Below are 1,153,433 nucleotides of genomic sequence, written 5' to 3'. Positions count from 1 at the left end.
GTTCAGGAGTTCTGGATTAGTCCTATGCTGGTTTCCCAGTTATCACTCTGGGGCCCATGAGCTCCCCCTTTTTCAGGTCAATTATTTCTGTGGGTTTCACCAGCCTTGTCTTGACCCCTTTGCTCATCATTCCTCCCTCTCTATAATTGGATTCCAGTGTTCAGCTCAGTGTTCAGCTGTGGATATCTGCTTCTGCTTCCATCAGCTGCTGGATGAAGGCACTAGGATGGCATATAAGTCAGTCATCAATCTCATTGCCAGGGAAGGGCATTTAAGGTAGCCTCTCCACTATTGCTTAGATTGTTAGTTGGTGTCATCCTTGTAGATCTCTGGACATTTCCATAGTGTCATATTTTACATTAAACCTATAATGGCTCCCTCTAATATGGTATCCCTTAGTTTGCTCTTCTCTGTTCTTCCCCCAACTCAAACTTCCTGCTCCCTCATGATCTCCTCTCTCCCCATCTTCCCCTCTTCTCCCTCTCCTAGCTCCCTCTCCCCTCCCCGTATACTCCCAATTTGCTCAGGAGATCTTGTCCCTATCCCCTTCTCTGAGGGACAATGTATGTCTCTCTTAGGGTCTTCCTTGTTTCCTAGCTTCTCTGGTGGTGTGGATTATAGGCTGGTAATCATTTGTTCTGTGTCTAGAATCCACATATGAGGGAGTACATACCATGTTTTCTTTTTGTGACTGGGTTACCTCCCTCAGGATGGTTTCTTCCAGTGCCATCAATTTGCCTGTGAATTTCAAGATTCCATTGTTTTGCTTTGTTTTTCCACTGAGTAGCACTCCATTGTGTAAATGTTCCATATTTTCTCTCTTATTCAGTTGAGGGGCATCTAGGTTGCCTCCAGGTTCTGGATATTACAAATAATATTTAAATTTAATACTAGATGTTTGCAACATTTTATGATTACTTCATAAAGGGATTTTTTTTCATCGCATAGTCTTCAAGTATATACAACTAATATAAGTATCTTACAATCATTTTAAAAGTCTAGATTTGGCCAATTTCCATGAGTTAATGGGACAGGCTATCTCTGATTTTCAAATATTGGTCAAAATGTGTGTGAAGTCAAAGACACAATTAGTACAAATATTGTCTCAGTCCCACCTGAGTTCCTTTGTTCCCTTAGAAACTCTGATATGAATTTTGCTTGCTTAATTCTGTAGTCAAGGTTCTATTTAATGTCGTAGATTCCTCTATAGATTTTGTTTGCCACCTCATATTAGCCAAGGATCTCCCATTAGATCTTTGTAGGATGCTTCCACTATTACGGTTCTGTCAAAAGTTCCAAAAAAGCAGTTATATCTGTTAATATACTAACCTTACAACTGTTGTATGGATCTGGTGGTTTCAGAGATACATTTCCTCTGTTTTTATTAAAGATGACACCTAGTAAGTTTGAAACTCCAGTCTGTGATTGGTTGTTTCATCTGTGTTTCAGGTAAAGGCTATTTTAAGGTTATTTTAAGCCCTCAGAATTGTTCTCATTTGTCTTTAAAGGAACATAATACCATATACTTTCTGGTTTTATTTAGACCATTTTTTAGTTTGGGTACTTTGGGGGTTGTATATTCCACTTCTTAAGATCACTATTTGCTACATGTCCTATTTAAGAATGTCTGATTTTAGTGCTCTCACACAATTCTAAAAGAAAGAAAGAAAGAAAGAAAGAAAGAAAGAAAGGAAGGAAGGAAGAGAAAGAAAGAGAAAATTTCCTGCTTTTGGTCATGACAAGATTTCCTTTTCATGTTTCTGAGAGCATGCAAAGAAAATGGGCTATTCCAGCGTGATATTAAGCAGTCTTCTTGACTGAAGTTCTTTAATATTGATCCTTCGTATTTAATGATACACTCCTCTGAAACAAGATTGCTCAGATTAGAAAAGCAACAGTGTTTTCTACATCTGTGAAAGTAATGATTTCATTTGATATACTTCATTCTCAATATTATAGTAAAAATAACAAGAATTCTAAGAATATTTACAACAAATCAGTTTTATACATTTTACTTTGAAATTTATTTTTATATATTTCTAGAATTTCTAAATAACAATGTGTACTCTCTTGACCCACCATCCAATTTTACAAAAAAAATATAAACTCTGGTTACTTTCATATACTAACCATGATTTCTTAATAATTTAATAAAGAAATAAAAATATTTAATAGCTTCTCAAGACTCTTCTGGCTTAAATATGTAATTGTATTTTCATAGCACAATTCAAACTGCAGGTTGTTATGGTAATAATGGATTCATAACTACCAATAATGGATGCTTTTGAGGTTAAAAAATAAGAACTAAATTTCCAAGAATGGTTGCATTTTCCTTTGTCCTAGATAAAAAAATTATATATACTACTTTTTTCCTAAAATATCTACATATCATCTAAAAATACAAAAAAAATCTTAACATTTAGAAATTTTACTACCAAACTACATTGAATTTTCAGTTTCCTTTATTCTCAGAATTTTGAGCCTTAGATTGCTGTAGCTAATATATTCATGGAAAATTGAAATTACAAAATCATATACCATGTGATATGAATGCCTATGTTTCTATATGTATTCTCTTAGAAGAAACTTTGATATGTCTGTCAGGAAGAACATTTATTTGCTAAAGCAACTGTCCTTAACTTGTGTGAGTTTACTTGCCTTTCTCACTTTTCATTTTGGTTAAATGTATCCTTTATAGACCTATTATTTTTCCATGACATTATACCTTATTTAAACTTCAATATTTCTGTCCTCCAGTAGTAGAAAGCCAAGAATGCATTCAGCAACAAAGCACTGCTAATTTTTAAAGCAATGATAACATTTCAAAAGCCAAATCATAGCTTGGAAAGTTTAAACTTGGCAGGCATGCTTTATAGTTCTGATATCTCTCAGATTTTAATTGTTTTAATTGCCTAATTATCTGATCCAGCGCAATAATTATGCCCCTTAATTTTTCATTTTCTAACATGTGAAAGGTACTCCAGTTTGTGCTAGAGACCCTTCTAACCCTTTGTTGAGTGCGAAGCTGGAGATCTGTGGTGTAATCTTGCACTTCCGTAAGCCAGCTCCATCTGTCATCTCACTTTGATTCTTCCACCTCCCTCTTTACCCAAATGTCACTTATTTATTCAAGAAACACCCCATTTTTCTTTCCTTTAGTTGCTCTCATTGGAGGCTCTGCTTTTTATATCCACTTTTATTTTCTTCAATAAATTATTCCCTATTTCTATAGGTGTCTTTAATGCCAGCAAACAACTTCGTTTCCTAGTGTTACATGCCTCTGAAAAGTTGTGCTCAGCTTCTGATGCTGCCATCAGCAGTCCTGTTAATCTGCCAGGATATGCTGTGCTGAATGGTTAGGACACAATCAGTGCTTCTTTTCAGGCTCTGGCAGGAAGAACTGCCTTGGGCATACTCAGCAGAACAGGAATCCAGCAGGTCAACAACAGGAGACTTTAAAGAGAACTCTTGGACATTTTGAAATCCTCTGATCCCCTTTCAGTTTCCTTCATTGAACCGATGAATCCCAGAAAAATAATTTTTATTAAAAACATATTTACAATTTCAGGATTTATTCCTCACACCCAAAACACCTGAGATATTTTGGGGCTTCCTGTTCCGAAGCACTGAAGTGGATATTCGTAATAGTTCTATTTTTATATCCAAGATAAGAACTCTCAGTTTCTATATCCATCACTCATTTCCTCTCTCCAGCATCAAATTATTCAGCCATATTCTTTACTTAGACATCACCTGACTGGTGTGAAATTTTTGATGTGTCACCAATGATAATGCTTACTTTAGTTTCATTTCATGATACCCAAAGCGTGTCATCAAGACTTGGGGCTATAATGCTCTTCAGTTGCTATGCTCAAATTATAATCATCTTGAGAAAATATTCAGAATGTTTCCCCTGGGGAAAGGCAATATTCAACTAAGAAAATAGCTAAGAAAACAAACAAACAAAGTGATGTTATTAAACCTTAAGATAACTGTAAAACCCAAATAAAAGTCCCTGAATAATATAGCACCTTATAAGTAATTTTAATAATGCTTCTCAATAGGTGTGATTTATACCACTCTCCTCACTTAATCAGTGATAAAGAGATACAAATGAAAGCTCTTTATATGCCATGAGGCAAATTTGAACAAATGAGCAAGTCTTATTTCTTAAGTATGTAATTGGTCTCGAGATTTGGTTAGTTTTATGCATAGAAGGACTACAATACAGAGATTGCATGCTTTCAAAAATATAAAGGGAACCTTTAATAAGAATGAATATTAATATAAAAACAGTATCCTAAACCTGGAAAAACTGATTTTATACCATACCTGGATCATTACTTTGCTGACATGTAGAAAACAGATAAAAATATGGCTCGTTTAAGTTTTTGAAAATGATTGCTGGTAATTTGTGTGACAAGCCCAAGTTGAAAATTATAGACAATGCACAAAGAAGACCAATAATGTAGAATATTGTTTAGAACTAAATGTGGGCTTTGGATGAGTAATTGTCTTTGATATAATTTTTGGATGAGAAATTGTCTGTGATATAATTTTTGAGATCAGAGCTTGTGTTAGTAATATTGTTGAAACTAAAGATTTAACAGAACACCGACTACATGCTGCAGCATAAAGTATATCCTCATTGACAGCACATCTGTGCTGTATTTCCAAATCACTACTCTTTAAACACAAAGAAATCTGCTTTAAATATTCCTGTAACATCTTTATGTCTTTAACATTCACTTAATTTATATAGGCTATTTTAAATGAAACTGATTTGTCAGTGAAGATTAATTTTCAAGAACAAACAAAACCAAAAATATATAAATCTGTCACTGGTTCGCAAATTATGAATACATATTGTTTTAGAGTCTAACATATAAAGAAGGGAATAGAGTCAGTATCTTACAGCAGTTGACTGCATGTAACCTGGCCAAATCTTGCCAAATGGCTTTTGCAGGTGTGTTTTATTTTGGCTCTTTGTAGGTTGACTTGTGCTCTGGAAAATCTTACAACAGTTAACTTCACACCTAAACCACAGTATGAAATGCAGGGTGGAGTGGTCGCTAGGCAACCTTACCAGGAGAACATTAAGTACCAGATTTTCCTCATTTAAATCTGTTTGAAGCTTGAGAAGTGAGATGTTTTATGGGGAGAACTTTTCAAGTTGATTTGGCTAAACTAAGCAGACTGCAATTTGTATGCCTGAAATCCTGTCAGGTTGGCAAAGGCCAAAGCAACAGAAATAGCTTGAAGAAAATACTATTAGTGCTGTGAGGAGAATTTTTCTTTAAGGAAAAGTCTCAAAATAAAAGACAATTTTCAAATTTTGTAAAGGATATATTTGGTATATTTTTATTCAGTTCCTGGTAACCACTCTGTAAAAGCCTGTAAAGCCAATTTGTTATACTACAAACTAGAGCCGAAGAAATCTTAAACAGCCATGTAGGAAATATTTAGTATTTTACATATTTCTGGAGAAAAATATAATAATTTCTTCCAGGTTCTTGACATTAACAATTGTTAAGGAGAGAAGGATAGATATATTTTTATTTAAAGTATATAGAATACTAATTTTTTCCTAATATTTCTTTTAAAAACAAATTACTTTTTGTTTGAACACATAATTTTAACTCTGTTGGTTATAAGTAGTTATAATGCCTTAATTGATATTTAAACAAACATACTATAAATACATTTTAATGAAATAATAAGTTTGTGAAAAAATCAGAATTGTGTATTGATTATAATTTTAGTAGTGTTATTGCCATATATAAATTCATTACAAATAGCATACATGTAATAATTTGCTCCAAATTATTAAACAATTAGTGGATTATAATTGTCTATCCATTGCTAGAATAAATTTAGATTATTTCAAATTTGGGGAATTATAAGCAATTCTGATAAAATGTAAGAATAAGTTCTTCATCATGAACAATGAAACTATTCATAAGATGTGTCAGGAGGCTAATTAAATCTAAAGCCTTATCTTTTCTATAACGAAGAATTTATCATCCACAACACAAAAAACACAAAATGTTTTCTTTTGACCAGGTTGGCCTTGACCTTACAGAGATCTTCCTGCCTCTGCCTCATGAATGCTGGGATTAAAGGCGGGTGCCACAACTTCCTGGCTTTCTTCTATTTTTTTTTTAATCAAAATAGATTTTTTCATATAATATATTGTGATGATGGTTTTCCATCCAAGAGTGGTTTTCAAACTTCCTAAAGCTCTGACCCCTTAATACAGTTGCTTATGTTATATTGACCTGAGCCCAACCATAAAATTATTCTGTTGCCCCTTCATAACTGTATTTTGCTACTGTTATGAATTGTAATGTAAATATCTTGTATGCTGATGATCTTAGGAGAGCCCGCTGAAAGGATCACTTGACCCTCCACCCAAAAGGGTTCACAATCAACAAGTTGAGAACCACTGCTCTACATCCTGTTATTCTCCTACCTGCCCTCTCATTAGAATCCACTCCTTTATGTCTCTCCTAGAAAATAAAGAGGCATCTAAAGAATGATAAACTAAAATAAGATAAACAAATAAATGATAACAGGACCAAATGAACAAACAGAAAAAAAAGAAAAACAAAGTGCTGAAGATTTTGACCTGTTACAGATATGTGAAGTCAACACTAAGAAGAGACTGACCACCTGATGTTTAAACAAGTGAAGTGTCTCCAGATAGCTTGAGCTATCATTACTTATACAGTTTCAATTGTTTGCATGAACAGTTTTACAATCAGACTTTACTTCCCAAGTTTCTAAAAATGGCTACAATAATTACCTGTTTGTTCCTTTCCTCTCTCCCTCTCTATGTCCCAACTCTCCCATGGGTAGCCATTACCTTTTTTATCTATTTCAATAGAACTTTGCTAACTAGGCTCACCTACAGGTGGAGGAGACCCAGGTTACAGGATCATGAAAAGTGAAACAGCTTTGCCTCTTGTTGTTAATATTTACATCTGTAGGGTCGAAGTTAGATCAACCCCTTCTACATTTTGTACTACTTTATTATCTCTGGGGCGTACCGTGTTTCTTCATTTATCCTGTAAGCAAGATAACCTGGAAACTTACTCTGAGGTGGCATTGCTTGCCCCTTGTCCTTATGTCTATCTCTGTTAAATTCTTGAGGTATTGGCACAGTTTTAGAAATAAGGAAACAGTGGGTTTCTGTGATTCTGCTTCATTACCTGTTCTATAAATGTTTCTGTTAACTTCTGATATTATACTTCAAATAGCATTTCTTTAAAGCTCTTATGGTTAATGTCAGTGTTTTCAGAACAGTCATGCAAATATGCAATATTAAACTTCATGACCTTTTGTGACTGGTTCAGGCCAGCAGTATGGCTAGCATGGTGAAAGCAAGATGAGGTAGCTCACTTAATGTTAATTACAAAGATGCAATTACAAGTAAGCAAACTTCACACTGATTTCTCTACAGTAGTCACAATAAAAAAAAAACAGATTTCACCAAATTTGGAGAATATTTGGATAACTAAAAATTATATGTTGTTGCCTCTGCAGAACTTCTGCACACTGTCACATTTGCTGTGAGTTCATATGTGACATGTGTCAACCTTGCTATGTTGAGAAGCTCTTGTTTTCTTGGTGTTTTCCATTTTCCAGATTCGTTTTCAGTGCTGAGAGAAGTAGACACAAGCCCTATCAATAACCTAGAAGTTATTTCCAAAGATAACCACTTACAAATAAACAGTTTCCTCTACCAGAGTCTTACAGCAAATACAAGCCACTCTACAAGGCTGACCCCATATGCCCAGAAGTACATAGCCAACATAAAACGAACTCAATGATATGATAAATACAATATATTTTATCATATATGTATATATATTTGATATCTATGTATATGTCAGGCAGATCATTTTTGCATACATTATGGCTTCTGGTTTGAATTTTATGGGATACTTTTGTATGACTTCTTTGGTGAAAAATGCCTGAGAATAGCACGAGTGACACCCCTTGTGGAAAGACCTCTGGAAAGCCTGACCCACTTGGCAAGAACCTGTGGGGACTTCACTGCTTAATTCTCGGCATAACCCTGTTTGGTTTTGGTTTTTTTTGGTTTTTTGTTTGTTATTGGCGGGGGGTTGCTTATTTGCTCATTCCAAGTACTGTTATGCTTCTAATTATAAATTGTTCACAGTTTCTATTTTTAATTTATTTAGATTTTATTGTGTTTTGGGCTTTATTATGAATGTGCAAGCTAGCCTCAAGCTTGATAATATCTTATTTGTATAAAGGCATGCATTCCCACTACACTCAACTTTCATTCCAATTATCCACATCATATACTATTTCCAATAAGTGGAGGTAAAGAGGTTTTGTAACACCACATCAGAATATTTATAATTAAAGTATCTGTAATTTATTATAATACTTGTGTTATATCTATCACTTCATTTGGCTCAGGATTTACATACACAACTTGGTTCTTGTTGATAATTTAACATGCTCAAGTTCCTAATTTCTGCTGTTACATTTGTTATTTAATGATTATTGATGTTGTTGTACTGTTTGCATGGATATGCTGTGTTTTATCTTGCCACACTTGTTACTCTCTTACAGCAAAATAACCAAGTGTTAGCATAGACACAACATAAAATATCAAAATATACACAGCACCAAATCCGTCAATAATAATGATACAATGCATTCAAACTCTAGGCATGTTCAGAAATCACCTTTATTTAGATAGGAAATCAATTCATAAATGTTATCTCCAATGTCAAAGTTTTCCTTCAAAAGAGATTCTCTTAAGTAATCACTAAGATTTTAAACAAAAAAAAATTAGGAAAATTGAGCAAGATTGAAGACACAATTTGAAAGTATATGAGGTAGTAATACTTTATTTACTCTGTGAGCTTTAAAAAAAAACAACCACGTGGATTATTGTACTGAATATGTAAAGTTCAGTCGCTAGTATGGTAAACACTCAAAAATTACAGCTAGGTGTATAGAGATAGCTCAATGGTCAGCTTCACTTCTCAGAATCCCCAGGGCAGGAAGAACAGAATGTCCGTTACTCTACCTCCAGAGTTAGTACTCATACCTTTCTCCTAGTACTAGTCATTCATTTGATTCATAAACATACATACAGGCAAAACACTCACCCACGTAAAACAAAAATATTTGTTTAAAAAATACCTGGTACTGATACATATCTTTCAAATAGGTAAAGCAAGAAAAAGCTAGTGAATAAAAATAATCAGAGTGGTACAATTCCCTGATCGATCACATTTGTTGTCTTCTTAAAAAAAGTGTCTGAAACCGAGCATCAGTGGTTTGTGATTATAAAGTTGCAAAGAAGGCAGAGAGAAACATTTCAGTGTTTTCTGTAGCCTGCCTAGTCACATGCTGCTGACTTGTCCTTCTAGTGACAACACGCCACTGAAGACTACATCAAGTAGGGCCTCTGTAACCCTGTTGAAAATATTTTAATTCTTGGAGAACTATAATCACCTGCTACCACAGAGTGAGCTTCCATAAACTGTATTTTATAAGGTATGTGAAGAAAACCTTTCACATGGATTCCAAGAAAACTAGACATAACTTGGATTCTGGTCAAATGGAGCTGTAGATACTCAAATTCACTGTCTTAGAGAACAAAACACAGGTCATGAGTTTTTTTGAATAGCTATTACTTTGAGTTTATATCTAATAGTTTTTAAGGGAGCATAGGACGCTGGAGAAAAGAAAGGAAAAGCTATGCTGCTTAACGATGTCGATTCTTGAAAACAACATCAAGACAGAGTGTCTCGTTGACCTGACAAAAAGAAGCAGAATTGGAAAACACTTGACTGAATCTGGAAAGGGTATTGTATTGTGAGAAAGAATTTAGCTGTAGCAATGGAATTTTTTAGGCTGTGATATTTTCACGAACCTTGACTCATCTTTCAGAGTACGCGTGCTAAACAATATTCCTCAGCTTTCAAGATATAACATGAAAGATTTAACAGCATGAAGGATGCTGACACCAGTGTTTGGGAAAATAAAGCAGTTACAGAACAGTATGTAATTATAAAAGCCTAAACCCAGCTGGCGAAGGCTGTGCATAAGAAAGCGCCAGTTTTCACTGACTCTATGCACTTCAAAAAACTGACCTAAGAACAACGGAAAGACAAAGGCATAAATATGTTGTCCATATTCCTGTGAATGCAGGGAAAGTCAAATATCAAGAAGAGAACAGGGGCAAGAGAGAGGCTCACTGAGTAGGAACACTTGCTGTGCTAGAGTGAGGAGTTCTAAACCCCAGCACCTGTTTTGTAACACTATGTTACTAGAATAGCTATAAACTTTACAAGGTTACAATATTAAAGAATTGCCTTTTGGATATAGATCTGTTGGTTAAATTTAATAATCAAGTCATTGTAAAATGTGTTTTGTTTCCATAAAAATTAAATTATTAAAAAAAACCATCTATAGAACGTTTGAGATAACTATTAAAATGGTAGCTAGGGAAATTGGGACCATCTCTCCTTTAAGATCTATAAGAAGTTACTGGTTGCTGGAGAACTGAGATAAATTTCTTGAATAGTATAAGCACTGATAAGAAGATCATGCCAACGTAAACAATCTCCCACCCACACTCTATAAGCAAGCCAAAGAGTCTTATTGAGACACACACAAAAAGAAAGAGAGAAAGAAAGAAAGAAAAATAAAGAAGAAAGGGACTTTCTTGGAGGAGAAGTCAGTGGGAGGGGTGAATATAACCAAAATATATATTACATACATAACTTGAAATGTCATAATGAGAACATTATGAATACTTAATATATGTAAAACCAAAACAATGGTAGCTGAGAAGATTCACACAAGATTACGATGGAGAAGCACCTCAAGAAATTCTTTAGTTAAGTTTATTCAAAAGCAGAATTTATCTCAAGTGGCTGCTCATAGTATAGAAGTCTCTCAGTTAAATATAATTTGAATTTAGTAAATTGTATGAAGGACGATATAGAATTTATGTTGGGATAGTCAATGACATGGTCTGAAGAAAGATAAAGTTAAAAAATCTATCCTCTTTTATCACTTGGCTATGTCAAGAGAACTAGTCAAACTGGATAAATGAAAACAACCAACCTAAACCCCAAACTGTAAAATGATGTTCATTCTGATGGAGCAACAGACACAGTGTGGAACGGCCTCCTAGGCAGTGAAAATAGAAAAGCTTTTTAAAAAACAATTACAGTAATTTCACAGTCAAAAAGTGGATATTAGGAAAAGCAAAGCCTTCAACTCTGCATGCTAGCTACACGGGAAGGTTTGGGTTCGCCTGTCGGCCATGATCACAGGTTTTATGCTATTACTGCCTGATATATTCAAGCATACCAAATAGGAATAAAATGATAGCAGATGACCTCCTGTGGGACTCTGTGCACAGAAATTGGGGGGATGAATCAGGCTGAATTGAATTGTGTTTCTCTCTCCCACAGATAAATATTGCATGCTAAATCAGCTTGGGCATACTCTCACTGCCTTCCCTTTAGCTTAATATATGCAGTATCAAGTTATTTCAAACTGAGTACCATTTGACTCTGCACACAGTTTGTCTAAGGTAAAAATCTAGAAACAGTTTAAAGTATAATGAAATTCTCTTCCAGCTCCCACAATTTTTCAGGGACTAGTGAGAAAAATCGGTGAGCTGGAACACTGATGGAACTGGTGTTTCTAATACTGCTTAGTGGTGTAAAAATCCAGAGCTTTCATGTTTTAATAGAACTTACTATATTACTTCACACAGACACTTCTGCAATGTAAGACTTCCTTCTGTTATTATCTCAATCCACTGGGACAGGTTATGTTAAGCCATATTTCCCAACAAGGAGTCTTTAATATAAAATTGCAGGTCTCTAAGCATTGCTATCTACAAATTTCAAACAAGCAACATACAGTTTCTGAGGAACTGTTTTCCCTATCTCTGATTTGTGGTGTATGTACATGTAATGTATACATAGCATAGTTTATAAGCACGTAAAGGACATTGGAATCATGCCCTTAATTTAAAAGGGTATTATATTTTAATTTTATGTGTGTGAGGGATAATATGTGGGTGTCCTCTGTGGCTAGTAAAAGGTGTCAGATTCCCTAGGACTGGAATGACTGAAAAGCAGTTGTGATTTCCCTGACAGGGGCTGGGAGTTGAACTTGAACATACAATCCAAGCTGCTCATTTCTTTTTTCCTCCAGTGGGTATTTTGCTAATATTTAAATATAAGGCATAGGACATGTAAGAAAGTGCTGTAACTGAGAACTAAGAGAATTACATAGTAAATTTGGTCCACTTGCACTAGTTAGGATGTGGATGGCATTTTTAAGAAAGTTATAGAGTCACGGTGATTTAAAAGAAAAGGATTCCTTTATCTCTAATATGGATTCAGATCAATTTGAAAATTTGATGCAAATTGTCACTTGATGAAAGTATATTTACTTTTGTTTTCTATTCTCTTTCAAGGGATGTACAAACTCCAGATGTTAGATGGACCATGTCTGTACTGGAAGATGGTGGGTGTACAAAAAGGGAAGTGAAAGATAATATATAACTTGATATTGTTTTTCTTTGTGGACCAATATTAAATGTTTACATTATATGCAATAAATATAAAACTTAGTTCTGTTTTTCATCTTTATTCAAGAATGATTGGGGTCAATAAAGTATTCACTGCAGACAAAATTGCCATTGTCTAAAAAACAACTTTGGATATCATTTTACTGTATTGGAAATGAATTTTCCTGAAAATAGATTTTAGCTAATAGAGAAAATACTACTAATGTCACAGATCTTTGTTTTTCTTGTTCCTGTTGCTCAGCATCATACACCTGAAGAAACTGAATCCAGGGTATTGCTTGTTTTCTTATCCGTGAAATGGGAGTAAACTGAATTATTTTACCGATGATTGCTAGTAATCTGCATAAAAATTGAATAAATTTTGGCTAGAATGAAGGCTCAGTGGTGATGAACACATACTAATCTTTCATAGAAATTTGGTACTGGACCCAGTTCAGATGACTTACAACTACCTGCCAATCAAGTTCTGTGGATGCTCTCTTCTGAATATCATGATTGTCCAAATTAACACACACACACACACACACACACACACACACACACACACACCATACCCATACATATACCTACACACATACACAAACACACACCACACATACACAAACACACACAATACATACACAACCACACACCACATATCACACATATACATAACACATACACAGGCACCACATATAGCACACATACCACACACACACACACACCACATACACCATTCACACACGTACCACACATACATATAGCATACACACACAGACACCACACATGACACACACACACACACACACACACACACACACACACACACATACACACACCACACACACTACATGCACACACACACTACAAACACTACATATACCTCACATACAACACCCACAACACATATTACACAGACACACCACCACCACATACATACCACACATATCACATACATACACATACCACATAAACAACACAACACACATATAACACACCACATATGTACATATACCACACACACACACACCAAACACACATATACTCCACACACTACACACAAACACCATACACATAGCACACATAGCACACATATACATGTATCACACATCACACTATATATATATATACATATATATATATATGTATATATATATATATATCACAGACACACTACATACACACACAAACACACACAACATACAACACAAACACACACAATACACACAGAAACACACACATCCCCACACACTATATAATATTTTAAAATTTCATTAAATTTACTGTGTGGAATTACATGTCTGATCTTGTGTATAATGATATTTTCTTTCTCTTAAGATTTGTGATTCTTCCTTTTTCCTTTTATAATGTATTCTTTAATCTTATTTCATGGGAAATGACATGAAGGCCCTCTAAGATTGTAATTTTTTCCTTACCACATAGTCATTATTAACATCTTCTAACAAAATATTATTTTCTATTTTACTTGAATAAATAAGTTTTCATGAAATATCAGCATAGATTTATTTATTGGATTATTCATGTGCTATATGCCTCAAAGTAATGTTAAATTTATAAAACAGTTGTTATACTACTAACCACAAAAGCAGATGGCCTTAGACAATAACAATTTCATCTTTCATTCCAAGCATACAACTATAATAAAGATTTGTGAGTGTCATGCCCCACTGAAATAAGCTTGATGAGCATTTCTCAGAATGTCAAATGCACTCTGGTGAAAGACAGTTGAACAAAATTTATGAAATTATGCAGAGTATAAATTATAATCGCAATTAAACACATGAAAACTATGACAAGTAGCTGGTGCTCTGCATACACACAGTGTTAGGCAACAGAAATCAAGTGTGCAGTTAGTGTGTGAGAATGTGGCTAGAATCATTCCTATCAGGGGGAAAAAATCATCACTGCTTCTCATGAAGGATTAACTTAGGATGGATTTATGTCTCAAGACAGAAGAAACAGAACAAACTTAGGACAGCAAACAGGGAAATCAAAAGAAAAGGGTAAAATAGTACATGAGCTTAACCAAGTATTATATTAAAACTGTGCATCTAAATAGGAATGGTCTTGAAAGACATAGAAAATGGAAGGGTGGGGAAGAAGGTGTCAAAAAGAAGAAAAGGGGAGAGGAACGCCCAATACACACATGCATACAGAAAGAAAGAAAGAGAGAGAGAGAGAGAGAGAGAGAGAGAGAGAGAGAGAGAGAGAGAGAGAGGGAGGGAGGGAGGGAAGGAGGGAGGGAGAGGAGAGAGAGATCATTCACAAGCAGAATTGAACATAGATACCAAGTTGAAAAGGCAATGGTTTCTACTTCCATGATAATCATGAATGAGTCTTGAACTCTTCTGTTATCCTGAGAATTAGGACAATCTTGTGTAATCTCTCATTTTGAGGCCACAAATATTTCAGGAACCAGGCAGGATTTGTTGGCAGTCTTGCTGCTTGAAAAGTCAGTGAACCTAAAATCAAATGAATACAATACTCCTTCAATAGTCAGTTATTTCAAATCTAAAAGCAAAAGAAGTTACCACTCAAAGACACCTATGAACAACTATGGCAGGATCTAAACTAATAAGCATGTTAATTACCAACCATATTTGGCTATTGAGCCCTAGTCCAAATTGGAATATGCTATTAATCTTGATTTTGAAAACTGAGTCTAAAAATATGTAATGTTTTGTAACAGTATTTTATACTATGTGTTGACATAATCTTAATGTTGAGTTTACACATATCAAAATTAATCCTTCTTGCTTTTCCATGTACAAAAACATACATATGATTTATATTTTGTTCCTAGTAAACAGAAATCATCTAAAGCTATGCATCCATTAATGAAAAAATATTAGCCTTACTGTAGATGATAAATACATATTCCTACCAAAGTAGATGGTTATAAGCCTTATAATAATGTGGTGTGTAGCCCAGTATACAATTCATTCTGCTATCTGCAACAGCTATGCCTGCCATTTATTTTAGGGTTTTAGGATTCCCTGCAGATATTTCCCCAAAACATTTACTACTTTTTGATGGGTGATGTCCTTCTGTATATGTGTTTCTCTTAAAGGTTGATGAATAAATCACTGTCTGGCCAATGAGGCAGGAAGATAGGCGATGCTAGGACAAGGAGAATTCTTGGAAATGTAGGCAGAGGGAGGCAAGAAAGTCCTCATGATGCCAAAAGAGTAACAACATGCCAGTCCATTACTGGGTAAGCCACAGCCTTGTGGCAATACATAGATCAATAGAAATGGGTTAATAATTAACACAGAGCTAGCCAATAAGAAGCCCAAGTCATTGGCCAGCAATTTATAACTAATATATGTCTCTGTGTGCTTATTTGGGGCTGAGAAGGGTGGCAGGACCTGGTGGGACAAGAATCTCTACATACCACTTTTTATACTTCTGTCACCACTTGTGTATGTGCTCCTTTCCTCACAATAAGTTGGATAAAGGGTCCAAGGGAAATTATAATATGTAATATATGCATTCTGGGAGGCAGAGTAAAAATGAGTTAATAGTCATTGAAAAGCCATTGGAGCTGATTTTTGTGTTGACAGGAAGGGTCAGAATCAGTGCCTTATTTGAACACTAACTGTCTGAGAAGACACTGCTTGATGGTCATGTTCGTCAGCTGCAGGAAAGCTCTGCAGTAGGTCAAATAGGGAATTATATCCATAAAAGTTACATGTTTGCTTTTCACTCTTTAACACCTTTAGAAACATTTGTGACTGACAGTACACTGCAGTTCTATCTAGATAATAGCACTAAGTAATACAAATTCAGCATAGCTCATGCATGAATAAGAGCCTTACTACTTGTGGAATGATAGTGCTAGTGATATGTTAACATTTCATCAACAAACTCTGAGAAAAGAATACAAGTCTTGCTTATTCTGAGAATACATTGCTTAGACAGACCTGCATTCAATAAATGGAGCAACAGTTAGAAGCCCTGTAGAACTAACCATATCACAGGAGCAATACTGAGGAATATTCGAAGATATTAATGTTAATTGTTATGCTGATTCAGCAAACATATTTTGGAAAAGAAATAGGGGCATTAAAATCATTGATAGGCACACTAGTTCAGGTTTTGCATAAGAGAAAGCTAAAACAACTTAGGCCACTAATTTATAGGACCTTATGATAGTTAAGAATCATCTCTCTCTCATACTTCTCTCAAAATATAAAAACAAATTCTAAATTATAGTAATGAAATGAATTGTGCCTCAATTTTCATCATGTTTATTATAAAAATAATTACAGTTTTGTTTGTATCTTCCTAGAGTTAATAAACTAGGCAGTTCAAATTGTATGTAAAGGATAGTGATCAGTGGCAAAACGTTTAGCTTATTTCTAGTTCAATAGCATTAATGTTGACTGATAAACAGCATTACATTTGTCCATAAATATCAAGTACTCAACATCATACTACATCTTTTGAAAAGATTTTTTATTTGCTTTAATGTGCAAGTTTGTGTATGTGTGCATGTGTGTGTACCCATGAATGAGGCATGTGAATATGTGTGTATATGAAAGGGAGTGAAAGCCAGAAGAGGACATTGCATTTGATCTGTTACTGAACTTACAGATTTTGTGTTACACTCAACTTGTTACATGGGTACTGGGATCTGAATTCTGGTCCTCATGATTGCTCAATAAGCAATGAACCATATCTCCAGTCACTACTTCATACTTAGAGAATCCCTCATAGTTAATTCCTTTCTATTGACCATATAATTGATGTTTGTACTCAGTAGTTCTAACTTTTAATTTGGGCATTTATACATATATGATATATATATATATATATATATATATATATATATATGTAATATATATGCATATGTAAATTATTAATGAATTATTAATATTTATTGAAATGCATTGATTTTTCAATCTGTCTTCTACTTTAAATACAGTGTTCTTCTTAAATATTCTTCAAGTTAATAATATTTATGTTCTTAAATTACAATTAAGTCTAGTGGAATAAACTAAAGGCCCCACCTTTTATCTCAATTTAAATAATATGATTGATCTCAAACAGGAAAAGAAAAGAAAATATATAAATATTTTAAGACCTACTTAAAATTATATTATTTTTCACATAGAAAAATTGCTATTGTTGTGGCGAAACTTTTAAATTCTTTTTCATCCTACTTACAGGAAAATCAAACTCCTTCTAATATCAATTTCTATGAATTATAATAGAATACACTACAGCCAATGTTCTTAAAAGGCACCCATTAGTTCCTACTGCTCTTAACATTAATCACTGCATTGTTAATTATTTCATCACTGTGACCAATACCTGACAAGAAGCAATTTAAGGAAGAGTTCTCTTATTTTAGTTAGTTTGAGGCATTATAGCCTATAAGGATTAGAAAGGCATTCTCACAGTCAGCTCTTTGGCTGTGTGAATGATATGCAGGCCCTCCTTGCCTATTCTTTTTTATTAGAACACAAAGAAAAGAAAAGAAAGAAGTGATGGCAAGCTATGAACCTCTCAATACTCACTGTGCAGAGAGAAGGGCGTTTTACATACAAACCATGAAAAGTATTTATTTTTTTATTTAGGGTTTTGTTTCTTTTTTCTTTAATCTCACAATTTCCTGATTTCTACTATTTTGTGGAATTTTTTATGTAAAAACACATTTTTAAGTACTTTCTTCATCCCAGATGAATAGTGTATATTTTGAGGATCTTAATTTTTTTTCATGACCTGTTTATATGTTAGAAATTACCTGTTCGATGTGTCCTTGAATTTAATTTTGTAGTGTTGCAAGGTGTACAACTGGCTTTCTTAACACCCTTTATCAGAGCCAGGTTCCCTTGGCAGCCTCTAATCAAAAGCCCTGGGAGTGCTAAATTCAGTTTTGATACTCAATTCTCAACTTCCTGACAGCCATGTGCAGCTAAGGAACAGAGTTGTTTCTGATAAACATGAGTGAAATTTTGCTGGTGGAAGTAAGTATCAAAGAAAACTTCTGCTTTGTGAAGAAATATAAAGGACTCAGCTAATACATAGCCTGCTTCATCAGCCCTGGGATTTTCATGGAAAATCTTAGGAAAATCACAAAGGAAGAGCAAGATGCATCACATGAAGCTGAAGACAGAATTTGAAAAGGAGGAAAAAAATAGTCTAGAACCCCTTAAGTGTGACTGAGAGTGTAAACTTCCATAATCTTTAAGTGAGAAAGCAATCTGAGAGGAGCAGCTTGGTGGCTTACTCTGTACAGCTGCTAGGGCTTGCCACCCTCATACATTTATCAGAAATATTAAAAATGTGTTAAAATATGTTTGAACAGTTCCTTGCATCCATGGGTAACACAAACCACATCCATACTCCCAAAGGACAACACTGAACTATGGAGTACAGATTGCAGATGAAACTGATGTAGTGGCTTTTGCTAAGCAGAAAATGGAATGGAAATTCTGTGTCTCACCAGAAACAAGGAAATGGGTATTAATGAATGGAAAAGGTACTCAGAAGACTGTATGATTTCCATGCTGTATGGACTCCAAAGGTCCTATTGTAAGAAGGGATGCCTATGCCACCTCTATGGGGACAAGCAGAATTGCAAGATGTAATGATCATTCGGCTTCATAATAATGTCTGCTGTGTAACAGTAGTGGGGCATGGTGCCTTTCCCCAAAGCTTAGCATGGATTCCTTTTGTTTATAAGCAACTCTTCTTAGTTGACTCACAGGGGATAGAATATTACATTTGACAAAATTATCACTTAAAACATGGAAATTATTTTTCAATTGTCTTTCTGAATTTTGTAGGATGTGATATATCCAGTGCCATTCTAATTTTCAATTATCTTTCAGTCAAATATATTATTTTAAAGACAGATTTGCAGGTTTTTCTCTAGAGCACAGACTTTGAGTTCTGTTATATAATGTGGCTTTTCTCTTTTGAAATGGTTGATGCTTAATAGTCCCTTTCAATCAAAACATTATATCTTTCAAGCATTTCTAAAATAATATCTTCACTTAACTATCATTTTCTTAATCTTGTGTCTGGGAATTTTATTAAACTATTTTTTTTAGATCTTTGTAATGCAATTCAGAATGTCTAAAATTAAAACAGTAATTTCAAAATATGAATTTTTATCTATTTTGCGGTAAATGTTCTGTTTATTTTAGGGTTTCTCTTTCTTGTCAGCTTAATCAAATATTTATAATGGATAACTTGGTTTTTAAGTTAAGTGTGATGTTTATTGCAGCATAATCATTTGCAGAGTTTTAATTGTAGTTCCTCTTTGCATATGTGTAATCTGGTGGAGAGGAAACTGTTAACCCAGTGAATACGGGCAGTGTTATTGAAAACAAGGTTTCCACTGGGGGTGTGAATTGAAATAAGGAAATTTACCTTTGACCTACATTCTTTATTTGATGAAAAACTGATTTTTTTTTTTTTGCCAGATAAAGACTTTTAATAGTTTGATGTCAGGGGTCATAAAGATGGGTGCTCTTCACCTTGCCTCAAGGTCAGAGAGTTCAAAACTGTCCTTAATAAGACAAAAAACCCAAGGATCTAAGATTTGGCTACTGCAGGAGGTTTCAGGCTTGGTAACAGATGTCTTATCTACATAACAACAGACTTGGGCTCAGGTGTGTTTACTTGTGACCCTAAAAACCTGATTACCGGTGTGGCTACCAAATGCTTGGAGGATTAAGGGAAATAAGTCTGTTTGCTCCTTGTACATGATAATAGAAGTCTTCTGCCATATGCCTCCTTTTGGTTGGGGTACTTAAGAATGTTGAAGAACAAACTAGCAGCATTCAGTACTCAGTGGCTTGCCCTCTTGAATCTATCTGCCTTTTCTCAATCCACACTCCCCCTTTCAGGTATGAATTGAGCAAGTCGACTGGCTGTAATTGCAGCCCACAAACACAGGTTCTCACAGTTTGATAATTCAAAAAGATACCTGCTGGGCCTAGAGGACAGTATCTGAAATCAGGAGTACGAGTATATCATACATTTCTTGCAGAGGACCAGCATTCTGTAATTGCCTACAACTCCAGATCCAGGGGATCTGATGCCATCCTCCATACTCCCCATGTGCCTCCCTCATGATCACAGACATACACACACACACACACACACACACACACACACACACACACACACAGACAAATAATTAAAAACTAATCTTAATTATATGTGTGTATATCTATTATATTTTCACATTCTAGGGCATTTTAGGAAGATATCAGGCTTTAAGCAAAAACCCCACTTTCTGAAAAGTTCTAGGATATGTATCTTCCTGCATTCTTGGAAAACCTGTTTCGTACAGAAAAATTTATGAACAAAACAGAAAAATACATGGTTCAGTGTTATATATAGTTGCATCAGTATGAATTGAAGATTGTCTTAGTGTTCTGCTTTTTGTGAACTGACAGCATGACCTCAGCTACTCTTTCCTTTTCTTTTTTATTTAAATTAGGAACAAGCTTATTTTACATGTCAATCCCAGTTCCCTCTCCCTCCCCTCCTCCCCTGCCCACCACCGATCCCCTCTTTCTGCTCCCCAAGGAGCGTGAGGCCTTCCATGGGGGATCTTCAAAGTCTGTTATATCACTTGGAGGCAGGGCTTAGACCCTCCCCGTGTGTCTAGCTCAGCTACTATTATAAAGGAAAGCATTTAATAGGTGCTGGCTTACAGTTTTAATGGTTTAAATCCATCATTATCACAGAAGGGAACATGGCAGTATTCAGGCAGACGTGGTGCTGGAGAGTAACTAAAAGGTCTACATCAGGTTCCAGAGGCAGCAGGAAAAGAGAGAAAGCATTGGGCCTGGCATAGGCTTTTGAAATCTGAAAGTTCATACCCAGTGATGTACTGGCTCCAACAAGGCCACACCTCCAAATCCTTTCAAATCCTGCCACTCCCTGGTGAATAAGTATGAAAATCTATGTGCCTATGGGGCCCAGTCTCATCCAAACTTCCACAAAGAGGTGTTATGGATAGACAGCAAGAAATACTAAGCCTGATACTTTTAATATGGACCTATGTTATTCTTCCATTCCTTTAAACTATTATGTGCTCATTTACATGGGAATTGAGAGACTATGAGTTTGAAAATAATTTGCTAAGGAATTTTGCCTTTTTGTTTCTATTTATGTGTATATGTCTGTGTCTGTGTGAGAATACACCATCGGTATGAGGAACCTGCAGAGGCCAGAAGGACGTGTTGCTTCCCAGGGATCTACAGGTTGTTGTGGTGAACTGTAAGACACAGGTGCTGGGGAACAACTCTGGTCTCGTGTAAGAGCAATGCATGCTTATAAACACTCAGCCATCTCCCCAGCACTGAAAAGAGTTTGTAATAATAACTGCCTCCAGAAAAAAAGTAAAAACAAGCAAGACTTTACATTCTTGCCGTAAATTTTGCATCTATTATTATTTTGTCATCTGTGTATTCTAAATGTATTTTAAACTATACTCCAACTTTTGTAACAGCTTTGTGACTACATAAAACCATTTACAAATATATTTCACTGACAACCAGTTCAATAGAAAATTTTGAAATGCTATCTATGATCACACACAGAAAACAAAAGACAAAACTCTTGACCTTGGGGCCTGGAAAGATAGCTCAGAGGTTAAGAGCACTGACTACTCTTCCAGAGGTTCTGAGTTCAATTCCCAGCAACCACATGGTGGCTCAAAACCATCGGTTATGAGATCTGGTGCCCTCTTCTGGTGTGCAGATATACATGGAAGCAGAATGTTGTATACATAATAAATAAGTAAGTAAGTAAGTAAATAAATAAATAAATAAATAAATAAATAAGAGTGAACCTTGGAGGGGGGGAAACTCTTGATCTTATAGAAATGATGTACTATACAGCTGTCCTGTGAAAGTTCTTGTTGAAAGAAGCGTGTACCTGTACTTTGTTTGATAGATAGATAGATAGATAGATAGATAGATAGATAGATAGATAGATAGATATAGATATAGATATAGATAGATAGATAGTAGATAGTAGTTGGGGCTTTAATTTCTGAGATAAATATCAGGAATAACAACAACCTGAAGAGCAAATGATTTATTTCATCTTGCACACCCAGATAAGAGTCTGTCACTGAGGAATTCAGGAATTCAGGAATTTAAGACATGTGTGAACCTGGAGAAGGCAGGAACTAAAGCAGAGACCAGGAGGATCACCACTTCCTTCTTGCTCCTCAAGCATTCTTGATCTCACTCTCCTGCCTTCTGATACCACTCAGGAACACTTGCCTGTAAGCTGCACTGCCTCCTCTGGACTAGGTCCTTTGATGTCAAGAACTGCTTACAGTTAATTGGATAAAAACATCTTCTCAATTCAGGGTCCTCTACCAATTTGACTCTAGCATGTATCATGTTGACAAAAACTAACCAGGACAGTATGTATTCTTACCCTGTTTTAAAAATGAGGTAAATAAAAAATTGAATTATTTGGTAAAAGAATACCAAGTTTAGTGTATGCTGCATTGTTCTTTGTTGTGGCCTGTCACTCATGCATACCTAGTAGAGAGGCTGTGCTGAAACAAACAAGGAAATGTTTAATCCAATTGAGAAATTCAAGATTGATCCTCCATCTGCTGCCTGAGAGCCTTCATCCAGTAATTGTTCCAAGCAGAAACAGGCACCCACAGCTAAGCACTGAACCATAGTCCTGGAATCCAGTTGTGGAGAAGGGGAGGGATGAGCAAAGTTGCCAAGACAGTGCTGCAAAAACCCGCAGAAACAGTTGACCTGACCTAGTGAGAGCATGGAGACCCTAGTCATAAAACTGGGGAAACAGCATTGAACCAAACCAAGCCCTCTGAATGTGGGTGCCGGCTAGGAGGCCAAGACAGTCTATGGGACCTCTAACAGTGCAGCCAGACTTTAACACTAGAGCACAAATGGACATTGGGGGCCCATTCACTATGGAGGGATACTATTGCATCTCAGATACAGCAAGGAGGGCCTAGGCCCTCCCCCAAATGATATGATGGACTTTGATGGTCCCCTGTGGAGGGCCTCATTATCTCTAGGGAGGAGTTGGGGGATGAGTTAGGGGGCTTGGTAAGGAACATGGGAGGATGGGAGGAGAAGGGAATGGGAGGGGATAGATATGTAAATATGAGTAGCAATTAAAGAATATAAAAATTTAAAAAAAGAAAAAAAAGAAATTCAAGATCCTAAGATGCCTCATGGAAAAGCAACAATACAACAACAATTAAATCTTAATATTGCATGGGAGGTACTTACACTTAAAATCTTCTTATGTTTACTTCAACAAAAATCCATTGTTCTTCTGGAAACCAAATTAGGTTCTATGCAGTGTTTATTTGTTGGTGTGCTCAATCTGACAACCTCAAGGTTAAATAAATATATATGCATATACTCTTCACGTGAGAATCTGGAGAGGAAAAGAATAGCATTGGGTTCAGAAATGCACCTACAGTTATTGCCATTTTTAGAGCAAAAACCAGACAGAGGGGAAATTCTACATGGGGATATCTATTTCGGTGATGGGTCACTTCAAAATCCTTTTAACTGCCCGAGCTTTTGGAGAAGTTAAGTCAGTTAAAGGTTTTTGTTTTGACAAAGGACACTGAGAATCAAAGGAGTCACTAATGCTCTGAGTTTAGGTTTAATAATGGAAAGTGAGATTTCTCCCCAAATAGTTTTCTGTATTAGAAACAATTCTGAAAAATAAAATCCTATTCTTAGATCTCCTATTTTTTAAGGTACTTTCTATAAAGGGAGGTGAATTACTACTAACACAGTACATATTTCAAATAATAATAAGGAATGTTGGGACCTAAGAATTAGTGGCAATAAATACATGAATATAATACAGTGGTTTACAGAAAATGAAAGAAAAATACTAACTAGCAGGACATTTGTTATGAGTGTGGGAAGAACTTCTTCTTACTGAGATTACAGAAAATTGTATGTTTTTAATATAAAATGTACCAGCCTCATTACTCTGGGACCCAATAGTAAACAGACTGGGCTTTAGAAAGTATTTGAATCCTGAGGGCTCTGACCTAGGCATGAATTAACACCCCCCCCAAGATAATTCCCAGCATAATAGGAGTGCTATAGGAAGTAGGTTTATAGGCTTCTCTCTGGGCCTATGTCTCACACTGGTAACTTACCGCCATCATTTACTATGATTCCTGGCTGCACAAAGGTGAGCTGTTCTCTGAGCCATGCCATCCCTGCCATGTTGGAGGAAAACATCTGAATGAGTGAGTGATAATAAATCTTCCTTTTAAATTGTTTTGTTCAGATGTTCAGTTACAGTAATGAAGTCTGACTCACACAGATGAAGTCCTTTGCCATTCAATCCAAGCAGGTTTGCACTGCGATTGTTATTAAATGTGTGTGCACACATTACTATGTATATTCACACACACACACACACACACACACACACACACACACACACACACACACTTTGAATGTTTCAATTCTAATAAACATCCCTATATCTCACTCTGTGTAAACCCTGTATTCGCATCTTAAAAGAAACAATTTCCATACAGAACTAGATCACCTTAACCTGCAGAACTCCCTCCTAAACACCAATTTAAAGTGATATGTCAGAGACCTTCAGAGAAATGACCCTTTGTTTTGCAGTGGAAGAAAATTCTTCAGCTGCTGCAAAATATCACAGCCACTGTGAAATAAGAAAGTCAATATGTATTAGACAAAGAGAAGAGAGGAGTGTGGAGAGAGACAACATACAAGCCTTGATGAGGAAATCAGCAGGGGGCTGCTTGTTGAGCCAGTGACCTTTCTCTATTCTTAAGCACTGAAGATTGTGTAGATCACTGAAAAGAAAAGTTTCTTTAATGCTTTATTTTTCCACATTACAGGTAAGGATTTTTCTTCTGTCTGTTTCCCACTTAACTTTAGTAATATTCCCCATTGAGGTTATTATGCTTGAAATTCAACTCAGCATAAGCTAAATGGAATAAAATAACTCTCTTGAAGTTTTCCTAATCCTATTTATAAAACCCTCCAAGAACCACTAATATTCTTCCCTTGACAAGTAATACTATACACACCAAGGGGAATGAACCAGAGCTTAGAGTGAGGCTTGCAGCCTATTAAACATTTAATAAGTAATAAGGATCCATCAGAGAATGGGCTATTTCTTGCATATTACAGCTGCACACACTAATTTCCCATCTTGAACTACAGAAGCAAGAAGGAGGAAACCATCAGGACAAAAGTTCAAAAATGCAATGACTAAAAAAAGCTTGCAGATTGTGTTTTTCATTTATTAATATGAACTTCTAAGGACTGAGTCATAAAGCCTGCCACACTTCTTTTCTCTATCTGTATGGCTATCATAAAATTCAATCAATTAACATAACATTTGTGATAGATGGGCAGAATTGTGAACAGTTGCCCAGTATTGCTGAAATCATTTCAAATATGGGGCTCCCTTTGAACATAAAGAAAAAGATCACTGTTTTGGTTCCCTAATATAACAAGACAGAGATGGAAAGATTTTTGTCTGTGTTGATACCACCTAGTCACAAAACCTGAGCAAGGAAGCCTGGTATTTCCCTGATCTCAAGGGTCCTCCTGTTGGCTGTGCATCTCTAAACTGCCTTGTTGTAAGAGGGACATGGTGAGTACTGAAGATAGACTTCAAAGCTGAAAGTGACCCTTCACTCTTAACAGGTGAAAGTCCTGGACCTCAGGAACTAAACAAATTCCTATCTGGAAAAATAAGAACTGGATCTATTCTTGTTCAAGATGACCTTTGACAATGCAGGATGCTTGACATCTCAGTTTCAGAAAAGTTAAATTCTTTTTCTTTTTTTTGGTAGGTATACAGTTTTACCATTTATTAAAGATGAAGACAGATTTACATACTAATGATATAGAAGTGTTGATTAATTCTTACTTAAAGACTATCTTGCCTTCATTGATACCACAGGATGCAGAATATCTCAAGAATTTTTAGGATTATTTGATAATTCGAATTCATAATTTTCCATGCTGAGACTGCTACTTCACATAAATAGGTAGTACAAAATTGCAGAAGAATGCTTTTGGCAATTTCAGAAATTGTTGGAAATTCTGTCCTACTCTCAATTTAAAATTCTTTGAGGGATTCTTTTAAGAAAAGTATCAGAAACTCGAATAACAATTAAAATTTCTATGTATTATTGTGTTTATCTACACTCATGGTGTCTGAGTGTTTATGCCAGGGAGTACAAGTGGAGGTCAGAGAAGAATTTGCAGGAGTTTGTTCTCTCCTTCCACTGAACAGGTTCCATGAATCCAACTCAGGCCATTGTGTTTGGCAGCAAGTATTGTTACATACAGTTTTGAAATAAAATATTCTAAAAATATAATTGAATATAGGGCAGTGGTGATGCACACTTTTAATCCCAGCACTCTGGGTGGCAGGGGCAGGCAGATTTTTGTGAGTTCGGGGTCAGCCTGGTCTACAAAGCTACACAGAAAAACCGTGTCTCAAAAGTCCCACCCCCCTAAAAAACAAATAAAAAACAAAAAATATATAATTGAATATATATGTATTAGTCACGGTTCTCTAGAGCAGTGGTTCACAACCTGTAGGTTGGAAACCCCCCCCCCCACACACACACACCTTTGGCAAACCTCTGTCTCTAAAAATATTTACAATCCATTCATAACAGTAGCAAAATTACAGTAATGAAATTGAAACAGAAATATGGCCATTATGTTCAGTTGTTCGATTATTCATTACCTATAGCCAATGGATTAGCTAGATGGCTAGGACTTGGAAAGACCATGTTTGAAAACTTGGTGAGAAAGCCGTCTGGGGAAGAAGTATGCGGACAGATCTCTACAGGTGGGTGAAGGATGGGAAGCTACCTGTGCCTATGTGAATGCTCATCAAAGGTGACTTCAATAGCAGAGAAGTTCAGTAATCAAGTAGCTAGGATGGCATGTCCTATGGACAGTCAGTCTCTGTCCCCAGCCATCCCCGCCGTTGCCCAATAGACCCCTGAACAAAGCCATGGTGGCAAAGATGGAGATAATGCATGTGCTTGACAACACGGACTGTTGCTCACCAAGGCTGACCAGGGACAGCTGCGGCTGAATGCTAGACATACCAACAGCAGAGACCAACCTGGAGCCCCAGTTATGGTACGGTTCCTCAGGGTAATCAGCCAGGGACCTGGTGCCAGGTTGGCTCCATTGAACCACTTCCTCCATGAGAAGAACAATATTTTGTAGTTACTGTAGTAGATACTTTTTATTCTGTTCATGGATTTGCCTTTCCTATAAGTACTACTTCTGCCAAATCTACCAGCTGGGAACTTACGGAATGCCTTATTCACTGTCGTGGTATATACTACTCAGTATGTCTTCTAACTATGATTATGGAATCCACCGATCTTAACAAATTTTCCATCACCTTGAAGCAGCTGGCCTGATAGAAAGATGGAATGGGCCTTTGAAGACACAGTTACAGTGCCAATTCGGTGGCAAGAGAATGGAGGGCTGGTGCAGAGTTCTTTAGAAGATGGTATATGCTTGAAAACAGTGTTCAATATATGGTACAGTTTTCCCCCATAGCCAGACCCACAGGTTCAGGGATCAAGGGATGGAAAAAGGAAATGTTCCACTCACTATCACCCCTGGTGACCCACTTGGTAAATCGTGTCCTTCCTTTTCCTGCAAACTTAAGTTCTTGCGGACTAGCAATTTTGGTTCCAGACTGGGCAGTGCTCCTGCCAAAACACAGCAAATATTCCATTGAACTGTAAGCATGGGTTTCCCCTGGGCACTTTGAGCTTCTAAGTCCTTAAGCAAACAAGAAAGGAATAATAGTGTTAGGAGGGGTGATTGGTCCCGATCTCCATGATAACCATGGGAAACTGGATGGCTTCTCTACAATGGAGATGGGAATGGTTTTGTCTATAGCGTAGGGGATCCTTTAGGGCAGTGGTTCTCAACCTACCTAATGCTGTGACGTTTTAACACAGTGACCCCAGCCAGACAAGTTAAATTGTAAGCAGAGTACTCTGTGTGGTCATGTCCAGAATTTTACATAAACACTTAGGAACAAAATGATTTCTTTAAATTTCCCATTGTAAGAGTCTTGTTTCATTACAGTAACAAACTCATAACTAAATAACTTCTAGGCTAAGATATTTTCTTGAGGACTCTGAGACTTTTGGGATGCAGGATTGTAATGATAATGAATATAAGGTCTGTTAATGTTTAATGCACTGTGATTATTAAAAGTTGTATGAGTAACTGAACACAGAATTAACTTGTGATAAATACATCAAAGAGTCAGATCATCTGGGGAGGCATCCACTGTAAAACATAAGAGAGTTGTGGTTATATTATATATTTGAAGTGAAGGAATTTGTTATCAGAGAATTAAAAAAACTAATTATTTATGTATTTATTTTTGAGAATGTGAGTGTACAAACTACAGTGCTCCTATGGCCAGCAGAGGATAACTTGCAGAGTCAGGTTTTTTTTTTTTTTTCTTCTTCTATCACGTGTTCCCAGGTATTGAACTAAGGTCATGAAGTTTGGCTGCCTACACCTTTATAAAATGAGCCATCTTAGCAGTCTTCATGAGAGAATTTAAGAAAATTCACTTAAATCTCTACAATAACAAGTACCAAAATCTTCTACTTTAGCTGTTCTACGTATATTGAACTAAGGTTTGGAGAATGTAAGTGGATAAAATGGTTTGAAAATAACTATAACTCTAATTAACTCAGGTAATCAATTGGAAAAAAAGTGGGAAATACCAGTGGGATATATCATCTACTACCTTTGATTATTTTAGGTTATATACGAATAAAGTTTAAAATAATACTGCCAGACTCAAGGAGTTAGGGGAATTTGCATATATCTGTTTCTTCTGGATCAATTAAAAGAAAATAGAAACTCTAGAATTTAGAGTTCATAAAGATTTATATATGTTAGGTAGTGATTGTATATATACCTCATCTATACTAAAAGTAATAAGTTTTCTATCATACTGTGATTTTGACAGTGAGATTTTTGCAAATTTGAAGGAAATTGAGAGGACAAATGGAATGAGTCACAGGCTATAATCTCAGGACTTTAGAGGGCAGTGATCCAGACTACTTTGGACTCTATTATAGGGGCAAAGACTCATTAAAAGATCTAAACAACCAAAGAGACAAACAAACCAAAAACTGTTTAATTAATTCATAGTACTTATTTGGGTTATTTAAAAAACAGTGTTTGTCTTGCCTAAATATTTTTACATTACTATATTTAAAAATACAGATATTAAGGCTCAATCAAGAAAGATGAACAAAAGCAGAGTTCTAATTTAGTTTTCACCTTTAAAATTCAAAAGTATCCAAAGTCACTATGGAACAATCAGGAGAGAACTTTGTGATTTCTTAAAAGATTTTAACTTTTACATTGGAAGACAGGATGAATGCTTTTGTTCAATATTGGAAAGTCATTATAAATAGTCTTTTCCTAAATGTTCCAACTGAAATGTTTCTTTTTAAAAATAAAAGAAGAAACAATCAATTTTTTTCCCTAAAGATAAATATTTCAAAAACCTCCTCAAAAGTAATTCTTGTACTTTAAAAGGTTTCGGGTTTGACAATATATTTCCAGATTTACTTTTTAATTCCAAATTTGCAAATGCATTGTTGGCCCTAGTAATTACTTCTGAGATTTCAAAAGGGATTCAGTTCAGTCATTTACCCAGAATAACTTCAATATATCTTGAATAGGACTTCCTGACAGACACACTGAGAGATGAAACATCTTGCAACATGATTGACAGATTCTCATATACACACTAAAGCTTGAGAAGGTAGATGTCATTTTCTGTGTCTGCAAAGACATGAGTTTAAAATACCTAATACTAAATTTATCTAGTAATTTTCTTTAAAGTTATATAAAATGATAGGCTGATAAACTGATTCATAAATGATTACTGTTGCATTCTATTCACAGGAAAATAAAATTAAGGTAACACTATTTGCCTGCATTTATTTATTTACTTTGTGTCACTGTGTGGTGGGAGGACCTGTAGAAAAATATCTCATTTTTAAAAACCTTTGTATCTGCCTCTCTTTCAGTAGTTGTGTTTGAAATATAAAATATTTGAAAAGAATCAGAAAAATCAAATCCTCATTTGTTTGCTCTGGTGTTATGATTTATACTATCCTAAATAAAGCAGTGCTTATCTAGTACATGGAAGTAATAAAAATAACTCACCTACTATCAACAACTTTAAGCTCACACAAGGCTCTTTTACATGGTGTTCAAACTGAGAAGTCATATTTCTTTTGGTGATGGATGAACCTTCAAATACACATACACAAAACTGAGACTTCTACCTATGCTTAAAAATGAGATTTTTATCTCTCTAAATTTTATTTGAAGGAATACAAATGTAAAATCAATCTTATCAAGAAACAGAAAGACCTAAAACCAAATGCAAAACGGGAAGATTCAGTTTTCATGAAAAATTTCGAAGTGCACAGAAGATGCTGTATGCATTGATGCCTCCAGGAAACAAGCCTGCATGAATTCAACATGCCAGGGCAGAGGATATGTTGTCTGTACAGCATGACTGATGGCACAGAGCTTCAATATTGTCCTCATGTTGTTAGCATGTTACACATGCTAACAACATTAGCATGTGTAAGTGATTGTGGTTACTGAAACATTCACAGAGAAAGCAAAAGCAATAATTAAAATGCATTCTTAATATTTTCTCGGGTAGCTTTTAAAGTGAGATAAGCATGACACCAAAATGAAATTTTTGAACAAACCAAGTTCCTGAAACTACAAAAAATAGTTTAGATTTTTTTTTTCTTTAACACACATAAGCTTGTAACAAGGCAGCACATGGATACTGTGGAGAAAAGTGATGAGACCTTTACATAAAGCTAATGTGAATTAAATAAACACTGAGATGCATCCTACAGTAATTGCCAGATCAGTTTTACTTGTCAAATTGCTCCTTCTGAGGAAAGCTCTTCATTTCAGAGAGAAATTCAATTAGTGCTTAAAGTCCCCATTGCCTAAGCAATAGTGATGTATGCCAAAGTGAGGTCTCAATGCTGGATAACATCTACAAGTGAGTGACAGAGAAGCCCAGGACAAACACAGACTGGCTATGCTCTGGTCAGGAAGTGCAGGTGAAGCTTTCTTATCAGAACGACACAGGTGTTTTTTTTCTACATGAAGTAGAATACCAGACCAGGTAACAGCTTTTTCTTGTCTTTAACCATTTGTATTCCTAAATCCAAGCTGATCTTCCCATTTATCATGGAAATGCCTGCCCCCTTTTGGTCAAAAATCAAAACAATTTATCCTGAGAAAAATGCAGAAAATTGTGCTTCCTTTGCCCAATTCTGCCACCAATTTTCCAGGAATCAAGGTAACAAGAAAATGGGTTAATTTGGGGTAGAACTACATCTCCATGAGAACCATGTGTCCGAGGCAGAACTGCATTCCCATGAGAACTGTGTGTCCAATGTTCTTCAGAAGACATGCTTTAAAGCCAGTATGATTCAGTCTTGGTGCAAAGAAAAAGCAAAGGTTTCTTCTTCAAATTGTTCAACTATTAATTTATACATCATTCATGTTGCAATTACAATACTTTTTACAGTAACCAAAAAAATTATGATTGTAATGGCAAGGATCATAAAGTTAAAGATGCAAGTTAAACCTAAAAATGTGTCCTTAAAAAAAAACTCTTTAAGACATCACATTTTGCGGATGATTATAAAGGAAAACGCATCTTCTTTAGTGGTGTTAACTTATTACTAGATTCTGATGGTATAATCAAGGATACTATCTCATGTAATATATAGATTAAAACATGAAGAACAAGAGATGCCCCAAGGCAAAATAGCTTATTCAGTCATGAATGTAAATAATCAAGTGTCACAAGTCTTTCTCTCTACCACCAGTTCCCAAATAAAGACAAGCAGACCTCTTATTAATTATGAAAGCCTTAGCTTGGGATTGTTTCTAACTACCTCTTAAATTTAAATAACTTAAATTAACCCATTTATATTCATCTCCATTTTGCCTTGCTCTCTTCTAGCATGTACCTCCTGTTTCTTCTCCATGTCCTCTATGTATCTCCTCAACTCTAAAATCAGATCCAAGTAGCTGAAGCTGGAAAGATCTACTGTGTTCAGGGGCTTGTTCAGTTACATCTACACCAGCTTCCTGTCTTTCACTACCTAAGCATGGGTGTCCTGAAACTTGCTCTGAAGAAAAGGCTAGCCTTAATTTCAGAGACCCACCAGCCTCTACCTTTTGAGTGCTGGGATTAAAAAAAAAAAAGTATTCCATTGGGTAAGAGGTTATGCTTTTGTTTGCACAATAAACAAATGGTTGTAGTGAAGGGACCGGCTCCCCATTTCGGCAGCCATAACAGCTTGTCTGACCTTGTCTTAGTCACTAAGGTCAGATGCCTGGCCCTGTCGGCAGCCATAACAGCTGAACACGTGCTTGTTTGACCTTGTCCTAATCACTAGAAAGTCAGATCCCTGGCTCGTGGCAAGGAACCAATCAGAAGTTAGATGGTGGCGCTATGCTTTATGGTGTGCTCTACGGACAAGTGCACAGCAATGACACTCGGAGCATAGCAACCACCCTGGGAGTGCCTATGGGCCATAATAACCAGTTGGCCAATCAACACAGGGCAAGCCCTCCAGCCTGGAGGCACACCAATCCTGAGCCTGTGCATACCCTTAGACACTCCACTTATGCTGCCCTACAAGATCTCTATGCAGCCCCTAGGAGCTGTCTTTTTCTAGCCATTTCTAGCCTCTCAGAGTGCCTCAGTACAGCTTCAAGGCTGCTGGCTGAAATGGCCTAGTCTCAGAGAGTATTCTATCAAGGATGACAGATAAGCCTTGTGCTTTTCTATTACACAAAGACTAGACAACAAATATTATGGCTAGTTTTCCCAGGACTAGAAAATTATTTCAATTTTCTCAGAGTTCTCTAAAGATTGCATCACCCCCAGACAACAGGAAGCAGTCTAGAGAACATGAAACTCACATTGCCAAGAGTTGGGGTGAGTGGTTTTTGGTCATTCAATGGGTTATAGATATTTGTCATCATTTAGGGAGTTGGTCACAAGTTGTTACTGGTCATGGCTAGGAAGAAAGCTAAACAAAGGAGGTTAGATTCAGGGATCTGTTTCTGAGGGGAAAGGTGGGGATATAGCATAGACATGATGGGATAAAAGAGTAGATTGTTGGGTGTACTTTTTTTATTTTTTGTTTTTTTCGAGAAAGGGTTTCTCTGTATTGCTTTGGAGGTTGTCCTGGAACTTGTTCTGTAGATCAGGCTGGCCTTGAACTCACAGAGATCCACCTGTCTCTGCCTCCTGAGTGCTGGGATTAAATGCATGTGCCACCAAAGGCTGTTGGGAGCCAAGAACTATTCATTTAGAGAGTTTCTTGGGATCCAAAAAAACCTCCAGGTCCAGTAACCAGGAGCTCTGGTCTACATTGTATTGCAGATGATAGCTAATCTGCTATTAAATAGCATAGCCTCAGTGGAGAATGCCACGTAGTTTGCATCTCTATGGAACTAAGCATTTGAATAGGCCTGTACCAGGGCAGAGTGCAAAGTGACAATTGATAAGTGAGAACTGAGAGTGAGGAGGTATCTGGCAGAGATGTCATAGAGAAATCTGCTGATAAGGTCTAGGGAGATGGAAAAGAAATGGTCTCAGGGTCAGGAAAGAATGGTTAGATTACAGCCAGGAAGATGCTGAATAAAGAAGAGACTCCAGTTTTGAAGCATGGAACTGAGAGCTCTCTAAAGATGACAAGATGCCTGTGTCTGGTCTTTATCACCATTGGGTTGTTAGGAGTTTCCAAGTCCACGCTCCCCCACTCAGGCCAAACCTTGTGGCTTCCATGCTGTGGGGCTGAGACATGCTGGGCCACAACAAACACCTGGCCTATTGAGTGTACTTTTAAACATCCACTAGTCTTAAAGATTTTACATAAATATATATATATATATATATATATATATATATATATATATATATATTTAAGGTTATTTTTATTATACTGTGTATATGTCTCTACCCCTGTTTAAGATATTATACCTGTTAGACCCCCGGAAAACTCAGATATCCAGGGTCCCAGGCCACAACCGAGGTCACCCCAATCACCAGGCAGAGGACACTTGTGTGATTGTCTGAGCAGCTAGTTCTTTCTGTCATTTCTTAGTTTTGGACGTTGTTTGCTCTTCCCTTCCTGTTTACGCAAGTAATACGGTATTCTTCTCCCATCTTTGATCAGGTTAAAGACTATATAGTTATAGTTAGAGTTTCTCTTAATCATGTTAGAAAGTAAATTAAGCACAAAACTTTGACCTCATTAAGAAAGGATAGATAATGCAGTATTTTCTCTAAATTTGCCAAATAAAAATGGACTGGACTTTGTGAATGTAATTCTTACCTGATAATTGTTCTTACTGTTTATAGTTTTATTATGTTAGAGATAAAACCATTCCTGTTTATTTAGGCAAAAAGGGGGACATGTTGTAGAATATTTCTTTTCACTGTGTGAAGTTCTGTCACTGTGATTATTTTAATAAACAACTGCATGGTCAATACTAAGGCAGGAAGAGGTAAGGTGGAATTTCTGGGAACAGAAAGGTCTCAGAGAAGAAGTAAGGCAGACTAGCCAGAAAGACACAGAGGAAGCAAGACATGCAGGAAGACAGGGAAATCCATGGGTTATGTGGCAACACATAGATGAATAGAAATGAGTTAATTTAAGTAATGAACACTGGTTAGAAACAAGCCTAAGCTAAGGCTAAACTTTCATAACTAATAATTAGCCTCTTTGTCATGATTTGGGGCCTGACAGTCCAAGAAAAAATCCATCTACTATCAAGGGTTATCAATATAGCTGAAATTTTTTGCCAGGAAAGACAGTGATTTTAAATTAGAGACAAGTTGGCAAAATACTCACTTCTGATTCCATGATTAAGGACAAGAATTAGGTTACATTTGCTGTATAGGCAGGAAAAACTAATTTTCATTGGTTTGTACTAACAAAGATGATCCCTTAATCAAAAATGACACCAGAATTTACCTGTATTTCTGTGGTATATTATGTGTTCATAAGATTTGCTGGCTCAACATTTCTTTGTAGTGATGGAAAAGGAATAAAAATTCAGAAAAATCTTTAAAGATGGAGGTTTCTGTTCTGACTGGTCCCACAGCCGATTAGCCCCAACAAAACACATGAATACTATATTAATTATAAAACTGTTGTCCAATGGCTTGGGCTTCTTATTGGGTAGCTCTGCCTTAATTATTAACCCATTTCCATTTATCTATGCATTAATCATGAGTTTGTGACTTATGTGTAATCTGGCATGTTACTCTATTGTCAGCATGGAGTTTCTTTCTGGCCTGTCTCTACCTTCCTCTCCCCAGCCTTCTTCTGGTCTGGTTGCCCTGCTTATGATTTCTGCCTGGCTATTGACCAATCAGTGTTTTATTCATCAACCAATAAGAGAAACATATACAGAAGGACATACCCCATTAAATCCTGGAAGAAACCTGTAAGCCATTGCTGAAGCTTCATATTCTTTATTTTAGTAATTGATGTAATCAGTTATAATAAATGCAAAATTTTCATAAATATTTCTAAATCTCACAATCTCATCTTGGTGGCTCTTTGTATTGACTTTCTTATGGCCATACAGAATTCATTATTTTTATTATAAACAGCACTCTGCTTTCTCCAAAAATATGTTCCTTCAAACCATACACTATTACTCCTTCATGAACATCCGTGCTCAGAAATACTCTCAAAGGAGTGGATTCCTTGCTTATTCTAATTCCCAAGGAACTATACTGTCTAGGAGTTTCTGGAGAGAAGGTTGATCCTGTGACTAAACTTCCTAATTGCACTCTGATATTCAGCTTACAGCAGTTAACATTAGAAACATTGGCATTACCCATCATCTGCTTTGTATTTAATAAAACAAACAAACAAGAAGAAAACAGTCTTGGATGGATACACTTGTTAGGGAAAGACAACATTCCTTGGTGCCTAGAGAGTACAAGAGGTAACTCTAGTGAACAACTGATTCAAGCTATGAGTCCACTTTCTATGAACATTAGAGACAGTTTGTTGTTCCCTTAGCTAAGGCCAAATAGCAAATTTGGCGGTCTAAAATTGTTCAACTCCAGCTCCAAAAAATATGCCCCTAACTTTTATTTTATTGGTGCTTTCTGTCTTCTCTTCTAAACCAGTAACTCTAATGAAGCTTTACTTTCCCCATTTGTTTTGGTTATTGAATTGCTTGTTATGATAGAGATGTATTGGTGTTATAGATAACAATACAATAATTACTTTGAATTATTAGAAAAAATTTTCTCAGGAAACACACTTTTAATTCACACATAGATTTTTTCCTTGACCTTTACTTGTCTGAGCATGTTCTGTCATGTGTGTAATAATTCCAATATAGGCACAAGATGAATTTTTCAAGATTTTATGTTATGAACACATTCAACAGCATGGGAAAACCTAAAGACTGTCTAGAAATAAAACAGAACACACATTGAAATAAAAATAAAATGAATTAAAACACAAATGTCTAAATATGTTTGAAATTATGATAAATCACTGTATTTGCCCTAAAACAATGCTTCAATGAAACCAACATAATGACAACACCAGTTGATATTCCAATGGGGATCTAGAAATTCCATATGGTCACACCCCTAGATGAAGGTGGCCAATGACTGCTGATAGAGGCAGGAGTCCTCTCCTCTATAGAATGTAAAAGGTCATCATCAATACATGTGCATGTAATAAATGCTAACTGGACTCAGTATATTGTATACACATATGAATTTCTTTCTATAATATATTGCATATATTATACATAATATTTCATATATATATGAAATAATAATAATAATCAAAGATGATGATGTGGTAGCTTATATAACATATCTCCAATATTCCTGGGCATCTGAATACTTGATTTTCATCTGCTGACACTATTTTAGTAGCCTTTGGAGATATCCCACTTCTAACTGAGAGTGTTGACATGAGGTGTAAGTTCATGCTGCTGCTATGTCTTGGCTGATATTACAGGCTCTCATCACTCTGGAACCATAAGCCAAATAAACCAATTTTTGTAAGTTTCTGTAACACAAATAATACAAATCTGGAGACATATATTAGGGTTCAAGCTGAAGAATGAGAGAAACAAAGCAGCCATGCATGAGCTCTTACCTCAACCTCAGACCAAAATGGAAGATCCTGGCTCGACGAATCCCTCAGAGTGCAATCCAGACTGCACTGGTCTCCACTAAGCCTCAGACTGCCATCCTGTTCCTCCTGCCTAGTGCTGGGATTAAAGGGATGAATTACGTTACAGTTTTGGACTGATTTACTCTCATAGCCCAGGGTGGTCAACACTGCCTCTGTCTCCTGAGTCCTGGAATTGAAGGTGTATACCTCCACTTCCTAGTTCTATGGCTGTGGCTAGCTTTGCATTCTGAACCCTCAGACAAGCTTTATTAAATCATAAATAATACATCACCAAAAGTTGCTTTATCAATGTCTTTTATCACTGTCACAAAAAGAAGTTAAGATAGAAATTGGTACAAGCATTATGAGGTATTTCTGTGATAGATATGATCATGTGGGATTATTTTTTAGATAATATTGGAGGCTTGGAAACTTTAGACAATAAAAGCACTTGAACACTGTAAGGAAAACTTACTAAGCCACCATAACAGGAGCTTGGAAAATAGTAGTGATAAGAGCTCTGCAGACTATGACTTATGGGGTATCAGAGGGGTACAATACTACCAGAGACGATTCCTGTGATATTTAGCAAAAAGTGGTAGCTGACTCTTGCCTTTGTTTTAAGAACTTACCTCTGGTTAAGCTTAAAAAGTAGTAGATTGCATTCTTTGTGGAAGAGACTTTGAGACAGCCTAATGTTGAATAATGTCACTCTTATGATGTTCTACAATGAAAAATAGCAAATAAGGCAGAAACCAATAAAACATGTACAGTTTAGGGAAGAGACTGGAACAAAACAGAGTCTTGTGGGATATTTGATGAACATGTGTGTCTGTCATCCCTTGCCTGCCAAAGGACTTTCTGATTATTTTAATAAAGAGATGAGTGGCCATTAGTTAGGAAGGAGAGAATAGGTGGGTCATCTGGGCAGAGATAGGAACTCTTTCAAGAATCTGATGTGTTATATTCCACATCAAGAAACAGAGAAAACTGGGTGTAGTGTATGGAGGAGAGGTAACAAGCCACCACATGACAGAATTTAGATGAATAGAAATGGGCTAATTTAAGTTTTCAAATCTAGTTTTAGCTTCTTTGTCAAATATCAGATGTTCATAAGTATGTTGGTTAATATCAGAGTTTTCAATTCAATCCAGTGGTCTACTTGTCTATTTTTGTGCCAATACCAAGATGTTTTCAGGACTATAGCTCTATAATAGAGCTTGAAGTAACCGATGGTGATGCCTCTGGAAGTTCCTTTGTTGTACAGGATCATTTTGGTTTTCCTGGGTCTTTTGTTTCTCCATATAAAGTTGAGAATTTTTCTTTCAAGACCTGTGAAGAATTGTAGTGGGATCTTGATGGGGATTGCATTGAATCTTCAGATTGCTTTTGGTAAGATTGCCATTTTTACTATGCTAATCCTACCTATCCAAGAGCATGGGAGGTCTCTCCATTTTCTGGTACCTTCTTTAATTTCTTTCTTTAAAGTCTCAAAGTTTTTGCTATATAGGTCTTTCACTTGTTTGGTTAGCATTACTCCAAGGTATTTTATGTTGTTTGTGGCAATTGTAAAGGGTGATGTTTCTTTATTTTCTTTCTCAGCCCATTATCGTCTGTATATAGTAGGGCTGCAGATTTTTTTTTTTTTTTTGAGTTAATCTTGTATTCTGCCACTTTGCTGTAGGTTTTTATCAGCTGTAGGAGTTCCCTGGTAGAGATTTTTGGGTCACGTATGTAAAAGATCATATCAGCTGCAAATAGTGAAAGTTTGACTTCTTCTTTTCTAATTTGTATCCTCTTGATCTCCTTTTGTTGTCTAATTGCTCTAGCTAGAATTTCAACTACAATATTGAAGATTATGGAGAGAATGGACAACTGTGTTTTGTTCCTGATTATGGAAAAACCGTCGTGAGTTTCTGTCCATTTAGTTTTATGTTGTCTGTTGGTTTAGTGTATATTGCTTTTATTATGTTCAGGTATGCTCCTGTTATACTTGATCTCTCCAAGACGGTTATCATGAAGGGGTGTTGGATTTTGTCAAAGACTTTTTCAGCATCTAGTGAGATTATCATGTGATTTTTTTTTCTCTCTCAGTTTGTTTATATGTTGTATTACATTGATGGATTTTCATATGTTGAACCATCCCTGAAGCCTACTTGATCATGGTGGATGATTTTTCTGATGTGTTCTTGTATTCTATTTGCCAGTATTTTATTGATTATTTTTTCATTGATGTTCATGAGGGATATTGGTCTGTAGGGTTTTTTTTTTGTTTTTGTTTTTGTTTTTGTTTTTTTGTTTTTCGAGACAGGGTTTCTGTGTGTAGCTATCCTAGCACTCACTCTGGAGATCAGGCTAGCCTCAAACTCCCTGAGATCCACCTGCCTCTGCCTCCTGAGTGCTGGGATTAAAGGCGTGTACCACCAAGGCCCAGCCTTGTAGTTTTCTTTCTTAGCTGTGTCTTTGTGTGGCTTGTGTATCAAGGTTATTGAAGCTTCATAAAAGGAGTTTGGCAATGACCCTTCTGCTTCTATCATGTGGAACACTTTGAGGAAAATTAGTATTAGCTGTTCTTTGAATTTCTGGTTGAATTCTGCACTGAAGCTATCTGGCCCTGAACTTTTTTTGGTTGGAAGGCTTTTGATGACTGCTTCTGTTGCATGTTTATTTTTTAGCAAGGAATTAGAGTGAAGATGTTGCTGTAAGTCTCAGAAGATGCTTTGGACTTTAAGGAAGTGTGAGGATTTATAAAATATTATAAGGACTTTTAAACTTGTACTAAATGTATTTCCTATTATGACATGACCTCAAGATTATGGGGATTAGGGTAAACAATCTGGCGGTTTGAATATGTCTTAGATATACTAAGGGATCTGAGTACTTGACTTATAGAAAATGTAACTGTTTGCTTAGGTTTGGGAAGTATGGCCTTGCTAGCATTAGTTTGTTACTGGAGGACAGGATTTGAGGGTTTAAAGGGCATGAATCTTTTCCATTATTCTCTGTCTATTTCTGTTAGTGATTCTACAAGTGATTGTTCACCTATTTTACCAGTTACCTACTGTCTGCTACCTCAGCTCCACTATCATAGAGTATTATTCCTCTGTAATCATAAGCCATATAAACCCAAGTGCTGTAAATTGTCTTGGTCATGATTTTAATTGCAGAAATAAAAACGGAACTAAGACAGGGATCATGAGTAAGCGAGAGAGACATTGGACATGAGAGAAGTTTTGAGCAAGGAGAGAGGGTCAGGACTGATGCAAATGTAGTGCTCATATATGAAGTTCTAATAAAAGAGAGTAAGATACAGCTGCTGTTTTCTTATCAAGTGTGGCATTAACACAACACTACAACCTGTTTTAGTAGATTATCTGCTTGCCACACAGATGTAGATTTATTATGTGATTTGATTTAGAGATGAAATTTCCATCCAGCAATGAAAGTAACAATGAACTCATATAGAACACAAATTTTCCAGTAAAATCTTGAGTAGAAGGTTCATGTTCAACCCCTTAAGGAGAAGTGGGGAAAGGGTTCCACATATGAGTGCAGACAGGAGTATTGGAGTTAGTGCTGTCAGATAGAAGGTCAATATGCCCAAAACAAGAGAAAGGAATTGGTGCTTTTATCATGTCTCTCAAGTGGTCCACATTCTAATAGTTTTCTACTGGGATAACACTTTCAAGCTTCTTTAAGGAATTAAGGAATATTTTCCAAAGAAATAAAGATCAGTGGCCTGTTTATCTCTAAGCACAAGATAGGACCTCTGAATCTGGCAGGGTTTGTTCCTGCCATGAGGGTAAAAGGAAATATGAAAGAGATAGGAGAAGGGCATATTCCACCCATACTGTGTTGGCAAATATGGATTTTCCCTACATTTTTCAAGTAATGAGTTATTAATTATGGCCTGAAAACCTAGCTATCTATTGCTTTCACGAGAATCCCTTTCGAATTCTTATGAACAATGGGAAAAAAATCCTATTTTATTTGGTGATTTCTTAAAACATATTCTTTCCTACTCACTGTATGAAACTCCTGACATAAATACAAGGACAACAAGAGTATTTGTATTCTAAACCAGGTATGTTAAACAGACAAATCTAGCTTTCCATTAGGGAACTTGTGCAGTCTAATTCATATGGATCCCCTTAAAACTACAAGTCATTTTTACATATCTTCCTAAGATGGATATTCAAAGATCATAATTCCGGAATACCACCACATCTCTATTTTACTAACCTCTTACTACATGAGTATAGCATCCTTACTCATCTGACTGTATTAATTTCAGATTCATCAGGGATAAGCTTTTCATTTCCACAGGTATTTTTGTAGTGTGTGTTAGGCAAGATCTTCAGAAGAAAGAATGCTTTAGTAACGGTGGAGGCTCTAGAGGGATCACTTACAAAGTGTTCTTTAACCTTTTGAGTACTCAAACATTTATTAAAACTCTACCTATAATAATGTATGAAGCCAAGTTAATTTACTTATTAAGATGGTGGTACATAGTTCTTTTAAATGTTGTCTCTCTTGCAGTCTCCATATTACAGCTTGAAGGTGAAATGTCCCCCTACAGGCTCATGTGTCTGAACCCTTTGTCTCTGGTTGGTAGTCCTACATTGGAAAGTTTAAAACTTTAAGAGAAGGGACCTAGAAGGGGCAATTGGGTAGCTGGTAAAAGGTCAGTGAAGGTCATAACAGGGCCCCAAGTTCTGCTGCAGGATACTTGCTTGCTGGTTAAAACTATATAACAAGTAATTACAACAAACACTGGCAGGGAACAAGCTATTTTAGCTACCATGACATTCCCAACATGATAGACTGGAAACGCTAAACCCAAATTAACTTCTTCTCATATAAGTTATTTTTCATAGGTATTCTCTTATACCAATGTGTAAATCAAAATGATAGCAGAAGTCTAAATAATGTAGACATGGTAATTTTTAGTTGGTTATTCATGATAGACATTTGTCACAGTGTCACATTATACTCCATAAATATGTGTAACAATGTGTTTAATGTCAATTAAAAGTTTAAATAAAACAAATCAAATATAATTAATATCATCAATACCTAAAATTTTATTATATCTACAATCATTTAACTTACTAATTATAGTGTCCAATTTATGTTTTATCTTTATCCAAGAAAACATTACTCTCATTTGAAAGAAGATGACTAAAGAATTTTTTAAAGTATATGCATGCACTAATAATTAGTGAAAAAAGAGGCCTTATATTTGAAAGAGACCAGGAAGGGGTATATGAGAGGGTTTGGAAAAAGAAAGGGGAAGAAAGAAAGCTATTTAAACTATAATCTCAAAAAGAAATAAAGAAAATTCTGTAACACAAGAACCAAATTGGGGAGGGAAATATTTCTTCTTAAATAGAAGCTTAGTCTCTTTGAAGAGAAAGTGGTAATTATCATTACACTAATTATCTTTATGGCCTGTGTACTATAAATCCTTTCTAATTTTACTGTTGTGAATCTGAGTGTGTCTTTCTTTGCTGTATATATTTACTGAGTCTCAGATAATGCTTCTTGTGTTTTCCATTCAAAATTGTTAAGGTTTTTTTTATTTGAAATTCACTAAAAATATGTATGCAAACAGAAGTAATCGTTTTTTTTCTTTCTTTTTTTTTTTTTTTTTTTTTTTGGTTTTTCGAGACAGGGTTTCTCTGTGGCTATGGAGACTGTCCTGGAAGTAGCTCTTGTAGAACAGGCTGGTCTCGAACTCACAGAGATCCACCTACCTCTGCCTCCCGAGTGCTGGGATTAAAGGCGTGCACCACCAACGCCAGCAAACAGAAGTAATCTTAATTTATACTTGTTTGTTATATAAATCAATTAATTATACATTATTCATTGCATCACAGGAATTATTGCCTAAATATAGAACGTCCTGAAAATGTATGACCAAATTAGGTCATACAATATTGTCAATGACTGGATTCACCAGCAAATAGTTTGGCCAGTAGATTTGATAATTTTGCCATTTCTCCTTGTCAAGAGAAGCATTGACACCAGACGTCCTCAATTTTCCACTTAGCCTCACCTGAGTTTTTTCTTGGGTTATAATGTGGTAAGATGTCTCCTTTCATTATAGAGTTTGGCAGTCAGCATAAGGGCTTCCAGGAAGCTATCCTTGAGCCTGTCCTTTGTGTAACATGTCAGGAACTGTACTTGGGGAGTTAGTCAGTTAAATGAATAGCCTGAGATATTGATCTTCATTCTTGAAATTTGCACAAGTGGAAAACACCTTCTGATCAGAGGATTAGCATCAAACTTGCATTGCCCAGATCACACAGTGCAAAACGGCACCCTACAATAGGAAATGCTCATCTTTATAAGCCAACCCTGCATAACCTTACCACCAAAATAGACATTTTGACGAGCCATCTATTCCCTTTCTGTATTTCTAAATAAAAGGGGATGTCCATATGTCAAGTAGCTGGACTTGAATAAATATCACTTGGCTTGAAAACTCACTGGAGATAAGAAGAAGGGAAACGGGTAGCAACTAGTTACAAAGCCAGATTCTGAACCATGAATTCTTCATGGTAGCACAAAGGTCCCTCTTGCATATATTCATGTCAGAGCTCCTCAGATTCTTAGTTGCCCAAACTATGTGATCAGGATCTGAGGTGCAAAGTAGTTAGGAAAATATGTTTTTGTTGTGTGCAACAAATAGAAACTCAATAAGGGGGTGGGGGGGTCTTTATGAAGCAGTATGATCAAAGTTTGATGTTATTTTTTTTCAAATAGAAACATGCACTAGAATGAAGCACTAGTTGTATAATATTAGTTTCTAATATTTCTGGCAACATCAGTTAAAAAGACAAAGGTGTAAACAATAGACCAGAAAACATGCCGAGAAAAGCAAGGAAGAAGACGAACTTGTAAAGTCACAGTCTATTTACTGCAGTGAGTCAGAATGAACTCAGAATGCTACAGATGTAGCAACCAGCTCCTTTGAGAAGCAGCTCAACTATAATTGTATTGGCATTGGTTGTCCCTTGGTACCTCTGGACACTCACTCTGTTTAAACCTGCTATAACTATGGTAGTTTCAGGCCATTAAGAATATGCAAGTTACTTATACCTAAATGATAAATTTATGCATGGGTATTTTCATTTGTTTGTTTGTTTATTGTTTTTATTTAGAGCCAAAGTTTACTTCCCCTTAAGCTGTCAGAATCATTCATTACTTGAAGGAGAAGGCAAGTTTTGGATTAATGAGTTCATTAGTTACTTTAACCAATGCTGTGAACAGTTACCAGTTACAAAGAAGTTTAATGGAAGGTCTTATTCTAGATCAAAGTTTTAAAAGGTATACAGTCCACCATGGTAAGGAAGGCACATGAGTGTCAGGCAGTTGGTCAAAGTGTATCTGTAGTTAGAGAGTGCAGATGGAACACAGGGCTAAATAATATCCCAGATTAGCTGCAAGAAACCTATCTCATTCAGCAAGGCTCCATCTCCTAAAGAGTCCACAATCTGCCCAAAGAACAATAACCAGCTTGGAACCAAGTATTCAAACACAGAAACCCTTGGAGGACTTTTCATATTCAAACCCCAGCAATAGATAGAAGTGAAGTTACTACTAAAGCTTAAGAATTTTTCATCCCTATTGCCTTATTAGCTTCATGAAAGACATTGAGTATCTTTCATCTTACCAAGGTCTAGCACACTGCCTGGAACACAGCAGGGGATCATTAATGGACTAACAAATGCAAAAGGTCACTTTGTAACAGATTTTCCTTATCAGAACCACTTAAGAAAAGTGTAAAATATCTTTCTCAGATTTTTAAATATCACCAGGGAAATTACCTTTATGCTCTCACTTCACCTAATATAGACAAAATTCTGTAAATGTGTACTTTAAAATTTTGCAAGAATATAGCATACATTTTACTTAGAGCAGGAGTCTACCTCTAATATCCTTCTGGATTTTGTGGTAATGGTGTCAGTTCAATTCCTTGAGACCCCATTCCTTTATAAGTATACTGTGCAGAAAAATTTCCTGACCTTTGGCATATTAAAGAACACAGCAGATATAATTGGCATTATTTGCTATCATAGAAACAGGGAAAAATTGAAACTCAGGGCAGCTGAATTGCAGAGGATTTCCTTAAGGCGTTTTTGTTTATTCAAAAAAGACTTTACTAACAATACATTCCTCACTCCAGCTCTTCATGTGGTGCAATGGTTCAAATTCATGCACACCATTATGCTACAAGTTACTTGTCCAAGTTCAGGCACCTTTGTTCTAACTGCATCATACACCATCTATCAAGGCAAGTCTCTCTTATTTTACTTTAATCATAGCATCTTTCTTACAGCTAACAAGGAGAATTCTTCTTCCTTCCTGTGTTTTCAAGATCTGAATTCACCTTTGTACCTGACGACACATGAGTCTATCCAGACATTACAATTGCTGTTCAGACTTGTGGCAACCAATCCCACATTTAATGGGTTCATTTGCTTTGAGCCCATCTCTTTCACATACAAAACCTTTCCTTACCTTATGAAGCTTATATCGTAACCTTCAACATTACTTAGGAAGTACATTCTAACCTGTTAGACATGTCCACACACATTCCATGTTACAGACAATAAAAAAGGGCATCCAAGTAAAGTGTTACCAACCTTTTCTTGAAGCAGCAGATTGAAGGCCTTATGTGCCCATCTCATTTAGAGACATGTTTTACTACCTGTTATCCTTCTACATTACAGATGGTTCAGATGGTAGTTCATAGCTTGATATTTATACATTGGGGAATATGTTCAACAATGAATCTGCATCCAGTCATCTGATTCTTTTGTCCTGTAACATATATACCACAACATTTTTCTCTATATTATTCTGATTCCCTCTTCTTTCCTTATTTCCTATAGTTTATATAGTTTACCACCACTGTTTTCCCCTAAATCAGAAACAAAACTGCAATCTTCAAAATGTTGACAACATACTTTTCATGAGTAAAAAATATACTTCAAAAGCAAATGTCCCATTAGCTACTGAATTTGGAAAATATGCAATTCATTTTACACAAATTTATCTACACTTACTATTACTAATTTCAATTCTGCTCTATTTCTCATGGGTTACAAAATTCCTTTCAGATCAGCTCTTTCAATATGCCTGCCCAACCAACTATTCTCTCATGTTCCCATCCCCAACCACCCTTATTCACACAAGGCTCAGTTATAAACCCAGTACAGGACAAACTCTCAGGAATCTACAATGATGACTCTAGTTAATACTCCTAGCATAAGGGGATAAGTAGCCTGTGTTGTGAAATATTGGTTTAATATGTGTTACATTTGTTCATGCTGTGAAAAAATTGTTTAATGATATAAAGATGTGTTGTATTCTTTTATGTTGCATTTGTTTAACTCTGTGAAGCTGTGTTACCTTGCCTGTCTAAAAAAACAAATTGGTCTAATGAAGAGCTGAATGGCCAATAGTTAGGCAGAAGAAAAGATAGGTATGGCTGGCAGGCAGAGAGAATAAATAGGATAAACCCTGGAAAAGTGATTGGGGCAAAAAGGAGGAGAGGAAGATATCAGGGTCTTTCTACCCACCTACAAAAACACAGACTAAGAAGTAAAGAAAGGTATATAGAAAGGCAAAAAGCCCAGAGTTAAAAGATAAATGGGATAATTGAAGTCAAGAAAAGCTGGCTAAAAATAATGCAAACTAAGGCTGGACATTCACAGGGAAGAATAAGACTTGATATGTTTATTTGAGATCTGGGTATCCAGCCACCAAAAAGTAAGTAAAAACAAATAACCAAAAAACAAAATGAACAAACAACAATGAAAAACAACTACAAACCTAAACTGTCTACCTCGTGTTACCAGACAATACTACCAGTGGAGCAACTGGGATGCAACCCAGCCATATAACCTTTAACATACTGACTGGTTGGCCAATAAGATGTTCTGGGGGTAAGAATAAAACAGAAATGTGGAAGTGGCTAACCAATGACTAGGAACAGCCTGAGATCCACGACACAAGAGAGATTCCACCTAACACTGCCTAGAGTGCTAGCACCCAAATGTTGGATTACCCAGAGATTTATGATAGAATCAAACCAAATTAGCAAAAAAGTCAATGAAATGATTATAACAACATTCTGTTATACTCACAGATTGGAGCCTAGCCACATAGTCATCACAGAGGCTTCATCCAGCAACTGGTAGAAAGAGTTGCACTGACCTACAGTCAAACTGAATAAATAGTAATAATAAGAAAACAAACATAAAAAAACTTCATAACTAGAGTGGTACAGAGTTGGTTTAGTACAAATAAGGCTTTAGAACAATCACCAACACAGAAAATGTCAAAGAATATAACCAGTGTCCTTCTTAATCTGTGTCTCCTCTGAAATATTGTACACCAAGAAACCAAATAATGCTTTTGAAATGCAACATGAATATGTTTTATAGAATCCACATTCATACATCTCTCTCTCACACACATGCACAGGCTCACACACACACACACACACACACACACACACACACACACACAAACACACAAACACAAACTCAATCACTTCAAACTTCAATTATCACTCCAAGGATAAAGACTAGTACTAGGAGGCAGCTTGGCCTGCAAAGTCCTGTATGGTTTTGTTCTGCCCTTATTCTTTTACTCTCTGCATCTTTCTTGGCTTCTTGGTGAACTCCTATTACCACAGATCTAGTTGTACTGTGTGCTTGTATCTAGTTGATCAAACCAGTAATTACACATTTAACAAAACGCTACTCTAGCTCCTTATTCCCTAACGTCTCATTCTTGACAATTTCTTCTATGTCTACTGTGAAAAGTGACTTGGATTACATATAACATTTATCTCATCTTAGCCAATGGTCATTTATTTTTATTTGTATTCCTTAAAAACTGTCAAAATTGAAGATATTTTGTTGGGAATAGGTTCATACAACACCCTTAATCCAAACACACAAACATTAAGGCAGGAATAATGGTAGTCTCAGGCCAGCCAGGGCTATATTGTAAGCTGTAGGGTAGTTTGTACTCAGCCACCACCCATCTCCCTGACACACACAAATCTTTCAAAAACATCAACCTGATCTTATTTCTCTGCCTTGCTAAAAATCAGTCCCAAAGTTCTCTCTGAACATCAAAATGAATTGCAAATAACTTAATTTGTTTCATAAATGTTTTATACAGCCAGCCTTTTCATCTTGATTCATTTACAACTCTGCCAAGGACACCCTGGATTCTTGCTTTAGTGTACCTTTGCAGTCTCTCTACTCTTTGTAGTCTTTAATTCCTTCATCACACACGGATGATTTCACCCCACTTTCCAACTCCTTGCTTTCTTCGTCCTTCCGCCTCTATTCCCATCCTTTCCTTCCTCTCCCACTCCCTCTCTGGGTTGTGTAGATCTACCCTCAAATCCAAACTTCTGGCATCTTTAGGAGTTTGTCTTGGTCTGCTTGTAGAAGATCATGGCACATCTGCTTGTTGACAGTTGATTTTATGAAGGGATGTGGAAAAGAGGGTCATAGAAACTTTATCTAGTTACTCATTGCAACTGGCTGTATACAATTATGCTTTAACTGCATTTGTCTATGGTATGTTGGTAAGGGCTGGAGTATCAGTCAGAAAAGTACAAGAGAATTTGGTAGTATCTGGTTGGCCATAGTGCAATCATCATTCACATCCATGTAACTTTAAGTAACCCCATGCTATTACCTGTTGCAGTTACTTACTTATTTTTCTTGAAAACTGTCAATATTTTTTAGGGTCCTCCTTGTTTACTAGTTTCTCTGCCAGTGTGGATTGTAGTCTGGTAATCTTTACTCTATGTCTAAAATCCACATATGAGTGAGTACATACAGTGTTTTTCTTTTTGTGATTGGGTTACCTTGCTCACAATGGTTTCTTCTAGTTCCATCCATTTTCCTGCAAATTTCAAGATTCCATTGTTTTTTTTTTCCACTGAGTAGTACTCCATTGTGTAAATGTACCATATTTTCTCTATTCATTCATCGGTAGAGGGGCATCTAGGATGCTTCTAGTTTCTGGTTATTACAAATATTGCTGCTATGAACATCACGTTGAACAGATGTCTTTGTTGTATGCATGTGCTTCTTTTGGGTATATGCCTAGGAGTGGAATTGCTGGATCTTGTGGTAGACTGATTCCCATTTTCTAGAGGATTCACCATAATGATCTTCTATTTGGAATGGAGCATACAACAGCCATGATCCAGGCAGTCAAAGATCGAGGCAGAAATATTGTAAGTTTCAGGTCAGCCTGGGCTACAGTGTAAACCTAATTAACCGATTGGTTCTCTGTGCTAAACTGTGGGTGATTGACTGGGAGTTGGTTTAGAGTCCTTGCAGTAGACACTATTTAAGCTTACAACATACTTTCTCCATATTTAACTGCATGCATAATTAAGGTTACACACACACTGTGTGTGTGTTTGTTCATGTTGCATGTATATATACACATGCAGTTTTCTTCTTCCCATATTAAATAGAAGACTCAATGACTACATTGCTGGATACATACACCTTTGTTTTCCTAGGGCTTGCTGTCATCTATTCTATGTTATTTGTGTTTGATATTTATTAGAATATTAATAGAATACCTTATGAATAATATTAAATTGTGACAATGTCTATGCTGATTTAAACTTTTCTAGTATATTTTGATTTTCTGACAGGTTCAGATATTATCTGAATATTTAAAAACTGTTGATCAAACAAAAATTTTAACTCCATTATCTTATATGACCTTCAGTAAAATGTGTAAGGTAAACATTAGTATAATCCTCATCTTTACGATCACAAGGTAAGACTTGCTCAATTCCATGGTCTATTGAATATTTCTGTTTGAGATCTACTTTTTATTTTATGTAAATGAGTATTTGAGTAAATGTATGCCTGTGCATCATCTTCATGAAGTGTTCAAGGAGTCTACAAGAAAGAGACAGGGGAACTGGAACAGGAGTTACAGATAGTAATGACCCACCTTGTGGGTGCTGTGTATCAAGCCCAGGTCTTCGGAAAGAAGAGCTAATACTCTTAACTGCTGATCAGTCTCCCCAGCTTCCAATTAAAGTAAAAGCTGAAATCATATGCATGATACACATGTTACCAATTGCCTGTTCTTTATTTATGATTCATATATTTGGTAAATCCAGATGCATATAATTATAGTTTTCATGAAATTTTTAAAGTGAACTAATAGTGTGTATTAGTAAATCTTTGAAAAATATTATAATTACATTTTGGGGGAAATAATTCTCAGGTGCTAGCAATGCGACAGACAGTTTTTCAGTACTGCAGATTTAATTCCAGGTAAAATGCCATTTGCTTAATCTGTCTGTTTTTCTAAAGAGTCCAGGAAGAGGAATATCAAGTGTTAGGTGATACAATATGCAGAGTTTTGTTAGCGTGTAAGGTTTGTAATCTGTTTAAAAGGTAGGATTAGTTCTAACTTTCTTTAATATACAAAAATATCTTAAAATCAAGGCACACCATTTAAAGAATCTTTTCACTTTTCAAGTTACTTCCCATTTATAATTGTAATGAATTAAGGCTTTTATCTCCAGAATTACATGAGTCACATTGGCCATAACACATGTTGTTCATCTAATGGTTATTGCAAATTATGAGAATAAGAAAATTATAGGCTATTTATATTTGTTGTTTCATTGTTTCTATGGCAATGGAGAAAGATGATCATAATCTGTAGCCCAGGTAACCAGAAATGTCCATAGCATCATTAAGGGCTGCCCCATACAGAGCACCACTTCAGGTCCGAGTGAGACAAAAACAAGGACAACACAATCAACTTTAAAATATCTTAATAACAAGAAAGGCCTGCATCACTGTGGAAAGAAATCATTGTTATTAACACTTCTAAGAGTCTGCACAGCACTCACTATTGCTGAGACTTTTAAAACGAAAAATGGAAAAATCAACGCCTTTGTCATTACTAAATTATTTCCTTAGTAGACTCATTTTGCCACATGTAATACACAGTACTTTCTTGACTAGAAAAGGAAATGGAGAAAATGATTGGCTTTCAGACACAGATGGACCGAAGGAGAGGGAGAGGAAAAAGATTACAAAGAGAAGGAAGGAAGGAGGGTAAAGGAGAAAGGAGAGAGAAGCAAGGAAAAAGACCAAGAACATGCATTTGCCACATGTTTAAAAAGAAATGTTACAAACACTCAATTTAAAGGAACAAGAGTACCATTTTAATATTTATCCGTAGCTTACTTAGTCTTAAAGAAAAATGGTTCTGATTCTGAGGCATTTCTGTGCCTGGTCCATTAAACAAATGACATACTGTATTCTATTTTGAATCTACTTCCAAATAAGTGACCATTTTGTCTAACATTGTACAAATGTGTACAACTATTTTGAAAAGAAAGCATATATATATATATATATATATATATATATATATATATATATTCAGAAATTGTAATGAAATACCTAAACCTAATGTCAGAAATAACAAATAAGCTGTTTCACTTAGAGTTGTAGTAGAATTTTTCCTCGTGGAAAAAATAAACTATGGGAATTATCCATAAGCATGATTTTTAATTTGTTTCAACTCCAGAACAACACTATGAATGAAAGAATTAGTAATTCTTCAGTTTTTTTTAACCCTGCCCCACTACCATATCACCAATAAATGAAAGGAGTAAGAGAGAGAGATTGGCATCCAAACTTTAAGCTGAAGATCAGAAAAGCAAAGCAGTTGGTCACCAGCTCTAAATCAACCTCAGAATAAAAGGCAATGCTGGATCCACCAAACCTAAGATTTTACCCTCTCATTTGCTTGGCTGAGATTCCTGAGACTTCAATGTCTCCCCATCCTCAATGTGGTTGGAGAATGAATCCCTGTTAGTGACTACTAAAGACCCAGCTCCTATGTTGTATAACCCTCTGTTGCTGAGATTAAAGGCATGTGATCCCAGGTGTCGAGATCATCTTTGTGTAAGCTGTTTCTCTTTAGGACTTTGTGTAGTTCTGGGTAACCTTGGGCTCACAGAGGTTAGTCCATCTCTTAATTCTGTGTTTTAGGATTAAAGACGTGTACCAACTCCTTCTAGTGTATAGCTGTCTGGTTTAAAGGTTTGTGTCTGGCTTCTATGGCTTGTGGCCGGCTTTGCCTTCTGGATCCTAAGGCACGTTATAATAAATTATAAACAATATATCTCCACAGCATCCTGAAGTCTTTCCCTTGAATTCTCATCCTGCTTCACCTTACCTTTTGCACCCTCCCTTATTGTCCATCATAATCTCATCACTATAACTAATTTTGGAATTCTAAACTGCTGTTGGATTAAAACACAGGTCCTAATAAGTAAATCACCACAATATTTACTATTAAGCAATGATAAACCTTTATCCTTCATTATTTATTTTCTTTATTCTGTGGCTTATTTTAGACTTTCTTTGATAAGTGCTTCTCATACCTTTAGAAGACCTGTCCTAAATATATATCCCTCCCACTTGATTCAAGAGGTGACATCACGCTTTCATTATGCTGTATTGATAAAATCATTAGACATTGTTGTCACTATGCCCTTTCTGCTGACAAACACAATGTCTTCAGATGCATCTGTCTCTCTATTCTCTGGCTCTTCTCACTCTACATCATTTCCACTAGACTGAAAGAATTCCTTGCCACAGCCCTTTTTCCATTCAGCCAGAGCAGTTTTCCCTTTTTATCACTCCATATCCATTGACCAAAGTATTCTCTAATACAGTATGAAACACTAATAGTTCAACAAGGCCAGGGAAATCTACTTACTAATATTACTACAACCACTTTTTAAAATGTGCCTTCTAGAATTAGGATTATTATGTGTTGAATAAAAAAAATCTGATAGTTTAAGAAGAGTACTTAGCAAGCTACCTAGAAGGCCTGGCACCAAGATTGACTAAAGGAGAAAATAATTCTTTAAAGTCAAATCTTTATGCAAAAAACTGCCTAAAATATATATTTGAGTTAATGTAAGAAATAAAAATGTATGCTATAACATATTACACTTAAAAAGCACTAAATTGTGAAATAATGTATATCATTATCACTTGCATTTTAAAAAGAAAATAATGCAAGCTGATTGAATGAAAAATTCAGGTATCGTCTCTCTTAGGATCCTCCTTGTTTACTACCTTCTCTGGCAGTGTGGATAGCAGGATGGTATTCCTTTACTCTATGTCTAAAATCTAAATATGAGTTAGTACATACCATGTTTGTCTTTTTGTGATTGGGTTACTGCACTAAGAATGGTTACTTCTACTTCCATCCATTTGCCTGCAAATTTCAAGATTCCATTGTTTTTTTTCTGCTGAGTAGTACTCCATTGTATAATTGTACCACATTTTCTCTGTCCATTCTTCAGTTGAGGGGCATCTAGGTTGCCATTTTCCTGAGGAATCTCCATAATGATTTCCAAAGTGGCTGTACAAGTTGACACTCCCACCAGCAGTGGAGGAATGTTCCTCTTTCTCCACATCCTCTCTAGCATAAACTATCATTGGTGTTTTTGATTTTAGCCATTTAACAGGAGTAAAATTGTATCTCAGAGTTGTTTTGATTTGCATTTCCCTGATGACTAAAGATGTTGAACACTTTATAAGCCTTTCAGCCATTTTAGATTCCTCTATTGAGAATTGTCTATTAGTTCTTTTTCCCACTTTTTAATTGGATTGTTTGGTGTTTTGGAGACTTGCTTCTTGAGTTTTTTGTATATTTTTGGAAATCATCCCTCTGTCAAATGTGTGGTTGGTGAATATCTTTTTCCAGTCTGTGGGCTGCCGTTTTGTCTTACTGACTGTGTCCTTAACCTTACAGAAGCTTCTCAGTTTCAGCAGGTCCCATTTATCAATTGTTGATCTCAGTGACTGTGCTACTGGTATAATGTTTAGGAAGCAGTCTCCTGTACCAGTTTCCCTCTTTGTCTTCTAATAGGTTCAGTGTGGCTGGATATATGTTGAGGTCTGTGATCCAGAGGAAAGGGACAAGATCTCCTGAGCAAATTGGGAGCAAGGAAGGTGGGGGGGGAAGGGAGCTAGGAGATTGAGAAGGGGAGAAGAGGAGGGATGAGGAGGACATGAGGGAGCAGAAAGGTTGAATCGGGGGAGGAATAGAAGAAAACAATAAAGGTGATATCATAATTGAGGGAGACATTTTAGGTTTACAGAGAAAGGTCTGGAGATCTACAAAGATGACACCAACTACAATCTAAGCAAGAGAGAAGATGCTACCTTAAATGCCCTCCCCTGATAATGAAGTTGAAAACTGTCTTATATGCCATCTTATAGCCTTCATCCAGCAGCTGGTGGGAGTAGCAGCAGACACCCACAACTAATCACTGAACTGAACAGGAATCCAGTTGCAGAGAAGAATGAGTGATGGATAAAGGGGTCCAGACCAGGCTGGTGAAACCCACAGAAGCAGCTGACCTAAACAATGGGGAGCTCTTGGTCCCCAACTGATACCTGGGTTACCAGCATGGGACTGATCCAGACCCCAGGAACATGGGTTTCATTGGGGAGACCTGGAAATCTACCAGACCTCCTGTAGTAGTTCAGTACTTATCCCTAGCATAGGTATGGAATTTGGGAGCCCAATCCACATACATGGATACTCCCTGACCCACGACACACGTGGGTGGGCCTAGGCCCTAACCCAAAGGATATGATAGACTCTGATGACCCCCTATGGAAAGCCTCACCTTACCTGGGGAACAGAAAGGATATGTGATAGATAGGGTATTAGTTGGGGAGGTGGCAGGGGAGGAGGGGAGGGAGTGGGAACTGGGATTGACATGTAAAACAATCTTCTTTCTAATTCAAATAAAAGTAAATAAATAAAAAAGAAAAATTCAGGTATTATACACAATGTGACTGTCTGTGTAAATAGTCCAACTTTCTTTTTCTGATAACATTCTGATAGTGTTTCCTGCTCTCTAGTCATTAGCATAATATCTCAACATAATTTTAAAATAATTAGGAATTAATATAGCCAAATGTATGTAATTTTTTCACTAACAGATATTTGCTCTGCGGGCAGATCTTGTGTACTTTGACTATTTGGAAACCTTGTAAATCCATTAACTTTCATACAGTTCTGGCTGAAGATTTGAATCTTGTGGGTGAACGTGTGATGATTTTACTAATAGGTATCTGTTATGGTTTTCATTCAGCTTCATTCAAAAGTTTTCATTGTCTATTTTACTATGTGCCTATCACATTATCATGAGCACAGGGAAATTAAAAAACGAAATGTTTTCCCTTTGAGAAACATTTTTAACTATATTTTATAAACATGGGCTAAAATGAAGGCCATGACACTTGTTAAATGGTGGGCAAGATCAAACGTATATGTCTGGTTTTACAGGAGAGCATCACTGACATGGTAGTAGTGTTAATTTCTGGATATGATCAGATATTAGCATGTTGTAAAGGTAGACAGGACTTTGCTCAAATAACCCATTGTATTTGAATCATGAGACTAACCATGGTTTTCAAGCCTTTGGTTTTAAGTTCTTCATAAGATGTTCTTCAGATCCAATATTCCTTTTGTTCGATTGAATTCATTATGTCCTGCACCAACAAGCTTGGCTATGACTTCTTGGAGACTTTTCAGAAAAGACCCTATTGGCTACAAGGCAAATTTTTCTAATTGATACATCTCCAATTTTTGCCACTGGAATCTATTAAACGGTTGATTCCCGATACGATTTTATGTTTCTTCTTTTTTATTTTCCTCAATCTCAGGGTATTGTATGAATACCATTCAAAATTACATTGAATGGAGTTCAAAAACTCCATTCAAAATTACAACTAGTAACTTTTTCCAATAAAAATAAATACCACCAGGACTTTTGTTTCTAATCTTGGAATGAGATTATTGATTTCAGTCTAAGTCTATAAATTGGGAGTATCCTCAGGTATATTGTAATGTAAATATTAAATTATGATACCAATCCATAATTGTGAGTTGATTTACACCAAGAGCTGATGTGAGTTAACACATGAAGGTTCCTGCTTTCCTATATATTTAACACATTTCCTATTTTCTTACAGACAGCAGCATATTATGAGATACCTATACATTATACTGTTGCCTGTAAGTGTTTAATAATTTACTATTAGATGTAACAAGACACTTATTTTAAATAAATAATTCATTTGGGTATTATTAGTGGATCTGTAGTTCTTTATATAAAGATTATTTGCAACTAGAAATATGAAAGTTTTCTGAAAGCAGAAAAACTGAACAGAACAGTATAGGAATTCATTATTTAACAACAATCTTTATTTCATGGAATTATATGGATATTCCTTTGTTTTTTCACCTCTGAAAATATTAAAAGAATTTTTTTCTTTTACTTCACCATAGATGGGAGAAACAGTGTTATAAGAGGCAATAAGTAATTTGTTTCTGTGACAGAAAAGTGTAAATGCTGGGCATGTAAACAAATGTGTATATCTAAGTATTTACACTGTTTTTGAAGCAATGTCACCTATAATACCTTCTAGGTAATTGGCTACAGTACGTTAAGAGAAACATTCAAATATGGTTGCAATGCTCTGAATCCTTGTGTTAAAAAATGGTTAATCAATATCTTTATATAGTAAATTACATTTCATTCTCATTATTTTACCAATTTCACAGTTCTATTAATAACAATAAAATCAACAAAATAGTTCACTGGTAAATAAATTTGTTTTTATGCTGAGTTTTATGTTATTCCATTGTAGTAAAAAAATTAAATATCACTTAGTTCTTAAACATGAATATTGCCAACTTTTCAAGAGCAAAATTCTCTAAAGTGTGTCTAGCACTTGCAATAGTTTATATGACACCAATCATTGTGATGATATAAAAGATAAATAAAAAGTTTGAATCATTTTATTTCTTAATATAATATTAAGTTACATGTTCACATCCCTTTCAAAATTATGAACTTTTCTTTGTTTATAATAATTAAATTTATAAACTAAAACTAATCATTGGAAACCTTAACTTTATTGTTTCATACCCTGATTTCTCTTTTAAGAAAAAAAGATTGCCATTATTTATATACAGAAGTATTAGAGATAATTAATCATGATTATAAAGACCAAATGAGCTGGAAAGAGATGACTCAATAGTTAGGAGCATGTCTGCTCTTCCACAGGTACCCTCTTCTGGCCTTCAGGCATACATGCTGGCAGAAGACCTAATAAATGAATCTTAAAAAAAAAAAAGGATGTATTCAGTGGACTCCTAGGAGTCCTTTAATCACAGCACTCAGGAGGTAGAGCCCTGCAGATCTCTGTGAGTTCAAGGCCAGGCTGGTCTACAGAGTGAGTGCCAAGATAGGCTCCAAATATACACAGAGAAATCCTGTCTCGGGAAAACAAAAGACCAGAAGGTTGATAAAGAAGACATTGTCTTATTCACAACCTGTCATTCCTTTCATGCCTTCCAAGTAAACCTTTTAATATTTTATAATAGAGTATAACAGACAGGGGCAAAGAACTACAACAACAGTTTATTATTATATTATCATTTCCCTTCTCCCATTTTATAAAAGAAAAGCTTTCTATAAAATAAGCTCAACATATGTTCTGTGTTTTGACTCTGTGGAAAATTGGGTCATATAAACATTGAGGAATATCACTGGTGAAGCCATGAGCCATACAGTGACACTGGTGCAATTTCATAATAGTTATACAACTATGCCAAAAGAATTTGGTTTCTTTCATTTTGATATTATCTTAGCTAGGATTTTTGAAGCAAGTGGAAAAAAAAGGAGTGAAAGACACAAAGAGAGAGTAAAAATAAGTCCTTATAATCCAAGCACAGAAATAAAATTGTAAGTCAAATTAAATTTTGAACATGTGCCTGAATAGATGAATTTTTAACCTAACATTAAAGTGCCTTTTGACTCTCAATTTTCCATTGATGTCTACATAGCAGAATTATTAAAGAATCACACAGAAATCTACTATGTGGTACTAGGCATGCACCAGATGGTGTTCAATAAGTACTAATTATTGCTGCTGCTTCAGTACTGAAAGGCAGCCCTGGAACATTGTATAATCAATGGAAGAGAAATATAAATTACATTAGTAGATTTTTATTACCTCTGGATAAGAATAGCAAGGAGTACAGACAATGGTCATCAACCAACCCACTGTAGTTAAAGAAAATTTTCTAAGATAGCATAAATAAAGTGTCTGTCACCACTCTTCCTGAAACAGCTGAGCTTTGGGGAATCCTGTCATCTCACTATAATTCATGATATCATTTAATATTCCTTATAATTCACAGGCTAGTTAATTTTCAATTAATAGGAAATAGAAAAGGCAAGAAAGATAGACGGAAACAAGGACTCAAACAAGCAAGCAAGCAAGGAAGGAAGACTTTGAAATATCGAAGTCTTACGGCAAAGCCTCATTAATGGCTGAAGGTAAGGAGGAATGACTCTCTTACTATAGATATTGTTAATATTTTGCCTACATCAGTGGCAATCAGAAATGTCAGTGAACAGTCCAAAATACACACACTGTACCATGTTATGTTTTAGAGCTGTTGTTAAATTGACCCAGAATATAGGAACTACATAATCACTGAATTCCAAATTTAAACGAGCAGTGGGTTCATTCAAGACCTTCTGAAATCCCCAGTGCCTGGGACAGGACCCAGTTAAGTCATGTTCTATGTTCATCGGTGGACATCAAATGCTAATGATTTTTGCAGTTTCTCTTCTCAAAGCTGGTACTTGTCTTGCTTTAAATGATTGCTTTCACAGCCAGGTAGTGGTAGTGCATGGCTTTAATCCCAGCACTCAAGAGACAGAGGCAGGTGGAACTCGGTGAGTTCAAGGCTAGGTTAGTGTACAAAGCTACACAGAGAAACCCTGACTCAGGAAAAAAAAAAAAGAAGATTGCTTTCCTGCCGAAACTCTTTAAATTAATATCAATTAAACAAACAAAAATCTATGGTACTTACCATCGAAGATGCCTTTAAGTAGAATTGAAGAAAAAAAATCAAGAGATGTTGACCATTTAAAGATTGCCTTATTCATCAGAATTATGCTGTATTATATATATTATCTTTACCCTCTGTACTACTTGGAAGCACAGAAATCTCATTCCTGTATATTTAATGACAAAACTGAGATTGAGACAGATAACTCAATAAAAGGTTGCTGCTAGATAGCAGAGATGGCCTACCTCTTTTTTTTCCAGACCATGCTCTTAAGTCGAATGTCAAAGCATTTGCATAGAATGGCCTCCAGTAGAGACTGACCAAAGGGGACCTGAAAGCAGAGGAGTAGTTCGGCTGTGGCTGTGGTTGCACTCTTGTACACTGAGAGTGGTTTGACATTGTCAAAGTCCATTAGACAAAAAAATTTAAAGCATGAATCCTAAACATGCATTCAGCTTAAGAGCAGGCATAGGAAATGTTAGTATAAAGACAATAGCACATTTTAAATTAAATTCTTATAGAATTTTCTATTTACAGCTAGAGTTTATAATATAAACATCATAGATAAAAGTTAAATAAAAATAATGAATGTATTAATTGCCCCCACAGGAAAGATTTGATATCACGACTACTAGTCTAAACAGAAGACAAGATATTAACAAAAGTGTGGCCATAAAAAGGACTGGAGACAGGTGGGCCTGGATAGAATTAGGGAGTGAGCACAGGGGGACAGTGCAGAGAGAGATGACTAGAAAGAGGGGATCTATGTAGTTGAGTAGAAGCCTGAGGTATGAGAAGTTTCTACAAGTCTCCAAAGATGGCCCCAGCCAAGGCTCCTGACAACAGTGGATGCAAACCCTGAACTGGCCATCCTTGTGATTGGGTTGGGTACTATCTCGCTTGTTATCAGGAAATCTTCAACCAGTGACTAAAGGAAACAGATTCTGAGACCCAAGGCCAAACATTGGCCAGTGTGTGTTTGGGGAGTCCTGCTAAGGACAGGGACGAGAGGTTTTAGGAGCCATTCGGGTCAGGAACATCAGAATACCCGCAGAAACAGCTAGCCTAGCTAATGGGAATGCAGAGTCTGAACCACCAGTCAGGGAGCCTGCATAGAACCTACCTAGGTCCTCTGCATCTATGTGACAGTTATGTCTCTTAGTCTACTCCTCAGAGTCCTGGCAATGGTAACAGGAGCCCTCTGGTGGTTTGACTGGCTCTTAGGAACCTATTTCTCATTCTGGATTGCCTTGCCCAACCTTAATACAGGGGGAGTTGCTTGGTCTTAGGGCAGTTTGATAAGCCATGCTTTGCTGATGACGCGGGGGGGGGGGAGTAGGCTGCCCTTTTCTGAGTGAATACAGGGGTGGATTTAACGGGAGGAGCAGAGGGGAGTTTCAGTGGGGAGTGAAAGGGGAGGAGGTAGGGGAGGCTGCAGTCTGGATGTAAAATAAATTAATGAACTAAATAATTTTAAATATAAAACTAAGTCATTGAAGCTGTTAGCTTAAATGCTTTAAATGTAGAATTCCTTTAAATCATTTTTCTGGAAGCAGTGTGGAAAGCAGAGGAAATAATTCTAGCATTCTGCCTCATAAAAGAAAGTGAAAAATCCAAAGAAATCTTTCAAAAGTTCCACATATCTATGTCCATCTAATTTAATTCATGCACTTTGACAACAATACAATTTTAAATTATGGCTGATGATACTTTACAAAAGTATAGATCAGAAATATTATGTTTATACTCCAACCTCTCATTTTTGTTTGTTTTCTGAAAATTATGTAAAAGCATCCAAATATGAATTATGGATCCAAAGACACAAAGGAAGCATTATGGATTTGTAAGTTTGTTTGTTTTTAATCAGGTAACACATGATTTTACATGTATAGTTACCAACATATTTTGCTTAATTTAAAATATTTTCAACTATTTTAGCCACAAAAATCTAAAACCCTGAGAGACAGTAGTTGAAATAAATGGCCGACATGGCCAGCTCCTGGTTTGGTAATCAAATCTGTCATATCTTCTCTTGAAAAGGAATCATGGGACTGCATACTAAATACCTAACATTATTTTTCCTACTCCCAAAGAGAATATGCCTTTCCCCTGCACAACATTTAAATTATAGTTTGTATCCAGAGCTCTCAGACTCTGAAATTGTTTAAGACTTTAAAATTTAATCAAGGGATTTCTTAATGGAGGCTAGGAAGAGTAACATCAGAAATACATTTGACAAAGGGTAACAAATTTCTACTTAATTATTTACAATGGCTGTATATGGCTACATGGAGACAGAAAGCAGGCAGACCCTGGTGCGTCAGACTCAGCCGTCTGGAAGAACAAGGACATCAATTCGTCCTCACACCATGCAAACAGTTTTCAAGATTGCATCTTGTTGATCATGATGAAATTACAAGACTAGAATCTGAACCTTTGCACGGGTAATTTACAGCCACAGGTCACTCTGAATTGAACGTTTTCAGGGAGCAGACAGCCTGCTTGTCATTTACAGACAGCTCATTTTTGTCACCTAAACACATTTTCCATCATTGCTAAACGCCACTAATGGTTTTGTTCTCTTTCTAGATCCTTCTCTGTATATCCTTATAGAGTAAAGCATATACATCTCTATTGAACCAACTAGTATAACAAACATTAATATAAAAATAAATGATTAAAAATTTCAGCCACTCAATTTACATTAGGTTCTTTGTATCTCACTTCCTGCCTTTCTACCTCTACATCTCCTGAGTGTGTGTGTGTGTGTGTGTGTGTGTGTGTGTGTGTGTGTGTGTGTGTGTGTGTGATTTACAAGGTAGAATACTAGTGTTATCAAATATTTTAGTTGTTTTGTGTGGTAGGAAAATGATATTTTTGAATATCCTTTTGTTTAATCCTATCACAAATAATTTTATAACCTTGTTACCAAGAAAAAGACAAAGATCTTCAGACAAACATGCAATCTTTGAAAGTCGCTATATATTTCTTAGCTTTGACTAAGCTTTTGACTCTCAAGAGCACACTGAATTTTTAACCCTTTCTGGGAAAGTCTGGATGCTTCCTTCAAGAATGCTATTATGCACACATTTTCATAGTCCTGTGAAATTTTCTCTATTGCTTGGAGAAATTCTGTCAGCTTAATTTTATAGCTAAAAGAGAAAAAAGAGTGTCCTGTTTATATGTATATATTAGCTACAGGCATTATTTAGTAAGTTAAACTCACCAAGCATACAAAGCTTGGGGAATTTAAGTAAAACCAGATGTATATTATCATCTGAAATTCTTTAGTGCATCTGAATTTTTTTTTTATTTTCAGCATATAAGACCAATGAGGTAATAGAAAATCATATTAGAAACAAAATAAGTTGATATATGTGTCTTACTTACATACAATTTAAACAAATGTAGTTATTTTATGCTAGAAAAAATAATTAAAAATTGTAGTGTATTGTTTCCTCTTTTTTTTAACAATATCACTACTAGGGGTTAGCACAATAGCTCAGTGTATCAAGGCATATACTGCATAAACTTGACAAACCCAGTTCAATACTCACAGGGTAAGCAGAAATAGCTGGCACTTAAGTTGTCTCTGCCACATGTGTATCATGATTCACACAGGCACAGCACACACACACACACACACACACACACACACACACACACACACACACACACACACACACACGCAATACAGTTTTGGTTGTTTTACTCTTTTACTCTTAGGATTTTGGGAACCTCCCACCCAACTTCCAAAGCAATACATAAGAAGGCTTATTTGTTCTTATTAATGCCCAGCCATAGCTTGACTTTTTCTAGCCACCTTTTTTTTTTTTTTTTACTTCAACTATTCTGTCTATCTTTTGCCTCCAGGCTTTTAACTTTATCTTGTAAACCTTTCTTTACTTCTTACCCTGTGGAATGCTGTGTGGCTGTGTGGCTGGTCCCTGGGGTCCTCTTCTCCTTCGAATTTTCCTTGATCTTTCTCTCCCCAGGTTTCTCTTCCTATTTATTCTCTCTTCCTGCCCACCCCTACCTACATCTTTTCCTGTCTTGCTCATGGCTGTTCTGCTATTTATTAGATCAATTGAGTGTTAGACAGGCAAAGTAACACAACCTCATAGAATTAAACAAATGTAACATAAAAGAATGCTACACTCTCCAGAGATCAACAAGTCTAATCTCAACTAAGAATCTAAGTAGTAGTGGAGAGGCTACCTTAAATGCCCTTCCCCTATAATAAGATTGATGACTACCTTAAATGCCATCATAAAGACTATATTCAGTAGCTGATGGAAACAGAAGCAAAGATTCACAGCTAAGCACTGAGGTAAACTCCTGGAATCCAGTAGTAGAGAGGGAGGAGTGATTAGCAAAGAGATCAAGACCATGCTGACCTGACCAAGTGGGAGCACATGGACCCATCTGACAGCTGGTGAGCCAGAATAACACTGAACCCCCTAATGTGGGTGTCAGCTGCAGGGTCTGGGTAATCTTGGGGCCCTCTGGCAGTGGAACAATTATTTATTTCCAGTGCATGAGTGGACTTTGGGAGCTCATTCCCTATGAAGGGATACTCTCTCAGCCTAGATACATGGGGGAGGGCCTAGGTCCTGCCCCAAATAGTGTGACAGACTTTGATTACCCTCCCTGGGGAGTGGATAGGGGGTAAAATGGAGGGGTTGTTGTAGGAAATGGGAGAAAGGGAGGGAGAGGGAACTGGTATGTAAGAGGGATTGGTATGTAAGATAAGATTGTTTTAATATAAATATAATATAAATATAAAAGGGAAAAAGATGTAAAGGCTTTAAATTCAATAATTTTAAAGCAGGTTATATGTATTATGTTTTGCAATCAAATAAAACCTTTTTACTGGATCCTGAGGAAGCAAATATAGAGTCATTATTTGGTCTAACACTTGGTCTAACATTATATTGTCTTAGCCTCTCAATTACTGTAAACACTGGCTTTTTCTACTAAAGTCCCATTTCTGCTGTGTCTATTAAATAAACATGAAGAATATAGGCTTAGGTGCCTCCTTTTTCTTGATTAGTACAGCAATACAGAGGCATGAGACATTAACATTTCTCAAACACTGGCATTCATTTCATCACTGGGCTTGGTTCACTGTAATGATTTTAAAATTGAAACTGTAACCTCACACTTTTAACTTAAGTAAATTTGAAACAGAAAAAAGTGATAAGGTTGCTACTACCTTGGTCATATGAATTGTATTAGAAAATCTTACTTATTTTTTAAGATTTGAGAGAACTTCTTTAGGATGAATAAGGTATACTCATATCTACCCACAACATATTGTTACCCAGTTTTAGGAAATCACTAATCTTTCATTATCCAAAGAGTTGCAGACATTTCTGTAAGAATGAATAGTGGTGTTTAATATAAACAGGGGTACTTTCCAATAGATGTCAATGAAATGAGAGTGAAAAGGCATCATTTTATATTTTCAGAATTATGCAGAATTTAATTGCTTCATCTGTTTGTGAGGTAGCAGGTTCCTAGCTTGCAACAATCTAATGTCAGAAGAATGGAAAATTTGAACACATGCAAACTTTATTATTTTAGTAAACATGTAGACATTGTAAAGGCTCCCCTTGTTCAAAAGATCCCCAAAGTGGAAGCAGAAACTAGATGAATTTCACACAAAAAGATCATGTCACAGCTGGAAAGCATGTGCTCTGCAATCTCTTCTTAAGTGACTTCTAGACAATGCTTCCACATTTTTTTTTCTCAAATGGAGGCAGTATAATAGCTCATCTAACACAGTCATGAGACATGTTTGTCTTTTACTCTAGAGAGTGACATTGTTATTGTCTCCTATGTCTGCATGCTCTACAGATACCCTGGTAATTTAGTGAAGGACAAAAGCTTATCCAAGTGCATGAATAAAACACCGTAGAAAACTTCTCCAACACATGTCATTTCTCTATATTATCATTATAACATTGAAATAAGAGCACAAACATCTACAAGACATATCAGTTACCATGGTCAAAGGAAACAAAACACCTAAACTCTTTCAGGTAAGGAGAGCCTGGAAGCACCCAATGGAACTCATATAATTTTGTGGAATTTTCTACTATCCATTTTGTGCCCAATTCAACTAGGTATAATTGTGTTTGTCCATTTTTATAATTACTAATGTTTTATCTTTCTTGTGCTCTGATGGGATGTAATGATTTTCTTATCATTACAAAGCCATCAAAATGTTTGTCTCTTTCCACTGCATCTGAGATGTGAATGTCATAGTCCTGTACGACCTTTAAATAATGCTTCTTTATATGCTTTTCCCCATATTCTTTTGTACTCTACTGGTGGTTACAATGGGGACACCAATGTATTTATTATCACACAAGGACTATCAGGAATCTATAGAAATTCGGGATCTGGGAACACCAAAATCTTTCAGATATTTTTTAATATACAAATACTTTCATTTAAAGTTTATAGTTTATTTCACCAAAGTTTATTTTTAATCTTAATTGTTTTTTAATTTTTATTTTAGAAACAATCTTATTTTACATATCAACCGCTCCCATTCCCTCAATCTCTCATCCTCCCATCACTCCAACTGACCCTACCCACTCCCCAAGGATAGTGAGGCCTTCCACAGGGGATCATAAAGGTCTGTCACATTATTTGGGGGAGGGCCTAGGCCCTCTTTCGTGTATCTGGGTTGCAATAGTATCCCTGCATAGGGAATGGGTCCCACAGTCTATTTGTGCATTAGGGATAAACACTGGCTCCACTGTTAGAGGTCCCATAGACTGCCCAGGCCTCCTAGCTGGCACCCATATTCAGATGGCTTTGTTCTGTCCAATGCTTCTTCCCCAGCTTAACAGCTGAGATCCCTGTGCTCTCACTAGGTCAGATCAGCTGTTTCTGTGGGTTTCTCCAGCATGGTATTATCTCCATTGTTCATCACTCCTCCCTCTCTACAACTGGATTCTGGGAGGTCAACTCAATGTTTAGCTGTGGGTGCCTGTTTCTGCTTGATCAGCTACTGGATAAGGCTCTGTAGTCATCAGTCTCATTATAGAGAAGGACATCAAAGTCAGCCTTTCCACTACTGCCTAGATTTTTAGTTGGGGTCATCCTTGTGGATCTCTGAACATTTCCCTAGTGCCAGATTTCTCTTTAAACCTATATTGGCTCCCTTTATTAAGGTATCTCTTTTGTTGATCTTCTCTATTCCTCCACTGTGTCAGTCTTCCTGATCCCTCTTGTTCTCCTCCCCCTCTTCTTGCCCCCTTCTCTTTTTCCTATCTACTCCCCTCTTACCCAATGCTTCCAATTTGCTCAGGGGTTCTTGTCCCTTTTCACTTCTTCAGAGTACAATGTGTTTCTCTCTTAGGGTCTTCCTTGTATCCTAGTTTCTATGGAGGTGGTGACTGTAGGCTGGTAGTCCTTTGCTGTATGTCTAAAATTCATATATGAGTGAGTGCATGCCATGTTTGTATTTTTGTGACTGGGTTACCTCACTCAGGATGGTTTCTTCTAGTTCCATCCATTTGCCTTCAAATTTCAAGATTTCATTGTTTTCTTTTTTTCCACTCAGTAATACTCCGTTGTGTAAACGTACCACATGTTGTTATCCATTCTATGATTGAAGGGCACCTAGGTTGCTTCTGCTTTCTGGCTATTACAAACTATGCTGGTCTGAACATAGTTGAACATATGTCCTTGTTGTATGAATGTGCATTCTTTGGGTTTATTCTCAAGATTGGAATTGCTGGATTTTGAGGTAGACTAATTCCCATTTGACTGAGGAGTCTCCATACTGATTTTCAAAATGGCTGTAAGAGTTTGCACTCACACCAACAGTGGAGGAGTATTCCCCTTTCTCCACATCTTCTCCAGCATAGTCTGTATTGGTGTTTTTTTATTTTAGACATCTGTCAGGTGTAAGATGTTATCACATAGTTGTTTTGAGTTGCATTTCTCTGATGGCTAAGGATGTTGATTGCTTTCTTATGTGTCTTTCATCCAGCATCCAGTTATGCCACCACCATTTGTTGAAAATGCTTTCTTTTTTTCCATTGTATAATATTAGCTTCTTTGTCAAAAATCAGGTGATCATATGTGTGGGGGTTAATATCAGGGTTTTCTAACTGATTCCATTCGTCTACCTATCTATTTTTGTGCCAATACCAAGCTGTGTTCAGAACTAAGTTGTATAATAGAGCTTGAAGTCAGGGATGGTTAAAAACTACATGATCATCTCAATAGATGCTGAAAAAGCCTTTGACAAAATCCAACACCCCTTCACAATAAAGGTCTTGGATTTATCAAGGATAACAGGAACATACATAAACAAAAAAAGCAATAAACAGTAAACCAACAGCCAAACTAAATGGAGAGTAACTCAAGGCAGTTCCTCTATAATCAGGCACAAGACAAGGCTGTCCACTCTCTCCATACCTCGTCAATATTGTACTTAAAGTTCTTGCTAGAGCAATAAGAAAACCAAAGGAGATCAAGGGGATACAAATTGGAAAGGAAGAAGTCAAATTTTCACTCTTTGCAGATGACATGATAGTTTACATAAATGACCTGAAAAACTCTACCAGAGAACTCCCACAGTTAATAAACACCTTCAGCAAAGTGGCAGGATTAACTAAAAAATCAGTAGCCATACTATATATAAACAACCAGTTTATTTTAAGAATAAGTATGAATATATTAAAAAGTAAAAATTGGATAATGTAGAAGTTAATAAAATTATTTCAATCTGAATTACAATTAATTCATTAAAATAAAGTTTAAAAGTGCTAGATGTTAATAAGGAAACAATATACAAATAGGAATGTGTGTAAGTGAAGGAAACAGTATAAGAAATACTTTAAAGTATATACTTTTATTTTTTTCTAATTAAAGCACTGTCATTTATTTATTTATTAATAAAATATATTTTTATTTGAATTAGAAACAAGATTGTTTTACATGTAAATCCCAGTTCCCTCTCATTCCCTCCTCCCCTACCACCCCCCCAACCAAAACCCTACCTTTCACATATCCTTTCTGCTTCCCAGGGAAGGTGAGGCCTTCCATAGTGGGTCATCAGTGTCTAGCATATCCTTTGGGATGGGGCCTAGGCCCACCCCCATGTGTCTTGGCTCAGGGAATATCCCTCTATGTGGAATGGGCTCCCAAAGTCCACACCTATGCTAGGGATATGACTTTTAAATTAAAAAAAATAATACAGTGAAAACATTCCAAACCATTCATGTGGCAAAAACTGAATGCATAAGCACATGAAATTCTTAGCATGATGTTATGCAGTGCTGTTGAGTTTGTCGATGTTTTGATATAATTACATTGTGAAGTATTTTAGTGAAAAGTACATGGTTATATAATTTTTAAGGAAACATGGCAAAGTGCTAAATAACATTCTTGATTTTTTTTAACACTGTTGATTTAAGGCCTATTCAAGGAGACATCGTATGCACCAAATGAGCATTGAGTACACATTCATGAAGGAATATTGTGCAAAGATGTGTGATTCTGTCCACCAGTGAGCATCAAACTTGCACTAATAGAAAATACAACCTCAAAATCTCTTTAGAAGCCAGAATGAGTACTGACGTTCAACAAAATTGGGTTACAAAATGAATATCACAATGAAGAGAGGACTGAAAATCAAATTGTTACATTGCTTTTTCTGTCTCACTCTCTCCATCTCTTTCTAGTTCTCAGTCTCTGCTCATCCTCTACTAACTCTTCCTATCTTGTTTCCTTCTCTCCTGTCAGCAAAAGAAGATAGATGGAGTTGTACAAATTGTAGAAAATAAATAACAGCATTTGCTTTGTTTCTGTGTTTATATGAGGGCACAACACTTTCTCTATGCCAGGTATTTCACAAAGATAAGAACAAATTAAGCTTCAAAAAATGATAAAAATAACACATATTCAAATATGGTTTCCTTAGGAAAATATACAAGCATATCCTTTGTGGAAACCATATGCCTTTCATTGTTTTGGCTACATGGCTGGGTGAATTTCCCATCATTATTACATGCAATTCTATGGCAAATCAATTGTATTTGTTTAGACTGCAAGTGCATGGCTATTGTTTTTATTAATATTTACTAGTCACTTTTATGTCATAGATGAAAGTTTTGAAAACAATCATGAGTACTTGCTACACATATATAAACCTAAAAATGACTTGATTCATTCATTTTAATGCTCATAGCTGTGAAGAAGTTTTGTCTCAGAATGATAGAAACACTATTCAATCAATATCAATAGTTTTCTTTCCTTTTTTATTGAAGAATAAAACTTCACATATGTATTTCTAAACACAAATATGTTTCTAAACATAAATATGTTCAGTGTTCTTCAACCCTGGTTATATCTATCTCATTCAGCATTTCCAGGTGGACAATGATCAAAATTCTTTCCCATAGTGTTTAGAGATATGCAGCGTGTCACGTACAAATTTATCTGACTTACAATTTCACCTTTGGAAGACTTGGTATTTTTCTCATTATCACAGAACCATCACAAAAGCAACTATTGATCAGAAAGTTTACAGAATGACTTTGACAATTTTAGTGTATCAGATCACTTCTTTAAAACAGAAAGGTTGTTTTTAAAGATATCTCTGTGTCATATTAGTTTTTATATAGAAATATGAGAATGAATAGAATCTTTAGTTTTATAAGCCATTTGTTGAAGAACATTTCGTTAACATCTCCCCCTTCTATGTTTACAAAATATTTGGCTTTGATCACATGAAGCTTTCAAGTAAATTTTCTATACTGTTTATACTATTGTATAATACATCTGTTTTATAGACTAATAAATTATTAACCACTGAATTTTAAAATGAGACTCTTGCTATACCCAATTAATATTTCATGAAATTTTGCTGAAATCTGTGGTATCAAATACATGTATTCATTTCTGTGGGATCCACTAATGTGTTTTTTATGTAAACTTTTTCTAATGTTGTATGATATGTTAATATTATATGAGATAAATTTAGAAAATTTGGGGCACAATTCTCCACTTTATTGGCCCATTTTAAAACTTTGTAATTCAATAAACCATGGCCAAAACTTCTTGTATCTACAATGCATATAAAATATGCCCGCATATTGATATTTTGAGTATCATCATGAATAATATAAAACATGTAGAATCTTCATTATGATTTACACTCTTAATTCCAGATCTTGGAATGAAAAGCTGGGCTGGCTTCTAAAAGAACAAATCACATTTTATAACTATTCTACATTTTGAATGTGCATTTATACCCTAAATTTAAGTCAGAATCTATATTAGATGCCTTTATAGGGTAGAACTACAGCATTCTTGAAAATACTTTTTCAAAAATATTAATAAAAATATCATTATTATTTAATTTCAAGATTTATATAATTTGTAATTTAGGAATAAAATATGTATATGCTCTTCACTATTCATTATACAGTAAAGTTAAATTTACTGTGATGTCTTCCTTTCAACTTTATAAAAACAATGGATGCATTTGAACACAGTGATAAGTCATTGAAATTTTGCTCATCTTTATTTAGTATTTTCCCCAGTGCATTGGGCAATATTTTATGCAAAGTTTACACATATATAAATAATTTCACATTGTGAGAATACATGTAGTTTATGCATGCCTATGAGAAAAAATGTATGTGATTTGGTAGAAAGTTAAAAAGATACTTAGATATTCTGATAATATATAAGATACACTGATGATAAATAGACAATAGATTATATAAAACGTATTACTAACAGGACTAGATGTAAATGGTCCTGATATCCATTATTGCAACACATCATCAGGAAAATGCTCTTCAAACTGGTGCCTGGTACTTGGTTACTTCTCTGTACTAATGTTGGCCCACTCTTCCCTTATTTCAATTACAGATGATTAATGCTCATGTTTTACTTCTACTAAACATTTCTCATTCTCTCATACTCTCCTTTTATTTTTTCACAATCCTAAGTTTATAAGCTTTAATTGCCTTTCACCATGCTTTGTTTACTTTCAATTTGGCAACCTTTAAAATAAAAAAAATAAATTATGTGTCTATTTATTTACTAATTGTTTTAGAGTCTATGTCCCTGGAGGGCAAGGGTCTACCCATCTTTGTTTTATCAAATTTAGTCAAACTTATAATGTTGAATACCTTTCAACTGGTATTTATTGGAAAGCAGAATTGTATACAATAACTGCACAAGAAAATAAGCAATATGAGACTAATAAAAGTTACTGGTTGCATATATGAATTTAACCTTATTCATTTTGATGAATAGATAGATAGATAGTCATCTTTTCTTCATGATTAGATAAAAAGTAGAAACAATGGTTTTTTTTTCTGGATTTGCTGATAAAAAGAAAGGCAAATTCTTCAACCTGATGAACTTCAAAAAATAAACCAAAGTATTTTATTCTTGGGATGTTGTATTCTGTAGAAATTATTAACTAACTACAATATAACTCCTACATATAGTGGTATGAGAATTGGTCATTTTGAAATACTATAAGGAAAATAGGACTTTTGTTTTCTGTTTATTTTTGAACTGCTTTTGGAACAGACTGTGGGAATGATTGACACAAAAGCAAAACTTGTTTTGAATTTCAGTTTTAGCAGAGTTCAGTTAGTTCTTCATAGACCAGAGTTTCATAATATTTCCACCACAAGAAAAAAATGGTACTCGTGATATCTCTGCTAGCTGATATTATTGGAAGACTAGTAATGGTTGATACAATATAGCTGTACATGTATACCATGTGCATATTGTGCACATAAGTATAAATTCTGAATGATAGATATGAAGCTAAAAATCTCTCTAAAAGTTAATTTAGCAGTTTGAAAAGTAAACTATAACATTTTAGTATATATTTACTAAAATCTTTCAATCTGATCTATATTTATTTTTCTCCATTTTTTATTTATGTTAGAAACAAGATTGTTTTACATGTCGATCGCAGTTCCCTCTCCCTCTCCTCCTCTCCTGCCCCCACTAACACACTACCTATCCTATATCATTTCTGCTCCCCAGGGAGAGTGAGGTCTTCCATTGGGAGGTGTCTTCAGAGTCTGTAATATCTTTTATGATAGGGCCTAGGCCCTCCCCAAAGTGTCTAGGCTGAGGGAGTATACCTCTATGTGAAATGGGCTCCCAAAGTCCATTCCTATGCTAGGGATAAGTACTGATCCATTACAAGAGGTCCTATAGATTTCACAGGCCGCCACACTGACATCTACATTCATGGGGTCTGGATAAGTTCCATGCTGGTTTCCCAGTGATCAGTCTGCTGGCCAAGAGCTCCCCATTGTTAAGGTCAGCTGTTTCTGTGGGCTTCTTCAGCCTGGTCTTGACCCCTTTGCTCATCACTCCTCCTTCTGTACAACTGGATCCCAGTTCAGTTCAGTGTTTAGCTGTGGGTGTCTGATTCTACTTCCATCAGCTGCTGGATGAAGGCTCTAGGATGACATATAAGTTAGTCATCAATCTCATTATCAGGAGAGGGCATGTAAGGTAGCCTTTCCTCTGTTGCTTAGATTGTTAGTTGGTAACATCTTTGTAGATCTCTGGACATTTCCCTAGTGCCCGATTTCCCTTTAAACCGAAAATGGCTCCCTCTCTGATGGTATCACTTATTTTGCTCTCCTCTATTCTTCCCCCTACAGAACCTTCCTGCTCCCTCATGTCCTCATCACCCCTCCTCTTCTCTCCTTCTCATTCTCCTAGCTCCTTCTCCCCTCCCCACAATTTCTTAGTACCAACAGTGTCCTATTCCCTGTAATGGCATTTCAAATGACTGAATGATCATTTACTTAATAGTAGTCCCAAATGATAATATTGTGTAGTGATGTAGCCATCATAATTTTTTATAATCATAGAATAATATTGGCACAAACAGTTTTCTAATCATGAATTTCTTCAAATATGTCCCAGCTTTAAGCTATGAATGCCAATATTATACAATTAATGAGATAGAAATGGATGCTTTTCTTCATTTATTTAGTCCTTATTTCTCAGGGAACACTATTACTTTGCAGCTGGGCCTGCATCTATATTGAAGAACTCACAAAAGCACACACATATAAACTTAAATTCATACACAATTTCTTTGTTTGCAGCACCATATGGTCTCTTATTAAATCTTTTGTCATGCAGATTGTATAGGCAGTCACTATTGATTGGACTTATCTAACTCATTTTCAGAAGGGAAATGAGGTTTCTGATTAACTTGACTCATTCTTAAATGTATAGATTAAATGTGCCTTAATGTGCCTGCTCACATCTGGCATCCCAGATGTTTTCTGTAACAATCATAAAAATCAACAGCATTTCCAGACATGAAAAACACTTAGGAAAGAAGGAGGCAGAATTGTATTCTTTTCTGCATACTAGCCAGAGAGAAACTGGTATTCTGAACTACACTGCTCAAATCCAATTCAACAAAAACCTAAACACTCTAAATCCATCCCTAAGTAAATAGCACAAAATGTATTTCCCACTGGAGATTTCTCTGGAGTAGGGAAGTCTTAATGAATCATTGTCTAAAAGAACGTTAAATGATAATCTGTAAGTTTTGTACTAACCATCGATGTTTCCCTTTTTGCCACTTTAATTGTAACTGGGTTTGTTGTCTGAATCCAAATAATAATGGGTATATTGAAGTGGCATCTAAAGGAAGCAAGGAGCCCAAGTTATTAAAGAGAAAGGTGTTGTTCCAGGGTTGACTTGCAGCATATAGTAATATGTACACTGGAAGAATAGAGCATCAACATCTATTTTTCTGGGTAGGGACACATAGATGTTTTTTTATTTCTGTGTACCCAAAGTGTACTCAGAGTGCTATTTTGTATTAAAGGTAAGATGCTGAGGTACTGACTTCATGTTTCCATTTGTTAGTTTAATTTCTCACACTCCAAATATTAATGATTGCAAACATTGCTGAGTTCACCAATTATAACTTAGGTAAGTTCAATGAAAACTATTAAGCAATTTTATAACATTTTTGTTTAATAATAGTCTATGTTTGACAATTTCATTATAAGTATCACAATCTCTGAGTTATAGTATATAGAAATGATAAAAATAATATGGGAATAAAATAAGGTATCTATATGATTTAAGAGTAAATAAAATCCATGGTGAAAATAGACTGGAAAAGATACAAACTAGAAAAATATTCAACAATGATAATAGCACTGTGAGCTGGTAGACAGTAAATGTCTGTAAATCTGAAGTAATTAAAATATCCAGTATATTGTTGTTTGAGTCCAAGTGGAACAGCATCAGACTTTGTTCTATAGTTATGTATTAAATTCTGGAGATCTGTCAATAAATTATTTATTGAAGAAAATGACTAAATGAATTCAGTTGAATGTTGATAATTTGCCCAGCACTTTGTTGCTATTGTAGAGAATTTGAATAATTATTATAGGAAATGTAATTTGTTCATGTAATATCAGATTAAAAATGAGAAATCTTTATATGAAGTTAGCTACATTCTGAGTTAATAATTTTCTTATTGCTCTATATTTTCAAGCAGGAACTTTGATGACATATTTCTTCACACTTACAGGAACATGATACTACATCTTATATTTACTGACAAACGAGCAGCTCATAATTTTGTTTCTTCCCACATATTCCATTGAATATGACAAAATTGAACTCAAGATACCTGTCTCATTCATCTCAATATTTTTTTAACTTTTCATTGCTATATTTATCAGATTATTTTCCTTGGTTTATTAGTAGAAAATGCATTATGGCCACTCCATAATAGAAAAGTATGGTCTGGAAACCTTTCTCCATCTATTTAAATTGTAACCTAGAGAATACAATAAAAAACTTATATTTTCCAAAGAATGAGGAATAATGAATGCAAAGAGAATGATCATGAGAAATTGGAAAAGATATTTAAACCTAAAATTATTTTACTCCTTCTGAAACCATTAGTTATAAAAATCTTGATTTTCTTTATATCATATTTTAATTGTTTACACTTTTCACATTCTGCATGAGGAAGAGATTTATAAATAAGGATTTTAAAATAGGTGTCCAACTATTCATCAATTGGTTTTGATGAAATAAGCTAAAGAAAATATCATTAGTCAAATATGTACTTATATTAATTTTGATTACATGGGGCCTAATAGATACCTGACACAATTGTTGATATCTTATATTTTTTACAATTTATTTTATTTTCAATTATGTATATGTGTGAGTCTGTGTGAGGGTATGTCCCATGTGTGCAGGTGTCCAGTAAGGCCAGAAATGACATCAGATTACCTGTAACTGGACATGATGCCAGTTGTGGGTCTTTGATGAGAGTCTGCAGGCAGCATCTTCTCATAACCAGTTAACCATCTCTCCAGCTGCTTAAATGGTTTTCCTAGTATTTAACCTACATAGCTTAATAGCACTCTTGTTAATGTTAAGTAAAAAGTCCATTTTAACTTAATAAATATGCAACACTCTATAATCAAGCAACAATATCAGGATATGTAACACTTGTCAATGTTTGTAAAAATTGCTGAAATAAACAAGTTAATGTTTTCAAGTATCCATGGCTTTTAGTCATTGCTTATATACTAGAAACAATGAGGTTCTACATATAAACAAAATGATAAATTTTCTGAATGTTCAAGTCTAACTATTTAGGATTTATTAAAAATACATTTTTATAATGATTAATAATGATTAATTTTGAAAACAAACAATGACCTTGAGAAATTCATTTTCCTTTTTTAATAGAATTTATTCATTATAAAATAGATGATATATAAGCCAATGGGAATTAACAAAAAATTTGACCCAAAGAATTTGTTAGCTAATTCTTTATATTAAAAATATACATAATTTGGAAAGTAATTTATACCAAATGAATCAAAAGTTTCCATTGTTTGTATGATTATTTATAACTGAAAAGACATATATTAAATACACAAACTGGTTAGGTAATTTTTACTGGCAGTTGAATAAGATTGTCAGTTCCTAGAAAACTGATGAATTACAGCCTTAGATTTCTATGAGTTTATCCCAAGAGATAATTGCTATGTAGGTAAATGAAGATAATATGGAAAGGCACACCATGATTGTAGAGTGTTTGGCTAACAGGTTGGAGGCCTGGTTTGAACAGTATGATGATGAAAAGAGCTTCCAGATGTTTATGCTCTGTTCTTCTTAAGAGAAACATAACTTTCCTTCTATTAAAGAGCATGCATATCAGACTCAAGCCTTCTTTCTCTTTGACTATTAACTTAATTCAGGACTTTTCCAAAAGCTCCTGCATCTTTAGTTTCTGATGGGGCTGCCTCATTAGTGCTTCTTGTTTGTGAGTTTGGTATTTTGGACTGAGCCATTGCACTTTTCTCTGGATCTTTAGCCCATAGACTGTCATTGAGGGAATATCTACCTCTATTTCTGCAAGCAAGTTTAGTACATCTCTTCTTATGATTATGTATACTGTTCTCATAATTCTAGAGCATACTAACTGATAAGAACAATTAGCCAAGACTTGCTAAAATTAAACAAGAAATTTTGGGAAAATTGTGTGTATAGTTTGAATGAAGTTATGTCACATAGGGTGATAATATTTCCCCAAACAGCCATAGACTACATAACAAAACCCTATGAAAAGCATGGGAATCTAAACATCTGTTCATGATCTTAGTCAGCTGGTCTAAGAGAATTCACAAATATAAACTTGCAACTGACCAGGAAGATTCCTCTCATAAGATAGGCCTATGCAAATTATCACGGGATAAAACAATCAATAGTTCTGTCCAGATGTAAAGCTTAGAGCCACAAGGACCAGCATGGTAATATGTCCCCCAAAATGTAATGGTAGCACTATTATTTGGAATGTAATCAATACATGTCCGATTGATCTTCAGGTCCACAAAACAGGATGGATTTCATGACTGATACTGTAAACCTTACCTATGGATAGAGAAGCAAGTCTAGAGGAAAACTGAACGCTTTCATTTTCTAAAATATTACAATTTCTAACTATATTCTAAATTCATATTCCCACAGGTAAGTGTAGCTTCTCCTTTTCATTAAATAACCCTGTTTCTTTGTGAAGAAGCAGGAGGTTGTTACAGAGATACGGAATTGGTCAACATTCAGAGATAACTGACCATAGACTACCCTATCCCAAGTGGTATATTTATGGATACAAAGCTACCCATAAATCTAAGGCTTAGGAAACACCATGGAGGTGAGGAAGAACAAATGTAAGAGCCAGTGGTTCAGGAGGCCTGCTACTAAATAGCACCTTTTAGGCATGGCAGGAATCCTATATAAAAGAAATGAAATAATATGGTTAGCTAAAATAGACATAGGCACCAGTTGGCATGCTAATGCTAATAGGAGATATTTTACAAGTTCTTACTCCAGAAAAAAGAACTATATGATATAAATTGCTGTGGAGAGACAAAGAATCCATTCTCCTTGATGAACTCTAATGAGTTATCAAATCTAATTGGCAAGCTTTTGGACATAAAAACATTCCTATGAATAACAATAAATAAAGTCAATAAATTCTCTCTCTCTCTCTCTCTCTCTCAACAATAATCATAGAAGAAATCAAGAATTTGAGAGGGAGTGGTGAGCATATGAGCAATTGGATATGGAAGAATGAGGGGTGGGAATGTATAGAAATCTAAGAAAAATATTTTGAAGAATAACTGATTGAAAAATTTAGAAAAGATTGGAGAGTCTTGTTTGCTGTATGTATTTTGATAAGTTCGGCTAAGCCTGTTTGAATGAATGATATTCTTAAATCGGTATGTTTTTGAGGAATAAGCTCTCATTCTCAGGAGCCATTTGGAATTTAGGAATGAGGAAGGAATTTGTGATCAATGATGTTTGCAATACATTATGCACATGTGTAGGGGACAGTGTAAGCCATGCCTGCTAGAAGTTGGCTACAGGTGTGCCTGACCACGCCTGTCAGGGCTTGGTCAAGGTGAGGTCAGGATGACTCTGTGGTTGGCTGGTGTTTATTCAAATAAAGATATCTTAAACTTACAGGCTATGAATCATCTCAGGTGGTAGAGCATGGACTCTTAATCCCAGGGACTTGGGTTTGTGACCCACGTTGGGTGCCAGATGATATGAGATGATTCATAGCTTGTAAGGTTAAGATTTTTTTTATTTGGATAAACACCAGCCAAATGCAAGCCAGAGCGTGCCAGGGGCAGCAGATGCCAGAGAGAAAGGCCTCCTATGTGGCTTACAGCCCCTTAAAACCCTATTACGAGTCATCCTGACCTCACCTTGACCAAGACCTGACAGGCGTGGAAAGGCACACCTGTAGTCAGCTTCTAGCAGGTGCAGCTTACACTGTCTCCTACATACATGTGTGAATTTGTCAGTACAAAAATAAATTGTATTTTTGTAGATGCTCAATCTCCATCTTCAGGCTTTGTAATGACATCAGATGAATGAATAGAGGCGGACTGGTGTAGCTTTTGTGGCTCAGATTCCAGAGTAGGAAGACTCATTGCCTGGTGTGGGACAGAAGCAGGAATGGTTGGTAGCTAAGGACAACCAACTTTTATTCTGTCCCTGGTGTGTGACCTGGTTCTGCTTCCTGAAGTACACTTGGTTCTGTCTATGAACTGAGCTATACTCCCTAACATAACAAGAGTTTTTGAAAATTATCTCATCTCCTACCACAATGTCTATGTTTTCTGACAAGGAAATCCACCATTGGATTGTTGTTCTTTTAAATTGAAAAAGGATTTAATGGTAGAGCTAAAAGAAGGGCATTTTCTCTGAAACAGTAACAAAATGGAAGGATTTTTTTAAAGAGTTAAACATATACATCTTACTCTTTTCAAATTTCCTTTATTTCTCAGATGTTTTTCTTTATTGTTCTCTATAACTTTAGTATTTTAATGCACTGATTTTCTCTTGCTTACTCAAAATTGCCTTAGGTGTAAACACTCTATCATTCCTCTAATAGCTCAGACCTCTGCAAGGACTTAAATTATATTATGGTAGTCATTGTCATAGAAAAACTCATTTAGACATCACACATCAAAGTAAGAGGGCTGATATATTACTAATGTGTACTTTACTGTCTACAGTTATTGTATTTTTTATCAAATATGTTTCATACCCTTCATTTTATGTAATGAAATTGATGGTTCTTTCCCAGAACTGATTTATTTGACCTAGTTTATTTGAACTGATTCATTCTGGAACCTTTGACAAAAATAGTTGGTATCAAAATAATACTGTACACAGAACACATAAATGCATTATTGAATGAAGAATGAACTGAAAGATCATAAGTTCTCAAAGATGATGCTCACAGAAAAAGAATTAAGTTACATTGAAAAACACAGTGAAATAAAAGCTTGAGAGAAAAAATAGGTATGATGAACTTGAATTCTGTCATTGCCATGAGTATAGTTGTACATCCTGCTGTTATGTGAACAATTACCATGCCTTGAGGGTGCTGAATGAGAATAATATCTATTGGTAAGTGTAATAAAAGGAGGGGATCATCCTCTTATCCTGAAGCTCACTTGCCATATGGTACAAACTAATACATTAAATCCTCGGCATATTGAAGAGGATAATACATTTTGCCACCATTTGCTTACATTGCAAAATCTATCAGGCCACTATATAAATGGCCTACAATTCACTGAAAGCCTTTTTTTTGTAAATCTCAAAAATTTAGAAGAACACAAGTGATGTAGAAAATAACAGAATGTGACTGAATGGTAAATAGTGTAAGTTAGAACATGTAACTTTGGTTTAAATATTACATTCTACATCTACTCTTGAATTATGCAAATTATATGTGAGTGTATTTGCCTTTGATAATTATAAGTATATATTTGCAAACTGCATGGAAAATATAGAAGGATGATTTTGAAAAAAACTTATTTTCATTAAGTGTATTATTCCTATATACCTTTGACTCCACATAATATACAAAATGCCTTTATAGTGTGAAGATTAACCTTGTCAATGGGACAATATTTAGTGCCAGCTTTGCAATATAACCTGTCAGCTTATCTGTGGGAGATTATCAAGATTAAGTAATTTGAGGTAGGAAGAATAATTGTAAAGTGTTTGTCACCAAACAGTGGGCTGCAATCCTGAATTGTATTAAACAGAAAAGTGAACTGAGAACAAACATGTATTGCTCTGTTTCTTGAGTGTGGGTGTGATGTGAACAGCTAACTTGTCAAGCTCCTCCCACCATGATGTCTGTACCACAACATGCTGCACCCTCAAATTTCAGCCAAATGAAATTCTTCTTTAAAATGGCTGTTGTCAGACACTGTGTCCAAACAACAAGAAAAATAATACAGAAAATAAGTTTTGAGAACAAAGGTCTGTTTAAGATAAACCCAACTGTATTTTTTATAATTGGTTTGCAGTAGAAATGTAGAAACTTTTGGAATTTTGTTCCAGAAAAACCTTTGAATATTGTATCAGAACTTGCTTGACAATTTTATTAGGGCCTTGAAAAACAGAAATACCAGTAGAAACATAGACAGTTGAATCAGGAGGTTTCAGAGGAACAAGGAGTCAATAAGAAACATGGGTGGGTTCCAGTCATATGAGTTCTGGGAAAAAAACTGGCTGCATTGCCTGTTGTGAAAGTTCCAGAAGCAATTTAAAGATAACAGATTAATTTGTTTAATAGGAGAAACTTCCAACAAGGAACGCATTCAGATTCAGACTTCAACATGGCTACTCGCTCATGAATTCTGGAGCATAAAAATGTGAAATTTGCAGGTTTTTTGACAAAAGGAGATGAGAAACTTTTTATTTGTGGCTAAGATGGACACTCAAAATGAGACCATAATTGTTAAAGGAAAACATCCTGCTTTGCTCTGAATGCTAGGAAAGATTCCGTGAGAGAAAGACAAGCACAACAAAGGTTCAAAGTTGTACAAGTGAAGAGTCAATTGAAAGGGGAGAGCCACAAATCAGAATATAACTGAAGAAGAGATTGCCTGACGGAAAACAACCACCTAGAGAGTGTTCTCAGTAGTCAGTTTTGAAGGCACACAGAAATTGAAGAAACTGTTGTCCAAAGGAACCAGGTGCTATCTGCAACTGGTATCAGAGCTTGGGAATTTTAGACACATGGCAGGAGTATTTTAGGAAATTGAAAATACAGAAAAGAATTATGGACTTTTATTCCTATGGTTCCAATAAACTACTGAAATTAGCCTATATGAAAAAAAGTCTGAGTCACCACAAAGAAGCACTGAGATGCTATTGCATGCCACTGTGAAAGTGAAGCTTAAGATGCATTGAGAATTTGGGATATTGGAGAAGAAAGGGCCATCTTCTCAGTTATGCTCCAAAATCTTTGAGAAGATTGGCCCAAGAGAGATTTTCTTTGTGCTACTGGAAGCAGAGCAGGATTAGTGGACTAGTGGAGGCATGCAGGACACTTTAGAGCCTTGGTGATTCCAGTACAAGGTTCAAATACCAAACATGAAATTGTAGGATTGAATTTTGCCCTATGTGATTTTCATTACTTTGGTTTGATATTTCCATTATACACTATTTCTTTGTTTTGGAGTATGAATGGTTATTTAGGGCTCTTGCATATTTGTAAAAGCTCACAATTAATGGATTGCTATGAATCCCAGAGAAGAGTTACATGTTATTCATTTAAATAATTTTGGGACTTCTTTAAAGACCATGGAGACTTTTGAAGTTTGACAGAATGCCATTTGCATCATGAGAATGACCATGGCCCTCTGAGAACAACAGGTAGCAGAGTATAGCTTACAGGTTACCTGGTTGAGGGTCAGCTGGTCAAGAGATTGAGTTGTGGCTAATCTTGATTGTCAAGTTGAAAACATTTTGAATCCCCATAGAATCACTGCTCTCGGCAAATTTTTGATGGATTACATATAGATTAGGTTAATTGGGATGTTATGTACCCTAACAGACTTTGGGCTCAGGTTAATTAAAACTAGAAAGTTAACTAAGCCCTAGCATTTATCTATCACTACTTTCCTGGCTGTGCAAACTATGGCATAAATTTCCTCTAAGCTTTTTCAAAACACATGACATCCCCATTAAAATGAGCTGTAAGGAGTGGGCCTTCAAGGTGTGGGCCAAAATAAATTCTTTCATCCTTAAGTTTCATTCTGGACTGATAAAAATTAAAGTATACATACTTATTGCATTATAACTCTCCTCAGGAAGTCAGCCACTACAACTGTTGATTTGCTTTTCACCATGAACTATAGAATATTCAAATAAATATCAGATGTACTCATTATTCTCAAGAAGATAAATTAAAAGTAATTCCAACATGGAAATTTAAGATATGAAAACCTAAAACTTCAAGTGAAATTAAGTGCAATTTATGTAAAGCTAAAATACTGTAGGACTCTGTCAAAGATATGTGTGCCTGTAGAATATAGGAATTGACATGATTCATAAAGAATATGATTTTTACGTGATTCATGAGGAATGGGAAATACATGGATAAAATAAGGACATGGTGTGAGAAAATTCTATGGAAAGATAAGATAGAACAACAAAACGTCTTGTTGACAATGCACATGACTTATGTTGGGAACAAGGAGGTAACAGTCTGATGCCATATCAAGAATTAACTTGAAATACATTAGGCTAGCAGGAGTACATAGCTAATGGAAAGTCATGAAAAAGTGCAGACATTTTGATGAGATCTAGATAAGAAGGAAATACTGAAGGAAACACAATTTCTCTCAAAGCTAATACATATTAATGTAATTCTCAGCTAATGCATGGCCATTGTTCAGGATGTAGTCTTGCTATAATAAATTTCCCTTCCTGATAGGTCCAGAGGGAGAAAGATATCATCTGTCATCTTGGATTGCCAGATATTATTGATGTCATGTTTTGGTAAGTTATTCTAGGTGTTTTTATTTGTGATTTCTTTGTCAAGAACTAACTCCTCCACTGCTTGTGGGAGTGCCAACACATTCAGTAACTTTGGAAATCAGTATGCCAATTCCTCAGGAAAATGAAAATCAGTCTAAAATAAGATCCAGCAATTCCACTCTTAGTCACATACCTAAAAGAAGCACATTCCTACAACAAGGACATCTGTTCAGCGATGTTCATAACAGCATTATTTGTAATAGCCAGAACATGGAAGCATCCTAGATGCCCCTCAGCTAAAGGATGGATAGAGAAAATATGTTACATTTATACAATGGAGTGCTACTCAGTGGGAAAAAAATGGAATCTTGAAATTCGCAGGCAAATGGATAGAACTAGAAGAAACCATTCTGAGCGAGGTAACCCAGTCACAAAAAGACAAACCAGGTATGTACTCACTCATATATGGATTTTAGACACAGAGCAAAGGATTACCAGTCTACAATCCACACCACCAGAGAAGCTAGGAAACAAAGACTCTAAGAGAGACATACATGGTCCCCGGGAGAAGGGGAAAGGGATAAGATCTCCTGAGCAAATTGGGAACATGGAGGGAGGGGAGAGGGAGCTAGAAGAATGAGAAGAGGAGAAGAGGAGGGATGAAGAGGATATGAGGGAGCAGGAAGTTTGTATTGGGGGAAGAATAGAGGAGAGCAATATAAGAGATACCATAGTTCATGGAGTCATTATAGGTTTAAAAAGAAATCAGGTGCTAGGGAAATGTCTGTAGATCTACAAGATGACACCAACTGACAATATAAGCGACAGAGGAGAGGCTACCTTAAATGCCTCGCCTGATAATGAGATTGATGGCTGACCAATACGCCATCCTATAGCCTTTATCCAGCAGCTGTGGAAGTAGAAACAGACAACCACAGCTAAACACTGGACTGAACTGGAATCCAGCTGCAGAGAAGGAGGAGTGATGAGCAAAGGGGTCCATACCAGGCTGGTGAAACCCACAGAAGCAGCTGACCTGAACTGACAGCTGGAAAACCAGCTTGTGACTGATCCAGACCCCATGAATGTGGGTGTCAGTGAGGAGACCTGGAAAATCTATGGGGCCTTGTGTAAGTAGATCAGCATTTATCCTTAGCATAGGTATAGACTTTGGAAGACATTCCACATAGATGTTTACTCCCTGAGCCAAGACACACAAGGGTGGGTCTAGGCCCTATCCTAAAGGATATGACAGACTCTGAAGACCCTCTATGGAAGGCCTCATCCTCCCTGGAGAGCAGAAAGGGTATGTCAGAGGTATGGTTTTAGTTGGGGAGTGGCAGGGGAGGAGGAGAGGGAAAGGGAACTGGGATTGACATGTAAAAAATCTTGATTCTAATTCAAATAAAAAATGGAAAAAAAAGAAATAAATCCTGATGACTGACTTATATGCCACCCAACAGTCCACATGCAGCAGCTGGTGGAAGTAGAAATGGATGCCCACAAGTAATCACCGAAATGAACTGGAATCCGATGCAGAGTAGGACGAGTGAAGAGCAAAGGGGTCCAGACCAGGCTGGTGAAACCCACAGAAACAGCTGACCTGAACATCAGGGAACTCTTGCTTCCCAGACTGATAGCTGGGAAGCTATCAGCTTCCAGAGTGGGACTGATTACCAGCGTGGGACTGATCCAGACCCCAGGAACATGGCTTTCAGTGATGAAACCTCAGAAAACTACAGGACCTCCTGTAGTAGTTCAGTACTTATCCCTAGCATAGGTGTGCACTTTGGGAGCCCATTCTACATAGAGGAATACTTCCTGAGGCAAGATACACGAGGGTGGGCCTAGGTACTGACCCCATCGATCTCCAATCCTCCCTCTCTGCGACTAATTTCCAGTTCAGTGTGTATTCTGTGGATGTCTGCCTCTGCTTCCATCAGCCACTGCATGAGGGCTCTAGGATGGCATAAAAAGTAGTCATCAATCTCATTTTAGGGGAAGGGCATTTAGGTGATCCTCTCCACCATTGCCTGGATTGTCAGTTCATGTCATCCTTGTAGGTCTCTGGAAATCTCCCTAGTGCCAGATCTCTCCTCCAACCTATAATGGCTTGCTCTAATAAGGTATCTCTCATCTTGCTCTCCTCTATTCTTCCCCCAACTCAATATTTCTGCTGCTCCATTTCCTCCTTTCCTCTCCTCTTCTCCTCTCATTCTGGCAGCTCCCTTTCCCCTACCCTCAAGCTCCCAATTAGTTCAGGAGTTCCTGCCCTTTCCCAATCCTGGGGTCCATTCATTTATCTCTTAGATTCCTTCATGTTTTCTAGTTTCTTGGTGATGAGGATTATAGGCTGGTAATCCTTTGCTCTATGTCTAAAATTCATATATGAGTGAGTACATACCATGTTTGTCTTTTTGTGACTGGGTTACCTCACTCAGGATGGTTTCTTCTAGTTCCATCCATTTGCCTGCGAATTTCAAGATTCCATTGCTTTTTTCTGCTGAGTAGTACTCCATTGTATAAATGTACCACATTTTCTCAATCCATTCTTCAGTTGAGGGGCATCTAGGTTGCTTCCAGTTTCTGGCTATTATAAACAATGCTGCTATGAACATGGTTGTACATATGTCCTTGTTGTATGAATGTACATTATTTTGGTATATGCCCAAGAGAGGATTTACTGGATCTTGAGGTAGACTGATTCCCATTTTTCTGAGCAACCGCCATACTAATTGCCAAAGTGGTCTTACAAGTTCACACTCCCACCAGCAATGGAGGAGTGTTCCTTTTTCTCCACATCCTCTACAGCATAGTTTGTCATTGGCATTTTTGATTTTAGCCCTTCTGACAGGTGTGAGGTGGTATCTCAGAGTTGTTTTGAGTTGCAGTTCTCTGATGGCCAAGGATTTTGAGCACTTTCTTAAGTGTCTTTCAGCCATTTGAGATTCCTCTGTAGAGAATTCTCTATTTAGTTCTGCACCCCACTTTTTAATTTCATTGTTTGGTGTTTTGGTGGCTAGCTTCTTGAGTTCATTGTATATTTTTGAGATCAGCCCTCTGTCAGATGTGGGGTTGGTGAAGAGTTTTCCTATTCAGTGGGCTGTCATTTTGTCTTACTGACTGTGTCCTTTGCCTTACAGAAGCTTCTAAGTTTCAGGAAGTCCCACTTATTAATTGAAGATCTCAATGTCTGTGCTACTGGTGTATTGTTCAGGAAGCAGTCTCCTGTGCCAATTCGTTCAAGGATATCTCCCACTTACTCTTCTAGGAGATTCAGAGTGGCTGGATCTCCTTTTCTTGTCTTATTGCTTTAGCTAGGATTTGAAATACAATATTGAAGAGATATGGAGAGAGTGGACAGCCTCATTGTAATATCTTTGATATCATTTCCAGACAATGTTGTCTAGCAATGTGAGGGAGGCTATACTCAAGTCTCATAGGAAGAAGTAATGATTACTTATGTGGCGTCTCTTTTATATAACCATTAATCTAATTCATAATATATTATCAAGAAACCAACCATCCTCTAATAACTGTTACATATGCCATTTAAAATGAATTGAAAATGTGACATTGCAAATAATATAAATAAAATATACTGCCATGGCCTGTCATGTCTCAGCCCCATTCCATGGCAGCAATGAGATTCTGCCTGAGATGGGGAGCATGGACTTGGAAACTCCTAGCAACCCAACAGTGATAAACACCAAATACAGGTATCTTGTCATCTTTAGAGAGCTCTCATATCCATGTTGCAAAACTAGAGTCTCTTGTTTATTCAGCAGCTTCTTAGCTGCTTTCTAACCATGCTTCCATGGCCACAAGGTCATTTCTTTCCTCCTGACCCCTCTCTGCTCAATGGCTCCTCTCCCTGCTCTCTCTCTCTCTCTCTCTCTCTCTCTCTATATATATATATATATATATATATATATATATATATATCATATTAATAACTTCAAATCTCAGGAGCTTCCATGTCAGAGGTTTCAGGAGTCTATGTTTTATCCTTTTTTTTTTAGCTCATCTCAAATATTAGTGTTCATCACTATCACCCTCATATTAATTAATGGTTGTCTTCAAAAACTTTTATTTCTAATACATTAACCAAAAATGCAAATCTATGCAATTGTAGCAAAATGAAGATACTATTTGAATTCTATCTCTGTAATCTACTGAGAACTAAATGAGGCTGGCTGATTTACCATGTCACACTTAAAAATGGCATTAGATATGTGCAGCAACTGTTCAGTGTACAATAAAATTAGTACTATTACATGTGTGTCCCAAAATGTGTTGTAGAAAACAAAGTAATTTTCCTAAGTGGATGGACTAGATTTTTAAACCTTCATATGCTTCACCATATCTTTTTTCTAATTTCACACCTGCAGTCTGTTAAGGAGCACACTGAAAGTCAGTTGTGTAAGTAAATAGCATTCTGCACTGGCGAGTACATGGGTTAGGCAGTGTTAGTAAAGAAGACTGTATTCAGATTTTAGACCCTTTAAGAAAGTTTCTGAGAAGATAACAGGAAGAAATCCTCTCACTGGGAAGAGTTTTATATAGCACACTTGGGGATTTACTTTTGGCACTTTGTAATTGTCCTATAATGCAGACATGTACTGACTCACATAAGCATAATGATAAGTATGTACATATTTGCAAAGCTCAGAAGGTAGAATCAAACAAGAATAAATGAAGGAATGGAAATACGCCCCAGTGATGAAGAGTATGTACTCCATTGCAAATGAGCTGGATTTGGTCTCTAGCATCCATGTTTGTTAGCTAACCACCATCTGTTACTCCATATCCAGTGACCCAACAGGCCTAGCTTTGTAGGTACCTGGATTTGCACATACATATGCATACACAGACACATGTACATTATTAAAAGTAAAATAAATCCTACTAAGTAATCAGATGAATACACTGATGAGATGGTAGCCATATGTTTGTGTTTCATGGCAATGCTAAGCAGAATGATTTTAAAGACTCCTAGAAACAAAATGGATGTGGTGAGCATTTAACACATACATCTAAACCATCTATCTTCCCATCAAATCTCATGCTTTCATAGTGGTTATAAGAATAGCATATGGATGATGATGGCAATAAATAGTGATAGGCTAAGATTTAATGTTTTTGTTTTCTTTTTTCAAATCCCATAAACTTGTCAGCAAATAGAACTTCTCTGTACACTTTATCTTAGCGCCATTTGTCTAAAAAAACTCTTGGTATCAGCTTAAATATATTGGACCTTTTTTATTCTGGAAGCTTCCATAATTTGTTCTAACTTGAACTGGCATCTTCCTTAGGTGGTAGTTTGTCCCTCTTGACAGTTTCAGTGCCTCTGTAGGCATTACATTCTAGGGACTAAGATGACCTGTGATTGACATAGACTCATCATAAAATTGGCCAAGTGACCAATTTTATGCAAAGATGTATAAATATATAATTCCTACTGATGGAATCCAGTAAAGTCACATTACACTGCATTAAAGCTATAACTTTAGAATACAAAATCGTAAGGTCACCACTAAGAAAAAGGTTAATATAGCTAGTGAGTTTAAACTTCTGTTTTCCAGTGGATGCATTGAAGTATTAGCTCATAAGTGGTGATTAATCCACAGCAATTAGAATACTTATATCTAAGAGCCATGGTGTAGGCATGGGATTGGACATTTTAATTATTACTTAGACAGGTGTTCCTTTGGGAACAACAGGAAGAGAATACAAAAGTAGATTTAATATTAAAGATTTTATGAGAACTCACTCTATGTCATATAGAAAGTGGCAAAATAAAATATTTGCCTCTAGCTAAATGACATATTTGTATATTCTCCTTGTTATACTGAAACTAAGGTTTTTTCATAAACTGCATTTTGATTATAATTTTTCTTCCCTCTGCTCCTCCAAGTTTCTCCTCACATCCTCTCCCATCTGGATGTACCCCCTTCCATGCCTCCTAAGAAAACTAACAGGCATCTAAATGAAAATAATAAAATAAAATGAAACTAAAAAATATCAGAATAGTACAAAGCAAATGATCAAGAAAAAAAAGCAAAAGAAAAGGAATAAGAAATGAGAGATCCATTTGTTTGCATAGTCTGGGTCCCATATAAACACAAACTTGGATGCTTCAATATACATAGGAATGAGTGTAGGGTTGAAACAATGAGCATGCTAATGAAAATAACAATAAAATAGATATATAATCAATCATTAAATTTTAAAATAAAAAACTGCCCTGGTAGGGCCTCATGAGTCAAGAAACTTTCAAAGATGCCATTGAGTTTGTTTTTTCTTTGATTTCTGCTGATTTCACAGTGCATATCCTTATGGAGATTGCATCCCCATGGAGATTCCTTTGGAAAAAATTAAAATTGTATTTATAAGTGGTCATCAATTAGAGATAGCTTGTGTGTTAGGTTTGGTGATTGTGTCCCCTTCTCCTCTTAGTGGTGGGATCCTATCTGACTTAGATTCATGCAGGCCCTGGGCATGCTGTGTCAGTCTCTGTAAGTTGGTTTATACATCCCTCCAGCTCTGTTTAGAAGGCCATGTTTCCTTGGTGTTCTCTATGCCTTCTGGTTCTTATGTTCATGCTGCCTCCTCTACTTCAGGATTTGCTGAGTCCTAGGAGAATATGATAGTGACATCTCATTTTGGGCTGAGTGTTCCATTGTCTCCCACTTTCTACATAAGTCCTAGCTATGGGTCTCTGTACTTACTGTCTTCTACTGGGTCTTCTCTAATAATGGTTGTGCAAAGCCCTGTTATTTTTTCCTTCACTAGCATGCAGAGTATCTTAGTGCCAGAAACTCGAGCCCATATTGGTGGAGGTTCTAGTTAGGAGCCAGCTCAGCTTCTCCACATTCAATGAGTTGTCTTCAGCATCTGCATCTTGGGCAATCTAAAGTTTGCGGTTCCTATGGGACCCCTTTTGGCCAAAACTCCATTAGTTGTAAATGCACTTTTGATACTGATAGCTTCATTTGGTGACAGAAAATGGCTAGTTGCTGTTCTGCCTTCCCGTTTATTTGGCAATTTCATTTAGATTATATTCTCCTATGTCTGTATAGAAAATATCTACTGTTTTAGGTTTCAAACTGCCTTTCAAATAGCCTTAAATTTTAGTTGCATCTCCTCATATTCCCTCCCTTGTTGCTTTCTTCCCTCCCCCTACACATTTCATCCTCTGATTCTAATTCCCTTTCCTACCCATTCCTAAGTATCTAATCTATTTCTTATTTCTAGAGAGATCCTTCCTCCCAACTTACTGCGTAAATCTGTTTCTAGTTTATAGATATTATTAGTAAGTGATCAATTACGTTTGAAAGTGTCTCTATGGTAGGAGGAAACATCCGTTGGGTACATGCCCAAGAATGATATAGCTAGATCTAGAGGTAAATTAATTCCCATCTTTTTGAGGAATGGCAACACTGATATAAAAGTTTATACTCCCAGCAACAGTGAATGAATGTTTCCCTTACCTCTTATCCTCAGCAGCCTGACACATTGCTTGTTTTTTTATTTAATCTTGACTATTCTTCCTAGTATAAGATGAAATCTCAAAGTAGTTCTGATTTGCATTTCACTGATGACTAAGATTGCTGAATATTCTTTAAGTTTTTCTCATTGATTCGAGTTTCCACTTTTGAAACTTCTCTGTTTAGACGCTCTCCCATTTTTCAGTTAGAATATTTGTTTTCTTGATATCCAGAGTTGTTTAGATTTCTTTATAAATTTTGGTTATTAACCCTCTATCAGATGTGTGTTTCTTAAAAGTGTTCTCACAATCTGTAACCCAATGCTTTGTATAAATGATGGTGTCCTTTTTCCTACAGAATTTTTTTCATGACATCCCATTTATTAATTGCTGACCTTAGTGCCTGCGTTAGCAGTGTTTTGTGATTTGTTCTGAAAGTATTTTCTTCTGCCAGTGAATTCAGGACTATTATTTACTTTCTCTTCATTCAAAGTCAGTGTAACTTATTTTCTGTTGAGGTTTCAGATACATTTGGAGTTGTTTTGTCCACAATGGTAAGTATGGATTCATTTTGTATCTTCTGTATGCAACTCTCTAGTTTGGCAAGCACTGTTTGCTGAAGATGCTGCCTTTTCTCCAATGCATACTGCTAGCTTCTTTATGGAAAACAGAACCTGGCAGCTGTGGTACACATCCTTAACCACAGCATTTGGAAGCTGGAGGCATCATGATCTATGTGAGTTTATGGTCATCCTGGACTACAAAGTGGGTTCTAGGACAGCTAGGACTGTTACACAGAGAATCCATATCTCAAAAAAAAAAAAAAAAAAGAGAGAGAGAGAAAGAAAGAAAATAAAAAAGAAAGAAAGAAACAACAACATGTGGTGGTTTAAGTAAGAGGCCCTGAATAAACTCATGTATTTGAATGCTTAGTCACCAGGGAATCAGTCTTTGGTAGGATTAGAAGGATTAGGAGGTGCAGCCTTTTTGGAGGAAGTGTGACTCTGGCATGGGCTTTGGAGTTTCAAAATGCCCAGGCTCTTTCTCTTTCTCTTTCTCCTCTTTCTCTTTCTCTGTCTCTGTCTCTGTCTCTTTCTCTTCCTCTTTCTCTTCTCTTTCTTTCTCTTTCCCTTCCTCCTCTTCTTCCTCTTCCACTTTTTCCTCTCTCTTGCTCCATCTCCCCCTCTCTCCTTCCCTCTTCCTTCCTTCCTCCTTGTCTCCTTCTCCACTCTATCTCTGCCTCCTGCTTATAGATAAAGAAGTAGCTCTCAGCACTCTGGTGTTCATCATGCTCTGTTCCATGAAAATAATGATAAGATTCTGAAACTGGGCTGGGTGTTGGTGGCACACACCTTTAATCCTAACACTCAGGAGGCAGAGGCAGGCAGGTCTCTGTGAGCTCAAGCCAACCTGGTCTGCAGAGAGAGTTCCAAAACAGCCTCCAAAACAATACAGAGAAATTCTGTTTCAAAAAGCCAAAAAAAAAAAAAAAAATCTGAAACTTCAAGGAAGTCCTCAATAAAAATATTACTTTTATAAGATTTATCTTGGTTATCCTGTGTCTTCACAGCAATAGAACAGTGATTAACAAACTGTCAGTGCATGGACTGTGGATTTCTACAGGAGTTTACTAGTGGAAATTTAGGATCATTATATATTTATATCTTTATGTCATCTGAAAAGAAAGATATTTGGATTCCTTCTTTTCCCATTTATATCTCCTTCAGTATCTAATTATTCTTGCCAATCTTACAAGTACAATACTGAATCTATATGGGGAGAATGGACAACCTTCTCTTGTTTATGATTTTATTGAAAATGCTTTGAGTTTATTTTCATTTAAATTGATGCTGGCTATAGGCTTATTGTAAATTTCCTTTATTATGTTTAGGTATCACTAATTTATCCTTAACTTTTTATTATAACAGGGTTTTGGGTTTTCATCATCAGCTGCATCTCTTAGCTGAAGCCTACTTGATCAAGGTAGATGATGATTTTGATATGGTATTGGACTCTGTTTGCAAGTATTTCATTAAAATTGTTGTATGTATGTTCCTAAGGAAAATTGTTCTTTAATTCTTTTCATTTTGGAGTTGTTATGTGGTTCAGGTGTTGTTTTAATACAAGTTGTTCAATTTACCAATAAAGAGTTGGGAGTCAATTGTTGGGGTGAAAACCCGATAGATCAGAATAGCCAAGAAACAGCAGGCTGGCCTTCCTTTTTTTTGCTCAGTGACTCAGCAAGGGAGCATTTCTCCTACCATCCTAAACAAAAAGGACCATGAGTCCCTAAGTCACTCCCTTTTCCTTCTTGTACATCTCTCTATCTGTCTTCCTCTCACTCACTGTACTCTCTATGGTGAATTCTTGTAACTAATTACTGGCTTTGTCCACTGATTCAAGGTTGATATTATTGACACAGTCTTAAAATTTCAGAGTATGATCAAATATCATGCCATATTTCCATTCACCTAGAAGCTGATATTGGGAAATATTAATGCCTCTATCCCTATTTTGTTGTTCTATGACCCCAGCTTCCTCTGTCCACCATGTTTACTATTGTAACAGAGGACCAGCTTCTGATACGGTTGCAGCTAAATCTTCTCGGTTTTGGGGCATACTTCTATTCTGAGTTGTCAATGAAATTAACTACTGCTCCATATAGAATGAATGCCTGTATATGAAATTACTATTTTCTTAAATCTCCTCAAGTCTAACATTACTATAGGATCCAGGTAACTTCTACATAACTTTGGAGATGTCTGATGTCTGGTGAATGTTCTTCATTAGTAATTGGATGGACTAAGGTTGGTTTCATAGTAACTTTGTGCCACCCCTCTCTAGTTTCATCATGTACTGCCACTATAGGTTCTTATCTCTGTGTCTGACAATTTTTCTACTTTTCTTTTGTAGGTCTTTCTAAGGATTGCATTTTTCAAAAGTATATCTTTCTGTATCTTATCAAATTTTCATACTTGACAGTTATCAAACCACTTGTATAAAGATAAACTATGAATTACCAAGCTGGTATTTATTATAATCAGCATTACATCATTTCTAAGTAAGTCCTTTATCCCTTCATTTATTATTTTTTTCATTTTAAAGCTATGTATTATGGCATTATACAGAGTTTAACTCCCTGTATTGTGATATTTCATTTTCTTATCACACAAAAAATTTTCCTTTGGATTTCACATGTGGCTTACAAAAAGCTGCTGTGTTGATGGTGTGGGTGTGCGGCAATATGGTTGGGATGAAGCATAGGCAGGTGCAGCAGTGACAGCCCTGGGTGCAGAACCAGGGACCACGATGGAAGGAGAGTCCCGAGGAACAACTGTGATCTCATGCCATATGTTGTTTTAATCTAGGTTGTTCTACTTACCAATAAAGACTTTGGAGTCAGATATTGGGGTGAAAATGTGCTAAATTGGAGAAGTGGAGAAGAACCAGCTGACCTTCCTTTTTGATCAGAGACCTAGTAAAAGAGCATCTCCTCTACAGTCCCAAGCCAAAAAACAACAGCAGATCCCTAAATCTCCCCCTTTTCCTTCCAGTATTTATCCAACTTATTGCCAAAATAATCTTGGTATATATTTTAACTTCCCTCTAAGTAAGGCTATTAGAGTTATTTGCTTCTGTTATTGTAGGAAATATAGATTATTTATATTTTGCCAGTATGATATGCAGGAGTATAAATAACTATGAGATTAATTAATTTAAATAATCATATAATCTGAAATTATGTATTTATTAGACAAATTATAAAAACTAGATACTAAATACAGAGTGAAAACTCAATAGGAAAATTAAGAAGAGTGAAAAAATAACAGGAAATTAAATTTAACAGCAAACACTAAAAAAACAAAAGAGACGAACATGATATTTCATGTGATTATGCAGAAAACCAAATATTAAAAAAATGCTTTGGCTTAGCTTTGATGTCAACTTGACACACCTGGTAATAAGTAATCACAGTGTAGGAATTGGCACCATACTGGTCTGTGGGCATGTCTGAGAGGCATTTTCCTTATTGCTAATTGATATAGGAGTACACATTCACTGTAGGAGGTACCATCTTTAGGCAAGTGGCCGGAGCTGCACAAGAAAGGTGGCTGCACTTGAACCTCAGAGCAAGTCAGTAATCAGAACTCCTCTATAGTAGTAAATCACCAATACGGAGTCAGGTAGAAATATAAGGGTATTTAATAGGGAAAAGCCTTACTTACAGAGCGGACCAGCCAGCCGGTGGTAGTCTGTACAGCAAGACGCAAAGAGAAACCGAAACCGAAAACGCAGTCCCCCTACTCACTCTGACCACGCCCTCACAAGCCCTCAGGTACTCTTGTAGCCAGCCCCTAAGAAGGCGTGGCTACAGCTTCCCCTACACTCCTCCATCATATCTGCTTCAGTTCCTGCTTCCAGCTTTCTGTCCCCAGCTTCCATCCTAGGCTCCTTCCATGATGAAGTAGAACTTGTAACCTGAAATAAACACTTTCTATTAAAAATTGGATGTGGTTAGTGTTTTGTCAGTCTAGGACAGATATGTTCTTGAACAATTATTGCTGAACTGAGGACTCCAGCTATTAGATGAAAGAAGAAAAAAATGTGATTGGAAAAGCATATTTTAAGATAAGGAGGCAGCTTGAGCTACACAGTGAGTTCCAGGGTAGCCAGATCTACACACAGAAACTCTGCCCCCTCCCCCAAAGAAAAAACAAACAACAAAAAAAGAAAAGAAAAGAAAAAGAAAACTGCAAAAACGTGTTAACATATACATTTGTACTACACTGGCTTGGCCTCTGCAAAATCTTTCTTTAAAGTTTTAACATTAAAAATGTTTCATAAATTATTTTACAGTTAATTTATGAAGAGATCGCAATGGTGTAACTCTCCACACTGCCAATCTGTTCTTCAGTGATTTAGCAATCACTGGGTAAAATGCATACATTATTTATCTACATTTGTAAATAATTTTATGATAGTGATCAGGGGTGGTCCGGTTCATTTGTAGCATTTTCCTGGTTATAACAGAAAACTCAAGAATTTACACACACACAGACACATGCTCACATTCCATAGACAAGCACACCATACATACATACACACACACACACACACACACACACACACACACACACCCAACCACCCCCCACACACACACATGCACACCCACAGTAGCACTCTGGTAAAATGTTCTGGTAACCACAAGGTGAGACTGAACATTGCTCCTGTCATTGCAAGGGTGAGAAACTCCTGTTATCCATGTTATGTTTCCCAGGCTTTTATAGCCTGCCTTTCTACCACTGGCTTTGACTCAGGAAGTGATGTTTACTATGTTTACTGTTTTACAAGACAAGGTATCTGCCTGGTAAATTTGCATCCACATTCTTGTCATGCTTGCTGCATTTTTAATGTATAACTTTCTCTGTGTTTTCAATGTTTGACATTCACGCTGGAATCTGCATATTGTTTTACATTATAGAGAACAGTTTCATAGTTTAAGATGGTCCTACCTAGGGACTGAGAAAATAGGTCAATATGTAAAGTGCTTGTTGAACTAGCACAAGAGTGTGAGTTAGGTCCCCAGAACAAACATTAAAAGGCTGTATAAGGTAGTGTGTGCTTGTAATAATGTAGCTGTGTAAGTTGAGGGAAGTGAATTGGAGGGACTCACTATGCAGCCATTTCTGACGTAGATGGATTGGTGATCCCTACATACCAGTATGGACAGCTGTCTCAAAAATAAAAAAGGATGGATAGACACCATGCAAGATTGACCACAGTCCTCTCCACACATGTGCAAGTGCACTTACCTATAACTGTTACTCATTTCAGGAACAGAAGCATTCCTCAATAAATGCGCTTCATTGACAAAAGTGGTATTCATTTTATGTCTTTACTATGTGTACTTCTTTCAATTTTATTAGATATTACGGCATGAAAAGAGAAAAAAATATAACCGGAAGAAAATTTAAGTGACCCCATTAATGGACCCACAGCAAAGAGGGGAAGAGTCAGAGTGTGATGCAATTCCCTTCCCTTTCCACTCTGCTATTTCTGAACATTTTACTCTCCACAATTTTTATGACATTTCTTGGAATTTAAATTCAGAGATGTGTAGTTACAACAATGATATCAAAGCTCATTCAGAAAACTATCTTGTGTCCTATGACTTATCTGTTCATATTACAGATATCAAGATATTTGATTACAAAGGAAGCCAATCTTTGGCTACTTTACCAGTTTTATCTGTGCATATTTGTGCCTAGACCTAGAGCAATACATGAGTAATTATACCAAGAACTGGAAACCTTTAAATTGATGAATCCAAAAAGAGAAAAATAAAATAACAAAAACCCTAAATTGTCATTAGTTGCACATAATATATTTCTATTGCTAGTGTATGCAGAATAACCACTTAAAACCTAATAAAATACTAATGAGTGTTCATTGAAATAGCCAGATATGAAGAAATACACCAAATTAACAGCTTGCTAAGTTCCACCCATATTCAGGAATACGCACTATTTAAGAAAAGCCTATTAAATATTTAACAATTAACTTTGCAATTGGAGAAATATAGAACTTAAAACAATCACAATACAATATTATTTTAAATTATTCTAAACATGGTGCTGCTAGAGTTTGGGTATAGAGACAGAACTTGGGTCCATGTCTTGGTGCAAGTCTGCGTTGTGCTGGTGCTGGGAGGGGTTGTAGTCTTTAAACATGGACATAATGGCAGGTCATTGAGAGCATAAACTTGTCAAGGGGTTTGAGGGTATTCCTTTCACTGTTTTGCTTCTCAGTCAGGACAGGCACACCTCTTTTCCTCATAAGGAATTAACACTCTATGTGCTACTACTGGTGCAAAGCCTGGGATACAATGAGTAAAGCTATGAGACAAGAACCTATTCTGCGTGAAAGTTGACTCATCTCAGGTATTTGCAGCAGTCCTAACCATTGCTACCGTAGTAACAAAATAAGAATGATGCTGATGCTATTCTTAGACAAGAATTAATAATTAACATGTCAGTCATCCTAAAATAAGCAACCCATTGTAGTCCACAATTATAATATGAAGGAGATACAGCAATACAAAGTTGGAAAAACACTCTGTATGTATTAACGGCATCAAGAGAATGTTCACCAGCTTTGCCCTGGAAGAAAGGCGTGTAGGGAGACACCCTAGCCCCGCCCAATAGTCCTGGGACAGGTACCAGGTGGACCCGGGACTCGCCCATAAGGGTGTGGTGAAGGAAAGCTGGGGTCACGTAAGGTAGCTTCTTAAGGGGCTGCACATGGGGACCCTGACCCTTTTTGTTCTGGCCGCGCTTGCTGGGTTCTATAACCTAGCTCTGGCCTGTGTTTTGCCTTGGTGTCTTCTTGAATAAAGAGACTTTAATCCTACAAAGGCCTAATGTTAGATGTATTCCAAATTTAGTAAAAGTTTATGTCTCTATATACAGGAGGATTTTAAAGTGAAACAAAGGAAAAATTCAGAACTCCATCCAGCACATCAATGCCAAACTGATATTCATCACAAGGAGAATGAGAAACTGCTTCTAATTATGCCAACAACAATACTATTGACCTATTTCTGAACTGCATAATGGAAAGAAGAAAGATGAATATTCATATACATATAGGTATTTTATACTTTACATAATACTTGTATATTTTTAATTTGAGAGGATTATTATTTAATATCCACATTTTGTTTTCATGCTGTAGTATTAGTTTAAAAAATAAACTTTTTGAGATAAGAGTAGCAAGTACTTGTGAATCTGCTCCAAAGCCATTACTGTGTCACGCACACATTATACACTAATTGGATTCCTGATGCATCTTTAAAAACTAATTTCAAAACACTAAGTAATCAGAGGCTTTGTCTTCAATATAAGACACTGCATCAGCAAAAAGTGTTTATTACTCAGCCACCTGTGTTCTCCACAAAGCAATTTAAGCAGACACAGTCCCTGCCCTGAGGAAATGTCTAAAGCCAATGCCATTGTAACACTCAAAGGCTGTCAGACAGCTACCCTAGTGACAAACAGATGCTACTAACACTATTATAAAAATAATAGCTTCTACTTTATAATGCAATGTGAATCAAACAAAGAGCACATATTTTATCTTGGAAAAAAGTGACATGAGAATTTTCTAGATATTCATTCAGCATTGTGGCACTAAATAATGTATACACCAATTAGATTCACATCTTCAAATTGAAAAATTAAAGTGATAAGATGGTATATTGATCAGAGTGAATTACGCATAATACAGTCCACATGAAATGGATTCTAGTTTACCTCTGAAAACATTAGAATTTTATGTCTATCTACAAATTAGTTGATTGTAATCTACATGCAGTGGAGAAGTAAGAGAAATCACTATTTGCATACAAATTTTCACCACAGTGTCCAGTGTGAAAAATAGATACTAAATAATTGGTAAGATAACTAATAGTGGATCACATGCATTAGTACTGGGATAGAATCCCTTTCTAAGTAGGGAAGCTCATATTTATGACTTAAGCCTACTGGGCCTAAATATGTAGTATGTGTGGAGTTTAATGATTGTACTCACTTCCTTTAGTGTAGAGGAAATACTTACCCTGGCTTTTCGTGTAGCTCTTTCTGAGAATAAAATATTCCTGTGTGCTTTGTAGCCTCCATGATCTGAAATGTCTTTGGTTAAAGACAGGGAGATTAACTGGCTTTTGGTTTAAAGCAAGAGATTCCATTTGATAAAAGTGAGCCCTTTAGATATGACACTCAGGACACATGGTAGTACAAAAGGGGCCTCATTTATATAGATGTGCCAATGTAACTAAGGGGATGTCCTTCACTTTATGCATGTTGGGGATCTAAGAACTTGGCTGTATAGTATGAGCTTTTCTCTGTGCAGACTTTAATTTTCCCACAGACTGTATCTATCCAAACATCCACACAATTAAGTTTCCCTTTCTTGTACAAGTGTTCTCTCAAAATGCAACCTTATAGTCTTTCAGTGAAGAAACAACACATTAACACAAAAAGTACATTAGAATATTTGTGTCATAGGGTAAAGGAATTACAGGACTTCCATTAAGCAATGGAATAACTTTATTTAATAAAACTCTGAGACCAGAAGCTCATTAACTTAAATCCAATTGTTCAAATCTGTTTAAAAAATATTGATGAGAATTTTAAATCAGATCTTGGACATAAGATTTAAAAAACAAATAGCCTCAGTATTTTCAATCTTTAATGAGTTTGGTAGAAAAATGAAAAATAAGAGTATATTTAGTGAGATCAGATTTTTCACAATTAAGGCATTTCATCAGATTATCATTTTGTAATCATGTTATTTTTAATCATCTCAGGTGTACGAGAGGAAAAGAATAGGAAAACAAAGAAAGGAGTAAAGTGCAATCAAAATGAGGAGACCATGTACATCATGTGTCTGTGTGTTTCTTTGTCTGTGTGTATGTGTCATTAGTGTGCCTGCGTACAGATACACATGTACATGTGCAGGGTAGAGGTCAAGCCGTGGTATCATTCTTCCGGTTCCTTATACCTTGCTTCTTGTGACAATCTCTCGTTAGCTGGAGCTCATTGATTTGCTGAGATTGGCTGGCCTAATAACTTCTGGTACCCATCTCCTCCATCCCACTCTGCCCAATACCAAGGCGGCAAACTTACACCACCAATCATGGCTTTTTCTTGGATGCTGGGGATCAAACACATCTTAATCTTTGCAGAGTAAGTACTTTTATATCTGTGACTTGAGGCCATCATTTTACAGTTTCTTTAACAAATTGACACTGTTATCAGGTTGTAATCTGTTGAGGCTATAATTTCACTTTTTTTTTGGAAGAGGATTTTTAAAGTGTGGTTAGAGTCTTGAGGTAGGAGATTACCCTATATTATGAATGAGCAGTAAATCTGATTGTATGAGAGAGACAGAGAGAGAGAGAGAGAGAGAGCAATAAGGAAAGGAAAAGAGATGGAAATGTGAAAACAAAGAGGCATTTAACGATACTATGAAAGACAGAAAAATATAGCATAGGACAGAAGATGTAGCTTTGAAAACTCGATGAGTCAAGGAAAACTTTCTCCCTCTTGTATTCAAAAGAACAGGGTTCCACATGCATCCCAGTTTCAATCCAGTAAAACTTGTTTTGGATATTTGACCCCCCAGGAACTGTAAGTAGAAAGTAAGTGTGTGGGACATTTTGTTTGTAAAATGAACGCTGATAATTCCATACAGATCAACAGAGTATACACTTGCCTTAAGACTTAGAATTAGAGTCTTAAAATTTCTCTAGATTATTTTCCCCCTTCCTCAAATAGTCCCAAGCACAAACGCTTTCTTGTATGCTTAATAAATGAGTCACTGAATATTTAACCATATATATATATATATATATTATCTTCTCTAATTGTGATTTTAGAATTGCTAATTAACTTAAGCATTATAGGAGTTTATAATCCCATGTGATCTTATACAATGAACATGATTTTTTGATAATTCATTTTGACTTATTGTTTTTCTATTTCTCCCTGAATTCTCCGATAGTATAGTGTTATATAATATTTGGTGATACTAGAATTTAAAATCAAATTTCATTCATATACAAATTTTCACCAACTTGGTGACTACAACAAAACTCTTATTACCTCAGACTGTGAGAGTCCTAAAGCAAGATCCAGTCTTCATTGACATCAAATCAAGATGTTTGTGGGCCTATATTCTTCTACTTTCTCTAAGTTTTGGAGAATCTCCAGTGTTTGGGTTGGGGAGCTTGACTTTGGCTGCAAAGCTAGCAGTGGTAGAGTGATAGGTTCTTGCTCTCTCTGTCTCTCTCTCTCTGTCTCTGTTTGTGTCTCTGTGTCTCACTTTGTCTCTTTCTATCTCTGTCTATCTCTGTTTCTCTCTGTGTCTCTGTGTGTCTGTGTGTCTGTGTCTCTGTGTCTCTGTTTGTCTCTCTCTCTGTCTGTCTGTCTCTCTCTCTCTCCCCTCCTCTCTCTCCCAGTCTCCCAAAACCACCTGGAGAGTTTCTGTGCTTTTATAGAATCATTACAGTAGGCCCACCTCTATATTCCAGGACAATCCTTTGTCTCAACATCTACGCGCTAAACCAAAATAATAAAGATTCTTTAGCCATGAAAGACAGTATTTTCACATTATCTAAGAAACATCTTTATGTATTTTCAAGGACCATTACCTGCCTATCCCCAGAAAATATTATGTTATTCATATTTATTTTTTATAATATAAAAATTAAACACATTGACTAGTCAATACTTAAACCATCATGACATAGATTTCAACTCAAACTTCCCACATATTACTAACAGAAGATGACAATAAGAGGTTTATTAAGGTTCAACCAAGGTCACTGAAAATTTTGGCCCTCTTTCTCCTGCCCTGGCCCTGCTGCATTGTGAAATAATCCTCTTTAGACTAAGAGGTCTGGGCTCTAATGACTTTAACAGTTGTGGAGATGACTTCAGGTGGAACACAAAGGAGGCCTCCATTTCATGGCAAGTTGGTTCCTAAAGAAAGGTATCATGCCATTCCATCCCCTTTGTGCTCCCTAGGGAGGGTGAGACCTTCCATGGGGGATCTTTAAAATATATCATATCATTTGGAGCAGGGGTTGGTGGGGGACAGGGGAGGAAGAGGGGAAGAGGGAACTGGGATTACATGTTAAAAAAGCTTGTTTATAATTTAAATTAAGAAAAGAAAGAAAGACAGGTAACATGAACTTTGATGCTAACCAAAGCAGTTCTAGGGGATAGACTGGACTTTTCAGAGCTCTACCACCCCCATTGTTTCAATATAATGGGCTTGCTATCTCTCAATATTCCTAACAGTAACTGTTCATAAAATTTATTTTAACAGTGTCCCATACTATATGAATGACATTGCAAAGACAGTACCCTCTTCAACATATCAGGACATTATATGATTGCCAACAGGTATTCTTGAACTGACAGTGAAGCTATATTATTACTATAGTAATACAACTAAGCTCATTTCCTCATTACCTTCCATATCTGTTGATAATATCATTTTCCCACTCACATTAGTGTTTCTGACATGTGCATATGCTTTATATCAATGTTAAGGGAAATGTGTATGATGACTTTCAGATTCAGAAGTAGAAATGAATAAGTATTTTCCTAACAACCAATGCCAAACTTGCACACAAACCAGTTCACCTTCATTGTCAAGACATTGATTTGCCAGCACAATAAAAATGCCTGATGTTCAATGAAAGTCAAAATTCCGCAAACAATTCACATCAGGACAGGACACTAAGTGATAATACTAAAATTTTGCTATTGTGAAGCCAGCAAAATAGTGAAAGATGGTGGAAATTGACATTTCTGAGCATAGAACAAATAATTTCAAAACTAGAAGTGTAAACCCATACAGCATGGATCTGCAAATGGGGGGTATGATGACAGATGCTAATAGCTACCAAAAGTATTTGGCATATTTCAACCTTCAAAAATATGTAATTCAATTTTACTGAGAACAAAATTTAACCAAATTGGAAAAAGAGTAGAGTTAGGATTCATGTTTGTTATGGTTGTAAATTATGTAGTGGGTACTAAAAATGGTTTTTATATGGTGAGATTTAAAATATCAGCACGTTCAAAGTAGATATCCCTCTTGTAATAATTGTCCATTCCCAAGAGTAAATTTACAAAGTTTGGCACTCTAATATGGAATGGACTCAAATTCTAATTGCAACATTTAAGAGGGAGAATGTGTAGTGAATGGATAGCATTAATGCTTACTTGTTCAGTAATCAAAACTCAAATGGTTTTATTGTTGTTACTTATTGTATACCCTATGGCATCTTACACTGACAAAACTGTTTTCTTTTTGAAATTTGCAACTGTGCATTTATTAGGTAATATCACCTAACCTCTCATTACCCAAAATGAGTAGAGCAATGTAACCTAAACATTTATTTAGAATATTAGAATCTATAACTATCAAATTTCACTATATTACAATATAAAAACCCAAAGATCAACTTAAATAATATGTTTAAAAACTGCATATTTCTTACATGAAAACTGACTAAATGCCTTACAGTATGAGTTTTTAGTTCTGGCCCATGATGGATTTGCCAAATTCCCTGGGATTTTTCTCGTTCCATAGGCATATGAACAGTTCTTAAACTTACCAACAGAGTGTTTGGATATTTTGTTGATAAGAACATGTGTTTAATCCAACATGTTTAAATGACTGCTGCTTCTTTTTCAATCAATTATTCATTAATGATGACTTTTCCCTAATGGTTGTCCTCATCAGACTGCAATGTTTTTCATTTCTCCCGTATTATAGAGTCATGAAGTTTTCATTTCCCGGGAGATTGACAGAGATTATGTTTGATATTCTTGTCTTCAACAGCAATCACTTGGTTAACTATAACATATTCTAAGATTAACAATGTGTTTGAATTACAAAAACAGGAGCTTTTTCTAAATAACATAGAAGGCATTCTTGCATGTACACCATCTAAAAAGCATTTTCTTCCCTTAGTCTATAATGACTTAAAGTTGCTGGCTAAAAATGCATAATCCATAGGTCATTTATCCATTGAACTTCAGTTTATATAAATTATGTTCTATTAAATCCCTTTTGGAGATTTTCCCCATAAGTCTCCATTACTTGTAATCTTTTCTTTACTCTATGAAATACTTGCTATGACAATTTTCAAAGAATACAAAAGTACTCAATGAGAATAAAACAATTTTATGTGGGATATGTGAAAAAAATGAAATCACAATTGTATTAATTTATAATATGGCTGAAGAATTATTCACAAAACAGAAATTATTGTTGCTCAGAAAATTATACCACTGAAATTATGTGGAGAAATAAACATGCAATTGTTAAGAAAATAAGATATATTCTAAGTTTTTCTGTATGTATTAGAGAGTAATTTGGTTCAATGCAAGTTAGAGCAAAGGAGAATTAGAAAAGAAGCCACCAACATCGTGGTTATTTTGAACTAACATGATCATAGGTCATTTCATGATCTTGAGTTGGGGATGGAAAATGGATTAAGATGAAAATATGAACAGAAATATGTTTCTGCTTGAAATGTTTCATTGCTCAATATGAATTTTAATAAAACATGTAAAATATTAATGTCTTTTAATGTATATGCACTATATGATATTCACATAAAATTGACAAACTTGCTTCTTCACAAATTTTTGAAGCATTGTGAAGTTATTGAGTAAAGAGAAGTATGAAAAAAATATTCAGTAGTTAATCTGAATTCCAAGATCATACCCACATTTTACTTTTATAAGTGTGATCGTAGACACTTGTATCAGTCTAAGTATGAATATTAGAAATCATGATACATATATTTAGCATTAATTCAAATGTCTGTCTAAATTTGACCTTTTATCACAGAGGTAACTACAAAGAATAGTAATATCTAGGTGCAATAATAAAAGAGTGGCAATTATCTTTCAGAAAATAAAATATAGAATAATTCAAAAGTGGACAAAATCCATGTAATGCATTTGCATTTCTACTTGAAACAACTCACTATCCCTGGCTGTTTCCATATGTCCCTTTGATATTATTTGTTAGTTTTTATGCCATATTTTATTTCCTTATGTATGTTTATATATATTTGCTTGCCAAATATCTTCCTTAAGATTATAAATTTGAAATTAGGAAAATCTCACCTAGTAAAGTTTCTGTCTTCTTCTTTGTTAGCACTGAGTTTACAAACTAAAGATTGGGGGACCTTTTTTATTTTTCTAGTAGGACCTGTCTGTAGACATTATGCTGTACTAGGATTCCATGGAATGCACTTTGAAAATGATGGATTAGAGGCTTCCCTAAGGTACATTCAGGAGCTGATATTAAATGATTTCATCATTTCCTTGAAATATTGCCCCTTCCTGTGCTTTAGGTTGGATATTCTGTGGCAGCTTATTAAACAGCAGATGCTCAGGTGTCCTGCTGTCATCCCAGGAGCAGGTTTATTTTGTAGTAAGTGACAATTCCAGATGGTGAGCTGGATGCAGACTAGCAAGCTGTTGATGAAATGGCTAAGAAAGTAGTGTGAGGCATCTATGCACAGTCCACAACTCTCCCAGATTAGATATTAACATCATGTTTTGCACGCTGAAATATTGTAGAACTGAATTTGAGGGTTCAAACCTTTGTCGATCATGTGCATATATGTCACAATATATTATTCAACACTATGAAATTCCTAAATCAGACTATCAGTGAAGTAGCTATCTCTGTAAGGGTTTTTATTCACAAGTTAAAAATTACTGCTTGCTGTATACAAGTGGGCTTATGACCTTGAGTTTAGATTTCACAAAATGCCACATTGAAATGCTCTAGGTACAGTTAGGCAAGCCATACTTTTGTATTTCCTCTTTTTTCTTGCAAAGTCTTGGAAATTATTTATTAACTTCTTTCAGAGCTGATTTTTAATTTATCAATTTTAAGAATGATATAGGTCAATTATATTCACTAAAATTTTATTCTAATATGTAGAACTAGAATTATATTCAAGGAAAACAGCAAGTACAAAATTCTTTAATTTAAAGAAAACATTTAAGCAAAGGCATACAAAGAAGTTACCCCAAATATGTGCTATTGTGAAATAAATACTCCACCCTGGAATAATGGCTTACCTTCTTCCTACTTGCTTCACAAGAATGTGAAGTTATTTTCTGTCTTACAGAAATAAGTATTTTCTGTTGTCAGACAGAAAATACTTCTGTAAATGATTTGTTTTTGAAATACCCATGCTGTAACTAATCATTTGAGTTTTCATACATTCACTATTCATAGACATGCAAAATTAGCTTATGAACTAAAAGGACATTTAAAGTTTATCAGAATATCTGTTTTAATTATTCCTGTGATTTATATATCAAATGTCCAATAAATCCTTCTCTGTTGGAGAATTTCTCTTCTACTTGATGTATAAGGAGAGGTACTTAGATCATAAGGGTAAACTGATGATATCACAGTTGAATTCATTACTAGGAGGTAGGAGGGACCTGGATGGAGGTAGAGGGAGCTTGATGGAGGTAGTAGGTTACTGAAAGTTGTGCCTTTGAAGGAAGTATGTTGTCCATGGGATCTTCTCTTTCAGTTTCCACAATGCTAGAAGATAAATAGCTTTCCATTACCAGAAACTTCCAAGCATATTGGAACAGAATCAGATGAGCACTGATCATGGACTACAACCTCTGAAACTACAAAAAGAATGAAGAATAAAGGTTTTGAGCTGGGCATTGGTGACTCATGCCTTTAATCCCAGCACTTGAAAAGCAGAGGCAGGCAGATCTCTGTAAGTTCGAGACCAGTCTGGTCTACAGAGCAAGTTCCAGGACAACCTCCAAAGAAATACAGAGAAACCCTGTCTCAAAGAAAATAAAAATAAAGATTTCATTTGTTTACTTTTTTATTCTTCCTTTATTATTAATTTATTTTTCAATGTATTTCTTTCTTGTAATTTGTCAGTTACAGAAAGCTAACACCATTACTTAATATGAAAAAAGAGTATTTGAAATGTAATTTCATGAAACAAATATTTATCATGCCACATTTTCTTTGTCAGGATTCCCCATAATCTAATTATGTCTTCTCTCTTTCATACATAACTTAAATAGAAATTCTGTCAAGGCACTGACAGTGGTTGAAAATTCTTGTTTGATTTCTAACCATAGATCTGCCTGTAGGCACTGCAGTTGGCTTCTTTATCCAGGAAAGAGCAGGATACTTATCTTCATCTTGAAAGGGATGTGCCAACATCTTTGCCATATTCTATATTACATCAGATGCTTTCCAACCCTACTTACACTACAGAACTACAGAAAGGTCTGAGCAATGGGAGGCAATCATTAATAGATGAAGAATTACCAAATAATTTCTGTCCCCTAACATTTTTAAGTGCTTATAATTTTGACTGCTTATGAGAAGTTAAACATTTGTTTTCATTATAGGTTTATAATTGTGTTTTGCCTGAATGTGTATGTGTGCACAATGTGCATACCTGTTGACATGGGTACCAGAAAAGACATCAGATACCCTCCAACTAGAATTAGAGATGATTGAGCCTTCATGCAGGTATCAGGAACATAATTCAGGTCTCTGCAAGAACAAGGACTCTTAATACTTGAACCTTCTCTCCAATCTTGCATATCAGGTTTTCTTTTTGTTCCTTCCATTATTTTTTTTTAAATTAGAAACAAGATTGTTTTACATGTCAATCCCAGTTCCCTCTCCATCCCCTCATTACCTGGCCCCTACTAACACCCTACCTATACCATACCATTTCTGCTCCCTGGGCAGAGTGAGGACTTCCATGAGGGGGATCTACAGAGTCTGTCATTTCCTTTGGGATAGGACCTAGGGCCTCTCCTGTGTGTCTAGGCTGAGGGAGTATTCCTCTATGTGAAATGGGCTCCCAAAGTACATTCCTAGGCTAGGGATACCTACTGAACTACTATAAGAGGCCCCATAGATTTCCAAACCTCCTCACTGACACCCACATCCATGGGCCTGGATCAATTCCATTCTGGTTTCCCAGTTATCAGTCTGGGGACCAAGAGACCCCCTGGTTCAGGTCAGCTGTTTCTGTGGGCTTAACCAGCCTCATCTTGACCCCTTTGCTCATCAATCCTCCTTCTCTGCAACTGGAGTCTAGTTCAGTTTAGTGTTTAGCTGTGGGGATCTGTTTCTACTATCAGCTGCTGGATGAAGGCTATAGGATGGCATACAAGTTAGTCATCAATCTCATTATCAGGGGCAGGCATTTAAGGTAGCCTCTCCACTGCATTTTTGTTTCTTTTTCCTTTCTTCTTTTTGGCAGGGGAGGCCACAAGGCTAAGGGTAGATCCGGGAAGGCTGGGAAGTAAATATGATCAGGGTTCATTATGTGAAAATCCAGATAATCAATAAAAAGTTTTAGAATAAGAAAGTATGCATGGTATAACAGGCATTCTTGGCACAAAACTAAGCAAATAATAAAGAAGAAAGCACAAAAATATCATAGTCTTATTGAGGTAATTTTCAACATCACATGAATACATTACCTGTAATGTTAATAGATAACTTGATTCCTATAAAACTGTGTAGGGAGGTGTGAGCTAACCCTCTAATCAGGGACATGTTCTTAACTTCAAATAGAAACATTTATCATACAAAGATTATAGAGGAATATATCTTTGTGTTTAGTAAAACCTCTACTTGATGAAGTGTCTTTTCATATTTATAAGACTTGAAGTCAAACAAATCAAAACACTATAATCCTGTTAAATGTTAAAAAATTTTAAGATGTGCATGTTATGATAAATCTTTCCACCAAAAGCTGCCAGAGTTCTACCGCCACGTGGGCGGTCTTCGCCAGCCACCCGAGTTCTGCCTGCCGCATGGATGAACAAAATAATACACAGACTTATATTAGGTACAAATGCTGCTTGGATATTGACTAGGATTCTCATCTGTTACCTCAGACTTAATTACCATAAATCTATATATTTTATAAGACTTATCTTATCTGACACCTTCCATTGGTGTCCCTCCTTGCCAGTGGATCACATTGTGCTGCAGGAGGAAGAGCAGAGGGGAAAAAGGGACACTTCCTGTTTCTCCTTGCTTAAATATGAGTCTCCTTGCTATGTCACTTCCCGCCTGGATCACTACTTCTCTACTACATTTCCCAGAATCCTCTTTGACTCCTAGTCCTGTCTAACTTGCTGTCTCTTTGGCCAAACAGTACTTTATTCAACAATCAATAAAATGAACATACGCAGTACATTCCCCATCATGTACATTTTTCATATAATAGTAACATGAAAAGACAAAGAAATATTAGATTTATATTGATATGTATATGGAAACATTACTTATTTCATCCAGTATATAAGGAAACACTTCCCTTATATATGAGTAATGAACAATGAGATAATAGGTTATTTTATCCTACCTTAAATGCATAAAAAGTTAATATGAGTCCTCAATGAGAATTATGAATTTCAATATTCTCTTTTGTATATTTTTATTCTATTAAGGCTAAGAACTTTTCTTGAGCTCAAAATTCATTTATTTAAATGCTGTAAGATATGGCTGTAAAATTGCAGGTGAAGTTTTGATTTGTTAATTATTATATTTTCAGAAAGTGAAATCTATACTATCAAATACTATAAGAGATATTTATTATAAATAAAGAGAAAATATTTATTGCTTTAAAAAGCCAGTCTCCAAAATACATACAGCGTCGCACACCTCAGATTACCACTCACGCTAAATAATTGAATAGATATTATATATATGTATACATATATTTATATATACAGAAAATATTTGTTTGTTAATAAAGTCATTCTCTGAAATCAGTATAGCTTCCCACATCCCAGATTAATATTCACCCCTTTTCAGATGACCCTAATTACCATCTCATATCTAAGCACGGGAAGATTGGCCTCTTCTAGATCAATATTTCAGGAGACACCTTTAATGAAGGCTATCCATATCACACAGCTTTTGTTTGGTAAAACAGGCCCAGAAAATTAGCTCCTTTTTGTGCTGATAATTTGCACTTGCACATGAACCAGATGGCAGTAAGAATCAGATAAAAAATAATAAATTTAAGCCAGAGAAATTGAGATTGTTTGAAACAACATACTGTCTCAAAGATATAAAAACACTGTTGGCTAAATCCATTTTCCTTTGCTCCTTGCATGAGCTGTCTAATGCATTCATTTCCATCCACCTTTATTGGAGAAGCTGTCCATTAAATTAAGCCACGGAAATGCAGGGCAGATGAGTCTTCGTTCAGGGAACTAATAAGCCCACTAAGTCATGAACAGTGAACCAGAAGAGATGTAGTTTTTCACCTTTCTTACACACCTGGGAGGCATTAAACAATTTTTGCTCTGAAGGGGACTTTTTTCCTTGTCCACTGGAAATACTTTGCTTCCACAGACTCTAAATAATGAGCCACTTTAAGGTAACTGTGCGTAGAGGGACTTGTGCAACAGAAGTACATTTCAGGATATATGCCATTAGAAAGCCAAGCTTATTGCTTTGATGTGCCAAATGATGCCACAACTCAAAATTCCCAAAGCGCTGTCTGCCTGGCATGCAACGAGTGAAGTAAGCGACATATAAAGCTTTGCTGTTTCCACATCCAGTGCCAGGTGAAGCAGATATCTGCCTCCTTTAGAAAAATCCTTTGAGGCACATACATGGTCAAAAATTCATAGAGAGATAATAAATATGTCCTCAGTCAATTAGCTGCTGATTTTAGCAGTATATTAAATATGGTTATGAAAATGTTTCTGCCACTGGACAGAGAGAGCATACAATGTTGAACTGGTGGTTGTGGGATAATGAGAGATGAAAACCTAAGAGCGCATACATCTCATAGTAAACAACATTTAATTAAGAACATTTATTCCAATATGTGTGCATACAGTACAACCTGTATTTCAAAAGGTAATATGTTAAAAGAGGAGGAATATGTGTAAATCTATTACAAATTTAAAATTATTTTGAAATTTTTAAAATGGACACTTTTCTAACCTTGTCAACTATATCCAAATAAATTATAATTATAATTCTGAAAGCCAAAGAAAGTGTGCAAGTGTGTATATGAGATCAAAAACTACAATGTTTGAATACGAATTACAGTGATTTAGATTGCCAAAAGCCATTTGCTAATGAAAATTGATTTTTATATTATTTGAAGTGATAATATGGCCTAATTATGTTTTACATAATATTCTTTTAAAATGAAGAATCTAAAAAGAGACTTACCATTCACTTATGACTTCTGTTTGTTTCTTTGATAGTTTTTCTTTTAATGAAAAAGGGACTATTTTCTTACGGTATGTTCTGATTACAGTTTTTCTTCTCTTAATCCTTCGACTTCATCTTCCCTTCCTGGTCCATCTAGAGCCATGCCCTTTCTGTCTTTCCTTAGAAAAAGTAGACATCTCAGCAATAATAATAATAAAGTAAAACAAAAACAAAACAATCAAATCAGAATAGGAATCAACACAAAGGAAGAGCCAAGGAAAAAGCACTAGAAATATATATATTCAGAGACACCTAATTGTACACACAGGAATTCCATAGAGACACAGAACCAGAAGAAATATATAGTACCTATAAGGAAAAAAAAGGAAAAAGAGGCCCGAGTAGCCCTTTCATAATGACTTAACATTATGAGAGAAAGCCACCAAAAAATGCGTTTAAATTTTTGTTGTGGTAGTTTGGATGTAACTGGCCCACATAATATGGTGTAAAATCTGATGGCACTACTAGAAGCTGTTTCTTTGTTGGAGTGGATATGTCCTTAACAGAGGTAATGTGTCACTGTTGGGTGGGCTGAGATTTCTTAAGCTCAGGATATCGTCCAGTGTGTCAGTCAACTTCCCAGCATGTGCAAAATGGGCGTAGGACGCCTAGCCACCTCTCCAACACCATGTCTGCCTGAAAGCTGCATTCTTCCCCACCATGATACTAAAGGACTGGACCTCTGAAACTGTAAGTGAACCACCACAATTAAATGTTTCCATTTATGTGAGTTTCCATTGTCATGGTGTCACTTCATAGAAATAGAAAACCCTAAATAAGACAGTTTCCCTTGTGGAAGGAGCACAAAAAAAAAAAAAAAAACCTTTTACATTTGCAAATGGTTATCAGTTTGAGATAGCTTCTGGGTGAATGATAGGGTCATGAGTCCACTTTTCCTTTCAGCTCTGTAGTATGTAGGGATTCATCTGCTGCAGCCCCTGAAAGCCTGCTACATTCTGCCACAGTCTCCATGAGTTCATATGTACACTACCCCCTGTTGTGTCTTGAAGTTCATGATTCTTGGTTCTCTCCATCCTCTTTGGCTCTTAGACTCTTTATGCCTCATTTTCCACAGAGCCTCAGTATCCCTGAGCCCTGATGGGAAGGATCGATGGGGATATCCATTTTGATCTGTATGTTCCACAGATTCTCATTCCCTGAAAAATGTCTGTTTATTGGTCTCTGAATTTTTTCCCATCTGCTTCAGGAGAAAGCTTCTCTAATGATGGCTAAGCAAAGAATTGTTTTGTGAGTATAGCAGAATATCATCATAAGTGATTTTATTACCTCATTTTATTGTTGGTGGTGGCTGCCTATGTTTGATCTTTTCTTTTTTAGGCCTGTGTTGTTTTGTTTTACCCTAGGTCCCAGGGCTATCAGGTCGAAACCCAAGCAACATTGGATATGGGTTTCATCTCATGGACTAACCCTTAAATTAAATCAGATATTTGTTTGCTACTCTTACAAACTTTGAGGCATTATTGCACTACACTAGTTTATCTTGCAGGCAGGTCACAATTCAAAGGGTTTCTAGCTGGGTTGGTTTTCACCTTTCTCCTTTGGTAACTACAGAGTACCTTCCATGACTGAACTGTTTAGGTAGGCACCACCTTGACTTCTCTATGTTTGATGATTTAATCAAGAGTTGTCTTCAGGTATAGTGCCTTGTCATAAGTTTGCAGAGAGCATAACGGCCTATGCAATATCTTGGGTTGTTTGGCTGTTCCTACAAGACCACTTTGGCCAAGAACTCTATTAGATACAATCAATTCCCAGTACTCAAAGATGGTGAAAAATATATCCAGTTCGGGTTTTGTCTCCCCTATTATTTGTTGATTTCATTTACACTGCCTTCACATATGAACATATTTTTTAGAAGCTTCTAGTGTTCTAGGCTTCCACACAATCCATCAATTGTCTCTTACTTTTAGTTATCCCTCACTGGATTCCTTCTCTCATGTCCCCTTTCCCTTTCCCCTTCCCTGCTGTTTATCCTCCAATTCCAGGAGTGTAATCCCACACTCCCTCCATCCATAACTATCTGTTCTATTGCCCCTTCCTAAGGAGACATATCTCTCCTGTAAGTCCCTTATGCTCCACCTAACCTCCAATTGATAACATGCTTATCAATTAACTATTGACAGAAGAGGAGAATGAAGGCCAATAAGAAATCATACACATTCCACTGCATTTTAAATGTTATATTTTTAATTTCTTGATTAAATTTGTTTTAGTGACTTCTGAGTATTTATAAGACATCTGCTTATAAAAAATCTCATATATAAAGATTGATTAATATCATCCAAATTTTGGAGAAAAGGACAGAAACAAGTCACCGTATATTGGGAAGCTAGAAATCTGAATTTGTCAGAAAGTAAATAGTTCATTTAAAAAATAAGTGTCCAGCTGGGCGTTGGTGGTGCACGCCTGTAATCCCGGCACTCTGGAGGCAGAGGCAGGCGAATCTCTATGAGTTCGAGGCCAGCCTGGTCTCCAGAGCAAATGCCAGGATAGACTCCAAAGCTACACAGAGAAACCCTGTCTCGGAAAACAACAACAAAAAATAAGTATCCCATTCCCTCATGTTCCCATTCCCCATCCTTTCCCCTCTCTTCCCATACCCCATTTTACCCAAGAGATCTCATCTAGTTCCCCTTCTCAGGGAAATATATGTGTCCCTCTTAGGGACACATGTAGTTTGTAGGGTCCCTCTTCTTATTACCTTTTCTGGAACTGTGGATTGTAGTATATTTATCTTTTGTTTTGTATCTACTATGCATTTATGACTGGGTACCACATTTTCTTCATCCATTCATGGTTGACAGGCATCTAGGTTGTTTCCAGATAGTGTCTATTATGAATAATGCTACTACGAACATAGTTGAGCTCATATCATTGTGGAATGATTGAACATCATTTGGGTATATGCCCAAGAGTGGTAATGCTGGGTCTTGAGGTAGATTTATTCATAGTTTTCTGAGAAATCAACATATTGATTTCCAAAGTGGCTGAACAAGTTTGCAGTCCCTCCAGCAGTGGATGAGTGTTCCCTTACTCCACATCCTCTCCAGCAACAGAGGGGAAGAGCAATGAAAGAGGCATCTTGATAGAGGGAGCCCCTATGAGGTTAGGGAGAAACCCAGTGCTTGGGAAATTCTCAGGAATCCACAAGGATGACCTCAGCTAATACTCCTAGCAATAAAATAGAGCATGCCTGAACTGGCATTTCCCTGTATTCAGATTGGTGACTAACCTGTCACAGGACCTTCATCCAGTAACTGATAGAAGCAGATGCAGAGATTCACAACCAAGCATTAGGCCAAGTACTGGGAGTTCAGTGAAAGACCAGGAGGAAGTGTTATATGGACAAGGCAAGGGGGTCAAGATCATGGTGGGAAATCCACAGAGACAGCTGTCCTAAAGTCAAGGGAGCTCACAGAGTCTAGACTGATAGTTGAAGAGCCTGCATGAGCTGAACCCGGTTTTCTGCCTATGGACAAAAGTTGTGTAGCTTGGTTTGTAGGGACCCTAGCAGTGGGACCAGGATCTATCCCTGGTGCATGGGCTGTCTATTTGGAAACCATTCCCTATGGTGGGATGCCTTGCTCAGCTTCCATGCAGAGAGGAGGGGCTTGGTCCTGACTCAATTTAATATTCAAGGTCTTGTTGACTCCCCATGGGAGGCCTTACTCTTTCTGAGATGTGGATGGGGGAATGGGTTGGGGAGAATGTGCGGGAGGGAGGGAAGGAGGAAGAGAGGGAAGGGGAATGTTAGAAGATAGGTTAAGTCAATAAAAAAATTAAATGAAAAATAAGTGTCCACACATGTAAAAGAAAATAAATAAATCATAAATAAAAAATTAAATTCAATATTATAAAGTCTGAGAAATTAGAGCAATAAATAAAACTTTGGTAGTTACTCATTTTTATGTGTTTCAATGCACAGCTCAAATAATGGGAAATATGAAAGTGCCATTCTGTCTACTAGATAATACAGAAAATCGAGTAACATCTGAACTGCATTAATAATTATTCAATCTTGCATAGTAATTTATTGGCATTCTAAATTATTAGAAAGAACTAGAAAATATTAAGAAATAGCACAAATAGGCAAAGAAATCACATGTGAAATACCAAATTAGGAATGGGGGTCTACTGGAATGTTGTCTATCAACTATCAATATGTTGCTGGGTACAGAGAAATAGATTGTAATGTAGAACAGAATCACTGCTTGAGAACTTGTTAATAACCCATTTTCTTACTTATCCATTCCAGTTACCAGCAATATTTGGTCTATGCTTCAGTGTGTATGCCATGAATAATATCTTCCACACAACTGATAATCCTTGGATATATGAATTTAAACCCACTCATAGGGCAGTACATACTGACTCCTTTATCTGGGTGGAATTCTTCTATTTGTACAAGGATATTTTGTGTTCTTTGGGGTATACCGTTTCATCTAGGGAATTTTTTTTCTACTTTGAAAACCCAAAAATCTGGCTAGACATATACCTCTTGACTTATGTTTCTTGGCAATTAAAATTACCCCATATTAATACCTTTTATATTTTTAACATTTTTTTTGCTCAGACATCATCTTCATCATCATCAACATTAGCAGAACCATCAAATTCACTATGCTCAAAGTTTTTCTGGATATGTGTCCCGCGCACGCTCTGTATTTCTCGCCAGCAAGAAATCATACACGGGACACTCGGATCCTTCTGCAGACAAGCTTTAATGCATCTTGAGAGTGAAAGAGCATAAGCTTCCCAGAGCGGAGACACTAAACCAAGAAAACCATCCCTTATAAAGGCTGACCAGCTGCCTGGGACGTGTTACCCTATGAATGGCTTCAGCTCCTCAGGCCAAAATGAGCCACGGGATAGGCAGAGATCAAAGGAATGGAGATTACCCAGCGCCTGTGAAGTAATTTACATCTTGGTGTCTTCAGGCACCATTATAATGCAGGAAACGGCCCCTTACAGATATGTACACCTCCAACCTGCCTTATCTTCTGTTGTCCTCCCTGACTCATGGCAAAATTGGTTTGCTCTCCCATGGCATTAAATCACCTAAATTGAAAATATCCTGAAATAACACAGGTAGGTGGAAAGTCTTTGCTCTCAGTTGGAGTTACTGGCTCTTCAATTGTCTGTACAATACATTCTAATTTGGATGTCCTAAAGATAGACTGAAAGAGAAAAATCTAATCTTCTATTTAACTTGAAAAAATACATGATATTTTAATGCTTGGGGGCCCAGATTATGAGTTGTTCTGTCAATATAGTTGCAGTTTGTAAGCAGGGATTGCTTCTCTTTGCAGTGCTATATTTTGTCCCTCCTAAGACTGCAAACTTATCATTTCTTGTCTAATCTCAGCTCCCTTTTTGAAGTCATTTTGCTAAAACAGCAAAGAGCAGCCAAAACACAACATTACCCAAAAATTTTCTAACAAATTCTAGTAAAACTGCAGACTTTGTAAGTACATGGTCTACAGCTGAAGTCACCAAAAGTGACAACTAAACTAGTGTTTTTTCAAACCCTATCTTGACACTTTCTAGGCAAACAGCCCTTGTCTCCCTGTTTGCATTCTTACAGTCATTGCACTACATATAATTAGAGATTTCCAAGTCATCTCCTTTATCAATTTTAATAAGTGGCTACACAGTTTCTAAGTGAACCACAAAATTTTACAATTTCAATAACAGCCAGTCTACTAGATTGAAATGAAATTGGATCAAAGAGATATAGAGATTTGTGATTAGTCTTTTAATTACTTACATAAACATGTGCTGCGCAGATACATTCCAGGATTGTTGAAGACCTGTGAGGTGTGTGTGTGTGTGTGTGTGTGTGTGTGTGTGTGTGTGTGTGTGTGTGTGTGTGTGTCTGTGTGTTCCATTCTCCTACAAAGGCAGTTAAAGTGTGGTCTTATTCTTGTTACAAAGTCACCCACAGCCTCAGCCATACTTCAATTAAATGAAACCTCATTGTGGCCATATACCCTGAGTATTTCACAGTTAATCCTCAAAAAAAGAAAAGAAAAGGAAACAAACAAGAGTAAGTACCAAAAACAAATAAAAAGACTTTAATAATCTTATTATAAACTATCCTTGATCCTAGTGTCTACTTCTTGAGGAATATGAAGACATATGAAGATAGGCATTGTATCTAGTTAACATACACAAATGTATTTTCATATACTCTAGGTAGCCATAGAAAGGCATAAACAATAGTTTCTTCATCCATACTTGCCCCATGATTCAAAGTCATTTTATTGCTTGGAATTTCCAACTACAATAAATTGTCCTTGACAGTGTCAACTGTATAGTAAATATGAGAAAAAGTTGTGACTTGAACTCTTCAAGTAGATCTCTCCATGCTTCCTCAACATTGCATTTTCATATCTGTATCTAGAAGCCTGTAAGTCAATAGAAGTAAAAAGAATATTTGTATTCAAATTATTATAAAGTTTTGTTTATTTGAACATGATAGAAATATTGTCTGTGTATCTGCTTCTATTTGAAGAATGAACTTTCAGTTTATTTTGATAAATGCTGAAACTAGTGTCACTATTAACCAAATAAGGCGATCTTTGATGAGCATTTAAAGCAAGGCTTATGAAGAAATGTAGGTATAGGAAAGAACATGAGGTCTATGAGGGATTGCAGTGAACAGAAGGCATCAGCCTGCTCCTTTCCCTTCTTAAAGACAAATGAGGAATAGAGAACTACATGGAGGTTGACACAGGCCACAAGGATGACTATTCCTTTAAACAATACTTGCAATGTTCCCAACATAGGGAAACAAACAAATGTGATTAATTCCTGCTAGCTTGAAGATAAGGCTGAACTCTCAATAGGCTATGCCATTTTTATCTTGCCTTGTCACCTTTTCCTTGAGTAAAATGAAGTCCAGAATTTTAATACATTCTACATTACATGAATTACCATAGTGTGTTTTGCCATTTTGACCTTTTCAGCATTCCTTCTATAATTTGATTGGGCAGCTATTATACTGCTTTCTGTTTACAGCATTTAACCTGAAAGGAAGAGCGATATCGAGCCAAACAAGCAAAATACTAAAATAACACAGAGACTTAATTAGAAGTATAATGTGTTTCAAGTCAGGGGACCAAAATGCCAAAAAGCCTGGAACCGCCATGTGAATGTCTTGATTGACAGAGGCAGCAGGAGAACTGAAGGTAATAAGTAAAGTGAGGACAACTAAAACCAATTATTGACACAATTTAAAGGTCATTTACATTAAAATTCTATCCAATACATTAGATGCCATCCTAAAATTGTTTTTTTAAATGAATTAACAATAGCAAAATCTAAAATACACCAAACTTGCAATCATGTCAGCAAGACAAATGAGATTTAGCAAAAAGCATCCATCAGGTGGCATTCCTGACTAGAGAATGCACAGCTTGTTGTTTTAGAAAGTGAGTTTAAATAACCACAAACATGTTTCAGACAGCCTATAATCTTCAGGTAAGGTTACAGGCAATGGATATACACTGACACCAATCCATACAATGGAGTGATTTTATTGTAAGATCATTCAGAAACTTGAATGAAGAAGTAGAGGTGAATGGGCAGCAGGATTGATTGAGGGCTGAACTTTGCTAGTTCATGTAGCAGAAAGATGAAGGCATAATAAAACTGTTTTTTTTTTTTTTTGTAAAGTGGTGATTTCTATTAGTCTAGGAGTTTGATGGATGGGATACAGGCTGGAAACACAGGAAAGAAAGGCAGTGAATACCAAAGTGGCAAAAATTGTGAAGAAGAGATTAGCAGAGACAAAATTTTAATGTAAGCGAGAGGACACAAAATCAACGCCTATAATACTAGGCTTCAAGGAGAAAGGTTAGGATATGAAGCTTCACATTATTAATGATTCTAATTTTGTGAGTGGAGAAAAGAGGAGCAGAAAAATAAAAATGATATGTAAATCTCAATTTGAAAGAGTGATTTAAACCACATAATTTTTACAAATACCTTCACTCTACCAAAGTCATGATCATATTGTCTTAACAAATTTGATATCTGAAATTTTCAACATGGATTTGTTAGAACCCATTGGAAATATAATCACTATCATTGTGAAATAATGACACTAATCAGAAGAATATGAAACTATTGAATTGCATCTTAAATAATTTATTAATACCAATATGTTTAAATTGGTATTATGTTTCAAATTAGTTTTTCTGTGTAGTCAGTCTTATAGCAGCAGGCAGTTGAATGGCTTTGGATTTCTTTGATTTGTCATTTCTTAAACTGGTAATTTATGATTTTTTGACAAATCCATGTAGGCGCCTGATTTAAAAGGGAAATAAAAAATTTAAAATAAGCTATGATCTTAAAGAATTAAATTAATACATTCTAGTTTTGATTGATAAAACAGTTTAATTGGCAAAAACAGGAAAATAGTAAAAACACTGTCACATTTATTATAATGTCATGATTCTAGAACAGGTAGCTTTTTATCCTTAATCTACAAAGAGCAGCAACAAAAGCTACTTCTTTAAGCTTCCAATTATATATGCTTCTTGGTTTCAAGAACTATCTGAAATCTCTGTCAAAATTTCAAATTAAAAATATCCCACACCCCTCCTATTCTCCCCTTCTCATTCTCCTAGTTCCCTCCCTTCTCCCCCATGCTCCCAATTTGCTCAGGAGATCTAAGATAATCTTCTTTCTAATTAGAAAAAAAAGATGTCCCTGAGACTATAAGAACAACATGAACAAAAGTTTGTACATGTGTGTGTGATAATTATAAGATTATATCTCCTAGTGTCTCCTTGAAAGGTTCAAGATGCTACTTCCATGACATTTCAACAACATGGCTGCCTAAAGAAGAAAAGAACAAAGATGACACCAAGGAATTTGAAAATAGGGAGGAGAGAAGCTCAAACAAAATAAAGAACTACAAGCAAGGAAGATATTCTAAAAGGAGAAATAGTTTGCCCAATGAATGTGACTCCCCAATTGATTATCCAATACCAAATGGTCAAACCTGGAAACACATACATAAAATTAAATATATATATATATATATATATACATATATATGCATATATATGTGTGTGTGTATATGTGTGTGATACTTATATATAATAATAAATATAAAATATTATATATGTGATATTTATATACAATAATAAATATATAATATGTAACAAATAAATTACAAAATATATAAATATATATGTGTGTATGTGTTGGTGTGTGTGCATGTCATATGTGTATGTCTGTTTGTGTGTGTGTGTGTGTAACAACAATTAAATAAATAGAGGCCATGAATTTGTAAAGATCAATGAAGGGTACATGGGAGGGTTTGGAATGAATAAAAGGATGGGGAAACAGGTGAAGTTATATTATCAGAAATTTAAAATAAAAAAATTAAGAAAAGAAAAATAAATCAGCATTGAGACTGTATCTGAAGAGATGAAGTAACTGTTCCTCTTTCTAAGCGACAATGAAATTACATATCTCAGCCATTTTTACACAGTAAGTTTAAACAAACACACACAGCTAAGCACTGAGCTGAACTCCTGGAATCCAGTTGTAGAGAGGGAGGAGTGATGAGCAAAGAGGTCAAGGGCATGCAGTGGAAACCCACAGAAACAGCTGACATGAGCAACTGGGAGCTCCCAGACCCCAGTCTGACAGCTTAGGACCAAACCAGGTCCACTGAACATGGGTGCCAGCTAGGAGTACTGGACAGTCTATGGGGCCTCTGGCAATGCAACCAGGCTGCATCCCTAGTGCAAGAAAGACTTTGGGAGCCCATTCTCCAGGGAGAGATATTCTCTCAGCCTAGCTACAGGGAGAGGGCCTAGGCCCTGCCCCAAATGCCTTGACAGATTTTGGTGACCCCTCATGGAAGACCTCACCATCCCTAGGGAGTGGATGGGGGATGGGATGGGGCATAGGTGGGGGTCAGGGGAGGATGGGAGCATAAGAGAACTGGGATTGATATATAAAAGATGATTGTTTCTAATTTAAATAAAAATGTATTAAAAAGTAAAAGTCAAAGAAGGTGATACCTTGAGCTGTTCTTTTTTTGTATAGACAACTGTTTTACCTATCCTGGGTTTTTGTCTTCCAATATGAAGTTGAAAATTGTCCACTTAAGATTCATGAAGGCTGGGTGGTGGTGGAACACACCTTTAATCCCAGCACTCAGGAGGCAGAGGCAGGTGTGTTTCTGTGAGTTTGAGGCCAGCTTGGTCTACAAAGCTACACAGAGTAATCCTGTCTTGAAAAACAAACACACCCACCCACCACACACACACACACACACACATGCACGCACACACAAATCCATGAAGAATTGTGTTGGAAGGATGGAGATTACACTGGATATCTAAATTCCTTTTGGTAGGATCAGACTAGATATCAAGAAACAATCCAATTAAAAAGTGGCAAACAGGTTTAAACAGAATTCTCAAAAGAAGAAATTCAAATGGATGAGAAACACCCCCCCCAAAAAAAAATATTCAATATTCTTAGTCACCAGGGAAGTCTTTGATTCCTTTGGAGTTAATTTTTATGCAAAGGTGACAGAGGTATGTCTATTTTCATTCTTCTTCATGTGGGCATCTAGTTTTTCCAGCAACATTTTTCTTTTCTCCAGTGTATGTTTTGGCATTTTATTGACTATAAGACGGTGGCATTACATGTATTCGTGTTTTGGGCTTAGATTTTGTTCCATTGGTCTACATTTTCTTTGTGTTCTAGTACTTTACTGTTTTAAATTCTAAGGCTCTGTGATATAGCTTGAGGTCTGGAATGCACACACATTTTAAAAATAATTACAAAGATATTGTCTTGTTTTTTATTATGAGCTTCATAGTCTTTGTATATAATTAAATTTGAATTGTTAGGAATGTTACAAAGAAAAATCAGTATTAGTTTTAGCATATTAATAAAATTACACCAGAAAAAATTGTTAATGTTTATTCGTTTCCCCATTGAAGTGTCCTTGTAATTTTGTTGAAGCCAAAGTGATTTACTATCAATTATCATTCAGGCCCATCTATTCATTTTATCAAGAAACAGTAACAAATTATTTTAGAAAATTAATTATTCAAACAAATATTTAAATAAAGTAACATGAATATTTCAGTGTTCTTTTTCAAAGTGATTTTTAGTCTCTCTGCACAAAAGTATGATATGGTTTACTGAAAACAACTACATTGGATTTTGTTGGATGGTATTCTGATTTCAAAATTATTTGGTTATTAAATTTACATTTTGACAGTATTAAATTTTTTATACTGCATTTTATTCTAGTTACTCAAACTCTTCAATTTTTCTCCCAATTTATGCTTCATCATTTATTTATTTACCTTTGATTTCAGTAAATGCACATTTCTTGGCAATTGTCACAAAGTTAAAGTTCTGTGGTTTTATGACACATTTTTGATACAATTAGTTATTAATTGAAACAGTTCTAATTCAAGACTAATAATATTTATGTTTAAAGAAACGTTATATTCATTTATTGAATATTTGCTACATTTAGTTATTAATTTTTAAAATTAATATTTTAATATTTTAAAATGTTATTCATTTGTGATTAGTGTATGGGCCATGTATGTCAGCACTGTGAATCTGGAGGTCAGAGGACAACTAGCTGGTCCCACTTTTCTTTAATTGTGACAGTAGTGGGCTGGCACTGGAGTCATCTGTCATGTTAGCTAGCATCTTTATGCGTAGTGTTCTCTCTCTGCTCTCTAAATGTTTATTCAGACTTACTCTTTTGTCTACTTACTTTCAAGGATAAGAGTATGAAACCATGCTTTTTCTTCATCTTATTAAACTTTATTTTGTTATGTTTGGCTATTGTCTTTTCAAAGCCTGCACTTTTCTAATGAGAGACAGAAGGGATTAGATCCAGATGGGACAGGGGTGGGGAGGAACTGGGACAAGTAAAAACAGGAAAACTATAATCAAAATTATTGAATGAGAAAATAACCTATTTTCAATAAAATGAAAACACTACATTATTTACAAGTAACACTACTAAACAGACCAGGACAAATGCTTCTTGGAGACTATGCCTTTAGGAAAGCAAAAGTTAATAAACCATATCATCAGTCAAAATTACATTATCATAAGGAACTGATTTCCTGTTTATGCTGCTGTATATTCTTCCACAAATTCCTTAAAGTCTCTTTTCTCCCATCAGTGTTCTTCATCATTAACAAAGATGGTTAGCTAAATATTCCCTAATTCCATATATTTCCTAGGTTGCTCTGTTTTCACAGATTTCTGAATGATTCCTCAGCTCACAAATGACTATTTGAGAGCTCTGGAGAAAAATGATTTTGTATGTTTTATCTTGTGCATTGGAAGCACTGGATTTTGGAAATAAAATAGATAGTTCAGATTGTACTCCCTCCAGAAAAAAATAGGATTGAGTTCCAGAAACAAGGTTGTACCAAAATGATTTTCTCTGGAAATATAATCATTAATGATATAATTAATTTTGGCACATTGAACTAATAAGGGAAAAGGCAAACCCTCAGTCCAATAAGACATGTTTTTATCAGAATGCAGCAATGTGAAGATAGAGATCCAAAACAATCTCAAGCAACGTAAGAAGCAGACATCTAAAGGAATACCTGCCAGTGAATGAGTATATAAGGTAGTTGGCAAGCTATGCAAACATAACAGGAGGCAAGGAAAAATCCCACTACAGCATTCAAAGGGATGACACCGCCAACACACTATCCTTAGATCCTTTGTCCAAAACTGTGGGAGAATGAATGGCTTTACGACTCTAGTTTGTGCTGTGTTACCTGAATCCTAGGATGGTAACACATACAGAATATTGACTTTTGTTTGAGGTATGCTGTTTCTCCTTTCTGTGATCAAAGCAATTAAACATGAGCATCAGTAATTATAAGAGTTTTATTTTCCAATAATGGAAATTTTGGATAATTATTCAAACATTTTTGTTCTTTAAGTTGAATTACAATCTATGTGATTAAAGTATTCTCTCATCAGAGTTTATGCACTCAATAATTTCATGCTTTATAATTTAAATCATTAGTGACCAATTTTAACTGTCTGCCAAATTTCATCTTCTGTTGATTATCTTCTTTTCCAACATAAGTAGTCTGATAATTCTTTTATTTTTGCTTTCTACATCTCTGGCCTGAGGATCTGAATAATATTTCATGATATTTGTAATTTCTTTTCTCTATAATCCCTATTCTTTCACTTTTTGTAATTTCTCATTACTAGTTGTGGAGATATTAGCTGTGGAGAAAGGAGGCAAAAATTTCAAAGGATGGCTACTCAGGGAAATGATGAGGGACTCTGTCCTAATTTTCCCTATTGTTTCCAGGTACCAAATATCAGCTACTTGGCCTTCATAATACTGCTTATGAAAGGGCAATGACATTCATCATTAATTGCAGATATGGCAGAAATATGTAAGGCAAACCCATATCTAGCATGTACATTATTTTAGTAAAAACATTCTTTGTCTCTATTCCATGATAGAAAATGTATTATGTACCTGCTGTTTTATAGTAAGGAATATCTTTGAGGATCCAAGGTTATTCAAATGCATCTCAGTTACCAAAAAGTCCCTAAGAGAATGGTTTACAGCTGACAAAAGCTACAACTCTAGCCTCCATGCCTAACATCCAATATCCATACAGTTCAGCTGAATGGGAATTGAGGATTCTTCAACAGTAAGTACTTTCAAATTCTAGGACCTTATAGTAGCCTTGTGAATCATATCTGGGTTCTCTGAGTCGTATAGGTTTCATTAGTTTCCATAGTCATATTAACCAATCTTCTTTCACTGAGAGAGAATTCTTCCATTTATAGGTAATAGTTTTAGAACAACAGACATCACTTAGCTTTAAACAAATACTATGTCCCTGTCACCACAGCAATAATGTTCATGGCCCCATATCCCTGGCAATTGGATAGCTAAAGAAGGAGCATCCCTGGAATGAACAGTGATGGTTTGCTCATCCACTTGGTTAGAGATTACTGTTTAAGTTAATAGTATATATTAATGTCTGAGTGAATAAATCATTATGTAGTACAAATAGGAATACCTGAGTTCAAATGGCAGAACACACATTAAGGTGCTCATGTTATTACTCATCTGTAATTTCAGTGCTCATATGGCAACAAGGATGTAGTGAGATATCCATCCCTTCTGCAACTGTAGCATTGACCATGTGCATTTGATTCACTGGACGAGGCTCAAATGTAGGTTAAATATAATTTATTTCAGAGAGAAGTCACTTACTCAAGAAGCAGATGGCCACCACAGGTTCTCATTCTAAGGATCCCCACAGGCTTCTCCCTGTGACAAGAGAGAATGCCACCTGCCCAGACCCCAGACCTAACACTCCCTCCAGGTCACATCTGCACTTGTGACCATGGTGGTCAGCACTACAGATTACATAATACTTTACTAACATTAAACTTTCTTAATGCTAATGAGAAAGAAAAACAAGCCACAGAAAGACACTCTACAATAGACGAAACTTCTAAACTAAATCAGCCAGTATATCTAAAGAATGTATTGACCCCAGTATGGAAATCAGGATATGTGTTATGTTGAAGCAGGGGTTTCACTTTTGTTTCTACAGAAGAAGAAATTCTTTGTATACCACCAAAGTTGATCAAGATCTGGTTTGAAGAGAAGAAACCTCTTGATGCGGAGAAATGACAGGTCATCCACCAAGGTATATCCCACGAGTTACATGGAGATCTCACAAAGGTATGGGGTGGTGTTTTGTTATTGTCTTTACAGGAAGACAGAAAAAATCTCCAAAAAGCAAAAAGACAATAAACATGTAGATGCCTAAAAAATAGAGATTAGCTATCCAACAAGAACCATCATACAGGGAAGAATTGGATGTATGGTAAAATATTAACACTAAACTCTTATCTTCTTCTTCTAAGCCCAATGGTAGTCCCAATTCACATAAAAATCAAACCTGACTTTGGAGTTGGACTTGACCCTCCTTCTCCAAATTCAAACATGTTGTTTAAATAAAATTCAGAGTTTTGTCTCATATAAAATGCCATTGGTGTAAGAAAGAAGGAAACAAGATCTAGGACTACTACTAACTTAACTCTGTCTCCTCTAGCATCCTAATTTTCCTCACACTTAATTTCATCATTATTGTTACCTTCCACTGTATACTCACCCATTAAATTTAAACTTTCTGTGCTGATATTAATGTTTAAGTCCTCCACAAAGAACAAAAAAATTCCTAACTGCAATCTTTGAACTCCCCAGAAAGAAAATAGGGTCCCAATTCATTGATTCCACTTGATGCCTTGAACTAACAAACACCACCCTAAAACCAGTTTGAGACCATGATGCTCTAGACAACTCCCAGACTAGCTAGCAGAAACAGTGCATCTTCTTATTACACACTGGCCAGAGCTTCAGATAAGAACTTCAGTCAAGCATATCTGGCCACACAGAGACTAGCAACAAATGTTACTGCTAGTCCTTGTAAAACTTGTCATTGCTTTAATTTTTTTTCTACAGGATCCCATGGAGTCATTGTCATCATCCCATTCCAGTATGAAGTAATCAAAAGAAAACACGCCCCTTTTCCCTACTGTTGGCATTAAGAGATTTTGAGTTTTTTTCTTTCTTTTCTCTCATTGCTAAAAAAGGGATAATTCACCTGCTGAGGGTTGTTTTTAAGTTGTTTAGGTTGGGTATGGAAGGTGATGCTCAGACTCAGGTATCTCTTTTAGATAAGTTTAAGGGTATGGATGACAAAGGTATGTTTAGGATGGGACATGGGTGGATTAACATATTTTCTAGTAAACTAACTTTAGCAACTGTTAGCTAAAGATAATTTAAATTGTTAGATTCTTGTATGTTGACTGTTGTGGGTCTTCTTTCTGTTTACTATGTTTTGCACACAAACATAAAACTATCTTGATGTATATACACTTTGTGTAATGGAACAACTTAGGCTATCCTATCATTTTTCCCCTTATAGTTCTACCACTATCCAAGACATTTCAGTTTCATCTCTGTTATAGGGAATTATATATATATATATATATATATATATATATATATATATATATATATAAGTATATAGTTACGTATATATGTTTAAAGTTACAAATTTGAGGTCATTGTCCTTGCTACTTACAGTTTTTAAGATTGTTTAAATTATTTTGGAAAGCATTAGCCATTGTACAACTATGTTTCTGAGAATTATAGACTCTTACCACCCATGTTTCTGATCTATGAGATTAGTCAGACATAGATATTTGATCTTCAAACACTTCATAAACCCGAGGAATATGGCATTTAAAGGTTTAAATATTAGTATTCTGTTGACATGAGACACAATTGCTCTTGACAGCACCAAGCTTTCCAGAATAAATGTTGGGCACTGATGACACTCCTTCTGGAGTCCTTTCTCTCCTCATCAAATGGCTTCTTGGGTAAAGAATTGACATCACCTTGACCACTGACTTTGGACATTCTGTACTACTGTGTTTGCAGGAGATAAACTTAGAAGACTGCTGAAACTTGCCAACCCAGGGTAAGACATCCTTTCTAGCCCCCTGCTTCTGTGTTGATCAGTCAGATACTTTAGGCCTTAGCCAAACCACATTGCCCCTGCTTCTCCTGTGAGACTTTGGGTGACTGTCCAGATTGTCTGCTATTTCTGTCTTCACTGCATCTTTTGGAAGTCGGTCCCTCGCACTTCCTGCCTACCCTAGTATTGTTATCCTCCTTCTCAGATCTTCAATGAAGTTGAAGATTAGACTGTGACAATTATTTTTCTCTCTTCCTAGATAGAAATATTAGGTACAAGACTTAAACTTTCCATCTATAGTAATCTCTGTTATGCATTTACTCTAGGACTGGATATGTAGTTCTTGCCTTTTGCTCTATGTTGCTTCACTGACAATGGGTCTTAAGTGTGTTTGTTCTTACTTTTCTGTCTCCTAACGCATACTTGATATTTGCTATATTTGTATATTATATAGTTCTGGATCAAGCCTTTAACTTTAGAATAAAGCAAAATTGTAGTGAGATATCCACCCCGCCCATGTTTGGGCATGGTCACAGGAGGTGACAGAGAGTGAGTTTAGGTCTGGGGTCCAGGCAGGTGGCTCGCTCTTGTCTGGTCAGGTCACAGGGAGCAGCCTGTTTGGATCCTTAGAGAAGAACTTGTGGCGGCCATCTGCTTCTTGTGTAAGGGACTCCTCCCTGAAATAAATTCTATTTACACTATATTTGAACATTGTCCCTTGAATCATTATCCCTGCCTCCCTGTGTGGAGGCAGAGCCAGATTATTAGAAGATTGCAGACCAGGTAGTTTGGTATTACAAGAGGAAACTAGGTAGAAGTTGAGGATTGCCATGTAATGCTATCCTCTGGATGTCAAATACTGTGACTCTCTCTGTGACTGTCTCCTCTCTCTCTCTCTCTCTCTCTCTCTCTCTCTCTCTCTTTCTCTCTCTCTCCCTCAGTCTCTCTCTCTCTCTCTCTTTCTCTCTCTCACACACACATTTACATACAAAGAGATAGCACACAATATAAATAAAAGTTGTTTTATTTACCATAAGTTTGCCCATATATATGTTCTCTAGCCCTCCTTACCCCAGGGCTCAAATTTTTCTTCTCTGGTATTACCTATTAAAGAGTTTCAGGTTCACCCAGAGATCAAATGATTCCTCATTCTGTCACAAATGGATGGATGATTATGTTGATCACACTATTGCCCTTACACAAGATTGGATTTTCTTATGTCTTTCAAGGCAACCTAGATACAGGGTGTAGTGTAGTAGCAGCCCTTTTACTGATTATGCCAGCATATTGTGGCATCCCATCTGTGAGCCTCAGGTGTTTCCTTCTTCTATCAATTGGTCAAAAGTTAGCCTCCATAAGGACATAGTTGTGAGTTGAAAGATAAACATTGAATAAACAGAAGTAAGTGATGAGGGAGCCTGGGCCATCTGTTCATTTAATTTATTTCTGCTTTTGGATCTGCTTCAGCCTGCTCCTTAATGTGTCACTTGCATCAAGTACTCAATTGCTATACCACCTGCCTAACCTTATGACTAAATTCAAAATAACTTAGCTCATTGGAGACAGTTCTGGCTGTATATTTTCTTTGTGTTTTTTTGGTGTTCAGACAGACTCAGATGTTAACATAAAACCAATTTTTGGCAGGTGAGTCTAGGGGCATAGCTAAACAGTGCATATTTGAATAGCTTGTGAAGACTTTGGATTTAATCCCCATTAGTGCAATTAATTAATTATTACTTAATTAATCTATACATCTCATATAGAAGGTGATTATCTACCCTATTAGCCAGAGCTTTGATTCAGAACTCATTAGGAACATCATATATCCACAGATTCAGCACAACAAATACAAGATTCCTACAGCATAATGGACTCTCTATATAAAGTAAATATAATGTTATAAGAAAGCCTGCAAGGTAAACTGGAGCTCTGAACATCATTCAAAACTAATGGTGTTCATAATTTCCTGTTTGCTCATGGGGAGTTATTTTGTAACATGAACCACAGAAGCTAATCAAGCATGTTGGCTCTTTTTGAAAAGTTGTATGATGGTATTACCTCAATTTGACTTTGCAGGTTTCCTTTCATTACTTGTATACCTCTTTGATTCTGTACTTTGTCAATACATACTCTGCCACCTGATTTCTCAAAGTCCAACTGGTCCTTTCCACTCCAAACAGTCCCCTTTGTACTTTCTTACCATATATACATGCGAGGTGACCCACTTCTTCTAGTTCCACTAGCTTCCAAAACTACACCACAATGTGGGAACAACTGTTCAAACACATTAACCTATAGAGAATACTTCACATTCAAGACACAACCAATTTGTACAATGAAAGTATTAAACACTAAGGGAATTACTAAAAAAGGGGCATTAGAAACTGGAAAGACCCTTCATGCTCACCATGGATAAGCAGAATACCTATTCTTAAAATGGTTATGTTATTAAAGTTATTTACAGAAATGGAGGTAGGAAAAAGAGAAGGGGAGAAGAGGAGGGGGGAGGAGAACAAGAGGAATCAGGAAGACTGAGACAGGTGAGGAAAAGAGGAAAGCAAAAGAGATACATTAATAGAGGGTATAGTAGGTAATTACCAATACGGAGTCAGGTAGAAATATAAGGGTATTTAATAGGGAAAAGCCTTACTTACAGAGCGAACCAGCCAGCCGGTGGTAGTCTGTACAGCAAGAAGCAAAGAGAAACCGAAACCGAAAACGCAGTCCCCCTACTCACTCTGACCACGCCCTCACAAGCCCTCAGGTACTCTTGTAGCCAGCCCCTAAGAAGGCGTGGCTACAGCTTCCCCTACAATTCCCCTTTTAGTCTAAAAGAGGATTAAAACTTAACAGTATAAAGGTAAAATATAACTAAACCCTAAAGTCATCTGAAAGAGGTGTCCAAGCCTGAACACCTCCTTCCAAACCGAACCATAAACAATAGGAAGCTATTCCTAACAAGGTATATACACTATCCTAAGTGACAACAATGGGGAAACGGGGCATAGCATTTTCTAAGTTACTTCCTGTTGAAATGGGACGATGATAGTCATGTGGGGTCCTGTAGAAAGAAAATGTTAGTATCCAGTCCATGTTAGATGGGATTTACTTGATTGAAGATCTCGCTTGAAATCCTCAACTTGATTGAAGTCAGTACCCGAACCTCTGGCCGGAGTGTCAGTTGAAATGGAGCAAGTTGGATCCAGTGCAGTCGAGGAGGTGTGGCCCATTTTCTTTCCAGGGTGTCCAGGGATTGCTGTCAGGCAGGTCTTCATTGGCTGTGTGGGAGTTGCCATTTATAAACCATTCGTCTATGAGGGTGTTTCTTAGAAGCTGGCTTTTCTACCATGGTAGCTGGGTACACTAATGGTGTACGAGTAACAACCTTAGAAGAATAGTCACGATACCTGGGTGGAGTAGGTGCCTGGGATTGGAGTGATTCTGCTTTTGAGGCATCCCATTGATCTTTAAGCCTAGCAATGATATCCTTTTGAAAAGTTTTAATCTCTTTAATCATAAAAGATTTTAAGCACGTTAGTGAATCTGTAAATTGTTCTAATTGCTCATCTATACGTTTTTCTATGTCTTTTATATGATCATCCTTAGACAGCATCTGGATGGCATGGAAACTGGCTTTTAGGTATTGGAGTCTAGATTCCAGGTTATGATTTGTTGGTTTTGAGTCCTTAGTAATCGACCGTATGGACCTATGTAATTTGTTAGCCCTGTACTGTAAATTATCTTCCAAACATTTAAATCTAGACTCAAATTTTTGATCTGCTACCTTGGATGCTTTAATAACTGATTGAATGGTATTGTCCAATTCTTTAACCCTATGTTAGGTATTTTGTACCGTTGTATCTAGTTGATGAGTAACATTGCCTATCTGAGTTTCTAGCTGGCTACAGATATTCTTTAGCTGGTCATGGTCTTTTGACAGCCTAGCCTCTAAGGCCTCAGACATGGAGGATCTCTCTGTGTTTATCTTATCATAAATATGCTGTATCTCATCAGACAGCTCTGTCTTTAGTGTATTGGACACAGAGCCAAGCTTATCATCCAATTTCTGTTTTATTTGTTGCACAATTGTGGTCTGACCTAATCGTAAAGCTGTTATTTTCTGTAAGTAGGTGGTGAGGTTATCCTTATCTCTATTCCTGAGTCCTCTGGCTAGTAATACTATTTGTACCAGCAAGCTAACTTCCATGACAGCATATAGGCCAATAATTGGCAAATTAGCATCCTCCTCAAACAGTGAATTTATGTAATAAGCAAAAACATTACCAATTTTAGCAAATGATAAATATTCCGCCATGATTTTACCTGATTTCTATTCTAGATGCAGTAAATATATTTGACCAGCAGGTAGCATAGGCCTTTAGTTATTTCGAGGCGTTTGGCAGCAGTCGGTCAGCAGTGGAGAGAGGTCACAAAAGCGCCTGCGCTTATCTCTAGGCAGCTAGAAACTGGGTGGATGGCTCTGAGCAGCTTAGCTGCTGTGGGTCAGCTGTTAGCCGGGAATGCCTGTGCAGAGAGGGTGCTTTTTGGGCCTAGGCGGCGGGCCCGATGGAACCCACAGCCTGTCCCAAATGGGGTGTGGGTTTCCAATATCCCGCTTCTGACAACCAGATATAGTAGGAAATTACCAATACGGAGTCAGGTAGAAATATAAGGGTATTTAATAAGAAAAAGCCTTACTTACAGAGCAAACCAGCCAGCCGGTGGTAGTCTGTACAGCAAGAAGCAAAGAGAAACCAAAACCGAAACACAGTCCCCCTACTCACTTTGACCACGCCCTCATAAGCCCTCAGGTACTCCTGTAGCCAGCCCCTAAGAAGGCGTGGCTACAGCTTCCCCTACAAGAGGGAGCAATTATAGGTAGGTTTAAAGAGAAATCTGTCACTAGGGGAATGTCCAGCGATCCACAAGGATGACCCCAATTAAGAATCTAGGCAGTAGTGGAAAGGATTCCTTAAATGACCTTCCCCTATAATGAGATTGATGACTACCTTAATTGCCATCCTAGAGCCTTCATCCATCAGCTCATGGATGCAGAGCAGGCATCCACACCCAAGTAATGAGCCAGACTCCTGGAATCCAGTTGTAGATAGGGAGGGGCGATAAGCAAAAGCGTCAAGACCATGTTGGAGAAACAGCTGACCTAACCAAATGATAGTGCAGGGACCCCAGTGTAAAGTTGGGGAATCAGCATTAGACAAAACCAAGCCTTCTGAATGTGGGTGTCCATTAGGAGGCCTGGGCAGGCTATGGGACCTCTGACAGTGGAATCAGTATTTATGCCTAGTACACGAATGGAACTTGGGAACCCATTCCCTATGGAAGAATACTCTTTCAGCCCAGATACAGAGAGGAGTGCCTAAGCCTTCCTCCAAATGATGTGACAGACTTTGATGATCCCCTATGGAAGCCCTCACCTTCCTTGGTAGTGGGTGGGTGTGGGATGGGGTAGGGGTGCACAGGAGGATGGGAGGGAGAAGGAACTGGGATTGATATGTAAATTAAGATTATTTCTAAATTAAATAAATTAATTAAAAATAAAGTTATTTACAAATACCTCAGTGTCTACAAGGCTAATTATGAGATGCAGCATTGGCTGCTGCTGAATCAGAAAACAAAGCAGCAATGTGGGAATTAGTGAATCAGTGTGTTACATAAGTGGGGACTGACAACATAAAATCAAGGTGTAAATATAAACTCTCAATCTTGTACAAGTTGTATTTTCATTTCTAAGGCTTTGATTTTGTTATTATAGTCATAAATTTATAAAGTGTAGTAGTAAGTATCATTTTTGGTTGTAGACTGTACTGGGAAATTCCATGCATTTTCTTTTTCTATTGTAACATCACTATTTGGTAAGACAAAAATCACTGCTTTTTAATCATTTTACAGGGCTATAAGTCATGAAGATCTACTTTGTCCCTTTAAAATTTATAAAGTTTGTAAACTTATTCATGTGGAGTAATTTAATACTCTTATTTAACAGGTAAGAAATCTAACCTCTATTCACATTCCTGGATTGCAGGAGGATAATAAAATACCTCCAGTGCCCATCCTAAATCTTTAAGCTACCATAATAACTCCAGAAAATGGGGAAAACATTAAACTATGGATCACCTTCATATTATGTGGTATATTCTATTTATTTTCATTCTCTAATTCAGGCTTCTAACTTGATAAATTCTTCCTATTAAAATGTAGCAGCTGATTATGATGATAACCACAGGTAGGATATGATAAAGAGGCAGAGGCAATAGGACCAATTGAAGGCCAGGATATGCTATAACTTTTAGGGCATTTGAAAGTATCTCCAAATACTAGGCCTAAAGGATCTTCAAGAGGGTTGGACTTGGAGGATGGGGAAAAACTGAGTGTTTATGAAGATCACTTAACAAAAACTAAAAATGCATCTATACAGTAACTCACTATGTAATAAACAAAATTTTTAATTTGAAAAAAATGATAATGGGCTTGGAATGTAGTATCATTTATGAGTAAATGTTACTCTTAGGAATCTCAGAATTTCGTACAAGAACCCCATTAGTATATCTTGGATAACATTTCCTAGGAGATTTTGGGCAGAGCTCTCAGTGGCCCCCAAAGAGAAACAGGATATGTCCATTGCTCTTGACTGAGAGAACTGAGTTATTAGACCCTGGGGCTGACACCATACACTTGGGTTGCAGATATTGATAAATCATACTACATGTGAACTGGATTGTCCCTTCTTGCTCGTGTTCCTTTATAATGCTGGAAGGTTACTATGCCGGCAGTAGAGAGAGAAAACCCATCACCGATCTTACTCAGCTGTAAACTATGTCTGTTACAACACTGACTCATTAGGCAACTTGTGCCTAATGGTAGAATAGTGCTATAACTCTTTGGGGGATAACCAATTACACTGTGATTGGATTTGAGTCCCACAGACAGGAGGAAGCACACCCTTGATACTACAAACATGCTCAAAAGCTCATGGCTGAGAAGAGCTCGGGACCAAAGAAGGGAACACACTGCCATGTCTACCTAAAAGAACTTGTTAAAGTTTATGTTTACAACTGTTCACTAGTGTACCTCTTAACCTTGGTCAGAGACACTCCTTAACTACATTGGGTAGTTAAGATCTATATCTGGTCAGTTCCAAGAGTAAGTGACTGAAGAGCACTCAGCCTTAAAGAGGACATTGATGTCCTGCTCATACTCCCATTCCCCTAAGGAAAATTATGGAAGAAAGGGTTGAAAGAATTTAAGAACTAGGGGATGTACAAGATCATCATGAAACACTGCCATATAGGTATTACACAGCCATTATCATCATGAACATAGTAAGTTATAGATACCCACATGAGACTCGCATTTCCAACTTCCCACTATGGAGAGAAGTGGTGCCTATGAGGACCCAACCCTTCTTCAGAAGCTCGTGTCCATAGCCTTTAACTGTTGCGAACAAAATGGTTGACAATTTTCTAAAGATGTAGCCACTGGAAGACTAAGTTAAATGAAGATTGGATTAAAATAGACAAGAAAGGGGGTAATACTTAGGGGTGTAGGAGTGAATGTGCAATATTTATGGGTGAAACTGACAAAATAAAGAAAAAATTACATATAAAGAAGCATGTCATTGTGTAGAAAAGAGCAAGGTGCCTGAAAAAAAAAAAGAAAGAAAGAAAGAAAGGACTGTCTTCTACCAAGACATGCCACAACACAAACATTACTCAGAATTCATTCCTAATAAAAGGAAAACAAAACAAACCAGCAAATCATGTCTAAAAAGAAAGGTGTCTCAGAGTAGTTTGTCGTAGTTATAAAATTATTGGGGGGATGGGAGTTGCAGTGAGGAAACCCAAGTATGACTCTGTATACCCTTAGCTTGTAGACTTTGAATCTAAATTTTGTATCTACTTGATATTTATGAGACCTCAGGAAATGCCACCAGCTCTTCTGATCGCAATTTTCTAGTCTGAGAAACAGAGACAAGAAATCTGGTTCTAGATTTCTCTACACGTGGAAGCTCTGCAGTGAATTTTCACTGTTTTGTAATTCTGTGTTAGTCTTTATGATAGTTCCAGAAAGGAAGACATTCCATTCATTTTATAGTCAGTCCTCGAATGGTGTCCCAAATTTCGGCATTAATGAGGTTAACAGTCAGCTGCTAACTAAATTAATTTGAAATTGCTAAATATTCACATGAATAAAATCCTTGTTTTCATGATGAGTCACTCACTAAAAAGAAAGAGCTGTTTAAGGTTGTGTAAAACATTGACTAATTATCTTTCAAAACTAAGAGTCCAGAGATATTTAAACTCCTTGCATTTCAGCAGCAGAGGAATTAACTCAAATCACCAAGTCATTTTATGGTTACGGATGGGACAAACATAAAGAAAAGCTCTTAGCTATGAGAAGGAGGTAACAGGACACAGGAGAATGACCCTATTCCCCATTTTTGCAGCCATTTATGAAATGTGGTGCTGTGAAGTGAACAAACAAAATCACGTATGGGGAGAGGCAACAGCTGTCTCTATAAAGACTTCGGCCTCCTGCAGTCCTGCATCCCAGAGGCAGAAGGGTTGGTTGACGACTGCCCACCATGCCATAGTTTATTGCTTCATTGACTGTGTTGCAAATGCTGACAACAGTTTACCAGCCCACAAAAGAAATAATTTGATTTACTCAAGTTCGTTTGCTAACACATTGCAGAGTCTTACGTGTCCTTGGTTAAATGGTGCCCTTGTAAAATTGAGAGGCAAAAAAATAAACTGTTTTCCCCTAAACCAAATAGATATAGTGCTGTGATGTGAAATTACTGGGGAAAAAAGTGATTTGGGGAAATTACAGTTCCTTGTTTAGTATGTATTGTGCATGCCCTACAGCCTTCCCTAACCAGTAGCTCCCAATTTCATTTAAATTGTAATGATTTCCTTTAAGGACAATTAAGTTGCCTAAGAGCAGAGCATGCATACTAATGCATCAGAGGCAGGGCTGAGTTTTGAAGAGAGTAATAACTGTTTATTAATATGATAATTAAATGTTAATGCTTAGCAACCTAATGATATCTGTTAAATAACTTAAAATTTGGTACCAAACCCTGGCAGATGGAAATCTATCAAAAAATAACAAAATGCAGCAAATATCAAAACAAATGATGCTAATCTGCCATTAAATTGCAAATATTTTTCTGATTTGCATCTCATAACAGAGGGTGTTCTTTTTCCCTCTTTCCTGCCACTTTGTGAGGTCAGCATACTTATCCATGCACATTCAAGATTTCATACTTGTGTACATAGATGGAAATTCAAAAGGAAGAAGCAATAAAAAGTAGAGATGGAGATGAGTGCCATTTTAGAATATCCTTTTACAACTATTCTTTTAATTATATATATATATATATATATATATATATATATTAGATTAAAAAGAAAAAAAGAAAGAAAACAAATATTTCCACAATGTGATATTTGACAGGGTCACTATTTATCCTTTCTTAACTGAGCACTAGCCTCAACCAATGTTAAAGGCTAAAAGGTAAAACAGAAATCAGCAGTGTACCCTTAAACTGATCATATGATGATTTGTTCTACTGTGAGCATAATCATATTCATTTATCTCATATATTAGAATGCAACTTTTTTTAAAGTCCTCAATGCTATTCACTGAATTAAGTGACCATGCCAATAAAATAAGAAAATATCAGTTAAAACTGCATCCTTAAACTTCTGTTCAATTCTTACACCATTTTGTTTGTCTTTATTCTCTTTTTCCTGCTTTTTCTCATACATGTCCGTTCTTCACACTCTTCTGTGCCATTGATGGATCACCTGACTAACTAGCATCCTCTGGTGAAGATGAGATGTTTGGTGAAATTCTGTCTGTGGAGTAAAGAACCTATGTGTATATGAAAGGAAAGGAGGCAAGTGCGAAGCAGCTGAACTAAGAAACTGAAGACCAGAAATATTCAGAGAATTTAATGATAAAGAATGCTTAGTTTTCATTTTTTGAGATTATAATTACATCATTCTCCCCTTCCCTATCCTACCTCCAAACTCCCTTTTATGATCCCCACTTCTTTTATTTCAAATGTATTGCTTCTTTTATAGCCTCTATTTTATTAATTAACTAATTAGTTAATGAATTAATGTATTTAGGTTTAAATTGTACTTTATTTTATTAACTGTTTTTCATTGATTTTACATACTGACCACAATTTCCCCTGCCTCTTCTCCTCTTGTTCCCTCGCCATCTACTCCTCTTCCTTAGTCTGCATTCAGAAAGGAGCAGGCCTCTCATGGGCTTAAACATGGGCTCCTATGGTCTTGAACATGGCACATCACTTTGAGTCAATGTAGAGCTCCTCCCAGTATATCAAGGGTTGGTGAGATATTCCAGCATAGAGAACAGGTTCCCTAAATACAGCTAAGTGCCAGGGACAGGTCCTTATCTCACTGCTAGGAGCCTTACAAAGAGACAAGCTACACAACTGTAACATACATGCAGAGGACCTAGTTTGGTCCCATGAAGGCTCCCTAATTGTTGGTCCAGAGTCCATGGGCCCCACTAGATAAGGACAGCTGTCCCTGGGTTCCTCCATCATGATCTTGACCCCTCTGCCTCATACAATCCCTCCACCCTTCCTTTAGGAGGACTCCATGTGCTTGGCTAGTGCTTGGCTGTGGATCTCTGTGTCTGCTTCCATCAGTTTCTGGATAAAGGCTTCTGGTAACAAGAAGGGTAGTCACCAATATGATTACAGGTCAGGTACCCTCTGTACTATTGCTATTGTAGTCTTAGCTGGGGTCCACCTTTTGGAATCATGGGGATTTCCCTGGCACCTGGTGTCTCCCTAAACCCAAAATGTCCCCTACATCAAGATGCCTATTTAATCACTTACCCTCTCTATTTTACCTTGAAGGGGCCTCCTGCACCCAGCCTGCCTAATCAGCTCCCTAAAGTTCCCATCCTCCATAAGGCCCCATCCCTAGCTTACCCAGGAGATCTCTTTTGTTTCCCCTTCTCGGGGAAATCCATACCTCCCTCTTTGGTTCCTCCTTGTTATCTGGCCTCTCTGGGGCTATGGATTGTAGTTTGATTATGCTATACTTTATTCCCTAATATCCACTTATCACCAAGCACATGCCATGTTTGTCTCTCTGGGTCAGGTTACCTCACTCAGAATGATTAATTTCTGGAGTATCAGGCACTAAATGAGACTGCAATGACCAGAATTGTGAGGTGAGTTAAATTAACAGACAAAAGAAAAGGATCAACTATGTAAAAGAGGGGAAATATAAGGAGAATAAGGAAATGAGATCTATTTTGAAGACAGCACTATTTTGTTAATCTAAACTCGGGAAAAGTTACTAAGGAGGTAGGAAAGAACAGTAAGTGATGGAAGGTTGCACTGAAAAAATACTGTGCCTCTGTTGCTCTTAAAGGGCTATGAATTTGGTGTAATTTCCATGAAAATAACCAAATTAATCAATATCTACTTTGTGCTACTTGTCAAAATATTATGAAATTCATGTCAGTCTACAAAAGTCTTTGGACAGTGAAAAGAATTCTAAGAAGAAAAACATCCTGGAGGCATGAAAACATAATTAGAGCTCATGTAGCACATTTACATACAGACACCAGACTTCAGACAGTACGTAAGAACATATTGCATTGTACACACGGTATTCTTTAACAAACAATGTTGGTGAAATTAGGACTAAATATGCATAGCAAAGAATCAGAGTCTTTTTCTCTCACAGGACACAAATGTTTAACATAAAGTATACCAAAGACATAAATATTAAAACCAATACTATGAACAAGAGAAAACATGTCAACCTACTGCCATGTGCAAACAAGATATTTAGTTAGGACCCCCAAAAAGAGGGACAATAGAGGTAAAATAGACAAATAGGATTATACCACAAAAAATATTTTTCACCTCCAAGAAAGTAGTCAACAGAATCAAAAGATAACTCATGGAATGGGAGAAAAATTTCAAACTCTTCATATAGCAAAAGGTATATTACATGATGTGGAAAGAACTATAAAACTCATGTAAAACAATCTTGTTTCTAATTTAAATAAACAAATTTTAAAAAGAACTATAAAAACTTACTATGAAAACAGGCATATAAAAATGAATGAAAGGACAAAACCATCTTCTCAAAGCAAATATGCATATAGCCAATAAATACTTGAAATATGTTTGGTCTTTCCAGTTCTCAGAGCTATTCACTCAAAATTGTCATTTCACCCTGGTTAGTAAGGATATCCTGTATAGGAATAAGAGTAAAACCAGGCAAAGATTCAGGGGAAAGGGAACAGTTAGACAACATAGGTGGGCTGCAATGTGGAAGACTCATTATAAAAAGTGTAAAAGTTCCTCCTAAACAAGGCACTAAAAATAGAACTACCATATGATTGAGGAATTCCACAACTGGCTATAAATAAAAAGAAGACAAAATCATTTTATTATGTTTGTTAGACAATTTTTCATAATAGCTAAAATGTGAAAACAAACCAGATGTCCTTCAGTGAATAAATGGATTTAAAATGTGATACACTCGCACATTACAAAACAATTCAGAAATACAAAATAAAGAAATAAATCTTATTATTTGGAGCACCATGACTAAAACTGAAGCCCATTTTGTCAAGTTAAATAAGCCAGACACAGAAAGACAAATACCACATGTTCTCACTCATTTGTGAAAACAAATAAGTCAGTCATGTTGAAAAATAGAATAGAATAGTTGTCACCAAAGATTTCTAAAAGCAGGTTAGAAGGGAAAGAAAAAGGATTGAAAATGGCCACAGAAACATCCTTAAATAATAGAATAATCTGTTAAAAATAATCCATTTTACATTTGGAAATGGTATATGAAAAGAGTAGAAAATCCCCGACGCATACAACCATCTATGGCTAAAGATATATAAATGTTTACTTTTCTTATTTGATTGTTACATATTGTAAAAATGTTTTCTATAACATTGTAAATTAAAAAAACTCAAATGAGATACTTTCAAATAAGTAGAGATGCACTCAATATAAAGGCAGGATTGGCATTGAATACTTAAGGACCATCTCTTGTTTCTGAAGATGAAGGGAGTAGGAAGAGTTCACTGTGTCTAAAACTCTGAAAAGAGGATTCTCACTATGCAATTCTTCAAAATTTTCCATAAGAGTTTTTAAAAGCCTGTTATTTACACTTTAATTCAAGCAACTGAATGTTTAGTGCATTTCTTTTCAAAACACTAAACAGTGGAATTCCAAAATAGAGACTGAGAGCTCTAGTGTCAATATGTTCTGTTAGTCTGCAGACTTATCACCCTCAAAGGTTGTAGTACTCTAGTTAGTCTTTCCTATTGCCAAATTCAGCCCCAAGTTACTGTCTGGGCATTTCTGAACTTCTCTAGGGTAGTAAGGATTTGGCCCCAGGTTCATCTGTTTGGCTTCTGACCAAAATTGCACTGACATTTTCTCTACCTCCCTGTAAAGATGACTGATATCCATAATGTAACTGGAGAAATCATTTCTACTGGCAAACAATTCTATTCAGAAAGAGGAATAAGCATTATTTCATTTTAATAAAGCATTTCATGCATCATGCTTTGACTTTTTAGGTCATAAATTTTATAACAAGAAGTAAAAATAAATACACATAGATTAAAAAAAGGATCGCTTTTGCCAGAAATGCTTGCTTGTTATTCAGGAATTTGAAATTTGCACTAATACTTTACAAGCTTAAAAATGATGATTTAATGGATGCTTCCCAAAAAATAAATGAGGTTAAAAAAAGGACAGATCTCTAGAAATGGAAAATAATATTTAAATTAAGTTTGAAATTAATTAAATTTTGCTTCTTATTTTTGTTTTCATTTTTTGTACACACAAAGGATATGTGTAAAAGTTTAACCATGTAGATCTAGTATAGACAAAAGATTATAATAAAAATGTTTCCAAGGAGGCCTCACCCTCCCTGGGGAGTGGATAGGGTTGGGATGGAGGCTTGCTGTGGGACATGAGAGGACAGGAGGGAGAGGGAACTGTGATTGGTATGTAAAATAAGATTGTTTTTAATTTAAATAAAATTTATTTTAATTTCTTTGGTGAAGAGGATTGTAAGCTGGTAATCCTTTGCTCTATGTCTAAAATTCATATATGAGTGAGTACATACCATGTTTGTCTTTTTGTGACTGGGTTACCTCACTCAGGATGGTTTCTTCTAGTTCCATCCACTTGCCTGTGAATTTCAAGATTCCATTGCTTTTTTCTGCTGAGTAGTACTCCATTGCATAAATGTACCACATTTTCTCAATCCATTCTTCAGTTGAGGGGCATCTAGGTTGCTTTCAGGTTCTGGCTATTACAAACAATGCTGCTATGAACATGGTTGAACATATGTCCTTGTTGTATGAACATGCATTATTTGGGTATATACCCAAGAGAGGAATGGCTGGATCTTGAGGTAGATTGATTCCCATTTTTCTGAGCAACCGCCATACTGATTTCCAGAGTGGTCTTACAAGTTCACACTCCCACCAGCAATGGAGGAGTGTTCCTTTTTCTCCACATCCTCTCCAGCATAGATTGTCATTGGCATTTTTGATTTTAGCCATTGTGACAGGTGTGAGGTGGTATCTCAGAGTTGTTTTGAGTTGCATTTCTCTGATGGCCAAGGATTTTGAGTACTTTCTTAAGTGTCTTTCAGCCATTTCAGATTCCTTTGTTGAGAATTCTCTATTTAGTTCTGCACCTCACTTTTTAATTTCATTGTTTGGTGTTTTGGGGGGTAGCTTCTTGAGTTCATTGTATATTTTGGAAATAAGCCCTCTGTCAGATGTGGGGCTGAGCAAAGGATTACCAGCCTACAATCCTCTTCACCAAAGAAATTAGGAAACATGAAGTACTCTAGGGGATAAATGCATGGACCCCAGGAATGGGAAGGGGCATGAACTCCTGAGCTAATTGGGAGCATGAGGGTATGGTAGGGGGAGCTGCCAGAATGAGAGCAAGAGAAGAGGGGAGGAGAAGAGGAAATGGAGGAGCAGGAATATTGAGTTGGAGGAAGAATAGAGGAGAGCAGGATGAGAGATACAGTATTAGAGGTTGTCATTATAGATCTGAGGAGAGATCTGGCACTAGGGAGATTTCTAGAGATCTACAAGGATGACACAAACTGACAATCCAGGCAATGGTGGAGAGGATAACCTAAAAGCCCCTCCCCTAAAATGAGATTGATGACTACTTTTATGCCATCCTAGAGCCCTCATCCGGTGGCTGATGGAAGCAGAGGCAGACATCCACAGAATACACACTGAACTGGAAATTAGTCGCAGAGAGGGAGGAATGGAGATCGACGGGGTCAGTACCTAGGTCCACCCTCGTGTATCGAAGGGGTCTGTACCAGGTTGGAGAAACCCATGTAAACAGATGGCCTGAACAAGGGGGAACACATCGACCCCAGATGCTGTCTGAGAGGCCAGTACAGGACTGATCCAGACCCCTGAACGTGGGTCAATGAGGACGCCTCTGCACTCTAGGAGGCCACTGGTGTGAATTAGTATTTTTCCCTGGTGTAAGAAGAGACTTTGTGAGCCCATCCCACGTAAAGGGATGCACTCTTGCCCTGTACACATGGGGAAGGGCTTAGGCCCAGCCCAGGATGATGTGATGGACTTTGGGGAGCCCCTGTTGAGGGACCTACCCTGCCTGGGGAGTAGAGAGTGGATGGGTTGGGGGAGTATGTCGGGGTGGGGTAGGAGGGATGAGGGGAGGGAGAGGGAGAAGGGATTGACATGTGAAACAAGCTTGTTACTCTTTTGAACTAATAAAAAAATAAATAATTTAAAAAAATGTTTCCAAGGAAAATTATAAAGGTCTTTGTTTCTAAGTTTTTAGCTCAGGAAAAGCTAAAAGCAAAGGCTATGTAGGGACAATACAGATTACTCCAATTTTTCCTGATAAGTTTAATAGGAAAAACACATGTGCCAATGATGTCAAATGAGGTAGAGTTGATTAGAAAATTCTTCCAATATGTAAATTTATTAAGCGTCTAAGTGTGAGTAAGACATTTGTACCTCATTTCACCTTGTCCACTCTATATTATTGTTTTGTTGTTTAGCAATATTTTCTACAGTTTGGTTGTGAGCATATTCTTTAATGGCTGAGTAATCTTTCTAGCCTGAGACAGGTCCTCCAGGCTAGATGACCCAGAGAACCAAACATAACCAGAGAAAAAGAAAGTCAATGTAAGGATACCTAAGGATATTCTGCTGTACTCATAGCTTTGTACCTAGTGCAATCTCATTAGAGAGGCTACATCTGGCAACTGTTGGAAACAGATGCAGACCCAGAGGAATACTTTAAGCAGAGCTTGGGGAATCCTGAGAAGATGTGGGAGAGGATTGTAGGAGCCAGAGGGGTCAAAGACACCACAAGAAAACTCACAGAATCAACTAACCTGGGCCTCAAAGAGACTAAACTGAAAACCAGGGATCCTGTATGGGTCTAACCTAGGAAATTGCACATATGCTACAGTTGTGTAGCTTGGTCCTTTTGTGGGACTCTTAACATTGGGAACAGTGACTGTCTCTGACTATTTTGCTGGCTCTTGTGTCCCTACACCTCACACTGAGTCACCTTGCCCAGCTTTAATACATAGGGAGGTACTTAGTCTTACTGCAACTTGGTATGCCATATTTTGTTGGTATTCATAGGAGACTTGTCCTTCCCTGAACAGAAAGGAGGAGGAGTGGATTGGAGGCTGGGGACAGAGGGGGATGGGGGAAAGGAGGGAGAGGAAACTGCAGTCAGGAGGTACAAAGAAGTCCTAATAGAACTTTGTACCATAGACCTTATAAATTATTATATGTGTTGCCATGAGGTAGATAATATCTAAAAAAGTCAAAAGTTTCACCCTAGAAGTAGAAGCATTATGATTTATTTACTTATTATTATTTACTATTTCATTTTTTTACACAAGGTCTTACAGATCCAAAGACAGCCTTGAACCTGCTAAAATAGCAGGAGATTACAACCTGCTCTTGATTTTCCTGCCTCTATCTACCCAATGTTGGAAATTCTTGCTTGGTTCACTTAAATGACTCTTGATGGCAGTTATATTTTAGGGTAATCGAGAGTCATTCAATTGTACATAGGGCTGTTAAATAAGAAAAAACTCATGAATAGTCTGGTAAACACAGCCAAAAACAGCCAACTACCAGTGGCTTGTGAGGTCATTGTCATAGAAGAGTATCTACTTTGTTGCTTTCCTAAACCACTGCAGTGTCTATTAGCATTCTAAATATGTATCCTTATCCTGCATATAAAACTTATAGCCCTTTTAGAACAAGCTTCTTTCTGACGTAGTTGGAGACTTCTACAGAAATCTACAACTAGTCAAAATGCAGACAAAAACTGACTCTGGTGTGCCCCATACCATTACCACATCAAAAACCCAACCTCTATATCTGAGGCTCAGGAAATACCATGGAAGTGGAAGCATAAGCATTGTAATAGCCAGAAGACGAAGATGTTCTCTGTGAGATTGTCATTTCTATATGGCAGGGAAGCTATCCGCATAAAATCTCAAATTTTGATCACATAAGCAAGACCTTCAGAATAATGTCAGTTGGCAAGTAAATGTAGATGGCAGATATCGCAACAAAAACCTGACCCAAATGAATAGCTATAGAGAATTAATGGCCACTGAGAGAGGCAGAATATTGCTTCTTTAGGGCAAAATCCCCTGATAGATTATTCACTTCCATGTGGCCATCCCTAAACATACATACATACATACATACATACATACATACATACATACATACACAAGTACATATCAATGTATGAAAGATAGGAGTGTGAGAAAGCAGAAGGGGACAAGTGAGCGGCGAGGTGGTAGAAATGGCTCCAACACAGTACTCAGGCATGAAATTACCAGAAAAAAAAATTTAATCATTTAAAGAGATACAGACTTCACTAGCTCCAGGCCACCACTCAGCAGCAGCAGCAGCTCCCCACCTCCCAGGTTCTGTGACTGATAGGGACAGGCATTAACCAGGAGCACCAGGGACTCTAGCCCTACACCAGAATACAGTAACAACTCTGCTCCATGCCATGCAGCAGGCAGGGGCAGAAGTCAACTAGGAACCACCTGGTGACTATAGCCCAGGGCCATCACACAACAACAGCTGCTGACATGCCATGCAGCAGGCAGGGGCAGGGATCAGCCAGAAGCCTGCCAGGGACTCTAGCTCCAGGCTACCACACAGCAATATCAACAGCCACCCCCCCATCCCATGTCATATAGCTGGCAGAAACATGACTCAACTAGAAGCTTCCTGGGACTCTAGCCCCGGGCAGAGACAACAACTGCGTCACACCATGCCATGTGGCTGGCAGGAGCAGGACTCAACTAGCAGTGAGTGAGCACCAGATATGGGAAAGAGAGAGAAAGGTGAAATGAGACATGTGCATGGAAGAGAGGCAGACCTGAAGAGGCTAGGGAGGTGAGGAATTGGCTGAACCAGATCTCCTACTAGTTCCCAGGGCCAGAAGTCTGGGTCTGGGTTCTTCTAAGGGTCATGACCCGGTCCATGACCTGATGAAGTCAGATAGGATCGGGTTGTACAGAGTTGGCCCAGGAGCTCACTGGGTGAAGCACTCAGGAGAGAGGACCCTGCACGTCATCTGAGCAGTACAACAGCACTGACTCTGTTCACCGGGGCACAGGCAAGCTGGCCCTGAGCCCATGAGAATGAGAGAAAAGGTTGTGCCCCTTTCTTCTGCCATGTGGTAGTGTGGGTGAAAGAAAGATGCCCTCCTCCTCTCAACCTTCATCACCATCAACACTAGGAAAAACAGGTCCTCCTGCTCACCTGGACAGCAAAGTGGAGCTGATCCTGTAGACAGGGGCCCTGATAAGCCATCCCTGAGGTTTTGAGAAGGGCAAAGCATGGTAAGACCTCCTTTGCCTACTGCAAAACTTGGGAGAGTAGGCCCTGTACCTCACCTGGGCAGTACAATAGAGCCAACCCTGTTGGTGGATGTGTGGGTGAGCCAAGCCCAAAACTGTGAGCATGGGAGAGCTGCCCCCACTAGCCATTTGTCATGCAGCTGTGTGGGTGGGCTGAGAGATGCTCTGCTTCTCCCTCACCCCTCATGCCCTGTACCACTCTAGCAAGCTAACTCTTGCCCTGAACCCTGCATCTCACTTGGACAGCACAGAAGAGATGACCCTGTTCATGGAGTTGTGGGTGAGCCATCACCCAAGTTGTGAGTGTGGGAGAGCTGTCTCCCTTAGTGATCATAAGCCTCATAAGCAGAGGAGAGATCTTCAACCCTGCTGCCCATCAAAGCCTGTAGCAGGTAGAAAAGCAGGTCCTGAGTTCATAACAGCAGAATAATTGTCCCTCCCACTCAACAGCTGCAACACTTGGAAGAGTGTCCCCTAGACCTAGCCTGGGCAATACAGTAGAGATGGCCCTGAAAATGTTGCTGTGGGAAAACCAACCCTGAAGAAGTGAAAGCAGGAAAACTGGCCCTGCCTCTTACTCATTGCTACAAGGGGTGAACTCACCAGGGCAATGCTGGAGAGTTCATCCTAGTAGTGAAGACCAGGGAGAGCTGGCAGGCTGACCAACCCTGCAACTACCCAGGCACAGAACCAGGGTTGTGAGTTGGCCAACCACAGCGCCAACCTCATCTGTGATTTGCTAGAGAATGTGAAGGGAATGGTACAGCAAATCCAAAGTTGGAGGATCTCCACGACTCAGGGCAGCAACAAGATGTCTAGTGAGAGTCTCACTGAGGGCCCAGCATCGATGGTATAGCAGAGACCAGGGTCGTAGAACCAGACCAGTGATTCTTTGCAACGAAACCTGCATTTTAAGATGTATGGATAAAAAGGTACTGTGTGATACATTTTAGAGGAACAAAGAAGTCAGTGTTGTTAGTAGTAAAAGATTTGGACTAATACTTTGAGATAATGATTTTGGAGAATTGGAAGAAAACAAAAGCAAATTACTATCATACAGTATTGAAATGCTATATCAACAGAGACAAATAGAATAAGGGAACCTCTCCCTTACTCATACCATCACCAGTTCAGATTCACTAAGGTTTCATGTTAAAATTTGACTTCTCCTCTATGTGTCTGTGTGTCTGTGTGTCTCTCTCTCTATGTGTGTGTAACAGTCTCTTTGTGTGGTGAAAATTTTTTCAGGTGACTTGTTGAGTTGGCAATCCAGGTAGTGTATCTACCTAATTCAAAATGACAGTTAAATGTTGGGTTGTTGATTTCTCTAATAACTACAGAGGGAAAACCGGTAATAATCAAAAATCTATAATCAGAATAGTCTTGATAATGTCTCACAACTACCTTTAGAATGAAAGACATTCTTAATGCCTCACAGGCAGATGAAAGTATGTAGAGGCTGATGAGCAGTAGGCAAAGATTAGATCAAAGACTTAAGTAAGCCCCTTAGGAGACTTCCCTTAAAATAGTTGGATTCTGCATTTAGAAGTGAGTTTTGCCCTCAAGCATCTATCATCAGAGGTTATCATCACAACCACAGATGTATTTTGGAGTATTCTCCTAGAATATGGAGGGAATTCAATGGTGAACAATAAAGAAGTTCATGTGTTGTTCACACCCTCTTCCCTAATCAAAATCAAATATAAAACATTGATTTAGTGCTATACTCCAAGTTCACAGACATAGCATTACCTGAACACATTACACTAAATGTGGAAGTCAACAACAAAAGCCAAGCAACACAGAACAACTAAACCATTTAGAAATTTAATAATACTTCTTACTAAATAGATTAAATTGCAACTCAAAATTAAACTATAGAAATACACTATAACAAGGCAATAGCACAAATGAGAGCTAACCTGTATGTGAAAAGTCTTAGAGAGGCATAATTGGAAATCAGCAGCTGGTACCAAAGACCAGAAAGAAAAGAGTAATCCTGAAAACTAGAGGGCCATTCCAAGGTATAAAAATAAGGAACAATGTGGATGTTCTGTGCCCATCTCCTGCCAGCACTCACATTTGCAGACAATGTGTTTGGGAAAAATATTTTCCCTAAGCAAATGGAAATGTTAAAGGATTAGATTCTCCTAAACATAATAGATTATTGCCATTACCCATGCCCTCCCACAAGAACTAAAACAGAACCCACAAGTCTGCTAGGTGAGACACACTTATGTTGCAGGACACTGAGAAATCAAACTGCAGATGAGCTTGAGGTTTTCTCTGTTCCAGATAGCATTCATTGTGTAGGAAGGTGCTATGTAAGCCACTGAGAGACAAAGTTTACCATTTTCCTAAACAGTGTGGACTCTGTAAGCTACAATAGTGATTTGCTTGGCAAGATATGTCTCTGCTGGGACTGGTAGCATGGGTGTTATGTGGATAATAATCTCCATTTTTATTTGATGTGAGGCCCATTTGTCTATTAATAGTTATTTTATAAATATTTTGATCTCTCAATGATCATAATGCTTAAAGATTTTAAGATAGGAGGGATCTTATTCATGGTAAATTAAACCTGGTCAAATGGAGGTCATGAGACCTAGAGAAGAACTTCTCTTTTAGGAGTGGACATCATGTGTCAAACTGCCTTTTAAACATTTCTATTTTTAACCTCAAATTAGCATTTCTGTCAGCCATCATCAAAAATGTTTGCAGTAGGTGGTATTTAGTTTAGAGCCTTATATGTGAGCAAAATAAGGCAAAACTGTAACTTTAGGTCTTCTCTAAATAATGCATCTATATCATTTCTCCAAAGCTTGGCAGGAGCATATGGAAGATTGAATAAAAAAAAAGAATCAGAGATTGCATAATTTTGTTATAAAACTGTCTTTTAGACATGCTATGACCATTGCATTCTCTAACTCACTGGTCTTGTAGTTACACACACAAGACCTGAACAAGACTGTGTCTTCCACCATTTTATCATGCATTAGGGAGGGTTCACCGATGACTCTAGCTTGTGTTGAGAAAACAAAAACAAACAAAAATGAACAGGGAAACTGGTAAAGAGTTATAACTTTCATACAAAACTCAAGTAGTAGTTATTTAGAGCAGAGTCAAAATACAAATTAACAATATGAGCTTTGAAGGCTCAGCTGTTAATCCCATTGGCTGCTCTTTTAGGAGTCATGAGTTCAATATCCAGCACTCACATGGTGGCTTACAACTGCCTGTAATTGAACACCCTCTTCTGGAATTCAAACATGCAGGAAAAGTACTCATATACATAAAATATGTAACTAAATACATCTTAAGAAAAGCAATATGAGAACATGGATTCTGTGCATTTTACAATGAGACATTTGTTATTTTTCTTGTTATTTAGTTACAAAATATCAGTTGTATCTCATTATTCTATGCTTTCATATTTGAAAGCTATTTGACAGATGATCAGGCTAGACTTTCTTAAAATGCTTAAAGTATTATGATCATTGAGAGATTAAAATATATTTATAAAATACTTATTAATAAACAAATTATAAAAATCAAAGTATTGGATGAGCTCTCACTATGACACTTCTTGGATAGGACTTTTCTTGGGTATTCTCTGGTTGCTCTGTGTTGTGTCCTGCAGGCCCCTTCTCATGTTCCAGCAGCTACTTCAACAGTGTATTAGAAACCAATGACTTTGAACCACACCAATGACTCTGCAAAGAACACTTGCAAGTAAAGTTGCATGGACAGAGGGATTTACTGTATGACTCTCCGTGTCACACTACAGCTTCCACGATGAGATTCTTTTTGTTTTCATTTGTTCTCTTAAATTTTTTGAGTGGTGGGGTGCAGGATCTGGAGGGTAGATGTGAAGGAAAGGGCAAATGAATGGGATCAAGATACATGAGGTAAAAGAGGCACAGAATAATAAAAAGAAAGAGAAAACAAGATGAGAATTTGTGCATCAAAAAGAGTAGTTGGTGTGATCTGAAATAATGCTTTAAATACTAAAGAAATCTACCCAAGTAAAGAAGCTTGTGACTGACTGGGTGTTCAGTTTCTAATGATTTTGCATTGTGTCTTATGATGCTCAACTGGCCCGAATGATTATTTGTTGAATCAGAAACTGCATCATTAAAACAAACAACCAAAAACTCTAGGATCTGATCAGTATTAAAATGAAAGGAAGAAAAATTAAATGAGTGTACAGAAGATCACACCCCAAATATATATATGGAGGAATAAAAGGAAACAAGTTCCAGAAGAAAGGAACCCCCTGGCCCACCAGGCACTGGTTTCTCAGTATAATAAATATGTACACTTGTTTCTGCCCTCTTTCTGCTCTCTCAAGGTGTTACTTTCTTTGAATTTGAAATGAAAACTCTCCAAAAGAAAAGGTTTGATTGATGTGTTCCTAGATCATTTGCCTTGCCATTCTAACCACTGACCTTTCATTTGAAATTGAAACAGGACTGCCTTTCACACAATGCTACTGCAAGTGTTTGCCAGGATTGCAGTTTGAGTGATACCTTACATTGTGTGAATGTAATTGTGTGAATACAGGGAATGCACATAAAGCAGAAACAACAATAAAAACATTTGAATCCACAATACTAACTGACAAATCTTAAAGCCTTTTTAATGATTTATTTACAAATACTTTATTAATCATGTTGCCTTTTCTGTAATTATTTAAACATTCTATTATGAACTTGATTACTACAGCTTTTATTTCTTTGTTACACTTAGGACTCTTTTTTACTAGATTATAGACATGGAACCACTTTCTAGGACAATATGCTTAAGATAGTGCATAATATTAGTTAACTATTTCAAAAATATATATGAATAAGAGACAATTGGTAGCAGTGTTTGAACATTTAGTGTACACAAAGGCTACCAGGAAACTTTGTTAAAGAATACAGACCCCAAGCACAGTTTAGTCCATGGAGTATTTCCTTCATTCACTCAACTTTCCAGGTCTGTACTTGGATTCAGTCCTTACATATGAATTTGAGAAATTAAAGTATATCTGTCTCTGAGTCAGCTATTTCTGGCTAACCCATTTATTACATCTTAACCTATTAATAGAGTTTAATGTCTCCATTTTACTCTTATTTCAATTCAAAGGGAAGAGAGTTCTGCTGTAGGGGAGTCAATTAAATCTCTCATTACTATAAATATGATGAAGGTAGAACATTTTAAATTACCATAAATCCTGTAAGGTACTTGCAGGCAGATTTAACTGAGAGCTTAGGAGAAGAAATTGCATTCAACTACACAGATGTAAACTGTCATGCAGCAGGGGGCTTCATTTATGGAATTTTCTGAGTGACAGTTCTATACCCAATAATAGATCCCACTGACTTGAAGACGAAAGTTTGTAAAGTGATCAAGCCACATTATTTTCTTATCTGGATCCATGAAAGCAAAGTCATTTACTTCAACCTTCAATTGATTGTTTTAATATCCAAAACTCATTATTTACTGTATTTATTTAATAAGAAGCAGTTGAAGGTCTACCATGTGATAAAAATTAACTTGTTATTCTTTTTTTCTTTATTTTATTTTATTTTATTTGTTCAAATTAGGAACAAGCTTGCCTCAGATGTCAATCCCTTCTCCCTTTCCCTCCCCTCCCCCCAACATCCCACCTGCCCCTAGCCATCCCCTCTTTACTCCCCAGGCAGGGAAGGCCCTCAAAAGGGGCTCCCGAAAGTCTACCACATCATCCTGGGCCAAGGCTTTTATTGAAAGAATACACGTCAAATTTCTCACAAAGTAGAAAATAATATTTCTATTATAAGATGAAATTCAGTATTACCCTTTCCATCCAAAAACATCCCAAAGTTTTGTCTATATTTTGGCATCAGAGACAGCAGGTGAGTTGACCAGCATTTCAGTTTATATTTTTGGACATTATTCAGTTAAACATAGATTATCAATTCATATGAATTTGGAACCACTCAAATAATTACATTCTAGAATGGAATAATTATATTTTAGTCTACATGCTTATCAAAGGATCCACTTATCAAGGGGTCTGCCCTGCTTTAAAAGCCTTAATGTTGTTTTACTTCTCCATAGGACTTTATAGACATTCTAAGAAAAAGAATCTCTTCTAACATGCCCAACATAATTATTTAACCAAAGGGAAAAGAGTTCAGAATACTTTGACCTAGTAAAAATATATTTTCTTTCAAAATAAATATATCTGGAATTATTTAAATAATATACATCTTTGACAAAATTCAAAGAGAATTAAAAATTGGTGATGAATAAAATACATGTCTTGGTAAAATTGATCCAGTACTGTATTTGAAAAGATTTAGTATTCAGATATAAAAAGCATTCATAGTTCTTAAATCACAAAATGTATGGATATTTCTTTTAAAATTTCAATGATATGCTTCTCTGTCAGAATGAGTTTACCATTATTTCTCCAGGAAAATCTTGTTTGCTTTTTATCAATTTTACTTGAAATATCTTTTATAGATCTGTAACCCAGATAAATTTGCTTTACACAATTTTCTTTTCTTCCAATGGAAGCTAACACACACACACACACACACACACACACACACACACACACACACACACACACACCCATAGACATACAAACATATGCACAAAGACACACACACACACACACACAAACACACACACACACACACTTGTGCACCAAACAATTTTTGTACACACACACACACACACAAACACACACACCCTGACCAAAGATATTAGATGGAAAGGAATCCCATCATCCAGGGCAAACAAAAGGAGACTTTAAAATGACCTGAAAAGATTACAGTTAAGCACAAATAAAGGAAAGGAAATAAACAAAACCAGTGAGATATGTAGATAGCAATCTCTTAATGGAAAAATAAATAAGTTCATGAGAGATCTGTGGGAAATAATAGGATAGAGAGTGACAAAGACCTTATGGTGAGAAAGCCTTTTAATGAGAAGTTGATTTTGGTAATTAGGCGTTTTGATACTGAAAATGCAATCAGATATAAACAAGGGAATGCTGACAGTTTGAGGTTATGTTGCTTCTAAAAGGTCACTTTTGAATTACAAGACAGTCAAATACAACACAGTTTCACTCATTCAAGGATTAAGACCCAAAATGATACATAGAAAGAATTAAACTTTTGTAGGCATGAAAATAAATAAGAATATTCACATAAACATTTACCCCAAATCAACAGAGGGGATGACAAAGATACTTAACAAAAATATTGTGACCTGTCAGACATGTTAGTGAACTGTACGGTACATACTTCCTCTCTTCTGTCTCTTCCATTGATCCCCAAATACACTAGGTAAGCAGAGGACAGGATTCATTATATATGTAAAAAGCTCACATTTAGACTCATACTCAGGGACCACACTTGCCACACTCTTTGCTATTGCCTTCTTCCATTTCATCACAACATCTCCCCAGTGAGAGTTTCTACATGTCTTTTCTTCATCTCCTTCTCCTTCCTCATTTTCTTTTGCTTGTTTTGTTTTGTGGTCAGGACAATATATTGATATGATTATAATAATTATGTGAAGTTTCTTATGCCTTCCTTACCTCTGTGAGAATCTTCATGATTTCTTAATACATTGTTGTGGTAGTGTGGACAGCTCTTAAACCACAGTGGTAAGCCCAACAGCTTCTGAACTTTCGCCTATGAAGAAAATTCCCTTCCTTATGAATTCTGATGTAGTTATTTTCCCTTCTCTCCACTTAAACTTCTACTGGGTATTGAGATGGATGACAATTTACCCTTCTCCTGTGAGCTTCTAAATCAATTCAAAGATATAGCATTATGATGTTCAAAGCCATTATGCTGTCACTAACAAGCATTTTACAGAGAGAAGTCCAGGGTGAACATAAGCTTGGCTTGTTTATTTGTTTCTGAGACAGAGTTTCAGGGTATATCACTGATGTCCTGATGCTCACTATGTATACCAGGCTGGCTCTAACTCACAGGGATCCACCTTCCTCTACCCCATGAGTGCTGGGATTAAATGCATGTGCCACCACTAATGTCTAGCTTGGCTTTTGTATGGTGTTGCCCAGGCTAATTTGAGAATAAGTTTGAATCTACATAACAAAACCATTTCTTCTGGCCCTGGATAAGAGAAAAAGGAAATATCTGTTTGGCATCTATTTAGATCAAAGCACTTAGTTGAGTTAAAGGTGGGCATGGTAAGTTAAATAGAAGAGGGGAGTTTCATTAGTAGATATCCTGTTTCATTGAGATTATGACTCTCTAGACATAGTTCCTTTCCCAAAATAGTGAATTTAAATTGGGAAACGTGTAAATTGTTTATTACTAAATTGAGTATTAATACAGAGTTCTATTAGGATTTCAGGATCCTAAGTAATAATGATACTACTTAACTTGAGACTTTTTTATTTTTATCTTATTTTATATTCAAGCTGGATTTTATGCAAAAGCAAACACCAGCATAAGCAACTAGTTCTAACAGGCAGCAAAAATGAGAAAAAGGAACAAATGTGTATCTTTCCTTATGACCACCTAACTGTGATTGCACATATCAATTTATTCAATGGAACACTGACCCAAACTTCATTATTTTCTCACTGAATTAAGGGTTGAAAGTGTAGCCTTGTATTGTTGTAAAATGTATGAGAGAGACAGAGAGACACACAGCGCCACACACACACATGAGAGAGACAGAGAGAGAGAGAGAGAGAGAGAGAGAGAGAGAGAGAGAGAGAGAGAGAGAGAAGGGGTGACACTCACATATTTAATAGTGCTTCTTTTAGGAAAAACAGTTTTCAAACTAGATAAAAGTACTTTTTATATTTGTATGGTTTGACTGACACCAGTGCCACCTCGATTTCTCATTGTTTTTTTTTTTTGTTGTTGTTGTTGTTTGATTGCTATTTCTGTCTATGTGTGGGAGAAGGGTGCACTGATCCTGCTGTACTGTCTGGTCAGCTTCACCTGCTTCATCATGCTTATTGGAAGCACTTACAAAGTCTTTTGGCTGTGTGAGATCCCTTCTCACCATATCAATTTAAGGGAACTTGCATACATGTCATAAACTTATGTGTGTGTTTATTATACATGTATACATACATATATTCCATTATTTTAGTTCTATCTTTAAGGGCATCAATTAATATCTATCTCTATCTATAAGAAAATATAGATATATGTGTTATTGAGATGTGACTAACATACAAAAGGTATACATCCTTAAGGCATGTGCTTTGAAGAGTTTAGAATATGTACATACTTGTGTAACTATCATCATCATTTATGCCGAGGCTTACCAGTAACTCTGAAGCCTTCACTGCCTGTTTTGCTACTATTCTCTATGTCATAAGAACACTTATTATAGGATTCATCCCCTGGGAAACTTTTTAAAAGATAATGATTTTCACTTATTCCTAGAAAACTTTATACATTTATACGATGCATTTTGATATCTATCCACCATCACCTCTCACTAACTCTACCTCCTGCCACACACCCTGAATGCATCTCCTTCCAAAATCCATTCTCTCCTTTTATGTTGTTATTAATATTGCAATGCTTCTGATCATAAATTCATGTGTATGTGGCTGTCCACTGTGGTAGGGGCAAAGTGTTAATACTCATGCCTAAAAGGAGAGCAGCTATCAACTGTCAAAAATTTCTCCACCCTTTGCTGCCTGTGCTAGAATTATATTGCTTTCACATTGTGTAGGCCTTGGAAATTATCTACAAATGCAATGAATGTTGTTAATTAACTAGAGCTACTAGTTAGTACAGACAATCTCTATAACAGTCACCATGTACAGTTGAGCTTGTACCTGTTAACTAAAATTTCCCTTATTTTAATGCCTCACAAATGCTACTCTACCCTCTACTTATATGTCAGCTGCATTCAGGTTTGTCATAAATGTCCACATATAGTATTTCTTCTTCTCCATCTTGTTTATTTCACCAACTAATGTTTTATCTTTTGATCTCATTTATATTTGTACAAATGCCATAATTTCTTTCTTTATTGAAGTTGGTTAATAATAAACTTTGTATTTATAAGCAAATCTCTGTATTTGCCTTTCTGCTGACTTGTGCATTGTTTTGCAAACTGGTCAATTATGAGAAATGTAGAAATATTTTGAGAAATAGTGATTTTGCTCCTGCATCTTCATTTCAATTTGATTATCTACTCAAGACTTGGATTACTTGGATTGTCTTCTGCTGGTAATGTTTCCAATTTTGAAGAACTGTGTATCATTTACATAATAGCTACATGAATAATATTAACATTAAAATGGTGAAAGTCTTATCCTTCACAACTTCAAACACATGTTAGTTTTTAATTTATTTTGATTTTAACAAAAGTAAGAATATGCATCTCCGTAGTTTTGATTTCCACATCTGTGGTGATTAATGAGGTTATGAAATTTATTGTATAACTATTAGTCATATGTATGTCTTAAATATATGTTTCTGTGCTTTTGCCTTCTTTGCAAAAGAGTGTTTCCACTGTAGCCCAGACTGGCACAGAATTCACACTTTTTTTTTGGTAAAACCTGGTGACAGAAGTATTTGTATTGCTTTCTGGCTTTAGTTTTATTGCGGGTCTTCAATCTATTTTGAGATTTACTTGTTCAGGTATAAGTAAAAGTACTTATAATGTATAATTATTGAAGTATAATGAACAGGTTCAGTTTTATTATTTTGTATGTCAATATTTAGTTTTCAGACAGTATTTACTATTTTTTATTTTTGTTACTGGTTCTTTTGCTGATGATCAAATATACATATTATATAAGTTCATTTTTAGTTCACTGAAATTACATACTATTTTATTGGCTGGTATGAGTACTTTTTTTGACAACACCAACTCAGCTACTTTAGCTTTGTAATATTTCTTAAAATGTTATATAATTCCTGATTTTGATTCACAATTTCTTTGAAATTTTTACCTCTTTCCTGACATTGTCGTATATTTTTTTTCATTTGTGTAAAATAAAAGTGCTTTTTGGGACTTCAGTAGTAATAGTATTGAATCTGAATATCATTTTTTATATTATACACATTTCAATGTTTATATTGAATTTGTATTACAGATACAAAAATATTCAATTTCTTCAGTCTGTGTAAACAAACTGTTCTAGCATTTATGTATATCTAATTGTTGTCTTCAGTCATTTTTAGTTTCAGCATATACATCTTTTTTACCCTTAGTACGTTTATTTCTAAGAGTTTATTATTTTTGAAAATATTATAATGAGTCTCATTTTCTTAATTTTGGGGGAAATTTTGGTGTGAGTTTATAGAAGTGTGCTTTTGAGTGATGATTCATGTATTATTCTTAATTTAAATCTATACATCTTGTAACTATAAAGAATCAATATTTGTAAGTTAAACACAAGCTTGAGAAGACAGAAGGTTGAGGAAAAATAAAGGACAAAATACAAATAAGAAAATTTGAACCGATGAATTTTGTTTAACTTTATTAGAAACACGCCGATCACCACGATAATCAATGAACAAACTAATGCTCCATTTAAAGTATCTGGATATATCAACTGAATATTTTGCAGAAAATTCTAAACTTGTAAGGTGTTAGAACCGGCAAGAAAACAACACTTTCATTGAATTGTTTCTATTGCTGCCAGCAATTAGTTGATGTATAAATACTTCAGAATTGCCCATGTTATCCATTTTTATTTTAACATAAATAAAACTCAAATACTTGCTTTCATGGAATAAAAGAACCCTAATGCTTTGAAAAAATGATCTTGAATCTTAGTATCCAAAGAAACTTCTAAATGATATTCCTGGTACACCTTGCTTAACACAAGTATGATGCAAAAACTCTACATCCACATTCTGGTAAGGACACCAAATTAAACACACCACTGTAATGAATGCAAATACATATAAACAAGTAAGATTTCATTGATTCTATGTTATGATTCAATTGAGACTTTTTGGTACAAAGCTTAGGGAAGTATGAAATAAAACCTCTTTCTTGTGATACATATGTAAAGAGAATCTTTGATAAGTTCAGAAATTTAGACATATTACTTAATTGAATTATTCAGCAAGGTGAACGTTAATTCTGTGAAATGGTTCAGAGTATTGAATATTAGTTCTTTTACAAAGTAATGTTAGTCAAATTATTGATTTTCAAATTGTTTTTCTTGTTATTCTAAACTAAATTTTCATTTCCCCTTCAAATAAATCCATTTCAACATTGTATGCACAGAGTACATACATTGTAAACTATGACAGTTATCAGATGAGTGTCAGTGTGCATATTTAGTTTAAGTGGCATCCTTGATCTCTAGGGTCTTTGACTAAAGAGAAATGTATATTCTATGAAATAAGCTTTATAAAACTGCTAAAAATTTAAATGTTTATTTCAATTAAAATATAATTGCATCACTTTTTCTTTTCCTCCTTCCAAGGCGCCCTATGCACACCCTCACTCCCTTTCAATATACTTGCTCATAAATATATAAATGCTACTTCTTCATCCATTTGTGTTGCTTTAATGTGTTGATTTCAGTGCTGACTACTTGGATATCCAGTTGTAGATATCCTTCCTAGAACAAACTATTTCTCCATCTTAAGCAGTAATTAGATGCATATAGTTATTTTTCTATGGCTAACACCCCAATGAAATGTCCCCTTCAGCTATAGAATGTCCATTGATATCATTGTTGTGAAGATTAGCTATGCTGTGTAAAAATCTTGTGTGGAGTTTCCCGATCATTTCTAGGTGGTACGTTCTCATAGTATATGTCTTGCTCCTTTGGTGCTCTTGATCATTCTACCCATCTTGAGAAGGTTCCCTGAGCCTTGTATACAAACTTTCTGTTGTAAATATATCATTTGGGAAAGGGTTCCCCACTGTCTGATGATCACCATAGGATCAGTTGTGGTTTTCTGTAATGGACTCTGTGATGGCTGTAAGGAAAAGTTTCATTAATGTGTGGTGAAAGCTACTCTAACTTGTGACAATAAGGGTAACTTTTAGAATGCAGTAGGGGATTATGCTGGTCTAGTGAAGTGGCAGTAGTAGGTTTCCCTATATGAGCTATGCCCTCACTAGCCTTAGGTATTTGACTAAATTTCTTGTTCTAGGCATGGTTTTCCTTGTGTTGTACAGGTGTTAAGTCCAATTCTACAGCTACTGCTTACCACTTAGATATGAATGGCACTCTTGCACTTTTGGAGATATATTCTCATGCTGGGCATTATTGTAGTGCATAGTCACCACGTCTGGGTAGGATTAATGCCAGCTTCCCATCCTTGTCAGTTCATATATTTCCTTCTAGTGCTCTAGTACTATGAAAGCTATATAGCAGGGGCTGGATTTGCATGTTAGACCCAGAGTGAATCTCCTGAACACTACTTTCAAAGTACATACTATGTTTAGCTCTAGGGGATCTCATTCCACCCATGAGTGGCAATTACTGCCACAGCAATACATTGCATTGTTTTCTGGGTCAATTTGATTACCCTGGGCAACAAATTGGACAGATTTTTTTTCAAGCCTGAGACAGGGATCTTATTTGAGGCAGTGGAAGGAAGGTAAATACAAAAGGAATAGAACGGAGGAGGGAAAAATAATAAAAATGATGTGTCTAGGAGGCGTTATTTCATTGGTGTCTTTCATTTGTATGGATTAAACAGTCTTCTGCCTCCTTTTTAGTCAAGTTCCCTGAACCCCAAGGGGAGAGGTTTGATGGAAACAACCCTTTTAAGCCTAGGTGCTCCAAGCTCAATCACTCTTTAAATATTGTCCTGTTGTATGTCTCAGTACTTTTCCCATCTATTGAGGAGGAAGCTCTTCTGTTGATGGCTTAGCAAGAGACTGATCTATGGGTATGACAGAATGTCTTTAGGAGTCATTATATTACTACACTTATTTATAGTATAAGAACAGTATTATTGGGTTTTCCCCTTGATCCAGGAGCTTTCTATTTCTAGGTTCCTGACAATACAGGAAGTATCAGGCATTGGCTCTATCTCACAGAGTGGTCCTTAAATACAATCAGATAATTGTTGGATATTCCAACAACTTTTGCATCATGGTTATACCAGCATATCATGTAGGCAGGACACCACTGTAGAGTGGAGATTTTATAGCTGAGTTGGTATTTAAATTTCTTCTCTGGTGGAATGCCAGATGCCATGAACACTATTTAGTATGGGTGAGGTCTCTAGTTAGGCATCTGTGAAGTGAACTTTATAAGCGTTTGTCTTCAGCAATGGGGCTTTACCATCAGTTGTGGAGAGCAACAGAGGATCTTGGGAGTATCCTAAGTTTTTGATCTGGCAAGGGCTCGATGAAGCCTCACTGGCCAACCACTCAATTTGATGTAATACTTTCCTAGAGGTTTAATTTGGTGGGGGGGATGTCTACATAAGGATTTGTCTACCTGTTGTTTGATGATGATTACATTTGAATTTCTTTCATTTGTGTATATATTTAAAGACATTTCTCTGTAAGGTTTCCAAATGAACAATTAATTTTCCCTTGGTTTTTCTTGTCCCTCCCTATATTCTCTCCATTACCTACTATCTCCCCCTCTCAATTTAGTTCTACCATTCTAATAACAATATATTTTATTTTATCTTCCTCAGGAAATCCACACTCAGTCCCTTACTCTTGGAAACATACCTTAGAAATGTGATAGTTTATAAGAAATTTCTCCTATAGATGAATGTATTTGAACATTTAGCCACCAGTACTTGACACTGTTTGGGGGATGCTATGGGATATTTAGGATGTGTTGTTTGCCTGAGTAAATAAGACACTAAGGTTGGATTTGAGAATGTATAGGCTTGCTCCATTTCCATTTCACTTTTTCTGATCCATCTTTATGGATGAGGGGGGTTAACTCTCAGCTTCCATATCTGACTGTCGGCCACCATGCCTCCATTGCCCATATGGAATCTCTCCTTGTAAACATAAGTCAAACATATACTTAACACACACACACACACACACACACACACACACACACACACACACACACACTCACACACACACACTTTGCTGGGATATGCTAGATATACCAGCAAAACCCGCTCCAGGTAAGGCATTACCTATACAGAAAATCATAAATAGAAGAGCTAAAATTCTGAAAAGTGGGAAATTATAATGAATGTTCATCATGTACTTTGCAAGAAACCTTGGGGGATTGTAGCAAAGATATTGAAAAGAAGAGAAAGAATATTTTAAGCTTTACAAAATAACAAAGAACCACACGGAACAACTCTTTTGAAAAATTATTTCAAAGAAAAGTTAGAGAATGTGACTAATTTCAGTTAAAAATTAATAATTAAAATATTAGAGTTAACGAATGATACAAATTGTAATTATTAGAGAATGAAGGATATATCCTAATTATAAATTGCAAATTAGGACATACCTTATACAAAAGCAAACACTGATGTCCTATAACTTTAGGAGAGTCTCTAGCATTTAATTTGCTATTTCAAAGAAAATACTGAAATCTTGTCCATTTCCCCTTCTCCAGGGGACCACATTTCCTAGCCTCTTTCCTTGGTCCTTCTTGTGTCCTAGCTTCCCTGGCAGTGTGGAATGTAGGCTGGTAATCCATTGCTCTATGTCTAAAATGCATATATGAGTGAGTATATACCATGCTTGTCTTTTTGTGACTGGGTTGCCTCACTCAGGATGGTTTCTTCAAGTTCTATCCATTTGCCTATGAATTTCAAGATTTCATTGTGTTTTTTTTTTCAGCTCAGTTGTGTAAATGTACCACATTTTCTCCATCCATTCTTTTTTAAATTTTTAAAATAAGATGTTTTCTATTTTAATTAGAAAAAAGGTTATTTTACATGTCAATCCCAGTTCCCTCTCCCTCTCCTCTTCCCCTGCCCAACCCCCCAACTAACACTCTACCTATCCCATACCCTTTCTGCACTCAGGGAGAGTGAGGTCTTCTGTAGGGGGTCTTCAGAGTCTGTCATATCCTTTGGGTTAGAGCCTAGGCACACCCCTTTGTGTCTAGGTTCAGGGAGTATCCCCCATCCACTCTTCAGTTGAGGGGCATCTAGGTTGCTTCCAGGTTCTGGCAATTACAAATAATGCTGCTATGAACATCGTTGAACAGATGTCCTTGTTGTATGAATGTGCATCTTTTGGGTATATGACTAAGTTTGGAATTGCTGGATATTGTGGTAGAGTGATTCCCATTTTCCTGAGCAACTGCCATAACAGATTTCCAAAGTGGCTGCATGAGTTTGCTCTCCCACCATCAATGGAGGAGTGTTACCCTTTCTCCACATCCTCTCCAGCATAAACTGTCATTGGTGTTTTAATTTTAGACATTCTGACAGGAGTAAGATGGTATCTCATAGTTCTTTTGATTTGCATTTCCCTGATGGCTAAGGAGGTTGAACACTTTCTTTGGTGTCTTTCAGCCATTTTAGATTCCTCTATTGAGAATTGTCTATTTAGTTCTGTACTCCACTTTTTAGTTGGATTGTTTGGCGTTTTGGTGACTAGCATCTTGAGTTATTTGTATATTTTGGGAAGAAGACCACTGACAGATGTGGGGTTGGTGAATATCTTTTCCCATTCTTTGGACTGCCATTTTGTCTTGTTGACTGTATTCTTTGCCTTACACAAGATTCTCATTTTCAGGATGTCTAGTACATAGAGGGAGAGGAAAGGGAGTTAGGAGAAAGAGAAGAGGAAAATAGGAGGGGAGAGGAGGACATGAGAGAGTAGGAAGTTCCAGTCAGTGGAAGAGTAGAGGAGAGCAAAAAAACAGATACCAAGATAGATGCAGCTATTATAGGTTTAAAGAGAAATGTGGCATTAGGAAAATGTCTAGAGATCTATAATATTGACCTAACTAACAATCTAAGCAATAGTCAAGAGGCTACCTTAAATTCCCTTCCAGATAATGAGATTGATGACTACCATATATACCATCCTAGAGCCTTCAACCAGTAGCTGATGGAAGCAGACACCCACAGCTAAACACTGAGCTGAACTCCAGAATCCAGTTGCAGAGAGGGAGGAGTGATGAGCAAAGGGGTAAAGATCAGGTTGGAGAAACCCACAGAACCAGCTGACCTGTAAAAGGGGCATCTCATGGAGCCCAGACTGGTAGCTGAGAAACCAGCATAGGACTGATCCAGACCCCATGAACAAGAATGTCAGTTTGGAGGTCTGGATAATCTATGGGACCTCTGGTAGTGGATCAGTATTTATCCCTAGTTCACTAATGGATTTTGGGAGCCCACTCCACAAAGAGGCATACTGTCTCATCCTAGAGGCATGAGGGAGGGTCTAAGCCCTGCTCCAAATGATAGACAGACTTTGAAGATACCCATGGAAGGTAAGACCTTCCATGGGGAGAAGAAACGGATAGGATAGGGGTAGGCAGGGCTGGGTGGGACACAGGAGAGGAAGGGAGGAAGAGGGAACTGGGATTGACATGTAAAATAAGCTTGTTTCTAATTTAAGTTAAAAAAAGAAAAAGAAATACTGATAAAATTTTTGTATAGGCATATCAATAAATACAAAAATGGTAAGTTTATAAGTACTACTTGGCATAGAACTATAAAGAATTATAGGTTTTATTTTAATTTTCATTATAACTTAGACACCTAAATATCTTGTACCCTATTGAAGCTAATCTTCAATAGTTATCATTAAAATCCAACCCTGAAAAATCTTCTTTAGCTGTATTCAGGGTTTCTGAGCTGAAGAAATCTCAGCTTTATAGTCATTAGTGATCATTATCCTTAAATGAAAATGTACTGGAAATAACTTTTATATCATTCTTAGTGGGTAATTTAAAGAATAAAATGGAATATTAATGTTGAAAAAGTACAGTGTAATAGCCACAAAGCCTGAGGAAGAGGATATCAAGCTGCAAAGGACATGAGGGAAAGAGATTCCCTTGTTGAATAATTCCATGTGAGATTTCTACTCTAGCATTGCCCTTTTCAGAAAGGGAGGAGGTGTGACTCATGCCTGCCTTCCAACACCTATCAAAGGATGTCAAACAATCTACACTGGTAAGTGCTGCTCCTGGTTCTCAGTGGCTTGAACTCTCCACTTGATAGCAGGCAGGAAAATTTACAGTGCTTCAGTTTATTCTTGACCTCATAACATTTTTTCTAACAATTAGGGTTGCTTTCAGCTTAAGTCTTGATAAAGCACAGAGAAGCATGAAGTTACTTTAAAGTATTTCTGAATCCTATCTCAACAATTGATAGCATTATGGATTCAAATAATGATAGAAACAACAACTCGCTCCTCCTGAATGTAGGAAACAGGAAAAGGTATAAGCTGCTCTGTTCCACTTAACCTTAATTGGTAGGGTGTTGCTGACCTTATTCTCCCTGCCAATAAAACATAATACCAGAATATTCCACTGGCATCCCCTTTTTCTCTTACTGCACTGAAGATATTCACTCAGCCAGTCATGTCACCAGTAGTTGTTGTTTATTTTTTATTTTAGAAGCACTATATTTACATATCAACCCCCCATTAAGTTGATCTCATCCATGGCTCTTGTGAGCTAGCAACTCTCTCATCACTCCAAGCCATGCCCCCAGAAAAAGATCTGCATAGCTATTTGGATATATTACTCTACCAAGTCCTATTTTAAAAGCCTCCATTCAGTAATATTTACTGTCACTTTGTTTCCTTTATTCCTTTTCATTTTTAAAGCTTTGTTCATTATGCATACATTGCTCTGACAGCATGTATGCATACGTGCCAGAAGATGTCACCAGATCTCATTATAGATGGCTGGGAGCCACCTTGTGGTTGCTGGGAATTGAACTGGGGACCTCTAAAGAGCAGCCCATGCTCTTAACCTCTGAGCCATCTCTCTAGCACCTCTTCCTCTTGTTATTAATATCACTTCTTACACTTGTGAATACTCAAAGTCAGCCATTACTTAATTTCTCACATGAACTCTCTAACCTTTAAACCTCATTTTTTGAACTACCGTTACTTATATGACTGGATGACTTAAAAGCATTTTGCTTTGCCTTAAAATTAAAACAAAGAATGTGTCTAAGCCCTTAAGAATATAGGTGACAGAGTGAATTTCTTTAGGTTGGACAAAGAAGACATCATTGGGACTGGAATTGGCTTAATTGGAAAAATACCTACCACATATGAATGATCTGTTTGATTGCAAAACTCATGTATGAAGCCAGGTGATTATGATTACACTCATAATCCCAGTGTTTTAGAGGCAAAGATGAGAAGATCTCTGTGGCTCATATGTGAGACAGGTAACCTTCTAAGGGAGCCCCAAATTACAGTGAGACAGTCTGTCTCAATATGAAAAGTTGACAGACATACAAGTAACAGTATCCAGGTTATATTTAAGAATACATATGTAAATTCAAATACATGTATGCCCACAATAATGATTAGTAACAAAAGCCCACCAATTTGAAGGAAAGTGGGAGGTATGTATGGGAGAGTTTGGAGGGAAAGAAGGGAAGAGAGAAATGTTATAATTATATTAAAATACAAAAATAAACTCAAAAAAACAACTAACACTGAAAAAAATGGAGACAGCTTCTGAAGGAAAGAACCCAAGGTTTATCACTGATCTCTACATGCATGGTCACTCACATACATGCAAACCTACTAACACACATGCCTGGCATATGTGCACACGCACGCGCGCACACACACACACACACACACACACACACACACACACAGGCATGAAGAATTGATTTGTATTCTACTTAATAGAGAAGAACAAAACTTTACAGATCTAGTAACTGAGAAAATTGAATGAGAAGTACCACTACTGAGATTAATTACAGTAAACACAGAAAGTAAAATTTAAAAGCAAAATGAACAGGAAAGATATCAAAATTAATATTTAAATGTCATAGGATATGGAAAATAAAATCCTTAGATGAATGAATATGGTGCTTCTTATATAGTGTTAACCAATTTCTCTTTGGCTGAAGAAGTAAAGAGGAATTGAACTGACTATAATCATTATAAAAGTGAGCCAGTTGTAGAGAATATTTGCCTTAGACACACAAAACACACTGATCCCAGTGAGTTCCTTTCCTTTCATATAACATTATTGACTTTCAATGTTTTAAGCAAGATTTCTTGAAAGAAAAAAATTGAGACTGTGTATTTTCCCCAAATACAGTCTTATTTCAATGTAAATGCTTTGAGGAGATAAAATCCCTACTGCTCACAAAGGAGGAAGAAACAGGAAATTAGAAAGGTGAAAGGCATATGAGGGGACAGCCATCTCCCCGACTGCTCCAGCACCAACAGCTGCAAACACATTTTCTGCACACTCAGTGACTGAACACAGCATCACTTATATTGCTTCAGTATTTTCTCCCTGACAGAAATGTCAGGGAATCTCTAGGCATATTTTAAAGGCATTAGACGAAACAAAGAGCTGTGTTTTTAAAAGAAGTGATGAATAAAAAAGTGTAAGAAGGAGACTTAGACCTGTCCATGTAAAGACAGTGTCCCTGAACTAAGAACCCAAACAGTATTCTTGAGCCCTCCAAATGCATCTGCAAAAAAAGCAGGCCATCTAATCCTTCTCCCTCGATTCATAATTGCTGCTGGTATCCTAATAAGGCTTAGAATTTGAATCTGGGTGACCCGAGATTAAATGTAAAACTTTGAAATGTATACTGAAAATAGTCCATTCCAGTGACATTGATCAGTTTTTCCAAACTATGCAGAGGAAGTAACATTAAAATGTTTTAAAATTTGCATTGTCATAAGATTAAGATGGCACAAACGTGTGCCACGATGCTACGCCATGCCCTCACTTCTTCCTCTCTAACGCATGCCCACCTTTGTTTGAGTGGTGGTATTACAAGGTAAAGAGACATTCTGCGTGTCCCTCTGGGGAAAGTAATGGGCACATTACTATTTTGTCTATATATGTATCTTTAAATTCCATGTTGACTTCTTATGAAGGAGCTGACTTAGCATCACCCTTCCACTTCCTGTCTAGACTGCAGATGGCAACGCCTAAACTGTTGGAGTCATTTTTGGAGCATGAAGATTGGGATCATAATTATTTGCCTACTTTAAAAACTTTCATTGCCTCTAAAGTATATGGATTTACTGTCTTCGTTCCTCTTCTTCCTCCTTCCATTTTTATTTCCTTTCCTTATCTGGTACTATATAAGATGAAAGAAATAGGAGAGATTTAAACAGTGGTTTATCATTACTTTTTATATAAAGAGTTCAGGACTGGAGCAGTGGCCCAAGATATCCCAGTGGTTCAGCGACCATATCTACCTATGGGGCCTCTAGCCTTTGAAATGTCACTTTTATCCTCAGTTATAACATGGCTCCTGCATTGCTAAACATCAGAAAAGCATCACAGAAGATAAAGGGAAGGGGGTACAGTAAAGGGTACTGACAGCTAAATCTGTCCCTGTATTCTTTAGCTGAGAATGTGTTGCTCTCCTGGGGACATTGACTGATACTGTTCTGCGTTTTACTGGCCCGAAATGTGCCACCGGGGCCACCCTCAATGACAAACAGACTGAGAAACGAAATGTTTGGATGGGAACTTTCCTAAGGTGTCAGAATCGGGGTTCTGTTTTAAAAGTGGATAGAATGAATACTGAGTTGATGGATAGTTTTGTACAGTGTGCCTCTCTTTTCTCAACTATCTCATCTTTGTTCAGTTACCCATACTGGGACAAAGCCATAGGTATATTTAAAACTCAATTCAAATGGATATGATTTTCTGGATCGGAAAAAGGTCAAGGTATTTCAGCAATGGTTTTAATTTAATTTAAAGGGACCACAAGCGTCTATGACAGCATTCAGATCACGTTTATTAATAGTAAGATTTTTCCAATTTGTTATAAAAAAAGTAAACCATCTACAATAACTTTTCTGCCTTCCCAGTGAAAGCACTGGGTATTATTGTATTCTTAACCCAAATGTCCTGATTATATTTTCCTCTGGTGTCTAGTCATTTTTTACATCTTATAGCAGCAATAACTCTATTCCATAAAACAGAATTTTACAAGCAAGACAAACACTTCCATAAATTAATAGAAATACCTGTCTGTAGTGAAACAATGAATTTTCTTTCTTATTTATACTTTTGTGATGTATTTATCTTGAAATCACTCTCATTATCTCTTAAATTTATAGTTTTTATGGGTTGAGAATCTAAGGGAAATTTGGTTGACATCTATACTATGACAGAACAATGCATTTATAAGAAATCCACATTTCAGCTATGAATATTTTTCTAAACATGGATCTATCCTAAGATGTCTCTGAATATATTTGGTTTGAATAACATTTTCCCTAAAATGAGATGCTTCCATTCATTGTTTAATAGTGAAATCAAGTTATTTAACATATCCATAAAACCAAGTGCTTACTACTTCTTTTGGGGTTTGTTCAGAGTCTACACTTCTGGAATTTTTAAAATAATAAAATATTGTTAACTATATTACCCTACTATACTACAGAGCACAAAAAGTTATTTCTCTTAACTGTATCTTTTATATATTGATCAATTTCTCCTTGCCATTTTTCACTTTCTCTCATCAGTTTCTGGCAACAATCTCCCATCTTCTGTTTTTAAGAGTTCAGCTTATTTCAATACCACATGTGAATGAAACCATGAGATATTTGTCTTTCTCTGTGTAGGTTGTCTCACTTAATATATCATGTTTCTGAAACAATAGGACTTACTATTGATTAATTGCATTACATTATGTATATATATATATGTACCTATATTATTTTAATGATAGTGTATATACAAATGATAGTATAAATACAAATTTATACTCATGTGTAGGTTTCATAGTAAAAATGTCTTTGTAATAAATGTTTATTTCTCTTTAAGAAAAATCCTAATATTAATAAAAGTTTTGCATCATAATTATTGAAGAAAATGAATTCATAGAAACAATAGTATAGAAAAACTGCTTATATGTTATACTCTGATCTTTTGTATATCTTCACTTTTCCCTCATATGTTACAAATGAAGCAGCTATTAATAGATTATAAGGGCTAGATGACTTGTATCACATTATCTATTTATCAACTCAATTGCAAATAGAATCCAAAGTTTTCCATGAGACCCACTTCAGTAAGCCATGCAAATACAGAAAATAATATTTGTAGGCATGCAACTTTCTAGTTTTTTCTCCCTTATAAAAGTGTCTATTACATGTGTTAAAGCAGTGCATAAAAGTCCAAAACTTACATTCTTCTAGGTTGATGTGACTTAAGAATTTTAATTACAAGATTCTGAAATAATTCACTTGTAAAATTCTAAAAAAAAAAAAACTACTGAAAACAGCCAATACTAATTTACATTTTCATGAGTTTATTTAATGTGTTTGAGCTTGCAGTTTCTACTCAATTGCATCAGGTTCATTCATGCATATGGATTAGCAGTTGATACATGTAAAGACTCATGTTTATTGAAAATGATTTCAGTCTAAAGCCATTCATAAAATTCAGTTCTTCTGTACTCAAATACTTGGGTGTTGTAAGAACACTTGCAACCAAGCGACAAGAATTGAGTGTGGGATAATTGTTGTCTTCATTCAGTGATTCCTGTTAATACATAGGTTCATAAGCTAGCATCAGAAAGATAACATGGTGATATATGCATTCATCACCAGAGTCAACCTATATTCATTCATGATAAAAATAAATTCGGATGTCAAAAATGTGGTTACGGTGCCAGTCAAATGTGAGACTGAATACATTTCCTTTAGTTGTTTATTTTGGAAGGTAATGAAAAAGGGAGAGAATTGGAGGAGAGACCAAATACTTTCAATATTTAATCCCAGTGACAGATGCAAAAGGAGATACTCATTTTTTATTTTATTGCTGAAAGAAAGGATATAAAGTAATTAAAACTTTCCTGCTAATGTGCATTCTAGAGGCTGTGAAATAAAGTGCTGACATTGCTTCCTGAGTCTCCATGTGGTCTCTGCATAGAACTGTATGTATCACCAAATACCATCAAGAACTTTACCTGGGTGCTAGTAAATAGATTTCAGTGGTATCTCTTACTGTAAAGATCTTTAATTGACATTATTTTGAACAAAAGAATAATATATATATATATATATATATATATATATATATATATTTGTGAGGATCAGAGAGTTTGCTGTGAGATTGTGTCTCCTAGAGAATTCAGAAGCTGCACCTGTAAAGTCTCACAGCATGCCTGTCTAGAAATGATGTAAACTAGAACATTAGATGTGGAAATCATTAGAACTCTACTCTGTTTCTTTAAAATTTAGGGCAAACTAAAAGTATACATAGCCTTATGCTTTAAAAACATTCTGAGTATATACATAGTTAAGCAGTTTATTATTAACTCAGACTGATTATTAAGAATATTCTAAGATCAATAAAATACCTATACTTATTCATGTGGGATAACAGGATAGGATTAGCTTTTCTTGTTTAACAGTAACTGTATAATCCACTGTTTGGAAAACTTAAGCCGATAAAAGGCAGAGTTCACAGATTTGGAGAACTTCAAAGAAACTGGACTTTATTAAAATATTAATAAAACTCATATCTTAGGGCCATATCAACCTTGCATCCTAGTTTTTCTTCAATTTGTTTCAGATTTATAAGCTATGGAATTTTCTCTCCCATCTTTTCAGTTTATTTATAATCCTCAGCACGGATCATTTTCAGAGTTTTAAGTTCCAGAGTTTTACAACTCACTCTGTAAAATGAAAGTGTCTTTTATTAGTTCTAAAAAGTGTCTTTTGTGACTTTCTAGGGAGAGCCTCTTCAAATGTTCTCACATTGCTGAAAATACTCATCTCTATTCTCTCATAATATTTTTGAATTTATGGATTTTGTAACATCCCGTCTTGACTTTTATTTCTCCAGGTTGAAGAGTTGTAATTTTTTTAATCTATACTTATATGAAGCATTTGCCTCCATAATTCATGCAGCCTTGAGGTTTTGTGAGGAGAGGAGAGTCTGCTGTTTTTCAGAGCTTGAACTCCTTGGTTGGGTAAAAGTGATGGGGGAGACACTGAGCACACACCCACCAATTAGCTATGATTGTTCTGACTGTGTAAGTGGCTTCTCATTGTCCTTATTCTAACCTAGCAGTTATATCACATACTTTACAACTACTAGAAAATATCAGTTCTAACAAGTGTGCAAGGGCCTAAGTGTATTATTAGCTTATATCAAGTTCTTGTAAATTAATTTATTCAAGAAATACAGCGTGAAGGACTGTACCTCAGAGGTAGAGTGCTTGCTGAGCATATACATGTGCATGACCCTGGGTTTCTTACCTTTTACCACGCATGTACACACATGTACACACACACACACACACACACACACACACACACACACACACACACACACACGCACACACACACACACACACACACACACACACACACACAGTTCCTCAATCTGCTTTGGTATTGTGAGTTTCATGTTCCTATGAAGATGACAGAAAGGGAGGCAAAAATATTGATTATGAGGTGTTCTCTCTACTAGTTCATAATTCACAAGTGGCTACAAGTGAGCAATAAATTTGCAGTTTGTGTACTCTGATCATTATTATGATCATATTGTGATCATCATATGTGGAGACTTCAATGAATATTCCATTTAGGCCACACAAAACAATACTCTGAATGACTGAATTTATAGTTTAACATTCATTTGTTTTTACTTCGTTTTGCATCCCAACCTGTAATTCTACCTCCTACTCGTCCTCCACCCTCCCTTGCCTCCCCCTTCAGCCCACGTCCTAGCCACTCCTTCTACAGCATAATGGCTCCCATGGGGGGTCTACAAAACCTGGCACATTAAGTTGAGGCAGTACCAAGCCCCTCGACCCTGCATTAAGGCTGAGCATGACATCCCACCCTAGCAAATAGGCTCCAACAAGCTAATTCATACACTAGGGATAGATACTGTTCCTGCCGTCAGGGGCCCCTCAGATAGACCCAGCCACACAATTGTCTCCCACATGCAGAGGACCTAATTAGGTTCCATGGAGGCTCTACGGCTATTGGTCTAGAGTTTGTGAGTTTCCAGGCGTTTGGCTCAGCTGTCTCGGAAGATTTCCCTTTCCTGTTCTTAGCCTCCCTTGCCTCCCTCTCTTCACCTGGATTCCCTGGTGTTTAGTTGTGGATCTCTGCATCTGGTTCCACCGATTTCAGGACAAAGACTCTATTATGACAGCTGGGGTATTCACCACTCTGATTATAGGGGAGGACCAGCCCAGGTATCCTCTTCACTATTGCTAGGAATCTTGTCTGAGCTCATCCTTGTGGATTCCTGGGAGTTTGCCTAGCACAAGGTTTCTCCCTAACCCCATAGTGGCTTTCTCTATCAAACTATCTCTGTCATCCAAGCCCACGGAACCCATTTCCCTCCTGTTGTCCAAACACTCCCTGCCAGAGAAGCAGCCCCTAGAGACACAGCCAATCTGAGAAAGAAGTGAGTGATTGTTCTCCCAGATAAACTACCCAAATCCCTAGGTCCTGAGCTTCAGGGCACATTCTCTGCCCTTCCCCCTCCCATCTCACCTACACCAGCCAGTGAGAGTCCTGCTGGTAGGCTACTCCAACATTGTTCCCTCCCATTGGACACTGTAACCTACAACACCCTCTCCCCCTGTACAAACACCCTCCCACAGAGCAGCGCCCCTAGTGTCACAAGTACTGCTTGAAGCAATTGGAAGAAGAGCAGCCCCTAGAGAAACAAGTACCACCTGCACCAATAGACGAGATGGGCAGATGGCAGTTTAAGAACAAACTCAACAACTTCAAGAGCAATATAGTTTAACATTCTAAGTGTTTAAGAGGATGACAGTAAGTCTAATGCATAACTGAAGTTCAATGGCTATGGTTGTCTGGAAAATGACTTTTGGCTTTATAGGTTATCATCTCATTTGTGAGCCAATGGCCATTACTTCTTTAATAATTTTGTTGCATTGTTACAAACTTTACTCAGTGTAGAATTTCTCATCTTATGGGAAATTTCTAAGACGAAATTATCATTATAGAAGTAAAGAATGATGTTTTTCATTCTATTCTATGTTTAATTACCCTAGGCTTCTCACTGTTTAGAAATTTCTTGGTGAAATATTACAGGGAAGTACACAATGACACTGTAACTGATGTAAAGAGTAAAATAAATCATGAAATAATTTTCATATAGGCAGTACAAGTGTGTACATTTTATCAACTGTGTAATTCATATGGTTTAGTTGTTCCATTCACTTTTACTCTCCTAATAATCTTTAGAGTTTGATTCTCACTCTCCAGATAGTTTAGCCACATTACAAATATCAGAATTTTATCCAGTATTTCAGAAAGTTTAAATCTAATGTCATGATTAAAAATTTCAAATTAGATAAATAAAAGTAGTTCTAGTCTCAGAAGCAAATTTCAGAAATCATGTCATTCACATCTTCCTTTCATTTTACATTCAAATTTAATGCACATTGACTTTAGTTCAAATTAATAACAAATGATTTGCTTCCCTTAGTGCTTTGTATATTTTATTTAACATTGTGTTTTCCTTCAAAAAATAATATTTAATATAATTATTCTCCTTTTATGAAATAAATACATGAAAACTGAAATTAAATTTGAACAAGTTTAAAAAGCCAGAAACTTTGGGAATGTTCCCATAATATATTTTTAAAGGGATCAGTGGCTTAGCATGCTACCCTATAGCTCAAATGGAAGGAGGCAATAAGAAAAACTAAACGTTCCTTTCAAAGGAATAAAATCAATTATTTCTTAAAACTTCACTTGCTAATTGTAGGAATCACATATTTGTTTACACCATCATTTTTTTCTAAATTCTTATTATTTATCTAGTTAGTCACCTGAAATATTTCCTTAAGATACATTATTGGGAGCTTGAGATATAATTAAATGGTAGAATTATTTGTCTAACAGTCACAAGATCTGAAGTTCAAACTCCAGTACTGACAACAATAAGTAAATAAATAAATAAATAAATAAATATGACATTTTAGATCTTATTACTATATCCATAGGAAAATCCCATATGGTGACCAGAAGAAAGGCCAACCACTGATGATTACACAATGTATTTTCCAGGCCAACCTACAAATTTCCTGTCAGTGACCCTGGGTTGGATTGTAGTAGGTCCAGACTTTTCTATAGAAAATAAACATCCATGGCTTTATTTCTATTTTTGCTATACATCTAGGACCAACTTGAGTTGCTTTGAAAAAAACGAAAAAGTTTGGAATGACGTGATGGTTCATTGTTAAAACATTTCCTGCCTTTCCAGAGGATGTGGCTTTGGTTGTATACACCCACACAGTGGCTTATAACTATCTATAACTCCATATCGAGGAAGCCCATTGTCCTCTTCTGCCCTATATAAGCACCAGTATTGCATGTGGTGCATCTAAATACATGCAGGCAAAGCATTCATTTATATATATAAACTAAAAATAAATAATTTTAGATGAAGAAACTTTACTTCCCTTCTATTTCCAGTATTTTGAAACAATTTGTCTTCATTGCAAATTGAATATAAAATATTGTTATTTTATAATGGATCTGAAATATGCCTTATCTAAAAACTATATTAAAGGCTACATAATTGAATAGAGCTTGCCTGTGGCTTAGGCAATTGTGATCTCACTGGTGTACATACAATATCCTTTAATGTAATGGACAGCTTTAGAATTGGAATTCTAAAATGAGCAAACTTGGAGAAACTTTTTAAAGAAAAGTAGGATTTTGCCTGTCTCCACTTGCCAAAGACACTAAAAATCATTTATTTTTACAAATTTTATTCAAGGCAAGAATAGTTTAAAATTCTTTTCCTTTAAATATACAAAGTATCAGCTACATTTTTTTAGGGTGATGATGAATTCTTCTAAAAATAATGTGTTTTTGAATTGAAATGTTTTGCCTTGAAGAAAGCCTAAAGGCAAGAAAGTTTAGACACTTGAAATTCCTAAGTTTTTAAAGCTAACTTATATTATTAACTGAAGAATATGCTCTGATATTTGAAGGCTATTGTCAAAGATGTAGTCTTTCCACATTTAGGAATAAGTGGTTTAATTTGGCAGTCAATAGTTAGGACTCATAGACCTAGGTGACTTCCATAACATACAATATTAGTAAAATTAAGTAACTTAAAGGTATGAGAAATACAGAACTGAAATAGATTACCACTAGGAAAACATGAAATATTGGATTCTTTATGGTTTGGATAAAACAAAACAGACATTAAAAACTTTTAATCATCTTAAACATGATTTTAGTAAGGACACTATGTTAATAACATATTCTATAAAAATAAATTGAGAAGAAACAGAAATCATTAACATATACAAAAAACAGAACTATAAAAATTACTTGAATATTTGTAGTTAGCATTGCTTTTCCTATGGAGTGTTTTAGCTTGGGGTTTTTTTCAGTAAATTCAATCAAATAATTAATACACAAATTAGCTACCTTCTAGCAATTAAAAACCTTTTCAAAATACAGTATAACCCCTTAAAATTAAAACCGTAGTGGAAAACTAAAATGTAAGCTGAGTAAAATGAATTGAATTGATTGTCACAGATTTTAGAGGTTCTTTAAAAGAAATAGCCTGTTTTAAAGTGAAAATGAAATGTTTTTATATCTACAGTCATGCACCAACAAGTTTCGTGAATCCATCCATTAATCAATGGTCAAATGAAGATGCTAGAAGTTTCCAGAAACTTCCCTGAAAAATGTCAGTGCACTTATCAAGCTTTCTGGCTCAAAGCAATCCTTTAAAAAAGTGGTTGGTGCTCAGCTCATTGCTAATTTTTTTGTCAACATAGAGAGAGGAATGATAGCAGGAAAAGTTACAATGACAAGATAGTTTTGAAATTTGACCTGAGCGAATAGTATTTGCATGTGGTTTGCCATTAGGAGCAACGTTTGTTTGCTCAAAAGTTGTTTGTCCCAAACTTTTGAATTCTTCTAATAAAGGGCACAGTATAAAGAAAGCAACAGCCTATAATTAGGATTATTTAAAGAGTTAGCTTGAATCATAGAGATCAACGTAAGATGACTAAGAATAGCTTATTCAAAATACAGTGTGACATCAAATTAACTCTTTTCAACATATCTCAGGCCTGTCATCTTTCAATCTCAAACAAGTCATTCTTGTTTCAATAAATTTTGCAAGGAATCAAGATAATTTCAACTATTTTCATCAATTTTCTGACAAGGTCCCTTGATTCTTCCAATGAATTGCTAGGAGTTTACTTGTGAAGATAATGGGGAGGTTCAGTCAATTTCAAGATTTATTATAAAATTAGGTGACTATGGTCCTGCCCCTTTGAATATTTCCAGTATTCCAGATTCTTCTATTATTTGAATATTTTGTATTCTTGTAAAATTCACCAAATTTTCTTCAGAGTCATAGGAGAAAAAATTGAATTAATACCTTGGGTTATAAGAAGTTGTTGAAAACCATCAAGACTCAAGGAAGATGCCAATCCAAAGATAGTATTTATAAATTAGATCTTAATAATCCTCACTTTCTTTGTTTGTATCAATGTTCATGTGTGTCAATGAAAAGGTGGGGAGCTTTTCAATGTTTACAAAATAATAAAATTTCTAACAAATCAGTACAATCTAGGAGGGAAATGATCACGATTAATACTGGAACAGTACAGCATACATGAAGGAAAGAAGGTATTTCTTATGGCTTAAATCAGAAAGGTCATCCAAAGGCTTGATTAAAGCTTAGCTTCCAGATGATAGGCTTTGGTGAAATGATTGGTTCTTGAAAGCTGTGATTTCATTAGTGCTTACTCCTTTGGTTATTCACGAAATAATGACGATGATGTGTGTGGTGCAAAGTAGGAGAGAGGCATTTGTTGGAAGAAATAAGTGCCTGGGGACATTAACTAGGAAGACATACATTCCTGGTCATCTGCCCATTCTGACCCCTTTCAGCTTTCTGGATAGCACAGTGACAAATGTTTCTCTGGTACTCTCCTCATTATGATGTTTCAACTTCACAACAAGCCTGAAACCATGGATTTCATGGACCTTCAGCTGAAATCTGTGAAAGTGATCACCAGAATAAATCCAACCTCCCTTGTTCCCTTAGATTTTATCAGAAGACAGAAAGCCGGAGAATCCCCACAGTAAAGAAGAATACTCTTCTTGATTGTCTGAATTTGGTTTATTGGCTAAAATAAAAATCATATCATATATGGATAGTATGTGTTAAGGGCATTGAATAAGATAGAAAACAGAAGGTGGAGAAGACATGGAAAAAGACCCAGATGATGATTTGCAGTACAAAGGGAAAAAAAGGATGGCATGCAGAGAAGACCAAGACTTTCTGGGTTAAAATAAAGTTTTATATTAAGAGGTGTTTTTTTTTTTGCATGAAAGTGTCAAATAAATTAAGAGAAAGCAGCACACTGGTGAATACGTGGTCTCTTGAGGAAAGGGAACACAGTAATAAAGTCAAAATTTGAAGCAATTAAGCAAAAACCTAAATATGTGTTTCTAAAAAAGAAAAGACAGAGACAAATGTTTATAATTAGAAACTTCTGGACTTTTCTGCTCTATGTGCACCTTATTGTCATTAAGACCACACTGGTAAATATAGCAAATGTTAAAAGATGGATTTTGGAGGAAACAAAAAGGGGAAACATAATTCTTGCTTGACAGAGGGGATTCGGTAAATCTATGCTACACGCAGAGTGTGGCTGCTGGTCTAAACTTTCTACAAATGTTGTCTTCCAGAAGGATGATGATGAGGACACCCTGTTGTTGAAGAGAGATGAGTTTCTACAACAGCTAGTTTTGAATGGTTGAACAAAGCCTCATACTCAAAAGTCATCAATCTTATTAATAGCTAGGACAGAAGACTACTGTCAAAGAGAGGTCACATTGCATGACAGAAGTATGACTAATTAGTTCATTGTCTGTATATTTATACATGATATTTATCAACATGGTAGAAAAGGTTAATATATTGTGTTTGATGCAGCTGCAGTATGGTGAGTGCTGATTGGTGGTTGATCAAGGGAAGCTGATGAAGACAGTTATTCCACTTAATCTAGTATCAAAGGACCAACAGATACTTAAGGCTTATCTCTCAAAAGAAAACTTTGTAACTCATTTTTCTCTTCTCTCAAATCAATGCCCTTGAGATGAATATTGAATCATATTAATGTATTGATTTTCAGATTATCTGAAATTGTGATATTCTGGAGGCTAGAAAATAATGAGAATAATATACTCACAAAAACATTTGAACACACACATATGTTTAGATAGATGATGGACAAATATATTCTACAGAGACAGATCAAAGGAAAGAAATATATACATATATAAATATGTAGATGATAGATACACACACATTTATATGTGTGCGTGTGTGTAGAGAAATATACATGTGTAGCAAAGATACTACCTTTTAAAATGAGTTCCCAGACTGATAGCTGGGAAACCAGCATGGGACTGATTCAGACCCCATGAAACATAGGTATCAATGAGAAGACCTCAGAAATCTATGGGGTCTTTTGTAGTAGATTAGTATTTATCCATAGCATAGGAATGGACTTTGGGAACCCATTCCAAACAGAGGTATACTCCCTCAGCCTAGACACAAGGGGGTGGGCCTATGCCCTATCCCAAAGGATATGACAGACTCTGAAGACCCCCTTATGGAAGGCCTCACTACCCTCCCTGAGGAGCAGAAAGGGTATGGGATAAGTAGGGTGTTAGTTGTGTGGGGACAGGGGAGGAAGGGAGGCAGAGGGAACTGGGATTCACAACTAAAATAATATTGTTTCTAATTCAAATTTGGTCAAAATGGAGAGAAAACAAAAAATCTCCAAAAATTAAGAAAAAAATGAGCTGGCTCTCCATTTCCTACCTGCACCTAACAACTATAAGGCATATCCTATTATTGATATGTGGCATGTAATATAAATTTTAATAAGGCTCAATACCATTTTTCCAGATTTTAAACAGAATGAATATTCTTGTATTTCTGGTAAAAAGTGTAGTCAATTTATTCATTTGTTGTTACATCATTTTCCCTAAAGTATTGCCAAATTAATAATGAATGGGTCAATAACAAAGCAAGAATTTTTAATATGTAACAAAGTTCTTTATTGATTGTTTAGCAATTTCATATTATGCACACAATGCTGCTCACATTCCAGTCCCTCCATATCTTCCCCTCATCCCTGAAACATCCTCCCAAATTTAAACCACCCCAAAATCAATTCAAAACAAACAGAATCCAACTTGCTCCTCTGTCTTTCCTGTCTCTCCAACATCTCTTTATTGACCTTGTGGCATTGGAGCTGCAATGTGTCATGTAGTAAACCAATTTATTTTGTCCAATCAGCTACATCTGCAAATGTTTATTTTAATGAGTCATTGGTATGGTTCAATACTTCTGGTCTCTGACCAGAGGCATAATTTATCTTTCACTTGAACCCTGGTACAGGTACCTACTAGAAGACTTGTACAAGGAGCTTTGCTATATGATCCTCCAGCCACATATGAAGCCTGGTTATAGGAGCGTGCCTCTTAATGAAAATTAGAGAGTGTCCTCAGGATCCCCAATCCTATATATTTTGTGTACTCAGGAATAAAGCTGAGCTGATTCACCGAAGCCATTCTCCAGAGAGCTGTCTCTGTTTCACCCATGGCTTCTAAACCCTGTTCCCCAGTTCTGCTCCCTCCACCTTCATGAACCAATGCAGCCAATGATTCCAAGGAGGAAACAAGAGTCACAAGGAATCAGTAATCCTTATGTACTATGTGAAAAAAATCAAATACAAGTAAAAAAATGCCCGAAAACATTAAAAAAATAAACCGTTTTTTTTTATTTTGGGTGAGCTTTAGCTGAGTTAATAATATGGTAGAAATGTGATTAATATATACATTTATGTTATTATAGTCAACTAGGCTATATGACAAAGCAAACATAGCAACATATTAAGTAGAGTGGTCTGGCTTACCAACCTCTGTTACTGTAAGACACTGTCACATTTACCTTAGATTGGAAAACCTGAAACTTCAGAAAAATGTCACCAACAGACATTATAGTGGACTAATTATTTTAGTTGTGAGTCAGCTGTCTGCAATTCATTGTGACCTTTTAAATGTGCTTGCTTGCTTAAAATGCAAGCATTTTTCTTTATAAAGAAATGGATTTAAAGGAACAATAGTCTATTATAGTGAAAACATTGTAAGTGTATACATATATATGATATACTGATATATATGTATAAATGTGCATATACATATATATGCAATATCAAATATAACATATATATAACACACACATATATACAACATGTATCAGTGCAGAATTTTTTAAAACCATATGACAGTGGCCTCCTATAAATTCGAAAACCACTACAACCCCTAACATCCTCTTCAGAGGACAGTAGCAAAGGGACACAGACCAGTTAGGCCACACAAAATAAACACAAAGCAAACATTATTTCTCACAGTTATATACGGTGTTTTGCTTGGTGTCTGGTGAAAAACAGTTTGCTTGTTAGACTTTTGTTTTGTTCATCTGTAACCTCATTGCAGAAGAAGGGAGTTTTCTAAGGCCACGGATGACTTCACGAATCCCCATTCAAGGTCTCGGCATATGCATCAAACATTTATCTTTGAAATGTCCTGTCTCCTGAAAGGTTCTACCTCTTGCTTATTTGGATTTCTCCACCTAGGTGGAGTGAGGCACAGACCTCAATACATTGCAGTATCTGAAAGAGGTTTTCAATATTTATGGAGAAGGGAAAAGGGAAGAAAGATCAAAGAGTGACGGTTATACGCAGCAAGAAACTGGAGCTCAGACACTGAAAACAGAAGCTGAAGTTTTTCACTTTCCGAAGTTTAACCTGGTTGTGGTGATGCTGCACAGAAAGGGAATATTGCCCATAGAGAAGAAGGTGAATGTTCAAGGCTAATATCCCAAGACAAATGAATGACGTTCAAGTAAGAACATACACTCCTATGTGACAGTATATGATGGCTTGGTTTATATCATGATTTCTTATTCAGATTCAAGACAATGAGAATATTGTTGACTCTGTTGTCTCCAGAATTAAAGCTAACTCCAAACATAGATGGGTAGAAAAAAGAGTAAGACTTCGAATCATCAAATGAAGTGATACAAATGCCTGTCCCACTGACTGGAATCCCACAGGAATATGTAAAACTGGAAGGAAACCATGGAAAGAATGGGACTGGGAAGAAAGAACTGGAAACAGGACACTGGGGCTCCAAAGCTGTTGAGGCACCTGTCTGGGTTGTCAGGAAGAATGTCTAATTGCCTTTCAGCTTGTACTAGTAGGTGGGTTTACACCTATAAAATAAAGATGAAATTGTAATAATTATGAAGTCAGACATAGAAACAGTATCTCCCAGCTTCACATTTGAAGGACATGAAAGTAGGAAGGGAACTATTTTGAAACTGGAAGGGTACTTTCTTTGTGAGAGGGGCTGGCATATGTATGGAAAATAGTAATATAAATATGAAAATTCCTTAAGTACATAAATGATAATTTCATATTGAAACTTACTATTTTGCACAGTTAATATAAACTGCTATTTCTTTTTAAGAAAAAAATCATTGTTACTAATTTCGGTCATTTAGAACTGAAATAAGAACCCTTTATGGGAAACAATGCATGTTCATTAGCAGTTTACAGGCTGGAGAAGCTTTCTGCTTGTTTAGCTAGGGTTTGTTGTTGCTCTCTCCTTTTTGTACTCATCTCTGTATATAAGAACACACTAAAAACAGCATGCCAACTAAATTGGTAAGGCACAGTTTCTCACTGTTGTAAATATAGAAAAGCATCTAGAAATAAATTAACTAGCTCAGTTATAAGGACTTTTTTAGCATTTAATTTCTGTTGTGGAGTAAGGCAAAGAAACTGTCCTTACTTAGAGATCGTGACTAGGGACAATGTTTTATTTTTATTTAAAATTTTTATTATACAACATATTTTGATCATGTTTTCTCATTCTCCAGTGCCTCCTAGATCTTCCCCACAACTCCACCCACCAATTCATGTTCCTTCTCTTTTTTTCTCCTTCCAAAAACTAAACCTAAAACCAAACAGAAACACATGAAGACAAAAATAGAAAAAAATACAACAAAACTACATAAAATCCTCCCTACGCCCCTAAAACAACACATAAACAGACAAACATATTTTGTTTTGGCCAGCTAATCCTGGGCTTGGGGCTTGCCCTTGAGTGATGTTAGTACGCTCACCGAACTCCATTGAAGACAATTAATTTTGCCTTTCTCAGCAGGTATCAATTGCAAGTAACTTCTTAGTTAAGGGTGAAACTTTGTGTCCACTTCCCCTCTCAGAGTTGGAGTTCTTGTCTGGTTTGAAATTGTGAATGCTTTTCTGGGTGTTGTCATGTTCTTTGTGAGTTCATAAGTGTATGATTCCTATTCATTTTCTGGCCCCCCAAATGGATAACTCTCTTTGTCTTGGGGGAAAAGGATGCTTAGTAGTTGAAAAGAGTGAGCAATAAGCCATGACAATAAGCATTAAGCCTTGAGAGGTGAGGCTTAATGTGTTCTGTAGAAATATTCATTCCCAATGCACAAAAACAGAAAATAAAAGAAGAAAAAAGAAAAGGGTGTTTGCTAAGTTTATTCTCTTAAGGCAGAAATAATCAGATGACTGGAGGCTGTTCTAAGTGCAAACAGCACAAATAATACTGTATCCACCATAATGTTAGCTTAAAAACTTGATTTAGAGAAGTATTTCTAAATTTCATATATTCCATTTGTACATACAGCTTTCCCTTGGTCTCCAAGCGGGAATGGTTTTGGGGACTCCCCTGTGGATACTAAAATCTGCAAATGTTCAAGCCCTTTAAATAAAATGACAGAATTTGCATATAACCTATACACATACTTCTGTACACTTTGTCATTTTGAGATTATTTATAATACCCAATATAGCACAAATGCTATGTGAATTGTTGTTTGTGTTGTTTAGAAAATAATGACAAGGAAAAAATGTTCCTGAACAGTCAGAAGAGAAGTAATTCTTTTTCTTAATAGTTTCCATTAACTGCTTGAATCGGGCGAGTTAAAACATGTGTTTGCCGGGTTGACTACATGTATGTATGTATGTATGTATGTATGTATGTATGTATGTATGTATGTATCCATATAAGATTGCTTTTCCTCCATACAATAATTTCATGTTGGTTCCAACTCTCAAGAATCTCTTTAAATAACGGCAATAAAGAAAGGTCACAGCATTGTGTGGATGAAAAGAACAGCCTCGCTCTTAATAAGCAAATCAGTTGTGTTGCTTATGAAGAATCTGTGGTGGTGGGGGTTGTGATCTGCAGTTATCCAGGAAGGTTTAAAATAATTCTAGAAAAATTTAGAAACCACAAGTTTAGGTGTGAGAAAGACTCTATACAAATAGATTATGGTAGATGAATGGGAGAATCTTGAAATTTTGTTTTGGAGGTTTGTAAGTTCAGAGATTGGCTCTCTCCTTCAAGACAGGACTTGTTTTTTATCACAAGTAATTACTTTTCATACAATAAACTCTGATCACAATTTATTCTTCCTTATTTGGCCAAGATCATCTCTGCCTATTCAACCCTATGCCTTCTTTCTTTTCACTTTAGAAAATAAATAGGCAATAAAACAAATAGAAAAATAAATTAGATGAATTTAATATAACAAAGCAAAAGCATAAGCTCTCTTACACACACACACACACACACACACACACACACACACACACACTACAAAGCCAAAGACAATAATATTCAAGCAAAAGACCAATAAAATTGAAAAAATATCCCAACAAAGCTGTATGAGATAAAAGAACCATTGAATTAGTTTTATGCCAGCTATCTTTTGCTGGCACAGAGCTTGTTCTTAAGTTTATATATTCACTGAGACTCCATTGGAGTCTTCCCTTCCATTGACAGTTGAAGATAGTTTCTTGTTTAGAGACAGGAGCTTATGTCCACTTTCACTTCCCAGTGTTGGGATCTCATATGGCTTGTACCTGAATAAGACCTGGACATGTTTCCACATTCTCAGTGAATTCATCTATGCCTCAGTCCTGTTGTATCTGGAAGACAATGTGCAGCTTGTTTTACACCTGGAACCTTTCCTTTCATATCTGTATAGAGCAGATTCAAAGTCTGTTCAAACTATCTAGTTAATCCAAATAATTTGAAATAGTGTGTGTTAAAGTTAAATGCACAGGCTACCAAGAAAGAGGAACTCTTTCTAACCTTGAAGGAGAATTAAGATGTAAATTTAATTTTGTCTTCGGTTTTTGTTCTTTGTTAATTTTTTTGTTTGTTTGTATTTTTTTATAAGAGTAGTACAGAAGACTTGGGGGTAGGGTGGGATCTCCTTTCTACTAAAAAGTATCATCTAGTAAAAGCAATCATACTGTTTTATAATTCTTATTTTATGACAAATGTTGTGATTGTTGATTCATAGGTCCACTTGAAGGTCATTAATGGATGCCAGAATCTTACAGTGCCAATTTGTCAAGTAACATAATATTCATATAGCGGCATTGAATCATCTCACAGGTCACTGACTATTTGGAAGGAGAAATAACTTCTACACTGAGATGTGTTGCAGCAATTTCCTCAGTAAAATGAACGTGCTTGACATTATGCATGTTGAAACAACCTGACATTACAGATCTCCCGGGAAACTGAATGTCAGGAATACAACCTCACCTATGAACTATTATTACCCAGAGTGGTGTTTGACCAAGACTTAGTTCTGTGCTATACAATTAAAGTAGAATTATGACTACTTCAAATTAAGATGTACTATGAAAATGCATGACATATTTTAGAGAGCTAGAGTTTAATGTACTTTTATGTTGGTTACATGATGAAATGATGTATTTAGATATACTGGGAAGAGTTAAATGTTAAGTTATGACATTTTTTCTTAGTTTTGAAAAATAGCCATAAGGAGATTTTAAGTTATGCATAGGACACCAATTACAACTTTAATGAACATCAGTACTTTAATTCTGCCTTCCCATTTTACAAAACTGTAGGTGCTAGAGCATTAAATTAATGATCCTAAGAGAAAGTAATTAAGAGATTTCAAATTGTGGGATGATGCACCCTACAACTGTCCTTATCTCATCAGAAAGGCAACATTACAGAAGTATGCAGATGTTTAAACTCAGGGACTAAAAGACAGAACAGGAGAGGCAAGGCAACCACATTGGGGATGTGGAAGCTGCATTACAATGGTTGTGAACTGCATTATGCATAAATATTATATATATTACAATATCATGTAATATATAATATATAATACTAGATGATATTACAAAATGGTTGTTACTTTTAAAGAGATACTGTAGTTTCATATAAGGTCATAGTTTTCTAGTTATGTGTTATTTGGCAGTCATACAGTGTGGTGGTTTGAAAGAAAGTAGCCCTCAAAGCAAGTGGTATTAATGGGAGGTGTGGCCTTACTGGAATAGGTGTGGTCTTGGAGGAATTATTTCACTGTGGAGGCATGTTTTGATGTCTTGTATATGCTAGATAAGACAGTTCCATTCCTGTTGCCTGCAAGATATAGAGCTCTCAGCGCCTTCTCTTGCACCATGTGTCTTGGCATACCACCATGTCTCACCATGATGATAACAGAATGAACCTCTGAACTGTAAGCTGCCACCACAATTAAATAGTTTCCTTTACAAGAGCTGCCATGGTCATTGTGTCTCTTTGCAGCAATGGAGAGTAAGACAGAATTTGGTACCAGGGTACAGTATTGCTGTGATAAGCCTGACCTTATAATGGTTTGAAGGAATCTGGACACTGGGACTATGGATTAGAAAAGCAGTTGAACACTTTAAGTGGTGTTTAATGAGCCATCCTAGTAATAACAGGGAAGACAGTTTTGCCGAGTGTGATTTGAACTGTGGGGGACTGACTCAAGATGTTTCAAAGGGATTCTAATACATTGCCTAGGAATCATTCTTGTGATATTTTGGATAAGAATGTGACTGCTTTTTGCCCTTTTTTGAAAAGTTTGCCTGAGGCTACAGTGATGAGTTTTGGATTCATTGGCAGAGGAAGTCTCAAAATAGCCTAGAATAGACTCTGTTGTGTGGTCACTGGTGTTAACACTGATGAGATATGTAACATAAAGGAGCAAGATGAGTAAGGAGAAATATTTGAGCAGAAAATAAGCACAAGAAAGTAGGATGGAGTTAAGTCCTGTATTCAAGGAGATAAACAGGTTAAGAAGTGGAATAAAGGGAGTTATGACCTCTGGGCAAGATCCCACCCAGGTAAGTTTCCAATTTATTAATAAGAATTAAAGAAAACTTACAGTCAGTTGTGGTGCAGCATATATTTAATGTCAGCACTCAGAGGGCAGAGGCTGCCAGATCTCTGAGTTTGAGGCCAGCCTGATCTACAGATCCAGTAACTGAACTATGGGGCAATGTTCCATCTGCAACAATCAGCAGAATTTGGCCGCATAGCTCTGCCTTTACAGTCAAGATAGAAGAAAGGCATTATTATGAAACCTTCTTCCTACACTAAAGAAAGCCACTGAGGCGAGGCATGTGTCAGGGGTGTCCCTGGATGGATTTCGAGAGCAGCCATTGCATGATGCTGTGAAGGTGAAGCCTGGATTGCCTTGGAGATTCGAAGATGTTGGAGATGCCGGAGCTGTGGGATACCTGCCTAGGAAAGCGGTTATTAAGACGTGGACCCAGTCCAGAGAAAGACTGTGCTGCAGTCCACAAAGCTGAAAGGAGTTGAAGGTCTGGAGTGTGATTTGACAACAGACATTGAGGATCAAAGTCTGGATTTTGCCCAGCTGTTTTTCAATCTTGTTTGGGTCAAGTATTTCCTCACTATGCTCCCTGTCTACATTTTAGAGTGGTAATGTATATTCTATGACATTATTTGTTACAAGTATGTGATCTGTCTTTTTATTTTGATTTTACAGGAGACTACAGTTAAGAGACTGAAAGAATCTCAGAGGGAACTTTGAATTTTAGACTTAAATATGTTTGAGACTGTTACAGACTATGGTGACTTTTAAATTTGGACTGAATGCACTTTTGCATTATGATATGGCTAAATCTAAATTTTTGCTAAAAGTAAATTTTTACTAAAACTACATTTGAATAGAAATGAAAATTGACTAAAACTGCCTCCAATGTCTATAAATGTTCATTTCAATTAGAACATCAGATAATGAAGATTTTTGGGTTTTCCTGTTGGTTTTGCCTTTCCAAGGGCATCATGACAGCACTATGTCAACCTGGCAGAGTTATATATAACTGTTTTCTGTTTGACTATATTTAAGATGTGTGATTAACTTTCTAAACATATAAAGAAGCCTATACTCTTTAAGATTTTAAGTTCATGTCAGTCTTATAGGAAAACAAAGTAGAAAACATTATGAGGCCCAAAACTTCAGTGACAAATTGCAACATCGGTGACAATTATTGTGATTTGTTTGACATAAATCTCACGAGTAATCAATCTACAATGAGTAAAACATATAGGCACACTTCAAAATGAGTCTGTGTATTTATACTCATTTGAATTGAATATGGATATTGCCAGTGCCTCTAAAATTGCCATAAAAACCTGTTTATTGTTCACCAATATTTCTACCAATTCATATATCGTATAAAAAGTGCTACATAACCAGGCACCTCTCCTGGTTTGTACTTTATCATATGCTGGGGGCATGCAGGATCTCAGTCATTGATAATGAATATCTTTCTCTCCAAGAAACAGATAAGAGTTCAGCATGATGTAGAACTAATGAAACAAGACCAAACAAAGCACATTGGGAATAATACATTGAAACTAACATGTTGGGGAACACAGCGGAAGAAATCAAGAAAAATTCAGACAGATTTGTTGCCTTTCTGTAAAAGACATTCATTATAAAGTTTATATATAATATATTGGCATCATTATATTTTGATATTTTATCCGTTATTTTCACTTTATTTTTTACTTCTATGAAAAACTATCTCACAAATAATGCATATATTGCTAAAAGAAATCTGAACTATAGAAATTTTGTTAACTTCTGAGATTTATAAATTAAAAAATTACATCTTATACTTCTTTCCCTTTAGTTTTCATTTTTATATGAATTACAGAAAAAGTCCTCTAGGTGGCAGCATTTACCACAGTTAGAAATTGTTTTGGAACTAATTTAACTCTTGACACAATAATTGATAAGGTAGAAATTATCCTTTGCACACTATGTGTCTTCCATATTTCCACAGTGTCATGAATTAATCCCTGACCTTTATGAGTACATGTTTGTTCATTCATTTATCTGTTAATACAATTACATTTTTACACTTTTTCAACAGCAATTAAGCTGACCCAAAAACATTACAATAAAAATATATTACATATTAGTATTCTTAGGTGAAACTAACGTAAGATACATTGCTGTATATATAAATATGAAAGAGATATTAACTGCATGATTACTGTCTGTTTTTAAAAGCTTGCATACTATTACATTTGGATTGCATTAGAGACAAATTTTTTGAATTTATAGTTTTAGAATCAGGAGCAGTTTTTAATTTATATTCAAAAAATCATAGTTCTAATGTTCTCACTCTTGCCAACATTCCAAAAATTGCTGCCATATTCACAATGACTAGGAAGTAGAAACAGCCTAGAAAATCATAAATTAATTATAGAATTTTAGGCAGTCAATATTTTGTCAGAATACTTCTAAGTAAGTTCAATAATTTTAACTATTAAAGTGCAATATCAGTTTTTATTATTATAATGTGTATATTGCACACCATTATAAATAACAATAATTTACCATACTAACAGAAAAACTTTTTCATATTTGAAAATAAATATAGACAGAAATTTGACAGATAGGAACTTGTGGCTGTCTTGCATATTTTCTTGACCTTGTATAAATTTAGAACATTTGTCATTCATGATTGGTAAGGGATTTATTTCTTGCAATGGTAACTGACTGTGCAGAATTATCATTGATAATATTCCTAACAAATATCTGAAGAGAAATGCTGGTACAGTAACCTTTGGGATGACAATTTAGAAATCTGTATATGAATTCATTCAAAAGATATGGTAATAAAATACAAGTGAACTCATCTAAATCAGGCTTAAATGTGCCTAAAGGCCTACTTCAAGTAAGAAAATTCTTTGGTTTCAGTTTTGATGCCAGTGGGTAAGTTTGTGGATGTTGAGTAAAAAGGATTTTATTTTGGGACATATTTCACTTAAGATTTTCCTGCCACTTTGTTGACTCCTCTTCAGACTCTTTACCGCTGAGGAGGAGTGGACTGGAGGTGGGCTGGGAGAGAGGCAAGAGGGAATGAGATGAAGGTCAGAGGGAGAACTGTGGTTGGAATGAATCTTAAAGTATAAATAAATTATTAAAAAATCCCTGTCAATAATAACAAAACACTTCTTCCACCAAAACTTCTCCCATCACTCAAGTGTTCCCAAAGGTATGACACTAATTTTGGTTGAGAAGTATTAAAAGAAGCATTTCAATTTTTTATTCATTTTCCCATATAATTTCAAAAATAGCAATTAAGTAAACACAATTTATTTTCTTCAGTCTTTTGTCGATAAATCCGGATAGAGTCAGGTTAATTTTTCCAATCTCTGTGACTATGTCTTAAGGAGTTTAGGACTGTAAAAAGCAATAGTTAAAACCAAAAGCTAGAGCAAGCTTTTGAGAAGTTGTGGCAGAGCATCATTGTGCAGTGGTGAATGGGAGCTATGTATTTAACCATTGTGATTATGGTTGCTTCTTTGAATCAGCTTCCTTTTTCTTGTTTTTTCCTATCAACCACCTATTGACAACCTAATTTTACACAATGGAAACCTTCCTGCATATATAACACTTACTGCTCACAATGCAATTAGCTGGATCCTGGATTATTTCACACAGCCCCAGCTGCCTTGAAGAATATGATCAATGGCCCATCGTTTGTTCAGTAATTGTATAAATATAAATGCAAATGGACTCATGAGAGGACTTCATTGGTGTTATATGGTGGGCAGACCTTTGTTATTTGAAGATACCTGTTTTGTTTGCAAGCATACAGGTGGGCTTGGGATCAAGACATTTTCAAACATATAGGAACTCTCACAATCTTCAGAAATTGCCTAAAACTTGCTCCTTGGGTATTATGCTACCTGTAGTTGACACTTGCCATGTGCTCTGAAGACAAGACATAGCTTCCTTGATTTCTGTTCTAGGAATTCTGCCTTCTTCACAAGGGTACCCGACCCTGCATAGACCTGTACTCACTCTCAGCTCAAGGGAAAATTAGAAGTTAGTTCTAGAGGTCTAATCACAGTAAGGGAGATACATGTTGTACCAAATTAATATTTAAGCAATGCTTGCGCCCTTAGACTGGTTGAGCGGGAAGTGGAGCACAAATAGAGTAAATATGAGAAAGGGAGGGTCAGATGAGCACAAATTCTCTGATTCCTGATGCAAGATAAGTGCAAGTAGCTTCCTACTGTCAGTTAGGCCATGGCGGCACTGCTGTGCATCCCCTACTGTAAGAGGAACTAGCCCCTGCTTGTGATCCAAAGTTAACTTGTCCTCTCTTAAGTGGCATTTTGTCAGATACTTGGTTACAATGTCAACAAAAATGAGAAGATGCTTAAATAACACAAAATGTCCCTTACTGTAAAAAGAAACAAAATTTAATGTAATGGTATGAATGAAATACTAAACTCAATAAACAAATTTACTAATATTCAGTCTCAAAACACACTAGATGGCTAATAATATACATATAGATATATATAGTTATATATATATATATAGTTATATATATAGTTATATATATAGTTATGTGTCCACATGTGTCCACATATGCATGTGTGTAAAGAAATCGCTGGTGAACATTCATACAAGATAAAGATGGTGAGATGGTGTTTGAATACTTTTGAAACATAAACATTTACATTCTATCAAAAAAGTCCTCGGAGTACATGATTATTTTATATTTACAAAGATAGTGCCCAAGAAAACATTCCTAAATAGGCTTCCTTATGAAGTGTATTTCCTAAAGTATTTTAAATGAATATATTGTATGTTATACTTTGCTTTGAACCATCTTCATTTATTTTGGTGACTCAAGCTTACTGCCTGAGAATGTCACAGCCACTCCATCAGTGAGCCAGCTCTTCAATAACTTGCCTGCTTCAAAGATAACCCCTGTCCCAGACAGCCAAGAAATTCCACTGAGTCCTTCTAATCCTTCACAGTATTTCACCTATCAGTGTTCTGGACACAAGAAGTTCATACATTGGTGAATGACATAGCATTGTGCAGTTAAAAACCTCAGAGAGTCTATTAACAGTAGATTCTACAGAGCGAAATTTCCCTCTTTCTCTTTCCTTCCTCCCTCCCTGCCTTCTTTCTTTTCTTCCTTCCCTACTTCCTTCCCCCTCCCCCCTCCATCTCTTCCTTTTGTCCCTCTGCCTGTCGTCTTTCTGTCTGTCTTGACAAGATGTCATATTAACTGTAACCCTATCTGACCTGGAACTCATTATACACCCAGGATGTCCTTGAGCTTGAAGCAATCCTCTGGCCTCAGATTCCAGATTCTGGAATCATAGGCAGGATTTGCAATGTCTGAACAGAATAAGATTTTCATCTTAAAATATTTAAGGGCATAAAACTACATGAAGAAACATAGTTTTACATAAGCACAGTGATTCTGACTCAAATCCTAGACAAAATGTAACTGTCTGCTGAAGACAGGGCCAGATTCATCTCCATTACACTGTTGCACTGTGATGTGGAAACAAGCCAAGATGGCAACAGTCAACAAAATGCAAGCTTTCCCTGACTCACCTTGATGGAATTTGAAGAGGACCCTGTTTGAAATGAGGTTCTGAGAAACTCTGAGAGCAAAGCTAGGCTTATCTGCCTTGCTCTACATGAGTAAGTCTATTTATGTGTGCCTTATGTAACAAACTGGGCCTCTAAAGGGAAGTCATGTGAGTAGAGGTTTTAAAATAAACTCTGGAAACATTAAAAGAATAAGAAGGGAGGGAGATGGACAGTGAAGTTACCCAAGATTTTTGCCCCAGATAAAATGAAGTTTTATTTTCAGCAACATATGCTTAGTAATGAAATCATAAAGTTAAAAATCATAGTACCATTTAAAAAAAATCCTTAAGAGATCATTTTTCCTAATTTCATTATTGCAAATGTAGCTGTGCTTGCAATGTGTAATAACATCTCTGCTTCTTTGTATCAATAAAGTTTCTTGTAAGCAACATGAGTATTTATTCCCATCACTGTAAAACAATCATTTGACAACATGGGAATTGAATAGATAATACTCAATATTATAATGTAAGAAACTTTAATCTAACATTTCCATACAGAATCAGGAAAAAGTTTTCGATGTTTTGCTAATAGATACACAGCTTTAATGAAATTATTTAAATTAAATTATTGCATAACTACATTATCATTTTAAAAAAGCTATACCTTTCCTACATAATTGCTAGCTGCTTCAGCCACACTGATGAAAACATGTACTACAAAAGAATTGTCTATATATAGATAAAATCTTCTAAAAGCCATGGGAAAATTTGGGAGTTCAATATATTTCTAAATTTGTGTAGTGATCATGATAGAATAGAATTTCTGGAAAGAGTCGGTTTACTTGGAATAATTTTGAAGGCACTGATCTGATTCTTATAATCCATGTCAGTCATGAAAATACAGCAAACTGTTTTAAATTTAGATCAGTCATTCAAAAAGAATGAGAGATGTCACCAGGGCTCCATGACGATTTGATTACTTACATTAGGTTGCCTTTAAAAAAAGGAGAAAAGAATGAGAAAACAAAAGGAGGAGAAAGGCACTGGGAAGGAAGAGCTGATTATGATTAAAGGAGCAAAGGAATTATACAGGAGTGCATTGCACTTCCTCAGTTTGCACAGCCTCTGGTAGGTGATAATTTCTTCCCGTGGTGTTAAATTCCTGCATTGTCATTTGCTCAAGAGTGGTAATACACATAACCCTTAACATCTTTAACACATCCCTCCCCCAGAGGTACAGTGCAATAGCCCAGTCCTTTTGTGAAATGGGTACAGTGGCACTGCTGTGACAACGGAGCCCTGTGATTGAGTCACTGTCTGTTAGATACAGCGCCACATTTGGCACTGTATAGAGCCACACAAATATTTTATTTTACATTCAGCTTTGAGTGGAACAGAGAAGCCTTGCTCCTGAGGTCTTGAACTCCTTTAGGAGGGCGTTTGATAACTCTCCACATTACAGCCTGCGTCTCTTATATAAAATGTAACTTGCAGGAAAAGCCTTTATCATCTTTGTGTGAAATGTAATTTTAGAAATGCTGCATGATAACTAGAAAGTCGTACACGAGAATCCAATTAAACTGAACTGCTTAATAATTCAGGTTATTATGTGTCATTGCATGAAAATTATTGTTTAATATATAAGTAGAATGATGCTAAACTTGAGGGATGTAAAAGAATCACATAACCTCCACGTCGGTTTCCACGCAGACGCAGACGAAGGCACTTTAGTCTCTAGGGAACTGGCAAGAGGTGACTTCGATGTGCAAGTGTCCCATGACCTAGACAGCCAGGAGAGAACAGTGTGGCTCCTTACTGTTGCCCACATGGTATAATTTTTGAAGTACTAATCAAGTAGTCAGGGTAAGAGCATCATGTTTCCTGGCTGTGAAAATATGCATTGTTATGAGTGATAACTAGTTAAAGTGGTCTAGTTGGGAAAACATATACGTATATGCAACGGATTATTTACAAATGGCAAGTTAACTAAGTGGCTCTGTGATGTTTTTAAATCCACCAAAAATATACAATAAAATGCAGCATAAAACAACAGGTATTTTCACAGTAAAATGAACAATCGTCTCCCAGTTCATATTTCTAGAGTTATATTTTAAATAGTGTAGTGTGTTTGAAATTGTAAAACAAATTATGTTGTGCTTGAGGCAGAAACTTCAAGTTAAATCGAAAAGGACTATGTAATGTACAGTTTTTTGGAGGACTATTAACTAAATAATATTTCTCATCGTAGAGTTTATCAGCTGAAATGGAATAAAGGAAGCTTGCACACTCTAACATTAAGAGGTTAAGGAATTACATGCTTTAGGAATACCTACATTTAGATATCTCTATCTAGAATAAACAGAAGACAATTTCTGAAACAAGAGCTCCATTTCTGTCTCCTGGGTGTTCTTCTCTGAAGAGAGGGTGCACATGCCTCATTCTGGGGCTTGGACCCGAGGATTTTATTAATTGAAGTGTGGTGGCCATGCTTCTTGAGCTTCGATTTGTTTCCTCTTCCCTAGCCTTCATCCTGATTCCCATTGGGATCTCATTTTCAAGCATGGGGTATGTAATGGCCTTTGCCAGCTAGTAAAGCTATCTCTTCCCAGAGAGTCATATCCCTGGTTAACAATGAGGTTAAATAATTATTATTAAGCTATGGGCTCCATTACCTGACTTTGAAATGACTGTGGTATGATTAAAATATAATTGCATTGCTCAGGAAATCAACTGGAAAGGAGCTGTGCTGTTGTTTATTGTGACTGGACCCGAAGAGTTCAGCCCAGAAAATACGCAAGCATGAGAACGATGTAATAGCTTTAATTTTGTGAATGGCAGATTCCCGGAGGGACGATGAAAAGAATCAACCTTTAATTCATGAGCATTGTTGTATGAAGGTTGTTTTTTGTTGACATTTGAATACTTAGGGGTCCTTTCCTTAAATTTTCTCATTCTAATCACAAAAAGTCATAATTTAATGCTTTGTAACTGTATGCAAACACCATCAACCTATAAGAAAAATGTTTTACTCCACAAGGGGTTGAGCAGCTTCATGGCGAACTTTTATACACTGCACTATTACTCTGACTATGTACCTAAGTGAAAAGTTTTAATAAAAAAACGGGGATTAAATTTTCACATGAAGAAATCATGATGTCAAACAAGGCAGCTAAAATTCAGATTACTTACACACTATGCAGTTTGGAAGTCTTGATCAGTGATTTGTTTTACTTCTAATTTAGCTATGTAAAAAATAAATGCCCATGCTTAAAAAGAGTTTCAGCCACAAGCATAAGATACCTCCGAATTAAAAAGGCTTTAATACCTTTACGTTCTACTACAGTGTAAGAAACACAAGGTTTAAAATAAATGCCCTGTATTCTGCCTTTAAGTTAGCAAAGTCAACCATGCATTAAGATTTCCTCAGACAACCTTTATAGATCATTCAGAGGTAAAAAAAAAAAAAAAATGTTGTTGTTGAAAACTAATGGGGTTTTATTTCTAACTTTACTCAGACACCTGTCTGACATAGGTGCAGCCAATTACACAAACCTTCCTGACTTACTGGTTTTTAAAGATGATGGAGGCAAACCCTGCCAAGGCGTTAGGGGCACTGGTACAGGATTTAGGCTGACCCTTTCTGAAGTAGCCCATCCAGCCCTGGTAAGAAAATGAGAAACAAACTTGTGAAGCTGTGCTACAAAGCTGGAGTCAGAGACATGCCTGGCAGGGAAGTGAATCCAGCAGAAACTGCAGAGGGACAAGCAGCCTTTTGCAGCTTGGCTAACAGCTGCTGGGGATTCCTTCCAGCCCGTCTGAAGCAAAGTTCGCAGTTAGGTGAGCTGGGAGCGGGCTCGGTTGTAGCCTTCATTCTGGCGAGCTAGGCTCTCTGGGAGGCAAAAGCAGAAGGGCAGAGGCGGCCAGGATCGAGCGCAGCAGCTCCTGGGAAAGGAGACTTCCCATACGGCGCAGTGGCCATGGCTGTGCCCCGGGACCCCAGATGCAACGTTCATGTTCCCCAGACTGTATCAGTGACCCGGAGCGCAGTAAATGCCCAGATTAATTTTCTTTCCATTCTTCACCGAGACACAAATACCTACTGCCCTATCTTTAGCTTTCCGCCCTCTTCGCCCTTCCTTCAGAGATGTCCCTGCCAGCAATTGCCTCAATTTGCAGCACCGGGAACAGAGTCGTTTTAATGGTTTAATACGCTCCAGAATTTGCTGGCCAGAATTTCTCATTGAGGGGTGGCTTCGAGTCTCAGACATCTCTGCCTTTTGGCTCCTCCACTTTGCAGAGAGAAATGCATCAAGAAAAGAGCGACCTCGATGACCCTCATCACCCCGCGGCGAGAATCTAGGTTCCTGGGTTCCGCGCGGGTGCAACCGCATCCCAGGGCTCCGCGGCTGCAAGCTGGGTTTCAGCCTCAGAGCTCTAGAGCCTCCCCGGGTGCTCGCCCCTGCCGGGCATGCTCAGTGAGCGTCCTGGAAGCCAGCTCTCCCGGGGCCTGATTCGGTTTTCCAGGTTTTCGAGGCTGCCGAGGGACGCTGGGGAGGGGTGGCTGGAGACAGTCAGCGCCTTGTTCCGCGCCCCCTCCCTCAGTCTCTGCAGCCTCCCACACTGCAAGATGCTGGCCAATCAGGACCCCGGGGCGGGGCTTCGGCCGTCACGCCCTCCCTCTGGGCTTATTGAGAGTTATATCAAGAAATTCAGTTCAGAGAGAGGAGAGAGAGGAGAGGGAGAAGGAGAGGGGGGCAGAAGAGAAGGGAAAGAAGAGAGTACGCGAGGTAGGAAAGAGAGCCTCAGTCTCCGAAGCGCGAAAGAGCTCACGGATTGAGAATTTGTCGGGCAATTGGCACCCCGGGACAACAGCCAGAAAAATCACCATCACCCAACTCTGACATTTCCTGCCAGAAGTTAGAGACTTGAGCAGTATTGCCATCGAATGCAAATGGTAGGCTGGTTGCTGTGGGATATACTCCCGAGCTGAAGAGCCCAGACCCAGTGGGTAATCGCTGTAGCGAGGAAATGTGGCGAGAATGACTAACGACAAATCTGTGAATTTGTTCTCGGGAGTTGCTAATTTGCCAGCCCGAAGGCACACATTTTACAAGGAGGAAACGTTTTGCTGCTTCTGAATTCTCCCCAAACTGGTGCTACCAGATGCATGGCTTTCTATGCGTTGGAACAAATCCTTCTTAACTGCAGCCTACCGGGAAAGGGGAAAGGTTGAGACTACTAACGTAAGTGTAAAGTTTCGCATGCACAATTGGAAATGCCGTGTTTAGTTATGTCCTCGGTGTAGACGAGGGGTGTTTGTAATTGGGTAGCCGGCTGGGGCAGAGCTCACCTACTGGGTTGTATCTGCAACCCCACCTGCACCACTCTGCTGGAACTAATCGCGGGCATCAGCTACTGTGCAGCCCAATGCAGATAAGATTAGAGCCTGGGAACTGACCAGTCCTACTCCAGTGGGTAGCTGCCTGGAGCCTTGCACGCATTTCAACTGCACTTAGAGGGACATCTCAGCGGAAGTTCTTCTTCGTGTGTTACCGGGTTGCGGTATTTATGTGTAGCAAATGTTACTAATATTATAATGAGACACCGGATTAAGAAACTGCATTTTTTTTTCCCTCTGGTATGCTCAGTAGAAAAATATTGTGGTGTTACATAGGAATGTTGGCTGTGTCTCACTTCCATCCCGGCTCACTGGTTCACCTCTGTGACAAGCAATTGTCTATTATCATACGTTTTTTTAAAAGTTTTCGTGTGTTTATTTATCTCGATGGGGGCAATGTGGAAACATAGAGAAAGGAGAGCAGGCTCTGAGTAAGAAATGTCAAGGCTTGGTTTTGTGCTTTGAGGCAATAGGAATACGTAGTGGCCAGTGACTACCGCTTCTGCTGCTGCTGCAGCAGCATGTCCGGATGCTCATTTCCCAGTAAGGATGGACGAGAAGACAGTTGAGGAACTGGGAGGAAGGAAAGGCAGTCTTCTGAGAGGAAGAGATGACTCAGTGTGGCGGAGAAGAAAACACATCATCTCTAACATGTGACAAAGCAGTTAGCAGCAGTCATAGCTAAACACTTGGGGTTTTTCACTTCATCTCAAACAACTGGGGGAGGTGGGCTCGAGACCAGGCGATGGGCGAAGCAGGGGGAGGGGAAGAGCAGAGCAAGAATTCATGCTTTGAATTAAATAGTGTTCTGAGGGATAAAAAAAAAAGAAAAAAAAAAAACAGTGTGGGGAAAACCCAGGTAAAAATAGCTGCTGTCCTTAATTCAAAAGTAGATGAATTTCATTTTCTCTCGGAAAAAGCAACAAGCAAGGGATAGTCAGTATTTTTGGCCACAGAGTTAAGTTGTAAACTGTGGAAGAGCAAACTGCCATGTTTACTAATATGCAGTGAGAATGTGGTTCAGTGTTTTGTGACTGGCTTTTCACTCACTCACTGAAGAATAATATTGTCTGTACAATTGTGTTGACAGTGACTGTCTCCAGATAAGAGATGAGATGTAATGCCTCCTCCAGTCCATGCACATTTCCTCTTGCAATTTGTGCATCATTCCTCAGTGGGAACCTTTAAACTCTAAAATCCAAGAAAAGAAAAGAAATACATTATCATGGACCTGAGGGATTTTTACCTGTTGGCTGCTCTGATTGCCTGTTTAAGGCTGGATTCGGCAATAGCTCAAGAACTTATTTACACTATTAGAGAGGAATTGCCTGAAAATGTGCCCATAGGAAATATACCAAAGGACCTGAACATTTCTCACATCAATGCTGCCACGGGGACCAGTGCCAGCCTTGTCTACAGACTGGTTTCTAAAGCTGGGGATGCCCCTCTGGTGAAAGTATCCAGCAGCACTGGGGAGATTTTCACAACCTCCAACAGAATAGACAGAGAGAAACTCTGTGCCGGAGCTTCTTATGCTGAGGAGAATGAGTGTTTCTTTGAACTTGAGGTGGTGATCCTCCCCAATGACTTTTTCAGGCTGATCAAAATCAAGATCATTGTCAAGGATACCAATGATAATGCCCCCATGTTTCCGTCTCCTGTCATCAATATTTCCATTCCAGAAAACACTTTGATCAACAGCCGCTTCCCAATCCCATCAGCCACAGACCCTGACACAGGCTTCAATGGGGTGCAGCATTATGAATTGCTAAATGGGCAGAGTGTTTTTGGACTGGATATCGTGGAAACTCCGGAGGGAGAAAAGTGGCCGCAATTGATTGTTCAGCAGAACTTGGATAGAGAACAAAAAGATACCTATGTGATGAAAATCAAAGTAGAGGATGGAGGCACCCCACAGAAATCCAGCACAGCCATACTGCAGGTCACAGTAAGTGATGTGAATGACAACAGGCCAGTGTTTAAAGAGGGCCAAGTAGAGGTGCATATTCCAGAGAATGCTCCCGTGGGGACCTCTGTAATTCAGCTCCATGCTACTGATGCAGATATAGGCAGCAATGCTGAAATCCGGTACATTTTTGGTGCCCAGGTCGCCCCTGCAACCAAAAGACTCTTTGCTTTAAATAACACAACTGGGCTGATTACAGTTCAGAGGTCTTTAGACAGGGAAGAGACAGCCATTCACAAAGTGACAGTTCTGGCTAGTGATGGCAGCTCCACTCCTGCCCGAGCCACCGTTACCATCAATGTCACAGATGTAAATGATAACCCTCCGAACATAGACCTCAGGTACATTATAAGTCCCATCAACGGCACAGTGTATCTGTCTGAGAAAGATCCGGTCAATACAAAGATTGCCCTAATTACAGTTTCAGATAAGGACACAGATGTGAATGGCAAAGTGATCTGTTTTATTGAAAGAGAGGTCCCATTTCATCTGAAGGCAGTATATGACAACCAGTATCTGCTAGAGACCTCTTCCCTGCTGGACTATGAGGGCACCAAAGAATTCAGCTTTAAAATCGTTGCCTCTGATTCTGGGAAGCCCAGTTTGAATCAGACTGCCCTGGTAAGGGTTAAGCTTGAGGATGAAAATGACAACCCACCAATTTTCAACCAGCCTGTAATTGAGCTGTCAGTTTCTGAAAACAACCGACGTGGGTTATACTTAACAACTATTAGTGCTACAGATGAAGACAGTGGGAAAAATGCAGACATTGTTTATCAGCTTGGACCGAATGCCTCCTTCTTTGATCTGGACAGAAAGACAGGAGTTTTGACAGCTTCCAGAGTCTTTAACAGGGAGGAACAAGAGAGATTCATTTTTACAGTAACTGCCAGGGACAATGGGACCCCTCCCCTCCAGAGCCAAGCAGCAGTGATAGTTACTGTTCTGGATGAGAATGACAATAGTCCCAAGTTTACTCATAACCATTTTCAGTTTTTTGTGTCTGAGAATCTGCCAAAGTATAGTACTGTGGGAGTAATCACAGTGACAGATGAAGACGCTGGAGAGAATAAAGCAGTTACTCTTTCCATTCTAAATGACAATGAAAATTTTGTGTTGGATCCTTACTCAGGAGTCATTAAGTCAAATGTCTCCTTTGACCGAGAGCAACAGAGTTCCTACACCTTTGATGTCAAAGCCACTGATGGAGGACAACCACCCAGGTCCTCAACTGCAAAAGTAACTATCAATGTAATGGATGTCAATGATAATAGTCCAGTTGTCATTTCTCCACCGTCCAACACCTCATTTAAGTTGGTGCCACTCTCAGCCATTCCTGGCTCTGTGGTTGCAGAAGTTTTTGCTGTGGATATTGACACTGGGATGAATGCAGAACTTAAGTATACCATAGTGAGCGGGAACAACAAAGGGTTGTTTCGGATTGATCCAGTAACAGGCAACATCACTCTAGAAGAAAAGCCGGCACCTACTGACGTGGGCCTGCACCGTCTGGTGGTCAACATAAGTGACCTGGGTTACCCTAAGGCTTTGCACACTCTCGTGCTGGTATTTCTTTATGTAAATGATACTGCTGGAAATGCCTCGTATATCTATGACTTGATCCGCAGGACTATGGAGACCCCACTGGACAGGAACATAGGAGATAGCAGCCAACCCTATCAAAATGAGGACTATCTTACCATCATGATCGCCATCGTGGCGGGGGCCATGGTGGTCATAGTTGTGATCTTTGTCACTGTTCTGGTGCGCTGTCGCCATGCGTCAAGGTTCAAAGCAGCTCAGAGGAGCAAGCAAGGTGCTGAGTGGATGTCCCCAAACCAGGAGAATAAACAAAACAAGAAAAAGAAACGGAAGAAAAGAAAGTCACCCAAGAGTTCTCTTTTGAACTTTGTGACTATCGAAGAGTCCAAACCCGATGACGCAGTTCACGAACCTATCAATGGGACCATAAGCCTGCCTGCTGAGCTGGAGGAACAAAGTATAGGAAGATTTGACTGGGGCCCCGCACCTCCAACAACCTTCAAGCCGAACAGCCCTGACCTGGCCAAGCACTACAAATCTGCCTCTCCACAGCCTGCTTTCCATCTCAAACCAGACACTCCAGTTTCCGTGAAAAAGCATCATGTCATTCAGGAGCTCCCTTTGGACAACACCTTCGTCGGGGGCTGTGACACCCTTTCCAAACGCTCCTCCACTAGTTCAGATCACTTCAGTGCCTCAGAGTGCAGCTCCCAGGGAGGCTTCAAGACAAAGGGCCCCTTACACACCAGACAGGTAAACGAGCACTTTTACTGGTCTATAAGTACTGCATACAAGTGCCCCGTCAACCAGTATTAATGTGCCAGCGTGTCTATTGTTTTGGTCTAACTTTAGCTAAGTTATAAGGAGGAAAAAAAACTTGACCCCTTTTCTATTCCTCTGGGGCTCAGTCAAGAATTTTTAGAACAGCTTTGAAATTTCTGAGTTCTGAGCATTATTTAACCTCCCAGTTTCCTTCAAATGGCAAAAGATGAAAAGAGGAAATTATTCCAAAATGTCCCAAGATAATGTTTGCTCAAGAAGAAAACCCATCCTGATTTGCCCAGATCTGCTCCTGGGGTTTCCAAATTGCCTGCTTCAAGATTTTTGCATTACCTTTTGATCTAAAAAGTCACCTTCAGATATCAAGTTTAAGTGACGTTTGAAGGTCTGACACCAATTACGATGGAGCTGTGGTTGCTAAAGGGGTTAATGTTTTTTTAAACTCTTAATAAAACGGGAGTAGGATATTAAATGTACATCAGCTGCGAAGCACATGGTTGTTGATTGATTGCATCTAAGCCATATAGGTAGTATAATCCTTGACTTCAAGTTATTTTATTTGTAATATAGTAAAGTGCATCTTTCTTAGGAAGATTTTCAGTGTCCATAATGGCCAAATATGAAAATGAAAAAAGGAATGCTTTCTCTCTAATATTACTAATTTACAGAGAAAAGACGGAACCCATTGTAAATACTTCTTCATCTTAGTAATGCATAAGTGATCTGTCATAACTCATTTTAAACTGTAAAATATGCCATACGAAGAGGGATTAAGAGGCTGAGAAACACGTATTTCAACCAAATCCAGAATTAGTTTTTTTTAGGTCTAATAATTCCATGTTAATAAAGATTTAAATGCAGCTCTGTCTAATTTATTTCTTTGGTGCTTGTCTGTTGCCACTAAATTTGAATGTCGATAATAGCCTGTAGATGGCACTAGGGTATCATGTCCCTTGTGCTGGCCAGGTGCCAATCCTGCAGTAGCTAGGAGGAGGGGGGAGGGAAGGATCAAGCTGGTTGTACAGCCAAAGATACCTTTTATTTAATGACAGTTCCTCTGTAGCAACTAGCATTTAAGTTCATTTGCTTGCTCTTTAGTGACTTGCTCTCAGCACATCAACTTTCTAGGATTTTGGAAGCCAAGCTCTGTTGTTAGGAGTCCACCTCTGCTGGTGGTCCATTCACCACATTGCTATCCCTTAGGAACATAGATCTCAGAAAAACCAAGTGAAACAAAATTCACTTGCAGAATTGTCTTGACACTCATTGATGAGTCTTTGGAAAATCAAGAGGGTTTTTTGTTGTTGTTGCTGCTGCTGCTGTTGTTGTTATCTGAAGTTGTGGTAGAGTAGTATATCTTATGGAAACTGGTTCCCCTGTTAGATTCAGTAACTGCTCTGTAATGACTTAGAGGCTTCATGACACTATGGCATTATAAAAATGATTTTGTCAGTGAATCACACAGGTCCTCCTTGAATATTAAGTTTAGTGCCTATGATTATGAAGTAAAATCTCCATTTGAAATGATAAATACATAAAGCGCTGTGGACAAACATATGTTTAAAGCTGAAATGCACAGAAGACAATGACCTAAAATACCAAGATCAGTTTTGAAGTACTAGAAACTGTTAGGTTATTAGATGTAAGTGAAGTCAGAAGCACAGCTTCATTTCATATGAACCCTATCAACATTTGAGAAGAGAGTGGCTTTTTAAAATTTGGAGATCACCTGAACATAACAAAGTTTTTAAAAAGCTATTAAATTGTTTATTATGGTGAGAAAAATAATGGATGGAATTATAAATGCTCTTAATCAAAAAGTTGCTATTTCAATGAAAAGAGAAGAAAAGTTTTGGTTTTCACTTTATTAAAATTTGTAGTCTTTATTTGTGGTATGATATGATTTTTATCATTCCTTGAAAAAAAAAAGTAGTGTGAACTTAAACTTTTCATGTGAGATCAGAAATTGGTTTCCCAAAGAGAGTTACCTGCCGACTTCCCACTGTTGTCATTTCTTTCATGTCAGTGTCATGGACATTGCTAGAGAGGTACTGGCCAACATCTTCTGATTTTTCCCACAGTCATTGAACTTAAATATGATACAAGGGCATAAATGCTAGTCAGATGTGTTTTACCAGAGCTTTGAAAGGATCTTCTAATGAAGCCTCACTTGTTAAAAAGAAATTTGTGTATATGACATAATCTTGCAGTCAGGATGCTGAGTAGCTCACTTACTGAACTACAGTGTATTCCAGACCCGCCTTTGAGACACGATCCATCTTGTAGCTTTCTTGTGCACATTTTGATGTTGAAAAGTAGCTGTAAATTCACTCCCAGGATAAAAAAGTATTGAAGCGATAACGCCTATACATTTACAAAGCTTTCAAAATAAAAAATAATCATACTTGAGAAAATAAGTCTTGGAAGTAGGTAAAGATGCAATGGCAGCAAACTAAGGCATAGATACAATGTTAGGGGAAAGACTATTCCTGTGAACGAAAGACATCAATCATATAGAGCTTCTTCAAATGTGTACACTGAACTCTATGATAGCTGTCTAAGATGTTTCTGTTAAACTAGGACAAATAGGTGTTTTTGATTAACTCCCCTGTTTCAACTGGTAACCTTCATACAAACTAGCCTTCTGTAGTATATGAATTGGAAAATGTAATTTTTATTACTACATATTCTATCAAATAAATTTACAGACTAATACATATTATGTGAAGATTTTTTTTTGTAAAGTCGGCATGATTGCCTTTAACAGGAATCTTTTTTTTTTTTTTTTTAACTTCACGGTGCTAGTAGAAGTGTGGATAATTCAAGAATCTTGAATAAAAGGTTATCAAATTTAAGTACCATTACTTTGAATTTGTCTGTGTGAAAGTACAATGTCTGGTTCTACACCCTGAGCTGCTCTGTGGTGCAGTGATCCTATTTTGTCTGACAAATTCTTGCTTGCTTTTTTCCCATGTGTTTACAAATAGTGCATGAGATCATTGTAGTTTCCATCCCTCTATTGCCTTTATCTTACTAAGCCCTCTTTTTAAATTTCAGGAAAACAGCTTTACCATTTAATGATTTTTATAAGGGTCTTCTATGTTCCCAGATTGAGAATTTATAGTTTTAAGCAAAGGGTTGTGTCTTCATTACTTACCAGTTAAAGATCTAGACAACATTCTCTGCAGTCAATTGAAAAGGTGTCAACACACTAAGTTCCAATCGGTCATTTCACAATAAGGTTCCTCCTGTTTACTGTTTATTAAAGCCTAAGGAATGTTCCACTGGCACAATATAAATTTGAGTTTGATTATAAATTTTAGAATGGTTGTCCATCTCAGAATCAATACAGTCTCTCTTAAAACGAGGTTTGGGATAGACCTCAACCAATTCTGGTGGATTGCGGCTGGGTCAGGTCTGGAAAGGTAACCAGTTAACAGTTTCCTATGTGGCAATGAATTCAGCTCCTCTAAGTTCCAATCTTTGGGATTCAGACTTACCATATTCAAACAAAAATTGCTCTCCTTTCCTTTCATATTCTCATATCCATCAGTCCTGTTTTTGTACATCTCAACTCTGCCCATTTATTGACAGCTGTTTTATTATAGCTGGAGGCTTTAGCGTAAGCTGTTTATTGCTGTTTCCCAACTTGGTTGACAGCATTTGGGGAATTAATTTTCTTGGTCCCATGTGTTTTGTTTTCTCTAGCAGGAGAGTGGGAATAAATGAAAATGTTAACATAAAGAACAGTGATCTATTTACATTTGACAAGTTTTTCACGTAATCAAACAATCTGTAAGAGCTCCACCAGAGTTCCATTCTGGGTAAACAGCCATGTTTAATTTTCTAAATGAAATACTCATTTTCGAGCTTAAACATCCTGACTTTAACTTTTTATGCTTTAAAGTATTTGCTCAAATGCACATTTATGTATAGATCGAAGAATTTATACATTGAAAATGTGTAGACAGCCTGTACTCAAGCAAGTGTGTGCGCTTTTTACAGTTGCAAAGGGAATTGCTTCAATTCCCAATCACTTAGCGATACTATATTACATTTGTGATTACTTTTCATTTTTGAGTAATCCACCACAATCACTACTGCAATGTTATTATGACATGTGGAACACATAAGGCAGTTGCAGGGCTGATATTTAGAACCTTCAGACAGACAAAAATGCAGCTGAGAGTGAAAGGAGCAAATAGAATCTAATGTGAGGCCTGCAAAAAAATTTCAGAATCTTTCCAGCTACTGAATTTTAGAATACATAAGCAGTCGTGACTGTGTGGGAGGCACATTGTAAAGAATTGTCCCCACCAAAAAAGTCAAATCATTTTGAAAATTGAGATGTTTAGTGCTATACCTTCTCCCTTTATAGCTTCCTTTGGTTGTGATGACAGTTTCATATTTAGGAAGTAAAAGATAACCCGTTCGGAGAATGACTCAGACTTCTGAGGTAAAGATGAGTTGATCATTCACAACAACTACTTTACTCTTGGATTTCTAACAGGGATATTTAATGTTTTAGGGTTTGTTTGTTTGTTTGTTTCCAACTTGATAGTCCTATGAAAGTCAGTATACTTTGTTTCATTCATCTCTAATAACCTTAAGGAAAAAGGAAACAAAAGATATCATTGTATTAAACAGGCTTCTTGGGGTGTGATTACATACAGAGTATTTAATACCAAGCAGGAAGTTTCTATATTTAAAATTATCTACTCTCCAATTTTCCAAATTTAATGCAATTATAACTACCAAATCTGTGCTGTCTTTTTTTCCTCATAGTTCTTACTACTCATGCCCATGTTGTGACAGAACAGGTACCAGCTCATTAAAATTACTTTGCCTCTCTGTGGATACAGTTCAGTGAGAGAACATTGGCCTAAGTGTACAATGCTCAGATTCTAGCTTTGCAAAAAGAAAAAGAGAAAACCTTGAAAATTTTTTAATTGTGACAATATTCCTTTTGATTTTGATATATGAATACCCTCTCTATTTAATTGCAAACTATAATTTACTTAACAAGCATAGCATAAATTAAACGTCATAAAATAGAAAGCTGAATTGAATGAAAGAACTCAAATTTAGAATGAGTTTTGTCATAATCCATTGTGACTTATATCAAAGATGTAAATTACACCCTATATATTGCAAATGGCATTTTAATGCATTATTTCTCAGTTACATTATTTTAAATAGACTAAAGTATGAGAGTGATGCATTTAGATTATATTTCTGTAGTAGTGCAGTTTCTGGAATTGCATTAATTTTCCACATTCTTTATTTTCTAAGATCTTTGGTTAGAGGATGCCTGTATTCTATCAGGTGCCAAAAGCTTAACCTTGTATTATTCCATCTGTGGAAGGCTAAGTGTTTGCACAGCATTGGTCTGCATATCCCTATTTGATGGTTCTGGTTTGGATTAGCTAAAGATAAATGCTTAGTGTTTGTGTTTTTGTGAACAAAACAGCAAAGAAAGGCCAAACCTAGTGAACTGTTTACTGCTTCTACTTAAAATCATCAAGCTGTAAGCCTGTCTGCATGAAGTCTAGTATTTCCCTGTGGTGTAATAAAATTATAAAATGCCTTCTTATAATCATACTAGTCATTCAGGTAATCTCTCACACATTAGATTATTTGGAAAAAAAGAATTATAGAGTGTGGATTTTTATTTATTAAAACTCATTTTCTGTATAATATTCTTTCTGAATTTGAAAATATTGTAACCCTTAAATTCATCTCAGGTTTGATAGTGAGAATTTGGGACAGCAAATCAGGAAAGGAAGAATAAGTTTATGGAAGTACAGAAGTCATCGTGTCTAAGTAGCCCTGCTACGAAATAGAGTACTTTTAAGAGAGAGTAGCCCTGAAACATATATAACAGCGTAGAAGCAAATGTAGATATAGTGTAGAAATATGATCTCACACTCCAGTGTTTAAGATCTCATCAGTTGTTATCTCAGATAACTGCTAAGTCTGTCAAACATTTCATCTGGAAAGGAACTCTTGCCTTTTTGCCTTTGTTTGATACAAACCTATTGGGCTGTCAGTCATCAGAAACATAGAACTTGAAAGATATATTACCATGATTGACATTTTGCTTTAGATTTATATTCTTCTTTTTCCATAAGCCAAGATTCATTAAAATTTGAAATTCCTATATAAGTTAAACAACCATCTTTTTTTAATAGTAAAGTGCTGTGACTGAAATAAAGCGGATGAAAAATCCAATTTTTAATTTTTCACACTTATATTTTATCTTATAAGCAGTGTTTCCTCTATAGTTAAGAATGGTGGCAGACTTAGTGGCATTTTTTCGGCTATAATATGTAATTCTAAAGCAGCCAGAACTCATAAGCATTCATTAGAGATGTATTTTTACATGTATATCCAGTAAGACCTATGAAAATATTTTCTGATCATCTTCACCAGTAGTGGCTTAAAGTACACAAGCATGCATTGCATTGAAAACGATGTCCCTGGAGCAACTTATGGGACCATTAAAGATGTAAACTTGGGTAGGATCATGAAGCACACCTGACTGTTTCTTCTTAGTCATGTTATACAAATTATTCCAGCATATGGGATGAAATAACAGACATGTTCTTGACAGGACATCATTATTTACAATTTGACACGTGTAGGCTTTTAATTATATTAGCTAGGGCTACAGGAAAGAATGGTGATTTTGTCAAGTTTTTCTTGCTTGTATAATACCTTTCATTTAACATTCTTTCACAGTTTTTTTGCTATCAAACTATCTTTAGGTTTTGGTAATATGGAGCTTTGCTAATATCCAGTTCCAAGCCTTTTTTCAATCTCTCAGCAGCTGATTTAGAAACTCTCTAATCCCTTTCAGAATATTGAGGAAGTAATGGGTGGCAGGGCTTTAGATCTTTAAGCTTCCACCGCATGGTATGAAGAATTGTTAGGGAGCTGCTGTTTGCACATCTTTCTCCTCCTGTGTGTTGCTTTCCCTCATTTTTTTTTTTTTACTTTTTTTTTGCTTTCCCACATTTGCTTCTTTTCCTAATCTTCAGCTTCCATCCTGAGAATATTTACTTTGGTCGGAAATAAGCATGCCAGTGATAGAAGTTTGGGATTCACCTCCAGATGAATGCCATCACAGACAAGGAAGCTCCGGCACATTTTGCATAGATCTGTATGAACACAGTGAACCCTTCATAAGCTCTTAGGTTGCAGGAAATCAGTGCTGAAAATTAAGTGGGGTTTTAAAGATTTGCAAAGTAGAGAGCTTTGTATAATGCTGGAATTGCAGGTGCCTATTAAATATGAAGTAAAGGCTTTGTAATACAACCAGCTAACACGTTTCCTTCCACATTAGAGTGATTTATAGCCTAGGGAATTATATTTGCCTAATTTTTTATCCAAATGCAGACACATTGGATAGATTCAAAAGAATGAAAATATCAGATGCATGCTTTGGAATGGACTTTTTTTTGATCCAGTGTTTCTGATTCTGAAGAACAGATGAGGCAGGAGTACTGACGTTTTCTTGGAGGTCTCTGATGCCATTATTTAGGACTTCACCTCCCTGAGAAAGCACCTCTACTCCGAATGTAAAACAAATGAAAGGCCTAGGTATTCTGAATTATCTTTCTGCCTCATTTGTAAATAGTGTATATTTGTAGCATGGTTTTTTAGTCTAGGCATGTATGGTTTTCATTATATTTACCTTCATGATAGTGCTGAACAAGTGTCTGGCAGTTCTTTAATGCTTGATGGTGCAGACTAGCTTGGTTTCATGCAAATTGCTAGAAATATCCATGCATATTTATAAATGATTTCAAATATGCTTCTACATTTTTTTGCTTCCATAAAAGAGTGAATTTGCGTGGCCCACAATAGGAACAGTGACTGTCTCTGTCCATCATAGATGATTGGTTTGGAAAACAAAAGACTAACAATCACAAATCAGAGAATGAAATCTTTAGCTCCCCCATTTCCTCATTAAACAAACATCAATGAGGAAATAGAAACAGACGGCATTGTGAAATGAAGCTGTATCTTTCCAAAGAGGAAAATGTCTTCTGCTGACAGTTGTTCTGTAGTAGATCTTTTCTGAGGAAAAAAAGATACTGGTGCTTTTTTGGATTCCAAGGATACGACCAATCTGTGCCTCTGTGTGATAACAGCTGCATGCTGAGGACTTTCAAACACACAGCTACACAGGATTCTGCAGGAAACTTTGTAGATGGTGCAAGTGACAAATGGAGACAAAATGGAGTGATCTCTGAGATGTGAGTTGATGCCCTCCTGGGTCATATATTCATGTCATTGAACCAATTTTCACACTGGAAGTCCTGAGTCACAATGGCCTTTCCTCTGCATCAGCGGTGAAAGCGTCTGTGCCAGCAACTCTTCTTTGCTCTGAGTCTTGTTATTCACTAGACGGGAGATATTCCTATGTGTGACTTAGTGTGCATCCAGCTTCTCAGGCTCTCAGTAGATTTTAAATGGTGCACATTGTTTCCATAGATCTCATTACCGTAAACATGGTTAGTGCAAGTACACGTACACACACAAACACAGAGAAAGAGAGAGAGAGAGAAAGAGAGAGAGGTTAGAGTTGAATACCTTGACAATATCTAGGAAGTATCAAATGAAATTCATAATGTTGCCTTCCTTTTTCAGAAATACCAGACAAACCTTCTCTTCTGAGTTTATTTTTCATTCACCGCTATTAAAATTCACCTTTCCTCAATCATGCCTTTTCCAATGAAAAAGGAATACTTATTTTTATTCTGTGGTGCCTAGGTTAAAAATGTTTTGCCCTAACATATTCAGATTTCTTGAATAAAAGGTAATAGAGTTTATGTGAAAATTGTCCATATCTTGCCTCATAATTAAAATGATTATGAAAATTACTTTGCAATACAATAAAATCAATTACAATCCTCAGGATATTTTGGAATGATATGAACTCACCCATTTCATTCCAAGTCTTCACAGTAAAACCTATGAAAGCAGTGGCAGCAAAATATATTTATTTTGACACCTACAGTCTCTATTTTAGTCAATTAATTTCTGCTTTTTAGGTAAGGGTGTTTGACTTCTCGTTAGGACTAGCAGCAGTGACCCTCAAGACCATCTGTTACTGGCAGGGCTATGCATCCTTTCCAGCTGACAGAGGTCCACCCAGGTGAATAATCAGTAGGGCATAAAACATAGACCGGTTTCAGTCTCAAATGTCAATGCAAACAGTCCACATACTAAGGAATTTTTTTTATATAGTATAATAGTTAAGGGGAACTGTAGCCATTTCCTGAAAGTGAGGAGCTGTCTTAAATACATTTTCATTTCTCTGCATGAACTTTCAGTAGTGGTGAGAGGAATGAATTGAGCAGTCATTCAATAAATGATCATCTAAGAGATCTCTCTAATCTTATAATAAAACTTCATATTTGTGTTGTACTTTCCCCTTATTTTTTGTCCACAAAAATCATTCAAAGACTTCAACATTCTTATTCCCTGTGTACATTTTCCCTCATTTAAACATATTTGTGTCTCCCATTTTACTTCCACTAGAGCTGTGCATTCAGTCATGGATCTCATTCAGGATGGAAGATTGAAAATCATTAATCAGGCTCCGTATTCCTCTCTTCATGTCTCACCATCTGTAGTAGTTCCTTTTTTTCTCATCTTCTAATTGATGTAACACAACATGGTCAAATCAAATTAAGGCAGAAAGTAAAAGGTTATATTGGTTCAGTCTTTGAGGACACTGTCCACCATGATAGGGGAAGAGGAAAAGGAAGCAGGTAGTCAAATTGCAGCTTCAGTCAAGGTGCATAGAGAAATGAAGGCTTGTGTTCAGCAGGCTTCCTCCTCTTTACTCATTGGGATTCCAGTCTATAGGATGGTTTCACCCAAATTTAAAATAAGTCACGTTGCCTATTTCAGAAAGTCACTCAAAGGTATTTCTCCTTGGTGAGTCTAGATTCTATCAGGTTGGTAATTATTATAATGATAGCGACATCTACTTTGAATACTTAGTGAGAAGTTTCTTCAGAACATAGTGACCAATGCATTTTTGGTATTATATAGTTGAGAGATATACTTATTTTGAAAACAAAAAGGGGCAAATTGTCATGCAAGATTTTTTTTAATGTACTCCTTAGTAAAGTAGAAAGTAAACTAGAATCTAGCACATGCTCTGTAAAAAGAAGCAAAATAATAATTGAATAGTGATTAATGCAGTGTCTGGTTACTATATTAATTTTAGAAAGATAAATTTAGTGACTAATGAAACTGAGAGGATTCTCACATGCTTCGGCTTCAAATGTGCCTTTGAGATGATTTGACCTATTTAATTCATTTTCCTGCTAAGAAATTGGAGACCATAGAAATAATTTGATATTTTAAGTAGCAGAAATGACTGGGATTATCTAATACAAGACAACATTGGGATAATTAATAACACATTGTATTACCTAGACAGTAGATGCCGACCTTTAATTTCCTTGTCTGTGCCATGGATGTCCCCACACGTAATAGGTAAATGGTTATGAATTTAAGCATACAAACATCATTCATTTTGGGAGTACATTCTTCAGACAGGCTAAAACTTTCTTTCACCTCTTATGTCTAAGCTGATCAGATCTTCCCTGATAGAAGTACTCAAGTCTCTTGGTAGATGAATGCTCTTTTAATTTTCATTCTAATTGTTCTGTTTTAATCTGTTTTTTATTTTCTGTAGATATGAATGTGCATTAATCTTCTTTCATTTGCATGGAAGTTTTATTATTAGAAGTTGTAAGAGGCTGATCTGCAACAACAGCAGAACACAATACATAAAATGTTTTGCTTTGATCTTAGTTCTCATTATTATGTCTGTGAAATTACCTCCCCATTTATTTTTCAGTATTTTACTTCTTTCAGTTGTCTGCACATTTAAAATTATTTTGTGTCTCTTAGTATCTGTTATTAATGTAGGTCTTTGTCTATTACCCATAGGAAAGGCACCCATCTGGGGATTTTCACCTTGCATATCACTCCTATTACAAAACAACATATAAAAGCAAATCTGTTGCACAGTCAGTACTTAACACAGCTGGAATCATTTGAAACCTGCTGGTTCGTGCTTCCAATTATTCCATAGACTAGAAAGCATCACTGTTGAAGTAACAGCATCCACTGTGTAATCAAACTAGTTTAAATGCCTGGTAATATATGGATCATATTCCTAGAATTTGCCAAAATATGGCAGGAGTATTATATCCAACAGATTTTTTACTATTGTTTTATTTTTAAAATAATATATTCTTACTTAAGAGCAAGTTATCGATGTCTGAGTAGTTAAATTTACAGTCTTTGGGTGTGTGGATGATACAAACATTAATAAAGACAAAATGTAAAAATATAACACTTTAGGTAATAGGACTTACCTAAAGGTACCATTTCTTAATAGACTAGGTCTAAAGTAATTTCTTTTTCCTGGAGTAGCTAAAATCATCATAATGAAATTGCTGATATGAACTTGAAGCAAAGTACAGTGGAGATTTGTAACTAATTAGATTTATCAAATAAATAAGAAGTTAGTATATCCAAATATCAGTAGATTTTTCTGTGACGTTGATTATAAAAATTTTCTCTTAACATCTTATTGTCTTTCAGGATATTTAGGAAAATTCACTCAGTTTTGGATTTGACTTTCTATAAGCCAGTACCATGCAAAGCATTTTAAAACAAGACAAAGAATAAGAATAACTATTAACCATTTTTGTAAAGGTTCAAAAAACACATAAGCCTTGGCAAAATAGCATGACTTCATGTTTCATACTAACATGTGAGTTCCAACTCCTATGGCAATTATTTCAGGTTGCACAACTGATGGAGTTATTTGAGGTCTACAATAGTTCATATAATAGTTGTTCAAAAAGAAGAGCTCTTGGTCCCCAGACTGATAGCTGGGAAACCAGCATGGGACTGATCCAGACCCCAGGAATGTGGGTGTCAGTGAGGAGACCTCGGAAATCCATGGGGCCTCCTGTAGTGGATCAGTACTTATCCCTAGCATAGGAATGGACTTTGGGAGCCCATCCCACATAGCGGGACACTCCCTGAGCGTAGACACATGAGGGATGGCCTAGACCCTATCCCAAAGGATATGACAGACTCTGAAGACCCCTATGGAAGGCCTCACCCCCTGGAGAGCAGAAAGGATATGTGATAGGTAGGTTGTTAGTTGGGGGGGGGGAGGGGAGGAGAGGAGGGAGTGGGAACTGGGATTGACATGTAAAACAATCTTGTTTCTAATTCAAATAAAAAATTAAAAAATAATAGTTGTTCAATAAATTCTATTAATTCCTGTCACATAGAGGAACACAGAAACATTCAGAGACTAATGTCCGATATACTGTAAATGGGAAAATGGGCTTCAAAGCATTTGAGTCATTGTTTTATTTCAGATATATAGCATTACAGCATCTCTTAATGTAGCTATTCTCAGTATATAGCTGCTACCATGCACTATATACATGCTTCATACAGCAGATATAACCCTGTGCTTGCCAAACAGCTAAATGACAGTTAACTGGGTAAGATTCATGTTGTTCGTTCGTATTAATTACACTCTTCCTTTACTTCTAATAGAGGATTCCAGAAATCTTGATGCAATTCCCTGCCACATAATGATCACAAGTTTGTTGTAGGAACAGGCTCTTTGGATTTTCCCAACAAGCAATGGTAAAGCTATTTTTTTTTGTCTCCTAAATATTAACTGCTTGTAAATCTGACAGTGAACAATATTTAATCTTTATACAAGATTAGTCAATGGTATTATATATATATATATATATATATATATAATATATATATATTATAATATTTCAGATTTATTCCTCCTAGTCCTGTAGATTTTTCCACATTATTTGATACACTATTATGAACCATCTGATGCCAAATACCTGTTGTATGATCCACTAATGCACACACAGGCACAAACACATACACAATCAAACTTTTTAGTTTTCATTCATTCTGTAATTATACACACATTTAGTTAAGTCTCAACTGTGTTTCAAATGTGGTGTTAGACAGTAAGATTTTTTTAATTCATGGCATTGTCTCTGCTTAAAGTATTTCAGTGGATTTTAATCACAGAATTTCATTATGCAAAAATGAGTACGATCTCAGTATTTAAATGATATCATTTTTCTAAAATACATTTTCAAATCTCTCAATAAAAAAAAACAAAACTGCTCTAGGAGATCTGATCTTTCAAGGGGGCAATAAAACTCTAAGACATATCACTCTAATTATAGGAATGCTAGGTTTAAATTTATTCTTTGCTTAATTTAGAAAGAAATGGGATGCTTTATCCCAAAAGCCCACATACTTTCTAGAGGCCAGGGTGTTCGTAAAATATAGATGTAAGACCTCAGGTTTTTTTTTTTTTTAACCGAATAAGATCAACCCATTTGCTGTGTTAAAAGTTACATGACATCTGTTCTAAAAATGAAGATTCACATTGTAGGAGTGACTTTGAAGGGACTGTTTTACATCACAAAAGTCACAGAAGATGGTTTCAGCCTTCACCCTTGAAAGAACATATATTAAACATAGACATGGAATATAGATGTCAAACTCTGGCTGGTATATATGTTTGTTCTAATTGGCTTTTTCCTCCAGATGGTTGTCATTTGGGAAAGTCCCTTTTCTTATGAATATTTATCGCAATATTTCAAAGAATCAATGCAATACCATAAATGTTAAAAGTAAGGAGGCCTCCGTCATATATGTTTTATTCTGAAGTTGAAAACATTCATACCCTTAAAATTTGTTTTACTGTCATCACAGAAGAAAATGTCACAACTGGGTTTTACATTTGGGCAAGGCTGACTGCAATTTTTAACTCATTCATTTCTAAGACACTAACTTATATAAGGATGCATGCACTTATGTAAGCAAGAATTTCCAAACTTAGAGTTATCATTTAAGTGAATATTTTTGGTTTATGAAAAGCAATACATATAGGTCCCCACCTGCCCGTTCTTGCACAAATGTATTTGAATAAACAAAAAACCTTCACTGCCAGCAAATGTTCTATTTTAATTGCAATTAGACTTCTCTGATAACTACCAAGCTGGTTCCTAACTCTAAAAGGATCTTTCCAACTGTTCTGTGGCTGCTTAGGCAACTATCACCAAGTAATTACTATAATTAAATGAACTACAGAATTGAAACCTGTTAAAATATGCAGAGCTTAGGAATAAAATGTAAAATGCACTTGTTAATTAAATACATTAATTGAAATATAAATAAGTTTTTGGATATCGTAAATGAATTGGTGTGAGCAGTCATAGAAAAACATCTACTTCAGTTTTCATTAATATGAAAATATTGACAGTTTGGTAAACTAATTTGGAACCAAGGAAGAGGATAGTGTAGTGTAATAAAAAGGTACATCTAAACAGAAGTTGGCATGCAAATCACATGTGTAGCCTTGTCTGTCATAACTTATTTCTACAAATAATTAAGCATATATATGTTAATTGCACAATTGATTACACTGACCACCAATTTTGTGTTTTTACATGGTATCAATTAGTTGATTTTTATTCTTCTTCTCTTTGCCTATATCTCATTACCAAAAACATATTCCAACATGGCTATTAAATTCAATGTATATATTTTTATGTCTCCAAAATTTTACTATGGAGTATTTTCTCACCTGGGTTGCAATCCATATGCTTAATACCAGGCTTACTAAAATTCCGCCAAGCATTATGAAAACTTGTTTCCTTTATGAAAATTGGCTAATTGAACCCACAATTTTCTATTTTGTCATTGAGCATTAAACCATAGCTTTCATGAATCAGTTAAGGAAAATCTCTTCTTGGCATCCTCATGCCACCCAGCATCCATCTGGCCGACTTCTCCCTATCATCAGTCGACGCATGTTCAAATTACTCAACCTCATGCCAACCAACATGGACTCAAAACCTCAATGGGAACTGAGTCCCAGGGCTCAATCTCTACTGACATTGAAGGAGCTATGGTACTAGCGCTGTTGTTATGACCATTTATCTCTCTGTTATTTTGGATGGCATACCATTGGCTTTCTCTTCTTGAAGTTATCTTCTTAAACTGTGTCCTTCTAAACTATAAAATTATCATAAATCATAAAATGAAAATTCAGCACTAGGTGTGCACTTGAGTGGTAAGGGACTTATTGAGCATGTACAAGACTTTGTGTTTTGTCCAAACAGTGCCAAATACAATTTTTAAAAACCTTTAAAGTCTTTAATTGGAGTATTAACAGCAATAACTTAAGGCAGTAATAACTAAAGTATTATCAACTTAAAATGAAAATGGAATTATAATAGTTGTTCTTACTATATTAACGATCCATCTTTCTATAGTAAGGCATGAAGATGAATTTAATATTTTAATGAATAGTTTTGATATAATGTATTAGTATAATAAAATACATAAAACGGTGCTAATTTTGACTAATTAGCCACTAGTACAGGATCTCAAGAGAACTAAGTCAATTATGTTCATTTGCATTTTAGAAAGAATATTCTTGTAAATATATAGAATGAAATTACAGTATATTCAGAATGCTTAAAACTGTCAATTGGTTGCTGAAGAAAAATCATGTTTAAAATTAAAAATAATAAAAGGGAAATTAGCCAGAGTGGACATTAAGCCAAACATGAAAGCCAGTCACATGAGCATTTGTGTTTGAATAAGAGAGCCCAGCACATTCTACTGTGAATGCAGCAGCTCAAAGGATTCCTGGGTTGATGCTGAAGCTTGGATCATCATAGGAATCCTTTACTGTTCTCATATCACAATGATTTAAGAACTGTAACTCAATTACATTTGTACTTCTTTGTTGTGACCTTTGCCATATGAAAACTTAAGGAAAGATAAACCCTATTCACAGAAATAGTGCAAATGGATTGTTCCTCTGGTGGTTAGGTGGTTTTAAGAGTTACTTTGTGAGATACTAAGATGAAAGATTTACAGTTCCAGAAATGCCACATGTTGGCTAAAAATAATTTAAGAGAACATATTACATTATAGTATAAAATATTGTAAATTCCCCCTTTAAAGTTTTAAGACAGGCAGTGAAAAAGCTTTCCCTAAATTTTCCATTTTGAACCAAGAACAACATACATATTTGGCAAGCTACTCCTAATGCAAACATTAATTCATGGACTTTTTAGTGGATTCAGTGATACTAAAGTATAACACTTTTAAATAAAGCCTTATTGTAAGCTTCAATCTATGGGAATTAATTAGTTCTTTTGATATATTACATCTGTGTAAGATTTCAAGACAGAAATCTCCAGTTTGAAGTTTTTCATTTGGATGGGGTGATACATTGAAAATATCTAGTATTCATTGTTTACAGTTTTTATTGTATTGTAGTAACTTGCTTCATATCTAAGACAATATAAGAAACTCCATCCCAGTGTTGAGTGATTTAATCAGCACCTGTAACATCTCAGTTGTTTCCTTTGCAAACACTTGGGAATCCAAGACTTTAATATCAACCAAGTTACTGATATACTAAATATATGTTTTCCCCACAAGAAAACATGGCATTACTATTTTTAGTACTAAATTAATACTAAACAGCACATACATGTGTTTTTTTAGGTGATGACAGAAAGAAAACAAAAAACACCAAACACCAAGCTGAATGGACATACTATGCTTTCTAATTATTCATCCCGCAAGTATATGGTTACCTGGATGCTACTAATAATCAAGCCCCCAGTTACTTAAAGTTATTATTGAATGTGATAAAAATTATAATGATACAAAAGTAACACAGAATTAGATTAAGAGAAAAAGTAGGATTAGGGGTTTAATACAGCTTAGCCTTTCAGAATTATAATTGATTGAATGAAGTTTAAAGATGGGAAGATGGACAGGTCAAGTTATACAATCCTGTGAGTTCCCAGAGCCTTTGTCAGAGTGAGCCATTCTGGGAACAATAGAGCAAATCACAGCTCTGTGATTAATCAAATCACTTCTCCATTGTAGAAGTACAAAGAGATGAAACCATATGATCTCATTTGGAATTGGATGCTTGTAGAGTAATGAACTTGTGTAGACTATGCCTTCCAATATTTTGGCTGGAGAGGAAATAAATTTATTAGGAATTGAGACAAAAGCCACAGTGTATAGCCATAATAGAGTTAGAGAAGCCTTAAATGGAAAAAGGCTAACTTTGAAACAATAAAAAATGCTATCAATATTATGATATTAACACAGATTATTGATTATTTTAACATGATTAGTCATTGTTAAAACCGGCGCACTCTTTTAAACATATAAAATTAACTTGCTACAATAGTGTACAATAACCTCAGTTAAGTAAGATCTGATTTCACAGGGAGGAAGAAGTGTTTGAGTCTCTCATAGAAACATCACAGTTTTCACTTTGGCAGCATCATCTTTGGATTTTGAGAAAGTCACTGTGCAATGATTTTCTGTATTTCTAGTACCATCGCATGGGAAAAACTAATATTTACTGGATGGCCATGCCATTGTTCTTTTTTAAAACATAAATTTATTTAAATTAGAAACAATCATATTTGCATATCAATTCCAGTTCCCTTTTCCTCCCATCCTCCCATGGCCCCCACCGACCCCTTCATCCCACTCCCCATCCACTCCCCAGAGAGGAAGAGGCCTTCCATGAGGGATCATCAAAAATCTGTCCAGTCATTTGGGGCAGGGTCTAGGCCCTCCTGTGTGTATTTAGGCTAAAAGAGTATCTCTCCATGGGGAATTGGCTCCCAAAGTCCATTCCAACACTAGGGATTTATCCTCATTCCACTGACAGAGGCGCCATAGACTGCCCAGGCCTCCTGGCTGATAGCCATGTTCAGGTGGCCTGCTTTGGTTCTATGTTGGTTCTCTAGCTGTCAGACTGGGGTCCATGAGTTTCCACTTGTTCGGGTCAGCTGTTTCTATGGTTTTTCCCAACATGCTCTTGACCCCTTTGCTTGTCACTCCTCTCTCTCTACAACTGGAATCCAGGAGTTGGGCTCAATGCTTAGCTATGGGTGTCTGCTTCTGATTCCATCAGCTACTGGACAAAGGCTTTAGCATGACATTTAAGGTAGTCATTATTCTCATTATAGGGGAAGGGAACTTAAGGTAAGCCTCTCTACTATTGCTTAGATTCCTGGTTTGGGGTCATCCTTTTGAATCTCTGTACAATTCCCTAGTGCCAGATTTCTCTTTAAACCTATAATGGCTCACTCTGTTGAGGTGTCTCTTTTCCTGCTTTCATCTGTTCATCTCCAGACTCATTCTTAGCATTTTACATGTATTAAAATGTGAGAACCAACTACTCCATTCAGATACTACTGAATTTTACTGTCGTTTATAGCTACATCAGAGCAAATGAAATACTGCAGGACACATGGGTAAAAATTGGAGAGAAGTCAAGCTTGTATCTCTATGTGCCCCAAGTCAGAAACTTTTTTTTTTACCTACTAAGCAACCACTATAAGAGAAGTTTCATTTAAAAAAAAAGTGTAGAATACTCATGGAAAACATTACACCCAAAATAAAAGACAAAAAAAAAAAATCAAAGGATACCTGAAGTCTGATTTACCCTTTTCCAACCTTTGAACAGGAGACACAGTGATATAACTCTACCTTAGGCATAGGAACCTTTTATGTTTACAATGAAAATTCACAGACAGTGCATAGTAAAAGAAGTAATTAGCATGAGTGTCTTTTAAGCATTGGGATGCTAGTGTTCTTTATCTAGTGTTCTTTATCCCGGCCCCCCATTCAAACAATGAATTTTAGCAGTGAATTTAAAGCAATTTGTTCACCTCAAAATAGAACAGCATTTGTAATTGTTCTTATTTTAAACAATTCTTAATACCAGGGAACAGTTCTAAAAACCATGTAAGGTGAACTTTTGATTGTAAAACGGATCTCTTCACTGTTAGACTACACTTAGCATTTCCTTTCTTCTTTTTCCTTTCTCTTCCCTTTTCTCCTCTCCTGGTTTTTATTTTCTGTCTGGAAATTTTTATTCCAGCCTTGCTCCTAAGTACTTCAGAAACACCAACCACCATCCATTTCAACACATATTTCCCAGTCCAGATCACCTTGGGTCTATCCCCAACCAATTTATCATACGCCGAAGAAACAGCTACATGTTCATATATCCTTTCGATAGAGTAGGTTTCCCAGTTTTATCACTGAATACCATAAAACTGACTCCTTTATGGATTCCTATAAGTATAATTACTGACTGCTTAATCCTTTCCTTACTAAAATTTTAATAATGTATGTTAAAACTTCTCAGTCACACACTGAATTTGTAAAATGCTCCTGAGATCTAGAAAATGCTGTCTTAATAGATACTAAACTCTGATTTATTTATTGTTCAATCTGTAATAGATGCATTCTGGCAAAACATATGAATAAAATGCCAAAATTTTAATTGATGTTAAATTTGAAGATTCAAATGATATACTGGGGGACATTTAAACAAGTTATTCTTAGTCTGTTTGGTAGAGGAGTTTGACCCTTAGGATAGCATCCTTACCTTCTGTTTATCACTTGTTGTGAACATGTATAATAGGATCACTTGATCAACACCATTCCTATTTAAGATCCTAATTTTGTCACAGTCTTACAGGAAAACGATCTGACCATTCAAAAATACATGATGCAACACAACTTAAAAAGACTAACTTATAATTCAAACCACCTATACTTTTAAACGTTGCATTGCTTGCATGTTGTCAGGACTCAGTCATTTTTTTTATGATCCTCAATTACATTGAAAGTTAATATGAGTTAGAAATGGTTTATTGTTGTCAATAGACATGAAATTTCAATCACTCTTACTTAGGAGCAACATTGAACCCGTTGACTAAAGGTATATTCTGCTAATTGATGATAAATTTTATGCTGTTATAAGATATTAGATTTAGGTTAGAACATATTGTTAGATTGATCATTGTCAATAAACTGGAGTTCAGAGTTTTCTTTTGGAAATTCACATTTATAAGACAGAAGCTCAAATACATATAAATATGTTTACTTTTGAATTCAGTGGCACCACAATAGTAGAATGCAATCTGTGTTGGGGATATGAGGAGGAATTTCAAAATTTTTGTCTGCCTCAAGTGATTAGAGAAGTATTTTTTTAAAATTATTATTTTTATGGAGCTCAATTTTAATTAGATGGGGGAAAATTCAGTATTCTAGTCTTACTGCAACACTACCTTCACACTATGGGTTTGGTTGCAATGTATGTTATATTGTCCTGACAAATTTCTTAGGTAGGGTCTGAAAAGCAGTACTTTGTGCAGACATCAATACAGCAACCTAAAATGATGTGTTGATTAGAATCTTAAATTATAGCTACATTTCTCCTAAAAGTAAAAACATGAAGAATTGTGAAACAAACTAAATTATGTTTACATTGGCATTCTGGACATTGGTGATAATTAGTCTTGACCTTGAACCTACACTATATGATTGTGACAGGCAAGTAGACGCATTTTAATTGGACACCAAACAGGAAGGTAGACTCAACTCAAACTGACACAAGAAGCAAATCAAGTAGTACAGTTTTGGCACTTCTGATCTGAATAAAGCAGAAGCTCTTCAATGTGTGCTTCTTTTGTGTGTTCCTATGCTAATAATTACAAACCAGTGCATGCCAGTTCTAGGCAGCTGGGGAGTGCCATGAAGGGATTCTTGAAACTGGAGAGAAAATTCTGTAATGCTTGAAAAGATCTGAGAGACAAAATTAATACTGTGAGCCACTACTCCTTGGCTTTCTGAATTTCCTAAAGGCAAAACAATTGGGAAATAAATAGGAAACAAAGATGATGTGAGTCTTCTCAATTACACAGCACTTTTTCAAAGTCATCACAAATGATTTTAAATGATGCAGAAGTGAATATAGTAGTATTACATTGCATAAATATAAACACTTTGATTTATTTAAAAGTACTTACCCAAAATAAATTAATGGGCCAAAAAAAGTTTTATTAGATACAATAATAATACACACAAAACAACTTTTAATCATTGATTATTGAAATCATAAGAATAAGATGTTTTGCCACTATATTCTAAAATTTTAATGATGAAATTTTAACTTCAATATATTGAAGGTTCCTTCAAATCCAAGTGTTAAATTACTATTTTCCATACCACAAGGCTTGGCTATCATAATTCATATTATGATGGTATCTTTTATGGCCAAAAGCATGCATTTTTTATTCTGAAGTGTTCCACACCTGTGCATTAATAAAAATCACTGTTCCTGGACATTACTTTGGCAGGAAGTTTTTGATAGTAGTACTCATCCCTAAGACACAGTGATTATTTTGAGATATATTTTTAGTATAAGATGTAAACGACTTTTGCTTGGTGCATGTATTGTATTTAAGTATTGTATGAAGATTAGCAACCTAAACTATGGCAATGGTTAATTCCACTTTTACAGACACAGATGATTTAGTCAATCTCAACCTAATAAGTCACATTATCCTTCTTAAAATGTAGCGTTGAAAACTTGCTTGAGACAGTAAATTTGAGGTAAACATACCAGGACTGTGCCAAATTGAAGATGATCCTTGGGAGAAAAGAAAAATTGTAGTTTGCTATTTATGCTGTATTTGAGGTGATTGTGAGTGAGCCTTTTGGTATACAGACAGTTCCTAAGACAGAATTGTATTAAAAAACAACCTCAATTATGGAGTTCTACTTAGAAACACAGTGAAATAACTATTTTAAGCTTTTTGAAAGAATTGTTCCTAAATTTAAAAGTATTTGTATTAAAGCTTGTTTATATTTATTTACTACCAGTGAACCGAAGAATTAAATGTTTTTGAAATTCTTTTTTTTTAATTTTCAACACCACAGAAGAATGGTTAAGAGGATGGAATGTGTTACTTTAGCAGCAATATGCATATATTTCATGGTTAATTTAGCCATTACTTTGCTACTTTAGGGTGCTGAGAGAACGTAGTGGCTGTTAACTATTAATAACATAGTCTAAGAATCATATGTTACTTGACTTCTATTTAATCTTTTGATTACCATTGACATACACCAACATGACATCATCTACAGACACAGGAATACACACAGTGTACTTATGGATAAAAGCAATTCTACCCCAAAGAAGTTCTGCATTTCTTCTCATAAACATATGATGGTCTTTCTCCATGACTAAAATTCAAACTTGGATAGAAAGGTTAAGTAGAGGTTTTACAGACTTTGTTAAAAGTAGATGTGTGAGTGTCCTGTGCCAGTTGGTTACATGTAGAATGTATTTACATAGTTCATGCTGGTCAGTAAGAGGCAAGTTGATGAGTTACAGGTATTCTTTGGCTGTCTGCTCTGAGAAGTTGCTCCTTTCACAATGGACAGTTGATACTGGGATGTGTAGGAGACTTTAACTAGTTTTGTTTGGTTTTAGACACAGTAATATCCTAAAAATGCAAAATTACAAATTAAGTTTTCTTTTATTGTTTCTGCACTGCAGTAGTAAACACTGAAACTTAATAATTGAAACAATAATATGTAATTGGTAACTCCATAATTTTTGCCTAATAATACATGGCATTTTTGTAGACATAATTGTCTGGCTATATTGTCAATAAATAAATACAAAGTATGTCTGTTTGATCATTGTTGCTTAAGCAACTTTGAAAGAGAAATCAAGGACTGTGCCAATTTTCCACTTTAAGTGGGTTTACTTCTTTATGCATACCTTTTTTGTTTTTGGTTTTGATTTTTTGTGACTGGGTTTCTCTGTAGCTTTAGAATCTGTTCTGGAACTCACTCTGTAGACCTGGCTAGTCTCAAACTGACAAAAGTCCACTTGTCTTTGCCTACCAACTGCTGGGAATAAAGGCATGTACCACCACACCCTTTTTTCATCTTTAAGAATCACATATAAAATGAAACAATTATTTGAACTAAACGTAAAATGGTAATTTATGTTTAATTTTACTTCTGAAAAATAGCCACCTTTTCACTTTTCATATACCTCAAGCAAATTGCTGTGCATATATTTAAAATAAATCTGGCTCACAAATTTCTCCCACTGAACTATACTATATAAAGAAGACATTTAAAACACTTGAGAATTTTTCCAACACAATTAATGGCCTGTAATCATATTTACAAATCAGTATACAGTATATATTTTAGGAACCGATTTCTTAAAACTCTAATTGATGAGCAACACACATTATTATTAAAGAAGTTAGGGGAAATTTCCCAATTAAATACTGCAAACAAGAGGTGTTACATCAAAAAGTGGATAGCAGAGAAGAAACTTAATGCTACAAATTATTCCCATTCGGTTTCAAGTAACTTTGCTTATACAAAAACACTGGGTTCAAGAATTGAATGAAATATGTTAGAAATTTTAATATAGGCAAACTAAAGTTGAACTGTATTATATGGATAATTCATCATTAAAAATTATTACTGTTCATAACTGGTAGAATTTTCCTCCCTGTGGTAGTGGTTTCAGGTGATTAGGAATTTAGTAAGTTATTAGGATGAATCCTACCATTTATATTTGCTAAGCAGTGTTAAATACACAGTTAAAGGGTGTCCATATTCAAATGGACTTCTGTACCGTGATTTGAGTGAAGTATTGAATTATATATATAAATTATTTTAAAAGTTGTATATCTAAATGTGTAACGTTCCATTTTGGCTATATTTTGTAAAATGTTTTTGATGTAATCAATATAACACTCACATATGTCAAATCAACTATTCTACTATTTATTTAAACAGATATATGCCTAATGTATTTAGAAGGGTATTGCACTCATATAATTGTATATATTGTGGCTTTAAAAGTCTGTAATTATTCTGGCTTTAAAAGTAGTATGTGCATTGCTTTCCAGTTTATTTTTAATTAATTATATTAAGGATAACATCCTTTACTAAGTGTACTTTAAAATTCACAATAAAGTTGCAGAAATTGTTTTGTACAATGTTGAGACTTTGTGTTGAATTTCTTTGTGAACATTTTATTGACCTTTGGTGATCTAATAACAAATTCCAGAACTTAATCTTCTTGATAAAATGTTAAGCAGAAACACATGGGTGGGTAACGGACTGGCCCTGTTTAGCTGAAACAAAGTTTGCCTAAATGATGCATTGCTCACACATGCCAGAACTTGGCTAGGTGACACCAGTGTATTCCTCCCTTCTAAGTGCCTAGTTACCCAAATTGTCTACTTTTCAGCATTGGAATGTCTAGCTACAGGGACTTTGAATGTTCTAGTCTGCAGAGAAGCAATTATGAAGAGAGGAGGTAAAGTGGCCAACATATAAGTAGTTCTGTTTAACTTTTTTATGCTGACCACATAGAAGTTGAACAGATAGTAAAAATGCAAATTCAAAATGTTGACACACCATTGAGCCTGACAAGACTAACTTTTTATTTATAGTAAATACAAGTTTACAACTTTAAAAATGTTTACCTCACTAGTAGAAAGACTTATATTTATAAGAAAATTCAGAATTCTAGTCTGAGAATGAGACCTACTTCACAAGAAATCACTGAAGTATTTAATGTCAGCCATAGTCTGAAGCCCTACTATGCTATTACCAGAGAGGAATACATCTACATATATACAGCTATGTAAAATGCACTTGTGTTTGGTGTGTGTTTCAGATTTTGATTCCCTACAAAGGTAGCAAAAAACTGAACTAAGTTTTCATTGAAAATTACCTTCTCCTCTGCCTATTTACTATTTTACTTCATTCTTCTAAAGAAACACACAAAAAAGTCATTGAACATCTAAGGCACTTTCTACAGAAAGGACTTATCTTCATGTGATATTTATTGTAAAAGCAGATGTACATATGCAAACTTACGCATCATAATCAGGAACTAAGTGTTCGGAAAGAACTATGAGTTTTAAAGTTATACTTATTAGGGAGAGAAGTATTTAGCCTGTCTTGTCCATTTTATACATTTCTTTTCTGCTGAGTTTTGTTCCGAATAAAAAAAGAAAAAATGTTTAAGGGTAGTCAATCGGTCTACCTGAATAAAGGTTGCTAACCTTCTTTAAGTTGCTGATGTCACACCCAAACAGAATATGTATTCAGGTTCCAGTCATAATAAAATCAATTAGCATATCAAAGTTACATGTGAAGAACAAAGAACACCAAGCAAGTGGTTTGTTGATTAATTAGTAAAATGACCAAAAGTGGGAAAAAGCAATTTGACTTTCAATTCAAAGGAAGCAATTTCAAATATAGGTATGTGACTATTGAAATTGTTTTCTGTTTTAATAGTTCTTTTGCCCACTTTCTCCAGAAATAGAAATGTTTTACAAATATTTTATACATAAATAGTACATATTTTTCTGAAGACATTCTCCAATGCATGGCCTGTCTCTTGTATCATTTAACTTTGCATTAAGGAAATAATCAAAGATATATTAAGTATAGTCTTGTATTTTTAATATTCTAAATATTAAATGTATGCTATAGTAGTCACATATTACAAGATGCAAATGATTTTTACATGAGAAAACATGGAAGGACCAGTAGATTCATATTTATAGCACAGTTTTATAAGTAATAGCAATAAATCTACTCCATAATAGTAATTGGATAGTACCATTATAAATAAAATGCTTGATCTTAGAGAGGTGTATGTGTCTTTGGGTACAGGTTCATACACCTAAAATCTCTGATATAAAATGTCATGTATCATTGAAGGCATGAAATAAACTCATGCATATAATTTAATAGAGATTGAAGATATTTAAAACTCTAATTCCAGTTTTCTAGCCTGAAACATTTGCTATTTACCAAATGTGAAAAGTTATATACATATCATAAAATCATTTTAATAATACATAATGTAAAATAAAGTATTTGTTGTAAATAATAATTTAATTTTCTGTTTTAGTATTTTCATCTGAATTGTTTTGAACTTGTCATTATTAGTTAATATTTTATGAACTATTTTATCATAGGTTGAGGTCTTTTTAAAATATTTATTGCTTCTACTTAACTGTAATTCATTTGTTTGAACGCAAACATGATTTTAAGGATGTTCATAATTTATTAGTATGTATGTTAAATTTCTCATTATTTTAAATGTATTTTAGTTTTTGATCACAATGTGTTGTTTTATAGAGTGATTTCACAATTCCCTTAGTTGCTAAGTATTCATTGACCACCTGTAATACAAAGAGGTTCCTTATACATGACACTTGTGTGTGATTGAAGATTTTACACAAGGTGGAGTTGCAACATTGACAAGGTAACTTTCCTGGGAGGAGATAGTAAATGAGGATGTTGGGTTGCCTAATGAGACTGGCTAAGGTCATACTGCAAATTTAAGAGAACCCAGAAAACTCCTAGAGCATAATAGCCTTTCAGTAAATTCTTTAGAACAAATGACAGGGAAATCTTTATGATACATTTATTATTAATTATACAGCAGGAATTACAATTGGCAATTTTTCAAATAAAATTTTGTATAACATTTTCATAGAGTTAAGGAGTATAAAATGATCCATTTTAATATTTAATTTAGTTATCTTTTCTGATTACTAGCAAGATAGTATAAACTATAAATTATCTTGGCTTTGATACACAAATTCCACATGTGACATTCAAGTAAATGTACATACTTTATAGATCATCCCAAAAACCAGCCAACTATAATATTTACCCCTTTTAATGTAGATAACTGTTTAAGACCAGATTATTCTGTAAACTAAAATGCTATTTTATTTCCTTTATTTCTAAAATATTTTTAAAAGACTAGTAAACTCCTTAATTGTCACAATTTTAGCTATGATTTATTTGCATTATTAGTTCCTGTGTTACCTAGAAGTTTAAAAGCATTAAATTGATCCATCTATCCATTCATTCATTCATTCATTCATTCATTTATAAGTCATAAATATAAATTGGCAATATAAGACAGTTATTAGGTAGACATAAAATGCATGCATTCATTTGACATATTAAATGTATACATGGCAATTACTTATTTTAATCATTTTATAAAAGTTCAATAGTCTAAAGTGTGTGAGCTACCAATAAAACATAAATATAGCTGTTGTTTTAAATATTTATCCCAAACACACAGAAACTCCAGTTTGCATTATATTATATATATATATATTATATATATATATATATATATATATTTGCAAAGAGAATGCCATGTCTTTTCAAAAGGGAGTAAACTTATATACCAACAGCAGTCACAATTTACTCAGACCCAGGTCCATGTCCCCAAGGCCCCTGACAATGGGCAGATAGTTTGCATATTTGTATACAGGCCTAGGCAGAAGGAGGGAAGTGAACACCTAATCTCAAGTCAGACAGAGAACACCAAGGGCAGCTTAGGTCACCCAGCAGGGGCTCAACAGGAACACCTAGTCGTGAGGAGGACAGAAAACCCCAAGGGCACCTTAGGCCACCCAGTAGGGTCTCAACAGGTCACCCTTTTTATATATAAACAAAAAATGAGCATCTGGCTTCGGTTGTCATCTATTTTACCTGTCAAAGGGAAGCCTGCTCATGCCTCGCAGACCCCCTGTCAATCAAGAAAAGTTATAGGGCCAGACCCTAGAAATATTTTTGCATTTTTTAAAAATTAGAAATCCATGCATCCAAAAATTAATTTTAGTCAATTTATTAAAATTATCTATGGGCATGTGGCCCTTTCTAACAGCCAAGTAAGTTATTTGACTATCAATATGTAATAAATATGCCTTGATAAAAGTCAACAGCATTTCAAATAAATGTTCAACATTTCTTTCTCAGAAATGCTTTTTTTTTTGAAGAAATAGCTTTTCAAAGTTGGTTTCTTGCATACTAATGGCTAGTAACTTGATCATTTTTGCCTTCTTGTTTAGTAGTATACAAAATATAATTGTGCATTTGAGACATTTTTTTCTGGAAAGATGAATACAAAGATAACATTGAGGATATACCTTATAACACATGTGTAATTGCTGTTGGCAGCAACTGTTCAAATCAACAGCCAGGCAGAGTTAGCAAAATCAAATAAGATGACTGACATTTGAACTCCTTTTGCTGTGTACATATCTCACTACTTGTTAAGCTGAGTTTCTCTGTTTGTGTTTTTGTCCTTTCACTAATCTGAGGTCACACAGAGCATTCCTCCAGGAGTCTGAAATGACATGATGAAAGTAAAATTTTTGTTCATTCACCGTTTGCTTTAATAAAGATAGCACAAACAGTATTATTTACTTACTTAAAGCCATATGAGGTAATTACACATAAACAGTGCCTGAATCCCTCACAAAGTACATGCTCTGGTTTGTCCCACTGCCAACTGAAGTTAAAGTCCAGTACTCAAATTTTGCAAGGTCATGCAAAGTTGGTGAAAAGTTCCTTTTGATATTGGTGTGTGAGGGTGTGCATGTGTGTGTGTATGTGGATTTTCTTGCATGAGTGAACAAAGAGATAATTTGCTCTCATAACATTGGTTATGAAATATTGAGGCTAAGATTTCAAATCAGTGCAAACTAGTTTTCCATATCCCAGGTATTGCCAACCCTTTCTTTGATATGAATTTCTTCCTATCTTTCCAATGGTTCATTTTTAGGTTTTGGCTGGTTCATATCAACATGAGAGCTACTAGGTCTAGTGGTTATTTGAGACTATCTATAGTTTACATATTTTGTTTTTGGATCAGGAATCCTCCCATTGAGCACTGTGTGATAGTTGTTCTTCTGATCCTATTACATTAATGAAGACTTGAGTTTGGAGTTGCCAGGAGATGTACTCAGAATTTGCATCAATTTCATGATAAATTATCACAGATTTAGTAGATATCCATGCCTACTACTTTTCCTTTATAGAAAAGAACAGTGATTCACTTTGTATTATTTAACTTAAGCGTAATTTTTCTTTTATTTAATGAATACTTCCAATGTGCATCTCCTTGACAGTTTTGCAAATGTTTTGTTAAAGATGGTCAAGTAGCCATCACTATAATCAATTTTTGACCATTTACATAACCTCAGTAACACTGCTGTGCCCATTGAGTGTTAATATCTCTTCTCATCCATGTCATCAGAAAATCACTCTCTTATGATTTATCACTAGAACTGACTTTGCAGAGCATGTCAGCATGTGGAGTGACACCCCAGATATTATCTCATTCTTTTCTTTTAGGATTAATTTATAAATCAACTCTTTCTTATCATTACAGTGTTCTTATTGACAAAATGTAGCAAGCCACCAGGCCCTGTATATGGGGGCAACAGAGAACATTTATCATTCCTCTACAACCTTTCTAATCAGCAGAGAACCTTGTTCTGCTCAACAAACTCTGCTAAAATTACATAAACAATGACACATGGCACAAACTCTCATCCTTTCTCACAAACTATGGCTTCTGTCTTTTGATATCCAGGAAGTAAGAGGTTTATTATTTTTACGAATCTCAAAATGTATGAGCACAAATAGTTGCAAAATATTGTCACCCAGAGAGAATATATTGACAGTAACTTGGATGTGCCTGTGATGATGCCCTCCTACAAAGATTTATCAGTTGACAAATTTGATCCAAGTTTCTACTCAACAGCAATCTAACAATAGTCTCTAGAAAATGCAACATTTTGTTACAAAGCACCCTCTTGTATTATATACCTATTTTTACATATAAAGTATTATATATCTATATTGCTTTATCAAATGCACCTTATATTGTACTAATTATGTCTTATTTTTATCTTTTCTTTCTTTTTATATTTTAGTTTCTTTCTTTAGTTGTCCCCTTTATATCAGAAGTCACTAGGTCATACATTTCTGGTCCTTACACAGAAACTTAAAAGAAGATACAAGTAGTTGCAAATGCCTCCCAGTACTTTAAAGAAATCATCACAGGTGTGGGGACTTAGGTCAGGTGTAGAATGCTTGCCTAGCAAGCACAAGGCCCTGACAAAAACAAAAACCATACGAAAATAAAGAAAAACAAAAACATGAGGCAAGTGATTCTTCCTTTGGTCTGGAAAGATGGCTGAATAGTTAAAAGCATTGACTGCTGTACCAGAGGACTCAAGTTCAAGTCTCAGCACCTACATGGCAGTTCACAGCCATCTGCAACTCCAGTCTCAGGGGACCCAACACCCTCATCCAGGCATACTGCAGGCAAAACCCCAATGCATCTAAAAAATTAAAATAATAAAACACAAAATCATCACAGTCCTTGGCTGCAAGCATTAAAGTTAAAAAAAATCTAATAAAATTAGAATATTTCTGTAAATATCAGGTGAGAATATTTATAATATAAAATAATAACATGATGAGATATATTTTTTTTACTTGTGATGAAATTCCTAACTTCTTAGGAGTAGTCATGATTCCTCACAAGTAAATTATAAGAAATTATAAAATGATTTCGGTTTTGAGGAAAACTTAAGCAGGTATCAGGAGATGACAGGGGAGGTCACTTACTGATGTCTTCTCTTCTGACTCTGGCCACACACTGACCTACAGTGATATTCGGGAAGAAACAGGAAGTATAGAGCTCATTTTACTCTGAGATCAACAATACTTTGCAGGTGTTGCTCATTTTAGTTAGGAGGTAATGATACCTTGAGATTCTCAGCATTTGTAAAACAAAGAAATATTCAAAATATTAACATGTCTACAGTGTTTACATAGGTGTAATAGGCAATTGATTCTTGAGTAGGTGAGACTGCTGCTTAGTAATAAGCAAGCATCCTCATGTTCAATAAGTGACCTCTATAACACTCCCTCAAAAATGTTGGCTTCCCAGTGTGACATTTAAGATATGTCTGCTTTGATAGTCTCTAGGTTATCTTTCTTTTTTTTATTTTAACTCTTAGTGTAGACAGAAACTACAATAATCTACACACACAAAATTTCTAAGTTAACGTTATTTTTGTGTTCAGGGTATGTGTAACTTAAATATTAGTGACACTTAAGTTAAATGTTAGCTCTGTTTGTATAATAAAATCTGATTTAACAGAAATATTTCAAAATGGTCTCAAATCCATAAAAATATGGACAGAATTAGTAAAAGGTCATTTCCATGGGGATTTCAGAAGAGTTTACAATTGAGAAATTAAAAGAATATTTCTTTGACAAATCCACAAACTTATTACTGTACATTTCTCTTTAATTGGGGCTTGCAATTAAATCCACTTTCCTCCCATTAGTCAGAAGAGATTAAAATACATTTTCACAGTTACATAGACTTTGTACTTGGGGTTATTTACTTTCACAGTTTATTTCTTTGTGAATATCTAATAGAGTCTCACTAGGAGATAACCTGGTGGGATCTATGTTTATTTTTGAGCTATGTTCACCATTTGGTTAAGATTTTAGGCATTCTGTTTACTTTTCTGTATTTATTTTTCTTGTGTTAAATATCATGACAAATGACCAAAACTTCATCAAGAATGTATGATATATTGTTATCATGGTAACAATATGTTATCATGACTAGAAGTGATAAAGTTATAAGGGACAAGTCTCCAATATGCCATTTAATACACATGTGTAGAACATAGCATAATTCCCAATATACATATGATCAAGACTTTAGCCTCCAAATAATGGAAAGATCATATGCATGATGCCAACCTCTTCATGGAGGAATTACCTTGACTTGTTAGGTATTTTTTACTTCACTATATTGGAGAAACTTACCCATAATTAGGCAAAATATGACATGCCATTTCTTTTATTTTTAGGTATTGACAAAAAAATGTGACACTTAGCAGGATTATGGCAGGGGGGAATAATTTTCTGTGGCAGTAGTGGTGGATTATGTCAACACTTCAACTTGCCTCTCTTTTTAAAAAAGCAGCTAGGTATTAAATTGTATACAGAGAAGCAAATGAGAGGAAGAATGGCTAAACATTTTCTCTACTACATGTTAAAGATTGTAAAATCGCATTGCACTCTCCTTACAAACAGGGAACTGACGTGTTTTTGAGAATCAACCAGTGAACAAAGTATTTCAGTGGAGGGAGTTTTTAAAGGCATAGATGGCACATGAAAAAGTAAAGAAAAAAATACTAGCCTTGTAGATGATCTGTATGTTTGTGCTTTCATCTGTTCAGCATTCAGCTCAATACTACAAATTCTGACATTCTTGGTGTATTCACTGTTGCTTACTAGCTGTCCTTTCATCTTCTAATATAACATGTGACACTTACAATGTACAACACTGTTGCAGAATTGAATTTTTGTTAATTTTGGCTAAGTATGTTCTTGTTCTATCAAAGTACTCATAGTACTCCTATCAAAGTACTCCTATCAAAGTACTCATAGCCATTTATGCTGGCTTATACCTATAACCCCAGAATTCATGAGATGATTGTGAATTTGATGTATGTTTCTGGTACGTAATGAGTTCTAAGTCAGCCTAGTCTACAGAGTGTGACCTTATCTCACAAAACCAAACTAAAAATGAAAAACAAAACCAAAATAATAATCCACTTTCTGCATATGCTTATATGAACACACAAACACACACACGCACGCACGCACGCACGCACGCACGCACGCACACTCTTGCCCCTTCTGGGATGGTTAAATTAAGCTAATGAATGTATTAGTTTGCCCCAAGTTTTATAGCTAACATGCAGATTAGCAAAGGGAATTGTTTAGGATCATTGAATAGCTACATTCTGTTAAATATCCTCCAATGTTGGACCTTCTTTTTTCCTTGCAGTTGCTTGAAGGATTAACAGGTTTCCATAGAAAGGAAAGGCAGAGAAAGCTTCAGTGACCTGAGTTGGGGCATGGGGAGAAGCTAGGATACGAGACAAACCAATGAGTGTTCACAGTTGGACCTCATTCTGTGTAGGAGAGAGGTTTAGAATTACACAGGAAGTAGCCGTTGTTATTAAATTATAGTGAACACAGAGTTACTTTCCTGGTGTTTTGTTGTTTTCAAACCAAACTCTGGCAACATATTCTAATTTTGGGGGGTATGAAATTATGTTTTATTTCTTTAAAAAATTTGAAGCAGCTCAGTAGGAAAAAAACAAAGCTTGTGGACAGAAGGGGCCTTAAAAAGAAGATGGTTTATAGTGCTAATTTTATCAGATTCACTCAATACTCTGTAATTCATCAAAATATTATTACATTCTACTACAGAAGTTTTATAAAATATGTACTGAAAGGGTTGTTAACACACCAAGCAATATCTCTTAATCACTGAGTACTCACCCATATTTGAAAATTTAGGACAGAGGTTCCAAAAGCAATAAGTATTCAATATTACAGGAGGACTTGGGGAAATTATGTCAATGTTGTAAGGTTTATAAAATTTAAAGTGGCAATCAGGATTTTGTTTTTATCGATTTTAATGTCAAAATGACATAAATATTTGAAGTTCATTTATGGGACTACCTAGAGGCATTTAGTAATAACATTTAACAAAGTGGTTTTAGGAATATTTGTTTCATTTTATTGAAACCTACATTGTCTATGGTTGTTTATATAATTTAAGTAACCCATCATGGTATTTCATCACACACCTAATTTTTTTCTTCTGCCCACAAAGGACAAAGAAGGTTTACATGCTCTGGAGTTAGAGTCAAATTATTTTGTGAGCTACCTGACATAGACACTGGGAACTCAACCCTGATCCTTCTTAACAGGTGTGTTCATTCTTAATCAAGAATTGAGAGGCCTTAATGACAGAAATATATTATTTACATAGCTAATACATGAAAGTGACTTAGCAAAACCTGCAAACTCAGATAGATGTACAGGAATCACCATGTTAAATCTAAGAGACTTTAAAAAATTCCACTCAGCATCCAAATTTATTAGTACATCCTAGGATGTAAGCGGTAAACTTTAATATACTTTCAAAGTTAATTTTACTGGATAAAGTGAACCAATCTGTGTGAATTGAATACCAGTTAATTTTCTATCTGTATCTCAAATAGTTAGATACAATTTCTGGATTTCAATACAATCTAGACACATGTACCACACTCTGGTGGTCATGGATTATATATTTAGATCTAATATGCAGTTTAATAAGACAAGGGTTTGGTCTGTTTTATTTTAGAAAACTGAATTTCATACCAGAACCTTTGAGATGTATTCGAGGGTCCTCTGCTGGAAATAGAAACTACATCTAAGGAGAACCATTACCTGATCCTCACAGCTTACAGCCAGCAACCTCGTGTAAATCAAACTCTGCCTTGGTCATTCTGGTGTACATTTCTATACTCTGTCTTTCCTCTATCCCCAGAGGTTCAGCCAGACTCAAGGAAAGGCTGTTCTTATTGTTTTCAGTAACTGAAGAAAGAGTCCTTTAGATTTACTGGGAGGATCAGAGAAGCATCCAGTAACCTGGAGAGCTCCCTTGGCTGCCAGTTTTTAGTCGTTGGGGTGTGTTTGTTCTTTTGTTTGTCTTTCAGGGCAGCCTGGAACAGCATGGCCATCATGTTCAGCTTTGATGCCTGTGGGAGATAGGTTAGATTTAAAACATAATACAGAGGAAGACAGATGCTTGCAGCATTGAAAAGTTTAGAAGAAAAATGTTAGAAGTGTTTTGGCACAAATACGTTAAGGCAAAGAAAGGGACAAACAAAAGTATTTCCAAGTTATTGACCAAATGCCTTATTCTTCCTTCTCTGTCAATACAGCACATCCTATTAAAATTATCCTAACATTCATTTTTTTTTTTGTTTTACAATAGTGTCTTTTATGGACTCTAACAACTAAAGCAGCCTATGAAGCCCGTAGATTTTCCATTTTTGAAGGTTGATAGGAAGATATTATTTATAAAGACATCACAAGTATTTAAATATAAAATACATATCTAACATGATGAAATTACAGTTCCACTGGTCTGTCACCAGCTAAAATAGCCTTTCCTTTACCTCTCGTTCATTCTAATCTTTTCCTCTTATGGCAAATCATTTGACTTCAACTCCTTCCATTTTTTAATGTCTTGACTCTGAAAATACAGTGTGTCTGTAAAGGAAAAGGGCCTGCTAGTTTATATACAAACTCCCCATGCTTACTGAGTCAGAACTGCATTTCAGAGAGGGTCCCAAATGATCAGAATGCAGGTTAGAGTTTGAGGGGAAGGCTTGTTAAGGGATACATCCTATTATATTCAATATTCCCTAACCTCACATAAATCTTCCTTCCTATAATAAAATTGTTTTCCTATTATATGAAAACAATCATGAGTTCTCTACTTCATGATTACAAAACATATTCAAAGATAAATCAACATAAATTATTTTTAGCATGGTGTAATCCATCAATATTCACATTCTTAATTCAGTCCCACCCTTCTCACATTCAAGGTAGTAAAATATTCTTTTGAGCAGGTTCTTCCATTTGCATTGCTCCTTCATTTTATTGTAAGATTTAGTGTGTGAAAAAAATATGACTTAGCTAAGATCCTTCCAATATTTGAAGAACATCAATTTTATAATTATAATTTCTCAGTCACTCTGTCACTGAGAAAAAAATGGTAGATTTATACTACATTGTCTCAGTTTATTTCTATCAAAAAGCTTAAAAGTAGAATTCATGAACAAATTTAATATTTCAAATTATTGATGCCTTTACTAAATCATGACTATGTTAGTTTTACCTGTAAATATATACTGGCTTAGTGGATGAGACTCAGTTGATAAAATATATGACACACAAGCATGAGAAACTGAATTCAAATTCCTAGAATCTACCTAAAGATAGGTACTGTAGCTCTATTCTGCAATTTGAATGGTCAGTCCTACAGGAAGACAAGAGGTAGAGACAAGAATTCTCCCAGAAGCTTGTGAAAAAAAAAACAGTTATTCTTTTTATATAAGATAGTAGGAGAAAATTGACATTCTCTTGTCTGCTGTACCCTGTGACATGCCAGCCTACATCATGCACTTGATGTACACACACACACACACACACACACACACACACACACACACACACACACACACATAAACAGACAACAATAAAATTTTATCATATGGTAATAAATACTTGCTTTATAATCAATTGTATAATATGTTACATATCAATACATTTCTACATGGAGAGTATGAGCCTTGTTTGTGGCATACATCTACTCCACATACAGAAATACTATATTTAACTTTCTTCTTCTACAAATTGCAAGTTTTATATACTATATTTGACTGAGCAAACATTTGCTCATGTAGTCTCTGCTGATTTCTAGTTGGATGTCTTCCATATACTCAAATATTTGTAATCTTAGAAAATAATTAGCAGAAGAATATCACTTTCACATCAATGGCTATTAATTATAAAACTCAACACATCTAATAATCATTTATTTTAGCTCATGATATTAGCTTCCTCCAGGCCCACAATCTTTAGACATACATAGCCAAGGTGTAGTAGATTCAAAATATAGAATTTAATATAGGTTTTCAGAATGCCAATGAATTCTTCATTATACTCGTGTTAATGTATAATTATACCTTAGCATATATCCTTGCATCATAATCTTCATTGTGAATAGTTTTCCAGGTGACTATGACAAAGAACGACATCTGAAATAAAAAATGTTAATATAATGTTGCTTTATGGGAGATACCTCCAAAATCAAACATAAAGCTGCATGCTTTCAAAGGTTGATTACAAGTAGCTATGGGTGAAGCTAATGATATATTTGATCAATTAAATAAACATTAATTCAAAGATATGGAAAAATGAATGTTTAATGCAAGTTTATTGCATATAGTCATTGATAACTTTTATCATTATCTACTAAACAAATAACTTAAGGAACACCTCTAAACCTAATAATCAGAATGAACTCTATATTGTAGAAACATCATTAAAGAATGTGTAGCATGGAAATATAAAATTTAAGGTAAACTGCAATGATGGAGATGTTCTCTTTTTCTCCTATCATGCAGTACAACAAATAGAGTATTCCAGGCAAACATCCCATTACTTGAGAAATTCCTCAGTGCTCATCTTTAATTTTTTCTAATAGATTAAAAGCAATGTATTTATTTTAATTGCTTGAATTTTAGGAGCATCAAGAAAGCAGTGTTACATTCTTTCAAAGACCATGCTAGATTGGAACTGGTGAGCTATGAAGAAGAGGAACTCTCTGGGAAAGCAGCAAGACACATGGCACACATGTCCATATGTCTTGGCATAAAGTTTGGGAAGAGTTACTATAGCCAATTGGAAAACTGAAAGGAAGTCATTAAGATACTTTAAGGGCAAATGAACTTCTGACAGATCAGAAAAGGTCACACTAACTGAAAATAGTGAAAACTTCATTATCGCTTTTAAGATTCACAGTTTTGTTTTTTTTTCCCAAATCACAAAACTACTTTCTCAGATACTACAATACAGGTGCATTTCTCAAGGCATAATTACTTACAATTTGTAAATCTCTTCCCGCTGACCACAATGTGTCCTTAAAATACAAATCAGAATAAGAGTTTACAAATCCCCAGAGATCCTGGTAGGTCCAGAACAATGTTCAGACAGAAAAGAGCTTAAGGAGAGAAGGAATTTAGACCCCTGTACTGTATTGCCTTATCTCAGCAAGTCTCACTGTTAAAGAAGCAATATCATTTTCATTACGAATGTTGTTCGCTGTGTTATCTGATGAGATGCTTCAGAAATCAAACACCCAAAGGAAATTTCCAGGGCTCAAGTGATTGTGAAAGTAGCAACTAACTTCCTTGCTGCTGCATGAAACAGAAAATTACTCATGCATACAAGTTATCAAATATTTTATAAAGAAGCATATTTATAATTTCTGGTGCTTCTTTTCTTCAACGAGAAATATTACTAATACAATAAAGAGTGATTTTTCAATGATGTACGAATAGACAATGCTAATCAACAACAACAAAAAAAAGCATTTTGTTAGTGGTTAGAAGGCCAAAATTGAAGAAGGTAGGAATCTTAACCATTTCTGACATTTGTTTACGTTCTTGTTCTGAGAAAAAATATAGACTTCATAATCTTTATGTTTCACAAGTTTTTGTTTTCAGACTCAAAGTAACAAAGGGGCTGGGTGGATATAGAACAATAGTGTTTATCAGAATCAATAGTTCATTTGACTGCAGTTGTGGCTATAATAGTATAAACAGTCACTTTAGAATCATTCAATATATGTATTAATTGAATTTGATTTTTTATCTTAGCAGCTAGGTACAAAACTTACACTGAGGAAATGCAGACATTCTTGTTCATCTTTCTCTTTCAGGGTGCTGAATGCTAATGACTTTAGAATTGTTTCTCTAGCCCATAAATTTTTCCTGGAAGCTTTAAAGAATACTTTAAGGATTTCTTAATTATCAGATAAACTTCTGCTCCACAGGTATTTAGGAATGTTCTACTGCTAAAATGTTGGCAAATGTCAGTTTGTTGACATTATAACCAGTAAGGTTTGGGAATACATTCTAAAAGTAAGTTGGCTTGCCTATTGTTTTGTAGAGATCATTTCAGTTTCTATGTAGAGAAGTTAACATAGTGAGAAAAGAAGGAAACAAAAGAGTAGATGTAATAGCTTGGACAAAGATATACCTGAGCATCCTGAGACATGGTACATGGGCAGATATGTGGTCACTCCTATGCTGTGCTGCTAGATCTGATGAGGATATGATAGAAAGCAAAGTCTGCTTTAGTTTGTTTTCAGTTGTTGTCATTGCTGGTTTCTTGTTTGTTAGTTTCATTTTTACCTGAAATGATAGAGAAATAAAGGGCTAGATATACAGTTGGTTTAGGTGAAAACCAAAAGTCTGCTTTAAGGGAGAGAATTTATAACAAATATATATATATATTATATATATATATATATATATATATATATATGAAATTTCATGGGATTATTTTATTTTAGCACTCCAGAGAGACAGGGTATAGTATGTTTTAGGGAAATGCACTAAATTGTTCAAAGATCAGAAAGTAGAAAATCAACGTTAGTAGTTGATGACAGATGAGACCTAAGGACAGAGCCCAGGACATGCCCATATCCAGTATAGAAATAAGTGTCCCAGTCACAGAGGGATGCTCTTTAATAGAAAGGACAACCTGGGGCCAGTGGTGTCCTAGCAACTGAGTGTTTCTGAGGAACTCTGCTGAAGTACTCCTGAGGGTGCATGAGGGTGTGTCAGAGAATCGACCACTGGAAGATAGATACTGTATTTTAGGACGAATGGGTCTAAATCCATTTTGTGGTTGATTTTTCATGGCCTGTCTTTAGTAGCTACCAGTACTGTGTGCTTTTGGTGACTTTAAAGGAGATGACTCAATTATGTTGTCCCTCCCTCTACAAAACAGGACACTTTACTCTGATTTTATACCCATGTTTAGAGCTGGCAACCATTATAACTCTTGGTGTTTTTGTTTATAATACTCCCACAGAATTCTCTCTTTTGATTGCCTCTAATAACCTCTCTTACCTACAATGTTGCAAATATCACAGCATCATAACAAGTTAAAATCCACTTTAACATTCTGGGATTTTTTTGGTACCCTTGTATTATTTTTTTAACCAACATTTAGAAATGGACTATCTGTGTGATGATTCTGTCAAGCCTTCTCTTCAGTCTCTCACAATTTCCATGTTATGAACTTCATATGCAATTTCCCAGCTAAATGAAACTGAAAACTATGGATTCTTATTATTCTCACTAAGAAGCTGCCTTAAGTAGCAAATGAGGAAAAATATTAGTACTGTTTGCAAGTTTGATTTACCTTGACTTATATTTCAATAATAAATCCCCAGGAACTCTTCTTTTGACTTCAGCTTAGCAAGCCAGTGAACTGGAAAGGGACCATTGTGTTAATGCCTTTTTTTATAGAGGACAACACCCAAGGTGAGGGCCAAGCTGATTGTCTCTTGGTTTTGTACACATCTCCCACTGCTAAATTTCACATTAATTTTCGATTGATTTTTTTTCTAGTAATTAAAATCACAGTTACATTAGCCTCTTGACACATTTAAAACGAAGAGCTTTAACTTTATAAATGATGGTGCTCATCGTGGTTGATGGTGCTAAAAGGTAACAATACAGCATTTGGAGTTTCTATCCCTGTTCATGAGCCAGCATCATAATCTGCTTATCAGTGAGAAATGTTCAGGGAGTGTGAAATTCAACAAGACAAGCCAAAGAAAATTAATTCAGACTTGCCTCAGAAATGCCAATTGACCTAATCTCTCCAATCTATTAATTCTGAAGGTAGAAGGAGCAATAGAGAGAAAAGCCCTGGGGTAATCACAATGACACAAGATTTAACAGCAGCTCACAAAGTCAGCTTGCCTCATGAAGACAAGCCAGGGGATTCCAAAGAGTTCTTGTAAATGGGAATAGGTCATGCTGAGTCTCTTAGGTCAAAAGCAACACCCAGAAATCAATAGCAAAAAGTGAATTAGTGCACTTGAAGACACAAGTAATGTGACGCCTTGACTTAATGCAAGAGACTCTGGGAATTGTAGTATCTCTGTAAGTCACATAGGAATTCAGCAGTCAGCTTCATTAGCAGATTTAGGATTAGTAAAAGCTTTGAATCATAACATTTCTAGAGCACAAACTGTAAATAAAGTTCCTGACAAATAGTGCTATGTACATATCATATTGACTACTTGTGTAGAATCCAAGTCTGAAGCTAGTCCATTACTTTTATTCTCCATCAGAAATAATGAAGCAGAAACTATCTATAATTAGGAAGATGAAACTGATCTTGTAGAGACTGGTTAAAAGGCTGTGCAAGTCATAACTTGATATACCATAATTAGATATTGTAGGGACTGGCTAAATGGCTGTGCTAGCCATATCTTGATGTACCATAATTGAATGCATTTTCTCTTTCATTCTAACCTTACTTGGCAATCAACTTCCGTTAAAAGGGAAGAAAGAATGGGAAAAAAGGAAAAAAGTAATCCTAAGAAATAGTATCTACTAATTTTATGGTAATTAAAAACAGTTCTATTCCATGTGACTAAATCAATACAGACAAATGCAATAATGCAAACATTTTAGTTTGAAAGATGTTTGTTGGGGGTGCCTGAAAAACCAAGTTTGCATTTCTGAAAAAGCCACAGTGATTCTTTTGTATTAAAATTGATATTTGTCTCTTTTGTTTTATTTTTATCATCTTCCCTTAATTTTGAATTAGAAATAGGCTTAAAGTAATAGTAATAGAATTGTAAGCGGAATAATTAGGACACATTCAAGAATCTGAGTGTCAATGAATCATACTTACTTGATTTTTATCATTTTCTCCAAGATTATAACTTTTAGTTAGAGTCGATCTATTGAACTGTCTAATTCACAGAATCTTCTGGTGCTTTCAGCTTTAAACCTAATAGAGTGTGACTGGCATGAAAACTAGACTTGACTTCAGTAATTATTATAAATTAAATAAACAGTGATTAACATTAAAAATCTGCTTTTGCTTAAAATGGTTTGTTACTGTATGCTCTCTGTACTCACCAGTGGACCTATAATCTGCTTCTGTCAAAATTCACTTCCTGGTCATTTAGCAATTATATAGAGAGTGGGATTTGGCCACTGGCCTGTGGAAAGATTGTAAGACCCAAACCCAGACACCAGACATTTTTGGTGAAGTACCTCAACATACCTAACATTGAAGGATGAAATTACAAATACTACTCATGCAAACCACAAATAAAGACAACAAAATGTTTACATGGAACTTTGGTTTTATATTTATGAAAATGACTACACACACACACACACACTATTAAAATGAGTATTTAGAACCCTATCCTTGAAGATCATCATAGAACTGAGAAGAAAATTAAGTAAGCTATTGTGTTACACTTCTGGTATACATAGTATCTAAGGCTTTTTGTCATGTACATATTTATCTTTATTCTGAAACCCAGAACAGTCTTTCTACCTTAGGGATTATTTTAAGGAATTTTTAACAAAAAAAAGCCTATCATGTTTCTCAGTATCTAGTAAAAGATCAACATACAACCAAATTTCTGCAGTAATAGCTGCCATATGTATAGGATTAGATCTAAAATTTCCCAATCTAGCAAAATGGAATTTGCAAGCATATTGAAGAGGGTGATTCAAAAAATTCAAAAGTGTGCACAAAAATCTGGAGTCAAGGCTAGTGAGGAAAACTGATACCACTATTGATTAGATACGTTAAAATGAGTAGAATATTTGTTTCTTAAGCTATAAATGAGTCTACTATAAACTAAAACAATGAAACATCATTCTAAATTGTCCAGAATAAATAGTGTTTTAATATGAAAATTCCAAGACATTCAGACCTAATTATAAGGCATAGTTGCTGAATTTCAAAATGGACAAATTATTTTCAAAATATGTACAAATATTTAAAGAGTGATACCTTCCTTATCCCTTCCAATGTATCTATGTTGTTTATTCTGTAAAGTTAAATAAATTGGGAATTATCGAACTTAGTCATTTTTTCCTCTTCATACAAGCAGAGTGGTAACAGTGGAATTCTAAGTTAACAGTTTCACTTTAACATCTCCGGTACCACTTACCCCATTTCAGGGTTCTTTGCAAAATATCTCAGTGTGTATGCAGATAAGATAGGACATGAGTCAGATTGCAAATTTTCAGGAAGTAATGTTACTTGGACTGGGGTAATGACACACACACACACACACACACACACACACACATATATATACATACATACATATATATTATATATATATATATATATATATATATATATATATAAAGAGAAAGTTGATAAGACACCAGTGTTGGTAGCAGATTTTACATTGCATTACAAGGAGAAAGATATTTTAGAGATGCTCTTAAAGCCTCACTCAAACAATTGAATGAACATTGCTTTGTGTTAATGGGCTGATGAATTTAGGAGGTTATTGGCTTTAACGGAGGAGATGTGAAATCTCAGGCTTAGTTTTGGGCACTTGAGAAAGAAGCATCTGGGATGTGTCCAAGCTGCGAGGTCAAGTGTAATGAAGCATGTGTTCCTGTCTGAAGGTAACTATAGAAAAGCCATCAAGAGAACAGACATCAAATGGCAATGTCAGCTTTGCCTGCAAGGGAAAATAAGGACAGAATGGAGAGAATTAAGGAAAGAAGAATAAGAAAGACAACACAAAACTCATATAAAACCCATCACGCACAGAATCAATAGGATAGAGAGGGACAAAGAAATAGGATGAGTTAGGTGTTAGGCTAAAATGGGAAGACCGAGGAAACAGAAACATAGACACAGGAAAGAGGGTCAAAGTACAAAACGATGACGGTAGATGCAAAGCAGGACAGAGTTTGAAAATTAGCTAGAATTGGTGAAAGGACATTTATAGTAGTCGCTTACAAGACATTTTCAGCACCAAAGTGGAATCAATATGGCCAATGTGATTCACTAGAAAGTGTGTGTAAAGAAATGGACAGTGAACTTAGTCATTTTCTTTTTCACAAATGTAGAATTTAAAAGAAAGGGAAAAATACAGTAGCTTCAAGAAATGGCATATGCTAAGGAAATTTTTTACTTAAGGAGAAAGAGTTAATTATTCAATGATAAATTAAGGGTGTTTTTCCTTTAGCTTATTTATGTTTATTATTTTAAACTATGTATATGCATGTGTGTCTATGTGTGGGTATATGCACAAATTTTTTTAGTGCTTATAATGAGCTTAACACATTTATTTTCATCATAAAATACAATTTTGTTTTTAGTAAAACCTATCAGGATATTTTGCTGCTTCCATTTTTTTGAGGTGAAGAAATTAATGGTCAGTAGATCACAAAAAGCAGAGGCATGGTTCCTTTAAGAGAAACATTATTCATAACATACAAAAAGGACATCCCCATCACATAATAACCAAAGTAAATCAGTGACTAAACTGTTTTAATCTCCAGAAAAGAATTCGTGAAGTAACATAATTATGGTAATAAGGCCAAAAGAATAATACCTTTACTGTATTAAACAGATTGAAGTAAACTGGCTAGTTTTTGTTTTTTAAGGTGTTGTTAAAAATATCCTTACATGACTTAAGAAAGGGAATTCATGTATCATAGAACCTGTGATAGCTCCATGAAAATCCTCTGAATACTGAAGCATTCAAATGGATGCTGCAATAATAATGCTTTACTAGAAGAATTTCTATTGAAAACCTTACAAGTGAAAATACCTTTCACTTGATGATGAAACAAATGAAGGGACTCAGGCAGTTTACATGGGAAAACCCTCAGGCTGCTCATCTTGTTGAGCACAGAGGACTGAAACTAAAAAGATTTATGAGACCCTGAGCAATTTGCTTTATGTTGGTAAGAGCAGCACCACCATTTATTCCTACTCCCCTTATTAACTCTCTCCCGATCACTGCTCTTTCTGAGTTCATCTATCTTAATGAAATATCCATCTCTGTCTTCCTTTCCTGGTTTACATTTTAGACTTTCTAGTGCATAGAAGCTAATCTTAGCTGGACATGCTCACTAGCCAGAGGCTAACTTGACTCCCAGTTAAACTCCATGCAATTTCCTCCACTGGGCATTTGTTTCATTGTCTGCACAAAAGCAGTAAAATTTATCAGCTAGCTCAATCAGACATATCAGCTGGAAACACTTCTTGCTGTAAAGGCATGGTTTCAAAGAAGGAAATAAAGGCAAGCAATAATAAGGTGGCAAAGAAGGAGAGGTTTCCTTGGATTGCAGAGATAAACCATTCTGGATTGTCTGGATTCTATGAGTATTTGATTTGTTTCATAGTCAATGTATAAGGATTTCTACAGTCTTGGAAGTGTGAGATTACATTATAGACATATTATCACAATTCTGCTTAGAATCACTGAAGGCATATAATCAGAAGAATGAGTTTTTAACTGATTTCTGACTTAGAGAAATTCATATTTCATTTTCAATTTATATCCAACATGAGCAAAGACTAAGTTTCCATTTTTTTTCTTTTCCCAAGGGAGTATGTATCTGTATGACTTTTCCCTCTCAGCCATGATGCCCTTTGAATGATGAATGTAGAAATCACTGGAATGACTGTACTTCAGCTGGTGTGAAGTAAAAGCTTGAGTGGAAAAAAAGTTAGCAATAGGAAGGTGGATGTCAACTAAACTACAAATGGCTATACATCGATACAGATGTGATGTTTGTTGGGAGTTTTCCCTTTGTCTTTGGATGTCTCTATCTGTATAAAGCCCCAAATGTGATGTTCCTGTGGCTAAAGAACGTGGTTTATGTTCCAGAGAATCAATATTAGTTGATTGTGTGTGCAATGTTCTCAAAGTGTCCCTGACACATCTAGCACCTAGAATCCTTCCTTGGGGTTCGCCAAGCTAAACTTAATGTTTGATTCTGAGTCTCTGCATCTGTTCCCATCAGCTCTTGGAGGAAGCCTCTTCGAGAACTGATCCATGAATATAGCAGAATAACATTAGGAATCATTTCATTGCCTTTTTTGGTCAGTCCTGTTTGGTTCTACACTAGGACTCTGTGCTATAGAGCTTCCTGTTCCTGTCCATCCAGGCAGTGGGTGCATGGACTCCTTCTAGTGCCTTGGGCCTTGAGTTAAATCAGTCATTGCTTAACCACTCCCACAAGGTCTGAGCCACCATTACCCTAGTGCATCTTGCAGGCATGACAGGTTGTGGGTCATAGGTTTTGTGTCTGTGTTGGTGTCTCAGTCCTTCCATTGGAAGCCTAGACTTGTAGAAGCTAGAAACAAACTAAAGACTACATATTTCAGAGATCATGACAATTGCTTATTACAATAGTTCTAAAATGACTTCTAGATATTAAAATTCCAATTCATCTAAGAAATGAATAAATGTCTGAGAGTGTCTTATTTTCCAAATGAAAGAAAGGTTGAGATAGTTTTACCAAGAGGCATTTGCTTATATTGTGTGTGTGTGTGTGTGTGTGTGTGTGTGTGTGTGTGTGTGTGTGTGTTTGTGTGTGGATGTGTGCGTGCTCGTGCACGCTCGTGCACGCACATTTCAAAGTTTTTCAAATGCAAGTACTGGATCCTTTTTCAATACTAGTGGAGATGTTTATATATCAATTTGATTTAAGTTTGACCTTCCATTTTATTTTTGGGAAATTTCACACTAGTTCCACCCATGCTTATTCCAAGAATTCATCTTTGGTTAGCATGTCAATTAACATATGGATTTACTGTTAGCACAGGGTTCAACCCTACAAACAACACAGGGAGGTTTGTTTTAAGTTTTCAAATGTAACCATTTTAGTAAACAATCCCTTCATTCCCTCTTAGTCTACATATCTCTATCATCTGTCTACCTGCCCATCTGTGTACCTGTTTTCCTATCTGCTACTTGTAGTCTGTTTCAAGAGTAGTATTTTGTCTACAAACACAAGGGCTAGTTGTATGTACATGTGAGTTATGAGAAATAACAATCTCCTCATAAATTATTTTCCTACAAATTTATTCTATCCAAAACAAATATTCTTGTCTCTTTAATCAGCATTTTGTTATGCAGACCATATGCTCTATGAAAAAGGAAAGATGTCTTTAATATTTTGAGAACCAAAATTTCAAATAATATTCATCTATTGGTTTGGAAAGTTAATAGTGATATGTATGGCTTGATAAACATTTTTGCCCTCTTCTATTGAGCAGTTCCAATTCAGAAAGAAAAATCTGTTATCTATGTTGTTAAAATGAGAGAGCTTTTAAATTTGTACAAAATTATTTTTTTAATTACAAATAATTCAAGCATGAAACTTTATGGATGAGGCTTCTTGAAGGAAGTTTACGGTTTGATAACAGTAGTAGGTTTCTGTTTTATTTTGGTCTCTTAGCTAGAGGCATAAAACATCTTTTTTTTTTCCTGCTGTTACAGAGTACTTAGAATTCAAAATTCAAAACATACCCATGCTCACACTTCCTGCTGCCTTGCTAACCTATTTTCCAGGGTCATTTTCTTTCAAGTGCAGTTAGATTTTTTTCTCTGTCTAACTGAAGTATGTACCAGAGGCTCTGGGGATTTGAGTTCACCACTTCTGACTTTTATCTAGAGCAGGTAGCCTAAGTGAATTTTCCATCTTGTGAAACTCCTGCAGTGAGACCACAGAGTAGAAAATGGAGCTAAGTACTGACAGATGAGCCACAAGTTTGTGAATTGTGAATCAGGGCTAGAGTTGGAAAATATATATATAATTTTCTGAGCTTAAAGGATATATCTTTCAAGGGAATAAACTATTCACCCCTCCATATTCTGCTTATCTCTGGAAGGTAGATTCAAACTAATAACTCATCACCAGCCATCCCTACTTCTAGATTATTTGCTTTCAACAAATCCCATGTTCTTTTTATTCAAGATCACTAAAGGAAAAAAATACAGTCTTAATGCAGATCACTTTCATTTCTTTCTTCTTGCCCCTTACTACTTGGCTCAACTTTTCATTCCTGTGTTTTTTTTTTCCTTGAACAAAGATGTTTGTTATCCTGAATTGAAAAAGAGATAAGAAGCCACATCACAGAAGCTCATGTGTTCCCTGATTTTTAAACTTGACGTGTTTATCTTTAAAGTCTTCAGTGTCTACCGTATTTTACTTATTTCCTGCTGTTTTCATCTTGTGAATTAACTGTCAAGATTAAAACGTGCCAGATTCCATGGGAAATGTAGATGACCTGGCAACACTACTGCACTGTTAAATGTCAAGCCCCTTCCCTCAATTTACTCCCTACCACTCCTCATAGCACCAGCACTTGAAGGCAAGATTTTGTTGCTGCCATTCTTCAACTTACTTCCCATTTCTCTTCCCTTTATTTTATTTTTTATTACCCATTCACTAAAGCAACTTGATTTACTGAACATTTTGCAAGAAGAGATCACAGGTTCCAAGTTTCCTTCAAGTCTTATAAATTGGTATGTGCTACCTGTAGAGAATTCTTGTCATGATTCTGGAGCTTTGTCTAGTTTCAGCAGGTATACTTCCAACAATTGCCCATGCCTAGAGAGGCTACAAAAATAAGATTGTTTGGTGGGAGTTGATATACCATTGGAATGGGGAGGGCAATAACCATGTCTGAAATAGTCCTAGTACAGCAATTGGAAGAAACGCTGTTGTTACTATACAGTTCCTTTCTTTATTTTGGTTTGTTTTTATGTTTATTTTTTCATCATTTTAAGACACAGGCATGGATTTAGGTCACTTAAAAATTGTGTTAATCCCAATTAACAGATAAGTTAATTGCTGAAGTTACAAATTTCATCTGGTATGGCAAAATGAGAAAGGTCAGATCCCAAATCTTGCCAAAAATTTCTATTATATTCTTCTTCATTAGGCTTTTGGAGATATGTCCATCCTTACAACAGTCAATGATGTGTAGGTACATCTAGAAGTTACCCAAGGAAAATTAATGCCACTAGTAATACTTGTTGAGGGCTATTAGCAAGTTTATATAGATTGCCTCATTTACCAGCTTTTAGAAATATCATTTTTCAAGAGTTAGAAAGGAAAAAGTAAGGTTTAGTAGCTTCCAAAAATAGTAACAACTATTATGGCACTCCTAAGATACTGAGACAGGATTTAAGTTTCAAGGGATATTTCACAGATATATAGACAGTTTCTATGCACAATGCATTTAGTCTTTTGAATGCCATTGGCACTTGTCTCCACAACTCTGCATTGTGGTTGATTGTGGTTTCATGAGTTACTCTGTCTATTACATAAAGTTTCCCTGATGAGGTGTGAAGGCTACATTTACCTGTAGGTATAAGGACAAATGACTCCTGCACCTAAGACTTGGGGAACAGTAAGATTGTAAGAGCCAGAATTTCAAGCAGTTTCTTGTAAGATCTTTGTTTCTTATTGATACAAAAACTATACCCAGACAGTCTCACCCACATGACTGTCCAAATCTGAGGTGAATAAGGCCAACAGCAATGCCCATACCAAAACAGAAGGGACAAAGCCCAAGAGGCACAAATCCTACACAAAGAACTATAGGCAAGTGAGGAAAGCTGGCGATATGAGAGGTGGTGTTCCCTAGGATATTGCACACTTGGCTTTTCAGTGCCAAGACATCATCCTTGAAAAAAATGCCTACAAATAACATTATGTAAGTAGCATTATGTATGAAAAAATTACATTCAAGTAACATTATAACATTAACCTGAACAGGTTATTTTTAGGAATATATATATATATATATATATATATATATATATATATATATATAGTGTGTGTGTGTGTGTGTGAATGTGTGTGTGTGCCTGTGTGTATATACATGTACATATATACAGGCAATAACAATTAAGTGAAAAGCAGGCATTATAGGAGTGTTTGTAGAGAGGAAAATAAAGGGAGAAATGTGATGAGTGTATTATAATCTCAAAAGACACTTTTGATATACGTTTACAATAGTAGATATAAATCTTTCTGTCCTATCTTGACTATGAGACTTTCAAGTATTTTTTACATGGTATTCCCATGATTTTCACTTCTTACTTTGGTTATGTATTTCTATATACATTTTTATTATTTTAGTATTCTGTTATAATGTTATATTACCAAAAAAGGATCATTAATTGACAAACTCTCATACAACCCCATCACTCCCAATCACTGCTTGAGATTTCTTATTTCCTACATATCATTTTTTTAGAAAATACTCTCCATACTTGGTATACCCTCCTACTAATAGTTTATCCAACCTTTAAGAAAATTTTAGGGAATGTTTGTTGAAAATTTATGTGAAATGCCAGGCAGTGATGACACGTCTTTAATCCCAGAACTCAGTAGGTAGAGGCAGGCAGATCTTTATGAGTTCAAGGCCAGCCTAGTCTACAGAAAGTTCCAGGACAAGCTCCAAAGCTACAAGGAAAAACCATGTCTCAAAAATTATGTTAAATACTCTCATCTGCATAAGGAAAATAGTTGTTCTCTTCTGAAGCAGAAAAGTATCAGCTATGGCTATATTATATCAGCTACTATTAATTTAAATTTGCAAATGGAGATAGATGATGACGTAAGTTTTAAATTTTCTTATTGAATCCAAATGCAATGTGGAACTTAAAAAAATTAAAAAATACATATGGACTAGATCAAATGGATAATTTACAATAGTATGTAACTCTTACACCCAAGAACAAACTATTACCACATTGGATTGCAAAGAAAGTGTGATGTTTGTATATCGTCAACTATATACAAACCTAGGCATAACTGTAAAGAGAGAATATTAAATGGTAAAATTTCTCCATAAGAGTGCTCTGTTGAAATTATAAATGCCTCCATAACAATGTCCTGTTTATAAATCTATAGAACATTTTATTGATTAATTACTGATGTGAGTGATCCAAGCTCACTGTGAATGGTGTCACCTCTAGCCAGGACATTCCTAGATGGTATAAGAAAGCAGGCTGAGTAAGACAGGAGGAGCAAGCCATTAAGTGACATTCCTTCATGGTTCCTAGTTCAGACCCTGTCTGCAGGTTCCTGCCTTTAGTTTCTTTCCTGACTTCCTTCAATGACTTTCTTCACTATTGAACTGTGATGTGGAATTTAAAATGAAATTGCTTTTCCTCTCCAAGTTTCTTCTGGTCATTATGTTTTACCAAAGCAATAGAAGCTCCAACTAAGGCACAATATTACAGTCTTTGTTTTTCTGTTGCTGTGATAAAATACCACAACAAAAATAACTTAAAGAAAAGATTACTTTACCTCAGAGTTCCAGAGTGAAAATAACTGTTGTGACAGACATGGCAGAGGGGAGCAGGGGGAAGGACACTGATGGATCCTATCTCAACTGCAAACACAAAACAGAGAGATGGATAAAGAACAAGCTAGAGACATGGTAAAGCTATAGTGTCTCAAAACTGGTCCACAGTAATGCATGTCCTCCAGCAAGAATGCATCACTTCCCCAAGCAGTGCCCGCCCCCTCAGGTGCAAAAGTTCAAAAACTTGGGTCTTTGGGGACTTTTTATTCAAACCATAACAATAACCTAGAATGGGATACTAACCTAGAAATAGATAGATATCAACCACATTTTAAGTGATATAAAAGGAACAGGTTGTTCTCATGTGTGTAGGGCTCATTAAACCACCCCCAAGATTTGGAGAGCGGGATACAGTGTCATAGTTTCATTAAGTGATATAGAGTAGGAGAAGAAAAAACTTACGTGAATCTTTCAACAATGAACTAATTGGACAAAAAATGTAGAAGTGGAAAAATAAGAGCTCGGAAGTTTAATTTACTTACAAAAGATATGGGTTTGAAGGAGCAGCTTTATTAATTCTAAAATAAAAATGTATTTTTTCTTACATTTCTTATTAGACAAATACAGGAACACTTCATTGGGTTTCTTTGTTCAGTAGCCTGAGGTTGTTAAGATTATATATCAGTTAACATTGACATGACAGTTTCAATAGCTACAGAATAAGTTAAAACATTGTTTAGTTTAGGCAATAAGCCCCTGCATTCATTGTGGAGCCTTCAATGGCAATAATTAAGCCAATGAAAACTTCAGAATCTGTTATATGAGTCTAGCTAATAGAGGTACAATCAGCAATAATTTTATGAATAAAGCCTAAGTCAGAGTTTTCTTTCACAATAGAAATTGAAAGGCTTTTCTAGGGCTAAGTATTGAAACCTATCACTATGTACAGACTGCCCTGGAACTCCTCAGCCTCCTTCCTGCTTTTGTATGCCATGTGTCAGGATTACAAGCATGTGCCATGCATCTGGCTGAAGTTTTTAATAAAACACTAAATTTAATTACAAGTTACACAATGAGTAGTAATATTGATACACACATTTTGAATTTAATTTAGAAAATTACAGCTTCAATTTTCTTAAAAGTTGCCTTTTAAGTAGCTACACAGCTCTTGCCTCATATTTGCATTTTTATATGAATGTCTAAGGCAGCTAGTCATGGGTGTTATGGGTATGACTTTGGTCTCCATTAATAAACATTGATTTTCTACATACAGTGGTGTTGAGTATGGCCACTAGCAACCATGTGAGAAGACTAACGTCTTTCAAAGTAGAGAACTGAAAATCTTGTGAGTGTATAAGTGTTGAGTAAAATATATGAAACATCTGTTGTAACTACTTGTCCCTCAAACCTTTATTAAAGCATCTAAAGAAAGAGCTTCCCTGCTTAAGATGCTAAAAAAGAGTCTGGCTGTACTCTTTGCAAAGACTAGAAAGGTCATCCAAAGAGCATTTGTGGGAATTCCGTCTCTTTTGTAGTATTTTTCTCATATATACTCATTACCACCAACATCAATTTTGCAACTATTTTTAAAAACTATTCCAACACAGGCATTTCTCCTTCTTCCTTATTTATTCTCACATGGCTATGGATATTTACATCAATATTTGGCACCAATGCTCCTGAAATATAACAATATAAAATGTCAATGTGTTGCAGAGACTTAGTAGAGGGATTATGTATTGAAATGATTTCTATATCAGATACCTTTCATTAGGAGAGAGATGCAAGAATAGAGTTTTGCCACCACTTGTCATAAATGTGAATATGAATTTCCATAAGTTCTTGGATAACATGATTTTTCTAGAGAATTCTTTAACACAATTCTTTGCAATACTATATGTTTTACTTCCAGGATTGTGTCATTTTTAATATTACTATTGATATCTATGCTATGAAGTAAACAATTTCTTTCTTCTGGAAATTGTGAGGATTTAACCTCAGGCTCCTGATTACAAGTGTTTTCCTTTCCCTTGTTCCTTGGATTTATGAGGAGAGTTTGGGTACTGATTGTATAAGATGCCTCAAAATCCCTTTTCATATTAGTTCTAATACTTTTGCTAACATGAATTATAGATATAACTCCAGATAGCTAATCTGTCTCAGTTTCATCACAGCACAATAATAACTATTATGTTAACTTATTAGTAAGAGAGAAAACCCTAGACTTTTTAGATCCACTGGAGCTTGGACCATCAGCATTTTTAGAAGACTTTGGAAAATAGATTCTAAATGGATAGGTGTCAAAGCTGGGCCTTAGTCCATTACTTAAAACAAGTGACCGATTTCTTTCCTGCCACAAGGGAATGTCAACACTTGTAAAGGAAAAGCTATTGACTTGAAGCAATCCAGCCAGAAAGCTACACCAGAAGCCTGTCTAAGGGAAAGCTTACTGAAGAATGGCCTTTCTTAGGAAACACAAAATTTGATTTGATTTGCACACTACAGCAATAACTAGCCCATATCCAAAGCAGGGGCTGATGCTGATTTTTTTTTTTAATATTAACAAGTTGAGTCTTCCTAATCTTATTTTGAATGTTATTTTATTTTCTTTTTTAAGAAGGGGACAATGAGCCCCTAGAAACTCAAGTAATTTTCTGGCATTAATGATGCCATTTGCTTCTGCTTTTTTCCTACAAAATATTGAAACAAACACTTAAAAGAGGGAACAATTTTTTTTCTGGTTTCTTTCAGACCTTTTCTGTATTTTTCTTTTGTATTCTGATTCTGTATTCTTATCTCTATCCAGAAATGTCCCTTCTGTCTCTCTTGATGTTTTCTTTCTAGCTCTCTCATTTTTGATGTTTTCTTTCTAGCACATTTTAACTATTTCATTACAGCTTATATGCCATCAAAATCTTTCAGTATCCTCTAGAGTGGTGAGTATCCCTGCCTGTCACACAGCTAGAGCATGCCAAAGTAGCAAGGAAAAGAGAGCTACCATGTGCCTTGTCTGTCCCCTTTAAACCTCTCACAAGTCACCCTGACATTACCTTGATAACACCCTAATGGGCATGGTGAGGCACACTTGTAGACAGCCCTTAGGAGGTGTGCTTATGGTGTCTTGCTACAGATAACCAAATCTTGTCATAAAGTTGTCATGGTTAGATATACACTCAGTTATTCACCCATTGTGTTGTCTGGCTTGTTTTGTTGAGATAGGAATCTTCCCTTTAGCTTGTGTTTACCTGGAAATCACTATCTAAGCCTTATCAAATAATAAAATATTCAGGATGTATCATTCCTTTAAACTCTAAAGCAGGACAAATATGTACTACAGGCTAAGTTTAGACTTGTACTGATGATCCTGTTTCTACCTGATGAATAATGGGGTTACGGAGGTACAATACCACACCTGGACCCACATATTTTTGAAGTTTGAAATTAGGCTTACAGTGGTATTAAATGTCACTTTAAAGGTTAGGCCATGTAGTGAAATAACACTTTCAATTAAAGTGATTTTACAAATTCAGTCCACTGATAATAGTTGTCTTTAGACATCTATTCCAGGTGACTTGTTAGAGGTATGGGATGTGACGCTAAGCTTGAAGAGAACTACTTTCATGCACTCAGCCATATCTGATAGAAATGAAGATCATCAAGGAAAAAGTTGTATATTAGATGCTCATGAAGGAAACAAAGAAGAACAAAAAGAGATAAGAGCCAAGAAAGTTGTGGTTGATGTCAGAGTTGTTTTATATGGAGTTACCAACACACACAACACAGACAAGCATCTGCTACAAAGCCCTTAGTTGCACCCACATGAGCTAACTGATTCCCACAGCTTTCCCAACTCTACTGTGTGGATTAGTTTTGTCTGTCAGATTGAAACAACATAGAACCACTTGAGAAAACAGTCTTTTAAATTAATTTTATTATTGAAAACAGGTTTTTCTCACATCCAGTACATCCAAGCCACAGTACCCCTCTGTCCACTTCTCCTAACCACCCCCATGAATCTTTCTTTTCCCCCAGATCCTTTTCCCTTCCATTTCCTCTTCAGAAATTGGTCTCTGAGAGATAACAGCCTAACTGGCAGTCACTGACAAATGAATATTAGACATAAAGCAAAGAATAACCAGCCTACAGTCCAGAAGTCCAGAGAAGCTACATAACAAGCAAGACCTAAGTACCCTAAGCAAGACCTACAAGGATCCCCCAGGGTAGGGGAAATAGACAAGATCAGGCGCATGGTTGGAGGAGGGAGATGGGAAGGGAAGGCAGAGAAGAGAGCGAGAGGAGAGGAGAACATGAGGAAACTGGATGGTCCAGTTAGTTGATGGACAGAGAGGGAGAGCAAGTAAAGAGATATCTTGAGAGAGGGAGCCATTATGGGATTAGTCAGAAACCTGGCACTAGGGAACTTCACAGGACAAGGTAACCCAATAGCAGGAAATGAGTCTTAATTGGCAATTATCTAGATAATGTTAGCCTATGGGCAAGTCAGTGAAGCATTGTCATTATTGTTAATTGATGTATACTACTCAGCTCATGGTAGGCAGAGTCATTCCCTAAACTGAACCTCAGACTGTATAAGATTGAAGGAAGATACCAAGGAAATAAGCCAGCAGTTTGGGCAGATTCATTTCTTTTTGTTCTTGATTGTGGATGTGATCTGTCTGGCTACTTAAGCCTTCATTTACTTCTCTGCAGTAATGAACTACAACCTGGAACTGTAAGCTAAAATAAACTTTTCCATCCCAGAGTTTCTCTTTGTTAGGATATTTTATCATAGCAATTGAAGAGAAAGCAGAACGGCGATAAAACATGGAATTATAAGGTCTACTTAATCATGAATGATTTTAAGGATTTGGAATAGTTATATCAAGTCTGCAAAATGGGAAGAGTAATTTCACTTCTAATTTATGGAGTATGGTAAGCTATTAAGATGGTGCCATAAGGGCTGAAGAGATGGCTCAGCCATTGAAGGATAGGCTCAAAACCAAAAATATAAGACGTTACCATAAAGCAACAGAACACTAGATAGAGATTATTACACTAATACAAACATGAATGCGCATCTTGAAACTTTTTAAAAAATGAAATGAACCACTTAACTCTTCTTAAAAGATAAAATACCCTAGCCCTAGGGGGTGGGGACTCATGCCTTTAATCCCAGAACTCAGGAGGCAGAGGCAGGCATATCTCTGTGAGTTTCAGGCCAGCCTGGTTTACAAAGCTGCACAGAGAAACCCTATCTCAAAATAAATAAATAAAAGATAAACTACCCAAAACAGAGGAGATTTTTCTGTGTTCAGTATTGTTTCTGTTGCTTAATACCATGGAAATTATAAGATGGGGCAGTATCAAAATTTCTATGGCCCCAAATGAAGTAATGTTAACATACAACAAAGTCACTAATACTCTTACAATGTATATATCGTTTATTATATGACTGTGGAATTCTGCCTTAAAATTGTAGAGAATTCTTTAACAATATAAGGTAAATTTAAACCCATGGTCAAAACAACACTTTTATTATGATCTTACATTATAAATATTTTATAAACTATATAATTATATTTAAGCTATAATTTAATATTTAATTAGCTGATGCTATTACAGCCAGATTGAAATTTGTGAATAATAAAATGAAGTGATAAAATAAAAATTCCCAATTAAACAGAAATTTCTTTTTAGGTGATGGTTGGATTTATTTATTTGTTTATTTATTTTTATGTGTGTGACATTTTTTGGTTCACAAATGCCAGAGAGGGATATTGGATCTCCTTGAACTGGAGTTACAGATAATTTTGAGCCTTCATGCAGGAGATAGGAATTGATTTCAGGTCCTCTGGAAGATCAGCAAGTGCTCTTAACTGTCAAGCCATCTCTCTATGCCCTCTCCTACTTTTTTAACATGTTATTTCCAACACACATTCTCAAATGCCTTATCTTTGCAAGGGCTGTTTTCAAGGATTAGGGATGGACATGAAAGTAGTCAAAGTCATTCTCCAATTGTGCTTTTATGGAACAGAATATTCTTGGCTCATTAGAGTTATAGGGACACTTGACAAAATATTAATAAAGGAAGGCCCAGAAGTTCCTGCATGAACATAATCACAGGATGTCTGGACACAGTGCAGAATGTTAAGAAATAGGACAGGCATATAAAGACATCATCAGTTCATTTATTTTTTTCATATGAGGCAGAGATAACTTTTATAATTTATTTCAAAGTTCCTAAAGACTTATATCCATGCTTCTTTCTCCTGTGGTTTTATAGTTTCTGATCACTAATAAAATATGTGAATTATTGGATACCGAAGAGATGGTTCATTCAGTAAAGTCCTTGCCTTGAAAGGACCTAAGGTGGATTTTCAATTACCACAGCAAAACAAAACAAAACAAACAATACAAAACAAAATATGGTGGCATGCATTTGTAAGCCTAGAACAGGGAAGGCAAAGACATGTTGTTATTCACAGCTTGCTAGCCAGCTAGCGTAGCCTAGTTGTGGATTCCCATGCAAAGTGAGATCCTGTCTCCAAAACAAGATATACAATGACCAAGGAAGGACACCAGGCTTCTTCTCTGGCATGCACAAATATGTGCATACCTGTGCATGAATACCTGCATCCATATGAACAGACACACATATACCAAATTGGAATGGTAATTTTCCTGATAACCTATAAGGAAAAGGACATGAATACTGTTGCTTAAACAATGTATCTTTTTCTGTAAAGGTTTTGGTAAGCATGTGTCTTCATAAAGCAATTTGCAGGGCTTAGATTCAGTTACTTGAAATAGTGAGTTCTAGAGTTAAAAATAAACATTTCTCATTGTATATGTTTTGGCATATGAATAACAAAAACTGGAGAGTATGCTAGCTATCTGAAAGTCCTAGAACTGCATAAATAAACTGTTAAAATTACTTGAAGTTAAGGAGTTTATTTTGTATGATCTGACATTGGTGGAGAAACACGTACTCTGGAAATATATTTATTTTAAGGTTTATTTGTTTAATTGAGATAAAAGCATAGCACGTTTTTTTAAGCATTGTGTGATGTTTTGACACATATATACATTGTAGAATATTCTACTAAGAGTAAGCATCTTTATTTCTTTAAATATTTATCATTCCTTTGTGGTAAAAATATTCAACTTTTCATTTTTGTAAAAACACTAAAAATCATTCCACCTAGATTTTTTGAAATAGAGCCTACATTTATTTTTCATATTCATTCTGTAATGAAGCATACTAACCCCTTTCCTTCTCTATACATATATAGTATCAATGCTTTTATAGTCTTCATATGAGCAAAACAATGTCATGTTTGTCTTCCTGTTCAGTGTTTAGCCATTTAGCATAGTAATACAGGTTCCATTCAGGTCACAAGTAATAGCATTCCATTTTCTCTATGGCTTTATAGTGTTCATTAGTGCAATATATCATACCTTCTACATTCAATGATCAGTAGGTGGTACTTAGATTTTTTCTATTTCTTGGATATTATGAGTAGTGGTACAATGAATGTGGAACACAAAGGTTCTTGGATGTACCCATTTCATTTTCTATGGATATACACCTAGCAGTGAGGATACTGGATCAGAATACAATTCTGAACATAATTTTTTGAGGAAGCTGCATATTGCTTTACACATACTAATTTACATTCCCACCAACAGTGTGTAAGGATTGCATTCTGTCTTTGCCAGAACCAATCTTTGTGTTTCTGATAATAGCTCTTCTAACTGCAGAAAGGTGATAATCCACTGTGGTTTTTATTTGTATTGCCCTGAAAAGTGACATTGAACATTTTTTATTATATCTGTGGCCATTTATACATCCTCTTTTGAGAATTGTATACCTAGTTCCATTGTCTTTTTAAAAGATCAGATTTTTAATTGTGTGTTTTTGCTATTGATTTGAGTTCTTCAAATATTCTGGGTGTGAACTCCTTGTTAGATGTATATTCTCCAAGCATTGTTCATTCTCTGATTCTACCATCATTCTTTTAAATCTTTCCTATTCTATGTAGATGAGTTTTTGGTACATCTTACTCAAATTCTGAAATTGCAAATGCTTATAACCTTATAACATTAAGGGAAAAATTTAACATAAGTAAATAGATTGACTGCATTAAATGATTATTTTAGTAACTTTCACAAAATGTCTTCAAAGACCTGATGCACCATCTAAAGCACTGTTAAAAATCCTGTTGTGGTTGTTGTCTTTCTAAATGTGGGTTCATAGACACTACATTTACAAAACATAAGAAACATAAGTGTAATATGGTTTGTCTTCACTTAGCACTGATACATAATGAAAGATTGGTACATTTCAATTGGAAGCTACAGCCCTTTCTTTTGCATTTGGATTTATCAGAGCTAAGCAGAATTGGCTGTGCTTTGTGTTCAACTCCTTTTGATTCTAATTCACACACATGGAGTTGCTACAGTAACCAAACATGTGAAAGCCAGTGGTAGGTTACTTCTCAGAGTTTACAAGCCAATGCTAATATCTATATTTGGGAGTTAATTAGTTGTCCTGACTATTCAGTATCATGATCTAAATTTGGGACTACTGAATAACAAATAAGGGACTGTGAAAATACATACACCATTTTGCCCATATTTTTTCTCATTAACTCTCCTGTTACTTGGTAGTAGATTTAAAAGCAGGCTTAGCAAGGGATTTTCTCTTTTAGACTCCAGCTCCTCCACCTTGAGTAAGACAGATTTTCAACACATAGTTGAAAATATCTGACAGTGTTTTCACCTCCACAGATGTGATAGAAACAGTGATTTCTGTAGATGTTGGATCAGCTTCTCTTTGCCTCCAATGTGCAGAAATATGTTAAAGACTTAGAAGCCCCTAATCTTCCCCACTCACTCAGTAGGCTCAATGGAGGCCATTGTAGTCAGGCCAGCTTTATTTTCTGATGCAGACCCCTGTGGGTTAGGAATTGGGTCAAAGTCTGCAAGCCTTCTGTGAAGCATTTCTACTGGTAATCAGATAAGGGAGGCTTTTGATGCTTGCTTTTTCTCTGTAGCCCACATCCAAAAAGTGGAAGTTAACACTTCTTATGCTTGTGTTTTTCAATATGTGGCATAAAAGACGAACTTACCAAAAAATGTATTTTGTATTGAAAGTCCCAGAAGAACATATGCAGTCCACCTCAATCAATCAAAATGTTGAAACCAAAGTTTTAGATAAAGTATTCAGTCAGGTCAATTCCTTGGGAGCTAACAGGCGATTTGAAATACTTTTGTTTTTGAAAACATTGCAGTTGTAGTTCAATACTAAAGGAGGTTGACCTCTATTCCAATTGTATCAAATTCTTGTAACCTACAAATGTTGATTTTATACATATGTACATTATTTAGGATCATTATCTAGGCCAGTAAGTCCTAAGAAATGGAAGGAATAAAGCCAAGGAAAATTTAGCCTGAATATAAAAAATTAATAATGCTAAAAATCATTGGCTTTATAATTGCTTCCCAGAAGACGTGGCAAAGGAAAAGAAATGAAGCACTACTCTTAGTGTCATTTAAGAAGGCTGACTTGAAGGAAATACTTAGCCTGTGGATTAAACTTGCTAATAATTGTTGGCCCTCTCCAATTCCCAAGCACTGTTGACTGCACATCAAATGTCACAGTCACCACCTTCATGAGTCCAGAGAAGGGCAAAACTCTTCATAATCCTCCAAGGGAATGTATTGTTGCTATTATTATAACAATCCGGTTGTGAAAGTAATGGGAAGAGACAGAAATTACAGACATTTAGCAAGGGGAAATAGTCTTCATTTCTATTATTCTCCCTTATTAGCTACTAATTTTCCTTTCCCTACTCACATTAACCTTGCCTGACAGGCCATAAGAAATAAAGTGTCTATTAGGTCTTGCTCTCCCTTGCATGGCCAACGGTGCACTCAGCAGCCAGCAGTTCAGCATGTTGGGGTTGTGACCTGCAGAGAAATGGCTTACTCCTCGTGGAGCCCGGACCTCTCTCCAGAGCTTAACTTCAGATCTACTGGGAGAAGAATGGGCTCTCTGGGTGAGCTCCATCTAGAACAAAAGTCAAATGGGATTCGGCTATTTAGAGGTGGCCACAGTCAGAGGGCACTAAGCCAGGTGTTCCTGTCACTGAAGAGCTGTTAGCATGGAAGGAGCTGTCCAGCCTCACAGCGGACTTCCTGAATAATTCATCCCCGGCCTTCACTCCACTGAAGCCGTGCTCGTATTTAGAAACACACATTAGACTGTTATAGATTGCTGTCCTTGCACAGGCATTTCATTAACTGAAAGGATTGTCTGTTTGCATATGCCTTGTGTCCCAAAGTGTTTCCTTGTATTTGAACAGAAATTTAGAGCTGAAGTAAAATTCACAAAAAAATTGTCCAACAATTCTGACTTGTTCTGGGATCAGGCAGTGAGTTGGAGATAGTCTTCTCTAGATATTCAGATTGTTCAATCATTTTATTCCATTAATTGCAGTGTAATATGGAAGTATGAATTTTTTTTCAAAAGCAGCTCTAAGAAAACCTTCTGTGAATCTCTCTGTCTAGCCCATTTGTCACTGAGGTTCTAAATAGATTATTGGAAATTTCAAATAAATTCTCCCATGGTACTTTCATTTCAGAAATGCTCAAAATAGCTAAGTGGCAGGTAAACTATTTAGCTTTACTGCAACTAGCCTCTAACTATATTAAGTAAGTGGGTATAGGAAGTGAATTATTTAGTGCTTCACAAACATGGAGAAGAGAAACAGAGTTGGATTTAGTCTGACAGCTTCCCGTCTCAAGCTCTCTCAGTGGTATTAGCCTCTTCTTAGGTTGATCCCATGTGATATTTATGGGGCTAACAAGTTCAAATGAAATGATGGCTTATATCTGATAAAACGAAGTGGTACCCCAGTGGGGTGGTGCATACCTGCTACCCTAGTACTACAGGAGTCAAAGGAGGATAGCTATGTGATCAAGGCTCCCCTGGGATACAGAATAGCTTCCAGGCTATCCTGATTTATAGAAGAATAATGTCTCTAAATGAAACAATAAACAAATAAGGAATAAAAAACTAAAATCTACAAAGACGTAAAGAGTGCTGAAGCCTGCATGTAATTTTGAGTTGTGATATTTGGATAACTACGTAAGACTGAATTTTTAATCAAAACCAGGAGAAAAGCAATTTTCAACTGCAGGAAAGAAAACTGAACAACTTTTAGAGTATTTATTATTGTTACATTTCATTGTGGATGATGAGTTTCTAGTTTGAGATCCTCAAGGCTAGAGAGAAATGAATCATAAGAATTCGGGAGTCAGATTTTCCCAGAGGGCAGTGGTACATATCTGAGGAGGCTCTGAGATGGAGAACATTATGGATTGAAGAAATACATTCTTATCATTTTTTAATATTATTTTATAGTGACAAAGGTTCCCTGAATATCAGAGTGACTAAGTAAAATATTAAAAGCAATAAAAATAGAAAGAAAGGTAGTTTTTAAAGGATATTGATTTAAAAAAGTTATCTGTTTAGGAAATTCTATATAATATTTTTGGTTTTCATTATAGTAATTAACATAGTTTTTCAATCCCATATTCAATTATACCCTCTTACTGACTTTTTATCTTTAGGTTCTATCTCCTTTTCCTTTAGTTTGCATGGTTGCCCTCAGGTACAGAAATTCTTATGTTTCAAGATTTTGTCCTAGTCAAATCATAGGAGTGTGTAGGATTACCCACATGGCTGATAATCTTCTGATCACTCTCTTTCTTCTAATAGTATTCCTCAAATTCATAACATAGTCAAATTCTATCACTAGAGAAATATTAGTATTATTGACTGTAAACAGACATAAGCATTCTCACTTGGGGATTGATAATAGTAAACTGTGTCAGCCAAATTTAAAGATAATAACTAATGTATATTTTGCCTAGGAGATATAGTGATCATAAAATGCATTATTTTAGGTGGAGAAAGCAATGACAAAAGGTAAGTTATTCATAAAGTTGTTTCATAAGGAACAAAATAACTATAAAACAATTCATAGCTGTCAGTCATTTTGAAGCACAGAATCATAATATCATGGGCTGGTTTAAATAAGAGAAAAAGTGATTATATCTCTAAGAGGTACAAAGTATTTAAAGAGGGTGCTCTTTCTGAATTAGGCACGCCCCCCTCCCCTATTCTGGTCAGATATTCACTAGTAGACAGTATGGGAAGAAGGGCATAGGAAGATCAGTAATGAAAAAAAGGAAGGGAAAGATAAAGGGTCTGAGAAGGACTGGGGAAAAGACTCATGCACTTTCTCAAAATTCATTTCAGGGCACTAGTTCTACTCATGAATATTTCACTGTCATGACCAAGTTTCTTCCAGGGCCCAACCTCCAAGCATGAGTATATTGGAGACTTAAGGCTTAGCTGAAGTTTCAGGAAGTAAAACATTCACTTAGCCTTTATTGTGTGCATAAAGCCACATTCTAGTGAATTGGTTGGTTGGTTGCTTTTCCAACTTTACACAATCTAGAGTCATCTGGGCAGTGGGAATCTCAGTTGAGGAAATCTGTCTATCAGATTGGCCTATAGGCAAGTATGTGGAGATTTTTCTTGATTAATGTTTGATATGGAAAATCGCAGGTCACTGTGGACCATACCATACTTGGAATGCTGGTCCTGGGTGGTACAAGAAAGCAAGCCGTGCTAGCTATGAAAAGAAAACTTTGAACAATATTCCCCCATGAATTTTATTTCAGCTTCTGTCTTATCTGTCCTAAGTTCTTGCCTTGTCTACTATCAGGGACATTTATAGTAATATAAGATAAACACCTTTCCTGACATGGTTGCTTCTGGTTATGGTGTTCATCATAGAAATAGCAAAATGGGACAAGGAGTCAAAGTTGAAAGTCAACGTTTAAAAAATTTGCCTTCAGGTTGTTACTAAATTGTGTTCAATTACAAGATATATAGAACTGAATAGATCTTTTGTTTTATTTCCTCTATTAAAACATGAGGTATAAAGACAAATGATTTACTTTTGTTGGGTCTAAAATGAGCACTAGTATTTATAATCTCGAGACTTAACCTTCAGAAATACAAGAGGGTCTATTGGTCCCTGTTTTGGAAATGATAACAGCTTACATATGATGTGCTAAAGGTATTTTAACTATCATTATTTTAGGGAAAATGTTAGGTTCTGACATTCAGCTACCTTTATAAGAAGTTTACTTTTAAAATCACTCCATCTCATTTGGCATCCAAATGCACCACAGATGCGTTTTGATTTTTTGGTTTTAATTAATGTCAACCCCCAGGTTTCCGGGAGAGTTGTCTTATTTCCTTGCCAGAGCCCAGACTGGGAGAATTATGCTAGCAATGAAGAAATGATGATATCCATTAAGATTTAAAAGTTAGGTTCAAACTTCTCTGAAATCTGTGCCTGTTTATGTGTTAAATTTTAGGCTCCCTTCTGCTTAAACCACCCTTAATCATCAAAGAAATGCTTCATAAATATTATGGCTGACATTTACCATATTAATAGTATTGATTTTATTTCATTAACTCAAATATATCAATGCATCATTTATGAAACTTAGCTTCATGTTAAGTTTTATAACAAATATTCTAGTTACTTAAAGGTTTTGTGTGGAGATGTATACATTTACCTGTACATAACATCTTTTGCATTTGAGGTTCAGAAATGTTTATCCAAAGCATAGGACAGTCCTAGAGCATGCAGATGTTGGGTTGATTTGTCCAGCCTAGGTATGAGCGCTTTGGCCTCATCTTGCTGTTTCTTGGTTTGTCCTGTTTGGCTGTTGCCTCTTGGAGGCTTGCTTGTTTCTGAAGAAGAAATGGAGGGGAGTAGATCTGAGGGAGAGGGGAGGAGAGATGGGAGGAGCGGAGGGAAGGGAAACTGTGGGCAGGATGCATCATGTGAAAGAAGAATTAATTTTCAATAAAAAACAAATGGGGAAAAAGAAAATGGAATGCTCACCAGCTACTTTTAAAAGTCTCCTGAGCACTATCAATCTTTCCATGAATATATTTTATATACCTTCATTTTAACAGTTTCTTAGAGCAGTTATTGAATGTATATCTTGAAAGCATGGGTGCTTCAAAACAGAAAACAAAAATCAAGCTGTGGAGAAACTTGAACCTTAATACAGGCAGTGTTCAAATTACACAAGTCCTGGGAATTAGAAGTAATCTAAGTAAAATGTATACAAACTGTTTGGTGAGGTAGAAGAAAGATCTGTGCTGTTAAGTCGTGTGCTAGGAAGGAATGCTTTTATTCATTTTCAGTGCATATTTCTTCAGTGTATGTCACGTATTGAGGAATGTTCCAGGGGTTGCAATGAAAATATGCAGCTTATTTTTAAAAGCACAGGTGCAGACCTTTGTAACATTCTTATTTAAGGGAAATGTTAAGTTCTCTTAGAGAACTTGTATAGAGAGTGACAAGCAAGGAGTGTGTTACACAGGCTACACTCTAATGATACAATATTTAAGCTGTTAACAGTTGTCTAGCCATATGTGTGGCAATAAAGTGAACCTTAGAATCAGGAAAAGAAGTCATGCTCAAAGTTCAAGCAGGCACAGATTCCTCACTCACATTAGTATTTGGGCCCTAACATATCAACAGGATTTGGCCACTTTAGCAAAAGACAGATTACACCAATATTGTTTTTAAAGTTATTATTTCAACAAACATCTCACTTTTGGTGGTTAATATAGAGTATGTCAAACATTTTCTTTTTCTTTGTGCAGTTTTTAGTATTCTGGATATTTCCTTTAGGACTGGCTTCTGTCAACAGTGAGTAATTCCTTGGCAAATGCAAAGGAAGCAAGAGAACTGTGCTTGGGATTTAAAGTGGCTATAGTTTAGGCAATCTCTCCTAAAAGAACACATGATGCGTCTGTGTGCCGTCCAATGTTGTTGAAAAATACAAGAATATTTAGTTCCCACAATTTTGACAATTTCTACTTAAGGTTGTAATCCTACATAAATATGAACAAATTTTGCTTTCAATACCTTCCATTCTCATTTGGAAATCTTCCCAAGATTATGTAGTTCTCTAACTTCTGTTAGAATACTACCAAGTAATCACTGAACCAAAGCCTTATACATTTAAACATATAAAAAAGCCTGAAGCATTGAACTATCTCTAAATCCCTTCAAGATTTGGGAATGGCATGGAACTACTGCTGGCTGCCTGACTATTTCATTCTGTGTCCTTCTGAAAGTCGGTAATAGAGGAACATGGGGAAGAACTTATGAAACATCTGATCAGGTTTGCAATGAGAAAATACAGAATTAGAAGTTGTCTGCATAGATGAGAAATGCCTTTGACAAAAGGCCCAAAGTAAAGTGGTACATAAAAATCAGGTTAGGAAAGTTAGTTAAAAAATAAATGAAATAGAGATGAAATTCAGAATGATTTACCAGGACAGCTCAGGACCTCTTCTTGGACTGTTCTAAACAACTAGTTATTTGTCTAAATAACTAGTGAGTTGCTGTGTCTAATATCAGGAAGAATTGGACATACTAAAATTTCCATTTATTTTTACTCTTTCCACCCTTACATTTATTTTCAATTCAATGCACAAACTCTCTTTAAATTAGTCGCATAAAATAGCATATGCCTTGAGCAAGGTGGAGAAGTATGTGTGGGAATTCATTGTGTATGTTCTTAATTCTAAGGTCACAAGGCTGATAAGACAGCTCTTTCTTTTGTAGTTCACACAAAATAACTTCCTTTGGCAGTTCTGTTATTTCAGGGTGAACTAAATTTTTCATCAGTTCCTATTAGACTGTAAATCTATTACTTCCAAATTATAAACCTCCAGTAACTATGATAAAAGCACATTAAAAGAAACCTTGGTGTAGGCAAGGTTTTTTATGCATATTTTGTAAAAAATGAACCAGCAACAAAACAAAACTTGTTTATTGTGATTTCTGTCAATCAATATGGAAAATTCTTAGCATGTAAGATGCTTTACAGGATAAAAAGCAAAAATCATACCGTTTTTTGTAGGCAAGAGTCCTACAGTCTACCAAGCAGAAACTATCATCAAATAAATTGTGAAGGATATTGTGAAAAATGCCAAAAAATACTGTTTTTAATATTTAGAAAAGAATTTATGTTGGAGAACAGTAGGCTGCCTCACAGGCCATGGATCCAGTTCAGGCCAAGGGGAAAGAATATAGAAAGACATGCCCTTAAGCCCTGATGTGAGAAAGCCGGCATGTACAGGTGAACTATGTGAACTGCTACTCCAGCTTCAGATGATTCTCAGTTGCATTGGAGGAGACATCATACCACATGTATTTTTAAAACAAGTCATTTTCTTCTGATATATGATTCGATTTATCGCCCAATTATTCCTACATATTAAAATACGTAAAATTCTCTTATCTCCACACTCTCATTTACTGGGTGTAAGTACACAGCACCACAGCAAAAAGCTAGTTTTCCTTTTTTTGTATGTGGTGTCTGTGCACAGATGGGCTCATGTAGGCCAGAGGTTGACATCAGATGTCATCTTCAATTGCTCTCTAATGTAAATACTGAGACAGGCCTCTACTTGAACAGAGTTCACCACTTCTGCTATTCTAGTTAGCCAATCTTCCCAGCAATCCCCTGTCTCAGTCCCTAAGCACTAAGTTCACAGGAGAGCTACTACAAAGTCCTGGCATTTTTTTTGTAGGCACTAATCATAGAAACACAGACCTTCATACATTTATAGTAAGCATATTACCATTGACCCATCTCTCAGTTTCTAAAATGGTAAGTTTTAAAGTAACATCAATGATAAATACTTTCTTAAAATAAATCAAGAAAATTCTCTTTTTTGGCTTTTAATTTTTTATTTTATTTAAAGATCAATTTATATTTAACATTGACAAAAGGTATCAAAGAACTGATTATAAAATATCAAAATATTACATCACTTCAATTATTGAAACTTGTTTAAAAACAGATGAGCCATCTAAAAAAATTACTATTTAAGCTGGGCGTTGGTGGTTCACACCTTTAATCCCAGAACTCGGGAGGTAGAGGCAGGCGGATTTCTGTGAGTTCAAGGCCAGCCTGGTCTCCAGAGTGAATGCCAGGACAGGTTCCAAAGCTACACAGAGAAACCCTGTCTCAAAAAAAAAAATACTATTTAAAAAATTATGTCTGTTTCTGTTCTTAAGAAAAATATAGCACTAAAATATTTTATAAAATTAAACTCTAGGACAAAATAAAATCTTATTGTTTTTCAATGACATACATACATAAATTAAGATTACTAGAGAAGTAATTTGAGATTAAAATTATTGCAGTTAATTCATATTACAGAAATTGCTTATCATCTGAAACAGGGACTGTTTGTGGCAAGGATATAAACTACAACCTGGGAGAAATAGCTGATGGCTCTGCCCTTTCAGAATATCACCAGACATCTTTGGGTGGCAGACATTTTCTCAGTGAGCTCCTTCCTGTCTTAGCTAGCACATTTGATGTAATAAAAGATTTAAAGCTATCCTGTGACTTACCAAAGAGAGGATGATTTGAATGGATTGGCTATTGTTGCAAAATTTAAGAAATTCTCTGTGACGCAGTCTGGAAAATCTATGTTGTTCCTTGGTTTAGGTTCATTAACAACATGAAATCTGAAGTCTAGCAATGTCTTGCCTTTTTATTCTGAAAGGTATAGAGAGGCCTTTGGCATGAGTGTGTTTCTGAAAGCAGGAGATTTCATAAATTTGAAGGAAATTGTGTCAGTCAGGGAGTTCTGCCAAGATGTAATTCATTAGTTCCCTGCTTGGCAGGGTTCCAATTCCTATCCACAGTAAAACACGAAGGTTTATTCTAAGGGCATGGGGTGTTTTTTCTTCCAAAGGCATCTCATGCTTTTATTTAATGTAAAATTTACAATTCTTTGAACAAATACAACGCAGAAAGGTCTTGCAAGTTCTTTCTAAAAGATAAAATTTGGAGGGATTTGTGAAATATCACTCCACTCTCACTCTTGTATGTTGTGATGTGTCTCTTCAGAGATGGAAAAGTATTCCTTAACAAACCTTAGTTCCGGCTCTTTGACAAAAGAATTATGTATGGAGAACCAGAAGGCCAGGAAGTCTGGGTGTTGAGTGTGTCTCTGAGAAAGGGCAGAAAAACTTAACCATTGATATCTCAACAATATGGCTAGCTAAACAAGAAATGAACAAGTGCAACACCAAGAGACAGGCTGAGATTGAAAGGGAACTCTTATGGGGCCCTGTCCCTAAACAAAGAATTTCAGTCAAATAAAAATTGCTAAGTGAAGGACATATAGTTACCTAAGGAAAGGTCTCCCACTCCCTTCGTTATTTAGCACCATGTACTCAGCTTTGAAATCATACACATAAAAGTAACGCTAAACATACTGAGCAGATTGTATTCATATACTTGTCTATTTGTGTCTGTATAAAAATAACAAACAAAAATGGGGCATGAATTTAAGAGGGAGAAATGGAGATGGATGGGATAGGTTGGAGAAAGGGTAGGGCAGGGTAAATATTACATAATTATATTTAATTTCAAACTTTAAACAATTTGAATAAAAGAAAATGACATACAACGTGAGAGCATCTAAGCTTTGTGACTTAAAAAATAAGCAAAGGAAAATACATACAAACAAGTAACATACAGACTGCACAAGTTGTGTTTATGTATTTAGGAACACATGCACATGTAACAACAATCAGAGAAAAAGATGCCATGAATTTTAAAAATAGCAGGGAGGTACATGGGAGGGCTTGGAGTGAGGAAAATGAGGGGATGAAGGATGTAATTATAATTTCAAAATATCATATAATATTTAAAATGTGAATATGCAGAGAATTCAGTAAGAATGTCCCTGAAACTCCACTCTGGTTGTCATTTCCTAAGATTGCACATGACCTTAAGAGAATACATTCTCTATGAATAATGATACCTTTTTCCTCGTGGTTACTCTCAGTCTCCATGTTGATCAATAGACAAGATATGCCTTTTCTTTTCTTTGCTTTCTCTAATTGTTGAGCACAGCTTTGCCATCCTCCAGCAATGGTTCCAGTGGTTAGTTTCTCTGTGAAATGAAATCCCTGATTCCTATGGAATCTCATATCTCTTACAGTGCAGGATTTTAGAACAAACAAACAAACAAATAAACAAACAAACAATTTCCAGGAAAAAAGATATGCAATTAAAGTTAATATTAATCTTGTTGCAGCACAAAGTTGGATAGATAACTAACTCTGCTTACAAGAAAATGTGTACTATAGTGTTCTGTTACATAAGGGAAGAGCATTGAATTACAATACTTATAAAGGGTATATACTACTTAATGTTTACATGTGGTTTATTAGCAATGTAAGAACATGCATGGTACCATCTCATTAATGTGAATTAGTTTAGAGTTGTTCTCTATTTTTAAATCATGATTCTCTTTTCTTGACATTATTAAGCACTCTTTTATATGTATTGTGTTTAAGAATAACATCAGATAAAATTTGAGCAAATCATTGAAAAAGATACGAGAAGGCATGGAATCACTGAAATGAACATAAAAATCAATAATTGGTTAGTGATTAATATGCATTAATTCTTTGTAACATATGCAGAATTATGTCTTAGTAACTGTAATAATAGTTAGTGACTGAATTTTTCTTCCTTGTTATGGAAACCTATGGTTTGAGTAACCTTTTCATTTATATTAAAATTCAAATTGGATTTTAAAATGTGGATCAAAAACATCCTTGGCTTCATAAGCACTCAGAAAAGACTTGTTTGGGAGGCATTTGGGTCCAAAAGTTATTAGATATTTCCAGTCCTATTTTTTTAACTTGATTCTAATTCTTCATCTGCAAACTAGAGATTGAAAACACCCAAAGGGTTAAAAATTAAACTATGCTCTCATTTCCCAAATTGTTCAAATATAAACAGCTTTCAGAACTCAAATATGATTTAAAAAATAAGACATATACAGCATTTCTACTGTTATCACTTGATTTTACAGTTAATACTTATAAGGGGAATTTTTTTATTTAAATTAGAAACAAGCTTCTTTTACATGTCAATCTCTGTTCCCTCTCCCTGCCTTCCACCCCTGTCCCCCACCAACCCACCTATCCCAAGCCCTTTCTGTTCCCCAGAGAAGGTCAAGGCCTTCCTTAGGGTATCTTCAAAGTCTTCCATATCATTTGGAGCAGGGCCTAGACCCTCCCAGTGTGTCTAGGCTTTGAGAGTATTCCTGTATGAGAAGAGGGCTCCCAAAGTTCATTTGTGTACTAGGGGTAAATACTGATTCACTACCAGTGGCCCCATAGATTGTCCAGACTTCCAAAATGACTTCCTCTAGAAGGGGAACTTTTTATATGATGATTCTGAATAGACGTAGAAGTTACTCCTCCTCTGTGGTGCAAGGAAGAAGAAGAAGAAGAAGAAGAAGAAGAAGAAGAAGAAGAAGAAGAAGAAGAAGAAGAAGAAGAAGAAGAAGAAGAAGAAAAGCTGTCATTAGAATTCATAGCTTGGTTTCTTCTTTGACAATACTATTGCCTGTATGAATGCACATGTTGTACTGTGGTTTGTTTATTTCCTATCCTACAACACAAGATAAAGATAATTAAGTAATGAATATTTGTTAGCAGTTTTCTAGACACAGTATGCTAAACATAATATAATGTATTAAGCATTCCTCACATATCAAATATAGGTATTATTATGATAAAAATTCATAAATAAAGATAATGAGACTTACATGTGCTTGAAACACTATGCCTAGTACGACATAATAGAGAGGAGGTGAATTCCAGCTGAGGCAGTCAACAATACGAATCCATGTTGTTGCTACATTTTATTTGCTCTTTCATATTTACTACAAGGTTTTAGAACACCACAAATTCCAGGAGATTAGTCTCTGTCCTTCATCTTTTGTTCCACACAGCTATTGGCTATCTTTACCATAGAGCATGTCAGAGCATCAACTTGGGAGTCAAGGTCTGAGTACAAACTCAAGAAAGAAAACACTCTGATTTTTGTCAGTATCTTAATTCATTTAGTTTATTTCAGTGCATGTCTTTAAACTATTATCTATGAGGTCATAGAATGCTCTTATATCACTGGAAAAATAGTGTGTGTGTGTGTGTGTGTGTGTGTGTGTGTGTGTGTGTGTGTGTATTTGTAAGTATGTGAGTATTCCTCCTTGGAACAGGATCTTTCTCTTGTGATGGGTAGAAGCAACAATCTTCCCTTTTCTGTCTGTTGTACAAACACACCTAAAGGCCAGGCCTTGGTGGTGCATGCCTTTAATCCCAGCACTTGGGAGGCAGAGGCAGGGAGAACTCTTGTGAGTTCAAGGCCAGGCTGGTCTCCTGAGGGAGTGCCAGGATAGGCTCCAAAGCTACACAGAGAAACCCTGTCTCGAACAATCCCCCCCACCCCTGCAAAAAAAAAAAAACAAACAAAAAAACCTAAGACACATTGTCACTGTGCCCAGTTTATATGCTATCCTTTACTGATTAAAGCCACTTCTCTATCCTAACATGGTCATCTCAGGATATTATATATATATATATATATATATATTATATATATATATATATATATATATGCACAGTTTAACAGATAGACCTGAACCTTCAATGCCATAAAATATTAAAATATTCAGGCTTTAATAAGCTGTTTCTCTAGTATTGAGTGGTAAATAAAACCGTCTTTATGGCATGTGTAAAGACTATAGAGAAGAACACAAAGGAAAACAGGAACTAAAGGGAAAGGAAAAGAAAGCTGTATTCGATTTAAATGAATATGTTGATTGCTTCAGAAAAGTGGTGATTTTAAAGAGAATGTTGACTTCTTTTGCTTAATCTTTTCATTTAAAATTAAAACGCACATGGGTGTGCTAACCAAATGCTGGTTATTGCAGACAACAAGTAACAACATAATTACTCTTTTCACTTCTGTTTTTCCTTCCTATGTCTCCCTGCACATGTTCATGCTTCTGTTACCTAGGAGAAGGATCAGTACATGTATATCATCTATGAAAAAAATACAAAGAATATAAGAATTTCTGTAATTGGTCCCCAACTGTCTGGGGCAATCTGCTTCACACAAGAAATGGTCTTGAACAAATCTTAGTAGTGTGATTGCCCAAAATCATAAAGGACAAGAAAGAGGCAGGTTCCAATTAATGTAACTTTACAGGGGAGGGGACATGGGAGTCATCTTTAACTACTGAGACATTTTTATAAATTCTCAAAGTTGCAGAGATGTAGTGACTTCTGAGGATTGAAAGTATGTTAAAAAGATAGACCGGCATTTAAATGCTGATCTCAACGTTTCACTGGGGACCACTAAAAAGCCTTTCAGAAGAAAACACCAAGATCAGCAAAACATGAAATCATTACAGCAGCAGACTTTCTAGGTCTGCATTATATTATACGTTTGAAAAGGACATTTGTTTAAGGATATGATAGTTTCATCCTGCATGTAATGCACACTCCTCTACTGGTGTCAGGGGGCGGGAGAAGAGGAGAGAGTGGAGAGCCCTTTAGCAATGAGATCACAGACCCCAAACAAAGAAAGAACAATCTCGCCCAGACATCAGTTACTTCCTAGCAGCTCCTTTGCAAAGACATTTTTCTAATACTTGCGGACAAGGGGAAAGGCAACGAAACCATGCAACACATACAAATGTTTTCACAGCTTGGAAAGAGAGAAATAGTTTCGGCTAGGGAAAAGGTGCGAGTTTTTGAAGGATAGTCCCAAATATTCTGTCGTACTTTCCATATCACTCAATCCCAGTAATTATTCCTTCCAATTAAAGGACAGACATGGCAGCCTCTTCAAGTCCATTAGAATTACCGTGAACATGAGCCAAAGAGACCACTTTAAAGTAAGGCAAACTTGGCTTCTCCTCTTGGACAGAGCAAGTTGCCTGAATAGGGAGCCTAAAACTGGACTCTGACTACAACTGCAAATCACCCCATGCTGTGGTCATCATAGCAGATGCACATTCATAGTTGTGTATTTGTTATGTGAACATCTGCTATTCCTTTTCTCCTACTGCAACCCAACCCCTCACATTAAAATTAAAACTTCATCTGGGAGGAGTGGCACCTGCCTTTCAACCCTAACCCTCAAGAGGCAATGGTAGATGGATGTCCGTGAGTTTGAGACCAGCCTGGTCTACATAGTGATTTCCGGGTCAGACAGGGAGGGCTTCAGAGAGACCCTGCCTTCCATAAACAAACAAGCTAACTAACTAACTAACTAAATAAATAAATTAAATAATATTCCAAGTAGAGCTGTATAATTAGAAAGATAAAGATGTTTTATTTTGTGAAACATGTTTATCTTTCACTAATTAATTTTCAATAAAAGTTCAAATATCCTAGCAACCTAATTTCAACGGTTTCAAATAAGAAATTGAATGAAAAAAAGGTTGTTAAGTATAAAAACAATGGTTTCCTGAGCCTTTTCAGATGAACTGTAATACATTCAGAATAGATAAAGTGCTGCAGGCTAAAGGAGGGAAGTAGAGAAACGGTCCATTAGAGCATCTCTCCAACATTGTTCATCTACTTGGTATGTATAAAATGCTTTCATTGCCTGTGGGTACATATAGAGCAAAATTCACCACCATGGATGGATTACTAACCTGGAAAAAAAAAAAAAGAGCTGGAATCATAGTGGCATCTGTATCGACTGAAAAGGCATTTCCAAAAGAGAAGGGAGAGATGGGAAAAGTTGTCCTATTTACATTATTTAAATGTTAAGAAAAAATTAACTGCCCTAAAGTGAAAGTTTGTTTTGAGTGAAGTATGCTTTTCTGGGAGAGCACTTCAATAAAATAGAAAGACTTGCCAGTTACTTATGAGCAGTGAAAGCACTTCAGATTTGGAAACCCTTTATGAGTCTTTAATGTAACCACTGCTGCTACTAAATGTGAAGGGGCTCAAGGATTTCTGGAAGGATCAACTTTCGATAGAGTCATTTTCTTGTTTCCGATGCTTGGTGCATATTTTTGTGAACTTTAAAAAATTTCACAGCAAATATTTCAATACTGTCATTGACTCAAGTGGTAATAGAAAGTTTCAATCAAAACTAGGGGTGGCTATTATTTTTGTTTGCTTGGTTTCATTTGTTTTATTTTTGCTCTAAAACCATATCAATACATTGTTATTGGATGACATAATATAGGATTTCTGTGACACCTTCTATTGTACATGTCACTATATAGTCAGATATTAGTTCTTATTTTTTATGCATGCCTAAAAACATGCAAATTGTAAGTTAGATGTATTTGGCTTTAGTGTACAGTGCCTTGGAAAAGTCTGTACTACATGCAAAGATTTCAGATCTTCCATGATATTTAGATGCAGCAGAGTGTTTAGTGTGAGTTTCCTAGAAATATTTGCAGACATTTCAATGTCATTTCATGTTGACTGAAATGGAACGTGAGCTATTTCCTCAATTACCTGCCTAAAACATTCAGTAAAAGGAGACCTATTAAAACATGAAGATTAAAGGCAACTCGCTTTCTAGCAGACAAAATTAATTCTTAAACTTATTGCCTTGCAAGTTAAGAGCAGAAGACTTTCTGATTATAGATATTAAAGCCCTATAATGTCATCTTTCAAAAGCGAGTGTTAATATTAAATTCTTTAAAATATGATTTTGGTGTCATTTTATTGATAGATATATCTTCTCTTCTGAAGTTTGAGAAATGTCATTGAAGTGACTTCTAAACACTTTATGAATATTTTTCATTCATCATGCTAGTATATTTTATATCCTATAAAAATAGTACAGTAACCTTCTGAAAGTAATTTGCCCTTAAGGTGGACTAGTATGGATTAATGCCTCACTTAATCTTTATCCAGGATATATTTCTTTACTAGAAAACTTATAGCATGTCCCTCTCTATAAGTGACTGTAGCTCAAAAAGTGTCTTTTGTGAAAATTACCAATGTATAGCATAAGAACTATAGTATAAAAAATGACACCAAAGATGGTAATTGAATGGTGTAAGATACTTTTCCTTGTAGTGAGGAATAGTCTCTACTTATTGTTAAGAAATCATACTTTGTCTTAATTAACACTCTTGAGCTTCTAAATGAGGTTTAGAAAATCCATCAACATTCTTATCATGTTTAAGAAGGGAAGAACAAAAAGTTGACAGGGTAAAAATAATGAATTTTGAACACTTGGAAGAAGCCTAAGAATCTTAATAAAGAAATGCTTCATTTACAAGGATTTCATTCAGAATAAATCATGAATTCTTGAAGAATTCCATTTCTCTGACGCTTGATACAAATATTTAGACAGCCATTCACAGGTGGCTTTGTATAACATTATACAATAAATGTTAAAAAAAAGGTATTCCAAAACTATCATTTTGTTTTGCATTGTGGTGCATAATAGATTCTCTTTTTGTTGTTGTTTCTTTCTGTGTTTCTGTGATACAATTTACTGAATCAGTCCAGGTCAGGACTGTACCACTGAGTTACATCACAACAATTCTCCATGTAAAGCCAGTTAGAAAGAATAAATGGTGGATTGAATGAACTTTCATTTCTCTCTTAATTATATTTTTAAAAATAAAAGATGGGTATGGAAATTAAAAATTGCTAAAGGTATTTACAAAATTGAACAATTCAAAAATTATATATATATATATATATATATATGATTATTGCAGGAGTTCTAAATTCTAGATGAGATTTGAATCATTGACCAACATAAGAAGATTTTAGTTCAATATATATTATTTCAACACATTATTTATTATGCATTATATATTTATTACATTATATTACCTTATGCTATATTTAGAATATGTTTTCTAATGAAGTGCATAAAATTAAAGACCTGTTGTTAATTTTTCTTTCAATAGTTCTTATTTAAAAAGCATGACCGCAGAGATGCCTTGTTGTATTTCTTATACTAAGTGCATAGTGAGTTGGAGAACAATGGAGCATCCTGTTTGAGTACTTTGCTCCTAATGCATTCTTTGTTACTCACAGCCTTGTGATGTGAGTCATAAGGAGCAGTAGGTATTGTATTCATCTGGACACTGATTTGCATTCTTTGCCATTGATGGATAACAATCATTCATACAGGAATTAGGGTGCTCCACATTTTTTGTCTTTGAGTCAGCTGGCTATACATAAGCAAGTGTCCAACCGTTTACACATTTAATGCTTGGTCTTGTTCCCAGAACTATAGATATTTCTTACTATGAATATTTTATGATATATGTGAACTTTTGCTAATCAACTGAAATGGTTCAGCATTAATAGACATAATTTTAATTTGGATTATATTTTCATTAGTTTAGTGAAACAAACACCATAATCACACATGTCATACAGCAAGGGCTCTCTTATCTAATCAAAGCTCATTAGGTCAGAAAACACAATTATAGTTCTTAGGAGAAGGGAATGCACACATTTTGCAAAGTTGCGGTATCTTTGTTCTCATTTTCATTTTGGAAATGGTTTCTTCCTTATTCGTGTTCTGGCAAATAAGCCCACTGTCACTAAGGCAAATTAAAACTAACTATTGGAAATTAGGAAGCAACACTAGGCATGGGAATTGTTCTAAAGAGCTTAATTTGCATTACTTTTTGTACATTTTTACATTACAGATTCCCGTATGTACCCCTTGGGCTTTTTAGGCTAAACGATGTCCTCTGTGATGGGTATTGTTGCCCTGCAGGTAGACAGAGAACCTGATTCCTCCAGGGAAGTAGGAACAACAGTGTTCTCTAGCAGTGTTCAGCCTAACTGAGAAGTACAGATTTGAGAGTATAGCTCATTGCTTAGCATACACCTAAAGTATAAGCAGACATTTCTCTTTTTGTTTGCCTTTCATGACTTACTGAATGCATATTACAGTCAAATTTAAGGTGAATTAAATGTCACCTAGGAACTCAGATGGATCCCTCTGTCACTGAACAGCCTATATCTGTTTATGTAGGTTGCTTCTCATCTTTTTTTCCCCAAGAATGGTATGCCTACCTGAAGTGTATCCTTGACTTTGCTTTTAGAGTTTTTTCAGTTGTATTCGTCATATTTATAGATTTTGTTTGAAAGTTTCTTTATGCATTTTTATTTAAATTAAAAACAATCTTGTTTTACATGGCAATCCCATTTCTTCCTCTCCCCTCCTTCCCTGCCCCCCACCAACCCCCTGTTCCATCTGCTTTCTGCTCCCCAGGGAGGGATAGGCCTTCCATGGGGGAGCTTCAAAATCTGTAACATCATTTGGAGCAGGGCCTAGGTCCTCCCGAATGAGTCTAGGCTGGGAGAGTATCCCTCTACGTGGAATCGGCTCTCAAATTCTATATGTGCACTAGGGATAAATAATGTTGTACTACCAGAGACCCTGTAGACTACCCAGTCCTCCTAGCTGACACTCACATTCAAGGGTTCTGGGTTGGTCCTATCCACATCAGCTTTTAAAATTTTAAGAGACAGAGTACATAAACCTGGTGTTTCATCTAACAGAAATAAGAAAGTATTCAATAATATTTATTTCCATCACAAATGGAAGGTTTAAGACAGACAAGGAGACAAACTCCTAGCATTTTTGTGTTCATTCTTTTGTAAACGTTTTTTATCCTATCTTCACTTAATTTAACTACATACATTCATACCTTTATACAATATGTAATATTCAGTTGAGTACAATCTGTGCTCTAAATAATTTCTGGGAGAGGAACAATGAACTAAGATTTCATTTCAATTGTGATATAAAATTCAAACCTAAAGTGAAAAATGGAACCACTGATCAAAATGAACTCCAAACTCTTAGTGTCAAAATACACATTGAAGCATTGAATTTGAGTACTTGAAAAATAGGACTTTCGTACAGAACAATTTTACTTCTACCATTTATCAGAAGCATATATACATGGAGAAAATGAAAGATGATGAATGGAACCAGGAAACATTTGCTAAATCATCAATTAATTACAGCATGAAAATTTTTATTACATTACATTGCAATAATATGCCATGTAGTTATGAGTACATTCTGGATTCAAATAAACCTGTTTTAATAATATTTACATGTATCTCTTTTCTCACCACTCATCTAAGGGAAATGACTATACACATAGTAACAAGTAATAGGCACCCAATGACTACAATGTTCTCTAACCCAAGAGTATGTCCGTAATCATCTAAAACTGTTTTTCATGTAAGTTTAAAAAACCTACTCATAAATGCTGACAAAGCCTTTGAAAGTATTGATGTTTGATAAGTGGAGAATTACTGACATCGAATAGGCTTTGTATACTATTGCCAGGAGGTATGGTCCTACAAACTGGTACCATCTTTTGTTAGGACTTCTGTTATTATTTATACATCAGGGTTGACAGGCCAATTTGTTTTCCTGTGCTTATTCTCCTCATTACTAATTATTCATGCCTTCTACTTGCCTTTTTCTCATATTTCCTGTATCCATTATTAACTCTGAGATAACTAGTCCTCTTACCTGAATATTTCCCCCAAATATTTGTCCATCTTAATTATAATATACAAATGAGGTCTTTCTAAGAATTTTTAGGACAGTGATTATAAATAATCATGTACATTTTGTTTCTTTGTCATTATCTGTTTTGATGTTTCATGTTGTTCTATAATAATATTTTACAAAGTTTATAAAACAAAAAATGTTATAAGGGGCAAAGACCAGGCTGGAGAAACCCACAAAAATAGCTGACCTGAACAAGTGGGAGCTCATGAACCCCAGATAGATAGCTGAGAAACCAGCATAGGACCAACCCAGACCCTCTGAACATGGGTGTCAGTTAAGAGGCCTGGGCAATATATGTCAATCTCAGATCAGTATTTTTCCGTAGTATGAGAGTGGACTTTGGGAGTCCATTCCAAATAGAGGGATACTCTCTCAGCCTAGACACATGGGGAAGGCCTAGGTCTTGCTCCAAATGCTATGACAGACTCTGATGATCCCCCATGGAAGGCTTTGTCCTCCCTGGGGACAAGTAAGGGGATGAGACAAGGGGTTGGTTGGGGGTAGGAAAGGGATCTGAGATTGACATGTAAAACATGCTTATTTCTAATTTAAATAAAAAAGGAAAAAGAAAAAAGAAAATTGATCAGACAGACAAATAGCCCTAAACATCACCATTAAAAATACATAAATAATTAAATTTATAAGCACATGAAGTTCTTTTGGCAATAAGAAAAATTAAGATGATAGAATTAACCAGAAAATAATGCATGCCCTGAGGCATCATGTAGACACAGTGACTATTTCATGCTTGCCTGTCTGAGATGATGGGAGACGTTTGTTACACAGGGGCCACTGTGGCCAAAGTATCCCTTTCTAAAAAGAAGAAGGAGCTCTTTATCATTTAACCAGAATAAGGACCACTGGAGAAAATGAACTAGGAGTAAGTGGTTATTAGGAACAAATTGTACTCCTATATTACATTAAGATTTTTACTACTTGAAACCAAAATTTAAGGTTTTTATGAAGCAATAGATGTGATTACAAAGTGGCCTGAATTTGAGAATATCCAACATGTGTCCTACAACCTTGAAAGTCAAGTTTTTTCCCAGACATAAGCAAATAAGAAAAAGAAATGTGTGTATGTCATTATACATCTCTATGATTTTCTTATTTCAAAATCCATCACTAGGCATTAGTCATTTAAAGGGTCTGAATTTTGCTATGTGTTTTCCACCTTATGCTTGCCCAGTAGATTGACTTTTACCTTAGCTTGAATAGTGTTCACACTACACACTTTCCACAAAAATCTAAGATATATATGGATTGCTACCTGTGGTCATCATAATTAATGACCAATTCTGGCAATGCAAGCCAGACACTTTCTATGACTAAATTCTGGACCCCAGGAGGTACATTTAGTCTTTTAGACAATAATTGACTAAAAGTGCTCTTGTCATAAATCAGTGCCATTGATGTTAAAAAGCATGCTCTTTTATAGCTTAACCCTTCCTTAAATCTTAAGTGCATTGTTGTTTTAAAATATGAAACCATGGGGAGTGATTAGAAAATGGGATTTCTAGATACCTAAGGGAAATCAATGATGACATTACCTTAGGGAGTGTAGATTTCAAATGAAGAACAGCATCCAATCTTTAAGAAAAAAAATAATTTCAAAACACACAAAAAGAGACTTCTTATATATAATTGAGCTGGTTTAATTTGTGAAAGCTTATCATTTGTGACAAAAATACAAGCTGATGGCAACTGCTTGGAGTTAATGGAAGTCTAATTGCTTCATTTCAAGGGTTCATATGCAAAGTCAGATTGGTACAGCAGAGCAGATGTTAGGCTGTGGTGCAACCTGAACCTATTACAAGGATTGCCTCTTGACTGGATTGGGTATCCAGATGTACAATCATCCACTCTGGGAAGCAAAACTGATAATCCCCGGGATGCTTCTAATTTTAAACTAATATATTTGGTACATGTTCATATTCTCGTTGATGATGCAAATTCCGAGAATATGGAGCTTACAAGTGGGTTACTCCATGCCTTTATTCACAGAGAATAAGGAGGCACGAGTGGAGCCAAAGTGCTTGTGTTATCCTTTCGTTAGTTTCAGTGGTAACTTCTGTGCTAGATTCAAATAGGGCATTTGCTCTGATTACAGTTTCCAACTGTGCTGAATTTCTGAGTGAATAAGATTTCTTAATAGCACTGAAGAGTCAATAAGACTTCTCAAAGACTCTAGGAGCAAGGTGGAGCACAAAGAACCAAATGCAAAGTATTTTAATGAAGCAAATTTGATTCACATACAGTGTGACAACTGATGTCATAAGACAGACTTCTGCTGATGCTTCAGATGGTTATGTTATTACCTGATGCTCTGAAAGAATCCAGCATGCCACATGTGAAATAGGATCTGGCAGATGTCAGGGCAGGAAAAGGAGCATATACAATTGCAATGACTAGATTTCCACCCTTAAGAATTAAAGAGAGTGGCATTTTCCTGGGACAGATTCCTTTTGGTTTTGTGGATTGCTGCTATGGAAGATTCCTTTACGCAACCAGAAAACCATATAAGGCTTCAAATTACTTTCCTTCAGGACATTGATGGATGTTCCATCTTGTTTTCTATGAGAATTCTGTGTGGATGGACCCATCAAGATATTTAGTTGCTCTGGTATTCATGGGACTTTTTGAATTATGTATCAACTTAGTACAAATAAATTCAGTTGTAAATTTAGATCACCAGGTTATCCAGACAACAAAGAAGGCACAATAACAAAAGCACAGTCACTACTTTCTGAATATGCAATGCAACTTCCATGACTCTCATGCCAAATGGACACAGATACTGAGTGTTTACAGTGCATTTGCCAATGTGTAAACAGTCCAAAATGTCTCAGCTCCTTACAACTAAATGAAGTAGGCATGTATTATTTTTGGTCTTTCTGTGACAAAATATCCTTGGATTCCATGAGTGCAAGTATTTTGCTAAGAATTTTGAATCAATTGTAAAGATGAGAGATATCAAGTTCTTCCCTGTGGAAAAGAAGTTCACGCATTTTTAGCTTTGCTATAACGGACTTCTCCCCAGTCTGTGAATGTTCTTATAAATACTAGTTGTGGTAAGAAATATGTCTCTTTCTCTGTGTCACGAAACATTTCTTTTACTTTTCCACATGATTTATGCATGACTCCTCAAAATACGACTGGAGTCAGGATGTTTGTGGGCATTCCTTTCAGCTTCAGAAATTCGCAGAAATTTTTGACATGGAGCTGAGCATATTTCCTCTCCCTGTTAGACATTTTGAATTGTGCTTTTTTAGTAAAAGCCAACTAATCGATTATGGACAAAGCAAATCAAATAGTCCCGGCGGCTGATGACATTTTTAGGCCATGCAGCTTTTTGGTAGCTGGAAGAGACCACCAGTACAGCGAGAATTCTCTTTCATTTCAGTATATAAATAGCACATAAGTAGCTGTAGCAGACTGTGTAACAATAGTAGAACCTCTCACTATCGCACAGTGCTGGAAAAATGTGGATAGGTTAAATGTTCTAAAATGTATTATAAAATTACATGTCACTGCAGCTGAGATACAATTTCCATTACAGCACAGCTTCACTGTGCACGAGTTGAGTCATCTCTATTTTGGTAACCATTCTTTATCATCAAAGACAATATATGCCATATTTTACCCTTACTGTGGAGTCAAGAGGATCCCTCCAAAGTTTTGACCTACAAAATTTTGTTTGATAAAACTAGCTGAAGAAACACTGCTATGTACTCTGATGCTGTCATTGAGTTTATGGCTTGAGATTTCAACAGACAAGACATGATTAAAATAGGTTTCTAACCACCTGTCATTCTTACATTAGAACCTGAATATGAATTAGCTTATTGCACCTTCATAGGTGATGTTGAAGTATTAACTTAATAAAGATGCCATGTAGGTAACTCAACAAATCACTCATCTTGGAACATGTGGACATGACATACATTACTCACAGAGGCTCTTTAAAGCATGAATTTGGCTGCACAAATTTGTAATTCTAGTGCTGGACACATGGAAATCATAGAATCCCTAGGAATAATAATCAGCTGGCCTATATTGTCTACTCCCAGGAGAGTTAAAAAAGAAAAAGTGTGTGTGTGTGTGTGTGTGTGTGTGTGTGTGTGTGTGTGTGTGTGTGTGTATGGAACTTGAGGTATGACAGCCCAGCCAAGGTTGCCCTCTGGCCTCTACATTGACATGCAGTTGTCTAGCTGTTAACATTTACAAACACCTTACACATAAACATTCACACAGGCACAGTCTTCTACACACACACACACACACACACACACACACACACACACACACACACACACTCAAATAGGATTAAATGAGATGTCCTAGGTTTTTACATTGACATATAGTAAAAATAAGATATTTAAAATAAATAATTTTAATTTTATAGAACCACCCATTTATAAAACAGGTGATAAATTTGATGGGAGAAAAAATAGTGTATATAATTAAATAAAACTCACTGTTATTATTATTACTATTATTATTATTAACATTTGTACAATGTGAAATTATGGAATTATGGTCCAAATGTTCAATTCAAATAATAGTGTTAGTGTACTTTTCAAGATCTTAGAAAATGCTACCCATTTATATATATATATATATATATATATATATATATATATATATATATATCTTGCATTTATTGTAGTTATAGTATTATATAAGATGTTGTTTCCTCATGGTGTTACAGTGTCCCCACCCAGTAACCTGCCTCAGATCCCCCAAATAACACATGAGAAACTATATAAATTATAAGCTGTTGGGTGATGACTAAGATTTTTATTGTTTAGCTCTGTCTTAAGTATTAAACCATAACTACTAATATATGTATTTCTACAATGTCTTATCACATGGAGACCTGACTACAACTCCCAGATTCCTCCTTGTCTCCTAGTCCTCCCTATCTTGCTTCCCTATTGGCCAACACTGTTTTATTCATCAACCAATAAGAGAAACATATGTACAAAAGGCTTCCCCCATCATCATGGTATATGTTTATCTGTTTTCCTGAATTTACTTAGTTTTGTATTATGTGACACAGTGAACTCAATGGACCATTCAGAGGGTTGGCTATGACATTACCAAGGAACAAAGTCCTGAGGAATTAAAGGTGTTCTTGTGAAGAACCAGATATTCACTCACCATACTGCTCATCTTTGAACATTTAAGAGTATATAATATATAATAGTATATAATAGTTAAGACAAAGTAACAACTATCGAGAAAGTGCTGTGTTCAACATCAAACCTAGACAGACCCTTTCTTGGTTGCTAGCAGTAGAAGATGCTATGCTCAACCAAGACTCCTGGATATTGACAGCAAGTGAATTTTTTAAATCTGTGGTAGTAGGAATCTAAAAAACAAACCTAATAGGAAAACACTAAAAATGCTTTCTGTACTTTGTAAATGTACTTCATTTTTTCTAACTTCTATTTATTTCAAAGTGTCTTTTTTTGTAACTGGTTCCTGACAGATATATGTCATACATTCCAAAGTTTTTTTTTTTTGGTTGTTTTATTGGCATACTTCTCTTCAGAACTGGGTTGTGTATGTCTTAGGAAAAATATTTTATAGACATCTACTTTTATATCCATGAAATTAACTCACCAAGCAAATTACTTATATTTAGTCCTACTACCTAATTTCACAAAACTGTGTTTAATGTGAGAAATATGGATATGAACAAACGTGGCATTCTTCCTATCATAACAAAAATGGAGGGAGACACATAAACAAACTGGCTTTCCATTCTTCTCCCAGATGGAACTTCAATTTAATATTTTTACAAGCTGAACCCTGAAGCCAAAGAATAATTTTAAATGACAGCATATTCCCCAGTTTTCGCCACCATCTACAAAATTTAAGCATTATTAGACAGGAAAATATTTAAGCAAAAATATTTTATTAAATGTACATAAATTTTATAATTTAAAATACACCTTTGATATTCCTTAAATTTTATGGTATCTTTCCAACAACAACATCATGCAATTAATAGATTGTTAAATAACATGTAAAAGTCTAGAGAAGTATAACATTAGTGGTGTGGATAGAATATGTTATTATGAAAAATAAAAGTAAATGATGAGCCCTCCCACACAAATAATTTACGTGAATATGTGCATTTTATATAAGTTACTGAAGGATTTCATGTTTCACTCCTCATTGCTACCTCCTACCTCAGTTGCCTTCTTGATTCTAGACTAGAAAATTTGTCAGCACAGTATTACACACACACACACACACACACACACACACACACACACACACACACACACTCTCTTTCAGTAATCAGTCATCTTAAAGAGTGTAAGAATTATGTGAGCGGATAGTCAGGGCAAATAAACTGCCAAGTTACTCAGGTGCAACACTACCTGCCCAGTGTTTCAAGTCATCTGGATCCCTCTCTCCTCCTATACAGGTTGCTAGTGTTGGCTTTTGTGGAACTTTGTTGGTGTTTTCCTGATGTTCATTGGCAGTGATATCACAGCATAGGCTTTTGTTGAATTACGAGAAAGAGAATGACTATCAGTGAGAAGAATGCATAACTTTAGCCAGAAATGAAATAAGTGATTTGTCTGGGAAAACTACATTCCAGCAAATGGTTCTCCAGGGTCATCTTATTGAGGGGTAAAAATCAGGGCAAGACATTTTTGGTTATCTTGAAGTGGCAATATATAAGAACTATCCTGAATTATGGTGTTCCTAAGAATCACTTCTTTTCTATTATTAAACAGCTATTTCTGTATTAAAGGATTATTTACAACATTATCAGTTGGTATTTTCATTGAAATAAATGTTCTAAATCTAAGATGTTCAGGGAGTGCTTAAAATGTTTTAAGATTTCTGAATTCTCTTTTTGCCATATTGATGATGGGAAAAGGCTTGTGTGATCTGGGCTATTGTAGGATTTTAAAAGTTGAATAATTTTGTTGGTTAAGTTTTTAGTTACATCAATAGCACTGGAAAATAGTCACTCTTGTGACAGGCTAAATAGTTCACCATCACACACAATAATTTTTAAAAAATCAAAATTGCAATACTGTAAAACTCATTTGAGATTTTAATGCTTTCATTTAATAATTGCTTTGAGTCTGAAGTGGTATCTCATACCCATTATCCTAACAGTCTATTAATGTTTAAGGCTCCAAAAAGCTAGTTCATGCACATGGGATAATTCCTGGTCCCACTGCTAGCTACTCCCAAACTGACAGATCAAGCTACATAACTGTCACCCACATCCAGAGGGCCTAATTTAGCCCCATGCAGGTTCCCCAGCTGTATGTCTAGAGTTCATGAACCTATTTCCTGTGGTGGGATACTTTGCTCATTTATTATTATTATTATTATTATTATTATTATTATTATTATTATTATTAATTCAAGTTAGGGAACAGACTTGTTTCACATGTAAGTCCCCTCTCCCTCTCCCTCGCCTCACCCCCATTCCTTCTCCCCCACCCCATCCACCCACCACTCCCCAGGCAGGGTAGGGCCCCCAACAAGGGCTCCACAAAGTCCACCAAATCTTCCTGTGCTGGTCCTAGGCCCCTCCCAATGTGTCCAGAGACAGAGCACATCCCTTCAAGTGGGATAGGCTCTCAAAGTCCCCCACACACACCAGGGCAAAACGCCAGTCCACCTCCAGAGGCTCCCCGGAGTGCAGGGGCCACCCCATTGGCATCCATGATCAGGGGGCTGGATCAGTCCCGTACTGGCCTCCCAAAGAGCGTCTGGGGTCAATATGCTTTCCCTTTTTTAGGCCAACTGTTTCTGTGGGTTTCTCCAACCTGGTACAGACCCCTTCGTTCTTCATTCCTCCCTCTCTTCAACTAGGTTCCAGATTTCAGCTCAGTGTATTTCTGTGGATGTCTGTCTCTGCTTCCATCAGCCACTGGATGAGGACTCTAGGATAGCATAGAGAGTAGTCGTCAATCTCATTCTAAGGGAAGGGCTTCTAGGCCATCCTCTCCTCCACTGCCCAGACTTTGCTCATTCTTGATACAGAGGGAAGTGGCTTGGTCCTGACTCACCTTGGTATGCCTGACTCACCTTGGTATGCCAGACATTGCTGACTTACCCCCTCTGAGGAGTGGATGGGTAGTGGGAAGGTGGGGGAAGAAGTGGGGAGCAGAATAAGGGGAGAGAGGGGGAACTGGTATTGGTATGTAAAATGAAAAAAATAGTTAACTGTTTTTTTTAAAGTTCAAGGCAGTGAAGTAAGACCTATCAAAATGCCTAATAGATAATAATAATAATAATAATAATAATAATAATAATAATAATAATAATAATTTGGGGTCCATCTTTTCTGCAGCATTTCTACCTTCAGTATTTTGGGTGGAATTGTTCACCATTCTTCCCTCACTGTGTGTTCATTATAAGAGGAAACTTACACATATGCCTTGATAATGTAAGAGCATACAGCATTAACTCTCAGGCTCTGCTTTTGATTAACACATTGTGTGAAAAGTGAAAACTTGAAGGTTAAGATATTCCCCTCCAAAGGTTGCTTTTTAGCCTCTCATTTGCAGATGAGCAACACAGAAAAGGCAAAGCAATCACTTTGATAAATCACTAACTCTCTGCTGGTAAAGCTGGGTCTCTTCCAGTATACCTAGCCAAATCTCTTATCTCACTTTATTCAGAACAGAATTCTAGAGATTACCAAAGCAGGGGACAGGGGCTGCCTTTTCAGTAGTGTCAGGACAATTTCAATTTGAAATTATGGAATTGTAGCAATGAGGGATACTAATAGTCAAGTGTGTAGAAATACAATAATTTAATGTAGAGTTCCTTGTAGTATCATTCATTGTGTATGCAATAACAACCTGATGGACAAAACTCCTAATTTTTAGAAGGAACTTATTCTATTGCAGCTTCGGTTATAAATAAAAGAAAATTCTATTTCTCTGTTATTTTTATCTTTTGTCCTTATTTCTATCATCAGAAACAAAAATAAATCAAACATTGTTATTCAAATTCTTAAGCAATTTATTATTCTCTTTTTATTGTACCTAGACTCATGATGCTACATGGTAAATTCATCTTGTATTTTAGCTTTTGAAATTCTTTATTTCTCCTTTGGAAAGTATAGATGAAGATTTCATATGTGTAGGAGACCCATATAGATTGACTGGAGGAAAATACTTTTGAAGCCTTATTTATCATTATTTGAACTCTGTGATTTTTCTGTCAAAGTACATTAGTAAAATATCTAACAAGATGACATTTTAAAGTCAAAATCACAAAGGGGGTATTACACAATAAAACACATGGAAGTGTAAAGATAGGTTTCTTAGACACACTTGGATCTGAGTATAAAGGAATGCATAGAGTTTTAGCCAAAGGAAGACTCAGGGATATTTTATTCTATCTGGCATAATGCTTTGCATTAGGTTTTGAATTTTATTGATATCACTAGAATACATTATGGATCTCAGTATTTTTGTCAATGACATATGGTTCCTTGTTGGTAAAATTGACATATATTTAATGATATGTTCTGTACTTGGTGATAATTACTAAGAAATCCTCTCTTACTGGTATTGACTTAATACTACTGCCTTTGGAAATGATTCTGTATTTTTTATGGCTCACATTATTAGAAAATGTAGGCTCTAGCAATTCCACATTCATGACTCCTGCATCTTAATTTAATTAATTGATATAACCTGTTGAATTGAAGATCTTTGAACTATATTATAAATGAAATAATACCAACTCTTTTCATTATTGAATAAAATCAATTCAAATTTTCTGAGTCTGTGATTCCCCAACCTTTCTTAAAACTTACTATTTTGAAGTAAAATTAAAAAAATAAGTTGGTAAATGAGTTGGACTAGACATTTGGTTATGTTATCTATGTGAAGAAACACCTGATTTCTGAGCGTAGTAGCAGTTCTGTGTTACAATATGTTCACTTAGAATAGGTAGTGTAGACTTAAGTGATCATAAGGTGGTGGATAGAGGTTGAATTCATCTTAAATGGTTGTCTATGACAGAACAGTGAGGATGGTATGTGGCCATAAAATCCCATCTCCAAAGCAGTTTTCTCTGACTAATTTCTAGAAAACACTGTATTGTCTATGTAGGGCAAGGTAGTCATTCAGACAGAAATTGAAAGATGCAACTAAGACAAAATGAAAGTAGACTTAATATTTTGGGCTTGTATTGTTTTCCTAATGTGCTTAGATTCTTGACCTCATTCTTGCATAGTTTGGTTAATATTTCTGAATTTATGATACTGAAATTTATTGTGAATATGAACATTTTCTAGCATGATAAATCATGAAATCAGTAAACTGTATACTTGCGAATCTAGATGCCAATAGCTCAGGAAGCCATCTAAAACCATTAAGATCACCCCTTATATTGAGTACAGAGGCCCACAGATAGGAGTTAGCATGTGCTCAACTAACACTCTATCACTGAGATAGAGCCACAAAGTTCTTTTAACTTTGTACCTTAAAGTAGAGACCCTAAACTCCACAGCCTTGTTTAAACTCTCTGAATCCCAAGCAGGTCTTTTATTTGGATACCTCTTCTTAGTATCCCAAGTAAATAGAATTACTGGCATATGCCATCTGACCATACTGTTAATACTTTTAAATTTGGAAGATTTTTGTAGGTCTTTCTTATCTTCATTCCTTTTTAATTTTCTGGAGTGATAAACTAGTCTAGAGGAGGTGAAAGGCCTTCCATCATCTGTGGAGAAGTCTTTGTCCCATTTGCCTTCTTAAAAATAATAGCACATTAGCAAACAATGTTCCAATTATTACTTAACATGAAGTCCAAGTTTTGTGTTGAATTAGAAGTTGCAATAAATTACTCCCATTATAAGTAATTATGGATGTAATCAAATATCTACATATCTGGCTTTAGATTTCTTGATCTTTAATTCCTTCTTCATTTATTAGGCTAGTACCATTTATTTTTATTTTTTTGTTAGTTCAAGTTAAGGAACAAGCTTGTTTCACATGTAAGTCCCTTCTCCCTCTCCCTCCCCTAACCCCCATCCCTCCTTCCCCCACCCCCATCCTACCCCCACCCCATCCACCCACCACTCCCTAGGCAGGGTAGGGCCCTCAATGGGGGCTCTGCAAAGCCCACCAAATCTTCCTGTGCTGGGCCTGGACCCTTCCCCATGTGTCCAGGGCCAGAGTGTATCCCTTCACGTGGAATGGGCTCTCAAAGTCCCTTCTCACACCAGGGAAAAATACTAATCCACCACCAGAGGCTTCCTGGAGTTCAGAGGCCTCCTTATTGATATCCATGTTCAGGGGTCTGGATCAGTCCTGTACTGGCCTCTCAGACAGCATCTGGGGTTGATGTGCTCTCCCTTGTTCAGGCCAACTCTTTCTGTGGGTTTCTCCAACCTGGTACAGACTCCTTCGATCTTCATTACTCTCTCTCTTCAACTAAATTCCAGGTTTCAGCTCAGTGTATGTCTGTGGATGTCTGTTTCTGCTTCCATCAGCCACTGGAGGAGGGCTCTAGGATGGCATAAAGAGTAGTCATCAATCTTATTTTAGGGGAAGGGCTTTTAGGTTATCCTCTCCACCATTGCCTGGATTGTCAGATTGTGTCATCCTTGTAGGTCTCTGGAGATCTCCCTAGTTTCAGATCTCTTCTCAGACCTATAGTGGCTCCCTCTGATATGGTATCTCTCATCCTTCTCTCTCTCTCCTCTATTATTCCCCCAACTCAGTATTTCTGCTCCTCCATTTCCTCTCCTCTACTCCTCTTCTCTTGCTCTTATTGTGGCAGCTCCCTCTCCCCTACCCTCATGCTCCCAATTAGCTCAGTAGTTCATGCCACTTCCCATTCCTGGGGTCCATTTATCCATTAGAATCCTTCATGTATTGTAGTTTCTTTGGTGAAGAGGATTATAGGCTGGTTAATCCTTTGCTCTATGTCTAAAATTCATATATCAGTGAGTACATACCATGTATTAACTTTAACACATAAATATATTTTTCTCACTAGCAAAGACACCATGAATATGAAATTTATTATAACTCTTGTAAGTCACATGCCATTTTAGAGGATTTTGTATTTTAATTTTTGGTATTCATATATGAAAATAAAAGAATGAGAAACTGCCTTCTTATGTTTAGAATTAAGGACATCCATTTTATGTGATAATTGGCTTATGGTCTGTTTTTTTGTTTTGTCTTTAAATGCATTTTGTTTCTAAAAGCAAGATGTTTCTTAGATGCACTGAATTCTCCTTTTCTGAAAAGATAAGTGATTGCATCTATCTTCTTTTTCTTTCTTTGTGTGTGCAGAAAGTGAAAATGCTCATTCATAATAAGAAAATGTAAGTCTGCTAGGCACCAAGGTTTTAATATTTAATTTTCTACATTATAAAGCAGACTCTTTTCTGCCTTCCCATAAATGCAGAAATGGAGAAGATTAATTAAACATTAAACCATTATTCTTCATAAAAGAAAAGTCCATTGCTATCCTGTTTGATATGCTTTCATTCCAAGGTGATCTCTCCCAATCATGACTCTCATCTGTGCTTAACATTTTCAAAATAATTAATAGTAAAGTGTATAGTTATTTTTTCCCTTTATTCTTTCTTATGGAATCATTGTGACTTTAATACGAGTTGTGGATTGAATCCATAATAACTAATATATTTGATTCATTTCAACATAGCATTTACTCATTTATGCTGTAGACAAACTATCTAGCCACATAGGAAAACATTCTCATGTTTTCAGTTACAAAGTCACAGATAAAATTCTAGGCAAAGTTGATGATTCTTATTTAGAAACCAGTAGTAGTAAAGTTCATGTTTACATTGCTAAAACTCAAATACTCTGATAAACTCACAAGTTACATAAAAGCCATGAAATATTGGATCCCAATTATAGACTTGAAATAAAAGAGGTATATTGATTTGACACATATATCTTCTATTGTTCATTGCCTTCTTTAACATATATAAATATAAAACATCATTGAATACATTTTGTAAAGTAGATGAACAGCTTTTGTGACCATGATAATAACATTTCCTGGATCATGTCCATCATAATACAATTTTCCTTTACTGTCATTTATTTTTGTACTTATGAAGATATAAAAGAATGCCCACAGAATCTTCATTATTACATAAAAATAAAACTGAATTGTTTATTAACTCTTATTAACAGTAATGTTAATTGAAAAATACCCTCAGAGTACTAATGTCTTTCCAGTGGTAGCAGCAATGAAACATAAAGAAATGTTTCCATTAGTAAAAGGAGAAAAAATATGTCAGCTATTGGCAAGAGACAAATCTATCTGGTGAACCAATCTCCAACTCACTTCCTTCATCCTGTCTGTGACCCTTTTGGTGTAGGTAGCATTTAGCATTTCAGTAAGTCATTGAAGTTGTTTTCTGCTGGAAATTCTTTGGTGTGGGTGGAAGTCACTGCTCTAAGCTTTTTTTTCCAGGATACCTTTAACAGCGTAACATAACAGTGAAAGCTCAAGATTTCCTAGGGGAATATAAGGGAACTCAAGCAGTGAAAGCTGATGTAGCACTGTGGTTTATCCACAGAAACCTTCCTGGTACCAGACTCAATGCCCTCCCTTCTACACGATGAGGGAAGCAAAAGTTTACAACAAACAATGCACACTAAGGATAAAATGACAGGAAGGAGAGAAGAAGGGTGATAATGATCCCACCGAGTGACACAAATAAAGTAAAATAAGGAAATAAGTAACCCAAGGCTGGCCTGTATGGTACGCAGCTGCCATGGCTTTGATTAACCCTGCTGTGTTTCAGCACTAGGTCATGCAAAACCTTTGATACCGTTTCTCTGAGATGTCAGTCACATTTCAATAACTTTTCAGCTCGGACTTGTGAGTCCTGTCTCTTCCCTGACTTTGAATGTGGCAGGTTGTTTATGAATGCAGCTTTAAGTGTCACTCCGAGATCCTTGCATTGTGTTACCATTGATTGGCATGTCTGGTGGTTGTGGAAAAACTTCAGCATATCCTCCAAATTTTCCAAGCACTGAATATTTTTACACCAGTGTTTCCTCCAGGAGAGTCAGCACATTCTGAATCATGTGGTGAAGAATGCCTCTTGCAATATATCCTTACAGTATATAGCAAGTACAGCCTAAAATGGAAGATATTTGTCAGATTTGAGAACTCAGGTTTGCTTGCAGTTCTGAATCCACACAAACCTTTCGGGATAACATTTAACTAATGGATCACATTATCTGCCACCTGCAGAGCCAATTTTATAGCCTCATTAGTTGATGAGACTATCCATGTAATATTTTCCTAGTTGGCAAAAACAGGTGATGTTAAAAGGATTCCCAAACTCCTAGTTTGTTTAGGAAAAATTAAAAAGCATGTCCTTCACTAGCAAGTGGAAGATACATCATTTCTTTAGAATTCACTCCTGTAAACAAAACATCCTTCTTTCCCAATAATCCACTTTCTTATAACAGATGGCATGAGATCTTAGTAGGCAAACTGGTACAATTAGAATATGTATGGCTTGGTAAGCATAGAAAAGATGATTCCAGAAGTTACTAGAGTGATCACTCATGCCCTGAATTTCCTAGAAGGGGGGTGAGTGGCAATATGAAAAGGTACTAGGTTATTGAGGAAATAACCATTTGTAAGATCTCTTAAATTATTACACTTAGACTAAACAAACTTGTTCAGTCACATAGGAAACATACCTGGTGAGTTGGAGACCTAACCCCTGCCATGAGGACAAAAAGATCTAGATAACTATACACAGATGTTATATCCCTACTTGGCTTAATCTTGGATGCCTTCAGAGAACACTGTCTGGTGCTTTTCCACTGAGCTCACAGCAAAACAGAGCCAGCCTCTTGGGAAGCTACCAAAAGCTTGGAGAAAATCCCAATCCAAATCCAAGAGCCATCTGGATTTTTCTCCTTTATTTAGAGACCAAATTCAATTAATTTGGTCTCTAAATTTAATTAGCTAAGGAGTATCTTCTTATAACACAGATATTTCTCATTGTATCATGGAACAGTTGCCATTTATAAATTATTTCACCTATTTATATTGCTTCCTACCTGACATACAACAATCATAAATTAAGAGTTGTTGCAACAGAAATGAAATATTGTGGGCTAAAATAATTTGATGATACAAGGGATATTTGAGAGTCTCAATAGCAGACTTAATGTATTTAATTTTTTTACTTTATTTCTTGTTAAATGTAAAGAATTTCTCATTTTCTTCACATCCAGTCTGTCTATTCAGTTCCAGAATACACTAATATTCATGCCTTAATTAACTAATTACAACAGACTTTGTAAACTATTTGAGGTATCTAAGCATGTGTACCATATTGTTTCTATAGTTAACCAACTGATCTAGAATTTAAATCATGTAAATTATACTTGTAGGTTGATATTTTGAGTAAACTTATCTGACATTCATTTAAATATGGGTAAAATCTCAATCTATTTGTGAGTATATTTGAGATTACTAAATAGCAAGTCTATGTATGGGTTGAAAGAGCAGAATGGAAAATGAAATGATTTTAGTATAGTTTCAGTTTTTTTGTTGCAGTGTAGATACCAGCTAACGCTCTATCATCAGATATCAAGAAGAACAAATAATTGGTCACAAGGTAAAAAAGGAGCCATTTTTTCTTACTTCCACTGTCTTCCATATGCCATGTATGTTTCTTGAACAAAGTAGAAAAATGACAATTGTTCTTTTGCCACAATTTTACTCCTGTCTCTCACAGGCAAGGTGGATACTTATTTGTTAAAAGTAATTTAAATAGAGTGTTATATTAAACAAACAGATGCACAGGCAGTCAAGGGGAAAACATGGGATATTAAGATCAAGAACAAAGATGGGGCAAATATTTCACTGTTTGTCAGATGTCTTATTTTCTTTGCATTGTCACAAGGAATCCTTCTCCACAGTTCTACTGTAGTGGAGGCTTAATCCTATATTTATATGATACCCAGTGGTACACTGTAGAGAACATTGTTCTAGAAACTAGGAAGGAAAATTGGGCAAACATTTTAAAGGTATACCATCTCTATATTTCATATATTGTACTAAATTCTCACACATGTCTATTGCCTCAGTAGGGAAACTGAAGTTCAAGGATAGCTGGAAGACACCATTTTTAAGAATTTAAGGACCAGGATATGTACTGAACAGACTCTACATTCAGGATCTTCATATACTTTGTACAGAAACATATCTCTTCATTAAGTCATGTTAAGGTTTTATTAATCTAATAAAATAAGACTCCTAATGTATGAATTGTAAAAAGATTCGTATAAATCCTCAGAAGAGTCACATCAGTAAAAACCTCAAGAATGTGAAAATAAATTCATTCCTTGTATCACATCAGCAAAAGTGAATCACCCAAAAAGATAGTAACTTTTTCTCTTGTCTTCTTTGATATTTTCATTTTTTAAGACATGGTGATTCTCTGTATCTCTAGATGTCATAGAACTCATTTGGTAGACCAGGCTGGCCTTGAACTCAGTGATCAGCCTGCCTCTGCATTTGAGTTTTGGGATTAAAGGCTTGCGTCACCATCACATGGCTTAACAGCTAGAATCTGCTGTAATGCTTCAATGACGAGCCATTCTGTATAACTCCTTCCTCTGCCCTCTAGTCAGGTGTGCATTCCCTTTCCTTGTCCTCTATCATTTTCCTCATCATCCAGTAACTTAATCAAGAAAGCAAAGAACCATTGCCCTGATAGGTCACTGTCTATCATCCACAAATAATGCTACAAAAAGTTTAGCAAGTTGCTGGTAGTGTTGCTATTAAATTTAATAAAGAATAATATATTTTGAAGAGTGCTTTGGGTCTGCCATAAATTAATACTGTGAAGCCGACCATATGTTTATTGTTTTATAGCAAATACCTGATAAAGAAGTCCCGCAGGACATTCTAACTTGTTATGGAATTAATTTTCAACAAATTTTCTACTCCAACGATTATAAGTTGTTTGAGGAAATGGAACAGGATCCATTTTTACTGTTAGTTTACATTACACACATAATGAATATTCATCAATTATATATTCAATTCCCCAAATGACATGGATGTGTATGACATATAAGATATTACTCTAAATATTTATCCAGTCATGGTCAACTTTGTATTGGTTTTATTATTTTTTTTGTCAGTAATAAGAAAAAGTTGATTATATGCAAATCTCAGACTGATTCTACATTCTCAGTGAATGCTGTGAGAATGTTAAACATGACATGGGATTGACAGTATCCAGTTAAAACTGCATATATGTTCTATCTGGAAACCATGTTTCCTGCTAATATTGTTATAAAATAAAAGGGCAATTGGGAATAATTCTATAAATTACAATGAAATGTTGATATTCCATCAAAGTAACCATGGCAGGAAACATGTTTTGTGCAATTTTCATTAACCTGTCAAATTTTAAATATTATGAAAATTAAGATACCAAATGGAAAGATTTTTCAGAATTTAATACCAAATTTGAAGTTATTTTAGCAGTAATTTTAATGGATATACAAATAATAGAAATTTTATTATATTATTTAACAAAGTGTTTTATGAAAAATATATCTTCTGATAGTTGATGAATTCTTTCCAATCACCTATTAGAAAGAAAATTTCTTTTTGATATTGGAAACTAGTTTTATGCTTTATATTTAAATTAAATAAGAAGTTATATGTTAACTTTATTATGAACATAGATGTTCTTCTATCATGATTTCATAATTTAATAATATAACTTGCTAATGTTGACTATGATAAAATTTAGTGAAACACATACTTCAACATTTTTATAGGACTTAAATTAGGGCTTCAAAATAAAAGACAAAAAAATTGAAGATGATGGAAGTTTTGCTCTTCAGCCTATCTATGTCTGTAAAGGACAGAAAGCAATTTTCTTTGCTGTAAATACATGAATGAATGGAATATTGATACTGACACACAAATGAATTTTCATTTTCTCTGATTAAGAGGAAACCAGTGTAGGAATGCAAATAGCTCTGGGTGATTCTGGTTCTCAGCATTTCTTCTAGAAATTTGGTTGCCATGTTTGAAAGAAGGAGTCAACCATGGTATCAACACATTTAACTTCTGCTTTTAATGTTTTTTTTTTAATGAATCAAGAAAAGATATGAAGATTTACAGAAAAGGTGATTTACTACAATATGCCCAGGAAGGTAAATACACTTTGTTCGTCTTTGTGTTCCAAAAGAAAGGAAGGGAGGGAGGGAGGGAGGGAGGGAGGAAGGAAGGAAGGAAGGAAGGAAGGAAGGAAGGAAGGAAGGAAGGAAGGAATCAAGAAATCAAAGAATTTGCAGAAGCAGAAATCCTCAGCTAAGCACTGAACCAGACTCCTAGAATCCAGTTATACAGAGAGGGAGGAGTGATGAGAGAAAAGGCATCGAGACTATGCTGGGAAAAGCCACAGAAACAGCTGACCTGAGCAAGTGGGAGATCAAGGACCCCAGTCTAATAGCTGGGGAACCATCATAGGACCAAACCAGCCCCCCTGAATATGGGTGTCAATTGGGGGACTTGGGCAGTCTATGCAGCCTTTGGCAGTGGAACCAGTATTTATCTTTAGTGCATAAATGGGTTTTTGGAGCCCAACCCCTGTAGATGGACACTCTGTCAGCCTAGATACACTGGGAAGGGCCTAGGCCCTGCCCCCAAATGATATGGCAGACTTTGCTGATCCCCGTGGGAGGCCTCATCCTCCCTGAAGAATGGATGGGGTGGGATGGAGGGTTGGTGAGGGGCATGGGCTGATGGGAGGGAGAGGGAACTGGGATTGGTATGTAAAATAAGATTGTTTTAATTTAAATAAAATGTATTAAAAAGAAAAAACAATGTGGTTGAACAGCAATGAAAGGATGAAGTAGTGAATGAGAGACTGAAACAGAAACTTTTGCATTAGTATTGTTTGGCTCAATATGTTACCTTTTTCAAACTTTGTGTCACTAAGAAAATAGTGACAATTTTCAATAGCCTAAATGCTATTTCAAGGGTTACTTAAATATCTGAAGAATAATATTATTTACCCTGGCAGTGTACTAAAGTAATGTTCCTAACTTCCTATGGATTCGTTTATATCAAGCTTTACCTTTCTCCTTTGTAAATTAGAGATAACGTGTAATGATAAATCATTCTGCCAGTTGCCCAAGCCCCACCGCCCCATGGGCAACCAAAGTAACACACAGAGATTAATATAAGGTACAATGCTGCTGGCCAATGACTAGGATTTCTTGTATGCTAGCTCAGTCTTACTTATCAACCATAACCATTATCTATATATTTTATAAAGACTTATCTAGGACACTGGCCTTTTGTGTTCTCTTTTGCCCTCGATAATATGGTGACCTCATCTCTACTACATTTCGTCCTTGACTCCCAGCCCCACCTGTCTTGCTTTCCTATTGGCCAACAGTGCTTTATTTTTCAACCAATAAGACAAACATATACACAGAAGGTCTTCCCCCATCAATAATGTATCTTTCTTAAGGTTGTTGTTAGGGTATACCGTGAACTATGTATAAGATGCCAAAAAAGCTTCCCATAGATATCACTCCCTTTCTTCCTTCTCATAGACACTTCTGTCTTTCAAAGAAAGTGCTTAGGAAGCAAGGAAGGGAAGAAGGAACAGGAGAGAAGAAAAAAACAGAGAGAGAGAGGTGGGAGAGGTAGGTAGGGAAGGGGAAGCCACTGAGAGAGGGAGGGAGAGATGGAGAGAGAGAGAGAGAGAGAGAGAGAGAGAGAGAGAGAGAGAGAGAGAGAGAGAGAGAAAATGATCACACTGAGAAATACAAACCAAATAGTAGATATTTAGCAATGTCCCGGTCAATAAATTAATCATATTCATATTAAGGTAGATAAATCTTTTACTTAAAAAGCTCCACAATTGTTATGTTATTCACTTTAATAAACCATATCACTTTTTAAAAAGCACAAAAATAATAAATGAACTCTAAACCCAAGGAAACAAACAAGAGCAGGTAGCTGCATGATATCCATTGTTCACATAATATTATTCAGTGGCACAATCCAGATAGTATCAAATAGCTTGCAGTATCAAATGAAAACAACTATCCTCATTTTAGCAGCAAAAGTTTTCTTTACTGTAGAGTAAGACTTATGTGAATTTAGAAGTTTATTCATTGCTATTGTACAGTATCTTTGTAACCAAAATATTCTAAAATCATGATGCTTTCAAGTAACGGTAACATTGCTTAAGACTGCTGACAGTAGATAAAAAGATGAAGTGTTATACATAGGAATATGGAAAAATATAAGAAAATTATGATTTTGTATTATGTGGGAGGAAAGTTTAAGATACTGCAACAGATACATTAAAAGTTAAAATTGCTCCAGGCAGCAATATGTTGTAATTCTCTGATACAACACAGAACAGATTTCCCCAGTCCCAATACAGTAACTCATGGGGTCTTAAGGTTCCACACATTTAAAAATGGCAACTCACGTTCACTGTCTGATTACAGGACAGATATTTAGAGCTTAGAGGAAAAGTAAGTGTAGGAAAAATGTATGTCTCAGAATACATGGACAACCCAAATAAATCACGCTTATAACCTGATTACTATAGTTCATATCAGTTTACTAATTTTAAAAGTGTATTTTATATAAAATAAAGCCATAAAAGAGAGGAAGAATACTAAAATGCTCTCCTCATCCTCACCTCCTTCTACTCGCCACCCTCCTCCTTCTTCACAGACAGGATTTCTGTGTGTAACAGGCCTAGCTGTACTGGGACTTGCTTTGTAGTCCAAGCTGGCTGTGAACTCACAGAGATTACTTGCCTCTGCCTCCTAAGTGCTGGGATTAAAGGTGTGCATCACCTCTGCCTGTCTTAATAGATTCTGGGTTGTTTGAAGCATTAACTTTCTCATTAATGTGTATATTCAGATTTTTGCCAAATATATAGTAGGAAATGAGTATGATATGTAGATTAATAGATACTGTTAAGAAAATAATCTTTACCAGCAAAATATATCTCTAGTTAAATTTCCTATGCAACAAAGTATAAAGCATTTCATTAAAAATAAGGCATTTCTCAGCTGGTTCCCCATTTGAAAAATCTATAAATTTTGAATTATTATTAAAGTACAATTTGAAAACGAGTATTATATAAGTGGGAAATGATGTTCTACAACTATTTTAAAAAAAATTATATGTGACCTTTAAGCTATAAATGCTGACAAATGCTACTTGTCATATTTCAAAATGATTGGACTATGTATAATGTATCTTCTTAGCAATAACAAGAAAGCAATTAAGTTTGATGGGATGGAGAAAAATTTTAGCTAATCACAGAAAAATAATAGTATAAGTTGTGTCTTTAAGATCAAGTGATAACAAAGCTAAAAGAGAGGGTCTTGAAGAACCAAAAAAGGAAGCAGGGTTGAATCATTAGTTTGTGGGTGAAAAACAAATGAGGTATGCATTTCTATAATTCCAGAAGTTCCCTAAGAAGGCTACTGTAGACACACAGACATAATGGAAAACAAATGCTTCCTTGGGGAAGCCAGTGTACAGAGAAAAATCTTTTCTGCACATATGATTATGGAATGCAGGTGAAGCCCAGTAACAATAATAATAGTTATAAAATAATAATAGTGCTATTCTTGGGAAAGAGGAAATAGAGTATCACCATGTAGTTCTAGACTTTCCTCAAATTGCAAGGTAGACCTAGATGACATTTGCTCCAACTCCTCCTTTCCCAGGGTTCTCAAGTGCTGGGATTATACATGTGTGCCAGTGAGTGAGCCTGTCATTGCTTTTGCTAGAAGTACTGCAGAATTCATAAGTCTTGACTTTTAGTAAAATGTACATGTTAGAGAAGCAAACGCAAATCTTAAATTGCTTATGTATTTCAATACATTATCTTTTCTTAGGGATAGCATGAGGGTGTTAAAGTGGTGGTGTATTAAGATGCATTATTGGGTACAATGAACATATGTGCATATCCTCTTCATATATTTGTGTCGTTTTACTACATAATAGAAACTTTTAATATACCTGCCTTATATTGGAATAAGTAGTAATCCAATAAACCACAAAATATAAGATATTTAATTTTTCAAGAGAACAAACATTGCTACAGAAACTAGTTAATCTTACAATGAAATGGTGACTTTACACACAGGTGAGGAACATTATGTATTGATAGTAATTCTAAACCTTGGACTAATTGCTTTATAGAAAATAAACATAGATGTATCATTTAATTAATGGAGACTACCCAAACAGAACTGGTTAAAGGGTGGCAGAATGTGCGATGCTTGTACTAGCAATAAGAGAACACTAAATAAATTGAAGAGGAGAAACAAAAACTTAAATCTCACAGTGCTTTGGAAATAACATAGCTCTCAGGATGGAGTGCTTTTATTTCCCATTCACTACAGGCAAACGGAAACAACTGCTGCGTTTAACTTGATGGAATCTGAAACCTGGTTCAATGAAGACAGGGCTTGAATGAACTGTGAAAAAACACCTGCTACTGCAAAGAAGATGTTTTAAATCCAAAGCAGAGCAAAATTAATAATGATATAATGCATGTCAGGTCCTATACCTTTCATTTTCTGGGCAAATAAACTATTTTTTTTAAAAACACACTTGTTTTACATTTGGATGGTGACCTGAGTACACGGTGGTGACATCTAGAAAATTACTTATTAGGAAAATATATTTAGGATAAATAGGTTGTACTGTGAAAGTTCTGCAATAACACAGATATAAATATTTAAGAGCTTACTTACATTTTGGAATTTATTTCAGGCCAATTTCATTTGAATAGTATAAAATTATCTGGCATTATATGAAACAGAAGACATTTAGGAAGTCAATTTAGTGGGTTATGTGTAGGTTTCACCTTGCTTGTCTTGCAAAAAAAATCACATTAGTAATAGATCTTACACAATGAAGAAGAAATGCTGAGAGCTCACTTAAATGAAATAAAGACAAGCAAACATTGTGCCATATGGCAATTATGCAATATGATTCAATTTATTAGCAGATAAAACTGTTGGCTCATGCATTTCCCTGTTTTTAGTATACATATCTTTGTATTTTAGAAATTTTCTGGAGGGCTACTTACCAAGACATGTATAAAACTAAGTACAAATAAATTAAAGAAAGAAACTCACATTTGCATTTTATGCTAGAAACATGAGAAAATCAAGTCAAACTAGAAAAAATGCTACTTTTCTGTAAGTGTTGGTTCAACTACCAAGAGTTAGGGAGAGATGCAAATCAACATGTGTAAGAGTCTTCTTGGTTTGGGGAGGTATATCCCCATAGCCAATATCTGCAGTATAATTTTGTGACAGATACAATATTTTGTTTTTAAAGAGAAAGCAGACTTTCCTTGCCTATGTGAACTCTCAACTACCAGCTAAACAATTTACTTTGGCTAAAGTAGAATTCACAATGTTGCAAATATACCAGCATTGTTTATTTATCAGTTGATATTATTTTTTTAAAAAATTATTCATACTAACTCCATTCAGTCTCTATGTTCCTCTTGAAAATCATGCTAACACATACATTGCTCAGATTATGACTCTATAGTTCTTGCATGTTATGTAGATTGTCTTCAAATCTTCAAACACATTGTACTTGAGATCTGACATTTTCATGATTCAGACTTCTTTTTATTCACAGGCGTAATTAGGTCACATTAAGGAAAGTGTCTTAAAAAAAACAAATGCACCCATTGAACTATGAAAATAGACATTCATATTATTACTTCAGATAAAATTGCTCACTGTGGTTCGGAACCCCTAATACATTTAAATACTGTGCAATTTCTTAATATTTGTACATAGACATTATTGTAAGTAGAAGCAAATCTAACTTTTATTCAGGCTGCAAATGTGTGGTTTTCATTTTTTCACTCCGACTCCCATGTTTAGCAATTTCCATTATACCATTCAACATAAACTAAAAATGTGATGCCCTGAAGCGCTTATGCTTAGAACGTATTACAACCCCCACCAGGAACAAAACTGTATGTGAACTCCGTTGTTACTTTCACTTGGATATGCAGTTTGACTTTCTCAATGGAGTTGGCAGAGATCCTTGAGACTGAAAGAGAAGCAGGACAATAGTGCTTTTCTTTAGCAGCAGGAAAAGATGCAAGAGAACACAATTATTCCCTACTCTTGCCTTCAATGGCTCAATTCAGCTGGGCCTGCTCACCAACATTTTCAGTGATTGGCATGGATAAAAGAATACAGAAAATGGATATACAGATTTGCTAGTCCACAGAGGCAACTCACTTATCCATAACCTGTCAGATTTGCCACCAATTAGTGTCAGTAATGTAAATTCTTTGCAAAAATTTCATGACAAATTTTATATGCTTTTATTGATTTTATTCATGAACATACTTAAGAATCATCTTCTGGAATGGTATGGTTCTCTTGCAATATGAGTATTTGAAACTATAAAATACCCCAAATAAAATTAGGCCTAGGTCATGAGAAAATCAAATTCTCTAGGAAGCAGCATTAATAATGGGTAGAAAGAATGAGTTTTATCATCAGGATGGGTTTTATGCCTTGGTTTGCTTTCCTAAGGTGCATTTGGTTATGCTTTGAGGATGTGTGTGTGCGTGTGTGTGTGTGTGTGTGTGTGTGTGTATGTGTGTGTATCTGTCTTTCTGTCTGTGACTGTATGTATGTATGTGTTTGTATTCAATGGGGCATAGAATTTTTTAGTTCGCTAGTATAATCTTATGATTTACAGTGGCTATAACAAAAGACTAATAAGCTTGATTTTATGCACATTGTTAGCCTTATTTCAATCAGTTGAGCTGAAGTTAGATAGCATCATTGAATACTCACCCATGTGTGTTAGATACATGTCATAAGCCTCATTCCCAATGGGAAAAATAAACATGTTGAATTCAATGATAATTTATTCTATTTCAGTATTAAGAGTTATTTAAAAGGATATTCAATACATTTAAATGTGAAAAAAATTATAATTTCTAGGTAGTTTTAAAAAAAATGAAAATATTTCATTTAAGAAATAAATTTACCTTTTATTGAATGTAATTTATATGAATGAAGAGAAAATTATATCTACATATACATTTAATATTATTTATAATTATTTTTATTTTGTTTGAAAATTTCATGCATGAATGCTGTTTTGATCAAATCCAATCTCCACTCTTTCTACTTTTATTCTTCTTAACCTTCTCACATCAAAAGGAATAGCAAAAGTGTTGTTTGGCAATGCCATACACATACATCATGCATTCTGGTCACTCTCAACTCTCTAACCTCAATTATAAGTGGACATGGATGAGAAGCTATTTGTCAGAGCATGAGTAACTCTCCAGTGGTTACATCACTAAAAACAATGACCTCTGTCTAGCTACCTTCAATTAACTACCCTAGTTGTTTCCCCAAGTGCCTCTTTCAAGCCATACATAGGTGTCCATAGCCTGAAGATTGTGCAGACCTTATTCAGGCAGCCATAGCTGCTGTGAGTTCATACTTGCTATAGCTATGTCATGCCCATTAGAGAATGTTGCATGACCCTTCTCCTAATGGTTCAGGCTCAAACATTCTTTAGCCCTTCTTTGCTTATCTCTCCTGACTCTTGGAATGGGTAGTATGGGCATTCTGTTGAAGAAAGGGCACTCAACCATCACATCCTCAGCACCATGAACCTCCATGTGTTTGCATTAATCATTATTCCCTGCATATAGAACCTTCTTTGATTCCAGATAAGAAGTTAACAATTCTATTGGAACTAACAAGAATATTTAAGAGTCTGCTTACCAGCATACGTTTATAATGAATGTCACAGACTCATCCCCAGGACAATAAACTTCCTAGCCAGGAGCCTTGACGAAGTCCACAGTACCAAGAATGGACACCTTTTATGAAGAGGGCTTTGGATACAGTTAGAAACTAGTCAATATCTTCACAATAGTCATGTCTCCATTGTACCAATAATCATATTTTTCCTGGAAAGACCGTATTACAGTTTGCAAGGCAAAAAGCTAGAAAAGAACAAAGAAAATTACAGGGTCATCACAATTGAGGGAAAGAGTTTTTGACAAAACCTTACATTTCTTCATCATTAAGGCCATTGAAAGGCAAATGCTGGGGGAAACACATCTCATTATTAAGTAGGCTACATGTAGCAAATATGTAGGTAACATCATTCTATACAGCAAAATTCACAGAATACCCACCAATATCAGGAACAGGACTGGGATGGTGATTATCTACATTTCCATTCAATGTAGTCCTCGAAGTCTTCTATAGAACGAAGACAAAGTTTCTCTGTTTTCATATGATATGTTATATGAATAAGAGACCTTAAAGACTACCCTCAAAGTTTTTAATCTTAGAAACACTTCCAACAAAGTGACAATGTACAAAATGAATACACTTATAATGATAGCTTTCATATACCTATGACAAACACACTGAATATAATTGAGGGAAGTAATTCAATTCATAATATTCATAAAAATAAAACACTGGTACTATTTAACTAACAAAATACTCTTAAATAAAAATGTGAGACCTTGAAGACAGAATTTGAGGTATATCCTGTGTGTGTGTGTGTGTGTGTGTGTGTGTGTGTGTGTGTGTGTGTGTGTGTGTGTTTGAATATGTGTGTGTTGCATGTGCATGAGTATACAATGGAGTGCATGCCTTTGTACATGAACGGAAATCACAAGAAGCCATTGGGTATCCTGATTTAACATTCTTTACCTTGTTACATGGAAACAGGATTTCTCACTGAATCTGGAACTAATTTCCTGGCCAGAAAGACTATAATTTACCCCTCTTTACCCACATAGGCTTGATGTCACAGACATGCATCCAACCACATGTATCATTTTTAATCTATGTAGTGGGTTTGAATTAAGGTCCTCATACTTCTTCATCAAGCATCCTCCCGGTTGAGCTACTTTCACCACCCATTAAGATGGTGCAATAATTTCTTTTTTTTTTTCTTATAATCATATGTGGCTACGTTTTGAACCTTGGCTGGTTTATATGTTATCCATATTTATAATATTTAGGATTCTGAGTTTTGTTGTTCTTAACATGGCAAAACAAACAATCTAATCTTTCTATACCAGAAAGATTATACAAGAGAAAGCTGTGAATAACAGTTCTCCATGGTTTGTTAGAAAATATCACTGCTTCAAAGAGGTCAGCTGCTTACAAGATGCTAGAATGAGGCAGAAAGAAGGAAAGCAACAATGTGCTAATAAAAAACGCAGAAGAATGAAAATTTATAAAAGGCTACACCTACAAAACTTCTGCATCTGAGACTTGAGGAACATTTTCGAAGAGAGTTAGGGGAGATTATAAAATCTGGAGGATCAGGGAAGTTGCTGTGAGACTGTCTCCTAGCAATGTCAGAAACTACATCCATAAAGTATCACCAACATGACTGTATAAACATGAGCTGAACAAGGCCAACAGCCACAGATATACTCAAGTAGACAGGAAGGTGTGGCATGGGGCAAGGAGCTCAACCCTTCAAAGATCACCAGGCAACCAAGGAATGATATGAGTAGAAGAAATAACTTTTTCCAGGAAGAGCACAACAATCGGTTATCCAATACCAAATCGTCAGCCCTGAAAATACACAAATCAGTAACATATACAGCCGCAGCAGGTGTATTTGGAAATATATCTACCTCTACATATATGCATTTGACATTAATAAGTGGATAAAAGGAATATGAATAGGAAAGAGAACAAGGACAGACATATACCAGGGTTTGCATGGAGGAAAAGGAAGGGAAAATGATAGAAATATATTGGGAATGCAAAAGAAAAAATAAAAGTAATAAAAATAAATAAATATCATTTTTTTAAAAAGAAAATAATGGAAGTGCAGTGGCACTACCTTTCCTGATACTTGGCTCCAAACATAGCCAGGCTAATTGCATTAAAGGCCTTTCATCATCACCCTTCTAAAATCAAAGGAATTAGGGGGTGATAGTATTCCCATTTTGCTTACTGAGAACAAATATTTAGACATCTAAACAAAATCAGGCCTGAGAAGATGCATTTTTGCATCCCCCATTTTACATAATGAGATGAATGTTTGAAGCATTTAATTAACTGATCCAGAATCACTTCGTGCTGGGAAAAATTGGATTCAAAACTTGTACACCAATGGCTTTGGTCCTAATTACTGAGCCACTGTGTCAATATGCATTTGAATTTATAACTGACATAACTTGACGAATAATATAATTTCATTCATCTCTTGATATCAAATCTCAAAGATTTAATTGATTAATTAATGAGGGAATCATTTAAGTTACTACTTCTGATTCAAAGCACATCCCCAAATGCCACACATTCAAATCAGCTAAGGGACTTTGAAATAAATTTACCATGGATGCAACTTGTTCAGAAATCAATATCCACAGGGAGATGGCCAACTGCCTTCTACTGGGCACACTTTGTATTTGAAGAAATAGGCATCATTAGCATTACTAACTGTACTAAATATGATTTAATCATCTTAAGTGTTTGACTGTTGAATTACTCAGTTCTCCTGAGACTCTCTGCCCCTCCCCAACCCCCTTTTAAGGACAAATGTATAGGTTAGCACCATTGGAAGCATGAGCCTTGCAATGTATCCAGAAACATCAAGCATAGGGCCTCTCATTCTTTCATTCCTGAGTGGTTTTCAGCATACATACAGTGGTTTGAAAATTCCAGCCACTAATTTGATATAGACAAAGCCATGGGTCTACTCACAGTGTGACATGTGTTGTTTATATAGGAACATACTATCAATAATACTAGGATTAACATTGACACCTCACTCCAGGTTTTATCAAAATTAAATACAAATCATAAACCTAATTATGAATAGTACACAATAGTATTTGATATATCCCACTGCAAAACAACATAAAAAACAATGGAGTATAAGATGTATGGAATGGAAATCAGCATGGCTAATCCTACATTATGTGTTTTTTTTATCCCCTGAAATTTAAACTTCTTCTGAATAGAAATGTAATGAATAATAATAACAATAACAAAGAGAGAACAAGATCCTAAACAAAGACAATGCATAGGTTAGAGTCAGGGCATCAAATTAATTTCACAGTATTGCACACTTTTATAAATTTAATCTGAATTTAAATGTCAGAGAGTGTACATAATAGAAGTCTTGCTAGATGTAAAATTGGGGAAGATAATATTTTCTCCTAATGTTTCTAGGTAACAAAATTCTCTAATACATGTCACATTTATTCTGTATTTTTCTTTCCTCCCTCTGCTTTTATAGTCTTTTAATTGCAAACATAGAACACATACAAAGGGTCTGTTTTACTCTTTTGAAAGTTTTTTTTATTTCAATGCTATATTTTGATTTCCGTGTGTTTGGAGATAATATACATACAATTTCTGGTATCTAAGTATACTACGATATGTAAACCATTGATTCATTGGGAAATGAATCAGAATTTGAAGAAAGCATCCTCTTACTGTCAGCCCAGACTGCAACCCAACAGGATGAGTCCACCAGTTGGTGAAGCCACTGAATAACTGTATCTTCCTGTTAGACATGAGGTTCAGAGTATTGCATAGCTCGCCAAATTCACAAGATTCAAGAGGCTCTTCCCAGAGATTGTATAAACAATAAATACTTGTTGGGAAAGGAGACCAGTCATTGATGGAATTGCCTGAAAGTTTCACAGGGGACTCTTGGGATACAGCATTCATGAGTCATTATAAATTCTTTGTTTTTTTTTTTTATTTTTATGATGAAGCTGTCTGCAAGTCTCTCATGATCCCTTAAGTAATCTGGTAATCTCATTGGTCTACCAAGTTGGACTTAGATGAAATGCTATTTTTTTCTGCCACACTTTCTTTTTTCTTTAAATTAGAAACAAGCTTCTTTTACATGTCAATCTCAGTTCCCTCTCCCTGTCCTCCACCCATGCCCCCAGCCACTCCCTATCCCAATCCCTTTTCTACTCACCAGGGAGGGTGAGGCTTTCCATGGGGATCTTGAAAGCCTGTCATATAATTTGGAGCAAGGCCTATACCCTCCCCATTGTCTCTAGGCTGAGAGAGTGTCCCTCTATGTGGAGAGGGCTCCCAAAGTTCATTTGTGTACTAGGGATAAATACTGATCCAATACCAGTGGCCCCATAGATTTTCCAGACCTCCAAACTGACTTCTGGAATAGTCCTATGCTGGTTTCCCAGCTATCAGTCCAGAGTCCATGAACAACCCCTTGTCCAGGTCAGCTGTTTCTGTGGGTTTCTCCAGCCTGGTCTTGACCCCTTTGTTCATTACTCCTCCCTCTCTGCAACTGGATTCCAAAGTTCAGCTCAGAGTTTAGCCATGGGTGTCTGTGTCTGCTTCCATCAGCTACTGGATAAAGGCTCTAATATGGCAAATAAGGCAGTCATCAATCTCATTATCAGATAAGGAAATTTAAGGTAGCCTCTCTACTATTGCTTAGATTGTTAGTTGGGGTCAACCTGGTAGATTTCTGGATATTTACCTAGTGCCAGAATTCTCTTTAAACCTGTAATGGTTTCCTCTATGATGATATCTCTTCTCATGCTCTCCTCTATTCTTCCCTTGACATACCTTCCTCTTCCCTCATGTCCTTCTCTTCCCTCCTCTTCTCCCCTTCTCTTTCTTTTCACTCCCTCCCCCACCATGCTCCCTATTAGCTTAGGAGATCTTGTACATTTCCCCTTCTCTGGGGGACCATGTATGACTCTCTTAGGGACATTCTTGTTTCCTAGCTTCTCTGGAGGTGTGGATTGTAGGCTGCTACTTCTTTGCTCTAGATCTATTCTCCATATATGAGTGAGTACATACCATTTTTGTCTTTGTGCGACTGGGTTACCGCATTCAGGGTGGTTTCTTCTAGGTGCAGAAAACATATTCAACAAAATGATAGAAGAACACTTATTTTCGTTTTTTAAGATGGGGTTTCTCTGTAGGTTTGGAAACTGTTCTGACACTCTTTGAAGACCAAGTTGGCCTTGAACTCACAGAAATCTCCCTGCCTCTGCCTCCCAAGTGCTGGGATTAAAGTCATACACTACCACCACCTGGCTTGAAGTTATTTTTAAATATTATTAATTTTTATTTATCTTTGAGCTTTCTTCATTCCACATATGTCAAAGAAGAGAGTCTCTTCATTGAGTCTAACTTGGCTTCTACAGAAATTAAAGACATATTTTTATAAGTACAATATGCAAATATAAATATATTACATAAACAACCCTATACATTTCACTGTTGAAATTAGAAGTTTTGGCCTGATGAGTATGTTAAAGGATATTGAGGAGAAAAGGGATACTCACTGACAAACAAAACTTTCCTACAACCACCAAATGCTGAATGATAATAGACTCTCCCAACATTAACTTTTCTTTTTACAGTGACTTCAAGCAGAGTAGAATGTTCCGCTGAGTTATAAGGAAGCTGTGCTATGCCCTTTCCTTTGATGAAGAAAAGCACAGAATTATTCTTTGTGGTATACCAAACAGAACATCTTGACTTTCAATTAGCTCTATCTAGGAAAACAAATTTCATTTTATTGTCTGCTTTGGAGCCTGTGGCTCTCAGTGTGTTCCACGTGCTCAGTGGGTGAGGCTTCAGTAGTCACGCTATTCGAACAAAGCATGCCAGGGCAAAGCATGAGGTTTAAAAAGTGTTTTCTCTGATATTCTATTAGGGGAAAATGTTTCTGTTAGAAAGAGCAGCAGTTACATAGTTCCGCTTTGTTGAGGGAAGTTATGGCTAACAGAATTATAGTTGAGAGTTATAAGACATACAGCATGAAAAGTCACTGCATTATGGATACATAAAATAAAGTTATTCTATGTTTTCCTAGACAAACAGCCATTCTATACAGAGATTTTTAATGTGGCCAGTGTGTGTTCATGTGTGTGAATACATATATAGAGAGAGGTGTAAGCTCTTGTCAAACTCAGACAGATTATCCTTTTCCGTTGATCACTGATGCAATTCACTTAAGGACTAGTTTTTCACTAAATCTGAAGCATGTTGTTTGGGACTAAGCTGGTGACCATTTTTCTTAGTTAGAGTTTTATTGCTGTGAAGAGACATTATGACCTTGGCAACTCTTATAAAGGAAAACATTCAATTTGGACTCACTTACAGTTGCAGAAGTTCAGTCCATTATTTTCAGGGCAAAAAAGCATAGCGGTGTGCAGGCAGAGATGGTACTAGAGAAGGTGTTTAGAGTTCTACATCTGGATCTGTAGGGAGGAGGAAGTGGTCTGCCACACTGGGCATGGCTTGATTATCTGAGTCTTCAAAGCCTGCCCCCAGTCACTACTTCCTCCAAAGAGGCCACGTTTACTCCACCAAGTCCCACCTCCTAATAGTGTCATTCCCTATGGGTCCATGAAGACCATTTTCTTTCAAACCATAACACCATTAAAGACCAGAGAATATCTTGTCCAAATATGACTACAACCCATTAACAATGAGTTGACTGGCACCAGAAGTTCTTGTTTTATTATGTGGGTACATGGCATCCAAGTACACGTCTATATACTTGCCCAATAAGAACTAGCTTTTCTTTTAAGCATTTAGCTAATAGTGAACTTGGGCTCATTTTTTTTTAAAGAAGAAGCCCCTTGCTTTAACGATACAATCATCTTGTTAACATTACAGCCTGCTTTGGTCTACATAACACATTTAGTATATACACCTTGCCTCACTATATGTTGTAAATTCAAAACTAATTTTAATGACATTTATACCTGAAGGCAAAATTTTAATAAGGAACTTAATCCCAAGACTAGGAAACAAAATTACAGCAAGACTAATGATGTAATCTTTTGTGACTTTTTTTGAAATTCTAATTGCATAATTTCCAAAACCTTTCTTCCCTCCAAACTCTCCCATGTAGGATCCCATCTTGCCGTCTTTCAAACACATGGCTTCCTTTTCCTTGTTGTGTCATATGTGTATATTGTGTGTATGTTTGTGTTTATGTGTATTCCCAAACATCCACAAATACTACATACTCAGTCCATATAACATTACTTGTATGCATATATTTTCAGGCTTTGACCAGTCTGTATTGGATTAGTAGTTGCCATGCTCTTCCCTGTGGGGGGAAAAACACTAATTTTCCCACTCTGAGCATTCCTTTGTTTACTAATATTCTTTTGTGTAGTGTGGAAACCTCCTGAGATTTATACTCTGCCCACTTTAGCATATCTGTTAGTATCATCCTTGTTCAGACTTTATTTAAGCAGATGCCTTCAAAATGATGTAATTTTTACTAAAAGCTGTAAAAGATTGGGGATCAAGTCACCAGGAAATGAAGCCAAAATAGATAGATGAATTTATCTTGAAAGTACCTTACATTTGATTTTCATGCTAATCAAATGTTTCAAATGTGTTTTTCAGTTTTTCAAATTGTCAGTTTTCATTTCCCAACTTGGAAAATTTGTATGTTCACTTATTCTATTACTAATTTGATCATACTCAAAAATTTTTAGACAGTCTATTGGGCACAGAAGATCCAGACAAAAAGATGCTAAGAGTAAAAGAAAGCAAGGCACACAGTGCATTACACTAGACTATCTTTGCTCTGGTTAACATCTCTACTACTAAAATCTGTACTACCTACCTTTAAAAACAACACATAAACTGAGATATAGAAATTTCACACAGTGTCTCTATAGCCATGGCTGATGTTTCTTATCAGTTAATTAATATTCATAATAGCTATGTTATACAGCTGGTTTGAAGGTGACTAAGTATGAAACATCCCAGGTAAAATAAAGCAGATATATAGCATCTCTCTCCCTCTCTCTCTCTCTCTCTCTCTCTCTATATATATATATATAATATAATATAATATATGATACATATCATTATATATATATATTATGATATATATGTCATATATATATATATATCATAACTATAATAGCACATATGAAGAAACATGATGATGGCAATGATTTTAATAATTATATGGAATTTTGTGAGGATTGCTGAGCAAAGGAAAGTATATAAGTTGGAGATTAGTTTGTCTATGTCTGTTATAACTTAAGCCCAGACAATGATTTAGGTAAGATATAATTGGATTATTCTGGTGAAATTTCTCTGTTACAAACATAAACTAATCATATAATTCCTGATATATTGCCAGGATATGGTGATAATTCCATTTGCTATATGAAATTATTAACTTTATTATTAATCAATGACAATGGAATCATTCAAATTATAACTGGCATAGAAACGTGGAAATGCTGCAGAATTTCACATTTTTAAGACATTACCTGTGTTTCCTCACCTTTATTAGCATAAGTGTTACAAAAGTAATGATTAGAGATTGCCTTCCTAGATACATGACTTCACTAGCCCTGTGTAGGTTAAAACTGAAAATATGAGTCAGGGGAAGAATACACGATAACAAGAATGGAGATATCATAATAGAGGGAGACATTTTCGGTTTACAGAGAAATCAGGCACTAGGGAAATGTCTGGAGATCTACAAAGATGACACCAGCTAACTATCTCAGCAACGGAGGAGAGGCTACCTTAAATGCCCTCCCCTGATTATGAGATTGATGACTGACTTATATGCCTTCATCCAGCAGCTGGTGGAAGTAGAAGCAGACACCCATAACTAATCACCGATATGAACTGGAACCCAGATGCAGAGAAGGACCAGTGAAGAGCACAGAGGTCAAGACCACGCTGGTTAAGCACACAGAAACAGCTGACCTGAACATCAGGGAACTCTTGCTCCCCAGTCTGATACCTGGAATACAAGCATGGGACTGATACAGACCCAGGGAACATGGGTTTCTGTGGGGAAACTTCAGAAATCTATGGGACCTCCTGTAGAAGCCCAGTATTTATCCCTAGCATAGGTGGTAGTCCATTGGGAGCCCATTCCATATACATGAATACTCCCTGAGCCAAGAAACACGGGGGTGGGCCTAGGCCGTACCCCAAAGGAAAAATTTCCTCTGAAGAAAATGCAGCCTTTAGAAGAATACAAAAGACAGGATGAATATGGAGACTCAATGAATTTCAATTCCTCTATCTTTAAAATCCGGACCATACTTCCCTTGCCACATGTGGCCATGCCATGGGTATGTGTGCATAGAATGCCTTCAGGAGTTGACAGTCATCTAGGCCTTGTCTGTTCTCGGTCAGTTTTTCCTAGGAAAGCTTTTGGAAAGACTGTATAAGCTAAACATACAGTCATGTTTCTAAACAAAGTTTTCAGCTTTCTAAACTCAAGTGACAATTATGTGTTCCCCTCTTCTCAGCTGCAAAGGTGAAAACTAGAAATCTATGAACATATTATTAATCTGTTTAACTGACCGAAATATGTCATTATAGACTTAGTTTCAGGGGTTACGTGGTTTATCATCTGCACAATAACATGCTGTCTGGCTTTAAAACTATCAGACACCTATTTAATTTTTACAAAGAGAAAGTTTTACATATAGTGAGTCTAAAATTGTAATGAAATTACTTAGAAAGCCACTAGCTCAGATGCCTCTTTAGCTGTCATTTATTATTAGTTTCTTTCTTGTGTGGAAAGCATCCTCCACTAAGTTAGCAAACACTTGAAATCAAGAGCCCATCTGCTTCAAAATACTACATAATGTAGTATTATACACATAGTAAGTGCTCATCTGTTACAGTTAATGTAATGGCATGACATAGTATTCTTCAAAAGGCAACTTCTCATTTGCTGGGGATTCATCTCAAATGCTTTGATTCTTTTCTACTTCATAAATTTAAAAGTTCAAAGTCTCAAAATGTAAAATAGCTTGTCCCAAAATCAAATAGAGAAATACTACAGCTATTTGATCCAAGTATTTTACTAGTTCTAAAACTAGCTTGGTATGTCAAGTTGCATTTAATGGGAAAACATTTTAAAATAATTTTCTTAGAGTTAGGATGCTAAATGTTAGAATTTTCTAAAGACATTCATTTAAATGTTTAGTAAAAACATAGATTATGGATTAGAAAACATTAGGAACAAATTTTCCAGAAACATTTAAAAAATCATTAGATAAGGTTTATATGTGTTTATGGATTAGGGAAGATGTTTGTACTTGGACTGAGCCTGTAAGCATACAAATGAAGACATATGTGTCAAAAACATATTTGGCATTAGGCAACATTAGTATCCTACTTAGGAAAATGAATTTAATCACTTTCATAATGCAAAATTACCTAAATCTCATTGGCAAAATAGAATTTCAGAAGAAATGAGGATGGCAGTGCATTAAGGATGTCAGCTTATGAACTTAGCATAGGAAAGAAAAGCAGAGTTAGGTGGGAAATGATAGTAGAGGAACCAAGCTCACTGTGGTAAGATCACCTTCCTCTATGAGACAGACTCAATCCCTGTTCCATCTTTAACAGCTTTGGGTTTGTGTAGTTTGCAAAGTGTTAGATCAATTTCTTGGATTTAATCTTCTTATATTTATGGTGTGTGTACATGATCACGTGCATGTGTGTGCATATGCAAGTGAAGGGGAGAACACGAACATACCTATGTGACTAATCATAAAAGCCAGAAAAGGGGCTCAAGGCTCCTAGAGCTGGAGTTGCAGGTAGTTCTGAGCTGCCTGACATGTGTGCTGAGAACAAAACCTAAGTCAATCAAAGTAGCAAGGACTCTTAACTTTTGATCCATCTTTCCTGCACCTCAGATTTCCATGAAAAAAATATATAAAATTGACACATAGGTTTTTATTAACATAGGCATTTTCCAGGTGTAGAGCTTTGGTCACTTACATTGCTTCAAGCGGACCACATTGTATCACATAAAAATGGTGGACCATAATATAGTAATCATGATCATGAGTCAAATAGTTAAAATTGTGCTGAAATATTTTAGAGGACAAAAATCATACTTTTCCTGTCTAAAGTGTTAGATAAAAACCATATGCATTTTATCACATAAAATGTATGTTGGTGTATAGCTAATGTATGCTTTTTCAAATTTACTATTATCGTCAACTTGCCACTGCCTTACTTAATATATGACACTACTAACTTTCTTATTGAATGTATGAACTTCATCAGTTTCTATCACAAAATGTGCATTTTCTATGCTTACATGATTCCACAGATTAAGCTATATGATGTACTTTACTAACAGTGTAAGTGAAGGTTACTTTCTTTGATAAAAATATGGATTTTAAATGTAACTTTATGTAGCATTTTTCAACCTCAAAAATAACAAAACAAGCTATTCATCACTTGCATCTGCCATATTCTCACAAATAGCCATAATTCCCAACATTATTTATTGCTTCTCATGTATAATCTTCTGCTATGTATGGTTATGTTATTAGCTTAGTGGTTAATGATCAGTGTTACCATGTTTGCAATTTTAATTATTTTTAATTATTTTTGCATCCTGAATCAGAACTCCATTACCATTTAATACCATATGAAAATGAGAATTTTAGTATGGTCAAATTAATATTCACTTTATAGAGGAAATCTCCACTATTAACCAGATAGTTTTCACTTAAAGATGAGATAATCTTTTGTTGTTTAAATGCAAAACAACAATCAAAAGATAGTCATTTCTTTTAAACAAACTTGAATAACTTACATTTATTTTGTCTTTTCTAACAACATTTAGAATTTGAATGTAAACCTCTGACACACATCTAGTACTAAAATGGGTGAATAAATGGATAGATAAATACCAAATCATGAAGTAAATTCCAGAAGACTTTTTTTTAAAGCTACCCACTTTAAAACATATAAGAAATTTGAAATAAGTATGGCTATTTTATTTTTTGTTGCTGGATGTCTTTCCCAATACAGGCATTTCATATAATCAGTCTCCCCAATTTAAATAGAATTGTTTTCGTTTTCTATTAAAGATAATTAGAAGTTGGAGGGCTTGGTGACAGACATCTTTTTCAGTGCAAAGACAGTAGTGGCCACATATGTAACTCACTCAAATTCTATAGAACGTTTCTTTCCTTATACACAAAACTTATTTAGATATAGGCGATCATATAAAGTTCTAATCCTAAATATGAACAAATTTTAGTTATATTCTATAAATACAAACTAATAAAAATATAAGCACTATGTTCTTAGAATTTTTATGATGTAGATCATTAAATATTATGTACACAATATAGAAAATACACTTGCTATATCATATTAACACACTTAATTTTCAAAATATAAATTTCAGGACTTAAGTATAATTCTTCAGATATGTGTAAACTTAATGATCAAAAATGAGTGGAAAGCTGCTTGTCACAAAATACAAAGTAAAGATACTAGTAGATATAGACAAAATGATGTTTTATACTCATTTCCAGCAAAGCTATATGGTTCCACTTTGAACCTCCTTTAAGGAAGCTAGACTAAATACAGAAGATTGGACCATTCCTGAATGGACATCATAAAAATCATCACAGCATCTTTTCAAACTCAATTTTAAAAGTACTGTTTTTCAAAAGTGGGCAAGATTTTATGAGCAAATTTATGTGCTCAATTCATCTTCTGGTACCCAGAGTATTTATGTAAGCACTTTCCTGAAAATGACCTATTCTTTTCCAGTAATCTAGAGTGTGGTTCTCAAGCCTGTAGCCAAAGATCATGGTGTTTTATGAGGCTGAAATAAATGTTCTGTTTCTCATGTTTTTATTTGCAAAGTTTAGGAAATCTTTGCCTAGGGTATCCAATTAATTTTCCAAGTTATGGCCAAGAAAATTTTCCCATTTATATTTTATTCTTAGTACAATAAAATAAGAGCTCATATGTACTTTTGACTTGAGGTAAAAGTGTAGGCAATTTTACATCACATGCTTTCCAAATGCATTGTGATCCAGCTAGAAGAAACAGACCTAGAATCAATGTAGCTGCAATTCAAAATCAAAGAGATTTCAGTTTGGAACATGAACCAATGCAATATATGTGACCGTAGATGGGAGGTAGTTGTCAGGGGAAGTAAGTGGGGTTTGTTTCTGAAGTAAGATCTTGATAGGAGAAAAAATATGAATGAAGCATTTTAGTGAATAGCTTAAGACATTTACAGTAGAAAAGTAGAACTTGCAAAAGTGAGGATATACATTCTTACATAGAAAGAGATGATTCCTCAAAGATAAACTCATATTTTTTTTAAAATATAACCAGGCATAAACTTTAAGTTGTGATCAAATTGGATTGTTTGTATTGTGTTAAGCAAGTTTGAAATTACCTTACAACCATACAACAGAAATTAAGTTGTACATAAATGAGCAGAAACAGGACTCTGAGTTGGGGCTATGGGGAGAGGTGGGAAGTGAGAAACATTGAATCACTCTGTATAAATGATGTCAGTGATTTATCAACATTCTAAATATGTACATAAACTCTTATTTTGTTTTAAAATTCTGAAGTATTTCAGGTTCTGGCAGTTAAATATGGAGGGATGATACTTAGAAGTGACAGATAAAACCACATTTCTCATTTATTTTAATAGTTAAAACCAGCCTAAGAACAACACAACTACGTATAAAACTAAATATTTTGCTTATGGGGCTTATAGGTTCATTCTTTTATAGTTCAGCTGAACATCACTTGCCCATCTTTCCAAGAAACAACAGAAGGAAAATCACAGCTCAGAGTGTTACTGTATCTTATGGCAATTAGCAACAAGGCCTTCCCTTTCATATTTACTATAAAATATATTTATTAGGTAAGTGTATTGAATTAACTTGAAATTTCTAAAGGGACTTTGTTAAGACCACTAAAATCTCACCACACCGCAGCGACCATAATTTGATTGCAATTGGTTTCTTTAAAACTAGATGTGAAGTCGTTCACTTAGCCATGCATGTAACTATCAAATTGACTGTGTGAATTCCCAACTCAGAGAACTTCAATGGCTCCCCACTGCATACTCAATAGCAGAGAAACCCCTTAGTCAGGCATTTAAGTCCGTATGCAATCCACCACCCTACTATGCATGCTAAGAGTACAAGCTAAATTACACTGCTTCCTGCCCATCCCTCACCACTGTCTTAACCTAATTCAAACACTTCCCTTACTCAGAAAAACAACAAAGTTTTACCAAGGAAGATTAGGAAAATAGTGTGCATGAAGGAAAGAAATGCAGTGCCCTTGTTTTTCTGCTACTTAAGGAAAATCTATTTTAATTCCTAATATTACCAAGTCTGAGAAAACATTTATTTAGAAGTTTTCAGTCTCCCTATAATGCTGAAGACTTAAACTGCTGTAGTTTGTGCAATATACACATATTTATGGTTTTCCCTGATAACTATGTAATTTCTTTGAAAGTAGTTATTTGAATCTTGAGGCAGAAACATTCTTAAGCTTTTCCATTTATGTCATGACACTCATTTGCTGTCCCACTGACTTTCTTCCCCCAAGGATACCAATGGTGTGTAAACTCTCCACCCTCCTCACATTTTTATCATTATAGAGATTTTAAATGCGTGAGCTTCTAGTTCATTGTTTTCTTAATTATCATTTTTCTAATGGTATTTGGCTATTTTTCCTATTTCTTTTTTGTTTTGTTTTGAGACAAGATTTCTCTGTGTAACAGTTCTGGCTCTCCTGGAACTTGCTCTGTAGGCCAGTCTGTCCTTGAACTCACAGAGAGCTACGTGCCTCTGTTTCTTGAGTGCTGGGATTATTTTAGAATCATCTTAGTTCTGTTTCCTGGCACCATCAGGAAGAAAAATATGGTTATCTTTTTTGTTACTTTCGTGGTGTGAAGGATAAGAAAAATGTGTATTGAACTTGATTTTTTTCACATCACTTATCACCCATTTTTTTTTCAGCCAAGTCCGGTTTATTAAAATAATAAGAGAATGTAACAAGGCAGGTAGTTTTAAAATAAATCTACAAAAATGCAATAACTTATCTGTATGTTTATACCTTATAAAATGGGAAAGCAAAGCAAAAATAAAAAGATCCTTATGTATAAAATTAACTAAAACGTTTATGATTAAAGTGGTAGAAATTATGAATATACTGAATGGAATCGTGGGGATATGACTCAATGATTAAGATAGATCACTTGTTGTTTTATTAAAGCTCCCAAGTTTAGTCCACAGCACTGATGTCAATTGACTCCAAATCGCCTGTAATTCCAGGTCCAGGGGATCCAATGTTCTCTTCTACCCTGCTTACCATACACAAATAAGTAGCAGACATACACAGACACACAAATACACAAAAATATTTATGATAATTAACTATTTTAAAAATAAAAGTATTGAATAAAATAAACACTTAGGTTAAAAAAAAAAGAACCATCACCATAAGTGGAATACAGTAAGTTTAAACACTGTAAAGATTAAAATTTTTCTCTAAATTCATCTTGATGTAGCATGAATAATAAAAAAACAGAGACAGATATTGGAGTTAAAGCTGAAAACCAAAGAGGCAAAGCAGCCAGCTCAACTCTACTCATGCTCAGATTGAAGGCGTGGTCATGTCCTCTGACTGTATTTCCAAACTGCACTGCTCCTCAGACTGCCTAGACTGCAATGCATTCCTGTCTCCTCCTGCCTTGTAGTCTCTTTCTGCCCCTAGCTGTATCACTCCTGTCTCCACATTCCTAGTGCTGGGATTAAAGGTTTGATCTCTGTTTCTCTTTTTGACTGATTCATGCTCATGTAGCCCAGGTTGTCCTTGAACTCACAGAAATCCATCTGCTTCTGTCTACTGAGTGTTGGGATAAGAGATGTGTACCACCACATTCTATGGCTGTGGCTAGGTTTGCATTCCAATCTTCAGGCACCCATTTTTTATTTTTGATTTCCATGTGAAAACAAGGATGGTCAAAGAATTTGTGGTAAAAACCGAATTTCAAAGTCTGAGTTTTATATGCATGCATCTTTACAATTTCAACAATGGTGTCTTTAAGTCTAGTTTTCCATTTTAAAGATGAGATCGATGAGACCCCAAAGAACTTGAGATTTCAAAAACACTTAAGGCTCTAATAAGATGTTCCTGTTCCATTAGAAGACAAGGCCTCTACTTATTTTTATCCAGAAATATATTTGAAGAATAAGAGCTTTCAAGATTGACATGTTGCTGTTTAACAATGCCCTGTGTGATCTCTCTTGATTTTTGTATGTCCCAAGCCTATAAATGGAAACCCAAAAGGACTTGCAGTTTTCTACAAGTGTATCAGAATGTTTTTTGAGAAGAGGGCTCTTTTAATGATAAAGTTACTACAGATCTTCCAGTAGTTAACAGTCATGATGTACTTACTACACACCTCTGGTCTCCTTGAGGCATTTACTTGCATTCCATACTGCTCATGGCATTCCATTTCACATCCTATTGTTTGTATTTACTGCTTATAAACTTTTATTACTCCATCATTCATTTAGATTTCTGCAAAAAAAAATCATAAAGAGGTTTTAACCGAAGCCCAGAGCAAATATTAGTAGGTAACTTAGGCTTAGGGTAAATACTTATGAATAACAGAAGCATGGAGATGTCAGTATAAACCAATTACATTAAATGATTCATGATGTTTTAGAGTTGCACACCTCTTCCTAGATCTACATCTCAGTTCTATCAATGCAAAATATGTGCATACACACGAAATGACAAAATCACAGTTAATTTGAAATGCAGTAGCAGTACACAGTTCTGAGTATCTAGTTGATATTTAACAAACATAACCATTATTATTTTTATTAACACTATGTTCACTATATTTCTTAATTCTTAGTATAATGAAGACTTAAGGAACACACCCAGAATAATCTAATAAATTAACATATTACAGGTCAGCTTACCTAGTTATCTAAAAGTCTGAAGTAACTTCAGGTTTACCAGAAAATGGAAAGCAGAGACTTAAGGAAGATGTCGACGAATCTGAATTCATAGGCCAGGGGAAAAAATCATAGACATAGTGACTTGTCTACTCTAATGTTTTCTTTTATTTCCTTTTAAATATAGTTCAGTGATTTAAAATCACTGGGAAGAGAACGTTTGAACTTCTAGAGATGTGTAATAGATGTTATACAGAGCCATGGAGCCCCAGGACCCATTATTATATTTCATTGTCTCTTTTATTACCTGAGGGTAAGTGCAGGCAATAGAACACGGTGTCAAACTCACTTTAACCTTTGCAAGAGGAAGAAGCTAGATGAAGGGTTGAAAGGTATTGTGAAGTTATTATCCTCAGAGACGCCTCACTTGCTGTCCCTTTGCAACTGCCAAGCTGGCATGTCATCCAGTGAGTGGTGTCAGACCCTGGTATCACATTCTGCTTTGTCCTGTCGTGTTCACCATAGGGCCTGTCACCTGAGTGACTCTGCTTTCTGGGATGCATTGTAGATGAGATAGCAGATCCCACTGTGTAGTCCAGTAAGAGGAACTTTGCTCACAAACAAAATAGTCTCCATCACTGAATATTGACAGAGTCGTTGCTCAGTTTTATTTTTACATTTTCAGATGTACTGATTGTATTTTCTCCTGAAATTTATACTACAAAGGCAAGATAATAAAAGTAAACAGCATTAGAAGACATTTAGTTATGCTTCATTTGTTTTTTGCTTTTTTTTTTTTTACAAATTTCATTGCAGCTTAACTTTTAAAAATTCATAGGTAGATTTGATTGCACTTTTTGGGTGTATGGAAGAAGACTGGTTATTTACATACATATTAAAGTACAGTCTATTGGGATTGTCAAAACTATTAGGAGCCTAGTCCTTGGAACTGACAAAATCTCTCTCCATCAGCAATCAATTTTATGTAGTGCCTCTTGTAGGCATGATGTCTTGTGATACTTCTCTCATGTAAAATGTCATATCAGTTGGTGTTGTCATTTTGTAGGTCTTAACCTACAAAATAATAACTATATCAGTATTACCACATTATCTCAGTAATTACATTTGTGCATTTATGGATATGTGTAAGAAGAATGGCCATGAATTTGAGGAGTAAAAGAGGGACATAGAAAGATTTGGAGAAATAAAAGGAAGAAAGAAGTGATGTAAACATCTTATATTAAATAAAAGGGGAGAAATGAGTAAAATGTTTAGCATTGGACATCTAGATCTGGAAGCCCAACCTGTTCATCCAGGTATCCATCATCTCTTATATGATAGCATTGCAAAACAGGAAGATCACACTGAAGATGGAGTTGACTAATGAGAGCTCCAACTCCAACAACACTGTAGGCTGAAGTGATCTGACTTTTCACTTTGATGATTTTGATGAATTTACCTGACTAGGAAGGTTGGGAAGAGGAACACATAGTATTCAAAGAAGACATGTGAAAATTCTTTATTCTTGACTAATTATCTATCCCCTTATCTTAGTTATGCATTCTACTGATGTGAAAATACACCATGACCACAGCAATTCTTATAAAGGAAAACATTTAATTGGGAATGGCTTACAGTTTCAAAGTTTTGCACCAGGCTTTTTCTTTGGGCCAACAGCTAGCTCCCAGATCCTGACACAGAGACTTATTAGTTATGAATTCTCAGCCTAGTTTAGGTTCATTTATCACTAGCCCTTTTAACTTAAATTAACATTTTATCTTAGGGCTTTGTATTTTTCTTTCCTTTTGTATATCATCCTTTCACTGTTTTTCTTGTCTGGCTGGCTGGCAGCTACCTGGACTCTTGCCCCAGGTGTGTTCTCCTCCTTCTCTTCTCTCTTCCTTCTTCCATTCATCTTCCTCTGTGCCAAGATTTCTCTTCCTATTTATTCTCACTGTCTACCAGCAATATCTACCCTTTCTCTTGACTAGCTATTGACTGTTCAACTCCTTATCAGATAAATCAGGTGTCTTAGGCAAGCAAGACAAAACAAACACAACACATCTTTACATAATTAAACACACATGCTTATATATTTAAACAAATTCAGTGTAAATAAATAGAACACAGCAACTTCACACATTTGAAGTAAAATTCTGCAACATAAACAAATGTAACACATCTTTGCAGAGTTAAAATAATATTCCACAACAGAGTTTTAGTCCATTATTATGGCACTGTGAGGCAAACATGGTGTTAAGAGTCCTACATGCTGATCTGCAGGCAGCAGGAAGAGAACTTGCGTCAGCTTTTGAGACAGCAGAATCCAACTCCTAGAGATGCACATCCTCAAACAAAGCTACACCTGCTGCAACAAGGCTACACCTCCTAATAATGCCACTCTCTATGGACCAAGTATTGAAACACATAAGTCTATGGGTAACATTCCTTTTCAAACTACCACACACTCTTTGAAAATAATAAGAGAATGAATCTATCCTTACCATACACCTTCTAATATACCTCTCTATTGTTTGAGATCATTCTTTGTATGATTTGTTTCAGCTTATTTTCTTATCAGAGAGTACTTGGTCCTCTTTTTATTTCCCGAAAAGGAAATTTTAACTATACTTCTATGTATCTCTAATCCATTAGTAAAAAGTTAGAAATACAGAAGTCTATGAAGCTTAAAAAGTTGTTATATTTAAAATATTTTGACCAAAAACAGGATTTCTATTGAATTTTATACATATAGGTTAATAGAGTTGGGAGCTGCTTACAACATCTCTATTCTCCTTAGAAGATCCTAAGTTTCACACACAAAGATAATGCTTTATGATCTTCATTTAATATTCTTTTATTATGTACTCTTCTATACCATCATTTCATATGTTAAAGTCATTTGTAAACAATATTTGTTTATTCCAGATCTTACAATGAAATTCTTTTGGGGTGTTTAGATGGCAGACTTTAGAATAAGCAGTTATTGTGTGAACATTTTGGGATGTATGAAACTGTGTGTCTTTGAACAATTGTGTCAAATGCCTTTTGAAGTACTACTCTAGCTTCTGCAGTATCACCTTTAAGCTTTTATTCATAAATGCAGATAGTATTTGCAAAAATCACAAGGACATTATTTGAGGGCAGCTAATTAAAGTGTGCACAAAAAGCCTATACAACACTCTGGAGGCCTGATCTGGTAATATGCCCACAACAAGAAGCATTTCAAAAATGTACTGTTTCTTTTTTCTTGTTTCTAGGAATTTTGTGTATTTGTTTTTCCTTTATAGCAATAGTGTATGAATGCTCTTTCCGCCATGTAATTGCTTTAGTGTGGGTACTAGAATGTTAAAATTGAAAGCAGATTTCCTTTTCTTCCTTACTGAAAAGCATAACCATAGATCAAACAGTTATGAGGGCAGAAGTTCAGGTAAAGGGAAGTTGAAAGAAACTTCCTGCAACTCCTAGGAAGCCCAGATCATGTATAGCCATAATGAGTCCCCCTTGTCTCATGGTAAACATCTTAACAAGCAAATTTATTTTCCATTTTATCCAGTTGTTGTAATTTGCCTATTATGTGATAGTAGTTTTCAAATTGGCTTGTGGCTATGCATGTAGTTCTTTGTTTTGAAGTGTAAGCAAAATCTTCAAATTAGCCTTAATTTTCATTAAGGTAACTGAGAGGAGAAATTAACAGACAACTTTTACCTAGCCTTTCCACTAAATTTGAAGTTGTGTGTATTTTTCCTTTTTTATTAAATTGTCCCCATGAAGCATTTGAAAAGAAATGTGCAGGACAAGAAGTGACATCCCATCAGCTTTGGATTACACAATACAGAGACTACCATTTAACATTCACCAGAAAATCCTGAAGTTATAGTGAGGTTTCACAGATGCCATGGACTCATACACATTCTCTCATACTGCCATGCTGCACTCAGGATCTATATGTTCTCTACATTATTTCATAAGAAACAGAGGAATGACTCAGTAATACAAAATCTACAGCACTGAGATCTGAAATCTAGTTGTTTTTCTGTGTACTGAGGTTATCATGAGTCTGTTGCTGGTGTGAAAAGAGCCACTGATAAGAACAGTTAATGAATTGTGAACAGCACCTTAAAGTTGTCCTTCTATTGCCCTGATCAAATCAATCAAAATCCTATTCCTGGTCTTGCTGGGGATTCTGAGTCACTAAAAACTCTGTCAGTCTAGTGGCAAATTCAGTTACCCCATCTCTTGGCACAATGACAATGCATTCTTCAACAGAAAATTTAAGTGCAATAACTATTCTGAATCTAGAAAATAGAATGTTTTGCAAATGACATGGTGCAATTTTATGGGCTGTAGCTTTGTTTGTCACACACTTGCTATATGATAATTTGTTCAAAACAATGACAGCAAAGTTCGGTACTGACATAAAAAAAAGTAATCTAAGAAATGTTCCGAGTGCCTTCCTGAGTATGTTTGTACATGCCTATATACACATGAGTGCACATACACAAAATTATTCTATAATGTTTCTTCATTAATAGCTGGTTAATGCCATGTTAAATCCTGGATATTTACTAGGTTAGTTTCTACTCTGGTTTCCTTAATTTTATGTTTTATGTTACATATTTTTTCATAAAAAGAAAGATGTAGCTATTATATGCGTTTTTGTCTTTACCAATATAATATATAGATTGATCAAAGTGAGTAATTCATTCTTTTGGTCATCTCAAATAACTAGCTTCATCTTTGGTATAGAGGTATTGTATTTGCATTTTCTTTCTACTTAATTGTGACTTTCCACAGATCATAACTGTTCAAACATCAGTCATTGAACTCCTTTTGTCATGTAACAAACTGGGCAGAATGTCAAAAAAAAAAAAAAGATGATGGTGTGAAGACTTGGTTTGGATTCATCTAATTAGGTCAGGGAATGACTAATCAGTTGTTGAAGGCAGACACTTTAGGGGATGAAAATTATGATAAGTATTTTGCATATGTAATCTCAAATATCCCTTGCAAGAAGTAGACTAGTAGCGTGAAGGAAAGAACAAAAGGCCTTAAGGAATCTGGAGTCACTCTGCTCTGTGTGACAAAAGTAAATGTTAGTAAAGTCCCTATTACCCTGGTGATTATCTTCATTCACTCATCTCTGCCACCTCGTCTGCATTAATGGACAAGTTGCCACTTGGGGCTGTCGTATCTGACATCATTTTTTATCTCTCTATTTATACCAGAGGAACATACAGATTGATTCTAAGGATCTTAATGATATTACATTTTACTATAAACAACAACTTAAAATAGTTTGAATATGATGATACACTGTGAGAGACAAGTGCTTTTAAAATTAATAACCCTGAATGTAGACTCAACTGTAACAGTTAATATACAATTGAAGTGAATTCTGTTGGAGTGTAGAAGGACTGTTAAGAAACTCTGAAATCTTTCTTGGACACAGCTGTGTTCCTTGGTGTCTGAGTAATTGGGATGCTGTAACACTCCACTGAATCACACACAAGCCAACAACTAATGCCTTCTTCTGCACCATTCATGCTTCAGTGAAGGTGGTAAAAATGAACAAAACAATTTGAAAGAGTATGTGTCATGTGTAAAAAACCCTCCCAAGATTTTAAATCAAAATACATATGTCATAAAGGGAGCCAAATGCTTCACAATTTTCCCATCAGCTGCGGAGACAACTTGATTTTCAACTATGGGTTGCTTCACAGTTCTTAAAATACTATGATTTCTTGATTTAAGCCTGTCATATTATGAAAATTCTGGTAAGTCCACTAAACAGATGAGGCATATAAGTTCTAAAGTTAGATTGGTAATGTGGCTGAATTTCCAAAGTTAGTAATTCCTAAGAGTAATGAAATTTGCTAATTAGGTGAAAGAATCAGACTTAGCTTGATATTACTCCATTTCAACAAACAAAAAACAATTGTGAAACATAAGAAAAAGTCTGCTTAATTGAGAAGGACTTTTTAAATAAATGGAAAGAGACAGACAGACAGAGGAGAGAGAGAGAGACAGAGAGAGAGAGAGAAAGAGAGAGAGAGAGAGAAAGAAAGAGAGAGAGAGAGAGAGAGACTGAGTTCAACTTCCTTCCTTGGTAGGTGCCACAACAATGCTGGATATGGATGAATTTCTTGATATTCTTGGGTGACATCTGTCACCTAAGACATGGTATTTAAATATATATATGGATCCACAAACAGGTGTCTAAGCATAAGGATCACAACAAAAGCTACAAAACACCCATCTCTTCCAATACTTTGCATATATCCCATAAATACCAGTTTCCTCCACTTGCTAAGCTGTAATTTAGGAGGGAATGATCATAGTACTGAGACAGATTTTGCTGAAAAGCTGTCTACTTAATGGAATGGAACAGTAATAGATGAAAAGTAGATAAAATAATGAGTAAAAACACCCTTATATTCAATAAGTTTCCTCATTGTGTTCATGTCCATCATTACTACAGTTTTTAATAGGCTCTGCCTATTCCAGCCTTGAGTACCCAGGTAAAGTTCTTTCCATTTTTTGGATTTGTGAACATATTTCTAAGCCTTCATTTCCTTGTGAAGTAAAGGAGAAGAAGCATGCTTAATTTTATCAAATTGTACACTCTTTATACTAAACAGGAGCATACGGAGAGAAAGAATGGAAAATTTACGCTTTACTTCCAATTTTTCTTATGGAATCTCTGAATTCCCTATTTGACACCTTTCTAGCACCTCATTCTTAAAATCTCATAAGATACCAAATAAATTCAACAAGACAAATTTCATAATACTCTGGAGAAACAGACAATTGTTGTGCTCTTTGATGAACTTGCAAATCCCTGGTTGTACATTATTAAGAAAACATATATTATCATGTTAACTCTCAACAATTCAGTGGCCAGCAGCCCTGATACTTTCTCTCTGAACACTTGGACCAGCTTCCAGACACATCATTTTCAGGGCCTGGAGTTTTAAAAATTCTATTGTACTTACATAGTTGAGTGGTCTCCTGATGAGTCACAAGTATGGGATATGCAAATTACCAGAGAAATAATAAGAATATTTTTGTATGATGAATAGTATTCCTAAATGTTTCCCCATGGTTGAGATCGCTGAGATTATTCTTGGGAATTTGAAGTTTGTTCTTCAGGGCAATGCCAACAACAAAATACATTTTTTTCATTTCATTATTTGCAACTAACCATTTCTTATAACTATGAGTTTAAATGTTAGCAATGGACTTATTTTCAATATTTTTGTCTCCTCACCAATCAGTGTGGTACCTGACATCGTATAACCTCTGTATCTGTCATTTTCTAAAGTTGCCCCCCTCCATTTATAAAGCGGCCTAGAAGTCCACATCATTGGATAGCTGCAATTTGAATGAAGAGTTACTCTGAAGACTACAGATGACACAGAATTAGAAAACAGATTCATGTATGTGCATACTTGGCTTTACTCTAAGAAATATAACACTATCATGAAGCTCAACATTAAAAATGGAGAGAAAAAATCCCAGCTCCAATGACTTTATGTTCCTCTTCTTTTGGAAAAGGTGTGGAATAAAATCAACAATTGGAGAGGAATAGTGTGGTTTAGTATTGTTGATATAACAACCTTTGCATAAAAAAGTATGTTGCATTCCAGGAGGACCAAGGCAGCACAGTGATTCTCTGCCTCTGCCTGGTGGCAGTGGTGTAATTCCCCAACAGCCCTTTACAAAATAGAGGTTTGCTGCCACCTCTTAGAATTTTGACAGCAATAGCTTTGCATTATATAGATTATAAAAAATTACATTTACAAAATAATTTTAGAATATATCCATAAAAGAAAAAGTCCTGAAAATTGAGACAATAGTGGAAACAATTTTAATTTGAACAAATGATTTCAACATAGACTAACTGGAAACTCCAAAACTGTTCCTAATCAATGTATAAAATCTCACTTCTTTTTTTCTGTATGGCTTTATTTTGAAGGGTGTGTTTTTGAAAAAAAATGTTAACACCTTATAAATTGTCACCTTAAACTACACATGCAAATATTATTTTTCAGTTTGAAAAGATGTCTCTTAGTAAAATGTAATATGTGAACTTAAATTAGTCTTATTGTTGATGAAAATACAGCATTTATTTATACTGAAGCAATGACTTGTTAATACACACTATATGTAATATCAGATAAAAATCCTATTGACAATGATGTACTTGAGGGAATGTTAACCTGAAGTGCTGGTATAATCCAAATCAAGGTGAAGTGTTAATTTATTGATTTATGAATGTATTTTTAACTTAATGCTTATATTAGTATTAACTTTTTAATATAAATAAAGCAATAAATAAACTGTAGAAGATAGTCTGCTATGTAAAGCCTTGAAGGCCAGGATCTCACACAAATAGAACTGGATATTCTTGGAGCAGTTTCTAAACAAATTTAAAAGTTATGGCTGCTGCCTGAGATTCTTAAAGCATGTAAGCTACAATTTGCATATAACAGTAAGAGAACAACATTGGCAGTGAATCCTACAAGTTGTGGAAATCCACATATTCAACCAAACATGATAATATTTGTAGCCGGAGTTTTATAAACTTTAGCTTTTGTAATTCATGACTGCAGATTTATGCTTTCAAAAATCTATACTGCATTAACTTTATCTCCTGAATTTTTCATGTGGATTTTTGTGTAGCTAAAACACAGATATTATTTTGCATTTCAGTGTTACGTGCATTTATAATATTTAAGTCATTTGAATAAAGAACATATGGGAGCTTAAATTCCTTTGCTCCAAAGGGATATGGCATTCATTTAAATTAATACTTGAGTTCAAACGTGTTATGAATTGAAACATTCCTTTGATGAGAAAGAATGAGAAATATTTTAAGAGCATGGAAAAGAGAAAGGAATTGAAACCGAGTCGTTTTTATCCTGGCTGCCAAACACAACATGAAGGTTGGAGGGAAAACTACAATGAATTTCCAATATCAAGGATATACCTTTAAATCTCCATTCTCTCTAACCTAGAATTAAGTTTTGGGAAGAAGTTTAGAGTGAGATCTGCCAGCCCCTAGCCACATGACCTAGAGAAAGTCATTCAAAGCACCTGTGGCCACACACATTGCTCCGTCAAGCAGTAGCTGTCACTTGACCAGAGAAAGTGTGACATATATTAAATGTGGTTGATTGAAGTCCTTCTAGGATTGTGATTTACATTTAAGGGTCTATTACTTCTTCTTTCTTTTTTTACAAAAAAACTTGTGTATCTGGAAATGATCAGTCTTGGTTATCTTTCTCCATTTTCATGTTCTTGTTACATTCTTTCTTTACTCATCTACTGTGTTGATTAGTTGTCATGTAACACAAACACATGTACCTGAAAAGGAGAGAATCTCCACTGAGGAATGCTCTCTCTTAATCAGTAGCTATGTCTATGACACATTTTCCTTTTAATTTTTTTATTTAATTTTTTTTTGTTTTACATACCAACTACAGTTCCCCCCCCACATCTCCTCTTTCCACCCCCCCATCAACTCCTCAGAGACTGAAAGGCCTCCATTGTGGGGGTCAACAAAGTTTGGCATAACAAGTTGAGGCTGTACCAAGTCCCTTCCCCCTGTTATCAATGCTGAGCAAGGTACCCCTCCATAAGAAATGGGCACCTAAAAGCCAGTTCATGCATGACGGATAAGTCACATTTTCTTAGTTGTTAAGTGATGTAGAAAGGCACTGACTACTACTGTTAGTAGTTCCATCTTTAGACAAGTGGCCCTTGGCTTTAAAAGAAAAGTGAATGAGAAAATCAAAGGAAGCAAGGCAGTTGAGATGCACCATTCCTCAATGATACCTAGTTTCGATTGAGCCTTTGTGTCATTCAATGATGAATTGAAACCTGTAAACCAATCAAATCTTTTCTTCCAACAAGTTGATTTTGGTCAATGTGTATCATAAAAAAGAGAAGAAAATAGTATATCATCTAAGGTATTTATAAATGACAACAATTGTCATATGGTAATTGTATAGGAAGCACTGAACAAAGAAATAAGTAGCATCAGTATTTGAAAATGCAACACAGGATCACTCCTTCTAATAGTTTTTTTATTTCAAGTGTTTGTGGTCTGAATCCATGTGTTCAATAATGAATCTATTTTACCAGTATTCAGAAACCTTGCTAGGCAAAGAAATTTCTGGAGGCAAAAATCGCTATCATCACCTGGAAGCTCTTTAAAGATAGAGACTAGCAGTTCCCTTCCCACTCGTAGGAATTCAGTTTGCATTTTCATCAGATGGTTTGCATCCATTTTTAATTTGGAAGAAGACTTCTTAGGCTATTTTCATCCAAATGTCTTCTTCATTAACTATATTTCAGTCCATTACTCAACTGCCGTTTATCACATACCTATTTTTGTTTCTAGAAATACTTCTACTAAGTGGTTTGTGGTCAGTACAAAGGAGCAGAGAGTGGTTCTGAATGATACTGTTAAAGTCTCAATAGATGAGTTCCTTGGTCTGAGTTAGGAGAGAAAAAGAAAAATGAAGGATATTCCATGTATTCGGGGTGCTACACTATACATGACAGTTTGGACTCATGGTATGTTAATTTATGATAAAACATTGAAGAAAAAAACCACGATTGTAAAATGTTTGGTGATTGTTCACAGGAATATCTCTGTGAACATCTGAAAAGGGACTGAAGTCTACTGCTGAAACATAAGCATGTATAAGGGATGATCCCATGTTCAGGAGAATTTATTATTTGATAAACCATTGCTTTCAAAAAAGTGTTGAAGAGATAGCCCAGTGGTTAACAACACCTACTGCCTTTCCAAAGGTCCAGAGTTCAGTTCCCAGCAACTACATGATGGCTCACAACCATCTATAATGAGATGTATTGCCCTATTCTTATATACAGGCATACATGCAAATAGAACATTGTGTAAATAAGAAAAAAAAGTGTCCTTAATGCTCTACCTAGAGTACGTCAATTGAAAATATGCATATCAATAACTAAATTTTAGAATCTGTTATTTTACTTCAACTAAACTTTTCATTAAAAAAAATTGAAAACACCTTACAAATTTTAATGGACTTGTACTTTTCTTGTAGGCAGTATCCAAATTTTTTAATCATTTTGGTTATTTACATATCACTGGCATAATCAAACATCTACTTTCTGAAGATATTAAAAATATATAACACCAAAAACATTCAATAGAAGAGAACGAATGGAACTGGAAGACTTTGAATGTATTTATGAGACATATATTTAGATGAATCATCAGCAAGAGAGCAAGGAATACTGGAGTTAAATGTTGAGGATTTCTTGCTAAAGCAGAAAACATTAATGAGACAAAATTAAAATTTCATATAAAAGAGTTATTATATTTCTGTACTTAGAATCCAATGAAGGTGATCAAAGTGATATTTGATACTGATTATTTGTCTCCACACAATGTATCTGTTAAATACTCCCCTTGTGTCTCTAAATTGAATGTTAAGAAATGATTAAGACATTACTAATTCCTTCATAATTTTATAGGTCATCTGAAACAATCTTAAAGTTTTCATTTATAGAAAATATTTTGAATGAAAGTAGCATGAATATAAAACAAGATAGTCTTTTTAATGCCTTTAAAAGGAGAAAAATCTGTCATCACTCTAATTATGTCTTCTAACTGAATACTTCTTTGAAATTAGAATTGCGTAGTTAAATATATCAGAACTTAATGAAAATCATTGTTTTGATAATATATCAGGTCACATAGAAATAGATCACCTATTTCACCATTCTATGAGCTTTGACATTTTGTGATATTTTTAACTAATTAAACTTTTTTTTTATCTAACAAGTGACATAGTATTTTTTGTGTCTTCCTAAGATTGCATGGGGAATGTTGATGATTATTTTCAGATTAAAACAAGTTGAATGGTATGCCACAACATGAACCTTATTTCTTAATTTGTAGAGTAACTTAGTTCATCTTTAGATATCTTGTATGATGTTGGCCAAAAGTTGATCTCTCTCTCTCTCTCTCTCTCTCTCTCTCTCTCTCTCTCTCTCTCTCTCTCTCTCTGTTGTGTGTGTGTGTGTGTGTGTGTGTGTGTGTGTGTGTGTGTATGTGTATGTGTGTATGTATGTATGTATGTATGTATGTATGTATGTATGTATGTATGTAAGGCTCGGGGCCCTTAGAAATAAAGTAGGGGAAACAGCATTGAATCAAACTAAGCCCTCTGAATGTTGGTAAAAGCTTGGAGGATAAGATAATCAATGGGCTGCTAACAGTGGTGCCAGGATTTAACTTTAGAGGACACATGAACTTTGGGAGTCAATTCTCTATGGAGGGTTATTATTGCAAACCAGGTACAGCAAGGATGGCCTATACCTTCTGCCAATTGATATGACAGACTTTAAATGTTGCTGGTGTAAGGCTTCACTATCCCAGTGGAAGAGAAGGGGGAGGGGTTGTTGGGGAGGGTAGAGAACATATGAGAATGGGAGGTAAAGAAATGTGTGTGTGTGTGCATTATGATGGGGATAACACTTTGTCATTAATGAGTTTTCCATGTAAGAATACATCTTTGTCATACAGGAGAAGTTTGATAAAGTTTGAGAATGACAAGTGACCTGCAGCCTAGACTCGATTTAGAGTATCATTTGATCTTGCTTGAATATCTGTTCATTGAAGCTGGACAAAGCTAAACTGCAGTCTAAAATGATGTGAGATGTCAGAGCCACAGGTTAATGTAATGCATTAAACAACACTATGACCTCATTCAAAAAACTAGAGATAAATGTCACATCAAGCCATTCAGGCAGAAATTCTTGTTCTTTAAGCAATAACTCTGAGAGCCTTTAAAAAAATGCCCTTATGAAATAGACCAAATCCCCTCTCTTTCACATTGCAGAGCAGTAACAAATCCTAATAGTCAAACTCAGCAGCTTTTTGGGCTGATCAGGCTATTTTGGTGCTATATCAAGAGAAAAATTTGACAGTCTTGGCTCACAATTTTAACCTCCTTCAGAAGTGTTACAATCTGGTAGGGGACTATCTATGGAATACTAAACATCTATCTTGTTTTAAAACCAGCCATTCTCTCATAAATAATAGCTGTGTTTCATGCATGATCCCCTTTTTGTTCTGTTGCTACAGAAGCAGCCAACTAGGCAACAGAGGAAGCAAAGTAAACCAATATATTCCCAGTACTCTTGGCATCACTGATGAAAGTATCTGTGATTCTTAGGATGATGATCCAAAGGAAATCAGAAGAAAGGCACATTGCACACCTGTTGTATAAATAAAGTGCATGTAAGAGGAGAAGGGGGCATGGGCATAGAGTGTCAACTGAGAAGAAAAAAGCTTGGAGGGAGAATGTTTCATAGCGTCAATTCACGCTTCAGCTCATGGGGACTAAGACATGAGTGTTTAAATTTTTTTATGTTTTTTTTGTTTTTTAACTCAGGGATTCCTTTTACTATGTATCTGTTAGCAATGGTTGAATTACCTGCTACATTAAAATTTATTTCTTATGGAAGTTTAGAAAGCATAAACTGTTTTCTCTGTAGATTAGAATAAATTGGGATTTGTGACATATTTGTAAAATTGTTGGTAAGATTTATTCTTGTGCCCTTTAATCTCTGTTTCTCATGGAGCATAGAATTTCATTTTCCACGGCCCAAATCCAGCACATTTATGGAGGCTTTTCACACAAGGCTGTCTTGTGGTAACTCAATTCCCAATGGTTACACACTTGTAACATCTGTAATGATTGTTGAAACTAAAGCTGTGTAATGGTAGCAAAATGGTCAATTAAAAACAAGAACAATTTTTCCAAGTTCTTCTACCTCTCCACATACATTGCAAATCTTTTCCTTTTGCTTATAAGTCTAAAAGAACTGAACAAATTGTGTAACTGCTACTTTTCTTAGCTCCACGGTAATTTAAAAGCTTAGAAACATGTGGAATAAACTTTTATTTCTTTCTGAACCAAACAGCTAAAGGAGTGTAAACAAGCCTTGTGCTTCAGCCTGAAGTAAGCTCCAGTAGGGCTCACCCATCCTCCCCACTCTAGTGATGTGTCATGCTCTTCTGTTGGATCAGTTTGCCATATTTCATCATTTGAAGTTACAGTGTTTCAAAGTGTCTGTGAGAGTTGCTTTATAGTGCAGGTTTTCACTGGTGTCACTGCCTCTGGGACATCATCATCTTTTTTTTTATCACCATCACTTTGGGCATTTATATTGAAAACTTTGCCTTCACAAAGTTCTTGGGCTGCACACACAGTCTCTTGAATATCTGCTAGTGTCAGCTGCAACTTCCTCAGCCATTCATTCTTTTCTTTAGCATACTCATATTTCAGTCACAAGTCACTTCTGGCAGTATCATTTTTGTTTGTTTCTTTACTGGACTTTTATTTTTGTTTACCAAGTTGACTTCTTTTAATTGTGGTTGTAAAGTATCATATGGGCTTCTCATTGGGAGACAGAAGACAACAGAATTATACACTTTCCTAAGAACACTGAATGAAGTCCCAGCATCAGACAGTGTTACTTATGTGTTGATTTGAAAACTGAGAAGATAATAATCAAGTGTGTGCTGTGTAGCTGTCTCTATTTGGCTAATTTACCACGTTCACTTATATCTAAGCTATGTTGTTGGGAGACTGCTATTATTTACTTAATTGTGCTTATGAAAATTCAGATGTGTCAGATGTATGCAGATGAGTTCTGCCTTCATAGATGAGTGCTATTGAGTCCTATGATTTAAAAGCTTTGCATTTAAAGAAAAAATTATTTGATGAAAGGACAAACATTAAGACATTAATTGTATATGTCTTATTATCAAGTAAGACATGTTTGTGGAAAACATTAATATAAAAGCTAACATTTAATTGTTTGTAAATATAATAAGCAAATGTTAGGCTATATCAACCTTAGTTTCACAGTATTATTTAAACATCCTTTTGGGTCAATGTTATTTTTTTCCTTGTTATAAATTCTAAATCCCAACAGGACTAAGTTAGCTGAAAATGTATTCCAGTTTGGAGAATTCATTCTTGTTAATAGTTCTAATAGTACTGGGAAATTTATCAATCCTCTACTGGTTATTTGGACAAATGTTCTCCTTATCCAAAATCAAGCTCATTCATGAAAGACAGAAAATAATTCATCAGAAAATTGCATGTATGGCCACAGAATTAGAGTATAACCAAGGTAATATTTTTGTAAATTTTGTCCACAGTGGCTAGGAGGCATTGCCTGATACCTTGACCCTGGACTTAGAGGCATGTATGAGCTTTCCAGTTTGTGATGGGAACTGAACCTGCAAGTACTCTTAACCACTAAGTTAGCTCAGACAAAAGAATTGCTCCATTAGGATGAAACTACTAGATTAGAAATATTTTGGGAAAAAAGTAAAAGCACTTTTATGTCTTCCCCACTTAAATTCAGAAGCTGATGTCTGTGTAAAATTTTGAAGTCTGTGTAAAACACCTAAGAATACAATATTTGTAATATGCTAGTGAGTAATTTGTGAAAGTTAGAAAAGCTGTAACAACTTTTATAGGGTGAAAGAACTCACTTTAAAATATATTATTCCTACCAAAAATATTCTTTTCCCCTTCAAGAAGTACAACTAGGAGTTTTACTGTATTTTGTGTTTCACATTTATGATAATAAAGTTAGTTGTTTTATTGTAAAGCTCTTTTTATATACCTGTTTCAAGTGATGAAGTATATGGTTCTAAAATATTCTCAATCAAGTTACCACTCCAACTGGTAACTTCTGGATTTATTGTTTTTAACGTATTTTGGAGTCACTCTAATTATATTACCTACATGGTAATGTCTTTCTCACCAAGAAGTTTTGACTTTTTCCTATTACTATTAAGTCTAAAATATTTTAGGCTCATATTTGTGGGCAAATTCTTGACTGGGCACTGCCTGACTGTAATGGAGAATTGTTGTCTGATTTATTAAAAAGGTGTAAAAGGATTGTTATTAATTTGAGGAAAGGCTCTAATTTTATAAATAATACATTGGCTTGATACCACAATCTCATTGTCTTGTAATAAAGGATCCTCAGTAACCAAATTTATTAATATATTAAATTCCTAGAATGTCAAAAATACTGTGTTTACATATTTTAAAAATAAATAGTATGTAGCACTTGTTGTTACAGTCCACAAACAGGGATTGGACAAGGTATTGTAGAGAATTTATTATGATAAAATTATGTCTAAGAAATTCATGAAGTATAACAATCAAAAATGACACACTCAACCTGCACAGGCACACACATGCACACACACACACACACACACACACACACACACACACACACGGACTTGAGATGCAGTCTTTGCAATCTTGTCATTTTATACTCAAGCAATGTTTCAATAAATGGCATGAACAGTGGTCAATAGAAGGAAGATCAAGGGCAGATTCTGAGTACATGAGAACTGTGTTTGAGAAATAAGTTCTTTTTTTTAGCGTTCTCTGTATTTGTTTTTTGTGTCTTTTACACCATGCATCTTGATCCCATTCATTTCCCATCCCTGTGTACCCACCCTCTGCCCTTGTACCCCCCCCACCAAATAAAATAGAAAAAAGAAAAGGAAAAAAAAAACACTTGTCATGGAAGCAGAAGTGTGACATAGAGTCATGCAGTGACCTATTTGTCCATATCTTTACCTGCATGTGTTCATTGCAAAGAGGCCTCTAGTTTCTGCTACACTGTCAATGCTGGGCCCTCACTAGAACTCCTCTTGGTTATTCTTCTGTTGCCCTGTGTTGTGGAAATCCTGCAGTTTTGGGTCTGCTGGTCTGCTCCCTTCACATGCTCCAGCCAAACAGTTGCAACACTGTACCCCTCCTGGGCAGCACAATAGAGTCAATCTTGTTGGGTGGGGGAGCCAGTCCCTAAGTCATGAGCATTGGACAGTTGTCCCCATTACGCATCTGTCATGTGTCGGCATGTGCAGGGAAAAGATGCTCCCGGCTCCCCCAAACACACCAATCAATGCCTGAGGCAGGTGGCAGAGCTGACTCTGAGTTCATAAGGGCAGGACAGCTGCCCCTCCCTGCCACCACCTGCAATACTCTGGAGAGCAAGCCCAGGTATCACAATAGAGCCATCCCTGTTGGCATAGGGGTGAGTAAGCCAGCCGCGATATGGTGAGCATGGAAGAACTGTCCCCATTAAGTTCTCATTTCTCATTCTTCCATAGAAGCCAGCTCTAGGATGGGAGAAGGCTTTCAAGATACTCATTGAAAGATGAGTAGGAAGAAGCTAGAACGGGGGGGTGGGGGGCAATGGTGAATAATGTCGTCCACATGTGTGGAAGTATATGTGAAAAAACAAGTACTGTAGAGAATGTCCGAACACTCAGAGCACACAAGAAAGATTTACTCGAATGACCGTTCATCTGAGAGCCAATGCACAGTCATGAACTCTTCAGCCATGTTCACCAAGAGATGAGAAGAAGCCGGGATGGAGGCGGGGGGCAGTTTGAGTTCAGGAACTTGAATGATCACCAATGTCTGTGGTCACAAATCACTCCTACAATCTTAGAAGACTTGAGTGGCTAATGTTCATAATAGCTCATATCACTGCCAAAATGCCAAACAATTGTGTTTGGCTAGAGCATGTAGAATATAACTAAAGGAAGGACCTGCAATGATGTGTGTGGTTTTAAATTGTTTATTTGACAATGTAAATTTAACTAAGTTATTTATAAACAATGGATACTTAGACTATATCTAAACTTACATGTTAGGCTTTAAAAGAAGTTGGGTCACACAAATCCACTGCTTATCCTTAACATTAATTCATCTGAAAATCCATAAATGTTGATAACCATAGCCGAAAATTGTATTTCTACGACACAAGTGGAAAATTAATTGTTTGCAGGGCAGAAAACTGAACCTAGGGCTTCATGCATGCTCACCAACTTTCCCATCAGTGAGGCACACTCAAGTCCTTGCTTTCTCATTGAGAACCAGTGAGTCCACTTGTCCCTTATCAGACCCTCTGAGTTTGCCTTACTAACTGTAGACTTTATGTTTTTTTTTTTTTTTTTTTATGATCCATGTATTGTTCCTATAAGGAAGGAACGGCTATCATCAGCTTTTCTGTTTGCAATCCCATGGTGCATTAGTGTGATATAGATAAGGAAAAACAATGTGAGTTCTGATTTAAAATAAGGTTCTCAGAAGTGGCAGACAAATGATCAAAATGTTTCAGGACACCCAGAGATGCAGTCCACCTCATTTATCATGTTCAGCATTTTTCTTTTTTTCTTTTCTTTTGAAACATTTTATTTTTCTTTGTTAAATTTAATCTAGTAAAATTATTTTCCCCCTCTGGGGAAGATTACTGTTCTTCTTGCATATGTGCAAAGAAGTTATTTAGGTCAGTTACGGAAGAGGAAAATAAAAAAGCAAGAAAGGAATTGGGGACAATCTGGTTTGAGATAAGATAATGATACAGAAAGATGTAGCTTTTATTAATGTTCACCAGATAAGGCTCTAGAGAACTCTAGAATATTCTCATTTCTAATTTTATAACATTTGAATTAATTAGATTAATTGATCTAAAGAACTAACTGCGATTTTCATAGTCTGGATTTCACAAGAGAGGACAATAGAGAGTTAGGAATTCAAAACAGCTTCAACATCCTCAGTTACAAGCCAACAACCTGAAAACAACTCATGGATCCTCAAAGTGAGGTATCCTTATTGTTCCTTCTTTGTTATGATGGACACTCTTCATGTGACCCTGATATGTCTCCATCACTCTTCATAATGAGATAAAATTTTATCACACTTGACTTCTGAAACTTTGTTTCTCATTTGTACAGATATCCAAGCACATCTCTACATTAGGTAGAAAAAACATGTAACTATTCATTCCTTTTTAATTATTTTTTAAAACTTATTTTTTATTTTATAATTCTACCAAAGTCTCCCTTCCTTCCTCTCTTCCAAGCTACTCTGCCAACCTTCCCTCTGCCCAACCATCCACTCCTACTCCATTTTTCTTCAGAAAATCCCTGTACCAATGCATTCAAAGCTACTTTCCACTTTCTCCTCTTTAAGGTTCAGTATAACTAGATTTATTTTGAGGTCCTTGATCCACTTGGACTTGAGTTATGTGCATAATGATAGATATGGATCTATTTGCAATCTTCTAAATGTTGGAGCCCATTCCCTGTGAGGGCATACCATGCTCAACCTTAAAGCAGGGGAGAGGGACTTGATCCCACACCAGCGTAATGTGCCTGACTTTGTCTACTACCCATGGGAGCCCTTACCTGTTGAGAAGAATGGGTGGGGTATGGGCTTGGGGGAGGCAGGAGGAGAGGCAGGAAGGAGAACTTTGGTTGGAAGGTAAAATGAAATTTAAAAAGGAGGAAAGGAAGGAAGGAAGGGAGGGAGGAAGGAAGGAAGAAAGAAAAAAAGAAAGAAAGCAAGAAAGAAAAATACAGTTTCATTTGTCATTGTATAATTTAGAAATTGGGAATATGTGAATTTGAGGAGTATTATAGCCTTACGCATGTTCAGCATATACTTCACCACCAAGCCTTTCAATTAAATTTAATTTACATACCATGTCATATATATATATATAGATAGATAGATAATGTGATATATATATATATATATATATATAATAGTAAAAAGAAAAACAGAATAAGAAATTATGTTACATTTCCAAAGTACTATGCCATCACTTCCAACCTTTTCAAAATAGAAATGATTTCTATGATTATTAGGTAATTGAACAAGTGATAGAAACAATGAAATCAAATTGAGCACTTTCAATATGGTACACACTGCCTGTCAATTTTTAACAGCCTCACATTCAAGATAATATATTTCTTATTATTTTCAAATATATCTCCATGATGTTCTTATGGTTTCTATTGCTGTAAAGAGACACCATGACTACAGCAACTTCAAAGAAGAAAGCAATTAATTGGGACTGGCTTATAGGTTCAGAGGTTAGATTCGTTTTCATCATGGGAAGAAATATGGCAGAGTGCAGGCAATGGTGGTGCTGGAGGAGGACCTGAGAATCCTTCATCTGGAAGCATAGGAAGCAGAAAGAGTGCATAAGCTATTGAGCTTGGCTTGAGTTTCTAAAACCTCAAAGACCACCCCCAGTGACATACTTCCTCCAACAGGGCCTACCCTCTCCAACAAGTTTATACAACCTAGTTCTTTTAAATAATGCCACTACCTGTGAGCTTCAGGCTCATAGGTTTTCATTCAAACCCCACAGTGACTATCACTTACTGGTGACTTTTGAAAAAAATATGTTATTTGTTCCCTAAAGTTGTTTTGTAATATCATTGAGGGATTATTATTTGGGGGAAGGATGAGGTCAGTGACAAACCTTAGAGTTTCTAGATCTATTCTCTTTAACTTTGCTTTGTAATAAAATTGTTCAAGTGCTGATTCAGGGGTTGTATCTATATATTGATTTTTAGGCTTTCCCTCAGTTTATTTGGGCAGCTTCACCCAGAACTGGCAAATTTAACATGCTTCTTGCATGGTTACTTTGTATCTGTGTTTAATATCCACCTCATGGAATTAAAGAAATCAGTTGAATATTTCCAAATAACATTGCCTGGAAACAAAAATAAATTATGATTTTTTGTTGTTGTTCTATGAGCAACAATACACTCAAATTGTTGGCAATTGAGGTTAATCATGTAATTGTAATTTGGATCTTTAGAGAAATAATACATATTTAAAATGTAATTGAAAGACTGACATTTATTTTTAATCTAGTTTCTGCTCATAGGGGTATACATGAGAGGTGTTGGAGTGCAGAAAATGAAAGAGCACATGACATGCTTATTTAATTTCAAAAAATAAAAAATATCACTCTCAGTAGCTGAGCACAAACCCAAACCATTAAACTATTAAGTCTGATTATTTTACACTCATTATAAAATGAGGATCTTCTAAGATTTTCTGATGTGGCTAAAAATTACAGGCATTAGCAAGGAAGTTTGATTTTTTTTTCCTAAGCATAATAGGATCTGTGAGAAGAAAGTGAACTTGTTTAGGACACTAACAGGATTGAATATGTAAATCTAAGTGTTCAGATTATTTCTTGAATTTGAAAATTAGAAAAAATACACCACACTGCCTAGAAATTTAAGAGATTGATTAAATATATAGGCAATATCTCCAGAAACACAGAATTAAAATCTTCAGTAGGTGAGAGCAGAAAATCTACATTTAAACATCACTTATGCAAACTATAATTTGAGGTCCACATAGTTGGGGAAAATGTACAAAGAACCAATTTGTATATGATTATTAGACTTTGATTCTAGAACTAAAATGAACAAATAATTAGAAATACCCACTAGAGATTGCAATGTTGCTTATTAAAAAAGAAGCTATTGAGATGCATAATTTATGGAAGAAATATACATTAAGGATAGAAATAATGATTTTGCATGTTCTCTTTACATTTTATTCTCTAAAACAGCAATTGAAATACTTTGAAGTAATAAGAAATTTGAATGTGAAACTGTAACTCTCCTTATTCTTTGTAATCATTATGAGAAAGCTCAGCAGGTAGATTTGCTGAAACAACTGTGATCCCCAAAAGAACAAGATTCAAATCACTTAGGGCACCTTTTCCTGTAAACTCTCAAGTGCTGTGTTTTTCTTACTAGGAACCCTGTCTTTCCAATTTAGGCAACATCCTACAATGTGTTGACTGATTTAAACAGACTTTTTGTGTTTGTGAACCTGTGAAGATTAAGTGATTCTCTTGTGCTTCCCAGTGCTTATTCACAGGAACATCTCACATGTCATGAAACCTAAATCTTATGACTGTGTCTTTACACTGGTTGGAGGCACATATGACAAAAGGTTAATATTTATTTGATCTATGATGAAATTAGTAGTTTACATAATGACTAAAAATAAAGCAATCCTATTTTATTTAAAATACATATTTTTCTTTTTAAATTTATTTTTATTAAAATTAAAACCAATTGTATTTTACCTACCAATCCAAGTTCCTTCTCCCTCCCATCGTCCTATTCCCCACACCATGCCCACATCCCACCCCCATCAACTCCTCAGAGAGGGTGAGACCTGGCTGTCTCATCATTTGGGGCAGGACCTAGGCATATCCTGTGTATCTAGGCTAAGAGAGTATCCCTTTATGGGAAATGAGCTTCTGAAGTCTGTTCGTGCACTAGGGATACATCTTGGTTCCATGGCCAGAGACCCCATAGATTGCCCAGTGCTCCTAGCTGATACCCACAGGTTCCCTTAACATGGCTCCCTCTTTTAAGGAATCTCTTTCCTTCCTCTCCTCTGTTCTTTCCCCAACTCAACCTTCCTGATCCTTCATGGCCTCTTCCTCCTTCCCCTTCTCCACTCCTTTTTCTCCTGCCTCTCTCCTTCCTCCCCCCATGCTCCCAATTTCCTCAGGAGGTCTTTTCCCTTTACCCTTCTGAGGGAAGTCTCTATTACAACACTGTACAATAAAGGAAATTCCAGAGGTATCACCATCCCTGACTTCAAGCTCTAGTATAGAGCAGTAGTAATGAAAACAGCCTGGTATTGAAACATAAACAGACAGGTAGACCAGTGGAATGGAGTTGAAGAGCCACACACCTGTTCTTTTTTTTTTAATGAAGAAGCTAAAATTATACAATGGAAAAAAGAAAACATCTTCAACAAATGGTGCTGGCATAACTGGATGCTGACACGCAGAAGACTGCAAATAGATACACAACAGTTGCAATGCAAAATACTTAAGTCCAAATGGATCAAAGGCCTCAACATATATTCAGCCACAGTGAACCTCTTAAAACCCTTGAACGAACTGGCACAAGAGAACACTTCCTGAACATAGTGCCAGTAGCACAGACACTGAGATTGACAATTAATAAATGGAACATCCTGAAACTGAGAAGCTTCTGTAAGGCAAAGGACACAGTCAGCAAGACAAAACGGCAGCCTACAGAATGGGAAAAGATCTTCACCAACCCCACATCTGACAGAGGGCTGATTTCCAAAATGTACAAAGAACTCAAAAAACTAGTCACCAAAATACCAAATAATACAATTTAAAACAATACAATACAGATCTAAATAGCCAGTTCTCAACAGAGAAATTTCAAACGGCTGAGAGGCAGTTAAGAGATTACAGAGTATTTTTTCTTTTGAAGTATAAGGATTTAATAGTCATTTCCAACCGGGTATTCTGAGAGAAATCTACTAAATTTGCTAAATATTCCTACAGGATTTTTCATTGGAAATTGTCTGGAATGGATGGAGAATACATGAGCTATGCAATATAAAGTTCTGATCCTTTTCCTTGAGTGGACATCAAGGATGACCAAGGATGACAGCGACAACCTCAATAATGTGTTATAAACTCCACTTTTGACAATGCCAGGAAATTTCTATGATGTACAGAAATTAATATCACAAATTCTTTATGAATTATTTATATTGAATATGTTTCCATTGGTATAGTACACCATTAGCTTCCTTAAAGGTAATAGGCAATCATGTTATTAGACAAAATTTCATAACACTATACAAATGCAATGATTTTTTTTTACATACAGGCTTTGCACAGACTAGGAAAACATGCCACAACTGAGGTATGTCTCCAGCATTAAATTTTTAATATATTTTTATTTATGATTTTTTATTTAAACTAGAAATAATCTTGTTTTTCATGTCAGTCCCAGTTCTCTCTCCCTCCCCTCCTCACTTGCTTGCCACTGACCCCCTTTCCCACCCTCTTTCTGCTCTCCAGGGAGGGTGATGTTTTCCATGGGGATCTTCAAAGTCTGTCATATCATTTGGAGCAAGGCCTAGGCCCTCCCTCATGTGTCTAGGCTGAGAGAATATCCCTCTATGTGGAATGGGCTCCCGAAGTCCATTCATATAATAGGGATAAATAGTGATCTACTACCCGAGGTCCCATAGATTGCTCAGGCCTTCTAACTGATACCCACATTCAGGAGGTCTGAATCAGTCCTATGCTGGTTTACCAGCTATCAGTCTGAGGTCCATGAGCAACCCCTTGTTCAGGTCAGCTGTTTCTCTGTGTTTCTACAACCTTTGCTCATCAATCCTCCCTCTCTGCAACTGTAATATATTTTTTTCATTTTTGTTTTATGAAGTACAGCATCTATTCTCACAATGAACTTGAAAAATATGAAATAGAATAGCTGAATCTGGCAATATGAAGTTTTCATCTGGAATTTCAGATTAAGAATCAAGAAAATGGGAAACAAATACCCAAACAGAACAGACAGCCATAGTAATAGACTTAAAATCTCTAATAAGTGTATATGCTCATGTATTTGAAGTGAAAATGTTTTAGCTTTGAATATGATGCTGGAGGATCATAACTTCATATATTTATAATCTGATTGAGTATTATACAAATCAGAACAAGTTGGAAATGAATTGGTCATACACGAATGGGTCGTATAGACAAAAGTAATTGCACAAATGTGGAAAATTGAGAGGTTGTTCATTTTGTTTCACACTAATATCTTTTTTTAAAAAAGGCAAAAAGGCTAAAATGTGAGCAATACTAAAATAATATAACAGCAATAACAATTGATGAATGTGAAATTTCCCTTTAAAGTTTTAAGTAATAACATGATAGTCAAAAGTATAAATAAAACTTTTGCATTGTGCTTTAAATTGAAATATACATTTTCTTTGGTTTTAAAACATGCTAAAAAATTTGTGGCCTGGATTTCATTGGCTGTCACGAAGAGTAGACATGAGTAGGCAGGTTAGACATACACGTATTTATCCTTCCCATTTCAAAAGGCCATGAGAAAAACCCTTCAAACACGTCATTAAGCATGTTTATTATTTTATTTAAAATATTGTCTTGAGGTGCAGATGCTTTGTTATAAGAAACACATTCTATGAACTGTAATTCACACTTCTGGCAAGTTCTCCATGAAGTTTTTGAGTTTTACTTTTCGCCAATATGTAGAAGATAATTTTTCTCAAAACATAGCTTTAACATTTTCCTCTTTTATAACATGTACTGATTTCAAAACATATCTTACATGTTTGGCCTTGGAAATATATCTTACATAAAGTTGAAAAGCAAAGTTCAACCAAAAGCAAAGGACCAAGACTCTCCCATTTCAATGTGACATGAAAGAATTCTGTTTTCAATTTCCATGTCAGTTATTAGAGACATGATTGCCTCATCTCTAAAGGATTGTTAGAGGGAGATAATATGCACCACTGAAATACTTGCAATTAAAAATTAACTTGTCAGCCTGGTAGTGGTGGCCTACACCTTTATTCCCAGGACTTGGGAAGCTGTGGCAGGTGGATCTCATGAGTTTGAGTCCAGCATGTTCTATAAAGCAAGTTCCAGGACAGCCAGGACAGTTGGACTGTTTACCCTGTCTGAAAAAACAAGCAGGCAAACAAACACACAAAAAGAACTTGGCAGCCACAGCTGCTCTGAGTTCACATGCATAAAAGCCATGTCACTTTCACAGGACAGCGTTTCACAGCTTTCTTCCCTGTGCTCTGGCTCAGTTCTGTCTGCTTCCTCTTCAGAGGAGTTCTGGAACTTTGTAGGGAGGGATATTGACAGAGATGTCCCATCTGTGGTTGAGCATTCACAATCAGTATCATCACTTGCTCTCAGCAGCCCTTTGAACAATATTGTGTGTCCACAATAATAAAAACGTCTTTGGCCACCGTTGCCTACCCCTAGCTCAGGAGGTAATGTCAGTTCATAACTACTAGGGGAGGGAGAGTTCTTTTTCATTAGGAGTATGTCCACTGGTATGTTCTCCACGCTCCTGTGTTATGGTCAGCACTAATTGGACCATGGGGGATAGATACATTCAAGATATATTATATTCATGCCAAAAATTTTGAAGGAAAACTGTGATAAAAATTTGGCAGTATGTTGTACAATTATTTCCTAAACAAAAACATATCAGTTAGTTATTGAAAACTGAAAGGTTTATATGATGCATTAGATTCCAAATGCATTCTACCACATTCATTTTTATCAAAGCTATAGTATACCAGAGCATACTTCAAACAATTAAAACACCTCTAGAAGAACCCATTTACTTTGTTTGTTTGTTTGTTTGTTTGTTTGTTTTTCGAGACAGCGTTTCTCTGTGTAGCTTTGGAGCCTATCCTGGCACTCGCTCTGGAGACCAGGCTGGCCTTGAACTCACAGAGATCCTCCTGCCTCTGCCTCCTGAGTGCTGGGATTAAAGGTGTGCGCCACCAACGCCCAGCAAGAACCCATTTACTTTGAATTGAAATAGGACTGAATATCTTCATATGTTATTTTAAAAATCAAATGAAAGCCTCTTTGCTTGGCATCTGAGTAAAGTTAAGGTCGTAGAATTTGTCTTCCAGAGGCAAGTGAGGTGCACAGAACTCTTGCTTGTTTTCCTTTTCATTTGATGTATCATCATGCAATAGGCTTATAGTACAGAAGCGTCCAATACATCACTAATATCATGTATGCATGCTTCACTGACAAAACATCAATTCCTCTGAGTTTTATGTGAAAAATAATCCCAAGATCCAATGTAAGCAGATTTCCCTCAAGACAGCTTAAACAGTTATCATTCTCTCTTAAATCAACAATCCCTTAGGTTCATCCCGATTCCTATGCTACAGACATACATATAAATATCTATCTACCTTCTTATGCCTTAGCTATTTATCATTTACCTCCTTTCATCAGTATATACAGACAAATACACACTTATGTTCCCTTTAAGTACCCTAAGGGGTTGTTGGTGTATGCACAATTTGTTTCTCTTCACATATATTTAATGAAATATAAAAAGGCATGCTAGGTCAACAAATTATATCTTTTAGGAATGTATAAACCTAGAAAAATACGTAAGGAGGAGACATTTATTGTGATTACCAGACTGGAGTCTCAGTAAGCTAGGATTATTGTATGTAAAATTGATTTTGCTCATGATTTGATTTTAATCTAGTTTAGCAGAATCATATTCTACAAGGAACAGATATTTAATTTAGTATATTATGATGAAAAGACTTCAGTTCAGAGAAGTTTAATGCATTTGATATGATAAAAACACTAACTGATTATTAGGTTTGTAAAACTGGTTATTTCTTGTTATCCTATTACCATTTAAATAATTTCTTATGCTCATAATATTGATATGAAATCTAGAAAATCTTGTGGCACTTCTATTGCTCCTGAGTCTGATCGTCTCTGTAAAACAAGCCATTTGGTGAAGTATGCACATGGCTTAAATTTTCTGCAGCATTTTCTTTTCTAAGATTTTCAGAAAAACCACCTGTTAAAGAGTAAGTTGGAGCTGTCTAGTCACAAGCTACAATCATAAACAAGGGTCTATGAAACCAATCTCCTGCAATTTTCCAGTCTACTGTTTTCCAATATCAAGGAGATAGGACACTTGGCAATTTTGAAGCAACTGCTCAACAGAGGTCTCCAGCACTTTAACAGTTGGGACCAGATGGGATTATTTTCTGAGGCTAATAACAATGTTAGTAATACTATCTAGGCAAAGGAAAGAAGCAAGGGGGAAATTCAATGTCTATAAATTTATGCTGCCTTTCTACTGAACAATGTAGACAAATTCCCTCATCTCAATAATTTCTGATAATCTAGTTTTGCACACACACACACAACTTTCATATATCACTTCTAACAGCATACTTTTGTAGTTCTCAAATCTATTGCACTTTTTGTGTTGTAATTAATTCTGAGAGTACATACAGCTTATGTATGTATATATGATTATAGTTCCTTTTCTTTAAACAAATATTTAAAACCATCATCTTTGTGCATTAATTATTACTATTATTGCTACTGTTATTATTATTTTGGATTTTTGAGACAGGGTTTCTCTGTGTAACAGTACTGACTGTCCTGAAACTCACTTTGTAGACCAGACCAAACTTGAATTCACAGAGATCCACCTCCCTCTGCCTCCCAAGTGTTAGGATTCAAGGTGTGCACCACCACTCCTGGCTATTAATTGTTTTTAGCTATTTTTCAACATAGGATTAAAAGCCTAGCTGGTCATGGTGGTACACACTTTTAATCCCAGCATTTGAGACAAATCAAGCAGACTTTTGTAAGTTAGAGGCCAGCCTGGTCTATAGAATGAGTTCCAGAACAGCCAAAGTTACACAGAGAAAACCTGTCTCAAAAAAGAAAGAAAGAAAGAAAGAAAGAAAGAGAAAAGAACAGAATAGAAATGAAAAAAGGAAGATTGAATGAATGACTGAAAGGATTCAAAGCCTAAATTCAAATCATATGTAACATTCATTTTATCATTGTCATAAATCATTTATCATAAATAAATAAGAGACTCAATGGACAAGTTAATAATATGCTGTCAAATATATGAGACGGGCAACCCAAGTCAGGACATACTAGCTTTTCTTTTTCTTTTTGGCTTTGGAACTTAAATTCAAAGTCTCACTTAAGTTAACATTAACTGAACCTTATCTTTCTGCAAGATATATTGTGGAAATGAAGATTATGCAAAGTGGGTCCAACACCTCCAAGCTTAAGACATGGCTCTCCCTTAGCATGTAACAGCTGCTGCTCCTAGATTTCTGTTTCTTGGATCTGGTATGGATAGATAAGCCGCAGTGGTGGTAAGCCTGCTGTGCATTGTGCATAGAAGTGATGTTCGACCCTGTAGGGCTGCAGCATGTGATTGCTTGGGGTAGATCATGGAAGGCCTATACTTGTCTATGTCATGGCAATCCCAATGTTACACATATTACTTGATCTATATAAGCTAAGATCACAAAGTGAGCAGGGCACTGAGTAAGTATGAAGGCCTTGGAATTTGAAAAAGTAACCCCCCATTTTTATCAAAATCATTATGAGATCGAGTCTATTAATTGCATGGCAAGTTAGTCAATCAATCTTGATGTGAATACCTGAATACCAATACAGTCAGGATTAGGATACTAACAAAACATGATCACCTGTCCCCTCCTGTTTTTAAAAGGAGTTCCTTATGTAACTCTGGCTTGCCTGTAACTCATGCTGTAGTTAGCTGGTAACTCAGAGCTTTGCCTGCCTCTGTGGCCCAAGTTCATGTGCCTGCATGCCTGGCTCTTACTATTTCTTTGTTTAGGAAGTTTTGGTATATGTTTCCCAGATCTTTTCTCCTTTCATTCAAAAAAGAAATAGGCATGATTATGTCCTTTTGTCCAGGAACATCTTTAGGAAAGCTAATCTATGTCATCAATTTAATTAGCCTGAAGGATGCCTTTCTAGCTTTTGCTTGTGTGTCTAAGGATACAGATACATTTGCAGTGTCTTTGCTTTCAGAAGAATTTCAATTCAGTAGATTTCTCTATGAACTTTATCTGTGTACAATTTTGCAAACTAAAGAGAAAGGAACAATTCTTTAAGACCAGAGCTCCAGATGTGGTACAGAACACACAATCGTTCCGACTTCTCCATCATTATCTTTTCTTTCCCTTTTAACATATATCTGCGGCTGCAAATGTGAGCTAACAATATACAATGCGCAATAGGCAGCCATACAGGGAAATGGCAGGAGATGTGCTAGCTTTTTATATTATCTAAGATGGTTAACTTTGTGAAAGAAATCTCGCATCCTCTGCAAATTCCTGCAGTACCATTCTTAGGAACTGCAAGGAAGGCTTTTCTTTTGTCAGATGACTCAGTCGTGTGCTTGTGCTCATTCAGATAAACACCGACATTTTTCCTGCAATATGTTGAGGGATTCGGGGCCCAGGGCAGGAGCTCAAATGTGTTGTGTTTTCCCATATTTTAATCTATCTATCTAATCTCTCCAATTTCTTGTCTGTGTTTCACTATCAATTTGAGGCAAAAAAGATGGAAAGTGCTACCTTGGTTTCCTGTCACTTGAGGCCAGGCAAAGCAGTGTAAGACACATCACCCAGACTGAATCAAGGCAGCAGTCCTGAGGCCCAAGCCGTATCAGTAATCTCTGACTTCCGCCAGCTGGAACCGCTGGAGTGTTTCACTCCATCTCCTCTTTCCTCCTCCAGATTCAGAGTAATGAGAATTCCCTCCCGGTTACTGCCTGCGAGTCCAGGACTGAGATTACATCAGTTCATTTAGTTGGGCTTTGCAGGCACTCCTTTGCAGGAATTGATTTCCTTATTTTAGTCCCTTTGCTTTTGGATTCTGCCCAAAAGACAAATTCAAGGAAGTGAATTGTACCCTTACAAGGTCTGTTTCAGATAATAACCTGAAAACGTTAGCGGGTGTAAGGCAGTAGCTAGGTTGTCTTTCTTTATCTGGAAACCTACTCAGAAAATGTCTATGATGCACTAAAAAAGGAAGGGGTGGGGTGGGGGGATCCTTTCTTTTTCATAGTTTGTTGAGAGGTGAGACATGACAGGAACGAGAAAGTAAATTTAATTGACTTGCTTTTCACATAATTTTACCAGAAATATTATAAAAGACAGAAAGTACTGACATTGTCTAATAAAAAGTAAATACTATCTATCTCTATTCATTTGCATGTGTAAATATATATAGCATGCATTTTTAAAAACAGTCCTTCCTTTATCAGTCATGATGCCATTTCCAACAGAAGCTTGCCAGCCTTCAATGCACAGCTTCATTACAGTTGAATGTAGCCATTATTTCATAAGAATGCTAGATATATACACCGAGATATGATTAAAACATTGTTCCTGCTTTCAAAGGCATCATTCTTCAGTTGTAGCAGTCAAATGAACACAAAGGTACTACCTGCTGATAACTGCTGCAGTTGAAAGCAGCCCAGGGCATGATGGGAAAGTACCTCTCACTGCTTCTAAGAGAAACACCAGAAAGGCTGGTGTACAAGAGGCACTTGAAACACTAGAGAGGAAGCACAGGCATTTGTGTTTGTTTTACTGCTACTTAACAACTCACAATAGCTTTTTTAAAAAATATCACAGGACACAATGTATCTCTATGTAAATACAAAAATCACTAATCATTATTTTTAGTATCAGCTGGTAAGGTGGTTCAGTTGATAGAAGGACTTGCTGTCCAAACCCGATAACCTGAGTTTACTTCCAGGAACCCAGAGTAGAGGAGGGCAACAAACTCCTGAAAGTTGTCCTTTGAACTCTATGTACATTCACTCAATAATAATAATAAATATAACATTTTAAACATTGAGAGGCATTTGTTGGTTGGGCAAACTGCAGCTTTATTTGTTTTTTTAATAAGGAGTGATAGAAACAGTTCATGGTAAGATGAACTAAACAAGACACAGCTACTTCTTTACAGAGGACTCTATGTAGGGATCTTGATCTGAAGAGAGGCCATTCAAGAGTTTACTTTACTATAGATTAAATGACTGTAAAGTGTGTGCATGACAAAAAGTTACAATGAGCCATGAATGACAAGGAGAACTTTTGGAAAATACATTGTTGGGAATCTTTTTGTGGGAAAATCATACTGTTTTCACAAACCAAGATGTATGCTGTGATGTAATTTGTGCTATATGGGGTAAATGAAGACTCATAGGGCAAGATTCTGTAAAATTTGATATTGCATTGAATACTTCAAACAAACAGGACACAATCATAACTATAGGTAGTTGAATATAAGATAATACAGTGAAAGAAAATGTGATATTACAAACACTAAGCCAGAAGCCATAATATATACTCAAATGACCTGTAGTGGGAAAAGAGAGAAAAATATATAAATGGAATAAAATGAAAATAAGATAAACCAAAACCACAACAGGGCATTGTGAAGTGTACCCGTTGGCATATGTCTCAGGCATGAATAGAATGTATCCTAAAGCCGGAATACACTGTGCTGCTGACAAAATACCGTCCTGTATATCCCTATTCTATATGCTTTTCTTCATTTTCCTAGTTAAAACTGTTTTTACTTATTAGAACTTCTGCCATGAACTAATATGCAAGTATGCGAATTCTCCTGGGACTACTTGTATCATAACTGTCACTTCACTGTCTTGTTCCCCTATATCCTTTTCTATTGTAATTTTTTCAGGGGTAATAGCAATCCATGAGCTGGACACTCCTGGATGATAGCAATACCTTCTTCTGGGGATGCCTTTGGGGACCTTCCGGAGCTACTTACAATGTATTCCATTTTTCTATAAGTAAAAGGGAGAACCTTGCAAACAATGCAATGTATACCCTGATAAATATTTTTTTTAAAAACCCAATAACACAGTCAGATGTCATCAAGTCTTAATACTGTACCTTAGTGTATATACCAAATACTTATATAACTTATGTCATAGTAGATTTGCTTTCAAAAGATTTACCATGAACTCAAGATTAATATGCTGCTCCATGACATTAGATTATGACTGGAGGGCAGGTTTTCTTTAGCTCTATTATAATCTCAGGGGACTGGAGTCATATAAGTAGTGACTCTTTGATCAAGGATAATGGAACATGTGGGCCATGAGTATCTTATCAATGAAGAACTATGACAGTAAAATCTTATAGATATCACCTGGACAGTGAGTCAAGAGTGGATAGAATTAGGTTGTATTATTTTAGACCATCTTCTCTGACATTCAAACTGTAAATATTTCTCTTGAAGTGATTTATGGATGCTAATTTGGAGAGAGGTGGAGGGGAAGGAAGCCAAAGACTCATTTGAATGCCATCTTATCTCTGTTAGTGGTGATAATTGTCAGAATCATAGTACCAATACTGAGAATAAAGATGAGGGAAATGAGAAAGACATTTTGAAAGAAAGCAAAAACAATACACAGGTCAGATAGAATGAGAAGATACAGCAAGCAGGTGATAAGAACCAGCCCAACAAACCTATTTGTGAAATATCATGGCAGAAAAAGACAGACAGACAGACAGACACACACACACACACACACACACACACACACACACACAGAAAGAGAGAGAGAGAGAGAGAGAGAGAGAGAGACAGACAGAGACAGACAGAGACAGAGACAGACAGAGACAGAAAGACAGAGAGAGGGTAACAACACAAAAACACAGAATACTCCAACTTACATGTTTGGAAAGGTTCTAGTGTGAACTTGGCTCTCCGATGCTAAGGTGTGAGATTAGGGGACTTCTATTTCCACCTTGGTAAAATCGGAGCAATCACACATAAGCACAGGGCCCTGAAGAAATTACATGGAGTGAAATATGGGAAATAATCTACCAAGGACGGTGGCCTTTCTCCTGGTGAGTCCACATGGGGTGTAGGCTTACTGATCTCTTGAAATCTGAATGTCTGCTGAGATATTTGCTTCCCTTTGTGACTTATAATAGAGAAGGCCAACTACAGTAAGCAAGCTGCCCAGGGTCAGATAGACAATGAATAGCAGACCTGCAACTCATATCCAGGTTTCTGACCTCAGGAGCACACTCCCTACCTCCTACTCACTCACAATAGCTGCCATTTGTCTTCTTTATGTACACTATGGTAAAGCTTGTTGAACATAGAGTAAAAGGTGTAGGTCATCATCCCATGAATTCGGCATAATGAAAAAACGATACCTTTACTTAGACACAAGCTCTAATTTTTGTAAAATGCTATGAAGGCAGTAATTGCTGTGAAGCAAATAGTTTAGTGGTAATTCTTATAAATTGAGAAGAAATTTCTTAGACCATCAATGCAACAAGAGAATCAAATGTATTTCCTCATTCAAAATGTTTTCACTTTTGGTTTGATTAGGCACCTTCAATAGTGCCTAGGTACAACATTTAAACCATAGTGTGTATAGACCTTTTGCCCAAGACAGACTCATGAACATACTTCTTCCTGTTTGAGGTACTTGCCAGACCCTTCAGCAACAATCACTCTCCATAAGTCATCACATTCCACATCCCACAGAATTATTCCTTATTGCAGATTTATCTGACAGCAATTTCCCTCCCGGCCACACACACCTTATTTGAATAGATGACCTAGAGCAGTGCTGACACACAAGTCGGTTGCTATTGATTGCTTGAGGGTCTGGAATGCAGAATAGGTAGACTCTAGTGCAGCCACACTTACTGTTTCAGATAAAGGCAGGGAAGATCAAAAGGAAAACAACAGAGTTTTGGTGAGGTTTTTGGTATGGGATGCCTCAGACAATCTGGAAGTCAAAGACACGGAAGTTAGGTACTATTCGAATCTTCTCATGCAGGCCATGGTGAGAAAGTTTTAAAAGACAAACAACAAGAAGAAATAAAAAGAAAAAAAAAACTGCTTCAACACTTTTTATTGAAGAAAGATGGGAGATCTTTTTTCAAAACTAGACAGAAAACCATTGCATTACACATATTTACCATCATCAAAACTTGGATCATTTTGGAGATTCATTGCGTCTTGTTAAGTTTCTGGATAGGGGCTTCCCTGTGCTCCCTGAGCCCTCACTTACAGTTAAAACTCTTTCCAAAGGTGAGCTACTGTATAGAAAACCAATAATAAAATTATGTGTTACTGTTTGAAGGTCAGGGGTGATCTCGCTACACTGCATTTCTGCTTGCCTTTCTTCATGGGCATGCTGTTTTGCCGTTTTACATTTCCCAAGTTTTTCAAAGCATGAAAGTTTCTGTGCTCTCATTTACAGTGTTACTTCTGTGCTGGAAGGAAAATATGTGTAGTTAGAAGTTCAATTACAGTCCTGGGTTTATCAGTGGCTTCGTCCAACACTGGACCATGGCCCCTATGAGGCCAGTCCAGTGAAAAATGAGGGTCTTCCTGAGTACAATAGAAACTGAAAATGAGATTGGGTTTAAATTCACAGCTGGGAGTTGCACACTTGGCACAAGGGAACATAAGGTCAGGTTTGCAAGATAAAGAGTGTTCAATCATATCCTGCAGAGAAGCTATGATACTGTTTTTGTGGCTTGTGTTTAAAAAGCTGGAACTTATTGTTGGATGATGTACAGCCCATATGTGGGTATGTAAGTGTATGCAAGTAGACACAGAGTTGCCTATACTGCCCAAACCATCTTGATTTACAGAGAAGTAAAATTTCTGAAATTAACAGTAACAAAGTAACACTGTTACAGGGTTTTTTTTTTTTTAATAAAAACACATGCCGGGTAATACAAAGTACAATATTTTTACATGATAATTGATCATAATTTTAAAAGCTGTTTTTGTTACAATAGTATTTAATTTTTTGCCTTTTTGGTTGCATTTTTATAATAGCAGTGTTTGAAAGAAAACATTGAGAGTCAGAAAACATTAGCCTGGTTTTGCATGCATGACAGTTTAATAGAAAGGAAGGTACTGTTCTGTATTGGTGGACTTTCCTTGTGCCAAGTATATTGATAGACCATGTTTTGAGCATTGCAATTTTTTACTCTAATAGCTTATATAGAATATAACCTAAATAGTTATAAATTATTATCTTTAGATAAAATGCCAGCACATTTTAATGTAACTCAATACTTACTTATATTCACTTTTGTCATTTGTAAAATGTACAATTCATACTTACATCTCTTATAATTCAATGTTTATGGGAAAAACAGAACTTCCCCCATGTTGGTGTCTATGGCTTTACATAAAATAATGTTATCTTGGTATTTTTGGTTTATACTTTTCTCAGCATATAATTAAAATAATTGAATTTAAAAAACTTTCCAGGTAAGATAGAAGATGCTTATAGTCCCAGAAGCTGGGAGGTGGAGACAGAAGGATCAAAAGTTTAAGGTGCTTCAGTAATTTGGAGATTATAGGCAGTCTGGGGCTTCTCAGGCTCTCTCTCTAAAAAGGTGAAAAATGTCAAAGAATAAGCTTACTTTAATCATGCAAATGCATGAAAATTCATCAAATACAGGAAATAGCTAGTTAGCATTTCTAGTTTAAGTACATCTCAGCTTTGGATGGCCAGCCATCATGGATCTATGACCTGGAATATGAAGAATCTGAACTTTTTCATTAAAGGATTATCATGCTGAGAATTTCATTTCTCAGTCATCTCCCTAGATCAGTTGTTGCCAGTGGATATGTTTATAAAAGCATAGATATAATATCTGACCAAAGGATGCTAATTAGAAAACAACTGTGTTTCCTCATGGGTTTCTGTCATGTATTTGGTAAATGCATGGTGAGTTCTTACTATTGGGATAGGCATTCTACCAGAATTTTCCATGATACTCCCAGAACAAAAATCCTTCTATAAAGTTATGAACATAGATCTTCAGATAGATAATAATATGAAAAAACTAAGGAGAAAAAATGCTCTACATTTTCTCAAAAGATGACTACGAAATATAAAAGTGAACATGTGATACTAAATTCTGGTTAATTATTGCCATGTATTGATAATATAGTAGTTTGAACAAAATACAATTTGGTAAAAATTCTAACCCAGGCAGTGACGGCAGGAATCTAGTATTTCAGCACTTTGGGCAGAAGCAGGTGTATAGTGGGAAATTACCAATATGGAGTCAGGTAGAAATATAAGGGTATTTAATAGAGAAAAGCCTTACTTACAGAGCAACCTAGCCAGCTGGCATGGTAGAGGTCTGTACAGCAAGCAGCAAAGAGAAACCGAAACAGAAAACGCAGTCCCACTACGTCACTCTGACCACGCCCTCACAAGCCTGGTCAGGCACACCTGTAGCCAGCCCCTAAGAAGGCGTGGCTACAGCTTTCCCTACAATTCCCCTTTTAGTCTAAAAGAGGATTAAAACTTAACAGTTTAAAGTATCCAAAATTAACAATCATAAAGGTAAAATATAAGAAGATACAACAATCTGCTTATGTCACATCCTAACTATCTATTTTAACTAAACCCTAAAGTCATCTAAAAGAGGTGTCCAAGCCTGAACACCTCCTTCCAATCCCAACCATAAACAATAGGAAGCTATTCCTAACTAGGTATATACATTATCCTAAGTGACAACAATGGGGACAGGGAGCATAGCATTCTCCAAGTTACTTCCTGCTGAAATGGGACGATGATAGTCATGTGGGGTCCTGTAGGAAGAAAATGTTAGTATCCAGTCCATGTTAGATGGGATTTACTTCATTGAAGAGCTTGCTTGAAATCCTCAACTTGATTGAAGTCAGTACCCTAACCTCTGACCGGAGTGTCCATTGAAATGGAACAAGTTGGATCCAGTGCAGTCGAGGAGGTGTGGCCCATTTTCTTTCCAGGGTGTCCAGGGATTGCTGTCAGGCAAGTCTTTATTGGCTGTGTGGAACTCAAACATAAACAGTTAGCAGAGAAATGTTTGTTTGTGTATGTACACATGTTGAGGAGTGCAACCATGAGAGCAAAGCAATTATGAGAGGGTGTACACCTTGAGAGAAAGATCCAAGAAAAGACAAAATAGTGGGAAATTACCAATATGGAGTCAGGTAGAAATATAAGGGTATTTAATAGGGAAAAGCCTTACTTACAGAGCAATCTAGCCAGCTGGCATGGTAGAGGTCTGTACAGCAAGCAGCAAAGAGAAACCGAAACCGAAAACACAGTCCCACTACGTTACTCACTCTGACCACGCCCTCACAAGCCTGGTCAGGCACACCTGTAGCCAGGCCCTAAGAAGGCGTGGCTACAGCTTTCCCTACACAGGTGAGCCTCTGAATTTAAGGTCAACCTTGCCTACAAAGCAAGTTCCACGATAAGAAGATCTACCAAGAGAAACTCTGTTTTGAAAAAAAAAAAATAAAACTTCTAATTTTATTTGAAATAATATGTCTAAAAGTAATGCCACATTTTGTTGTCTAGCTATTTTTCTGTAGACTAACACATTCAGGTCAAAGACTAGTATTTCCAAATGCATCATCTATGGAAGTTTAGTTGTCTTATCCAGTACTTACAAATTCAAAACAAATGCAATCTTGGAATCACAGTTGCTTCAGATTAAATTCATCCAAGCCAGTGTGCAACATATTTTACCCTGAAGATCCTCAAATTTCTTAGGTTTTGGGGTGGCAAAGAAATAAAACATGACTATGAATCATTTGTAGTTTACTTATAATTATGTGTGTTTTGAGACTTGTGCCATATAATTACTTCAGCAAAAGGTGGCTACTAGTTTCACTGAGGTCTCTTAGTGTATACTCTACAACTGCATACCCCCAACTGATGTCATATAGAATATTGATAACACTGAATGCCCGGAGATCAGAGACAATCATGTTATCCAGTCACATGTTTGGTTATTTGTAAGTAACTATGTAAATGGGATGGACAATATGGATTAGGATTCATGCTTTGCTATATGTGCAAACTCAAGACCTCTCCTTAGCTGCTGTGAGTTTTCAAATCTAGGGTGCCTCATCAATTCCTTTCAGCAACCAAGCAGCCATTGTCTATGAGCAGTGTGATTTCATATGAATGCTGTTCTGCATAACACAAATAAGAACTTATGAGGTAGTGATGCTGAGAAGTACAGCAGAATAATTACATTTGGAGTGGATAACTATTGTTCTTCAAATATAGTTTCTTTCAATCAGAAAATGTTTTAAGTAAAAAAAAAATCAAATTTTCAATTACTGTATGTAGTTTCAATCAAACATTTGTGTTATATAAAGTATGATGGTGTATGGTGAATAATATTGTAAGATACAGAATAGGGAAGTTTTCCTCTCTGTGCCCCAAATTCCTTATATAATAGTGGTACAATTATACATGCATTATCAGTCATACATTAAATGACCTGATCTGTTTTTCTCTTTGGGATGCTGTGGTGGTTTATGATGAGGATGATGTGTATGAAGTTAACATTGAGGAGGAGGAGCATGAAGAGTGTGCTATAAGAAAAGGGGGATGAGGCCGGGTGTTGGTGACACACGCCTGCCTTTAATCCCAGCTCTGGGGGGGGGCAGAGGCAGAGGCAGGCAGATCTTTGTGAGTTGCAGACCAGCGTGGTCTACAAGAGTTAGTTCCAGGACAGTATACAGAGCCACAGAGAAATCCTGTCTTGAAAATCCAAAGACAGACAGAGAGAGAGAGAGAGAGAGAGAGAGAGAGAGAGAGAGAGAGGAAGGGAGAAGAGGAGGAGGAGGAGGAGGAGGGGACCAAAGGGTCCACTAGGTCACTGTACTCTGAGTGCTATCATAGTATCATAGTTTACTTTATGCCCTAAAAATAAGGTACTGGTTTTACATTTATGTAACAGGGGAGGAAATGAATGGGTGTAGAGATTAATTAGTCAATGTTACACATAGCTCAGATTGTAGCTATTCACTGTGACTCCAGAAAGCATTCCCCTTAGTAAGAACAAGGAACTCTTGGGAGACTAGAAGTCTTGCTTAGATCTTACACTGAGGACATACTTCTATTTACTACAAGCCTTTCAATCTGCAATGTTGAGCATTTATTCCTTTCATTTGGTATAATTATAGTTTACCATGCATTTTTTTGAATCAGGAGTTCTGTATAGTTAAAACCTTGTCCATGAATGTACAGATGTAGGTACTATCTTCTCTACTGAAACAATAAAATAAATGTAGTAAATGGATCCAGAAATAATCAGTCTTATCAATGATTCAATGCTTTTTTCCATGTGCCACCCATTTTTAGAAACAAGTAAGTCCTTGTCTTCAAAGTAAGTTAATTGGCATTATGACCTTATTTGTAGGTTAACTCACATGCAATTTGAAAAAATATATTTCAATAAATATATTAAATAATATGTTGAGGTGTGTGACTTTTTTAAAATAGTAGTGAGTTTCCAGTATTCTATGTTAATGAACATGTGTGTGTGTGATGCCGTGAATCAGCAATATGACACATTGCACCAGACCTTGATGTGAAAGAGAAAAGAGAAAAAGAACAGCTTCACAGGAAGAGACTAGAGTCCCATGATGCTCTTGGAAAGCACACTGGAAAGGACCTCAAAATCCTACTTGGTCTTTCTTTTATTACTCCCCCTATACCAATGAGATGGCCCTTCAGAGGACAGTTCATTGTCAAGCAGAAGTTTTAAGATATAACTACGAAAAAGAACCCAACAAAAGACACCCTACTTCCTAAATGGATCTTGTTAATACTTTTGGTAAGAATTTTGTCTCATGAATGCTTTTTAGACATTATAGTCACCCACTTGGTCTCAGGAAGCAGGGGTATTCTAGTCTAAGGAATCCTGAGCACATGTGTGACACAGCTATCCTTCCATCACAGTGCATACCTGAGCATCAAATGAGTATAAGGGAAAGCACTGGATGAAATTGCAGAGGCAGAGACCTCAACGATCCTGCTAAGGAAGATGGCTTTCCTTAGGGCACAATTGGTCCTGTTATTTCTACTTTTGAGCTTTGATGATGACCAGTTTCTTCTATTTCTTTTAATAACCTCTTTATTCACTCTTTGGGAGTTTCACATCATGCACCCCAATTCCATTTACCTCCCCGTCCCCCATCCTTCCCTCATCTTTGCCATTCCCTCCCTCACATAAGAAAACAAAGCAAAGGAAGCAATCAAACAAGCAAAAACAAAAACAAAGCAAACAAACAAACAATCAAAAAACACACAGAAAAATCTCTTTGTTTCTCCTTCTTTCCTGCTTCTCCATCACCTCTTCCTTCATCCTGGTGGCAGTGGAGTCTTCAGTGTGCCATGTAGTATACCTCTTTGCCCCATCAGTTTCACTGGAACGTGTTTATTGCAGTGAGTCACCGTTCTGCTTCAAGACCTCTGGCTTCTGGATCCCCACTGGAACGCCACTGGGATAGATATCCTGTGCCTGCCAAGAGGCTTGGAGATCTTCTGGGTGTCGTTCCATATGACCAATCCCTTCAGCTACTCCAGCAGGTCCTAGATGGTATAGATGCTAGGGTGTCTCAACCCAAGCCCTGGTGGTGGGCCTGGATAGTAGCCAAGCTGGTCAGCCTGGGACCCTGAGGCCATCTGCATTGGGTAAGAGTTGGAGTCACCTCAGCTATGTGCAAGCCTTCAGGGTCAGTTCACCCTGGCCTGTGGTAAGGGGTGGATGCATCTTTCTAGCATGGAGCAGCCAGTTTTCTTGCCGTAGTGTCCATCCAGAGGCAAGATCAGCTTTCTCATGGCCAGTGAAGGGCTTGGTCAGTTCAATATGGCCCTCTGATTTCATCTTGCATGGTTCCTAGAGTCTCCTGAGTTGACACAGGCCACAAACATCCACACAGACCCCTGATGTAGCCGGACCGCAGTCCCAGACATGGCCCTTGGCAGCAGCTTGGCCCGGTGGACATCCTGGCTTGCAGTAGAGGGACTAGCCACTCAGGTGGGAATGGTTGTGGCACTAACCTCGGGCATCTGTTTGAACTTTGACGATAACCAGTTTCTCAACAAAACCTTTCAATGCTTTATTTCTTTTCTGATTGTAGATATAGAATGGTGGCATAATAATTCTGTCAAAAGTATCTATCCATTATGTGTGCATTAGAGAAGGAAAGCTAGAACAACTCTGCAACTTCACCAACACTAATTTATCCATCTTCTGTAGCTGCTAGCTATAATTTCCAGGGCTTTTAAATTAATTATTTCCGGGCAAAAGTGGAACAAGAAAGAGAACCAGTGCAGTGAGTCAACTGTTTTTGATGTACTCTATATAAATGTTCCCATGCTCAAAGGAAAATAAGCATATATCTTTCTCCCTTTTCCTTTGTCTCTGTGTTTACACACACACACACACACACAGAGAGAGAGAGAGAGAGAGAGAGAGAGAGAGAGAGAGAGAGAGAGAGAAGAAGAAGGAGAGAGAGAGGGAGAGAGGGGGTATGTTGTTTTTGGTTTGCTTTTAATTTGAAAATGTTTAGTGTTTTCCCCTCAGTACATTATTCCATTCCCAAGATAACAACAAGGTCTTATATTCTTCCTCTTTCTCAGTCCCTCCCTCCTTCCATCCACCCCTCCTTCTATCCATCCAGTCTCCCCCTTCCTTCCATCGCGCCTTTCCTCCCTTCTCTCTTCCGCCCCTTTCTTTCTTCCTTCCTCACTTCCTTCTTCCTCTTTCTATCTTTCTTCCTTTCTTTCTCTCTCTCCTCCTGTCTGTCTCTTTCCCTCTCTATTTCTTTCCTATTTTGTCTTGGAGTCGAACAAATTTCCTGAAGTTTGTCCTATTGGGGTAATTCTTAGCTCTTGAATTTTTATGATTCTGACTAAAGTCTTCTCAAATACATTGAATCATAAGTTTGTACTAGAGCTAGCTAATACTTACAGTTAATATAAACTATTACTATTTTTTTGAGGTGATTCTTACCATTTTTTTCAACTGGATAGTACATAATTTACTTTTCTTATTGCAGTGATGAAATGAGCAACTAAGGGAGGAGTGGCTTATTTTGTCCCAGAGTTTGATGTCACAGTCCATCATGATAGAGAAGACATAACAGCAGACACGCACTACAGCTGCTCATATTATAGACACATTTAGAAGTCAGAGAGTGGTGAACACTGGTGTTACACTCACTTTCATTCTAGTCAGTCCAGGAAGCCAGACCATAAAATGGTGCTGCCTACATTCGAGTTTAGTCTTCGCATGATTTTTGCCCACCTGATTTGAAACCCTGTAGATGAAAACCAAGACTAATGATCACCGCTGAGCAGAATCTTTTTAGATCTCTTTTTAGACATTTTCATTGATACTTTGTTGATCCCATTCATCTCTCCGTCCTGTCTTCTGCCCTTGCAACACTCCCCCCCTTTACAAAGTGAAATAAAGTTTAAAGGAAAACACAAACAAACAAACAAACAAAAAACGAGCTAACTAACATACAAAAAATAGAAAAAGAAAAGTGGTGATATGGAAGCTTTAGTGTGGGCATAGTGAATCACATTCAACTATCTTCTGAGACTTTTTTATTTAAATACTTTGTTCATCTTCCTGCTTTAACCGTAACCTTCATTTTATTACCATGTCCACTAAAATTAGTTTATTTTGTATCTTTCAACCTTGGGTTTTGTGCATGAGAATTTATAGAGTGAAATTCAGCAGTGTTGTCTTCCATTTATGAATGTTTCCAAGTACCATATAATTTTCCACCTCTCAGGGTCTTTTTTTTTTCCAGTGAAAAAGGTGTGCTAACAATAACCAGCTCACAGTTCTTATGAGGACTGAATAATTAATAATTACACATTGTTTAGAATAATACATGTCAGAGAGTAGGTGTTGATTAAGAGTTTTGTGTTATTGTAGTTGCTATCCCAGTAATCAGGAAACTTGTTTTGAACATGGATTTTGATAAATATTGAAATAATAAACTAAAATTATGTCATTGATGTCATCAAGTTATCTAATGAAATGACAAGTTCGCTGAAAAAGGCAAATCAAAATTATATACTTTATTCCACCAGTGCCAAAAAAACGTGTCTTGTATTATTTTGTTTTTTTTTTTTCATTTTGGTTCATGCAAATGAAAGGAGTTGAAATCAGTAAGAAGTCACTCTTTTGAAATAGGCAATGTTAGATATCCTCAAATCCTCTCTCTCTCTCCTTCACCCTTTCCATTCTCTCTCTCTTTCTCTCTCTCTCTCTCTCTCACTCTCTCTCTCTCTCTCCTCCTTCTCTTCCTGTCATTCTAAAGAATACCAATTTTTATATATACACATGCTTGGGTTTCTTTTTTTCTCTCTTTGTGTGTGTGTGTGTGTGTGTGTGTGTGTGTGTGTGTGTGTGTGTATGTTATATTTTGTTGACTGAACTGTTGCATCCTAGAATGTCACACCTCTATTCCCTTTATTCCAACACACTTTGTTTGCCTTCTCCCTGCCCTGTTTCTCTGTTCTGTTTGTGGCTTCCTTATCCTTATGTTGCTTTTCATTCTGGAGTTCCCAGAAGATAGAGCAAAAGAGAAGTTATAGACATTTGCATGGCACATGTTTGGCACATATTTATGGACGAAGCACTGCCACAAATTCGATTCCCATTTTTTTTTTAAAGATGATTGGGCAACCAGGATGGAAATTAAAATTCCCATTTTCTTTCACTTGCAAACTATGCCTGAGATAATCTTTATGCTTTATTCCTTGAATGCATTTCTGCTGCCAGGAGCTTCTCTGACACAGGGAAGTAAATAGCACATAGGATCTTTGCCCTTTTTGGGGTTGTGGGACACATTTTAGATGCCTTTCCAAGCTCTTATAAAACTGCTTATTGTTGTATCCATATGGATGGCACCATATGGACATCAGCAGCACATCCAATTCATCCTGTCTAAAATGGGACCATCTACCGTCTGCAAGTGGAACTTGTCTTAGAAGAAAGCAAATGCGCCACTTGCAACCAGAACCCTTGAGTTTCCTTGTGGTTCCCTTGCTCTACCTACATAAAATAGGTTTATATCAATAAAAATGTAATAACCCCACTCCTATACACGTGCATGCGTGACACACACACACACACACACACACACACACACACCCCAGAGCCATTTTTATGCAAGGTTTCCTGCCTAAATTGCAGCAGTTTCATTCTACCTGACCTTGGGTGACCTTTGAACCTCCACTTCTTTTAAGTTGCTGCTACAGGGATCTTTTATAATGCAAATACGATCCTTCAAGGGGAAAAAAGCCTTTCCAGAGCTTTCCCCTTATCCTTCAAATAACCTCCCCAAAGCTTAACTGAGCTCAGAAGGTGATTTAAGAGTTGACCCCAGCAGACCACAGACCTACCTCTCTAAGCTCTTCCAGCCCATTAACCTCCCATTCTCTCTTAGCCTGAGGGCATGGCTTTCCCCTTCCTGACCTCACCTTCTCTTGCCTTTCTTTAACCCTGCTTTAAAAGGTTAACTTGTGCTTTCACCTCAATGTCATTTTCCAGATGCCACCATTGACCTTTAGGAATGGACCACCAGGCTGTATAGGGTATATGCTTTCTTTTTATTTAACTTCAGTGTGCATGTGACACATGTTTCAGCATGTAAAAATCAAGATAATGATTTTAAAAATGGATCTCTGAGTCAAAAATAGAAGAGTTGGTGCTGAGTTGTATCTTTTCTTGTTTCATAGCTTTTTACACATTGCATAAGTTCTTTGAGGTTTATTGTTGTCATCTATAAGATGTATATATTATTTATATAACATATTTAATATCAAGTGTAAAAACTTGAGAGTACAGTAACATGGTTATATTAAGTTGTAATAAGTAATATAGTATTAAACTATTCATTGGAATATTTAAAACACAACATAAAATAGGCTTCTTTTAATATGAGTATGTTCTAATACAAAAGCTTTAATATTGCTATTAGTTCAGTTGAAAAGTGATCGCCACCAATCTCTAATATATGTGAATTTGAAAATAAGTAAATTATTAAATTATGTATAAAAACACATATGTCCATGCATGCATACATACATGAGGAAGAGAGATGATAGAGAAGCTAAAAGGCAGAGTGTTTGTTTATCATTTTAGAAAAACTAACTAGCTTCCCTTGAGCTTAATTGTCTTTCTTTTCCTTTAAGTTTCTTTTGACACTTCATGTTTTGCTAGTGGATTTTTACTTTGTTTTTAACTTTTATGTTATCCCCCCAAACACTTTATAGAAAGAACCACATTCTTGTTATAGAACACATGGACTCAGCTTCCCAAAGGTTTATACACAGGAGTAAGGAATCAACTATGATTTCAAATGAGCTCTACTGCTTCATATTTTCTTGTAATAATAAAATATCAGAGGCTAGGGATTTCACAGAGAATCCTAGCTTATAATTATTTCTTTAAAAGCTTTTAGTGTGTGTGGGGGGGGGGATGTGTGTGTGTTAGTCCATGCATGTGCTCACATGTGTGCAGGTGCTAGCAGAGGCCTGAAGAGCTTCAGGGAGTTGGTGAACTTTCTGATGATGGTGCTGTGAACTGAATCAGTGTCCTCTGCAAGAGGAGCAAATGCTCGCTCCAAACCACTGAGCCTTCTCTCTGGCTCGTAGCCCATCATTCTTAAATTTGTGTTTCCACAAATCTGAATTCTTTGTCATAGTGTGATGAGGGATGGCCTTCAAAACATTTGCAAGAGGCCCTTTTTTTATCAGAGATTAATTTTCTTGTCATAACATGTTCTGTGACCTTAAGAGAATCATCTGCTTTATTCTACTCAAGATTCTTGACCTGTCATAGTCTTTTCTTCCCAACCCTCCTAACCTCAAGTCACTACTCATTTACAAATTATTTAGACTCCTTATTTACTGCTATAGTTATAGTGAATATCCTACACTGTGGTAGCACTTTGTTATCCCACTATTTATTGCTTTATCAAAATAGCAAATGATTAGCATTAAAAACAAAAGCAGTTTTGGAGGAAGAACCACTGATTTTGCCAATGGTCAGGATGTGGCTCTTCCATGCCATTGCAGGTGACATCAGATGGCTAGCAAACATGAGGTGAGAGATAATGACCACTGGGAGACAGGAAGTCAGGAATCACAGATGGGTCAGTCTCATAATCAACCTCTTGCAAAGCAAGCATTCCTAATGTCTACTGACTTTCTCAGAGCTAAGTCATCATTGTTCACATTAAGGAGCTCGAACCCGAGCTTTCTGCACATGACTCTCAGGGCGACAAAAACACCCAAACCACACACAGCCAGCTTAAGGTCTGCATTTCCTCTCCAAGTCTACCTTTAACTAACATTTTCTGAAGGTAACTGGCTTAAATCAAACTCTGCAATATAAGGTATTCTTATGCTAAGTTTCTTTTGGGAGTAGGATTATATTATATATAATATATATATATATATATATATATATATATATTAGGTTATGAAAGTGAATTTTTTATAACATATCTTTTCTTTTTTTATTTGAGTTTCAATTAGCATATATATATAATATATATATATATATATATTATATAGAGAGAGAGAGAGAGAGAGAGAGAGAGAGAGTGAGCAATAATGGCAATATGTTATGCATCAATAGCAGCAACAGCTTTCCAGGTTCTGCAGTCCTGGGAGTAGGTTATATTTAAGGAGTCTTTCAATATTCCTTTGACAGATCCTGGCTCCTACTGATACTGCATCTTCATTTATAACCATTAATATGATTCAAACCTCAAGCAAAAGAATAGGTTTTCTAATCCCCCATCGATCAATATCTATGGCTTCTGCACTGTTAGTTGTACTTTTTATTACTAACTCTTGACATGTTTGTATATGCTGAAGATTTCAATTAAAAGAGACAGCGGGGTGATATTGAATCAATACTTGCTGTTTTGTATCTGGGGGGAAAGAAGCAATATGAAATATGGAAATCTGAGGTATGTAAATGCCCCAGGCTCTGCTCTGAGACATAGCCTCCTGCTTGTCAGACAGACATGATTTTTAGAGCAGAGAATTTGCTGGCTTAAAGTAGACAAGTTGCCAGTTTCATTAGTTTTGTATCTGATGCTAGACAGAGTCACTGTTCCGATCATTAAAGTTCCATCCTAAGCTTCTGTTCACATTGGAGCCAAATGACAGCATGTTTTGGAAGTGCTCTGTGCAAAACTGACATGCAACTTCCTGCCACTTACAGATGAGTAGGCTGGTGATAACTTTACTGTGAACTGTTTGGTTTTTGCTCTCTCTTTTGTTCCTTAATTTTCATTAGCTTGTCAGGAGCATAGTGATCAGTGCTTTGTAGAAGATGACTCTGAAAGGATTCATTCTTAGAAGAAAGCCTAAAGTACCCATAAAACAGGAATTGTATCGATGGGGTCAATAACTTCTCTTCTCTTAAAAGAGTTCATTTTGGGTTTGTTGTTGTTGTTGTTTTGTTTTTCTCCTGCCAGCTCAAGACTGTGGGGAGATTAAATAGAAAAAGAAATTGCTTAGATACCTGTAAGGATTGCTTTGGGATAAACACAGTCAGATCATGGGGCATCTCTTGTAACAAAAGCTAGCATGTGAAATACATCTACAAAGAGCGATTCTCTGGTGAAGTAAATCATATGTTTCTCTTTTACCTGCAAGCTTTTTCTTTATTTTCTACCATAATGTGCACTCCACATAGCTTCGGCCTGGGATTCAGGAGAAACTACAGGAAATCTGTGACCAACACTTAAGGTCAACTAGATAACATTTTCCTTTTCTATGACTCCCTCTGAATTCACTATTGTTCATTCTGAAGTCATTGTTCTGGGAAGGCAAGGAGACAAACAAACACTAACTGTTGGAGAGCTTGTCTTGTCTATCTGTGGAATTTTTAGCTGCACACTGTTCATCTGAAGATAGTAGCAGACATACTTATGTTTATATATTCTCTCACTTTCCTGAACATATCATTTGTGTACAGCAGGCTCAGTTTAAATTTCTTAAATTGCCCATATAGGAGAATTTCCCAAATGGGAAGTGAATGCTTAGACTGGCATAATAAATATCTTAACTTCAAGAGTGAACCCCAGAAGAACTGACAAGGACATCCCATAAGCTCTCAGTGAGAACCAGGCTCCTTGCTTCAAGCATGCACTTGGTTTTGTTGTTGTTTGCTGGTTTTTAGAGACAGGATCTTAGTATGTAGCCCTGGTGGGTCTGAAATTTGCAATGCAGACTAGGCTGGCCTGGAACTCACAGAGATCTACCTGCCTCTACCTCTGCCTCTTCAGTACTGGGATTCAAGGCAAATACCACCATTCCAGGCAAGTGCATATTTCTGATAATGATCCTTAGGCACTAATTTCTAAAGAAAACAAATAAGTGTTAATGAGAGTGGGGGAACCTGTACTTTTGGCCTTATCTTCTACCAACAGTGAGGAGACAACTAATGATACTTCCTGAGACAATTTTTGTTCATTTCTAAACAGAAGAGCCATATTGCTTCCCCATATGAGGCATAGTGTGCATGTTCGTTAGTTTTGTTTTTTTGTTTTGTTTTGTTTTTTGTTTTGTTTTGTTTTTCTGACATAAGGTAGGGCCTTCTGGGAAGTGGGAACCTCAATTGCTTTGTGTCCAGCCTGCTGTGGGTGTAAGACCCTCGAAAAGCTGAGGCTTCCAGAATCTTAGCCCAGGACCGTGGCCACCCCAATCACAGAATGGAGGCGAAAGCTTGATGCAAACTGCATGAGGCTTTATTGCAGTTTAACGAGCTAACCCCATGTTAACTCGGCTCTTTGATCCACCCGCCATGGTCGGATGGCTAGCAAAGACAGTTCGAAGCCACTGCATACAGATTTTTATAGGGCAGCCTAAGGGGAGTGTCTAGGGGTATGCCCAGGTTCTGGATTCGTGTGCCTCCAGGCTTAGAGGGTTTGCCCTGTGTTGATTGGTCAACTGGTTGTTATGGCCCATAGGCCCTCCCAGGGTGGTTGCTATGCTTTGTGCATCATTGCTGTGTGCTTGTCCGTAAAGCACACCCAGGGTCATAAAGCATAGTACCACCAGCTAACTTCTGATTGGTTCCTTGTCACGAGGCAGGCATCTGACTTTCTAGTGACTAAGACAAGGTCATAGAGCACGTGTTCAGTCATTATGGTTACCAAAAGGGAAGCTGGTCCCTTCATGGGCAGTGCGACCCAGCAAGCCATGGGTAGCCAGCCAGTAAGGTGTGTTCCTCTGTTGCATTGCTCTGTTCCTGACAAGAGTCCCAGCCTTGGCTTCCCTCAGTCATGAACTATAAACTGTAAGAAAAAATAAACCCCTCCTCCAAAAGTTGTTTTTTGCTCACAGTGTTTTGGCAAAGCAATGGGAAGCAAAGTAAGACATAATAGAAGTTGATTTGTTAATTTTGTCTAATTTAAGCATTACTATTACTAACCACATTCTTTCTTAATCTATGCCAATAAAACAATTTGTTTACAATTGTATTAATGATAGGCTACTATTCTTACCATAGCTGGTGCCATGAAAATATCAGTTATGCAGTGTTCTTTTTATTTTATTTTTTCATTCATCCCCATGTCTTAAGCTTTAAGAGTAGTGTATTTATAGAAGGCAGTTTCCATTAAAAGAAGAAATGGGTATTAAGTAATGCAGAAGTTCACTATAGATAATTTTCTATTTCAAACTATCAGAAATATATGATTTCAAAATATGTACATTTGACAAGTAATTTACCATTCCCTGGTGGTTAAAATTCTGATCTCCTATGGCTCAAAGAACAAGTCAACACAATAAATATTGAAGTGTTTCCAAATGGCAGGGTCTTCCAGCAGTTTTGTTTACAACTCTAACCATGAGGGGTCCCCCTGTTTGCCTGTCAGTACAACAGAAATGCTCCTGCAGAAAATTCAGCTGTAGAAACAGGAATGTGAATACCTACAGTGTGCAGAAACTATGTGAGTCATGGAGCAGAAAATATCTCTGAGTAAACACAGGTCCTACTCATACAGTACCCACAAACCTAGTAGAGAAAAGCAGGCATTAGTGGAGTGAGCAGGCCCAGGATCCAGCAAAACTCCATTCAGCTCATGGTTGCTAAGCCCCTCGTTGTATCCCATTTATGGTTATTTTTGTTTTCCTGTGAAGTCTGATTTCTTTCTCTTGGCCTCTTTCCTCCAAGGCTGAGAATATACATCTGTGTGGGAGTTGATGCCCTGATTCACTGCACAACTACATGAAAAACAAACAGAAGGGCCAGGCTGCCTGCTAATCCTTCTCAGCAGCAATGCCTTGCTCCCCTTCGCTCCTGACAGTGTCACTTTAGGCTCTGAGCATATGGGCGAGGACTTTCTTCATAGCCACTTATGGACTATATATAAAATTTACTGTACCTTCCTGGCAAAATGCAGTCTTTGTGAACCACATGAGAGATCGATGGATTTACAGATGGAGAAAAATACACCCAGGCCAGCTAGGAAGCACTGGTTTCAATGCCACATGCTGCTGTTACTTTTTGAATGAGGAGTGCACAAGTTGAACAAATGTTCGGATCACTTCAAAATAAATGACTTTTGGAGATGTCTTTTCAGGATCATCCAGTTTCACTCTTTGTGTATAAGAAATAACCATTTTCTGTTTGTTTGGTTCTGGTATTTTTTGTTCGGTTGGTTAGTTGTTTGTCTTTTAGTTTGAGACCCAGGTATAAAGCACACACAATTACAGAGGTTGCATAACAATAACATTTTTATCACAACACCTCAAAAGTCATTTTCTTGGGGGAATTAATCCCCTAAAGTGACTTGCTTTAAAAATTAAAACTCTGTTTCAGAAGTCAGTTCATTCTTTAGGTAGAGGGCAAACTGGTAACCGGTTTTTACAGGAATTGGGGAGAAGTAATCTTAAAACATTAATCCTAGTATGTCCTTAAATTAACCTTGCAGTTTGGCATTAGCATTCCCATTTCCCTACACAAGATGTTTTAAAGTCAAGAGAGTTGGCTTTGGGTGGAAGGAGGCATATATTAAAACTAGAGAGCTTGGTGCTGTGCTGTTTGGCCCTGTCTTACTGGGAGTGGAAATGTACAGTCTCACTAATACAGTGAATTTTACTAAAAGAAATTACATGTATCCCCTCCCCCAGAATTTGTCTCTAATAATGCATCATGAATGTCTCCTGGTGAAATTTTGAATGGAAATTGATAGGCAGCAGGGTTTGAGTAGAAATAGAACACTCAGAGATCTTCTGGATGTCAATTTCCAGTGAACAGAAGGAGGGAGACTCCTTTGTACATAACCATATATTTTGCATAACTTAACCTTTAAAGTGTTGTGTGGTTTATTTATATATGAGAAATCAAAGAGAAAATGCCACTCTTTTTTATTGCAGATGTCATTCTGGTTACAGCTATAATTAGAAACATACAGCATGACTATCTGGAAACTGTTTGGGTTTTTACTTGGGTGGGGCTCCTGGAGGGAAAGAAAGGCACACGCCCTTCAGCAGGTATTGTTTACTATATACTTCCAAGAAGGCTTAATCTCTGTGGCTTTGGGATCACACTGAGGAGGCAGGCATTAGGATGGGCACCAAGATATGGGAATATTGTTAGGTTTGTCTAACCTATGTTCCATGAGCTACGTGCATCAGAGAGTAGATAGAAAGGTGGTATAATACAAAACCATAAACTTACTTAAATATTATAAAAAGTGTGGTGTGTGTGTGTGTGTGTGTGTGTGTGTGAGAGAGAGAGAGAGAGAGAGAGAGAGAGAGAGAGAGAGAGAGAGAGAGAGATTATTTTGAAACAGGAGTGTATTAATTTTCACTGTGACCTTTGTAGATGATACTGTCGTGTCAGAATGTTCAAAGGTTGGATGTGATATGTGGGAATGATGATTTGCCCACTGGTGTCAAGAGGGTATCAGCTGCCTAGGCCTAACCCTCTCAGCCCTTCCACAGTACCACCTTCTATTAGAGATACATTGTCACTCATGCATTCCTTTAGATTTGCAAGCAAGCAGGGTTATATACCTATGAATTGGGAAGTGATAGACACTATCTACATAATCATTAGACTGTATGGAAATAGCCTGTTATTAGGTGTCATTGGTACCTTTGATTGGTGTTTATTCTGTCAAATTATACAATCATAGTTTCTCCCCATCAGAATTTTGACAATTTTTGTAGTGTTTTATTTGTTGTGGTTGTTATGCATATATATATATATATATATATATATATATATATATATATATATTTCTAGTGTTATCTTTCCTCTTCTTTCAATTTAGTACTTGTGGCTCAAAGACTCACCCACATGCAGTTCCCAATAGATTTCTCCTAGTGAAAAAAATGGGAAAAAATCACAGCATTTCAATCCAGTGGCAAAGTGAAGCACATAACAAAGCCACAGGGCTTGCTAGCATCCTAATGCTTGCATTGATCTTGGGGAGCATGATTTGAGCTAGCCATCTTATAGATTTTTTTATCATTACTTCTGTGATACCAGTATTAAGATCTTACTAAGTTTTATCAGTATATCAAAACAGAAGTTCTATTTGATTAAGCAAGATTTGTTAGTCTGTTCTTATACCTTAATCTAAGAACATCTTCTGAGATGTATTTTCTAAAGTGTTTCAGTGTATCTCTCCTAATGTTGAGTGTAAAATCCATTAGCAGCCCAACTGAAGGCTAATTGCTAGAATATAATCATGGCACGATTTTTTATAGTTGTTATGAAGTCCACATAGCTAAGGGGTACACTATCTTATAATAATTTTATTCTTAGAAAAATTTTCTCTTAACATAATGTAATAGCATAGAGAAAAACATGGGCCACTAGCCAATTATGAAATTATAATCAACTGTGATGAATATCTCCTAATAACATTAACTATGATCTGTCTTGAGTTTGTATTTAGGGTAGGTGTGATGTGTTGAACTTCATTGACCATTCTTACTCTCACTGTTACAGTCTTTCCCTTATCAATTCAGGAAGAACAGAAAAGAAAGCAATGGCCAGGAACATAAGAATTGACTGAAGAAAATATATGAATAAAATAAACACAAAATTTAATCAAATGACAAAAAAATAATAAAGTTTGAAAGAAAGTTCTTCTACACAGAGAAAATAAAGACAAGATTGATTTTTCTTTTCTTGAAAAACAACCCAGGACACCACCCATCATATTCAACTATAGTTTAGTAGTATTTATTGTAAGGATAGTTAAAACTTGAAATTACTTTATTTTTTTTTTTTTTTGTTTTTCAAGACAGAGTTTCATTGTGTTGTGTAGCCCTGACTGTGCTGGATCTCATCAAGCTGGCCTCTAACTCACAGAGCTCTGCCTGCCTCTGCTTCCAGATTGTTGGAATTAAAGGCATGTGCCACCACCTCCCTCCAAAACAAGAAATTACTGCACTAAAAAATGTGATGAGTTTGTAAACTTCATGGCCAGGAGTATATTTAAAAATATAATATTTAATGAGCATAAAAGTAATGTAATACTCTATGTTTGGCCTCTGCTTCTTTTCTTCCTTTGTTTCTCTTTTAATTAAAGGGATGTCCTTATTCATTGTGGGCAATTCAATGGCAATATGCAGTAGGAAACTAGATAAAGCAGACAGAGGATATGGGAAGAGGAAGTTGTTGGGTAATGTGAAGGGCCCAGTGATGTTAGCCAGACACATTGATCCAGGTAGCAATATTCAAACTGTGGACTCCACAGGGAGAGAGAAAAGCTGAGAGGAAATTTTACAATACACTGTCTAGCTTAGTCTGGACATAAAATTTACTAAGGGTTGGTAAAGAATAAAAGCAGAATAGAAGCTTTGAATAAAACTCTGAGCAAACTCACACACTCATGTAAGAACATTTGTCACACTAATATTACAGTTTATCAGTGGAAAATTCCAGGCAAACATCAGTTTCTCAGTGTGTTCCTGTGATTTCTAGTGAGGCTCCCACTGCCTCCTAGAGAGCTGGTAACTCCCATTCCTCAACTCTCAATATTCTTTTCATGTCACAGACTTGCCCATAATTTGTGAATTCCCAAAAGCTGACATTTCCATTCTCCAATTCCACTTCTGTCCTGCCTGTGTTAACAGTCTTTATTTCTGTCTTTGTATGAAGGAATATTGAATTTTTCTACCTATTTATAGTAAAAAAAAATACTAGCAGTATTTTATATTTTTAGTGACCATGCTGAAGATTTGGGAGGCCATGCCCCTACATTTCTTCTCCTTCACTGTCTCCTTCACATTTCATTCAGAGTGTTCTCTTTTCTTTTCTGAAGTCCTGATGCAAGCTGACATCAATGCCCTGAGGGACTCCCCACCACCTTTGTGAATTTGCTCATACTTGTGAATTATTAATGTTCAGTAAGACTAAGTCACAGCCTTTCCCTATCTCTGGAACTTGTGTAAAGTCAGCAGCCTTTGGAAGATCCCAAGGTAGACTTTAACATCTACTATTCAATTTATGATACAATATAGAAAGAATTAGATTTGTTTTAAAAAGGGATGGCCTGGAGCAAGCTTAGGGCATAATTCTCTGGGGACTAAAGAAATCAGTTAGTTATTCCACTTTGAATTTGAATGCATTGTGCACAAACAGTCACATTTCTACATCTGGGAAGTCTGATGAGTACTTCTGAGAAGCACTGAGAATTCCCAGTAGTATTGATGTTTGGGGTGTCATCTTGGTAGCCAAACAAAATGTGATATGAATTTCAATCTATTTCTCTTAGATTCGTTGATAGAATACAGTTATCAGGCTGTATCACTCCTTATTTTCTGACAATGCAAATACAGAACCCAATAGAATAAAGGCTTTGGTTGTAAATGGCTATTTTCAACCACTTAACTATAATGTTTCGTTGGTTAGATTTATGCTCCCCCATGGTTCTGGCCATAGTATGTACACACTAATGCATTCCAAACATGTTCTATCAATTAATTCTTTTCCACATATTAGTTTTACTATTTTATCAAACTATATCCAGTGTTCTATAGACCTCATTGTTCAAACTTCCACATATATCTCAAATTTACTGTATCTTTCTACATCTATTTCAATTGGCTTGTTTAATCTTCAATCATTCATCACATAAATTGCTGTAATAGATGCCAGTCATTCACTCAGCTTCCCATCTCTTTCCCTGACAATCCAAATTCCAAACTGCTTCCAGGAGAAGCTTTCTAAAATAAAATTTGGCATGTCATTTTCCTGCTTAAAATTTGTAAGCGTTTTCCACTTATTTGAGGATAAAATTTCAAGTCTTTTGCATAACATTTGAAACACTTCTTTTTTCTTTTGTGTTTTATATGCTACCTGGATTGTTGTCATATGAATCTCATGCCCATATTCTAGTGATTCTATTTTTAAATTCTCTTAATATATTTTCTCACACTTCATTGTTGTTCAAATTCAACTTGTATAATTTTTTACTGATTTATGATACTTTACCTATAGTCCTTTGTCTTTCAAGACTGCCAATGCAGTCTTTGCTTCATATTTAAAGTCCTTAGAGGTATTGAATTATTTACGTGCAGGTTTCACAGGGTGTTATTCCATACCTACATTGAACATTTTCATGAAAAGAAATTCTAATAGCTTGTTTTTTTCCTTTGTTTCTCTGTTAAACTCTGAGCACTAGGAGCTAAGCACCATTTGCCATTGTATTTCAGAACTCTTATTGTGCCTGGCACATGGATGACAAACAATGTTTGTTTTCAAGTGAATAGAAGAAATGGAATGAATAACATAAAGACTAAAAGCTATCTGTAAATGACATCAGCCCAATTTGCTTAAAGAAAGATTCCTGTGTTTTCATTTTTTTGTTGTTGTTTACAATTGTCAGAGTGATAATGCACAGCCAGTTTCATGCTTGTTTCTGTTGTTTGACTTTAAACTTGTATAGCTTGGAACCTTAATTTGTAGTTTTTAAAGAGTTTTATTTGCTCTGAAATGCTCCTATTTATGATAAATAGGAGCTATGTGGTATTCGTCTCAAATGAGAATTTAGAAAGCATAATTGTAATCAATTTTTAAACAAAATTGAACATTGCTTACATGTAATTGAATGAATGAAATTTCTGTTTTGCTACAAAGTCAAAAAGACTGTAGACCATAAGGTAGGATAACATCAGGAGGTCATTCTTCTGCAATTTAGTAATGGCAGAAAATGTAATAAGCCTCTCGAGACAGAGATTCATATAGTTACAAAAGACACAAACACTACTTAAAATCTCAGAAACTCAAAGATATAAAATTCACTCCATAGTGCTGGAGTATAAGTTGCATGCTTACCGGATCCATGTATTTCACAGCCACCATTACGCTAACAAGTGCCCACAAAAGAGATGAACTGTGCTGAACAGAGGACTCCTGCAAGAGCAACAACAAAGGGGAGAGTGAGAGAACTGGACCTTGTACATCTTGTGCCTGAATTTTGCTGCCACAACTCAGAAGTGACAAACTTGGTTTTGATGACAGTTCAGTAGTATACATTAGTTGCTTTGCCTGACAGCCAGAGACCTAAAACAAAGGAGTAAACAGGACGGTAATTGTGTCTTTCTGCTATAGTCGAACATGTTTTATGTATGTAACTATAGCAGCTCAACTAGAAAATTTACTAATATTTTGAAGTGTGAAAAAGGAATAAAATCCATTTATTTCTTTCCAGTAATCAATAATGATTTATCTTTCATGCTTAACCTATAGAAATTCATCTTATCTGGGCATTGGTGGCGCACGCCTTTAATCCCAGCACTCAGGAGGCAGAGGCAGGAGGGTCTCAGTGAGTTCGAGGCCAGCCTGGTCTCCAGAGAAATGCCAGGATAAGCTCCAAAGCTACACAGAGAAACCCTGTCTCAAAAAAAAATTATATTATATATATATATATATATATATATATACACACATATATACTTCATGTCAACATTATTTAATGCAGAATGTAAAGAATAAAAGCACATATTTGAATATATACATTTTATTTTTGATTACATGGGAAACTTTAACTGAAATGAAATGAAAATACTACATCAATCTACTTGCTTATTAAGAATTTTTCATCTTGAAGTATAATGCCCAAATGTTACTTTCAAAAATGTAAAGGAACATGATACCAATGTTCTCATCCTCTATGGAAATGGACTTGAAGCCCATCTTAACACAGTTGTCCCCTGTTGTGAAATTATTTTGTAACTATTAGTCCATTTTGATTGCTCATAATGATCACTTGTGCCTTGTTAGTTGAGGAGAGTTAGCCACATAGATTGTCCCATGGAAAATATCAGGCCCAACATAGACTGTCCCATGGCAAATATCAGGCCCAACATAGACTGTCCCATGGCAAATATCAGGCTCAAGTATCTTGTGCCAAGGATTACAATTTTAGCCTGCATGTTCTTGAGTAGGAATCATCAAAATATCTGCAACTTAGCTCCCTGCTGTAACTTCATTCTGCCTTCTCTGGCTTGGTTTTAGGAAATGCTGAAATATTTAGGGAGTGGAAGGGGGACTAAGTATGGAACTCTGTACCTCAGCTTCCACTAGGTATTGTCTATGATAATGTGATAGCTTGAGATCTTTCAGCTGTTTTGCAATGACATGCAATCCTATATGTATCTCCTACTAACATGAAGAACATCTAGACTTTGATAAATGCTGAACCTAGGTAAATCTTGATTTTCAGTACCCAACTTGACATGCAGAATCCATTACAACCATGATTCAAAATGCCAATTCCATCTCAAGGTAGAGGTAGAATTTATCAGTGTCACTGATATTATATTAGCTTTGCATGCATGAAAAACTGAATATTCCAATGGTCCTAGTGTCTTCCATTATGGTTTCAGAGAACAACTGACCCTAAGCATGTGATCTAGAGGCAGTGGCCTTACAAAAAGGTCCTTAATGAAATTATGACAATAAAGCTTTTGATGATACAGTGGAGATACCTAGATATTAGAGAAGGCAGAACTGTGGGTCTTCTCTTGCAAAAAGCAATATGCACAGAACAGAACAAAACAAAAGAGCAAAGCTGTGTATAAATAAGGTCAGCAATGCTGGGAGGGTACATAATCCTTTTTGAGTGAAGATGATTTTTAACTTGATTTGGGTATTCTAAAGGCTCCTCATGAGTTTGCCATGATTCTTAGAACAGATTTGGACATTTGGCAAATGTTGGGATGATTAATGATCATGGGAACTTTGGAAGTTGGGACATTTGGTTTTGGATCATGAGGTGACCATAAGTATACTGGAATCAGAGCAAGAATATAGGTTTAGTATGCTATGATCTTAAGTTCATGTGTTGACTATTTGTAGCTCAGATTATAATGATGTTTGGAAGGTTATGGAATGTTTAAGAGTCTGAGCCTCACTGGAGCAGGTGGGTCACCAGGGAAAATTTTGAGGTTTTATAGTAGTGCCCCATGTCTTGTTCACTTGGTTTCCTGTGGCAACAATGTGACCAGCAGGCTAGACTCCTGCTCCTACCCTTAGGCCTTTTCCTCTATAATCAAAGGTATTTTTGCAAACTGGACCATAATGAAGGCTTATTTTGTCACACAGCAATAAGAAAAGTAACTAATGTATCAAGAAGCAGAGTTAGCAGTTCCCATGACTCCCTACTGAATTAAAGTTGCTTGCTAAAATAGCTCATAGAATTCAGGGAGATTCTCCTTATTAGTGACAGTATAAATGATATCATGAAGAACAAAAGTCAAAATGTTAGATGAAAAGGTACATAGTAGAAGTTCCAAAAAGTTCTGGAGCAGAGAAATGTCTGTTTCTTGAAATTTTGAAAGTTCTCCTACAAGCATCCCAGAAGTTGTCTGAATTTTGATTACCGATCCTTATGAAGACTTCATAACATAAGCACAAATGGTTGTTAACTCTGTCTCTCCTACTCTTATTGCTGCATGTTGTGAGATGGGTGAGAGTTACACACTTTTAATGTACTACTCTTACTGGAAAAGAATCTGTATCTTGAATGACTCCATTAGAACAAAATAGGCTTTCAACAAAATTCCAAAGAATGTAGAAGCTCTGTGTCAGAAAGTAGGGCAAATGCTACATATTTACAAAGAGATTTTCCCATTACCCTATCGTTGGGGAAATGATGAGGCTTTGAACTCAGAAAGATAAAATACATAATACTGTTACTACAGTGCAATATTACAAATAACATAACACAATGGAATATTTGGTTAGCTGTGAACAGAGTTTATTTCCTGCCTGGACCTGCTGCCATTCATCCCCAAATAAATACAGAGTCTTATATTAATTATAAATTGTTTGGCCAATTGCTTAGGCTTCTTACTGGCTAGCACTCCCTTAATTATTAACCCATTTATATTAAACAATGTATTGCCATGAGTCTGTAGTTTACCTGTAATCTAACATGTTATTCTTTTGTCAGCATGGCTTCGCTATGGTGGCTTCTTCTCCAAAGCTCTCCTGGTCTGGTAGCCCTGCCCATACAACCCGATTGGCTACTGGCCAATCAGTGTTTTATTCATCAACCAATAAGAGAAACACATATACAGAAGGACATCCCCCATCAGTTATCTGGTTTTAAGTTTTATGTTAATGATTTCTTATAAAATATATTTTTAAGAATGCATCTTTACATTCTTCATAATGTATTTTTAGTTTAAATATAAGTCAAATTGAGATATGTAGATACTTTCTCAGCTAAACTAATATGCTATTACATTATGAATAATCAATTAAACAATTGATATTTAAACATCTTACTGAAGTAAAATTTTCTAGATCAGTAAAAACCCATATACACTAGTAGGAATTAACACTGTTTCTATATGTGATTTGCAATACATATTTGTAGAAATTATATTTATAACTATTATTACCTCAAGTTTCTTGTAAATTTAAGGGTTATTTTTTAAAGCAAAACTTGAAAATACTTTTCTGTTATCAGACATAGTATTTTGTATCCTAAAACATTTATATTAAATTCAATTCATCTCATAATTTAAAGTCTCAAAATAATCCTATATTGACTTCTAACATCAAAACCTAGTTTCTTGGCACAAAATGTTTTAACTACTTATTTTAATGAATTTGTGGTTCCTTATTTTGGTCTACCAGACATTTTCTTCCTTTACATATGAACCATTACTTATAACTTTATGTTAATCTTCTGGGAATTATTTTCTTTAATGGATCATCTTACACTTATCATAACATTTATAGTGTTTCTCCCAGCATGACCACATCATCTTTCCATTTTCTTATCTTTTCCCTATTTTTATTACCAAACGTTGTTTTATAGAATAGTATCATGGTGCTCTAATTGCCCAGGAAGGCATTTCTCTCATTAATCTAGATTCCTGTGGAGTGAACATTCTGCTTCTCCATACCCTCAATTGCTCTTCTTAACCAGAAGGTCCAATCAGTGTCATGTTGTGAGAACTTGATATACAACAGGAATAGATTCTCATTTATGAAATGGGATGTCCTGGACCAAGACCTATCAGCCTCCACCTTGAGTTTTTGTACTCCAGACAGTACTCGTGGTGCCAAAAGAAAACATTCAAAGTAATTTTCTCTTTCAGGAAAATTTTCCCAAGTAGCAGCCAAATTTAAATAACTTAGCAAGAAGAGCAAAGTATGCTTAACACATTGCGACATTTTTCGAAGACAGTTCAACGCGACCAAGAAGCAACTCCTTATAACTTTCTATTTACATTTTGCCATTTGTCTCAAATAATTTACAAAGATAGCTACAGACACGAGTAAAGAAACAAATCAAACAAAACTTTCACAAATTTTGATTGGAATTTATGTTGGTTTGCGCTATTTGTAAAAATTCCCAGTCTCAGGGTTGCACACGCATATGTCTTGAAGCCAGTTTTACATACCCTTTCAGAGAGAGCGCTCTGAGAAGGCAACATCACCCCCTGATTTAACATTGACAGAGTCCAGCTCCGACATCGACTTAACCTGGAATTGAAAAGGAGTTAAACCAAAGTCTCTCCTGAATAGATTTTGATGCTCCCACATCCCCTGAAACTGCAACCTGAAAATACTGTAGGGTTTTGTGAGAAGTTGAAGGGATGCAATCAGCAATAGAAGGGCACTTGAAAGCTGCTTTTAAGTAAGTCTGTGGGGTAATTTGAAAACTAGATTCTCCAGTCTCACGTTGAGTATGTGTTAGCCCCTCCTCCCCGGGTTTTAATTTACAGCCAGTAATACAGCTTCCTTGGCCGTGATTCATAAATCTCCATTTGATCTGGACCACTGCTGCATGATAAGGATGCTTTCTTGGGACAGCTTCTATCCCTGCTAAGCCTGCATCTCAGAACAGGAAGGCTTCTGCTTAGAGAATAACACCCATGCCCGTCTTAACAAATGCAGAGGCTTATTGAAAATGTTCTCGTGCCTCACATTGCTATGCAGGTCCATGGTCATTAAATTTTTATCATATAAACCCTGCTGTCTGCATAGAAGAGGAATTGAAAACGTTGGCGAGGGATAATCACACATTCTATCAGAATCTTCTGAAAGGGAAAACTAGCATGTTTAGAGCAGGAAGCAACCAAAAAACATCGCCTGTAATTTAAATATAACAAAATGTCAAAAAACCCTGAAATTGACATTTATCTACTGCGGTTCACTTTCCCAGTTCCCTTGAATGTCTCAGTTTCCTGAAGTCATATGGCAGCTGGATACTGTTGCACGTGGTCTGATTTTCCTGTTTCTCCTGGAAAGCTGGTATTAATCAACAGAAGCCAGTAAGACCTGAAGGAAAAGGCAGCATGCTATAGACTGCAGTGTTGACTTATGAAAGAAAGACCAGAGAGATTAGTGTGCTCAGAGTTTTATGTAGGAAGGAATAAAGCTTTGAATGACTGGAACCTGATTTGGTAAGTATTTTCTAGCTTATAAAAGCAGATAAATATAAAACAGTGGGGGAAGTAGAACCTCACCGTGCCGAGCACTCTCTTCACATATCCAAGGACTCCCCAAAGCAAAACAGGCCTTCCTGCAGCTGTGTTTGGCTACATTTCAATCTTCCTTTTTTTTTTTTTTAATACAAAAGATTATTCTGACACAAAACATGCCAACTACAGTTTCTCCTCCCTCCACATGAAGATCTCTCCCCCACCTCCACTGCCCCCCAGATCTACTTCCCCTCTGCTCCCCTTCAGAAAAGAGCCGGCCTCCATGAGACAACAAGCAAGCACAACAAAACAAGATACAATAAGACAACACAAAAGTCCTCATGCTGAGGTGGACTGAGGCAGGTAAAGCATTCCAAGAGCAGGCAAAAGAGTCAGAGACTAAATTCCTACTGATAGGAGTCCCACAAGAACACCAAGCTAATAGCCATAATGCATTTCATTTTGAGTATTTACTTTCTTTTTTAATTTTGATTTAATAAAATTTGTGTTTCTACGTGAATGCTCATTCCTGAGCATTCATGTAGAATGTTCCAATTTCTGTCAGCCCCATGACTAGTCATGTCTGTAGAAAGAAACGAATCTATCAGTTTAGAAAATCTACAGGAACTGATGTTTCTTGTCATATTTCAATAGTTTTTTGCTTGGAACAATTTAAAAAACATCTGCAAGTTTTCAAGGTTATACTCAGAGTATGGCCAGATAGCTTTGTGGGGAAAAATTAAATCAACCCAAGACAAGTGACCACCCACATGTTAAGTTTCAAATATCATTATTATTTTTATTCAGATAGATAAATGTATGTCTTTGAGACTGTTCTGCATGGTATTCTAGGTGTCATGATGTATTTGTTATGCTTTCTCCTTCTCTCTACTGCCTTTTGGATTGTGGTAGAGTTGGATGGAAAAAGTATTTTTGATTAAGGAAACTTAATAAATCTATGTTCAAGTTTACCTGAAAAACTTTATTGCTAACAACACTCAGTATGTTTCTCTGACAAGAGGCCAATTGTTAAACACGTTTTCATAATATAGACTGATATAAGGTATATGATAAATATAATTACACATTTTATTATCTATATATTTCCTTAAGAAAAAAATAGCAGTTTTTGCATTTATTCTTGAAATTGTCATAAGCTAAGAGATCAACCAAGAAGTGATGAATCTCTGAAAGCGTTAAATGTAGAAATTGAAAATTGAATGTTGGTCTTATATATATTATCATATGGGCATATGGCAAACATATTCAATGTAAGTCACATATGCATGCTCAGTAAAATATTAGGTAACACACTTGTAGACATTTTATAGATTATTGTATATATGATCTATACAAAATTAAGGCAGCAAATACCCTCTCTAATGACTGATTTGCCAATTTTGGAAAATGTTTACTTGTTTAACAATATATCCTATAGTATATGCCTGGCTGAAAAATTTTCCTATAGAACAACTGAGGTGTTCTTTCAGCTTAGAGTTTAATAATTACCATGTAGAAGTCAATAATCAAATGGGAATAATTGAACCAATACTTCCTTGGCTTTAAGTATTATATAAGTCAGCTGTGACTATATACATGCATATATATATATGCATATTAACATACAGACATTTATTAATGTGAAATTGCTGCTTTCAGAACCACTGTATTTGAAAAGTTTTATTTGTAGGAATGAAATAATATTTACAGGGATGAATTTGTATAGTAAAAATAGGCAAACCTTTAAATAGTGGGATATTTTTGCAGGAGTATTAAATGTTTCTAAAATAGGTAATAATGTTTTGAAGAAAATAAATATTACAAAGAAGGAATATATTAAATGTATGTATATATCTACACACACACATACACACACACACACGCACGCACACACACACACACACACACACACACACACACACACACATATATATATATATATATATAATGTCCTGGCTTTTTTTTTTTACAAAATTATCTATTTCCTTCACAGTTAGTCTCTTCATGTATTATAATATAGATCTCTATTAGACTGTAAAAGGTAGTGCAGTTTTGTTGCTTTTTTTCTTTACCTGAATGTACTGGAATATTCTTGCAAGAATCCTACTTTAAATATGAAGTATCTTTGAAATGGATTTCAAAAGATGTTCAGTGCTTAAAACCTTAAATTACATTATTATCTCTATTGCATATACTTAAAATGACAGTGTGATTTACATTGTTTTATACACACACAGAGAACCACACACACATAGCCACTGCTGCTTATATTTCAGTGTTTAAAATTATATCATTATTTCTTTATAAAAAATACAAACATTACAAAAGAAGTTGTAATGTTTTTCTTAATTATTTCAGAGTTTTAGTATTTTTCCTGATCTACTGTCTACTGTGAATAAATATTTGTTTGTTTGGCACTTCTTCATTTGAAGTGCTCTCATGTGTTCAAATGATATTGAATATCTTGTTCTTAGATTGCCTCGGGATACTTTACAGTGTGCTAAATATTCTAACAACTCTCCATAAGCAATAAAGTGATTTCATATTTTCACGTCATGGAGAAGAGAGTGTGACAGGTATAGAGTTTGCTGGTCGGTCATATGCATGCAGGAATTAGAAAGGTTGGTTCTTTGAAGATTTCCTTAAGCTTCCCTTAAACTCATGAGACTTCACTCAGCACTGGCTATCACTCCCTTACTCCAGGATTCTAGGCTAAAATGTACTCCTGTAGGAAGATATTATACCATCCAGCTAGACACACAACACCAATAATTTCAGAACTGAAAGAACACTAAGTTGTCCTCATCAGTGCTAATAGGTATTGCCACCCCACTTTGTCGTTTTAGAATTTCATTTTGAGGGAAAAATCAGCTTCCCTAAATAGGTAATGTTTTCTGGATGACATTATCCTTGACTCTCCTATAGTTTTTCCTCTTTTGTATGGTGTTATCAGCTACTTATGCTAAACACTCAATTCTCTGCACTGAGACACAGCCTTAACTTCTGAAAAAAAAAAATGTCACCATTTAATTAAATGACCGATTCACTACTTCAAGGTACTCGACTGATATGAAGGGAGAGGTACCAAGTGTCATTGTTTTCTTTTGCTTTTGGTTGTGCATCTACCTAGAAGGAGCAAAAAAGAAAATAGCCTTTGAGGCAGGGAAGTGAGTCTAGCAGGTATTTTAAATATTTATTCTGACTTCTTTTTGTTTTTGTTTTTATTTATTTTTTTTCACTAATCAGGACAGAAAATTTAACACACTGAGTGATATGTAGGCTGATATTAAAAATCAATGGCTCAGATTTTGAAAACCATGGAAATTCATCTGGGGGATTTTCTAATAACCAACTCTGGTTCTTCCGCATCACAGTGGTTGCCATGTTTAGGAAGCAAGTTTTACAAATTGATAATTCAGTCACTTGCTTCCAGTAGTATCCATTTGGTCTATATTGATATTAACAAGAGACTTAACTATTATAAATTTGTAGAACATAATCCATGGCACAAATGCTTCATAATTTTAACTCAAAATGAATAAAGAAGATATTTTTTCCAAACATTTCTTAATGGGCTGATAACATCAGATCATTAACAACCTATTTTTTCATATAAATTTCATGATACAGATGTTTTTCTATCATTCGGTAGAACTTTTAAGTAGGTACAAATGATTTTACCATCCGTAATTTAGATTACTAAAATACTTTTATTAAAACTGAAGTTTTAATTACAAAACCAATTAAGCATTTGCACTCAGACCTATAATTTATAACTTTGGACTTTTCAAAACAACTGCCACTGGAAGCTAACTGGCTAATTGTAAAAACTCCCACCTCTCTCTCTCTCTTTGTGTGTGTGTGTGTGTGTGTGTGTGTGTGTGTGTGTGTGTGTGTCTGTGTATGTGTGCATTTTTGTATATGCATGCATATGCATGAATAAGGGGACATGCAAAAATGGACATATGTATATGGATACCATAGGCTCGTATGTTCCTCAATTAAGTTTTACCTTATTACTTTTTATGACTTTATTTTATTTATTTATTTATTTTTGGGGGGTGGTTTCAAGACAGGATTTCTCTGTGGTTTAGAGGCTGTCTTAGAACTAGCTCTTGTAGACCAGGCTGGTCAGGAACTCACAGAGATCCACCTGCCTCTGCCTCCCAACTGCTGGGATTAAACGCATGCACCGCCACTGCCCGACAATGACTTTATTTTAATTGTATCTGTGTTTGCATATGACTGCCTGAAGCTGAAGCTAAGGTAGTTGAGGACCACCTGACATCATGGTGGGAATCAAACTCAGGTCCCAGGCATGTTCAGTATGTTCCCTTAACCACTGAGCCATCTCTCAGCCCTCCACCTGAATGTTTTTTTTTCTTTAAATTCTTTAATTACTTCTTATATTTCCATATCCATCCCCTCCATTCCCTCTCCCTCCCATCCTCCAATGTTCCCTAACAATCCCCCTAACCCATCCCCAAACTCCTCCCCTGGGACAGTGAGGCACTCTACCAGGGACCTTCAAAGTCTGTCATATCATTTAGGGTAGGGCCTAAGCTGTATCTGGGCTTCAATAGTATCCCTCCATAGGGAATGGGCTCCCAAAATCAATTTGTGCTCTAGGGTTAAAGACTGGCTCCACTGTTAGAGGTCCCATAGACTGTTTTGACCTCCTAGCTGGCACCCACATTCAGAGGGCTTGGTTCAGTCCAATGCTGTTTCCGCAGCATTATGACTAGGGTCTCCATGCTCTCACTAGGTCAGGTCAACTGTTTCTGTGGGTTGAGACAGGGTTTCTCACCATATCTGGAGCACATTGGTTCAGCTACACCGGCTGGCCAGGAAGCGTAAATGGTCTGGTTGTCAGGTTAATATTTTTTCAGAGTTGGAATTCTAGACATGCATCACCATGCTGTCCTTCTTACTAGATTCTGGAGATTGAACCCAAGTCATTGTACCATACATTTACCTGTCCCTTGAAGAACTCCTGTAGATACTTTCCACAGATACAGACACCACTTATTAGTATTTTTGTTAGACTTTTTGTGGAAATTAATTTTTCTTCATTATCATTGACATTTTCTACTACCTCAAAGTAAATATAAACAAATGACCAGAAGGCTATATTTCTTTGACAATCATAGTTTCCAGAGATCACTTAACACTGTAATAATGAATCACACACAAATAAACACTTGTAATGCTCAAAAAGTGCTTTAGTCAGGCAAATGTTTTAGACATAAGTAATGTAAGTAATGGAAAAACAAATCACAATTCCAAAAAAAGTAGAAAACCCCAATACATTCTAGAATTATATTATAAACATAGACTACTGGACATTTTGGAGTGATGTAAGCGCTATTTGAATTGCTTGAAGAAAAGCAAAAAACATTTCTCATTGAAATTATTACTGTAAGGTATGGAAAAAATAGATAAATTTAAACTTCATTTTATATTCACATATATTTTAATTTTCAAAAATAACTTTTTTTCTGTCTGCTCACTACAAAAATTCTGACTGTTTTCAACTGTGGATTATACTGTGCCTTCATTATTGTTTCTTTTCTTGCTACCTGCTTTCAAAGTTATTTATGAATCCTGGAAAAATAGAAGGCAACATTACAGCTATCTGAAAGCTTTTTATAAATTGTTCAAATTTTTCACTCATTTATGCTTTGAATACAAAGTTAGTCTCAAGCAAGAATTTTTTCCTTTCTTTTACTCTTAAAATGTCACATTTAAACCATAGAACATAATTATACTGCTACATATTCTAAGTTTTCTGTATCACTGTGATGTAGAATGTGACTATATTACTTTAAAATACTAAATAAACAAACAGACTTTAGGAATCACATGTTTTATATATATTCTTAAATACTCAATGCTTTTCATTCCATTGTTAAACAGAAGAAAATTCAGCTTTCTCAGTTCCCACAGCAAGACCTTTAGTCAATGACTGTAGAGAAAAGAAGATAAACATCATTTACATGTGATAAGAAACTGGCAACATTCAAGATAGAGATGAATTAGATTTCCATCACCATGACATTTACCAAAGATAATTTATGAAGAGAAAAGGTTATTTTGGCCCTATCTTTGAAAGTTTTAGATGAAAGATTTCACGGATTCATCACATTTGTTCCACAATATGGCCACCCACTAGTTTGGGAATGTGTAGTAGAACATGGTTTTCACACTCAGACCAGGAAGCCAGAAAACAGTATCTTAGTGGAATGGCCCTCTTGTTCTCTACAAAGGAATGCCTCCATAGATGCAAAGACTCCCACTAACACCTCCCAGTATCTCTCCTTTATAGGACATACTTTAAATATACTAGTCTTTGGAGAACAATCAAGGTTCAAAGCACAGCAAAATGTTGGGTTTACAAAGAATAAACCTCTTTTGTAGGACTCATAATCATTCCTTTGTCTTACTCAATGATCATTGCTCTAAAAATGAGAACTTTTTAGAGACTCATACATCTACTGAATTTCTCGAGCAACTATGGACTTCTGCTCTATCTTTATGTGACTTTAGACTAATTTACAGAATGAGACTGGTTCTAAAAATGGGATCAAACATAACAAGAAAAAGACTATGAAAAACTATTACACTGTGTTTTTATAAAGTTTCTCTCATTTTTATGCAGGATGATAAATGATTTTTAAAATTTCCATATATTGTTTACTACATTAAGCAGTATAACTGTAAACACAAAGACATGATCATCCAAGTGAAACTTAACTATTTTATTCATCTTTGATTTTAATTGTTATAATTATTGTGTGTATACACACACTTGTGTCATGGCAGCCAGCTAGAAGTCAGAGGACAACATGTAGGAATGGGTTTTATTCTTTCACTTATGAGCATCAAACTGAGGGCATTAGACTTGTTCTGCAAGCATGTTTACTTGCTGAGTCTTATCTCTAACCCAGAGAAATGTAAAATTTTTGGATAAGGGGAAAAAGAGAAATTCCATGGGTGTTTGTATTAAGTAAGAATACTATTTGTGCTTAAATATATGCACCAGATATTTGATACATTTTCCTGACTGGATAAAATGGTGAGCAAGCAAAGTTCCATAATGCATATTGATCACTGAAATGCACATTGTAAGTTAAAAGGCAGAACAACTCAGTCAAGGCTCTTAAAATATGTCCAGGGAATTTTGCCAGTAAAGGAAGCTGCTTTCTAAGGAACTGGTGAGTATATTAGTTTTTGAAAGGAGGTTAACTACTGAGAATCTTTTTAAAGACATTGAAAATAAAGGAAAATTAAAAATAAACAGTTTTCTATGATTTGGGATGCTCTTACAGGAGCTGAATGAACATCTACAGATTGTATCCTATAGAACTGGATAACTATAAAGAATGAATGCTTGTGAATTACATTTTAGCACTCTTTTTTCCTTATATATTTTGGTTTTAGTAGTTTCTTACACTACAGTAAGTCTCCAGTAAGTGCACAAGAGGCTATGACTTCCCATTTTTTTGTTTGTGTTGTTTATTTTTTAATAAGAATAAATTTTAAAAGATTTTAGAGTATTTCAATTTTCCATTTTGAGATCTGATTACAGATTCCTTAATGTCAGATCATGTTTTTAATATATGACAAATGTTATAGTTTTAATATTTATTGTAATAAGTAGAGAATCTTTAGGAAACATATTGAGAAATTTAGATAAATTTATAAATATACATGGCTGCTTTAAGATGTTCATTTGATTCAGAACTGGATGTGTTTACCAGAATTAAATGCGAGTACTACAATTTGAAATCATTTTAAAGTTTTATTTGCCAATAAATAACACAAACATGTATAGTAAAATGGGAAAAGATATTAAGAATGATAGTACATCAAGCTGAGGCAGGGAGTCTGGAAACTTTCTGAATGGAGATGGTGGAGGACTGGAAGTGTATGGAGGTACAAAGGGATAGATTGGAAAGAGGAGGGGAACAGAAGGAGAGGAGGGAGGGGAAACAGTTGGTATGTTAACTAATTGAAAATGTTATTTAAATAATAAAGCTCTGCAAAAGCAAAATGTTTGTACAATATTTAATATATTATATCATATATCATATGAAAGAATGTTAGTACAATATATAACATTTAAAATTACATATAATATAACAGAATATTAGTACAATATATAATATTTCCTATATAATAAGTTTCTATCTTAATAGCTTTGAATGGATTCATGATAGCAAAGTATCTTTATGTGTTTTTCTAAAGATACAGTTAAAAACAAATCCATTGCCTTATAATTTTAGTTTTTGCTCATTATAGAATATATTTCTTATTTCTTAAAAGAACATAAGCAAAAACTAAAATTATGAACACAAATAGCTACACAATGTAAAATTCTGAATTACTGACAGATGTGTTTATGTATATTTTTCTTTATTTTTAGAAGTTTTAAAAAATGTAGTCTTTGAAGTATAGTTGAAACTAATGAGAACATACGTAAGATGTAACTTAGTGAGTTTTGATATATGTTGTCTACAGATGACAATTACTACAGTATTGATTACCAGAAAATTTTCAATCAAATCTATTTAACAACTCCCTCATCAAGAAAGAGGTTGGTCCTAATTTTGCTCTATAATGAATAATGCAGCTATAAAAATGGACGTGCACGTGTCTCTGTGGTAGAACAAAGTGTTGACCTCGGAGTGATCCAGTTAAGTTGTACGGAGTTCTCTTTTTATATTTTGAGATGCATCCTTACTGATTCATAATCACTGCGCTATTTTAGAGTCCTACCTGTAACAAAAAATGTTACTTAATTTCCATATCCTTGTAAGCATATATTGTCTTCTGTTGTCTTTGTAATACCTTTCTGTCTTGAGTGAGAGGGAACCTCAGAGTAATTTAAATTAGCATTTCCTTGATGGTTAAGAATGTTTAATACATACCAGGCGCTGGTGGTGTACGCCTTTAATCCCAAAACTTGGGAGGCAGAGGCAGGCAGATCTCTGTGGGTTTGAGGTCAGCCTGGTCTTCAGAGCCAGTGCCAGGATAGGCTCCAAAGCTACACAGAGAAACTCTGTCTCAAAAAACAAAACAAAACAAAAGAATGTTTAATACTTTTATTTTTAGATATTTACTTGCAAACTACCTGTCACTTCATGAACCTATTTGTTGATTCTCAGTTTCAGTGTGTGTGTGTGTGTGTGTGTGTGCATGTGCATGTTTATCGTGACTGTGTAATCATGCACACACATGCCATGGCATGTGTATTAATGACCGTGGGAAATTTTGGGGAGTTGTTTCCCTTCTTCCACCATGGGTAGCCAGGATTGAACTCAAGCAGGCATTTGCGGCAAGTGCTTTTGAAGACTGAACCATCTCACTAACAGTAGCATTAGATTTTTCTTGTGTTTTATGTCTCTTAGATATAACCTCCTATCTGAAGTATAATGGGGGTACACTAACCATCATCTTGACATAATCTAGAATTTCTTAATAAAGTTTAACCTGTAAGTGTGCAACCCCATTCCCTTGTTTGGATTCTGGACAACATGAGAATAGAGATAGCTGAATACAAAGTGTACAACCATTCATTGTCTCTCCATTCTTGACTGTAGATGTGATGTGACTACACATTTCAAGTTCCTATCACTTTGACCTCTTCACTGTGATGGACTGTAACCTGGAAATGTGAATTAAAATAAACCCTTTGGCCTCTATATTGACTTTTCTTAGGGTGTTTTGCCTGAAATGAAAGCAGGACAGCTCTCAAAGACTTTAAAGATGCTCTTAATTTTATATAATCCAAATTGTTACTCTTGTGATTATGCCTGTGCTATTGGAGTTCTACTCATAAAGGCCTATGTGTACCTACAACACGATCTATTTTCCTTTGGTTTCCTCTAGAGGTTTCATCAATTGTGATTCAAAATTGAGCTCTTACATCCATTTTGAAGTTATTATTGTTTATGGAGCAAATAATGAATCTAATTCCATTCTTCTATAGATAGGATATCTGCTTTTGCTAGCTCTGTTAAATAGAATGTCTTTCATCCAGTGCATGAATTTGATATCTCTCTTAATACTCAGTTGCCAAACCTGTTGATTTATGGATTCTCTAATCTGATAAATTGATCTGCATGCCTGTTTTCAAGGCAGCATGATGCCACCTAATTACTAGAGTTCTGTCATAGGTAGAGAGTCCTAATAAGGCTGAATATGAACATACTCCAGTAAGGACAGTTTTGGATTATTGAGGACTTTAGTGTTTCTATATAAATTTTTGAATATTTTTTAAAATTCTGGGAAGAATATCATTGGAATTTTGAAAGGGTTGCATTGAATCTATATATTCATTTGGTAATATAAGATTTTACAGTAACACTAATTCAACAATCAAGAAACAGGTCAACCAGTTGGATTTCAAGCTAGTGATTCAAGATTGCCTCAACATAGGTCAGTAAAATTTGTAAAATACCATACAAATAATTTTAAAAGAATAGATGGAGAAAAGACACTTGATAAAGTTTGACATAATTTCATGATAAAAGTACAGGAATGATTATGAACTCACACAACAAACTAAATACAACAATTACTAAATATGACAAACCTACAGCTAACACTAGCAAATGTAGAAATACCAAGAGTGCTTCTAAAAGCTTGAAGAAGATAAAGCTGTCAACTTCAATATTGCTCAATATAGTGATAGATATCCTAGAAACATACATAAGACAAGAGAAAGATAGAAACAAGGAAGGAAAAGTCAAACTATCCCTCTTTTCAGTTACAGCAGTCATGTTTATAGACTTATTAGTGTGAATATATAAATATATATGATAGTAATAAGAAAGTATGCTATTAAGTTGACAGTGTGGCATCTAGGAGGCATGGAAGGAGGAGATAATGTTGTAATTATGTTTTAATAAAAAACAGTAAATAATTTTACAGACTGGCCCTGGTAACACATACCTTTAATCCCAGAATCTAGAAAGCAGAAGCAGGCAGATCTTAGAGAAAAAAATTTCAACAATAAAAAAGAATAGAAATAAAACAAAATAACAAAGCAAAACAACAACAGAAACCTACACAGCCAACCAGAAATTCTTAGAATTAACATAACAAACTTCCATTGCAGGATATATAAACAGCATATAATAATCTGTACCTTTAAAATACACCAATCACAAACATACTAAGAAATTAAGATAAAAAGTCTATTCACAATTGCTCCAAAAATAAAATTATTAAAATGTAATATAGCCAAGAAAGGGAAAGATACCCACAGTGACGCTTTTAACACTCATGAAAAAGAAATTAAAGAAATCCTGTAATTATTTGTTCTTTTAAAAATTATTCTTATATTCATTATTTTGGGGGGTCAGGAAAGTACATTTGTGCCATAGCAATGATTGCACAGTCAGAAACTGGTGTGATTGACCAGGTATTCTCACATTCTCCCTTTAAATTAGAAAGAATCTACTTAAGGTAAACTATCCAAGCCACCTTCTGCTGGCTTCTTGATAAGGTATTTAGTTTACTACATGGGCCTGGAGTTATTCAGGCTTCACTTTTCTAAAAGGATGAGGCATGAAATCAATTATAGCAACCAGGACAACTTCTCTCACTAATGCCGCACATATTCCCCTGGATCTTTCAATCCATCCTTCTTTTCCTTTACCTAGAAACATTCCTTAAAGACAGACTTTTTAAAATACAACTGGAATGCTAGTAAAATTCAATCAGTATTCAAAAAAACCCTAATAGTTTCTGTCTTTGCTTAATTATATTTAAATATGTACCATGAGAAGTCAAATTTGTTTATTTATAAAATGTTTCCAACTTTCATTATAATCCTCCCTACCCTCTGCTAGCTTCCAACCACCATGGCAACTACCAGAGGTTATCCATTGTGATCCTTTAAAGCAGGAGATTGGAAAGTTTGGTCAACTTGGTCAAGTGCCAAGAATATACATTGAGGAGTTGACCACTTATTTATCCAGGCTTTGATACTGATTGAGCATTCTCTGCTCTGTTTGCTTCCCTTCAGGCAACCTATCTTTTATTTACTTGTTTCAGATCCTTGACTATTAGTTGTCACTTCAAATAAGTGTTAAAGAAAAAGGATTCACTTCAAAAATATTTCTTAGTTCTTGGTTTTCTTATTTCCTGTCAGTAGATTATGGTAGCACATATAAGAACCAGTTTCATTGTAGAATTTCAGGAATGGCTTTAGAGTAATGAAATTGTACTACAAAGCATGTAATGTGATTGCTTTTTTATGGGTAAAGAAAGCTATATAACAGTCAGTGGAGAAGAGAAAATGGATTTGAGGATTGAAACTATATTTGAAACATGTATTGATCATTTATTTATTTTATAAATTTTATTTTTGTCCCAGAACAAGTAGTATTGTTAAACAAATGGTTGCCTAAAAGAAAAGTTCGATGCTAAGAAGGTTAAAAGATGCTTACCACGAAAGCCTCTCTAAACCCCATGCTGAAAAAAATGTCCCGATAAAATCAAGCCTTCAGAGTGGTGGAAAGTGGAAGGTGGGAAATAAGAGCAAAGAGAGAAAACTGCATTGCAGTGATTGGTTTGATTTGCTGAATAAATTGCTATTTTCAGATTCAATTTGTATCAATAGGCAGAAGTCTGTACACCTGCAGAGCCTGTCACACTCACTATCCAAGAAACTGGGCAGCCAATCTTAAACAAAAGGTTTGCCTTTTCACAATAATTACACCCTGATTCCTGAATCCTAAACACAAGAGGGAGCTTTTTGATGTCTGAGCACCAAGTGGTGTGATGCACTGTGTCTAAGGGAAGAAACAAAACACCACAACTCATGGATTTAGAGAGTATCAGAAAATTCTGCCTTTGGGTTTGAAAACTACCCAAGGGATTAGAATTTCTGGAAAGATTTGTCTTTATTAAATGCGACTGAACACTAGGAATGCAAGGCAATGTTTCCTTGAGAAAGCTGGGAGATTAGCTGTGGGTTATGTAGTACCCTAGTGTAGTAGGCTGAGATAAATAGTTATTCCCTAAAAGCTATGAGTAGCTGCTGCATTAGTTACTGTTCACATTGTTGTATCCAAATCCTTGACAAGAAGCAACTTAACAGAGGGAATGGTTTATTTGATTAAGCTTGAGACAGGGAAGGCATGGTGGCAAGAATGTGAACGGCCTATTCTCATCATGTTGGCATTCAGGAAGAGAAAGATGAATGTCTGTGCCAGCTTGTTTTGCCTATGCTTCTATCATTATATGTGGGACCTCAACCATGGTATGGTACCAACCAACCATATTTCAGGTGGATATTTGTCAATTAAACTTCAGGACGAACACCTTCACACACAAGCCATCGGTATGTGTGTGATAATCCCTGAGGTGATTATTAATCCAATTAATATGAAAGTGAATTAACTAACACAATTCTTATCTGGGAAAATGAGTGAAGTAATTATAAAATTGCTTAGACTTTTAAAAGTGAGAATTGGGTTGCAGCAAATTATTATTCCAAAATTTGGTGACGGGGCCTGTTGAGGTGGGTTACTGGTCTTACAGAGAAGCCAATATTCATTTTCAGTACTCACGTCACTCTCATAAGGTGACTCATAACTGCTGGTCACTCTTTTTCCCATGGATCCAACACCCACTTCTGGTATCTGTACAAACACTATCATGCACATGTATTCATAATAGATTTTTAAAAAAATCTAAAGTTTATTTTCAATATTAAAGGCCCTAAGTAAATATTGTATTTTCCAAGCATGCTTTAGCAAAACTTATTTTTCTAATCTTCATGGTATCTTATTATTGTAGTGTTTAATTTCTAAAATATTATAGAAATATAATTGCATTACTGTACAGCCTCTTTTTTCTCCTCCTGCACCTCCTAGATATCCTGCCTCCAAATCTTCTCATGTCTTCCCCACTCTCAAGTTGATGGCCTCCTTTTCTTTGATTTTATTTTTAATTATATATATATGCATATATATATATATATATATATATAGAGAGAGAGAGAGAGAGAGAGAGAGAATTATTTAATTATTTGTATATACAAATGCACACAACTTGCCTAATGCATTTTTATCATGTGTGTATATTTAGAGATGATATCTAGGCTGACCAATTGGCATGGGTAGTTCCACTTGTCACAGCAGTCATTAACCTAAATTTCCTTCAGTGTATGGATGGATAATGAAAATATGGAACATATACACCATGGAATATTACTAAGCTGTGAACAAACAAGGAATCACATTTTCAGGTTAATAGATAAACTGAGAAAATATTTTAGTTGAGTGAGGTAACATGTTCTTTCTCATCCATACTGCCTGTCTCCAAATGCTCAGATCTGAGCACACAGCATGAGTAACAACAGAAGCCAGGAAAGTATAAAGGGCTGTGGGCAGGGAAACTTGGGATAGGAGTGGGAGACGTGCTAGGAAGTGGGGAACAGAACGATAGGAAGGAACCTCAAACTTGCAAAAGGAAGCAGGATGATAAACAGAAGGAGAAGGAGGTAGGAGAGACAAATAACACCCAATTCACTTGATGAAGCCTCAAGCAATCATTTGTATATTAACCTAAACACACACACACACACACACACACACACACACACACACACACACACACACACACACACACACACACACACACACGTAAGTGAAGACACTTGGCCTGACAATGCTCCCCCAAGAACCATAGACTTACAAAATCTCCAGTGCCAATCGTAGAAAACTTCCTTTCTAATGGTTGGTAAGGGTAGTCCAAGTGAGTCAAATCCCAATAGGGATTACCAATATAGACCTTGATGAAATTTTTTCTACAAAATAACAAGCATTAAATTCTAAGTTTCTAAGTCATGTAAATTGATTGCATTGGTATTTATCTAATACATTACATGTTTTTAAAATCCAAAGGTATATTTTATTTGTCTATATTATACCTGCAGGTATAACATATACATGTAAGCCATATAGTACATATTAAAAGCTTACATAGAATGTATTATATATAAAACATATAGTATAACATAAAATGTGTGCTCAAAACAGTATGCATGTAAGTATGGAGGGAGCAAAAACAATCTACATTTTCAGAAACACTGTTCTTGGTGTATAAAGTACTACTTGTAATCCATAGTACATTCACAGGTCCACACAAACTTCTAAATCATGAGGTATCCAGGCAAAATATGTAATTTATGTCAATGATACTTTTCTAGTATCAAAAACTTCTATGGGTACTTGAATAAAATAAAGCCGTAACACTTATGATGGAAGTCTGCATTCAAGTATTTAACGATTTCTTTTTTCCTATTGCATCCATTCATTAAATATTTTTGGAGTGCCCGATTCTCAGGCACTTTGGTAGGGGAGGGATGTGCATCTAAAGGGGGTCCTGCAGAATTCCACTTAATCATCTAAAGAAGGCTTCCAGACAGAGAAAATGTTCCTGCTGCATTCCCCACTCTTGGCTGTTCAGTATAAGAGTATAAGAAGAGAGGCTGTCACTTGGCTTCTCCAATTTGAAGTTGCACTCGGTCTGTACTGAGTAACTTTGAGTGAGCTGTACACCAAATCATAAGAAATGTGGTGACACTCTGCAGCTGTGAAAGAGAAGTGTTCTCTTTCCATTTCACAGGCAGAGGAAAAACAGAAGTTAAAATAGGAAGATGCTAAGGTGAGAAGGATGTTGCTTTGAAGAATCCTAGTTTTCATTCACTTTTCTCATCCATATCTTCGCTGGTGTTTTAATTAATGGTAGATATTTCAGATACTGAGGTTTTAGGTTAAAACTCACTGTGAAGACATCTATTAAAGTCTTACAAGAGTAAAGGTATCAGATGACAGCTAACACAATCCACTTAAAACCAAACACTTCATCATTGGTGCTGTGAAGATAATTCTGTTGCTACAGCGTATGATGTTTAACACTAACCTACACTGATTTATTTGATCATTGTCAGATATTTGTTTATTCACTGGAGCCTACAGGGTATTTTACCCCTCTGGGAATTAGGCTAGTAGACAAAAGCATAACACCAACTTCACATTTCTCTGTTTTGGCTTTTCAGGCTGCCGTCTTGATGGACAGTCTAGTGTTCAGTTTTGACTGCTGTTTTACAAACAGCTTTGAAAGAATATACAATGCCTTTGTACTTGTTGTTGTTTGGTTTATTTGTTCAGTTTGTTTTTTAATCTCTTACTTTTAGTTTTTAACTATAATTTTAATTTGTCATTGAAAATAGATTTCTTCTTTATAGTATTTTCTGGTTATGCTTTCTCTTTCCCCAGTTCCTCCAGATCCTCTCAGACTGCCCACCCACCCAAATCAACAGCCTTTCTTTCTTTCCCTCCTTAGAATACAAACAAGCACCTACAAATAATGATAAGATACAATAAGAACAAGTGAGTTAGGATAGGGCGAAGCAAATAAACTACCAAGAGGTAGAGGGAAAGAAAAATCATGATACAGATGTAGAGACACACGTGTGCACAAACAGAGACACAACACCAGAAAACATAATACACACCCAAAAGACCGAGGAGGGAAGAAAAGAATAAGAAGAGAAACATACAGACAAAAATACTGCCTAGGCAAAGCGTTGTGAGACAAGGAACCTCCAAAGATTCCATTGAGGTCATTTTTTCTTGGCCATCTAATACCGGGCACCAGGTCTGTCTTTAAGAGTGGCTATATAGACAGTGTGACTCCATTGAAGAAAACTAAATTTCCTTTGAAAGCAGCTAAGAGTTGGAGATAGCTGCTATGGCTGGAGGTTGAGTCCACCTTCTTCTCTGTGCTGGGAGACCAAGCTTCCACCCCATACAAGGACTGTGTGTGCTGTCACAGTCCCCAAGAATTTGTATGTTGACCCATCCTGGTGTGTTCAGAAGGTCTTGTTTTCTTGGAGTCCTCCATATCCTACATATTGCCAAATATGTTTTTCTCATATTTCCCCACTCGCCCTTAGAGGCTTTCAGCCTCTTCAGTAACTCTAAGGACAGGGATTTGATGGAGGCATCCTGTTTAGTGTTCTAAGGCCTCTCACTCTGTGCACTTTTTCCAGTTGTAGATGTCTGTATTTGTTTCTATCTACTTAAGGGGCAAACATGTCTGATGATGGCTTAGTAAGGCATCAATCTGTGAATATAGCATACTGTTCTTAGAAGTCATAGTGCTACATTCCTTTAATAGAACAGAGGTATCTGGATTTTCCCTAATCCATGTTTCATTTAGTCTCAGTTTCTTGACTGCCCAAGCAAGGTCAGGTAAGGGTTCCATGCTGTGGAGATGGCCTTAAGTCAAATTAGATTTTGGTTGGTTACTCCCACAAACTCTGTACCATTATTGCATCAGAATCAGCATATCTTGAAGGCGGGTCATCATTGTATATCAAAAGGGTTGTAGCTTGGATTCATGTTTCCTTTTCTTCTCTAGTAGCATTTAAATTACCTTCTGGTGCTGTAAGTACTATAGGAGTGAAATCTCTAGGTAGGCACAAGCTGGACTTCTCTGTATTCAGCATTCAGTGATTTGTGTATGTGTTGTCATCAATAAGGACTTACCACCAGTTTAAGAAGAGCAACCAACATTATTAGCAATAGCCCGAATTGATTGGAGGTGTCCTGGGGCTCCTTTGGGAATGTAACCCATTCACAGAACTGAAAATTTCTCTGGATAACTAGAGATGTCTAATTAGGGCTTTGTGTCCCCCTCTATTTGGTGACTTCATACAGATGGGCATGTATACATTTGAAGAGTCTACAGTATTAGGTTTCCATATATCCCTCAAATAACCCTTACATTAGCTGTAGCTCCCCAATTCCCTCCCTTATCTCCCACCTTATCTTATCCTACCCATATGATACTCCATTTCTATTCCAACCCAGTCCATCTATAACTATTATATTTTCTCTTTTTATGGAGACTGATTATTCCCCCCTCCCTTACTATATATCCAACCCCTGAGCTTCTAGGAATTGTTGCCTGATTATTGAAGAGTTAACAGATAACACCCACATATAAATGAATACATACCATATTTGTCTTTGAGGGTCTGGGTTACCTCACTCAGGATGATATTTTTTACCTAGCTCCATCCTGTGAATTTCATGATATTTTTAAATAGGTGAGTAATAATCTACTGTGTAAAGGTATCACACTTTATCCATTCTTGGGTTGAGGGACATCAAAGTTGTTTCAAATTTGTGACTATTATGAATTGAGTACCAATAAACATGGTTGAAAAAGATAATAAAAATAATATTAATTCTCAGAGTACCTCTTCTTCTCTGAAACTTACAAATATCAATGGTTGGAACACATATTGTTATATTTGGGATATTGTCATCTGACAGGAGGAGGCCAGGATGAACTCTATGAATTTGATGTTTTTATTGTGCCACACGGACCTAGTGGGTGGAGTGTGCTTCCTATGACTACCAGTCTAAAAGCAGCTCTGAGCTTCCTAAGGGGGTGAAGATGTAAACTACAAGTTTGTTGCCCAAGTATGACAGGATATGAAATTTTAGTAAGAATAGGGGGCAGTGTCACCATGGCATCACTGACTGTTTGATCAAAGAGGGGAGCAGAAAGCCTTGTGGTTACAGAAACAGAACAATGACAGGTGAGTTATGGTTTCCATAAATTAATAGGCACATCTGAGTGTCAGACTGATGTCTGTTTAAACAGACTTCAGCCCAGGATTTAAAAAACATGTTCTTCTCATTTCCTTACATAGGTAGTTGAATATCATACAAGACATAACAGAGTCAAACTTGGATAAGAGTTTTTGTTTAATTTATTTACTTTCTATTACTCTATATCATTTTCCACTGATATACCTTTTGTAATTGCTGTGTTTTAATTTTATAATAGAAATATATTCACTCCAGTTTAAGATATAAAGGATAAATGGATATGTGGGTATTTTTGAAATATAAAAGGAAAAATCAAAGGGTTGATTACAGCAAATTTTAAAAAGCATTGTCTCTCACACATGAAAAATCTTAGTGGTTAACTCTAACATTAACACTTACTGTGTGAAGCTAACTGTATCCCACAAATGATTATGCTCTGTAAGTCTTCTTCTCCAGATTAATCCAGACATCACTGTCTCTCAGTTATTAACATGCAGGCAAAATATTTGCTTATTGTCTTGTAGCTTTGGTACTCTGTTCCTCTGTCCCTTTTCAATTGACTTTATTTTTGTCTGGGAATCTAATACAGCATCTTTACCATCCTGACAATTCCTATCTCTTTGCCTGTCCCTTCTATCCTTCCTTGAAATTATTTTTCTTCTAAAGCATTTTGCTGACTACTTGTTGAGGACAAGTCAGTTTTGAAGCCCTTGGGCACACATGAACAAAGTTAAATGCTTTCCAAGAGACATATCAGATACTCACTGAAAAAATCCAGTCTAAACAGGAAATGGTTAAAACTGAAGGCAACTGTGGAAAAGGATAAAGGTAAACTTTTCCAGCTTGCAATTGAACTAGCATTTTATAAAAATACATGAGAGATCTTCCAACAATTGTGAGCTATGACATGTTAAGAGGAGGATAATAAACATATGAAAACAATGGAAACAAAGGGACTATTTAAGGTGACACAACCATCCTGATAGTAGTCAAGGGGAAAAGTGAGAAATGGTAGCTCTGATGTTGAAGAGAGTTACAGGACTGACTATTTGAAGTACTGATATCACAAGCTGTTTTTACACAGAATTGAAACAAAACACTGAATGATATGAAAGAGAATAAGTTTTGAAATGCCTACTTTCTTAGGAAAAGTGAGAAAGAAGAAAGGATTTGAAACACAGGCCGAATGCCATGATGTCTACTGTTTACCATTCGCCAGAGTTCTAAAGTTACCTACTGATATACTTTGGAAACCTATACTGGACCAGGTAGAGGGGCCAAGAGAAGTGACATATTTAAAGTTATAATATAAGTAAAATACCTTAGAGTGATTTGTTCCTTCTTGTCAGTGTCTTGGGAAAATCCATTCAATTTTAATTTTTTTTTTTTTTTTTTTGGTTTTTCAAGACAGGGTTTCTCTGTGTAGCTTTGGAGCCTATCCTGGCACTCGCTTTGGAGACCAGGCTGGCCTTGAACTTACAGAGATCTGCCTGCCTCTGCCTCTCGAGTTCTGGGATTAAAGGCGTGCACCACTGATGCCCGGCCCATTCAATTTATTGACTGATTGTGTTTTTTATTTGTTTACTTTGAAGCTCTTGTTTTAACCATTTTTATCTATCTGTACCTTCTAACTGACTGTGACATGAATTCATTTGGAATCCTGATGCTCTTATTTACCAATATAAGTCTCCTAACTCCAAATATAAATTTGCATTTAATTAGCAATTAGTTCACATTTGCTCAGTGCATTTTTTGAACTCTCAGCTATCACAAGATGGTGTAAAAAATATATGCATGTCCTTGATAACTCAATTTGCTTCATATAGTAAAAAATATGTAAAATCAGAGTAATATCAGTAAAGAAACAGAACAACATCAAAAAAGAGCGTGAGTACTCAACAAAGGAGGGCCAGCAATGTGCCTCTGTCTGCATCCCTCTTCATTCCAGCTGAGCTGTATGTCTCCAGGTAATGGTCATATCTTCCATTATCTGCATCATTAGTTCTAGTAATATACTGTTTTCCTGAAGTATGTGAGAAGCCAAAGGTTTTCTCTCTATATCACAAAAGTTTTGTAGATTATGTTCCCATTTATCTCCCTGACAAATTAATGTGCATTACAGTTTTAATTACCGTAACTCCTATTCTTGCAGTATATACAAGAAGGAGTATATCCTTGAAATTGTGGTTAAGATCAAGTTATTTAAATATTATATTTTATTTTTTTGTACATATAACTAGGATAATGATTAATTTATAAGCCATGGCAGTAAGTGATCAACACCAACTGGAAGTGAAATAAAATAAGCATAACAATATTCTGTAACACATGCTATGTGAACGTGGTCTCTCTCCTTCTGAAGAGAGTCTATTGTGTTGTTCTCTATTTTCAGACTTCAGTTGACTGTGTATAACAGAAACCATGGAAAGTCAAATTTTAGATGAGATGGGACTGTTGTACTCACAACCTATATATAGCCATTATTTTCTTAAATTTAAATTTTATGTCCCCTATTTTGTAGGAGAATTTGTACAAATGGCAATTATTTTATATTTGGGTTTTGTGTGATTTCTAAAAATACTACAATAGAGAAAATGTTAGATCTATCCTATTTTTCCTTTGTAATTGAAGTTAAAAATAGATCTATCCAGTAAACCTGGGTTCACGGGCACATACACAATACCAGGTGGGAATCCCTCCTTCTCCCCTCATGGTGCCCATCTGCTGGTGCCCATCTGCCTTTGTAAAGAGGGGTATGTTAAAGTGTAAAGGAATATCAATGTCTGTAAATTGCTTAGAAAGCAAGATTGAGATTCCCCAAAGTGATGGTATAATTTACTTGAAGTTAAACTTCATTTAAAGTGAAACTACATTCTGAAATCTAAAATGCATTGTGTTCTTTAAATTGCATTTTCGGTTTATACAGAGCTACTTTTCTTGGAACAGAGTTTACTTCTGAAATCAGATTGCATTCTACTCTATTGCTGCTCATGCCCAAATAAAATCATTCTAATTTTTTTTTTTAACACAGAGAAACGCTTGATATGGCTAGCTTTGTCTGACTAGTGTTCGATTCACATTCCCTCACATATCAGCAGCTTCTTCATACAGGAAGGCTATTTCAATAGCAGCCTCAGTGTTAAGTTAAAACTGTTAGAGGCTGCACATTGATTGTATTGCCCATCTGAGAGTGCTAGAAATGCTCTCTGAGGGGAAAAAGTGCCTAGTAGAAATATCATTGAACACTTAATGGGTGCCCTTGGGTCCTCTGTAGTAGGTGCTATTATTGAAAAAGACTGCAAAGCAGTAAGTTCTTTTATGGAGCCTTATATGCAAATTCGATGTATACCATTCACATAGTCATGATACCATGAAGGATCCTCTGTTTTTATGTCAAATAAATTTTGTTACTTGAGACTATTGCTAAAATATTAACTGTAAGATGAATCAAATACACTGAGATTCTGATTTTGGATACTTTGTGACTTTAGTGAGGTAATGGATCAATGAAATATTGGATAAAATATGGAGAAACTACAAGCAAAATGTACTGGATTGAGACCAAAACTCATTTTCAAGAAGCTCATTTGCTGAACATGATAGGAGCCTGGTAGGAGTAGAAGGTAAATTGGCAACAGGATGGGGGAAATGACACAATAGCTTTCTCTGTTTAGAGGCTTTGAGCCAATGCACTTATTTGTGGATCCAATTTGTCAAATTCATCTCTTAAATTATATAGCTCCTTTTTCCTGAGTAGCTCAAATTGTTTTACAGACATTATCTCATTTGTCCTCATAAAGAGATGGGAAGTTACTATTGAGTGAATGCTTCATGGAGAGAATATGTTAATGAATGTAAATTTAGAGTGAGTGTTTTTAATCCCTACTGTATTGCCCAGTGGGTTCCTGACAATGATAAGTTAACCTCAACTAGTCTTATTTTCTTTATCTAAACCAAGGAAAACTATTCAGACTTTTCACTTAATATCATGGGGAGTATTATAAGAAGTCATGCGGACACTCACGACAGTTCTTGAAATGATTGAAAGGAAAAGGCTTCTCCTACAATTTAATAAATTTTAAGCTACATAAAATTGTGATTTGTTTTGTGTCAGTTTCTTTTTTTCCAACTTTTTTTTATTTGAATTAGAAACAGGATTGTTTTACATGACAATCCCATTTCCCTTCTCCCACCCGTCCTCCCCTACCGCCCCCCCCCAACTAAAACCTTATGTGTCACATATCTTTTCTGCTCCCCCTGGATGGTGAGGCCTTCCATGGAGTGTCATCAGAGTCTTTCGTTTCCTTTGGGGTAGGGCCTAGGCCCACTCCTGTGTGTCTTGGCTCAGGGAGTATTCCTGTATATGGAATGGGCTCCCAAAGTCCACACCTATGCTAGGGATAAATACTGGGTTTCTACAGGAGGTCCCATAGATTTCTGAGGTTTCCTCACAGAAACCCATGTTCCTTGGGTCTGTATCAGTCCCATGCTGGTATTCCAGCTATCAGACTGGGGAGCAAGAGTTCCCGGATGTTCAGGTCAGCTGTTTCTGTGTGTTTCACCAGCGTGGTCTGGACCTCTGTGCTCTTCACTTGTCCTTCTCTGCATCTGGTTCCAGTTCAGATTGTGATTAGTTACGGGTGTCTGCTTCTACTTCCACCAGCTGCTGGATGAAGGCATATAAGTCAGTCATCAATCTCATAATCAAGGGAGGGCATTTCTTTACACAGCTTGTTATACTTGTTTACCATGATAGTTTCAGTTACCAAATTTATTGTTGATATATTTATTGGACATTGAACATTTATCAGGAATTTATCTGTGGTAGGAGTTACAGAATAGAATATTATGGTTACTCCATGCAAGGAAGATTTAATCTAACTAGAGGAAAAGTGATGGGGATGTCCCTCAGTGTGCTGTTAGTATATGTTTCTCTTATTCATTGATGAATAAATGCCAATTGGCCAGTAGCCAGGCAGAAAACGTAGATAGGGCTACCAGACTAAGAGAATGCAGAGAGGAGAAACACAGAGATTGAGCTGCCAGAGAGATGCCATGTAGCTACTGGGAAGACAGGATGCTCTGGCATTCTCCAGGAAGATAAGGCCATGAAGAACTACACAGATCAATAATTATGGGTTAGTAATCAAGAGAGAGCTAGCCAGTAAGAAGCCTAAGTGATAGGCCAAACAGTTCATAATTAATATAAGCCAGTGTGTGTTTATTTGGGACTAAAGGGCTGAGGGACCAAGCAGGACAGAAATTTCCATCCACAGAAAACACATGTAGAGAAAAGAAAATGGTGGTACATGAAGAAAGAGAGTATTAAAATTCTCTTGTGAAGCCTAGGAAATTTAATCAGGACCACAACTTACTTTGCAGGACCGGGAATTAACTGGTTTTTGGAAAGGAAAATTATGAATTCACATTTCCTTAGATATGCTATAGCATTTATAGTTAGAAACTATTAGTTTTGTAATAATAGAAATCTTATTAGTAGGAAGACTTAAGAGGGTGGGGTGGTCACAACTAGGACTCTTAAGGCACAATGTGAGTGGCACACACCCACTTTTGATACATTGTTTGGGTCTTAAATGAACACAGTGATGTCACATGGTAATGGGGACTAATTACCCTATCTGTTGGATCTGGGGGTTTGTTTGCAGGTTTTATTGGTGTTGCTGTTTAACACCATATATAATGTTAGCCAATTTGCCCCTACATCTCCTCCAATTTATCTTGAGTTTAGTTTTTTTAAATATACAAAATAGCATTTCAGAATATTTTATACTGAGTGATATTTTAATATTTTAGTCTGTTTCATGTTGAAAAGGAATACTTGTTTATTTGGTTTATCTTGGTGGAGGCTGCAGGAACTGTGGCAATGGTGGTGGCAGGGGTTGGATGATTCATCAGGTCTCTCTGTAGTGCATGAGATGGAAACAATGTGATTCACTAACCATTCAATTAATTTGTAGTCTTCCTGTTCATTAGCCCATGAATAGTATTAACTGGTTAAAACAATGATTCAGAATTTTCTTATCAGTGTTCATTCAGCAGGAAAAATCTTGAAGTCCCATTGTTTATTTTTCTTTATTCCTTGCATCAGTGATAAATTACAAAAAAGTAATTAAATACTATTGGTAATAACTTGCTTGTTGTACCTTGAAAGAATAATGTAACTCATTATAGAAAGCTTGATGGCCATGCTTATCCCCATTCTTTCTCTTTGGTCCCGATACAGTCACGTGCAGATGAACATCCAAGTAGATCATTCTACCAATGCAACTGCAGCTAACTCTGTTTTGTAGTATGCAATAAGGTAGCTAGGCAAAAAGTATAATTAGAATAGAGATAAGGTTATTGAGCCCACATAGGATGCCACTTAGACCCAGGATTCACTTTTAGTTTTGTTTAACTGACAATTAACGCATTCTACTAATAAGCAACTTATGAGATTGAGTTCTGTTTTTCGTTCAGAAAAAGTAACTTGACTAAGAACAAAGGAACTCCATTATTTTGACTATGGAATTCTGATGTTAGAGGGCACACAGTATTTTCATGTACAGGAGCCATAAATAGCAACACTTGAATGAGCAACAAAACATCTTTACAAAACTATTCATTGCAAAGCCAGCACACACTTAGCTTTCCATCCAAAATACAAGGTTTTAAATAAGTCATTTAGTTTGTTGACAATTTTATATGTTATTTGATTGGTCTTTTAGAGACACTCTAATTAAAAATTAAATGGCTCAGGTCTGATTACAGTGTTCCTCTGACACTCTGTGTGGGAATTCTCACTTTCATGCCTCTGATGGGTTAGTGCTGTATAAAGAAGATTTTTCCCCCCTGGCAACTCCACAATATAGCTCAGTTGTAGAGGTGCCTGTAAGCTATTAATTTAGCAGATATTTAATGAAGGCATTAAAGGAATCTTTCAGTCTTCTGGCATAAAAAGAAATTGCTAGATTTAGAAAACTAATAATTATTTTAGTACTCTCCTCATACATGAAGTCAATGGAAAGCATATGAAAAATTGTGCATTTGTGATTAACTATTTGAAATGTTCTTCCTTAGAATTTGGAATGGAAATGTTGAGCATCAATGCAAAGTTTTCTTTGCCACATGATTACTTTGAGTAAAGTGCATTCACTGCATACATTGCCTAGTAACTTTTTCAATGAGACTCCACAAATAAGCATCTACCATTGTTTTATATTATTTAAGCCAAACATATTCACCTTTAAGAGGAGCAGTGAAGATGACACAAGAAAGGAAATGTGGCATCATATTACTGTCAGGCATTGTTAAGTTTTTATCCGTATGGACTTAAGTCTTAATATCCTTTCTCTTCAGATTTATAGTGTCAAAGACAATTGTTTCATTCAACTTTTACGTCTTTAGGATACATTAATAAAAACACAAAGTCTTTGAAACTATTTCAAATCCACAGACAGTAAGGAGCAATGAAAGAGAGCTAAATATCTATTTTTTCTTATTCAAGAAAATGAAAGTCAAATAATGTTATATTTGACTTTGCCTACCAGTTTGATCACTTGCCAACAGTGATTCACCTGAACTTGAATTATTTTCCTTTAAAATGACAAAGTCCAGCAGATGGGTTAATATGCCCTGAGATGTGTTTGTGTCACTGGGGAAAAATATTTGTATGAGTCATGAACTATCACATATTGGGCCGTAGTCACACATCTCAGAGGAAGAATATTTCCGACTACATGTTAATCTATAAACGAAGGATTCAATGACTATTTGGATGTAACTAGTTGGAGTTGTTCATCAGAATAATATCTCCAATGTCAGGTGTTTAGCTGTAAAGCATTAGCTCATGATCTCTAAAAACCTACTGCTTTTACTATTTAAGATCTACCTCTTGATTTCCAAATATACATGTTCCTTATGTAACTGGCATGGTTCTGGAATTTCCTGTAAACTCGGTTGTTTCTAGAGAAGATAGCCACCTGCCTCACAGGTTCCTGTAGGCAGTAAAAGAAGAAAGATGATGGAGGAATTCACAGAATTTCCTACACCCACTGTGATTGCACATAAGTTTACAATGTCTAATTTAGCTGCTTACAAATAGAGACTTTGGTGTCCTGCTGTTGGTGGTTGAATATGTATTTATTAAGTATGGGGCTTTGAGGAATTTATTAACCTTTCCAGGCTTCTTTGGTTTTATATTAAAACAACAGACATCACAATAACACTATTAGTGAGTTTTTTAATTGAATATGCCAGCTTAAATTGTGATATTACATATAAAGCCCTTAGCACAATGCCTGTCTGAGAGTGAGTCTTCAGTAAACATCATATGCTATTGTTAAGATTATATTATTTCTCCTGAATAACTTTGCGTTTCCAGAACCTCAATTATTTCTTTGGCAGATATATACCATAGCAAAGTAACATCTGAAAGTATGTTTCATTTTATTTCTTTATGGGAAAATACAAAGGTATTATTGGGCTGAGATGTATCCCTGCAGTGGATTGCTTGTGAAGTACACTCAAAGTACACTCACCAGTTGCATCATCAGTACCAAGAACAGAAAGACAAAACCGTCTGGTATTTATGAGAGACATGTGACAATCAATGAAAATGAAACACATTAATCTAGTAAATAAAAAAACGATCTTGGCATTCAACAATGAGAAGAAACTGCCATGGAAGAGAAATGTGGGGTGAAAGATAAAAACAAACTAGAGAAAACAGGTATAAAAATGTACACAAATAGAAGAGTGTTTTAATATGTTCATAAATCACCGAGGAACCCCACATGTTTACCAACATGTAGGAGAAGAAAGAGGCCTATGTAACTTAAAGCGTACATGCATTTAGAATTCTTTAACATGCAAAACAGAATAGTAAAACTTTTCAAAAGTGACCCAATGTTCTTGGAGGCTTGAGAAAACTGGTGCCTTAAAGCTTACACACCACATTCATAATAAATGAACACCTGTCCAGCAAGAGAAATACACAACATATACCATGACCAAATGACCCAGCTTGGCACAAGTTATCAGTGGTTCTGAGATTATTGATGAAGAGCATAGTATTGTCTGGAAAATACTCTTCAAAGTCAAATAAGAAACTGTCAAAAACTGCAGAGAGTAACTGAAACTTCTGACCTAGAAACTCTGATGCCAATAGCATTTGGTTTCACAGCCCCTCTAGAACATCAAAAGTCTGATAAAGCTGAGGTTGGAGCTACATGCCTGTATGTCCAGCTATTCCAGGTGCTGAGCTGAGAAGACTGTAAGTTAAAGACTTTCCGTGGCTATGAGGGCAGTTCAAGGTTAGCCTAGACAACTAAATAACACCCTGTCTCAAGGTACAGGGAAGGCTCAATGGCAAAAACCTAACTACACTGAAAAGGTAGATTCTGAGCTGCCCACAATAAATAATAGTTATGTGAGAGCCCACATAATTAAAAATAATCGGGTTTCTTACCTAAACAAGTGGATTAATAAATTATGATGTTTCACATGGGTTGGGTTGATTACAACATCAAGTACATGTGATCTAGACCACTTTGTAGGCAGGCCACTGGGAAAGCCCAGTTATTTTGATTAGGGGCATTGAGGCGGAAGGGCCCATTCACCTCAGCTGGCACTGTTTTCTGGCTGGGATCCTCAACAGTGCAAAATCAATAAAGTGAGCTGAGGACAAACATTCCTGACGTGGGATGAAACGTGTGATCCATCATCTGTTGCTGCTTTGACTTCCATCTATTGGTAGCCTGTACCCGTGACCTATGAGAAATAATAACCCCTATAGTCTTTAAGTTGCCTGTGTCAGGCATTATTCATCTATCAACAGAAAAATAATCTAGGAGAGTTGGTATAATACATATGTGCAAATTCAAAAAGAGAGGAGAAATGATTTTGTATAATCATCAGCTATTGGATAGAAGAGAGCTTAAGGACAAGAAACCCAGGCACCCTTTCACATTACCAGTGAAAGGAACAAATATACATTCCTGGACTGAGAAGACAGAATGGGTAGCTGGGAGGGGCATAGAAAATTTGGGTTTGAACACAGACTGATAATTTTTTAAGTAAATAAACCATTAATCAAAAAATTTTATTAGAAACAATCTTATTTTACATTTCAATCCAATTTCCCTCTCTCTCCCATCATTCCATGCTCCTCACTGCCTCTTCCATCCATACCACTTCACCCAACACCCCTGCGAGATCAAGGAATTCCATGGGGCATCATCAAAGTCTTAAAAACTTTAAGATGCAGTATTAGCTGATTCTACAGTGGAGCAATTCACATCCACATGGACAAAAGAAAGAGAAATAAATTATTTTATTTAAAATAAATAAAATATTAAAACAATTGTTACTAATTATCAATATATCTGATGACATTAATTATGTATTATTACACATATTTCATATTATATTATTGTGTGTTACACACGCATAACTATTATCTTTATATATGTCAAAATTAACTACAATTAATTATTGAAGTGAAATTATTTGAAAAATAGAAGAAAGAGAAGTAAATATTCATATACTGGAAAACAATTCTCATGTCAAATGACTTAAACCAGAACTACACATATCAACAAAAGTAATTCTTAAAACAAGTGTGTTAAAACGTAAGCCGGGTGTTGGTGGTGCACACCTTTAATCCCAGCACTCAGGAGGCAGAGGCAGGTGGCTCTCTGTGAGTTTGAGGCCAGCCTGGTCTCCAGAGCAAGTGCCAAGATAGGCTCCAAAGCTACACAGAGAAACCTTGTCTCGAAAAACCAAAAAAAAAAAAAAAAAAAAAAAAAAAAAAAGCAAGAGTTGTGGCCCCTGAAAGTACCTGCTAGGCAAGCCTGACAACCTAAGTTGAATAACCAGAACCCATATAAAAATGTTGCTGCTGTGGCCCACATCTGCCATTCAGTATTCTTGCAGAGAGATAGGGAGGCAGAGAGGACAAAGTTTACAGGACAAGACCTCCTGAGCAAATTGGGAGCATGGGGGTAGAGGAGAGGGAGTTAGGAGAAAGAGAAGGGGAGAAGAGGAGGGGAGAGGAGGACATGAGGGAGCAGGAAGATTGAGTCAGGGGCAGAATAGAGGCAAGCAAGAAAAGAGATACCATAATAGAGGGAGCCATTATAGGTTTAAAGAGAAATCTGGCAGTAGGGAAATGCCCAGAGATCCTTAAATGATAAACTAATGAGATACGTAAGTTAAAATATACAGTGCTAAAAGGATACAGATGCTGGCATTTAGGTAACGGGTTTGTCACAGAGTTAGGATAAATATGGGATAATGATATAATAGAAAACAATATGTAATTACACTCCATTCTCTCCTTGCCAAATAAAAACCAACAATATAATAGATGGTGTGCAAGCTGATTTCTCCCTTTTTAAATTGTTGTCGTAGAAAGGAAATGTGATACAGCTCTTTCCCCAGTGAGTAGCTGGTACTTAAAAGAAATTCCACTGTTGGTGATCATGCTTCCTTCCCAGCAACCTTGAATAAGCTCTAGCAATTTCAGCTGTTAGGAAAAATATAAGCAGAAACAGAATTTGTTGGGAGGTTTTCAACATTTTGTTCTGTACTATTCTGATTTTGTCTCATGTATTTATTTCAAAATTTATATGTAATGCTAATTTAAAACTATGGTATATTTAATGAAAGATATTTATCTTATTTATCTTATTCATTTGAAGCATATTACAATAAATGTATTTGAATTTCATAATGGATGCAGACATACATTTAGAAGAATTATTTGTGGTGAAATCACAGGGTTCAGAAGCATTTCATATTCTAGGTATAAAAAAGCAATGATGTGTGTTAAATCATTAAAAATGCTTAGGTAATATACTCATGACTATCTATGAATATTAGGAAAGACATTGGCATAGAGATGTATACTTCTATAGGCCATAGGCATGACAACTCATAGAGACCTAAGTTCAGGGATCATTGAAATTCCTGATGAGCACTTGTCAAAATAGGAAATATGGGAACACAGCTAAATAATACTTGTATGCACAATGGTGACTTTTATTCAGCTATAAAACCTCATCACAGTATCTGTTGAACAACTTGCTGCTCAGTGAGTGAATGGAAATTACTAAGTCCTTCTTTTCTATTGTCCATTTTTCCAAGAGTTCAGGAGGGCCAGCAATGGAATATTGAGTATTTTCTATTAAGGTGAACATGATTGACTTGAAAGAATAGCTAAACTGAATTAATTGTTTTTCTCTGTACAGAGCCTTTTTAAGATAATTTCATTACAGCATGTTTAATTTTAGACTTATATCTTGTAAAGTAAATATTGCAAGCTCACAGTAATCTCACTATATTTAGATTATGGTTTATTTTCAACTTTTATTCTTTATATTTATGTGTACATACAACTTAATATTTGCTAAGTTGAAATCTGATGGCTGTGCACTAGTCACTGTTAGGTTATTGAATTCATTTGGTAAGCTATTAACATATTTTAATTCTTAAGTCTATAAGAAATTTTGTGGGAATTAACTTTATGTTGAAAGATAAGCATAATATATGGTATGAAAAACTTCAGAAAAAAATTGTATGCTCTCTGAAAATCACAACACATCATATTCACTCAGTGGCCTTAATGCTGAGAACAAATACTTGTACTCATTCTGGGTCTTAATATGTAATAATAAATTGAATTTAGGTACTTATTTTTAAATATATTTTCTCTTTGAGATTACATAATTGTCCTACTAATTGATACCTATTTGAAAAAGTACATGAAATTCTAGTTCCTTTAAAATACACTATCTATAATTTATTACATTATTAATGTAACATTATTTTAACTTATTAAAGGATATGTAGTTTACTATACATGATAAAATAGTTTCTGTATGTACTATATAGGCATTGATATTTCCAATGCTGAAAGTTGTATAAAATAGTACTTCAAATAAGATGTAATTTTAGAATGAATTATGTTAATTCTCCTTACAAAACTGAAACTTTAAAATACTTTTAAAAAATATCTCTTTTCATTAAACTTCTCTTTTATTTCAGTATATTGATTTGGAAATGATGGTCCAAGCACTGGTGCAGAAAGTTCTGCAAAAAGTCACAAGGGATAGCTAAAAATACTTATTTCTACATTTCGTCAATAAAATCTGTAGTGGTTGAAATTTGGGAATCAGTATTTTTAATAAGTTCCCCAGGTAATTGTGATCATTTTAAACAGGATTCAGAACCAATGACCTGGATTACCTGAGACACTCAGTCCATGTCTCTTCTGGTTTGTATGTTTTACATCCCTTCACCTTCAATCCTCCATATCCAAATAAAACCCATTACATTAGGGTTTGAACTTAAGCCATTCTTACATTATGCCTCCTGGGATCCAATTTTAATTCTTCAATTTAACATTGACTACTGCAGCTTTTAGACAATTTATAATTTGTCTAAAGACATTGTGGGTATAGGATAAGACTAGATGCTCAAGAAGCAACTTGCCTAGAAGATGCTGAATTCTTTAGACAACCTTGGCTTGCATGGAAGGAATGCGATCATCCATCTATTAAGTACAACCTTATACAATGATGTATAGAAATGTGCAGATTATTTGTGAAAGCTCCACTTAACTAAGATGCATGATACTATCATTCTTTAACTTAATCTGGATGCTATAATACAGAAAGTGTTAGGTCCTTGTGGTGGTTTGAGTGTGAATGGCTCCCACAAGCAGATATATATGAATACTTGGTCCTAGGAAGTAGAGCTGTTTGAAAGGTTTAGATAGACTAGGAAGTCTGGCCTTATTGGAGGAAGTGTTTCACTGGGCTATGGGCTTTTAAAAGCTCATGACAAGCCCAGTCTCTCTCTCTCTGTCTCTATCTGTATTTCTACCTGTCACTGTCTCCATATATGTCTGTCTCTCTTTCTCTCTGCCTGTGGACCAGGTTGTAGTTGTTAGCTACTGTTCCAGCGCCATGTGTGCTTCCAAGTTCCCCACCATGATGATAAAAGACTAGTGCTCTGTAACTGGAAGCAAGACCCCCACATAAATATTTTCATTGATAACAGTTGCCTTGATCATGGTTATGGTGTCTCTTCACAACAATAGAACAGCTACTAAGACATTCCTGTACAGGAGATTTTTTGGTGTTAGTGAAGGAAAACAATACATTGGATGGGGTGTCAACAATGATAATACAATACAGTATTTGAAGAAGAGAAAAATGTCTGTGAAATTTCTTTTGGTGGCTCCTTTGGTTGGCTTTATTCCTTGGGGTTGAAGTAAGGGCTTTATTACTCAGCTGTATCCCTAGAAATGTTTTCATTTTTCTGTTGAGAGAAAGTCTTATTAATAGAGGACTGGTTTACTTCAGATCATGGTTTCTGAGGGAATTTATTACATAATAGTAGAAAAAGGAGAGGTATGGTGGAACTCCCAGCACTGCGGAGGTATGAGAAACCCCTTGTATCTTGTACCTACTTACTGCCACCAAAAATGGGGATTTTAAAGCATTCTAAGGGCCAGACTGGGTGAATTACATTAGCCTGTGGTACTTCTACTATCCAAAAGTCCCCAGCCTTACAGCTCCACAACAGTCTAGGAAGTGAGTGTTCCAAACCCAAGCCCGTAGAGGACCCATAAAATTCAAAGAATATTATTCACCGAATGTCTCTTCCCTACTCCACTACTAAAACCTTTTCAAAGATAGTTAGGTTTTAGTGATGCAAGTCATATCCTCACTGCAGAAAGCACAAGGATGATCTAACATGGAGAAATTGCTGTCACTATGCTTGTCTTAATCCAATATTCTCTGCAATTGCCAGTAAGCTTTAAATACAAGAAACATTTGCTACAATTCTATGTCCTTTCATTCCTGTGTTGTTGTCTTTTCAAAAGGGTCATTATATCACAGATTAAAAAGAATAAAAAACATTATTGGAATACATCTATATGAAAATTAAATAGGAAGTCCTAATAATGTTCACTAAATTATTCATTTATATGCTAGTATTTGTTAGTATCTTAAATAAAACATTGAATGTAATCATCATCCTCTTAGTTCTGAGAATTTGGTAATGTTCTCTCTTAACTTCACAATGAGGAAACTGACAAACAAATGACTAAATAAACATCTTCAGAGCCATAAATTACCAACACAGTGAACGCATGGAAACCAATCCTTGAATACTTACGTCTTCAATTTTCCAAAGTATGAGATTTAACTTTCAAAAAAGTACAAATTCATTTACAAAAACTTTAAGCAGTGGTTAGTATGAATATGTTTAAATAAATGAATATATAGTATTATGATGAATTAATACACATATAGAAATATAGTATTATGACACATTTTATACATATATTACAAGTCCCTTGCCCAAGGACAGATAGTTCCTGAAATACTATAGGTACTGTTTTATGGGAGATAACAAGACACAAGTTTTTCACTCCCCTAGACAAGTTTGTTTCTCCCGTCTGTATGGGATGTGCTTGATTACATGTGGATGGGAGGTATGTAGGCAGGTTATAGTCAGTATATATGGTTGACCCTGATTGGACCTCATGAGAAATGCAATGATTTGTGGGTTTTCCTTCTTAAGACACTGCAAACTGTGATTCTGGACAATTTCCCAGGAACTTGGATATGGATATAGACAGAATCCATAGACCTGGCCAGTATTTAATAGAAGCTTGCTTCAAATTTGGCTTTAAAATGTGGTAGTGGTCTTAACTAAAATTGGTGAGAACAACATGTTCTGTATAATACTATAGCATTTTACTTTATAATATTATAATATATAATGTGGATCCAAAAATATGGTAGCAATAAGCAATGTGTGTGTGTGTGTGTGTGTGTGTGTGTGTGTGTGTGTGTGTGTGTGTGTGTGTGTGTGTGTGTGTGTTTGTGTGTGTGTAATTACATGTATGAAAGAAAAAATCATTTCTTTCCCTCTGATCTACTGCCTTGTATAAATCAGGGCCAGATAGCAACACAGTGCAAAATGGGAACATTTTTCATTTCATTTTTATCCTTTCAGTTTCTCAAAGAACTTGATCAAAGCTAATGGGACCATGGAGAAGATTTATAAGAGACTGTGTCTGTCTTGAGATCTCCTCTGCATGTGGGAAAATACACATCCATCTGCCCTCCCTAGAGACTAGCTGTACTGGGAACTCATGACAGACATTATACCTTTCTAAAAGACTATTTTTTTAAATGAAGGCTCTTTCTTCCTTTGCTATTTCCTAATAATGAGTAGTGATCAGTAGCATATTTCATGTAAAGTGTTTTTTAATTTTGTCATTATAACAGAATGGACTAGAGAGTGAAATATCTTGAGTAGATCATGACTAATTTTGCAATTGGGACTTTTTTGGCAATATATGAAGTTCCTGCTTCAAACTATATTGGTTCTCCTTTGATCTTCATTTCAATAATTAGATGTGATGCTTCTTTGTACATTCTAAATCCAGAAAGCCTAGGTTTATCTAATAAACTAATAGGTTACTATTAAGAAAACACAGCTCCTGTAGATATCCCCAGACAGACTAGAAGATTGAAATGAAAACATAAACCTCTGTCATTAAAATCATGTCAAAGACAAGATTGTCAAAGTTAACTTCAGTTGTCAATTTGACACACAAAGGAAGAGCTTGAGTTTCAACAGAGGAATTGATTCCATGGTTGTGTCCCTTGAGCATATCTGTAAAGAATGTTGTCAACTGTTAAGTGAGGTAGGAGGGCCCTGCCCTTGCCCACTGTGGGTGGTACTGTCCATAGACAGGCAGGTCTGGGGACTGTAAGAAGAAAGCTGAGCCTATGCCTGCAAACAAGCCAGTAACTTGTATTCCTCAGATTCTTCTTTGAGCTCTCCTGTCTTGGATTTTCTTTTTGATGCACAATAACTTATAAGCTGAAATGAATTCTTTTTTTCCTTGAGTTGCTTTTGGTTATTGTGCTTACCGTAGCAACAAAAAGCAAATTACAATAGAGGCCTATACACTAATAATTGTGCTGTAAAAAAATGAAGGTTTTTTTTCTTCTTTCTTCTTTCTCCATTTTATAATTTTCCCATCTACTCTCCTTTTTATTTTTTTCTTTCTTTCGTTTCTTTAAGACAGGGCTCAAGCCCTGTATTTCAGTTTGGCCTCAATATTAAAGTCTCTATCTCAGGCTGGCTTCATCTTCTCCATGTTGCAGAGGGCAGACGATGGCCTTGATCTTCTGCTGTTCCTGCTTTCATGTCTCCATCTGTGGAGTGCCAAATCTTGTCTTGGTACTTCCAGTTTATGTGATGATGTGATTGAATTCATGGTCTTCAGACACCTCAGTTACATCCCTGATATTTATTTTTATTTCTTTAAATTTTAGAATCATATCTTTTCTTTCTAGATCAGGGTAAAGATTAGAGTGTCATTTTTACTTATTTATATTTGATAAACAAGTTCTTCAGTGTTCAGCTAATATTTTTGTAATGAAGATTTACTTGAAAATATTCTTTTAAAATTCAGCAAAAAATTTAAAAATACTCTTATTATGAAGGAAAGATTTCTAAAAAATATGTACTTCCATGTGTATATGTATGTATATATGCATTGTATATAGTTGTGATAAATCTGTGACTCATAAATTCATCAGGTCAAATAATTTGTTTGAGAGCCCATGGGAAAGCCTTGTCACTGGCCAATATGCAGTTAAGTGCTGTCATAAACTGATGTAGGCTGCACTGATCTCATTCCTGACTAAATATGACTTCTGTATTTAATATTGAAAAATGGATAAACACAACGTAATCCCTATGTGTACATAGGTACTATACAACAGCCCAAATAAAGATGGCTGCAAAGTAAAGGCCAGGTAGTCTAGTAATCAATGTTCAGATCAGAATATATTCAAGTGGAGCCAAAAAGGGATTAATAAACCCCACAATTAAAAGTGGGTCAGAGGGCAAACAGGACAAAAAATGTTGACAGGTGATTAAATTGTTTCTTATGAATGTAACTTGCTATGAAAGTGAGTTAATCAGTAAGAGGATCCAATATATCATGCATTTTTATATGAAAGGAAAGCAGTGATAAACAGTGGAGTATAAAAATTGCTACTTCAAAATACAGGGGGAAATGCAGAGCTGTATTCTTAAATGCCTGGTCAATAGTACAGTTAATATAGGAATAACACAGTGATCTCTTGGTACTTTCTCAAGTTTTTACATATTGACCTTGGTCATACTTGATTATTGCTTTCAGCAATCATGTAATTTTGTACCTGTATGGGAGTACTTTACATCCTTTATGTCTGAGGAAAAGACTGAATACTTTATTTTAAACTTTTATTCATTTTGCGTACCAATCACAGTTCCCACTCCCTCCCCCAAGACAGCCCCTCCACCCTCCCCCTATTCACTCCTCAGAAAGGATAAGGCCTCCAGTGGGGAGTCAACAACAGCTGACACATTAATTTGAGGCAGGATTCAGCCCCTTCCCCCTGCATTAAGGTTGAGCTAGCCCAATAAGGAATGGGCTCCAAAAAGCCAGTTCATGCTCCAGGGATAGATCCTGGTCACACTACCGGGAATCCCCTCAAATAGACTAAGGTACACAACTGTGGCACACATGCAGAAAGCCTAGTTATGTCACATGCTGGCATCCCAGCTCAGGGTCTAGAGTCCATGGGTTCCCATGAGCTCAGGTCAGGTGTCTCTGTGAGTTTCCTGGTCATGTTGTTGACCTGCTTTGTTCATATGATCACTCTTCCCACTCTTCGAATGGATTCCCAGCCCTAGGCCTGGTGCTTGGCTGTGGTTCTCTGCATCAGCTTCCATCACTTACTGGATGAAGATTCTATGATGACAGTTAGAGTAGTCACCATTCTGATTAAATGGTAAGTCCAGTTAAGGCACCCTCTCTACTCTGGCTAGGAGTCTTTTTAAATTTCAAGAAATTCTAAAGGTAAAGATATATAAGATAGGACATTTGCTTACTTATTATGTTAATAGTTTTGGTTTCAGTTGAAGCAAAACATAATTTATCATTGCTATTTTACTCCATGTAATTATTTTGTAGTACAAACATAGGACCTACACTCAGATGATACTGGAGGACAAGGTGATGGATTGTGATTTATCCTACTATGTCCTTCCTAGGATGCCATTTGTACCAATAAAGTATCTCACCAGCCACAAAGGGATAATTTCTTAGCATTATTTCATATAAATTTTATTTTGTACATGATCCAATACAATGGAAACTTTTAGTTTGTTATAGGAACATTGATGCTTCATAAGTGAGAAACCAGTCACATTCTTTTATTTTTTCAATGTGATTAAACTTAAATTTCCATCATAATTAAAAAGCATTCGACTTTATTCATTGTTTTTATTAATATTTTAACCTAAATAACAAAAATATCTAAATGTTTTTTTAAAAATTGATTAAATTTTTAGAAGGCCTCTTCAATAGTGTAGTGTATTCCTCTGACTTGATAAAAATAAAAAAATAGAATTGGACAAAAATCAAACTCTTAATATACCAAGTATATCCAAGTTTTTGGAAAGACATATAGTAAGTCCAGGAAGGTTTACTCTCAGAAACTGAGTTCCTGAGACTCACTGATACCACAGGGGACTAGCTTGCTTTGCCCACTAGAGGCACACAACTCTCTCTTTCCTCTCTCTCTCTCTCTCTCTCTCTCTCTCTCTCTCTCTCTCTCTCTCTCTCTCTAATTTTCAGTCAGAGCCAAACAACACTGGTCCTAATTAAACCAAGGCAATTGACATTCTCTCTTATGTCCTTAGGATACTGTACTGAGAGCATTCTTAGACCTTGCCAGCCAGGGAACAAGGTGAACTTCCCTTTTCTGGGACTTCTTTCTACCTTTGTTTTGTAGCAATCAGGACAACACAAAATCAAACCTAGATTCTCTGCAGTAGAGAGCAGCTCTTATGATGGATGAATGCCTTTCAGAGACATAATTCTTAAGATGTCATAGCCTTACATTTAAATATAATGAAAAGTTTTCAACTTATTTTCTTGTTTCACACAAATCGTTGTTTTGAGTAGAAGAAATTGAATCTTTGTTCAGACATCAAATCTCCCTCTTTCTGTCTTGAAGGTGATTTTTAAAAACTAGCCAATCAACTTGATAGGATGGAAGTACTTGAATTAGACAGGCATAATTGCCTGTTGAAATTATTAGCTGTGTGACTTCAGCAAGATAGTTTGACTTTGTAAGTCTTAGTTTAATCTTTGGTAAAATGTGAGCAGTTGTAATGACTGTCACAACTGCCATTTTGTAATGATATTTGTCACTTTGTAAATGAGCAAAAGATGTTAAGTATGTGGAAAGCTGACAGGCTTATTCCAAGTACTCAGTGAAAGTCAATAACATGAAGAAAGATTTCACATAAATGACTTTGCAACCATACAAGTACTAGGAAATTAATATTTTCAACTTTAAGAAACATTTTACATTTGTTTCTTATCTTAGAATTATTGGGAAACAGTGAACTAACTCACTTGTTTTTAAAATAAAACAGAAACTCACTTGTAAAAGCATGGATTTAAAAGTAAGAATGTTTTACTCCCTTTTTATACAAAGAGGTATTAATTCTATTCCCTGTGAGGTATATTTTCTGAGAAATATTACTGCAGAATGGAAATGATGTCAATTTACTTGCTTCTTTAGCCATTAAATTGATATCACTTAAAGATCGCAAAGTCTATAGAAAGAATTTGAAGAATAGGCCTGAGAAGTCCAAGTGGGCTTGCTCTTATCTCACTTTAGTTCCTTTTCTGTATGATTTTCCTTTTTTTCCCTTCATCTATTATCAAGGATTTTTACATTTGCTGCTGACTGAAGCCTGTATTTCAACCTTGCCTGAAATAACTGCCTAAACGGATTGAATGTTGAGCTCAAATGATGTATGAAGTGGGCCTTGAAGTGTAAGCACGAGTTTGTCAGGCTGAGTATAAATGAATAACGCCTTAGTCTGAGCCAGAGAGAGAAGGGAAAGCATTCCTTCTGAATGGGAGGAAGTATGAGCTGAGTACTTGACTGAGACTTGACCACTCTTGATGGATAGAAGAAAAGCTGGTTTCCATTGTGAATGTGGCTTCTTATTCTTTATCTTCGTTTATATTACAGTTGACGATTAACTGAATACTGTGTTTAAGCGTATTTTTTTTTAATTGTGGCTTTTTCGTTGTATAGAAGCCACGCTGGCTGCCATAGAAAAATGGGTTGAAGAACAAGGTCACATGGCAGGGAATAAAGACAACTAAGCTTGACTGGCAATGCTCAGAGTGAAAGAATGGCAGGAAGCTAAACTGAGAAGTATATGGAGTTAGTTCTAAGGGACATTTAGTGGACTGGTAGGCATTTGTGACTGAGAACGGATCCAATTGACTATTTGGGAAAAGTAGAAGTGTGTGTGTGTGTGTGTGTGTGTGTGTGTGTGTGTGTGTGTGTGTGTTTGTGTGGTGTGTGTTAGTGTGTGTATTTACTTTCTCAACTGGTAGTCCAAAAATGTTCACTTCTTTCATCAAATTGAAAGAGAAGAGAGAATTGAGCTCTGGAGAAGTATAGGTATAATTTAGCATTCTATTTATTAACATGGTATCCTTGCAAATTAGCATCATAATTCACACTGGACATTTGATGAAGAGTTTGGAACTCAGAAAAACAGAGTTATAGTAAACAATTTATAATTATTAAAACTGAGGTATGTGGTTTGAAGTTCATACTGACTCAAACAGGTTTGTAATGAAACAAATACATTGTTCCATATGTTAGGACTAATGTTGTCTTAGTTGTATCATTTCCTTAAATGAACAATTCTTAAAGATCTTCTATGTCTGTGCTCATCCAAATGGTTCTTCCCCTCAGTCCCTGAAATCTTTGTTCCTGTCTGCAGACAAGATTTCTATTCTTGAACCTGGATTAATTCTAGCTTAGTTATAATACTTTCTCTCAAGTGTCCAGTATATATAACTACTCTTCAAATAAAAATTCTACATGTCACTTTGTTCTCTTTATGAGTAAAGTATTTACTAGTGGTCACAGTTCAAAAAGATTGCTTCTCTGTGTTTCCTTTGTGAAAGTAATGACTAAGACAACTGCTCATTCTTATCATTATCATATTCTAGCATAGCATGTAAGATGGCCCAGGGCTTCCTTTCAAACTCTCTTTCTTCCTCTACTCTCCTTTCTCCCTTTCTTCCCTACTTTTATCCTTGTATTTCACTTAAAAAACAAGATTCAATGAATGAAGGGATGTTCCATTTAAAGATGGCCCAATTTTCAAGTTTTATTGTCACAATATTACTTTCACCCACTTAGGATAAGGTCTCTTGTAATGCAAGCTAAACTTGAGCTTACTATGTAGCTAAGGATGAGTTTGAATTCATGGTTTTCCTGTTGCTGCCTCCTAAATGATAGTGGTACAGGCATTTGGTACTATGCTCAGTGATGGTGATGGGTATTCAATGCATGAGTTGTGGATATTGGGAAGCCATTCAGACAATTGTACTATATCCAAGCCTATACCCTTTTTAAAGGAAACAGCTAGGTTTCTCTAATTCATCACCCAAAGTCCCAGCCTCTCATATCTACTTATATTCTGCCAGCATCTTTCAAGAAACTCTGCCATCTCTTAACACACACACATACACACACACAATTGGCTTCATATAAAGTGCTTTCTCTATGAATCTGGAATAATTCACTAATTTAAACAAAGGATTTGAGCAGTTTGTGCAAAGATTCTGCATTCAGTATCGTACTTTAAACAACAACACAAAACAGCACAACAAAAACAACCAAATCACATAAGATCATTTGCTCTTTTGTTTTTCAATATTACTATGTTTATAGCAACTGTATATTTTGGCTATGAAATAGAAATTATTTCTTCATTGTTAAAATATAACCTCCACAAGGACAGGGAATGGTGACCCTTATCTGCCATTCCTTGACTGAAAAAAAGAGAGTAGTATTCAATGAAAAGTCATTCCCTGGTCATTTGAAGTCATCTTCAATCTCACACAACTATGACCCATGTGAGCTACAATGGTAACCTGCCTGAATGATATATTCACTTGTATGATGGGGGGATGTCCTTAAGTATGCTGTGAATTTATGTTTGTCTTATTGGTTGGTGAATAAATGCTGATTGGCCAGTAGCCAGGCAGGAAGTATAGAGGGGACTAGCAGATTAGGAATGCCAGGAAGAGGAACACAGAGAGTCTCCGGAGAGATGCTATGCCCAAGGAGAAACATGTTGGAGCATTAAAGGTAAGCCAAATACTTGTGGCAATACATAGTTTAATTGAAACTGGTTAATAGTTGAGAGGGAGCTAGCCTGAGCTATCGATCAAACAGTTTATAATTAATAGAAGCCTCTGTGTGTTTATTTGGGTCTAAAAAGCTGCAGGGAAGGCAGAACAGAACTCCATCATCACCTGTAGAATAGTGTCACCAATGTTATGGGAGCATCGAATCACAATTTCATTGGATGAAACCCATACTTGACACTGTCAATGAAGGCAAGAACCTGAGACTAACTAGGTCATAGGCCTAGGAAAAAACCTACTACTATTATTCTGATAAATGAACATAGTAATAAATAACTGGACTTCTAATATCATGTTGCTGTACCTCTAGATAGATGTACTATTCAACTCTCATCAAAGAAACTTCTTTTGCAGTGGATGGGAATTAACACAGCGACTCATTGGATACTGTGTAAAGAATGAGAGACTTTGAAACACCCTTCACTAAATTGGGTCCACTCACCTCACATGCCACCCACAAGGCTCAAAGATCTGTGAGCTTGCTACACTTTATAGCACCTTTCCTGAATCTCAAATAAGGCAGAAATGGTCCTTTGCTACAAGTTACTGTTAACAAAAAGTTCTGTTGCTCACATTTAGCTCATTAGTTCAGCATAGGCAATATTTTTCTTGTTTCTTTTAAGCAACTGAAAAAAGAGCAGCAAACAGGGATGAGATACACAGTAAAGGAGCATGCAGAGATGTGATACACTACAAAGGAGTTATTTGTCAGTTTTCAAATATTGTGACCCAGTTAGGTCTAAGTGAGTTGTCATTTTCTTCACTGAGATTTTATAGTCAAATTTAGGAGACCAGACTGATTGTTTTCTGATTGCAGTATTCTGAACAATTGATTCTGTATGACCCAATTGAGAGTATCTGATATGAACTATTTTCTCATCACCCTACAGAAATAAGCTATTATTCTGCCCTTAAGAAACCCAATTAAGGAGCTGCGGTGTTTGACACAGGTCCACACCATAAAACAATGTTCTTTCCATTATCTTCACTGAAAATTACCATTACGTCTTGAAAAATTCTCCGAAATTCTTAACACAAACCCACAAGTTAGGATTTGAAAATTGATCACTAGTTCCCAAATGGGAACTCTATCCCCTTCTGCTGCTTTGGATTTGCAGTTTTTATCGTGTCTTTTGCTCTTGGAGGGCAGGTGGTTTTCTGCACCAGCTCCCAAGCACAGCCTCTGGCTTCAGGTGCATTTACCATTTGAGAAGTGTGCTCCTGCCCTTGTTTTGTTAGCCTCAGCATTTTGCAAAGCCGCCCTTCGCCTGTGGTGCTTGTGAATATATCACTGTCCACCTCTTGTGCATTTTGCATTTACCGTTGTCTTATGCTTCGGTGTTTCCAATGTCCTTGAGAAGCCATAAGCAGCTGCCTTTCCATTTGAAAGAGCGCCAGCTCATTTAATCAGGCTGCGTTTGAGAGGCATGGATGAATTTATTCTATCTAACATTTAATAAAAAATAAATTAAAAATGTGACTTATGCCAAGACGTGCTTAACATTCCCCTTCCACGTTTAAATTTGAGAGTTGCCACTGCCCTCCCTGGTCTGGAAACTGACATGTTATCAATCTCAGGCTTGGGTGACAAGGCTGCTGATATCTTCTCAAGGCTCATGTTTAATAATTAATTTTTCATCGCAGGCATGTTCAATAAATGGATTACAAAACTTAAACCCGTTTAAGAGGTTTTAGAAATTCATTATTAGTTTTAAAAGATGAATGCACAAGTTAACCATTCTGTGATGGATGAGTCATACCAAATATAGCCAGGTCCTCTGTGGTGTTAGCCTATATTTACACACAGAATGGAGTAGGTTAGGAAGTCAGAACAATTTTGTACACAATGTCACTGAATGAAGGAGGAAGTGATTATTTTCAAAGGAAACTAAAAAAGGGAGGTTAGATGACAAAGTTATGCTTTGAACATTTTCCTCTTTGCCCCTATTATCAGAAATCTCTGACATACGGCCCCTGACTAGGCTCACAGCTATTTCTGCAGTCAGAACCTAAGCTCCATCCCCACCTCCCCAAACGATATGATTTAGTTCAAAAGGAATCTATCAGTCACCACATCTTAATGTCCATAATTAAATGCCAGTGATTTTTAGTAAGCTATTATTTGTCAACTCCAAATCTACCAGCTTTGTGATTCCCAGGCTGGATCTCTGCACCTCTTGTTTCCCCTTACCCATCTGGCTTCCTGTAAGTTCTGCCAATAGAGCCTGCTAGGGGAAAACTGATGGTGGGGGAACAGGGAAATGTTGCTTCATCTTTTACTGGCTTTTTCACCCACCATCACTCAAGCATGGGCACTGTACCTGGCACAGTCTTTCTCTGGTTGCAGAACTGAGTGCCTTTTGCACTCCTGGAATCATGGGTATCACAGCTGAACAGGTGTTCTATCTTTCTTGTGATTTTTTTCCAGCACATGTGCTACCTCTGTGAGCTTTGGATTTTTACCCTTATTTGGATCTTTCTGGCATGTTTATTTCTCCCACACCTGAATAACTATTTCCTGTGTTAAACTTTCTCTGTGTTACCAAATAATGCAATTGTTATTTTGCCAACTGGCTGGTTCAAGACCAATAGGCCATCAATCACTCAATCAGTCTGTAATTCTCTCCTCTGTCTTGAGGAAAATAATGTAATTAAGTAACCACAGTGTTCTGATCTCCTTTTCTTATGTTACTGAAAACACAGTGCATGTGGTTTCACTATATATAATTTAAAACAGTACTTTCTTTTTTTTTTTTTTTTTTTTTTTTTTTTTTTTTTTTTTTTTTTATTTTATTTTATTAGTTCTAGTTAGGGAACAAGCTTATTTCAAGTCCCTTCTCCCTCTCCCTCCCCTCACCCCCAAACTTTCTCCCCCACCCCCAGCCCATCCCCCCAACCCCATCCACCCACTACTCCCCAGGCAGGGTAGGGCCCTCAACGGGAGCTCAGCAAAGTCCACCAAGTCTTCCTATGCTGATCCTGGGCCCTTCCCCATGTGTCCAGGGCCAGAGTGTAACCCTTCATATGGGATGGGCTCTCAAAGTCCCTTCTTGCACCAGGGAAAAATACTAATCCACTACCAGAGGCTCCCTGGAGTGCAGAGGCCTCCTTATTGACATCTATGTTCTGGGGTCTGGATCAGTCTTGTACAGGCCTCCTGGACAGCATCTGAGGTCGATGTGCTCTCCCTTGTTCAGGCCAACAGTTCCTGTGGGTTTCTCCATCCTAATACAGACCCCTTCGTTCTTCATTCCTCCCTCTCTTCAACTAAATTCCCGATTTCGGCTCATTGTATATCTGTGGATGTCTGTCTCTGTTTCCATCAGCCTCTGGGTGAGGGCTCTAGGATGGCATAAAGAGAAGTCATCAATCTCATTTTAGGGGGAGGGTTTTTAGGTTATCCTCTCCACCATTGCCTGGATTGTCAGATCGTGTCATCTTTGTAGGTCTCTGGAGATCTCCCTGGTTCCTGATCCCTTCTCGGGCCTACAGTGGCTCCCTCTGATATCGTTTCTCTCATCTTGCTCTCTTTCCTCTATTCTTCCCCCAACTCAATGTAAAACAGTACTTTCTACATCACATTCTCACCTAGTCAGATTCCAGCTTTTCTGTTTATTATCCCCCAACACCTAACTTCATAGCTCTCTTAAATTTCACTTGCATTTTAGGTCAAAATGTGAGAAGAAAAGAGAATGAGATCGTAGCTACAATCTTTCCTTACTAGCTGTTAACTTACTGTACAAAGCAAAGAAACTACTCACATGCCATTGACTTCTTTGTAATTATGCTGACAAGTTTTCTTTCTGAAACCACTCTACCTCATATTCTTTCTTCAGAATTTAGTTCACACAGGCTTCATCAAGAAATAATCTTCCTTTTCCAACTTGAAATCAAGGTCAGGGAACAAGCAGCAGATACTTGTGTTTCCAGAAGATTCAATGAGAACTATTGTTATATTTTCTTACACTTAGTAGCCAAAGTAAAGTAGTTAATTTTTCTATATAATGAATTTATCCTTTTCATTTTCATTTCACAGATGACTTCTATGATTCATAGTTCAGTAGAAAACTTTACTTAGAAATTATTTAGTGAGCCGGGTGTTGGTGGCCCATGCCTTTAGTCCCAACACTTGGGAGGCAGAGGCAGACAGATCTCTGTGAGTTCGAGGCCAGCCTGGTCTCCAGAGCGATTGCAAGGATAGGCTCCAAAGCTACACAGAGAAACCCTGTCTTGAAAAACCAAAAACAACAAAAAATTATTTGTTGAAGCACCCTGAGTAGACCAAAACCAGTGTTACCTCTATCTCATGGGAAAATTATTTCATGTAGACTTTAAAACTTTGTTCTTTGTAGAGTACATCTATTCTAAAATGTAAATTTTGGTGTCTCAACTTTTGTGTTAAAACATTCCTTTTATGATATGTCTAGACAAAATTCATTCCTACATCCTATTTTACCTTAGAATATGTTAGTTGTAGCCCACTTAGGATCACAATAAGGAGTTAAAGTTTTAAGTAATTAGAGACTTTTATCCTGCAGACCTGATTCACAGGCTGATATAGACAATTAATTGGCCATGATAATGACATACTTTGGCCCTAGAAATTCTCAGTGATGAAATTCAGTGGCCAATTTTCTAAGCTGTGCTTTTTTTTTTTCCTTCTGAGGCAGGCGTTTTTATCAGCTCAGTCTGTGGGTCTGACTAGTCCAGACTCCTTCAGGGCTGTATATCTGGAATTACTCATTAATTAGCTAGTGTTTGTGAACCACCCACTACAATCATCTAAGAATGTCAGGGGGCTGTGAAGTGGAGGCAGAAATGAAGAAGTGCTCTGCAATTAAAAGAACTCATCTTTCAACAGCAGTTGGTAATGCACATCAAAGAATAAATAAATTAATATCACAAAAAGGTGCACAAGTGAAAGCTAAGACCATTGCTTCTGATGCAACAGTTTGGTACACTGCAATCTGTGGGGGGAAAAATGCAATTCTAAAGCTGTAGTATTAAAGTCAAATTTTCTCTCTATTTGAGGTAGCAGTATTCCAGAGTCAAGTTAGGTCTCCTGTCGGTCAAAAGATAGTGACAGTCATTATCCTCCTTTTTCCCACTGCTGAAATGTTAGGAAAGAACACACAAAGCACTCAGGATATGCTAAAGCAATTCTCAGTTGAAATGACAGTACTGTCTGATTGCATTGGGGGCGGGGATTCTATATCTTAAGATCACCTGAATTTTCAGGTAACAATCTGATTACTGCTCTATCAACAGCTATAAATCATTTACATAGAGAATACTGATCACAATATATTTCTCTAAATATCTAGGGTTTATTACAAATTGTACCATAATATTAGGAAGATATGTTTATTCTATTAAATTTATCAGGAATCTCTCATCAATTGGAAAGTCATTCTAATAAATTAAAGTCCTTTGAGATATTCATATCTTTTTCTACCTTCTGAGGTTTTAAAGTATAATTCTCATATTCATCAAAGAGTTTTATATTGCATCTTTCCCTTTTTCTATTTATATTTACTATAGTGAATTGTAATGTCATTCATAGAAATACTCTTATCTTCACTAAGGACAAATTTTATTCTTTCATGTTTTATTTAATTTTCATCCCTACCATTTTCTCATTGTTCAATTAATATGATTTCCCAGACAAGTTCAGATGAAATGTTAATGGAATATAAAGCAGTTGAAATTTTAATGAATAAATTTATTTGAAGAAAAGTGAAATAAAGACATGTTAAGCTTATTAAAGATATGTAAGTAAAACCAATGGCTTACAAATATATGAGACTAGAAAGTTCGTGTTTCATGAAGAATTGAACGATAATTCAAAATATAGTTTCCTTTTAAATATGGATCCTTTAGTAAAGACTTATGAAGACCTATAAGACACTAATAATTGTACACTTCTGCTTTTCACACACATAGTCAAATATTTCTCACAAAACACTATCCTAGCACATGTTCCCCTCATGGGAAAGATGTGTCTCACATTTTTGCTTCTAGTTTATTTAGATATGATAAAATGTTCTTATCAAATCAAGTTTGTACTTATAGAAGCTTAGGAACTCTATCTTCACTGTCTTACAGATTCTAATGTTATGGACCACTGACATTAGCTGAAAAGAGCACTAACATTGAGAACGTCTTTATATAGCTCTTCTGGTGAAGAAACAAATTTAAGCAATAACATGAAAACCAGACATGCCACAGAGCAGGTGCCCTTCTCAGATTCATTCTGGAGTAAAATAGTTATTGATAATGAAAAGTGTTTCTGTGTTATGAAAAGGGGGGAGGATTTGTTAACATTAGGATGAATAGGTGATGGCAGATGGAAATAAAAATACATATAAATGAATTAAATATTAGAATTTTACTAGAAGATTAATATAAACATACATACCATTAGCCAAAATATAAATTTGAATTGAGTATAATTAAGAAAGTAATTGTTATTGACTTACAAAAATTCTGTCCTTTTGAGAGAAAGAGACTGAAATGATTGGGCATATTAATAAATATTGTTACTCCAGTTTCACCAGCTCAGCAATAGTTAATGCATGGATGTTTGTTTTTATAAGTCTTAGAAAATATTTGAATGGTAGAACTTTATCTTATTTTACATTTCAAGTTATAGGGGCATGCAAAATTTTTATCACTGAATTTAATTCATCCATTGTGATATTGTCAGAATTTAATAGCTTAAAACATTCAGAATCAATTACAGAAAAATAAAGTGAAAGAGTAAAGGATGAATAGAAAAGAAAACTAGAAGTGTATTTTTCACCACTAAAGAAACTAATATATGTCAGTATGAAAATTTTTGATACATTTATTATTATGCTATGTCTTGCAATATTCATCTTCATTAGATTTTGAAATAAGCTGTTTCTGAATTTATTTGTTTTTTTTTTCTAAGAAAATTGGCTTAGGTTTTCAGCCAAATAGTAATTTGTAGTTGTTCTACAATGCAGGTAAAAATGATGCCACTCTGAAGAAACAGCCCTCCTTTCTCTCAATTTGCTACAGTACTGTTGTGTCAATGCCTCACTCTGTTGTTAGTATTCCATGTGAGTCTGAGGAAGTGGCTGCTATATCCAGCGCATACTCAATTAGACACTCTGTCACATGAAATGAGAATGTAATTTTTAACAACAATTTAGATATCTAAAATAATTCACAAATATATAGGATTGTTAGTTCAATATTCATGAACAAAAGTGATTTAGATTTGAAGCCAGGATGAAAGTGTTTCTGGTAAAGAAGATGAGTTAAAATAAAAAGTCTTAGGGGCATAAAGTAATTTTATAAAGTATTATTTCTGCAATCAGTAAATGGAACTCATTACTTGATAACATTAACTGAGGAATACATTTTATTTTGTTTCTTAAACAATTGTATTTGTAAAATCTTAGGAGGAAGAACAGTGGAAAATGAAATTAAATTGTAGTGCTTTTAGTGGATACAAACTATTCAGAAATGTGTGTGACTCTAACAGTCATGGGAAGGTCTGGTTTTGTGAAATCTGTAATTTTAGAAGAAGGGATACAGGATAATGGCTATCTAACTTAAGAAATGATAGTACAGGTTGTTCTACAGCTTTCCACATCTGTGCTGTCATTCTGTGGTATTTCAGCCAGTCAGAATCCATGCACGACTTGTAACATACTGCAGGTTTACACCAATATTTTCTTTTCAACACAATTGAGAAAAGTATGAAGATCTTTAATTCCTGCTTTTAAAACTTGTCTCTAGAAGACTCATCTATCATCAGAGCAGTCCTTTTCTTTCTTAACAAATACATAGTGTTTAAGTTTGCAGCACAAGAGAATTTTGATATATGTTGACAACACTGCATCTACTGCATGCAGAACAAAACTCTGTGAAAAGTTTATCATTAGATGCTCTACTTACCAATACCAAGCAATGATCTCATCAGTGAATATTCATTTCCTCATCTGTAAAAGGACATAGGTAGTCCTATTGCTGCTAGCTCCGAGATCTTAATCCTCAACGATTCTTACTTCTGTTTGTATTCTTGCTAATTCTTTGTGAGCATTCTACTTTCTAAATTATTTTTAAGCACAAAGACTGCCACATAGACTCACATTAAAAAAAAAACAGAAAAGAAAACATCATATATATTGTCTTTCTGCTCTTTAATGAATGCCAAATACCCTTTTGTGAACACAAAATTTGCAAATTTTCAAAATGGTACTTGTAAAGGAATGTTTGTGTGGGGCTCTGTAAAATACTTTTTTTCTGATAAATCTGAGGGCATATTGGACACTGGAAACTAGAAATCCCTCTATGTGTAAGATTTAGTTGTATGACCAACACAAGATGAATCTAATTAATTTAATCATTCAGAAATTATTCCATCTTACAAATAAGCAAATCACCACCTCTCCAGTGATTTTAAATATACTACACAGTTAGTTTAACTTATGGGCAAGCTTGGGACCTCATCCAAATTTTAGGGATAATATTTCAATTTTAAAATACTTATTCAAGAATATCACAGAGGACATTCTTTATCTATTAGTTCTTTCTTAAAAAATACTTATCCTGGTTAAGTTTTAGAGTCATTTCCTTTACTACAAGCCTCCAGTATAATATGTAGCTTTGTCAATTGAAACTTATTATTTAAAATAAAAGAAAGAAAAATGTGGCGCATCTTTTGCAGTCATGAAGCTATAGCATCAGTGTTTTGTGATTATGCAATTCTCTGCAATATAAACAGTGCCTACAAGTGATTTAGTTGATTAAAAAAATAATGAGATACATATCATCTGACTGTTTTTTCATTATGTAAATTTATTAGGACAATCCACACTATGTAGGTTGTAGAATGTGGTGATTCACTGGAAAAGTGCAAAAGAAGGTCAAATTTGAATGCAGATGAGGTCGTAAACTTTTAAAATAGTCAATAAAGCAATTAATGTATCAACAGCATGTGCTATTAAGCAGTAATATAATGATAGCACAGATCACACCAGGGTCCTCTGTGTGTTTATAGACAAGTACATAGCTGGGCATTGTAGACATTTCACATGGCTGCTACGGGGGGAAAAAAGCCAAAACAAAACAGCAAGAAAAAGACTGTCTAGCCTCTGAATCAATAAAGCCATTTTTTAAAGGTTTTCAAGAGTATTGAAGTATTGATATTATACAACATATGTTAAATTGATATAATTGATATGCTGGGAAAATATAAAATAGAAATTAGAATAACTTTATTGTATTTCATTTAGTAAACTATAATATATCTGAATAACAAAACTGAAGTGGAATTAAAGTTCAAAGTTTCCTCTATGATAATCATTTGTTGAGGTGTTCCCTGTAAATAGTTCAATCATCCTCTCAGTTTTGCGATCTGTGCTATGGCTCATGCATGAGATATTGTGATACAAGCATATTCACATCTATGTCTACTTAATGGCAGAAATATATGCCACATCATCAGAGGCTCCAGGAATTGATTTAAATGTGGTGGTGAGGGAATAAATTACAAACATGTAAACAAACAAGGAAATCTGGGATCGGAGAGGGGCACTGGGATCTCAGAAGGAGAAGCTGCCGAATCTGGAAAATACAGTCGGCATGGCATGCTTTCCTCATACAATTGGACAGGAGAATGTACATATATACAGCTGAACAAAGATGAAATGATTATAGTAATAGGAGGCAGGTTTAGCACTCTTAGCTGGAGCTGCCTCTGTAGAGGAGCAGTCTTCAAGGTGTTAATGCCTGGCGATAAAAAGCTACTCTGGACATTTTCTGCACAACTATCAACTCATATTCAGACCAAGGAAGACTTCACCACTCTCAGAACCTCAGGGAGGGAAGGCTTTGTCACTCCTGTGGGGCAGAGGCAATGAGACCTTTGACATGGCTGTACTCATGTAAACAGCACACATTCACTCAGGGCTTCACTAGCTCCAAACAGATGTCTGCCTCTCTACTGTACATTCATAGGCAGTATAATAATAAAATCATGCTACTCATTTGTCCTACAAAATCCCGTTTCTTCTCTTACTCTAGCATTTTAATGTATTCATGCTCATTTTGAGCATCTGAAATTGAATCAAAAATGAAGAAATCATAGTAGGAAATAGTATGTAATTCAGTGCATTTTGAAATATTTTGCTCTACATTTTTAGGATTCTCAATATACTGTGCTCTTAGTAGTACTGTAACTTTGAAAAGTCAAGCATGCCTTTAACTGCATACATACATGCCTTTAATATCAACACTCAAGAAGTAGATGTAAGCTTGCTGATATCTGTTAGTTTAGGGCCAGTGTGGTCTACATAATGAGTTTCAGGCCAGCCAGGGCTACATAGTGAGACTGTCTTTAAAACTACTAAGGAAAATCAAGGTCAGGAGAGATGAATCCGTGGATAGGAGTAGTGCATTCTCTTCTGGAAGACACACTTTTGATTCACAACACCCACACACCAGCTCACAACCACCATCTAGTTCCAGCGAATCTGATGAGCTCTTCCAGCATTTACAGGCATAGACACACATGTAGCAGATGAATACACACACACACACACACACACACACACATATATATTTTGTGCCCAGCACAAACATCAATTGGTTTAGGAGACATATATAAATACACATAAATGATATAAATAGACACATGTTTAGCATATAGTAATCAATAAATAGTTATATTTTATATATTTCAATATATATATATTCAATATATATATATTGAAAGCTTATCTGGAGTTTGATATGATGGTAATTAAGAATCCCAGAATAAAAACAAAGGGAAATGTGTTCCCTTCCTATTATGACGCTATGAATTAGCTACCTACTATATAGATTTCATTTCCAAACTCACATTTTCAAAGCAGTGCCAGATTACAATGAATTACATGCTGCAAATGAAAGATACATTTTTTCTTGGTTACACTAATCTATTGTGATAATTTAGCCATAAGTATCCTAAATATTCTTAACATACTTGTATTTCTATTTTGCCTAATTCAGTGAAGTTGCTTTAGAATAGAAGAAGATACTCTGTGGATTTATGAAGTGTTAATTCACATATGCAACTAAGCATTGGATATAGTAACTATTATGCCATGAAAGTTTATGGCTGGTAAAGATGATTTTTCTGAACATTTTTTTATTATATAAAGAACATATATCCTTGCAACCAAATCTGAGAGAGTGGTCCACCTTACTCCATAATTCAAATATATTCATATACAATACCAATCACTCAGTTAGCTAATTTCTCTGCCTATGAATTTGAAAGAAAGCCATGGCATTCCATCACCTTGCAGTTTTCAATACAGAGCTTGACTTACACACCAGATGAGCAGGGCTACTATCATGCAAAAAAGCTAATGACACCAGAAAAGAAATAAATGTTATGAATGTTAATACAGACTATGATTGAAGAAAATGCTATTGTAGGCTTATTAACATGAAATTCCAAACATTACCTAAGAGAAAAATGTTCATATAATTATGTTATATCTAATGTAGTGTACAAGACAACTACCTTCTCATAGGTCAAATTAGGAAAATAGGAACAGTCATGCTATTTTTCTGTGACTACATCAGTTCTAAAGTAGTATTTATATATTTTAAACATTTTGTATGCTTTAAATGTACAAGTGTTCTTTTTACACAATTAAGAAAGTTAAGACCCATTGCTGTAGATTGACATCAGCACAAACTATCAATTGGTTTAGGAGACATATATAAATACACATAAAGATATAAATAGACATATGTTTATCACATAGTAATCAATAAATAGTTCTATTTTATAAAAGCAATACCATTGAATTTCAATCTAAATCCTCTAGCCAAACAATGATTAGAATCATTTAGGAAGAAATAATTAGTATAAAAGCGCTGGTACAAGATTTCTCACTGCAGTTTGCAAAAATATTGAAATAGTTAAAATATAAAATTGGGCCAAGGAGATGGCAACTGAGGGATCACCTTCCAAAATGGAAGCATTATAAGAAGTCATAGGATCTCAATTTTAAAAAGGAAGAGAAATGTGTGGTATTCTATTTCACAATATTCTTTTTTAAAATAAATTTTATTTAAATTGGAAGTAATCTTATTTTACATATCAACCCTAGTTCCCTCTCCCTCCCATCCTCCCATGACCCCACCAACCCCCTAACCCATCCCCCATCCAATCCCTAGGGAGGGTGAGGTCTTCCATGAGGGATCATCAAAATCTGTCAAGTCATTTGGGGCAGGGCCTAGGCCCTCCCCCCACCACTCCACCCCTCACCCCCTACCCCGTGTACCTAGGCTAAGAAGTTCATTTGTGCACTAGGGATACATTCTGGGTCCACTACAGATACCTGATAGATTGCCCAGTCCTCCTAGTTAACGCCCACATTCAGGGGGCCTGGTTTGGTTCTATGTTGGTTCTCCAGCTGTCAGACTGAGGTCCATGAGTTCCCACTTACTCATGTCAGCTGTGTCTGTGGGTTTCCCAGCATGGTCTTGACCCCTCTACAACTTGATTTTGGTTGAGTGTTTAGCCATGGATCTCTGCTTCTGATTTCATCAGCTACTAGACAAAACAGTCTTAAAAACAGATGGAATCATTTAAGGAAATACTTTGGTGGAAGCATTTTGTTATAAAGTATTCCCTTTATATCACATTTATGAAGCTAGATTTCATTTTAAGTGTTTACTTTCTAGAATCCATCCAGTATGGGATTTGATTTCAGAATTAATGTTGAGATATCTTAGCATTCATCAAATGTGGATATTGCAAGTATTCCCCTTCACAAATTAGGAAACCAGTGTTCCCATGGTTTCCATGATTCCCTCTAGATCAAACAGTTTGTAGGTCTTAGGCAGGATGTTCCTATCACATAAACACATCTGTTATTGAAACACTCAGGAGGTGAAAATTTGATATTTGTAATTTGCTAATACAGACATCTCAATAGCACAGGATAATACTCATGAATATGTGAAGTTTGATTTACATAATTCCTGAAATGATTTTATTAGATGGCAAATATTATTCCAAGAAGTTAAAAGATACATAATGAATTGCTGCCTTGTTTTGGACCTATAAGTGGAGTCTTAGTTAAGAAGAACATTTCCTCCTCTCTATTCTAATATTGGAAAATCATCTTGGATAAATAATATTGTATTGGCAGCTGTTTTCTTGTTTTGTTTTTAAATTTATCTTGAAATTTTCATAGCATCAATATATAAATAAAGCATAGAAATTATAGCAGGATTGAAACATGTATGATCAATTGTTTCTTAGCTGAGTCAATTTTTATTTGAATATCAGGATGACATTTTTACAAAAGGGAACTTTTAAATATGATGTCATAATCATTTTTTGGATAATATCGGTAAAACAAAAGTGAGTAGATGAAGTAAAATTTTTTATTTCTTTTTTTTTGTTTTGTTTTTTGAGACAGGGTTTCTCTGTGGCTTTGGAGGCTCTCCTGGAACTAGCTCTTGTAGACCAGGCTGGTGTCGAACTCACAGAGATCCACCTGCCTCTGCCTCCCGAATGATGGGATTAAAGGCATGTGCCACTAATGCCCGGCCAAATTTTTTATTTCTATTGTGAGAGAACACTAAATACATTTTAATTTGAGAATACTTTAGTAGGTGCCTGGTACACCAGTAGTAATTCCTGGTGTAATGCATTCATTGAGTTCTCATTTTTCTTTTCAAAAGAATGACAAAGCAAGGCAGTGACTAAGCCAATGACTATTTATATCTAACTAATCACATTAACTTTTTTTGGGGGGGTGTTAAGACAGGGTTTCTCTGTGGCTTTGGAAGCTGTCCTGGAACTAGTTTTTGTTGACCAGGCTGGTCTTGAACTCTCAGAGATCCTCCTACCTCTGCTTTTTGAGTGCCCAGATTAAAGACATATGCCAGCACTACCCAGCCTCACATTAACTTTTATTACTACATTTTCCCCATTCATTAATTTTATCACAAAACATTAATTCTCATCATTAACTGTTTTCTTTCAGAACTGAATATGAACTTTATTTGATTTTGGTTACCCCAGTACTCTGAACCATGGAGAAAAAATAATTCTAAAATTTTAAGTAATCTACAAATTTAAATTTATAAAATGATATTTTAAAATTTGATTAATTTTCCCTTAAAGGTAGTAACAGCTGTTTTCAAATCCTTTTGCTTTTCAGGAAAAAATGATCTCATGCCAATGAAAACTGAATCCATCAATGTTAGTATTCAGGCATCTGTACCAGCCTGTCCTTGGGGTTCTGATGGGATATGCCCTCAGCTGCAGCTGCTAGGAGCACCACATGTGCATATTTACTATATTCCCGTTTAAAAGGACACTACCCAACTCCCATTCTTCTCTCTCTCCTTTCTCTCCCTCTCTCTGCTCTGCTTTCTTTCTCCTTCTTCATCTCTCCTCCTCTTTTCTTTCTCTCCCCATCTTTCCTCTCTTCTCTCTCCAGAGATCGGTCTCCCAACGTCCATGTCCCCTTTTTATGATCCCTTTCCCTAATTAAAAAAACCCTCTGCTTTAAGCCTGTCCCATGGCATGTTTCTCTTGAACATTGACTTTATTAAATTACAACAATCAAAGCAATGTTTTTTTCCTTATATTGCTTAGCATGTCACTTTAAGATCCACATTCATTAAACACATGTACCGTCCTCTAAATAACTGAATGAAACATGTTTGTATTACTAATTCTGTCACATTTCCATCTTGTCACTCTGAATGTCTGAAGCATCATTTTAAAGATGAAATTTCATTTTCCGTTATGTATATGAGTGCGTATCTGTAGTGTGGTGTGTGTGTGTGTGTGTGTGTGTGTGTGTGTGTGTGTGTGTGTGTGTGTGTGTGTAAGCCAATGTTAGATCCCTGCAGCTGGGGTAACAGATAGTTGTGAGCTACATATATGGGCACTAAGATCCACATTTTGATTATCCATAAGAACTGTGCATGCTCTTAATCACTGAGCCACCTATTTAGACTTATTTGATCAATCAAGTTAACATGCAAATTAGAAATCCCTCAAAATTTAGAGTGATATTGTAGATGTTTTTGTCTACCTGCAACAAAATATCAGTTAATATTGTAAACAAATGAACAAAAACAAATTTGCACTGGTTCTTATATTGGGCAGGCTATGGAGGGCAGGCTTCAGTCCTTTTCATATTATGCTTCATTTTTCTACCCATTATAGTACATAACTATGATTTGTTATAAGATGTTTCTTGTGCTTGGTTTCTGCCAAAGCAGTGCAATCTGACACAAAACTTCCCAGGAATAGATAGTGAGTATTCCATGGAACCTACCAGCATGAGTATTATTCTTACACGGCCATTGTACTTCTCAGCTCACCTTAGAAGTGCATCTGTAATGGAGAGACTAACCCATGACAATGATCTCAGATTGAGTTATGATGTATAGTCCCTTATCTCCAGACAAGAAATATGAGATAGAAATGCCAGTGTTCATCTTTGAAGAAGGAAAAATAAATGGAATATCAGGATGACATTTTTACAAAATGGAACTTTTAAATATGATGTCATAATCATTTTTTGGACAATATTGGTAAAACAAGAATTCAATAAGATGAAACTGGATCTAGCTTTAAATAAGTAATTATAGTAGTAATAAAATTAAATCTAGTGGGAGATTTTTCCATATAACTTATACTAAGTATTGCCTTTTAATATCTTTTTGTCTAATTTTACCATATTCTTTGAATGTCAATGTGTGAAGCACATAGAACATACACTTAAAATAGACCATTTGAGCAAAACACAGCAAGGCATCACAATAAGCATTGTACAAAGACTAACTAAGATGAAACAAATATAGCTTTTACAACAGCTTGGAAACAGCATGTGTGTGCTTGTGTATTTTTGCTTGTTTAGCTGAATATTTATACTGAAATTCACCTTAATGCTCTATACTACGTATTTCCTTTGGAAATATAATTCAATTGGCAAATATTTAGTAAATACCCATTTGGTGCCAAGTACCAATGTGAAGGGTCAGAAAGAAAGTAGTAAAGAAAGAAGACATAAGCATTGTATAATGTAGACTCTGTGAGTATACATGTTTTTAAGTAAGAGGTCATGAAAATCATATGATTATAAACAGAGACAAGGATCCTAATTTGGGGTATGTAAAGGGATAAGAATACATATGTTTTTTTCAGGAAATAACTCATGGGAAGTAATGTTAAAAATAGAATCTTTAGAATGGATATGTAAATTGAAGTGGTTATAACCTTAGGAATGTATTACTCCTGTATAAGACATATTTCTCAATAAAACATTTTAGCTCAAGAAAATGAGTATATAATTCTATTTTGGTGTCATAAAATTTTGTCTGCTTCTGGGAAATACACTTGCAATTGAATAGGACAGATGAAATGATATGTGTATGCATTTGTATGTGTGCCTGTGTGTACATGCATGACTGTATCATATTTACTATCAATTGTGATCAAAGACAATACTTCTGAGAGGGTGCGGTATTAAAACAGTTCTAGTTTGGAAATATGAGTCCTGAGCAATCTGATTTTTTATCTATTGAGTTAGTGAAATGAGATACAGAACAAATTGATGCAAAGGTCAGAAGTCAAGATAATGCTGAAATAATTAATGATAGATAGGTCTGACAAGTAAATGTGAAAATGATTACCACACTAATTGTTATTAGAAGCTATGGAAATCAAAGTAACTACACTGAGAATACAAAAGAATTTCTCAAAATTGAGTCAGGAGGTGTGGCTTCACTCAGTAATTAAATGGTGAAGAATGTCATAGGAATGAAGGAAGAGGTAGAGGGATAATGAAAAATAACTAGCATGCAGTGGAATGATTGATGTTCAACAGACACACTGGGAAAGAGTTTGGGAGAGGTTGAAATAGGTGAAAGATTCAAGTGTATTCAGTTTTGCTTTGCAAAATGGGTACTGAAATGTATCTTCCTAAGTTTACACTGTGGATGTTGGTAGTGATCTTAAAAATACACATGGGATAATGATTAGCTTGTTCTTTCAAGAATTTTGAATGTGGTTAGCAGAAGAGGAAACAACTGGGATTATAAAGATAATAGAAGCTGCTTGTATCTAAGTGAAAATTGCAGTCACATTGGTGTGTTCTACTAGAAAGGAATGTTGAAGGCCCAGGAGAAAAATGTCTTTGAGAATGTTCTGAGTGAGAGATGGACTATGCTCCAGGGCACAGGTGGTTGCTGTTATCAGTCCTTCGATATTTCTATCCTAGTCCTGGGTAAGGTAAAGTGAAAAAGAGAAATTCCAGACAGCAGAGTTACAGACTCTTTGGATAAGCTGTGAGGGATTATCTGTAGATGCCCGTTTGCTTAGTGCTTAAAGGGCTTGCTATTTACTGAAATGAGTTCAATGACACTGAGATACAGAGTAAAAGGGGAATCTAATTACCACTGTGTATCACTTAATGACAGGGATATGTTCTGTGAAATGTGGCAGGCAATTTGTCATACAAATATCAGAGTGTACTTACACAAACTTAGATAGCTGTGATATTACTAGGCAATATAATCTTATGAGACTGCTGTCATATATCCACTCTGTCATTGAACAAAATGTTGTTCATTACTGCATGAAAGTTTGCCTAGAGTCTGGATTTGCATACACTGAAAATCTAAAAGACAATCACAGTAGAAACTCAAAGTTTTATAACTTTACCTTTGAAGTAGTTTAACTATTTGTTTTGTTAGGTTATATTTTCTCAAATTCATATTTATGTATTTTCCAAAAAAGGCAGTATGTATTTCTTGGGTTCATTGATATGACAACAATGATACTAAACTTGGTTATTCAATATTCATTCATAAATAACTTACTCTTAAGGCAATACATATTTTTATGCAAGAAAATTTTATGTTAACTCAATAAATTACAAAAGATAATTTATAATTATTTATGTTTTCTTTATAAATATGAAATATTTTCATTTTTCGTTATTTAATTTGTACTTTTATAGAAGATAATTGTATTTTTTAAATGAGATAAAAATGACCAATAAATGAGTATCAAAACTATGATTAACAAGTATGTGTTACAGGAGACTGAAAAAAATTAAGGATGAAACAGAGTAACAAAATTAAGTTTGTATCTAGGTGTTCTATATTTGTTTGTAAATAGAAATACACACATAGTAAATAACTATCAGCAACATGTAATATAACATACCCGGCAACAATATTGATTTTTTTCTTCTAAATGTGCAGAACTTTTAGTAGTTTTTATTTTGCAGATTGGTGATCATTACAAAAGATCAAATTGACCTAAAAATAATAACTTAAACAGATTCTTCTGTTTCAGTGTTTGACAGTTCTTTTCCAACTTGTGAGATGGCAAAAGAAGCAACAGATCCCCAAACTAACAAGTATTAAATTCCATGAAGGAATGTAAATATTAGCAAACAGCCTATACATCTAAAATTCCATTCCTGTACTCAGGAGAGGAGTCTTTCATATGTTGGAAAATTGACAATTTTAAGGTTTCTTTCTATTTATCTTGTGACAGGGCTTTAAAGAACTTTAAAGGGTAGACCGGTATGAACAAAATAATAATTTGTGAAGTTTTTAACTTACTGTTATTGACAGCTGTGTAGGTTATGTATTCCTTTGAAACACTGCAATTTGGACATTGAAATCAAGGTTCTACCTGTAGCATTGCAGGCATTTTGTATGGGAATCTGGTGTCATGGAAGATTTCCAAGAAGGAGATGAGTGTTCACCAGAAGCAGTACTTCGCAGCATTGCTTTTTGGTAGAAGCCGGGTTCCTGGTGGAAATAATGCTGCTATTAGGATGATCTGAAGTACTCTGGAGAGAGACCTTCTGCTCACTTACCATTCAAGCTGGAACCTGCTATGACAGTTGTCAACAGTGCCCTTTATGATGTCTCCCAGTTGTGGTCCATTTAGAATAAGTGCTTAAAGAGACACCTGCCAGGGCAGCCAGAATAAAGGAGCCGTATGATTCTGGCAAACATATGTAGTCATTGTATTACTTTCCTACCTTGGGCAACAACTTAATAAAGCCTTTAAGACAACAGAATATTAGTCATTTTTTTTTGTTGTTGTTTTTGATGTGAAGGAGTGATAGAGGTACCAACATCAAAAGGGTTTTCAGATGCCTACAGCTGGGATCTGGGCACTGCCACATTATCCTGCTGCTCTGAGTCTCCAGCCATATGCTGCCATTTATAGTACACCCTACCATTCAGACTGTGGTGTTCCTGAAGTTTGTGTAAAGGCTCTCAGCACTTTATTTCAAACAATCTGAAAACCCTAGGTCTCCTTTTTATTTCTTCGGAAGGAAAATTCCATAAGGTTCCTCAAGTGCCTGGTATATTGAGAGTATATATTTTAAAATATTAAGCTACATGAGCTAAGGAAGCCAAAACTGTATTTATTTTTGTTAAAATGTAATGTTCTGAAATACATTGCTAGACAGAGAAACAAAATGGTACATTTTTATATATACCATACCTATTATACATTTTTAGTGAGGAAGAAAAATCTTCTAAACATAGCAGACTAGATATCTGGGCCATTGAAGGGAAGAATCAACTGCTTTTCAGATTTGGGAAAATGATAACTGGAAACCAAAAAGAAATATCAGATTCAAATACATGATTTGGGGCTTTATCCTTAACAAGACACAATGGAAACGTAATTTTGGTGGCTCCTGGCAAATGATCTCTCTTCATTTCTTCAGTCTTTAGATTTGTGATTTTCCAGGTGATTATAGGTAAAATATAATATCCTCTATATTGGTCATGCAAAGGACAACATCTGTTTTTCCTACTTTCCTGTCTTCCATGTTGGGAGACTCACTATCTCTAGGCCAAACTGATCCTGATTTTCTTTGTTAGCTCTGAATTTTGCTGAGCAGATTGCTTTTTCTAAAATATTGAGTGGATAGGAATCAAGATTATATTGTTTAAATATTGACAAATAGATGGTCTTTGAAAAGGCATTTAAAATTGTAAGAATTGTATAATGAGAAAATAAAAAGGAATGGCATAATAGAAAAGTTCATAGAGGGAATATGTACTCGATAAAGAGGTTTTGTATAGATGGAGGTTTCTGTCCTGCATAGTCTCATAGCCTTTTAGTCCCAAATAATTACCCAGGGCTTATATTAATTATTAACCATTTGGCTGATGGCTAAGGCTACTTATTGGCTAGGTCTCTTTTAATTATTAACCAATTTGTATTAATCATGGCTAACTAATGATAAACTGGCCCTCTTGCTTCCTCAGCACCTACATGGTGAATCCCTGGAGATTCACTCTTTGAGTTCTTCTTTCCAGAATTCTCCTTGTCTGGTCATCCCACCTATACTTCCTGCCTGGCTACATCCTGCCTGTCCATAGGCCTGTCCATTCATCAACCAATAAGGGAAATATATATTCACAACATAGAGAAGGACATCCCCCATCAGTCTTTATAGTTCTCATCATAGGTCCCCATGTAAGAGAAACCTCACTTAACTTTAAATATTTTTCTAATAAGTATATTTGCTAAAATAAAAACTACTTAATTACTTTCTTGTCAAGCTTCAGGTCTTTAGCTTTTTTATTTCTGACATGGCATAAAGCAATCCACCTCTTACAGAATATGTCACTGTTTACTGAATTTATCTTCTACATAGCTTTACTTAGGAATATATTGCTTTTCTCTTATTGTAAAATTGACATGGGAAGATGATATCATAGCAATTGTTACAAAAATACATCGCCTCTCACATTATCTTATTGAAATTATTTTTGTTTACTATATTAAGAATCCTGCAAGGTCAAGTACATTCTTTATATGTTCTTGGCACCTAATTGTTCTTTTTTTCCTGGCATATAGCTTATACATGATAGAGGTTTTCTCAATGAGATTTTTATCCACCTTCACCTAATTTTCATTGCTCTAAGTAGAAATATTCAACATGGACATAAAATTTGAGTTTCCCCGAAATGATTTTCATCTACACAAGCAGTATTTATCACATATCAGGACATTGTTTCAGAGCATGCTGTGTTAGCAGTGCCTCATTGTATTAGCTGGGTGAACTTGGGCAATTTATGAAACACATCTGTTCTTTTGTTTCTCTAATATAAAATGGAAAAAATACCTCCATGCCTGCTGGGTGATACTCCAATGAAATCACTCCATACATATGAATCACTTAATGCCAGACAGTCTAACATACAGCAATAATAAACTAATGTTTTCCATTGTTATTTATTCTCAGCATAACAAAAATATCCATTGAGATAACTTAACATTACAATTGGTAGTTTCACAAATTAATTCATATTCTAATGACATCTCTCCATAATGGAGAACACTTTATGGTGTTAAAATGATTCTGATTGTTATAATTGGCTAATTCAAGGTAATTTACACTTGGAAGTTTTATAATATGCTCTATCTTATTTTTTTTCTGTTGACTCTCGTCTCCATGAAGACAGACAAGGATTCTTTGTAAGCATTCATCAAGCTAGTTCATGGTGAAGAAACGGACTCTTTAATGGAAACTTTAAACCCACAATTTTCTTTTATTAGCTTTGCGCCATGATTAATATACCCAAAATAAACAAAGGAGCAAAATCTTAAGCATCTCTAATATCAGACAGGCTTTTATTAGTGTCATATCAAAAGTCATTTAACTACTATGTGGTTAAAGCTGTCTTACTGAAACAAAGTCATGTCATAACACTGCTGCTGAGAAGGTGAAGAGTTCACATTGTACTGCATGTTCAGTTGCTCATAATTAAACTTCACAAAATAAAATTTTCACCTAGGAGCTGCCATAGGATCATAATTGGCATAAAACCTGCGCAATGTTTCATTTAACAGGAGATTTTATGTCTGTAAAATGTTTGGTTAAGGTTAATTGTCTGAAACCCAAATATTTTGTATTTTTTTCATAAAATTTATTAATCGTGTTTTTCCTGCTCCAAACATCCCAGATCCATTTCCCTTCCCACCTAAGTTCATTTTCCTCTCTCTATCTCTGTCTTTCTGTCTTTGTGTCTCTCTCAGCAACAAGAAAACAGATAAACAAGATACTAAAAGAATAAATGACTAAATACAACAAAATAAAAGCAATGCTCCCCTCCCCCCAAAAAATAAGAGTCTATTTTTTGTTGGTCAACTATTCCTGGCCAAGGGACTAGCTCTAGAGTGTAGATGATAAACCCACTAACATTCTATTAAAGAAAATTGATTTTCTCATTACTATTACGTATTTGTTACAAACAACTTCTTCTATTCCTTTATTTTTATATGTATTGGGTATTTTGACTTGCATGTATATCTGTGTACTTGTGCCAGATCCCTTGGAAGTAGAGTTGCAGATAGTTGTAAGCTGCAATGTGGATGCTGAGAATTGAACTGATGTCTTCTAAAGAACAGCCGGTAGTTTTAACCACTGAGGCATTGCTCCGTCTGCAAACAGCTTTTCATTTCGTGGTAGGACATTGTGTCTAATTCCTGTACTTTGTGCTGGGATGTAGGGAGAGATCCCAACATCTGTACCGATGACCACACCCAAATGGTGTTTAGGATGGGTAGAAAAGGTCGAGCAAGAGCTGGACATGCTCTCTTGGGGTTGAGCCAGCCTTGATAGGCATTCTGGGCCCAGATTGCTCTGAATGCCAATCTGGTTACTGATTCCTTGTGTGAGTATAACTCCCCAATAAATTACCATTTAATAACCTATCTTGGATTCTATTCATGTTCATATATACTGGGAGAACCCCAAATAATCCATTATGGAAAGAATATATTTTAGACAAATTTAGAACATAAGCTAATGTACAAATAGTTTTCTTACATGCTACTTTAAGTAATATCTTGATAAATTATTAGTAATACAGAAACATGGTATAACATAAATATTGTCAGATGCTTAAAATCAAATGAGACTAATTGAACCCCAAGATCTACTTAACTTTTTAACATAATTTCATTTTTCTTGTTGCATTTTGATACTTCATCTCACTCTATACCAGGGTGGCCTTGAATTTTGACCCCCTGACTCAAGAATTCTGAGGATACAGGTTTACCTAGTTATATCTGCCTTTACAAATACCTATGCAACCAAATTTCTGTTCAAATAGAACTGTCTCATTCATTTCAAGTCTACACATTAAAACTGAACTGAACAAGGTCTGCATGTGAGAAGGTCTCTGAGAAGGAATTCCTAGAGGTATGTTTCTGTTAGTGGTCTCAAAAGAGGAGAGTAGACTCTCTAGAAGTGATTTCAGATCATGTCTTTGAATAAAAGAAAGATTCAAGTACTTTTTGTTTTTTAAAGAAACATCCTTAACCACCTGCTGTTTAGTAAGTACCAAGTGTCAAGGCCATGAGAGTTGGTGAAGCTTTTTTATAAGGGATACACAGAGGTGTTTCTCACAAAGTCCCAGAAAGCTGTGTAAGGGAGAGGGGAACAAAGAAATGTAACATGGCAGAAGGGAACTATCTCATCTTTAATCACAAATTTGCTTTTCTTTTAAGATGCCATGTTCCTGTTTCAATTATTCTGTTTAGTGAAATCACTATTTTCCATTATCTCTAGAACAATAACTATTTTTTTCTTTTTTTAATAATTTATTTTATTAAATTATTAATATTTTCACATGTACTTTCCCTCTCCCTCTCCCTCCCCCACCCCCATTCCTTCTCCCCCACCTCCAACCTACCCCCCACCCCATCCACCCGCCACTCCCCAGGCAGGGTAGGGCCCCCAACCAGGGCTCCACCAAGTCCACCAAATCTTCCTGTGCTGGGCCTAGGCCCCTCCCCATGTGTTCAGAGACAGAGCGAATCCCTTCAAGTGGGATGGGCTCTCGAAGTCCCTCCCACCCACCAGGGCAAAACGCCAGTCCACCTCCAGAGGCTCCCAGGAGTGCAGGGGCCTCCCCATTGGCATCCATGATCAGGGGGCTGGATTAGTCCTGTACTGTCCTCCCAAAGAGCATCTGGGGTCGATATGCTTTCCCTTTTTCAGGCCAACTGTTTCTGTGGGTTTCTCCAACCAGGTACAGACCCCTTCGTTCTTCATTCCTCCCTCTCTTCAACTGAGTTCCAGATTTCAGCTCAGTGTATTTCTGTGGATGTCTGTCTCTGCTCTCGAGAAGTTGGCCTAGAAACTCTTCCCCTAGAATGAGATTGATGAATACTCTCTATGCTATTCTAGAGTCCTCATCCAGTGGCTGATGAGAGCAGAGATAGAACAATAACTATTATTCCATTATACCTGGACCAGTCCTCAAGAAGCACACAGGTAGTCATTTTCAAATGAATGAGCAAATTTGAAAACCATAAAACGACAATTAGTAAATGGTATTTGTACAAAAACTGACACATTGTTTTATGCTAATTATACCAGATATAATATACTTTTCTGAAAAACATTCCATTTAGAGACCTAAGAAGTAATACAAAACATTAAAAATGCAAAAGTGAATTCCAATCCTATGTTACAGCATCCCTTTCTTATTGTTGTTACATCTCACCATGAATTTGTATTGTGCCTTGATGGGCTGGCCAAAGTTTAAAACTCTGGGATAAAAACTTAGGTACATACATCATGGCCATCTTAGTTTTTTATCTTTCAAAATTGTCAAAGTATATGAACAAGATTTGAGAGTGCTCACGTAGCTTGCTTTGCAGCCATGTCTTTCATGGAATCTGTGGATTACCAATGTCATTCTTATCTTTCCATAACTGTACTTTATGGCCCATCAACATGAACTTGATTTCAGTCAAGCTGGGTCCCAGCTCAACCTCACAATCATTTCTTTATTAATTAAAGTGTCATGGTGTCTTGTTAATTGATATCTTGCTTTTGTTCAGCCTTGTGCCATTGGTCATGGGAGATGGCAAAAGGTAATAGTGGGCCTTTAAATTTGTGAAGTACTGAAACAACATGGAGAAGAGGTATGTAGCTCTAAGTATGAAAGTGTTGATGTTTAGAAAAAAATACTAGTTTTGCGGGTCACATGCAAGTACAGCACACTACAGAAAGAAGAATAAAATCTGCAGTTACTTAGAGGGCTGTTTCACTAATGATACTAAAAATGAATCAGGATGCGAGTTCATAGGAAACCAGTAGCATTTGTAAAGTATGCCTCCATTAGGATGTATCCGAATGGTATTGTAACAGGGATGAATATCTGAAATGGAAGAATAAAAGAACAAATGCAAGTCTCTGAAGATACTTGGCTTTTTCCATCATCAGATGAATAATATATATATATATATATATATATATATATATATATATATTGCATAGGCAAGAAAAGGTTGACTCACTCAGCTTAGCTTTGTTCTTTTGTCTTATTTTACTGCTTAAGAAGAAGGATAGCAGGACCAGTACAGGAATGAGTCACAGAGCTCGAGTTTCAATTAGAATTAGCAATGACTCAAGTTGATCTTGAGACTGTCTGGTTGCCAAAACCAGTTTCAAAGTTTCTCCATCAATGTAATAAAGATTAAAACAGTGTCAAAATATCTCTGTGAAAAATAAATGAAATGATGAACCAGAATTTCAGATAGATATTTTTGAAAATTGCCATAGATTTCATGAGGGCACAGATCAGTTATTTCAGGAGTTAATATAAATGATACCCCAGTGGTTCCAGAAAAAAAATGTGTGGAAGCATTAAGATTTGCTTTGGGAGGTAAAATAACTGAATATATGATTTACATGACTTAGTTTATATTCTCATACAGTTTCCAGCAACGACTCAGATAAGCAGGGCCCCCCAACAAGAGGTGCGATACTGACAAAAAGGCTTCCAAACGAAAGTTAATATTCTTTGAGTTTTATGAAAATGGTCTCCCATCCTGCTTCTATCATTTTGTGTGTCCATAATTATTTTTACATATTTTACATAACACTGAGGACAGTCATCTCTTCTATATCGTTTAATGACTTCCCCTGAAAGTGTTAGCAAGAACATTGTGAAAATAATTGGATTTCATTCATGTGATATGAGTCAATGCATGTTTAGTTTGTGCTTGTACATGTATATTCATACTATCCATATAGTCAAGTGAAACTATCCATAGTTGTTGTGTCTTAACATACTATCAGGGTCTAAATAAATGTAGGAGCCTAACATCATTTTCTCCTATGGTTTAAAGTAAGCTCACATGAAGTGGATATAGTTAAGACTAGAGAAATTGCTTAATAGCTAAAAGTGCCTTTCTCCATGCTTGACAACCTGAGTTTAATACACTGAAATCACAGAGTGGAAGGAGAGAAACAACTTCCACAAAGTATCTTCAGACCCCTACATACACATTCTGGTATATGTGTGCATACTCACAAATAAATAAATAGATAGGTAGATGAAAGATAGGTGACAGATTTTAAATAGATAGATGTAGTATAGGTAAATAAAACTTAAGAAAACATTAGTTTAAATCAGATGACAACTAATGGCCCAATTTTACCTTTTGGTATAGTGAACTACTGTTTAATAATAGCTTCAAGTACTAATTCTAATATATTGAGTAGTTCATTATGAAAACATGAAAGAGAAAGAGGTTTTTAAATTATATTCCTTTTAAGTAAATATGTATGTTGAAATTGATCTCTCACATGTATTCTCTGAAAACATTTCATCCCATTTTAGCATTCTTGTTTTGCCTCTGCTCTTCATCAGGACTGACACATGTTCAAGGACACATCTGAAGGGTAAAATTTATGGGCCGCTTGCTCCAGTGGGCATTAGATTTGCACTCATTGAACAGATTAGTTTAAGCAATTAAAAGAGACACCATATAAACCTTACACAAGCTTATAATGAAGCCAGGAGGAATTAATGGCCTTGAGAGAAAATAAATCAAATAATCAGAATAGGATGAGGTAGTGGTTCCTTTCAAAACTGCAAGACAAAAAGCATGTTTCCCTCATTCATCCTTGATCTCATTTAATGTTTTTGAGAAGACAAAATAACATAGTTTTCTTTTAAAGGGATTCTGAGGACACATCAGTAAACATTATTCTGGAGGTTTGTGGTTTTTTATGTTAATTTGCATATTATGAACTGCTGTTTGCATAATAAGACCTCTGTTATTTCTCATCAGTCCATGGGTGATTACACATATGAATAACACAGTCCTGTATCCTTTGTGATATACACTATTGTAATCTATGAAAGTATCCTGACAATTTTCAGCAGTGGGTAACAGTGAATCACACTACAGAGCTTTAGATGACAATTCCACACTATTGTATTTATGTTTAAAAGGCAGGAGACTGAATACACATCAAACAAAATTTGTCCAAATATATTTCCAATATGCATTGCTGTGAGTAGCTGTTACAGTTCATGGATGGAATGAATCCAGACAGCCTGTCTCTCTTCAGTTAATACCTATGATGGGCAGTGATCTGTAGTTGCAGTGGTCAGACAATTAGACCGAAGTGAGAGGGATTCTGGTACTGGTCATTGCAGCATGAATAATACAAACCCAGAGACAGATATTTCGGTTCAAGCTGAAGATCAGAAAAGCAAAGTGGTCAGCCACTAGACAGTTCTCACCTCTACCAATGCTCAGAATGAAGGTGTGAGCCTCAAATTGTTCCCTACTGCATTGCTGCTCAGAGTCACTGAGACTGCAGTGCAATGTGTTTCTGTCACCTCCCGCCTTACATGCCTCTCTCTGCCCAGCAGTATCACTTCTGTTTCCATCTTTCTAGTGCTAGGATTAAAGGTGTGAGCTCTGTTTCTCTTTTAGACTGATTCACTCTCAAGTAACCCGGGGTGGCCTTGAATTCACAGTGATCCATCTGTCTCTGTCTCCTGAGTCATGGGATTAGAGCTGTGTACCAACACTGCCTGGCCTCTATGGTTGTGACTATCTTTGCACTATCATCTTCAGGCAAATTTGATTAGATCATAAGCAAAATATTACCACAGATAATTATTGTCTTGAAACGGGAATTTAATATATAATGACTTTCCTTTCTTTTTCCAATTCTCCCCACTTTTTTAACTCTAGAAGAAATCTTCAGATTCTTGTAATCAAAAAGTATGACAGTAGGTGGAGAACAGTGTGCCAGGAATCCTCCTATTGCCCTCTAGAAATGTGAGGATCCATCTCAAAAGCTGGAAGCGACCCAGGTTGAGAACTCACGGGAAGAAAGCTAGTTGTGTGTGTGAAATTGGTCTATCTGTTTTAAAGTCCTTAGCTTATTTTCCCCTTAGGGACTGCCAGAAAAAAATGACTCATATGCTTGGTATTCTCAGAATATACATAAACTCAATGCTACACATTTCAATAAATTATTTTTAGATTCTTCTGCAGTGAAAATTATGTGAGAGTAATAATCATCACACTATCTCTAGTCTTATGCACCTAGAGTTTTGAAATTCTAATCAAATTAAACAAGCATCAACCTTGAAGAACTTCCCCAGATGTGAGACAATCTACTTCCCTTTACCAGAATACCCAAAGCAGGATTGCATGTTTTGCTTCTGATTCTTTTCATGCACTTAGAACTGCATAAAGGAAGATTAGAACAATGACATCAATGAAACAATCTACACAGGACACACTTATGTTCATGCTTCGGGAACCTGACAGCTACTGTTAATGTGGCTATTTCAAGATTTATAATTTTTCCAAAGGAACGTTAATTTTTTTTGCTGTAAAGTTTCATTTACAAGTGCAGCAAATTATATATCAAAGGTATATATGTACATGGTACATTTCAAGTTTATTCACAATGAAGAAATTTTATTAATTGAGAAAATGAGTTTAGTTGGCTGCTTGCTTGTCACTGAAACTAAAATTTAAGTAAAAATGCATTTTAGATGTTTAAATTCAATGCACAAGTGTTCTTGAAACACTGGGCTAATGTGGGAAATTACCAATACAGAGCCAGGTAGAAATACAAGGGATTTTAATAGGGAAAAAAGCCTTACTTACAGAGTGACCTAGCCACCCAGCATGGCAGCAGTCTGTGCAGCAAGCCAAAAGTGAAACAAAATCGAAACCAGCCACCCTCATAGGCATGGTCAGGCACACCTGTAGCCAGCCCCTAAGTAGGCATAGCTACCACACCCCCTGCACTGGGCAATAATTCCACAGGATAATTTAGCCTAACATATTTTTTAAATTATTTGAAAGATCAGGTATTCCATTCACATGAACAGCATTGGTTCATGAAGAAAACTGATGAACAGGATAGTGACATTGGCACTTCTCAGTCACACTACCAAAATACAAGAGGACAATATTCATTTATCAGTTAAGGTTGTTCTGTATAATCTTAACCTGTAGTGGATTAATTAATCTTCACTATACAGACTACTAACTCTAACATATGAATGATAAATATTGACATGAAAATTATCAACATATCAAACTCATGAGGGTATCTGAATTATAAAAGTGTCTATACATGGAACAAGGCTATTGATTTGAAAGTAGCAAATGGGTGTACATGTGAGGGTTTAGAGTGATAAGAGAGAAAAGGAAAATGATATAATTTCAATATAATCTCAAAAAATGGTATATTTAAAACTGTTCAATGGACTTGATAATGCTTCAGGAAAAAAGGTGGCATTGAAAGCTAAATGTGTTGCAAACATCTAGGGATGTGTGGAATCACTGAGATGTATTACAACCACTAGAGTAGCTACAAAAGGTTTATTTTTAATTAAATATGATTGGCAGATTACTGGAATGATATAGGAATAAATTAACATCATCAGTATGGCTTTTGACAGCAATTTTTATACTTATGGGAATAGAATAAATAAATATGGTTGAGGTGCTAAACTAATGGAATTTAGCTTTACTTGAAGAGAGTCATTGTGTCTTGATAAAAAGATAGACTTTGAAGTAATGAGAATCAACTTGGAATTTCTCTCTTGCTATCATTCCACAAATAGCATTAAGTGACTCATATTGTAGACATTTTTCACTCCTAGGCATCAAAGACACTATGCTAGATGGGTTGTTGTAGACAGTAACAGTCATGCATGTATTGCTCCTACATTTAATAACTTGACAGAGTGGTGATGTGAAAGCATCAGATTTGGAAAGCAATTTTAATAATGTTGATTTACATTTGCACTTTAACTGTTTTTAAAGAAATGATTTACATGTAAATATATGGGTCATAGGGTCATATTTCACATGAAGCTCATTTTACCATGATGGCTAATATACTAGATGATTGACAGAATCAAAATTTCTGGAATCTTAACTGAGAAAAACAATGTAGCAAAACTATTGACATAAAATAAAATCTCCCAGTGAAATATAGAAAGTAGCTCAAACAAGCCAAGGACAAAGGAGTCAGGATTTGACAAGAGCTCATCTTTAAAGTTGGGTACTCTCAGTTGATTCTAAGTAGACTATGAGTCATCTTGTGATGGGAATGCCAAGAAGAGCTAATGGAATCTTGGGCATCGTTAATAGAAGTGTGCTCAACAGAACTATTGAGAGTAGTTCCCACAGTCCTCTGCACTGAGAGGAACAGCTGCAAGATAATGTCATGTTTTGGATGGTACATTTTGTGAGACACTCTAAAGTTAGAGAAGGACAAAGGAGTTTTTGGAAATGATGCTATGTAAGGAAAATGGAGAAGTTAAGAGTTATAGCCACATGCCAGTATTTGAAATGCTTCTCATGTATGGGTAAATAAAGATTTCTTTTAAATTTCATCTAACAAAACATAGGATTAATGAGAGTTATATAAGCAGGTAAATTTGGGTTTTCTGTAATGAAGTAACTTCTTTCCAAACTGAACTGTTAAAAACGGAATGCTTTCCTTTCTGAGGTGGCAAATCTCTTGCCAATGTAAGTGTTGAAGCAGATGCTGAGAGATAGTCTGTTATAACTGGAAAGGAGACTCCTTTATCTGTAGTTACCTAGCACATGCTAGGTATCAATGCCACAAAAGGATAAGCAGAGACCACGAAATGGCTGAAGTCTAAAAATAGCAATAGGTCCCTAGTGCAGTGAAAGCACTCCAACCTCTTCGAAGTGTGTTAATTACTGGAAAATTATAGTGTTTTAATATCTTAAAATAAAATGAAGAAATGAAGCCCTTGACATTAACAATTTCAATTGATTTGATTTTTTTTTTTACTTAGAAATCATGTTTTCAGCAAACATTGAAATTACTTGTTACTATTCAATGGAATAGAATGAAGCCAAATTATAAACAAAAGGTGGCCTCTCTTCTGATGCCCAAATATATGAATAAGTGAGTGTATCAAATGCTAACTCCAATGCTTGAAAGAGAAGGACCTACCCAGAAGCTCCTAGACTTGACAATATGGAAGAGGTTGACAATCCTAGAGAATATACAATTTCTCAAAGAGAAGAGAGTGCAAGTGATATAGGAGGAAACATCACACAAGGCTGAAAGATGCATCAAAACCCATGTTTCCTAATTACAAGGAACTAGTGCCCTGAAAGCTTTCTAGCTTCCTTCTTTGTCTTCACACTTTGTATCATTCTCTCAGCTCTTCACTGTGGAGTTCTTTTATGAACTTTCTACAGAATAAGCACAAGCATTGTGATGTCCTCACCAGTCTGTAGCAGAAGAACTAGACACTAGAGTTATCAATAGATGGTTTTAGAAGTAAGCTTAAGTACTGAGGACAGAGAAATCCACCAGACATGGTGACTCCCTTCTATATTTCCACCATGTAGGAACAGAAATAGCAGATCACCATGAGTTTGAGGCCAACCTGGGGTACATACTGAGTTGGAGGACCATGAAAGTTACAGAGTGAGGCCTTGTTTCAAAAACTTAACAAAGAAAATGAACAAACAAAAACTTAAAGGAAAAAAACACAAATTTCAGAAATGTTTAAAAGTCATTATATTTAGGATCACATTGTCTTCATTATTTTCATAAGAAGCACATATTAATGTGTCTAATAAAAAGTTTCTGCTTTTCTAATACTACACTCATTGTCAACAGTCCCCATGTGTATGTATTAGGAAGTCACTGGAGAGAGCAGCCTAAGGAAGAACTGACAGGAAATTTTGATTACATTGACTGTGTCTTAAGGTTTGAAAGGTTTTTTATACACACACTCTTGGCTACAGAACTAATTTCTTTATAGACCAGTACTTGCAATTGTTATCAAAAATATTTTTGTAACTGGATATGGAATGTTGTACCTGTAATGCTAGCACTAAGGAGACTAAGACACGAAGATTGCCTTGAATATGAGGATAATCTGGGCTATAGAGTATATCTCAAATTAAATCTAAATACATATTAGCCACTTGATACTTGAAGCAAACAAAACAGACAGTGTAGCAGGTATGTTAAGCTTTATGATCCATTTGCTAAATGAACAAGTTCACATTCAGAAACCCATAGAACATGTACATGAGCTTCTGTGTAGTGAGTTGTTGACAACATGAATTGTGTACAAGGTCAACTTTATAAAACATTTATCACAGATATCAATAAAAAGGAACTATTATGTATTCATATGCTATGTATTTTTTCAATTGCTACATACAAACCAGCCTGTTGTCATTTGGTGCATAGTCTACTATCAACAGCATTTTAAAAGGGATTTGGATGATTTAATTCAGTTCTTTTTTGAAAAAAAAATCTTTATTTATTTATTTGAATTAGAAACAAGATTGTTTTACATGTCAATCCCAGTTCCCACTCCCTCCTCTCCTCCCCTAACACCCACCCCCAACTAAAACCCTACCTATCACATATCCTTTCTGCTCCCCAGGGAGGATGAGGTCTTCCATAGGGGGTCATCAGAGTTTATCATATTCTTTCGGATAGGGCCTAGGCCTATCTCTGTGTGTCTTGGCTCAGGGAGTCTCCCTCTATGTGGATTGGGATCCCAAAGTCCACAACTATGTTCGGGATAAATACTGAACTGCTACAGGAGCTCTCATAGATTTCAAGGTGTCCTCACTGAAACCCACATTCCTGGGGTCTGGATCAGTCCCATGCTGGTATCCCAGTTATCAATATAGGGACCAAGAACTCCTGTTGTTCAGGTCAACTGTTTCTGTGGGTTTCACCAGCCTAGTCTGGATCCCATCACTCGTTCTTCTCTGAAACTGCATTCCAGTTCAGTTCAGTGGTCAGTTGTGGGTGTCTGATTCTACTTCCACTAGCATGAAGGCTATAGTATGGCATATAAGACAGTCATCAATCTCATTATCAGGGGAGGCATTTAAGGTAGCCTCTCCTCTGTTGCTTAGATTGTTCGTTGGTGTCATCTTTGTAGATCTTCAGACTTTTCCCTAGTGCCTGATTTCTCTTTAAACCTATAATGTCTCCCTCTATTATGGTATCTCCTTTCTTCTTTTCTTCAGTTCTTACCACTACTCAACCTTTTTGCTCCTGCATGTCCTCCTCACCCCTCCTCTTCTCCCCTTCTCATTCTCCTACCTCTATCCCCCTACCTCCCTTGCTCCCAATTTGCTCAGGAGATCTTGTCCCTTTCGCCTTCTCCAGGGGATCGTGTAAATGTGATGTGTGGCTTTACCTAGACTTTCTGGTTTGAACTTATAATCTTTAAATTGTATGGAATTGCTTTGCAAATGAAAATATAGACATCTCTAAAATATGTTTTGGAAAAAATTTGGATCTCTTTTCATGGAACTTTAATACAACCACACCAGTTGAAATTAAAAACAGCCAATCTTATCCTCTTGTTATGATAATTTTGGTGCCATTACAATCTTATAGATGATAATGAGCTGTTATAAAATATTCACTCCACTAGTACAATAAATAAATTATGAAACGTTCTGAAATCAATTAATAATAAATTTCTTATCTCAGGTGTTATATCCTTTTGAGGAAAAAATAAATAAAACAATTTAAATCAAAATAGGGAGGAAAAAAATTCTGAAAGGTCGTGGATGCAATGTTTGAACAGGTTGCTTTTTGGGGTGTATGGAGGAGGGTGCAATCACTTGAAACGTGTAATCTGGAAGGCTTCCTAAGCATATGGAGTGGTTAGAAAAAAATGGCACAGTAATGTGAGCGAGGAAAAGAGAAAACTGGATAAATCAAGGGAAAAGCCTGGGGGAAGGGAAGCTCCTAGTGTAAGAAAGCTAGACCAGATGTCATGATGGCCATTGTGGGCTTGCTTTTGACATCATGAGATTATTCTGAGCGTGCTTTTTTAAAGAATAAGCTCCTGTAATAATTCCATAAAAGACTGAACTGGTTGAGATGGTTAAAGAAGGTTTAAATGATAGTGCTTTCCAGTTTCAGCATATGGACTGAAGTAGATTTTAGAATTAAATATGTTCAATAATGGGCATGAAGAGTTTTTCATTTTAAGCATTGCCTAGCATCCTAATGACTTCATTTTTTAGTGTATATCATTCCCCTTTATGAATTTAAGGACACAACAATGATTTGAAAAATTCCAAGTGCTTAAATTTTCTCAATTTTATAAGAGGAGCATGAAGCAATTTCCCCCCCTCCCTAATGCACAGAAATTTGCTTATTGTAGTTAATGTAAGAAAAGTTTCACTGAACTGAACTCATGGAACCCATTTGCAGACATGGATGAGTGATGAGCAATGGGGTCAAGACCAGGCTGGTGAAACCCACAGAAACAGTGACCTGAACAAAGGGACCCCCCTGAATGCGGATGTCAGTAAGGAGGCCTTGGCAATCTAAGGGGCCTCATGTAATAGACAAGTATTTATCCCTGGCACAGAAATGGACTTTGGGAGTCCTTTCCACATGGAGGGATGCTCTCTCAGTCTGGACACATGGGGGAGTGCCTAACTGGAATGGTATGACAGACATTGAAGATCCCCCATGGAGGGACTCACCCTCCCTGAGAAGCAGACTGGGATGGGTAGGGCCTTGGGGGATGGTGAGGGTGGGGTGGGGGAGGAGGGAAGTGAGGGGGAGCTGGGATTGGCATGTGAAGTATGCTTGTTATTAATTAAAAAGAAAAAGAAAAATAAGAAAAGTTTCCTAATTTTAGATGGTGAGTTAGGCTGAAACAGACAAGCATGTACTTTTTTGTTTGTTTGTGTTTGCAGATTTTTTATTTGAATTAGAAACAACATTGTTTTACATGTCAATCCAAGTTCCCTCTCCCTCCCATCCTCCCCTACCACCCATCCCCAACTAAAACTCTACCTATCACAAGTTCTTTCTGTACCCCAGGGAGGGTGAGGCCTTCCATAGGGAGTCATCAGAGTCTATCATGTCCTTTGGGATAGATCCTAGGCCCACCCCTGTGTGTCTTGGCTCAGGGAGTCTCCCTCTATGTGGACTGGGCTCCCAAAGTCCACAAATATGTTTGGGATAAATACTGAACTACTATAGGAGCTCCCATAGATTTTCAAGGTGTCCTCACTGAAACCCACATTCCTGGGGTCTGGATCAGTCCCTGGACCAAGATCTCCTGTTGTTCATGTCAGCTGTTTCTATGGGTTTCATTAGCCTGGTCTGGACCCCTTTGCCCATCACTCGTTCTTCTCTGCAACTGGATTCCAGTTCAGTTCAGTGATTAGTTGTGGGTGTCTGATTCTACTTCCACTAGCTGCTGGATGAAGGCTATAATATGGCATATAAAGACAGTCATCAATCTCACTATCAGGGGAGGCATTTAAGGTAGCCTCTCCTCTGTTGCTTAGATTGTTCGTTGGTGTCATCTTTGTAGATCTCCAGACCTTTCCCTGGTGCCTGATTTCTCTTTAAAGCTATAATGTCTCCCTCTATTATGGTATCTCCTTTCTTTTCTTCAGTTCTTCCCACTACTCAAGCTTTTTGCTCCCTCATGTCCTCCTTACCCCTCCTCTTCTCCCCTTCTCTCATTCTCCCAGCTCTCTCTCCCCCTCCTCCCATGTTCCCAATTTGCTCAGGATTTGTCCCTTTCCTCTTCTCCAGGAGACCATGTATGTCACTCTTAGGGTCTTCCTTTTTTACTAGCGTCTCTGCCAGTGTGGATTGTTGGCTGGTAATCCTTTACTCTATGTCTAAAAACCAATTGAATGAGTACATACCATGTTTGCCTTTTTGTGACTGGGTTACCTCGTTCAGAATGGTTTCTTCTAGTTGCATCCATTTGCATGCAAATTTCAAGATTCCATTTTTTTTTTTTTTTTAGTAGTACTCCATTGTGTAAATGTACTGCATTTTCTCTATACATTCTTCAATGGAGGGGCATCTAGGTTGTTTCAGGTTCTGGCTATGATAAATAGTGCTGCTATGAACATTGTTGAACATATATTGTTTTATGAATGTGCTTCTTTTGGGTATATGCCTAAGACTGGAATCGCTGCATCTTGTGTAGACTGATTCCCATTTTCCTGAGCAGTCGCCATACTGATTTCCAAAGTGGCTGTACAAGTTCGCACTCCCACCAGCAGTGGAGGAGTGTTCTTCTTTCTCCACATCCTCTCCAGCATAAACTGTAATTGTTTTTTATTTTAGCCATTCTGAAGGGAGTAAGATGTTATCTCAAAATTGTTTTGATTTGCATTTCCCTGATGGCTAAAGACGTTGAACACTTTCTTGTGTGTCTTTCAGCCATTTTAGATTCCTCTATTGAGAATTGTCTATTTAGTTCTGTACCCCACTTTTTAATTGGATTGTTTGGGGTTTTGGAGTTAAAAACTTCTTAAGTTTTTTGTATATTTTGGAGATCAGCCCTCTGTCAGATGTGGCTAAGGACACAGTAAGTAAGACAAAACAGCAGCCCACAGACTGGGATAAGCATCTACTTCTACAATGTTGAATTTTCACATGTACAAGATCTCTCATTCAAAACCAAAACCAAACCAAACCAAACAAACAAAAATACAGAGCTAGGTGCTGATAGTCCACACCTGTAATCCCAGCAGTCTGGAGGCAGAGGCAGATGGATCTTTGTGAATTTGAGGCCAACTTGGTCTTCAAAGTGAGTTTCAACCAGTGCAGTTACACAGAGAAACCCTGTCTTGAACACCCCCCAGCAAATCAAATTAAGGAACCTGGAACATTCATTTTATTTCAAAAGAGTGTTTATGTGTGGAGGTTCATTCCAGATTATTGAAAGAAATATTTTTTGCAATGTCATCATATCTGTCATTCTGAAAGTGGCCAGAAATTCTAAAACAAAATAAAACGAAACAAAAACAAAAACAAAAGGTGTTTCTTACACTCCCCATATGTTTCTCTTAGTTGATTTATGCTCATACATAAAACAATAATAGGCCAAGTTGTAAGAATCACACATAGGCACACATTCCCTTTGAGGTACAGTATAAGTTAAATTGCTAAAATACAGAATTCGCCAGTAGCATACTAGGGCAACATAGATCAGTGGTCCACTAAGGGACATTTAATATTTCATTGCTGAAGTATGCTGCCATGAAATCCATTTCCCATATATTTTGTTGTTTTTATGTATCAATAAATTTGGATTCTTTATGTCTGTCCCTGTCTGGTGTGTTTAGCTGTTTTAGACGAAGTGATATGTGTAAGGTTGAGATAAACACTTCATATGAAGCTAATCTTGAAATGAATCAGACTGTGTTCTAGAAAACACACAAAAATAAAATAATTGCTATGTCACTTACTGCTTTCACTTAGCAATACGTTGATACCCATGTTGTCACTGGGTTTCAAGTATATGCAGAAGCTGAATTTAAATTGTCTGTTCTCCTTTCAGAGTTTCAAACTCACAGATTATCAATACAGCAAATAATATATTGTTGTGTTAATTAAATCAGGACACTATTTTAGAATTTTACCAGCAGTTCTAACATGAATACTGTTACAATTTTAATGTGTGTCTGAATAAATCATTTTCTCCAAAGAAATATTGAATTTATTTTAGGTGATTATGTAAAAATGTAGGTTAAGTAACTGAAAATTATAACTGTAAATAAGGTAAATAACAAAAGACTATCCTCTCTTTTATTTATTTATCCATCTATCTTTTTTATTTATGTGAGACATGAATGTGAGGTCTACGTGTCTTTGTATGTACATGTTTTCATGTGTATGCAGATGCAGGAAGTTATTTTCTAGTGTCTCTACAATTGTTTCTTTACCTTGTTTACAATTTCTCACTGACAGTCAATAATTATAACACATTCTATATCTAAAAAGCACATCCTGTGGTTAACACAAGTTTTCTATATATTCTAGATTGTAAATATTTTATTTAAATATACTAACCAGGATCCATTATTTTGTGTGCTTGTGTTGTCTGTTCCTATATTATATAGTAAGCATGTAATTATAAGGATTTTATCATGTATGCTGACACGTGTATATGGGCCTACCTTTTAATCTAGTTGTTAATATTTAAAGAAAAAATAGATAAGTAGGATGAGAAACTTGAATAGGTTCATTTCTGAAGAAAAATATATCTAAGTATAAACCACAGCATGACGAATCTCTGCAAAGAGAGCCGCCTCCTCGCTGGCGTGGGTACGTGGCTGAGTGACACTTCAATGAAAATGGGGAGAGATCCTATTTGTGTTTAACTTCACTTAAAAACAGCAGGAAAGCTCTGTGCCTGATATAGTAATGCTTTCAGAAAATCTGGATCATTTTATGAAAAAAATAAAAGAAGAAAACTTTAAAAAAAAATGCACCAGTGAATGACCTGTCCTGATTTTAACTGTAAGGGGAAAAAATGAATGGGATTTATTTTTGTAAAATTGTTTTTTGTAACAAAACAAATGAGTCCTTAAATATTAACAGCTTGCTTCATAGTTTTTGTTTATAAAATTTAAGCCATCAAAATTAATTTACTTTTTCTTCATGTTTTTTCTTAGTTTGACCTAGTTTTAAAAAATTTAAAGCATGCATGAAACAAACCAAACAATCAATTATACATTAGTGCTCTTGATCGTATTTTGTCATTTGGAACAATTAATCTTACTATTTTGAAATTATATATGGATGTCTATTTTTAATCTGTCCACTTTGTAACTCTACATTTCTAAACCCTTGAATTCAACAGTCAGTATTTGGAGTTATTTTCTTTGTTATTAGCTATTGTTTCAATGAGATGATCATTTTTTTTTCCTAATAGGGACAGAAAAAAATAGCACTACCAATTTTACTTCCATAGCTATAGCAAAAGAGAAAGTAGAAAGAGAAAAACACAACAACTTATCAAGTATAAATTTATTTGATTTGGAAGCCTTCAGGGAGAAAGTCTGAAAGATAGAGAAGAATTGTGGTATTATTTCACTTAAGCACAAATACCACATATTGATTCTTTGTAAGATAACTAGTAACTCCCCTTGTATGTCCTTATTGTTATTAGTGAAGGATGGTATATTAGATATCTTACTGTGTGCCCCACAGGACCTAGTACTGATATTTTACTAGGTCCTTCCCCAATCGATGTGACAGATTTGATGATTCCCCCATGGGAATCTCCCTGAGGCGTGGATCAGGGGTGAGGTGGAGAGAGGGTGGGGGAAATGGAAGGACAGGGGGGAGAGAGAACTGGGGTTGGTATCTAAAATAAGATTGTTTCTAATTTAAATAAAAATTAATTCATAAAACTCATGATCAGATGGAAGAAAGTGTTTATTTCGGTGTATAGTTCCAGAGCCTAGAGGTCATAGTGGCTGGGTAGGTATTGTATTGCATAATAGCAAGAGTAGAAACCAGAGTAAAGACATTTTACCTCACACAGTAAGTACAGAAAGAGTAAGAGTTGAGTAACTCTCTGAACACCCAAGGTCCATTCTCAGTTCTGGATATCCCTCAGGAAAGCTCTAACTTCCAAATATCCCATAATCTCCTCCAAACAGCTTCAAAAACTTGGGAATAAATTATCATATACATGAGCGTGTGGTGGGTATGGCTAATTCACACAATCACAGATGTTATGCCAAAATAGCAATTTCAATGACTTACACAAATTAATTCATTTCATCATAGTTTAAGAATCTAATTGTACAAGAGCAAGGGGCTGAGTTCTGTTAACAGCTCTCTTTGCAGTTGCTGACCAGATATTGCATTCTTGTATTTCCACATGATAGACAGAGCTAAGCAAACAATCTTGTGTTTTCCCTTATAAGGTAAATGTCCAAGACCATATCACTGAAGTTTACACTGTAACAATGCAATCTTTTTGTTGTGTGTTGAGTGGGGAACTAGTAGTTTAGTGGCTAATAATTCTTCTGATGTGTTTCACATTGGGAATGCTTTCCCACTAAGAGGATAATTTTTCATGATTTTGTGACATCCCATTAATAAGTCTTCATTTACTTTATGTATTAAAAAACTCTAGTAATATCAGCAATCCACAATAGGCATCACAATTGCAGATATTAAGCTTGGATACATAATATTCTTGTAGAAGGTTATCTCATAAGCTAAAAATAGAGTTTATAACAGCTATCAGCACAAGGATAGCTTAAGGATTATGAGGCTTATCAGTACATGTCAGAAAGGCGGTGGGATTTTACTTACTGGAAGTCTCAATATTAGTCAATAATATCATATGACTGCCAAGGTACAAATGGAAGTTTAAGATACTTTAGCCAACACATAACTTCTAAAATGAAGAGGTAAAAATCCATGCTGTAAGCTGTTGTCTAACCACAAGGAAAAGTTACATAAAATCCTAGAGCTGTAGAGTTTATTCCAAATTGTGCAAGTGGCTTCTGTAGAAACAGGAGTTTTATTCTAAAGATACACAAATTAGATAATTAAGGCTTCAAATTCTTCATAAATTGGAGTAAAATGACACCCTAATTAAAAACAATTCCTGTTTTGCTTATTGAGGCATGCTAATACTTTATTTAATTATAAATGTGTATAGGTAATGCACTTAGAAAGTAAAACCATCAAATTTTCATTTACAATATTAAAATTACACATACTGTTTTCTTAATATCTCATTATCTTTCTTTTTACTGTATTATTTCAACTGTCTTTAAAGACTTATCCAGGGCCTGAAGAGATGGTTCAGTAGTTAGAAGCTATGGCTGATTTTCTAGAAGAACCAGGCTTGATGCCAGAACCCAAATACTGGTTCATAAACATCTGCAAATCCAGACCCAAAGTATCTGTTGTCCCCTGTCAGTCTCAGCAGGCAACGCAAAATACACACATAAAAAATAATAAAATAAAAATAAATATTCAGCTTAATTTAAACCTCATCCCCAATTATTAGTAAAGCCCAATTGGTTCAATCCAAAACCATTTGTTATTACTTGTCTTGAGAAAAGGTATTAAGTTTAAATTTATTGCCTCCTTAATTAAATAATATCACACAACCATTGATCTCATATCAGCTCCTCCTAAAATTGGTTTTTGAGTGTGTCCTCAATAAAAGGTACTATTGTAAGTAAGAGATCAACTAGTGACCACTACTACAGTAAGCTGCCTGATTACTGAAGGAGCTCTGAGCTAAGCCAATATATTGTAGGACAAGTTTCTAAAGGATGTTAAAGTACTTTCTTCACCTTCTGTTACTGATTTGCCCTTTTTAAGAACCCAAAATGAAAATTGCTTCATATTCTTAAATATCTTAAATGATAATTGTAAAATAAACAAAAATTTAAGAGCTTCATATAGTACTACTTCCCTTGTCCTTTGTGATTGCTGTCATAAAGTATTGCCTGAATTTTAATCTAATTATGGTATACAATAGATCTTTTAAAAATGGCATGAAGAATTGTCTAGCTCCATATGCTATTTTAAGTGGCATGTATCAAGAAATTTATTTGTAAACAAAATTACTCATTAATGTTTTAAGAGTATTAATGTTTTAGTAAAGGGACTTGCTTATAAGCATATCTTATTTGTCACCAACAGTGAAAATTGTAATTGGATGATCTAGAATTGATTGCATGAGTGAATGGTTAATTTAAAAGTCCTACTGGAGAATCTTTGATTACCACTGATTTCTAATTTGTTGTATGCTTTAGTTTGGTAGAAGACAAGGATCACTGATAGTCCCTAGCATACTACTTAGCAAAAACAGATTGTAAGGCAAGTTGTGAAGCAATGTGTTTAATCCAAGGAAAACATCTTACAGGCTGTGAAATGTGCTTGTTCTGAGAGAATAAAGGTATGTTTTGCTACTGCATTTTGTGCCAGAGTGTGAGTGGGCTCTATGAAAGAAGACCCACAAAAAAAGTTCCATCTTGGACACAGAGATTCTAGGATAAGCCAAAGTGACCTTGACTTACACATTCTAACATCCTTGACTTTCCAATGAGCATTCAAATTTATGTTTCTCTCAAATATCTCAAATGACTGCCAGTTTTAGCTTATTAAATACTTTGTGTAAAAGTTTGTAGACAGTGAAATGTAGTGGTGCTAGGTTAGAACCACTACTGAAATTTCAAAATGCTTGGATTTATGCAGCAAACCTAATAACAGTTTTTATAGATAAGATGAGAAAAACAACTTTTACCTTGTGAGGTTATCTATGTTGATTAGGTAACATAAATTCTGAACATATACAATTAGATATAATTTGATATGTGCATATCATAAACACACATATATAAACACCCATTACTGTTGACCATACACACACACACAAACACACATCACATACATACTTAGATACATACATCCATACATGCACAGGAAGGAGGAAGAGGAGCATAATTTCCTTGACATCATGAGGCATGGGGCAGCTGCAGATGGTGAATACTAAAAAATTAGGTATTTGTTAGCTTCTAATTCATGATCGATATAACTATATAACCAAAATATTATAGTCTGTTCACCATTGTAATTAAAGATTTATGTACTTCATATTGTGTCCTGGACAAGTTTTGTTCCTTAGTGTGAGGCACTGTGGGAGTCATGAGTCTCAGATGTTAGCTGTTTTATTGAATGCCAAAATACTACATTCCAGGTAGAAAATAGAAAAAAAAAGTGAAGTAAAAATGACTATTATTTTCTAATATCTCTGCAAGAGACGGAGTGTTTTTCTTAGCCTTATACGATTCAATTCCCTTATCCTCTATTTAATGTAAGTTCACCCAGTAGAATTTGGAACCCAAGAACAAAATATATATACTAGGTATACTAGAAACAATTACTGTGAAGAATGCTATCTCAAACACAAAGTGTACATTGGGCTGCGGTTGGTGAAGTGGAAAAGATCAATAAAGGTTCACCGGGACTTCATCTTTCTTTATCAATAGACACAGGGTATAGGGTAAACAGTAGGACAAAAGGATAAGAAGAAAAGAAGGAGGGAAATATTGACACAACTGGAAATAATTTGCATAATATTTTGGTAATAAGTCTGTACAAAAACTGGGGAAAATGTATTAGAATATGCTTAGAACATAAAAAATACAATAATAACTTTGTGACAAAAATAGTTATGAGTTAACCATTCACCAAGTTTTATTTGAGTGTGTATGTCATTCGTGTACTTTATTTTAGGAACTGTGGCTACAGGGTCTGTTTCTACTAAATACTGTCTCAGGGAGGGTACATTGCAAATAAATACACTATACTGGCACATTGTTTTGATGTTAGAAATTTTTAGGTAAATGTAAAAAAATACATTGTCAAATATGGATAAAATTATTTAGACTTTTGTGCAGATTGGTTCCTGTAGCATATGTGATACTTTCAATGTTTCAATGTTGTTTACTGACTTTGCATACATAGAGAAATCGAGTAGGATATGGTGATCTTATCTTAATGACTTTACATTTTTTGGGCTTCTCATTACTACTTTTTTAAAAAAAAACACTTATATTTCTTCATGAAATGGATCAGAAAGAGTTGGATTGATAAACAAGAAACACTCATTCTCAAAGCACCAATATGATATGCAAGGTACTTTTATTCATGTGGAATATAATTTTAAGTAATACCAATTTTTAAAATCTGCATAGTATAGGCTATCAAATAATGTTGTAGGATGTCAGCTTAAATAATTATACTGAGTTGCTATGGTTGCAGGAGGTTGTACATCACTCAATAAATGAAGGGAAACTATCTTTGTATCAATTACTGCCCAAGGTGCTTCCCACTATGTGTTGTGCTTTTGCTGTAGAAGTATTTATACCCTACAGTGCACTGTCAGCACCCTGCTAGCTCATGAAGAAGAAAGTAGCCCATGCATAGCCAGGTAAGGCATTCATTACAGCCATGTAAGTGAAGATACAACAAAATACATGGAAAACAACTACAACTTTGACTTCTAAGGTCTCAGGAAAAGCTAGTTTGCCTACAATAACACAGATGCTCATATGTACCTTAACAGATGAAAGAAATAATTACGGTACACCCCAAGTTATTTTATACAGAGGGGATTAACATACAAATTCACCCTCTCCTTTGAAATTTCTTTTAAACAGCTAGATTCCTCTCAGGCACTTAGAAGTAGAGGTTGTATCTACATATAAAGAGGAATTAGGAAATTAAGGTTGCTATCAGAACCCTGTAAGTTCCAAATTGCCCTCTGTTTAAATAAACATTCTAGAAACTCCAAAGAGGGAAAGTTAGATAGCACTATCAATTGTGATTTTTACTGTTACAAGATCTACCTATGGTGCGGTGACATCTGTGTCAGTACACATAGTGACTCCATTAGGAAGTGATGGCAGAGAAAGGACATATTGCTTAAACATAGTCTTCTTTGCTTTCTTTCCATAAAATCCTCCAGAATTTAAGTTCAAGCTACTTATATTTTGAATAGTCTCTTTGAAGATGGTTTTATTCAATATTGAGTCCAATTATGCTAGTTTTCTGATGTGGAAGAATACTCCCTGTGACTTGGGGGAAGACATTCCATTTTCTTTAATTTTCAGAGATACCTCCTAAGCCAGGTTCACATCAGAGATGTCCCTCTCCATGGATGTGTCTGTATCATCAGGAACAATTGGTGTATATTGCCAATATACTGAAAAGTAGCATAAAAGAGAGCATAAAATCTACCATATTTACAAGACATTCTTTAACAATCTACTTGTCTATGGTACTGATCTGGAAGGTCTACAGAGTGTGCTTCGTGGTCATGTCGTCACATGGCAAGTATAGCTTCTAAGGACACCACAGAAGATGCTTTACCTAGGAAACATTGAGAAAAATAATTTACTCAATAACATTTAATATTTTCCTTTCCTCTAAGCTAAGGGCTAAGGGTATCTGACTGAACACTCGAAATCAACCACCTGTCCTTAACAATGAGAAAAAATAAACAAAAGGAAAACCTGTTCTATGCCACATCACAGACAGATGGATAGATAGTGTGCAGAGACAGAGCTGTTTGCTATTAAGTAGACAATGGTAAATTGTTCACATAGTTTTAATCATTTTTAAGTACACATGCTACCTTTCTTAAATGTTTATTTGCATTATCAAGGTTCTTCAGGGTAGAATAGATATCTCTAGCTAGTTATTCCCTGTGTGTCACTTATTATATTTTGTTTCTTATCTCTATCACTTGTGATTATGAACCATTTTGAGGGAATCTTCGACTTAATCATATATGTACAGCTACCATACTCAAGATAAAGCAATATTCTATTGGAACTAAACCTAATGTTTTCACTTAAGCAATAGTATTAATAATAAATATATATCATCTACAAACACACTTTTATGGATAATTTGTGAAGTTTCACAACTCTTGATATTTAAACAATATCTCATTTTGAAAATTTCTCTATGGTATGACTTAATAACTTTTTTCATAGCTAATATAGCTAAAGTTTGAGTACGTCTCCAAACTCCTAAGTGTCAATCTGGATTCAATTCTTCTGCATTACTATAACCTAGAAGTGTAGGAAGTCACAGCAGAGAACAAACCAGAGGGTAGCATATTTCCATGAATCCAGAGCATACACACTATGTCAGAACTGTAACTCTTACATGATTCTTTTTTAATATAATTTTTGTTAATATTTCCATAAACTGGATTAATATTTACCAATCTTTTATAGATGGCTTTAGTTGCAATTTAATGATGTGATTTTTGTCTCTTGAAGGTAACAAATGCTCCTAAAGACACCTAAAAGCAAACAGAATGGGTACTAACCTAAACCTTGATGTCCTGACATGTCTTCCAAATGTTGGATAATTCTGAAAATTAAAGTCTTTTTAATTTCTTGGGTAGTATTTTCATTCTGTGATTCTAAGTTTCATTTTTTCATGTATATCACCGTTTGACTCAGAATTGATGAACGACAAGTTTGTCAAATATAGAAATCCCAATTTTAGGATCTCTTTTCTAGTGCTAGGATCTCTTTATCTTGTTTTTCTACTCATTTTTCCAAATCTCTGTTCTATTTCTTGTTTCATTCCAACTAGTCTGCTAAGATGAGAGTTGATGAGAGATTAAAGCTCTGAATCTCCCAGGAGTATTTACATTTTAATGGGGGTTTCTTGCCGATCAAAAAAGCCTCCAAGATGCAAAGGAATGAATTCTAAAGGTACCAGGCGGGAGAGATATTTTTAGATAGGAGCATCTGGCTTGCCCCTCTAATCACATCCCATAAGCTGCCTACTCCATTTATTTGTAAGACCTTGCCTCTGCTGTTTACCGTGAGAAGGCTCTCTGTAATTGCACATGCTTTTTCAAAGGTTTAAATCCTGTGTGACATTGGTACCTTGGTGTTTATTTTCTCTCCCAGTTCTGTGTTTCTGATGACTGGAACAAATTCTTGAATGCTTTTAAATGATGATGTAAGTCCTTGAACAAAATGAAAATCTGTTGTTTTAGCATATTTGGAAGAGCACAATTCAGCTGTCACAAGAACAACATGTCTGGAAATGTCATTTCTCACTCACTGTATTAACATGCACACCTAAATGAAATTCCATTTTTGATGGACGCTTGAGTCCACATATACATATACATATACATATACATATACATATACATATACATATACATATACATATACATATACATATACATATACATATACATATACATATGCATATACATATGTATGTGAATGCATAATGAAGAATCCAGCTAACACTTGTTCTTTCACCTGAAGAACCCTCTTTACAAAGCCTACATAGATTAGTGTGCCTTCTTGATTTATCAACTGAAAGAACTGAAAACATAAAGGAAAAACTATTTTTTACTTTATAGAATTAGTTTAACATATATGCCAGAGTAAATTGGATGCTCTCACACTGTGATTTTCTGTGAAAAATAGACAACCAACTGAGAAGTTTCAAACTGGAAATGCTGAATATTTTCCAAAATGTTTAGTAATTAAATGTGATGATAATGTACTACAAAATGAAGACCAACTATAGGAAGACTTCAAACATATTTGTATTGTGAAGATAGTTCAAGAAAATTCCTAAAAAGAAAAAAACTGCTGTCCTCATTTGACCAATTAATATCCTAGTACTTGATTGCTTCATACATCTGTTTTTCCACAAAACATTAGAGGTTACTACACATTTTAATATTTGTATCAGGTTTCTAGGCATTGTCCTGCTTCTTGTTTTATATTAGTCCTATTTCTAACAGTAAGAATATTTTCTATACTGGAAATTACAATGAAAGACAAGCTTTGTATTGTTATACTTTATACTTATTTTTTATTTTTTTATTTTTTTAAATCATGCAGCATTCACCATACATACCCAAGGATACAGAATGCATCATAAAGAAATAAGAATGCACATGTTTAACCTGATGCAAAAAATCTTTATGAGCACAAATTCTTCATTCCAACAGGGGGAAATAATGAATAAATGAACTTGCAACAGCAAGTTCAAGACAAATTCAATACCTCACAACATATCAGTTTTATGATAGACTATTAGACATTACTTTAGGGTCGTGGTCAATCATTTATCTCTAGCAACCAAATTCATACTGCACTTGAAACTTTTCTTCTGTGAATTGTTATCTGTGTCTGAAGTTCTAATAAAATGCAACATTTGCTCCATCAAGTTCTCAGGATAGCCTGCTAGTTTTCCAAATACATATGGAGAGCTAATTCACACCAATATCAGATTCTCAGACTCATACAGCTTCAATTCATAAAGCATTCTTGAAAGCGGCAGCGACTCCCTCAAAGCCATGTCTGTTACAGTGTGTTGTCAGTTCTGCTCCTATGATGTCTCTCCATGCATTCCCATCAGTTTTAAGCGTTCTAGCATATTCCATTGCCCTCTGTATTACACACCTCCAATACCTACTTGATTTCCCTCTCTGTATTCTGTGCTTTTCATCCAATCTACCTACCTCACCAAAGAGAGTCAAGTTCACCTTGCTAAGGAGAACCTCTAATTATGTCAACCCCTTTTAACTTTACTCTTTCCCTAATATAGCATGGGTTGATTAGTGCTCATTAGCCTGGGTGTGCATGACCCTGTACAATTTCTCCCCCAAGCCACCTTTCTAATCGTGTCCCAAATGTTTCCTTTAAAGGGAACCAAATTATTTCAGAAATAAATAATCTATTGCTTTTTTTAAAAAAAAATCTCTTCATTTCTGACTTTGGGAAGAAACTTTTACTACTTTAACTCTTTGGTTCAATCACACGATTTTCCCTTCAAATACATTTCTTGAATTATTTTCCTAGCCATACCCCTACCTATCTTTGCTACCCCCTAAAAGAAAAACACATAATAGCAGTGTGCAATTTGTAAAATTTTCCATAGGGCTCTGTGTTTATTCTTCCCATTGTAATCATACTTTGCCTGTACTGCATTATCTGAGTATCAGAGCTCTTGTACCACGATGGAAATGATTATCAGTTCATTTTTATAGGATTCATATTATTACACTTGGTTTGCTCATCACTAAAATCAGTACAATGTTTTGGTATTGGGGCTGTTTTCAGAGTTAAGAGACAGTATGTGGCAGGACTACAGGACAGAAAGCTTCCTCTACCCCTTAGTGTAGAGTGTCAGAAAGCTCTCTGACTTTTAGAATTCCAGTTAACATATTCTGTGTTACAGCTGAACTAACATGCTGACCCACAAGAACATGCACCATGGCAGGGCAAGCTTGTGAACAATAGTACTTCATCATACTCACTAAACTAAACCTGGTTGAAGATTTCTTGATAAACATATTTCCTTATGCTAATTTTTTTTTTTTTAGTTTTTTGTTTTTTTGTTTTTTGTTTTTTTGTTTTTGTTTTTCGAGACAGTGTTTCTCTGTGGCTTTGGAGGCTATCCTGGAACTAACTCTTGTAGACCAGGCTGGTCTCGAACTCACAGAGATCCACCTACCTCTGCCTCCCGAGTGCTGGGATTAAAGGCGTGTGCCACCACTGCCCAGTGCTTATGCTGAAATTTGATTTCTTGCCGATAGTCACTGCAGATGCATTATAGTTTTAGCTTTAAAATGTTAATTTTTATGTAATGTGTGTGAGTGGCATGCCACCTTGTGTATCTGTACACCATATACATTCTATAGACTATGGGTGAGGGTGTCAGGTACACTGGGAGTGTAGTTATAAATTGTTTTATGTCACCATCTCAGAGCTAAGAATCAAACCCAAGCTCTCTGGAAGACCATGCAGAGCTCTAACCCATGGAACCATCTCCCCATGTCCACAAAATCAACAGGTTTCATATCTGTCCTTTTAGTCAGTTTCCTAGAGAGCCAGGAAGGCCCACAGGTACTTCTGTCCTCCAGGATGGCAGGACAGAAATCTGGAGAAACTGATGTTTACTTTCAGTCTGACTGCAGGAAAAAGTTTAGCATGAAGACCCCCAGGTAAAATTTCCCATAGATGGGAACGGACAAGCTTTCTCTGCTATTTCAAGCCTGATTTTGAATTACCACCCATCTTAGGAAGGAAAATCTGCTTTATTCAATCTATGAATTTAAGTGTCTATTTCATCCTAAATAGTTTCTCAGAAATAGAACAATTTTAATTAAGTATCTGGAAAGGTTAACACAGAGAAGTTGACATAAGAAATTGCTCATGATCTTCATGACCCACAAGCCTGTGAATAGCAGCATAAGATTCTACTTGTAATCATTTCATCTGGAATATTCAGATTTATAGCTATTAGAAATATTTCAGTTTTGAGCTTATTTTTGTCATTTCTGTTTCTAATGTTGGGATTATGCCCACATCATAAATTGACAACTTCTCTGTGCTGTTTACTTCAAGAATTTTTAGGACATTCATGTGCTTTATTACATCAAACTACAATAAACTATTAACTTTACAGGCATTATTTTCCCTATGATGTGGCATTGTCATCTGTATAACATTTAAGATACTTTTCATTGCTCATATTTATAATTTTTGTATGTTTTTTCACATTGTAAACAGCTTTCATTACATTATTTGTATTACCATCATAATCAGAACCAACTGCACACCCTGAGGAATACGAAGGTCCTGAATAAAAACTTTTATTCTCTTTTCCTTGTTTATTGGACACCTAGCACAGCACACTTCAGTCATTAACCATTCCAATTGCCCAGGCTGTGGAGTCACCAATTGATATTGTGGTTCTGTTATGTAGATGGGATTGAATCATTTCCCACGCTTTAATCCATTCTTTACCCCTAACCCCAGAGATTGTAGTTGGGAGTTCATTGATGTTGTGTCTCAAAGTACTAATCCTTTGGTTATGGTGCTCTTTCTAGTATGTCCTACTTCCATCATATGGAGGCTTAGTGCCTGATGAAGGCACTAGATACCTTGCTATTAGATTTACCCATTTACTCATAGTTATGTGGTGCCATGCCAGTACTAGAAAGCAAGTCCAAGTCTGTCTCAAAAGTAACAAGTACTTCTAACCACTGAGCTTCTTCCAGCCCCCAGACAGCCACTTATAAATATCTTTAAGAAACTTCTATGTTCTAGCTTAAACTATGCATACATAACTTCATTGTTATGTTAACTTGGAATCTGTTATTAAGAGTACAACTATCCTAAGAAATTACTACTAATAGACCTTATATAAATGCATGAGTGTAACACATATGCAGTTGCTAAGAAATTGAGTTTCATTTAACAAACTGTAGTATTCAAGCCCTATTTACTATTTAACTGACTATTATGTTTTTTTTTAATTTTTAAAGAATATTGTTGTGAGAAAAGTTTTACTTATTGAGAGTTAAAATGTATTTTTCCAAATGTAAGTGAAGTGTATTATTCTATAATAATTAATCATAAATTGCTTGCTTTATGTTCACATCCTGCATAAACCAGTCTTTGTTTTTGTGTACATATGTTGAGTTATACTCAAAGATAAAGAAATACATTCATAGATACTTGTAAACTAAATTGGACAAGATTTCATAAAACTGAATGTAATTTAAATGTTTTTATGAGAAACAATTATGTGTTGAAAGTGCAAATATAAATTCAGGTTACAGTGATTTACACACAATCTGTGACTAGAAACTATGTATACATGGGTAATATGTGTATATATGTTGCATGTATATATACATACCTATATGCACTACCAAACTCCTAGGAAAAGTGCAAGTGGCTTTCTTAAGTTGGACAAAAGGATTCCCAATTACGTCCTACTCTTGCTTATGTTATAGTGGTGGGTGTAGGGTGAAAGAGGAGAAGAGAAAATATAAAATTTAATAAACACAATTTCTCATTATTTTTGTTTAAAAAGGTAGTAGTGTCTTCAGTAGTAATGTTTCTCCATGAGACCTGAAACTACTGAAGAGAATACAGCAGTTTCAAATAACGAGCCCAAATAAAAACCCAGTAAAGACAACTTATGGTTTTTTTTGATGGGGCAATTTCTTATAAGATTAATATAATTATTTATTTTGTGATTTTAACTTGGAATCTGTTATTAAAAGTTAAACCATCCTAAGAAGTTACTACTAATATACCTTAAAAAATACATGAGTGTAACACATTTGCAGTTGTGAATTCAAAAGTTAATGGAGAAGCAAGAAGAGAGCAATGAGGTGTGAGATTAGGCACTGGTGGAAGAAAAAGAGAATGAAATGGAGGAGGAGGAAAAGGACAGCAGGGAGGAAAAGGAGCAGTGTTGTAGGTGCTGCTGTTGCTGTCGAGCCCAAGTGCAATCATCATCAATGTCCAGAGGTCAAATGCATCTAAAAAAGTGGATTGTTGCATGTTGAAGACTTCATTCTAATTTCGTCATTTCAATGACAACGATTCATTCTAATTTTCAATACATAGAAAAGATATTGTTTTAATTTCAACTTTGCAACAATCATAAATTTAGCTGAAAAGTTTCTATTGATATTTCTTTTTTTCAAATAGCAATTTATTACACTTCTATGGTAATAGAGAACACAGAAACGTATTCTCTATCATTTTTGAGAGTTAGCCTCATGGCTTTGGTAGTTGGAAACAAATATATGTCACTTACTGAAGTTTTTAAAATTTCACTTGAGCTATAAGCAATGAAATTTTCTTTCGTTTTGTTTTGGTTTTCGAGACAGGGTTTCTCTGTGTAGCTTTGGAGACTATCTTGACATTTGCTCTGTGGACTAGGCTGTCCTCAGACTCACAGAGATCTGCCTGTCTCTGCCTCCCTAGTGCTGGCATTAAAGGTGTGTGCCACCAAAGCCCAGCTATGAAACATATTTTAGAATTGGATTCTTGGTAAATACCTACAGAATTATATTTTTCAGTCATTCTGCTGTGTGAATGCCAAGTTGAATTGTTGGGCAATATTTAGGTGAGACTGTTTCCTGGTCAAGCAGCAAGGCAGACATGGACAGGAGGAGGTGTGTTCTTTGGTTATGTTTGCCAACATTGTTTACTTGTATATTATCACTTACATTTGAATGTTAGACAGCTGTGGCATAATATAATACGTATTTATGTGAATCTTTGTGCTCTTTGCTCAGCTAGAAACCAGTATGTGCTTTATTCTAATTGTTTTGCCCAAGCTCTTTTCAGAAAATATTGAATTCTAATTGTTTTACATAAAAATAAATGCCATGTTTTGAGATGCTTAATTAGAGCTCAGGCAAATTAATACAGTCAAACTAATATTTACAAAATTCCAAACACTTCACATGACTCTAAGAACTGATTGATGACACTTCTTTTCTGCCTTGTTTTTCTGATACTTAGATTGTTCCTGGTGTAATGGGAGAAAAAAACAAACTCTCTTTGTCTTGGATAGAGTTAAGTACTTTAATAAATGTAATCTATGAATCAACTAGGGCATTCTCATTTCCAATTTAGACATGGAGGTCTAATAAATCTACATTACTATTGTAGCAATACCAGGTCTTAAGTGTTTTTCTCTGTTGGTGTCAAATTTGACTTTGTTATTTGGATTATTGAATAAAACAAACTACAATCTGATAATATATACTGCTGTTATGCCTTGTTATTCTTTCCTAGTGATTTTCACAAAACACTTACCTTCTTCATCTGAGAAGTTGAAGAATTATTTTCCTTAAATAATTCTTTAATGTTTCCTTCAGCGATAATGCTGAAAATATATTGTTGCTACAGATAAAAGGCCCTTGGATCACGGTTGTTAACATAAAACATCCACAAAAAGATGACATTTTCTTTTTGACAAATACACATAAAGTAAGGAGCTAGAGATATCTCAAACACAAGGCAGCCCTTAAAAGGCAAAATACTGTCGATTTTACTGTAAACTGAGTGATATGGCTAGTGTAAACACACACACACACACACACACACACACACACACACACACAAACACATGCACACACACAAATGGCAGTAGGTTTCTGAAAGACTCCTTTAGTTATAGTTGATTTATCACACTGTTCAAAGGATGAGGTTGTTGGGAACAAGCCATGTATTTATTTACTTTTTAAGACTGAGTAATTATATTTAGGAATATATATGTATATATATATGTATATATATGTATGCAATAACAATCAATGAAAAGAGAAAATGAGACATTATTTATTTATTTATTTATTCATTTATTTAATTTTGGTTTTTCGAGACAGGGTTTCTCTGTGTAGCTTTGGAGCCTATCCTGGCACTCACTCTGGAAACCAGGCTGGCTTCGAACTCACAGAGATCCTCCTGCCTCTGCCTCTGCCTTTGCCTACCAAGTGCTGGGATTAAAGGCATGCACCACCAACGCCAGGCTAAGATATGTATTTTAAATGTATATTAATAATATGAACTTCTATAGTAAAGTTAGGTCTTTCTAAGGATTTCTAACAGTTTCCTGATTATTGTTTGCTTTGATAAATGTTAAGAATCACTTTTGTAGTCTGGACAGTGGTGGCACACACCTTTAATCCCAGCACTCGGGAGGCAGAGGCAGGTAGATCTCTGTAAGTTCCAGACCAGCATGATGTACAAGACTAGTTCCAGGACAGCCTCCAAAGCTACAGAGAAATTGTGCCTCGAACCACCCCCCACCCCCCATCCCCAAAAAAGAATTACTTTTGTGGGTACAGTAGGTACATTTTCCTTCAGTTATACCCCTCTGATTTAATGATATTCCGATATTCTGAATTGACAGATGCAATTTAAGACTATTTAGATTATAAGAAATATATATATACATATATATATATATATTTATATATATATTCCTAACATATGAACTTTAAAAGAAAGTTGTTTTGTTCTGATTTTCCAAGGTAGATTGTGACATTTTTGTGAAAAGATTTAATAGGATGTTTAATAAGGATATGCTATTTTAAAAATCATCTCTGATGTAAATTGTTTTATTTGTATGGGTGGATGGGAGTTAGGTTTGATAGTATGGATTCTGGATATTCATGTAGTTTTGTGGTAATAGTAGAGGCATTTTAGTAATAATTTTTAATCGAGTATGAAGAACTTCATATGTTCATCTTATATTGTTTGAGCTACATCACAGCCTCCAGGATGTTTTCGCTGACTTGTAGTATCAAGAGGAAGAAACTGAGACAAAGAGCTGCTAAGTGAATTTCCTTTAATGTTAAGCATCTAGCATGTGACTGAGCCAAGATTTTTATTCAGGGCTCCTGCATCCTATGAATCAAAAGTGCTGTAGTACTCTGTCGAGATAGGTCATGAATTATTCTGTAAGCTATCCAGAAAGACAGATTTTCTCATTTCCTTCCTGTCCTGATGGCAGGTACAAATATTTGTGTTCATTAGACTACTGATTTCCCCTTCCTAATCTACTATTCACTTCATGCCTAGTAATGCAATAGTATTATTAAAGTAAAAGCAAGAAGAAACCCACTCCCAAGCATTCACTTACATATATGTAATGGATTACTTTATTTGTAGCCAGTACAAATAAAAGTTCTCCCAACCAGCCCCATAGACTTATGCCTTGGAACAGCATATGTTGACAGGCATATCTGGTCACTTCTGGAATGTCTTTATAAAAACTGAAATGACTGATAGCAACAAATCCTAGCAAGATTAGTTAGATAGAATCAATACCCCGGTGCTGACATCAGGTATTAAGATCTGGACAGAAGAATTGTCTCCAGAAAAGACAGGCAACCTGCTTGGTTTTGAGACCACTGAAAATTCACTGCATTTAAAACTGAATGAGTGACATATTCTTTCTCTGTCTCTTGGTGTGTGTGTGTGTGTGTGTGTGTGTGTGTGTGTGTGTGTGTGTGTGTGTGTGTGTGTTTGTATTGTGTGTATGTGTATTCCATTAACTTCAGCATAAAATTAAGTAGTCACATTTGATTCTAAATCAACCATATTTTGCTTTATTTCCAAGAAGGTATATCATGATCATTTTAATTGACAATAGCACATTTTACCTTTCTTTTTTTGACATTTCACACCAATATATTAAATATATTATCAGGCCACTGAATAATGTGTATTGATAAGGGATATTTGATGTTGGCTTTTATTTTATTTGTTCCTGTAACATTTTATTTAATCCTGTAAATTCTTTCTATTTTAAGGCTGCTTTTACACCCCACTTTCCACATTATAATGATATATTTCTCATCTCTGAATACTTACAAGGAAAAAAAGACAAAATGGCATTCATCAATGTATTTGAGCTTATAAATAAAAGTACATAGCATTCCAATCATAAATAATGCAGTGGCTACAAAGCTCTAAGCTGATTCCTTTTCTTTTCTTTCTTCCTTTTTTAATAAGTGAGATGAGGAAGGTAGACCAGTGAGCTGGAGTGAACAAAACAGAGGTGGAAAAACATTAGTTGATGTGGAGAGATGATAGGTTTTCCTTTTGAAAATTTTAAAACCCTGAGCACATTCACTGTGCATGGCACTTAATGTATTGTTCAAGTCTTTCCTGCACATCCAATTTTTATGAGAACCTTAAAAGGCTTCTAGTAGACAGTTTAATCACATTTCCTCTTACCACTTGTATGTGTGCTTCTCCTATGGAGGTCATTGTCATAAAAAGGAAACTTGCTTGCTTTTCAGTCTGCCTTTTCATTTTCATATTTGGGAAGACATACATGAGATTTGAAGGACTAAAAAATATAACAAACCACTCAACACTTACACCATTTTGATACTGAATTTTTTTCCTCTAAATAAAAGCTATCATTTATTTTTGTAAAGCATATATTTGTATGTTTCTAGATGTGGGTCCATGTTCTTCATGCTTTACATGGAAACTAATGCTCAATACCATTAAGAGATATATAAAGGAGTATTTTTCAAACCTTAATGCAAGTATGGTCAGATGAAGTATTCATGTAAATGTTTTTGTAAAGTTTTCATACTTTTCAATGACTTTTTATAAAAAAAATCATATTCCCTGTGATTTAAAACTTAGGAAAGCTATAACAAACAAATTCTGACACACCGAATCAGTGTCTTCCTCATTCCTCATGTTTTCCTTGTAAATATTTTTAGTTGACACAACTTAGGGAAAGACATGACTAAATTTACTTTCCTAGGGAAGATTTTAAAACAGAAACAAATGGAGAAAATAAATTTTGAGTATTTTTAAAAAAATATTCAAAACTATAATTAAGGTTGCAAATGGAGTTATGTTTACAAATGGCTGAGACCATAGAATGACAGCAGCCTATTAGATAGCATCACTGTCAAGTAAAATAAGGACTTCTACTTTCAGACACTGGGATAAAAACTAAAAACAAACAAACAAACAAAAAAAACCTCTCTCTCTCTCATATATATATATATATATATCATGGCAGAGCAAGTGGAATTGAGACGGGAAAATAGTACAAGTCATGCCATAAACCTGATGATAGGATTACCCATTTTTTATTAACAGATCATCAGATAGAACAAGTACAATTCTTGTTTTGACCAGATTGTTCTATTGCAAAGTCTAAGAGTATGTACTTAATTTTCTCAGTAGAACTTAAATTTATATCACTTAGTTCCTTGAAAGAGCACAAAACCTCTTTATCTTCACTAAAGGTCTGACTGCCTAGAATTCCAAAGTATATTGCAGGGTACCCTGAAGGTGAAATTTCCTAATTCAGGATTCCCCTCCACATGGCCTCCTGTTCCCTTATTAGGAATACTAAATATGGCCTCAAATATACAATGCACTGACAAAGTCCAAAGGTAGCATCATTTTATTTTATTAGAAAAATGAGTGTGTATAAGTGTATGTGCTTATTATTATGGAATGAGAAAAAAATGATACTATTCAAAACTTATGAAAATCTCCAAAGTTTTAAATTGTCCAAAAATAACTTCAAGAGGCTAAATTGATGGGAATTATTCAATATAATAATATGAATTCATTTTAACAGGTCATATTTTATAAGGGGACTAGATTTGGAACACTGTACTAATGAAATAAAGCAAATAACTGTGATGTTCTCATTGTAGCATTTAAAATGAGAACTCAAGCCAGGCGTTGGTGGCACACGCCTTTAATCCCAGCACTCAGGAGGCAGAGGCAGGCGGATATCTGTGAGTTTGAGACCAGCCTGGTCTACAAGAGCTAGTTCCAGGACAGTCTCCAAAGCCACAGAGAAACCCTGCCTCAAATAAACACCCAAAATATAAAAAATTTAAAAAAAAATAAAATGAGAACTCAGTATGGACTATAACTTCAGAACTCCAGTCATCCTCCTGCATCAGCTTCTTGAATGTTGGTAATATAAGCTCCACCTCATAACAACGGATTTAAAATAAGATATAAAACAATATGTGGAGATTGAATAGTTTATAACTACATATTTGATACGATTTATCAAATTTCTTGTGTGTATTTTTAAAAGAGGAAAATAGTTATCAAGTAGTCTATTTTACACTAACATCTGTTTCCTGTATGAAATTCTTCTGCCATACTTTGAACATGAAAGATGCATGTAGTGACCTTGTTATTATTACCTGGTCAGGTCCAAAGTATGACACCACAGTCATAGCTCAGCATGCTCAGCAAATGTCTTAAAGAATGGAAGCAGAAGCTAAGACAGTACTGGATTTGTGTGTCTTTTTATAGTCACTCTTCCATGACAAAATGGAAGTATAAGCTTTCATACTGAAAATTATAAACAATAGATACATATGTCTCATGGTAGTAGTTTGAAGCCCATGACTGATTATCAACAGTACCATGCAAGGATGTGCCTTGGTTATATGGATAGAAGCTTCTTGCTGACTCCACACATGATAAGATGTAAAAATGTGTCCTCCAGCCATTTTAATAAGGTCTCTCATCCTTTTTTTATTACTACACTGATATTATTACCTATTCTACCCTCCTAGCCCCATCTATTCATATTATTTTACTTGAGAAAAAAATTACACTAATGCAATGTAACTTCAGAATATTTCTTCCATATTTGAGTTTACCTTTCCATGTTGGAAAAATAGAAATAGTATTAGCCGCAATTAAGAGATGAGAGCATTCTAAAGCAAGTATTATCATTCTCATCACTTTCAGGATTCCACGACAATGTTGAGACAGGCTGTTAATTGATTTCCCTTAACTTGAAGCATTCACAGATCCTTCTGTAGCAGCATATAATTTCAAGACATGAAAAAGAAGCTCCTAAGTTTACCTTCCCGTGCACATTGCAAGTGTGGCTAGCAAACTGGAATGAAATCTCTGGTTCAGGTCTTCCTGCCTGCTGTCTTTCAACACGATTGAATTTGAGAGAATAAGCACTATAAATGTTTCCTCGCATTATCCCATCTTTGCAGACAACACAATAATTTACTGGCTGAGTGACGATTACTATGCCTAATAAATTTTATTTTGTCTTTAACAAACGTGAATTTAGCAAGTCTTTGGGGCAGAATGGTGTCCCAGTAACATTTCATCTTAAAATCCTGATTACGGCCGGGCGTTGGTGGCGCAAGTCTTTAATCCCAGCACTCGGGAGGCAGAGGCAGGTGGATCTCTATGAGTTCGAGACCAGCCTGGTCTACAAGAGCTAGTTTCAGGACAGCCTCCAAAGCCACAGAGAAATCCTGTCTCGAAAAACCAACAAAAAAAAATAAATAAAAATAAAAAAATCCTGATTACTTAGAATTTACACTGTGACTTATTTTGGACATAGGGTTCTTTAGCAAAGAAGTAATGCTAAAGGGAGCTCAAGAAGGTAGATTTTAATTTTTGCTGGCTGTTTGCTTATAGCAACGGAAAATTAAGAAAGAAACAACATAGATGAAAGACTGTGGGAAGATAAGAAAGAAGACAACCATTTAGCAAGAATGAGAAGATGTTCCCCAGAAACCTGCCTTGGTAGCACCTTGATATCTGATATGTAGTCTCCAGAAAGGAGATACAATCAATCTCTTTACTGTTTAAAGCATTCCCACTATGGTATCTTCTTATAGCAGTCCCAAACAAATGATGTCACCAGGGACTAGACAATGTTTTGAAATTTCATCTCTATTTTATGGCTCCAATTTAAGTAGAAACATTGAGATAATTGCTCCAAATAAAGACTTTATTATATTTCATGGAAAAGTGCCCCTCTGAGAATTAAAATATTGACACCTGGAAAGATGTCATTTGCAAGCCATAATGTTGTTCAAACACATTTCTTTGGTGTATTCCTCTGAATCTTTTTTGAACCTTCATAAGAAGTCTCCCCGGGAACTCCTTAAGTTATTCTTCACTGATTCTGTCTGTATCATTTCTTGAAGAATTCATACTAATATACAAGAAGATTCTGCCCCAAGCTCTTAGTGCAACAAACTGTGTGGCACAATTAAGTAGATGACAAATGGTGATGGAATCATACTAAAAACTCTTCACAATGTCTATCTGAATACCTATGCTGTGTAACTGTCTTCCTTGCTGCTAAAACAGTCTTCTAACATGATCTTTTAAACACTTCGATAATTAAAACTGCTTGGATAGTCTCCAAGAGAGACTAGCTCATGCCAGTGTTATTACAATGAGATTCTAGAATGGCAATTCTGGTTCTTGGTTGCACAGATCATCCTTGGTAACTAAAGCTAATTAACATAGCAATACAAATCTTAATCCAGGAAGCTTACAAGTAGAAAATCCAATTAAAGTGATGTGACATTAATTACAAAACAATATGAAGGTTGGATTGAGAGTACAATGACACAGTCTAAGCATCAATATGGTTGTGTGTGTGAGTAGGAGAGTAATCAGTGTGGTGGAGGTAATGCCTTCCCATTGCTTTCCTGCTTCCAAAAATTACTCAAGAGATGCTGTGAGGGCTATTTCCCACTATTTCAAACATCCTTTAACTCATCTAAAGAACATAATAAGAGCCTTATTTCTTTTTCTTTTTGAATTCTTACAGATACTGCATAGTATACAAGTAAGAGAATGGGGAGATTGTTTTCAGGGTATTGTAATACTGGAACACTATTAAGATAAAGTACAGATAATAAATACAAAGGTGACTAACATAAGATCATTTTCTTTGAAATTTATTTACTTAGCAATGCTTTTCTAAAATACGTTTATAAAATATAATTTTTGAAAAGTCATAGTGAAACTATTGTTATAGTAACTATTGTTTTGTACAGATGATTATATACAGATGATAAAGAAATGAAATCCTTCAATTAATAAATCAGGATTAAACTATCTTATCCAGAGTTGATACTCATTTTAGGAATCATTACTGAAAATTCTAAGGAAAGCATTTCTAAGGTATCACCTATTACTGGATTGTATATACGATTACAAAACATTTGTATATTATGAATGTTTTGATAATGGGTGTATAAGTAACTTTAAATCAACTAATTATTAACAAAAGTGGCAATGAATACATAACAAGAATGAGGACAATATGTACAAAATCAACTTAAGAAGGTAGAGGGTCAAAAATAGTATTCAAAAGTGTCAGAATCTTCTAGTTTCAAACCACTAAACAACAGAAAAGAAGCTAAGACATCTACACAAAGAAAAATATTTCAGATGACAGTGTTATCCACTTAAATAATACATGTACTGTGTCTCTTCCTTATAGTACTCAAAAGCAGTGTAAATAGAAGATTAACATATTAAGAAATGCATATATAGTTCATTAGAGAATATATTCTTGATCATACACACTGTAGTGTCAGTTAGACACACAAATATAAACAAAGGTTTTTAAGATATTAAATATGGGGATATTAATTTTTCTGCTAAAAGCCAGTTTACTCTTTAAAAAATATTTTGAGCCCATATCTAAACTCTTGGAATGAATAATAATCTACCTACCACCAGCACTATATTCCCTAGACCATTTAAAGGTGTCTAAGAATGCAATATTGAGAGCTTAACTACACCGACAAAGAAGAGATTTAAAATTAATTTGGAGACCATTTATGCCTTTTGGTTTTACACTTTGAATTTTTTCTGTTTCCTACCTTATAATTTCAGATCAGTTGCTTATTTTGTTTTTGTTTCTGCCATTCATTGATTCCTCTCTGGCAGTTTTTTGAGCTTTGAATACCTCTAAGACTTATTTTCTCAATCCTAGAATGCCACTCAAATTTAACAAGTCCCCCTAAGTTCTGTACTAGTAATCTAAATAAAATAACAAGGATACATTCTAAAAAAGATAACCAAACAATAGAATGTTTTAATACTGAAAAGTACAAGATGATAACCATTTATATTCTTTACTTAACAATATATATTGCTGATATATGGTGTATATGTGTTTATGGTTATATAATTTTGATATATTTTAGCAAATTTTCCAGACTCAGCATTCAGATATCCAAATGATATTTTGATGTGATTCTTGAATTAGTACATTTTTGGAATTTCATGTAAGTGTACATAAGAAAAAAAAAACTAGCTTTCCTACTACATTTCCATGCAGTTAGACTCTCATCTTAGGAAGCATCACTGAGAATCTCAACATTATGCCTATATTCACAAGTAATTTTTCAAAGTGGCATTGGCTGGAGGATATGTGCAAAGCTGAGACATAGTATTTCACATTTCCTCTTCATACAAAGAACATGATTAACAATGTAGTATAGTTGGAAAAATATGCAATCTAGAGAAAGCATTGAATTTTTACTACAGCTTGAAAAGGCCAATTCTTCATCCTATTACACTTCCGGCATCTGTATTATGAATTCTTCTTGATCAGGTCCCTACTGTATTTGAACTTCCAATGAAAATTTCAGTGGAAATGGTGAAATGGAATGAATTATAAACAAACAATGTTTTCAGTTCCTAGAACTCATTTTGAAACTCATTAATTAATCAGTAACAAAATAGTACAGCTGCCAACTCTCAAACCTTGTATCCTTGCCATAGAAAGCACACCTGGATGTGTCAGGCAACTTATATTTTGACATTGAGCCAGTTGTTTAGTTCTGTATGCCTCAGTTTCCTTATCTACTAATTAGACTATTTGCTGTGTTTATTCTACTGGGTGCAGACTGATGTAAAGCTTAGGTGTAAGTTAATTCTAAAGATGGCAGCATCTACTAATCTGTGTTATCTATAATTACAGTTTTTTTAACATGGCTGTTAAAATAATCTGTTAAATAAAAATCTATGTGGCTAATGTGGTGCTTAAGCCAGTTTGTTTATGAAACAATATATGAAATAAAACTTTTCGAGTACAAAGCTTACAGACTATATATATTTTGAAACAGGGCTACAAAAATTATAATACTAGTAAAAGATGTGCTAAGTTTTTCTCATTCTACTTAATAGCTCCTGTAAAAATGTGATATTTGTAACTGGCATTTATACCCTTTGACTTTAGCTGTTCCACAAAATGATTAACTTTGATGACATTGCTGATTCGGAACTATTTTGATAGCTTTCTCTATGATTATGTTTAGGATGGCTTTGTCTATTTGTCCTGAAGTCTGACTTGCTACTCACCACAGCTCTATTCATCAGAGAATAATAATCATCTCCTATCCATGAAAGGAAAGAGAGGAAACATGAATAGGGACCATATCACATTCCTGCTTTTCTGTGTTGTGAATGGGAAATAGTGTTTTGTTCCATTCAAGTTCCCTAGGTGAGGTTTGGATATGTGTTTTCATTTATAAAATACATTCCTAAAGTTTGTGTACCTGTGTATTAGATTCCAGATCCATCAAACCTTTTTTATTGGTCTTAGTTTTACATATTCTTACTAAGTTTCACTTCTTAAAGTAAGAGCTCCAAGTGCAGGGAATTTAGTTCTGTACATTGTTTTTGCAAATTATATAATTCCATGAAGTCTTCTGAATAGTAACCTAACTTAGACAATGACTATAGTAATCCTAATTTGGTTTTTCTGTCTGAAACAATAACCTGTTTTCCCATATGAGTACAGCCTGTGCTTCAAAGGCAACTATAATTAAATGTAGTTAAGAATATTGAATTTATAAAGTCTATTCAATATTCCTAATTTACTTAATTGAGAAAAACACCAAGTAAAGTTTCATCTGATGTTTTATGGTTTGACAGAAAATTCTGAGGCATAACTGTTCTTTGCTCTAGCAGTATATTTTGTCTATGGGTATGTTTGCAGAAGGGAACTAAAAATTCCTGTCAGTTTATGAAGTATGTATTTTTTTGGGTCTTTAAGAACAGCAAAATTGATTACCAGCATTTATTATCCTTACTCAAAAGAGAAGCCTCCATTATTAATTCTGAGATCCATTCTAAGACAGTTTTATGTAAATAGCAGCATTGCAGATTCCAAGAATAACCCTATAATCTGGTGGCACCATAATTTCAGAGGCATTTACATGAAGAGTCATTTTTGAGGGCCTGAATATATACAAACATTCAGCTAGTAATTGTTTTAGGACGTCTTAGGTTTTTGGTGAGTTTTACCTTTTTGGCTCTTAAAATTACAGCTCACAGAAAGATGAATTTGTTCAATGGAAATTATTTTGAACACAAAATGCTATGTAATTTTCAATACATCCATGTCATATAAATGCAGAATAGTGCATCATTTATATTACATGGGCTGAGGGTGGGGGATTTGCATTTGGCTTGATTTTTGCAATTGTCTGGGGGAAAGATGATGAATTATGAGGTGGTTACAGGCTTTAATTTTTTGATTGAGTGGAAGGATTGTGTTTATAGAAGGTCATTCACTCCTGTGGGGGAAGTTATTAATAAAAGAAATTATGTGCTGAGGTAAACTACCTGAGTTAGACAGTGATATTCATCATTCAAGACTTGCTTAGGGACTTGCAAAATACACTGTAAATTGAGTGTCTCCCTTCCAAAGGGATTAATGCTATAGCTTGAAATTTTTAGAAAGTCCTGAGATTTATCAATGGTCACAATAAACTTCATACCCCCCCCTAATTATTCTAGAAAACAAATCCACATAGTTAAGGCAACATTTTTTCTCATTTCCTGTTTGAGAATGTAGAAGAGGAAAGTCCTATTTACTATTATCATTTATAATGAAAAACTAAAAGTATCCATTTAAATGTATCTGGGCTCATTAAGCCAAGTTTCTCTAAATGAATGTAATTGCTATTTAGATGGGAAGCATACAGTCTCCTGAATGATAATATGTTAGTTCTTGGTGCTGTCTTTAAGGGTCACAGACACTGGCTTAAGGTCACAGAGTTCACAACTATCCTTACTCTTCCAAGGTTAAAGTCATAAGATCTAAAGGTCTAAGACCTGGCTACTATAGGACTTTGTTCATAGGTGTGGATGTCTTATCTTTGTAACAAAAGACTTAGTCTAAGGTGTGGTTACTAAAATAAATGTTTGGAGAATTAAGGAAGAAAGTCTGTTTCTTCCTTGTATCATGATGACAAAGTCTTTTGCCATTTTCCCCTTTTTTTGGAGTATATAGGATGTTAGATGTTTTTCAATGTATATAATATATATAATATAATATATATATATATATATATATATATATTGGGTTATACACCTAACAGTCATTCTTTCCCTTCCAACTCCTCCCCTGTTTTTCCTTTACTTTCCTACTCCCAGGGCATCTGCTCTCTTTGAAAAACAAAAACAAAACAAAACCAGAGTCCACTTTGTTCTGCCCATATGTACATTGGTGTAAGACCATCTACTGGAGCAGGTGTAACCATTCAAGGGCCACACCCTTGAAGAAAAATCACTCACCAATCCCTAGCATTTATAGATTGTCAGTATTTCCTAGATATGCATGGGAGTTCATGATATCCTCACCAATCCATGCTGTGTTTTTTTTTTTTTTGCTGGCTTAATCTTGTACAGGTCTTGGGGTAGCAGTTACAGCCACTATGAGTAATGATCCTGCCATGCCCTGAAAATACTGGGTGTTTTTTTTTTTGCAGGTATCTACTATTTCTGATTTGTGGAATTTTTCTTTCCTCTTCCAAGATAATCCTTGAGCCTTAGTGGTAGGCAGTGTGATACAGATATGCCATGGTGAGCTGAGCACACCAGTTCTTATTCTCTCCATGTGTACCAGTTATGGATCTCTGTTTTAATTATGTTGAACTGCCAAAATAAACCTCTCAGATGAGGGCTGACAGATGTGCCAAAGTATGAGCATAATTATAAGAACATACATGCTAGTTTAATATTATGTTAATCAGGGAAGTGTATGCGAAAAGTATTTTGAGACTTTATCTTACTCCAGTCAAAGTGAAGGGAAAAAAAAAAGAGCAAGTAAGAGCAAGTGCTGTTGTGGTTGTTGGGAGAAAAGGCACATATACTTAATGTTGATCTGAGTGCAAACTGGTCCAGCCACTATGGAAACTACTATGGGGGGTTACAAGATAAATTTTTAAAAAGAAAAAAAGGAAGAAAATATTGGAAATTAACATATAATATAATCCAGCTGTAACACTACTGGACATAATCCCAACAGGCTCTATATCCCTCTGCAGAGATACTTTTTCATCCATATTAAATGTTTCATTATACACAATAGACAGAAAATGGAAACAGCCTAGATATCTATCAACTGATCAATGGGTAAGGAAAATGTGATACATTTGCACGATGAGTATTATTGTGCTATGAAAATGATATATGAAATTGGAGGCATATATAGAGAGCTAGAAATATTTGTAATCCAGGCCCAGAATGTAGATGATATATTTATACATATTGAGATATGTATATTTAAATTGGAGTACCCATTGAAGTCAGGACACCAGTTCCTGACCATGAGGAGTTGTTCAGGGATGTAAAAGAGAAATTAAATAGTATGAAGCAAGAAAATAGAATAACGGAGTGAAAGACCCTGGAGGCTCAGGCCCCCAGGATCTCGGTCCAGGAATGTGGCTATCCCAATCAGAGGTAAAGCTTGATGCAAACAGCATGAGGCTTTGTTTAGTTGTTTAACGAGCTAACCTCATGTTAGCTCAGGCCTTCCATCCACCCGCCATGGTGGATGGCTAGGAGCCACTGCATAGAGATCTTATAGGGCAGGATAACGCGAGTGTCTAGGGGTACACACAGGCTCAGGATTGGTGTGCCTCCAGGCTTGGAGGGTTTGCCCTGTGTTGATTGGTCAACTGGTTGTTATGGCCTATAGGCCCTCCCAGGGTGGTTGATATGCTCTGTGCCTCATTGCTGTGCACTTGTCAGTAAAGCACTCCCAGAGCCGTAAAACATAGCACCACCAGCTAACTTCTGATTGGTTCCTTGCCATGAGGCAGGCATCTGACCAATTACGTGTTTGGCTGTTATGGCTGCTGAAATGGGGAGCTGGTCCCTTCAGTAGCTTGTAAGGTTAAATGTGTACAGAGGAAGAGAAGGGAGTGTAGGGAGAGGGAACAGTAAAGTTTTGTAAATTTTCATCTGAAAATGTACTACTATAGATGCTTTCATGTAGATAGAGAATATATAAATACATGACGACTTAAGCTGTTGGCACTTGTCTTAGATTCTGGAAGGAAAACTACAGGAGATATTTAGTAAATACAAAGTTTTTGTTTGTTTGTTTGTTTGTTTTCCCCTGAGATTGAAGCAAAGATGAATGGGCCAGAAAAGCTGGTTCAGAAGGGAGAAATTTTTGTCATAACTCACTGTCATTTAGGAGCCTCCCAAAAGCATGAAGTTATATGAAGTTCTCCAGACAAAAAGTAAACAACGACAAAATAAAGTGACCAAGAATGTAGACTAAAAAATACAATGATAAAGAGTAAGTGAGGTATAGATTCTAAGATTATCACAGGCATATTCGGAAAGATTTGTCCTACAGAAGGAAAATGAAGAGAGTGAATACTTTCCCAATGTAAATTGTCAAAGAAACATTGGAACATCACTTGGAATCTAGATGCATTATCTCACTTTCCTACTTATATTCTTCTTGTGGTTTTCAATTATTTCATTTTTAAATTTTTATTTTTTAACAAATTTTATATTTAAATATATTTTGATCTTATGTTTCCCTCCACCAAGTCCTTCTAGATCCTCTCCAATTTCTACCCACCTAATTTTAAGTCTTTCTCAAAATACAAACAAAAGCTCAATCCAACACCAATCCCCAATGGAGAAAACAAAGTAAAATCACAATCACATCCAAAAAGGAAAAAAAAGAAAACCCACCAAATTGTAACCAAACAAAGCTAATTAATAATAATAATAATAATAATAATAATAATAATAATAATAATAAATGTGTAGATCATAATACATTTATCTACTCCTCCTGAACTTGTCCTGCAGTAGGTCATACACCTAGTTTCTTATTGCAGTAGATATTAGTAACAGTTCAATTGGTAAAATTAGCTCTAGTGGCTAAGTTTTCATTCTTTTATCAATTCATTCATTTTAAAGGATACATAACAAAATTAAATACAAGATAAAAGAAAAGCTATCACTATTATGCTGAAGTTCAGCAAAACAAACCAACAGAAGGAAAAGAGCTGCAACAGAAAGCACAAGAATCCAAGACCCACTCATTTACACACTCAGAAATCCCATAAAACACTAACCTGGAAGCATAATACACACACAGAGGATCTACCGCAGTCCTTTGGCTGCCATGTGCATGCTGCCTCAGTCTCTGGAATTAAATATAAATGTTGCTTATGCTGATTTAGAGGGCCTTACATTCATGGCATCTTCCATCCTCTCTGACTTTTACATGGTTTGTGACACCTCAAAGTTACTCCTAATGATATTCTATTTAACTCAGAGATCAGTACCTTGCCAATCCTTTGCTAAAGAAGCTCCTTCATGCAATTTATAGGAAAAATATAGATACACACAGCCAGACATTCCACAGAGAATGTAAGACCTTGTTTCATTAAGGTCATAATGGGCTGTCTCCATCTACTTGTATTTTTGAAGTGAGAAAATTAGGGAAAAACATGAAAATTGTGATTATCAAAACACATTAAATAACATGTCTTAGTAATGTCTGATCTGAAGATCTGTACCCTTTGCCTTTTTTTTTTTTTTTAACCTTTCAAGACCAAGCCAAGTGTACTGATGACAGGAACACCACTCAGTAGTAGTGCAGAATCATCAGGCTCTGGGTTCTATAAGTGTTAGCAAGGGAAAAAGATCCAAGGATGCTTATTATTTATAAAGGAATTTAACTAATACAATGTATGTAATTATAAAGTTGTTTATATAGGCAAATGAATTGTTTCTGTGCTATGTTATCAGGAAAATATTTATGATACATTTTAACCTTTTAGAGGGTAGATTCTGTCTTATGTATACCCTATCTCTATAGTATTTTACACTATTTGTAACGTCTGTTCATAATCTATTTTTCCCTGATTCACAATGAGTAACTATGGGGAAATACAAATAGCATGCCAACACATTTATTTCACCAAAGCCCTCTTGAGATAATGTCTGAATTTTCATCAAGACTGTAGTGATTAGTGTTTCTGATTATGGTAATCAAATAACTCATTAGTGATTGCATTTCAGAGATGATTTAAAATATAAAATGTTTCTAGAATATGGTGAGTCATTTGTCTTCTGCTCTTCAAGACTGAAAAAACTGAAAGAACAATTTTGGATCTTAAAATTATGCATTGATAAAAATATATACAACACAACTGTGCCCCACTTTTATAGGCCCATGTTCTCAAAATCTTAGTTTCATGGCAGTCTTTTAAAGAATAGGCTTATTTATATATGGTACATAAACTGAGCAAAAGTTGTAGCCTTGTCTAACTTGACATCAACATAAACCATCAAGTGAGGGGGGAAGCTTTCAACAAGTGAAGAGGATGTTTTATTCGTCAATACACAATATGGGAATTTGACAAGCAAAGTAAGAGAATGTAGGTGCTGGCTTCACTCTTAACCAAAATTTCATTTACTAGTAGTTTCAGTTTAATGAGCAGCAGAAAATAAAGCTTTGCTATATTTCATGTCTACTTTGTACAGCTTGTTTAAAAGTTTGTAAATATTTGCTGAGTGTGCCCTTCATTAGGTGTTTGTGCATACTAGGATTTTTCTTCCTTGGGCAAATTTCTCTTGTTGTGTTTAGATATTTATTTTAATAAGACAGTGAACAAATTTGTATACTTTACCATGCTTTACAGACCTCCCCAGGGAATAAGATTGGCAAATATTCTCTCTATTGTGAGAAGATATGTACAAGGTCAATAAGCTTAAAAGCAAAAAATACAAATTAGGAAACGTTATTGAAGTATTGCATATGATCAACCTCCAATAAAAAGAGTGCAAATTATAAGGACTAATTTATATATACCATCTTTATTGTCACAGTAGCCTCATTTAAAGTTGAGATTATAGGGTATGATTGGTCTTTTGTACATCATAGATTCTGGGCAGAGGACATTTTGAATTGAATTTTCAACATTAGACTAGCAAGTTAAGCAGCGACTTTATTACAATTTTATGAAAGTTCATAATAGAGAAATTTATCTTCTCTTACATTTAATGGGCATCAGAACTGAATTAGCTTGAGGCCAAAGTTCAATATGTTTGCAATCTTTTGTTATTAGCCCATTCCCTGATTAGTAAAGCTGCTTTTACAATACAAACCAGTATTTTAAAACATAAGACTGAGAATCTTGAAAGTCTATAGCATGAGATAAGCTAGTATATCAAATGTTGAAGACATTTGAAGAAAAAGAACTTTCTATATATAATCCTTATTTGCAAGTACAGATTTCAAGTCCATATTCCATGTATTAACTGAGTGTCAGTGCCATGGATGGAAAAGAAAATACCACTTCTTAGATGTTCAAACAGTGCAGACCTGAAAGACAGGGACAGAGAAACTCAGAGCCAATTAGTCCAGTGTCAAGTACATAGTCATGTTTACTGTAATGAGCCTTCCTTCTTTTGGAATGAGTCCCAAAGGAAACCACGCATTACTCAGCTGCTTTCTTCTCTTTTTTTCTCCACAAAACTACACACAAAAACATCTCCCACTGCTTCTGGTCTAATAACTGAAAAAATGACACGTGTGTGTGCGCGCACACACACACACACACACACACACACACACACACACACACACACACATATATATATATATATATATATATATATATAAAATAATATATATATATATATATTTCCCACTACACATCGACAATTTATTTGTAGGCAGTCCCCACATAAAGGAGAATCCAGGTTCTCCTAAATTTTACATTGGGACACAAAAGAAGAACAAAACACATCTGAGCTCACACACGATCACTTTCTATGCCTATACATGATCACTTTTCACACCTAAGCAAGTCTTGTATAAGCAGGCATGCTGGAAGATTCAGGGCATTTGTGTGTTTTTTGAGATGATTAGGAGGCAAAAGGCATGGGTGTTAGGTTTATGAGATAATGTGTTCCACAGGACCCTGGAGATCTTTGCATCTGTGCAGAGTATTAGAGTTAAACAGCTAATCATGAAGATAAGAAAACAACACAAATTAGTGTTGATAATTTCATTCTCTGTTCACATCAAGTCTCTTGCTAATGACATGATAAAGAAACATATTGTCTAAAGGGTCTAGTAGAATCATCGCTTTCATTGGTGAGGAGTCAAAAAAAAAAAAAAAAAAAAAACCACTCAATTTGTTCACAACCTAAGCATTTGAAGGTGACAAACAGATTTTCTAAAGAGTTCCGAATTATAATAGGGGGCTATTATATGATCACAAAGATCAATTCTTAAAAGGCATTGCTTATTAAGACAAATACTGTGTGTCCTTCTATCTGTGTGTCTGGAAGTGTACACTAGTATTGTTCATAAGTTACAAATTGTCATCATATCTGTAATCTTAAATGAAATATTTGGAAGAATATTCTTTCAATATATGATATAATTTTGAAATAGTAACCACACTTCATGTTGCAAAAAATTATCATGAAATTAAATATTAAACTTTTTGTTAAAATATATATTTATTTTAGTTTTATTATAAGACATCACTATGATATTCTACAACAAGGTTCCATTGTCTGTATTCTTCTAAATAATTTCATCTTAGAAAAACAGAAAATGTAACAAGACTAGTGTCTACTCTGATTGATTTCAGATTTTAATATTCCACCTTATTATAAACTCTCCTATATGACATTTGATTATTCTGCAGAATACATTTGAGAGATATGGGGAGCTGATTTCAATGGTCTCATACAGTGTGTGCTAACTCCTGAGGATATTAATTACTTACTTGTTTTAACTTTTCATAAGTTATTTAAAAATATTAGTATGGATAATGGAGTTGGTGGATCTGAATTTTTGTATGATCAGGATGATCTTCATGAAAGATTCAGAGTTTTGTGATGCTTTGTAAGAATATCAATGCACTATTTATTCTCTTTTATAACTAATATGGTCTTTTGACCTATATGCATATATCTATGTATATACGTAAACACTTTCATATTTTGATTCAATATATGTCTGCACTCATTGGCATAGTGTCCTTCAATCCTTCACCTAGGTACAATTCATGACAACAGATCAGAGAAACATTAATGTGTAAGTCTTCAGATGTTTACAAATCTATGTCATTATTAGTAAAAGATAAAAAGTAAAATACTTTCACTGAAATAATATTAGTTTGGAGATGGAAGACAAAAAGAAAATAAGTATTTCCAAAGATGAAGCCTATTAGCAGTGACTACACCAGGTGGCATTTCTTATTGGTTAAAATATATTCATTGAAGATTTTTGCCCAACTTTATTAGAAAAATACTTTGAAGAACTTGAAAGTGAGCATGTTTCTCATGTACCTTTGTTTTGTTCCTTAAAGTACAAGAAATTTAATTTTAAATCTTCATCTGAAAAATATGAGGAGGTCTCTGCACTCTAGGGGGCACCTGGTAGTGGATTAGTATTTTTCCCTGGTGTAAGAAGTGATTTTGAGAGCCCATCCCAAGTGAAGAGATGTACTCTTGGCCTGGACACATGGCAAGGACCTAGGCCAGGCCCAGGATGATGTGGTGGACTTTGGGGAGCCCCTGTTGAGGACCCTACCCTGCCTGAAGAGTTGAGGGTGGATGGGGTGGGGGTGGTAGGTCAGGGTTTGGGGATGTGTGGTGGGAGTGAGGGGAGGGAGAAGGAGAAGGGATTGACATGTGAAACAAGCTTGTTCCTATTTTGAACTAATAAAAAAAATCAAAAGAAAATACTACAGCTTGTGAGACAATCAGTCTTACACAAACTAGACTTACAGAAAATTTCCCATCTAGAAGCACTGTAGTTACTTAGTTTGGAACTATTCCCTTTTACCCATTTCAAATGATATTTCAAGTACCAGTGAGGTACCAATTAGTTTTCTGTAAATAAAGAGGAAGTAGAGTTTATATATCAGTCTTTGATATATATATATACATATATGTATATATATATATATTGGGTGTGTGAATAACCTGTGGTTGGAGCTGGGTGTAGAGTCACAGGTACCAGCAGATAACTAATGTCACATGCCAGAGCATTCTAGAACATCAATTTTAATTGAAAGCATTATATAAAGATATGTACTTTTATTCATATTTAGATATTGCACAATTTAGATAAATGCATTTAAGATTAGAATGTGAACTGTTAATCTTAGGACAGTTATTTTGAAATCACATATTAACAGTAGAGTCTAGTTGACATTTGTGTATGAGAATAATAAAATTAACCCCTCCTTGTCTCCTCTTGAGATATATAAATACAAGCTTAGTTTTATGTCTCAGGGTCACTTTCAAAAACTTTTCTTTCTGAAAAGTAGCCTTGAAAAAAACAACACAAAAGCCTTGAAAGACAATATTCAAATAGCTGGCATAGTCTTGAATTTTTAAATCTCCATATAGCACTTTGGAATTGAGCCTCTAAAATTATTATTTGATTTCTTTGGATCATGGTTTACTTGCAGACTGTGGTTTCTGATGCCTGGCATGCAGATAGACAAAACTAATATTATTTTGAAATGTTTATTTTTGGGAATAGTTTTTGAATTATAATGACATAGTCATTTCAGGTTTTGAATTTTTTTCTCATTATCACAACATTTATAAACAGACTTATAAATCTGTGAGAATAGATTTTTCAGAAATATTTAACTTTAGAATTTCCAATAGATAATACATATACTAAAGCCATAGCATATGGTTTATTTCCAACACTATTTTTTTGTGAATTTCTTTTTTCTTGGTGAATTTCATACTTATGTAATATATTATTTAAATGTATATATGAAATATTTCATAAAATATAGCTAATCTAATATTAATTAAGCCAATTTTGTACACTAAAACCATCTTAATAAAATATACATAATCACATTAAACAGTTTTTCATAAATTTGATCATGTGTTTTTGTGTGTCTATCTTCATCATCAATGATATCATATATAATCCCTCTACAGAAGCATAGTTAGTTTAAGAAAATTTTGTCACTACATACTTTCTGAAGTTTCTATTGGTGTCATATATGCAGTAAGATGCTACTCTACTTCATAGAACATTTATAAACAAGTGCTGTGTGCTAATATGTTAATTTTATCCTCTAGTATTTGACACCATTTCAGAACTGTCTCAACATTTTTATCTATAAATCATGCATAACTTCTTTGTTTTTATGAATTAATTAATTAATGACAATTAAATGAGGTAGTGAAAATAATCAACAACATTGATTAGGTTTTTATCCCCTCTGAACTCTTTCTATTCCATTCAGCCACATATCAGAAAATTTAGTCATAAATTGTAAGTGATGTGCTTTCAAGTAGACCTTTTCTAATATGTTTGGACTATCTAGACGTGTTGCATTCCATCTATGATTCCCGTATTTGGGATATTTCAATTTTAGATGTAAGAGTATAAATTCAACCTTGAATATCTGTACAAATCTCAAGCACTTTATAGCAATAAATCATAAAATGAGCTTTAGTCATCTGTAAACATTTCCTTAATTATGATATAGATTGATTTTGGTACTGAAAATGTATGCTATTCCTTCTTTGGAATATGTTTGTCCAGATTTTTTTCTTTTTAAGTACCGAGGACATGTGCATTGTTTACTGCCATTTATTTAAAATGGATAATTAAGTTGCAATATAAAAACCACATGGCATTAACAGAACTCTGTTGAAGCAATATAAGATGTAATCCTTTTGTCATTCAAAACCATCCACTGCGTTCTGCAAGGTAAAGTAATTATGCAAGGTTTAAGAGGAACGAATGAATAAACTGTAAATTATAAAACATTACTGTTTGAATATAAATATATTTTCTGAGGAAATTATATTCCAATGTACATTTGTAGCAATTGCATCAAAAGAACTGTATACAGCTGCAACATGGGCTCTATGAACTTTTTACAGAATATGTCATAACCCTCACTGAAGCAGCAATGATTTGCAGTCCTCATGCAGGTTGTTTTGCACTATTCTATGATGATTAATGACCTGAAATTACATGTGGCCTCATCTTTATTAACTAATAAAGTCTATAGATAATTTCTAATGAAGGAATTTACAGCTGTATGAGGGAAGTATATGCTCTTTATTTATTTAGCAAAACTGTATTCACTTCCCAAAGCTGAACATTGCACAGCCCATGGCTTCTATAAACTTTTTCTTACTTACTGCTCAAGGTCATGGCATATGCAATGAGCACTTACTCTACACTGAGAAGGATTCCCGTATGTAATGTGGAATAGAGTGCTATTTCTTACAGCCTAACACAATCATCTCAAAAACCTGGGAAATTTCTTGTTTGGGGCTTCATCTATTGGTAGCTCTAGATCTGTGTGCTATACAACTATTTTTGCATATGTCAATTGTCCTTTAAGAAAAGCTGTCAAATTCAATGAGGAAATCAACAAAACTTAAATTCCCAGCAAATGGACAAAGGCTGGAGTTGCTTAATCGTCATCTTTATGACAAAAGGTTACTTTGTAATGCCGTGCAAGTAATAACACATTGAAAGAAAGTTATTTGGGCCTATGGTACTTGGTGTGTTTGCATTTTATCAATTGTTAGAATTGTATGAAAAATTTCAGACAGCTTCTGATGGAGACCATTACATTTGGAATAGCTATAAAAGGAGACTTTAACCAAAGAAAGAGAATGTGTCATCATGCTCTCCCATTTAAACCATTTACTGAATACCTTAAGATTTTAATTTCACATTTCTATGTTTTCCTCAATAGTTGCATTAAGGTATTTTCCCTGTATATATTGTCTCCTTTCCCCCCAACTCTTTTGAAACACATCACTCCACCAGTTGTGTTATTATGTTTTAAATTTAAGACAATCTTATACAAATGTTTTAAAAGTAACCTGCATGTGGGAGCCAAGTGCACAATCAAAAAAATGTGCTTTGTGCATTGATCTCACTAGATTGCAAGGAACTATATTTGAGGAAAACCCATTAGCCTGTTTAATGGTTTTTGTGGCAACACCCCACAAAGTTAGTCCTTGTATTCTTATTGAGTTCTGTAAACCAAAGCATGTGAAAGGAAGCCTCTAAATGTTAACAGGACAATACAGACCACCTCCGTCAGCATAATCTCTTCAAACCTGTTAAAAATGGCTTACAGTGGCTGGAGAGACAGCTCAGAGGTTAAGGATACTGGCTGCTCTTCCAGGAGTCCTGAGTTCAATTCCAAGCAAACACATGGTGACTCATAACCATCTGTAGTGAGATCTGGTGCCCTCTTCTGGCCTGCAGGAACACATGCAGCCTGAATACTGTACACATAATAAATAAATAAATAAATAAATAAATAAATAAATAAATAAATAAATAAATGCCTTACAGAACAAAGCAGAAATGAAGTACTTCATGGGGGAAATTGAAGAGTTGCCTTTGAAGAATCAGAAAGGGGAAAAGAGTGTTTTAAGCAAAAAGAAGGAGGAGGAGAAAAAGGAGGAGGAAAGAAACAGAGAGAAAGCAAGAGAGAGACAGAGAGAGAAGAAGAAGAAGAAGAAGAAGAAGAAGAAGAAGAAGAAGAAGAAGAAGAAGAAGAAGAAGAAGAAGAAGAAGAAGAAGAAGAAGAAGAAGGAAAATTGGAAGGCTGGAATGGAATGTTGAAGATAATTTGCATGGAAAAATGAAGAGTATTATTAAGGAGCTTTTTTCCTTGAAATCACCTATCTTCCACAGGAGAAACTTGTCTCTGTTTGAATTAAAATGAGGAAAAATTACATTTAAAAAAACAGGGAAAGAACTTTAAGGTGAAGCAACAGTACGTGGTTTGACTTGCTTCAAAATTAGTTATTGAAAAGGAGATGGTTAAGGAAATTTTTCTTTCAAATAAATGAAGACTGCTACAGAAAATCAAAACCAATCCAAATGCAGAATTGCAGATCCCAGTCCCAAACGATGCATCTGCAAAATACTCCTACACCTAAGGCTCAAAGAACAGTGTGGAAGACTGAGCAGAAAGGTTTTAAGAGACAGAGGATTTAGGAGTTTGCTGTAAAAGCATGTCTCCTAGTAGCACCAGAAGAGACACCCATAAAGTCTTATCAACCTGAGTGCCAAAACATGAGCTAAACATGATGACACCAGTGAATATACCACAGTGGGTAGGGAAAAGACCATAAGGCCTCAATCCTACAAAGGAACTACAAGCAACCAAGGAAAGGTGAGAATGAGATAAATCGATGTGTCAAGGGAAGAACACACAAATTAGTTATCAAATACATGACCAACTCTGAAATCATAAATAAAAGTAATAATCTATAGATTGAACAGATTGTATTTATGAATTCATGGGTATATAATTATACACCTAATCTATAGGTAGATTTCTAAGATAAATATTGTGGTTTTGGATAAAATTAAAATTTTCCATTTGCTTCTAAAATAAAAAGAAAAGATTAAAGAGAGAAAGCCTTTGTATGCATAACTCCAACTAAATAAAAATGTGCACTACACACAAGACAATACTTCTGAAGACACACACTTTGGTTGATGGCTGAAGTTGGCTACTATGAATAGTACACTAAGAAAATACTCTCTGAAGAAATACAGGATCCTCATTCCCTCTGATACTTTCCATCTTAAAACCAAAACAAATAATGGTTCTTGAAAAGGGCAATAGAAGAGTGCAGAGACCATAGGTGGTAGTGTCTTACACGACCTCAGAGAAATAGTGTTCTCTACCTAGTTTAGTGAGGACTGAAAGTTGGCACATAAATACTAATGAAAAAATGGTGATGGTAATAAAGCAGTTTAGTGAAATTGAAGCGATAGGTCTGGTTCATGTGTTTAGTGCTCTATCTATCTATCTATCTATCTATCTATCTATCTATCTATCTATCTATCTATCTGATGAAGAGGAATTGGTGACACCAACACAGATAAAACTTAAAGTTGATTTGATTTTCATTTGTGCATGTCTATGTATGAGAACTTAACTTTTTGTTAACTTTTAGAAATGTATTCTATAACTTTCAAGAATGTATTGAGGCTTTCTATGACAGCAATCCTTGGTTTGTTAAAATGGGCACAAATGGAATATTCAGTGGGAGGTTTTAACAAATAAACTTGCTATTTGATGAAAATATAGTGTAAAAATGCAAAGCTGGTGCCTCTGTAGAGATTATGAGGGATTTATAACAGTGCCATTGATTTTCATCAAACAATCTTGATTTTGTAAAAAGGTAAGAGGAGGGACAAAATAATAGAGTGTGCACACCTGCTGCCCTAGAGTGAAGTAGGGAAAGTAATGAACTCCCTTTTAGCAAACCAAGTGCCTCGTTCTTGTTTATGGTTATGTGACTTTTCATGAACCTTTTGTTGCTTTTCAACTATTGATTTTCTTTCTCTTGATATCATGACTATGAAGTGCATTTTAGGATTTGTATCAAAATTGAAAGAACTAAAGTAGCTCTTGTGTAGCAAGTTTGAGTAGGCTTTTCTATAGGTAGTGAATAGCCATTTTCTCAGGAAGTACAATGAGTGTTTTGGGAAAGCAAGTTTAATCCACATGCTAAAATACAGGCTATCAATCACAGGTAGTGGAAAATATTGAAGGCTTTGAAATCTAAAACAAATGTAGTTACAGTATAGTGATTTACATTTACTAAAATTGTTATTGAGCTCACATCATCTTGTTTGATTTTCATATGTAGCTTGTAAGAATAAATCTTATCTAAGAAATTCACATTAACCATAGTTTTTAATATAGTTAATTCATACTAAATTCTATAAATAGTAGAATATTTTGGTAGAAGAAACTTTCAGTATTTAAATAATTATGTTTCCTATTGAGGTAAGATCCATAATGATTAAATTATTTCTTCCCCAAAATTTTGTTGTCTTATATTTGACTATTTATATTTTATCTCTAAACACTCACTATTTACCATGTTTCTGCTTTTCCTCATTAATCTGGATTCCTATATCTAGAATTTCCAGAGTAAATTTCTGCCCTGACAATAGCAAATCAAAAACAAGTGAGGAATTAACTGTGGTTTGAAGTTTTCCTTTGAAGCTTTTACTACTTTACAAAAGTAGACTCTTCCATAATGACATACCAAAGAAGCTTATCCCTCCAGTCTTAACTGGAATTGGAGAATTCACCTGGGTGTAATTAGTATGTTGCAATAGAACTCCTTTTGTATGGGGTTTGTATTTCTTTAGGGTATGTAGTAAGATATAAAATTCATCCCCAACATTTTATTCAGTTCTGAGTAAAAAGTCTATCCTAGGCAATCATTTCTTATCGTAATCTCAGGTCTGTAAGTTGTCATTATTGATTCTACTGTTAAGGTGAATATACTTTTGTGTATCTTCAAATTAATTTTCAGATTCTTTATATTTGAACTACTACAACTTTTCATTAATTGACAAAATACATCTCTTCAAAGAGTTTACTCTGGTTTCTTATATCTTGACTACAAACTAACCAAGGCATTCTCAACAGCTCCTCTCTCAAGACTCTGCCCTTGAAGTCATAGATTTGATACAAACTAGAGTTATGTGAGTAGAGGAAACCTCAATTGAGGAATTGCCTTCATCAGATTGAGCAAGTCTGCAGGACATTTTCTTGATTAATGATTCACATGGTAAAGTCTAGCCAACTGAAGGTAGAGCCACCCATGTGCGACCTTACTAGAAGGTATAAAAAAACACGCTGAGAAAGCCATGGAGAGAAAGATATAAGCAGCATACTGCTATGCTTTCTACATTAGTTCCTGACTTTAAGTTCCTGACTTGAATTTCTGTTCTGGCTTCTCTGAGTAATGGACTATATAATTTGTAAGTCAAATTAATCATTTCCTTTTCAAGTTGGTTTGGGTCAATGTTTTACCATAGCAAGAGAAAACAAAAGTAAAAAAGTTCTAATCTTTTTCCTCATCAATTTCTGCATATACTGTGTTAGGTATGTTTACAAGTCATGATTGTTAGTGGCTACTTGGTATTATTTAAGAGCCTAAAGGCGATTACTAGTTATTATATGTTATATCTTTATGGACCTCTATGTCTTGAGATAGTATGCACATATGCACATAGTAAATGACTTTCTATTCACCGAATGAACAAACAAGCAGAACAAAATGGGTGAATGACATAATTCAATGATGTATCCTAAAATTTAATCTTAATTTAATCTCAGGAACTCCAATCTCTTTCTATAATTTAAAATCAACAAAGCATTTAAAAATAATTACACATGAGTTCTTAATTAACTTGTAGGAAGAAGAACTCTGTCATTAGTGGTTTGTAAAATTTTTCCAGATAAATCCAATAAATTGCCACAGTAAGAACAAGTAGTGAGCCACAGGGAAATGTTTCTTTGGGGGAAAAACTGCATAATGCATGAGATATTTAAAGTAGATTAATCAGCATGAATAGATATGCAGAAAGGCTAGGTACAGAAAATGTTAAAATATCTAGGATCATCACAGTTGAAAATAAATGTTTAAATGTGTGTTTAATTCTTCTTGTTTTATAAAACAAAGTAAGCTTTAGTTAAAAAAAATACCAAAGAAAATATCACAGTTAAGGTAGAAAATATCACAGTTAAGGATGAAGTTGTTCTGACATATTTAAGTGCAGTCAATGAATTAATATTGACACAGTGGCTTTTTAGGTATTACAAATAAAAGTTAGTTGAGTTTTCAAAAGAGGTTAAAATTGTCAATCACTATTTGTTTGAGTTACCAATTTAGAGTTCTCAGAGGAGCTGAGGTTTAAGCAAAGCTGAAATCAAGCCATTTATGTGTATGTATGTGCATATGTATACATATATATGTATCAACCATGAAATAAGTTTTACCATAGTAAAGGATTATGAGTAATTATGTTTAAAAGTTTTTCCAGATGCCATATAGCAACAAAAACAAATAAGATGATCGTCATCTGTAAAATGGATTGCCCACCATAAAATATATTCAAAGATAATAATTTTGATATACTAGAGAAACTGTAAAAAATTGAGTGGGAAATGAGTTAATGATAACTGTTATGGTGGTACAATGTTATCTTTGATTAAATTAAAAGCTTTAGAAATTATAATACTATGCTTAACAAATGGCCTAACAGCAAAAACCACAATGTTGATAGGTGTCCTTGTCCTAAGAAGAGATTAGAGAGGAACAAAGGAAAGAAGAGGAAATGAATGATATCTTCTTTTTAAATGAGCAACTCCTTTCAGAAACATGGGAAACAGCTATGTTAACTTATTTATAAAGAAAGGCTAACCGAAAACATAATATCTGAAGTTCTATAAAATTTTCAACATCTAAAAGCATTATTATAGGTGATTTGTTTTAAGAACAGTTTCTTCTTTGAATAGGAAAAGTAAACTAATGAGCAATATTTTAGCATGATAATTATTAATATTATGCCTTCCATTTTCTGTATAAAATATTTTGACACATTTTACTGTTTTACCATGGTAGATACTAATGCATGATATCTGTGAATGAGGAGCCTTGTTAGTTAAAAGTTCATTTTATCCTTAGGCTCATAGCAAACTGACTTTTCTCTCGATGGGCACTCTACATGTAGAGTAGTTTGTCACAATTATTTGGTAATCTCTTTCAGTGTAACTCACACAACAAAAGTGACAATATTCCTGTCACACATCAGAAATGCCCCAGCTCCACTGGTTTCCACATTCGAGAGAATGAAGAAAGTCATTCCGAGGTATGAATACATCTATAGAGACAGTTTTAGTTCTGAGACATTGTCATTTTCTCTAGATTTTAAATATACCATGTTGACTATTACAAATGTTTTTGTGTGCCTATTTTCTTTATATGGTCAGATTTTTTTTACTTGTGCTTTAATATAACTGAAAGACAATAAGATTAGAAAAATATGTTCATAGGTCATATATCCCTTTATAATAGTATCACTGTAAATCTAACATGTCCATAACGAAGAATAAAACTTTATTTTTAGCTATTTTTGGGAAAAACATGAGTTTCCTTCTTTTGGAGTTACATGATATTTAATGATTCATTTTTATTAATTGAGCTATTGAATATGCAGAACAATTCATTAAAAGTTGTATTTTTCATACAAATGTACAGAAGATAATCTTGCCTTAGATAATGCTATTTAAGTAATCCTAATTCACTTGAAATTTTCAAAACCAACACATCTGATTATCTCCTTGGTTTTCATAATCACTGTATGTTTTTAATAACCAGGAAAATACAATACCCCTTATTCATTAACAATAATAGCACAATATTTAATACAATGATGGAAATTTTCAATAATAAAGATATAATTTGGAAAAAACTGGCATATTCAAAATAGCATAAAAGTAAATATAACCCAAGTGCATTTCAAATATCTGATAAGTGCATCTTAAAATATTTAATATCTCTGTTTGGCTATTGACTATAGAAATATTGTTTCCTGAAGATCTTTTCTTCTTTTCGTGACCTTATGAGATGAAAATAATTTTACCCTCAGATGTTTTGTAAACACACAACTCATAAGAATTGTATTGGTCTCCTAAGCAAATAGTGAAAAATTATATACAGTTATGATATTGACTTGTATTATTAGTTCAATAAAGAAAGTACAGGGGAAGGCATTTAACTTTGCTATAATAGAAAGCATAGATGTAAAAAATTTTAAGAAGCCTTATCTCACATATATTCCTTTGACTATTGTATTCATGACTTATTACGATGTGAATAATTTTGAGCACCATCAGTTTAAGGTGCTTTCAACAGCTTCTATGTTACAAAATGTGGATGAAATCAACAGTTTATGCATTCATAGTTCATTCTCTGTGTCATGTGATACTTCTATCACTTTCTATGTAAAGTGAATTCTTCCACCATTTCTTCATAGCTATCATAAGCTTAGATTCCTTTTTCTTATGGGGCGGGGGTAACAACAATTGAACTCCATAGCCTTAAAAATTAGAAGACATGGATTTGTGTTAAAAAGGTATGTGTATCTGGTCTTAGTTGAAGGAGGAGACATGATTGTTATCAAAATACGTTGTTCAGAATTCTCAAAGTATTAATGATACATAAAAATATAGTGCATCATCTTCTACCTAAATTTGTATTTTATTCACAACTAAAGCTTAAGTCCTGATATTTCTTATAAAATGGAATATGAAGCAAAAAATATGTTATACTGAGAGTTGTAGGAAGATATCTGAGGGATAGCTGTTCATTGTAAATACGCATTACTCATGTATCAAGTAATAAATTGGTTAGTTTGAAAAATCAATTTCTGAAAAGTAATTTATCAAGTGCTTACCATTTTTTTTTGTTTTTCGAGATGGGGGCTTATCATTTTTATGTTTTAATAAGTAAAGTTGATTATAATTTGAAACATAATCTTCTAGAATGTAATTTTTATTTAAAGTGTATATAAAATGTAGTAAATATATGTATTTTTATTATTAATTTTTCTTCATTACACTAATAAGCTAAAATTGTTATGTTTTATATGCAGATATTTAACTCTATAGAACTAACTTGTTAATTTCATATTCTGGGTAATTAATGTTAATTAATCTGAATTATGTTATTACATCTATATTATCACACTTGATAGAAGGAAAAGCAAGACTGGTGAGACTTGTAGGATTCAAGAATCATGAAATTATCATCCTTAGCCAATTACTTCTTACCTAGAGATAATTATTGCTTACTTATAGGGAAATGCTAATATCAGCTATTGAGATATTTTGGTCCCAGACTCTAAGTATTTTGTATTCATTACATTAATTCTTCTAATCTGTCACTGAATATAAAACAAGCTATAATTGCATGCACCACTGGCTTAAAAATGCAGTCAATTAAACTCTGATAAATGCCTATTTGTAATTTTTGAATATAAATCTTCCAGGTATGTTAGAAAAAGGATGGTTTTCATTATTGCTGAAATACTGATTTTTTTTTTTTTTTGTTTCTGCCTACAACTCCATTCACTAGGAATGAAGGTTGCTTTCCCAAGACAATGTGGTTAGCTACTCAATTGAGTAAAACACAGCCATGATCCTATGGTGCTCAACACTAAAAAAGTTAATTCTGTTGAGGCAATGCTTAAATACATAAAATTCAAAGCAAAATCTTCATAGACTGTTTTCGTGTCATGGAAAAATATATTACAAAATCACTGCTAAGTAATTATAGAGTCATAACCTAGGGACAGAAGACATGGGTTAGCCTAACCCAGGTCAGGGTACTAGAAATTGATAGCATAAAAATTGCTTATGTCCTAGCATTTCTGATCTTTGAGTAATGTAATGATTCCACCATAAAAGTGCATAAAAGTGGTTTTCCAAGCAAATGTCAAAGAAAATCATTCATACTTGAAAATCTTTCTAAAATTAGAGTTCAAATAAGGTACAGAATTGAAACTGTCATATTAAAGCTTTCTTTTTCTTTTTACCATACCTTCTGTCACTGCATAGACAAAACACAGTAGTGGTAAAAATAGATGCACAGAAATGGAAAAGTATGCATTATTTTTATATCGTTTATGCCTATCACCTGACTATACATCTTTGATCTATAAATTTAGTTGTCTTTTTCCTTCTCTGATACATCATTCCCTTGAGCATAGGACACAAATGGATAGAGCTTTCAGATTGGTAGGAAAAGGGCTTATAGTTGCAGGTATTCATACACACACAAAAACAAGCCCCCACACATACATACAAATTCATATCAGCATGAATAGCTGTTCCCATGACTGTTCTAGATGCTTGAGCTAAGGTTTCTTACAAAATGGTCAATATATAAAATTCAGAATATCAGATTTTTTTTTCAGAAGATTTTTCTTGCAGGGATAAAAATCCAAATATCAATGTCAGATGGAAATCTTAGCTTTAAAACTTTGGGAGACTTGTGGAAGGGCTTATAAATAAGTGTGAGGTTTAGCTGCCAGACCTTGAAATGTGGCAGTTTTGCAAGTGTGAAATTCATAGGTGCAGATGGTTGATTAAGATATCCCAGGGTGGGCAACTGCAGCAAATCATCACAGCAAATGGAGAAAACATTTTGATAGGAGAAATATTTTTGACCTTCTATGTAAATTTATAACACACATTTTAGTGGATTCACAAATCAATGAGAATTATCAACAGTTTTGAGAAGTTACCAATTTTATAAACTATTGTGATAAAAAAATTTTAATAGAGTAAAAAGGTGTCACATGAGAAAGAGGAGCATGCTGGAAGAAAAAGTAAATACATTAAACCACTACTAGTACTATATTTCACATATTGTAGATTAATAACTTTTAGAAGTAGTATGCAAATTAATAGTCTTTCATTATTTAAAATAAGCCATGCATGTACATTGTACCTATGTCACCAACCAAAGTTACAGAGCAGAAGTCAATGCTTACAACGCAGTTCAGAACTTTGTAAGAGAGCTACTGTAAGAAAAGAAAATGCTATCAACTGATGCTTTCAAATGCTAATAAAAGGAAAGTTAAACACTAGAACATTGTTCACATATATTCTCTGAATTTGCTTGGACTTACTGATTATTTTGTGACAATATACATGTACTACATTGTAATGATAACTCATTCTGCCAGCTGCCTGAGTTCTGCCACAACATTAGGGCCCCGAAATAACACACAGAGTCTTACATTGGTTACAATGCTGCTGGCCCATTACTAGGATTTCTTATTTGCTAGCTCTGTCTTAGGTATCAACCATAACCATTAATCCATATATTTTATAAAGAATTATCAAGGACGCCAGTGTCATGTGTCCCATCTTCCCCTGGAACACATGGTGACTACATTTCCCAGAATCCTCCTTCTCTCCTTGTCCTGCCTATCTTGCTTCCCTATTGGCCCACATTGTTTTATTCATTAACCAATAACAGAGACATATACACAGAAGGATTTCCCCCACCATCGTCTCTTTTCTGTCTAAATAAAAGGGATTTTAACTTTAACATAGTAAAATATATAACAAAATAGTTATCAAGTAAGAACTATAGTTATAATATTTAGTCCATTAACATTTAGCAAGTTTTAAAGAAAATATTCTATCATCTATCTTATCTTAATGAGTCAAAGTCTTATATGTAACTTATCTTTTATACTAACTAAAGAAAAGTATAACTGTAACTATCTGTCTTCAACTCCATCAAAGATCACAGAAGGATAATATATGAATTCTAGATCTCACAGAGACATCTCACGCATGGACAGTCACCTGAAGTTCCTCTGTAAAGCTGGAGCATCCATCTTCAGCCCTTAGGCCACAGAGAGTCTGGCAGACTTCTCAGTGAAGCAGGAAATTTTAAACTCTCTGCCTGCATTGGGAGTTTATCAGTCATTTTTCTCTGTGTCCTATAGATTGTCCAGCAGACACTTCTATGAAGCAGGAACCCTTTAGGACTGTCCATTTTGTTTTGTAAGTTTAGAAGTCACTTTCCTGTGGGTCCTGCATGTCCAGTTTATCAAACAGTCCAGGCAAGAGCAGTTCCTTGACCAAATGGCTAATTTTGCCATGTTGAAGGCAAACACCATATTGAGTCCCTTCAATGCCCATCCTCCTTTCTGATGTAATTGTTGTGCCAGGATCAGTTGTGTCTCACTGTCAGGAAAAACTCTAAACCCTTTAAATGCCATATATTCTGCAGGTTTTTGAAAGATCTGAAGAATATCTATCCATCTCAAATGCATCTCTGTATATCTAGAAAATCTAACTAACCTAACTATAATTTTTGACTATTATACCTGACTATATATAATCCGCATTTAATTATTCATTGTATTTTAAAAGATCTGTATAAATACAATATCTAAAAAAGAGGAGAAATTTACAGATAAAAAATAGTCTTAAATTTGTATCAATAAATGAAAATACATACCAATGTAAATATTCATTTCTAAATCCTATTCCCCTTTGCAATGTCTTACTATATAGGGCTTAACATGGCCACATCTTCTTTCTGGTGTTGGTACACTGATATAAGTATTATGTATAGATTTTCCTTCTTATATTTCTTATCCACAGAAATGATGTTGAATTATTTCTTTAGGGGAGGCAGAACAAATATCCATTTTCTCCTTTCTTTTCTTTTTTTCCTGTAATTACATTTTAACAAAAGATGATTCACAAAGTATTACTTTTTGTTCTTTTGTCCCATCCTTTCTTCTTCACTTTTGATTATTTTGGAAATAATACTAGATAAAATAGATTATAAATATAACACAATATGCCAGCAGACATAGTTTTTTATATATTAGATGTTATGGTTTAAGGAGGTATGTTACAATGTAAGCAGCATTGCAAGGGTAGATGTTAAAGATGCATGATAGAATCAACACAGAGATTAAGCACAGTAGATAGGGAATATGTTACCATAAGACTTCAGTGAGTATTTGTGAGTTGTATGGTTTCTGATAATAGAAGAGTGAGAAGTTTGCTTAAGTAAAGGGCTTGCATGAGGTCTTTAGTTTTGTTTTTTGATCTTTTGTTTTTAGAAGCTACACTGGCTCTTTAGTTCATCTCTCTATACTAATGCAAATTTAGTATACTTGTCCTAATAATGTCTAAAAATGTATCTGGAAATATAAATAATCATATATACGCACACATTTTTGCAAACAGTAATTCCTTTTTGAAGGAGTTACTGTTGAATAATTTTGAACTCACTATGTATTTGGTATAAAGTTGCATCTTTGTCTAAGTGGATAGATGTTATATGTAATAATGGTGCCTTCTAAAAGGGAGTATACGACAGTAGGTTTTTCAGTAATAAAAAAAAGAGTTCTTGAAATATTTTATAGCTTTATGAATTTATTCAATAGAAACACTTGGATTTGATTTTTAAGTGACTCCCTTTTATTCCACAAACACATGTTAATAAATGAGCATTCAGATTTCCCACCAGTTGAATATTTTTCCAGTTATTTATGTCTATATAGAATGGCCATCACCTTTTCTTACTTCCTATTCAACACATTCTGGAAGTTCTTGCTTTACCACAGAGTAAGTGGGCTTGGTTGTATTCTCAGGAAGAACAACATTTGACAGATCTGCTGATGGTGTCAGCAGTGGTCACAGCCTTGATGGACAGCACCAAACCTTGAGGTGGCCTAGTTCCTGCTAATTAGTTGTTTGAAGTCACTCTGTGCCACAGGCAGAGACTTATCAGCCAAAGACATCTTTACCAGTCAAAATGACAGCCGTGCTCTTGGAGAGTGTACAGTGCACAAGGAGACAGCAAAGAGCCTTTCAAGCAGGTGACAACTACAGTGCTTTTAACTGAAGCCTCCTGAAGATGTCATAAAACAACCAAAACCAGAATTTTGAAAATAAAAACAAAAGGTCTAAATCTATATCTTTTGGGTAACACAGAAGACCACATAAAAAGTGAAAATAAATATTACCACTCCTTGAGAATGAGATGTTAAGTCTAATCCCTTCATGAATATGAATAAAGCAAATGAAGCTGCATGCCATTGTAATTAATGCAGCCAAAGCATATGCTTTTGGAATTAACTTAGATGCATAGCATTCTCAACATATTCTGTGCATGTCCATTTACAGTGCCTGGAAAGCCTGCCACAATGGCTTGTATTTGAACAACTGGAGAGTACACTGGCATAAGCAATGTTCTGTGGAATATCTCAGACAGGCATAAAAATCATCAACATGTATATTAGGACTGTGCAGAATTGAGAAAAGTTAGTAGTAACATATATTTAAATAACTGTATGGACATTGAAATAATGATGAATGTCATTCTTTTCTATTCATATGAAATATGAGGTTCTATCTTTGACCACTATTTAAATGACATGGAACCCGAGTAAAAGATAAAAGTAAATATAATTAGAAGTGAATATTCCTAAACTAATTAAGCATGCTTATTTTCATATATGTACCATGTATTTAACAGCTTTATGATATGAATAGTTTCAAAATGTACACCAAAATTATGTAATGATATCACTAATACTTCATCAAACAAAAATAATCATAGAGACAATATGAGTTTTATAAATTTTCATGTAAACTCTTGAAAATATAACTGTGAAAGATACTCTAAACCTGAACAAAATTTTGTCTTAAATGCATTCATCTACTTATAAAATAGGCATCCTATTCTGTAGTCACATGTAATTGTTTAAGGTATCCTGGCATATAGTTTAAGTGTTAAAGAATCTAGGTAGAATGACGGTGCCATTATAATTAATTCTTATCTTTATTGAGACCTAAAAATCTGGATTGATGACATACTGTGAGAATGCATATTGGTTTCTGATATGTATGAACATGTAAAATTTGAAGACTTGAAAAGGGGTGTTGCTGAAAGTTTTCTTGGATTCTGCCTGGGCCTGCTGCCGCCTTCTTTAGCCCCAAATAAACATGCAGAGATGCTATATTTATTATAATCTGTTGGCTGGTGGCTAAATCTTCTTATTGGCTAGCTCTGTCTTAATTATTAACTCATTTCTATCAATCTATGTATTGCCTCAAGGCTGTTGCTTAAGTGGTAATGCTGTGGAGTGATGATACTCCTTCAACAGCATCACAACTCTGTGTGGCTAACTCACTCTGCATACCTTTCCCAGAATTCTCCTTGTTTCCTAGACCCGCTTATCTTCCTGCCTCATTGGCCAAACAGTGTTTTATTCATTAACCAATAGGAGAAACATAGGTACAGAAGGACAATCCCCATCAAAAGGGAATTTATGGAGTAGGATGAGTAGCAGTAGGGGTGAAGAGAATGTGTAAAGAGGGAAGTGAGACCCAAGTACCTTATACACATTAAATTGTACATTATAGTAAAATTCATGATTCCATGCAATTAATACTCACTGTTTTAAATGTCTAGCTATAGTGAAAGACTGCTTTACTTATTTTTACATTTAAAATATTCTTTATGCCAATAAAGTAAATAAGTAAGGGCTGAGTTAATGGCCAAGATATTGATGATAAGTTCAACAGTTTTTGCAGTTGACCTCAGTTGCAGTCCCACGTCAGGCAGCTGACAACTGCCTGTACCTCAAACTAGATGCTCTGACACTCTCTTCAGCCTCTCAGGACATCTGCATTCATCAGCAAACATACCCATACACCGATACACAGACAAACACATGTAAATTAGAAATAAAATAAATCTTTACAAAATATATAATGCAGATCATATGAGAATCAAATTCAATTTTGAATACACTGTAATCTGTATGTTAACCTAAAACCTGAGAAACTGAGTTTAAATTCGGTAGTGGTGGCACATACCTTTAATCTCAGCACTCTGGAGGTAAAGGAAGGTAGGTCTCTGAGTTCAAGGCAAGGCTGGTCTACAAGAGAATGGTAGGACTACCAGGGCTGTTACACATAGAAAATCTGTCTTGGGAAAAACTAAACAGCAACAACAAGTATTCAAAGCTCAAAGTAGGTAAATTTACACAGAATCATTCTAATTCTTTAAAAAAATATCATTAACTTAATATTTTTAAGTATTGCTCAGAAAGATACTTATGATGCTTATACCTGTATCATATTTGCAGAAAATATATTGGATCTTAGAGTAAGTTAAGCAGACTTTCTCTTATGATCATTCTAGTCTTTGATGATGGAATTAGAAGAATCCTAGAAGATAATTCATTATCTATGAAAGATTATACATGAGAGACATTTTTTCTCTTAATACATAAGGAGAGCTCTACTTAACTAATGTTTGAATCTTATGGTATTAAATAGTTCTCAGAACCACAGGGATAACATAGGTGACTTGATAGAGAAGCTGAAAGTGGAGTATTAATGCTGATGAGTAGGGCTTACAGTGATCGGAAAGTAAGAAACTGATTAATAGAGACGTTTTTGTCCTTGTTGTTGTATATAAAATTGCAAAAAAGTTATAGAACCATACATGCCATGTAAAGCAGAATGAATTAGAATGGAATTAAAACCATAAGGCAGAGAATGCAAATAAATATAATGAACTTTACTTCATGTAATGTAGCTATGTGCCATTTTACTTAGTTTTTATCTTAGGTGTATTTATTTTTGTGTTCAGGTGTATTTGCAGTGTGTCTCAGGATGGCATTATGGGTCAAGTTCTAAGGTTTGAGAGCCACTGTAAAAACAAATACCTCACACTTAGTTACCACTTATCATGTATCAGGCACTCTTCAGAAACACTTTGATTATATTAACTGAACTAACAGCTCCTTCGGATAAAAGCTCCTATGGCTCCTGTTTACAGCTGAAAAAGGAAGAAACCATCACTCAGCAAATAAATGATTGGAAAGAATTTAAACAAAGAAAGGCTGTGTGCTGAGCCAGTAATCTAAGGATTTTGACAAAGAGGACAGAAGATCTGGGCTAGCCATCTTCTGCTTGACTTTCAGTGTTCTACATTGTCAGTTTCTCTCTCCTATTAGGCTAAATTCCAATCTTGGGTCAGAATTTGCTGACTTATGTTTTATGGATCATTTGTCTAGTCTGAATGAGGTCAACCATTTCTTTTCTCAGGAGTAGGATGTGTAGCTCTGTGGCTCAATGTTGAGGCACCCTCCAGGCCACTCTGTGGCATTGCTTTCAATCCCTAGGACTGGGGTTTAAAAAATAAGTTCTATTCTCAATGTCTTCTGCTGGTGATTTATAAATGAATATGAAGACAACACACATTTAAAAAAGGCTTTTCACGCATAGTATCACTATCTCACACGTTTAAAACACAAATCTGTAATCTGAACACTGGAAACGATTAAAGGAAATTCCACAAAATAAAAACATTATTACAGTAACATAAGAAATCACTGTAACAATGAGTTTTGCACTATTGACTTCATACCACTGCCTCCTTTCCTTGCCCGCTACTAAAACTTGCCCCGATTCTGCTCACTGCAAACTTTGAACTGAAAATTTATTTTCAAACTGAATAAAAAAGGAAGATGCCTGAAGATTGCCATATGATTCATCAAAATGACTGTGAAATCTTGAGTGCATCATTAATCAATAAATGAAATAAATAAAACAACAGAAAAATAATTCACGTATAATTCAACTAATATATGCCATATAGCATGGTTTGCCTAACATAAGAAACAGTTTTATAATTATCTCAACAAACTTGGTGGAAAAGATTTATAATTTTTGAAATTCATTTCTTAATGTTCTTCTGATGAAAATTTTATCCATTTTTTTTAACCAGAAATCTATGCTGTTTTAAATGCCCTTTCTGGCTGCATCATCTCAAATTTGAAATATTGTCTATTTAGAATGTAGCTTCCGGGGAAAATAAATGGCTAGTTAAAAAATTCAACAAATCTCATATTGCTGTATAATTCCGAACTTCCTCAAATTTCATAATATCTATGTCCATGGATTTTAATGTTGAGGCCATTTTGTTTATCCATATGACATTATATAAGCAGTTTTCTAGTTGAGACAATGGAAATTTTCAGCTCTCATTGTAAAGGAGAAACCACAATCTATTTTATGTGCATATGTGAGGGTGTGTGCTTGCATTTGTAACTGTATGTGTGCATGTGTGTACATACACAGCCATGCATATTTAATCTTGGTTTAAAATGTATCTAAAAAGTAAAATATGATGAAGACTTTTGTAGGACTACAATTAATGCAATATGGAGATCCATATGAAAGTCTATGGATAAATTGTGATAGGAAAAAAGATAATACTATATGACATTGCCACAGACTCACATAAAAAGAAAGTTTTATTCATGGTACATTTTCATGACAATACTCTAAAAACAGGGGAATAAAAGCAATATCAATGATTTGTTGAAGTCACAATACAAGCAAAAACATTAACTATGTAGGATTATGAGGGGAGCTTTGGGGTGAGAGTGTATTATGTACATTCTTTGAAATGGTTCTAATTTCTCTAGTAAAACAAAATACGGCAGGAATAGCTCAGTTCTGAGATGAACTGTTAGAAATCCATTGGATAAAGTTAAACATGAAATTGGTCAATGAGATTTAAGCAGGTAATTTTGTCAACTGATTCTTATTAAAATTAATACCTTGGCCTGACACTAAAATCTGCACAGAGTGATAAGTGCTTCTCAAAGAGATGGCTTTTGTGTTCTTTAGAAAGATACCCCCATTTTGTAAAAATGGCAAAAGCAGCAGCATGGAAACAAACCCCCACACAGAGCATTTCAATAAAGGGAACAGTACTCCACAATCACAGTTTTTAAAGCGTAATTCCCCTTTAAAAGTATGTACAACCGGGAACTCCAGAAACTGACAGGAATCTACAATTATGACCCCAACTAAGACTCTTAGCAATAGTGGAGAGGCTGTTGGAACTGGTCTTCCACTTTAATCAGATTAGTGACTACATTAGTTGACATCCAGTGACTGATGGAAGCAGATGCAGTGACCCCAGAGCCAAGCACTGGGCTTAGCTCCTGGAGTTCAGCTGAAGAGAGGGAGGAAGGATCATGTGAAAAAGGCTGGCCAAGAGCATGATGGAGAAAAACACAGAGACAGCTGACTGAGCTGGTGGGTGACTTTTATGTAGCTTGATCTGTTGGATGGGGGCAGTGGCAGTGGCATCAGGACCTATACCAGTTACAAGAACTAGTTCTTTGGAGCCCATTCCCTTGGTGGGATACCTTGCTTAGCCTTGATACCGGGTGGGGGGGCTTGATTCTGCATCAACTTGATATGCCAGACTTTGTTGACTCCCCAAGGAAGGCTTTACCCCCTCTGAGGAATGAAAGGGGGATGGGAAGAGTGGAAGGCAAGAGGACAGGAAAGGAGGGGCAATTGGGGTTGGAATGTATGTACAATGGTATAGATGGTCTCATGATTGTCTAGAGCCAAGAAAACATTTCAGGAAGGAAGAATTTTAGTTTAAGAGAGGAGAATAATACTGATGTCTTAGTCAGGATCTATGACTCTGTGTTTGTCGGTGCTCAAAATTCCATTCCTAAAAGGGTGAATCTTACTGTATGCAAATCACAACTCAAGAAACCTGACATTTTAAAAATGTAGTCAGGAAAAATGTCATCATTGACTCACTGATGTTAGAATGACAGCAATAAAATCATGATGCCATAGAGAAAAGGAAGAAGAAAAAGACAAAAATACAACCCCATCATATATACAACTGCTTTCCTTACATGTATGGAACAACAAGCTTATTTAATTGGTGACGTGGTAATTCACATACCTAATTTTCTCAAGATAGTGCAAGAATTACAAAATAGAGACCATATCTTTATATTTATAAAGTATATTTCCTTATATATCTTTGCTTAATGAAGTCTTCTGAAAAGAAACTGTGAACCAAAAGAATGTGATGATTATAGTCAATAAGCAGACATTTGCAAACTCACTATCCCTGCCACTGTGTGGATTGGCCCATTGTAAGATTTCTTTTCAGCAACAAGTGATATACATGCTTATGTGAAAAGGCACCACAGCAGGAGTGATCTTTGCTTTACAGAGTTAGCCTTTTTCTCAGGATGCACCAATACAAAGACACAAAGAGAAAAGAGCTGTTCTCTATGCTGACTCCTATGCTTCTGAATGCTCTGTTTAATGCCACAACCAGAGAGTGTTCATTCTCCTCATGATAGTGACTCTGAGGGCAAAGTCCTCAGCATCAACATGGAGCAAAGGACAAGGGGCTTGAGATACAAAGGACCAAGATCTCCAGGGTACATCTAGCTTTACATGTCTTACTAACAGACTCAAGTCTCTTCTTGTTCAGTCACTTCACTGAAAACACAACACATGCCCTTACCAGAAACTATAGGCATAACTACTACAGGCTCAATCAATCAGTACAGCTACTTCCTCTTGGAGGTTCACTGTGACCTTGAGAAATATAATGGGTGACTTAAGATAGTGGAACAGGAAGACATTCTGTGATAAGCCCCCAGTTATGCTCTACTACATGATGCAAAGAAATAAAATGAAGGGAACTAGATATATGTTAGTTTAAATAAACCCGATAACTCCTGTAACTGCTGTTTGCAGGCCTTAGCTGGGCACAGAAGTCTGCAAAGTAATCAAGGCTGTCTCAATAAACCTCAGCCTGTAACGGTTCTTACCACATTTACTTTCCCAACACGATGCCACCTTACAGCTATCTACTGGATTATGGCCAGAGTTCCTAGCAGTTATTGATAACCACACCACAGGCTCTCTATCTCAGGCGGCCCAGACAAGAGGAAGGCAATCAGAGCAGTGAGCTTCCGAACCTGGATGCCTATTCCTGAAACTTGAACATGACGACTTGGTTTTACAATGGAGCTTGTGATTCACACTGCGCGACAACTTCCCATGTCATCTTTATTTTTAGTTCTTTGGCAAAACTGTAGAAATTATTGTAGGAAAATCACAGCTTCCATAAGGAGGAGCCTGGACTGCTTTTAGGAGGTTTAAATAATGGGAAAATTCACAAATCCTACGTAAGGCATTTCTCCACTAAAAGGAGCAGAGAGATAACTATTGGTTTACGGAAAGAATGAAGCCAATTTGCAGGAGAGTTTCAGTTTAATGTACCCTTTCCTATCCTCTCTGAACCTTGACTCCTACTCTTTATGCTTTGGCTGCTTAAAAACAAAATGCCCTCTCTTCTCAGGCCTGCCTTTTTCTTCAAAAGCCTCTTCTATATTTCATCTCCATTCCCAGTGGGCACAGCTAAGCTAAGTTAGGTGGATATGTGGTAGGTGAACCTGTTAACTATGACCGTCTTTTCTCCTACATCCTAATCAGTGAGATGTGAGTGAGCCAGCAGTGTCTGCAAGCTGAATGCAGTAAAACCATCCCACAGTGGTTTGATATATTAAATCACAAAATACGGGGACAAAATATTAGAGCATTGCTTGTTTCTTAATGAGTCTATATAACTGACAAATCACAGAGCATTCTATTCTCCCTTAACTAAAAAGTGATATGACAAGACTTAGGTCGGCTAAGATAGAATTTTCAGATATTATTTTAATACAGAAAATGACAATCACATTTTGCAATTATATGATTTTAGTCGTTTTAGAACCATAAGCATGCTTTTATCTCTAAATCAGTACCTAGTTTATTCATAATACAAGAAATGTTATGAAGTCACGAAATGAGCCTAAGACTGATGTAATCTTTACAACACAAATCTTTTGTTATAAACACTTTAGACAGAATATTAATAATTACTGCATCAGTGAGACTATAGGTAACATCTGTGATAGCAACAGCAGCTACAAAAAGATGCTTTGGTGATTTCTTATGGTTATGACTGCTTGTTATTTATAGAGTGCTTTACACACGCAAATCTGCACATTCTTTATTTTAAAGGTTAAAAGTGAATTTTCTTTTTCTATTTCATGATTGCAAGGGGGTAGGGGGCATTTGTTTCAGAAAAGAAAAGTAGATTTCGATTTTATTTATTTTATGAGGTAGCATGGTACTCTGAGATTTCAATGCATGTGCAGGTACTTTGCTTCTTTAAGCTCAGTGGCACTGATAGTCAACTGAGAAGGAATGAAAGGCAGGGGACTGAAATACCATCATTCCACTAATGACACTGGAGCTGCTCAGCTTTATTGGGATGCTGCCCAGACATCTACTAATAGAAACCATGGTCCAGGATGTGAACTTGGCATTGGGTGCCAAAATCACAAATCTAAGAAGAAAGCATTGCAGAAGAATGTCTGGAATAATTTAAGAAATTATCTGGAATTGCAGGTGGGGGTTTCTCTCTTTGCTGGTAGATGAGTTAGAGAGACAGAGGTAGAGAGCATAGACAAATGCAAATGGAATCAAAGAATTATTGGAAGCAGAGGGTATTTACCTCAGCACTCAGAATTCAGTAAGCGACCCAGTAATGTATGTATTTCTGAATGAATAAATTAGGGTAACAGCTAGAGAGTTCAAATTTTACAATTGGCTTTAACAAATTTAGCTCTTGAATGTTAAGTAACTTGTGACAAATTTTCATTTGCTTAAGAATGGAATAGATTTCCTGATTTGTCAGATCCTCCAGAGTTTGCCTTGATATTTAGAAATTCACTAGCACTGTTGTAATAATTGGCATTATTATTTTTTGTATAAATGAGTGTTATTGTTCCCTATTCACTCTTGCACATGCAGGAACAAACAGAAATGTGCTCTTTGGAAGAGGAGGGAAAAAAACTGATTCTCTGTTCACATTGGGCTAATGCCCAGACTGAACAGAGAATCTCTCAGCTGGGGCCGGCAGCTTTCGTGGCCTCTGGCTAACACAAACTCCTCAGTGGCTTTTCAGAGCCACTTAGAATCAAGTTCCAGAAGTCTGTGAGTGGAAACTGCAGCTGCAGATACTGAAGGACACCTATGTGGCCCTGCACGCATACTTGCTGCCTGTTTTCTGATTTTCATTCTGCTGATGTTTTGCTCAGGCGATTGGGGGTCTATAGAAAAGGGATGTTCTGGCCATCCCTTTCCCCCCTCCCTTTCTTGCCTCATAGAGTAAGATAGCCCTGTTGGGAGAATACTCAGTTACAGGTTTTTAAAGCACAGTGCAGACTGAGCTCAGCCACATCGTTACTCTTTCTTAACACTGAACTAAATGGAGAAGTTCAATTCCTAAGTTAAATTGTCCAGCCAAAGCAAAATGCATCAACAGAATGCAAACAGAAAGGAGGCTGGATCTGATCTCTGTATTTGGATTTACATTTGAGCATAATGTCAGAATTACTCCGTGGTGGAACCTTATCCTGCTGAGGGACTTCACTAAGGAAAAAATATCAGTGTTTTTTTTTTTTTTAACTATACCAGGATGATGCTTAGAGCAGGGCAAGAAACATAAGGAAAAACTGGAAGATAAATCCAGTAGAGAAATCCTAAATAGAAATGGTTTTACATGAATCAGAGTTGTAGCAAAGAGAATTAGAATATTTTCCTTGGTTCAAGGTATTCACAGCCCATCAAATAACACCATTTACTTCCAGTGTTATTATAATTCCTCCAAGTTATTTCAATTTTTATTCATGTATACTTAAAGACCAATGCAAAGAAGAAATTAAATATCTGTACCTACAAGGAGAGTAAAAGTTCCTAACAAATTCAAAAGCATCGTTGAATTTAGTACCATAACTTGGGATGGCATGGTATCTGCCTTCATTGCTTTCCTGACCAATTTCATGTGTATTCAATGATAAGCTGATGTATTGTCATTTTGGTGACATGAATATGGGTGATAGAAAATTTTCAGAATTGATTATGGAAGAGATTGCACAATTTTCTGAGCACATAACAACTATTAAGTACACATTTGAAATGAGTGAATTGCGTGGCTTTTGAACTATATCACAATAAAGTCATGTTTAATATTTAAAACAAAGAATGCATGTATTTATTTGTTTTTTTTAGAGGAACGTGATGTGAACTGGGATGTTCTTTCTGACAGTTATGAGTGTAAATCTCAATGTTTTTCTAGAAGTTCCTTTTTAGCTTCTGAAGACATGCTGTTTAAGAGACAGAGAGACAAACATTTACTGGTTGTGCTGATATAACATGTACCCTTGTTTTTCTCTGTTAATGGCTTCTCTTCTATTCTTCATTTTACCACCATTCTTATTAGTGGTTATTAGTTGCACAGTTTGATGACAGCAGATATGATACCTCAAGACAAACATTCAATCCAACCTCCTTTGGGAGTCCCTTTTGTGCTTATCAAATTTTCATTTACTAATGTCTTGCTATATGAGCAACTATATGACTTGTCCTTTTCTAGTTTGGTTTATTTCACTTAATGTAACTCCCTGCATTTTCACCTTTTTCTTTGCAAGACAGGACTTCATTTTACATTATGTCAAAACATCTCAAGTGCTAACCATCTAAGTAGGCTGCATTTGCTTCTTTTTCCATCGTTTTGCAACAAGATTATATGTGCAGGTATCTCTTTTGCATGACAAATCTACTCTCTTTAACTTTAGGTATCCTTCCTTTGAAAATTGAAGACATTAAAATTTGACCTATATACCACAGAATGGTTTTAAAATGGTCTTGTTTTGCTGTTGATACAATATTTTCTAATAGAAAAACTATGAGAGAACATCAGCTTTGAAAGCCTTTGCTTAGTATCACCTCATTTGACTCCATTCTCTTTGCAAATTAATATACTTACCAATAACACACTGACCAGGCACAAATCTACAAAAATCAACAGGAATCACAGGATTATTTCAATATTTCAAGCACTTAAGATCTCAGGAATCCAGGATGTTACAGGCAAGCATATCTAGAATCATGGCCAAATGTGTAACAAAGGTGAATGACAGGATGGCTAGTTCATCAAAGTCTTTGTGGAAGTAAAAGAAATGGACTAGATTCTGATAGAAGTCAAGTTGTAGAACTTAGGATAAATGCTTAGCTCTGTTGAGAGATGCCTAGGAGTTTAGCAGATGGGCCAATGAGAAGAAATATCCTCCTGCAGGATGGATGAACAGTTTGGAAAGGAAAGAGTTAATTTGTAAGCATGCTTTTGTGGATTGGAGGTGCTGGGCTTCTGCAAGGGCTGGAATAGGTACTTTCTGAACAATGGCCACTGATATTATGTTCTGAAGAAAGCAGCAGCCAGACAAACAAAGCTTCAGCAAAACAAAGTCAAAGTGTTTAGCTCCCAGGTTCCTTTCCAGGAGGGTTTCTTTCCTCTTTTTTTTTTATAATCTAATGTGTTTTCTTACTCTCACATATGGTGAATCATTAGAAAAATATTAGCGGTACATAGTACCACTATTCTAAGAGACAACTAATGTAGCTACTGTTGCATGTAGACAATTTGAGAAACACTGAGTGTGATTATCCTGGGGCAACAAATATAATACTAGCTTTTGTTAGAGAAAAGAAGATAGAGGTATTCAAAATTCAATGGGAGCCTGAAACTGGGACAGAGTCTTTCCAGCAAATAGATCAAACACACACACACACACACACACACACACACACACACACACACACACACACACACACACACCATTCCAATTATAAATATAGCTGTTTTCTGTACCATAAGCATAATAAAAAGAAGAGCAAAACAACAATTTAAATTATTAAGCCTGTTACTGTTTTCCTTTAGTTTTACAAATGTGTTATGGAGAAATTTCAACTCCTGGGATAGGTAATACTTGATCAGAGCCTCAAAAGAGACAAAGATGTACATAAAGTGCTTTCCAGGAAGGGAGAGCAGACTGGATCAAAATCTGTCTAGAGCTTCAGGAAATAGCAAGATCTGTCTCACTGAATGTATGTAGCAGGCAAGGAAAATTAAAGATGAAAAAAATATGAGACAAAGTTTAATCTTATGTAGACATTGAAGGACACTGAATGTCATGATAAGACATTTGAAAGTCATTCTCTAGATAGTGTGAAGTTGTTAAGTTTGTTCACTGTGAATTATCACAGGAAGGAAAAACTCGGAAGTCTTCAGGAGGTCTATGCTATTTATCATCAGTTAAGATAGTGTGAGAAGGCTGTACTGAGATATTTTCTTAATGACAATTTTATGGTGTGTGTGTGTGTGTGTGTGTGTGTGTGTGTGTGTGTGTGTGTGTGTGTGTGTGAATGTCTGTGTAATGTCCTGCTTTAAAAGCACTTCTTTCACATTAATTTGTGTCATGAATGAACACTACCTGATGACACCTTGTAGTTCAATGAATGAACAAATCTCCCATGAGTATGCACTTTTGAAGATGCTTCGATGACATGAAAAATTAAGCAGATATTTATGAAGTGTTAGTCTTATTGGGGGAGGTCATGCATGCAAACGTGACATTTTGAGGGCAATTATGTATGCTGTTTAGTGTGCAATTAAAGTATAAATTCATCAGTTTACAGTCTAGGCAGAAAAATGTAACTTGCTCATGTTTAAAAATAGAATGGAAACAGAGCCAGATCTTGATGAATGAGAAAATTTTGGAGAGACACATAGAGGATGGCATAAGGGTTATTGCCTTATTTGTTTGGCATTTGCGAGGAAAAGGCAGGATTCTCAAATACTGTTTTTGGAGGAAAAGCACATTAAGGAAATATAAGGCACAATATGACAACCAGCAGTTTCAATTTAGAAAAGAGTAAAATATTTTTAGATTTGTGAAAATGTTAACCAGAGTTTCTCAGTGTCACATGAGGTAAATGCTAGTTTCAGAAATGATTCTATTGCCACCAAGAGATTTCTGAGAAAATCAATGTTCCATGCAGATAGAAAACCTCTTGTTTTTCATTTTTCTGACTTGGCTTCCTAACACAAATAGGTGATGTAAAATTAGTCATATTTTAAACATTTATAAATTTGCTTTACAGAGTATTACATAAGATGCTGACTCAGTATTTCAAAAATTAAATGCTATGGCCACTAAATTTAGAACAGGACACATTTTTTAAAAAGCACTGCATTTTGCTGTCTTGGGTAGCCCTAGAAATCTTCTTGCTTTTTTTACCTATATTTAAAACTATTTTCTTCACCATAGTCTACATAAACACTTGTTTCCTTTGATACATAACTATTTTTTTTCACTCAAGAGTATACAGAATTTATTGCAGAATACATGGTGAATTAAACTAAGACTTAAGAACTCCAATTCCCAAAAACAAGTGATTTTTTTTCATGCATTGTATAAGAAACCAGCTATAGCAACTATCATTGTGTTTTATAAAATAGCCTCATTATGCTTCAAAATGACATGTAAATTTTAACTATTAATTTAAGAAAATTTAGTAAGTCTCAAGCCAGATTCACAATTCACAATATTTAATAGAATTTGAGTTAGCTGCATATATATGTGCTAACTAGAAAACTAGTGCCCAGCAAGTTATTGTAGGGTAGCTATATATTGTACACTCATTGTACCATTTAAAGACAAAGAATTCAGAAATATCTATTTTCTTTACAGAAGAAAATATTGTATTGGCATGGGACAAGTATAGTTCTGTGCTATACTTTCAAAAGGATTAATAATGTATGTGCTCAAAATATGACCCATAAACAACAGTTGTAACCACAAACCTAGAATCCACAATATCAGGAATTTATAAACAATAATTTGATTAATTTATTCAACTGTTATGCTGTTATGACAAGGAACAGGATAAAGCCAATAATATTCTTCCCTCAAAAATTAGCAACTTAATTTTCCCTCCAAATGCTGTATATACACACATATATAGTCAACAAAATTCTTTGTGTGGTAATCCCTTTTACACTCCAGATAAGAATGTGGTGTGTATACATACTTCTAAAAATGGTGACTATTTCTGAGGAAATAAAAATTATAACTTATTATCCCATATCCTCTGGGCTATGAAATAATAAAACTCAGAAAGATGTAAACCAGGGACACCTAAGTAAGTTTATTTACATTGATTTACACACACACACACACACACACACACACACACACACACACACACACACAGACACACACACACACTATTCCATTTCAGTAATATGATTAATTACATTCTCTTTTCTAGTCCAAATCTTTATTTTGTTAGTTAGTTTTCAGTTGCTGAATGGTAGCCACTGTATCTGAAAAGGGTTGGTATCCTTTCCCATCAATTCCCCAGTATTTTAGAGGTGATTCTGTCAAGACTAAGATGTCTGATCCTAGAATTTGGAATGATAATGGGGCCAGGAACATTGAGGTAGCTGTAGTGGTGTTTCAGTGGAAAGTTACAGTAGTACCGTTGTAACGTTCTAGCAAACTAAGACTCATGATGAGGTACTGTGAAGTAAGCCAGTGTTTCCTTCCCTATCATTACACTTATATATAAATTGCCTTGAGCTTTAAATTAACACTTACATGTGCCTTAATCTACCCTACCAGGTACTCTGTAGCGATATGGATGTATGCATGTCTCATAAACAGGAAAAGATTACTCATAGTCAGCCACTAGAGACTACAAGAAAATCATAAATGTTCATTCTATGGGTTCTATCATTTCTACACATATGTGTTTCTACCATTTATTGTAAATTGTAGAAAACATTTTAAAGTGGAACAGTGGAAGTTGGTCTATGACTATTGTCAAGGCAATTTAGGTAGCCAGCTGAGAAATTAGCTTGAGATTTGTACTTGTTTTTCTGCCACACTAGAGAATGCCTCAGTGTATTTTGAAAAGCGCAAGTACCCATGATTCAATGTGACAAGTTTAAAAATAGAAGAAATTAGTGTGTATTATTTGAATTTCTTCTTTCAACTTGAAATGAATCAGAGCTACCCTTTTCTAACTAGATCACAATACTTCTTCTAAGTGTCTGTTTTCCAAAACAAGTGTCTTCTTCTCCATGGGAAAGACATAACTTAGAAAAAACAACTGCTCTCTAATTTCTACAGCAATGCCTCCTCCATATTTAGCTCAGTGACATCTCATAGTGACAGATACATTGTTTGCCTTAATTGTTCTCTGTGCATTTAATGCCCTTTTCCAATTGAGAATAACAACAAAAAGATGCTGAAGCTGTTCTTTATATGTTTTCATTTGTTCATATCTACTTTCTAATCACTATCTCTGCTTTATAGTACCTTAAACCCACAAAAATTCTTCCTTAATCACAAATTTTCAATCATTTACTTTCTCTTCAATGATCTTTATTGGCAAATAAGTATTTTCTGCATTGGTTCTTTGAAATCTTTCTTTAAAATTTGGTAATTTTTCCATAGTGTATGCTGAGAGTCAGTTGTTAATTTAGACAGCTGTCAATTGTTTTTAAATTCCAACACTATACCTAACATCACATTCAATAAAGATATATAAGAATCTCAGAGCCCAAACATGAAAGGTTATTTTTAACACTGGTGTCATAACTCTTCTATTTAACATCACTTAATGTGGTGCCCTGACCTCATTCACTCTCTTAAGACTTCCTTTACTCTTCAGTTCCTAGTCTATAGCTCTGAAAATATTACTGACACTTTGAAGAATCTTTTAGATTGACGACTACTGTCAAATTCTCATCAAAGAAATGAAACTGTTTTATGAAGTTTTTGTCTTCCTTCATTTTTTATGTCTGTTTAGCAAGTTGAAAGTTAATTTAGGTGTCTGTGAGGGTGAAAGGGCTGGTGGGAGTCACTGAAACATGGGAGTTTGCCCTGCTCTTCACTGAGTTCGGAAGAACACAGTGCCAGATAAGGTATTTTAATTCATAGCAACCACCCACTTAAAAAGAAAAGCAAATTATAAGAAATTGGAGAACCACCATCGTCCCTCTCTGAACAGCAAATGTTGTATACTTGTAACACTGGTTCCAAGTGAAAATGTTTCCTGACTAAATTGAGTGCTTAAAGATTAAACGGAGATGCCTAGAGGGTTAAGGTAGAAAGAAAATGATCTGGGTGCTTGTGAAACTATGGAGGGCTGCATGAAGGCACATTTTCCCAGAGGCACCCTCCTTAAAGCCTTCTAACTGGTATCTGTGGCTCCAGAGCACAGGGACCTCAAGATTCTCTACTTAGGTTATTTCAAATTTGGAGATTTGCTTGAACTTACAGTAGCTCCAAGGAATCTAAGCACTTTAGGTGATCAACAGAAGCTGCTGAGAGAAAGTCATCCAAGGCCCTCGGATTTACCACTCTATTTGTTCTCTTCCTATCAACTCTATTATTATCTACTTAATAGCAGAAGTGGCCTTTTGTCATTTTAAATAGACATGAATTTTTAATGGAGCAAAGGTCACATATCTGACTCTCCTGCTTTACAATTGATGCACTTTCAGCTTTGAATTTGCCTAAGATGAATTGAACATCAAGCACTGTGAAGAAATTTCATTTTCATTGTCTCACCTAAGTTATGCCTTTGAGTCTGTAAGGTAGATATTATTGGTTTTTTATTTAGGTTGCAAATCTATTACAGGGCAGGGAAAGAGAGACCTGCCATAAATGGAGAGAAATTCTGAATTACAGGAGTTTTCTAAAGAGTTATTTCCCAAGAAGGTGGAATATATCAAGATGCTAATAGATAAATCTTGAAGCAATTACATTTTCCCTAGGATTTTGTATTCTTTGATGGTGTTTAAGATGAATTAATATATAAAAGATTTTAACTATTAATTTAAAAATAATTTTATGATAAACTTAATTATTTATTAAACATTCACATTTACATATTCTTCGCATTTGACTCCTAATAAAGCAATGGTCTCTATAGTTACCTGAAAGTATTTGTAATGACTATGATTTTATAGAAACAAAAACACTAGAGAACTGGATATTCCCTAAACTCACTGCCTTTAAAATTAAATTGTATTTTCTGACATACTATAGAACAGAGAAATGTGTCTGAGTTTCAAATCAAGAATAATTAAAATTCATTGTATTTAATTGGATTTTTGCACTTGATTTCCATGCTATGATTCCATTCCTAATTGTTAATAAGTGAAAAAATCTGTAGTTATACTTGTATTTTTATGCCAAGGAAATCAGATTCACAGTAATTGAATAATTGTGTCCAATACTTCGATAATTGAGTACTTTTTTCTCTCTTCCTTTTCTGATACACAATGCATAGCATTTACTTTAATTCTCAGTACAAGCTATGATCAGTTATGGTCCTTGACTTTTGTAACTTCTGGCAAGGCACTCATAAATAACTTTCTCAACTGACAAAGACTGTGATAACTCTCACTAAGCATTTATTGATTCTTTATCATTCAGAAGATGTTGAAACAGGAAAGAGTTCACAATGAAAAATTTTAATGCCTTGAATTGTTTTGGTGGTTAGGACTGTCTAAATTTAAAAGCTAAGCTCAATCTTCTATAACAAATATCCATGTTAGAATTGGATGTCTTTCAAAAGAGAAGTAGAACTTTAGTGGCTGACATAGAGCCCTGAACAGAGCAAGTTTACAACATAGTATTAGGTAGATTGGAAGTACATAGCCTCTGCCACCAAAATTATGCCACTGTCTTCACCTATAAATTCAGTTCAAACATTTGAAGGGATCATTGGCCCCTTAGGATCTAGAAACAGCTACCAATTGAAAGCAGTAAACTATAAATAAGTTCAAGACAGATTACATTTTAGAATCTAGATAACAAACATATGGAATTATATAGAAAAGTCAGGGTAAAACATGATTCTTATGGTAAGTGGGAACTTCTCCCTGGTTGACATTTAAAAATACATAGTGCTGTTCTCTTCACTGAAATAGACATTGGAGTGGAAACTGCCCAAACTCACTCTTGTAAAAAAGGAGGCACATGCAGAATGCTTTGCAAACTTTGTATAGCTGGCATAATATGCACTCTTTGCAATCCCACATGTGTTAATGTTTACTAAGCAATAGGGTGCTCCGTGTCCTACTAGAGTGCACAAGGACACCATTCTAGCATTTGGTTGAATATTCCAAGGAATTTGTTATAAGATGCATGTGGATCTATATCTGATATAAAACTAATTTTTCACAGTCACACACAGAGTTCTATAACCAGATTTTTTCCCAGTGGGTTGCAATATTGTAATCCTTCATTCATGAGCCATGTGTTTGAATTATGGTAGTTGAATTATCAAAGTCATCTTGCTGTTTGAATGCCACTGGCATTGTATTTGAGGGAAAAAATGCTACAATCAAATTTGCTTCCTTTAGGGAACATGTTGATATTACCCCTGTAGGTGGTACAATAGATGTTAGTGACTTGAAGCTATTGTTTTTATATTGTATCTATGAAGCATCGAGTAATCAAAAGAACCATCAATTCTGATGAATTGTCACTCCCTTGCTCTTATTGTATACCACTCATTCTCAAAACCCTCACAAACACAATTGTATGTTCTTACATATACAATTCACTACCTTCCTCCTTAGCAGAAAAAAATGGGAAAAAGACAACTCAATGGCTTTGTCAACACAAAAATACGGATAATACCTAAAAGATGATAAGTCAATAGGAGTGACCAAGAACACAGTTCCTATTACCCCCAAATTCTAGGTTTTAAGGTGCTAGAAGTTTCATGAAGGTTTTATAAGAGCTATATCAAAGAAAGTCAAAAATCAAGGCACCTTTAAAATAAGGTGGGGGAAACATTAAGTAAATAGACTACAGAAAAGTAAGTAAAGCTTAGATATAGGCCGTAGATGATATTTCATGGCATTCATAGCCTTTTAGCTCAAGGAAACTAATGGTCTGTTTGTGTAGCTCAAAAGATTTTCAGTGGTCTCAAAGACATTGGGTTACATACAAAGATTAGTAGTAAATTTTTTTCTAAAGTCTAAACATAGCCCATTGTAAGCTGTAAGGATTCTCTGGACCTATAACATTGCAGGTTCTCTACAACATCGTACTTCTAGTTATTCATTCTTACATAAATTCAGTGTAGGTTGTCATTCCTAAAGCAATTTCATTCACAGTCTTTAAAAGTTTGGAATACCTTGACTGTTTTAAAAATGACTTTTTTATAGGGAAGATTTAGAAATGTATAAGTAGGTGCTGAAATAAATGTAATCTGATTTTCATTGGTATTTCTACTACATACCAGCTCTAACAAGCATACATTTTCTAAAATCTATTATAAGCCTACCATATCAAATGTAGTCCCATTTTTACTTCTCATAGCATTATAATATTATTATTTGATAGTTTTTAAAGTTTATATATATGCATATATATATATGTGTGTGTGTGTGTGTGTGTGTGTGTGTGTGTGTGTGTGTGTGTGTGTGTGTGTGTGCATGCAGATGTTTGATAGACAGATGAATAGACCATCTTGGTTTTATTTTATTTCTACTGCCTTAATGATTTTGGTTAAAAAAAATCCACAGAGCCTGTTTATAGCATCTGCATAGATCATGAAATACATTCTCTAAAGTACATGACATGATCAGGAAATAATATATCTAAATGAATAAGATTGCTAAAAAGAAATAAAAGAATAAAACCTGGTTTATAAGTCTGAGCATACATGTTTATGCTAAAGAAAATATATTAGAAAATACATTTGACCCCAAATTTTAGATAAAAATGATAACATTTAGAGAGTTAAATATACTTGTTTAGACTGACACTAAAATTATATTCTCTTTAGCAAGGTAAGGAACCTTCAGGTTCAATTATGAGGAATTAATTGAATGGCTATTTATATGAATAATGGGCTTTGTAGATTAGCACCTGTTTCCAATTAAAAGCCTTCAAGGATTCATTCATAGTGTGGGCCACACCCCCCAAGGAGGGAAATTTGAACAGATCATCACTGATATTATTTCTGGAAAAAAATGAGCAGCATGTAGAAAATCAGATGTTTAGAAGCTTTGAAAGAAAGTAGTTATGTTTTTCTTTGTATCTTCAGTTATTACATAGATTATCTAGAGGAAGAAAACTGAACAAATCTATCATTCAATACCAGTGATGAAGCAAGATTTTAAGCAAGAAATCCTGACACATTAATAGAAAAGGTTTTAGAGCAAGGAAACAATACTCAGTGAAACAGCATGGCTTGATGTGTGAGTTGCTTTCTCTGAGAAAATTTTTTTTTGGAGGGGGTGGTTCAAGACAGGGTTTCTCTGTGTGGCTTTGGAGCCTATCTTGGCACTCACTCTGGAGACCAGGCTGGCCTCAAACTCATAGAGATCCACCTGCCTCTGCCTTCTGAGTGCTGGGATTAAAGGCGTGGGCCACCAACACCTGGTTAGAAAAGTATTTTTTATATTAAAAGATAAATTGTCCTATTTGACATTCACTATTCTTTTATTTGAAGCTAAAGTTTCTATACTTAAAATAGAGAAGAAACAAAGTAAAAATTATTTTTAACTTGTATTTGCAAGATGAGGAGATATTTACTATGTGGTAAAGGGAGAGAGGATATTTCATATAAAGGGCACGAGAAATCTGTAATGAATAAATGAAAGAAAGAGAACTGACAGGTTTGATTGAGTATGAGTGCCATAAAATATGTTTGCAAAGTTGCATGATGGCAAATCAAAGTATATCATATTTAATCAATGTAAATGATACAGCCCAGCTGGTGATGACCTGGGAATATGTGTATGGTAAATGACCATGCTGGTAAATATGTAGGCACAGAGACTGTGAAACAAGCCCTCATATCTTATTGAAGTTAGTTAAAAATTATCACAAATGATAATTGTGCAATAATGTCCCAACATGAAACCTATCATGGTTGTTTTGATGTTCTTTCTGGGTTCAGTGTCTCTTACTTGTAAATCAGAAATGAAGGATGCTTCAATCGAGTGTATATTTGTTACATTTTGTGGACTCCATCTTACTTTCTTTTTCTTCTTTCTGCCCAAAGGAGTTTTGTATCCTGTTTTTCCGTTGTCTTTTACACATTAAGGAAAGACTAGTGTAAGGAAGAATGGCAACATACAACCTTTATGTGTCATTGTATTTGGGACTGGGAACTACTGACAAGATTTTAATTAATTAAACTTACCAATTAAGAAATGTAAATTTGATAGGCATTTTTGTTGGGCTTTATGTAAATTATAAATAAATAGAGAGAAGAATCAAATTTCGGCACCAATAATATCATTTTAGTCAGAGGACAGAATATAATCAATAGATTGGGAAACAATCAGGAAAGCAATGGATAGTTCCAGTGTTTTCAATCGAAGAAATCTGAGTTCAAGTTCAGTCTTTCTTGTTTTCTAACAGCAAACATTAATGTAATTTATTTGACCTCTCTTCAAAGCAATAAGACAAAGATGCTTATTTTCTTTCCCGAAAGAGCTGTCAAAATAGTGTAAATGATGAAGGCAGCATTTGTTTGGTTGTACACTTTTAATCAATGTTAGTTTTGTGATGATGTGATCAGAGCTATTAGTCCTAGGACACTGAAAATTTTTCATTATGTTTTTCTCTCAGTTATTGAACTCTGCATGAAATCTGTGATCTTAAAATGTCCTCTTAAAACATTCTGTCTCCAGTAAGAGACCAGGAACTGGAATGAAGGCTGTGTACTCAAAACAGTCTTGAACCATGACTAACAATTGTCATTTAGACTTTGAAAACACAGAAATTAGGTTTTTTTTTTCCTCAGTTAATCCTTGAATAAAAACCTTGTATGGTACAATTGATTCAAAGTCCAACACATAGTCAGTTGAATCACAAGTATTTAGTCACATGTTTTATTTTCACTCGGCACATATTTTAATATTACTGTTTCATGAATAAATTTTTAATGTTGTTTTTGAATATGTACTTGTTATTCCAGCTCTTAGGCCCCTGAAAAAGAACCATATTTTTCTTAATCTTATAATCCCTACAGCTCTTAGTGAGATATCTAGCAAATGTGTGTTCCCCAAATTAGATGTACAACACAGTTTTTGCAACATTCCCATAATGTGACAGAAATTGTCTACAAAAAAAATCATCCAAATACTTTTTTCTTTCTTGCCATGGACCACTTAGTGACTACACTTAACAAAACTCTTTTCTGTCATGATAAGAATTCTTAAAGCCAAATGATTATTAGTCTCTAACTATTTGAGGCACGTGTGCAGATGTTAGTGCCACAATCAAGACAGAAAATTACTATAGTACAATCTATACTTGGTCACATGCTTCGTGATTTGTTTTTCTTCTTCATGTCTAGAATTCTTTAAATATTTAATGAAACCTGTAAAAGGAAATACCTTGGTATATTTATAAATGTAATACATTTATAAGAGAACATGAGAAATACACACAATAATGATAAAAATCTGGTTTTCTACTTAATTGTGTATTTTCATTGATAAAAATTGATGACATGAAAATGGATCAGTCAGAATTATAAAAATGAACAAGTGAACAAATATTACTATAAAATTAGTTTTATATTTTGTCATGGTTAAATTATCTGACCTGCACAGTTAACTGTTATGTTCATAGACTACTACTGAATTTAGCCATGTTAGTTTTTTTTTTCTGCCTATTGTGTTTTAGCAGTTTCAGGAACCCAACACTGACTGTCAGATGTTATTTTATGTCAGTAAAATTTGAGTCCCTTTTGTTTTGTCATTTACTTTCTGACAGTAATTCAATCTATAAAACCCATTTAGAAGGTAATTTGATGATACTAATTTAATGTTTAAAATACATACTATCAATCTATCAATTATATTTATGTGCACAATATAAAGTTCTAATGCATGAGAATAAAATCAAGCAAAATCTATATTTGTTTAACAATTTACTAAGATAATATCACATATTTTATCTTGACTTTTAATAGACTAAATATTAAGCTTCATTTTTTTTTAGCGGAGGGTGGGGATGGCTTCATTATGTGTTCAGACTGATTTGAACTCTCAACCCTCTTACCTCAGTCTCCTGAGATTGTAAGTTTCACTTGATATCCAGCTTGACACATGGATTTTTGAATTTGCTTCAAAAAGTGTTGTACACATGAATCCACAATTACTTTTGTTACTTACTCAACACTGCAAAATTTAAGCTAGTAAAAATTCCATCATGGATTTAGAAAGGGTGACTGAGGTTCCACCCCTGTCAGAGGAACTACTAGCAGTTTATGGCTGAGACAGGGACAGTAACTTGGGGGTTATGTATAGTCATGGTAGGTTGCCCATGCCCTGGTTAATGACAACTGTCCAAGGTCATATGGACAATACTTTTTAGAGTTAGTGGGTTTCGGTAGGATGGAGGACTAGTAGGGACAATTGTTAAAGGGCTAGAGACTCAGATCCATAGTATATTGTTTGCCAAAATGAGGATCTGGGCCTGGATCAGAACCACAAAATAAAACAAAAGTAATCAATAGTTGACAAATTTAGAAAGTTTTAATCTCAGCACTTTATAATTGATTCCTGTAGAACTGTTAGAAACTACCACTAAATGAATTACTTCTTAAAAATAGCAAACATCGACCCAACAAAAGACAAAAGATTCATGAATATCCTGTGACTATATACTCCTGGATTATCTATTATTGAGTAGTTTAATTTGATAAAAATTCATTTAGCTCAGTTTTCAATATTTACTACATATTTAACACATGTTGAATATTTAGCATGCATTTAACATGTATTTAAATGCCTTATCTTTTCAGTTTACACTTCATCTAAAAATTTTAAGACATATACTTTCAATAACTCAGTTTGGCCTCTTGAAGTCACCTTAAAAAACAAAGAAAATCTACTTGGAGATAAGTGATTAAATATTTTAAATATTTAGGTTCCCAAATATCATTCTGAAGTCTTAGCCTATCTTATTGAGACAAATTGTTCCCTGGTTCTGCATTCATAAACATCACCAGAGAGAACATTAATAATCATTAAGTATGTGCCTCTACAGAAACTAGGAAATAATTTAATGGGATTTGAATTTAAATGAGGACCAACCATGATCAACACTTACTCTGTGATGGATCCTCAGGGACTGAGAGATTACCACTGACAAAAAAATTAAAAATAAAAAACAAAAAGATAATTTTCTCTTCATTACTCTTTTCATCTGCATGAGTTCAAAGAAAATATACTCAAAAGGCAATCAGTTCTGCCCTGTTAAATGTTGAATCCAGGAAAGTAGCTCAAGACATCAAACCTGCAGAGCATTAGGATCAACCATTTGTGAAATACTCAGTTCTAGTGCTTTCTATTGGTTTGTTTTCAGTGTTAGAATCTATGACCTAATAAAAATTGTGTTTTGGTTCATAGTTTATTAATTTTAGTTAGGTTTTCAAGATTTTAAACATTTATCATGTTTTCCAGTAACAAAGTAAGGTTATACATATATGAGTTGTTACAATCATCCCCCACACCAGGAGTTTATATTTTCCCAAAGACTGATACTTGTAGGAAATATTTAAGGTGATTCTCAGTAGAGATAATTGTATGTTTATGTTTGTTCTTGCATTTATTCTTTCCTGATCATTTTTCATGTTTTCTCATCATGGCACCATAATTTGTCAGGCATCTTCTTCCAGTATTAGGTAGTATTTAATGAGGCTTGGAAGGCAAAACAAACAGTGTGCTTTTAAATACAGATTTGAGGTAAACTAATGATACAGTATAATTTACAGGTAGTGTTTAGTCACTTAGGCTGATGCTATGTACTTTTGTATATAGGTTTCCCTTATTGGTTGATGAATAAAGCACTGATTGGTCTGTAGCTAGGCAGGTGGGGTTACCAGACAAGGAGAATTCTGGAGAAAGGAGATGGAGAGAAGCTGCCAGAGAGATGCCATGTAGCTACCTAGAAGATAGGACACGCTGGTTAGATAAGGCAACGTAGAAATACATAAATTAATAGTTATGGTTTAATAATTAAGAGAGAGCTAGCCAATAAGAAGACTGAGACATCAGCCAAATAGCTTATGATTAATATAAGTCTCTGTGTGTTTATTTAGGGGCAAACAACTGTGGAAACAGGTGGCAAAGAACCTCTAACTACCATATATGTTTCTGGTTCAATTTACTTTTGAAACATGGTGGCACCTATATCATTGGTAGACTTTTTATAGTGTTTTGCCAGAATACTGAGATTTATACTAAGAAATATACATATATTAGCATATATGCTTATAACAACTATTAATGAATCATGAGACCATGAATTTGAAGGAGAACAAGGAAGTTTATGGTAATAGATTTTGGAGACAGGAAAGGGACAAGATAAATGATCTAATTATGTTATAATCTCAAAAATAAAAGAAAAAAGTTTTTTAAAAGGTGACTACTTTATATAGCTATGGATAAGTTCTGAATTAAACTTCCATAACTTAAAGGTTTGCTTAGCTGTAATTTAAGGTAAATAAAAACTGAACTAGACTTTTGTTCCTCTTGGATGAATTCTTTAACAGCGTATTGACAAAGAAATGTACTTGCCCATTTCCATATTGCCTAATAATTCACACTTGAAAAATATTCAGAGAATAAGAAATGGCCCTTCAAGTAAAGGCTGCCAATGATCAATATGAGTATAGCATTTTTGGACTGAATATCTGTTAATATATTATTAATGTTCTCTTCAAGGTCAAGTGAATCGAGATGTTTACAATATCAATCAATGAGCATATTATACTGTCATCTGTCTACAATGGTCTTAAAGGGAATTATTTTGATTATATAAAAATTCATTGTAAAGCACTTTGCCACATATATATCATTTGGGTAATATTTTCCTTACAAAAGAGTAAAACTAAATAGATCATAAAAGTATTCTGTTTCAGGAATAGAAAATTTAGTATTTATAAAATTGCAATGTGCTGTTGGAACCTACCATATTACTTTCACTTTATATTTTCTAGATCCCATAGCTTATGTGCCTTGTATTTCCAATTTTCCATGGAAACTGACTAAGAAAGCATTGGTAAATCTTCTTTAGACCTTTTTTTTCAGTACCCTTATTGTTGGTAATTTATAAGTAGTTGGTAAGCTTTCCAGTTTATTAGAATTTTAAAAATGCTGCACAAATAAACAAATTTAGATTGATTAATATTTCCTTGTTTAACTTCTGAAGCAAATATAGAAGTGATGCAGGCCAGAGTCTTGCAAACAGATTTTTAAAAATCTGCATAGTTTTTGGACAAAGGAATGAGAATTTGATGGGTGGGCCTCAGAAAAGATGGTGGAGGTGATGCTAGACAAAAATGTGTTTATTTGCAGCTTTTACAAAGAAAGTGTATAAATGCAAGGCCAAAAACCTAAATGACCATGAATATTTTGAAAAAATAACCCTGCTTTTTGTGGTGATGTCACATAATTGTATGGGAGAGACATTGAGAGGACATTGTCTGTCATTATTTCTTGTGCAAAATGAGTGTAGTCACAGAAAGATCAAGTGAGAACACAGAACTTCAGAATAAGTTTGACTTTGTTTTAAGAAACCTTATATCTGCTTTTATTTCTATTCCACCTTTTTGAGAATACAAAGATACATGAAGATAAATTAATAAAATGAATGGCTTATAAAATAAATTATCTCCATTACAGGAAACAAAGACAAGAGAGAGGAAAGGAGAAATAAAGCATAGTATTTGCACTGAAATTTTATTAACTCTAAAATCTTGCATTATAATTTCCTATAACCTTTCAAAATATTCTTCATCATAATTTCCTATAATATCTATAGAACCAAATTTCCCTCAAAAATCTATGCCACATAGTTCATATGGTAAACTTTTAAGACATTTAATGTTTTTTTTTACTATATTGGTTTCAAAATATGTTTAATTATGCATTTCATTTTGACAAATGAAGCCTATAAAAGATTTTTCCTGGGATTTTGCATAATAATAATTTATTGTTAGGTAGTACACCACAAGTATATATGTGCTTTTCCCTGGCATTATCTTAAAGAGTCTTCAAAAACAAAACCTGGGGTAGATATTGTTGTTGTTGTTGTTTTAGACAAAATACTTAAAAAGCAGAGAAGACAACCAACTCACTAAAGTTTCCTAATCATGTAGAACAGTGACAGATTTCCAATCAAAATCTTTAGGTCATTTGCTTTTTGTTTTAAATCTTCTATTGTTTCAATGGGACAAATTAACCAATGAGGGTAGAAATATATATGTGTGTGTGTGTGTGTGTGTGTGTGTGTGTGTGTGTGTGTGTGTGTGTGTATGTGACCAAATACTTCCACAGACATATGTAGTATTTTTGCAAACATGATGTTTAAGATCTCCCTGTTAGGCTAAGAAGGCAGTTCCATTGGGGAAAGTTCTTGTTAAGCAAGCATGAAGACCAAAATTTGGATCAACAATACCCGCAAAAACCAAACAAACAAACAAAATACTGTGTGGTATTATTAGTCTGTCATCTCTGAAGTTAAAGGCAGGATCATGGAATCCTCACAGCTCCCTGGTCAGTTATACTTGTCAGTGGATGAGACTCAAATTCAATAAGATACCTTCCCTCAAGTGAAAATGTGGGGAGAAACTGAAGAAGACAGCAGATACTTTCCTTTGTCTTCTATTGGTGAATGAACACTGACCTCCAAATGTGCACAAAAACTGAAACATACAAACAATGCTTCCCTCTGTTATAGATGAAGTATTACAATTTCTCACTTATGGTAGAGTATTAAAAGCAAACAAAACTGATATTTTCTTGAAAGTAAAAGCTATATAAATATTCTGTCAGTATTTAGGTTTTTCTTCCATACTTATTAAAAACAATTATGTTCAATCACTCTTTTCATGGGATGTGATTAAAATTAAAATAAAGAAAGAGTCCCATTTTACACTGATCAGATTGGCTAAGATCAGATACACCAATGACAGCTTATGCTGGAGAGGATGTAGAGAAAGGGGAACACTCCTCCATTGGTGGTGGGAGTGCAAACTTGTAGAGCTGCTGTGAAAATCAGTATGGCGATTTCTCAGAAAATTAAGAATCAACCAACCTCAAGACCTTGCAATACCACTTTTGGCATATACCCAAAAGAGGCACATTCACACCACCTGGACACTTGCTCAGCTATGTTCATAGCAGCATTGTTTGTAATAGCCTGATCTTGGAAACAACCTAGATGCTCCTCAACTTAAGAATGGATAAAGAAAATGTGGTACATTTACACAAAGGAGTACTACAAAGAAGTAAGAAACAATGACATCCTAAAATTTGCAGGAAAATGGCCATAACTGGAAAAAAACATCCCAAATGAGATAACACAGAACTGGAAAGACAAATATAGTATATACTTACTCATAAGTGGATACCAGATATAAAGCAAAAGACACCCAGCCTATATGCCACAACTCCAGAGAAGCTAGAACCCTCTTGAAGAAACAGATGGGAGCAGATGCAGTAACCCACAACTAACTGTTGGGCCAAGCTCCTGGTATACAATTGAAGTGAGGGAGGAGTGGTAATATGAACAAAGGAGTCAAGACCATGATGGGGAAACACACAGAATCAGCTGAACAGAGCCAGTGAGAGATCACTGACATTGGTTTGAAAACTGGGGAACCTGCGTAAGATCAAACTAGACTCTCTTAATATAGGTGACAATGGTGCAGCTGGGACAATATATGAGGCCACTGGCAGTGGGTTCAAGATCTACCTCTAATGCACAAACAGATTTGGTGGAGCCCATTGTATATGGAGAGATACCTTACTCAGCCTAGACACAGGTGTGTGGGGATAGGGAGGTGCCTTGCTCCTGCCACAACAAGATGATTAGTCCCTCCTAGGGGAGGCTTTACAGTCTCCGAGGAGAAGATGGGAAATGGTGGGGGGTAGGGGGAGCTGGAGGATATGAGGGCCAGGGAACTGGGATTAGAATTTACAAAATAAATTAATGGAAAGAAAGGGAGAGAGAAAGAAGGAGAGAGAGAGGGGGGGAGAGAGAAAGAGAGAGAGAAACAGAAAAAACATATGAATTAAAAATCCTAGACACAGAAAATGTGGGAGTCATAATACTTTCTCACTTATGTTGTATTGTGTGGTAAAATATTGTACACTCAGTTACATATTTTATCCTAAAGAGTGATGACAATAAATAACTTGAATATTAGTGAGAAGAAACTTATTGGGAGTTCTTTGTGATATAGTCAAGAACAAATAGAAGCTTAGGAAATGAGGTTAACTTCTTGATAATAAATAACTTCCTTTTTATTTATTCTTCTTTAAAATATTATATACTCTGCCTGCAATATCTCCCCTCCTTTGTATCTCCTCCTCCATTTTTCTCCTGATACCCTACCTCCCCAAAAGAGCAGGTTACCAAGGGACATCAACCAAATATGGCAGAACTAGCTACAATAGGACCAGGCATATACTTTCATATCAAGACTGCATAAGGCCACCATATAAGAGGAAAAAGAGTTCTAAAGGCAGACCAAAGAGTCATAGACAGCCCCTACTCCCACTATTAGGAACTCCACATGAAGATCAATCTGCACAATTATGTCATATGTGCATAGGACCTTGGTCAGTTCCATACAGGCTCCTTGATCTCTGTAAGACCACTATAGTCCTTGTCTGTTGAAAGAATAAATGAACTGATCAATTCCAGAGCATACAATTAACTGTTTGCTCGTGAGATAGCTTCCAATTAAGGTATAATACTTTAGGAAATTTAAATTATGACTTCATTACTCTATAGCTATTTACACCCTAGACTGTTGATAGTTAAAGATCAAAAACAAAGAACTACTGTTTCCATACTATTGTGATTCAAATTCAGCAATAGTAAAAGGTGGTACCAAGATGACATCAGTTCAACAATGACATGGTAAGTTAATAGGCATATTGTTGAAGATATTTAAAAGGCAGAAGAATATGGACATTCTCTAATCAATAATGATGCAGCTAATTTAAGTCCTTTTGTGTAACAGGAGAATATGTATTAAGTAAGCAGAGTGGGTATAATTTTTAATCTTAAAATTGCTAAACATCATTATTTTTAATGGTCCACCTACTTGTCCATAACACATGCCTTTGAAGCCATGCTTTCCTGCCTTAAGTATGTGTTTCAACAGTATTTATTTTGTAATAACAGACTATATGAAAAATAAATAGTTATAGCCACCAATCATGTTCACTGAAAAATTTCAGTATTATTGAAAATAGAAAACACCTTTAAGTGGTCATAGAAAAGCAAGAGGGTCACAATGTTAATAGCATCTTGAATGCCATTGCCACCACTAAAGATGTGATCTTACTGTGTATCAGGGATGATTAGGCTAGCTTCCATGACTGTCTATAGAATTCTCTTTTCGCCATTTTCTCAGAACTTTTTAATGACATAAGAATAGAAGAAAGAAAATAGAGGAGAGAAAAGTTAGGATTAACATCCCCCCAAGTTTAAATTCCTCAGACTTTATATAATTTTGCATAATTTCTAACTTCATTCCAATTCTTTGCCCATGATGTCATCAAAGTCTTATACTAACACTAAGGCACTCATTTCAAAGAAAGCTTCTTTTATTTGTAGATATTTAAGCCTTGATATATTAAGATACTTTTCTGAGAACTGAAAATAATGGGTGAATTGTAGGTAATGGAAACAACATGGCCCTTTAGAAACATTTAATGCCCACAGTAGAATAGCCTTTGACTGATTAAGTGGGCAGACTTTATTGACTACATTATTAAATATGAAATCTATTAAACTTAAGTACAACCTTCCCCCCCTTCAAATGTTGACATCAATGCCAGCGCTAGAGTAAAACCGTGACATTTAGAGAGAATCAGAGGAGATTTACCAGAAAGAGGATATATAAATAATTGAGTAGGCATGTCTGTAACAATGCCGCTCTTTTGGATAATGTGTGACACACTATTTCTGTTTTCTGATGGGGAAAGTATCTAATAGAAGGCTCGATCAGTTCTTCGGGCAATGTGGTCTCAGGAATTTTGGAAGCATCTTTCCAAGCTCCAATTTACCATCCCAGCATCTCAAGGACCCTCCATGTGAGTGCTGTGCACTGATGCTCACTCTAGATTTACTCAGAGAGCATACTTCTTGCAACACTATCCTTCCTCCGGTCACAGGACGCCCATCTTTCAAGAGCATGGCTGAAGTTCACACCATGCAGTATCTCACCAGTACTAGAGGAATCTCTTCTTTGCAACATACAAGGAGTCCACTGTGTCAGTAAATAAAATTCAGCAAGACTCAGTAAACATTTCTTTTCCCAGCTGGGTGGCCAGTTCAGGCAAGAGGAAAGCAGTGCACTGAAGTGGGGTAAATTGCTGCACCTGCTCATAAAACCAGTGTCGCAGAAAATGTGTCATGGTTTCCTTTGGGGGTCTAGGAAAATGCAGCTCTTCTTGCCCGGTATTTTCCCTATTATTGTTACCTGTCCTCTTCAGAGGTGTAAAAGTGACCTTTCCCCCTGCAAATGCCAAACAGCTTCTTTCATATAGAGCCCTGTTGCTTCTAAAGAGACAGGTCTCTGTTTGAGACGTTTGAAGAATCTGCCACTGCTATCACAGGTAAAGGGCTTAGAAGGAAGAAGACAGGGCTAGGAGTCTCCAAGGTAGGGCCAAGCTCACAAGGGGCACTGGGAATTGCCACTTTCTTAGTGCGTTCAAGCTGCCAGAGCACTTCCTGCATGCTGATATCTTCAGATAGCAAGACCTTCACTGTCCTTGTTTACATTCGGAAAGTGAGGCTTGTCTTTCTGCTGAAAGTTTGCAGGCTGACAGCTTTGGAATTTGAATTTTTCCGTGTCTTCTCAGATCAAGCACGGTGGCATTGACAGGAGCTTCCCACACTGCCTTGTGTCAGTTTTCTGTAAAATTTGGGCTAGAGCCTGGAGTCGGCTATCCTCACCAGCTAACCAGACCCTAGGACAAAGATAGCAGCTGTTCCCAGCCCTAAAGGCAAGGAAGAGCTTTGGACTATGTATGCTCTTTAGGAGAGTGAGATCTTATGAAAAGTGAAAGGAGGAAGGTAAATTTTCAATTTCTTGTCAAATCAAAATCATCTCACACAGCTATTGATTGGCTTACATTTGGCATTGTTGAGAATCTAGATTATTTACCCTCAGAGGATTAAATCTTGGTTTTTACTTTTTTGTATTAGCATAACATGAAGTGATTGACATCTGCTTGATTTCCATATTTTCGTGAAATAGACAGATATTCTAAAATGCATAAGGCATCGTTTTAAGCTTTAAGTGTAACATTTTTATACGTTTCTTTTTTAAATTTCATTTTGCATGCAACTCCAGTTCTCCCCCCTCACCCCGCCTCCGGTGGCCCCTTGCCTCCCCGCCAGCCCAACCCCCATCCACCCCTCCCACCAGGGAAGGGGGTCCACAAAACATGTCCAATTAAGTTGATTCAGGACCAATCCCTTTCCCGCTGCACTGAGGTTAGGCATAGCATTCCATTTAAGGGAATGGGCTCCAACAAGCTAGCATATAACATTTTGAAATACAAAAATCCATTGCATTAAAATGTCTGTTCATAGATTATAACAGTCAGCATTCCTTATGGAAGTGTGTTTCCCTAAAGATAAAAGATTGAAGTTTATTAGTGCTTTGTGACTGCATCTGTTAGATTCCAAAATGTATCCCAGTACTGCTATCTTTGGTGCTGGGGATCAAACCTAGGGCTTGCAGAATGTTAAGGAAATACTGGATCACTGAGTGGTTATGCCTACCATAACAGTTATTCTTCTAATGAATTTTCTGGAAATAATTATGCAATTAGAATTTGAAAATATTATATCAATTTGCTAATATTAATACCACAAAAAGAAGTTACCTCTTTGTGAACTTTTGTTTTATATTATTTCCTCCAGAGACAGACAGTATACATAATAGTGTAGTTATTACATTTCTTCATTAAATTTTTTTCTTATGTGATTTGTGCTTGTGCTTAAAAACACAAAAGAACTACTTATTGTATAGAACAACTGTATCCTGATTGTAAAACAGGAACCCAGTTTTATGATATACTACATAAGTCTTCTTGTCCTAGCTAACATAAATTGTATCTGTAAGCTTCTTTAACAGTTTCTTAAGTTTTAGTTTTCCAACTCACCTTCAAGTGCAAATGTATTCATTAGAAGAAATGCAGACGAAGAAATGCCAACTAAGGATGCAGTGACTGAGTGGATCCTTTCATTATGTCAAAAGGGACATGTCAGCATTGGGAGGACACAGTTCTGAGTACCCTGAAAATTAGAGGATGTGAAATTTGGGTTGCTAAAATTTTGAAATCTAATGAGTGATTTGACTAGCAAAGGATTGTATTTATAAGTTATATGTTTAAATTCATAAACTTGCATGACAGTCCATTCTCAAAATCTCATAAAGATACACTTTATAAAGCCAGAGATTCATAAAGGTGACATTGACTAAGGCAAAAATGAATGATGCTCATTTTTGAAAGGTTTATTTCAAGTTACCTGGTATTCAGAACATTGAACACAAACTCTCAAAAGCCCAGCTTTACCAATAATTACCATAAAATATCTAGACATAATAAGTTTGATAGCAGAGGAAGTAGGGAGAAGATCAGACTTTGATGAGCATTAAGTGTGTACTCTCAGCCAGACATTCTCCTAAGCATTAGGAAACAAAAATCAATAGAGCTGTGAAGAGCTGTTACCTAATCAGGAAGGCAGACGTGTAAACAAGTAATTATAGCACACATAATTATTAAAACAGAAGACAATAGAGGGCTCTGAGAATGTCCAAAAGATATGATAGGCTCTGTCTCAAGGTGGTTGATGAACTACAGGTGTGTGGGGGGGGCACATAAAACTTCCAAGTTAGGTTAAAATTTGGTTCTTTTGAAAAAGGTAAACATTTAAAATAAAAGAATAAATTAATAAATAGAGGAAGAGAAGAAAACTCCAGGGCCTGAGGAGAGAATGAGGTGGAGCTGATTCCATAAAGGGGACAAGTAGGTGCCAATGTTTGTTGCCTTAATTTAAGTTTAGTCAAGATTGCTGGACACAATGGTATGCTGCATGAACTTGACAGATATACTTGAAAGAACAAGAATGAAACCTTTTCCATCATGTTAAGGAATTTGGATATTTCATCTGTCATCAGAGGAAAATAAACCATTTTCATCCAAATTTATGAGTCATATTTAAAACAAAAGGAAAATAAAGAAACAAAAATGTTTGAAACAAACATTAATTATATGTTTAGATTTATACAGCTGGTTGATTTATGACGTCTGCACCCAAATGTACTCTCTGGAAATAATAATAATAATAATAATAATAATAATAATAATAATAATAATAAATTTGTCATGTTTATTTTTTTGAAAAACCTGGCATTAATTTAACAGTTTAATCAAACCATCCACACTACGAAAAATACTATCATATAGAACTATTGTTTATTCTGGTAAGCAGTAAGTGTATACATATTGCATATCTGTCATCCATTTGACATGTGGCAAATGTGTAACCTACAGGATAGGTAGACCAATGACTGAAGGTATAGGTTTGCTTCAGCTTTTACACTTGGAGACCAGCATTCAGGACAAGGCAGATTAACATCAGAGTCAGTGAGTTTAAAGAAATCAGCAGTACTTTCTATATGTGGAATATATACATACATACATACATACATACATACATATATATATATATATATATATATCCCTAAAGAAATAACCTCAAGACAAAATGATCCATCAGGCTTTCCCATTTGATAGAGTTCTTCTCCCTACCAAATAAGTATCTAATCTGAACTCACTTTTCTACTTGGAATTGGAGGATTTTACATAATAAAAGAAAAACAAAGAAATTGCAGACAGAAAAGAGATAAGAACAGACAGTCCAAAATGAAAATGGGAAAATTGGTTTAAATTTCTTACAGAATTATAGCTTTTTGTATTAGTGTATTAATAGAACAATATAATAAAAAGTATTTATTTGTTCTCCAGTCATACCTAGAAGTTGCTGATGTTGGCTGCTTTGTTTCTCTAGTGTACAGAAAACCAGCTGCATTCCCATAGGACTGCTCTGTGGAGTCATGAGATTCCTTCCCCTTACACCACCCTCCACCCTCATACACCCATGACAAATCAGTAAAATAAAGAAAATCACCACTGCTCCGCTATTGTATCAGAAATTCAGCCGAATATCTATGCTGACATTAAAGTCTCACTTGCTGTACGATGAAGTAGATCTCTGAGCATCAAAAGTCAAACATATGTAGTCAGTTTATGGCAAACCACAAACTTCTTAACCTAACCTCTTCAAATGATGCTGAAAAGCATTGTCGGTATTTGCAGACTTTAAAATATAAAGCAGACATGGATTTTGCAACTAGGTCAGTGTTAGTAAACTGTTCTGAAATGATAGTTCAAATATTTAAATTTCTAATATGTTATAGAAATATTTAGAAATTTCAGAGTTTAAATATTTATATGAAACTACTTGTTTATTTATACATAATTATGAGGTTTAAAATTTTAATTAACTATTTAATTTTTATTTATAGCTTTCTGCAGTTGTTTCATGCCTCTGTGTGCAGCTGTGTGAGGGAGTGAGCCTGTAGAAGCCTGGGGTCTACATCAGGTGTCTGCACAATTGCTCTTGACTGCATTATTTTCAGGCAGGGCCACTCACAGAAACTAGCTCATCATTCCCCTAGAATGCTTGGCTAAGTAGCTCCTGGAATCCTCCTGTCTCTCCTACCCCATGTCTGTAACTATAGTCATGGAGCATCACTGGTTTCCAGGGTATGAACTCATGTTCTCATTTTTGCCTGACATACTCTTTGCCAACTAAACCATCTCTCCAGCCAAATTATGCAGGTTTTAGAAGTAAGGGGCTTTGTGGAATTTTCTGCATAAAATGGAGTTGACCATCACATACTAATTCCCTAAGGTAATGATATCGTCTCTGATGATAAGCTTATGGGAGCCTGGAAATAAGAGATTACTACAGACTTACAATTTTGGTAAGGCATAGATATATTGACAAGAAAATTTAGATAACACCAGACCTTCAGCATGCAATAAACCTGTGCTTACTTTTATCTGAATATTTTTACTTAACAGAAATACCTTTCATATTTAGTCATTTGTGGGCCAACAGAATCCACACTGAATCAAATAAAAAGTGATTGGAAAGATCTAATACGAAAACTGCAGCTTCCTTGTTTTCCATAATACAGGTAAACAGAAAACAGATATCATTGCTCTAAGGAGAGAGAGAGAGAGAGAGAGAGAGAGAGAGAGAGAGAGAGAGAGAGAGAGGTGACCTTTTGATCATTGCTGACAGAGGTTCCAGAAAATTTTCATAAGCACAAAATTTTTGATTTTGAACGTCACTGCATATTGTGGTTGCTAACTTAATTTTAGGTTATCATAGAAATTAATTGTTCTTTTTCATTTTGATTCTGATAAACTAGATGGGTTATACACATTTAAGATCTGCTTGTGAACCAAAGAGATTATCTCCAACATTCTCACATTCTCCCTGATATATAGTATAGTTTACCTTTTTCTTTTACAATCTCTAAAGTGGTAAAATACATTAATTTAATCTGCCACTTGCTAGGATCTGGTGCTAGGAATTATAAAAATTTTATCACTCATGTTTCTATTTAGACCCATTTTAAAAGTTGTTACATTGTTTAATATTGTGAAAGATCTAAAAATAAAATCATCTACAAGTTAATCTGAAAGTAGAACAGTATTTAATAAGATAAAATCTGTATTTATCATGTACTTCAGTGGTCTCATGCATGATGACAGATACTTACATAGGTAGTTATACAGGTGTGACATAGACAAAGATCCATAAAGTATGGTGTCTCTTCAAGCTAACAGAGGTATTAATAAATAATTACAATATCTATTGTTTTGTGTTCCCAGTGCTATCAAGCTTTAATTTTATTTGAGTTATGAAGCATTCCCTTTCCTTTCTTTTCTTGCTTTCTCCTTCCATCCTCTCTTTCATTCTTTATTTCACATTTTTTCTTTCATACTTTTGTCTCTCCTTTTTCCTTTCACAATAATTTCATATAATAAGACTATAATACATTCGATGGACTTGCTTGAAAACTAGGATTTTATGTTTATGTACACACACATATATACATATATACAGAAAGAGAGAGAAGAAATAAGATAAAAATAAGAGAGGGAGAGAGATTATTTAAAATGTTTGCAATAATGACTAATAAATTCTATCTTTACTTTCATTCCTTTTAAAATAAAAATCTGCTTATGTTTCTTTGACAAAAAAATTACATGTAGCAATTTGGCAATGAGTGAAGTCTCAGTGTACTCTTTAATAACAATGGTCCTATCAGAGCAGATTGTAGGATTTGCACTTTGTCAGCACTCTCTGCATACTAAGAAAACAACCAGTCAAGACATCATGATATTATAACAACTCCTAATCCATTATTCATTTTTGAAATACTAATTTTAAGGCAAAGATCTATATCCTGGAGTTGACTTCCCCTTTGGTCAAGCTATTATTTGTAATGCTGTGACTTTTTCTCTTGAATCTTATGGACCCATTCTATACATTTGTTGAATAAAATAGAATCAGGGGATTAATTTAGCACTAGTGAGTTTTCTAACTCTAGATTTTCATTTTGAAAGAAATCTTATTTTGCTACCTACAGAAGTGTTCTAAAAAATCATTTTGAACACTGAATTCAATGTGTGGTGAAACTTTTTTTCCCAAGGAATATATGAGGTTAGGTTGTTCTCACCCTTGGACATGGCATATCTATATACTGATTAATATATTATCCATTTTACCTGTGATCTGGCTGAAAGACCTTTGTTTTCATATACAGTGTTAATTAAGATCTAACTTATGGATAAGAGTGCCATAACTAAAGAAACTGAAGAAAGATGATCTGACACAAATTCTTTTTTTTTCTGTAATTCATACTATACACATTTTGTACTCAAAAATATCAATTAACACTCCAGCATCATGCTTGCGGGAGGACAGTATAGACATTACAGCTATCAACAACAATACATAGAATTACAAAAGAATCAGCTAAATAGCCTGCATGAGGATGGTCATTTACAAAGCAGTAGTGGAAGTAGCCATGCAGAGCATTGTGTCCTTGAAGTTCATCTAGATGCACACAACACATGACCAACTCTTTCAGGGTTCTGATCACATTCCTCAATGACTGCAATGCAGTGATAAGAATTGATGTTGGGATTAAAATAAATTTTTCAGGAAGGTAAATAAAAAATAGGTAATTGGATAACAATGAAGATCAACTTTCTCTATGGAATAATCTGCATTTTAATTGTTTGTATGCCTGGCCCTTGATCAAAATGGTGCAAAGATGATTGTAATAATAAAAATAATCTTGTGATAGCAGAAAGACTAAACATTAGCTGAGTAAAGAACTTGTCACATCATATATTAGACTAAGTGACTTATACTCATTTAAGGATCAAAAGTATATATACAGCATATAAGAAGAGATAAAGGTTTAATTGAGTAAGGGTGAGGTCCACAGGTGGAAGTCGACTTTCTAAAATCCATACCAAATACTGTTTGAATCTAAAGAATCCACACTCTTACCTACAATGTTGAACTTTTTATTTTAAGCAATGTAATATTCTGGTATTAGTAGGAGAAAGCTTTCATAGCTCAGAGAACAGTACATTCCCTGATTCCAGTCCTTTGACCTTCAATTCTCCTATTCAAGCTTTGCTACTCACTTTTAAATAATTCTATTGAAATGGAAAATAGAGCTTTCTTCTTGTAAACGTTGAGAAAACACATTCTTCTTAGTTTTTGACCATCTAAATATGGTTTGTCCTTCTCAATTTGTATTCCCGTCAATAGGAATGACTTGTGGATCAGTTACATTCCCAAGGGTTAATTTATGTGGTTCATCTGCAAGCATTTTATAGTGGAGTATGCCTTGAGTATGCCCTCCAAACCTGTTTGTTCTAAGATGGACTAAAAAGACAACATCATGATTTGTAGGATCATCTTCTAGAAAGTGGGAAAGGAAGGTGTGTGGAATGATATAATATGTTATATATACAGCTTGCCAGTTTATTAGAGATTTGCATAGACTTGATTACTGGTAGCAATATGGGAACTTCTCCAACCTAAACATGTGGCTAAATGTCTAAGAAAGGGTGTGGCGATTTCACACTTTGGGGCTGGATGATGAGAAGAAGGAAGCAGATTGAGCCTAGAGTATAGAAAAGAGAAGATTAGTTGGGAATGAATCAAATATTGACTGATTCACTGTTTCTTTAGAGTCTTTGTATAGAGACTCATGCTTGGGCAAGACATCTTCCCATCTGATTGGAATCTGGGATCACTGTTACTGATTTAACATACTCACTGATAATGTAACCTTAGACAGCCATAATTCTTGTCCCTAACCATAACCCCACTGCTATGAAAAACATCACTTTATATGTTTCTTTAATATACTGCTTTTGTTTTTACTTGAAATAGAAAATGTACATATAAGTGATGTAAACGTAAACCAGTGGGTTTTTAGTGAAAAGTAATGACAAAACAGATTTTTCAAAGATCTCCTACTCTTTTCCTGCCAAAAATCTACATTTTAAAATTTCATTTATACTGGACTTTACATATTCATTATGTTCTAAATGATATAACATCTATTCATATGATGATTATATTTATTGATAATCAAAGCAACCTGGACATGAGCTAAAGCATACAATAGTATACTGAATTCACATACTCTATTTTAGAACATTTTCAAGACTGGAATTGAGCATCCAAGGATTGGGGTATCTGTAGGAGTCTAGAAAGTCAGGCCTTAGGGACTTGAAACCTGTGCTATTGTGACAATTCAAACAAACTATAAGAAGGAAAACAATGTACCTCCTTAAAACAATGACTATACTATCTTCCTGCTTTGTCATTCTAGGAATGATAAGATTAATTAGCGTGATGTGCTTGGTACCTAAAAGATCACCTATGAGCAAAATAATCTACCCAAGGACACTATAAAGCGGTTAGGAATCAGCAGCAGAGTTCCAGTGAGACAAGGTAGCTCCGGGGCATAAACCACGAAAGTAGAAACCCTGCCTTTCCCCATACCTGCAACCTGTGTTTTAAAACTATTGCTGCATTTTGCATTTCCTTTGAGATCACAGTCCGTGGTACTTCATTTGTTGAGTGGCTTTACAATACATCACTGCACAAACCGATGGCTATATTTTTACCATGTCATTGTCAAAACATTTGTCCCTCTTTTTGTTTCCTAGGTCTTAACAGATTTTTATGTTACAGAAAGACATTTGGCAACTCATTCAGAGGAACATTTTTTTTTTATGGAGGCTGAAAATTTTCCAGATATGGATGCTTCTGTGGCAAGTTTAAAAGGAAACCTGTCTAAGGGCAGAATGTATTTTAGAAGTTCCTCAAATGCTTTCCTGTCCTTTGTTGCACTTTGTATTTTTAAGTTCTTTGAAAGTATGTGCAGTTCCCCATATTCAAAAGATGTTCAATGAACCCTTATTCGGTTTTTGCTGGTTTAATTTGACATTTCTTTGAAAACGTGCAAGTTGGCAGAGATAGAATTTCCTCAAGGAGGTCCAAAATTTCAGTTCAGAAAAGACGAGTTTGTCTATACACAGGACTATATCAAAGCCTTTTGTACTGTGATGTAACTTGAGAAGGACACAGGGTCCCACATAAGACACAGCAAAGATCAGCTGGGCATATTTTCAAACAGCATTTGTTTAAAACCTGACCCTGTTGTTTGAACTAAAAGTTTCTAGTATTTCAGCAATGTGAATTCATGCAGAATTTATAATCATTTCAGATGAAAAGATAATTTAAATTGTGAGAGGTTATGGCTGAAAAGATAATTTAAATTGTGAGAGTTTATGGCTGCCCTACAATTTTACAAAGAGGCAGAGGTATGTTTATTACTTCTTAAATTAACCTCTATCAGATTTTAAATTTGTCTCTTAAATTTATTTTAGATACCTTTCAAGCAAATAAATAACAATTTCTTGATATTGGTGCCTTCTTTATATTTGGTTATTTATTGATCTCATTTCCTAATATCTTTAACTTACTCTTTAAAAAAAATCAAGTTTTTCTACTTAAGTCACTCTGGTATTTTCAAACAGTGGGATTTCCAAAAGCAGAAACTTATTATCTTAATTTTTCTTGTTTTCTTTTGTCTGTGAAAGTATGCATTTATAAATGCTCATGTGTATCCATGTGTACATGTATATGTGTTTGGAAACCAGAGATCTACCTGATAAGTTCTTCCTCAGAAACCATTCTGCATTCCTTTTTTTGTCAGTGTCTCTTGTTGGTCTGAAATGCTCCAAGTAGTCTAGGCTGACTGGCCAGGTGGCTCCACTGATTTGATTGTCTCTGCATATTCAATGATGGAATTATAAGCACAGGGTATCACGCTCATCTCTTTACATGGTGCCAAATATCCAAGTCAAGTCCTCTTGCTTATAAAGCAAGCACTTCAGCAATTGCAGCCCCGTACCTCTTAGTAGAATTACTTGCTTACTGTGTTTATTTGCTATGAGGTAAATTGAAGCAACACTAATGTCTTCTTCCCCTGTGACACTGTGATATTTAGGAACTGATCCTGTGTTCTCTGGGGTTTTCCTCACTTCTACTGAGCGTCTAGTAGCCTGGCCTGGCTTCCTTTTATGCTAAAAGGGAAGAACATGGTTGCTTGCCTGTCTTAGAAGTTTCTAATAGCTTTAGATCAAGAAGCCCTAGGGATCTTAAAACCAGAATCATCTAGTGGATCGCTATAGTACCTCAAACTTCTAAACACATTTCTCATTATCAGTGAAGCCAAGTCATTGTTACAACCCTCTAATATCTGCTTCTTTCCGTCTTGAAAAGATTCAGTCACATGTTTCTACAGACACACTAACTCATTTTGATTCTATTCCTGATTCTACAGACACACTAACTCATTTGGAATCCATTACAACTAATGACAAATACATGACATACTACTCCTGCCTGAAAACCATCATCCAATCTGTGTCATCTATCTATCTGTCTGTCCATCTATCATCTATCTATCTATCTATCTATCTATCTATCTATCTATCTATCTATCTATCTATCTATAAATCATCAATCTATTTGACTTTATCATCTAGTTCACATCACAATTTATACATTCATGATACCATTTTTTAAGTTCTTATCACATGGGTCTTCTAGAATATTTCCACATAAATAAAACAACTGCAGTAGTATTTATCAAGCCTAAAACACACTAAGGTATTGTGGATTGAAAGTTAATTCTCAATAGAATGCAATCACTGCAAAAACCGCTTATAACATATATTCTGTTGTGTTGTTCTGAATGGGTGAATGTCACTGTATAATCAATCCTAGAATTAAGGCAAGAGCCACATTGTTCAGATCAAAATATGTTAACATAATACTAGTATGGAAAAGATTAAGTAGTATAAATTCTTGCATGTTCAAATGATATAGCTTGAGCAGATTTTGAAAATATTTGTAAATGTATATGAAAATTCTAATGTATTAGAATGATAAACTGTGAATGAATGAAGATTTTTTAATAGTGAAATTACTGAACACTGTTAATAACAAATGAAAGAAAAATTGATATGCTTTATATGTCTTTTAGAAATCACGACTCAAAATATGTGGAATTACCTAAGTTCCAAACTTATGAGAAGACTTAAGTTATGAAAGTACACTTCATTATTTGGAGAATAGTGACAGAGCATGAATATTTATTAACACTTCCACATTAAAATAATTAAATTATGCTTCCAAAGATATGCTGTTATTGCTTTTCAAGGGCAAGCATTTGATTAATGATATTTTAAAAAGTAAAAATCGAACTTTCCCCCTTTGGTAATAATTAGAAAACAATAAAATGTGATAGTCCACCTGATGCCACATAGCTTGGCAAAACAGATATCACTTACAAACAATATTAAAAGTCTATTAACTAAACTATACAAGTTGCATTATTCTACAGCTTAATTTTTATTAAATATGGTATTGTAAATACTAATCTATACAACAAAAAGCATGAGTAATAATGTAATAAAAGCAAAACATCTCTTTTATTTAAATACTGCTTGTTTTTTAGGTATTGTACTTAAGTTGTTTACCAAAAATTGTGGTTTCTTACTAGCCAGTGGTAAGATCTTAGAATTGTTCCAGCAGTCTAACCACTAGCTCACGAGTCACAAGTATACACACACACACACACACACACACACACACACACACACACACACACACAAAACAATGAATACATATTTAGAGAATACAGTTTATAAAATGTGTATCATGAAATAATACATTTATTGCTTAAAATTTTTCATAATTATACTTTAAAGGAAAAGTAACCTAAGTAGAATCTGTTTTATTATTTAAAAGATTTGAGTGCTTTAAATCAATATTTGGGAGCATGATAGTAATTTTAATAAACCTTTCTTACTACATTGTGAAGCTTTTTAAAAGATGAGAACCACTTAAAGAACTACAATGATTCAAACTTACAAAACATGTCATTTTAGCATACTTTTATTTTTGTATTTACAGCTTCTAATACTTATTTTTCTGTTCAATAAAATGGCAGACACATTCATTTGTATTTTAAAACCACTTTTATGAGAAAACAAAGAAGCTCTCTCTGTCTCTCTCTGTCTCTCTCTGTCTCTCTCTGTCTCTCTCTCTCTCTATGTGCATGTGTGTGACAAAAGCAGAGACAGAGACTCAGAGCGATTGATGGAAAGCTTGGAGAAAAACATTCTTCTTGAGCTTAGAAACTTTTGCTCTAATAGCTTGTAGTGTTAAAAATCTAAGAGAGGAGAAGATTGCATTAATTTTCTGGGGTAATGTTTAGTGCTTAAAAGATTTCCTGCACAATGAAGCCTATAGCTCATGTTTCTCAGAGTGAGAAACTTATCTGACATTAGGAACTCCAACAGAATCTAACAGTGACATTTTACCACAGCTGTAGCTAGTAATAAAACCAATAGAAAACTTTAAGGTACATTTAAAGTACATACTCATTTTCAGAAAGCAAAAGTTTCCTTTTCAAGAAATTATTCTTCATCCATAGCAAAAAGAAGTCAATAACATTTTTTGTGTCATTTGTTTGTTTATTGAAACAGAGATGCACACTGCCATCCCGCTAGGTTCTGCACTTTTCCTCCTCTCACAAATATCTGATTGCTGGTCTTCTAGGATGGGTGCCACCAGAGGCAGCCCAAACTTTCTGTTAACACTTCATTTCATGACAGTTACAGATCTAAGAAACTACAAACATAGTACTTATGATCATAACAAATGAAAACTGCTTTCTAGATGGCCATTTTCTCTTTTAGAATAAGTTTGTTTCTTAGAGGTATGTAAGTTTCTTCCTTAGAAATATGGTTCTATATGCCAGATAAGCCACCTGCTTTCCCTAAATAACCACCACTGGCGTAAGAGGATTTTTAGAATATTCCACTCTACAAAAACACTTCCTAGAGATGTCATGTTCATAACTAATATGCCATTCAGGTCAGGTAATATTATAAGAACTTTTATTTTTCTTACATCATTTAGCTATATCTGAAATATATATGATGTCATTCACAGGCTCAAATTGGAGACTTATGTATCACATGGAATACTAAGAATCTGAAAAACATGAATACAAATTTAGATAGCATCGAGTATTTTGGATTGACTTTTTATATATTATCAATATTTACATCAGTCTTATGGTCAGTTACTGATTTCCATGCACAAGCACTTTCTGGGATTATAGAATTGCCAGTTAATTCTCAGGTATCTTGCAAACATGTTAGAAAGCAGAAGATTGTTACATTTTAGGGTGGATGATGTGACTTCTAACATGTCCTGAAATTACTGATATATTATTTGATTGAAGCCCCAACTGGATTGTGTATTGGGAAGATCACAAAAAGGCATTAGTTTCCTATTCTGAAGCATAATAATTTGAGGTCCACACAGCATCTTGAAGTTTCAATACTCAGTCTTGTCCCTGGGCTGTTCATTGGACAGGACACTCTATGGCCAAGAAATGGTGGAGCTCACTTTGTATCAGCATAGATTTTTTTACTAAGGGTTTGCTCATAACACCTTACAGCCATCCAATTTCTCTGTGAAAATGAGCCTCATGCCTTTCCCTGAACCTCTGCTAGTGTCTGGGAGGAGAGCAGATTCTATGTGAAGCATGTTTTGACTCTTGCCTTACATCCTGTAATTGAAAGTACAAACACTCAACCAATACATATTTGTGGCACTGCTGCTAAATTAAACGGAAGTGAATTCCAGGTTGAATCCTGGAATTAGTCCTAACTAATGAATACTGCAATGTGTGTGTGGAGTGTGTGTGTGTGTGTGTGTGTGTGTGTGTGTGTGTGTGTGGTGTGTGTGTGTGTGTGTGCTGTTAGATTTGACCTTCTTAAAAGATTCCACAGCTTCAAGCAGATATTTTTGCTGGAGATGTTAGGGCACTTATAACATTTGGATTTCTCCATCTGTCTCTGTCTACATAAAAAAGAAAACAATCTCTTAACCCTCAAAGCAACGAATTCAGCATCACTCCTATTTAATGAAGGCTTAGTCAGAATTATCTGTGCTGAGCGCACACACCTGCATGTAGCTGACATCTCAAAACTGGGTCTACCTGAAATTCACTTCGGATAGTCATGAATTTCTTTCCTTCAGTCAACTTAACATAGATCACGAGTAAAGTGGCACTTGGTTCCACACAGAATCTCAGCAGCTGCAATTGTGCTGCTGACTGTCAGGCAGAGTCCTTCTCTGGTTTCCACATTGGTTGCACGTATCTCTGAATTTACATTTGAGATGTTCACTGATTTGTCTCTTTATATCTGAGTTAATGAGACACCAGGACCACAAAAACAGAAAAGAACAACTGTTCCTTCATCATCAATATGTGCTTACTTTTCCCCAATTGCTTATGATACTTTTATAGTGTTTCATTCCAAATACTTAATCATGAAGTTGTGATGTTTTTTCTAACATAATGACCAATAATTCAGTAATATCTTTACATTATCTTAGCACTTTAAAAGACAAATTTATAGTGTTGATCCTTTCTATTCATGTTTGGTGTAGTTTTCAATATCTTCAGCTCAAAAAAAGAGATGAAATTTTTCTTTTTATAACCAACATGAACAGCATAATGCACAACCTTAGGATGCATGAGATGGCAACTACTCAATGAAACACATGGTAATAACTTTGTTAGCATCTTTTAATACTTATAATTCCTGAAGAATAGCATGGATAAAATAAAGGGGGCATAAATTCCACTTCCCTGTCTTATTCAGGGCTTTGATAGGAATCAAAGAGCTAGCTAAGCTTTCCATTACATTAATATTAATTGCCTATAATCCATCAGTAGAACAGATATGGTAACTAAATGGACAGTTTTCTGTTGTAATATTTAAAATATTATATAAGTTATCCTGTATAGAAACCAAGCATACTTTCCTCAGCTGTGATGGTGACCATTTTATTTTATTAGTTTTTTTAATAAAACTAAATTTTATTAGTTTTCATGTGGTGATAGGTGTAAACAATGGAGATTAAATATACTTTCCAAGAAGAAAGTTAAGTCAAGTTACAGTTGACATCAGTGAATTACCAATATTTCTCTATATCTTTTCTTCTTTTAGTTCCCAAGTTTGGAATTTCAGAATTTTAGAACACATACTGAACACATAGAACACATATGTTTTTCGTAATAACCACCTTTTGTCAACATTAATGCAAGACCTCATATTCTCTCAAATATCATCCAATGAGAAAAATGAGTCATTAAATGAATTTTTGAGGGGTCTCCAGTTAAAATTTCAAATGGATAGTTAACTTTCCATATTTTGCAGGTGATAGAAGTAGTTCTCATTCCAATGAGGTTTGTTATAATACTGATTACTATTGTTATAATTCTCTTAAAACCAAACGTGCCTGCTTCAATGAGAGTGGATAAAGTAGGTTATAAATTAGGCAATACACAAACTACGATTTTCAAACAGTATTATTTTTTATGATTATGAATTATGCTGAATATAAAATCCTCAGAGAAAATTTGCTGTTTAAATAGTTCTAGCACTGTATAACCTGTGGCTAATTCTTAACTACATTGGTAGATTCCTTGTTATTTTCAACAGCATATTATGCTGTTTTAATTTGCACTGCTTGTAGTTCATTTAATTAAACACATGAAAAAGAGGCATTACAAGGGGGGAATCATATAGTTGTGCTGCAAAGTACATAGCATAAGATATCTTGATTTTTTTCCTGACTAAGAGACATTTGCAAGAAGACTTTTATATGTGCTTATATTTATGCATTTGTTTTTTAGAGAGCTGCAGGCTATTATAAAACTCATTGTCGTAATTTCATCTCCTTTGTCCTTTTGAAATGTCTTAACGATACTCCTCCTCTTAAAATATTTGAATATTATTTAAATACCTATATATAATTATGTTCAGATTTGATTTTGTAAAAAAATAATCTTTAAAGGCAAGACACTTTTATCTTTGGGATTTCATTTAATCATATAATGAGGCAACAGTTACATGAAAAGTCAGAGTGAGGCAAGCCATACAGGTGCTGCTTTCATTGCCCAAGTGGTCTCTATGACATAGAGCATCTAGAGGTTTATTTTCTTTTAACTTGACTTCATTTCTCCCTAATTAGTACTGTGCAATGTACCATTATGATGCCTGCCTCACCCTCTTGGTTCTTGCACCGCCCCTTGGGGATTTCCCAGCTGTTTTCTTCTCCTGTTGTAATTGAAATCTTACTTGTTCCAGCCTGTAATTGATAGTGAACCCAACCATTTTATGTTTGTCATGCAACAGATGTTCAATAGCAACACTCAAATGCTGCATATTGGGAAAAAAAAGTCTAACTAGAGTGAAACTAGACCAGATCTAATCCTCCATCAAACCCACAATCACTTATCAATTTATCTTCTTCTCCTCCTTTTCAAGTTTTGTTGCTTCACAGGCATATATAATTGGTCGTGATAAATCATATTTCACATAAATATACCCTATAACCTTATGTGATTTGTTTTTGTAAATTAGGACTGTGCAACACAAAGCAGATTTGTCAAGATATAAAAGTATTTCCTGTATTCTTATTTTAACAATGATCCTTGCAAGTTTTAAACAATTATTTATATGAGCACATCATCTCTGTATCTATCTATCTATATATCTGTCTGTCTATCTGTCTAATATCTTTTTCTGTAGCTATACAAATATATACTCTGATATAATTGTACTTATATTCTAAAGCTACAGTCTTTCCTTCAAAAAGAAATATATTTGCAAAATGATATAGAGGAATTTTGAATGTTTAATCCCATCATATACATAGACAATGGATGATATTGATAGATAGATGATAGATAGATAGATAGATAGATTAGAAATAAATGATAGATACTTTCAATTGTTCTCTTTATACCTAGGTCTCCTTGCTGAGTTAGAGCAATAATGGTATTCCATGTATCTGTACCATTGTAATCTGTAGGTTCCACAATGGGTGAACAAGTTTGAAAAGAAAACTATGCATATACTAAGTAAGACAGAGACTTGGAAAACAAAAGGTAATATAGGTGGGGCAGCACTTTTTTGGGGGGATGAGTTCTTTGCAGTGTTTGTAGTAGTAAGACCTTTAATAAGACCACTCCAGAAATTCAAACATAAAGAACTGTAGTTGGGTTTTATGAGTCAACATGTTTAAGCTGAGCACAATGATGTGTGCCCACAAACCAACTCTGCAAGAGGAAGAGTTAAGTGAATAACAACTGTGTACACCAACCTGTGAACATAAGTTCATAACCAACTTGGGCTGCATGAAGAAAGAGACTCTAACCCTCCTCACGAATAGCATAATTCATGGAGACTGTAGTTCCCAGAATTCTTCCAGGCTTTAACTAGGACAGTCTCAGAGACTATGAGGTCTAGAGTGTAAGGAGACAAAATTAGTGAATGGAGTTGTGATAAGACAAGAGTAAGGTTTGATGAATTAAATTCAAGCCTTGAGACTCAGTGAAACTATGAAGTCCAATTAGCTAACTGAAATTGTGTAAGGAAGTAATTTTGAAAGATGCATTAAACATGCTCTTTTATGGATACAGGAAACAAAAATATTGGTAGAAGAAAATGGTCTAGGTCCTACTAAAACATTCAGGTATTAGACCAGAATATAAATGTCAATGAGAAAAGACCAGGAGGGTCCAACCAGTAGTACCTACTGCATGAGAGACCTTCCAGAGGCCTGGTGTCTCCACTTGCCCTTGAGCTCTGTGAAATATGAAAGACTAAAGAAAAAAAAAGGGCATGGGTGTCTCCAGATTGTCTGTGTTCTGTGATGTTCTGTTACTCTTCCTGCTCTTCGTCCTGCTCCTCCTCCTCCACTTCCACCCTCTGACCACTTCTCAAATTCTAAGCAATTCTTCTCTCTCAGCCTCCCAAGCACTAGGAGGACAAGTGTGTACCATCATGCAGAGCTAGAAACACTTTTAACATTAATAAAATAATGATACTGAAAGAGGAAAAATAGAATTATATATGTGCAATGTAGTAAAAAAAGTATACTGTGTACTTGGTTCATATATTAAGGTGAAGTAATTACTTGAAAATATGAATTTGGAATCCAAGAATAATAGAATTCTAATTGAGCATAAACAATAGAAAGGGACTATTGTATATTAATAAGCTACATAAAATTTATTTATATTTTAGAGTTCTCTATAAGACAGAACTTGAAGTTAGATATTTTAGGAATTCTATAGTATAAATTACCTATAATTTAAAAATATTATCTCTTGGAAGAATATTTTACAAAATATATTTTAAAATAATCAAGACTTGATCATATTTTCTGCTTCACAAAAGTGCTTATTGCATAATTACTTGAGAAAGTTTGCCTGTTCTAGTTCCAAATGTATTTGTAGTGCTTTTGTGTTCTGAATTATTCAAGTAAGTGGCATTATTTTTAAAGAGATCATTTCTCCCTTTGGAATAAAAGTCTGTTTCTAGAGATTGGTGCATCATGCATTATAAAAAGAATAGGGAAAAATGGGTTTCTCTAAATAATTCTATTACATCATATTTTTCCTTTAAGTAAAAAAAGGAGCATAAACATGACATTTATATTTAGCTATGTTTGTAATAATGCATGTCTATGAACACACATTTTATTTCAATTGTAATATTAAAATGCAAACATTCACATGAGTTTTCATGTACTGCAGTTTTTCATACTAGCATGAAAAATTGTGTTAATATTGGTTTAATTTTAATGAGGTAGTACAAAAGATTGTAGTATACATCAAGCACATTTTAACTATTAATATCAAAGTGAGTTCCCTTTGCTGAAAGCATGGCAAAATTTACCATTTTTATTTTTAATTTGATCTTGTGTGTCTGTGAATGTAGGTGTATATAAGTGTATAGATGAATATATATATACAAAGGCCACAACAGGAGTATGGAAATCCTGCTCCTTACTTTCTACCTTATTTCATTGAGACAGGCTCTTTCAATAAACTGTCAGTTTCCTGGTGAGAACAGACAGTTCTGTTGTCTGTGTCTCATACAGCATTGGGGATACCTGTGACCTCAGTCATTCTTATCACTGAATGTGGGTGGTGGCACTCCAAGGCCTCACACTTACACAGAAAGTGTTCTTACTCACCAAGCTGCCCCTCAGGCCTTCATATTCCTTGAAAATTGTACAGACATATATAAAGTACCTTTCCTATGATAAATTAGGACTTATTTTTAGATATACATTCAGAAAACTTAATGTTTTTAAAATAAAAATATTTTAATCATTAAATACAATAAAATTATTTCTGGTAATGCAATATCTGACATGAATGACTGATGTGTTATTAATACCAATGTACATTTCTTAAATGACAGAAATGCACCCAAAGTGGCTTTCTAGTTAGTGTCTAGTGAGTTTCCAAGTTTGTGAAAGACTAGAAGGTAAAGAAAATATGGAATAGAGTAGGTTTTGTACATGAATGTATATTTAGAAACCTAGAGGTCATGGAGGCATATGAACTTTAAAAACCTGACAAAGTAGATTAATTTCCCTAAAATATTTCATGCTTTGACTTATTTGGGGGGTTGAGTCATTTCTTTTAATTTAAATTAGAAATAAGCTTGTTTTAAATGTCAATCTCAGTTCCCTCTGTCTCCTCTCCTCCCTTGCCCCCGCCAACCCCCTATCCCATCCCCTTTCTGCTTTACAGGGAGGGTGCGGTCTTCCTTGGGGGGGTTCTTCAAAGTCTGTCATATCATTTGGAGCAGGGCCTAGACCACCCCTTGTGTCTAGGATGAGAGAATTTCTCTCTATGTGGAGTGGGCTCCCAAAGTCTATTAATGTACTAGGGATAAATACTGATCCACTACCAGAGGCCCCATAGATTGCCCATACCTCCAAAATGGCATCCATGTTCAGAGGTTCTGTAACAGTCCTATGCTGGTTTCCCAGCTATCATCCTGGGGTCCATGAGCTACCTCTTATTCAGGTCATCTCTTTCTGTGGGTCTCTCCAGCCTGGTCTTGACCCCTTTGCTCATCACTCCTCCCTCTCTGCAACTGGATCCGAGGAGTTCAGCTCAGTGTTTAGCTGTGAGTATCTGCCTCTGCTTCCATCAGCAACTGAATGAAGGCTCTAGCATGGCATATAATGTAGTTTTCAATCTTATTATCGGAGAAGGACATTTAAGGTAGCCCCTCCACTATTGCTTAGTTGGGGTCACCTCTGGACATTTCTTTAATGCCAGATTTCTCTTCAAACCTATAATGGCTCCCTCTATTATGGTATCTCTTTTCTTCTTTTATTTTGCTGTAAATTCAGCATCCAGTTTCATGTACACCTCTGTCTAATACTTTGCCTTTTCTGGCCCTTTTTCATAAAAATGGTAGAGGAAGACACATTTGGTGTTGATTCCCACAGGGGACTGCCTGGCAGTCAGGTTGCATAGCTAAATCAGTTCCTTGGGGACTGCTGTTTATCTCCTGAAGCCTATTTGCCAAATATATTACCAAAGCTCAAAGAAATGCCAGTGACCAGCAGAAGCCATTTTAACATAAGGAACTAATTATGTGCTATTTTCTCCTATCTTCAGAGGCTGAGGGGGACGAGGGCCCCTTTCCAATACCCACCACTGCAGTCTTGTTGTCTCTTCATTATTACTTTTTTGAAGAAGAAAACAGAACTATAATTATATAAATGAGAGAGAGGAAAAAGGTGACAGAGTAAAAGAAATAGAGAGAAGTGTCTAGACAGAGGAAAGTTTGATGCAGGGGGGATTGGAAGGAGCAGACACAGAACACGTTTGAAGACAAGAATGTTTAGTGAATCACAATGTAGATACGATGCAGCAGCTCAGTTATCTGGGTGTGCTCCTTTGAGCCATACTGTCTCATTTGCTCAGGTCAATCATTATTCTCCCTGTGTATCGTGTGTGTGTGCGTGTGTGTGTGTGTGTGTGTGTGTGTGTGTGTGTGTGTGTGTGTGCACACGCGCGTGCACGCGCGCGCATGCAGGTACACGCATGCACATGTTTTAATCTTCTGTATAAAGAATCCACTAAATGTATCTAAATGCTTCTATGTCTAGTAAGAGACTTTGATAAAGATAGTGGCTTCATTAGATTAATACTTTAAAAATATTTACAAAATACCCAGTATACCTGCTTATTAAGTATTTGAGAATATAAACAACACATATTGATCATATTCACCTTATTATCTTCATTGTTTGTCTCAAATTGCCCTCTCCTTTCCCCTCCCCTTCCTTCCTTTCTCCTCCCTTCCCCTCTCCTCTCCTCTCCTCTCCTCTCCTCTCCTCTCCTCTCTTCTCCTCTCCTCTCTTAACTTACCTTTGGGTCCTTTTTTTTTTCTTTCATCAAGACCACTTTGTGATTCTCTAGGATTCTTGTATTTGTGGCCTTATCTTATTCTTGTATTTGTCAACTTGTCAGAGGCCATACTCTCAGAAAAATTTGAGCTTCCATCTCCAATTAGCGGACACTGTCAATAGCTCTGGTGTGCATGGTAGAATTTTATAGTCATCCTGGCACTCCAAGTTGGAATTTGCTCTATCTTGGGCTTACACAAGTCTTGTGTATGTTATCGAAATCACTGTAAGTTCATATGTTCCGATTCCCTGCAGCATCCAGAGCACAATGTCATTCACTGCTTCTGGCTCTTATACTTTTCCTGACACCTTTTCTACAATGACCCCTGAGCTTCAGGAGAAGAGGGTGTGGTATATATGTTAGAGTTAGGGCATGGCAATCTTTTCACCTTTCTGTGTCATTAAGTGTATGTACACATGCACCACAGCACTTGTGTGAAAATCAGAGGACAAGTTGTGGGAGTCAGTTTTATCCTTCCGTGTCCTTTTCTGGAGATTAATCAAAGGTGGTCAAGCTTGGAGACAACCCTCTTTACCCACTCCATCATCTTATTAGCAGCTGTTGTTAAGTATTCTGTATTCTGTTATTATATGCAACTTTTCCAGTTGCAAGTCTCCATGTTAATCAATAGAAGCTTCTCTGCTGATGCTTCATCTCTGGTATCATAATAAGTCAATAGGAATGGCTTTGTTATTGTTCTATTGTTGTGAAGAGACAACAAGGCAACTCATATAAGAAAACATTTACTTGAGAGTTTGATTACAGTTTCACTCTCCATGATCATTCTGACTGGGGGCCACGGCAGCAGGCAGGCAGCCATGGTGTTTGACCAGTAACTAATAAATTATGTCTTATTAAATATGGAGGCCAAAACAGAGACTAGGTCTTACTTGGGCTATTGAAACCTCAAAACCCCCACTCAGTGATACAACTCTGTCAAGGTTAAATTTCCTATTTTTTCCAAAACAGTTCTACAATCCAGGGACCAACCATTCAAATGTGTGAGTCTATGGGGGGCATTCTCATTCAAACCATCATAAGGAGTTAGATTAATATTATGTCCACTTGACAGAATAATAGTAGTAGTTTCTCTGCTGGGTTCTGTGACATGTCTAGCCATAGGTTCTTGGCCCAAAAATGTTTGCAGGTAGCATTCCATTTTATGAAATGGACTTTACCCCAATCCGGAAGTGGTTGATTACTCTCAGGACATTAATGCCTCTATTGCACTAGTGGTTGTATCTTGACATGCCATTATTGTAGCTAGCAGGATTCACAACTAGGTAATATTGATGTATGTTTTTTTTTTCTTTTGGTAGCATGCATAGCACCTTCTACCATTATGGTAAATGAGCCAGTAGGGATGAAGTGTCCAGGTGAATACCAAACTTGATTTCTCCATGTGCTGTAACTCAGTTCCACTCCTGAACTTACCCAAAAGAATGTACACACACTACACACTAACAGATGTTATACAAAAGCATACACATGCACATTATCACACACACACACACACACACACACACACACACACAGAGAGAGAGAGAGAGAGAGACAGAGAGAGAGACAGAGACAGAGAGAGACAGAGAGAGAGAGAGAGAGAGAGACAGAGAGAGAGAGAGAGACAGAGAGAGAGAGAGAGAGAGAGAGAGAGAGAGAGAGAGAGAGAGATGTGGACAGAAAGGGTCAAAGAAATACTAAAAAATATGAGATGACTTTTATAAAAGACAACTTTGCCTTTCAAAGCTTTTGCATAGTCCAAGGTCTAACAATACCAACTCTTAGTTCATATGTCATGGAAATCTTCAGTGTTGCCACACAGTTGGTCGTATGAGATGAGGATGATGCTGACGGTTAGCAGTGACAGAGTCTTCTGTTATGCTGGGTACTTTGTAGGCAGTGTTCCTACAAGAGCACTTTAAAACTCTGGTTTGCTGTGTGAGCTGCCTTTTAAAAGCACATAGATGGTGCCAATTGAACAATGGGTCATGAAAGAAAGCAAAAGATATGAATGTTGGAAAGGGATTTTTAGTGGAGAGGGTAATTTTCCAGGAATGAGGGAGATAAGACAGGGTGGATATGAGAGTACAGAAACACAATGGATATATTTGATACGTGGATGAAAATGTCAAGGAATGAAAATACATGATATAAAAAAGTAAAGTATCAAGTTTCAGAAAGTGACTATTCTCTTTTAATTCAAGTAAAAACAATAGATGAATCTTTTCACTATTCTATCTAGGCCTAGCATATGGGGAATCCGAAGCATGGGATTTTTAAGGGCAGGGTAATTTGTAATAATCAAAATCCACAGAAGCCAAAAACTCTTTCAGACATGAATGAAGAAAAGCTAATAGATTGGTGTTTCCAATTTCAAATATTTCAGTTTGGTTTGTTGTTCTGCTTGTTTGTTTTGTTTCTGGACAATTAAATAAGCAAAAAGTATAATATAAGGAGACATTGTAGTATAATATACAGGGAATATATGGACAATTTGTGCTCTTAACTGTGTGCTTCACACAGGGCATTGCATAGGGAAGAAATCTAAGTGGGATTATATAAAGGTTAGGAAAGTTGATACCAAGAAGACATTACCAAATTAAAAGACCTTAACTGTGTCTTTCTGTTTTGGAGGGGGGCGTGGGCATGAGCATGTAATTAAAATATGAAAGGATATAGTAAATTGTAGGGGAACCTGTAGCCAAGCCTGCTTAGGGGCTGGCTACAGGTCTGCCTGACCAGAAGTCCTAGTCATTGGCCAAGCAGCTTTGAACCTAATACAAGTTTCTGTGTATTCATTTGGGCCCTAACTCAGGTGGGTGGCTTTTGGTGGAAAGATTTATCGTAACAGTAAAGAAAAGGACAGTTTGTAAGAATTGCATAGCTGCAAGCAAATTATAATATTTTGGGGACTCAGAGTCATCCCAAGCCATTGGAAGGCATGGTCTCCTTTCAGATTTTCATTTTCTCTTACGAGCCAGGTAAGAAAGGGAAAGGTTATAAGAGAAACAGTTTTTCATTTTGAACTTCAGTGTTCACTACCGTGGACAATATCAAATTCAAACAAACACACAGTTCTTTTGACTTCGTTTCCCCGCGTGACTAAATGTCTTCTCACTTTTATTCCTATCTAGCCGGTGCACAGCTGATGTTTTCTTTCTGATGTTTCAATTCATTTAGCATTGCTTTCATGCTCAAATCTAGGTATTTCTCACACCTGGCAAAGGAATGCGACTTCTTTTATATTTTAGATTAATATGCTTTTGATTTTGAACTTTTATCAACTTGCATGCCTAAGGTTGCATTTAACCTTTTTTTTTTCCATCAGTGCATTTTTTTTTTCGGATTTGAGTATTGTCCTTCAAAAATCAGCTTTAGTAAATATATACTAAATGGATCGGGGTTGTCAAACAAAGAACAGCCCCTGTCTTTAATTTTATAATACAACCGCCTTCTAACATTTTTATTGCAAAAGAAATAAACTGCATTGATTTTAAATGGGTTAACTCAATATTTATAGGCATCTCCCTGTAAAAATAAAGTTGTGGGGAGGGCTGTGTTGTTAGGGAAAGGATATGTTTTGTAGAACAATAAGAAACTCCAAAAAAAAAAAAAAAAAAAAAAAAGGAAAGTCAGCATATAACACAGACTCAGTGGCAAAAATAAAATAGATCTGTAGATCATCCATCACTTCTGTGTTGTGACCTCTGCAGGATCGACTAGCAAATTCTGTGTTATTGAATCACAACGACAGAGCCAAATACAAATGTCGTGACTTTACTGTGTTCTCGGGGTCTTGCCATATCACCGTCCCCATTTTATTTTCCCTTCCCAGGGACACTTTGGAAGATTTAGAGGCTTTCAGCCTAATCTGACTGGCTCCACACAAACAGCTGGAGCTTTGCCAAGAGCCCAGCCTGATTATGTCAACAAGGCTGCCTCATCCACAGGGGAGCTCCAGCCGGGTATGTGGAGTTCTGGGAACCGCCATGAATTAGCTTTATGTGCTCCAAGAGGCAATTTCTTACAAAAACAGACTTCAGAAGCTGCCAGAGGAAATTGTTTCCCATTGGAAATAAGCATCGCTGGCACTTGTCTTTTGTAACTGTGTCAGTTAGTTAGATCTTAGGACATACTTTGGCTGGCCCTAGTGTTCCAAGTCTCCATAGAACCAGCTGACATAGCTCTGCACTTGCCAGAGCTCGTCTCTAATGCTTAAAGATTAAATGATCACTCTTTAAATAATCATTTCTAAGTTTAAAAGTTAGTAACTAAGCATGTAGTTTTGACCTCAACTTACAGAAGGTTACGGTCATAATTTAAAAGGGTAGTCTATTAAATACAGCACCCTAGTTAAGGAGAGAGGCACAAGGCTCTCTGCAGCTCATTAGCCTTTTGCGAAAGTGTTAAGTGGAACAGTAGGAAGCCTCACTTACAGATGTATTTAAATTTTAGTGGCATTTAAATAAGGGTGATACTTTTGACTAGCCTTTTGCTCTATTTCTTTTCACAAAGTATCTAATTCAAGACAAGCCGAAGTTTAACTCTTACCATTGTTCAATGAATTGACATCTTAGGAAAACCCTCGAGCCGCACAGTATATAATGCTTTCCTATTTGCAGTAAAGGATTTGAGAGGATACCAGTGTTCTTATGGACTTCATAAAAAAATGTATTTTTGCATATTGTAAAATTTAGGTAGATTTTTACACTATATTTGCATTGACAGAAGTACCATTAATCATATGAAAATTCTGTACAATATGCTGCCAAATAATTGTTGGAGAAACATCAAAGTACACAGACTATGGAGAGAGAGTCTATATCAAATGCCTCTTCTAGGAACTCAGGGAACATTCCACCCACTCAACTGACAACCTCCACCCCTCTGTATCCACCCACATGGAAGAAGGGGTAGAGTGTAAGAGCCAAAGTGAATGGAGGACAATAGGAAAAGAAGGCCCTCTGAATCATCTAACCAAGGCTCCTGTGAGTTCACAGAACCTGAAGCAGGAGGCACAGAGTCTATGTGGATCTTCACCAAGTCCCCTGCATGTACTCTAGCTCTCAGTTTAGTGTTTCTAAAGAAATTCCTGAATGTGAGAACAAGTCTTGTGCCTGCTCTTGGGACTTTCTCCTGTTGGGTATCCATGTCCAACTTGTAATATGATAGGTTTTGCTTTATCTGTTACATTTTATTTTGTCGTGTTTGATTATCTCTTAGAAACCTGTTCTTTACTAATGAGAGAGAGAGAGAAAGGGAATGGATCTAGAGGGGAGGTGGGGGGGACTGGAAGGAGTAGAGGGAAGGGAAATTAAAATCAAGATACATTATATGAGAAAAGGATATATTTTCAATAGAGGGAAAATGGAAAAAACAGATCATATTATTCAAAGAATGAATTTACAAGATTTGAACTTCTTATTGTATGAAAATTTCTGTTTGTTTGTTTTCATGTTTTTCGAAATAAGAGACAAATATTTTGTCAGCAGGTTGATTAAGTGAAGGTATCTGTTTTCTCCATAGCAGCTTTTCAGTTAGCACATGTCATGGGCAAGTCACTTCTCTGGTGTATGCATCTACTGGAGCTGGGCTCCCCATAGGCTGTTGATCTCCACATTGTTTCCAGTTTGGATTTTTTTGGTGGTCCACATTGTCTGTATAGAGAAACTTCAATCAGCAATGGTAGTTACATACATGTGTGAGTATAAAGATAAAATTTTAAATGTACTAAGGAATAAGATGTTATATGTGTATCTGGCAAAGACTAGAATGCATAAAGAGTTTGACTAATGGACAAATGTTACTAAATATATCCCTTTATGTCCAATATATACTCACAATTCCAATATCAAGGCATATTTCCTGGAAAGGTGATCCCCTGCATGAGGCACTTACCTTCAAGTGTAAGGTCTAGACTTTATATCCTTTAATCTGTAAGAATCAGATATGGCAGTGCACATCTGTGATCTGAGAATGCTTCCATGCAAGATGGAAAGCAGCAGGAGACTTAGATTCAAGCAAAGTGGAAGTGAGCACTGAAGGTGGTCCTCTGACCCCCACATGGGAATTTGCATTCATATATACATACAAACAATTATACCATATTTACATTCATCACATCCACACAGATATAGCCATAAATGAAAACATTTATGGGTTTTGCATTAGTGTCTGAAAGATACTAGACATTATAATTTATCAACATTAAAAAATTAAGGAAAATATCAGCTTAGAAAATTATACTACTTGTTTCTTCAACATGGCTTAGATACTTCATTGGCCCCAGGAACATATTTTTTACAATTATTAATTTTGAATACATGAAACTTAACTATATATGCATTTTATGCCATAGTTTGTCATTAATATAGTTCTAGTCTCTTGAAAAAAATAAGACAAAAAATTACTTAGAATATTAACAGAATATTTTTATGACTTGAGTTGGATTTGTCCCTCAGATACTTTTATTCTCTGTGTGTACTGTTATTCTTTCCAATAGAGATTTTTAAATTAATTGAACAGCTTCTGAAAATTATAGTGAATCGGTATACTTAGGTCTGAACTCAGTGCACACACAGAGCTGTGTGTAAAGACTTGGGGTTGTCTGAATTTTTTCCCACAATGCCATGTGTCTTAAGATATAAAGTGGCTTATAAGAAATCACATTCTTATTTTTATTTTATTTTCTCATTGAAGATTTTATTATACCACCTATCTGCCAAGGATCCATTCTGTCTTTTCCCAGGTGATGATGGTCATAATTTATACTTAGAATTCATCCTTAAATCTCATAATTTCAATCCCAGTGACTCACATTTTAAATCCAAGCTTGAAAGGCAGTAATATTACAAGTGATGTTGGCATATCTTAATAAACAGGCTGATTGCTTAGTCTCAGCTTTAAATTGGCAACTCCAATGAAATTTCATTTATGAAAATCAGGGGTCAACGGAAGACTAGGTAGGCTGTGGGGCTGTTCAAATGTGTTCGGCTTTGTCATGACACCACTCTGACAAAACCATTTTATTTCGACGTTTCTGTTTCTGTCTGTCCTAGCTTCCTGTCTCAGAGATCATTTCTTCATGCCAGCTAACAGACAAAAGCAGGAAGAGGAAATTAGGATGTTTTTCTCAGCCTGGTATTAATTTGGAATTTACTTCTGAAAATTCATTATATCAAATATAAGAAAAACAATATGAGCTCAGAACAGCTTCTTTTGGATTCTATTAAGAATTTTTGTTGGAATTTGGGCAACAGAGACAAAAATAAATGGAAATTATAATTTCAAAAGAAGAAACTTAATAAAAACTAAATAGTCCCTAGCTCAAATATGTCAAAATAACTTTTATCCATAATCGCTTTCTCATGAGGGATATCCCCTCCAATTTTTAAATGTAACAAATAACCAATATTTAACTATTAAATACATCTGAGTTGACTTATATATTTCGTAGAAGTTAGTGGTTTGTCATATCTAAAATATATATATTTAAGATTCACAGAAGCAGTCAGTTAATTTTACCAAATGGACATAGACAATTAGGGTACTACATCTAATTTAAGTCTCTACTGGATCCTAACTCATTACTTAGTATCCTCATCTTTTTTTTTTTCATATTAAGAGTATAAATGCATTCGATTATAATGTGATAATGACTTATGAATGCATGTGCATATATTTATGCATATATTATGGTGGTTGATCAAGTTCCAAATACTTTTATATATATTTAACCCTTAGCTTTAAGATCTCTTAGAGTTTCTAATAGCTTACTTTGTTTTATCTTCTCACATTTTGAGTAGTTGAGAATGAAATTAACTTAATGACTACTGGAAAAGAAACACACTTGCCTCAGAGGCTGTAACTCTATCCAGTTCATGTCAAGTTAGACTGTGAGAAGCATGACACTCTTAGATTCTTATTTACTGAGTCAGGCATCATCTCTTTGCATGGGCAAAGTACTAGCTGTGTTGCTAATTGCATCTTACGTATGCATTGTTTCTCACTAAAAATCAAGTTCCTGTTGCATCTTTCCCCTTAAGTTGGATTCCCTTGTTCTGGTTTTGCTTATGTCAAGCTTTCCTGGTGTTTCTGCAATAGTTACAGGGTGGCTCGTGCATGTTTTTGTATGTTTTGCTTCCCTCTCGTGCATATTTTTCTTACCTCTTGAAGAACTCAAAACTATAGATATAAAACAGTCGAGCAGTTTTCTTTTCTTTTATATGATTTTGTGCATTGCCTTGGGTTGAATACAAACAAGTAATTTTAAACATAAAATTTGGATTTCTCAATAAAGATTTGATAAGTTAAAAAGAGGCCAAACACTTGTGATTTTAAAATAAATTGCAGAACTCCAGAGTTATAACATAAATGTACATTTTTCACTATTCCTCCATTTGTTATCTTCATTTTATTTCAATGGTTATGGCAATTAAGTATAATTTTCATACAGTAAACGTGATTCTTTTCAGTGTACATTTTTGATTTCACAAATAGAAACAGTCATTTAACCACCACTAGAGACATAGAGTGTCTCTCAGCCCTAATATTTTCCTCCTTTCTTTTACAGTTAAACCTCTCCCAGGCTTATCGAGAGTATAATGACCAATAATTCTGTGTTTCCAATTATGCATCTTTTCTACATGTTACAGTAATAGGGTATGACATGTAACCATTAGTGTTTGAATTTTCTTCTTACTTTTCATAATGTTAATAATGATTTCTTTTTATGAGTGTACATGAAACCTAAGATAAGCATCTGTATAGACTGTGAATGGGATAGACTCACTTTTGATATATATATATATATATATATATATATATATTCTACAATTATCAAATAATTATTCTTATTACTAATGGAGGTGCAACCTGAATATACAAGGAAAAATCACTGTAGACTTCCGTAGTATGCTGAATGTGATATTCAATTTTCTTTTAAAATTCATTTGTTATTTTTTATCTTCAACCTGACTTCTTACACTCTCCATCACTTTTACTTAATGAATCATATTAATTTTTCCTAAGACTTGTCAGTGATTTATGGGCATTTAAATTACTTTAGTTTTGTTCTACACTTCTAAAACACTGTGTACTAGCTGATAGGTTTTTAAGAAACCATGCTATTCTTGGATGATTTATGATATGCAATATTGTTTATAGATGCTCATGGTTTTACCGTGAAAGTCAATTGAGTAAACACAATTAAGACTATATATATATATATATATTATATTGTGTGTTGTATTGTGTGTGCTACCTGTGTGTCTTTGAATATATGTATACATGTGTGTGTGTGTGTGTGTGTGTGTGTGTGGTGTGTTCATAATTGTATGCAGATGCAGATGCACATACATCTGTGTGTGTGTATGTCTATGGAAGCCACAGGTCAAAGCTAGATGTCTTCCTCAGTTAATCTCCAACTTATACTTTGAGAGGAGACTGCTCAGTGAACCTGGATCTCATCAATTCAATTGTGGAAACTAGAAAGTGAATCTTGGAGATTGTTTGTGCTTTGCTTCACCAGCGTTGAAATTATAGATATCTGCTATCACACATGGGTCCTAGGGAACAAACTTTTGTCCCTATGCATGCATAATTAACAATCAATATACTAACTGGACCAACTTCTTCCAACCTCTCCATCATTTTATTTATTTCTACTATGTTTTCATCAGGTGTCATTCAAATGGCCGTTGGAACTTAAATTGTACGTTGATTTTTTATCTATAAAGTAACTAAACAGAAAATATTAGAACTATTTTATGTTTTCTATGGTTTTTGCAATTCATTGCTTTTATATATTTGTGTTATGTTCATTTATGTTATTTGTAATATTTGTAGTCTTTTTATTCTTTCCCCTTCATGATAGGCTGTAACTCTCCCACAGGTTTGATAATGTGCAAGGATGCCATGGTTACTGCACTGAATATTTATATGCCTGTTATCAGCAGTTCATAGATGAAGCAATATCTCTGTTTACACCTGAACATAGGACACATATTAACTGTTTATTCCCCTTCTATTTATCATACCTTCATATTCTGAAGTTAAGTAATCTGACTCTCATGGAAGGTGTAGTCACTCATTTGAGTCAGATTTAGAGATAGTTGTCTTCTTCATTCTGAGTTCTAACCATCAGAAATCTAACCATCCCTGTGAACTTTATATTGGAATCATAGTTCAGACTTGAAGTTCAAACCCTTGCTTCAACACCAGCATTATACAAATCTCAACTACCATCATATTAAATACTCAGAATATTGGTAGATGATATGACAGTATTTATTTTAGTGTTTTCCTACTACAGCTCCTCAAAAGATTCAGTCTCTGTGACCTCTCTGAAATCACTTTCTGAATTTCTTTGTGAGTACATGTAGAGTTAAATCTGTAATAAGTGGCCATAAACCTAGAAGTCCGGAAGTTCTAATTAGCTTCACAGAGCTGAGGTCAAGGTCCTACAGGACTTATTTCACACATTGTTGAGATGAGCCTGTTTGTTTGCATTTTCTTGTTTCATGTATCCTTAGCAATGGCATGTGTGTTTCTAGCACTCCAACTTCCTGCAGATCCTCTGTGGAAAGAATTGGCTCTCAGTGTTACAAAGAATCACATAATTCCAAATATTACACTGTGATCATCCAGGAGAACATGCACTTCCCAGGATTATTAACCTCACCTGAAAAGTCCATATAAAATAGCATTCCTGTGTCATAGGTATGAAGATGTGGATGTCTTCAGGCATCATTTTTTAGTATATCAAATCAGAATTGCTATGCTGAAACAAAAATTGGCTTATTAAATCTTTTTCAGGATTTCTAAGATGTTGTTTATTTATTTGGCATTATGTATACTTTCTTCATTCTTCATGCTTGTAATCAACCTCTTCAAAGAAGTCATTCCATATTTCTATCCAATTTTTAACTGGTGTTGCTTCTTCCTAGCTGTAATATCCTAAATATATTTAATGGAAATTTAATATATTATTTTAGCTGCATATGTAAGTAAACTGACCTAGAGTTATTAAGCAAATTGTGAAAATCTGCAGACAGATAAGTGCAGAACTAAGAATCTTTCTTAGATTTGTCTGACCACAAAGATTGCACTACTTCTTATAATCTTTCCCCCAAAGAAGAATGAAATTCTGTTTCAAGCAAGGTCTTTATCTCTTGCATCTGCACAAGTCACAAGAACAAATACAAAAAGATGCATTATCTCATGTGTTCAAGTATCCTAGTGTCAAGTTTCTGTGGGATATTAGCTTCCTCTGCCTCTTTGGCTGACATTATCCTATTTTGCAAATGATCCTAACTCCTAAGTACTTGAAAGATATAACTTCTAATGATTGTTAATATCTTTATACTGCAATAAAATGTTTATAGAATGTTAGATATCGTTGTCTTTCAGGTAGGTTTTACTGATTTCATTGTGAAATCTCTGGTTTCCATTTGGTACAAAATGTTGCTTTAAATACTTAAAATCCATTTCCTTTTTCATATTTCTTTAATTTATTAATACTAATATTTTGCTAAGTGATTCCTTCAGATCAATTTATAAAAACAGATTTTAATGGGACTGATTTTCTTCTACAGTGACATAGTTTATGATTTCTTTTGACACCAATTGTTCTATCAAACTATTTGTCAGTCAGCCAGATTCTTGAATCTCTAGGTTCTTGTGAACAGTAGCTTGAGTGTTGAGAAGATTAAACTTTCTTCATATTGCTTTTATTTTGAAACACTTCTACTTATTGTACTTCATTTACCATTGTAAATAAGCTAAAATATCTCAAAAATCCCCATGCATTATGTTGTTTAAATAAAATGTGTTTGTCATTTTATTTATATGTCAGTTAATATCCATAAAATGAAATTTACATCCAGTCCTAAGTGTTGACATAATGTTTTAGAATACTGGACATTTCTAAAGGAAGCAAAGGTACTTCGCTGGTTCCTTCCAGTGTCTACTAGAAGCCCTAGCAGAAGAAGACCATTCTAACACTAATTTATATTTTATATTATTAAAATTAGGAAACAGAATTATTTGAAATTAAAACATGAAGGTAGACTTTCTTTAAAAATCACTTCTAAAAACTATATTTATTATGTCAGCACAAATGAGTTTAAAGTTTGTTGGAAAATTCATAGCTAAAACAAGTGGTTTTTAACTACATTTAGTTAAGCATGTGATTCACTTGTAGAATATTGGCACCCATGAGCTAAGGGAAAAGCCTGGTAAATTGGCAGCCAGCATGGACCATAAGCAACAACAACAACAAACATACACTTCCATTAGTATTACTGAGCAAAATGCACTTATACTGTGGAAATGATTCACTTGGATGCTGTATACTAGCTAGTTTTAATGTCAACTTGACACAGAGTCTTTTAAGAAGAGGGCACACCAATTGAAAACAATCTATCACCTGACTTAGTTGTAATTTCTTGGTTGATGATTTATGTGGAAGTCCAGCTCCCAGTGGGGAGTCACACTTAGGATCCTTTAAGAAAACTAGTTAGGTAACCTCGAGGAGCAAATCAACTGTAGCAAATTTCTGAAGCCTCTGCCTCAGGTCCTACCTCCAAATTCCTGGTCTGGGTTCCTGACCTGATTTCACTGGATGATGAACTGCAAACTGCAAGATGAAGTAAACGTTCTCCTATTCAAGTTGCTTTTTTTTGTTGTTTTGTTTTGTTTTGTTTTGTTTGTTTTTCGAGACAGGGTTCCTCTGTGGCTTTGGAGGCTGTCCTGGAATTAGCTCTTGTAGACCAGGCTGGCCTCGAACTCACAGAGATCCGCCTGCCTCTGCCTCTTGAGTGCTGGGATTAAAGGCATGAGCCACCAATGCCCGGCTTCAAGATGCTTTTGGTCATGGTGCTTTATCACAGCCCCAGAAACTCTGAGACTTTGTATGAAGTTAAAAAAGAAATTTTGATACCAAGCATGTAGAGTGTAGGAAATTCAAATAGATTAGATCTCTTCATTGTTTTAACCTATATCATGCTATCCTAAGTAGAATAATAAGTAAATAATATGCATTTTACAAATTAGTTTTAATGGTTTATGCATCTGATTAAGTTAAGAAAGTAGTGTTGACAGTCATAAAATAAACTAGACAATTATTGTGCTCATAGAAATAAGCCTTTTTATGATCTAAAAATAAAAGTATAAAAATTTGGAGGAATTGAGTGATCTTTGCATGAATTAGTTAGAAGGTTTGAGATTATTTAACAAATGCTGAAATGAGACAGTATCTCTGGGTAGGACTAGGTTTTAGATACCCCTCAATAACCAATATGGTTTTTCTAACCATTAAAACCATATAAATCACAATGAGAATCATTATTCTTATGATTTCATTTATAATACTTACATATAATGATTTTGCCTGAAAAATATTTTCCTTCTTTACATTGAGGTAATATTTAGAAATCTCAAGGATTTGCTTTCAGTTATTATACATATGTGTACATATATATATATACATATAATATATATATTATTATCTTCTTATATTCAATTAGAAGTTACATGTATTTAATAGATAACCCTTAAAATTAATAATGAAGATTATTCTAAATGAATGATTTAAAATGATTAGGATATTTTAAATTGAGTTTAAACCATTTATTATTGCCATGAATTCAGAAACACATGAAAAGTAATTATATTGTATGTTATATTTTAAATTCACTAAATATGTAAATTTAAATGTGTATTACTCAGAATTGGAAAACATAAATATGATTTCCAATGATCATTTTGCAGAGGACAAACTAAATGTATCCTCGACAACTAGAGTCTCTAATCTGGGAAACAGAATGAAGATATCCTATCTCTATTTAGATAGAAAATATTAACAATTAGTTATATGCCCAAGAAACCACTTAGGTAAGACAATGAACCATTGAGCTGAAGCACACTGAATTGTGCTTGCATGTTAAAAATTGCCATACAGATTGAGGCAAAAATACAGTAATGAAAGAAAACAAATCAACATCTCATTGGTATTTTTTTCAAAGAATAGCCTGTTGGCATAAGTCACATGAACAAATGGTAAGAAATTTGTGAAAATAAATGTGTAATAGAAAAAAAATCTCTAGGAAAAATAACTGATTTCATGGCCAGATCTTTTATTCACAGTGTTTACTTTATTAATATCGGTGATCAAATGCACTGGGAAATGAATGAACCACAGAAGTCTTCTCATGAGCTAGATCGCATCCCTTTGTTAACTTTGGGAAACTGAACATCTACTTTGTAGAAGTATAAAATTAGACTCTGACACTGAAAAAAGTTTTTTCTGCATCATTTACCATTCCAGATTTATTTCTCCCAGAATATAAATGGTCTGACCTTCTCTCTTAAGGGTGCCATTTAAAACACTGTCGTTTTCCTAGGAGAACTGGTAGCTGGTAGCTGGTAGAAGAGAAGTTGTACCATTGCTACTGAAGTATGATTCTTAGGAAGCTGGCTTCTGAGTAAGTCTCAGAGGGATATAAAATGGTCCGTTTAGCTTATGTTTATATAAATCCTATTATTCTTTAACATTCAAGAGGAATAGCTCCTCTTTTTCAGTGATTCAATTTTCCTCTTCTTGGCTATTACTTTCTGATCCTCTGAAGTATCTTCATTTTCCCCCTGATCCAGAGGTCTAAGAAAGATTGCAGTAGGAAAACATGATTGCACTTATTTATCTAGTGTAAAGTACAGCTTTTGGCTGTACATTAAAATGGAGATGAACATGTCTGTGTGTAACTGAGAACAGTGTAATGGAGAATTCCAGGTCACTGGAGATGTAAAAGGTTTGCAGTGTATAAAAAAATGAACATTTCTCCTTGTAACTTACTACTGAATGTTAGGGAATTCAAGGTCACTAGAGATGTAAAAAGTTTGCAAAATATAAATAGCTAAAACCATGGTTCAAATTTAATTCAGAGTATAATCAGAATGTAGTATACATACTTGATCAGCAGAATAACATTATCAGAGGATAATTCCTTCTAATAATCAATAAGTAGCCCAGAGGAAAAATAATGCATGTTAAAAAAAATAAACCTACAGAGATTGGGGCAAATAATTAACTGGCCTTCTGCTCTTCTCTTGTAATTGTATCTAACAGAGTATACAGAACACAGGATGGCTTGTCTTTTTTATGACAGAATATATTATCCTGTACCCCAAATATTTGCAGCAAAACTTGATGGAATAAATCAAATAATAATTGTTTTTCCTGCCAGGCATTGGTGGTGCACGCCTTTAATCCCAGCACTCAGGAGGCAGAGGCAGGATCTCTGTGAGTTCGAGGCCAGCCTGGTCTCCAGAGCAAGTGCCAGGATAGGCTCCAAAGCTACACAGAGAAACCCTGTCTCGAATTTTTTTTTCCAGGTGGTGGTGGCTCACACCTTTAATCCCAGCACTTGTGAGGAAAAGACAGGCAGACCTCTGTGATTTCAAGTCCAGCCAGGTATACAAAGCAAGTTCTAGGACAGGCAAGGCTACAGAGAGAAACACTGTACCAAAACAACAACAAGAAAAATTTGTTTTCATCATTTATAAATTTCATAGTTATCATGAAATGAGTTGCCTTGACTTCCTTGAGAATAAAGATTTCACCTTGGATTGGTGAACGCTTTATCTTAAAAACTAAGAGCCTCTTTTCTGAGTGACCTTGTGTTTGCTCTTCCTGATGAGTTAGAATGACGGAAAATCAACAACTTTTAAAGGAAATGGTAGTTGCTCTCCTTAATTAGCTTATGTGTAGGACTACTAAGAAGTCTAGGAAGAATTGTTTAATGCAATCAAGAAACTTGCAATAACAGACATTTCCATCTTTCCCATAATAAGAGATATATATCATGTTTAACTTACCTAAATTGTAGAGGGTGTAAATAGTTAAAACCTTGTTGGTCTACTCAAGATTACACATTAAGTAAGGAATTATCTACCAAAATGTATATGGGTTCACACAGGTTTCTCTTTAATTTATTTTAATTATGGAATAGACACTTGAGCTCTTGGTATACCTTGTGCTCAGTTTGAGCACCTGAGCTGAATCATGGGTTGCCCCTAGCTACCCTACCAAGATTCTTTGTCTCTCTCTTTTTTTTTTTGTAGGTTATTTTTAACTAATCATACATACTGAGAGCATTACATTCCAGAGAGTTTCCTTTGGAAACAAACAACCACTGCTCTGACAGAGACCAAGATATCTGCATGTTTTCAGCTTTGGTGGCATTTACAGTAGGCAAGCAGAGAACAGTGAGATGATAAGTATCTCTTTCATATGGTCTCACTTTTTAAAGAGATTTTGTATTTTGACCAAGAAAATGAATCATGGACAGTTCAGAAATACATTATGATACCCTATGATGCAAAGACTTGTTTACCAGGACAGCAAGCTGAAGTGAAGCAAGATTTCAAGAGTGTATTCCTTCACATGTATGCTAGCTTAAAATGGCATCAATAAATGGATATACTATCCTGTAGAGCAGGGAGAGTTCTATGTGTCTATTTATTAAGACCAAGGATTTATTAGAATATGCTTTCTTCATTTCCATGTAAAATTGTTGCCTGGACACCTGATACATAATCTTTTTTTTTTTTTTTTTTTTTTTTCGAGACAGGGTTTCCCTGTGAGCTTTGGAGCCTGCCTGCCTCTGCCTCCTGAGTGCTGGGATTAAAGGCGTGTGCCACCAACGCCCGGCTGATACATAATCTTTGAATCAGTTATTTACCTACACAAAATAAAATTAACTTAGAGAAGAAAGGATGTGATCATAAAATTACCAACAAGTATTTATCAAAAATTAGAATAAATGTTTTAACATTACATTAATAATTCTATTCATTAAAGAGAATTTGAAAATTAGGTCTAAATTATCAAATTAACTTTTAGTGTGTTAATTGAGGTTTGAACCTTTACGAAATGCTACAAAAAAAAAACAGAAATGGAAATGAGACAGAGACAGAGATGGGGAGAAGAGAGAGAGAGAGAGAGAGAGAGAGAGAGAGAGAGAGAGAGAGAGAGAGAAAGAAAGAAAGAAAGAAAGAAAGAAAGAAAGAAAGAAAGAAAGAAAGAAAGAAAGAAAGAAAGAGGACAGACAGACAGGGATAGACAGAAAATATTCCATTTCCATTTTCTGGATTATTCTCTTTACTCTAAATTATTCAAATTTCTCTTTCCTTCCCACAATTTAGAAGGAAGGAGGAGGTACACTTAACATTCATCTTCAAAATTTAAAGAGTTCTGATTCTTTTAATAATCAATGAAATTGTTATTTATTATCTAGCAATAGAAATTATACTTAACAAAACATGAAAATATTTGAGAAAAATCCTTTAACACTTTTGAGACACACGCATCAGAGTACCTTCTCCTGGTCTGCCCTTTCTCCCCACAAACATTCTAATGGGGGCATGGTTTTTGTAGTGGTAACTAAAGGATGCGAGCTGGCTTGAAACTTGAAACCCTATGATGTTTTAAAAGACAAATTTGGTAAAAAAAAAAAATGCTAATTTTAACTTTTTCTCTGAAAATGGCAGATGCTGAAATGGAAAGAATATTAATGCTCTAAGCAGTGAGGGTTGTTAGAAGTTATTATACTCTTGCTTGATCCAAATCCTATTGAAGTTGAGTGGATTTAGTTTTAGTTTGCTTTTTAAGGATATCCTCATTATCTTAGTGTCAGAATGCTGTGTTCTGGAGAGGGTGCATATTAAGTCCCTGATAGATATGCTCCTTTCTGAAAAATGATTATCTTCTTAAGAATATAAAAATGTCTTAAATATCCATGGATACTGTTTGACATTGCTCATAGAAAAGTTAGTTACTCTCCAAAAAGCTCATCTAGTTACAAACACTCCTTTCTAAATATTACATCTTTTAATAATTTTCATTCTTAAAATATTTTTGTGTTGATTTAGCAGAAGTTGATGCCCACATTATCTGTTTTTATTTGTGACATTTGGTGAATACAAATCAGTCGCATTTGTACCTTTTTGTTTCTAAGTTTATTTTTGATTATTTCAAGTGTGTACTGTATTTTCTTCCCTTCCTCCTCCTACCTCTAATTACTACTATGCTCTTCTCATTCTCAAATTAATTTCTTCTTACTGTTTAATTATAGCAAATTATCATATATAATTATAGCATATTATCATATATGACACACATAATTCTCACTACACACACATACAATCAATCAATCAATTGATCAAGCTGATGTCACTTAGTCTTGCTCAGATGTGTTTAGAGTTGATCTGGTAGGATTGGCTAACCTACCTGGTGACTCCTCCTTGGAGAAGACAGATTCCTCACCTCTAAGCAGCAACCAAATTGCTCATAGTTCATTTTTTGGGCTGAAATCCTGTGAGAATCACTGGTCTCTGTTGGCATGTCAATTTTTGATATCATATTATCTGTGAGTTGCTTCAAATATATCAGTATGCCTTGCTAAATACTACTGAGCTGTTGGTAGCTTCCATGTCACTTGCTCCACTCTTCTTCGTTTGATATTTTGAAGCATTGTGATCTTGTAGTAGCATTTATTGCTTTAGAACATGGCTTCAGGATTTTTTAAACAGATCTGGGTCTTATTAAAGCAGAATTCATTGTAGGCTTTAAGTACAATGGCTTAAAGAAAAGTTATTGGAAAGAAAATGAGGCATACCCAGTAGCATGGGTACAGACATCTTAGATGAGTCAATCTTATTTTATTTACATCAGTTCCTAGCCTGTAGACTCTTTTAGCAACACCATTTTGTAATATTGTGTATGGTGAAGTACTTATTCTTGATATCTTTCTAAGAACAATTGATGGATGAATTATCAGGTGGGACATGATAGGTAACTGTAGGGGAAGCTGTAGCCATGCCTATTTAGGGGTGCCTGACCATGCCCTCACAAGCTTGCGATGTAGGGTGACTTCGTTTTTTGTTATCGGTTTCTCTTTGGGGCTTGCATACTGACTGCTGCCACGCCAGCTGGCTAGGTTGCTCTGTAAGTAAGGCTTTTCCCTATTAAATACCCTTATATTTCTACCTGACTCCGTATTGATAATTTCCCACTATAGGTAACAACAAGCATCTTTTCAAATAATGGTGGGAAAGGGAAACTTCTCAGCACTGTCTAAAAGAATAGCATAGCATCTCCACATTCATCATTCAAAGTATCGTTTTTTTAAGGTTTATTATCGTATTATAATTATATGTTTACCTTACAGTGATCCTTCCCACTACAAATTATGCGGTCTTAACATCTTTTGTTATTTGGTTAAATGGCAAGCTAAGACTTGGCTTTAATTCATACCTGCTTTGGACATGGCTAAATCTGATGCTAGATTGCCTCTCAATGGGAAAGAAAGGCTTTTAGGATTGTATGCATCATAATGTCATACTGTGATGATCTCCATCAGTTCCATCACATGAATCAGGCCATGATAATGGGTTCTCTCTCAAGAAATGTAGAAACAGTGAGTGTTTTTGAAGACCTTTCTCAACTACCATCACTACCAACATTCATTATCATCCATCTGTCAGTGTAGCCAAAAGCAACAACTATTGATGAGAAATCTCCATTTAAGGGTGTCAAGAGTTATATTGATTGTCCACTATAGAAAGAGCAGTTTGGCTTTCCAAAGAGGAAATGCTTTTTATCTCTGTAGATTGTCATTGAAATTTTAAATAAAAGGGAGTTGTGCTATCTTGTGGCCTTTACAGAATGAAATAGGGTTTAACAAAAAGAAGAAGAATCAACTGAATCAACTGATGAACTTGTTCATTGTTTTTCTGAACTACTACTACTTTTTTTTGTTTTGTTTTTCGAGACAGGGTTTCTCTGTGGCTTTGGAGGGTGTCCTGGAACTAGCTCTTGTAGACCAGGCTGGTCTCGAACTCACAGAGATCCACCTACCTCTGCCTCCCACGTGCTGGGATTAAACGCATGTGCCACCACTGCCCGGCTCTGAACTACTACTCTTGACTCTGTAACTAGACTATGATCATTATACTCAGGAGCTTAGACTTTTCATGTGTTTTAACCTGGTTGTCTTTCATACTTCTATGTTGTGATCTGCACCATTGTTTTGACATTCACCTGCTCTTTTTCCTTCTTGTACTATTCTCAATACCCACCAGACTCCATCAGTGCCGTAGGCTATGCAATCAGAATAGAAAATTAGTTGCTCCTGGACAAGTCAGACATATTTTATATGCAAATTATTTCTTACTTCATATCTTCAGAGGATTTTAATCCAGTTGTTTGACATAGTGATTTATCATTGCCTATAACATCTCATAAATACAAGATCTCTTCTGACCTGACAGGATTTGGTAGGAGTGAGGGGAACTTTATCATTGTTCTTTGTTTGGTTCTATTTCTAAGTCTCACTTACTATTACCTGACGCTAACAATTATTTTCATTTATAATGTTATGAATTTGTTTGTTTTATAAGACTCTCCTATTACACATGTTGGCCTCAATATCACTATGCAGTCACAAGGAATTTGAACTCTTATCTTTTTGAGTGTACTTCTCAAACACTCTTCCCACCCATTCCTGATTTACATGGTGCAGTGCTGGGGATGAAGCCCCATGACTCATTTCTTAGAAATATATCTTCTCACTCCAAATTTTATATTGTGTCTTCTTAGATATATTTTGCCATATTCTTTCTTTTCATTTAAAATACTTAAGGGCATGGTAAATATCTGTGTAGTTAAAAGCACTTCTTGATGTTGCAGAGAACCCATGTTTGTTCCCCAGCAACCACATTCCAGTTGATCCAACATATTTTTCTGTCCCTTCAGACAAGCACACATAGAGACAAAACACTTGCATACAAAGTAAAATGCATAAATGATTTTTTTATCTTTATCTCTCATAGTCATATTAATAGCCTATTTTCTAAGGGAAGGATTGTCTCATAAGCACATCGTTACACTTTATTATGGTTTATGACATGTCTCTCACTTTGCAAAGATATTTTGTGCAGCAAACTTTATGTCAAAGAGAGCAAAGTGGAGGAGGCAGCGAAAATTGGCCTGGGAATTGAATGCCAGTGAGCAAAAGCACATTCAAGGTGGTAGCTATTAAAATTTGATTTAATATTTAAGCTTAAGAAAAATAGCATTATTATGAGAGCTAAATGACAGCATTCTGTAAGGTATCTTTATTATTTATTTCCCTTGTGGTTATAAAATCTTGACAATAATACACTTGACACTTAGGAAGCTGTTTAATATAAGGCTATGGGGGCCTCATTAGCAGAGGTTTTTTTTTTTTTTGTATGTCAATGATTTGGGGCCTCGTGTCAATTAGTATTTCTCTATAAAATAGCAGGAATATTTCTTTCTATTTCATTTCCTCTAGTGGATGTAGGGCTCCAGTGGCTATGTGAGCATAATTGAAATCAGTATTCATAATATCCATATGTGAACTGACTTATAAAATTTTGCTCCTCTGCAGGAGTAAAGAAACTTTTCTTTGTTGCACAATTTGATGAAAAGGAGATGGCTCAGGGGATAAAGTACTTGATGATCGATGGTGAAGAATGGAGTTTAGTTTCCCAGGATATCAAGTCAGTTGTTGTAGTGTGTGTCTCTCATCCCAGGGCAACTATGATGAGCTGGCAGGGAGCTGCAGGAGAAACCCAAGAAACTCTCAGGCTAACTAGCTTGATATGTTCCACAGGGTATAAGAGTGCCTGACTCAAACAAGGTGGAAAGACAGTACATTCAGCCGAAGAATCCATCTGACCTTGCCGTGTGCATCATGGCACATGATGCCCACATTCACACATGGGAACACCTACACACACATTTATACTCTACACATGTACTGTATGTGTGTGTGTGTGTGTGTTTGTGTGTGTGTGTGAGAGAGAGAGAGAGAGAGAGAGAGAGAGAGAGAGAGAGAGAGAAAGAGAGAGAGAGGGAGGGAGGGAGAGAGAGAGAGAGAGAGAGAGAGAGAGGATGGACACCTACACAGGTGTGTATAGGTCCAAAGTAGACATCAAGACTCACCGCCTTATCTATTAAGGCAGAATCTCTTAATAGAACTCAGAGCTCACCAATACACCTATTATTATTAATCAGCTTGCTCAAGGAATCTCTGTTCTCTATTATCCAAGTGCTGGATAAGTGGGCTACTAATCCCAACAGGCATTGTTGCATGGGAGGGATGGTATAAATCTCTGATCGTCCTGCTTGCACAGGAAGTGGTTTAACAATGGAGTCATAACTCTTGAGACAGAGGATGGCCAATTTCAATCTGCTAAAAGACTCCGTAATTCTGAGCTTCAATGATGAACTATGTTTGATTATAGTTAATTAGGTAGAGTTTATCATGATATTAGTAAGATAAAAGTCAAGTGTGAGGATCATTTTATAAATTAGTTATTTATGTATTTGAGGAGAGAAGAAAACAGAATTAAAAATTGTTTTAAATGGCTGGACAGTGTTGGTCCATGCTTTTATTCCCAGCATTTGGAAGGCAGAGGTATGTGGATCTCTGTGAGTTCAAGGCCAAACAGGCCTAAAATTAAAAAAACAAAAAGGGAGTGTTTAATTTTATTGGACAGTGTTGCTCCTTCCCTCCTTGTAAAATAGATAACTTTTTCTCCTACACATGCATGTTTGTTGCCAACATTTGAAAATTAAACCAACCAATGAATTGATAAGTGGTGTCTTCTGTACTTAGAAATTGTGCAAAGGCATGGAAGTCACATGTTTCTTCAAATGTAGCACAATAGGGGACATTATCTTACTGTTATATTAAGAATTTCCAAATGTGAAGTTCTTTACTCAAGATTAAATGGAGGCAGATTAGATCTGGAGGTGGAAAGAAGAGGTATATGGGGCAGACTGGGAGAAGTGGACGGAGAGGAGGAAATGCCATGTGTGAGAAAAGAAAAACACAAAACTCTGTAGGTTAGAAGGTGACAAAGATAAAAATAAATAAATATTAATTACATGGCAAGAACTCATACACAGCAGGGCATTCTAGAAACCATGAGACAGAGCTCCTAATTGTTAATATAGTTATTTAATTAGGTTAATGAGTTCATGCAGACTCCAGGAACTATGTGTACAGTGGAAGAATAGTTCTTTGCTTCCATAACAACTCTGGCAGAGGTAACCACTCACAGCTGAGATTTCACTGGGCAAAAGTGTTGAGCTGATATCCCTGATCTAAAGTGATAACTAATTGTCTCATTTGTTTTGAAGAGTGGTGTGGAAACATCTTTTTAGAAAGCAGTGGTTGTATAAACTTCAAATACCTTCTGAGCCACAAGTTTGTCAACATTAGATTATACCGCCAGAGTTATGTTTTATTTATAACTAGAGTTCTAAATTGCTGGGAAAAAGTGAACTGCCAACAGCAACAAACCTAAGGAAGGAAGATAAATAAAAAATCAAAATGGATCGAGATTTAAAATGAATTTTAACATAAGCATAGTAGTTTTGTTGATACCTTGATCACTGATATATATATATATATATATATATATATATATATATAATTTGTGTGTATCTTTATATACATACACACAAACAAGTATATATATGTATATTTTGTTCACAAAGGGTTGCAAAAATATTCTAAAGTTTGGTGTTTCCTTCCTAGATTTGACCTATTAAAATATATTACTGTGTACAAAAGACATACTGTCTGCAGCAAGAGACAAATTTGGCAACCCATTGAAGAAGTCGTGTTTTTTCTAGAATTGATTGATGGTTTGCTGCGGAAAAGAACAGTGGGTTTGGGGGGAAAATGTCATAAAACAGAAAATAAATATGAACTACTGTGGTATTTGGCAACCTTTTATCAACTCTGCTAAGCCAAAAGGGCAGCCTGCCAGACCTCAAATGCAATTGCATTGTATACAGATTGGATAAAAATACTGCAGCACACAAGCAGAGAACAAGGCAACAGTATCATCCCAATGTTAAAAAAATTATGGATTAGTCAGAACATTTGTACTTGTGTTGAAAAATCTGTTGAGTTATTTTTCTATTACAAAACTCGAAATGGGGGCAGTCAGGTTCTGATCCCAGCAGGAAGCAGCTGGTTGGGTAGCTTCGTGTCTATCATTTAACTTCAGTGAACCAGGTGTCCATTCTGTGCAGCATAAGGAGATTATAGTCCATGACCACTCTCCTCTACCCAGGAGTAAATCCTTATTCCTGATTTTATAAACCATCACACTGTGTACGTTTTGCCTACTTTAAAAGTTCTATCTTTGCAGGCAACAGGCTTTCTGCCTCTTGATTCCCAAGAATATATTAAACCCCTGAATGTTGTCTTTGGACCTCACTACTGTGCATCATGAATAAGTCTGAATGCAGAATTAATTCCCTTGTTTGGCAATTACAGCACAAGAATATTCTCCAGAGATTTGCTCCATATCCTGAAGGATTTCTATAATATGTATACTTTAGGAAACACGACGAAATCAAGTATTACAAAGTCAGAACAATTTATTTAAAACTGTATGAAGTTTATTCTGCATAGCCCCATCCAATAAATCATTCAAAGATCTTGAGGAACGTTTGTAAAGAATGCATTAAAGGGTACTCGGTTATTTGCTCTAAGATGAGGTTAGAACAGGATGCATTCTCGTATTCCTTCCAAAGTATTCCTCCAAAGACCTCAGGTACTAAGCATAGACAATACATTGTAAATTTGAAAACCATGGTCAGTAGTAAGATCCCATTTTACCCAGGTCAGTAGGGAAGGTACCATTTTACTCAGAAACATGGTGACAAGCTTTGTATCATTATAAATATGATTTTCTGTACTCTCAATGTGTCTGGAATATTTTGTCATCTCACATATATCAACTATACGAAATGTTATACCCTTAAAATCTGTTGAATTTTGAGTCAGTATAATTCTTCGTATACCCATAAAAGCTTGGGATGGGTTTATTATATTACTAAAGATCATGAAAATATATAATAGTTTTCATATAAGAAATTTCTAGGAGTGTTGATATGAACATAACTTTTAGAAGGGTAATTTCAATTTAGTGATACTGTATCATTTGAGCAGTAATTAGGCATAGGAGACTTAGTGTTTATTTCACATACTTATTTTATGATATAATTTCACAAGTCAGGCAATTGTTATGGGTTACCTGTTAAGCCATCCACCCTTTACAGTCTGTCTCTCTACCCTTACATGGGAATTTGCCCTAAGTAACTATTTATTTTTGGTTCTTAAAAGATAAATGGAATATTTACTGATTTTGTTTCTTTTATTTATATCAAATAACTTCCTCTCTCAGCTGTTTATGTATATGATGACCCTGGAAAAGCAAAAGTATTCTCATCATTTAATTATTGCTAATGTTGAGAAGAAAAAGAAACATACAAAATAGGCCCTTAACCCAGAAAACAGTTTTTACAGCTGAGTTATTTCAGTGTTTGTTTAGAATACAATGTAGTAAACCGTGACATCATGCTAGGGGGAGAAAGGGAGCAAATTAAATGCATGCAAGTAAATTAGATAGCAAGGCTCCTCATTGAAAGCAATGGACTCACACACTCAAGTGCTACAATTAGAGCAAGCTCTCATTGATTTTTTTTTTAACCAGTCAAATGGCTGCTTATGGCAAAATCATGTTGTGGTCACTCAGCAGTCTCTGTCAAGCTCAAGGCTGAGTTGCTGAAGCAGCCCTTGGCACCTAGTGAGCCAGAGACAACTGGTTATTACACCAAGCAAATCACACAGATCACTTAACAGCATGTCTGCCTCAGTCAGTTGGAAATCAGGTTGGTATTTTGTGGATTATACTGCAAACCAGCAGTGCTATGCCACACATGTTCCCTGGTACTATTTAAAATCCTTAGCCAAGCAAAGGAATAATAAATGGCAGTTGCTTCTCTTGGGTCAAATTATCTGTAACACCATCCACACATTTTTGGACCCAGTAATCTTTAAACCTCTTTACAGTATGCACATGAGATGAGTCTATTACCGTAATTAATTCCAAAACCCTAGAATTATAGAGAGGTAAGGAAAATAGAATAAATCCCAGGCTTCCCCTGTTTTCAAGATAGCTAGCAGAAAGGGAAATCTTCAGTGAGCAAGTAGTTTTGTCCCTTAATAGAAGGGCTCTAAGAGCCATGGTGGGTAGCTAGTAGGAGGCTCGTGATCTCTGTAAAATTCTCACTGCAGACATTAAATATTCAGTGAAGAACCTGAAGTTCTTGTTCTCTTGAGGGTTTGGAATTCTATTGTGACTGAAAATAAGTCCTTGTTTTCCTCATTCCTCACATTAACCCAGGGATTAGTTTCTCGACAGACTCGGTAGTATGCAGTCACTAACACTGCATTTCATAGCTTTTTTAATCACATTTTTCTCTTAGATTTATTTTGTATCAGGAAGTACATTTTTTTAAAAAAAAGATAGAAAATGAATGCTTGTTTATAGCATAGGAGAGAAATCGCATAAATTAGTACTGCATCTCTAGGGATAGGACAATGTCCCCTGGAGAGGCTGACATCATAATTAATTACACTTATTTGTTACACAGAAAGGAAATTCAATCTTTCCTCTACTGTGTGCACACAGTCAATAACATATGTAAACCTATGCACTCTACACTAATAACCCGAAATGCTCAGGGTTGGGAGTTAGCTTAGTGACTTCTCTTCCTTAGACTTTGACCACTGAGATGAGACTGTTAGGATCCAGCCGAATCTGGTTGACTTTGAAAGGAAAAATGGAAATCACCTTATGTCACCGATTAGTGTTGTTTGGGGGATGTTTTTCACACTCTTACTCTACCTAATCACCTTAATCCTTGGAATTAACTGGCAAACCAGGAAACACAAAAGGAATCATAAAAAATAGCTACATGTCCTGATTTCTAAAATATGTTGTCAGTGGTTTTAGAAGGAATTTTTAAATTATAGAACAGTTTATAGTTGTTCTTTAGATGGGATTTTTGAGTTCCCATGACCCCTGTAAAGAAAAAATAAATATCCTTAATCTTTACAATACTTTTTAAATGGACATCCTTTACTCTACATTAAGTACCCCATGAAAATAACACAGGAATTATTTTCATGTGAATATAATTGTCCAACATGCTATTGCATAGGCAGTATAAGACATGAAGTTATGGATGACAGTACAGATTTATTTATGGTGGTTAGTCTTTGTCGACTTTTCATGAACTTGAATCCCTTGGCAAGATGAAACCTCAGTTTAGAGTCACCTCCATCAGATAGGTCTATGGTCACCTCTATGGGCCATTTTCTTGTTCAATGAATGATGTGGGGGTGCTTATTATATTGATTTGTGATTTGCTAAGTTCTTTAAAAATGGGCTATTTAAATTAACTGTAATTACTAAAACTATTACAGTGTTATTTTATAATGTATAGGGATAAGAATGATATCGACTTTCGTAAAAAAATCATTTTATTCTCAGATGTTTTCAAAACACTTAGCTCTCCTTTATACTCTTAAAAATGCATTAAAACCTTCATTTGCAGACATGTTTGTATTTCTAAGAACTACATATTCTGTTAATGTTAAAATGTATTTTTGAAAACAGTATATTTTGAACAAAACACATTAATATTTGAAATAAATAACCTAGACCTACATTAACTCTGGAAGTTTAAGAATTATGTAACATTTTCTTTCTTGTATTCATATTTAGGAGCTCAGCTTGATTTTAAAAGCATTTCCCCTTAATCCTCAACTAAATAAAATGATAAATTCTGACACTCTGCTAATTTGCATAACAATTGGCCACAAAGAGTAATTCATTAATATTCAATGAAGTTCTAATTTGCACAATGCCTGCAGCAATATGTAAACTTCATTTTGCTTTAAGATGGAAATTTGTTACAGTGCAAATATCAGTAAGTATAATTTTATTACTCAGTCTGGAAGAGCATTTGATTCTGTGACCTTGAAGACGTCTCCACTTTAGTCCTAGGACAAAAAGGAAAGAGAAAACTATTGTCGCCATTTTTTTTCCCTTGTTCACTAATATTTTACACCCAGTTGTGTGTATTCAAATAAATGATAGTGCAAAGACACTTTATGATTCAAAAGAAAGCCAATTTTGTTCTTTAATATTTTTTGAATATCAAGTTTATTTTTTGTGATTCTCGTTAATTCCATCAACAAGTATTTGCTCAGTGTTAATTGTTTATTTCCAAATAATTTGTGAGTTCTTAGGATATATACAGATGTGTTAAATCTTTAAGGAATTTAATAATATATATTTAGAATTAAGAATAGTGTATTCATTTTAAAATAAGAAAGTGAATATTTAAAATATACCCAGTTTTAGATGCATTAGATGATACAATAATATCACAAGGGTGGCATTTATTTTGTCTTAAGTGATTGGCATGAATTATGGCATCATACAGTCTCAAGAAACCATGGAGGCAGGGAGCCATGTGATCCTGATTTTTGAAAAAAATTCAATGAAAAATAACTAATAGCAAAACACAATTTTACTTGCATTCTGATTTAAATAAAAGTTTGCTTTCTACTTGCTAGAGAGCTGGCTTTAGTTTAGTCCCTAGCATCTGCAGCAGTCTGTACTACAGCACTTGCCCTGGATTTTCTCATTAAATCCTTAAGTGTTGGGGAAATGTAGAGAACCAAAGAAGATATACTGTGGCACACTTGGAACAAGAAAGATAATGAAGTCTTGTGATGCCAAAACGTAGAGATACTAACACATTCTTAAAGAATTTAATATGGAAAAAATTAGTGGAGGTCCTCAAAGGAATGTCCAAGAAAGCAGACTTTGACAAGGGACATTGGTTCATCCATCATCATTTCAGGTCAGACTGTCCAGGGTGGCCAGAGGAAGATGTTGTAGTCAACACATGAGAGGAGAAATCTATTTCCCAAAGCATGTTTGATAACATAATAATAGAAAGAGGTAACATTTATTTTTCTCTAAGTGATTGTCATGAGTTCAACCTTCCCTCACCAGAAATTGCTGTCATTTGTACGGTGGTTTGTTTGCGCAGGCTCCAAAATTCTTAGCCTTTGTCACTTGTTGTAGAGTTTGTTAATCAGTAAGTTTTGGTATTCCTGGAATCCAAGGTTAGAAAATGATAGAAACACCAGTGAAGGGACAAGCTGACCTCAAATTCATAGGGATCTGCTGACCTCTGCCTCTTGAGTGCTGGGATTAAAGGCCTGACCAGAAATTCAATGCTTTTTTAACAAAAGAGATTTCTAAGTATTTGTTATAAAACTAAGAGAAAATTTTGTTCCCAGAATATTGCTAAGTTTCAACATAAGAAACAGAGAAAGAAAGCTGGAAAAGAAGCAGAAGAAAAATGAGAAAGTTTCTGCTGCTATTCTGGTGGGATACACTTCACATATTACAGAAAGTTAGAAATGGATGCGTCTTATAAAATTTGAGTAACGCATAAAATATATGGTTATGTAGAATTTTAACCTATCAACCAGATTCCGGAAAGTCCACATTTAAAATTGGTACCTAAAATATTTACTTACTTCTGCTGTGGTTTGGCAAAAATCTTTGAGGAGATATTATTTAAAATCACTGAAAATTCTTCACCATATTTGGTTAGCCCTGGTTCCCTTAGAATTTTGAATGGAAGAATTAGTGATCCTTCTGTGTCTTAATTGGTAACACTATATGCTGCTGTTAGGAAAGAGGAATCTTTTTCCATATTAGAAATTTTACTCACAAATTTTGGTTATGATTTGTATGAATATGTCTAATAATCACTGAGGTAGCATCTTATTAGGGATTTTACTATAAAATATCATGTCATTTTTTTCTTTAAGAAATTAACTAAGGCTGGTATCCCTCTGCAGCCTTGGCTGGTCATGTAGTTGCCCAATTCTCTTGCCTCAGCAACCGAAGTGTCTATACCATGACTTTTAATAGTGACACCAACATCTGCAGTCATCCAGTCCTGATCACCAAAATTCACATGTATGATGATGAAATTTTCGTCTCAACCTGATGGTCCTTTTATGTTATGTCTGTGTATTTACCTTCTTTATCATCAGTCTGTATAAACTTCAATCTTTGCCAAATTTAAAAAAAAAAAAGTTCATTAACCTAAATAAGAAAACTTTAAACTTTGGGTAAGACTTTAAAATAGGCCAGGCAGGGGTGGCACATGCCTTTAATCCCAGCACTTGGGAGGTAGTGGCAGGCTGATCTCTGTGAGTTCGAGGCCAGCCTGGTCTACAAGACCTAGGTCCAGGACAGCCTCCAAAGCCACAGAGAAACCCTGTCTCGAAAAACAAAACAAAACAAAACAAACAAACAAAAAATGACTTTAAAATAGTAACACAAGGTTGTGAAATGTGCAAGAGATTTTTATAAAATTGCCTCTATAAAGGAGGGAATAGTATTATACACTAGGCAGCTGAAATATTGTAGTCATTTTGCTGACCCTCTATTTCATTTTCTTAGGGAAGACAACATTGGGAATGGTCTTGACATGGGAAAACTCCCTTACTTAATTTGTCTCAATGTCACCTATGCATGGTAGAATCTGCTCAGTGGTGGTGTAGGAACTCTTTGTATTCTCAGTTTACAGAGTTCATGAAGGTGAGCAAGGCATGGTGGCAGAAGTGGCTCAGCATACCAGTGGGAACAGTAAGTGACTAATCACATCATGACAACTGTCCAGGGAACAGAAACCTCAGCAGAGGGATAAAGCCTGGCACCGGTTATCTACTCGATCAGCTTTTTGGATTATTGCTCTCCACAGGTTACAGTGCAGCTACGTGTAGTTACATAGTTCAAGATTTTCAATACTATGCAGAAATAGCAGACTAGAATACTTGGAAATGTTAAGTGATACTTCCTCACTAGGTAATTTCATTTCTTTTCTTTTTTGTCTTTTCTTTTCTTTTTCTTTTTTGAGACAGATTTTTCTGTGTAGCTTTTGGAGTCTATCCTGGCACTAGCTCTGGAGACCAGGCTGGCCTCGAACTCACAGAGATATGCCTGCCTCTACCTCCAGAGTGCTGGGATTAAAGGCATGTGCCACCAATGCCTGGCCTCTAATTGAGGTCTTATGTAAACATAGAGAGTGAATCTTATTTTGGTTGGCATACAATTTCAGTTCATTAGTTCTATGTCTCCATTTTAACTCTTTCAAACTTATCCCGTCTATTTACTAGCTCGTTTGGCATTTTAAAAGGTCTCCCAGTATGTTTTATTATTTCACTGCTTTATATTTATCGGGCTTATTGTATTCTTTCCACAGAATTGTACTCCCTTGTACTCTCACCCATTTGTTAAAATCTTCCTTTGTCAAAAAAGTTAAAATTGCCATCCTCATTAAAATCTAAACTTCTTTCCCTTGCGTCGACTGTACTACTTGTTAATAATTCTTGTCAAATAATAATGCATGGCCCCAGATTGTTTGCATTAATAACACAAAGACAGTATGATTCGGGAATTCTATGTCTTTCTCTCCTAGACCTTGTGCTCCTTGAAGGCAAAAACTTTTAGGTACATATTTTTTTAAATGAATGTTAGAAGCTCAATAAATGTTTGTTGAGTCACTTAATTTTTAGGACTAAGTTATATTCTGTATAACCTCAAAATATTTAATATCCATGCTCAATACTTATGGAAACCTTGAATTCTGTTTTCCTTACTGTTCCATGGGACTAAAATGTGGCCATTATTTTTAATGTTTCAAATCACAAAATTTATCAGATTTGGGGAAGCTATCATTATCTACAAGACTTGGTCCTATTAGAGTGATTTTTTAATAACTGGAGAGAAGATATATTTTTCATATAAGCATAATTACTATGTTAATAGCCATGTTCTGTTGACATGATGTTCTATGGCAGGCTCATGAATTTGGCAGATAAGGAGCTACAGTATTTTTCTTCCCCTGCCTCTGTAAACACTGCAAAAATGCCATAGAACTATATATAAGTGGAGCTGGCTGAAGAAATAAGCTTCCTTCATGCATCTTCAAATGGATCAGGAGTGGGCATGACATATAAGTGCTAGCCGTCTGCAGATGAAAGCCAGAAGTGCCTCCAAAAACCAAGGGCTAGAGATAGCTGCTAGAAAATGCCTCCCTCCAAGTCCTGCTAATTGCATGGAGAAGCCTGAACTGTTTGCTTTGTTGAATAAATCACAATTAACCTGTTAATAGTGTTTAACAGATAGACGAGTGTGTATGGAGACACCTATGATAGTATATTACTGTGCAGCAGTTACTGCTTCCCATAGGAAAGAGGAGCTAAATCCTTCCAAAAGCAGCAAGCAGGCACACAAACAAATCCATGGGGAAAGCAAAAGGAAACAGCAGATTTTGGTCTTTGTAGTAACAAAGGAATGCTGTTTTATAGCTATAGTAAAAGCTCAGAGGTAGAAGCAAAAGAGTGTAAATATTCCTTCTGTTATGAGCTGCTTTATTTAAATAGACAGCATTGTCATCTTTCACCATCTCTGTAAACAAACAAACAACATCAAAAACAAAAACCAAAAAGTATTATTTGCCTGATTTGCAATAAGTCAATAGAGCTCACCTCCTTGTCTATTGGACATATTTAGAAGGTTTTTATAGGTATAATGAAACTACCTATAATGGTATAATACACATGGATATACCATTTCTAATAAAAATCTTTATATCATAGATAAATAGAGCTTAATGTAGGATGAGAATATGTTACATTTTGATGTTGTTTCTAATCATCTAATGACTGGCGATATTTGATTAACGCTTTTCTAAGTGTATCTGTATAAAATGGTTAGCTATAGTGTCAGTGATCAACTTACAATGTATTTGTGCATACCATTATTTGTTGGATAATACAAAGGAACTATAAATGATACAATATCAAATGCATTCCTAATATAACTCTATTATCCAATATTGATAATGATTTACCCAAGTATGTTCCTTTTTACTTTAAACTTTCCATTTTGGTTTGTGTGCTTGTTTTAACTGAGACATTTTCTCACTACCTCAGGCTAGCCTTGACTCATGCTACCTGAGTCTGCTACTGATCCTTCTGTTTCTGTCCTTGAATGCTCCAATTTACAGTCATGGCGCTACCTAATTCAGCTTCCTTTTCACTACTAATTTCAAGTGGATGTGTATGTGTGTGTGTGCACACACATGTGCATGTGTGTGCATGTGTGTGCATGTGTGTGTATGCACACATGATTTAGTTCAGTTGCAAAGTCTACCAGTGAGCCTAGAAATTAAATATAACTAGACTTTAGGTTTAATTGTTGACCCTATAAATTAAATGTAATTAAATTTTTTTGTAAAAGTCTGGGAAGAGGAGGGGAAGGCAAACCATAACCAGAATATATTGTATAAAGAAATTACTTTGCAATAAAAAAATAAAAATATGAAACTTTGTATGATTTGGTAAGTTATGCATGACTGGGAAAGGTAACAAATATGCTAATAATAGTGCATAGGCTCAGAAATGGTTCCATTTCTTAATGGAAAACTTTTCAGTGTGGTAGATACACAGCACGGCAGCCAGTTAGCAAGCTGCAATACAGTATTGACAGCCTGAGTGTTAAGGTCAAGCAAAGTTGAGCAGCAACATTATTGCCAGCCATTCTTCCTTGTAGATCCGAACTTTAATCCACAGAGATTGTTAAGGCCTCAGGTGGAGGTTGGGTGATAATGGTGGCTGTTATTCTAAGGAACAGATGGTAGAGTGAGTGACACCTATAAACGTGCCGCCTGTGTTGCTTCAGTGACAAGATGCTAAACCCTCCTGGCACTGAAGTAAAAAAGACAGGTGTCTTGACACAAAAAGAAGTATCAAAACTCTGCCTCTAACCACGTATCACAGAGGAGCAAATTCCTCAACTTAAGCGACTGAAAATATAAATTGTGAATTGATATATATGATTTACTCTTGGAACTTTCCCTAGATTCCTTCCTCCTTCTCTCCCTCAATTTAAGCATTCCTCCCAAACTTCGTCCTCCTTCTTCTTCATCAGCCTTCCTTTCCCTCTATTAATTTGTACACTTTTTCTGTCCCTACTAGGAATACATTAATACAATATTACTGCAATGCAAGTTTCTCCTGTCATTGGGTTCATTGGGTTCATAAATGTGAATTTCCTTTATAGTTTTTCTTTGATTGAATTAAATATAATAGTGAAATTTTCAGTTACATTCATGTGTCCATTTGGTGTGGTGTGAGCTCATTCATCCTCCAACTTCCCCATATATATGTGTGTATGTGTATGCATGCACGTGTGTCTCTATATACACACATATACATATATATGTTATTGTTTGTAGTATCCCTGAGCTAGGGAGATTACAATGTGGGCAATGTATAATATTAATGTCCATATATATGGAAGGTGTGAGTGTGTGCTCTTGTGTGCGTGTTAATGATTTATTAACATTGTAATTAGCATGTAAAGTATAGAGATTCATTTGGCCAACAGGGAAAAGACAATAGTGTAAAAACCAATTTAACAAATGTACTTACTTTAAGTTCTATTATCACTTCAACAGATTACTCCTTTAAAAGGTATTAAAGCTAATAACATTTAATCTACTTGTTTGAATGTAACAGAATTTCCTAGAAGCTAATGAAAATAAGGTTCAATAATCAAGTACAACAACTGTTCAAGTTGTAGGTCTAATTCTTTCAAGAAAATATGGTCTCAGAGCTGACTCCCTGTAAACCATTTTTAATTGATGTAGTCAAATATCTTTCTATTAAGAGTGATGAATGTGCTGAAACAATAAATTATTTTATATTATACCAATTAAAACTTCTGGTCCTAGTAGTGAATAAATAAAAAATCCTTTATAGATCTTGAAATGGAATAGGGTAGATGCCTGGCTTGGTTTGGTACCTTGCTAATATAAGCAAGTGGTACCATCATAGACAAGGCAGTGAAGATTCTTAGAGCTAATTAAGCTTTCAGCTTGCTTCATTGCATCCTTAAAATCAGTGACATATCCAAACTTAATTCTAAGTTCTTATCTAGTTTTATTGTTCTAAATTCTATCTCCTTTTAGTTCATACATAGAAAAATGAGATTACTCACTGCTACAACACATCTAACATGTGACTGAATCATTGCAGACTGCTTGTACCATGTGTACAGTCAGGATCAAATAAATATTGGGAGCCCAAGCTCTCCACAAACAAATCTGTGATGCCTGAAAAACATTCATAGATTACAGGTGGGTTCATGTAACTGGTATTATGACTGTCATATGGCAGTACATTGCACTATCCTATGATAGGCCTGGCAATAATGCTCCATCAGCAAAATGTCTGCTCAGGGATCACAAGGACCTTGTTAAAACCAGGGTACATGGTATACATATGTAACCCCAGCATGGAAGGTACAGACAAAGGTAGGTGCCTGGAGCTTACTGTCAGGCCAACCTAGCTGAGTCAGATAGAGCTCCATACTCAGCAATAGACCATATCAGAAACTTAAGCTCAGAATGTCAGAATGATCAAGTAAGACACCTCATATAACTCAATGTAGATTATATATATATATATATATATATATATATATATATATAATATTTCTGTTATAAAACAACAGGACCAGTGCAACTTATAGAAAAGGAAATTTATTTTTCTATGCTGTCCTAGCAGATACATAGTCCCTCACCGTCTCTGGGATACATGGATGGAAGCAGACAACCTTGGCACTGAGAACACCAACTAAGAGCTCATACCTTAAAAATCTAGGTAGAAATGAAGAGTAAACTGGAAATAATGTCTGGCTTTGAAACCAAATAGTCATCTCCTAATGACATACTTTCTCCTGCCAGTCCACAGCTTCTTAACAGCTCTACCAACTGGGGACCCACTATTCAATGAAAGAGTTAGGAGGAACATTCTCATTCAAAATACCACAACATAAGTGCAAACCCTGATGAACATGCATGCGCACGTGCACACACACAATTTTACTTATGTTATAGATAATATGCACAGTATTTTGAAAAAATATAAATCAGTAACATAATGCCATATTAATCTTGTTAATTTGTTTTATTTTCCAAACAATTCTTATGAAATAAACCCAAACAAATTAAAAGGAATTATCTTTTATCATGGGATTTGGCTACTGAATATAACTGGTTTCTGAATTATTTTCATGGTTTTATTTGATATTTTAGATGCCATACAGACAGCATGGTTTTAAATATTTTTTTGCAATACTGCTATACAACACAAAACCTCCATAGCTTTAGATAAGAGTGCATGTGTATGTGTACTCATATGTTGTTTTGAGTTATCCAAACTTTTAAAGTTAACCTATACTAGTACCATAAATTATCTTAAATCTATGAATTAATAAAACCAAAAGTTATATCTCTGTTCTTTGTTTACAAAAAACTTAGGTTCACACTATTTTCAACTACTTTGTCCTTAAAATGCCTTATCTAGAGTCATGCATTAATCCTGAGTGCTTACCTTTTCTGTGGAATACTCTATGTGTCCCTGGAATAAATCCTAAAGGAGACATATGGATCAACAAGAACTTTCTTTCAGTGCCTGCATTATGTAAAACCACATGCATTCACTGTAATAAAGCCTCAGAGTTTTGTGAAGTCAAATTTGCAAACCACGCTGGTGGAGCAAAGTAAGCATTCTAAATAGGATATTATTGATTTCCATTGTAAAATTCATAACTCAGGTCTTTAAAAGTCCTGAAATAAGTATCTATTGACTTTGGGTCAGTGGAACAAAGATTTTTTTTGTGCATAATTTAATATGTTTGGGTGGCAATTCATACATTGTAATATTTGTATTGTAAAAAAAATCCACATGACAGGACAGAATCTAGAGAGTGTAATTTATATATCTATAAAATTATTGCAACAGAACACTATTGGATGCATACATAGAAATCTAAAAACCTTTACATCCTTACATTTTGTCATTCTAACAATCCCACAAAACTAAAATGATTTTATTGAATGATTTGCCAATAGAACACAGGAGTGAGCTGAGTTTTTCACACATGCCTAACTAATTTCCTGTAATGCTGCATAATTACACCATGCGGCACATTCTATTGCCCACTCAAAACAGAGTCATGGTCTAACATGATTTTTTGTAGTTATGCATACTGAGTTAATTTCTTTCTGTATTTAATTGCAAGGGATCACTCTTGTATCATCAGAGATTAGCAGTGGAATACTAGGAAGAAAACTTATTACACTTACTCTTGCAATAATGCCAGGGGATGGAGTCAGATGACAGCTAGCCTCAAACAATAGCACTCACCTTGCTAAAGCCTAGTCAGATTCATATGGGCATGCACACAGCCTGTTTAGAAATGATCTTGCATTTGAGTATTAAGTTGTCTGCTCTGTGATTGATTATTGAAATTTAACTCCCATAGAGCGTCTCTAGTGACTGGCTAACACACAAAACAACTTGGAAAACAGTTCAGGTGATTAGCCTCCTATGTGACAGGAGCTTTGCTTTTTAATCCTTTGTATGGTTTTATAGATTATGTTGTGTTTAAAAATCTCTGTTCCCAAACACAAATATTATATATGAGACTAGGCACTTGAGAAAGAAATAAGGATGCTAGATAGACATAAATAAGCATGCACAAATATAAAATTTTCTTCAAATATTGATAAAAGATAGTTTTTATTTAAATAAAGATATTAGATGGGCTGCCGCTTCGTGTTGTATATAAGTAGTCTTTTAAAATATGAGACAAATAGGGTAAAATAATATGTTTGAAAATATTACATAGGAATACATCCCTGTGTAATAACATTTTACAAAGCAAACAAAATTTGCAAACTATTTAGACAGTATATATATCTAAAAATGAAAGCTAACAGGACCATGTACCTACCTCTGATCCTACATACTGGAAGCTATAATAGGAAGAAAGGGGTTCAAGGCCAAGATGGGCTACAAAATGAACCACTTGCTCAACAACAACAATAAAAATACCCTGTCAAAGAAATTAAAGATAATCTGATGTTATGGGACAATAAATGAAAATTAAAAGTAGAACATTTGTCATTGTTTGGTTTGTGAAGGATTAGTATTCAAAATATTTCATGCACTCTTATGTAAAAATTTATAAAACCTAGTAATCATTTGAAAAAATAATAGCAGCATATTTTCTGGAACAACTTCATCGGAGGATGCAACTCAGCAGTAAAACATTTGTCTACCATGCTCAAAGCCTTAGATACTAGAGGGGGGAAAATAAAACAGTATTATAGAAGAAAAGGAATCAAAAAGCTCCTAACTTTATGACATATTGTCCTATCTTGTTATAATGAAAAATCAGAGTAAAGCCACCATGAAATAGTATCTCACACATATCAGATTGACTGAATAAATAGAGATCTAACCATACCAAGAGTCTGTGTATAGACCTGTTGCAATCTGGATTACTTATAGAAATCATAGTTTAAAACCCTTTCAATTCAGCCTTACCCAAAGAACCCCCATGCGACTAACCATTTTCCATTACCAGATTAGTGTCTAGACATATTAGCTGATAACAACATGGGTAATTTTAGTATCATCCAGAAGGACAGATTTGTTAATATTTAGTACAGAATAGAGATTCTAGACACCACTTATAATTTGATGTTGAGAATGAAGCATCAGAAATCACCACAAAAATTCAGCCCTTGTAGAGCTTATATTTTTGTGAAAGAGCTGAGACAAAGAAGAAAACAAATGTTTTGCTTATACCTTAAATAGCAGATAAAATTGATAGTGAGACTAATAGAACATACAAGACACGCATAGAATGCTGAGAAGAAGTTGCAATCTTAAATTTTGCTTTGCTCATGGAGGGAGAAAACATGCAGAGCTTATTTGTGATTGCAAGAGTAGTTTTAGTGGCTAAGTACAGGCTAAATTCCAAGCCAACATATTTCTACCTTGAACAAACAACAACAATAATAAGAGCAGAAAAGAAATCACAGTAGATGGATTAGTCTCATACTGGTTACAGGAGCTCAAGAGATGCAATTTTAAGTTGGCCTGGCCATGAAGAAAAGAAACATTTCACTGTGCCCCAGGATAGAAAAATTTAAAACAGAATTTCTTTCAGTATTAATAGTCTGACTGATACAAACAATAAACCTCTAAGGAGATTGCCTTGAGGTAGAAGAGTACTTGGCTATGAAGGCAAAAAGATATTTACAGGGGTCTTAACGTTGCCAGATTTTACCAAGCTGAACTTCAGCCAGATCCTTGGGGAGTGAATTACCCATTATCCACAGGAATTTTCAGAAGATGAAAGAGAAAGGCATCCATAAACCTTTTCAGCCAGCCAGTGCTGCAGAAGGCACTTTAAATGGAGATTAGGAAAGGTGAGCCTTCCTGAAGGAAGCAGGGAGAGAACGAAGGGCAGAGACTTTTTTTTTTTTTTTTAAGTAGAGTTTTTGAGAAGGAAAGGGATTCTGGAAATTTCCATCAATCTGTAGTCATAAGTCTAGGAAATTGACTCTGGGTCCTGAATTGACAGGAAGTGAGGAAGCCAAGTACCAATGAGGCAGGAAGTGAGCACAGTTTTAATGCAATAACCCTGATGGGAAAATGTACTTTTAGTTCACTGAGACTGGTTTGTTCTGTTTGATTTTTTTTCCCTAGAGCTTTTATGAAACTGACTTGGAGCCAGAAAAAAGCAAAACACAACACAACACCAACACCAACAAATACCAGAAAACTATTTTTCTTTGTGTTTAGAGAGATTCTAGAGCAAAAGCAACCAGAAATTTAGAGAAGTCAGAGAGTTAGAAATAACTCCAAAATGTCACATGTGAATGATAGGAATATGGTTGACATAACAAGCAACATGGCAAGTAGTTTTACAAATATATATTTAACAATATCTTTGTCATGACATATATATGTCTAAACACTTACATATATTATGTACACATACATATTTATATAAATATGCATATACATATGCATCAGATATGAAGTAAACCATGAACTTACTCAGACTGTGTGGGGAGATGTCTCAGCAGTTAATAGCACCTGCTCTTCATGCAGAGGACCCACGTTTGGTCTGCTAAACGCATTCAGGGGTTCACAAACAGATCAACATCTTAAAACATCATGGGAATTTTAAAATTGGAAAACTTTATTCCTCTGTATTGTTCCACACAGTACATCCTTCATTCTGCAATTCTTCCCCTGGTTTTATGGATGCAGGTGATATTCTAATCACTTTTCTTCAAATACACATGTTTTCCAAAATACAACCCTTTTGGAAAAGACTATAATATTACAATAAGACTATAATTCTATAAGGCTAGTTTTCATCACATAGGTAATTTTTAGACAAAGCATTGTAAAATGATATCACTCCTTACTGAAGTTGATTGCTTTATGTAGCACAGACACACCAATATTGTTGTGCACAAGAACGGAAGAAAATTTATTTTGGATATTTAAGGAAATTAACATTGGGGCCAGACAGCTGTGTAGCCAAAGGACCTTGATGAAACCCTTCCATCAATACAGATGCAGATTGTATTTGCTCTTGATAGAACTTAAAAATTAAATGAAATGATATAGCATAAAGCAACTCTCTAATGCCTAGGCTATAAAATATAGTTAACATTGTTATCTGATTGTATTATAACAATATTACCTTAATGTCTCCCAGGTTTCAAGTACAGCAGCTCTCTCTGCAGATAGATGAGCGACAGCCTCAAGTAGTGAACTTTTGGGGAAGGTTAGGGACCACAAACCTCAACAAATATCAGTGAGTGAGCATCAAGATGCAGCATGACCCATGCATGGCCTATTGAGTGATGCTCCCCGGTTAAGGAAAACGGAGAAACTGTCAGTGAGTTAAGGCTCTCATTTTGTCAATAGCTTTCTATTAAATTACAGAATAGGAGGTGGTGGATCAGAGTGATAGACACGCGGAGATTTCTCTTTGGTGTTCTTGATATCCTGTGACTTATCAGTAGAACTAAATTCACAGAAGTAGAACTAAAATTAGAGAAATTTAAAATAATGACACTCTCCTTCCCCTAATAGATATATTATCACTCAGGTAAATGTTTTTTATAATAAATCTATTTCTTTTATATTAAGACAAAGGAAGTTTTACTCACATAAATGCAAGTTAAACACAACTACTAGCTTCTATTAAATGAAGAGGAAGGAAATGATGAGGTGATATAATTTTAGAAGATATCGACTTGTAGTTTTGCATCAACTATAAAAACTCATGTCTGAATTAAAATAAAAACACAACTTAATAAAGCATAATAAGTTATTCAAACATGAATATCTTCATTGGTTAAAATACTTTGTATTGAAGAATTAGAAAAACCTACAACCCCTAATAGTAGTTCAAAGACTTGTTTAATTGTACACATTGTATTATTTTTGAGACCATTTAATACCTAATGGAACTAGTGTCATGTCAAATAGATAAAGCAAGTATAAATATGTGGTTGATAATAACTCTCTCTTTTCAAAATAAAATATAATTAATATTTCTTGTGTGCTACATTTACAACTTAAAGATAATGAAACTATTTAGAGTTACAAAAAAGAGAGAAAGAGATATTGTAAACAAAAGAAGCTTTTAAATTTAGAGAAAACTATTAACAGATACTAATTTAGGAATAGCTATTTTTAAGACAATATGTGCCATAAAACAATCTACAATTTCTGCTTAGAAACAGCAAACTTACCTTACCTCTAGAAATATGTTTTAACATTGTACTTACATGAGAATTGCATTTTCAGACTACTTTTCTATGTTTAAATTCTGTGCTCAAGTGAGTGTAAAATAATTCTATGTTCACAAAGAAACTTGTACAAACATTCTATATCAACAATCCTTTGAAAGAAATGCTTATATGAATAAAAGTAATTACTTAGATGTAACATTAGAAAACTCTATCAATGAGAATTAAATTTGGCTGCATATAATAAATGCATGGTATCAGTTACTTAAAACACTTCAACATTACCCTGGTTACATCGTTTAATAACAGAGGACTTGTACAACATACAGGTGTTCTTACATTCGATTCAATCCTGAGCACAATTAAAATAAATAAGCAAAATAAATAAATAAATCAATAAAAGACACATGAAGGTTTTGATACTGATGTGTCAAAACATGGATTTTGCTTTAAGAGGTGAGACTTTCTGGATTACTTCCCAGTATACCTAGAGACTTGCATTAACATCCTGGAATATAGCTCCTATTTGCAATTCTACCACAAACCCTAGAATGCTTTTAGAGCACTAAGCTGCATGACTTTCTTCCAGATAGCTAGACTCACTAAATAAGGAATATATGGGAGGCAAACTTTGTGTAAATAGAATTGTGAAATACATTTCACATTTTCCTTGATAACACACTGGTCAGATTTTAGGTATTTTGTAATAGCTAGATGTAAAACACAGTGATAGTCTCATCTTTTAGGTCTGTGGCTAGTTCCGGGCTGAACATTAGATGTGAATTCCATGGGAGAAAGAGAAGAAAGACTGTGTGGCTAGGCAATGAGCAGATACTGCAAATACACAATTAAATTTTCACTATAGAAGACTGTGATCTAGCTATTCTTTCCTTTTGAAAATTTATGTTTAATCTGAGCTGTTTTAAAAATTCTTCTCAATCATGTAATCTAATTTTGTCCTTTGGAACTTTAAGATTTATTCTGTTAATATTTCAATACTTAGAGAAAATTAAATCATACTCAGTGCCACAATAACCCTTAAAATTAATTTTAACAGAACAGATATGTGATCTTGCATAGGGTTAGATAATACGAAAGTTATTTCAATACTTCTGTGTTGTGCTAAAGTCAAATTAGAAAATACATAATTAGAAAAAGAGATGCTGTATAGAGGAAAGTGTAAATTGTGTTATTTATTGCAGGTGCTGAGGGAGTAAAAGTATTACTTTGTCTATCACTTCATGATGTTTATGTGTGTTTTGTTTTGTAAATAAGCTTTAACATTAAATAATAACAATTTAAAACTGCGCACATCACTAGTAAACATAAAAGGTTATGATTTCTGTGAGATAATATGTGTCTATCTCAGTTTTCCTGTATTTTCTCTATTGTTATGGAAATTCATCATCATATACAAGTCTCCACATAGCAGCTGCAGTAGAGGGAGACTCTCTCCAGAGCCTGTGTTCTGATATCTACAATCTAGTTGTTCAATGTCTGACCTACTTGATAACCGTTTCCCACACTGATTCATCATGCAAAATCAGCCAGTCGTAGATGAACTATGTATGGCATGACAGCATGAGCAAAGAAAATCTGATTCCCACATTAGAATGCTTGACATAAAATAGGAATCAAGTGAGACCCCTGAAAGGAAAGCTAACAAATTCAAACAGGACATATACAAATGTTGGAGTCAGTTTTCTGAGGACACATAACAGCAAAATATAACAGAGTAAAGGAAAGCAATTGTGTAGTAAAGTGAGGACATTTAAGGGTGATGAAAAGTATAAACCTAAAACAAAGAGAGTAGAAATCTAGGAACAACCAAGATCACACAGTTTATCCTTCCCACCAGCTAAATGACCCTGGAATTAGATCTAATCTCAGAACAGCCTTGTTACCATGGTGAATGCCTGAATTTTTTGACTGGGAAGAACTATACCACATGCATGTTCAATTGCTTAATCTATGTTAAACGAGTCATAACTGCATAGAGAGTCATTAATTAAGAAACGTTAATAATACTCATCACTGCATGACAAAAAGAGAGCTTATTCACTTGAGTGAAGTTATATGCAATTACAACTTATACGACATATTCCACTAGTTGAGACACTGTTTCTGAATAAATTGTAAACCATTTCTGTCTGATGAAATTGCCTAAGACATTTAATTTTATTTGTCTAAAGTATTACTTCATTAGGAGATAACTATGAAATTATTAGTGAGATATATTAGTATTCTTAGAAATAAAATAAATATATAGAAATGTTTTACATTTGAAATATGTCTTAACTTAGACTTTCCATATTTCACTTGCTCAAAAGCACATGTGATCATAGCCTACCATATTTGGAAGTTTTGGAAATTGCTATAATTAGTAACCCATTTATAAATATGACTGTCAGCTGAGAGCCGTGTCTCCTAAACTTTCCCTTGCACCTCCAGTTCCTTTATCGGAGTATAAAAAAATTGGTGCTGAATGTTTATCAAACAAAATGTATATTCTATTAAGCATTGCCAGTGTAACTAAACTTCTTCTAAAGAATAACTTATAGTAGATCAAAAATGATTTGATAAATACAATGAATGTAAAATCCCAACCATAGTTGAAGCTGTTCATTACAGCCATGTTGGTCGGAAGGAGGGACTGAATACTAAGAAAAGAAATGCAGAAGACGAAGTAAACCAATTAAAATTGTAAATTCAAAATGCTAGTACATTAATATGTTGATATTTATTTAAGCAAAAGAATGAATTTTTTCACAGTAGTAAACTTTTTTTTTTTTTTTTTTTTTTTTTTGGTTTTTCGAGACAGGATTTCTCTGTGTAGCTTTGGAGCCTATCTGGCACTCACTCTGGAGACCAGGCTGGCCTTGAACTCACAGAGTTCCTCCTGCCTCTGCCTCCCGAGTGCTGGGATTAAAGGCGTGCACCACCAACACCCAGCATTCTTTTTTATTTATTTATTCTGTTGTTTTTTGTACAGTGGTAAACTTCTTAACAATTACGTAGTAACAGTGGTCGAATGACTTTTGCAAGCAGATGCCTTATTGTTCTTATTACTCAAGCTGTATATTTAGGCACTTCACCCAGAACTTATTGATGTTGTAGAATTGAAAATAGGGTCTTTTCTCTCTCATACGATACATGCTGACCACAATTTCCTCTTCCTCCAGTCCTCTGAGTTCCTCTTCTCCTCCAGTTTCTATTCAGAAAAGAGCAGGACTCCAAGTGATACCAGCCCAATAAGACGAAACAAGATACAATAAGACAATGCACAACCCTTATGTCTAGGCTGGAAAAGGCCATCCATTGAGAGGGAAAGCACCAGTGCAGACGACCTGGTGCAGATCCATGCGTGCCCTGTGCTTGACACTTCAATTTTGTGATCTCCTGTGAGCCTGCTTAGTTGATTGGGGTAGGTCATATTTTCCTGGTACCCTCCATCTTCTCTGACTCCTAAAGTCCTTCCTCCCGTTCTCCAAGGACGTTTCCGACCTCTAAGGGGAGCAACCCATGGGAGACCTCCCCTTAGACTCTCTGCGTGTTTTGGTTGTGCGTCTTTGCACCGGCTTCTATCTGCCCCCGGAGGAAGCGTCTCTGATGATCACTGGACAAGACACCGACATATGAGTGTAACATACTATCTTTCAGAATCATTTCATTGATTTTTTTTTCTAGTCGCCTTTGCTTGTACCCTAGTTCTCTTTAGCTATCCATTCTCTGGCCCTCCAGGCAGTGTATGGTATGGGCTCCCTCTTGTGGTGCGAGCCTCAAGTTAAACTAGTCATTAGTTGGTTACTGTTCTGTGCCACTATTGCCCCAGCACATTCTGCACGTGGAACAGACAGTAGGTCGACAGTGTTGTGGCAGGGTTGGTGTACAAGTTCTCTATCTGCAGCCTGTAAAATACCATCTTGCACCAAAAAGACTAGAATGCAGATGAAGATTTTTAGAAATATATATATATATATATATCCCAATCACTTTTTTAAACATGTGAATTCACACATTCTAACAGTTTACCACATTATCTAAGCTATTAAGTCTGGCCTTGGCCAAAACAATATTTCACAGAAAACCCAAGATACTGTAAACTAATGTGTGCTTAAAAATTTGCTTCTTCCAAATGTTTTCTTTTGGTGCCAACGACAAAATACATGTGGTTAGCTAATAAACTCTTCGGAGACCAGGCCCCTACTAATTATAATTTCCTATGCTGCTTTCTAATTTCTTTGTAATATCAGTAACAGTTTTAACACCTTGTCAGGCATTCAGGAACCTCCATCTGTGCAGTATGGTGTATTCGTGAAATAAGCCCATCTGTACAGCTGATTAAAAATGGGATCGAATCCATGTTTTGACTTCTTCGTGCAAGAGGTGAATTCTAGTACAGTTGTTGCCTTTCAGGGAGATTTTGGATTGACTTACATTCAGGGAGGTAACAGACTAAACATTTTTTATTTGATAGTTTGATAGTCAATTTTAATTCAAACTTCTGTCAAATAAAACCATATAGAATTTATATTAGACATAATCAATTAGCTGAATTAGAAACAGAAGATATATTAAATTTTATGTCTCTATTTATTATGTGCATGTGTGTGCACCTGTGTGTATGTATGCATACATACATATGGGTATAGGAACCAGCTGAGGTCAGAAAAGAATAGTGGATACCCTGGCACTGGATGATCCACATACTTATTACTCACCAGATGAGTGCTGGGCACTGACATTAGTCTTCTGCAAAACAGAATGCACACTTTATTGCTTAGTCATTTCTTCAGCCTAAAGGAGATACAACTTGTAACTGCATTATATTAAAATGGATATCCTTACCAAACTCTACCCACTTTTGTGCTACTGGCTATGTTACATATATTCCTCTCTTAGGGTTTATATTTCAGAATATAAGTGGAAATCTTCAGAAAAACTAGATATGTACTACAAGGAATTGTAATGCATCCATGTTAACTAGAGCAACAAGGGGACTGGGATTGATTGTCATTGGTATAGTTCTGTCATTGGGTGAAAAATCATAGAATACAAATAAGCTTATAACTTTGTTGTCAGAATATAGGGCACCTGTCACTGGGTGAAAATCATAGGATATAAGTAAGCTTGTAACATTGTTGTCAGAATACAGGGCACTATGTAAACAAAAGCCTCTTCTATAGTAGGAGACCACTCTAGTAGTTTTGGCAGTTGCAGGGCCATTTGTTCAGGATTTTCTCCCAGACCTCACTGCATTTGTCTGACAGTTTCTGTACAACTTCATGAGTTCATTCTTGCCACAGTGGGAATCAGGTACTACTCTTCATGAATTACAAAACTACGTGTTACAAAATAGGAGTCCAAATATAAAGTTAGAATTGATGTTGGGCCCAAACATTCAAAATGAAATACTACTTCAGGAAAATAAAACACGGAAAGGAAGTACAAACATGTCATTTTACTATAGAATTATGAATGGTTTTCATGAGGAAAGGAACAGAAAACAGTGACTGAAATAAGGGATCCTAAAAATAGGACCCTATGATGAAGAAATAGTTCTGAGATATAAAATTTAACAGAATAAGAGAGGCAAACACAAATTGAAGACATTTAATTCTTAACACTAATGTCCTTAAGCTTCAGATCCTGACTGTTCTCTGGTCTAAGGTAAAACCATGAAAATAAGATGGTTTATTTGATCTATGCTGTGATTAAGACAATAAAGATGGACAGTTTAAGGCCTTTCCATTGGAAAATATTTAATGTTAACAGAAGAGAGTATGTGGAGAACTGAAATAATTGCTGGTCATGAAGAGGAAAGAAAAATAAATATATTATGGATCAGTTCAAATTTTGATTACAAACTCACTACTTTGTGCAAGTCCTTGTTGAACAATGGAACAGAGTTTAGGTTTGGAGTTGTTGCTGGTTTTACTTGTTTCTTTAAGTCAATGTCTCGATTCTTACTACATAACTCAGAATGGACTCAGCTAATAATTTTCCTGCCTCAGCTTTCTTAGTGTGTGTCACCACACTTTAAGAGTAATAAGTGTGTATGTGGTGTGTGTGTGTGTGTGTGTGTGTGTGTGTGTGTGTGTGTGTGTGTGTGTGTGTGTTACCAACATCATGTTAGTATACTTGTGAAAATGGATTTTATTTTGGGGGAATGGTCAGTGCAGACTGTTGAGAAGCAGTAAAATTTCTAGCTTCCACAATTAGCTCTTGGCATACTTTGTGTCAACTCCGTTGAGATACCATCATCCCAGTGAATTCCAGCAGGGGAAGGTGTGCTCTTCAGACAGTTCTAATGAACTGATATTGACATAATTTTTTTCACAGTGAAAGAAACATTTATTGCCTAACATGACAGTTAAAAAGTATAATTCACATGTTGAAAACAAAAAGAAAATTTCACCAGTGTTATTGAAGTGTTGGATGTTTACTTGGGTGGTGAATAATCCTTGGTAATGCTATAACATCCCTTGTCTGTTCTGCACTGAGAACTGAGCAGCTCTGTCACCAGGAAATGGCATATTTTTTCTACATAAAACTTTGTTATTATTTTTACTATATCTAGGCATCATGAATCCCAAGGTCACTATGCCTTGGTTTGTGGGAACAGCCTCCACCAACTTATCCTGATTGTTTCACTCTTGAAAGAGTTCCTTATATGATTACAGAGACCCCCAGCCAGACATTACACAGAAAGAAAGACCTCAGAAACCAAAGCTCTAAATTGGAGGTCTCTGTCAAATATTTTCCCTGCGAGCTCAGGGAAGACTGCCTATGAGAACATGGAAAGAGTGAAAAAGCCATAGGTAATGGAGGACACAAGAACAAAATATCATAAATCAACTGAGCAAAGCTCATATAAACTCACAGACACTGAAGCAGCAAGCATAGCATCAACCCAGTTCTGAACCAGGTCCTCTGCATGTATATTACAGATTTCAGTATAGCATTATTATGGGACTCCCAAATGTGCAAATGAGTGGATCTCTGACACTTGTGCCTACTGTTGGGCTCATTTCCTACTGAGTTGCCTTGTCCAACTTTGATGTGTTGGTTTTGCTTTATCTTACTGTACTTTATTTTGACAAGTTTTGTTGTTATCTGTTGGCAGCCTGTGTTTTTTTTCCTAATGACAGTCAGAAAGGAAACAAACCCAGAGAGAAAGGAAGGGAGGAGGGGGGAGGGAGGGAGGGAGGGAGGGAGGGAGGGAGGGAGGGAGGGGGGGGGAGGGAGGGAGAAACTGGGAGTAGTAGTGGTAGGGGAAACTGAATCAGGATATATTTCATGAGAAAAGAATCTACTTTCAATAAAAGGTAGAAAATTTATTAGGAAGAGATTCTTGTGAACAACAAACCATAGGGCACTTTACCTTAGTCTGAAAGCAACATCATAAATGAAAAATCATAAAGATGTATTTTGCTTCCTGAGATACCGATAAAGCACCTGGCTTCTTGCTCTTCAAAACTGATTTTTTTTTTAAAATACCAAACAAATGTTATGTCATTTTTAAAAGAAACAATCTGCTAGATCATAATTCATAAACCAAAGCTACTTGGGTAAAAGGTTCTTCCTTTTGTAAAGCATTAAGTGTAATCAGCATAAAAATAGAAACTTAATCTTCATGCAGACAGAAGATGATAATTATGAAGGATTTCAATGTCATCCACTTAGAAAAATAATATCCAAATTAAATCAACTAAGAAAAAGTAACAGGCTAGTGGGTGCTAAATAATATGGAAACAAAATTCCCAGGGTACCATGTATCCAAACTCGAGGCCACAAAACAAGCTTATGTGATTGAAGGCAAATAAATATGAACACTGGGTAAAGTTTGAGGGACATGGTGGTTGTAATTATACACAATAGAATTAGTGCCCACTGAGTCTTGCTTTTACTTGAATGTAGTCCACCTTAATGCTTAGGTGATAATAACAATACGTCATTCCGGGTATTGTAAATAACCTCAAGGGATTTATGTGAAAACTCTGGGGCTGAGCAATACCCAGGTGTTCACACCTTGATGAAGTGCAATAAATACATGGGGGTTCTTTTATAGAACAAGCAAGACGAAAATATAACCGCTGAGCACTGTTTGGCAAAGCTAGCTTGTTGTGTCCTTTGAACAGTCTCAGAAAATATGTTAAATATCTTGTAAATTTTGCTGACAAGGTTCCCCCTAGAGTAAAAGCTGGGAAAAGAGTAGGCAAAAGAGTGGTGCCATCATTTCCCTCCTCTTCTTCAGCACAGCGATAAGCCATCTGTTTGGGAGCTGCTTTCTTCCATTTACCTCAGAAGCAGACGGTGATTTGCTTAGGGACAGTGCCAGAACGTTAGGTTTGCAAGGTGGCTTTTTATTCCAGCAGGCAAAGAGCAGGTGAGTCAGACACTAGTGCTCATAATAGCAAGTCAGTCTCCTGTGACCTTCAGTCCCTTATGAATAGAACTAAAGAGACTCTGGAAGAGTCTTATTCTGCTTCTTGAAGCAGATGGTTATATGTTTGGACACAATTATCTTGCGCCTCAATGCAAATCTTAATGGAAAAAATAACAAGAATGGGTGCAGGTACCATAGCTTATATTTATTCTTCTGTCCAGTGCAGGATGTGTAGGGAGTGGGAACTATATGTTTCTGTTTTGGTTTAAATGAAATGGAATCAAGCTTAAAATCTGTTCTGTGTGGTGGTAGGCTCCTTTTAAGTGTTTAAAGGCCACATGTGGCTAGCCCTATTGTAATGGAGTACTTATTCACAGAATATCCCAATCACTTTAGAAATAAATATCTATTAGAAACTGCTAATCCAGCAGGCCATTTTCTTTTCTCTATTGTCTGATATGTGATAGCCTCATAAATGGAAAAACAGCAGCTGGACTAAATTATCATGTGGCCTAATAGATATTTGACATTACCATAAAAGAGGAAGTTTTATACATTTCAATAATTTTACTCAGGTCCATGCATGTCTAATCAAGCTAAACTTAAGAGGTTTGTTCACATTCTTTGTAATCAGGCTAAATTTAAATAACTGGATTATTTTTGTTAGACTTTGTCCTGGCTTAACAAAAGTTATAAATACCTGTCTGTTTGCTTGTCAGTTTGTTTATCTGTCATCTATCTATAATCCATAGTCATCAACAATTTATATGTGTCCCTCCATCCACCTATTCATTTATCTGCATGATTTAGAAATAAAATTGACTCCATTATGCTAAGTATGACATAACCCTATGAGATGTAACTGCTTTTCCATCTTGTGTTAAAAATTTACACATTTGAGGTTTCAAAGAGAGCCATTAAATATACCACTTATAAACTGGTGAAATTTATTGTGAAATTTTGTGGATGTGTTTTTAGCAAACCTATTTCATTAAAATGTTCTCTTCAATCAATGTTGATTATTATATGAAACATTTAGCATATAAATATACAAAGAAGATTTAACATGATGTTATGCACATGGAATAGTATACCTCCCAAATGAACTAATACTTTGAAGGATGGCATTTTCTAATGGGAAACTCAAATACTTGAATAATAAAGTGTATGACATTAGAGTATGTAGTCCTCATTAGATTACATATTACCAAACATAAATATAAACAAATATATTTTAATAAGTAAAGAAATAAGCTAGGAAGTAGGAAAATTTCGTGTGAAGAAGTTGTGTGGCTGCCAAAAATGTCGGACCTAACTTTGTTTTCTGCACAGGATGGAGCTTTAAGAATGTATGGAAGCATGATTTCTTTTTCTTATTCCAGGTATCTCGAGACAAACAAAGTGATGCCTAAAGCAGATATGATCAGATTTATGCATGAAACACACCATATTAATAAAGCTGCTATATTGCTTTTTCCAGGTGGCTTCTTACACATAAAGCTATATTTTTGAAGCTGATATATTTTTTTCTCAATTTCCTCATGGTGAAATATCAGATACCTTATGTTTTACACTTAGAATTCTGTTATCTCATGGCTATGTGAAAATTCAAATATCATCTATTTAAATTCTGTCTTCTTAAAATAGAAAGAAATTGTTTTATTTTAGCATTTATCTCTTCCCTTTCTTTCAAACCTATACACAGTTATAAAGCTTCCTTTCTAGGAATACTATCATGTTATCTCAACATGTTACTAGTACTTTATGGGGGATTCATGTAATTTTTTTTTCATGTAGTGCTTATAGTAAACACATGTAGTAATTCAGGTAAGTACCCTTTGTAAAATGAAAAACTGAAAACTAGCAAGTTAACCAGTTTGCCTAGTGGCTGCAGGTAGCAGAAGTAAGAATTCAAAATTCAAATTTAATTCATAGCGACTATACAATCCCTATTCTTTATGGAAATTGCAAACTGCCTTCATCACTTAAGGCAGTCCTAGTACCTGCCAGTTTCTTATTTGGGCTCTCATGTTAATGTAGGAAAAATGGTTTAGGACATTGGGTCTTTCTATTACTCACATTATAAACAATAAGAAATTAGTAGTTTAATATATGCTTCCATTTCACAACTTCATACCTAGGAATGCCAAAACCATGTAATATTTTACAATGTAAAAATAGATGGTAAAGAAAAATACTGAATAGCACAAACTAAAGTTGGAAGAAATGAAGTTAGAAAAGTTGAAATATAATCACACAGGCTCTTAAAATCAAGAACTTACTATGAGAATATATAGATATATCATTGGCTTCAAAATGGAAGATATCCTTTGGTTGAGTTCTGAAAAACAAACAGGAGTAAATAAAACTAAAACTTGAATGATGGGCATGAGCCAAGAATATTGTGTTTTATGGATCAGGTTAATATAGTAAGCAATATTAGGATCAGGTATGTGTCAATGGTGTGTGTGTGTGTTTGTGTGTGTGTGTGTGTGTGTGTGTGTGTGTGTGTGTGTGTGTGTGCATGTGTATGTGTGCATATGTGTGTGGTTGTCTGTGTAGGTGAGAGGAGGGCATAGGATCACCTGGAGATGGAGCTATAGTCAATTGTGAACCACCTAATGTGGTTTCTCAAAATCAAACTCATCTCCTCTTGAAGATTAGCACATGTTTGTAAGTGCTGAGTCATGCTTCCAGCCCTAATATTGAATCACTTATTTGCTGTCAGTGCTAAGATGTCTTGAGGAGATGATATGTGGACTTTATGACTGAAGGGAAAAAGAAGAAAGAGTAGTTTAGAATGGGGAAAGAGTTATTGTCACAAAAGTAGAAGATGGAATTACTGACATGATTCATGTGAGTGAAGTATTTGGCATTTAGCAAGAAGGCCATGAGTTCAGATCCTAGTGGGGAGAACAATGGAGCACAAAATCAATATCCTTTGTGCTGGGACAGAGGGGTAGAGAGCAGAGAAAGACGGGTCTCTTGAAGGAAGGTCTCTGATACTCAGTGAGTCAATGAGCTCCATGTGCAGGGAGAGCTCTTGTATAAGATTTGATGGAGAGACTGAAGAAGACAACTGAAACTGACATTTTTTACATAATTCACAAACACACACACGTGTGTGTGGTGTGTGTGTGTGTGTGTGTGTGTGTGTGTGTGTGTGTGTGTGTCTGTATGTGTTTTTTGTATTTATTACACTACATATACACACATAAGCACACATACTGGATAAGGGAATCTATCTGGTGTGAGCAGCATGTTGTTGTTCCCCCTCATAAGGAAAAGTACACCAAATGATGTTTGTTTGAACCCTAATGTCATCACCTACACCTGTGTTTCTGTACATCATCTCATTTGATACTGGTGTTCAATTGACTGCCTATGTATTGTTTATGAGGATTAGCAGACTTGACACAAAGCAGCAAGAAACATGTTAATTTTCAGCACATATTTATAGATTAATCCATTTAAGAGATAGCAATTTATTCCCAGCTTTGGGGGGCATATTATTGAAGAAAGAAGGTTTTAGATGCCATCAAATCTATTATTTAAACTAGTTATTTCCAAATGAGAATAAACAAAAAAGCCCATCCTGTGGATAGTAATAACTGCATATTTTTCTCTTTTTGTTATATAAAAAGATAAAAGTCACACTCTATCCTATTTTCAATTTACAATAATTCTTAATTCGGACACTGCTTTCAGTAGACAATTCTTTTTAAAATATTGTAAAATATTTTTGACACATATATTCATAGCAATGGGTTTCACTTATTTTTCAAGGGGAAATTTCATTTACCTGTGAAATCGAATCAGGTAGCACATTTCCTCAGTCTTGGAAAAAAACCCACAAGCTCTCTTTAGACCTTTTAAATATTTGTCACCCTTCAACTGTAGTGATGGGGAGTTTGACCACATGAACAATCAATGAAGTTCCCTGAAGTTCTAAAATCCTGTGGTCTTATTTCTTGGAAAATCATCTAATTGAAAGCCAATGTTTGTATCAAGGAGCATTTGAAGACATTATCTTCAAAAAACAGCAGTGCATTTCAACTTCAATCACCGGGTGATATGATCTTGTTGAATTTCTAATTGAAAATCAGCTCATGTGTTCTGCAGGTCAATTTTAATAGCATAAGTCTATTTTGGTTGATAGAGTTACAACCACACAGTTATCAAAGTGGCTCCAAGAAACCCTAAGAAGGAGCATATTTGCAAAGAAGAAGCATATTGCTGTTAATGATGCCAGAGAACTTCAGGAACTTCCCTTACCAAATATTAATTTTCTATATTATTCCTACTTTCATTGTAGTGCTACACCCAATTAAAGCATCAAGCAGTTAACCTATACTTGTGAAAAAAGCAGTTTATGATGGGTGTAATCATATTCCCATAGGTCCAATTATCTCTGTTGGCTGCCAATTAATCCATAGAGTTGTTAGGGACTCCTTTTAATTAGAACTCTGCCTCTGAAAGAACAATCTTTCTTTTTTTTTCACATTTCACTTTATTATTTCCTTTACTGGAACCCTGCAGGGTGGGAATACTACTTTGAAATGTACTTGTCTGTTTGATGGCTGGTTGAGATTAATAGAGATGATATTTTTAACTGGCAACTGCTTCTGAGAAGAGATAAAATTGGGAGCCCTTCCCCATGAAACCAAAATGCAAACATGTACAAAATGAGAGGAGACATACCTTGTACTTTTATCTTAAACATGTTTCTCATTAAAACAAAATTCTTTCCATCAATACTCTGAATGTGAAAATCTAAACAGAATTAGCCTTTCTTCTTTATACAGTTTATCTATTAGCTTTATTACTTGTAAGGACATTAATATATGCCTTAAAATAAGGTATATTACAATGCACTGTAGGTGGTAGATGTTTGATCCTAGTGAAATTTTGCCTGTTCAGCTTCTTATAGGCCGCACATAAAGCCCAAGAATAAAAAGCTTTCTTTGTTAGCAAACCCTCATTAGTATACTTTTATTTAGATATATGGTTTCTTCGTGGGGTGTTTTTTAGAGGTTCTCAAGAAAACTCTGAAACTAGAGGTTCAAATCCCAACTTGTCTCACTCTCTAAGGCCAGCCTTCGAAACTGTTAAAAATCATTGTCTTACATGTGAATGGAACATTTGTATTTGCTCCAGAATTTGCACCATTTTGCCAGAAGATTGAATTTATCACAGTTGGCATCTCTGTTGTTCCATGGTAAAGGAGCACATTTCTCTGAAGAGGAAGGAATTAATCTCTTTCTCTGTGTGTCTCTCTCTCTGTTTCTGTCTCTCTGTCTCTGTCTCTCCTTTTCTTTTTGGTTTATATATTTAGCTTTGGAGCCTGTCCTGAACCTGGCTTTGTAGACCAAGCTGGCCTCAAACTCACAGTGATCCACTTGCCTCTGCCTCCCTAGTGCTGGCTGGGATTAAAGGCGTTTGCCACCACCACTCATCTTAAACTATTTCTCTTTTAAATTGATTGCTAATATAGGCATTTAGGAAGTTAGGCCTTACCGGAGTTAAATTAACTCAAAAGCTGTTTTGTGTGTTTACTTTTATATAAATGAGCATACATCTAATTATCTGCCTGGAAAATGTGGCCAACCACATAAGATATACAAGTAATCCCACTGCTTCACACCTTTGATAGTCTATACTATTGTGCTATTTCCATAAGGGGATAATTTACATATATAATGGAGCCATAGATTAGCAGGATGTCGATAAATAGTAAAAGTCACAGAACTATAATATAAAAAGCCTATTGATACAAACAATTCACATATAGATTGTCTTTACATATTTGCAAAAAAAAATACTCTGAGACTTAAATCTGGCAATTGTGTCATCTTCCTTTCTCAAAGCAGGAATCACATGTTACCATTATGAGTTTCCCAATCTGTTCCCCGTGAGAAGATTAGGCCCAGCTTCTGGAATTTCTCTTGTGGTTCCAGCTGTTTGCAAACTGCTTGGGATATTTACAAGGCTTTCAACAAATGTTTCTGGAAGGAAATTGAGGAGAAAATAAACTAAAAGGATTATTCTTAATATTTATTTGTGAGATTGCTCCATATCTCTGTAGACATGATTGGTTATTATGACATGCTTTTAGTACCTCAGGAAAATAAAGAAGAAGGTATATTGAACAGAGTTCAGCATAATTCATATGTCCTCAATCTCAAACCTTAGTGAGGATTGGTGGGAAAAAATGGCAGAGAATCTGGCCTTTCACGGTCAAGTTGTCCTCCATTGACATCTGAAGATTCCTAGTAAGCAGTGGGTAGAAGTCTAACAGAAACAGGGATATGCTATTGCTAGTTTGAACCAGTTTTATTTTTTAGGTGGCCTTAACTCATATAATGTGTATAAATGCCAGACCTTAGGTACAAATATTTAATGAAACACTGTACCTGAATAAAGAAAAAGTCAAGCACTATTCAGATTGTCCTTCCTTGTAAATGGTTTTACATGAAGAACTGAATGAAAAGTAAATTATCAGGATGCTGGTTAGTGAGTAAGGAATTCTAAAATGGGAGGGCTCCTAAAGTAATTAGGCTGATATAATCTCAAATAAAGTGCCTTCCTTTGACATAAATGAGTTTTCCTTGGCTCCTATGGAAGAACATATCCATGAAAGGCCCTGGACTGAAATAGTCCTATGGCTTGGGTGCTCCTTTTCCTCTATGCTGTATCAGTTAACCCCTCTGCAGCTTGATAAGTATTTTTGTTTTACACAGGTATATGTCTTTATCTTTTTCTTTCCTTATAATCCCATCTCCTTCTCTTTCTCCTCCTTCCCTTATTTTGCATTTGCAGGTCCATATACATGCTACACAATCTCTCTTCAACTGAGCTATCCAGAGATTTCTCACAAATCTCCTTCCAATTTGGATAACCTTTACACTGTAGAGCAGACCTGAGACTGTATATATAGGGATTTTAAATGTCTCTATCCAAATCATTAAGCAGCTGCCATGTGATTTACTTAGTTAGGTTATAATGTTACTCCTCTACTCTTGGCAGTTAAATCCTTGTATAGCTTTAAATGATGTTATTAGAAGCTCAAAACTTTAGTGAATAAAATCACCATGTGGTTTTATTATACCACAATACATTAGTTGATCTCAGTTTTCATATATATTACCCAGGAGAGCAGATACTAACTAATATTTGGGCTTGTTGTTTATACAGGAAGCTCCAGTCCATTATGAACTTTGAGTGGATGATTCCGTCCTCCAAGTGAATTTTCCACATGGCAGTTAATTGTTACTAATGGTGTTATTAAGGAACAGTGATTTGTGTTTAGTATTCTCTTTCCCTCTTTCCTTTTCTCTTTTGTCACTTTTTCTCCCAATCTTTGCCCCTAAATTCCTTCCGACTCTTATTTTTCTTCTCTTTCAAATAGCAGGTAGTTCTAAACGCAGATTTGTATACTCTCACATTTCAAATAACAGAATTGTCTACACCCCCTCCAAATTAAACTGTCTGTGAGAAATGCAGACTGATATATCCAGAGTTGGATTTCAGATTTTTGTAATTTCCCCTTTAACACTTATTTGTGTTTGTAAATGATTAAGAAGAGAACCAATCACCCCAGGGGATTCCTTGCTATGGCCTCCATTGAGCAATGACTTCTTCTACCTTGGCCAGGTCTTGTCTGGCAAATGAGTCTTCATTACTGGGTCTCTCAAGAGCTGAGGCCATTGTTATCCAGCAGTCATACCTGTCTATACAGACTCCAAGTTTTGTGCCACTCATCACTGCCAGATACTTTCATTAATTTGCTTTGTCATTCCTCTCCTCTCCTCCCCTCCCCTCTTCTATTCTCCTGTCCCCTTTCCTCCATTTTTATTTTTATCTCATTTTGTGTCTTCTGTGTTACCATATTTACTGGTTAAATCCTTCAATTTAGTCTAAGGTCCCCACTGTGACTATCCAAACGATTGCACTTAACTTCTGTACAATCTTCCATAGAGTAGCTATCATTCAGTCTATTTCAGGAAAACACAACCAGCTGAAAGGGAGAATATCTTCTGAAGGGAATCACATACAAATTGGCTCCAAAACAGCTTTCAAACATATTTTGAAAAAATATTTTACCAAGTTACTACTTTCCTATACCAAAGATACTTTGTTTTGCATTATTTATATTACATTATTTATTTTACTTTGTATTACAAACAATGTGAAATATAGGGTTAGACATTATTACTATAAATATTTGTGAAAAGTACCTTGTATGAGATAAGCACATCAATCATAATGGCTCTTAATACTGAGCACACTAGGGAGAACAAGAACTTTTGAAGTAAAATAGTAGCATGCTATAGCCACCCTTAAATTTATTAAGAATGAACACAAAGTCCCATATAGAAACAATTTAACAGGGGAAAATTACTGTGGCTCATGACTTCAGGAGTTTAATCCAATGGTCACTTGGTTCCTATAAGTGGCAAGGCCTTCCATCGTGGCATGCAACATATGGAAGGGCAAAGTGTTTCCTTTCATGGTAGACAGGAGACAGAAAGAATGCCAACTAGTGATCCTAGGGACACAATAACACCTCCAAACATATACACCCTGCAACTTATGTCTTCTAACTACATCTTAATGTATCACATTCCATGCAATTATACAACCATCAATCCACTAAAGAAGTTACAAACACCATGGTCCAATGCTTTTTCTAAATATAACATCATCAGTTCAAAGAATCTAATTTTGAGTCTGGGAAATTTTCATATTCAAACCATGGTATTGGTTTTGCTCCATACTGGGAATATAGAGGTGCCTGTTTATGACTTCTAACTAAATTCCATATGTCCATCTGTTAGGTTGTAGATAGTAATTATCCTTTCTATAATAACTTTTTCTTTCCTTTTCAAAATCAGACATTTAAAACTAATTGAAAATTTTAAGATTCTCACTGCACATTTAAAAAATGTGTTTAATTTAGAAATAATCTTACTTTACATATCAATCCAAGTTCCCTCTGCCACCCATCCTCCCACGTCCCCCAATGACGCCCCCACCCCACCCACTCCTCAGGGAGGATGAGGCCTTCCATTGGCGATCATAAAATCTGTCACATCATTTGTGGGAGGACATCGGCCCACCTCTGTGTATCTGGGCTGAGAGGGTATTTCTCCATGGGGAATGGGCTTCCAAAATCCATTTGTGCACTAGGGATAAACACTGGTTCCACTGTCAGAGGTCCCATAGCCTGTCCAGGCTGCCTAACTGAAACACACATTCAGCAGGCTTGGTTCAGTCCAACGCTGGTTCCCCAGCTTTACTACTGAGGTCTTTGTGCTCTCAGTTGGTCAGGTCAACTGTTTCTGTGGGTTTTTCCAGCACAGACTTGATCTTTTTGCTCATCCCTCCTCCCTCTCTACAACTCGATTCCAGATGTTCAGCTCAGAGCTTAGCTTCGACTTCCATCAGCTATAGAATGAAGGCTCTAAGATAAGATGGCATTTAAGGTACTCATCAATCTCATTACAGTGGAAGGGCATTTAAGGTAGCCTCACCATTATTGCTTAGATCCTTAGTTGGGGTCATCCTTGTGGATATTAGGACTGCTCTTACAGAGGACTTCCAACTCCCACATTGTAGATTACAACCACCTGTAACTCCAGTATCAGGAAACATATATTCCCCTTCAGGTGTCTGGTTGCACAAGATAAGTAAATGTTCCCACATATTCATGTAGGAAATCATGTATGCACATAACATAAAAACAAACATTTAAAATTTACATGTGATTAAAGAATTCTGTCACTTTGTCTAAGTGACCTTTTGTTTTATAGAGGTGTAATGATCTATGATTGTTTCAAGGTCTAACACTGGAACATCTGCCATAACCTATATAGAAAGTTTATATGTGAATGTTAATGGCTCTGACCTAAATAGACTAAAGTTGCATAATTCATTTTACTGAGTCACATGCTCCTTGTTGTCTGAGCCATTTTTAATTGGCTTCAACTTTATTTAATACATAACTTTTTTCCTGAAATTACATCAGAATATGAAGCAAAGGTCTCCTTTTAGACACATGCATAAAAGTGTGTTATTTGGATGTAACTAATTGCTACATAAGTTTAGAATAAAAATCTTTTCAATCTTCTACTTTATGAAACAGAATACTGAAAATTCAATATAATATCCCCCAATTTCAACTTTTAAATGTTTTAAATTACTGATATACTTATAAAACTCATGACCCAGGCAATCTTTGATAAGGAATTTTTAGAAACAGAAAATGAGTCTCTAGACTGTTTTATTTGACTTCTACTGCAGCCCTTGTTGGTGATGTCAACCCTCTCTTACAGCTTCTCTCATTTTCTAAAATGAAATAACACATATTCTGTTATGAACCTCTGCCAATTGTTGAATAATTCATTTTGGGTATTTTCTATCTACAATAGTTAGGTTTCCCTATTTCCATGGATGGGTTAATATTTTATTTCATATATTTACGTATGTTTTATGATTGTGTTAGATTTTCATCTTAGACAATAAGGTGTTTAATGTAAATTCAATTGATATTATTTTGTTAATGTTTTTTAAATTGATAAAAAATTCACCTGTGTTCTATACTGACACATATTTTATAGAAACTTTAGGTTTTCAGAATTAAAATAGAATTTATAGATTGATTAGAACCTCATATTTCTTACTATCATCAAAAAAAGTTTTGTGGAAACCTTTGGAATATAAGGATGGTTACAAAAATGAGTTTACCTCTACGTGACTCCTCAGTTGTCATAAGTACAAACCATTTCAACAACAGAAAGAATGAAAGGAAATCATGATCCATTTTAAAAAAATGTAATGGGCTCAGAAAGTAATGGACAACACTGTCTTGCACAAAAACTAGAGAAAACATGATTAAGTTTTTGTCCTTGATACTTAGTGCAATTCTTATAGAACATGTACTGTCCATATTATTAATTGCAACTGACTATGTTCAGAACTTTAACTTGTTCCATATTCTTCTTCAATTCTTCTTTCAGTGGGCTAGTTTATACTTCAGCAAATTAGTGCTTGTCCTTTCCCACATTATTAAACAAATGATAATCTTATTTATCTGACAATTCAGTCAGTTGTGTTGATTTTCTAGATATCATACACAAACCTTTCTCCATTTAAAATGTGTTTACTTAAACAGAGATTAGATCAGAATGAGGATACAAATGGCATTGGTTAGGTATAGGTGACAAACATATACCTTGCTTGCTCACCCAACATGTTCTGTCAATGTTCTCCATTGATTGGAGATTTTTAATTGGATTTAAGTGCAAAAATATTTAATAAATTTATATTGACTATTAAAATTTTGGGAGAATGCAAAAAGTGCAAGAGAAACTGTATTAATAAGAGAAAATCTTCATAGACTCTAATTACTTTCAATAGATGAGTAGATTTTTAAAAAAAAAAATGTCAGAAGTAGCCGGGCATTGGTGGCACATGCCTTTAATCCCAGCACTTGGGAGGCAGAGGCAGGCAGATCTCTGTGAGTTCGAGGCCAGCCTGGTCTCCAGAGCGTTTGCCTGTATAGGCTCCAAAACTACACAGAGAAACCCTGTCTCAACCCCCACCCCAAAAAAATAATGTCAGAAGTTTCCCATCCTTCAGGAAGTTTTATCCCTTGTTTCAAAGATTTGCTAGATTTTTGGTTTTGTGTATATGTGTTCCTTTATGTCTGTGTACAAGAGAATATGGGTGTCTACCAAGGCCAGCAGTGGTAGTAGGAGTATCTTTATGTGGACATACAGAACCAAATTCAAATTGAAGACAAAGCTGTGAAAGTTAAAGACATTAATTAAAATATAACAGCATTCCTACCTTCTATCAGAACATTTTCATTATGAAGTTCAACACATTCAAGACCTGCATTAGTCACAGTTGACATATTTAACCACTGCTGATCTTTTACCCTTTGCCTAGTTCTTTTTCTGTCCCTCTACTCCAGCCATGTGTTTCTGTCAATTTATGTACAAAGGGCAGTATAAGTATGACTTGCATCTGCTTCTTCATAGCAACAGAAGCTTTCCTTGAGCTATTTCTGCTTGAAACTTTCTAGTTGGCCATGGAAGTTGGGCAGTGGTGACACACACTTTAAATCCTGGACTCAGGAGACAGAGTCAGATGGATCTCTGATTTTAAGGCCACCCACGGCTACAGGAGAGTGAATCAGTCTATAAGTATTAGAGCTCATGGCATTAATTCCAGCAGTAGATAGGTGTGTAAGGAAGAAGTAAAGGTCTCATGTGAGATTAAATTTCCAGTTACAGGGAAGACAGGATTTCAGCCTTGGTAGAGGTAAGAACTACTGGCTGGCTGCTTTGCTTTCTGATCTTCAGTTTGAACCCCAATATCTGTCTCTGAGTTTTTATTATTTGTCTTGCACAGACTACCTGATGTCAGAACACAATTGGAAATTAGAAGGCTAATGGGGTAACCAACACAGAAATGTGGATATGTTGTTTAAATTTTATTTAAACGCAATTAGAAGTAAGCCCTGTTAGTTACACTTGCCATATTTTACCTGCCAAATAGAAGTATGGAACTCTGGGACACATTGAAAAATTCATAAACCATGTGCACAACAAGGTGATGAAAGAGAACTTCTTTGAAATGATTAATATATCACTGTACTGCTTTTGAAGGATTATTATATCATTCTACAGAGATACAAGAAAATTAATATAAGAAATGCTCATACAAATCACATGTTATCAGTACATGAGGATCATGAATTTCTTTCTCTCAGACAAAGGTAAACAGATATTAACAGTAAGAGATGACCAAAATTGCTATTAGTTTTGCTGGCTTTGTTTATAGTTTTCTTTTTTGCAATGATGTTTTGTTGTTTTATCTCCTGACATTAAAGAACACAGATTTATACATTACAAACCTTGTTCAATTCTCCCAGAGAAAATTTCTCTTTGAAGTCATTGGGAGGTCCATAAAGAAAAGAAAGTTAGAGGAATTGAGCCAGGGGGCAAAATATTCTTTCTTTTCATGTATCTATAAAGTAAAAAAATAAAATATATGTGGTGAGTTATAGCCTATTTGCTCTGCTTCAGAACTTGCAAGGTATCTATGTTATTATGAAATATAGATGCTGAGCAAGACTACAGTCCCTTAAGTGGGGCTGGGAATGTCAGAAGGCAGAGGGGAAATGTTAGCGAAGAGATCAAGCGAAAGAATGAAGGTATCTGAGTACATCTTTAGTTGCTTGATAAAAGTCAGTATTTTATAGATTAAAGTGCCCCTGTGTTTTTATACACAACTTTCATTCCATGTCTTAGAATGTGCATTCACTAAATCTTAAAAACAATGCTACACATTATACTTCTATGTTTTAGTGAAACATCATTTTACCTCAAGAGATTTCAGTACTAATTTAATGTGAATGGTCTTGCTCCAGGTTCACTTTGCCAGTGTTTCTTGGTTATAGCTATGCTCTTTTTCTTTTTCGTACGTATTCTGAATATTTCTTATTAAACCTCTTTGTGTTTATTTTAAGAAAAAAATATTTTTGGATTGAGAAATGCAGCACAATACATTTATATGTTAATTTAAGGGGTTAATTTAAGTAGTTACAATGTCACGTTGTTTGCAGGAGTTAAATTGTTTTTTACTTGACATTTTAATTCATCCCTTTATAACTTATCTTTTATTTTTATTTTTAAATAAGTACTTTGGGGGCCTAGGGTATTAGCTTTGTATTATCATAAAATGTACACAGTTTTACCCACGCAAAAATTTCACTTTTAATTTTGGATTTACTTTTTTTGTACAATTAACAGAAATCTTCAACACTCTCCACAGCTTCTTTCATCAGGATGAAAGGATAACAATTCATTACCCAGCCCCAGTTTACTGGAGTTTCAACCCCATTTCCAAAAAGGTCCACTTGGATTCTAATAGCCCAAGTCTCCCATACTCCCCATCTCTGCTCCTGCTGCCAGGTCCCACCTAAATGAACAACTATATTCTGTATTCAAAGGCTGTCTCATTGCCCTGGAAGGTAGGGTGGCCACTTGTGATTGAAAAGGAAATGCAGATTGACTTTTCTTTTGCCCTCACAAAAAGCAATGGACAACGGGGTTATGTCTCAGGTGAACTGACACTTATCAAACTTCTCTGTAAAGTTTGCAGTTTGTGTAATCTCCGCCAGACACCTCATCCCCAATGACAAGATGCAGAATTGCCTGAATGATAAACTTCTTCCACCCTGGCCCCAGTGAGTGAGGAATCAGCACCCTAGGCTGTGGGACTCGGGGAGCACGATGTGAGCACCACTGGAAGACAATTCTTAGGGACTTTGTAAAGAAGACAGGAAAGGAGCTCTTACCTACTCTCCTACACTGTTCTCTTATTCTTCTCTCCAATCGCCAAGGTTTTCTCTGGCCCAGTTACTAAGCGTGGATCTGCTGGACTCACATAAGTGTCAAGGCTTTGCTGATCTAGTAGTTGAGAACTTAGGAGGTGGTGTGGTTCTTGTTATTGGGTATTGGCCAAACTTGTTATCAAAGGTGAAACAGCCATGAATGGAAGAATTCCAGATTATTCCAGAAGAGAATCATGTCTTAGCCATCCCACTTTATAGAATAGGAAATTTGTTTAAAATTTTAGTTTATTCATACTTACCAACATCAGTGTTTATTACCATTGTGTTGATCCTGGTAAAATAGTAAACTACCCTGAGGAATTGTTTCCCCACACATATAGACACTCAATTTCTTGGGGTTCTATATGCAATTGAGCTATATGCTTGTTTTAATTCCCCACAATTGCCACTCAAAAAGTCTTAATAATAGGATCAAAGAACCAGTCTTTTCACTTTTTCTCACAAATCAAGTGGCCATGTTGATTAATTTCACCTAGAATGAGTTTTACCAGATTTGTCTTCAAGGTGTCTCTGACTTCCCCTTTTGAATAACTTCTGCATTCCAGCAGGAATCAAAGATTTGCCTATTTGATTCATAAGTACTTCATAAAGCCTCTTTTTCTCATTTATATCACCCTTCTAGTTTTTGGGAAAACATTACTTCTCACTCACACCACTGTAGAACTCTCAGGGCTCTTTTTGTTCTTCTCTGTAATTAAGTTTTCACACTGCTAAGAGTCATCATTTCAAAATAAAGATAGGATCAACTTTGCCAGTTGTTTAAGGGGTTATTACTCAATGGCAAGCCACTGCTGTAAAATTGCTATTCCACATTTCTTGCCTGTGTGCTTTGTTTTGCACATATAATATGCTGTCTTATTGTTTGCTAATTAACTCATTTTGAAAATAAGGCTATTCTATTGAAGAATATTGGTCATTCTTGTACAATAACAATGCTATCATTCCACTTTATTTAAGGTTTGCTGAAAGCCACACTTCAGAATACACATATGCCAGCTCCTATGTGATTCCACTTATGTGTTTTCATGTGAGTGCCAAAGACTCAGACAACAATGCAGCAATTGAGATTGTCTCCCTGCATTGCACAGATACTGCGTTTGTTCTTGAGATCTCTTTCAGTGATAGATTTATAAAATTTATGGTCCTAAATATTAGTTAGGATTCACATCTGAGATGGGCAGCACACAAGAATTGGGCCAATGTCAAGTTATCTTGAAACAGAATGAGCAACAGGATATGCTGGGAAACTAAGATCCATCGACATTGGTAGGAATCCAACAAGAACCCCATGTCAAAAAATCAAACATGTATGCGGAAGGTCTGGCGCATACCCATGCATGCTCAGTGGTTGCTGTTTCAGTTTCTAGGAGCCCTTATGAGCCCCGCTTATTTGATTCTGTGGGCCATGTTCTGGTGTCCTCAATCCCTCTGGCTCCTACAATCCTTCATCCACCGCTTCTGTAGGGTTCTCCCAGCTCTCCTTAATGTTTGGCTGTGCGTCTCTGCATCTGCTGCCATCACCTGCTCTGATGGTGAGTGGAATAGTCATTGATCTGTTCATGAATAGTCATTCATAATAGTCTATGAATATAGAAGAATATCATTAGAAATCATTTCACTGACTATTTTTCTATCAATAATGTTTGGTTCTAGCCTAGGTTTGTGAGCCATCCACCCTCCAGATCCTGTCCACCTAGGAAATGTAGGACATGGGCTTCCAACATTGACCTGGGTCTGACGTTGGAGCTGGCATTGGTTGATCTCTCCCAGAAGCTCTGATATGGAAATTTAGAACAGAACTAATTCTGAACCTTCCTTTTTAATGTTAATGTTTGAAGTACTCTGCATTCATCTGCTTCCCACATAACTACTACTATTCACAATTTCTTAAGTCTACCAATGGTTAAATGAAAAAAAAATTCTCATTAAAATTGTCCCAGTAATACCAAAACATACCTTAAAAGCATGTAATTTTAACAATGTATTATGATTGGTTTGGATTTCTCTACCTCTTTCTAATAGCCGTTTGGGTAATTTCTATATTAGCCAGCTCTCTCACATTTGTAGTATGCTTTGGGATATATCTGCAATTCCAGTTTTTCTGCTTGAATGTGCCCTTTGGTATTACTAAACCCAAAATATGAAGGTCTAATGAACTGGCTTCAATTTTTTTCACCTCCTTAGGTGTCTTTGTTTTAATTGGTTGCACCATGCTGTACACTGAACTACAGAGAAAAGTTCACAACATTGGTGCTAATGGTCTCTTTCTAATTACTACATAATGAACAAGGCCTGACAATGCAGTTTTAGAGGTAGACACTACAATTAGTAATTACCTTCATCTTTTTATGGACGGGAAATCTTAAGGCCTCAATAGTAATGTAATTTATATAAATATATGTGATTTTTATGTGCATCTATTAATATCTTTCAATTTTACATAAATTGGCCAAAAGATGTTTTACTTTAGGTTATATATTTATTTGGACTCTTGTATACGTTTACACACATTGGAGAAAATACTGCATAATAATTAAATTCTCAATTTATTTGGCAAGAGATATACTCTCAATTTAATATATTCTTTCACAAATACATTTTAACACAAATATCTCCCTATAACTTACTGTCTCTTGGGCAAAATACTCCAAAAGCCACAACTGAAATTCTTCATTTAAATCTTACAGGCAAAGCATGTTTTAAAAACATGTGTAAGTACAATTTATCTTGTGATATGATATGTAACAAACAGTTAGCCCATAATTTCACATGATGAAATTTGGAGAAGTAAGATAGGAATTTTAAGAACTTATCTTAAAGCTTGGCATTGGTGGCGTACACCTTTAATCCCAGCACTCAGGAGGCAGAGGCAGGCAGATCTCTGTGAGTTCAAGGCCAGCCTGGTCTCCAGAGTGAGTGCCAGGATAGGCTCCAAAGCTACATAGAGAAAAAAAAAGAACTTATCTTAATACCAAGTTCTTTCTGACCAATATTTTAGAGTAATTCCACTTGGTCCTCTTTTAAATGGGTTGTATAATACATACTGACATTCATTGACTCAAAGATTTTGAAAGAAATCCAACTTTTTTTTAATGCTTAACTTTTGCAACTCTTTTATTGGTATTCCGTTATCTCCTCCCATTTGTTCCCTGATTTCAGTGCCTCTTTCTTCAAGACTGTTTCCCCCACATTATCTCTCTGGATGATATAGTGCAAAGTGTATGCAATTGCCTCAAAAATATTATTTATTCCTAATATTTTGTTCCATGCTTGCTTTGTATTTACCCATGCATCAACATTTTTTCAATTTAAAACCAAGAACACATCAGAGTTTTTCATGATGGTTCTTCTAGACAATTATTTTTTTAAAGTTTTTTTTTTCCTTAAAGATTTTATTTATTTATTATGTATACAGTCTTCTGCCTGCACTCCAGCAGAAGTCACCAGATCTCATTCAAGGTGGTTGTGAGCCACCATGTGGTTGCCGGAAATTGAAAACTCAGGACCTCTGGAAGAACAGTGAGTGCTCTTAACCTCTGAGCCATCTCTCTGGCTCCCTAAACAATTATTTTTAAAATTTATCTTAGTTACAGGCTCACTAAAATTTATCTTAGTTAAAACTTATTTTCTTACTTAAAATATCTTCTTGTTATTTTTCTTAGCACATCATTATTTTAAATGCTAAGCAGTATAAAATAATATAATCTCAACAAATAAAAGTAATTACTTTTAAAAACCCAAATTCCAGTATGTTGTTTACAATCTAAAATTATGAAAAGAAAAAGTTTATATAAACTGGTAAGTGACCACAGATAGGCAATGCTAAGGAGTGGAAAGAGAATGAAGAAAGCCTTTCAATTAACGTGTTTAATCAACAATGTTTAGGGGAAATAATCAGAAACCAATTGTCTGGTTTCATTTCTTCAAGGAGAGCTGAATATAATTAGAGGACTATTTCAGCATTATACAAGAGGCTATGGGAGACAGTAAAAGGATGGAAGGAGGTAATAATGCATTTGATTGAAGCAAAAATGCTCATCATATTGTCAAAAACTAATCATTTCTTACTGTGACAATTAATCAGACAGCTAAATACTAGCCAGTCACCTACAACAAAACCTAAATTTTATGTTACATGCACAACAAATTATTCTTCCATCCTCATATGAAAACATCTATACAAATGGCCTTTGGGAGGGGAGGTGTTTGAGACCTGCTTTTGGTGGAAATAATTGTTATTAAATTAAGTTTAGCAGACACTGGACAGTCCATTAGCATTCCTGTGTTATCTACACACAGGAACAGAGGGGCATCAGGCTGGCAATGTGTTGGTGGAAGCTCTCCCACTGTTCACCACAGCTGCTGAAATCACAAACATTTTAATCTTATTAATTCACCATGAAGAAATCATTAGCATTGTACTGAGGGTTTTGGATCCAGTGCAGTCCTGCTTGGTTGCTTGTTCAAGTAAAATCAGGAAATCCCCTGCTTGGGAGTAATTTACCATTTGTTGAATAAAACATCGTACTCTGGTAACACTGGAAATAACATTCTCCCTGTTTGCTTTAGGATCATTGTTGAATCAAACTCAAAAATGAAATTAGACTTTGGGGTTTGAAAGACAGAGCTTTTCTGATGTTCATCAATAACATAATATATGTTACTTAGGATAAATTAATGAAATATTTTAAAAGAATTAAAAATCAACCGGCGTTGGTGGCACACGCCTTTAGTCCCAGCCCTCGTGAGACAAAGGCATGTGGATCTCTGTGAGTTTGAGACCAGCCTGGTCTATAAGAGCTGGTTCCAGAACAGGCTCCAAAGCCACAGAGAAACCCTGTCTCAAAAAAAAATAGAATTAAAAATCATCATCATGATCTATTTTAGCATTTAGTCCTTAGCCAAATGCTAAGATTGTTCTAATAGTAAAAACTTAAATTTACCCAATTAACCATCTCAAATTTCTTACGAGTTGGGCACTTTAAGTCTCTTTTCTTAGACAGGGAAGTTGAATTATTAAGAGAAATGAAATTTCTAAAATCATATTGCTAATTAGTGATGCAAACTAAGTTTGATCCAGGCCATCTGACACGAGAATATGTGATCATTTTAATCAGGTGAATGTGCAAATGAAGACGGGGGGGGGGGGAGGGAAAAAAGAATCCAAAACTTTTTGCTCTGAGATATTTACCAGAAATCTCATTTTATTCCTGGAGGTGAGGAAATAGTCAGTAAATGCCAGAAGTAATATAAATTTGAGGTGTCAGATTTATGAAAGTCAATTTGCCAGTGGATCCAGCGGGGACCAGAAGCCGTATTTTCTTTCAGTCAAAATGCTGTCTGCATTTACCTTAGGAGAAAAACATACTGAGCACAGTACAGTTTCTAAGCATCTATATTTCTTTGTGTGTTAGATATAATAAGGGGTATGGAGAAAAAATATGATCTCTGTATCACATTGCATTTCCTTAACATATAATAACATTTAACTCTCTGTCTTTATATTTAAGTAAACACATTTTGGGGTATATATGCTTTGGTGTGCTGGATATTTGAAATGTAATATAAATATAATACTCACTATTAGAAATTGTCTCAGAGAACCCAAGTTTAATCAAAAGAGCCCACATAGGACAAAAAGAGACTATGGGAGAGAATTATTATAATCCTGGTAGTGGGGAAGTAGAGACAGCCCATACCTGTGGCTTGCTTGCCAGCCACCTTAAACCCACTTGTTACCTCTAGGCCAGAGAAAGAAACTATCTAAAAAATATCATTAATGATCACTAGAAAGACCAGCCAAGGTTGACCTTTGGCTTCCTCAAACCAATCTGCACACAAATATGCACCTGGACAGAAACAAAAGTACTTAACTTTAAATGTATGCCTCTTGTGTGAGTATCTCAGAAACCCTCCCAACTCTTAACTGACAAGCCCAATGACCAGGTCTTCAAAGTCTCTAATCCATCAGCATTATTTTAGGTTGCTGATCCACATTCATGCATGGGGCAATGTAAGGCTGTCCATGTCAGGCCCTGTTATACCGGCACAAAACATCTTTATCATATGAAATTTAAACTAAGTAACTGAAATTAATAAATATTCAAAAACTTGATATCTGTATGAAGACTTGATATCTGTATGAAGGTCTGAAACTTGGGGAGGGAGGAGACAAATTTGCGTATTTTCTTATTCTAGTTAGGAGCAGGCATTGTATTTTATGCTTCATTGTGTAATGCCTCATGACTTTCTAGACTATTTCTTCAAAGATTTGTACTTTTGATTTATTCTTTTATGTCAAATATTTTTACATTGTGGCTTACAATTTCATGTTTTTGAAACAGGCTTTAGTTGTGGAATGGCTAAGATAATATATTCATTATTTCAGGTATTTGTTTCTTATGCTACGGGAGCTTAAATTTTACTTTCAGCAATTTTCAGATATACACTACATTGCTAGATGTATATGTCATATTATATCATAAACTACTTGAACTTAAACCAGTTTTATTACTAAAACACTTGTTATTGGTAATGAATTCTCTACTTTTAATATAAGTATAATAAAATGCTACCATGCTGACTGCAATGAAAGGAAACAGACAACATTTTTAAATCTTTTTATATGGATGACTACTATACATATTTTTTGGATTTTATTTCAAATCATCCCTGAAACAACGTGAAGGTTATTGCAGGCTACATTCTGTCTGGTACTCTAGGCCAAGAGTATTAATAGTTATTCTTATTGATGTGTCTGAGAATCTGTTAAATCTGAAATTGATTTTAGAGATGTCTCTATATGTTGGGGCAGTGTGTCTGTGCCTTTTAATTAGTTTCTGGAATAGGCAAATGTTTCAGGAATAACAAGGTTATAGGTAAGTAACAGACAACTATGGGAAAGCTATATTTATCATTTTCATCACTGTGCTACAGTATGGCAAGAAAGAAGATAAAATCAACTATACACAATTGCATATTTTACATAGAAAATAGGTATACAATAAAATATGGGTATATTAAATCCAAGAATACAGAATATTTTCTTCATGTAGATGGTTAGTTTCTTCTTGATAGATGGAATTAAAAGGGTTGGAAAGGAAAAGTGCTTCCAAATTGAAATTCTATAGCATCATAGATTTGAGATTGTCATAATCATATTGTAGACAAAAAGAACATAATTTCCCATTTCTATTATGTGTTGTGTTTAGTGGCATTGTAAACCACTGCATAATTTATGAACAAGTATTACTACCATACATTGAACATGATCTTGAAATCTATTTATAATTTATATTATTTAAAACACTATAACAATTTAGCATTAATACAAATTTCTTTATAAAACCATACTTTATAAAATGTCAGAAGTTTATTTACTCCAGTGTCTGTGGCTAGAAATCCAAATTGAGATATGACTATGTTTGGTTTCTCATAAGGTTTATACATGGGTACATTCCCTGTGCCATCACACGATCTATGTTTTCATCCTTAAACACAGCTCTTATGTTACTCTGTGTATTTGAATTACAGCTCCTCAAAAGACTCTTGATTTTTGTTGAGACAGTATTAGTTTCTCCTGCTGGGATAAACACCATGATGACCAAGGCAACTTGTAGAACAAAGAGTTTATTTGGGCTTTTAGTTTCAGCACTAAAAGTCCATCATAAAAGGGAAGAATCAGCATTGTTGCTAGAGCAGGAAGGTGACTGCAAGGTCAAAGCAGAGGAAGGGAACTGGGAGTTGATGGAGTCTTTAAGTCCTCAATGCTCACACCAGAATCGTAATCCATCCAGAAGTCTCATTGCTTAAACCTCACTAACAACAGCACCAACTGGTGAGCAAGTGGTTAAAACCAGAGACAATGGGAAACTTCTCATCCACACCACCACAGGACCCATATTTAAAGCATCATTTTTGAAGCTTAACTCTTTAAAAGTTATGTATCTGAGTATAGTTACCTTCTGTGTTAATGGGATTCGAGGTTTTAATAACCAATTCTTAAAGGTATATATTTCAGCTCATATGAGCCCAAAGTTAAAGAATAAGACAACTCATACTTAAAATATATTAAACCATCATGATAGGGTATATTTAATTATGGGTGCTGAAAAATATATATTAACCAAGGTTTAACATACTTAAATAATTATTATTCAATGAGCATAATGCCATAGTATATATACTAAATATTTCTATGTATTATTTCTCACTTTGCCTTTAAGATGACTGCAAGAGAAAATAAGATCAATGTTATGGATAAAAATATATCAGGATTCATCTCAAAAAGTTTTGATTCTCTATTAATTGCTTTAACTACCATGGTTTCCTTAAACACAGCATAATTATATATATATATATATATATATATATATTATATATATATATGTGTGTGTGTGTGTGTGTGTGTGTGTGTGTGTTTGTGTGTGTGTGTGCATGTGTAATTTAAATTTTTCATTATCTTGAATTTACTTTGCCCAAGACCCATATTTTATATACACAAACAGGAACATATATACCTAGTATATATAGTTATGTATTATATGGAATATACATGTATACAGTGTAAGTCATCTTAAATTTGTGGGATATTTTATTGCCTAACATCCATTTCATCTTTAATTAACTTGAAATTTCTTCTTTTAATGCACCAAAATTTAGTTGCACAAGGCTTTGCAAGTGTTTGCTAGTTAAAATTCATATTCAACTTTGGGGCATCTTAGTAGCATATTGTGTGACATAAAGTAGTGGAATATGCCTAGGATGTCTCAGCTACCCTAATTAGCTTCCACTCACTTGAAACTTCATGAAGTCAATAGAAAATCTGTCTCTGATAAAATTGTACATATACAACTATCTGAAATTTTGAGATCAGAAAAAATGATATATTCACATGGCTAAACAAGATATTTCTTGTATTTTAGATAATTGTGCTAATCAAAATTTACATACTGCTTTAGCCTTAGGATCCTTCAGCATTAATCAGACCAGCCTTAAAATAGAATTGAGAACTGAGTTGACAAGGAGAGGCCATGTTTGGTCATCTGGTTTGTAAGGGTGCTGATTTTGAAGTGTTACTTTGATTCACCATAAATAATAAATCTTAAAATAGTTACTGATTTCCCTTTGCTTTTGAAAATAGGCATGCTTTTTCTTTTTTTCATGAGCGGATAGGATGACCTAGCATAGGGTTAGACTTTAATGTATAGAGCTTTTGCATTTCCATTTGTCAGATACACATTTTAATTATCCAATCAAATATGTACTTTGCAGAAATAGTTTAGGTTAATATAATTTCTAGAACAGAATGGTAACAGACCAGATTATTGATAGCTCTGTACTTTCAAGAGTTAGTCAAATTTCAAATCTGGAGTCATAGTCTCCAATGTTGTCTTTGCTGCTAAAATCAATTGCAAGTTTGAGGAGTTCAGAAAACTACTTTCCATTGCAATAATATTCTAGGTGGACTTAGAGAAATCAATGTAAATAAACATTATAGGTAATTATAGTTCACAATACATACCCAGAGACCAGCCAAATTAATAAATGGCACAAACTGAGAAGATTCCATGTTGAAAGCCTTCATTGTCAAGATGCATTACCTGGACAGCATGAGTGTTTAATGAAGTGCCTGCTCTTTCGAAACAAGGAAACTGAAGCTTTGTTTTAAGAAATGCATTGAGGCTTTATTAGGTAGTGATGACTGAGTGGTTATTAGAATGCTAACATAGATAATTAACTTGTCATATAACCTACAGTAGCTACCCTAAATAGCATTAATTAATAAAAGCTCATAAGTTTTGTATTTATGCAAATAATACCTTATAATAAGAATTTTGGCAATTGACAAAGTAATAGAAAGTGTAGGGGAAGCTGTAGCCACGCCTTCTTAGGGGCTGGCTACAGGAGTACCTGAGGGCTTGTGAGGGCGTGGTCAGAGTGAGTAGGGGGACTGCGTTTTCGGTTTCGGTTTCTCTTTGCTTCTTGCTGTACAGACTACCACCGGCTGGCTGGTTCGCTCTGTAAGTAAGGCTTTTCCCTATTAAATACCCTTATATTTCTACCTGACTCTGTATTGGTAATTACCTACTATATCTGGTTGTAAGAAAGTGAGACTATAAACATTAAATATTACTCTTTGTTCAAAATCCAGGACAATCTTGAATAGTCAATGTTAAAATTAGAGACACAGACTAGATTGAATTTCAATCTATGTACTTCTGATTTTTTTTCATTTTTGAAGTCGTGTCATTTTAAAATCGACTTTTTAGTATCATTTTTCAATAAAAATATATATTAATCTCAAAACTGCCATTAAGTTATGAAAGTTAGAATAACATGTGCCTATATGCATTTTCCATAAAAAAATCCATCTACCTTGATATTTAGTTTATGGCATGAGAATAAACTCAATAGCATATATCTGCCAATTGAGTAAATTAATTCATGCCACCAGGTTTATGCTTTCTTTGATTTTTTGGCTATAGAATTAATAAAGCTGCATATCAAAAATGATTAATGTTGAGGAAGGTGATCTAAATAACTAAAGATGACTGAGTAACACTTTCAAATTTAAAAATGTGAAAGGAATAATTTGTGGATATGTCTAATATAACTACAAGGAGAAGGTCTAATTTTCTATGGTATTGATGTCATAATTAAAGGGACATTGTGAGAGATGGAACTGTCTTGAAGAGGATAATTATGCAAATGAAAGCACTCCCTGATGACTAAGTTTATAAAATTATATGCAGAGGATTTTCAAGGTTAGATTCAAAGCCACTGAGCCAGATGACAACCAACAGAGCCATCACATTCTGTACTGTGGTCACTGATAGTGGTTTCTCAGATGACATCTGTGGCCGCTAAAGTATTGAATTTATAAAACATAGGATAATATGTTAAAATTATATATCAGAATTAGTAGTATCACACTTGTACATATTTATGTTTTTGTCCAAGTTTGTATTTTTTCCAAGTGAAGGGAGCTATAAGTTTTGAGCAGGTACTATTCCAATGGTCAATACTACCAGTGAGCATCTCTCAGAGGGTTCAATTTATGGAATACTTGAAGGTGTTAAGCAATTATTGAAAGACTATGGGTGTAATTCTCATGTTTTCAATATATGAAAAATGGCAATTTTCAAGTAAGTCTGTAGTTGACACAGTTACTCAATGAATCAAGTTTTAAATACTTACAGACATGGGCAATTCTGAAGATCCAACTTGGAAAAAAAATGTAGCAACTGAGTGTCTTAGCATGTCCTGTTTTTGTTCTTCTTGGTCTTATACCCTGACAAAAGCAACCAAGGGGCAGAAGATTTCCTTTAGCTTACAATTATACATTAGAGTATACCACTGTGTAAAAGTCACATTAGCTGTATTACGACAGCTAGTAACATTACATCTAACATTGTGGGAGCAGAGAAAGAATACATGTATTTCTGCTCAGTATTTAGCTGACTTTCTCTTATGCTACATAATTTAAAGCATTAAAAACTCCCCGACAAGCATTCCCATAGCCAACATGGGAAATCCCTCATTGACAGTCTCTAATTAAGTTATTAGTGTTTGTGTCAAGTTGATAAACCTATCACAGGAAGATCCTTAAGGTATAATGGTCAAAATTAAAGAACTTTGAAAACAATTTTGAAATACTAGATTTGTTTTTAACAAGGGTAGGGTAGCAGGATATTATGCTTCATATTAACTAGAGGCCAATAATTTAATAATTTCAAATCATTTGCCAAAGTAGACAAAAGCTCAAATGGAAATAAATAGAAAAAGCATAAGCTAGGTAAATATAGATTCTATTTTTGTTATATCACAGATGAAATTAGTGTATCAAATTTTAGATACTACAATAGACTGGAACTATATTTTGAATATAATTGTTATATCAAAACTGTGACATAGACACATAAAGAGGATGAGAAAATTCAACTGAATTTTTTATTTTTCATTGTAAATGAATGATGTTTCTATAGTGTTTCATATATAGTAATATTTTTATGGTTCACAGAAATATTAAAATAGAGTCAAATATTTTAAAAGTATAGCTGATTCTATTTATATTGATATAAAATATGTAATTGTGTTCATACTGACATGAGATATTATAAGTTATGTTTTAAACAAAGATATGAAAGAGAAATCTACAGATAAATTGGGTATCTAGTTTAATATTTTGATAATGCTATTTTTGATGTAAGTATGGCATCTATTATATATCTCCTTTATTTTAAAAATTACTGCTTGTGAATTATTGAAACTTGATTTTCTTATGAGAATTTCCTTTTCTTTTCTATAAGGACTCATTTGTGTTAAGTGGAACAATAATACATCATGCTGGGCCTAGGGAACACATTTACAAACACAGTATTGTGTAGAAAATCTTCGATTCTTTTGTATAGGAAACACATTTTTATCTTATTTGGCTAATAAAATAGCATAGAGTATCAACTAGCATGTGATACAAAACTCTATAATCATGAGTAAATTAAAGGAATTCGAATTCTAAAGGTAAAAAATATCCCTCAAAAACCATATCTATTGTTATTAGAACCCTATTCAGACATAAAATGGATATAAGCTGTCTGACTTCAATAGAAATAAGGTATTTAACCACGACATCTGTAATGATGAAATAACACAGGCCTCTTCAGCAGACTGTTTCAATACTTCTAACCTTTCTCATTCGATTCCTGTGATCATGACCATCAGATTTTCTAGAGTCTGGAGAAAAAAAAACTGTAATCATTTTAATGATTACTTTCTAAACCTAAAACTTTTTCAAAAATAACACTGAAAATTCTCATCTGGAATTATTTGTATTTATTCTTTGAAGTGCACACACACACACACACACACACACACACACACACACATATTTTGGGTCATTTATGAACTGCAAGACAGGACATATAGTGGAGACAGGAGACATACCATAGATATTCTAACCTGCCCTATGAGGGCCAAGTTTAGTGACCACAATACTATAAAATAATGACTGCAATAAATGTGTGTGTATATTTGTGTGTGTGTGTGTTTGCTTGCAGGAATAGAGTTGATGTCATGATTCTTCCTTGACTGTTCTAAACTACTTCAGGTAGTTTATTTAGCTCCTCTGCTCTGGGGATCACAATACTCTTCTGTAGAGAGATGGAGTTAAAGGTGGCCACCTTGCTTCAGTGGCTTTTACACAGGTTATAAGGATCTAATCTCAGGTCCTCACACTTGAAAGAAAGCACATTAACTCACTTAACCATGCCACTGGTCATAAGGACCGTGAGTGGAGACAGTTAGTTGTGCGGTTTAATGGATTAAAAGGAGAGCATGAGAGTTCAATGATTGATAATAGGAAAGTATAGGCAGCACTTTTGAAAGAAGAGGTTTGGAATAACAATTAGCTTTTAATAAAATATATGTATAAATGTTTCTAAAAGGTATAGGCATCGGATAATGAAATTTCCAGAAAGTTTTAAAGTATTTGAGAGTATGCAAAGGATAAGTGCACATATACATGAAAAACATATATATGCATTTCAAATATATGCATATATATGAACATGTTAATAGATTTAAACCTGAGGTGATTTGATTATTATGAGTACCCAAAAGACATATATCTATGAGCAATAGTCCAGTAAAAATTGGGGAAATCCATTTCTCCCTATTTGATTTTCATCATTTATTGCATTCTCTTGTCAAGATTTTTAATTTAAATCACATGGCCTCTTTCACACAATAACAATAACTTGCTGTTAAGGGAAAGCATGAACTTTACACTGTGGAGTCCCCGCATCAGAGTGACTATTCCCAGCCTTCTGACACCATCTAATTTGAAAGCTGCCCACTCTTTTATGGCCTTTCCTGCTGTTTTTTCATGCTGTGTTCTCCCTACTGAAGTTTTCATTAGAATGCTGAGCACATGTCCCCAGTTGGCAAACCTCTCCCTGCTTTATTCCTGTGCCCTTCCTTTTACCTCTTTCGCCTTGGCTTCTGTCTGCATCTTTTGTTACCCGGCTTCTTTTACCCACTTTGACTTGCTTCTGTGTCCTCTTTGTCTTCTTCTCTTATGATTTATGATTTTGCCTTCTCCTTCCTTCTCCATGCCATCTGCTTCCAAGTGAACTCCTTACCTCAAACCAGAGCTAATACCTTGACTATTTGACTCTCTTTGCAAGTGAACGTTTAAAGAGACCAAAATAGCTCTCATTTATAGTAAATTTAAACACATGAAAAACCTTTGGTGTAACTTGCTTAGCTAATTTTTGTGAATTTGTAAAATTTGATGTTATACCCTTTTTAGAGCACTTTATTGTTGATACTTAATTATAAATTATTGTGCATTTCTGTAAAGATGAATGTTTTTCTTTTCTTTTTATTTCCTTTTTGTGATGTAAACTCCTTTGAACATTCTAGAAGGACTCTTACATTTTTATGTCCTTTCTCTCTCTTTAAAAAATTAATGAGTTCCTGAAAAATTAGACCTGGAGTAGAAAAGCCTATGTAATGTAAGGCAAAGAATAGAAACCAGGGATCCTTAGAATACTGCCAAATATAACTAAAAAGACTCCCTCAAAACATTGAGGGAATATATTGTGAGAATGTGTGAGAACACCATGCATAACAGTTATTAATTTAGGAGTCAAAACTTAGTAAAAATGCTTAACATCATCTGTATTTTTGTTCTTTCATACTTGTCTGTCAAGCAAAAAGGAAAATGGCTCCCACCACTGAACATTTTTGAAAAGTTAGAGGATTTTAGGAAAGGAATGTCTTCCACAGCAAAGTGTTTACAGGCGGTAAGACTTATTCAATGTATTTGTAGGTGGTGGGACTTACTTTTACTACTTAACAATGAAATGGAAAATGCGGACATTTAACATGACTTCCGCAGATGTTGTCCTCCAATACATTTAATTGTTTAATTCCACAAACGAAATCTCTTTAAAGTTTGGTTCTTTCTACTATACAAATGGGGATGATCATATCTACCATATTAAGAGACCATAAGTACTAATCTATTGCCAAAGGAAAACTGCATTATTATTCTGATTTTGTGATCAGTTTCGAAGGAGTTATAATTTGGTTTACTCACATGCAGGGTATGTAGTATGAGATTTAGGAACATACACACCAAAGAAGGCAAACTGCACTTGGCCCTTAATATCAGCAGGCCATTCGCACAGGAATGAGAGCATTGGCAAATATCCATGATTATCTAGGTCACCCTAAGTGCTACAGAAAGTGGGGGAGGGCATTAAGTCTTACTTAGAGCAAGTGCATTTGTATAATGGCTGAAGATAAATTACAGCCAATAGGATGAAACCGATTACAATGCACCTTTGGGGTCTGGATTCCTAAATTTATTCCTGCTGAGAATGATCAGAAACCACAGTAATGTCATAAATCAGAAGTTCATGTCTTTAGAGGTTCAGGGAGATAAGAAGTCTTTCTAGTACATGGGAGTATTCATCATGCTACTAAAACAAAAGACTGAAAGTGCACAGGAAAGATAGAAGCTTAGGGTATTCAGAAAGATTATTGGATTTATTTACTGAAGGTATGGGCATGATCTTGTCTGTGAGCCATGCAGGAATTCTGTGAGTATTTCTAGTTTAAGAGCAGAGACCATGCTTAACCCTGAAGGAGAAAAATTGCTAGGCCAAATGCAATGAGGAAGCTTCAAATGTGCAAATTGCACTCTAATTTACTGTGTTGCTATCTGAAGCAGGATATGTATGATTCTGAGGAAATAAAAATTCTGAGACATGTAATGAAACACCAAAATGTCCAATATCTAATATAAATATTATACAATAATGATTGCATTAGTAGCTCCCAAAACATATACACAGTCCATAAATGATGAGAGGCAAAACAATCAGATATTGTTCAGTGGGTAAGAAGCCTGCTGCCAAGCTTACGATATGAACTCAATCCCTGGATTCTACATGGTGGAGAGAAAAAACAGTTTCCAAAAGTTGTAATCTGACTTGTGCATGCACAGAATGGCAAGTATATACTCACAAGACCACGCACATGTGCACACAATACACATATGAATAAGTGTAATTGTGTTTTGAAAGATGATAAAGTACCACATCTGAAAATACACTATATGCTTACATTCCAAGATGCATTCAATATTACAGTCCTTTCCAAAGCCCCCCTCATGGGACTTGGATTACAGAATTCACCTCCAGAAGCATAATTTCATCATGTTTTTTCAGATTACATTAACTAGTCCCAAATTAGTAAAATAAAATCAGCACAGCCAGTACCAGCAGGATAGTTTCATACACACTTCATTAAAAGCACTTGAAACTCCAGTGGACCAATATTTTTCTATTAAATTAATGCTAATGGTCATAAACAAATAGAATCAGGCACTTTGTGTATAATTGGGTTATTGTTACCTACATGATAGCAATTGATACAATGTTATAAAGTTGTGCTCTGCAATGATAGTCTTGCGTTTTGGGCTAACCCATTGCTATATATCATATACAATTTACCTATATATACACAATTCCATTTGTGATTTGAGAACCAGAACTAGTTGTGATCAGGTCTCATGTTTTTTCTTTAGTTACTCTTTCGATGATAATGATATCACTTCCACAAAATTTTTATAAAAGAATCTATTTATAACCTCATCTAATGCAGTGCTTTGGGCTGCTCCCCATTAGCATTTGATTGGCACAACAATTTAACAATCATTATAGGAAACATGTTTGATACTTTGATATCCTGTCAGATCTGTCTTCTAAAATTTGTTGTCATTCTCTTTTGTGTGTACATGTTTGTGGTGTGTATGGTGTTTGCAAGCCTATGAGTGTGCACATGCACATATATTGAGGGACTCTAACAGGACTTCTGGTGACATCTGTAGTGCTCTGTCTCTTACTATCTTGACACATGGTCTTCACTTAAATACAAGCTCATATTTTGAGTTAGGCTGCCTGGCCAAAGTGCTTTCAGAATATGTTCTTTTTTTCTCTTCCCCACTGTTGGGATTAAAGGCATACTCAGCCCTACTTGGCATTTTATATGGATGATAGGTATTTTAGGTTAGTTTATCCAACATGAAAAACAGGATTCTTACCCACTGAGCTCTGTCCCCCCAAAACCTTAAGTTCTCAATCTATAATAGGATTCTCCTTGATATATAGGACATTTAAATATAAACCTAGTAATTCTTAACAGGAAATATATTCTCAATTTGAATAAAAACTATATGTTGTTGGCAACTTAATGTTTTCTTTATTGTTTAGTATATGGACTTGATTTCAAATGGAATCTCGGCAGTACTTATGCCTAGCATAGGAATGGACTTTGGGAGCCCATCCCACTTAGAGAGATACTCCCTGAGCCCAGATACACAGGAAGAGCCTAGGCCCTATCCCAAAGGATATGACAGACTTGGAAGACCCCCTATGGAAGGCCTCACGGTCCCTGGGGAAAAGAAAGAGTATGGGATAGGTAGGGTGTTACTTGCAGGGGGAGTGGGGGGCAGGGGAGGCGAGGAGGGAGAGGGAATTGGAATTGACATGTAAACCAATCTTCTTTCAAATACAAACAAAAAATGGAGAAAAAAAGAACTAGTTAGTAACAAGCCTAAGCTATTGGCTAAGAATTTATAATTAAAAAAAAATGGAATCTCAGAAGTGGGTCCAAATGACAATAGTTAGCATTTTCTGTCTCTTCTTCCCAGAACTGCCTTGCTTCTCCTACATGCTTACACTTAGCTAGTGAGTGTAATGTCAGTAATATACTTGAAAACTGCTGTGAAGAGTTCTCCATTACAACTGTCAACTGGCAATTGTCGTTTTTCTACAGGAAAAACATCTTATTCCACTGATATATTCTTCAATCTGTGTCTCATTTTGTGTGGTGAATTATATTCCTGAATGACTGCTTTTCCTATAGATTCTCAGGAAAAGATCTTGAGTAATTTTCAAGTTCACACATTTTGACAAAGAATGAATTTTCCATTTCTTAGAAAAAGTTCTGCAATTTTCCTCGATTATTAATTCAAACAAAAATTATCCATCTGCCTTATTACTACCATATCTTTCTTTCACTGCATGTTCACCATGTTCCTTTTTTATATTTGTCTTGGTCTATTTGGAGTATAACTAAGTACTTTATACTGGGCAACTTCAAAAACAACATAAATTAATGTATCCATGCCCTGGAGAATGTGACTCAATCAATGAAGATCCCAGTAGGTTTAGTGTCCAGTAAAAGGTTACAGGGTGCTCTACAATGATAACTTCCTGTTTTCACATGGCCAGGTTTTCAAGGATGTTCTGGGAGCAGTAATCTCATTCACAGGGAAAGAACCCCCTTGTCCTATTTCTACAAAGACACTACAACTTACTATCAGCCTAAGGTGGAAGACATTAGGTGAAATTAGAGAGAGCACATGATAAGTCATAAATTTTACTAGTATTTAAAGAAGATGAGGCAGTGATTCCTGTCTGTGTGCATTGCTGCAGAGAAGCAGAGCTTGGATCGATGTTCAGGCATGGTTATTGCCATGATTAAATTGCCATCTATTAAACTGTTTTTCTTTCTATTCTGGCTTCAAGATTTAGGCTTACAGGTACAATGTAAGCTTTTCACCACCTGCCTGCGTTCTGTCACCAATTTAGGGCCCCAAAGTAACACACAGAGTTTATATTAGTTATAATGCTGTTGGCCAATGACTAGGATTTCTTATTTGCTAACTCTGTCTTAAGTACCAACCATAACTATTAATCTATATATTTTATAAAGATTATTGAGGATGCCAGCTGCATGCATCCTCTCTTCCCTGGATCACATGGCAACTCTCCTCCTTGACTCCTATCCTCACCTATCATGTTTCCCTATTGGCCAACAGTGCTTTATTTATCAACCAATAAGACAAACATATACACACAAGGACTTCCCCCATCATCTCTTTTTCTGTCTAAATAAAAAGAAGGGTTTTTAACATTGACATAGTAAAACATATAACAAAATGCCTATCAAGTAAGAACTATAGTTACAATATTTAGTCCATTAACATTGAGCAAGATTTAAAGCAAATATTCTATCATCTATCCTATCTTTGTGAGTCTAAAGTCTTATATGCAGCTCATCTTTTATAATAACTAAAGAAAACTATAACCATAACTATATGGTTATAGTTCAACCATAATGAAATGTCTTCAACTCCATCAAAGACCACAGAAGGATAATATATAAACTCTAGATCTGACAGAGACATCTTGCTGCGTGGACAGTGACCTGAAGTTCCTCTATAATGTTGGAGCATCCATCTTCAGCCCATAGGCCACAGTGTGTTTGGCAGACTTCTCAGTGAAGCAGGAAACTTTAAAGTGTCTGCTTGCAATGGCAGTTTGTCAGTCAATTTCTTCTGTATCCTGCAGAATGTCTGCCACACTCTTCCATGAAGCAGGAACCCTTCAGGATTGTCCATCCTGTTTTGTAAGTTCAGCAGTCACTTTCTTGTAGGTTCTGCATGTCCAGTTTATACAGCAACAAACAGTCCAGGCAAGAGAAGTTTCTTGCCCATATAGCTAATCTTGCCATGTTGAAAGCAAACTCCATAACAAGTTTCTTTGATGCCCTTGTTCTACTCAGCCATAATTGGTGTGCCAGGAGCAGTTGTGTCTCACTGCCATGAAAAACCCTAAACCATTTAAAATGCCATATATTATGTCAGTCTTTGAAAGGTTTGAAGAATAACTATCCATCTCAAATACATCTCTGTATATTTAGAAAATCTAACTAACCTAACTATAAGTTTTGACTATTATACCTGACTATATACAACCCGTATTTAATTATGCATTACATTTAAAGATCTGTATAAAGACAATACCAAACAAGAGGAGAAAAATTTCATATAACAAAATTAACCTTAAATTTATATTAATAAATGAAAATCCATACCAATGTAAAGTATTCATTTCTATACCTATTCCCCTTTTTTCTTTTAAAAAGAGATTAACTGTGATCATTACCATTTATAACCAACCCCATTTAAATGAAAACATTTATAAACAATATTTGGGAATTTGGGTGTTGTTCATACCAAACTGCTTTCTGCTGGTTGGGGACGATGCCTGTACCATGGGGATCATAATGAAACATAGAAATCTGGCCAGGTCCTTGTTTTTGTAGTCTATAAGGCTGTATCATCTCAGCTATTTTAGATGTAGGATCGTCTGGGACACTGTTTCAGGGGTCTTGCTTCATCAAAACATATTAGTCTGTAAGAAATCCATAGCTTTACATTTTCTGTTGAAACATTAGCAAAAATTATTTTCCTAAGTATATATATTTAAAGTCCTTATATTTAAATTTAGAAGTCAAAACATTTTTATAATATATAAGTTGGATTAATTTAGCAGCACCTATAATCAAATGTCTTTAGTAGCTGTAGTTCTTTCTTTGGCAATCAAACAATTTAAATACAACAATATAACATATAGTATCCAGACTCTGTGTATTTTCCATCTTTATGTGGTTTATTTATTTATTTTTATAAGTCTATTTCTTTTGCTTTTGTTTTTCCTTTTAGGAAAAAGGGTTTCTCTCTGTAACTTTGGCTGCCCTTGAACTCACTCTGTACACCAGACTAGCCTTGAAATCACAGCGATCTGCTTGCCCCTGTCTCCTGGGTGCTGGGATTAAAGATGTATGCCACCACTCCCTGGCTTCTCTCTTTCTCTCTCTCTCTCTCTCTCTCTCTCTCTCTCTCTCTCTCTCTCTCTCTTTCTCTCTTTTAATTACTTTATCATGTATCTTTTCTCTCACAAGCCTATGTATATTTTTAAACATATTGTGAAGCTTTAGAAGTTTTACTTTTTCAGTCTGAATCTGTCTTTACTGTTTATCTTTATCTTTTTTCTGGGCAACACCTTTTATCTCCTAAATAACATTGCTAAAACTAAACCATGTCTTTTTAGCCACTGTCTTTCCAAGATGGTGTGGGTACATTTACTGACAGCACTGAGAGCTGTGCTCACTGCCTTGGTCTATGCTGCCATCAAGGAGCATGCTGCTGGCTTGGAGATGTGGTCACTACCACTGCCAGCTGCTCATACACATCATTCAATTGTTAGCAGGGCCTCTTAAAAGAGCCTGTAGTTTTTTTCTGCTTATACAGAGTCATGAAACCTCTTGTAAAGGAGCTGCTCAAGTCTCTGCTTGTCTCTAGCAAAACAGAGACCACACAAGAAAATGCTGCTGCCAAGAAGTCATGCTTGTCTCTGTTCTTTTGCTTCTAAAATCCCTTTTTAAGCTTTTGTGATGTTTTTAAGTGGAAGTTCGTAAAACCACATGCGAGTCATTTGTAAAGATAATACTTTCCCAAAGCTGCCTGGGTTCTGCTGCTTCTTCAGGACCCCCAAGTAACACACAGAGTCTCATATTAGTTACAATGTTGCTGGCCAATGACTAGGGTTTCTTGTTTTCTAGCTCTGTCTTAAGTATCAACCATAACTATAAATCTATATATTTTATAAAGACTTATCTATATATTTTATAAAGACTTATCAAGGATGCTGTCCTTATGTGTCCTCTCTTCCCAGGATCACTTGGTGACTCTCCTCTTTACTACATTTCCCAGAATCCTCCTCAACTCCTATCCCCACCTATCTTTCTTCCCTATTGGCCAACAGTGCTTTATTTATCAACCAAGAAGACAAACAAATGCACAGAAGGACTTCCCCCATCAGTACATTATGTGGTACTGAATGAAAACAAGATGTGCTAAACAAGGTTAACTACATTTTATATATCAGGTAGATGCAAAAGCTACAAATAAGAAATGGGTCAATAACATTCTTTATTTCTCACCAAGAACTATGGCTATCTGACTTGTGTGTATACTGGCACTTGAAACTGTCTTGAGTCTATAGCTCTGGGGCAACTGTCCATGCTTGCCACATCTTGTTTTGCTTTGTTTTTGAGACAGGGTTTCTCTGTATAGCTTTGGAGCCTATCCTGGCACTCACTCTGGAGACCAGGCTGGCCTTGAACTCACAGAGATCTTCCTGCCTCTGCCTCCTGAGTGCTGGGATTAAAGGTGTGTACCACCAATGCCTAGCCCATGTTTGCCACATCTTAATGTTGTTAAGAAGGTAAAAGGTAAAGATATATATCCTGAGAAACATCTTCATAGTAGAAACTCTGTCTGAAGCTATGTCTCAGTCCATTTCTTGTGTGAATACAGACCATGATTTCATATCTGGTATTAATTTTGGGCAGCAACTTACCTCTGTTGCTATTTTCTCTTGGTGAATTTTGTTCCCTCCAAAACATTTGCAGTTGTTTGCCCATATTACTGCTAATAATACATGTGGACTATTTAAATAAGATTTGTAAAACTTTTCTTGGTGATGATGCAGTGCTTCTTTTTGCCTTGGGTACTTAGTGATTTGGAGACAGGCGATAATGTGGAAATACCATGTTACATCATAATGTATTTTTGTAGTTAGAAGACTATGCATAACAATGATTTCATCTTCCCAGCAGTATAGAAGTGTGGACTGTGGAACTAAATTCAATTTCTTTAGGAGACTGAGGTTTAAATCACTCTTCAGCATTCTGGTAAAACACAAGTGTTTCTAAATGGTGTAACTTTCCAGAATTCCTGAGTTCATAAAATGGTAAATAATTGACAGAATAGGATTTTCTGTATAAATTATAAATCATATATGAAAAAAACTATAGAAGCCAGGTGGTGGTGGCACACGCCTTTAATCCCAGCACTCGGGAGGCAGAGGCAGGCAGATCTCTGTGAGTTCGAGACCATCCTGGTCTACAAGAGCTAGTGCCAGGATAGCCTCCAAAGCTGCAGAAAAGCTCTGTCTCAAAAAAAAACAAACAAACAAAAAAGAAAATGTTAAAGTTCTGTACATTGTAATTTATTTCTTAGTTTTAATAGATCTGAGCATAAACAAAATGAATATGAATCATAGCTCTCAAGCTTACCTTTCAAATTTGCTAATTATAAATCATGATTTTTATAAGATCCATAATAACCTCGTGTGTTAAGGCTTAATACTCAGAATGGCATTACTAAAATGGGGGGAAATAGTTGGTAAGTGAGGACTACTTGGACATTCTTGGGTCCTGGGAGGCTGGTTCTTGAGGACATCATGGGACCTTCATAACTTTTTCTCAGTTTTCTGAATGCAAGCTGAATATCTCTCTTTGCTACCTGTAATCTTACCCTAGGACAAATGCAAGATCAGCCTCATCATGTGCAAAGTGTCATGACTATGAGATCACTGAATTCTTCCTTCTGAACATTATTTTGCACATACTTTACACTAGAGAGAGAGGCAGCTTCCTGACACATTGTAGAAGGTAGCTTTACTCACCATTTACATTAAAATATTTATCTCTTGTTTTCACAATGAACGTAGGTTAAATCAGCATATGAGGAGAGAACCAGTGATTTTCTTCTCAAACCATCATATCATTGTTATCCCATCATAATCAATTTGTCTCATTCTGTACTTTTTCAGCACAAAAGAGAGCCTGTTGTTAAAATTGTGGTTTATTGAAAGGCCATCTTACTAAAAGTTAATCATATATATTAAAGTGATCTGGATTATCCTTTTTTCTTTTGAAATTAATTTATTATGTGGGTTATAGACATTGAACTTGGGTCATAAACTTCCAAAGGCAAGTACCTTTACCCAACAATTCAATTCGTCTACTGAATCCTATTTTCATTTCTCTTGGGGATAACAAAAAGTATTTTAACCTATCATTACTTGCTAAGTATGAATTCTTACTTACTTACTTACTGTAAATAAGTGACTACTTATTTAACAAATTATGCTGGACAAACTAGTATGCATAGACAGTATGTGTCAGGAATCTCCATTCTGTGAATCCATCACTACAAGTTTACACATTCAAGGACTATGGGAATGCTTAAGTAAAGTATTTACCTTTCAAACATGAGTTCCTGAACTGGATCACCAGATTCATCTACATAAAATGTTGTATGTGGCACTGTATGCACATATAGTGTGTGTGTGTGTGTGTGTGTGTGTGTGTGTGTGTGTGTGTGTATTGAATCCCAAGGCTGGGGAGGTAGAGGGAAGAATCCTAGATGTTTGCTGCCTAGACAGTTTAGCATACTCAGTGTGATCCAGGCCAGAGAGAGACCCTGTCTTAAAAGATATGATTGCTGCTCCTGTGAAGGTTACCAAAGGCTGTTCTCTAACTATGACACACATGCACACATATGTGCAACTACACCCACATACATATGTGCACATATATTCCCAATATATGTACATGAATGAACATGACATACAGAGGCATTTTTAAAAGGGAGAAAAGGTAAAAGGCTTCTTCTGCAATACTCACTATTAATCAGATAAAAAAAAGCTATTTTCTAAAATAATTAAAATCAAGTTTCAGAACTGCTGGGGTTGTTGCAAGAGAGCTGCTGTCTCATAAAACAAAACAAAAAAATTAAAACTGAGCTTCAAATATTATAGTAATTTCTACAGAAATATATAAACAATATTTGACCAAACAGTTAAGTATTTTTATGTTATTTATATGCCATACATATATTCTATGGGTTCATAGGTTGTTTTTTTTATTTTTAAGTATTATTATAAGTATCTGGTAGGAACTTTCAAGTGCCCCCAAAGAAATAAAAAAAACAGGGCATAAAATATATTTTAAAACCACAGTGTGAATCATAATTTAAAGAATCCGAGCTCTCCTTCACTCAGTAGCTGATGGAAGCAGAAGTAGACATCCATAGCTAAATACTGAGCTGAACTCCTGGAACCCTGTTACAGAGAGGAGTGATGAGCAAAGGGTTCAAGACCAGACTGGAGAAACTCATAGAAACAGCTGAAGTGAACAAGGGGGAGCTCATGGACCCCAGAATAATAGCTCAGAATCCAGCAAAGGACTGTTCCAGACACCCTAACAAGGATGTCAGTTAGGAGGCCTGGGCAATTTATGTAGCCTCTGGCAGTGGATCAATATTTATCCCTAGTATAGGAATGGACTTTGGGAGCCCATTCCACATAGAGGGATACTCTCTCAGTCTAGACACACAGAAGAGGGCCTAGGCCCTGCTCCATATGAAGTGGCAGACTCGGAGATCCCCTCATGGAAGACCTCACCCTCCCACAGGAGCAGAAATGGAATGCGATAGGGATTTGGTGGGGCCCAGGGGAGGAGGGGAGGGAGAAGGAACTTGGATTGATGTGTAAAACAAACTTGTTTCTAATTTAAATTATAAAAGGAAAAATAAAATAATGTGAGCTCTCATATTAGAATATATTCAGAGAAAATAATACCAGGACAGTTTTCTTGGTTTGAAGTACCACAATATCCATTCAAAAGAGGAAATTTATATCATCAGTATACTGAAATTTGCCTAATTTAAAAGACCATCTCTCGGAAATAAATAGGCTACTTATGAAAAGTTTGTAAGAAAATATTACATTGCTGGTGATTCATGTAGACATCCCCCAACACCTTGATTGGGTCCTGTTCAGGCAGACAGGTTAAACTTATTTCTAGACCATTCTATTCATGAGTATTATAGGTTCAATATGTGGCTATATGCAAAAGAAGGGGTCAATAAGAAAAATGAGACAAGCCAAGAAATTTTATAATAGAAGTGTTTGGGGGGCATATAAATATTGACATTTCTTTCCTAAAGAGAGAAGAATCACAGTTAAAAGTTTAAGATTTATTGGCAAAATTAGTTTTGTTTAACCAGATATATGTATATTGCTGTAATAGAAACTTAAAAGTAACAATCCCTTCTTTCTAAAGCCAGCATTGGAGTATTCGTCAACTAATCTCTGTTTCCCACATTTGCCCAAGTCCCTCTCCCAATACTCTGCTCACAAGGAGCAAGTGAGTAGGGAGAGTGAAGGAACAACCTTAGTTCTCTTGTACTTCAATTTTAAATTAATGAACAAGCCTAACTACATACCCTTTACCCAAGCCTAGGCATTAATTATCTAGCTGTAGATATTTGGAAGATAGTACATATATTGAACAGGGAAGCCAGAGCTTTGGATTTCACTGGACATAGAAAACCATATCCTCCACTATTAGAGATTTTATTACTTTAATCTTCCAGGAAAAAGAAAATGCTTTTTTCCAATTAAGAAATCCTGTTGTAAATGTAGAAACATAGAAAGCACTTAGAAATCAGAGGTGTACCTTTCCTTGGAATTTTACAGTCAACTTCTTGGTTTTCTCTGATGGCATCAAGCATATCATTTATTAAACCCATTTTATGCAATTCATAATGACTTCAATTCTTGCAGTGGGTTCCATAAATACTTCAGATAATAATATCTTCTATCTTTATTTTGTTTATGAAATGTTTTAAAGATTCCAAGTGCTTTTTCATGCTAATGTATCTTTGAGAGCAGATGTTGGGAGGATGGAAACAAAGCATGCACTGAAATAGAATTTTTCTTTTAGTTAATAACCTCTGAAATGCAGACACTAATGCACACCCATATTGATCTATTGGTTTTTATTGTCTTATTATTGTTACATTTATTTGCCTTTGTGTTATTTATTGGCACCTATGTACACAGAGGAATTGGGTAAAAACTAGGCTTTCTATCATGGGGAAGTGTATTGTTAGAGATTATACTCAGAGTTGTACAAAATGATGGATTATGTATTCATATCATCTATACCTGAACATCCAACAGTGCAGTGTAAATTATGGATTAGTGTATAGAATTGAAACCCAATTACAAACTACATATAGATCCGACACACTGTAAACACAGCAGTCCCAGGACACGATTATTCAATGCCTTCTTCACAATGACATGTAAGTCTCTTTATTATTATACAGTGTTCTTATTAATCATCTCTGTTTTAAGTCATGTAATTATGAGACACAAGTAAGTCCATAATTATGTCAGTGGAAACCCACAAAACCTGTGACTTCAAGGAGATATTGATTACTCTCATGAGGCAGATTTAGAGTTGTGATATAAAAGAAAAACTTTACAATGGGAGGAAATATACATAATAGATGCTAAATAACAAGATTCTTAAACTTTCTTTTCCCATTCATGAACTTTTTAACCTTACAGGTGTTTATTAAGCCCTGGTATACAGATATAAGAATATATTTACAAGTAAAAATTTACTGATAATCACACAGAATTTACTTTACAACAAATATATATATATATATATATATATATATATATATATATATATAACCACTTATGTATACAGCAGCAAATTTCTATACTAATAGGATGGATGTATTTATTTTCAGATTTGAATGATATTTTGATAAAATGACTATCAATGATAAGGTTATTTTGTAAAAGTGTGGGGTACACCATGGAAAGGCATATTTGGAGGCAGTTTAGAAATTGTTGGAAAGTTTGCTTAATTGAAAATACAAAATTTTTTTAATGATTTTATTTGAAATTCTAATAACCTATACAGGGAGCAACACTGCCTCACAATCCATTCCAAAAACAAACTTATTTGATGTCTAAATGTTAAATGATGATGGCCAGATAATAGGGAATACAGATTTTATAGAAATGACTTTCTATAAATTTTATAGAAATGACTTCTATAAGAGCAGAAAACTTTATGTGTAGGTAAAACACTGAAAATTTCCTAAATTTCAGTAGTCTGAAATTTGAACTGACCTATTCCAGCAGTGTTTGAATGGCATGGCAGTCTGCATAGTGTTTGTATATGTTCAGAAAAAAGGATTTAATAAAGAAGAATTATGTCAGAAATGTTTCTATTCTTTATGTAGTTAATTTCAATCAGTTTTTGGTGACAAAATTATCAGAAATATTTAATTGATGTCACATTTTCCATAAAGTTCACCTCCATTCAGTTGCAGAGACTCATATGGGGTTATGCCCACAGTTTAAGACATTAGGATATATAATATGTGACAATCTAGACTTCTAACTATTATGGATGATAGTATAAAGGACAGAAATCAAGAAAGTTCTATCAGTATAGTGAAACAGAAAAATGACATAAGGTTGCAAAATTTAGAAGAACAACTGATAGGAACCAAACAACATATATATCCTAAAATTAGAGCAAACACCTTTGCTCAAAGAGTCTATTTTAAATATTTTTAGCTAAGTAGTATTGTGATAATAGAGCAAGTGATACTCCTGTTTGTGAAGTTCCATCAAGTTAGTTTTCATCAGCAATTACACTTATTTTAGTATGCAATTCTGAGGATAACAATAATATCATACTAGTATTCAAATCTCTTAAAAAATTTAATTGCTACTGTTCTCATGGATAAATGTTCAATTTGAATTCAAAAGAACACTAAGAAATAGAATACTCTTGTTTATATTGCTAGAACCTCCTTTTCTTAATTACCCAATTCAAACCAAATAATAAAATTAGTTGTACCTACTGCAAATCAAAATTTAACTGATATTACTATAAGATAGAAATATAATGACTAATTCCTGGGTAAGCCAGATAGAAAGATGGATATCATTTTATAGAAGATTAATGTCAGTATTTTTGAAGATATTACTCTATTACTGGGCTGTAAAATTATTTTATATTCCTAAAAACGATTGTAACCTAAAAATAACATTTAAAAAGTTTTGACTTTGCTTTATAAACACAAACCATGTCCTAATATAAACTTGTGGTTTATAGTATCCATCACTAGCACAATTGATTAAACACGAATTAAGATATTTTAATCACCTTGAGGAATATAATAATTCATCACATTTTGAGTAATTATTGCTTGGTATAACATTATACTCAGCAATATTCATGCTACAATTGAATAATACACAGAAATTCATTCTTTGCCAAATACCGAGGACTGGTTGTCAAACACAATTTCATATGTTGCAATTGATTGACAATACTGTGTATGATAATCATACTGAGACTATTCAAACTGGCAAAGGTGAAACAGCTGATAAAAAATGTAAAATCTACTTTATTTTGAATTTTCATGGAATAATGATAGTAACCTTCAATTTGATTCTTAAAATCTAAAAAATGTATAATGTATTCATTCATAAAATTTCAACCATTGAATTCACCAGCAAAAACCCTAAAATATGTTATTTGGATCTTTTTAATTTGTAATATCTCCTATTCATTTGTTTATATGTGCATGTGTATATTTTTTCATCTTAAAAATTAAAATAATTTCTGAGAAGTATGCAGTAGAAAATCTAGAACAAATCAAGTGGAAGGTGAAAGAATCCATGGAAGGAGAACACTGACCCGGGACCTTGTGAAACAGAAACCTCATATGGTAGGTGTATTGCCAAATAAAATTCAAGTTCATACTTTAAAACCTGAAAGGAAATTAAATTGCCTTCTTACATTTACTAGAAACATTCTCAAAACTAAACTGCATATAATTCTTTGTAAAGGAGGGTTAAGTTGGTAATTTGACTCTACACATATGTTTAGCATAATCCTAAATATCATTTCATGCAAAAACAATATGAAGTGTCTAATAGGTTATATAGGATATATGTGTGCAGTGTTAATGGTCCATCAATGCTACATTCAGAATTAACATCAATATTAAAAGTCATCCTGGTAGAAGGTACCCAATAGAGAAGTGAGAAGAGTTTTGTAACAGTACCTGTCTTTAATGTCTCATAGCATCAGACATTTCCAAATACCTTATTGAAAAGACATTGCTCAAATATGCTACATTTTCATTTTTGTGTGCCTACAAGAATATATTTTATGTGTAAATTAATGGGTAAGAAATGGATGAAATTTCAGCCAATATTCTGAAAATTACCTTATCAAATTTAAGCTAAATAGTAAATAAATAATATGTTTTTGTTTTTTGTCCCTTTATATTCCTTGATTATAAGTTTTGGGCATTTAGAATACATTTTAATTTGATGCAAGCTGGCAAGTAAAAAACACATGATTTTTACTACAAGGATGGTGACAGTAATAAAAGTTATGTTTGATATTTATATAATAATTCCTTGATTTATATTAAATATAGTACATATCTCCAAGGAAAATATATGTAATTTTATTAAAAGCATTAGTCTAGTTTTTAATTTTACCAACAGCTATTTATAAATCTTTTAAAAATTGCAACTCAGAAGTACAGACATTCACAATGTTCTTGATTTATAGCCCATGAAGGGGACTGTGCTGCAACACTAAAAGGGAACTTCATGAGGTGGAAAAAGGGCTCGCACAGTGTTAAATCCTGGGAGTTAGGAGCCAGACTACAGTGTAGTTGCTGTTTGTATGTCTGAAACAAATCTCAGCAGGATACTGCTGTGTCAAGCAGCAGCCAACAAGGGCTGAAAAATTCAAGTCAAGCTACTGCACCAGATGGTCCTTGAATTGCAAGGCATACAGCAGATCTCAAAGAGGCCTAGCCTTAGAGTGTGATGACTCAGGAGAACATGGTCATTGCTTAAGGATAAGTCATTATGGGAAAAGTCATCAGATTTTCAATCATTGCTCACTCCAATTTGACTATTTTTAAATTTGCTATCAGAATCCAGGACTTACTAGTGCCGAGTCTTATAATTCTCAATATGATAGGTTTAAATATTAAAGATCAACTTCTGTTTGTGCAAAAACTGCTCAAAATCATCTACACATTTTGCACTTGATAATCCTCTAAGTAATTCAGAAAAATACACACTTGAAACAAAGGACTGTCTATGAGACTAATAAGAGCAAACTACATCATTCAGGCTACTTTTCATTAGGCTAATCCATTACCCAATTTTCTTCTTCAGTGCACATAGATATTTCTCCCAAGTCTGTGTGCAGACTTTGGGAGAAAAGATGCTTCTGAATCCGTAGAAACTATTACCTCAACAATTTACTTGTGAGAATGTTGGTTTTGCATTTAAGTTATTTTATAATCATATTTTTATATTTGTTTGCCATTATTTTCTGTGTATAAGAATTATGTTACTGTGAGTAAAAATAACTGAATAGTCATGTTAGCATGGTATGCATCTAATGTTACTACTCCCAAGAGTCCCATGTTCTACAGGAGCAAATTTCTCTGAGAACCCTATCACATTTAGAAATTTGGAGACATGAAGTGCAATCTTCAGGTCCATATAAACAGAAGTAGAAAAAATGAGTTGGGGGAGTGTAGATAAGGATAATTGGTAAATTGGGCATAATCATTCAGATTTTGAATATGGAAATTAAAACTCAGGAGGCAAGGGATATAGAAAATAGGCAGGCTTGGAATATGAGATGATAACTAAGAAGTTTCATCATAAGATATGAGGAGTTGTATAACCTAGTCACAGTTTGGATAAGAGCTCAGACAGACCTCTGTCTAACTCGTGAGATACAGTCAGGTAACAGATCAAACCTAAGGCTTGTGGAGAAGTTTCTCATGACTTTTTAGATAACAAACTTAATATGTTATTCTTACACTATTATTGATGTGGGTCCTCATTAATAAGCTTACTGTTCTGGAAAACAAAAATAAATGAAAAAGCAAAATTCAAAAGCAAAAAGACAACAAACCATATTTTACATGTTTCAAAGGTTTTTGAGGTGGTCCAGTCAGAAAACTGTTTTTTTTTCTTGAAAAGCTAGTATTGTACAAGGCAAAGTACATCCTGGTCTTGTCTTCTTATATGTTTTGCTCTTTAAATCAGAACACTCTAGTTACTATTATGTGTTAAACAGCACAATTATCTTGTCGCCTTTTTCCTTTATGGGAGAGGTACACATAGATCCATTTATACCTCCCCCAATCTTTATTCAACATTCACCACTATCCCACTAAAGCTTTCTTCTTGTGCTTCACTACTTAGATCTTGAATACCTGATTAAATTAATAACTGACAGTGACTTTTAGCACATTATCCCATAAAACAACCATACTTATTTTAACATTGACATCCAACAGTCCTATTATCTAAGACAAATTAAATATAAAGCTTCATTATCTAGGTGAACATATAAGTTAAAGATATTAAATCAGAAGAATATGATTTGACCATTGTCCTTCAACAGAATGCTTTACCAATAAAACAAAACCAATAAAATAAACACCAATTTCCTGTTCTGTTGCTTCATAATTTCAGAGTAAAATGCATTGTTCTAAGGTATGACCATGATTGTTGTATACCACATCACTTCCTTTTGATACCCCAAACAGGAAACTGAAGCGAAACAATGTGACAATGTAGTTAATTTTCCTTGATAAAATTTTGTCTACTTATTATTAAGCCTAGGAAATGCATTTTAAAATTATACTGCAAAATGTCTTCAGAGACACAACTCATTTTTGGAGGAAACTCATCATAATAGGCCTAAATGTCTAGCGTTTTTCTCTCCATAAAGCTACTGTTTGCTACATGCATAAATGTGGTGTAAACCGTAGCTGTCCAGAAAAGCCTGTGTAATTCTGCAGTGAATTGAAGATAACCTCCTTCCAGGAAGTTGTGCTGTAAATCAATTGTCAAGTTGTGTTTTCTACTAGCACATCCCGCTGTATGCTATAAATGAAAAGGCCTGAAGACTGGCTGGTGGCTAAAGCTTGCAATCTCTATTCTGATCTTGTCCCTGAACCAGGGGATTACTTAGAAATGCCGTTTCCCAAAGATATATCAAAGAATAGCATAACTGCTACGGCAGTTTATAGCTGGTGTAATCATCCCCCCCTTACCAAATGTTTGAAAATTTGGGGAAGAATGAACAGTCTCTATCAACACATCAGCTGAATGGCGTGAACTTACTTTGGGGTATTACTTTTTCTTTTAGAACTGTTTGTCACAAATTCTTCTTTGGATCTGCAGGGCCTGAGATTTCAATGAAAATCTGATTCTCCAGTCACTGAGAACAGGATGTAGTATTTGAATGTAGTATTTAGGGTTAGGGTTGGGGTTGGGGTTAGGGTTAGGGTTAGGGTCTTTACACCAAGGAAGCTTTGGATACCCAGGAGTCCCGTATTCCTCATGTGGCAAAGGCCTTCCTCATAGGATAGCACAGCACCACTGCCATCTTTATTTTCCAAAGTTTTTACTGAATTAGCCTTATGCCTATTGTATTTTCAATGGATGCATGTGTGTCTTCCCCACAGTTGGATGGAAATGGCTGACTTCCTTATTTGCTCTCTATTATATTTACTGAAATGAAGATTCATAAAAACCAGACCTTGTCCTGGGAATTTTAATCTCTGCTGTCTAATGGCTGTGGTTATAGGCATTTTGCATTTCAGACCTGCTTTCATGTGTTTGCTCAGGACCTGAACTCCAGTCTGCACACATTCCTGTCAAAGGGTTTTAAGTGCTGTACTATCTCCTTCCTTCATTTCTTACTATTGGATTATCAGCCTGCAGTTTCTGGAAAACTTTTTATAAAAGTCTCTAAAGAAATAGTTTCACATGAGCCAGTTCAAAGTGTCTCCTGGAACTACAGTCGTCATTCATATAAGTACAGATGGAATTAAACACAAAATGTCAACAAAAAAGTGACATAAAACTTTACTTAGTTATGTTTCAAAATTTTAAAAAAATAAAACCAAAAGGACTGTGTTAAATTTTAATATTTCCTTGAAAATTACACTAATAAAATACAAAATTCTGGAATGATTGAGTTTGAAAAAATGTCAAGAAGTCAGTATAGGAACAGGTTGTAGCTCAGTGGTAGAATGCTTGCATAACAAATGCAGTGGGTTTTTATAATCAGTAAAACATGTGCATGCACACGTATGCGCACACACACACACACACACACACACACACACACACACACACACACACACACGGAGGGGACAGAGAGAAATTAGTGCAATGGAATCTGGTGCTCACAATGCTGTCTACATTATCTGTATCCTAAAATGAACATCTTCTTGAATATGTTTAAACATTCCCAAGTGAACAAAAACTGCTATGGCTTATCAAAGAGAACATATTAAATTTTGTAAATATGTATTACATTGGTTGGCATCTGATACAGGATGTAGAGTGATATATTTAGGAAGAATTCAATAAATGTTAATTAATAGAGATTAGCTAAAATCCTGCCAAACACCCCCGTTGTACACAAAAGATAAATGAGTGACCCAACCTCAGAGAGGAACATGTTTCTTTTTCATGGCTGCTAATTTGTCATCCTTACAATCTTGATAATCTCTATGGGTTATTTCCACTGATGAGTTAATTAATTAATGTTTATTATCTGAGTTTAGTAAAAGGAGCCTATGTAATCTCATTTATCCCTATGTTGATCAGCGTGAACAGATAAAAGTGATGAGCATTTCTAAGTGTGGGGTGAATTAAGTGCTGCCTAAGCTAAGGCGGGTTCATTTTAAATTGCCGGCACTCAAGGCTTTCTGTAGCTTAATAGATTCTTTATGTACTGAAATTTGGTCACTCTTCCCCCCCCCAAATTCTTCATTGCTGCATTTCCTTTTTCTACACAATGAAGTAAGTTAAGAGCACAAATGTTTCAGGGAAGCAGAGCAGGCAGGTCAAAATCATTTTAAAAATCATCAGTCTGCGTCTCTTTAAGATGACAACTGCTGAACTCCTGATGTTATTGCTTTAAGCTGGGTTGCAGTTCCAATAATATCACACTGAGTTACCTCTATAGCTGGGTTGAAGTCCCAGTAATAGCACACTAAGTTTACCTCTATAGATTCAAATGTATATTCTATATGATTATAAAAATGAAGATGTTTGCTGAGGAAAAGCTCATCAAAGGATCCTCATCTCATGCTAATTTGCAGTATTACTTACTGTGAGTTATCCTTTCCTTTCCCTTAAAAGCTTCACCTGATCCTTCTGATTGTGCGGGTCTCCTCTTTGCTTTTGGATAATAAGCCAAACATACAACACTGGTGTATGTTGGAGACCATTACTGTTCTACATGTCCAGTAGCTTTCCTTCTATTATTAATAGGAAGCAGGCATGAGCATTTTTTCCCTAACTGACCCACTTAGCCTTTTCTTTGACAGATAAATTCTTGTATAAAACTTATTTTGCTTTGTTTTTTAATTTTGGTTTCAATTTATTTCTGCCCTTGAAATACAAATAAAATTTGTATTTCCTTCATAGCTTCCTTCTTTAAAATTCCCAGTACAACTTCTCATCATTAAGCATCGATTGACTCTGAACCCTGGCTCTATCTCTTGAATTCATAAATATGCTTTTGCAAAACAGGTAATTGTTAGCTGAGTATAGTAGTGCATAGCTATAATACCAGAATGTGAGAGATGTGAGGTAGAAGTTTCCTGAGTTCAAAAGCAGGTCTGACACACAGTATTCAAGGACAAATGCAGTCATATGAAATTGTTTTACCAAAAGGCAGTAAAAATTGCTAAATGTCAATCCTAGTACCATCACTGTAGTTACTAATAGTTCAGACACTCTTCAAATCTCTCACATACCTCAAGATACAGATCCCAAATGATACTCTACTAAGAAATCTCTAGGATCTGGGTGTTTATGGTTATATATAAAAAATGGCTTTTGGGGGGTTACAGGTCTTGTCCAAATATGCTGTTAGTAACTGGAAAAGCATGAACCTGAACCTATGTTACACTCATTCATCAGAAATTTGAAGATAGAACCAAATTGTATCTTCAATCTAGCTTGCTGTCTTGGTGTGCCTCCGTCAAGTAGGAATTTCTTGAAGTTAGTGATGATGGTGAGGAAAGGGCTCAGAGCCTTGCTTTAACTTCTAGATTTCTTAGGATTCTAAATTAAATTACCTTTCTAAAGAGTATCTCTCCCACTCAAACACATAGGTTAATTTTCACATTTTAGTTTGTCTGTAATTAATGACTTCATTTACATAATGCTAGCTGTCTTCTGGTCCCAAGTGTGCTTTATATTCTTCTCCAATCAGAGTATTTCATTAAAGCCACTTGACTTGTGATCAATAGCTGATGAATAACTTCAAAGGAAATTGTCTGGAAACACAGGCCTAAGGGGCAAAGGAAAAGCAGCCATGAAAAGTACTTTTCCTTTCAGTTATGAACAGCTGACTATATCTATAACATTCCAAGTTAAGTTTCAGACAGTCCTTTTGGTTTTTGTTCTTGTATGTTTGTTGAATTACATTCCCAGTTAGGTTTTAATTTGCCTTCCCATTTTCTGCTCCACTATTATCATTAGCACAGTATAGTTTACTTGTAATCCCATCCTAGTGCACGAAGGGAGAAAGGACTAAAACTGTCTGCTAGATAGTCTATGTGTGGTTTATTTTCACAAATACCAAGAGGTTTGTTTGCTTGCAACACTTTATAGCATATAAAAACCATAAATTTGCTTATGGAAAATATCATACATTATATTCACTCTCCAACAGTTTTCTTGCTAAAATAGATGGGGTAAATGTTATTTAGATGTGATAGGGGACTGAGTTCTTTGTCATTTCCCTCTAACTAACTATATAATTTAGTAGGAATTCAACACAAGCTTCAAGTACGTTTAATCAACCTACAGTTAGTCTTAGGGAAACATGCTAGCAACCCCTTTGATTAATGGTGGTATGGGGAACACTGTTTCCCACAACACCTATTGGTATTATTACAATAGCTGCAGTTTATGCACTACACACTTTGTCTTTGATTTTTATTTTAGGAAATAATTTCCTGCCACTCACAGATGCTATGCACAATATTCCTATGATGAAATTTTAGCCTAAGTAGCCTTATTTTTTTAGGAATGAAAGGAACTGAGTTATCTCTTTTATAAAAGTGCTGTGGTATACATTGTCATTGTAAACTTAGCCTTTTGTTACTACTTGCAGATTACAGAAAAGGACTATCTTACTGCTCTAAGTCCTGTGGAAGATTAAAACTAAAATAATAGAAATCTAACAAATATTTTATGTATTTAAACAGTCATGAAAATAAAATTGGTCTAAACTATAAAAATATGGCATTATTATTATCAGAATATTATTTACTGTGCCAACATTTCAAGAGCATTGTAATATTAAGTGAAATGAAAAGAACATTTAAAATATCTCTCTATAGAGTATAAATAAGAAAATTTGATGCATTATGCTATTTATATTTTCTTAACCAGAATACAAGGCAGTTTACCTATAATGCATTTCTACTTCCTAGTCCCTATGTAATGGAAGTGTGTTTCTTTTTGTTTCCTAAAAGTTATGTTTACTAGTCACTAATTTTTCATGACATCATTTCCATTGTTATCATTAAGTTTCATTATGTTATAATATCATCATTTTTATCTCTCTGTCCTACTAAATCTTTTGCACACATATTTGTGTACTCAGGTCCTAGAAGCTTAGATCATTTCTTTTCCTTTTCCTTTTAGGAATGGATTTACTAAACTATACTAGATTTTATTCAGACTCTTAATAAAAATATGGATGATCTTTGTAAGACAAAAATTTTACAGCCTTAAGAAATATCTTGTCTTATGGCTTGTATCAATTTAGCCTTGGGCAACCAAACTGGCTGTTACATAGATGCTATTGATTTCTTCAACTAAAGGAAAGAATGTTAACACATTGAAACTAGGTTTTCGGAATTATATGATAGATTTCCCTGTTAATAATTAAATGTATTAAATCTTACTTCATGAAGAATTATTTTGCTTTAACCACTGTGTTCTAAACATTCTTCAAGGATATAAAGGCATCATCACTATGTAATATGAATAATTTTTGTGTCTGTTACTCACCATGACACTTTCAAAGTAATGAAGCCTAGTTTGTGAAGGAAAGAATAACAGTGCACACATGTTTATTTAATCTCTTCCCATTCCTTATGGACTGAATTGATATGAATAAACGAGAATGTGTGGCTGTCAAAATGTTATAAGGTATAACATTCTTCTTAATTTTGATAAATATATTTCTATCCATCAATCTGGAGGGACAATGCTGAGCAGTAAATGACCACTTAATCCCATTTGTGATCTTTGTCCAGAGACGAGCAATAGTAAAAGGCAAGTTTCATTGTGTAAAGACTCTTATCATAGAGCTTGGGAAATCTGGCCACACAGTTCATTAGGTGAATTATCTAAAATCTTGTCATTCTACACAGTTAATCATATAAACAAAAGAATAATAATCTACTGAAATAACACTGAAACAAATCCAGGGACGTAATTGTGGTGTTGTGTGATCTGGTTAGTGGGACTGAATAGATGTATTTGGCTTAAATGCAGGTGCTGAAGAGGATTATGTGTACGAATAAAAACACATCACTGGTTATGCATTACACAAAATTAATAAAATAGACCCCCAAGCTTTCTCCATGATTTATTTAGGACCCTGTTTTCCCTGTCATGTTTTCTGTCTCATGCGAGGCTCCAAGCCTCAAATCTTCAGATGTGAGTCCATATCATAGAATAACCACAATAACAAAGAATATGAAAGGGGAAAATTTTTAGGTTACAGATTAGTAGGGTTTGTGGACCCATAGAGAAGAGAATAGAAAAGACTTTCATAAAGTAAGAAATACAGCATTTTGTCACTTTTATTAATATTTTATTTATTTTATGTACCAACCACAGTTTCTCCCCTATCTTTTCCTGCTGTTTCCACCCTCTACCTTCTGTTTAGCCACCTCCTCCCATCTAGTTCCTTTCCATCTCCATTCAGATAGGAGTATGCCTCCCATGGAAGTCAACAAATCATGGCATATCAAGCTGAGGAAGAACCAAGTCCCTCCTGCATCAAGGCTGAACAAGGCATCCCTGAATGTGGGATAGGTTCCCAAAAGCTAGCTCATGCACCATTGACAGGTCCTGATTCCACTGTTAAAAAGACCGAGCTTCAAAAATGTCACACTTTAGCAGAGGGCCTAGGTCTTCAAAATCATCAGACTGAAAAAAAGACAGATTTCCTGTCTCATCCCACCTATATTCCTCTCCCAGCCTAGTCATCTCACTTCCTGTCTATCTGTACATACCTCTGGACCACTAAGGTTAGCTAGTGGGTAGCTCAGCCCTCTGATCTTCAGGCATGCTTTATTTGGTAGAGTATAAGAAAAATATCATCACAGTTCCAAGTTACCTCACTCAAGAAACTAGACATCAAAATACCAAATAATTCTACTAAAATTAGGGTCCAAATTAAAGCAGATAATTCTCAACAGAAGAACCTTAACTGGTCGAGACACACTTAAAGAATTGTTCAATATCATTAGCTGTCAGGTAAATGCAAATCAAAATGCCTTTGAGATACCATGTTACACCTGTCAGAATAGCTCATATTATAAATACTTGTTGTTTTAATATGTATTCAAAGTGTAATATTATTACCAATATTTCTTAAAACCTAAATAAATCACATATAGATATATGATGGGGAATGTACTTCTGTATATGTTCATCTTATTGATTGTTGAATAAAGCAGTGTTTGGCCAATAAGGCAGCATGTTAGATGGAACTAGGAGTCAGTAAGTATTCTGGGAAATGTAGTAAAGACGTCTTGTGATCCAGGCCGGAAGTGACATAGCAGTCAGACTCATATATAACCAAGGACAAGAAGGAAGTTGTTCCTTTTCTCTTTCTCTTCCTCCTGGTCTCTGCTCTGGAGTTGCCATGTAACCCACCAGCAAGAGAGGGGACCAGCGAGAGGCATCCTCAATAAGATAAATGTTATAAAACATATAGATTTATGATAATTAAGTCTGAGCTAGCAGATGAGAAATCCTAGTCATTGGCCAAGCAGCATTTATACCTAATATAAGTCTCTGTATGTTACTTGGGACTTTAATGTGGCAACGGGTGGAACTTGGGTGGTCTGGCAGAAAACGACCAGGTGGCAACAGGGCTCTGGTGGCTTGGAGTAAGACTTACTGTTACAGATATATATGTCAATGGATATTTATCCTTTTTTACCTTTTTCTTTTTCCAACCTGAAAGAATTATCATTGCTTTGTCTGATGAGATGGCTCTGTGAATAAGGCTAAGAGATGCTTTTGTCAAGGACCTAGGTTCAGGTCCTAGCCCATAAATGCCAGCTGGAAAGGGACTGTAACTCCAGTCCCAGTAGCCCTTGTATCTTTTCTAGATTCTATAGGTACCAGGCAGCATAAATTCCCCAAGAATACAAGATTTCAAAGCATTCACACACATAAAATCAACCACCAAGCTAGCTACTTTCAACTAGTTGGGTACCTCTCCAGCCTGGAGTCACAATATATTTACTATTCTATTCTTCTATACTACTATACTACTATATTCATTAAGATATACTTGACATATAATGCTGAAATTATATATATTGTGTATTATAAAGTGATTACAAAAAATCACACTAGTTCACAATTCTTTGCTTTACACAGAAACTGGGTTTTCACATGCACATTAACGCTCAGAACAGCAGGACTGTCACTTTCAATTTTAAGTGTAGAGTACAGTGTCATTAACAACAGTTAATAAGCTGCTTATATGATCTTGAACAGTAATTTGTTTTACATAACTGATCTTTATACTCCATTATCCAACAACTCCCTCTATCTAGCATCTTTACCACTGTTTTTATGTATTGCATTTTTTAGATTTTATGTGTATTAATATATTCCCTAAATTAAAAGTATGTGCGCTGAACAACTTATGAGTTTTCTTTTAAATATATTTAGTTATACAAATTTAAGTGCCACAATTTAATTTCAAATATCTTTATTGCATCATAATCTCTACATTTTCTTTTATAAAGTGCTTTGCTTTATTAATGAGCTCATTTCTTAAAGGAAATAGTTGCCTTGCTGAAGGCAACCATGAAAAGTAAACTGTACTCAAACTTCTCATAAGTCCATGTAGCCTATGTAACTATTTGAAATGCAATAACTGATGAATGAGCAGAAATGAGATGTTTTCCGAGATGGCACAATTCTTAGAAAGCATCCTGTTTTTCAGAAGGTAAGACATTTTGATAGACTTCATTATCTACTAAAAAAGAGTAAGGACTATGTCATCTTCTTTAGAAAAATAATTATAGTATTAAATTAGAAGTGTACATGATCCTGAGCACACTATGTACTAACAATTATCAGCCTTCCACCATTTCATATACTATATTGCTTACTATCATAATATAATGTGTTTAATAAATACATCTCAGCTTACATATTACTGAGGAATTATATCTTTCAAGAAAACACAAATATGAACAACAGTAATGACAATAAGCAATTCCCAATTCAGTTATTGTTGAGGCCTTATGAGAGGGGTCTAAATACAGAATAAACCTGTAACTAGGTCAAATTTATAAACAATCATAGTAGTTAGGTATCTCATGGTTATATTCTTCTGATAAAAAAACAATCAAAGACTAAGTGGGCTGAATATTGAGGAATACAGGAAATGTGTTTACCTCTATGCATGTGTATATTTGTATATACATACACATATTCAATATACATACATATGCACTATTGTTGCTTACAAGAGACAAGTTACAAACATTCACGTGGACAGAGTATGCAGCACAGTTTATTCAAAAGAGACCAGATTTTGAGTCTTACAATTTTCCTTCTTGCAAAATAACTAACAATTTCCAGCAAATATGTCATTTTCATGCAGGTTATAGAATGTAACTATATCTACTTTTTACCTTCTATTAGCATTTTTATTTGTTTTCCTAAAACAAAGATAAATCATAAAACAAAAACACTGTGAAAAACTTAAATATATGCACACAGAAGAGAAGAGCTCTAATTTAATTTGCTATGTTAATTGTTTTGAATGAAACATTGCTGAACATTATAGAAAGAAGACTTGAAAGCATGAAGAAGGAAAGAAAATTATTTATCAATACATGAAAATTATTTCCATTTTAAATGTATTTTTGAATATACACCTGCCAGAAAATCTCACTGTATTCAAGAAAGCAGTCCTTTTTGTTGGGCTCGGAGAGCACTTTTTTGCCAGTTCAACCCTTGACAAACAAGGAAGTTTGTTTTGGGGAGTTTCAGCCTTATTTATACAGAACAGTTCATTTGTTTCCTTTTGTTGAACTTCAGATTAATCCACCCAGTACTTTCAAGCTGGCCTTCCAGACTGCTTCCTGCTTACCTCAGTAATTACTGGTGTTCTTGTTCTGTTGCAAGGGCTTTTCGAGAAGCAGCACAGATATTGTTTGCAGAGGCTGCAGTGGGCTCTTCCATTCCACCTCATGCTTCCCTATAACCTTTGAAAAGCTTGGAAGCCATGTTTTGTCAATGGCTTATATTAGTTTTAATTGCAATTATTTCCTAAGAAGGCTTGTAAAATTAAAGAAAGAAGAGAACAGAATGACCCAAGTCTCTTCCATTGGACCCCTTGTTGGCTTCTGTCTCATTATGTTAACAACCTGATGAGAGAATGGACTCGGAATCTCAAGAGCAGGGAGATTGATTTACTTTACAGGCCTTTCTACCCAACCTAATTATTGCATCACAAATAGCAATTCTTTCATGCCATGCAGGAACACTTTGATTAGTGTCTGCAATACAGGTGCTGGGGTCTGCTATGGTAGCTGCATGCTAACCAGCAAACATCACAATCTCATAGCCTTTACTGCACAGGCAGGTTTACATTTCCAACACACATTTATGAAGCATTTAGGAGCATTTCTAGAATAGTTAGAGGAAATACTATGTGGCATTTTTATGGTAAGGTACTAAGAAATACACTGTAAAGCAAGATGTTTCAGGAGAAAATAATGTCCTTAATGAAACTACTCGTCGTCAAAATTACATTTGATTTGTGACTAAATATTTTATCTCAGTTTTGCATTTGGTTAAGGAAAATATTGACATGGTTGGTGCCCTTGCTTTCTTTGGCTACCCTGTTTTTTCACTATCCATGAATATCAAAAGAACAGAAATCATGATCTTACAGTTCCAAGGCTATGTATCTAAACAAAGGTTTATGTACCTCAGTAACTACCTCAGCATGGTTTTTGTTTTTTGTTTTGTTTTGTTTTGTTTTGTTTTGTTTTTCAAGACAGGGTTTCTCTGTGTAGCTTTGGAGCCTATCGTAGCAATTGCTCTGTAGACCAGACTGATTAAAGGGATGAACCACCAACACCTTGCCTCTACTTCAGCATGCTTAATGGTGTGTGTGTGTGTGTGTGTGTGTGTGTGTGTGTGTGTGTGTGTGTGTAAGGATCCTTGTCATGTCTCTTTCAGATTCTGGTGGTTGTTGCAACACGCAGAGTTCATTACATTGTGATGACATCACTTTAATCTCTGTTGACATCTTCACATTCTCATTCTCTGTGTCTGTGTCTGTCTGTCTGTCTCTCTCCATCTCTGTGTGTCTGTCTGTTACTCTCTCAATTCTCACCTTGACTGTCTCCTTACCTTGTCCCTGACTGCTTCTTTTAAGTCTGCTGTTTAATTTGGAGTTTACCTGAATAATACACATTGTCTCTTCCTACTTAGTTTCATCCACAAAAAAAAAGAGATTTTGAAATGACTCACAAAAAAGTTCTGGAGAAACATACAAGTGTAACATTTTTTGAACTCATAATTCAACTCATTAGGACCTGACTGGATGGGTATCAACTGTTAATGGTTGATATATATATATAATATATATATAATATATATATATATATATATTCCATTATTCACTTATTTTCCAGTATAGTAACTAAAATGTAATTTTGAAAAGTGAATTGCCTCTCCTCATATGAGTTTTCAAAAAAGAAAAAAAATGTATTTTATCAGTACAGTTTTTGTAAATTTCAAACAGGATTTATGAAATCATGTATGAGGAATGATAATTTTAATGTCATAATCATCATGAAATTAACCTAACCAAGTGTGGTAGTATACACCAGTAGTCAAATGTTTTGGGAGCTTGAGACTGGAAGCCTATGGAAATCCAAGGGCAGCTTGGTCTACTATAGACTCCAGGTCAGCCCTGACCAAACAAAATATTGAATTATTATTTTGAGAACAGAGAGTAAAATTTCTAAATTTTGTTTGAAAATGTGTATTTTAATATGTGCATTATGATATAAACGTATATGTATTCATAAGGGTATGATGAAGAAATGCAACCTTACATGGGATATGAATATAGATGGTTAATTTATTAAAGAGAAATCTCTCACATTTATTAAAGAGAAATCTCTCACATGCAATACCGATAACCTGACTGGTGTTCCATGCTCCAGTCTTCGCAGTCCTCCCAGACCTGACCAGAACCCCAAAAAGAGAGTGAGTCCCTCTCTCTTCAGCTCTTTATTCCACATGACTTCTAAGTACCTGTAGCCACACCCAAATGGGCATGGTTCATGCTACAAGTATCTAGCGATTTCAACCTACATGCGTATGCTTGTATATTTGTTTGCATAAGTACTGATATGTGTGCAACTGTTATGTGGAGATCAGAAGTCAACCTCCAGTTCTCACATTCTACCTTGTCTGAAACAGCCTCTTGTTTTTTTCAGTGCTATGTAAAACTATATGATCCGTGAAATCAGCTGGCCCATGAGATTCAGGGAGATTCCTGTATCTACCTTCTTCCATCTCACCATAGAAGCACCGACATTATGGATACAGGCTGCCTTGTTCAGTTTTCCATATACTCTGCAGTTATAAACTCAGGTCAACATAAATTTGTGATAAGCACTTAACCCACTGAATTATCTCATGTCCCTTTATATTTATTACAATTTATTGAAGATAAATATCATGGGTCTTTATATATGTATGGATACATAAAAAGTAAAGATTCCAATCAAGAGCCAAAGACACTAAAATTGTAGAAGTTCTGCATGTGCTTAAGAATCTATTGTGATTGGGACATCAAATCCACCATATGTGCTTCATTAAGAAGAAACTGATACCCAAAGCAATTGGATAGATTATCCATATGCACTCTGCTAATGTATGTCAGAGCTAAGAGAGAAAATCTGTTCTAATGTCTAGAAAAGTCCATTCTAATCTTCTATGACATCAGCATCCCTTGATGTTTCCCTTCACAAATAAATACTTAAATTCAAAAGGTTTACATGGGTGAACTTGCCAGATTCCAGGACCAAGGCTGTACTCCAGTCTTGCATTTCCTTTATTCTGTCTGATTTACTAGATTTGTGGTATTCATTGACTGCTTCGGGCTTAGCCACTGCTCTTAGACAATTGTTTTCTACCTGTCTGGATGATCAGTAAAAATCTCAAATGGAATACATGGAGGCTTCTGTTACATTACCAGAGCTACATTTGCCACACTATGTCCTGGTGTCTCCTTGCCTCCCAGCTTTGCCAACTACTCAATGAGAATCAAAACAAAATGAAGAGTGAAAGGAAAGAAAGGAGTATATTTCCCTAGCTAAACACTGAGCTGAACTCAGGAATCCGGTTGCAGAGAGGGGGAAGTGATGAGCAAAGTGGTCAAGACCAGACTGGAGAAATCAACAGAAACAGCCGAACTGAACAAGGGGAAACTTATGGACCCCAGACTGATAGCTGGGAAACCAGCATAGGACTGTTTCAGACACCCTGAACAAGGAAGTCGGGGAAATCTATGGGCCTCTGATAATGGAACAGTATTTATCCCTAGTACACAAATGGACTTTGGGAGTCCACTCCACATAGAGGGATACTCTCTCAGCCTAGACACACATGGGGGAGGGGGAGGGTCTGGGCCCTGCTCCAAAGATTTAACATACATTTAAGATCCCCCATGGATGGCCTTACCCTCCTTGGGGAGTAGATATGGGATGGGGTGGGTTCAGTGGGGTGCAGGGGAGGAGGGGAGGGAGAGGGAACTGAGATTGACATGTAAAACAAGCTTGTTTCTAATTTAAATTTAAAAAGAAAGCAATACTAAGCAATAGCTACAATATATAGATAAACAAGGTAGTGTATTCATGGTGTCATTGAGAAGAGAAATGAGACAACTCCCCACCAAGTCTTCCTTTGTTGTCTTATTATGTTGTTTAGGTGCAAATAGAGGCCAATTGATTTTCATACATTATAGTACTCGTCAAGTGTGTCTGATCCTGCATAGCATTATTGCCTAAGCTGCACTTTCTCACACAAGGGAATCTGACACATTGTCAACACTGTTGCCTCCTCTGGCAGGCATCTGTCTTGGTCTTTAGCCTTTACATTCTTCTCATATAAGATTCCCAAATAAATTCCAAATTCTTGTGACCCATTATTTAAGTAATCTGATAGAAAAAGGGAAAGACACAAGTATCTACTAAGGAGAGGTTAAGAAATGTGACTACAAATATTTGACTGTACAACAACAGAATTTCATATCATATTATTTTACAATCTAGAAAGTCAGTTATGTTTCTCAATGAGAGCTATGACTTCTGTGGATTCAGAGTGTGGTAGAAGATGCAGGATATTCTCAAAAAAATGTGGGGAAGGGCTGGAGGGCGCACTGGTTAAGAGCACTGATTCCTCTTAATGGGGAGTTCTAGTTCTATTCCTAGCAACCACATGCAATTAATTATGCTCTATAACTCTAGTTGTAGAAAACCTGATGTCCTATTCTGGTCTCGTTGGGCACCATGCATGCATGTAATGCAAACATATACATGTAGGAAAAACACTTAAACACATAAATAAAAAAATTAAAAAATAGGAAAGGTATATCCCACTTGCCATCTATATAAAGTATTTTAGAATAACTATATTATGTTGTCTCTATACTGAGGTATTTATGCACAAAAACATGCAGATTTCTGTTTCATTTATTTTATTTAAAACAAAGAACAGTTATCAAAAGATGAACATTGATTGTTATTGAGCAATTGAGATGTAACTTAATGAACTCTCAGTGATCATTAATTTAAGGGAATTAGAAATCATTTCTCCCCTTCTTCAGTGTTATAGTCTCAGAAAAATGATTTTTACAAAACCTGCCAGATTCGCATATTACCTGTATCATAATTCTAATTTCCAATGAATTTTAATCAGCACATAATGGTCTGCTTTCAAATCACCAAAGATAATTTATGAGTTTATGTAACTTTCAATACCCAAGATAGATAACAAAACCTTATGTGATACTTATTCATGTTGATAATTTTTGATTCATGATAAATACAATTATAATATATGATAATGCAAAGACAATCTTGTGTTAATTACTTGTAGATACCTGTCTACAGAATATTAACCAGATTTCCTCCTTTTTTGGAAAGTAGATATTTTTTCTCAAATAATATATCCTGAGTACAGTTTCCCCTCCCTCTACCCCCCCAATTCCTTCCCATCTCCCTACCTATCTGAATCCAACCTATGGGATATTAATATAATTTAATGAATATAATATACTTTATATAATAAAAATAAGATAAGATAAAACAAACCTAACAGAACAGAACTGAACAAAACATGCAAACAGGAAAAGAACCCAAGAGAAGGCATAGGAACCAGAGAACCACTCCTCACACTCAGGAATATCATAAAAATATGAAATCATTCTGATTTAGAGGGCCTTTTTTTTCTTGGTGTCCTCTTTGTGGCTCTTGTATTCTTTCTGTATCTTCTCCCATGTGGTTCCATGATTCCCAAGAGCAGGGGTTTGATGGATATATCCCATTAGGGGTTGAGGGTTCCCAGGCCTCTTATTTTCTGCAACCTTCTCTCTGTGGGTCTCTGTATTTATTCCCATCTGCTGCAGAACGATGCTTCTCTGATGATGACTGGACAAGGCACTGATCCCCTAGTGTAGAAGAATGTCATTAGGAGTTATTTTAGCGCTATCTTTTCTTAACATTAGTATTTGGGTTTACCCTAGGTCCCTGGGCTATCCAATATCAGGTTCTTGGTCACCCAAGCAGCGTCAGATATGATTTTAGTTTAGTTTTGTTTTTGTCTTTTCAAAATCTACATCCTTTTGTTTTTTAATTTATTTTCTTGTGTTTACATCCTAATCATGCTCACCTCCTATCCTCTCCCTTCCCCTCCCCTCTCCTATCCTATTCACACCTCCTCTGTTTCTCTTTAGATACATGCAGACATTCCAAGAATATCAGCCAGGCGAGGTCTAGCAATCTGTCATGACCAGACACACTATCCCCCACCAAGTTTGTATGAGTCAGTGAAGCAAGAGGAAAGGCTCCCCAAATAGGGCAACAGAGTCAGAGATAGTTTGCTCTAACTGCTACAAGTCAGACATGTAAAACAAGCTACACAACTGTAGCATATAGGCAGAGGGCCTAGGGAAGTTCCATAGAGGTTCCCTGGTTGTTGGTTCAGTCTTTGTTCATCCCTATGAGCCCAGGTTAATTGGTTCTGTGTGTTTTTTGTGGTGCCCTTCTGCAGGATACCACAGGATCTGCCTAGTGTTTGGCTGTGGGACTTGGTTAGGAAATATTTCTTCTGTGAATTTGGTGATATTTACTGTACCGTTAACTTGGGTTTCTTCTCCTCCTTCAATTCTTACTATTCCTAGTTTTGGAGGTTCTTGCCAGGGCTTTATAGATTTAACATTTTCTTTTACTGAGGTATAAGTTTCTCCAATTTTGTCTTCAATGCCTGAGAGTGTCTCTAACATCTTTTGTTTTCTGTTGCTGAGTCTAGCCTCTGAAGGTTCCTGTATGTGTTAATAAATTTTTAATTTCCAAATTTTCCTCAGTTAGGGATTTCTGTATTAATTATATTTCCCTTTCATGTTGTCGGGATGTTTTATTCATTCCCTTTCAGTGTTTGTTTGTGTTTTCATAGATTTCTATAGGGATTTATTTATTTCCTTTTTAAGGGGCTCTATCATATTCATGAAGGCTGTTTTAAGGCCTTTTTTCTTGTGCTTCATCTGTGTTGTAATACACAGGGACTGTTGCTCTGGGCTCTAGTTCAGGCATACTGCCCTGGCTGTTGTTGCTTGAAATTTTACACTGGATCCTAAACATTTGTGTTTGGAAAGATTGTAATCGGAGGAGCTGGTACTTGCTCTTGCTTTTGTTGGGTGGATGTTTTATCTTTCATTTTCTGTTGTCCTCTCTGGTTTTTCAGACAGTATGGTGGCTGTGTGTTGCCTGGTAGTGAATTCTACCAGGGTATTGAGGGTTCTGAGTAAAATATGTTTCCAGTTATTGGGAGCTGACAGATGAGGCAGGAGGGGTGCCTTTAGGGAGTCCAGAGAATGGAGAAAAAACAGGGTGTTCCACCAGGATTTGCCTAAGCTCCTATGTATGGGGTAGCGAGTGAGCAAAGGTATAAGATAGTTTTTTACACAATTTAGGATGAGACTGGGGGATTATGTATAGGGGAGAGAAGGGAGAGTGAATGTCTGAAGTTTACCTACTCAATCCCCTGGCAGACTTGTTTGCTGGGTTCTCGGACCTGCATATCAGGGACTGTGATAACAGGATGAGTTGGGAGGAAAGTTGGAAGACAAAAATCTGGTAGATCTGCTGGAGATGAGAACAGAAAGAGGGGGAAGCCACAGCAGGAGGCCTGTTACAAGTAGGGGTGAGACATTGGATTATGAAGAGAAGAGGGAGAAGTGAAGATCCACAGTTAGGACACATACTTCCCTGGAAGGAGGCACCTGAGCATTTCCAGGGCGATCCTTCTGGGATTGAGGATTGGGGTAAAGTTATGAGTGAGGGAAACAAAGGTTGGAGGGGAAGATCTATGTGAGTTACTGAAGATAGAGCTTGAGAGCAAGGCAAGACCTCAGAAGGGGCCTGCTACAGAGCAGGGGATGAGTCAGTGGGATTGTATTTGGAAGAGAGGCGGAGACTTAAGGATCTGCAACCAGCATACCTCTTTCCCTGGCCAGAGGCATAAACCTAATTATTTTTTTTACCACTTGTTACTGTATTAAGGAGGTCATGATGACATAATATCTATTATAATTATCTAATAATTAAATTATTATTAAACAAAATGTATTTACTCTCTTCAGCAACAATATCAAGTTCTGGAGGGTAAACAAGAACATTAGCAACAGCTTGTGATGTTTGAGGGGTATATCCTTTGGGACCATACATGGCACTGGATTTTTGGTGTAGCTACCTATGGTGTCTGACAGAGGCAATATTCCCTAATTATACAATGGTGGTATTTTCCATGTAAACTGCTTTTGTATAGGAAAATAGTTTAGAAAGCCTTAGCAATTGCAAATTTCCATATATTACTTTCTAAGGTTTTAGTGTTAGTTACCGCTCCCCCATGCTGCCCCCTCTACCTTTTTTGTTCCACTATTTCACTTAAACTCTTCATGCGGATAAAATGGTTAAGAAACAGGGAAGATTTAAGATGACAAAGTGGCCATGTTGGGAGAACACTGATCCTGTTTTTAGGGCTGGGTAGCAAAGCTGAGAAGTTATGAAAACCTTGAAAGTGGAGAAAGTAAACTGGCCTACAGTTCTAGTGTTCCTTTATCAAGTTGTAGGGGACAGTAAGCCACACATGTTGGAGGCTGGCTACAGTTGTGCCTGACCATGCCTTTCAAGGCATGGTCAAGGTGAGGTCAGGATGACTCAGGATAGGCTCTTAACGGGCTGCAGAGCACATGGGAAGCCCCTTCTCTCTGGCCTTGCTGCTTGGCTGCCTGGGGCAGCTCTGGCTTGCATTTGGCTGGTATTTATCTGAATAAAAATATCTTAAACTACAAGCTCACATTTCATTAAATGACTGTAGATTCTGTACCCTAAAGATATAATCCAAACTCCTGTACCAGCAATGAGGACTCTGGATTTACAATTCTAAATGGGTCCCATGAGTAGCATGTCTTATGAGATTTCATGGGGAGAAACCATAGAAAGAAGCTAATATATTTAATAATATGAATTTCAGTTCTAACCAACTATTATAGTCTGGATGGGCTATCATCATTTAGATGATGTTAGTAGATGCTAAGAATTGTTTCCTCAAGATTATAGGTTCTGTCATTGTAGGGTCTCATCCAGGTCTCAGGATGTCATGATTAAAGAAATAAGCAGCAAACAACACCTCCTACCAGCCATGGTCTTATTAATAGAACCAATGCAGAACAGCTGGCAAAAAAAGAGAATTCCTGTACTTATATCAAAGATAGATGGGGGCACTAAAATAATCACTGAATGAGAAAACATCATATCATTTACATGTACAAATAAATACATACACAACATGGGAGTCACCAAGAATTTTTAAAATATAATATCATTGTCTTAAAGATATTGTAATGAAGTATAGCATTCAAATTTTATCAACTCTATTGATAGATCATTGTAAATTAAAGATATACAGAGACTTAAGTATCATATTGATTAACATTAGCTGAGAACAACAAGCTTTCTTTCTTAAATTTAAAAAGTTTTCACTAGTGACTAAAGTGTTTAAGTAAATGTTGTTCATGTAATATTTTAAATATGCCCACATATGTAATTCCTCAAATATTCAGAAACTACAATAACCATGATATTGCCAAAATACAATACTATTAAAAATACAAAACACTCTTTAAAATAAAGAACCATCTGATATATATAATATATATATATATATATATATTCCCAGTGCTAACTAACACTGATACATCTCCCCAAGTGTTTGTTTAAAATAATTACATAGTATGCATCTATTACAAAATTTTACTTTTCCCCCTCTGTGATCCTCATCTACTGGTCCATGTGTGAATATGGCTACAGATTAATTCCTCACATCACCTGAGGGTCTCTCTGATTAAATAAATATAAACCAAAAGACCTTCCTGAGGAGTAAATGTAACTTTAGTTGCCTAATAATGTTTTTACCTTAATTCACCTTGTCCATGACGCACTGAAGTATTTTTTTTTTTTTGTATTTTGCTTTAAGTTGATTTTCTAACCAGCCCTTAGGCCAATCCTATGCACAGCCAGTATTAACAAGGTGCTTATGCTTTAGGTAGGGTATTTTTGAAACCACAAACACGAATTTTTATTATAGACATTCATTTTACAAATTCAGATGAGAACCCTTTTGCTTTGAGTTGCAATGTCACCCACAGATGAATTTTATTCATTTCCAGAAAGTGTCAAGTGATGGAATGAAAGCATTTAGTTAACAACAGGGCATTAACTTTGTTTCTCAGCTGGTATATCCCTGTGGAAATGTCCTATATGCTACCACAGGAGCATAGAACGTCACCTGCAAAACAAACTTTTCTTTCCTTATAAATTCCTGTGCATTTTTACCTCATTTTAATGAGGTTATGTGTGACTGGAGACATGTCAATATGTTCTCCACTATCTTCAAAAGCTGTTACCTGGAGCAATGCCATTTGGCATGCAAATGTGTCTTACAGATGGAAGCTCAATTTCCTAAACACAATTTCTGCTTCATGTTTCTGATATGAAGATTAATTAACCAGACCCATGTTATGACATATTTGTCTTTCATTGTTTATGATGGACACAGTTGTATTTACAATGGAGACAATACAAAACCAGTTAATGATTGTATTTACTGATTATGAAATTGTTGAACAAAATCTTGGATAGATAACCAGAAAATTTTACACACAGAGAATGTTCAGTTAACTTCACAGCATTTTTATCTCAAATGTAATGTATTCCTTATTTATGGCTATTTAACAAATAATTTCCTCACCAAATATTTGTCGCTAATTATTATGCTCAAGTCAAAATGAGTAATGACCCTTCCAAAACTCTTTTGACTATCTTGTTTCGCCTATTATTCCTGTAAGAATTTTACATTAAACTGTCTTTTTCTTAGTTTAACAATATAAAATTTTTATCAAACGAGATAGTAAAATCTAAGAAATGCTTTAATATGTAAATTAAATCATAGTAAATATGTGAATGTAATTGACATTCCCAAACTATTCAAAGTTTGGTTTGAAATTTACATCATAGTGTAGCTTTAATATATAAACTGAAACTTTAAAGTATGAGTAATATCCTGACAACATTATACATATTAAAAGCACAATTAGAACATACTCTTCCAAATTTCTGGATGAATAGGCTTTAACTAATATACTTCCCAAGTCTCTTTTAAGCCTTAAGTCTCTCAGAGATATGTTTCATAGTAGGCATTTTTGAGCACCCAGGCTTGTTTGTATGTTTACACTTAGGCTGTGGTATACTTACTAATATCTATAATATGCTTTGTATGTGACTGTGTACTGCTTATGGCCTGTGTCTTCAGGCTTCTGGCCATGATGACACAAATTTTATAGTTTTCTTTAGTGTATCTATAAATATCATGGTTATGTTTATCATCTTTCATGAAATAGAGGGAATTCTGAATATAATGAAAATTTCTGCAATATTTAAGTGTCCTTACCAAATAGTTAAGGGTATTTGTATAAAATATTTTATATGTGAATTTGGGACAGACTAAAGGGAATCATATTCTTAGCATATTTCTTAAAGTTTTCTCACACACATTCATCATTTTGGAATTATTAACAAAAACATTTCAATAAAGAAATAAGATTTAATATTTTGTTTTCTACTTAGACATCTTTGGTAGCTATAGTGTAGACATTATATTATCTCATTTTTGGATATGTTTTGAATATCTTTATAAACAAAGAACATATCTTCAACACAAAGCACTATATATGCTTTATTTACTGCTAATTTTGATGGTAGTGTGTAAAATTGTAGTAGAATTTTGTAGTACTTCATGGTTCAAAATTACCTTAGCTAAAGCTTTAGATTAAGTGCTATAATTATTTTAAGATTTATTTTTTTATGTGAACCAAATATCATCAGAGATAACACAAGTGGCACAGCATCTTTCCCAATTAAGTGGAAGAACATGTTTTTATTCCTACAAAGTTTCCATATTTTCAATGATGGGAAGATAAAAAATATCATTTGGGGTATAAGAGAAAAGTTGCCTATCATGATTTCAAATAATATGATTATATTATGAAACTTGAAATTGTGTCATTATTGTATATTTAGTGTCTTAAGGCATTCAACACAGTTTTTGTGTATAATACATGTTTTATTTGCCTTATTCCTGTTCCCTTTGCAAAAAGTCTAATATCTGTGAGTGTAAAATATGTGGGTTTATTTTCCCACTGATGATTATAGTTTATTTTTCTTCTGTGATATCAAGAGATATTATAGTAATTTTCAGATGCAGAAATATCTGCCTAATCTTATGCCATTGCTTATGACATAACAGACTGAAATAATCAGGAAAATTGAAGTATTTTTATTCATAAATTTATGTGTTAACCCTAGACTAACGAACTAGAAGAGGAGTAATATTTTCACAATGAACTGGGTTGTGTGCTTTTGACTAGTGAAGGTCACGCAATCTTTAGTAACAGGAATCCACTATTTCCTTGTTCTACCTATCTCAGTAAAAGTATATACCACTTGATTAACAGGTAGGTAAAATATGTTTTGGAATTAAAAAAATAATAATAAATATAAGTTTATACTATGTGATGGGGAATGTACCGTGTATGTTTATCTTATTGATTGTTAAATAAAATACTGTTTGGCCAATGATTCGGCAAGTTAGGCAGGACTAGGAGTCAAAGAGGATTCTGGGAAATGTAGTAGAGAAGTGATGATCCAGGCAGGAAATGACATAGCAAGGAGAATCATATTTAATCAAAGGAGAAACAGGAAGGGTCCCTTTTTCCCCTTCCTCCTCCAGTGGCAGGATGTGATCCACCGGCAAGGAGGGACGCCAATAAGGCATCCGATAAGTCTTATAACATATATAGATTTATGATAGTTAAGACTGAGCTAGCAGATGAGGAATCCTAGTCATTGGCCAAGCAGCTTTGAACCTAATACAAGTTTCTTTGTATTCATTTGGGCCTAACTCAGGCGGGCGGCTGGTGTAAAGCTCACACGTGGCAGTGGGGCTCAGGCAGCATTTGGCAAAAAGATTTATCGTAAGAACTATGTACCTAAAGACCAACTCCCTGAGACTTTGAAAGCAAAGCAAAACCATTGCTCAACATAATTGAGACCTGTGGCCAGGTTGGAGCCTCAGGTCAACTTGGACTGTCCACTAGTAGTACTCTTTAAATCCATTCTAAACAGGCACCAAGACACACTTCACCTAGAAATGCATTGCTTTTTTTGTAGAAAGAATTTGAAGGATAGTACCAGAAAAGCTCATGTCTGACCCTCATCTTGACATGTATCAGCAGCAATATTTTGACAACTGTTTCCACTTTTGGAAAAAAATAAACAAATGAAGTTTCCCTTAGGTGACCTTAAAACTTCAGCTAAAGTGACTTTTAAAATTGCCTTTCCTGGCATGCCAGCAGCACTTACACCTGGCATCTTCCTTTTGTTTCTGTGTCCTTCTCTGCTTCTAAGCTGTGGGTGTGTATTCTGTACCTTGCCTGCGAGCTGCTTGCAAGCTGCAAGCAACTATGATGGCTCTTTATCCCAATAAGAAGCAATAGCAACCTTTAAACAATGCAAAATTGTGTTTATTGAAAGAATGAGTTAATTGAAAGAATGACTGACCACTAACCCCTCCTCAGCTCTGAAAATCCCAAAGCTTGTGTGCATTGTCACGTAATTTTCTCCTAAATGTTAGTCAGCTATTTTATCAGTTCATGTTCTATCGCTGTGCAATAGACTGAGCTAGCAGATGAGGAATCCTATTCTTTTACTGGAAGGTGCCTTCATTTTTGTTTAAGTGGGTTTTATGTGCTGAATTTCTGTAACCAGATAAACCTCATCAAATTCTTCTGCTGTCTTTAATTTTGAAAGCATGGATTTCATTCAGTTGATAAGATAATACTTGGGATATATCCTAAGTCATGATCTTTACCTAAGTAGATAAAAGGAGAAGAAAAGATGGGGGTGAACAAACCAAAAGGAGAAATTCAATAAAATTCCAGTTTGTTCCCTGTTTTTTTTCTCACATAGATGGCACTGTTTTGTCAACAGCTCCATCTGCAGACCAGGGATGGCCATGAATCTTGCTCAGTGATGAGGTCATGAGGCCTGTGCTCTCAGCCATCAGTTGTCTATTAAAATTTGATTTGACAAGCAACACTCGAAGTCATCTTTTTTAAGTTAATTTTTTTTAGCCATGTCAGGCTTTATATGATTTCTGAAAAATAGCAAATTCCTAGGTTGGTGGGGGACAGGAAGTAAAGACCAGCAATAAAGCAGGATAGCCCTTCCATCAGCTGTTAGATAAGTACACTGAAAATGAATCTTTCCCTTATTTTCCTGAGAAGGTTTTATCTGTCTGGGCATTTTCCCCCATGAAGACAGACTCTAAACTGTCATGTTTCCAGCACTCATTCTCTGCTGTTATGAGAATAGTTGACTTCCCACTGCAGATGCTGCATTAGAGTTGTTTAAGTAATAATATGTTCTCCTAGCAGCAGTACTGTCAGCAGTGACTTGACACTGAAGGAGGAGGGCGGGAAGGTGAGCTCAGCTCAGCCACACTTGAATGTATTTGAACTGGGAGGTCTAGATGTTTGAAACACTAGGGGGCTGTAGAAGTCTTCTATTTTATTTATTTATCTATTTACCTATTTATTTATTCATTTATTTTTAAAACTTTTAAGGGTACTGAGTTTCTTGGGAAGACAGAGTTGAATATAACTTGATTTAAATGAGGTTGAGTGTTGAAAAGAGCAAACAGAATTAATCACACACACACACACACACACACACACACACACACACACACACACACTTAAAACAGTTCACTTAATAGAATAGTTACTATAATTGAAAATCCTTGTTTAGCAAATCTAATGATCTTCAATGGAAATGCATTTCAATTTGAAATAATCACATTTTTCATACATGTAATATATTTTACATATAAATAAAATATTGACACAACAGTACATTGATAGAATGAGACAAACCCAAAGTTGTAGTTAAGTTGCTGTTATTGGAAAGCTAAAATAGGTAGTAAATGACAAAATGCTTTGAATACATGCAAGTGCTATAAAACTGTAAGTTGTCTATATTATTGCTATTAATCATTATGTTTCCATGGAGTAATGATTTTCAGAGAAAGTTTTGCTAACAGTAGGGAACTGTGTTAGATTACAAAACTCTGCCCATTGGCTAAAACAATGGTGCTAAACCAGAATACAATGAAATATAATCTTTACCAATTCTCATTTGCTTCAATGCTACTATACATGAGCACTCCACAATAAATGAATTAGAGCCTTATCCGTTTTCATGTAAGAGATGTATATTGATACTTTGTGATTATAATCTATTTAAAAAGTAGAAAATATTTTTATGTAAATCATAACACACATATCCCTAAAAAGACAGTTATTCAACAAAAGTGAAAAAGATCAGACAGAAAATCAGAATGTATTTGATCTAAATAGTTTATTTAGTTATCATGGAGCGAAGATTCCAACCATGATGTGGAATAAGGCAGAAGTCACTGATGATACTGGAGGAAAGGGCAGGGATTTTTAAATAATTTCTAATAAAAATATGGAACTAAGTCCATTCAGTCAGGAATATAAAGCAAGAATCCAATGAGTTGTAAAAGAAGCCTAGTGATTAAGGATTATTAAACAGAAGACAACATGAATGAAGTCATCAATGGAGTTTTACAATAACGCTTCCTAATGAATATGACTATTGATTAAAAAGAGCTTAGATTTTGTCAAAATGTTGCAATAGTTAAATAATGCAAAGTCTCCTAAGGGAAAAATGCACCTGCCAGACCTAGGTAGAAAACAGCTACACTGAATTCCTAATCCCAAGTATGTTTCTAAAGAATTCAGGAAACTTTGTATCCTAGAAATGTGCAGGTAGCAAATGGGAAGAAGATTAAGCCCATTTATTTATTTAGATATTTTAAAATTCAAAATAGATATTTCTTTCATACAATAAATGATGACCACAGTTTCTGCTGACTCCACTGTTCTCAGCTCCCAAACCCACATCCTCTCTTCCCCATATTCATTCCTGTTCTTTTTTCCCTTCAGAAAAGTGCAGGCCTCCAGCAAAAAACAACTGAACAGAACAAAATAAGAAACAATAAGCCCAGGCAAAAGCCCTCATATCGAGGCTGTATAAGGCAACCCATTAGGAGGAAAAGAGTTCCAATAGTAGGCAACATAATCAGACACACCTTCTCCCACTGTTATGAGTCCCACAAAGACAAAGAGCTAGCAGCCAAAACAGATACACCTGGTGCAGACCCAGGAAGGCGCCGTGATTGTCATTTCAGTCTCTGTGCTCTAGTTGATTCAGTGGGCATGTTCTCTTGGTGTCCTCCACCTCCTCTAACTCTGACAATCTTACCTCTTCCACTCTTCCATGGGGTTTCCCCCGAGTCCCGAGGGCTGGCACCTGATGGAGAACTCCAATTTAGACTTTCTGTCCACATAATTTTTGTGGTGGGTCTCTGCACATTCTCCCATCTTCTGCCAGTAGAAGTCTTTCTGGTGACAATTACACAAGGTTTTTTAAAGAGTGAATATGTCAGTACACAATGAAGCATACTGCAGTAAAGTCTAGTGTCCTTTGCCATGTCAATTACCACATAGATATGTAAACATGTAGACTCAGTTGATACAGGTGCAAAGTAAGTTCAAAATTAAAGGAGTGTTAGAATGTGTATAACCTTATTTAGTTCAATAGTATAACTACTTTCACCTAAAATATAGTATAACGTTCATTGCTAGGCAAGGTCCTGTCAGTAATTTCTGCACATAGAAAGATTAGGGAGAAAGATTGCCACAAATCTGAGGCCAGCCTGAACTAAATAGTGAGTTCCAGCCATGCCTGTGTTACACAAGGTGACTAAATTTCAAACACAAACATGGCCTCTACACATAGTCCAAGTACTAGAAACTTAAGTCAGATGTTAAATATCAGGTTGTAAAAGTCCAATGGACAAATGAGGAAACCAGGTATATGTGTTGAGCTCTCCCTATAGGGAAGGATGGAGTATGGCGAATGTACAAATCTGACAATATGTAAGCAGCTGGTGGTGCAGATAAATACCAGAATTTTTTCAAAATCTGGGAAAAGTAATTTGATACAAAATAGAAAAATGCTGTAGCAAAATTTATAATATAAAATAAACCAGAAAGCTTTAGATACTATAAATATTAATAATTTTCAAAACAGTGGTATCAGCTAAGTACTATATTTTAAATATTAGGGTATGAATAATAAGACATAATCCAAGTACTCTAAAAGTGGCCATTGGGTATTATTGTGCATCCTTTTCCTAGTGTTGTTAACTTTGATCTTGTAAATCTTTCATATTTGTCCACATTGTTTTCTGGAGGTTCTGGTCCCTGAAAAAGCATGATTGTGCTTCACCCATAGTCAACTGAAGCTTCATGGGTCATTTGTCATTTACTCTGAAAATTTGCCAACTGTAGCTGATGCTTCTACATGTGAGAATTTGTCATATCTTTTCCTGTGCAAAATTAAGAGCCAGTCATTTTCTTCTGAGTAGTCACTTATAAAATTTCCATTTCTCTCTGTTCTGCCTCCTTCTCACATTCAAGTATGAAAACTACATATTAAAGCTTTCAAAATCTGTATTTCTGAGAATTCTATCCACACCATGTGATGTTCATTTTGCTGGTTCTGTGTCCTGCCTGTCAGTATTGTCTTAAAAAGAAAGACTGGGGGCTTCATAGGAATAAAAGCTTTTTAAAAATTTAAGTATTTTTTGTTTTGTTTTGTAGTATAATTACATGGTTTTCACCTTCCCTTACCTCCATCTGAATCTTCCATGTACTTCCTCCTTCTGTTTCAAATTCAGATTTTATCTTCTTAATTGTATATACATATTTATAATATATATTCTTTAGAGTTATATAATAAAAGATTATATATTATATGAACACATTCCTAAGTATATTAACACAACTAGATCTGTCTGTTAAATGATACTTGGATGCATATATTTTCATAGTTGACCATTTTATATTGACTAACCAATGATATGCTCTTCCCTAGGGAAGAATATTTTCATGTTCTCGGTGTTCCTTAATTGCCTTTGGTCCTTTGTCTAGGTTTGAGGCACATTCTGCATTACCATGTTTATTGGTGCTATTATTTTTTCTGTTTATTTTTCAGCAGGCATGTTCATGAGACTTTATAGGTATAGTGCTAGGATTTAAATACCTAGGATAAACAGTCTCAATGTACACTCCCTAATCTCCAGTTCTTATAATCTTTTTGTCACCTTTTGTACAATGATCCATTGCACAACTCTAGTGCTTCTTAGCAAATCATATATCTAGCAAATTCTTCCTTCAAGAAGAAATATGTTAAAGAAGCAAGAATGAAGAAATGGTTATACAATCTCTGTGTATGCATATGCATTCTCTTAAAAACTAACTATATTTCCAGGGGTTAAGTGATATCTATTTTAATCAATGAATTTGTGATTATTTCACACATTTTGTTGAATGTATTATTTGTGTGTTTTGGATAACCCATCATATATTAAGTTTTAGTACTGAATTAACATCATGTCAGTAAGGTATTATATTAACCAGTAATCTCAGTTTTTAGTTTTAGCTACTCAATGAGAACTCAACTGTAAGTATAACAGAATTAAGTGTGAATTACATATTTAAACCTATATATTATCTTCTAATAAGTAAAGTATATATTAAATTCTTAAAGGTGGAACTAACTAAACTGATATTCTTCAGTTATGGCATTAAGAGTGATTTTTTTTATAGCCTAAATCAATGGTGTGATTTTTAAATGGATTGTTTCTTCACATAATGGAGATTGAGACAAAGAAAAGTATCATTTCCTTTTATCCTTTTTAAAATTTTCCTTTTAGTATGGTCATGCTTGTTTCTAGTCAAGACCATGTATACCATCACAAATGGTGTATCTATTCTACAAAGAAAAGAAATTTGATGACCAAAGTTAAGATGCATAGGCATCAATCATTAAGTTCTTCCTTAAGGATATAAAATTTGATTGTAATATCATCCTAAAAGTTTCAAATAAGGACAAAAGTAGATAATGAAAGACTATATTTCACCACCTAATGATCAGATTTAACTAACAGTGAATATTGTAACAGTTCAATAAATGGTAATACTGCTTTTTTCCATAAAATTTTACCAAAACTACCTTGAGAAAATGGATATCTATAATGATAATAATGGTTACAATAATGTAGTAATAGCTGCATAAATTGAATAAATAAGGAAATAACCTTAATGAATGATTAAGATACATTCCAACTAAGTTTAGGAATGAGAAAACAAACTTTGGAAAAAAATCTTGCCAAGGATTATGACTATATACAATCAAATTTGCCAGTGTCAACTCTAAATTCAAAATATAAAATATAATTGCATGAATTAAATATAATTATGTTTTTATATTTTGTATAAAGAATTCGGTGAACAAACTTTCTAACTCAATTTGTTTATATAATGAGTTGTGAATTTCTGCCATAATGATTCAAAACTTAATTTATTCATATTAAATGTATTACGTGTTTGAAATATTATACTCATAAATGTCTGATGTGTGAAAGACTAGGAAAGGACTATAATACATCATTTTCTAGGTTTCAAAGATTTTGATGACTTCAATCATTTTCCTGGTTGCTTTTAAATAAAATGGCTTTATATTGTTTCATTATTTCAAACTGTGAGGAATGCATGATACAACATTTTCTAAAAATAATTAATGAAAACTTTGGCAAAAGTATTTCCTTCAATAAATTTTCAATGCATTTAGTTAACAAGGCATAAAATCTTTAAATGATAAATAGCAATGCACATGGTGATTTTGTTAACTCAAGATTTCATAAATGCATTATATGAGTTTTAATACTTAAAATATAACTAGAAAATATATTCATTTATGAAGGATTTAGGCAAAGAAAATAAAAGGCTGTATTTGGATTTGGTAGATGGCCAAATTTGTATAGATAGCAACAAGAGACAGATATATTTGGTTACGCATTGCCATATTGAGAAAGGAGATGTACTTTAGCTTAAAGACTCATTTTAATAGCTCTATTTTTACTCTCAGGTTTTAAACTCAGAATCAATTCCTATTTTTTATTCTTACTCAAGAGCCTTTCTCTTCTAAGCCTGTTTCCCTATCTGTAAATCTGAATGGGGACACCTATACGACATGGTTGGTGTGAGGATAAAATGTGAATGTGAAACACAGTGTCTGCCAGCATCATGAGTGGCAGGTGTTACTCTTCAGATAAGGCTGTGCACATCCGCTGGACTGGAGCAGACAGTTGACACGGGAGCAAAATGAGATAGTGTGTTCCCTGTGGTGTGTGCTTAGTGTGGAGGACAGGCACAGGGAACATTTGGAGATTTCTCTCATTTTTTTTTCTGTAACTAATGCCTGTTTGTTTTTGAAGCCAATGTGGTATTAGACAGCTCCATTGAGGGCAACAACTAATGAATGTTGACAAGCATGACTTGTCAGCTAAGCCATGTAAATTGACAGTGCATCTAGGCTAAACTGGTGTTAGGCAAATAGTTTGTAAGTGCCCACTAGGTAAAAGGGGAGTGAAATACAAAAGAGGAAATACAAAAGGGAAATGTCTTTTAGACAAGTCATCACCACTGAAGCCTCCTTGATTGTGGCTTTATAAGCCACCCACCTTCTGTGTCATAACAGGCTGTAACAATGTATTTAAATGACAACTGCCACTGCAAGTAGATTTAACAAGGCAGTACTCCCTAGAGGCACTATAAAATGTTCCTGGCAAACCTATACCATTTGTTTCTAACCACTCTGTGGACTAATAAAAGCCAGCGAAAGCAAGAAATAGGGCAGCAATGCCATTCTCTCTGCAGCTGTTCATGGAAGACCAGGATTTCCGTTGCACCTGAGATGCGTGACCATACAGAGTTATTTTTCAAACGGCCCATGGAAATGGAATAGATCCCAGTGCCACCAATTGCTTTCATAGCTTCAACTCTGATTCAGCTTTGAAAGTAATTAGATAAAGAAAATTAATTCCAGTTGGGAACACATAAAACATTTCATTTGGAAAGCAACATGAATAAAATTATAACTATGGTAAATATACAATATGAAAATCTAAAATTACAATACATTCTGACTTTAATATTTCCATACAAATTAATGTTTTGTTAACTCTCTGTAATGTACGAAATTGCCAGGAGACAACACAACAATCAGAATGGAGCATGTTCTTTTTGTACAAAGCCTTTGGGCAAATTCAAACTCTGAAACCAACTAAGAAAGAGGGAAACATGCAAAAAAAGACTGAAGCAATGTGTTGGAGAGTACTCAACTGGACATTCTATGCTTCTCTCTATGTCTGATTCTCTTTGCCTTTCTCCATCTGTGTCTTTCTCTGTGTCTGCCTCTCATCTATATATCTCTAAGTTATAGATGGTAAATGTGGGTAAACAGAGAGAATTCAGATAAAAAAGTAGATAAAAATGTAGACATACCAGACATCAAGCATCCTAAACAGGCTGTATCATTCTTAAGGATAAAATTTCATTATTGACGACACAAAAATCTTCAATGTTGTAGAGTGATGCCTTCCAAAAGATATGAAAATGTAGGTGAATATTTGCATTCCATGAAAATTTCATTAGGTAGGTGTAGAGAGAAGTTCTGTCCTGCCTGGTCCTACAGACGCTTTGCCCCAAATAAACACAGGTTGATGGCTTAGGCTTCTTACTGGCTGGCTCCCTCTTTATTATTAACCCATTTCTATGTAACCTAAGTATTTCCCCATTTCCACATTGTCTTATCTTACTGGAGAAGTCTCCAGCATGTTACTCCCTCAGCCGCTACATGGCATCTTTCTCTAGCAGTTTCTCTCTGCCTTCCTCTTCCCAGAATCCTCCTTCTCTGTTAGCCCCACCTATATTTCCTACCTGGTCAATCAGTGTTTTATTCATCATGAAAAAATAGAAAAATATATACAGGATACCCCCCATCAGGTAGGAAAGATCAGAAAAAATATTATGTCTACTAAGATTCATCAATGAAACAATAAGAAAAATCAACCTAGGAACAGTAATAAAAAATTTTGGGCTTTGAATCATAGAATGCTTACTTTCAGACCCTGTAATTATCAAGAGATTAATGCTAATGCGCATAGAACAGAGGAATCACAGTTACTAAAAATTGAAACAAAATAAAATAAAATTTTGTGAATATATGTACAAATGTTTTTAGGTACATATAAATATATTGGTGGAATACTAAGCATATTGATACTTAGACTTATTTTGAGTGTAACTCCACAGTTATTCATAAAGTAGCTATACATGCTTTTCAGAGTTCTTTTCTAGTATACAGTAAAGTGTGTTTATTGTGAAATAAAGGCCTATGGGATGTTTACCTGTCAATAGCAGAGTTGATGTTAGAAGAAAACATCAGGATTTTATAAAGATAGCAGATGAACTAATATCTATGTAAAGAGACTTGAAGAGAAACAGAAGGCAAATAGGCAAAGTTGAGGGAAAAGAGAGTTCTCCAAAGAATAGTCAGGCAGACATCCTTACTCAGTGGCAGTGTAACCTGTTCACAAAACATATAGAACCCAATTTAGCTAAGGGTTCCATATGAAAAAAGATGAGATGAGACTCCCAAGCAGCTCACAAGTAGGTAAACCAGAGGAACATAAGTCATCAGGGTCATTACGAAGAATTTCTTGAAGAAAATAACAAACACATTATGATTATAAGACAGAATGATTCACCTCATCTAAATTGTATGAATAAAAACCTGGACTAGAACAACTTAATTTACCTTTCTTAAAAGAGTCATTTACATTGTTCCAAACAAAAATTTCCCCAGAATGTAATACTTCTGTTTATAATGAAAACTGAAATTTATAATTCAGGCTTCACATATGCTATCTAGAAATTTGAGAGCACAAGATAATGAATGCATTGGATTATATAATCAAATACACAATCAGCATACCGTGATAGGCGACATTTGTTACATGTTTATGCAGGGTGTGTTGGGGAGTTTTGATTCAGAGGCTAGGGACATCTACTTTACATTTCTGATGCAAATCCAGCCGTTGATGACAGAAGTATTGAAACATAATACAGTTAAAACTGAATATAACTCTCTGTAATTTCTAGGGATGCAGACTTGTATTTGCAACAGCATGTGAATACCTAAGTTTCTGGCTGTAATGAGGACTGAATGTATATCATGAGAAGTATTCAAAGATTTGTTTGAACACATATTTTTCTAGAGTAACATTTCAAAGGAGCTAAACATTTTCAACCATTTTAGTAAAAAAGACAAAGGTCACACAACTTACAAAATATTACCATCAAACTTTCAATACTTTATTAAAGCAAACATAGTAAATAAAGGATAATATTTGTGAAAATTTAGAAGCATTGTATTGCATGCTACATGTCTTGATCCTGGAAACACTAATTGTAGCAGAAGGGGAATGAAGAAAGAATGGACAGAGAGACAGACATACAGAAAGGCCAGAATATGGTGGTCTGTGCTAGCTAGAAAGGAACAGGACCAAATATGCGCAACAACCTAGGCTTATTTCTTATTGCACAAGGGGAGAGGCAAATTACTCTAGGATTAGCTGTCTATAGGGGAGCTTCTCAGTCTCAGGTTGCAGGCATCCTGAAGGAGGACACTGTGGTTGCTAGTTTTGGCAGAAACTGATCAATTGTTCATAAAAACTCATAGTTGCACATACTGTAAACATTTTCATAACACCAGGGGAAGACTGCCGTTTCCAATGGAGCTTCATCATTGGTGTCCTTCACATAGATGTGCCTAGGAAAAAGACAAATATTTACTCTGGTTTAATTCAATACTAAATTTTCACTCAGGGCATCCTTACCTCCCCACACAGTTATTAAATGGCATGATTGTAACAAGAGCTTTACTGATACATAGATAGTTCACATACCAAATATAAAAATATTCTGAAGTTAGGGCCTAAAATCTAAAGATATTCCTTATTATCAGTATTTATTATATGAAGAAATATTTACTGAAAATATAATTTTTGTTTGCTACTTTTGATTTTATTTCTCCATCTCCAGGAATGATATTGAGTGATGGAGTATTTAAACAGTTGTATTTAATCTCATCATATTTTCTTCGGGTTTATGATTTTGATTTCTTTTTTGGTTTTATACTTTGGGAAGTTAGTTTGTTTGTATGTATTGTGAATTATTCCTATTTGATAATGGTCCTTTAGTTCATTCAGAAACATACAGAAAGCATGGAATGCCACTAATCAAAACGAGGAATTATAATTCAGAGTTTCATTTTATTTTATAACAGGAAGCCATGGATGAAGGCAAAGATATAGAATATATTCAGGCTTGTCCAATAATCAATTGGGAAATAGATAACTTTCACAAAGACCATTTTTTCAAAGAAGAAATACATGTGATGCACTTAATGAGAATTCTGATAAAAAGCAGGGGCTTAGAGATGAATCAGAAGCTTAAAGTGCTGGCTGCTTCTCTACATGACTGCTTCCAAAACCCCACTTTGGGAAACTCACAGCTGCTATTGACTCCAATTCCAGGGAACTGGCACACATTTCCAGGCTCTGAGGGAACTAGAACGCATGAAGTACAAATAAGCCTTACAGTCGTACAAATATACAAATAACTCTAATGGGAAACTGAAAAACCTATACATGCTAGCACACCTAAAACCATTCAGGGTCATCTCGATATTTACTGTGCTCTTTGTATAACAGGAAGTAAAATTCGTTGATGGATTGATTTCATTCTCCACTGGCAGGATCTCATTAATCTCTGTCTCTCTGCAGTGAAAAGAAACTTTCTAAATTACCAATAAATAGAATGGTCATTAATTACAAAGTGAGAAAACACTGAATCAGCATCTATATATCTGTGATGGCTTTTGTTGTTTTTGCTAGGATGGTGCAGTTTAAACTGAAGTGGTCATTGATAACAGCATATCTATACAAATGCCTAATGTACTCTGAACAGAGATGATCCCCCTAAATATTCATCAAATATTGTTTGACTCTCCCAAATGCATAGACTGTATCTTACACGGAGAAATAACAAGGGGAAAAGTGTAAGCCATAGCTAGGTTAACAAGATTCTGTTGTAGTATAAAGACGTAAAAAAAAAAAAAGAAAAGGCAATTTAATTTGATGTTTTATTCCATGAATCATCTGCCTTGAGTTAAGTAGAATTTTCAAAAGATCATTTAATTAGATGCATTCAAGACATTGCCATGTATCAGGTGAGCTAATTTCCAAAAGCATTTGCATATAAAAATTATAGAAACTGTTCTTTTTAGCTTTGGAAAGAAATCTATGCGTATTATATCACTGAAAGTAATTACATCTTTATATTCCAAGATAACATATTTAAATAATCTGTTAGAGATTTGGTTTTCAAATTAAATTACTGTAACATTAACATTGCTGTATTCATACAAAAATGAAAATATCAGATACTTTTATTCTCTTCTAAATCTTTTCTCCTATTCGTCTTTCAGGAAAATGAAATAATAGTTTTGAACAAAAGAATAACATGAGAAGGTTATATTGAGTTCATAGAATATGGTAGACTTTTGCCTAAGAGCTTTGTAAAGCCCATTATTGCACCCTTAGCTTGAGCTTGCATACGTATTTCCCTACGAATGCATGTATCATTACATTGTTCTAAATTCAACTGGGGCCAAACTTTTCAAGTATCAAATTTCACACGGTTGTCATAGTAATTTATGTTAATTGTATCATGGTATAACAAGCAATATCATACGTTGTACAATTGCTGGAAATATGGATTGATTATATCTGAAAGAATGATTAAGATATAGTTGTTTTCTAGATTATGAATGACACTTAAAATTTACAGCTGAGAAAATACTAACAGAAATCAACTACAAGTTGAATTTTTAACAGCTTTGTAATCTTGTGTCTGAGTGTTCATAGTATATGGGCTTAATAGGATCCAAACATTCCTGAAATTTTAAATTTCAAATTGTATGTGCATCCAGCCACACACCCACGGTTTGATGCTAGGCCTACATCTCTGTGTGTTTGTAAACTGGAGAGGTGTCTTCAGTCTTGACAAGGAATCTCAATTGTTTTGCATGAATTTTGGGTTGGTAGAGTTGTGATTTATGAATTTTAGTTTGCATTGTAATCTGCGCACAAGAGTCTTCGAGTTTTTCCTAAGAATTCTATAATGATTTAAATGATTCTCAGCAAAAGTTATCTTTTAACTTTCATCAACACAGTGTTGATTTCCTGTGTCCACATGTGACTACATTTTTCAATTAATTTATAGTAACTAAGCAAAGTAGCCAATTGGAATGGGGACTTTGGTGATATAAACTGGGGATAAGCCCCACTTCATGTTGGTTAGCAAGCATCGTCTGTGTGAACACGGAAGCACATGAATACAGAGAAGCAGAACACAGTGTTCTCTTGGATCCTGCATTGATAGGCACAAATAGTTTGCAATCTCTGCTTTGAGTGTTCTAGAATGCTAATCCAATAATTTTGAACCAGGCAGGGAGACTGTCCCATTGTACATAGTGTATGCTTTTAAAATATATACTTATTTAATAATTTTATATACATGTGTATGAATGAAATTATGTGTGTACACCATATGTAGGCAGGAACCTATTAAGGTCAGAATAAGATTACCAGAATTGGAGTTTGGGTGATTTGTGAGCCACCATGCGGGTTCTGGGAATTGAACTCTGCAAGAGTAATAATATTTTTAACTACTGAACATCTCTCCAGGATCCATTATGCAATGTTTTAACTGAGAATATGACCTTAATATAAAACTCAAAAAAACACATGTAATATATAGATCTTAGAAAGCCTTCTCTTTGTCCATCTAAATGTATTTAGACTTATTGTCATGTTTAACGCATATGACTGGCTACCACATTAGTAACGACACCGAATCCCCATAAATATCAGAGTGGGCATTACAGCCAAATATTTTCCACCTTCTGATTCCTAATCCAAGAATTTATACTACTTTCTTCACAAACAAATTACATTTTGTTTATGGTATGTCGATTCAAATTAAAGGGAGGCTCATCATGATATGTGATATGGAGGAAATATGCTTTGTATATGTATTCTTGAGTGTGCTGATTAATAGCCATTTGGTTTTGCATTTAAATTTATTATTATATATGTGACACATATTTAAAATGCTCACTAGACCAAAATAAATGTTTATACTTAAAATAAAACATTATACTTATTTTGTTAGAACATATTTCCTCATTCTGAAATGCATCTTCTACCTCTATAAAAAGAACTGAAATATACATATATTTATATATTTATGTTTCATAACTGATAAATTATTTCTATATGCCATAGGATTTTTTGACTCTGTTTAAGCTCAAGGGCTTTAAATCAGTAGCCAGCTCTGAAGAGTGCTCTATTTGTAGAATATTGAATATAAGACTTACATGCTGCAGTTCTATGCGTTTTTAAAATCCATTTCACTAATTGCATTATAAACATTCTTAGACTCTCCCTAACTATTGATCCACAGTAAAAAGGAAATTACTCTTTCTAATTTTTCATAGCATTGAAATTACTTTTAAACAAATACTGAAAAGTGAAGCAACATTTTAAGGAAACCAAAGACCTGGAGACAATTCTCACCTGGTAAATATGCTTGCTCTGAGCCTGAAGACCCTGACTTTTCCCAAGAATCTATGTAGTCAAAGAGTGAAATGACTCCTAAAATTGCTATATGACTTCCATATACTGCAATTGCATGTACACACATGCACACAAATAAATAACTAATAGGAAATGGAATTAGCACTAAAGTGAAATATAAATAATGCAAATTTCTCCATTGTTACAAATGATGACTACTTTCCTTTAGACATTCTTAAAACGTTTACATACCTTTTAATATAACTTATCCTATACTGAAAATGGTAGAGTTCTTTATATACCGCAAAAAAATCATTGACAAGTAGCTTTTAATATTAACATAGACAAGCATTTCTTCTAATTTCAAGGAACTCAAAATGAATTTCCCATTGATTAGATAACATTTATAAGAATTCTATCATCTTACAATTGCATTGTGGTCATTGTGTTTATGTTTATTTATTTTTAATTGCTTTATAGAGAAGTTAAGATGACAGGTAACCTCATGGCTGCTACCCTTTAATGATTTTTCTAACCATAGGCAATCCATTAACCTTCAAGGCATTCCTATATTGCTAAGTATAGCTTCTTGAGTTAGATATATAAGAACTTTTAATCCACATACACACTTTGAGGAGTTTGAAAAAGAATGAATATTGGCATATAAGTAGATGTTGAAGTCCTTATAGTATAAAGGAGAATACCCATCTATTTTTTTTACGTTTGCTAGCTTCAATGACAATTTTAGAAAAAAATAAGACTTCTTAAATCTGAAGGTCTATAGCTTTATGCCTCTACCACTTAGAGAAAACTGTTCTAAAAACTAAACAAACTTGCTGAACAATTAGAGAATGAGAGTCAGCTGCATGGTCAAGCATGTGGGACAACAGACTTCCATGCAGATTCTTCCCTAACCAATTATGTCTCATGTGTTCTTAGACACAATTATAACCTTTCATAAGTTTCAATATTTTAAGGATAGATTTTGTTGCTTAAGAATTATGAGCATGGTTGTTGAACAAGCATGGTTAAATTGCTTTTGAAATGTGTATAGTGCTTTATTCAACTCATCGGTACTGATTAAAAGCAGTGGAACCAGTATTTATCCCTAGTGCATGAATGGACTTTTGAAGCCAATTATCTATGAAGGGATATTTTCTCAGCCTAGATAGAATTTGGGGGACTTGCTCCTGCCCCAAATGATGTGACAGACTTTGAAGATCTCGCATGGAAGACCTCACCCTCTCTGAGGAGTGAATGGAACTGGGATGATGAGATGGTTGGGAGGGGGATTGGAGAATGGGAGGGAAAGGTACCTGGGATTGGTATGTAAAATAAGATTGCTTTTAATTTACATTAAAAATTAATAAGAAACAAAACAAAACGTAAGATTCATCCTACTTAACAGAATATCGGTCTGTAGGATGGTTCAGTGGATAAAGGTGCTTGCTGACAAATCTTTCTAGCTAGTTGAGAAGGATCCCTATGTCCTATTTTATAGAAGGAGGGACCTGAATTCCCACAAGCTGTTCTGTGATATCCACAAGCATGCTGTGGCTTTGCCTACTGTCATTAAATAAGTAAGCAAATACATATATGCATGCATGCATACATACATACATAATATATGCAGTTTAGACATTTCAAAGAAATTTCATTTTGAAAGATATTATGAAGTACAAAGTTAATTGATTTTCAATGTTCTTCAAAAAAAAACTATGCTAGGGTGAAAGTCCCTTGGGCTGCGTGCAAACAATCATGAGGTGAAAGATATTAAGACAGTGAATTTCCATGATGTAAATATAAAGACTAAATGCATGAAAAATGCATGTACCCAGACTGACAGATAGAGCTAACCCTTAAAAATCTTGGAACTAAAACACTGCACTTATTTCTAAAGATTAAAATTGTCTAGATGTACTTCTAAGGTTCCTAAGATGTGTGTAGAGAGAGTAGTAGAGTCTAGTTGGGATGGCTCAGCTATGTTTAAATTCCTTAATGTAGTGGTAAGATATGGACCAACATTTTAGGAAGGGTATATATTATGAAATATAAATACAAGAAATAAAGAATCTATGTCCATAAGTATGAATGTATACATAGGGTATTTTGTAGAAGAATAAGACAATTTTTTGCCAATGTTGTAATGAAATGTAGTCATCCCCAATCGAGTAGTTACCATTCTGAAGAAAGATGAGAAATTAAGGTATTTGGTCTATTAGGTCATTTATAAACCCTGGGCTAGAGGATTTAATTCTTCCCACTCACACAACACAGTAGACATGTCACTGAAAAGGCACCCAAGGCAAATTTCACTTAAGTTGCTGGTTCCTTCAACATGCTAGTTATCTAAATTGAGGAATTAAAGATTCATCTTGGAACTCTTTTGGTCATGAATATAGATTAACGTCTAAATTGAACCTATTTGACCACTCTCCTTTTCAAGAATTGCACAGCATCTGTGAAGAAAAACATTCAGAGCCTGGAGAGATTGCTTAGTGGCTAGAGCACTGACTGCTCTTTCAGAGGCATGGTTCTATTTCTGACATCCAAATGGGCACCCACAACTTTCTGTAACTCCAGTTCCAAGGAATCTGATGTCCTTTTCTGGCTCTTGTAGGTACTGTGATCCTCAGGCATACTTTCATATAAAACACCCATACACATAAAAATTTTAAAAAAGAATTAAAAGACTACATGATAAGCCAGTAAAGATTCATCAATATAGTCTTTGCAAAGTCTCCTTAACTTACCAGTTTGAGAGATATAGTTGCATTCATTTTTGTTATTTAAAATGTTATTCAACATTGCATGTTAGTGATTTGTACAATTTCAGAACAATCAGTTTCATGGACAAAAAAATCAAAGCAGGAATAAAGACACTGCATCGAGTCTTCTACAAAACTCTGTTTTGTCATCTGTTTTCATCGAATTTTACTTGGTGGTTTGTATAAACACACAACCTACAAAAGGCAAAAGCACCATTTAATTTCTTAAGATTTCTTGTGATTTTTACGAATAAAGATGCTGAAAGAGTTTACCTTTCTTACTCTCATAGATCCCCATAATACTACACAAGCCTGCAAAAGAAGAATGGAAAAAAATAATATATATATATATATAATATATTATATATATCAGGAAAGAGTTAAATGAGGATTAACAAGGCTGATTTAAAACTAAATATACTTGAAGAATTTGTTAGAAATCATAATTCTTACTCCTTTGAAAGCATAAATTTACATTTCATATCTAGAATCAAAGTTTTTATGTCTTCATAATAGGAAATTTGTTTGAGTTTTTAATGTAATGTTTAGAGTATTTTAGAGAAATCAAATGAATGCTAATGAAATAAAAATGAATTATTTCAGAGACAAATATTTGTTCTGCTGGATAATTAATTTGAACTCAAATATCAACAGTTGTGGTGAAGTAGATGAAGTAAATACTGATCTCTCTCTTCTAATCCTTGAAGATAATTATGTTCCTTTGATAACTCTAATATTTAGTGACAAGTACTTAAATTCAATTTTCATATATATATATATCACTTTTCTTGGCTGCTGAATTCTATTAAATATCAGAGTTAATGTAAAAGTTTCTGTGTTCATTTATGATACTTTGAAACTCTACTACTGATTTCTTGCTATAGTCATTTTCTTTCTCAAGATGCAAAGTGGAAATTACTTCTGCACATTTACATTCTGTCAGTATAAGTTGTTGGTAAACAGTTATTTTGAGTTAGCAAAGAAGTTCAACAGAATGTGTTTTTAAAGCTAAAACAAAATACAGTGATACTGGATAACATATTGGACTGTATTTTAGGGAGTTCTTATATTATAAATACAGTTGAGATTTACAATCACAAAAATTGCTATATAAATTTTGAAATGATTACATCATCAATATTTCTTACACATCAGGAATAGAAGATGATAAAATCTATCTTGTTATAATTTATCAGATAATCATAAATAAACCTTTTATTTTATATTAATAAATATTTTCATGTTTAATTTTATGTATTTACAAATAACAGTGCACATAGTATCTCAAAACTATGCAACTTGTTATGACTCCTAATTTAAATTGAAGGTAATTGAATTAGTCCTTTACTTTTATATTTAGATAATATTCAGATAGCAAATTAAATGCTAGTTTGTAATTGCTAGATAATTAAATACTTACACTGAATGCTATTACTTAATGTAAATATTTAGATACTTGGCCTATGTATTGACTTTAGTGATTCAAATTGGTAATCAATAGTGTGTTGGTTTTCTTCGTCTGTTCTAACAAAGCACTAACTGTGGGCATCTTAAGTAGCAGAGTTTGATGTTTCCATGCTTCTCAAGATAGGAATCAGAAATGAATGTGTCTTTGGGCTTGCTTATTTCTCTAGGCTATGCAGAACAGTAAGTTTCATCACTCCCCCATAGCCTCTGATAGCTTAGGGCATTGTGTGTTTATAGATGGTCTTATCTCTGTGGGTCTGAATCATCTTCTGTCTGTGTACATCTCCACAGATGTCATCAGGTGAATCCACACTTCCATATTTTAGATGCACTATCTTATATAGAAATTGCCTACCTTATGGCCTTACTTGGAATTTATTAACTGTCATCTGGTAAGATTTGGGGTAAAATATATTTTCACCTTCTGGTGGTTTTCTCCAAATTCTGTCCTCGAATTTTCTGAATTTAGCTCTATAGTATATATAAATTATGCCACAATTTTTAGTATTTTTAGGTAATTTTAATTTGTGTTCAGATATGTAGATGTGTCTGTAGGTAGTGCATGTGTATAGTCTTTTCATTTTGTGTACACAGACATGTCTACATGCATCTGTATCCAGGTCAGAGAATGACTGAGATGTTGCAGGTCCTGCTCTATCATTTGCTACCTTGGGACAGTCTTTCACTCAACCTAGAGATAATTGTTTTCAACTAGGGTGACTAGAGAAGTCTGTAGCAATCCTCCTAGAACACCATGTATTTTTCTTTCTTCACCCCTACAAAACTGAGGCTACAGTCATATATGATCACATAAGCTTTTGAAGTAATATTGTGGAGCTAAACCCAGGAATTGCATTGAACAACAAGCGCTCTTACTAAGCCATACCCTCAACCAAAGGGTATGAGTTTTCAAAAATGGTGTCCAATATTCCTGTTCCCAGGTAATAACTAAGATACGGATTGATATCCAGACATATTCCATGCTATATACAATAGAAGACTAGTAGAAAACATGAAATAAATCAAACTTTAAAATACCATATTCTTCAATACTCTGGTCTAGATCTTTGTTCCCTCAGAGACTCATGAATTTGAAGTTTGATTTGCAGCCTGTGGGACTATTAGGAGATGGTTGAACTGTCTACAGGAGATATCAAGCATGGGGACATTTGGTCAGAGAACACACTTTGTTGATGGGCTTTTAGATACAACCTCTCTCTAGCATCCATTTCATTCTGTTATGCAATATGATGTAATCAGTCATGCTTCATCTAATGCTCACTTCGAAGTGCTACCTAATCCCAGTGACCAAAGCACTAAGCCAAGAGCATGGATGGACCCTCTGAAAAAGTAAGCAAAAACAAGGCATTCCTCATCATACGTTGATAACCTCATATTATTGCTACATGAAAAGCTCTTGAACTCACTCGACATTTAGTTTCCTCATTTGAAGACAGAAACAAACAAAATAAAATTAGTTTCTTCTCGGTTTTGCGATAAAGAAGGTGATATTTTACCAGCATGGATGATGAAGAAAACATGCAGATGGCTTATGGTTAAGATTGTTTTTTGCTTTCTTCTGTCTCATGCAAGTATGTGACTTCATATAGCTCCAGTTAGTATTGGGTGATTTCAGATCACGATACTCTTGCTCTTGCTTTTGTTTATATTCCCTTATTCTCCATCACTACTTGGCATCCTGAGATGGTGGAAGGATGCTCAGGATGCATGCTGGAAATCACTGCTGTAATAATTCTGAGAATATTGGCTCCACTTTTGTCAACCTGTACCACACAAACATTTTCAGTTCTCTTCATTATTTATTGTTTTGTAGAACAATGACAGGATAGTTGTCTGTTTTGAAAAAAAAGAAGATAGGAGGCCACACTCTGCCCCAAGGACATGCAATTTAAGGCAGAAAATTCAGACATAAAACACAATGGCTGAAATACTAGTTCATTTCAGAGAAAACAACTTGAATTTTCATTCTTGTTTCCAGTGGTTGAAAGCTTACCACCACATATATTTTAAAGAACAAATAGATGTGGATAAAGAGAAACTGGTATCTACACAATGTTTCATTTTTAAAAGTTTTAAATCATTTGCAATTTAAATTTTGTTTCCATGGGTGAATCATGAGGATACAATGTAACTTTAATGTCTAAGGATGAAGAAACTCTTGCAATTCTATGATGGATTTAGAATCACTGTTATCAGAGATTTTAAAGTCAATACATGGACCCTGGAATCCCTAACCAGTTAGAGTAGGCCATTTGAACAGTTAACAAGTCTACTAATGGTAAGAAGTGGTGAGGAGAGAAGAGCTGAGAAGACAGGAGAAAAAAAGAAGTTCCCTAGAGAAGGAAGTATTTTCACTACTTCTACTAAATGTACCCCAAAATCTTGGTTTATTAGCAGAAGTGTTCCCTAGCTGGTTCCTTCCATAATTCTGTATTATCACTATCACTACAAGAAATTTAATCTTATTATAAATTAATCGCTTAAATCAGGAAACCTGGCAACTTGGTATTTTCAAGTGAATTAGTAAATAGAGTGATGCACTTACGAATACTACAGGAATGGCAAGGATTGTCTTGTTAACAGTTTTGCAGAGTTCCATGCTTATTAGTGGGCAGCATTTCATTGACTGATGGTTGAGGTAGGATCTGTGACAGTTGAGCTCTTGAAGGATAAGTGTTGTGAGCTTCTGCATGTGGGCCACAGTTGTGTAGCCTGGTCTGTTTGGGGTGCCCCTGGCAGTGGGACAAGGATCTATCCCTGGTGCATAAGATGTCTTTTTGGAACCCTTTCCCTATGATGGGATGCCTTGTTTAGCCCAGATGCAGAGAGGGGAGGGTCTTGTTCCTGCCTCAATGAATATGCCAGGATTTGTTGACTCCCCATGTGAGGCCTTACCCTTTCTGGAGTCAGAGGTGGTTTAGGGGAAAGGTGGGAGGGTAAGGAGGGGGAACTATGGCTGGTATGTAAAATGAATAAAATTTTAAAAGGAGTGGTGAGCAAGAAAAAAGAGAGAGAAGAAGAAGAAGTTGAGAAAGTCTTTCTCAAAAAATACAGTTGCCTGCAGGTAGTAACGAGGCACACTTGTAATCCTAGCACTTAAGCAGAGGCAAACAGATCACTCTGAGTTCAAGGCTGCCCTGGTCTACAGATAGTGTTCTAAGATAGTCAGGCTACATGGCAAAACTCTGTCTTGAAAAAAAAAACAACAAAAACAAACAAAAAATATCATTACTTATCAATTTATTTGAAAAGCAGCAGCAAAACCAGCAAGAGACATAAAAATGAAATATAACCTTTAGTTATTAGACATTTGCTAATGTCTTGATCATATACTTATAACTCATTCAACTTCCTACAAAAGGAGAGGTAGAAAAAAAAACATTTGCTTTACTCAATAATGCAGTTAGTAATTAAAGCTATAGAATCTTCCTGAGACACAGAAAAGTGTGCTATTTAATTCCCAACCTCATGAAGCTCATATCTGTTCAAATCATTCACTAGGATTTATTCATTGTGCTTATTGCACTGTAAAATTAGATGTAAAAAGAAGTGTATAACTCTTTGTATTGCTCTGATTTATAAATCTTTAGAACAACCTTACAGTGCATTTACTTAAAACTATGCTTCATGACCATATTTGCAGTTTATCCCAAATACTTAGTTATACTACATAAGCAGTTGCTTATTATGATTGATTTACTTCTGAGGCTGAATACAGATTCTCCTCTTTTATGTTTAGGAGATTCAATAATATATAATCCATCTCTCTGCATAGTGCTAGCTATCTATTCATTTTGTCACAGAAAAATTACACATTTGAGGGAAAGTAATAGTGTTCTCTATAACAAAAAAATGATGTCAAACATAATCACAAATATGTTTACACAAACTATGACTTTTATAATTGAGTAGAATGTATAAAATCCTCTAAATAACAGAATACTGCAGCTTACAAGTTGAGTGTCAGTGACCTGTGAGCTCTACCGAAGTCTATGGGCTTCAGTTCAGTCTTTCAGTAAGGCTGTATAGCTTGTTTATGTATGTACTCATTGCTTCTTCACTAAGGATTTCACTAGATTCACAAAATGCATCCAGATTGAAAAACAAACAAACAAACAAACAAAAAACAGAAACAAAAATTAAGCCTAGTGTATATATCATTGTTGCAAAATATTATGGCAATATATTTAAAATTTCATTCTGTAGGTATTTCATATAGCTTCAACATTTTTTAAAATTAGAGAATACTCAAATTCTATGGCACCACATTTGTATGTACTGCACACTTTCAGAAGAGAATTCCTGAGATGGTCAAGGCCCATGCAAATGTCCTTCCTTATTAGCTCATATCTCTTGGACAATTCTTTCTAGACCTCCCTTTCCATTTTTCATAGTCATCAAGGCAGCCAATAAGGCACAGACATTTTTGTCTACAGTTAGATCCATTATGCCACAGTGTTTTGGTGTCTGTTTTGTTTTGTTTTGTTTTGTTTTGCTTTTATTTTTAATTTTCTCCTCTGTCTTTGCTTAGCAAAGTCTTCTCCTTTTGAGTTAATTCAGCAACAGTAGATTTTGACAGACCTAAAGTTCTTGTGTGTGTATAACTCATAAATTATTATGTATGGTATATTCATATACACAGTGACTTAAGATTTTGTAAATTATATAGATGTAATTGCTATGCATGCACATAGGAATGCACTCACACACATACGTGCGCGCGCGCGCACACACACACACACACACACACACACACACACAGTATTTCTTCAGATAGCTTAAAGGCATTACTTTGGCAGGAGTGTGTGTAGCCATGCAAATCAAACAGGAAAACACATCTGGTGGGAGTCGACTGGTATTTTACTTTTAATGCCTGGGGATCCTGCGACTCATGCTAAAAGACCACAGCTCAGCTTCACATCCTCACATGATTGGTTGATGATAATAAGACATTTGATAGGAAGAATGCAGTGCTTAGCCAGCACCACATCTTTTGCACTTATGACTTCAGTAAGTGTGGCTTAAAATATTTTCTTATACACACCCCTCCACTCAAATCTCTAGTGTATTTTTTCTGCTCCTGAACAAAATAATGATTCAAAGCTGGAAAAAGAACAACTTTTAGCTCAAATGTGAGGGACCCTTTCTTTGCTTCCTACCCAATGAAACTGTACTTCAGAAGTCCCCAAAAGTAAAGACATATCATTTCCAATGAGGAAGGCTGCTAGCAATATTGTCTGGGGAGATAAATAGATTCTTCAAAGTTCAGAGTAAGAAAAAAATCAACTCTATTTTTATTTATATTCTATTATGAGGAAAGACAATGGGGAGCTTTGTGACCAATGTTGCCAGGACAGTGTCTCAGGTTCCTGTGCACTTCGATGAGTGTCTAGCCTTACCCAATGTAAATTTTGGGAATCACAGAGAACATTCATAGATGGAAAAAAGTTAAATTTCCTGAGTTCCCTCCCATGTTTCATCTGCGGAAGCCTTTGAAACTACTTCCAAGAGGAAGCTTAAACTATCACATTACCTATAGGACACAGTGTTGGCAGGGATCTCTTTGATGTTTTGTTCTTCTGGCAACTGTACAGATTAACTGGATCTGGAGTTGAATTCTATCATAGACCATCTTGAATTTATAGACATATGCTCAAGAAGTGTGATTATTTTGTGTCTAATACTAGCAATAGGGCTTCACTCTTTCTGTTTTTGTTCCTCCAGCATTTGCCTCACAATTATCACCAACTCTGTCTCATTCTTTACTAAAGAAGAACAGGGTAACAATAAATACCTACCTTAAAAGTTGTTGTGAAAGTAATGTTGATAACCTATTTCACATATTCAAATATCCTTTTCTCAATAATACAAATGGTACATTACAGTTAAAGCTAGGATAAAAAAAATGCCCGCAATTACAAGGAGTGAAGTCATATAATACAGCAAATTCATCTCACAATGCAGGCTAACATGAACAGTAATCGCTTCTTTTACTGATAATGATATCTGTGTTCTCTGTGGAATCTGACACATGATGAATCTTCTGACAGCTTATTCTGGAATCAGCCAGCCTGGATGCTCAATGTTCTTGAATTATTTTATTGAGCCAGTGAGAAATGTTATGTATCCTCCTAGGTAGTTTAAAGAAAACCCTCTTTTACTTGCCGCTGACATTTTGTATAAATGGGGTCACCTTACAGAGCTTCTGGCAAAATAGCTTTGTGAGGCTGCATTGAGAGCATCCAAAAGATAGGAAACCACAGAACATCAGAAGGCAGTTGGAGGAATCTGCCCATGAGGAGTGAATGGGACTGCGAGCCAGCTGGAGTCATGACCAGACATCCAACAGAATTCCATCTGGCCTGGGCACAGGAACTTCTTTGCAGTCTGGGCACCATGAAGCGTTCCCTGGTTTCTTCTTAGTCTGGTTCTCTGGCTGTCACTTCTCTACTCTGACCAACAGCCTGTTCCACATTTGACCTGCTCTCATTTCTGGCTCAGACTTCTGGATCTGGCCTTGTTGCCATGACTACAAGTCCTGGGTTTTGACTCAGCCTGGCATCTGGATGCAGTTTCTGAATACACACAGCCGGGTGCTCAGTCTCTAGCTTTGGCTTCAGGTATCAGTATTTGCCACTGGCTGGAGGCATCTAACCTCCTTAGTTTCACCTTTTGGTATCTGTTGTCTAAGTCCAAGAACTCGATAACATGTCTGAAGGAGACATTAATCTAGTCTCACGAAGACATAATTATATTAACAGAGTTCCATTTTTCATTGGTTTGCTCTCTTATGAATGACACAAGTGTTAGTTGAAATAAATATACTTTAGTTAAAAATCACGTCCAACATATGTAATGGGAAACAGGACAGTGTTGGGCTCTCAGTGCATAGACAGATACTACTCACTGTATTTTAAGTGTTTTCCAGTATAAGGACTACAATTACAGAGCGACAGGAGTTCAAGGGTGACAAAAATGATTCTCAGTAGGAACTCCTAAGAAGCCTTTTGGCATTGACGTGGACCTTGATGGAACTAACAGACTTTGGGTAGAAAACTGAGATATTAAGTTTAACTAACATGACAAGAAACCAAGGAGAAAGGTGTGGAATTGGCAAATTATCAAAAGTCATCAAGAACATGATTCGTTTTCCATTTTAACCAGATGATTTATTTATTTATAATATTTTAAAAAAATGTGTGCATTCAATGTTTGTATGGGTTTATCCTCTGAGAAACACAAAGATGACTTGAATACGCTATATTACGTAGATGCAAACAACTACATTATGTGAATATGAACAAGACAGATTTATCCGTCACTTAGATGGTTTGCATCTTGATGGTATTGGAAAAAGAGTCAGTGTGTGTTGAAAGTATGGAAGAGGCTTTTAGAAATAATTATAAGGATAAAATAATTTATCAGGATAAAAATGACTGATAAAAGTAAGAAAAAAGTAATATGGATAAATGGGGTTTGAAAAGAATACATAGAGTGGACGTATCTAAAGTTAAAATGTTGAGAGAAAGCCTGCCTCTGTGAGCATAATATTGTTCCCAGAGTAACTAGATCATGGCTAAAAGGAACTCTCATTTCAGTTCCATAGTGATTTTTTGAGCACAGAATATCATCAAGTAGAATGTTCCTAAACTCAATGGTGAATCATAGTACCTTGAACAGATTTACAATTCTTATTCATAATTAGTCATAGCACATGGAGTGCTTGATATTTTTTTTTGACAAAATGATGAGCTGTTGATAAAGGACCTGAAAGTTGCTGACTGTGGAGTAACTACATCTACCAAAACTTCCCCCGAGTTTAAAATAAGCTACCACTAATATAGTCTTGCCCCATGGTATTTTTATTCTACAATAATGAAAGAACAAATAACATCTATGCCTTATCTGTCCATATCCCAAACCAGATGCAATGATGAACTCTAAAAAGCACAATTATTTATGCATGCAGATTGCTAAGAAGGCAAGTTTAGTAAAAATAAATCTTGAGCATTATTTGTAATTTTTTTCTGATTTGTTAATGGAAATTATGATTGGCCTATGACTAGACATGTGTGCTATGCATTTTTGTGTGGTTAACGGGCCAGTGAACCCCATCCCACAGTTGTCAGCCTGGATGGCTTCAGTATGTCCCACTAGCAGAATTATAGTTGAAAGTCTGTGGTTCTTTTTTTATCTTGCTCCAAGCTCCATGGTGCTCAGCCAACCAAGAAGCTACAATTGCCTTCAAAGATGACTCGTCACTCGAGTGAGCACTGTGGGGTTCAGAGTTAGATGAAAGTCTGGCTCAAGTAAGAAGATTTAACATATGCCCATCTTAGAGCAGATCCTATCTAAAGAGGGGTCTCTGAAATCTTAAGGCATGTACACATCTCTAATTTCCAATAGGGCATAAACCAAAGTGAACTTTATACATAAAAGAAACAAGCTACTAGGTAAAAATGTAAGGTTTTTCCCCAAATACTGGAAATTCCCTTTGAATATGGTCTACATGTTATAGGTTCTTCATCTCATATTATTTACAGATAGATTATATTGTTATGAACCAATGCTTTAAAGTTGGAATTAACATCATTTAAAACACACAGTACACTTTCTTATGTTAGCAAAGATACTTCCTTAATTGTGGAAATTTCATGCTTATTCCTAAAGGGTTTTGTTGTGGCTCACTAGCAAAATGATAATATATTCTCTATTTCCCCAAGGCCTTCTAAGGCAAGGTTAATCCAGTGGCATTTTTCTCTTATGCTGTCAGGTTCTGACCAGATATTTTTTTTCCTCTGACATTTGGAAGGATCCTGCTGTCTTCAGAGTTGCCTGAAAAAGTTTCTTATATTTATTTATTGCTTTGGATAAAGATATACATTTTCATCTGTACCTTTTTAATTTCCAGAGATACCAACTTTTCAGTGACAAAATTGAAATATTTAAAAAATCATAAAATATAACAAGAAAATGTAATTAGGCACTATAATATACCCAAGGATAAGCCTTTTTTTTCTTGTATGATTGTTTTGCTTCTCTGAAATCTTTAGGCTAATTTTCTCCTACCAGAAAACTAGTTTTCATTATTATAAAAAAACAATGAAAAAATATGATAATGATTTTCCATGTGCCTCTATATATACAGCATTGCCCTTTTTTTCACTTTAACCTCTAAGTGAAATGCCTGTCTGTACTCTATTATTCAACTGCAGAGAAGAGAGAGCTGTTTCAATTCCAAATTGAATCCACTAGTAATCCTCTTTCTCAAAGTAAATTTTCACATAACATGCCCAAATATTCTAAAACTAAACCATCTGTGTCTGACTTGCTTGCATTCTCCTATTTGTCATAGGGTAGCTTTAAGCAGACTGAACCACATATGAACGTCTTCCTCAACACATATTCTTCCCTTGCTTCTTCTTTCATCAAATACCTCCTCAGTCTACCTGGTATAAATCATTCCCTAGACTGGGCATGCACATCAGGCAACAAAAATGAAAAGGGGAGTATTTGCTTGTTTGATATTTAGATCTCATAAAATGTATTGCTTTTGGATCTGGTATTTCACTAGTAGTTTGTTTTTGTTGGAGGTTTTTTTATCCTTATATTTCATATACTTCATTTTTTTTCCTCTCAGGATTACCAGCTACATTGAAGCAATTAGTTACTAAATGTTTCCTACCTCTATTCTCTACACACACACACACACACACACACACACACACACACACACACACACACACACACACACTTTTCACCATGTCACAGTAAATAATCATGGGAAAATAAAACTGAATAGACTATCACATTATTTCCTGAATCACAACAAGACTGAAGTGTTTTAAGACTGACTTGGCGTATTACATCCCAAAGATAGCACATGATAATTATGTTCAAAATTATTAGAATTCCAGAACTTTGTGATTCAATGTACAAAACAAGCAAAATCTGCATTTTGCTCAAAGAAGATACCCACTCCTCTCCATGCGATGCTTTGGATCCTGTCACAGAGTCCCCATTCTGCAGGCAAGCTTCATTTGTCTGTGTCCATTTATGCATCAATGCAAGTGTTTATTTGGATTATGTTGAACCTAACTGTATCTGCATGTGAATAAAACTGTGAGCAAGTTTTATCACTCTATTTCTAATGTTTCCATTTCACTTGGCAGCAAATTATGGTCTATGGCTTGGCTCATCCATGCTTGCATGGTCTAACCCAAATAAACAAGGGCAAACCTCAGGGGAGCTCTCAGTGGTGGGCAATTTTAATTAGCAAATGATCCTGAAGCTGCACATTCAAAACAAAATATTACTCAGCAAACAATATCAGTGCCGCCAGGAAAGGTTGTGTTCACAGCTTGTGAAAGTACAGGAAGCTTTAGGGAAGAGCTGGTGAGGGGTAATGAGAAGTGTCACTTAAAGTTAGTTCCTGGATCTCAGATCAAAGTGAAGGACACTCATCCTCCTGGCACAGGCACTCAAATCAAAGTGTCAAGCTTCAGAGTTATCTCAATTCCACAGTTTCCAAGACGAAAAGAAAAATGTTCACTTAGAGTGAATTATTTCTGTAAGAAATAAGTTTCTTCATCTGTAAATACATAGTCATTAAAGGAAATAGAAAATAGTGGGATAATTATGATACTAGTTAAAATCAGATTGTATCCTCAAAAAGCATGATTTATGGAATGTGTTTTTGTTATAAGTTTTACTTTGTTAAGTTTTGATTTGCTTTTACTCGCTAGTAATTTAAGGTTTCTCTTCTTCAGTTTCTCTTCTACATTTCTTTTGTTATTTATAATTCACTACTAATAATGCATTGTGATTAATAAGTAGGTAGTCATATGTAGGAAATATCACTGGAATATTTGCTCTGAAATACTTTGTAGGAGCAACTTCACCTCAAGGAAATGAAGGGGAAATATTGCACAATTTGTCCTGTCCTGGTGTAACAGAATAACTAAAGTTGGATAATTTATTATGAGAGAGAGAGAGAGAGAGAGAGAGAGAGAGAGAGAGAGAGAGAGAGGAGAGAGAGAGAGAGAGAGGGAGAGAGAGAGAGAGAGGAAGGAAAGAGAGAGAAACACACACACACACACACAGATGTCTTAACATATTTGGAGGCTGGATAATCCAAGATCAAAGGCTCTTAGCAAAGGAATTCTTGCTGTGCCATCCCATGAAGGAAGGCAGAAAGACAGTAAACTTCAACATATTCATTAATTCATTCCTCATAGTGAAGTCCACATGCTCCAAAGTCCTTATCAGTCTCAATTCCCAGCACAGCTCAGTTGAAGAATATGTTTGAACATATTCATATTGTGCGTGTGTGTGTGTGTGTGTGTGTGTGTGTGTGTGTGTGTGTGTGTGTTAACAGTGAAGACATCTCAGCCTTTAAATATCTCTTTCAAAAAGGATTTGCACATAAATGCGTTGAAAAACTGAAGTTGGATGTATGAACAGATCAGTCACTATAATCGAATGTGTAAGTCCATTATCTACACCTTAATACCCACCATAGAGCATGTTCTTAGATCACCAGGTGTAAATGATGACTCCAAAGGAACCTCAGTGGATGACATGTCAGAAAATAAGAGTCTTAGCTCATGTCACTAAGTAGACAGGGCCACGCTTCCTCTGAATATATGGATCAGTGTATAGTGAGCATTCATATACAATAAACATCCTTTCTTTCTCACAGTTTCAATGAATGGTGCTTCATTTAATTGTATGCTGCGGAGCAAATATTGTAGTTTTAGTAGGGGTAAGAATGAACCACAATGTACAACATACCCGTGTTGGGAGTTTATTGATAGGGTGTACAAACAGGAGTCTGTGGAGACCTGCAGAGGGCGGGGAAGTGGGAGGGTGGTTGGGGAGGGGTGGACAGAGGTCACTTTTGAAGGGGTATAGGGCATGCATACAGAGATTTATGCAGCCATGAAACTCACGTACACGGCTCACCCAGTGACATACAACCTTAGAACCTTGGGGTGACTAAGTACTTGCCTGAATACTGACAACACATGCACAGCCATAGGACCCTGGGGCTGGCTGGCTGATGCTGGAATTCCAACAGCAGGCTTCCATGGACCACAAGTTCCCAAATCATGACACAGAGAGACATTATTCGTTATGATTCTGGTCCCAACAGCTCTTATATTCTCCATCTACATTTTGCCTTGGGGCATTTTACCTTTCTTTCCTTCAGTATTCCCTACTTCCCTGCTTTTCTATGTCTGTCTGTCTGGCAGCTGTCTGTCCGGCTGTTGCCAGGCATCTCTTCTCTTTGTCACTCATTCTCTCTGGAGGCTAGATTCCTCTTCCTACTTATTCTTTCTGCCAGCCAGCCCTGCCTATCACTCTACTGCCTAGCTATTGGCCATTCATCTTTTTATTAGACCAACCAGGTGCCTTAGGCAGGCAAGGCAAAACAAAAGCAACACACCTTTAAATAGTTAAACAAATGCAGCATAAATAAATGCAACACAGCTTTACATAGTAAGGTAATATTCTACAACAATGCTGTGTCTTTTGGTTGTGAGTTACAATTTGGGGACTAAAATCCACCTGGCTGAAAGTGCCAGAGATACTTAAATATCTGTTTTCAGACAGTATTTTTATGATCCACCAGGAAGCAACATCTTGGTATCTTGAGTTGAGTCACTATAAACTGGGTAGTTATTCATTACATTCCAGTCTGTCTGGGGACTTGTCTATTTACTATTTCTACATAAAAATATAATCACTCACATACACATTCCACATCAGCTTACCCACCTTTGTGAAAAGACATAGTGCACTTACATCCTTGATTACTTGGAGCTAAGCTGAAAACAGAAAAGAAAAACAAAGAAGAGCTAAGACAGCTTTGGCAGGATGGGCAGGAGCAACAATGGATGAAAATGTTAAAAAAAAAATAATGAATCAAACTGTTAGGAAAACAAATATAGCCGTTGAGGGAAATGAAGCAGTATGCATGTACTTTAAAATTAAGAAGAAAGTTAAAGCATGGTGTTGACAGATAGTCAAACTGTCAAACAACTTTCTTTTTTGGCAAACACAAAATATATACTGAACATAGCTAGAACCATGTTTGACTACATGTGATTTCTAATGTCGCTAGAAGACTATTCTCTAAGTTATTATTCTACGCTTAATCTTAGAACTAAGATCCTCCCCAAAGTGCAAAATACAGAGACTCTCTGAGTCTGACAGGTCTGATAGTGTTGTACCTTGTTTTGGCTGGTTAGTGTATGCACAACACAAGCCTTTGGGACTTAAAAGTCTATGACTTAACCAATAGCTATTGAACACTGTTCTAATAGTAAGAATATATTTAACAGTAAAACAAACACGACCCTATCAAGATGTTGCATAACAAACTAGTAGAAAAATATGCAATTTATCATTGCACTATTAGTTACTTTTTAGGTTTACCTTTTTTGAAATTTTCTCAATTATTGATGATAATTTGGATTTTATTGTTTTGTAAATACAGAGTGTGCATGCTTATAAGAACAAACAATGAATTTGATCCAGAAATTTACTAATACAAATGATGGCTCCTGGTGGGTTAATGAAACCTAAGTGTGTTGCTTCCTTCACTGTAAGAAGATATAGCATTAAGAAGTTTTTTATGAATATGACATTAAAGACAAGATTCCTAATGAAGTGAACAGAAACCAATAAATTCTTTAGAATGTTAGTAGAAATTTCTCTCTTCTTGGATATCAGCATACTAGTATTTTGGCAGAATAATGAAGTAACAGATTTTAAAGTAAATACCATCATTACTTAAACAAACATTAAGAAAATACACTGGCAAATTACAACATAATGCTTTCTTGCCATGCTGATTATATGATATATCCTGAGTCAAGAATACACATATTCAGTTTCAAGAAAATGCTATGAAAAACAAATAGGTATTTAAATCAAATTCTTGAGACATACTGATTTGGGCATTTTAAGTATGAAAGAAATTCATGTTATGGATGTAGAAAAAGGATAAAATGATTACTATACATATACTCATTCATGTATACATTGGGGAGGGCAAGAAAATAAAATTAAATTAACCAATAAATGACAATGACTAGGCAACCTTAGGACAGCGTATTTTGAGAGTTTAAGCTATGGTCTGTAACCAATGAATAAATAATTTTTAAATACTAAAAGTACCTCATAAGCTTTCTAAATGTCTTTTTGTTTCAGCCTTGGAAATCGGAATAAATATAAGAAATACATAGATATTAAAATTATCTCAAAGCAATAGTGTTACTTTTTTGTTACTAATTATTCTTAAGAGATAAAAGTTGTTTCTGATTATGTTATACGCTATTTATATCATTCAAACAATTTACAGAGTATGTATTGCTTTTCTAATGTAAATATGGTGAAAATGACAAGAACACACTTAAACAATTGGAAATTAGTGAAATCTATCAAAATGGAAGATATCTGATAGAGTTCTTTTTGTGAGATGTCTTTGTTAGTGATTTTTATCACTGCAGTAAAACATCATGATAAAAAGTAATTTGGGAAGACTTTATTTCAGCTCATAGTTCAGAGTTCATCATTCAGAGAAATTTCTGCAGAAGTTCAAGGCAGAATACTGGAGGGAGGATTCGTGAAAAAGCCATGGAGGCGTGCTATTTATTGGCTTGCTCTTCACAGCTTGCTTAGCCTTCATTTTTATACAATTTAAGACCAACCACCATGGTCTGGGCACTTCCAAATCAATCATGAATTTAAAAAATACACCATAGAATTGCCCACAGGCAAGTTGGGTGGGGTGATTTTTTTCAATAGATATTTCTTTTTCCCAAACTACTATATCTTGTATCAAGTCAACATAAAACTGTCTAACCCATGTAGTTTTATAATAAACATCACAATATGCATGTAATTGATGCAGGATATAATATTTAGTGCTACAAAAGTGCCCTTAAGTATAACATGTCTTTCCTACCTCCACCAACTTGACCAGCTATTGCAACACACATTTTCAAGGGTTCTTGGGATGTGACTCACACAAACACACCTTCATTTGTACATACACCTTGTAGATGTACTAGATTACAAAAGATTTCCAAAGTACTGGGTTTCAAATTTTACTAAAGTGCTGTAGGGAAATGGAACTTTTGTGCAAAGTCACATTTGGGGTCAGGAATACCCTAGAGGTTATTCTGGTATAATCCCCCCAGGTGATGTAATTTGGGTCACAAAGGATTCCTATTTGCCTGCCAGACTCTTTGTTCTTCTGCATTTGGCTTCCCTCCTGAAATGCTTGAGATCCCAACATTGAGAAAATCCCTTAAGTCTAAGTGACTTGCAGGCAGGTGGCCAGATGCCAGGTACCTTCCTTTCATTTGTATTAGCCCTTCACTGGGAAACAACAGATGCCGTGGTGGTTCAGGGAGAGCTGTTTACATAAGGAGAAGCTAAAGGAGAGTTCATTGAAAGCTGAAGTGATGCACACAGGGGAACTAAGTCTTCCAGAACTTGTTTGGAACTGTGATAGAATAGAAGCTTCAGTAACTTGTCTGTAACATTTTTAGATTTATTGATCTCTATCTACCTTATTCTGAACCCTGAGGCATCTTAATGAATTCTAATATGGATTGCCTGGTAGTGCAGGCAAACAAGGGTAATTCAATTGCACACAGGGCTTTGCTTGAGGAAACTCATAGCTGCTGCACTCTTCCTCTTGTTCTTGTTCTGACTTGCTCTGCAGCTGGCAGAGCTGGTTCTGCGATTTGCTTTTCTTTAAATATTGAAATGTTCTTGTTTCTCTGAGTTGAGTGCAAAAGACAGCAGTAGCAACTTATTTTGGAAATCTCTCAGCAAATGGTCAAATCTGTCCTCAATGGGATCATTCTGAACCAAGAGATTTCAACAGTGTACCTAATGATCATTAAAAAACTAGACTTGTAGTTTCATAAATATTCCTCTACGTCTTGCCCTTATATACTATAAATGGAAAGCACTTTTCTGAAAACATTCATTCTCAGAAGATCTAGTCAAAGAGAAAACAGGCATATTAAGGTTTCCCCACCAATATTCTTGAACAGTCCATGCAGCTTTACGTGGGTGAAAAAAATAAAAACAAAACATGCCTAGGAGTCATATTTGTTCTGGAAGAATGACATTAGGACAATCAAAGGAAAAAAAAATTAGCTTTCAGAGGAAATCCATAAAGTTGATATTTTTCTTTAAGAGAGAACAAAAGGCCTAACCAAATTTGTTTTACAAAGAGTAGCCCAAATGCAAGGAACAGGGACCATTTCTAATTAGCATGTAATTTCAGACTCCTCTGATTGTGTTTTAACTCTACTGAATATGGAAATTTGAAGTCTTCACCGTTAATTAACTCAATTCACTAACATTGGGATGGACAGAGTCCTCACTGCTAAGCTTCAGTAGTGCTAGGTGAAAGCAGTAGGTGAGTGGGGCTGCTGCCATTGTGAGTGTATGCACAACTGGCTTTATTCAGTACCAGGCCCAGCTGAGGAAATGGCCTGCGGATAAGCACTTTGCGTTGATTTTTACTGTTTTCCTCTTTTCTTTCCCCTCTAGAAATCTTTCACTTGTTTTGCCAACATGCTTGCTTTTTTGGCACACCTGCTTTCTTCCTCAGACAGTGTTAGTTCTCTCAGAATCAATTGCGAGCAGCTTGCAACCAAATGCCTGATTAAAAAGTTAGCAGACCTTGAGTGCAATTACTTCAGCTCTATAGCACTCAGGCATTAAACCCGGTGTTAATTGTTTCCCATTTTTGTAACGATCCTTATAATAGGATAAAAACAGAAGAGATCATTTCTTGCAGTTAAAGCAGCAGAAAATGAAGACATTCATTTTGATTAATCATTGTAATATGAAATTAAATGCAATTAGGAGTAAATACATTTGAGAATGTTTTTTGATTCTAGCAGAAGCCATCATCCCTGCTCTGTCAAAATATAGCTATAAATTATTATTGCAGCAAATTGTGTATCTATATAAAAGATTTAGATAAGAGATAACCATTATAATAACAAATTTTACAATTGTTGTATTATTCCTCAATTGTGTTTTCTCTAAAGCTTGTCATAAATACATATTCACAATGAATGATTTGTGTCTTAAGCTTCTACACATTAAGTTTTATAATCTCTTTACCCAAATATTTTAAGGAATTAATATTCTATTAAGAGAAAGTATATTAAGAGGCATGCATGGCAAATAATATTCTAAAACCATCTCATTGCCGAAAATGGTCCTTAAATATTAAAATTGCATCCCATCATGTGAAGTCCCACCCCTAGCTGAGGAGCAAATAACAACTGATAACTGCTGGAAGAAACACACCCTGGTACATAAACCATGATCCAGTTGAAGACCACACATCCAAGACTCAATAGGTAGCTTCCTAGACTTGATTGGAATTGGAAAATATAATATAATATAATAAGACATAGTTGGTTGGATAAGGAAGGAAGGTAGATCTGGGAGGAGTTAAGGAGGAGCTGATAAGATGAAAGCACACTGCATGAAAGTCTCAAAAACTGAACAAAATTTAAATAATAAATAAAAGATTTTTTCCTTATGAGAATAAACAAAATTTAGTTCACATTCTGCATATTTTTAACCTACTTTATTTCATCCATGTTCAAGAGTGAAACCCATCTTCTGTAACTTTTTAACTGTTCAATTTCACTCTATAATTCTGAATTTTCCTTTACTATACAATTGTCATCATTGGAGGTCCCTTATAATCTCCAGAGAAGACACATTCTATGCATCAATGCAACATTTTGGATGGCCTTTGCAATGGAAATAATTAAAATAATTGAGATGGGTAGTATATACTCAGAGTCCAATTTATTTTTGTTTAAATGCGAACTCAAAAATTAAAAGTCAAGGGTATCTGCTTGTGTTTTATTTATTCATATGTCAAATCAAAACCATTTTCAGTAGTTTTAATTGAGTTACCATATTTGGTTTATGTTTTTCAAAAAGGTAAGACCATCAATAGTTTCATTTTGATACTGTCATGATGATGTGTCATTGATTTGCAAATTGTTGCATGTTTTTATTTAACTCACATTTTGAATATCATCACATAGTCATGCTTATAAACCATCTCTGTCTTTGAGTGACTTATTTTTTTATTCCTAGCTAAAATTGGCCCTATTTTTCTTCATGTATGATTTGATAATAATTCAAATAAAATAAACTCAAATGATCAACTTTACTAAGAATAGCAGTTCTGTGTGACAAAACCCATTTTGGATTGAATACCCCTTTCATAGGGGTCATATATAAGATATACTGAATATCAAATTTATATTATGATTCATAAAAGTAGCAAAATTACTGTTGTGAAGTAGCAAAAAGATAGTTTTATTGTTTGAGTCACTAAAACAAGAGGAATTCATTAAGGGGTTGCAACATTAAGAAGGCTGAGAACAACAGTGAGTGTATCCAAATGTTATTATTAAGAACCTAGAATTATTAACCATCATATGTAAAGTCACTACATATTTGGTTATTTACGTTTGTTAGAGTTGATAAATTAAAAATGCTGTACACAGTCTTAAATGCTACCTTTATTGGAGTTAAAGGGTTTATGTCATATGAAGGAATGTATAAAAAGCATGTATAATGCTGATCTTAAGTTATTGTTTAATATAGTTTTGCAAAGAATTATAAGCCATTGACACTATTGACTGTAACACCCCAACTGTATGAGTACAATAGTCATACACTAGTGTCCATTTTTTTATTTGATTAGTTTCTTATTCAGCTTAGATATTTCTATATCAAATGTTAACTTTTAATATACCTTGAGTTTCTCCTTCATATCTCCACCTATATGTATAATTACTTGTTCCATTCCACTTAACTTCCTAGAGTAAAGTGTTATGAGTGGAATGACTGTTATATGTGATGAAGAAGGTCTCTTGAGTATCAAGTAGATTCTCTGAAAGAAAGGTTAATGTTTTTGTTGAGTAACCGAATAAAGAGCTCTAGAAAAGCTTTTGACTTATTGCAAATCCTCTCTTCTTGGCCATACAAGAAATAAACATATGCACTGCAAGATGATGCTTTGGCTATCACTTAACTGTATGAGTATAATAAAATCCCAAATTTCCTCTCACATAAAAAGTGTAAAGCTGATTGGAGCAGGCAATAGATGATAAAGAATACCTATGTATCATAGGTGATTTACAAGAATTGAAAGCAAACATTTTAGATGCTTACAAGCTCCATAAAAGGTTTGAAGACAAAGAGCTCAGCTTTGAAAAGTGTTCCATGGTTCCATAAGACTGATACTAATAGGCATCAGGACTCTTTAAAATGTCATTGACAAAGGAGAGAAACCATTAAGTAGATTTTCTTACACACTTAAAAGTAGCATTCTTTTAAAGATGTTATAGAGTGCACGGGGTTAGAGTCCTGGGTCAGCCTTTGATTTCTGTTATCTGTGCCTGTGAAGGGAGAGGCTCAGACAGGCCACACAGCTGGGATCTCAGATTATGGCTTTGCTGTCTGTCCCAAGAGATGACGACTCCATGGATGCAGCTGGCACTGAAAGTCTTCCAAGGTGAATAAGATGTAGAGGTAGAAGACAGTGATATTATTGAACCTGATCATAGTTAGGGCTTAGGCACATTTTTGTTAAAGAAAGAGATAGACTTGACATAGATAAAATGTTCAGTGTTTACAGTTGATAGCAGTGTACAGTCATAACCAGGCAGTCTTATTCATTTAGTTTTATCTCATTCAAAGCCAACTCCAATCTCTACTCATAGAAAGTGTCCTATGACTATGGTGTTGTTTTCCATAGAATTTTAATGTAGGTTTTCTATGTTTAGATAAACTAATACTATTGTCCTACAGATGCCTACAGTATTTAGTAGAGAAACATGCTGTACAAGTTTATATCCTGAGAGCAGGAGACTGTACCACATAGTCCATGAGTATTTTAGGTTCCACGACTTTGATTTATAAAGAACATGTTACAGGATTGAATGAGGCTAAGATTGCCTAACAACAAATTCTCACAATAAACCCCTATTATCATGTGACATATGACTTTACATCATAACTCATCCTAATTCAGATTTTACAAATACTTTGATGCTATAGTTTCAGTGATATCCATTTAGAAAAAAATAAAACAAGTTATTTTTCTCATATGTAAATATCCTGGATATAACTGGAAACTAAGTAATGCAATTTAAATAAATATTAAATTATAATTTTATGTAGAAATTGATAAATAAGGGTACAGCTGGGTGGTAGTGGCGCACACCTTTAATCCCAGCACTTAGGAAGGTAGAGGCAGGCAAATTTCTGTGAGTTCGAGGCCAGCCTGTTCTACAGAGTGAGTTTCAGGACAGCCAGGGCTGTTACACAGAGAAACCCTATCTCAAAAAAAAATAAATAACAAATAAAACAAACAAACAAAAGGAAAGAATACAACTTATTAAACTACATTTAAATATTCAGTTATAAATATACATCCTTCGAAGCAGTATCTAGTCTCTTTTAAGAATGTAACCCTGAGACCTTTAGGAGGAAATATATATATATATATATATATATATATATATATATATATATATATATATGCAGGAGTGGGACTAGAAGATCATATCCTTGCACAAAAAGTACCATTTTTCTATCACAGCCTCTTAGGAACTATTACTGATTCACTGACTTGTTTGTTTGGTTATCACCCAAACTGCAGGTCTGATGCAAGTATCATAGATTTCCATATCTATGAAAGTTAGCGATAAAACAAGATGTCTGTGTTGTATGCTCGGTGTGCTTTATCAGTCTAGGAAGGCTGAGATAAGATACCTTCTACAGCCATTAAGCTCTATGATCTATTCCAGGAAAGGTGATTCTTTAATTCCCAAAGTGCCATCATCTATCTTCTTCTGTCTGTCAGACTAGGCCATGGGCTAGATCAGAATTATTTTCTGTTATGTAGAGCATGGCATTCCATCTTCATGCAGCTAATTGTTTGAAAGATGTCTATAAAAGCACACAATTGATTTTAGCCCAAACAGAAGGTAAAGATTTCCTTAAGGAGTACTTTTAGGGTTTGTAATATTTTAATTAGGAAAATAAGAAGAAAATAAGATCAAATATTACAACAGGTTTGTGAATACATATTCACAAAATTTTAATACAAATAGTTATGTATAGAATTTTGCTTAATTTAAAACAGAATAATTAAATAAATACATGAAAATAATACTGAATTAGTTTAGTATAAACATATAAACAGACACATAAATTCTGTTTAATACAAATAAGATAGAACACACTCACAGCAGGACTATTATCTTCTAAATTATTTAAAACTAGATTGAAATACCATTCCTTCTTATTACAAATATCTATAATCCCCTTCCTTGGTAATTTTTCAATTTACTTTGGATTAGAAAAGATTTTTATTAGCAAAAATATGTATACACTCTAGAGAATTCCCTCTTACATTCTTTTCCTGAACATTTTGTACCATAACTAACATAAGCCCATGAACCAATGTTCTTGCAGTTTTATTAATATTAAAGCTTAAACTAAAATAAATCATATATATATATATATATATATATATATATATATATATACACTCATATTCATTCTTAGGATTACCACTGCTATGAAAAAACACTATGGCAGAAAAGCAAGTAGGGGAGGGATGGTTTATTAGGCTTACACTTCCACATTGTAGTTTCCACATTGTGGTTTATCACTGAAGAAATCCAAGGCAGGAACCTGTAGGCAGGAGCTGATGCAGAGGCTTTGAGGGATGCTGCTTACTGGCTTGCTCCACATGTCTTACTAGTTTGCTTTCCTAAAGAATCCAAGACCACTGCCCCAGGTTTGGTACCACCCCAAATCAGCTGCCTCCTCCACCATACATTCCTAATAAAGAAAATGTTCTATGGGCTTCTTCCTCTCAGATGCCTGTAGTTTGTGTCAAGTTGATATAAATCTAGCTAGTGCATGCACACACACGTACACACACACTCAGACACAAATGCATACCTTTATTCTCCAATCCGTTTAATAACTGCCACTTAGAGTGTATAATTAAACATGGGCAAGACGTTATTATAGGAGCATGGGCAGCTTATCAATGCTACATTATGAATGAAAATGTTTCCTTCTCACTAACTCACCCACTAGGAATACTCAGAAAGCAATGGGATCTCCTGATTACACTACCCATTTTCTGGTGCTTCCATTCTTTATGTCTTTTGTTCTGTGATTTGTTTGTTCCATTGAATGTTTGGCCATTGAATGGTCAATTTTTCTCAACATTCTGAGTAATGATAAGTCTTAATTATCATGGAACATTGCAAAATGAAATTCTCTCCAGCCAAAGCTGCCAACACTATTAATGTATGGAAGTAAGTAAAATTACGTAAACGGAAACCTGATGTACATATGATCATTTCACAGAACAACAGCTGAAATTTCCTACAAGATCTATGACTTCACTAGCCTTGTTTCTTAAAATAGTTTTTATTTTTTATAGTATAGCTTTAGGGTTAAAGTACAAGATGTGAGTATTCTCCTTAGTGCTGACTGGAAAGAACATGTTTACCAACATAGTAGTTCTGCCCTTATTGTTCCAGTAAACACACTTCGCAATGTCTCGGTCTTTAAGTAACATATACAAATGTTGACTACAATAATTTGACTGAAAAGATGATCTAAGCGTCTAACTTACATATCATTATAGATAACACACACACACACACACACACACACACACACACACACACACACACACACACACACACGAAGACCGCAAATATAAAATTCAGGAGGTATTAACTTTAAGTGATAGCCTGAATTATTTTTTCATCAATTCTTATGCATAGGCTAAATTATAGTGTAGTATAAGTTTTACTTTGACACAGAAATATTTCTTTACATTATTTGTTCTGAAGTATATATAGTTCGCAATCAAACCTAGAAAAATACAGAGGGCATTTTTTACATAATTGTTGGATCTCAGATTCAAGTGAATTTTACTATATTGTCTTCAAGAGCATTGATGAAGGATTTGTATCTTAACCTTCTGTATTGTGTCCATGTTAGTGTATATTCCTTGTGAGCATTCTCTCTATTTACCAGAACTACATTTTAAAGATATTCTAATTAAACTAAAATTGTATCACTTCCTCCTTCCCTTTCTTCTCTCAAACCCTCCCATGAACCCCTTTCACTTGATTTCAATTTGGTGTTCTCATTTTTTCTTTGATTTTTTCAGATAAGGTTTTTCTGTTTAGTTTTGGAGACCATTCTGGCACTCACTCTGTAGACAAGGCTGATCACAAACTCACTAAGATCCACCTGTGGTTGCCTCCAGAGTACTGGGATTAGAGGCATGTGCTACCACTGCCTGGCACGGCCTTTTTATAATCGTATTTATTATATGGATGCTCAAAAAACAAATATAACCTACTGCATCTATCTTTGTTGTATGAGTATTATATGGTTTCATGACTTACCACTTTGTATTTAACAACCAAGTAGCAGAATTACCCCTGAGAGATGTTAATTTTCCCTCTCTAAGTAGTCATTAGTTGTTTTACCTTTTTGTGTAGTTGTGGTACACTTGTGATATTTCTCTCCTTTCCCATTTCTATGTTTGAGTTTTGTTTAGACAGCCTAATCATTCAGTCCCCTCTTCCAGGAGGTTCCCTGAGCCTTAAGTGCAAGATTAGTACTGTAGATATACTGTATTTGCTGGAATCAGGCTTCAGGTTATTTGTAGATCTCTGTACTGTGCACGGTTGTCACTTAAGGAATGGTGTTCATATGCTATGCATTGGCACTTTTTAAATGAGACTGAGAGCTACACTTAGCTTGGTTATATGGATAAGCTGTAGAATATATAGCTGTGTTTATTTTCCTGAGTATTGCTCATTATCATGCAGACTCAACTAAAATTTAAAGAAGGTTTTACATGCAGAAGATCTCAACACATATTTGAACCCTATATTTATGTTCAGGGAAACAAATTATCCCGAGCCCACAGATAACTGAGATTGGTGAATGCTTTCCAATGGAACATGCTTTCCAAGGGAAGATTAAAAAGTCACAGGGCAGGAAACGATTATCACCGAGACGTAGCAGTGATTATTGTTTCAAATATCAGGCTCAATGTCACAGTGACTGTCTGTAAGAGGAGTGGGAATCTATTTTTATTTGAAACAAAGTCCAGCTGGTGAGACTGTTCAGAACAAAGACTATTGAACCCAAGAGGAAAGAGATATAAAATCTTAGTCATCTTTATTTCCAGTCAAAGACAATTTTAATGTAGCCTATAGCGTCAGAATGCACTTATATAACTTATATTTTCTTCTCAATAGTGGGTTTCACACTTTATTTCACCAATCATAATTAATTATCTGATAAGTAATAATAAGATGCATTTTTAAACTTTTAGATTTTAAGAATGGGAAAACATGTTCACAGACCCAGCAAGGCATGCAATATGTCTGTCTTTATTAGTGTTTGAATGTAACATTTGTAGCACGCCATATATTTATTTACAAGCACAAAGGTATGCACCAAGACAATTTTGGAAAATGTTATATTCCGGATTTAAATTAAAATCTATAAATCTGATATGAACTATACAGGTTCATAAAAGTACTAGTATTTGAGCAATATTTTATTAATATCATCAATAAATGCAAGAAGTCAGAAATGCTTGTCTTTCCAAATATACGATTTTTGCATAGTACTGTTTTAAAGATTCAGCTAGGCAGTGGTGGACACACCTTTATTCCCAGCACTGAGGAGGCAGAGGCAGGAGGATCTCTGTGAATTTGAGGCCACCCTGGTCTACAGAGTGGATTTTAGGATAGCCAGGGCTGTTATACAGACAAACCCTTCTTGAAAATCCAAAAAACAAAAATATCAAGTGACATGTATCTTAGTCCCTTATTAATGCTGATATATAGCATGTAGTGTTGATTCATTGCCTGTCTATATCTCTCTATCTCTCACATAACCCACCTATCATCTACTTACCTATCTAAATTAATCTATCCTAACATCATTCATCCACCATTATTCATCTATCGGTTTTTATCACTTATTAATGTATCCAGGATTAGATGACATTCTGTATCTACAGGAACACTTTTTTTTTTTTTTCTGTGAGCTTGCACAATGAAAGCATGCCTGGAGGTTCCTGGAAAAACATTCAATATTTGCTTAATAGCAACACTCTCATGATTATGATTCTATCTGTGCATGTTTTTTATATTTGGATCTTAGTTATATGTTCTTTATTATGCCTGACTATCTTTTATTTCCATGAGAATTAAACACTCTACATACACTAGTGTGATGAGCAGGATTAAGTTCATTGGTCCTTCTCTTTGATACTGGCCTAAATGATTAGTTATTCAGCTAAATCAATTCTTACTTCTTTGCATCAGAGGCTGGCTAGTCAGCAATGCTACTTCAAGATTTCACATTGCAATTTTCCTTTTTCCAAATAGGTCATGGGCAGTAGCTTAGGGTTACTTGTCATCTAATTTCTGACAGTGACCGATGCGCATTACATTAGATAGAGATACTACAAAGAAACTTCCATGTCTTCAATGATTCTAAGGGAGTCTTGATGCTCTTTCTACTACAAAAATATGAAATATTTAAACAAATCAAATTGAAATGATTTTCAACTGGATAACATATTTAACTGGATTCCACATATAATACAGAAATAATCATTTGTGAGACTTTCTAGACAACATTAATGTGAGCTAATGGTACTTTTTGAGGCTTTAAACAGGGATTGTATCTTCTGTGCCTCTCTTTATACTTCTTTCCCTTATATGGAATGTCTTCAAATATATTGAATTTATAGTTTTTATTCTTAGTATATAATTATGATCATGAGACTATTATGAACACAGAAGGAAGAATAAAACTTATGTGTGTATTTTATATGTGGTTGTTTAAATTCCTCTGTGTTACTTCCATAGTCTGACATGACTTAAAATGTAGGTTGGAGCTATGTTGTAAAAGTTACTTTGTTTTTAGATATGTGCTCTACAATGGAGTTACAATTTTGCTTTCCACTGATAATTATTTAAAAAATAAATTCTTCAAAAATCCTATTATTTCTGGTTTATTCCACAGTGCTTAGCTGAGATGAGCTCTTAAATACTAGACAATAGTCAGACTCAAATTCTGTTTTTAGTATTGACAGCTCAGACCTATATATTTTAGTAATATAACCTTACCCAAAGAAAGAATCTCTCCCAAGTCCTTAACTCCACACTTCTGCTAGTGACTTATATACATTTACTTTAATAACAGTTCTAATTTAGTATAATTTCTAATTAAATTGGTGTAATTATCTTGTGTGCTGATTTTGTAAATATGATGAGGATAGCCTACTTTGTCACATGGGTTTGTTTATACTAGAAAATGAAATTGGAAAGGACTCTTGCTGAGTTGTTTTTCCACATTTCTGTACATATAATTTATAGATGCAGAAATTCTGCTTGTAGATTCAGGAACAGCTGCTCTGGTTTAATGCAGTCGTTTTATATTTTGAATGCTCTGATAAAATACTGCATTCTTATTGGGCAGCATTTAACTGTGAGAAATAGGTTAAGGGCATTTTAGATAGCAAGAACTAAAGAATATAAGAAACAGCATAGCATACAATGTGACATTTAATCCTTTCTCTTTGCCTTGATCCTGAGGGAGCAAGTACCCCAACCCAGAGGTGAAATCAGTTTAACTTTTTCTATCCAATAGCATCCCCCAAGGGAAAACTATGTAAAAGAAACATTTTATTGTTTTGTATTTGTTTCAAATATTTAAATTCAAACTTCGAACCTATACACCCAAACAATTCAAATAATATGATTTCTTTGGTTTTTCAAATATATGAAATATTTTTTGAGGAGAAACTTTACATAAATTTCTCTCATTAGACTAAAATCTAATGGAAATAAAATTTAATGTACAGTAAAAATGCTGCTATATGCCATTTACATTAAGGCTTCTATCAGAAACAAACTAAAAAAATATCTAAAATATTTAAAGGTCCATAAAATACATATGTTCTTTATTTAAGTAACTCATTTTACAGTAATGCATTTACATTTTAAACACATCAGCTTTAGGTTAGTACGAGTATTTAACTTGTATTTTAAAAGTTTAAAAAGGAAACATCTATTTGTGGAGTAAGTTTGACAGTTTTATCTCCAAATGAAATGGTGCATAGCTGAAAGTAGCTAATGGGTTAAGAGGACAGCAAATACAATGTAGGTAAGTACCTCATATTCTCTATCAATACAACTTGAAGTGACTAGTAATCACATTCATTCTTATTTTATCTATTATCAAGCTGGGTAAATTTAGATATCAAAAATTTGTTTTTAATTTGCAGAATCATCTACATTCATCTTTAGTTACTGAATTTGTTACATACTTTTACCAAATACAAACTATTTCCATTTTTGTCAAATACTGAAAAGTCTGAATACTTAACAAAGAAAAGAGTTTGTGACACCATATGGTGTCTCCACATTTCTCATTGCTGTGTCTCCATGTGGCCAGCATGATGCAGAATCTGCTGCTAGACTCAAGAATGACCTGATGGTCTGTCGCATTTACATTGACTGAATAGATGCAAGTTCACTTAGGTGGACTCAGTAATTTCCTATTGTAAGTTCAAAAGTTCCTAGTATATTCAGTGTCTACATTCTTCTGATAGTGTTCACAGGTCTTTGATGTTGTCATCTTCTCTTTGACTCCTGGTTTCAAAGTTGTTCAACCTAGCCTTCCCTAACTCCCTGTGTTACTCTTCTAGCCCATATTCATTATTGTTGTCCTCAATTCTCAATAGATGTAAATCCACATCTGGAAACCAAATACATATTATTTGGGCACAACATAATCAGAAAATATTCCCCTCCATTCTCTCCCTGCCTGGGTTATTGTTTACGAATAGACCCCTCATTGTTCTCATTAAAGAGCAAGCTGATTCTGAAAAAAAAAATACACTGAAAGATTCCTATTCATGGAATGATTTTGCTCAATTTTGCATAGTTTGCAAGAATTATAATGGAATTCCATTCTAAAAAACAAAGGTGTACAGCTCACGGAGCAATGCATTCTAAGTGCTGATAAGAGAGAAGATTAAAGAAATTGGTCTTTTATAATGTGATAGGAACCTGTGAGGTTCAGTTTATTTTTTCACCATACCATCCTTAGCAATGAGAATATTTTCTAGTAGATAGTAGGTACTTACTAATTAATTGCTCAGTGAATAAATTAAGAGTGGGAAAAATCTTTTTGAATTAAATTATATAATGCAAATTTCACTATAGTTTCCTGGCACTTAAGATAATCACTTTATCTTATTTCATTAAGAAAAAACATAATGGAAGGGAAATGTATATTAAATCTTTTAAGTATTTTCAGATTAAGAACAGGCCTACATTTTTCATATGTGTGCATGTTTTATGATAATACTTCCAACAGAGAAAGTTAGTTCAACTTATCAGTTGTAAATTAAATGAACTATTATAAGAGAATTTTATATTTAAAAGCTTCTTCTTTATCATCACAAAGAGGAATACTTTTGAATTCTATCTCTTCAAATAACTCATTATTCTTGATATTGGGCACATTTGAGATCATAAACTGTAGTACTTCTCTTAAAAGTATTTGCTGAACCATCTCTGAAGATTTATCAGTTTGATTTATATCTTTCTAGTGTTAAATATTCAAGTGGGTATAATATGTTGCACTAGAATCAAGTCTATGAAACCCTCTCAAAATATGTTCTGCAGAGAAGTGCGAAGTCTACACGGTTGTTTGTCGCTTGTTTTCAGCTGTGGAGTTTCACTTTAGAGGAAGCTTTACTTAAGCAGCAGGATCTGAAGCAATAACCTCTGTGACAAAAGCTCAATTCTGGGTGTCACATAGTTTTATTTTAAGTGAAAACTGCATTGCTTAATTTTCGGGAATGAAATAAAACCTGTGAAAACTAGCTAACTGTTGACAGAACCATATATTTTTTAAAAATGTATCTGTGAGGATAAGCAATTTCAACTTCTTCTTGTACAGCATGCATATACAACTTGAATTATATTAAAGGGGAGCTTTTGCTTTGATTAATTCTGACCTTACAGAGCACCTATTGGACAGGCAATATTTTCTCATCTTTTCTCACCAGAGATAAAGAACATCTCACTGAGCCAGAGCATAAAGTCTAACTCAGAGTCAAAGGATCCATGGTCACAGGCTCTACTTCAGCACAGTCAACACTTAATGCCAAATATTTAGCAACAAACACAACTTCTTTTCCTTGTATTGAAATGTATTCGGATCGTCTCCTGGCATCTGTCTTGATGGTTCATTCTTAAAAGGATTATCCTGGCAGCAAATTAGCAATGGATATGTTTGATCAGTTGTCTTCAACCTATTGTATCCACTTACCAATATTTAGTGCATGTACATCTACATTCTACCCCTCCATAGACTGAAAAATATTGCACAATTCTGATGATAAGTTTTATGCATCTTTGGGTTATATTAGTTAAGAAATATTGATTATTTCAAAAAATGTCCTCATTATAATATATATTATTTCATTGAAAATTCAAATTAATTTGCATTTTTCATTTCATATGTACTAATTACAAATAATAATTATAATGTAAAATTTTAAAAATTAAAATATCAGTGTAATGTAATAGTTTTAGAAGAAAATATTGTATTTGTTTTCTGTGTAATTATATTCCCAACATATACTAGATGTTCAATTAATAAATATACAAATATCCATATTGTGGGATATATATTTTGAGGAACATTTCATTAGGGAAAATAGTATAATTAAAGCAACATAATGATTTTCTTTCAAAAGAGAAATGTCACAATGTGACCTTATTAAATATAGACTCCTTAATGTGTGTGAAGCATTTGGATAGTCAGATGACCAAATGATTTGTTTCTTTAGCTTTGTCTTGTTTTTAGCTCATTTTTTAAATCAGTTTACAAATAAGTAAGAGAGAGTCAATCAGAGTTGACCCCAGCGATCTTTTTTCTTGGGCAAGCACCTTAAGAGCTACTGTTGACAATCATGTGGAATGGTCTATGGGCTCAATGCCCTTAATATTCACTTCAACATGAAAAGATCATAGGGGATTTTGAACATATGGAAATATGAACTGACAAATACTGTTTCCTTGACAGTTAAACCTCAACTGAGAGGAAACACAACGATATATTCTGTAGCATATCCTGTGTTTTAGAAGTTCAGATACATGTCGGATGTTTCTATCTATTTCTATCTTGCTTTCTATAGCACTTACCTAGGACCTTTGGAAGGGGAACAATGCTCACCCAAGAGTAGTGTGTAAAGAGAAAATGTGCTACATCAGACACAATTAGTACTTTTTATGATTATAGTTTATGTGATGTTGGTGTCAGTTCATTAAAAATGTACTGAACTATCAACTCATTTCACATAGGCCATTGAACAGCCATAAAGTGGTATCAGATTTTCTCCAGGATGACTTTTAGCTAGATTTGAACCAGTGACTCATAGAAAATAGGCTGTGTTCTATTGTCAGTCTATAAAAGCATTTTATAGAGTTGCCTTGCACCTGCCTCCAGCATTTTGCTTCTAGCAGAATTCCTGTTTCTTTACATATATATCCTGTAAATTATCTATTGAATAAATGAATATAAGATGTTAGGAGATGGTAGTTTTATGCATGACATATTTAAATTTTGTTTATTTCTATGTATTATTAATGCCATTTATTCTCAGTAAAAATAGTCATGTGTAGTATAATACTGGCTGTGAAAAAATAGAAATTTCGTTTAGAACAATAATACTCATTTATTAACATATGTAATTCCCTACAGCTTAAATTTTTCACCCCCACATAGCTGCACATATTCTTATATTTCATAAAATACATCAGACAAAACTGATCTCTTGTCTTTGCTAGGATGCAGTCTTTTGTTGTACTAAAACACTGACTTTCACTGAAGACACTGAACACAACTTTGTTCCTTTCTTAGATTGATACAGTCCAATAGATGCCAAAGCATTTTTCTAAGTACATTTCTATAGAAATATCTTTTAAAGAAGGATAGTAGTAATGCCTGAGACAGTGAGGAAAATGACTCACTAACCTCTTCCTCTCCATTTTATTTTTCAAGTTTTGAATAATGCCATTTATTTAAATGTCCGTCAATTTTGTATCAGCGATTTTAATTAACGGCTCCTGGACTAGCTTTAATAAAATATAAACGATTTTGTTTTTAATGCTACATTGTTATTTGTAGTCATATACTTCATAACTTTAAGTGCAAATTCAAAAGTCAGCCTATGAAATAGCAAGGGCAAAGGAAGTGCACTGACTGGAATACTGCCCTGAACGTTTCCAGAAGTAAAAAATCAAAAAAAAAAAAAAACCCAAAAACATTGAGATGTTGAAATAATGAATTATTTATTCAGTTGCATGAAGCAAATGAGTCGGTATATTTCCGGGGAAATTTCAGAAAGTTTTCTCATAAATGTGGTCCTTTGTTTTTCTTCCGTTTATCCAAGACTTTACATTTATTTTATGCCCTTAAATTATTAAAGACAAACATTGTATTGGTAATTTGCCAGTTGGATATTATCTAGTAAATGCAAGTGATGAACACGGGCTCTTTACTTTGTCCCTAGCATTGCATACTTGGTTTTTATACTGTGTCATTTGTTGCACTGTTTGAATATGTGTACTACAGAGCATGAACATTCTGCCAGGGAGAAGCCAGTGTTAACTGCATGTCCTGTGATCTTCTTTGTAGTCTCAGCGCCGTGTTACCTTTCACCTCCCGGACGGCTCCCAGGAAAGCTGCAGTGACAGTGGTCTGGGAGACCACGAGCCGGTGGGTAGTGGAACCCTGATCTCACACCCTCTTCCTCTGGTTCAGCCACAGGACGAATTCTATGACCAGGCCTCTCCGGACAAGAGGACTGAAGCAGATGGCAACTCGGACCCCAACTCTGGTGAGTCCTCTTCTGTTCTTCATAGCTTGGAGTTGTTGTGGTTGAGTTGTGTGTAGGAACTTGTTTAAGTGGTTACTGTGCTCTTCAAGCAAGGGAAAGTTGGTTGTACTTGCAGTTTTTATTGCTAGATGCATTGAATTAGATGAAATGTGGTGTACTTGATATGGTGACCTCTAAATCATATACTCTTTTATTTTATGAGCCATTGAGGAGATTTTAACATGTGAAAATATATTAGAAAGAAAGTATTTGTTGGAATATACTCTGGTGACAAATAGCTTACAATATAAGTAGTTAAAATTGATGTAATAGAGTTAATTTGGAAATTCTTAATGAGAAGTAATAAAAACATATATGTAATTGATTCCTGTGGAATGCTATCTACTAAAGAACTCTTACCAAAAATCCAAATAAAGAAGGATTGAATGTGGTTTAAGATCCATCTGAAGAAAAAAGATACTTCTTTCATGAATTTTCATTTATGCTTTGAGTTTTGGATAATTTGGTTTGTTATGAATAGTTTGATAGAAATGTATTTGGTCTACATCCCACATCATCCAAGAAGCTACACGTGATTTTAGAAATCATTGTCAATCCCAAGGAATCCCTGTAGAGGGAGTTCTTCCTTTGCCTGCAAAGGAAATCACAGGCTAAGACTGCATTGTTTCATGAACCATATTGGAAAACAAACACACAAATAAACAAGCAAAACACCTTCAGTGCCCTGGTAACAAAAATTAAAATTACAATGCCCCTTTCAGAGCAATGAAAATGATTTCTGTTTTGTTTACTTTTTTTCATGATAATGGGAATGCTCACCATAGGTGAGCCCTAGGTTCCTAGGCAGCAATATTAGAGAAGTCTTGGTCTGGTTCTCCATTTTTTTTTTAATGAAGCGAAATACTGAGTAATCATAATAAGAGTACATATAAACCAGAAAAGGAACGACAATGAAGAAGAAACAGCACACAAAGTCAAGACAGAAAATCTCTCCTGCTCTTGAAACTGCTTCACATTTGTTAGCTAGAGAAGGAAATGGAGTTAAAGCAACTTTTCCATGAATCTCTGGCTATTTAGCCCCTTCTGCTTCAGACATTACTGTGCCTCTGGCATTTCTGTGATGTAGCACTATCTAGAGGAGGTCACAAGCTCAGACAGGCTTTCTTAACAAGTTCCCTTTTGGTAATCCAGCTTTCATGTTAACTTACTTCCACAATTTTGAGTTGCCTCTCTGTCTAGGCAGAGAGATCTGTGTAAGTTCTTCCTTCTCTCTGTCAGTCCCACCTAAGCCATGCTACTGCCTATGCAGGTCTCTGATGAGGCTCTTTTTTTCACTAGCAACTGTTAATGTGTGCAGTTACATCACGTCTTTCTGCTGAAGCTTCCCTTTGTCCCATGAAATCTAGTGTAATCTAAGCAAAGAGAATGCTGTAAATTTCAAGTGTGTTTGGTAGTAAGTCCAATTTTTTGACTTAAAATATCTAGAGAAGATAAACTCAAAACATTTCATCAGATTAACTTTGATAGAGCTAGATAATCATTTATTCTCCGTGGATTTCTTGGCATCCTCATTCTATGATCTGATGACTTTAGGTTGTTCCATTGAACCACATTTCCCAGGAATTGCATGGAGTTGATAGGGGTAGGTAGAGCTTATAACAACTACTAGTAAACCATTCTTGTAATCTACAATTGCCTCTTTAATTAGCACTAAGCTAAAACTTTCTGCAATAAGTTTTGATCACCTTGTCTGCAAGTGTTTGGATGTTCTAGTCTTTTAATATGAGTCAAAATTAACACAGAGAGAAACACTTTAAATATGTTGGGCACACACAACTGTAGCAGTTCTCTTAATGAGAAGTAATAAAAACATATATATAATTGATTCCTGTGGAATGCTATCTACTAAAGAACCAATGTATTCTGTACAAATATCTTTAAAGCAGGAGTAGGGTATGAAATTCCAGGTGAAGGAATTAGACATGCCTAAGAGTTTTCAACAATTTCTTTTTTACTACAATAATGAAATCCTTTAGAATCACACATAGGATGACAGAGGGCAGTGAGTTTAATCACTGGGTTTTAGAAATTGATGAACATGTGGGTAATTTTCTACTTAACTAATTGAATTAGAAATGTAAAAATATTCATCTAGAAGGGAAAGTCAGCTTTTAGACTATATTAACTACTAAACAAGATGATAGTAATTTTATATTTTCTTTGTCATAGAATTATGTGTCTGTGGTCACAGGGTGAAATAAGAAGTCGATTAGTACAAAAATATATACAGTAAGATATCAATTTCATCTCTACTATGTAGGAATATTTTGCATATAGCTGATAGCTGCCTTTTCTTTCTTTTTTTATTTGCATTAGAAAGATTGTTTTACATGTCAATACCAGTTCCCTCTCCCTCCCCTCCTCCCCTGCCACCCACTAACACCCTACCTATTCCATTCTATTTCTGCTCCCCAGGGAGAGTGACACCTTCCGTAGGGGGTCTTCAATGTCTGTCATATTCTTAAGAATAGGGCCTAAGCCGTTCCCCTGTGTCTAGGCTCAGGGAGTATCCCTTCATCTGGGATGGGCTCCTAGACTCCATTCTTATGCTAGGGATAAGTACTGATCCACTACAAGAGGCCCCGTAGATTTCCCAAGTCTCCTCACTGACACCCACATTCAGGAGGTGTGAATCAGTCCCATGTTGGTTTCCCAGCTATCAGTCTGAGGACCCAAAACTCTCCCTTGTCTTTTCTACAAGCATGGGTAGCCAAGTTAATTTAATTTTAAATGTTCCCTTAAATATAGATTTTAATCAAAATATGGTTTATGCTAAATAGCATGAATGCTCTACAGGTTTTTGCTATAAATAACCATTCTTAATATTTATTTATTTTAATTTATTTACAATTATTTATTTGTCAAGAGAGTCTGAATTACTTAAAATAATTACAACAGACCCTATCTCATTCATCTGTCATTTCTTCAGGTCACCAAGATTGTAAGTTCAGAGAAGCAAAATGATATATAAGAAACTTTCATGCTACTGATCTTTGATGAATTGATTTAGCCAAGGAAATTGACAAGTTGTCTTTTACCTTGCCAGGCATTTTTCTCACTTTTTCTATATGTTCTAAGTCCACCCATAAGAACCCATATTTGAGGTTTCATATATGAGAGAAAGGAGAAAGAGAAAAAGGGGGCATCAAGCTTTTAAAGTAGGAGAAAGCTAAATTGCCCTTGGCTAGATCTTTATATGTCATGGCATGCTACTCACACAATGACTTTTAGTATGATACATGTGAAATGGGCCAGCTGCCAAGTGAGAATGGATGGAAGAAGTATACATTTCAATCCTACTTAACAGCTCTAGGATGGCATGTAAGGTATTCATCAATTTCTTTATCAGAGAAGAGTATTTAAGGTAGCCTCCAGACTATTCCTTAGATTGTTAGTTGGGGTCAAACTTGCAGATCTCTGGACATTTCCCTAGTGCCAGAATTCTCTTTAAACCTATAATGGCTCCATGTATTATGGTATCTCTTTTCTTGTTCTCCTCTTTTCTTCCCCTTACTAAATCTTCCTGCTCTCTGATGTCCTCACGTCCCCTCCTCTTCTACCTTCTCTTTCTTCTAGCTCCCTTTCCCCTCCTCCATGCTCCCAATTAGCTCAGGAGATCTTGTCCTTTCCCCTTCTCCAAGGGACAATGTATGTCTCTCTTAGGGTCCTCCGTGTTGCCTAGATTCTCTGGAGGTGTGGATGTAGGCTGGTAATCTTTTTCTTTATGCCTAAAATCCATATATAAGTTAGTACATATCATTTTTGTCGGTTTGTGACTGGGTTACCTCACTCAGGATGGTTTCTTGCAGTTCCATCCATTTTCCTGACACTTTCACGATTCCGTTATTTTTGTCTCCCCCCCCCCCCGCAGAGTAGTACGCCATTGTGTAAATACATCACATTTTTTCCATCTATTCTTCAATTGAGGGGCATCTAGCATCTAGGTTGCTTCCAGGTTCTGGCTATTACAAATAGTGCTCTTATGAACATGGTTGAACAGATGTCCTTATTGTATGAATGTGTGCATCTTTTGGGTATATGCCTAAGATTGGAATTGCTGGATTTTGTGGTAGACTGATTCCCATTTTCCTGAGGACCTGCCATACTGATTTCTAAGTGGATGTAGGAGTTGGCACTCCCACCAGCAGTGGAGGAGTTTTCTTCTTTCTCCAATCCTCTCCAGCATAAACTGCCATTGGTGTTTTTTGATTTTAGTCATTCTGATATGAGTATGATGGTATCTGAGAGTTGATTTGCATTTCCCTGATGGATAAGAATGTTGAGCACTTTCTTATATGTCTTTCAGCTATTTTAGATTCCTCCATTGAGAATTTTCTATTTAGTTCTGTACCCCACTATTTAATTGGAATAGTTGGTGTTTTGGTGACTAGCTTCTTGAGTTCTTTGTATATTTTTGAAATCAGCCTTCTGTCAGATGTGGGGTTGGTGAATATCTTTTCCCATTCTGTGGGCTGCCGTTTTGTCTTGTTGACTGTGTCCTTTGCCTTACAGAAGCTTCTCAGTTTCTGGAGGCACCATTTATCAATTGTCGATCTCAGTGTCTTTGCTACCAGTGTGATGTTCAGGAAGCTGTCTCCTGTACCAATTCCTTCGAGGGTACCACCTACTTTCTCTTCTAAGAGATTCAGTGAGGCTGGATTTATGTTCAAGTCTTTTATTCATTTGGACTTAAGTTTTGTTCATGGTGATAGATATGGACTATATTCAGTATTCTACATGCCAGCATCCAGTTATGCCAGCATCATTTGTTGAAGAGGCTTTCTTTTTTCCATTATATAATTTTTGTTCCTTTTTCAAAAATCAGATGTCTGTAGGTGTGTGGGTTAATATCAGGGTTTTCACTTTGATTCCATTGGTCTACCTATCTATTTTTGTGCCAATACCAAGCTGTTTTCAGGACTATAGCTCTATAATAGAGCTTGAAGTCAGGGATGGTGATGCCTCTGGACATTCCTTTATTGTACAGAGTTGTTTGGGCTATACTGGGTCATTTGTTTTTCCATATAAATTTGAGAATTGTTCTTTCAAGATCTGTGAAAAATTGTACTGGGATTTTGATGGGAATTGCATTGAATCTGTAGATTGCTTTTGCTGAGATTGCCATTTTTACTATGTTGATCCTACCTATCAAAGAGCATGGAAGATCCTTCTATATTCTGGTATCTTCTTTAATTTCTTTCTTTAAAGCCTCAAAGTTCTTGCGATACAGGTCTTTCACTTGTTTGGTTAGCATTAACCCAAGGTATTTTATTTTGTTTGTGGCAATTGTAAAGGGTAAAGCTTCTCTGATTTCTTTCTAAACCATTAATCATTTGTATATAGTAGGGCTCATTCTTCATTTTTGTAAGATTAGAAACTAAAGATTCTTACCTGTTCTATTATAAGGATCTAAAACATACCTCAAAAGCCATCATGTTAAAGGCTTGTTTGTATTATAAGGAGATCATAGACTTAGAAACTTGGTACAGTAAGATAATTTGAGATAACTGAAGACATACTCTTGAAGAGTATATAGGGAGCATGGATCTGACATCTTTGTACTTTGCTTTCCTGGAGTCTTGTGGTAAGCACCTTTCATCTATCTCATGTTCTTCAATGTGATATAACTCTTTGTCACAGATATCTGTCTTCGCTACTGTTCTATTTATGTGGCTAAACACCATGGCCAAGATGTTTGGCAGCTTGCTCACAATTCCAGATGGTTAGAGTGTGAACATCACAGCAGGTAACATGGGTGTAGGTCAAGTAGAAATGGCTCTGGGGCAGAAGATAGATGCACACACCCAATCCCCAGGTTGCAGGCAGAGAAAGAGAAAGAGAAAGATTGAGTCTGGCAGATGTTTCTCAAGTGATATTGCTGTTTCTTGATGACTCTGGATTACAGGAGCTTTGATAATAAAGGTGCTTTTGAGAAGTTGTATTTGAATTCTATAGCCAGATGTTGGGAAGGCCCATCACTCAGGAATATACTGCCTTCATGTGCCATGCATGGAATCAACTATGAAGGAAACTTCTTGTTTCTTTGAATCTTGCCTAGTTCACATCATACAGAATGTTTCCACTCTTCTTTCTGTCATTTATTTCCACTCTGTTATTGTCTTTTCTTTGCCAATTTCCATATATATATAATCTGTTTCTTTCAACTGCTTCCATATCCTTCTTGACTGTCCCTCCAAATTTTATGTCTTTTTTATTTTATTTTCTTTATCCCACAATGTGTATTTAGTGCTGCTTCTACAATGTTGGATGTAGGACCATCTTCTAGAGTATTAATGGTCTCTTGGGAAGTCTAATCCCTGAAGAAACAAATTTTCCATCTCCCAGGTACTATTAATTTCCAATAGTGCCTCAGCCTATGGTGGTACTTCAAGGTCCCTTGCCCCACCCACATTGACACTTTGATTTTATCTTTTCCATATCTTATGCATGTAGTCACAGATGTGAGATTCTGTGTGCAATGACCTTCTGTGTCCTGCCACCCAATTCATTGTAAATATCTACTATCTGAGGTTTTACAATCTATCCTTCATTTTTTCTCAATGGTCCCTGAGCACTGAAGGAGAAGGGAGAAGGGATGAAATGTATGTTCCGTTTTGAATTGAGCTTTCTCAGTCTGCTCTTCTCTATATATTGTATTTTTTGTATTAATCACCATCCACTGCAAAATAATCCTCTCTCTTGGGCATTTAGAAGTGTACTCATTTATGTGTATGAAGATAATAAGTTAGGAAACTTTTTAATATTGTGATTACTTAACTGAAAATATAGCATCAATTTGCTCCCAGAATTTTGGCTTAGGTAGCAGTTCCAGGTATGAGTTTAGGATAGAGGGTTTTAAAAACAATCATGAAGTGGTTGTTTGTTCTGATAATATTCCTACCCATGCCACAATTGTATCAGCAGGCTGATTTTCTTGTCAACCATTTCAATTGACTATTTTTAATATACTGAATTAGGGATTCCCACAGCTGATTTTCTTTCGCTCCATTTCCTGCTCATTCCTTCCTTTTCCACTTATTCTAACCCTAACTTCCTTCTTTTCTTATTTTTTTCCTTTTTTCTTTTATACCCCTTTAATTCTTGCACATCAGTAGCATACAGAAGGTAATCTTATTGTTGTTTTCTGTTTTAAAATGCTACATAAGCTTCTTCTTTCTCACTCCCAGGTTTGGAAAGCTGTATAGTGCTGTTTCACCCTTCCATATTTTGTATCATTCTTATTGAAGCAATGAATGTACACTAGTATATATGTGTGTGAAGAGCAGAGTTGATGATAGATCTTTAAATAGAAAATTTATACTACTTAAAAAATTACTGTTTCCACAAGACATGTGTAATACTGTGTTTGTGCTTATTCCTAAATATTTTTGTGGCATGCTTTGAAATTATTACATGGGTGGTAATAAATGTGATAATAAAAAGGGATTTATTATTTATAATGTATTTTTGAATACTACTAAAGAAATTCACATTTTTTGTTGATTGTCATGAAACAATTCTTCCAAGAAAAGCAAGACACACATACTTGTGGATGAACAGATTAAGATTCATTGGACTAGGATAATACAGGTTAATTTTATTTGGGGAGAAGTCACTACTTACATAATAAACCAGAAACCCATAAGCTCCAACTCTGAGGATCAACGCCCAGTTGCTCTCCTTGACCTGACTGGAACCAAGAGAGAGCAAGTCTATCCCGGACCCCAAACCAAATATCAGAAGCACCATTATGCACCTGTGGTGCTAACCATGTCAGCTGACCAGATGGGCTTGGTCAGCGCTACCGGTGCACAGTTGGACCTCTCACAACACACTACACTTACTTAATTTTAATATCAGTCCCAGAAGTAGTTGTGACCCTAGAAAGCTGCCACAGTGATCAGTATTTTGCTTTCTTTTTCAGAAATGAAATGTGTGTGTGTGTGTGTGTGTGTGTGTGTGTGTGTGTGTGTGTGTGTGTATACCTGTGTAGTTAAGAGCACTGATGTATGTGAGCATGCATATGTTATAACCAGCATGTGAAAATCAGATGATAACCTGGTGTTGTTTTCATTTTTTACCTTATGTGACGGAAAACCCTCGTGTTATTTGATGTGCCTATGCCAGGAGTATTGGTTTTACAGATGTGTGCAGCATCATTTCACTTCATGCATAGCAAGTTCTTTACCTACTAAGCCTTCTTCTCATCCCCTGTACTGGATTTTGACTGGAATTTGAAATTCACTGTGATTTTGTTAAAGTGATATTTTAATTACAGTTTTATTTAAAGAGTTAATATTTTCAATAAAACATTATAAAAATACATGGCAAAAGTACATGTTATTTATAATTTTAGCAATCCTCATAAAAACCCGCTATCACTATTAAGCACATATCTCACATTGGACCTAAATTAACCAATGAAACTTTTATAATTTGTGGAGTGTGAGATACCTATTTTTGTTAATGTTGTTGAACTATGTCAGTTTGCTTCATGCTTTATTTTTTTCTAAAACACAACATTTAAAAATTTAGATGGGAAGTAATGGAGAAATATAATTAAATATATGAAATTCTTTTCTTTCTCTGTCATTTTAATTTAATAAAAATATTGTTTTCTTTACAACAGCATAGTCAAATGTTGTATATGTGATATAATACTTTGTGCCTTTCAGTCTGTTTTAAATGGTGAAGGCACAATTATGTGCAGATTGGTAGCACCAGAAAACAAATTGATCATTGTTTCATTAAAGAGATTTAAGTTTGATAAATTCTTTCAAAACTTCCTTCTGAATTCATAAATAAAATAATTTATTATTGATTACTATTGATTATTGTTTGGTAGAATACTGAAGTTAAGCTTAGCCAAGAATAATTGGTAAGGTGTTGTCTTCATGTACCTAGCAAGACAGCTCCTCAAGCATACTTGGCCAACTGATCCACAAATAAGGTACATGTGTTCAGGTTTTAGCATACTAAATCATTTTTCTTCTTACTCCAGGAAATCATCTTTTCTCATTTCCAAATAGTAGCAAATCAGATTTCCTTGAGAACTGGATTAGTAACACGATCACAAAAGATAAGGTCATTTGTCAAAATATAAGTATGTTAAAGAAATAACTTTCCTACTATAAAGGTTGTCAAAACCAATCATATGATCATATCAGGACTAGACTGTTACTTCTGATTTGGAGCTCAGTCTTACTTTTGTCCCATGGTGAATCACAAATTGTTATTTTTGGTATCTGTTTTGTCTTCATTTTTTAAATTTTTCTTGCATAATCATGTGCAAAGTGGAAAATTTACTTTTAACTTGTAAAATCTTTGCCCTTCATTCACCTCTGAATTTACCTAGAAGAACTTATGAGTTGTTATTTATTATGGAAGGCATTTTTGGGACTCAGTGTTTGTTCAACATTTTTACACCGTACTGTATAAACCCCGTTTTAGTCTCCTGCTTAGAAGCAAGTTTCAAGTTCAGCAACATTTAAAGACAGGTGATCATAAAATGTCATGAACTCTAGCTGTTGGGTATCTTCGATGGCCACTCTGTCACAATTTATATAGGATTAAGTTATTTTGATATATATTAGCATCTTTTATTCTATCTTCTAAAATTCATTCAGTTGTTTATGATTTTATTCATTCTGCAATATTCATAGCACATCAAGTGTGTGTTAGATGCCATATTAGATTGAGGTGACAAACATTAAAACCAACACTGTAGTCCTATGCAAGTTAACAGTATAGTATACTACTTCATAATCTAAATTCATCTTTGAAAACCATGAGGTGGCTTTTATGAATCTGTGGCATTTTTATGTGAGAATGAACATAAAGCAAATCCTGTAGGCTATAAAAAGAAACTTTGTTTTTTAATGAGATAATGGATCTGGAACCATTTTGAACTTTGTCTTTAAATCCTCGTTTTTAAATATTCACTGTTTCTGAAGGGCATTCTAATGCAATCACAATTTATTAAAGATTAATGAAAATATAAATTAAAATACTTATTATTTAGCATGCTAAAAAGGAAACACTTATTGTCCCTTTCTGAGTTTAAAGAAGTTACCATGATGTTAATTCTCCACTTCATATTCTGCCTTATTAATATTTCTTTTTAAAAGAGGCACAATAATCTATGAGTTAATGTAGTTAAAATATTGCTGGTAAGATAATAGGAACGATCCCCTTTCTATGAAGTTTTAAATTTGTTAATTTGCGGAATTATTTTATTACAACAGAACAAAGTTGTTTGAATATTGATAATTTTGAACGAAAAAGCCATTAATATTTTTCGTGTAAGACTCTATAGGTCAAAATGTCATGTTTTAGTCTCAAAGAGAGATCTGTAGAGGAAATGCGCCTCCTAGTGTGAAGTCAGGGTAATTTCAGCATACTTGCTGGGCTGTGTGGTGTATCGTTTCCTCTTGTGATTGATTTAAAAGGCCTAGAGAGTAAGAACATTCAAGAGCATTGTGTAATATTCTAGGGAGTGAAAATGTTGTTCATATTCTCGTTTAAAATAACTAGAGTGTACCGAAAGTAAAAGACAGTTATAATTCACTATCTATTAAAAAAGAAAACAGCATCCGGATCAAAGTAGCTAATAAGAAGGTAAATTTTATATCCCTTAAGCTTAACATAAGCATATATCACAAGAATACAGGGAAAGGAATCACTAAAATTTTTATAGAATAAACCATATATTTTATTTCATCTGTATTTGCATGCATTTATAACAAGGATTTATGAATTCGATGATGAAAAGATTTGAAACAACTTTAAACATTGGAAGAAACTGCACTATTTTTCTATAACATTTCAACTATTCTTCTGTTATTTGGACATGAATTTGCTAGTGACTGAAACAGATAAAAAACCGATCACTGGTAAACACAGATGTCCATATTGCAATAAGATTTTATCAGCATTGCCAGATAAAAACCATAAGGCACCAGAGGACTCAAGTAACTTTCTCAGGGACCATATATGCCCATCAGTGAATATGCTGAACATGGAAGGAAAACTGCTGAGGAAAACTGGTCCTTCAACTATTTCAGTTGAGTGAGATAAAGGGAGGTGCTTCCCAAATCAAGGTTAATCATTATATCACAAGATATATATGAGATCTTTCTGTGGAATATCCTATCAATTTATATTACTTTGCATTTGTAATTGATCCTATGATTAAAAATAACACAAACAGCAATGCCAGTTAAATTTGAATTTTAGATTGACAGGGAAATATTTGTTTAGTTATTGCAATATTGTGATGTTCCTTATAAGATACACATATAACTAAAATCACCTATTGTTTATCTGAAGTTCTCATTTAATTGGCCATCTATATTTTAACTAGCAAATTCACATTTTATACACAGTCCTTTTTGTATGTAGAGAAAATAATTACCCTTGTATCGTAGAATTTCAGTTTGAGGTATATTCAGCATGCTAAATTACTTGCTCTACCACAAATTCATGACTCTGGGGTGTTTTCTTATTGCAAACATAATTTAATTGTTTAAAAGTCATTTATACATTATCTTTTAGTTTTTTTGAGTTTATATGCTATGTTCTCTTAAGATTATGTCTAAAACTGATAAGTTCTAATTATGTACAAAGAACTATTTCCAACCCATGAGAAGTTTAGAAGATAAAGAGAAGGGATGATGTTTTGGTATGTTGGTCACTACATTCCACCTTCTTACCAAATGGCCATAGAATTAGAATTATTTGAATCTTTTATTGCATTTTACTTTTCAAACTGGATTTAAAAGTATAACTTCACATCAGTTGTCTAATATTTACATATATAGTAAAAATGGTTTTGAAATTTCACATAGAAATGATCTAGTATTTCTTCTGGATTGATCAAAGCGTCTACAAATATATTTAGAAGTAGATTTGGATTAAATATCAGGAATATGGGTGACAAACTGCAATAGACATACCTATCTTTGAATTCTGATCTTTTACAATGTCTTCTTACTAATCCCAAACTTCTTAATCTTTTATAATTCACAATGAATCATCTTCAAAGCCAATTTGCAGAATGAAATATGCTGGACTGTGTGTGAATTTATCATTTGATATCAGCAAATTAACTGCATGGTTAAAGTAGACTAACGGCAATTTCTTGTGAAGTGTTCATTGGAAGTAACAAATTAAAGCCTGGGATTCTTAAAGTGCAGGTATTGGTTTTATTGATTTGTTTTTAAATTTTTTTCTGTTTTAACATACACATGGCTGATCGTTCCATTGAAAAACAAAACAAAACCAAACAAAGCAAAACATTTTCCATTAAGAATACCACAAGAGAACTTGAAAAGCTTTTAAATTTTTCCATGAATGAAAAAGGAAATTGCTTCAGTCAAGGAAGACAGTACATTATCTTCTCTGAATTATAAGATACAATCTTTGGCTAAGCACAGTATACCAATTGTGAAGTCATTCCAGGGACCAAAAATAGATGTTAAGATCCCACAAAGCAGCAAGCCACAGGTTAGCAAAGGTGCTGTTTTATCGCAGGAGTGGCGCTTCATTGCAATCCTTTCTCAGAGGCCTCATTTTATGGGAAATATATTTTTAAATTAAGTCAAAGTAGGTCCTTATTCAAAAGAGGATGTTGAGTTCTGATTTAAGCCGCTTAGGCAATAGCTATAGAATATCCAACAGTAACTCTTCAGTAATCTCTCCTAAGTCATAACTATTGTGTGCTGGAAGATTATGATTTAAAATAAGAAGTTCAGGTATTTTGAGCCAGAAATACCAATACTCCACAGGCAGTAAAATCTTGACATAGCAGTAAGTAGCATAATAAAAAGGGAAGAGAAATTGGTCTATATTCTATCAATTTTATGTCTTGCTAGCACAATCAGAAAGCTTTTTGGTACTTTACTTCATTTATTGTTCAAGAAGGGTATGGAGTATGACAGTATTTTACCCAATGAGACAATAAGAACACGTGTTTCAGAAACTGGCAAATTGAGTTCCAGAGAGGCAATGCAATTTCCAGCCGTGTTGTGAAGTCCCTCACTCCTCCATTTGTCTCTCCCTGGCTCTTTAAAATAAGAACATACATATCTTAGAGAGACAATGCAGTGCTAGAAGAATCAGTAATAATATAAGGATCCTGTAAGTGTGTCAGGGCTGCCTGACACAGAAAGCCATGGATGTCAGCAATGCTGTATTAAGCAAGTAACCGCTAGCTCTCCATACTGGTTCAGTGTCTGCTCTTCTGATGTGATGATTTTCTAATCAGACTTGACTTGATAAACAGAGCTAATTTAAATAAATGATGCAGGAAAGACTTGTGGTGTATTGAATGAATGAGAACCAATAGTCTGCTAAATTTATAAATTAAGAATAGTTTAGTCTGTTCGCACATTCTTAGTTATGTCTTCTAAAAGAGAAAAAAAAACTATAAGGGTTGGGAACCTACAAAATACTCGTGTTTAAATCATATTATAACTGAAATTGCATAAAGCATTTAAAAATTCAATTGGGAAGCTATTACAAATGGAAATGTATGAGGGAAGAGGAGATTTTCACAAAGAGTTTTCAAAATGGATGTCCCACGATTGTCTTTTTATGCTTGTTTTCACAAAATACAAACCATAAATTATTTACTTACATTGCAGCAATAGATAGTTGTGTTATAATAATTATAACCAGGGGTAAAGTAAAATTACACAGACATAGCTGTAAAATAAAATATTCACTTTTATGTTACAATTTAAGTTAGCAAAAAAGACATATTGTGTTCATAACCAGTTTATGTTGTATTCCAAATATTATTGATGTCAAAGCTAACTTTTCTATTTTATTTTGAACATGTTTTTTTTTTTTTTTCAAATATCTCTGACTCACTCCCAAATTACCTGAAAGCGTTCATTGCCTTGTACTTTGGCAGAAACTTAGCAGGTATTTCTTCTGCATTTTCTTGAATTACGTGTGAGTCTAGATCACAGTGCTTCCTGTTATTGGTATGGGGATCACATGGTACACTCATGCCCCCCAGTAAGCAGCATTACTCTGCACACCTTAACACACCCCCCGAATAGGGTTGCCATGGAATGACAATGCACAGGAAGTAAAAGAAACCTGGAGGGACCTCCTAAGCAATACTGTTGTAGTTAAAGACAGTATCATTTTCTCTCTGTTTTTAGTACTGGCGGATATATTTTTCTTCCTCCCATAATTCAAGATGCTCATTTTGATGTAGAAAACCTTTTAAGTCTGTTTCTCATCTGTTACAGAAGTTATTATTTCCTTTTTGTGTCCTATAGTGGAATGGAGGTCAAATGAACGGCAGACTAAAGAGTCCCTGGGTTTGATTCTGGGCCTGAATGGTGCCTGGAGTGTCTCCTGCTTCTGAGAAGTTTGACAGAACTATCTTCTATTAGCCTTTAGGGTGAGGTTCAAACTCTGTACATTCCTTTTGCCTCTTTCCTAGAGCTATTAGTTTGGGGAATTGGAGGTTTGAGTAAGCGATGTGACTTGCCCTCTCATTCCAGGCATCTGGATAAAATGTTAACCATCCTGCTGCTTCTCTGTGCTGGGAAAACAAAGCTATTTGCTTGATATTTACTTGCTCTCTTTCTCCACTAATCTGAGGAACATTCATATAATTATAAGTATGTCAAAATTTGAATGAATCATGTTAACTTTAGAAGTCTTAAATTTTAATTTTTAAAATATTTACTCTAGATTATTTGTACCCAGTTAAAGAAAAAAATACAATGAATTTAAAAGCTAATATAGAGTGCCAGGATAGGCTCCAAAGATACACAGAGAAACACTGTCTCGAATAAACCAAAAAAAAAGGTAATATAATATCAAAACATTGTACTAACTTATAAAAATTAATTGTCACAGATATATAACCTTTAGTTTCACAGAAATATTTTATTTTGTCTTTCTTTTGTTTAATTCATGTATACATATAACTGTATTGTATTGAAAAACATTTGTCATAAAACACATATAATAACAAACTTTGAGACATAAATTAATATTCTAAGAAAACACATCTACTATTTATGTTCAGTTAAATTGCACTGAATGTATGAATACATAAATTTCAGTTTGTTTAAAGGGGACTTTATAATTTATAGTATTTTATTAAAATGTTTTTTTCTCATCTACCTGTGGTAAAGATCAAACTGGGGCTGGTATGATAAACGTGAGATAAGTGTGAAACAGTCAATGAACAACTCTACTACCAAAAATCTGTCTAGCTGATTTTATTGCAATCTAGATATTTTCACATTTGAAACTTTTAGTGTTTACAACAGCTAACACTGTGCAGAATACCCTGTTGGGCATGAGTTTAGATCTTGAACTTAAGTTTCCATCAGCCAATCAATCAAAGAAATTTAGAGACTGATTAATTGGTTCTTCAGAGTTGAGAAATATAGGTGCATATTTCATGCAGTGCTTATATGAGAATTAGTTAGGGTAGCAAAGAAATTAATATGGATTTTGAGAGTTACCATGCATTTGTTTTTGCTACCAGCAGGTTACATTGTAAAGTCCTTATGATACTTTACTGTCAAAGAATCTCATCATTAATACGCCTTTATTAAAAGAGAAGCAGAGGGCAATACATAATTTGGGACACTGTTGAAAATCGTTCTCCTGCTTCCAAGTTCAGGGACTACAGGAGTGCTCCACCACATCTGGCTCCTTTAAATGATTATTATATATTTTTCAATGACAAATAGAAGAGAATACAATCTTAAAATTTAGAACATTTCATCTAAACTCTAATGACAACTCCTTGTAATAGTTCCTTAAGAGAGTGAGAAGCATATTATTTTATTAAATATAATAACAGCTAAACAATGCTCAGTTTTTCCATGGTCCATGACTGATTTCAGACATATTTATTCTAAACTGTTATTTGCTGTTTATCTGAAATTGCAATTTAACAGAGCTTCTTTTTTTGCTGTACAATCTCATATCTAATTGAAATGTTAATTATTGAAAAAGTGATGAATACAGGAACACGACTGTTGCTGTATTAGGAAGTCTTCATGTATCAAAGAAGGAAATAGACATGTTTCTTATAACTCATTGAAAACTTAATAAGGTTGTAGTCTTTATCTGTGGTCATGAGCTCTCACTGCTTTTCACTGTCCACCCTCCTAATTCTGTAGGAGATTAAGTCAGGGGGAAGTAACTTGGTCATCTGCAACCTTGAATCTGAAAGATGATTTTAGATGAAAGGTCTACATGCAGGTAAAGAAACAAAGGAAGCCCTTTTTGATTTCAACTTCTTTGTCTCAAGCTTCGTGCTAGATCCATGACATCCTGGCACACACTCGAGGAAGTGAATCCCATGGCTTATGCAGAAAAATAACTCTGTTTATAAAATCAAGCTCAGCCAATGATGCTTTGACTCAGAAAAGAAAAGTTCACTGTATTGAGGACACAAATCTTCACAACCTAACCAACAACTAGAGAAGTAAATCAGCAGTTTCTCAAGCCACATATGACATATATTGTCTTGGCACCATCAACTCTATTAAGGTAATGTATGTGAAACCTGTTTATTCATCTGACAAAACTGATGAATAAAATCTTTAAATAAATAATCAGAGTGCCAGTTTTGCTGAATAGTGTGTCATGTGGACACTTCATTTACTATTTAGCTGAGGGCTGTGTGGAATAAAGAACTGTGGCCAAGTAGACACTAATTTTAAATATAGATGAGGGCTTATTTGTAAGCACACAGCTCAATACTTTTAAAAGCCACTTCTAAATTTATACATTGTTCTTTCCTTTTTCCCCCTGTCGTCTGTGGCTTTCCTTTCAGAGCTTATATTCCTCATGGATGTAATTGATGCTATGTGGTACTATAAAGAATCCAGGAGCTGGCCTTCTGTTAACACAAGAGATACACAAATATTAGTTCATCTTTTTTCATTATAATTACTGTGGAACTTCCTCACAGATCCCATGATTCATCCCAGAATAGCAAATGATGCGTCACGGTTGTTGTCAATTTTAAATAGAAAAGTTTAGGGATGAAAGAATTTAGAAATATTCTTTAACTATTTTCTCTGATTTAAATATTAAACACTCTTCCAGACTCTGAACCTCACCGTTCATGCAATATGTCATAATGTCATGTAGCCTTCTTTAAAAAGAACGAGTGCATCTACAGGAAAAAGTATGATGGAAAGTGACATGGTTGTTGATCCTATCAACAGACAATTTTTCTAAAAAAGTATTGTAGAAAATTCTTGAAAAATTGATTGATAGTGTATAGCTTTCCCTTGAAAACTATTTAACATATAATTTTCTTTATGTTTTAAGTTTATATAGTATCTCATTAAATATAAAATCCCACAATGAAATTTAAGATATTTTAATGCACTGCCTATGCAGTCCTGGTAGCCACTGACAAACTTAGGAGTAATATTTCTTGAGCTTTGTGATAGAGTGATACAGTAAATTGTGTGAAAATCATTGTGCAATTAATAATATGCAATGCTTATTATCAAATAGGAACATAGACACTTCTATATGTTTGTAGTAGAGAATTTATTTTACTCAAGTAAAAATTATTTGTTTCCATTTTCATAGATATAAGAGAACTAAATAAATCACTAGTAGTGATTTATCCACATTGCATACAACTTTTTAGAATTTCTATCACATAAAGAAGTGAGAAGTATGGAATATCATATTCAGTCTAGGTATACTGAAAAAAATGTATTTCAACTTGAAAGAGAATCTCTTTCTCTGAAGCTTACTGAAGAAGGATGAAGCTACAAACAGAGATGCTGCCAGGGAGAAGAAGCCCAGGATGAAGGGACAGAGACAAGGAAACTGCATATGAGAAACTAGCCAGGTTGAGGGCTCATTTTGAAATACTAGATATTGGAATGCACCTTTGGCCATGTAAAATATGGATGGCAAAAGATTAAGTTCATAAACAGAAATCAAAGCTTCAGTTCATAATAGGGAAATGATATTTATAGGTATGAATACTTTTAAGTTTTACCAGAGAAAAGTCAGTAGAGTGATAGACCTCACATGAATTGCAGAATTCCCTGGACTTGTTTAAAATTTCAATTTAATACCAAAACAAGTTGAAAACAATAAAAAAATCATGGTTACAATAAATCAGAAAATTATCTTTCAAATTCCTGCTTTGTTTCTTTTATAATTTGTTTCTGTAGAATATTATTATTGTCTTGAAATCACAGAAAGTTACATATAAAACTTGTATGACTGACTTAACTAATATTCCTGACCACAGCTGACAAAGTACAAAGTGAATAAATGATATGGATCTATAACTCAGCTGGTTGTCCATTTACATTGGAATACTTGGTTATATAAAGTTAAAATGTTGTCAAAAATCCATCCAGTACACCCTGTATACTGGACACAAATGAAAACCCTGGCCCACACTAAACATACTCAGTCACTTCAATTATTCTGCAGTGGACAACATCATGTCATATAAGGTCTATTTTATTGTGCACTCCAAAGAACCTCATGCAGTTTGTTAAAAACAATTTGTTGAGAGTATTTAACAGTACCAATACACAAATTTTCACATAGTGTTTAAAGCATGTGCTTACTCAAAATGCCAAAAAAAATGTATAATTATAGACTTGTTTTAAAAGCATCTTAGTTCATGTTTTTGTCTTCTTTTAAGAAAAATAGTCATTAAAATTGTAGCAGTAGGATAAAATATGATTTTCCTTTTTCTAGAATGCATGATTAAATACCAGATAACATCTACTGCTTAACAATTAAGCAGTACATTCTAAGATACAAAATTTTGTATACTTAATTGTTTCATTATGATTTCTAAATTCCAGGCTCCGATCATGAGTTTTAAACTTATGCTGAATATTATGAATGTGAAATAATTTTGGATGCCTTGCAAGATGTTTTTAATAGGTTGCTCTTTCTCTTCCAATCTAATAAATTCAAATGTCATAGGTTAGAAAAATTTTTATTCCATTTTGAGAATGCTTATTTCTTTTAAACCAACAGTGTGTGTGTGTGTGTGTGTGTGTGTGTGTGTGTGTGTGTGTGTGTGTGTTAATATATTTTATATGCATGAGTCTTTTGCCTGCATGGATATCTCTGTACCATGTGCATATATCCATGCATTACTTGCAGAGGCCAGAAGAGGGCAATGGATCCCTTATACCTTGAATATTAATGATTGGAGGCGAAGTTTTGGGTGCTAAAAACAAACCTGGGTGTCCCAGAACAGCAACCAGTGCTCTTAAACATTAAGCCATGTCTCCAGGCAATCCTTTGTGGTTTTCAATTGCTTTTAAGTTTGCTAAAATCTTCAGTATGACAGAAAAGTAAATGCAAACAATATATGGTCTCAAATGGGCAGATACTATAATATTTGAGGTAACTTTAAGCATTAAAATATAATATAGTAATTCAAGAGGCTTATTGTTACACATGGGATCCATCAGAAATTATTCTTTAGCTGCATTTCAGAAAGAAAATATATTAAAGACAAAGCTAAACACACCAAATTGAAGTATGCTATTCTGTTTCAATAAGTTTTCTTCACTGGTAGAAACTAATTTGAGAGGTTTTACAAAATTAAGATGATAATGCAAAAATCATTATTGAGAACTTCAGAATGGATCAGAAGTCAATTGAACTTTGTCAACCTGAATTGGGAGTCTGAGTTGCACATGGTGAAGGAGAGAAAAAACTCAGTAAACTGATGAAATACACTTAATTACTTCCGATAAGGAAAACTAAATATAAATACAAATTAATGATTTCCCAAGCATTAGCTTTTCATATCTAAAAATATCTCAACAATTGACCACTAAGAAATACCCTCAATCTTCAGTTAAATATTCTCACAGATGTATTTCAAGTATTTTATTTTCTTAAGTTAAAGCAAATTTCCATTTAACACAAATACATTGTATCTATAACAAAAAAAGTAATACAGTTGTCTTTCAGAGGGATGTTATATATAATAAGTCTTTTGAGGAGTATATATGTTTTAAAATAACATATATGTGGAATGCTATAAAAAAGTCTACTAACTGAATATCCATATGAATACTTTAGTGAGTTAAAATAACCTATAAATTAAGTGTTTGTAAATGTTGAAAATTAATTTTATAAAAGAATCTAAGTTTTGAAGTACATATAATGAGAAAAATAAATTTTATGCTTTGCGTTGTTCATGTGAAGTAGTCATTAAAACATGGGCAGCTTGAGGAAAGCTAGCTTTTGCCTATTTCTATACTTCCATGATTAGCAATGCCTCTTCTTTACAGCAATTCTTGGATTGAATGCATGAATCAAAGCTATTTCAGTTACTAATGTAAGGTAAACAAATACAGGTCCAAATATATGAGCTCATTCTCTCATGGCCCTTGTGAGGTTCTTATGAAGCATTTATATAAGATCTGGTAATTTCCCTTTTTCCCTAACACGTATTTTAAATTTAGGAATAGACCCCTAGTTGTTTAATCTTCATTAAAGTGCCATGTGCTAAACAAATTTAAGCAAGCACAAAATTTTGCATGTTTAGATTAATTAAATCATTAAGTCAGGAGTTGCTGTGTTGCAAATACCCATTTGGCCTGGTTGAATTTATTATCTAATATCTGTGGGCACTGATTAGCAGTTTTGCTCATTATTAAACTGAACTTGTTGCATAAATCAAGGCCCTAAAACATTACTTAATGTGGTTGTTCCCTGAGCCATTTTTAACCTTTCTGGCTCAAACTCTTCACTTACTTTTACAAGGATAAATATGTATTAATTTACTGAGCATAAGCTTGTACAGCCATCATATTTGAACAAGTTTCTCTCAGCTTTTCTTTTTTGTTTCTTTATATTGTCTACATTTAGTTTTACAGTTAGCATACATTTACCTATCAACTTCTGAATAGGCACGATTAGCTACAAAACCAAAATCAACAAAAATTAAAACTATGTATGCCTCTGATATCAGTGATTTATAAGAGATACTTAGGGGAAAAAAGAGAAGAGAAATTTCCCTCCTCATGCCAGGGAGTGGACTACAAAAGAGTATATTTGAGTATTCTACCAAGAAAATTTTAAATATTTCTGTTAAATTTGGTGATTTAACAGAATTATTTAATTCTGTTAATTCTGTTAAATAATATTAATATTATTTCTGTTAAATTTGAACTATTTTTTTTCTTGTTAGAGACAACAATCCAGGGATGGAAATATTTTTGTGACATCATTAAAAATATTTAATTCGTTAAGAAAATTAATATGCTACATATGAAATTATATATAGAAAAATACCAAATAGCATATATCTAGCAATGTGTGTCAGAAAAGAAATGCCATGTTTAGAATACACAATCAGATATGTTGGTAGATATGTCTAGACGCACATGTGCCCTTCAGTGATACATACATTAATGTGTGCATGAATACAAAAAGCTACCTGATTTTAATTGGTGGATTCATTTAATTATTTATTTACTTATTGATTGTATTGCGTATGCTTACAAGCACTTGTGTCTATGATGGTGAACTAATGTATGGAAGAAAAATGAGGATGTCAGGGTCCTGAATCTATGATAATTCACTCTCTCTTAATTATAATATAAAACTTCAATTTTCCTCATAGAAATTCGAATTATACTTACGATATTTGTATCATGCTCGCACATCTCTTGCACACAGGTTTTTCCATCTACACAATTCTTCAGAGTACTGTATTGAGCTGCGGCTGTCTCCTCAGCATACACAACTCAGGATATTTTCTTTGAGTGTTATCAACTATGATAGGCAAGTGCTTATGTTGAGAATGTTGGTGCATTGCCTTAGTTTTCTCTCATCCAACCGTACTCTTGTTTATACACGCTAACTTCTGTGAATTCAGAAGCTACTTTGCTTTGATTCCAGATATCTACATTACATTGTGTTGCTAAAAGACAGTCTCTGTAATTATTTCATAGTTATTGCCACTCAGAGCGTGTGCATGGTATGTGTGGAGGAGGGATGATCTTAAATATCTCACCATGTATATATGGCGATCAGAGGACAATACTGTGGCAACAATTATGTCTTACACATTTTTGTGAGTTCTTAGGTGGTACTCAAGCTTTCCAGGATTTTTGAGATGAGTGCCCACTTCTAAGATCCTCTCAGCCCCCTTTTATGTAATTCTGACATAGTTTTAATTTAATAGCTACTGCTGTTCTTTTCTACAGTCCCAGTAAAAACATCTCAGAAGAAACTGTATAACTGAAAAGTAGATAAATTATTAATATATTAATGTAATTATTTATTAATCTTGAATTGATATAAATGAATTAACACATGAATGCTAATTGATATTAATAACATCTCAATTTCTCAAGAGTAATAAAATATCACAAGGAAAGATTTGATGTCACTGGGTAGAAAAATATTTACCAAGTTTAGCATATTATACATTTTTTGTCTTTATTTAAACAGTAGTTTTTTTATTTTCACGTTTTAAATTCATAAGTAGAAAATGTAAAAATATTTTCTTCTCCTTGCCTAACAACATGCTAGCCATGGATCTTACTAAAGGACTATTGGATGATTTTTGAGATTTTAGAAAAATATGTTTGGTAAATATTTGGCAATGTATCTATTTCAAGAAAAAACTGATAATATCTATGCTTAAGCTAGTTTGTATACAAAAGAATAATAAAGCAATACCACTTCAGTTAAAGCAATATCTTTATTAAAACTTAGCCTACAGGACCTGGAAGGAAACTTATTTCAATGGTGTATATATATAATAAATTCTGTCATTCTAAATTGAGTTTTATAAATTGATGTTTCAACTTTCTTCAATGGACCCAGGCCTATCATTCTCAAATGTTTGAGGAAATGTAGCATTTAATAAGAGAAAACTACAAAACTTATCCAATGCAATAATAAAAAGAAAAACAAAGTTTGGGGAGAGGACTATCAATCTGATGTCTCTATGCAAATTTGTATTACATACCAGAACTGAATCCAGAAGGATGTCAAGTGTGAACTGTGGGATGCCATCAGCACTTGACATGTTTTCCTGAAACCAGAGGTTTTCAGCCAAGTAGTAAAATTTCAAAATTACTGATTACTCAATTCTTAGAAAATTGTCTTTCCAAGAGTCCCCATTTTTTCTGAGGACCACTGAAATGTAGGCAATAGTACAATGACTCTGTTGTATGCTAGATAAGAGAAAAGCAGTTACACTGAAATGCTTACTATATCTCTCCATCTCTACCTCTCCTCGTCTCTCCTTTACCCCTTCTCTCTCTTATCTTTCCTAAGGTAACAGTATTATTAGAGGAGGAAAGCACAGGACAGGGAGAGAGGTGAGAAAGAGGAGAGGGGGCAATGATAATTAAATTAGAGTTCAAAAAGCCTCCATATTTAGAAGTGAAGGTCAGTAAATAACTACAAAGATAAAGTGGGGGACTTAAGAGAATGAAAAAGCCCAGAATGTCAGGGAAGTCACGAATTGGTTTTTCTGGTATCCTAAAGAAAAAGATAAAAAGAAGGAAATTGAAAAGCTGAATTTTCTAAGTTAGAACTCAGAAAAGCAAGCAGACCATGTTTCAGAATCCCTGGAAACAGTTCCCCCCACATACACACAACAGTAGTTTTGATTTTTGTATTAATTCACACATATTTTCTCTGCAATCTAATTACCAAATATCTTCATTTTCATTTCTATGCTGAAATTTTATATAAATAATACAAACCTTCACATTTATAATTATTGTTATTATCTATTTGTTCATGGTTTTAGCTCCTTGTTTTATTTCTCAGGTATGCTTTTAGTCATTTTGTTAAACTAATGTTGCAGAATGTCATCTGCGTTTAAAGGCAACAAAAAAAGTAAATACACCTGAAGGTATATATTTGAAATCCACAGCTTGTACAATGTCTTTCCTACATTGGAATTCAGAAGAACGAACCATAATACTAAGAGCAATCTCAATGGGTCTGAAAAACACAACATTCCTGGTTTCAAAGTGAATTCTTCTCATTTATTTCCTTTGAGTATCAAATTCCTTCAGCACTGCTTTCTGGAAAGTTCAATTCCATCAATTATTGAATATTTAGATACAATAGCAGTAAACACAACAGTTTAAATACTTTCTACCTCCCCAAAGTTTCTCTTTGGCAAACATAAATATAATCCTGTAACTAATAAGCACAATAGATTGATTTTGTTTTAAGCCCAGCATTCTACTTAACTGGAATTGTGATCTAATATTTCAAATAATATCTAACATAAAACATTGTATGGTTTGTTGAACCTTTCATTTCCTTACTTTTGAGTTGGCCCAAAAACCTAAATGGTATGACTAAAGTTTCTGCCATGTTGTTCCCGTTTGTACTTCATGTTCATAGGAATTACTACCAAGTGGATTTCATCAGATATTTTCACTTTGAAAGTTTTATGACCTACATAAGCAACAGACGTTTTCAATTTCCTCTTTTTATTGTCAGATTTTGAGAAGATAATTTTCTAACAGAATTGTCAAGCGAATACACGTTCATTTGCAGTGCTATTATTTAATATTTATCATTGCACGCATTATTTCTTCAATACTCTCAATTGTTTCATGGTCTTATTTTCTTCTCAGTGAGTGCCTCCTGTGTTTTCCACCACATTAAAATAACAGAATTTTGCACAATTTCAATATTTTACTATATAGAATCCATTGGTGCTAAATTACAAATGAAAATATTTTATAGAATGATTGTTATTCATTCTGAGTCAAGTCTCTCTTTGAAACTTAAATCATAACTGATCACTATTTGTTTCATGCCATCTTATTTCTGTTTAAGTTGGTTTCTTTGTGTATTCCCGTAGATCAAACTACTTGATACGTTTCTAAAGGTCATTTTGTTCATACACACACACACACACACACACACACACACACACACACACAATCACACACACACACACTGTGGTAAATTTCTACTTTTATTGCCATAATTTTCTATACTTCACTTATTTTAATGAAAGCCAATCAGAAGATAAATACAATGTAGTATCAAGGATTTTGACTAAATATTTACAAAACTAGAAGTAGATGTGCTAAAAAGTAGTCACAAAATCCTTGTAGACAAAGACCTGCATGAATTGTATGGGGTTTCCAGATAGAGTATGAATTTAGAATTTCTTAAATTTGTTGGGGAAAAATGCGAGTTTAAGACTGAAATTATTTGCTATTACATAAAATGAATAGAAGCTACAAACATGGCTCATGGATTAATAAGAATTGATGCTTGTCTTAGGGTATCTATAGTTGTGATAAAAACAAAATGTCCAAAAGCAACTTGGAAGGAAAGAGTTTACTTCATCTCAAAATATTACATCACAATCCATCATCAAAGGAAGCCAGGGCAGTAACTCAAGGCAGAACCAGCAACTGAAGCACAAGCCATGAAGGAGAGCTTGCTCATTATTTCTTGCTTACCCTGCATTCTTATATTCACCAAGACTACATTCCTGGTGGCGGCACCCAATCACAATGGACTAGAGATGTCTGCATGAATCAATAAATAAGGAAATGCCCTATAGATTAGCCAATGGACCAACCTTATGGAGGCAGTTTCTCAAGAGAGAGTCTCTTTTCCCAAATGACTCTAGGGTCTTCAAGTTGTCATAAAACTAATCAACATGTTCTAGGAGAATTAAGTATGGTTACTATTACTCCTATCACACGGCTCACATCTGTTTATAACTCAGGCTCCAAGGACTCTAGCACCTACTTTCTGGATATGGTGGCACACAGGAACTCATGCCATACACAGAGAAACAGAAAAAAAAACTAATTAAAATGAAACTGTTAAAATGATGATTGCTAGATAACAGTTTTTTAACAATGGTTCTTTACAAAATTATAAACCTCCTAACAGAATTTTTAAACAGAATGCAAGGCAGCTATGCTCACCACTGTACAACCAATGCAGTTCAGAAATGAATGGAAAAAACTTTTAATTGATTATCAAACTTCATCTAACTTGTAACATCCTTTATTAAAGGACAACTGAAATACTTATTACTTTTAACAATAAGTATTTGTATTGTCTTTATATGATATTTGTGTTTTTTATGACAGTTGGACAGAATCTTTTGTGAATTAATTTTCAAACTGGTGTTAGTATCATACACACCCTTATACCAGAACTCTGGAGTTTAAATCAGGAAACAAATCTCAATTATAAAGGCAACCTGGATGGGATAGCAAGTTCTAGACCAACCAAGCATTGTGGAACATATGTTAAAATAATAACAACATCAAGAAAGCCTTAAAGAAATTGCTTATATTAAATTATGTATCCTATCATACTTATACATCAAATAAGAATAATGTAAACTGAAAGAAATCCCTTGAGAAATGGAGCTAAAAGTAAAGACAAGTACATCTTCAGAGAATTACATGAGGTATATTTTCTTGTTTAGATCTAGTTGTAGAGTTTCTAGATGTGAGCTAGCAAAAGTAAACTAAAAAAGACAGAGGGAAACATCGTGGAAGTCAGGGGAAGGAGATGGAAGAGTGTGGGTGTAGAGAGGATTGACATGGCACACTCATTTTGAGATTTGAGACACCACAGAGGTTGCCTGCCGAGACACAGAGCCACTAAGGTTGCCTGCAGAACTCTGGAAAAGATGGGAAGGTTGGAAAAGTGGGAATGAAGGCATGGGAGCAGGGTAAGAGAGGGTAGTGAGGATGAGTTTCACTACACACTGCATACAGGCATACCATTGTAACAATAAAAATGATAACCAAAACAGAAACAAAGCAGATTTCAACTGACTGCACAACAGAAACAGAAGCAAACACTGGCAAAAGTTTTCCCTGAATTCTTGTGGCCTTTACTCTCCTCAACTTCCAATGATATTCAAAAAATAATAGAAGCAAATCAGATTCAAATTTCCTTCAAGGGTCCTAGTTAACTGCTCAACAGTGTGATTTGTTCTAAGCAAAGCTGTAACTTTATATAGTCTGAATCTAATTTTTACCTGGTTGACTAGGCAGCCAATTTATGGTTTAAGATGAATTTAGAAAATCTGAAATGTTTATAATCTCTACAATATTATTTGGAAACATATTATAAAGTGTTTATAGACTCAAAACTTTCTCATGCAAGGCACAAATGTGACAATTATCACATAGCAATTAAATAAATTCCATGGAATACAAATATAATCTGTTTTCATTGGTTGAATATTACAAATTAATATGAGTATAAAATAGGAAAATTGAAACAATGCAAAAGAAAAAATGCAGAACCCATAATTGAGTCAATTACTTGAGCCAAAAGAGCTACTTCATCTTTTATATCACTATGACAGTCATCTTCAGAAGGATCTCCAGGTGTGTGTGTGTGTGTGTGTGTGTGTGTGTGTGTGTGTGTGTACCTCTTCAACTAATTGCTTCAAGGGCAGAGCATACTAATTTTTTTAAATGAAAGTGATATCCTATCATTAAATCTTCATTTCCTGGTTTAGGAAAAAGCAAATATTTAACAAGCATGAAAACAAAAGGAAACATTGGCAACCTATCTCAAGGATTAATGATCATAGAAATTACAAGTCTACAGTTGATCCTTTTCTTGGAAATCTTTTCCAAAATAATTTCATACAGCTGTAATTTCCCTGGCATAACTATTATTTTTCTGTCATTTCTGCAGTTCAGTGCAATGCCTTCATTAGAACCCAAAAGTATATACTTACCAGAAGTGTGTCATACCAGCTGCTATATCTGGGTCTGTGGACTATGGTCAGGAAGAGAGCAACTTTAATCAATCAAAAATGCTACCTACAGAACTCCTATTCTGGGAGTCTTTCTTCAGGGAAATGAATGGAAAGTATGACAGACTTTGAGAGAGGAGCTTACACATGTTACATAACCATTGTTTCATCCAAAATTTACTCATGTTAATATACATATGCAGTCAACATGTTGTGCATGTGGGCAATATATATAAATACACAGACATATACATATATATATATATGTGTGTATGTATATATGTATGATTTTTCTCCTTTGAGTGCAAAATAAAATAAAAGTAATAACAGTAAAAAGCCGATGGGCAAAAATTGATTCATAAATGAGATGGTGGCATTCATCTCAACGCTCTTATTGGAAACCTAAATCTCAGTAAATTTGTAGCCTAAGGATACAATGGGCTTAAAGGATTTCTGTCTCTGAAGAAAAATTAGAAGGCCTTTGAGGTAAGGTAAATGGAAAAGGTTGCTTGGGCAAATGCGAAGCTCTAGCACTATTAAATGTTAAGCACCATCAGGGGGTATCTCAGTCATTAACGAGAGTGGCATGTGGGAGATTGTTTCAAACAGAAGAAAAATTATAGATGGCAATGTGAAGGTGGTCCAATGCCATAGGGAAATTCTGTCAAGCAAGAAATGATTTTTTACAAAGTTATTGTAAAGGAAAATTGAAGAGGGTGTGGTCAGACTATTCCTCTTAGGCCTGTGTTTCAGAAAACAAAATACGAAAATGGGTGTAAGAAAGGGGTGTAAGGAAGCAAAAACTGAAGGGATCCTAGACGAGTCAAGATTCAAGGAATTCTGTACTCTGCCTCTTTAATTTTCTCTATTTGGCTGTAAATGAGGAGGAGGAGTAAGAGGAGGCAGTGGTGGAGAAGGTGGTGGTGGTGGTGGAGGAGGAGGAGTTTTGAATGTTAGCTTTAGGCTGGATGCTGATATCATAGTACCAAAGGTATTTTACTTTCAAGAAATCTCTATCTTGCTGCAGCTTTCTCTCCCACAAGAAAGGATTAGTTAGGGAATGACTTGGAAACTTTATTTTTTACTTTATTAGAAGACAGAAACTCTCTCTCCCCCTCTTTCGCCTCTTTCGCCTCTCTCTCTCTCTCTCTCTCTCTCTCTCTCTCTCTCTCTCTCTCTCTCTCTCTCTCTCTCTGTCCTGTCTTTCCAAGAACTACTGTCTTTCTGACAGCACTAAACCCCATCCTTCTGCCAATTCTGAGAAATACCCTGAGATTCAGAGCTCTGAAAGAAGACATTGATGCTATCCCAGCTGGAAGCATGTAGTGACAACAGCAGCAACAGAAAACCTCCTGGGCACTTAGGTGGGCTTTCCAGTGCTCACACAGCTTTGCCTTCAGATTTGTTACCTAAGGTGTTGCTTAAAAGGCTTGAAGGTACTAGCCAGTATAAGGATGTATAAGTAATTTTGTATTTAACAATATGCTTTTCTTTCATGATGTCTTTGTGCTTGTGATTATAATTATTCTTAATGTATACTATATTTTACCTTGTCCAAAAATGTAATTTTTAAATTTCATTTGTAAATTTCTTTTTAAACATATGATCCTATGTAGCACAGACTAACCTTAGACTTATTCTGAGGCCCTCCTTCCTCACAATCCACTCCAATATTTCTGTTCAGAAAGGAGCAGGCCACCTATCAACAAAGCATGGCATATCAAGTTGCAGTAGGACTAAGCTCCTCCCCTTGTATTAAGGCTGGACAAAGTGGCCCAGTATGAGAAATAGGTTCCCAAAAGCCAGCCAAAGCATTAGGGACAGTCTCTGTTTCCATTGTTTGGAGTCCAACAAGCAAACCAAGCTATATACTGTCACTGTATGTAGAAGGCCAGGTCGGTCCCATGCAGGCTCCCTGGTTTTTAGTTCAGACTCTGTGAGCACTTATGAGGCCAGGTTAGTTGTTTCTGTGGGTTTTCTTGGATGTCAATGACCCCTCTGTTTCAAAAGATCTTTCCTCCCTCTGTTTGGAATAATTCTCTGAGCTTGGCCCAAAGTTTGGGTATGGATCTCTGAATCTGCTTTCATCAGTTACTGGATTAGGCCTCTCTGATGATAATTGGGGTTCTTTACCAATTATTAGTATAGAAGAATAGCATTAAGCACCATTACAATGACATTTTTCCTGTCATGTTTTCTTCTATCCTGAGTCACTGGGCCCTCCAGATTTTGGGTGCTGGCATTCCAGGCAGTGCCAGGGGTGAACTAACTCTCCTGTCATGGCACTAAGACTGAACCAGTCAATGGTTGGCCACTCCCACAATCTCTATTCCACCTTTACCCAGCACATACCATAGGTGGGACAGACTGTAAGTCAAAGGTTCCATGGTTGGGTTGGTGTGCTTGTCACTCCACCGGAATCTTGCTTGGTCGTTGGAGTTGGCCAGACCAGTCTATGTATCCACTATTGCTAGGAGTATTAGCTGGGGCCATCCTTGTAGATTTCTGGGAGTCTCTCTTGCACCAGGTTTATATCTGATCTGAAATGTACCCCCCTTCCCTTTCCTCTCATCTCTTTCAGTATTCTTTCCCTCCATCAACAACCCCCCATACGTCCCTCATCGTCTCATTCCTGCCCATCCAGTGGCTCTAGGGTTCAGGTTCTCATGCTCACATGGCAACTTATCCACAGATTCATATACCCAGCCTAATTTAATTTACTTTCAAGACATAAACACATACTCATATTTTAAGATGAGTTTTTCATTCTAACTACATATTAAAAGTTATAGAGTATGTTACCCAGGGAGTTTTATCTGTTTTAAAGTTTTATATACTTACATTCCTAGCTATCTGCATATTATAAAATAGTTTTCTAGTAACTGCCTTTCTAATGCCATAATAGTTGGAAGTTCCAGTCACATAGTGGTAGCACACAATTAATCTCTTAAAGAACAAAGTAATGCCTTATCAGTTCTACACCCAAGGTAGTATATGCAAATATGCTGCAAGAGGCTTATAAAGTATTTGTTAACAGGGGCTTTTTATCTGTTTGTAACTCAGAATTCCCAAATTCCCACACTAAGAAAGCTGGCTATCATCAGGAAGAGAGTCTATGTCTTCCAATTGTAGGTTCTGAGTCCACATTTCCTCTATTATACATTTACTTCTGCTTTATTGAAATAGATGCATATGAATTTGGTTCCACAGTAATTACTTCTTTGCAAGTGGCATTGAGTGATTAAAAATTGGAGTCATTTAAAGTATGCTACAATTTTATCTGAAAATAAAACTGATTTTTCTTTAATTTTAATTTTGATATTATAAAGTGATTATATTTCCCTCACCTTTGCCGTCTCTAAACGCTCCCATCACTCCCCCCACTTGCCTTCAATTTATGGCTTATTTACAAATTAATTGGTATAGAGTGCAAAACATATATAGATATACATATATTCCTAAATATAGCCTGCTCAATCTGGATAATGTTAGTGTGTGTGTGTGTGTGTGTGTGTGTGTGTGTGTGTGTGTGTGTGTGTGAGTGTCTGTTTGAGTATGTGTGTGTGTTTATGCATTACTTATAATTATCAAGGCTCATCAATAGTTAACATTGTTTAAATGTGTTATCATTCATCTTCCTAACCCTCTAATCTGTCATTGACCTAGTCCTTTTTTATTTTTAGTTCATTGATGTTTATTTCCTCCTGTCTCTATTGCAGTATCTGAATAAAGGCATCAGGTCACGATCTACCATGTGCTTAATGTGTATGCTGACAATTGTAAATGCTTTCTTTTGCTCTTAACTCATCAATAGTGTTTTTAAATAAGAGGTCTATGTTTGATGTAATTTAGAACAGGGCAAGCTTCCATCAGGGAGGTACAGTGTGTTCAACTAGCAGAGCTGACCCAAGATAAATCACTCATTTAATGGGCTCAGCTTGAAATGCAGAGGTTGACCACAAAAGAATCAGAAGATCCCTTTTAGTCCTCTTGTCTTAGGTCAAAACTGAAACTGAATTTGTTGGCCACATATTCATGTTCCAAGAACATTTGTTCACCTCTGAGACCACAAACAGTTCGCTGCGATTGTTAGTCATTTAAAGGAAAAAAGGCCACTGGAATAATATGCCACTTCTGAGTTCCTCTGACAGAATATCTGAGGTCACCATCAAGGCCTCTTCCTGGTGCCAATATTACCATCTCTTTGGAGGAAGTGCAACTATTTTATGACATACAGTAATGAAGAAGAGGCATTATAAAGGGATCTGATTTCTGAAATAGCTTTTTAAGTCTACTTACTTGTTTATTTTTGAGATATTTCTCATTCTGTGATTAAGTCCAGCAACTATTTATCCCAGATTGTACTCAAGTCCAGAGAATTTCTCCTGCCTTAGCCTCCCAAGTCCTGCTATTTAAGACATGGAACACAAAGCCTAGCACTTCATAAGTTCCTAAGCAAACATATAAAATACACTTTTGCATAACTTATTTTATTTTAAGAAAAAGATTAATCAGGCAAGAAGAAACCTTGATAAATCACAATAATTCATGAAGTTGAGTGAGGAAAAATGAGAATGATAGTGAGAATATCTAGCATTTATATATATATAAATATATAATGTAAAATTCACTGTATATAGCTAAAGTGATTTTAATTAATTGACTTCATATTCATACTCAGGATAGTACAGTAACTGTGGATGTGAAATCCTAACTCATATACTTTAATTTGTTATTAATAATCAATTATTTCTCTTATATATCTTCAAAAAAGGCTGATATTTGATGCTGAAAACTCATAAACCCATATTTAATACTAAAAACAGAGGTTACCTACCTATTACAACTTTTTTTTTCAATATTCTCAGTTTAAGACAATATTGATTTCTGTTTCATAGACCTAGAGTGGTTGATGATATATCAATTAGCAACCCATTCTCATTCTTCTAAATTAGTAATTCTATTCCTACATAGAACTACAATAAAATCAAGTGTTTCCTTAAAAATAAACCATTGTAAAAATTATTTCCTTTAATAGGGGTCATTAACAATTCTTTTAAATGGGTGAAATTTCTCCTTAACTGAAATACCAAATATATATAGTGGCACAGAAACACTTACAGGTTTTAGAATGAGCTCTAAAATTGTGTCACTTATTAGATTGACTGTATTTTATTTTTGAACCCCTCTAAGTCAATAATCAGATTTGATTTCTTCCATTATCAACTATGATATCTTAGTATATTGGGAGTTATGTAGTTTGTGTGAAGTTCAATTGATAACTAGAGGCAACTTTTGAAATTATTCTGAAAATTATTCTGAAAATTATTCAGTAGTTTCCTCCTGAAGTTAGAATATTTAGACATTGCTTACATGAAGAATGGGATTTGAATGATGTATTACAACAGTAAAATTCACCATTTGAATGTTTAGTAATAAAGCAAAATGAGCTTCTCATTAAATGACTGTAAAATAGCTTGTGGCTCTTCAGTATTATAAGAATTTTGATAACATTGAGGAACCAGGAGACAAATGGATACATGTAGATTACTTGGATGAGTAATCTCTGGGCATAATCTTAGATTTGTGGTCTATTATGAGAATCAAGAAAATATAATGGGTTTCCTACCTAAAATGGCTATGTTGAGTATATATTTTATGACATTTATTGTAGTGTATTATACTCTGAGATAACAGGTTCCAATGCTGATTTATGAAGTGAAAATTTTAAAGTTTATTAGGTGAACTTCCTTTTACTAGAACCCAAGTTGCTAGTGATAAAAATATGAGTAATCATATAAACAACGAATAAACTTTCAATCAATTAGAGATTAAGTTTTTGTCAAACAAATCAATGATGTCAAAGGAAACATGACTGGGCATTTTTCAGTTATGTAAATTTTTAAATTTTTTTCCTTTTTTATTTAGAAACAGTCATTTTACATATCAATCCCACATCCTCTCTTCCTCCTGTCCTCCCATGCCCCCTACAAACACCCCCAAGCCACCCCACACCTGATCCATTTAAATTTTTTTTTCATTCCCTTGGCTCATACAAATTTTCTGCCAGCTTCTCTTCCAAATAGATTTGAGGGGACATGTATGATAAAGATGTCATTTCTAGGACAAAGCATTACAAAAGTTCCCACTTTCCAAATGTTGTTCAATTGTATGTTTCTGTGTTCACTACTGTCTAGTGCAAGAAGGAGCTTCTGTGGTAATATTGAATAATGAACCCAACTGTGTGTAAGAACATGTCATTAGAAGAGATTTTATTAGTATATTCATTCATTCACCAGAATTAGAGAAGTAGGTTTTTTCCTAGAGCCTATGCCACATCTACTCTCAGTTTGGGGGGTAATTAAACATCTTAGGTTTTGGTTTGATCTCATGAAATGGGCTTTAAAGTCAATAAAATTGATAGATTAGCACACTAACATTCATGCCACAAGTGCTCTAGAGGACATATCCTGCAAGCAGATCTATATTGCAGATCTATATTACGGCTCTCAGGATTTATATCTCGGCAAAACTGATGTTTACCTTTCTCCTCTGCTGTGTGTATCTTATAGCAACTTCCAACAAAATGGATGGTAGCCAGTGTGGATGAAGTTTCCAATTGAGCACCAGCATGATTTGTCCATGTTCTAAGCCATAAATATGTGATGTCCTCAGCAATAAAGCCTTACTGTCAAGTTTTGTATGGAAATCAATAGCATTGACAACAGCTTGTAGTGTATGGGGGCCTCTGGGAATCATTTGTCCAATGATTCAAAGTGATTTAACACATTTCTGGCACTGGAAGTTTTATTTGGTATCCTTTTCCAGACACATCAATGGGATGTGTGTGTGTGTGTGTGTGTGTGTGTGTGTGTGTGTGCGTGCGTGCGTGCGTGCGTGCGTGCGTGTGTGTGTGTGTGTTTAAGGGAGAGAAAGAACAAGAAGTTGTATGTCAGGGAGATCTGAGAGAAGTTGAGAGGGTTGAAATAATAGGATAAAAATACACTGTATGAAATTGTCCAACAAAAAACTAAAACACATCTTTCAAAGTTTTAAAAGAAAAGAACATATGCTACTCTGATAAAAACATCCAAACACACTTTCTTCTTCCCCACTTCTACTGAGATAACCCCTACCTACCCTTTTACTATTTCTCCTGTATGATATTTCTGGCATTCTGTGTTCTCTAATGTTTTTTATCAGTTTCTTTGTGATCTTTTATTTTTATCTTCTATATTCTGTGGGAATATCCACTATTTGCCTTTCTGCGTCTGCCTTATTTTACTTAGAGCAACTTCTTCCTGTCTCACCTTTGTTGAAATAAACAATAGGAATTCAATTTCTTTGTTGTCAGTATCATTCCACAGTACATGACTGTCACTTTAAAAATTCTTTACCACTGCAAAGAAATCTTGGCTGATTTGGTGCATTGGCTATTGTGAAGAGAGATGCAATAAGTGGAGGTGTCTTTCACACAATCTCATTTCCTTATACTACTACTAACAGTTTGTGACTTCCTTTTGCTCTGTATCCTGGCCAACATTTATTTTCCTAACTGGAAAGTGCTTCTTCTTTTTTCTTTCCTTTTTTTTTTTTTCCGAGACAGGATTTCTCTGTGGTTTGGGAGGCTGTCCTTGAACTAGCTCTTGTAGACCAGGCTGGTCTCGAACTCAGAGGTCTGCCTGACTTTGTCTCCTGAGTACAGGGATTCAAAAGGCATGCGCCAGCACCACCTGGCTGTGTAAATGCTTCTTCATATGTTTCTATGTTGAATTTTGTTTTTGTTTTTTGTTGGAATCTTATTCAAAAATATATATCCTTTATATTTTCAAGTGGTCCCCAACCTTACTTCCAGTACTTTCATATTCTCTTGTGAACATTTATGTCACTGATACATTTTGAGGCATTTTTTTTTGTAAAAATGTATTATACAAAATATAATATACTTATCAGAAGTTGGCTGAAAATTTATAAAATATTTCAATTATACTTTAAAATTTTGTTTTATTAGTAATACCTATTAAATAAGTGTATATATGTGCCTTTATTTCACACATGAAAACATATCTGAATTTGTAATTATATTATTTACTTTACTATTTATTATTTCAAGTGTACAAATTATAGCCTTTGGTTGCAGGACATCCAACAGGACGACTTTATGATGGTTTAAATTCAAGATTGACTGAAAGAACAGTTGAAATAAAATGCATCAGCTCCTCCTGTGATCCGTATCCATCTGAATATTGATTGTGCTGCCTGTATGAGGTACATTTTTCAGGATCTCTGGAGGAAGGCTGGCGGATAGTCAAAGATTTATGTTATTATCTAGATCTCTGAAGCACAGCTTCCAATCATAGGCATTTAAAACTCAAAGAGACTGAGGACAAATTGGGATGCACATGGAGTTGGTTTTCCTAGTAGCACCTGGCATGCTTCACTTCTCAGGTGTTTATGGACTATAATTCAATTTCTGTGAAGAGACATTGAAATCTTTGTAGAAAATCTTATGACAATCAAATGATTCTTTGGAGTCTTGATGAAAACTTTTCTTTTTCTTTTTTGTTTGTGTTTGAATAATGTACTTCATTTTACCCATCTCATGTGATCATGCCCCCCAGTTTAAGCTTGTTCCTGGGTAGAGTAGCACTTAACACTGTTGTTAAAAGGATTTAAATAGTATTATACTCCAGAGGGGCCTCTTTTGTGATGTATCTTCTTTGAGATAGACAACTCACAATGATGGTTTGGTTAATGCTAATTTCCTTGTTATTCTCCAGTCATTATTGCAGAAAGACTTCATACCAGAAAGTATGGTTTATTCATCATGATTATTCATCATGGTGTCTTGATGTTTATTCAAACTCATTTGTGAAATTAAAAGGACTTTAAAGTAGTAAAACTATGACATGGGTTTTAAAATTAGTTCTGGAATTTTTAAACCATTTTCAGACAAACTATAGTTACAAAGCCTTGCTCTCTTGAATCCAGATGTTTCAGTTTCATGGTCACTTTAGGTGACAAATTTTAAGTGTGTCTCATTTATTTGTAGCTCTGACTGCATTTTCCCTCACTGAAACAGAGCTGTATATGTAGAATTATCTATGGCAACCAAGAGTATAAACACTGCAGTTGATAGACCAGAGACATAGATCAAAATGTAGACAGAAGGCATGGTAGAGGGAAGAAAGTTTTCCTAGTCCTCTTTGAAACCTCCTCACTTCTGATCAGCATGAATTTAAGTTTTGGAAAATAGTAATGCTTATTAAGAACATTCCTTGAACAGAGATATGACTTGTAGAACATTAGGAAAACTCATTTACCGTGCACATTTTGTGAATGTAATGTTCATGAAGTTGTGCAATCATCACCACTTTCCAGTTTAGCACACTCTTATTATCCTGGAAAGAAATCCATAGCCATTAGCAAACAATTCCCACCTCTAACACCACACTGTCTGATTTAGAATTTCATGCTATTTAGCACTTTCAGAAAGGTTTAATGGCTTTTTCCACACATGCATCATGGCAATAACAGACACATACTTGTTTCACAGGGATTTATTGAATATCTCCCAGGTGCCAGACAATGATCTGAAAGAGAGCACCAGTAAAAAGACTGTAACCTTGGAGTGAAGCAAATAGAAGGAAAGTGAACAGCTAGGAAATATATATGACTAAAATATATATTTTTGAGAAAAATAATTTAGGGAAGGTGTGTTAGTTTGACATAAAATTGGAAAAAATGGTTAAATATATGAAAGGAAATGAAAATTTTACATGGAGATAGTGTAAGAAATTATTTCTCATATTCTAGTTAAAATGTGTATTTAGCCGGGGCATTGGTGGTGCATGCCTTTAATCCCAGCACATGGGAGGCAGAAACAGGCAGATCTCTGTTAGTTCGAGACCACCCTGGTCTATAAGAGCTAATTCCAGAACATCCTTCAAAGCCACAGAGAAACCCTGTCTTGAGGAAAAAAAATGTGTACTTAATCCAGTACTGACAGTATAGATTTTATGAGGCTTGCATCCATAGTTTTGAGAGATACAGAAATCCTATTGATCTGGAAACTTGAAAGATCAAAGACACATTTTTAAAAAGTTATCTGAACATCCTTAATTCATGTTTTGGTTTATATATGATGTTGACTGTGAAAATATTTCCTAGACTTCTGAAATTGTGACTAGTATAAAATCACTTAATGTGTTCCAGTGAGAGATCTTTGAACATTTTGTTTTCTGATGTAAAACTAAAATAACAAGTTTGTTAGACATACCTAAAATGAGATCTATCTCTGTAGTTCCTTTTTTTGATACTTCTTAAAATTAGTTTTGGCCCTCAACTCTTTGAATGAATGTCTACTAATTGTGAAGATGATGCCAGCTTACATACATACTCAAATCATTTCAAAGAATTTGTATATGCTTGCATAAAATAATTACTATAATAAAAATGTAACAACTGTTGCCTTTTTTAGCATTTTTACTGTGACAATGATTTTCATAGTTTCATTTCCCCTCCTTCCTCACCAACACCCATTCTACAAATCATTATTCACAGAAATTTTTCAACATAAAAGATCTCATTTCCTCCACTGAAACATATTTTCAAAATCATCATTTCCCCATTCATGACTTTAACCTTGAAAAAATAATTGTGGTAATATTTTATTTGGTAGTGATTTTACATAGCTTATCTCTCTTCTAATATTTTTCAGTTTAATGTTTAATATTTGGCTGCTGATATAGTTCAGCATATTTATATGAAGTCATTTTATGTAGTAGATTTTATGATCTCCATTATGGAACACTTATTTTGATTTATATATTTACATTTTAGTTGTGGTTAATAGCTATTGCAGAAGGAAGCTAATAGGAACATCAATTTCAGAAGAAAGAGTGGCCTGCTTATTATGCATGCCAAAACTACAGACAAAGCAATTAAGAAAGCATGTACCTGTAGAATGGAGGGACTTCCGCTAAATATGTCATTTCAATGGTTATTAAAAATGGGACAGAATGTGTTTTAGAGGTTCCAACCCCTACTGGTTGACATCTAATTAAGTGTTCCTAAGGAAACAAAAGCTAACATTTAACATATCAAGTGAAGACTAATGGCAGAATTAAAATGTACATTGCTCACAAAGTTACGAAAAAAGGCATTTGAATTTATATAGATGAAAAATATCATAAAGAACAGGGAAAATGAGTAATGTGAAAAGTCTTTTTGTGGAGGACAAATGAGCACAATTGTGTGTACACAATCTCAAGGCTTACTGAAGTAATTGATTGACGTGTGTTAGGAGTCTGTATTTCACTGTCATTATTGGTTCAGTGTTGTTTACAAAGAAAAGGCCATGCAGGAAATTCCAGTGACAATTCAAAGCCCAAAATTACCTATCACTTTACTTATTATGGAGACCAAGATTTGAACTTTATTCTTATAAAATATGATCACCGCAGATGAAAGCATTTGAGGAGACTTCCAGGAGCTATGAGCACAAGCATGCTTCTGAGATGTTCTGTCCTCATAGAGCACAGCCTTTCCAGACACGAGCTTACAAATACCTTGTCCTGTCAATAACCCTGTGGACTAAGTAGTTTACATCCTCTGTTAAGGATGAGAAAGTGGTAGCTTATTAAAATTTAAGTTTTCTAATTAAAATTCTGATGAATAGTAAATTTTGAATGTTGAAGTCTCCCTATAGTTGTGACTTCCTTTAGTAGACAACTATCCAGCTTAGACAGAGACAGACAGTGTGGGATGACATGCTGTTTTCTTTGATATCAGAGAACATTACAACAAGTTGTCAAAATGTAAGTATCACCGTTTATGTAGATGATAATATTGTACGTTATATTAATCATCTAAATGATTCTTCATCATGTGCAGTAAGGGTAAGAAAAGCATTTATTGTATCAAACCTTAGATAATTTTGAATTTTCCCTTACTACATAATAGAACACTGAACTCAGACAAATACTAATTTGCTACACATCTAATCACTATTTGTGGTGAGAGGAACACACTAGAAATGAGTTGTGAGCTGTCCCACCATTCTCTTGGTGTCAGCACTTTGCCAGTAGTTGGTCTCTGGCAGAAGTTTATTGGCTGAGCCTACAGTTGTGTGTCCTATTTTTCAGCTTTTCATGCATCTGTCACTTTCTGGGCTTCAGCTAAGTTTGCTGAGCGTCAGAATCTTCTGTCAACAAAGTGCTAAAATCCGTAACTTTGAAAACCCTTTTTTTAACCAGCAGCTAATGCTCTTCAAGTCAAGTGGAACTGCAAAACTTAAGAAATACTGAAGCAATCCTCTATCAGTGGGACTGGTAGCTTCTCTCTCAATTTATTTGGTGACTCAAAAGTAATAGGAAAACAGATAGGAAGCATACATTCTATGTACTATATTTCAGGGATACAAACTAGGGACAATGACAATTATCTACAAAAGTGACAGGTCAGAGTGGTTTGTGTAATGTGGATATTCTGTGCTTTGTTTGAATTGATTTGTTATTGATAAATGCTGTGAATAATAATAGTTTTACATTTAATCAACTACACATTTGTTAGCAACCTGTTTCACTTACAAAACCAATGACAATGATTTTATATATGTTGTAATAACAGCAAAGATTTTTGGATAGTTTTAATTTTTACAAAAGATTGCATCATGTGAGACTGTTAATTGTTTCTCAACATCTACTGCATAGATTGAAAACCTCTTTCCCTGAATACAAAACTTACTGGTAAGTTACATACCTGTTTGCATTTTAAAAACAAGTAGGAGCTAGTTTTCAGCCATATTTAAAGTGTGGCCTCCAGATATTTCAGAGCTTCTTTTCTCCTAGGATTTCATTCCATAGAAAAACAGAAAATTGAAAAGGAGTAAAGTGGTAACCAAAACCAAAATTGATGTCCCCTTTAGTCTTCTTCATGTGAATGCTCCCAAATTGCATAAATTCCCCTTAATTAAGTCTCATTGTGAAACCTCTGTGTGTAGTTATAATTAGTAAGGAAAATCGCTTACTCTCCAGGGATAGTATGGACTCTGCTATGCCAAGTGGAAAAGGACCATTCACTCCAGGAAGGAAACATCTCATCAGTAGTTTCTTAATGATCTACAAAGTCAAGACTCCGTGAATGTTGTCTTTAACAGTTTCTGACAAGGGTCCTTCAGTTTTACAATAGTTACAATGGTTTGAGACTTCAACACTAAGTTCTCAGTTTGTGGTGGTTGGGGTGCACTTGCCTATATGGGTAAAGGCAGAGGTCATAAACTGATGACAGAACCGATTCTTCAGTGCATTATCCTACTTTTTTTCTTAAACAGACTCTCTCAGCTCTCACAAACCTTAGCTCAACATATCTCTAAACTGATCAAACTATGAGTTTTCAGGATCAGCTCTCTTCCCCCGGAAGGCTCCTCTTCTCACAGCAGTAAGGGCTTATAGTAGCATGCAATCATGCTGAACTCTTTCTTAAGTGTTAGAAATCTGAACACAGTTCCTTCTGCCTGCTCAGCAGGCCCTTTACTCACTGAAATAGCTTTCCAGCACCTGCATGCCATACTCTATACCTCATGAAATCTTTATTACTTTGCTGTTATGATGTAAACTTTCAATGCTTTTTTAGGATTTAATACATGAGTACTTCATTAATATGCTAATATGATTTTCAGACCCCACTTAGTCTCATCTGACTTCTCCAATATCCCTCACATTACGTTCAAATTGAGACCTCTTCTTCAATTCTTCTTTTCTCTCTCTGTCTCTCTGTTTCTGTCTCTGTCTCTGCCTCTCTCTCTCTCTCTCTCTCTCTCTCTCTCTCTCTCTCTCTCTCGCACACACACACACACACACACACACACACACACACACAACTAGTGAGTCCATTAGTATTGCTTGTATGTACATGTGTTTAGCCTATCAGAGGGCTCCTCCCTGTGGAAAGCTGATTCTTCCTGAGCAAATTGAATTTGTAATACTTATAAAATATTTGGAGAATGGATACCAATAAAATAAGCCAAATGTGCTGTCCAATACATAACATCTCATCACTAAGGTGTCTGAAGCAAGAGTTTGTGAATTAGAGACCAGACTGGCTAACATAAAAATTTCAAGACCAGACTGAGCTAGAGTAATGAGACTAAGCCTCAGACAACTACCAAGAGATGGCTATGTAGTGCATTCTTACAGCATTTGCTTATTGTGATCAGTGTCAGGATTGTGATTGCTAACACAGCAGAACAGTTGAAAATACCAGCACAGTGGAGAAGATCAGTCACTAGTTGGAAAGAAAGGTCATCACAATTAAGATTCAATGTTGAATAAAGGTTGATGGATGAGTCCTAGGCTATCTTACACTAGAATAAAAAACTGTAAAAGCAAGCCCAGAGAGAAGTAAAGGCAAGATAGTTTATGGCTAATAGAAGCAATATATTTTGAACATAAACAAGGAGGAAATAGCAGGAGGCAGGGAAAATATTATAGGTTCATTTAATCCTTCTCTGGCATTTCAAAATTATTCACAAAAGATGAGAATATTTTAATAAATTTAAGTTCCACTGACACTAGATATGAGGAGAATGGTTGGGGAGCAATAAAGACAATATGGTTGACGCTTTTAATTTTTTGAAAATCTCTTCTTTTAAATTATGTAGTGTGTGTGTGTGTGTGTGTGTGTGTGTGTGTGTGTGTGTGTGTGTGTGTGTCTACTCTCTGAGGTTGGAAAAGTGTGTGTAATCTCTTAGAACTGGAGTTACAGACATATTTAGACAGCCATGTAGGTGCTGAAAACTGAACCCAGGTTCCCCGGGACAACAGCATATGCATTGTCCCACTGAGATATGTTTGTAGACCAACATTGGGATTTCTGACTCAAAAAATTATGTGGATGTGGATTTTAGTATTATTTACTGATGTTGGAACTATTAAAGGTATAAAAAATGACTGTGAGAAGTACAAAATCACTTATTTCTTTCCTAAAGTGTCAGAACACTTATGTTAACCAGCTCAATCTAAGTATTTTCCAGACAAAATCATACCTGTTATTTCTGGGACATTTTTGTTTCACTCTATTAAGGAACTTAGTCCTAGCTGAATCAGTTGTGCATGTAGCTAGGGTAGCTTCTAGAAAGTGGTAGTAGGCATAGCCACAGGATAGAATTGAGAGGAATGCAGCTTTATACATTGGTTTAAAAATTTATTTCTAAAGATAACTATGATTCAGTCTATTTGAAAGATAAGCAAGGGACTGGGAATGCAAAAATAGAAACGTGATTTACTTAACAAGAAGATATCTAGATGTCTGCAGAGTTTGGGAAAAGTAACCCATAAAAATTAAAGAGCAGACACTTGATTTTAAATAAGAAGTATTAAAAGTTTGTGTGTTATCATCATAGCATGCTTTTTACTGAAGATTCTATTTTCTCTAAGTATCATAATACCAGAATATTTGTATAAAGGGGAAACTTTGACTTAGTAAAAAAAAATACAAAGGAAGAGTAAAAAGTTAATAGGAAAAGAGAAATTAAACTAAGATTTAAAAATAAACTGGTTGAAAAATATAGACTGTAAAGGAAAAAGTGGCCAGAAAAGAACATATTATTTAATTTTTGTCTCAAATTATTGAGATTGCACTTGGGTCTGAGTATCACACATACAATGTTGAACCATCCTAGCCATTTGTCCTTAGTTGTTTCCAGCAGCAGTTAGCAGCTAGAATATACATGAATAGGGCACATAAAACACATAGTAGACTTTGTATATAATGACAGCATCATTATCAATGGTGGCAAGAGAAATTTTATAGCCATATAGCACAATTGAAAAACTAAAAGTAGAAGAAAAAGGAAATAAAGCTAGAGAAGTTTGGTCCAGAGGGAAAAGGCAGATGGGGAAATAAGCAGAAGACTCAATTCAGATTAAGAGGAGGAGGAGAAGGAGGAGGAGCAGGAGAATGTAGAATCACAGCAAATGTATGCCTCAAATAATATAGCCTGTTGCCTTGTATTTTGTACAATTGATTCTGTAGTATGAAAAACCATTAACTGTACAAAATAACTTTAATTAAGTGACATCTTAATAATTATAATTCTGTAAGTTCTAAACCACATTAAAGTTGACAATAAAGATTGCATCTGGATTAATCTAATTAGTATCTTTATGAGCACCAGACACTTTTGAATTCTCTCAATAAGAACAAAACCAAAAACATTAACAAGGAGCAATGTTTTTCTTTAAGAACCATGTAAAGTGCAGTGAGGAAACAAATAAAAGATAATCATCTAAAATTACAGACAAGGGGTGATAACTGTTTTCATTATTATTGATAACAGAGACACTCACAGAAGTCAAATTCTTTAGCTTTTATTGATTCTTTTGTGTATTTCATATCATGCATTCCAATCCCCCTGGCTTCCAATCTGCCCTACAAATGATAACAAATTTAAAAGAAAAACCAAACCAACCAACCAACCAAAGAAACAAAGCAGAAGCATCTATAATATGGCCTTTTGAGTAACACAGTTTACTTTTTAGTCTGTTCATCTTTACTTGCAAGTGTTCATTGATGAGAGTCATTGGTCTGGCTCAAGGGATCTGGTTCCTGCTATACAACTAATAACAGTCTCTTAGCGAAGCCCTCTAGGATATCCTTTTGTTGTTCTGTGTACATGGAGACTGCACTGATTTAGATCTGTAGGTTTGTCCTCTTCATGTGCTTCAACAGTTCATAGATTTGGTGGCTAGCTCACAGCCCTAGTTCTAGGCCTGTCCCTAGAAGTCAAATTCTGTACCCAAGCTTACCTAATTACATTTAGAAATTGAAGTGAAGTTTGTGACTCTCAAGCTTACTCTTTGGTTAATTCTAAACTTAATATATGAGCTGTCTAAACACAGACAACTTAACCTAATCTGACTACCAAACTGTTTTAGGACAATGAAAAATTATAATTTGTATATGTAAGCAAATATTACATTATTTCTGACAGGCCTTATGACATGTTTTTTTGTCTGGTACCCAGCCAAGGCAATGTTGGGTTGAGAAATGACGAAAATGTTCTTTTTGTATTTATACCTATGAATATTTTATGACCTCAAGAGACTTATTTCCCATTAATTATTGGTTTCTCACTTATGATTGCATACACAATAGACTTATTAGTCTTTTGCAAAGGTTTTTAAAGCAAAATGACTAATATTGATAATTATATGAAAACAGTGATATTTTAGCAGTTGAACTGTCAAGTGATAATGAAATGACACATGGTGAACTCCTGATGCACAGGGCACAGAAGGACAATTATTTCTTATAGTGATAAGGTGAAAAAATGAAAAGACCATCAGTGCTATTTAAATCTCATTTTAGTCTAAATATGGAGTGCTACGTCTTTAATAATGCTCTTGTATTTAGCTGTAACTCAATCTGGGCTGATGCCAGTTTCCTGTGAATAGTTTCATTGAGCTAATCATTTTGCCAGGGCTTCAGATTCAATGGGGAAAGCCACAGATTTTAATTTATATCTACTTCTTAGTCATAAAGAGGCTTCCAAACAGTAAGGATGTATTGACTGACCTTCATTATCAACTTGACTATATTATACTCACTCTGGAAACATACCACAGGGAGTGTAAGTAAGGCTATTTTCAGAGAAGCTTAATGGTATTAGAAGACCCACCAGAATGTTGGTGACACCAGTTCATGAGTTGAAGTCCCAGACTGCATGAAAAGCAGAAAGAATATGGAGCACACAAACTAATCTTGCTCAAGTTTCTAACTATCGACAAACTCTGACCAGTTGCCTAATAATCCTCTCCATGATGTGCTCTACCTGCAAGCAGTGATCCAGAAAGCAACCTTTCCCCCTGAAGTATATTCTGTCAGGTGTTTTGTTAAGCAGAATGAAAAATAACATGTATACTTGTAACATTTTTTCCATGTATCAATTTATGTAAATACACAGAAAGAGTAGAACTGCATTCAATTTTAGAACTGGGAATTTGTTATTTGTGTAAGGATCATCTACTGAATTATACTGAACAGTCCCTTATTAATGAATTGTAATATTTTTATGGTTTGTTGAGACAGTGTTTCTTTGTGTAGCTTTGGAGTCTATCCTGTCACTGGCTCTGGAGACCAGGCTGGCATTGAACTCACAAAGATCTGCCTGCCTCTGCCTCCCGAGTGTTGGGATTAAAGGCATGCGCCACCACGGCCCGACATGATTTGTAATTTTTATTAGGCCTCATTTAATACTTTTTGACAAAGTTCTTATTCTATTGAGCCAGTGGTTATGTTTTCTATTTGTTAGGCTTGACAGCAACAGTATGCATATTTATAAGGTTGATTCTAATATCAAAACTATATTTTACATTAAAAATTTTACATAAATATATTTTTCCATTCTGGTGAATTTTACCTTTTAACATATGAGCACTAAAATTATAATAAAAAGCATTATGTAGAGAGTAAAATTTCAATCAACATAATGACAAGTGACATGAATTTTAAGAAAGAGTATAATAAAGTTCACTTGGGCAACTCAGCCTTTGATTTTCTTTCTTTTTTTTTTTTTTTAAATGGCATATTGGATTGTGCTTCAATTTAGTTACTCACACAAATTTCCCAGACTTATTGGTACATTGGTACTCCTGTGTGTTACAAATTTGATTATATCTTCTGTATAGATTCCTACATCTATAAATGTCAAAAGACAGTGAACTTTTCCTATGACTCTTGTAGTTCATGCGTTCACTACTGACTGTAGTTCATGTAGTTCACTACTGACAATTCTCCTCTTCACTTCCCGCCTCATCCTGAACCTTTTATTACTACTAATATATTTCCCATGTGTTGAGTTTTGTCATTAAAAAACTTTACATCAATATAATCATACAGTAATCTTTCACACTGGAATTTTTTCACTCCATATAATTCATTAGATAACTGCTCTTTTAACTGTTTGTATGAACAGTTCACCTTTTTTTTACTGCTAGGTGATAGTCCTTGATATAGCAATTTGTCAAGTCATTCATTCACACATAGTAGATATGTAGAATTTCTAATGTTTTTCTTCCTAAAAATAAGTTGGATTTTGTATATTTATGTATAATATTATGTCCAAAGATGTGAATTTCAAATTTCATCTAGTATATAGTAATGAATTAAGGTGCAAAAGTTAAATGAAGGCTTAGTTATGTGATACTGAGAAGTCAGTATCTAGATATGTTAAACTTTATTTCAAATATAATATATGACAAAGTTTGTATCTTTACTTCTTTATGCATATTACCCATTGACTTGAATAGCACTTTCATCATCCCATTTCTTACTCAGTAGAGTTATATATACTCTGAATATTCTTCATAAGCAAGCCTTCCATCTTGTTGTATCCTCATATGGTTTAGATGTTCTAAAAACAGCTCCGATATTCTCTCTGTTGGTAAAAGAAAAGTTATATTAAATCATAGCCACAAACATATGAACCCAAGAAATTGTAATGTATCCTAGTAAGAAACACTTCAAGAACAGTTATTTGCATTGAGCATGAGGGCCCCTGCTTATAAACTACCAACGGTAGAATACATAAATTCGTTGGATAACTAACTCACTAACACAGTATAGGAGACCCAGAAACTCAATTGATTAGGGCAGACTAATTATACAAGGTATTACAAGGGTGACCTCTTAGTAAAGACCTCTTTTTCTTTAGTCTATGAAGAACTTAGTTAGGGGAAATATGAGCAAAATGAACTGCAGGAAAAGAAGATTAGGTAAACATAAATAAATAATTATAGTATTTTTCTTTAAAGCAAAACAACTTATTTATGACAGCATTTTTTGAAGTTTAATATACTTCTATAATGTAGGTTATAGTCTCCTGAGTCTAATATGGATTATTTGTGAAAGGAAGAGAAATAATAGGTCAATTCTTCTGCTTGTAATATGCAACTGTAGGTAGAGTTTCTCTGTGTCTTGGCAGGTGCTCCCAAACAACTACAAAGAGTCTTATTAATTATAAATGCTCATCCAATAGCTTAGGATTGTTACTAACTCTTACATTTTAAATCAATCTATATTTTATCTATGTTGTACCACGTGGTTCAGTATCTGCTTCTTCTACATCTCTTAGCAACTCCTCAGAGTCTGCCCTTTTTCTTCCCAGCTTTCTCATAGTCTGGCTCTTCTGCTGAAACAGTGCCAGCACAAGATATAATCCAGTTGGTTCTTTATTAACCAATGAGAATAGCACATATTCACAAGAAGGATTATTCCATAGCAATCATCATGAATGCTTTGAGGAAAATCTCACAAAGTCTCTTCTGAATTTTATTGGCATAAATATAGCAGCACAGCAGGCAGTAGTGGCGCATGCCTTTAATCCAAGCACTCAGGACACAGAGGCAGGCAGATCTCTGTGAGTTCGAGACCAGCCTGCCTGGTCTACAAGAGGACAGGCTCCAAAGCCACAGAGAAACCCTGTCTTGAAAAACAAAAATAAATAAATAAATAAATAAATAAATAAATAAATAAATAAATCAGCACAGATTTCAGTATCACCATGTCTTTAGTGAGGTATGTTTTTTAAATTTGATGTGCTCTTATGCCAGTCTATACCTTCTTAGCAGTATTATACTTATCTGACTCTAATGTTTTTCAACAATACATATTAATATTAAACCACAATTTTTATAACATTTACACTCTTCAATGAATGTATAAAAACTGAACATGATTTTTTATATAATGCTGTCTGAAAAATGTATAACCAGATGCTAAAATTATAGCCTAATTGACCATTAAGAGTGGGTTGTAATTAGTTTTCCAAGTTTTAAAAGACAGTTGCACTACAGAGTAAATAATAACATGCCAAATCACTGTTACATATCAATGATTTTAATGCTGACAGGAATTAGTACTATTAGGAAAAGATACAGCAATTTTGATATCATCACTTTGAGGTCTTTTATGTGTGTGGACATTGAAACCACCCATTCAGACTGTACTGCTACGTTTTTAAGAGAATAACAACACTGGATAACAAAGGATCCTAGGGCATCTTGCTTCCTGATTTAAAGGTAAATCTTAGCAATACCTTAATCAGGCTGCAGGAATTTAGAGTTCTGATATAGTAATTGGGAACTGTTAAATCCTTAAGGTCGGTTTGCTTACTGTGTTTGTTCCACTATTTACCAAAAGAGAAACATATTGGCTAACAAAAAAACACACACATTTCCCTCTTCAGTGGTTTTCAATGTTGTAGATACTCAAAGATATTTTCTAGGGTGGTGGGTAATCTGAAGAGAAGATAAAATCATCATGTAATGATCTCCATTTGAATATTAAAATTTTCTACATTTCTCATTGGATAGAAAGTTGCACCTTTAATGCATTTGTCAAACAAGCAAGGCAGTGGTAGTTTGGATTCCCAACTCCATGTATATGTCAGGAGGTCTGGTGGTTGTCCTAGATTTCAAGCTTTGGATGCAAGATATAGGAATAGTCAAAGTTGTCCAGAGACTTGTCATAATGGGCAGAGCTCAGGGATTGCTTGAGAGAGCCAGTTTTAAAAACAGTAAAGGTGAAGAACAACGAAGGAAGATCCTAGCCATCACCTTCCCCTTCCCCACGCATGTTCACATGTGTTTTTCATCCTCCACATGCCATCAAACATAAATATATACCTCCACTTACACATGCATTAAAAATGACAGAAAATGTTTTAGTATTAAAAGTTAATTAAGGACAACTGTCACCATGATCTTCTCTCAGTCCCAAGTTCCCCCATACCCAATTAGGAAAATCCTTTTTCATTTTTGTAAGGGCTTTTTTCCTATAATTATTTAAATCTTAATTGTTTCTTCCTCTGAGCAGATTTTCTTCTAACAAGGAAATGTGGAGCCAAATTATAAAAACTGTGAATAAATTGGCACTTTTCATTTATATTTGATAAACCAGTGTTTATGAAGAGCTGTATAAATACAAAAGATTGCAAGTGAGTATCTGTAAACTTTATTAAACAACTGGAGTCTTGCCATAGGCTTTTCACAAGATGTTTGTTCTTTTATGAAGTAATGTTTTCGTGCCCCTCAAAATCTGTGATCAACTATGAATATATAGTATTGTGGCATTGCCTACAGACAAGATCAATAAGTACATAAAGAAATACAGAAGAATGTGAACCACAGTTTGGGGAGGGCTCTTGGGTTTTCTCTCTGCTCATGCACAGCTGCTTTTTCTCTGATGCCACCCACTCGGGCTTTGTGAACCCAGACTGAGAAAGTGCATTGCAGGGTTTGTTTCTCTGAATTTCTAGGCTTTTCCCACAGCTGTCTTCATCACACCCTCTGAATCTTGAGGGCATTTCATGAAAACAAAAGAATGCTGCTTGACACAAAATCATGTTTTCTTCTTCACTCAAGGCAATGTTTATTTATTTGCATGTGGTTTTGTTCTCAATATGAGGGCAATAACATGCACATGAGAACTGAGAGGAGGTTTCAGCTACAGTTTCAAAACATAGAATTTTAACAACAGTAACAATTTATGGATCATTTCAGTACCTGTCACACATAGATGAATACATAGTGTTCACAATACACATTTGTTTAACTAAAATAGCTAAATGACTGTCTACAAATTTTACAGTGTTTTATTAAATCTATACCTGCAAGAGGAATATTCTCCACATGATTCTTTATCAAATAAAAAGAAGTTACATCTTCATACATGACTGTAACCCTTCTATTTCTTTATGAACCAAAACAATTCCTGAGGTTATTAAAGATTTGAAAACAGAAAGACTTGCATTATATGCATGGTGTGTCTGTAAGAACTTAATTTTCTACTTGATCCTGAGTTAGTTGAAAGATATTCAAGCATCATTTGTGGGAGATAATTCCCTCTTGACTGTACGTCACATACTAAACAGTGAAATGTATTAGAAATTCAGCAACAAAAAATATTTTATGACATCTTACTAATTTTAAATTAGGCACTTCAAATAACTAGGGAAAGAAAATGTATATTTAATACTTTACAGTTAAATTATATTAGTTTTTAGTCAACTACATTATATGTAGTTGCTCTCGCATTTCTTTTATTACCAGTCTTTCTGCCGTTTTAAAGAGAAGTTAAAAATTTGTCATGTTCTCAGTAAGAAAATATTGAAATGTCTCATAAAAATAAAAACAGATCATTATTGTTGATGTTCCTTTAATATTACACCCTCATGGTTCATGGCTAGCAGAAAAGCTTTCTTTCACAGCCTACAGATTCTCTTTCAGGATTGACTGTGTGACATTTATCTTCTGGAACCAGGGAGTTGTAATAGACAGTAGCTCTTACAAGAGACTATGGAAGAAAGGGGAGAACTAACAACATTGAAAGCCCACATTAATAATATCAATAACAATATCATACCTGTGAAAAATACTTTGCAAAAATAGAATTGGTTAATGTGACTTTATAAAAGGAAGGGGTTAGGGAAGGGAATGTAGACTGATAATTTTGAATGACAGAATTATGCTATGAGACAAACAAGCCCAAACACAAGAAGTATTTAAGGGTAGGAGAATTGCTTTCACATAGTACATTCCAAAGAACTATCTAATGGTCATGAAGAATGAGAATGTTTGGCTCATAACAAAATAGAGCAAGACGGCTGAGGGTGGAAATCACAAGGGAGGATGCACTTCCTGAGAGATGAGGCTGATATAAAAGGCTGTATTCTGTCTGTAAGAAGCATTTAAGAGATACAGCCAAGTACTGCAGTCTATAGGTAGAGAGTGTCACCCTTAAGGACCAACACTCACAATAAGTTGGGTCTTAACAGTACCATGGGAAAGACTCTTCAAGATAGAGGAGGAAATAAAATTAGTGAGGTTTCAAATCATGATAAGAAACAGTGGATATTTTAAAGTTAGGCAAGGATCATTAAACAGAGGGAAATGTACCTTTAACAAAGTCCCATGAGTGTGCAGTCAAGCCATAGCTTGGATCTGCTCCCCAACAACTTGGGCCTACTTGTCTTCTGAAGTTAAATTGGTCAAAGAATATAATTTACATCCAGATTCAAGATTAAGCTGTATGAAAATTCATTTAAAAAAAACATGGAGGACTTGGTTTACTTACTTTTAGTAAATTGTATTTATTATATTATTTTACATGCCAATCCCAGTTCTGTCTCCTTCCTGACCTCCCATCGCCCCCCACCAACCTGCCATCCCACACCCCCATCCACTCCCCAGGGAGGGTGAGGCCTTCCATGGGGTATCATCAAAGTCAGTTACATCATTTGGGGTAAGGCCTAGGCCCTGTTCCATGTGTCTAGGCTGAGAGAGTATCCCTTCATAGGCAATGGGCTCCCAAAGTCCATTTGTGCACTAGGGATAAATACTGGTTCCACTGCCAGAGGCTTTTCTAATAAATATATTTCTTTTATAAGTTTATTTATGAACTTGAATTCCTGGCTTAGCAGATGCTAGAAGAGGCCATAATTCTCCAACCTGTAGTTACAGACTCTTAAAGGAGGATGTTTTGGTACTTGGGAACTTGGGTCTGAATTCTGGTTCTCACTATTAATCAGCAAATACTTTAGCTACTCTGCCATCTCTCAGGCCCCATTATTTTTCTTAAAAATTTTATTTCTGAAAATGTAATTATAAGATAACTTATCAAATATATTATTTTACTCTAGGTACTAGAAATTAATACTGCTTAGGGTGAGCATCAATGCAATTTTTGTCTTTCTAGGTCAAGGTTACTTGATTCAAGATGATTGTAGCTCCATATATTTACCTCAAAAATTCACAATTCATTTTACTTAATAGATGAATAATAGTTTGTTGTGTAAATGTCCACATAATCATTATTTAAAATCACATACATTCTTGCCCAAAGAAAAACATAATAATTGGTTTATTATCAGTCTTGAGACATTATTTTTAGAAGGAGGAACACTGTCTCTGTAGGAATTCTAAATGTTTCCAGGTGTGAGACAGTTCTCCACCCTCTGCCTTTATTCTGAGGTGAGAGGGTTTTTTTCCTTCTCATGCCCCCTTAATATTTCATATTTCCACCCTGCCCCAAGACCTTGCATGAGCTTGTTCTACAAATAAGGACTTCATTCATTATTTTAAGCTTTCAGAGAATCCATTATGAGGTGTTTTTATGCTATTAAGCATTTTAACTTTAATATTTAAAAAATGTTTACAAAACAGCACACATAGGGGTATATCTTGTATTCTTGGACTTGGACTCAGTTGGATGATACATGAGAATTATGAACTTAAATATAGCCCTGACTAATTACTGACCTCCACACAGGCTGGATCACAAATAGCAAGATAGTAGTATAAAGAATAGGCTAGACTATAGAGCAGCCATGAAGGCAGCATAATATGGTTTGCTATAAAGCAGTTGGAATGCATGAAACAAAAAGCCACTTGGATTAGCCAGATTTGTTTTGGAGGCAACACCAACATCAATTGCTGATAGACTGAGTCTGTGAGAATTCAATATGAGGAAACAAGGCTGACTCTTAGAGTTTTGGTCTTACAACTTGATAGATCACAATGTCATTTAAGAGAGGCAATGAAAATGCTCCAAGAGGAGTGTAAATGGTTTACTGAATCAAAATTTCTAAACAGAATGAGAAAATAATGATGTGAAGAATCAAAAATTCTATACTGCATAAGAAAGTAGAGGAAAAATAAGAAATTTCAGTTGTGAAATTATCAGTCACGAGAAGGGATTGCTTAAGCTTGATCACAGTCCAGTGCATCCATATATCAAATAATTCTACCTAAATCACTGAATCCTATTACCAAAGAAAGGTACTTGGAAAATATGATAAAGTAAGCCTTTTTGAATATAGCTCTGTGTATTACATGTGTTACAACATTGAACTTTAAATAGATGGTATGTACATATGTATGTACAAATTACAGCTATATATTGAATCTAGGTTTGGTTAGTTGTCTTATTCTTTTTTTCACTCAATGTCATAATTTTCTATCTTTTTACTTATGTGAAACAACTTTTTTCAGTCCATATTTGTGGCTTGAATTCTAATTAGTTTTTAACAATAAAACCTGGAGGAGTCAAATATAGGGGTAAATGCACAAAAATCAGAGAAACAGAGCCGCCAGACACTAGTTTTTACCTCTACTGAATTGTCACACTCAAGGAATCTTCAGACTGAATGTTCTAAGCTCCTGTTTCCTCCAGCCTTATGTTCCTCCCTCTGCTCAACCATTTATTCCTGGTTTCACCCCCCTAGGAGTGAGATTAAAGGCACATGAATCCCAAATACTGAGATTAAAGGTATCAGGTACCACCACCTGGCTCTGTTTCTCTTTGAGACCGGATTAATCAAATGAAACACAGGGTGGCCTTGAACTCATAGATATCCATCTGCCTCTGTGTCTGCCTCTGAGTGCTTGGATTAAAGGTATGTGCCACCTTTGCCTGGTATCTATGGCTAACTCGTGGCATAGCTCTGCACTCTGATCTTCGTGAAAACTTTATTTGTTATCTTATTTTTTCTGGGAAGGAGTTTTCTCCAGGATGACAGGAAACTACTGAACAGGATTTGACATGGGGCGCTGTGAGAGGCTCCTCAAGGTATTTCCCAATGGCAAGAGATTGCCTTGACTGTCCATCATTGATCTACATTCATTAGTCTAATGACTGCCTTTGCCACCACATTTTATGTGTAATCCAGAAGAGAGGGAGTTCTCTTTGGATTATGCTTAGGAAAAAAAAGCATTATTTCTAGAAACACCCTGTTTACAAACCCATTTTAGGTGACCTTGTTTAGCTCAATTGAAACATTTACAACACATACCTGTGAGTCCACTGTTTGAATAATACTTTTGGAGTCTATAAAAAAGAGTTTACTAATGTGCAAAACAGACAATATACAAGGGCTTATGCTACATTCATCCAAAATATTTTATAAATGATAATAATAATAGATCGCACACATACACACACAGACACACAAAGAGACAGACAGAGTCAAATATAAAATATCACTTGTAGAGTCCATTCTGTTTGTGTTTATGTGGGTTCTGAGCAAATCACTAGCTATCAGATAACCAACAAGGCTACTCATCCCTGAAATAGGCTAATTCTTCGTCTCTGAAGGTCCTAAACAATATTTGTTTGTTTTTTATTTTTTGAGATTTATTTTAAGTACAATGTTTTATCCCTTCTTTCACTCCCTCTAGAAACTTCCATATACCATTTCCTGCTCTCTTTCAAATTCATGGTCTCCTTTTTCAATAATTGTTGTTTTATGAACATTTGCATTTGAAAACATATACATTTTCCTAAATGTGACTTGTTGAGTCATATAATGCTGTTTATATGTACATTTTCAGGGCTAATCATTTAACACTGGGCAAGCAATGGTCTAATCTTCCCTGGGAGAGCCACCTCTCCTACTGCCAGCCGTATTCATTTGCCTGAGGTTCTTTATGTAGGACTGAAGCCTCCTGGGATTTTACGTGTCCAGGTTGGCATGTTCATTGATGTCAGACTTGTTTAATTCACATTTGGGAGGCCATGTTGGTCAGACTTAACAACTCTAGCTCTTTACATTACACTAAAACTACCTGATCCTCCAGCTCTTACAATATTTCTGCCTCCTCTTTGCTATGCTCAATGAGTCTTTGGTTTTGGAGTATTTTATAGATGTATCCATTGGGATTGGGCCCCATAACTCTGCACTTTGAGAGCTAACAATTTTTTGTAGTTGCTTTTATGCATTGCAAAGAGAATGTTCCCTGATGAGTGGTGAAGACAACACTTAACTGTGGTTATGAGGACAGATGCTTATAAATTGTTGTTAGGATTAGCTAGTTCCTCATAACCTTTGGTAATTCTTGACTTCTCCTGATCACATTCAGAGGAGAAGGAGCTGCAGCTTTTGACACACTTTACTTACCAATATTTATATATAAAAAAACTCAAATGTTAGATAAGCGGGCCTGTGGTAAATAATATATTTTAAGTTACAGTCCAGAAATAAAAATGCCAATGCCAATGTTGAATTAATTTTTTTCCTTTGGAACTACCCCTAGTTTTATTAGTTGTTCATTTATTTGAGTATGCAAATAAAACTGAATGTTTCTTCATTTTCTGGAGGCCATGATGTGTGAATCTGCACTTAGGGAAATCTGTATTATTTATGATGATATATATATATATATATTATATATATATATATATATTTGAAGTAATACAGTGCTTACTTTTACTGACAAAGGGAAAGGAATCTCTAAATCCCCACTCTTCACAAAATTCTTGGTCTTGCATTGGCCAGGCTATTTTCTCAGATACTTGCATCCCACTTTGTGTCACTATGGAAGTAATGCTTATTTGAAGTACAGACAGCTATGGGTCCTATTATCTCTGTCACATACCATTAGGGAAGACCATGGAGAGTTCATAGTCTCAAATAGAAATACACTATGCCACAAGGTGATTAAACCTGCATAAGTTATCTTCCAGAGAGGAAGTATCTGCCAATTCTTATATGATTCACTAGAGCCCAAAAGAGGCTGAATAAACCAGTCTTATTTACACCAAATGAACTGGGTACCATGGTTTTTAATTTCTGATATTCTCCTGTGTGTGAAATGTGATGATGTCTTGCCCTGAATGTTTAAAAAAAAGTAAAAATGAAGTCTTGGGAAGTGATAAAAAATCTACTTGTTTCATGTTAATCTCCTTGTGAAGTCTTACATATGCTTTTAAGTTGTTTCTAAGTAGTTACTGGGCCTTAACAAAGAACAATTCAATAGTGATAAAGCAGATATAGTCTTCCTTAAGAAATATGAAGGATTAACCCATAATCAAATGCTGATCATACATCAAGCATGCAGTACCACCAAACAAGATATAAAAGGCTGATTTTCCCAATCCTTTTGTTGCAAGGATTCTTTTCTTTAACCAGCAGTACCACCTTTCAGAGAAGTGAACTTTGTAACAGTACTGATAAGGTAGAAATTAGTCTATAGAAAAGAAAGACTGCATTTATTATTTCCTCATAATTCACATTTGGATATGATCACATGTTAGTGTTCTCTCAGGAGTCACAGGTTTCAAAGTCAGTGAATAAGAGAAACACAGTGGCAAGTTTCTATTCAGCCTTCCATAGTTCTTGCTGACCTCACTGATGAAATCTTCAAGACTTGGTGCTTGTCAGATATGCATTGAATAGCGAAAGAAGAGTTCTCCATAGTGCCAGGTAATTATGTCTCACTCCATTGATGAAGTTTTCCATTTGGCGTAGTGAATTTTCGTTCTGTTAATTACAACCAAACACAATCCAAGGAGGTACTTACGAAAGAAATCATTTGAACCTTTGCCCTGAGGAGTCTTGAGAACCAAATTTTCACTTCTGGCTGACTGCACCCTGAGTGGTCTGAGGGGAATCCTGCCTTTTGCAGACAAAGGCCATCCTCTGCATCACTGAGTTCTTGGGCTGTTAGAGCCTGCCCTCTCTGCTTGAGGCGCTGACTTGGCAAGTGCTCAGGAGAATCTGACTGTGGACTTGGGCAATTTTGGAAAGTTTCAAGCAGGAGAGAATGGGGGGTTTTGTTTTTTCAAGTTTCTGTGTGTGGCAAAGAGGGCTTTGGGAGCCCTTTCTTCTTCAGCAGCTCTCTAATTCTCCCCTTGTGAAATGTCTTTCTGTGTGATTCGTAGAGAATGGGATCTCAGCAGAGGCCTTCTGAAATGACTTCAGAAAAGCCCAGACTGTACTCAAGGGCCATTTTGTGCCCTGAACCACTTACAAACAGCTACAGGACAGAACTATTGGTTTTGCTAACCTTTCCCAGTCACACAGGATGTGAAAATTACAAATGTGTGTAATAGCACATAAAATTTAATAGCAAAACAACGTTTCTTTCATTAAACTTACTTCTATGAAATATTTTTTCAGTGTAGTCGTTAAAGCGATGTTGTAGCTGTCTTATGATGTCCACGTGTGACTTTCTCCATAACTTGATCATGCTTCTGAGACTGAGCTTTGTAAGTATTTTGGTCAAAGTGGACATGTGTATTCCGCATCTGCCTTCATTAGGGAGAGCTGCTTTCTTTGCATATCTTCTATGCTTCAAATAGTTCTAGCCTTAATTTTAATTCTAGCATCACTCTGGCCTAAACATGTCCCAGGATAAAATGGGCTGGTTATTTCTTGCTTAGATTTTTCCTTTTAAAAATGCTTGTTGAAAGAGTAGGAAGACTCAATTCCCAATAGTGCAAAGAACAATGACGTATCCTATAAAATTAAGAGAAGGTGACACATCATTTTGACAATGTACAAAATTACTTCAATATATAATGCTTTCAATATTTGTGAAGGGATGAGTGTTCTATTTTCTAACAGAAGTAACCTCAATTTAAAAGTTCTAAATTGTAACTTGGTGAGACAGAATATTATTTTAAATATTTAAGGTATATATTAACAGTTTAATAACGAGTCTGATATTTTCAAGTTCAAAATGTTCTCTTTTGTTTAATAAAATATATTTTTAATTTCTAAATAAACCATTATGGTACCTTGAGTTCAGTTACTGATGCAATACCATAATGTCAGTTTGTTTTGCATACATGTGCACACACAAAAATACATTCATTTCTATGTCTTCTAACACATCCGCCTTCTGGAATATTTTTTTTCTAATCCATTTGAACTTGAAAGGATGGTCTACTTCCTCAGCAGTATTTGGGGTCTCTCATCCATAATCTTATTGATGGGTTCTTTGTAATTTGTAAAGCAAAATTAAAATCGACCTGTAATCTGTTAAAACAGTGCTAAGCACTCACGTCTGCCATTAGCTCTGATAACTGCTTTATCTTTGTGAAGAGGGAAAGCTCTTAAGCATTGATTTTAAATAAAGAAATGTAGCTGCCAATCTCCGTCTACTTGCACATGCTTAGCTCCCTGGGCTTTGTTCTACCTATTTCATGGTTGTCCTTTTTGTTATAAATGGAATAATTTCTTCTTTTGTTTTTTAAAGTTATTAGTTCAAGTTCTTGGCTCTAGAGTTCAACCATATTTTGTTTGGCCTCGATAGGACAATTAAACGAACAGTAATGAAAATCTAATAAGGGAGATTTATTAAATTTGGCCATGTATGGAAGAGGAAGGAAGATCTTAAAGGACCCATCCCCGAGTCCATCTTTAGGATGCTGACATAAAGTGTTTAGAAGAGTTATACAGAAAAGGCTTTCCTGATACAGCACCCCTTGTCACCGCCGACTGTGCTTTATCAAGTAATAAATCCTTTTCCAGTTGACAAAATTCCTATCTAGCTGCCACCTGTCTACTATTTTCCTTTCTCCAGCATGAAATTCCTGAGGATGTTTCAATTCACAGGAATCCATTCCTTCTAATGCACAAAATATTTGACAAAAGTGTGTTCTTGAGATAACCTTCATTCTTGCCATGACTGTTTTTCTTGGACATTCTTTTCAGGGAGCATGAACGAACCCCTTACATTTCTCCCTCAGACTAAAGTTGCAACAGTTGCCACACTATGTCTAAATGAAACAATGTAAAATATAAATTTAGGATTTTATTCTTTCATATTTTCATTTTTAATCTAAAATTTTCACATTCACATGGTGGGTTTCAAAGAAGTGTCATGGGAATATTATACTTGTACAAATGGGCATTATGTTGCAATACTACTTGCAACATAAAAGCTCTTTCTTTATCATCTCAGTATAGCGCTTAATCCTGTTTGCTTTGTATTTACCTTCTGTTTACTTTGCTACATTTCCTAACTCTGGTGACTGGACACCATTTAAATGACTACTTCTGGCTTATAATTCCTAGGGTAATAAAACCCAGAGTCAAATAAGCTGTCTCCTTCCCTTCATTTATTATCTGCTTTCACTATGTATCTCTGTTAGATGACTTCAAAATCTCTAAATTCCTGATGGATGCACATGATTATACAGAAAAAAATTATATCAGAACTCTTCATTTGCTAGTTACTTCATTTACTTTGTACAATTTTCTTAGTATTGTCAAATAGTATATACCTTTTGTCAAATTTAATTGTAATTTATCAAAGTGTCATTACATATTTGGGAACAGGACCTGATGAAATTGATGCTGGTTTTGTTATATGTCATTTTAAAAAAAGATGTTGTTTATTTATTATGTATACAACATTCTGCTTCTATGTATATCTGTACACCAGAAGAGGGCACTAGATCTCATAACAAATGGTTGTGAGCCACCATGTGGTTGCTGGGAGTTGAACTCAAGACCTCCGGAAGAGCAGTCATTGCTCTTAACCTCTGAACCATCTCTCCAGCCCCTTATGTCATTTTCTTAATTAACGTCTTTATGGTCATGAAAAGATACCATTACAATGGCAATTCTTATAAGGAAAACATTTAATTGACGGTGGCAGGTTAGAGTTTCAGAGGGTACAGTCCATTTTTAACCTGAAGGGGAGCATGGCAGAGTGCAGACAGACATGGTTCTGGATCTGAGAGTCCTACATCTTGAAGGCAATAGGAAGTCAACTGAAAGTCACACAGAGGGAAGTTTGCACAAAGGAGACCTCAAAGCCGGCCCCCATAGTGACACACTTCCCCCAACAAGGCCACACCTCCTTATTTTCTTTCAAGATACACAGTCATGTAGAAATATTGAATAGCTTTTGTCACAGCACCCACATAGTGTTAATGACAGATTATCCTGGAGACAAAACTGAAAACAGTTTCATTTATATGTGTATGTATATACTTTTTAACTTTTAATTTAATTCTAATATAAATGATCCATCAGTTAATGAACGATCTGAATGCATATTTATAGTGACAAATTTGAGTATTAGTTGATTATTATAATACAAAAAAGTCAAAAACTGAAAAGAATAAGATTCATAAAAATTTCTACATTTAGGTGGGATTTAAAAGTTTAAAAGAATAACACGGGGAAGGTCAGTGACATTGCTAAGAAGAATGTGTTAGGAGATTTGGAAACTTTTTAGGTCATGAACAGTAGTTTTCAGATGATTAAAGGGGTAGGTAATATAAAATTGCTGCTTAGGTTTCTTCTAAAAATCACATCAAGGCTACAGTAATTAGAGAATCCAGAAAGGCAAACAAAAATCACTTGGGAATAAGATTGCCCCTACATGGAATTTCTCTTTTATCTTCAACCCTATACATATGGCTTATCAAATTATTGAATTGCATCAACAACATTCATTATTTTTAAATGGATACAAAAATACCTCATGTGGAAATCTATATTCATGTTTATCTCTAAAGCCATCATTAACCTGCTGTATTGTCTAAAGCAGTGGTTCTCAAACTTTCCTCATGTGGTGGTGAACCCTGAACATAAAATTATCTCCTTGCTACTTCATAACTGTAATTCTGTTACTGTCATCAATTTTAATGTAAATATATGATAAGAATATCTAATATGAGTTCTCTGGGAACCACAGGTTGAGAACTGGTGGTTTAAAGCAAAGTCTTCCATTTAGCTCTAGATGTTCTTAATGTTACATGTTTCCCAAATTTAGCACCATCTTCCTACTTAATAGGTCTCCACAAACTAACACAATGCCATGTCTCAAATTTTGGTATATAGTGCACACAATAATTATTAATTACAGTGTGAATAAAATGACACAATTTATAATTTAAATCCTGATAACCACTTCATAATCATATATTGTCTGTGAATAAAATTTGAAGTGGGTTAGAAATATCTCTTTCATACTTGACAAAAAAATGGAAAAGTATAAGACTGTTAAAACCACATTTAGAAATCATATGTGATTTCTGAAAGCAGGGCTCCTTTAAATTCTCAAAGGAGAAAACACGCCAAACATCAACATTCCAGCTGCAGCTAGATATGCATGCCCTGGAAATAGGTGTGTGGCTTCTTAAAAACTTACTTTTAGGGGTTAAAGGGTACTTTTTATGTTGTTAGAAAGAAATAATTACTATTGATTAGAAATTGGCTCAGCTTCTCTAGAAGGATTATTAAGGTCTTAAAATATAGAACAGGGTGTTATAAACAATATTGTATTCTCCTGAATCTGTGCCGCCCTAGCTATTTCTTTGTTCAAAGTGCCCTTTTGAGATAGCTTGTGCATCTCGGGAGCTTTGATATAAGGAACAATTTAGAACTAAAGACAATTTCAGCATTTAAAAAAGATAAGGTTCAGAAACCCTGACAAAAGCCACTGAGATCTGAAGTGAATGGAGTAGAATAATTATAGCACATATGGATTTGTTCATTTATATACATAAGAGCTTTACCAAATGGCTTAATCATTCCAGATTTATGTGCTTATTATAAAATACCAAAGAATTCAAAATATATAAAACATTGGAGAATTGTAAAGAAAATAAAACAAGTATAAGTACACGGGAATCTGCCCATACATTTCCAAGATATTTCCACAGAGCTGTGTGGGTAATCAAAAAAGTCACATCTCTCTCAATACGGGTTTGTCTCCCTCTGAAAACCATTGCAGTGCAAGGAATGTACTATGCCCCCACAGACTAGAGACTGACCAGTTTGAGTTAACTAAGTAAACCAATTAACAATTTTGTATGTGATATTTAACTTTGTACGGCTTGTGTGCTTGTACCATAGTTCTACACAAGAATTTCACATTTATGTTTTCAATTCATTTAAATGATTATTTTCCCAAAGAAAAATAATCAATTTTATCAGTCAGTAAATCTTGTTTTCAATAAGCATAATAAATTTAAACTCTACACGAGGCTACAACCCTGTATTGGTGAATGCAATGATTAAAAAATGAGTTATCTATCAGTTGTATTTGTGGTTACTCTCAGGTTACTCTCAAATTATCCCAGTAATGTACCTTGGAACCTATGATCCTTTCATCACTATGAACTTATCTACACTACTTCTGTTAGCTTCTGATTTTGTTGTTGTTGTTGTTGTTGTTGTCCCAAGGGTACCAAACTTGAAAAAAATCTAGTATGTTAATACCAATTTTCATAGTTGTAGTTATCCTCAAAGGCCTTGACTAACATCTGACCAATTACTGTATATCTATTCCCAATATAGGGTAGATTTTATGCCCCTTTTTACTGGACCAAGTTGAAGGCAAGGCTGCTTTCCTCAACTATACAAGGCTAGCTGGGCCAGACATCACATGCTTTCACTGGATACAGTAAATAACTCAGAGTTATTGGGATTATGACCAACTGATGTATTGCAAAGAATGACAGTTTAAAAACTTTCGTCTCCTGTTAGGCACAGCCACATTGACAATCTACTGTGAAACTGAAAATGATCAAAGGAAGACATAATCTGGTGCTGTAGAATGGCCATAGGAAGTCAGTCTTCTGACAGGTAAAGATTGAATATATCAGACCAGAGGAAAATGACTCAGAGGAAGAGTGACTGAGAAACTCTTCATAGAACTAGACAACCAAGCGATACTTTGGAACCTGTGATCAATACCAGTACATTTCAATCAACCTGAGAAGCTTGAGCTGATATGGATAACATGAAGTCTCACAGCAGAACCATAGGCTGTGAAAAGGCACAAATAAGATGAATGTTTCTTTCTGTTCTGACTGAAGTAACAGACCAGTCAGTAAGAACAAACTGCAAGCAAGGTACCAGTGGACTTATTATGGAGAGTTGGAGGGAAAAATATCATAAGAGGAAATCATGTAATCCAGTTTACACTACCATTCTCTCTGATCATTTGGCTCATTAAGACTTTAAATTTGATGATAGGTAGCCTAAAAATCCATATTTCTGTTTTCAGGAAAATCCTCCCAGAGTATGCATAATTGTCTTCATTTAAAAATATTAATTGAACATATGTGAGTTAGTTGGCCTCTTTAATTGCCAAGTTACTTGATTTTTATCTTTGTGTTGAATTGTGCTGAATGCAGAAATATTTACAATGCATAATTTTCTACTAATAGTTGGTCACAAACTTGAATGAAATCAAAATTATTTTCAAGCTCTACTAAGAAGCTTCCATAATTGCATGCAATATTTTACACTTTCAGTTAGATATGCAGTAGAAGGACAGGTAAATTATTTTTATTAGCCATCACTATGAGTATGGTTTCAATTTGATTTGGCTCCCATTATCTTTCATTTATTGTCACATTTTTCCTCTAAGTGGTACCTCTTGCTGGTCCATTCTTCGTACTCCTTTGAAAAAGAGGTGAGAAAACCCAAGAAAAGTAGGAGACCTGGAATTTCATGTGTCCATTCCTCACCATTAACCAGTGCAGTGATTCATATCTTCCACAATGAGAGACAGTATGCTTCATGTCTCTCCTTATAAAAAGCAGTTTAGCTTCCCACCGTGGAAGACAGCTTATACTGGACACAATTCTTTGGAAGCTAAAGGCCAAGGTCATTTTACATAGGTGATGTATCAACTCAGGGTGACTAAATGAAGGGTTTGCCTGTAGGAAAGCTATGATTCCACCGGAAAATGGGAGATTAAGGAAAAAAACGAAATTCAGTGGCCCTGAACTTGAAAGCATAGTCAAAAGCTTTCATAGTCATAGTTTATCCATGTTTCTGAAAATACTATGACATTTCTTAACTTTTCTTCAGTTAAAAGTAATGTAGGGCTAATCTAACAAGTTACAGTAGTAGAATGTGGAATATGATTTGTAACTTTGTCAACACAAATGAAGTATCAAAAATGACTTTTTTTTTGATAAAAATGTCAAGTTCTTTAATCAGTACCGTTCCTCTTCCCTACAATACTTTAGAGGAGATTTCACTGCAAAAGAAAATACAATTATCCTGGGACATAAATAAGATGAAAGCTGATTCTTCTCTCATCATGTTAGGTGCTGTGATGCCTGTGCATGGTATGGGAGATGGAAGAGATTTTGGCTCATTCCCTCACTTTGCTTTTTGCTAAGCACTCAAGATAGGGCTGCCAATAAACCAAACAGATAATAGGAGAACTGGTAAATCAGAGTCAAAAACAACATAAACAAAATAAGCCTGTACATACTTCCTTACATAACTTATTACCTTGTATCTAATATGAGGCAGGGCAAATATATTATGATAGCCCTTATCACAGGCAAAGTATATATTTCTAGGGAATAATAAAGGAGCATATTGCAAAGGATATCACAAGTCAAGACTTGGTTTGTTTTTCAGAAGTCTTGTGAGTCTTAATATTCTTGCATTATAACTCTAGAAAAGCAAATACCAAATATATTTAAATATATCATGTTTGTTAATCATTTAATGGCCTTCATTTAATATCAATCTATGTGAATGTCACATATTCAATATTAGTATAAAATAAAAACATGTAAACAGTCAACCAACAGTAAGCTGGTAAGAATATAAATTTAAAAATCAATAAATCAAAATAAATGTGAATTTCTTCTATGGAATTCATTTTGGAGCTCTACAATTTATGATTATAAAGTGCATTTCTTCAGCATTTTAATATGACTTCCTCATTCAAGTTCCCTTGCTCTTAATAAAAGACTGAATGAAGATGACAATTATCTATTGTTTTTCACTGATAGAAGTACTTATCCCATCCTTTGTTATTTATTTCTTTGACATGTATACTGTGGTTAAAAATGAGGAAATATTTGCTCATAAAGTTCATGTGGTTTGTCCAGCATCTGAATTTAGAAAGCAACAGAGGCATGACTTGGAGTTTGGATTGACAGATGTCAAATTCTGAAGTTTTGTATCCCTCTAATTACTAGCTAAAACAATTAACATAATGTATTAGGTTTATTAAAATATATTTCCTTTTTTGCTAAATATGAAACAATAAAGTTTTGCACAATTTTCTTTCATAAAAAATTCACAAATAATTACTAAAAGGTGTTGTAGAAATAACATTTATCTTAAATTTTTAGAAAAAATAATATAGCAGTATTCATGGATATTAATCATTACTGTCCATATTTAAGGCAATTAAAATTAAGGCATTACTGTCCTTTATTTAAGGCAAAATAACCAGGTCAAGAATTAAGAGAGGGTAACTTCCCAGCTTGTTCCATTTAAAGACCACTAGGGAAAAAATGGAAAATTCCTTTATGAAAACATTTTCAGATTTTTCACAGTTAATAGTATTTCTAACTATCTTATTGTATTATGAATATGGTTCTTATATGAATCATGTGTGTATCATTTCTATTTATTTGAATTTATGTTATTTGTAATTGCCCTCAAAAGTGAAGTTACTTCAAAACTGTCTCTAGACATGTATATTGTATATTCAAATCAGGGTAATGATATCTTCACAAATAATTATCATTTATTTGTAGAAGAACGGTGACTAAAAGAACCATTTTTATAATAAATAAGTATATTAAAAAGCATGCTTTCCTTCAGCTTTTTTGAACATCTTTCATAATGTTTTTCCCTCCCCCTCTTATTCTCTATAATCTTCCCTCCCCCATTCCCGTTAAAATGCTTTTGTGGGCTTGCCATTTCCTGCTTCTTGGCACAGATCTCCTACTGATCTCTTATCTAGAGATCCTTCTTTGCTGTCCCATGTTCCAGGAGCCTCTTCAACAACACTAGTAACTGGAAAAGTGGCTACCAATGCCTGTAATTGTGGTTTTTCTTTTTTGTTTTTCTTTTAATTTTATGTCTATAAGAACCTTTACCTTTCATCCATCTTAATAGGGCCATTATACTCTGAGGGAATCACAAGTGGGATGCAGGGACATTCTTGCCAATACTGAGTGGTAGAAAAATTGTGAACCTTTGTGCCCATAAAAAGAGCTGCTATGTGGTTTATTTGGAGAATAGCTACTAAAACATGAGTTTAATTAACCTTTTTCTCCAGAAATTGCCCTCAAATTACTCTGTTTTGAAGCAAAGTTAGACAAAAAGCAGTATGAAGAAGAGAGCATAATAGTATCATTTTGTATTGAATTGTTTCCCACCCTGGCTTTTAATACCTTGAAATTAAGAAGAGTAAATACTCCTCAGACACTCTTAAGTTACAAAGTCCCACACATATATGTTAGTTATCATCAAACTCTAAAACACAGGTAAAGTAATTTGTGTGTGTGTGTGTGTGTGTGTGTGTGTGTGTGTGTGTGTGTGTGTATTTCCCTAGTTTCTTCTGGAATATCCAGTAAATGGTTTGTTTAAAAATTATCAATTGTACTTAATTTACCAAGAAGATGTCAATATGAGTTGAAATAATTCTAAAATTCTAAACTTATAATTTTTAAAAGTATAAAAGTCAAAGGTCATCATATACAAAACCAAAGTTGTTTAATTAAGATAAACACACCTCTAGTCATAAACTTGGGCGGTTGAGTGTGAAGTATGGGAATATTGGAGTCACCAGAGGGTGTAAGTACACATCATACTAGCTAATTTGTTTTCTTTGTTATTACATATATTTATCACAGAAAATGAAACTGGGTAACAAGTTAATAAACACCACAAAAACCACACTGGTGTGCTCATGTTTACAATTTCCTCTAGGCAATTGACCATTTTCCATTTGTGCTTAGTCTGAATGACAACACCACAAAACAACAGGAAGCATCATGTCATCTTAATAAATTAAAACTCCTTATATTTTCTCTTATTGTTTAATGTGGCCATATTAAGGTATCAAGTGTGTTATTTAAGCCTGCTTTAAAATGCTGTTTATATAAATTGAGTTTCAATACGTTATTGAAATTTATCAGAGATAATTGGATTCGACATAATGAAATGAATTAAATCTTATATGTGTGGTTTGATAGTGTGTTTGAGCAAATACACATTCACTGGAGATAATTGAAATCAGTTAAAATATGGCATATGTAATAATTATTCAGTTCCATAGTCATCATCAAAATTGCAGGAGATCATGTATTTTGTGAAACCAATTTGTACTAATTAAAAATATTTTCCTGGTGATAGAATTCTAGATCCAATAATTTTGCTGGAAGGTGAGAACAGAATTACATGTGATAAAGACATTCTGTAATCACATGAATTTCTATTTAAAACATGGCACATACAGCACATAAACACTATGTATAATGTGTCTGCCATATTAACCCACAGAACATCTTTATATCACTCTTTTAATGTTTTTCATCTATTATTCCTACAAATTTCTTATGATTTGTCCTCAACTCACTTTATGAGTCTTTTTCTTTAGGACTCAAATATACACTCTAAGTTTTGTGTGTGAGAGAGAGAGAGAGAGAGAGAGAGAGAGAGAGAGAGAGAGAGAGAGAGAGAGAGAGAGGTGCATCATGTGAAACTCAGGCACACAAAGTCATCCAGATATAGAAAGGCAGGGGTGGACATCAACATTACACTGTCAGTAGCTGAGCAACACCACCGTGCTGGAAAATTAGGAGGAGAAGAGAAATAATCTGGCGACTTCAGTGAGAATGCTTCCTCCATTTTGTACATCTCCCCTCTGCTATTGTAAACATCAATTTCTGTCATTTTAAGGTACCTGATACAGTAATTTCATAGTAGCTCTAGGAAATGAGCATAGTCATGGTATTTTGAAGCTCATGTTTTGCTTTAGAAGAGTGGAAATATTCCCACAGCAAATTCTAAAGTGTCCAGTTTTAAATCCCCAAGACAATTGGAACAGTTGTTCTCTGGATAAAAACAAACAAACAAACAAACAAACAAAAGAAACAAACAAAAAACCCACTTTATTCCAAGATGCCACTCAGGATTTTGTTGTAGGAAATGTAATGGGATGAACTAGTTGCCATTCTCTCTGAAAGGAAACAGAAACCGCTTCAGAAGAACATATTTCAAATTCTGCATTAGTCAAATGAAAGTGAATTCTCCTGATGTCACTGAAAACTCTTATCCAAATCCAATTAGTTTTCCAAAGAGAATTTACTGACCTGGCATGTGGCATGCAAAAAGTTACTTCCACTAAAATTCAAATAAGCAGTCCACACTGTCAAAGACAGACTGTAAAGATGTGTTGCTCACTTTGCAGCAAAGGCAAACATTCATTGAGCTTAATTAAATAAAAAACAATAAGCCAAGCTATTGAGGACAAAGTCAATGACCTTCAATGATTCCTTAGCTTATTGCTGATACAAAATGAATTTTAATTACCACTAATGGTTTATTGTGTATCTCAGGTATGACACAACTGGGATCTACCCAAAGGGAATCATCAGTTTCTTCTCTATATTAGTTACTCCTGTGGTGATCAGTATTAATTGCTCATACACAGAAACAGAAGAATACAGGTTCTCAAGGCATTTTCTGATGCCTGTCAGCCTATGTATATGTAAGACTTTAATTGTGTCCTGGGTGGCATCTAATATAAAATTATCCTTGAGAGCTTTTAGGAGAACTTCAAACTTTAGATGCCATGTAGGGAAAGCTTACTAACTAATTTTCTGATTATATTGTTCAGGCAGCACAAATTACACTTAATTTGCCTGAATAGAACTGACAGTTTGATACGTAGTTCACTTTAAATTTAATTCCTTACTAAAATTACAAAGTTTAAAAACCAGCAGTACAATGTTATGTGTTTATATGAACATACAATTGGTTTTATAATAGTTCTGTCATGGATATGTGCAGGAATATAAATAGCTTTTTCAATTGCACTGTTTTGTGTAAAAGACTATTCTGGAATCTGGTATTAAGTTTCTAAACTTTGAATTCCATTTTAAGCATCTCTCAGAAACGTATTTTGTATTAATAATTAAAAGGTGTAGAAATCACTTTATTTAATGGTGCTTATGTGGTACCCTTGTAATCAAAACAAAAATCTAATTGCAAAAGTAAATCTAAAATCCATGGGCTACTTTCATACTCATGGACCCAGGCATGCTTGACACTTATACCCATGTCTAGGTACTGTAATTGCATTCAGACTGTAACCATTGTTATTAGCTAGAATTCATAACTAGCTGATCTCAGATGGCATCTCCCACAGCCCTTGTTATTTCACTATTGGCTAAGATACCATAATTATTAGGCCACTTGTGTTTTATCCCCCCATTGGCTGATGAACATTTGTTTACATATCAACCTGGTTATAGTAGTCAGGGAGACTGTGGAAAACTCTCTTGGATTAGGCTCTGAATTAACATGATTTTATGGCATAGGAAACACAAAAACATACGTTATATGAAGTCACAATGCAAAGGAACAATGGCCTTTTAAAATAGAATGAAGAATTAGGTCATTTATAAAAACAAAAAAAGGATGCTTCAAAAAGAATTGTTGTTTAAAGTCTGTACAAAGATTCTGATTGAATTTTCTTTTCTTTCTTTTTTTTTTTTTTTTTTTTTTTTTTTTTTTTTTTTTTTGGTTTTTCAAGACAGGGTTTCTCTGTGGTTTTGGAGGCTGTCCTGGAGCTAGCTCTTGTAGACCAGGCTGGTCTCGAACTCACAGGGATCCACCTAGCCTCTGCCTCCCGAGTGCTGGGATTAAAGGCGTGCGCCACCAATGCCCGGCTCCCGATTGAATTTTCTGTATGTCACTTTAGAAATGGTCACTGAGGAGGAATGGCACCTGTGACACTGGAAGTACTTAAGGTCTCATAAACTCAGGGTTAAAGCTTTAGATGATTAGAGGTGATAATTCTAAATCCCAAATTGATTCTGGTCATCTATCTTTACCTATAATTACATACTGCACTAACTCCATATTAAAAATAATTTCATTTGTCTAGAGTAATATATATTCATTATTACCTTTACTACTGTCAGTTTCTTTACTCATATCACAGTGGGTCAAATTTAGAAAAATAATACCCTTAAATAAGAATTTCCAGAAGTATATTTTCATAGTTGACAGTGTTTGCATTCCCTAAATTATGTATGTACACACACTAGGACTATTGCATAAAATAGAAAAACCTTTCAAATCAACTGTTTTTACAGATTTATACCCGAGTATCATATTAATTATATATATAATTATTGCATATATATATATGCAATAAGAATATTGTGATTTATTTTAAAAATATGCTAGGTTTTTTACATCTGTTTCTTTTGTAAAATAGGAAGAGACTTGGCTTATATGTCTCAATACAACTTTTTCTTTTTTGATTTTAGGGCTCCTAAGAAGGGTATTCAAGGGGGTAACATTTTTGGACTTAGCTCTATTGCAGACATAGAATATTAAACTAATGATATGTGAATGTGTACAACTAATGAGATATACAAAATAGGCTGTATGTGGTGGTCAATCTGTAATGATAGCAAAACAAAAAGAGAACAAGTTTCTGTATACAATGTTTACAGAAACCATTGATATCACTCAGCTATAGTTGAAAAAATTTAGAAAGTGATAAATATTTTCTTCAAATTCTTAGAAAAAATATCCAGGTGGGTGACATGCTGTACCCATTGTGTAATGGAAGAAGAAATATAGACTATTGAAATTATCTGTTGAATAAGAAATTCATAATGAGGACTGACAGATCCTAAATTGAGAGAAAATAATGCTAAGAAGAGAAGGTTTAATTTACAATGCCAGAGACACAAGGTGACCATTAGCAGTTAAAGGTATAGATGCCATTGAATGTAGTAAGTTGTTCTAGGAGATGATAGTATGCTCTCAAGAGAAAATATCAAAATACATTAGCTCATGATGTCAACTCTGAGAAATCTGAATGAAAAAGAGGTCTTTAATTTTAAAACTTTATGATGAGTGCACTGGATATTATAAACATGCTATTATTATTATTATTATTATTATTATTATTATTATGCTACTCAGGTATAAATCTGCAAAAACAATCTTTATTTGAAAGATTTTTCTATTTTATGCAAGTCCTAGGCTTATAAGACTAAAGATCATGCCATACTGAAGATGTTGTTGACAGATGTCTCATACTCCTTATAAGTATATCTTATTCATTCAAAACAACCCAACCAGCTTCAAAACTCTGAAGTTAATGTTTGTCAATTTTATTAGGCTGTAATTCACAGATATTAAACAAAATATTTACAGATATCTATGAAGCACCTCCCTCCCCTTTATTTGGGTTGAAATTTCTGTGAAAATAGATTTCGCATAAGTAGATCATTGTACATAGCTTAGAAAGGTCTTTCTTATAGTTCATGGTCTTGATGTAAACTTAGGAGCTTGTACAATTCTAACATAGGTGAAATTAATCTCATGCCTGGAATGACCAGGATGACCAGGAATCTGAGACAGGATAGCCCAGAGACTCAGGATAAAACAAAAACATGACTGGCAGAAAAAACGTCAATGAAATGATTTCAATGATAATCTACTATACTTATAGATCAGTGCTTATCCCAGTAGTCAACAGAGACACACAATCCAGCGACTAATGGAAGGAGATACAGGGGCCCACAGCCAAATACTGGGCAGAGCCAGGGGATTCCACAGGAGAGTAGAAAGAATTGTAGGAGCCAGAGGGGTCAAGGTCATCATTAGAACACAGGCTACAGAATCAAATAAGCGAGGCTCATACGGGCTCACAGAGACTGAAACAACAAGTATAAACTAATCTATGTCCTCCGTTTACAAGCTGTGATTGTGTAGCTTCTTGTTCTTGTGGAACTCCTAGCAGTGGTGGTAGGATGTGTCTCTGACTATTTTGCCTGTGCTTGTGACCCTTTTCCTTCTACAGGGTTCGCCTTGTCCAGGCCTGATACGAAGGTTTGTGCCTTGTCTTATTGCATATTGTTATGCTGTGTTTTGTTGACACAACTGGAAGTCCTGCTCTTTTTTTTTTTTGAAGGGAAACAGAGGAGGGATAGATTTGTTGAGGAGAGGGAATGTGGGGAGAGGGAATGGAAAGAATGGGTTGAGGAAGTATGGTATGATGTGTTTATTTTTCTCATTTAGAAATAAAGATAAAAGTGTATATTAAAATGACCTTGATTTACCAAGGTGTGTAAAGAATTAAGAAATCAAGGCCATGATTTAATCTTAATATAGAGCAAATGCTTCCTAATGTTTCCATTGAATTAGAGTTTGTGGCATTTCTTCTGGAAACCCTCAGTGACTACCTATTGCCTACTTTGCAGACTTTGGTCCTATGAACTCCCATAACGTGTATCTCTTATCAGCCGTTTCTCTGGATAACTCTATTAAGTATACACAATGAAGTGGATCTATTAAAGGCTTGGGTAATATAATTCACTCTGTTTGGGAAAAAATGTTTTCTCAAACTCTTGGTAACATTTCTTGAATATTTGTATTTAAAAATGCATTGAAAGCATTAAATCATTACCTCCAGATGACAAATTCTTTTTGCAGTTTCATCAGGTCTAATTGCTTCCCATATACATATTTTAATTGTTAATCTATCACCCTTCTATCTGTCATTATGAATAATATGCAGAAATCAACAGCACAAAGCACTAATTAGTGAAAACGTAAGTGAAATATTTTCATTGTCTGAACATCATTAGCATGAAAGACTTTCAAGAGTGTTTTTGTCTGTGAAGTAGACAACTCAGGTAACTATAATGAAAATTGTAAAGAAAAAATGACCTTCATGTATTTGCGTATTCTATTTTTGGTTTTCTTACATCCCTATCAAATAGAATTTGAAGATATGAGAAAGAGCAAGGCAGCCCTTATTCAGGAGCAGCTTATGGTGAGGTATTTGGAGGCCTTTTAGTGCTTAGTTAGTTTTCTACTGAATGGAATAAGATGAAACTGCACAGGACATGTTTCCTGAATTTGCTCTCAGAGATACCCAAAGCTGAAAGTCTTCGTATTCAGTGGCTAGGTTATAAAGTGAACAAATGTACATAGGATAAAAGACTTACTTTAATTAAAATAACTGTTTAAATGACTACTAGGTTAATCTTTACAGAATAAACATAGACTTCTCTGAAGACCGAAAGACTTTACTTAATTTGGCCCCTAGATCTCTCTTTGACCTCATCTCCTCCTACACGTTTGTTATTTCCTCTGCTCATGTGTCACCTGCTTTTTAAAATTCTTTACAGGTACCAAATAAATTCAGTCTGGAATGTTCTTCAGTAGGAGTTTGTATATGGAACCCCTTCATTCCTTTTGGTTTTCTGCATAAATGTCATCTCTTCCAGTTTCTTTTTTATGAAACAGAATTAATGTTATCTTGGTTACTTTTTTTTTTTCAAGACGGGGTTTCTCTGTGGCTTTGGAGGCTGTCCTGGAACTAGCTTTTCTAGACCAGGCTGGTGTTGAACTCATAGAAATCTGCCTGCCTCTACCTACCAAGTACTGGGATTAAAGGCATAGGTGTGTGGCACTACTGCCCGGCTGGTTACATTTTTTTTAACATATATATTTATTATATAAAACTCCCACTATGTACTTATTATATAAAATACACACTCTGTAAATGTTCAGATATACTCCAGATGTAATGTTTATTCCAATGGAGACCTTTCATTTATCAAGATTATTATAATACCACAGTGTGAGGTATTCACTGTATATAATGGGCATTATTGGCTGACTAATAAGCCCGTATTAAACAGGAAAGGTGAAGAAAAAGCTGGTGGTGATTGACATGTGCCATATAGATAGTGGATTTTGTGTTGCCATATATTTAGGAACACTTGAATGTGACTCAAGCACCAGTATAAAATGCTCGTTTGTATCTATGCTTTCTGTAATCCCAAAATATTTAAAGGGAAGATTTGTGTTTCACAAAATAGTGAGGATGTATGATATATTTCTCTAAGAGTTTTCACCTCTTAAAATTGTCTTAGTAACATGAAACTCTGAGCTTTAATACAACTAATCAAGTCCCTTTAGTCTTTCACCCACTAACATTTTTTCTTTATACATGATTTTAGGTGCCTAGTTATTCCTTCCTTCCTTCCTTCCATCTTTCATTCCTTCCTTCCTTCCTTTCTTTTTTTTTTCAGTTTTCGAGGCTTTCATTCTCTGTGGCTTTTGAGCCTGTCCTGGAACTCGCTCTAAAGACCAGGTTGGCTTTGAACTCACAGAGCTCTGCCTGCCTCTGCCTCCTAAGTGCTGGGATTAAAGGCATGTGCCACCAACACCTGGCTCAAATGCCTACTTATTTCAATATCACCTTATATATATTTTGGCACTTGAGATGATGCTAAAAAAGCATGAGTGCATAAAATAAAATCTGTATTTAAAGTAGATTTTGTTGTAAACAATGAGTGTAAATTTGTAAAACTGGAGTACTGTTTAGCAGTTTTAAAGACAAATTTTGGCTGTGTTTATTAAACTTGGATAGAGCAGAAATAAATTACATATTTTACTTAATCGGTTATAATTTTTGCTTTAATTTTAGTGAATGGATATTAATAACTAAGATAACAGTCTTAATATTGGAATATTTTCACATGCATAGGTAACTGCTTCATTTATTTTAACAAGTTGTAGTTACTACCTTTATAAATAAAAAAGATTTTAATAGAAAAAATTATTAAAATTATCCCTAGACTCCTCTCTTCAATAAAGATTTTGATAATCTTACTTTTGTTTTTAACAGAGTAATAAAAGGGGAGTTTCTTTTGGCCTTTTGCTTAAATGTGTGAAAAATTTAACTGTTACTTGTGATTATATTACTTGTTTCTTTTCTAAGTCCAGGGCATAAAATATGTCTTATATCCTCTTGCTTTTAATCTTTCTGTTATACTTTTGTTAATTATAATAATTTAATGAATGCACATATATAAATATACCATAATAAAGTCTAGAAACAATTTTATAGTCTCTCTTCCAGCCTATTGTAATTTAAATATGATAATTTACATATGTTTTCATAACAATTTGTTTCTTAAATTCACATTTTATATATTTCACAGCTTAATATTTGAGTAGAAACATTTGTAATTTCTGTTATTAAACAATTAAATTGATTGATTTTCTTCCTTGCATTTTCAAATAAACACATAATGACTTTAGAACTGTCTTTTAATGAAATAAATGTTTTAAATTTATTTTACTCTTCACTTTTTGATCACTTTATGAACTAGTGACAAAAATGGTAACTGATTCAGTGTAAGAAATAATCAAATTTCTCTTGTGGTTAACAGTTTTCATATGATAGAGAAGGAAGAGCAGAATGACTGAACCTTTTTTTTCCCCAAAAGATTATTTTTATTAGTTCAAACTAGAAACAAGGCTGCTTCTCATATCAATCCCTTCTCCTTCTCCCTTCCCTCCCCCAAAACTCCTCACCAGCCTCCCCCTCATCCCACTTCTGCTCCCCACAGAGGATAAGACTCTCCGTGGGGGTTTTCCAAAGTCACTCATCTCAGCCTGGGCAAGGCCTAGGCCCTCCCCCATGTGTCTAGGCTGAGAGAGCATCCCTTCATGTGGTTTGGGCTCCCAAAGTCCCTTCCTACCTCAGAGATAAATACTGATCCACTACCAGGGGCCCCATAGAGTGCTGGGGTCTCCTCATTGACATCCACATTCAGGGGTCTGGATCAGTCCTGTACTGGCCTCCCAAATATCAGTCTGGGTTCCAAGCGCTCCCCCTTGTTCTGGTCAGCTATGTGTATGGGTTTCACCAGCCTAGTCCTGACCTCTTTGCTCTTCACTCCTCCATCCCTGCAACTGGGTTCTAGAGTTCAGTTCAGTGTATAGCTGTGGGTGTCTGCTTCTGCTTCCATCAGCCACTGGAAGAGGGCTCTATGAAGGCTTATAAGGGGGTCATCAGTCTCATCATAGGGGAAGGGCATTTAGGTTATCCTCTCCACCATTGCCTATATTGTCAGTTGGTATCATCCTTGTAGATCTCAGGAAATCTCCTTAGTGCCATATCTCTCCTCAAACCTATAATGACTCCCTCTATTATGGTATCTCTCATCCTACTCTCCTCTATTCTTCCCCTGACTCAACTTTTCTGCTCTTCCATTTCCTCCTCTCCACTCCTCTTCTTCTCCTCTCATTCTGCCAGCTCCCATTCCCCTACCCTCAAGCTCCCACTTAGCTCAGAAGATCCCGCCCCTTCCCCTTCTCCACGGTCCATGCATTCTTCTCTTAGAGTACTTCTTGTTTCTTAGTTCCTTTGGTGATGAGGATTGTAGGCTGGTAATCCTTTGATCTATGTCTAAAATTCATATATGAGTGACTACATATCATGTTTGTCCTCTTGTGACCGGGTTACCTCACTCAAGATGGTTTCTTCTAGTTCCATCCATTTGCCTAGGAACGGTAGTATTTAGGTTTCCTCTAACTAGGTTTCTAGTTCCAGATTCTTGGCCACCCTGGCAATGTCTGGCTTGGGTTTCATCTCACAAAGAGGATCTTAATCAATGTCAAAATACTTTGTTAATCCTACAACTTTTATGTCACTGTTACACCAACATGTCTCACCAGCTGAGCCAAATATTTAACATATTTTCAAACTTAACATTTTACATCATTGTCAAGAATTTTTAATCATTTATGTTCTTTACCTTCTGTCAATCTCACTAAAATTAGTTAAGTATTAAACAACATTGATTCTCTTGTGAATATTTTAAATTATTTCTTGAACAAATAATATATTGTCTGAATAATTTCAAGCTTTAATTTTAATATAATTTTCATTTTATATGTATATGGGTGTTTTGTCCGCATATATGTCTTTCATACGGGCATGCCTATTATTGGTGGAGACCAGAAGATGGTATCAGATATGTTGAAACCTTAGTCACATTCAACTCTGAGCCATCATGTCGGTACTTCGAGTAAAATCTTGGTCCATTGGAAGAACAGCTAGTGCTCCTAAATACAGAGTCATCTATTAAGCCACCTGACTGACTTTTTAGAGATTATAAGAAATAGTAGAATTTTTTAATGATTTTTAGCTGATATTATAAACATGCATAATACTTCTTAGGGGAGAAGGGGTAGAAAAATGAGTCACAAGTATATGACATTTAAAGTGAAGAAAGATAGGCTCATATGAGATAGCTCAGCAGGTATTGCTTGCTCCCAGGCTTGATGACCTGAATTCAGTTCCCAGATGAATAGACATAATCCACCTTCTCAAGTGACCGGGTGACTGCCACACACTTATTCACAGAGACTATGAGTAAATAAAAGTAATAACAACAATTAAAAATAAATAGTTTCCTTAAAAATTGTATCAGGTTTGGATGTTTCTCACACTCATGTACTTAGAAACTGAAACACTAACACAACTTGAAATGAATTTAAAGCATCTCTGGTAGTTTTTAGAACTCATCAATATTTACGTGTTCTTTTGAATTCGTTAGTTTATGTAATAGCTTATATAGTTTTAATAGTAAAGAATCTCAAGTGAATGAAAGTCCTTTGGACTCCTCTGAGAAGATTACTTTCTGACACTTCTAATGTTATGACCTTGTATCTTAACATTATGCCATGACGTGGGTAATAGTTTTCTCGACTGCCAGATTGAGAACAATGATTCTAATCAGCTTTCCATATATAACCTTTAATGAGCCTACCATAGCAATCCACTGAGATTAAGTAGGGATAAAAACTGTTGTTTTCTTCTACTTGATAGCAATAAAGTGATGTGTCTGCTTGGCCTTACAAGAAATTAAAAAGCCGAGCTACTTATTATCTGTAGGTTCCCATTTGTCTTTTCTTTTTAAACCATTGGTGTTATCACAGCCTCAGTCAGACATAACCACTGTTCCAAAGAGCAAAGGACAAAAGGGGATCAAAGACAAGAAAAAAGAAAAGAAAAGAGGGGTTACTTATTTCTAGCCACATTTGTTAAACAACATTAAATCTTGAGGTACTATTTTTAAAACCCTTTTGTTTAAAGCACTCTAGTATAAAAAGACAAAAAGCAAGCAAGTACACACAGCAGAAGAATTTTAAGCAAACAGTAAGACAAAGTTATTTTTTTCCTCATACAGAACACCAGGGGCTGGCCATAGAAACTACCATGAAAGTCGATATAAAAACCAGTAACTTTCACATAAAAGTCAGAAAATACTTTAAGAAGTGCTAAGTAACATATTTTAGGTGGCAGTATTCTGCACAAGGGAATGCCCTGTATTTGAAATGCATGCATTCCATTCTCTTTGCTGTATAAATGTTATTCCTCAGAGCTGGCTTATACTAGTGAAAAGAGACCAATAGCTGTAGGTTTGACATCAGCCATGTACTCTCTGCCACTGGATCAGAAAGGACATGAGAAGAGGACATTTTAATACACATGGAAGAGTTTTCCTAAATAGCAATTCTTTTCACAAGATCAAAAGACAAGAGATTTTTCTCCTACTAAAACTTATTTAATACGTTATTTATGTGTCTGTGAATGTATGTTCATGTATGGGTATATGCTTATGTGTGTTGGTATACATGGGCCAGAGGATTCTCAGGAACTGGAGTTATAGGTTGTTGTTATTCGACTGATGTGATCCTGGGAACTGAACTTGCTCTTAGACACTATGTCATCTCTCCAGCTCCTTATTTTTAACTGAATATAGTATTTCAAATATAAAAAAAAGTATCCACACAGATAATACATGCTCAAACACATCACAGACACATACACACATGTATGTATATTTCACAGAGCTTGAAAGTGGAATCTAAAAAATAGAGATACAACTATGGAAGTAATTCATTCAACACACAGATATACTTATTCATATGTATATGAGTGCGTGTGTGTATGTATTTGATGTACTTATTTTTTATACTTAAAGAATGTACTTAAGGAAAAAGGAAGGTATTCCTCAGTAAGCTTATGAAGTTCTGTAATTTGAAGTGCTTGGAAGATAAAACACAAATGATCTGTAATTAAGAGATCTTTAAAAGATGTCCAGGGGGAATCCATGCCAAAAACATATGTCTTCTCTTGTGACAAATTAATTCTATCCCAGACAAACAGACTGTTGAAACCCAGGTTACAATAAAATAAAAGACACTTTAAAAATTTAAAAGTTTCGGGAGTTGTTGACTGACAGATCTACAGAGTGACTCGAATACAATTAATATGAAAAAGGAGAGAGATGTATTTATTACCTTGTGTCCTATGTAATAAGTGGGTATTATACCTGCTATTTACATCAGTGTTGGATTACTTAAATCCAGTAAATGAAACTTAAAAAAAGAAGCAAACTAAATCATTCTTTTCTTTAGAAAGTGGTGTTAAGACTCCTTTCTTGTATTCAGCACTCTCCTGTGTTTATGTTGTATTGATCTGTGTGAGGAAACTTATACCTTCACAGCTTTTTCCTAAAACTGTGCTTTTTACTGTGGGCTTTTGTTTTGTTTTGTCAAGTTTACATTTTATGTTCTGTATAAATATAAGGAAGGAAAGGCTGAACCTGTTTGACCTATTAAGCAGGTTTATTAATAGAAAAAATAGCATTAACATCTTCAAATAATAAGATATGTGGTACATGCTAGTCAGTGGTATTATGATCTTATTCAGCAGTCTAGGGATAATTGGCTTACATATGAAAAAACAGAGTACCATTAGTTTTAGCCACAAATATCAGTTTAATGATGCAGAGACCCAACTTCTTTATTTACAAAACTTCACAAGTATTGTGATAACATGCAGCCACATATTTCCTCCCATATATTTAACTTTAGTGCAGAGGGTTCCATTTCCTTGCCTGTCAACACTATTATTAACAGAAAGATAGGGTATGTGCCTAGAAATTTCCAATTCCCTTCAGTGGGGAATCAGTTTGATACTGAAGAAAGAGGGCATTCAAGTCCTTTGCAACCTGTCACTGTCTGAGTGTAATAACTTCAACCTTCTCCCCTCTTTTGAAATTTGACACTGATTTGTCCTATATTTCCCAGAGGCCTTCGTATGCAATTAGCCATCAGATTCACTGGGTAATTACTTCATTTTTCATGTAAAATGCACTTGATTTATTATATGCTTAGGAAGAAATGGCAGAGATAGGTCAACAGCAGTTAGTGGAGATTAAAGACGATCTTCTGTTTAACTGTGGAAGCAGTCTATCCCCTTAAGACAACTACTGAAGAGCAGGAAGGGTGCCACTCAAACTAGAACAGAGGCTTTCTAAACGAAGTCAACACTACTTTGGAAACTAACAGTAATTAGAGGCCAAGATTTTTTTTTAATTAGTCTTACAAACTTGGGTAAAGTAGAGTGAACATTTCAAGAAAAAATAAAGTTTTTAATTGTCAGTAAGGTTTTAGTTATTCTTATAAAGGGTATCAAAATGAGTAATCAAAATGAGACATTCGTCATTTTATCCCTCCTTCTTCCTTTAGGAGGTTCTTGTCAGCAATTGTTATGACAAAGTAGCTCCTTTCTAAGTGGATTTGCTTTTTGTTCATGGGTAGGTTGCTCTGACGTAAAAGTTACTGATATTTCACGTAATAATGCAGAGAGTATCTCCAGCACGGGATTAAAAAAAACCAAAAATTTTCTTTTGACCAAGTACTCATATTTATTTCCAGTCTAGTAGCTGATATTACAGCTGAAAGTTACACTCGAATTCCTGGGAAAGTGCATTAACAAGATACCAGAACTCTGACAAAATTTGTACATTTACACTATCATTGGGAGCTTTCTCAAAGAGTAGTTCCTTTCTGTGGGTCTGGCAACTGAGGAGAGGATAACTGATAGACCTTGGTTGCTGAAGAGGAATGCCAAGTCTGTAATGGAAGACTCCCCTGTGAAGGGACCTGCTGAGACTCTCCATTGCCCAATAGCACAGCTCAGAAGCAGGTTTTTCAGAAATTATCTAGCTAGCTCACAGGGACCATGGTTTCACTTCATCAGCCAGTTGTTTCTGTATTTCTAATGCTGGCTGTCTTAGAAATATTGAAAATATATGTGAAAATAAAAGGTATTCCCTCCACATCACCACCAACTGTTTACTCATTGTTATTGATATGACCTTATTTTCTTCTGTAATAGTGTATTGATTCTTATCTTTTTAGGAATCATCATACATTTAATAACTGAAAATCCAGGCATTTTGATTTTATTTATTTAATATGTATTCAGATACAGAAGTAAATGATGGTTAAAAACATACAATTTGACATACTTTGCTGTGTTCTACAAGAGATGTCCTAATGTAAAACTAGTATCTTCAGGGTTCTAGCCCAAAGCTTGTCTAGGATTTCATATATATCAAAGAGAGTCATATTCATATTCATCTCAAAGCCACTCCATACCCTGCCTGTTTATACTTACATGTCTTTTCTCTCACAGTGGCAGTTTTTGAACACACTGATGCACTAGGACTATCCCATGCCCTTTTTACTTGTGACAAATATAGTAATGGAGATTTATGTTTTAAAAGTCATTCAGAATAAAAAGATATTTTATTGAATGGATCTTTCTTTTAAGTTTAGAACACAATTAGATGCTCTTGTTGAGAATAAAACCTTTATATTCAGAACTCTAAGCATCTGTTGAATAAAATACTATATTATAGTGAGTTGACAAGTATTTTTACTGTCAGCGTATGTGTGTGAGGAGAGGGAGAAAAGACAAAGTGAGAGATTTTATCATTTCACAGCTAATCTAATACACATAATTCAAATATATGCTGATTTGGGGTATTTCATTTTAAAGTATTTCTGAACCTTGAGTTTTCTTCTTCCAAAGAAACTTTATTCTGGCAAATCATTAATAATTGTGTGTGGGGGGGCACAGTATTCCATTTCCATTTTTTAATAGCAGCACAGGGTCACAGTCTTCTTACACAGCATTTTTTCATTCAAACCTCAGGTGGTCTTCCTTTGTGCTAGCTCAGTTAATAATGAAAACAAAAAATATTGTCTCTTCTCTTCTCTAAAGGGCTTACAGTAGAAAGGCTCCATTTATTGAAGACTCTTCCCTCTTTGATACACATAGAGAATTGACTTCGTATATCTTAACATTATAAGCAACAGTCATGTCAAAACTGGTTCCTCAACTGGACAAAACAACAAAGAATAATATGGTGACAACGTCTTCCAGAGGAAATGTCAGATCAATGCCCAATTAGCCAGTACAGAAAGCACTGCAAGTACAAAAACTCTACAGTGGAGACATGTGGACAGAAAGATTTAGGTGCTGTTCAAAGCTAGTGTTTAAATAATACCTTGTGTGGGTGGCAGATGAGAACTAAGTCAAGAATAACACAGCTATAGCTCACACCACAAGGTAAACACTGGAGAATGAAAGAGAAGAAAGTAATTTCTATTTTTGGCATGCTGGTTTTGAAGTATATTTGGAGAACAAAGATAAAATGTCTGAGGTTTGAAGGATTGTGTGTTGTGTACAGAAGCCAAATAGTAACTGCCTGAATCTTAAAAGGGAGGTAAACAGAATTATTGGATGTTTTAGGGGAATCTGGCTTAGGAAAGAATGAGTGAGCAGGCTAAAAAAGTGTTGGCCCTGCTTTGAAAACAAAGCAAAACAACACACACAAACACACACACACACACACACACACACACACACACAGGCACACACAACAGTAAGAGATTTGTACAAGTGGATATGCTGGTGGGAATGACCAAAATAATGGGGCATCAAAGACTGAAAGAGAAAGAGAAGAGAAAGAGACACACAGAGAGATTCATAATTGTTAGATTTTACTCCCTGTCAAAGTACAGAGGAACAAAATCATGTGGAGGGTTAGGATGTATGAGGATATGGAGAATGTATTATTGTGAACTGACCAAACCAGAATTGATTAGAGAAGACTGTCACACAATTTCAATTTTATGTGTAACCTAGAAATGATGAACTTATGGGAACAGAGAGCAGAATTGTGGCTATTAGGCTTCAATGTGGGTTTTTAACAATGGGGAAACGATTGGTTTAAGGATATAAAACTGCAGTTGGACAAGAGGCATGGACTCTGTGAAGTCTTGAGGTCTACTGAGAGCATGATAAATATGGTTGATAATAATACGCTATATTTTAAAAGTTGTGAGATAGAATACTTTGTGTTCTCAAAACAAAAATGATGAATATGTGTGATATAATATGTTAATTGGTTTAATATAGCCATGCCATTGTGAACATACTGTATTGTGTATCATAATTGTGCATGACTTTACTTATGAGCTAAATAAATGAATGAAAAAAAGAAGGGACTTTGAGAGCCCATCCCACATGAAGGCATGCTCTCATCCAGGAGACATGGGGGAGGCCCTAGGCCTGGCTCAGGATGATGTTGTGGAATTTGGGGAGCCCCCGTGGAGGGCTCTACCCTCTATGGGGAGTGGAGGGGGAAGGGCATGGTGTTGAATTGGGGGGGGGAGAGTGAGAAGGGATTGACATGTGAAATTATAATTTGTAAAAATTAAATAAAAAATAAAATAAAAAAGAAGAATCCAAAGAAACTTTAAACGTATGGCAAATCTGGGATTTGGAATGGAAACCTATTGATGCTATCTCTTTCCAAGAATCTATGGACCCTTTGGGAAGGAGAACAGAGCCAAATGATTTAGAGAGAGCAGACAGTTTAGTCAGTATTGAAGAGAAAGGAAAGAAGACTGTCAGGGTAGCAAAAACATGGTTTAGGAGAATTCACCCAATTAAGCCCTCAAATTTATAGTCACACTAACTTAGGGGATCCTGAGAAGGCTCTCATTATACATGCTAGTGTGAACACACACACACACACACACATACACACACACACACAAGATTTCTGACAGAAATTTATTCTAACATTTATTCTAATACTGAAAATAGAATTAGAAGAGTAGGAAAAGATAGCATAGTCCAGAAATTAGAAGTGTCTGCATATTTTGGATTAAAATTAAAATTAAAATAGTTTTAGTCTATATTTTATTAGCTAAAATATATCACTATAAAATATATTATGTTCTGTTTTATTTACTGGAAACTCAGTCTAACCAATTTTGGATTTTGCATTTCCCTTAGGAGGACCCAGTTAACACTGGGGGTATTTTGCTTGTCTTTTGGCTTTTCTTTTTCTCTCATCGGGTTCCTTTTTAATAGCTCCGCAGTTTCATATTTCTCTATACCATTTTACAGATCTAAATTATATCACTATTAATAGTCTCTGCTAGCTGAAGTCTGAAACAGGTCTTGAAATTTCTCACATTTCCCTTTTCATTTTCTCAAATATCTGTTTTTATTTAATTAATTTTATTTAAATTAGAAACAATGTTATTTTAAATATCAATCCAAGTCCCCTCTCCTGTCCTCTCTTGCCCCTACCAACACTCCCATTCCATCCCCCATCCAGTCCCCAGGGAGGGTGAGGCCTTCCATGAGGGATCATAAAAATCTGTCAAGTCATTTGGGGAAAGGCCAAGGTGCTCCCTGTATATAGGTTAAGAGAGTATCTCTCCATGGGAAATGAACCCCAGAAGTCCATTCATGCAGTAAGGATACATCCTAGTTCCACTGAGAGAGGCCCCATAGACTGCCCAGTGCTCCTAGCTGATACACTTTCAAATATCTTTTAAATTTTTTGGCTTATTTTACTTTTCCTGAATGTGTGTTAATGGCATTATACATTACACATTCATTGTGTTATTTCTACACAGGTACTGAGGACACTTGATGAAATCCAAGCAACACATTTTATAAGACATTCCAGAATTCTAGTAATCACTATTTTAATTCAGTTTTAATTGCTTTAAGTTTCCAAGTAGGAAACCAAGTGTACAGTATCCTCTAGGTTTATTTTGGCTTCAAAAGACAAGATTTTATTTTTTCTGATGGGACAGTATCTCATTCCACTGTTTGTATGGATCACACAAACATACACAAATACATTATAATTTCTTTATCTATTCATGCCATTCACAGACATGTTTGTTGGTTTTACATCTTAACCATTATGAATAATGCAGTAATAAATATTAGAATTCTCTAATCACTTTCTTGTTCTGATGGCATTCAGCCTGGAGTTTTCCCCCAAAATAGATAGGAAATTTAGAGGAACACTCCAAGGCACCCTGCATAAGCTGTACTAATTTATACCATACTGTGTGAATTCCTTTTTGAGGCTGAAATTTGGTTTTCCGGTATCCCTGTAGTGGCCTCCAACTGCCTGAACCTCTAGTTCTAGGATTTCTTACACACTCATATCACTAATTCCAGTATCTGTATACATATGGTGCACATAAAAACAGGAAAGAACATGCACATACACATAAATAAAATACATAATTAAAATAATGAAAAATATTTTTCTTTGTGTTTGCTTACATTAATCTATGTTCCTACAAAGAAACTGGGTTTCAGGGGCTGATTCAACAGTTTCCTTCACTATACCAAATAGTTTCTAAATAGTATCTGAAGAAGTATTATACTTTAGAAGCACTGCCTCGTATTCTTTTCTTATCATTCATTTAGCGTCCTCCCTGGCTCTGTCCATCATTCCTATGCAGCAGCTAGTATGTGTACCAGTCTTCCGAATCGCTCTGCTTATCTTTTAACTCATATGTACCTGATAACATCATCTTCATCCAGGGAAACAACCCTGCTCTCTCAAGAACATCAGAATGCTGCTACAGTAAATGAGTCGCTGTGGTTTGCTGCAACTCTATCATCAGCTCACTTTTCTCATGTCATGTTCCTCTCTTGGGGCAAGTTTCTCAGTTGCTCATCTGTTTTAAAGAAGGAACAATAGTGCCTATTTTGCAGAATTACTCTGAGAACAAAATGAGTATGTTTTCTACAGTATGGTAGAAGAATGTAAGTGCCTTATGATTGTAAATTCTCACAATGCTGATGATGAAGATGGGGAAGAGGAATAATGACGGAGCATTTTCACAGAATGGACAGAAAAGGCAAATGAAAGAATGAAGTAAATAATAAGGATACTTTTTTTCCAACAGATTGCTTAGAGGCCACCTTACCTCACTTCGATTAAGTGACAATTTCAAGGTAGACACTATGATAACAGTGACTTCTTTTTCAGGACTCTAGTGCCAAGACCAGGCACTATGACCATTCTATATTATGCTGTTTATCAGTAACCATGAAAGAATAAACATGAGTTGGTGATAAGATGTAAAGTTGACAACAACAACAACAATACTATTTCAAGGCTGATCTTGCACTTATTCACCCTCCTCGACTTCTGAAGTGCCAGAATTACTAATTTATATCTCTTTGGCTCTTTGCCCTACTCCTGTGGACAAGAAATTGACAACAAGTTGCTTGCAGTGTTTCTATCCCTACAGGGCTCTTAATTTTGTCTTTGTGTGTGTGTGTGTGTGTGTGTGTGTGTGTGTGTGTGTGTGTGTGTGTGTGTGTGTGTGTGTGTAGTGTCTGGGAACAGTACATTTTCTCTTATTTGCAGTACTCACTCTAACTTCTGTCTGCCTGATCATAGTTCTTTTGTTCCTTTTCCTTCTGTGTGTCTATGTGCTGATTACTCTATAGAAAATAATCTGATGTCAACAGCAGGCAGGGCAGGGAAAAACATCCAAGGAGAAACAAGAATGAAACTCTACTCAGCCTAATTTTATTATAAAGGTTCTAGACCAGGACTTCTAGTGTCTGGCCCAGATCATTTTACTTTAGCCGTATTTAAGCACAGAACATATTTTGGGAAAAAAGAATGTAGATAACAATTAACTCTGTCCCCAGTGCACAATAATTTAAGACATATTTACACTGAGATGCATTACAAAGTACATCTGCCTTCTTTCAAAGGGGTAGGGACTATTGACTCAGAGATAGTGCCCAAAATTTAGAGTCTAGGAAGCTTGACTAAGGAAAACATAATGCATGCATGTGTCAGGATTGGCCTGGCCCTAAGATACCATGGAAGTCACTTAGACTGCTGTAAACGCAAGTGACATCACTCATAAGAGTAGGGTTTATGGTCTAAGTACAATTATGCAGATTTAGGGAAAACCATAAATTCTGGGAGATATGACATAGCCTGTCTCATCAGACAGCAAAGGATCACAACATAGTAAAACTACATTATTCTTAGCATCCAGGAAAAGCAGCTATGCAACTCATTCCACTGAAGAGGTAAGCTGTGTATTTAACTTTCCTGGCTTCTTCAATGCTTATGTGTGTGCAAGACCTTTTTGCCCTCTATATATCTATGGTGTGCAACCTTTAGAAATAAATTTGTCATTGGACTTGCATTTACTAATGTAAAGCACAAGGACTTCATTTCCAGATCCTTAATTTAATTACTTGTGCAAGGACTTCCCAGGCAAATGAGATTACTTCATAATTTGCATGCAAGGGATGGGGGATTCTTAGTGGGAAAATACTCCATCTTTTAGAAATGTATTTAGGTTGTGTAAACTTTTGAAACAATTTGAATAGCTTTCCTCCTTGATCAATTTTGTAGTTAATGTATCTCTTTAATAATGAAAATTATATGACATTTAACTTGAAATTTTACTCATCTCTTGTTCCTATCTATCCCCATTACTATATAACTATGCAGTCTAGGTCACAAGATCTGAGGTGTTTTCTGAAACAAAAGTAAATATAGGCCTTGCTTGTAAATTTTTGGTACAAGCTTATTTGAAGCTTTGGGAAAGATTCTGATACAAATTTGTTTAAAATCTCCTTATTAATAGTTAAGGCATGACTAATATATAGCAATACAATGCTCTGTATAATAAACAAAACTTAATAATAATACATTTTTTGTATCAAAGTTTAATGAAAGTAGGGAAGTAATCATAGAAAAAATGTATCTATACTTACCCAAAATAACATGAGAAAATGTATCTGTATTTGGAGGTCTTGGCACAGACACAGTAAGTTTAAATTTGTTTACTAAAGATACTTCAATAATGTGCTTGCTTTGTCAATTACACTTTATCAGTTTTTTCTTTATTACTCAGATAGATGTTTATCTTTATCTACACTCTATCATCAATAAGTCCATAGTGGGATGAGAAAATGTTGCTGAGTCATAAATGAATTGCCTTGCAGAATTATAATTTTATTGTTGAAACATTTTATGTCTTCTCTCCTATTTTCTTAAGCTAGGTCTCCCCAACAGCCAACTTGCCCTAAGAACAACTTCCATTGTGAGGATTTGATCCTGTGGAGTGTAAAGCCACATCTGCCTGAATATAAAATGTTTCTTAATGTGGTACAGATCAGTGTTGTTGTCACTGTCCTGAAGACTGAGCACAACAACGATCTCCACCACAATTTCACTTACTGTCAAAGTAGCCGCGCCCTCAGAGAAAGGCACTTCTTTTGACTGTCTTTATGAAATTGAAATTCTGCTTTAGCCACCACTATTAGAATCTGTGATGTTCATAAAAGTAGTTTTCTTATTCCAACTTCAAAGAGGTGACTGTTTTTTGAGTGACTGACAGAGAGCAAGATTCTGCATCATGTGGCAGAAACTGCCGACCTCATCATGGCCCATTTCCTTTCAAATTGTGCAAGAAAATAAATGATAAAGAAATGTGAAGGAAATGTTTCAGAAACAATCTTTCATGTTTCTAACCACATTACACAACACATGGAAAGGCTAATACTGTATTTTATCTCAGTTAGTGTAACTCGGAGCAGTGCTTTCAACAGAGTGAAAAAAAAGACTTAAATGCAGGTCTTGGTTTAATTTAGAATTGATTGCTCATTAATCTTTGGAATAGGTATGCAAGCTGTCTTCCAAATGAAGGGAGGCTGTTGGCTGCTTACCCTAAACCCTACTGTGCTGTTTTCAATTTGTTTTTCCGTATGATATTTAGTCTTTCATTCACTGTTTAATACTAAACATTAATGGGGAAATATTGCTTAATGAGCTGTTGTGTTGGGCAGAATGCTGTCAAACACGCCTTCTTTGCAAGAGCTCGCCAGCTTGTGCCAGTACTTAGATAGTGTCATCAATCATGAAACATTTCATTCTCTTCTATTCTGGAAGACAAGGTTTCCTGGTGTCATGGAAACATGCCCTGTTAAAATTGGTTATGAATTAAGACATGGGGCACCTCAGTACAAGCCATCATAGTTCAATCACTGTGAAGGAAATGTTCCCTTCTGGTCCATAGTACTTTTGCTGTAACTTTATTAATCCTGAAGAGTAAATAAAATTCAGAGTTATGAATACATCCTGCATGTGCACAAGGGTGGAAGATGCTTCTATGGAAATGATCAGCTAAGCAAATGGGTACCCAAAAATTGATTATAGACCCCTTTACTACAATACTTGTATTTATTTCCAATGAGCTCACTTGGCACCACAGGTTTTCAGGTGGCTTTGAACATACAAGTTCATGTGTGGACCACTGGGGGAAAATGCTGTGATGCACAGGGTCTCGAATTCCTACACATTAATGTTTCCCAAATGCTGCTATGAAAATATCCCTTGTACTCAAGTTTAGATCAGTGCTTTAGTCTCATGACACAAGAAAGGTCCTAAGGTACTCAGAACAATTATAAGGTCCACAGTGAATGCCAGTGTGAAAAGGTGACTGCATGTGCATTGAAAGAGAGTTTATGTATGTCCATATTTTCAATGACATTTTTACTATATGGTTAATATTGGTGCATGAAGTTAAAATAAAAGATGATAAATTAAATAATATTATCTAGTGTGCAAAAGAACACCAATAAGATATCAGACACTAAGATCATTGAAGAACACTTACTGTGCTCATGTCCTGCTCAGGACACATCTGTCCTGCTTTTCCTGTTCTTTCCATTTTCTTTTCGTCTTATGACAAAAAGATGCTTTAATGGCTATTTTGGCTCAAGGGAGCACACCAAAGCACTAAGAACAGAGGTAAGCAATGTGTCTCAAAGAATTCATATATGTCAACAGCATTACCAAGTACATGACATATGCCCTGTGTCTAGGTCCAATATCAGACACAATTTATATCCCTATATAGATTTTTTTCTCCTGAACTCTGGGAGCAGTTTATATCTTGATCATAGAGCTCAATTCCACTATTGATTCAGTTTTACCTCGCAACTGTATTTTCTTAATTGTCTTTTTACTGTGCCCCATTTTTAATTCATAGGATAGTGTTTGGTCCTTTTTGTCTTAAAAGTTATAAAAAATCTTATATAATATTTGCCCACCAGTAAATATTTTTATCCTTGTCTTTTTAACCAACAGCACTACAAAAGTCCAAAGAATTAAGTGTATAATACATCAAGAAATTTATCATATCTATTCATATGTGTAACTCAAAACATATTTATCTTTTCCTTAAATGAATATTTCATAAAGACCATAGGCAAAGGTTCAGGTGATAATTTTAAAAATAGTATTACTCTTCAACACTTATTTTCCTGCAAAATGGGCATTTCTAAGTTAAAAAATAACTTAAAAATATCCAATTAATTTATAATTTTGCCATAATAATCGCTATAAATAGATTAACAACCCTTTGTGTAGATGTGTATGGTTCATTTTCTGGGCTTTTCTGGACACATTATGTTTCTATAGTAGCTACAAAAGTAGATAAACTAATGAAAATTAAAAATGTAGAGGCTAGATCTGGTCCAGGCTGGCTCCTCAGGATCTGGAAATCAAATGATACTTAATGCAAATCACAGACATACATAGTGGATGTGTTATTATTTCAATATAATAGGTTTTCTTAAGATATCGATATGGATAAAACAAGTCACTCATACATAGAGAGAGTGGTCATAATGGATAGCTTTTAGCAAAGTGGAGAGGAGGAAATAAAATGTTAAAAAGTAGAAAGTCCATTTACCTTTGAATTCATTCATTGAAAACTATACAGGTTTTTAAAATAGGATTGATTTTATTGTTTAAACAAAAAAAGACATAATACATGCTTCAGTTTTATTCTATGTGAATTGCTTCTTATGTATTATGTAATATATATTCATATGTAATACAAATTCCGTAGTATCTCTTACCCTGATGGAATATTGTCATTGAGGTTTTAACTATCTTCTAGTTGTTTTTCCTTAGAATAATGTTTCTAAATTAATCTTATTATGAATAATGTAAACAATAAAAATAAGTTTATATCTCTTCTATATGTACACAGAATGATTTGATGCAATATATATTCTTCTGAAACTTTTACATCTTTTACATTTTACTGTGTTATGTTTCTTATTCCTGGTTTAAGTATGAAAGAGTCTGAGTATAAAAAAATACAGTATCTATGCATTACTTTACTGAACTGACAAAATCTTAACATTTACACTATTTGTTTTTGGTTTGTTAGTTTATATGAGAAAAAAGTTATTACCCAGGGGGCATTTCCTCCCCCTCTTCTTATCCCAGAGAGGAATTCCAAATATATATATATATATATATATATATATATATATATATGATATTTCACATACATACATATTCCAAAACAAAATGATAGTTTGTATTTTAAATTTACCTATATAACATATATATACATATATATATACATAAATATATATCAGTTTAGAAAATTTATTTTAAAATTAGATTCTCAAAATTAGTAGACAAGGATTTTAATTAGGTATATTTATTGAAGTACATCTATTAAACATAAAATCTACAACAAAGTGAAATATAATACTATATTATTCAAATATATTTGCAAATGTGTAGACAAAAGGAAGTTTATGTGACTTGCTAAGTAACATACAGATATGAATTTATTCATTGAAACCAGATAGAATCTAGGACCTATAGAGAACTGTCAATAGTTCCTTTTGAAATTCAGCAACTGTGCTATTATTTTCAAATGAAGACCCAGGCACAAGATTGGTATTGCTCTCACAGCATTTGCAGAATTCCAGGTGTAATCAAGGAGCTAATATGGTTTTATGATGATGAAAACACCATGCATAAAGAAGAATGGAAATAAGAAGATATTTGGGCCCTGAATTTAAACTGAGACAAATGTGCCTGTATGAAATAGACTATTATGGGTTTATCTTCAATTCATTTCAGAAATACACTACAGTAGACCAGTGGACCAGATAATCACATATAGTTGAATGTGTGAACGATGTTGTGTAGCCATTCATTGCTTTTACATTCTGTAGCAGGCAGAAAATTGTTAAGAATTCAAAATGCTTGTAAACAGCAACCTCTTCTGAATACAAGTATCTAGAATGCTTTTAAATAAGATAATGGAAACTTTACTAAGCCAAAGGCATCCTTGTATCTGGCACAGATGCAAAACCAAAGGCTCCTTTGGCATTGACTTTTAAGATACTATGCAATAATATGATTAGTCTAATAAATGACCTGTTGCCTCAGGTACCTGCAATGTACACTCAGAAACCCATTTTGCATGTCATCCTTCTTTCTAAATCCACTCCATGTCTCTATTCATCAGTCTTCAGGTCACTTGATTTATTCTTCAAGAGCAACACCATGCTTAGTCACAAGCTTATCCAATGTCTCATTTCCATACCTAAATCAATGTTATGTTATATTATACAAACTAAGCCTTGGTGTTTGGAAAAATGACACTGTTCTGAAAAGCATATCTAATTCAAATTAAGAAATAATAGATTTTATTGGATTATATCAGGATCTTAGATATGCCCAAGAGCAAAGTCTTGGAATACTAAGATTGGGAAAGTTGAGCATGTATTAGTGTGCACACTTTAATCAACTACTCAGACTAATTTAATTAGTTTTGCAAATATGAAGCCCTATTTTTAAAGAAATAAATCTCTATTCATTCTGAGTCCATCCAGTGATTCCAAGATACTTATTTTACTTCCTAATATGTGGAGAGCCACTCAGGGTCACAGAGCAGAAGAGCTGTTGATTCAGCTAAAACAAAATGCCACGTCAAACCTCTGTTTTCCTTTAGTGCTAGTTACTGCCAGGGAATAGCTTCCTGAATTTGAGTTTTAAATTTAATCTCCACTAGATTGAATTAGACACATATAGCTGAAAGTGAGTAAAATAGAAAAAGAGTTTTTTCTCTGCCCAAATGTTAAAAGAGAGGCATGGGTGTACCTTTTGGGAAAAAAAATACTGACTTCATTGTATTTCAAGGGCATCGTCAGGGCACATTCTGGGCATTTTTTGAAGCTAAGAAAGGTTACACATTTATATTCTGACAGCTGTTATATTGTTTTCATTAAAGACTGAAGAATGAAAGACCATGAGAATATGCAGCTGCACCTGATAAGATTTTTTTCCCTTTAAAGATGACCCTAACCTGTAGAAGATGATTTATGAAATCATGGTTTTCATTATTGGACTTGGTGCTGACTGTGTTGTTTTTGATTGATGGGCCTGTAGTTTTTGTCTACTTTTGTCTTCCATAGAGAACAAGGGCATAAAACACTGCTGGCAAAGGAAATTATGTAAAAGCTGACAATAGTTAGTAGCAGATTACTTGAACGAAAAATTTTAAAAAATTAAAAATAGCTTTGACACCATTCAACACAAAGCTGTTTCCATGCTTTAAAACAGATTATTAATTTTAGAAAACATTATATGTCATATGACATAATTGCTGCAAAGATTTTCGTTTGCGACTAAAGTATATAGTGGGATTAGAGAAAGGAATGTGTTCTGCTATTTGTTGATTTGAAAAAGAATGCACCCACAGGCTCATAATATTTGGATCTATAGTCAGCAGGGAGTGGCACTATTTAAAATGGATTAGAAGGATTAGAAGGTGAGGTCTTGTTGGATTGGGTATGGCCTTGTTGGAGGAAATGTATCACAGGGGAGAGGATAGGCTATGAGGTTTCTAAGAGCCAAACAGTCTCAAGTTCTCACTTCCTCCCTCTTCCTGTGGATCAAGATGTAAGTTTCACTTTCTTCCCAGCACAATACCTTCCTGCTGCCATGCTTCCCACCAAGATGAAAATAAATTAAACCTCTGAAACTGTAAGCAAGGCAAAATTTAAATGCATTCTTTTATAAGACAAATGTTCTGGTCATACTGTCTCCTTACAACAGGAGAACAGTAATTAAGACCCCATGTTTCAGATAAGAGCATCTGTCTCTTATTTAAACTAGAAAATCTTCTGTCTTGCTTTTATAATATACATAATATGTCTCTTTCTATTGTCAATAGCTATCACTGTGAAAGTATCCAAAAATTTTCTTTTCTTCTGATGTCTAATGACTATATAGGTATAAGTCTCCAAAGGTCTTAAAAAATTAATTAAAGCAGATATAATGTTGATGGGGACAGACTCCACATCATGAATTCTTCATTGCCTTGCTTTGATTGAAATACTTCCCTATAACTAGCACAATATGATCTCATTTATTTTTATTATTTCTTTCCCCGTAAATCCTCAACTAAGAATAATTCACATAAAGTGCACTAAAATTCATATAACAGATTATACATCTATAATTAATAACACATATGCATCTGTAATTAATATTTCTATGTAATTATGAATTCTTACTGTATATATGCTATTTTACATAGCCATGCATTTATGTGTATGTCTGGAATAATTACTCGCTTTGCATGTTTCCGTAGGGTTCATTATGAAAGAAGACAGGAGGGAATCAATGTCTGAATATTATATATGACCTAAGACCTCCAACTACAGAACAAGAACATAAAATTAGCAATACACATTTTACTTAAGGAAGTATATGTTAATTTAAATCTAACACAATTGAAGATTATTTAAAGTTACAATCTATTATCTTCACACAAAAACACACCAATGTACTTGGTTTCAGAAAAGCTGCTAGTTATAATGACCTGGTGACTTACTCGGCCACTTCCATATCACCACCATCATCTTCATCACCACCATAATCTGAGCACTTACGACATGATAAGCACTCCAAATTCCTCATGTTAATTATCTCACAATTGAATCCTCACATCTACCTTAGAGAACACGTGTGGTCTCTTCAGCATTTCAAAAATGAGGCAATTAATACTCAGGGAGGTTAATTAACATTGCCTTATGGCAGGCAAGCTGGTAAAGGCAGGAGTGAAAATCTAACTTCAATGTAGAAGAATTTCATATTAAGGAAATTAATGTGATGCTATACAAAATGGGGGAAAAGAACAACAATAGCTACAATGAAAGTTGGATGCAAAATTTCCATTTCTGTACAAAGGAATATTTTATTATTATTATTATTATTATTATTATTATTTCATAAGAACTTCAGAGTTTCTAGCACAACATATTATATACTAGATTATTTTTGGCTATTAATGCCGAAGTGCTGGAGAAAAATCAAACTTCACTCTACTTTCAAGCCTCATGACACCCTTCATCCTGGGTGTGTATGGAATGGACAGTTTTCAGTAAAAAGCATAGAAGAATTGTCACAACAAATGTCATGATTTTAGATTTTACCTGGCTGTTCACAGTGACTCAACTTTAGGAGCATGTAAAAAATAAGTTAGGGATATCAAGCAGTTCAGCCTTGCCTGTTTTATCAATGAAAAAATCAAATATGTAGAAAATTATATATATATATATAATATATATATATATATATATATATATATATCAGGTCAAAATATAAAATTTAGGACAACTCAGTTGGCAAATTAAATTTATCACTTCATTTTATAGTAGGCGGTTGAATTTTTCTTAAGAAAAATGAGATGCTCTAACTTTCAACCAATTAAGCACAACTGAATTCATTTTTGCAAATACAATAACGATAATACAATACAAATACAATAATGACTTAATTGCAGCCCATGATTTAGCACTGAGTTCTGGCTGCACACATTACACCCTCCATCCAGGCCTTGAGAGTACTTTTCAGAAACTGTCTAGTTAACTATTCTCTGGAAGAAAAGAAGGGAAATCAAAAATTTGGAAGCTTAAATTCAGACAAAATGTGTCCATATGTTTGGAAATGTATTTGATTGTTTCTTGCTAACTTCAATGAACAATTGTAAAATTGAATTTGAATTCAGAATATACCCATGTCCTGTATTTATAAAAATTGTTCCTAAGTGTAAGATATTCCACATTCTTATCCAACTCTTCATGTGAAATTAGATCTTAGAGATGATTTCAAAGTATTCAATGTGAATAGCCAAAGAAGAGATTGCACTGGGAAAATTAGACAGGTAAAGATGATGGTTGAATAGAGTTGCACTAGTGTGGAGGACCTAATGAAGAAATAAAAGGTGAGAGGGTTTGGGAGATTACCATAAGTCAGTGAAAAGATGCCAGGATGTAGATAGGAGGAGATGGACCAATCGTGTGACTGGAAATCACTCCTATTTAGTTATTCCAATATTTGCAAGTATTTTCGTTAATTAGGTCATCTATTTTTGCTAACTGGCATTCCTCTAAGAGAGCTGGTGGTAGGTAGGGGTGTTCCTTATTTTAACGTTTGCATTTCAGACATGGTTTCTGTGTTATTTTAGGGGTAAATAATATGTACGCACATTTGAAACAGGCAGAGAATTAATTCATAATTTCATGTTTTCCAAAATAAATCTTCTATGTAAAGAGAGATAAGAAAATGTCATAAAGTTTAGTCATAGTGCCGCCGGCTAGCAGATATTTAACAATCACAGCATTGTTTGTTGCAATGTACAACATATTTTGTAAACAATATGTTATAAAGATCATTTACTTGGGCACATTTAGAAGTATTTATTATATATCAAATGTAATTTAAAACACATTATATAGTCTCTATCCTATTCAATCCATGTAACATTCCAACATGTTTTCCTCATGATCATAAGTTCGCACAGAAAGATGAGAAAGTTTTAAGGCTACCAATTAAGGAGAGGAGACACTGCCTCATTCTTGATAGCAGTTGTAGGCTCACCAGTTTCTCAGGGGAAATAGTTGCTCCCAGATTCTCTGTTGCAAAGAGAAATGTATTTTTATAAAGTAAATTGAGTGTTGATACATCTGTTACTGTCTTACCACACTGTTTAAGAGAGCAGTAATGAATACAATGACACCCATTAGCCTAACATGATGGATGCTCCTGACTCAATTTATTTATCTTGGGCATTTTTGTGAGGCTGCCTGGGTTATGAAAAAGCCCCAACTAAAGACAGCCACAGTGACCGAGAAAACTTGATTAGCTGGCTAGAAGGCTCTGCTTGATTTGTTCTTCTGCTATCTCCAAGCACTGGACCATTTCTCCTGACTGGTGCTCAGAAGAACAGAAGGAAGAGACTAATACCTGTTACCTGACTATCACACATTAATAACCACATTAGATTTTATATTTTATAATTAATAGTATGCACACAAGTGTGTGTGTGTGTGTGTGTGTGTGTGTGTGTGTGTGTGTGTGTGTGTGTGTGTGTGTGTGTGAGACCAAGTCAGATGACAACTTGTGGAAGTCAGTTCTCTCCTTCCACCATGTGGGTCCTTGTAATTGAACTCTACTCATCAGATATGGCAGTCATTATTTTTCTCCATTGAGTCATTTCCTAGGTTCAAATTCACATCTTTTGAAGTGACCCTTATATAATATAAAATTAATACTTTGGAAACTAAGAATTTTGTGACATACAGTGCCTTGGCAATGTTGTGCAGCCAACACCTTATTCTAACTGCTAAATACTGACATTTGAAATAAGAATTCCATGTTCATTAAGAAACTCAACCTGGATGCAGGGGGAGGAGTTCAGTCCTGCTTCAACTTGATGTGCCATACTTTATACATGGCCATGGGAGGTCTGCCCTTTACTGAATGGAAGAGGAGGAGTGGATGGGAGAGGGGAGGAGATAAAAGGTGCAGGGGGGGGTAGGAGGATAGGAGGGAGGGAAAACTGTGGTCAATATGTAAAATAAATGAAAAAGTGTTAATAAGTAAATTTAAAAAACACAAATACACCAAAGTGTTTCTCCATTTGTCCTTATCATAGCCCTTGGAACTAGCAGCCTGCTTTCAATTTCTAGCACATCAGGTTCTTTAAGTGAAATTATTTTTATTAAATACAAATACTAGGAACAACCGACTTGAAACTACACTTGATCCAGGTAAAATCTTAAATACAATGGTTACTTTCATTCTAGGAATAATCTTAGAAAATGGCAGAAACAGAGATATTCAATGTTGTAAGCACATTGCAGGGAAAGATTTTTCTCATTTATCCTATCACATATTCAATAGGGAATCTTCCACAACCGTAACAGACATAAACACAACCGTAATGTTATTGAAAAGTTGTGTGCTTTTTCAAGTTGATTAATGCCAGAACATGACATATACACAGAACAATGAAACAATAAATGTCAGTTGCAAACATATGCAAACCTGTTTCTTGACAATAGAGAGAAATGGAGTCAGCTAGGATTGGTTAAAGAGGGACAGAATTTAGGAAAGCCAATACCCCACCCAATGGAAAGCTCAAAATAAAATTATTTTGTGAATTTTTTTCGACCCAAGATACTCATTCTCGATTTTTGCTGCATAAAAATGAAGAAAAAATGTGTTTCAACTTAAATACATTTTGCCTTAAGGAGTTTCAGACAGTTTGAACTTGAAATGCAGCCCGAGAATGAATATTTAATTTTACTTTCCTTATAAGTGAAGTTGAATCACTTTTGCAAGTCTGAGGGTGACAGTTTCAAATTTCAGCTCAGGCAGGCAATCAACAGAGAATAATATTACAGCAGGGGAAAAAGTTGGTGATTCAGTAATGACATTTTAATGTTACAGAACAGAGTATTGGTATAGAGATTTGCAATCCCTTGTGATAGCTCTCTGTTGACTTAACAATCAATACAGTCATAACAATAAACGTATGCAAGTCTCTAGCTATAGGCAATGCCTAAGAATGAGGACATGTCCATCATTTGTTACCACCTTCCAGGTTTTCCTACACAACAAAGTGTATTCAGTGCATTTAATATGACATTAGAAAGCAAGGCATAGACATTTAAAGATATGGAAAAAACGATTTCTTCCTCTCGGCTCTTATTTATTAAAGTAAAGATGGTTTCACTGAACGTGTTTTAATGTTAGATCCTAGAGCTATTTTTGCATTTTTATTTTAAAGTCGAATAGTTTCAAATGCCACAGAGGGTATCTTATCATCATTAAGCATTTATTAAGCATTTTCATTGTGTGGCGCCATCACGTTAGAGTCAGAATTTAAGCAGACATGGGCTCTGTCCATTAAAACAGCTTGGCCTATAACCTGGTCAGTGACCACAAATTGGACCCTGACTTGGTACACTGTCTTTACTTACTGAGTTACAGTGTAATGACTATAAAAGTCTGGTCTTTGCTGTTAATGATATTTATGGATTGATCGTTCTTATGATCTATAAGCAGTTTCTCATTTCTGGCAGGCTTTTCTGTTTGCAGGGAACCTAAAAATGAGCTGTTGTTGTGTACAACTTACAGGATGGGAGGAAAGTGTGAGAAATAGCAGTAATCTGCACTTTTCCAGAGTTAGGGGAGTATGGTCATTAAAGATTTTCTAGGATTGTTTTGTATCATAATTTAATGTTCAATACAAACAAATTTACAGACTCACCAAAGACAATGGGAAAATTGGAATCCCTGACCCCCCTTGAAAATAACCTCTAGTCATTATTTGTTCACTTTACAAAGGTTTACTGTATCTACTTGCTAAGGATAGGGAACACAATGAAACATGGTGTCTACCCTCAAGGAATACATAATGTAGAAAGAGAATAGTAAAATGTTACAAAGGCTTACTATAAGATCACTGTGAAGCAAGAAACTCTACATATGTCCAAGGGCTATATGAAATTACAGATTACTCTGTTGCTTTGGGGGAATGTCTGTCATGACAGAGAAAAATAGAAATAGGAATGAAATGTGAGTAGCGTTTTTCTCAGGCTCAGAAAGGTGAAAGTGTTGCACTAGAGAGTTAGGACAGTGTTAGCCACAGTGTGTCCATTTCAAAACAAAGAATATAATATCATGTGTAATTTCTATATATTCTTTGTAGGATTTGTAATTCAGATCATAAGCCCAGAAGAGAGTTTTAAGGTCTCATGTTTGTTCTAATAAGGTGTTTCAATTTAGTTAGCTATTGAAAGCCATTATTAGAAAGAAAACTCTTTGAGAGTGTATAAAGAGTATAGATGTTGTTACAGTGTTTTACTTCACGTTTCTCCTTAGATTCTGTTAATATCATTTGTTATAATTTTTACAAGACAAATTGTACCCTCTATTTTTCCAGTTATATCTTTCCAGCACTTTTGATGAATATTCAATGTGCTACATATTAGTTCATCTCGGTGCATTTGAGAAGACAAATGGTGGCCACTTCTGTGAGAGGAAAGTACCACTGATGTCCACTTCCTTCTACATAATAAACCAATTAGAACTTTATAGGCTCAAGACCACAACTATTTTCTGTAGGCAGAGTTTTCCTTTAGGACCACTGGCCAGCTCTGTTCTTCCAGCCAGCTCCCAAATAACCACACAAAAACTTTATTAATTATAAATGCTCAGTCGAAAGCTTATGCTTGTTAATGACTAGCTCTTACATTCTAAATTAACCCATATTTCTTTTCTAAGCTCTACCATGTTGGGGTAACTTTTTTCAGCATGGCTTGTTTATCTTGTTTCTCTGCATGTGGCTTGCAACCCTGTGACCTGCCCTTCATTTTCCCATGCTCATTTTTTGTCTGCAAATTCTGCCTAACCTTTTCCTGCCTGTCTATTGGCCAGTCAGCTCTTTAGTAACCAATGATAGTAATACATATTCACAGTGTCAAAAAGATTGCTCCACAGCAATTTTATTTTTCTGTTCTCTCTGGGCAGACTAAAAGAGTCTGTCAAATTTATTCTCAGCATTTACCTAGACTTGTAGATTATCATGACTTCACCTAAATAAGCAACACAAACTCAAGAATCAGAGAGATAACTTTCATTCTTTGAAGGGAGAAGATGACAAACAGTGTATTATATCATGGGTATAAACAAATAAGATTATTGAACATATCAAACCTTATTTGGAAGAAAGAAAACTATTCAAGAGAGGAAATATTTATCTTTTTCTTAAAAAATTAAATATTAAGTATAATGATTCACTTTGAATAGGCAGAAAAAACAGTGTACATTTTTGCAACAGCATTAGTGTCCAAGTATTCTGAGGGATAATAATCTCTGGTCAGTTGATGTGAAATGGCAGGGATGTGTAGATAGGACACAGCTTATAGGTATCTATGATAAGAAGTTAAAACTTAAAACTTCTATTTTCAGAGCACTTACTTTCAGTTTCTACAGTTGACTTATAAAGTGCTATTTTCTTTGGTTTGCTTGATTGTTCTGTTCTGTGTAATTTTAAAGATAATTCTCAGAGTCTGGAATATTGGTGAGGTGATATATTACTGATCCAAACTTTTTACCCCAAACTAACAGATTTTTATGATGTACTCATCTACAAGGAGCCTATGGAATCAATTGGATCATGAGTATTGAGTAGATATTTTCAATCTGACTAAAAGATGGCACTAACAAAGCATTGAAAAAATGATACCCGAACAGTGATAGATAAAAATCACATACTTAATTATCCTTGCGTTGTCTAATAAAGTAGCATATGTACCATCATCCTTCCCTTCCTAAAGGTGAGATAAGGAAAATCGCTAAAATTTTCATTGGATTACTAAAATCCCCCAGATATATTGTTTGATCTCATTAACATGGGATATGAATATGATCAAGATAGGTGATTTACATGGGTCTGTAAATTTCCTACAATGATTAGAAACATTATACTTTTAAAAATGCAACCTATCCTTCCCCATTTTTTCATAAAATTGAAAAGGAGACAATATGTCCTTAAAAGCATAAAAATAAAATGTCAATGCATTTAATATGACTAATAGCATTCAGTAATACCATAGGAGAGACTTATCAATATGTTTGGTAAAATTCAGACTATAGTGCAAAATAAAGACTCACTAAATCAAACAGTCCCTCAGGACAGCTAGAAAATTTTCTCAATTGACTCTTCACATTCTAAGACTGATTAGTAATTTAAAAATTAACAGTGTCACTAAAGTTCTTGTTCAGGTGAGGAAATATGTCCTTAAAACATAATGAATGTTACATCACATTTTAAATTATATAGTACAACATAATAAGCACATATATGTGATGACAAATTAGTAGGTTCAATGTAACTACTTATAGAGTTTAGTTGCATATTTGTGAAAATGGATGCTTATTAAAAATTACTTTGTAAAAGAATTTTCACCTTATAATATTTCAACAAATTGTTAGCTCAATTTTGAAATTGTCATGGAACCTCATTTAGCCCTCCTGATTTTTTAATATACATGTGATTCTGTATTTCTCACCTGCATTTCCAATGCTGGAGAAAATTATTCAATGATCTAGTAACTGTGAAGATTTATCTCAAGACATTATTTTCATATATTATAATATATGAAAATTATTTTCATATATTATATATATATATATATATAATATATATATATTCAATTTCCTCATTGGTTATAAGGAAAATAAGCCATACAAAGTCATGGTTAACAAAAATCTAATAAATATTTTGACCTTGAAAGTTAGGTCTCAGTTGTTATAAGCATATGACTTTATGGAAGAGCACCACAGAATAAAAGCATGTGAAAAAAGTCAATAATTTTTTTTAACTAATATAAACACCAAAAACCACTGCAACAAAAATGCCAGATTCAAAGTGGAAATTAGTGTGAAACAAAGCTGTATTAAAAGAATAGACTGTATTCGACTAACACCTTACTTTGTTACAATGTTTTAGATTTTTGTTTAAAGAAATTTAGTCACATTGCACAATTGCAATACTCCCAGAGTCACTTATGAGTAGTAGCCACTATAATGAATAACACAGGATAAAAGAGGTAACATTGCAAAGAATCACAGGTTTACAGTCACATCACTGTGTGATACCCAACACAGCAATCCAAGGAAGAAAGAACAATCGAAGCTTCTCTGATTCTTTTTTAAAGTCTTGTCAATCTATGCCATTTTGCCGTCAGATTACTTTGTTTTGTCAGAAGTGGTATCACTGCTTGCTCAGAAAGCCATCCTTTCCAGATGACTTGATTCATCAGTATAAATAAAGAAAATACCCTGCTTAAATAGTTATTCAGACCTGAATGTGCCCACATTTGCATTTACTGTTTGACCAATATGCTTTTAGTCCTTTTGGACACATACTATTCCTTTTAGTTCTGCTCAATATTCTCATTTATCTTAATTTATTGAAGTGATTGGGTAACTAGCCCTAGTGATGTCTGAATCACTGTTGAGAAAGGGCTTTTTAATATTATGTAAATTTTGCTTAAGACTATCACCTACAAACATGATGGAACCATTTAGAAAAGGATGACATCACTCAATGCTGCTGCAAGAACATGGCCTAGGAGACAAAATATGAAGCTCATAATAGAGAGAAGAAATTAGCTCAAAATCATTCTGTACTTTTCCCTAATGCCATTTAATGAATTCCTTATGACACAAGAGAATATTTGACATTTGAGAATCAGCAAAAGGTCTAATGATGATTCACAGAATGATGAAACAGAATGTAGGATGGCTTCATCCCTGATGAAGACATGGTGTAAAATATTAGTGGTAATGGATCCCTCCCTCAGTTATGGAGGAAATGGCTCATAGGGAAGCAGAGGAAAGCTTGACAAATAAATGACACACATACTGGTTCAGAATTCCCATTGATTCTAAGCAGAATAGCCATTAAAATGTGTCATCAACTAAAATTAAAATAAAGCTTGCTTCATTTTCACCATTTAAGTTTGACTCTTATAGTGCTGAATTTCTTCAACATATCTAGGTTAATTCCACATCTTGCCTACTATGACTGTGACTGAAATAAAAACTTTAATATGTTGACTTTGTTTTCTTTTATAGATACCTTGTAGGTAGTGACATTGCTAGCGCACATATTATATATCACTGGCAAATGTCCAAATTAGAAATGGCAACAGTTTTAATTATATATTTAATATTTTATGTCATAAATTTAAAATATAGTAATAGAATTGAAAGAGGAGGAGGTACTCATGACTCAATAGTTTTTTATTAAAATACTTATCTATTTTTTTGCAGATAGCTATTTTGCTTGTATATGTGTCTATATGCCACATGTGTGCCTAGTGCCCAAAGGTTTAGGACAGGGGTTTAGATTCACTGGGCCTAGGTTTGTGAGATACTTTGTGAGTTCTAGAACTAAAACATGGGTCCTATGGATAAGCAAACAGTCATGCCGTCAGCCCAAATCCACAGATCTTAATTCGACACTATATTATTCACATTAATAACAGTTTCATTGTTACTCTTGTACTCAGTAAATCTCAGAAGATATTATTATCAATTTACCACCCAGTCCCAAGTGCTATGTGATTTCCAACTATCTTCTGAAATTTTGTATGCATATACCTTCAACAATGCTTCCAGCACCATCACAAGCATCATTTTGAGTAACAGAATTACTATCTAGCTCAAGGATATTAGGTTCACAAGGCTAGTTAACTAAAACAAAATGCACTCTTTGCTTCATCCTTCACATACTGATTTTTAACACATTTTATAAAGCTAATGTATGTGTATTTTATTTGTTGAACATTATGTACATATGAATAATAATCAATAATAATGAACATTATATTTTCAACATTATTGTAAATATATAAATAATGTTGAATATAAAATTTTATGTATATATATCATAAGAATAATGTTGATCAAATACAATGCAAATATATTAACTTTATAAACATATGTCTATAAAATATATATGCATATATAATGTGTTCATGATTTAAGATATAATAAATATTTCAAATATAGGCTATATTTCAATTAAAAGACTAAGATCTAATTTAAGCCTTTGATAAAAAAGGAAAGAATACATAAAAGTAAACCATTTAGACATGCCTTTTGTGGGCTTCTAACTAAAATTACCTTTTTGGACTTATATTCGCAATAATGCTATTTTAAAAGACAGTAAGTAAAAGAAGTAGTCAAAATTTCAATGGTACAAAATTTCTTTGTATTTCCTAAATCTATAAGCTTCTATTTTTTCCTTTCTCCTTTATATTTGCTTTTAGATATTTGGGTCTGACATATCCTTCAGAATAAAAGCAAACAGCAATGAAAAGAAAAATGTTCCTTCAACACATAATTCCATTTGTTGTTCTTTAAGTGAACTCTTGCCATGTGACATTTGAGAATGGTATCCTTGATGCCTAAATCTAAAAATTGCTTTGTTCTCGTATTTTGATTTTGTTGATTGAAAGCAACTTTTGGGAACTTAAGAGTCAAACACAGGGCTCAACTGAAAGAGGTAGTTTTTTCCAAGATGAAATGACAACTATTTCCTTGATGTTTGGACCATTGTATTTGTTTACTTGAAATGAAGCAGTAACATTTAGTTTTATTTCTTTTTATTATAATCATGGTTGTTATACCACCAATTTAGTACTGTTGAGATACATCTTCAAATAAATTATGATATGAACTACATTAAAGTTTTCTTTAAAAGTGATTATAAACAACCACATTCTTTTGACGTATTATAAGTAGATGACATTAGTTTTTGTGGAGAGTAGTGCTGGAGATATGACTTTGGTGGTATTATGTTCTTCATGCAAGCAGAGACCAGATTTCAGAGTCTATATAAAAATTTAGATATTGCCAAATAATCTATGATAGCAAGGCAGGAAAGGATGAGACAGTAGGGTACCTGGATCTTGCTGGCCAACCAATCTAGCAGTATTAATAACCTTGAGGTACAGTTAGAGTCCATGTTCCAAAAAGTGAGTTACAAAGAGATTGGAGAAACTAAACATCAACCTCTATATTATATATCTACATGTGTGTGAGTGCATATGCACGTGAATGCATGCACACACACACACACATACACACACACACACATATGCACACATGTTTTTGGGGAAAGAGGGAAACATAGTGTCAGTGATCAGAGTATTAGTTTGAATAAATATTACCACCCTGTGCCTTTCTTAGTTTTTGTAACCTCCTGGGAAAAAAGTGGCTGTTATATATGAAATACCTGCTTACAAGTCAGAGGGCCTGGCTTGTTATCTCTCTTACCATCACTTAGGTTAGTCATGTCTCCTAATTTCTTTTGCCATCATATTTTCACTATCACTATGGGATATTTAAGATATAATTGTTAACACATAGTTCAAATTGACAGTTTGGGAATGAAGAGGAAGATAGTTAATAACTAAGCAAAAATTTTGACTTATTGACTGCATGAATTTCAGGCAAGTGAGACATTTTATGGGGATTATTATATCCAATGAAGAAAATTAAGTAGTATTTTGTATAATGTGAAACAAACTAAATAGAAAATGGCTGATTTATGTATGCTACTATTGTCAGACTTTCCCTGGTTCTAATTTACTTATTGACAATAAGCAGAAAACAGTCTATGGCAAACTTGTAATTGTTGAAACAAAGGCCAATTTGTGGTTGGCATGTGTCAAGAGAAGTTCAAAATCAAAGGTAGTGAATGAATTCACAGTGTGAAAGTGACAAGTATTATCAGCCAGCAATTCACTGGATATAAACAACTTCAAAGAAAATTCCCCGTAAATAATCTCACACAGCCTTGGGAATTTAAAAACATCTTTTTTTTGGCTTGCATTTGGTCTTGTTACTAATTGTACTATTAAGAACTTAATTGCTTGTGATATGAGGCCATGTTCACTATTAAATACAGGACAAATAGTTAATTGTTGGTACAAGGATGTAATTGTAGCTCACTGTGGAATCATTGACATTATGCTCCAAGCTTCTGGCTTCATAACTAATGTGCATAATCCTAAACATGCACAACAAAGATATTCACACTAGGTAACTGATGAGAGAGTATTTATTTATTCTACCAGTATTGTTTTTAAATGTATAGCACTGTGCAGCTTAAAAATGCATGCCATGCTTGAAATAATTACTTGTACTGGTGAGTTGGTGCATGAAATAGAAAGTGAAAATAAACACACTATTACAAAAATCATTTCATATAATAATTATCTAGAAGAAATGTGCTTGGCCGATGAGGAATTAGAAAAGAGAAAGAGAACAATAAGGAGGAAATATGAATATTTTTCAGAGGGCACACAAAATTTGAAATAGTTTCAATAAAACAAACTTAGATCTAGGTGACACTGGCTACATTTTCAAAGACCATCTCATTTGAGTGGTAAGCGAAGGCTGATGTTTCAGATATGTTCAGCCTAAGTAACTAATTCAACTAGAACTTTTGTTTGTTTGAGAAGTAAATGAAAACTGCATTGCAAATTTTATTTCATTGTTACCAACAAAAGGAAGAAATGTCTTTTAAATTCTATGGGATAGGAAAAAATTTTAAACCATTTAAACATAAACCATGTAATCTCTTCAGTGGACCCAGCAAGCTGCTCACCATCCTTGCTTTACAGAAGAGGAAGTTGAGGCACACAACACATGAGTAACTTCCCCCAGGGACACACAACATGTGTGAGAGGCATATTTGGACTTCTTTATGATCTAATAAAGCCACTGAAGATCAGAATGTAAATCCAGACACACTAGCTACCTATACAAGCTGTGCATTGGTGGCACACACCTTTAATCCCAGGACTCAGACGACAGAGACAAATGGTTCTCTGTGAGTTCAAGGCCACCCAGGGCTACATGAGAGTGAATCATTCTAAACAGAAACAGAGGCCACACCTTTAATCTCAGGACTAGAGAGGTATATAAGACAGAAGCAGAGCATTCAGATTACACAGTCTCCAGGCTCACTAAGGACAGGGTCCCCTGCCCCCAGCCTTTATAAGAGCTCTGTTTCTCTTTTAAACTGTTTCACTCTCATGTAGCCCTGGGTGGCCTTGAACTCATAGAGATCCATCTGTCTCTGTCTTCTGAGTCCTATGATTAAAGGTATTGCCACTACTGCCTGGCCTTTATGGCTGTGGCTAGCTTCGCATTCTTATCTTGAGTGGCTTTATTAGATCATAAACAAAGCATCACCACAGACTTCATCAATTTTATTGTGCAGTCTGTCCCCTTAATTACAAGCAAACATTCTTCTGTTATGACACCAATTGAAAGACAGAATATGTAAGACAGGACTTGGCGGTGAGAAATAGAACGTAGCCATTAGATAGGGAAGAGAGCCTAGCCACAAATTAAACAGCTCTACCTTACAGAATGAACCATTCAAGAGGAAGCTTTTTCTCAGTTGAAAAGGAGGCAGAGCTTTTTCAGAAAGCACTGATGGAATTTCTATTGTATTCAAACACATCACTCCAATAATCACCTGAGCAAGACTCCACCCTCCCAATTACTAACTAGTGTGAAGTAAGACACCACTGAACACAGTGATGGAGGGAAATATTTAGAAGCCCTCAGTGCTTTGTCACAGAATATTGATCTCTGTGGAGCAAAGTGTAACTTCTGCACAGTGTTTCTCCAAGTGTCATTCTCTCAAGGCCTTCTTGTACTGGTCTGGGATATTTTTAAAATGTAATTTCCTAGGCCCAAACTAGAACTAGAAATCAGAACACTGTTAGTAAAAACCGAACTATCCTTCTTTCTCAACACACTGTAACTTTATTTTGCTTTGTAATTGTGTTTACTGATATTCAAATGTGTAATGAGAATGACAAAATGACTCAAAATAGTAGCACCTAAATTCCGTATCTATTACAAATGAATTTTGCTATATTTTAAGTCTGCCTTTACTTCTGCCCTTCTCGTTCTTTATATACTCCCTACCTCTCTCTTGTATTCAAATTTTGTTAAATGTTTTGACATTGTTTTCTGTTCCAGTTGATTCAGACATCTATGGACTAAGCAGACAATGCACTCACAAACACTGACTCATGCACATATATATGTACACAATCTCTAATAAAATCAACTTTAAAAAAGACATTTTACAACGTGTATTAAATGTATTTAATTATTGGTTGAACTATTACTAACTGCATTTATTAAAATGTTATGAACTGATGTGTACATACAATATAACATTTTATGGCACTCCTCCACCTTGTTCCTCCTTGATCTCATATTACCACTGACTTCTTTCCTCTTGTCAACCGGTCATCCTTTTCTCTTCATGTTGTTTACTTTCACTATGTTTTGTGTCTCAGTCACTTTCATTGGAGTTGCCTTCCAGTCAATGAATCGGGGGATATTTATAGAAACATAGACAATGGACACCTTACCAATGGCTATGCCTCTGTAAGAAAATGGTCCTTTACATACAATCAGCCATTGCCTGCAAATCAATCCCAAATGTGGATGAGACTACATCTATCATCCCCTGGCCAAGCACAGTATGCTAATGACCACACTCTTGCAGGTATTCATACTAGTGAGAGTTCAGGAATCTAGGAATTGTGTTCTTTCTACAAGGTAGCATCCCATAAATCACTCCCTTCACCTGGCTCTTAAAAATATTTCAATTTCAGCTCTCTTTTCTGTGATGTTTCTTAATCCTTGCATGGTACAATGTAGACATGTCTTGTTTATGAGGACCATTCGCAGGACTCAGTGGGTAAGCCACTTACTGTGAAAGCCTGGGAAACTGAGTTCAACCACTGAAACCCATGTTATTATGGAAAGAGCAAAGCCACATCAGAAATATGTCCTCTTACCTCCACATATATGCCATGGCACAGATATTCCTTTGCATATAGACCATTAACTTGAATACTTTTTGATTAAATGTAAGTCACTCTAGATGTATCGTAACATCTGCTGGTCTATCCATTAATTATTTTCCTATGATGGGTATTTGGAAGAAATCAGGTCAGTTCTCCTTTAAAATGTGGAATTCCCCACAATCTGGTCATTACTTATTGGACATTTTTAAAGGTAACTTCTCTTACAGGCTAAAAACCCTATAGCTTCTGACCAATGCTACATATGTTGATAATCATATAAGGGTAAGGATAGAAACTAATAGACACACAGAAGAAAGGTAGGTCAGAAGATAGAAAAGCAAACATATAGATAGAGGATGGATAGATGATAGATGATATATTGATGATAGATATTAGGTATGAACAGGTACAGACACGATTTTAAGTTCCATCCTGTGAAATTATGAATATTTTAATTTCTTGAAATGGTTAGTGAATTGCAGACTAGTATTTCTATCATCTAATGATTTATTTACAAAATAGAAACAATCTCCATCACAATCACATTCAATGTTTGTTAAGCTTAGTAGTTGTTGTCAATGTAAGTATTGTCTACTTCTAGAATGTCATGCTGTTATGGAATCTTTATGTATCATATCAATTATTACCAGTTAATTTATAAATTTATGCCTTTAAAGCTTTGTGCTTATTTGTTTGTCAAATTCTGCCATCTTGAGAATAAGCAAATATTTATATAGAAAATTCACTGGGTAACTAGATTTGCTGACCTTGTTCTTTATTGAACTAGATCCATCAGGAAGTAAGTATATATTCTTGCAGATAGAATGGGCCATTCAATTTGTTTTAATTTATTATTATAATTTGCAAAATTTCATTGATTTCTTAACCCACAATTCTATTAATTCAGAAGTCTTAAAGATGAAATTGAGAAATTGAGATGAGATTTGGTACCTTCATCATGGTATGGCTAGTAGTTAAAATCTAAAGTGATACTACTGTCATATTAACATAAAACTAACTGGATAGTCCTCTAAAATACAAATACAAGGAGGGAGATGGGATGTGTGTGTGTGTGTGTGTGTGTGTGTGTGTGTGTGTGTGTGTGTATGTATGTATGTATGTATGTATGTATGTATGTATGTATGCATGTATGTGGTGGGGGAACTAGGAGCAGTAGAGGGAGGAAAAACTGTTACTTGGATATATGTATAAGGGAGGAATAAATAAAAAATCTTCTGGGGGTTTATAAACAGATGTGAGACTACTAATATCTTATTATCTTCACAATATTTGTTTTTATAGAATCACCCTTAGCATGCTCACATTTTCTTTGTAGCCATCTATCTAATTTGTTGTATTCATTTGTGTATATTTCATGTTTTCACCAGAGAAAATCATTTAATTTGATCATGACCTTATTATTCAAAGCTTAAATGTGAAGTATGACCTTTTCTCCTCTGTGGTGTCACAGAAGGTTGCATCTTAGTCTTGCAACCGATCAATGACTGTCATTCAGAATGAGGCTTTCACCAGCTCTGAGTGGCACTTGGTGGTTATTTATAGCATGACCAGAAAAGCCATCTATCTTTCTTGACAGCTTGCTGTGTTACTAGCCCAGTGTCATGTTTCCTTCTAACACTACTTGTGAAACATCTACTCATCTTTTCATTACTATTTTATTTTGTCTATTTCCAAACAAATATTTCATAGGTAATTATTTAAGATTTACGTAATGCCTACTATATAACAATGAACAACATTTCCTCCTACCTTCAGAAACACTGCACACATACATCACCACTGTTAATTTTGGGAAGAAAAAGGAAATGTATGTTGCTATAAAAGAACCATGGGTTCATTAGAAACTTTAATAATTTCTGAGTGACTGTGGCCATAAATGTATATGATTATACATGAAGACAACTAATACTGAATATAAAGAAAAACTGATATCAAACTAGATGACAGGATGAATCATTGTGCCCTACAATGTGGTTTGGAGGAGATATTTTTCTGCATAGCCTTTGATAAAGAACCCTATCTTTTTTATTAATCTATCTTAAATTGTGTCAGGCCAGCAAAAGTCCATGTACATATGGGTTAGGACTTGGATATCGTAGCAATTCAATGACTCAGGTGTGTAGAATAAAGACTGGCATCTGCAGGTGTACAATATTGGTATATAAAAAAGCTTAATTCACAGAAAAGGATAGGCCAGGGGAACATGTGTAGGGAAAACATAAATGTATTTAAAGGAGTTATAATGGGAAATGATCAAAAACTGGACTGAAGATGTAATGGTAAAATCATTTCAAAAAAATACTTTTTATAGAAGTAAAGAAGAAATTAATAATTCATCAAAATTAATTGTATTCACATGATATGCTACTTAAGTTAAAATCTGAAATATTACTTTGATTTGGCTTCTTTCATTTTTTTCTTTTTGAGACATGGGAACAAGAGGGTGACCTGCGAGGAATGGAATGAGAAGCTGGTGTGATCAGGGGTGCATTGTATGAAATTCTCAAATAAAACAATTTGGGGAAAATACATAATAGTTATATTTTAATTGATATATATATATATATATATATATATATATATATATATAAATGGATTTTAAGTCAGGTTGAATATATTTGCTCTCCCTCTAAAAAAGAAATTAATTCAAAACAAATGCAAACTTTCAATGGCAAACCAAACTCCCTGTGGTACTGTACTTCATTTGGGATATACCAAAGAGGGGTGAGACAGATTTTCAAATACTGAACCTTTAAACCTACATGCAACTGCTCCCCATTTGTTGTTGGCTTTCTGTGTATGCTTTCCTTCAAATTTTGTTTCTTGTGAAATATTCACCAACTAAATACACAGATTATCTTTTTCCTGAGGTTTGTGGCCATCTATCATCTATCTATCTATATCTCTCTGATACACACACGCGCACACACACACACACACACACACACACACACACACACACACACCTGTTTATTCTTTTGCCAAACCTGTTTATTTCTCAGCAGGATTTATTTATCAAAGATTTCCATAAAAGCCCAGTTCTCATTAAGTTTTCCTGTATTGTTTTCTGCCAAATGACCCTTACAAACTGTCTAGGAAGAAAAATATATGGAGTCATCAAACACAACCCATATATTTTAGTCTCATTTAAGTTTGTTTTCCTTAAACAGAGCATGAACAAAAGGCAAAAGAAATGTCTGTTTTGTAGGACTCAGTAAGTATTTAATGAGGTTTAGTTTCAGATTTAAATAGACATTAAAAAGAAGCTAAGAAGAAAAGTGTAAAATTAATACCACAAAGTGAGAGAATATCTTTTTCTTATTAACTGGGGATAATTAGCTCAAAGAATTTGTAGGCTAACTTAGAGACAAGCTGTGTTTCTCTACAGGCCAGCCTGAAGCAGGAACCCACATGCTGGGGCAAAGAAATGTCACAGAAGGTTCTGACTTAAGAAATAATTTTATTCAGATTTCACTTTTACCTACAAGAGAAAAGCTTAGTTAGGTCAGATCTTCTAGCCTTATTCATAGGTTTCTTTCTGTGAATGTGCAAATGTGACTGTACCTGTGCATATCTCTCTCTGTGTGTGTGTGTGTGTAATTTTTCTAAGCTTTATGTATGTTGGTTCATTAAGCTGTAGAGCTGTAGTTGAGAAATTCACTCTTAGGATTGCTGTACTTGTTAGGGTGAGGGGCTAGCTCTTCTGTTCTTATGCCCCTGAGGTGATCTCTCCAGCCTGTTGCTAGTGGCAATGAAGTGCAGCATATTTCCCTTTACCATTGCCACTCCACGGCATACCAGGGAAGGAGAAGGAGCAGGATTGGCTGAATTTATATTTAGGAAATCAGGTTGATTAGTATTGTAATTGTCCTTAGAATTTAATGTGTGTCTTAAAGTCTCAAGCTTTCTTTCTTATATATTTCCCTGCTCAGTATTAAGTTGTGTTGTCTTGATTCCCATTGTTTAAATGTGGCTCCTTTCAACAGAGGAATGATGTCGGTGATGCTCAGTGTCAGCACCTGATATAACTCATCCTTCAAATCACCGCGGTTTTAAAACCATCAGTTCTTAGTTGTGAAACATGTCCAGTGCTGTGATTCTGCATCAGAATAGCTATGCTTTTGCTTCCCATCCAATCATTTTGACTCAACTCTCATAAGGAAATCTCTGCTACACAGATACACGAAACCCAAAATCCTCCCTGGATTGGATGGATGCCTTTGTTTTTCAAGGGGGCTCACTGATCTTGGTGTACTGCTTTATCCATCACAGAACCACCAGTGGTCCTAGGCTCCTTATATATCAAGCTGAGCAACTGCTCAATTGAACTCAGAGAAGCAGGATTTGGAGCTAGTCATAGAGGCAAAGGGTGTTTTCAGGGATTCACTGAAACTTTCGTGGATATTTTCCTTCACACAGTAACTCATCATTCACAGGCATAGAACTACTTCTGTCAGCCACAAAAGAAACCATATCAGATCTTCTGCATATGTCAAACATATTATGAAATGGACACTGACAAACTTGGTTTGGCAAATGACAGAGAACTCTACTGTCACATCAACTTGATAATAGTGCAGCACTTCATGTCTTAAGACTAATTAATGGATAAGACAAAATGTCCATAAGGAAAAAAATAATGGTACAGATATATACTGTGAGTTCTGCAGTGTAGTGGTTATGTACTTAGTTCATACATTTTAACAACCTACAATCATTCTCTAAATAGTCCAAATAAAATTTTCCTCCAATATGCAAATTTCCACATATTAATATTGATAAATATGAATTCAGACTTCAATGGCTGATAAATGTACATGGTAGAGACACAGGAAAACATTGTGGAAGAAATTTAATAATCTACTTTAGCAGCCCAACATAATATTTTATAATTGTTACAATTCAGAATTAGAAGTATTGTCATTACCTCTTTAGAACAATTGTAAATTTTAAGAAATAATTCATCAATCTTTAAGGATAAATTGCACAGACAGCAATAAATGATACAATTATGCATGAAATTACCATCATGGATTGATATTAAGCTTCAGACATACCAAGAGTCAGGATATTGTGCTTAAAAGTCAAGATGAGGAAAAATTGGAGGGTGGGGAGGGAGGAGAACTAGAAAACAAAAGTAGCTTCAAATTTTCCCCAAGCCATACTTCAACTTTTTAAGAACACTATTTAACTGTCAGTATAAAACAGCTTCAAATCCATCATCTGCCTTTCTATTTCACTTTTCCTGCAGAATGGAATTTTATTTAAGTGACAGATACCAGTGCTTCTAAATTGATTTTGTGAACACATAAATAACCCCAATTGTAGGCACATTTAACATACAATGTTACAGTAGATATGTAAAGGTCACAGGTACATATCTAGGAATCCTTTACTCAACATGTAACAAATATTGGGGAAGTTGTTCCACAAAGCATTGGTGATTGTTGTATTTATTCATTTTTTTTGGCTCTTTGGGAGGGCCTGCCACTCAGCACCCAAATAATTCATTCATGGAGGCTTATTATTATTTATGAATGCCCAGACTTAGCTCTGCTAGTTTCTAGCCAGCTTTCTTAACTTATCCTGTCTAACTTTTCATTCTGTGCTTTTATCTATTTTACTTCTCTACATCTTTCCTTCTTCCTATATGGCTAGCTGGGTGGCTGGGTGGCTGGGTGGCTGGGTGGCTGGGTGGCTGGTGGCTGGGTGCTGGGCTGGCTGGGTGGCTGGGTGGCTGGGTGGCTGGGTGGCTGGGTGGCTGGGTGCCTCGCCCCTGACATCCTCCTCTCCTTGTTCTCTATTAGGTCTTCATCTTCCTCACTTCTCCTTCTATTTATCCTCTGTGCCTTTCAACCCTGCCTATCCTTGCTCCTGCCTCACTTTTGGCTGTTCAGGTCTTTATTAGACCATCAGGTGTTTTAGATAAAGCAAGGAATCACAGTTTCACTGAGTTAAACAAATGCATCATAAAAAAGGTCGCATACCTTAAAATAATGTTCTACCACAGTTCCCACATTTTGTCTACATAAAAGGAAAGATGTTAATTTAACATAATATGAACGATAATCAAGTAAAGATTACATTCACCATTTAGCAAATTTTAATTCATTTGTGTCTAGCAAATTAAAAGAAAATATCCCATTATCAATCCTATCTTATTGAATCTAAAGTTTAGACCTAGTTTACTCTCTATTGTAACTATCTTAATGAATCTAAAGTTTAGACCTAGTTTACTCTCTATTGTAACTAAGGAAAACTACAAGTATCTAGTCTTCAACTCCATCAAAGACATCAGAAGGATACAATATTATTTAAGTAAACAAAAACTGTATAGCAAATGACTTCTTAAACTCTAAAAAAGACAGAGACATCTGACTTCCTGGACAATCACCCAATGCTCCTTTGTAACTTTGGGGCATCCATCTTTAGCCTACAGGCTCATATTTTCTGGCAGACATTTTGATGACACAAGAGAACTGAAAGACTGTCTCAGTTTGTCAGTTTGTCAGTCACATTTCTCTGTGTCCTGCAGAATGTCTGGCAGCTTCTTCTGTGAAGCAGGGACCATGAAGTACCATATCACATTGTTTTGCAAAGTTTAGCAGTCACTTTCTTGGGGGGTCCTGCATACCCAGTTTATAAAACATATTGTCAAGCAGTTTCTTCCCCAAATGTCTATTCTTGCCACATTGGAAACAAAGTCCATAGGGAGATTATTTTATCCCCATCATCTCTGAAGTAATCTGTTGGTGCCAAGAGAAAATGTGTCTCATTGTCATAAAAAGCCCTAAATGAACAAGTCACTTTAAGCACCACATTTTGTAGGTCTTTGAAAAGTTTGAAGACTATCCATCTATCTACAATATATCTCTCTCTGATCTGGAAACCATACCTAGCATATTTACAAATTTGATTGCCATAGATGACTAACTATTGACTTGCTTTCCTTGATTATCCTAAATAGTTCATAGTAATAGCTTTCAAAACTAGAATTTTACCTTATGTTTTCAAATGAACTTCCTAGGTACAATATATCAAACAAGAGCAGAAACATATGCAGTATGTTGTAACAAAAATAACCTTAAATTGGCATCAATTTACAAAAAAATCCTTTAAACAAGAGTAGAAACATATATACAGTATGTTGTAATAAAAACTGCCTTAAATCTGTATCAATATAGAAAAGTTCTTTAAACAAGTACAAACATATATACAGTTCAAGAAAATTGATATTGAATTTGTATCCATACAAGCAAATCTATGCCAATGCAAAATATCTGAGATTAAGAGTTGTCTTTTTATCTTATATTCCCATAAACTATGATAAATATCCATTACCCATAACATAACTAAAGACCACCCACACCCCTTTTACTCTTTGGAATGGGGGCACTGTCGTCCCCATACCACTTCCTGCTGGCTGTAGGTGAAGACATCCCCAAGGGTCCCTGAAAAAAAAATTGAGACAATGACCAAGCCCTAGGAAGACCAGTTATAACATTTGTTGATAGATATCACCTGTCAAGTTTCAGGTGGTCTCTCTTGATTAAACCAGATCCTTATCATCCTGGAAAGAATCCACAGCCTTGTGTTTCCTATGGAAACAAAAGGAAAATCACTTCTCCAAAGCATTATTGATTTCCATTTGACCAGTATAATTTTTTACTTTTTTTAAAGCTAAAGCATTCTTAAAATGTCTAGACTGGTTTGTTTCCATGGTCGCTTTCAATTCCAAGTCTCTTACCAGCAATCAAAACAATCTAAATCAACACAACAGCATATGAGATCTAGACTCCCTGTGCATTTCCCATCTCTATTACATTTACTCTCTCTTTAAAGACTTTAGTTTATTCTTTTTAAACTCTTTCTATGACTGTCCATACCATTTTTTTCTTAAGCCTACACACATGGTAAAACACACTGGAACCTGTTGAAAGGGTTTTCTGTCTGCATCTCTTTTACTGTGTGCCTCTAGTCTTTATGGACCACAGGAGAAAATTTTAAACTATTAGCCTTCTACACCTGGGTACTCCATGTGCAGCTCTATCAGCTGGCTCCACTCACTCTTGGGTTGGATCTGGAAAGCCAGGCATAGAGCTCACTGCATGCTTGGAGGTTTGTGACCAAGAACTGAATTAAATGGTCTTAGCTACGGAAGCTGGTACCTGAGCTTTGCCACAAGTAATTTTTACTTAGCTTGCCTTTCCACAGTTTCTATTTAGCACTGTGGGCTTAACCTCTTAAAGGTGCAGCACCTCTTAAAGAAGCCTTATCTTTTTGTCCAGTTTTCTCAGGTTCTAGCTGGATATAAGAGCCCTGTGATGGCACTCCATTTTGTTGTATGATTTTCATGTTTTTTGGCTCTTTGGGGGGCCTCCCACCCTGCACCCAAATAAATCACACGCGTAGGCTTGTTACTACTTATAAATGCCCGGCCTCAGCTTGAGTTGCTTCTAGCCAGTTTTTCTTAATTTGTCCTGGCTACCATTTCCCTCTGGGCTTTTATCTTTTTTACTTCTGCATATCATACATTCGTTCTTCCTCCATGGCTGACTAGGTGGCTGGTTGGCTGGCCCTGATGTCTTCTTCTTCTTTTTCCCTTGATCCTTTACTTCCTGTCAGTCCTGCCTGTCATTGTTCCAGACTCACTATTGGCCGTTCAGTTCTTTATTAGACCATCAGGTGATTTAGACAAACAAAAATCACAACTTCACAGATTTAAACATTTACAACATAAACAAAAGTTACACACCTTAAAATAATATTCTACCATAGTGAATATTTGTTTTACTCTGTTTGATTTTTACCAACCACAAGTGAAAGAAATATTCAGATAGCTACCTGGACTGAAAAGGAAACAAAAATCAGAGGATTCCAGTGACAATCCCAAGAAACAGAGTTGGAATTCAAGGCCACATATTAATTCAGATCCCTCACCCTTGATTACATGAAGATGGATTCTCTCATTGTCCATACTTGTTTCTCAAAAATGAAACACTTTCCTGTCACTGGGTAACTATTAACATGTGTCTACACTATAGTATCTCAATGGCAGTGTCAAGAAGGCTAAGAAATAAGTGAATTGTACCATAAATCCTGCTTAAATTGCATATAGAGAAATATGCACTAAATTTTCCATTTCTAATATATGGTAGAATGTGAAGACAAAATACTGATACTTCTAATTATTCCCAGAGAATACATATACACACCAAAAACAAACACTTTCATATGAAGGGAGTACAATGACTTTCTTCTTGTTTTCTTTCTATATAAGAACATTAGTATACACTAGTGACAATAATTTTTGTTCTGACATCTATATTTTGGACCTCCTAAGCTGCTCAAAACCATACAAAATCCCTTCACACTCACATTTCAAACTATGGCTTTGTTTGTGAGGGATTAAAAGCAATAAATTTTACTTTATAGATTTGGTATTCTGCTTTTTCTTGAATATAAAAATGATGGCCTGGATAATCCCTTCACTGACCCTAGTTTATAAAAACTTAGAATTCCTATTCTAGCAATTATTTATTTCTGTGAGACAAAATTTCACATAAGGCCTTAAGGCATTGTTCTATGTAGTTTCTCCAAAAAAGAAGCCATTGAAAATTTTCGAGGGCAGACATGGTCACACAACTTTAAATTTCTGTGTATTTCACATGAATTAAAGGGTCAAAATGAATTGTTGATTTCTTTTAGATTTGTCAAATGAGTAATAAAGAATAATATTTTTCCACCATCATTTCATATGGATTAATTTACCCCTAAAACCAAACAAAACATCTGGAGTATCTAGAAATTCTAGAATTAAACGCCATGGATTCAGCAGGTGTTAAATTATGAGCACCAATGTCCAGGCAAGTCAGAAGCACAGGGAGTATCCTTAGATCACAGAACCTTTCATGTTTTTTGCAAATAAACTTGTAGGTTCATTTCACACCATTGGTCTCAATGATATTGGGTATTTTTGCTGTTATTTATTTTTGAGATTGTATTGTAATTGTAATACCCCTCCCTTCCTGTCCACCCTTCAATCCCTTTCATAACTCCTCACTGTACTCCTTCAAGCTCATGACCTCTTTCCCCATCAATTGTAAATGTATTTGTATATACATAAATATTGGCTTCATTTTGAAATTAACTTTGCTAAGTAGTCAGAACGATATTTAGTCTAAAATCCCTGACTTAATGCAATATATTCAAGAGTAGTCTGAATTAATCTAATATATGATTGATTAAAGTAAAAGGACATAAACATAAATCATGTCAGAGAAATATCAATTATGTTGACACTGTCAAAGTGCTGTCTTTTGTATATCTCTGGTGTTTCTAACCCATAACTCTTTTAAAGTAGTCCTGCATTCCTTGCATTCAGAACCTCTTAGCCTGCAGGCTGTAACATGTCAATCACCATGTGACAAATCATTGTTTTCGTCTGAGACCATCATGACAATTGGAATATATGTTATCATTCAATTTATTATAAATATTACCAGAACTAAGCATGCTACAGTAATCTAACCTGAGTGTTATAAAATGAGGGAAAGTCTACCATTGATGTCCCTGATAATCGGTACTTGCCCTGTGTGGTAGACACTCAAGGTTTTCATTTCTTTTTATTTCTGGAACTAGAAGAGTCATAGAAGGTGACTTGTGTAATGACTATTAGATTATTGTACCAACTATAAAAAAATTAGAAAAAGAAAAGAAAGATATATAAAAATTCAAGAAGAATCCAGCACATTGTTGAAAGAATGCTCTACTTTTTTTTTTTTTTCGAATCTCCAGCCAAGAGAAATACTAATGTCATTGTTGCTTTGGACATAGAGCTTTCTTTACTGCTTGTGACCCAGTACATACATATCCAATAAATTTGCCCTTAATCTATAATTAGGTAAAAGTAGTCAAGTCATAGAATTTCTAGCTTTTTTACTGGCAAGATGAGTTATTGAAAACAATAGCTTTGTATTTCTATTTTGTTTTACTTGTTCATGTGTGTATTTTCCTAAGAATGACTTGTGATTTTGATACAATATTTTGTGAACTGTCTTTGCTAATCACTTTTGCTTTGGATATCTTTCAAACCTTATACAGAAGAAGAGATTTTTAGATTTTGCTTAATTTAAGAGATTGAGTAGGAGGAGGTAGATTATGATTGTCAATTACTTTTCAGAGACAGAACATTTGTAATTAGATCTGCAATTAACTTTGAATAATTGAACACTGAACTGTGCAGTTGAAATGGATTTAACAACACAGATGTTTTAAATGATAATATAGAGTTACTCACAATAACACTTCTTTAAAGTCTCATGATCATACAAGGTCAACATAGAAAGAATTATGGCTTTATGCAAATTAATCTATGTTTATTTTTTATAATTTAAGACAATAAGTAAACAAGTTGATTTTTATTAACATTTATGTCTTTGTAATTTTCAGACTTGTATATAGTATCAGACCTGTAGAATACAGATGCACATATGGCTTGTGTATAATTTTTACGGAAGATAATATTTCATCAAAAACATTTCATGCCAGCCAATGGATATTTTATGTATTAATACTTTTAGTTTCCATTAACATCCTTTTGGTAGAGATTATTATTAATTTATCACTACTTTTCCAATGAGATAACAAATATATATGAGCAAAGCCATTACACAAATGCTAATCTGCAGTGATATATTATTTATGATTTATTAAAACTTGACTGAGGATTCAAAAAGCAAAGTCAGCCAGAAGCCACAGTAGCCAGGCACACACATTTAATCCAAGCAGCTAGAAGCCATGAGGTATTTGTATACACCTTTAATCCTAGAACTCAGGATTAAGAGGTAGACAGTTCTCTGAGAGATCAGGTCCACCATGGGACACACAGGATTGAATCAGTCTAAAAGAATAAGAGAATAACATCCCTTTAATCCCAGCACTAGAGGGGTATAAAAGATAGAAGCAGTGTCTTCAGTATTCAGTATAAAGCATTCATTCTCCAGTCACACTGAAGATAGGAGCATTCACTCTCCAGCCACGGTGAGGAGAGTTTACAGTCAGAGGCTTGGTGAAAGCTCATGGAGACAGCATCAGCCTATTCAGCCTGAGGTAGACATCAGAAGCTAGTGGCCAGCTGCTTTAGTTTTTTGATGCTCAGCTTGAAGCTAGAACTCCAATATCAGTCTCTGAGTCTTTTATTTTTCATGTAATACTAATCACTTAGAATAATTCAAATCTATTGCATTTATTTCCTGTAATATCTGCAGCTGGCTCACAGATTACCTCAAATCAGAGACTTTCTGTAAGCATGTGTCAGCACAACCTCATAGGTAATAGTGAGATTTTGTTGTGTAAAAAATACTTGCTATGAGGCTGGGGAGATAGCTCAGGGGTTCAAACCATTGGCTGTTCTTTCCAGGAACCAAAATTGAACTCCCATCACCCACATTTTTGCTTAAAACTACCTTTAACTACAGTTTCAGTGGATTCTTAACCTCTTTCTGGGCCCCATGGACACTGCAAATTTGTCATACAGAGACAAACAGGCAAACTCCCAAGCACATGAAATAAAATATATTTCAAAAATGAATATTAGATGTTAAATGTTTATATATGAACATTCTTTTTCAATATTCACCGTAATCCTTTTAATGAGTCATCATGATTACTCAGTTTTATAGATGATGTTTCATGTATTAATTGCCCGAGACATGTATTTTAGAAGTACTTAACAAGTAAAATTTCTGTGTCTTGATGACAGAATATATGCTCTTGAGAAAACCTTCGCAGATAAAACATATAATCTAGTTGTACTCTTATACACACACATATGTGTATCCATGCATACATATATGCCTCCCCCCCACACACACACACTCCACTACTTCTTTGATGTTACAATTCCCTTTGTACAGTCTTCCTTGTGGCTAAAATAAATGAAACAGGATCATATATTTGTTACAGTAAAGTGACTGTTGCCTTACAGTATAATGTTTATCATGAATAATAACTCATACAGAAGTTAGAAAAAGTTAGTTCTCCTGGTAATATAGCACCTGCTTATTCAGCTGGTTGTGACCTTATATCTTTTACATTGAAAGAGTTTGTGTTTTACAGGACTATTAATATGACAAGCTGAAGGTTAAATCAACATCTACTAAGTAAATATCATGCTTTCCTTCCTTCATAATGGTTTGATGATTATTCTCCTTAAGACATTGTTTGTTTTTAATTGTAAAACAATGTTAATGAGATGTTTGACTTCTGAATCCATTTTGGAAAAAGAGCTGGTATCCACAATACTTGTCTATAAAGGGTAATAGATAAATGAATGTATGGGTAATTAGATAGAGCATAGAAAGATAGAAAGATGGATAGATATATAGACAGACAGATGAAATTCCTTCTAAAATAAATGTTATTATTGAACTCATTGAATTAGCCATAAATACAAATACAAACACCAAATACCAAATGCTGGTCCCTGAAAGCATATACATTCAATAACATTAAACAAACTGAGAATCTTTTGTTTATTTGAGAGAGAGAGAGAGAGAGAGAGAGAGAGAGAGAGAGAGAGAGAGAGAGAATGATAGAAAAAAATCCATGAATTTGAACTAGAGTAGTGTGGCAGGATACATGGGAGTGTTTGGAGGGGAAATGGTAATAGAAATTATGTAACTATATTCTAATCTCAAAAAAATTAAAATCTAGGAAAACAATTCTTTGCTAAGAAGGAGGGGTTATGAGAGTGATGGAAAGTTGAAAGCTGGAGAAACAGAATTACACCTAGAATGGAAGAAAATCCTAGTTAGCTCGAGGAACAATGTATGATAAATACAGGAGACAGAAGACAAGAGCTCAATCAGGGAAGAGAATTGGAGTTGAACTCAGGAGCTGGCATTCACACTTAGAGGAAATAAAGTATGGCTGCTAACGCAAATTGACAATCCTCAAATTGAACAAATGCTTGCAGCTCATTAGTGAAAAGCAAGTCCAATACCCCCATTGGCTAGGCATATGGCTATGCAAGTTCTATGATGATCTGAGCTTTATTCTCTCCTGATGAGACACACTAGTTTGAGGACACATAGCTAAGGAGAATTGAGGATAGATGTGTCTTTATTGCATTCTCTTTCCTCTACTTTGTATAGCCATATGAAACTAAAGATAAGGAAATATGGTGAATATAACAGAGGGAACAGACGACCAACCAAAGAGATGTGCTCATGCATCATTGTAATGTTGCATAGACATTTATACTTGCAAATAATTGACCTCAAAATGATACATTCTTCAACACATGAATGAATCACCTTTTGTTTGAGCATGTATGCTTTAAGGGTTTATTTTTTCGTGAATTGAATAGTATATAGCAAACTATTGTGATAAAACACTTTTTTTAAGAAACATATATTTTTCTGAGAAGATATTTTCAAGTCACCAAGACAGCAAAGTGTAAGGAAATAATTAACATAGTTTTTGCCTCTACTTTGTGCCAGAAACTGTGTGTCACACATATGGTCTCTTTTAGCAAAACTGCCAGATATTTGCTAATCTTGTATCCAGACAGTCTGTACAACTAACAACAAATGTGTTACTCTGTGCTGTGGGCACTGAGTACTTGTGCAGTAAAATGAAGCATCGTGTTATATTCAAACATCCCGTTTCTAAGACACTATGTAGCACTCACAACTTCTGTCAGTTTGGGAATTTTTGGAAGTCTTCTAAGTTGATTTGGTACATCCCTTTCTCATTGCTGTGACATAGTGTCATTAATTTTGACCAGGTTTGTAGATGTACAAACAAACAGTCTCAGTGTTTGCTTGAGATGACAAACTCTTGAAGCTGATTCCTATGAATGTCTTATATTTGCAGTTAGTATTCACTAGTGTTAATAACAGAGATTTATGGTCTAAAACCTAACAAAAAATTTGAACTTGAATTAAAGGTGTGGGTTACAGTGTCTCCAAGTCTAACATGTTAATGAACTTTAGATGATAACAGTGGTAAGATCTACAAGATCTACACATGATGGGGAATGTACTGTATATGTTCATCTTATTGATTATGAAATAAAGTACTTGTTTGGCCAATGAGACAGCAAGTTAGACAGGACTTGGAGTCAAAGAGGATTCTGGGAAATGTAGTAGTGAAGTGGTGATGCAGGCAGGAAATGACATAGCAATGAGACTCATATTTAAGCAAGAAGAAGCAGGAAGTGTCCCTTTTTCCCCTCCACTCCTCCCCCAGCAGTGCAATGTGATCCACCTGCAAGGGAGGGTGCCAGCGGAAGGCATCCTGTATAAGATAAGTCTTATAACATATGTAGATTTGCGATAATTAAGACTGAGCTAGCAGAGGAGAATCTTAGTCATTGTCCAAGCAGCTTTGTACCTAATATATCTCTGTATTAATTTGTCTATCCACATGGCAGGTAGAACTTGGATGGCTGGCAGAGACCACCCACATGGCAGTAGGACTTGGGCAGCTTTGGCAGAAAGATTTATCATAACATACACATATTAACCACATCCACTTTTCCATTAAAATAATCTAAATAGTTTGATCAAATAGTTTGGGTTATAAAGGTATAACATATATTCACATAAGAATAGATATGTTTACATTTGAGTGTATAACATAGATTTCTCTTATTAATGTTCTCTTATTGATTAGGAAAGGAATTTCAATATGGGAATAACTTTCTGTGTTTTAAACAAGAAAATATTTATTGAACATCTACCATAACTCACACTTTTATTTGCAGTTCAGATTACTGTATACTACTTTGGGTCAGAACATAAAATGGAAGAGAGAATACTTTTCTGTGTTTTCTCTCTTTCTATTTTAATAGTCATATTCCCTCAAAGCTTGTGAGATCTCTATGAGGTAAAAGACATCAGAATCGCATTGCTCACTAGATATGTCTTCCTAAACCACATATTTTGTCTAATCGGGCTTTCAGATGCACACTGTGGTTTTCTCTTGCATATAGCTAAGCCTCAGTGAATTTCAGATGTACCTCACATAGAAATATTTAAAACATTTAATGAATTGGAAATGTATCTTGACAAATTATTTTCTGATGGCTGATACATTATTTATGATTGATATGTGTGTATCATGATTAATGAAGTAGGGGTGTTATGCCATTTATCAAGACAGTTGTTAATGGAATTGTTTGATTGTGGTAAAATTTTATAATCATAGGAAACCTGCATGACCATAATAGGAACAAAGCCAGATATATTCCTTTTGTGAATAGTGCCAGAATCAAAATTTGCTTTTCATTTCACAGTATTATAAAATATGCTTTACTGCTCCTGAAGGAAAAGTCACGGTGTGCATTTAAACAAAAATATTAATAACTTGAGCTTTGGCTCTTTTCAGAAAGCTGTTAGATGGTCTTAGATATTTTGTATAGGTAAGAATATGAATTTAATTGCTAATGATGCATCCATTTTCTCCACCACTGCTTGGATTCTTAGTTGGGATCATCCCTGTGGATTTCCTAACATTTCCCTTGTGCCAGACCTCTCTCCATACCTGTACTGTCTCCCTCTATCAAGGCATCTCCTTTCTTGCCCTCCTCTATTCCTCTCCTGTCTCAGTCCTCTTGTTATCCTTTCCCCACCCCTTCTTCCCTTTCCACCTCCTTCCTCTCCACCCATGCCCTGTGCTCCCACTTTGTTCAGGGGTTCTTGTATCTGGGCTATAACAGTGCAATTTTGCAGCCTTCTTCGAGGGACTCTGCAATTTTCTCTTGTAGTCCCCCTTGTTTCCTATCTCCTCTGGCAGTGTGGATTGTAGACTGGTAATCCTTTGCTTTATGACTAAAAATCATGAGTGAGTACATACCATCTTTATCTTTTTGTGACTTGGTTACCTCACTCAGCATGGTTTCTTCTAGTTCCACCCATTTGCCTGCAAATTTCAAAATTTCTTTTTTTTTTTCTTCTGCTGAGTAGTACTCCATTGTGTAAGTGTGGATGAAACTATGTTCATAGCAGCATTATTTGTAATAGCCAGAACATGGAAGCAACCTAGATGCCCCTCAACTGAAGAATGGATATAGAAAATGTGATACTGACTTATATGATATCCCAGTTGAGAATCTTTTACAAACGTTAAGGCATATTTCTGTTGGAGCGGTGTGTGTGTGTGTGTGTGTGTGTGTGTGTGTGTGTGTGTGTGTGATAGAGAGAGAGCAAGAGAGAGAGAGAGAGAGAGAGAGAGAGAGAGAGAGAGAGAGAGAGACATAGACAGAGAGACACAGAGAGAGAATCTGGGGAGAGGAAGGGAGGGAGCCATTGACAAAGAGAGAGGTTTAGCATGGAAAAGAGTGGATTTCCATATGGCTTCTATATGTATCCCTCCTTTCTGTTAACACTAATCTTCCTTTAGACTTTTCTTTCCTAATCCCCATTGCCATTTAAGCATCTAAATTATACTTGTTCTCACATTTTATCATGTTTTTCCTTGTTTGCAAGATTATAGATTTACATATAGCTTTGCATGCAGCCATCATTTTGGTTAAGCTTCCTTCCTCTATTCCATCTCCTTATCCCCGACCCACTCTATTCTTAAACCTTTCTGTCCTCAAAATTTCCCATCTCTACTTTCATTTTACCTATAATTTATTATCTCCTCCTTAATGCATCTGTTCACTAAAATGGAGTCTTTTTTAGTTTCTCGGCTCCCAAATTTCTCCAGGTAAAGCATACAGAAAAAAATCTGAAGCTAGGATCCCAAAGAATTAGGACAGAGGTATCTGAATGTATTCATTGTAAAAATCATCATACATAATGGTAAAATGTAAGGTCACATATATGAAACGTGCATGAGTTGATCAATGTCTACATGAATTAAAATATTACAGCAGGCCTCATAAGTATGTACAAATATTATGTGTCAGCCCCCCAAATTAAAAGTATAGAAGCCTTCAAAGTTCATAATCAGTTGATTTGTGTAGCACAATCACAAAATTGAATTGTTATGATATATATTATGTTTTCTTATATAAATGAACTATATTTTTGTTTCAATTGAGTACAATTGTTACAAGAAGAAATATAACTAAGAGGATCTACAAGCTAACTCAAATCTTTTTTTTTTTTTTTTTTTTCTGAAACAGGGTTTCTCTGTATGGCTTTGCTAACTTGAATCTTATCCGTGCACACTTTCTTTCATTTTTACCTATTTCCTTGGCTATGTAAGTGGCCTGTAGGGTTACTTTTTGGAGCTCAAATAACAGGGTACAAATGCTATCTATTTAGCTTTATTGCTCTTCAAATTTGGTCACCTCATTTAAGCTCTGTTGCATTGATTTTTCTCCAATGAAAAACAGGTTCCTAATATAAATTTCTTAGTAACGTTGCTAATAGGTAGTTATTAATAGGTAGTAAAATATTTTGAATCGTATCAAGCAAATAGTTTGCTATAAAATAGTTATTGCATTTAAGTTTACTTAAGATATCGCATGTCACTATCACAATCCTATTACAGAAACACAAACCCATAAGCTGGCAAAAATAAACTGTATTCAAATAAAATTAAAAATATACCCAACTATAATTTTGTCAATTCTTTAGAAAGTTTTATTGTAATATCTTTCAAAAAAATAGCTCTAAGGCCAGTTAAAGGGAACTGACTGTAGCTAAATGTGGAGAAGCTGAGAAACTGCTAAGAATGTCTTTTTTGTTTATTTCACAATTGCTTCTCTTAGTTGTCAAGGTAACAATTTAACAGTCACCTTATCTAACTGCCTACCCCCTCCCTGAGAAAGAGGCATGTATAAACTGATCAGCGCTTTAAAATCCACAGCTGAAAATATGAAATAGAAAACACAGATTGATTTCATGTGCAAGTTGTATCTTTCTTAAGCTATAGGCAAGATTTTTCTGGTTCTGGTTTACAAGATAAGGAATCACTTCCCCCAGGCTCTCAGCAGATCTATCTTCTTCATATTAGATGTTAATAGTCAACCAATGGTAAAAAAGGCTGTCATTTATCCATTTCTTACTATTTGTCATCTGTTATGCTTTATAGGACTCTATTCATTTACTTTTTAAAACTAATATTTTCTGGTTTATGTTCTGTAGGTTTAAATTTTTAGAATACGAGATATGGAATACTTACACAAGTTTGCTTTACAAGTAGTAAAATTAGGTAGACTTAGAATGCAACCATGTGACTTAAACTCTTTAATACCAATTCCTATTTGATGCTGCAAAGAATTTTTCTTTTAAGACTAATGGCTATACAATGACACACGCGCGCAGGCACACACACACACACACACACACACACACACACACACACAAACACACACACACACACACACACACACACACCCACACACACACACACACACACACTTCTGTGCTTTGTTTTCATATAAGTCCACTAATTCCTCTTTAAACAAGGCAAATTCTTCTTCATTGGCAAATTGACCCAGATTCTTGTCTCTAGCCTTCTTCTGGAATACTACACTTTTCAAAACTGTGTCCACTCCTAGAGATTGCCACTATAGAATAGTTATCAAGGCTAATACATTTAAGGAACTGAGTTATTCATCTCATGCATTTCTCAGAAAGATGGTACTATGTAAAGAAGACAAAGCATTTACTAGACATGAATAAATGCTAAAATTAAAACAAGGGCGTTTAGTTGCAAATATTAAATCATACTGTTACAGATAGAATTGTATTTTGTGGTTATTTCCTCTGTCTAATTTATACCTATGAATTCATACTTTCATAAGATTCAGCTAAACCAATCATAGAAAATCATGTGAGTTTCTTATAATTGCTGAAGAATTTAAACCACCCTACAAAAATATTGGTTAAGGCTTAATTAATTTTCAAAACCATAAGCATACCTTTGAAACACACAAACCAACAAAAGACACTTGAAAAAAGAGAGTGGGAGATTTCATTGCATTTCAGAAATCTACCAGAGACAATTGAAATATGTGAGTTAAGTCTGGAAAGACAGCAGACAGTGTAACTAACAGTATCACCACACTGCCATTACCTGTGAAGGACAGTTAAAGTGGCCTTGTCCATGAAATGCTCGGGCTTCCTTTATCAGATTCAGATGGGGCAGATAAAATGTCCAGGATGGAAGGACAGTATAAAGACAAGGTGAAAAGAGGGAAGACAGAAACGTTAGAACATTAAGAAACCCAAGGAACTGTGATGCACTTTGTGAGCAAGCAAGACAAGGGCTGAGATTTACAGGGCTCCCTATTTTATCAATAGGATACTTTACAATTTAAAATTTAAAATATATTAAAATATTCAGTGACATAGCATGAGCAGTATCAATATCCATGTAGTCATACATCTGATGAGATAAAAAGAAAATTACTTCAGTTTTAAGTATTGTGTTATAATTTTAGCACATACCACCACTTCTTTCCTCCTTTCTCTATTAAATTATTATTTTCTGTAAATCAATATTGATTCACTATATGTATTTGAGGTGTCTAATAAGATGGCATAATGTAGATTTACCAAAGCAAAATATTCATTTCTTCTTCAAACAGGATTGTTACAATTCTCATTAAAACAAATTAAACTGACAGCACTAATGACACATAAATTATTTAATTTCTAAGCAGCTTTAAAGAAATGTGAAAAGGTTGTAAATGTGTTTAAATAAATGGAAATAAAGAAGTGTTATATAAATAATGGGGAAGAGAAAGACATTAGCCCGGTAATAGGAATATCCCAAAACAAGCAAATATTTAGACTCTGAACACACATATACAGAACCACTTTCATGTACATGTGCATAAAATAATCGATTAGAAGATTTCTCTTCTTAATTTATGTTCTCATAATGATACATATACATGTTTATTAGATGCTATCTTTTCATCTCATTTTGGCAGGTAAATAGTGTCTAGATCTTGTTTGACCTTTCCTGTATTTGTAGATGTTTCAATGCCTTCAGGAAGTACATAGAGAATATTTAGAAAATCTGTCTGTAGAATAGTGATGCACTTCCCTTTGATCTCTTTATTGCCAAGGTGAGACTCTGACAAATGTTAACACTACATGCTTATCCTCACAATTTGGTTTGCTACATTTAAATTCATGATCATTGAACACAGAAATAGTTTATAGCCCATGCTTTATGCATTAATAAACTTTGGAACATGTATGTGACTGTTAATGTCCTTGGCACTTGAGAGGTATTCAATGCCCAGTATAACCATTATCATTATAGTGCAAGAAGACAGATCTTTTTTATTAAGGCATGATGAATTAATCCCATTGTCAAGAATTAGCATTAGACATTATGCAAATATCTACAAACTGCTAATTGTTTCAGTACTAGATGTCTTTGAAACGTAAAAATAATATATCTTACATTTTAAAGTACTTACACTGAACTCTTATTGGGAACAGACTATGTTACTGACATAACACACGAGATGAGACAAATTTGTTTAAAGTGAGGTGAAAAGATGAATATGTCTGCATTGATTTTATTAAAGTAGCTGATATGTTCATTGTTTCCAGGGAATATGTGAAAATATCAAAGCAAGGCAAACATATAAGAAGTGTTCTCTACTTTCTCTTGTGAAACAGGATGGTGATAAAAACATGCAGATTGAAAAAGTTTACAAAGTGAAGAGATTTTAATTTGGAGAAGAAAGTAGTAGTCCAGTTTTAGTCATGATAGACTTAAGAAATGCAAAGTCATTCAGTGTAGGGCAGGGGAGGAGTTGGATAGGCAAATACTACAGAAAGTACCGGATAGCACAGCAAAGTGACATTTCACAAAAGGTAGATAAGAAGGTATGCTTGGAAATCAGCTAGGAATGAATGATTGGACATTGGCTTGACTGACAGACTGAGCAACTGGCAGAGCCTTGTGAACACAGATGAGAGATTCAGTGAAGAGTTGAATGGAATCCTACTAAAATGGGTTCATAATAGAATAGAAGCACTTAGATTAGAGAAAGATGTGCAAATAGCCACTGAGAAATTTTATTTAAAATGAAGTTAGATAATTTTAATGTTTATTGTCAAATTGATAGTCAAATTAGAGGTTTGGATTTTGTCAATAATTTAACATCTTTTTTATTCACTAATTGATATGATGCCTTAAGCAGAAATAGAAATCTTACTTGGAAATGGTCTGATTGCTGCTATTTCTTTAACTAGACTTTAATAGGATATGTTATCTACAGTATGCAATCAGGAAAGAGGAAAGAAAATAAATTTATTTAAATAATCAATTAAAAAGTGTGTATTTGTGTGTTTATGTGTGTATGTATGTGTAAAAAACATCTATTACTATTTGAGCAAATGTGTTTTCATGAAGTTAGATTATATAATTTTATTGGAATGATCATCTTGTTTTGGTAACTTGGTGCTTCTTGAAGAATATTAATATTAGATATATAGGCAAATTTTATTTTTTCACAAAATTTTAAGGATGCAATGTAAGTGTCAAATATTGTTATTTCCTTTAGTGTGAGGCTCAAGCGAATTGCAAGTGGTAATATATTTCAGTCAAAGTTTTATTGGCTTATGTGACATCAATTTTTAACATCTAATTCTTTAACATAAACATTCATAAGGATTGTTTATATAATTAAAGAAAGTTGGTATTTGATGCTAAAACTTTTAGTGATATAGTTTCACAAATAATTAATATGCAGAGAAAGTTAGTAGGAGATACTGGTATTCTGTAGCTTTGTTTTAAAGTTGCTTTAGTTAGTTAAAAGCATGAAAAAATTTCTGATGTGAATAAAACTGGACAGGATGCTGCCTACCCTAATGCTATGATTATTTTGAGGTATATAAATCACACTAATTGAGCTGTCACATATACTTACATTTTACTAAAATTAATTTTATGTTTAACTGGCAATTTAGTGTAACCCAAAACTCAAGTACTTAATTTCAATCATTATGAATACTCCTAAAATCACTTTAAGACAAGACCTTAATTATTTCTAATATATTTTGTGAGCTACACAAATTTCTATATATGAGATTTATTGAAAATATTTTGGTGTCCCTTAAGATATGTTTTATCAGGTGAGTTCTAATGGTATAAGAATTTGTTCTTTATCTCATCTGAACTTGCAATCCTAATATTGCTGATTTTTCGAGACTAGTTCAGTCAAGACTGTAGCTTTGGTTGTTGGTCCTTCTTGCTTTAATAACTCATGTCACACTTCCCCAAACATGGTACAGATGAGTAAAACTATATGGCTGAAACTTCGCTTTCTTGCAGATGTTTAGTAAAGCTAGAATGACTTCATCCTGAATGTGGCTTCCCTTTCTCTGGGATGCGTATATTAGAAAGAGAAGATAACAGCCGTATGAAAGTCAAATGTGCTCCAGATGAGAACAAGACAAAACATTAACTCTAGTATGATATACATTCCTTTGTGCCTATTTGAAAAGCAGTAGAAGGTAGAACATTGAAAACCCAAACGAAAATTTCAGAAGATATCTCCCTATTAACATACCATATCATATTTGCTCCCTCCTAGTTTCTCCATTTCTGAGGAATACTACCCAGAGTGAGTAAGCCAAGCCGTGGACAAGTACTTTGTGGCAGCACTCACTGGCAGGCTTCTGTCTGGAGCAAAGGGGGAAACTAACAGTTTCTTCCTTGAAGTACGCCCAAGCCTTTGATTACTTCTATTACTGCACAGTGTCTATATCTGGCTATTAAATTGTGCAATTTTCCTTCATCATAGACTTGGCTGCTTCAGATTGAGAACACTGTACTCTGTCTTCTAATTCCAGTAAAGTCAATTATATAAACTCTTTTGCTTTTAACAAAATTCTCTTTAGCACACTGCTTCTCCCGTTGCAGGCAGAGCAAAGCAAAAGGGAATTGTGCAAGCTTTTCAGGTACAGCTGAGTTCTGCTCAGCAGGTACATTTATTACTAATGGGTAAAATAGGCTCCGTTTTTAGCTACATAATGCTTCTGAAGCCTTCCGTTTTCTGCTTTGGAGAGACATTCCAGTTACTCTGAGAGAGGAAGGTGAATGCTACTGAGTGCAACTTAAAGTTGCAGCAGGGGCACTTTTCATCATTTAGTTTGCTTCAGAAGACAGCACTGCTTGTGTCTTTAATGGGTTGATTTGCATTATATACCATGGTCCAACCAGACTTAACCAACTGAAATACATCCCTGGTTTGCACAAAACTCTTAGTAAGGAGAGGCTCAAAAATGTTGATGGTATGTTTACATATTAAATATTTTATAAGAAAGGGTGATGTTGAATACTGTAGTGTACACTGTAAAACAGAAATACTCTATATTTTTTGGCATCCATTCAACTTAAATACTTAGTACTGATGAGATGTTTTAAAATGCTTTTCCCTACACAGTTACTTCTATATTAATCAATAATACATGACCATATGCAGATCTGTGGCTTGTTGTCTCCCATACCTGACAAAACAGTCCTTGGTAATGACTAGATGTAACTATGTATGTAAAGCATGTTGGTTTCTGCATGATGGTTTTCTCACCTGCTGTAAGGTCTTGGATTTATGGGTTTGCTGCATCTAATGAACTGTTTCCAGAGAGTCCATCAAGATGTTGGAAAAGAACCAAATGAATCCTACACACAGCATACATTTTACCCCAAATGTTTAATGTCTTGCAACACAAAGGTGGCTCTTAAATGGGTAGATTACAAATATCAGGTTAACTTGAAAGCTTGGAAGAATGTGGAATCCCATGCTACATACCATACATAGTAACCAGAATCTGTGATTTTATTCTCTCTCCTCTCTTTTACTCTCCATCTTCTTTCTCATGTTTCTTTGTCCTCTGTCAAGTGTACAACATAAATATAAGTGACAATGTACAACTGAAGACAAAAGCATCGCTTAAATTCCATCAAAATACATTAAAACATTCTGTTTTCTAGAAAACTCTGAAATTATATCTGCATTCTGTAGTTCTTGCCATTTGCTCTTGTTGTTTTACTGACTATAGGTTTTGAGGATATATTTATTACTTTTCCTTCTCCTAACACATACTTGATATCTCCTATCTTTGTATATAGTTTTGTGTCAAGTCTAGATCTTCTCGTTAGACTAAAACGGAAATTGTAATGAGAGACCTAACTACACACCTGTGGCTCCTGGTCACAGGTGCATACAGAAGTAGGGATGTAGGCTGGGTGGTGCAGGCTCGAACTCTCTTGCTGCTGGCCAGGTCATGGGAAACAGCCTGGCAGTATCTTTGGAGATGGAAGCTGTGGCAGCCACCTGCCTCTTGTGTAAGTGTAATCTCTCCGAATAAACCTCATTTAACCTGCACTGAGTCTAAAGAACTTCAATTCCCATGTGACAGCATTCAGAAGAAATAAAAATGTAGGACTTGTGAAATTATTTTGTTTTATGTGTGATGCAAAGGAGTGAACCAGTCCATTGATTACAACGTTAATGCATTCTCCCAGTAGAAAAGCATATGCCTGGAGAGGTAGTTATCTGTCTTAGGAATCATCACTCAGAGGTAATTAAACTACTCCTTCTACTACAATTAAAACAGATCTGAACCATAAATATTGTGAATACACAATTTATGTATGTCATTTTGTTTGGAAGACCAGCTTAATTATTGACATCACATCTTAGTTTATTATGAAAACAATTGGTATGTTCTTTTTCTTCCTCTAAGTCTAGTCTTTGATTTGAAACTATTCTCAACCATTCTGTGTATATCTAAAGTCTTTGTCAATACCAGCCACTTAAAAATTATCCTTCTCTCATACATCACATGCTAACATACCACTCCCTCCATACCTCCCAGGGTCCCCTCCTCTCTTCTCTTCAGATCCACTGTTCTTCTGTCTCCCTTCAAACAAAGGGCTGACCTCCCCGAGATGTCAACTGAACGTGCTATAACAAGTTATAATAACACTAGTCACAAACCCTCTTAACAAAGGTTCTAAATAGGAGGGAAAGGGTTCCAAGAGCAGGCAAAAGAGTCAAAGAACCACCTCAACTTCCACTGTCAGGCATCCCACAAGCATTCCCAAATACATAACCATAATATATGCAAAAGGGACCTAGCTCAGACCCATACAGGGTCCAAGATTGCCACTTTGGTCTCTGTGATCTCCCATGAGCCCTGCTTAGTTCATTCTGTACACCAAATGCTAACCATATCCTTGACTCCTCAGACTCATAAAATCCTTCCTCCCTGTCTTTTTTAGGGTTCCCCTGGCTCTGCTTACTCCTTGGCTGTGGGTCTCTACACCTTGTACTAAGTTGCTATATGAAGTCTCTCTGATGACAATTAGGCTAAGCTATAAGTAGAGCAGAATATCATTAGGAATCATCTTATTGAATTTTTTCCAGGTCTCTGGTTTGTCCAGGATCTGGTTCCAGGCCATCAGTGCAGTGCCAGGCATAGTCTCCCTCTAGTGGCATGGGTCTCAGGTTGTATCAGTCATTGGTTGGCCACACCTACAAATTCTGAGACACCATAACCCCATTACAACTTTCAGGCAGGACAGGTTGCAGGACAGTTCCAAGGTTTTGTGGCTGGGTTGGTATCCCTGTTCATCTTCTGGATGCCTTGCCTTGTCACAGAAGATGGCCAGTTCAGGCTTCATATCCTCCAATGGCATTTTCCTTGTGAAGTGAAAACAACTAAACTTATTTTACTGAACTCTCTTAGACAGTACAATTAGAATTGAGTACCTCCAGCGATGAGTATTGCCATTATCTCTAGCACACTGAAAACTTGAATAGTTTCATTTCTCTACATATTTAGGATGTGACCATGCTTTTTTATATTTCAAGTATTTGGAGTCTTAACCTACTTTAAAATGTTTGTATTGTACAGCAACATTTCCAAAGTCAGACTGAGTTAGAATTGACTTGAGCACTTCTAAAAATGTCAAAGCTAAGGCATCTCCCCAACAATTAAGTAGTCCCAGTCTCCCAGACTAAGACTCATCCATGGGTATATCCTTAGTCCCACCAGTTGATGGTAATATAAAGGCAATTTAAAGATCTGCTATCACAGACAAAGCTGTGATCATGGATGATTTAAATTCCAATTTTTATCTCTCCTGATGTTTCTTCTTAATTTCATCCCTAGACAAACAACTCAAGTTTCATCTATTCTTCCCAAATGAATGTTCCTTCCTGAATTTCTGATAATGAAAATTTCATTCTTCAAACCACAAAGGTCTAAGCTGTCAAAATTAGCTTTAGTCATCTTTCTGTTTGGGGGCTTTATTTATTTTTCTGAAACTACCGTTTTAAATAAGTATGTGGGATACTGGGGTTTGTGTCTTAGCTATTATCATTAACCCCCTGTAGCATTGTGCACAGGCAGATGTTTCTACATGAACAACAAAGGGGTGGGGTGCGGGGGTGAGCTTTGTAGTACTGCCAATTGCCATGGTGTAAATATCCCCGCTGGGACAGATTTTACAGTAACAATTGGTTGCAAAATATGTGACTATTTGGCAATCAGCCCTGGCAAACTGGTATAAGCTGGCTCCAATACAACACAGCAACAGGCACTCAGTGGGGACATATTGTTGACTAAATAAGATTAGAGATGCTAAAGCAAGGCCTCTCGTGGCATGTGTACTTTTCCATGAATACCTATCTTCTTATATTGCAAGTTGTTCACTTTATGATTTGATGCACTCATTTATTTAGTAACAAAGGAAACTTTAGCATTTTAATAGTGATTATTTACAATGTATGTGACAATCATATATTGCTCGTATAATTGTGGTTGTTGCTGATATAGCCATTCATTAATATTCAAGACTCTATATCAATTTTTCCTCAGAAATGCTAAAGGATTATGCACTTAAAATAATAAACTCATACAATTATGGGTCCCACATTTTGTGTACATCATTTTATTGTTGTAAAATCACTTAGAATTGAAACCAAAGCACAAATTTTGGAAGCATTCAGCAAAGTTTCTAGAGCTGAATATGTGGGTACTTTTCTTAAGGTACTAGAAGGTATATGTATTCAAAATATATTTAAACTAAAATTACCGTTTAAGCTGTTTTTCCAAGATCAATACTGGTGTTAAACAATTTTCTGCATCCAGTCAAAAATAATAATTTTAATTTGGTGAGGTCTGAGAAGAGTAGAAATGTGTAGCATCTCAGAGGAACTTGAAGATTAAAACTATTTTTGGCTAAAGATGATTTATTTACTTTTGATATTGCTGAAACCCTGCAAAGGGAATTTTCTAAAATGTAACAAATGTGATTTATAGTTTCAAATTCCACATGAATGAATCACTAAAGGAATATATGAGTCAGACATGATCTTTTAAGAAGGTTTAATGTGCTAGTGATAGGTTCAGAACTGTCTCCCAGTTAATTTGTTTTTGTATTTCCTAGACAGTCTCTGGAGGCAATATTCAGGAAAGGCAGGAGGTGGTATATGGAGAGTCTTAGTTGTTGACCAGCATTGGTTTTTCTATTCTGCACCTCGGATAATTTAAACAGGAATGAAAAGTTCCTAGCCAATTCCTGTTGCTGTGAGTATTCATTCCAGAAATGTCAATAATAGTGTATTGTTTAAAAATAATGAAACAAGCAGAGTGTGGGTGGATTCTTCCACCCATTGTCAACTGTATTGTGATTCTATAATGATTAGGACAGGTTGTCGCTATGGAAGTGTCTGCAGGCTGTAGTCATTTGGGCAATTCTGCAGATGTTGAATGAGAGGATTCTGAGACTCCAGCTTGTCCTGTCTGTGTCATTCAACAGATCTGCCTGTCTCTCCCACTGATTCATCTCTATGACCTTGGAAGAAGTCACATAAATTCTCTGAGTACTGGACCTCAGTATCTTTAAAACATAAAAGAGGTTTAAATTTATCTGTTGAATCATGTGGCAGCAGAAGTAAAGCATGCAGTGTGTGTGTGTGTGTGTGTGTGTGTGTGTGTGTGTGTGTGTGTGTGTGTGTGTGTGTGTGTGTGTGTGTATGTATTCCATTCTTTCATGGTTTCCTGGGTATTACCAGAGAATTAGTTCAGAAATAGTGCAGAGTTGGTGTAGTTGTTCAGATGAGAAAATGTCTGGATCTTCATTTCAATACATGTGCTATACATAATGAAACAGCTTCCCTCTCCGTATCTTTCTTTCTGTCTTTATTTCTATATCTGTCTTACTCTTGAAGATTATCATACTTTTGCTTGATTGTGCCATTCTTTTCCTGCCATCCTAATTTCCATGCTATATTTTAAAGCACAAGCCATGATATTTATGTTTTACATCTCCAGCTACATGCCATTCCTAGTCACAAGCCCAGAAAATTTAAATTGTATGGCATGAAGACATTAAAATGATACCACTTATATTTTTTGCAAATGATACAACAAAATTTTGGGGTCATTTTTCTTGACTCTTCTCATTCCTTTTAACTAGAACATAGATGATATTTAAATAAGCAAACTATAACTATACATTGAATGTGGTTTCCATAATGATATTATGCATGAGAGGAAATCACTAACACACTTCCTTACCAATTTTTCCTGGGATGGTTTACATAATCCATACAATCATTAAAAGATTCCAACTCAACACAGAGCTAACTCTACTGAATCTATAGTCTGATGGGGAGAGTAGATGTTTATCATATACACCTGAAGTATTTGGCGGCTGGGCGGGCATTCTCCACAGCAGTCCTCATTACTACCTTTCCCAGCACACGTTTATTCTTTTTTTATCATTTTTTATTTAAATTAGAAACAAGATTGAATTACATGACAATCCAAGTTCCCTTCTCCCTCTCTTCCTCCCCTACCACCCCCCAACTAAAACCATACCTATCACATATCCTTTCTTCTAATCTACACTTGATTCAACCTTTCTGCTCCCTCATGACCTCTGCAACCTTCCTCTTCTTCTCTTCTCATTCTCCTAGATCCCTCCCCCCTCTTCCAATGGTCTCAATTTGCTCAAGGGATGGTGACCCTTTCCCCTTCTCCAGGAGACAATGTTTGTCTCTTTTAGGGTCCTCCTTGTTTACTAGTTTCTCTGGCAGTGTGGATTGTAGGCTGGTAATCTTTTACTCTATGTCTAAAATCCACATATGAGTGAGTACATATCATGTTTGTCTTTTTGTGATTGGGTTACCTCTCTCAGAATAGTTTCTTCTAGTTCCATCCATGTTCCTCAAAATTTCAACAAGATTCCATTGATTTTTTTCTGCTGAGTAGTACTCCATTGTGTAAATGTACCACATTTTCTCTATGCATTCTTTGGTTGAGGGGTATCTAGGCTGCTTCCAGTTTCTGGCTATTACAAATAGTGTTGCTGTGAACATCGTTGAACAGATGTCCTTGTTATATGAATGTGCTTCTTTTGGGTATATGCCTAGGAGTGGAATTGCTGCACATTTATTCTTATATCACTCCTTTTAATCATCATCCTTTTGTGATCTTGTGGTTTTAAACACCCTGGAATTTTGCAACAATGAATATTTCTTCAATGTATCAATGCAAACTCATTACACACGTTTTGAAAAAAACAAGTTTAGAAAACTTAAGTCTTATCATAATCCTTACTCTCCACTTCCCAGATAGAAATGGCTGTCTATTTATAGTTTGCCACACAGAGATAGAATATCCCAGCTGCGGGAAATACTGTTGATCTTCATTTTTTCACTACTCTTTGCACTGGATGTCAGCCACTGTTAGGATTCTCTCTAACTGTAAACAATATGAAACAGAGCCCCATGAAGATACAGGCTTCTGAGAGATAGAGTGTTGGAGTCTTTTACTGTGGGACAAGCACAGGGAACAACTTTAAAACTGCCTTACTGTTTTACATAGGAAATTTCAAGCCTCTGAAAGCTTCACCTACATTTTCAACTGTAAACAGATTGCAATGAATTGCAAGTTATTGTTTTCAAAAACCCAAAGCAGAATGTGTTGGTATTTCTGGAACTGTAACCACAACCTCCAACACATTAGGCATATTTCTTTGATTTCATCTCGTGGCCTTGATCTGTTCATCATTCAGTCACTGGAATTCTGTCAATATGTGCATAATTAATCAAATTTAGCAAAGTATTCCTGGCATGACTGCAATTAGAATTGCTTAATTTTAAAAGTAATTGATTAGGCCCTCATTAATCTACCATGATTGTGTGTGTGTGTGTGTGTGTGTGTGTGTGTGTGTGTGTGTGTGTGTGTGTGTGTGTGTGTGTGTGTGGTGTACATGTTTATGCTCAGGTGTGAACATATATGTGTGTGTGCATGGGAAGTGATACAGAATAACTTCAGATTCTTTATCTCAGGTGCTTTCTACCTTTATGTTGTTTCTGTTTGTGTATCTTTGAGACTATGTCAGTCTGTAGCTAGATGCAGGCTGGCTGGACAGCAAGCCCTGGGAATATCTGTCTGTCTCTGCCTCCCCAGCAATTAGGATCCCAGCTTGTGTCACATGGATCATGGTGATCAAAGCAAATCCTCATGCTTCTAAGGCAGACACTTTATCTGCTGAGGTACTTTTTAAGTCCCTTATTCCAGTAATTCTAAAGAGTGCCCTCTCATGTGAAAACAGTAGAGAACACCATTTCAGCAATGACCCTGCTTTTATATGGGATCTGCAGAAATAAGAATGATCTATTGCTCATGATCCTTTCAACTCTTTTGGTATTAATGAGATACAACCCAATTGAAAAGCAGAGAGCATCACCATAGAAATGAAAAAGAAAGATATATGTGATGAGCATTGGCAAATGTCAAATCAAGAATGAGAGTGTTAAGCTGACATTAAGTGGACTGAAAGTAAAAAATAAGTCAAAATAAAATAGAAAATTCCACAACTGAAATATTAATTTGTAACTAAATAAGCTAAGTAATAATGTTTACTCTGTATAATTTATAATTTCAAAACAGTTTTAAATGAAATAAAATCAATTTAAATAACTCATGTTCTGAAATGATTATCTGATTAGAAAATTATTCTTATTGTTTTTTATATGGATTCCATGATGTTGGTATAGGAATGTGATAATTTCTATATTGTGTATACAGGATCAATTGATATGGTTTTAAAGCTGATTTACTGTCTGAAGTTTTCCATTTCTGGTATATTAATAAAATTGAGCAGTAAAAGTGCATGTATCCCAAGGAAATAAAGCTGTTCATGGTTACCTGACCAGCATTTCATTTTCCTTCACTTGGTAGAGTGACTTCCCAAATCTTACAGGGAGAAAGTGCCTCTCATGGGTGATGCAAACAAAATCGAATTGTTCAGGAAGGAGAAGATGGCTCCCTCATAAGTTATATTGCCCTTGGCACATCTGTTATCCTTCCACGGATCAAATTTCAGTCCTCCTTTTAACAGATAGGAAAGAGCCTATCAGTAATTCCTGGTCACTAATTCCACGATTTGCATGTGCTGTGTATTCATTAATGTTCTCCAACTTTACAGGCTCTAGTTAAAAATCTGCTAGAAAATTTAAACCTGTTACATTTAGCTCTGTTGACTGATTTTTATTTCATTTGGTAGCTCCTTACATTTTATTTGCCTGTATGTACACATTCGAGCAGCTAAAATTAATTTTCTTTTATATTTCCTCATAAAGTGGCTGTATATGATTTTAGGTTGTGATAAAATATTCCTTCAAGGGAACAAGTCTTTTTTAGGAAATCTACTTTATTTGATTTAATTTTGTCTATACTGATTTTCAAGTATATATATATATATATATATATATATATATATATATATATATGTGTGTGTGTGTGTGTGTGTGTGTGTTGTGTGTGTGTGTGTGTGTGAATATAAATCTTACTGAATATGCAATAAAAAGTCTAATTATTATTTCAAAGACAAATGTGTCATCCCCCTTTTTTAGTTTTATGCTTTTTCATGGTCTGAATATGATAATGAAATAAATTTAAAGGAAGATTTTTATTATTTAAAATTTTCCTCAATTACTATTAATGAGATTTAATTATAGAGATATAAATATCTCACTTGTAATTATTCAAGGGTAATGATTTTAATAAAAGACAACAACAAGTAAATCCCAGCTTTGCCCGGTGGAGATTCCACTGAGGTCCTAATTTCCAGTTCTCAGAAGGACTTTGATGATACCAGCAGGATCTTCCACCACTGCAGAAACAGGGCTGCCAGGAGCTCCCACAATGACATTTCCACATATGTCCCAATGGGTGTCCACAATGACTGGAGAATTACCAGGAAGGGAGGCTTGCTTAATTAACTTTGAGAGTGTTTATGTTAGCAGAGCTAAGAGTAATTCATCATTAAAGTAGGTACTGGGAGGAACAAAGAGGAAGAATGAGACTGCCTTTGAAGAGACTGCTGATTTCCTGGGGATAAATTACAGTGCAGAGGACTTGCAAAAACTAAGTATTAGAGAGTAATACCACATAGATTACTAATGCAGATGAAAGTGCATTCAAGGAATAGCAGCAAGGACATCTGTCTAGCTTACCTCATTTAATCAATGATAGCTGTACTTGGCATTTAAATTTAAGATTATCTTTCAATGAGTAGAGTTTTTGTGTGTGCATATGTGTATATATGTGTATATATGTATGAGCATATGTATACATGTGTCTGAATAGTTCCAAAGACAAGAGTTTTTAGAGTTTCTGTAGCAAAATTATAGGATACTGTTGGATTTACTTTCTTCCTATTTAAAGATGTTATTTAACTTTTCTTCACTATTAATTTTAGATGTTAATGGGATGCATAGTGGTAATTTAGTGTATTTCTACAAAATGTACTAATGACATACAGCCTACTTTTATAATCTTTCCTTCCTATTTACAACTTATATTAACCACATTTAATATTGAATTTTTTTAACTTACCCAAGTGTGAGAGAGAACATACGGCATTTATCCTCTGCCCTTGCTTATTTCATTTAATACAATTTCTTCCTGTTTCATTCATTTTGCTCCAAATTATAAATTTTTAGTAGTATTCTGGATAAATAATACTGTCTTATATAAACTAAATTTTAATCCATTCCTGCATTTCTGAGAATTTTGCTTGTTGTTGTATTGGGTATGAGGCATGCCGCAAAACAGAAACAAAGATTTTTTTTTGGTACACTGACTTCATATCTTTGCAATATATATGGAGGTAAAATAGTTGTATAATGGTCAAGATATTTTGTTTATACCAATTTCCATAAAGAATGTAGTTATGCACCATCAAGACCTAAAATGATAAGAGTTGCTTTTCTTCACATCCTTATTAGCATATTTCTGGTTTGAAATAAAATATCACCATAATTTTGGTTTACATTTCTCCAAGGCTTGATATTTTTCATACATTTCTTGCAATAAATATTTATTTTTCATTATGTGTCCCTTAAGATCATTTCCCCATTTTAATTGTATTATTTGTTTTTTCATATTACTTGAATTGCTCATAGATTTTGAGTGTTGATCCTTGTCAGGTTAATGTCTGCAAATCATCTTGCCTAAATTGTTGTGATACTATAATTGTTTCTTCAGCTTAGAAGAGTGTTTTTTTTTCTTATGAGTAATGCCATTTGTGAATTTTATCTTTTTTTCCTTGTGCTTTTTAGCTCCTGAGTGGAAAATCTCACACTATACCAATGTCTCAAAACGCACCCCTGTATTTTCTTCAGGTAGATGTTTTGGTCCTAATACATAGTTCTTTGATTCACTTTAACATGATTATTGTACAAAGTTATATATGGAAGAACACTGATGAGATGAAATAATAATTGTAAAAGTGTCTTGCATTAATCAGTACATGTTTATGTAATGCAATGTATTTGGCTGAATAGGCAAGATATATCTACACACATTTTTAACAGAGACCAATAACTGATTATGCACTTAGCTAGGGAAGCTTTGGAAAATTCATTCAGGTCTCAAAATGAAGAACAGCATTATGGAATTCATAGCCAAGCATTATGAAGTGCACTAACTGGCTAATTTTAGTACATTATCCATAGCAAAATGAGAGTATGAGACAACATGGTGTCAGTCTGAATGTGATAATGTAGGTGCATTGCAAAACACATAGAAGATCAAAATCCAGGAATTATGAATGCATTAAAAATAGAGTGGAAAGGGAACAATTAGATACTTATGTGGGGCTTTTATTCAAGCTTAATGACAAAACATTAATATATTAGCAAAATTCAAATCTTGTCAAAAGTAGTTTGCAAGGCTAGAATATTCAATGTGCTGTGCTTTGTATCCCTTCTCCAGAGAGCATTTATAGCCCTCAGCTTCCTCAGATTCCCAACAATATCAGTCTTGCTGTCATCTTCACAAGTAATTGTGTCTCAGATATTAACTAACAAACTTATCTCTTATTTCTTGCAATGACATGGTCACAATTTCCAGAGAACTGTTAAAATACAAGAAAAAATAAATATCACGTATGTGAATATAAGGACCTTATGACAGGCTAGGCTGTTCAAGCTTAAACAAACAAAATACTGAAGTATTTATGCGTTTTCACAGGTGTTGAGAACTGGCTTTTGTTATTATGTTTAAATACTAATAGTATAAAAATTCAGTTGTAGATGCTGAAGAGTTTAATGAATAAAGGAATCTCACATAATCTCAAATTCCTAATTCTTGTGATTTCCCTGAACACTAACACTATACTTTTAGACCTTTCCTTTCCCTTTTAGTGTTGTAGTAACTAGACATTGAATATGTGCAGTTTTCAATCTTGCTGAAATAAGAGTCTACTCACTAACTTTGTGTCTGTGGGAAAAGGAATCATTTGTCTAAACTTTAGAGCCCTCTTTTGTAAATAAATTTCTGAATGCCCTAGTGTGTTGAACCATAAAGTGCACTCTGTGAGTCTAGTCATTGCTGATAAAATTTTATAAAAATAATATATATGCTATTGGAATATATTAAGCAATAGTTAGAAGATAAAGCTATATTGAAATAAACAACTTTGTCGTGCTCAGTTGCCTTTCATATCACTGTAGCAGCTGCTTTGCAAACCACAACGGGAACTGATAAAGCTTACTTATTATTTTTGCCAAAGATAGATTAGGTAAATTATATCAAACACAACCTTTAGAGGCAGTCTGTAAAATATCAAAGAGTGTAATGTTGTGTAAATTAGATTCAGGTTTCCTTAACTTCATTCTTCAGAAGTAATTTCATTCCTTCATTTCGTACAGTAAATTCCTTACATGAAGATGTCATCCTTTAGTGAATCTGAATTCTAATTGCATCCTTTCTATTAAATAAAATGTTCAGTTTTTAATTGCATTGATCTATATATGTGTGTATTACTGGGTATGTATATATGTATGCATGTATGTGTCATTGTATGTATGTGCATGAGTGCTTGCACAGCACACGTGTGCAGGACAGAAGATACTCTGAGGGATTTCCTTTTTCCCACTCACCTTGTGAGAGCGATGGAGCAAACTCAGGTCATTATGCTATGTTTTAGGTACCTTTACACATTGAAATGTCTCATAGCCCACCATTGCATTTTCTTAAGCTACAAGAAATGTTGGCATAGTAGTTTCATAATATATAGAAAGCTACTTGTTAACATTGGAAACAACTCAATAGAAAAGGCAGCTGTAAAATCACAAATAGCACTTTTGTAAAGTACTATGATTGGTAAATGGAACAACTTTGGAATCATACAAATGATATATTGATGAATATCATGTTATTTTGACAAAAAAATGAACTATGTGATCTCAGTTTGAATCTCTGATTGAAACTTTGAAACGTCCAGGTAAACTATATTGTGTGGATTGTGTGTGTGTGTTGTGTTTTGTGTGTGTGTGTGTGTGTGTGTGTGTGTGTGTGTGAGAGAGAGAGAGAGAGAGAGAGAGAGCATTGTGTGTATGTGTGCATGTGCATTTATATACATGTGTAAGTTTTCTATTCAAGTTTGTATTTTATTTGTAAGAAGTGGATTGCTGAAAATTCATGTAATTTAGTCATCCAGAATACCTTCAGTGTCCTGTAGATGACCGATTGTGTACATGTGTAGTTCTTTAGCCCACTGAAGGGAATTTGGTAGAAAATTGTCTAGCGTAGGCTATGTTCCAGTTTGTTTCCCTACTCTGAAAACCAAAACAGAAGTGGAAGATTAAAAGAGAGATAGAGAGATACAATCAACTCATTCTTTTCCTCCACAATGAATCTACCCTCTTAACTAAATATAGTGAAAGAGAAAAGCAGCAAGATAATAATACGAAATAGAGAGACCTAAAAGGAAGATACAATGAGATAATTTTAGTTACGTTAATTGCATGGCAAATTTAATCATGAAGTGATGTTAAATGTGACTCTTTTTTTTTATATTTGCACTAGGAAAATATATTTTAAAATAAACAAACAAACATCTGCCATTAAATACAAGTTGACATTTTATGATAAATTATTTGTGCCTATAAATATAGAAAGTAGACATAAGGCAGCAGTTTATATATGTGAAGGGGTAAATACAGAGTTTAACAATATTGAGTAAGTACTTCACCACTTTTTTTTTTTCAGGTTCTTTTTTTTTTCTTTTTTTATTAAATTATTAATATTTTCACATATACTTTCCCTCTCCCTCTCCCTCCCCCCACCCCCATTCCTTCTCCCCCACCTCCAACCTACCCCCCACCCCATCCACCCGCCACTCCCCAGGCAGGGTAGGGCCCCCAACCAGGGTTCCACCAAGTCCACCAAATCTTCCTGTGCTGGGCCTAGGCCCCTCCCCATGTGTTCAGAGACAGAGCGAATCCCATTTTCCTGTTTTAATCATTCTACAGATATTCTGATTGCACACTATGACATCAGAGCAACTGCGTGTTTAATATAAAACACCTTAAGAGGCAGTTTTTGTTGTTTCTTTTTCTTTCTGTTCTAGTCAGTGACTGAAGCCTCAGCAGGAGGATGCAATGATACTCCCTTGTCTCTGGCTGAGACACTAGATGACTTTAACTTTATTGGACTTCTCCTTAGTAAGATCTTCTCACTCAAATGGGGACTGAATTGTTAAACTGAAGTTAAGGAAAATTGAAGTATATTGAAAAGCAGACATACCAAATATGTCTAAGTTCCCACCTCCCCGCAATTGTATAGCTAGAAATTTTGTGATTGGAGGGGACATTTGCTGTATATTTAATTTCAGTTTTCATCTCATTTTTAAAAGAGCTTTATTAATTTGATCATATGATTTAAAAAGTATTGGACAGAAAGTTGTTTCATCCTTTGTTTTCTATTAGTACATTTCTCTGATTATTTCAGTTTCCTTAGCATGGTACTTTATACATATGTTAATTTGCATTTATTAGTCCATAATTGTATCTTTCTCCCTATGTTTTTAATGTTGCATTTTCAAAAACACCCAATACCAAGAAACCTCAGGGCATACAATTCAAAGGTATTTTATATGATTTTAACTTGCCATCTTGGCTCAGTCTCTTTAATCCTAGCATTAACCTTGCTTTGATTCTTCAAATCTTTTCTGGAATATATTACAATACCTTCTTGCAGTAAAGTAAAAGAAACTAATATAAGGCTCCAATTAGTGACTGATTCCTATGTTTCAAATTTTGATGGTTACTACATTCATCTCATTGAATGTGCATGGACTAGTCATATATAAGCACTCTACATTGCTAGCTTCTTTGGATATATTGGTAAGGCAGTGGTATTTATAGATCAAAATGTAATATAATTTCTTCTACCCCAAATATGTGAATTTCCAGTATTAGGACATTTATAAATATCACACTACCATATATGAGACTCCTATTTCAAAAATATTTTTAATCACTTAAATTTGTGTGTATTTTGAACTGAGGAAGAACCCATATCCATGTGTGCCACAAGCATATTGTTTTCTAATGGCTCAATAGAGTAAAGGAAAGAAGTTATTCAAGTAAATAGTACCCAATTCAGAGATAATTATAGAGTGATAGCTAGGGTGTAAAAGACTAGATGAAGTTCATACCATGAGTAGCAATAAGACTGTACTTATAGGAACCCAATGTGATAGAATATATAATATCATTGAGAATATGTCACTGTGTGATATTTGTCAGTACCCCAACTATGAAGAATTCAATTATCTCTGTTTAAAAGATGCATCAGAGTCTAATTGGGCCTCTCTTTGTTCTTTCATCACTCAAAGTTTTGTTGAATGAGCTTTCACAAACTATGGGACAAGTTTCACTTCAATTAGTATTTATTAAATCAGATAATAGTAAACATATTTGTTTTTATGTTTTTATTGATAAATTTTGTACCTTAAATGCTTATGTTTTGTTTTATCTTAGTTTACAGCTTAAGCTTACCTGGAACTCTTAAATTCTCCTCCTCCAACTTGCCAAGTACTTAGATTACACTGTGAGCCATCAGGGTCTTCCTTTGGGGTCTCATTTGGAATGCCCTTTAAACTGTCCACACTCTAAATTTAGTTCTTTTGTATGTATTACTACTATGGTTGTTGTGTTCATGTGTGATGAATTTGTTAGTGTGGGTATGGGTAAGTGTACCACATATATGGTTTAATGTCATTTTTTTCTAGTATATTTATGGAATGACATCAACCTTCCAGAGTTAAATGAGCAAAACAAGACAATGTGTACTTATAATTTTTCTTTTTATGTTAAAGTCATCCTCATTCTCCTCATGTCTATGGTGTATTCACTTCATCATCTTGCTATGCAGCTTAAGTAACTGTAACTCTGATTTACCAATAGTAACTAACCAAACATGATGATTTACTATTACCATTCATCAAAGTTAAGCTCTCTGGGATGAAGACCTATTTTGTTTCCATTAGCACGATTAAACTTTCACCGAAATTTCCATCACAGGCGTACAACTTTCAGTATCATTTCTCATAAAACTATTTTGAACTTATCTTCTTTCTAATATATGACATTCTTGGCAAGAGAAAAATCTTATTAGGGAAAGGAAAATAATTTCTTTCCTTGTGAAGCTGTCTAACCATTTAAACTCACAACTTGATTTCCTGTGCCTCTGAGCTACATACATAGAAGTCAATCCTGGTAGGTTATAATTAGACATGTAGGATAATTCTAATGATGTCTTACAACTGATGGAATCAGCCTCAGCCCTGTCTACCACCTGATTACCATGGAAACCATTGCTGGCCAACCAAGTAATTCTGATCAAAAGGAATTATTATTAATCCTCCTAGTATATGTTGGGTAGGGATTTGCAGAGCTTTTGTTAAAGTTTCTTGTGGAAGCTGAAAGGTCCAATAAGGGTAAATATTAATTCTTAATGTGCTGGAGAGCAAGAATGGCTTAGGCTCTGTGGGACACAACTGGCTTTCAGTAAATCAGATATTAACAGATTATAGGATCAGCCCTGCACTGCCCAGGGACTAGAGATAAACAGGTGAATTTTAGTGGAGGAAAATAATTCCTAGAACCGACTTAACCAAGTCATTGCCTCGCCAAATTGAAATTGGTAGGAGAAAAATTGGAATGTGTATGGAATTTGAAACTCACTAGATTACATCTATGGTAGCATCTAAGCTATCATATGAAAACAGAAAGCCTTCTGTTTTCTCCATCACATAGTAATACTGTTACAAATGGAACAGGGTGATCTTTCAGGGAGAGATAAACAGCATTATTCAAGTTTTTTTCTATTTATCTTTATGTTGACCCAAGCTAGTACTTTAAACTACAAAATCATGTAATAAGACAGTGAAATAAATATTACAGGATACAGGTGTCCAGACTCCTGTACGTGTCCATATATACTTGCATACATGCATGCCTCCAGACATATGTGCATGCTTACATACATGTGTGCCCTTTGTATATACATGCCTGCTCACAGTAGAGAGTGATTAAAGTCCTCTAATGTACCAAGAAGGACTTCTAAAACTGAACTACATGCTAACCCCTGGATACATCTTCAAATGAACTCATTATGAACAGTCATATTTTCTACAGTTGTTTTCCACACTTTTGATATACAATTCAGGATTTTAAACATGCACAAAATATTCAGTATTAATTGCATTATAACTTTACTAAGTCATAAACATTTTAAAGTACCTTTGTTTTGCCTATTGTGTGTGTTATTCAGAGCATATAGAAAATATTATATTAACATAAAGAGCAAGAACACTCTTAATTAAGGGAATTGTTATGAAAATTCATTCAGACAATAGCTTTTGGGTACCAGCTCTTAAGGCATGGTTTTAGGTGCTACATGTATGTGGACTGATAAGCAGAGGGAAAGAGCTTGCTTGTTCTCTTGGGAGGTCAGAGTATCAGCAAACTTGTGTGGTTGTTCATGTCTCACCAGAGTAGAACAGTGGAACACAGTGGTCTCCACCTTGTCCTGTATACTGTAAGTCTGTGTCCCCCTTTGAATCTTATTTTCCTTTGTATCCCCATACTAAAGTCAATTCATAATTCTTGAAAAAAATAAATTTCTTAAGAATGATAATATTTAAAATTCGAACAACATTCAATTGTCTACACTTTGAGCAATATGAAAATTTCTAAAATAGCTTCACCCTCTTTTCTTTCAAAAATGGTATTTCCATTACAAAATAAAATTATTTTCATCTTGGTTGTCCATTGAATGAAAATTTATGAGTGTTTGTGGGTGATTTTGCATTGCCTTGAATCTGTTTGCTTAAAGAAAGAAATGATAAAAATGAGCCTATATTCTCTGAATTAGTTCTTGATCCTCTAACTGTACAGGTTACCTAACATATTTCTGATAGCTTTAGTTTTTATGTATACTGAGCTCCTGTCCTTGTTCTAGTTATGGCAGTTTTCTTAAAGAGTCAGGCCAGGAATTGGCATTTTTAGATGTCATTATGAAATATGTTAATATTTGCAGGCTGGTAATCTCATGTACTTATATCTGGATACGGAACTATGGTTTACACTGGCTGCTTATTTAATAAAGATAATCCAGAAGAGAAATAAAGTTTTTTATTATCGTTCTTTTTTGTTTTTGTTTTGATTAAATACCAACAAAATTTGAAAATGGATTATGAGGTGCAAATGAATGCTGCTATGTGATTTGGGAGTCCACATGGTTTTAAAACTGAATTGATCATTCATCATAATTTAATGATTTCTTCTAACAGTATAATCTCGAAACCTCATACCAAATAGTTTCAGAGAAGGCTAAAATCCTCAGACACACTAGACTTCATATCACATTACAAATATAAGAAATGTTGGTTATTTAAATGGTTGGATTTTTGCCATTTGGTAGAGAACATTTGTTCATTATCATTGGTTTATTCCAGTATAATATCTTATTTTTATTTTTTTTGAGTCAGGGTATCTACATATGACTAAAGCTCACTTATATTCATTATGTATTCCAGTTAGGCCTTTCTCTGTCTCTCTTTGCTTTGTGCCACCATCTCTCTCTGGGTCTGTGTCTCTCTATTTCTAAGGACTATGTCTTCTCTCTCTCTCTCTCTAGTGTGTGTGTGTGTATGTGTGAGAAAGTTGTGCGTGTGAGTGTGTGTGTATCTGTGTGTGTGAGAGAGAGTGTGTGTGCATGTGAGTGTGTGTGTGGTGTGTGTGTGAGTGCGTGTATGTGTGAGAGGGTGTTTGTGTGTGAGTGAATGAGTGTGTGTGTGTGTGTGTGTGTGAGAGAGAGAGAGAGAGAGAGAGAGAGAGAGAGAGAGAGAGAGAGAGAGAGAGAACCTTCAGACACAACATTTGTTTCTCATGCAGTTCTGCCACAGTCAACCTAGTGCAGGGGGATTCCAAGCTGTACTGTAACACCTATCCAGTTATAGTCTTTTCCTCATGCAAAGAATTCTGGTTCACCAGCAAGAAACGAACAGGAGCAATAATTATTGTACATATTATTCCAACTTTGTAATAGCCTGGACTAATTGTAAGCACTGACTAATGCATGTGTGATTTTATATAAAGTGAGGAAATTATAAATGATTTTGCATTCTTCCTTAGGAGAGAATGTATGCACCATGATTCCTCTTGAGAGACGTTCCTGTACTTATGTAGTTATAAACTTCATTTTTTGTGACAATGTATCAATATTTCCTTTTTTATTGTTTGAGAATTGTACTTGCACATAATTTGTTTACAGCAAATTCACTCCTTTTTCACACACCTTGAATTTCTCTTCTATCTCCCATTCTACCATAATTTCTTCTCATGTAAATATGCTCTTGTGTTAAACCTATTGGGGACACCTAATATGATTGGATGTAAGATATCTACTAAATCATCCTTGAAAAAAAACCTACCTCTTCCTCCTTTCATTCATCCCTTAGTAACAGTGGAAAGGCTGTAGTGGCACACAGTACAGAGTTTTGTTACTGCCTTTCTTTGTATGCCAGTTACACACTCTTGTGGAAGTTAGAACCCTTCCTTTTCATGTTAGGATATTAGAACTATCCCTGTTAAATTTGTGGTGTAGATACAAGCTTATACATTTGCTGAAAACTCATTCAGTTTTGATGTAGAACCCAAAGAAATTATTCTTGTGAAGTAATGGCATTCCAATTTCCTATTTGCATACATAAGCTGGCAATTCTGTATGATCTAGGAGTAGATAAATAAGTCCCTTTAAGATTTATATTTAAGAAAACAAGAAAGTATAAAGAAGAGGATAAAGTGGTGCTGAGAAGCCATAAAACATGTTCAGTTTTATTATATTTTGTAGATATTTGTAGTATTTTTCATTATCCACCCACTATGTCCTTTCAATTCTTAATTCATTAAGATAAAATTCATTTATTGAATAAAAATATTTAGTAATGAAATAGAAATACAAAATTCCAGCCTACTGATGGATTTTGCCCCATGGTTGCTGTTGTAAGAAATGTGTATCTGATGCAGAGAACTTGCATTGCATGATGAGTAAGACTCACAAATTGATTCCTCACCCCTTGAAAATGATAGATACATTGCCAGCTTTTTGACAATACATTTTTTATTTGAATTAGTAGCAAGATTGTTTTACATGTCAATCCCAGTTCCCACTCCCTCCCCTCCTCCCCTACCACCACCACCCCTAACTAAAACCCTACCTGTCACATATCCTTTCTGCTCCCCAGGGAGGGTGAGGCCTTCCATAGGGGTCAGCAGAGTCTATCATATCCTTTGGGATAGGGCCTAGGCCCACACTCTGTGTGTCTTGGCTCAGGGAGTATCCCTGTATGTGGACTGTGATCCCAAAGCCCACACCTATGCTAGGGATAAGTACTGAATTTATCTACAGGAGGTCCTGTAACTTTATCTTTTAAGAGCAGAAACTTAGCCAGTCTTTAATCCCAGCACTCAGGAGGCAGAGGCAGGCCAATCTCTGTGAGTTTGAAGCCACCCTAGTCTACAAGACAGGACAGCCAGTGCTAAACAGAGAAACCCTGTCTTGAAAAAAAAACAAACAAACAAAAGAGTAGAAACTTAAGTTTAACTTTTGTAGTTTAGCTGGGTTTCCTAAGAACTTTCTTCCTTCCCTTTAAGATTGAAAAGTTATAATTGAGTCTCAGTGCTGATCTCTAATTCATTTGTTGTAAATACAAAATATGTCTAGTGTTTTAGGAGGTAATTTTTAAGACGCTGTCAATATTCAGACTGGTTAATGTCAGTTCCCTGTCCATGCTCACACTGTTTACCAGCTAACACATTTCCCTGGCTAGTGAAGCAACAGTCAAAGAGTGGCTTTAATGTTCTAGAGATGTAAATGGAGTGTATGGTAGAATGGCTATAAAAAAGCAATTTCATTTAGGAAAACTCATTTCTCCGTGTATATCCTGTGAAAGGATATTGTTTGATTAAAATAAAAGACATTAAAATTCAATAAAGACAGAATGATCATGGTTGAAAGACGTTGAGCCATTTCAAAGTTAATTATGCTTGTGGCTGATCCTGTGTCTGTGTAGCAGATATATGTAATACAAAATCTGTTTGTTTCCTCAAAGCCACATCAAGGAAACATGAGCTGGGAGGGGTCTATTTGAAAATGCAGGGAGGCAGGGAGTATAAATACAAGAAAGAAGCCATAAAAAACAGGAATGAAAATGTGGACCATTCCTTATAGGAATACGTTAACTTAATATCCTGTTAGATGTACTTGTCAATGAGTCTTCACTACGTACTTGTCATTGAGTTATTAATGGTTTATGGAAAGCAGCCAGGTATACCATCCAGCTTACAGAACCCTGTTGGTCTGAGCCACTGCTCTTTCCAGTTGAAAGCAAAGTTACTTTCACATTGACTTCTTTTCCTCTTTCCTAGACTTATTTTCTCATTCATAAATTCAGGTAATGATACCCGATTTATGTAAATCAAACTGCATAGGTGACAGAAGCAAATAAATTATGAATTTAACATAGTTCCCAAGCTCGTTATTTGTAAGTAGTATCTAAAGATCATATTTGTTACAGAAATTTATTTAAAGTTAATCAAACATCTAAAGAGCATTTCTAAGCCTCAACCACAAGATGTTAATAATGAATTAAGCTGTGACCTAATTTTTCCCATGATGACTACACAGTTGCTCCTGTAAATAAAAGTGACGATGACTTCATCGTCAATCTACATACTTCCTGAATTTAAAAAAAAAAGGTGTAAGGAGGAGACTCTCAGACATTCTTTTAATATTAAACTGCATAATGTATAAGGTTTTAGTCAGACAAGAGAACTCTTCGTGGGCAGAGAATATTTCGGCTAAGTTCATTGCATAGAGCCTGGCCTGATTATGTCACAAGTTTAAAAGGCTTCTCCTTCTGTAAGTGATAAGCTATCGGCCCATTAGTGTGATGTTTGTTTAGTTCAAAATAAATTTTAAAATGCTGAAAAGAAATGTGCATTGAGTAACTTAAAAATATATGTGAATTTACATTAAACAAGAATCTAAAATCCATTGATGAATTGAATGGTAGTGTTCCTTTTCAGAGATTTTACGTTTGCTTAATACAATAAAGTTTTCCCACTATTGGACAGAAACAAACTTCCATCTGAACCTCATGTAGGTGGTTGGAAACCTAAGATATGCAATGAGAAATACAGAATGTGTACATTAAAGTTTGTAAAATATAAAGTACTTCAGACTTAATATCATAAGTGAATTATTGAAACAGTAGTACAAATCCAATAATTTTATATATAACTAACATCTGTCAATAAAATTAACAACCACTTATTAATAAATGGTAAGACACAATTTATTAAATGTTCCAGTGTATGCCAAGTAGTGAGCGTTGCAAGGATATTCTTATGCAATGACGTGTATGCTTCTTTCTAGCTTTGGGCAACACATTGAATTTAAAAACATATGCATGTTAAAATGATTACTAATTTAATCAAATTACCACTTCTGTCATCTTGTATACTTTTTGTTGTTTTTGTTTTGTTTTGTTTTTCTGGTTGATTGTTGTTTTTGAGTCAAGGTGTTACTATATAGCTTTGGCTGGTCTGGAATTGATTTTCAAGTCCAGGCTGGACTCAAACTCATAAAAGGTCTCATGTCTCTAAATCTTCAGTTAGTACTGGGACTAAAGGCATGCCTCACAACATTAGGCCAGTTTTTGTTTCTTTGTTTCTTTGTTTTAAATGTGGAAGGATTGCTCAAAATTTACTGTTTAACAATTTGTGGTGAATCAAGCCATATTTTTATTAAGTATTAATACTGCTTTATTTCACCTCCAAATTTACCCACTTATATCATCCTGTTTAACACCTTAACTACAGAGGTTTTGTTTGCTTGTTTGTTTTTTAAACATGAATCTCAGTTTTTCAAAATACGTAGTGACATTCCAAGATCTGTATTTGTTTGCTCTTCTGGTTTTCAACAACTTGAAGCTGTGAGTTACCCATACCTCTGACACCTGCTTCCCAGATTGCAGTTTTAGCATAAAAAGAAAATTGAGAACAGTTGGTCTGGTGTACCGTTAGGTTCTTGTTTGAAAGTTCTGCCTCCAATGATTTTACCAACTGTACCTCAAAAACATTTGAAAAATGTTGTAATAGCACTGAACATAAACAGTGTGTTTTCATGTAATTGATCTGTAAACAATGTATACAACAGTTAATTTATACTGCACACATATCTTAAGTGACTCGGTGCTGGTCTAAAGCATATAGAAAACTGATCATGAGTGATATGCAATAACTCTATCATTTTATATAAAACACTTGAACACCTTGGATTTTTGTATACCCAGGAGTTATAGAACCATTACCTTGGATAGCAAAGGACAGTTATGACATGATGTATAGCTGTTTAATTATTATAGTTTAGGAAGAAACCAGTAAGAAAGTTTAATTATGTAGTTGAATGAAGCATGCTATGTGAGAGAGCTGTAGAAATGGCTTAGTGTTTAAGAGTAGATACTGCTTTTGCTGGGGACTTTAGTTATTTTCCCAGTACCCATGTATGGCATCACACATCCTCATGTATTTCCAGATACATGCCTCTTCTGGCCTCTGCAGGAACTATACTAAAAGTGCTCAAGCCCACAGTCGTGCACACCTACACACACACACACACACACACACACACACACACACACTTAAATATTGAAAAAGTGAAACTTTAAAAAGAAACATGTTGAGACTTTATAACTAATAATTAAATAATATTTCACTTTACTGTTATATGTAGCTCTAAGCTTAAAAACAGTACTTTAACCCTATATTATTTATATGAAAAAAAAAAACGTGAAAACTTACTTGAAGTTAAGACACACTCTAGGTTTCCAAAGTCAACTCAATATAAACAAAATTAAGAGTTAAGTGTTGTAGGCATCTGGTGATCCCATGGAGTCACCGCCACCCCATTTCAGCAAGAAGTAACTCCAAGAAAAATAATGCCCCCCTTTCCCTACAGTTGGCATAGGGTATTTTGTTTTGTTTTGTTTTTCTCATCACTGAAAAAAGGGATAATTATCACCTGCTCAGGGTTGGTTTTAAGTTGTATGGTTGGGGGTGGAAGTTGAGATTTAGACTCGGGTAAGGGGGTGGTTAGGATGGAATATAGGTAGATTAACATATATTTTGTGAACTAATGTTAGCAACTATTAGCTATAGAAAATTTAGATTGTTAGAATGTTGTGTGTTGACTCAATAAAGTCTTCTTTCTGTTTACAATGCTTTGCACATAAATATAAAACTGTATTTATGTATATGTTTTGTATTTTGATACAACTTAGGATATTTTATCATATTGCACTTTTACAGTTCTACCTCTACTCAAAGCATTTCAGTTCAATCTCTGATATATATTGAAGTTATTATCCTTGATAAATTATTTTGGGAATCTTCAGCCATTGAACAACCATGTTTCTGAGAATTACAATTATTGTTACCCATGGTTCTTATACCTATGAGGTTAGTCAGACTTAGATATCTGATCTTCAAACACTTCAAAGACTTGCAGGTTATGGTATTTAAATGTTTTAAAATTAGTATTGTGTCCACTGACCTGAGACACAATTGCTCCTGACAGCACCCATCTATTCCCAAGAGTATGTTGGGCACTGATGACACTTCATCTGGAGTTCATTCTCTCCTCAGCTACTGACCTCTTGAGCAAAGAACTGTCCCCACCTCGACTGCTGACTTTGGGTATGCTGTCCTAACTGAGCTTGCAGGTGATAAACTTTAAAAAGACTGCTGAAACCTGACAAGTCAGGGTAATATAGTTTTTCAGTTACCCTGCTTCGGCAATGGTCCATCTGATACTTTAGGCCTTAGGCAAAGTTGGTTGCCCCAATATTGCTGTGAGAACTTGGGTGACTGACCAGGTAGCCTGCTGTTTCTTTCTTTGCTTACACCTTTGGAAGTCACACAATTGCTCTTCTAGCCTACCGTAGTATTGTTATTTTCCTTCTCAGGTCTTTGATGAGGTTGAAGACTAGACAGTCGTTGCAATATCCCCTCTTGTCTTAGATAGACAAGACTTAGACTTTCCAGATTAGGACTGCTATCAGAGTAATCTCTGTCATGCCTTTACCCTGTTACTGGACATGTATACTGGATATGCAGTGCATATCTATTGCTTAATGTTCCTATTGCTGATAGTAGGCTTTAATTTGTGTATGTTTACCTTTCATTTTCCTGGAATATACGTGACATTTGTTATCAATGTATATAGTTTTTACATCAGGCTTAAAACCTTCTTCAGACTAAAAGGGGAATTCTAGGCATCTAGTCTATGAACCTGAAACAGCAGCCACACCCCTTTGGGTGTGGCTTCAAGCAGATTGAAGTGGAAACAGGTGTGGCTTTCCTTAGCACACTTTTTCTGGTGGGTCAGTGGATCCAGTAGGAAAAGCAGAGAAATGGTCCCAGAGTTCTTTGTATTTTTCTGTGTAATTGTACTCAATAAACACCCATTTATCATTTATCTTGTGTCTAGTGATATAACTACATCCTCACCTTCAAAATATGGTATTCTTAGATAAATTCTTAAATACTGAGTGATCCAGAAACAAAGATGAGAAAGCAGAACCATTTTATAGCTAAAGATAAGATGCTCTAGAATCACAAAGATGAATATGACTCGGATTAATTTGAGCTATTATAAATGAATGTTAATTATTAAGAAACCTGAAACATTTAGACGTTTATTTGCTCCCATTTCTGGAGACTTGCAAGCTAAGATCAAGCTGCTGTTACCTGGCAGAAATCATCTTTTATGGTTTCCTGACTTCCTATGGCTGTCAGTAGAGGGGCAGTGAGACATGGTTTGAGCTTCACTCCAAAAGATGACACTCCTATGGCCCCATCACCTTCCAGACATTCTTCGTGCAATATTGCCACAAGGAAAATCACATTTCAACGTGATCTTATCCCCTGGGACACACATGCACACCGAGTTAGTGAATTGTCCATATTTATTGTACAGTTAAAACACTATGAAGAAAAAAAAAACAGCAAATTGTGTTTTGTGGTGACTGGGTAATAATACATTGAAAAACACTACTTTGTCCTTAAACTGAAAATCCATGAACCTTCCAAATGAACAGTGAGAAGGAATCAGAAACACCCAGAATTCCACTCTAGCACTGATGAACAATACTTCTTCCCCAAGCCTCTGCTTCCCCTTGGAGTGCTGCAGCATCATGTTATCTTGGCTTCTGGCATCCAAACAGATTCCTTTTCTTAGCTGCTTAGTTATTTGTGAGTATCTGTGAATAATTAAGGCAAAACCTTTTTGTAGTTCAGCATTAAATCCTACACTTTGTTATTCTCCAGCAATATATAGCAACTCTTGTTTCTTCTTGTCTTAATGAATTGAATTTTAATGAATATAATGTGAAAGTTTCTGTGCTATATATAATTTTTAAGTGATCCTGTGAGGGAACAAGATGAATTCATCTTTTCTGAGTTATTAATACTTCATAAAGCATATCACTGCTAGAGCATATTGGTGACTTTCATATGATGAGGCAAATAGCATGCCACCAGTGCAAATATTATGATAAGACTTTAATACCAAATTACCAGCTTAGATAAAACCCTGGTAGTTTCCAATTTAATAACTGATTTACATGCTGTGGATAAAGCACTAATGCTCACAATGGACATGACATCAAAGAGTCTAACATTCGATTTTACTTTTTATCAAAAGGGATTTCTACTTTAAAGAAACTAGATATGGACAAAGTTGGTTGTCAGAGCTTCTAACATTATGTCCTGCTGCATTCTTCAATTTCACATACTGATATAATTTCAGCTGCTTGCCTTTCAGAGTTGCTGTCCTCCCCTACCCCTCACAAAAGTGATCTCAGTGATAGGACTTTCTTAATTGTTATTTCTGTGCACTGACTTTTCCTTCTACCTTGAATCAACCTCACTTCCGCTTTAGCCTTACTGATTTCTAAGCAATTAGATATTTTCTTAAGGCATACATTTTTTTACACTCCATAATGGTTATTTTCCAATGTGATTTAATAATTTTATACACGGTTCTTGATTTCATAGGCTCTGAATATAACACCCAACTACTAGTGAGAATATTAGAGTAACTGAAATATTTTATGTGAATAAATAAATTTGTTCATTTTAGTGCAGTGTTAAAAAACGGAGTTAAAAATGCTTGAAAATAATTTTCTGTATATTTGCATATCTTTCAAAATCTACACATATTCTTAGTTTATGAGACTAAAAATGTGTATTTGAGGGCTTCTGGAGACATCTCAATGTGTAAACACATTTGTTGTGCATGCTTGGGGACCTAACTTGAATCTTACCATAATCTACACAAGTTAGTTTCAGTAATCCTAGAACTCTGAAAAATGGGAAACAGAGACAGGAGAATCCCCAAATCAGATGAGCCAGAGATCCTGTCATTTGCAGTGCAAAACTCAGAAATATTACTTCAAGAAATGAGAGGTCCAACAGTGGGGTTTCCAGACCTCCTCATAGACACATAAACATTTACCTAGTAAATGCAGATATACCTACACATTTCTCTCTCTCAATCTCTCTCTCTCTCTCTCTCTCTCTCTCTCTCTCTCTCTCTCTCTCTCTCTCACACACACACACACACACACACACACACACACACACACACACACACACACAGAAAAAAGAAAATTCCTATCATTATTTTTCCAATTCTTTGGAATGCTTTATGTTCTCAAAAACTATTTATCAGCCATTATGTGCCAAACACTGCATTCTGTTAATGAAATATACTATATCTTATTTTGAGTTAAATCATAAGCATATGAATATTTTAACCCTGAAAACCCATATCCCTTTTGATCAAGTCTGAAGTACATAATTCATTAAAATTACTTTCAAAGTTTGAAATGTGGCTAGAGATAATGATAAAAATTTCTTGAGATACTGCACTTTAATTTTGTTCTTTGTAAATAATATGTATTATCAAATTATAACAATTAAAACATCACACACATTTTCTATGAAGAAAAATCCACATTGTTTTGGACATTCACTAATGAGATTAGAAGAAGCTCAGTAAAGATAATGATAGTGGGCATGACCTGTGATCATATTTATTTCCATATATAGTATAACAAAAATTTTGAATCTTCAAAATTTGTTGTGTCATCTCTTGATATATTTGTAAGACCTAGCCCATTATTTCTTAATGTAAGAAATGTGTTTCATGGTCAGTGTAAATTAAAGAAACTTCTATTGAAACTCCTACCTTTAACATGTAATTTTGGAAAATTGATTGTTGCATTCTGGTCATAATATACATGACTGAACTCTTAGTTTCATTTGAGATTATCCAAACAAAAGACAATTTAATGTTGTTGAAATTAAGACCAACTTGTGAAAGTCTAATTAGCACTCCTTATTAACTTTTTATAAGTGAAAATACTTATTTGATTAGCATGCCTTTTAATATTATATTATTTGATTAGTACCAAGTTTAATCTTGTATGTGAGAATATATTCAAACAACACAATATGGTCAAAGTGGGTAAAATATGGACAGATCTGAATGGCAGTGACACTTAAGCTACATCCTGAATCCCTTGCCACTGTAGTTCATTAGGTGGGATAGTCCGTATCAGTTAATAAGAAATTGATTATGATAGGATATAGCCAAACTTTTAAACTAAGACAAACCAAGTAAGGAACAAATCCTTAATATAAATATTTACTTGAATGTTCGAAAAAGGTCCATTCCACTAGCATATAACATCGTTTAATTTACATGAAGGCACTGTCCTAAAATTTCCAGATTAGTTTATAAAATAGATGAATAGTTTGAATTATGAAATTGTCATTACTTGACGATTAAATTTTAATTAAGATACTTTATTTTGTACTTCTTGTGCATTGAGGTAACTTGTATTATAAAAATGATGAAAGTATAAGAAAAAATTAACTAGATATCATGAACATAAAATTTAAAAAACTGAAAAGACACAAATTTAAACCAATCATTAACATTTATTCTTTTAATTAACATTTGACAAGCTTGCTATTAGAAGTTAGCCTGACATAATTTAGCTGATGAAAATTCTAATTGACATTTAATAATTATGTTGATTAAACTATATGTTGTGTTCTCTACCATTTCAAATGATAATTACCTGCTAAAACATCCCTTTCATTTCAAAAGATAATAAGAAAAAACAATTTTTTAACATTCTTCTGATCCCAAGAATGTCATTTATATGATTTACATTACATAGGATTTAGAAATATGGAATGCACTTCCTTGCAATAAGTTAATCACCTTCCTCAGGGCACTGAGTCATATTCTCCTGGTGTGCAAATCATAGTCCTAGAGTTAATGACATCATACCTGGAGCCATGGCCCCTCTTACTGAATGGTGAGATTGCCTTCACAAGATAGTGAAGCCATTTAGTCTAAACTGTATTTACCATTTCTTCCTTATTCTAAATATTGTATTGCTGTCTGGTTTATTTTGCTTCTTATTTTTCTCACCACTCTGTCCAATTTCTGGCTTTTTCTTCCATCTCCAGACAAATGTTAAGCAAAGATTGAGTCTGACAGCAATAGTCTCAGAATCTCTGTAGCATTTCACCTGTAATTATTTAATCCAAATTGACCTCTTTCCCTTTTTCTTGAGTTTTCAAAAAGACTGATGAGAAATAATAGGCTTCCTCTCACTGTCCTCAATATATTTTTTCCCTAAATTCTGAGTTTTCTTTACTACTGCATCATAGAAAGTAAAAAATCTCCATCAAAGCCCACTTTGAGCTGGCTGTCTGGCTCGTCCAAAAGACTCAGAAAACATTTTTAACTATTACTTTTGACTTCACTGTCCCCTTGCCACCAGAAGAGGGAGATGCTAAAAACGCCACTCACTACGGTTTGGGAACCGTAATCACCCAAACCTCCAGAAATGACCTTAAAACCTTCTCCCTGATAACTAGTTCATTACCCAGGAAGATCATATGCAAGCTTCCAAAACATGAAGAGAATGCGCAGTCCTACTCAGCTGTAATGTCTATTAACAACACCAATAACCAGCATGTCACTGTAACATAAGGGTGCAGTAATGACACACATACCTTGGTGGCAACCTATTGCTGTCTAATCAAACTTAAGACCCACTTGACAAGAGGGAAATTGTGCCTGATACTGGAAACCTTGCTGATTTTCTAGGACTAGTGATAATATGGAGAGGAGAACCTACAATGAGAAATTTAGTAAACCAGCATGATCTCTACATTCCACAAATTTGTTGTCATCCTAATAGGCAAGTATGGTCTGAGCCTCTCATCAAGAAAACTTCTCTTTGAAACAAATGAAAGAAACCCAGGACGATTCAAAGCACAGCCTTGTGAAGCTCAGTCTGAAAGGATACATCTTCCATATACCTCCAACTCCCAAGGCTCAGGGATTATTGTAGAGGAGTGTGTGGGAAAATTGCAAGTGCAGGAGGAACAGGGCATTTTCAGTGAAATAGTGTCACCTAGGAATTTCAGAATGGACATCTCATCATCTAACCAAAAAATACTACCCCAAAATGAGATGAACAAGTGCAACAATAATAGATATGCTAACATGGATGTGGAAAGCCCAAAAAGCCTCAACCCTGAATAAAGAATTATAGACACCTAAGAAATGCTGAGAATAGGAGAAATAATTTTGCCTGGGGAAAAGCACATCAGTATTTTTATCCAATAGAAAATATTCATCCCTTAAGATATATATAGAAGCAACATCATACAGATTAACAGGTTGTGTTTAAGTATTTATGAATATATATATGCATGTAAATATATATATATAGATACATATCTGTATGTAAGTAACAATAGTTAATGAACAAGGAGATACCATGAATTTGAAAGAGAGCAAAGAGGGGTATTTGGGAATGTTTAGAGTGAGTAAAGTGAAAGGAAATATGATGATTTGCATTATAAATAAAAAGAAATACCTTTTAAAAGTAAGTCTCTGGCAGGGCAGTGGTGGTGCATGCCTTTAATCCCAGCACTCCAGAGGCAGAGGCAGGTGGATCTCTGTGAGTTTGAGACCAGTGTGGTCTACAAGATCTTGTTCCAGGACAGTCTCCAAAGCCACAGAGAAACCCTGTGTCGAAAACCGCCCCCCCCAAAAAAAAGAAAAGAAAATAAGTCTCTGCTAAATTAACATTGCAAGGAAAGATGCATCTCAGTCTCCCTGGGGAGCAGAAATGGTATTGGATAGGTAGGGTGTTAGTGGGAGCCGAGGAGGAGGGGAGGGAGAGGGAACGGGGATTGGCATATAAAACAATCTTGTTCCTAATTTAAATTTTTAAAAAATTAAAAAAACAAGTACAGATGCTTAGTTTTCAAAACTAATATAAATAATATATATTGAAAATATAACTAATTTAGTAACTTTCATAGCAATAATTGAAGTTATCAAGGCTGTAACCGTATATATAGTGAAAAGAAGGTATGTGACTTACAATTCTGAAGGTACCATGTTCTACTTGCATCAGATAAATGAGCTCCAGCCTCAGATATGCTGTCACTAATTCCTAGAGATGGCTTTAAGAACCGGGCTTAGAGTACTTTAAATCGTCATCAGCATTTTACATCTTTCACTCCAGGAATACAACACCACCAAGTAAAAACCAGGGCTCTTTGTGCTAAGTTTCATTTAAGTAGAAATGCGGGATCACTAATATAATGTTTTAATATTTTCTTATAACAAATAACCAGGAAGTACATGTTTTAATAAACCCACTTGTGGTTGAATGTAAAGGAAACCCTGAACAGAGAACATTCACGGTATAAAAATCATTAAAGCCACAAACAAAAATGACTCTTACCATTTAAGCATCTTCCTAGAAACTATTTACAATTTCTACGTTGAACATAATTATTCTATGAATAATTAAGTCGAACCATGTTAGTAGTCTGACCATGAAAGGAGTTGACTATTTATTCCATTTGTCTTCTTTAAGTAGTTTGTGAAAACATGTCAGGAGCAACGATAAAACCCTAGTGAATCTCATGTCATTAAAACATAATCATCCATGTTCCTTTAAGCTTTGCTTTGAAAGCCTCTGCCCATTTTGCCAATCCTTTTTTAGTAATCACTAAATATATTGGCAGGTGTCCTGGTTTTGAAATATAAAGTTTTGGGAAGTGTTCCTTAAAATCTTTGATTTTCCTAAAGAATGTCTTTGCATACATGTATTGCCAAATGTACGGTATTCCTGGTATGCAATATGTAATTCAAAACTGTTATTTGGTTAAAAGTATAGCAACAGATTAGAATCAACTAACTAAGTGTGTCCTCTGTGGTCTCCTAGTGCTGCATAGACAACAACTTCAATTTTGAATAGTCAATAGAACACAATGTCCAAAAGGCTTTCGTCTCAACTCTTTCACTTGGTGGTTTTGCATTTTGATACATTGGCCTAATCTGTTTCTGTGTCAGGATTTTACTGCTTAAAATTAAGATAGTATTAATACTTAATTCATGGAATTAGGGTATTAATTGAAAGAAATACCATAGAGAGAGGAATGATGGATTGTTACGATGAGGGTCTAAATTTATTTTAATTTTCCATGAGTGGCTGAAGCAAATGCTCAAATTTTACTTTGAATAGAATAAGTGATAATAGAAGTTTGTAAGTTATTGCACACAGAGACCTGCCCTGCATTGAAATCTCACCAACACATCCATATATGACTATCATCAAATTTCTTGATATCAGGCTACTTCCAAGATGAACATAGAACTCAGCTTAACTGAAAAAAAAATGGAGGTGTAATGGAGATTGGATAGAGGGAGGAGAGCAAATGATATAAATACAGTAGTCATGAGAAATTATCAGAAAAAGAGAATTATAAGATCTTTAACAGATTGACAGCCGTCTATATGATGCTTTATCACTAAGGTGCAGGTAGGCACATTTATTTGTAAATCTATTTATGATGCACATCACATCCTGGGAACTTGAAAATTCACAGTTCAGCAAGTCCTCTGAATGTGAGCGAAGTTCTTTTCTATCCTTCTGCACTATGAACTCGGAGTTGCTGCTGCTATGAACCAGTACGTACTGCAGTGAAGCACGCTGCATGCCATGTGATGTTACTTGCATGCTGCCTTTCAATTCAATCCATTTTGCAACCTGCCAAATTTCTACTCTATATTTAAAGATAAAAAAATAAATTAATAGGTGGTTTGAGCCTTGTCACCACAGTGACAACAATTGACTGCCTCTCAGTAGATATTTACTTAATGTAAAACAAACAACAAAATAATGAGCATCCTAAGCTTCATAACGAATATTGCTCCTCTGAAAGGATTCAGAAATGTTTTAAAAATCCACACACCCATTCTCCTTCACATACTACGCACAACCAAGATCTGCTACTGTGGGGGGAAAAATGCAAGAGAAACTTCCCCTTGTATTTATTCTACTCTCATTTAGTTTGTCACTACTCTTGCCCAAATATGCATGTGTGAAGCAATGATAAGCCAAGAAAAGGATAATATCAATTTCAGAGTTGGGGGGTATGGCTGGATTTGGAGGGAGGGTCAGTGGAAGGAACTAAAGGTGGGAAGAGATGAGGAAAGTAATTTAATTCTATTTTAATTAATGGTGCACTATTTAAATTGAAGATAAAAGCCTGAAGAGAAAGTGTTATGTATTTGACTCAGCCAATCTATCCACAAGAAGAGACACTGAGATTTAGCACAGTCTTCCTGACCCTAGTACACTCAGGTTATTCCAAAAGTCAGAATGAATGAGGCAAATTCCACTGCCACTTACTTCTTTCTTAATGGGCTCTGCAGTGCTAAGGATGGCCTAGCTCTTAATTTGCTAAAAACACCTACCTTGAAAAAAACTGCACTTGACCATCAAACTTGTGCTGCTGCTAGTTACTTAAACACTTTGACCTCAGTATCAAGAACTTTTAAAATAACCAGCCATTTTCCCCCTTTTCTTTAGCTGCAGGCCATTGTTCTGTGTCCTTCTTTCTTATGACATTATAAATGATGTCCTTCCCTTAATCTCAGGGTTACCTTGATGATATTTATAGACCTGGTTCTGATCCCTCTGAGGGAGCTCATCAGTGTAGACTTTACAAACTCACCATTTTGTACTTTGAAACTTCATTTTCTAACGTTTATTTTGGCTGAAAAAAAGTAAGCATCAAAAAAAAATAACCCACTCTTGCCCTTGTGTCCTTTTTAAAAACTATGTGGATTGAAAAATATCTTAAAAAGCAAATCACAGGAGCTGGAAACATGGCTTAGCTATTTAAAGATCTTGCTATGCATGAATGCAAGAATGGGGGTTTGAGTTGAAGCCTAATTCCTAAATAAACCTGGGCCCAGTAGCACATATTGCTGTTATACCTTTCCTGGAGAAGTAGACACAGAATAGTCACACACCCTTTTTCTTAGTCATTCTAGCTAAACCAGCAAGCTCAAGGTTCACATTAAGCCACTGTCTAAAGAAGTAAGATGGACAATCATTGAGGAAACTGTCCAACTCATGTGCTCAAACAGAAGAATATCCACACAAAAAGGGAATGACAAATGAAAGGAAAATTACATTATGGTAGAGGATTGTATCCTCCACCTGGTTGTCATTTGCCCAAGTTTGCCCTTCTGTTATTTACATTGCTGTCGAGTCATTGTTGTATGCCACTGATTTGTTTTGCCTATGCATTCTTTTGTGCATAAATTTATTAGTCTCATTAGCTTCCTGAAGTTTTGTCATTATTGTCCTTAAGATTTTAAAATACTCTGTGTGTATGAGTGTTTGCCTGCATGTAAGAATATTAACCATATCATACCTGGGGACTGCAGAGGTCAGAAGGGTGCATCAGCTCCCCATGAATAAGATTTACCGACAGTTTGAGCCACCAGGTGGGTATTGGGAATTGAACATAAGTGTTTTCAAAAGCAGCAAATGCTCCTAACTATTGAGCTATCTCGCTATTAGTGTGTTTGTCATACTTAAGGTGCTGTATTTACCTAGAGTCAAATTTAGTCTTATATTGAAATTGGAGTCAGAAGCACAAGGGTCTTTTTCCTTAAATGAAAGAGTTTTGACAAATGCAAAGAGGAATCAAGTATTCTCTTATATCAAGTTTATATTTCTAGAACTATTAAAATTATATCCTTATTAAAAAGAAACAAATATTCTCTTTTTTCTTTGAAAAAATTTCATATTTTTAAAGTAAGAAAGATACTTTGTACACAATGAATATGTGGCCATTTATCTACTAAATATTTAGTTATTTGGATATTTATGGGCTTTTGTCACAGCAAGTGTACATTTTTAAATGTCAAAACATTTTTAATGTTTAGGATGAATTTTCCTGTTTGATTAGATTGACTCTCAAATATGTTTTATTTAAATAATCAATAAAATATAATTCAATAATGGAATTTATGAAGAATAATTGAGAATATCTGTAATGATTTTAAAGCCATTAGCCTTAGACATCCTATTCAGGCAAATATTCCACTGTTTAATAGGAGCACATTTATGCGTGTGTGTGTGTGTGTGTGTGTGTGTGTGTGTGTGTGTGTGTACACATATATACTTACACACATACATATATATGCAAAGTCTTCAATCATATTCAACATAGTATACTGAATATTATATTGGTATTTATAGCCATAGAGAGGAGCTTCCTTCCCTTGACTGGTAGATTACATCCATTGCAACTCAGATTAAGATTTTTCACAAAAATGGCATACAATTCTAATGACTGTTGTGAGAGAGTTCACAATGCTGTTCTTAATTGAGACACATTATTACATTATGTTATGTTGTGTTTACATAGTATTGTGTTTTATATTATACTTCTCAAGTAGCACAGTGTTACCAATCGAGGTGATTATACAAGTTTAAGCAACATGTTTCTGAAGTATGTACAGAGACATATATGGATTATTCATACTTTTATAAGTATCTCAAATACTGTGCTTAGAGGAAGGACTTTTTGACAATTTTCCATTCATTGAGTATAATATGCTTTTTGAGTATAATATGCTTTCAGTATTTCATACATTGATTATATAGAGCTGAATAAAATGTTTATAAAATGAAATATGTAGCAATTGGCTTTATAATTTAATGTAGAAATTTAATGGAAAACTTGGTTTTAACTTTTGCTAAATGATTTATCAAAGACTATTACAACAGCATGTAGTTTCTTTACAAAAGATATTTTTAAAAATAAGAATAAGGTGAAATATAAATGCTATAGTTTATGTTTTTAAATAGCATATTATTAACTTGAAATATATCATTTTAAACCTGTTATTTACAAAAATAAACATTATTAATGCAGTTAATTTTCTTTCATTTTTATCTATAAAGACATTAATGGGGATTTTACACTAAGTTCACTTTAACTAAGCTGTCATGTTAACATACTAAAATTTGATTGATGCAATTTCCTGTGTAAATACCACTAGCATAATTTTATTATAATTTTTTACTTAATGTCACATTTCATGAAAAAACAAAACATATTAGTGTAAAAAAAAAAAGACAAAGACCATAAAATATTTGTTTTTCTCTATAAAAATCTGTTAATGAAAGCTGGGTTGTGGTGGCATACAACTTTGATTCCAGCACTAGGGAAATACAGGAAGGCAGATCTCTGTGAGTTCAAGGCCAGCCTGGCCTACCAACTGATTAACAGTATAGCCAGACCTGTTACATGGAGAACAACAGCAACACAGAGTCATTTATCCACCCTCATTTATTCACATTTGAGGGTGACAGTTGAAGAGGCTTTATTCTGGGTCCTGGTTGCCATCAACAGCTATGACCAGCAAACTTTCTGATGTGGAATAAAAGCACACATCCAAGTGAACAAGGGAGTAGTCAGTTCCCTGCAATGAGATGGAATTAAATGAATAAAGAAGGATAAATGTAAGTAATAAAATGAAATGGAGGAATGCATCATTTCAAGAAGACAAGCAAATAGAGATGTTTCTGCTCCTTATATCATGAATATGCAGTTGGGAAATTGTGAAGGTAATGGAGAATCACATAATTAGCATTTAACTATGTAATCAAAAGGGTTTATCAGCTATATTAAGCAATTATTTCCCGTCAGTTCATGACTTAAATTATTATAGCCAAATCATTCTATTTTTATACAGTTTCAAAAATTGCATCATGAAAAATTCTTAGTACATTTTAGTGTTTTATTTGTGTAGAAAACATTTATTAATTTCTAAGGCGAGTGTTATATTTTCTCATGTTAACACTATAGCTAATAGTACTTCCTCATTTGCTTTTCCTGTGTTGTTATGCAATAAAATTACAGTACATAATATCCTTTCTTTCCAATTCGACCTGTAAAATCAAACAATGTCATATATCTGTGTATATACAATGAAATACTCTACTAATAGGTTGTGCTTAAGAATTATTTTAGGTACTTCCCCGGCAGGTGAAATACCATGATCATTGATGTGGTTTTCCAAAGCCAATGCTTACATACTGCACTCTAGATGTAATGACCCCAGCAATCTCCCAAAATGTGAAAAACTCAACATCATATAATTTATGGTAGTAGGGAATTGTGTTCATGTTCCCTCCTCAAAAAGCAATTATTTTACATGGAAACTTCCACATTTATATTTTCAGACTGAATACAGAATATGTACTGAATACAGAATATGTATTCTGAATATAGAATAAGCATATCTTATTGTTCATCTTAATTAGTCACTGTTGCTATTATAAAACACCATGACTGCAAACAACTTGGGGAGGAAATGGTTTATTTGGTTTATACTTCTACTATAGTCAATTACAGAAGGAAGTCAGGATAGGTTCTGATTAAAGGCAGGAAACCAGAGGCAGAAGTTGCTATAAAGGTTATGGAGGGGTGGTAATTACTGGCTTCTTCTTCATGGTTCAGCCAGCTAAGTTCCAGGGACAGGTCAGGATCTCACTGATAAGAGATTTATACACGGATCAGGCTACACAACTGTCACAAACATGCAAGCTGTGTCAGTCCCATGCAAGCTCTCTCTTGGTCTAGATTCCATGTGGTCTCAGAATATCAGGTCAGCAGTCTCTGTGTTGGGTTCTTCCATCATGACCTTGAAACCCTAGCTTGTTTAATCCCCCCTCCCTTTCTTGAGGAGGACTCCCAGAGCTTGACCCAGTATTTGGCTGTTGATCTCTGCATGTGCTTCCATCAGTTAGATTGATTCCCATTTTTCTGAGAAACCACCATATTGATTTCCAAAGTGGCTATGCCAGTTTGTACTCCCATCAGCAGTGTTCCCCTTACTCTACATCCACTCCAACATAAACTGTCATCATTGTTTTTGATCTTAGCCATTCTGACATGTGTAAGATTGTATCTCAGAGTCATTTTGAATTTCATTTCATTGTTCAAAATTAATTGTATTTTGGCCATTTGAGATTCTTCCATTGAAAATTCTGTTTAGATCTATACTCATTTTTTAACTACATTATTTGGTATTTTGATATTTCCTTTCTTGATTTCTTTATGTATTTTGGATATCAGCCTTCGGTCAGATGTGGAGTTTGTGAAAATCTTTTCCCATTTCATAGGCTGACATTTTGTCTTACTGACAGTGTCCTTTGCCTTACAGAAGCTTTAGTGTTTATTGATGAAGGATAAACATCTCTTGTGTTTTGCATCGTCTTTCTGTAGTCCTACTTTATCTGCTTTTAATTCCTCATTTATAACATCAACTCAAGGTCTGTGTTGGGATCTTGATGGGGATTGCATTGAATCTGTAGATTGCTTTTAGCAAGATTGCCATTTTTACTATGTGGATCCTACCTTTCCAAAAATATGGGAGTTCCTTCCATTTTCTAGTATCTTCTTTAATTTCTTTCTTTAGAGACTCAAAATTCTTATGGTGCAGGTATTTCACTTTTTTGGCTAAGGTTTTCCCAAGGTATTTTATGCTGTTTGTGACAATTGTAAAGAGTGATGTTTCTCTGATTTCTTTCTCCATTAATGTATCCTTTGTATATAGTAGAGCTACAGATTTGTTTTTAGTTAGTATTGTATCCTGCCACTTTGCTGAAGGTATTTATCAGCTGTAAGAGTTCCCTGGTAGAGGTTTTCAGGTCACTTTTGTAGACTATCATGTCATCTGCAAATAGTGAAAGTTCTTCCTTTCCAATTTTTATCCCCTTGAACAATTCTCAACTTTATATAAAAAACAAAAGACCCAGGATAGGCAAAACAACCCTGTACAATAAAGGAGCTTCTGGAGGCATCACCATCCCTGACTTCAAGCTCTATTACAGAGCTATAGTCCTGAAAACAACTTGGTATTGGCACAAAAATAGGCAGGTAGGCCAATGGAATAGAGTTGAAAACCCCAATACTAACCCACACACCTATGAACACTTGATTTTTGACAAAGAAGTCAAATTTATAAGATGGAATAAAGAAAGCATCTTCAACAAATGGTGCTGGCATAACTGGATACTGGGATGTAGAAGACTGCAGATAGATCCATGTCTATCGCCATGCATAAAACTTAAGTCCAAATGGATCAAAGACCTCAATATCAATCCAGCCACACTGAACCTATTAGAAGACAGAGTGGGAAATAACCTCGAATTAATTGGTACAGGAGACTGCTTCCTGAACATTATACCAGTAGCACAGACACTGAGATCAACAATTGATAAATGGGACCTCCTGAAAAAAAGAAGCTTCTGTAAGGCTAATGACACAGTCAGCAAGACAAAAACGGCAGCCAACAGACCGGGAAAATATGTTCACCAACCCCACAACTGACAGAGGGCTGATCTCCAAAATATACAAAGAACACAAGAAGGGAGTCTCCAAAACACCAAACAATCCAATTAAAAAGTGGGGTACAGAATTAAATAGACAATTCTCAATAGAGGAATCTAAAATGGCTGAAAGCACATAAGAAAGTGTTCAACATCCTTAGGCATCAGGGAAATGAAAATTAAAACAACTCTGAGATACCATCTTACTCCTGTTAGAATAGCTAATATCAAAAACACCAATGATTGTTTATGCTTGAGAGTATGTGGAGAAAGGGGAACACTCCTCTACTCCTGGTGGGAGTGCCAAATTTAACAGCACTTTGAAAATCATTATCATGACTCCTCAGGAAAATGAAAATCAATCTACCACAAGATCCAGCAATTCTACTCTTAGGCATATACCCAAAAGATGTACATTCACACAACAAAGACATCTGTTCAACGATGTTCATAGCGGCACTATTTGTAATAGCCAGAACCTGGAAGCAACCTAGATGCCTCTCAACTGAAGAATGGATAGAGAAAATGTGGTACATTTACACAATGGAGTACTACTCAGCAGAAAAAAAAAATGGAGCCCAGGCGTTGGTACCACTCGCCTTTAATCCCAGCACTCGGGAGGCAGAGGCAGGCAGATCTCTGAGTTCGAGGCCAGTCTAGTCTCCAGAGCGAGTGCCAGGATGGAAACCTTGTCTGGAAAAACCAAAAAAAAAAAAATGCAATCTTGTAATTTGCAGGAAAATGGATGGAACTAGAAGAAACCATTCTGAGCGAGGTAACACAATCACAAAAAGGCAAACATGGTATCTACTCACTCATATGTGGATTTTAGACATAGAGTAAAGGATTACCAGCCTACAATCCACACTTCCAGAGAAGACAGTAAACAAGGAGGACCAAAAGAGAGACATACATGATCCCCTGGTGAAGGAGAAAGGGACAATATCTCCTGAGCAAATTGGGAGAAGGGAGGTGGGGGGAGGGAGCTAGGAGAATGAGAAGGGGAGAAGAGGAGGGGGAGCACGACATGAGGGAGCAGAAAGGTTGAGGCAGAGGAAGAATAGAAGAAAACAATAAAGGAGATACCATAATAGAGGGAGACATTTTAGGTTTACAGAGAAATCAGGCACTAGGGAAAGGTCTGGAGATCTACAAAGATGACACCAACTCACAATCTGAGCAACAGAGGAGAGGCTAGCTTTAATGCCCTCCCTTGGTAATGAGATTGGTGAATGTCTTATATGCCATCCTATAGCCTTCATCCAGCAGCTTGTGGAAGTAGAAGTGGACACCCACAACTAATCACTGAACTGAATTGGAATCCAGTTGCAAAGAAGAAGGAGTGATGGGCAAAGGGGTCCAGAACAGGCTGGTGAAACCCAAAGAAACAGCTGACCTGAACAACGGAGCGCTCTTGTTCCCCAGACTGATAGCTAGGATACCAGCATGGGACTGATCCAGACCCCAGGAATCTGGGTTTCAATGAGGAGACCTAGGAAATCTATAGGACCTCCTGTAGATAAGTTCAGTACTTATGCCTAGCATGGGTGTAGATTTTGGGAGCCCATTCCACATAGAGGGATACTCCATGAGCCAAGACACTCCGAGGTGGGCCTAGGCCCTATCCCAAAGGATATGATAAACTCTGATGACTTCCTATGGAAGGTCTCACCCTCCCTGGGGAGCAGAAAGGATATGTGATATTAGTTGGGGAGTGGTAGGGGAGGAGGGGAGGGAATGGGACCTGGGATTGACATGTAAAACAATCTTGTTTCTAATTCAAATAAAAAATAAATAAATAAAATAAATCTTTAAAAAGAAAAAAAGATCAGCTCAGTATACAGAAGAGTAATAGTGTCATCAATTATACACTGAATAGACTTAAACTATTTATGGAACCATCTAATTACTATGTCTTGTGATCACAAATTGAAAAATTCTTTACTTCTCCTTTTTACTTTTATTAGTTTTGAACTCTACCAGTTTCTTCAATTATATCCTAAAATATAGTAGATACAGCTATAATTTGCTGTAATATATTATTTCATCTTCAGGATCTTAATGGTTTTCTGTTTCCATTCTTTAGTTTTTATGTGGTCTGATATGGATTAGAATTGTTAGGCAACTCAGTCAGGCATCACCCATGGGTTTTAGCAGCTACCACATATGCTAAATAATTTGGGGCATGTATTTGTTGCTCTGATTTTGTCTGGTTTCTCTGACAAACCATTCATAGGAATCGAAACTCATTAAATTTACTAAGAAAACAATTCATACCAATAACAAAGATTCCATATGAAGTTCAAGTTTTCAAAAGTTTGACCAGTGACAGATAGACAACAGAGAGAAGCAAACACCAGTTTGAAGGCTTTTGACACTATTGTTGTGTAAGTTCACCCCCCCATAGATTTGAGGCATTCAGCTTTCTTGGGGGCAGTCAGCACCCCTGAGATAAAGAGGCATATCTCATAAATACTATGATCATTGTAGTGTGAATACTTAACAATTCAATTTCCACTTCTATTACTAACGTACTTTATACGTTGGAGGATAAGAGAATTCTTTTTTTTTTTTTAGCTCTCAAAAGACCTTTCTTTATTCTTTCATTTTGCTTTTGTAAAAATTCTTGATTCATTTTACATACCAGCCACAGTTCCCCCTATCTCCCATCCTCTCCACATGCCCCCAACCCAACACCCATCCACTCCTTAGAAAGTGAATGTACTGACTCATAAGTGGGTATTAGACACAGAGCAAAGGATAACCAGCCTACAATCCATAACCCCAGAGAAGCTAGGAAACAAGAAGGACTCTAAGAGAGACATACATTGTTCCCCCAAAGGGGAAAGAGACAATATCACCTAAGTAAATTGGGAGCATGAGGGAGGTAGGAGAGAGAGGAGGGGAGAAGGGGAGCATGGAGGAGAACATGAGGGATCAGGAAGTTCGAGTCAGGGGAAGAACAGAGAAGGAGAGCAAGGAAAGGGATACCTTGATAGAGCGAGTCATTAAGGGCTTAACCTGGCACTAGGGAAATTCCCAAGAATCCACAAGGATGACCCCAACTAAGAATCTAAGCAATAGATTATGATAAATGCCCTTCCCCTATAATGAGATTGATGAATACCTTAAATACCATCATAGAGCCTTCAGCCAGTAGTTGATGGCAGCAGAAGCACAGATTCATAACTAATCACTGAGAAAACTCCTGGAATTCAGTTGTAGAGAGAAAGGAGTGATGAGCAAAAGGGTCAAGCTCATTGTGGGGAAACCCACAGAAACAGCTGACCTGAGCAAGTGTGAGCTCAGTGATTCCAGACTAACTGATGGGGAACCTTCATAAGACTGAACTAGGTGCCCTGAATGTGGGTGTTATTTGGGAGAGGGTGGGCAATCTACGAGGCTGTTGGCAGTGGAACTAGTATTTATCTCTAGTGTATTAACTGGCTTTTTGGATCCCATTGCCATGGAGGGATACTCTCTCAGCCTAGATACAAGAGGGAGCGGCTTGTTCCTGCCCCAAATGATGTGACAGACTTTGATGATTCCCCCATGAGAGGCTTCATCCTCTCTGAGGAGTGGAGAGGGGTGGGCTGGGGAGATGGTGGGGGAGTGGGAAGATGGGAGGGTGAAGGAACTGGAATTGGTATGTAAAATAAGATTGTTTTTTAATTTAAATTAAAAATTAAAAAGAATAACTGTTAAAGAAGAAGGAAGGAAGGTAGGAAGGAAAGAAAGAGAGAGAGAGAGAGAGAGAGAGAGAGAGAGAGAGAGAGAGAGAAAGAAAGAAAGAAAGAAAGAAAGAGATAGATAGAAAGGGTAAGGCCTCTGTCCCAGTCCCATGGGGAGTCATCAAAGCATGGCACATTAAGTTGGGATAGGCCCAAGACCCTCCCACCCTGCATCAAGGCTGAGCAAGGTATCCTACCATAAGGAATGTCCTTTAAATTGCCAGCACAAGAGTATTCATGTAGCATAAGGTAAACACATAGCTGTGGACTTTTAGGTGTTTTGGTTTGTTTTTCTGTTTTCTATTAGTATCCTTATTTTCATTTTAAAAACTAATATAGCTACTCTTAGAGTGAAAGTGTAACTGCATAGAATAGTAAGTCATATTTTGTGAAGCAGCCAATTTTATAAAATGATAAGTGTAGTGCAACTTTTTATTTTTAAATGATGATTAAAGGCATATAAAACTATTGATATGAACAAAAATCTGCTGTTCAATTTGTTTTGTTTTGACTATATTTGTGATGAATATGATATGGGTTTTTTGCTAGGAAATTAGCTTGCATACGCTGCTTTTTAGAAAGAGTTGCAAAGTTCATTAATAAAGAATACATGTAGCTACTTATTTACCTTTAAATAGAAATATTCAATTTTTCAGATATTACCTGCATTTTCCAAGATTACATAAAGGGATTCCTGTGCTTCTTATTGAGAGCAGAGATTTATGATATATTCTGAATGGCTACATCAAAAATTCTCCACGGACATTTAGGAAATTGGATAAATCAGGAAACCTGAATTTCAAATCATCTTTATTTTCTTTGTTTATCATTGCTTTTGTTTTAGACACTCAACACAGAATTGTTTGCGTGGTAACAATAGCCAGAGTGGTTATGATTTGCATGGTTATGATACTGCATGGTATCTATTACTAGCAAGGAGTTTATCACCAGCTGGGCATTCTCTCATTAAGTTTTGATATACATCTTCACTCATATAGATTAAGAACCTTAAGGCTCAAGGTTATTGTCCCATCAGAATTTCTGATGTTTAGGTTCTTGCTATACTTCATTTCATGACAAGTTCTATATTATAAAGAATATGGTTTACTCATAATGAAATGGTTGGTTCACTCTTAGGCTTGAAGGGATGATATATTTTTTAATATTGAATGGAATCTTTTATTATTATAACCATCATCATCATCATTATATTATCACCACCAACATCATGTTCAACACCAATGCCATCAATCATCATTGTTAACCACTTTTCCAGTTCATAATAATTCATATAGCCAAGGTCTGATACTTACTCTACATTCTAACATGAGAATCATATCTTTGTGATACAAATCTACGACAGAGGCTTCTGTAGGTTTCTACATCACTCAGGATGCCATGCCACATTTGTATCCTATCAGTTTCTTGTTTTCATTTTGGCCCTTACAGCTGAGCAAAGTCATGTCAGTGGTATCTGTCTACAGAAGAGCAAAGCAAGCTCACAGTTTCTCTGCTGGAAATATCAAATATCTTTTTGGTAAGGCATGTTTCCTCTGCCATCCAGGTTTCTGTGGTTGGACATCCTTTATTTCCATGTCTACACTCTGTGTTTGCTCTTGATCATTCCTTGATTAATAACCAAGGATATCTAATTGGACAAACTGATGCAGAATCAAATCTACAGGATTAAATATTTGGTTTTTGAAAATGCATTATCCCCTAAGGCAATGATTTTTGTCATTTTTAGGCAATTGAATAAATACTTTTTACATAATTGAAAAACCTAAAGATCTTTGGAGTTCCTGGGCAAGATCTGAGGCAGAATTTGTAAGATAGAGCAGGTTTTTTGTTTGCTTTATTTTCTTAAAGATAATTATTATTGTTTCTTTTAGTGATAATCACTGACTGTCTAAATCCAGGAACTATGAACCGTATTTGTACACTGATTCCTTTACACTATAATTCTTAGCATTGAAGGACAAGGTGGTTTCAAAGTACCAAAGTCATTTTTATTTCTATGTTCAGACACGTTAAATGAATAAATCTGCCGCCAACATATACACACAAGAGTGCCTTTTAAGACAACTTGAAATGTACCAAAGCAGTAGCACATAACCTTCAGGCAATTCTTCTCTCTGGAGTCATATCTGTTGATGCTGCTGCTTGTGGTTATTGCTGCGGGAAACAGATGGAAATTCCTGACAGCTATCAGAAAATATTCTGAAGACTAATCTTTACTAGATGTCTCTATTCTGTAAAATCTGATTTTAATAAGAGATGGGAATAATTTTCTCGTGTGATAAGGAACAATTTATATCCTTGATGTTCAAGAAGGCAAAAGTATTTTGCTTGTTTTCCTTTCACTTGGACTTATGATAACTAATTGGGGGTCATAGAGATGATAGCTGTTTCACTTTCATTTTTCAGAATACTTTATTTCTCTTATTTTGTTTGTCTGTGCTTTCTTTCTGTAGAACTTTTAGTTACCTACCTTTGACATATGTCTTTCACTCTACTAAACTAAATAAAAATGAGAGAGGACAGGAATATATATAGCTACCAATGTAGACAGAGGGGAGTGATTGGAAATGAACCATAGCAGTTCATCAAAGACAGAGATTCATGTTGCAAACACTGTGACGGTTGCTGGGTATGGCTCGATGTTATCTCACCAATTATAGTAGAGTTTGTTTGTGAATGTTGGGAATTGCCATGTGGTTAGTACTGCCGCGCAGAGATGCCATTTATTGTAACATAAATGGAATTGGAAGTATGGTGATGTCTAGTAGTTGGTCAATAAATCTGAAATGTTATCTAGAACAGATGGATTTGGAGAAAACAAGTTGGCAGACACTGTTCCTGTTACAATCAATCTCCTGGGCCTTTGGTGACTAAAACAGCTATACTTATTTGAATATAGAAATACATAGCAAAGGAATTAAAGAAATGGGAAAAGACAAGTTAAAAAATATTGAAAGGCAATTGAGTTTGGATTAATATTTAAGCTAAGCTTTATTCAAAATGCTAGTTTTTTCATTTAAGTTATTCCTTCAAATTATCCATTTTAGCTACTGCAATATTATCCTGGGAATTATCAAAGCCTCCGGTAATCTTATATGTTTCCCTTAGACATATTGTTAGAATCTTGGAGTTTTTATTTCCAAAAATTGTGTCACTAGCTAAAAAATAGGCATCTCTTTCTCTGAACAATGTTGGTTATTGTAATATATCATCATCAGACAGAATAAATTCTATTTGTTGTCATGTCTAGTCTTTGTAAATGAAAACAGAGCTCTATCTGACTTTATTCATCTATTTATAAAATTTTTATTATATTGGAATTAATATAATAAATTTATTTGAGGGAGCAAAATGAGCATTATAGTGCATGTGTAGAAATATATTTACAAAGCTCGCAACTTACAGAAGAATAATTATCTTGGCAAATTGATCACATGAACAAATGCACAAAAATATGTTATTGTTTCTATAAAGTTAAAACAGCATCAACCTTTGTATAAATCATAAAGTAACTAAAGCCCCCTGAAAGATGTTTTCATAACAGATATACTAGAAATGGAAAGGAAATACTTTCAGAGAGCTACAACTCTGCATATCCCAAAGGGCTATATTTGTGTGAGAACCTGAGGACAACTTGAGAGGTGCATAGACACAAGCCTTCCATGCAAGGTTTAAATAACTAGACTCTGTTCCCTAAGCCTTAAAAATGTGACATATGCCACTGTAAATAATGTTTGTATTTAAATCAGCATCCCTACAATTTTGTAGAGAACCAAGCCTGTGTGTTTATTTTCATTACAGCTGAGGAACACTGAGAAATGTAAGCAAGTTGATCAAATCTATTCCAAGTTGCAGAGTGAAATTTAAACTGTTAGGAAAGTATATAAACACAAAAACTCCATAAAATACATATCTGGTCTTGGATTTTCATCTTACAGTATAGTCTAAAAAATATTTTAAGGTAGAATTTAAGATAGTGTCTTTAAGAGTTCAAAATGTTTTCTTTCTCTTTGAAATTTCATATATTGGGACAGAAAGCAATTTTTGCTTATATATTAATTATGACAACTTTTAACTCATTAAATTTATGGCACATAGAGATTATTAAAAATATGATTATATAAAACGATTAACATTGCACTAATTTAATCTTATAAGTAAATATATTTAATTTGAACTTGCATAAAAATAAAGATGCTCCCTTCTATGAATCATAAGTGTAGTCAGATGATGTTGAAATACAGAAAAAAAAAGATGAATTAGAAATGCCCGCAATTTTCTCTTGTAAGAGCCTTGGTCTTACATCAGTTTCAGTCAGATCTTTAGGTGTCAACTAGCAAAACAATGTTCTTGCAATGAAACACACAGTATCTGTTAGTAATAACAAGACTGTTACTCTGAATCTCTGCAGAACTTGTTGAAAAATATTCTTTTGTACATAGGTGAAACCAATAATGACACTGTTGTTGTATATTTATCTCAGACATTGAAAGACTTCAACTTTCCTCTAAAATGTTTTAGGTATGTAGGGCAACGTACTGTATCTGGCCTCCAATCCACTAAAACCCATGGATATCATATTGATCCTGCTAACAAAAGACCCAAAATTGGATAATATCTAGGGGAATAAACTTAAATACTATATATGAATTAATGTTTTTGGATTCTAGAATGGAATGGAAAAGTTTGATGCTCCCTTTAGTATACAGTCGTTCTGAGATTTAAATGTCACTTTTACAGCTTTATATAATTATTGGTGTCTGTAAACTGGGCTTGGCAGCTCTATATGCACATTAACTGATGAGAAGATAGGTTACACAAGAGGATTTATTTATGTGTGCTGTTATACTCCCTATGTAAATTATGGAATTAGATTATAGTACTCTTTTGTGTACACGATTTTGTGTCCGTATGTGTATGCTGTATGTGTGTATATGAACTTGCATATACATTTGGTTGTGCAATTGTATGCATGTGCCTCTAAACATGTGTGCTTGAAAATGTGAAGGCTATGGGATAACATCAGATATTCTTTCTCAGGAGCACATCACCTTGGTTTTGAAGACAAGGTCGCTCACTGACTTTTAGCTAGCTGTGTAGGAAAACATGGAGATTTTTGGAGCCTCAAAAAGCCAACTGTATCTGTCTGCACATACTGGGATTATAAACACATGTCCTCACAATCAGCTTTTTATTTGCTCTATTTCCATGCGAGGAATAAACTTAGCTTCTTTCACTTGCGTGATGGGCATTTTACCAACAAGCTAGAGCTCAAAACCTAATTTCTGGTTTAAGGAAGAAGTAACCACTTAAAATATTTCCCAAGATGATTCATCTGCTATTCTGCTTCAGAGAGAGGAACTCTTTAGTTTAGTAATAGCACCAAGTTTGACACATTGATCAGTGATCTTCTAGAACGACAGTGAAATAAAACCTATCAGCAGAGGTTAACTTTATATGGGAAAGGTTGTAAACACTTCAGAAATTAATGCATTTCTTATAAAGGGCAGTTTTTGTCACTTTTGTCCCTCCTGTGACAGAACACTTGGCAAGGACAGCTTAAAGGAAGAGACCCTTATTCCAACTCACATCTGTGGGACAGAATGCATGATGGCAGGTATGGGTGGGATGGCATGGCTGTGAGAAAACTGTTAGTGATATCAGCAGCATGCACAGCTTGATATATCCCCTTAAATCATGAAGTAGAGAAAGCTCTTGTTTGAATCAAGCTGGGCAAAAATCCTCATGATCCACATCCTCTCACTTCCTCCCCTAATGTACTCTATATACACTTCCACTCTTCCTACCTACGTCCTGCCTCACCACCCTTTAAAACTACATCGCCAACAGGAGACAAAGTATTCAAGCAAATTTCTATGCTTCATTCTCTGGGACATAAGCTCTCCTTCACTTTGAATGGTAACGATGAACACTAAAGTTGGCCATAATAATTGAAGTATCCAGGAGGTTGTGTTGGCAAATATCTCTTTTTAGTCTAAGGGACCAACTCAGCTTTGTTCAGCAGTGCTTTGTGGATTACATGTAATCATTTATGAGTTGTATGCATGTCCCATTGGAAACCATTATGTAAAGTTTGAACATGCTGCATTGTTTATCTGCCATGTGGCACTGGCACCGTAGCACTCCTCAGTATGCCATGTTTAAGATACTGTTGGAAACATTTGTAGAAAGAAGAATGATGACTATAGGTACTCTTCTATTTTCATGCTTACATTACCACAATTACGTATCAAAATAAATCTGAAGATACTTCCACCTCCATGGCAGTCCTAGTGAATTACTAGATAGCCAAGTTAAAACCAAAAAAAAAAAATCAAAAAATTGATTTCCCATGTGAAGTGAGTTTTAGCCAACCATCTGCTCAGGAGAGGAGAAAGACGGACAAAGCTTATTCTTGCCTGCTGTCACTACTCACTGCTGTTAGGTGACTACTGGTAACGTTAAAATAGGATTGCCAGGTTTAACTTTTCAGAAGCTAGAGTAGCCATATGTGTCTTTTAGGGATTTTGCGTGGTAAAAGTTTTTGCTTGACCAACAGGAGTACTGATGTATAAGATACTGATTTACTGAGTGTTATGGATGCTCCTGTTTCAGCAATAGAAAAGGTATTGATTTTGAGACTTGGTGTCACCAAAGAACATGTATATGTACTCAAATATTGTTGTGATGGCTGGATTTGATAATTCAATGTATTTTAATGTTTATTTTGTTACTTTGAACATAATATGTATTCAGAATACATATATGTATTCCGAAAATGCAGTTTTGGTTCTAGTTACAAATTAAAGTAACATATACCAAGAAAAAGAGTCAGTATTGAGCTAATATTTTGGGAGATGTTCTTCTGTCAAAAACATTAGAAACTTTGTAGTGTCTACTACATTGAGTGCAGCTAAATAATTATACTAGGAGCTACTTCACTATCACAATTTTTTTGTGTGTGAGAAAATATAAATATTCAATGAAATATCATAGTATGTAATCTGATGAAGCAGATGGAGAAATTGCATAATTTTACTTTTTATTTATTTAATTCCACCATCTGACTGCAATTTCATTACATACCATCAGTTTCAATCCTCTCTACTCCCCACCACCCCTCCACCCCCCCCACCCCCGACCAGTCCACTTGTCCTCTGTTTCTGTTCAGGAAGGGGCAGGCTTCCTATGAATATCAACAAAGTATGGCATATCACATTGCTTTAGGACTAAGCACATCACCCCCCCCCTGCATTAAGTTTGGCCAAGGCAATCCACTATAGGAATAGGATCTCAAGAGCCAGCCAAAGCATTGAACACAGCCCCTGCTCCCATTGTTAGGAGTGCCACAAGTAGACCAAGGTATACAATTATCACATAGAGGGCCTAGGTCAGTCCCATGCATGCTCTCTAGCTGTCGGTTCACTCTGAGAATTCCTATGAACCAGGTTAGTTATTTCTTTGGGATCTTTTGAGATGTCCTTGACCCTCCCTAGCTCATAAAATCCTTCTCCATCTTCAGCAAGATTCCCAGAGCTCACCCTAATGTTTGGCTGTGGGTCTTTGCATTTGTTTCCATCTGTTACTGGATGAAGGCTCTCTGATGGCAATTGAAGTAGTCACCAATATGATCACAGGAGATTGTGTTCAGTCTATTATCCATTATGCTAGGAACTCATGTTTTATGTGCCCATGTGATCCACAGAATGTTAATGTCATGTTCAAGATGTTTTCTGTAAGACTGGAAAATATTTATCTTCCTGAATGAGAAAAAACCCATTCATACACGTTCTTGAAAATATAGACCCTTTTTGGGTTCTTATATCATTTTCTTCAATTATCAAATTTGATGAGATAGGACAGCATTAAATCTCTCTGTTTCAGCTCAATCCAAACATACAAATTCTACCTCTAATCATACATATCTTTCCCTCCCACCCACTGATGCTATCTCTCTCTGTCTTCTCGCCATGATATGGCCAAGTCCTCAAATTCAAAAGAGTATTATACATGTTGTTTCCCCTCACAAACATTTATGTGCAGTTCCATCAGTTTAGAAGTATAAAGTGCTTTTCCCTATATAACAGTACAGTTCTTCTCCATCTCTAACTACTAGAAAACCCTAAACACTCAGATATTATCAATTGATCAAAAGTATTGATTTTAATGCCAAAGAATGTTTACTATATAGTATCATTTAATTGAAATCTGTTCAATGATTCAATGTGCATCACCTCTACAATTACATTTGAAAATAAATTTTACAAGAAAGAATATAAATAGTGAAGCAGCCAAAGAAGTTGTAGGGGAATGGGGAAAAGATGCACTGCATTTAAGAAATTACACATTCAGAAAGATCTTTCCAAATATCTGTGTTATGTGATACTATTTAAAGACATTAAAACAAGTTGAAACAAAACTTACAATTATATGTTTATTTTGATAGATTTTAGTAGAGTACAACCCCAAATCATTTCATTGTACTTTCCCAATATTCTTTCTTGTTTGTTTATCAGCCTATTTACTAGTGTACATGCGAAGAATAGGTGGCATTTTTATGTACCACTTATCCAAGTTTTGAGTTCTATAGTTCCTGTCAGTGAAGTCTTCAGTGTGATAGATTCAGAACTCAACTCACCACAATCCAGAACTTACTGCTTCTCTAAACTTCAAAACTACTTTCTACTGGTAAAGGATCTGTTTCAATTCTGGACTATGGTCACTAGCTCTTTGTTTAAAATTTGAATAATTGGTCTCAATCTCATAATTCACTGTGTTATATTGGACTTAATTACATGGTCCTAAATAGGGATGACATTCTGAAATGTGATAGAGTACTTGAAAGTATGTGTCATGTGAAGAAAGCCCTCAGAGGAAGTTGATTGTTGTTTCATTGCTAGGAAGAAAATTAAAATGTATTGTGTAAAAATGGCTGATATCCAAGAGGCAACCAAAAGAACAGGTCTCCATAAAGATATTAAGCTTCAGTGTATTAAATAATTGATAACTGTAAGTTGCTTTCCTTATAGCTTGTAGCAAGTTGAATTGAAAGCAGATAATTTCTTTGAATGTTGTGGGTGTGCTGGTGTGTTTTAGATGCCATGCATTCAGATGATCTGCACTGAGTTTTATCTACATGGAAATCACAGCTACAACAACATCATTGTCCCCATGGACAGGATGAGATTCATGCTGACCAAGGTCAGCCTGGAAGATTGTCCCTCTCAGACACACTGCTGCAGGATAAACCTAGAATAATAAAGAAGGCCTGTCAGTGAGTCCCCACCTGGTTCTCTTATTGAGCACAGGTTTTAGCATGCAAGAAATATCCCAGAGAGAATGGGGGGTAGTATCAGTCCCTTTAGAGTCAGATTCTTCTGTTTCAGATGTATTTCTGCCTGAGCATATTTATTGCTCCCTTTTTTATTGCATTGTTCCTGTTACTAGCACTTGAAAAGTCTCCCACCTCCAAGGAGAAATGATGAAGTCGTTTAGAAAGAGGACATTGCTCCAGTAGAAAGGGTTTACCCTCTAATGCTTTCTAAGTGTGTCTTTTGGGCTGTAAGTGAGATCTGCACCTTGCTTCCCAGAAGAGCAAATAAACTCTATTTTGGTAAGGCATTGCTTTCTTTAGTTGCCTCTTGGGTCTGCCTTTCTGAACCACTGTATACAGTTCTGCTGAATCATTGAAAATAGGAACTTTTCTATAGCTTGAAATCTGCTCTATATATTTGAAAAAACAGATATATTAGTGGAAATCACCATAGGAGAATGTCAGCTTCTCACCATGTATATAAGAGCTAAGCATCTTACTGTCACTGAAGTTTCACGTCACTGGTTGCTCCAGTTATTTAGTTTTGTTTTGCGTTTCCAACTTTCCAGGTATTGAAGATTCAGCAGTGAATCTTGTTCTCTCTTTTCAAGATTTAAGGTCACAGCAGTTCAGTGGTTTAAAAATATAACTCAGAAATTATACAGACCTAAATTCTGATACTATGTGCCCTACTGTTAACCAGGAAGAATAGGCATATGTGAAAAGTCTCTGAGTGGATAGCTTATGGGTAACTAACCTGTAAGAAGCAGTTTTGTTAATATGTAAATTCTAGTAACCACACCATGCATATCAGTAATGAGACTTAACTCCTAATAGTAATAGGGGTGCTTTGTAGATACACTGTGTCTATAACAAATGTCCTCAATTTTCCCAGTGGACCACAAAAGTATATGTAGACATCCTTTCACACCTGAAAAAAACAAAATCTAATGTAAAGAGTATTTCTTTGTCCCACCAGCCAGCTCCCAAATAATGATATAGAAACATTATTAATTATAAAAGCTCTGCCTTAGCTTAGGCTTGTCCCAATACCTCTTATAACTTAAATTAACTCATTTATTTTAATCTACATTCTGTCATGTGGCTAATTATCTCATCTTTCCATACTGATCATGCTGCTTCTCATTGTAGTGATATGTTATTTATGATTTATTAGAGCATGACTGAGGATTCAGAAAAGCAAAGTCAGCCTCAAGCTATAAAGATCAGGCTATGGTGGTACAGACCTTAATCCCAGCAGCCAGAATCTAAGAGGTGGTGGTACACACCTTTAATCCTAAAACTCAGGATTAAGAGTAGAGGGATCTCTGTGAGTCCAAGGCCACCCAGATCTACATAAGATTGAACCAGTCTAAAAGGGTTTTAGCTCATTCCTTTATCCCAGCATTAGAGGGATATAAAAAATAGAAGCAGGCTCTTCCATATTTAGTTTGAAACATTCCTTCTCCAGTCAATCTGAGGAGTGACATCCGTTTGAGACTTGGTGAAGAGCTTGTGCATGGATCAGCCCTTTCAGCCTGAGATATAGGTGAGACTTAGTGGTGGGATGCTTTGCTTCCCTGATCTTCATTTTGAACCTCAATATCAGTCTCTGAGTCATTATTTTTTCATGTTACATCTCATGGCTGTCAGTTCTCTCTATGCCTGGAAGTCGTGTCTATACCTCCTGCCTAGTTATTGGCCATTCAGCTTTGTATTACACCTATCACAGCAATACATCTTCAAACAGTGTACAAATATGTCACAGCAGTCTAATAAAAACTTGCAAGTATTACATCTATTCCTTCTCAGAATATAGAAGACCCATGTTCATTCACTGCTCAACCCCATGCATTTCCACTGAGTGAATCTTATACTCCATCCAAAGCTTGAAGTGCTAGAAGAAACGGCTTTTCTCTTTCTTCCTCGTCCAGGGGTTATAACTTCTCTTATGCAAAAGCATGCCTTCTGAAAGCAGACAGTATGCTAACATCATCATAGAAACAGTGCTCTGGCAACATTGCCCAGAAAAGATTTAGGCTGTTTATTATTAAAACAATCCTCCCATATCATCATATTCACCCTAATTCATCCCATTCCAAAATTCTCCCCTCACACATGAAATCCCTAAATTGGAACTATCCAGGTTAGCATGTTGGATCATAATGTCTCTTGGCTTACAGTTGTTTATCAGCTCCATTCCAGAAAATATAAAATATACAATCAGGGTATTTATTGGACTCAAATGCTTAGGTAGTATTATATTAGGGAGTATTGACCATAAAAAGGAGAAACATTTTTCTCTATATATGGACACATCGATACTTTCCTCCTAGGACCTAGGGAAAGTCACCTTTTTATTAATGCATCCTTCAGTCCAAGCTCAGTTGCCTGTGGATATAACACCTTACACTCCTACTTACTCCTTCAGTCCAAGGAGAAATGAATGACTGGAACCTTCATCTCATAACATTTACGTAATCTATTTTGTGTTCAGGGCATCTGTGGCCAAGAACATTTTACATTCTCTTTCAAATCCTCTGGTCAGTGCCCACATTTGAAACATAGGTATTTGGCATGAAATGTGCTCTTTCAAATGGTTTGTTCAATCATAGTCAAGTACCTCTGCAAAAGAAGACATATTTGTAAGGGGCAATGCAAATTTTGCTTTCATGACAAAGACCAGGTGTTTTAGCAGTTTCTTTTTGTATTCAGCATTCCTGACGAGTCACTGCTATCTTAAATATTTCTTATGGAAATAACAAAGGGAAGGGAAAAGTGCATATGCATAGGATTTGGTTAGATGACTGAACACACTAGGGTAAATGACAGAAGAGGGAAACAAAACAGGCAGAACGAGACAAAAGTTGCTGTTTTGACTCACCTGAGAGTACTTTGAATTTTAGGCTCTGTGGTAGGTCGAATACAGTTGCTCTACATAATATCATAGGGACTGGTATTACTAGGTATGACTTTGTTGGAATGGATATGACTTATTAAAGGGAGGGTGTCACTGTAAGGGAAGGCTTTGAGGTTTCCTATGCTCAACTATATCATCCAGTGTCTCAGTAAACTTCCTGTTGCCTGCAAGCCAAGATGCAGCCAGTACCATGTATGCCTCCACATAGTCATGCTCCCTGCCATTATGATAATGGACTGAACCTCTGAAATGTAAGAAAGCCAATGAAATTAAATGTTTTCCCTTATAAGAGTTGCCATGTTCATGATGTCTCTTAACAGAAATAGAAACCCCAATTAAGACCAGATCTATTTATCATTGGGAGTTTGTGGAATTAGATTATTTGTCTGAGTGTATTGCAACTATAGTTAATATCTTTAGTTAATATAATTTCATTATGTAGTAACAACACAAAATAGTGAATAGATAATACACTAAAACCTAATAGTCTTTTATTTTATGAGCATTTTGACAACTTATTTGAAAACAAAACTCAGAGAAGAAAGGAAAAATAAAAGACTATTGAATATAGAAATACAAATAAAAAGATTAAACAATACTTTTCTCCTTTTACCCGTCCTAAAAACAAAATAAAACAAAACAAGATAACAACAAAACAGCATAGGCAAATTATAGAAGTGATTGCATTGTGACTTCTGGTCATTTTTAAATTAATTGTTCATGCTAAGTCTTTTTATTTGTCATATAATTGAATTTACTCTTTTTTTTAACCTCTCTTCCTCTCTTTACTGAATGGTTTCATTCTTTTTCATTATTTATTTTTTATTTACTTGTATTTATAATTATGGATCATTGATCTATTTCCTTATGGTTCTCAATTCCATAGCAGGATTTTACTTCACCTCTGTGCTATCAGCTTCCTATTGAATTATATTTCCAATTTTTGGAAACTTTCCTACATCTATTTTCATTTGTATCACAGAAATTCTGGAATCAAAATAATATTAATAGTCATTGAATCTGACCTAAGTTAATACAATTTTTTCTCCTTGACTGCAATTTCCTTTCTTTAATATTAAAAAGAGAGAGCATGATGTCGTCTGCAAATTCTTATCATGACACTTAAAATAAAGAACTTGATATTTCTTTGTTTCTTTGTTTGTTTTTCATTTCTCATATTTATTGGAATTTCTCTCCAAGAGAATGTGTAGCCTCAATTCATGGTTTGCTATCCAAGAGATAAAATTGACTCTAAGAAAAGAATTTAGTTGCATCAGGTATTCTCCTTTTAGATTACAGAGTAGTCAAGATTTCATGGCAATGGGACACTCACCATTGACATCTTTAAATAGAATTGGGAAAGGATATTTTTCCATATTGCAGGCATTTCTGTAGTAATTTTGTTTTATCATTATTTCTGTAACATATTCTGTCTGTCTATTTTTATGAAAATAAAAGGTATATCCCAGAAGCTTTGGACTATTCATTTTTTTCACTAATTGTTTCTTCTTATTCTGATAGTCCATCAGCTCAAAAAGTAGGAAAAGGGAACCTGAAAGATCAATACACTGCTCACTGTAATACTAAGAAAGTCTGTGTCTTTGTCCTTGTCATGTTTCTTTACCTATGTAAAAGTTTCCAAAAGGTAATTATGTGGGGATGATTCATTACTCTGACCAAAAGTGAGATATGTGCCTTATATTCTTGTATGTTCAAAGTTTCAATATCAGTTATACCTCCTAAAATACATAATTTGCTTTAAGTCATGGATATATCATTCATTTTCAGTAAAATTTTAATGTTGTCCCTTTGTAGCTATTCCTACATTAATTTTGTTTGTTTGTTTTGAGGGTGTTTTTTGTTGTTTTTTTTTCTGCCAGTATTTTCCAAACATTTTTCCTTTACTATTTTGGTTAAACATACAGAAAAACTCATATTTAACCCATAGCATTTTAAAAACATTATTTTAGGAAAGGGAAATATATGTATATTTCATTTAAAGACATTAGGTAGACCATGAATTGCATAACCAAATTCTGATGACATTTGGAACTTGAATTAATATATATTAAGATACAACATGAATTGACTTTTGTAAATATCTTTGCCACTGTTATAGCCATGTGAAGAAAATAAGTGTTATGTTTTATTTACTTCATTTTTTATTAAAATATTTTTACACAGTTGAGAATGAATATTATTTTCACTTTAAAATACTGAGAAACAGAAGTTTCCAACTGGAGTAAATTTAACATATCACACAATTAAGTGGCATATCAACATTAATAAGAATTTCAATTTTATGATAAAATTAGTACTGACATCTCTGCTATACCCATTAAGATTGATATCTCAAAGGCCTTGGTCAATCACCCATCATATTGTGATCATTACAGTTCTGAAATACTAAATTAGGAGAATGGGATATAGCTTCAATCTAACTTATGTTGACATTTACTTTATATAAGCAGTTGTAATTTGTAATGTTAATAATTGTGGTTATCATATGTCTTGATTATGACGTAACATGCAATGTTTTCAAGTTGGTGTATCTCTTAAGTAAACATGCAATTGATACAAATAAGATATCTCTAAATCATAAAGACACATTTCCTGTTTGCTTTTGAATAACTTTAGCCATATATAGATTCAGGCAATTTAACTCCATTTAATTATGTGGTTCAGACCAAAGTATTTCATGATTCATTTTCCATTTTGTTTGTTTTTATCAATGCTACTTGGCTGCAATCAATATTAATTATTGCTTGTTAATTCTTGGGAAAGCCAAATAGCACCCTTGAGAAAGAGAGAACATCCACGTATCTCTACTTCTTAATCGGGAGTCAGATTAGAAGACCTTCCTAATGTAAATATCTACCTGTCCAAAAGGTACAAAAGGTCTCATGACTAACACGAATAATGAGAGGAAACTGTTTTCAGATGGAAAAATTACAAATGAAATAATTGGTTCCTTGACCTCAGATGCCTTTCTGTATTAAACAACTTCCAATTCAGAAAAGCATCCTAATAATATTAGGGAAGGAGTCTTTAATTTTTTTGTTTTTTAATTTAGTTTATAAACATTTATATTTTACATATCAATCCCAGTTCCCTCTCCCTCCCATACTCCCATGCTTCCAACCGACCGCCCCATCCCACCCACCCCCATCCAATCCCCAAGGAGGGGTGAGGTGTTCCATTGGGGACCATCAAAGTCTGTCCAGATCATTTGGAGCAGGGCCTACGCCCTCCTCTGTGTATATGGGCTGAAATGGTGTCCATCCGTGGTAAAAATGGGCTCCCAAAGTCGATTTGTGCACTAGGGATAAACACTGGTTTCACTGTCAGAGGTCCCATAGACTTCCCAGACCTCCTAACTGGTACCCACCTTCAGAGGGCTTGGTTTGGTCCAACGCTGGTTCCCCAGCTTTACAACTGGGGTCCGTGTGCTATCACTTCGTCAGGTCCTGTGTTTCTGTGGGTTTCTCCATTATGGTCTTGATCCCTTTGCTCATCACTCCTCCCTCTATACACTGGATTCCAGGAGTAGGCTCAGTGCTTAGCTGTGGGTGTCTGCTTCTGCTTTCATCAGCTGCTAGATGAAGGGTACAGGATGGCATTTAAAGTAGTCATCAGTCTCATTATGGGGGAAGGGCGTTTAAGGTAGCCTCTCCACTATTGCTTAGATTCTTAGTTGAAGTCACCTGTGTGGATCTCTGGACATTTCCCTAGTGACAGATTTCTCTTTACACCTATAATGGCTCCCTCTATTAAAGTATCTCTTTTCTTCTTATTGAATGGGAAAGTAATGGCAATGGATGCCCATTTTCCCAACATAATCACTTGGGAAAAGATGGACACACTGCAAGGGAGAGTGTTCACTAAATTCAAATCCAAAGGCCAGAGTGAAAGTTGAGCAAGATAGGTATAAATAAGGGATATCAGAGTTAAATCTTCTTATTAAACAAATTAAAAGTCATCAATATTCACTTTTGAATGAATGTCCATTAAGATTTAAGTCATAGTCGGCCGTTGGTGGTGCATGCCTTTAATCCCCACACTGGGGAGGCAGAGGCAGGCAGATCTCTGTGAGTTCGAGGCCAGCCTGGTCTCCAGAGCGCGTGCCAGGATAGGCTCCAAAGATACACAGAGAAACCCTGTCTCGAAAACCAAGAAAAAAAAGATTTAAGTCATATTTGTCAAACAACAAGAAGTTATATGGGAATATCAGTGTGTATTTGGGAGCCGTGTTAATGGTGCCTTTTGGGATTTGTTAAGCATTGTTGAAATAAGAGCATCCTGGAAATTGAACAGCCTCTGCAGCCACATCTCTAGAGACTTTCTAAATCTTCTTTTCCCAAGGCAAAGAATGAAATTTACATAGTAAATAATATAAATTTGGAAAGAAATATTTATTATAGGGAGGAGGAAGCAAGACTTCTGAACAGTAGAGGTAATCCCTGGGATTGGAGCACTGTTGAACTTTCTTAAAATGAATGAGGTTTTGCTGGGTGGTGGAAGGAAGTGATGATGAGCTGTTCTGTTCTGCTTCCATTCCAGGTGTCTAGGTGACTCATCCATTCAGTTACTTCCACAATATGCTTTCCAGAAAAGGAAAAACAAACAAACAAACAGATCCCCTTTAGGCAATTCCAGCCTCTGACCACAGCTTAAACTTGAGACTGAGAATTTTTTTGGTTTCATTACTTTCAGCATTTCTGGCATCCAGCAAGGATGAGGCTGCCAGCAAGTCCAAGGGTAGTTCTGGCTTTTAATCACATGTTGTTTACCATTATCATGATATTTATGCACAGTTCGATGATACTAACTTGACAAAGTGCATTCATAAGTTTGAATTTCCCTACATTTGTAAAGCAATGTTAGGAATATATGCCAGGTTTTTTTTTATTTTACTTCTTATCTTGTTTCTTGTCCTTTCTACCTCTACATTGTTACCTTGCTATGCCAGGGAGATGCTTAACTTCTTTGCCCAAAAGAATTCAAAGCTGTGAGAAAGGAGCCACAGGATACAATTGGTCATGCTCTTCTTTCAATATGACCTTGTCAAATTGAGTAATTAAAATCTAACACATTCCTTTTAGTGATATTCCCATGAGAGTCACTGCCATGACCCATGTTGTTTTGTTTGTTTGCTATATCCATCATTAGCTACTAAATAATACCACTTCTAGTACTACAGAAGAGATATTCATGTGTTTGCCTCTACTTGGGCTGGAAATGCTTTAGTAGTGACTGTACTGCTGCTGATACAGCAGATAGTACATTATAGTATTGTCTGAATAGAATATTTTCATTTCCACAGGGAAGGCCAGAATCAGAGAGCATCATCTACAGGTGGATAAATGATAATCATATATTTTAGTCCTTTCAGATATATTCCATAGATGTGACTTATTACTTGTACATTACATGCTATTAATATTTATATTTAATGGCATAGTAACTACCTTCCTATCTCTAGAGAATAGAAGCTCATTTCCTAGGAATGTTTGTCATTAATATGTATAATTTTCATCCTGAACTGAGTGTCAGAGTTGTACATTAAGAAAGTAGCATATATACCAAAAATGTCCATGCCAGATACACAAACACAGTATGCTTCCTCTAATATAACTTATGTATAGATGGCTAATGAGAGTAGGACTTGAAAACTTGGGAAATAGAAGTCTCATTTGTGAAAAGCAAATGAAGGCAGAGGTATAATCTCTTGGGTTTATCATTGCATTTAAACTGCTCTGGGGATAGACAACTTTGCTCTTTCAGTACTCTGTTTGGGACCATAAGTTAAATTGACCAGTCCGAATTTTTGAGATACTAAATTATATCTCTAAGTGTAATAATCACATTCCCCAACCACAGTTATCAAAACAAGTTAAAATTTTGCAAGAGAATATCTATGTATTTTTAACAGAATATCAGTGAAATTCTCAGATTTATCCAATGGCTTTTATTTAGTCCTTCCCCTATTTGACTTTACTATTTTTAAACCAAAAAAAGTTATTTTCTAGATAGAATGTGTAAGATGAACTTCAATTCTTTTGACCATTTTAAATTTAAAGTTTTATCATCATGCTTCAGAAGAAAATGGGCAGATGTCCTGTATGCTTACATCCACACCTTGCTTTAAGAGAGCGTCAAATGTGTTTTCCTGTTTACTCTCCAAGTCCCATTTGAATTCCAAACAAGTATCAGTAACATGCCAGATCTCTTCTTAGCTGCCTATTTTAAGCTTCATCAGATACAGGGAAAGGGGGAAAATCTTCATTACTGTCTAACCACTTGTGCATCAAAATTCCACTGCAGAGATGTAGAAGGATGCAGGATGACCTTAGGTTTAATATCCACATTGTAAAAGCTATTTTCTAGCACAGGAAATATCACAGCCCCACGTTTGATGAACTTGATGATATATCTAGTTTTGATCAGTGGAAGACCCTAGAAAAAATGGAGACTGATTAAGAAGGAAAGAGAAACAATAGAACACTCAGGAGGCCAGAATCTCTCAGGAACCCTCTAATGCATTCTAATTTATACTCGGTTATGCTTCTGTAATATAACTATTATTATTCCAATGTATATAAAGGAAAAGTAAGTGGGTTCATAAAACAATAACTTGTCCATTTCCACTATTTAAGTGCAGTGATATCAGAATTCAATTATAGATATGTCAAGTCTCAAGTAAAAAGCATTTCCCCATGTGCAGACCACTTGAAAGATACAGCTTAATGAATAGTGGAATTCAATATTATTTACACTTGGCAGCATAATCAACAAATCTCAAAGCATGTAATTAAATTCGTTTTGGCCAGATGCATGCTATATTCATACTAGGAATCAACATTTGTATTTACCTTTTCTTCTAATTTTTGTTGCATTTAATAGATTAAAATCAGACTTTCGTGTGGGATTAAAATTACCCTCATCATTTCAATAAATATTAGCCACAATGTGACATTATAAATATAAAATAGATTGTTTATAGTTTTGGAAATTTCTAAGTAGGTCATAAAACATTACTTTTGAGTACTTAAAATTATGTGTTAATTTAAGTACTCAATTTGAAATTCATTTAAACTGTATTTACAAAAGTTTTTATTTTTCACATATAATGAGAAATCGTAATTTAGCACATTACTCCAAAACAAGAAAAACAAGAGAGTAAGAAAAATCTAATGGAATTTTTAAATAGACAAATCAGCTCCTAAATTAATTAAAATGTCTCCAAACCTCAAAGGTCTTTTATTCTTCTCACTGATGCAAACCTAATCTCCAGAGTATATTATTTAGAAAATTAAATCATAATTATTCCAACAGCAGAATTACTAAATACACTTACCAAAATATTTTGTGGTATTAATGGAAACTATTAGTCTTCATTTCTAAAAAGTATCCATTGTACAGATATATTTTTAGGGTTTTGTTTTTTAGTCAAACTCAACATCTCCTGCATTCTAAGACCATGCTCAACATTGAGAGCTAACCCCAAACTCTCCAAGGTGTTTCTTTGTATCTGTACACCTCATGGCAGACTTTCCTTGAAGAATTAGATATTCCTTCAGTATTTGAGTGGCTTTCTTTGTCCAGTCCTTACACAGCCTGTCATGCACTGCATAGCTTTGGACATTTGAAACAACTTTGTGAAAGTGCAGGTGGGTGTCTATAAAACAGAGTTTAAAATCAATTATTTTCTCAGCTAGGCATAACTAGGATTACATAAAATTAAGTGTCACTGTTAGGTATATAATTTGATTATGGATTATTTGTCTTCATACAAAATACACTCACTATTTCACATTAATAATTATGTACTTACATGAAACTTTTTCTGGCATTTGTGTCTTTCATGGAGAATATAGAAAGGTGACTAAAGGGAAAAGAAAAAGTTTATAACTTATTTAAAGATGTTTTAACCAGTTCAATAAAGTAAGTATACAAAACAAAATTTTGTGAACATTTAAAAATAAAATGTTGGATGGCAATGAAATAGTTGAGTGGGTGCGGGTGTGTCCCTGCTTGTAGTGAAGACTAGGGATCTGGCTTTGAAGTTCAACCTTCAGAATCCACATGGTGAAAAGAAGAAAACTTACGAACTCAAGTTGTCTTTTGACCCCCACATGCTCTCTATGACTTGTGAGTATATATACACACATAAACACACACTCACACACACAGTCATACACACACACACACACACACACACACACACACACACACACACGTACACACATATACACTCACACAAACAAACTAAGCAAATGGAATAAAAACATTCAATATATTGTAATTGTTGGTTACATCACATTATCTACTAGCAACTCTTTGGAGTAGATACTCTGCTTGAAATCAAATCATATTCATGATTCCAAAGATGTGTTCACACATTGAGCCAAAATTGAAATTAGTGACTCAAAAAATTGGTATTAATATAATGGAAAAACAAAGGTCCAAACTTGCATGTTCTTCTATTTTGAATTACTTTTTCCCCTTATTTCTTTTTAGTATTGAAAATAAATTCTCCTCTTATACAATACTTCTCTACCACATTCTTGTTGCCCCCATTCCTCCAAGCCTCCTTCAATTTCCCTCTTCCCCAGATCTACTGCCTCCATACTGGACAAAATAAGATACAGTAAGACAAAGCAAAAGATCTCATTACTTTAACACTTAAATTGAAAAGGAAATGCTTGCTAAAGATTGCCAGCCAAATATAATCTTCATGATTCTCTTTTATGTTCATCTCATTTTTAATTGTACTTCTTATATTTTCCTTTATACGGAATGAGCTGTCTACCACTTCCTTCTCCTGACTTATAAAATGAAATTCTACACTCCTTTGGTCTGCTGAAAGGTGAATATAAGGCGCCAATTATAGATTTTGTTTAAAATACACATCACCTATTAATTAAAATAATGCCATTTGTATCTGAATTTATGAATTTAATTTGTGGCAAAATAAAGAACTAAAGTGAAATCCCATGTCCCACTTTGACAGAACTGTCCCCAGACACACTTACCTTATTTATTTCTGCATATGTACTCATTCATATAAATGTATGGTGTATGCACACCTACTTCACTATGGATCCATCCATCATCCATGTTACTTACTCATGTATGATCGTGAGCTGAACTAACTAAGCACTGAGGATATAAAAGTCAATGCCTATATGTATTTTCCATGTTTGGTATCAGTGTTAGAAATATAGCAAATATCAATTGATAGCTTCTAAAAGATAAGTCTCAGAACTCCACCATAAATTAGGCATTTATCAAATTTGTCCATTCTTTATTTTAAATAATGTGCTGTATCTCCTGCAGATGTTAGTTATTTTAAGAATAAATATGGGAATAGATACAGTCTTCTTCTTTTAAGAATTCACAATTAGTAAAGTGACAGCCAAACTGAGTTTTGTGACCCGTCATGATTTGTTCCATCTCTCCTTGTAATATTGTGATCCTCCATGAAAATGAATGACACTGTAAATAGATCAGGTTGAAGTTTCCACAATATTAATTTCAATTCTGACATAAGTATTTTTGCTTCCAGTGAACTATTCTTTAGGGAAACATAACATTCTTAAATAGAACAATTGTCCTAAACAACATTCATCCATTTTGTGTTGAGTGAAAGGATTGAAAACATATCCTTCGCCTCTCACTATTCCTTAAGATCCACCATGCACTCAGACTTCTATTGAAAGTTTCATTGGTATGTGGAGGTGTTAGCATAAGTGAGGAATCATATCATGTCTCTTCTCCACAATAAAGAACTTTAAAACAAAGAAAATGCTGTAAATGACCAATATTGTTTTTTGAGAATGGTCCCCTGAGACTTTCCACTTTGGGACTGCAAAATTATAATCATATCAGCATAATTCCTACATGTGGATGTCATCTTACTATTGATGTAGCTAGCAGCAATTTGCTTTCATTGGTTATAGAACACTCTCCTCATTTTCTGCTTGTCAAACATTTGCATGTATTAACTATGATATGTCTTCTACTGTAAATAACTCTACATTTTATTCCTTTTAAATTCATTGCAGAAACATCATCTTTTAATTTCCTAATATTTTTTTCTTGTCAGATTTTCAAAGTTGGACATGAATTACAGCTTACACATATAACATTAAGTTATGTAGATATTTTTAGGGATTAAAGTGCACTGGTAAGACATTTGGCCATGGGCTGAATTGTAAAGAGATATACATGTAATTTATGTAAAGCTGAAGAAGATACACACTGAAACAGGAGTAAGGTTGTGAAATTTATTTTAAATTTATTTTAAATTTATTTTAAATTCGTTTAAATATTTTACATTATACTTTCATAGTCTGGAAAAACTGGGCGTGTAAATATGTGCAGGGTTCCCAAAATAATAGTAATGAATTATTCTGTGGATATATGCTCCCATTGTATACTTCCATATTATTTACTATGGTCAATTATATGCTCCCATTGTATACTTCCATATTTTTACTATGATTAATTATGAAATAAGTGTGTTCATATCTTGCCAAAGATCTTATCCAAATACTATTGTACTATTGAAAGAAACTTGACAGTCCATCATTCAGGAAAAATATCACTCAATCTGAGATGACTTCTCTATGATATTAACACACACACACACACACACACACACACACACACACACACATATATATATATATATATATATATATATATATATATATATAATCTGACAAGCAAATATGTTGATTACCAAAACTACCAAAACCCAACTTACTGAGTCATTTACAATATTTACACCAATTGAAAAATGAAGAAAAACTTCTTTCTTTAAATTAATGGACCTCAATTTCCATTTTAGACCACCACCTTATTACTGAAGATTATTTCATAGTAATCTCTACAGACTTGATACATTCCTTGCTTCATCTTCTTTTAATGACTATTTCCCATCATCAGTAATTACTTAGCATTAGAAATAAGCCCAGAGATACATATCAGCATACAAGCCATTAATAATTAAGAAAATGTTTTTCATTTAAATAATAGTTCATAAATCACTTCTGGAAATATGTCATTGTCTTTAGGTAACCTTTATTTTACCTTCATAAAAATTTACCTACCTCAATCCTATTATGCGAGTACACTTAAAACAGATTTTATTTATTCAAATTTTTTCATAAAATTTAATGAATTTTATGCATTCGGTTTAATTACATGCTAATGAATGGTCAGTGCCAAATGCAGCTTTAGATTCTCACCAGAATTTCTTAGTAACATAAATTCTCCACTCTCTAAATCATGAGTACTCTTGCAAGATTACTGAATATTTTTGTGCCAGAACTTTCAACATACAATATTAACTCAGTTTTCTATCATATGAATTAATATTCCATGGATATTTATGTGTCTTGATTTTTCACCCATTTTAGTAACATCAGTCACTACTCCTCTGAGTGGACAAGTGGCCATTAGCAGATTCTATATGTCATCTGTCTCCTGAGCTTCTATTGTCAGTGTACAAACATGTTTTTAAAAGAATGTTCTCCCAAACATTACACGAAAGGATATGAAAACCTCTTTAAATTGCATTCTGTATGTAATTTTATGAACAGCATGTCATGATCCTATGTGAGACACATGGAACACTACACAAAATAAATATGCATTTAAATTCTATATTTTTTTTAAGTTTTAAGTCTATATCTGACTTGGTAAATACAACTCATCATGGGATATTACTTAATTTTAATCATTACTTGTATGCACATTTCTAACTAATTTTTCTCTGTATTTAACGTGGTATGTTTTTAATTTTGCCACATTACTATGTATTTCTTATCTCTAATAAAACATTTAATATTTTTTTAGCTTTCAAAGGATATTATTGTTGTTATTATTATTATTATTATTATTATTATTATTATTATTATTGTATTCTTTTTCAATTTTTTTTAGTTCAAATTAGGAGCAAGCTTGCTTCCTATGTCAATCCTTTCTCCCTCCCCTACCCCCAGCCCTCCCCCTCAATCCCCCGTCTGCCCCCGATCCCATCCACCCTCCACTCCCCAGGCAGGGTAGGGCCCTTGACGGGGCTCCCCAAAGTCCACCACATCATCCTGGGCCGGGCCTAGGCCCTCCCCCATGTGTCCAGGCCAAGAGTGCATCCCTTCACATGGGATGGACTCTCATAGTCCCTTCTTACATCAGGGAAAAATACTAATCCACTACCAGGGGCCCCCTAGAGTGTAGAGGCCTCCTCATTGACATCCATGTTCAGGGGTGTGAATCAGTCCTGTGCTGGCCTCCCAGACAGCAGTCTGGGGTCCATGTGCTCCCCCTTGTTCAGGCCAACTGATTCTGTGGGTTTCACCAGCCTGGTACTGATCCCTTTGATCTTCATTCCTCCCTCTCTGCAACTAGGTTCCAGAGTTGAGTTCAGTGTATATCTGTGGATGCTTGCCTCTGCTTCTATCAGCCACTGGATCAGGACTGTAGGATGGCATAAAAAGTAGTCACCAGTCTCATTATAGGGGAAGGGAATTTAGGTTATCCTCTCCACAATTGCCTAGATTGTCAGTTTGTGTCATCCTTGTAGATATCTTGAAATCTCCCTAGTGCCAGATCTCTCCTCGGACCTATAATGGCTCCCTCTGATATGGTATCTCTCATCCTGCTCTCCTCTATTCTTCCCCCAACTCAACATTTCTGCTCCTCCATTTCCTTCTCTCTCCTCTTCTTCTCCTCCTCTCATTCTGGCAGTGCCCTCTCCCCTACCCTCATGCTCCCAATTAGTTCATGAGATCCTGCCCCTTCCCATTCTCTGAGGTCAATGCATTTTTCTCTTAGAGTCCTTCTTGTTTCCTAGTTTCTTTAGAGAAGAGGATTGTAGGCTGGTAATCCTTTGCTCTACGTCTAAAATCCATATATGAGTGAGTACATACCATGTTTGTCTTTTTGTGCCTGGGTTACCTCATTCAGGATGGTTTCTTCTAGTTCCATCCATTTGCTTGTGAATTTCAAGATTCTGTTGCTTTTTTTTTATTTTTTTGACAAAAACAATGTATTTTTTTTAGAACTAAGATTTTGACTTCAGCAGATAAGAAAGACACACCATGTAAGAACTGCACATGTAGAGTCCAGGGTTCTACTTGAAGTCACACACTAAGTAAAGTGTAATTTTCAGAGCATAGTGGTGGTAAGGGAATGAGATAGCCTTTCATTCTCACCTGGATCAAGATGCAAGACATAGGACGTGCTGGTATAATTGTGGCATTTACAAAACAATAATCTGTGTCTCTTCAAGTGCATTTTAAACATTTATCTTAAGAAAGAACTGATATCCAGGGTTAGGGTTAGGGTTAGGGTTAGGGTTAGGGTTAGGGTTAGGGTTAGGGTTAGGGTTAGGGTTAGGGTTGTTTCTTGCTACATTCTTCATATTCTGCTATTAGCTCAGTCATAGTGATGCTTTCCAAAAGTATGAAGTTAATATCTTTACATCGCATTAATTTAGTTTAACATGAAGTAATTCTGGATGATTTTATCTATATAATGTATTAAAGTAAGCATTTCAAAGATACAAATATAGTTTATTCCAGGAAAATACATTGAATGTAGTGACCATTTTGCCTTATTCTTGGCTGTGCACATGTTAAACTTTCTAATGGAAATTCTGCTTAAAACATAAAGAATCATAAAGCAATAAAAACTGCTAGGGAGAAAATAGCACACAGTAGTGCAGTTCAATTTGTTCAAATAAATAAAATGTATTTTTGATACATTGTAGTCCACATCCAAACAAATTTTTCCAGAATTTTGAGATGTATGATATATATATATATATATATATATATATATATATATTAGCAAATTCCTAAATGTAGCATTTAAATTATTTTTTGACAAATTTATATTTTATTTCTAATTTCTGTCATATGGTACTCAGGACATACAAAATAACACACACACACACACACACACACACACACACACACACACACACACACGTGCACATCTTATCTCCCTAACTTTTTAAAGGGTGTAACTGTATCTGCAGGTAGCACCATTTCAGGTACTAGCATCCCTGACCGAATATAAAGCAATTTCTCTGCTTCATGTCTGTGGCTATGTGGTTGCCAGCTTCCTCTAGTAACTGTTTTCATGACTTCTTCAATGTGGTCATCCGTAACATTAAAGTATGACCCTAAATAGCCCTTTCTGTCTTAACTTTCTCTTGTAGTATTTTAACACAACAACAAGGAAGATAACTAATATAACACATATGTTTTTAAACAGCTTGTTTATGTGTGGCTATGTTTTTGAGTGTGTGTATGTATGTGTGTCTGCATGTATGTTTGCACATGCACATGTACCAGTGTGTATGTGGAACAGAGGAGAGAAGCATAGTTTTACTATAACTGGTGTATAGAATTTATTTTGAGCAAGCTGATTCCATATCAATGCATATTGGACACGGATCACTTTCATAACAGTCATAAGCTAAGCCCTTTAAACTGAATACATGATAAGTTCTTCCTGTAAGCCTTCTACAGTATAAGCTACCTTCAGGTTGTTCATTCATTTATGAAGGTTTAGGTTTGGTTCTCTGAACTGGGGGAAAAATTGCAATTCATGATACCAAGAAATGAGCATAGACTTCTTGTCATGCAACATTGAATTTGTGAATCTAACCTGAATATATAATGTGAGCTTCCTAAATTCGTTGGCAAGTTCCTCTTTTACAAAATCACTGAAGCTCAAGGCTCTATTAGATACACTTGTTGACACTTGGGTGCCTTAAAAATGTACCTGTTCACTGAAGAAAATGATAAAACACACACTGCATTTGTAGCTAACAGTGTTTGGAGCCTGCTAGTTACATTATGCAATCTCATTAGGAACTTTCAAGACATTGACATAAAGAATATATTTGTAATTGCATAGCTTGTCAGCAGAGAGTGCATCTGCAGGACTTAAAATTTTAAGTAGATTCTCATCATTTACTATAGCAAGATGCTCTCTCATAAAATTGTTGGTTGTTAGTGGCTGTTATTTTCTTTTTTGCCAATTCCAAAGAGATGATTTGTTTCATATCATAGCATTAGACCAAAATAAGATCAAAAGGGGGATGATAATGATGTTATATTACATGCTTCTTATAGCAAGTATGTTAGTAAACCATAGCACTGTCATTTGGGACTGCAACAAGAAAAAAAAGAAAGAAATCTATTTTCTCTTGACAATTGTAAGTGTTGGGTTGGGATGGAGACCGTAGAGCAAGAGACATCATCTTGATGCATAGCCATCTAACTTTATAGGGATGAATATTACTATATTTAACAATACAAGGAGCTTCAAAGAACCTTCCAATAATCTACAGTCAAAATCATAAGACAGACAGAGATGTCAGAACATTTATGATGTGCAGTTTCCATTGTAACCACACAGACTTGAGGATAGCATATTAATAGCCTCTGAAGCAATGATGTTGCTAGTTCGCATTTTAATACATTATTGGTTAGGTGTTCTCAATCTTTGTGGCAGTACTCACTCAGAAATTCTTGGTCTGTTGATATTTTCAAGGTGAGAATCTATGAGGGCAGGGGTAACTTTTAATGAGTAGGAGTGAAAGAGGATAGAATTAGAAGGCAATAACCAGTAGCATAAACTCTTCTTCCAGAATAAAGCTAAATCAAACCTAATCTGCCATATTTGCAATTCATCTACACATTAGAGAGGGAAAAAATCACCTAAGTATATATTTTCTTTTGCTCATCATTTTAGAAATATCTATTTAAATTTTAAATGGTGGATGAATATTGTACAATTATTTGTTCCTTTAGGCAAACAATATAAGTGCTCCCTATTTTGATGTGTGAAAGGCATTCCCAACCCCATCTCTGCTTCTGTACTTAATTTTCTCATTCTCCGATTGTGAAAAATATAAGAATAAAAAAATAGATATATAGGAGGCACAATTTTCTCCCAGAGCTGAAATTAATGAGGTAGTATTTAAGTTTAAATTAATGAGTATATCTCTATAAGACTCTAATGATGGCTTTAAGACATACATTTTAGCAGATACAAAAATCACTTTCTACAATATCAGAAAATTCAACTAAAGCTATCAACGTCTTTTGTGAGCATGCATGAAATCAGAAGATTAACTTCTAGGAAAGAAAACATCAGTATTGGTTTATCTTATATTACATGTAGATCCCTCTAAGTAGTCAAGGGAACCAACATCTCTTTATCAGTTAAGCTCAAGCCACATAAGAATACACCTAAATAGCAGCTTTGAGATTCTGTTTTAATGTCCCAGGGAATTGTCATTGAAATAAATTTATAAATCATAAGAGTTCAGGATTAAATTTATTACCTTCAAAATTCTATTTCTTAAGATCCTGGAAAATTGAGTAGTTTAAAAACAAAACCTGTGTAGTTTCAAATATTTATACTGATGCTTGCTTGACTAAGAACACAAATCCTAAGAGATCTCTTTACATTAATCAATTAACATCTGTATCTAGTAGAAGAATACAAGCAACAATTCTTCAATGACCTTTCATATCTTGAAATAGTTTGGAAAGTGAAGGAAACTGAACATTCTGGAATGCAAGATGATAAATAAGACCTTTGATAGGACTTTGCAGTTGTGCTTGTAGTGAGTTGGCACAATACTCAATACTCAGACAGCATGGTCAAGGCTTTGAATTTGATTTCCAGCTTCTACAAAAACAAAAATGGAACTAGAGATATCATGAAGATTAGAAATACCATAGTAATTTGACCATTTTCAATAAATTATTTTATTCATGGCAGCATATTTTGTATATGAATTTTTGCGATCATGACGATTTACAAATTGATATTTTCAGAGTATTTATGAAATCTCTTTTAAGCTTGTGCCATAGATGGCTCAATAGTTAAAGACAATTGCTGTTCTTCCAAAAATCCCAATTAGTTCCTTAGTTACTGCCCCCCCCCCATATAGTCCACCACTGTCTGTAACTCCAGTTTCAGGGAACCCAACTTCCTACTTAGGCTGATATGGGTACCAGGCATGACGTATATATATTGCATATATATATGAAGGGAAGCACTCATTGACATAAAATAACAACACATAAATGAAAATACAACATAAATTGATCAATAAAGTTGTTTTTTATTTAAATTTACACTAGAGTTGGAAAAATGGCTCAGGGTATAAAGTACTTGTCCAGAAAGTGTGATAACCTTAATTTGGAGCACCAAAGTCCACTGCTGGGTGTGTGTTTCAGTCTGCCTACACTTTTAGTGCTCAGAAGGGAGAGATGGAATTCCCTAGAACAAAGTAGCTAAATAGTTGGGAAAACTTGTGTAGAGTGCCACTGAGTTAATTGAGAGTTCTTGCCCCACTAAAGTAGAGCATAATTGAGGAAGACTGCCAACATCAACGCAATATATTAATACATCTACACACACATTAAACCCCACATGTGAAAGTACTCATTCACAACACCCATAGGTACAATGACAAAAAAATAATAAAATATCTTGATTATTTTAGGAAATAACAAACCCTCATTAAGTTGACATAGAGTACTTAGTTTGTTATTAATCTCACTTCATAGCTTAGATGTCATGTGAGGCCACATCTTTACGTATTTGGCCATTGTTTTTCAAATTACTTTCACAATAATCCATTTTTGATGGTGTACAATGGCTATCAGAGTTTTGGAACAAGTATTTATTGTGCTCATGTAAATTGCAATTACTAAAAAACATCAGCAAATTTAAGAGTGTCACATTGATACAAATATTCAGAAAACATAATACAGTAAACTTCACAGCTTTGGCAAAAATAAATTGCATCTTTTTTAATCAAAAGCCTGAAAGGGTTTTCTTTTATTTTTTAAAAAACATTACTTTGATAAAGTAAAATTGTTTCTTTTGTGACAGTATTCCTGGGAAGACATGGTCCTAATAGGGAACCAACAATATACCAAAATGTGGTTACCACTAAAGTCTAATTGGTGAATCAATGAGTTTGCTGGGAGTACTTACAAGAATATGGACAAAAGACTACTTATAGGAGCAAAACTGGCTCAAAGACAGTAGCATCACCATAACTCACTTCATAGAGTAGGAAACCCAAAGTGCCATACAACCTGAAGTGAGATATTCCTGGAAGTAGTCTATGACATGGATAGGTAAGAGGAATAGAAAATAGTAAGTCATATCAAACGTTCTTCACGGCTAATCTTCAAACCTTTGTTAGAGTCAGTGAGAAATCTGCACTAATCTAATTAAAAAGAAAAACCATTCGCCAGCAGTTAAAAATCAATATTCACTAATTTTATTTATAAAAAGTAGAGAAAACAATTCTTACTATTATAATCAGAATCAAACATTTCAAGTTCCAAAATATAAATGATAGATATATCCTTTCTTGTAGTCCAGAACAGATCAGTTACTGCCAAGCACAATCATTGAAGAGAAATACTTTCATGTTGAAGGGTTGAGGAAATACTTGAGACAACTACATATTAATGTAATCATTTGTTAGTGCACTCAGTCAAAATACACTTCAACAATCACTTCTCTAGAGGAATGTACAGAAGTTGGTTTAACTGAATTCAAATTAGTGTTAGAATCCTTTAAAATATTTTTGAGATTATAATAATTGCCTCATATTTTCTTCCTTTTTCTCCATCTCAATTCTCCTATACACCTCTCCTCACTCTCCTTCAATCTATGGGCTCTTTTTTTCACTAGTTGCTATTGCATGCATGCTTGTACATAAACTGTTCAGTCTGCACAATGTTACATGTATGTATGCTTGCAGAGCTGACCACCCAATTACTCTTGCCTTCCCTGGGGAATACATCTCCTACTGCCAGCTTTTCTCAGTTTTATGTAGGGTTGAGACCTCATGCGCTTTTCCCCATATACTATGGTAATGTCCATTGGAGTCATCTTGTTTAGTTCACATTTGGGTAGCTGTATTAGTGAGGTTTTTTGGATGTAGCTTCTGACATTCCTGGGAGACACAGTCTCAGAGCAAATTCCCTTATCCCCTTGCACTTACAGTCTTTCCACAAGATGACTTTGAAAACTGTGAATACTGCCTTGGGAGAAAGAGCTATTTAAATTTAGTTCAATCAATTATTTCTTAACAAGTTAACTGATCTAACTATACAGCAGACATATACTAGTCTCTTAACATGGACACATAAAAGAAGGAGAACACAGCATTTAAGAAGCTTTGGACCTTGGCAGTGGTGGTGCACACCTTTAATTATAACACTCAGGAGACAGAGACAAGTTGATATCTGTGAACTCACTAGGTTCCAGTGAGTTCCAGGACAGGCTCCAAAGCTACACAGGGAAACCCTGTCTCAAAAGGCAAAAAAAAAAAAAAAAAAAAAGCAAACAAAAGAGAAACTTTGGGTCCAAATGATAGAAGTAGTAACTTGTTTCATTAAGTGTATTCATAGATTTCAGGAAAAGAAGCAACAAGCTCTTTGTAATTCCTCAGATTATTTATACTTGACATAACTTTTAAGTTATATTTGAAATATGAAAAGAAATCAGTAAAAATATGGTCACTTGTTGGTTTTTTTGATCAGACAAGAAAATTGTATATTGGTAATACTACACAGAGAAGAAAATTATAGAAGTCAGATCATGCTTTATGCCTTACTTTGTATTGGTTTGGTTTTTTATGGTTTTGTTTTGTATTATTTTTCTCATGAGAGACTTACAAAAATAGCATATTATTCTGAAAGTGTTTATGAAAGTACTGAGTTTTAATTGTGGACCTCACTTTATCAAAGATGTTATTAAGTTATACCATGATTTCATGTTGTGTAAACAATTTAAGAATAATTGAAATGATTACCTTCTTGACACTTATGTGGATTTAAGAAATGTAGAAATTATAATACTATGTAACAAAGCTGGTTATTAGTAATAATCATATTTTGAAATATTTGTCTACACAGTGCTACCAGAAACTATCCTAGTTTATCATTAGTTCAGCTTTTAATCATCATTCAATTCTGCCAATCATTACTGTGGTAATTTTATGAAAGCATATTTTAATGCATGTAGAAGGATATATTAAGGTGTAAATGATCTATGATAGACTTATGTGGTTAATAATTAATTACAATATTTTGCTTCTATTAGCAGGCCATGCTATGTGACTACAAAAGAGTCACTTTATTTTAGTTATAATCAGTAATATTGATTTTGATGTTGGATTATTTAAAAAGTGAATCCAATTAAATTAATCAGTTCATCAGAAACAACTCAATCATATAAATCAGTGACATTGTGGTAGAATAGTGATTAAGAAAAGAAAATTAAGACATAAAATATTTAAATTTCAAAAAATAAAAGAAAATCCAACTGTGAGTAACAAAGAAAAATTTATCCTACACTGAATTCTATAAAGCCTTGATTCAAGGGTGGTTGGTGGAGAGTAGTGTTGGACCTGTCTCAACTGCATTTGCCAGGTTTTGTTGAATCCCCATGGGAGAATGCATCCTTTCTGAGGACAGAATGAGGGTGGTTTGGAGGAGGGGAGGAGGATGAAAAGTGGAGGGAGGGAGAACTGTGGTTGGTATGAAAAATGCAAAAAAAACAAAACAACAACACCAAAAAGATTGATTTGATAACAGTTTCCTAAAATATTGATGTATAATGTTAAGAAAAAAGCAATATATAAGAGCATTATTATTCCTTATTAGTGAAACCTGAGTGTTGTTTCAGGCTGGTGTAAAGTATGCAAGATCATTGCAATATATTTAATTTTTATATGTGTAAAGGAAGAATCTTAAGGATCATTAAGCTGATGGTTTTCAGAAAAAAATATAAAATAAATGTATAACAGCTTTTATTTGGTACATTAAACACATTTAAGTGTCTGTCCACCAGAGTTTCAATTTTTATGAAACCTCCCAGGATTGCACAAAGTTTTACTACTAGTTTTAGTTTTTCTTAGCCTAAGAAAACAGGCAATATTTGAAACTACTGTTATCATTAAATGTAGGTTTATCAATTTTCCTCTTATTACAATGAAAGTTGACTATAATCATTTTTAAGGATTCATTAGGTTGTCCTTCCTACTTTCCTTCCTTCCTTCCTTCCTTCCTTCCTTCCTTCCTTCCTTCCTTCCTTCCTTCCTTTTTAACTTCATAGAATTTTTTTGGGTTCACATCATGCACCCCAATTCTGTTCACCTCCTGGTTTGCCCATATTCACCCCTCATCCCTGTTGCATATTGCCCCCAGGAAAGAAAACAAAAAGAATAAGCAAGTAAACAAACAAAAGCAAAAACTACAACAACAACAACAACAAAAAAAACAAAACCCAATAAACCAAAACAGAACATAAAACCACACCCAAAGCAATAAAATTTCTGCTTCTCCTTCTCTCCTTCCTCTTCATCACCTCTTCATCTCTCCTGATGTCATTGGAGGCTTTGGTGTGTCATATGGTATAACATTTTGTCCCATCAGTTTGACTGGCAACTGTTCGTTGTAATGAATCATTGGTCTTGTTCATTGCATCTGGTTTTTGGTACACCATCCTCAATGGATCTTCACGGCAGCTCATCAGGGGTACAGTTCCTCAAGAATAGTACCTTCATGAGCTCCAGCAAGACCTGGATGAGGGAGATGCTAGAGTTCGAAGGTCCAGTTGTAGGTCTAGGTGTTGGCCCGGTAGGTCAGATAGAGCCACTGGGGCCTCCTGCCTCAGGTGCAGTGGTAGAGTCAGCTCCCCTACATGCATGCTCTCAGAGTAGGTTTCACCTAGCCTGTGGTGAGGGGTAGGGGTCCTCTTTCCTCAGTGCAGGGACCATATCTCTTGCTGTAGTAGGCAGTGAGAGGTAAGGCCAGCTCTCCCAGGGCAGTGGAGGGCACTATCGGCTCGATATAGCCCTCTGATTTCATCTCACTTGATTCCTAAGCAGTCCTGAGGGGCCACTGGCCAAAGACATCAACACAGACCCCAGCTGTGGCTATACCATAGACCCAGACATGGCCCTAGGCAGTAGCTTAGGCCCAGATGACATCCTGGCTCTGGGTGGAGGGAATGGCCGTTCATGTAGAAATGGTTCCAGCAGTGAGACACCATCAGGGCCTCAGGTTGAGGCCCCGACCTTTGGCCTCTATGTGATTCTTTAGTGTCAGTGGAAAACCCAGACTTCAAGTCAGACCCCCAGCCACATGAACTAAACCCCAATGAACCCCAATATGGTCCTTAGCAGCAGCTGGGTCTGGATGTCTCCACTGCTCCCAGTGGCAGTATGGCCCTGAGACATTAACTTGGCCCTTGATCTTGGGTTCTGCATGGCCTTCAATGGTAGCGGGAGCATCACCCATCAGCACAGACCCTGGCTGCAGTGGGGGCCACAGAATCTCACATGGCCCACAGCTGCAGCTCGGGTCCAAACATTGACATATCATTGAGTAGCAACACGGGTTCCTCAGATATGGATGCATCTTAGTTCTCAGTCACCAAGCCGGATTCAGGTGGAAGGTTTGATTCCAGGCTTCTTCATAGCGCTTGGTGGCTCAACCCAGATCCTGACTGCTACAGGGCCATGGACCCAGACATGACCCTCAGCAGCAGCCTGGGCACGGATGATACTCTGGCCTCAGGTTGTAGTACAGGCCACCCATGTGTGTATGACCCCTGCTGTGGCATGGCCCTCCTAACGCCAACCAAGAGGCGAGCTCTGGTCCAGATCCGGGCCACTGTACAGGTCTTAGTGGTGAAATGTGCCAGAGTTCAAAGCAGATACCAGCTACTGCTGGGCCACAGACCCTGGCATGGCCTCAGGCAGCACGTTAGCCTGGTAGACATCCTTGTTCTGAGTGATAACTTCAGCCACTCAGATCAGGTTGGCTTTCATGGCAGCATGGACACCAAAAATGCCACAGGATGCAGCCCAGACTCGAGGCTTCATTTGGCCTTTGGTGGCAACATGGGGATATGGACAGCAATATAGACCTCAGCTGTGGTAGAATCATGGGCACAGCCATGTTCCTTGGTAGCAGGCTAGACCTGGATTTGTAACAGGTTACTAAATTAAGTATAGACATGGAATTAATTTGTCTGTAGAAACAAGGGAATGCTACTTTTTGATCCAACACTATGAGCAAAGATGAAGATTGTTATACTAAATAACAATAACCCAGTAATGGTATGAATAATTATATATGGACTATCTCATATGTGAAGCTTAAGAACAAAATGTGGACCACACTGAGAATAAAATGGTAACTACTGGGAGCAAAAAATGGGGCAAGACAAGGCAGGGACTAAATACAAGTTCATAAATGACAATTTTTAAAATGAGTTAGTTTTAGATCATCTTTTTAAACATACACAAAAATGTAAATGTGTGGAAGGATGATATATATTTGTTTAATGATGTTTTATGAAACACATACACCATAGAATCATATTCTATAACATACATAATAAGAGCAAAGTAGATTTTTATCATCAACAAATACAGAATAATAGTAACATTAATACCACCAATTACATTTAGAATAAATATCTCTTAAAAACAACAGATTTAAATTTTTACATATGAAGACATAAACAATACACTTAAAATGTTGATAGCATAATCAAATATTGGCATTGCCTATTGTTGTGATATACAAATAGGAAATGTTGGGGCTGGAGAGATGGCTCAGAGGTTAAGAGCACTGACTGTTCTTCCAAAGGTCCTGAATTCAATTCCCAGCAACCACAACCATCCCTTATGAGATCTGGTGCCCTCTTCTGGTGTGCAGATATACATGGAAACAGAATGTTGTATACATAATAAATAAATAAAATCTTTAAAAAATACAAATAGGAAATGTTTCAATATTATGATTACTTCGTTAATTGCTATACATTCCGTAGTTCAAAATTATTATTTATATTTTGCCTAGAAACATTTACACTTGAATTCAGTGATTTTTTTTCAGATGATTTATAGAGAAATTTCTTCTCCAAACCAAATATATGAAGGGAATAAAACCAAAGCTGCTATTTCACTATTAATCACTTACTCACACAAAAACTAATCAATGAACATATTTCAACACGGATATTATACCTTTGGAAGATCATTGTTCCTTTTTTCTAGAAGATTGCCTTACAAGGTGCTATTACTTTTTCTTTAGCATTCTTTTATACTATTTGATGTGATGTTAATGAAGTATGTTGAATAGGAGAAATGTTCGAATTTGGAAAAGCAGTCATTGTTACAAATTCCCAGAAGGCTTACTTTTCGCTGCTAAATGAAGCACAGTCTCAAACAAGATGAATATGTTATTGTCATAATATTGAGAAGACGAAAACAAAACAAGCACAAAAAAACAACCCCCCCACAAAAAAATACCTTGACATTGTCTTTTGTTGTTAGCATTGGGATGCAGAGGTCAATTGCCAGATTTGCTTCCAGTGTAACTGCTGCAGAGGTAACTTTGCAGCATTCAAAGTTCTTGAGAAACAAATAAAACCAATTAGCAAGTTAACTTTGAGGTGTGCTGTCCTTGAAAATGACATTGCACTTCCCCTGAGGAGGTATGATGCTTTCTTCCTGCACATTTCAAACAAGAAAAAAAAGAGCAACAAAGATTCAAATTTCCTTTGAAAAAAATATACTGGGATGCACATCTTTAAAATAAAGTTTATTAATGTATGAATGAATGAATAAAGGAAGTCTCAAAACTTTCTATGCACGGGTTGATGAAGATACATTCTTTTTCTAACAGTGTAAGGATCAGTGGCATTCATATTAAATATATTTTGTTTTGTTTTTTAATATGAACTTTCCTGTGCTATTTACATGCTAGGGAAATATTTCTTATACTTTAGCTTGAGTTTTTCTATTTTTTATTTCTTATGTGTTTGTGTGTGTGTGTGTGTGTGTGTGTGTGTGTGTGTGTGTACATGTATGTGTCTGTGTGCCCAGATATACACATGCATGCATTTGCAGGTACCTGTGGTGGCCAGGAGATGGCAGACGATCCCCTGGATTTGGTGTTATAGGTGGTTGTTTTGTTCCTCCAAGCATGGGTGGTAGGAACCAAACTCAGGTTTTCAAAGAGATGCACTGAACTTCTGACCCACCTCTCCACCCTACAAATAAACATACATTTTGCCTAAAAGTAATTAGGCACATGTAAAATCCTTAGACCATATTTGAAATGTCTCTTTTGTTGGTAGAAAGATTAGAAATCCTTAGTCTTTAACTATAGCTATCAGATAACTTTTAACATTATCTATAAAAAATAATTTACTTCCTGTTTTAAAAGTAAGCTAATTAAATTTAAGAACATCACCACAATTTGCACAACAGGAATGTCATGTTTTCTTATCTATTTAATTTTATTTTATTGTTAGCACCTTAGAATGTAACAAGTGATTCCTTGTTACCTGCCATGACAGGTAACCTACTCAACCTAACAAACTCAACCTAACAAACCCAGTGTCCACATATCCAGGAACTCTGCCATTTTTTGACATTAATATCATCCCTATTTCTAGATCTCAACCAGTTATCTTTCTTTACCCATGGGCTTTGTGGCCTATTCTTGCTAATTGGATTTGCTTCAAAGAATTGACCTATTGGCACACATTGGAATTGAATTGGGGTCATTTTGAAGAAGGATATTCATTTGTACTGTGTGTTTAGAAAATGAAAAGTCTAACAATTAATAGATTTTTGGAGACAATTTCACTTTTAATCATAGCTGTAGAAAAGAAAGGTTGTACTATTTTTCTTTTAGTTTTGTTCTTGGGATAAAGACTTCTTTTCAACAGAAATTATCACCGTGCCTAGTCTGCACCCTTTATGCAAGAATCTGTGCCAAGTCCCACATTTTCCTTTCTTTTAATAATTCTACTCTTAGATCTCCCTCGTCACAATAGGTTTGCCCTTGGAATAGATGGCAAAGTTCTAAGTGAGGGTTTAATTATAGCCATTTGGAGACAACTTAAAAACTCCTGTCTAATTTACAGCAGTTCTAAAGTAGATTCTGGGCGAGAATTTTAAAACTACTAATATATAAGATGCTTACAGGAAGATTTCTCTTTTCAAGGAGAAATGACAAAATGAAGCTGCATTTTCATAGTGTTAAGCACATGAGCAGATCTAGCTTAAAACTTGTCCCCTTTCTGTGTGATTTGGCATTTAATGGCTTAGTTGATTTACATTGTGCCAATCTATTCTAAGATGGCCACCTCAGAGCCATTTCTTCCACAGGACCTATTTTTATTGTGTTGTATTTGTTTTTCTTTTATTTTTCAGAAGAAATTTTCAAATCATAAAAGCAACTATTATGGAATTTCAGTCCTAAAATTCAGTATGTAGAACATCATTTTCAATAATTTTATCCAATATGTGGAAGGATTTATTATGGGTTTTGTGCCTTTGGTGTTCTCTCATTATTTGAGAGTCATCATATATGGAACTCAACTAAGAATGCCATGAAATAAAAAAGTAGATGTCACCAAACTTATTTCTCAAGATATTCTTCTAATTTTCAATACTAAAGCTATATTTTCTTCATAATGACTTCAAATTGCTTGCAAATTATAAGATGTGTGTCTATGTCTGGTACAGAAGAAATGTAAAGATCTGATTTAGCCAAAATGTGGTGTTAAAAAAGGAAAAATATTCACATTTACTTATTAAAACAAAATTACATACTTCCTCTTCCTCATTTTCCTCCTCCCTCCCTTCCTCCCAATCAGCCCTTCCTCCTCTTTTTGCAAGAACATAGGTGGAAAGAGTAAATACTTTCACCAACTTTGTTAAAAATGATAGAACACAATAGATATGTCTTACGCTATTTGGTATGAGTATTTCTTTTTAAGCTTGAAACTTTCTGTGTCACATAAGAAAAGGGTTATTTTTCATCATTTTAAATGACTTTTTAAATTTTGAGCTTATAATATTATTATATAATATCCCACTTCCCCTTTGTCCCTACAAATCTTCCTCGTATACCCATTTGCTCCTTTTCAAAGCTCTGCCCTCTTTTTTTGGTAATTGCTATGTATGCATATCTATGTACACTTTCAAATACAACCTGTTCGGTGTGTAAAACATTACTTGTATGGGAGTTTTCAGGGGTCATCACTTATTATTTGATAGCTGATTGGTATGCTCTTCCCGGGGAAAGAATATTTCTCCTGTTCTCAGCATTCCTTAGTTTTATAGTTCTTCTTGTAGACTTGAGGACTCATGAGATTTCAGCCATCTATGTTTCTGCTTATAAACAACCAAACTATATTGTCCACTTTCCCTTCTGAAATATGTCACCTTCTGAGTTTATTATAATGCTAGTATACATTAGAGGATTGAAGAAGCTCTGCCTTGTCAGCTCAAGGTTCTTGAAGAGTATTCACAATTGTTTTGCTGTAGTTTACTGAAATCCATGAATCAAAAATAATATTTTAGATAACATGAATGTGGAACGGAATTTAGTTTGTTACAAAATTACAAATATAAAGCTATCATTTTATCTCAGTTTTCTTAGTATCCTAAGTATTGAAATTCTATCCCATATCCATTTATTTATTTAACAAATCTATTTCTTGGGAAGAAAATCTAAGTGACTACTAACTATTTCTGATCAAAGTGTCAGTTTTCTTTCCTAAGGATATTTTCTTATATTTTGTATATTAATTCCTATTTTCAGTTGCATGTTTGATGGGTCATTTCACTGCCTTTTTGTTTTAAATTATTTTTGGTTTGTTATTATTTTAAAATAGTTGTTCATTATGTCTTTGTAGAAATGATCTCTTGCTGTGGCTATAGCTAGTCTTCCACTCACTGTGTAGCTCTAACTCCCCAAGAGCCTCTAATTATGCCCCCACTGTTGTCCCTCCAAATATAAGGATCAGAGGCATGTGCTCTGATTCCTAGTGAATTTGTGGTTTTGTGTGTTTACCTGGTTTAAGGCACTGACCACTTTTTCCCCACCTAGTTACTCAGAATAATTTCCTATCAAATAGCCAAAATATGTAGTTTCTACTTTTAAAGAAAGTAATTTCAGAAATCTGGTTTTCTGCATTAAACACATTTACCTGCACAGATAAAATTTAGAGATGATGGTTTAAACTTTAATTAGTTATATTCTTTTTCTTCAAAACCACATTTCTACTCTTTGCTGCTGCTCATGCTTCCCCTTTGGGTTCTCCTTCTAAGGATGATCACTGCTGTGCAGAGCAAGCACATTGTAACTCTTCCTGCCCCTCTCATCCCTGCAAATACTCAGTACCAACATGGGTCTATGTCATCACTTTCTGGCTGCCTTCATCACCTAATCCTGCCACCATGTCTTGCCGCCTTATTAATAAATAATGCCTTTGGTCATCTCTCAAGAATTAACATATCAATTTTCATCTCATGGGAGCAGAATTTTCATTGTGTGTAATTTTGAGTTTATGGAAAAACATTAATTATCATGGAACCAGACTATGACAAACCATGATGCTACTCACTCCCTTTTCTTATGAAACTCAAGAGAACGGTGCACAGTAGTTACCAAAACTCTTTAACTTTATGTTTACTTGGTCTATGGTATCATCCAAAGTCTTTCCAACTTTTGTTGCATCTGTTTTCCATATTATGTACTACACACAGAATTTGCCATATGCAGTCATTTCCTCTAAGCTTACCTAAATTTATTTACTCACTGGTATTGGACCTCAGAATATAGTTCAAAAACATGAGGAATCATCAACAGTAATTAGTATTTTTTAAAGTACATAACACTTCAAGTATTTAATTTCTAGCTTGCATCAGTAACCTTTTTGTTATATTAATAAGCACTCTTATCCTCTAGGGTCACACTGTTGTTGGAAGCCATCACATTTTCTGCAGTAAAATCCTCATAAGTTGCACTCAGCTGTCTGCTCCTCACATCCTCTTTTGATGTATAGCACACATGGTGGGACAGATGGCCAGAGAGAGGTGTACTATCGATGTTCAGGCAGCAATTTCTCTGTTTCCCTATTAGCATATGACTCTTCTGCCCTTTTATTCTTCCTCTGCTAGTGTTACATGAGGCAGTCACATCTGCTGTACAGATTGTTGAGACAGTCTCTGCTAAGCCATCATGTAGGGACTGGCTATGCAGTGGAAAATTCTAAGTCTCTCTTTCTACATAGTTCCCCTTAAGAGACAAAGGGAACATACTGACAGGTTGAAGGTAACTTGCCTGGTGAACTCTTGTTGTCTTCCTAATTCAGTAAGAAGACATAGTTTCACAAAGCTAAGAAACCTACACTGTTTTCTATATTTCTAAAATCATAACCTTAAGTCTACCCTTAGTAATAGATAGGCAGTACTTCCAGGCCTAATATTCATCAGTATAAACATTTAGTAGGTTAAAATATAGAGAGCTGACGCAACTGCCAAGATCTACCATTATAATTTTAGTTCTCCTAGATATCGCCTCTATACAAAACAAGCAATATTGTTATAAAACAGCATTTCCAGATTACAAGAAGTTTCTGCTCTTGTAGTAGAAATTTAAAGTCATTGGGCAACTGTGGGTCTTTAATATAGCTTCTAAGTCAGAGATGTATGTTGTTCCCAGATTTCTTATTTAACTCTGACAGACTGCATCCAATAGCTTAATGGCATTTTCTGATGGAGCCAATGTGAACATTTATAGTTAAAAAGACACAGTTACATAAAGATTACCCATTGTCTTATCTCAAAAAGTGCTATTCAACACAGAGCATGTCTTTGGATACAGGCAAGCACTTACCCATCTTCAGTTAAGAAGCTAACAGCTGTAAAATGAACTCAGGATGGATTACTTCTCACAAAACCCAGGGCTTGGGCAAGATGATATAAAATATTATTACATCTTTGAAATGTTGAATGAAAGCAATTCTGGTACAGTTCCTGTGATTAGATCTATTTTCATTTGAGCACACAGTTCTCACTTCTCTTCATCCTCGGGCTTTTTGGCAAAGTTATTCTGTAATCAATCCTTTAAAGAAAAGGAATAGGAAATGTAACCTAGAGTTTCTGTTTGAATGAATTATCTTTTCTCTCCAAAATTCAAATAGCTTTGAAATATATTTTCCAAATAGAATTTCATCAATTCTACTAATGAACAGACTTTTTTCATTTAGATTCTGCTTGTGACAAAATTTGAGTTATAAAATATTGATTTGGAACAATCGCATCTGTGATAGTAACCCACATAGAAACACACCGAGTAAGAACATTTAGAGGAGGAAAAAGAATGCCAAGCAGGCAAAAAGTGAAGATGAAATAAGGTTGAACTCACAGGTACGAGAACACTGATGACAAGCATCTTACCCATTCACTCGGAATTGCATAGTGAAAACTGAAGAGCAGAAGCAGATGGAGCTTTATCTGTGTGCTTTCCAAATATTCCTTAGCACGTGCTGCTGCTTGTGATTGTTCCCATAAGTGCTCAGTCGCTCTCCTTTATTGTGGAGAAAGGAGAAGATTTCCTTGCTAATCCCTTCCAAATCCTCTCACGTGGCTGACTCCAGAAGTCTCTGAGAAGCATCACTGGAGAAGCAACTGCTGAACTTCCATGTTGAATTATGTATATGCTTTCCTTTTCCATGTGATTTCAGCATAGCTGGTATTTTTTATATTGAAATATTTTCTATAATAAAACCATGTTTATTATCTCTTTTCCCCAATCTGAAAGCATCAGTTCCTACTGTGCTCACTGGACCATCAAAAAGAGTTTCTCTTGGAAAATGTAGAAAAGGCAGCATGTGTAGTATAGCACCCTGAATCACTTGAACCAGAACTCAAGAACGAGGCTAGTTGTTGCTGATACATTAATGCAGGAAAATAACTGGCCTAGAATGTGCTTATTGCACAATGTCATATACTTAGGGGATGTCTTACTTCCATCCACATGTAAAGAACTGGCAATTCACTCATGGTGATCCCCTTTAAACAGTTTGATGAAAGCAAAGCATAGTCTCCTTTCGGTAGCCCTTCTATTACATGAGGTCATCTTAGATAAGCTGGCTTAACCCAGTGTTGGGTTTGTCAACACAGCCATTTTCTTTTATTTTGCTGCTTATAATTAAGTGTAACAGAAGGCATCAGAATGGATGCTATTGTCCCGAACAGATGGTTGATTATTTAAATGCTCCATAAAGTAGGAGTATCAAAGGCATTTTAATTTAAAACAAGTAAACACATAGCCATTTGTCAATCATTTTTGTATAATGCTAAGGCCATTTTTTGGTAGCAATCTCCTTAATATTGTGCTTCTTTCTTGTTTACCAATATTACAGTTATTTACTTTTCATTATGGTTTTATGGAGTTTCCATTCATTTCCACACATTTTATTTACACATAATTAAAAGAAATGCTTTGGGGTTTGACTTTATTCAGGTAATTTGCTTTCAGTTTGCTTTCCCAAAGAAACCAGTGTAATCCTCATGGAAAAATATCTTCCCATTCATCATGCCAAATGTTGGTAATGTGTACATTGTATATCTAAAATTAGAAATGAGTTAAGTTGGAAAATGATGAAGAGGAAATTTTACAGTTTGAAGCATAATTTGAGGAAGAGCATAACTTGAGTTCAATAGGCAGCACACTGGCAAGAGCTTACAGCTAGCATGAGAGAAGTGGTGAGGAGTTTCCTGGGCTTCATCTTGCAGAAGCTGGATCCTAAGTCTGGCACTTAGTCGTCAAGAGAGACATGTATTTTACCCAGTGAACTGATATGGTTTCATACACAAGGCTTTCTAACTCAACCTTGCTATATTCCTTCAGTGTTTGGTGGTATCCAATTTTGAAATACAGACTGTTTTTGCCCAATTGTGTTTCACTGACTCTAAATCTTAAAAAAAACCTGAAACGGTTTCAGTTCATGAGAAGTCATTTATGAGGATGAAGTGTATTTATTTGTGTTTGTCTTTGTTTGTCAGTTGAACATCTGGTAGTCATTAGCTGCACCATATTCACATTGAACTAGAATATGATTTTATTTCTAAGTAACTTGTGTGGCACTTTGACCCCAATAGTAGCTAAGCTTGGAGGGGATATGGTCTTGGCTCTGATATAATGATTTTGAACTCTAAAGTATGTTTATTGAGCCATATGCAATATTATATACTATTGTCATAAATGTCAGATGTTCTTTGCACTGTCTTAACTCTGACTGTAATTTCATGCATGTCTTCAAGCATGGCTCCACTGGCTTTATGAGTTAGTCAGAGAGAATTGCAAAAATAAACATTAAAAAAGACTGCTAGTCACAATCACTAAATAGTAGAGAAACACATGCTGGCTACTTACCCTGGTGTTCCTTATTATAAACACATTAAAGTACAGGTTGATATTTCTTGCAAAATTGAAGGCAACTATACTGAACACTTTTCTCTTTGTTAGAACAAAAATGGCATGTTCTGTCTTAATGACCACTAAGCCAACCCATGAGATTATTTGGAAAGAATAATATCAGAGAAGCATCAGATTCATTGGAAGGGAGGTGCTGGGGTTTGATTGGGGAATGTCACCCTCAGGCTCTTCTGTTTAACAGTTAGTCCTTAGTTGGTGGTGCTGTTAGGGAATACTATGGAAACACTAGGAGCTGGGGTAAGTAGCTTTGATCCCCTTCCTTTCACACATTGCTTCCTGATTAGAGATGCAATGTGGATCATCTATCTCCTGATTCTTACAGGCTATGTTCTCTGCTATGATACCATGCATTCCCAACTTACTACAAACCACAATTATCCCTTCCTATCTTTGTTACTTCTCTGATATTTTCTATAGCTTTGAGTAAAGTAACTGATGCACATTGGTACTGAAATGGTCAAGAGTAGGGTACAAATGTGAATTGTCTGATTAAATTAATAGTGTGGGTCATTCCCAAGAAAATTGATGACATCTTTAAGAATGCCTATCAGTAAGCATGCATCATACTATGAAATAACAACAAGCAAATAATTACTCTAATTCTACCTAGACAGTGTTGAGAACACTCAGTTAAAGAAGTAAATGTACCAAAGCAATGAAGGAACTGTTACCCCTTGCTAAATATGCAAATGTTTTAATAGTTATTAATGATAGCTGAATAACATTCTGTTTTGAAGTTTTCATAATCAGTATGCAGCAAATCAATCGGCACCCTTGTCTTATGAAATATATATATTATATATATATATATATATATATATATATATATATATATATGAGTTTCTTTGAGTGCAATGCTTCATTTCTTTGAGTCTAGTTTTCCACAATGAAAATATTGCCTGCAAGGCTCTCTGAGCATTCTTTTGCCTTTAAACTATTCTGACCAGTCTGTCCTTATCAAAGACATATATTGTGATGTTCAGTAGAAGAGTACACTGTTTTATAGACATATGCCCTCCAGTTACAGACAGTTTAGATTTGGAAGATGAAATGCTGCCTAGCCGTTCGGTCATTCTGATAACACACCTGGGTGCATTTTGAAAGGTGGAAGCTTGATCAAATGGTATTATGGAAAATGCATAGATACAGGAGCTAAAGTGAGCTGGCTAGAAGCCTACTCTCCATTTACTACTTCTGTGGTCTGGGACAAATTACTTACAGAGCCCTCAACCAAAAAAAAAAAAATGGGAATAAAAGTCTATCTTCTGGAATTGTTGTGAAAATTGAATAAAATAACATGTATAGAGTGCCAAGCTCAGGGACAGAAAGTGCCTCTCCCCGTTTCCTGCCAGCCGTAATCCAAAATGAGCAAGAATTCCCTAATCATATTTCCAAAAGTAGTATTGGTCTATCATTTTTAGCTCCTCCTTGATGCTCGTTTTTTCCCTGGATTCTTTTGTATCCTGTCAAGTTCACAGAAACATCCATTCTCTGCAAGGTTTTTTTTGTATAAGACACACAAAGGGGTCCACTAAAAAAATCAGCACTTGCTAAAAAAAAAATAATATGTACCAAATAGGAAACAATGTCCAAATGCTTAAAATACATCCTATTAATCCAAAATACAGAGCTGGTAAAGGATCAGGGGCTTCTGATCCTCATTTACCACGTTTCCTCTCAGAATGTGTCAGAAGGTGACCTGTGATGGTTGCTTATATAATGGGATCCCTCTCGCCTTTCAGCGGTGTCAATGCATACGCAATACCCACCAAGGCAGTCAGCCAATGATGCTGACTTCCAGCTTTCGTGAACACAAGTCCTTAATAAATGAGTGTGAGACTCTAAACAATCCCATGAGATAAGAAACAGACAGATGATCTGCCTGTTTTAAATGACACATCGAGGAATGTTCAAAGAACTTATAAATAGGAAGCATAAGAAGTCAAAACTGGAAGTAAAATCTGGTGTAGGGAACTCATACCCATGCAGAGAAGACTCTTGGAAATCTTAGTTCTGAGGGATAAAATAATTAATTTCACCACTTTTAAAATACTAATCTTACCTACATTATGATTTTCCTTCACTTTTTATATTAATATCAAGTGTATTGTAGTAACCTTAGTATGATTCCCTCCTTTGTTTGAAAATATTTGTGACAAAATAGGACATTGGATTCATCACCTCTATCATGTCAATAATGTAGTTTCACAAGGTTAATTATGTATTTATTGTGAATCCAAAGTCCAGAATTATTTCACATTATAAATCTCTGTACTTCTTTTACAACAGTTTTTTTATAACTCTCCCAAGCTAATGGCTCCATAATCTTCCTTTCAATGATTTGAGTACCCTTAATATTTCATATAAAGAAATGCAATGAGTATTTGGCTTTTCTCTAGCTGGCTTATTTGGTTTGACACAATGTCCACAAGATTCTATTTGGTTTATTTCACTATTTTTACTTGTTACAATCGTAAGATAACTGATAAAAGCAACTTAAAAGAAAAAAATTTATTTTTGACTCACTTTTCATGGGTAGAATTTTCCAGGGTGGAGAAGACAAGTTCATACAATATTGAAGCATCTAGTCACATCTCATCTACAACCAAGAAACAACAATAAAATAAACTCTGCATGACAGTCAATATTCTCCAGTTACATAGTCCAAGATTACTTCCATGGAGTGACGTAAGTCACAGAATTGATAATGCTAACCCCCCACAGATATGCTCAGAGACATTAATACCAGACAATGCTTGATTGATTACACCAAACTGATAATATTACAAAATACTTCAGAATTTCCTTATGATTATGGTAGGTTAGTATTCCTTTGTAAAACCATCTTTTCTCCATTTAACCTTTACTAGACCTTGCATTCTTCACCCTTGTATATTGCACACAATGCTGCTATGGGTGTAGGTGCAAAGCCATGAGATGCCCACAAGACTCTGTTCTGATCCATTTTTTTGGATATAAAATGGACTGAAGCCATTGTACCAGATTTAGTGAAAATCCTATATTTTCTTTGCTTCCTCATTTTGACTATCTGCCTTAGCAACCAGTATATTAGTCATCCATTTTGTAGGGTACCATAGATGCCAAAGTAATTGAAAATAACATTACAACTCTTTTAGCTTTGTTTTTACCATTTCATTAGTTGTCTGTCAGTCATTTACCAATTTTCTCTCTGTAGCATACCCCAGTGCTTACAATCTACAGACCAAAATGCTGTGCATCCATACTGTCAGGGCAACATCTCCAGGAGCTTGCCTTGCCGATGGGTACTTCCTCCTTGCCATATGCTTTTGTTTCTTGTCAGATAATATTTTTATGCAATAACTAATCTTGTCATTCGTTGCTTGATAGAAGATATATTCCTGATCATTCAAAACTATAAAAAAATCAAAGTTGCTTAGTTTGAGAATTAAGTTGTATGATAATTTTAAGTTCTCTACTTATCTTGCTTCCACCACTTTCCTGCACCGGGCCTAGTGTCTACACAGGTTGCATTAATTGCATGTTTCCTTCAGTTTCTCATTTGCTTGCCTCTGTCTTCAAGATGTGTTACTATGTTCAATTTTTTTTTCTAACTTTTTTTTTCTCTTAGCCAGAATCTTTTGTGACCCCTTCAGACTCCTGAAGCCATCCATGATCAAACAGTATTACTCTACTTCTCCCCAGAATTCTGAGAGGACTTTATAGATTTTTATTCTATGGCACTTAGTGATTTCTATCTTGCACAATAGTTATTTATGGAACCAAAATGTTATACAAGAAATAGCTTCCAAACTGCTACTTGAGGGCAGAATGTGCCTATGTTCTTCTCGTTTCATCTCCTCTGGTATATTGCAGAGTACCATCTACACACTTAGCAATCAATGTGTACCCTTGCAGGGAATAAATAAATCAGCAACTAAGCTTCCATGAGCATTGTGAATGGGAGTGTTCCTTATGATTTCTTATATTTGAGAAACAGGATGGAATCAAGTAGAAAGGTCTTCATATGGAATTAACATCTGAGCCTGAAAACAGTATTTCTTTTGGCAAAGTACCTGCAATTTTTCTGAGCATTCAAAAAGAATCATATAAATGAACCACAACATTTTGCTTCTATATTTGATCTTAGCCAGAGAATGAGAGGTGATGATTTCTGAAATAGTTCCCTGTGGAATAACTATTAGTAATAACCTTAGATCTATTCTTATTCAGAGCTAGTGATTTATTTGGAAGTTAGCAGTTCATTGTTATAAAAGATTGTTATCTTCAAACCTAAAAATTAATCAGCAGAGTTTATACTTAGTTTGAAGGGTATTTTAAGCTGACTGTCTGAGTTATAACTCCATTTAATTACTAGAGAAAATAAAATTAAAGGGAAGAGTTTTTGACTTTTGTTGTTGTCAATAGTTTTAAGATTATATGTTACATGTTAAGTTTGTTATGAAATTTTACAAAATATGTATGAATATTAATCCACCATTAAAAGCAACACTTAAATTAATTGAAATATATATATATATATGTATATATATATATATATACATATATATATATGGATAAAGGCAAAGAATAAGAAATGCTACACAAATAGCAAAATTTTATGCTTTGAGTAGAAGAAGCAATAGTCAAGCAACTGAAACAATCTTAATAATGTGTTGTAAACAAAAGATGACTAGGAAGGAACTGAATAGAGAATTATACTTTCTGCTGTTGTGTGACTTCATTGCAGAATGAAATTCTCTAAAACCTATGATAGGAAAATAATTTTGAAAAATATGACTCAAGAAAGGTTATCTCAAACATTTTCTCACATTTGCCCTATTTTTAAATTCAAACTATACTTATGTAAAAATATTGTTATAGTATGAAATAAGGATCGAATAATAAAACTATTTGAAATTCTATGAATATACTGGGTTTGAGACAGACTCTTTTGTTCTAAGAAAGGCCAATATTACACCAGGAATCTATATACATTTGATCTTTTTAATATGTACACCAAATATTATATTTTGATTTACCCAGAAAAGAAAGTTAAATTTATGTTGCATGTTTGAAATGAATTATGAAGTGACCAAAAATAGTAACAGTTCTTAGAATTATATACTAGCCGAAAATTAAAAAAAAAAAAAAGACTATTCAAAAGGGTTGTAGTACAGGAGAATGTCAAGAACATTCTCATTGTGTTTAAGGAAGTGATTAAAGGAAAAGCCCAGAGAATTCCAATGGGAGGTTGTTCTATGTAATTAAGCCCCCTGTGTAGGTTAATTGTTGTGAGTAGAGGTTAGGCCAGGACTCACTAATATCAACCAGCCCAAGTTTTTCATGAGTTTTATATTTCCAACAGATGTCTTCTTAGTCCTTCAGAAAACCACAATTGGTAGTAGATAACTCTTACCTCAAAGAGCCAGAGAAAGACTTTCCAGTTGCAAGTTTTCAAAACTGACTGCTCTGAGAGCTGGGAGGCCAAAGACCTAAGGTGAGATATAAGCCTGTTTAAGGCTTGGACTACTTGGTGAAGGCTTATCTGGTGTAATGGTGTTGGCCCTGTGGCTCATGGATGCTAAGCATGGATCTTATCACTAAAAGTCACCCCATCTTCCTAAGTAACCAGGATATCCGATACTGGTTACTTAGTAAAACTTCCCAACTTGTTCTTTTCAGGGTCCTTTTGTAGGGTTTACTTGTACTTTTTCTGGAGTAATTCTGGCCCAGAATATGACTGAGCTAATTAAAGAATGTGCCTCCATTGCTTTCTAGAGAATGCTCCTTTCTAAGTTTTGGACAAGTAAACATCACATGTAATAATAGATTCAAATAATTTAGACCATTCTGTCAATGAACTAACTGCTTCTGTGTCAACTTGATACATGCTAGAATGATCAGACAGGAAGGAGCCTCAGTTGAGGAAGTGCCTGCATGAGATGCAATGCAAGGCATTTACTCAATTGGTGATCAGTGGGGAAGGTCCAGCCCATAGTGGGTGGTACTCTCCCTGATCTGGTGAGCCTTGGTTCTATCAGGAAGCAAGCTATGATGGCAAGCCAGTAAGCAGTACACCTTCCTGGCCCCTGCATTGCCTTTGGCCTTCATATTCCTGTCCTGTTTGAGGTCCTTCTATAATTAACAGCAATGTGGAAACCGAATAAGTCCTTTCCTCCCCAACTTGTTTTGTGGTCATGCTGTTTCCTTGCTCCAGTAGAAGCCCTAATTTCAATACTAGAAACTTGTTCAACCACATTTATTCCTTGTTGGAACTCTGCCAGCCCAGTTTTACTATATACTGCTCCTATGTTAAACACAAAATAACTTTTCAAACTGTAAGTAGCATTGTACGTTGACAGCTATCAGGTGTTGCAGTAATATATGGGACCCATAAAAAATAAAGAAAAGTAGAACTGGCATTTTTTAGAAAAAATTTTGGTTGAAATCACTACTCTGATTCTAATTTTATGTTGTAAAGTAATTACAGAAAACAAAATTCTATCAGTAGGAAACGCTATACCAAAGTAATACAGATAAACCTTTAAATATTTCTGATTTATACTAAATAAAGTGAATAAGCAAGTATAGTGTACAAATTTAACCTCACAGCCTTCTCAAATAATCATCCAAGTATCTACATAGTTGCAGGAAAGGGTACAGATGTTCACCCTTGAAAAAAACCTGTAATTAAGACACATTTATGCTCTGCAGATGCAGCCATTTATAAAGACTACCAAGTGCACTTGTAAACACACCCAAGCCACAGAAAAATCTCTGAACTTTCCTAGTTCTGTATAAATATATACACACACATTCCAATATTGGGAATTTATGATTGTTTAATCTATATGTCATTTGCCAGAGAGTCAAGTCTCTTTTGTAAGTTGTATTGGCATTAAATTTACAATATGCCATTGCTTTCAGGCATTGTTTATAAACCTATCGGGAATATTTGAGTCATAAAAATGCAACAAAAATAGACATTGTACTGACTTTGGTAAACCATCAATAGCCAGCACTGACAGACTCTTCTTTAAAGATAAAGACTATCCTAAGTCTTTTAAAGTCTTCAATATTTTGATATTCTGTAAATTTCATTGGTATACACTGAAAAAAGTTTTCAACTATATCTATGAAAGAATAGACAAATATATATATATTATATTAAATATAATGTCTAAATATATACTGTATATAATGAAAATGAGTTTTCTTTTAAAACACATTTGGTAGCATTCAAGACATTTAGAAAAGACAGCTGTCACTAGAAATGTTGTCTTTGTTTTGCATTTAAGTTCCTCTGTGTGTCCAACTTTAAATGTTAATGTTGTGTTTCATAAATATATTTACTTAGTATCTTGGTTACACTTCAAGAATTGTAGAATTTTAAAACAGATTCTAAGGAATTTGCAAAAATATGTTCCACAAATGTTGTCTCCATTTAAAAGAAATCTCAGTAAAAGTTTTTCACGGAATACTTTGTGATGTCTTTCCATTACACATTTCAACGGTGACAAAGAAAATGCTGGTAAATGGTCAGTCATAATTGTTCAGCTTGTTACAGTCACCTTCCTTCAAATACGAGGTCTCTGCCACACCTTTCAGGGTTTAGTGGCAGCCCTTTTATTCCATTACACAGCACTGAACTCTTTAAGTGGCCAAATTTGAAGCCAGAATTGTCAGGTCTTGAAGTCATATGGCAACTAATCTAGTAAGAATATGCTTTACACCAGGGAAAAATACTAACCTACTACCAGGGGCCCCCTGGAGTGCAGAGGCCTCCACAATGACATCCATGTTCAGGGGTCTGGATCAGTCCTGTACTGGCCTCCCAGACAGCATCTGGGGTCGATGTGCTCCCCATTTTTCAGGCCAGCTGTTTCTGTGGGTTTCTCCAACCTGGTACAGACCCCTTCGATCTTCATTCCTCCCTCTCTTCAACTAAGTTCCAGAATTCAGATCAGAGTATATCTGTGGATGTCTGTCTCTGCTTCCATCAGCCACTGGATGAGGGCTCTAGGAAGGCATGAAAAATAGTCATCAATCTCATTTTAGGGGAAGGGCGTTTAGGTTATCCTCTCCACCATTGCCTGGATTGTCAGTTCATGTCATCCTTGTAGGTCTCTGGAAATCTCCCTAGTGCCAGATATCTCCTTGAACCTATAATGGCTCCCTCTGATATGGTATCTCTCATCCTGCTCTCTCTCCTCTATTCTTCCCCCAACTCAATATCTCTGCTCCTCCATTTCCTCTCCTCCACTCCTCTTCTCCTGCTCTCAATCTGGCAGCTCTCTCTCCCCTACCCTCATGCTCCCAATTAGCTCAGGAGTTCCTACCTCTTCCCATTCCTGGGGTCCATTCCTTTATCCCTTAGAGTCCTTCATGTTTCCTAGTTTCTTTGGTGAAGAGGATTATAGACTGATAATCCTTTGCTCTGCCCAGGATGATGTGGTGGACTTTGCGAAGCCCCCCCCCCCGTTGAGAGCCCTACCCTGCCTGGGAGTGGAGGGGGATGGGGTGGGCAGTAGGTCTGGGGTGGGAGGATGGATGGAGATGAGGGGAGGGAGAAGGAGAAGGGATCAACATGTGAAACAAGCTTGTTCTTAATTTGAACTAATAAAAAAATAAAATAAAATAAAAAAGAATATGCTTTAGACCAGAAGTCAGTGTTGGGCATCTTCCTCAATCATTGGCCACACTACATTTTGAGACAAAGTCCCTTCACTTAATGGATATCTGTAATTTCAGTAGACCACCTGGCTGGTGAGCTCTAGGGATCCAGCCATCTCTCTCTTCCCAGTGATTTAGTTACAGATGTGCACCCTGGTCCAGGCTTTGCTTGGGTGTTGGGATATTAACTCATTAACTTGTTTACGTATGAAATACTTTATCAACTGGACTCTTTCCTCAAACACTTTAAATATATCTTGAAGGCAAATTCAGGAACATAAATAATCATCTTGAAAAAGGAAACGGTGAGGACCAGCAAGATGAGGCTCCTGTTAAGGGCACCAACCTGAAATCAATTCCTGGAACCATGTAGTGGGAGAGAGAACTCCTACAAGCTGTCTTCTGAACTCCACACATGCACTGTTACATACATACGTACTTCACAGTGGTAGGGTGTTTATTGGATTAGAAAGAAAAGAATGTCTTCATTATTTTTAGTTCCTTGTATACTAAAAGTCATACACTTAGGTGCTTGCATTTTTAGATGATATGCCTTGTAAGGATGGGTGTCTGCCTGCTGTGCCTAATTGAGATTTGACCCTCAGTATTCCAATATTAAACTGCATTAAAGAAATGGGGGAAGGATATGTAAATATGAGTACTTCTAAAATAAAATATGAGAAAGGATTGAAAAAAAGAATGTGCTTTAGAAAAGCTTTCCCTGAGGAGAAAACTGTAGCTTCCATTTAAAAATATATTTAAAATTAAAACTATTCATTGGCTAAAAAGAAGTTCTTTTTTTTAAGAGATTATTTTTTATTAGTTCAAATTAGAAACAAACCTGCTTCACATGTCAATCCCTTGTCCCCCTCCCTTCCCTCTCACCCAAGCTCCACCTGCCCCACACCACATTGCCCCTCTCCTCCCAAGGGAGGGCAAGGCCCTCCATGGGGGTTCCCCAAAGTCTATCATATTATTCTCGGCAGGGCCTAGACCCTCCATCATGTGTCCAGGCCAAGAGAGCATCCCTCCATGTGGGATGGGATGCCAAAGTCTTGTTTCCTAGTTCCTTTGGTCATGAGGATTGTAGGCTGGTAATCCTTTGCTCTATGTCTAAAATTCATATATGAGTGAGTACATACCATGTTTGTCTTTTTGTGACTGGGTTAACTCACTCAGGATTTTTTTTTATTTCTAGTTCCATACATTTGCCTGTGAATTTGAAGATTTCATTGTTTTTTTTCCACTGAGTAGTACTCCACTGTATAAATGTACCACATTTTCTCTATACATTCTTCAGTTGAGGGGCATTCAGGTTGCTTCTAGGTTCCCACTATTACAAACAACGCTGCTATGAAAATAGTTGAACATATGTCCTTGTTGTATGAATATGCATTCTTTGGCTATATGTCCCATGAGTGGAATTGCTGGATCTTCAGGTAGACTGATTGCCATTTTACTGAGAAACCACCATACTGATTTCCAAAGTGGTCTTACAAGTTTGCAATCCCACCTGCAATAGAGGAGTATTCCTTTTTCTCCACATCCTCTCCAGCATAGACTGTCATTGGTGTTTTTTATTTTAGCCAAGTACCATGTTTGCCTACATGCTGCCTTGTTTCATGCCATTGTGATTGTTGACTAAACCTCTGAAACTGTGAAACTGTAATCCAGCCCTGATAAAATGTTTTCCTTTATAAAAGTTGCTGTCGTGGTGACATCTATTCACAGCAATAGAAACCTTAACTAAGACAGAAGATTATATATATACATATATATATATATCACCTAAGCTATTTTTAAAAATAAGAATTTGAGACCAGAGATATGGCTCAGACATTAAAAACATTTGTTACTCTTCCAGAGGACCCAGCTTTCATTCAAAGCATCTACATAGTAGCTCACAAAAATAATCTATAACTACAGATCCAGTGGATAGAGCCTTGTCTTGCATCTGTGGAATTTCATATACATGTTGACCAGACAGACATACATACAGACAAAATGCCCATACATAAGACATAATTATGTATGTATGTATGTATGTATGTATGTATGTATGTATGTATGTATCTTGTCCCTGGTTTCATTCCAGGATCACTTTGCTTCATTGTTTCTGGACCTCATTGAGACAGAGCACCAAGGTGGGGAACTCAGGGTAGAGAAAAGGCGAGTGGCTAATCATAGGTGAGCAAGTAAGCAGAGAGTGAGGGAAGAGGATCAGGTGCAAAATGTATCCTCTTAGCATTCTCCAGAAGACTGACCCTCTTAAACAATGAACCTGTCTGTGCATTGGTGCAATCAGAGCCCTCATCATCTGATTGCTTCCCAAGGTTTACTTCTGAATATTACTGCATTGCAGTCAGATTTTTAGCACATACATCTTTGGGGATAGTTTATGTACAAACATAGCAACATATGTATTTTGTATGACTCATTGGTCTTAATAATATTTTCTTGTCTCATAAGTAATGAAATTATAAATTTATTCAATAACATTCATTAGAAACTTATCACTTATCAATAATGCACTAGCCACAGAAACAATCAAAAGGGAATGTGGCAAAAGCAAAAATGGTGGGTTGTATTTTAAATGAAATATATTATCAATTAGTTCTCCTTGCTATCTTCATACTAAGCAAAATTTGTGTCTTTTCTTTGTTTCTGCCTAAAACGTCTATTTCTTTTAGGACACAGCAAAGATAAAATAAATATTTATAACTGATTGTCCATGCATACAATATTCACACATTTAAATTTTAAAAATTGCATGACTACAGAAGGTTATATTTCTGTCACTATCCCTCCAATTCTCTGGAATTGGAAGTCTTATTTTTCACAGCTACTCAGCTTTTCCCAGTGTGAGGTAGTTGGTGACACTGTGCCAGTTAAAACATCATCTGTCCATGTTGACAAGTGTCTAAGGGAGAGTACCAACTGTTTCAAATACACCGAGATGACTCAGAAATAGCTGTCAGACAACCATGTTCTCCAGAGGTGACACATCAGTTGGACTACAAGAGCCATTAAGTGACATTTCTCCAAAGAAGAACCTTGTCATTCTGCAGTCTTCCTGCTATTGGGACTTTCCTTTTGCCTTATGATAAACCAGAATACAACATGTGGAAATGTTCTGAAAAAAAATGAGCTTTAGCTGAGCGCCAACTCTGTGTGTACCAAAGGAAATGAATTCAGTTTACTTGATTTCCTTCCATTTAATGATAGTGGGAGGGGAGACGCCTACAGAAAGCAATCCTAATGAAAACTGGTCCATAAAATGTAACACCATCTCTGGAATGCAGAACCTCAGAAATAAGATAAAAGAAGGGCTTGTGGAAACACTCTCTGAGTCTCTCTGGCTTTGACAGTATTAATACCCAAGCTTATATTTGATGAAATCCTCCAGTCACCCTGACTGTTGCTGTACAGTTTTGTTCGTTCTTGTTTTCAGTATAATCTTTAGATCTACTCTGAAGACAAATTCAAGAAAATCCCTCCCCACCTCACCTTTTTTTTTTTGAAGGAAAGAGAAGGAAGCATTTCTTTTCCTTCAAGGTTTACTCTTCTACAGAAAGATTTTTTTCTTCCCTAATCTGAAATGACCTTTGATTCTCTAGCTCATTTAACTTTCTATACACATTGGTAGTGTACTTCTAGGTACCAGAACATTTAATAATTTACTGCAATGGGTAGAAAGGAGATAACACCTAAAAATGTTCACATATATATTAATTCTGAGTTCACATATATATAATTATACTGAGTTAATGTTTTGACAAAAATGGCTGTTTCAGATATTTTTCATGTGCATCTCTCAATTTTTGTGTATAATAAAAAGAACACACCTTTACCAGTTGCTGGCCTTTTTTAAAGTTGGAATGATTAACAACTTACTGAAACTTTAGATTGATCTTTAAGTCATTTATAGTTATGGAATTAAGGCTGCCTACCCTCTCCTGGAGCATGGCTAAATGTGTCTCAGTATTTGTGGACATTCAATTCAAGAATAATTTCTCAAACATCATCTTTTGTATGAATATGTGTTTAAGTAAAATAAGCACAAAAGTTATATAAAAAGTGAGAAATCAAAGTTTGTTTCTTTAGAAACTGCAAAAGTAGTAGGCCCAACATCATTATGCCAAGTTTCAATGTGTGTTCATGGAGATATGTACACTGACATGGGAGAATGAATGCATTATGCATGAAAGGAATATGTTCACATGTACAAATATAGTCATTCATATTTAAGTACATTTTTCTCATATGAAATTCAATACAAGTTGATCTCTGCCATCTGGGTTTTACATAATTTGGCTCTGGAATTTTTGTAGAGATTGTCCTGAATCTATAAACTGAGCAGAAAAGATTTGAAGTAGTTTTCTATAAAACCTCCTAGTATTTTCAGTATGTACCTTTTATGATAAATCATCCAAAAGTTCTCTTTTATAATAGTTAACTTTTAGTTTACATATTTTCTTTTTATGGTTTACAGTTTTACCTCTTTTCAATACCCTTAAACTTAGAATATAAATTTCTCCATAGATATCTAGGAAAATGATTGAATGGAAATGGACACACTTGATCTTTGAGATCTCCCCTATATTTCTCATTGAAGGACTTACTTATGAGATACAAATGTATTAGATTATTTGTCCCTTTTGTTGTTGTTGTTGTTGAGACTGTGACTCATTGTGTACCTGGTTACCTGGATTTCACTTTAAATATTAGGCTGGGCTTTAACTCAGAGAGATGAAGATCTGCCCAAGACTGCCTCCAGAGTGCTGGGATTAAGAGTGATAAATTTGCAGTTTAAATTTACTCAAAACTGAAAATGTTGTTTTTAAATCTGGTAAAATGATAGACAAAATTTTAAAAGATTTGTTTTAGTCAAAATGGAACCATGAGGAAATAAATTTCTTTAATTAGTAACTTTCTTTATGGGTGGAGATGTAAGTTAGATGAAATACAGGCTTTATATAATATGCCTCACAGCTGTCCACAAAGGTGGTGATTAGAACATTATGTGGGAGTTTTCGTTTCTCATAGGCCTTACTTCACTGCTGATCAACTTTCAAGATTCTCTCTTTGTCTCTGTCTCTCTGTCTATGTTTATCTCTCTCTTACACACATACACACACACACACACACACACACACACACACACACACACACCACACAAAGAGAGAGACAGAGAGACAGACAGACAGAGAGAGAGAGAGAGAGAGAGAGATTCTTCCTGCCTAAACACAGACTGAAACTTAGAAGGCAAACCTAGCACCAAACCCAGATATAGAGGGTCATAAAGAGAAAAAAGACACGAACTAACTAGAAGGAGAGAGCCATGAATGTACATGTTCCTCAACTCCTGAGAATTCTAAGAGAATTTTCAATTTTTCACATAGACAAAATGTCCCAAAGACATGTCCATGTAATGCACAGAGACTTTCAAAAGGGATAAAGATTTCTACAAGAACACATATTTGCCAATAAGTTTAATTTCCAGGAATTTCTTACAAATTTAAACACTGTTAATCTTATAAAACACTCTCATTAGGTAGTAATTAAGGACGTTTAGATAGCTACTTAGATATCACAGCACATGAATGTATGTTGTTTGAATACACTGCTCCTACAGCATGTAGTTTTATGAATTCATTTCATACTTGGAGCTATTTATGAGATTAAACTTTTACTTTAAAAATGCTGATCTTGTCAACCAATGGATTTATAACTTGAACTGTTCATCAGATGCTTTTAAAATTCTCTTAAAAATATAACAAGCATCCTAAAATGTGTGCCTAAAATTGCTGTAATAATCCAGTTTTGAAAGTTCCTATGGGTATTGATAATGGATATGTGAAATGAGAGACAGAGAGAAAAAGAGAGATCCAGATTTAAAAAATGTTCAATGCTTTTATTACTACCTAATTAAATCACCTTTGCATATTATCATATCCATGTGAACACTGACTTCATATTGTTTAGGGCACATTTATATTAAACTCATCAATCTGAATTAATAATTATTTACACATGTTTAATCCATACAACACACATATACAAATAATTAGAGAATCACATTAAAGTCATTCAATTAGAATTCCACTTGGAATGATGCTTATTTTACTGCCAAAAGATAAAAATTTCCCTGTGAAGGATGAAAGGGGTATAATTATGAGATTAGCACACCACTATTCCTGTTGGATGAGTATAGTCATTGTGAATCGGTAGATCCAGTCCTCTTTATAGACGCCAGTGGTGTTTTTTGTATATAGTCAATGCCCCCATTGACTTACCGGAAACACACAAGAGCCATGTTATTATGCAGATTTCCTCATCAGATATCCTACGCTGGGGTGTATGAGAGCACTTGAGGAAACCCTCATTTAGTCTCACTGACCCATTGTTCTCAATGGTTTCCCATCAAAAATTAGCTCAGCTGGGAGAAGCATGTGTTTAGAGATCATTGGGTGCTCACAAAAAAAAAAAAAAAAAAAAAAAAAGTGCATCTAGTGCAAGGTAATTGCTGGTGATTTAGTTCCTGTTACGTGCTCCTCCTAGTCAAAAATTTGATGTATTAGAAAGCTATTGATGAGGTTAAAAGGAACCTTCATTCAACATTTATTTCCACTCACCTTGGATTTCTTCTCTGCTTTAATGCAATCAATCAGTGAAGCTCAGGCATGAATTATGTCAATTCTAAGTGATTTTCAGATAATCCAGTATTACCTTCAATTTTTTAATGTACAATTGATTCAGGCCGTAGTCATTACTTAAAGGTAGAAAAATTGATGCCAGCATAAAAGGAAAGCAGCTTTGAAATATTCTCAAGACTGTATATAATTGCTCCAACTTTTTTGGTGTCACCTTTAATTAACATTCATAAACACATAAGTAAGAAAACCTTTGAGTTTTGAAATTAATTTAAAAGCCAAGCTGTTTTAGCAAAGGATGGGCATATTTAACTCCTAACCAGCCTCTGAGGATCACACTTAAGGTTTAATAAACACCCTTCCCATTCTGCTGCTGGTGTTTCATTTTGCATAGGGTGACCTTGGTATAGGATAAGAGAGCTTGTTATTAAACTTAGAGCTTGCTATCAAGGTGGACATCAACACTTGCAAAACAATCCCTATCGATGCATTTCTCATTTGTGCAGCATGTCTTTTCAGCGATCACACTAATATCTAGGGCATCAAAGAAGGACATATGCAAAGCAGGGCTCACATTCCTTGTGTAAAGGAGATACTATGTAATGGATTTGCTTTGTTGGGTAGTGGATTGTGAGCTGTCTTCTCCAACACTTCATACCAGCTGCCAACATCTCCCACACAGACCAAATGTCTTCATTTGAAACAAAAGCACCTTTCCATAGAGCTACTCAAATGGAGATTAAGCTCATTTTGTTTGACCTACATATGAATATAGGAAGATATATAAATAGCTGCCATCATTTGAACTCATTTTCTTGTATTTTAAATATATATATATATATGTATGTATATATATGTATACTAATGTTTACATATATATATATACATATATATTTACATGTTTAGCAAATGAAATTTTATGCTAGTTTTTATTGGCTTAGAATTAATCCAAATAATCAGAAAACGGAGTAGAAAAGAGGAATGCTCAAATAAGCAAGCTGAATAAATAAGCTCAGAAATAGTTTCTAAAATATTATTTGTTTTTAATTTAATTCATATTTTCCTGTTCTGACAACTTCAGCTCATGACACAGAAGGCATAGTTTGACTTTGTCCTCCTGTAGTAGATTTGCCACTGTTACTAGATGGGCTCAGTGTTTTTGCTGGAATGTAATTCATCTTCATTGTTTCCGTGCCGACAGGATGGAACCTGCTTACAAATTTTACAGCTAGCAATACTTTTTATTGTTGTTCTGAAAGGGCTCCTGAGGGCTTTCTATTTTATTTTTAGGAACATTCTGAATTTTTTCCCCTTTATGCTATACTTTCCACTATTATGAGTGATGACCCTGGAATTCTAGGGAGGGAAAAAAATAACCAGCACCCACCAAACTGTGACTGTCATAAGTGTTAATGCAATCTTCCAGTTCTTTGATTTATTGCAAGTGCTGCATTTTAACTATGTTATAGTTAATGAAGAATATCAATAGCCCTGGTGGAATACTGACATTCCTTCAAACTAAAAGACATTCAGTGTGTCTCAAATGTCGTTCAAGGAAAAAAAAAAAACGCAAAATAAGGAAACATTTTTCTGTACTTTTAGATATTGAATTATTACCTTAAAAAAATAAAATCAAGTCTATTTTACAGTGCAACTATGGGATGGTATCATTGTGCTCTAAGTAACCCCTGTTCCTTTCAATGCTTTATTTTACTCCTTTAAAATGACTTAGACCTGATTAAATTTGAATATATGGAAAAGAGAGGCCCACAAAGCTGTAGGAAGGTGAGTGTGAGTTTCCTTAACACTTTAAGAACTTCTATTTATAATTCCTCTTGTGAGAGGTCATTTACTCTCACATGAAAGAGCATGGACAACACAATGAACACACCCTGGATCAGGAGGGGCAATGGCCAAATCAATGAGAGAAGTACAGGGTTACATGTAAAGGACTGATTCTGTCAGTGTGAAAATCCAGCTGCCAGTGAGCTGCACTGCTCTTGTGTGGAACAGCAAATTCAGTCTGAAGCAGCAGACGCATTGCGTACTCTGAAAAGCAGTTTTCCATATGTGTTTATTGCTGTTTTTAAAATTAGTTTTTATAATTGCATAGTGACAAAAAGTGTCTGTTTTAAAATAGCTTTTTAAATTTGAAAAAGACCCTTTCCAACACAAAAGCTGTTAATAGTTGGCTTCTATTCCTCAATCAGGAGGTGTTTAGTTGTTGTTGTTACTTCTCTGTAACAATAGATACATAATAGCAAGTAACCTAGGGCTAACATTTTAAGTAGTTTACTTCTAGAGAAAAGATCATAAAAATGCAGAAAATAATTGCATTCTCTCTGAGGTGCTATATTGAAACAAAAGTGATCATGCTTCCAACCTTTACTAAAACTGATATTTTCTTGTAATTAGTTTTGTTTAAATTAAAATTATGAATAATTTACTGCTTATTGGATTAGAGAAATGATAAAGTTACATCAAACTATTATTCTATGATCATAAACCTAAACTGAATCCTGGTAAGGAATTTAATTGTGTTGCTTTCATTGTATGAAATTTTAATTTTAATTAGAATTATAATTCTTGCTGTATTGCTCAGAGTATATTACTGATTAACATTTTTATGATAAATACCGAGGCATCATGATTATTCCATTTACTACAGTAGTAACATTTCAAAACTTTTGAGCTTTCTGTATTAGTAAACTTACTGAAGAATATTGAGAAATGTCATACAAAACATATGGTATTGAATATACATGACATACAGGCACTAATATCCAAATGGAGTGTGTGTGTCCCATACTGAGGATGCTTATCAATATCAAGGTTTTAGTTTTCTGTTTTTAGTTTTACAAGATTGTTATAAGAATATAGAAATAGGCCTTAATCAAAATGTATCCTCAGTGATGCACTGAACATTCATCATGTGATAATTGTTATTCTTCATGGGAGAGAGTTAAAGCAGTTGTGCAAGAAGAATTAATCCAATGAGGCTGAATAGATGTGCAATTTGGCAGAGATGATATTTAACACATAATCAGATTTCTAAACGTTAATTCTTCCTTCCTTTACGAAGGGTGTAAGGATGCCACAAGAGATATGAGATATTGGTGTTATTGGTGGCTAAAACACAAAATATTATTTAATACATTAATTAATTCAATTTGCTTTTAATTTTTCTAGTTAACAATGAACTTCCTGACTGTACCTAGGGTAGAGGGGAACATTTTTTTTATTGGTTGGCCAATTTTTTTCTGTATTTTATCCTGTTGAAATTTTCTGTTCAGAAACTCATTTTACCCACTTCCTCAATTAGTCCTTTAACATTTGATTTGCACATGGCTGTTCACTTCTGCTTACCTGTCACAATCTTAGTCATTTACCAAGAACATTGTGAGCCACCATTTTAGTGAAATGAGTTTTCTCATTCCCTCTGAAATCCTGGTCATAATTTGTATAGAATCTTGGTCACATCTTATATCATTTTATTGTTGTTTTCTTCTCTTCCAATAAGCCAAAAAGACTGGGCTACCAAATACTGTCTCTTAATATGCTTGTGAATATTTGTTTACTTCTGTAGACTGTGGGAGGGGAACCTTCAAGTGCATCACCATTCTAGTATTACAGCCCTACTAGCCACTAGCCCTAGGATCTTCAGGAGATTACCCATGGGGGTCCTTCTTTTCTACAGTCACCAGAGAAGTGCTAGGGCAATTTTTCAGGATGCATGATTTCTGTGGAAACAGCTTTGTACCATATTAGAAGCTTAGCATGTATTTATCAGTGGAGAAGAAGTGCTCACTGGAAAGTGATAACCACAGTGTGATTTTTAGGAAATTGTCCTTTTGGGAAATGGTCCTTCATTTCCTGAGACTGAACTTTGTCGATTTTTTTGTTATGGTCTTATTGAGTCTGAATCTATTTTGTCCATGTCTTACCTTAAAAATGATTTTCAGATCATAGGTCTTTCTCTGTGTCTGACTCTGGCCCTCTATCCCTCTGACTCTGTCTTTCTCTCCAGCTCTCTCTGGTGTGTGTGTGTGTGTGTGTGTGTGTGTGTGTGTGTGTGTGTGTGTGTGCATGTATTCCTTGAAAGTAAAACAGACTAGAAATATTAAGCTAGTTGGATAAATATGTCAAAACAATATAATAAAATAATATAGAAAAAGAGGTCTGCGCCTAGATAATGACATAGAATAAAGATGAAGACAGAAAGTTATGAAACTCAAATGTAGGATTTGGAAAATGAAGTATACTGTAGAAACTGATGGCTTAGTTAAAGGCCTAAAATTGTGGACTCTTAAAGGTATGGTTTTTTTTTTGTGTGTGTGTGTGTGTGTGGTAACCTTTAAAATACAAGGATTCTATGTAGGTGCTTCAGGGATACTGTAAGGCTTAATTGGTATTTGAGTTTTAAATGTTTCATATGGTTTTAAGGCTTTAACTATAAATGAAGTCAGACATCAAAGTTTCAAGTAATCAATAAACTGGAAAGCTCTAAAAACATTAAATTTTGTTCTGATTTTATGAAATATTTAATGTTTTAATGCATACCAAACACTTATTCTATTAAGTCCACTTTATATGTAGTATAGGTTAACTTACCTCCTTTTCATTTACAAAACAAGTTTTGCTACATAAAATATTTGGAAATGTGTGACATGAGGAAGGTTGGAATCACACCAAAGGGCTTGTTTTTAGTCAGAGGTCACATGGATTTGTAGTCTATGTATCTATTGACATTTTTCTCATGAGAATAGTATAGGAGTTACATAGTCAATTCTCATTACTTTCAGTAGTTATGTTCTATAAACTCACAAAGAACACCAACTTAGAGAATGCTAAATCATTGCTCTTTCAGGAAATGCAAGGTTAGGATCCTTTGATCCTCTGCTTGCAATATTTTTATCAAACAATCAATACACAAGCTTGTTTTATGTGTCATGTGATTAAAGGCACATGCAGCTAAACTGAATGATAAAATATACCTTTGCCTTGTACCACAGTACTGTCACTGTGGTATATCTTGTGGAGGGAGCCCTGGGGAGCTTTGGGGCTTGTGGGAAAGAGAGACTCTGCCCTCACTACACTGAGCCATGTTGGTAGCACCATTATTTTTGAGATATGGTCTCTCAGTAAACATAGAGCTTGTCAATGAAGCTAGTCTGGATGGCCAGCAAGCCTCTGTCTCCCCTGCTCATGCCATTGCACATAGCTAGTTTCATGTTGGTGATGGAATTTGATCACAGATCCTAAAGTTTCCCCAATAAGCCTTTTATGTGCTGAGCCATCTTCCAAGATTATCCTTCAATTTAATTTTTAAGGCTAAAAGATTGTATCAGTTTCCTTAAGCATGACAAAAGTGTTTCAGAGTTCAGAAAATAAATCTTTTGAAAATCAGAAACAAACTGATGTTTTGAGGAGGAGGATTAGTTAAAAATAAAAATAAAGACAATAGAATCCTCTGAGACCAGTGAAGTACATGTTTAAGAATGAGGTAAATGAGACTAAATGAAGGAAGAGTGAGATTCAATGTCCTTAAAATACCACCCAAGTATACTGAAAGAGGTTTGTGTTTGCTTCTAGATTAACAAGAATGCTAACAAGAGAATTTTCTGTCTTAGCAGGATGTTTAGACACCCGGAGATTGAATTGAGTCAGGTGGAATTTTTTCCAAACATGTAATATTTACAATCCTCTATTTACTGGTTCCTGGACACAGGCAGATAAAAGCACAGCCACAAATGCTTCTATCTTCCACATAAGGAAAAAAGGCACACATATCAGAGAGGAAATTTCAGACAGATTCAAAATAATACTGGATTCACACACAGGGAACATTGCATTATGTTTGTACCAAAATTAAAAGGTGTCTTTGCATTAAATATACCTGAAATTTTTAATTTAAGTTAGGTTATCAAATGAAAATTGAAACTTTTACCAGGTGTACAGGTAACAAGAAAGTACCAGTTCAAACCAAAGGAAAGTTGGAAGGAATAAATATTTATGTATATATACAATTTTATGGACATGAATACCATATTTTAGGAAATAATCTAAGCTTATGTTAAAAATCAGACTTGAGTAAAAAGTGGGAGAGAAACACTGCATCAATACCACAGTATTTTGTTTTATTTTCAACACTCATCCATACACTGTGGGAAGTTGTCAAAGTTGATGTATGTACTGTCTACCTCCCCACAGCAATGAGCCTCTCTTAAATTCTGCTTTTTAAGTATGCTCTTGAAGTTCAGGCATTAATATTTTTATTTTCCACTGTTCCTGCCTCCAAGGTTTTATAACACTATCGATTACAGTGCCAGCAAATCATTATGTTTTGTAAGGACCTCTCTCTTTCTACCAGTATGTAAGTGCCATTGCTGGAAAAAAAATGTATTTTAAGGAAACCGTGCTTAGATCACAGACACACACAAGAAAAAAATCAAAAGAAGGAAAGGTAAAGGAAGGGATTTCATTGAATCTTGGATCAATAATATTTGACCTTATCCAGCAGTTAATTGATTGGCTCTTCAAATCTGTAAAATGGAGGATTACATTCTTGGTTATAGAGGCTGTTTTACAGCCTGTATGTACATTTGTATTGATCATAGCTGTATTAGGTCATGGTTATCATTTAACAGATAGGTCAGAATGGGAGAATTATTAACTGATTTTTTTTTTACCTCAGAGCTATGATTCATCTGTAGGTTGCCAGATGTGTGTGACAAAGAATGTCTTATTTTAGAATTGTGAGCTTCACAAAGTACTTTCTGCAACTTGTTTGTACCATATATTAAAGATGACCAGTGACTAAATGATTTGTCTTCTAAATTAAATATTTATATCACCTTAGAAATAACATGTGAGACCTTAGTTCTCAGAGTGGTTATAATTAGAACGATTTCCCTTTCTAGAAAGAATTAACATCAAATTGGGTACTAAGGGAGGGTCACCATCTAAGAGGAGACATCAGAAAACCACTTGCTCTCCATCTCTGTGAAGAGAAAGAAATATCTGTAAGAACACAGAGAAATAGTGCTTGTCTGTAAGGCATTAGGACAGTGTCTGGATGAAACTTACCTGTCTTCAACTTCATCTTGGAAGCCCCAGCTTCCAGGAATGTGGGATGTGAGCATGTGCTGTTGGATCACCCAGGCTCTGCTAATGTATTAGGATTATGAGATAATGAAAGTACAGTTATATGGAGTTTATAAAAAGAAAGCCAAAAGCATTCTAAACAAACATCAAGATATTTTATACAGAGACAAAGACAAGCTATTTATCTGGTATTGAAGATAAGGGATTCTATGGAGATTGTTGCATTGTACAGAACTAAGTATAATTTAAGAGTAAAGATATAAATGCAGTATAAGAAAGGAATGTATGAGGCACATTCAACTTATATTTTGATTTTGAGGAGTAGCAACCTGTAGGGCATCCTTCCTGAGAAGGTGCCGCTTAGAATGCTATATTAAAGCTGGTTTTGCCTTTATAATATTACCCATATACATTAATCTCTTCAAAATTCAATTGCCCATGTGAAATACCTAGGAAATCATATTTAATAGTTTTTATGTGAGAATTAAACTAGGCCATCTAAACTAACTGAGCTCAGTGTTAGAGCATAATCGTCACTCTGAAGTATTTGAAAACCTGAAATTCGGCTTTCATTGTCATTATTTCATAAAATTCATCAGATTAAAGAAAACATTATATTTTTTTCTTTAGAGAAAAATGAAGCATTCCTGTTTCTTCCCTCACTGATTGCCTGCATTAAATGGATCATGAATCACTAATTTATGCTGAATCCAAAAGTGGCTTCATGGCTTGTGCCTTTTGGAATTGTTTGCAGTGGGAGAATCCTTCTACAGCAGCTCAAACTAAGCACATCCAAGATCCTTTGCAGTATTAGCTTCCATCATAAGCCCATTATCTTCTAAATCTCTTTAACTGAATTTGCTCAAGATACTAGGAGCCTGCTGGGCATATACATCAACTTTGACTTAAGTTGTCAAAGACAATAATTCTGACACCTAAATGATGAGGTTGTGAAGAGGATGAGGTAGAAGCTTAGATGAGAGAGATTAGCATGGGGTCAGCTCTGATCAAGTTCCTGACAAAGCATCGTGCTGACAACACTGTTGCTAATTTCCTTTTTTATTAATATCACAATGGTTGCCCTGTGGGTTACACAGTCTACCATCTTGGATATATCCAGCTGCCTCATTATCTTTGTAACAATGCACAAGAGGCAAGGTTAGCAACGCTGCTTGGCAAGAAGAAACACATTGCATTTTCCTTTGATAATTTGCTGACTCTCCTCAATAGTGTAAATATTCTTAAAGGGACCATGGTTAGAGTACAGCTAGAAGAGAGCTGTGCAGGGAAGAATGACGTAATCTGAAAAGTACCCAGTCAGTTAGATGTAGCTAGAAACATGGATTAAGAAACATCACGGAGTAGTCATCTTCAGAGGTTCTTCCTTTAATTTAGACAGGAAATGGGGGATAGTGAAATTGTGGAAAGAACCAGAAAACACAATATTTTTAAATAGGAATTTCTTCCCAATGTCCTCTTTATGAGATAAGATAAAATGAAGTTCGTTAAATCAGGAGCAGAGATTCTCTTGTAAACCCCTTGCGACCACTTAAGATATTCAGCTTCCGAGAGTTCCTCTCCCCTAGCTTGACACTAGTCTCTCTGTTTCTTTACCTTCCACTTGGGTCAATCTAATGGATGGATCTTATAACACTCACCAAGTTGCACCACAGGTATTGGAGACTACCATCAGGAACATTGTCCCCATTGCCTCCAGAAACCACTTGTGTATGCTTATCAGTTATTTTGATGATGCTAGTACATGGGACCAACAGCACATGGAAAGTTAAGAGGCCTGCCAGAACTGTAAGAATGCCTGCTGTGTAAAGAGCTCTCCAAACGCCACATGATCTGTCAAAGCTATGGTATATTTTCTGAATCTCCTAAAGAATAGCACGATAGTCAGATGCTTAGTAGGAGGGAAACTCCTCTCATTCCCATGCATTGTACATAGCCATTTGTGCTTAGCATAGCAAATATGCAGAGGCAGTAATGTGCCATCAGCAAGATGATGCAATATGAAGCAGAGGAGAACAAAGCAGAAAATGTAGGTTTCCATTAAAGTCATTTTTCCCTATACCAACCAAAGGAATACGTTTATGAACTTGTTTATGTACATGTCACAGCTCTGAGGAAAAAAGGCTTTCTCTATGAAAGTGTCACAGTTCTGAAGGGAAAGCTTTCCCAATGGAGATGGGGCAGCTCTTAGGGAAAAGTCTTCCATCATGGACACCATTGCAGATCTGAGGGGGAAGGTTCCCCTGATAAAGTGTAAAACCTCTGAGAGGAAAGGCATCTGCAGCACAAACCTCACACAAGGAATCTATTGTGAGAGACACAGGAGGGTGGCTGCCTCTGTTTGGCAAGAAGCAGTCAGGAACTGAGCAGAAGGCAGGCTTTAGATAGGGATTCTTGAGAGGTGGAGCTTTCCAGGCTGGCATAGGATTCGCAGGATTATGGTGGCTTGATCATGGGGTAAGCTCAGTCACAGGTGAGGTTCTTTCTTGGGCTTGGTCTCAGACTTGAGGTCAAGTCAGGGTTAGGATGTTCTTTCCTTGGCCCTTTTACTCTACACAGAGATTGGTGGGTTTTGAGGCTCAGGAATTGATGGGCTTTTGTAGGTCTCCAAACCAGGAAGTGGACTAGGACTTTTGCCCTACAGGTTATACAACAATTGTTCATTTTGAGATCCTCATAAGAGGCAGTCTCCTTCCCCCCAAACAAATTATCTGGCTAGGATAGAATGACTGATTTTTCCATGCATTTGACTTTGCTTGTATAGGCATCCAGGACCTACCTTGGTAGACTTTTTGTTTTCCCAGAATTGTGCCATTTGAGCATTCTGAGATAAAGGCATCTTGTAAGCCCAGGAGCTAATATTGCATGCAGTTCTTTTGTGCAGATGTATTTGTCATCTACTTTGGGGATCATGTTTATATCTGACACGAGTGTGTGTGTGTGTGTGTGTGTGTGTGTGTGTGTGTGAAGCTTAAATCCCAACCTACAATGTCTGATGAAAAGAAGGAAAGGGGGGGACTTTATGACAGTTGTGAGAGGCTCAGAAGGGGGAGCACAGTCAACAGAAGAGTAAATGAAATTGTTGACGTGGCAGAAAATATGGCCTTGAGAAAATAATTCCAATGCAAAGGGAAGGTGCTGATTCACAGCTTAGAGGGTGACATGGAACAAGGGCCTATTAGACATTTGGTTATTAATCAGGAGAGTTTAAAAATCAAAGGAAATTTTCAGTGTATTAGCACTATAGAGATATAACACTTGGGAGGCAAATGTGATTTTGCTGTTGAAGTTTATTTCTTGGGTTTTTGTGTTGACACTGGCTAGCTACAGATTATTTCCACACTGGAAGGAGTTTATGGAAGGAGACTGAATTTACTGTAAAGTTTGGGGTTCTGTGGAGATTTGTTGCCAACAAAGAAACAAAGAAACAGCAACATTATGATGAGCAAGAAAAACCTAAGGGATGTGAAAAATTAAAGAAAAAGAAAATAGGGTAACCATTAGGAAAAGATGCTGCCTTTTACTAAAGGAACAAGAAAGAAGTGGCTGCAAGGGAGGGAAAAACAAAAGCAAAAACAAAAACAGGGCTTCAGGATTCTCAGTTAAATATCAGGTGGCATTTGCCAACAATACAGCAGTTAGACCTGGAAGGAGGCCCAAGCTAAGCCACCATGTTGAAGTGTCCCGTGAGTCAATAAGTGGTGATTAAAGGAATTGTTAAGCAACAGCCTGGGTCAAGTTGAGGTTGAGCAGCACAAGAACCTGTCAGCAATGGTTTCCGAGTTGCTCAGGAAGAGCTGGCAGCTCGGAAGAGAGAAAAAAAAAAGAAGATGGGGACAGTGTTTTTCACAGTGGAGAATTAGCAGGATAGGCATGGCTGAAGGCCCACTAACAACCCTGTGTCCGGTCAAAAAGCCTCTGAAAAGGCCAGAGGGGAAAGGTTGGACAGGAGAGAAAAGGAGTCAAAGAAGAATTAGTAAAGAGGAAATAGGAAGTGACTGAGCTACTACGTGTTTCATTTGTGTTGAAGAATATATTCTGTGAACTCAGGTAGAAACAATGAATTTAATTTCTAGGTGATTTCAGAAGCAAGTTTTGGGGGAGTGGTTCAATTCTGAGTGACTGATTCCTTTCATTCTTATTCTGACACTTGTTTTGATTTCTAATTTGTAGTCTGTTCAATAGCTGAAGGCCTGAACCATTTCTCCATCTGAAGTATACTAAATGATAAGGGAACTGTACTGCGAAGGATTTTTTTTTTTTTATTTTCACCTAAACAGAGCAACCCAATGAAAGGATTAAAATGCAAGAAGTAAATGCAGCTCACTCTTGCATTCTGTTTACGCATTACATATGTTCAGAAGCAGGAACACATTAACATGCACTTGGTATGCAATTGAAAGTGAGATTTAATATATTTTTCTTCAGAGACATTCTTAAATTTTTTTTGCTGGGCAAATTTTATGCCAGTGTATAAAAATTATATAGCAGGCTGTAACTTATAATTGTGATACAAGGTGCATGTTTAGTTATAAAAACATATACATTCGTTGCAAAGTCCCTCAGGGTTTGAAAGAATTAAAACATGCTTGTAATTCTAAATTTGATACAGTGAAATGAGTTTATTTTTGTGAGATTAACATGTTTGTTTTCACTGTTGCTGCCTTTTCCACAAAGGCTTTTTGTGACTGCATTCCTTTTCTCTAAAATTAATTAAAGAAAAACATTGCAGCATTGGTGATTTGTGCCTTTCTCCACCTAGGGAAAAAACTGGAATCCATGGGGATTCATTTTATGGAGGTGTGAAATGCCAGCTGGATTCCCTGACACATGTAGTTAGGGAAAGGACTGACACTACAGTCAAGGGCAAGGGATCCCAACCAGTGCTTTCTCAACATAGAAACCCACCTGTCTACCTTATCAAGGGAGAGATTTTAGAGTGACACTCCTTTTTACTGAATTTCCATGGGTCCTTTTCTGAAAACCCTCACTTTGCAAGTACCGTGGGTCACTGAAGCACTAATGATTTCGCTGAACTACTCTGGATTGTGAATTCATGTACTAGTGTGAAACCCCATCATTGCTTAATAAGGGGGTTTGTGTGTATATGGTGGGTGTTTGTGTATGGTGTATGTGGGTACGGGTGCATGATGAAAGTGTGGAGACCAGAAGACAAGCTCAGGTATTAATCCCAGCTCTCTGTCTAGTTGTTGAGCATGCCTGTCTAGACATTCAATGAGCTCTCAGGGAGTCTCCTGTCTCCACTTCTGATGTCCTGCTATAGGAACCCTAGGATCATAGGTGTGTGCTACTGTCTTTATGTGAATCGCATGCACTTGATCTAAGGCTCTCAAGCTTATAAGTAAAAAGCTTTACTCACGGAGCCATCTCCCAAGGCCAAAATGTGTTCCTTCAAAGACAACTCTCTTCACCTTGCTTTCAGAATGAAGAGAAAAGGGGAAAACATCAATCACTAGTATGTTCCTACTCATTTCTATGACCGTGTTTCTAATGCCTCATGGTGTACACACAAAAACCAGCAACAGAGATGTTTCTGCTGCGGCCACAAAATTTCTCATCAAGAAGGAATGTTTGCAGTGGCTGGGTGCTAATCATAGATGATGACAGAAGACAAATGATGGCAAGAGGCTTATAATTCTTGCTGTTTGGAGCATTTTCCAGCAATCAAGGAAAGCTTACTGTTTTGTTCCTATTTCAGAGAAAAGAAAATGTGTCGTATTAATTAAATGCATTTGGCTTGGTTGTGTAAGTGTGACAAATAGAGATGCACCAAGCTGCCTGAAAATAATTCGGGTCATCAGCAAATCACTGTTCCTGCCAGTTTGCAGACAATTCCCAGTCTTTGTGGTCTGTCGCATCTCTCTCCCATTAGCTGCTTACTATCTGATAAGTGGAAGAGCACACTAATTTATTTCTTGCAAAATGATGGCCTGTCTATCCAGTAGTTCTTTTCCTCCGAGCTCTGTCATACAATGTGTGCACTCTAGCGCAACTGGGGAATTTCCCCCAAACAGTGTTACAGTTAAGAAGAAGAAATAAGGTTTCCTCTCAAGTTTTCCAACTCTGCTTCATCCTGATGTAATGATAATTGATTTTAGATTAGCTCAGACTCCGTCTCTGTTTCAAGACCCATGAAGGGGTATTTATGACAATGGCCATTGCGATCTCTGTTGCTTTGACAGCAGGCAGCTTTCTTCCTCTCTGAATGCAGTCCAAGACAGCCTTATGCTCTTTAGTTTACAGGAAATTCAGAGTAAACCTTTTATTTACAAACAAGGAATACTTGCCAAGACGGCATAAATAAAGCAACTGATTAATCAGCATGCAGTCTTCATCTTGAAGGGCCTCCCTGCCTGGCCCTTTTGAATGTTCAGTAGATTGACCTTGTGTGAGAGGGATGTACTGTGGAAATATCTTTGATAGCTCCATGATTGAGTCCATCATGCTTTGGATAAGGACAGAACTTGGTTTAAACAACCTTGCCTGATAGAACACAGTATGTGCATGGCTGGAAAAAAATTACCTCATTATAGCTCAGTGCTGTTGCCCTTTGGAGTAAAATGAGAGAAAAGCTTGCTCTGGTACTTCTGATGATAAAATTCGCTTTCTGGAACACAACCAAACCCCAGCATATATCATCTGAGAGAAATAAAGCAGTCAAAAAATCGTATTCCTAAAGAGGCCTGGAACATCTTGGCAATTGCTACAGCAACACAAATAAGGAACAGTGCCCTACTAGCTCGACCCTTAAATTATGCAGCTGTTCATTACCCGAATTATACATCGAAGGCTGCCCTTTGGAAAAAGGCATGGAGCACAGAGCTGGAGCAATCCCTGAATTAGACTACAGTAAGAAAGACCTCCTAAAGTGTCACCCACTTGTAGTGGAAGATAAGAAAGGCCAGCTTAAGTTCTTGGCATTTTAAAGAAGGCAATCAAGAAAGCCTTTGCATCCCTTAGTTTTTGTCCTCTGCAGTTCATTTACATTTTTGCGTTAGTTAGACAAAGCATCCCATTCATGTGTCAGCAGGCCTGTGTCTGTCTTCTTCTCTGGAGAAGTGCATGTGTGTTTGGGTTTAAGCTGCACTGCGTTTACAGATGGGACCCTTATGAAATTCTAATGACAGCAGCGGCAGGCTTACTGCTTTTTCAGAGCTAAATGTTTGGTATCTCAAAAAAAAAAAAAAAAAAGGAGTAAAGACATCATGCAAACTTTGCCCTCTGAGAGTTAGAGAGCAGCATTTTAAAATTAATTTTGCCTCTTTCATTGTACTTTTCACTTTTGAAAACCGTATTCCACACTCACTGATTAGCTCATGGCATGAGTTGCATATTTGTTTCATTATATTGTGAGAGCATGGGCTTTCTTTGAGTAAACTATACCATTGATTAATTTGGCACTCACTTGCTTGTATTAATATTTAGATACACTGTTCAGCCATTACTCTATTCAGTCCATTTTTTTTCCTATCCTGCAACAATGTTTGACGAAAACTGGTATGGTTACCAATAAACTGTATCATTTATTTTTTTAGTAGACAATGTTAGACTTTCTCTTGCTTAAAACCAAGATGGTATTTGAGAGGTGAGCAGCCTTGAACTAAGTAAAAATAATTTTTTTAAGATTTTATTTATTTATTATGTATACAGTCTTCTGCCTGCATGCCAGCAGAGAGCACCAGATCTCATCCAAGGTGGTTGTGAGCCACCATGTGGTTGCTGGGAATTGAACTCAGGACCTCTGGAAGAACAGGCAGTGCTCTTAATCACTGAGCCCAATGATTTTCAAGCACATTTCTAAACTTTTAGCCTGGGATTTCTGGCTCTCATACCTTCTCCCACCCAGGCCCCTTCCCAACTGAGGATAGTAGTCTGGAAGCCAGCCATGCCTGTAGCACATGAGGTTGGAAAGAAATAAGTGGGGGAATTAAATGGAAGATGGACTTGAACAAAAAGTGTTACGTACATGGGTGGCATTCTCAAACAACAACAGAATCAGAAGCAGAAGTGCAAGTTCTTTTAATGTGGAAACGTGCACTTAAATGGTGTTGAGCTATCTTTGATGTGGTGTTATTCAAATAACCAAGGCTTCAGATCATCAGAGTACTATGTTAAGGTTCCAAAGGACCCAGAAAATTCTGAGTTTGGATGTATTTAATTTCTAAATAATACCCTGCAGAGGCTTCCTGAGAGACAAAGATCATCTCATACCAAGAGGCATCAGCAGTGTTTATACACATACAGAACAAAAAGAAACAGGTTACTCCCTGATCAAAGCTCCATTTATTTTTGGAGATTATAATTTCATGGCAACATTTCTCCCTTCCCTTTCTTTGTTCTGCAACCTCCAATACACTTAGCATGTCTATTGCTGTGAAGATACGCCCTGGCCATGACAACTCTTAAAAAGGAAAGCATTTAATTGGGCCTGGCTTACAGTTTCAGAGGTTTAGTCCATTACCTCATGACAGAGCATGGAGGTTTGCAGGCAAACAGGGTGGCTGAGAAGGAGATGGGAGCTTGACCTACAGATGGCAGGAACAACTATGTGTCACACTGAGTGTAGCTTGAGCATAGGAGATCTCCAAACCTGCCTCTACAGTGACCCACGTCCTCCAACAAAGCCACACCTACTCCAACAAGGCCACACACCCTAGTAATGCCATTCCACTGGGGTTCCATTTTCTTTCAAACCACCACACCCTATCTGTATTCCTTCAAACTTATGGCCTCTCTTTTAATTAGTTGTTATTGAAAACAAATATGTATATGTGTGTGAAATTATAAAAGATTGGCTCTGCTTGTCTCTCAGATCTTATCTTCTTTCTTAGCTCCAACATGTTGGAAGGAGTAACTAAACCTTCTCCCACAGCAGCACTTTGCTCTACCATCTACAGAAAACTGGTCATGGTAACATTAAAGTGACCAACTCAGAAGTGAGACTTTCCCACAGACAGAGGCCACATCAGCATGGATTCTTAAGAATCTGCTCGTTTGGATTAAGTATCATTCCAGTCTGTTATAAATTTAACTGTTTTTAATAAAATGTGTTTCTTTAAAAAAAAATCCATCTTCTCTGGAATGAATGAAGTCACTATTAATTAAAATTTACCAGTCCATAACAAAAGAGGAGCCTTTTTTTTCTTCTTCTCCATTTTGCAGCTTTATTGAAACTTCCATCTAACTGAGGTAGGCACTTCCTCTGCTATAGCTTGCAGCCAATACAGCAGCTAGCAAAGTGTATGTAAACATACACTTCCAGTGTGCATATTTATGTCTCCCCTGAGCACACTGGAGTCACAAGCTCTCCTGCATTGTGCCTCTGTTCTGCCCTGACTATGGCCTCATTCTGGAGATTTATGACCATTGCTGTACAACAGTCCTGTGCCTCTTTGTACAGGAGCAGTTCAGGAAAGCCAGCTCAGTGCAAGTGCACATGTATTCCACAGCTGCAGATGCATAAGATGTTTGCTTTTCTTTGTGTTGCTTATGCAGTGATAATAAAGAAAACTGAGTTTCTTCAGTTAGGCTGGCAGTTCTTTCTGTCCTTTCTTCCTTCCTTCCTTTCTTTCTTTCTTTCTTTCTTTGTTTCTTTCTTATTTGTCATTCTTTCTTCCTTCCTGTCTTTCTTTCTTCTTCCTCCTCCTCCTCCTTCTTTCTTTTTTCTTTTAATCAAAGTTGCTGGATCCCTTGGAGCTGGATATGCAAGGAGCCACAAGGCATGCATGATAGGAATTAAACCCAGGTTCTCTGAAATAGTGGGATGAGATCTTAACAGCTGAACTATCTTTCTAGACACTATCTCTCCAGGCTCATAGCTGGTAATTATGTTTGTTTGTGTGTGTGTGTGTGTGTGTGTGTGTGTGTGTGTGTGTGTGTGTGTGTTTGTTTTAAAACAGAGTTTTTCTATAGCCCCAGCTATCCTGTATCTCACTCTGCAGGCCAGGCTGTCCTCAATCTCAAAGATACCCCTGCCTCTGCTTCCTGAGTGCTAGCACTAAATTTATGCACCACCACCACCTGGCTAGGTTGGTAGTTTTTCAAACCTAGCGTGAATGGGATTACATACTGGTTTGTGAAATACAGCATAAAGTTTAGGGGATCTGAGATGAGACCCAGGCTCAGAGTTTTTAACAATTGATCAGAAGAGACTGCCAGTGCCATATAGTGCTTTACAACAGAAAATAAAAGAAAAAAATATGATTTAAATTTTAGTTACCTTCTTCTAAAATATTTCCTCTCTTCTACAAGTACCTGTTAATTTGCTTGAGTATGCACTCTAATTTTAGAATTTTCAGATACTTGGATATCATAAAAGGAATGTACAATTGGCATTTGCATTAATGCAAGGAAAACTATAGTCATGACAAAACTGTGTTAAATAAATTCTCTTCAAATGAAGATAAACATTTTCATTGGGTCTTTACGGTTACTACAAGCAGAAAATCTAGTAACCAAACACTATCCAGTGATTGAGATTTTATGAAAATAATCATTATCTGCTTCATATTAATCACTAATAAAAATTAGCTATTTGTTCAGGTGGTTTTGGAAAGGTTAACTAAATGATTTATATAATGAGGAATATAATAGTGGCCATTACTACAATAATGTAAAAATTTCCATGGAAGTGTTGCCATGAACTACTCATTAATAAAGATATCTCTGAGAGTTCTCTGTTTGTTAATAGACTCACGATATGAATAACATGTGAATCATAAAATGTACTGAAAAACTATGGTGTCTAGAACATATGTAGGTGGCATAACCTCATGGTACCAGTGACACACAGGGGTTCATCTTCAACCAAACACTGTTAAATTGTAGTGAATGAGTACACTGGAAACACACTGGATCTTTCCTGTCTCCCAAATCTATATTTCTGAGAACAAAGACAATTTGCTAGGATCAAACTAGTTAAAGATAAAAAGGAGTAATCCATCCTTTGGATTTGGAAAATTTGATCTTCACAACGTGGGTTTACTTAATGTCTGTACAAATTCATTAAAACATTTGAAAATAGGATGCCATCACACAATTCATCCCCTTATTTGTGCAGGTGTTGACAAGTCTCCCATTGAAGAAGCCAGTGGAGAAGCTTGCTTTAAGAATGCATATATTCCCTCCCCTTTCACCTCAGGTTCACTGAATCAGGGTGGTGAAGGAGGACCCTGGTGTCAGTGCATGGCTGAGCTTAGGGACAATAGGTTTTTAATAGGCACTGAGAGAATCCACTTCAAAGAGAATTAAAATAATATACCCAAAGGCTGACAGACAAAAAATAAAGGAAGGCACTTTTATATGATAGAAGGGAAAAAGGAAACTAAAGAAATTAACTTGAAAAAGCCCATGTTGATGTAAAATTCTTTTTGAAATATCTCCAAAAGTGGATAGAGCCCTCTATTTGCCATCCTGTTATTTGACTCAACTATAATTGTATGTTCAATAAGAATAAAATTACAGCAAAATGAATGGTTCTATTTTGTTTGTTTCTTAATGTAGAATAAAGCAATGCATACAACTTAGCAAAAATAGTATAACTGCAATATGGTGGATTTGCTTACCAAATTTATTCTGAGTGTCTCATTACACTTTAGATAAATTATACTAATGAACTGAAGCAGAATGTTTGTGATGTGAAAACCAAGTAAAACACAACTTTCATAAAAAGAGGGAAAAAAAAAAACTAATGAGTTCCATAGCCCATGAGCTGGAGGACTGTGGTTTTCTGGGAGACATTGGTTCAGTAAGGGAATGCAGACATAGAAAAGAAAGGCCACTTTAGCATTACCTGTGTCCTTCTCCTTCCTATTACTACAAGAAATTGTATTGAATACTTCCGTGAGTCTGTTTCAACTCACAAGATCTTAAATTTGGTAATTCTGCTTTGTCAGGAATGGAACTTGTGTTTTTCTCTTTTCTGCTTCTAAATTTCTTCTTCTCTTTTAATCTTTTACACTCCTGTGCATATGAAGAACTCATGTCTCCTGAAAGTAAGCGATACACAGGCTTGTGGTGGAAGTTTTCATTAATAATCCTACATCATAAGCTGCCAGGAATCTGACAGTGTTTCAAGTTACAGTTATTTGGAGTTGTTTTCCTGCCAATATGAAAATTGGTTTTGTGATATTGTTTATTGCTGTATCTTGCAGCTTCCCCCCCTTTCCAAGGAATACTTCTGTTCTGCAGAAATGAGGAAAGCCTGAAAAGATAGAATGTTTTCATGTCAGAAAAATTAAAGTCATAAAGGAGATAGATTTCCAGAATTAAATTAGAATTGAACAAGTCAGTTATGTGTGCATCCATCAGCCCAGTGGTCAGGATCTCATTTCCACCCAAGTAACTTAGCTGGAGGGCAGATAGAATTTCTAACACAGAGAAACCCCTACACATACCTTTCACAATAAATTATTCTCAGAAGATAAAGCACGCATTGCCATTTATAATAGCGAGAAAAACAGTACTCATCTACTTGAGAGTGCTATTGAGTTTCCAAACTAACCTAAATAGGTATATAACAAAAAGTTATGATCTATCAGAATGCATTGAGATTTTTTTCTAGCATAAAACTTTTGTGTTCTCACAACCTGTCTTCACCATAATAAAATAAGTGAAAACACTTATCTTCATTACTCATTTTCAAAAATGTTTAAATTAGTGATTTTTAGTGATATTACGATAAGTGATACCTTAATGTAGCTTGTCAGTGTAGAAATGCATACAACTTAAGAAGTGTTATAATTTTGTCGCTTGCCTAAGAGAAATAAGAAAGAAAGAAAAACCAGCAGGGAGAAAAAAGGATGGAGATATCAAGTGTTGGCTGTCTAATTAATGCACTAAGCAATAGAAGGTTCACATGGAAAGGGTTTGTCAGTATTAGACCCCTTTGAGCCCAATGGAAAATAAAATTCTTCACTAATTTCAACCATTCCCACATTTTCATTATTTATGTTTTTCAACTCTTTTGTTCTCATCAGAATATTGAGCTTTGCAATGCAGAATTTCGCTCAAAAGTTCATGCCAAAGTCATATTTAATTAATGTAATTGGTTTTTAAAATAAATTTTCTCAGATTGAGACCACAGTGTCTTTTTATTTGTTTTGGTTTTTATATATGCAAAATATAAGGTTTGTTGATGACTTAAATATCAAATATGTCTTGTGAAATTTCAAGTTCTCTAATAACAAGGACTCAGAAGGGGTAAGCACTACTAGAAATTATTCTCAAGCTAAAATTTGTTTTTATTTCTGTGGGGGCGACATTTTTAACCTTCAAATCAGGATGATTTTCACTTAATGACAATAGTTCAACATATAGAACCAGAAGATTGCAATCTAATGTTTTAAGCCTTAAGAAGATCTAAGATGATAAGAAAGGTTGAAGTCATGCTATAGACCTGAAATAGTCTGTGAAGACCTCAATTACCCATGGACTCCCCACAATGAGAACTGGGAAGTAGGGTTCAACCACTATTGATTGGGCAAAGAAATAATTTGTTTTCTTCTAAAAAACAAAAAACGTTATTCCTTTGTATTTGCATTATCTTGAGAACCAAATTAACTTTCAGGAAACAATTTTAGAGTCAAATTTGGAAAATTCAAATTTCCAAAAATTTGTAAATCTAATAGAAAGTCATAATTACGATTGAGGTTTACATTGGTTAGTTTTAATTGCCAACTTGATGATACCTAGAATCAGCAGGGAAGAGTAGTTATCTAGATTTGTCCTGTGGGAATGCCCATTTGAGATTGTTTAAATTGTCAACTGGTGTAGGAAGACCCATCCCCTTGTGGGTTGTCAAATTTTCTAATCAGGGAATCCAGGACAGTAGGAGAGAAAGGTAGCTGAGAGAGAACAACCAAACAAGGATAAGGATGCTTGTGTCTTTATGCTTCTGAGTTGAGTGTGATATGACCTGCTTTAAGTACCTGCCTTAAATGCCCTTCATTGAAAGACTATAACCTGGAATTGTAAGCCAAATAAACCCTAAAAATTAAGATAGTTAAACTTTTAAAAGTTTAAATATTTTAAAGCTTAAATATTTAAAATTTAAGGTCATACTAATTTTAGTGTTTATAATGTAGTGATATTTCTATTTGTTGCTATAAATATTCCAAATATTGTTTTGCTGCTCTTACATTTTAATATGGTTTCATCACCATAATCATTATACTTATTATTTTGTATTGCATATATTCAAACTATCTTCAAGTTCTTTCAGGAACAGAAAATTTTGTAAATGGAGTAGTGTGGGACTCAGCCAACCAAAAAAGATTATTTATTTACTCATTTCATATGTTTTAAATAATTTATATTTTTAAACTTGGAGTATATATTTATCTGTGCAGAAATCTGTGTACTTGGAATTATGAAGAAAATAATCCTGATGTGACACAAGAGATACTATTCTGGTCTTGGTTTGACAAATCAACTAAAATGTAGAAGTTTTTAACTGAGTTCCTGTGGTAGTTTGAATGTACTTAGGCCACAAAAGCTCTTAAAGAGTGACACTATTAGGAGGTGTTGCTTTGCTGAAGTAGATATGGCCTTGTTGGAGAAAGTATGTCACTGTGGAGGTGGGCTTTGTAGTTCCATATATGCTCCAGCCATACCCAGTGACTCAGTTCACTTCCTGTTGCCTATGAGATAAGATGTAGGAATCTTGGCAACTTCTCCAGCACCATGTTTGTATGAATGCCATCATGTCACACAATGAGGATAATGAATTAAACCTCTAAAAATGTAAACCATCCAGTTAAAGGTCTTTTCCTTTATAAGAGTTGCCATCATAATTCATGGTGTCTTTTGACAGCCATAGAAAACCTAAAACAGTACCAGATTGTGGTAAGAAAGGAAAATGAAGAAAAGTATCACACATCACTATTACAGCTTTTATCCATTAAAATTTAGAGAACATATGAAACTTTTAGCTGAATGTTAGCCCAATTGCCTTCAAATAACACAGCTTAGTTTTTCTATCTACAACGTTAGGACATCATTTAACTATCATTTGAGGATTGTGCGCCCTAAAAGGTTATTTGCCATTTTAAAGGCACATATTAAAAGCACATATACAAAAATAAATTAATAAAACCAAAAGCATGCACCTATGCGCTGTTGTGTATTAACAGTGTGTTAAATCTTTTCTCACACTCATTCTGAACTGCTGTAAAGCAATTGAAACAGGATAAATATACACGTTGGACTGAGGATGGCTCTGTGGCTCCCAGTTTAGGGAGCTGGGAAGGATTAGATGGATTGTGTGGCCTTGCTGGAGGAGCTATGTCACTGAGGATAGGATATAAGGTTTCTACAGTACTGCCAATGCCACTCTCCCTCATAATTTTGGATAAATGTAAGCTCTCAGCTCTTCTGGATGCCATGCCTTTGTTCTGCTATTATGGACTCTCACACTTTGAAATTATAAGGCCAAATTAAACACCTTTAGAAGCTGCCTTGCTCATGGTGTCTTGTTAAAGCAATAGAGCAGTAGCTAATACATCCTAATGTAGATTAGGATTTTGCTCTTAGCACCACCAAATCTCAGCCCAGTTCCAGTAGCCCAAACATGTGTGCTCACTTAGCACTGTGTCATTAGCATTCATATGTCCTACAACTTGAAGCTTTTGTATAGGATCCTGGAAGATACCACATACTATTGCATGAATACACTTTTAAATGATGCTTTAACTTTACACATTAATAAGACTTCAAATTAAACTCTCATCCCTGAGAGGAGAAAATAGATACTTATAACAGCCTTAGCTGGTACCTCTACCATCTTGGTTTGTTAGGAAGAATTCATTTTATTATGTATCCATTACCACACATGACTGCTTATTTGGAGAATAAGCTGCAATCCAGACAGTGTTGTTAGGGAGTCTATTCTCATAGGACTTTCCAGCATTTGCTCCGCTAAAATTTAGATTTTTATGCATTACTTTTTTGCTATAAAATCTGCAGTATTTCCCTTAGTAAACCAAGCTTTCAAATACAAGAGGCTTTTTTTGCAATTTATGCTATTTCCAATGCTTTATGAAGGGTAAAGTTCTTATATATTGTTGAATTGTTTTTTAAAAGCTAGTAGAAAGAAAGGTTATAGGGCCAAACCACATTTCACAGTCAGACAGTATTTCTTCTATCTACAACTAAAGTGTAAATTCTGTTGTCAGACATCCCTGGATTTGAATCCTGACCAAACTACTTATACGCTTGGATATTTTGTGAAAATTAATGTATTTGACTTTCTGCTTCTTTCTTTCTAAAATAAGAGTACAAAGTCCAACTCAAAATTTTATTAGGAATTAAATTTTAAAATGTGCAACATTTACTTGGAGTAGTATCTAATCTGTAATACTCAAGTATGGTTACATTTTTATCATTGTTTTATGTTTTTATTTCTTATTATTGTGATTCATGTTTTTTAATTGAATTTGATTTTATTAACATTTTTCATTTATTTTACATAGCGACCACAGTTTCTCCCCCCTGCTCTGCGCCCATTCCCTCCCATCTCCCACCTCCCCTTCTGCTCCACCTCCATCTCCATTCAGGAAGGGGCAGGGCTCCCAAGGGCTTGAACAAAGCATGACATATCAAGTTGAGATAGACCCAAGATCCTCTGCACTGAAAAAAGGCTGGGTAAATTAATCCAGAATAGAGAATAGGTTCCCAAAAGTCAGCTAGTGCCATGGACAGGTCCTGATCTCACTACTAGGAGCTTTGCAAACAGACTAAGCTATGCAAACTGTCACACACATGCTGAGGGCCTATGTCAGTCCCTAACTGTTCTTCCAGAGTCCATGTGTTCCCACAAATTCAGGTCAGCTGTCTCTGTGAATTCCTTGGTCATGACTGGTGTTCTATTCGGGAATTTCACTCCTGTGCCAATGCATTAAAAGCTGTTTCCCCATTTTCTCTTCTATAAGGTTCAGTGTAACTGGATTTATGTGATGTCTTTGATCCAATTGGACTTGAGTTTGGTGCAGGGTGATAGATACGGAAGAAGGCATTCTTCTACATGCCGTCATGCAGTTATGCCAGCACCATTTGTTGAAGATGATTTATTTTCTCTTTTGTATAGTTTTGGCTTCTTTGTTGAAAATCAAGTGTCCATACTGTGTGGATCTATATCCAAGTCTTCAATTCAATTCCATTGATCTGAGTGTCTGCTTTTATGCCAATAAAATGTGGCTTTTATTACTATAGCTCTGTGGGAGAGCATGAGATCAGGGATGGTGATACCTCTGGCAGTTCTTTTATGGTATTTTATCTCTCCTGGGTTTTTTGTTTTTATATATGAAGCTGACTGTTTTTCTGTAAATAATTTTGATGGGGATTGTGTTTAATCTGTAGATTGTTTTTGTTAAGATTGCCATTTTTCCTTTGTTAATCCCCAAATCCATGAGCATGGGAGTTCTTTCCATCTTCTGATATCTTCTCCTTGGGCTCTTTTCCTGTCTGGCTTCTGGTAAAGTGGATGTCTTTTTGAGAATCTATACCAATCTTGGTGTCAATCAAAGTCTGAGTCTTCTGGGATACCTAGGACCAACATGGCCTCCAGGAGAGCTGCTAGGGATGTCTTTTAGATGACATTGACTCTATATGGCCCTAAAACATCTGTTCTCCCAACTGGTGTGAACTATGTTTGAGCTTGTGGAACTTCTGGAGTTTCATTTTGGCTTGTTTGCCCTGGGCCATTTCTGGCTGGTGCTTTTATACATCAGCAGGGAGAAATCCACTGGGATTGTGGGTGGTGTTCCAGTAGTAGTAGGGCCAGGGACAAGCAGGAATGGCATTGGGCTGGGGAAGGGTCACAGTAAACAGAATTTGCGGAGGGTACAATTCTGTTGCTAGACAGATCAAAACCTGGCTGGTGTGGCATAGGCCTGTTGGCAGTCTTCTGGGGTTGTAAAGAGGGCTAAGCCATGGGGCTGGGGACTAGCTGGGACAGTGTGGGCTGGAGGACTGTTTGAGGGGAGCAGAAACCAGCTGGGGGTGCAGTTTTGCTTGAAGATTTGTCACTCACCCAATCTGACTTATGTTCTGTGCCTTGTTGGCAGGAAGTCCACTGGCAGACCTAGTCAATCTTAAGGGAAACCATTGTTGACTTCAAGAAGAGGAGAAGGGGCATTGTGAAGGGTCAAGTTTCTTCTAGCTTTGCTACTCAAAGTCCAGGAGCCCTGCTTGCCAGAACTCAGCAGGATAACTAGTTCATCACTTCTACCTTAATGTTTGCTATTCTTGAGTAACAATAATTGTAACTCTGCCATGGTTCAGAAATGGGTTAAAATAAAATCTGCACCATATATCAGAAAACTCTGCTGAAGCAATTACTTGGTTCTTTTTCCTGAAAACTCGGTGTATTTGCTTTTTGCCAATCCAATGTAACTGTTCCCTATTCTTGTCTCTTCTTCATTTTACCTTGTATTTTGTATTCTACACAGAAGCACATGTAAGCCAGACAGTCTTTCTTATTATGGAATCCTATATGATCTCAATTCCATCATAATTAAGAGTCTTTGCAGTTGTAAATGCCACCTTTAGGTTAAATATAAACCAAGCATCTGCCACCATCGATGTAAGAGAGCAAAATAATGCCATGAATGCTGAGAGTAAAGCTTGAGCTGCATTGAAATGAGCTTGTCACCTCAGTGAACAGTGACAAACACATACTTGTTTAGTATGGAAATGAGAAAGCTAGTAAGTACACATATTTTCATATATATAGACAGAGAGACGATACATAGATAGATAGATAGATAGATAGATAGCCATATGTATAAGTATGTATTGGGGTTGTGCTAAAGAGCAAGTGATTTTGGGTCCTGTGTCTCCTAGCCTCCTCAGCTCTTGTTCAAGGTCCTCTTCTCTTGGTAGTCATTCCAGAAGCTATGTCCCCTAGGAGTCCTCTGCTAAACAACCAACCAGCCTGCACACACTAATCTTCCCTGTTTTATGACACACCAGTAAACCCTGCCACAGAATTTGACACACTGGCCAATGACGTATGTGCCTCACTTTTGAGACTTGAGTCCCTTGAAATGGTTTCACAAGAACCTAGCTCTGTGGTCTGTACAATAAGTATTTAAAGAAAGAATTAGTATGATAAGTTACTAAACAAATATGATCTTTATTGGCAGATTCAAGAATTATGACAGCACTTCATTGATAATATTAACAAAAAGTCCTTGAAAAATTCCCTTAACAAAACCAAGACCATCCGGCACAGGCCACGTAGGGGGAGTTTTATCTAAAGGTCTTCTTTTACTGTGGTGTTCTCTTCCTTTCATACACTTTGCTTCTTTTCATTTCTGGACCCTGCCTCCCTTGAATGAACACAGCAGCTGCACTTCACGGTGGAAAGTTACTTAGGACTTCTAAATGCATCTGAAAGTTGGAAGCTGCTTCTTTCCTAGGTGATCCAAGGAGCATGGAGAGCTTTTGAATCTTCTTAGTAGAACCACGGAGTGCAGTCTCCTCTTTGCTTTTGAGAAAACACCTGCTGGCAACTTTGATTCTCCACTATTCTCCCATAGTCACCCTCTTACTTTGCTTTATAGCTTTTACCAGAATCTGCAATTACTTTTAAGTGTTTGGGCATTTTACTGCAGTGCTAAGGAGCAAATGTAGCATCTTCCCTCCTCCTGACCCTCTGCATTTTCAACAAACCATTAAAAAATGAACCACTAGCATAAAATAGAACAGCTTTATTTGTTGTAGTTTAAGGGTTTTTTTTATCAAATAATCTGTTATTCCTAAGTTCCTATATAGAAAGAATAGGACTTGATTCATTTATTACCACTAAAGTACAGTACTCTTGGGGATACTGCCATGTTCCTCACTGTGCCCCTTCTACCTCTCAGACTTCTTGAAATGCTTAGGGGATCAATAAGGACTTGCTGCACAATAAAGCTTCCACCAAGTCACTTGGGACAGTCACTCTCTTAAAGCAGATTTTCATTAAGCCACAGAACATTTTAAAGCAATTCATCCTACTTTAACATTTTATTTTGGCAAAATTTCACTGAGTCCTTCATCACAATTAGGATAGATTCTTAGCCATACCAAGCAAGAAATTCCAGCATATATAGAGATTTGTTGTAAGCATTTGCTTTTACTTTCCTGTTTATGGAGCCTGGGCCAAAGTGATGGCATATTAATCAGTATTTCAGTCTATCTTCTGTCATTTCATTAATTAATTTGCCTATGTTGTACATTTCCAATGGCAATCTGATAAGCTGTAAATTTGAAAATTCTCTTAGGTTGTCTGAAAATCATAAGTTTAGGTTCACTCTATATTTTCCATATTGTACCAAACTTTTCATACAGTAACTAAAAATATTTCAGGAAATATATGCACCTCATATTCACTCACACACACACACACACACACACACACACACATGCGTACCTACACACCTCCTTCTTTATGCACAATTGAACACATTCATTTTCCAAGACTGATTGAGCTTAGTCAGAATCCTTACACCCACAATTTGATCTTAAAGGAGTTGTCAATTTGTAAGACAATCTCTGGCTTAAAGGATCCTATTATTATGATTTGTTCTTCACAAATGTCATATCCTTTAGCTAAGTGCCCGACTGTTTTGTTTTGTTTTGTTTCCTAAATAGTAAAGTCTTTGCTTGAAATATGGCACCCTTTCTGGAATAATCTTATACTAAGCCCAAGTGTGATGAATATTGGCCATTGTACTTGAACCCATAAGGCTGTACAGACATTTGTTTCTCACAGACTGCTTTTGTGACATGCAGGTTTCTCTTCCTTAATAAAACAATAACCTCTGAATGCCTTTTGGATTCATTCTTTACTGTCCCAGAAGAATCATGAAAGTTTATTTTATAGCCCTGGATGTTATTTTGCCTTTGTTCTTTCCTTTTAAGGAGTGGGTTTTTGTATCTTTGTTGTTGTTTGTTTTGTTCTCAATTATTTACTGTATTTTATTTTTCAAAACCACGTCTCTCCTTAATCCTAGTGATGGAGTGGGACAGAAATCTAACCCAAGAGCTTGTACTAAATCTGTCCGGTGGGCTATAGCTGAAGCGCAGTGGGGTAGGTATCGGCAGGCAGCAGTGTCTGAAGCAGGGAGAATACGCAGCTCAGGCAAAAGCTTCTGGTGGGCGCTGCTTCTCGCTTGCTGCAGGACATGCTGAGACAGACATTTGAAAAGACAAGTGCTTCTAAATATGCCACTGGATCAGCAGGAAACACAAGATCTCCTCACTTGAAGTTTTGCTACTTTTCATTTTGGAAAATGGGACCCTGTGAGCAATTACTTGGTGAATTAGCAAGCATCCTGGATAAACATCCAGATCCAAGCTATTGAACTGGAGGATATTTGAAAGAACAAAGCATAGCAGAGAGAAGCTATCAAAGTAAGCCGTGAGCAGACTTGTATGTGGTTCATTCCCTGTGCAAGGATCTTGTGAGGGAGCTGAGAGATGGAGAGCATTATATCTTAGGCAGCCCGGGTGAGCACTTAGCAAGTGTTTTAATCCTCTAATTGGGTTAAATTCTTTTAATTAGCACTGAAAAGATGCAGTTTAAGTGTTTAATAAAATGTTTATATTCAGAACAGCTACCAGATGTTTTTACTATAGATGTTTGTAAAGTTATGCATGTTTTTTTTTCTTCTTAGAAACGTAATTCCATATAATAAGAAATATCTGGTTTGCTTCCACAAATATTGGTTAACCTCACACACACAAAAGAAAATTCCAAATTTTTCTTTATTGATTTCAGGAAGATCTCGCCTTTGATACTCTCCATTCAGCCTGCCTTCTTACATTTGCATCCCTATACAACCTCTACACACAATGGACACTACTTTGAGCTGAAGAACAAGAGTCCTTTTGAATGACAAGGATAAAAAACAAATGATTCCTGGACATTGTATTAAAAGCCAATGGCTAGAGAAATGTTCAGATTTTTGACACCTAGGAACCTACATGGTGAAGAAGAGAACACCGTTCTACAAGTCTCTCTCTCTCTCTCTCTCTCTCTCTCTCTCTCTCTCACACACACACACACACACACACACACACACACACACACACACACACACATACATTCACACAGAAACAATAATAAATATAGAATAACTTTCCTTGCTAGAGGTGTAATAAGTTAATGAGTCACTGTGCACTTCATCAACTGGGGACATTGTCTTTGTTGTGATACACTGTCTGAAGAAATAAGGACTCTGAGAGACACTCAGCATAGAATCTCTTGCGTAATACTCTGTTAAATGAGATGGTGAAGGAAGGTGCCATCACCAGTTGAAATTAAATCAGCGCATTGAATGACTGGGCAGCACTAAGCTTTTAGATAGAAATTTATTTCTAACCTATTCAATCCAGTTTTCCTGCATCTGTACTGAAACCATAGTAATTGTTACATATATAGAGTAACCTTCATTTATTCTCACAGACAACTGTGACTGAATATTGTAAATACAAATTTGCAGATACTAACCAGTTTTCATTTGTAGAAGAACCTATCATTTACCAATGCCTTGTGGTGTGACTCACTATTTTTCTCCTCCTATAACTTAGCAAAGTCCTAAATTCCAAGAGATAACAAAAGCTAAAATATAGACTTCCTCCCTTTTTTGCATGCAAATATATGAATGCATACATGAATGAATGCCTGAATGAGTATGAAGTCAAGTGTGTAGATACACATGTATCCATGCAGAGTCATGAAGATGGTGGGTATCTTCATTGATTTATGAGATACTATATGCATATATATAATACACATACATATTATATATATGGACATAGAGAGAGAGAGAGAGTCAAGACATCTTACATGAACACAGTGCAGAGATCAAACATTTGGCTAACCTAGCTTGCCATCTTTTTCTGGGAATACCTGTATCTGCTTCTTGAGTCTGAGATGACAGAAGGCCCTCCACTACAGACATCTAGTTAAGTCCTAGCAATACCAACTCCATTCTCAGGAGTATGTAGTAAGCACCTTACAAACTGAGATATCTCCAAAATCCCCAAAATATAAACCTCTTTCCAAAACCATTACCCTAGTACTAAAAAAAATGATAGGAGGGATGTTAGAAATTGACATTTTGTATGATAACAAATACAAAGTATAAACTCAAAGATATATTTTGAAATGAAAAGAAGGTGTATTGAAATAGTTAAATTCAGACCGCACAATGTTTACTTTTAATTTATAATTCAGAGAAAAAGACATGGTACTTCTCTGAGGTAAACTTTAGTTTAAAAATCTATAATCACATGTTTAGAGCAGGTCTCTAGGAAAATGTTCTCTAAAGCTTGATTCGGTATTTTTGCCTAAGGTGGAAGAAATTCTTAGTTTGCTTGTATGGTATTAAAACTTGAAAATGTTGATTTTTTTACTACTGCTGTCAGTTATGGTTGTCACATCCAGCAACTATCTTTCATCCAGTTAGAAAACTTTCTCTACTAACAAGAATCAGCCCAAAATAATTTATACCTTTTCACATCCCTTAAGACACACACACACTTCAAGTCTCACACATAACATTTGAGGACTCAACAGGAAGGAGGACAGGTCAAAAGAGCTCTGAAACCCAAAGAGGTCAAATTGCTGTGACTTTCCTATGAAACGTTAAATAAAATAGTCAGAATATGACATATGAACTTGCTACTGTAACTATTGGCTCATTTAACACATATGGGATTACCATAGCTCTATGTGACTTCCTATATTCCTAAGATTTGTCTTCTGATTAATAACTTAATGGACATGCACCCTTTAAATCATAGATCATACTCTGTAGGTATGAAAAATAGCCTTGATCAATTTCTGTAATTTTACAAAGCAGAAAATAAAGTAATAAATGATAACAATTTGGTAAAACATTTTACTCAATGCCTGAAAAAATTGTTCTAGAGGGATGAAATATTTATCTTTGATGAGAACAAAACTAAGAAGATTAAAAAGTGACTGATGGATTTTATTTAACAACTAATTATAAAGTACCCTACATCTATTTTTAATGCCTAATGGGATCTTTGAAGGGTCAATGATATTTAATTTATGTTCTTAGCATTGATCTTTAATAAGTAACTAAAGGCTTATTAACTAGATGTCAGATGATACAAACCAGTTTCTAGAAGTTCAGAGAAATACAAACAGTTTTGGTGAGATTCATCACATAAGAATAAATAAAACTAAACTCCTTTAGGTTTCATGGTTGAGGAAGATGGGCTATTAAAAACTGAATGCATTGACTAATGCCTTTAATTTGATGTTTGTAGTGATCACATGCTCATATCTACTTCATTTTATTGCTTTCAATAGCCTTATAATTTATTTAGTTATCAGGTTTCACAATTATGGAGAGCAAGAATTTATCTAGGGCCCCAATGTCTACTACTTATTCTTGCACGGGCATTTGACCTGGGTGGTCAAAACCATGCTCTTTATGAGGCTGTATTTTATATCTTTATATTATACAAGTTTGTGTTACTTCCAGGTCTACTTTGAGAAGTGTGACATAATTTGGCACATATGGACAAAAGAGGAGGATGTTTAGTACATATATCTGGGCAAACTATGTGCTTTCAATTTTCAAAGTGCTGTCATGTATCCATTCAGTGAAGTTATCTTCAAAGCCAAATAAAATGTCACAACTTTAGAAATTGTAATCTGTTGCCTGCATTTTTACCAAGTACAAAATATGGTACTGTACCTTCAAGGTGTGGAGTAAAATGTTAACATTAGCTGGGCGGTGGTGGCACACGCCTTTAATCCCAGCCCTCAGGAGGCAGACACAGGTGGATCTCTGTGAGTTTGAAATCAGCCGGGTCTACAACAGCTAGTTCCAGGACAGTGAAAGCCACAGTGAAACCCTGTCTCAAAAAACAAAACAAAACAAAATGTTTACATTAAGAAAAATATTACAAGCATCCTAAAATCCAAAAATTTACCTATAACTGTGTGTCCCCAAGTGCAGGGAATATTCTCCTTAGCATCCAAAGCAAACACATTCACATTTCATCTCAGAACTGTGAGCTGGTGTGAATTGGTTTCTTCAAGTTTTATTTAAAGAGGACCTCATAGGGTTTGGTAATATATAAGATTTATATAATGAAAGAAGGCCTAACACTTAAAAAGGTAATTATATTAAGGAGGAATCATGAAGAAAATGATTCATTTGAAATTTCTTGAGAAGTCAGAGAAATGAATGGCACATCTAAATGTCAGGCCCCATCCTTAGGATGCGTGGAGGAGAGACAATTTAACTTATTATTTTAAACATGCTTTCCCACAAATTTAATATGTTGTTTTTTTTTTAATCTGTAAAGTATTATTACTGGGTACAGTTCCAAGATGTTTGCCATTAAGTTCACTTGTAGGAGTGTAATTTTGAGTTAAGTGCGATTTGCATCTGTGAAATACTGACATTATAATGACAGAAATAATACTATTAATCTAAAAGGATTAGTAATTGAGAAAGTTGGAAGATGAGGGAATAAACATGGAGTGTACATTTGTGAGGTTACAGATACATCTAAAGAATCAGTAGTTGTCGTGTTATTTGCATTTATTTCCCTTGAAAGTACATGAATATTTAATCAAGGTGATGAAAAAACCTAATTTTATTATCATGGTATTTTGGGTAGAGTGCCAGAAATAGGGCATGTGCTAGCCAGTTTACCAAGGCTATTAGATTTCCAGGGTATGAAACTGTCAGAAAGTGGACATAGGTTTGATAGAGTGATATGAGGAATGATGACCTGGAAATGTTACAGGGAAAAGAAAGCAAAAATAGCTGTCAGTTTTCTGAATAGGAGGGGGAGAAGATCTGCTAATTTGCTTCATTGTGATTGTCATAAACATCAGCTTCATGTATTATACTGTAATTCAGTCAAACTCCGTGAATCATGAAGCCAAGCTACTTCTCTGACTTTTTCTCTCCACATATTTTTTTAACTAACTGTATTTGTCAGTAGTAGCCTGGAACATTAGGTTTAGTAACTGTGAATAGGGGTTCCTGTCACCTGCTGCCCTAATAAGCAACAGGGGCTGTCACATAGAGAACACAGACTATGTATAAATGCAGGTACACAGTGATTGTTCTTAATTGCACCTTTATACAAAAATTTTTCTCCATTTTTTATTTATGTTAGAAAGAAGATTGCTTTACATGTCAGTCCCATTTCCCTCTCCCTCCCCTCCTCCCCTGCCCCCCCCCACTAACAACCTACCTATCCCATACCCTTTCTTCTCCCCAGGGAGGATGAGGCCTTCCATAGGGGTTTCTCAGAGTCTGTCATACTTTAGGATAGGGCCTAGGCCCTCCCCAGTGTGTCTAGGCTGAGGGAGTATCCCTCTATGTGAAATGGGCTCCCAAAGTCCATTCCTATGATAGCAATAAGTACTGATCTACTACAAGAGGCCCTGTAGATTTCTGAGGCCTCCTAACTGACACCCACATTCATGAGGTCTGGAGCAGTCCCAAGCTGGTTTTCCAGTGATCAGTCTGGGGGCCAAGACCCCCCCCTTGTTAAGGTCAGCTGTTTCTGTGGGTTTCACCAGCCTGGTCTTGACCCCTTTGCTCATCACTCCTCCTTCTCTGCACATGGATTCCAGTTCAGTTCAATGTTTAGCTGTGGGTGTCTGCTTCTACTTCCATCAGCTGCTGGAAGAAGGCTCTAGGATGGCATGTAAGTTAGTCATCAAGCTCATTATCAGGGGAGGGCATTTAAGGTAACCTCTCTACTGTTGCTTAGGTGGTTAGTGGGCGTCATCCTTGCAGATCTCTGGATATTTCCCTAGTGCCTAATTTCTCTTTAAACCTACACTGGCTCCCTCTCTGATGGGATCTCTTATTTTGCTCTCCTCTATTCTCCCCCTACACAAACTTCCTGCTCCCTTATGTCCTCCTCACTCCTCCTCTTCTTCTCATTCTCCTAGCTCCCTCTCTCCTCTCCCTATACTCCCAATTTGCTCAGGAGATCTTGTCCCTTTCCCCTTCCACAGAGAAACATATATGTCTCTCTTAGAGTCCTCCTTGTTGCCTAACTTCTCTAGTCATGTGGATTGTAGGCTGGTAATCCTTTGCTCTATGTGTAAATCCATATATGAGTGATTGCATGTCATGTTTGTCTTTTTGTGACTGGGTTATCTCGCTCAGGATAGTTTCTTCTAGTTCCATCCATTTGCCTGCAACTTTCAAGATTCCATTGGTTTGGTTTTTTTTTTTTTTTCTTTTTTCTTTTTTCTGGTGAGTAGTACTCCATTGTGTAAATGTACCGTATTATCTGCATCCATTCTTCAGTTGAGGGGCACCTAAGTTGCTTCTAGGTTTTGGCTATTACAAATAATACTGCTATGAACATGGTTGTAAAGATGTCCTTGTTGTATGAAGGTTCTTCTTTTGGGTATATTCCTAAGAGAGGAATTGTTGGATCTTGTGATAGATTGATTCCCAATTTCCTGAGGAATCGCCATACTGATTTCCAAAGTGGCTGTACAAGTTTGGACTCCCAGCGGCAGTGGAGGAGTGTTCCCCTTTCTCCACATCCTCTCCAGCATAAGTTGTCATTGGTGTTTTTGATTTTAGCCATTCTGACAGGTGTAAGATGGTATCTCAGAGTTGTTTTGATTTGCATTTCCCTGATGGCTAAGGATATTGAGCACTTTCTTATGTGTCTTTCATCCATTTTACATTCCTCTATTGAGAATTCTCTATTTACTTCTGTACCCCACTTTTTAATTGGATTTTATGATGTTTGGAAACTAGCTTCTTGAGTTCTTTGTAAATTTTGGAGATCAGCCCTCTGTAGAATTGAATGATGTAAATAAAGATTTTTCAATCTCTATAGCTCATACATAAAACCTAAAATCAGTAATTTAATCTTTTCTGTTCTTAACAGTGTCATGGACTGACAGAATTTAAGTTAGCACAAATGCTAGCTTTGTCCTTAAGATAATTGTGGCTTATGGACATGTCTCCCCTTCCTGGTTAAAGACAATTCATTCCAAGTCCCAAAAGTATCATACCTGTATTTGAACCTCACTCCATGAAAGGGAAAGTTGTCTGCCACAAACAGGAAATTCACAGTTTACCTTCTTCATCTACAGATGGAGTCACTGAATTCTCTTGGCAGAGACAGTGCCATCCAATGTAGGAATGCCAGTGACAAATATTTGTTTATGTTTGCATGTATATGTATGCAGGTGCAAGTGTGTGTGGGGGTATGCATGGAAGATCAAATGACAAAACTAAGGTAACATTCCTCAGTAGCTGTTCATATTGATTTATTGCTGTATTATATAATTTTTGGTGTGTTGCTGTTATTGTTTTGTTTTTGTTTTTATCACTGAGGTACTTTCTCATTAGCTTGGACATTGCCATGTAAATAGGCTAGGCTGATGGTCAGCGCACCAGAGGAATACACCATCTCTCTGCCATCCCAGTACTGGAATTCATACCTCTGTGCTAAGATTTTTACATGGTTTGACTGGTTTGAATTCATAATCTCATGTTTGCCCTTCAAACTCTTTTACAGCTGTCGCCATCATCATCATAGGCTATATTTTATAAAATGCAGAACTAAAATTATCTAGGAAACATGCAAAATATTTTATATCTTTATTAAATTTGCCTATATGTTCTGTTGCCCTGTTTTGAGCAGTGTCATATTTTATGAACAGTTGTTTATATATTATTTAAAATCACAATCTTATGACTTACCAAAGAGTATGGTCTTTAATCAAATTGATGCTATTCTTGTCAAGACATAAGATTGGGAATGAATGATCATGAGTTTTATGGGTCTGTATATTCAATCAATTATTCTTTTGTATTCCTAGTAAGATCATAGGATCTTATTTTCTAAATTTTATATTCTCCAGTATTGAAATGTGTGTTCAGATTTTTGTCTTTTATTATTGACACTATAATAATATCATTCTTCAATTTTTCAATTTGAATGGTAATCAGAGATAGCATAGGAATGGCTAGGGTCAAATGCTTTATTTTGGTCCAGTTTGTATTTCCAACTTCTTTAGCAAAAATTAGATGTCATGTGTCATAGGTGAATGGACTTATGTCAGTGTCTACAATTTGATATCATTGACCAACATACCTTATTTTTAGCAATACCATTATTGTACAAAACCTGATTACTATTATAAAATTGTACAAAAATTTTAAAAAATTATATCATTTCTCCCTTTACTTTTCCCTATTAGACCTCCCATATATCCCTCCTTTTTTAAAATTCATGGCCCCCTTTTAAAAATTTTATTGTTGTTACACACAGATACACATACACACACACACACACACACACACACACACACACACACACACACACACACATTTCTAAGTACAACCTGCTCAGCTTATGCAATATTGCTTGTATATATCCTTTCAGGGCTGACTATTTGGTTTTGGATAACCAGTTGGTTTGCTCTTCCCTGCGTGAGACTTTTCTTCTACTCAGCATTCTTAAGTTGCTTATAGTTCCTGTCTTGTGTAGGGTTGAGGATTCCTGGGTTTTCGGAGTAGTTAATTTTGTAATCATAGCTCGAAAATCCAATTGAGCATTTGCAAACCAACAACCCCCCTCACACACACACACTTCTAAAATTAATTCTCTTTTTTGCAGTTTTATCCCAATTGTTTTCCTTTAATTTATTCCTTAAAATTTATTTCTTGCAATATATTTTGATAATATTCTTTTTCCTCTTCCAACTCCTCCCATTTTCTCCCAACATTCTTATCCATCCAACTCTTCAGCATCATATTCTCTGTCTCTCTAACTCTGTGTCTCCCTTTCCCTCTCGTCATCTCTATTGAAGCACAATGATTTGCTCTTTGACACTGTTGCTCTTTCAGCCACCTGAAGATTTAAATTAACAAAGTGTCTGGGTAATTTCAGTTTACAATCATATATGTCTTTATGGTTAAGTTGCTTAATTATTCTGTTTGCTTAGGAGAATTGCATTTATGTGATAACTTGCTTTTCATTCATCTTTTCTCTTGTCTCTGTAACATTCTTGTTAATCTATCTTCACAAGCTTTTTGGCTGCATAGAAAGACCAGTGTCTGGCCCTGTCCTTGAGACCATTATACTTGTTACTTAGAGGTATATTTTATTCTAGGGATGCTTATTTTGACTTCCATTATTAAGCTAAAATTCCTTTCATGTGTCAAATACAGAGATGTAGCAGCCAGCAGCTATTTTTGAATAGGTCTCTAAATCCTGGCCTCACTCTAAATAGGTATGTGACCTTTGTCAACTTCCTTTATCTATTTGTACCCACCATCCCTAGTGAAAAGAATGGGGTTATGGGAGATGTTCTCTTGTCTTGGATACTTCTAACACATCTAATCTTATCTACAATAATCACCAATATGCTGACCTATTTTCCTCTACTGAGAGAAGGAACATGACAAACCTGTGGAGTGGACTGTGCAGATAGAGCCCCAGGGTTTTGTCCTTTTAGCTCAGAAAACACAACCAAATGTGATAGGTTTTCATGGTCTTAAGAGTTTGCCTTTCTTTTTATGGCTCCTTGCTCACTTCTCTGTTCTTCCTCCTCCAGAGTCCTTTGGAGAATGTAAAATAACAGCAGCACAAACCTAACTTAGAATGGTATGCACAAATTACCTAGTGTTTTAAAGAGTCATGTTATATCATAGGTATGCATATATGTTTAAGTGGTTGGACCTCCTCTATGTTTAGTGTGCCAAAATTGTGGCGGCGTAGAGGGGCATTTAAAACAGTCAATGGGGAGCTGAGAAGAGTACAGTGTTTGTTGCCCAGTGTGTTAGTATTCTGACATTTGTGCTCACCTGCTTGGGGTTGTTCTGACAAGATACATCCTCAGCTGCAGCCACTAAGAGCACTGCCTGTGAACATTCACTACATTCCCTTTGGAAAGGGCCCTGCCCAGCTCCCATCTCTCTCTCTTCTCTTTCTCTCCTCTCTGCCTCTCTGTTCCTCACCCCAGTCCTCTCTCCTGATGCCTCTGTCCCCAGGGCCAGTCCCACACAGCCTCATACACCTTTATATGACCCCTTTCCCCTAATTAAAAAAGAAAATAAAACCTCTATGTAAACTCTTGTCACTGGGTGTCTTTCTCTCTCAAGCTGCTTTTAAAAATTACAACAAAGCAACAGAGGGACTGAGTTCAATCCCTTTAACTATGCAAAAATCTGTGCATTACAGGCTTACATTACCAACTCAGACAGGGCAGAGACAGGAAGAGCTCTAGGTGTCTCTGCCCAGCCAGCCTTGCCTCACTATTCAGCCTGGTTGTCAGTAAGAAAGCCTGTCTTCCAGAGCAAGATAGAAAGCACCTAAGGAATGGCACAAGACTGACCTTTGAACTGCACACACACAGACTCTCTCTCTCTCTCTTTCTCTCTCTCTCTCTCTCTCTCTCTCTCTCTCTGTCTCTCTCTCTCTGTCTCTCTCTCTCACACACACACACACACACGACTCTCTCTGTCTCTCTGTCTCTCTGTCTCTGTCTCTCTCTGTCTCTCTCTCTGTCTCTCTCTCTCTCTCTCTCTCTCTCTCTCTCTCTCTCACACACACACACACACACACACACAGAGTGCATGTGAGAGTCATGTGATTTTGCGGATCCTTTCCCTCAGAGTTAGTGGCGCGTGCCTTAGAGAGTACACAGCTGCATCTTGTCTTCCACTTCTTAAAATGCAAGCATCTTGACATGTTGCGTGAGTTTGAAGGGTAGATTTGACTGGAACTGAGACTTACCATAAACACTCACTTCAAAGGCTACTCAAGACGGGGTGTCAAGATAGGGTTTAAGATAGTAACTTCCAAAGCAAAACAAAACCAATAAAAAACAAAAGTTTTTAAAGATCAGTTTATTGTAAGAGAACCATCCATGCTAAACTTTGTTTTTAGAGAAGCCGAAAAGCATTCATTTCTTGGTCTCCTTCGATGAAAACCAAGCAACTCTTGCCTTCTTTGGTGATGATGTTTTGTTCCTTATCTCACTGCTATGCTAGGTAGTGTGGGTGGCAGTCTACACACGTGCTTCAGGTCCTGATTGCCTTTACATGAAACACTGGTCTTCAATTATTTCCTAATTCCCCTGCCCAAGCGAAAGGTAAAGTATCAGGCTTAAGTGCAGCTCCAAGTCTTGTTTTGACAAAAATGCTGGAATAGTTCATTTCCTAAAGTTCCCGTTTGAAGTCAAAGCAAATGTGCTGGGACTGTGTGTGGAGGGTGAGAATATTCTTATTTGAAATGACTGTAGAAGATCCATTTCTTTGTTCTTTCACATGAGTTCATCCTCAAACCCAACAGAGGACAGAGGGTACAGGGGCCATGGACTTCATGTGTCTTGAGGAGTACGTCTGTGGTTCATAATTAACATCTGTACTGCTATTCTTGTCAAGAAAGGCAAACACTGAATATCTTAACTCTAGGAGACAGAGTCATTCTTTTTCTCCTGATTTTACTTAACAGTTCTTTTAAATATATATTTTCCCTTTTAAAACTGGAAAGTCAGAATGTAACACGATTCGAAAGAAATATTTTTTTCCTGTTAAGTTTGATTGGAGTCATCACAAGTAAATGACAGAGAGCATATTAGCACAGTTATTTTTGTAATCAATCTAGACAGAAAAGACATAGGGCTTTTTCATGTTCTCTGTTTGGTTAGGAAAACTTACAGTAAACAGATAGGCATATACCAAAGAAATTACAATGTCTACACTTTGAAATAATTGAATCTGCTTCAGAAAAGGCCATGTTTTTTCCTAGACTATAATTTCCATGTCCAAATAGCCAATTTTCATATCTGAACACTCGGGTTCTTGAATTAATGAGGATTCTATCACGCAGTCACCAAAACACATGCAATTCTATCAGGCAGCTAAGTAAACACAGGAAACAAATGTGGTCTGTGCCTTGTTCTCTAATGATACAAAGAGAGCAGATGGCTTGAGAAAAGAAGTGTCAGTGCAAGGCGGTAAATCTTTAACAAGGATAGAGTGCTGGCTTACCTCAAATCCAACCTGCTATCTTGTCCCTAATGTTTTCTTAAGTGCTGCCACTCAAGTTGAACTTCACCACTTCGGATTTTGATGAACGTGTTTCCATACTTAGGTAGTAAATATGTGACAAACTGAGCTGTGGTCATTTCCACAATTGGTACTCATCAGCTCAGCCAAAATGATCATAGGTGATTTTACATCTGTCACTGAGATAACCAGGAAAAATGGGTTGTCTTGGCTCATTTCCATTCATGACTTGTAGCTTATAAGGACTTTGATACTGTGAACCCAGAATGCTTTCTTATAGCAGGAAATAAAGAATAAAAGAAACATGCAAGCATAAAACTAGCTTGTCTTTTAGGGAAACAGCAAAATCATGTGTCATTAGATTGCCTTCACTCTCATACAATAACAGCCATGCCTTCCTTGGTCACATATTTTTTTCACTTTTGTTCATGATTTAAGTTTGATAAAATTAGTGAAACCTTTACAATGCTGGACTAGAATATTTCTAGGCCATTGGTTATGAAGCTAAGTTCAACAGTCTTGCAAGTGAAAAAAAAAAAAAAACAAAGAATCAGCAGGAAGCAAGACACACATATTCCACATGAGCTATGGTGAGGAAACTTTAGTTGCCCAGAAAGGGTAACACTAAAAAGAAATTTCAAGTTGTGGACTTCAAAAAAACACAAATAGGGCTTAATCATTTTTTAGGGGGGATAAGCTCCTATAAAGAACTATGATTTTTGCTTGTTTTTTTCCTTTTGTTTTTGAAATAAGTGGCTCTGTATTTGTAAAATTCTCAACCTCTTCATCTGTAGTGACTACTTGAATCAAACACATGCAAACAAATTTCAATTTCTTGAATTGACCAAATGCAATATGACTTCAACATGAGTCAGACTGGTTAACACAACTTCATAAACTAAATCCTTAAAGAGCAATGATGATTATTGGACAAAAATTTGTTTTGCAAAGAAAAAAAATTGCTTAATGTCACAGTGATCTTTTATCTGAGTTTGTCCACTGGATGCCACCCATAAAAACCTGCCCTTGATATAATGAAAACATCATTTACTTTTGTTATTTCCATTTTATATGTAAATGGGGATTGAATAAAACTGTCTTATCCTTGCTAATAAGCTGATTTTTAAAAAAAATCATTAATACATTTAGTATCACATAAAGAAGTCAAATGGCAAAGTATCTGAGAGGAACTTTGGTATATCACCTGACTCATGTCTTTGGAAAGTTCTATTCACAAGTATGTATTTATAGTTTGATTCAGGTTTCTAGTCAGGCAACATTGGCTATCAATTCAGGTATATGTCTTGTGCATTGCTAAAGTGTGCATAGCATATTCAATACAGTTGAATACATTTTAGTGGATAACGGCAGTAATCACCAAGGAGCCAGGGTTTTAGATTTAGTAAACAGCATTCTGAAAGGGACAGAACTTGGCTTAGTGGCAATGTTTAACACTGAAGTTATATGAATCAATCCAATCACACCACTTCATCCTCTCCATATTTCAGTTAAGTGAGGCTTGGAGAATATAATGAAGACTTATACAACTGGAGATATATTAAATAAGATAACAGTTGAATGGGAGAAGTTATTTTGTGGTTTTCCTCATGGGGTAGACTGAATCACAGAGAACAATTAAATAACTCAAATAGAATCAAATGCTTTATTATAATTTTGTTATGTGATAAAACATTTATAGAAAAACATTTATGGAAGGCCTCACCCTCCCTGGGGAGCAGAAAGGGTATGGGATAGGTAGTATGTTAATGGGGGGCAGGGGAGGACTGGAGGGAGAGGGAACTGGAATTGACATGTAAAACAATCTTGTTTCTAATTTAAATGGAAAAAAATCAAAGACAACACAAAAACAAAAAGAAAACAACAAAAAAAAAACCCTCTGTTCTCTGTAAAACAAAGGGCAACAATTATTCACTATATAAACATATAATGTCTATAATTTAAAAGTAATTTTGGGTGATAGTGGGACATTTCATCCATCTTTTTTCCTATTGGTGTTTTGAGAAAGTGCTGGGATGAAAGGTGTGTGCCACCATGCCTAGATCATTCATCTTTTATTAACATACATTACACAAATTTAAAAGGCATCTCTGAAAAGTTATATCTATTTTTCTCTATCTCCTTAAGCTAGTAATTTGTTTGCCTATCACTTTTATCTATGTATTACTTGTCTGTTTCCAAGTTATGCATGCTGTAACTACAAAAGGATATATATATATATATATATATATATATATATATATATATCACATATATGCACATAGACACAGATATATACCACTTAGAGTTTCAACATTTGAATTCCAGGAGGAGCATTATGTTAAAGGTCATGAATGGGGTTTGCTAGTCATTTGGAAACCATATGCTAACCATGTTTCCCATGGCTGAAATCTTGACTCAGGTCACTGAGAAAAAAAACAGAGCGGGAGGGAAATTAAACACTTCATGTTATATAATTTGTAAAGAAACAAAAATTTCCTAAGTTTTATTCTTGATTTTAATTCATTATTCACCTTTGGGGGACTATCATTGATAGGATCTATATAAGATAATCCATGCTGACAATTTTACTGGTCAAATCATAGTTATTAATATTACTATCTGTTCACTGCTAATTTGACTTTAGAGCCATGAAGCTCAATATAGTGACTGAGAGGGACAAGGAAGATAAGAGAGGGCTTGAGGTCGGTCAGTAACAGGTTCTCTTTACATTGTAAATTATCTTGTTATCGTGATTCTTGATTCCCTGGTTTTCTGAATGGTTTGGAGGTTCTAAGAGCTTATCACCCTTCCTTATCTATCAGGCCTAGGGTTTGTGGTTCTTTTGACCTTTATCAGTTCCTGACCTCTATTTTACCTTTATCAATTAGTTTTCCTGCTCTTCCCATCTTTCCTGTGGAGGGGAAGTTGCAGGGGCTGGAAAATACACAAAGTATGGCTACTAGGGAGTCATATTTTTACATGGTGAATTGACAATTACTTCAAATTTCCTGTAGCTCAGAATCACATTCATCTGCCATCTGCCTCAAGCATTTGTGTGTTTATGTTCAAGCATCTCTACAAGGCTCCCATTGAAGTATAGATATTCTCCCAAAGAGTAACACATAACATATTGGTCAATAAAATTGTACCATTAGTGAAATTAACATAGTAATCAACCAGCAATTATGCCCAAGAGATGAGTCATTTTAATAATGCATACTGGAAACTAAGAACATATTTAGTGTAAAGAGTGAACAGACTTAGATAGGAAGCAAATGTGATTATTTATAACTCCTCAGAAGTTATTGAAATAAACAAAAAGTAGCAATTAGGCTATGCCTCACAAAAAAGAAAATGCTTACCAAGTAACTTATTCCTTAATATTGTAATTATTACCAGTCTTCTTCCGATTTTCTTATACATACTAAGATATGTTAACCTCAAATATTTCCATGCAAATTTTGTCATCTGGAGGAATTCTTTAAAAATTTAGTAAGTTTTTAGAAGAAATAAAATTACATAAATTTTCCCTTCCATTTCCTTCCCTCAGTCTTTCCTATGTACCCTACATCCAACCCCTCCCATGTTTTCTCTATTCTCAATTTTATAGCCTCATTTTCGTTATGATTGTTACATTCGTGCGTTTGTTTGTGTGTGTGTGTGTGTGTGTGTGTGTGTGTGTGTGTGTGTGTGTGTGTATGTGTGTGCTGGTACATGAGTGTTCCTCCATATTTTTGAGGGCATGGTTTTTATTATAGATATGAGAGAGGACAGGCAGAGTCAGAAATAGACAGACAATGGCCATTAGACTAGATCTGGCTATAAGAAAAGTAGGAATGAACACAGACATAGAGAGGAGGTAGGGGAAGGGAAGGGGAGACTAAGAGAGTGAGATCAGGCTCAAATAGCAGGGTTATAAGGAGAATAAGTGTCTTGGGGAAAGGAATTCCATGAAATAAACTGAGTTTAGTGGAGGTGAGAGGAGCTAAGATGCTAATACAAACTTTCAAACATGTAACAGGTACGTGTAGTACTGAAATATCCAGGAGGCAGGCATGTTCGTTGGGATGCTAATAGGCACAACAGATAGCCATTTGTCCCATCTTCCGGTGAAAGGGGAATTTATTTCTTTTGTTAAAATGGAGCCAGCATCAAGTTTTTGGAGAAGCTGGCATTTATTTAACTGCCAAAAATCCTTCTGTAGGCCAGGTTGAGGACATAACTGAATATGTAGACTGCCTGTTGGAATTTGGGAAAAGGGAGTGTTTTTGGACTCTTTCTAAATTATCTCCAACGAGTTGAGTTCATTTTTATTGTTTCTATGTATTTTGTTCAAGACTGAGAAAACTCTCTCTCTCTCTCTCTCTCTCTCTCTCTCTCTCTCTCTCTCTCTCTCTCTCTTTCTGTGTGTGTGTGTGTGTGTGTGTGCAGGGTATCTACCAACAGAAAATTCAAGAATCAATCCATAAGGCTACATGTCTCCGCTCATCCTCAGTATATGATCAAATAAGTAGGTTCTAATGGCAGTGAAGAAATGGACGTGACAGTCATAGTGGAGGCAAACTGGCACTGAGAGAGGGCCCTTCTTCCATATCTTTTGCATAGGCTGCCACCGGAAAGGGTAACCCAGATAAAAGGTAGATATTTCTATTTCAACTGACTGAATTAAGAAAAATCCCTCACATGCATTCCCATCTATTTAGGTTTCAATTAATTACAGACCCAGGCAAGTTAGCGACCAGAATAGCCATTGTACATGTTAACATGGCAAATGATATGGCTGTTATTAGTCTTCTATAAGCAGCCATTTCTGAGAAAGACAGTTCTACGACAGACTTCCTGCTCTTTTGGCTCCTCCAGTCTTTCAAAGCTCCCTTTGGAGATGTTCCCTGACCCATAGATAGAGAAACTGAGATGTAACTGTATCCACCGGGATGGGTCTCCCCAAAACCCATTGACTTCTGCTTTTTGTCCAGTTTGGATTAAATTTTAAAGGCCACCAAATTTGCAGTAAGTTTTTTGTTTTTTTTTTTTTTTGTCTCAGGAAAAATGGTGTTTTCTATGCATCATACTATAAAAGTAACAACTTTCCTCTGAGAACTCTTGCAACGTTATATCTACAGAATACTTGAAACTAATAATTAACCTACTAAGAAGTGTATCTGTTTTTCCATCAAAAAAAAAAATCAATGATTGGTAATAAGCAGGGCAGAAAATATTGTAGAAAATTCTACCATATTTTACAGTTTTTTATTAAATTCTAATGTATTTATCATGTTACAGATGAATTTATTTTGCATAAATATGTATTAATGAACCAATTTCTCTGTGTTTGCAAGGTCTTCTAAGAAATAAACATTCAGTTTATAATATAAAGGTAATCTGCTACATCTCCCTGAGGGATATTCTCTATATAATACTATTTTATGTAGGTCATTTTCAATAATAGAGTAATGGCATTTTCAGAAGTCCCCTTAGGACACTCTTTCAAAATATAATATTTTATTTTCACATTTTTATGTACAGCTGAGTTTAAGCAATAAAGGTCACAGTGGAATTCTATATGTGTTTTTATGGGAAGCAGTAACTTGTTTTAAATCCCCAATTTTCCTTGATGTTTAAAAGAAGTAATTGAATCATTTATTCCTGTATGATAATATATGTGTCAGGTATAAAGTTATTTTGCTAATCAAGTTGTATTTTTCTAAATAGTTCTTTAACTTGAACACACCTGTACAAAAAGCAAAAGCCCCGCCTTGACCTACATCTCTGTACAGCTTGGCCTCAGAGTAATTGCTAATAATTACTTTGGTATCTTCAGGCTTTAAAGGATGATTTTGTTGCATATTGTATGAGTCTGGATTTCTGAAGCCCTTTAAAGAGCTCTGTTGTTAAAGGAATAATAAACTGTCTGTCACGATTAAGTAGAAACCTGGGATAGGGGAAGCAGTGTAATTACATTTTATTTGGGCACAGTCAAAGTTCTCCAGTTACAAAGTTAGATATAGTACAAGAATTTTTTAATGTGGCTATTTTGTCCTAATTTATGTAACTTAAGCATGCTCTATCATCTCTGTGAAACATTATACTATGGACTTATTATCAATTTTCTTTACAAGTGGGTTAGAAATAGTAGTCTGACTATTTTCTTCATGGAAATAGCCACATAATGCCTTGTAAAGAGGTCTTTTTGTTAACTTGGTGATATGGAAACCCACTGCAAACTTCCATTCCTCCCTTTAACTATATCTAGTAATTACTGATAATACACTAAATTCTCATGACTGATATCAAAGGTATTTCATTTAAGGCAAACTATTTTTTAGCTTGAGAGATAGAAAATTAACAAATACATTCTGAGAGGCAGTGATGAATGCTACCCAGAAACAAACAAAAGAAAAATTCCCATGGTAATGGGTATGAAGATAGAGAATGCCTCAATGTAGAATATTTTTTAAATTATATACTAGAAATTTCTCAGGTTAGAATTATGTTTTCAGATACATCTTACTAGACAGAAAAAAATGTGAGATACTCTAAAATCATTGGGAATATTCTAGACATAAACAACAGTAAAGCCAAAACCTTAAGAATATACTATAATCTTTGTATTTAAGACACTGCAACCAAAGCAGTGTGGCAGAGCCTGGTAGGCAGGTATGGAAGTAGATTATAAAATGAAAGATTTGGTAGGGACAAGATGATCTGGACCACTTCAGCCAAGAAAAGGCAGCTTTTACCCTTTTGTCATGGGAAAAATGAAAAAAGACATTCTGTGCAAATATTATGCTAAGGTAAATGATATGATTCTAAATTGTCCATCTTCTCAATAGTCCTCAGAATGTATTAGTAAGTTGTCATTGGCAAAGGGGACTTCAAGGATTTAATTAAATGTCTCCTAAAGGAAGATAGCCTAGATACCTCATAAAATAAAAAGTAGTCCCTGTACTCTGGACACAGAAAGTATCAGGAGACACACTAAAGGATGGAAGAGCTAGAGATACAACAGTGAGCTTTGGGAGCTAGGTGGAAAATGGCACATCACAAAAATCACAGAAAGCATGAAGATACTTAGAGAAGAATTTAGGAAGAGATTTGCTGAAGAAACCTGTCCTTGGAGTTTGTGGTTTTACCCTGGAGAAATTGATTCCAGATTATTGACTGTAGGAGAGTAAATGTTTGTTGTCCTGAGACAGTAAATTTGTGGTAATTTGTTATCACCCTAAGTGAAACTAAAACACATCTATAGCCTCTGGTTAGAATTTGCAGAACAAAATATACAAACATTAGAAGACATACATAAGCCTTATAAAGAAACAATAATAGTTTGGAGATGTGGGTTTTGTGAGGGATTGGGTAGAATAAGTGTTGTCAGGCAACTGGCTGCATGAGTTGAGAAAAAGATAAGTACCGTGTATGCTTTTCAAATTTTGGAGCAGCAACTTCCCACAGTTTAATGGGTATAGAATATAAGATTGCTTCCTATTGTTAATTCATTATTATCATTAATAATTATTAATAATAATTCATTATTATTAATGGAATTGACAGGCTTAAAGTCTCACAGAGCCATAATCAAGATTCTGTTTAGCTAGCTCCTGGTATGGAAGCACTGAGTCATAACCAGCTTCTAGCCTATTTAGTTTGTAGGATGTGTACTTCTCTTAAAGGTTTGAAGGTAAGATGACTAATGTACCAGCTGAAGAATGAGGAATGCTGTCAGATCACAGAAATTGAACTCAGAAATTTGCCATTTGGTATCTTGTATTTAAATCCATGTTGGGGCCTACCTTAACTGATTTTCTTAGCTCAAATTCAATGGATTAGTAAATTTATTACAGCTCTGAAAACTCATGTGATTTGACACAATCACATATTACATAATTCCACAGAAACAGTCAGAACAGGAAATATTGAACAAAATCAAAGTTGAGACTTCTGCCTAACAGGTGCCAAAGATGACTTCACTTTGATTTCCAATTATGGATTTTTCTGAAACATCAATTGTGAGATTAAGATTTCTTATTTCAGAATAAGGAGATGTAGCTGAGTGTGGTGGATTATATCTGCAATCCCAGCACTCAGCAGGCTGACTGCTGCAAATTTATAGCCAAACTGAGATGCACAGTGAGTTTTAGGAACTGAATGAGCAAACCGAAGAATGAAGGGATGGATAACAAACAAACTTCATAGATAACAACTAAACATGTGAAATGCAAACATTTACTTTATTAAATTGGAGATGAAAATGTGAAATGGAATGATACAGGCAAGTGGTAGTCAGGTCTCCTGTCATGGCCTAAGAAAAATACAAAGACTGCGCATGTAAACCATGGAATCATCAGCATGCAAGGTCACATTCCAGTGAGAATTTACCAGAACTGCATTTATACAATCATGTTCTGAAGAAGCTTTTACTGTAGCACAGGAAACGGAAGCAGTAAGGTTAGTGGACTGAAGGACAGGAGTGGGTCAGCTCTGGAATTTGAAAGATCCTACATTCCACATCAAAGCTACGGAGTCAACATTTCTCTGTAGAAACAATCAGTGCATGTGTTTCAAAGTTCTCCAGTGAGTTGGAAGACATGCTGAAGTCTCAGAAATGTAACCTTAGTTGAGAAATGATTGAGGGGAGAGAAATAAAAATACGCCATTCAATCTCTGCATGCGGTTCCTGAACATCAGATGGCAATTTTTTTTCTGAGGAATTTGCATAAATGTGAGGATTCAGGACACATTCCACACTTCCTGTCTCATAATCTGCATTTTAAAGGTTTCCTCAAGTGATTCATGAGTGTATTAGCATTTGAGAAGCAGTGAGATAATGACATTTCAATTAAAAGTGGTGGTAAAATAGCCCAAGTATAAACATATACACACGTACACTGATAAATAGAAATAACCACAGTAGAGTTTTGTTTTGTTCGATTTTTTTCTCATTTTTCCTTCCCTTTGGTTTTTAAAAAATAATGATCTTTGGATGTCATTTAATGTTAATAAGTTGCATCATATCTTCAGATCTTTGATTATATATGTGTATGCTTATACTCGTATGTGAATGCAGGCCTGTGTACATTTTAACACACGTGTGGAGGTGGGAGAACAAATTCAGATGTAGGTCTGTGTCTTCTACCTTATTTGAGACAGGATCTATTATTTCTCTTGCTGCACACACTACCAAAGCTATCTGGCATACATGCTCCTGGGTATTCCTCAGTCTCTCTCATCCATGTCCCCCTATAGATGCTGTAATTACTTAGTGTCACACTATGTGCCCAGCTTTTACACGTGTTCTTGGATTCACACTCAAGTCGTCATGCTGGACAGTGTTTAAAAAACTGAGTCATCTTCCAAACTTCAGAGATCTTTAATAAGGTTTGTTCCCTAGTTTGTCTCAGGGTTATAGTCTTATGCGGCTACATATTATCTAAGATTGTGAGAAGTAGAATGCCTAAACTCAGACATTAGTATTAAATGAAAACTGCAGAGACATACCTTACTTTGAAAGAAAATCCACAGATCTCTGAGCACAAACATGAATAGGAACTTCACCAGTCTCTAATTTGACTGATATGCCTGGAAGGCAGGCCATAAGAGACACAGTGTGAAGTTACTACCCAACATTGTATATTAACTGCTTAGATTCACACAAATAGCTGCAATATTTAAGGAAATAAAATTGCAGAATTTTTCTGCATTTTTAAATTTGATCTTACCTGCAAATCAATCTTGTGAACAGACTTCCAGGAGAAAACAAGACAAAGAACCCAAATTAAAACAGCAATAATAATGCTTTCTTTAAAGATTCTACAAGGCTGATGGACCTTTTTATATGTAGTGAATGTGGGAAGATGACATATTCAGATTCAGATCTTTTGTTCTATAACTATAAAAGTGGGTGAAATTGTCACCATATTGCACTAATATGAATCCAGTTTTTCTAGGCTAAGTTACTTTTATTTGGCTCCAGACTACACTACTTCTTATTTCCCATAAGAGGAAAGTTGTGCTGCTGTGTGGGCAGTCTCTTATAAGAGACTTTGTTGCCTCATAATTAAGATCTTTTTCTTTAAAGGATGTTTCAGGCTAAATCAGATGTCACTATATCTTCTGTGAACCAATTCAATTTACAGGAAATGGAGAGTAATTCAGTAATCAGTATATGAATGATTTTTTAATGAAAGTCATCAAATACCATTAAAATAAATAGTAAACTCTAGAATAATGTAAATGTGACCTGCAATAATATAAACAAGGTGTTCCAAATCAAATTTGATCAAAATTTGAAAGTGAGTTTACATAATCAATGAAGGTCTTTTTCATTAAACTCTTGTCATTGAATTGATTACAACATAAAATCGTATTAGGTAATAAATGGAAATGCATAAAATTACCTGAGCAAATTTCTTTCGAAAACTTGCATTAAGTCTACTGCTATTCATGCAATGCAGAAAAAAGAAGAAGATATGTAAGGAAGTGTCTCCTATAAGCTCTACAGTTTACCCCATGTCAGTACATTCCCTGAAAAATAATCTGATTCTTGACGTGAGCTGTGTGAATGTATTTGGATTGACTCCTACAAATGTTGACTTTCATCTGTGACTAAGAGGAACATTTCTGGATGATCAATATGTAAACTATTAAATGTCATATTACATGTGGAAATAAGTTATGTTCACTGGAAATATAATTCTACATTCTGAAACATAAATGCAACCCAAATGATACTTATATTGTGCTCTTGACATGTAAAGTGAGAATAATACAGAAATGCATGATTATCAGGTTCTATGGCAAACAAACCTTAGGGAATAAGAAATGTGAAAAGCTTGCCAGGCAGTGGTGGCTCACAGCACTTGGGATGCAGAGGCAAGCAGATTCCTGTGAGTTCGAGGTCAGCCTGATCTACAAGAGCTTGTTCCAGGACAGCTAGGACTCTTAAACAGACAAACCCTGTCTCAAAAAACACAAAACAAAACAAAAAAGAGAGAGAAATATGAAATTCTCATGCATCAACACTCAACTCTTTTCATCTTAATTTGTAAATAAGAGACAGTGATTTATGAAATCTAAAATTGCTTTCTCCAAATTCTATCTAACTCATTGTTCTGCTAGAACTCAGATGAGTTTCTGATGACTGTGGGGCTTGAAATTTTAGGATTTGTTCTGACTTCAGATGCTTTCTGCAACAATCATTTGGACCTCACATGAGGCAATCAAAAAAAGTTATTAATGAAAGACAGAGTGAATAGGAACATGTTTCTCAAAAATAAATTTTCTGTTAATGTCTGGAACTGTATCCCTTACCATACTTGGACATTCTCAAGTCCCTGTACAACTGAGTGGCTTTGCAGTTATACTATGTGCAACCTCCTACATATTTTAGATCATCCTTAGATTGATGGGTTACCTTTATGCCTGTCTGACATACATCTGAGAAAAAAAATACTTAGGAGGAAGAATAGTTCATTCACACAGCTGTTAGTTCATATTTTGCTTGGCCACATTGCTGTGAACTGAGGGCAACATCATAAACAATGGCAAGAATATATGGTGAATGCTATTCACATCACTCTATCCAGATAGTAAAGAGTAAAACAAGAAGTAGCAGAAGGTATGTATCCTGCACAGTTACATGCAATATGGTCTAACTTCCTTTCACTAAACCATTACTTCATACCCCTATAACCATGGGCTGGTAACCAGACCTTTAAGATACATGAACCTGTGGAAGGCATTCCAGGACCCAACTCTTATGTTTGAAATATCTTATAAACTTTAGACTGTGCCATACAATGTGCTGGAGAACATGTAATGAAGTTATGAAAACAGGAAGTAAAAAAATCAAAAAAATATTTGTGGCTGAATTCATGACTATTCTAAGTTGCATGACCCAAGCACCACAGGTTGAGCACTACTTGTAGAATAATAACATGAAAAAAAAGACTGAAGGTATTTAAAACAGACACATTTTTTGTGTATGTGTGTATGTAAAGGTATATGTCTGTGTTTGTTTGTGGGCACATACATGCACCTGTGCAAGCCACAGTTCAACCTTGAGTGAAGTTGTGTAGGCACAGTCCACCATTCCAGAGCCACAGTAGTTCTGTGTCTTAGGGATTGCTTGTAGGGTAGTCTAACTGGCCAACCAGATCATCAATATCCATGTGTTTCTGCCTTCTCACCATTGGGATTGCAAGCATAGACTGTTGCAACAAGCTGTTTTACATGAGTATTGAATATTGAACATGGGTGCTCATACTTACTCATAAAACAACATACAACCAACTGAGCTATGCTGTTTCTCTAGTCACAAAAAGTAAACAATTTCAAAGAATACATTTCCCTACAGTTGGCTAGATTCTTGGGGATGGTGGGAAAATATTACTCAAATTTTCTATATCCATCTTCAAGTTTAGGCTGTTCAGATGGCTGAGGTATTATACCATTTCTCCTTAAATCTGAGTTGCAGTAGCATCGAAGCACAGTCGTTTCTGGTAATTTTTGCATCAGCACAGAGTCTAACTCAGTAACATTTAGCCCCAATATGACATTCTTTAATAGTCCTGCTTTGGCATAGTACTTCACATATAAATGTGAGGTAAGAAGAAGTATGATGGGAGCTTGCCCATGTCCACAGCCCTTTCAGTTTCTGTTGCCAGCTCTACTCTTGAAAATTATTTATTTTTACCATGTTTAAACTGTAAGTAAATTAGCCATGGTGATAGTCAAAATAACTCAAAAATACAGAGAATAATGAACACATAATAATGACAATAGCGAATTTATCAAAGAAATGTACTTCTGACATTTCTTTAAAGCTTTCCTCAGACTTAAAACAAACTACCAAAATTCTAATCAAGTTAATCTATAGAAAAGATAAATCATTTTGCTCTTCTGTGTGGATTAAAAAAAAAGAAATTGTTTAAAGAAAAGAGAAAGAAAAACCCCAGGGTAGAAATAAGCTAGCAAAAATACTAAATTTTGTTATATTGGTCTTCTACAGACACTAAAATGAACTTACAAAAAGTGGCTGAGAATATTAATTTCCCTGAAATTTTATTATAGGAAGAATGATTCAGGCAAGGAATTTAAGATTTTCTACAGTTACCGAAGAACAGTAAACCCAAAGCAAAATTACTGAATACAGGCCTGTGGCTATCCTGGGGGCCCACAGCAGAAGGCAATGCTGAAGTGGAAGAGGCTGGAAGATCAGATCAGGAATTTAAGATAAACCTGGGGTTCTTCTTGGTTGATGTGTTAGTATAAACCTTTAATAATTGTACTTCTAGGTAGAGGGATGAAAATCCCTCAAATTGTGAGGTCTTGTCTATTTAGTGAGTTCTAGATCAGCCTCAGCTTCATAATGAAACTCTATCTGAAAAAGAAAAACAATAAGAAGTCTATATAAAAAAAATATAATTTTGCCTAAATCTCAGGTAAATTGCTAAAGAAAATCAAAATCAGTCTATGTAATTATCATTGTAAGATGCTTAATGTTGTTCTTGTTTATCCCCTCATGCTAATAGAAAGAACCTAGGCAAACTGAGAAAAACAGACGGTACAAGTGATGTGTGTTTTGCATAATACTTCCTTGTAGCAAACATTCATTCTCACATTGCCATTTTTCTTCTAACCAATTTGCAACAATTCCATATGAGAAAATACAAAAATATTCTTAATTTCTACTATATAGCTCAGTGCAGTTTTTGTTCAGTTTCACTTTTCCTCTGAATTTATATGCTCAAAATACATATTAATTATTCTTACATCATCCCTCCAAAAAACCCACTGTGAAATATAAAGCATACCCTACTTTCCAATAAAGTAGATCACACAACAAATTAATACAAGTGTGTCTTTTTATTCCCTCACTTTCCTTCCCTTCCCCTTCTCCAGCTTATTCTTTCCCCAACCTTTCAATCCTTCTGTCCATTCATCTCTCCCTTCCTTCCTCCTTCTCTCATTCCCTCCTGTCCTCATTTCTTTCCTCATCATTTCATGATGACTTAGCCTTAGCCTCAAGCCTGCAAGTTTCCTCTTCCTGAGTAGCTTAACACATATTTTCCCCTTTAAAATGCTTACTGTAAGGGGTCACTTTATGTTATAGCTTATATGTTCATATGTCTAAGAAATTACTCAAATTATTCTATTTAGAAAGAACCAGTAATGCTTAGAGAATGCCATCTAACTATTCACACACATCACTCTTAAGAGAATTAGCTCTTTGGTATACTTGTTTCCAGGTTAACCCTTTGTGTATCTCTGTGTAGCTTCCTTTTTATGGAAACTCTTGCAACAACAAAAACCTGCTTGTCATCTATCCAAGTGTCACTTTGCGTCTGGCCCAATATAGATATTTGGCTTAAAAGTTACATAAGAAAACATAAAAGCTCTACAATTTTATTTATAGTCTTTATCTGATCCTTCCAGTTATTTTATTATAATAATGCCTTATAGCTGATAAAATCTTTGAAGAAAAATTATGTAACTTAGTGGAAACAATCACCTGTTTTGAAAGCTAAGGATTGCATAATATACAAAAATTTTAGCTCTAAAAATCTTAATCTGTCAATGGCGTTTAAGAAGAACCTTCAGGATTTTAGGGAAATTATACAATGATATGAAAAGCTGGCCTGGTACTCTGTAAAAAAGAAGAGCATCCCTAAATCCATTAACTGGTCCCCTTTCCTTCACAATGTCATTTTTTTCTACCCTGGAAGCTCAAGGCTCTAAAGACAATTATATCCAAGGTAGATGGAAGCTCTGTGAGAATAGTGCCTTGTTAACTGCTCTGTTGCAGGAGCTTTTCATAGTGCCTTGTGTGGTTTGTGTTCAGCAGATTTTTACAGAATAATAACCATTGATCTTAAGAGAAAAAAAAATTGTACTCTGTGAAAGTGAATCAATGCGTCAAACTTAAGTTCCACACATAATTACAGACACAGTATATTGAGTGAGGCAAATTTAAAAATAAACTTGTGTGGTTTCCTTTTAGGGGTTCAATGAAAACTTAATTCTATTGACATTTCTGAGGTAACTTGTAACATCCAAGAAAAGTGTATCCAATTAATGAAACTGTAAATGTAAAGTTTAAAAGGTTGCTGTACTGGCTCCAAGATATGTAACACATCAAAACTGGGATTCACCAGTTTATCTGGATTGATCTTTAAAAGGAATGAATACATTTAACAGAACCTAAATAATTCATTTATTAGCTGTCACAGAGAATTGCTAAGCAAAAGACTGCTGTTGAGGAGCTTTCCTTGTGAGCTTTGTAAAATCAGCATCTTCTCTCCTAATTACTTAAGGTCTGCCTTTAAGCGAGGATATCTTTAATAATTCTCAGAACATTTTCAACCTCATAAAATTTTAATTAACAATTAGCATTGTTCATAGATCATCACTCTGAACTGCTGCTAATTGCTTAGCACTGCTAAGGAAGCCGAAAACTGATTTGCCATCTTCCTGTATTTCCACATCGGTGGATTCCTCAGCAAGTTGAGACAAAACAAAAATTAAAACTCACGTATGCAAGAAACTTCCTCCATAAAGACAAAATGACATAAATGAAATTTAAAAAAAATGAAAGAGAGCATTATGGAATTTTGATACTCTCCAAAACAAAGAAGATGTGTGGAACTTTCAAGGTGCCCATTAAGATGGATCAGTGAGGTCACGGAAATTTGCTTGGGGAATATGGAACAGAAATGACCCTTGAAGGAGCCAGTAATTAAATGAAAACAGGCCAGGCAAAAGGCAGCTGCAAGCTCATGATCCTTTTTTTGAGAATCAGACTTTGGTTTAAGCAAAATGTGTTAGCTCTGTGTCTGCAGAGTCACTGGGTACACCACGGCAAACCTAAAAGTGAGAAATTAGTTTGAACTTTGAAAGTGTGGCTGGGTTATAGAGGGGAGAAAATGCTCACAGAAAGATTTAAATTAAATATCCCAGGAAGTAAGTAATCATTGGAGATTTCAGAGAGTAGTTTAAAGTAATGAATGTATGTTTGAACACAATAAAATTATTTGCTTTTGAGGAGACGAGAATACAGGTCACATGGGAGCAAATTTGAAGGTTATTCTCAAGAGCAGATTTTGAAATCAGAAACATAACCAGATGAGAGTTTGTATCAGCCATGGGTTTCTACCTACCACCTCCAGCTTGTTCAGTGATGTGGGCTGTGGGCTGTAGACCTGGTCCTGACCATCAACTGTTACCATTTCAGCAAGAAGTTTATCACACTCAGGACGAGATCCAGAGAGTCCACAATGCGGAGCATTTCAAAAATTAACACCAATAAAATAAGTTTAACAAATATGTATTTCTGATTACTTTCTTGTAATTTTAATTGCTGTATAGGCATAATGAATTTTTTTTTTCTTTTTTGGTGACTCCCTGTTTTCTTTCTCTTGTTTTGTCTTTAATATTACTTTTATAGTAGTGTCTCCTGTAGTCCAAGTAAAGCTCAAATTTCTGGGTTTTTTTTTTTTGTTTTTCTATTTGTTTCTATCTTTCATGTGCTATGGTTGCAGGAGTTGTCACTAGGCTAACTTAACTCTCTACTTTGAAAATATTTCATACCTAGTGTTCTTGCCTACACATTAACCTCTTTAAAAAAAATCGATTCCTCTGTTCCGCATCATTTTATCATGTGACCGTTTAATAAAATATAAAAACAAAAAAACAAAAAAATTCAAAAACCACCTTGTTCATTACTATTTGGCTATTGTTTTTCGTTGATGGATGAGATTTCCATTTTCCACAACAAAAGATTTACTTTAAGAATACAAGTTAAACTGTATGCTTTATTTTTCTTTCTGACAAAAAGTAAAAACAATTATCCAATGAGGAAAATTTCCCCTTAAATATTATGATTCAAATAATTCAATTAGCAATTTAGGCTTAATGTGGTTGTTTGAATACTTTGAATACTTGCCTTTGTTCTATGTTGTTTATCTCTCCTGTTTATTTGCATGTGTGGTCTGAGTGTGTTGCCAATAAAGGACTCAAATTTTGGATTTTAAGGTAGTTAAGTTTATGCTCAAGTATTACCACAGCCAGTTTATTTTCCATTGAATGCATTCTAAATCTAGAATGCAGATAAGGAAATAAAAGGCAAATATGGCCATCAGTTAAAGTGTCTTTATGTTTACTTGTGATTTAAAGTTATTAGAAATGACTAAATGTGGCTTTCTTATATTTAGTCAAGAAGGCCATGGAAACAAGTATTTGGCTTTATCAAAAAACATTTAGTTTATTTTTATATGACTTCATACAAACAAAATAACAAATCACAATGTAGAAGAAACAGTAGCTATTTATAGCATTTAGTTTTAATGTCACTTGTTTTCAAGTTCTATATTTGATTTTTGTTTCTGTGCGTTGTGTAATTCTAATTCGTAGTATCTGTTTTTAAATTTCTCATAAGTTTAAACATACCCTGATAAATATTAATATGTAAATCTGTGGTGACTCATATGCCATAGGATTAATCAAGATCAGTTGTATCTGTTTACCCATATGTGTCTTTTTGTCATTCTTTGCTTTTGGGTATACTGACAAAGGGTGAAAGAATAAGTGACAAATTTATCATTGGTAGCAATGAATTTATTTGCTCTACATTCACCTAAAAAATATGGAGACTAACATCTCAGAATGGTTTGTTTCATGAGTAGATAAGACTACCAGTCTATTTTTTTTTTTCTGAAAATATTTTGAAGGCGAATTTTAACCAATTTCTTCTTTGCTTCCTCTGTCTCTTGTCCTCTACAGATGGACCTCTGGGTCCCCGAGGATTAGCTGAAGCTACAGAGATGTGCACTCAAGAGTGTCTGGTTTTGGGTCACTCTGATAATTGCTGGATGCCTCCTGGCTTGGGCCCATACCAACACCCCAAATCTCCTCTGTCAACCTTTGCGCCCCAGAAAGAATGGGTCAAGAAAGATAAGCTTGTGAATGGGCACACCCTGACCAGAGCTTGGAAAGAAGACACCAACAGGAACCAATTCAATGACCGTAAGCAGTACAGCTCCAATGAAGGCCATTTCAACAATGGTAGCCACATGGCAGACATTCCTCTGGCAAATCTGAAGTCCTATAAGCAAGCAGGTGGCACGATTGAGAGTCCTAAGGAGCACCAACTTTAAGATGAAGTTGTATGGGACTTAATACCTTTATTCTAAATAGACATGCTAATACTGTGTGTTGGAGCTTTATGTATTCAATAGATCTCTACAACTATGCCCCTTATAGTAGGGAATTCATAACTTTGTGTTAGCACCATGGAGGATACAATGCTTTGCAACATAAGAGAGAAAATAGTTCTACTAGTCATGTGATGATGTTCTTTATTAGAATTGATTAAACTCTCCAGAGATCTCTCCATTGTGCAATTTATTTTTATTATTGCATTTTATTTGACCCTGGACTGCTGCTATGAACAATAGAATATGCATTTGGAGAGTAAGAAAGTTCCATGGATTAGAGTGACTGACAAAACATATCCAGTTAGAAATTTGTGCTCTTTTTGTCATTGATTTATGCTGGGACCTCTATACTTGACATTATACTTCAAACAGAACTTTAAAAGATAAGCATTAAACCTATTGTGCTGTTAACACCGTTAGTGGACACTTGTAAGTCAATCAGTGTTAAAGTATTTGTAAATAGAAGCAAGCTATTATTAACAACTTTTTGTGTACTTATAGCATTCACCTAAAAATGTTGTAGCATAATTCTGTGTTGATGGTTGCTCTTTCCTTTTTCAATTTCCCTCTTCTTTCTTTTGTTTCTTTTAGTGAGGTGTTTCTGCGTGTTAGTAGTCTGTCTTGGCACACATTGTTCTAAGGTTCTTAAACATTTGTGTTTTAAAAGGGTTCTGAAATTTTGCTTCTTATATAATATCTTATGATGTTAGAACTCTATACAAATATAAAGATGAGAGAAAAAATGAAAACTTCAAACAACAATAACAGCAGTCAATACTTCTGCAAATGCTTGGAAATTCAGAATCTCCTTTTGATATCCTTATTTTCAAAGTAGGCAAAAGTAAAATTCACTTAATTAGTGCCATTAAGTGAGAATGTGATGGGAAAGTGTTATCCATCAAATGTGATATAATATTCTGTACTTGCTACTCTTGCAAAACTAATGTATTAAAATTAGCATATATTGAAAAAATCACTACTCAAAAATAGTTTCAATTGGGCAAATGTGTGTCTCCAACTTTGTTGAAATGACAGAGTTTGTGTTGATCCTCATATACAATACTATTGTTGTAACACAAGTGTTATTAGACCATAGCCACAAAATATTTAATGTGTTGTGCCTTCATGATGTAACAGAACATTCTCCAGGTAGGGTAGTTGGGGAAAATAAAGGGATAAATCTCTAATTATTGCTGTTTAACTGTTTGTTATCATAGTTGGTCAATGCCTGGCAGGTACCAGCATTTTGTCACTTAGGTCAAACCGAGGGAGTGACAGTTAATGTTAATAAGATCTCAGTTGCACGTGCAAACAAATCCAAATTTGAACATTCTTAGGAGGTTTTTGTTAAGGCATGACAGATGATTTAAACAAATAAATAGCATGCAACAAAATGTCTTTATTGAGAGAAGTGAAAGTTATATTAATGCCACGGTTCACCATCAACTTAAAAGTGAAAAAAAGAAAAAAAAAAGTTAAAAAAATTGCTAATCTGATAGTTAATTTGTTCCTACCAAAAATAAAGTTACTTTGTAAATAGCAGTTCACATTTTTCCACAGTATAATGGAAAATAATGGGTAGGGGTGCATTGCTTATTGAAGTACATTTTTGTCGGTTTGTGAGGGGTGTTTGATGACTTTGACAAAATAAATATCTAAACAATTATCCTTGTTACTGCTTTGCCAGTTCTACGTTATTTACAATTATTCAGCTCTTGCAATAAATGTTCTGAATTACTCACTGTGTTGTGTTGATTCTTGCTCAACATCCAAACCCTTTATTTATCTACATTCTAATGTTTTAATAAAGCTCAAGTTTCCCTTATCAATCAAAGAGGAGTCATGGATGGGCTACATGTAATGCCTCAGTTAGGGTTGTTGCTGGTGTGATGAATCACCATGAGTAAAAGGAAGTTGGGGAGGGAAGATGCTCACCTGGGTCGACTTCCACATCATAGTCCATCATGGGAGCACCTCAGAACAGGAACTCACGACTTCCACATCATAGTCCATCATGGGAGCACTTCAGAACAGGAACTCAAGCACAGCTGGAACCTGTAGGCACGAGCTGATGTAGAGCCCATGGAGGAGAGCTGCTTGCTGGCTTGCCTCCCCTCGCTTGCTCAGCCTGATTTCTTGCAGAAATAGAACCACTAGTACAGGGACGGCACCAAATACCATGGGCTGGGCTCTCTCCCCCATTGATTCCTAATTAAGAAAGTGCCTTACAGCTGGATCTCATAAAGACATTTCCCCAAGTGAGGCCCCTTCCTCTCTGATGACTCTACCTTGTGTCAAGCTGACACACAAAACCAGACAGTACACCTATGTTGTGAAAATATGATTTCAAATTTTAAAAAAAATTAGTTTTTTTCATGGTGTGTGTGATGATTTTCCAAGGAAATTCATATAGGAAATTAGTTCATCTGACCCATGATTCATACTTGTGAAATAAGTCAGAAACTGGGCCAGCCACACTAATTAGAAAGACAGGTCTTCATGGTGTGTGTGTGTGTGTGTGTGTGTGTGTGTGTGTATGTTTAGAGTAAATGCATGAAACAAAAGTCTGCCTTTAACCAAGAGAGGCAATTCTGAAGTTTCCACCTTAAACTAAGAAAAACAAAGCTTCATCTGACTTTATTTTCTATTAGGAAAGTAAGCACAGCACTCTACACAATATATGCAATAAGACACATTCAAATATATGTGTTTACAGTTACCATGTAGCAGTTGATGATATTTGACTCAGGTTGGCATAGGAGGCTGGATAAAGGGAATGGTTCTTTCCTTAGAGGTGATTTAGGAGCTGTAGATAAGAAACAGGAGTCAGAGACAATATAAATAATTTGGCTTGTATCATCAGTTGGATTCTACATTCTAACCCAATGCCTCTTTAAACCAGACTAATCCATTGATTTGAAACAGACAATGATGAATTCTCATTTCCTTTTCTAGAACACAAAGTAAATGGATAGAAATATAAGGGAACTTTCTGAAGACAATACTACAGTCCACAAAATCTATTTCTTTATTAATTTATTTTTCTTTTTGACAATTAAGTAAATCATTCCACCCTGCTTTTAGGAGTATGAATAGGAAGCAATTAAGAGTTTCCTTTTTGTACAAAGCAAGGAAATGTCCTCTCTTTAAAACCACTGGAATCTTTGAGGAAAAAAATGTTGTTTGTCCTGAAGTATTTCTTCAATAATATGTAATATAACCAACAGCTAAGGGGTCAAAAACACTCCCACTGTTAAGAATCCCACTAAACTACCAAGCTAACAGACAGAACACATATGCAGAAAACCTGGTATACACATAATTAGATCCTGTGATTGCTGCTTCAGTCTCTGAGAGCCCTACTTGGTTGATTCAGTGGACTATGACCTCCTGGAGTCACTCTCTGACTCTTAAAATCTTTACTAGCCTTCATCCACTTAGACTCTCTTCCTGCATAATGTCTGACTATAGGTCTCTGCATGTGTTCCTATCTGCTGCCAGAAGAAGCCTCTTTGATGATGACTGCACAAGGGACTAATCTATGCATTTAGAAGAATATCATTAGTAATCAAAAATTTCATTGATTTTTTGTTTTGTTTTGTTTTTTGGCAGTTATGTTTGGTTCCACCCCAGGTCTCTGGGTTATCCAGTCTACAGTTCTTGGCCTTCTGGGTAGTGTTTATCATGGACTGTCTTTTCTGACATGGGTCTCAAGTTAACCAGACATTAGTTAAATCTCCCACAAGTTCTGTGCCGCCATTACACCAGCACATCTTGCAGGAAGGACAGATTGTTAATGGAGGGTTTTGTGGCTGGGTTGGAATCTAGGTTTCTCTTTCTGTAGTCTGCAGAGACTAGAAAACAGGTGTGAAGGCTCCATGAAGACACCAGCTTGATATCTCTGCATTCAATGAACCATGTGGATGTTGTCCTTGGCAATAGGGCCCCACTGTCAGTTTTCAGAGAGTGACCCTCTGTCCTAGCATCAGCCTTTATGGTTTGGTGATCTCCAACCGTTAACACCTTGGGCAGCAAATCAAAGGAATGCGACCTAGTCCTACCAACGGAAGCATTTTGTTGCTTCAAAAGTCAGTTTAGACCCATTACCCTCCATTACTAGAAATCCTAAGGTCAGCTTCATAGACTCCAGGAAGCTACCACTGTTGTAATTTTAAAAAGTGACACACGCAGACACACACACACACACACATACACACACACACACACACACACACTCACACACACACACACACACACACACACACACACACACACACACACACACACACACACACACACACACACACACACACACACACAAGAACAAACAAGACTCCATAGCTTCGAAGGATGGTTTTTTTTATTATTTAAATTAGAAACAAGCCTGCTTCGAATGTCAATCCCAGCACCCTCTCGATCCCCTCCTCCCCCACTCCCCACCAATCGCTCACTCTATTCCCCCTCCACTCCTCAGGGAGGGTAAGGCCCTCCATGGGGGATCTTCAAAGTCTGTCATGTCATCCAGGCCAGGGCCTAGGCCCTCCCCCATGTGTCCACATGGAGTGGGCTCCCAAAGTCCATTCCTACACCAGAGATAAATACTGATCCACTGCCAGAGATCACATAGATTGCTGAGGCCTAGAGGAGGTTATTTTAATTGGGGAAAGTGAATGTGAAAAGAGCAGAGTGGAGAGGTAAGACTGGCTTCTGGGGACAGAAGCTGCAGAAGAGAAGAGAGAGACAGAGAAAGTGGGGAGAGTGTAAGAATTACAGAGAAACAGGCCGAATCACAACAGAGAGACAGAGAGAGGTGGGAGGTATGCGGGGCCCCTTTAAAAGAGAAAGTAGTGAACTTGCTTAGGTGACTCTCTTAGTGGCTGCAGCTGAGGGCATTTCTGTCAGAACCACTAAGACAGACCTGTACAGATGCCTGAATACTAACAACCACTGCATGAGGTTTCCACACTGCCCTCCCAATGTCTCCCAATTCCAATTCAGTAAACAACATAACAAACTAAGCTGGGGAGTTTACTCACTCAGCAAAATGTTACATTAATACTGCCTACGTTTTTCAAGATCATCCATGTTGCTGTACTATGTAGACACTGAGTGTTAGGAATCATCATTCACCTGGAAATAAAAGCCACTTCCATTAACTAGAGGAGTACACCTATATGACATTAAAAGTAATAAACATTTGAGAGTGTCATTAACAAATGTTACAATTCTATCTTAGCAGTTTTCTGAGCCAGATATAACAGTAAAATTCTTAAGACTAAATGTGACCTAATGAGTAATCATTCCCACACATACAACATAAGACACAAATACAGAGTGGCTATTCATGAATAGCCAACAGGGCTGCTTCGCTGCACACTTGCTATTCAGCAAACCTCATTCAGGATCCCATCTCCCCCTTGCTGTAGCTGGGAATGCAGCTGAGGCCCTAAGCTGTTTCAGTATTTATTAAGTTGCTGGCAAGAAGCCAAGAGAGACTAATTATTATTAGTGACAGTGGGGGATGAAAATGATGCTTTGTGATCTCAATTTTAATGTGGATGGAGTGTGCTTTTTTGTATGAAGGCAAACGAAAATCTGAAAAGGACGAACGGAGTTGTGAGCATAAAAATGTTTCCTTGTTCTGCTTTGTTTTCAGGAGAGTTCATCTTCCCTCCCCAAAAGAATCTCCTCCATTGGTTCACAGAGAGATCACTTTAAAGTTTGCCCAACATTCTTAAAGGCACAGGGATCACATTTTAAATGCTCTACATATTTTTCTCACTTTTCAAAAATTAACTAGTGTGTAGTCCCTCATTATAAAATTATATAATTTTTTGGTTGTTTTTAAAACAGGGTTTCTCTGTGTAACAACCCTGGCTCTCCTAGAACTCTCTTTGTAGACCAGGCTGGTTTTTAACTCAGAGATCCATCTGCCTCTGCCTCCCAAGTACTGGGATTAAAGTCATACACCACTGCTTCCCAGCTTAAACTATTGTATCATACTACTAAAATATGCCTGTCATAATTTTTTTGTCATTCACATTCAGTTTACCAAAAGTATATTTAGTACATTTTTTAAAAATAGCAACTTCTTGCTATCTCAATACTACTAACTTCTAATTTTAAACATTAAACAATGTATTTTAAAGTTTCTATGTTTTTGCTGTTGTTTTTCATCCACAGATTATCAAGTATCTGTTATTTTCATTCCTGGGCGTTCAGACCTTAATCATGATGGTCATCAATTCAACACAAACATTATATGCTCAATGATTAAATGAAGAAATAATAAACATCAGTCCTTTCAGAGTCATTCTACATGTGTATCCTGTATATACAGAATAAGAACAATGTGCCACTACTTAGGCAACAGTCCCCTTTCCTCTGTTTAACATATTCCTAATACCAATAAATATAATATTCTTTAAGTTAAGATGAAAGGAAAACTGTAATAGACTTAATCATTTGTCGGTAACTGAAATTCTCTATTCATATTTTTGCTCTTCTGTTCTTTTTCAAGTGTGGGTCACCCATTGTCATTGAGAAATATGTGCTCCAAGACAGAAACATAAACTTGCTCAAAAAAACTATATCACTATAAGACTGAGTGTGTGTGTGTGTGTGTGTGTGTGTGTGTGTGTGTGTGTATGTATGTGATTTTTTTTGTTTGTTTCTGGAACTGAATTAATGTTACTGAAGTATAAACTTAACAAACAACACTGGGGCTTCCAGATTCAATGTGTTTCTGGGTATTGGGAGCAGACACTTAAGATTGGATATGGGCTAGGTGGGGTGGGAGGAACTATGGGAGTCATAGGAAGGAGGAAAACAGGGTGTTCCATCAGGATCTGATTAGTTTCATGAGAATGGTGGCTAAGAGTGAGGATTGGCCATAGCAAGTAGTCTGCTACAGAACTAGGGTTGCAACATGGGGACTGGACTAGAAGGAATTGAGAAAGAAGGAAAGCTAGTCTGCCTGCTTTTCTAGCAGGAGTGGCCTGTGGTTTCCCAGGGAGTAGGTGCTGGAGCTGGGGGCTAGGACAAAGCAATGAGTTGCAGAAGAGAAGTGAGGAGGGGAAGATATGTGTGGTACACTGGAGATGGGGCACTGGGAAAGCTAGGTCTCAGCATGCACCCTGCTGCAAAGCTGAGGATGAAACAGGGGATTGTACTTGGAGAAGTAGGGGAGAGGTGAAGAATTGCATATGCCTCTCTGTTTGCCTGCCTCTAGTGACCTGAGGGTTCTTAAAGAATGCTTCCTGATAAAGCAATGAAGAGTGAAAGGAAATTTGGCGGGAAGATCTATGTGATTTATTAAAAATGAGGGCAGAAAGCACAGGGAGTCCACAGCATGCAGCCTGCTACAAAGTTGGGGCTGTGACTAGGGGATCAAACTTGGAGGAGAGGGAGAAAAGGAGGTAGTCAGTTAACCACCCTACTTCCTTGGACAAAGTAGCCTTTGGATTCCCAAAGAGTGAAGCTGCCTTCTTATATTTGTAAGAGTTGCTTATACACTCCTCATGCTATAAATGATGTGTAGTTTTAAAATGGGAGTTGCTTTAAGCTTAGTGTTTTCTACAGGAGTGATGGCCACAAATCACTACCCCCGGTCCAGGAATGGAACTGGAAGGTGATCATATGAGTGAAAAGGAAAGTCATGAGGTGTTTTGTTATGAAATTTTAAGGAACAATCACTTATCTGAAAAGCAACACCCATCAGGATCCCAAAATTTGCAACCAGGCAATATATAGCCAGCACACACTCCTGAGAAACAAAGAAGGCATCAAAATCTAAGGAAAAAAAACACATACCCAACAAAGATAAGACAAGATATCAGCACCTAATATTTTCTAAGCCCATATGCCTAGATGCCATCATAAAACCACAATCAATTACAGCCAGGAAAACACACACTTTGGAAGGAAACTGATAAAACTGTTCACAATCTGAAAGCAAAAATGGAATAAGAAAACAAAACTGAGGGGAAAAAAACCAAATGAAAATGTAGGAACTCGAACAGGAACCTCAGGGCAAGACTCAATAACAGAATTCATAAGGTGGAAGAGAGACTTTCAGGCAGTGATGAAAAGATAGAAGAAATGAATCCATGAGTCAAAGACAAAACAAAACAAAACAAAACATACTGGCACAAAGCATGCAGGAAATCTGAGACCCTATGAAAAGACCAAATAAAAAGAATAATAGGAATAGAGAGAGGAGCAGAAACCCTGGTCAAATGCATGGAAAATATTTTCAACAAAATCATAGGAGAAAATTTCTTTAACTTGAAGAAGATGATGATCAAGATACAAGTGACATACAGGACATCAAATAGACTGGATTTGAAAAGGTAGTCCCCTCAGCACATAACACTAGAAACATTCAATGTACAGAACAAAGAAAGAATCATATTTTAATTTATTTTTATTTAAATTAGAAACAAGCCTGCTTTACATGTCAATCCCAGCTCACTCTCTCTCCCTTCCTCCCACACCAACTCGCCAATCCCCCACTCCATCCCTCCTCTGCTCCCCATGGTGGGTGAGGCCCTCCATGAGGGATCCCCAAAGTCTGTCAGCTCATCATGGGCGGGCCTAGGTCCTCCGCCATGTGTCCAGGCTGAGAGAGCACTCCTTCACAAGGAAAGGGCTCCCAAAGTTCATTAGCACATTAGGGATAAATATTGATCTACCAAGTGAGGCCCCACAGATTGCCGAGGCCTCCTCACTGACATCCACATTCAGGGGGTCTGAATCAGCCCCATTCTGGCCTCTCAGCCATCATTCTGGGGTCCATGAGCTCTCCCTTGTTAAGGTCAGCTGTTTCTGTAGGTTTCACCAGCCCATTCTTGACCCCTTTGCTCATTACTCCTCCCTCTCTGCAACTCGGTTCTAGGAGTTCAGTTCAGTGTTCATCTCTGGGTGTCTGCCACTTCTAAAATACACAAAATAGTGGATTTAATGCACAAATAATATCTTCCCTTCTGTTGCAACCAAGAAACACAGCTTAAAATCAAAGGTAGAAATCCCCTTAGGGTAAAAGAATAGAAAAAGAGTACAAGCAAATGGACCTAAGAATCAACCTGGCATAGTCATTTTAAGATCTGACCAAATAGAATTCACAACAAAACTAATCAGAAGAGTTAAGGAAACATGCTAGATACATATTAAAGGAAAAATCTACCTAGAAGCCATTGCAATTTTTTTATCATCTATGCATCAATCCTAAGGGCACCCACATTCATTAAAGAAATGCTACCACAGAGTAAATCATACATTGACCCTTACACACTGATAGTGGGATATTTGAGTACTCCATTCTCAGCAATGGACAGGTCATCCAGACAAAATCTAAACATAGAAATTCTGGTGCTCTCTGACATTACAAACCAGCTATACCTAAGGGAATATTTCTCCCAAACAGAAAAGAATATACCTTCCTCTTAGCAGCTCATGGAGTGTAAGTGAAGAGTAAAAAATTACTAGCTGTCTATAAGAACATGGGCTGGTCACCTTGGGGGCTCCCGTCCCCTGCAGGTGGCCGCTCCCGGAACTCTCATGAAAAAAAAAAAAAAAACAGCTCCTGGAATAACCACAGGATGTCCCAACGACCTCTGTGGAAAGTTCAAACGCCCCAGGTGTGTCCACATAGTTTAACTGATGAGTAAATGTGTAACTTTGGGCTTCCCCTATTTCCTCCCTAGTCCTCCCCCTCCTTTATGGTTTTTGCCTTTATAAGCTTGTCACAAGTTTGGGTTGGGGTCGAACTCCTCTGAGTCTCGACACCAGCATGCTGGCTTGAGATCTCAATTCAATTGAGATCCTTTTTCAATAAACTTCCTCGTGTGATTGCAGCAAGTCTGGTATCAGTGCCTCACTGGGTGTGCGCTATTCCCAAGATTTGAGTGAGGGTCTCCTTTGGGGGGGGTCTTACATGAGCACCAGAGATGATGAGAGACATGAAGTAAATAATGCCTACTAAATCATCATGATCAGAGCTCACATAAACTCACAGACTGAGGCACCATAAATAAGTCATCCTGGGTCTTCACCATCCGGTCATTTGTGTATGTGTGTGGCTTCCAGTTCAGTGCTTGTGTGGGACTCCTGTGTGTGAGAATAAATGGCTCTCTGTTTCTAGTGTATTACCTTGGACTTTTTCCATTTGTTTTTGTTTTGTTAGACCCTCAGAAAGCTGAGGCTTCCAGAATCTTAGTCCAGGACGGCGGCCACCCCAAACACAGAATGGAGGCGAAAGCTTGATGCAAACTGCATGAGGCTTTATTGTAATTTAACGAACTAACCCCATGTTAGCTCGGGTCTTTTACCCACCCACCATGGCTGACGGCTAGAAAAAGACGGCTCCTTGGGTCTCCCAAAAGATCTTATAGGGCAGCGTAAGGGGAGTGTCTAGGGGTACACACAGGCTCACGATTGGTGTGCCTCCAGGCTTGGAGGGCTTGCCCTGTGTTGATTGGTCAACTGGTTGTTATGGCTCATAGGCCCTCCCAGGGTGGTTGCTATGCTCTCTACGTCATTGTCGTGCGCTTGTCCGTAAAGCACACCCAGGGTCGTAAAGCATAGCGCCACCAGCTAACTTCTGATTGGTTCCTTGTCACAAGACAGGCATCTGACCTTTTAGTGACTAAGGTTCCTTGTCACGAGACAGGCATCTGACCTCTAAGTGACCAAGGCAGGTTTATGGCAAGCACGTGTTCGGCTGTTATGGCTGCCAAAAGGGAAGCCGGTTCCTTCAGTTTGTTTTTTTTGTTTTGTTTTACAATTATGATGTGTTAGTTTTTGTTTTATCTTATTATATCCCATTTTATTTCATTTAATCACGTCTTGTTGTGTGGGGGACCAAAGTATTTCCTCTATGGAATATTTTGAGATCCAGCCTTTGGCCTCACTAAACATGGAGCACCAGAAAGCTCCAGCCCACTATTGTATTGTTAATGCCAGTAGGGCTACTATTGTTTACAAAGGCCTCAGGGTAATATGCCTCCTAATTTGCATCTGTATGTGCCTAAGCATCTGAATAGGCCTGCACCTGGGCAGAGAGATCAGAGGTGTGAGAGTAACTTGTGAGGATGGAAGGTTAGGAGTTAGGGGCGAGTGGCCAGAGCAGAGAGGGAACAAAGAGAGAAATAATTCCCTCGTGGTGTTGGCAGGATGGTTAAGAAACACCAGAAAAGATGGCCAATAAAGAAATGACTCTAGTTCTACAACGTGGAACTGAGAGCTCTCTGAAGATGACAAGATGCCTCTGTTTGATCTTTATCGCCTTTGGGTTGCTGGGAGCTTCCAGGTCCACACCCCCCCACTCAGGCCGAACCTCATGGCTGTGGTGGGTTAAAGCTGAGACAAACTGGGTCACGACATTGTTGTTGTCCCTTAGAAGATTATTTGTTTTCTAATGTGAGACAGAAAAAGAATGGACTTGGATGGGAGATAGTTTGAAAGGGACAAGGAGGAGTAGAGAGGGAAGAAACCATAATCGGGGTTATTTTGTGAGAAAGAAACCCACCTATTTTCTTTAAATAGAATAAATCCTTTGAAACAATAACAAAGATATTTTAACAAGTTTAAGAAATATAGTATACAAACATTTAGATCATGCTTAAAACATTTGAAGAATCTTAATATATTAATGTACATAATTTTTTCATATAATTAAGATACGTGCTCTTGCCACACTATGAACTCATGTTGTTGTGAAAGCACTTACAAAACCTGTGCAAGTCTGAGATAAACTAAATTTCATCTTGGAGAGGAGAATTGGGTATACAATCATACCCTTAGATGAGGCAGTATTGACAGATGTTAGCATCTGGCAATGAGAGAGATCATGTTTTCTAAGAATTTATCCTATGGTAAGTCAACAAGTCAACCCCTCTCCAGTGGAAAATTTGGCGTCTAAGAATTTTTAGGGAACACAAATTGGTCTTGGAGGTTCAAGAAAAAGAAGAAAAAGATTCAAAGTTGGGTGGGTACAGAAGGAAAGGTGGATCTTGGAAGAGGAGAGGGAGTGGATTTGATCAAAACACGATGTATGAAATTCTCATATAACCCAAAGCACTAATAAAAAGTAAAGATATGTGGCTTTGGTCTCATCACTTTATAGACAGGAAAACTAAAATGGAGGGAGTTGAAACAAATGTTATGGGACCCTACCGTTAACAGTCACAATACCAAACTTTGTTGCTGACTGTAGTGAAATGACCTTTCATATTGAATAAAAGCCTCACCTTATGAAAAATTTAAATACATTTCACTTTGGGACTGAATGATAAATCACCATGTTTAAAACAACAGAAAATGATGTATTAAGTAGTTCTGAAGGGACTATTCCATTCTCACTTAGAGTTTGTTGTGCACACAAAAGTTGGTCAATCATTTTAGTAATTATGACCATATATCTATATCTATATGTGCATGCGCATGTGTGTGTACAAGTAAGTATGTAAAACAATTGTACTACACAGTCTTAGGACAGAACAAAACAGTTTAAAATGACACATTTTTCAGTGAATATAGCCTAAGCTTCATTTTGTTAGTGTTGCTAAAGTCCCTAATGCTAAATATAAATGTCAAATTTCTTTTATGTGTTCCTTGGTGTGTCCTTTCCCATTGTTATAAACTTATCTTCTGTTTCTAACTTTAGTTAAAACAAACAAGAAACAAAGTGAGCTACAAATAACATTTCCATTGCCAATAAACAGAGCATTAAAATGAGACTAAAATAAATCTGATAATTAATGTAAAAAGCCCATTTTCTTCTCATGAATTCAAATGTCTATGCAGGTTAGCTTTGGAAAAAGAAATGAATCAGAAAGGCAACCATACTTACTTCCCTTGGAAGACACACCAAGCTATCTCCTCTACTTATGGGTCAGTCGTCACTCAAAGAAGCCAAACTGTTATTTGGCTTAAATGTTCCCATTCACTTCTCATTAGAACGAGGCCTTCTTGATTCCCCATAATTCATTTTATACATAATGAAGATTATTCAATTCTCTGTAACTTTACACAAATAAAAAAAAAACATCTTTTCTTCTACTCATTTTATTATCTGCAGCATCCATTTCATCAGTGTTATTATCTTTTTGTGAGGGTTGAAACTATGCAGGGACCCACTACAATATTTATTTCCATCTTTAATTAGCCAACAAATTTTCCTTCTTCAATTCTAAAAATCATCTTGTCTATTTTCTCCCATGTAGTGTCCTTTGGCATCCTAGCATGTGTTAAATATGTGTTAAATATATATCTCTGAAATGTATGTGTTATAAAAAAAAAGTTATAATTGTTCCAGGTCCTAGTTTTCTACCCAGCCCTATGAACAAACAACTCTGCTGGATATTCTGCCTTTTTCCTCAGATTAGTCCTTCTTATTAAATTTTTTAGGAAATTATCATTTTTAATGTTTTTGCATTTTACTTATTTATTTATTTATTTGAGTGTGTTTATGTATGCTTGTAGTATTGCATGTGTGAATGTTAGAAGACAGACTGGATTATTTCTAACCTTCCATGAAGGTTGTAAGCATCTACATCAGGTTGTCTGTCATAACTGAAACTTCATTTACCTATGGAACCAACTGAACCAAACTCACTGGACTGTTTTTTCCAAGTTTTGAATATTAGTTTTCCCCAAGAGTTGGTCATCTCTCATTCTATACACTGTTCATGTCATTGCTCAGTCCAAATTATCAAACTCTAATAATACAGTCTAGTTTTTCCCTCTACACATCCAGGTCCATGTAAATAATTAGCCAGTTAAGTTTCACAGAAACACACATAACTAAATTCACCCAGATGCTTGATGCAAGGAGGAGCCATCTTGCATGGTTTCAAAGGATGACACAGTTCAATGGCGAAATTACTGCTGTGGGCCACAATATATATACTGGTCAAGTTGGGGTTGTGCTTTATCAATTGAGCTGCTATATATGAGGCATTCCTGGGTAGAATGAGACAAGAAGAGCAAATTAGCATCCGGTTATTCTAAAGAACAAGACATAGTGTGGCACACATTCTCATTGCATAAAATATGAAAACCAGTAAAGGTCTAGAAGGTAACTGGTACCTGGTGAAAGGTAAGCATTATTTATATTGCATTGCATCAAGATGCAATGGTCAGGTTACAATTTCTAACACACTTTTGTCAACATTTTGGCTTGAAGTCCTAAAAAGGTATTATATACAAGCAAGCAGTTGAAATGGTTTTTCTAAAGGGTATTCTGCTCTCACTACTCTGGCATGAGAGGTTCAGTGCTTCTTCATTAACCTCAGCCTCAAAGTCCATGTATTCTGAAACAGCTTGCAAACTTTAGCGTGCAGTCTTGTGAATATTTGTCTTGATCATATTACACTACAAAACCAAAGATCTCTCATGACCAAGGAGAATTGAAATTCTCTACGGTTTGTAACAATTTGTTGTTGTTTGGTTTCCTAGGCATTTTGTGTGTTCTCCTTTTCATTCTCTCAGACATAACCCATGCTCATTGTTCAGGTCAAAGCAGAAAATATGACTTCTACAGTCAGTCCTAAATGGGAAGTCTATGTCAAACCCTGTCCCTCAGGGCTAAGAGAGGAGGAAGAGGACACAAAATGATAGGAAGAGCCAGAGGGAGTGTTTGACACCAAGGAAACCATGTCTTCCAGACCCAACAGGATGGGTGCACAAATAAATTCACAGAGAAAGTGACATGATGTGTAGGGCCTGAAAAATCTCCAAGCTAAATTGAGGTCCAGCATAGAGAGAGGAAAGTGGATATGAACCTCCATGCTTAAACAAGATGCTGTCTGTCTCCAACTGACATCTAATTGCAAAGGAAAAATTAGTTTACTCTAATGGAGTTTCACTAAGGATATTAACTACACTTAATTGTAGGTACCTTCCCCAACTATAGATGGCCAAGACAAAATCAGCTCAGTGGTTTTATTGCAGTTGTTTGCCACACATTATTTTGTATGAGCATTTTTTATATTTCTACTCTCCTGCTTGTATATTATGGTTTTCAATTTTGTGTTTTTATAGGTTTTGTTTTTGCCTGTGGTATGTTTGTGCATTTCTTGAGCCTTCCCTTTATTTTTGATTTTCTACAAAAATCTATTTTGTTTGGTTTTCTGTTTTCATATTTGTTTTTCAAAGAGAGAGAAAGGAGGTTTGGAGTTGGGTAGGTGGCAAGGTCAGGAAAATCTTGGGTGTCTTTGGGAGTGGAAACCATGATTAGAATATATTAAATTAAAAAAAAATGATTTTCAATAAAAATCATTAAATGGAAATTTACAGATAGGAAGAGTTTATAGCTGAAGAAAGAGAAAGATGGGGACGATGAGGAGGAAAGAGAGAGGAAAGGAAGCAGGAAGAGAGGCTGGGAAGGAGCGAGAGAGGGACAGAGAGAGATATAGAGAGAAATGGAGAAAGAGAAAACATAAATGTCTGACTCTTAGTGTGCCACAAGATCCATCATTTCCTCTCTTAGACATATACCCAAGAGAAGCACATTCACACAACAAGGACATCTGTTCAACTATGTTCATGGCAGCATTATTTGTAATAGCCAGAACCTGGAAACAATCTAGATGCCCCTCAACCTAAGAATGGATAGAGAAAATGTGGTACATTTACACAATGGAGTACTACTCAGCAGAAACAAACAAACAAACAAAAAAAATGGAATATTTAAATTTTCAGGCAAATGGATGGCACTAGAAGAAACCATCCTGAGTGTGGTAACCCAGTCACAAAAGGACAAACATGGTATGTACTGGCTCATATATGGATTTTAGATATGGATCAAGGGATTGACAGCCTACAATCCACACTGCCAGAGAGGCTGGGAAACAAGAAGTACCCTAAGAGAGACATTCATGATACCACAGAGAAGAGGAAGGGGATAGGATCTCCTGAGCTGATTGGGAACATGGGGGGTGTGGAGAGGGAGCTGAGAGAAAGAGAAGGGGAGAAGAAGAGGGGAGAAGAAGAAATGGGGGAGCAGGAAGGTTGAGTCAGGGGAAGAATAGAGGAAAGCAGGATGAGAGATATCATAACAGAGGGAGCCATTAATAGATTTGAGGAGAGATCTGGCACCAGGGAGAATTCCAGAGATCTACAAGGTTGACACCAAGTGGCAATGTAAGCAATAGTAGATAGGCTACCTTAAATGACTTCCCCTATAATGAAATTGATGACCACCTTATATGCCACCCTAGAGCCTTCATCCAGTGGCTGTTGTAAGCAGAGGCAGACCACCCACAGCTAAACACTGAATTGAACTCCTGGAATCCAGTTGCAAAGAGGGAGGAGTGAAGAGCAAACGGGTCAAGACAGAGCTGGTGAAACCCACACAAACAGCTGACCTGAACAAGGGGAACTCATGAATCCCAGACTAATGGCTGAGAGGCTAGCATGGGACTGATCCAGACCCCCCTGAAAATGGATGTCAGTGTGGAGGCCTTGGAAATCTATGGAACCTCTGGCAATAGACCAGTATCTATCCCTGTCATGTGAATGGACTTTTGGGAGCCCATTCCATGTGGAGGGATGCTCTCTCAGCCTGGACACATGGGGAGGGCCTAGGCCCTGCCCTGGATGATATGACAGACTTTGGCAATCCCCCATGGGGGGCCTCACTCTCTCTGTGTAAGGGAGGGGGTGGGGGTGGGGGGAATGGGGAGAAGGGGAGGGAGAGGGAGCTGGGAGTGACATGTGAAACAGGTTTGTTTCTAATTTAAATAAAAGTAAAATTTTTAAAAAGAAGATAGATGGTTTCAATTAACAAGGATGTTTTTACTATTCTGGATAATGAGATGTTATGACTGTTTTTTATTAACACTTACATTTTATCCCAGTGGTCTTTTTGCTAGCCAATATCCCTTGGGACATTCTAAATTATTTGCAAAAAAGCATCATGTGTATCACTTCACCATTCAATTCACGGAGCCTTTGACATAGTAGAGGCTCAATAAATGTTTGTATTCCATGATTGTAATCTAATTGTAGAGAACCTACTCATGATAAAGTGTTTGAATTCCAGTAAACACACAATTGGAACTATGAAAGTATTAAAATAATAACCTAACTGCTTTTATTAGAGATAATATAAGGCATTATAAAGATATAAAAAGCATTATAAAGATATTAAAGGCATTATAAAACTGATTTACAGGGGCTTTTCTGTTCTCTTCACTGATGTCATACACTTATGAGAATAATTCATATTTTTTCTTTCCTTTGCTTTTCTGTCTGCAGAAAAATATAAACATATACCTTTTGTTTGGGTATGATTTCTGCTTTTCTCCCTTTGTCAACCTGGAAATGCCCATGAAGTTGAAAGTGGAGATGGTTCCTTCCTTTAGGAGGCAGGTTATATAGGAACTTGGCTGACTTTCTCATGTTCATGTACTTCTCTTGCACACATTTGGTAGATAACCAAATATTCTAAAAATAAGTTGAAATTGTTAGCTTATTTCATTATCTGGGAAGCTATTTTAAGATAAGAATGTCCATTGGTAAGCTGGGAGAGTAAATCCACGTAGGGTTACCTGCTTTGTGTGATCAAGGAACTGTGTTTGATAACAAGAACTCCCCACATAGAAAAAAGACTCAATATAGTTTTTCTCTCATTTTCTTTCTCTTTCTTGTTATTTCTTTCCAGAACCTAAGAAACAAATAATGGGCAATATACATACAATTGATGAAGTACAGACATTATACAGAAAGCGTTTAATAAATGTATGGTGCCAAACACATACAAAACTGCTCCAAGAAGTAGCCAATGCTAATTCCTTTATGTAGTTCAATGATTCAAGTAGATTTTTTTTTTAAGTATAGGCATCAAGATACTGGATTGATTTGATAATCCTTAGGTGTTGTCTTCCAACCTGGTGTTGCAAAACATTTTGCTACACAAGTAGGAATGTGTAGAAATAGATATGCAGAATGTAATTAGACAGGGAAATAAAGATCTGGAAACCAACATAGGATGTTGATCTTCAAACTTGTTTCTTGTTAGTGCGATTTCATTAAAAGGAATTTTAAACAAAACAAAAGATATGTATTAATAATGAGACATTGAGCTAGTTTGTTTCCAAGTAATTTTTTTAAAACTTTCTACTCTCTAAGTTCTGTGTGTTTCTTATTTTCCCTCTTCAACTTTATATCATAGCATAAATCATTCACAAAGATTTCAAACTTAAAACTCGAATATGAACTACGTGAGAATATGCAGCAATGGCTAAATGCCAGCATAAAATAAAAAGGTAGCGCTGTGAAAGTGAAAAAGAACTGTACTCAAATGCAGTTGTTTCAAATTTTACACATTAAACACAGAGTTATGAGTTATCAGTCATTCTTAAAAGGTGCATTTTATTTGAAATACTAAAACATATTCCATAAGAGACAGTAATTTGAACTAACTTAATGCTTCAATACATAGAAACCATAATGACTGTGCAGGGGGACAAACTGCTATTTTACTGTTACCAAGAGTTTCTCATGCTCAAAGTGGAATCTGGAGTTTATGAAGTTGGAAAAGTGGCAAACGCAGGATTTATGAACACAGTCTACATTTTGTGGCTTACAGTGGATTTCTGGTTGAGATGTACTCAGGCTTTATTCTACTGAGTCATAAAGAAATTGATGTATGTAGATGTGAACCATTCCAGCAAACCTTATTGGAAGCAAGAAGCTCACGGGTCAGCAGCCATCTATGACTTGTTAGCTTCCTTCTGCCTTCACAGGAGAAAGTGGGAGTGGGCTTCCAGACATACAAACAGACTTTGATCACAAACCAAGTGGTTTTTTTGTTTGTTTGTTTGTTTGTTTGCGGGTTTTGTTGTTGTTTGAAACTTTTTCTTTCTTCATAAATAATCCTGACCCCAGTTTCCCCTCCTTCAACTCCTTCTAGTTCTCCTCAACCACCCCTCTCCCTCCTATCAGTTGCTCTTGTTTCTCTTCAACAAAGAGCAGGACTCCCAGAGATAGCAAGTATCCATGACAAAACAGGATACAATGAGACTAGGCACACACCCTCAAATCAAGGCTGGACTAGGCAACCATGTTAGAGGAAAAGCTCCTAAGTGCATGCAAAAAGGTTAGAGTCACCCAGCCTTTCACTATTATGAGTCCCATAAAAACCCCAAGCCAAATAACACGTGCAGGCTCTGTGATTGTCCGTCCAGTCTCTTTGAGCCCTATGAGGCCTGCTTAGTTGATTCAAAGAGCTGAGTTCTCATGGAGTCCTTGACCCTCTGGCCCCTGGCTCCCACAGTCCTTCTCCACTTCTCTGGAGTTCCCTGAGTGGCACTTACTGTTTAGATGTGGGTCTCCTCATCTGCTTTGGTCAGCTGCCAGAGAAAGCCTCTCTGATGACAATTGGGCTAGATTCTTATCTATAAGGATAGCAGAATATCATTAATATCATTTGTAGTCCTTTTCTCCTTTAATTTGTCTTTTCCAGTTGTGTTCCGATCTACCCTATGTCTCTGGATGATACAGCTTCGTGTTCCTGATCATATAGGCAGTGTCGGACATGGGCTCCCTTGTAGGGGAAGCTGTAGCCATGCCTACTTAGGGGCTGGCTACAGCTTCCCCTACAATTCCGCTTTCCCCTACACTCCCTCTCATGTTGTGAACCTTAATTAGGCCAGTTGTAGGGTTGCCATTCCCACTCACACGAGCTCTGAGTTACCATTGCCAGAGCACATCTGGCAGACAGGACAGACTGTGGGTGGAAGGTTTTGTGGTTGGGTTGGTATCGCAGTCGCATCACTGATGACTTGCCTGACTGCAGTCCTGGCTAGTTCAGGCTCAGTGCCCTCCATTACTAGGGTCAGCCTCATCGCTCCCAGGAAGTTTTCACGATTAGCTTTCCACATCATCCCACAAAGCCACCTAATTCCAGTTCTCTCTTCTGATATAAAATGGTCCTAAAAATAGGTTGTTACTAATTTTTTTTTAATTTTAGAAACAATCTTATTTTACATATCAATCTCGCCATTCCCCCGCCCTCCCATTCTCCCATGCCATGCAATGGACCCTGCAACACACCCCCTACCCACTCCCCAAGGATAGTGAGGCCTTCCACTGGGGATCATCAAAGTCTGTCTTATCATTTTGGGGGAGGGCCTAGGCAGTCTTTCGTGTATCTAGGCTGAGATAGTATCCCTCCATAGGGATAGGCTCCCAAAGTCCATTTGCGCACTAGGAATAAACACTGGCTCCACTGTTAGAGGTCCCATAGACTTCCCAGGCATCCTAACTGGCACCCACATTCAGAGGGCTTGGTTTGGTCCAATGCTGGTTTCCCAGCTTTACAACAAAGTCAGGTCACCTGTTTCTGTGGGCTTATACGCATGGTCTTGGCTCCTTTGCTCATCCCTCCTCCCTCTCTACAACTGGATTCCAGCAGTATGGCTCCGTGTTTAGCTGTGGGTGTCTGCTTCTGCTTCTGACAGTTACTGGATGAAGGCTGTAGGATGACAACCAAGGTAGTCATACATCTCATTATAGGGACGGGGTATCAAAGGCAGCCTCTCCACTACTGCCGAGATTCCTAGTTGGTGTGAACCCTGTGGATCCCTGAATATTTCCATAGTGCCAACGTCTCTCTAAATCTATACTGGCTCCCTCCTTTCTTCCTCTCCTCTATTCCTTCCCTGTCTTAGTCTTCCTGATCCCTCTTGCTCTACTGCGCCCCTCCTCTTCTCCCCTTTTCTTTTTCCCACCTCCTTCATCCCCCCCATGCTCCCAATTTGCTCAGGGGTTTTTGTCTGTCCCTTTCCCCTACTTTGGGGGACTGTGTTTTTTCCTCTTGGGGTCCTCTTTGTTTCCTAGTTTCTCTGTTGTTGTGGATTGTAGGCTGGTAGTCCTGAAGAGCATTCAGTAGCAATGTTCAAAGTTTTCTTTCTGTAGTTGTTCTTACTAAAGTTAGACTTAAATGTTAACAGTGTTTCATTAATATTATAATTTACTACTACTGCTACTGATTGTATCTTTAAGGAATCAGCATAGAATCACTCCTTAGAATAATTATTTTCCTGGTAAAGTGGAGAAGGAAGTTGTAAAGAGCTAGACAGGAAGTTGTAAAGAGCTAGACAGGAAGTTGTAAAGAGCTAACGGACATCTGGAAAAGCTCCATGTGATGCTGTGACTAGGGAAAACTAGGATTGACTTGATGACAGAAACATTCTTTACGAAACGTTTTTAAAGAAATTATTTTGGTTTGGGTTTTGAGAAACAGGATTACATCCCCTTCCTTTATTTTCCTTCATCCCTTCTCAGCTACCCTCACTCAAACCCCTCCCATGTGCTCCATTGATAGCCTCATTTTCTTTGATGACAAATGATATAAGTGTGCCCCCATAAACAAAACCTATGCAAATAAACTTTCTGGGGCCATTTTTGTTGTTTATGTGTAATGTTTCATGGCTGACCACTCTTGATTGGACTATCAACCTGAGTTTCATCTTAGTGAAAGGCTAATTATTCTTCTGCCATCAATCAAGAATTGCATTTTATTTCTTTGTCTAGGGATGAGACCCCAGGAAGTTTTCTTTGTTCCCCATTAACATGATATTACCATTGTTCTGGCCTTGATTATGTAACCATTTGTAGGAGAGTGATTCCTAGCAGAATGATTCACTCCAGGTTTTAAGGGTCTAGAAATTTTTCTGCACCTCATCCAAGATGTTCTCTTAGCCACAGATGCAAGATCAGTGATATGGGTGCATTTGTTGAAACTTTAAAATAATAAGGCAAACCTACCAAAGACAAAATTTTCTTTTAAAAAAAATTGATTTGAGGCTTTGTAATATTTTCAAATTGCAAAAAGATAACCTACTTGATAAACATGGCAAGTATGAACACTGGATTTGTACAGAATATATAATGTCTATTATATCTTCAATTAATTGATATTCACAAGTAACCATGCATTTTCAAATAAATTATACTTCAAGTGTTTGCTTAGATATTGAAGATTGCTAAACTGGAATATTTCTCACAGAGAATTGTAATGTACATAGATATAATTCACATTACATTATTCAAGAGCTGCTTTCACTTACTGACTTGCTTTTAGTCTTTTCATTTGGACCACATTATTATCTTTTATGTCTCCATAATCTACTGCTTCCATATAAAGCTTATTGACTCAGCATGGACTGAGACAGGATCTTGATTGCAAATCAGTGCCTCTTTTGTATTTAAAATGTTTGTTGACAGAAAAGAAAATGTTCTTTCCTGTGACTACGTTCATCTTGTCATATATTTTTCCCCTACATCTATCCTGTCTACCTGTTAAGGTTTCATGACCTCAGCATGTAGGTAAATATAAAATGATGGCAAAATTGGCCCTTGTGGAACTTTGAACAATGGGTGTAGCATTCAAATAAACCTTGGTTTTCCTTGAGAGTACATAAAGCAGTTAGGCAGATGGAGTATCTCACAAATGTTCACAGCCCTCACCATTATCATTAAGAAAAATTTGAGGAAAGAATGTTATTGATGATCTCCTGGAGCCACAGTTAGATAAAGATGAGTAAAGGATCATTGTTAAAAATGCAAGACGGTAGCAAACATAATACTTTACCTGATGTTATCTAGAAAATTCTACAAATATGTTCTTTGAACCATGCTTTGGTATAGCTACAATTTATATCATAAGTTTTGGTTTTAATATTTTAGCAAAGAATAGTAAACAGAATAATTCTATTTTGAGCACACTAAGGTGAATAATATTCCCTAACAATTTTAATTGATTCCCTATATTTTTTGTGAAGGTTAATTTAAATTTTTTCTATTAAAAACTTCCTTTAGTACTACAACAAAAATAATCATTGCTTTCAATTCTTACAGTTTAATTTTCTTGACAAATTAACAGTGTATCTTATAATTATGATATTGATTATTTAAATGATCATTGATGTCTTATAATTATGGTATTGATTATTTAAATGACCATTGATGCTGATGTTTCTTTCTACAAGGCAATAGTGTACCCATTTTGTTATAATCTTACCCCATGTGTAGTTGCATATGAAATGTTGAAAAAAATCATCTATAGTCACTAAACATTTCATGTCTTTAAAATCTCCAAAAACAAAGTAGAGCAAATGGGAGGCTTTCATGGAGATACTACTTCATTTAAGAGAAAATGCTCTATAATACGAAGTTAAAGGCACCACTGTGTTCTTAAATCATGAAGAGAGTATACACAATTATTAGCAATTCTCTATGATAATAGTTATCTTAGATTTCATACTATATTCATTAAATTATTAAAATACATCACATGAAAAAATATTCTGTGACTTGTAATTTTATTGATATTTGAAACCTGTTTATGTAAAATCAGTAATATGAGAGAAATAAAATTATAATTACCTTTTTCTTTAAAATTATTATGTTCTTTTCCTAGAAATTGTAGGTAAGAAGAGTTCATAGTTTATAATTATATTTTTAATGTGCATAAAGCTTTCTTTTTTCCCAGGAATAATATGTCTCATATATTCAATTATTCAAGATGAACTTTGTACATTCTTTCATATTTAAGTCTATTGTCTCAAGTTCAAATATACTCAATATCATTTTGTTAATTCTGAGCATAAAATCCAGTTTTTTGTTACAGAAATATGTCCTTACAATATTTTTGTTCAATTGACTGTACTGATAAACCTTCTAATTGCATTCATGAATAGAATAATTACATTTTGAACTCCAAGCTGCACAGTGGAATTGAGCATTGATGCTGTAAAATATTAATTAAGGTAAATTGGGATATGTAAGGAAAATATTATCCATGCCCCAGGCCAGTGGTGGTGCATGCCTTTAATCCCATGACTTGGGAGGCAGAGGCAGGCAGATCTCTGAGTTTGAGGCCAGCCTGGTCTGCAAAGCTACAAAGGTGTGCCTTATGGCGTCTGCTAGCTCTTTGCCATTGAGAGAGATGTCATCTACAGAGTTCATACTGTGAACCATGCAGTAGAGTTTTGTTTTGTTTTTAATCTCATATTGTTTCAAGCAACTTTACAATGCTGTTGGCTGTGTTTGTAGCTATTCTGGAGCAGTGCACTGAGGGTCCAGGCAGGAGCAACAGCCCTCAAACCAATGTTTGCTCCCCCTTCTAAGAATAATAGAATGGAGCATCTGCCTTAGGCTACATAATGGGCACCTGCAGCACCCTATGTCTATGGTATTGTTATTTATATGACAGTGAGGGGTAGAGCCTCTGTCTTAGGCTATGTGAAGTGAATCCACCCCCAGCACTCAGGGGACCTTTCATAAGGCTAGCAGCTCGAGAGTGCTTTGGAGTGGGCATCTGGGGTTGGCCTCAAGCTAATCCCATCATGGAGGGCACTACAGCTGGTGAGATGGGTTGGCATCTGGCCTGCAGTATCACGATAATCCCGTCATCGATGTCACCAAGGCCAAGGAAATCCAGAGGTTTGATGTTCAAGGCCTGAAAAATCCAGTCCTTTAGGACTGTCGGGGTTTTCATTACAATCAGGCAGCTCAGGATCTAGTGCCTCCAGGCGATGGTAGTGGACCAAAACAGGTTTTTCCAGGGTGATGTCAATCTGAGACTTAATGAATCTGGTTAGTCTTTGAAAAGGTAGAGGTGACAATATAAGTAGTCAATCCAGTAGAACAGGCAAGGTAGGAATTAAGTGCCTGCAATTTCCTGATAAAACGGAGGGGTGGAAGAATAGCAGACCCAACAGTCCTCTATGAGGGAGTGGTTGGCTTGATGAAGGGCCTGAACAGTGGGGTTAATTAATGAGTGAGTGAGGTCAGCGGAGGAGGGAGGTCCTGGGGGGAAAATGGTCAGGGGTCCCCCAGTCTGGAGAGGCCCCTAAGGCTAAAGCACCTAAGTCAACTATCAGGGGGGAATAGTAGGGGGTGGTCGCAATAGTTGTGGAGGTGTTGGCAGCATCACCGGCTTGGTTGATGATCATCCAGGTGTAGCTGTAGATCTGATAAGGGTTTGCAGGGGCAACGGCAATCGAAGGTGAGAACACGTAAGTAGCCAAAAAGACAGCATCTTTTATCTAAAATTAAGCAGAATTAGAAGGCTTCTCAGGGGCTTCCCTGGGTGGATTATATAGTTTTAAAAGGCGTTCAGGCAACCATCTAGCATTATTGGCCTGAGTATCAAAAATACATGCATGTCCTTTTCCCCAAATGAGGACCGGATCTGGTCCATGCCATTTGTGAGTTAGGGGATCTTTTCATAAGGCCTGAGCATAATTTTGTGCCATTGATGGATGCCAGAACTTTTCCCAGACCAGCCTCCGTTGCAATCCGGTGAGCGAGACTTCCTTAACCACATACACTGCCGTGGTTTCCTTGGGGGGCGGTCTCTGTTTAGCAAAGAATCCGTACCTCAAGCCCCACATTGGGCGCCACCTGCCCCAGCCAGCAGGGCTCCGGTAATTCATGGGTTCAAGGTGGACCATGCCTGAAAATAATGGGTGAGAAAGAGAAGCCAGACCAAGCAGTTTTCTTGTCAAGGTCTAAATTTTATTGATGACAAGGGGTTTGTAAAGAGAAAGGAAGAAGCAGAGAAAGAGGAAGTGGGGGAGGAATGAATGTTAATTGTTCTCAAGCCAGGACAGGTGTCTGGAACCTCCTGTGGTTATCTCAAACACTAACCTAAGGGGTGGGGTGTTTGACTAATTGGTGGTTTAGCATGGAGGTCTTTTTATATCTGACCAGAGCTGGCTCCTGACAGTTGGCAGCTCATCTGGAGGCTGGTCCTGCTGCAGCAGCACTAGATTAAGTCTAACCACTTAGTGCATAAAGAGCCAAAGAACGACAATGTGGGAACAAAGCATACCTCAAAGGAGTCAGACCAAGTTTGGGAGGAACAGAAGTTTTAATAGGAAAGTACTCATTTGACGAAGTCAGTCCTCTCCACCAGGCGAACCATGGAACAAAGAGAGCCGCCTAAGAGCAACTCTCATATTTAAGGTCTTGCTAGGTCACTGACCATGTCCTAGTGTGCGTGGTCTGTGTCACCTGTGCCAGCCCCCTAGAGGGTGTGGATAAGATTTTCCCTACAGGGATAGTTATACAATATCTCCATAATATGTAACATTGAATTGCTTTAAGTCCTGTGCCTAAAACAGGATGGGTCTGATACTATTTTAATTGGAAAGAATTTATATTTTCAATTTTTTATAAATATGATTCAAAAATTAGATTTTACCACTTAATGTGTTTTTCAACTTTTTTTCAGATTCATGAATTTTTATCTAAAAGTTAATCACTTAATAGATGTATTTATCACAATGTGATAGGAATTCTCTAGTTTCAATGAAGGTAAGACTGGTGTAGAGATTTGAAAATGAAAAATCCTCCATGTTGTTGGACATTTGAAATATTGGTTTCCATTTGGCAGCACATTTGGTAGGAGATTAAGGTGGTGAATCCTGACTGAAAAAAGTACATGAATAGAGGCAGGCTTTCAAATTAAAAACCCTTGTATGCTTTCACTTTGCTTTCTCTGTTTCCTGCTTATCATTCAAGATGTGAGCTCTCAGTGTTCTTCTCCTGCCACAATGCCCTGCCACCTGTTGCCATGTTTTCAGTGTCATTATGGACCTCAGCCCTCTGGAACTATAATCCACAATAGACCCTTTGTTCTATAAGTTATTGTCCTCATGGTGTTTTATCACAGCAACAAAAAAACAACTAATGAATCTTGTCTCTGATAGAAAACTGAATACATTATCTTGATTGCAGGTTTCTGGCTTGTTGTCATGATGAGACACAAAAGGACTTTGGTGCTATTTAACAAGGGCTCTGATCACATCCATCTTATGTATCAACCAACTGAGCTGTCACCAAGCTCAGTTTTTCTTTTTCTTTTTTAACTGTGTTAAAAAGTAAAGGATCAATACTATATGGCTTCAGCAGCCAGCTGCATAGATCTTTAATCATTGAAAGCAAACTGACCAAATACATGTAGGTACAACAATGTGTTTGTGGATCTTAAAGACAGGCAAGCAAAGCTGATGGGCCAGCTTAAAATAGGAAATTATATAACTCAAAGAAGAAACTGCATTAGAAAAGAAACAAACCACATGAGTATGATGGTTATCAGGTGCATTTATTACAATGCTTGATATTGTGTTGGAAAAATCTTCAGCAATTCTACTGGAAGTCAACACAGTATGACTGAACATATAATGAAGGCTGAGGCATCAGAAATATGTCATTAATTCTTATTTTATTTCCAGGAGTGATATATTTCAGGTAACATTATAAATACAAAGACAGATAATCCAATTTTTCAAAAACAAGTATATTAAAATCAATCCTATATTCACATTAGCAATAGCTAATTCAGATTAATTGTAGATATTCCATATATAGTATAATAGTATCACTTAACTCAGAGTGAGATCTATTGTTTGCTTTCAGGTTCAGAACATTAATTAAAGTTTTAATTGCTGGTCTATGAGAGATGGAAAAGTAGAACTAAAAGCCTAGACAAAGAATGAAAAATAGTTTCTATAATTACACTAGAATATTTATTTTAAGGAACAATATAAAATGATCCAGAACACCATTTGTTGTACTTAGGAACATTCAACATCATATATTTGAAACAAAGTAGATGAAACTAAAGCCTAAAGAAATGAATCTTTTTGGTTTCACTTGTGATGCTTATAATAATCATTATTCTTTTATTTCTTTCATTGTTTGAAAAGCAACCTTTACCCACTGTGACATGTACAGTACTTGAATGCTTCCTAAGAAGTCTTTCTTGGTTTAACAGCAATTTTCTATTTCCATTAGAGATAAATCACTAAGCATCACATAATTTTCAATCTACAAAATTAGCTGCATTTTAATGTTTTTATTTCTTCTTTAAATTTCCCTGTCATGAAAATCCATTAATGTAATCCATCATATAAACAAACTGAGAAAGAAAAATCACATGATAATCACAATAGATGCTGAAAAAAGCCTTTGACAAAATCCAACAACCATTCATGATAAATGTTTTGGAGATATCGGGGATAACAGGAACATAATAAAAGCAATACACAGCAAGCCAACCAACATCAAAATAAATGGAGAGAGACTCAATGTGATTCCTCTAAAACCAGGAACAAGATGGGGCTGTCCACTGTCTTCATACCTCTTCAATATTGTCCTTGAAGTTCCAGCTAGAGCAATAAGACAAGAAAAGGAGATCAAGTGATATGAATTGGAAAGGAAGAAGTTAACTTTCACTGTTTGCAGATGATGTGATAGGTTTACATAAGTGAACCGAAAAACTCTTCTAGGGAAATCCTACAGCTGATAAACACCTTCAGCAAAATGGCAGGATACAAGAATAACTCAAAAACAAAAAAAATCAGTAGCCCTACAATATACAGATGATAAATTTTCTAAGAAAGAAATCAGAGAAACATCGCCCTTTAGAACTGTCACAAACAACATAAACTACCTTGGAGTAACACTAACAAAACAAGTGAAAGACATGTATCACAAGAACTTTGAGTCTTTAAAGAAAGAAATTAAAGATGATACAAGAAAATGGAAGGATCTCCCATGTTCTTGGATAGGGTAGGATCAACATAGTAAAAATGGCAATCTTGCCAAAAGCAATATACAGATTCAATACAATCCCTATCAAAATCCCAGTACGGTTCTTCCAATACCTTGAAAGAAAAATTCTCAACTTTTTTTTATATGGAAAAACAAAAGACACAGGATAACCAAAACAACCCTGTACAATAAAGGAACTTCTGGAGGCATCACCATCCCTGACTTCAAGCTGTATTATAGAGCTATAGTCCTGAAAACATCTTGGTATTGGCAAAAAATGAAAAGACAGGTAGACTAATGGAATTGAAATGAAAACCCTGATATTACCCGCACACCTACAAAAATCTGATTTTTGACAAAGAAGCTAAAATGGATAATGGATATAATCCATTATAAATAATAATGGATAAAAAATAAAATATAATGGATAAAAGAAAGCATCTTCAACAAATGGTGCTGACATAACTGGATGCTCACTTGTAGAAGACTGCAGATAGATCCATGTCTATCACCATGCACAGAACTTAAGTCCAAATGGATCAAAGACCTCTACATAAATACAGCCACATTGAACATCTTAGAAGAGAAGGTAGGTGGTACCCTCAAACTAATTGGTACAGGAGACTGCTTCCTGAACATAATAGCAGTAGCACAGACATAGAGATTGACAATTAATAAATGGGACCTCCTGAAACTGAGAAGCTTCTGTAAGGCAAAGGACACAGTCAACAAGAAAAACGACAGTCCACAGAATGGGAAAAGATATTCACTAATCCCACATCTGACAAAGGGCTGATCACCAAAATATACAAAGAACTCAAGAAGCTAGATTCCAACACACCACATAATCCAATTAAAAAGTGGGATACAGAACTAAATAGAGAATTCTCATTATAGGAATCTAAAGTGGTTGAAAGACACATAAGAAAGTGGTCAGCATCTTTAGCCATCAGGGAAATGCAAATCAAAACAACATTGAGATATCCTGTCATAATGTCTAAAATAAAATAAAAATCACCAATGAGTTTATGCTGGAGAAGATGTGGAGAAATAGGAACACTTCTCCACTCTTGTTGGTTGTGCAAACTCATACAGCCTCTTTGGCAGTTTCTTGGGAATTTGAGAATCAGTCTAACTCAAGATCCAGCAATTCCACTCCTAGGCATATACTCAAGAGATGCACATTCATACAACAAGAACATCTGTTCAACCATGTTCAAAGCAGTATTATTTGTCATAGCCAGAACCTGGAAGCAACCTAGATGCCCCTCAACTGAAGAATAGATGGAGAAAATGTGGTACATTTAAACAATGGAGTACTACTCAGCAGAAAACAAATAAACAAACAAACAAAAAAACAATGAATTTTGAAATTCACAGGCAAATGGATGGAACCAGAAGAAACCATACTGAGTGAGGTAACCCAGTCACAAAAAGGCAAAAGTGGTATGTACTCACTCATATATGGATTTTAGACCTAGAGCAAAGAAGTAGCAGCCTCCAACACACACAGACAGAGAAGCTAGGAAACAATCAGGAGCCTAAGAGAGAAATATATGTTCCTCCAGAGAAGGGGAAAGGGACAAGATCTCCTAAGCTAATTGGGAGGATCGGGGCGGGGGAGGGGAAAGAAAGTTAGAAGAAAGAGAAGGGGAGTAAAGTAGGGGAGAGGAGGACAGGAGAGACCCAGGAAGTTTGAGTCAGATGAAGAATAGAGGAGAGCAAGAAAAGAGATACCATAATAGAGGGAGCCTTATAGGTTTAAAGAGAAATCTGGCACTAGCAAAATGTTCTAAGATCTACAAGATTGCCCCCAACTAACTATCTAAGCAACAGTCAAGAGGCTACCTTAAAAGCCAATTTTGATTAGAGATTGATAACTACCTTATGTGCCATCCTAGAGATTTCATCCAGTAGCTAACGGAAGCAGAAACAGACACCCAGAGCTAAACAGTGAGCTGAATCCAGGAACCCAGTAGCAGAGAGGAAGGAGTACTGAGCAAAGGTGTCAAGACCATCCTGGAAAACCCCACAGAAACAGTTGACTTGAGCTATGGGTTGCCCATGGACCCCAGACTGATAGCTGGGAAACCAGCATAGGACTGTTCCAGACCCCGTGAACAAGGAAGTCAGTTTGGGGGTCTGATTAATCTATGGGGCCTCTGGTAGTGGATCAGTATTTATCTCTAGTACTTAAATGGACTTTGGGTGCCCTCTCCACATAGAGGGATACTCTCTCAGCCTAGACACATAGGTGAGGGTCTAGGCCCTGCTCCAAATGATATGACAGACCTTGAAGATACCCCATGGAAGGCCTGACCCTTCCTAGGGAACAGAAAGAATGGGATCAGGGTTGGTGGGGTGCACGGGAGGGTTGACATGTAAATGAAGCTTGTTTCTATTTCAAATAAAAAAGAAAAAGGGAGAAAAAATTCCCTATCCCTCTCAATCATACATAAATTTGAGCACTGTATGTTTTTGTTCATTGTTTCACCTAATACATAACATTCAGATTATTACTATTCAAGAAGCATTGATGAAATTCATAGTTAATTTAGTCCTTTTGAGTTTCTATGTAAAATAAAACTCAAAATTAATCATGAAACTGTAATATCAGTGAGGGATTACAGTATTATTTTATTATTAATATTAATTCAAGAAATGAGCACATATTATTGATAATTTTATATTTAATGTAGCATGGATCTTAATTCTATATAAATGCTAACAGTTACTCATGAGTTTTTTCAAACTTTTATTACATTTTATTTATGTTTGTGTGTTTGCTTCATGTCACACATGTATGGATACTCACAGAGGTCAAAAAAGGGTGTTGGAGCTCCTAGAACTGGACATGTATCCTAGGAAGTTAACTTGGCTACTCTAGACAAGCTGTATGTCCTCTGCTCAGTCATCCTCCAAAGCCATCCTCACATTTTCAAAACCCTATGTTTACACCTCTGTATCAGAGATGAATAATGGATGCATTAAAATATTATAAAGCTTATACAGTTATGGCCTAGATGCAGACATTTCATGTAAGTACTTTAAGGTTTGAAGGACATTTTAGAGAATTTCTGATATTTCACTCAAGACTGTTCCCTCATAACAGAATGGGATATAGGATAAAATTTCTGACAGATAACTTGTGTGATTTTCACTCTTGAACAGTCTCTTCATTTCCCTTTTTCTTAAATGATGATTATATGTAAACTCTATTGTGTTCCTTGTATTGTGTAAAATACCTGTATTCTGTAAGATACTTGGCACATTAAGAAGCCAATAAAAAGATACAGGATAAAAATAACACAAACACATAGAGAGAGGTATATGGTAAGGTTGAATGTTTGGTACAGACTGGGACCAATATATTTTTTCCTTTATAACATAACAAATAGCCAAATAATATACTTTAATTTTCTTTGTCTACTTTATGACAAGAGTAGGAATATTTTTGCCTATAAAAGTGTTTGTAGAGAGTCATCTGAGGCAAGCGAACTGCCTGCTGGATGCAGTTCGGCTGTGGCAGGTTACGAACACTGAACACCCAGAGGCAGCCTGGCCTCCATCCGCCGGCCCAGGGAAGGCCAGGAACTGTTTCCAGTTCCAGTTCATCATCGCTGTTCAGAGTCATCTGAGGCAAGCGACCTGCGCGCAGGAACCAGTTTGGCGGCAGTGGTGGGTTCCGAACACCGAACACCCAGAAGCAGCCTGGCTTCCATCTGCTGGCCCAGGTAGGCCAGGAACTGTTTACAGCTCCTGCTCATCATCACTGATCAGAGTCATCTGACACAAGTGACCCTCGTGCCATATGGAGTTCGGCAGCGGGATCCAACACCCTGAGGCCCGGTGACAGCTCTGCCTCCAACTGCCAGTCCGGTGGGACCTAGCATGCCCGAACATTGCTGATACCCAGGTAACAGTGACACCTCCATCCACGAGAAGAGGACTGACATCAGAGATTGGATCTGTTGCATCTACCAGAAGGGAACTGTGGTCCCATACCCACTAGGAGAACAAGAAACACTTGCTACACACACCAGAAGAAAGGATGAGAAGAGGACAAAGTAAAAGCACATCCAACAACATAAAACCCAATATGGCACCACTGGAGACTAGGAACCATACACCAGTAAGACCTCAACATCATGATGCAGATGAACCAGAAGAGAATGACCTTAAAAACATCTTCAGGAAAATGATAGAGAACCTCAAAGAGGACATCAGAAAATCCCTTAAAGAAATTGAAGACAAAACAAATTTAAAAATACATAAAACAGTTCAGGACCTAAAAACTGAAATGGAGACAATAAAGAAAGCACAATCTGAGGCAATGCTGGAAATAGAAAAGCTGGGTAAACGATTGGGAACTACAGATGTAAGCATAATCAACAGAATACAAGAGATAGAAGAGAGAATCTCAGGAGTTGAAGACACACTAGCGGAAATAGATTCATCAACCAAAGAAAATCTTAAGTCCAACAAATCCCTAACACAAAATATCCAGGAAATATGGGATACTGTGAAAAGACCAAACCTAAGAATAATAGGTATAGAAGAAGGTGAAGAAATCCAACTCAAAGGCACAGAAAACATATTCAACAAAATCATAGAAGAAAACTTTCCCAACCTCAAGAAAGACATGCCAATGAATATACAAGAAGCCTACAGAACACCAAATAGACTGTACCAAAAGAAAAAGGTCACCTTGCCACATAAGCATACACAACAAAGAGAAAATATTAAGAGCAGCAAAAGAAAAATGTCAAGTAACCTATAAAGGCAAACCTATCAGAATCATACCTGACTTTTCCTTGGAAACTCTGAAAGCCAGAAGTTCCTGATCGATATTCTACCTACACTAAGAGACCATGGATGCCAGCCCAGAATACTATACCCAGCAAAGCTTTCAATCATTATAGATGGAGAAAACAAGATATTCCATGATAAAACCAGATTCAAACAATACATATACACCAATCCAGCCCTACAGAAAGTACTGGAAGGTAAACTGCAACCCAGGGAAGTTAATTACCACCAGTAAAATATAGGCAATAGATAATCCCAATTTACCAACAGTCAAAAGAAAAAAGGGATAGAATCCCACACATTATCTTGCCACCATCACCAAATCAAAAACAAACAAGAATGAACAATAATCAATGGTCATAATATCCATCAACATTAATGGTCTTAACTCCCCTATAAAAAGACACAGATTAGCAGAATGGATAAGAAGACAGAATCCTTCCTTCTGCTGCATACAAGAAACTCACCTCAACCTCAAAGACAGATGGTACCTAAGAATTAAAGGTTGGGGAAAGATCTTCCAATCAAATGGACCCAAGAAACAAGCGGGGGTAGCAATCTGAATATCCAACAAATTAGACTTTAAACTAAAATCAGTCAAAAGAGATGAAGAAGGTCATTTCCTACTCATCACAGGATAAATCCATCAGGATGAAGTCTCAGTTCTGAACATTTATGTCCCAAATACAAAGGCATCCACGTTTGTAAATAAACTACTAAAACTCCAATCACACATAAAACCGAACACACTTATAGTGGGAGATTTCAATACCCCACTCTCACCACTGGACAGGAACACCAGACAGAAACTTAACAAAGAAACAAAAGAACTACTAGAAGTTATGGTGCAATTCGACTTACAGATATCTATAGAACATTCAACCCAAATACAAAACATTTTACCTTCTTCTCAGCACCACATGGAACCTTCTCTAAAATCGACCACATACTTGGCAACATAGCAAACCTTAACAAGTACAAAAACATTGAAATAACCCCCTGTGTCTTATCAGACCACCATGCCTTAAAATTAGAATTCAACAACAACAAGAACTACAGAAAACCTACGAACTCATGGAAATTAAGTAACACCCAATTGCACAATTCATGGGTCCAGGAAGAAGTAAAAAAGAAATTAAAGATTTCCTAGAATTCAATGAGAATGCAGACACAACATATCCAAACCTATGGGATACTCTGAAAGCAGTGCTAAGAGGAAAGTTCATAGCGCTAAATGCCCAGATGAAGAAACGGGATAATAATCACACTAGAGAATTAACAGCACAACTGAAAGCTTTAGAAAACAAAGAAGCCAATACACCCCAGAGGACCAGACGCCAGGAAATAATAAAATTGAGAGCTGAAATCAATAAAATGGAAACTAGGAGAACAATACAAAGAATCAATATAACAAAAAGTTGGTTCTTCAAGAAAATTGACAAGATAGACAAACCTTTATCCAAACTTACCAAACAACAAAGAGTGAACATTAATAAAATCAGGAATGAAAAGGGGGACATAACAATAGACACAGAGGAAATCCAGAGAATCATCAGGTCATACTTTGAAAACCTATATTCCTCAAAATTTGAAAATCTAAAGGAAATGGACAGTTTTCTGGACAGATTTCACTTTACAAAATTAAATCAAGAACAGATAAGCAACTTAAATAGACCTATAACCTCTAATGAAATTGAAGCAGTCATTAGAAGTTTCCCAACCAAAAAAAGCCCAGGGCCAGATGGCTTCAGTGCAGAATTCTACCAGAAATTCAAAGTACAGCTAATACCAATTCTCCTCAAAGTATTCCACACAATAGAAGCAGAAGCGTCATTACCAAACTCTTTTTATGAGGCCACAATAACCTTTATTTATCCAAGCCACACAAAGACACAACTAAGAAAGAGAACTACAGACCAATATCCCTCATGAACATTGACACAAAAATTCTCAATAAAATATTGTCAAATCGAATCCAAGAACACATCAGAGAAATCATCCATCCCAATCAAGTAGGCTTCATCCATGGGATGCAAGGATGGTTCAACATACGAAAATCTATCAATGTATTCCACCATATAAACAGACTGAGAAAAAAAATCACATGATCATCTCACTAGATGCCTAAAAAGCCTTTGACAAAATCCAACATCCCTTCATCATAAAGGTCCTGGAGAAATCAGGCATAACAGGAACATACCTCAACATAATAAAAGCAATATATAGCAAGCTAACAGCCAACATCAAATTAAATGGAGAAAAACTCAAAGCAATTCCTCTAAAATCAGGTACAAGACAAGGCTGTCCACTCTCTCCATACCTCTTCAGTATTGTCCTTGAAGTCCTAGCTAGAGCAATAAGACAACCAAAGGATATAAAGGGAATACAAATCAGAAAGGAATAAATCAAACTCTCACTATTTGCAGATGATATGATAGTCTACATAAGTGACCCAAAAAACTCAACCAGGGAACTCCTACAGCTGATAAACACCTTCAGCAAAGTGGCAGGATACAAGATTAACTCAAAAAAAAATTTGTAGCCCTACTATATATGGATGACACATTGGTAGAGAAAGAAATCAGAGAAGCATCACCCTTTACAATTGCCACAAACAACACAAAATACCTTGGAGTAACACTAACCAAAAAAGTGAAAGACCTGTACCTTAAGAATTTTGAGCCTCTAAAGAAAGAAATTAAAGAAGATACCCAGAAATGGAAAGATCTCCCATGCTCTTGGATAGGCAGGATCAACATAGTAAAAATGGCAATCTGGCCAAAAGCAATCTACAGATTCAATGCAATCCCCATCAAAATCCCAACACATTTCTTCACTGACCTAGAAAGAACAATTCTCAACTTTATATGGAGAAACAAAAGACCCAGGATAGCCAAAACAACCCTGTACAATAGAGGAACTTCTGGAGTCATCACCATCCCTAACTTTAAGCTCTATTACAGAGCTATAGTCCTGAAAACAGCTTGGTATTGGCATAAAAATAGACAGGTAGACCAATGGAATAGAGTTAAAAACACTGAAATTAACCCACACACTTATGAACACCTGATTTTTGACAAACAATCCAAATATATATGCTGAATCATAGAGAACATCTTCAACAAATGGTGTTGGCATAATTGGTTGCAAACATGTAGAAGACTACAGATAGACCCAAACCTATCGCCCTGGAGTAAACTTAAGTCAAGATGGATCAAAGACCTCAACATAAACCCAGCCATACTGAACCTACTAGAAGATAAAGTGGGAAATACCCTTGAATTACTGATACAGGAGACCGATTCCTGAACATAACACCAGTAGCACAGACACCGAGATCAACAATTAATATATGGGACCTCCTGAAACTGAGTAGCTTCTGTAAGGCAAAGGATATAGCAAGACAAAAACGACAGCCCACAGACTGGGAAAGTATATTCACCAACCCCACATCTGACAGAGGGCTGATCTCCAAACTATACAAAGAACTCAGGAAGCTATTCTCGAAAACACCAAACAATCCAATTAAAAAATGGGGTACAGAACTAAATAGACAATTCTCAATAGAGGTATCTAAAATGGCTGAAAGACACATAAGAAAGTGTTCAACATCCTTAGCCATCAGGGAAATGCAAATCAAAACAACTCTGAGATACCATCTTACTCTCAGAATGGCTAAAATTAAAAATATCAATGATAGTTTATGCTGGAGAGGATGCGGAGAAAGAGGAACACTGCTCCACTGCTGGTGGGAGTGCCAACTTTTACAGCCACTTTGGAAATCAGTATGGTGACTCCTCAAGAAAATGGGAATGAGTCTACCACAAGATCCAGCAATTCCACTCCTAGGCAAAAGAAGCACCCAAAATACCCAAAAGAAGCACATTCATATAACAAGGACATCTGTTCAACCATGTTCATAGCAGCATTATTTGTAATAGCCAGAAACTGGAAGCAGCCTAGATGCCCCTCAACTGAAAAATGGATATAGAAAATGTGGTACTTTTACACAATGGAGTACTACTCAGCAGAAAAAAACAATGAAATCTTAAAATTTGCAGGAAAATGTATGGAACTCGAAGAAACCATTCTGAGCGAGGTAACCCAATCACAAAAAGACAAACATGATATGTACTCACTCATATGTGGTCCTGCTTCATGATACATAGTAGTGACCATGCTTTATCAGAACTGTTTTTAATGATGTTGCTCAGAATGGTTTCCTTCCAGATGATGATTGAGAAGCTAATTAAAAAAAAAAAAATGGTGCCAGGTACCACAAGAGTAACACAACTGTGCCGTTTTTCTGGGATTTTGTTTTTACTTTTTTTTTTTTTTAATGGAGAGTGCTGGATGTCTCTACAATTTTGTTTAAATGACTGCAGAACCTGGAAAAGCTGTGCTGCTATTGATGCATAACATACTGCCATTATTGATATATATATATATAATATATATATATATATATATATATATATATTTGAATTTTTGGAAACTTTAGCTGTGCTGTCAACTTTGGAAAAATGTACCCAGTTTACCGTGCTGAGTTGACATTGTACAAAAACTAACAGATATATTGATCTAGAAATGTTGGACTTAATTTTTTCCATTTGTAAAGTGGTAATGTACTGTATTAAACATGTAAGGTCTTAAAAAATACAAGGGATTTTGAGAGCACATCCCATATGAAGGGATGCTCTCTTGACCTGGACACATGGGGAAGGGCCTAGGCCTGGCCCATGATGATGTGATAGACTTTGGGGAGCCCCTTTTGAGGGCCTTACCCTGCCTGGGGAGTGGAGGGGAAATGGCTACGTGCAGGTGGGGTGTTGGGGGGGAGGGGAGGGAGAGGGAGAAGTGATTGCCATCTGAAGCAAACTTGTTCCTAATTTGAACTAATAAAATAAAAAATAATAAAAATGGAAAAAATGTGTTTGTATAGTCACCTTTGTTCTTTAAAGTTCACAAGAAATAGAAAGCAAGTACAGTAGAAAGCTTTTCAGGGTTGTTTGTTGGGAGGAGTCTATTTTATCTTCAAGTTACTGTATTTCAGAAAACACATTTTCAAGATTAATCTTTAGGATTGTGAACAAATGTAATTATTATCATTAACACTATGTTGTAGTTTATCTTTACAAAAGGCAATAATTCACTCTGAAATGGTCAGTGCCTTCATGGATTGTAGGGAGCCATTCCTGCATTCTCCATTACAATGATGGTGCCTGCAGGCACCAAATGTAAATTATTTCACAGGCGCTGTGTAATTTCCATTCCTTTGATCTCTGCCTATCCCGTGGCTCATAGGGCCTGAGGAGCTGAAGCCATTCATAGGGTAACACATCCCAGGCAGGGCTGCCAGCCTTTATTAAGGGATGGGATTCTTGGCTCAGGGTCTCCGCTCTGGTAAGCTTATGCTCTCCCACTCTCAAGATACATTAAAGCTTTCCTGCAGAAGGATCTGAGTGTCCTGTGTGTTTCTTGCCGGAGAGAACATAGCGCGCGCGCGGGACATCTGGTGCCGAAACCCGGGAAATTGACCTCAACATCACCGGCACCGTGGAGACCCCTTGGCTACAAGGCGGATTCAGAACTGCAGGGTGGTAAATTCGGAGAGGTATGTCTTTTCTGGACTTTGGCTTGGGAATGTTGCTATTTTGGGAGGTTAATGTAGAGGCTTCTGTGCTTTTACTAGGAGCTATTTTGACCTTTCTCACTGTTGTAGCAATCTTAAAGAAGTCCAGAATTACATGTCAGAAACCGAATGTAGTGAGAGATGGGGCGCGCCCAACAATAAAATATAAGGAAAAAGGACCTCCCGGGATGTCTACTGACAAGGGAGTGTGTATAAGAAGAGAAACAGCAACAAATAAGAAAAAAGGACCTCCCGGGATGTCTAATGACAAGGGAGTGAATAATTTGTTAGATGATTCTGTAAATAAGTTTAAAGCTTTAAATCTTGATAGCTCTGATGACTCTAAAAGCTCAAGAGATAAAGTTTTAGAGGAAACAGCTCAGCTAGGTGAAAAAGAAACAAAAAAGGAGGGAGAGAAAATAGGGGATAACCGGTCACACCCCGGTAAATTTAAGAGACCTGTTAATCCAGCGGGTGTACTTCCATCAACACCCCCATTATTTGGTACCGACTCCTTTTTACCATTAGAGGAGCGGAGGAAATTACAGATGGCTTTCCCAGTCTTTGATGGGGGAAAAGGCCGTGCATGTTATTCAACACTTCTTGGAGGCCTGGAATGCCTGGGGCTTTAGAGCCTCATAAATATTGACGCTCAGGGCCATACTATGGCCAAGCGTCTCACCTCAAAACCTAAAAGGCCAAAGAAAATGGTAAAATAAAAAGATATCTTAACTGATCTTGGAGAGGCCCGGATCCTATTCTCATAAGATCCAGGGGAGCGATATGTGTTTTTCCACAGGATGAAGAAAATCCTCTGTGGATCCCAAAAAGACTCACCCGAAGAGCCCCTTCGGACCTTCAAAAGTCGGAACTCCACCCTCTCCCCGGGAGTTGAGAGCCGCTATTATTATCCAGATTAACTCCTGTCCTTGGCGGAGAGATTGTCACTGCCTAAGGGGTGGGGGTGGGATTGTTTGGTGCAGCCGTTTGCTGTGGATTGGTGTTACTTCTCTGGCTGGTCTGTAAGCTCAAGGCTCAAACTAAGAGAGGCAAGATGGTTATCCCCCAAGCGCTTATTTGGCTAACTATGCTTAAGCAATAGGCCGCCGGCCAGACAGCTCTTGCACACCCGGAGCCTAGGCTCATTGCACAGGGTAGAGTGTCTGGTTTGAGCAGCCCATGAGGGTGTCGAGCAAGGCATCGCACAGAAATGTTGCCTAGTATGCAGGCTTCTCTGGGAGGCATGTTGTCCTGCATAAGGGTAGCCTGCCCGAGCCTCCCTTTCCCAGAAAAACGGCAGAGGACAGGTCGAGAGCGCTTCGGGTCAAGCTAACAGCCTAGTCGAGACTCTCGTACACAGTCTTATTGTTTGATTTGGGAAGGTACAACCTCTGCCTCTATCCCTCAACATATGGGTGACCTATTTGCTTGTAAAAATATAAAGCCTTATCATTAATTAATAAAAAAAGGGGGATATGTAGGGAGCCGTTCCTGCATTCTCCATTACAATGATGGTGCCTGCAGGCACCAAATGTAAATTATTTCACAGGCGCTGGGTAATTTCCATTCCTTTGATCTCTGCCTATCCCGTGGCTCATTTGGCCTGAGGAGCTGAAGCCATTCATAGGGTAACACATCCCAGGCGGGGCTGCCAGCCTTTATTAAGGGATGGGATTCTTGGCTCAGGGTCTCCGCTCTGGTAAGCTTATGCTCTCCCACTCTCAAGATGCATTAAAGCTTTCCTGCAGAAGGATCCGAGTGTCCTGTGTGTTTCTTGCCGGAGAGAACATAGCGCACGGGACAATGGATCTACTAGTCACCTAACAATTATTCTAAGGCTACAATGCACAAATCCAAATACTGTTAATCTTTCCACCTTAATTCATTTAATTAAATGAGAGATTTGAAGAGGAAGGAAATTATTTTCAGTATTTCACAGGTATGTGTACAGCTTGGTATTGATGAGGATCGTAGTTTATTTTGGGATGAGTATGTACAGAGCCCAAACCAACAGAGTCCTTGTGGGCTAAGCCATTCCCCATGCTGGTCCAACTAGCAACCATCTGTTTATGAAGTCAAGGAACATCTCAGCTCAAGAAAGTGCAATCACCTGATAAATGTTACCCAAGTGTATTTAATCTAAATAAAACAAACCAAACCCTATCATTTTCAAACAAATGATTTCTGATTTCAAATAAACTTTATTTTCCAATGAATTTTCAGTAGCTTTTTCTAAGCAAGAATCCAATACTCAAAATAAGTGAAGTAGGTAGAATAATACTTCTTTTTCAAAAAAAGAAAAAAAATTCAAAATTGTCAATCTCCTTGCTATTATCCCAAAGATTTTTTGGTATTTTTTTCTTACAATTCTGTGTACTGCATTGTTAACTGTGAGTTGAAACTTCTGATTTCATATTTCTTTGGAGTTTTTAATAGTCAGTATTTTTTACTGTTATAAATAGAACAACTTAAATTCAGTATTGCGGGGATTGTTTATAGATGAATTAGGCTGAAGATAATGGAAATGTCTTTTATAGAAAGTATCATTTTATTAAGCTGAAGGTGGGCTTTGTTCACTTGATAACTTTTTGACATTCAGTCTGCCAAAGAAGATGGATTTGTATTTTGAGTGCTTTGAAGTTGGGGCAAGTTAAAAAAGGGAAATTTCCAATGTATCATTGAAACACAGCAAATTCCTTCATTGCCTGAAGCAGATAAAGAAAAAAGTCTGACTCATTTAACTTCTACTTTTAAAGCTATTTTAAATTTGTAATCATGGAGTATTCATATGTCAGGGCCTTTAAGGTGTAGTAATATGATTAACTGAAAACTAAAGCATGAATACTATTAAAATAGCAACATTTTCATTGGATTTTACTGCTTTTTAAACAGAAGTTAGTTTATTTGTGCAAAATAACCCATTTAGAGATGTGATTTTTAAAAACATCTATTGATACTTCTTTGTTAATGATTCACATGTGAAAATCAGATGAAAGAAATTCTCATCACTCATTTGAATAAAAAAATATATCCTGAGAAGATACCTGATGGAGAAAGTGGAAGGGGCATGGCCATTGTTGATCTGCTTGCACTGGCTAATGCCCTGATCTTTGGATGCTCTACACAGCACTCACAGAGCTGTGATGCAAAACACCCACCCAAATCTGCACATGAAACAAAAGTTCCTCTTCTTCTTTTTATAATACTCTTCTGCATCTCCAAAGCACTTGTAGTCATAAAACTCCAGAATAAACCCTCCCTCGAATGACCACTGTGCAATCTTCCTCTGGAGGCTCTTAAACAGTATGAAAAGAATGTAAGGCAAAATTATTTCACTGCATATGACTCCTGACATTATCCTCCACCTGTCATGATTTTGGCTGAGACAAACTTGAAATATCACCAGGATCTAATGAAGTGTTTTCTGAGTTATAGATGAAGTACACAGTATTTCTTCCCTTTTCATTGAAAACAAGAATCCCCAATCTAGTTGCATGCTCTTATAGTTGTATATTTTGGATGCTCCTGTTGGTTTGTTTAAAAGCACAAAAATATAGTTACACAAAGTGTAAAATTCTATTTTTATACTTTAATCTTAGATATATAGAAATAGTTTAATTTCCATTGCTCCATTCATTCCTAGATCTTTGTTGCTATTGAAACAAAGTGAAAACAAATGTTAAAACAAATGTTTTTATTTTGTTAGATACACTAAGGATCTTGTGCTATCCTACCTGCTGTCTGTAAATGTAAGGAAAATATAAGGTTACATCCCAGTTCATCATTTATGATCCAATACTATGAGGATTATGGGTGGTTTTGATGTCAAGACAGAAATGAGATTTTCGAACTTCTGGAACTGCCTAAGTATAGAATAGAAATGAGGCTTATCATCCAACTGAAAATACAACTTTCACCCATACCACAGTCCAGATAAGTATCCATCTGCCTGGCCTTTCCAAGCAGCAGTGACTTTTGCCAACAGTCACTATTCCACATCTGAATTGTTAAGTGTCTGGTCTGCATCAGTGAGTGGATGTGACTTCCTTTTTTTAGAAAGTAGACATTTGAAAAGTCCCAGTACATATTCAGGCTTGACATCCCCTTGGACTGTCAGGAATGTCAGATCAAATAACATTCCTCACAGTCCAATGCATCTGGTTAAACCTTGTACTTCTTTGGATTTTGAAGACCTTGTCTTTTTTGCTTAAAATTGTCCCAGTATTTTTAATATATTTTACTATCTCTTTCAGAAATTCATAAAACACATTTGTTCATACTGATCCACTCTCCACCTCAGCACATTTTAAACCACCAAGTCTAATTTGTGTTGTGCTTACACAGTTAGGTGTGTGGAAATTCACTCAAGAATGGTTGACCTACTTGGATTCATACCCTTAAAGAATACTGATTCCCTGTCCCCCAGAAGCCACCAACTGTTAGCAGCACATCAGTTCAACCTGGGGGCTCATAAGCTATTCCCTTCTCCATGCTAGAATGTTGACAGGATTGGTCTTGTGTAGCTATTATACAAGCAATTATAGCTGTTATGGGTTTGTAAATATAGTGCTCCTGTCATACCTACAAGATTCTGGTTTGCTCTGGTCTTCCTTGACCTCCACAAACACCTTTTCTCTACACTTCATTATCTGTGAATTTCAACAAACCATCATCCACTGCACACACAAAGTTTCTCTTATGTCTGAGACCTGCACTATTCTATAGATATGGATCTATAGAACAGTTTATTACTATGTAAACTGTAAAGAATATTAGTCATGCAACCCCTAAAACCTGTGAACTTTCCAACCATAGGTTCCTGGACAGATTTATAGTGCCTTACTAAATTATTTTTTCCTTTAAAATAGAACTTCATCTGATTAGAAACTAGTGGTTGTCCTCATCATTGTATCCATTAGTATATCTTGGCATTCAGTTATACAGTTACTATTTTAGCTCAAAAGGTTCAGGTTGAGTAAAACTGTAGCTTACTCTCTCCATGTATCAGCTCACCTAGCATCTGAGTGTGAAAGCTAGAATGAATGGGAGAAATATCCTTGCCTGTAACAACTTGATTTTTCTATGACCTGTGACCAAAGTGTGTAGTTTCTTCAGCTATAGGGTCTTATCTTCATATTCTGGTAGGCAACACAAGCAACGGAAATAGCCTGTAATGTTTAGGGGTCTTTGGGCTATTACTGACAAAAATATCAAGTGGGGTATCCTACACTTGGCACTTGACATTTGTTTTGGCAACCAATTTCTTCTGGGAGAATTAAATTTTTTAATATGAACATATATTTAGGAATATATAAACTAACAGATCACTTTTGCACATCTGTATGTTTAGTTAAATCGCTTCATTCTCTTCTCTACCATATCTTTTCATGACCCCCTTAAGATCACCTATACACAACATAAGTGGTTTACCTAGAATGGCTTGAAATTTACATGGGGGAGTTGTTTAAGAATGTCCTTCTCCATGCTGAATAAAGTGAAATCATTGTAACTGCTTAATCTGTGAAGCCGGACGTCTTAGTCTGATGTTGGAAGTCTGGAAGATTCCTGGGGCATCTCTGTTCTGTAATCCATGCTGGAATGTTGAATAAAACTGAGTCTGAAGTCAGCAATGGGTGGCATCATTAGGAACAGAATGAGTTACCCTCACAAGCAATAAGTGAAGGAAACAGGCAAACAGCATCTATTGTCTCTTAGACCTCTCATATCTGTGGTTCCTCCTGGAAGCTGCTTCAAAGTCTGGACTAGGATAGTTTTTCTCCTTCAATCTTTCCAAAAATTTCCCCATGAAACCTACCCAGAGATAGGTCTCTTAGTTAAATCCAGGTTTCATCACATTTAAAGTCTAGATTAATCATCACAACTGTGTAAAACTGGAACCCAGGAATTTCTTTTGAAAGAAGATTGATTTCATATCTTTATGTCTAATCTGTGCCATGGATAATCATTTTTAGTCTACAAGACAGTTTTAATAATAGCAATGAGACTTTGTTGGCTCTGGCTCACAAGTTCTTTTCCAGCATTGCCCTAGTATATTTTTCAGCCTGGACACATTGTAAGTCAAGGTGTTGTGGTTGGATTGGTTTACACATTTCTCATTGTGTAGTCTGCAGAGTACCTTTCCACACCAAAGAGACGATGAAGGTAGGTGTAGCCTCTGTGTATGTATGTATTATAACTTTCAGCTTAGTATTTTTATGAGGCTCCTGAGTATGTAAATGTGTTAGTCTCTGGCACTTGTGCCTGCTCTTGGAACTCTTTTGCTCTTATTGGATAGCCATGTCCAATGTCAATATGATAGTTTTTAATTTATCTTATTATATTTTACTTTGCCATGCTTGTTTGTTATCTGTGAGGAGTTTTATTAGAAAGGGAAGTGGGGAGGAAAGAGAAAAGTGATAAAGAGGCCCAAAGACACAGAGATAGAGAGAGGACAGAAGACAAGAGGGAGCTAGGAAAAGTCCTGTCTGCCCCAGGTGAACAGCGGGAAAGAGAGTGGGAAAGGGAGGGGTGGGAAAGAGTACAGGCAATCATTTTATAAACTAAACAAGATTTAATTTTTCTGAAATTACTTATATTAAAGTTTGCCTAGACTTGCCCTGATTATGACATATATTAAGGATCAAGATTAAACAACTCATTCTATTACCTTTTCTTATTTAAAAAAAAATAATAACTATTTTGTTCCTATGTAGAGACTGTGATCTTAAATTAACTGAAGGTAACTAGAATCTAGATAGAGGATTTTCATAACTTAGACCATATGTATACTTGTTTACAACCAAAAGTAAGCTGATACTGATATAATAACTACCTGAACTATCCAGTATCTGACTTCCACTTTTGTGCCTTATCCCACAACACACACACACACACACACACACACACACACACACACATGCACGCACACTCCATTTCAGGATGTCAATATAAATTATAGTGTATTTAACTTACTTATAACTGAGTTTTTAAGTGTACCCCTTTCATCTCCATCTCCACCACACTGCATTTCTTTAATAGTTTTAGTATTTGCACCTGACTCCATTTTACAAATAGACATTTCAGTTTAGTGTTTAACAGTACTTCTTTCTTTTTCTCCTCCATTACTGGAAACGAGTGGGAAATACCTGTTTGAAAGTCACTAATTTCTTCTAGTATTTCTCCCCCACCCATTTGTTTTCTATTAAGAACATCTCTGAGTAATGACACAATATTCCACCTCACACTCTCTTTCATGTGTTCTTCACTCTGCAGTTCTACTGCACTGCAAATCCAATGGCCTGGTCACCTTTCTCCATGTATCACATGTTCAAGTAGTCGGCTAAAAAACTCAATTTCTGGAAAAGAAGTTACAATTGTTTAAAAGATATTAAAATCTTGCCTTGAGTTGTTGCATTCTAAGACAATTTATAATAGATCACTGAAAAGGTGTCTTAGTTCCTAAAGGTTTAATGTCAGATTAATACAAAGGGAAAAAACAAAGTAGTGGCTAAGTTACTGATTCTGTACTTCTTTTTATATAGAGAATTTATTTGAAATGATAGGTGTATGCATGTGAAAATCTTGTTTGTAATACAAGACTTCTCAGTGCTAAGATGCTAACAATGGACATAAAGTTTATATATAGGTTTTTAAAAATAAAATTGTACAATTAAAGGAACTGTTACTTATTTCCCTAATTTAAATGCTAAATATAACGTAGATTTGCAGATGATTTATTTGTCACTGTTAGCAGAATAACACATAACCCTCTTCTACACAACGGCCTTTAAAGCACTGAAGAAAAGAACAAAAATAAGACAGTAACAAAATACAGAATGCAATTCAGCAGAAAAATGAAACATGAAAAGTGACGGTAAAAGTCCCCTTGATTGTTTCCGTTTATTTTCCCATAGAGTATTTAAGTGTTACAAAAATGCAGATATTAATTGTTCTAAGAAAAAGCTTAATTTTTCTTGCAAATATGCAGGATGCTTCCAGGAACACAAATTGGAGCACTTGAACATTTTTTTGCTAATCAGAAACTGTTTTGGACTGAGTACATGCCTGTTAGCCCTTTAATTTAATGGAATTCTCATAAAAAAAAAAAAAAAAGAGCTTCCAAGCACCTTCTCAACCTTCTTTCCATGTGACTTTGAAAAAGGTTCTTAGAAAGACAATTGGTGCTCTGTGGTATGAGCATTGATTTACTTCTAGCCTTTGAGGGAAAGATGGGTCTTTCCAATGCTGTCTCAGTCCACCTTGTTCCCAAAGAATCACTTCGGTGCAATGACATGGGAAAAGAGGATGAAACAATGAGCCAATGGCTTTAAGGACAGCCTAGGTTCTTTCATGAAAATCCCTTTGCATTCACCTTAGAGGTCTTTGAACTTCTTTCCAGAACTGTGGCACACAGGGAGTTGTCAGGTCAGGTAGCATTTTCACAGGTTAAAGAAAACAAGTTATTTGGAAACATCACCTGGGTTGAATGTGTCTTCAGTGCTGACCAGCTAGTGGCCAGAGCATTCCTACACAAACATGGAGACATTCTGAGGAAAGGAAATTGTAAGACTGCTCCCACTGACAGCCATGCAGAGACTCTGCAGGCAAACTTCTGGACGAGCTCCAGTCATTACATGTTTGCAAAGGGTATCACACAAAGGTATTTTGTGCATGAATGGTCTGGAGGAATAGGTTTCTGGACCAACTGGTGTGTAGCTAATTTTGAAAAGTCAGTTTACCATAACAATTATTTTATGGGCTGTAGAGCAGATCTCATTAGAGAAGGGAGAGAATTGTAAATTAGAGCAGAAGGAAAAACATTAATATGCTTAATCCTGCTTTTCATAACATGACCCTTACGAAAATGACTAAGGAAACTTTATCTTATTCTTTCTTTTTATTTAAAAATAATAGGCAATGATCACTGGGGATTTTCAAATAAGCTGTATCTGGGTTTCTTTATTTGATTATTACCAAACATCTATTGAATTCCTACAAATTTGTTCCAAAATCTCTCTGAAGGCATCCTAATTATTTCAGTAGCTTACTCAATTATCATTGCCTCTCTTGTTTTATACAAATATTTTGAAATTCTGATGTTTCCATATTTTATTTCTCCAGTGGCCACCCACTTTCTTCTAAAATCTTTTTGGAATTAAACCCCAGTTGCCTAAGGCTGTTCTTGATAGCTATTAGAGAATATAAAATATGTATGCCTCATTGCCTATCATTCTTTAACAAGAAGCCTCAGTCCTTTTTGGTTTCCATTTATTTTAAAAATAGAGACTTTCATGTGTAGTTGGGGAAGGGTGAGGATTTTCAAATATATATTCTCTGTGGTTTAAATCATTCTATATCAAACTTTCTCAGTCACATATATTTTTATTTGTGTTTTCCAATTATACAAATACAACAAATATGTATGCAACATGTACTAGGGCTATATACTTATTACAAAAATTTGTATGGAGAACCCACCAGAGATGACCACTTAGACTAAGTGTATAGGAAATTGAAAGTCTACATTCTAGCTAACTAGGACTATATAGTCAGGTATGTGGAACCCAAATGTAGAGCTTTTTGTAAAGCAAAACACATATTCTGGCATCTCACAGGCAGCTGTATGGGGAAGGTTTTGTCCAAGCAAGATGTTTAGTGGAGACTAAGACAAGCAGTAAGCTGGAGGAGGATGTTCTTCATAAAGAGGGGTTTGAAGAAACCCTAGCATAATTTTGCTGGGGCATTTTAGTTTTTGTTTTTTAAAAAATATTATTTAAATTAGAGACAATCTTATTTTACATATCAATCCCAGTTCTCACTCCCTCACATCCTCCCCTACCCCTACTAACCCCCTCATCCCATCCCCCATCCACTCCCCAGAGAGGGTGAAGCCTTCCATGGGGGATAATCATAGTCTGCCAAGTCATTTGGGGCAGGGCCTAGGCCTTCCCCGTGGATCTAGGCTAAACAAGTATCCCTCCACAGGGAAATGGGCTCCCTAAGTCTGTTCCTGCACTAGGAATAAATACTGGTACCACTGCTAGAGGCCCCATAGACTGCCCAGAACTCCTAAGTGACACCCACATTCAGAGGGTCTGGTTCAGTCCTATGTTGGTTCCCCAGCTGTCAGACTGTGGTCCGAGCTCCCACTTGTTCAGGTCAGCTCTTTCTGTGGGTTTCTCCAGCATTGTCTTCATCACTTTGCTCATCACTCCTCCCTCACTGAAGCTGGGGCATTTTAAACTTAGGTTCTTAGAATAAAGTTAGGGAATTTTTCAGTGGGATTCCCATCAAGAAATCAAATTCTAGTTAGACCTAAAATGGTCTCAACAAGAACAAACACAAGATGGATCAACCTCTTCGCTCTCTTCTCTAATCACACATTCACCAAGTTTAAGAAAAGTTCAAAAGTTTTATTTGATATTTTCCTTATTTATATACTTATTAGCTCCACAAATACTTAACTATATATCTACTATACACTAGCCAGTGATATATTCCAACATTTGTCATTACTGTTATATGAATGTGTTTTTAAAGAAAGATTATAAAATAAAAAATATATAAACTAAACAATGCTTTAAAATCTTAAAAATTTGTATGCAAATTGCTTTGGGGTTCTTCAAAACTTTGAAAGGAACCTGTATAAGTAAGTTCAATGAAGCTAAAGAATTTCATTGTCCAGGAAAAATATGACTTAAGTTTTACACAATATAACTGGTTCTGAGAACTAGTACTAAAGAAGATAATATATGCAGCAATTTATAAACTTGTAATCTAGAGAGAAATGCTTCTTTTATTTCTATTAAACAGAAAAATTATTATACTTTGATACATATCTACTGCCTTGTGTTTAATACAGGGAATCATATGTATCTCTTCAAGAGTTTATTATGTCTTTATAAAAATGTCAAAAAATATGTGTTTACAATGTGTTTCTGCCTAATATACCTTCTGTTTGGTTTAATAAAGAGCTAAATGACCAATATTGAGGCAGAAGAGAATAGCCAGAATTTCTGGGCTGAAAGAGAAACTGGGAGGAGAAATCTAGCCATGATTCAGCTGGCAGACACAGAGCAAGTTATATATACCCTCTAAGAATAGGGTAACCAAGCCACATGGTAGAACATAGATTAAAAAATATGGGTAAATTAAATTATAAGGGATATTTGGGAAAACCCTAGGCTAAGGTCAAGTTTTCATAATTTATACTAGGTTTCTGGGTCATTATTTTTTGGGCTGGTGGTCCAAAGATAACCTGACAAGAAAGCTTCATATTTCTTCTAGCATCATAAACACACAGACACACACACACACATACATTATTACTCATGATCTATCATTGCCTGCTCTAAAATGTAGCAAAAGAACTTGCTTCTTTCTCTTCTCTAATTATAATTTTAATAAATTTATCAGTCATCTTCCCTCACTAATCTTTCCTACTACTTCTTGGTGAACACCTTGGGTTGTGTCATAGCATTGTAGTGCTATTGAAAAATAATTATTTAATTTACTTTGGCTCTACATCAAAGAGTAGATGGCCTGACAATTTTCAGATGGCCTGACATTTGTTTTTAATCGTTTGAGGAATTCCTGTATTGTTTTCTAAATGTAGCTGCATTAAATTTTAATTCAGTAAGAGAAAATGTAAAGAAATTTCATGGTTAATCAACAAGGCTCTTCCTATGCTACTCTTCCTGATCTTTCACTATATTCATCTTTTTTGTTTTTTTTTGTTGCTATTTTCATTTGTTTAATTGATATCTTCTGAGGTCCTACCCAAATTCTTGCTTTTCTCATTATACCTTATAGTAGACAATCTCATGAAAGCCTCAGCTAGAATGTAGCACCATCCAGTGTCAACTATGTTCATTGGCAGACAATCATAACACTCCATATTGCAAACTCCTAAGAAATAGCGCTATGAGCTATCTTCCAACTTCATTGCTATTTAAAGTAAATTTTTATTTGAATATGCAATGGAAAGAAGATATATTCATACTCATAAATAGAGGGCTTTATGATCCGTGTCTCAACTCATCAGGAATTCTGGATGTCATTAAATTCCTCCAAAAATACCTGAGAGTTTTCAAAGGTATGGAAGAAAAATGTCCTTGAATGTAATTCCTTGCCTCTTAGGATAGTTCCTTGAAGATATTTATTTGATGTTGTATTTTTGGTGATTGGTGTTGCCAAGGATCACAACTTCTGTGGCAACAGAGTTATGATATCTTATGAAGCTTACACAGAACCCAAAATGCTAAAGTTGATGGAAGTTAAGTCAGAACCAAAGGAAACCCAAAATTTCATGTTCAATGGAACATCTTCCATTATAGAAGGACCTTATATACAGGTCCTATGAGAGAAAAATATACTGCAGATCAGAAAATCTATAAGGGAATAAGTAATAAAATAACTACTTGTATCACCACTTTGCATCTTTGCTTGCTTGTTTATCCAATATAACATAAGAAAGATTAAAAACATGTAGAGAAACAAAAAGTCTTAATGAATACCACCTTTAGGCTCCTTGAACTATTTTGCTATATTTACTTAACCATGTCTATTCATATACCCATCTGTAATCTTATTCATTATGCAATTAAAACTATATTTTCACTAAATAGTTTTAAACTGTGTATATTTTGTTAAGGAATATACATTTTTTTCTCTTGTACTTCAACTCTCCTTGTATAGAAAGCAAGATTGAACTTCACCAATAAAATAAAAACACATTTCCCCTTTGGAAAATGTACTATATTTTAAAACTTCCTCCCCTCTTCCGAGTGTTTTGTTTACATTTCAGTTTCAAGGTATTAGGAGACTAGATGATTCCTTGGAGCTTTATTTGAGACAGTGTTGCTAGTTATCCCTTCATGCTAACTATGTCCTACTCAATGAGATGCTCATTTGCCTGTGCCTGTTCAGTATAGTTAACTCATAGTTAACTGAACAACTGTTTCATGGTTGTCCCTGATGTCTCTTTCTCATAGCTTGTGTCTTTGCATCACAATTTCATTTCTTGTAATGCTTTTATATTAAAATCTCTGAATATGTTTGTACACACCTCCAAAAATATCATACAATTATACATGCTTCTTGACTCTCCTAGAAAAAGGAAGGAATTATTGCAGAAATGGTATTTGGATGCTTATCTTAGCTGTCAACATGACTGAATGGAGAAGTCCCTGTGAGATGAATAAGACACTAGGTTAGCTGTATCTTGCAGGTCATGTCCAATGAAACTTAACTCAGGGCCAAGAAATTCTCTGAATGTCTTGGGTGTGGTTAGCACAATTCAATTGGCTCAAGATGCAGAGGGAATACAATGGGCTTACAGTACCAGATATTAACCCTTCTCCTAGAGTATGCCTTAAATCCAATCAGTAAACAGTTAATGGTACCAATGACAGTTATTCCATTATTATACAAGCAAGTATATCTTGTCTAGCATTTTTATATTGTAGCAAGTAGCCCAGCAGGGAAGCTAGTGTCACTTGCCCTCCAGCTATCTTCATGCAACTTCTGGAACTACAAAAACCATTCAGCGGTGAGGGAACTTCAAATTTAGTTTCAGCTTGATTCCTCCACAAATTACAGACAAAAATTCAAGGGGTTGTCAGCAATTTGGCATTACTCTCTGGGCTTCATATATAATCAACAGCATTAGTTAGTTGTATGATTTGTGGAAACTCAGGGGATTCCTTGGTCAACAGCTCTTAACTCTGGGTAGCCAATTCCTGGCAAAGGAATTTTCCTTCAACAAGCTTAAGGCCTCTGAGAGTAACAATTTTCCATCCACTTTTAGGGCACCTTTAGGATATAAATTCTTTATCTGTTGTTTTAATACCTATTTTTCTATTAAGATAGTCCCAGAATGATTGTATGCTAGGTGGAAGTATTATTACACCTGATTGTCTTCACTCTGTACTGTATATCAGTATTTGCATAATGGCTTCCTTTGTCATTGTCAATTATGTGTATAAATAACACTAGTTTGGATGAGATAATTGATGGTGGATTACTGATAGACCTGTGACAATTTCCTCATGGGTGAGGACATTTTTGCATCTATTACTGTAGGTAGACATAGGCCTTATGGAGTCCACCTGCCAACTTCATGTACTAGATCAATTTATGTAAGTGTCTGCCGGGTCTTCTGGAAGGTAGGCTGTGGGAGAGCTGGTCCCACTGGTCTCTTCCTGGGGATGAGCCAGATGGAGAGTGTTGATGACCCAGACCCCTTCCTAGTCATCAGAGAGAACCACACTGAACTGGGAGACTTGTCAAAGCAGGATCTTGTTTTATTGTAAGAGGCAGGCACTTATATAGCATTGAGAAAGTGAATGGGGACCTCAGGATGGGGTGAAGTGTAAGGGCCAATAATATTTCACCATGTTAGCAGTAGCTAGGCAGAGGCAGTTCTGGGTGAGGTCCTGCTGAGTCACTCATATTCCAAAGATACTGGCCAGAGACAGGTCACCAGCCAAACTCAAGTCAGGCTCAGAAAGTTACACTGACCTTACTAGCCCCAGGGCTTGAGTCTTTTAAGACCCAACAAGTGTCGAATCAGGAAATCTTTTTGCCAAGGCTATAATCAGGAACAGGCTAAATAATTTTGGGCAACATGTAAAATATCAGCATATTTCACGAGGAAATTCCAGTGTCATTAACTATTTTCAAAACTATAATGGGTTCCCTGTGGACAAGCTTATTATTTAACCAATGGGAGTTTCCAATTTTTCCTAGGATGAAATTATTCCATAATTTTGTAAGGAGATCTCCTTCTTGATTTTTCTGTAGGTATTAATAGGCTGTGGACAAATATCAGGTGTTCTCCTTGTCAAATTCTATTCTATATTTTCTCCCACATCTGTTATTCCCACAGTGACTACCAAGCATCTGCCAGACCTACTGCCTTTAACGAGTTATCTAAAAACATGTGACATATCTGAGCATAGCTGAACAGTCATGTCATCACAAGCTCAGTAGTAGAAATTCTATGACCATATTGGTCTTAAATCAGGCCATTGGTTATTTTTTCATCCTTCTTCCAGACATATGGGATCAGTGTTTATCTGTATTGCTAGAGCTACCCATTCTTATTTGATGGTTCTGCTCATACACTCACTATACCAGCATCTATCGGGGTGTGTAATGACACTTTCAGTACCTTGTCTCGTTTACCTGTTGATTAATTACAGGAGGATACTTAAAAATATCTCAAAGGATACTCAATGGACAGCCTACATGGTATTGTAAATGAGTCTTGGAGACACCAAACATGCCTCCTTCTTTGTAGAGTTTAACTTTTAACCGTACCAGAAATGGTTTCTTTCCAGAAAGCATACAATTCATGCTTTATTAGATAAGATGTTTCTAAAGTTCCTGGGGTGAAATTGGTCATAGAGTCTACCAGTTGCTATGTTTCACATGTGTCATATCACATGTGTCCCACACTTACTCTTCTAGTACCTGATGTGGAGCTTTTGCTACCTTCCATGAATGAAAACTCAATTGGAACTGTTTGTTCAGGCTAATTTTTGCCATAGACCCCAGGTATAATCTTTTGGCCTTTTTTTTTTATTTATAATCCAAAAAGGTACTAGGGTCAGGGTATACAACTCCTGGCTCAAAATCTTCCTGATCCTTTCTGTCCCAATCCCACTAGGCCCTCTTCTTTTCAAAATTATACAGAAGATGGGCATCTTGGGTGAGACAGTGAATGAAAATCACCCAGAATCCCATAATCACACAAATATCTGAAGTTCTTTTATATTTCAGTCACAGGCTTTTGTAGAATTTTTCTTAAAGTTGTGAGGTATCAAGTAGTCTTACTGAGCTATAAGTGCATCCAAGAATTTTATACCTGTATTTTGTACCTTGTGTGTATTAATCTTCCATCCATATTCCCTTAAGTGCATCGATATGTCATTTAGATGCTTTGCTAATTTGCATTATGAAATAGCATTATTATAAATTAGCCTTATATAATCCATGTAATGAAATATTTTTATAGAGAGCAGGTAGGTTAATAAATTAAGGTCCTTGACCACCATCTTATGAAAAACATTAGGACTCTGAAAGTCACCTTGGGGAATACTCTGAAGTTTTACTGTTGACCATTACAAGTAAATGAAAATTGGTGTTTGGATTTAGCAGCCAAGTTGTATTGCTATGAAAAGACATTTTGACCAAGGCAATGCTCATAAAAGGAGGAATTTAACCGAGAGTTTGCTTACAAATTCAGAGGTATAATACATCATCATCACCATGCTGTGGCACATGTGGTACGAGAGAAGCAGCTGAGAGCTGAATCCTGGTCCTGCATGCAGACAAAGGGAGAGAGAAAGAGAAGGATAAAGGGAGGGAGGGAGAGAGAGAAACAAATGAGAGCTAGAGCTGGAGAAGAGAGAGAGAGAGAGAGAGAGAGAGAGAGAGAGAGAGAGAGAGACTTAGACAGAGACAGAGACAGAGACAGAGACTGTGTCAGGTGTGAACTTTTGAAACCTCCAAGCCTAACCCAGTACACACTTCATCCAGCAAGGCCACACCTCCTAATATTTCTCAAATAATGCCACTCCCTGATGATTAAGATTTCATATATATGGAATAATGGGGGGCTGGCATTCTTTTTTATCATTTTTTATTTGAATTAGAAACGAGATTGAATTACATGACAATCCCAGTTCCCTTCTCCCTCCCTTCCTCCCCTACCAACCCCCCAACTAAAACCCTACCTATCACATATCCTTTCTTCTAATCTACACATGACTCAAACTTTCTGCTCCCTCATGACCTCTGCATCCTTCCTCTTCTTCCCTTCTCATTGTTGTAGCTCTCTCCCCCCTCTTCCCCTGCTCTCAATTTGCTCAGGGGATCGTGAATGGGGGAACATTCTTATTCAAAGCAACATTCCAGGGGATAATTAAAAATTCATTAACATGTTTTAATACAACACAGAAAGTTCAATTACTGGGATCAAGGGTTAGTCTAAAGAAAAACATTGGGCACAGCATCATGGGATGGAGGAAGTGCCATATCAGCTCTGCAAAATCTGATGACATTATCTTGGAGCCATAGGCATCTTTATAGACAATACTAGTCTGTGAAGAGAGTTCTGGTAGGTGAGTAATCACTAACTTTCCTAGCACCTTGATGGTTTTGGAAATTTAATCATATTCCCAGGAATTCTAACAGCAGACAATTTTACAGGTTCCCACTTTTTTCAACTACATAGGACTGTCTTCACAATTCCTGTTCTTAGGCAAAGTTCTCCAAAAATGGGATACAGGGTAGACTCAAACAACACATCAATTCTCAGAAAGTTCTCTCGTAGAAGACAAACCTATAATCTATACTCTTGAGGAGATAGTAATCTGACTCTAGGTAAAGTTTAGGCCTCTTCTTTTTTCTTTTTTTTTTTTTTTTTGTTTTTTGTTTTTTGTTTTTCGAGACAGGGTGTCTCTGTGTAGCTTTGGAGCCTATACTGACACTCGCTTTGGAAACTATGCTGGCCTGGAACTCACAGAGAAACCCCTGCCTCTGCCTCCCGAGTGCTGGAATTTAAGGCATGCACCACCTATGCCCGGCAAGTTTAGTCTTTTTTATGTATGCTACCGACCATTGTTCATTTTCAATAATACTTTTGTGGTTTGCCATGAATTGAAGTACACTCAGTTCCAGTTCCAAAATACATGAAAGATCAAGTTGCTTTCAGCATTAGTAGAGAAGAAGAAAATATGCAACAAGTCATGAGGTATCCAGTGACTACATTTGGCTGTCATTTTCAGCCTTGTCCATTCCATCTAAGAATTGGCAGGAGTAGGTACCGCCCCAGTTGCTCTCCTTTCTTTAGAGAATGTTGTACACAGGGAATTAATTTTCACCTGCCCGTATTACACTTCTTTTATCCCTTTGGTCAATTGTTGTTCAGACTTTAATACTTTACAAAGACTCACGAGAGCAGAATTTGGCTTTTTATCAGTTTTCTCACTAGGGATTCTGGCTTGGCATAAATCTTGCTGCATTTGTTTTCAGGTAAAGCAGATGGAATCTGTGGTCTGATTTTTCTTTATTTGCCACTTACTGAGTTAAAACAATGTCACACTAAATCATTCAAGTCTGCCAAAGTGTCTCCTGCCTCATAAAGATTATATCCTACCACTGGACTCAACAACGTCCTGTGGTCACTGTGGAATTTACTTCCTCCTTACCACTATTGTGAATAGCAGATATAATGCCCCTGGGCTTACTGCACTGGGCATCAACTAATCCCTCCCTAATACCATTTTCCCAAGTAATACTTCAATTGTCTTTTGGTCCCTGATATTCATGAGAACTTCAGAGAGTGATAGCACACGTTGCTTGAATGGATCATAGGAGCCAATAGTCAAGGACTGATTTTCTCAGCCTTTATGTTATTTAGGGTAATTACTTAACTTTCCTTGTTCTGTAACATTTTGATCCTCTCTGTCCCCATGTCCCACAGTCTTACATGACAGGCTGTGACAGACACTTTCATTGTTTGTTTAAGAGATTAAATTGAAGCTGTTCTCGTGATGAGTACCTGATTAGTAATGTTTCATTTATCAGATCATTGTTTTTGTTTTCGTGCTTGTTTTTTCAAGACAGAGTCTTTTTCCATAGCCATGAATGTCCTAGAATTCACTATGTAGTACAGACTTGCCTCCAACTCACAGAAGTCTGCCTGCTTCTGCCTTCCAAGGGCTAGGATTAAAGGTGGGAACCACCATGCCCAGCTCAGCAGATCATTCTTAAGGTTTCAATTTGCAAGAAATAGCAAGTGAGCACATCTACTGAATGCTCTCTTTTGTCTAACTTACCAACTCAAAAGCTAATATGGAAGATCGAGCTATATCTAGGTTTTCTCATTGTAATCCCAATTTTCATGGCAATTTTCCACCAAGCAGTCTTCTAGGCCATACTTATATGCCTTATTAGGCTTAGCACTGGCCACTCAATATCCCCAGTAGCCTGCTGACACTCTCAGGTTTACATGTTATACTGTAACACTTTCTTTGTCCCTCAACTATCTGCATAACTTTTGCATACTTAAGCAGTGAACTCCATTCATCAAACAAGCCTACCACTCCATGCTGCATAGATGAAGACTGCTGCCCTTGGTCACCCTCAGAAACAATACACATTTTCTTGGTTCACCCTTATTTACATTCTCAATATTCATAGCAATATGCATGTAACAACTATCATAGAAAAAGATACACTACCATGTTGGGGGTCCCTAGGGGACACCTGGATCGAGGTCAGAGAAGGTCGAGCGCAATCTTCGCCAGTCCAGAAGCCTCCTGGAAACCTGCAGAGAACGAGAGGCAACAGGGTGTCAAGTCTAGCAAGATCTCAAAACAGCAAATCCCTCTTACAGTTAAAAAAAAAAAAAAAAAAAAAACAAGGCAGGAAAAGTATTATCCAGTAATTTTAAAGGTGTTCCTGCTATGTATCTAGTGTCCTATCCCCTCTGGGGCAAGGTCTGCTAGTAGGATGACCTCATCTGATGTGATTTTGGGCAGCCAATTTTTTTTCTTAGTAAATTATAGGGGATGCTGTAGCCACACCTGTCTGGGGGCTGGCTACAGGTGTGCCTGACCATGCCTTCTTGTGCCCTACAGTAAATACTTGAAGCCTTGCCTCCATAGCTTCCTCCCAGTGCCATCTTGTAATGGTGCCAGTCATCAGCTTTGGGCCACTCCCCCTGCTGGCAGGACATGATCTGTGCTTCTCCTCATCTCCCCCTTTTTGTTTGTTTAGACTGGTCTTAGCCCATTTTTGGCCACCAATTAAGGCAACCCTCAAGGATGGTGATGCCTACCCCTCAGAAGGGGGAATGACATCACCTCCTCTGTGTGAACCTCTATTAAGGACACAAGGTGCAAGTATCAGGATCATAATTAAGATGAGGAGAGGCCCGAGTAAAGTAGATATCAGGGTGGTCAGCTAGGGGGACACTGAAAACCATGCTTCACACCAACCCTCGTCCTGTGTATAGTATGTATCAATTTCCTTATGGAGGTCATCTAAATTTTTTGTGATCACACGGGAATCGTCTACATATAAACAACATTCCGCCCCCAAAGCCTTGCATAACCTCTCTTTTTCCAGCAGCAACAAATCTAGTCTGCGTCTGTGCCTATATTGTAAAGCCACTCTATTGAGGGAGTCTAAAGACTTTCATAAATACTTTAGGCTAACCTCTACCTTATTCAAGCTGACATCTATTTGTGTTCTTAGTTCTTTTAATTCCTTGTCCTGTAGTACCAGAGAGGTAGTTCCCAGAGCAGTGCCCTTGGCCCCAAGCACAATGAGGGTTGTTACAACAACAATATTAGGGGCTTTCTTTTTTGATGATGGTTTAGTCTTAAAGACATTTCATCATCTGTCCTTTAATGGGTGTGGGGGAGAAGTGTGTCCAGAGCACACCTATCTCCTCCAGCTATAAGTAATGGCCCATATACACAGGAGGTGAGCCCCGTCTGTTCTCAAAGCCAGAAGGCTCATTTTGCCTCTGGCCTTAACCACCAAGTGGAGTCATGCACCAGCAACAGTTATGCCACATTGAGTACCCCCCCTTTCCCATTTGGACTTATCAGTTAAGAATGTGAAATTCCCTGGGAGGAGTGGGAAAGGGAGCCCCGAAGGCCCTCTTTCAACAGTATCTCCCCACTGACAGGTCAGTGGGGAGGAACCCGTGTAATTCCCTACCTTTGGAATTGCCTGGAAGGACAGGTTCAGACACAGCCAGCATTAGCCATTCAACTTGAGTCTCATGCTATTAAGAGCCATAAAGGATAGATTAAACATTTGGAGTAGTGAATTTTCCATGAATGGGGAGGAGGCACCTGATCTGAGTCCTCATCCATGGTAGGTGTAGTGGGGGTGTCGTGGAGGTGGTCTTACCAGTGAGGGGGCTGCCCCCACCGTTATTTCCTTTGCTATTTGGAATGGGCCCACCAGGACATCTGTTTTAACATGAATAGGAGCCCTTGATCAGCCCAGATTGTTAGAGCCTGAGTCCCCACATATATGCCCCCTTCCCAATTAGTTAGTCCTTTTCCCTCCGTAGTGATTGTAACATCGATATTTTGAACATTTCCCTTAGATGGGGTGTGAGCTCAGCCTGAGCAAGGGGACCCATTCCACCTTAATGGCGCCTGAGTGTTCGATCCAACTAGCTGTCCCCGTCTTTTCCTATTCCCTGGAGTAGCAGTGGAATCCGGGGAAGAAGTAAAAAGGGATGTTTAACAAATGGTTACACTTCATCAAACAGAATCATCTGGTCATGGAGGGGCTCCCCACCACAGGAAGGTACAACCCCGCTTTCCCGCTTTTCATGGTGCACCTCTCCATGCCAAGTCGCCAATTCCCACATCCCATGATCCTCCAGCCAGGTCACAGAAGTCGAATTCCATGTTTGACCATCAGGTCCCAGGCACTGTCTCCTTTGTTGTGGAGTTGAGGATCTCTCCATTGTTGGAACTGAGGACCATCCAGGTGACCCTCTGTGGTTGGTGGGGATTTCGCTTCTCCTTCTGGGTGACTGCTGCTGATGTAAGGGTGGCCATTATCCAGATTAGCAGGAGCCTTGGTCCAGGAACCTCCATCTCCATCTGAAATTGTAAGGTGAGAGCTCCCCTCCTCAGGGCATTCCTTGCCCTGGGACATGTTACCCTTTCTCTCCTTAGGCTTCCAGTTGCTGGAGACCCTGGAGTTGCAGCAAATCCTCTTTCTCTGTTGGTCAACTCAGGCATCCTGAGGATCTGTAAGGGTGGGCAAAATCTTAATATTTCAGGCTGCTAACCACATGTGCCAGCTTTCCCATATAGGGAAGATGCACCCAAATCCCCACTCCATCATGAGGAGGGGGGTCTGGTTCTTTCCATTGTGAAGTCAAGGGGTCCTTCCATCGTGCCAGCAACTTGGCTCTGAATCCTGTTGTCCTCAATATTTTTGGAATCTATTTTGTGGTTTATCCTTTTGAAAATTTAAAATATTAATAACATTACTACTTGTAACTATATTTATTTACTTGTTCTATTATGGCCTGCCCCTGGGGATTGTAGGGTATACCTGTTATATGTTGGATATTCCAGTCCTTGAAAAGGCTTTGTAAAGCTTGGCTGGTAAAACATGGGCAATTCTCAGTCATAACTTGAGTAGTTACAACCAGAACAGTAAAGCATTGTAGAAAGTGTGAATGGGCATGTCTGGCTCTCTCCCTGGTATGAGCAGTGGCCCAACATGTTCCTGAGAAAGTGTCTATAGACATGAATATGTATTTTAGTTTCCCAAAATGGGGAAAGTGGGTAGCATCAGTCTGCCAAATAGTATTTGGCCTAAGCCCTCTGGGATTTGTTCCCACTCGTTGACTAGGCAGCGCCCGAAGAAAGGGGTGGCATGACTTGCATGAATGTACTATCTTCTTTAACTCTGAGACAGGTATAGAGGGAAACCTATGTTGCAGGCCTCTCCACGTGATATGACTTAGTTTATGAAGTTTAGAGGCCTCCGGAAGGGTAAGTGCCCCGGTGCCTGAGGTAATTTGATTGGCCCAGGAATTTCCCTTGACTATGATGCCAGGGAAAAGGTGTGACTTCTTATATGTTGTACAAATAGAGGCTTATCATGAGCCAGGCTCCGAGTGGACAACATTAGGCTAATGGGGCTGCCATCCAGCCTTATGTGTGCCTGAACAAGGGAAGGGATCAACCCAGTCATATGTTGATTATCTGTTAATAAATTGAAGGCCCGACGGTGGCGCCGTAGTGCCATATGTACAGCGAAAAGCTCTATGTACTGTACTGATCTCTTAACCGACATAAATTGCATTGAGATTGGTTCCTCCTGATCTTCGGAGAAGCCTACAATGGCTACCCCCTGTCTACCCCATCAGTAAATACAAAGGGAGCTTGGGGAAACAGGGTAGTGGATATTAGGTATTTGTAGTGGCAGGCTAGAATACAGCTTGGGCTATTTTGAAGGTCTGTAATGGAAAGAGAGGGTGCCTATAAACCCCTCTAGGGCTATGGCCATCCTGCTGTCGTTCCGGAGGAGTCAGTCCATATCCTCTAGCCTGAAGGGGGTGATGATGGTGCTGGGGTCTATGTCATAATGTCTATAGGCGGTCCACCTCTTACTTTCATCTTAGGGAGATTCCCTCTCCCTCAAGAATTTTGCCCAGTCATCTTGCTCTTCCCACCTGCTATTCCCCAAGGAGGATCTCCGCCTCAGAGCCCTATTGACTGAGTCTATGCCCTGGAGGTAGGCAGAGTCTGGGTGAAAGGTGGACTTAAGGGCAGATATTACTGGATAGAAACCCAAGGGAAGGACTATACCGAAATGTTTTTCCCTTTCTCCCCGTAGTTTCTCCACATGTGGGAGGAAAAGAGGTTGGAGGCCTCAACCCACGGGACAAGGTTTTTTTTTTTTTTTTTTTTTTGTGCTCCAAGCCTCATGAGACAACCATGACCCTCAGTGCTTTAAGTGCGGAGCTGAAGGACGATGCATTACTCACCAGAAAAGACTAGTTCCACCTGAGGATGGGGTCTTCAAGTCCCTATTTGGGCGCCAGATGTTGGGAGTCTCTGGGAGCACCCTGGGTTGAGGTCAGAGAGGGTAGAGTGCAGTGTTCGCATCCCACAGCCTCCCTGAAACCTGGAGACACTCAGACTCCACAGGGAATCTAGTCAAGAAAGAATTAGTTTGTTGTTTAACAGCAAAGCCCTCTTAAAGTAAAAAATCACAGGGCAGGAAAAGTAGTACCCAGTAATTATAAAGGTGCTCCTATTATGTATCTAGAGTCCTATCTCCTCTGGGGCATGGTCTGCTAGTGTATGCCCTCATCTAGAGTGAGTTTGGACACCCAGTTGTTTTTCTTAATAAACACTTGAAGCCTTGCCTCTGTAGCTTCCTCCAAGCACCATCGTGTAATGGTGCCGGTCATCAGCTTGGGCCACTCCTCCTCCTGGTGGGACATGATCTGTACTCCTCCACACTACCACACAGAAAAGATAGCAGTATGTGGATTCAATCCATAGAATTTTCTGAATTAGTGCTGTTCTTCCTCACTTGCATACCATGCTAACCATAGGCATGATAACATAGTCACTCTTCCCTAATTCATCTTTTGTTCTGGCAGTCTCTGTTCCGGCACCAATTACATTGTGTGATGGTATTAAGAGAAATATGAACAAATGTTAACTCAGACCAGATAGAAAACTGATAGACCCAACTAAGACTGTCAACTTTGTCCAACTTCCTGGAACAATGAGTTTTTTGAGGTGTAAATGGCAGAAATTTTATTGAGGTGTTACTTACAAGATGAGAAATATTTTAAGGACAGATGCAGGTGCAAAAGCCCACATTAGGGATGACATCTGGAACACAAAGCGCTGCCAGTTTTCATCTCAACAGGTTTGGGTTTCTTTTCCAGGTAGCTCAGTTGTTCTGAGCTTCTGGTTATCTCAGTTGGTCTGATCCTCTTGTAGGCAGTAGCTTGGCTTCTCTGGGTGTTCCTCAACAGTCCTCACTGGTGGTATGTGCCAGCGGAGAGGTAATCATAGTGAATTCTGTCACTGTCAAGGACTTCTGGAGGCTACTCAGCTGCTTATTTCATGACCTTCATCAGCATCCAAGGATAGAATGTTTTCAAGTTAGAATTTCCTATTAGAATCTCTTGGTGTTTGTTGAGCTTCCCTCAAAGATAGAATTTCCAATCTACAAAAATATTGTATACATCATAGAGACAAAAATTTGAGCCAGGCAGTAATATCACACACCTTTAATTCCAGCACTCAGGAGGCAGAGGTAGGGGGATCTCTGTGAGTTTGAGGCCAGTCTGTTCTACAGAAATAGTTCCAGGACAGCTAGAGCTGTCACACGGAGAAACCTTGTCTCAAAAAACAAAAAAAAATTTTTTTGAAGAATAATGATTATCTATCATCTATCTTATGTCTATCTATCTTGTGTTTATTTATCATTTGCCTAAATGTATCTATGATTTACAGATTTATTAGGATGCATAACATACATAATTTTCTGACCCCAGATACCAAGTATTATTTTATTTATTTATTTTATTTTATTAATACAATGTGTAGGTCCCAGAATAGTAGATAATCTACTCTGTATTGAAGTTTTGCAAATATTTTCAGAATATGTTTTTCACTTTACTTTCCTTCTATCAAGAATATTTCTAGAATACATCTCCTGAATTTCAAAAATTGTCACTTTTCACCTGGAAAAAATATTTAAAGGATCATAATTTGAGAAATAATCCCATTTAGATTTAATTGTTTAGTACATGCATGATAGTTAACAACTATATATGCTATACATTTTCATAAAATAGATATAACTTTCTTAATTTTGTTGTGCTAAAGAGATTAGAGTTTGGTTAATTTATATATACAATGAACATGAATATCCAATGTCACTACACTTAGTATATTCTTTATATTCTACATACATTAAATGGCTTGGCTTTTGAATACCAGGTTTCTATGCATAATACCCTTTATATTAAATGAAAGATATTTATTTTTCAACTTAATAGTCATAAAAACATGTGCCACAGAGTAAATCCATTTTAGAAATTCATTTTCTTTGAAATTGTTTCTATTCCCTAAAAATACTAACATTCTCCTTCTCCATAAAGTGAAATAGAACTAAGACTGTCAGAATGCTTAGAATTTACAGTTGAAGCTATTGTATAATAATTGTAACTATATTCCTTTCATGGGCCTGTTTTATTTCTTTTAATGTTGCTTTGATTTTCCTTTATCTATTTTAATAATCTTTTACTTCAATACTCAACATTTTCAGAAACATATAGATATTCAGAAGGAAATAAAAAGGAAATAACTAATTCTGTTTTCAAATTACAGTACATACCTTCAAGCGTTTTCATTCAAAATGTGCAAAATCAGTCTAGATTAAAAACAGGTAGAAGAAAAACACCAAGGTTGACAATGACATTTAAAAATATAAAAAATGACTGTGATGAAAGGATCTATTATTTTAAATTCTACTGATATTAACAAAATATGTTCAGCACTAAAATGTGCTGTCAAATGAATTTTATTTGAAATGCAAAACTCTTGTGAGAGAAGTAATAACACAATCTCAGTTAGTTCCTCCTTCCCCATAGATTTCAGATGCTACAACATTCCAGTGTTTTTATGATCTGATCATTTCCACATGAAGAAACAACATATTAATTTCCTGATCACTGAATTAGATTGATATTCTTATTCAACAGCTCATCTGCTTAAGAACTGTTTCCGCATGCCTCAGCTTCTAGGTAGCTCAGTTTCTTCATCTATAAAATTAAGATATTTTAACACCTCCCAAATATGGTTATCATATGGATGGCATAATTCAGATACAAATATGGGTATTTGCTACATAATTGCCATCCAATATCTTAACCACTTTTCTTGGGAAAATGGTTCTCAATTGCCAACATGTGCAAGGATACCAAATGGGAAATATAGTTTATTGCATGTACTGAATAATTTTGCTGAAATCAAAAGGCTTATTTTGGGGGGAATGATGACATGCTAATTTGGTTTTGAGACAATGAAAGGTTTGTTTTGTTTTTTTCCAACTTTTTTAATTTGAATTAGAAACAGGATTGTTTTACATGACAATCCCAGTTCCCTTCTCCCACCCGTCCTCCCCTACCGCCCCCCCAACTAAAACCTTATCTGTCACATATCTTTTCTGCTCCTCCTGGATGGTGAGGCCTTCCATAGGGTGTCATCAGAGTCTTCCGTATCCTTTGGGATAGGGCCTAGGCCCACCCCCATGTGTCTTAGCTCAGGAAGTATTCCTCATAAGGAATGGGCTCCCAAAGTCCACACCTATGCTAGGGATAAATACTGGGCTTCTACAGGAGGTCCCCTAAATTTCCGAGGTTTCCTCACAGAAACCCATGTTCCTGGGGTCTAGATCAGTCCCATGCTGGTATTCCAGCTATCAGACTGAGGAGCAAGAGTTCCCGGATTTTCAGGTGAGCTGTTTTTGTGTGTTTCACCAACCTGGTCTGGACCTCTGTGCTCTTCACTGGTCCTTCTCTGCATCTGGGTTCCAGGGGAAAGACCAAGGCAGTGTGGAGCAATCAGAGCAGCAAAGGTGCGCAGCCAGGTGAGACTGTAGCATTTCACTCTATGACAGAATGATATAAAGAACAGTTACTCTCCCGATCATAGGACACTGTTCACCTGAAATCTTGGAGTAAGCATGGCTGGATTCTATGCTTTGCAGTATAAAATTATTTTAAAACATTTTTGTCTATCAAGGTAATGCTGGCTTCTTAGAATGTGTTTATCTTTCCTTCCCTTGAAGAGCATTTGTTGTTAGCTCTTCTGCTAAAATTTAGTAGAATTAAGCAATGACTTAACTCATCAGGATTTTCTTTATTGGGAGTCTGTTTGCTATTAATCTGCTTAAATTGTCTATATCTTCCTGAATTAGTTGTGGTCATGTGTCTAATAAATTATCCATTTTGAGATTTCATAATTGGTAAAAATAGAAATTTTCAAAGATTTTACTAAATAATTTTCTCGATTTTCTTGGAATCTTTATCACATCCACTTTTTTATCTCTAGTGGTATTAATTTTAGGCTTCTCTCTCATTTGGTTAGATTGGATAAGGGTTTGTCAATCTTGTTTATTTTGTTTTTTTTTATTTTCACATTTTTCCAACTTTTTTATTTGAATTAGAAACAGAATTGTTTTACATCACAATTCCAGTTCCCTTCTCCCACCCATCCTCCCCTACCTCCCCCAACTAACACCTTATCTGTCACACATCTTTCCTGCTCCCCCTGGATGGTGAGACCTTCCATAGGGTATCATCAGAGTCTTCTGTATCCTTTGGCATAGGGCCTAGGCCCACCCCCATGTGTCTTGGCTCAGGGAGTATTCCTCTATATGGAATAGGCTCCCAAAGCCCACACCTATGCTAGGGATAAATACTGGGCTTCTACAGGAGGTCCCCTAGATTTCCGAGGTTTCCTCACAGAAACCCATGTTCCTGGGGTCTGGATCAGTCCCATGTGCTGGTATTCCAGCTATCAGACTGAGGAGCAAGAGTTCCCAGTTGTTCAGGTCAGCTGTTTCTGTGTGTTTCACCAGCATGGTCTCGACCTCTGTCCTGCCTCAGAGATCTCAACAGAGTCCGAAAAAAAGTTTTTTGTGGAGATGACAAGCAAATTGCATGTGACTTATATGAAGTAACAAATAATTACCTTTTCAGGAGCCCTAGTGAAACCCCTAGGAGTTACTTGTAGGTGTATTCTCATGGATGGCTATTTGGTCTTGATTACTGAGCCAGTTATATATGCATGTGTTTAGGAATATGTGAATACACACATGTGATGGCCAGTGAGCATCACATGGACATGAAAAGGGGGGTAATAGTAAACAAAAACACAAAGCTCGGGAGTTCACATTAAGAATGAACAAGTTTTACTTTCCCATTGCTCTTTAGGAAGCTACTAGAGTAATGCTGCAAACAGAGCTTAGTGCAAACATAGCAATGACCCCCTCATCAGAATTCTTCCTTCCACTATTCCATGCAAACACTTTCTTTTATCCCCTTATCTTATTTCCTCCTTCTGTACTCCCATGAATGTTTGGTCTCATTTAGCCATGGAATACATTCTTCAGAGGTTCTAGCTCCTGCCTGGAATTTTCCACAGCCAAAGAACATGACATACGATTTATAATACATAACCTGTCTTGTACATTCAAGGACAGTAGATTTTATAATGCAACATTAATAGAATTACTAATATTAATAACATTAGTACTAATCTTATAATCCCCATTGTGAATTTCATTGGAATGCAATCCAAATATATTTATATAAAACTCATAAAGAATGTATTGTATTTGTTGTTTAGGCTACCATGGACTAACTCAAAATTATCTCCAAATTTGAATGTTGTAACAAAAATTTCACTCTTCATAATTTAGGATTATAATATATATTATCTAGTAGCAATGATGTTTCAATACAACCCAAACAATTTCCAAGATCTTGTTTTGTTTTCTGTTTGCACCATTACTTCAGAAACCCAATGATGGGAGACATAGGTGAAACAGGGCGAGATGTAACCAAGAGTCTGAAAACTCAAGTTTATATCTTTATTTCAAATCCTTATTAATGAATCCTGAGAAAAATGAACAGTATCCATCAGAGTCTCACTGTCATAATATTTAGGGATCATGGCCTGTGTCTAAAATGGCCTGCTGTGTAATTGAACATCATTATACCGAATAAGAGCCTTGTGTGTATTGTAGAGTTGTGAATTCCTCAACTAAATTATCTTAGAGTAACCAAAAAAGAGGCATGAAGTCCATTTACTCAGTGGCCTCAGGAAAACTAATAAATTTCCCCAACCCAAACCTCTTCATTTATTATAATAGTAATATTCATTCATATTTACAGATACAATACTCAATGGGTGCTAAAGAAAAAAGTGTGTGTGAACTGCTGAACCAGTTCTTAACTCAAAGTAGACTCTTAATGCGTGCTAATTATTCTATTTGTTAAGTTACTAGCGGAAACTCTTTTAAAAGTTCTGCCAATGCATTATTTGTAGATTGTGAAAATTTTCACTAGATTTTTATCCTCAAAGAACCATTGTGGGTGAACACCTGCCAAGGGAGGCAGAATTATCTTCTGCCTAGAATAAGTCCCCTGATTGATTATCCAATACAAAGGCATCAGCCCTGAAACACATACTAAAAATGAAAATGGACTCAATGATTGTATTTAAACATTTGTCTATATGTGTATAGGTTTAATAATAATAATCATATAAAAAGAGGCTATGTATTTGAGAGTGGGGAACACTAGAAATGAGGGGAAATAGAAGCAGATAGAGGAAGAAAGGAGGAGGGAGAAAGTAATATGATATATGTCTAAAGGTTAAAGGTTAAAACAATGTTATGTCAAATAAATAAAATGCAAAATTAAAATTAAAATGTAAACATTCACATTTGCTCCATTAACTATTACAGAGATGCCAAGTGGTGGTAGTGCACACCAATTACCCAAGTACTCAGGAGGCAGAGGCAGGCAGATCTCTGTGAGGTGAGTTCAAGGCCAGCCTGCTCTGCAGAGCTCATTCAAGGACATCCAGGCTTAACAAAAAAAAACCCTATCTGAAAAACCAAAAATAAAATAAGATGACAGAGATGCATGAAAGCTGACAACTTAAATATAATTGGAATGTGAAACTAAAGCAACAGCAGTGGACATATCTTTTTGTGTCTAAGTAAAGCTTTCTTTTTTCTTCTCTTAGGTAAAGTAGATGGCATTCATCATTTGTTCCTTACAAGACCTTCCTTAACTCAGAGTCAGGACAAACAAGTCAGGATATTCTGAGTCAGTACTGGTGATTTTAATGTTATGAGAGGAACTATTTCTGGAATCATACAGGTTTTATCCAAATTAATTTCCCCAATAATTTCATACCAGCAGGTCTCCCTCTGCCCATGAAGTAAAAAAAAAAAAAAAAAAAAAAAGACTAGTTTTGATTTGCATCTCCCTGATGGCTAAGGATGTTAATTCCTTAATTGTCTTTTGGCCATTTGAGATTCCTTTATTGACAATTTTGTTTAGAACTGTACCCAGTTTTGAAAATGGATTCTTTGGTGTTTTGCTGTCTAGTTTCTTGGCTTCTTTGTATATTTTGGAGATCAGCCTTTTGTCAGATGTGGGGTTGGTGTAGCTCTTTTCCCATTCTGCCAGTTGTTTTGTCTTGTTGACTGTGTCCTTTGGCTTACAGAAGCTTATCAGTTTGAGGAGGTCCCATTTATTAATTGCTGTTCTCAGTGTATGAGCTACTGGCAGTGGAACCAGGATTTATCCCTCATGCATGAACTGACTTTTTGGAGCCCATTCCTGTGGAGAGACACGTCGCTCAGCCTAAGTACAAGGGGGATACCCGTGGTCCTGCCTCAAGGTGATATGACAGACTTCATTGACACCCTTCGGAAGGCCTCACCTTCTCTGAGAAGTGAATGGGGGCCAGGCTTGAAGGAAGCTGGGCAGAGCAGGAAGAGGGAAGGGAAGTGGAGCTAACATTGGTATGTAAAATAAAAATGACTGTTTAAAAATAAATTGGCATTTAAGAAAAAATCCCAATTGTTTTACCAAATCTGCCAACAAGGATGATAGAGCTTAAGGGTTCATAGCATGTCTGACTGGAAAATAGGCAGTGAACGAACAGCCTGGCTGAGGACAGCTGCAGCTGCTAGCATGTATTCATAAGCTGAGAGTGGCAGCCCAAGGACGGGCAGTGTAGGGAAAGAGAGAGAGAGCCTGGCTGCCTGAAAACACACACAGGATGGTGGCTAAGAAACATGTGTGACAGCTCCCTCTCTCCTACCCTCATCCTCCCAATTAGCTCAGGAGTTCATGCCCCTTCCCATTCCTGGGGTCCATGCCTTTTTCCCATAGAGTCCTTCTTGTTTCCTGAGGAGAGGAGGTAATGGAGGAGCAGAAATATTGTGTTAGGGGAAGAATAGAGGAGAGCAGGATGAGAGATACCATATTAGAGGGAGCCATTATAGATCCGAGGAGAGATCTGGCACTAGGGAGATTTCCAGAGACCTACAAAGGATGACAAGAACTGACAATCTAGGCCATGGTGGAGAGGATAACCTAAATTCCCTTCCCCTATAATGAGATTGATGACAACTAGATGAGTCCTCATCTAGAGGCTGATGGAAGCAGAGGCAGACTTCCACAGATATACACTGAACTGAACTCTGGAACTTAGTTGCAGAGAGGGAGGAATGAAGATCAAAGGGGTCTGTACCAGGTTGGAGAAACCCACAGAAACAGTTGGCCTGAAAAAGGGGGTGCACTTCAATGATCCCAGATCATGTCTGGGACGCCAGTACAGGACTGTTCCAGACCCCTGAATATGGATGTCAATAAGGAGGCCTCTGCACTCTAGGAGGTCCCTGGTAGTGGAAGGGACTTTGAGAGCCTATCCTACGTGAAGGGATGCACTCTTGGCCTGTACACATGGGGGGAGGTCCTAGGCCTGGCCCAGGATGGTGTGGTGGACTTTGGGGAGCCCTGTCATCAAGGGCCCTACCCTGCCTGGGGAGTGGAGGGTGGATGGGGTGGGATGTAGGTCGGGGGTATGGAGGAAAGTTGGGTGAGAGGAGGAAGAGGGAGAAGGGATTGACATGTGAAACAAGCTTGTTCCTAATTTGAACTAATAAAAAAGAAAATCAAAAAGAAAGAAAGAAAGAAAGAAAGAAAGAAAGAAAGAAAGAAAGAAAGAAAGAAAGAAGGATGGGTGACAGAAGCTGCCTGAGGACAGAACCAGCTGATTTAGGGTGGGTAGGTCCTATGGTTTTTGGATTACAGGTGTTTCTGGACTTTGGGGACTGTGGAGTTTGTTTTAGAGAGGTTGCAACAACAGCAACAAATCCCAAACTGGCTTAGAGGCTCAGGGAAAAAGAGAATAACCTAAGCACCTCGGTGGTGACTCTGGCAGGAGTCTGGGCCAGTGTCTGCAAACCCATAGGCAAGCAGCTTTTTGTGTGAATTCATGCCTTTAAGTTGGGCACCAAGATGTAACACAAGTTCCAGTAGGTCTTAATAGTAAAATCTCAGAGTGAGATATTAGAAGGTGAAAGCTGAAAGAACAGAGAAGCAGAGCAGCCAACTACTCAAGTTTTTCCTCTATGAAATCTTCTGAAAAAAAGGCCAAGTTTCTCCTCCCTCTTGTATTCCTCTCTCTACCAACCACTTGACTTCCTGTGTGTGTGTCCGTACAGGCATCTAGACCTCTATGGTTAGCTAGTAACAAGTGCTGCCCTCTGGTCTTCAATGCAAATTTATTTTTTAGAGTATAAATAACATGTCACCATGACCCACAACTGTTAAATGTATAAACTATAAGACACCTAGGAGTACTCAGTCAAAAAAGAAGTTACTTAATGTTGACACCTGGTGGCAAAGGGAAAATTGGTTTTCTATGGTGGGGTGTCACTGTGTATATTGACTACATTCTGATTCAGACAATTTTACTTTTTGATTATTTGTATTTTATTATGTAAGATTTTTGAGAGAGAGAGAGAGAGAGAGAGAGAGAGAGAGAGAGAGAGAGAGAGAGAGAGAGAGAGAGAGCATTAAGGGGTACACAGGTGGTAAAGATCTGGGAAGAGTTGGTAGAAGCAGGAAATCCATTATAAAATATATTGTATAAATTTTGAACAAAAATTTGAAACAAAAATGTACAGGTTTTGGACTATTTGGTTTACTTTGTGTGTGTGTTTTTGGGATGTTTTAGGAAAAATATCTTAGAAGAAGTGTTTTGTGGGAAACAATATTATATATAATATATTATATTATTATATATTATTATTATATATTAATATATTATCATTTACTTATCAAGGCTCCATCAGGGATTTGGATTTCCTGATATCACTGAAGATTTTCCTTTTAAACTAATGTTGTCAAATGGTCAAACATAGTGACCAGCTTTCAATTTGCTTCTAAACTCAGAGAAGTAGTAGCTCTGAGAACTCCTTTCCCCTTCTTGAATGAATTTGTGCTCTTGATGCTTTCTCCATATTGATCATTTGAATGTGTCCTATAATTGCTCAACTTCCTTTTTTATGCTGCTGTAATTGAAACCTACCCTGCACTTGTCCATCCTCTACCTAATATTTAAGCCATGACAACCAATTATATGAAATCAAATTTTATTCCTATGGTTATAGTTTTGAAATATGAAACCCATAAAGCCTCTTTCTGTCATAAAGGACACTAAAACTTATATTCCCAATAATTAGATAATAAATGTACTGCCCCACTGCTACTTTAGAACTATATTTTTGGAGTCATGCAGTATTATACTCTTTCCCTCACCTGCACTGAAGGCTTCTCATAACAACCATCTATTTATAATTTTTATCTATCCGTTTGTTAGCATTTTCAAAGCTCTATCCAGTCATTTAGGTATAGTTTCCCTGATTTTTCTCTTTGCTCATCTTAGTCCATTCTCTGCACAGCAGTGAGAACTCTCAACTTACAACTGCTATCACATCACATAACAACCAAAGTTTAGATTTCATACAGGGGCTGAATATAACTCAGCTTGCTTGGAAGGCCTTTATTTGCATGAGTTGGTCTAAATTGCCCTAGTTTTTTACTCCTGAAACCTTTTTATGTAACATTGATTGTGTCCTTTTGCTCTAAGATGTCTTTGGGGTGTGATAAAACCGAGATGTGTGCTGAAGACAAATGATAACATGAGCCTGTGTTTTAATGCGCTCCTTTATAGATGGGTAGATAAATACTTGTGTGAGATGTTCATCACAGGGCTGTAATGATTCCCCACCATAACAATTGAACTGGCAGTTTCGCTGAGGCATGCAACTGTTCATTAGGAATGAGGGCCTCTGAGTTGATTAAGAAGAGATTTCAAGGAAACCTCAAAGTATTTCTTATTAAGTACAAAAAGGAGGTGAAAAGTGTGAAATGGGTGTGGTAGAGAGAATAATAATAGCTCACAAAAACATTTGGCCTGAATCCCAAGAACTTGTGAAGGTTTTGTAGAAGTGACTAAACTAAGAACTTGGGGATGAACAAATTAGATTGAATTATCCCAGTGGGCCTAATCTAATCATATAGGCCCTCACAAAATGGATATATTTTTTGTCAGCTGTATTCAGTCAGAGGGACGTATGATCAGAGGATAACCAGAAAACAATTTAAGATCTCTGGCTTTGAAGACAGGACATTCATTTGAAATAGGAATGTGCATCTCTTCTAGAAGGTGGAAGAGCAAAGGGAGATACTGTTTTTTAGCATTCAACAAAACAGAGCCAAAACCTGGTAGCATTGTGACTTTAGCCCAGGGAAATATATGCCAGACTGGTGAAACATGGTAAAATAGTTAATAAGAAACTAGTTACAGGATAATAGAAAACTATTGCAACAACAACAAAAAACTGAATTGCAATGTTCTTACTCTACCACAACTAAAAAAAGCCTTCCTAATGTATTTAACATAATCATTATAGCTCATGGCCCTGGGCTGTAGCACTTCTCATATTTGCAACAACATGTGTGCAGTTTAGATACCTTTGTTCCATCACTGAGGGCCTACTGACCCTGTGATAAGAGTACTGCTAATGACACCTTCCTGTGTTGGAGCAATCCTGAAGTCTGTGCTAGAACAGAGGACATAGTATCATCTTTTCTGTCTCTGTTTTTAGCAAGTGATATTAACTCACACTCTGGGTTTACCTCTAACCACCTAGATATTGCATCTTCTTATGACCATGTCTTATGTTTTTCTCTAATTGTAGACATGAGTCTAAAGCTACCAGGAATTTGAGTCTCCACACTAAAGCCATCAATCTCTTTTTAAGTTGAGTTGCCACAATACCTAGAAAAATTACAAACACTAGGAACCCAACTCCATAGTCATAAATAGTAAGTGGATATATCTATACTGGATACACATGTTGACTTTTGTAAGACATCGATGTAAGAATAACCAAAGGCATCCCTGCCCTGGTATAAATGGCACAAGAAAATATGAACAATAATTAAGCAATTAAACAAAACTCATGCATTCTTCTCTTTGATATTTTTCATCTTCCCAAGTCAGGATCTATATTTTCTCTGTACTTGCTACACTATATGAAGCATTAATAATCCCCTGTGTCACTTCAGACCCCTTGAGTCAAATGATTGAATGACTTGCTGTTAATTAATATTGATAACATTCCCTCGAAATTCACCTTTTTCTTTTTTGGCCATTGTTTAATTTTTTATTTTATTTTACATTCCAACCACAGTTCTCCCTCCCACACCTCTTTCTGCCTCCTCTCACCTCCTTTCATCCCCTCTCACCTCCCCTACAACCCACCCCCAGTCCACTCCTTCTCACAGGTAAGGGCTTCCATGAGGAGACAACAAAATCTGATACAATTGGTTGAGGCAAGGTCAAGACCCTCACGCATGTAGTAAATCTGAGCATGGCATCCCACCACAGGGAGTGGGCTCTGACAAGCTAGAAATTCACCTCTTAATGTTAATTAGATAATGTTTCACAGATCTAATAATCCATGAAAATAGTTAAAGTGGATTTTAAGATGCCCTTTCTTCATCATTTGGTGTAAAATGTGTCTAGACAGTACCACAGTGATTAGGTAGCTAGTGTTCTCCCCATTTACAAAATGTTATCATAACACACTGAAAGACCACATGTATATATAGTGACTATACGAATTCATCCTTTTCTTTTATTGACAAATAAAAATTACATAAATTACAGTATATATTAATTTGAATTATCAATTATCTTCACAAATTGATGCTTTATTTTTCTTGTCAGTCCCTATATTGTTGGTTTCAGTTTATTCTTCCTCTTGAAAAATTACTCTTCCTTTTAAAAATAAGTTATTTGATGAGTAGAATTTGTATAACTTAATAATAATTTCTAGATGATATGTGGGTATGGGGTTAATAAGAGAACATATGCATCAAATACTAAGCAGTTAAGCTGTAAATTAAATTTCCAAAACTGATTAAATTTTTAAAAGATAATTTGTGTGTGTTTGTGTTGTATGTATTTAAATACATGTGTACTCAGTATGTTTGTGCATGTGGGGTTGAGACTTTAACAGCTGGTATCTTCTGTTATTGCTGTCCATCTTACTCTTATGACAGTGTCTCTCACTGAAACTGGACCTCACTTTTTCCCTAGACTGACTGGCTAGCGAATCCCAGTAACCACCTATTTCTCCATTACCAGAAATGGGGCTAGAGAGTTACTGATATATCTGGTTCTCACGTAAGAGCCTCTGATCAGAATCTTGTACTTACACAGCAAGTATGTCATCAAGTGAGGTATCTTCACCTTCTTAAATTTTCTCTTCTGATTGCTTTTATAGGTTCTCTAGAATATAAAAATGAGGTGTTATCTTTTTCTTCTCCTGTTAAGATAAATCTTTCTGCCAAAAGCCACCGAGCCCCAACGCCACGTGTGCAATTTATGCCAGTTGCCTGCCTGAGTTAGGGCCCAAATTAATACGCCGAAACTTGTATCAGGTTCAAATGCTGCTTGGCCAATGACTAGGATTTCTCATCTATTAGCTCAGTCTTAATTATCATAAATCTGTATATTTTATAAGACTTATCTTATAGAGGATGCCTTCTGATGGCACCCTCCCTTGCCAGTGGATCACATTGCACCACAGGAGGAGGAGTGGAAGGGGAAAAGGGACACTTCCTGTTTCTCCTTACATAAATATGAGTCTCCTTGCTATGTCACTTCCTGCCTGGATCACCACTTCTCCACTATATTTCCCAGAATCCTCTTTGACTCCTATTCCTGTCTAACTTGCTGTCTCATTGGCCAAACAGAACTTTATTTAACAATCAATAAGATAAACATACACAGTACATTCCCCATCATCTACTGTCTAAATAAAAAGAAAGATAACTTATCTTTTATAATAACTGAAGAAAACTATAACCATAACTATCTGTCTTCAACTCTATCAAAGACCACAGAAGGAAAATATATAAACTCTAGAATTGACAGAGACATCCGCTACCTGGACAGTCACCTAAAGTTCCTCTGTAACATTGGGGCATCCATATTCAGCCTATAAACCACAGTGTGTCTGGCACACTTCTCCATTTCAACAGGAACCCTTCAGTACTGTCTTGTTTTGTAAGCTAAGCAGTCACTTTCTTGAGAGTCCTGCATGTCCAGTTTATTCAGCAACAGCAGTTTGTCCAGGCAACAGCAGTTTCTTTCCCAAATGGCTAATCTTTCCATGTTGAAAGCAAACTCCATAACGAGTTTCTTCAATGCCCATCTTCCTTTCTGATGTAATTGGTATGCCAGGAGCAGTTGTGTCTCATTGCCAATGACTCCAGTTTTGCAGCATGGAACTGAGAGCTCTAAAGATGATAAGATGCCTGTGTTTGGTCTTTATCGCCACTGGGATGCTCAGAGCTTCCAGGTCCACACACCCCCACTCAAGGTAGAACCTCATGGACTAAGGCTGAGACATGCTGGGTCACGACACACAATACCTAAACTAGAGGAGACATATACATATCACATGAGGGCATGGTCAGGCACACCTGTAGCGGATCCTAGGAGGCAGGTCTATAGTGTCTCCCTACATTCTCCCTTCATTTAATCATTTCAGTATTTTTTCTTGCAAAAAGTGCTAGATGGTACAGGCGGGTCAATGTGAATGAAAGGAGGATATCACCTATGATTCCCACTTTCAGCATTATATGAGGAAGTAGAATCAACATATGAATAAGATCATTATTTACTATCTTTTCAATATCATAGCCCTTTATACCAGTACGAATTGTGCTTGTCCAGAAAGCAGAGGGGCCATAAAATTTCTGGGTCCAATTTTTCTCAGTTATCTACATATTAGGAAGTATATATATGACTGTCTGCTCTCAGTTCTCACAGTTGGGCCTTTCTCTTAAGAATCACACATCACAAGTTCACTCACTCTCAGATTGTTCTCAAAAGTTCTGGTCCGACTAATAATAATTTCAGAATCATAGCAAAAAATATGATAGAGATAATATAATATTTAATATATCCTTTGTGACCTAAGAGACAGTTTCTAAACTTTCAAGTAACAATTATTCTGATAGCTAATTCTGCTCTACATGTTGTATTCCAGGATTTTGGGGACTGGATTAAGTACCTTCTGTTCTAAGATGTAATTTTGTTTTTGAAAACAATTTTCTGTTCCATAGAACAGGCTCTCTTCTGCACAGACTTGTGATATTTAGCTTTTCAATCAGACTATTTTCTTATTGTAGCCATGTCTCCGTCAGTTTCTGTCATCATTTCTTACAATTGTAAGACTTTCAAATCCAATCATTGCTGACCAAACATAGATCTACAGAAGAACCCATTGACCTCAAATTCAATGACTTTTATCACCACACTTTTAAACCACGTTCTCAATAAAATTGGACTTGCTTATTGCAATTCTTATATGACTGCAAAGCATGTTTCTATAAGTTAAATGCATTAGAAATGCCATACAAATTACAAATCTAATTCTGCTCAGTTCCCAAAACTCATCATCAGTATCATTTTGTTCCAGGAGATTTTAACTATCATAATATATTTTTTTCATGTATCCCTAAGAAGATACAGAGTTTACCCAATCCATAATTGCCTTTGTAGCAACTAGCTCCTAACAACTGAGTACCACTAGAGAAAAACTTCCAACATCCTGGTCTCACTTTGTATTCTTTTAGTGGTCTGAATAGGAATGAGCCCCCATAGAATCAAATGTTTGAATTCTTAGTCTATAGGGAGTGACACTGTTAGGTGTTTCCTGGTTGGAGTAGGTATGGACTTGTTGGAAGAAGTGTGTCACTGTGCAGGCAGGATTTTAGGTCTTATACACTCAAGCTATGCCCATTGTGACACACATTCTCTTTCTGTTGTCTGTGGATCAAGATATAGAGCTTTCAGCTCCTTCTCAGCCATCCTGCCTGTCTGTATGCTGTTGTGCTTCTTGTAGCGATGATAATTTACTAAATATCTGAAATTCTGAGTCAGCTTCAATTAAATGTTTTCTTTCATAAACATTGCTGTGGTGTCTCTTCACAGCAATAGACAAAAACTGAACTAACAGAGAAGTTAGTACCAAAAGTGCGGTATTGCTTCAATATGACTCACCATGTTTGGGGGACATGGACTAGGAAAGCAGAAAGACATTTTAAGGGCTGCTTAATGAGCCATAATAGTGGGAGCATGGGAGGCAGTGGTGCTAAGTGTGATTGAGCTGTGGGAACCTGGCTCAAATGGTTTCAGATGAGAATTTTAGTATTTTGCCAAGAGATCATTCTTGTGGTATTTTGTTGAAGAATCATATTGCTTTTTGCCAGTTTCTGAAGAGTATGCATGAAGTTAAAGTTAAGAGGTTTGGGTTAATTCTGTTGGTAGAGGAAATCTCAGAACAGACTAGTATTGACTGTTTTGTGGTTATTAGTTGTTACTCTTATGAAGATCTATAATGAAAAGGAGTAAGCTGAACAAGGAAAAATACAACTGTACAATTTGAGGAAAAAGGGGCACTAGGAAGTAGAAAAGAGCTATGTTCTTTTCTACAAGGAAAAAAACAGATTAATGGAAACCCTGATGTTAAATGGAATAAAAGGAGTGGTGATCTCAGGGCAAGAGGTCACCCAGCTAAACTTCCAAATTTTGAAAAGAAAATAAAGAACAGTTTAGGTCCATGCATGTCGTGGCCCAGGATGTCTCAGCCCTAAGCCACAGAAGCCATGAGGTTCGGCCTGAGTGGGGGAGCATCGGCTTGGAAGTTCCTAGCAACCCAATGGCAATAAAGACCAGACACAGGCATCTTGTCATCTTTAGACAGCTCTCAGTTCCATGCTGCAAAACTGGAGTCGTTTCTTTATTCAGCATCATCCTGGTTATTTTCTAACCATACTTCCTTCCAAGGCCATGAGGACATTTCTGTCTCCTTCAGTTGACTCCTCTCTGCTAGATAGCTCCTAACTCTCAGTCCCTACTGGATACTCACACACCTAGTCCTCCACCCAGGTACAGGCCTATTCAAATGCTTAGGCCCATAGAAATGCGAACTAGGAGGCATTCTACACTGAGGCCATGGCATTCCATAGAGAACCTGCTCACATTAACAATACAATTGTAAGCCAGAGCTCCTGTTTACTGAAACTGGGGGCTGGACCTTAAGACATTCCATAATGAAACTTCCTTGGTCCCCAACACAGGCATGGTGATAGATGCATTTATGCCCAGTATTTAGAAGGCAGAGGCTGGCAGATGTCTGACTTTGAGTCCAAGCTGGTATACAGATTGAGTTTTAGGATAGTCAAGTTTAGGTAGTGAAGGGAACAATTAACAGTAAGTTTGTGAAGATGCAACTGAATGGGGGAGGCAAGTCCCCATGCCAGCAAGCTGAAGAACTTGGCGGTTTTGGCACATGGTTCTGGCTTTAGATTCAAAGAGATAGAACAAGGAGGTTATGGAATCTCCCCACCACAACTGAGGAAAGTAGCTGAGGTAAGCTGTGTGGCAGGAATGTCCCTGCATGGAGGCCCAGAGAGGCCACTGTACAAACCTGTGAAGGTATAGCCAGGATTGCTTTGGAGATCCAAATATTTTGGAGATGCCAGAATCCTGGGATACTTTCCAATGAAAGAGCCTAGCAGAGAGTGAAACTATCCCAAAGGGAAAAATGTGTTACAGTCAGCAAAGATAAGAGGAGTTGGAGAGATCTAAAGAATGCTTTGACATCACACTTGGAGATAGAGAGTTGGGAGTTTCCCCAGCTAGTTTCATTCTCTCTTAGGTCCAGTATTTTCTCACTATGCTTCCTTTCCTACTTTTTGGAAAGCTAATATATACCCTATGCTACTGTATATTGGAAATGTGTGATTTGCCTTTTGATTTTGAATGTACAGGCATTACAGTTAAGAGATTGAATGAGTCACAGAAGAGACTTTGAACTTTGGAGATTATGGTAGACTATGGGAGCTTCTGAAGTAGGGCTGCATATATTTATCCATTATGTTACAGCTATTGAAGGAATGGGCTTCCCTTTTGGCAGCCATAACAGCCGAACACGTGCTTGCCATAAACCTGCCTTGGTCACTTAGAGGTCAGATGCCTGTCTCGTGACAAGGAACCTTAGTCACTTAGAGGTCAGATGCCTGTCTCGTGGCAAGGAACCAATCAGAAGTTAGCTGGTGGTGCTATGCTTTACGACCCTGGGTGTGCTTTACGGACAAGCGCACGACAATGACGTAAGAGCATAGCAACCACCCTGGGAGGGCCTATGAGCCATAACAACCAGTTGACCAATCAACACAGGGCAAGCCCTCCAAGCCTGGAAGCACACCAATCGTGAGCCTGTGCGTAAGCCTGTGCGTACCCCTAGACACTCCCCTTACGCTGCCCTATAAGATCTTTTGGGAGACCCAAGGAGCCGTCTTTTCTAGCTGTCCGCCATGGCGGGTGGGTGAAAGACCCGAGCTAACATGGGGTTAGCTCGTTAAATTACAATAAAGCCTCGTGCAGTTTGCAGCAAGCTCTCGAATCCGCCTGGTGATTGGGGTGACCTCGAACCTGGCCTGAGACCCCGGATACTTGAGGTTTTCGGGGGTCTAACACTATAAGCCTATGTTGTCCAAGGCATGGAATGTCGTGGTTTGAATAGTAATGACCCCCATGGACTCTTGCACTTTAATGCTTGGCCCGTAGGGAGAGGAACTATTAGGAGGTATGGCCTTGTTGGAGTAAGTGTGGCTTTGTTGGAGGAAGTGTGTCACTATGGAAGCAGTCTTTGAGGTCTTATATGTTCAAGCTATATACAGTGTGGCACACAGTCTCCTTCTTCCTGCAGATCATGATATAGAATGAAATAGAATCTCATCTTCTTCTTCATCAGCATGTCTTCCTGCATGCTGCCATGCTTCTCATTATAATGATAATGGACTTAAACCTCTGAAAGTATAAGCCAGACCCCATGAAATGCTTTCCATTATAAGAGTTGCCTTGATCATGGTGTCTCATAACAATAATAGAAATACTAAGATGTAGGCAAACATTATTTTTTTCCTGGCCATCAGTCCCAAGTAACTACATAGAGGCATAATATTAATTATAAATTCTTGTCCAATAGCTCAGACTTGTTACTACCTATTAAATTTTAAATTAATCCATATTTCTAATCTACACTTTGCCATTTGACTTGGTTCCTTTTCTCAGTATGGCATGCCCATCTCTGTGTGCGCTGGTGACTCCTGACTCCTCTCTTCTCCCAGAATTATCAGTTTGGCTCTCCCACCTAACTTCATCCTTTTCAGATATAGGTCACTCAAGTTTCTTTATTAAACCAACCCAAGTGACAGTTATTCACAGTGTACAAAAGAATTAATCCACAGCATTCCCCCCTTTTTTAAAAATAATTAAAAACAGAAGGTTTTAATTTCAAAATAGTAAGATTGTATACAATAAAAAGTTATTAAGAATTATATGTGGTGATATATTATTTATGAATTATTAAAGCATGCCTGAGGATTCAGAAAGAAAAGTCAGCCACAAGACAGAAGCCAGGTACACATCTTTAATCATAGCAACCAGAAACTAGGAGATGGTGGTACAAACTTTTAATTGTAGTACTCAGAATTAAGAGGTAGGTGGATCTCTGTGAGTCCACAGCCACCAAGGTCTACACAAGATAGATCCAGTCCTAAAGAGAAATAGTTCACACAAAGATGATTTCAGCACCGGGGATCATATGCCTTTAATACAAGCACTATAAAATATAGCAGCAGGTTCTTCAGCAGTAGGTATCAGGCATTCATTCTCCAGCCACACTGAAGATAGAAAGTCATTAAAGACTCAGGATTCACCAGTCACACTGAGGAGAGGCAGCATGATTAGCCCTTTAAGCCTGAGCTAGACATGAGAGCTAGTGGCTGGCTGCTTTGCTTTTCTAATCATCAGCTTGACATTTGAACCCCAGTAACAGTCTCTGTGTCTTTCATTTTTCATGTTAAAATTACAGCTACAATACCTAGTCCATTTGTATTTGACAAAATTATCTAAACTATTCTATTATCTATCATGTATTTATGATTCTATAGCTTTATACATAAATCTTTTATCATAACTAAGTAAAACTTTAGCTATGACTACATAGTCTTTGCCTCCATCAAAGACCCTGAAAAGGTGAAGTGTTATCAAATGACAGGGACATCTGTTTACCTGAGCAATTACCCCAAGTTTTTCTGTTTTTCTGTGGCATTAGGGCATCTAGCTTTGGCCTAAAAGCCTAGAATATCTGACAGACTTTTCTGAGAAGAGGGTAATTTTGAAGGACTGTCCTACCTTTTCTTGGCAAAACCTGGCAGTCACATTTTTTTGCATCATGCTGGTCCACTGTAAATAATTGAGGCAAGGGCAGTTTTTCCCCCCACATAGCTATGTTTTGTCATAAATAATGCAAACTCCATACAAAGGATCTTTTATGCCCATCATCTCTTTTTTAAATAAATTGGTACTGTCAGGACCAGGTGTGTCTTACTTTCATGAAAAGCCTTAGATTATTAAACATTTTAATGGAATATTCTGTAGGTCTTTGAAGTGCTTGAGGAGCATCTATCTAAATATTATCATGTGTTACCTTGGAAACATACCTAACATGATTATAACTTTGACTATTTTAGATGACATTAATCTGTATTTCTTAATTATATACTACAATTATAAATGAGCTGCAGAGATGTGTTACTCCAAAAAGAGCAAACATGTATATAGAAATAATAAAATTAATGTTAAATTTGTAGCAGTGTACACAAATCCACACCAATGTAAGATATTTGACTAGTAGGTTTTTTGTTGTTGTTGTTTAAAAGTATATTCAGTAATCTACCATTGTATCATATTGTATCTTTGCCACCCCTTTTCTTTTTAGAAGGAGATTCTTGAATCTTATCTTCTTTGTTCAGCTTTTTTTTTCCTAATGAGTACCAATAAAATCTTGTAACCAACCATCCTTAAATGATAATAAATGTCCATAACTCGTCTTTCAGGAATGTGGACATCATTCTGTAGAATATTTCCTGTTGTTTGGGGGCTGGTAATCTTTGGAGAAACCTTGAGAAAATCAGGATGTTAGGTCTTGGATGGAATAATTTGTGAGGCTGGACCATCTGAGCCAGCAGAATTGAAACTGTTTTGGTTGTTAGATCACCTGGCCCAAGTGTTTTCATTGTTGTGTAGTTGTCTTGTATCGTGCTCTTGTGTCTTCTGGGGTTACTATGTGTATAGCCATAATTTTTAGGGGATTTCCTTGGTCAAACCTGATCATCTTTAACCTTGAACAAATTCACAGCCTCTCATTTTCTGTAGAAACTAAAGCATAACATCTTCCCCAAAGTAGCATTACTTTTCACACAAATTTTGAAGTCAAGTAGTTTATTGTATCTTTTAATAAACCAGTGTGTTGTAGCAGCCCCCAAATTTAAAGGCAATATCAGATTCTGTGTATTTTCTATCTTTATGTGGTTTATTTCTTTTATATTACTTTACTCTCTCTTTAAGGAATTTATTTTATTATTTTAAAACCATATATTTTTATGACTGTCTACACATTCTCTGTTCTCTCCCAATCCTATATATGTTTTTAAACATACTGTAATCCTTTAATAGGCTTTTTGTGGTCTGAATCTTTCTTTATTGTGCATCTGCAAGCTTTTCCTGACCACATGAGTCTTTAAACTTTTAGGCAGTGTGGCTAGGACCAAAGACTGCTATTTGGTGTCTGGCTTCAAACTGCTTGTATCCCTGACAGCATAGCTTCATGCCAGAGGTACAGGTAGGAGTGAGCTAATATTACTGCCCCAATTGTGGGTAATTTAGGGTCCATGCAGCCACAGTCCACTGCTCATAAACCCCATTTCAGTGTTCAGTAGCAGGGACCATTGAAGGAGTCACTAGCACTGAGCCAGGAAGACAGGAACCTGAGCAGCCAGCCACTATTTCCTACCTCTCCTGAATCATTGGACCAAAGAGGACATCCTGTCTCTACAAATCCTCAGAACCTGTCTCTAGAAATCCTCAGAGTGAATGCCATGAGTTCGTTGGTCCTCCTCCCTATTATCGTCTCTCCACCAAGCCATATCACTTGTGTGTCTTCGTCCATAGTGCTGGGATTAAAGACATGCAATCCCAAGTGCTGGGATCAAAGGTGTGAACTATATTTCTCTTTTAGCCTGGGTAGCTCATGTAGCCCAGGGTAGCCTTGACTCCCAAATTCTGGGATTAAAGGTGTATGCCACCACTGCCTTTCCTCTATGGTTAACTTTTGTCATAGTGCGACATGTCTCAGCTTTAACCCATGACAACCATGAGGTTCTACCTGAGTGGGGGTGTGTGGACTTGGAAGCTCCTAGCAACCCAACTGTGATAAAGACCAAACACAGGTATCTTGTCATCTTCAGAGAGCTCTCAGTTCCATGTTGTAGAACTAGAGTCATTTCTTTATTAGTCATCTTTTCTGGTGTTTCTTAACCATCCTGCCAACACCACAAGGGAACCATCTCACTTTGCTCTCTCTGCTCTCTGGTCACTTGCCCCTGACTCCTAACCTTCTGTCCTCACAAGTTACTCACACATCTCTGCCCTTCCTGCCCAGGTGAGGGCCTATTCAGACACTTAGGTCCACAGAGATGCAAATAAGAGGCATATTATCCTGAGGCCATGGTAAACAATAGTAGCCTTACTGGCATTAACAATACAATAGTGGGCCGGAGCTTTCCGGTGCTCCATGTTTGGTGAGACCAAAGGCTGGATCTCAAAATATTCCATAGCGGAAATATTTTGGGTTAACTGAAGCTATCTGCACTCTGTTGCCGTGAACAATAGCAATGCATCAGAAAATGTCATCATAAAATATTATCAACATTTTTGTTCAAAATGTAATTTATTTTATAAGAAATTAGTGTTAAAGTTTGTGCTCTGAATTTAACCCATTTGCTCATCTTGAGCCATTTTCTTGTTGCCACTGGGACTCAACAATTCAATATTTTGTTACTAATTTAATTATGTATTTGTTTGTGTGCATATATGCACTAAAACCCCTCTGAGCATTAACATAATAGGATTACTAATAACCACAGGCACCAATCCATTCCTTACCCCTTAGAACTGGACAGTAACTCTACTTTTGAAAACACCATATACTTGAGCCACAGAACATGGAGAAATAAAGCTGGCACTGACCTGGAAGTTTCACTCACACTCATCAGCTTTCATATGGTTGGAGGAGAAAAGTAATCATCAATAATTCTGGCTGTGATCCCTGTGACCTATAAAAACAAAAAGTTTGGAAAGACATGTACGGTGCTGCAGTAGTGGTATGAACCACGTGAAAATAAGCAACCAGTTTCTGATTGGATTTAAATATTGTTCCACATGATGAAATACATATCTTGCAACATTACTGTACAAGCAGCTGTGGCTAGATAGGTCTTAATTCCCAGCGAAGAACTATGAATTGTTAAATGTGTATAGAATTAAACTGACCCCTAATGACTTATCCTTTACCTATAGATCAATGCATATCTCAACATTCATCTGAGAAGCTTCTATTTGTAGCAGATAGCTAAGACACAGAGATGGTCAAGGTGTAGCTAATAAGGCACTTTAGAATGAAGCATATGACATGCATCACTCCCTTCCAAGTCTCAGAGATCAGTGCAGACAATAGTTCATAGGGAATGTAAAATCCAGAGTTGGCAGATAATTATAATTAATCAATGTCTTCTAGACCCATCAGGGCAGCTGCACATGTGAACTCATAGTTTTTGGAACAATATGCACAAAAGCTATGCAAGTCTAGGCTCCTACCATGGAGACAGGAATTGGGCTTGAAGTCTCACCCCTTGGTGAAAGTACAACTTTTTCTAAGACTGTACTCCTAATTAAGTTGACTAGTGTCTAGCTGAAGACACATCCAAAAATATTTCAGCAGCACAAAAGGATCACAATTTTTTATATAAAAGTATAAAAACTTGTTAGGTAGGGTAGGTGGATCTGTAAACAATTGAGGGAATGGGGGATTGATTATCAGATCATGTACAAGACTTTCAAAGACCTTAAAAATTTGATAAACTCATGAAATACTGTGTATATGCCTTTGCTTCCTGAACTTGAGCAGGGATCATAAGCACTCAAGTTGACTAACAGTATTTATAAAGTTGTATTAGTCCACATTATACTAATAAAACTTTGTGTTCATATCTCAGCTGCAGCATTAAAATCAATGTGCTGTTGTGTGGGCTAGATGGAGAGAACCTGGGAACACTTGGGGTGAAAAAGTATTCTCCCTGCCCATAGCCTTTCAACTATTCCTGTCAAAGAACATGAATAACGACATTGTGGATACCTTAAGCAAGCTTAGCAGCCAGCTGACTTCACTAACACCTTGATTTTTTAGCATAGAAATACCATCCATTTGATATGTTGCTAGAATTTATACTTCAAATTATAAATATAATTGATTATTGCATTTCTCTAACAATCTATGTCCAATGCTATAGATTTCTAGAAAATTGTGGTTCTGTTCATGGGTTTACACTTCTGTTTCCCTGTCAGCAGAAACTGTATGAAGGAAAAATCAACTATAAACATTGTGAATACTGAAATCTTCCAATTCAAGGAGGCAAACAGTTTGCTTCTGAAAATGGAATGTTGAATCCTCAAAGTCTCTCTGTATATGCATTGCCACCATCAAGTGTATTCTGAAATAAAAGAAGTTAGGAACCCAATGGGAATACAAAGAAATGCCGATTGAAACTGAAAAGAATCCATAAATAGGTATTTCTCTCAGGGTTCTGCTTTGAGAACACAAGACTTCTGTTATCAATTTTAGTGTATGCTAAAACAAATGCAATCAACACAATTTGTCCCTCAGTTACTTCCTTCTTTAGTGAAAGGAGTTGATACTTTAGCCAAGAGAAATAAATTCTATTCCAATGGTGGCTGCCTCAATTTAGAATACGTTGTTGCCTTATTTATAGATTATATGACAATAAAATTGCTGCCAATCAGTAATATAGAAACACAGAGATTGTCCCTCCTTATCTATCCTACAATTTTCCTAGAAAGAATAATGGAGCTAGTGTCAGAAATGCAGTTAACAATTAAGTCTGTGTTCATTGAATGCTGCTGCAGATGAAGGAGTCTGATGAAGCCAATTTAACTGCTTTATGACAAGGTTAGATTATGAAAAGGGAGGTCCTACAAGCATTTCCAGGAGCAGAGAACTCTAGAGAAACTGCCTTCTTTGTGTAGTAAAGTGCATGGTGTAAATCGAAGATCCTAAGAAGACTAGGGAGAGATGGCTCCTGGCACCCTTTGGGAATTCTTCAACTAGAGAAAAGCATGGCTGCTGATTGACAGGCACTCTCAGACTGGAGAAGAACGTGGCTAATGATACCCCTTGGGCACTTTCTTTTAATCAGTGTCTGATTGATATGATCACCTGAGAGAATGACTCCACATTACCTCCAAGTTCTTACACAATTCTTCTTTTAGCTTAAGTTCCTTTAGAACTTGGATTTCTGGAAAAAAAATTTTTCTCAGTTGTAATCCAATTAACCTGACACAATTCAAAACTGTGTTTCATGCATACATTACATTCTAAGGGCAACTGATTGTTTTCACAGTGAAAAAGTCCTGCATAATTCTTTTGCCATCTCAGCTGACATGTTGGACATAAAGTAGGGAAAGTAGGGAAGAAAGATACCAGCCTCAGTTGTCTGCTGAAGCATGAGTACTTATCTAGAAAGTCACCACTGTTCTCATTGGGAACAATATCACACCCTGCACAAATCAAAGACTCTCATCCTCACTAACATTCCATGGGGAATAGGTTTCCTTCAGGAGTTACAAAGTTTCCTTTCATGTGATACCTCCTCACTGAAGTTCATGAAATTCAGAAAGGTTCAACAAAGAAAACAGGATACAAACTTGAGAATTTCTTTAATTTGGAGGCATCTCTATTCAACGTGATTTGTATTTATATGTATTTGATAACTTTGAGACTGAAGCTTTGAGGCTGAAATGTCCATAAGCTCATATGTTTGAGTTCATGTTTCCCAGTTTATATCTCTTTTGTGCAAGACTATGGAATTTGGGGCATGTAGAGCCTACACAGCTGTAATATGTTCTGACTGGGAGAAGGTTACATTAACGATATCAATTTTTCCGTTTTTGTGGTCTCAATTCTCCTTTTTCTGTCCCCCTGATTCATGTGAGACCAGATCCTTCATGTTCCTGCTGTCAGGAATAGGGACTGTTTGTGGTGCCTGTGAGACCAGGTCCTTCATGCCCCTGCTGTCAGGAACAGGGACTGTTTGTTGTGCAATGCCTTGTCCACTGCATTGTACTCTTTATCATATTCCCTATCACACTTTTTGCAGCGTAGCACAATGAATCTTTCATCCCTTAAGTTACTTATGTTGGATATTTGGTCATAGCCACATGCAGTTACAGGATCCCTATATAGAACATTTTAAGTCAGAGCTGGCTACATGCAGGGCCTATATTTAGCCTAGAGAAGAAAGCAGATAAACTTTGTTCCAAAATGCCACTTTCTAATATCGATGATCACACCATTGCAGAGATTATAAACATCCAAAGATTTTAGCCTTATCTAAATCTGAAACCATAAGAGTATAACAAGATAAAAACACCCAGGATGGCAAAGAAGCACAATTTCTCAAAGATTCAGGAAGGGGAAAGGATGAATTCCGGATGAACTACAGAATTTTCCACTGGTCTCAGTAGATATCATTTTAAATAGTTTTTCCTTCTTTTTTTATTTATTTTCATTTTACATACTAGCCCCAGTTCCCACTCCCTCCGCTGCTCCCTCCTCCAACCTTCCCTCATTCCACTGAACACAGTCTCCTCAGAGGAAATAAAGCCTGTCTTGGGGAGAGGACATTGTGTGGTATAGCAACTTGAGGCAGGACTCTCCCTGCTTCTGCATCCAGGCTAAGCCAGGTATTCCACCATAGGGATTGGGCTTCAAAAAGTCAATTCATGCACACAGGATAAATCCTGGTCCCATTGCAAGGGCAAGACCCAACAGATCAAGGCACATTCAGAGCGCCTAGTCAGGTTTCATGCAAGATCCCCAGCTGTCAGTCCAGAGTCCATGAACTCCCACTAGCTTGGGTCAGCTATCCTGGGGTTTCCCAATCATTCTCTTGAGTCCCTTTGTTTGTATGGTCTCTCCTTACTGTTTTTAACTAAGCTCCAGTAGCTCAGCCAAGTGCTTGGCTGTGGAACTCTGCATCTGCTTCTATCAGTTAGTGGATGCAGGTTCAAGTGATTTTAGGAATCCATACAAGCACTCAATTTTAATATATATAGACTTTCAGCCTCCTAGTGCATCTGAACTGAACTGGTCCACATGGAAATAAGAAGCATCCTTGGCATCACCTCTGTGGTATAATGTATGTGATACCAAGTAGGATCATAGGCAATATTCCACCTTCCTGTTCCGTGAGAGGAGATACGTCCTTATCTTCAACTTCTCTCCTATACAGTATAGTATTTTCATGACATCTATTCAATTCTATCTTTAGAGAGAATATAAATCTTCCTAAAGGAACTAGAATCGTCTTTAAAGCCTTACACTTAGCTACAGAATGAACCAAGCAGAGACAGTAACTCCCTCATGAGTGATCCTTAATTTTGACTTACAGATTTTGGCTCAGTAGGAGACATTTCTGTGCCTGTGTTCAAGCAGCCCAAAGCTTCCCTGATGAGATTGATAGAAAAGGCATTGACTTGCATCAATTGTGATGATAGGTTTTATGACTGGACTGAGATCAGAAATTCATTTTACAGACCACTGAACAATTGCTAAATGCCTGCTCACCTCAGTTTCCAACCATTTACTAATAATTTTAGTTCTGGGGTGGAGTTTGAAAAGTGCTGACCCAATCATACAAGGGTAAAATTTTAAATTACTGGGGGAAAAATGGAAAGTTTTTGATTTAAAATATGAAGTCATTGTCTTCTGATTACTTTTATGCAATTTGTTTGTTGTATGTTTTTCCAATTCACAAATGCAGCAATTTCACTTATTAAGTTGTCATAATTCTGAGTACTGGTTTAAAAGAAGACATTTATGAGGGATTTTAGCTAATATTGAAATACAGTTTAACTGTCTATGATTCTTACCTTCTTTACTCCTGTATTTCAGCTTTTATGTGTTTAGGCCATTATAAATAAACCAATCACCTACCTCTGGGGTTTAGTAGTTATATTTTAAATAGAATATCCATTTTAAATAAGTGGGTTCTTAACATTAAAATTGCTAGTGTTCTGTGTAAACTGTCATGTTCTGTGCGAACTGGATACATAATGTAGCCCTCAGACAAATTTAGTTTATAAAATAATGAATGAGCTTTCTCTTATTTCATCAGTTTCATAAGCAACACAGTCACTTTTCCATATAGTAACAGGTTGGTTTTGTAGACTATATTGGCTGCCTCTGGTCATTCAGGATGTCAGGCTGCCATAAGCAACAATTGTCTCATAGAACATGCCCAATAGGTAGAGTGGAGGATATGTTCAAGAATTTTGCTGGGACATTTTATGACAACATAAAACATTTAATAACAGGAAAGTTCATAGATGGTAAAGTATGTATATGTGCTCATGATTTCATTTGACAGAGACTTAATTTAAAATTCTAAAATTACAGAGCATTGTTGGCTAATGGATCTAATATGTATTAGAGATAGATCAGCTTCTTTTACAGCTGGAATTAGAGGCTCACAGAGGATCAGAAATTCTTATCCTTCTACCATCTCAAAACAAGGAGATTTATTCTTCATTTGCTCTTCTTCTAAAGGGTCTCTAGCTGTTCTAACACCAACACCTCCTCACAGTTTCTAGAACAGCATGACGAAAATATTGCTCAGACTGTTGTTCCAATGCACCACAAACAATTACTGCCTTTAGTTCTAACTGATGTTGTTTAGGTCTCTTACTCATCTTATTTTAAATTTTAATTTCATTTTACATTCCAATCTCAGTTCTTCCTTTCCATCCTCTTCCAGCCAGCCCACCCCATCCACTCTTCCCAAAGGGTAAGGGCTCCCATGGGATGTCAGCAAAGCTTGCTTCATTAAACTGAAGCAAGATCGAGTCTCTCTTTCCTGCATGAGAAAGGCATCACTGAATAGGGAATAGGCTTCCACAAGCTAGCTTATGCACCAGGGAGACATCCTGGTCCTACTGTCAGAGACTCCTCAGATATTCCAACCTTCACAACTGTCTGTCACATATGGAGGGCCTACTTGTGTCCCATGTAGACTCTACAGCTGTCAATCTAGAGTTCATGAATTCCCATGAGCTTTATTCAGCTATCTCTATAGATTTCCCCTTCATGACTTTGACCTCCCTTGCTCATACATTCCCTCCTCCCTATTCACCTGGATTCCTGGAGACCAGCCTAGATCTTGGTTGTGGATCTCTGCATCTGGTTCCATCAATTACTGGATGAAGGCTCTATGATGACAGTTGGAGTGTTTAACAATCTGATTACAGGGGAAAGCACACACCCTCTCCACCACTGCTAGAAGTGTTAGCTGGTGTCATCTTTGTGGATTTCTGGGAATTACCCTTGCATCAGGTTTCTCCCTAAAACCTAAATGTATCTATCTCTCTTGTCAAAATATTTCTTTCATTGCTCTCCCAATCCATCACTCCCCAATGTCAACCATCCTGTTCCCTCATGCTCTCATCCTCCATCAATACCCAGCTTTGAAACTAAGACATATTTTTTTTTCTTTTAGTACATAAGAACTGCACAAGAAAGAATAATACAAGGAGAGCTGTAACATGCTGGCATGGTTTCATGTGCCATGATGCCAATATTATTAACACAAAATTGTATTTGTGAGATATTAACTTTTTAAGGTGAAAATTATCCTGTTACTGTATTTTGAACTTTGTGAGTCAAGTAATTCTTGCTACTTTGTATGTTACTTCAGTATTTTTAAATAGAGTCATCTTCTGTATCCCAGACTATTCTTGACCTTATAATTCTCTTCCTTAAGCATCCTAAATGCTGGGATTATAGGCATGCATCAACAGTCCTCATTTACAGTGTTCTTTTAATCATAAATACTAAAGGTTACAATTAAACACTCCTTTTATTTACAGTTCAAGTTGAAACTTAAATTTTGATATGAAACTCTGATTTTCAAAACATAATTAATTCTACATTGAAATACTTCTATGAATTGACTTTGGATCTCTAACATATTATCCTGCAACCTATGCTCCTATGATGCGCTGAAGCTTTCCCCCAGAGTGGAAGATGTTGAAGCTGTTTATTTGTAGATAAGGGAGATTCTGACAACTTAATGAGTAGTTAAATAATACTAGTTTCTTACTATGGTGCATTGATACTGGCTACTGGTACAGTGGAAGTTGAGAATTTGGGTCGGGTGATTCTGAAGCCAAGGACTGCAATCAGGACAAGATGATTCATGTTCATGTGGCAAAGACCACAGCAGTTATGGAACCTTCTCTCACCTAAGAACTTTTTAGCTGCATTTCTATTATTTTCTCATGAAGCAATAGGAGAAAGTTCAAAGACTTAACTATTTACTGAGAGCTGGAGAACTTCTTTTTCTCCCAAAACCATAGCAGCTTTTAATATATCTTTCTGGTAGAATTTCATCTCACTGCAATTTCCTTCCTCTATTCCACAATGAAAAATATGCATCAAATTAAAATGAAAAAATATAGAAATCAAATTACATTAAGAGAATTAATTATATTTTGAGATAAAACTTAGATTAAGCAATGGATTAAAGATTAAATTAATTTTAGTTACCTAATATTTATTAATCCTAAACCTTTTGAAATAAAAATTTATTCTAAGTTGTGAATTTGGAAGTAGTAAAATTATGTAAGCAAATCTAAGCTAATATTTAGCAAACATGTTGCTTTTCACATGAAGAAACATGTATTCTTCACAAAAGCCAGAATCCTCAAGTGATACTTATGCTTTCTGTTTATTAGTTTTTAAAATAATTTTGTAAAATGACATTGTTTAACTTCATAATCTTTAATATTTCATTAGTTAGAGAATCAAGTTTCATTTATTTATTTTCCCACAGTGACCAATGTTATGGTCATCTGCTAGTTGCAGCCATTCTACTGTGTGATACTCTCACTTCCCTTTCTGGCAAGAAGCATTTTCTCAATTGAATCCCTCCTCTCAGATGTCTCTAGCTGGTGTTGAGTCAGTATGAAACTAATCAGGACAGCCTATATAAATTATAAAGTACACCATGAATTGACTTTAAGGTAATAGTTATCAATTGCCTTGTATATGGTTATGGTATTTGTCAGTGAGGACAACTGTGAAAAAAATAATACAGTCTAGACAGACAGAACAACAAGGATTTTGTCCAAATACAGAAGCTAGAATTCACATGTAAAATCCTATTGCACTAGGTTTGAGGGGACAGCTCTCCTCTTGGCCTCTAGGTGCCTGCTTTTGCCTCACAGAAATTTGTGGAATTGGTATAATAATTTAGGACAACAACTATCCCCAGTATATTTAGAAACGTATACATACAAGAAATTTCAATACTGAATGTTGAATGAGTAAATGAAGCACATGTGAAATCTTGGGTTGTGTTGCTTTGAAAATTACATGTAGGATCATGTGTTATCTTTATATATAATTAAGTTATGAATTGGTAAAGAAATTGTTTTCATCACTTGACATTTCAGAAACATTTAAAATTTATCTTTTAATATCTTAGTCATTAAAAACCTCATAGATGGTAGCTGTTAGATGACTGCCCTTTTACTAAACCAATCTTAAAGACCTGCCATCCTGAGAAAGGAAACCAGCCATGTTGTTAAATTACTGCCAGGCTTAGTGCTCTGTGAAGAAGAACGTGGCTATGAGCAGCAAAGGGCCATTATGTCTTAAGTGCACACAGAGGTCATCTAAACTTGCCTTAATCTTTTCTCCATTTTCCACAGTCTGTTTAACAATCACTACCATTGACATTCATACTTCCTTCCTCCTTTGTTATGGCTTGGTTTGCACCCTAGAACAAACCTACTATCCTGCCACCATTGAGAGCTCTTGTTTACCTCTCTAGGAACCAAAAACTTTGATACAACTTGGCAAGTTGTAACATTGGCATAGATTATGAAATATTTTGGCTAGCAGAACAATCTAAAAATGTAAAGAAGTCACATTAATCAGCTCAAGAAATTGCCTGGCAAGTTTGGAAAATGTACCAAATGTACCAAATCTGTTGCAGTTTGTTTATTACACACACACACACACACACACACACACACACACACACACACACATATGTTGATTTAATATTCTATATGTTGCAAAATCTTGGTCATATCCTCCTTTGCCTCTAAATCTATCTTATCATGTCTGGAACAGTTTTTGACAGGTCACATTCTAGAACACAGTAGATCCCTGCCCCATGCATCAGCCCAACAAATGCCATTGGTACTTCCCAGTTTGCAGTAGAATCAAATTTCTCATTCCAGTTTTCAAAATTTTGTATACACATGGCACAATTCAGTGGACATCTACTGATTTGAAGTTCATATATGTTAGGCTTGAATTCTGGAAATATAACGTGTTTCTGAAAAAGTTATAGGATTATAATCCCAGGAAAGCTGCTTAAGCACACTGTTTATCTGCTTTGCATAAATGCATTATAAAGATGCCCACTTTTATATGATTTCTATTACATTCAAGCCTATCTTATACTAGAATAATCTTAAAAGTAAATTAGATAGTAGAACCACAGCACACATATGTCCAAATGATCCCTATTCAACCACACTTACAAGTAGGGGTTTCGAACACTCAGAGAGACTCATGTAACCTGTGGTGATCATTTCTTGGAGAAAGCTATTGAAGAACCAATTAAGGACCAAGAAAAACATTGTCTTACATATTGATAGGAGAGAAATGAAAAATCACAAACACAGCAAGGGTGGAAGCTTAATTACTTTTTCTGATCCATCCTCAGTAGTGAGAGGTTTCAGTCATTCATACATAGCAAATATAATGTACCTAAGAATATTATATATATATTATATTAACAAAGACATAGAACTTTCATTCAATCTTGGATTCATTTAGAGTTGTATGGACATGAATACATTTATTGTATCTCATAGGTGAGCAATAGACTTTTTAAATTGTTTAGAATATCTGGCAAATTTCCCTATACTTGTTGATTTTAGACTCATCCTCCATTTACACTTATGTCTTCAGAAAAATAGATAAACAGAAAGATGAATCTATAGACTGAGTAATGGTCAAGGGAATGCTTTGGCTGGTGAATGGGTTCTGCATCAGGATTAACCCTTTACATGCATTTAAATTCTCAATGCTTATTATGTCTAGTTTCCATTTGTGGAAAATGACACAGGGAGGATAACTTGTCTTTCAAAGATAATACGACTATGCAATGTTAGAATTCGCATAACTACCTAACCAGGGTAATTGCTTTCTCGCTAGCTTGTAAGTCCTGATTTTACTGATTTTACATCCTTGAATGCATACTCATATCATTCCACTGTCTTGTAAAATCAATTAAAATTATTTGCTGAATTTCAGATATAGGACATAGAATATGAGGAATAAACTGGAAAAGTGTTATGATCAAAGAGCATAGTATCTAGCAAAGGCAGTAAACTAAGGCACAAAAGAGCCAGTTTCACAGAAAATTCAGTGCGGATGCAATCTTCTATCTCAATTTAGAGGACTAATATATATGCTGATGGTTACAGATTGGGCCTGGACTCTGTTTTAAGTCAAAATAGTATGGAAGGAGTTAGAAGACAGCGGTAAAGTGTGTAAATTCTGTGGTTTTCAGTAAGAAGTCTAGATTCTAGCAAGATTCAGTAAGAAGTCTAGATACAACATGACACCTCATTTAAAATACTTTTTCTTCTCCATCAAGAAAAGAAATACAAAATAGAGGGTATATTTGGATCCAAGGCTACGGCTCACTCAGTATGGATTAGATCATTATACTAATTGCTTTGAATATTTATTCTAATATTTTGGACGTTCATTTGGATTTAACCATGTGAACTCTCCATCAGTTAATTTACTATTCGCAACAGTAACTTTTCTTCTGTCATATGTTATAAATACATAAAGAAATGGCTTACGTTAAAGTCTTTATAAATATATATGTGAACAAAAATGATAATATATTCTAGGAAGCACTTTGGAAATTTCTAAGTTAAAACAGTCTATCTTTTGTGATATAAAACTTTGACTTAACCATATTTGATTCTATTATCCAGGTACCTTAAACATTGAGATTCAATATTTTATGAACTTGACAATTTACTAACTGGTTACTGGAACCTGAGTGAACTTTGTAGCAGAAAATAGGAAATTATTTTTATAAGTAAAATTCCTATTCTTTTTTATGTAAAATTCCTATTCTTGAACATTTGAACAACATCAATATGTGTTCAATAGTGCTATGTGCACTGAAGAAAAATTTATAAAGCAGAAGAAAATATTAAAATACTTTAAAGTAACATTTCTTTTTCCACAAAATATCTATACACTTACACAATTTTTCCTAAAGACATCTGAACTGACCCCAAACCACTATTCTTACCTTTAAAACTGCATATTATAAGATGTTCTCAGACAGCTTTTCTATTCCTGTTTGAGTTGATAAAAGAAACTTTGTAGTTCTCTGCCATCTTCATTACTCATGAAATGTGACTACATGGAATATACCATGACTTTGGGAACAGTAATGCCTTAGCTTGATGCTCATATAGATAATTGAGCAATAGGACAAAACGCAGGGGGGGAAAATACTTTTATTTGAGGTTTTTGTTTGTTTGTTTGTTTTGTTTTTCGAGACAGGGTTTCTCTGTGGCTTTGGAGGCTGTCCTGAAACTAGCTCTTGTAGATCAGGTTTGTCTCAGACTCACAGGTATCCACCTGCCTCTGCCTTCTGAGTGCTGGGATTAAAGTCATGTGTCACCACCCCCGGCTTTATTTGAGGATTTTTGACTTGGCATAATAAAGGTTTTTACGACTTGTGGATAAATCGTTTTGTACATTGACAAGATGTCACTCTGATTGCTTTAATACAGATCTGAACAGCCAATAGCTAGGCAGGATTTCTAGACTCCAAGGATGCTGAGAAGAAGGGCAGAGTTTCAAGGAAAAGCCCTGAGATTCAGAGTGAGCAGGATGGACGATATGTAGATGAGATAAATGAGCCTTAGGATAGTACATAGATGAATAGAAATGGGTTAATTTAATCTGTAAGAGCTAGGTAAAAGCAAGCCCAAGCTATCAGTCAAGTTTTCATAATTAATAAGAAGTCTCCATATGATTATTTGGACCTGGCAGGCAAGACAGAAAAATCTGCCTAAAATGACTATTTGGTCTATTTCATAGTAACATGAATGCATAAGTCAAGGCATCTGCTGACCAACCTGTAATATTACTGGCTCCTATAATGTGTGTTTAGTTCTCTCCTTTTAAAATGGAGACACAATCTTATTTTAAGGGTCTATTTTTATTATAGGGTGAACAGTACATGTTGTAACACTGTAATACTATCTGCAATGTCTTTTAGTGACTTATTTAAAATATATATGGCTCATGAAATGATTCTCAGTGTATCTTGGGGCATATAGATCTTGGAATGAAGGACTTTATGTGAAGAGTTACAAAACTAAATGTCTATTATCCATTAGATATATGCTTGTGTGCACTTATTGTTTATTCCCAAGCAGGACTAGTTTTATGTTAATGATATTTTTTTCTTAAAAAAAAAAGTCTGTGTTTTAGCTTGGAATTTTGGATAAGGTTGTTCACCAAAGTAGCATACACCCCAGGCTAGATGAAAGACTGTAAATGGGAACAATACTTATAACTGCACTTTTGCTGTATTAAAAGGAATGTTGTCCTTTTCTCCCTAAGATTCAACAATGGTACATATTTACATATTCTACAGCAACTCCTCAGACCTTTTGAGTGTGAAGGAACTATGTAAGTAATAGTGCCATTCCTAAAACGTCATAAGTCATACACATATTATATTCTTGTGTTATTGGTCTCTTTTGTTAAACCAGCTCAGTATTTTAGTGCTGAAAGCGGAGTATTTAAATTCAACTTCCATGTCTTTCTGCATTCGTTTTTTGCAAGTTCATGCTCTGTGCATAAGTTCCATCTTGTCCTGGTGAGGAGGGGAGGAGTCATTAATTATTGCCTTTTCCAATACAACACTTGCTTGCTCCATTTATACTTGGCTCTCTTCTAGGTTTGATAAGCAAACTACAGCCCTGCTTCTTTCAAGATGCATAGACATTGTAGTTCATACTTTTAGTATAACTAATATGTCATACAATAGATATACTACACATATATTAGATACACCACACACACACACACACACACACACACACACACAGACATCTGCTCTCAGCCATCAATGCATTGCTTGAATGGTAGTATTATTCAAGAAATAAGTGTTGGGTAAATGAAGGCAGAAAAGCTCCAAAATGGAAATCAAAACCAGAGAGGTACATTCCCAGATGGCAGTATGGAGAAGGAAGGGCTGTCTTAATGTTAAACTTCCCAAAGGGTTGAAAAATAAGGGAGATCACTGGAAACCAAGAAGGTTTGATTGTTATGCATGTATGCCTCCGGGTTTTTTCCCTCAATTTTAATTTTAATTTTTTAGCTCCAGCTGGCAGAGCCCATGCATCCCCTACCAGCTGCCTGCCTGAGACGCTGGCCAGATGCCAACAGCTGTGCCTGTGGAAAGAGGGCTCCCCCAGTACCCAAAGCGGGACAGTGAATATTATTTCCTTAAGCTTTCTTGAGAAAATCCATTTCTTAACATTTAAGCATTAAGTCAGTTATCATTTCAAACATCAAGTTTTGTCAAAACATTAGGAAAGATGCACTTCCCAAAAGAAATGTTTATTTTATCTGAACTTTATTTCAATGTTCTTGCTTATATTTTCTAGTCACATTTCAGGGTTTTGTTAGCAATTTCCCACAGTACAAAGGTGTTCCAAGACCAAAATACCATAGTAAAAATAGATATCCCAATTCAGTGGCTCCTTGTTGTAGCTTATTTTATTGCTTTATCCAGTAAGAGTGCAAAGATTACATTTTGGGGGAGTAGGGACTCATTTGAATCCATACTCCTATCAATATTGACCACAGATTGTTACTTAATAGTATCAGTTCAATGGCCTATACAAAATAAATTAACAATTTCTATCTAGTTTCTGCTGGATATGTGTCCAAATCACAGTTGGACATCTTGTTAGCTGCCTCAGTTAAGAGTTCAGTGAGAGAATGAACCATCCTAGACTCACACCCCAGGAGACCATGCTTCTGTGTACTAGAGGCTAATTAACATATGTTTTGCATAGAGACTGACCACAGCATACTTGTTCTAACAGGTTCATACATAGAGAAATGGTAACTGCCTATTCCAAATCCTATTGACATTTAATTTTAAAATTATCTTCTCTATTTGTTTGCAATTTACTCATAATGTATGCATAATTCCAATCTGTTGAAATATTGATTCTGACTTATGATTTAGTAAACTAAGGAATGCTTGAGTTGAATATTAAACTTGAGAAGTGATTCATAATATACTACATTTATATTGCCCTTCAGAGTTTCACAAAGTGCTTCCATGAATACTATCTGTGAGGATATTTAGGAAAGAATTATGTTTAATTCATGTTTATATCATTAGCATGTAATCAATGCTAGCACATGGCAACAAAAATAATACTGTTTTTAATGAATTTATTTAAGTCTTATTTTTCAGGAAATGATGGCCATGATTGTTTTAAAACCTGCCCATAGAATCTTTTACCCTACCTACATTAGTGTCCTAATGCTGTTGTAGCATATTATCCTAAAGTTAATGGCTTAAAATAGCACACATGCACTGCTTTGAAGGTCCAGAGATTAGGAAGGAAAAATGGATCAAAATCTAGAAGCACAATATACTCATGCCTACAACTGAGAAACAGTTAACTTACTTTTTGTAGTTGCTCAGGGCTGTCTTGTCTCTGTGCTCTGGTATCTTCTTTTGTCTTCCCTACGATCTTTTTTTGGAAACCTTTGCAGTTTACATGAGCCCGTAAGTATCATCATAGATGAGCTTACAATCTCAAAATCCTACAGCATTTATTCAAATGCCATGTAAGGTAACTTTCACACATTTCTCACATCAGGAGTAGGTATTGAATTGTTTATCTTATCACATACACCCAAAGATTGAATTCAACTCCAATAAACGTGATCACTGACTCGCTTTAGAGACTTATGTCAAGTATAAAAGGTGAAAGAACAACATGAAATGCTTTTCTATTCTAGTTTACATGACTCAGCATGTTTCCTACATAGCAGTTGCTTTCTTGATTTTTGAAACCTTAAGCTAGAAGACTAGCAATGTAATTGTACTGAAGTTACTGTTCTGCCATCCCTACATGGATAATTTATAGATAAACCACACAGAGGAATTATTAATCATAAGCAACATAAGCCTTCCCATCCTTCATAACAGGCATGTGATTTTTTCCATTTTGTTGGTGAAAGCAGAGGTTTAAACATGAAAGATAACCAATATAAAACATAAACTTTCATAAGACCAACACAAGTTAAAGTTGAGTGTATTGCTATCATTAAACAGGACCTGTGGTCCAGCCTCTAACATTTGCTTGCTGTGTAACCTAAAGCATGATTCTGCATATGTCTGTATTTCAGTCTTCTCAGGTATAGGATCATAATTATAACATGTAGTTGTTAAGAATGATCTGAAGAGTAACTGCTATAATGGATAAAGGAAACAGAGTGTCTTGTGTTATTACCACTAGCATTAAAATATATTATTTGGTTTTTGAGAAACAAAGTCACTATTTTAGCCTGAACTTGTTCCCTTGCAAATGCTCCTTGGTATTACTTGGGAATTCGATGGCATTATTTTAGGAAGACCTAAATACCTGAGTTCTAGCGTGTGTGTGTGTGTGTGTGTGTGTGTGTGTGTGTGTGTGTGTGTGTGTGTGTGTTCATGTGTGTTTGTGTGTGTATGCAGTGTGCACCAATAAATGGGTGAGTGTGTTTTCATGAACATGTTTTCATATATATGGAAGTCACAGGTCAATCTCAACTGTCATTCCTCAGATACTATTTACATTGTTTTTGAGATAGTGTGTCTCAGGGTATGGTCACTTAGGTTAGTCCAGCTGATCAATAGACCCCAGGGATTTGACTGTTTCTACCCCCCAAGTGTTAGGATTACAGAAATTGCACCAGTATTCCAAAGCTTTTTCTTTTTCTTTCTTTCTTTTTTTTTGTATTCTTCTCTTATACAATGCATCCCAATTATAGTCTTCCTTCACTCTACTCCTCCCAGTTTCTCCCCAGCTTTACTTCCCTTCACTCATGCCAGTTCCAACCACATGTCCCCTCCTCCATACCTACTGCTCCTCCTTTCCCTTAAGAAAAACAAAAACAAAAACAAAAACAAGCAAACAAAAATACAAGTCCCCCAGTGGTATCAACTGACCACAGCATAACAAATGCAATAAGACTAGGCACAAACCCTCATATCGAGGTTGGACTAGGCAAACAAGTAGGAAAAAAAGGGTCCCAGGAGAAGACCAAGAGTCAGAGGCATCTGCTCTGCCTCTGTTAGGAGTCCCACCAAAAACTCCAAGCTAAACAACCATAGCACCAATGTTGAATACCTAGAATAGAACAATGCAGGCTCTGTGATTGCTAATTCAGTCTCTGTGAGCACCGATAAGCCCTTCTTTGTTGATTCTGAGTCCTGTTCTTGCAGTGTCTTCTGCATTCCCTGGTTACTACAGTCTTCCCTCCCACTCTTGGCTCCACCAATGTTTGGTATGGGTCTAGGCATCTGCTCCCATCAGTAGCTGCCAGGGGAAACCTCTTTGATGTGATTTAGCTACATACCAATATATGAGTACAGAAGGCTATCATTAGTAAGCATTTAATTTATTTGTTTGTTTGTTTAGTCATTTGTGTTTGGTTCTACCCTAGGTCTCGAGCCATCCAGCTTCGGTTACTTGCCATTCAGGCAGTGTAAGTTGTGGGCTTGGGCCTTAAATTAGATCTTACATTTTTGCCCACTCCAACAAGCTGGGAGACACCATTGTCCCAACACATCATGCAGGCATGACAGGTTTGAGCAGAAGGTTTTTTGGCAGGGTTGGTGTCCCCGACCCACCACAGGCAGCCTTTGCATAGATGAGCCAATTCAGTCTCCTTATCGTCCAATACTAGGAATCCTCACTCGGGTACCAACATAGGTTTCAGGAAGTTTCTACTGCACTACGTACAGTACAGTAGTATTTCTACTGTACATCACCCCCTTAGTGCCCTGCTGTTCTACTCATTTTCTCCCTGTCCTCTCTCCCTCCATCCATTTCTTGTCTGCCCGATGCCTCCATAACCCCTGCTCCTGTTCACACTCATTCTCAACCCACCCTCAAAATTTATTGTATTTCCCCTTTCCAAGGTGACCCATGAGTCCCCTAGAGTCCTTACTGTTACTTATCCTCTAGGCATCTATGAATTTTAGTCTGATTATTCTTTTCTTAACAGATAATATCCACGTAAAAGTGAATATATATTACAGTTATTGCTCTTAGTCTTGGTTGCCTTACTCACGTTGATTTTTTTCTAGTTCCAACCATTTGTTTGCGAATTTCACAATTTGCAAATTTCATTGTTTTCTAATGCCTGAGTAATAGACCATTGTACAAAAGGACAATGTTTTCTTTATCCAGTCTTCAGCTGAGGAACATCTAGGTTGTTTCCAGTTTGTGACTATTATGAATAATGCTGCTATGAACATAGTAAGTATCCTTGTGGTAGGATGAAGTGTCTTTTGGATATATGCCCAAGAGTGGTATGGCTGGGTTTTGAGTAGATTCCTAACGTTCTAAGGAACGACTATAGACATTGATTCCCATATTGACTGTACAAGGCTGCAATCACTTCAGCAATGAAGGAGTGTTCCCCTGCTCCACACCTTTGTCAGCATGACCTGTCACTTATGCTATTCATCCTAATCATTCTGACAGGTGAAAGAAGAAATCTCAAAGTAGTTTTGATTTGAATTTGTCTGGTGGCTAAGGACTTTTAACATTTCTTTAAATTTTCTCAGCAAATTGTGATTCCTAAATTGAGAATTCTGTTTATATCTATATCCCATTTTTATTTGATTGTTTGGCTTATTCATTTGTTTATTAATTGAGTTCTTTTATATTTTGGATATTAGCCCTCTATGGAATGTGTAGTTGGTAAACATATTTTCACTTTTTGTAGGCTGCTTCTTTGTCCAATTGAAAGTATCCTTTGTGGTACAGAATATTTTCAGTTTTATGAGGTCACATTTATTAATCTTTCATCTTAGTGAAACATTTATCTGTTCATAATGTTGTCTCCAGTACCAATGTATTCAAGAGTGTTCCACACACCGTATTTTTTTTTTCTTCTATCAGATTCACTGTGTCTAATATAGTGCGACTAATATAAACCTGAAGATCGATATTGGGGTTTAAGCTGAAGATCAGAAAAGCAAAGCAGCTCAGCCATCAGAGAGCAATTTTATCGATCAAGCCTGGGATGATCCTGTCCTCAATGAAGGGACCAGCTCCCCATTTCGGCAGCCATGACAGTAACACGTGCTCGCCATGACCTTGTCCTAGTCACTAGAAGTCAGATGCCTGCCTTGTGGCAAGGAACCAATCAGAAGTTAGCTGGCGGCACTATGCTTTACCGCTCTGGGTATGCTTTACGGACAAGTGCACAGCAATGACACACAGAGCATAGCAACCCCCCTGGGAGGGCCTATGGTCCATAACAACCAATTGGCCAATCAACACAGGGCAAGCCCTCCAAGCCTGGAGGCACACCAATCCTGAGCCTGTGCGTACCCCTAGACACTCCCCTTATGCTGTCCTACAAGATCTCTTAGCAGCCAGTTCGAGCTAGCCATCCACCATGGCGGGTGGGTGAAAGACCCAAGCTAACATGGGGTTAGCTCATTAAACAACAATAAAGCCTCATGCAATTTGTAGCAAGTTTTCAAATCCACCTGGTGATTGGGGTGACCGAGGTCCTGGGCTGGGACCCCGGAGGCCCGAGTTTTCCGGGGGTCTAACACTCAACATGGCTGGAGACTAATTACCAGGTCTGAGAGGCCCTGCTCCTGTCTCATATACCTCTCTTGTGTAGGGATTAAAGGTGTGCACCACCACTGCCCAGTTCCTTTGACTAACTAGTATGGCTGATGGGATTAAAGGTGTGTACCACCACTGCCTGGCCTCTACGGCTGTGGCTAGCTTTGCATTCTGATATCCAGACAAACTTTAATAAAATCATAAACAATATGTCACCACAGTCTGGTTTTATGTTGAAGTGTTTGATCCAATTGGATTTGAGTTTTGCTCAGGATGATAAATTTGAATCTACTTGCATTCTCCTAGACACGGACATCTGGTTAGACTAGCACCAAATGTTTAAGAAGCTTTCTTGTATCCATTGTGTATTTCTGGATTCTTTATTAAAACTCATTGGGTCCATAGGTCTGTGGATTTATGTCTGGGTCTTTAATTTGATTCCATTGATCAATGTGTCTGCTTTATACTAATACCATTTGATTTTTTATTACTAAAGCTCTGTAGTACAGGTAGAATTAAGGGATTGTGAAACTTGAGGAAGTTTTTTGATTGTTCAGGATTGTTTTAAGATATCCTGGTTTTTTTACTTATCCATCTGAAGTTGAGAAATTCTCTTTGAAGTTCGGTAACGAATTTTATTGGGGATTGTATTGAATCTGTGGACTGCCTTTGGTAGGACAGACGTTATTTATTTATTTATTTATTTATTTTACTATGTTAATCCTAACAGTCTCTGAGCATGGGAGTTCTTTCCTTCTGGTATCTTCTCTGTCTGGGCCCAAAAAATATCAATTATGGTATTTCAGATACAGCCTTGAATCTCACATTGTGTTTTAGATGTAGGTTGGTTATCACTGGATGACTTGGCCTCAGTGGAGAATATCTCCTAGTTTGCATGACAACAGACCTAGGCCCTGGATGAGCCCATACCCATTCTGAGGGCTTGTTTACAAGCCTAGGGACTTCTTCAGTTTCTTTCTTCAAAGACTTAAAGTTTTTGTCATAAAAGACTTTCACTTGCTTGTCAAGAGTTACTGAAAGTTATATTATAGTATATTAAGCTACTGTGTAGGGTTTTGTTTCCCTGATTTTTTCTTAGTCCATTTGTCATTTATATATATAAGTGGGTTACTAATTTGTTGAGTGAATTGTGTGTTTATTCATTTAGCTGATGGTATTTGTCAGGTATAGGAGTTCCCTAGAGGAGTTTTTAGTGTCACATATATATGCTATCGTATCATCTGCAAATAAGATACAGTGGCTTCTTGATTTCCTATTTGTACTTCCTTGATCTGCTTCAATTGTCTTATTGTTCTAGCTAAAATGTTAAATATTGTGTTAAATAGATATGAAAAAAGTAGACCACTTTGACTTCTTCCTGATTTTATTGAAATTGCTTTGAGTTTAATTCCATTCAATTTGCTGTTGGCTATAGGCTTGCTATAAATTGCTATTTTTTATGTTTCTGTATGTACCTTGTATCACTAGTCTCTCCAAGATTTTAGTCATAAATAAGAGTTGGATTTTCTCAAAAGCTTTTTAGGCATCCAAAGATAAGATCATATTTTTCTTTCAGTTCATTTATGTCATATATATGGTAGAATAAATTGACTAATTTTAATATATTGAGCCATCCCTGCTTGTCTGGAATGAAGCCTACTTGATCATGTTCCATGATGTTTTCTTGGATTTTGTTTGCAATTATTTTTTAAGTATTTTTGCATCTATGTTCATACAGGAAATGGTTCTGTAATTGGCATTAAATTTTCTTTGAATATTTTGTAGAATTTTCACTAAAACTGTCTGGCCACATACTTCTTTTGGTTGAGGGAATTTTAATGATGGCTTCTATTATGTTACAGGATATTATATATATATATATATATATATATATATATATATATATGTTGTTTAAGACTGATCTTGGTTAAACATTGGCAATGGTATCTATAAAGAAAATTATCAGGTTCAGTGCTGGTGCCTTCTGAGGCCTGGTGATTGCTCAATGAGGAACCCAGTGGGCCACACCATCCAGAGCCTGCCAGCATCCTAGTCTTCCCTCCACCCCCAGGAATAGGAGAGCCATCTTAATATAAGACCTGCTTGCACCCACCAGAAGAGAACCGTGTACCTGTATCCATCAGGAGAGGAAGAGACTGCACTTGTACCCACTGGAAGAATGGATAGGAAGAAGACAATATAAAAACACATTTAACAACAAAAAAGACAATATGACACCACCAGAGTCTAGGGACTCTACGCCAGCAAGACTTGAACATTCCAATGTAGACGAAGCAGAAGAGAATGACCTTAAAAGCAACTTCATGAAAATGATACAGGCCCTCAAAGAAGATGGGAGAAAGTCCCTTAAAGAAATGGAGTAAAAATCAAAACCAAAAACACAACACCTCTTCATGATAAAGGTCTTAAACATATCAAGGATTTCAGAAACATACCTAAACATAATAAAATCAATATATAGCACACCAAAAGCCAATATCAAACTAAATGGAGAGAAACTCAATATGATTCCTCTAAAATCATGAACAAGACAAGACTGTCCACTTTTTCCATATCTCTTCAATATTGTACTTGAAGTACTAGCTAGAGCAATAAGACAAAAAGAGGAGATACAAATTGGCAAAGAAGAACTCAAACTTTTATTATTTGCAGATGATAGGATAGTTTACATAAGTGACCTGAAAAATTCTACCAGGAAACTCCTACAGCTGATAAACACCTTCAGCAAAGTGGCAGGATACAAGATTAATGCAAAAAAAAAAAAAATAGCCCTACTACATACAGAAAATAAATGCGCTGAGAAACAAATCAGAGAAATATCACCCTTTATAATTTCCACAAACAACAGAAAATACCTTAGGGTAACACTAACCAAACAAGTGAAATACCTGTATTACAAGAACTTTACAGAAAGAAATTAAAGAAGATACCAGAAAATGGAAAGATCTCCCATGTTCTTGGATAGGTAGGATAAATATAGTAAAAATGGAAATCTTGCCAAAAGCAATCTACAAATTCAATGCAATTCTTATGAAAATCCCAGCATAATTTTTTCACAGACCTTGAAAGAACAATTCTCAACTTTATATGGAAAATCAAATGACCCAGTATAGCCAAAACAACCCCGTACAATAAAGGTACTTCCAGAGGCATAACCATCCCAGACTTCAAGCTCTATTGTAGAGCTAAAGTCCTGAAAACAGCTTTGTATTGGCACAAAATTAAACAAGTAGACCAACTGAATCAGATTGAAAACCATGATATTAACCCACACATGTACGAACACTTGATTTTTGAAAAAGAAGCTTTTTTCATGGAACAAAAAAAACGCATCTTCAACAAAATGGCACTGGCATTACTGGATGCTGGCATGCCGAAGACTGCAGATAGATTCATATCTCCTTCTTCTACTATTATAATTTTTAGGTTTGGTCTTTTTATGGTGTTACATATTTCCTTTTTTATGTTTTGTTTTGTTTTTGTTATTGCTGTTGTTGCAGGATTTCTGTTTTAGATTTAATGTTTTTCTTTGGCTGATATGTTCATTTCTTCTATTGTTCCTTCAAAGCCTGAGATTGTCTCTTCCATCTTTTATATTTTCTTGGTGATCCTTATGTCTGTTGTTTCAGTTTGTTTACCTAGATATCCATTTCCAGAATTACATTAGTTTGTATTTTCTATATAACTTCTATTTCCTTTTTTCATGTCTTGAACACTTTTAATTATTCTCTTCAACTTTTTATTTGTGTGTTTGTTTATATTTCTTGACTCTTTGGTTTTCTAAACTTTATATTTTCTAAACTTTATATTTACATTTTATATATTTTATATATATTTATATATATATTTATATATTTTATATATATTTCTAAACTTTATATTTATATGGTTTATATTTCTTGACTCTCTGGTTTTCTTTAAGGTATTTACTTATATCTGACAGTTTTTAATTTAATTTTTTTCTTTTTTAATTTATTTTTACTAAATTAAAAACAATCTTACTTTACATACAAATTCCCGTTTTCGTCTCCATCCTGTCCTCCCATTACCCCCACCATCTCTCTATCCCAATCCCCATCCATTCCTCCAAGACAGTAAGGCCTCCCATAGGGGATCATCAAAGTCTGTCATATAATTTGGTGCAGGTCCTACCCCTCATTCCTGTATCCATGCTGAGAGTATCCCTCCATAGGGAATGGGCTCCAAAATCATATTCATGCACTAGGAATAAATACTGTTTCTACTGCCAGAGGCCCCCTAGACTTCCAAAGACCCCAACTGACAATCAAGTTCATTGGGCCTGGTTAAGCCTTTTGCAGCTTCCACAGCTGCCAGTCTAGAGTCTGTGAGTCTGAGAGTCTAGAGTCTGTTGCTCAGGTGAGTTGTTGCTGTGGGTTTCCCCAGGATAGTCATGATCACTTTACTCATCTCTCCTACTTCTCTAAGCACTGAGTTTAGTTCAGTGCTTAGCTGTGAGTCTCTGCTTCTGCTTCTGTCAGCCACTGGATGAATGCTCTATAATGGTATTTAAGGTAGTCATCAATCTTATTATAGCAGAATAGCATTTAAGATAGCCTCTCCACTATTGCTTAGTTGGGGTCATCCTTGTGGATTCCTGGGAATTTTCCCTAGTGACAGGTTTCTTGTGAAGCCCATAATGGCTCCCTCTATCAAGTTATATCTTTCCTTGCCTATTTTCTTGTTCTTCCCATGACTCAACCTCCCTGATCCAGTGTGTTCTCCTCCCCTCTCCCCTTCTCTTTCTCCTACTCTCAAATGGCCCAAAACCACTTAAAGAATTGTTCAACTTCCTTAGCCATCAGGGAAATGCAAACCAAAACAACTCTGAAATGCCACCTTACACCTGTCAGAATGGGTAAAATAAAAAAAACGTCAATGACAGTTTATGCTGGAGAGGATGTCGAGAAAGGGTAACACTCCTCCACTGCTGGTGGAAGTGCAAACTTGTACAGCCACTTTGGAAATCACCACTGTGTTTTTTTTCTCAGGAAAATGGGAATCAGTCTACCAAAAGATCCAGAAATTCTACTCTTGGGCATATACCCAAATGTTGCACATTCATACCAAAAGTACTTGTGTTCAACTATGTTCACAACAGAATTATTTGTAATTGCCAGAACCTGGAAGCAACCTAGATACTCTACAGAAGAATCAATAAAGAAAATGTGGTACATTTACACAATGGAGTACTACTCAGTGGTAAAAAGGAATGACATATTGAAATTTGCAGGCTAATAGATAGAAATAGAAGAAACCATTCTGAGTGAGGTAACCCAGACACAGAAAAACTTAGTTGATATGTACTCACTCATAAGTGGATATTAGACATAGAGCAAAGACATAGACATAACCAGCCTGAAATCCATAACCCCAGAGAAGCTAGGAAACACCAAGAAGGGGAAAGGGACAAGATCTCCATAGGAAATTGGGAGATTGTGGGGATCGGGGGTGAGGTAGGAGACAGGTTTATTCAATTGCTTTATAGGATTTACTGGATTCTTCTCTAAGGTCGTCTATACTCTTTATAAAATTATTGTTTTAGCTTTTTTCTTGTTCTTCAGATGTGTGGTAATATTCAGGACTTGCTACAATAGATAGCTGGGCTCTGGTGGTGACATATTTCCTTGACTGTTTCGATTCTGTTCATAGGTTGGGATCTAGGCATCTGTGTTTGGGATGATTTTGGTATAGATACTGATTTTTGGGCTTATCTTTTTTGGATGGTTGTTTTTTCCTTGGTTTCTGTTTTCTCTTTGATCTTATGACCTCTGTGCCCTATGTTTTTTTGAGCAGGGAGTCTCCATCCAAGACAAGCCCTGGACTTCTGGTGTCTGTCTTAGTCTCTTGTCAAGCAGTGAGTCTCTGTCTGAGTTGCAGGCTGCAGTTTGGTGGCCAGGTGATCTTCTAGTCCTGCAGAGTGTCTCAAACATAGTTGTGGGCTAGGATGTGTTCACAAAGGGGAAGGGAGGTTGTTACTGAGATTAGTGTCAGAATAGGGGCACCAAGAGAGTGTAGAGGTCTTAGGGCAGAAAGCCTACCTAGCTTTCTAGCAGGTTTGGCCTGTGTTTGGATATGGAATGTCTGCTGGAGTTGGGGGCTGGTACACATCAGCACAGTGGGGAGGATAATTGAAGATTAGGTGTGTTACAAACTAGAGAGTGGAGAAGTTTTGTGGGTGGGTGTCCTCCCTGGTCTTCTAGCAGGTTTGGTATGTGTTTGGATAGGGGGTGCCTCCCCTAGGGAACCAAGAGTTTGAGGAGGTCTGAACTTGTATTATACATTGTCTTCTGGGCAGGTGGAGTCTGCGCTAGAGAGCTGAGTGGGGAATGTTCAGTATTCCAAGCATTTAATGTAGTCACTGGAGCTGGAACTCAGGTCGACAAGATTGTACAACCAGCACTTTACCAAGTGAGCAATCTCCCTAACACCATTGATTGTTGATTTAGATGTCAACCAGAAGTTATGGGGGAAAACACACAAATATCCTATATGCATTGAAACGTTGCTTGGTATGGAAATTATGAATTCAATATTTAACAGGAATCCATAGAGATTCTCAAATGATTTACTAATGTCCATACCTTTTATAAGATGACAAAGAGACTATCACTTAGAGACAATGCGCATGTCAGCAAATCAGTTCTTTATCCCTACTTCTTTCTTCCCGTGATCAGTGAATCTGCAAACACTTATTGCTTCATTCGTTTCCTCCCATGCTGCAGTTAAGGGAATCATCTCTATCAGAATTCAAAGCCTTCCATGAAGGCAGTGAAGACTTTGAGGACTTCTCTGCTATTCATGCCCCTTTCACTGGAATCTTACATATCCAAAACCAGGTTCATTTTCTGTGGCTTAATCTTTTTGTGTGTGATTTCTTAAAGCCCCATTTGCCATTCTTTTTCTTTTTCTTTTTCTTTTTTTTTTTAATAACATAGTTGTTTGTTGATTCTCTGGGAAATTCACTTCATGCAGCCCACTTCCTGTTCATCTCCCCATTTCTTATATCTGCCTCTCACCTCCATAGCTTTCTTTCCCCCAGATTAACTAAAAACAAAACACGGGAAGAGGGGGGAGGAAGCTACGAGAGTGAGAAGGGAAGGAAAGAAAGGATGCAGAGGTCACGAGGAAGCAGAAATTTTGAGTCAGGTGTAGATTAGAAGAAAGGACATATGATAGGTAGGATTTTAGTTGGGTGGGTGTTAGAGGAGGAAGGGAGGGAGAAGGGAACTGGGATTGTCATGTAATTCAATCTTGTTTGTAATTCAAATATATAAAAAAATAAAAAAAAACAAAGAAAAGAAAACAAAACAAAGCATGCAAACAAAAAAGCACATCTCCAATCCTGGAGATCCTGAACCTATCATTCTGCAGGACCAGTCTCTTCACTTGCTCCATCAGGCCATAGATGGGGTGGATGCTAGGGTGTGCCAACCCATGGCCCAAAATGTAGCCCAGGTGGTAGCTGCTCAGTTAGGGGTGCTTGGACCAAGCCCCTCAGGCAAGCTGTAGCCCATGCCATCAGGGCCAGCTCATCCACACCCATGGTAAGGAGTAGGGTCATCTCTCCTGAGTATGGGCCTCACTCTCCCATGAGGAGTGGGGCCAGCTTTTCTGCTGCAGTGTCCAGGGATGTACAGGGCTAGAAATCCCAGAGCCAGTGAAAGCAGGCCTGCTTAATACAGCCCTTGGACTTCAACAAGTATTTTTCCCTAAGAACCGCTGATGTGACAAGAGCCATGGCAATCAATACAGGCCACACTGTAGCAGGGTCATGGACCCAGATACGGCTCTTGGCAGGAACTTGGGCTTGGATGTCAACATGGCCCTGGTGGCAGTATAGGCCACCCAGATCAGTTTAACCCTGGCAGTAGCATGGTCTCAGGTGACTGACAAGAACCCTGGCAACAGCATGTCCTTCAATGCTATCGGGAGCCACAGACATCAACACAGGTCCTGCTGCAGGAAAGCCACAGATGAAAACATGGCTCCTGGCAGCAGTCCTCACCCAGATGACAGATTGGACCCAGCTTACAGCCCAGGGCACTCAAATCAGCAAGGCCCCAGTGGTGGCTCAGCCTTTGGACACCAACATGACTGCAGGTTGAAGCCTAGATGCTGAGCATCTGTGTGTCCTCTGGTGGCAACTTGGGCCATGGATATGAACACCGACCCCAGCTGTGGTACAACAACTGACCCAGATATGGTCCTTGGAAGCAACCCATCTTCGATGTCACCATGGCCCCAGGTAGCAGCACAGTCCACTTAGCTCGACATGATTCCTCTCTTCTCTTGTTCCTTTAAAAGAGGGCTCCAATGCTCGAATTACAGCAAATTATAAAGACTACTGAATTCTACCATCATGGTCTTTTTCTTATCTACAACCTTACGGGTGGTGCATGTCAATAGCTATTGTTGGCAGCACATTGTCTGTTCAAACCTAAATAATGTCTTCTTAGCCAATCACGACACACTCAGGTCCTCATGAGAATTTTAAGCATTGTCAACCAAGGTATAATATATTTCTTGTGATTGAACACATCATTAGAATTCCCCTAAAATGTCCAAAATTATAGAAGGAAAAATATCAGTTTATATTAAAAATTCCTACATCTCTGTTTTTTTGTTTTTTTTTTTGTCATTTTTCCTTTCTATTTACAGTTGTATCACCTCAGAATTCACAGGAATCTACACCATACAGAGAACCACATTTCCACATTCTAATGACTGGTCTTGTTCATAGCACAGAGAAAAAATATTATTGGAGGTTTTTTTTTTTTTTTTTCCAGAAACACTTCTTCCTGTGCTGATGAATGTTTGACATTTCTATGCTGATTAATGATTTGGCCAGTGAATCATTCCTTCTGTCACTAAACATGTCCGTGAGAATTTTTAAATCTGCTTTCTCTCTACATAGTCTTCACCCTCACATTTGAAATGCAAACTTTACTATAAAGAAAAATCCAAGTTGATAGAATATGAAGATTCTCTTGAGAACTTCAGTTACTGAGACTTTAAGAGTAAAAAAAAAAAATTCCCTGTTTTTTGGCATTATGAAGAGGAGGAAATTAAATGTGATGAATTGTATAGTTTAGGGAAATAGTGTAATTTATATCTGCTTTTAACCCAATCTGTTTAAGAGTGAAATGGAGTGGGGGAGACAATAACTTTTGTTTGCTTTTTGTTGTTTTGTTGTTTATTTGACACATACAGAGACTCATTCTGTAGGTCCAGAGTTATATGCTAGCCTGGCCTAAAACTCACAGATTTGTCAGCCTGTCTCACAGGTGCATGTATAAGACTTGAGCAAGAACCAGATAGCACACACACACACACACACACACACACACACACACACACACACACACACACACACACTGTATACAGTAGATACATGTAGACAATTCCTGATATGGATAAGAAAGGTGGTCACAAAAGCCCATCCTTAGCTGAGGTTCTATTAGCAATTTTTTTTTCTTCTTTTTTTTAATTTATTAGTTCTAGTTAGGGAACAAGCTTGTTTCACATGTAAGTCCCTTCTCCCTCTCCTCCCCTCACCCCCATCTCTCCTCCCCCACCCCCAGCCTACCCCCCACCCCATCCACCCACCACTCCCCAGGCAGGGTAGGGCCCTCAACGGGGGCTCTGCAAAGTCCACCAAATCATCCTGTGCTGGTCCTGGATCCTTCCCCATGTGTCCAGGACCAGAGTGTAACCCTTCATGTGGGATGGGCTCTCAAAGTCCCTTCTTACACCAGGGAAAAATACTAATCCACCACCAGAGGCTCCCTGGAGTGCAAAGGCCTCCTTATTGACATCCATGTTCAGGGGTCTGGATCAGTCTTGTATTGGCCTCCCAGACAGCATCTGGGGTCGATGTGCTCTCCCTTGTTCAGGCCAACTGTTCCTGTGGGTTTCTCCAACCTGGTACAGACCCCTTCGCTCTTCATTCTTCCCTCTCTTCAACTAAATTCCTGATTTCAGCTCAGTGTCTATCTGTGGATGTCTGTCTCTGCAACCATGTTCATAGCAGCATTGTTTGTAATAGCCAGAACCTGGAAGCAACCTAGATAACCCTCAACTGAAGAATAAATTGAGAAAATGTGGTACATTTATACAATGGAGTACTACTCAGCGGAAAAAAAGCAATGGAATCTTGAAATTCGCAGGTAAATGGATGGAACTAGAAAAAACCATCCTGAGTGAGGTAACCCAGTCACAAAAAGACAAACATGGTATGTACTCACTCATATATGAATTTTAGACATAGAGCAAAGGATTACCAGCCTATAATCCTCTTCACCAAAGAAGCTATTAGCAATTTGTGGCTGCTGGAAGCAGAGTCAGTTATATTTAAGCACATAGTAAGATGCTACCTGTCTTTGTTAGGGCTTTGTTACTATGAAAAGACTCCATGAATACAGCAACTCTTATAAAGGAGAGTGTTTATTTGGGGTGGGCTTAAGCTCAAAAGTTTATTCCATTCTCTTCATTCCAGGAAGCATGGCAGAATGTAGGCAGATACTGTGATAGAAAGAATTGTACATCATGATTTACAGGCAGTGGAAAGAGACCGAGACACACTAGGCCTGGCTTGAGCTTTTGAGACTTAAAGCCTTCTGCAAATGAAACACTTCCTCCAGCAATTCCATACCAACTCCCATTACTTTTAGTTCCTGTGAGCATATGGGGTTATTTTCTTTCAAACTACCATACTACCCAGGCTTTAATAAAGGGCTTTAGATATGTGCACATGCTGGCAAAAGAATGTGGACATGGTGGTTTAAAGAACAATTTTCTGAGGAACCACCATATTAATATCTATAGCGGCTGTACAAGTTTTTACTCCCACCAGCAATGGAGGAGTGTTCCTGTTGCTCCAAATATGCACCATCATGAGTTATTGATCTTAGCCATTGTTTAACCATTCTGACAACTATAAGATATAATCTCAAAGTAGTTTTGATTAGCAATTCTCTGGCAGCTAAGGATGTTGAGCATTTCTTTAAATCTGTCTCAGATATTTGCAATTCTGCTGTTGAGAACTTTGTTTTTAGATATGTTCCTTGTTTTTAATTCAGTTGCTTGTTTTATTGTTGTCTCCTTTCTTGTGTTCTTGTATATTTTGTATGTCAAACCTCTACTAGATGTGTCATTGGCAAAAGTCTTCCCATTTGGTGGGTGGTCGCTTTGTCCAATTGATGGTAACCTTTGC

At 35.7% G+C, this 1,153,433-nt stretch overlaps 1 protein-coding gene and 1 non-coding gene across 5 annotated transcripts; both read left to right on the top strand.

Annotated features, from left to right (window-relative positions):
* The first annotated feature begins 200,247 nt into the window (after nucleotides 1-200,247).
* On the top strand, nucleotides 200,248-1,038,871 carry Pcdh9 (protocadherin 9). 4 transcript variants are annotated; one of them, XM_035453406.1, is made up of 4 exons: nucleotides 200,248-203,283; nucleotides 511,190-511,291; nucleotides 741,157-741,232; nucleotides 1,036,809-1,038,871. In XM_035453406.1, the coding sequence occupies exons 1-4, from the start codon at nucleotides 200,248-200,250 to the stop codon at nucleotides 1,037,180-1,037,182; spliced, it is 3,588 nt and encodes a 1,195-aa protein (XP_035309297.1). In that variant the 3' UTR covers nucleotides 1,037,183-1,038,871. The 4 variants fall into 4 exon arrangements, with proteins under 4 accessions (XP_035309297.1, XP_035309295.1, XP_035309298.1 ...); XM_035453404.1 differs by having other exon boundaries at nucleotides 741,031-741,232; XM_035453407.1 differs by lacking the exon at nucleotides 511,190-511,291.
* On the top strand, nucleotides 912,795-912,957 carry LOC113833298. Its single transcript, XR_003480908.1, has one exon. It is a non-coding gene; the product is annotated as a U1 spliceosomal RNA (small nuclear RNA).
* Nucleotides 1,038,872-1,153,433: the final 114,562 nt, after the last annotated feature.

Source organism: Cricetulus griseus (assembly GCF_003668045.3).
Source record: "Cricetulus griseus strain 17A/GY chromosome 1 unlocalized genomic scaffold, alternate assembly CriGri-PICRH-1.0 chr1_1, whole genome shotgun sequence".
Lineage (NCBI taxonomy): Eukaryota > Metazoa > Chordata > Mammalia > Rodentia > Cricetidae > Cricetulus > Cricetulus griseus.
This window is presented reverse-complemented; position numbering and strand designations above follow the sequence as displayed.

Bases quoted from the DNA above. Each gene is read 5' to 3' on its own strand.
- Pcdh9 (XM_035453404.1), top strand. From the start codon at position 200,248: ATGGACCTGAGGGATTTTTACCTGTTGGCTGCTCTGATTGCCTGTTTA. The intron at 511,292-741,030 runs GTATGAATACAT...TCTTCTTTGTAG, and splicing joins ATGAAGAAAGTCATTCCGAG to TCTCAGCGCCGTGTTACCTT. The intron at 741,233-1,036,808 runs GTGAGTCCTCTT...TGTCCTCTACAG, and splicing joins CAACTCGGACCCCAACTCTG to ATGGACCTCTGGGTCCCCGA.